This window comes from Macaca nemestrina, chromosome 16, assembly GCF_043159975.1.
Source record: "Macaca nemestrina isolate mMacNem1 chromosome 16, mMacNem.hap1, whole genome shotgun sequence".
Lineage (NCBI taxonomy): Eukaryota > Metazoa > Chordata > Mammalia > Primates > Cercopithecidae > Macaca > Macaca nemestrina.
In genome coordinates this window covers 46769926-47923358 of record NC_092140.1, presented here as the reverse complement: position 1 = coordinate 47923358, position 1153433 = coordinate 46769926, and the positions used below count along the sequence as shown (strand labels likewise).

The 1153433-nt window shown below is 34.9% G+C and overlaps 1 protein-coding gene and 5 long non-coding RNA genes across 25 annotated transcripts; 3 read left to right on the top strand and 3 right to left on the bottom strand.

Annotated features, from left to right (window-relative positions):
• Positions 1-194765: 194765 nt before the first annotated feature.
• On the bottom strand, positions 194766-1138774 carry LOC105489946 (protocadherin 9). 19 transcript variants are annotated; one of them, XM_011755108.2, is made up of 5 exons: positions 1138192-1138774; positions 1133802-1136972; positions 809987-810088; positions 536680-536881; positions 194766-196958 (listed from the first exon to the last, which is right to left on the bottom strand). In XM_011755108.2, exons 2-5 carry the CDS (start codon positions 1136835-1136837, stop codon positions 196585-196587), a joined length of 3714 nt encoding a protein of 1237 aa, XP_011753410.1. In that variant the 5' UTR covers positions 1136838-1136972; positions 1138192-1138774; the 3' UTR covers positions 194766-196584. The 19 variants fall into 19 exon arrangements, 14 of the variants coding, with proteins under 14 accessions (XP_011753410.1, XP_011753413.1, XP_070937710.1 ...); XM_011755111.2 differs by having other exon boundaries at positions 536680-536755; XM_071081609.1 differs by lacking the exon at positions 1138192-1138774 and adding an exon at positions 881767-881820 and having other exon boundaries at positions 1133802-1136969.
• LOC139359184 (uncharacterized) lies at positions 324496-428447 on the bottom strand. Its single transcript, XR_011615022.1, has 2 exons — positions 348084-428447; positions 324496-346500 (listed from the first exon to the last, which is right to left on the bottom strand). It is a non-coding gene; the product is annotated as an uncharacterized lncRNA (long non-coding RNA).
• LOC139359185 (uncharacterized) lies at positions 487753-492302 on the top strand. The gene is made up of 3 exons (XR_011615023.1): positions 487753-487825; positions 488892-488955; positions 492194-492302. It is a non-coding gene; the product is annotated as an uncharacterized lncRNA (long non-coding RNA).
• Positions 836700-854752, top strand: LOC139359182 (uncharacterized). 2 transcript variants are annotated; one of them, XR_011615020.1, is made up of 3 exons: positions 836700-836836; positions 841276-841387; positions 849005-849227. It is a non-coding gene; the product is annotated as an uncharacterized lncRNA (long non-coding RNA). The 2 variants fall into 2 exon arrangements; XR_011615019.1 differs by lacking the exon at positions 849005-849227 and adding an exon at positions 854462-854752 and having other exon boundaries at positions 836701-836836.
• Positions 882532-902964, top strand: LOC105489947 (uncharacterized). Its single transcript, XR_011615018.1, has 3 exons — positions 882532-882740; positions 901594-901645; positions 902826-902964. It is a non-coding gene; the product is annotated as an uncharacterized lncRNA (long non-coding RNA).
• LOC139359183 (uncharacterized) lies at positions 895533-932701 on the bottom strand. Its single transcript, XR_011615021.1, has 2 exons — positions 930462-932701; positions 895533-930132 (listed from the first exon to the last, which is right to left on the bottom strand). It is a non-coding gene; the product is annotated as an uncharacterized lncRNA (long non-coding RNA).
• Positions 1138775-1153433: the final 14659 nt, after the last annotated feature.

The window sequence follows — 1153433 nt, the reverse complement described above, 5'->3', positions numbered from 1 at the left end:
ACTAGTTTACAATCCCACCAACAGTGTAAAAGTGTTCCTATTTCTCCACATCCTCTCCAGCACCTGTTGTTTCCTGACTTTTTAATGATCGCCATTCTAACTGGTGTGAGATGGTATCTCATTGTGGTTTTGATTTGCATTTCTCTGATGGCCAGTGATGATGAGCATTTTTTCATGTGTCTGTTGGCTGTATGAATGTCTTCTTTTGAGAAATGTCTGTTCATATCCTTTGCCCACTTTTTGATGAGGTTGTTTGTTTTTTTCTTGTAAACTTGTTTGAGTTCTTCTGGATAGGGCAATTTTTAATTGTACAGACTAGTTCATAAATTGGTATGCCTGCTCTTCACTAATCCCAGTAGATTTCTTACCTACTCACTGAAACAATCAAAAGCATCCTTGATGTCTATTTTTCCCCTAGGTTGGCAGTATTGCACCTAGTTGAGATGCTAACACTGATATAGAGATCCACATAAGAACAGCTCAGGCATGGCAGTCTGACCACATTTGCTTGTAATTATATTCCCGCTATAGGTATAGTCCGTTGGTGGGGTTGTTCCCATTGATAAAATGTATGTTCTCCTTCATTTACAGAGTCCTCAATGAACTAGACATTTCATGGTATAACGGCACTAACATAATGCACAAATTCAAAAAGAGTTGAAAAAATAACTGGATGCAGGGAACACACAATGTCAAGGGTAAAAGCTGCAAAATACAGTAAGAGTCTCAGTAAAATGAGGACAATTTTTATTTTCCAAATCATTGTTACAGCATTATGCGGAACAAACTTCATTTCCAGTGTTGCAAATAAGTTAATTCTTTTCATCAATTAACCTTTGCTTGAGGGTACCCCGGTGAAGCAAAACTGCAGATGACTTTTGTAGCAACCCACATTCAAATCCAACAGCATGATATGGTCAATTTTTTTGTGAAGAATATACACAAAATTTACAACTATGTTTACAAATTTTTATACAATTATGTTTACAAAATTAACCAGTGTTTTATTGTATAACAAGAATAAAATCTAAATAGCAATTACAATTGCCTTCCAAAGAACAGGAACAACATATATAATTATTTTGCATAAATAATCAATTTTAAAACCCACTGAACTCTGCATTTGCAGGCTCAAAAGATAATTATCATTTATAAAGTAGTTCCTTATTATACAATTCATTTAACTGTTCTTGTAAATATTTCTGTTGCAAATGAAATTTTATTGGTTTATGGAGGAGAAAACAAAAATGGCAAAGTTTTCTAAACTTTTGGCTTAAAGTCATTTCCAAGACATATTTCCACTGTCAGGGTTTATCACCGATTTTCATAATTGATGTTTCATATGTAATACCACTGCTTTTTAAAATACAATATAGATAATTAGCTAGCCCTCAATTCCAGTTGATTATTTCTGTCCTCAGAGGAACCTCACGGTATAACAGACAAAATGTCAAGAGTAATTAGGAATAATGATGGTGGCAACTATGCTATCAAATGACATGCATCCAGGACTGATTATTTTATGCCTTGCCTTTGAAGAAGCTATTTAAATGCTTTAAAATGCCTATGCTTTAATTTTTCATGATGCAAAAATAGTAAGATTCTGAAAAATAAAAACAGAATGCCTCTATAGTTATATATATCATGCCCACTAAGCCTGGGTTTACTTATTCATTTTCATGTTTAACGAGATAAAATCAATCCAGCCACAAATACCCTGGAGACTTAGTAGATTACAGTATTCTTGTATAAGAATAATTTTGATGTCTTCCATATGATGTTTTAAAAGCTAATGTTACTATTTACCATACTGTATAAAGTCAATAAAAATAACGGTTTTCTTTAGCTTTGTCTGGGATTTGATACATTTGTCTTTATAATACTAATATATGTGTTTTTACTTTTTAGGTAACCTAACTTTTCCAGGACATTTCCCAATAGTGGTTCCTCAAGGTGATTTAGCTAAGGAGAGAAAACCACTGTGTGGTTTCATGTTATTTTCAATCTAATTCACCTAGTGTCATTTCTGCCAAATTCTACAGAAACCATTTATGTTAATCCTGTCATACACTGTGGATCATAAAGAAATTACCACCTGTTTACATTTAAGACTGATAAATAATTATCAAAATATAAATGCATTTCATAATATCATGTGTATCAAATCTCACAGTATCTAGCATAATACTTTTGTTTGCACTTCCCTACAGTTTTGAAAGTATTAAAATTGTTATGTTACTATTACAATAACCTCTTTGGTCCACTTAATGTCTCTCTAAGGAAATGCAAGAATTTTGTCTGATGTTATAAATAAAAGCCATGTGCTTCAGAGGATAAATGATTTATCTAAGGTCGTAAAATTAGTATATATAAATACTATTAAAAACGAAAGATTGTCTTTTTAGAATTTCTATTATATTAATCCAAATCCTACCCAACTCTTCTAATATCACATCATTTGCAGAAGAAAGTCAGATTGATAAACTTTTCAAATTTTCTCCTTAGCTCAAATTGTAAAAGATAGGTCCTAAAATATAAATATTTAATTTCACAAAATAAACACCTAAATTTTACATAATATAATGAAACATGAAATTGAAAATCCCAGTTTTAGAGGAATCCAGTTATACAGTACAAAGACAATAGAAGCTTAGAGAAAGCCTATTTAATTCTTTTGTATAACCTTCACTCCCAAAGTCCTGTGCATATCACCATACCTGCCAATCAAAGTCAAGTAGTGTTGAATTTATGAAGTCAATATCCACTTTCACATCTGGAAAGAGTAGAAGTGCAACAGCACATAACATATCAGAAGGTTATCTTTTACTGGTCTCGTAGATTCCTCAAAGATTTGTCATGAAAAAGAAAAGAACACAAGAAATTTTAACGAAACGGGCTGCTGCTCAGTGATGCTTACTCCTGGAACAATACTGTCTAGAAAACAATAAGGAGAGCTGCTCCTATAAATGTGTGACATCACTGAAGATAAAGTAATTCACTGCCACCATCTAAATCCATGCTCATCATATAAAAAGAGAGTAAGGCTGAAAGGAAGAAAATCTAATGACTCATTTAATGAGAAACCCCATTCTTCTCAATCAGTCCATTTCACGCAGAATAAGAGGGAAGCTGGTATTGGATTAAGCCTGATGGCACAAAACAGGTTGACAAGGTGACTAAGATCCTGAAGACTCAGAAGCATGCACAGGAGTAGAAGACTAATACAGATCCCTTTCTTCTCTCTTGCCTGGAAAAGAAACTCACATTACCATAAATGCCACATGTTATTACCCAAGTGGCTTATGCTTAGGATCTGGTTAGAAGGAATTTTTGAGACTGAAACCTTTATCTCTCCTTAGTATGACTGCTTTTTTTTATTTTGATGACTCAAGAAATAATACATTTGAAAGTTGCCATAGTCATGCTATAGATGTCACAGTCAACTTCACCAGATTTTGCTAATGGTTAATAGTTCTAAAATGGAAAAAACTCAGGTTAATAGATTAGAATAACTCAAGGTACATGTTTTTCAGATCTTTATAACATTTTAAGATAATTTTATATATTTTAAATAATGATTTTACTGATTAATATTTATGATGTTACATTAGCTTGATGCTACAGTTGGAAAATTAATAATTTACAGACTACTTTGTAGTCTAATGGCTGTACTTGACTTTTGTTAATGCTTGACGACTTGCAACTTTGATGTTTCTGTCTTAAATTAAGAGAAAAGAAAGAGTCAGGTACCTACTCTTGTTCAGTTACTTTTCCGAGGGGTTCTTTTAACGGAATTCCATGAAGCCATAATGCCGTTTAACAAGAATATTGATTGTGAAATAAACCCTTGTTCCATTATCTTCTTAGAGGAAGCCCAGATAGAGGTGTTTTAAAAGTTTGAGTAGCATTACTTCTTTGCTGAATATAAGTGTAATGTTAACTCTCTGGAGTACATAAAAGAAAGTTTTCAGAGGGATTTGCTACCTAAGCAAATGTTTTCATTTCCACCCTCCACCCACAATTTAAAATAAATGAAGAAATGCTACGGTATCTAATATCCTCTGACTGTGAATGTGTATGTTTCAATTTAGAGTAACTCTCTAAACCTCTAGATTTTACTTACTAGTTTGGTAACAACTTTGCACAATGAACACTATTGCCTGCTATCTCAAGACCTATGAATTGACAGGTAGTGGTTCTAGAGATAGCCAGCAATGTCAATTATCTGGCCCCTGTGTCCAGTGAAACTAGCCAACTAAAGGTCAGCAAGTTGTGCCATTAGATACTGAGTGTGCTTAGCGAACCTCAGAGGATCTACTTATCCAGTGGACATTATCTTTTGTTATTCATTATCACTGCAGTTGGTTATTCCCAAATTCCAAACATATTATTAGAATTCAGCAACCCTGCCATTTTATATTATAATGAAGCATATAGCAAAAGCTACTTATTTTAATGGTCTGTCAACAGAAAATTTCATTGAACAATTCGAATAATGTGAAGTTCCTAGAAAACATTGATATATGGGGAAACGACTTCTGATATCCAAGAAAATATAAACTAGAACTACTTCAAATGTTTTGAATTCATGACCTGAGGGTTTCTATATTGCAGACTATATTAGAACTTAACCACATATAAAGAGAAAAAAAATGTGACAGTGAGGTGATTTCTGATAGCAGGTAGGTCAGAGAGCTGAATTTATGCTACTTACTCACTACTAAATACTAACTATGTTTCTTAGGTTGGTAAAAAGCTTGAAAGACCCAGGAAATTTCTAATTAGTCAAAGAACTTATTGTCAATATTTTTGCTGATGCCTAGTAGGAATTATAGAAGTGAAAGTGGTGGTCCTTTTATCTTGGCTCGATGACTTACCCACTGATAATATACAAGCCAATAAAAAAATTCATAAAGAGAATGCTTTTAAAATTTTCACCCTAAGAGAACTATATTGCAAACAATTATAAAAATGATTCAAAGCAATTTGTGACAATTTTTATGTTACTAAGTGAACACTTTGCTGAGAAATTTGTTAAGCACTTTCAAATATGTTTTATTAATTCCCCCCAATTTTTGAACATTTTAATATTTTGTTTTTCTAATTGGTTCCTTTCAAGCATAATTTAATGTTAGTTCACTGTTTTCCATTTTAAAGACTTCGTCAGCTTCAAAATGCCATGTCCTGTGATGACTCCTATATATCGTGGTCTTCCAGTTTCAGAAAAGAAAAAAAAAAAAAAAAGAAAAAGAAAAAGAAACATTTTATATCTTGGATCTTCCTGGAGTTTTCTTAGCTCATTTTACAAACCAAATTCTTCTTTTTTGCAAGAGTATCACAAATCTTTCTAAAGCCTGTCTTTATGTCTCTAATATTCAATCAAATTAGTTTTGTATTCTTCATACAGTTTCTGACTCATGTGATTTTTAAATATCTATCTACCTATCATCTATTATCACTTAAAATTATTTCATCTTACAAAATTATAATAATATTGGAATTCTAAACAGCTGCTTTATTCCTTAACTTTCCTTTATTTACTTGTCCTACAGAGTATCCATACTCATATTGGAATGTGCTTTAGGATCTTTCATATTTGGTAGAGATTAAAGAGGGGATAGAGCAGGCTTGGTAATGAGAAAAATTTCATTGAGAAACCCATAAGCAGTGTGTATGTCAGAATAAGTGGAGAAAAGAGAATGCAGAAAATAATCACCTCAAGTCATTGGTTTTTCCCAGAATCATATCCAATCTCATGACTTTCTAGGGAGTCATAATTGTTCAAAAGGTTGTAAATCACATAGACCTCATTGTTCCGACAATTCACATAATCAGAAAATAATTTTGAAACAACACATTTAACAGATAATTCAGAATTACTTTGTTGTACTTTCCTATTGCCATGCAAACAAAAATGGAATTACTAAATTATTGTTTCATGAAATTGCATGAGCTTTCTTCCCCATGATTATAACTGGTCCTAAGCTTTCACTGGATTTAGTATGGCACTTAAGAAGCATGGATTATACTCCTAAGAAAAGAGCAAAACAATATGTGCTAAGGTTATGTTTTTGTAAGCAGAGTAGTTGTAGATAACTACAAAATTCAAGCAGAGTAGATTCGAAGTTATACAGTTTGTAGAATAACATCATGCTGTAGCAAAGCATTGCCAAGAATCTGGAATTTTACTTCTAGCATTAGCTCTTATTCTAACTACATGTGTGAACTAGTAACATTGAACTAGTCACATTGTCACTTGTTCTAAGTTTTCTTGTCCATAAAATGAGGTAAACAGCCTCAATTTTATCAATTTTTTTCTTCTTCTAATATCTACGTTTACCTCACTTTTTACTTCATTTTGCTTAGGATGGTAGCCTTCAAATTTCTGACCTTTTAATCATATTTGAAAGTGCTTACAGATTGACAAAATGTTAAGCATTTCACTACATCTACTCTTTTTTGAAATATACTTTAAACAATTTCCAAGTATATGTATATACAAATATTAGAAAATAATTTAAATGCCCACTTAGATTGATTCATTTAAAGGCAATATTCCCCTGATAAAACACAGGTTAGTGACTAAACATTAACTGTCTTTTAAGTGAATGAAATGAGAAGGCAGTTTTTAAACAAGGGTAGTCTATACATTTTGTGTTTCTGTTATGAGAAGTAAATGCTTATTCTAATCCTTTTAAGTAAACAGTATTAATGATTAATGAAATTCTTGATCCTGTAACTAGACCTACAAATTCTTGAATCATTAATAAGCTACTCAATGCTGCACAGAATATCCATCTGCTATGAAATTTGGTATGTGTGTGCAAGTTGTTAATACTGAAAATCTTATACAAAAACAGGAGGGAAAAACTGAGGTCAAAGAAATATCTATTAAAATATACAAGTTTTTTTTTATTTCTTGCTTTTACAAAAAAAGTAATTATGATCAAATAGCAGAAAGACAATGACAAATATTTTCCCTATTATGACTTCTCTATGACAAAGGTGAATATCTATTGAGAAAACACTAAATTGTAGGTATGTTGTGGATTTTATGAATACTATGAAGTCAAAGAAATATAAGATCAAAGAAATGTCATAATTGTTCATATTAATGTCTGTGAAATTGAAAGAAAATTACTTCAATGGGCCATTTTTTCTAGGCATTACTTATATGTTCAGTGGAGGCATATACACATTTTGAGAAACAAAATAGGAAAATAAGTTTTTCCAAAAGTCATTACCATACCATTTTAAATGCATAAAAGTTAATTCCTTTTTTAAAATTTCATCTCATATTCTAATTTTTCAGGTATAACTTAAAAAAAAAAAAATCTATGGTAGCCAAGGAATCAGAGACTTAGATTTGAAAAGAATTTTTAAAAGCATTTAGCTCAATTTCTTTATTTTCAAAAATAGAGGAATACTTTCAAAAAATTTTTTCCGTATCTATTTCGGGTGTTACAGTGCAGGTTTCTTACACGTATATATTGTAGAGTGGTGAAGTTTGGGCCTTTAGTGTACCCATCACCCGGGTAGTAAACATTGTACCCAATAGGTAGTTTTGTTTTGTTTTGTTTTGTTTTGTTTGAGACGGAGACTCGCTCTGTCACCCAGGCTGGAGTGCAGTGGCGCGATCTCGGCTCACTGCAAGCTCCGCCTCCCGGGTTCACGCCATTCTCCTGCCTCAGCCTCTCGGTAGCTGGGACTACAGGGGCCTGCCACCACTCCGGGCTAATTTTTTGTATCCTTAGTAGAGACGGGGTTTCACAGTGTTAGCCAGGATGGTCTCGATCTCCTGATCTGGTGATCCGCCCGCCTCGACCTCCCAAAGTGTTGGGATTACGGGCGTGAGCCACCGCACCCAGTCCCCAACAGGTAGTTTTTAAACCCTCACCCCCTCTAACCCTCCCACTTTTCATGGTCTCCAGTGTCAATTATTCCACTCTGGATGTCCATATGTATCCACTGGTCAGCTCTCACTTGTAAGAGGGAACATGGGTTATTTGACTTTCAGTTACTGAGTTACTTCACTGAGGATCACATTTTTAAAATAAGGAAAATCAAGTTCAGATGGGTTAAAATACTTAATAATCCCCTCTAGGTCTGTGGCATTCCATGCCGGATGTCTTAGGTGATGGCTTAGTTTTAAAGTTACTCTTATGATGGAGCAGCGCCCTAGTCTAAGATGGTATCCAGGACAGTCTAGAAACTGCCATTCTTTGTCATCTTGGAAAGGTGTCATAGTCCTTCTATGGTGGAAAAGTGGATGACACGTAAATATTTAGGATACCATTGATATCAACTATAAACTATTTTCATGTCATTATCAACCTAAAAAGATTAAAATATTATAATAGTAATAGTGATACGAACTACTTTTAAACAAACAATAAAATGATCTGCAATTTTGATAAAATTGTCAATATAGTTCAGCTGACTTATATGTATTTAAAATTACAGTGTCATAAGATGTTACCTGCTTAATTAAGCTAACAATATGAAGCACTAGCACACACATTTATGCTTTATATATAGTTATACATAAATCTGTACAGTCACAATACTGTAAATGTTGCACTCCTCTGGGAATCAGAGAGCTTTGAGGTAACATTGCAGGACATTAATAGTGTCCTAATTTCTAAATAAGGAAACTTTTGACAGCTCAAATGTTTCAAGCTTGTCAATGAAAATGGAATTCTGAGGATCTTATGATCTGTTCTCACTTAAAAATGTTTTTGAACATGAATTATGGGTCAGTTGGGAATATACTGTTAAATAAGGAAAGCACAGTCTCTATCCTCTAAACATGAAAATAATAAAGTAAATGATTACAATATAATATTTCTTAATAAAGCCTCTAGTACGTCATCATAGAAAATGATTCAAGTACAAATTAAATTGCTTTATATGGAATTGTGATTTTAAATACATTTTGTGAGGTTTTTTGTGTTTTTTTTTTTTTTGGTTGTTGGTTGGTTTTTTCTTTTTTTTTTTTTTTTTTTTTTGATATAGTCCTTCTCTGTCTCCCATGCTGGAGTGCCCTGTCACGATCTCGGCTCAGTGCAGCCTCCGCCTCCTCATTCAAGCAATTCTCCTACCTCAGCCTCCCGAGTAGCTGGGATTACAGGCACACACCACCATGCCCAGCTAATTGTTTTGTATTTCTAGTAGAGACGGGGTTTCGCCATGTTGACCTGACTTGTCTCGGACTCCTGTCGTCAGGCGATCTGTTCACCTCCACATCCCAAAGTGTTGGGATTACAGGCATGAGCCATTGCGCCTGGCCCATTTTTAATGTACAGTTTTATGAGTTTTGGCAAACATATACATCCATGGGACCACCATCCCAAGCACTATATTTCTGTCACCCAATTTTCTCATGCACTTCCCAATCCTCCCCCAAAAACTTCTACCAGGCAACCATGGTTCTTATTTAAATCACAATCAACATATTTTGTCTGTTATAAAACTTTATATTATAGAATCATACTTATATCCTTTAGCTGTAATACCAGAATCCAGGAGTTTAAATTTTTAAACTAAAGCACCTAAGAATACAGGTAAAAATATCAAGCTGGGTCTTACGTTGACGGATTCTATGATAAACAATACTAGCGGCCCACCGCAGTGGCTCACGCCTGTAATCCCAGCACTTTGGGAGGCCGAGGGGGGCGGATCATGAGGTCAGGAAATCGAGACCGTCCTGGCGAACACGGTGAAACCCTATCTCTACTAAAAAATACAAAAAAAAAAAAAAAAAAAAAAAAAAAAAAACACAAAACAGCCGGGCGAGGTGGCGGGCGCCTGTAGTCCCAGCTACTCGGGAGGCTGAGGCAGGAGAATGGCGTGAACCCGGGAGGCGGAGCTTACAGTGAGCTGAGATCCTGCCACTGCACTCCAGCCTGGGCTACAGAGTGAGACTCCGTCTCAAAAAAAAAAAAAAAAAAAGATAAACAATACTAGCAAATTGGTCACTGGGTCTTAGAATAGTATTCATTACTCTATACCAACTTTTATTTTTTTCTCTTTTGTATGCTTCATTTTTATACTGTATTTTAAGACTGCATTTATGAATTTTACATAGATAATGTTTTCAGAGTTAAGACCATTCACTTCATTTGTTTATTTTTTTTAGTTTTTTATTTTTTGGAGACTCGCTCTGTCGCCCAGGCTGGAGTGCAGTGGCGCGATCTCGGCTCACTGCAAGCCCCGCCTCCCGGGTTCACGCCATTCTCCTGCCTCAGCCTCTCAAGTGGCTGGAACTACAGGCGCCCACCACCTCGCTCAGCTAATTTTTTTGTGTTTTTAGTAGAGATGAGGTTTCACTGTGTTAGCCAGGATGGTCTCGGTCTCCTGACCTCGTGATCCTCCCACCTCTACCTCCCAAAGTGCTGGGATTACAGGCATGAGCCGCCCAGCCAAGACCATTCATTTTAATGCATCACCTTCTAATCAGAAATTTTTTTTTAAATAACTGTTCTGTTTCTATCTTAAGAATTTTATAGATTTTGTAAATAACTAGGTTTTTCTTCTCATGTTCACTGATTAATGTCAAAATTCTGGCCCAGTCATGACAAACGTATGGGATTTATGGTATCTGTTTTAATGATAGCCTCATTTCTAGCTTCACTGTATATCTTTACCTTTTTAATTTTTTTTAGTTTATTTTTTAAAGGTATCCATTTCTATATTAAGTATGCTAATATGAGTGAAATTCAATAAACTAAATCATTTAAGGTAAAGATTTAAATAATTTTTCAAATTCATGTAAACTAATCATTTAATAATTAGTTCAGAGGAGTACCCACAATTATCTTTGCCTCAAAATTTATTTTTTAATGTATTTTTAATATATGTATCTTGGCTTAGAACAATCTTCTTTAGAACACTGAGCTGACAGATGAGTATTGGAAATAAAGTGGATCTGAAGGATGCTGGATACATATGACCCTTTGTTGTTAGTGTTTATGTGCATTGCACCGCTAGAATCAAAGTCCAAATTCTACCAGCTGTTACAGCAACTCAGTCTTAGCCCATTATTTTAATTAATCTGACCTTATTTTCAACGCTTCCATCTTCCTGTAAATAGATAGTCAAAGGAGAAGATACAGAACCAGTGAACTTTCTGAGATTAATTAGGAGGGAAAATGATTCTAAACATTTCTTACATAATAAAACTCTTCGATCGATAAGAATACCATGTGCATCCTCAAACAAACATTTGAAACAAAAACTTGAAGCCATTAAAAATCTATTCATAATAAAAATTGTTACTAAGCTTAGCCAGCTGTCTTTTCATTCATAATAAATCCATAAGTTACATCATACACATATGGCTTTTTAGTTATACAAATACTGAAATATTAAAAGTTGCAACTCCTAGTCTCTATTGAGAATAGAGATACTGATAAGTTTCTCACCATAAGGAAAAAACAAATGCCTAATATTCAAAATATAAATATTCTATATATGTCACTTAATCATCTTAAAGACAAGAAGAAACTGGCTGTGACAGTTGCATTAAGTACCACTTCAGAATGAACATTTTGCTTCATAATGTGAATACAAATGAATATGTTTAAATGAAACATGTAAAAGACCAGAAAAATTAAGTTGACAATGTGCATTATTGCATTTATGAGGATTATGCTTTTGGCCTTAATTTTTAAATTTCTATACACAGAAATTTAAAACAACTAAATTAAATTAGACTTGTGTTTAAAGATAAAAACAAGACCATTTTATATTTCCCGAAGATTGTCTCTGACGCTTTAAGTAGGAAATGATTTTCTAAGCCTAAATAAAATAAATCAAAGAAGTACTCTCTTATGCAAGTTTTTTAACTCCAGAGTTATGACTTCTAAACTGCCATGCCCCCCAAGGGCAGCTTCTAGGGAATTAAAATAAGGATACGCTTGTGGCATGGCAAATATTTGACAAGGATGTCTTCCCATGCCTAGTCAACTCTATGCAATACTGGAAGGCTGGATATTTTATTCTACTTGGCAGCTAAACTCAACATTTTAATGTGAGATAGATATTGAAATTTGATTCTGATATCAGTTTTACTTCCCCCTTAAGGCAAATCACTTCTTTTTGCTCTGATTGTATGGGAAATGGGAATCTCTATATTGATACTTGTGAAATTGTGTTCTGTAGAGCTCTTAAATAAGAATCACCTGGATGTTGTTAAAAATGCAGATTCCTGAGTTCCACAGCATCTCTACTATGTTAGAATATTAGCTATAGAAGCCAAAGAGATTCTTTTTCATAAACTTTCCGTGGAATATATATGCAACAAACACTGAGAGCACCTAAACTAGGCTGATAATGTCAGATGTTAGAACAGGAAAAATGGAGTCTAATAAGAATACAGACCACTTGTTAGAACAAGAGAAATACAGTCTAATAAGAATACAGACCACTTATTCCTTCCAGGAATAAAGGGGTGAGTTCTCCCTTTCTGGCACCTCATATTGTCATGGGCGGGAGACAAAAGGGAGCACAGGAACTCCAGTACTCCTGGAGGGACTTCTGTGTTTTTAGTCTCTATTCTCATCTCAAGGGTCAACAGAAAAAAAAAAAATGTGTATGCAGAAACAAGAATCCCACCTCTCTCACTCCCCAAAGCCACAACCTCATCAATATGCCCGTCAATACTTACCTTATATGGTCTCTACTCTTGTTTATATCAGTCAAAAGAGTTCCAGAACTTCCAGATCAGATCACATCCCTAGGACTCTTTAATTCCATCAGTTCTATGATTAATGAGGCATTGCCTCTACTCATTCTCACTATCTAATTTATTTTTCTTTAGAATAATTATCAATATCTGAAAAATAATATGTATTTTACTTCACTTTTATCCTTATTTCCTCCATCAGAATTTATGCTCCAAGAGAGGAAGAATAGTTTGTCAATAAGTATTTTATAAGTAAATAAACTGATTAAATGTTCATATGTAACACTACCATTTATCTATGCAGTTACAATAAATTTATAACAAATTCTATAACCCATTTGACTGTGAAAGTGACTTCATCAAGAATGGAGGGAGTACATTTTAGCTTTATAGAAGAAGAGGGAATTGGATCACGAGGTCAAGAGATCGAGACCATCCTGGCTAACACGGTGAAACCCCATCTCTACTAAAAATACAAAAAAAAAAAAAAAAAAAAACTAGCCGGGCGAGGTGGTGGGCGCCTGTAGTCCCAGCTACTTGGGAGGCTGAGGCAGGAGAATGGCGTAAACCTGGGAGGCAGAGCTTGCAGTGAGCTGAGATCCGGCCACTGGACTCCAGCCTGGGTGACAGAGCAAGACTCCGTCTCAAAAAAAAAAAAAAAAAGGGAATTAATTTTTTTATACTCCTCTCATATTGGAATGCCCTCCTTCACCACCTCACATGCTCAGTTTGTCAATCTGATAATTTATCAGCCTTCGATTACCTACTTTTCTGTGAAGTGGCCATGGTGTTTTCAGACCTTTTTGATAAATTTTCTCAGGCATTCTTAATAAAAATCTCATAATTAAAATTAAAAATAAGAATAACTTCATATAATGATCTAACAATAAATAGCGTTAATGTTTTATCATTATTTTAAAATCAGAAGCCGGTCACTGAAGTCCATTTATTGTTTTTTGAAATCTTCACATTTGTCTTTACCTTACTTTTTTTTTTTTTTTTAGTATTTTTTTGAGATGAGGTCTCGCTCGGTCGCCCAGGCTAGAGTGCAGTGGCATGATCTCGGTTCACTGCAACCTCCGCCTTCTGCATTCAAGCTACTGTCATGTCTTAGTCTCCCAAGTAGGTAGGATTACATGCTCCCGCCACCATGCCCAGCTATATCTTTACATCTTCATTCCAACAATCAGTACCATTTCATTACCTTGTTATAGCTTGACAGCAATGTTGTAAATAATTCTTAATTAATGACCCGTCAAGTAAGTCCATCTTCAGTCCTGGTTTATTTATTGTCAGATGTTCTTTTAGAAATAAATATCTAATTATGTCACAAACCTTCTTAAAATTCTTCTGTTTTCATATCACCCATTGGATAAAATCCTGAATCATTTCCACTGACATATGAGATCTCCTTTACCTTGCCTTTAACTATTACTGCAAATGATTGCTGACATCTTTCCTATCCTTACCTTCTCCATCACAAGACAAAACTACGTATACTTTCCCAAATATATCAGAGAAGGTTTTTTTTTCTCTTTTCTTTTTTGTTTTTATGCCTTGACACATGTTCTTCCCTCATTTTTAAAAGCTCTTCCACCCACTTAAGGACTTGGCAAGGACTACTCAACTCTAACTCAATTAGATTTTCTGTATGAAAATGTCTCTGATTTTCTAATTTTGTTGTTCATTATCTCCTTGCATCCTCACTATACGTTTTGCATGATCTTATCACTGGTATTCTTTACACTGTTTTGAAATTATTTATTTGTGTAAGGCAAGTCATTTATGATTTGTCTACTTTTAACTTGAAAAGAAAAGCTAGAATGGTCATAGTTTCTATGACTGGACTCCCCACAGCCCAAACCATTGAAAGTTGGATCAAAGATTAGCACTAAATAGATGATTGCCTGATCAATAGACTGGCAAAAATAATAAATAAATAAATAAATAAATAAATAAATAAACAAACAGATAAACTTGGTGATTATATTTTATCTTTCAGAAATTTGGATTGGAAAATGTGGAGAAAATAAGGCAGTTTTAGTACAGAATAAGGTTGCAAAGACCCATGGAAGGAAACCCTGATGTAGTTTACAATAAGAAAGGAAGAGCCAGGTTCATAAACAATCATGGCATGTCAAATTTATAAGGAAGCAAAATTTATGAGTAGACACGATCTGTATGACAAATAAAATATCTAGGCACAGCAGAAAGATAAAGTAAAATTATAGCAAAAGGGGAAAAGGACAGAAATTCGGAAGGAACATGAGTCACACTATAGTAGAGTATGTAATCATTAATGATTCTGTCCAACCTCTTACAGCTAAGGTTTTCAGCACTGTTTTCGATTGTTAAAGAACTTAGGTTTCTGAATTTTCCCATTGGTCTCTTCTAAAATGGTTTCTATCTGCTTATTACCTAATTATGCAATTTTTTCCTTGGGTGTCCAGTTACTCTTTTTTTTTTTTTTTTTTTTGAGACGGAGTCTCCCTCTGTCGCCCAGGCTGGAGTGCAGTGGCGCGATCTCGGCTCACTGCAAGCTCCGCCTCCCGGGTTCACGCCATTCTCCTGCCTCAGCCTCCCGAGTAGCTGGGACTACAGGCGCCCACAACTGCGCCCGGCTAATTTTTTGTATTTTTAGTAGAGACGGGGTTTCACCGTGGTCTCGATCTCCTGACCTTGTGATCCGCCCGCCTCGGCCTCCCAAAGTGCTGGGATTACAGGCGTGAGCCACTGCGCCCGGCCCAGTTACTCTTAAATTCTTCATTACTAGATGTAACTTGTGTGGTTCTGTTCCTTTTAACCACAAAAGCCTGACTAGAAAATCTTTTTCCACCATAGTGTGAATTTCACACAGGCTAGGAAGCTCACATCTTTTCTCTTCATATATCTGATACATAGTAATCACTTTTACTTCCTCCATTTCTTGATGCCATTATCATGTTCCAGTCTGTCCTGAAAATCATATTGCTTACCCTATAAGTTCTCAATTCGATGCAATCGGCAGAATTATATTTTAAAATCTCTCAGTAATTACCACGATGGAGTGGGGATAGGGCAGTTGGCTGAGTTAAATTCTATCTGGAAAGGTTCAGAAGAGCAAACTGCTCAATCCACATAATGAACTAGGTATTCAGGATGCATTTTATCTACAGCAGTCATAATGGGGAACACCAGAGACAGCATAAACAGTGGTCATTGGACCCAGAGGGCAATAAAAATCTAGAATACCTGTTGTGTTTATGAAATGACACAATCCTTACCATGCCCTTTGCAAAACCTTCCCATTATTCCACAGTACCCTCTTCAAGCCCTTAGCTGGTCCTGTTGTTCTGGATTACAATTTGTTCAGAGGACAATCATTTTTGGATCCAAAGCCACAACCAGCTCTATACAATTCAATATTCCTCATCACTTCTCAGATCTAGATGCTTCTCATTTTTGACTGTCACAGTGCAAAAAGTCTCATTTGATGAGAGTACCTATTTATCATCCTAAGATCTTCTCTCAGTACTTTAAGTGGTTCTCTATACCACTCTCCACCCTAGAGTAAAGCTACGTTTAGTAAGATTTTTATACTTTATCGGTTATAAAGGTATCTTTAAAGTACCTTTGCTTGAGATGCTGATAGAGCTGGGGGAGAGAGAAATGCAAAATTAATTTTCTGTCAGAGTGTGCTAAAGCTGTAATGAAGAATGAATCAATGGATGATGATTGCACTAAAGACAAGTGGCCTGAGACCATGGTCCTATAACATTTTTAAACACATAAAAAGAACGTGTGAAATAGGACTATTAACAAGGATAAAACCAAATTATTTGGTGACCGCAGCAGAAACAATGAAGGCACTTCAATATTCTCAGGTGTAGGACCTGCCATCATTCAGCTGAGCACTCAAGTAGTCTGGCTTCACTTTTCTTTCTTTTATATCAGGAAGAAGGCCCTTACATACTCTTGCTAGGTACTCATTTAACATAGCAAGAAAATCTTCATGTATTTGATCCTATATCCGTCTATATCATTTTTTCTGGAGTAGTAATTTTAGATGTTTTAAAATGTTTATTTAGAATAGTTATTAATCATACATTTTAAATGTATAGCATTTTATTAAAGAGTGAAAATAGATTGACATATAATAAACATAGTTTCAAATTCAAACTGTCTTAATTACGAGTTCTTCTCATTCTAAGATTTTTTTTTTTTTTTTTTTTTTTGAGATGGAGTCTAGATCTCTTGCCCAGGCTGGAGTGCAGTGGCTCAATCTCAGCTCACTGCAAGCTGCACCTCCCAGGTTCACACCATTCTCCTGCCTCAGCCTCCCAGGTAGCTGGGACTACAGGCACCCCCACCACGTTTGGCTAATTTTTTGTATTTTTAGTAGAGACGGGGTTTCACCGTGTTAGCCAGGATGGTCTCTATCTCCTGACCTCGTAATCTGCCCACCTCAGCCTCCCAAAGTTCTGGGTTTACAGGTATGAGCCACCGCACCTGGCCTAGAGAAGAAGCTTTCTATTTGGAATCACTTGAAGGTCAATACAGTATCTTCTTTGGACATTATTTCTCTAATTCTAGGTACAGGAAGAATAACTCCGTGTTATTTCTAATTCATAAGGAAATTTGGTCACTGCTTTGCCTTCAAAGCCTAGCAAATTGCTTGCAACATATTAGGTATAAATAAACACAAAATATTTGTTTAGTGAATGAGTGAATAATCATAAAACACATTTGAAGCTAAAGAGAAATTAAAAGTCCTGAATCTAGATACCCTTCCCTGTGTTATGGATTATGAAACTGTATCCTAGAATGTATTCTCCAAATCGTCCGTCTAATGGATAGTAGGATTAAAACCAGAAGCAAAGTTGTCAAGGACAGTATTAATTTCATGATTCCAGGTGCTCTCACTATGTTTCTAACCAAATTTCTCTAGTAACTACTATTGATTAGATAACAAAACTACCTTTTTTGTAGGTCAAATGCAGTCAAATATCAGCAATTTCACTTCGTCTAACACAAGTATCCATATAGACAGATTCATAGGCAGACAGATCTAAATATGTAGATATACATATAGATATGTGGATAATATATAATGTATATTAAATATCATATATAATCTAGTATATGTATCTAATATAGACAGATATATTAGATATACTATATCTATATATCTAGTATATACTAGTATATATTGATATATATCATATATATGGATATATATAGTATATATTGGTATCCTAGTATATATAGATATGTATCATATATATGATATGTACTATATCAATATAACAATATACTATATATAGTATATATAGTATACTCTATATATACTATGTATATATCATATATATTTTATATATGATATATCTACTATACACTAGTATATATTAAATATCTAATATACCAGTGTATATTAAATATCTACTATATCTATATATAATCTACATATATCTATGTATGTGCAGATATACATGTGTACATAAATTTACCTCTATGTAGCTATGTATATTTATACATATATATGCACACACACACATATATCTTAGAAGTATTTTTTCCATCTGAATTATAAAATTTAGAGAACAAAGGGAAAACATATTCTTTTCTTTGCACTTTCTTTTTGATTTATTCTAATTAATTAAAAGTGTATTAACTGAATATTAGGTCATATGAGAAAGACTAAGTTGTATGCTTTATTTTAGTGTCTGACTGTGAGAATTTTCTTCTCCTTTAAGTGACACCATTGTTACCTCTCTCCAAGTCCTTTTTCTTTCTTAAGAAATCAGATCTTTCCTTGAAATTTTTATCCTTTTATTATAGTATTTGCATATCCAATTTTTTCTTTAAAAAGATAAATTTAATATATTAATCTGTATTATTTTCATATAAAGTAGTTTTTAAAACATTTTACCATTCCTAAGGGAAAGATCTTAGTTTAGTAGACAAAAACATTAAGAAACTAATTTTATTTATTAGTTAGTAGTTTTAGGCGTTCTCTCACTATAAAGATGGCAAATTATAATACTGATGTATTGCAAAGTTCCTCATTTGCTAGGAGAAATGGAGAAGTGGGGGCCTTAAAATTAATATGAAACCTCCCTAAGTTTTATGCTACTTAAAACTACTTGGAAAATCCACCTTGCTCCCTGTCTCCTCACAGTTTGGGAAAGGTCAGTCTTATTATGCTTAAGGAGAACTTTCACAAATGACTGACATGCATTTCAAAGGCCACAAAAAATATAGCTCCTGGGAAACATAAACTATTAGGAAACAAAATAGAGATATTAGAAAATATTGACAAAAAGGGAAGTTGCTGAAAATTTCCAAAGAATCTTCAAGATAAATGAGCACATATATGAATTATGTAAATAAGGTGATGTCTAGAATAAGAAAAATGTATGATTTGCAGTGTATTTTTTTCTTTAAGTTTTAATCTATGACTTTGAGAAGAACGGAAAAGTTGAATCAAGTGTATATGCAAATCTTCCTCAACAAAGAGACTCCAAATGCCATAATATTAAATAACAGCAGAAATGGCATAACTGTTATAACTGTTATACAAACACACTTTTTGACTTATTATCTAAGTTTGCATATGTCAATGCTAGAAGCTCAAAAATTCCACAGATTAGTAAACTATAATGTGGAATATATTCACTTGTAAGTGGTAATTCCTTCAGGGCAACAACCTGCATTATTTGTAGTTTAATTTTCTATAATCAGCATATTACCTCATAGAAGTGTTACAAGGTATGACTAATTAATGATTATAAAGCATTTTAAAAATTCAATGTGTTATATTAATGCTAAGTAACAATGATAGCAACAATGTCACATGTGTACATCAAAGGCCCCTTACAAATAAAAAACAAATTAAATAAACATTTAATTGTCCCTTTGCTGACAATATTATTTGTTGTAAATTAGCATAGTTTTATATTTATAGTCTACAAATCTAAAAACAGACAGTATTCAACTAATGATTCTATTTCAATTGCAGAAATCATGTACTAGAAAATATCTCTCAAATTAGAGGATAAGAAAAGGTTTAAACACCTAAATGTGATTTTTTTTTATATTCAAAGCTCAAAATATTTCCAATAGAAGAAATTACACACTTGATGACACACATCTACTTGTACATCCATGCATTTGCTTAATTCAAATGATATCTGCATTAGTGATAATATCAGAATCAAATTTACTACATTTTCAGTGTTCTGGGACCCCCTTAAAATTGTCTATAATTACTATCTAACATGTTATAAGACCTGATTATGATATCACGTGATCTATTAATTACTAAATTATGGTCAAGCACCTGGATTACATTTATATTCTCTGAATAATAAGCAGAACATATTAGTAATTTTTTCAAAACTTTCATTATCACTGGCAGAAAAATATACTCCCTATTATAAGTTTGCTGTATTTGATCACTATGCATTCTTCTTTGTAGCACTCTATGTGTTCTTATTTGGGTATGCTTACATCTAGTATTGAGCCTGTGTATTTCAGGAACAAACCAACCAGCAAATAGAAGTGGAGAGTTGGATGTTGGGAGTAAGAGCAGTTTGGTAGAAAGGTTCTGTTCTGTTAAACCAAACAACATTTTCCATTGCCCTAGCCATAATCATCAATTCCACTGTGGGAGAATACAGTGCTGTCCTTTGTATAGCTAGGTCTGAAGTGCTTTTTTCTCACCTACGAGGAAATGAAGACACTCACTGTTAGCCACAATCACTTTTAACTATGAGGGAGGTCAGCCTAAAGACATATAAAAAGGACAAAAATGGAGAAATAGTAAAGAAACAGAGAAGAATCCTTGATCAAACCAGGTCTCAAGGTTTTCTTACCTCGAAACTACTCATATTCATGAGCTGATACATCTCCCCTATTTGAGATGAATTTCATCTTAGATATATTTTATCCAGGTTAACTACTAATTCTCAAGTATATTTTAAAAATTATCACTTGTCACATTAACTGGATATTTATAACACTTCTTCTACAGCGGTGTAAATTGATGATTATATATGAAAGTCACTCACACACATATATTTCAAATACCATGTATGTTTTCATTGTAGAAAATTTATATTATATTTTTATTTTTTAAGTTATTTCCGTGATGAAGTTTTCTCCAGTTGAGAGATTATTTTCTTCTCCTGCTTTTATTCATCAATTTTTTTCCAGCGTTATATATTTTAGTCTATGCTACTTCTCTGCAATATGACTGACTAAAATGTTTTATGAGATAGTTAAAAAACTAAGCCTTGTAAACTTTTCCATTTCTCTCTAGGTCACTGAATGTCTTCCCTACCACTGAAGTATACACAACTTGGAAAACAATAGAATTTTTGTGTAGACAGGTGGAAACAATATTAAATACATTGATAGATTTGATAGACGTTTGAGAATGCATATTATATGTCTATGCCAGTATGGCTATATTATCATTATATCATTTTACTACGTCCCTTATAAAGATGCTACCTTGATATCTACCATTCTTTAAACTCCATATGAAATACCCCACTCTTTAAGAGTGGGTTGCTTGGTGGCTTATTTCCAAAGAGTGACATTTGGAAAGGGAAAATATAAAGAATAATTTCACAATGTAGCGACCTGGAATAGACTGCCTTAGCCAGATGATCGTGATTAGCATCAACACTGATGAAGTCATTGATTCATGTATTGTTGCTATGATCTGATGAGAACAGAACTTACCACTGCAGTCTTCCAAACAAAACTCCTTAGGTAACTCTAGTCCAATCATGAGAGACATGTTAGACCAATCCCAATTGAAGGTTGCTGCATAATGTCTGACCAGTATTCCTCAAAACTGTCAGTGTCATCAAAAACAAGGAATATATGAAGTTCTTATGGCCAAAAGGAACCTAAAGAAACATAAAAACTAAATGCAATATAGTATTCTAAAGAGTATCCTGGAACAGGGGGAAAAAACATATTAGGTAAAACTTTAAAAATCTAAAAAAAAAGAGTATGGACTTTAGTAATAATGTATCAACACTGATTCATTAACTGTGACAATGTTAGTACAAATATACCAATGTATGTTGTAAATAATATAGGAAACTGAGTATGAGGTATATAGGAACTCTCTATTCTATAGTCCCACTTTCTGGCAAACCAAAGTACTTTAAAATAAAAAGTTATTAGTTTATAGTTTAAAGAATAAACTATATATAAGACTCTTGAACTGGCCTAGCTTAGCAAATTATTTTCCTTTGACCCATGAAACTAAGGCCCAAACTAAAAACAGGTGAAGTGACACCCTGGAGCATTTTCTACATCCATGACATTGAACTCTTGAGCTTTTACATATAGGTAGGGAAACAAAACACACACAAAAAGGAAAGAAAAACAAGGAAAAAGAAGGCTTGCTCTCTGGCTTGTTTAACTATCAGCTTGTTGGCTTGTCACAAGCAGGAGAGCTGTTGTGCAAGTGTGAAGAGCCCAGGTAGAAGCAAAGGCCAAGGGAACACATGCCCCAGTCCATTTCTGTTTACTTGCTCCAGTCCCCGTATTTCCTCTCCTTTGTTTTTTGCTTCTAAGCACCCCAGAATCATTGGTGTCCCTCTAATGATAACTTCTTCCCCTAAATACTGAAATACTCACACAGCATTTATTGCATGTTACTTAATCAATAAATATTTCCGAAATAGCATAGATATTATTAATACAAGTTATGATATATTTTAAAGAGCTAGTAGAGTGTGGTCATAATTTTAGGACATGTTTTATATATATATATATATATATATATGACATGATGTTCAACAACAAGTCTTATTTATAACTTTAAGGGAAATTACAGTGAGAGAAATATGAGACATATTTTCTCTTGTTTGTAACTTCATTGCCATCAAATGTTGACTTCTATACTAATGCATATGTAGGAGGTTTGTATGTTGTGACAAGATTTTACTTATCACAAGATACATGTCACAAGACAACATGTCTTTTGTTACATTATTTAGTGTAAACTTGTCTCTAGTTAATAATTTTTCCCATGTAAATGCACAGTCTTCTTCATGTTGCCCTTTCATCCAGTCTCATTATCATTTTTACATTGCTAAGTCTTCAAATATAAACTTACAAGTGGATAGCAATCTTTTGCCATGTAGCGAGTCACCGTAAACTTAAAGACTTCATACAACATGTATCTGTTATCTCATATTTCTGTGGTCAGGAGTCCAGGTGTGACTTACCTAACTGGTTAGGGTCTCAAAAGGCTGTAATCAATGTGTTTGACAGGTTGTGCTTTCATCTGGTGGCTTGATTGAGGAAGATTCTATATCTAAATTTCCTTAGAGTGTTGGTAGAATTTATTTTCTTGTGGCCATTCATCCAAGGGCCTGCGTTTTTGCTGGCTGTTCATAAGAGGTTATCCTCAATTCTGAGCAGCTATCTATCATTTTTAGAGGCAATATCACAAGAGATTGAAGTAGAAAACTATCCTTTCACTGTCTCCAGTTACTAGTAATGATGTATCTGATAGAAATTTCTAGCTGAAGAGCAAGAAAAAGCAGATGTTAAGAAAGTATCATCTATTAAATACTCTGACAGTCAAAAATATTTTCAATTTTTACATTCTTTTGTATCAGTCCACGAGAGAACTGAAAAAAAGGAAGGTGGAAAACACATACATGTAACCCAAGGGATGTTAGCAATTAGAGAAATTTGCTTCTGTGTCACAGACGGCAGACAAATGTGACGTCAATACAAATTTTTGACATATTTTAGCTATGTAAATACCTGTTTTTAAAAAACCAGAAGAGATATTATTATTTAATAATCTTGATTCTTGTATGCCAAGTTAAGATTTAAGGTCTAAGTTGACCACACAGGTCAATCTTTTTCACTGCTGAAATGAACAGTGTAGAACTGAAAATGAAAGAAGCAAAAAGAACTGTGTTTATGAGCTTACAATTTTTGAGAAGAGTGCTTTTAAGAGACTTCAGAATGAAGTCATTGAGCAATATTACAACCATATTTTGAAAACCTTTAAAATGAACTCTTTGCAATGCTCTCATAAATGCTCTCTTCTGAGCTCAACCATTTCTGTTTTCTTTCTGCCCACGTGCTTGAATGTTGCCCTAGAGTCTAAGGAATATCAGTCATAAGCACTAGAGTCAGACTGTGACCATAATTGATACCAATGTACAAATCCATCTTTCCCCATTTGAACAGTCTACTAAATTCTGCATGCAGCTGCTCACTTTGAATGGTTTTTAACTTTCCTGTAATGTATATTCTGAAAATATAAAGGGTATATTATTTTTTGTTTCTCTACCCACTGGCCTTTTTTCCTCTGTTCTCTCATTTGAATGTCCAATTTAGACCTAATGAATCTTGTGATTACCTCAAATTCCGTAACGTGAGTGTTTCCAACAATATCATGGTTCCAAGACATCTTTGTCTTCTTCTTCAATTACACAAATCACGTATTATGAAATAGAGCAAGACAGCAAACAATAGCAATTTAACTTTAGAATAAAACTATTTTCCAGGTTTTTCTATAGCCTGTGTTTAATCAATAACTTTAAAATAAAATGGGAGTAATAGAAGAATAAAGGCATATGATAGAGCACAAATTTTGGGTACAGAATAAAGTTCTTTTGAAGCCTTTGGCTTGAAAAAAAAAAGATATGAATAATATCAGTGATGTTACTGACATTTTCTCCACTTTCCCTCACTGTCCACTGTTTTCTCTTTACCCTTCTCGTTTGTCTTAACTATTTCAGAGGATTAAACCTAGCTGTTATTAAAAAAAAAATAAAAAAAAAATAAAAAAAAAAAAAACCCACATCCAGCAGACTTGGGTTTTAACCAAAAACTAAAATTGGGCAATTTTGCTACTTATGTCCAACCAAGTGTTAAATGATGTATCAGCAAAATAACCATTTGTAAACTCCCTGCTTGCTGTAAATGAACACTTAGATATGCCATGCCAAAGGCAGTTCATTTCTACTTTTTGAAAGAGCGTATCCCGTTCATAAATATAGATGCCTATTCTTACTCATATCAGAATACAGACCATTACCACTGAATTGGAGCTGCAGCCACACTCATAAAATAAAACTAGTGATAGTTTCTCTACTAAGAAACGAACTACACTGTATAAATTCATACACATTATATGATTTTGGTGTCTGCCATCTGCAGCACATAAACAAATTCCCCTAATTACTGACATCTCTCTATGAAGGCCCATGTTCTCTATGTGTGTTTTTCACTTCCCTTTTCATTAGCTCCCTTGTGGACCAAAAGTACATTTCTGCCAGGTGAGCTTAACAGATGCCATCTTCTGATCTTGTTAGTAAAAGGTCTGTTGCTTTGTTTTTAGTTGGGATTATTTCTTGTTAGATTCTACAGTGATTGTGCCTTTCAAACTGAGCCACCAGCTTGTAGCCCATGTTTCAGCTTACGATCTTTATCAGAATTAGAAATTATAGTCTTAGAACACCTATGGCACACCAATAAGAGGCATATAAAGTGTGCCAAAAAACCCATAAAAATAATGATGAATGAAGAACATGATGGGGCTAGATACCAAGAAATGAGAGCAAGCAGCACTCACACCTAGTGTGTGTGCAGGAGGTAACACCTAGGGACAACTCCAAGGTCAAGGATAGCAGGCATGAGGAAGAAAGCAAGGTATGTATTTTTAGTAGCAATGGAGTTTCACCATGTTGACCAGGCTGGTCTTTAACTCCTGACCTCAGGTGATCTGCCTGCCTTGGCCTCCCAAAGTATTGGTATTACAGTCATGAGCCACCATGCCTGATACTTTTCCATCCTTCTGTAAGCAACTGGACCATGCTCAGCTATGTCTTAAAGTGTAATGTGCTTTATATATAATAATAAATGTAAGGAATACTAAATTTAGAAAAAAAAAATCAACTCAAGGTATCGAACTTCCAAACTGCAAACTCTGCTTCCCAGGTTCAAGCAATTCTCCTCCTTCAGTCTCCAGAGTAGCTGGGATTAGAGGTATGCGCCACCATGCCCGACTAATTTTTTGTATTTTACTAGAGACAGGGTTTCACCATGTTGCCCAGGCTGGTTCCAAATTCCTAAACTCAGGCAATCCACCCACCTCGTCCTCCCTAAGTGCTAGGTTTATAGGTGTGAGCCACTGAGCCCATCAAACTTTTACTTTTGCAAAGTCCCTTTAGAAAATATGCCATCAACACAGGTCAAAACAGTTTGATAAAGATTACTTAGTGTTTTAAAAAATACAGCACACTACTAGCCAAGCGCAGTGTTTTAGGTTTTTCTAAAAAGTGTTTTATTATTTGCATACCATCATGGTGACTTTCTAATAGCTAAACAGCTCAGGTTTTTATATGACAGTTTCTCTCAAAACGGTGAATTCACGTGGTTAATGTTGAAATTGATATACACACAAAAAACGATCCCTATCTTACTGACATATTACATTATATCTTTAAGAATTTCATTTAAACTAAGGTATAAGGCAAAAAAAAGTTATACAATCTAAATTTTAGCATCTTACCTGATTTTTGTTTAACATTCTTTCCTTGTGAAATGATGGCAGGGATGTGACTATGTTTAAACTTGAGCTACAATACCTGAAATTCTTCAAATTGTGATAGAAGTCTTAAGACAGAAGAGAAGGATAATCATGTTGCCTTTCCTGTTTCCACAGAGTGCAGAACTCCTTCTATTCATGAGTCTCAAAGGGAGTTGTAACAGCCTAATCATTGTGCCTGAGTGTTAAATTGCATAACAACCAAAGGTAAATTGAGAGATAATTGGGAAAATTGAAATGTAAATAATCAAAGATGTCACTCTAGGTAACTCTTCTTGGAAAACTCTCAAAAGACTGAAGTATATTGAAAAATGTCTGAAGTATGTCATTTCCTTTTCTTTACATTTTCTCTCTGATGTACTCTTTAGTGTCCTAGCAATAAGATTTCCCAAATGAGTTTGTGAGACCAAATAAAACTCTACACAGGTGTTAGGAAGAAAGCAGTATATTAGCACTCTCTATTTCATATTCCCACGTGCTTCCTTGCTTGTTATCTACCATTGTATTAATGCCTTGCCAGCTAAGAAGGTATGGGCAAGGTCATACCCCAAGGGCCATTGATCCTACTTAGAACAATGTGAAAATGTCTCTCTAACCTGCTACTGTAAGAATGGGTTATCTGGTAACAATGCCCGCTCAGGCACCACTTGTGCAACTAGAATCAATACAACTGTCAGACACAATTGTGATAAGTTGTTTCCTAAGCACCCTCACTGTGTTCATGTGGTTGGCTGTGTCTACTTGGGTTCATATGTTTCTATTTCAACAACACTTGAGTGGCATTCTTTCATTGGATCTTTGAAAATTAGCTGTTTAAGTGAGAGCAACCAAACCATTTACTAGAAATTTAAACAATGTATTCTACATGTTGGTAATTTCAATATATATGCAATCTTGATTTTTATTTAACCATTATTTCCAATAGGACTCCAAATCTTGTGTGGTTAGAGTATTTCAATATTAACACTCGTTATCTGTTTTGTGTCATTCTATTCTCTTGTTCTCACCAGTTATCTTCTAATGAAATAAAAAGAACTTCAGAAGTGGACTGCCTGCAGGGCCTTATTTGACACCTTCTGTATTCACTAAATCCAAAGTATATTGTCTACCAACTAAGAATGTTTTCCCTCCAACTGAGGCAAGCACAGATGTTAATGTTCCTCTGTGAATTTTTCCTTTAATGACTAGTAAATCTCTCTTCCCCACTCTTTGAGTTTACATGTTCCTACTCTGTTGTTCTATGCATTGAAGCTACAATATAATGATCTCTTTTATCCTTCTAAGCTTGCTAAGCAACCAGGTGACTTACACTCTTGTCTGATGTCCTAAATAGTCCCTCTCATCTCTCCTGATCCCAAAGTGTCAATGATCCTTCTGCTTTCTGCCCTGAGCACATCATGAATAGACACTTGTCCTGCTACCATCATTTTGAGCATGAACTAGAATAATAACTGTAATTTTTGTAGTGTGTCCTATATGCCGGATACCGGTATAAGTACTTGGCACATATTATCTAATGTAATGCTTAAAATTTTTTTAAAAAAGTATAAAAGAGGCACTAATATTAGCCTCTTTGAAGGTATGAAAACAAGATCAGAGAAAATGTTTATATTAAGTGCAGTTACAGAGTTAATAAATGACTCAAGGCTATCTGACAAGAGAACCTACGCTCTTGTCCATTAATTTCAACTGTGCGAGAAATAGTTTTTAGACAAAGTGAGACTGCGAGAATATATTCCTTTCTCTGACTATATTCCAATCTCTTTCAAAACTTGCCAACCGATTCCATATCTAAAGAAATAAAGTCTTCTCAAGCAGCTAAATGTGGCCCTCATACAAATTACTAATATGCAGGGAGGTGAAGATTATCTTTTAACATTTTTATCTCTTTGTTAGCTTCCCATCAATAAGGTTGTAATGCATTTATAGTTTTTTTTCCAACCAGATAAACCAATATAAGTGCTTTCTTCATAATTGAGGTTGCAGAAGATCAATATCCAACATCCTTCCAAAGTTTGGACTGCTTAACAGAGACAAAAATTTGACACAGTAGGAAGTTAAGGTACCAGCTTTGCTACTAATAAGAGTTACTGTAGAGTCTGGATTAGGTATGTAAATTAGACTGAGGCATACATTCAATCTCAGGCAACCCTCTCTGTGAAGGCATGCCTCAAAGCAGTGGTTCAAATTAGGGGCAACCTTCAACCCTGAGGGACACTTGGCAACATCTTGAAATATTTTGATGGTCTTAATTGAGAAAGTGCTATTGGCATCTGGTAGATTCAAGCTAGGAATGAAGCCAAATATTCTACAAAACACAGAACAGGCCATACAACAAAGAATTATCTGATCCAAAATGTCAGTGGTGCCATGGTTGACAAAACCTCAGATAAGTTTAGGGAAGGATCCAGCACAGAGAAGAATGTATTCTCTCTGTAAAGGGGCCAGTCCCAAAGAGAAAGAAGTTGAATAATGCTGAGTACATTTACTCACTTTCTCTTTCCAAATTTCTTAGTTTGATAATTCACTCGACTTGCCCTGGTAAGGAATGAGGGAGGAAGCAAAAAAGACCAAGCTTGTGTTACACTAATTAGTGTCCCTCAACAGAAAAACGTGAGGTGAGGAGAAATAAAGTCCCTCCATTCTCACATGTATATCTAATACAGGTAGCTTGTTTCCATTTTTTCTAAATGGATTATCATGGTATAAGACCATGGTTGTTTTATCTATGCTATCTTTTAAAACTGCTTGAACACTCACATTCACTTTTCTTAAAGAAAAATGGAAGCAAAACTAATATAGTTGGCAAGAAACTTATTTGCTTTATTGATTAAACAATTCAAATGGGGTTTGACTAGTTACTACAATGTCCCAGATGTACTTCATTAACCCTATTGTCAAAATTAAAAAGGGGAGAAAGGCAGAAAAGAAGAACAGATAGGTAGAGCCATTTGAATCACCACAAAAAGTCAGTTCAAGTTGCTGGAGCAAAACTAAAGATGGATTAAAAAAAAATTCACCTAACTTTAACTACTCTTTTTTCTATTTTTGACTTTTATTTCCACATTTATATTGTGAAAGAGGTCAGCATTTCCTTTCTTACCTTCCCTCTTTGAGCCTGAGGCAGAGTTAATACCCAGGAGGTTTTAATCTGCAGTTAGGTGCCAGGCAGGTTTCCATTCTCTATTGTTGTGATGTCTGTATCAAATAATCTAAGACATTAGCAAGGACTATTAAACATCCAGGTGGAAACTGGCCATTCTAACACCACTAGGCCTTCTATACGAAAACACAGTAGATTCTTAAACAAGAATAACAACATACTCCCCACTTGAAAGCCATAACACAAAGGCCAACTCTCAAAGAAGAGGAAATATTTAATAATATCCTAATAGTGTATCTTATTTTTTGAATATATACTATGAATCAGACATCATATAGAGACAATTGCATTATTTCCAGTATCTCATTATATCCTTACATTATATCTATCAAGATGGTTCTATAGCTGTCTCCATTTTACAGATGAAGAAACTTGTCTAATGTCAAACAGTGTTGTTTAGTAGACAAGAAGCCAGACACAATTTTGGCTGACTGCAGATCGTATCATCTTAAATCACTAAGTGATGGCTGGGCCTGGTGGCACACGCCTGTAATCCCAGCACTTTGGCAGGCTGAGGAGGGTGGATCACCTGAGGTCAGGAGTTCGAGAACAGCCTGGCAAACATGGTGAAATCCCATCTCTACTAAAAATACAAAAATTAGCAGGGTGTGGTGGTGAATGCCTGTAATCCCAGCTACTTGGGAGGCTGGGGCAGGAGAACCTGGGAGGTAGAGGTTACAGTGAGCCGAGATTGTGCCACTGCACTCTAGCCTGGACAACAGAGTGAGACTCTGTCTCAAACAAAACAAAACAAACAAACAAACAAAAAAACAAAAAACCACTATGGGATAATGACTTCTGATTAAAGAACAATCATAGTAATTGCTATTTCTGGAATTTAATAGATGCTAAATGCAAGATAACTATTAATATCATGACAGTATTTTAATATTTCAGAAATCTTCTTTGTTTATCTCATAAGCCTTAACTACATCAAAGTATTTTTCTTCAAATGCTTTTCTAACTATTTACAAATTACATTTTATGAAAGTCATGAATGACTTTCAGAATACTACTTGAATAACAAAAAAAATGAAATGTCACTGATTAGGGAATAGGAAATTGAAGGAGAAATAGATTTTTAGAGAAAGGTGAGTTCAATTCAGAAATGTTGATTTTGAGGTACATTTTGCAAAAATATTTTTGAGAATTTGAGGGACTCTCTCTTCCTAAAAGACAGATTTTTTTTCAAAAGTGAACCTCATTATACAAAGTTTTAGAGGAGTCATCCCTTCTTTCCTTCTAGCAAAAGAGCAGACACATGAATGAGGTGTCACTAGCCAGAGTACAACATCTCTCTGGCCACAGCGATTTGTTTGAGGACAGCAAGTGATACAACAAGGTCGGTATAAACTCTCCTCGTAATTTTTGTTGGTACTATTTGAAAACAGTGAATGATTTGAGAATCAATGACAATGTAGGTCTCTACTGGCCGAAAATTATCTTTGCCATCATCTTGTGAAAGTGTTTCTGTCATTGACATTTTCACAAAGCAAAGATTATTTTAGGAGAGAAAGACTGACTCATCTTTGAGACTGACTTGAATGCCTGCACCAACATACACACCAAAGTAGATTTTCAATTATGAGAGCAAGTAAACTTCCTTTTTAAAAATGTTAGAACTTAAAGTATAATAATAAAAAAAATTATCCCCCCCCCAAAAAAATGTTAATTTGAATTGTATACCTGTAACTTGCAATTATAAAAGATAAGATGTTGGCAGAGCACAGAAGTGGCACTTTTACCATCTCCCACTTTCCCAGACTCAACTGAAGAGAGAGTTATACCCACATTGCTTATATGCTGCAGTACAAATTTTCAACTATTGCTCTGCTGCCACTTCCCACTGAAACTTTAGCTCTCTCGCTTCCTACTTAGTTATCACCTCTTAATTGAAGTCTTGCCATATCACTTTGCATCTTTTCCAAATGATCAATACAATTCCTCTACTTTCCTTGATGTTAATGACTTCAACACCTGACTCACTGTTTCTTATCTTCATGCTTAATAATTTATAGCTTCTTTAATAACAGCATCAATGATTCATTAACTAATCCATTCACCATTATCACTCAATTTCATCCTTCCTAATAAACTGACTTTCAATGTTGCATCACTTCACCTATCCATCAAAATCACCACATTCATCTTGATCATTCCATTGCAACGTTCAAAAACAAAAACATAAAGAGGACTCTCATTTTTATAATGACTTCTGAAAATAATATTACACTTCATGTGTTTCTTTCAATTTTTATTGTGAATTCCTTTTTGACAACTCTCTTCCTATGATATTAGACTTGTTCAACTTCAAATTTCTTATTCAAATATTTCAATAGTATTACTATCACTAAAACCATACTATCCCTCTTGAATTTTATGATATCATTCATGTACTCATTCCCATAGTCTTGTTGTAGCTACACTGTCCTAGGAAATGGAACAAAATCCATCCTATTGACTTGACACGCCTTATTTCTCACCCCTTGCATCCTGTATCTCTTTAAATTTTGGTGGGTTTAGTGCCAAATTCATTCATTTTATTATCACTATGTGCATTATTTCCACCTTAGACTGGCTACTTCATTTCTTGTTGGGACTCCTCAACTCTTTCTTATTTATTTATTTATTTAGGCTTTACTATATTCTGTTCCACACACTTTAGTCACTTTTAAAATAAAATATTATGATATCCTCTGTTTAAACCTATCAATTGCTTTTCAATGTTAGCAAGGAAGGGAAGGGAAGGGAAGGGAAGGGAAGGGAAGGGAAGGGAAGGGAAGGGAAGGGAAGGGAAGGGAAGGGAAGGGAAGGGAAGGGAAGGGAAGGGAAGGGAAGGGAAGGGAAGGGAAGGGAAGGGAAGGGAAGGGAAGGGAAGGGAAGGGAAGGGAAGGGAAGGGAAGGGAAGGGAAGGGAAGGGAAGGGAAGGGAAGGGAAGGGAAGGGAAGGGAAGGGAAGGGAAGGGAAGGGAAGGGAAGGGAAGGGAAGGGAAGGGAGCAAAGAAAGTCAAAACTTTACCTTGGCCCAGGAAAGAAGGAAGGAAGAAGGGAAGGAGGGAAGGAGGGAAGGAAGGAAGGAAGGAAAAGAAAGGAAGGAAGGAAGGAAGGAAGGAAGGAAGGAAGGAAGGAAGGAAGGAAGGAAGGAAGGAAGGCAGGCAGGCAAGCAGGCAAATCTTTACCTTGGCCCAGAAAAAGCCCAGTGGTTTGACCCCTGCCTGACCATCTCTTCCCTATGATGTCATACCACACACTACTTTGCTCTTTAAGATTCAACCAAACTATACTTTTCATTCTTTGATTATGTCACTGGTCTTTGCCTATTTTTGTTCTTCTATTTGGAATGCCCTCCTGTCTGCATACTTTCACCTAGCTAACACCAGATAAGCATTTACATTTTTCCTAAACTTATATTCTTGGTGAGAATTCACCTAATGTCCCAGTTTAGGTCAGATGCTTTCTTAATTGGACCTCTAGGATTACATTGGTTCTTTCTGTTTGCTTGTCTCAGTTTGTAATATTGCAAACACTGTATCAGTGATCATGTAATATCTATTTCTTCCACTTGATGGAAGCCCTTGAAAACATAATTGCTAAATGGATTAATAAATAAATGAAAAATTATTGAGAAAATACTATGTTCCAGATACTGTGCTATGTATTAGATGCAAAAATACTACAGGAAAATCACGGACACATAAACACACCATATGAGTGTGAACATACCATAAAAAGATAGTTCAGGGTCAGCCCAGCAATGAAAAGTATCCAAAAGAGCACCTCCTAACACAATCCGGGATGAATTTAATGAGGACAACACTGCAGATGGGGATATCATTTAGGAAATGGAAGTGGAAGGGATTTGTAGTCCCCAATAGTTATATATTTCCATTATTCTCTTCCTGGGGTGAATTGCTCTAATGGGAAAAGACAAAAAGGCAATTCAGTGACGTTCCACAATCAATCATTGTTGAATTTATTCAATAGATTTTCATTGACTGCCTACTACGTGTCAGACATTGTGCAAACATGGGAACATACAAATAATGAATCTGCCTTTGTATTTCAATATTTCCCATCCAGTTTGGCAGACAGGCTTTTATGGCACAATACAATATAAATATTTAAGAGAAAGTGCCAGTTAATATGGGAGTAACATGGAGAGCCCGCTAAGCAGCCTGATGAATCTGGAAAAGTTTTCCTCTTTAGTGAAACCTTACACGAGTGTGAAAATATCAATAAGATTAAGCAAGCTGGAGAAAAGCAATCCGATCAGAAGAATAATAAAAATAAATAAATTTCACTAACTAAAACTCATATTGTTTGGCTTTATGATGTAGGACAATTTAAGAACTATTTAAAGATGAGTCTGTAAATGTGGGCAGCGGCAAATCACACTCTTAGGAGCCACCAAAGAAGTTTGGATTTTGCCAGGAAAGCAGTGGAAAGGATTTTAATTTGAAAAGTGACATAAGATTCATTTTCAGGAAACGTAACATTGGAAATGCTGAAGAGAGTATATTGGAAGACCAAGAGAATCGGAAGTGGGTTAATTGTATTAATCATGAAGAATTCCACTCAGCTATTTTTCCATTTGGGAAACCCTTTACACTTGCTCCCATAGTACCCTGTGCTCCTTGTAAAGTGTTACACTCATCTGCTTATAACTCAGTAGTATATAGCATAAATCTGGGTCTGTAGTAGACTCAATAAATACTCTCAGAATTAGTGAATGAATTGGATAATTATGTCAATGAGTCTGTGAAAGAACTGTGAAGATTCCTAACAGTGACTATATAGTTTATATATGTACTTTCACATTAAGCAAAAATCACACCATCATTGATTTACTTCATCTATAAAAATGCCTAATGTTATTCTGGGAAAAAAAGCTTAATATCATCATAGTGTATTCTCCAAGAGCCAAGCCAACTGTTTGCAGAAGATACGAACTGTATAAAGAAATGTTGCTGAGTCATTCGTCTTTTTCTGGATTAATTGTACATTTTTTTTTAAATTTATTTATTATTATTATACTTTAAGTTCTAGGGTACATGTGCATAACGTGCAGGTTTGTTACATATGTATACTTGTGCCATGTTGCTGTGCTGCACCCATCAACTTGTCATTTACATCAGGTATAACTCCCAATGCAATCCCTCCCCCCTCCCCCCTCCCCATGATAGGCCCCGGTGTGTGATGTTCCCCTTCCTGATTCCAAGTGATCTCATTGTTCAGTTCCCACCTATGAGTGAGAACATGCGGTGTTTGGTTTTCTGTTCTTGTGAGAGTTTGCTAAGAATGATGGTCTCCAGCTGCATCCATGTCCCTACAAAGGACACAAACTCATCCTTTTTTATGGCTGCAGAGTATTCCATGGTGTATATGTGCCACATTTTCTTAATCCAATCTGTCACTGATGGACATTTGGGTTGAATCCAAGTCTTTGCTATTGTGAATAGTGCTGCAATAAACATAAGTGTGCATGTGTCTTTATAGCAGCACAATTTATAATCCTTTGGGTATATACCCAGTAATGGGATGGCTGGGTCCTATGGTAGATCTAGTTCTAGATCCTTGAGAAATCGCCATACTGTTTTCCATAATGGTTGAACTAGTTTACAATCCCACCAACAGTGTAAAAGTGTTCCTATTTCTCCACATCCTCTCCAGCACCTGTTGTTTCTTGACTTTTTAATGATCGCCATTCTAACTGGTGTGAGATGGTATCTCATTGTGGTTTGATTTGCATTTCTCTGATGGCCAGTGATGATGAGCATTTTTCCATGTGTCTGTTGGCTGTATGAATGTCTTCTTTTGAGAACTGTCTGTTCATATCCTTTGCCCACTTTTTGATGGGGTTGTTTGTTTTTTTCTTGTAAATTTGTTTGAGTTCTTTGTAGGTTCTGGATATTAGCCCTTTGTCAGATGAGTAGATGGCAAAAATTTTCTCCCGTTCTGTAGGTTGCCTGTTCACTCTGATGGTAGTTTCTTTTGCTGTGCAGAAGCTCTTTAGTTAAATGAGATCCCATTTGTCAATTTTGGCTTTTGCTGCCATTGCTTTTGGTGTTTTAGACATGAAGTCTTTGGCCATGCCTATGTCCTGAATGGTACTACCTAGGTTTTCCTCTAGGATTTTTATGGTATTAGGTCTAACATTTAAGTCTCTAATCCATCTTGAATTAATTTTCGTATAAGGATTAAGGAAAGGATCCAGTTTCAGCTTTCTACTTATGGCTAGCCAATTTTCCCAGCACCATTTATTAAATAGGGAATCCTTTCCCCATTTCTTGTTTCTCTCAGGTTTGTCAAATATCAGATGGATGTAGATGTGTGGTATTATTTCTGGGGACTCTGTTCTGTTCCATTGGTCTATATCTCTGTTTTGGTACCAGTACCATGCTGTTTTGGTTACTGTAGCCTTGTAGTAGAGTTTGAAGTCAGGTAGCGTGATGCCTCCAGCTTTGTTCTTTTGACTTAGGATTGTCTTGGAGATGCGGGCTCTTTTTTGGTTCCATATGAACTTTAAATCAGTTTTTTCCAATTCTGTGAAGAAACTCATTGGTAGCTTGATGGGGATGGCATTGAATCTATAAATAACCTTGGGCAGTATGGCCATTTTCAAGATATTGATTCTTCCTATCCATGAGCATGGTATGTTCTTCCATTTGTTTGTGTCCTCTTTTATTTCACTGAGCAGTGGTTTGTAGTTCTCCTTGAAGAGGTCCTTTACATCCCTTGTCAGTTGGATTCCTACGTATTTGATTCTCATTGAAGCAATTCTGAATGGAAGTTCATTCCTGATTTGCTTCTCTGTTTGTCTGTTACTGGTGTATAAGAATGCTTGTGATTTTTGCACATTAATTTTGTATCCTGAGACTTTGCTGAAGTTGCTTATCAGCTTAAGGAGATTTTGGGCTGAGACAATGGGGTTTTCTAAATATCCCATCATGTCATCTGCAAAGAGGGACAATTTGACTTCTTCTTTTCCTAACTGAATACCCTTGATTTCTTTCTCTTGCCTGATTGCCCTAGCCAGAACTTCCAACACTATGTTGAATAGGAGTGGTGAGAGAGGGCATCCCTGTCTTGTGCCAGTTTTCAAAGGGAATTTTTCCAGTTTTTGCCCATTCAGTATGATATTGGCTGTGGGTTTGTCATAAATAGCTCTTATTGTTTTGAGATATGTTCCATCAATACCGAATTTATTGAGCGTTTTTAGCATGAAGGGCTGTTGAATTTTGTCAAAAGCCTTTTCTGCATCTATTGAGATAATCATGTGGTTCTTGTCTTTGGTTCTGTTTATATGCTGGCTTATGTTTATTGATTTGGGAATGTTGAACCAGCCTTGCATCCCAGGGATGAAGCCCACTTGATCATGGTGGATAAGCTTTTTGATGTGTTGCTGAATCCGGTTTGCCAGTATTTTATTGAGGATTTTTGCATAGATGTTCATCACGGATATTGGTCTAAAATTCTCTTTTTTTGTTGTGTCTCTGCCAGGCTTTGGTATCAGGATGATGTTGGCCTCATAAAATGAGTTAGGGAGGGTTCCCTCCTTTTCTATTGATTGGAATAGTTTCAGAAGGAATGGTACCAACTCCTCCTTGTACCTCTGGTAGAATTCAGCTGTGAATCCATCTGGTCCTGGACTTTTCTTGGTTGGTAGGCTATTAATTATTGCCTCAATTTCAGAGCCTGCTATTGGTCTATTCAGGGATTTAACTTCTTCCTGGTTTAGTCTTGGAAGAGTGTAAGTATCCAGGAAATTATCCATTTCTTCTAGATTTTCCAGTTTATTTGCGTAGAGGGGTTTATAGTATTCTCTGATTGTAGTTTGTATTTCTGTGGGGTCGGTGGTGATATCCCCTTTATCATTTTTAATTGCGTCGATTTGATTCTTCTCTCTTTTTTTCTTTATTAGTCTTGCTAGTGGTCTGTCAATTTTGTTGATCTTTTCAAACAACCAACTCCTGGATTCATTGATTTTTTGGAGAGTTTTTTATGTCTCTATCTCCTTCAGTTCTGCTCTGATCTTAGTTATTTCTTGCCTTCTGCTAGCTTTCGAATGTGTTTGCTCTTGCTTCTCTAGTTCTTTTAATTGTGATGTTAGAGTGTCAATTTTAAATCTTTCCTGCTTTCTCTTGTGGGCATTTAGTGCTATAAATTTCCCTCTACACACTGCTTTAAATGTGTCCCAGAGATTCTGGTATGTTGTATCTTTGTTCTCACTGGTTTCAAAGAACATCTTTATCTCTGCCTTCATTTCGTTATGTACCCAGTAGTCATTCAGGAGCAGGTTGTTCAGTTTCCATGTAGTTGAGCGGTTTGGATTGAGTTTCTTAGTCCTGAGTTCTAGTTTGATTGCACTGTGGTCTGAGAGACAGTTTGTTATAATTTCTGTTCTTGTACATTTGCTGAGGAGTGCTTTACTTCCAATTACGTGGTAGATTTTGGAGTAAGTACGATGTGGTGCTGAGAAGAATGTATATTCTGTTGATTTGGGGTGGAGAGTTCTATAGATGTCTATTAGGTCTGCTTGCTGCAGAGATGAGTTCAATTCCTGGATATCCTTGTTAACTTTCTGTCTCGTTGATCTGTGTAATGTTGACAGTGGAGTGTTGAAGTCTCCCATTATTATTGTATGGGAGTCTAAGTCTCTTTGTAAGTCTCTAAGGACTTGCTTGATGAATCTGGGTGCTCCTGTATTGGGTGCATATATATTTAGGATAGTTAGCTCTTCCTGTTGAATTGATCCCTTTACCATTATGTAATGGCCTTCTTTGTCTCTTTTGATCTTTGATGGTTTAAAGTCTGTTTTATCAGAGACTAGTATTGCAACCCCCGCTTTTTTTTGTTCTCCATTTGCTTGGTAAATCTTCCTCCATCCCTTTATTTTGAGCCTATGTATGTCTCTGCGTGTGAGATGGGTCTCCTGAATACAGCAGACTGATGGGTCTTGACTCTTTATCCAGTTTGCCAGTCTGTGTCTTTCAATTGGAGCATTTAGTCCATTTACATTTAAGTTTAAGATTATGTGTGAACTTGATCCTGCCATTATGATATTAACTGGTTATTTTGCTCGTTAGTTGATGCAGTTTCTTCCTAGCCTCGATGGTCTTTACATTTTGGCATGTTTTTGCAATGGCTGGTACCGGTTGTTCCTTTCCATGTTTAGTGCTTCCTTCAGGGTCTCTTTTAAGGCAGGCCTAGTGGTGACAAAATCTCTAAGCATTTGCTTATCTGTAAAGGATTTTATTTCTCCTTCACTTATGAAACTTAGTTTGGCTGGATATGAAATTCTGGGTTTAAAATTCTTGTCTTTAAGAATGTTGAATATTGGCCCCCACTCTCTTCTGGCTTGGAGAGTTTCTGCCGAGAGATCTGCTGTTAGTCTGATGGGCTTCCCTTTGTGGGTAACCCAACCTTTCTCTCTGGCTGCCCTTAAGATTTTTTCCTTCATGTCAACTTTGGTGAATCTGGCAATTATGTGTCTTGGAGTTGCTCTTCTGGAGGAGTATCTTTGTGGCGTTCTCTGTATTTCCTGGATTTGAATGTTGGCCTGCCCTCCTAGGTTGGGGAAGTTCTCCTGGATGATATCCTGAAGAGTGTTTTCCAACTTGGTTCCATTTTCCCCCTCACTTTCAGGCACCCCAATCAGACGTAGATTTGGTCTTTTTACATAATCCCATACTTCTTGCAGGCTTTGTTCATTTCTTTTTCTTCTTTTTTCTTTTGGTTTCTCTTCTCGCTTCATTTCATTTATTTGATCCTCAATTGCAGATACTCTTTCTTCCAGTTGATCGAGTCGGTTACTGAAGCTTGTGCATTTGTCACGTATTTCTCGTGTCATGGTGTTCATCTCTTTCATTTCGTTTATGACCTTCTCTGCATTAATTACTCTAGCCATTAATTCTTCCCTTTTTTTTCAAGATTTTTAGTTTCTTTGCGCTGGGTACGTAATTCCTCCTTTAGCTCTGATAAATTTGATGGACTGAAGCCTTCTTCTCTCATCTCGTCAAAGTCATTCTCCGTCCAGCTTTGATCCGTTGCTGGCGATGAGCTGCGCTCCTTTGCCAGGGGAGATGCGCTCTTATTTTTTGAATTTCCAGCTTTTCTGCCCTGCCTTTTCCCCATCTTTGTGGTTTTATCTGCCTCTGGTCTTTGATGATGGTGATGTACTGATGGGGTTTTGGTGTAGGTGTCCTTCCTGTTTGATAGTTTTCCTTCTAACAGTCAGGACCCTCAGCTGTAGGTCTGTTGGAGATTGCTTGAGGTCCACTCCAGACCCTGTTTGCCTGTGTATCAGCAACAGAGGCTGCAGAAGATAGAATATTTCTGAACAGCGAGTGTCCCTGTCTGATTCTTGCTTTGGAAGCTTCTTCTCAGGGGTGTACTCCACCCTGTGAGGTGTGGGGTGTCAGACTGCCCCTAGTGGGGGATGTCTCCCAGTTAGGCTACTCAGGGGTCAGGGACCCACTTGAGCAGGGAGTCTGTCCCTTCTCAGATCTCAACCTCCGTGTTGGGAGATCCACTGCTCTCTTCAAAGCTGTCAGACAGAGTCATTTGCATCTGCAGAGGTTTTGGCTGCGTTTTGTTATTGTTTACTGTGCCCTGTCCCCAGAGGTGGAGTCTACAGAGACAGGCAGGTTTCCTTGAGCTGCTGTGAGCTCCACCCAGTTTGAGCTTCCCAGCAGCTTTGTTTACCTACTTAAGCCTCAGCAATGGCGGGCGCCCCTCCCCCAGCCTCGCTGCTGCCTTGCGGGTAGTTCACAGACTGCTGTGCTAGCAATGAGGGAGGCTCCGTGGGTGTGGGACCCTCCCGGCCAGGTGTGGGATATGATCTCCTGGTGTGCCTGTTTGCTTAAAGCGCAGTATTGGGGTGGGAGTTACCAGATTTTCCAGGTGTTGTGTGTCTCAGTTCCCCTGGCTAGGAAAAGGGATTCCCTTCCCCCTTGCGCTTCCCAGGTGAGGCAATGCCTCGCCCTGCTTCAGCTCTCGCTGGTCGGGCTGCAGCAGCTGACCAGCACCGATTGTCCGGCACTCCCCAGTGAGATGAACCCAGTACCTCAGTTGAAAATGCAGAAATCACCGGTCTTCTGTGTCGCTCGCGCTGGGAGTTGGAGACTGGAGTTTTTCCTATTCGGCCATCTTGCTCCACCCCCTTAATTGTACATTTAATCAAATATCAGACTTGCTATTTCATGCAACGAGACAAGCAAATATTAGGTGACTGCAATTTATTTTGTAACAAATGATTAAAACAATGTGTTAAACTATTCACTGAGATCAAGGATTTCTCAGTGGGGTGTGCTTGTTTAATAAAAAAGTAATAAATACATCTTTATGTAATGTCATTTTCAAAGGTATATGTGATATAAAATCAGTTTATACTACCTATATTTCTGTTTTTAAAGACATTTGTTTTTTATTACTATAGTTCAATAAAATTCTTTCTGCTAATTTATTCAACCAACCATGGTTAACTTAAATAGCACATAAAATTTTAGACAGATGTTACATTATAAATATCCAGAGTATAAATATCAAAATTATGCTTGCAAGTATAGAAAAGATTTATTTTTATTTAAGTAATTATCACATTTTTGGAATGTATTACAGATAATTCTCAACTATCAGAGAGCAGGGACATGGATTATCCAAACTATGAATAATACAGAAGACATTTGTGTCCAATTTAGGGATATATTTTTTGGCAACAAAACCACATTATTGCCTGTTACTTAAGCAAAAACTCAAATTAGGTTACATTTCCTGTGCAATAGGAAATGGTTCGCCAGTTGAGCTGTAAAGTTAGTTGGTGAGAAATACATGGGCTTTGGGAGGAAGAAAAAGCTAATCCACTGGTAATAAATATGCTACAGTACCTTTATTGCCTCATTTTATTAGGAGCATTCTTATTTCTTTGATTTGGACCAGATTTCCTTTTCGTAGACACTAAGAATACTTTACTTTCTTTTGTATTAGTTTTGTTTGAACTAAGAATATTTAAAGTGATCAGTGGTACCAATTAGCTGACTGCATCATACATTTTGCTGGATTAAATAGCAATTTTACATTTTTTTTGTGGAAAAGCTAAATGTATGCCTCTAACCAGAAAAGTTCAGTTATAAATAAATAGTAAATTATACTCAACATACACTGACAATAATAACTATCTTTAAGTGAAGTCAAATTAATTCATTCTTGTTTGCTGATTCATATAAAAACTAGTATATGACTGCTATTTTCGAAGGATTCTATTGAAAGCTGAAGATGCAGTAATTGTTAGAGTATCTATCCCTATAGATCTTCCATTCTACAGGTAAGATTCTTTGTTTAAATGAAATAAAGTATCAAATAAAATAACTGGGAAAATAGTATTAGATATTATAAATATTTTATAACTTGATTATTTCTATTTTGATATCTATTATTCTTTATTGTGTTTCAAAGCAGGATATGTATTCACTTGTTATTATTAGAACAGAAGAAGATGGGGTTGTGGGTGAGGATGGGCATCAGATGTCGACAAGGAGGCTATCTCTGATGAAAAAGCTGAGGATTTCATTTTAGGGTTCAGAGAAAGGAGAATAGCTGTGTCATTTCTAATTAGCTTTGAAAAATAGTTGCTTCCAATGGATTGGGCATAATAGTAGAGAACAAGAATGATTTTCAGGATATTTGTTCAGAGTGTGGCACTGGAGACTCCATATGGAGAATGGATCTAAAAGGCTAATGGGCAGCAGTAGCCATTTTGGTCAGCTTATACAAATGTTGAAGAATTCACTTAGTAAACTCAACAATGTAAAGAGAGGTGCTCACCAAACAAAATGGAATTTGTCTAAATTCAGGAGGTTAATACAATTTGTAGGTACATAGGATAGGACTCTAGACTTGCATGAAACTAGAAACAACAAGAACAAGGAGAACCATAAAAAAGGCAGCCCAGATTATCTCTCTTACACTGTAGACTGGCTCATTAGCGAGAGTGGTTTGCCTCAGGAAGCATGAGTTCCTAAGGTGGTTGTCATTGAGATGAAGAAGTGGTCTCCACTAGACTGGAGTGACATGGGAGTGGAGGTGAGAATTTGAGAGTAGTTCTAGGTTATTAATAAGTATATCAGCATTTTCTTAGGGTATTAGCAAACCAAAACTCAAACTTTTGATGGAGGAAATTTTTGTTGTTTCATTCTTCGTGAAAATGCCAAAGCAGTCATTCTGAGATGTAATATGCAATGTCAGACATTATGCAATGTCAGAATATTTCTGGGTTAGTAACAATAAGATTTTTAAAATTATACATAAGTAAGGTACCCTAATGTTTTGCAAGTTTAGTGTGCTTCTAACAATATCATACTAGTCCTAGCTGTGTCTAAGTGTGTATTTTGAGAATGATGGGATGGCTATTGTACAAAATGTGCTTTCACTGTTATCTAATCTGAACCTATAAATGTAATGGACAGTGGAATGTTGGTTATTATTTTTATTGTTCATAAAATCACATCTGCCATCCAGGCAATTGAGACACGTGAAAGTGACAGTGACACTTGCCAGTATATTGCAGGTGATCAATAATCAATAGCAAACTTCATTTCCTCACCCTTTTCTTCTTTTTAACTTCTTTTATTACCTTTTTCCATACTTTTTTTTTCTAATCATTGCTAACACTCTAAGTCACCTCCTTAAACATTATATCTATATGTCAACATTTCACGCAGAAAGCAGAAACCTCTCTGCTTATGTCAAGCAGAAATGAATTTAATGTAGTGAGTTAGAAGCTTACTGATTCCTTAGTAGTCCTGGAGGTGCCGCAGTGAGCAGGCCATCATTCTAATAAGGGTCAAAAGTAATACCATCTACCTTCTGTCCAGAATACAAGAAGATATTGTTGCTACTACAGCCACCAAGATTGGCCAAAAGTGCTTGTCATTGCAGAAAGGTGGGAACTAGATGTTAGGTTGCTCAGTCTGATCATTAATGCTTTCTTATGTCTCATCATCTTACTAGAAGAGGACACAGCAGCAGGAGAGAGCTACAGCAGCAGGAGAGAGCTTCAGCTTCAGCTCTGCTTTCTAAGCCTTATATGTGTACAACTAATTAGGAAACTTTACTTGTATCTAGACCCTGTTTCTAAGAGGGTTGGGAAAGGTTGTTTTCAGCTTTACTATCTCTAAATTGAATGAAGGTGGATTGCAGGTTGGGAGAGCGAAATCAAATATCTATGACAAGATGATATACTTATTTATGTTGACCTCCCGTTGCTTATTCCTATTCTTTCATATTATATCTGGCTTTTAGTCAATGTATATCCCTAACCTTGCACAATCTCATTTCTGTCCTCTTGTGTAAGTAAACTAGCAAAATTTATATTTTCACAAAGTTGTTAGCTAGCATATGAACTGTATTATTAACTTCTAGAACACTTTTCTACAACTTATAGAAGAAATAGTCCATAATGTTAAAATTATACTTTATGTACATAAACAAGTACTTATGAATGATAGACCTAGAGATCACTATTAAACAAGTGTTATCTCTATAATGAAATTCATAATTGCAATCAAATTGTGCAATTATTGAATAATTAGTATGATCTAATGTAGGCTATAAAGATAAATGTCCCTAAATTTCATACATGCTCCTAAATTGATTTTTTAAATCAATTTTTATCCATTAATTAAGAGGTAAGACATCTATCACTCAGGAAAATCTTTCTTACATATGTAATATCGTGGACCTTGAGTTTCTGTTGTCCTACTTTTAAAGAAACTAGCAAAATATTTTTTAAAATAAATGATAAGACATCACCAAGCAGGAACCATTCGTATTATAAAAGCAATATAGTTCATTCTTCTAGTCACTTTTACTATAATTTTATTTCCCCTGTATATGGTCTGACTCTATATAACTACATGCAGTCTGATATCATACTATCTTAAAGTGTTAAAGTTGACTTCAAAAAAAAAATAAGATTATGTCCATCCTAATTTTAATTCTAACACTAATTTCCCTTAATCTTTTAAACTACAAATGAGATTATTTTTCCCATATTATTATTTTGCTACGTTTGATACCATTATTGACTATCACAATTCTTTTTTCATTTTCTATCCCTGTCTCTATAATAAAATGGGTTTATAAAACTAGTGTTTAATCAGATAATCTGCTATAATATCTACTTTCTCTTTCAGATGAATATTTTCACTCTGCTTGAAGCATGCCCTGTTATTGGAGTCTGTGAAGCTGTGATGGACCCGAGTCTGATGTTGTATTTACTGCATGAACAACAACTTAATTAAGTGTTGCTTTTGAAACATCACCAGAGCTTTGTTTCTGGTATCACATTCAGGCATGTATCACATTGTTTTGACTCATGCATTGGGAGATTTGCTTTGCAGTTAGTCATGTTTTTGGAATACTACAGGTGGAGACAGAAGAAAAGAATAATTCTATTGGTAGATCAGGGGAAATGCTCTCAGATTAAAAAATAATTATACTTTTTGATTATAAAAGGCGGGGTCAACAGAAAAATTTTCTTCTCAGAACACTGTCAGTAAAACTAAAATTCCTCTCTTGACATTTAATGGTTTTAAAATGTTTTTTACCCAACTTTTGTAAAGATTAATAAAATTAAATATGAAAATATTTCTTTTTATATTACATTTATATCTCTATGAGTCTTATTTTATATATCTAAACCAATTTGACATTTTAATTTTAGGTTGTTATTATGATGAAATAATATTTTAAACAGAATTCCATATTGTAAAGCAGGGAATATTTGGAAAAAGAATAATACATAAATATATTTTTACACTCCTCTTCAAAAAGGTAAACACATTTTCACCTCCTGGTATGCTCAGAAAATGCACCTGAGATTAAGAGGAATTAAATACATTAGAGTCGAAACACTAGAATGTTTAACACCAGTAGCTTTAGCCTCATATTGGAGATTTGAAGATTTGTACCATTGTATAACAAACATCCAAAAACTTGAAAAAAGAAAGCTACTAACTAAAAAGTAAGGAGAGATTTCTTCAAAGACAGCGTGGCCTGGAATCTCTAGATAAGACAGCCCAGATGATCTGTAAAGGAAAGTGCCCCACAGGGTAAAAATCTATGAGGCTGGGTGCGGTGGCTTGTGTCTGTAATCCCAACACTTAGGGAGGCTGGAGCAGATGAATTGCTTGAGCCCAGGAGTTTGAGACCAGTCTGAGCAACATGGGGAAAACCCGTCTCTGTAAAAATACAAAAAATAGCCAAGTGTAGTGGCGTGTGCCTGTAGTCGCAGCTACTTAGAAGGCTGAGGTGGAAGCTCTGCTTGAGCTTTGGAGGTTGAGCCTGCACGGCAGAGGGAGATCATGTTTCAAAAAAAAAAAAAAAAAAAAAAAGATGAAAAAAGAAAACTAATTTTTCTCAAAATTTTCTTATGTTTCTTTAATCTCATAGTAGCCCCTATTCAAGTCTGGTGATAAAGGACAGTGACTAAACAAAGTCTGATTTTCTTCAAAGGTAGGAAAATATTGGACCTCAAGTCAAGGTAGTCAGCTTAAACAGGCTTCTTAAGCTCTTGCTAGAAAGAGAGAGAGAAACTCATTTAAGACAATCATATTTAAACTGCCCTTTATGATTAGTGATCCATCAAGTCCAGTTAATTCAAGTATTAAATCAGGTCTGTTCTAAAATTTCATACCTATTTGAGAAAAGTATATTTACATTAAGATTATGTTATTCAATATGTGATTTTTGTGTAACTGTATGAGTATGTTACCATGCATGTTTACATCTTTATATATATGTATTTGTTATGGCATTATAAAACATTCCTATGTTCTAAGCTAGTATTCTATCTCAAAATTCTAAATATCAATACATACTAGGTATTATGTGACAATGTTTCACCATAGTAGAAGGAACAGGAGAGAGCAGAAACAAAGCTTTTCCAGAACGTGTCAGAAAGTAGCCAAGGATTATACAAAGGTAGAAAATTAACCATGCTAGTAAGCATGGCTAAAATCAAATAAATCACCTATAATTCCCTCCGAAATGGCTCTGAACTCAGAGAGTTTATTCAAATTGCATTTACAGTTTCAATGGACAGAAAACTCTCATGTTATATAACTATTCCAGAGCAAAGAAAATATGATACCGTACTAACAATATTTTAATAGAAATTAGAAACCAGCTCTACATCTATTAAGCTGTTGGTTCTGAGCTCCAAAGCCACCTTTCTATACACTTTTGCATTGCTGGAGATGGGGAACCAAAGACTGCCTTTCTTTTTTGTTGGATGCTGCTTGCTAATTTTCAACAATAAAAGGTATTAAAAGAAGAAAAATGAAAGGTAGAAGGGGAAATGAGCATGCTTTATTTACCCTGTTTTCTTGTTGTCCCTATCAGCATCATCTCAACAAGATTTTTGCCCCAGAGTTAATTTAAAATCTAGTGCTTTTATATGATTTTGTTACAACCTCCCAGAAGGTGCAATTTTGCACCTTCAGCAGTACCAAGACCAGGTGACCAGTGCCTCCTTCTCAGAGTTTCAGCTCTTCAAGGGGCCTTCTCCAAGTTTCTGAGGTACAAAAAATACCTCCTCAGAGGTCTAGAACCCAGCTCTGTTGGGCCTCTTCTGCTATATTATAGGTTCTGGTAACAACCATATCTTCCCTTTGCTCCTCCTGTCTGAGCAGAGATAGCAGCTTCTTTAGTTGCTACCTCTGTGTTGTCTCTCTGCTCCTTTTTGGACTTTTTTTTTTCCCTGGGTTGTTCTCCAGTTCTGGAATTACCCATTTCCTATGTAAAATTATCTTTTATTTTATTTTTTTCCTTTATTTATTTATTTATTTATTTATTTATTTATTATTATTATACTTTAAGTTCTAGGGTACATGTGCATAACGTGCAGTTTTGTTACATATGTATACTTGTGCCATGTTGCTGTGCTGCACCCATCAACTCATCAGCACCCATCAACTCGTCATTTAAATCAGGTATAACTCCCAATGCAATCCCTCCCCGCTCCCCATGATAGGCCCCGGTGTGCGATGTTCCCCTTTCCGAGTCCAAGTGATCTCATTGTTCAGTTCCCACCTATGAGTGAGAACATGCGGTGTTTGGTTTTCTGTTCTTGTGATAGTTTGCTAAGAATGATGGTTTCCAGCTGCATCCATGTCCCTACAAAGGACACAAACTCATCCTTTTTGATGGCTGCATAGTATTCCATGGTGTATATGTGCCACATTTTCTTAATCCAGTCTGTTACTGATGGACATTTGGGTTGATTCCAAGTCTTTGCTATTGTGAATAGTGCCGCAATAAACATACGTGTGCATGTGTCTTTAGAGCAGCATGATTTATAATCCTTTGGGTATATCCCCAGTAATGGGATGGCTGGGTCATATGGTACATCTAGTTCTAGATCCTTGAGGAATTGCCATACTGTTTTCCATAATGGTTGAACTAGTTTACAATCCCACCAACAATGTAAAAGTGTTCCTATTTCTCCACATCCTCTCCAGCACCTGTTGTTTCTTGACTTTTTAATGATCGCCATTCTAACTGGTGTGAGATGGTATCTCATTGTGGTTTTGATTTGCATTTCTCTGATGGCCAGTGATGATGAGCATTTTTTCATATGTCTGTTGGCTGTATGAATGTCTTCTTTTGAGAAATGTCTGTTCATATCCTTTGCCCACTTTTTGATGGGGTTGTTTGTTTTTTTCTTGTAAATTTGTTTGAGTTCTTCGTAGGTTCTGGATATTAGCCCTTTGTCAGATGAGTAGATTGCAAAAAATTATCTTTTAAAAACGATATGATATGGTTTCTATTTTTCTAGACTAGAACTTGATTGGTCCATTTGTATAAACATAGGTACAACAACCCTAAATGAAATGCTACCAAACTGAACTTATAAAAAAGGAAATTTTTAAAAAGCTAGAGTAGGAAGAGGAGCTAAGAAGAATGAGAAAATGAAGAAACTATTACAAAGATACAGGGTGTGTTTAAGGAGGGCTAAGACGTATAAATAAAAATATATTTGTTTATGTAATTAATCACATTAAAAATATAATGGAAAAAATATCTTATTATTTTAATACAATTTGAAAAGCTTTATATAAAACAAACATCCATTCCCAATAAAAATTCTAGCAAAATAAAAATAAATCATCATGATTAATACTTTTTCTTGCTAATATCCAGCACTATACAAGCAAGGGTAACCTTTACACCATTCCCATAAACTCAACAATAGGATAATGGTACACATTTCTGTCACTATTACTTATTATTATTCTTAATGTAATCAGTACAATAAACATAGGAAAATAAATTAAAATTATAACTATTGGAAAAGAGGAAAAATATTTTCATCCTTAGATAATTTTATAAATATTTGCTTAGAAAATGCTAGAGAATCAGGGGAAAATTTTGTACACATTTTTCCATTCCAAGTGGAAAGAATAAACTTTGCAAAAATGTTAATTTTCCAAACTAATTTATGAGTGGAAAAGCCATTGAAATAGAATCTCAACAGTATTTTTCGTGTGACTCAGCCAAATAATTCTCAATAAAATAATTCCGAATTTGTTGTAAAAAGACAAATGGATAAGAATTACAATATTAAAAGAATAATACAAATGAGACTACCTTTTCTCTCCCTAATTAAAACATATCTTAAAGCTATAGTAATTAAACATTTTTTACTGATACCCTAATAACATGAAGAGCCATTTGAACATTTTAGAAAAATAATGCATATAACAAAATTGGTACTTTAAAGTGGTGATTTTTTTTTAAACTAATATAGTTTGATATTTGCCCCTCCAAATCTCACACTGAAATGTAATTCGTAATGTTGGAGGTAGAACCTGGTGGGAGGTATTTGGGTCAAGGGAGTAGATTCCTTATGAATGGCTTGATGCTGTCCTTGAGATAGTGAGTGAATTCTCACAAGATCTGGTTGTTTGAAAGTGTGCCCACACCTCCCCACTCTCTTTCTTGCTCCTGCTCTATGGGACATGCCTGCTTCCAGAAGTGGAGCGGATGTTGGTTCCATGCTTGTACAGCCTGCAGAACTATGAAACTATTAAATCTCTTTTATTTTTTATTTTTTATTTTATTGAGACACAGTCTCATTCTGTCACCCAGACTCCAGTGCCGTGATATGATCACAGTCTCAAGCAATCCTCCCACCACTGAGCAGCTAGGACCACAGGCCCACATCATAATGCCCAGATAATTTTTTAGATGTTTTATAGAGATAGGATCTCACTATGTTGCCCAGGTTGTTCTTAAACTCCTAGGCTCAAGCAATCCATCTGCCTCAGCCTCCCAAAATGCTAGGAATATAGGCATGAGCCTCTGTGCCTGACAACCTCATTTCTTCATAAATTACCTAGCCTCAAGTATTTATTTATAGCAATGCAAAAATGGCCTAATACATTAACTATAATTATGCTTGCATGGAAAACTAAGTAATTTTTTAAAATCAAAATTACATAGCGGTTTCATGACATATACCAAAAAACTGTTAATAAAACGAAACATTAACTGTTCAAAATAACATTAAAAGAATATGTTATTCTGTGAATTCAAAGCTGAGTATTATAAAACAAATTGAGGTAGACAAAAAAAAAAAACGGAATATGATTAGAACATATATGAAAGAAAAATAAATGTTTCAAGCAAATCACTAATAAAAAGATGTATTTTCCCCTAAATGTGCAAAAGACACAAAGAGGCAATTTCCAACAGAAACAGGGCAAAGTTAATGTAGTCCGGAGAGACAGGATACAGTTGCGGTAAGAAATAACTCCAAAATTGCAATGGATTCAAGAACCAAGGGTTTATTTCTTGCTCACATTGCATGTAATGGCTTAAAGCAAAAACGGGCTTATTTCTTGCTTGCGTGAAAGAGCAAGTGGGGAATCAGCTCTGCATCCTCTTCATTCTGTGATCTTCCTTCTGCCTCAGAGGGCATCTTTATTTTTGCTCTAACTTCATTGGTCAAAGCAAGTCACATGTCTACTTATACATGCTCATATATTTTTGTTTTGTTTTGTTTTGTTTTGTTTTGAGACAGAGTCTCGCTCTGTCTCCCAGCCTGTAGTGCAGTAGCTTCATATCAGTTTGCTACAACCTCCGCCTCCCAGGTTCAAGAGATTCTCCCGCTTCAGTCTCCCAGGTAGCTGAGGTCAGGAGTTCCAGATGAGCCTGGCCAACATGGTGAAACTCTGTTTCTGTTTATATGTTTTTCTATATGCCAGTTCTTAGTAGATGGAGCAATGTTTAGAAACTACTCCACATTTTCCTTTTAATCACATTTGATGAGAACCAAATAAATGTCAAAAGGGATAAAGCAGTTATAATTATCCTTTTATTTTGGTCAAGGTAATTACAGAATTGGATGCAGAAGGAGAGATAAAGAAGCTATCTTTCCATTATCCAAAGGGTATAAAAATATTTGAACTGACAAGAAGCAAAAATTAGTTACTGAACATTTCCAGCTAAGAATATTACAAATTCATATAGAATAAAAGGTTAAACAACAGAGTAAAGCATGGAAACATTTTACACATCTGATGCGTTAAACTTGCATCTGTAAATTAACACTTTAATATTCTTCAAGAAATAGTATGCAATCTATTTACATAGTCATAAACATTAGGCAAACAATCTGCTGAATTACAAATGAGATTATTTTATTTTAACATAGTGTTCTGAAGGGCAAGAATATAAATTACTTTACCACTTATAAAATAATGTGCGATTAACAATTTTTGCCTGATAAAGAGAACATAAGTCTATTATCTTTTGAAATTCCTCCCTAAAGTAAGAAAACATTTGGGAGATAAACCTCACCTGACAAAAGCCTCTGCATTTAATACTCAAAAAATTTAGTAATGGTTCCCTTCCTTTAGGGCTCTGTCATGATAGATTAGATTACATCAGGATAACAAAGAACCCCAAAATCTCAATTGCTTAAAATAACAGAGATGTATTTCTCATTTGTGCAGCCTGTGAATGTTCTGAGCAACCATAAGGTACCGTTCTTCTCCATGTACTGGATATTTTACCTATATGCTTATGTGTAACACTATGTCCATGAAGTGGAAGAAAAAACAAATTGGAGAGTTGACCTTTGATAATTAAATATTTCCATCTAAAATTGATATGTATAACCTTAGCTCAAAGTCATTGACCACACCTCTCTTCAAGTAGACAGGTGCAATTGAAACAGGAAAAGTTCCCTTGTCTCCCTCGCGGGGCGTGCTACAGGGGAAGTAGCTGGCTTCTTCAGTGCCCCGCAGCTCACACCTCTTGGGGAGCAACAGAGGTTCAAACCTCTTGCGGAGCATACAGTCGCCAGGCTGTGGGGCTCCGACCCCAGGGAAGTGTCTGAGGTGGATGTTTATAGCTGAAGTCCCAGTAGGCATGTGCTACCATGTGCTCTTTCAGTTTTGCCGTCTATAGGCGGCTTATGTTAACCAGCTCAGTTAGACCCTCTACCTTGTGGCAAGGACAGAGGGCTTTCTGTAACCTGGGTTCTTGCCTTGGTGTACCAGAAGAATCAGATCACACCTGGGCTTGGAGAATGAGTGCAAGGTTTTATTGAGTGGAGGTAGCATTCAGCAGATGGGGGAAGCCAGAAGCCAGTAGGAAGGTCTTCCCCTGGAGTCCGGCTGCTCAGCAGCCTGGGCTCCCCTCCCACTGCCCCAGCCTAACTCCGCCATGTTCTGCTTCTGCAAGTCAATGGCCTACCTAAGGGCCTGCGGCAGTCAGTGTTCCTCTCAATGTCCAGCTGCCCGTGTGTTCCTCTGCTGATGTGCTCCTCTCAACGTCCAGCCATCTGTGTCTCTGCCTTGCTATGGTCTTGGGTTTTTATAGGGGGCATGGCAGGCCAGGCTGGTCTTGGGAAAATGCAACATTTGGGCAGGAAAACAAAAATGCCTGTCCTCACCTAGGTCCATGGGGGTGGAGCCTAGCCAGAGATCATGCCTTTCCCCCTTCAGTATCATTTAAAGGGACGACACTCTTCCCTTCCCCGCACTTCCCTTCCATATCACAATTTATCAGTCTGCCCAGAAGAAATAAACTGAATATTACTATATAGCAGGAATGTCTATCTCAGGAATGTCTATCACAGGAATGTCTTGAAAATATTTTAATATAAATCATTTAAATTAGGAATCACTAGGATTGCTTATAACACTCAGCATGCCTCACACAATCATACGCACACACACCCATTTACTCCATACATCTCTGTAAATAATACAAGAATGTGGCAGTGTAAGGCTTTAGTTCACTGAACTACTTAAGCATAAATTAGAAAGAAAGGGAATGCATAAGTTTTTTATCAGATGGTTTAATAATACATCGGAAAAAAAATCTTCAATTTTGAGTGAGAATCATCTAATGAAAGAAGGTCCAGGATAAAATATGGATTATCCACCCTGTGTGATGATCTTCCATGTGTGTCTGAAAGCACTTTTATTTTCAAAACCATAAATGTATCAAATTCAGAAGAAAAATCTCCATGCAAATTACTCACATATACAGTAGTTTTAGGAATTGCTGTTAATCACAGAATTCAATGATATAGTATGTCTTTCACTCATCTGCTCCTGCAACCCATGACTATTCTATCAGCAGGAATTATCTGGAGAACTCTTTTTGGGACATTCAACTTCTGTTTATGTTTCTCCAGCCTCTACTGCTGTCAACAGATTCCAGCAACCTCACTATATGTATCTTTTGGTTTCTGAATTTGGTTTGCTTAAGAATTCTTCTAGCTCATGGCTTTAGTTTACTCATAGCTTCTGCTAACTCACTGTCTCTACTTTCCCAAGGTCTCTGTATATCTCACCAGATGGCATTCTAATCAGTTGCTGATATTTTTCTGCACTATACAGTATTTTTTTAAGAAAATGTCTAATTTAACCATAATTATATTATGCCTATTTGGGTAGAATGTCAATTGTAAGCTTCTTCGTACAAACTTTATTGAGCTATTGGTTTTTCTTTAATCAATTTCTCGTATTGGGCCCATCAGATTTGCCTGAGAACAACACTCACATAAAAACAAACATGGTTCTCTATATTTGAGAAAGTCTTTAGGTTCACTACCAAGAGCAGAGATTATAATCAGAGATCATCTCAGAAAATCATTGTAGACATAGCTGGTTTTACAAGACTTACTTAATTTGACCAAAGTAATATCTATTATGCATTATTGTAGTTATATATACATAATGGAAACAAAAGAATGTAAGAACATTTTCAAGAGATAAGCACACACTTGCACTAATCATATGATATAAAACATTCTTAGAATAAAGAATTATGGATAATTAATGCCAAAAATATATATGTTATGTTTGCCTTATCTGCATTTTGTCCTTTCTTAAATTTATTATTTATTGCTCTAATCTTCTACCTCATTGTGCATATGGCCTCATACTTTTCAATTGACAACCACTTTCCTCTAACTCTTATAACCTGAAGAGATCCTCTGAGCCCATAGATTATGTTGGATCCAGGAATAAAATCCCACTGGGTAATGCATGTTTATAAGTTCTAAAGTACACTTTATTAGCATATAAATTGAAAATAGCAACTTTGATCAGGTTGTTTAATGAAAAACACCTCTTAGTACAAATGAAAATCTATTTTCTTATTCCAGGTTGCTTCAAGAAACAACAACAAAAACTACTTAGATGATTATGGCAAAAGGTGACAGGAGACAAGAAATCAAAGTAATGGCTGAACCAATCAACCTTTTGAAAAAAATCTTAGGTTAACTCTGGGCAGGTAAATAGCTGGCTACATGTGTAGACAGAAACCCTTCCAATAATGTTTCTAATGTCAAGGTCTCTTGGGCAATAAAGACTTCCCTGTGATGAAGTCCGTTAGGCACCAACCTTATTAAATACGGCACACACAATTAGCTCTGGGTGACTGCCTCCAGTCTTCTCTCCAGTGACAACATAACAAATCTTCATTTTTCCAATAAGGAGTGATAGGTCTTTGATAAAACCTTCTAACTTTAATTTCCCTTGGTTAAATACTTTCCTAGGAAGCCTTTTTTTTTGGGTGAACTAACTAACATCATATGAACATCTGTTTATTTTTCTTTTCATCCAGGTCATTTTCATTCTGCTTCCAAATACTATAATTGAAGAATCAACAACTTCACTAAGGGTTGTTTTGGGGCGCCAACATTTATATTATGTTAGAAAACAATGTGTTCAATTTCAGAAAACAGTATAAACAAATTCATATCACTATGTATAATTATTTTTCATTCATTTTGAGAGACGACATTATTTTAAATAATAATTCTCAGTGTACTTGCAAAGGATAGCTTGCTAAATCACCACCTCAAAATCCAAGAGTAAATAGAATAAGCACGTGTTACTGAATGTGAGAAGATGGGAAATCAAAGGGTACTGGTTTATATATGAGTGTTCTCTACAGTAACAATAAAAACAACTGCCATAGAATGAAGTGATACAATACAATAATTGAAAAAAAATTTTGCATAAAACCCAAAAATATACACTTTGAAAGAAAAACATATACTATTATTTAAACTCATACACCAGGTATGCCAAGTAGAAAAAAATAAGAGACATCAGATTTGCATAAAAGTCATAATACTTCCAGCAGATGAGAAAGAATTATATAGAAAATTACAGAAGTATAGTAAAATATAACTGTTGCTCTTATTATTATTATTTTTTTTCCTAAGACAGGATCTCACTCCGTCACCCAGGCTGGAAGAAAATGGTGAGTCATAGTTCACTGCAGACTCGAACTTCTGGGCTCAAGCAACCCAACTGCCTTAGCCTCCTACAGTCCTTAGATTAGAGGCATCAACCACCGTGCCTGGCTGTTTCTTTGAACAAATTTAGTTTAGAAATCCAAATAAAAGGAAAGGATTATATTAGAGGTTATCAAGAAAACTGTATTAACTTCCTATTGTGGCTGTAACAAATAACAACAAATTTAATGACTTAAAACAACATAAATGTATTACCTTCAATTTTGGAAATCACAAACTCTCCAGAAAATGGGCCTCATTAGCTAAAGTCAAGGTGTCAGCAGAGCTCATTCCCTTATAGAGGCTCTAGGTGAGAATCTATTTCCTTTCCTTTTCCAGCTTCTAAGGGCTGTGAGCATTCCTTGGCTTGTGGCCCTTTCCATAAACCTGCAACATTTGCCCTGAAAAATATTCAGACCCTCTGTCACAGCCTATGATGTGCCATTGCTTTCATATCAAACCAGATTTTATTTAATTTATAGATAATATAAAAATATTTCTTCTAAAGGAGGTTTGTGTACTTCTGTGACCTGTTTCCTTGAAGAGAACATTGGAACTTATATATGAAAAGATTGTCAATGCTCACAATAAGTTTTTTTCTTCTAACTACTACTTGACTTCTTTCCTTATAAATGTAATCTTATACAATTTTACAAGATACCTTTACTTTAGATCCATGATAGACAGCATAACTTTATTTGACATATTCTAGTTTCTATGAAAACATCAACAGAATAAAAAAAACTTTAGCTATATTTTTTCAATCATATTTACAAAATTGTATTTTAATATTATCCTATAAACTTTGAATGAAGTCACTAACTGTAGAGGCTTATGATTTCTTCATTTGTTCTGAAATCATTGCTGAAGGCACTATATATTTCAAGAGATAGCAAAGTCTAACCCTTGAGCCTGCAGATGTTTTGTTTGGTAACTAAACAAATAATATATAATTTATATATTACATAAAGTTTGATACAGTCAAAATGCTTTTATATGTTAGATGTATATAATGTTTTATTTCTTTATTATAGAGACAAAGTCTCACTCTGTTGCTGAGGCTGTAGTGCAGTGGAGTGATCATAGCTCACTGCAGCCCCAACCTCCTGGGCTTATGCAAGCCTCTCACCTCACATTTCCTAGTAGCTGGGACACCCACTTATTCTCTCTCTGTCTTTTGTTTTACAGATAGGCTATCACTGTGTTTCCCAGTCTGTTCTCAAACTCCTGGCCTCAGGAGATCCTCCCAGTTCAGCCTCCCAAGTAGCTGGAATTACAGGTGCAATCCACCACACTCAGCTTTAAATAATGCTTTATAACATTAAATGTAACCCGGATGAAGAATCACGACATATATGTGTATATGTATATATGTGTATATATAAGATATTATATATGTTAAAAATTAGACACATGAAAATTAGATATATGTAATATGTTTTATAACATATAACCCTGGTGAAGGACTACTACATATATATAAAATTATTTATATAATATATAAAAACATTATATTTGTAATTGACTATATTATGTACTATATAATTATATATCATATATAATTATATAAAATTATATATTATATAATATACAAATAGCTGTATTTATTTATATAAATATATACTTATATATAATTATATATAATATATAAATATGTGTTATATTATATGTAATATATATACATTTAGACAGCGTGCCATTCCTATTTCATAGGGCCATGACACCCTGTTATCTCAAGGTAAGCTGCTCTAAACATTTGTGTTATCTGGCTGATTCTTGAAGGTATTGATGTTCCCTGACCTGTGTAACTTTACACATTGTATTTCTCTCAGCACTTGAGTCTTCTAGAACATTATCTTTGCTCAAAAACTGGTATTTTTTTTTTTTTTCATACAGCAGTATCTTCCAAATACTGAGAGTCTTGTCAAATTTTTGAAACAATTATGCCTAAACCATTTATTTATTTACTTATTTACTTATATCCATATGATAAACATTTTTTTAAATCATAAAGCATACATTAAAATGAACACTAGGATATGAAGGCGTTAAAATAATTGAAAGTGCTAGTATCTTTAAGGTATTCCACTATAAAGATCACTATTCTAAATATTATGATTACATTTATTTAAACACAATGGCTTCTAAGGAGCCTGGAGGCAGGAATTGATGGATAATAAAAGAGTTTTTTTGACTTGATGTTAACGATGTTGGTCCTTTGCCTTAATCTTCGTTTTCTCCAATATTTAATTTGTTTAAATATTCCATTATATACGCTTTTTCTCATCTTTTTTGAAAAATAAAAATACTTTAAAATAATTATTCAGTCTATTGGATAGAGCACAGATATCAACATATCACAGAATATTAGAGCTCAAAGAATAATTAAATAAACTATGCAGAGTGATAAAAACAATGCATGTGAAATGTAAATGATATTCTCAAGGTCACACTCATCCCTATGTAAGTCACATCAAACATACTATAATACATTTGAATCCCACTAGAGTCTCCAATTGGATTTTTATTCCTCAAATTGGCTAATACTTTTTGAGTCCTTTTTTGAGTAGACTCTAATTTGAAAAGGCTGCATTCTTTCCAAAATCTAATGATACTTTCGAAAGCATTGAATTGTAGAAAAATAGATCTACTTTGCTCATAACTTTGTTAGGCCAAGATGTACACTTTAGTAATTCTTCACTGGAATTACATATAGGAACCATAATCTCAGGAAATTTTTTAAACTAAAAATACCAGAACTTCTTCCAGAATAAGCATCATTTTTTGTAGGCTCCTGTTAGGCATAAAGAAAAAAGAAAGAGGAAAGGAAAGGTTCTCAGAGCAATATATGGCCTTTTCAACTTAAGAACCCATTGAATACAAAGTACCTGAGTTGATGACTAAAAAGGTAACATTTAAATTTGTGAAATTTAAAACCACATCCTTAATTAAAGCAACCATAAAAATTGGTAGGTTGAAGTGTGTTTTCTTCATACACAAACAGCCCTCTATTTTCATTCAGTCATTTCCGAATACTTACGTGGCTTTGATTTTGTTGTACATATCATTAGTTGAATAATACATTAGAAAGCAAACATATCTACCATAATCATTTCAAATGAGCCAAGATTTTATGAAATCGAAAATGGGATAGTAATATTGGCTTATGACCAAATAAAATTATAATATAAGTGCAATCACAATTGGCTTTATTTTCATTGCTAAACCCAGGTGAGATATTTGCTTGTTTTTCTAGAGACTTGGAACTTGGGCTAGGGATCTATCCCAATAAGCCTTGGGTATCCTAATATCTAAACAATTTAATTGGTGTGATTCACAAAATGAGATATAGAAATGAAAATGAATAACAATAAAATTTGGTACAGTTCTTTTCATTTTCTAATTACTGTCAAAATAAAGATGTATAACCACACTTCCATGGATAAACAAATAAGGGATAAATACATTGATAAATTTGAATTGTGATTCCATTGCAAAAATTACTAAAATGATGAAAATTCATTTTCTTTGTTTAGACAAATCTGGTAGTTATATTAAAATATGCACCAGGGAACATTTTCAAAGCTTTTATGATGTCTTTTATGCTGCTTCACATTTGATTTTGAGAGGGGAAAATTGCCCTGGAGGAGAAATCCTTCAGAAAGAAGAAGAGAGGGAACACAAGGACTCAGGGAAAAAAAAAAAAAAGTTTGCAACTGCAGAGAATGATTAGTACAAGGAAAAGGAGGAGGAGACATCTGTTGGTGAAATGATTTTTAGAGATAATTAAGTGCATTCATCCAGAAATAACACATATTATACATCGTTTGCAGGCACACATGGCTTTACTAAAAACAAGAGAGACTATGAAAGGCCCACAAAAATAATCAGCAGCTTTGGCCTGATGTCACCAGAATGTCAGCCCTCCCTATATGCCCCACCTCAGCCTCTCTAAACCTCTTTCATTCTTCAAAATACTATTTATTGCAGAGTATATATGTTATTTGCAGAGGTAAGCTTGGTTGAAAAGTATTGTCAGAAAAGTGTTGCCAGGTCCTTAGGTCTCTTAAGTAGCTTAGACAAATATCCTATTTTAATCTCCTGGAACTTAATTGGATTTCTGGGTATCTAAGGAAGTCCAACATAAAGAATATTTGTGTTCAAAAAATTGTATGCAGATTTTTTTAAAGAACAAAATAAAGCAATTAACCTGATAGAAAGGACCGTTTTAAAGTCTTAATAAAAAACTAACCTTAGAAATTAAAAAGTTTAGATTTTGCTTGATTCTTGCTTATTTAATCATTTTCCGTAACAGAATTTATGCTTTATATCTTGGTATGTGATGCCTTCTTATGCATAGTTTTGGATACACTCTGTAAAGCACTAAATGATAGGTCTTAAAATGTAGCTAAATAAATAACAAAGAACAAGATAAAAGACATTTAAAAGAGCTTATCTGTATCATTTACCATGCAAACAACACCTATAAGGTCACATTTAATTTTTAAGTCAACATGAACTTGAAAGTTTTAGATCAAAACATAAATGTAGAAATGAAAATGGAAAGCCATATTTTCTTCTCATTAATTAACTACACAATCAAATAAACAAAGTGGATTCTGTTTTTCACATAATCATTTGACATTGAGATTTCTAGTGCATGGCTCAGATAGACCTTTTTCCTTCCTATCTCAGCTCCTATGTCTCCTGCAACTTCAGCATACATTGAAATCATAATGATTCTTTAACAACTAGCCCCAGTGTCATCTATTTTAAACTGCTTTGGTTCAAGGGCTTTTAGCTCCATGTCACTTCCACAAAATAAAATTGATTTTTAAATCCTAAAATATAGCATTGCACATAATGAGACATCCCAAGGTAGGCTGGGATTCTTCTATGGTTGATTAATTTGTTAGCTCACATCATTAAGGATTCAGTTGCTCTCCATCCTTCTACTCCACCATCCTTACAGTCTTAGCAAAACTCATGATCCCAAAATGGCTGTCATAGTTCCAGGCATAAAGTGAAAATGAGGCCTTTGAAAAGTCACAAGGATAAAAGAAGGCATGCCTCCTTTCTTATGTTTGTTTTTAAGAGTGAGGATGAATTTTCCCAGACATGTCTGGCAGAGTCATATATTATTTGCTACAATTATCACATGACTATCTCTTAAGAGGGTGAATAGAATTACTGTGAGTACATAGCCTTGGACTAATCAAGATCAAATAGAAGATGACTTTCTGATACCTGAATGGTAGAGGGATTCTGATGATAAAGACAAATGAAGTGTTGGTAGTACTATCGGATTAACAGCACACTGCCGGCCACAAACACTTTATTTATACCACTTGTATAAATGATCACTCTTGTCTTTGAATAATACTTATTTTTTATAAGAATCATACATTAATTTATTCAATACAAGGAATTTTAAAGAACAGACCATATTGGAAAGCTTTTTTTAAAATGTCCTAACTTAGCTGGATGCAGTTGTTTAATTATAATAGGTAGTCAATAAAACTTTTTTGAATGAATGAATACATTTTTAAGTTATTGTTTGAAATGTAGTTTTCATTTGGACACATTTATTTTTAGCTGAAACTAAATATATTTTTCTTGACTTGGTGAAATGCTTCCTTAACTACATTTTTAGAATGCTTTTTTCCTGAGAATAAAACATTTCAGTGTACAATTTGCTTCGTATAAAAACAAAAAAGGTATTTTTAAACTATAACTTTTACAAAATAAAGTTTAACATTGTATAGAAAGATGGAACTTCTTTAATTTTAGTAATGTGGTCTCTAAATACAGTAAATCTGCAATAATTTTAAGTTAACTGCTTTGACGCAATTGGTGTGAATCTTTCCAGAAACAATATAAACACCAAATGTTGGAAAATGACTTATGAGTTTTGTCATTTGTAATTAAACAAAAAAGGAAAATGTGCTTGGAATAAAAATGAATAGTTTATGTCAATTCTATTACAATGAAATTCAATTATGAATTTTAAAAATGGCACTTTCTTTTCATTGCCATTTCCATAACTCTATCCAGGGCATCTTTTCTCTAACCTGGACTTAACTCCAGCTGCCTGCACTCTATACACTCCATCTTAGCAACAAAGTGCTACTACATTGATTTGATTTCTACACACAGATCCAGTCACGTCAATCTCTTATATAGCAAGTATAGATTATACATGATCTAGAGAATCGAATAACATTTTTCATTGTTCTGATAATGAAGTCTATTTATAAAATACACCAGTTCAAGTTTTCATCCTTCCCCTTTTGATATCCAAACACAGCTTATTCTCTAGTCTAATTGTATTAATCACAGATTTCCAAACAAAATCTTTGATTTCTCCAGCCGTCAATATTCTTACTTTATTCAAGACACATCTATACACTTTTACTCATTTGGGAAAACTTTTATTATTTATCTACTGTCATGTAATCTTTCCATCCAATTAATAAGCTTCTATTAATATTTCCCATAAACCACTTTTATAGTTGAATTGTGCTCTTTCCATCAAAAAAAAAAAAAAAAAAGATATAAGGGATGTTGTAGTCTTAACCCCCAGTACCTTGTTTGGAAATAGGAATAGGGTCTTTACAGACATACTTAAATTCCGATGAGGTGATACTGGAGTAGGATAGGCCCCTAAGCCAATATGACTGGCGTCCTTATAAAAGAAGACACAAAGACCACAAGGAGAACACCAAATGAGGGCAACGGCAGAGACTGAAGTTAGGCAAATGCCAGCAAAAGGACATTAAAGATTGCCAGCAATCTTTCAGGAGCTAGGAAGAGGCAAGTAAAAGATCTCTCTAAGGGTTCAGAGTGAAGGTGGCCTTGTCAATGCCTTGATTTAGGGATTCTAGACTCCAGAATTATAAAACAACGAAATGCTGCTGTTTGTGTGACTTTTTAAAGGAAGCCCTAGGGAATTAGTGCAGCCACTGAGTAGACTCCCTGTTATTTTATAAGTATTCATGGATATCCCTTCCCTTTTTCTCCTTCTCTCCCCATCCTCCTATTTCAACACAGTGGTATATCATTTTCTTTCTTCCCATTATAAACCAAATACAGGTAAGAACTTTACCTTATCTTTAACTGTATAACTCATTTTTGAAACTTCTTTAGTGACTTAACAATAATTGTTACTAATTAAAACAAATGAAAACATTCTGAGACAATATTATGATTTAACATTCCTTACAAGTGCATCCCAATGCTTCAGGCAAACACCTGAAAATATTTACCAAGTATTTCTGATTTCTTAAATATTTTCTGCATATCATATGGCATACAAAATCATATACTTTCTTACAAATGGTTAGTTTCAAGGCCTATCTAACTTAAAACATACAAATGCAAAGATAAATATTCAGTCAATTGTATAGATATTAACATAAGTAAACATGCAGTGGTTCTAAAGCACTTCTATTTAACATTTAGAATATATGAGTATCAAGTGGGTAACTGAGAAACAATTAATTGCACATATCTATGCATGTATATGCTTTATATGTATATAAAGGAGGGAAAATAGAATATTAAACCATCATATATCTGTTACTCAATTTGAAAATTATCATCTCAAGACCAGTTTTATTCATGTATGCATCCACAACTTCCTTCACACTCTAACAAATTATAAAAATGTGTGTTTCTTTTAATTGTTTACATTTTCTCTCATCAATCTATTATCCTGCATCTGGTGATTTTTCTACCTGTTAGATGCCCAGATAACATTTCTTATAAGTCAATTTAGAATATCGGTCAGAATATTTCTGATTGGAATATTCTAAAATGTCTGTATAAGAATATTGAGAGGTAAGACTTGAAAGGCAGTAATTAAGAGAACTTTTTTTTGAGATACAGTCTCCCTTTGTCACCCAGTCTGGAGCGCAGTGGCATGATCTCAGTTCACTGCAACCTCCACCCCCGGGGTCAAATGAGTCTCCTACCTCAGCCTCCCAAGCAGGTGGGATAACAGGCACGTGCCACCACGCCCGGCTAATTTTTGTATTTTTGTAGAGATGGGGTTCACCATGTTGGGCAGGCTAGTCTCAAACTCCTAGCCTCAAGTGATTCACCCACCTCAGGCTCCCAAAGTGTTGGGATTACAGGAGTGAGCCACCACATCTGACCTAATTAAGAAAACTTTGAAAGCCAGCAGATCTCAATGTGTTCTGTTTTGGGGCATAAAATGAGGCAAGGGGTGTTGATTTTCATTTAGTTATAAACAAATAAAGAGCCCAAAATTTGTAGGTGTAAAATAAAAGATTGAAAACCTTTAAAAATTTAAATGGTTCTAAGATAGCTGCTGTAGTCCCCACTTTCCAAGCTGGTCATTAAGCCTAAACTGATCCCCATATTTTACTAATCTGGTGTCACTTTCAGGGAAAGGGGATCAGGAAAAGTCTAGGAGTCCACGTAGGATGAAAGTTTGAACAGGGGAGTGGTGCCAAATTTCACAGGAGAGGATGAATGATAAAGAACAGGACTTTGAGTATCTGCACTCTCACTGTCAATAAGGTGCTCGTAAATAAGAAAATTAATGTGAAACAGATGAAGGGTCTTCACAAGAGTTAAGCAATTCAGGCATCATAAAAAATGTGACTGATATTTTGGAAAGAAAGCACCATATAACATTCTTTATTTCCAATGCATTTATTTAAAAAGTTTTTTTTTTTGGCATAATACGCAAATTCTAAACTCTCAGCTTAAAGCTATAATTGCAAACTTAAATAAAATTTTAATTAAAAAAATTAAAGTTAATTCAATATTTCAGAATCTTGGCTTTATGATATATCATCTCATGAGGGAAACAGATTTTAAACAAATAATCAAGGAAACATGTAATTTCAGATAATGAAAATAAGTCATCAAAATGAAGAGTTTGATAGTAACTTGAGGGAGGACTATTTGACTTAGAATTGGTTACACTCATCTCTGAGGAAGTAACTTTGAACAGAGATGCAAATGACAAGAGGGAGTGAAGCACAACGATTTCTGGAGGAATAGCTTTACACACAAAGAGAATAGTGAGAACAAGGCCCCTAAGATCAAGTTTGGCTATAGAAGGAGCAGAAGGAGGGAAGAAAAGAATGCAGAGTGTTGAAATCAAGGGCCTTGACAGGGTATTAGGTAAAGTCAAGTAGATTGTAAAAGGAGTCCCACTTCCAAATTCTTTTGGAAGCCACTTGCAGGGTTTAGAACAGTGGAGCAATATGAACTACTTTCAAGTTTTATAGGAACACACTGTCACCTTCCTGAATTGACTTTACGTTGTTGGAAAAGTAGGTGCAGGAAGACAAGTTTAGCTATTGAAGCAATTCTCAGAGACGTAAGGGTGTTTTAGGCTAGGATAGTGTGTTAGGGTTCTCTAGAGGGACAGAACTAACAAGACAGACTTACATAAGAAGTGGAGTTTATTAAGGAGTATTGACTCACACAGTCGCAAGGTGACATCCCACAATAGGCAGTCTGCAAGCTGAGGAGCAAGGAAACCAGTCTGAGTCCCAAAATGCCAAAAATAAAGAAGCCGACAGTGCAGCCTTCAGTATGTGGCCAAAGGCCCAAGAGCTCCTTGCAAATCGCTGGTATAAGTCCATGAGTCCAAAAGCTGAAGAAATTGGAGTCTGATGTTTGAGAGCAGGAAGCATCTAGCATGGGAGAAAGATGAAGACCAGAAGACTCAGCAAGTCCAGTCCTTCCCTATTCTTCTGCCTGCTTTTATTCTAGCTGCACTGGCAACTGATTGGATAGTGCTCACCCAGATTGAGGATGGGTCTGCCTCTCCCAGTCAACTGACTCAAAAGTTAATCTCCTTTGGCAACACCCTCATAGACACACCCAGGAACAATACTTTGTATGTTCAGTCCAATCAAGTTGACAATATTAACTATCACAAGTCCACCCCTTGTCCACTTGAACCCATACACATCCTCTGAAATCATACATAATCTTCAAATAAAGTCAATAATAAGGTCATAATTATGCCTAGCATAATACAAATATCCTTCGTACAACTGGAAGCACACTAATCCTTAACCTAAATACTATTGCATAAAGTTAACAACACTTTTATTTTTATTTTTATTTTTTATTATACTTTAAGTTCTAAGATACATGTGCACAACATGCAGATTTTTTACATATATATACTTGTGCCATGTTGGCATGCTGTACCCATCAACTCATCAGCACCCATCAACTCATCATTTACATCAGGAATAACTCCCAATGCCATTCCTCCCCTCTCCCCACTTCCCATAATAGGCCCCAGTGTGTGATGTTCCCCTTCCAGAGTCCAAGTGATCTCATTGTTCAATTCCCACCTATGAGTGAGAACATGTGGTGTTTGGTTTTCTGTTCTTGCGATAGTTTTCTGAGAATGATGGTTTCCAGCTGCATCCATGTCCCTGCAAAGGACACAAACTCATCCTGTTTTTATGGCTGCATGGTATTCCATGGTGTATATGTGCCACATTTTCTTAATCCAATCTGTCACTGATGGACATTTGGGTTGATTCCAAGTCTTTGCTGTTGTGAATAGTGCCACAATAAACATACATGTGCATGTGTCTTTATAGCAGCATGATTTATAATCCTTTGGGTATACACCCAGTAATGGGATGGCTGGGTCATATGATATTTCTAGTTCTAGATCCTTGAGGAATCGCCATACTGTTTTCCACAATGGTTGAACCAGTTTACAATTTCTCCAAATCCTCTCCAGCACCTGTTGTTTCCTGACTTTTTAGTGATTGCCATTCTAACTGGTGTGAGATGGTATCTCATTGTGCTTTTGATTTGCATTTCTCTGATGGCCAGTGCTGATGAGCATTTTTTCATGTGTCTGTTGGCTGTATGCATGTCTTCTTTTAAGAAATGTCTGTTCATATCCTTTGCCCACTTTTTGATGGGGTTGTTTGTTTTTTTCTCATAAATTTGTTTGAGTTTTTGTAGGTTCTGGATATTAGCCCTTTGTCAGAGGAGTAGATTGCAAAAATTTTCTCCCATTCTGTAGGTTGCCTGTTCACTCTGATGGTAGTTTCTTTTGCTGTGCAGAAGTTCTTTAGTTTAATTAGATCCCATTTGTCAATTTTGGCTTTTGTTGCCATTGCTTTTGGTGTTTTAGAGATGAAGTCTTTGCCCATGCCTATGTCCTGAATGGTATTACCTAGGTTTTCTTCTAGGGTTTTTATGGTTTTAGGTCTAACATTTAAGACTTTAATCCATCTTGAATTAATTATCATATAAGGAGTAAGGAAAGGATCCAGTTTCAGCTTTCTACTTATGGCTAGCCAATTTTCCCAGCACCATTTATTAAATAGGGAATCCTTTCCCCATTTCTTGTTTTTCTCAGGTTTGTCAAAGATCAGATGGCTGTAGATGTGTGGTATTATTTCTGAGGGCTCTGTTCTGTTCCATAAGTCTATATCTCTGTTTTTGTACCAGTATCATGCTGTTTTGGTTACTGTAGCCTTGTAGTATAGTTTGAAGTCAGGTAGCATGATGCCTCCAGCTTTGTTCTTTTGACTTAGGATTGTCTTGGCAATGAGGGCTCTTTTGTGATTGCATATAAACTTTAAAGCAGTTTTTTTCCAATTCTGTGAAGAAAGTCATTGGTAGCTTGATGGAAATGGCATTGAATAATACATTATCTTGGGCAGTATGGCCATTTTCACAAAATTGATTCTTCCTCTCCATGAGCATGGTATGTTCTTCCATTTGTTTGTGTCCTCTTTTATTTCACTGAGCAGTGGTTTGTAATTCTCCTTGAAAAGGTCCTTTATATCCCTTGTAAGTTGGATTCCTAGGTATTTTATTCTCTTTGAAGCAATTGTGAATGGAAATCCATCCATAATTGGGCTTTCTGTTTGTCTGTTACTGGTGTATCAGAATGCTTGTGATTTTTGCACATTAATTTTGTATCCTGAGACTTTGCTGAAGTTGCTTATCAGATTAAGGAGCTTTTGGGCTGAGACAGTGGGGTTTTCTAAATATACAATCATGTCATCTGAAAACAGGGACAATTTGACTTCTTCTTTTCCTAACTGAATACTCTTGATTTCTTTCTCTTGCCTGATTGCCCTAGCCAGAACTTCCAACACTATGTTGAATAGGAGTGGTGAGAGAGGGCATCCCTGTCTTGTGCCAGTTGTCAAAGGGAATTTTTCCAGTTTTTGCCCATTCAGTATGATATTGGCTGTGGGTTTGTCATAAATAACTCTTATTATTTTGAGATACGTTCCATCAATACCGAATTTATTGAGAATTTTTAGCATGAAGGGCTGTTGAATTTTGTCAAAAGCCTTTTCTGCATCTATTGAGATAATCATGTGGGTTTTGTTTTTGGTTCTGTTTATATGCTGGATTATGTTTATTGATTTGTGTATGTTGAACCAGCCTTGCCTCCCAGGGATGAAACCCACTTGATCATGGTGGATAAACTTTTTGATGTGCTGCTGAATTTGGTTTGCCAGTATTTTATTGAGGATTTTTGCATCGATGTTCATCAGGGATATTGGTCTAAAATTCTCTTTTTTTGTTGTGTCTCTGCCAGGCTTTGGTATCAGGATGATGTTGGCCTCATAAAATGAATTAGGGAGGATTCCCTCTTTTTCTATTGATTGGAATAGTTTCAGAAGGAATGGAACCAACTCCTCCTTGTACCTCTGGTAGAATTCAGCTGTGAATCCATCTGGTCCTGGACTTTGTTTGGTTGGTAGGCTATTAATTATTGCCTCAATTTCAGAGTCTGCTATTGGTCTATTCAGGGATTCAACTTCTTCCTGGTTTAGTCTTGGAAGAGTGTAAGTGTCCAGGAAATTATCCATTTCTTCTAGATTTTCCAGTTTATTTACATAGAGGTGTTTATAGTATTCTCTGATGGTAGTTTGTATTTCTGTGGAGTCGGTGGTGATATCCCCTTTATCATTTTTATTTGCGTCTATTTGATTCTTCTCTCTTTTCTTCTTTATTAGTCTTGCTAGCGGTCTGTCAATTTTGTTGATCTTTTCAAAAAACCAACTCCTGGATTCATTGATTTTTTGGAGGGTTTTTTTGTGTCTCTATCTCCTTCAGTTCTGCTCTGATCTTAGTTATTTCTTGCCATCTGCTAGCTTTCGATTGTGTTTGCTCTTGCTTCTCTAGTTCTTTTAATTGCGATGTTAGAGTGTCAATTTTACATCTTTCCTGCTTTCTCTTGTGGGCATTTAGTGCTATAAATTTCCCTCTACACACTGCTTTAAATGTGTCTCAGAGATTCTGGTATGTTGTATCTTTCTTCTCATTGGTTTCAAAGAACATTTGTTTCTGCCTTCATTTCGTTATGTACTCGGTAGTCATTCAGGAGCAGGTTGTTCAGTTTCCATGTAGTTGACCGGTTTTGATTGAGTTTCTTAGTCCTGAGTTCTAGTTTGATTGCCCTTGGTCTGAGAGACAGTCTGTTATAATTTTTGTTCTTTTACATTTGCTGAGGAGTGCTTTATATCCAACTATGTGGTCAATTTTGGAATAAGTGTGATGTGGTGCTGAGAAGAATGTATATTCTGTTGATCTGTGGTGGAGAGTTCTGTAGATGTCTATTAGGTCCACTTGGTGCAGAGTTGAGTTCAATTCCTGGATATCCTTGTTAATTTTCTGTCTCGTTGATCTGTCTAATGTTGACAGTGGAGTGTTGAAGTCTCCCATTATTATTGTATGGGAGTCTAAGTCTCTTTGTAAATCTCTAAGGACTTGCTTTATGATGTGGGTGCTCCTGTATTGGATGCATATATATTTAGGATAGTTAGCTCTTCCTGTTGCATTGATCCTTTTACCATTATATAATGGCCTTCTTTGTGTCTTTTGATCTTTGATGGTTTAAAGTCTATTTTATCAGAGACTAGTATTGCAACCCCTGCTTTATTTTGTTCTCCATTTGCTTGGTAAATCTTCCTCCATCCCTTTATTTTGAGCCTATGTATGTCTCTGCATGTGAGATGGGTCTCCTGAATACAGCAGACTGATGGGTCTTGACTCTTTATCCAATTTGCCAGTCTGTGTCTTTTAATTAGAGCATTTAGTCCATTTACATTTAAGGTTAATATTGTTATATGTGAACTTGATCCTGTCATTGTGATATTAGCTGGTTATTTTGCTCGTTAGCTGATGCAGTTTCTTCCTAGCAACAATGGTCTTTACATTTTGGCATGTTTTTGCAATGGCTGGTACCCGTTGTTCCTTTCCATGTTTCATGCTTCCTTCAGGATCTCTTGTAGGGCAGGCCTGGTGATGACAAAATCTCTAAGCATTTGCTTGTCTGTAAAGGATTTTATTTCTCCATCACTGATGAAACTTAGTTTGGCTGGATATGAAATTCTGGGTTTAAAATTCTTTTCTTTAAGAATGTTGAATATTGGCCCCCATCTCTTCTGGCTTGGAGAGTTTCTGCTGAGAGGTCTGCTGTTAGTCTGATGGACTTCCCTTTGTGAGTAAGCCGACCTTTCTCTCTGGCTGCCCTTAAGATTTTTTCCTTCATTTCAACTTCGGTGAATCTGGCAATTATGTGTCTTGGAGTTGCTCTTCTCGAGGAGTATCTTTGTGGCTTTCTTTGTATTTCCTGAATTTAAATGTTGGCCTGCCTTATTAGGTTGGGGAAGTTCTCCTGGATGATATCCTGAAGAGTGTTTTCCAACTTGGTTCCATTTTCCCCCTCACCTTCAGGCACACCTATCAGATGTAGATTTGGTCTTTTCACATAATCCCACATTTCTCGGAGGCTTTGTTCACTTCTTTTTCCTTTTTTTTCTCTTGATTTCTCTTCTCCCTTTATTTCATTCATTTGATCTTCAATCATTGATACTCTTTCTTCCAGTTGATCAAGTGGTTACTGAATTTTGTGCATTTGCCACGTATTTCTCGTGTCATGGTTTTTATCTCTATCAATTCATTTATGGCCTTCTCTGCAATGATTATTCTAGTTATCCATGCTTCCATTCTTTTTTCAAGATTTTTAGTTTCTTTGCACTGGGTATGTAGTTCCTCCTTTAGCTCTGAGAAATTTGATCGACTGAAGACTTCTTCTCTCAACTCGTCAAAGTCATTCTCCCTCCAGCTTTGATCTGCTGCTGTTGATAAGCTGTATTCCTTTGGAGGGGGAGATGCGCTCTTATTTTTTGAATTTCCAGCTTTTCTGCCCTGCTTTTTCACCATCTTTGTGGTTTTATCTGCCTTTGTTCTTTGATGCTGGTGATGTACTGATGGGGCTTTGGTGTGTGTGTCCTTTCTGTTTGTTAGTTTTCCTTCTAACAGTCAGGCCCCTCAGCTGTAGGTCTGTTGGAGATTGCTTGAGGTCCACTCCAGACCCTGTTTGCCTGGGTATCAGCAGCAGAGGCTGCAGAAGATAGAATATTGCTGAACAGCAAGTGCTGCTGTCTGATTCTTGCTCTGGAAGCTTCGTCTCAGGGGTGTATCCTGCTGTGTGAGTTGTGAGGTGTCGGTTTGCACCTAGTGGGGGATGTCTCCCAGGTAGGCTACTCAGGGGTCAGGGACCCACTTGAGCAGGCAGTCTGTCCATTCTCAGATCTCAACCTCCATGCTGGGAGATCCACTGTTCTCTTCAAAGCTGTCAGACAGGGTCATTAACATCTGCAGAGGTTTCTGCTGCTTTTTGTTAACTATGCCCAGTCCCCAGAGGTGGAGTCTACAGAGACAGGCAGGCCTCCTTGAGCTGTGGTGGGCTCCACCTAATTCGAGCTTCCCAGAGGCTTTGTTAACCTACTTAAGCCTCAGCAATGGCAGGCGGCCCTCCTCAGCCTTGCTGCTGCCTTATAGTTAGACCTCAGACTGCTGTGCTAGCAATGAGGGAGGCTCCATGGGCATGGGACCCTCCAGGCCAGGTGTGTGATATAATCTCCTTTTGTGCCGTTTGCTAAGGCCCTTGGTAAAGTGCAGTATTTGGGTGAGAGTTACCCGATTTTCCAGGTGTTATGTGACTCAGTTTCCCTTGGCTAGGAAAAGGGATTCCCCTCCCCCTTGCACTTCCCAGGTGAGGTTCAGCTCTCGCTGGTCAGGCTGCACCAGCTGACCAGCACCGATTGTCCAGCACTCCCCAGTGAGATGAACACGGTACCTCAGTTGAAAATGCAGAAATCACCCGTCTTTTGTGTCGCTCGCACTGGGAGCTGGAGGCTGGAACTGTTCCTATTCGGCCATCTTGCTCCCGACCAGTTAACAACACTTAAGTGCTGATATGAAGTCAATAAATCTTAGTCAAAGATAAAGGGGAAAGGAAATAAAATGTAGATATTTTCTTAGTACAAGTGTATACATGCACAAACATGTTCTTAACAAAATAAGAGGGAAATACTGATGACAATTACAGTCTTCATTTCTGCAACTGGTCACGTGGTTGTAGCTGGTATTGATGACTACTTTCTTCTAGTACCCATTTTGTATTTCCTTTACCTTCAGCAAGCACCTCAGCAGATTGTTGTTTTCTACCTGGTGAAGTGACCCAAATCTTCATTCCTGAAGGGTCTGGGCCATTTGTAATCCTGCCTGGAGAGGGGTAGTTGTAGTTTCCCTTTGATCTTAATCACGGGACACGGTAATACTAAGAGACACCCTACTGGATCTCCTGTATTCCACACTTACTCTTCCTTACCTCCATTGTGGAGTAGTAAACAGATTTCATCCTTGTTAGTCCCCAACACTGTAACTCTCTTCTTAGCCTGTTGATTTGAAGGTAGGAGGATCTCAAAGTGGCCAGGTGGCAATCTCAACTTCCAATTGAATGGAATCGTTGGCATTCCTCCCTCTGGATCTAAGACCTCTAGGCCAGCAGAAACTAATGTCATGGAAACAGGAAGCAAAAGTTTTGTTAGTCGATCACTAGGGGTGATAGTGAGTGGTGCCACTTCCACTCCTTGATTCCTGGACCTGTGAATCCTGGCTATGGGAGAATCAGTACCATATATTGGATACTGATTCAGAGCATACACAGTCTTCTGGAGAACTTTGCCCCAGCACTGCAAAGTATTGTCATTTAGTTGGCATTGTAATTGTGACTTCAAAAGGCCATTCCACCATTCTATCAATCCAACTGCTTCAGGACAATGAGTAACATGGTAAGACCAGTGAATTACATGAGCATGAGCCTACTGCCACACTTCTTTAGCCATAAAGTAACTGCCTTGGTCAGAGGCAATAATATGTGAAATACCATGACAGTGGATAAAGCATTCTGTGAGTCCATGGCAGGAGCATTGCATGCAGGATAGGAAAACCCATATCCGGAGCAACTCTCTGTTCCTGTGAGGACAAACTGCTGCCCTTTCCATGACAGAAGAAGTTAAATATAATCAACCTGCCACCAAGCAGCTGATTGATCACCCGAGGAATGGTGTCATACTGAGGACTCAGTGTTGGTCTCAGCTGCTGGAAAACTGGACACTCAGCAGTGCTGTAGCCAGGTCAGCCTTGGTAAATGGAAGTCCATGTTGCTAAGCCCATGTGTAACCTCCATCCCTGGCACCATGGCCACTTTGTTCATAGGCCCATTGGGTGATGACAGGAGTGGCTGGGGAATGAGTCTGAGTGGTGCTCATAGAATAAGTCTTCCTATTCCGTGTTTATTAAAATCTTCTCTGCTGAGGTCACCCGTTGGTGAGCACTCACATGGGATACAAATATCTTCACAGTTTTTGACCACTCAGAGAGGTCCACCCACATGCCTCTTCTCCAAATTTTGTCACCAATTTTCCAATCATGCTTATTCCAAGTCCCTGACCAACCAGTCAAACCATTGGCTATATTGATGTACGATTATATGAGTCAGCATATAATCGCACATCTGGCCATTCCTCCTTTATTGCAAAGTGCACAAATAGATGCACTGCTCAAAGTTCTGCCCACTGGGAAGATTTCTCTTTGCCACTGTCCTTCAGGAATATCCTAGAGAGGGGCTGTAATGCACTTGAAAGTGCACTTTTGAGTGGTGCCTGCATATGATGCAGAACCATCTGTAAACCAGGCCCTAGTCTTCTCTTCTGTTGACTGATCATAGGAAACTCCCCATGAGGACATTGATGCAGGCTGGGGGAAAGAAGACAGGGTGGCAGGAGTGGGGATCATGGGCATTTGAGCCACTTCCTCATGTAACTTACTTGTGCCTTCAGGACCTGCTCAAGCCTGATCACGTATATAACACTTCCATTTGATGATGGAATGCTGCTGTGTGCACCCAATGTTATGGCTGGATGGGTCACAAAGCAACCAGTTCATGATAGGCAGTTCAAGTCACATGGTGACTTGATGACCCACAGTCAAACGTTCAGTTTCTACCAAAGCCCAGTAACAGACCAAAAGCTGTCTCTAAAAATAACAGTAGTTTTCTACAGAAGATGGCAGGGCCTTGCTCCCAAATCCTAGAGGCCTCCACTGTGATTCACCTATGGGGGCCTGCCAAAATCTCCAAACAGCATGGCTACCTGCCACTGACAACTCAAGGAACATTGGATCTGCTGGATCATATGGCCCAAGTAGTGGAGCAGCTTGCACAGCAGCCTGGACCTATTGCAGAGCCTTCTTCTGTTCTGTATCCTACTCAAAACTGTCAGCCTTTCAGGTCACTCAAATAAACAGGTCTGAGTAACACACCCAAATGAAGAATGTGTTGCCTCCAGAATCCAAATAGGCCCACTAGGCATTGTGTCTCTTTCTTGGTTGTAGGAGGTGCTAAATGAAGCAACTTATTCTCCACCTTAGAAGAAATATCTCAACAGGCCCCACATCATTGGACTCCCTAGAAATGTTACTGAGGTAGAAATTCCCTGCATTTTAGTTGGATTTATTTTCCATTCCCATACATTGTTAATGGCATGGGTAATTCCTGTACATTTCATCAGATTTATTTCCCATTTCCCCATACATTGGGAAGATGCAAATGTCTTACCAATAAGTTTAATGTGTTTGCTATTTCTAGTTCATTGGCTTCAGTCAGCATAATGCCATCAGTGTAATGGACCTGGGTGGTATCTTGTGGAAGAGAAAAGCAATCAAGGTCCCTGTAAACAAGATTATGACACAAAGTCGGAGAGTTGGTATACCCCTGAGGTAGGACAATAAAGGTATATTGTTAGCCTTGCCAACTGAAGGCAAATTGCTTCTGGTGGGCATTATAGACAGAAATGGAGAAAAAGGCATTTGCCAAGTCAGTGCCTCCATACCAGGTACCAAGTGATGTGTTAATTTGTTCAAGCAATGAGACCATATCTGGTATAGCAGCTGCAAATTGAGTCACCGCTTGGTTAAGCTTATGGTGGCAATAATCCATTGTCATTCTCCAAGATCCATCTGTCTTCTGCACAGGCCAAATAGGAGTGTTGAATGGGGATGTGGTAGGAATCACCACCCCTGCAACTTTCAAGTCCTTGGTGGTAGCACTAATCTTTGCAATCCCTCCAGATATGTGATATTGTTTTTGATTTACTATTTTTCTAAGTAGAGGCAGCTTTAATGGCTTCCATTTGGTTTTTCCCACCATAATAGCCCTCACCCATTCATAATTGCCTCTGATGATTGAATGCCATCACTTGACCCCTGCCACCAATCAGGGAACCAATGTGGGGATTCTGCCAACTGCTAAGTATGTCTATGCTAATTAGGCATTCTGGCACTAGGGAAATGACTACAGGATAAGTCCAGGGACCCACTGAAAGTTGGACCTGAGCTAAAACTTCATTAATTACTTGACCTTCATAAGCCCCTACTTTAACTGGAGGACCACAGTGACATTTTGGGTCCCCGGAATCAATATCAGCTCAGAGCCAGTGTCAAGTAGTCCCAAAAAGTTCTGATCATTTACCTTTCCCAATGCACAGTTACCCTGGTCAAAGGCTGGAGGTTTCCTTGGGAAGGATTGGAAAAGATTAGCAGTATAAATTGTTGGTAATGGAGCGGGGTCCTTCTTTAAGGGATCCAGCCTCCCCTTCATTCAAAGGGTTTTGGGTGTGTAAACTGGTTCATTTCTGGAAATTGAGGTCCTATGATTCTCAATTTTTTAGTTGAAATTAGCCTTTTTTCCACTTGACCTGGAAGTTCTCTGCTTATACAAATTAAGTAAGAATGCAGTGGGATTCCTATCAATTTCACTTCTAGGAACACTGTGATTAATTAGCCAATGCCAGAGCTCTACATGAGTCAGACTATTGTGATTGCTGCCTTGCCTCTGCTGTTCATCACAATAACTATGCCCACATTGCCTCTGATGATTGAATGCCATCACTTGACCCCTGCCACCTCAGGATCCAATTATTCCCATTGCATTTAAATTTTCTAATTGAGTGACTGCAATTCCCACTGTCAGATCTGGCATACAGAGAGGAGCAATCACAGAGCTCTTCAAGGATGCAGGTGCTCCCCTCACAAATCTATTTCACAAAGTGTTGGCAAAGGGTGTGTCTCTTGGACCATCTCAGCTGGGATGAGTAGATCTAAGGTCACTAATCCACTCTAGCATTCCAATCTTCCCAAGCCTTTGGATCCCTTCCTCTACCTTAAACCAAGAGAGATCAGGCATTTCCAGCACCCTCACAGTGGGCCATTTTTCAATTCCTATTTCAGCTAATCAAGCAAATAAACTATTAGAACCTTTTTTAATTTTGTTTGGTTTTTGTGATGGAGTTTCACTCTTGTTGCCCAGGCTGGAGTGCAATGGGGTGATCTCAGCTCACTGCAACCTCTGCCTCTCAGGTATTAGAATCTTTCTTAACTCCTTGAGCTGCAACATTAAATGCAGGATCTATGCTTTGTGGGCCCATATCAACAAATTCAGCCTGATTCAACTTTATGCTCCTTTCACCATTATTCCACATTCTTAATATTCAGTCCATGCCTGTTATCCAGATTTCTGCTTATATAAATTAGAAAACTCAAGCAGTTCTTTTTGAGTATAGGACACATCCTCATGGGTCACACTCTGAACCTCACCTCTAGGGTCCTGCCAGAACTTGAGTCTAGTTATAGGTCTAGAAGCAAACAGGGGTGTTGGGGGTGGGTCCTGAAGAGAATCAGCATTGTCTTACCTGGCCACTGCTTCAGGGGAGTCTATCACAGTTGACTCAAGCAGTGCATGGTTAATCTCCTCAGACAAAGGTGGAAAGACTGATGGCACATGGGTGGAGGAGGAAATGTTGCCACCACTGGGAGTGGGAAAGCTCTTTCCTCTGGCAGAAAAAGCTCATCAGAGTTTACAAGCTCTGTGATTCTAGCTTCATCAGGGTCCTCCCAAACATCCCCATTCCAAGTTGCAGGGTCTCATTCTTTTCCAGTCAATGCCCTCACTTTAGTGAGACAGCTGATGTGACTGAGTGTGCACCTGTCATTGCAGGTCAGCCACTCTCTTGATGAGAAGTTGTATCTGATTTTCCACAATTTCAGCCCTTTGTCTATAGGAGATAAGACTTTCACTCAGGGTAATCTTAGAAAACTTGAGGCTCAGTATGTGCTCCTGAAACCAGGAGTTAGAATCCCTAAGTTCACCATTTTCTTTTGTCACTTTGTCTGGTGAACTTAGGAGCAACCAACCAACTTCATTTTATCCCTTGGTTCTCCACATGTGGCCAAAGGTATTACGTATAGAGTCACTAAACTCTTTGCCTCTCATGAGTGGTGAATCAGGAGTTTCAAATGCATTTATTTTGCGTAATTCTCTAAACAGTTCACACCAAGAACTATTGGTGTTTTCCATACTATTAGAAGTAGAGTCTTTAGCATTTTGGGGTTTAATCATATTAAGCAGCCAATCCCAGAAGCTCTAGAACCACCTAAGGAAATTCATCCTTAAAATTCTGTTCCTCTAGAACTTCTCCTGTTACCAAAATCTGTATTAGTCAGGGTTCTCTAGAGGGACAGAACTAATGGGATAGACGTATATATGAAGGGGTGTTTATTAAGGTGTACTGACTCACACAATTACAAGGTGAGTCCCACAATAGACCGTCTACAAGCTGAGGAGCAAGGAAGCCAGTCAAAGTTCCAAAACCTCAAAAGTAGGGAAGCCGACAATGCAGCCTTCAGTCTGTGGCCAAAGGCCCAAGAGCCCCTGGCAAACCACTGGTGTAAGTCCAAGGGTCCAAAAACTGAAGAAATTGGAGTCCAATATTTAAGGGCAGGAAGCATCCAGCACAGGAGAATGATGAAGGCCAGAAGAGTCATCAAGTCCAGTCCTTCCACATTCTTCTGACTGCTTTTATTCTAGCTGCACTGTCAGCTGATTAGACGGTGCCCACTCAGATTGAGGGTGGGTCTGTCTCTCCCTGTCCATTGACTCAAATGTTAATCTCCTTTGGCAACACCCTCATAGACACACCCAGGAACAATACTTTGCAACCTTTAATCCACTCAAGTTGACACTCGATATTAACCATCACAGATAGCTAGTTAAATTACTGGATCCCAGGTATATATTGAAGGGAAAGTGTAACCACCCAATGGGTCCATCCTGTTCACTGCCTGCACAGAGCCGATTCATCAAGACAGGGGAATTGAAATAGAGAACAAGTAATTCATGGAGAGCCAGCTGTGTGGGAGACCAAAGTTTTATATTTACTCAAATCAGTATCCTCAAGCTTTTCGGGAGCAGAGTTTTTAAGGACAACTTGGCGGTTGTGGGGAGTCCAGTGAGCTGAGAGTGCTGATTGGTCAGAGATGAAATCATAGAGAATCCAAGCTGTCTTCTTGTACTGAGTCAGTTTTTGGGTGGGGACCACAAGAGCAGATGAGCCAGTTTATCAGTCTGGGTTGTGCCAGCAGATCCTTCAAGTGTGGATGGATCAAAAGTCTGCAAAATATCTCAATCACTGATCTAAGGAGCAGTTTAGGGAGAGTTAGACTCTCGTAACATCCAGCTTCATGACTCTTAATCCATCATTTCTAACTCATGGCTAATGTTAGTACTACAAAGGCAGTCTAGTCCCCAGGCAAGAAAGAGGTCTGCTTTGGAAAAGGACTGTCATTGTCTTTGTTTTAAACAATAAACTAAGTTTCTCCCAAAGTTAGTTCAGCCTACGTCCAGGAATGAACAAGGACAGCTTGGAGGTTAGAAGCAAGACGGAGTCAGTTAAGTTAAATCTCTTTCTCTATCTCAGTCATAATTTTGCAAAGGTAGTTTCAAAAGTAGATGAAAATTCCTGATGGATTGCGTTTGTGTTTGAGGGAAAGAGAAGCCAAGGTTGATGACTAGGTTTTAAGCCCAAGAAACTGAGTGAAGGTGGTACCTCTACTAAAATGGGGAAGAGGGGCCAGAAGAGCTTTTTAAGAAACAATCTTTTGGTTATATTAACATTGAGAACTCTATATAAATTGAATTATTACTTAAACTATGGTGATTCTGGGATTAGACCTCAGGAGAGAAATTAGTGTTGAAATATAAAATCTTGGATTCAGAAGCACACTGAGTATATCTAAAGCTAACCTGTAATCCCTAATATTATATGCTGGTCGTTGTATTCCTTACCCTAGCATTATTGATTTAAAAATGCAATAAGATAGTTATCCATTTTCTTCCTCTGGATAAAGTGCACTGATTTCTTTTCCTTTTAAAAAATATTTGCTATCTATAAAATAAAACCAGACCATTCTTTTTATTTGAGCCTGCTTGTTGGAAGGTCTTGAATCCCTTTTTATGCCTCTTCTCTCCGAAAACAGAAAACAGATTCACAGTAAAATGTTGAGAAAAAATCAAACGTGTTTTATAAATATAGGATTTCATCTGTCACATAGCGGATACTCAGTAAACATTTTTTGTGTTCAATTAAATTTATAAGCAAAAGCAAAATATTATTATGTTAAAAAAAATCAGAAAGTTAAGTAAATCCATTTAAAATATATCCAACTCCACCCCCTAAATATACAAATATTTCATGGCTGTAATTCTTTCAAGCAGTGAACATCAAAATCACTTGGAGTGGTGTTTCAAAAGTCCATGTCCAAGTCACACTTCCCAAAACTCTGATTCAGTGTATGTGTGTGGGACTCTGGCAAGTGAATTGGGAAAAGACTGATACACACTAGATCCAAACAACTGATTTTAGCAAAGGTGGATTGGCACTGCTACTTTAACTCCTCTTACTTTTATTTCTTTCTTCTTCTAACCAAACTTTCATTTCAAGTTTCAATCTACAGATAAATTACCTTGTTTTTTAAGTTGCTTTGTCCCATACTGAGACAGTCTATTTGAAGCAATTTTGAATAATGTTGATCATTTCATTATGCATGCATTGCATAGATGAATTTATATGGGGCCATTTTTCCTTGTATTTTATTTTTATTTTTTTTTATTATTATTATACTTTAAGTTCTAGGGTACATGTGCATAACGTTCAGGTTTGTTACATATGTATACTTGTGCCATGTTGCTGTGCTGCACCCATCAACTCGTCAGCACCCATCAACTCGTCATTTACATCAGGTATAACTCCCAATGCAATCTCTCCCCCCCCTCCTCCCCATAATAGGCCCCAGTGTGTGATGTTCCCCTTCCTGAGTCCAAGTGATCTCATTGTTCAATTCCCACCTGTGAGTGAGAACATGCGGTGTTTGGTTTTCTGTTCTTGTGATAGTTTGCTAAGAATGATGGTTTCCAGCTGCATCCATGGCCCTACAAAGGACACAAACTCATCCTTTTTGATGACTGCAGAGTATTCCATGGTGTATATGTGCCACATTTTCTTAATCCAGTCTGTCACTGATGGACATTTGGGTTGATTCCAAGTCCTTGCTATTGTGAATAGTGCCGCAATAAACATACGTGTGCATGTGTCTTTATAGCAGCATAATTTATAATCCTTTGGGTATATACTCAATAATGGGATGGCTGGGTCGTATGGTACATCTAGTTCTAGATCCTTGAGGAATCGCCATACTGTTTTCCATAATGGTTGAACTAGTTTACAATCCCACCAACAGTGTAAAAGTGTTCCTATTTCTCCACATCCTCTCCAGCACCTGTTGTTTCTTGACTTTTTAATGATCGCCATTCTAACTGGTGTGAGATGGTATCTCATTGTGGTTTTGATTTGCATTTCTCTGATGGCCAGTGATGATGAGCATTTTTTCATGTGTCTGTTGGCTGTATGAATGTCTTCTTTTGAGAAATGTCTGTTCATATCCTTTGCCCACTTTTTGATAGGGTTGTTTGTTTTTTTCTTGTAAATTTGTTTGAGTTCTTTGTAGGTTCTGGATATTAGCCCTTTGTCAGATGAGTAGATTGCAAAAATTTTCTCCCATTCTGTAGGTTGCCTGTTCACTCTGATGGTAGTTTCTTTTGCTGTGCAGAAGCTCTTTAGTTTAATGAGATCCCATTTGTCAATTTTGGCTTTTGCTGCCGTTGCTTTTGGTGTTTTAGACATGAAGTCTTTGCCCATGCCTATGTCCTGAATGGTACTACCTAGGTTTTCCTCTAGGGTTTTTAAGGTATTAGGTCTAACATTTAAGTCTCTAATCCATCTTGAATTAATTTTCGTATAAGGAGTAAGGAAAGGATCCAGTTTCAGCTTTCTACTTATGGCTAGCCAATTTTCCCAGCACCATTTATTAAATAGGGAATCCTTTTCCCATTTCTCGTTTCTCTCAGGTTTGTCAAAGATCAGATGGCTGTAGATGTGTGGTATTATTTCTGAGGACTCTGTTCTGTTCCATTGGTCTAGATCTCTGTTTTGGTACCAGTACCATGCTGTTTTGGTTACTGTAGCCTTGTAGTATAGTTTGAAGTCAGGTAGCGTGATGCCTCCAGCTTTGTTCTTTTGACTTAGGATTGTCTTGGAGATGCGGGCTCTTTTTTGGTTCCATATGAATTTTAAAGCAGTATTTTCCAATTCTGTGAAGAAACTCATTGGTAGCTTGATGGGGATGACATTGAATCTATAAATTACCTTGGGCAGTATGGCCATTTTCACGATATTGATTCTTCCTATCCATGAGCATGGTATGTTCTTCCATTTGTTTGTGTCCTCTTTGATTTCACTGAGCAGTGGTTTGTAGTTCTCCTTGAAGAGGTCCTTTACATTCCTTGTAAGTTGGATTCCTAGGTATTTGATTCTCTTTGAAGCAATTGTGAATGGAAGTTCATTCATGATTTGGCTCTGTGTTTGTCTGTTACTGGTGTATACGAATGCTTGTGATTTTTGCACATTTATTTTGTATCCTGAGACTTTGCTGAAGTTGCTTATCAGCTTAAGGAGATTTTAAGCTGAGACAATGGGGTTTTCTAAATATACAATCATGTCATCTGCAAACAGGGACAATTTGACTTCTTCTTTTCCTAACTGAATACCCTTGATTTCTTTCTCTTGCCTGATTGCCCTAGCCAGAACTTCCAACACTCTGTTGAATAGGAGTGGAGAGAGAGGGCATCCCTGTCTTGTGCCAGTTTTCAAAGGGAATTTTTCCAGTTTTTGCCCATTCAGTATGATATTGGCTGTGGGTTTGTCATAAATAGCTCTTATTATTTTGAGGTACCATCAATACTGAATTTATTGAGCGTTTTTAGCATGGAGGGCTGTAGAATTTTGTCAAAAGCCTTTTCTGCATCTATTGAGATAATCATGTGGTTCTTGTCTTTGGTTCTGTTTATATGCTGGATTATGTTTATTGATTTGCAAATGTTGAACCAGCCTTGCCTCCCAGGGATGAAGCCTACTTGATCATGGTGGATAAGCTTTTTGATGTGCTGCTGAATCTGGTTTGCCAGTATTTTATTGAGGATTTTTGCATCGATGTTCATCAAGGATATTGGTCTAAAATACTCTTTTTTTGTTGTGTCTCTGCCAGGCTTTGGTATCAGGATGATGTTGGCCTCATAAAATGAGTTCGGGAGGATTCCCTCTTTTTCTATTGATTGGAATAGTTTCTGAAGGAATGGTACCAGCTCCTCCTTGTACCTCCAGTAGAATTCAGCTGTGAATCCATCTGGTCCTGGACTTTGTTTGGTTGGTAGGCTATTAATTATTGCCTCAATTTCAGAGCCTGCTATTGGTCTATTCAGGGATTCAACTTCTTCCTGGTTTAGTCTTGGAAGAGTGTAAGTGTCCAGGAAATTATCCATTTCTTCTAGATTTTCCAGTTTATTTGCGTAGAGGTGTTTATAGTATTCTCTGATGGTAGTTTGTATTTCTGTGGGGTCGGTGGTGATATCCCCTTTATCATTTTTAATTGCGTCTATTTGATTCTTCTCTCTTTTCTTCTTTATTAGTCTTGCTAGCGGTCTGTCAATTTTGTTGATCTTTTCATAAAACCAACTCCTGGATCCATTGATTTTTTGGAGGGTTTTTTGTGTCTCTATCTCCTTCAGTTCTGCTCTGATATTAGTTATTTCTTGCCTTCTGCTGGCTTTTGAATGCGTTGGCTCTTGCTTCTCTAGTTCTTTTAATTGTGATGTTAGAGTGTCAATTTTAGATGTTTCCTGCTTTCTCTTGTGGGGGCATTTAGTGCTATAAATTTCCCTCTACACACTGCTTTAAATGTGTCCCAGAGATTCTGGTATGTTGTATCTTTGTTCTCATTGGTTTCAAAGAACATCTTTATTTCTGCCTTCATTTCATTATGTACCCAGTAGTCATTCAGGAGCTGGTTGTTCAGTTTCCATGTAGTTGAGCGGTTTTGATTGAGTTTCTTAGTACTGAGTTCTAGTTTGATTGCACTGTGGTCTGAGAGACAGTTTGTTATAATTTCTGTTCTTGTACATTTGCTGAGGAGTGCTTTACTTCCAATAACGTGGTCGATTTTGGAGTAAGTACGATGTGGTGCTGAGAAGAATGTATATTCTGTTGATTTGGGGTGGAGAGTTCTATAGATGTCTATTAGGTCTGCTTGCTGCAGAGATGAGTTCAATTCCTGGATATCCTTGTTAACTTTCTGTCTCGTTGATCTGTCTAATGTTGACAGTGGAGTGTTGAAGTCTCCCATTATTGTATGGGAGTCTAAGTCTCTTTGTAAGTCTCTAAGGACTTGCTTTATGATGTGGGTTCTCCTGTATTGGGTACATATATATTTAGGATAGTTAGCTCTTCCTGTTGAATTGATCCTTTTACCATTATGTAATGGCCTTCTTTGTGTCTTTTGATCTTTGATGGTTTAAAGTCTGTTTTATCAAGGACTAGTATTGCAACCCCTGCTTTTTTTTGTTCTCCATTTGCTTGGTAAATCTTCCTCCATCCCTTTATTTTGAGCCTATGTATGTCTCTGCGTGTGAGATGGGTAACCTGAATACAGCAGACTGATGGGTCTTGACTCTTTATCCAGTTTGCCAGTCTGTGTCTTTTAATTGGAGCATTTAGTCCATTTACATTTAAGGTTAAGATTGTTATGTGTGAACTTGATCCTGCCATTATGATATTAACTGGTTATTTTGCTCGTTAGTTGATGCAGTTTCTTCCTAGCCTAAATGATCTTTACATTTTGGCGTGTTCTTGCAATGGCTGGTACCGGTTCTTCCTTTCCATGTTTAGTGCTTCCTTCAGGGTCTCTTGTAAGGCAGGCCTAGTGGTGACAAAATCTCTAAGCATTTGCTTATCTGTAAAAGATTTTATTTCTCCTTCACTGATGAAACTTAGTTTGGCTGGATATGAAATTCTGGGTTGAAAATTCTTTTCTTTAAGAATGTTGAATATTGGCCCCCACTCTCTTCTGGCTTGGAGAGTTTCTGCCGAGAGATCTGCTGTTAGTTTGATGGGCTTCCCTTTGTGGGTTACCCGACCTTTCTCTCTGGCTGCCCTTAAGATTTTTTCCTTCATTTCAACTTCGGTGAATCTGGCAATTATGTGTCTTGGAGTTGCTCTTCTCGAGGAGTATCTTTGTGGCGTTCTCTGTATTTCCTGGATTTGAATGTTGGCCTGCCCTGCTAGGTTGGGGAAGTTCTCCTGGATGATATCCTGAAGAGTGTTTTCCAACTTGGTTCCATTTTCCCCCTCACTTTCAGGCACCCCAATCAGATGTAGATTTGGTCTTTTTACATAATCCCATACTTCTTGCCGGTTTTGTTCATTTCTTTTTCTTCTTTTTTCTTTTGGTTTCTCTTCTCGCTTCATTTCATTCATTTGATCCTCAATCGCTGATACTCTTTCTTCCAGTTGATCGAGTCGGTTACTGAAGCTTGTGCATTTGTCACGTATTTCTCGTGTCATGGTTTTCTTCTCTTTCATTTCGTTTATGACCTTCTCTGCATTAATTACTCTAGCCATCAATTCTTCCACTTTTTTTTCAAGATTTTTAGTTTCTTTGCACTGGGTACGTAATTCCTCCTTTAGCTCTGAGAAGTTTGATGTACTGAAGCCTTCTTCTCTCATCTCGTCAAAGTCATTCTCCGTCAAGCTTTGATCCATTGCTGGCGATGAGCTGCGCTCCTTTGCCAGGGGAGATGTGCTCTTATTTTTTTGAATTTCTAGCTTTCCTGCCCTGCTTTTTAATAAGCAGGACTATCATTGCCCCTTGTCTACTATTGTTCAGCTGTTAACCAAGCTAAAGATTTTTCAGGTTTTTCCAAATAATAATTTTTTCACTGCTTTTGATTCCCTCATTCAAACAGTTATAAAATTAATGTATTTGTGTTCATATTTTTAGAAATTTGCATTAAAAGCCTCATCCATGTATGTAATCTATATTGCTTAATTATGTTCTAAAATTCTGCTCCTCTGCTGTTTATAACTGGCCATTAATTTCATCTAAAAACTTCGTTGTCACTGAAAAATCATTGTTTTATTTCAGAATACACATAAACAGTCAAGTTATATATATTTTATATTTTATGAACAGGAAGTCTTATCTTTCAAAGATAATGATTTTTTTTTTTTTTTTAAGAGTCTCACTCTGTCACCCAGACTGGAGTGTGGTGGCACCATCTCAGCTCACTGCAACCTCTGCCTCCCAAGTTCAAGTGATTCTTCTGCTCAGCTTCCTGAGTAGCTGTTACTACAAGCACGTGCCACCACACCTGGCTAATTTTTGTATTTTTAGTAGAGATGAGATTTCACCATATTGGGCTAGGCTGGTCTCAAACTCCTGACCTCATGATCCACCCGCCTCGGCCTCCCAAAGTCCTGGAATTACAGATGTGAGCCACTGTACCTGGCCAAAATCTACTTTTTATATAGTTAGAATTTTGCTTTAATTTGAGAATCTTTTCTGTATTATACTAACAAGTTTTATATTTTTTATTTCATTTCAAGAGCAAAACTACCATTGAATTTCCTGCACTGATCATATAATAGTTGCTTCTTTGTGAAACAAATTCAGATTATGCAATGGAGTATACAGTGAAGATAGTGAAATTAATTTCACTGTGGATCTATGGTGTCATTTTCTTGGCAATTTCAAAATTTCTTAGTGCCAAGTTTATAAACATGTTAATTTGGCCAAGCATTGAGACATAAATATATTGTTAATAAATGTCCATATTTATTAAACTTATTTTCCATATGCAAACATTTATTTCTATCATTCTGGAAAATTAAGATATAAACTATCAGGAAACATACTGAAAAAAGTAATTGAAAAATAAATGGTTACCTATAAAATATGTTTATGTTGAAAATCAAAATCACCTCTGTTAGAGGAAAAGAAGTGGGGAAGGGCCCACTGGAGCCCCCTGGAATTCTAGTTTCTGCCCATGACAAAACATGTCAGATGGACACAACTTTAAAACCTAATCTTCCATTTAGGGCTGTCCTCAGACTAAGAAAACTTTTGTTTCAGATTTGATGTTTATTTTTTTTTAATTTGGCTAGTTATAGTAATATATTAATCAGTCACGAGTCAAAGCTTTAATTGCATGTCAAATCAATGATGAATTTAAATCATTGCTCTAGCAGAAAAGTTTCTCAACTAATTATTCAAAAGCAAAACAAAACAAACCTCAGTAATCTACATTGACATCTTATTGCTGGACTAGTCAGAGTTTTGTTTGTAAGCAATAAAAGTCAACTTTGGCTAGCATACAAGAAGAGAGAATTAATGAAAATGTTGTCAAAAATGTAATATAATCATTGGGAAGCTGAAAAACCAAGCTGGGGTATAAAATTGGCCACAGGAATAGCCTCTGAGGTCTTTAGGTACATCTCTCCATGCCCCCAGATCAACTCCACAGCAGCTGTTGTAAATTTACAGCCATTCTTCTGCAGTTGTGACTATGGCTTGAACATCATGTATAGTATCAAACTACAATTACATAGTGGAAATTTGTGGTGTAAGACAGGGCTGTCAAAATGCTTTCCAAATATAAAAGGTATTTAAATCTGAGTACAATGTAAACGAATTAGACAGGGTCTAGTCAAGAGAAGGAAGAAACATCAATTTTCTAAACAAGAAGAATTTAATATAAAATTAACACTTGTAAAAAAGAGAGAGATTACTTAAACTTGTTAAAGGTAACTCCAAATGACACATAAATAGTAGATAGATGTAGAAAAAGACTACTTTCAAGTCTGAGTACACAAAGAAGGAATAATCCTCAGAGCAAGTCCACCTATGACCAAAGTTGAGATGACAGACCTTGATGTTGAGGGTGTGGCTACAGTCTCCTGGATGTTAGGGAGGTTAGCTGAGTTGCTGCAGTGCTGGCAGGATAAAGCCAGGGAGTAGAAATTGCCCACTGTGCTGCTGCTGAAGCTCAAAGAGCAATGTGGAACTTTGGCTCCACTGAATACCATGGGCAAGGAAACCACATGCCAAGGTGCTGGCAAAACTTGCTGGAGGATGGAAAACACTGGATCTCAACTACACTTCTCCCAGGGAAGCCAGGTGCTAGGATGCTAACAAAACATGCTAGGATCTTAGTGCGATGTCAGTGAAAATTGCTGGAGGGTGAATACCAGTGTTTCTTCTTAAAATACTAACACAGAAGCTGTTCATTTAGATGCTGGAGATACATTGGAGGGTGAGGGCCATTGGGTCTCCTTCAGATAAGGGTATACATTCAAGATTTGACTCTGGTTGTGAGTCTAGGGAAGCTCACATTGATTTGGGAGTTTGATGTGTCTTTTATCTGAATCAAGATGAATGTTTTCATTCCAAGCAACAAGGTTCCATTTTTTTTCCTAATCAATGCAACATTTGCATGAGAAACATGGTGACATGGTGAGTTCAATGAGTTATTTAGCAACCTGCACATTTACTGTGTTTGACTTCTTAACAATATCAATTTAGTGGCTAAAAACATAAGAGATTCTTTGAAAGCTGTCATGGAAGCTCTCTGGTTTTCAGATCATGATTTGATCTGAGGGTTAACAGATCTGAACTTGTCATTTATTTTTTGTAAGTGTTCCAGTGCACTCAGCAGACTCCTCTATTTATAAGAATTGTACCATGATTATTATAAGTATTATCACTGCCATAATGGTTAAGTGCTACTGCCACTAAAGCTCCTAAGGCACATACTTCAGTTGGTGCTTCATCAAAATCAAACACGTGTGGTAGCTTGATTAATTGTTATGCCACTGCATGCTTGAATTATGAGTACCATGCTTCCCAATGATAAATATATCAGCAATGTGCTCAAGCCCATGGCTATGACCAAATAGATCCCCAAATCCATCTTTAAAGGTTTATCTGTTAGAGCCCCTTCTAGTACCAATTTTGCATCAGAATGGGTCCAGTTAAGATATAGGAGCCATATTAGGAATTGGTATAGGGAAAACTTAATACAAAAAAAAAAATTAACTAAAAGAGATTAACTACTAAACAGAAGACAGCTCAAAAAAAAAAAAAAAAAACAAAAACAAAAAACAACAACAACAGAAAACCATACACACACAGAAATAACAAACATAGAGAGCAGCTACTATATCTATGGCCAAGGAAGAGTATCCAAGGAACAAAGAAACGTTGAAGAACCACTCAATACCCCAACCTGGGCTGAAAGCCTGACTTTGTTGAAGAAGATGGGCATCTGTGGCCCACTGAATAACAAAATTTGCAGAGGTCCTGCAGTCCAAACCTGCTGAGCAGGGAATGCCAACCAAGATGCCAGCTGTACAGGCCTGGCAAGCCGAAAACTGTCACAGGGTTGTCCAGCAAAATTTGAATGTCAGACAAACAATGAATAAAAGTATAGTATAAATATGTCCCAAATATTGTCAAAAAGTTTCTATGAATTCAAATTGAACGTAGTGACTTGTATCTTTATTTGGTAAATACAGCAATTCTACTATGCAAAATTGCCCAGAAGGTATGCACCATTGGTTCCCCTACATACTACTAGCAAGGAAGTTGCTAGACTCTTTATAATGCTGTCTAATGATAAGCAATGTACCAGGTATAAAAGAAAAAAAAATGGCTGGGAGTGAAGCTCTTCCAATAAAAACAGAAAAGGCCAGAAATGGTAGATTTGGAGCTGAGAAACAATAAATTAGTAACTGGCATGAAAGGTGTTCACTATAAATAGCTTAAAATACGACTTGATATGTCATTTGAAAACAATATACAAGCAATATTTTAAAGCTTCTTAAATCACCAATTTTATATTTGTATATTTAATTTTAAATCGAGTGAGCACTTGTTTTCTCTTTAGGAATTCTTACACATTATAGTATTATACATTCATAATATTTGTCAAAAAATGTATTTCAAAGTAATACTTTGAAATGATGGCTACAATCATTAGTGGCAGTGAATGAATTAAAGTCCTGTGTAGTGAGCCATTTCTTCATAACTACATAATTCGTTGCTGTAGTTATATTTAAAAACTATCAAATTTGGGGGTTGATAAGCTGGAGAAATGAGCTAAACATAGTGTTTCTCTGATTATATGAGTGTGTTTTTTTTTTTCCTATGTGAGCGACATTTTGCAATGATGGAGTTTCAGTAAACTGCCATTAGATGCATTTTTCTGAAGTAGAAAAATAGCAACTGCTAATTTTGGTCGCATATAAAGGCCTACAATTATATTTCCTTCTACCCACAGAGCTATTTAAGATTTTTTATGTTGTACAATGGTTTGTAGTAGCTTTTTAAATTTTTTTCAGGGATCTGAATGTCAAATCCATTGTGCAGTTCTGCTATGCAGAGATATCAAGTTGTTTTTGTTTTCTTCTCACATAAGGTAAAAGGGAAGCATTTGAGGATTTTATTTCAGTGAACTTTAAGAAATGAATACACTTGCATTTTATTTATACAAATTTATAAATTTGGCATTTTGTAGACAAAACATCCTAAGTGTCTTTGCACATATGTGCTAAAAATAATTTTTTTTCAAATAACCATAGCTGTGGATGGCCATTACCAAAAGGAGAAGAAATAAGTGTTGACAAGCATGTAGAGAAAAGAGAATTGTTGTACACTGTTGGTGGGAATGTAAATTGGTGTGACCATTATGGAAAACAATATGGAGGGTTCTGAAAAATTAAAAATAGAACTATTATATGACCCAGCAACCCCTTTTCTGGTTATATGCCCAAAGGAAATAAAATCACCTCAAAGAGATATCTATACTTCCATGTTCACTGCACCATTATTTATGATAACTAAGATATGAAAACAACCTAGGTGCCCATTACACATAAATAAATAAATTGTGGTACATATATTCAATGAAATATCATGCAGCCATAACAAAGGAGATCCTGTCATTTGCAACAACATGAATAAACCTGGAAGACATTATGGTAAGTGAAATAAGCCAACACAGAAAGATAAATACTGCATTATATTACTTATATGGGGAATCTTTTAAAAAGTTGAATACTTAGAAAAACTTTGGTTACTGGGCATGGGGTGAGACAGAAAATGGGCAGACATAAGTCACAGAGTACAAAGTTATAGTTATGTAGGATAAATAAGTCTATTTTTATTGTATTTTGTGTTAAAATTTTACTGAGAAAGTAGATTTTAGGTGCTCTTAACACACAAAATGGGGGAGGGTAGTAAATATGCAAAATGAGGGTATGTTAATTCCTTTAACTATAGCAACCATTTCACTATGTATGTGTACATCAAAACATCATGTTGTATACCTTTATATGCCATAAAATTAGCCAAATATGTGGGAATGGAATTCTTGATGGGTAAAGCATAAAGACAAAACTGAAAACTAGAGTGGTAAGAGAAAACAGAGACTGCATTCATCTAATGGAGTGACAGTTTTGGATTGAGTGATACAGTCACAGTTACAAAAATTTTTGGTTACAAAAGCAATACAGAAGGTAAGTCTATGTCTTCATATAGTGAGCAGTTGGAACTCAGACTACTTTGCAGAGTTTGGACATTTAAAGAGTAACTTCATTGATTTGGACATTTAAAGGATATCACTATCATTGAATAAGTAGGTTAGAAAAAATCAATATTGTGACATCTGGTAAACAACAGATTTGTTTATCTTTGATTAACCTTGATGTGAACATAAAAATAATCTTTCCTGAAAATTAATAAATATGGAAATGGCCTTACATGAGTTTGAACGTGTAAGTCTTACATGACTCAAAAACACTCAAACCAGAAAACATAATATGCAAAGTTGTCTGCGGTGGGATTAGAAGTGATAGAAACAGTACTAAAGTGTTCTACAGGGTCAATATTCAATTCAAATTAGAGAAGATTCTAGTTTATTTGGACATAGATTTACACTGAATGTGCACTCATAACCTAAAATAACAAAACACTTGTGCAAACAATCTGGCATGAGCAAGATTTTACAAACACAAAAACTAAGAATTTTATGTAATGAAATCACTAGAAAACAGATTTTAAAATGGTGAATAAGATGATTAAGACATAAAAACATATTTTTGAAATGAATAAGCGGGGCTGAAAGTATATAAAATTGAACTTCTGTAAATAAAATATGTACTAAAAAGTTGGATTGATCAAATAAGAAATTAAATACAGATGAATAAAGAATTAACGAAGTAGAAGATATACCTGGGAAATTATAGAAAATACAATCATAGAGACCCAGAGAGATCAAATGTATGACAGAAAAATTAAGAGACATGAGAAACAAAATAATAAAGTTCAATATACATCTAGTAGAAGTTCAAAAAGGGGAGAGACCACAATAAAATAGAGGAAAGGGGTAAAACTCTGAGTCTACAAATTTGAGGATAAACATACATATGTTTAAGCCTACCTATATAAACTTTTTAATAAATGAGAGTGTATTAGAACCCATAAAATGACTTTCTATACATAGCCAAGTATCATTCATAACACGTTTCCTAATCATAATATAAATATGTTACCATTTCATATTAAAAATAACTTTTATAAACCCTATACATGCTGAAGTTTTAAAATGAATATATAAATGTCTTTCAAGTAAAAGGCTATTAACAAATCATATGAATAAAAATTTAGAACTTATTTGTACTCAAAATTCTACTTCTCAATATGTGCGCAAGTACTATTTCGAGGAAAAAAATTAGTTCCATAAGCTTAAATTAAGTGAAAGATGACTGAAAACTAATAAGGTTTAACTATAATGTGAGAAGCTAAAAAGAAAAAAGTGTTGAACTATCCCAAAAAAGTTATGTAAGAAATTAATGAACATAAGATCAGAATAGAAAAAAACTATAAAAATTGAGGGCCAATGAAGCAAAAAAAGTTTATTTTTTGGAAAGACTTAAAAGGTGCAGAGACAAAAAGATTGAAAGATTAAAAAACACAAAAATCAATGCTAATATTTAAATCTAAAAATGTACTTCTTTGTATTTTAACATCTCTGAAATCATAGTGCATTATAATCAGTAACACATCATACTTTAATTAGCAAACTTGTTCTTTTCTTTTATTGTTGCCTTAAAGCTACATAAATTTGCTGTGAATCTTATAAATTATTAAATAAAATTTCATTATAATGAATAATTTTGAGCAATTTTATGTCAATACATTTGGGAACTTAGAAAAGATTGACCTTTTCACAAAATTGTAACTTATTACAAAAAAAAAAAAAAGACATATTAGATTAATGTCTTAACCTGGCTTCCCTTAGAACCAGACATAGGGCCTTGCATATGGTACTTGTGGAAATGGGATTCCATGGAAAAGTGAAGGACAGGTGGAATAAAATGGAAGAAGAGGGACACCAAATACAAGGCCTCACCAAACTGTCTTCAACTTTAGGTAAATATTGTTATATCTAAGGAGATATTTAAGAACTCTTCACTAGGAAAAAGGAAAGCATATATTCATCCACTCTCTTTTCTCATTGGTCAAGTAGCCCTAGCATCATTAATTTCTCTGCACTTCTAGGTTGTATATGCAAGACTGAAGAGTGACTCCGAAGGTGGTCCCATGGTAGAAAATGTCGGTGCATGAAGTAGTGAGGTGATGGGTTTCCCAATTGTTCCTTCATAAAGCAAATCAACATCTACATAGAATTGGTCACCACAACCTTGGCTGGAATAATAGTTCAAGATAATTTTAAAGTACTGTACAAGAGATAGCCAAATTAAGAGTGTGTGTGTGTGTTTGTGTGTGTGTGTGTACAATCAAAACATGTCTAGATAACCTGTGATAATTAAAATTTTGTATAATTTATTTCAATATGCGGAAAAACCCAACTTACAAAGATTAAAACATCCTGATAAAGTTTAAGAGTTTAAGAGTAACTTTACTATACTTAAATTAATTGAGCTTTTACACATAAGCAAAGACAGTAGAATTTAAAATATTTTGTCACCAACTTTCTTCTCTTTGTTCAATATTGCTTTGGCTGTCTGAACTCTTTCACTTTTCCATACAAATTTAAGATTTTCTTATTTCTGCAAAAAATGTCATTGGTATTTTGATAGGGATTGCATTTATTCTGTAGTTCACTATTGGCATATAGAAACACTATTGATTTTTGTATACTGATTATGTAACTTGATTAAACTCATTTCTTTTTTCTAATAGTTTTTTGGTAAAGTCTTTAGAGTTTTCTATATATATGATTATTTCATCTGCAAACAATTTGACTTCCTCTTTTCCAACTTGAATGCGCTTTGTTTTTTTTCCTCTTGCCTAATTGCTCTGGCTAGAACTTCTAGTATGATGTTGAATAAAAGTGATATACTCAAGAGAGAAGATCCAAATAAACACAATAAAAAATGACAAAGGGGACTTTCGCACCAACATTGCAGAAGTTCAAACAACCCCCAGAAACTATTATGAACACTTTTGAGTATACAAACTAGAAAACCTAGAAGAAATGGATAGATTACTGGAAATACAAAACCTCCCAATATTGAACCAGGAAGAAATTGAAGCCTTGAACAGGTCAATAATGAGTTCTGAAATTGAATCAGTAATAAAAAACTTACCAACCAGAAAAAGCCCTGGAGGAGATAGATTCACAGCCAAATTGTACCAGACATATAAAGAAGAGTACCAATACTAATAAATTATTCTGAAAACTTAGGGAGGGGAGACTCCTCCTTTACTCATTCCATGAGACCAGCATCATTTTGATACCAGAGGAACAATAAAATATGAAACAGAGAAACATAAAAAATGACAGAGAAACAATGAAAAATGAAAACTTCAGGCCAATGTCCCTGATGAACACAGACACAAAAATCCTCAACAAAATACTATCATTTAAATCCAGTAACACATTAAAAAGCTATTCTACCACAATCAGTAGGCTTTATTACTGGGATTCAAGGTTGGTTCAACATATACAAATCCATAAATATGATTCATCACATGATCATAACTAAAAACAAAAACCAAATGATCATCTTAATAGACAGAACAAGCTTTCAATAAAATTCAACACCCCTTCATATACTATATCATCAACAAACTAGGCATCAGAGGAACATATCTCAAAATAACGAATGTGATCTGTGACAAAATCATAGCCAATATGCTGAATGGGCAAAAGTTGGAAGTATTTCTCTTGAGAAACAGATCAGAACAAAGATGCTCATTCTTACCACTCCTATCCTACTCAACATAGTACAAAAGTAATAGACAGAGCAATTGGACAAGAAAAGGAAATAAAAGACATCCAAATAGGAAGAGAGGAAGTCAAAACTATCTCTGTTTGCAGATGACATAAATCTCTATCTAGAAAACCCCACAGTCTCTGCCAAAAGGCTTCTAGAACTAACAAATGACTTTAGAAAATTTCAAGATACATATCAATGTATAAAAATCAGTTGCATTTCTATACAACAACATCCAAATTGAGAGCCAGATCAAGAAGGCAATCCCATTCACAATAGCCATGAGATGAATAAAATTCCCAGGGATACAGGTAACCAAGCAGGTGAAAGAAATATACAAGAGTTACAAAACAGTGTAGAAAGAAATCAGAGATTACATAATCAAATGGAAAAACATTTCATGCTCATGGACAGGAACAATTAATGTTGTTAAAATGGCTATACAGCTCAAAGTAATTTACAGATTTAGGGCTATTCCTATCCAACTACCAAAATAATTTTTACAGAATTAGAAAAAATCTATTCCAAATGTATCTGGAACCAAAAGAGAGCCTGAACAGCCAAAGCAACCCTAAGTAAATAGAACAAAGCTGGAAGCAGCACACCACCTGACTTCAAACTATACTACAGGGCTATAGTAACCAAAACAGGACCATACTGGTTGAAAAACAGACACATAGACTAATGGAACAGAATAGAGAGCCCAGAAATAATGCCATGCACCTACAATCATCTGAACTTTGACAAAGTCAATAATAACAAACAGTTACTGTTTATGTACCTTCGGCCCTAAAACAAAAATTGAAAAAGAAAAAATTAAAAATAAAAGATAAAAACTAATTTAAATATATTCTCAACATTTTACTCTGTATATAATCTCATATTCATACACATATTCATGTATATCTGTGTACAGAGTTTTATGGATGGAAAAATGAGAAAGATATTGCTACATATCAAAACATATTTTACATTAGAAAAAAGTGGTATAAATACTATTTAATAAAATGATGCTGGATTAACTGGCTAATCATATGCAGATGATTGAAACTAGATATCTTCCTTTTACTATATACAAAAAGCAACTCAGGATGGATTACACACTTAAATGTAAGACCTAAAGCCAGAAACAAACAAACAAACAAACAAACAAACCAGAAAATAAAAAACAAACGAACAAATCCAAATGAAAAACCTAGGAAATACCATTGTACCATTGTGAACATAGGCCTTGGCAAAAATTTCATGAAAGACTCCAAAAGAAATTGCAACAAAAACAAATATAGACAAGTAGGACCTAGTGAAACTAAAAAGCTTCTGCACAGCAAAAGAAACTACCAACAGAGTAAATTGAAAATCTATAGAATGGGAGAAAATGTTTGCAAACTATACGGCTGACAAAGGGCTAATATTCAGAATCTATAAGGAACCCACATCAACAAGCAAACAACAAACAACCTCATTAAAAAATGGTGAAGGACATCAACAGGCACTTCTCAAAAGAAGAAACATACCTGTAGCCAACAAGCATATGAAAAAAAGCTCAGCATCAAAAGTCTTTAGAGAAATGTAAATCAAAACCATAATGAGATATTATCTCATCAGACAGAACGGCTATTACTAAAAAGTCAGAAAGCAACATGTTGGAGAAGTTGCAGACAAAAGGCAATGCTCATACACTGCTTATGGGAATGGAAATTAGTTCAGCCACTATGGGAAGCAGTCTGGAGATTTCTCAAATAACTTAAAACAAAACTGCCTATTGACTCAGCAATTCCACTACTGGATATATACCCGAAGGAATATAAATTGTTCTGCCAAAAATACACATGTCACATATGTTTATCACAGCACTATTTGCAATAGCAAAGACATGGACTCAATCTAGATGCCCATCATGGTGGACTGAATAAAGAAAATGTCATACATGTATACAGCAGAATACTACACAGGCATAAAAAAGAATGAAATCATGACCTCTGCAGCAACATGGACGGAGCTGGAGGGCATAATCCTAACTCAATTAACACAGGAAGAGAAAACCAAATACTTGATGCTCTTACTTGCAAATGTCAGTTGTCGAAAAACTACCTATCAGTACTATGCTCACTACCTGGATGAGGAAATCATTTGCACACTAAACTCTAGTGTCATGCAATTTACTCATATAACAAACATGCAAATATACCCCCTGAACCTAAAATAAATAAAAGTTGGAAAAGAAAAAAATAAAAATAAAAGATAAAAACTAATTTACATATATTCCCAACATTTTACTGTACTCTATATATAGTCTAATATTCATGCACATATTCAGTACATATTCATGTATATCTGTGTATACAGTTTTATGGATGGAAAAATGAAAAAGATACTGCTAAATATATCAAAACATATTTTAAATTAGTAAAACTACTTTTGGTCAATACTATGCTAAGTATAATAATACATGCTATGTACTTTTTGTGAATCACCTCATCTAATTCTGAATCCTATGGAGTAGAGATTATTATAGCACTTATTTTAATAGATGAGGAAACCAGGGATTAGCAAAGTTTAGGAACTTGTCAAAAATCACCACCTTGTGGGTGGCAGAGCTGTATATAAAACACGGGTTTCCAGACTCTTGAACTCTCCAGTCCTATACCATCCAGATCTCCTGACTTCCTTGCTGAATTGATCACTGTATATTATCAGAGATATTGTTTTCTATATTTGCCCAAATATACACAGAGAGGCAAAGATGGCATCATTTTTGCTACTGATCTTTACTCAGGCTCCTGGATCTACTTCTTCCCTGGACATAAAAATTGGGTTCACCAGGGAGGTATATGCATTCATAAGATGAAGTTTCTAAGAAATAAAATTCAAGTTATAAATTATTCTTAGTCAAAATCATGGAAAAGGAGGTGGGCGGAGCAAGATGGCCGAATAGGAACAGCACCAGTCTCCAACTACCAGCGCGAGCGACACAGAAGACCAGTGACTTCTGCATTTTCAACTGAGGTACTGGGTTCATCTCACTGGGGAGTGCCGGACGATCGGTGCTGCTCAGCTGCTGCAGCCCAACCAGCAAGAGCTGAAGCAGGGCAAGGCATTGCCTCACCTGGGAAGCGCAAGGGGGAAGGGAATCCCTTTTCCTAGCCAGGGGAACTGAGACACACAACACCTGGAAAATCGGGTAACTCCCACCCCAATACTGCGCTTTAAGCAAACAGGCACACCAGGAGATCATATCCCACACCTGGCCGGGAGGGTCCCACACCCACGGAGCCTCCCTCATTGCTAGCACAGCAGTCTGTGATCTACCAGCAAGGCAGCAGCGAGGCTGGGGGAGGGGCGCCCGCCATTGCTGAGGCTTAAGTAGGTAAACAAAGCTGCTGGGAAGCCGAACTGGGTGGAGCTCACAGCAGCTCAAGGAAACCTGCCTGTCTCTGTAGACTCCACCTCTAGGGACAGGGCAATAAAAAACGCAGCCGAAACCTCTGCAGACACAAATGACTCTGTCTGACAGCTTTGAAGTAAGCAGTGGATCTCCCAACATGGAGGTTGAGATCTGAGAAGGGACAGACTCCCTGCTCAACTGGGTCACTGACCCCTGAGTAGCCTAACTGGGAGACATTCCCCACTAGGGGCAGTCTGACACCCCACACCTCACAGGGTGGACTACACCCCTGAGAGGAAGCTTCCAAAGCAAGAATCAGACAGGGACACTCGCTGTTCAGAAATATTCTATCTTCTGCAGCCTCTGCTGCTGATACCCAGGCAAACAGGGTCTGGAGTGGACCTCAAGCAATCTCCAACAGACCTACAGCTGAGGGTCCTGACTGTTAGAAGGAAAACTATCAAACAGGAAGGACACCTACACCAAAACCCCATCAGTACACCACCATCATCAAAGACCAGAGGCAGATAAAACCACAAAGATGGGGAAAAAGCAGGGCAGAAAAGCTGGAAATTCAAAAAATAAGAGCGCATCTCCCCCGGCAAAGGAGCACAGCTCATCGCCAGCAACAGATCAAAGCTGGACGGAGAATGACTTTGACGAGATGAGAGAAGAAGGCTTCAGTCCATCAAATTTCCCAAAGCTAAAGGAGGAATTACGTACCCAGCGCAAAGAAACTAAAAATTTTGAAAAAAAAGTGGAAGAATTGATGGCTAGAGTAATTAATGCAGAGAAGGTCATAAACGAAATGAAAGAGAGAAAACCATGACACGAGAAATACGTGACAAATGCACAAGCTTCAGTAACCGACTCGATCAACTGGAAGAAAGAGTATCTGCGATTGAGGATCAAAGGAACGAAATGAAGCGAGAAGAGAAACCAAAAGAAAAAAGAAGAAAAAGAAATGAACAAAGCCTGCAAGAAGTATGGGATTATGTAAAAAGACCAAATCTACGTCTGATTGGGGTGCCTGAAAGTGAGGGGGAAAATGGAACCAAGTTGGAAAACACTCTTCAGGATATCATCCAAGAGAACTTCCCCAACCTAGGAGGGCAGGCCAACATTCAAATCCAGGAAATACAGAGAACGCAACAAAGATACTCCTCCAGAAGAGCAACTCCAAGACACATAATTGCCAGATTCACCAAAGTTGAAATGAAGGAAAAAATCTTAAGGGCAGCCAGAGAGAAAGGTCGGGTTACCCACAAAGGGAAGCCCATCAGACTAACAGCAGATCTCTCGGCAGAAACTCTCCAAGCCAGAAGAGAGTGGGGGCCAATATTCAACATTCTTAAAGAAAAGAATTTTCAACCCAGAATTTCATATCCAGCCAAACTAAGTTTCATCAGTGAAGGAGAAATAAAATCTTTTACAGATAAGCAAATGCTTAGAGATTTTGTCACCACTAGGCCTGGCTTACAAGAGACCCTGAAGGAAGCACTAAACATGGAAAGGAACAACCGGTACCAGCCATTGCGAAAACATGCCAAATGTAAAGACCATCGAGGCTAGGAAGAAACTACATCATTAACGAGCAAAATAACCAGATAATATCATAATGGCAGTTTCAAGTTCACACATAACAATCTTAACCTTAAATGTAAATGGACTAAATGCTCCAATTAAAAGACACAGACTGGCAAACTGGATAAAGAGTCAAGACCCATCAGTCTGCTGTATTCAGGAGACCCATCTGACACGCAGAGACATACATAGGCTCAAAATAAAGGGATGGAGGAAGATTTACCAAGCAAATGGAGAACAAAAGAAAGCAGGGATTGCAATACTAGTCTCTGATAAAACAGACTTTAAACCATCAAAGATCAAAAGAGACAAAGAAGGCCATTACATAATGGTAAAGGGATCAATTCAACAGGAAGAGCTAACTATCCTAAATATATATGCACCCAATACAGGAGCACCCACATCATAAAGCAAGTCCTTAGAGACTTACAAAGAGACTTAGATTCCCATACAATAATAATGGGAGACTTCAACACTCCACTGTCAACATTAGACAGATCATCGGGACAGAAAGTTAACAAGGATTTCCAGGAATTGAACTCATCTCTGCAGCAAGCAGACCTAATAGACATCTATTGAACTCTCCACCCCAAATCAACAGAATATACATTCTTCTCAGCACCACATCGTACTTACTCCAAAATCGACCACGTAATTGGAAGTAAAGCACTCCTCAGCAAATGTACAAGAACAGAAATTATAACAAACTGTCTCTCAGACCACAGTGCAATCAAACTAGCACTCAGGACTAAGAAACTCAATCAAAACCGCTCAACTACATGGAAACTGAACAACCTGCTCCTGAATGACTATTGGGTACATAATGAAATGAAGGCAGAAATAAAGATGTTCTTTGAAACCAATGAGAACAAAGATACAACATACCAGTATCTCTGGGACACATTTAAAGCAGTGTGGAGAGGGAAATTTATAGCACTAAATGCCCACAAGAGAAAGCAGGAAAGATCTAAAATTGACACTCTAACATCGCAATTAAAAGAATTAGAGAAGCAAGAGCAAACACATTCAAAAGCTAGCAGAAGGCAAGAAATAACTAAGATCAGAGCAGAACTGAAGGAGATAGAGACAAAAAACTCTCCAAAAAATCAATGAATCCAGGAGTTGGTTTTATGAAAAGATCAACAAAATTGACAGACCACTAGCAAGACTAATAAAGAAGAAAAGAGAGAAGAAACAAATTGACGCAATTAAAAATGATAAAGGGGATATCACCACCGACCCCACAGAAATACAAACTACCATCAGAGAATAGTATAAACACCTCTACGCAAATAAACTGGAAAATCTAGAAGAAATGGATAATTTCCTGGACACTTACACTCTTCCAAGACTAAACCAGGAAGAAGTTGAATCCCTGAATAGACCAATAGCAGGCTCTGAAATTGAGGCAATAATTAATAGCCTACCAACCAAACAAAGTCCAGGACCAGATGGATTCACAGCTGAATTCTACCAGAGGTACAAGGAGGAGTTGGTACCATTCCTTCTGAAACTATTCCAATCAATAGAAAAAGAGGGAATCCTCCCTAACTCATTTTATGAGGCCAACATCATCCTGATACCAAAGCCTGGCAGAGACACAACAAAAAAAGAGAATTTTAGACCAATATCCTTGATGAACATCGATGCAAAAATCCTCAATAAAATACTGGCAAACCGGATTCAGCAACACATCAAAAAGCTTATCCACCATGATCAAGTGGGCTTCATCCCTGGGATGCAAGGCTGGTTCAACATTCGCAAATCAATAAACATAATCCAGCATATAAACAGAACCAAAGACAAGAACCACATGATTATCTCAATAGATGCAGAAAAGGCTTTTGACAAAATTCAACAGCCCTTCATGCTAAAAACGCTCAATAAATTCGGTATTGATGGAACATACCTCAAAATAATAAGAGCTATCTATGACAAACCCACAGCCAATATCATACTGAATTGGCAAAAACTGGAAAAATTCCCTTTGAAAACTGGCACAAGACAGGGATGCCCTCTCTCACCACTCCTATTCAACAGAGTGTTGGAAGTTCTGGCTAGGGCAATTAGGCAAGAGAAAGAAATCAAGGGTATTCAGTTAGGAAAAGAAGAAGTCAAATTGTCCCTCTTTGCAGATGACATGATTGTATATTTAGAAAATCCCATTGTCTCAGCCCAAAATCTCCTTAAGCTGATAAGCAACTTCAGCAAAGTCTCAGGATACAAAATTAATGTGCAAAAATCACAAGCATTCTTATACACCAGTAACAGACAAACAGAGAGCCAAATCAGGAATGAACTTCCATTCACAATTGCTTCAAAGAGAATAAAATACCTAGGAATCCAACTGACAAGGGATGTAAAGGACCTCTTCAAGGAGAACTACAAACCACTGCTCAGTGAAATAAAAGAGGACACAAACAAATGGAAGAACATACCATGCTCATGGATAGGAAGAATCAATATCATGAAAATGGCGATACTGCCCAAGGTAATTTATAGATTCAATGCCATCCCCATCAAGCTACCAATGAGTTTCTTCAGAGAATTGGAAAAAACTGCTTTAAAGTTCATACGGAACCAAAAAAGAGCCCGCATCTCCAAGACAATCCTAAGTCAAAAGAACAAAGCTGGAGGCATCACACTACCTGACTTCAAACTCTACTACAAGGCTACAGTAACCAAAACAGCATGGTACTGGTACCAAAACAGAGATCTAGACCAATGGAACAGAACAGAGTCCTCAGAAATAATAACACACATCTACAGCCATCTGATCTTTGACAAACCTGAGAGAAACAAGAAATGGGGAAAGGATTCCCTATTTAATAAATGGTGCTGGGAAAATTGGGTAGCCATAAGTAGAAAGCTGAAACTGGATCCTTTCCTTACTCCTTTTACATAAATTAATTCAAGATGGATTAGAGACTTAAATGTTAGACCTAATATCATAAAAATCCTAGAGGAAAACCTAGGTAGTACCATTGAGGACATAGGCATTGGCAAAGACTTCATGTCTAAAACACCAAAAGCAATGGCAGCAAAAGCCAAAATTGACAAATGGGATCTCATTAAACTAAAGAGCTTCTGCACAGCAAAGGAAACTACCATCAGAGTGAACAGGCAACCTACAGAATAGGAGAAAATTTTGGCAATCTACTCATCTGACAAAGGGCTAATATCCAGAACCTACAAAGAACTCAAACAAATTTACAAGAAAAAAACAAACAACCCCATCAAAAAGTGGGCAAAGGATATGAACAGACAGTTCTCAAAAGAAGACATTCATACAGCCAACAGACACATGAAAAAATGCTCATCATCACTGGCCATCAGAGAAATGCAAATCAAAACCACAATGAGATACCATCTCACACCAGTTAGAATGGCGATCATTAAAAAGTCAGGAAACAACTGGTGCTGGAGAGGATGTGGAGAAATAGGAACACTTTTACACTGTTGGTGGGATTGTAAACTAGTTCAACCATTATGGAAAACAGTATGGCGATTCCTCAAGGATCTAGAACTAGATGTACCATATGACCCAGCCATCCCATTACTGGGTGTATACCCAAAGGATTATAAATTATGCTGCTATAAAGACACACGCACACGTATGTTTATTGCAGCACTATTCACAATAGCAAAGACTTGGAATCAACCCAAATGTCCATCAGTGACAGATTGGATTAAGAAACTGTGGCACATATACACCATGGAATACTATGCAGCCATCAAAAAGGATGAGTTTGTGTCCTTTGTAGGGCCATGGATGCAGCTGGAAACCATCATTCTTAGCAAACTATCACAAGAACAGAAAACCAAACACCGCATGTTCTCACTCATAGGTGGGAACTGAACAATGAGATCACTTGGACTCGGGAAGGGGAACATCACACACCGGGGCCTATCATGGGGAGGGAGGATGGGGGAGGGATTGCATTGGGAGTTATACCTGATGTAAATGACGAGTTGATGGGTGCAGCACACCAATATGGCACAAGTATACATATGTAACAAACCTGCACGTTATGCACATGTACCCTAGAACTTAAAGTATAATAATAATAATAATAATAAAATATTCATATGAAAAAAAAGACACCAAAAAAATCATGGAAAATACATATATTAAAATGAATAATATAACATTATTTTATATTTCAACCTCCCATTTCTTTTATAGCCTTCATTTTTAATGTTTTAAATAATCCTTTGATTTCCAGTCTAACCCACCTAGTAGGTTCTAACTTCCTGATTATAGACATTTTATGTCTCCTTTATTGTTGTCAGTGGTCTACAGTACGCACTTAATAACAATTGCTTGCTCTAGAATCTGAGCTCAGGCAACTCTGTAGAGTCTTTCAGAAAGAGAGAGAATGAATATTTGAAAATTAAATACAGAATTAAAGAAGAGCCATTTTCATAAGATCAAAGAGCAGTTCAAAGGAAGAATGAGCTGCTCCAACAGCTCCCCAAATCCCTCCGCTGTCTTTTATACTGATATATTCTAAATGTATCTTCCTGATCTGGTTAGATTTTCTCTTCTCAGAAAGGTCCCCCTTGATGCTCATATGACCCTCTCTTTGTCTATGTCCTTGGTGGGGGTCGGGGAGAAACTGATATCTAAAAGACAGTGTACTGTCTGGGACTGGAATTGTTGATAGGATAACGTCAAGAATGCCAATTAAGTTTGGAGATTAGGTTCTGTGATATCTGTCTCTCTCTATCTCTCCCCTTTTGGCCTACTGAGTATACCAAGGAACCTGAGTTGTGGGACACCCAACAGTAACCATCCACAGATGTGTGCCAGGTTGGAAAAAAAGGATATCTATACATATATACACATATATTTATGTAATTTTTTCCTTTTGCGTACATTTTCACTACTCAAACACCTGAATAGCTTTTGGATATTTTCCTTCCTTAACTACATTTCATTTCTAATACCCGCTATGCATTTAGTAGGGCATTGAACAGAAAAGTAAGTGAAACATTGCAAACATGAATACCCTTAAAGAAATCTCAAAGACATTTAACATTGTTAACATAAATGAGATGCTGTGTTTGTATATAAAGCATAATGTTAAGCATCTCCAGCATATGGCACAGCTCAGGTTTTCTGAAGAAGAAAGATCTGTCTGCCAAAAGATAACTGGATATTTGTAAAGTTTTACTTTGCTATTGTCCAGAGAAGTAAAAGAAAAAGGGAGCAAACCATTTATGAAGAACCCCTTATATGCCACACATTTTGCTTGCCACTTTAGGAGTTTTATTTAAGTGAACATTAACAGTAATCTTATAAGATTAAATTTAAAAACTGTCCCTAAAAGGGAGGGTGAAACATGTTTCTTGTCAAAAAGTTAATAAGAAACCAAGCCATGTGTAAATTCAGGCCTTTTTCTGATTCCAACATCTGGATGTTTTTCATTTCATCATGATTCTTTCCAAAATTTTTCTACCAAAGTATTTATTCTAGAGCTATGTATTTACCCAGTCATACTCTAAAGAGAGATTTATAAGCTCTTTCTGAAACATGTTGATCTTTTTTTGAGAAGCCACAAAATGTGTGTGTTGAAGTGGAGGGATAAGAATCTGACTTCAAATTATTCATATCTTTCTATGCCAAGGAATAAAGAGGATATTAATTCTATCACAACAATTCTGTCAACTTAATCCTTACAGATGTTAAATAACTCAAACTGAATAAATCTCGTTCACTGTTGATTCTGTCACAAAACAGATAGAAGTACTAAAAGTGAAATGATTATGGGAAGCCTGAGTATCACTTTAAAATTAATAGGCTTACAACTATAAAACCATTTTCAACCAAATACAGATTATATATAACTCTGGCATTATCCCCTAAAAAATAAGAAAACAAAAAATTCTGTAACAAGATGGGAAAGTATGATTAACTAAGACCAATTGTGAAAAATACGCCAGAAAAAGAACACAATAAATCAGTTTGTCAATAAAGAAAGGTAATGGAAAATAACAAAGTTGCCTACGTATCCTTTAAATATCATTGATCCACTCTCAAGGTCAACACATTGGTTGTTCCAGACATTTATTGAACTCCTCCACTCCCCCGTATTCCTCTTTCTCCTTTGCTTAGAGTAGATCTTTCCCAATTGCCTAAAACTTCATGTGGTAAGTAGAGACAGTGTGATGGAGAACTCACTCAATTTCCTATATTATTACTTGCTTATACACACACACACACACACACACACACACACACAGACATTCTTATATCCTATATCAGAAAAACTTCTTTCATATAACGCTAATTAGCCAAATACATCCAAACATGCCATTCTCAAGACACTTAACCCAAAAACTAATCCCCTGCCTTTATTTTGACTTTTAAATCCTCATAAAAACAGGCTGTAGAATAGCTTCTGAAGTCAAATTAAAAAATAACAGCCCATAACAATAAAAACAACCCATTCCCCTTGATTTGAATTATTGTTTTCCTTCCATCTCAGTCCTGGAAGTGAAGCAAGATGTCTGTATCTGTTGTCTACTTCTTCTTTTTTTTTTTTTTTTTTTTTTTTTATCTTTCCCTTCTCTCTTCTTTTCTCATTTGTCATTCACCCATCCTGCATTAAGTTTATATCATCATCTCTATTAGATGTTGAGGACGCAGAGACAAATAGATAATGGCTCCTACTGTCAAAGGGCTGACTCACTTAAAATGTAATAGAAAGAGAGCAGTAAGTGTAGAATAATGGGTACAATTAAATATTATAATGCAATGGGAGAAAATGAGAGTGTACTACTCTACGTCAGTGGACCAGAAAAAATTAAAAGATAGGAAATGGGCCTTGAAAAAATGATTCCCTTGAAGGGAATCAGAACATACAATAGAAGGGAAATCAAGGTAGAAAGAGAAGCAAAACCAAAGTCAATGATTTGAAAGAGCTTTGGATGTTTGAAAGCCTGCAAGCCATTATACATGGCATTAAGATGGGATGTAAGGGTTAGAGATGGGGGGACATCAAAGAGATAAAGCTAAAGGGGCAAGCATGGATATATATAAAAGCATCTTCTGTGTCGTGTTGAGTTTAGAATATATCATAAAGAAAATAAGAAATGACTTAGTAATGAAAATCCTGGGTAAATGTTTCAATAGGTATTACTATATAACAAACCACTCCAACACTTAGTGACTTAAGAAATACTTATCGTTTCTCAGTTTTTCTATGTCAGTTGGACTGTTCTGACCTGGTCTGATTCAGCTGATCTCTCTATGGTCAGCTAGTGGTTCAGCTGAGATTAGATGGCCCCACACATACATCTGATGGTAGGCTTGATGGCAGCTCGGATAATAGGATGACTTGGCCATGTGTTTCTTACCATCCAAGAGACTATCTCAAGCTTTTTTACATGATAGGAATCTCAGAATAGCAAGAGCAGAGAAGCCCCAATGAAAAAGTATTTCTTAAGTCTCTGCTTATATTACATTGATATTGCTCCGTTGACCAAAGCAATTCACATGAAGGACAGAATCTGTGTAGGAAGAAATTAGCTAAGAGCATGGATACAAGCGTAGACATAATTGTAGCCATTTATTATGAACAAACACCAGAGCAAGGAACCAGAACTTTATAGCATAGAGTATCATGTGTTATTAACAATTTTTTTGTAACTAACTGATTGACCAGAATCACATCTTGTACTGTCTTTTGTCCCCCGAAGTTATCTATGCGATCCGCCCTTAACGATTGTGGGTCTTAAAGCCAGAGTACAAATAAAGATTTATATAACATATGTCTGAATATTTAAAACTTACCAATTAAGCTAACAAAATGTTAAATACACCACAGACTAGTCTTCTACTTTGACAAATGTAAGTTCATAATTACCTGAAAAGCTAACTTCAAATTTCTTGGACCCCTTGTAGTTTCTTGCTGGAATGTGGACACCAAGGAGGGCTGGTCCACATCATCCACCACTATGCTTTTCCCACCAGCTCCAGCGCTGTGAGAAGCTTCATACCCATGCATTCGTTAAGCACAGTCCAACACGTCCAACTTTCTTATTCATCTCCAAAAGGCAAAAACTCACATGCTGGGCCTTGGATGGTGCACAAGTATGATGTGCTTTTCCTCTATTGGATCGGGATGGAGCAGAGAACTTTGCAAGTCCTGGAAATGAATATGGAGCCATTTGGACAGGGAATTTGGAACCTAGAAAATAACCTAGCAATTGGAGTGTGGCCTCTGACCATGTGGATTTTCTGCCCCTTGAACAGGGATGCCACTAGAGAGCACAGGACTAAGATAGAGAACCTCTTGTCATAATTCAATGGTGGTTATTTCAGGTGAGAACATAGGAATAAAGACGGGTTCCTTTTCTTTACTTTGGTATCTACTTCCATAAAGAGGAACATGGACACAGGGAGGGGAACATCACACATCAGGGCCTGTTGGGGGGTGAGGGACAATGGGAGGGATAGCATTTGGAGAAATACCTAATGCATGTGAGGCTTAAAACCTAGATGATGGGTTGATGGGTGCAGCAAACCACCATGGCACATCTATACCTATGTAACAAACCTGCATGTTCTGCACAAGTACCCCAGAACTTAAAGTATAATTAAAATATATATATATATATTTATATAGTTGAAATATATATATTCATTTAAATATATATACATATGTAAATTTTTCATATATATATTTCATATATATATGAAAAAAAGAAAAAAAAGCTGAATCAGAACTGAAAATCAGATAACCTGGGTAAAGGGCTCACTGATGAATTTCTATGTAAACAATTTAAAAAGAATACAAATAAAAATTCAAAAACACAGAAAAAGGAAGCAATTTCAATGGTCATGATACCACAGGCAGAACATGAAACAATCACTATCACCTTCTTTTCTTTACATGTTAACCACTGCAAAATCTTGCTTTGATACCAGATCTGCTACCTAAATTGCTCTGGCATCAAAACAAATAGATACCTCTCAGGAATTACCTTACTGACAATATTTGTGGTCTAATACCAATTCGTCTTTTCTATCTTCTTGCAACAGTGAGCATATGACCCAGGCCAGCCAGTAGAAATATGTCATCCTTTTGAAGTGGTCATGTTATCTAAGTAGGACCAAACAGAGTCTTTTTCCAAAATGTATATGGATGATGGAAGAAAGAGAGCAATATATCCTTCCCCTGTTCTCCCCAGGAATAATAGATCAGTCTAGATCTTCTGAGAAAAAAAAAGAAGAGAGAGAGGGAGACAGGGAGAGAAACACGAACTTGTCATGAAAGAACCAGTCAGCCATTATGCCAGATTTCTTATTAATATGAAAAATAAATTATTAATGCAGATATTTATTGCTTTAAACGGTTTGAATTAGGTCTGTATCTCTAACTAATGTGTTCCAATACAATTGCCCTGTGGTATGCAGCACTCTTGAATATTTAATTTATTTTTTAAATCTGCCTTTCCTAAGCTTCCAAGATTCCTGTTATCTCTCTTGTTTTAGTTAACAATACAGGTACTGTAGTAGTCCATTTTCATGCTGCTGATAAAGACATATCTGAGACTGGGTAATTTACAAAATAAAGAGGTTTAATTGAACTTAACAGTTCCATGTGACTGGGGAAGCCTCATAATCATGGCAGGAGGGAAGGAGAAGCAAGTCATGTCTTACATGGATGGCAGCAGGCAAAGACAGAGAGCTTGTGCAGGGAGACTCTCATTTTTCAAAACCATCAGATCTCGTGAGACTTATTCACTGTCATGAGACCAGCATGGGAAAGACTTGCCACAATGATTCAATCACCTCCCTCCCACAACACATGGGAATTCAAGATGAGAGTTCGGTGGGGACACAGCCAAACCATACCAGATAATGATGTTTTCTTCTAGCTGTCCCTTGAGTGTGAATATTTCTCAGCCCATAGTTGTTTCATTCAATAGACTCTTGATAAAAACACCAGCATCTATTTTTTTTTACACTCCCAATCCTATCACTGATGTTTAAGCAAGGTCCCTAAATATAGAAAACTGATAAAAATTCATTGCATTTTCCTGTAATTTAGCTCAGGAATTGCTTTCAGTATCTAATTCCTCAAATTCCCATTCTTTGTCATGTACTACTGTTTTTAACCATTTGAATCTAGCTTCACCTACTGTCTCTTATTCATTTATTTTAGTTTCTCTTCTTTACTCTTTTTTTGTAACTATAATTCCTATTAATTCTGGAGGAGACAACCTGATTCTGGAACCTTTCCCCAGCTCATTATTTTTTTTCCCCATAAAAGAAAGGATATATTTCTTTCTTTCCTCAGATGATATATCAAACCTTATTCATAGGGGAACAAGAAGATTTGCCATTTAATCAGTGGTCCTCAAAATTTAGCAGGTATGAAAATCACCTGAAGAACTTGTTAAGACACAGAACACCAGGCTCGCTCTTAAAGTTTGTGATTTGTAAGATCTGGGGTGAAACATGAGGATTTAAATTTCCAATAAATTCATAGGTAATGCTGTTGTTCTTGGTCTGGGTAATAGAAGTAGTTCTGGTCTATTCTACATTGTGTTTGTTATTTTCTTTATTGTAAACCTTCATATCATGTGCTCTTTCAAAGTGTGGATAAAAACTGTGCCTTTATTCTAACCAATAGAATATGGCAAAGGTGATGGGATATTACCCTATCACCATTTTATGATACGTAGGACTCCATTTCAGCAGAAAGGAGACAGGGAGATTCTCCTGCTGTCTTTGAAGAAACAAGCAGTCATGTTACAAACTACCTATGCAGAAGGCCACGTGGCAGAGTTGTGAGGGTAGCCTCTAAAATTTGAAGTTAGCCTCCAGGCAATGGCTAATAAAAAGCTGGGACCTTCAGTCACAGAATGACATGGAAATGCATTGTATAAAAAAACTGAATAAACCTGAAGGAATCTGAATATAGTGGATTTTTCCTTAGATAAGCATCCAGATGCAAACACACCTTGTGTGTTTTCAACTTCTTTGCAGCCATGGGAGACCCTGAGCAGAGGACCTGGTCATAAGCCAAGTGTGGACTCGGACCCATGACAACTATGGAATAATAAACGTATGCAGTTTGAAACTGTTAAGTTTGTATTGCAGACAACATCTTCTAAAAATATTATCCCCAGAACCAACCTCTCCAAACTTCCATCACCTATAGGATAACATTTAAATACCTTATTAGGGTGCAGAAAGTTCTTTACCAAAGGGGCCTCACTTCCATCTGTAGCCTCAGTGTCCAAGGAGTTGCCCCTTCTTCTTCCTATTTCAACTTTTATCTTCAAATTTGGAACATGCTCTAATAGATAAAGATAAGAAGCTTTCAATACTTTTTCACTGAGAATTCTTCATTCTTTACTGACACTTAATCCCTTCAAAATTTATTTCCAGTGTTATCATCTTCTGGGAAATCTACCCAGACACTACCCATCAACTTGACTCCTGAGCCTGAATTAATTATCCTTAGCCTTTGACTCTAAGCACATATTTACCTCTAATTTTGCAGTTAAAATATTGTCTTGCAAAGTTAGTTAGCTTTTCTGTCTTCCCTTGCTGATCTCAGGAACTTGAGAGTAAGTGATTTCCCTTAGTACTTCAGATACCTGTCTACAAAGATGGTACATATTTAATGGTTCAACCATGAGTAATGATTTATAAGAAATCCATATATACTTTTCAGAAGAACATTACTTATTAAAATACTACTGATGCAAAAAAATAGTAGCCTTGGTAGAGAAAAATATATGAAACATAGACTAAATAGTATCTGAAATCATAAAGTCATGGCCATCCCCTAACAGGGATGGGAAATAAAGAACAATAGGAGGTCTTCGTCTAGTCATGTCAGGTAGATCAAACACTGAGTTACATGTGTATTTTCCAGGCACTCTATGACACCACTTTATAATATGCTGTTTTGTACTGAGCTAATACCACAAATTTCAGTTTTATACAGTTCTACATGGATATGCCCTTCAAATGAATCAACTATTGTCATCACTTTTGATGGAAGATATTTATTTAATTCCATTACTAAGTAAATAATCACAAATTTTAAAATAACTCAATTGTAAATGCACTATATAGTGAACACATTATTGAGGTTTTAAAAAACCACTCATCTATTACATTTTCTATTTCCCTAAAAAGAAATCTCATCCTTTTAGAGTTTTTCCTCTGTTTTCTGGGAAATTAGATTTAACCAATGTAATAGCATTCAGATTTATATTTAGAGACCTCACATGAGGAAAATTTTTCATTTCTAGTTTGATTCCTCTGCATTCATGAGATGTATATTATCCTTAAACATATTATTCAATATAGTAATCACATTGAATTCTTCTTTTGCCATTGATTATGTCACAGAGCAAAAAGCTAACATCACGTTATGGTCCTAATAAAGTTGATTTGTAATGCAAAGACAATTACACAGAAACCATAAGGAAAAGGCACCATTACATAAAGATAGGTGATATGACAATATAATTATAATTTAAATGAGATCCATTATCCTTAATAAATCAAACCTATATACACTCAGAAGGAGAAAACCACAGACTCTTTCAATATAGCTATTTACAGATATCCCAAATATCCTTTCTTATAAAAATAATTTAAATTGCAAAACATAAAAGGGAAAGAGATCACACCATGTGACTTATGTCGATCTGTTGACACTGCTTGTTACACGCTGAATTATGTCCTCAAAAACGTTTATGCTAAAGTTCTAACCCCCAGTGTCTCAGAATGTGAATATATCTCAAGGTAGGACCTTTAAAGAGGCAATGAAGTTGAAGTAAGGCTTTAGGATGATGTCCCTATGCGAAGATTAGGATATAAAGAGAGACACTAGGAGTGGACACACTCAGGGAAAAGGCCGTGTGAAGACACAGTGAAAGAGTGATCATCTGCAAGCCAAGGAGAGAGTCTTGGAAGAATCCAAACTTGCCTGTACCTTGATCTTGGATTTCCAGCCTCCAGAAGTCTGAGAAAATAAATGTCTATAAAATTGGCCAGTCTGTGGTATTTTATTGTGGCAGCCATAGCAAAGTAGTAAACTGCCCCATTTTCCCTCAGTACTAATAAGGTCACGATGGCAACAATGACAAAATAGAAACATATTTCTCTAAGAGTGAAATAAAAAATAATTTTTAATACTATAAATATTTCTGAGAAGTCATTTTATAAATGATACATAAACTTAGGTTTATTCTTCTTAATACTAGTGTTGTGTTTTCTCTCTTCTAAAGTAACAATATAACAATCAGAAAAGATGATGCTTTTATTCTAAAACCTATGCCAGAATATTGCAATATGAATAGCCTGCATAAGGTGCAAGAGTTCTTGCTTTTTTTTTAATTGCTTTGTTAACTATTCCTGTAATGACAATTTGACATTTGGTCTTTAAAATTAAAATGATAAGTATCAGGTTAAGAAAATTTGAAGTACTTCCTGTTTTATAAACAGGTATAAAAATTAATAGCTGAAAAATTTGTTAATCTTGGCAACCTGTATTATACCTGGCATGATTTAATTAATACAAAATAAAAAATACACATGTCCAAGTATTGCTACTGAATAGGTTTTCCTAGGCTGATGATTGAACTCATAAAATATGTAATTATTATTTAGATAAAGAAAATGAATATATTGTTATCTATTAATACAGTATAACCCTAAAGCCCTTTGTTAAACTCTTTATTCCTTTATGAATAAAAAACCTCACAGTTTCTTTTACTACATTCTTAATATAAGGGAGCAGTATTTTATCATCATTATTATATAAGAAGACACTTGTTCTATACAAAATTGAATTCCACTAGTCACAGATCATTTTTAAGGTAGTTAAGCTACTATGGTAGCAGATATTATACCTCGAAGTCTTTGAACACATACCAGCTGACAAGCTAACAGAAAATTGAAAGACAATTTTCAATACTATGCTCCAACTAAATGCCAATTTAGAAACTAAATATAACTCCTGGATTCTGTTTGCACTTTGAAAATTACATTGCAAAGTTTAATAGTAGAATGAAATTTTTCTAAGTTCTATAGTCTCAAGTCTCGAGGCTTAGGCAAAGTGTGTTCCAGAAGAATAGGCACTATTACTTAAAATGAAAAAAAAAAAAATTTCTAAAGCTATACATATCTGTAAAACTTCTTAGGTAAAGAACAACAAAAACAACAAAACGGTATTTGAAATGTTGAATTTCTTTATCAGGATAACTGGGAAAATATGGGATTATAAAACTACAGTATCTACTGCTAGGAAAGAATGACCAGTGCTTACCACACGGAATCTTAGTTGATTCATTCAGTGAACATTTAGGGAAAATCATGAGTGAGATACTAGGCTATCTGCCAGAGAATGCCAAGACACAGCCATTGGGCTCAAAGCACTCACAAACTCTCGGGAGGCAGACAGAAAAAAGCAATGACAACCTAGTGTTGTAAGAAATAAGCAAGGGGTGCTTTGGAAGACCAGAGGAAAGGAATTAACACGGACAAGGTATGTGGGGGAGAGTGGTTCCTTGCAGAAAGGGACGTACATGATGAGCTTTGCAGAATGAGTAGGAAGTTGGCTAGAGGGGAAATTAAGTGCAAAGCACAGAAGCTTAAATGTTATGGTTTATAAACTGGTGACTACAGTGGCAAAGGGGAAGAGACAAGTAGTAAATGAAAGAAATTAAAAAGAAATATATTTGTAAAATATATGGAATTCTAGCAAAAGGTAGTATTAGGAATTATTGTTTAGGGTTGCAATTAAAAATGCTGTATTTTTATGCTTTAATACTGGGATTGAGAACATTACTTCTTTTCCCTTTAGCATATTCCTTGAAGTTGTAATAGCAGCCTCTACTTAATAGCTGTGCTGTGATAAATATATTAATTTATATAGGAAAAGAGCAAGACATCGAGGCTAATACATAGTAAGTACTCAATAATTTGGCTCGACACCTAAGAAACAGATAATCAAATTGTGCTGTGTAGATTTCCCTCAAAGCAAGATCTAGAATGATTCATAAAGGGACAAAATAACAGGTGGCATGCATTTCTAGAGGCTGATGTAGTAACAAGGTGTCTTAGTTCAGGCCACTATAAGGCTGGGTAGCTTACAAAACAAACACTTATTTCTTATAACTCTGAATGCAGGAAGTGAGGCTGGAGATTAGGTTTCCAGTGTGGTCAGGTTCTTGGTGCGGCCTAGATTCCTGGTTATATCTTCTCATGTCATTTCCTTACTGTGTGTACACAGAAAAACAAATCTCCTGTCTCTTCTTCTTTTGATAACTGACTTATTCTCATCATAAGGGCTTCACCATCATAACCTCATCAAATCTAATCACCTCTCAAAAGTCCCACTTCCAAATACCATCACACTGGGGATTAGAAAGTTAACATATAAGGCTTGGGGTGGGGAAGAAAAACAAACATTTGGTCCATAGCACCAGGTGAGAATTAAAGCTATCCATGAGAGAGTGGGAAGGGATGATGAACTGGACAGAGATTTGAAAACTATTAAGAAGTAGAACCAGAAAATAGTTAGGGGGAGAGGTTCAAGATGGCTGACTAGAAACAGCTGGGGTCTGTCTCATCCACAGAGATGAACCAAAATATTTAGTAGATATTCACACTTTGAACAGATGATCTGAGAGAGAACACTGGGATTCAACAGAGGCAATAAAAACTACAAAGTGTGAAGGACACGGAAGCAGGGTTGCCTCTTCAGCCAGGATTGCTGGGGACTGGAGCTGCTTCCTAGCCCAGGGAAGGAATAAGTGAGAGACCTCCAGAGCTCCACATTTCCACCACAGACCTTTACAATCCAGCTACAAGAGAGCCTCTCAACCCTCACAGGCCTCCACCTGGCATAGGAAGCTGCCTGGAGATCACAGAGAGACAGTGCTTTAACTCATGTGAAGTCCAACTGGCTTCCTAGCACTGGACAACTGCAGCATGGCACCATTCTGAGTGCCCGTCTACTTCTATTCAACTTAGTACTGGAAGTCCCAGCTAGAGCAATAAGGCAAAATAAATAAAAGGCATCCAAATTTGAAAAGAGGAAGTGAAGTTAGTTCTGTTTGCTGAAGATGTTATTTTAGAACTGGAAAACCATAAGGACCTCTACGAAAGACCTCTAGATTTGGTAAATTACTTCGGTAAAGCTTCAGGATACAAAATCAACATACAAAAATCAGTAACATTTTTATATATCAATAATAGTCAAGCTGAGAACCAAATGAAGAACTCAATCCCATTTACCATAGCTATGAAAAAATTAAAAACTAGGAATGCAATTAACCAAGAAGGTAAAAGATCTCTACAAGAAGAACTACCAAATACTGCTGAAAGAAATCGTAGATGACACACACAAATGTAAAAACATCCCATGCTCATGGACTAGAAGAATCAATATTGTTAAATTAACCATACTGCCTAAAACAATCTACAGGTTCAATGTAATTTCTATCTAATCATTGACATTATATTCATGGAATTAGGAAAAATAATCCTAAAATTCATAGGAAACATAAAAAGCCCAAACAACCAAAGCAATCTTAACCAAAAGAACAAAGGTGGATGTATCATACACCAGACTTCAAGTTATACTATGAGACTAAGGCAACCAAAACAGTGTGGTTCTGGTATAAAAACAGACACAGACCAATGGAACAGAATAGAGATTCCAGAAATAAAGTTATACACCTACCACCAACTGATCTTTGACAAAGTTGACAAAAATATACACTGAGGAACAGAGATCCAATTAATAAATGGTACTGGGGAAATTGGATAGCCATACATAGAAGAATGAAACCTATCTGTTACCATATACAAAAATTAACTCAAGATGGCTTAAACACTTAAATATAAGACCTGACATAAAACAGATTAGAAGAATACCTAGGAAAAACTCTTCTGGGCATTGGTCTAGGCAAAAAATTTATGACTAAGTTCTCAAATGCAACAACAAAAAAATAGACAAATGAGACTTAATTAAACTTTATAAAAAAGCTTCTGCACAGCAAAAATGTAATCATCAGAGTAAACAGAAAATCTGCATAAAGGGAGAAAATACTTGCAAACTCTACATCCATCAGAGGGCTAATACCTAGAATCTACAAGGAACTCAAACACCTCAACAAGAAAAAACAAATAACCCCATTAAACAGTGGGCAAAGGATATGAACATTTTCCTCAAAAGAAGACATACAAGCAGTCAGCAAACATGAAAACAGACTCAACATCACTAATCATCAGAGAAATGCAAATTAAAATCACAGTGAGATATCCTCTTACAGCAGTCAGAATGGCTATTATTAAAAAGTCAAAAATCGATGGATGTTGGTGAGGATGCAAAGAAAAGGGAATGCCTATACGCTGTTGATGGGAATGTAAATTAGTACAACTTCTGTTGAAAATAGTATGGATAGTTCTCAAATAATTAAAAATAGAGCTACCATTTGATCCAGCAATCCCACTATTGAATTTATACACAAAGGAAAATAAAGGATCATATCCAAAATACACCTGTATTCATATATTTACAGCATCACTATTTACAATAGCAAAATTATAGAATAGACCTAAGTGTCCATCAATGGATAATTGAATAAAGAAAATGTTATACACACACATACACACACACATACTCACACACAGATTATACATATATGTGTATATATATACACAATATACATTGTACATATGGACATAATTCATGAAAAAATAAAGATTGGAGACTTCAAAAAGTGGGAGTGGAGGAGGTAGGTGAGGTATATGAAATTACCTATTGTGTGCAATGTGTACTCTTAGGGTGATGGTTATGCTAAAAACCAAGACTTCACTACTATATCTATGGAACAAAAATGCACTGTACTCCCTAAACCCATAACAATTTTTAAAAATTAGAACCTATACAGCCTGATGCCTTGATGTAGGAAATGAAAAAGGAAAATGAAAGATGACTTCCAGGTGTGTGCAAGTGCTATTGATTGACAAGAAATACTGGAGAAAATGAGTCATTATGAGAGAACACATTGAACTCAGATTGAGAACTTTTTTATTTTAGATGGCTGTTAAGCTTTGGAGCAATATCTAAACTGAAATAAAAATTTGTAATAACAAGCAAATTATTCCACACTTCTTGATTAACATTCCCTTTAATATCCAAAGAAAGTTGCTAGAGGCCTATTCCATTGTAATTATAAATGTCAAAGAATTTCATAAATGTTGGTGAGGCTTCTAAAGAAGTTACTCTCATGTTTATGTTTTCTACCAAATTTTTGTTTCAAATATATTATTGATTTGCACTTCTTTTACTTTCTATAGTGGCTGCCTTTCCTCTATCACTTGGCCACTTCTGAATGTTTCGACCTTTTTTCCCATTTCCCAAAGCTCCACCAACAAGGTTTGTGGTACAAGTTGACTATCTCTTATGCAAAAACTTGGGACCAGAAGTGTTTTGGATTTAAGATTTTCTCAGATTTTGGAATATTTGCATTACTATTACCGGTTAAGCAGCCCATTTTTTTTTTTTTTTTTCAGATGGAGTCTCACTCTGTTGCCCAGGCTAGAGTTCAGTGGCACAATCTCAGCTCACTACAACCTCTGCCTCCTAGGTTCAAGTGATTCTCCTGCCTCAGCCTCCCGAGTAGCTGGGATTACAGGCATGCATCACCATGCCTAGCTAACTTTTTCTACTTTTAGTAAAAATGGAATTTAATCAGGTTGCCTAGGCTGGTCTCAAACTCCTAACATCAAGGGATTCACCTACCTCGGCCTCCCAAAATGCTGGAATTATAGGCATGAGCCACCCTGCTGGGCCATACATCCCAAATTTGAAAGATAATTTCCTTTAAGCATCAGATTGGTCCTCAAAATGTTTCAGATTTTGGAACATTCCAGATTTCAGATTATCAAATTTGGGATACTCAGCTTTAATATGAACTTCCACTGCTATTTTTGATAAATAACAACAATCACAAAACAACACAGAAGAGAAATCACTTAAATATTCAGCATGACTATTAAAACTTGTCTTAGTTACCTACACCACAGGGACCCTCTTCATGGCTGGATTTCTTTTTTCTTTTCTTTTCTTTTCTTTTCTCGTCTCGTCTGGTCTCTTCTTCTCTTCTCTTCTCTTCTCTTCTCTTCTCTTCTCTTCTCTTCTCTTCTCTTCTCTTCTCTTCTCTTCTCTTCTCTTCTCTTCTCTTCTCTTCTCTTCTCTTCTTCATTTTCCTTAGGCCAGATATTGTTCTATCACTCAGATGAGTGCAGTGGCATCATCAGAGCTCACTGCAGCATTGACCTCCTATGCTCAAGTGATCCTTCCACCTCACCCAGTCAAGTAGCTGGAACTACAGGTATGCACCATCACGTCTTGCTGTGTTGCCGGACTTGAACTTCTGGTCTCAAGCAATTCTCCCAGCTCAGCCTCAAAGGGCTGAGATGATGAGCATAAGGCACCACACCCAGCCAATAGCTGTATTTCTTGTTAGGTCTCAAGCAGTCATTGAATATCTGCATCCATTCTGTTTTTCTAAAAACTTCTTTACACATCCCATTTTGATTTTACTCTTTGACATCTCTAAAATCTCTTTCTTTTTAATAGCCAAATCAATAAATGAAGAGACTAATTTCACTCTCAATGCCTTGTCATTCTTCACTTAGGAGAAATAGGACAAAAGCAAAATCTCATTACACCACTTTTCTCAACCAAAAACTCTGTCAACTTTAGGTTTCCATTCTTACTCAAACGTTTTGTTTGTTCTTAACTTTAGCTAGCTCAAATTCTCAGGAAGATCTCTGTTTGCTACCAACTTGGATTTGTCTTGATAGTAGAATGTGTGGTTCCAGTTAGAGAGTACACGAGAAAATCCACGGTCAACTGATGATTTTAAAAAATTCTCACTAAAGAGTTTAGTGTCCGAAGAAATGATTTATCAGACTCTGGAACACAAAAAGAAGTACCTAAGAAGAAAAACATCCAACCTCACTAATATGATTTTCATTCTGTGCACAAATAGGTTATTGCTTTGAAACAGGTCAGAGTCTTGAGCTCCAAAAAAAGTGGAGCCATGACTGTGAAGAGTGTGTGTCGATGGGTGCAGAGGTAATCAGATTGCAAACACAGAAGAAAAGCAAAAGAAAAACAAAAATGAAGAAATCTTGGACTGATGCCTATTTTTTTCTTTCTGTAACTGTGGGCCTTTTTGGAGGAGTTCTAATGATGGGTTAAACCACAAGGAGAAAGTTAAACTTCTTTTAAATGTAGTTAAAATCCCTAGAAAGACATGAGTTTGTCATGACTGCCTGAGAAGATATTGGCTGGGCTTAAATATTGCATGTGTCTGCCAACAATGGCTGGCTGACTTGATACCTGAGAGTTTTCCGGTGAGGAAAACAAGACCATGTAAGAGTGCATGAATTTTATATTTTTCTGTGACTTAGATGTTGGTGCCATTTATTAGAGGAAAAGAAAAGTGCTGGAGCAGTTGGGGATTTTAAGAAACTACAATTATTGAAATAAGGGCAAAGTGTTATAGGAGGTGAAACCAACTGGGGATATGTAAGAGGTTTGCCGATAAATGTTTAGGACAGTGGGGACACAGGATTCCATAGATCCTTTACTGCCAGCAACCTGGTTACCTGTTTGTTGTTGTTGTTGTTGTTGTTTTTGCTTGATCATAGATGAATATCTTTTTTAAAATTTTTATTTATTTATTATTATTATTATACTTTAAGTTCTAGAGTATATCTTAACGTGGAAGGTAAGAAGGCAAATGGAAGGAGTTACAGACGTTTGAAGATATGCAGATGGTGGGAGAAAGTTCAACGGTAATTGAGAATTGATTCGCTGACAAGAGGATTTTCTATAAGAAATAGTCTCTCTATGGGTTTAGAAAAAGTGTAGGACATTAGTAATAAGCTTTAGAATATCCAAATTATGCCCAATAGATATTCAAATTAGAATTGCTTCTAGCCAAAGATGCCATTCATTTGGGAAGTTTCCCACGCCCCCTCAAATTTCTGAATGGTACATTAGAGGAAGAACCCAGAAAACTGGGACATCTTCATAAAATATTCTTGAACATTCATGAGTTGATTTTAATGCTATTTGGAAAGGAAACTGGTAACCCTAAGAAATACACTAAATTTATAATGAAACACTAAAAAATAGCTTGTAATTTGGTGGCATTAATAATTTCAGGTACTCTTTTATGTTTATCTACATTATACCACTTAATAGTCAGAATATACCTATGAAGTAGGTACTATTATTATTATCATTCTACAGATAAGGTGATTGAGACACAGAGATATTAAGAATCATACTTAAAGTCACACAACAAGCAAACGTTAGAACGTGGACTTCAGAGATCTGGCCAGAATTCTGTCTAGTACTTTCGACGTTAATCTAATTCTTCTCTAACTTGGGTTTGCTTCATGAATGTTTCTATATGCTGCCATCTTTAAACTTCTGTTTTCTCATCTTTAAAGTTGGAAAAATATTTTCTGTTTTTCTATCTGTTGCTCCATACAAATTACCCTAAAATGTTAGCTTAAAACAATACCTTTAATTGATTTGATTCACACATTTTTTTCTGCTTAGCCTCAGGCAGTAGTCTTTCTCAAGTTTTTTCTTTTTTTTTTTTTTTTTTATTTTAATTATTATTATTATACTTTAAGTTGTAGGGTACATGTGCATAACGTGCAGGTTTGTTACATATGTATACTTGTGCCTTGTTGGTGTGCTGCACCCATCAACTCGTCATTTACATCAGGTATAACTCCCAATGCAATCCCTCCCCCCTCCCCCCTCCCCCCTCCCCCCTCCCCATGATAGGCCCCGGTGTGTGATGTTCCCCTTCCTGAGTCCAAGTGATCTCATTGTTCAGTTCCCACCTATGAGTGAGAACATGCGGTGTTTGGTTTTCTGTTCTTGTGATAGTTTGCTAAGAATGATGGTTTCCAGCTGCATCCATGTCCCTACAAAGGACACAAACTCATCCTTTTTGATGGCTATGGTTGTAGTCCGTTGATGGCTGGGGCTGGAGTCATCTTCACGATGAATCTTCTTATCCTAGACACTAGGCATGTGAGTGATTGTCTTCTTCACTCAAGCAGTTACATGCCTAGTGTCTAGAATTAGAAGACTCAAACATCTGGGGGCTAGAACACCTCTTGACTCTTGATCATCTCTCTGTGTGATCTCACTATGTGTGTAGATGGCCTCTCTAACATAGCAACTTCAATGAAACCAGACTTCTTATACTGTAGCTTAGGGTTTCAAAACCCAAGAAAAAAAGAGCCAGGTAGAAACTGTATTGACTGAAATAACCTAACCTGAAAAGTCCTGTAGTGTCACTAAACTGTACTCTATTCCTTAGACAATTCACTAAGGTCAGTCCATATTCAAGAGGAGGGGAGTTAGACTGCACCTCTTGAGTGTGGTAGGTTGAATAATGCCTCCCATCCCCCACAAAAGATGCCACTTTCTTATCTCCAAGATCTATGCTATGTTTTACATGGCAAAGGAAACTTTGCAGATATGATTAAGTTAAGAATCTTGAGACGGAGAGATTATCCTGGATAATCCAGGCAGGCTTAATGTAATCACAAAAGGTTCTAATAAGAGACAGCAGGAGAGTCAAGAGTCACAGAAGGAGATGAGATGACAAGAGCTGAGGTCAGAGTGAGGCCAAGCCCAGGCAAGGCAGCCTCTAGAAGCTGGAAAAGGCAAGGAAACAGATTGTCAACTCAAGCCTCTGGAAAGCTGGTGCCCGTACTTGATTTTTGATGCATTTTGGCCTTCTAAATTCAGGAAATGTGAGATATTAAATTTGTGCTGTTTTAAGCCTTTTACTTTGTGGTCATTTATCACAGCATCAATAGAAAACAAATACAAGAAGTATCAACTCATTTGTGGGTAGATTTTAAGACTATCACATCTATCATCCTCTTTGATTTATTGTTCACTAAAAACCCTGTATTATGTATCTTTCATGCACTAGCATTGGGTTATATCCCTAAGGATTTAAAGATAAATTAAACATGATTCTTTTCCCCATTATGCTCATAGATAGTATTTATGGAAGGACTTTGTGCGACTCTAAAGGGTAATATAAATGTAATATATTGTGAGTCACATCCAAAGTTTAATATGCAACCCAACCATTCCTTAATTTACTAAATCATAAATCAGAATCAATATTTCAACAGATTGGAATTATGCATATATTATGAGTAAATTGCAAACAAATACAGAAGATAATTTGAAAATTAAATGTCAACAGGATCTGCAATAGACATTTACCATGTCTAAAAGTAAGAAAACCTGTTAGAATAAGTATACTGTGGGCAATCTCAGTGTTACAGGCTGCTAATGAGCCTCTAGTAAACTAAGAGACAATCCCTAGGGATGAAAGGCGAGGATGGCTCATTCTTTCACTGAACTCTTAACTGAGGCAGCTAACAAGGTGCCCAACTGTGATTTAGACACATATCCAGTAGAAACTGGATAGAGAGTGTTAATTTAGTTTGTAGGGGTCACTGAACTAATTCCATTAGGTGACAACTTATGGTCACTACTGATAGGAGCAAGAATATAAACTCAAACCCAAAAAAGAGGGAGAAGAGTTTCTTGAACCATCTTGCTTACCAGGAAAAGCAATGAGAAAACAAGCAGTCACTCAATTGAGATGCCTATTTTTGTTATGATATTTAGGTCCTGGAACACCTTTCCATACGTGAGCATCACAAACAAAAATATGTAGTGTGACTAGAATATATAAACAAGGTCATGAAAATAAAGTTGATATCCACTAAGTCTTTTATTAGAGAGCTACATCCACTTCAATTCTTGAAGAAAGTTGTCTGTTCAAAGGATAACTAGCTTGCGAGGTTAGATGTTAAGAAAGGGGAGTTATCAAGGAAGCTTACAAAAGTGATATTCAGTGGTCTGCCTTGGGTACTGGGGGGCTCTCTTTCCACAGCACAGCTGCTGGCAGCTGGCCAGTAGCTCAGGCAGGCAGCTGGTAAGGGAGGAGTGACCTCTGCCAGCTGGCACTGAAAAATTAAAATTAAAATTAAGGGAAAAAAAAACCCACCCTGAGGCACAGATGCATAACAATCAAGCCTTCAATTTCTGGTGTTCTCCCTTATTCTTCAGTCCTTAGGGAAGCCCAGCAGTGAGGTAGCTCCTCCCTCCCCAACCCAAGATCCCCAGGCTGCTTTTCTCTGGTTTAGGTTCCCTTTTTGGAGGTTTTTCTGTGTTCATCCAAAACACAGTTCTTGAAACATAGCATGTGCCAAGCAATGTGCTAAGGACTGAGAATGGAAATATAGAAATGAATTACATTTCCTTACTTCCATCAATATGCAAATTAAAGGGCTATAGCTTATTTTTAAATGCCCTTAAATCACGACAGAAAGTTGGGTGACCACAGTGCTTACGAAACATAGAAGAGAACCCATAGTAGATGAAGAAAGACAAGTATCAAGTCTAAAAAGAATAAGAATTAAGGCTTTCTCAGCTGAACAAATGGAAATAGCCTCTTTAAGAGGAACGAACATGAGGAAATAATGGAGGCATAAAATGGAATTGAATTTTAAAATGTTACTATACTATTGGAATACAGTCTGAGCTGCTATAACAAAAAGACCAAAAATTATAGAAGCTTTGAAATTTCATATATCTCTCTTTGATGGTATGTTTCAGCCAGATATGGCTCATAGGGCAGCCCCGTCATCCTCAGCACGCCGTTTCTAACTTATGGATTCCAGAAGTTGCTTGAGCTCTTGCAATCATTCTTATATCTCACTCGGGGAGGAAAGGGCAAAATCCCCTCTTAAGAGAACTACATAGAAGTAGTTCACATTATCTCCGCTCACAGAGAGCTTCAAAAGAAGCTGGGGAATGTAGTAATTTGCCGAGTAGCCTTGTGCCAAGCTAAAATTTAGGAATTCAATTAAAAACCAAAAGGGATAATTAACATTGGTAGAAAGCCACCCTCAGTTAGGAATAAATAGTAAATCTATATAAACATAGTTCTCATTCTTCGTGCATAATGAGTTTTATAATTTTCTCTGTAAATTATTTCACTCAAGATTTACATTCCCTGGGTTATTACCAGGACTGAAATAAGAATCATTTAATGAACTATATATATCAGAGATAAGTTACAAACAAGACATTGTGGGAAGTATTGTGGTGATAAAAAATATGCTTAGGTGGATTATAATAAAGATGGAATTTTAAAATGACAAAATATTATCATGGAAAATGAAAAGAGATGAATACATATTATTAGAGCCAGTAGTGTAGTAAGTTGGTCATCAGCTTTCTCGACTGATGCATGATACTCACTATAAAATAGACCAAATAGTCATAAAACTTTATTCTGTCAAGTCACGAAACCGCAACTAAAAATAATTTTGTTCAACCTCCATTTTATCCTATCTCTCAATCTAGCCATCAGATTTTGATCTATGTAAGCCTCAAGGTAATACATTATTGCTCCTAGAGTCACGGTATATTCCATATAGTCACATTTCATGCATAATGAAGATGGCAGTGAACTACAAAGGTTTTTTATCAACTCAAACAGGAATATGAATGCTGTCTAAGGGCAATTTATGATATGTATTTTAAAAGAGTAAAAAAAAAAAAAAGAAGTTCTTAGGTCAATTCATATGTCTGTGGGGGAAAATTATGTCACTTGGAGACATTTTGAAAAGACAAAATTTTTACCTTAATGAATTTTAAGATTCCTGTCTATTTCATAAATTTATTTTTCTTCAATATGCATATATATGAAAGAATGTATTGACAATTTAAACTCACAAAACAAGGGTTTTGGGGGTTTTAGTATAGATATTTTCTTTTTAGATATTTGCCTATTGTATACAAGACACTTTGCTAGATACTGGAATATAATATTGGATAAGTAATTTATATTTATTTGGATAATTTTGCTGTAAGGATAAAAGTCATCAAAAATAGATCAAATTAAAATAGTATGTTGTTAGAGATATTAAGAAGCAGTCCACATATATTTAAGAACTAAATGTTGACAAGGTTGGGGCTTACTCAAGATCAAGTTGCGAAAGGTTCTAGACTCAAGGAAGCCCTGGGGAACTTGGCAATATGTGGGAACTTTCACTCTAGTGTCCTCCCCTTAAGTGTGACTCAGGTAATTAACAGCAGGCTGGATTGTATTCTGGGTTTTGTTTTGTATTTTGGTTGTCATTCTAATTTCCTTTTCTGTTTCTCTACCAACTGACAAATTCATTCTAATATTCTTAGTTAAAATTGCCAAGAACAGGAATCTGATTCATGCAAATTATTTCGCAGTCCCTGCTACAAATCATAGTACCTGTGTTTAGTTATGTAGGTAGGTGAGTTCACAAAGTATAGAATCTCATCATTCATAGCAGATAGGCCCTGGGGAATTAAAGTCAAGGTTTTGATATCATGAAGTATACCTGCAAGCTGTTTTAAACTGCAAATTGACAAAATTCTTCCTGAGCAAACATTACCATTATCATTGATGTGTTGTATAAAGTACTTTAACATAGACTATCTGAGGTATATTCACCTAAAAATCCTATAATGTAAGCAGAGGTGATCCTCAGAACAGTTAGTAACTTGTCTAGCATTTACATGAGCCAATCAGAGTAAATGCCCAAAATTTCATAATGAATTGTTGTCACAAGCAGCCAGTATAATGAACCATCACCTGCTGCCTAAACTGCAGCCCTGGACCCAAAGCCAGCCTTTATTTTATACCCATTTTGTAGATTAAAACAAAATAAAGTTCATGAGTGGTTACATGACATGTTTTTGTCTTCTGGTTCCAAAACTCTAGCAGTTTGCACACTTTGCTTCCATCTGTACACTGTTACCTATTGTGACATATCGAATGCTCGAAGGCCACACCCGGGACTTTCCAAACTAGCAACCGTTTTTCTTTTCTGTGATTTCTAACATGCTATATAAGATTTTATCTCTATTGTATTTCCTGTGACACTGACTTTCCAATGGCTTCTTTCTCTTTTCTACAGAGTATATTTTCAGAGGGCAATTCTGTTAATGTGTATTCTTTATGCTCTGTACATCCTATATAAGGTCATCAGTAAATATTTATTTAAATTTTTGTTGAAGGGCAGAGAAATTAGCAAGTGTATGTTCACTGGTTTCAATGAGGAAGTAGAGTGTAGTAATTATGAACAACTCAGAAACTCAACTTTTTGGGTACAGGTGTAAACTGCGCCACTTCTAGCTGTGTGATCTTGGACAGGTTGCTTATGCATCCTGTGGCCACATTTCCTCAAATGGAAAATCAGGATGATAAAATAATATTTATTTCAGAGAGTTGTGGAGTTCAAATGCGTGGGAAAACTTAGCACATTGCAGAATATATATAAGTGCCCACAATAACTTATGGCTGTTATACAATCTGTAATCTAGACCCCTCTGCTTCTTATACAGTGAAGGCATGCATTGCCCACAGGGATTAGAGTTCAAAGTCAGTGCATGCAACAAAACTTGCAAATGTTTCTTAAGTAACTTTTAAGTAATTTTACTCTTTTAAATCTCTTGCTCATCAAAAAAATACATTTGTATTTTCCATATAATTCTTAATAGATCTAAGTATGTATAAATGCATAATGCACTTACTAGCATATTTTATATAATATTCCCTAGAAGGATCTTATTTAGAAATTAATTCATTCAAGCCTTTTATTGCATAGAATTCTTCAGTAAAGTTACCAGGCTTCCATCTTCTTTATTTGTTTTTTTGCATTTGTCTCCCAGCTACAGCTAACTTTTTGTTAGGCAATGTTTTCTTTGGCTCTTAATTAGTTCTTCAATAGCTTTCTCCAGGAGGTCCAAGAAACCTGTAACTACCTGCTTCCAGTCAGTCACTCTGGAATGTTCTCAGCCTCCTTTTCTCTCTCTCAAATGTAGTTGAACTGAGATAACTTGAAAACAAGTGTGCTGTGATAATACTGTTTAATTTACTTATAAAGTGTCTCTAGTACAAGGCATGTTTGGATTAGCCATATAAAAGGTGGTTGTCATTATTACGTATATATAAGCAACAAAAACTAAATCTTACAGAGTTGAAGCAACTTTCTCAGGGTTACATACCCATAAGAAGTATAGGGGCAGGTTATAAACTCAGGTCTTTAAGAGACAGATACTTCAACTTTAAATTTGTGAACTTCCAGGGAGTCATAACATGTGCAGAAAGAATTCTGAAAAATGGTGTGGGAGATTTTTGGTTGTACTGTCAACTGGGAGATGTTGCTAACATTGTGTGAGCAGTGGCCTGGGATGTGAATCTATTTCAATACGCCAAGAGATCTTTCAAAGAGAAATTGTACTAGGCAGTTTAAACATGCAAAGGAGACTTTACTTAAGACTTTTGCAATGAGAGAGAGTCTAGACTCAACTCCTCTGAAAGAAAAGGTGGAAGCATTTTTTAAGTGCTGGGATAAGCTAGTGAAAAAGCACAGAAAGACAATGAGTGCAGTTCCTCTCTGTGATTAGGCTGACTGTGTTTGCTAACCAGCTCATCTAAGTCAGGCTCCCACCTTTCACAGACACTGGGAAAGAGAGGCACTATCTTTCTTGATCGCCTTTCAAAGAGATGGCTGCAAGATCCTCAGAAAGACATTTCTGGATTATAAAACTGCCTGAAGGCTTGGAGATTTACATCTCAAAGAGCCAGAGCAAGAATTTGCAATGACAAGTGTTCTAACATAAATACTCTAAGAAAAGGCAGATCAGAGGCCCAGATTCAGGGAGACTCTGTCAAAAGTTTAGTCAAGCTGAAGGCAACATAAAGGATACCTTGTTCAAGTCCCACATGAGAAAAAATTACCCCATCTCTTGCTTTTATGTATATGAAAAACTTTATAATTATGTGAACTTGGCCACCCAGTCTATTTTGTATATTGCTATAGTCTTATAGTATGGATGTTTGTTTCTTCCAAATCTCATGTTGAAATTTGATCCACAACATTGGAGGTGGGGCCTAATGGGAGGTGTTCCATCATAGGGTCAGATCCCTCATGAAAGGCATGGGGCCTTCCTTGCTATAATGAGTGAGTTCTCACTCTATTAGTTCCCTTGAGATCTGGTTATTAAAAAGAGCCTGGTATCTCCCTCCACCCTCTCTCGCTCTCTTGCTTCCTCTCTTACTATGTGATATCTGCCATGAATCGAGGCAGCCTAAAGTTGTCACCAGATGCCCAGTCTTCCAGTCAGCAGAATCATAAGACAAGCAAACCCTTTTCCTTTAGAAATTATCCAGCCTCAGGTACTTCTTTATAGCAGCACAAATATAAGACATACATGAACACAAATATTTTCACACAAATTAAATAGAAATACATCTTCCAGGAATGCCATAAACTGTTTTTTTCATTTAGAAAAGGTTGTTAATTTTGGAATATTACCAAAGTTTATTCCCTATCATAGAAAATCATGTTACTGTTGTTCATGTTGATCACAATATTTTTTAATTTTTAATGTGTTAAAACATTATATGTATTTATTGTGAGCAACATGGTATTTAGAAGTATGTACACATTGTGGAATGGCTAAATCTAGCTAACTGACAAATGCATTACCTCACATAGATTTTGTGTGTGTGTGATGAGAGCACTTACCATCTACTCTTTTTATTTTTCAAGATACAATATATCATCATTAACTATAGTCATCTTGCTATTTAAGAGATATCTTAAATTTTTTCCTCCCTTCCAACGGTAATTATGTATGCTTTGACAAAACATTTTCCCAACACTCTCTCCCCATTAACTACCCTAGCTTCCTGGTAACCAACATTCAGCTCCCACTTCTATGATATGAACTTTTTTGGATTCCACATCCAAGCAAGACTATGTGATGTTTGTCTTTTTATGGCTGAATGACATTCCATTGCACATATATATACATATATACATATGTGTGTGTGTGTGTATCACATTTTCTTTATCTCTTTATGGATAGCCATAGGTTGTTTCTGAGACATGAAGTCAAAGGAGATTTTGGAGCTTTAGGATTTAATGACTGCCTCGCTGGGTTTCTGATTTGTATGGGGCCTTTGGCCACTTTGTGTTGGCCAGTTTCTCCCATTTGGAATAGGAACATTTACCCAATTCCTGTATCCCTATCATATCTTGAAAGTAACTAACTTGTTATTTATTTTAGAGGCTCATAAGCAGAAGAGACTTGCTTTGTCTCAGATGAAACTTGGACTTTGACATTTGGGTTAATGCTGGAATGATTTAAGACTTTGGGGAATTGCTGGGAAGGCATGGTTTGTTTTGAAATGTGAAAAGGACATGATATTTGGGAGGGGCTGGGGCAGAATTATATTGTTTGGCTGTGTCCCCACCCAAATCTCATCTTGAATTGTAATCCCCATGCATCTAAGGAGGGACCTGGGGGAAGGTGATTGGATCACGTGAGCTGTTTCCCCTATGCTGTCCTCATAGTAATAAGGGAGTTCTTAGGAGATCCAATGGCTTAAAAGTGGCAGTTTCCCCTGTGCTCTGTCTCTCTCTCTCCTATGACCATGTACAATGAGCCTTGCTTTCCCTTTCCCTTCTGCCATGATTGTAAGTTTGCTGAGGCCTCCCAGCCATGCAGAACTGTGAGTCAACTAAACCTCTTTCTTTATAAATTACCCAGTCTCAGGCGGTTCTTTATAGTAGTGTGAAAACCGACTAATACACCCCTTACCTGATGTATAGTTTGTAACTATCTTTTCCTATTCTGCAAGTTTTCTCTTTACTCTCTTGATTTCTTCCTTTTTTGCGCAGAAGCTTCTTAGTTTGATGTAAACCCGTTTGTCTACTTTTGCTTTATTTTCCTGTGCTTTTGAGTTCTTTTCCAAAAACTTCTTGCCCAGACCAAGGTCATGGAACTTTAACCCTATGTTTTTTTCTAGCAATTTCATAGTTACAAGTCTTACATTTAAGTCTTTATTTTGAGTTGATTTTTGCATTTGGTGAGAAATAAGTCTGTAATTTCATTATTCGGCATGTGAGCATCTAATTTTTCTAACATAATTTATTGAAGAGACTGGTCACAGAATTTGAATTATCAAAGTGTGCTTTTTGTAACTATTTTGTTTTGGGCAATTTTATATGAGATTCGAAAATCTAATATACTTCATTTTGATTTCTAATAAATTCACATCTTAGTATTTACAATTAACCACATATAATTATACTATAAATTACTTTTCTTTTACTTCTCCTTTACATTACAGTTATAGTATCTTTTAAAAATTTGTTTGTCGCCCATTCTGTATATTAGTCCTTTGTCAGATGTATAAATTGTGAAGATTTTCTCCTGCTCTGTGGGTTGTCTCTTTACTCTGCTGACTGTTCCTTTTGCTGTGCAAAAGCTCTTTAGTTTAATTAAGTCCCAGCTATTTATCTTTGTTTATATTGCATTTGCTTTTGGATTCTTGGTCATGAAATCCTTACTTAAGCCAATGTCTAGAAGGATTTTTCCAATGTTATCTTCTAGAATTTTTATAGTTTTAGGTCATAGATTTAAGTGCTTGATCCATCATGAGTAGATTTTTGTATAAGGTTTGTATAAGGATCCAGTTTCATTCTCCTACATGTGACTTGCCAATTATCCCAGCACTATTTGTTGAATAGGGTATCCTTTCCCAACTTTATGTTTTTGTTTGCTTTGTTGAAGATTAGTTGGCTGTAAATATTTGGGTTTATTCTGAGTTATCTATTCTGTTCTGTTGGTTTATGTGACTATTTTTATACCAGTATCATGCTGTTTTGGTGACTATGACCTCATAGTATAGTTTGATATCTAGTAACGTGATGTCTCCAGATTTTTTTTTCTTAGCCTTGTTTTGGCTTATGCAGGCTCTTTTTTGGTTCCATATGAATTTTGGGATTGCCTTTTCCAGTTCTGTGAAGAATGATGGTATTTTGATGGGAATTGTATTGAATTTGTTGATTGATTTTGGCAGACTGGCTATTTTCACGATATTGATTCTACCAATCCATGAGCATGGGACGTGTTTCCATTTGTTTGTGTCATATATGACTTCTTTCAGCAGTGTTTTTTAATTTCCCTGTAGAAGTCATTCACCTCCTTGGTTAGGTATATGCCTAAGTATTTTATTTTTTTGCAGCTATTGTAAAAGGGATTGAGTTCTTGATTTGATTCTCAGCTTGGTTGCTGTTGGTATATAGAAGAGTTACCAATTTGTGTACATTAATTTTGTATCCATAAACTTTGCTGAATTATTTCGTCAGTTATAGGAGCTTCCTGGAGGAGTAAAGCATTCTGTAATCTATTATCATATCACTCCACCTTTCCACCTCTTTTCCTCATGCCCCATTCTTTTTAGTCTTGTTTACTCCTCTTTATAAAATAATTTTATTTTGCCTAATCCTTCAGACTCTTGCAGTTCTTGTGTCTACAGAGTTCTCCCTATGGCAGTTGTCCTCCATCCCTTATTACAGTCCCTTTATTCCCTTACAATAAATCTTACTAATAAGTATCTCCTTGATAAACTGGAATTTGTTTTTTACCTGGCACATTTTTATCTTAGCAAAACAAACTAACTCAGATTCCATCAAGTTTAGAAAATGGCATGGAACACAAATACATACATTCTACAGTATTTCCAGAACAGATTAATATGTGTTAAAAGTTGGTGAGAGATTTCTTCAGGAGCTCCTTAAAGTAACTCCTTAGCCTCCTTAGACTGCTCTGTCAGGCAAAAGATTATTGTTTCTTTCTTTCCTTTATTTTTCTTAAACTAATCCTTCTTCAATGTGCAGCATAGATAGTTAATCTCTTAAACAGCCAGGTGGGAGCTCTCACTGGTGGCACTATAACAGGCCAGCACTGGTTTTAGGGAGGTCAGATCAAGCCCTAACAAAGAGGAAGGAAAATATGAATGTCAATGGTAGTGATTGTTAAACAGACTGTGGAAAATAGAGAAAAGATTAAGCCAAATTTAGATGATCTCCGAGGGCACTTAAGTCACAATTGTGTTTGGCTGCTCATAGCCATGTTCTTCTTCACAAAGCACTAAGCCAGGCAGCAATTTAACAACACAGCTGGTTTTCCTTCCTCAAGATGGCAGTAGTTTTAAGTCTGGATGTGTTTAAAAAAAAAAAAAAAAAAAAAAGAACAGTCCACTAATACATATAAACTAACTATGACGTTTTACATTTTTTTATTGGCTTGAAAACTCAATTCTTTTGACTGGACTACCAAAGAGAAAATTAAAAAGCAAGTAATGTAAAGTGATATTAAAAAGGTTGGTTTTTAAAAAATATGTAAAACAAAATGTGTTTTCTCTAATAACTAAAAAAAAAAAAAAAAAAAAATCCAAAATGTAATTTTCAAATCGAACTGACCTGTTACTTCACATCTGATTCCTTGTTCAGTCAAGATTTAGAATTGAAACTACACATAAGTCTTTTTTCCTAAATATGCCAGATATAGGTCCTAACCTAAATTCTTTCGTTAATTCCACAAATCCCTGCTGTGAACCAATGTCTGTTTTGCCAGGCAGGAAAATGAGAGCATCACATAAGTGTACTGGTACAGCTGGCGGAGGTCAACAGTCATGATCATTGTCCAGTAAGATAAATGAAAGACAACATTCAGTTTTCCAAAAATAAAATATTAGCACATTTGAAGACAGAAGATGACATTTTTCATTTTAATTTAAAAAATAAACACTATTTAATATCTTCATAAGTACTGAGACATTTATGTGAAAAATATATATTTCTTCATGAGTACAAAAATCACATATACTACACATTGATTTCCATATTCCTTAAATAGCTGGACTATATTTCCTAATTTATAGCTCTAAATGAACCTTAATTTCAAAAAGCATAGATCGATATTACCTACATTGGAAGTGATTTAATCATAACTTATTTAAAATAATTTATAACAAAAATAAATATAAAATATAGTATGATTATTTTAATGTAATTTGATTTCTACATAATACAGTTTTATTTAAATATTCTACGTATTTCTTATTCCAGTTTTGAAAAATTAATAAGGAAAAGACATATATTTTTATATATTTCTTTGTGTGTATTTTATTCTAGAATGTTCTATGTATTGGCATATCTTTTCACTATTATGTCATTTTACCAAGTTATAAGTATGCCCTTCCAACTATAAAATTTATAGTCTATGTTTTCTTTTCTTACCTATAATCAGAAAGCACTAATGTCAATGAAAATTTCTTTGTTTGTGAATGAGAAAGAGAGAAAGAAATGGGAGAGGAAAATAAAATAAAACTACCTATATGTTCTTTGTGAATGGCTTAAAACTAGGCAATCATTGAGGTAACACATTTCCCACCCTCATGCCCACCCCAATCTTTTCTCCTGTGAACGTGACATTTGTCACTCAGTGAGGGTTTAAAACAGGTGAAAAAAATAACTCCAATGATTATCTTTTGTTTTCTGATATAGAAGGTGGGTTAGATCTGGGAGTCAGGCTTGTGTCAGGCAGAGGTGTCATTAACTAGTGTGCAATAGTGATTTGAGTGTGTTTATAGCACCTTGGCCCCAGGTAATTCCAGAGAAATGAAATAGCATGCCTTTCCAAACAAAGTAGAATAAAGTTCCTCATTAGCAGAAGAGGCCAGTATGTCTCTTGGGGATGTCACTCATCTCAGGCAGTCTATGTTAAATGGCTTGTTTTAGGGCCATATAATGGATAATCCTCTTACTTTTATTTTTTTTTTTTTCCTGCTATTAACATTGCCATGGCTTCCTAAACTTCAGTGGTCACTTATTTAGTTTGTTTGGAACTATTAAAAACACTGTCTATCTCATTACCCCTGTGATTTGTATTTCACTTCACACTTTTACCTGTTCTATCTTTTTCAGTCATTTGTGTGTTGTTCCTTGCCTGGTGCTGTTAGCACTGAGCACTGGAGTGGTACTTGATCTATCAGTGTGCCATCCTCAGATGTCTGATCTGTGCTAATGTAATAAGAATGAATGTTCCATGACAAATCTAATATAAAAAGTGTCACATAAAGAAAAAATTGGCTCAGATTCTTTACTTACCAATATTATCATTAGGTCCAATACTGTATTAATTATTTTTCTTGGTTTTCTCTCCTTCCCTTAAGTTTTACTAGAAAGCTGTAATTGCCATAGCCCAGGAAAAATGGCAGCCTCTAGCTTTTGGTTAATAGGTGTTGCTTTTGCAGTATGTCTTACTACATAAACTTTGCCAACATCCCAAGATTTCAGTTCTCAGGTCTAAATAGTCATTGGTATTCCCCACCTACTCCCATCTGAGCTCTTCAGCCTTTAATATACTGATGACAAGGTTGGTACCACTCTACCTTCTTGAGAAACTATCACATTTTTCCTCCAGTTTGAGTAATCTTCATAACTCTTACCCAGAACTACCAGCCTTCAACACCTTCTATTTTAGGGAAAACTTCTAACTAATTTACTGGATGAGTTTAGGGGATACATAGCAAAATGGTAGTCTAAGGGGGCAAAACAAACTCTTACAGGTGTTTTGCTGTGGCCTAAGCCATGCCTGGAAAATTAGATAATTTCACATCAAAATCTAGATTGCAGGATGTTCTTCAAACATAAAGAGGTGGTTAATCATGACTAAGGATAAGTGAATCTATAATTAAAAACTTCTATGTTAATTTAAAAAAAAAACTCAGTAGGAAAATTTCCACATTAAAGAGTTAATCTATTACTTGACAAATATGAGATTTTCCTCATATTTAGTGAATATTTGATGATTATGACTGCATGAAATATGTTTCATAAGGTTAGTGAATCTCAATTTCTTGAAAACCTCCCTGTATCAGTGTCTTTTCAGGTAGCTTTGATAGAATTAAAATATTAATATAGCCCCTGACTGCAGAGATGAAGATGTGGTGTAGATCTGGTTAGTCAGAGCTGGAGACACTAAATGGTAAGATTTTTAAAATAATAAGACAAATGTTCTCTTTTATGTCATTCTTCACACTGTGAGGGTGTTCCCCTGGCAATGATGGAGGCAACAACAGTAGAGAGACTACTGAGAGTAAAACCAATGTGGAGAAAAGCAGAACTCAGGGGCAGAAAGTAAGGGTGCATGATGCCCATTGAGCCTCTGTTTTTGGCCACATCTGAACCTGGTTATTCCCAGGGCATTTCAGCTCCATAAGCTAATACATTCCCATTCTTCTCTTAGCCATTCTGAGTTAGGTTTCTGTCACTTGAAATCAAAGGTCCTAGCAGGGAGCCTCCTGACATACATATTTTCCCATTCGTGAATTATCTTGTTCTTAACTCTTTTCTTTCTTCTAAAATTTCTCTATAATCTTTCCAATAGATCCCTTCAAGCATTCTACCCCTTCCAGTTGATTGAACTTGTCAGCATCTTGATAAACAAATGCTATTTATGACAGTCTGGCATGCTGAACAACTGTGAGAAGCTAACATAAAATCCTGGACTGTTACACAACAACACAGATGCACACATACACACAAAAACACACACATATGCACATACACATACACAAATATTTTTCTTGCTTTCTAAATCACTGAAATTTAGGAGGCAATTTAGACTACCATCACTATTTTGTCAACATATTTTATAATTCAAATTTAGCTGTTGGTCATGTTGTGATTCACAAAGAAGGTAAACATTTATATGAAATAATTTTAAGGATCTCTACAGTTATTTGAAACATATATTACATTTAAAGTCTCTATTAAATGCTAGCTGTGGAGGATTTTTTGCTTTTTTATAGTTTAAACATATAAGAAATCGGAATATCAGAGTAGAGAAAATAAAATTTATGGTAAATTAATCTATATTTGAATTTTAGTTAAATTCATTATAAATTCCTTCATTTAAAATGGTAGTGAGGGTGTTAACATGAAATTGGTTGTTTTTTATGGATTACAAATAAAATGTAAAACAAACAAATTGAAAAGGAAATCCAGAGGACAGTAAGGTCACATATCAAAGCAAAATCATCCTTCTTTTTCAAATAATTTGAATTTCCACTCTTGTAACATTTGACCGGTATTCATAAAATCCACCCCAGGACTAAAATTATTGGTGAATGGTTGGAAACTGAGGTGAGCAGGCATTTAGTAATTGTTCAGTGGTCTGTAAAATGAATTTCTGATCTCAGTCCGGTCATAAAACCTATCATCACAATTGATGCAAGTCAATGCCTTTTCTATCAGTCTCATCAGAGAAATCTGGGACTGCCTGAACACAGACACAGAAATGTCTCCTATAGACCCAAAATCTGTAAGTCAAAATTAAGGATCACTGGTAAGGAAGTTACTGTCTCTATTTGAATCATTCTGTAGCTAAATACAAAGCTTTAAATGATCATTCTAGTTCCTTAAGAAGATTTACATTCTCTCTGAAGATAGAGTAGAATAGATGTGAAAATCCTACATCCTATAGGAGAAAAATTAAAGTCTTATCCCATGGGCAGAAAAGTGGAAGATCGCCTATGGTCTTAGTCAATACAACAAGCATTCTTACTTAGAAGTGGAGAGAGGTCCAGAGAGTACCCTTTGTGTCCAAGGAAACCAATGCAATTCAGAGTGGTTTAGAAAGTCAAAATTTAAATATATATAAATGAAATGCTTTTATTCCTGTCTGAAATGACTTGACAACATTATATTTGCAAAATTCTAGGTGTCCTCCAGGGATTTTTCACAAGCCTTTAAATAACCTTTCTCTCTCAATCAATGTCACTCTATTTGACAATTTTTAACTTCCAGCCACTTTCATAAAGTTATACTTTTTTTCTGTCAGGTTCTGTTTAAGTGGGACTCAGGAAATCAATTGAGAAAATTAGAAATGAGCTCTACTTGACACCCAGTGTCAAATTCTTCAGTCCAACTAGAACTGTTCTTGGCTGCCCATCTCCTTGATTTCCTAAGAAACTCTTGCGATCTTTTTCTATCCTGAATGCTCTTTCATCTTATCATCCTCTTGTGATTGCAGAATCTGATAAAGCTGAGATTTTAGAATATGTATAATCTTTGTCATGGTCTGATCTTAGAAATTGGGAAGGTGATATTTTGGAGTACTATTTTTTCTAGCTAGAAATAGGTGCTCCACGCAGCAAGAACTCGAGAATTTGCAAGATTTAGATCAGGTCACCAAATGAGAAAAAATATAAGATTAGCTTGAGTACAGACACCTCCAAATTAAAGATAAAATTCCTCTGAATTGTATGGACTACAGTTGAAATGTGAGAGCAGTGCTTACTTGGGAGTAAATTGTATAATGTGTAAGGAAGTATAATCTGCACCAACATTAGTGAAGGTTTACACCTTTGATTTAGGTGTAAAGATTGAGGCTAGCAGACATCATAAACATGTAAATTGTATCCTTAACATATTTCAGTCTGTAAATACAACTAGTCTCTTCTTCCTACTTTTTATCATTGATCTCCTGTATAGGAAAGGTGTGAGGAGAAGCCCCTGACATCTTAAGTGTTTCAGCCAGAAAAGAACTGGCTATCTTCAAAATGCCTACATTGTATATGGCTCATGGTCCTGGATTGTGTAATGTTAACTAGAAAAAGGCTGGAAAATATTTTCTCGGAACCTCATGCCCTGTAAGACTCCAAGTTCTAACTAACCAAAAGAGGAATTGGGAGAGATTTGAAAGGTAAAAAGGAAACAAAAAGCCATTGTCTCAGAAGGTCATAATATTAAAACATAATGACACACATAGAGTTGCCAGAGGGTCTCAGTTAGTCTTTGGTTTGCTCTGCTTCCCTTCCCAACTGTTGGTCTTGCTGCTCAAAGCAGCCCCAGGTTTACCACCAGGCACTTGACTGTGAACTCACTTGGGGGTAGCTACACAAAAGAAGCAGCTTCTCTAGAGACCGTACTTCACACACACTTTTTTAGGAACTTTCTCTTCACAGCCTTACTTTAGTTGTCACATATGTTTGGCTTTTCAGTCTCTTGCAAGCATCACTGATTCACGCACACCACATTTTATTGATTGTCACTTGTATTTCAATTTCTTTTTATTTCAGGTATTTGGTCACAGGAAAATTGTAGTATGGGTAAAAGAATTATTATTAAACTCTTTCTATATGAAATATTCCTTTTGTTCTGTTTTACTGATTACAAGCAATGTTATTGTCAAATCTTCCATAAACGAAATGTAGACATATTATAAAATTTGGGCCACCCCCATCAGCATAGATTTTATCTCAAGAATAAAGTCATACAAACCATCAATAAGTGGGATAAAACAAAAGAATAAATTTGGTTGTTTAAATTGTTTCAGCATATATTAAACCTGTTATGAAAAATATTGTGCTTCCCTAACAGCTCCTGAAAGAAGTCCCTAATTATGAGGTCTGCTGGCTCTGTCAGCACCTTTATTTAAAACTTGTTGGATTTCCTAACTGCTTTCATTTCAGGATACTCTGTTGGGCCAAGGCATACAGAAGCATTGAGGATCTGACATTTCATTGCCAGCTGCAAACTTTTCTTTCCTCGGCAAATTGGCAGAAGACCTGATCATTTGCTTTGTTTATGGTTATTTTATTCTTTCTGCAATTGTTTAGGAAAGAAAAGCAAACATGACAGTCTAAGCCCATGAGTAGAACTAGAATCTGTTCTGGTTATTTAGTGCATTACAAAGCACACCAAACTTTGTAGTCTAAAACAATAACCACTGTATTATGTTCAGGATCTAAAGGCCAGAAATTCAGTTCCGGTTTAGCCAAGTAAGTTTTTTGGCATCAAATAGGGTTACTTAGTAATATTTGGCTGGCAGTTAAGTTAGTCTGGAGGCTCAAAAATGACTTAACTTACATCTCAGGTGCCTTGGCAGAAATAGCTGGAAAACTGTGCCCAGGAGGGTCACTCTTCATCACTATGAGGACTCATATCCTTCACATGTGGTCTGTCCAGTAGGGTGCTCAGGTTTCTAATATGACAGCCTGGGGATCTGGTATGGTTTGGCTCTGTGTTCCCACCCAAATCTCACCTTGAATTATATTCCGCATAGTCCCCAAGTGTCAAGGGCAGGACCAGGTGGAGGTAATTAAATCATGGGGATGGTCTCCCCTATGCTGTTCTTGTGACAATGAATGAATCTCGTGAGAGCTGATGGTTTTATAAGCATCTGGCATTTCCCCTGCTTGCATTTCTCCTTCCTGATGCCTTGTGAAGAAGGTGCCTTTCTTCCCCTTCACCTTCTGCCATGATTATAAATTGCCTGAGGCCTCCCCAGGCATGCTGAACTGTGAGTCAAATAAACCTCTTTCCTTTATAAATTACCCAGTCTCAGGTATGTCTTTATTACCAGCCTGAGAAGGGACAAATACAGTAAAGTGGTGCTGAGGTAATGTGGTGCTGTGATAAGGGTACCCTAAAATGTGGAAGTGACTTTGGAACTGGGTAACAGACAGAGATTGGCAAAATTTGGAGGGCTTAGAAGGAGAGAGAAAAATGTGGGAAAGTTTGGAACTTCCTAGAGACTTGAAGGGCTCAGAAGACAGGAAGACGTGGAAAAGTTTGGTACTTCCTAGAGATTTGTTGGCTGGCTTTTACCAAAATGGTGATAGTGATATAGACAATGAGGTCCAGACTGATGTGGTCTCAGATAGAGATGAGGAACTTGTTGGGAGCTGGAGTAAAGATTATTCTTGCTTTGCTTTAGCAAAGAGACTGGCAGCATTTTGCCCTGCCCTAAGAACTGTGGAACTTTTAACTTGAGAGAGACGATTTAGGGTATCTGGCAGAATAAATTTTTAAGTGTCAAAGCATACAAGAAAAAGCAGAGCATAAAATTTTGGAAACGTTGCAGCCTGACAATGCGATAAAAAAAGAAAAACCCATTTTCTGGGGATAAATTCAAGCTGGCTGCAGAAATTTGCTTATATAGCAAGAAGCCAAATGTTAATCACCAAGACAATGGGGAAAATGTCTCCAGGGCATGTCAGAGTCCTTCATGGCAGCCCCTCCCATCATAGGCCCAGAGGTCTAGGAGGGAAAAATGGTTTTGTGGGCCAGGCCCAGGGTCTCCCTGCTCCATGTAGCCTCACAACATGGTGCCCAGTGTCCCAGCTGCTTCAGCATAGTTATGGCTAAAAAGGGCCAAGGTACAGCTCAGGCTATTGCTTCAGAAGGTGCAAGCCCTCAGCCTTGCAACTTCCACGTGTGGTTGGGTCTGTGGGTGCACATAAGCCAAGAATTTAGATTTGGGAACCTCCACCTAGATTTCAGAAGATGTGTGGAAATGCCTGGATGTCCAGACAGAAGTCTGCTGCAGGAGTGGATCTCTGATGGAGAACCTCTGCTAGGGCATTACAGAAGGGAAATATGGGGTTGGAGCCCCCATAAAGAGTCCCCACTGGGACGCTGCCTAGTGGAGCTGTGAGAAGAGGGCCACCATCCTGCAGATCCCAGAATGGTAGATCCACTGACAGCTTATGCCATGCACCTGGAAAAGCCAGACACTCAACACCAGTCTGTGAAAGCAGCTAGGAGTGAGGCTGTACCCTGAAAAGCCACAGGGGTGGAGCTGCCCAAGGCTATGGGAGCCCCTCTCTTGCATCAGCGTGACCTGCTTGTGAGACATGAAGTCGAAGGAGATCATTTTGGAACTTTAAGGTTTAATGACTGCTCTATTGGATTTTGGACTTGGATGGGGCTTGTAGTCCCTTTGTTTTGGCCAATTTTTTTCCATTTAGAACAGGTGCATTCACCCAATGCCTGTAAGACCATTGTATCTAGGAAGTAATTGCTTTTGATTTTACAGGCTCATAGGTGGAAGGGACTTGCCTTGTGTCAGATGAGACTTTGGACTTGAACTTTTGGGTTAATGCTGGAATAAGTTAAGACTTTTGGGGGGACTGTTGAAAGAACATGATTGCATTTTGAAATGTAAGGACATGAGATTTGGGAGGGGCCAAGTAAGGAATGATATGGCTTGGTTCTGTGTTCCCACTCAAATCTCACCTTGAATTGTAATCCCCATAGTCCCCATTTCAAGGGCAGGACCAGGTGGAGGTAATTGAATCACAGGGGTGGTTTCCCACATGCTGTTCTCGTAATAATGAGTCTCATGAGGTCTGATGGTCTTGTAAGAGTCTGGCATTTCCCCTGCTTGCATTTCTCCTTCCTGCCTCCTTGTGAAGAAGGTACTTTGCTTCCTCTTTGCCTTCTGCCATGATTGTAAATTTCCTGAGGCCTCCCCACCCATAGGGAGACAGACATGAACTGTGAGTCAATTAAACCTGTTTCTTTTATAAGTTACCCAGTCTTGGGTATCTCTTTATTAGCAGCATGAGAATGGCCTAATACAGGATCCAACTCTGAGTGCTTCAAAAGATAGAAAGTGGCAAAAGGTCACTGCTGTCATATTCTGTCAGGGTATTCACAGAGCCTGCCCAGATTCAGGAAGCGGAGATGTTGACTCAACATTTCAGTTTATGGAACATCACACATTTTCTGGTTACCTTTAATTCAACACATAACTAGATATGGATTGGTGTATATGATCATTAAAAATCTTAATATGTTAGAGGTGGAAGGGTCCTTAGTGCACACTGAATTCTCTTCAATTAAAAAAGATGGTACCAGTATGCCCCAGTGACAATAAAGGAATTACTTAAGATAAAAGAGTTAATCAGATGCAGAGCAGAGACTAGACACTGACTTCCTGAGAGAGTCCAGTATCTTTTGAACACTAAAAACATGTGAATAGTAATTACTATTTTCTGTGAAATATTTTCTGGTATAATAATTGTTATCCATAGCACCATAAAACACAGTCTAGCATGTAACAGGTACTGAGTGGACTGCATAAAAAAAGTAAAACAAAAAAACACCCTGTGCATATGAGTTTATAGTTTGGAAGGAGAAAAATTTCAGTTAGCAAGAAATGGGCTTTCATGTCAGGCCACCTGGTTGTGACTCCAGTGTAACCTTGGGTGATTATTTAACTTCCTAGTTCTTCGGTTTCCTCAAAACAAACTACCTTATAAACTTCCTGGTTCCTCAGTTTCCTCAAAATAAACTACCATATAAGTTTGTTGGAAGGATAAAATGAGATGATCTATAAAAGGCCAAGCACATACTAAGTGGTCAGGAACACTTAGCTATTGCTTTCACAGTTTGGGTTTTGTTGATAATACAGTCCTTTTCTTTTCTTTTTTCTTTTTTCTTTTTCTTTTTCTTTTTCTTTTTTTTTTTTTTTTTTTGAGACAGGGTCTCGCTCTGTCACCCAGGCTGGAGGGCAGTGGCGTGATCCCAGCTCACTGCAATCTCTGCCTCCCAGGTTCATGCCATTCTCCTGCCTCTCCTGCTTCAGCCTCCTGAGTAGCTGGCTCTACAGGTGCTCACCACCATGCCCAGCTATTTTTTTTTTTTGTTTCCTTTGTATTTTTAGTAGAGACGGGGTTTTACTGTGGTAGCCAGGATGGTCTCGATCTCCTGACCTCGTGATCTGCCCATCTCGGCCTCCCAAAGTGCTGGGATTACAGGCATGAGCCATGCGCCCAGTCAATAATTATATAGCCCTTTTCTGAAGACATTTATTGTCTCATTGTAATCTGGATATGGTCATCAACTGAGAGTGAGATGTAGCGGAATGTAGGAATATCGAACAAAAGGAAGAAGCTATAAAACTGTTTTCTCAAAGAGTGGAAAAATGTATAAAATTTTAGAGCAATTGAGTGACCCTTTGAAGTAATGAATTTTTAGTGAAACTAAGAAGTCTGCTGTAGTTTTTCTCCAGAAATATTCAGTTGTTTAGATCTAGGTGCTGAGAAGGCAAAATATGTGTCAAGCAGAATTAGATCTTGCAGAACATGTAGGATAGAGAGAGGACTAAGAGAGTTAAAAGCTTTTGCAAGAAAATGAAAATAAGGATGAATGTTGAAAGCTAAGCAGAATTGGGAGAGAAATTTGTATAATTTTCTAACACAATAGAGTCATTTCTTTAAAAATCATATCTTTTGCAAAGGTGTAATAATTTTGAATAATTCCAAGTACAGTTTTGTTAAAGAGAGATTAAAAAGCGTGGAGATAAAAGTCATTGAAATTGACGTCAAACAATGCTGCAATTGAATCACATGTTCACCTATAAGTAAAGACAGAGGTTGAGTTTTAAGGCCTTAGAAGAATAAGAAACAGTCAAAAGAAGGAAGAAAATAGCAGTAATGATGAGGAGAAAAGCTGACCGAATAGCCTGATGTCTTACGTCTCAAAAGACGAGGGACTTTTTTGTGAGAGTGCAAAAAAACAGTTTTCTAAAAACTGTGCCTTGCAGCAAAAAGTACTTAAGCTAATTTTCAAGACTCTAAAGTATACCAAGTAGTGGAGAATTAGCAACAATATCTGAGTAGGCTGTAGGGAAGCTATATCTTTGTTCACAGAATTAAGAGTGTCTTTTAAGTCACAGGTGCTAGAAAAAAATCATTCTTTCATCTTCATCATTCTTTTATTATTAAATTACCATTATTAGCCTCACCATAGCCCATAGGAAAAGACTGAAAGTAAGGGAACAGTGACAGGTGGTTCAGAAGCGAGGAAGGGCAAAACAATGGAAGGATGATAGTTGACAGAAGATAGGTTGTTTTCTGAAAGTATTTACCTACTGTGTGATCACTGACAGTAACAGGACTGAAAACCGTGATGATCTCAGTGTATCCAATTAATTGGTCCTATTTGGTAATGGCTTGCATGAATTATATTCCAAAGCACCGTTTCTCACAATTTAACATACATGTGCATCACTTGATAATCTTTTTCAAATACAGATTCTGATTTGGTATATCTAAGTGTAGCCAAATATGCTGCTTTTCTAACAGGCTCCTAGGTGCTGCTCTCTTTTCATGCATATTAACCCAGTCAACGCGGGTTCTGTTGCCAACTTTACAGGCAGCAGAAACCAGTGAGGAAACTAAATGAAGGGAACTCCTCACTCTTCACCTCCTAGTGCACAGTGCAAACAACCAGAAGAATGAAATTTACGTACTTTTGAAAAGTTTATTCACAGTTTAATGACTTAATATTTGTTACATCAATTTTCTATTAAGAAATTCATACTCCAAAGACCTTCTAGGAGGTATGTTATCAAGAATTTCATTAAATTATTCTTATCAAATATTTCAACTATTTAAAGAAGTGCTAAATTTTGCAGCAGGAAGAGAAAAAGTGATGTGTGGAAAAGGTGGAAGAGTACCAAGAAAAGCATCAGTCCATAAGTAATTAATTGGTAATTCAACAAAGTTATATTCCATAACATATATGGGTTTTAATTTGTCAATTAAAAAGAAAAAAATAATGACTGACATAAGCATTACACACTGACAGAAACTTTTTTTAAGTTGTGGTGATGTGACTGAACTTGAGAGAAAGTACTAATCCCTACCCATCATTAATAAAAATATGTCTGAGCATCTTTTTATATTTCTGTATATCTTTTAAAATCAACAAAGAAAGACATTAAATTTAGAAGTCTAACTCAATAATTTTCTTAGGTTATTGGGAAAAATGTCTGTGAAAGCTGGAGAAAATGTTTACACCAAAAAATAAATTCCTAGTGAACATTACTGACAATAGATCAGTCAAAAAAATCTACATTTTCTAATTCAAAGGGTCAGAAGCCGCAGAGAAGAACTGGTAAGGTTTCATGAGACTAGTAGATACAAATATAATATATACCGTTACTTGAAATGACTTTAAAAATATTCAAGAGAAGATAGGAGAAATATGATTTATTTAGTTGCCTGATGATACTAAGTATTTTCTCATGTAATCATTTACATGAGGAGTGCCTTCTCTCTATTTCCCCACATTGAAGTATTTTAAAATGCCTCATTGTTGCCCCCAAAATAGATAGATATATTTAATTTTTTATTATACATGTGCCTTTTAGGGCTTGTTCTAGGACATTATGGGAACTCAGCTTCATGGGGTGAATGAATTGGTTTGATGTGGAGACTCAAAGCGCTGGTAGCATCAGACTCATGCTTCTGATCGCAGAAGAATAAAAGGCAAGATTCTATAAACCCAATGCCTAAGAGGTGAGAGGTCCTGTGTGTGTGGCAGCGTCTCTCACTGACAGCATGAATGGCTAGGACTATGATTAAGTCTCTGACCCCAACACGGTCCCAGACTCCCAGATCTCTAAATTAGTTCTCAGTAACATTTTTCTTGTAAGGAGCTATTAATAGAACCTCACTCAGGGAGGGGATACAGGCATCTACATCTGTAAACCTCAGACACATTGACCTAACTGTTTTCAGGGCTGTATTCTTGGGTCTAGGTATAAAACTGTGATAGGAACTGTCACTGGCAACAAGGACCTTAAAATCATTGTGCTCATAATCTGAGTAGTGACTAAGAAAAGGCCAAATTATAATTCTGTCACTTCCTCATTGTGTTAAGTTTCTGTTGTTCTTTAACTTATTATATAAATTTAGTATCTTAAAAACAGCACACATTTTTTATTTAACAGTTCTGTAGAAGTCTGACGTGGATCTTCCTGGGCTAAAGTCAGAGTGTTATCAGAAATGTGTTCTTTTTGTACGTTCTAGGGGAGAATGTGTTTCCTTGCTTTTCCAGTGTCTAGAGGCCATGCATACATATGTCTTGGCTTATGGGCACCTTTCTAGATCTTCAAAGCCAACAACATCGCAGCATTCTGATCATTTTTCTATAATAACTTCTTCTGACTGAGACTATAGCTGGGAAAATGTCTCTTCTTTTTAAGGGCTTATGTGATTAGATTTGAACCACTTGAATGTGGTTAAATGGGGAAATCTAATAGTCATTTTCACATCTCAAGGTCCTTAGCTTAATCACATCTACAAAACATTCATAAATCCAGGGATTAGGATGAGAATATCTTTGTGGAGCCATTTTTCTGCCTACCACACCATTTTATGCTTTTCATCTCCTTTTTGAAACTTGGTAAGAATCACTTAGAGAGTTCCTTGAAATCTCTTCTTAATCAGCTCAGATGCCTTCATCTCTAATGAATGGTTGCAAACCTAGGCCAAACTGTCAGTTCAATGATTATGGCAGGGCTTCATTATAGCCGTGTTGTAAACATCTCAAGCAGTATTTATCTATTCATCTATAAAAGCATATAATAAAGAGCAGGCTCATTTTATCATTAGTGTGCATCTTAGCTTGACGACACCCACTGACACATTTTTAGAGTGAAAAGGACACTGTCAACAAGACATAAAAAAGGATTCAGAGTAAAAGGCTAGAACAATTTAGGACAATCCCAGTAAATGAGGTCTATCCTAGGCAACCTGAAGCAGATGGTTTCCTTACTTACAAAACAGGTAAGGGGCTTCACATTTGTTCTATTGTGATGGGATCTGATAACTGCTCTAAAAAGTTTAATATTCTGGCTGCAATGTGGAGGTGTACTGTGAAGGGAAAGAGATGAAGCAGGGAAACCAGTGACTGGATTATTGCACTTGGGTATAGCACTGGAGATACTAAGAAATGATTGGATGTAAATTACAATTTAAATATAGTTGTGGCTGGCCTTGAAGTTGCATGTGATTGCATGTGAGGAAAAGAGCAGAATTAAGCATGACTCCTAGGATTTTAATCTAAACAAGTGGGTAGACAGCATTGTCATAATCTGAAATACAGAACACTGAGGATAAAAGTGTTGGTGTACTGCAGGCCAGGTAAGAATTTTATCAAGAGACATGTTTAAGAATTATTATTGTAGAAGGAATAGTTAATATATTATTATTGACCTTATATGAGCATAGCATAGAGGATGAGCAAGTTTAGAAATGGTATAAATTCCAGGGGTCAAAAGAGGTGGAAGAACCAGCAAAGGATATGGGCAAATGGCCAGTGAGAAAGACAATTAAGAGTAGTTAAGTGTTCAAGCAGGAGGAAGGCATCCACTTGGCTAGTGTGCTGAGAGTTGACAGGCACATTAAGACCTGGTCTCTGGGCTTGCCAATTTCAGGAACTCAGTGTATGATAACTAATACTTTTTTAGTGGAATCATGAGGACCAAATCCCAGGTGGAATCTGAAGAAAAGAGAATTTAAGATGAGTAGGTGGCAATGGTGATAATGGTTAATACAAAACCAAACAAAAACACTCTCAGAGTTTCTAAAGTCAGCGAAAAATGGTGATTTTAAGACCCCTATTCTATTTCTCTTTTTCAATCTTTTCCTTAGATTTCTACCAGTCATATGACACTAGAGTCATATGACTACCTTACAATGTGACCTTAGGCAAGTACTTTAACCCGGTTTTCCTTAAAATTTCATCTTTAAAATGGGGATAAGAAGAGTTGCTAGTCTCAGGTTGTTAGAGGATTACACTGGATAATGCATATGAAATGCTTGGAGCAGCACTTCTATATCATTGGGGCTTCATTATTTTTAAATTGTTATCATTGTTGTTATTATTATCACTCAGAGTACCACAAACATTTGTTTATCCTGTCTCCAGGCTAACAGAGGCCCCATCATAGGAACATGGTAACAAATCTCCCCTTACTATTCCTTGGAGGGAAAAAATGCTGTTCTAAAACAGGAAAAACACACCCCGATAACACTATTGGAATTTTTATACTCTGGTACATAAAATTTCATGCATACCTATAATTTTTTAAAACAGAAACTAAATGCTTAAATATTTATTTAAATTCACTTTTAAAACCATGCATGAGCAAGCTTGTTTAAGAGTTTCTACTATATAATTTAATAACAATAATAGCTACCATCTGCTGAGAGCCCACTCTATGTCAAGAGCTGTATTAGGCAGTTTACACACATTATCTTGTTTAATGGCCATGATACTTTTTCTGTATAAGTATGAATAACTCCATTTTTATAAATGAGGAGTCTGAAGTTTAGTGTAACTCATTAATTTTCCCAAGGCCACAGAATGATGCAGAGCAAAATAAGGATTAATGGACTCTACAGTCTTCCTCTTTCCATGGCACAAAAATGGCTCAGCTGTGTAATACATCTCTAAAACATCCATAGAGCTCTTACTCTATACAATGCTCCAGTATATCAGGTGTGTGGGGACATGGATCATAATCCATATTATACAAATTGGGAAACAGAAGCTCTGACAGATGACATTAATTTGTTCAAGGGTACATTATTTAAAGATAAAACGGGAGAGTTCGCTGACCCCCCTCACAGAATGTACTACAAGGGTGTGGCTCATCTGTTCTGCCACTTTGCAAGCTCAAATGCCGTAGGGGAGAGGGAACACCGAGAGGCAGGTGCAGGAGCCCAGACAAGTATCCCTGGGCTCTGACACCATGACAGTGTCCAGGTATGGGTGTCTGCAACTCCTGAAGCCCAAATAGGCATGTGTTACAGTATGCTCTTTTAGCCATGCTGTTCACAGATGGCTTAAGTGTTAAACAGGTCAGTGGACCCTCTGCCTTTTCACAAGGACAGAGGGCCAGGTTGACAATTTTCTTTATCCTGAGCTCTTGTCCGGTGTCCAGGAAAAATGAGGTCACACATGGACTTAAAGGATGAATGCAGGGGTTTTATTGAGTGGTGGAGGTGACTCTCAGTAGGATGGATGGGGAGCTAGAAAGGGATGGTGTGGAAAGATGATCTTACCCTAGAGCTTGGCTGTCCAGCTGCCGATCTCCTCTCTGACTGCCCCCAGTCAAATGCTTCTCAGTGTTCAGACGTTCCTTCTCTTTTCCCTGCCACGCCTTTCTGCTGTTCTGCTCTTCTGTTCATCTCCTCATCTAGCCAGGGGCTTGGGATTTATATGGGTACAAGAGAAGGGGGCGCATAGCAGGCCAAAAGGCAACTTTGAGGAATGAAAAGAGGAGTGCCTGTTCTCATTTAGGACTGTGGGTTTCCAGGCTTGAGGGTGGGGCTTTTACTGGGAAACCACCTTCTTATGCCCAGTATTTCTCTGTCTCCTGTCCGTTTGAAAACAGATTTAAACTCAGGCTTTTAGGTTGTGAGTCAGGTCTTCCTGCTTCACTAGGAGGCCTCCTAGTAGAGGACTTGGTTGTAGTAATGCTGGAAATGAAGGACTGAATAAAGGATCAAGCAAATAGTTTTTGTTTTAAATTTCAGCATAATTACTGTTACATAAAATATTATATTACAGTCTCAAAATTTGAAAGGATAAAAATTTACATTGCAGACTTCAATTTTGAGGCTTAATAATATATTATGTTAATTCAGAATAGTTTGAACTTCCAATTCAACTATTTTCATTTTGACTTCTACTATTTAAAATTTGATCCTGTATTACAATTATATTTTCTTGGCAAAAATAACAAATCAATGTTAAATTATCTTCTTCCTTGACAACTCCATAATTCATATTATATTACCTCTCCTACTTGGGATGTCAGAGAATCAGTCACTGGACCATTTCAGAGCTTCATTTTTATAAACAATATACTTGGATTGATATAAGTCTTTCAGGGGTCATGTTTTCTCTATACTATTTTCCCTTTGTTATCCCAGAGTTTTTACAAATCTCATATATTTTTGTTTAATTATACCCTCTCTTACCTGCTTACTCTTAGGATCCATTCTTGGATTTTATTGCACATTCAAAACACCTTAAACTAAAAATGCTACCAAAAAACACAAACCCCAAAGATTGGATTGCTGATATTCACAGCACATTCTTGGCTTTCCTGAACTCTTGAAAAAAAAAAAAAAAAGACATTTCTTAGAAAGAGTCTTTAAGCATAAATTTGTGAAGATCTTCTAATGACATAACTGACTTGTTCTTTCCAAAGCAAATGTTTTGTAATAATTTCTATATGATTTTACAGTGATATCATTTCCTGCCAACCAGTCTCCCTGTTTCCAGCATTATTCTAGATAATATGCAACAACTACCTTTTCCTTTGAGATACACTTGGCAGACATTGGAAATCGAAGGCAGTTTTTAATTTCAGAACCAATGATAAAAATCATTAAGAGCATTGAACAGATATTAAATGTCAGGCATTTCTGTAAGTTCTCTTTTTTACCTGGGTCATCTTATTCAATTATTGGAGCAGTACTGTTCAGTAGGTGATATATTATCTCCATTTTACAGATGAAGAAGCTCAGGCACCCAGAGTTTAAGCAACTTTTCAAAAGCTCTTACGCAGGTAAATTACAAAGTAGGACATTCAAGCCAATCCAATAGCCAACAGATTAACTACTACTTTATGTTTCCTCAAATGAGCAGTAGTCAGATCTTACAATATCTTGGGATTTTAAAGTTTCTGGTGAAATCTATGAAGGTGAGTATTTGGGTAGGGTTTTGTTATTACTTCACACAAGTGTTTTGAGGTCCAAATAAAATTTATTTGAAAGTATATTTTAAACATGGTGCACATTTTGTCACTATCAGAATTTTAAATAATAGATCCTTTCATCAAAGCTATCCTTTAGTTTTTGAAATGTCATTATCAAGTTCAATGTTTTCATTCTACTCATTTTAATCTAAGTTGATGTTGAACATTTTGAATAACAAATTGCTCGAAGGTATGCACTGTACTTTCAAAACAGAACTAGATATTTCCTTTTAATTTCCCTGTGAATATCTCTTTATTTCTAAAAATGTTGAGTATTGAAATAAAGGGTTGTTAAAATACATAGCAAAAATCAAAGCAATGTAAACAAATTAAAAGGTGTCTGTGAAGGGAATATAGTTATCATTATTATACACAAACTTTAGTTCTAAATCTTGAGCTCTTTTATACTCCACAATTTCATAAGTCATTTTATATAATGGAGGAAAAGATACTAATTTTTAAGGGATACAAAATTTTAAGGCTCTATATTTCAAAATGAATTTGTCATACGGCACCTAGTTTATGAATATTGAGTTGCAAAATAAATATCTTCCATTTTTACTTTTAGAATGTGCATAGTGATTTAGCATTCATAGCCAGTGGTTTATCTACATGGACTGTTATGAAGAATATACTAAGGGGAAGAGCAAAAGTAAGCTTTCTTATGATGGAACATGACACAAGGCTAAATGTAAACTATATAGTGACATTGTGGGTTACATATCCATTACCTGTATAGCTTAAGTGTTACTTCTCTGGGACAAAAAATACTTACGAAGAATTATTATATTCATTTTATAGAAATACATGATTTATAGATGTTAAGTAGTGTGCCTAAATTAAGAATTGAATTCAGGTAGGTCTACCTTCAAGGCCACGTTCAGAGTTGTTGATGTTTGAACCAAGCTTGGAAGCATTACTAGAACTCTGCTGGGTAGAAATAGGGAAAACATACTATCCAGATAGAGAAACACATTTGCAAACCTCAAGACATGAGAGACCACCTTTTACTCAGGAACCTGATACTTCTTTGTATTGGTGGAGTAAGATGAGACTTCCATTCCAGAAATAGATCATGCAGAAAGTTCTTAGAAGCCTGAATTTTATCCTGAAATTCATGGGAAAACATTCATAGATGTTATAGATTATATAGGAAGTAGGAAAGAAAAGAAGTTAGAGCTAAATCAATAAATAACATACTAAAGTAAAATAAAATAAAATTGCTGATAGAATTGACGTCCCAGCTAAAGTCATCACATTCCATAAATGTTTAAAGGTGTGAACCCTACATTCCCCTTTTTTACTAGCAGAGTTCAAAAGTCTAAGTGTGCGAGTAGTGATATCAGCTTGTGGAACTGGATAGGATGTGTATAGGATGGATGCAGCAGTAAAACAAGGTATTCAGGGAATTTTAAGATAAAAGAGATAGAATAGGTAGTAAGGTTGTGAGCCAAAGGCATGAGAGGAAGTAGAGGAAAATCAGGGGATGGATGACAGACTGCAATGTAATTAATTAAAGTATGAGCAGTGTCAGAGATGCTTAGCAGACACAGGTGGATGCTGAGTACAGAGCCGAGGAACACTGTGCTATGACACACCAAATCCAAAACGTGGGTCTAGCAACCAAAGGATTCGTTGTCTTATTTCCCTGAAATGTAAGCAAACCTCCCCTGGATAAAGGAAGAAGACTTTAATACAATGGAATGTTTTCAGGGAGGAAGATGTTTTTAATTTATGTTATATTGGTCAGCAAACTAATCACTCTCCTAACACAGAAGGGCAGAGCTGCCAAGTCCTTTTTATATTCTGAAGTCTTTGACAATATATGCCAAAATAGTGTGTAGAAAAGCTATAGAGTGTTGCCTCCCAATAATCTTGCAAGTAAATTTTTTTCCAGGTCACAATAAGTTATGAGTTGTATCCATGTAACTTGCTTTCTACTCGAGCTACCCATAATAACAGCAGAAGTTAAGATAGAGGAGTAGATTATAAATAAAGTCACCAAGACCTTTAAGGGTTTGTAGAGAGTGATCTGAATTTCAAGGTAAATCATGAAATCCCAGAACAGAAAGGTACAGCAAATTTTCTTAGAAAAAACAGAAAGCAATACCCATAAAATAAGACCTTTTTGTTGTTGTTCATACCGACTTTATTCATAATACCTGGAAATCAGAAACAATCCAAACATCCTTCCACAGGTGAATGATCAAACAGGTGGTGCCACATGCACACCACAGAACGCCACGCAGCCACAGAAAGGAATGAACCACTGATACACAAAACAACTTGGAAGGAGCTCAGGGGAATTATGCTGAGTGAAAAAAAAGAAAATCTCAAAAAAGTCATTCTCATTCTTTCACATGAGAATCCTGTTGTCTACAAAGCCAGACATTAAAAAGGTTTACAGAAATCTAAGGCAATGTCACTCTTTTCACTATTACGTTTAAAAAATATACTCATATTTTACTAAGAAATGTTTTGTTTATATTAACATGTAAGGGATTATTATTGCCTTAAAAATAAACTAATAAATACTAAAACAAGATCTTCATTGCACAATAAATAAAAGAAGAAATTCCTATTTTAGCAGTCCTCACCTCCAACCATATCACATTAACTTGAGTTTTAGTGGTATGTGTACTGGAGTATTTAGTGGGAAGTATACTTTGAAATGTATCAAAAATTAAGAATATGGATGGATAGAGGGAAAGAGACATGATTAAGCAAACATAATAAAATATTAATAGGACCATCAAGGTAGTGGTTATATAGTGTTCAGTAAAAATTATTTCAACGATTTTGCATGCCTGAAAACTTTCTTATAATATGCTGAAAAACAAAACAAAAATATCCAATGGTGAAGGGGATATTTGTTTTCTTACTTGCTCCACTACGGACTTTTTGAGACATTGTGTAATCATAGAATTAATACAACAGGGTCTAGACCTTTGCTATGCTAGAAGTCGTTTCAGCTGTTTTGTCAACACTCTGGATATTTTCCTTGGTTCAGATCTTAGCTTCTTTGACCTGGAACATTATAGCCTCAGTGTAGACTTCATTGGGCATCACAGCTATGGTAGCACCTTGGACAGAAGCTGAGAATTTTTACTGGCAATAACTGTAGACATAATAAGGGCGAACCAGACTGAGAGGAGTTATCACATGAGCCAAAGGGTTAGTCTGGGGAACACTTTAGTTACCTGCCCTTGAAGACTCTCAAATCCTTTTGGAAGAATCTGATGATATCAAGAATTCCTAAAGATGTGAGAAAGGAGTTATAAGCATACTAATTTATGGTTATAAATATGTTGCCTAACCTGGTTTGACCTAGGACTCACTACTTATAAAAGTTATTTAAAATATCCATGAACTCAGAAGAATGTTCGCAGTTCTGTTTCTCAAGAGTTTACTGTAGGCAGTGGTATACTAAGTTACCCACAAAGAGTTTGATATGGTTTAGCTCCATGTCCCCACCCAAATCTCACCTTGAATTGTAATAATCCCCACATGACAAGGTTGGGATCAGGTGGAGATAAGTGAGTCATGGGGGCAGTTTCCGTCATGCTGTTCTTGTGATAGTGAGTGAGTTCTCACAAGATCTGATGGTTTTACTAGGCACTCATTATCTCTCCTGTTGCCGAGCGAAGAGATGTCTTCCGCCATGATTGTACGTTTCCTGAGGCCTTCCCCAGCCAGGCAGAACTGTGAGTCTATTAAATGTCTTCCCTTTATAAATTACCCAGTCTTGAGTATGTCTTTATTAGCAGCATGAGAACAGAATAATACAGAGTTCAACTTCATTAAGGTAGGTTCTAACTAAGGCTAAAGTTGGAGTGAATAATACAAGATGTGGTCAAAAAAGAAGGGAATTTGAATGCAGTGAGATGGGTATCAGAACCCACAGTGTATAGAACAGGAAAGAAGATCAAATGGGAGAGCTTCATAAGTCAAAGTTCACCCAAAGTAGAATAGGGACAGAAATGTTGGTGGATATGAGCTTTGATTAAATATTTCATTCTAAACCATAAGCTTCATGAATGTAATGCTAATCATGTTGTCTTCATCTCTATACCTCCAGTACTGGCCATAGTGCTTGCAATTGCAGGCAGATTTACCATGAAGAAAATGAAATCTTTAAGCTTCAGGGTCTCTTCCTTACACAGATCCCTTCCAAGGCCTTGGGAGGGGCCCCAAGCAATGTGTTCACAAGTTCATATGCTTCTGATAAACATTCATCTTTTCATAAAATATGTCCTTCTGTAATACTTTGTTAAAAACAGCCCTCAAAATTATATAAGCTCAGGCTTCTACAAATCTGAATCCATCACTGCCTAAGATGTAGTAGATATTTGGTTAATATTTTGGGATTAATGAATGAATAAAAAGGGAATTGAACGACAAGATTTATAAAAGAACTGAGAACTTTAAAACTTGGGAATGTATCTTACAATTGCTCAGTACCTTGCACATATTGCATAGGTACATGAAATACTTTCCTTAAAAAAATCACATTTTATATATATATATATATATATATATATATATATTTATATATATATATATATAATATATATATATATATATATATATATATATATAGAGAGAGAGAGAGAGAGAGAGAGAGAGAGAGGGTCTTTCTGTCACCCAGGCTGGAGTGCAGTGGCACAATCATAGCTCACTTCATCCTGGAACTACTCTTGGGATCAAGTGACCTTCCCATCTCATCCTCCTCCTGAGTAGCTGGGACTGTAGGTGCATGCCACAACACTCACCTAATTGTGGTAGTTTTTGGCAGAAATGGGGTCCTGCTATGTTGCCCAGTCTGATATCAACTCCTGGCCTCAAGCGATTCTCCCACCTCAGCCTCCCAAAGTCCTGAGCTGCTGCACCTAGCCTGAAAATATATATTAGTGTTTGGAGAAAGTATGAGAGGAGTGATAAATAAAAAATAAAAGAACAAATGTTTGAACCACCTCACTCCTCATGAAAGCCTGTATTCTAAAACAAATCAAATAAATGAAACTGAAAATATTGAGCTTTTTTTAATCAAACGATGTGATGGGGCATACATATTTTATTTTCTCTAATAGCTATCAAGAACAGCCTTAAGCATCTCATTCTAACTCCAAAACAGATTTTAGAAGAAAGTGGGTAGCCACTGGAGAAACAAAACATTAACACATAGAAATTTCAAAATATTTCTATTCAACAAAGGAGTCTATGAAAATTAAGTAAACTAGTAAAAGCATTAGGACGACCTTGAAGCATTTTGTTTTTGTTTTTGTTTTTGTTTTTGCTTTTGTGTGTGTGTGTGTGTGTGTGTGTGTGTGTGTGTGTTTTAACAAACTAGTAGGCATTCCGGAAATATTCACGAGAAACAGAATGAAGAATTTGAGAGACCTCATATCTGAAAATCTTCACTAAACATTAATTTTTATTTTTTAAATAAAGCAGAAGGAAAGATAAGATAAAGCTCTATGGTTAATCCTATTTGTAATGTTCATGTTAAGAGAAGCAGCATTAGGCATATTAATGTCTTTGCTTCTCCTCTAATTTATGATTCCCTTCTTTCTTTAATGAGATCTGCTCTACAGCCCATAAAATAATTGTTATGGTAAACTGACTTTTTAAAATTAGCTACACACCAGTTGGTCCAGAAACCTATTCCTCTAGACCATTCATGCACAAAATACCTTTGTGTGAAACCCTTTCCAAATGTGTAATGACTGGAGTTAGTCCAGAAGTTTGCCAGCAGAGTCTCTCTGCGTGACTGTCAGTGGGAACAGGCTTACAATTTCCTTTCCTCAGAAGCGTTGCCGTGAGACGCTGTCATGCGGGCATGCTCAGGCCACTTGCAGGCTGACACTGAAACATACATTCAACCCCAGTGCTATTTCCAAAGAATTTGTTTTCTTTAACCTGCAGAGATGCTACCTGACCTAGCGTCTGGCTGTATGGCAGAGTGTTTGAGGGAGAACCTGTTCAAAGACACTCAGGAGAGCTGGAGGGAAATTTACATGGAAACACGTAGCCTGTCCTTAGAACCATTAGCTCATTGTTTCATACTCTTATGAACTGTTTTCCTCTGTGTGAACTCACACTGTGGTTGTTACTCCACCACAGTGCCTCCTGATGGAAGAAGGGAGACTGAGCCAGGAGTAGTTGAATCCATCCTGTCCTCAAAGGGGGTTGGGGGAGCAGAGAGGTTTGTAAAATAGCCCAATTCACAAGACATAGAGTGTAGCATTAATAGTATTTCAAAGGAAATGTTTCAAAGTAATGTGGAAAAAAAGGGTTGAGATGGAGCATGCAAGCTCTTTTTCCCCTTACTAACACACTCCTTAATCAAAAAGGCTAACAGGGATGAATGCACTCCAAAGCGGTTACTAATTAACATAAATATTTTTGAAGTGGTCCGATTTGTGTTCATGGAAGCATTCCGCATATCTGGAAGAAAAATGAAGCTTTGTTTTGGAACAATTAGTATCAGTAACTTTTGTAACACTTCAAAACTCTAAGGGAGAATAAACTGGAGCCACCAAGGAAGCTTTAACATTACTTACCACATATTACATTATTCTACTGAATGCTTTCTTTTTTTTTTCTTTTCTTGAGAGCATGATCATTTATTGTGCAAAGGAAAATTATGAATTCCACTACCAACACTGACAAATATTATTTAAGTCAATTTACTATTGATATTAGAATTGAGGACACAAGCATTAGTTTATTTACTTAATTTTGCAACTATATTAGAATCTTCTAAATGCAGGCCTTGTGTGGGATGCAAGGAATCTAGTAGTGAAGAAAGTTAGTGTACATTGGAAATTCTCAGTATGTATATACTCCTTACTTTCAATAACCTCTCTATATAAGTAGCACTCTGGAACTGATAAAATTTGGCACTACTCTATTATATATTAATTGAATATTTGAAATTAAGAGGCTTGTTCAGCTCCAACAAAAATCTGTGTTAGAATGCATTGCCTCAAGGCAAGATTTGACAGTATCATCTAAAACACCGAAAATGTCATTCCAAGAGAACAGGGTCTGATGCATCAGGGACATCAAGGTATAAATTTACAAAACTAGCTGAATAGGCAAAATAATTGTATACTATAATTTTCAGCATATAATTTCAGCACCTGGCCCATATTCTCTTCAAATGCATATGAAAAATATTTGAAAAAGGAGGGCATTGTAACCTTGCATTAATTAAAACCAGGCCCATGACCACATTTATAATTTTTCACTATACAGAACTTCTATGTGTTTTATAAGATAGATCATCTGAGAATACAGCTTTTGAGAGAAGATAATAAACTTTTTCAGCTTAGACTTCTCTCTAAAGGAACATATCCATTCATCTTAAATATAACTCAAAGGAGTATTGTGACTTATTTTTCGGAAATTTTCTTTACAGCCAATTGCTAGAGAATAAGAGGTTGGTGGACGACTCATACAGAGGAACTGCAAATGGAAGAAGCCATACAGAAGAGGAGGAGACGGAGCATAAGTCAGGTCAATACTTGCACTTTAGATGTTACAAAGTTAGGAGAGGGTACACACAAATACCAAAGAGCAATACGCAACGCAACCAGGCACTATCCAATGACTCTGTTCAGTGGTGGGGAACCAGAGACCAAAACTCTAATCTAGAGCTACATGTTTAAATGTAACAGCTATGGGAGAATGCAGTCAGATGAAAATACCAAAAACCATAAATATGAACAACAAACATAGTTAAACTAAACAGACTACAGGCCACAATAGCATCTTGGAAAAGGTGTGTGTGCATGTGTGTGTGTGTGTGTTTGTGTGTGTGACGGAGTACAAAAATGGGGATAAGATGCTAGAGAATTCAGGAGGGCATCAGACTACATCCAATTGCGGGTAACAAATCTGCACGTCTGTAGCTGTTCTGAAACTTTTTCAATGTCTATGCTTTAGTTAACTTTACTAATTTGAGATTAGATTTGATCCCTACAAGTGAAGTGATTTTTTAGAAAATAAGAGAAGGATGAGACATAATGAATAGTTTAATTCCATCTCTTAATAAATGTAATCAAGTGGTACATTCATTGACAAGACTTTAACATGTATATTTTCAGAAAAATCAAATGTATTAGTCTTCAGCAAACACAGCTTAACAAACTGAAAATAGTCACGTTTGTCGATGAAGAAGTCATGAATCAGTGAATTGCTAAACATTTTCAAAACACATTTACTTATTTTCTTACTTTACATTACTGTCACTCAGGCTGCAGTGGAGTGGCACGATCATAGCTCAGTGTATATACATGGCTCAACCTCTGGGTTCGAGCAGTCCTCCCACCTCAGCCTCCTGAGTAGCTTGGACTATAGGAGTGTGCCACCATTTCCAGCTATTTAATTTTTTTTTTTTTTTTTTTTTTTTGTGGAGATAGGGTCTCAATATGTTGCCCAGGCTGGTTTCAAACCCCTGGGCTCAAGAGATTCTCCTGCCTCAGCCTCTCAAAATCCTGGGATTACAGGCATGAGCCACTGCACCTGGCCCATATTCGCAATAAATGCATATGGAAAATACTTTTTTTTTTAAATTTATTTATTATTATTATACTTTAAGTTGTAGGGTACATGTGCATAACATGCAGGTTTGTTACATATGTATACTTGTGCCATGTTGGTGTGCTGCACCCATCAACTTGTCATTTACATCAGGTATAACTCCCAATGCAATCCCTCCCCCCTCCCCCCTCCCCATGACAGGCCCCTGTGTGTGATGTTCCCCTTCCTGAGTCCAAGTGATCTCATTGTTCAGTTCCCACCTATGAGTGAGAACATGCGGTGTTTGGTTTCCTGTTCTTGTGATAGATTGCTAAGAATGATGTTTTCCAGCTGCATCCATGTCCCTACAAAGGACACAAACTCATCCTTTTTGATGGCTGCATAGTATTCCATGGTGTATATGTGCCACATTTTCTTAATCCAATCTGTCACTGATGGACATTTGGGTTGATTCCAAGTCTTTGCTATTGTGAATAGTGCTGCAATAAACATACGAGTGCATGCAACGGAAAATACTTTAAAAAGGAGGGTATTATAAACTTGTATTCATTAAAACCAGGCCCATGACAAAATTTATAACTTTTAAGTATACTGAAACCACATGTTTTATAAGATTACTCATCTGAGAATACAACTTTTAAGTCACCTAAAATTTCAGTGATAGCTTTCTTGCAGCTGCAAAAAAATGGCTAGCAATGGCGTAGATTAGGCATACAGGAAAATAGGAAGGCCCATCTTCAAATCAAATTGGCAGGCTCCAGAGTTGCATGGATCTGGGTTGGAATATAAAAAAGCTTCATTCAGGCTTTCAGAGCTTCAGTTTCCACCCTAGCAAAGGTGGGATTAAAGATTGTTGAGGGTCTAGAAAGAGGTTTATGAAGACACAAATGGTATCATGTGTATTATTACAGTGCCTGGCCCACCTGGCCTGATTTAATCACAAGAGATCCCTTCCTCACTAACCAGGACCTCTGAATATTCATTAATCCACAGCATAGCACTAACCATTCTTCTGGAGGTAGGGGCCACCAGTCTCTTATAGGAGTATCCTAATAGGTCCACCATCCTAGTGTTGTATATATAAGCCATATTTGCATCACTAATCACAAAATCTGCAGCAAGACTGGTTTCAGAAATCCCTCCCTGAGACCTTCTGCAGACTGCCCAGAGTCACCTGCTCCAAGAACAAATTGGCACTTTAGAGTCCTGTCTGCTTTCTGACCAAGAGAATTGCTGATTTTGTCTTTGTATCCTCTGAATTACCAAAGACAGTCAGTTGTCTGACTAATCTGCAATTGGCCCCAGGTTGTATGTAGAGCTCGTCTGGGCACCTACCTCCGCAACTGAGGAACCATGGCCTTCCAGAACACCAAGGACCGTCTGTAATTTATGAAGAGACATTTGGAACAGGAAAGAGCTGGGTGTATCTGCACAATCAGCACCTGCAGAACCTACAGAATTCCTGCAGAACCCAACCCTCTGAAGAAAATTCACCTCACTCTAGACCTTCATTCACAGGTCCAATGGTGGTTGCAGCAGCCTTGGCAGAACTTAAAGCAGAAGCTAACTGCCCAATTTGTCTAGACTACTTGAGAGACCCTGTCACTGTCAAATGTGGACAGAACTTCTGTTATTTCTGCATCCAACACCTCTGAGCAGATCTAAATGATGAGTTCTATTGCCCTGTCTTCATCAATGCCCAAAGGGGCAATTCAGGAGCACTATCCATCTGGGAAAGATGATAGAAATTTCCAAGCTATTCTACATCACCAAGAGCAAGGGGATAAGGCAGGAACAAACATGTTTATGCAAGAAGTACAACCAGATCTTGACCTTTCCTGCAAGAAGAACCTGTAAGTGTTATGTACCCTGTTCTCTCAGCCCCCTGACTACCAGGGCCACCAGAGGCCCATAGAGAAGGTTGCTTGTCATCACAAATGATAGAGATACAAAAACTCATAGCCAACAACAACAACAACAACAACAAATTAGAACTGAGAAGGAAAGTGGAAAATCAAAGGTGGAAATTAGCCTCTGAATTTAAGCGCCTGAAAGGAGTTTCTAGTATGTGAACAAAGACAGTGCTTTCAAGGCTGGCAGAGGAAGGAAAGGACATCCAACAGCAACTCCATGCAAACACAGAAGCATTTTCAGTCCACATTTCCACACTCTATGGTCTACAAAGGAGGTGGCAGAGAAGCGTGTGATGCCAGACGTAAAATTTCTGGTGAACATCAGAATCATTTAAGACAAGTGTGAAGGCCTGGAAACCTTAGCCCTCTATTCATTCCAGTAAAGGCAAGAAGAATGCTCTCCTCCTCCACAGTTTTTAGCTCTGCAAAAAACAAACAAACAACAAAACACACACAACACACAAAATGACAGCAAAAACAAACAAACAAACAAAACCTGGAAATGTAAAGAAGATGTAACTCTGGAATCTGAAACAGCATATACTAATCTGCTTGTATCTGAAAACAAAAAAATCTGCTACTTTTGTGAAAAAAAGGTAAAAAGTTAATGTTGCTAATTTCATGTTAGTTCTGGGTTCTGAAGGATTTGCTTCAAGGAAATATTACTGGGAGGTTCTAGTGGATAACAAGCCCAGCTGGACCCTGGGGCTTTGCAAGAATTCCCTGTCCAGGAAGGGAAAGCAGTCCCTGTCAGGGCCGAACAGACACTGAATAATTCAGAAGCAAAGTGGTGACTATGGGGCCTGAGGTGCTGTTCCAGTCACTCTTCTGGTAAAGGAAAACTCAAGAGGAATTGGGATTTATCTGAACTATGAGTTGGGTGAGATATCCTTTTACTACTTGAATGACAGGACTCACATCTATTCTTTCCCATATCAATGTCTTTAAGTACTTAAAAGCCTTATTTTTAAATTGGAATCAAAATCTATTACAATCTGTGCAGTAACAGGCTATGAAGGGTCAACTGTGACACTGCTTCTTTTTTATGTGATTTATGGACAGTTGGTAGAATATTATACAACTACCAGTGCAACTAGCAACCTTAATAAAACAAATACTTCTACAGCTTTTAGACATAGCATCTCAACAGAGGTGATGTTATTGAAATGAAATTAAAAAAAGGAAAGAGTTGTTGTGGGAACTTACGGAGATGTGGGAATTAACTAAAATATTTCTGGAATTTTAAGATTAGAGTGTAAGAAAAAGTAATTTCTCAGTTGCAATAAATACATTTTCTTGCATTTAACAAAAACAAAAACAAAACTTCAAAAACTTAAACAGTAGATCATAAAGTTCAATTGGATATAATAACCAGTATTCAGTTTTAAAGACAATGAAATATTGCATATATAAGATATTCAAATAATACACGGAAAGAGTAATAAATAGAGTGCACCACATTTAATATTTCATGAGACTCATTTCAATTGTGCAATTGGACATGTTTGGTGAGTCACAATATAATATGTACTTTTTATTTTGTGGTGAGGTTAAAGTAGATATTAAGTGGCCTAGAAATGGAAGTGGGGAGGCTATGAACCTATTTTTTTCCCCATATATTCATTTTCAGGCTACATCTTAGGATATTTTTGTTTATTCAACTGTCCTATGAAAAACGCTTTTGATCTGATTTCACTGACATAAAACATTGAGACAGAAATATGAAAAAAATATTTTTTTTACCTGTGTGCACCTCTAAAGGTGATTTTGCCAAACTAATATCCTTTCAAGCCTTACCTTCTAAAGTTCCAACTTATAATGCTCAGAAAATTAAAACTCAATGAAAATGTTGATATTATCAAAAGCCATCATATTATTGATTTTTACTTTATAATTTTACTAAACTTTAAAACTTCTAACATGCACACAAACATACCATCATTACAATTTTAAAACAGCTTTAAAAGTAGAACTCAAATAAGTCAGCTTTTTCTTTATCTGCTTCAGGCAATGAGGAATTTGCTGTGTCTCAGTGAGATATTTGAAATTTCTCTTATTTAAATTGTCTCAACTTCAAAGCATTTAAAATACAAATCCATCTTTCTTGGCAGTCTCAATGTCAAAAAGTTATCAAGGGAAAAAAATCCATCTTCAGTTTAATAAAATTGTACGTTTATACAAAAGATAGTGTCATAATCTACAGCCAAACTAAACTCTATAAACAATCAGAACAATACTGAATTCAAATGAGTATATTTATGGAAAATTGTAAGAAAATAAGGAATATTAAAAACTCCAGAGAGACATAGAATCAAGGAGACTTGACTCATGGTTAACAATGCAGTCCACAGAACTGCTGGATGAAACCACAAAAGCTATGGGAATATGAGAAGAGAGATGGACAATTCTGACTTCTTTCTCTCTCTGATGGAATGAAAGCATCACTGCACATAGTTTACTCATTTTGAGTCTTGGTTCCTTCCTGAGAAAAAGTAACTTGGGGCCAGGTGCTGTGGCTCACGCCTGTAATCCCAGCCGAGGCTAGTGGATCACCTGAGGTCAGGAGTTTGAGACCAGCGTGCCCAACATGATGAAACCCTGTGTCTACTAAAAATACAAAAACATTAGCCAGATGTGGTGGCAGGTGCCTGTAATCCCAGCTACTGGGGAGGCTGAGGTAGGAGACTCGTTTGAACCTGGGAGGCAGAGGTTGCAGTGAACCAAGATGGCACCATTACACTCAAGCCTGGGGAACAAGAGCAAGACATCACAAAAAAGAAAAAAAAAAAAAAGAAAAAGAAAAGTAACTTGGAAAACTCACTTGATATTTACTTGAAATCTAGATAAAGAAAATAACTGGATGAAAAGTAAGCTTTATTTCTAGTTTAAATATTATCACTAGCTAACTTTTAGTAAGTGGTGTGATTTTCTTGAGCCAGACTGTTGAACTCAAAACCTGATGGCTGTGTGACATTAGACATTTACTTAAATTGTCTCAATCTCAGTTTTCTTATCTATAAAGAGAGAAAATAGTTCCACTTCAAAAGGTTGTTGTGAGACATCAATAAATTGGTAGATATAAGCCACTTAATACAGTATCTGGCACATCTAAGTTGATTTGCTATTATTATTATTATTGTTATTTGCTTAATTTTTAAATCTTTACATCTTGACTTCCCAATGAAATTGTCAAGATTAATGAGCCAGTCTGTTTGAGCATTGTCTCATTAGGAAGAAAGAGTTTCTAGGTAAATACCAGACCCATAAGAGCATTAATCACACTTTGGTACATTTATAAACACTCTTATAGAAACACTATAAAACTATATTAATGATAATAATAGCATATATTGATAATCCTTAAAATTGAACTTATTCATGCAAGTTCTGATATATAGAAACATTGGGGAAAAAATATATCAGAAAACCCTCCAAAAAACAAAAAAGTTGTCTTCTGTATTTGTTTCTTCTCTATTTCTTTTGAACTTTAACATCACAAACACAACTACACAAAAGCTTTCCTAAGCAGAAATACCTTTTTTCCCTGCTAAGAGAGTAGACAGAAATCAAATTTACAGTGCCTGGCTGTTTGCTATATTGAGAAGAGGGAGCTTTTCAACACTCACAGTGCCAACCAAACCCTGAATCAGACACACAAGTCTCTCTGATCTGTTTTGTCTTGTTTTGTTTTGTTTTCTTAATTCACATTCTGCTGTGGTTTGAATGTGTTCCCCAAAGTTTATGGGTTGGAAACTTAATACTGAAAGCAATAGTGTGGAAAGGTGGGACTTGTAAGAGGTGATTAGGTCATGAGAGCTCCACCCTCATGAATGGATGAATGCCTTCATTGCAGCAGAAGGTTAGCTCTCACAGGAGTGGGCTCCGAATAAAAGCATAAGTGCAGCCCCCTTCTCCCACCTCTCTTTTTCAGGAGCTTGCACTCTGTTGCCTTTCTGCCTTGCACCATGGAAGGACACAGCAAGAAACTCTCACCAGATGCTAGACCCTCAACCTTGGACTTCTCACCCTCCAGAACTATGAGAAATAAATCTCTGTTTATTGTAAATTGCCCAGTCTCAAATATTATGTGACAGCAACACAAAACAGACTAAGATGCTCCCTTAACATAAACCACAGGGTTCCTATGGAAAACAGGCAACACAGAATGTTTCAGGCACTGTAATCATTGAAGGAAAGGAGAAACAAAAGGAGAGATTGTGCTGAAGTAAATAGAGCACATACTGTGACGGGGATCTCACAACCTTACCAACTTTGAGATCAGGTAAAGGTCTTGTCTGGAGATCAGATAAGGGTCTTGAGATCAGGTAAGGGTCTTGTAAAGAACTTCTTTGTGTTATGTTTCAAATCTGAAGTTTTGTATTCAGGTGAAATAGCTAAAGATCTGAGTCCTAATCTGCTGTGCCACTTTGATTATGTAGTGTACAATGTCTTAAATGCATATTTTCTCATTTAATGTAACAGAAACACCTTAAGAGAGATGTTTTTGATAATCTCCAGTATGGAGGCACATGATTGAAGTTTCCAAAAAGTTGATTAACTTATGAATAGTGAGTAGCAAGTTAGAGTTTGAATGCATTTCTTTGGAATTCAGAGCCAGTGTTTTTATACGGTGTCACACTACTCTTACATATGCTTATTCATTGAATGTAAGTTGTATTATTTTTCCCACTGATATCTACTACAGGTTTGCATAAAAAATTCCTCTTTTATAATTAGGGGGGCTAAATAAACTCTATAAATGTAACAAATAGTTTCTGAATGATAATATGGTGAGCACTGTATGCTGTATTGGAGTACGACAGTAAACAAAACAAATATGGTACCCAAGTTTATGGTTGAGAAGGAGACATTATTTTAAAGAAGTGTAAAAATCTGTCCAATTAATGCTCCCCTATATTTTCATAGTAAATTATCAGGATTTAACTTTCACTGTGTGCCAAGCTATTGTGCTGGATGCTTTTATACATTATTTCACTTAATCCCTATCTAGGAATCAATTTTGTTTTTATTTTACAAAAGAGGAAACGTGCCTAACTGGTATATGCTTGTGTCAATTTATTCTCCCTCCAGCACTGAATAAAAATAACTTATTTTATTATGTCTTCTTCAATATTCGTTACTTTCCTGAGAAACTGCTAATGTGATAGATTAAAAAATCGTATCTAATTGTTTTCATCAGGATTTTTATCTTAATGAGGTTGGAAACCTGTTGATATATCAGCAAATATTTATTAGGCAGCTATTATTTACCAAGTAGTACACATGGAATAGAGGATAAAAGAAAAAAATGTTCTTTTTAAAAAATGAGAAAATAAAAGAAAGTTTATAAGCCTCACAGGTGAAAGTAAATAGCCCCATTTTATTCATGGCCTAGTATGTCTTTTGTCACAGAGTTACAGTTGGTTAATGTCCACATGGAAAGCAAAAGACATTCTGTATCGATGACACTATTGCTTCTTTTTAAAAATAAGGATTCTGTATTATAAAATTGACTATTATTTTCCTCTTTGTATAGGTCTTTCTGTTCAGCTTTTTCTATCTTCTACATGCTAAAGAATAAAATTTAATGTGGCTCACAATTCAAAAGAAAAGAATGATTTTTAAGGTGAGATAAGTGTGTATTGTGAAGAGTATTTATAATTCATCTGCAAAAATAATTACTAATCTGAATATGTAGTTCATTTTAATGTACTTCAAAAGTATGTCTGTTGTTTTGCTAAGATACATTACCCATCTTGGATTTGTAATGTTGCATAAAGGCTGTTAGTATCAAAAAATCAGAATAGAACCAAAACCACATTTCTGATGTCTCAGTTTTCATTCTATTTTCTTTTAGCCAGATCATACTGTCTTCCCAATCTCTCACTTGACAGCAAGTGAAATTGCCGTAGGCTAGGAACATCACAGTATGAAAGTGAGATGTCATGATAAAGACACCTAATTTTCATTGCATCCATATGGCATATTCATTTTTCCTAGTCTCTGTTTTGGTTTGGAAAATCACCTTTTTCATTATATCCCATTGATTCTGCTTGTTTGTTTAAAACTGTACCAACTGTCAGAATTGAGGCTATGCCTGTTTGTCCATGATAGTTGCTTTGCATGATTAATCAAAGACTACGTGATGGTGGAATCACCATAAGATGTTGATTGTTCACTTATTAGGCAGACGTTAGAAAGTCTTAAGTTTAGTGATTGCTGGATTGCTACATAAGCTTATTATGCTCAGAGATCTGGATTAGTACCTTGATGATTCCCTGGGCCTTTTTCTCATCAAAACCAGACAGCTGCATCCTATCAAGATATTGGTAAAAACACAAAGTAGTCCCTTAAGTCCCCAGAAGACTTTCCTTTCTATGTCTTTGGCTAGAACTTTGTTACATACACACTCCTGCATGAAAGACATGTCTCACCTTCAGAGAGATTTAAGAATACCTGTTCCATCCCTGAACAAAAGCAGTGTGATAGCAATAAGGAAAAAGTTGGAGAAAAGCTTTCATACAAAAATCCAGGGATATCTGATAAAAATGTTTTAAAAGTACAGAGACTTATCAAATATAATCAGTTTTTAAATTTCATTAAAAACAAAAGTAGAAATCATAAGTTAATTTTAATTCAAAGTGAATCAGAGTCATGTGAATACATAAGCTTATTAGAAATACCATACGTTAGACACACATAATTATATGGTTTGGCTGTGTCTCCACCCAAATCTCATCTTAAATTCACACATGTTGTGTGAGGGACCTGGTGGGAGGTAATTGAATCATGGAAGCAGGTTTTTCTCATGCTGTTCTCATAATGGTGGGTGAGTCTCATGAGATCTGATGGTTTTATATGAGGGAGTTTCCCTGCACAAGTTCTCTCTCTTTTTTATCTGCCGCCATCTAAGAATGATATGATTTGCTTCTCCTTGCCTTCTGCTATGATTCTGAGGCCTCCCTAGCCATGTGGAAGTGTAAGTCCATTAAACCTCTTTTTCTTCCCAGTCTCAGGTATGTCTTTATCAGCATTATGAAAATGAACTAATACTTAAATTAGTATTAGCAGAGCGGGGCATTGCTGAAAAACATTCCTGAAAATGTGAAAGCAACTTTGGAACTGGGTAACAGGCAGATGTTGTAATAGTTTGGAGGACTCAGAAGAAGACAGGAAAATCTGGTAACATTTAGAACTTCCTAGAGACTTATTGAATGGCTTTGAACAAAATGCTGATAGTGATATCAACAATAAAATCCAGGCTGAAGTGGTCATGGATGGAAGGGAGAAACTTGTTGGGAACTGGAGTAAAGGTGACTGTTGCTATGTTTTAGCAAAGAGACTGATGACATTTTGCCCCTAGCCTAGAGATTTGTGGAACTTTGAACTTGAGAGACATGATTTAGGATATCTGGCAGAAGAAATTTCTAAACAGCAAAGCATTCAAGAGGTCACTTGGATGCTGTTAAAGGCATTCAGTTTTATAAGAGAAGCAGAGCATCAAAGTTCAGGAAAATTTCAGTCTGACAATGCAGTAGGAAAGAAAATCCCATTTTCTGAGGATAAATTCAAGCCAGCTGCAGAAATTTGCATAAGTAACAAGGAGTCAAATGTTAATCCCCAAGACAATGGGGAAAATGTCTCCTGGGCAGGTCAGAGACCCTTGCAGCAGCCCCTCTCATCACAGACCATGAGGCATCCAAAGAAAAAGCAGTTTCATGGGCTGGGCCCAGGGTCCCTGTGCTGTGTGCAGCTTAGGGATTTGGTGTCATGGATGTCTGCCTTTCCAGCTGGGACTGAGAAGGACCAACATGGAGCTCAGGCTGTGGATTTGGAGGGTACAAGACCCAAACCTTGGCAGCCATAGGATGTTGAGCCTGCAGGTGCACAGAAGTCAAGAATTGATGTTTGGGAACCTACCCCTAGATTTCAGAAGATGTGGAAATGTCTGGATGCCCAGGCAGAAGTTTGCTGCAAGAGTGGAGCCCTAAGGGATAACCTCTGCTAGGGAAGTATGGAACAGAAATGTGGGATCAGAGTCTCCACACAGAGTCCCTACTGGGACACTGCCTAGTGGAGCTGTGAGAAGCGGGCCATCATCCTCAAGACCTCAGAGTTGTAGATCCACTGGCAGCTTGCACCATGTGCCTGGAAAAGTTGCGAACTCTCAACACCAGCCTGTGAAGGCAGCTGGAATGGAGGTTGTGACCTGCAAAGCCACAAGGGTGGAGCTGCCCAAAACCATGGGAAATCACCTTTTGCATCAGAGTGACCTGGATGGATACACGGACTCAAAGGAGATCATTTTGGAGCTTTAAGATTTAACTGCCCTGCTGTATTTCAGAATTCCACAGAGTCTGTAGCCTCTTTGTTTTTGCCAATTTCTCCCATTTGGAATGGCTGTATTTACCCAATGCCTGTACACACACCCCCCCTCCGATTGTATCTAAGAAGTAACTAACTTACTTTTCATTTTACAGGCTTATAGGCAGAAGGGTCTTGCTTTGTGTTAGATGAGACTTTGAACTGTGGACTTTTGAGTTAATGCTGAAATAAGTTAAGACTTTGGGATACTGTTGAGAAGGCACAATTGATTTTAAAATGTGAAGACATGAGATTTGGAGGGGCCAGGGGTGAAATGATATGGTTTGGCTATGTTGCCACCCAAATCTCATCTTGAATTTCCACTATTGTGAGAGGGACCAGGTGGGAGGTAATTCAATTATGAGTGCAGGTCATTATCATGCTGTTCCTGTGATGGTGGGTGAATCTCACAAGATCTGATGGTTTTATAAAGGGGAATTTCCCTGCACAAGCTCTCTTATTTCCCTGCCACCAAGACATGACTTGCTCCTCCTTACTGTCTGACATGACTATGAGACCTCCCCATCCACGTGGAAATGTAAATCTATTAAACCTCTTTTTCTTCCCAGTCTCAGGTATATCTTTATCAGAAGCATGAAGACGAACTAGTACATATACCAAAATCAAAGAAAAGTTTTTCTTGTTCTATTAGTCCATTTTCATTCTGCTGATAAAGACATACCTGAGACTGGATAATTTACAAAAGAAAGAGGTTTATTGGTTTTACAGTTTCACATGGCTGGGAAGGCCTCATGATCAGGACAGAAGGTGAAAGACATGTCTCACATGACAGTAGGCAAGAGAAAACAGAGCTTGTGCAGGGAAACTCCTCTTTTTAAAACCATCAGCTCTCTTGAGACTCATTCACTATCATGAGAATAGCACAGGAAAAACTTGTCCCCATGATTCAATGACCTCCCACCAGATATCTCCCACAACATGTGGGAATTCAAGATGAGATTTGGGTGGGAACACAGCCAAATCATATCACTCATTGAACCATATTTTTAGTTACTCCAACTTAATTGAATTGAATGTTATGGAATCATGACTTGATTCCATTGTGCAGCAAGGAGTTCAAAATTTATTGACCTTGTTCAGCCTCAGTAATAAAAGAGACCATATGTTTAGTTAAATTAACAAAAATATTATCAGAACATATTTCTGTAACAACAGAGATGTTTTCCAAAGCCAGCATTGTCAAGAAGGCACCTAGTATTCTTTAATTAATCACAATAAGATTTAAGTTTGTTGAGAGGTAGAAAGTCCACCTTTGAAAATTGAACATATGGAAACTATGAAACACATCTATCATGAAAATAAAACACAATGATAGCAAGCTTCATCTAGATTTTTAGAAATTATAATTTCCTGCTGCTATTTTTAGTAACTTCTTAATTTAGAAATAGCACAATAATTTAAAACAAAAAAGAACCTTAAAGTTTTTTTGTAAAAAGATTTAAAATAGAAATATTTAAAATTAGTAAGTTTAAGCATATTTTATTTTTGTATGGTAGATTTCTTAATCCCAATTTAATTAACTTGACACAAAATTTAAGATAACTACTATAAGACAAAATTGTTTTCAGCTGTGCACATAGTTAATATGATTAAGTAGGCAGCTACACCCTTAACTTTGCATTACTAAATATTTTCTTTTAAGTAAAATAATCTTTATGTGATTGCCTTTTATTCTTTTTATATTTGCTTTTGCAGACTTAAAACTACAAGGTAGTGAGTAATTATAGATGACTTTTTCAATATTTCATTTGCAGCTACACATAAAAGATAAAGTTATATTTGAAGAGAATGGGTATGGTATAGGTTTCTATATACATTAACCAAAATCAACATTTAAATAATCAATATCACAGAGATAAGATAGAGTATTAACTTTCCAAAGAAAGTAAATTGCTCAAATTTAAGTCAATGACTGAATTTTTGTTGGTGTACAAAAGTAAGGTTTCTAATTTTTAAAAAGTAGGAATTACACTTGAAAAAAAAGTGTGATTAATCAATTAAAATTTGACGGGAAAGTTTCTTCACCTCAGCATGTGTAAAACAAGCATGAAGAGCAGTGTTCTAACAAATATTTATTGCTGAAAGATAAAAGCTAAGTCTATTGTGTAAGTGGTTACTATATCAAGTTATGTTCCAAAGATTATTTTCTTAGAATTTTCTAGATACCATCAGGGCTAATGCTTGGAATTTGCTTTCCTTTGTGCCTTTCTATTGCCTTCCTAGCAATGACCTCTGTCCTTCCATCTCTCCATCTCATTGTGTTCCAGGAAGAGTGCAAAAAGTAACCTTTCCTCCTTATTTTCGTTAGTACTGGTGGCTTGACCAGTCAGTTCCAGTAAGACACATCCCTAACTCTATCATCTTTTGAATTATCAGGGAAACCAAGCCTATTACAGATTTTGTTCTCAGTGTACAAAGTTATAACGAAGGCTACTCACCATCATTTTGTATTTCCCTACAAAATTGAGCTTTTAAAAAAGTGGGAGCAAGGGAGGGAGGAAAGATCTATAGCATGATGAAAGTGAGTCATAGGAAGGAACTTCTTCCTATTATGTCTGTTAATAAACACTGTTTAAATTTGAAAGAACAGTTGATTTGAAGTCAAGACTGTGTTTTGATCCATGTTGAATTCGATAAGATTTGTAAGGAAGCAGGAGACTATGGCCATGTAAATTACAGTAATATGGTGCCCAAGCACAGATTACTAGAGAAAAAAATCAATAAGGTAAAAAGGCTCTGGAGGCACCTAATGCCATATATAACTAAATACCTCTTGTCTTAATATGTTTTGTGCTGTTCTGACAGAATGCTTGAGACTAGGTGATTTATGAAGAAAAGACATTCTTTTTTTTTTTTATACTTCAAGTTCTAGGGTACATGTGCACAATATGCAGGTTTGTTACACGTGCATATATGTGCCCTCTTGGTTTGCTGCACCCATTAACTCGTCATTGACATTAGGTATTTCTCCTAATGCTATCCCTCCCCCATCCACCCACCCCACGACAAGCCCTGGTGTGTGATGTTCCCTGCCCTGTGTCCAAGTGTTCTCATTGTTCAGTTCCCACCTATGAGTGAGAACATGAGGTGTTTGGTTTTCTGCCCTTGTGGCAGTTTGCTCAGAATGATGGTTTTCAGCTCCATCCATGTCGCTACGAAGGACATGAACTGATCCCTTTTATGGCTGCATAGTATTCCATAGTGTATATGTGCCACATTTTCTTAATCCAGTCTATCATTGATGGACAGTTGGGTTGGTTCCAAGTCTTTGATATTGTGAATAGCGCCGCAATAAACATACGTGTGCATGTGTCTTTATATTAGCATGATTTATAATCCTTTGGGTATATACCCAGTAATGGGATGGCTGGGTCAAATGGTATTTCTAGTTCTAGATCCTTGAGGAACCACCACACTGTCTTCCACAATGGCTGAACTAGTTTACAGTCCCAGCAACAGTGTAGAAGTGTTCCTATTTCTCCACATCCTCTCCATCACCTGTTGTTTCCTGACTTTTTAATGATTGCCATTCTAACTGGTGTGAGATGGTATCTCATTGTGGTTTTGATTTGCATTTCTCTGATGACCAGTGATGATGAGAATTTTTTCATGTGTCTGTTGGCTGCATAAGTATCTTCTTTTGAAAAGTGTCTGTTCATATCCTTTGCCCACTTTTTAATGGGGTTATTTGATTTTTTTTTCTTGTAAATTTGTTTAAGTTATTCATAGATTCTGGATATTAGTGCTTTGTCAGATGGGTAGATTGCAAAAATTTTCTCCCATTCTGTAGGTTGCCTGTTCACTCTGATGGTAGTTTCTTTTCCTGTGCAGAAGCTCTTTAGTTTAATTAGATCCCATTTGTCAATTTTGGCCTTTGTTGATACTGCTTTTGGTGCTTTAGTCATGAGGTCCTTGCCCATGCCTGTGTCCTGAATGGTATTGCCTAGGTATTCTTCTAGGGTTTTTATAGTTTTAGGTCTAACATTTAAGTCTTTAATCCATCTTGAATTAATTTTTGTATAAGGTGTAAGGAAGGGATCCAGTTTAAGCTTTCTACATATGGCTACCCAGTTTTTCCAAGTACGATTTATTAAATAGGGAATCCTTTCCCCATTTCTTGTCTTTGTCAGATTTGTCAAAGATCAGATGGTTGTAGATGTGTTGTGTTACTTCTGAGTCCTCTGTTCTGTTCCTTTGGTCTATATCTCTGTTTTGGTTCCAGTACCATGCTGTTTTGGTTACTGTAGCCTTGTAGTATAATTTGAAGTCAGGTGGTGTGATGCCTCCAGCTTTGTTCTTTTTGCTTAGGATTTACTTGGCAATGCAGGGTCTTTTTTGATTCCATATGAACTGTAAAGTATTTTTTTTTCCAATTCTGTGAAGAAAGTCATTGGTAGCTTGATGGGGATGGCATTGAATCTATTACAGTTCTGTGGACTGGTAAGTCCAAGGTCAATGTGCCTGCATCTGGGAAGGGCCTTTTGCTGTGTCATTTCAGGGTAGAAGACTGAAAAGCAAGAAAGAGGCAGAAAGGGGGCAGAACTTCTATCGGGAACCCACTATCAGAGTAGTTAATCCACTCCTGCATTAATGACTTTTGTGGGGCCCTCATGACCAGTCCTTTTAAACATTTACCTTTCAACACTGTTGCATCAGGGATTACATTTCAAAAATATAAACTTCGAAGAACACATTCAAACCATAGAATTTTTCCCCTGGTCCACTCAAAATACATGTTACTCTCACATGCAATCTATATTCATTGCATCCCAATAACTCCAAGGTCTTAACTTGTTTCAGCACCAACTCAAAAGTCCAAAGTCCAGGTCTCATCTGATTCAAATACAGGTAAGATATAAGGCACAATTCATCCTGAAGCAAATTAGTCTCCAGCTTGGAGGCGATAAAATTTAACAAGTAATGCATTTCCAAAATACAATACTTGGACTGGTATAGGATATATATTCTGTATTAGACCATTCTTGCATTGTTATAAAGAAATATCTGAGACTGGGTAATTTATAAAGAAAAGAGGCTTAATTGATTCACGGTTCTGCAAGCTATACAGGAAGCATGGCACCCACGTCTTCTCAGCTTCTCAGGCAAAGAGGGAGCAGGCATTTTACATGGCAAAGCAGGAGTAAGCAAAAGAATGGGGTGTGAGGTATCACAGACTTTTAAATGACCAGATCTCACAAGAACTCACTGTCATGAACATAGCACCAAGCCATTAGGGATCCACCAGCATAAGCCAAACACCTCCAGCATCGGGGGTTGCAATTCAACATGAGATTTGGGTGGGGACAAATATCCAAATTATATCACATTCTTATTCCAAAAGGGAAAAATAGACAATTGGGCAAAGGAAGTTTAAAGCCCAATAGGCAATATTACATTAAATCTTAAGGCTGAAGAATAATCCCTTTTGCCTCCATCTCCTGCATCCTAAGCTTACACAGATAGTGTTTAGTTCCTAAGGCCAGTCAGCACCAGCCCCATGGCTTCGCCAGACTCAGTCCACGCAGCAGCTCTCACAGGTTCAAGTCTCACACTTGCAGCTTTCTCAGGGTGGAGTTGCAGGCTGGTGGCCTTACAGTTCTGGGGTCTTGGGGTCTACCCCACTCCCAGGGCTTCACTAGGCATTGCCCTATTGGAGACTCTCTTCAGTGGTTATGTCCCTGTGACAAGTCTCTGCCTGGGCCCTCAGGCTGTCCAGTACATCCTTTGAAATATAGGTGGAGGCTGCCATGGTCCCAAAGCCCTTGAATTGTACATGTCTACAGAGTCAGCATCATGTCGTACCAGTCAGCATCAGTAAGCCTTGCCATAAAGGCTTATTCCTTGTGCCCTCCAGACCAGTGGCCCAAGCCATGGTGGAGCCCACATTGCACTTGTGCCCACTTAAGAAACAGCTGGGTCAGTCAAGGAGTAATGTACTGGAATCAAAGGAGCAGAATTCCAAGATGATCCTGAGCAGCAGCCCCAGAAATGTGAGTGGGCCCATCCCCTGAAAAAATTCTGCCTTCCTAGAGCTCTGGTCCTGTAATGGGCAGGGCAGCCTCTATAATCTCCAAAATGCCTTTGGGGTCATTTTCTTATCAGCTTCATAAATAACACTTGGTTTCCTTCTAACCCTATTAATCTCATTAGTAATTTTTTTTGAGAAAGAATACTAAGAACATCTCATTAATTCCATCATTTATTTTCTCCTTTTGCTGTAAGCAACAGAAAGAAGCCAGGCAGCACCATGAATCCTTTGCTGCTTAGATGTTTCTTCTGTCAGATATCTTATTTAATTGCTTGTAAGTTCTGCCTTTACAAAGTCTTAGGATATTCTATCATGTTCTTTTCAACTCTATAATATGGATACTATTTACTCTAGTTTTTAATATTTTGTTCCTGAAATCCATTTGAGACCTCATCAGAATGATCTTTACCTCTTATGTTTTCACGGGCATTTTGCTCAATACTGCTTAAGAAATTCCAGACTATTCTCTCCTTTTGAACCCTCACCAGAAGGACCCTTAATACTCTACTTATGATAATCTGGGCTTTTTCTAGCCTGCTCCTCCAAATGCTTCCAGGTTTTACCCACTATCCAGTTCCAAAGCCACTTGCACATTTTTAGATATTTGTTATGGCAACCTCCCCACCTCTTGGTACCAGTGTTCTGTATTAGTCTGTTTTGTGCTGCTAAACAAAATACCTGAGACTAGGTATTAATAAAGAAAAAAATATTGCTCACAGTTCTATAGACTGGGAATTCCAAGTTCTGGGAGTTACATCTGGTGAGGGCCTCTTTGTTTCATCATCCCATGGAAGAAGGCAGAAGGTCAAGAGAGGATGAGGACAGGGGGATAGGAAAGGGGCCAAATTTATCATTTTATCAGGAAATCACTCTCAAGATAACTAATCAACTCTTGAGATTAGTGAATTAATCAATATTGTTGCAATGAGGATAAACTTTCTAAAATGTGAACTTTGGGAGACACATTAAAACCATGGCAACCATGTGACTCTCTCCTTAAGAACAATGATCCAGCTTTCTAACATTCAATATCCAAGCAAACTGTTGGGATATAACTTATTTTAAAGTGTATAAGTGCTTGTGTATATAAATTAACTGAACCTATACTATGCCTAAATGCAGGGCTTCCTCTACCCAAGTTCTTCAACTGAAGCAGTTTCTCCTCTTCTAACCCCAAAATAAAAGGTTTAAGCCCTAAACCCTATTTGATTTTAGAAATTGTATGTTTCATAGGTTTACGTTTATTACATTTTTAAGAATTCCCAGGGAACATTTCTTTAGTCCAATAGATTGATCTTGGTTTTCTCTTGCCATATCTTGTTGTGGTGTCCTGGGATTCTACTTACTACCTCTTGTTTGATAACTGATTCTCCATAGTTGCTATTTCCCAGAAAGGGGAGTGACTCTATATATTAATCCCTCCAGTGTCATTAATATCAAGCTTAATATACAAGACAACTTTTGCCAACATTTAATTATAACACCAAGAACTATAATGCAGAAAGAGATACCTTAAAAATGGATACCAGATAATATAGTCTAAGAGTCATGTTTTTACTCCAGAAACAATTGTTTTTCTTGAACCATTTTGCCTGGGGTCAAATCTGCCCTTTTTCTTGGAGTCAAATTCCCACTGTCTCTCCTGTGGGACTGGAGAGAAAGGAAATGAACAAATATTATAGCAATCTCCTCATGCTCTGAGTGTTAATGACATTATAATCACTCTATATGAATGCCTTCCTTTAGCGTTCATTACTATTCAAGATTGTTCTATATCTGCATCAGTCAATGTTGATCTCAGATCAACCCAACAAGAATAAAAGGGAAGAGTACTTTCCAGGCACAAATTCAATGTCCAACCTAAAATTTAAAATCTGTTTATAAATCCCATATTTGCCATTGTGACATCTTCAATAATTTTAAAATCCATATTCCACTTTGAGCTTTAGGAGAAATTCTTGGTAAATTTAAAATAGCAGTTTATTCCCACTGCATAAGCATTACTGCTTCTATATATTGGAGCATTAAGTAAGCGCAAATTACTGTCTCTTATGGAATATCTTACAGTATTTCAAATAAAATGCACCTTTTAAGAATGACTGATAACTCATAATTCAGTACTTAATGCATAAAACTTTGAACAACTATATTTAAATATAGGTTTTTTTATATTCACAGCCCAACCATTCTATTTTATAGTGCCATTTAGTAATTGCTGCATAATTCTTGAGTAGTTCATATCTGAATTTGAAAATTTGAAATGTTTTTCAATTATTTATACTATAATATAAAGTTGAAGAAGGAAAAATCAAGAAAAAAGAACTTTGGGAAGAAGGGTTTTTTAAACTTCAGGTTGGAGTAAACAAGTCAAATTTCTGCTTTCTCACCATGTTTTTAAAAAAGGCTTTCAGTTGAATAAGCACATTTACAAATAACAGAATTAACTTTGAGTCTCAATTTTTCTGCGTTAGCTTCTAGATCTTTATCTTCCAACCCTATATTATCCCATATACCTCTTCATAAGTATGTCCTACTTATCATGTCTTACAAAGTTGTAGAACATCAAGTTGAAAATTGACAAATGGGATCTAATTAAACTAAAGAGCTTCTGCACAGCAAAAGAAACTACCATCAGAGTGAACAGGCAACCTACAGAATGGGAGAACATTTTTGCAATCTACTCATCTGACAAAGGGCTAATATCCAGAACCTACAAAGAACTCAAACAAATTTACAAGAAAAAAAAAAAACCCATCAAAAAGTGGGCAAAGGATATGAACAGACAATTCTCAAAAGAAGACATTCATACAGCCAACAGACACATGAAAAAATGCTCATCAGCACTGGTCATCAGAGAAATGCAAATCAAAACCATAATGAGATACCATCTCACATCAGTTAGAATGGCAATCATTAAAAAGTCAGGAAACAACAGGTGCTGGAGAGGATGTGGAGAAATAGGAACACTTTTACACTGTTGGTGGGATTGTAAACTAGTTCAACCATTATGGAAAACAGTATGACGATTCCTCAAGGATCTAGAACTAGAAGTACCATATGACCCAGCCATCCCATTACTGGCTATATACCCAAAGGATTATAAATCATGCTGCTCTAAAGACACATGCACACGTATGTTTATTGCAGCACTATTCACAATAGCAAAGACTTGGAATCAACCCAAATGTCCATCAGTGACAGGCTGGATTAAGAAAATGTGGCACATATACACCATGGAATACTGTGCAGCCATTAAAAAGGATGAGTTTGTGTCCTTTGTAGGGACATGGGTGCAGCTGGAAACCATAATTCTTAGCAAACTATCACAAGAACAGAAAACCAAACACCGCATGTTCTCACTCATAGGTGGGAACTAAACAATGAGATCACTTGGACTCAGGAAGGGGAACATCACACACCGGGGCCTATCATGGGGAAGGGGGAGGGGGGAGGGATTGCACTGGGAGTTATACTTGATATAAATGACGAGTTGATGGGTGCTGAGGAGTTGATGGGTGCAGCACGCCAACATGGCACAAGTATACATATGTAACAAACCTGCACGTTATGCACATGTACCCTAGAACTTAAAGTATACTAATAATAAAAAAATCATATTTAGGGACCATTTAATCAAACTCATATCTGATATATATATATATATGTTTTTATATATATATATTTAAACATTCTGATAAATAGTTGCAATGTTTATAGGAAATATAGCTTGCTACTTCTAGAAGCAGAAAAGTTTTATTACATATTTCACACTATACATTTATTGTCTGCCATTGCATAAGTTCTATATGAGATGCTTATTTCAACGAGATAAAGAAAGAGTCAATCTCTGTCTTCACATAGTTCCCAGCTAGTTGGGGTAGCCAACAAATAAATCAGCAATTCCAACTTAATTTGATAATACTTTGAAAAGACTCTAAAAAAGTGCAACAGAGGGACACCCGGGCAAGGGGAAAACCACTCAATTTTTCTATAGTGCCTGTCTTCTAAAGGAGTGATCCCCTTTGTTGCTGTCTTTTTGAGTCAGCTTCAGTATGGCAAAGATAGTAAAGTCCAAATCACCCCCTAGCAAAAAAAAAAAAAAAAAAAAAATGAAGAAATGAAAGAAAACAAAACAAAAAGGTTGGTCTAATTTTACTTCAGTAAGAAAACAAAAAATTAAAAGAAATACCAACCCTAATGCACATAGGATATCTGAGAAAAAGAAAGCAGAACAATCTTTCTAACTTGACTTAATAATACCTTTAATATCTTTATAATACCTTGCACTCAGATTGTCTTCCAAGTACTCCTAATGGTAGCCATGTGCACTTAAAAGGACTGAAAACACTTCACTTTATATAGGACTCTACAATTTGAGTACAGTCATAAATTGATTCCACAAACATTTATTGATTCCACAAACATGTACTGGACCTCTACTATATCAAAGTCTCAAGGAACTCAGTGATGAAATCACAAAGACCTATTTATTCTCAAGGGGTTTAGTGTCTAGTGGGAGATACTAGCAAGTAAATAGACAATTAAAATACAATGTAAATGGTATAATAAGAAAAATACCATCACATTACTTGGGAGCAGTCAGAAAAGCCTTTCTAGTGGAAGTCTCACTTTATGCTCTGACCTGAAGAGTGAGAAGGTGTTAGCTACTCAGAGAATGAAAAGGAAGAGTGTACCTGCAGAGTAAGAACATATGCAAAGGCCCAGAAGCAAAAAAAGAGAGCATGATGTTTTCAAGGAACTTAACGAAGTTCAATTTAGCCGGATCATGGAGTGATCCGTGGTTTGAGGTAGCTTGAGAAAGGCTCCACAAGTAATCAGAGGGATGAACATACTAGAGTCTGTAGAGCTGTTTTAAGGCACATGGAATTTTGGAGTGAGAGTAACAGAGAAGAACTGAACAGTTTTAAATCAGAGTAATAGGGTCAGATTTCATTTTAGACAAAATACACTGGCTACTGTGGAGAACAGGTTTTCAGTACTTCAAGTCAAGAAGTAGGTAAATATCTTTGTTAGAACTTTCTTCTCCACCATGGTCCCTGTATCAGTTCCAATTTAAGCAATGACCCAAATTTGCTCAGCACCAATTAAATAATGGGCCCTCAGAGACTTCGGTGGTTTACACAGTGGAAAGGTCTGTCACACTACTGTGTGTCCCCTGGCACAATCTGGCATTCAGGCCTGCCACTTTGAGCATTGTTCTTACACACTTCGTCCTAGTAGCTACAGCAGCATCTGCCACAGCTCTGGTGTTCAGGCATCACCTGACCAGACACACAAAGGCTTTGGCTACATAACCTGGAAGCATAAGGTCTGACTTCTTTAGAAGCTGCAGAGAGGAGTTGAGTGGAATTTGTTTGAGGTTTTTCTGGGGTATTTCATTGGCCAATTGTTTACATGGATCTGCTGTGTAGGAGAAAAAGCTGCACTCTATTTGTAGATTTGGGACACTTGTAACTGAACCATTGGCATGAGTGTGGTCACCTAGGGTACACAGAAAGAAGATAACCTTAGGGGAAGCTAGCATTCAAAACATGGAGAAAGAAAGGAGTTCTACAAAGAATATCAAGAAGGCTTGCCCTAAGGATACAGGAGAGAACCCAGCAGAGTTTGTTGATTCAAAAATAAAGCAGTAAAATACTCTAAGATGTGAAATGCTGCTAAGAGGTTGAGTGAAATAAAGTCTTAAATGTGGCCTTTAGATTTAGGAATACATTTGGTCAAGTGAATTCTGATAATATAACAGAGAAATTTTGTTGGATGGTTAGGTTTAGAGAAATGTATTGTGATGGGTTGGTGGCTTGATTCACCCATTCAAAAGGATTGTAAAGTGGATCATACAAATGATGCAATGAACAAAGTGAATGGAAGAAAGATTTCTATTTATTTCTTTATTATTTATTGCTCGTTTTAAATTAGAGAGTTTTGAGCAATCACAAATACTTATGAAAAAAATGAAAAAAAAAACAAGTAAAAAGAAAGAGATAGAATTTACAGAAAAGAGAAGAGAGAATTTGCTGATAACTAACAACCCACCTACCCTGAGCATGATTGGCTCATATATGTATTTTGTTTGTTTCTTTGTTTTGTTGTTGTTGTTTTTGAGACAGAGTCTCTTTCTGTTGCCCAGGCTGGAGTGCAATGTCACGATCTAGGCTCACTGCAACTTCTCAGGTCCAAGTTATTCTCTCACCTCAGCTTCCTGAGTAACTGGGATTAAAATTACTTGCCATCATCCCTGGCTAATTTTTGTATTTTTGAAGAGATGGGGTTTCACCATGTTGGCCAGGCTGATCTTGAACTCCTGAGCTCAGGTGATCTGCTTGCCTTATTTGTTTGTTTTAAGAGCACAACATATTTTAAAGAGAGAGAGATTGTAGGAATTTAGGCATCACTTGAAAATGTGGAAGATTTGGCATCTACGGGGCCCACAATTCTGTATGAAGGAGCTATGGTAGCCAATAGTTACACGTCTCTTTCAAAATGAGTAAGAACAGTTTCCTGGCTGGGTGTAGTGTCTCACGCCTGTAATCCTAGCATTTTTGGAGGCCAGTGTGGGCGGATCATCTGAGCTCAGGAGTTCAAGAGCAACCTGGCAATATGGTGAAACCTCGTTTCTAACAAAAATACAAATAATAATAATAATAATAATAATAATAATAATAATAAGCTGGGCGTGGTGGCACACACCTGTAGTCCCAGCTAGTAGAAAGGCTGAGACAGGTGAATCACTGGAGCCCAGGAAGCAGAGGTTTCAGTGAGCCAAGATCGTGTCACTGCACTCCGGCCTGGGCCACAGAGCAAGACCCTGTCCCAAGGGGAAAAAAAAGTACATAGTTTCCTGCCCAATTTATCTATTCGAAATTGGTATGCGTGTTTGAATTTGTTCAGGCTGAAATATAAAACAGTGATAAAATAATTCCAGAATATGCCTGAATGAGCAGAGAGATATGGATTCAGAAAATTTAAGAGTTTTAACAGAAGTGAAGAAACATAAGCCAGGCGATTCAGTTAACTTTCTAATTGTTTTTGTCAGAAGTTGAGAAACTCTGTCCTAATGGTATGTCTGCTCTCTGAAGCTCGGGCAAGAACTTTTCTGAGAGTAAGGGGAAGTTCATTCCTGAAAATATTGATACAGTATGTAGGAATAGGACTAAAGAAAGTGTATTTGTAAGTACCTGTATAATCATTATATTTTAATTATTTTGTACTTAGAAGAGGTTTAGAAAAACTATTACTATTACTACTGCATGCATTCATGGAGTACTTCTGATATTCCCGACACCATTCTCAACTCTATTAATGAATCACTATTTAATCTTCATAATAGGCCTATGAATTGAATATTATTAATCTCATTTCACTTCTTTAAAAGATGATTGTGTCAATTATATAAAATGCCAGGTTTTATATTGAAAAATGGAAATTTCTCAATTTGATGAATTTCGGGACCATTATCTCTTTGAAACTTCTACCTAAGTAGGATTTGTAAGCTAAATCTCCTTATCCTCAATCCAGTATTAATTATAATAAATATTGAAATTTTATAAGAAACTTGACTACCACTAAATATTCCTGAAGGCATCATCTATAAACTAGCTAAGCATTTCACTTTATATTGCCTAGGTTTAAATTAATTTATGAGCCACAAGAATGCATACACAAAGCACTGTATTTTCTAGTGGTACTTCATCGTCATTAGATAGTTTAAAAGTCACAGCATCGAGACATGTGTATGTGTGCTGGATTATCTTCTCTGTTTAGAATTCTAAAATTGTATAAACAATACTTGATTAGTACAAAAATATTTATAAATTATTAGGAATAAATACTAAAACTATCATACAAGAGTAATAGGAATCTATAATTTGATAATTCCCTAGGAAGATAGATAAATAGATCAATTATAAAACGCACAAATGCTCCAAGCTTAACATTTTTAAGGGGAATGTCTGTATATGTTTTCTTTCTCAAGAAGTTTAGTATTAGCTGTTTTTCTCACACTGATTTCCATGTGCCCGTAAGGAAGCAGATGTTTTCTATGTGCCCAATGTGCAATATTATCAGCAATAATGTCATTAAAAATAATGAAAGAACCAAATATCATAGAGAAGTAAGAAGTTACCCTTTGCATGTGGCTTAATGGAGCAGTGGCTTATTGAATGATATTATTAAACTACTATTAATTGAATATTTATACTTAATACCTTGTGGGTTTTTTTTTTCTTTATCACATTGTGTTATAAAACAGTGCACTGTAAAACTGTGAACTACAGAGAGTCGACATTTAAAACATACGGTCAGCTTTTCCTGGGGAAAGGGGAAGACTAATGAAGTACTACTACATGGCATGACCTTGGCATTATAAGTCATTTGTTTCATATCTGTTGTCAGGGATTCTTGTTTGTCAAATTAAGAGGTACTTCCCCATTTGGACAATGAGCCAAACTGTAGATATAAGAACAGTTGATTAAAACTGGTGATGCGGTAATGGAGGGCACTTATGCTTTGAAGCTTAACATATAGCTTTCTCCATGATGCTTGGGGAGACCATTCTCCTCTCCGCGTGAGCACGTAGCTCCCCTTGATGTCAATGGGAATTGCATTTCCATGACGAGAAGAAAATAGGCTTACTAAAGTTAATTACCAGACTGATTTTGGTCTCCTTTTAATGCCCTGTTTATTGGTAATAGGAGCCTAATGTGTGGCTCACTTTGTTCCTCACCTGATTTTCTAAGGTGGGGAACAGAAAGCAAGTGTAAAAAGGTAGAATCTGTGAATAAGTACACCTAGAGCATGTAAAAGGAATTCAGCATTTTTATTCAACATCAGAGACTTTCACTAGATTTCCCAGTAACTCTGATGAGGCTGTATTCACCCTAAACTTGTGTGTCACTTTAGACTATGTTATTTTTTATCCCAAGACTGAATAGCACAATTGCTACACATTTAATTAATAAAATATTTGAGCCAGCATATAAGTACATCAAACAGTGAGTAAATAAAACTCCAAGTAGAAAGAGAATCTTCTTTGCAGAACTAGTTAATAAACCATTTTATTGCTGCTGTTTAAAAAATGGTAGTTTCTCATTGAGATCCAGAATCAAAAAGTGCTTGAATCTTTCATAAGAAGAGGTGTTATCAATTAGTGGTTGAAGCCCAGACTCCACACTCAGCCTAGCAGACTGGCAATGCTATTTGTTCACTCTAGGATCTTGAGTAGATTCATATAGTCTTCCTGTATCTCAGTGTTCTCATCTGTGAAAGGGTGACACAAACAGCACATATCTTTTTAAAAAGCATGAGAAAATTAAATAAGCTAATACTAGTAAATCTGTGGAACTGTGATGAACATATAATAAGTACTTTATAAATGTTAGTTATTATAATTGTTAATGAATAAATAAGGTAAACCCCACTGCAGGAGATGTTTATATGCTGTAGAAAATAAAGAACAGCAAACAGGTTTGCTATGTATCCATGTTTCAGTCTGAAAATTGTGCAGCTAGGTAGATTTTTTTTTCCTAAGAAATAATACTCTGTCTCATGATGTGTATGATGGGCATCTCTGTCAATTATTCTGAAGATCTCTGGGCTCTGCTGAAACCCCCACTATTTCTACAGATATATGGGATAATCCCAACCAAAGGTAAATAAAATCCTAATTTAAAAAATATATTGTACAGCAGGTATGTCACATTATAAAACTCAGGTTAATCGACTAGTAAATATTTCAACCATCTTTTGTAATCTCTGCCATAATCAGGGACAGTGGCCCTTTAGATACTAAACATAATTTCATTAGAGATGTTTTAAACAAGCAGAGAGGAATAAGGACCCATCACTGAGGCTGGATCTGTACCAATTTTCTTTCATAGGGATATGGTCATCCCAGCTATGGCAACCAACGTAATTATTTTCTCCTTTTCAAACAGTAGGCTTTTTTAAAAAGAAATATTCTTTTTCATAATGAAAACAGGAGAAATGGATAGCAATAGGGAATTTGATGATCTGAGCTGCCTAGCGGTGAATCAGCAGAGATGCCATTATTGTAATGTTTCCCAAGGGCTGGAACTTATAAACAGGATTACTTAAGTGATATATTTAACATTTAAAAATATTACTCTAAGTGAAGTAAAAACATGTCTTATGTAGAATTTTATATAGTTTATACAGTGTGAATCATGATTTATATAAACTATTACTTAAAACAATGATAAGTTAGAAAAATATAAGTCCATTTAAAAGTATTAAGATACTAACGTCCACTGTTATCATGTGTTGGAGAAAATTGTAATAGTGGCATGTGATCCACTGAGATGTAAAAATATATTTTACTTATTCTACTGGTAAATGGAATGTTTTTTTATTGTTGTCTATTTGATAGTTTTTCTTTAGCTTTCAATAATCCCAGAATCAAAAGGATAGTCCATTCCTGGAAAGTGTGCAGAATTGACATGAGTTGGTATATGGCACATACACACACAAACCCACACATTCCCTCTGCCTTAATTTTCTGTTACTTTTATTTTTTCTGTGATGTGTGGAGTTTTTTGGGTTTTTAAAGTGATCTAAAATCTCTTTGTGGTAGAAATAAAATCCTCTTTTTTGTTGTTTGTTTTGAGACAAACAACAAATCGGTCGCCCAGGCTGGAGTGCAGTGGCGTGATTGCCCAGGCTGGAGTGCAGTGGCGTGATTGCCCAGGCTGGAGTGCAGTGGCGTGATTGCCCCGGCTGGAGGGCAGTGGCGTGGTTGCCCAGGCTGGAGGGCAGTGGCGTGGTTGCCCAGGCTGGAGTGCAGTGGCGTGGTTGCCCAGGCTGGAGTGCAGTGGCGTGATTGCCTAGGCTGGAGGCAGTGGCGTGATCTTGGCTCACTGCAACCTCAGTCTCTCAGGTTCAAGCAATTCTCCCGCCTGAGCCTCCTTAGTAGCTGAGACTACAGGCACCTGCCACCAAACCCAGCTAATTTTTGTATTTTTGGTAGAGACAGGGTTTTGCCATGTTAGCCAGGCTAGTCTCGAACTCCTGATCTCAGGCGATCCACCCGCCTCGGTTTCCCAAAGTGCTGGCATTATAGGCATGGGCCACCATGCCCAGCCGTAAGATGCAGTTTTAAAATGACACCTGATATCACCTTAGCTTTTTTCTGTAAGGTTGATGGCCAAAATAGCATCTCCTGGCTCAAAGTGCATAACAGTGGGATGTGGATGTGTGGCAAATGCAACAGAGTCTAAAGGAGGCTTTTGTGATCACCTCAAGTCATGAAGTACCGAGGAAGAAACTATTGCTTATCAAAGTAGCAGTCACACACCACAGGCAATGGGATGTGCAAATTTCCAGGTATACAGAGAGAAACATGAATTCTATAAAATAAAAGTTCAAGTTAAAAATAAATACTAATTGCATTATCAGTACTTTCTTCCAAAGCAGCAATTTCCTAGAAAGACATTAACTTTGCTCTTGAAAGTTACTGAATTTTATTGAAGTCAATGGTTCCCCTGCGGGAAACTGGACAAATTCCAGCAACTAGATGGAAGGGAATAAAAAAGAACAAATGTGGAAAGCAAAATGTTGCTGTTGTTTACAAATAATGTATTTTGTTAGAATTTTCCCATCATGTAACCTGAAGGAAACTAATGTTATATTTATTGTTATAAGGACCTTGTTTTACATCTGAAAATTGGGCTATTGCCCAAGTAGAATCAATTTCTTCCTATTCCATGTAAACACTGTAAAAATAAAAAGACCGATATTTGGGGTAGTAGTTCATTCATTCACTCATCAAATATATGTTGAGTGTCTACTTGGTACCAGGCATGATTCTAGGGGCTTGAAATACATCAGTAAACTAGAGTTTATCTTTCAGTGGGGAAAGACAATGAACAATAAGCATTGTAAATTAATAAGTAAATTATAGCTATGTTAGAATATGTTCAGTGCTATGGGAGAAAAAAAGGAAAGTAGTTTGTAAATAGGATTGTTAATGCTGGAGAAGGAATTCTAACTTTAAAATGCGGTGGTCAGGCCCAGGTACGGTGGCTCATGCTTGTAATCCTACCACTTTGGGAGGCCAAAGCAGGCAGGTCACTTGAGCTCAGGAGTTCAAGCCCAGCCTGGGAAGCATGGCAAAACTCCCATATCTACTAAAAATACAAAAAAGGAGCTGGGCATGGTGATGTGCACCTGTGGTCCCAGCTACTCAGGAGGCTGAGGCAGAAGGACAACTTGAGCCCAGGGGGCGGGGGGCAGCAGTTGCAATGAGCCATAATTGTGCCACTGCACTCCAGCCTGGGTGCTGGAGCAATACCCTGTCTCTAAAAGAATAATAATAATGATAATAATAATAATTTAAATAAATAAATAAATGCAGTGGTCAGATACATTAACCCACAAAACAAGATTAAATACATTTAAATAGTTTGAAATCATACAAATTATATTTTCTGACAACAGTAAAATGAAACTAGAAACAATAATAAAGTAAAACTGGAAAGTTCACAAGTATGGGAAAATAAAACAACATACCCTTAACCAACCAATGTGACAAAGATGAAATCACAAAAGAAACTAGAATATATTTAGGGATGAGTAAAAATGAAAACACAACATATCAAACTTATGGGATGAAGTGAATGTGCTTGGAGAAAATTTTGTAGCTATATACACTAACCTTAAAAATATCTCAAATCAATAAATTAATGTTGAACCATGAGGAGACAGAAAAAGAGAAAATTAAACCAAAAGCTGGCAGAAGGAAGGAAATAGTAAAGATCAGAACAGAGATAGATAACACATAATATAGAAAAACTATAGAGTCAACAAAACAAAAATTTATTTCTTTGAATAAATCAATAAAATTGACAAAATTTAGCTAGACTGACAAAGAAATAAAAAAAGAAGACATAGTTGATAAAAATCGGAAATGAAAGCGGGAACGTTATTGCTGACTCTGATGGGTGCAGCACAGCAACATGGCACAAGTATACATATGTAACAAACCTGCACGTTATGCACATGTACCCTACAACTTAAAGTATAATAATAATAAATAAAATTTAAAAAAAAGAATTATAGGAGAGTAATGTGAACCAATGGATTCTAAACAATTAGATAATCTAGATAAAGTTAAAAAAATTATTAGAAGCCCATATATTATCTAAACTGACTTAAGAAGAAATAGAATGTCTCAAAAAACCTATCAAAAGAGATTGAATCAGTATAATAATTTAAAACTTCCCAAAAAAGAACAGTCAAGGAACAGATAGCCTCACTCATGAATTTTTCCAAACATTTAAAGAAAAATGAATGTCAATACCTCTTGATTTTCTCCAGAAAACAGAATTTATACCATCTTATGATGCCAGCAATACCCTCACAGAAAAACTACATACAAAAATCACAAGGAAATAAAAATATAGGCAAATATCTCTTATGAGTATAGAATAAAAAGTCCCAAAAAATACTAGCAAATCAAATCCAATATTGTATTACAATTAATAATTAAGCCACAACTAAGTGTGATTTATCCCAGGAAGGGAAGGATGGCTCAATATAAGAAAATCAGTCCGTGTCATATGCCACATTAATAGAACAAAAGGGAAAAATAATCATCTCAACTGATACAGAAAAGGAAATTGGCAAAATCAACATGAAAAGAATAAAGCCTTACCTTACACTATATACAAATGTTAACACAACATGGATCAACAGCCTTAATATAAGAGCTAAAACATTACAATACTTAGAATAAAACATAGGGGCAAATCTTTATGACTCTAGATTTAGCAATGAATTCTTAAATATGACACAAAAAAAATCATAAGTAATAAAAGAAAAAAGTTAATAAATTGGACTTTGTTAAACATTTTAAAAATTTGTGCCTCAATAGACATTATCAAGAAACTGAAAAGATAAAAATGGAAGAGAACATTTGTAGACCATGCATCTGATATCAGGAGTAAATATCCAGAACATATAAACAGCTCCAAAAACTCAACAAATAGACCACACAATTAAACACAGGCAAACAACTTGTATAGAATTTTCTCCAAATAAGATATACAAATGGATCAACATCCTTAGTTATTTGGAAAATTAAAATCAAAGCTACAATGAGATACCACTTCACACCTGCTAAAATGGCTATTTAAAAAAAAAAAAAAAAAAAAAAAAGAGCACCAGCATGGGCAACATCGTGAGGCTCTGTTTCTAATAAAAACTTAAAAATTAGACAGGCATGGGGGTGCAGGCCTGTAGTCCCAAATACTTCAGAGGCTGAGGTGGGAGGATCAACTGAGCCCAGGAGTTTGAGGCTGCAGTGAGCCTTGATCGTACCTCTGCACTCCAGCTTGGGCAACAGCCTGGGTAACAGACTTTCCTCTTTCCAAAAAAGAGAAAAATAAGCGTTGGTGAATATGTGGAGCACTGGACTGCCACACATTGCTTCTGGTAATGTAAACTAGGCTAGCTACTGGAGAAAACAACTTGACAGTTCGTCAAAGAGCCAAACAGAATTACTATATGACCCAGCAATTCCATTTCAAAGAATATGTCCACCAATTAGAGAAATTCACAAACAGAAACTCAAACAGGTACTTATACACCAATGTTTGTTGCAGCATTATTCACAATCATCTAAAGGTATTAATAACCCATGTCCATTAACAGATGACTGAACAAAATATGATTATGATGATAGATGTATATATATTTATATATTATATATTTATACTATATATTATATATTTATTTATATATAGAGATAATCCATCCATAAAAAGAAATAAATTTCTGAGACATGACATAACACAGATAAACCTTGAGAACAAGCATTATGTTAGGCAGATAAACCAAACTCAAAATGGCAAATGTACATTTTTACAGATATAAAATATCTGGAATATGAAAATTCACAAAGACATGAAGTATATTAGAAGTTGCCTGGAACTGAGGGTAGGGGAAAATGGGGATTTATTGCTTAATGGTTATAGATTGTGTTTGGAGTAATAAAAAAAGTTTTGAAATAGTAATAATGATTGCACAACATAGTGAATGCAGTTAACTCCACTGTATAGCACACTAATAGTTAACATGATTAAAGTAGCTAAAATGGTGATAGATAAATAGATATACAGGGAGAGAAAGAAAGAGGGAGGGAGATGGAGAGAGAAGGAGAAAGAGAGGGAGATAGAGATGATAGATAATAGATAGACAGATATAGATAGATAGATATAGATAGATGATGATAAGTAATAGATAGATGATAGTGATGGAGATAGAGATACAGAGAAGAGATAGAGATAGATACAGAGAGATGAGATAGAGATAAATGATAGAGATAGAGATGATAGAGATATCTTCACAATAATAATTAAAAAAAAAAAAAATGAAGAGTTGGCGCAGGCCTGAGGGTGAAGATTGTATTTAAGCGAAGACTTGAAGCTAGGAAAGGAGTTCTTTACAGATATGAGAGAAGCCTATTTCCAGCAGAGGAAAAGCTGATGCAAATAACCTGAGGCAGACATATTCCTGCATGTTTGAGAAGCAATGAGGAGCCAATGGATCATAATGGGGTGAGAAAGACGGTCATTCAAACATGAGATTAGTGAGAAGAGGGGCATCCACACTTTATTGGCCTTGTAGGAAAACATAAGGGCTTTAATTTTCATTCTGAGAAAAGCAACTGACTCTTGGAGTTTTGTGAGAAGAGGAGGGATGTCTGGATTACCCCTTTTTTAAGAGGATCACTCAGGCATGCTTAGAACAGACTAGATGGGGGAAGGTTACACGAGGAAGACCAGTTACAAGGAGAACAGTTAGGAGACCCATAATAATCCAGAAAAAGGATGATGATACTTAGCCCAATTGGCAAGAGGAACTATTGAGACATGGTTAGATTGGATGAACTTTGCAGTCAGAAAGAGAAAGATGCTCCACAAGTATGACAGAGAAGAGATAAAGAAAACTTTACATTTTCTGGCCTGAATATCTGATAGAGGTGCCATTAACTAGGAAGTTGGAAGACTGGCTGCAGTAGCAGACTGTGTTGTGTGTGTGTGTGTGTGTGTGTGACATGAGAGGAGATGATGAGTTATGTTGGATATGTTAATTTTGACTCATCTTGGAAATGTCCAAGTATACTTGTTGAAAAGGGATTTGGATCAGAAGTTCTGATGTTTAGGGGAGAGATCCAGACTGGAATATGAGCTTCCCAAGAGAGTAAGTGCAGATAGAGAAGAAAAGAAGCCAAAGAACTGAGCCTTGGACCTTATAAAACATTCAATAAGTCATAAGCAAAGGAGAAACTAACCAAGAAGCCTGAGAAGAAATGGCCAGTAAAGTAAGAGGAAATCACAAGATTGTGGTTTCCAGGAAGCCAGGGGAAAAAAAATGTTTCCAGGAGGAAGAAGTTCAGCTATGTGCCTGTAAATTCAGAGAGGTTTGAATTCACACCAGCAAGGCCAAATTTTCAGTTATATTCACATTGAAGTATAATTGTGTATGAATAAGTTTAAAGGTGAATGAATTTAAGGTTATGTAAAATCATTTTATGACTTGCTTCCTGTAATAAATCAAATGTACATCACATATAAAATAATTTGTCACAATTGGTTATGAGAATATTCAATTAAAATAAAGTAGATGTAATCTCATTAAATATAAAAATATTGTAACTTTACTTATAATCACACAATAGTATGTTGTAGAAAGCTTTGTGTTAGAGTTTCAGAGCAAAAATTTTTACTACTGTTGTTGGGTATTATTTTTCAGAACAATGTCAATGAAAAACAAACTAATAATGAAATTGGAGGTGAACTGGTTCAAACAGAGGAACCACAAAGGTTCATAAAAAGCAGTGTTTGAATTTAAGAATTTAAATGGGATTGTAATATTATTTGAAAATCACTGTAATTCAATATATTTGCAAATATGTGAACCTTAAGTAGGTGGTATTGAATGAGTCCAAAAATAATTGTGTTGTACAAATGCTGTTAGAAACACAGCCATAAGGTACAAAGAAAAAATAAGAATAAAAATGGAAGATTTTTATTTAAAAATAATAGATTTTTTGCTGTAAAGCTTCAAGAATAATGTAATAGGCTAAGGTAACATAAATATGGACAGAACTCATTTCAATATGGTGCTCTGTTTAAGAATTCTAAGAAATAAAAAATGCATAGGTAGAGGTAGAACTATATTTCAACTATATTTCAACTAACTATATTTCAACTCCTTATGTTGAAATATAGATGGTGGTATAATAGAAAATTGATACCTTTGGAATACATATTAATTTATACTTTCAGTGAACTAAAACATGAATAAGATATTATTTTGATAATCATGTTTTACAGGTATATATTATACCTTACAAAAATACTGTAATATTAAGATACTAATTTTCCATTTTTTGAACAGTGCAAAGTCTGGCTGATATCTACTAAAATTTAGATTGGTAGTTGTGAAAGCGTAAGAAAAGTGTATGGAGAATTTATTGTGTGATCACTGTGCCGTTAAGCACACTGGAAGAATTTTTAAGCACTGTCTCTCGAAAGAACAAATAAAGGAGCTTCCTTTAGGGAGGGAAGATCAGCTCTATTTAAAACAAAGCAGAACAATGAAGCATTTTTGGACTCACAACACCACTCCTCCTTTTCATAGGTTGGTTTTGCCCTCATGCAAAGTAACACCCTGGCATCCACATTAAAAATTGAAATTGACAAGGCATCCCTTTCATCTTTCACTGCCAAAACTCCTCATTAATAATAATTAACCACCCCTGGCCTCTATCCAACAGTTTAATAAATACTGGAACAACTCTGGGCCTCAGCTGCATTTGTAGCTTTAGCCACAGAATGGGAATGATGGGATTCTGAATGAGATTCACTGAATAGCATCAGTGCTGCAAAATGACTACTCAATTGTCTGTTAATGAATACCCATTATTTAAATACAAATTTATGTTAGAGTATGTGTAGGAATGCTCATTCAAATAGGCCCTATTCAGGTTTATAAAGTTAATTTTTATATGTGCTCAAAAATTGCTAGTGTATACAATCATAATATTTGATAATTGCTATAAAATCATTTTATACATTTCATTTAGGTATGTTCTCTTAGGTAATGTAACTAACTTTTGTTTCCTGGTAAATGACGACTCTTATGTCCAATGTCAACAACATAAAGCAATATAGATGATACTTACGGAATAGTCATTGCAAATGTATTATTTTATTTACTTGATGGGTAAATTCTTCAGTTTGGTGTGTGATGTTATTACTCTTAAAATTTCACAGAGCATATAACCAAATGCCTTCATAGGACTGGATATTGTTGTATTTATTAGAAGAAATATGGTAGGAATGGGAAAGGTGAGTGCCTTTTCAAAATTCCAGTTTATTCATGGCGAGAATATGAGCTTAGTTTCTCTTTACTCTTCAAGGCAGAGGGGAATGACTTACCTGATTGGTGTAAAAAAAAAAAAAATAGACAAAGGAACGGTGCAGGCATGGATTTTAATTTCTGTTTTTCAGAATATCCTCTTTTCAGAATTCATTCCCTGTTTGTATCTTGGGGCAGTCTCTACCCCTGTGAGGGAAAGGAGAGTGGTGCTACAGTGTACCTCAGACTAGGGGATAGGTCTAGCTTATTAGGAATGAATGGTCAGGATATCATATTCGGACAATGGTCCAGGCAAATAACTTTAACACTATGCCTCTGATTCCCAAATCCTCTTTCACAATCCTTCAAAAAGCTCTAGGGCTTGAAGAGTCAGGCTTACTTACCTAGCCCAAAACTCCAGCGTGAGTGAACATTGATGCAATTGCTCTAGGACGAGCATACACACATGGCATATGTTTGAGTGTGTCTTCTTATCCTTGATAGCTTTCTGTGCCTATTTTCCTAAACTGAAAGAAATACAGATGAAGTTTGACTCTGGGTTTCAATCCATAATCCCAGAATGATCTTCTGCCTTGGTCAATGATGACATAAGTGACAGTTTATTCCATGAAGTCTTATTAAAGAGACAAAGAATCAAAAAATAACCTCACTAGTGCTACCAGCAAAGTTTCTGATTTGGGATTTCACTTTGATGAAACTTGCATGAATCTTGACCAGAAAGTGAGTGAACTTTCTCCATGAATTTCCCTAAAAAATAGTTTTGAAGACCATTAGGGTAATTGAACACTTATCATGGTACTCACATTTTCAAAGAATAGGTACTAAATCCTAATGAATCTTCCTTAATTTCTAAATAAAAGTTAAATTTTATCCATATATATTTACCCAACAATTAGAAGTATAAATAACCAATTTGGATGTTGACTAAAAATTAACACACTACAATCAGGAATTCAGAACATTTATTGCAAGAGCTGAATAATTGTAAATAACGTAGAACTGGCAAAGCAGTAACAAGGATAATTGTTTAGATATTTATTCTGTCAAAATCATCAAACACCCCTCACAAACCGACAAAAATGTACTTCAATAAGCAATGCACCCCTACCCATTATTTTCCATTATACTGTGGAAAAATGTGAACTGCTATTTACAAAGTAATTTTATTTTTTGGTAAGAACAAATTAACTATCAGATTAGCAAACCTTTTTTTTTTTAATTTTTTGGGTTTTTTTTTTTGTTTTTTTTACTTTTAAATTGATGGTGAACCGTGGCATTAAGATAACTTCCACTTCTTTCAATAAAGACATTTTGTTGCATGCTATTTATTTGTTTAAATCATCTGTCATGCCTTAACAAAAACCTCCTAAGAATGTTCGAATTTGGATTTGTTTGCACGTGCAACTGAGATCTTATTAACATTAGTTGTCACTTTGTTGGTTTGACCTAAGTGACAATATGCTGGTACCTGCCAGGCATTGACCAACTATGATAACAAACAGTTAAACAGCAATAATTAGAGATTTATCCCTTTATTTCCCCCAACTACCCTACCTGGAGAATGTTCTGTTACATCATGAAGGCACAACACATTAAATATTTTGTGGCTATGGTCTAATAACACTTGTGTTACAACAACATTATTGTATATGAGGATCAACACAAACTCTGCCATTTCAACAAAGTTGTAGACACACATTTGCCCAATTGAAACTATTTTAGAATAGTGATTTTTCTTCCATATATGCTAATTTTGATACATTAGTTTTGCATGAGTGACAAGTACAGGATATTATATCACTTTTGATGGATAACACTTTTCCATTACTCTCTCACTTAATGGTACTAATTAGATGATTTTGCTTTTGCCTACTTTGAAAACAAGGATGTAAAAAATAGGTTCTGAATTTCCAAGCTTTTGCAGAAGCCCTTTTTTGTATAGTTATCATTTTTTCTTTCATCTTTATTGTTTACAGAATTCCAGCATCATAAGCTATCATACAAGAAGCAAGATTTCAGAACCTTTTTTAAACACAAGTGTTTGAGATTCTTTGAACAATGTGTGTCAAGACAGACTACTAACGCAGAAACACCTCACTAAAAGAAACAACGAAAATAACAACAAAGAGGTAAATAAAAAGGACAGAAGCAACCATAAAACACAGAATTATGCTACAACATTTTTAGATGAACATTATAAGTACACAAAAGTTGTTAATAATAGCTTGCTTCTATTTACAAATACTTTAACACTGATTGACTTACAAGTGTCCACTAACGTTGTTAACAGCACGATAGGTTTAATGCTTATCTCTTTAAGTTTTGTTTGCAGTATAATGTCAAGTATAGCGGTCCCAGCACAAATCAATGACAAAAAGAAAAAAAAAAAAAGCACAATTTTTTAACTGGGTATGTTTTTCAGTCACTCTAATCTATGAAACTTTCTTACTTTCCAAATGCATATTCTATTGTTCATAGCAGCAGTCCAGGGTCAAAATAAAATGCAATAATAAAAAAAAATTTGCACAATGGAGAGATCTCTGGAGAGTTTAATCAATTCTAGTAAACAAGATTGCATGACTACAACTATCTTCTCTCATATGTTGCAAAATATTGTATGCTCCATGGTGCTAACACAAAGTTATAAGTATCCCTGCTAGAAGGGGCATAGTTGTAGAGATCTATTGAATACATAAAGCTCTGACACACACGGTATTAGCATGTCTATTTAGATTAAAGTTATTAGGTCCCATATAGCCTTTTCTTAGAGTTGGTGCTCCTTAGGACTCTCAATAGCACCTCCTGCTTGCTTATAAGACTTCAGATTTGCCAGAGGAATGTCTGTCATGTGGCTGCCATTGTTGAAATGGCCTTCGTTGGAGCCATACTGCTTACGGTCATTGAACTGGTTCCTGTTGCTGTCTTCTTTCCAGGCCCTGGTCAGGGTGTGCCCGTTCACAAGCTTGTCCTTCTTCACCCATTCTTTCTGGGGTACAAAGGTTGAGAGAGGAGATTTGGGGTGTTGATATGGACCCAAGCCAGGAGGCATCCAGCAATTATCAGAGTGACCCAAAACCAAGCACTCTTGAGTGCACATCTCTGTAGCTTCAGCTAATCCTCGGGGACCCAGAGGCCCATCTGCAGAAGACAAGAGGGAGAATATAAGAAAAGAAAGTGGTTACGATTCTCAATTAAAATTATCTCTTAGAGAAAAAGTATGTTATTAGTGATCTTATTTTTTCATAAAGTCAAGCATATCTTTGAGTCAAGTCAAGCAACTCAAAGATATATTTCTCCATCTTTTAAAGATTAATACAAAAGGAATCAAGTTTGTTATGGAGGTAAGATTGATCTATTAATATTTTCCTTCTTAATCCTTTATTTAGTTATTTAGATCCAAAGACACGGATAGATAGATAAAAAGACAGATATGGGTGAACAGATATAACCATGATGTATCATTTTTTATCAAGTCTTTGATAAAGGCATATAGATTATTACTAATTTATGTTCTAAGAAATCCCAGAAATAGACTCATATTTATGATAAATTATAAAAAGTAGAATAATTTTATGTGCAATATTAAAGAATATATAAATAATACAACTCCACTAAGTTAAAAAGCAAAATTACCACTTGAAACATAGCATCATTAAAAATAAATACTCTAAATGGTTATATAAAATATTGTTTTTTTCTACATAAACACATTATTTTTATATGAAAATATCTTGCCACATTTTTGAAAAGTGAAATACTCATTTTGAAGAATAACTATTGTATCTTACTAATGATACACCTGGTCAGCTGCAAACATTCTGAAATCCAAGTAAAGAAGAAGCCATTTGCATCCGGATAGTGTTTGGTTCCTCTGAGCTTAACTATTTTCTAAATTTCTAAGGTATAAAACTGAAGCTAAATTACAAATTGAATCACATGGAGTCTAACATTCAGGGGAAAGAAAGTGATCACAGAATTTATCTTCTACTTTTTTACCAGCAGGTTAGAACATACATTTTAACCAGAATTTCAAAAGTAAACTATTTTATGATTGTTTAAAATAGAAATCAGCCCTTTACTAAAAAACAACATAAGCCAAATGGTTAAGAAATAAATTGGGTTTCTTTGTTGCTGTTGTCTTACCCCCCTTGATTAAACAGCCACGTGATAGATAAATGATAGCTTGGAAATTAGGAATTGATTTTACGAATGAAGTTAAGTGGATAGGCAAGAATGCCTGAGGCATAAAGCATTTTCAAAAGCAGAGAGTCATCAGAAAAAAACGCAGAAAAAAAAAGTAAAGAAAACATACCTGCAAGTTTGCTTACTCATCAATTTAAATCGCTCAATAATTGGAATGTAGGTCTTTGATAAAATCCAAGTTAGCACAACTAATATTTTTAAATGTCCAATAATTGTGAGCTTTCTATTTGCCTTAATAATATTCTAATTATTTCTTGCATGTGAAAAAAAAAATTCCCACTGAGACAGGCAACAGTTGATGGCAAACACCAGAGACAGCAAACCACAGGCAATATCAAAATAGATACTGAATGTACCTTTCCTGGGTACGATGCATACTACTAGGGTGATGGGTGCACTAAAATCTCAGACCGCACCACTATACAATCATCCACGTAACCAAAAACCACTTGTACCCGAAAAGCTATTGAAATAAAAAAAAACTTGTTTAAAAACAGAACAGATACTAGATGTGAAAAAAGTGGCTGAAATGCACTATTTCATATAAACTCAAACTTCAGCGATTTTTTTTTTATATCTAAAAGTCTTCCTTTTAGAATAACCTTAAAATTACTTCCCATCTGAACCATATTCCCAATCCCCTCAAAAGCAAACAGTTTTATTTTATTTAAACACATATTCATTACTTAAAACTTTTCCTCTCACATACCTCCAATGATTACTTACTTTTTCTGGATATTTAATTTAAACTTCTCTATGAGCCTTTCTTTGCCCTCTACAATCTGGCCACATTTTAAAAGTTCAAACTAATTTCTCACTTCTAGACTCCCTTAGGTGTACTCAGTGACTGCATTCACAGAGCTAACACATTTTGCATAAACCAATCCATGCTCCCTGCATTAGGATCACAGGCTTAGAAGATGTTTTTTGCCAGGCCTGTTTTCATTTAATTACTGATCTCTTCAAGGGTCAGTTTATGTCCCACACACCAAAAGCAAGCTTCCATAACTCTACCAATTCATGCTTCATATGCACCTTGATTTCCACAGAACTTTCTTTATTGATGAATAACAAATTTCCTAATTGAGCTCCCTCAACTCTTACCTTAATTCCATTTTTGTCTTTTGGAGGGGGTTCGGTACATTTGCAAGTTTTGATTTTAACTTCCTCCCAACTAGATTGAAAATTGATGGGGAAAAAAAAAAAAAAACGGCAATTCGGTCTTCTGATTCCTCATAGTGCTAAACAATAGTAGTGCTCTACGAACAATGTTAATTGTTAATTAAACTTTTATGAGGTTGAAAATGTTCTGAGGATTATTAAAGATATCCCCTGCTTAAAGGCAGACCTAAAGTAATTATAATAGAAGGTGCTGATTTCACAAATCTTACACCAAATGCTTCCTCAACAGCAAATTCCTTTGCCTAGTAATACTTTGTGACAGTTTATAAATGAATAATTTAACTTATCTGTTAAATATATTTACTCCTTTCTAAACATCAATGGAGTTAATCACCAATTTGATGTGTAACATACCTTGAAGCCTATAAGCAAACTTTTAATCTTTACATTTCCAGCGTCATTAATAAGTTTTTTATTGTTAAAATCTCCAAAGGGAAAAAAATTACCAGCTACCTCAGAAATGTCACCACATCAGGGTTTTATTAAGCTCGTCAGAAATGAGAGGATGTGCAAGGCTATTTTAAAATTAGCCTTATGCAACACACCCTGCCATCTTATTAATTTAAGACATATCACCTAAAGATTGAGAATGTGTTTTGTGTGTGTGTTTATAAGAATATGTATACCTTAGATTTTCAGCATTGAGTGACACATTTTAACAAATAGAATTTATCCTTTTAAGAAATATTTACAACGAATAACATATATTTATTCCAGAAACATTTACTGAGCATGTACTATGTGCTGGCACTGTGATCGGCACCAGAGCTACAGCCTTGACAAAAACAGATGTCAACACTGTCCTCATGGAGCTGAGAGCTATTCTGGGAAAGAAATAATTGGCTTAAGAGCAGTGATCTGAGAGGGAAGTAAAAGTGTCATTAAAATGAGCTGAGGGCCATTAACTGTTCTAGGAAGGTTTTTCTCTTTATGACTTAACCAACAGACTTTGTTTCAAGGTACATCATTTCTTCTTCGATTTCTTTAAACTTTTTTTTACATAATTGACATTAAGACATTTACAGTTAAAATTTTTATGCACAAAATCTTTAACTTGCAAAACATGAGTTTATTTTCATTAAATAATATTAATTGTTCTTTGTGCATTGTACTTCCCATGATTCATTCCTGTAAGTAGACTTGAAGGATTTTGATAAAGTCTATAAATAAATTTATAGAAGTTTTGTAGATTTATAAGTAAGTCTTTCAGATAACTGGTTGCTGTAAAAATTTTAAAGATCTATCCTCAGGCCAGCCACACACAGTGGGACTCTAGATGAAAGGCAGAAGTTTTTTGTTAGAGCTCTAAATGGGAGAAGCCTGTCAGGCAGAGCCATACAAGGGACTAAATCTGGGAATAAGGTAACAACAAACTGGAGCTCTAGGGGACAGTTTATGTATGAAAAACTGACTAGGGTTAGCTAGGGTTTCAGGGCTCTCTGAGGATTGGCTAATTTAAGTAATTTCTCAAGAACCAGGTCAAAACAGCAATGTCAAATTATCTAATATCAAAGCATTTGCTTAGGGAGGTTGCTTAGTGACTCAGAAGTGTGAGATCACTAGAAGAGAAGTAGAGGAATATGGATTTAGCTGCTCAAAAAGGGGAAACTGACCAGTCTCTAAACAGGGGCTCAAAACTAAGCCAAGACAGCAAACAATAAAACAAAACAAAACGTATATACATCAATCAATCCATCAACAATCTACTTATCTGCTGAGTGTCATTATAGTATGAGCTGTATTGTTGGAAAATATAATTTGCTTTATGCTTTAAAAATTTTTATTTTTAATTTTTCTGTTACATGGTAGGTATATGTATTTATAGGGTACTTACTTTATGTTTTGGTAAGTTTTTATTTTGGGACACAACATTAAATAAGAAAAAGTTTAATTTTTTTCTTTGGGCCTCTATGTAATTCCCAGTAATTGCTGTGATATTAAGGACAAAACAAAACAAAACAAAAAACAAAAGCCCAGTGAGTTTTATCTTGGGAAAATAGCAATGCTTCCGTGTTTTCCTCCGTAAAGTCAGTGTTGTAAATTGGTAAAAAGAAAAAGTAAGTATTTTTTCAAAATTCTGTGATGAATTATTAAAGGGAATACATTCATTCTAATGGTCTCCTAAGTCAGTCCCTGCCCCATACATGTTTATGATCTGATATATGCTAATAATTCCCTAGTTTCTAACTCATTTTTCTCATTTTTAGAAGTACTGAGTTTTTTATGCTTTTAAAAAGGAGAAAAACATTGTTTTAAAAATGTTGTCAAATACTGAAATTTTCCAAAATATGGTCAAATGTAATCTATAGTTCTCCATCAATATATAGCATTTTAAATCTCAGATGTTTGCTAATACTGCATAAATTATATGCACTAAACTATAATCCTTTTTCTTTGATATATTTTTATTATTACTTTAGGTAACTGTATTAATTGATGAATAATATTTGTTTTTCATTCATACAGTCTCTCAAATATTTATTGAAACCTAACACGCATCATAGGTATCATTGCACTGGATTCTTATTAGATGTTTTGAGCTTTTGTTTGTGTGTGAGTGTGGTGTGTTTGTGCATGTGTAATCATGTGCATATGTGTTTTTTATTGTTTCTCTATTTTTTTCATAAATTTTATAATGTACTATTTGTGCTACGTCATAAAATATATGTGTAGAATCCTGATCAGAATTCCAAACTACTTATAAATACTTCCTATAATTTTGTCATTACACCAGTTTATTTCCTTTCTTTTAAAATAATTAAAATCATCTATCATAAATTTTTTAAACACTGAAACATTTATTCATTTTTTTAACTCAAATTCTTTGTTGCTTTGCACAATCTCAATGTCTGAGTTTGGTTATCTGTGGTTAGGGTATGTGTAAAATCGCAAGTGCAGATAACACCGTGCAAGCCATCTGTCTCTGCAAGCAAAAACAAAAGCACATAATGAAAAGCTTCTGGAAAGTTGTTTCAGATAATGTTTAGGTCAGGTCTCAAAGTTCATCTTCACACTACTCACCTTCTTGTTAAAAAACAAAATATTTTTCAAAGTTTTAGGCATTAGCAGCTCTCAGAAAGGTGCCTGAATTACTAACTTTAAAAGATGCAAGTTTAAAATGTAAAACAATCCAAGTTAATGGAACTCCACCTGTACTTAAGTAGTAGGATACTGCAGTGGTTTTTGATGTCATTTTACTATAACTGGAAGCAGAACTGTTACTTCATTAATTCACTGCTGTAATTAAGGAGTAGCTTCTGGCCTGTTGACCACCTACATTTCAATCTCATTATTTGAAACCCTTTAATACCAAAGCTAGAAACTGGCATTTTTTTAAAAAAAACTATGGGACTTTTTATATTCCTGGCTAGTTTTCATACTGTATGAAATTTTGATCTTTTCTATTAATAAATTTTTCTTATAATTTTTACTGGTAGGTAAAATAAGTTTAAACAGACTGCCAAAATTGATTTGTAAAATAAACAAGTCATTTTCATATGATTTAGGATCAAATTCATCACATCTCACTCTGTTTTTCATTTTGTTCAATTTTTATTATAGGCAAATTCCTCTTCCGTTCAATACACATCTGACTGTCACGTTATAATATTATTTCTGTAGTAAGAACATATATTGCTATTTTTGTGTAAAACCTTTGTTCGTAAGTTCCAATTTTGCTGTACTTCTCCTTTATACTATCATGGGTGTCTATTGTGCAAAGACTTGTGCACCCCAAACACTTTAATGTGAAAGATGCATTCCACTGATTTGGATTTGCTAAAGCAATTTCCCTGATATTTAGGCATAGTGATGTTTTAAAGAAATTTCCTTTTTATGTAAACTTTTACTCTGTAATTTTACTTTGTACTTACAGCTATTAATATGCTCAGCAAAATCTTAATCTTCATACTTGCTCCTTGCCTTAACCAATATTTCTATAATAAAATTTCAGGGAAACAAATATTCTCATTCATTCATTTGAAGCTAATTTTAGTGTCTCCAGAATACTAACACAACAAAATTTAGTATTTTTACTAGCTCATTTTATCTCTCAATTTATTTCTCTCTCTCTGTGTGTTGTTGTGGGAAGTCAGGGACCCCGAACAGGTGGACCAGCTGAAGCCATGGCAGAAGAACATAAATTGTGAAGATTTCATGGACATTTATTAGTCCCCCAAACTAATACTTTTATAATTTCTTATGTCTGTCTTTACTGCAATCTCTGAACATAGATTGTGAAGATTACATGGACACTTATCACTTCCCCAATCAATACCCTCTTGATTTCCTATGCCTGTCTTTACTTTAATCTCTTCATCCCATCATCTTTGTAAGCTGAGGATGTATGTCGCCTCGGTACCCTGTGATGATTGCATTAACTGTACGAATTGTTTGTAGAGCATGTGTGTTTGAACAATATGAAATCTTGGCACATTGTAAAACGAACAGGGCAGAACAGAGCCATATTTCTCTTCTTTCAAAAGCAAATAGGAGAAATATCACTGAATTCTTTTTCTTAGCAAGGAACATCCCTGAGAAAGAGAATGTGCCCCTGAGGGTAGGAGTCTAAAATGGCTGCTTTGGGGGTGGCTGTCTTTTACAGTCGAAGACAAAGGGATGAAATAAGCCCTGGTCTCCTGTAGCACTCCCAGGCTTATTAGGACGAGGAAATTCCCACCTAATAAATTTTGGTCAGACCGGTTGTCTGCTCTCAGACCCTGTCTCCTGAAAAGATGTTATCAATGACAATGCGTGCCCAAAACTTCATTAGAAATTTTAATTTCCCTCCATCCTGTGGTCTGTGATCTCACCCTGACTCCATTTGCCTTGTGATATTTTATTACCTTGTGAAGTATGTGATCTCTGTGACCCACACCCTATTCGTACACTCCCTCCCCTTTTAAAAATCATTAATAAAAACTTGCTGGTTTTATGGCTCAGGGAGCATCACGGAACCTGCCGATGTGTGATGTCTCCCCCAGACACTCAGCTTTAAAATTTCTCTCTTTTGTACTCTTTCCCCTTATTTCTTGGACCAGCCAACATTTAGGGATATAGAAAAGAACCCACATGAAATATGGGAGGTGAATTTCCCCAGATAGTGTGCGTGTTATTTATTTATTTTTTTTGAGACAGTGTGTACCCACATAACATTTTTTTGTGGATTACCTTGAATGGAAAGCTGAAACTATAGGTTTATGTAAATCTGGAGGGACCTGAAAGAAATGTCAGAGGCAAGTTTACTTGATAGACACCCTAATATCCACTATTCTGTCCTACATTCTATATTTATTGAACAGTTGCTATTAAAAATAAAATCCATTAATTTGACTCAAATCTAAACATGGTAAAATTAATTTCAAATATGAAAGTTAGCATGAAAACCAGGAAATAGTTCATCGTTGCCCTTGTGCCCTTTGGAGACTGTATTACTATTTCAGACCATTTTATTCTATGCCCACTTTATTCTATGCCCAATCAATACTTTTAAATGAATGTCATACAATAACAAATAGTTGTTTAGTTATTACTCTGCTCTTGTTGTTCAGAAAACTAGTCAGAGGGTGTGAATCTCATTGCCATTGTATTCAGATTTTATATGAAATCATATACAATAGTTATGCGAGCAGTTCAAATCCAAAGGTAAATGTGACAAATTTGTGTGTACTTTGGGGAGAAATGCTTTCCATTCATTTATTCAATAATTTCTGATTTAGCTTATGTTAAATTCAAAAGACTATTGTATAGAATATCTAAAGTCAGAATCAATAGGAAAATCTCAAGACACAAGATCATTATAGACAGGCAAACAAATAAATAGATTTTAGCACTAGTTGAATGATGAATTGCTATGGACTTTGAGAAAGTAAGCATAGACTCCATAGCTCCCAGTCTCTTATCTATAAATTGAGAGGATAAAAAGGCTAGATTTTGATGCATGCCCTCTATACATTCTTTTATTCCTTAATTAAATATCATTGTGGTTTGTCATTGATATAATGTGATAATCAAACTTTTCAATGCTACTTCATTTCAGTAAAAAAAAAAGCCCAAAAGAGAGCAAAGAAATGATAAACCTATTGTTCAGATAGATTAGGGTAGGCATGGTGGCTCATGCCTGTAATCCCAGCACTTCGAGAAAAGCGTGGACAATATGGTGAAACACCAGCTCTATAAAAAATGCAAACATTAGCCAGGCATGGTGGTATGCGCCTGTGGTGCCAGCAACTCAGGGGAACTAAGGTGGAAATATTGCTTGAGCTGAGAGACTGAGGCTGCAGTAAGCGGTGATTGCAACACTGCACTCTAGCCTGAGAGATAGAGTGTGACTCTGTCTCAAAAAAAAAAAAAAAAAAAAAAAAAAAAAAAAAATTACTCTAGTACTGAGGTCACATTTAGATTTTTTTTTTTTTTTTTTTTTTTTGAGACGGAGTCTCACGCTGTTGCCCAGGCTGGAGTGCAGTGGCGCGATCTCGGCTCACTGCAAGCTCCGCCTCCCGGGTTCCCGCCATTCTCCTGCCTCAGCCTCCTGAGTAGCTGGGACTACAGGCGCCCGCCACCTCGCCCGGCTAATTTTTTGTATTTTTAGTAGAGACGGGGTTTCACTGTGGTCTCCATCTCCTGACCTTGTGATCCGCCCGCCTCGGCCTCCCAAAGTGCTGGGATTACAGACTTGAGCCACCGCGCCCGGCTGGTCACATTTAGATTTTTGAGTGTGAAATTATATTGTGAATAACTACATTTTAAAATCTAAATAAAAATATAGTGGCTCTATCAGAGTTAGATCTGCATTTGTGAATGCATCTACAGTAACCTTGAGAAACAAACACATGTGAATCCACACCACCAGGATTTGACAAAACCTCTGGTTAACAAGTAAACAAGGATTAAACGTTTTACACGTTTCTCATACAGATTTCTTCCTTGGTCACAGATAAAAAGTCAACATTTGCAGATGGAGACAGTCCAAATACAATAACACATGACCATGCCAAGCAGCGGATTCCCGGCCAGAGAGGATATTGCTATTTGAACAGACTTTAGGGCTCACAAAGAATGAAGAGCACTTCCTTGTACATCTTCAGCCTTCTTCTGCAGGGCATGAAAATCAGCTGCCTTTTTCTCATCTGCTAAAGCTAATTGCTGTAAAGAAAAGCTTCTCTGATGATTTTATGTGTTCTCTGTTAGTATTTTACATTGCAATTCATTGAATGACAATAGTCCAAAGAGACAGACCTTCATTATTCAAACTAACTTTCAATTTTCAACCAAATTGCTTGATGTGAAACATTGTATTTACTTTATTGCAGATCATATTTACTTTCTTCTATAGTTCATTTCTTGTATTAGTATTTCATGTTTTTTGTTTCAAAAATTCATTCATATACTGCTATCTCCTGATTTACTCTCCATTTCTTGCAATTTGCATTGTTTCTCAGACAAACTTGGTAAATCTTATTTGATGTGAAACACATTTTAAAGTGCAGATCTAAGGTGTTAAGCAGTGAAGTAATACTTTAGAGATTAATTTTCAGACTGTAGTCCAAGTGAAAAATAAGCCACTTACATAATATTTTGTCCCCTTTAAAAAATGTTGCAATTGCTGGCCTGAATACAGGTAATACACAATGGTAGCACACAATGTTATGAAGCAATTTGCCTTTATACAACTCCACTGTTTCCTATATTGCAGGGATATTTAATCACATGAGAACAGGAAAAACTGATGATGTTCATTTTCCTGCCTGTGGTCTCTGACAGTTTTTACCCAGGACACTAATAATATAACTTCAGCATTTTTCTTTCCTAGTCTCTGGGTTAGAGTTTCTACTTCTCACAATCATCAGAGGCAATAGAGACTTGCCCCAAGTGATTTTAAGCATTGGACAAATGGGGGAAAATACTTTGCTAAATTAATGAGGATTTAAAGACATAATAATTTGTATACTTTAAAATATGTCTGAAAGATTGTATTTTAAATGGAATAAAACATCAGATATGGTCCATGTGATCTGTAGGTGTATATGTGTGTATTTACACCTGGATTGTCTTACCATCACTTTAAATTAATATATCACAGCTTAGTGCTTCTCAAATGTTAATATGTATATGAGTCACCTAGGAAAATCATTAAAATGCAGATTCCAATTCAGTAAATCTGATTGGGTCCTGAGTTCCTGCACTTCTAACAGTTCCTTAAGTGATTTTGCTGATGGTGTTCAAGAATCACACTTTGAGATGCAAGACATTTAGAACTTACCTGTCTGCATTCGCTCCTTTCCTAGTGGTCTAAATTAATAACATTTTCAGGCATTGTCTTGTATTAGAGTTCACCAGAGAGTTTTAAGCACATAAATTGTTCTCATCAACAAATTCTAAATCAGTAGGTTTGCCAATTCTCCTAATCCCCCAAGTCACATTCTCCTATTTTCCTAATCCATCACTTGCCTTCCTGTTCAGTTTCCTTTGATGGTACCACACCCTTGTCAGATCCCGAAATGTTAGAATGCTCAGAGCACTTTATCTGCACTTCACTCATGTGAGTGCATGTAATCACTTGGTCTTGCACAACAGGCATGTGCAATCACTGGCTAATTTTTGTATTTTTAGTAGAGATGGGGTTTCGCCATGTTGGCCAGACTGGCCCCGACCTCCTGATCTCAATTGATCCAACCTCTTTGGCCTCCCAAAGTGCTGGGACTACAGGTGCCAGCCACTGTCCAGCCCTCTAGCTTTGTTTTTCTTCATAGCACTCATCACTACCTCTCACAATATATTTATTTGTTAATGGTCTATCTCTCACACTAGAATATAAGCACCATGATGTCACATACTTTGCTTTTTCATACATCTATGTAGCTATGAAACAACATCTCTTACTATGGCCTGGCACATGGCAGATAATTACTAGATATATTTGAAGAAAAAAAAAAGTTCGTGCTGAGCTTTAGATTGGTGAGCCAACAAAGAAACTGCATGTAAGACATTATGTGGCAAATAATTGTCATCAAGAAAATAGTAAATAACAGGGACACCTCTAACCTGTACATGAGAAACTTTGGTAAGAATTTATAGCATAATATATTTTTTTATTGTATATAATTTTTGTTATTTTATTTTATTTACTTTACCATAGCTAGTATGTTAAACATTTTGGTAGGTCTTTTTTTCCCTTGCCCTTTTTTTTTTTTAAATTTATTTATTTTTATTATACTTTAAGTTGTAGGGTACATGTGCATAACGTGCAGGTTTGTTACATATGTATACTTGTGCCATGTTGGTGTGCTGCACCCATCAACTCATCATTTACATCAGGTATAACTCCCAATGCAATCCCTCCCCATGATAGGCCCCGGTGTGTGATGTTCCCCTTCCTGAGTCCAAGTGATCTCATTGTTCAGTTCCCACCTATGAGTGAGAACATGCGGTGTTTGGTTTTCTGTTCTTGTGATAGTTTGCTAAGAATGATGGTTTCCAACTGCATCCATGTCCCTACAAAGGACACAAACTCATCATTTTTGATGGCTGCATAGTATTCCATGGTGTATATGTGCCACAGTTTCTTAATCCAATCTGTCACTGATGGACATTTGGGTATATTCCAAGTCTTTGCTATTGTGAATAGTGCTGCAATAAACATACGTGTGCATGTGTCTTTATAGCAGCATAATTTATAATCCTTTGGGTATATACCCAGTAATTGGATGGCTGGGTCATATGGTACATCTAGTTCTAGATCTTGGAGGAATCGCCATACTGTTTTCCATAATGGTTGAACTAGTTTACAATCCCACCAACAATGTAAAAGTGTTCCTATTTCTCCACATCCTCTCCAGCACCTGTTGTTTCCTGACTTTTTAATGATCGCCATTCTAACTGGTGTGAGATGGTATCTCATTGTGGTTTTGATTTGCATTTCTCTGATGGCCAGTGATGATGAGCATTTTTTCATATGTCTGTTGGCTGTATGAATGTCTTCTTTTGAGAAATGCCTGTTCATATCCTATGCCCACTTTTTGATGGGGCTGTTTGTTTTTTTCTTGTAAATTTGTTTGAGTTCTTTGTAGGTTCTGGATATTAGCCCTTTGTCAGATGAGTAGATTGCAAAAATTTTCTCCCATTCTGTAGGTTGCCTGTTCACTCTGATGGTAGTTTCTTTTGCTGTGCAGAAGCTCTTTAGTTTAATGAGATCCCATTTGTCAATTTTGGCTTTTGCTGCCGTTGCTTTTGGTGTTTTAGACATGAAGTCTTTGGCCATGCCTATGTCCTGAATGGTACTACCTAGGTTTTCCTCTAGGATTTTTATGGTATTAGGTCTAACATTTAAGTCTCTAATCCATCTTGAATTAATTTTCGTATAAGGAGTAAGGAAAGGATCCAGTTTCAGCTTTCTACTTATGGCTAGCCAATTTTCCCAGCACCATTTATTAAATAGGGAATCCTTTCCCCATTTCTTGTTTCTCTCAGGTTTGTCAAAGATCAGATGGCTGTAGATGTGTGGTATTATTTCTGAGAACTCTGTTCTGTTCCATTGGTCTAGATCTCTGTTTTGGTACCAGTACCATGCTGTTTTGGTTACCGTAGCCTTGTAGTATAGTTTGAAGTCAGGTAGCGTGATGCCTCCAGCTTTGTTCTTTTGACTTAGGATTGTCTTGGAGATGCGGGCTCTTTTTTGGTTCCATATGAACTTTAAAGCAGTTTTTTCCAATTCTGTGAAGAAAGTCATTGGTAGCTTGATGGGGATGGCATTGAATCTATAAATAACCTTGGGCAGTATGGCCATTTTCACGATATTGATTCTTCCTATCCATGAGCATGGTATGTTCTTCCATTTGTTTGTGTCCTCTTTTATTTCACTGAGCAGTGGTTTGTAGTTCTCCTTGAAGAGGTCTTTTACATCCCTTGTAAGTTGGATTCCTACGTATTTTATTCTCTTTGAAGCAATTGTGAATGGAAGTTCATTCCTGATTTGGCTCTCTGTCTGTTACTGGTGTATAAGAATGCTTGTGATTTTTGCACATTAATTTTGTATCCTGAGACTTTGCTGAAGTTGCTTCTCAGCTTAAGGAGATTTTGGGCTGAGACAATGGGATTTTCTAAATATACAATCATGCAAACAGGTTCTGGATGGACCTCAAGCAATCTCCAACAGACCTACAGCTGAGGGTCCTGACTGTTAGAAGGAAAACTATCAAACAGGAAGGACACCTACACCAAAACCCCATCAGTACGTCACCATCATCATCAAAGACCAGCGGCAGATAAAAACCACAAAGATGGGGAAAAAGCAGGGCAGAAAAGCTGGAAATTCAAAAAATAAGAGCACATCTCCCCCGGCAAAGGAGCACAGCTCATCGCCAGCAATGGATCAAAGCTGGACAGAGAATGACTTTGACGAGATTAGAGAAGAAGGCTTCAGTCCATCAAACTTCTCAGAGCTAAAGGAGGAATTACATGCCCAGTGCAAAGAAATTAAAATCTTGAAAAAAAAGTGGAAGAATTGATGGCTAGAGTAATTAATGCAGATAAGGTCATAAACAAAATGAAAGAGATGAAAACCATGACACGAGAAATACGTGACACATGCATAAGCTTCAGTAACCTACTCGATCAACTGGAAGAAAGAGTATCAGCGATTGAGGATCAAATGAACGAAATGAAGCGAGAAGAGACCAAAAGAAAAAAGAAGAAAAAGAAATGAACAAAGCCTGCAAGAAGTATGGGATTATGTAAAAAGACCAAATCTACGTCTGATTGGAGTGCCTGAAAGTGAGGGGGGAAATGGAACCAAGTTGGAAAACACTCTTCAGGATATCATCCAGGAGAACTTCCCCAACCTAGGAGGGCAGGCCAACATTCAAATCCAGGAAATACAGAGAACGCCACAAAGATACTCCTCCAGAAGAGCAACTCCAAGACACATAATTGCCAGATTCACCGAAGTTGAAATGAAGGAAAAAATCTTAAGGGCAGCCAGAGAGAAAGGTTGGGTTACTCACAAAGGGAAGCCCATCAGACTAACAGCAGATCTCTCAGCAGAGACTCTCCAAGCAAGAAGAGAGTGGGAGCCAATATTCAACATTCTTAAAGAAAAGAATTTTAAACCCAGAATTTCATATCCAGCCAAACTAAGTTTCATAAGTGAAGGAGAAATAAAATCCTTTACAGATAAGCAAATGCTTAGAGATTTTCTCACCACTAGGCCTGCCTTACAAGAGACCCTGAAGGAAGCACTAAACATGGAAAGGAACAACCGGTACCAGCCATTGCAAAAACATGCCAAAATGTAAAGACCATTTAGGCTAGGAAGAAACTGCATCAACTAACGAGCAAAATAACCAGTTAATATCATAATGGCAGGATCAAGTTCACACATAACAATCTTAACCTTAAATGTAAATGGACTAAATGCTCCAATTAAAAGACATAGACTGGCAAACTGGATAAAGAGTCAAGACCCATCAGTCTGTTGTATTCAGGAGACACATCTCACACGCAGAGACATACATAGGCTCAAAATAAAGGGATGGAGGAAGATTTACCAAGCAAATGGAGAACAAAAAAAAGCAGAGGTTGCAATACTAGTCTCTGATAAAACAGACTTTAAACCATCAAAGATCAAAAGAGACAAAGAAGGCCATTACATAATGGTAAAAGGATCAATTCAACAGGAAGAGCTAACTATCTTAAATATATATGCACCCAATACAGGAGCACCCAGATTCATAAAGCAAGTCCTTAGAGGCTTACAAAGAGACTTAGACTCCCATACAATAATAATGGGAGACTTCAACACTCCACTGTCAACATTAGACAGATCAACGAGACAGAAAGTTAAAAAGGATATCCAGGAATTGAACTCATCTCTGCAGCAAGCAGACCTAATAGACATCTATAGAACTCTCCACCCCAAATCAACAGAATATACATTCTTCTCAGCACCACATCATACTTATTCCAAAATTGACCACTTAATTGGAAGTAAAGCACTCCTCAGCAAATGTACAAGAACAGAAATTATAACAAACTGTCCCTCAGACCACAGTGCAATCAAACTAGAACTCAGGACTAAGAAACTCAATCAAAACCGCTCAACTACATGGAAACTGAACAACCTGCTCCTGAATGACTACTGTGTACATAACAAAATGAAGGCAGAAATAAAGATGTTCTTTGAAACCAATGAGAACAAAGGTACAACATACCAGAATCTCTGGGACACATTTAAAGCAGTGTGTAGAGGGAAATTTATAGCACTAAATGCCCACAAGAGAAAGCAGGAAAGATCTAAAATTGACACTCTAACATCACAATTAAAAGAACTAGAGAAGCAAGAGCCAACGCATTCAAAAGCCAGCAGAAGGCAAGAAATAACTAATATCAGAGCAGAACTGAAGGAGATAGAGACACAAAAAAACCCTCCAAAAAATCAATGAATCCAGGAGTTGGTTTTTTGAAAAGATCAACAAAATTGACAGACCGCTAGCAAGACTAATAAAGAAGAAAAGAGAGAAAAATCAAATAGATGCAATAAAAAATGATAAAGGGGATATCACCACCGACCCCACAGAAATACAAACTACCATCAGAGAATACTATAAACACCTCTACGCAAATAAACTAGAAAATCTAGAAGAAATGGATAATTTCCTGGACACTTACACTCTTCCAAGACTAAACCAGGAAGAAGTTGAATCCCTGAATAGACCAATAGCAGGCTCTGAAATTGAGGCAATAATTAATAGCCTACCAATCAAAAAAAGTCCAGGACCAGATGGATTCACAGCTGAATTCTATCAGAGGTACAAGGAGGAGCTGGTACCATTCCTTCTGAAACTATTCCAATCAATAGAAAAAGAGGGAATCCTCCCTAACTCATTTTATGAGGCCAACATCATCCTGATACCAAAGCCTGGCAGAGACACAACAAAAAAAGAGAATTTTAGGCCAATATCCCTGATGAACATCGATGCAAAAATCCTCAATAAAATACTGGCAAACCGGATTCAGCAGCACATCAAAAAGCTTATCCACCATGATCAAGTGGGCTTCATCCCTGGGATGCAAGGCTGGTTCAACATTCGCAAATTAATAAACATAATCCAGCATATAAACAGAACCAAAGACAAGAAACACATGGTTATCTCAATAGATGCAGAAAAGGCTTTTGACAAAATTCAACAGCCCTTCATGCTAAAAACGCTCAATAAATTCGGTATTGATGGAACATACCTCAAAATAATAAGAGCTATTTATGACAAACCCACAGCCAATATCATACTGAATGGGCAAAAACTGGAAAAATTCCCTTTGACAACTGGCACAAGACAGGGATGCCCTCTCTCACCACTCCTATTCAACATAGTGTTGGAAGTTCTGGCTAGGGCAATCAGGCAAGAGAAAGAAATCAAGGGTATTCGGTTAGGAAAAGAAAAAGTCAAATTGTCCCTCTTTGCAGATGACATGATTGTATATTTAGTAATTCCTTTTTTGAGTTCTTGACTTGGCCTCTGTGCCTCAGTCTACCACATTAATAAAATCGTAAGACAGTTGGCCCTCACCAAATATTATCAATACTGCTTAGGATGTCAGTCTGTTTCTCCTAATAAAAGTGAACTGCACAGTGAACCTTTATTTTTTAATCTAGATGACAGTCAAAGGTTTCAAGATCTGTGAACCTTTGGCAAGATTTATAAAGTTAAGCTGTTGTCTAGAACAATTGGCTTCGGTTCAAAATCAATCACTAAAAGTATTTTTTGTCTGTCTGAAACACTCCCAAATATTCTCCCTTTCAGCATGAAATGTAAATGGAACACCAACAAACAGCATGCTTCATGACCATGTTCTAACTAATGAATTACTTGGCATATGTATCCTGAGAGAATCTATAAGTATATGTTCTGCCTATTTATTCATAAATAAGCTGTTTTAGGACTACCTTGTTGACAGTAGTATCATTTTAGTTAATGTAACCATATTATGTGGGTCTTAATTATACTTCCCAAGCCTCATTGATTAAAATGTGACACACGTGATAGAGGATGAAATGGTGTTATTTGACTAAATAGATGATTTTAAGATCATCACATATAGCGTGCATGTTCTTCCTTTAAGCAAGGCTACTGAACCAAGTTTCTTTTCCTTTCAGAGTGTTTTTCACTAAATCAAAAGCATGGCTTCTTGATAATCACTGTTATAGCCACCACAATGTATTCTCCTTTCAATTGGATATGTTACAAACACCTCAGGCAGAGTTTAAGACGTATACCAGGACTTGCTACACTATCTTAGCTTATAGGGCTCCTGAAGCAAACTGTAAAAATATACAAATGATTAAAATCTGCTCTTCAAGTTCTATGACATTAAGTTGAAGAAACCCAAAGTCATGAAACAGGAAACATACCGAAGTTTTTCCTCAGAAGCTGAATGCTAATCTGCCATTAGATCACTCTTCATTTGTTATAAAATAATGATTTAATGATTTTTTAATATGCTTGTTTGCAGGGGGTGAGCAGATTATAAACTAACTCATTTTAAAATATGAACTAGAAATCACAACAGCGAATTACATTTTCCTTATATAAAGATCAGATTTTTGAAGATGGAATCCAGGTGATTGAGCATGGATGATCAGTGTGATGCCAACAGCAGATCTGAACTGATATAAACTACATTTTTTGGTTAATGGTCATCGCTACTACCTTAGGAGCTAGTGCTCTTTGAAAGTGTGTTGTTTGGCTGGCTGCCTATCTCAGAGCCTTTTGAATTCCTAAGATGGTCTGTTAAATACATTGAAATTCGAACCTATTTTCATTGGTTTGTTTGTTTAATTAAAATGGTCACTATAGATGAGTAGGTCATGTTTGTAAACATACAGAGCATTTATTTAAAAAGAAAACAAACAAACAAAAATTCTGATCACTCATGCAAAAAGATGAGCAAACCCTGTGTTTTCTAATTGCCTATAAGATTTAAAATTACTTTTTAGTGTTTTCTCTTTCAAGGCTGCTTGAAGTTTCTTCTTTGGAGCTCACTATGGAGTAGATGTTTTATTTCTTGTCATCCATTCTTTGTTTCTTCCCTTGCTTGACACCCCAGGGTCCATTTTACTTAGCTTCAGTGCCAATGGACTAGAATATTCTAAGTCTGTGATGTGACTTCCTCATCAACTTCATTAAATTTAAATTATATGTGAAATGGGTAAAATGATATAAATTACATTGACAGAGCCACACACTGTATATTTGGGAGCATGGGGGGGGTGTGATTACTATCATTATTATTATTCTTTGAAATTGATGCTAAATTTGTGTCACATTATTGTTCTCTGTTTTCTTGAAGGACATGCTAGATTTTTGCTTTAAAAAATTTCTTTCTATGAGAATACATTCTGGGTTCAGAGTACTCAAGTCCCTAACAAAATGTACCAAGCGAATGGAGAAAAGCCAAGCTGTTCCATTCTCTCGGGTTATCTCAATGACAGGTATAAATTAACCTATGATCATTGTGGCTGGGATGATCAGTACTGATTGTGAAAATGGCCACAGTTCAGTTTCACATAGATTGTCTATACTGCTTACGTGTTTAAAGATATCAATCAAAAATCTGACACGGTTAAGTTCAATTTGAGTGGCAGCACTAATGGATCTTTAGAGACTGGAAAGCAGGCTGGATTTAAGGTAAGCTGGCAATATATGCCTGTTTATGATGTACCATCTTGCACTGACACATCTTTTCTCAAGCCATCTGCTTCCTTCATATCATTAGAGAATCAGGCACAGGCCACATTTCCTCTGTTTATTTAACAGCATACTTGTTGGCGACTGCATGATAGAATCCTTATTAATTCAAGAACTTGTTTTTTCAGATAGAAAAATAAGCTATACAGGCATTGGAAATTATATACTGTAAGAATCAATGACATGAAATTTTCTGAAGTAGATCCAGTGATTTTATAATTAGTATTTATTGGACATTTTGATTTCATTTATGTAGGCACATATATTCACTCTCAGCTTTGCTAACAAAACTAGATGTATAAAAAACATCTTTATATATTTCACGCTCAAATGGATTACAAAAAACTATGTTGTGGTAAAGCTCTCTGGCTCTTTTTAAAAATTATTCTAACCAGACTTAACAGAAAAATTATTTCACTGTGAACTGTGATGTGTTATATGTTTCCATTTTTAAAAGCAAAAATATAGTTTTAACAGAACTATTAAGATAAGGAGGAAAAGAATTACTGCATTTCCAAGCGTTAACATATTCAGTATTTTCCTTTCTTGACAATATTAGCAGTGCAGATGTTAATTATGATACATAACATGACTCGTCAAGACACCTAAAATCCTTGGTCTCTGGTTCTCTTTTAGGTTTGATGACTGGCTTATAGAGAAGAATAAGGAAATGGACCTCTAAGAATCATTTTAAATGAGTCTTCATATCCTCCCAAACATTTTTTGAGAACATTTGGCATTACTTCAAAAATTAACTTTAGGAAAGGAACTATTATAACATTTTAAGAGGGGAATTGCAGTTGCACTTAAACTAGAAACTTCCACTTCCACTTGGTGAATTGAATTATTAAGGAATAATTGCAGAAGAAAGAGTAAGCCATTTACAGGCAATAATAAGCAATAAAAATATACATATATGTGCATGCAAAAAATTATGGCAAAAATAATAAGATTTTAAAAAATCATTGTGTTCCTGAAGAAACAAAGAACGGTTTGGTTTTCTTCTAAGAAATTAAATAGTTTTGTTTCTTTGGCTTCTCTCTTGTAATTTGCATTATCTCTTTTAAAGTGTAGATTTTGTGGGCAGTATGGAAATTCTTTTATGGTAAACAGATTTTTATTTTGTTCCCTTTTATTGGTTTTGTTTTGCTTTGGAACTTCTTTTTTTTTTTTTTTTTTTGAAACCTATGGCAGCATCACATCTTAAGTAGGTTTTATAGTGAGTGATGAAGACAAAATTCAAGTATAGTCAAAGCTATCCTTGAAGTGCATTCAGGATGTCAAGATGCTTACATTTTGAGAAGCATGAGCTTTGAGGGAACACATACATTTGTCACCCACAGCGGTTTACTCAGGGGCATCTGCTTAGTATCCTTGGAAGGAATGACCATCTGGACTATTGAAACTGTCTCTCTTCTCTGTCTAACTTTCTTGGCTCAGCAAACACAGTAGAAGTTGCATCACTAAAATGCACATTGCCTATATGCATTGTGACTTCCCTCTGTAAGATAAGAATTCCTTTCTGATCACAATTCTTCTCTTGCTCCACCCTCCTCTTCTTTTACTTTTTCTAAAGGAGGACTATTAGAGAGGAAGACAGATGAGCTCTGAGCAGAGTACTGTAGACAAAGATGGCAAACTGTGAAAGACCATGGGAAACCCATGAGGCGGGAGCTTCCTTTTGCATCTGAGAGAATACTTAAGGGGTCCTGCTATATAACAATCCTGCTCCACTATCCTGCCATCTGCTCCCCTTCACAAGATAAAAAAAGGTAGATCTATTGGTGAATATTGTAGACAAAACCTGCTGTTTTTTAACTGTCCAAGAGAAACATTAGAGAGCATTCCCCTTAACCCCATTATTTCCATTAAGAAGAGTGGGTTAGAGAGATAAAGTGACTTGTTAAAAGTCACAAGTTACTTCGACCTGGGATGAATTTAGAGCTTCTAATTCCAAAAACAAGGCCACATGCTGCTGCCTGTTATTGATAGAGGATATTAATTTTAGATGAATAATGGTAATTACAATGAGCATGACTAAAATAAAATAAAACTATATGTGCCAATTACAATAGCCTCAAGTGAAAGTGCAGCCACTGGCCATTCTATATAATAAAACATTTGAAAAGGTAGGATAGGCAGTGTAAGAGTGGCACAGAAAAGCTAATTGCAAGGCGAAGTGTAACAGAAAGTTAAATTTCCTAAGCAAGCAGAGCAATTAATTTTATAAACACAGAAAGACATCATCTATAATCTGGAAATATTCAAAACATGTAGATTAATATAATTCACCAAGTTTTACCACTGTAGAATTCTGTCACCAATATTTTCATGTTGGTCATCAGAACCTTAAAGTTTTACTCATGCTAAAATTGAGTAAACCTGGACACATATGCAAACTTAGAGCATCTGTCATCTCTCACTTCAATTGTGGGATACTAGATGTCAGCATCTAGTAATCTAGATCTAAAATGTTTCCATCTAAAATTTGACTAAGTTATAAATATTATACCCATGATAACTCATAAGAATATCATTTATTGTAGTAATAAGATAGTAGCAATATTTTTCACTAGAAATCTGTTACACTGCTCAAATTCTGGACAACAAAACACGTGGGGTCCCTGTAATACAAACTTGATGTGTATTTGTACAATGAATTCCATAGCTAGTTTTAGTCTTATATGAAACATATTTGCCATTTCATTCTAGCAATGGATGTTGTGGTCTTTGCTGAGGGAGAATAGCTATTCAGAAAGCTATTCTATTAAGATGAGAAGGATAAGCGCTGGTCTTTAGGTCTCTAACAGATTGCTTCCCAGTTCCATGAATTAAGGTTAAAAGGCACTCATGATGTCTCTAGGACTTATGATGAGTTTTCTGTAGCCTATGAGATGGAGGAAAAAAAGTTTCCAGAAGCCAAAATAACTTTAAAGGCAGAGATAACATTTGTGTAGAGTTAAACTATGTCAGCCTATTCCACAGATAGAGCTGACAAGGTTAAATTTCTGATTTTCTTTATTAAGTAAGCTAGCCTTCAGAGAGATAAAGGATGCCTTCCCGTACATCATTTCAGAATTTACTTAGACTAATGGTACTTAAGAATGATCATGTGCGCTTACATTTACATACCACACATATTTTCTATAGGGTCGCTGTTCCTGGTACATATATTTAATCCAAGCATATATCAATGGGAGGTCACTCTTATTTTATTCACAATTTTCAAAGCTAAGACTTCTGGTTGCTATTAGTGAATACAAGTACTTTCAAATGATACTAAAAAAAAATAGTCACAGAATTAGATTAACTATGTGATCTTGTGTCTATGGAGTTTGACTGAATTAGAATTAAATAGCTTTGAAGCACAGGTTCATTACAATCGTAATGAAGTAAAATTGTCAGATCATTCCCACCTCCTATTCAGAAAACTGACAGGAAGTGTGGCTTATTTTTCCCTTGTTACATGTCTCAGGTACATTATTCCTCTCAGTACTCTATCAAACCTCTGTCCAGTTTCGGGTTGTTTCATGTCCAGAAAACTCCAACCACCTTGTTCTTACCAGCCTCTGGCTTTTCACATTTTTAGTAGTCTGCTCTAAGTATGAGGACAATATTTTCCTCCTTACCATCTTGATTACATCATTACATGTTTGAAACCAGAGTACGGGTGGATAAAACTTAATTATCAATCCTTTCCCACTTACATTTATGTAACCCATGCAGTGTTCTCTTGACTGTCTCCCCAGTATTCCATGTTTTCCCATTATAAATCTTTTGAGATTGAGTCATGTATTTTACATTGCTTTATAAACATACACATTGACACCTGAACAATTTTATGGATGTGTAATTTTTTTTTTTTTTTTTTTTTTGAAACAGAGTCTCGTTCTGTCACCCAGGCTGGAGTGCAGTGGCGCGATCTTGGCTCACTGCAAGCTCTGTCTCCCGGGTTCAAGCGATTCTCCTGCCTCAGCCTCCCGAGTACCTGGGACTACAGGCATGCGCCACCATGCCTGGATAATTTTTTTTTTTTTCTTTCAGTAGAGATGGGGTTTCGCCATGTTGTCCAGGCTGATCTCCAGCTCCTGGTCTCAGGTGATCCACCTGCCTCGGCCTTCCAAAGTATTGGGATTACAGGTGTGAACCACTGCACCTAGCCACATAATGCATTTTAATTCATGATAATTATATTCCTGAGTGAAAAAAGGCCAAAGACATCTTGAAATTTTATCCAATATTTAAACTTTATACATAAAAATAAACGTATGAATTTAAGTTTTAAAAACTATTAAAAATATAAAACAAAATGCCTCCTCTTCCCCACCCAACTGAAGCACAGTTTCAGACCTGCGGCTTATCGCTCAGACATGCCCGATAGTTATAAGCTGGGCTCCTTGTCTACAAACAGTGAGGGTTTGTTTGTTTGTTTGTTTGTTTGTTTGTTTTCTGTGTTTCGTTTCCTCTCCAACGCAGTCCAATTTGTCTTTCTTAATACAATTATCTTTCCAAAGTTTAACATACGCTTTTGTACACAAAGCCTTAGGAATAGCCGTATCAAACTCTGAAGTAAATACACCAAGTCACATTACTAAGAATGTAATATGTGTTAGTTTGCTTTGGATGCTAAGGAAAAACCTCCACAGTAAACCTGTTGCCAGATTGACACGCACTAAAGTTTTGATATCAGGGATGCTTCTCGTGCTTTCATTAACCTAAATCTCCCATGCTGTATCACAAAGCCCCAGTATCTAGTTCCATGTTTGGTGGAAAGAAGGGTAACAATCTACTACGCTCTCAAAATGTACTTTGAATTATTTTGGTTTGGGGATCTCACCTCCATAAATAGGAGAATGGGAGACCACTAAGTGTAGAACTTTGAGAAGCAAAAGAGATTGTTTTGTTTGGAACTATGTCCTTTGTATGTCTTTCCTTTTCCCTACATGTACCATATTAAAACTCTTTTAAAAATATTGACCTAGGAGAAACAAAAATATGCACTACGTAAGTATGTAAAACATACACTGAGAGGCAGTGTAGTGTGGACTAGAGCTCTGGACTCAATTTTGAGCACCGAAGTTCAAATACCTATGCTATTATAGCAGTGGACGTTGGAGGGCTTATGTATTTTCTCTGCACTTTAAATTCTATATCTATAAAATTGTGAAGTATAATACCTGATGCATTATGAGGCTATTGTGAGCATCAGAAATCAAGTAGATAAATGTACTAGGTGAAGAGTGTATGTAATCATTACAAAGTAGAATGAAGGATGTATAACCAATGCATCCCAATTCTTACACTCTATCTCCTCAGCTGTGAAACCTAGAATGAACTTATTTTGTTTATTCCTGCCTAAGTCTTTAATCTCTCTAAAGCTATATTTCTCCACAATCCTTGGGACTGATTTGGTATCATCTGACATCTAATTAATATGCCTTTAGTTACTTATTAAAGATCAATGTTGAAAACATAAATAAAATATCACTAACCTTTCAAAGATCCTATTAAGCATCCAAAATGGATGTAGGGTAATCTATAATTAGTTGTTGCATAAAATTCATCAGTCAGTTTTTAGTCTTCATAGATTTATTCTCATCAAGGTCAGAAATATTTTATTCCTCCAAAATAATTTTGAAGAATTGAACAAAATGCTTTACCAAATTATTATAATTTATTACTTTTATTCTTTCTTTTTTTAATTACAGAACTCAAACCAGGAATATTTTTCAGACACAAATAATACTGGCTCAGCTCTGATTCAGTAGGCTCACATCATTTAAACTCAAGGGTACCTTGACAGCACCAGAAGAAAAATAGGAAAGTAAGAAGTGACTTAGAAGTATGACATTATCATTTATCGCAAAGGATACAATAGTTAAGGTGGGTTATTAGTATATTATTTATTCATTATTTTGTTTTTATCTAAAATACAAAAAATTTACAAGGTGGTATTATGATCTAGCCTCCCTGTATAACAGAATCCTCCCAGACTGCTCTCATTTCTACTGAGCACTCAAGCAACCTGTGTGAGAGTTGACGTCCATATGTCTTAAGGGCAGTGGAGTAGTTTATATTCTTTCCAAGTGATCCATGTTAACTTAGAATGGGTTTTCTGCCTGGATTGAGGACAGTAACCAAGTGTGACGCATGTGACTGACAGCAGCAGCACGAGTAAGCACTTTAGGGTTTCAGTATGATTTCTCCAGTCAAGAAGTGATTTTTTTTTTTCCCTTAGACAAAGATATTGAATTGAGTTTCAAAGAAATATCGAAGCATGTTTTCTTGGAGACTGTCCCTAAGAGCTGAACATTAATTTTTTAACTGGAAATTACCTTAAAGAAGTAATTTTTAAACCTTGTTTTTGTCCCTGAACTATAGTTAATATTTTAATTTGTCAGTTTTCAGTTAACCATTCAAAAATGTCATTTTCTAACAGCTTTCCACTTACCTTTTCTTTTCTTATTTTCAAGAAAATAAGTTAAAAAGTATTTCCACTTTAAATTAAATGCTGTATTTTTGCTCTATGTTAACTATAGGAATTTAGGAATTTGTGAAGTTATAATAGAGGAAGACCAAAAATAGTAAGTCATGTCATACAGCATATATCATTTAACCAAGGTAGGTTCTGCTAGAGACTAAACTGTAATTTCAGTGCTTTTATAACTATAACTTTGAGTCAAAGCCCTCAGCCATAGTTGCCTATATGACTGTGTGATTGGCAGACACTGAATGCTTGACAATTATTCTGATTTTTACTGAGATCTAGGAAAACTAGATTAAACAGTCTGAAAATAAATGTTTTAAAAAGTTAGCATTAACTGATTCTGGGAGCTGCTCAGTGACTGAAGGTGCAGATTCAATTCAAGTATATAATTTCAACTAATTATCTCACCTCCCCGTATCTTTCCTCCTCATTTCCCAGCCCTGTTCCCCTAAGGAATCTATGCTCAACGTTTTCCAAGTTCCTTTTTCCTTGAGAGAGTATAGCACTGTAAAAAGAATGTCCCCAGTTGATGAAGAACAATATGATTCATGGTGCTCTCTAACATCTTTCCCTGTGGCTAATACATGGAATGGGCTTTTAATAAAATATCCAGGGATCACTTTTTAACCCTTGTCAACCAAAGACAGCCTTACTGTTTCTCAGCTCTGAATAGTATGTGCCTGTGTGTCTCCATGTGTGCGTTGTGAAGTTTGTGTGTAAATGTAATTGTGCACAGGTAGGATGAATGGAAAGTATAAAAATAGGCCTCTCTAAAATGATACAGATAGCACTATATATACATATACACACACACACACACACACACACACACACACACATATATATATGAATTTTCTTTTCTAGCTTAGCCAAAATCTACGGAAGCAAAACAGGTCTTTCTTATTATAAGAGAGTACTGCATTTCTAGAAAAAAACTGCATAACTTTGCAATAGCTACAATAAAAACATCTGGTAGCTGTTGTGAATATAAACGTTGTATTAAGCACTTAAACTGCATCTTTTCAGTGCTAATTAAATGAATTTAACCCAATTAGAGGATTAGAAACACTTTGGAAGTGCTCAATAGCAAGACTGGCTGAGAAGCATTGCACTCCATCACTTCATTCCCTTACACGCCACTTGCACATGGCATGAATCATATAGAAGTCTGTTCAGTACTTATTTTGATAGTCTCTTCCTGTTTTTCTCTGCTCTTTAAAATCCACTGGTCCAATAGCTTGGCACTGGCTGCTTATTCAGGATGCTTGCTAATTCACCAAGTAATTGCTCATAGGGTCCCATTTTCAGAATTGAAAGTAGAAGTGGGGAGATCTTCTGTTTCCTGCTGATCCAGTGACATATTTAGAAGCAGTTGTCTATACAAGTGTCTGCTTCAGCATGTCCTGCGGCAAAATTCAGCACCCACCATAGGCACTTGCCCATGCTGCATATTTACCATGTTTCAGACTCTCATTCTTTCTGCCAACACCTACTGTGCTTCAACTATAGCCCACTGGACAGATTTGTTGACAGTGCTGGGTTTGTTTTCCACCCTACTCCTCTGCTAAGGTGAAAGGAGGAAAATGTAATTTGTCAGGGGGAAAAAAAGCCCAGTCTTAAAAGAAAAGATCAAGGACAAAATAACTTCCAGAAAAAAATTAAATTTTTCTGGTATCGTAGAGTTAAAAAATAGATCTTATAGGCTTTTAAGACTTGTTTTATTTTTACTTGAGAGAAAAAAGAAACCCTGCACGTAATCATACAATTCTGCATAAAACAAATGCCAGCAGTGTGCTATGTGTTCAAGTGCGAATGGCCTCTATTCATCACATCCAGCCTTAGCACAAGATTGTTCCTGAACTGGCTACTGTATTTTAAGCAAAAAGGATACTGTTTGGAAAAAATTAGGCTCACATCTGACAGGCTATGAAATTTGTTGAGAATAAATGTGTGTTGCAGGATATTTTATTTACATCTGAGATAATATCTCATAATGTACTTTGCCATTTTAAGAGAAAATTATACTTGGAAGGATCCTGATTAGGAGTCAGTCGAATCAGTCTCAGAAAATCATGGACACATTTTTAAACTGTGCTGAGAAGAGAAAGTTTGTGTGTCTGTGTATGTGTGCGTGTGTTTGTGTGTGTGTACATCCATGTGTGTTTGCATATCCTGGAACATAATCAGTTATTTAAAACAATAATTTATGTTGCATAAAAAATAAGACAAACAAGGCTCCAAGGCTTCCATACAACTGGGGAGACTTTTCAAATTATAGTCATCTCTCATTGTTACTGGGAAAAATCCAGTCTTGGCAAATCTATACGTGAATGAGATGAAGGTTGGTCAACACATACTGAAATATTATTATGGGAGTCCTCTGGCCCCAAACTTCATGAGCGCAAGAGGACAAACAAATGGTTATAATACATCTCTTTATTTGAATTAACACTTGCTGGAATTTCTCATTGGGCATATCCACATGCATTAAGGGACTATCATATAAATGATCCAAAATTATCTGAAGATTTGGTGAAATAAATTTTTTAAGTAGTATAAAATGGCCCAAAATGTTTTATGACTTAATGAGAAAAATTATTGAAACTGGTGATCAACCCAAATGAATTAGCAGAAGGTTTGTTTTTCCTGCAAATCTTTATTGATCCTCTGGTTGTTTCAGTTACTCTGCTAGGTATAGGGAGTACAACTAGGAACAAGACAGAGTATCCCTATGAGGGTTACACTTAAGTGGCAATAAATGAGTAGGCAATTCAGACTTGCTCTGTCTTGGAACTTAGGAACAACAGGTTCCTTGGCAAGAAAGCTATGAGACTTTACCTGAAGCACAATGTATTTATTTAACTTCTATGTTTATTTAGGAGATAGGCTACAGAAAGATTAAATGAAAATAGAGAGGGGCTACAGAAGGGAGGATTCTGTATGTTGCCTCCTTGGTAGTCCTGCAGTGAGATAACCAAATGCTAAATTAAAGTAATTGCAGATTGTGATAAATGTTATAAAGCAAAGGAAGAGAGTGCAGTCAGGGAGATGACAGAGACTCAAGGTTGCCAGCAGGTGTTTGCTAAAAAGCAAAGAGAAGGCTGCTCTCAGTGGTCCCACTAAAATGAGGATTCAAAGCCTCCCCACGCTCCTTGGCTTACCTAGGAAAGAATTTCCTTCCAAACGTCTGAGGCATTTAGACATGCTAAGTAACTTTCCACTATGAAGCGATACTGCTGTGCCCATTCAAAGGAGATGGAGGAAACCAGAAACAAGAAGATATATGCCAGCGAGCACACACCTTGTTAGAATGAGGTCTTCAATCAGCTCTGAACAAGCCACTGTTGTCCATGATAATCTTCATTTTTTTCAAAAGAGAATGCTGCCAAACCCTTTGATTAATACAATTGACACAGTTCTAATTCTTGAATCAATGGAGCTCACCAGTTGTTCACCAATTTATTACTTTTTGGTAGCTCACTGGCTCACCAAATAAATACTGATGATTCTACGGACTCCGGTGCTGGTCTCTAGGGAAACAAAGACCTTTAAGGAACACTTAAATCTCATGGATGAGGCACACAAGTCAACAGAGGAGGTGAAAATGCTATGACAGGGAGATACTCGTGTGCTATAAAAGCACTGAGGTCTAGCCTCTCAGAGGAGGGGTGGTCAGAGAAAGCTTCCTAGGAGGATGACTCCTGGGATCTATTCCATAGGAAGGACATTTTGGGCAAAAGGAACCAGAGGAGAAGGGGACAGAGCAGTGTGCATTAGAAAAATCACACTGTTTAGCACAACTCTAAAGAAAGGTGTGTGTGTGTGTGTGTGTGTGTATAATCACTATGTGAAAACTTATGTACTTATTAATTCTCCTCTTTCACAGAACTAAACAGGAATGCGTTTATGAATGTTCATTGAGATGACAAGCTCATTTCAATGTAGTTTGAGTTTTACTCTCTTAGCATTTAAGGCATTAGTTGCTCTCTTACATTGATGCTGACAGATGCTTGGTTTATATTTAACCTAAAGGTGGCATTTACAACGGCAAAGACTTTTAATTATGATAGAATGGAAAACATACAGAATTCCCACTGCAAGGAAGGCTTTCTTACTAGCACATGTCAAATGCAAGGTAAGATGTAAAAAGACAAGAATAAGGAACTTTTATCTTAGGTAAGATAAATAAGCAAGTAGTATGTGTAGATTTGCAGGAACAAGAATAATATAGTAGTCTTAGCGTAGTTGTCAAAGGATACAATGGAGATTTTATTTTTAACCTGCTCCCAGTCATTAACTGCATGCGACATCAGAAACCTGAAATTCCCTTTGCTACAGCAGTATAGCACTGAGGTAGAAATGATGGACTAGGCACCCTGTATGATGGCCAGACCAGCAGGGTGCCATGTTCTGCACAATCCAGCCTCAAGCCACTGTCCTTTGGCAAAATGTTTTCTTCTCTGTCTTGTAGTAAACAGTTGGGTCCCCAAGGACCAACTACCTCTGTGAAGGATAAAAATTACTTTAGATAGAAATTTTAAAATAGAATGACCTAAGAACAAAGAACTTTATTTTTCATTTTGTTTGTCTTTTTCTTTTGTATAAAAATTACAGGTTAAAAATGGAAACAGGAAAACTTAGACTTCTTTCAGAAAAAGGTTTTGAAGGGTTATTTTTGTTGATTAGAATAAGCATCAAGAAAATATTTGTTTCAGCATGTTTGCTTTGATGCTTAAAGTATATATTACTAACAGAATGATTTAAGTTCAATTCTGTAAAAAATGCATGTGACCCTGTGATGGGTAATGTTCTATGTCAACTTGTTAGGCCATGGAATCCAGATATCTGGCCAGTCATCAATATAAAGGTCCCTGTGAAGGTATTTTTCAGATGAAATTAACATTTAAATCAGTAAACTCTTACTGATATGTAATAATTATACATGTGATATTTTGATACATGCATACAATGTGTAATGATCAAATCTGGGTAATTAAGATACTTATCACTTGAACATTGATCATTTCTTTGGGTTGAGAGCATTCCAAATATTCTCTTCTAGCTATTTTCAAATATGCTTTTTTGTTAACTACAGTCACTCTACTGTGCTATCAAACATATGGTACTTATTTCTTCCATCAAACTGTGTTTCTTTAACCCATTAACCAACCTCTCTTCATCTCCCTACCCTACTACCCTTCCCAGCCTCTAGTAGCCACCATTCTGCACTCTGCTTTTATGATACCAACCTTTTAATCTCCCACATATGAGTGAGAATATGTGATATTTGGCTTTCTGTGTCTGGCTCACTTCACTTAAAATAAGGGCACATTGATGTTGCTGCAAATGACAGTATTTCATTCTTTTTTATGGTTGATAAATCAGCAGGCTTTTAAGTAAAGAAAACACCTCCGTAATGTGGATGGTGGGCCTCATCCCATCAGGTTGAAGATTTTAAGAGGATAAATGATGGAGACCCCCAACAGAAGGGGAAATTTTGCCTCCAGAATGCAACATCAACTCTTCTCTCCACCTGCCCTCCTACCATACAAAGTTTGGACTTGCCAGCCTCCACAATCATGTGAGCCAAATTTTTAAATCTCGCTTTTTCTGTTTCTCTGGAAAATCTAATACTCACTCTTAGAATAAGTATGTCTTTACTACTAAAAATCAGTTTTATTGTCAGGTCATACCATACAACTAATTTTTCTTTATAACTTACTTTTCATGCTTACTCGGTGGAATATTTGTGACTCAGGGCACACACTCCTATTAGCTTCACAACAAAAAATGTTCTTTTGATTCATATTTTATGAAGATCAGATAAAGGCATGAATTTCTATATTTGAAACTGTAATTGTATACTACAAGCTACCCCATATAACCATGTAATATTTTACAGCATATTTATATTCATTAGTTTCATATTATTTAATTTTACTCCCCCCAAATAGGTATTTCTATACCTATCTATTCAATAGGTGATGAAAGAAGACATGAATCTTGCCTAAAGCTTCATAAAACCATGTGTGGCATAGTTAGGACTGAAATTCATCTAAATAGCTTTCAAACCCTCGTTTTTTTTTTTTTTTCATCACATCACAGTTGCCTAAGTCAAAATCATACACTATAGAAATCATTACTATTTGCTTAGGGTGTTATTATTTGTTAGCCCAGCAGGACATATAAAAGAAAGCAATAGGCAGTCATCCTTATCCAATGAGCAAACTCACTTCTACTTACATTGAAGTACAACATTTCTAGATCCTAATTGTTTTTCTCATTTGATTTTTGAGAGTTGTGTCATCTCCTACTTATCTCCTCTTAAAATCGAGCTAGCTCTGACATTTTCTACATGCTTAATAATATTTAGGTATTTCCTAGCTTGTTAGCTTGTTTAGATAATAACAGCAACACTGACAACCAACACCAACATAAAACCAATAAAACCAATTAAGTGAACAAACAAAAAATGCTAACATTTTTGGAGTACTTGTATACCAGGGACCATGCCAATATCAGATACACATTATCTTATGTAATTCTTAATAACCTTGAGAGGTAGATCTTTTTATTCTTATTTTGGCAAAGAATAAATGTAAAATCAGAAACATTAATTTGTATAAAAAAACTGAGCTATTAAGTGGGCATGAAAGGATTTAAACCAAGAGATGTCTGATTTCAAAACTTATAGCCACAGTGGTAGGCAGGATGAAATATTGTGTTACTGTGAAATATGTTTTGACTCTACAACTTTTCTTCTTGAGAGTTTTTATTTTATGATTTTTAACAATAAATAAGAGGAACTTGACTATTTTCTTCATAAACCAGTAACATATTAGTATAAAGTACAAGGCGGTGTCTACTGTATTTGAGAGCGTGGTTTCCAGAGGCCTATACTGCCAATGTCAAGCAAGGTTTGCTGCACAAGACTGGTCTAGCAATAATCTGGCTTTTGGCAGAGCACACACTGGAAAACCCATGAGAATAGATCGTCAAACTCCATTCCCCAACATCCTCTGGACTGTGGCCCCTTCTAAAGATAAGCAGTCATGTGCGGTAATGGGTACATAATGGAATGAGAAACCTTTCAAATAAACGAGATACGAAAGACCCCGTCTACAGAATCTGTAGGAATCTATTCCCTATGTACAGGAGTCATAGGACTACTAGAGATCTTGTTAACTTTGTCAATGTAAGTGTCACTTAAAAAGTATATACAAGAAACAATTTGTCCTACATTTCAGTACCCCACTTAAAGGCGTGGCAGAATTTTTTTTTTAATTTACAAAATCCACAGTACTGTACCCACTGAGAATACATGTTTGGATGGTCAGAAGTGGGTAAGATTTGGTGCTAAATGCAAAATCACAATGCAGACCTGATGTGGCCTATGTTATGTACTTCAGAGCTGTTCAAACTGAATTAGAGAGATGATGTAACCCTCTAAAAATAACAAAACTATCTCAATGATTTTAATAGAGATTTTGGAATTAAAAGTTTATTATAAATTTACAAAGAAGAGAAATATGTTAATATAAAATAGCCTATGGATGCTTTTTAAAATGCCAAATAATCTTTGATGGACCCTAAATAAAGAAAAAATAGTTTAATTTTATTGTAGCTTTATGAAGAGGACAATAAATGAGTTTGCTGTTGGATATAATGAGGTTGAAGTTAAATTTAATAATTCATCATGTTTTTTAGGTTTTGAATAATAAGACGCATGTTGGTAATCTGTGGCTCTTTAACATCATTTTCTTTGTTTATCCTAATGGAGAAGTCAGCATAGAGACTATTTTTTGATTGTTTTGTCAACCTCAGCCCAGAAGCATCTTCCTCCTAATTCCAAATACTCTATTTTTCAGCAAGTAAATATAGGCAGTTAGATTAAATGCATTATATTATATGCAAGCTACTGAGACATTTCTTAAAAATCTGAAGTAAAAAGTAACAAAATTCTCTTTTATAGTTATAGAAGATACTGTTAAATAATTAGACAATTTTGTCCTTATAATAATTTTTTTTTCTTTCCCTTAGGGAGTATTTATTTCCCTAAAATAAAGTTTGAAGATCATCTGAATATAAATTAACATCAGATACTAAGTAGATGGTGTGATGAGTATGCCTATAAAATCACTATGGGAATATAATAACAGTAAAAGCAATATTTGGTATATTTCCAATATCAAATATAAAATCACTTTATTAAAAATACTAAAAATGACATAAGGTCAAAATTAGACTCAATAATAATTATAAAGCTTTCTACTCAATTTATACATATTTATCAACTAGATTGCCCTGAAAATTATTCCCGGACATTTTATTTGGTCTTTGGAGATAAATGCAAACACACAAGTAAACGATAACTCTTCTTTGAAAAACCACATAGGCGATTTGGCCAAAAGACCTCAGAGTTCTGCATTCTGGAAGGCCCTTGGTGATTGAGGTATGAGAGTAGAATATCTGGCTTTTAATGATTATATCCTATCTCAAAACTGGTTAATCCCAAGACTTGCACTATTGAATTGCAATCCTGTTATTCAGTATTTCCAGTATGTCCAATTGTCTTCATGGGATGCAAACTCATCTGGAGGTACTCATTAAAACAAACAAACAGAAATACAGACTTCTTGGCTATTAATGTCTGATAATAACTTTTATTTCTGAGTTTAGGACAAGGACATCTCAAGCAATTTAAGGATATTTTAAATTGTACTATGAGACTTTCAGATTATAGTCATAACCACTACACAAAGTAAATAAAAGGACAATGAGATCTCATGTTTACTTAAGAAATGTTTGTTTCAAATGAAGACAAATGTAATTAAATGCATTTTTAGCCTGATCTTGGAAGACAAATCTGTGCTCCTGATTTTAGAAACTCAAAATACCACTAAGAATTTGGCAACAGTGTTGAATAACATACACTACAATGAGGATGGATAAAGGGAATGCCCACATTCAGGGAACAAGCTTCTCTTCTCCATTGAAATCAGATGGACCTGGCTCCAGATAACTGTATATTTTACATGTGAGCCTTGTGACTTTGGGAAGTTGATTAGGCAGCCAAAACCTCAGTTTTCATATCCATACATAAGGAGGATAATGTCTACCTCTCAAAATTGTTGCAAAGCTTCTTGAAACACATGAAGGAAATCATGTAGCATAGTACATGGAACATAGTAGGTGTTCAATTAACACATTCCCACTCTTTCTTTTTCCTTCCTTTTCTGCTTCCCTAACACCTATCTTTCTTATGTCTATATTATCACAATCCTTACTGAATCATATGCACTGGAACATGAACCTAAAGTGTTCAAAACGTGATTTAGCTTACTTATCCCTATTGAGTATTAACATTTTTTTGATAACTAATAATTAAAATGAGAGGTTTTACAAATTTTAAGATGGCAAGAAATGATAGAAACAGCATCAAAGTTATATTTTGGGTCTGAAAGTAAATATTTTCTGAAGCTTTTTAATATTTGGTTTCATAATTATTTCACAAACTTAACAATATTTTAAAATAAGAGAATACCTATTTTTAAGACATTACATTCAATAGCAGATGAGCTCTTTCTCTTCTCAGCATAATTTACTGTGAAAGGTGTGCGTATGTGGAGGGCTAGGGGGTGTTCTGTGTGAGAAATTCTATCTGCCCTCTAGCTAAGTTTGTTTCAGTGGAAATGAGATCCTGACCACTGGGTTGATGGATGTACACATAACTGACTTGTTCAATTCTAATTTAATTCTGGAAATCTATCTCCTTTATGACTTTAATTTTTCTGACATGAAAACTTTCTATCTTTTTAGGCTTCCATTGCTTCTGCAGAGATGAAGTATTCTCTTGGTGGAAGAGAAAAAAAAAAGAAGTAAAGAAGCAGCAATAAACAATTCCACAAAACCAATTTTCACATTGGCAGAAAAACACGAGAACTCCAAATAGCCATAACTTGAAACAGTGGCAGATTCTTGGCAGCATGTGATTTGAGATTATTTACGAAAACCTTTACCAAAAACATGCACATCCTTTAGTTTCAGGAGACGAGTTTTTCACCTATGCAATTGTCTGAAAGTATATTAGACCAGAAGAGAGAAAACGTAACTTCAACCCTCAGCGTGGCCACAGTTGTAGCTTTTATGATCACAGGTGAGATGAAACAAATCCAGTAAAGTATTCATTTTTATTGTCTGTAGTAATGAGAACAAAGAAAGTAGCAGCATTACTTTATTTTTTAAACTTAATTAACAGTATTCTTAAATAGGAGAATATCTATTTTTAAGACATTACACTCAGTGAGCCCTTTCTCTTCTCAGCATGATTTATTGTGAGAGATGTGTGTGTGGCGGGGGATGGGGGTGAACCTAAAGGGGCTCTTTCTACACCTCTTTTGATTAACCTAAGTTTTAGAGAGAACCACATTCCTCTGGCATTCTGACTACATTAGTAATTCATCTTTTTATCAAAGACATACTTTTACTTGCTTCTTTACATCACAGATATTTTGTTGAAAACTATTAAGATAGTATTTCTAGAATATAATAAAACATTCAGAATAGCATTGCTAAGCAAATACACCAGGTCATGATTATATATTTTTTGCAATGTGTGTGCAATTGCTTTATTTTACATTAGGAAACAGATAAAATGCATCCATTCATTTTTCTTTTTCATCTTAATCTTTTTGAACATGCATTTGTGGTTGAGTCAAATAGCAGAATGAAAAAATAGCTCTATCCACACTATGGGGCACTTTTTTAAAAAGGGAATATTATAGCAACCTGTGGCTTCTTCTAGTTCACTGCTCTGGTTTTCTTCACAACTTCTATCATATCAAAAATGCCCTTTATTCAGTTTTTGTTTCTCTAGGCACAAAATTTTGATTCTCTTTGAAGCTGAATCCCCCAACACCTCTTAAAAATCTGTTGTTCCTAAGGCTTAGCAACCTACTGACATGAACTTCCTCCTTTGTCTTCCCTGAGCAACTATACTTGGAGAGAATGATAAAGATGAGGTTTCTCAAACCAAAAGTTAATCATTGTTTTCCTCAATTAAAAAAATCCAGAGTAATTACACATATCTAGCCATTTGAGTAAATAAATAATGTAATGGCAGTATATTATTTTCAAATATTTCAAATTAAACCCTCTATATGGTGAAACCAAAATTCATTTGGCAAGAGAGAAGAAACAGCTAATGTTTGAAAAGTCCTGAGGAGCTTACCTTTTTTTGTCCTCGGCTAGTCTGAGGCTAGCAATTTTCCTCAGCTAGGAGAAAGGTAGAGTTGGGAGGCATGAAAGAACCTAAAATCTTTTCTTGAAGGGATAGTTTTCATGGTGACACTTTTCCACTACATGACTTGTTTTTACTGCCCCCAAAGTAATGGGCTTAAACGAATTTGAGCAATATGTAATACTAGAAGGATTAGATGTAGATTTTTAATCGCAAACAAAATTGAGTTCTTTTCACATTTCAGCTATGCCCATGGAAGGGTGGTTCAAAAACATGACAGCTAAACCCTCTCAAAGATGTTCTTCAAAAAGGATCTGCCAAATATGTGCCACTTCACACTTCGCATGCTGACTTTCTTGAAAAGACTTTATTCTTTTTAATCTAAGCTTTCTTTTTAAGTTATTTCCATGGTTAATTCATTTAATCCTGACATAAAAACTCTAGTCACAGGCACTATCTGATTCTCCACTATACAAAGAGGTGAGGCGTTCTGCTCAGATCACCTGCCTGTGTGATGACCCAATGTATGACAAGTAGGTCATGGGTAAACAGACATTTCTTTCTTTTACAAAATCTGAATTACTAGGAATTATTTTATTGGTAGATTTTCTGAATGTCTTAATACTAATGTGCAAATCTCAATTCTCTGCAGGGTTTATACGTTTATTTCAGGGGGAAATTATTTAACATAGAAGCCTTTATCTTGATTACCATTGCCCTTACATAAAAGTCAGACACTGAATCTATATTCCTACAGTAAAATTCAGGTACTATGAAATTTTTAAGTATTACAGTGTAAAGTTAAATATATTGTCACTTACTCATAAATGAAAGATGACTTGCTTTATTTACTTGTTTTTTATTTTAATTTATTTTTTTTTTCTTTTTTTTTTTGAGACACAGTCTCACTCATGACTCACTGAAGCCTCAACTTCCTGGGCTCAAGCAATCCTCCCACATCAGCATCCCACATGGCTGGGACTACAATCATGCATCACCTCAGTCAGCTAATGTTTTAATTTTTTTGTAGAGACCAGGTCTTACTTTGTTACCCAGGCTGCTCTCAAACTCCTGAGCTCAAGCAATCCTCATGCCTTGGCTACTCAAAGTACTGGAATTACAAGCATGAGCCACCATGCCTGGCGAACTTGCTTTAAAAGAAGACACTTGCTTTTAAACGCTGTTTTAGGTTTTGGCTATGCAAACGGTGGCACAAGTTGCTGAGGCAGTGGCGTCACCTAAGAGGTTGTTAGAAATGTCAAGTCTTAGCCCAGCCCCCACCTCAGATCTCCTGAATCTGAACCTGCAATTTTAACAAACCTACAACTGATTCCTATGCACATTAGAGCTAGAAAAGCACCAACCTAATTAATGATTCTGTTGATTTTTCTGCTGTGCAAGTGACCCAGAGACAAAACAAATGTCTTATATCTAGGTGTATTCTGGGGTACAAGGTGTACACTTGCACTGAGCTGGTTTGCTAGAACTAATCCTATACTAACAGGCACAGGACTTTTGTATAGCAATGGGCATAAATCTCCAGAATGGGGCCACAGTCAGGGCAGAACAGAGGCAGATTGGAGGAGAACTTGTGGCTCACTGCACTCAAGGGAGACATAAATATGCACACTTGAAGTGTGTACTTACGTGCACTTTGCTAGCAGCTGTATAGGCTGCAAGCTATAACAGGGCAAGTGTCCAGCTTACTTAGATTGAAGCCTCAGAAAAGTGAACAGATGGAAAAGAGGAGACTAGGCTGGGTGGGGACTGTGTGTTCATATCTTCGTAAGTTTAAAGAGAGAAACTTGACATCATTATTTCTGAATAGGAAAGAACTTGTATTAAAATGAATCTGAACATATAATTTTAAAATATCCATAATATGGAGCAGTTGCCACATAAAAGTTGAGTCATCACTTAAGAATATGTTTCAATGTTAAAAGAAATAGTAGTTGTTTCAAAATTTTAAGTGCAAGAACTGCTACTATTTCATTTTTAAACATACTCAAAACTAATAAAACATGACAATTCCCTTTTAAAATAGATTTCCTATGAAAATAGCTAAATGCATTTTATACCTATAAAGATGGGCAACTATAATAATCATCAAAATAATTTTTGTTTATAAACTGTTTACTATATGCCAGACATTACATGTATTAAGGAATTTACTCTTCATAACAGGATAGGTACTATTAATATTCTCCTTTTAACGATAAAGAAAGTGAGGCACAGAAAGTTTATGAAACTTGACTGAAGTTAAACAGATCCTATGTGATACATTCAGGATGCAAACCCTTTCAGTCTGTCTCCAGAGTCCTTTTCTTTCTCTTTTGGTTTTTCTTCTTGAGACGGAGTCTCGCTGTGTCACCCAGGCTGGAGTGCAGTGGCACAACAACCTCCGCCTCCCAGGTTTGGGTGATTCTCCCTTCTCAGCTTCCCGAGTACCTGGGATTACAGGCTCCTGCCACCACGTCCAGCTAATTTATTGTGTGTGTGGGTTTTTTTGTTGTTTTTTTTTTTTTTTTTTTTTTTTTCAGTAGAGATGGGGTTTCACCATGTTGCCCAGGCTGGCCTCGAACTTCTGAGTTTGGACAATCCGCCCACCTTGTCCTCCCAAAGTGCTAGGATTAGAAGCATGAGCCACTGTGCCCGGCCCCAGAGTCCTTTTCATTATTAGACTCTACAACCTTCTGATGCTATTTTTGATAAACAGACATCCTTTTTCATTTCCACTCCCCAAATCAACAAACAAAAAAACAACCAACCCACAACAACTTCACTGGTATCTGGAATTGCTGTAGCTGGGGACATGTATTTAATTCCATCAATAAAAATAATAGTTACAATGCAGATGTTCCCAGGAAGAGTAAACTTCTGAAAGAATACTGGAGGATAGGTATATTAATTGTCTATTGCTACTGTAACAAATTACTCCCAAATTGAGTGGCTTAAGAACATCCATTTATCATGTCACAATTCTGCAGGTCACAAGTCTGGTACAGAGTGACCCAGTTGAGTCCTCTGCTGAGAGTCTCGGAAATACAAAATCACGGTATTGGCAGCAGTGCATTCCTTTCTAGAGGTTCTGGAGATAAATCTGCTTCTCAGCACATTCAAACTGTTGTCTGACTTTAGTGTTTGTAGGGCAAAGGTCCCTGTTTCCTTGCTATTGCTGGTTGTCAGCTGGGAACCAAGCTCATCATCTTAAGGTCTCCTACATTCCTCAACACATTGGCACCTCCCACTTCAAACCAGCAACAACAGGGGAGCCCTCTCACTTTGAATCTCTCTGACTTCTCCTTCTATCCTATATCTTCTGTCTGTAGTTGGAGAAATATATCTGCCTGTCAGCACTCACGTGATTAAGCGCTCACATGATTACTGGGTCCACCTGTACAGTCTAGGAAAATCTCTGCATTTTAACATCCAATTACATCTGCAAGGTCTCATTGGTCATGCCAACTGACATATCCTCTAGTTACAGGAGTTAAGACATGAACATCGCTGTGGGAATGGGGGCATTGCCTACTTCTCTAGATTTGGAAAGGGCTGAGGATAGTAAATGAGCCCAGAGAGATTAGACTGGAGGGGGACCAAAAGTGATCTTTGAAATCATCTCAATTTTGCCTAATATATTGTTCAGCTCTCACACATAATCTTTAATTATTTGTTTCATGCAGGAGGGTGTCACATTATTTGCCAAAGTATCCCTTAGAAAAGAAAATGTTTAAAAAGTTAATTTGGCCACTTACTGTAAGTAAAAAATCTGATAGAAAGTGTAAGTATCCTCATTAATATTGTCCAAAATATTGCATACTAATGAAAAAGAAAGTTCTGTTTTGTTTTTTGAGATGGAGTTTTGCTCTTGTTTCCCAGGCTGGAGTGTAGTGGCCAATATCAGCTCACTGCAACCTCTGCCTCCCGGGTTCAAACAATTCTCCTGCCTCAGCCTCCCAAGTAGCTGGAACCACACCCAGCTAATTTTTTTGTATTTAGTAGAGACAGGATTTCACTGTGTTGGTTAGGCTGGTCTGGAGCTCCTGATATCAGGTGATCCACCCGCCTCGGCCTCCCAAAGTGCTGGGATTACAGGCAGGCATGAGCCACCAGGCCTGGCCAATAAAGTATTTTTAACTCTTAACTTGATAGTGGCCCAAATGTGCATTGGCATATTAATACAATCAGCTGGATGCAATGTAAGTATTGCTGGTATATATAGGATAATGCAAAAGTGTGAGTCTTATCACAACAAAATAAATCAAATGTGCTACCCAAGTGTCAAGTTAACTAGGGTAATATGTTTCACTTTTTACCAAAATGTAAAATCCAATACAAGGGGTAAAATTAATTTTAGAGTTCTGCCCTTTAGCTATATAATGGCTTTGTTTTTATGATGTCTTTATTTCTGAGATACTAAATATTCTCATTACTAATTCTCTAAATGATGTAGGCCTGCTGCTGCTGCTGATGATGTTATTAATGTTTCTTAACAGCCCCTCTGTAAATACAGTGCAGTTTCAACCCAAACACACATGCACGTCTCCAGAGAAGAAGACTGACACAGGACTGCTGACACATGAATGGGATGCTTTGTCTAACTAACGCAAAAATGCAAATTAATTGCAGAGAAAGAAAACTAAGGAATTCAAAGGCTTTCTTGATTGCCTTCTTTAAAATGCCAGGAACTTAAGCTGGCCTTTCTTATCTTCCACTACATGCATGTGACACTTTAGGAGGTCTTTCTTATTGTACTATAATTCAGGGATTGTTCCAGCTCTGTGCTCCATGCCTTTTTCCAAAGGGCAGCCTGAGATGTATAATTCGGGCAATGAACAGCTGCATAATTTAAGGGTCGAGCTAGTAGGGCAGTGTTCCTTATTTTGTGTTGCTTTAGCAGTTGCCAAGATGTTCCAGGCCTATTTAGGAATACAATTTTTTGACTGCTTTATTTCTCTCAGATGATATATGCTGGGACTTGGTTGTGTTCCAGAAAGTGAATTTTATCAGCAGAAGTACCAGAGCAAGCTTTTCTCTCATTTTACTCCAAAGGGCAACAGCACTGAGCTATAATGAGGTAATTTTTTTTTCCAGCCATGCACACTCTGTTTTATCAGGCAGGATTGTTTAAACCAAGTCCTGTCCCTTTCCAAAGCATGATAGACTCAATCACTGAGCTATCAAAGGCATTTCCACAGTACATCCCTCTCACACAAGGCCAATCTCCTGAACATTCAAAAGGGCCAGGCAATGAGGCCCTTCAAGATGAAGGCTGCATGCTGATTAATCAGTTGCCTTTTTATTCCATCTTGGCAAGTATTCCTTGTTTGTAAATAAAAGGTTTCCCCCGAATTTCCTGTAAACTAAGGAGCATAAGGCTGATTTGGACCTTGTTCACAGAGCAAGAAAACTGCCTGCTGTCCAACCCAGAGATGCCCCATGTCTACCAGTGGAAGTACTCCTTCAGGTGTCTTGAAGCGTGCCCTGCGTATGAGCTAATCTAAAAACAATTGTCGTGTCATTGCGATAAAGCAGAACAGACTGACTTTAAAAAATATTTTCCATCTCTTTTACAATAACACTCCCTGTTTGAGGAAAAGACCCCAGTGAGCAGTTTGCAAAGGCATTGAAGTGTACACCACGCAATAAGCCTATAGGGGAAAAGCCTTCAATAAAACAGGATATCTTTTTTCAGGAAATAAATTAGTGTACTCTTTTCCTCGTCAGATGGTAAATAGCTAATAGAAAAGAGATGTGACAGACCACAAAGACTAGGAATTGTCTGCAAGCTGGCAGATGCAGTGATTTGTTCATGACCCAAATTATATTCAGGCAGTTTGGCACATCTCTGTTTGTCACACTTACACTACCAAGCCAAATGTGTTTAATTAATATGGAGTATTTTCCTTTCCTTGAAGTAGGAACAAAACAGCAAGCATTTCTTGATTGCTCTCAAACACACCAAACAGCAAGAATTGTAAGCAAGGCTCTTGTCATCACTCATCTTTGGTTATCTTCCATGATGAGCACATGACCACAGAAACGTTGCTTCTTGACTAGGAATTTGAGTGCATACAGACACATCTCTACTGCATATGCTGTGTGTGTGTGTGTAGAGGCGGAGAGCTTAGAAAATGTGGTTGCTGAAATAACTAACCTTTTAGGATACAACTTTGGCATTTTCCCCTCAGTTTTGAAAGCAAGGTGCAGAGGCTTACTTTGTGAGAGTGAAATCTTCTGAATCAATACCAGAGCTTGCCACTGCTGTATAAACCCATCCATCACAATGCTTCAATTCCTGCAATACCCCCATTCTATGGCCTATGGCTGGTAGAGAAGCCTGGGTATCTAGGATACTTCTGGAAATGCAGAACTGGGGAGGATTATTTTAAAAATCTCTTCTGTGATGAAACAGAGGGCATGAGCTATATCATCCCGAGAGCACTGGCTCTTTCTCTAACTGCCTGTGGGTCAGGTAGCCTGTGTTGGTGTGGCTTCTCACATCCTTCAAATGAGGAATTAGCTCGGATGAATGCCAGTGGGCCCTCACAGCTCTGTGAATTTCAAGCACTCTAAGAAATATTTTTATTAATTCTAAATAAAGGCGTAAGAGTGAGCAACACTCGTTTAAAAAGCCAACAATAGTGGAAACACAAATGCTAATTTTTCCCCCAACAAAGTGACTTCATTGTATTCAATTTAAGATTATGGAGATATATTAACTCTTTCAGGCTCTGAAGGGCTTTTTGTTTAAAGAACACATTTTTATAACGAAACAAGTACTATGTGTTACAATTATAAGTTACAGCTAGCTATATAAATTTTATACACTGATATAAAATGTACCTGGCATGGAAAATTTAAGAATGTCTCCAAAGAAAAATATATTAAAACTCTGGTTCAATTGCATACCAAGTACATTTTAATGTATTCATGTTTCTGAACATATGTAATACACAAATAGAATGCACTAGTAAGTTGCATTTGCATCTTGAATTTTAATAGATTTAGTGAGTCATTTTGTTTAGATGGAAAAAAATATCTTTAACAGTTATAATTCCCTTATCATTCAGTGTACTTAAAATGTATAAATATTTCAAGCCTTAGGCTATGGTGGAGACTGCAAATTAGGAACCAAAACAAATGTCAGATTAGGAAGAAATGATTCTATCACTCAGGAAAAAAAAAAAATAAACAAACAAAAAACACTATTTTTTCTGCACCACTTCCCAAAAAACATAACTTCAGAAATTACCTACAGACAAAATTCATCATGTCTTCTTTCTTGTGCCTACTGAATGTATTTGTCATCCTAATTGAGATCTGTAGTACCTTAGCCACTTCCTAGTCCCTGGTTCATTAACCTCTCTTCAGCCTTACCTGCCCTCCTGCCCAGCCTTGACCCCATGGGCAGTCACTTTAGATGTTCCTGCAAGGACCTGTAAGCCTAGCTCTGCCGACCTTCAGCTGTGCCCACTTGGCTAATTCTCCAGGTGGAAAAAGCCTCTCCCCATCTGCTTGCTTTACATCTCTCCTGGGCTGCGAGCTATGCTGAAACAATTCAGACACTGGAGTTGACATGCTCTTCTACAAATCTGTGCTGTTTGACCTTACCTCCACTCCAGCTACTGTTCAACAATTCCTTTAATCATCACTTACGGAGTCACAGGACAATTCAAATGGCAGCCTTCCTTCAGGCCTCAGTTCAGTCCTAATCACCTCATTCTTGGAGAATGGTATCATCTGATATTTAACTCAGACTACTGAGGTTCTAATTTTCTTTATCTCTTCTTTACATTCATTCCTTCTTTCTTATTAGTCTCTGAGAAAAAGAAATGATCTTTTTCCTTTTTACCGTCTCCTGCTTTCCCCCTAATCTTTTCCCTGTTTTCTTTTACTATCTTTTCTGTCACATTTCTGGTGTCTTTTAGGCTTACCAGCACACCTGCATCTGGATCAGTAAATTGTCACTCTTCACCCCCAATCCCTGCCACCATGCAGACACACACTTCTATTCAACGTTCCCTGTCTTCAGACTACTTCTACCACAGAAATGTTCGATAACTGCCCCATGCCATAAACAACAACAAAAAAATTCAACAACAAAAAGTAACATTTTCTTTTTTGTTGTTTTGTTTTTTGAGACAGAGTCTCACCCTGTCACCCAGGCTGGAGTGAAGTGGCGCGATCTTAGCTCACTGCAACTTCCGCCTCCTGGGTTCAAGCGATTCTCCTGCCTCAGCCTCCTTAGTAGCTGGGATTACAGGCATCCACCCCCACGCCTGGCTAATTTTTACTAGAGATGGGGTTTCGACATGTTGGTCAGGCTGGTCTCAAAAAGTAACTTTCTCTTCTAACCTATTGCCATATTTCTCAAGTGCTTATATGGTGCTATTCACTTTTTTTTTTTTTCGCCAAGTTTCTCCAATGGTTAATAGCTTAATACCAAATAGATACTACTTGCTCATCACCCTTAAAATCTTTGCAATCAGTACCTACTCCTTGACTGAAATTAGTTTTTCCCAAAGGTCAAATTTGACTTTTATATTCAACAAATTATATTTTATTTTCTGAAAACCACATTGTTCTTCCTCTCTATAATACTCATACTCCTTATCACACTTGTAACCTTTCCCTTCCCTTGTGTTGTGGGAATTTTAGCCTAAGGTTTAAGCTGTGTACACACATAATTCAGATATAAATGAGATGCCAAAAACAGTCACCAGACATATCTGTACATTAGAAGTATCTAGAAAATAGATTCCTGGACTCAAACCAAACATCCTCAATCAGAAACTGCAGTTGTGCAATTCTGAATTAGTGAGAGTTTGACAAACAAGGGTCTAGAGGCCTGCTGGCATGAAGAAAACACCTCATCACCTCATTGTGTGGCAACCAGTAGGCAGTGTTTCCTGGAGGAGGGAAGATGGCACATACTAGACTCTCCCTAAATATTTGTTGAATAAATGAATGCATGAGGGCATGCCTTGGTTGTTGAAGGAAAGGGGTGATTTAAAGCATATGCCTGTGATCTACACTTTGTTTATCTTCTGTCTCAGTTTCCATTATCTCCTCAATGACAAGTTACTGCTGTAGGATATTTGAGACCCAAAGCAGAAATGATTATGACAAATACATAGAAGGCAAGAGAGGGCTTCCTCCCACTTTATGTCAGAGTGTGGCATTGTGCTTTGGAGAAGACAGAAAATATGTCACAGCTTTGGCACACCCGGAGCTTTTTTCACAGCAGCAGAGCCTGCAGCCCTGGCAGGGCTTCTAGGATCTGGTGTTCCAGGGCTACCAAGTGCCAATATCTTCAAAAGCAACTGATGAGAGTACTAGTGGCTTTTGGGGCAATAGGAGACAGCACTGAAGAAAGTAGTCCTCAGAGCAGCGGTGCTACCTTTACCTGGCTTAGTGGGTAGTGAGAGATTTGCCAACTTGATGAACAGAAAAGGTAGCAGAAGGAAAATGTCCGATATCAGTTACAAGCTAAGACAATGAAGTTCATGAAAACTGCAGGTCTTAACAAGGTTGGAAAAGTTAGTGCTAGGGAACCACTGTTCCTTATTGGTATGCAAGCACATCTTAAATATAGTTTTGTATAGCCAAAATAAATTTTTGACTTTATAAATATTATAACATTTCTAATTTTCTCATATTGCTCACACAGTCATACTTCTCCCCACCTTAAAAATTCATCTTTATCTTGCCCTGTGGTTTGGCATTTCCAAGATCCCTCCATCGGTCACGTCACACTCCACATGCTCATTGATAGTATCTAATCCCACAGCTTGGACACAATTTGTATTCATAGGACAGTCGATCTTCAGCTTCCAGTCCTGACCTGGCCATGACCTCTACACTCAAATTTCAAGTCAAAAATATGTAACTTAAGATCTCACCCAAATCAAAAATTCAACTTGACATAAAGCAAATTCATTACCTTCTGCCCCAAACTTCTTCTTTCGGACTCCCCAGTGCTTAGTAAAAATAACATTATTTTTCCAATCATATAGACTGAACATCTTCAAGTAATTCCATCTCTCCATAATACAGCCCTTAATGACTTCTTCCTTACTAAGATATTGTACTTTCTTCATTTGACTTGGAGCAAACACTCTCTTGGAGTTATGTGACATCACTGTCCACTCCTTCTCAAATGTCTTAGTTACAACTACTAGGTCCTGGAGCCTTACAGGCTCACTCCTTAGTCTTCAGCCCTCTTATCTTCTCTAATTATATTTGTTGCAGAGCTAGTCTCACCTAGTCTCAGATTTTCCTTCTCTGGCTCTCAGTCAATGAAAAAGCAATTCTCCTGGTGTTTCAAGACAAAAAACATGTAATTATGTGACTATCCTTTATTCTGTCTCACATTCAGTGCACAATCATATTCTGTGGATCTTCACAAAAATCCAAAATCTGACACTTCTCATCATTTCCACTCCTAGCACCCTTGTCCAAGTAGCTATCATTTCCTGTCTGGATTATTGCAATAACCACCTAAACGGCATTCCTGCTGCTTATTTTCTACATCTATGTCTCAAACAGAATCAGAATCTCTCAAAATTCTTCTATAAATTTCATCTCACTGTAATCTCAGGATCATTGAGAATGCCTTTGTTACTTGATATATTTTGAAATCTTTCATAGGCCAAAATGTAATTTGCCTTCTTACTAAATATCATTGCTAGTCTTTTCTCATGTCTAACAAGGTCCTAAGAATATAGCACCAACTGAACATAACCAAGAAGATGGACAGCATAGCCCAAAGGATATAATTATTATATTAATAATGATTTTAAAATAACTCAATCACAAGTAATCATTTCTCATGAACTTGCTCCATGCCAGACACCCTACTAAATACTTTACTTTTTTTTTTTCATTTAATTCTTGCTACAACCCCATAATTTATGTATCAAAATTATCCTTGGCAGATGAGCCCAGCCTGGCTAGGTGTATCTTGAGTAAGTTCATTTAAAGGGTACTGGAAGATAATAGGATCATGATAGGAATAATAATGGAAAGGTAATTTTGACTCATTTTACATCTTTCATGCCAGAAGTCTCCTACTGATGACAATACCAAAAGCTCCAGTCATGGGGTTACTTCTGTCCTTTCTAAGAAATTAGTTGTTTGTTGTATATTTCAAGTAAGTAATGGGTGTAGGGAAAAAGAGAAGTTTGATTTATAATTATCTTTAAAAAACATATAATATTTTATTTAACCAGATCAGTATTTATGAAATAATGAAAAATGGGAATAGCCTTTTAAGTCTTCAAATATTTTTGACTGACTATTTAGTACCAAGTGCTAAGTTTAGTTCATATTACCTTATTCAATTTTCAAAATAATCACTTAGTGTATTATCCAGAGTTACACATTAAGAAACTACATTTTTAAAAAGACTAACTGACATGCCCAAAATCATCAAGCAAAAAAGTCAATGAATCGGTATTCTAAGCTATATCTTCTCAATTTTGGTCCACTGCAAATTATCCCTATAACAATATATATTAAAAAAAAAAAAAAACAAAAACAAAAACAAAAAAAAAACTTTACCTTACACATTCCTTTTTTTTTGTTTTGAGACAGAGTTTCACTCTTGTTGCCCAGGCTAGAGTCCAATGGCGTGATCTCGGCTCACCGCAACCTCCGCCATCCAGGTTCAAGCGACTCTCCTGCCTCAGCCTCCAAAGTAACTGGGATTACAGGCACCCACCACCACGCCCAGCTGATTTTTGTATTTTTAGTAGAGGTAGGGTTTCACCATGTTGGCCAGGCTGGTCTTGAACTCCTGACCTCAGGTGATCCACCCACCTCAGCCTCCCAAATTGTTGGGATTACAGGCATGAGCCACCGTTCCCAGCCTACACATTCATTTCTTATGCTGCATCTTTTTCCTCAAAACTATAACCAGTGTTATACAATGAAACAAACTCAAAAAAGCTTATTAACTTTAACCACAAATTAATAAACATTCCAACCAAAGATACCTCTTTTGTTCCCTTCATCTAATTCAGAGGGTTTTTTGACATTATGTGTGCCTTTGACTGTCCTTGCTGTTTTATACACTCTCTATATAAGTGTGTTTGCCTGCTTGGACTGTCATAACAAAATGCTACCAACTGAGTGGCTTAAACAACAGAAATATTGCATAGTTCTGGAGGCTGGGAAATTTAAGGTCAAGACCAGCTGGCTGAATAGGTTCCTTTCTGAAGCCTCCTCTCATGGCTTGTAGGTGGCCGCCATCTCCTTATGTACTCACAGGACCTCTTGGAGTTCCAGTGGAGAGGGATAATGAGTGAGCTCTCCTGGTGTTGCTTCTTATAAGGACACTAATCTTATCAGATCACTTGCCCCACCCTTTTATATTCATTTAACCTTAATTACTTCCTTAGAGGCCCCATCTCCAAATACCACCACACTGAGGTTTAGTGCTTCAACATATGAATTTTGAGTGGACACAAACATTTAGTACATAATAATAACCTATCTTGTCACTCATTCTGCATAATATGGTTTATAAACAATAGCTAAAAGTATTTCCAGGAAGTTGCAGTTCCAAAATAAAACGGCTAGTTGACACTGATTGTCACGAACATCTGGCAACTTACAGAAGCACCACAGCACTGTAGAACACTTAAACGAATTCCTCCACTCTGATCTAGCCATTAAATGATAACCATGACCTAATGCAGCCATGATCAATACAAATGTACATAGAGGCTGTAAAACAGCCTCTCTAACCAGGGAGGGTAATCCTCCATTTTTACAGATTTAAAGAGCGAATCAATTAAATGCTGGATAAGGTCAAATACTATTGATTCAAGATTCAATGAAATTCCATCCTTTACCTTCCCCTCTTTTGATTTTTTCTTGTGATCTAAGTATAGTTTCCTTAAAATTCATTTTTCCAGTAGCTGCACTTACATACTGGTAGAAAGCAAGTGGTCCTCAAAAACATAATGATTCACTGACACTGAAATCAATAGTGTTATAAAACCTTGAAGGGATGAAGAGGCTGAAAAATACAAAATATTAACGCTTAAACTTCAAGAGCATACTTAAAAAGTAGAATTTAAGACATGTCCATTGCTAGCAGGAGGTAGATAGTTCATACATCAACTTAGATGAAAAACTTCCCATAGTGTATCTGTGGATGTTAAAAATAAAACAGGATAAGGTTATTGTTAATGTTGTGTTTAAGCATCACTTTTCGTTCAATTCAGATTTTTGACTCAATTTTAGATTATTTCTTGAAAGTGCTCTTGGTGGTCATGAGGCAAATTTTTAGATACACTTACTATATATTATGTATGCCTTTCGGTTTTTACTGGTGTTTCTCTTTACCTGTATAGCTGATTACCTTTTAAAATTTTTATCTCATAAACTACACTAAATTCCACTTTTCTATGCTTATTTTATACAATTTTTTTTTCATGGTTGTAAAATATACTACAATATTTCTGTATGTGAAACAATGCATTCCTGTTTGACTTTGAGTCTCAGATACTTATGTACACTCTTCTGGAGATAGAACTATTTGCTGCTATATTTTTATCTAACTGTCTCCAGCAACCAGTAAAGAGAGAATTGTAAATACTGCATGATTGGAAAAATTCCACCTGGCACAAATCAGTCACTAGGTGGCTAAATATTGTGAATGAAAACAACTGGTAAGAAGGAAAATCCTCTTATTAGAATCTAACAGCACATAAGAACTCCACATTAATGTGAAAATAAAAAATTTGCTTTTAGGAGCTTTGATATTATTTTAAGGGCAGCAAAACTCTTCCTTTTTTCTACTCCCCTCTTATCACTGAATTCATAACCACATGCCTTATAAGCTTAGTCAAAGAGGGTTGTTTTTCTTTTTTCTCTCTCTCTTTTTTTTCAACTTTACCCAAAGAGGAGTTGGAAGCAATAAGATTAAATACAGACTCCTTCTGATTTTCCAGGAAATTTACTCTGCAACTGGAAGTTTCTTTGATACATTTAAAGAGAGATATTCCTTCAATCATTTTAAAAAGGCAGCAATAAAAGATAAAGGTATTTCACACTATATCCATCCATTAAAGAAATCCCAGCATGGTCATCTCTTGTTTTTCAGATGAAGGTGATTTATTTTTTTGTCTGCTTATTTTGCTGTTGTTGTTCTTAAATGAGAAAAATTATTGGCCCAAATGATCTTGATTTTAAAAATCTAATTTGGCCTCTTAGTTGCAAAGCTTTTTCTTGGGATGAAAAAATTGACATACTCTGTTTCTTTCTAACATAGTCAAAATAAATAATAGTAGAAAGTGGTACTTTCAAATAGGGGTAGAAGGGGAAAAAAAAATGGAATAGAGTGCAACTGCTGAAAAATGGATTTTAAGAAATTTAGACTTATAAAATAAGAAAAAAATAGAAAAGCTTTCAGTTTGAACAGGTTGATTTAGCTATGTAATAAATATGCCCCTCCCTCTTTTCACCACCATTAGAGTCCATTGCTTGACTCTCTATATTTTTATGGCATTTAGGAGTGTACCTAGAATTGTCATATAAACTCGCCTCATTCAACTTTTGCCTGGACAGACAAGGTAGACATTATTATCACCACTTTAACCAATTAGAGATTAACTTACTATATTCCAGGAGTTGTATTGTTCAAACCTTCATGTGCATACAAATTGCTAAAACCCATATTCTATTCAGTTAAGTCTGGGTGGGACGAGGCCTGAGAGTCTGCATTTCTAACAAGCTCCCAGGTGCTGTTAATGCAACCTGTCCATGGATCACACTGGAGTGACAGGGCTAGAGTACAAGCTGAAGGTTAAGTTTTCCCAATTCAGCCTAACGGCATACTTACAGAGGTGCCATGTAGTTTCTCACCTTAGTAATGGCCTTAAGCCAAGTAGAAACTGTTTTTTTTTTAATCCCCAGGCTTGATGAGAAAGCAAGTACAGTTGGTCATGTTTATTCACAGATTCTGTATTTGTAAATTTGTCACAAAACTCAATATCACCCTTTTGCAGTGAGTCACAGACATGCGCATGCTGGGTGCAACAGAATATTTGAGTAACCTAATATCCAGGTTTCCAGCTGACCTCCAACATGGAAACCTCCTGCCTTTTTATTTCAGGATTTACACTGAAAAAAGTGTCCTTTTCATTGTCTGTTTAGTGTCATGTCTTCTGTTTTTGTTTTTTGTTTGTATTTCTGTGCTTTTTGATGGTGATTTTGTTGTTTAAAATGGCCTCAAGCATAGGGCTGACATGCTGTCTAGTGTTCTTAAGCACTAGAAGGCTCTGATGTGCCTTAATGGAAAGAGCGCATGTGTTAGGTCAGTTTTGTTCAGGCATGAGCTGGCGGGCTGTTGGCCATTAAGTTTAATTTAATGAATTAACAATATATATTAAATAAGGTGTCTTTAAACAGAAACACACATAAAACAAGGTTATGTATTGATTGTTTGATGAAAATAATGTGACCACAGGCTCACAGGGGCCTAACTTTGTATTGCCCCAAGGAGAAATGATTCAGTATTGGCTAATTCAGTGTTCATGGAGACTTAATAAAACATAAGTACTGAAAAGAACAAGACTTGACAATACCTTCTGGACCATTTCTCAGGAGAAAACTTCAGTGGAAACACAGACTTCACAATGATGTTCTCTCTGACTAATATTTCCCTTTAGGTGTCTACCCCAAATGACTCTCAAGCTAGATATTTTTAAACTACTTCTAAGTTCTAAAAAAAAATTATTAAATAAGATAACTAAAATAAATGAAATTGTGTGGAAATCAACATATACTATAGGCAAAGTGAAATTTTATTAGAATAACGGTGTACTATGCATTAAAAATTAAAACATTTACTAATAAAAATCAACTCAGAACAAAAGTTAAAAGTCTTGGAGGGCTCCAATGAATTAACGGTTTGAAAATACAATACGTTTGAATGGGTTCTTTTGAAATTACAGCTTTAAAATCTTATAAAATGGAATGACAATTAAGCTTTTACAGAATCTCTGCGGCACCTTCATGGAAGTCTTGTATTTTAAAGGTTAGTTTCAAACCCACTCTCTAAATAAATCTGCCTTTTTAGGTATTTGACAAAATCATTAGCTTCTATAAATATACTTTCTTTTCCAACATTTATCTTTGATGAACAAAAATCTGATTTCTTCAAATCTCTTCTATATACCCTCTCTGCAGATTCATAATTCTTGTTCTACAATTCTAATAGCTTTAATTTGTCTTTCTCACTCGTATTTTCTTTTTTCTTTGTCAGTGGTTTTCACTCCAACAAAAAGGAAGGGTTTTTAAACATCTGCCATTATATCAACAACGTTAATGTGGCTTTCACACAAAAGGCAAGTGAAACAAAGTGCAAAAACAAAGATGATACATTGGGACCATCACAACAATTGTATCAGATTCAATTAAACAAATGACTACTTCTTAAAAGGAAGAGGACATCTTGTTGTGATAGTAAGCTGAATTACTTAAATACTGAATAAATATATGCTACATCCTTATAAGGTAAGATAAAGCTTTTTACATGAATTAATATGTTATCTAATTATTACAACATTCTTATGATGACAGTACTATTATTATGTACCATTTACACCCCTGAAGACAGAAACACAGCTATTGGGTAATTGGCTTAAGGTTACAGGGTTAGTACATTGTAGACTTGAAAAAGCAAGCCTGGCAATGCACTTTAAAGCCCACCTTTCCATTTCTCCCTACCAGAGTGTCTGGGAAAAAATTTTAGAAAGATTAGTAAGTTATATTTCCTGCCACGACAAAATGAAACTTGTAGCTTCTGGAAGAGAGAAGAGGAGCATAATATGATTATATAGCAAAACATAATCAGGATCTCAAAGGAATTAAGAGAGAGAAATAAACTCACAAGTCCTACCCTAACCATCATAAAGAAAGATGCACTAAGGTGGGCCTTGGTGATCAGGTAAGATTCCAACGGGTAAAGAGAAGTGTGGGTAGCATTTGCATTAGGAGGCATGGAGAAAACTGCAACATGCAAACAGACAGTAAAAGGTTTAAATCAGTACATGGGCGAAATCAGATTTTCAGGATCAGTGAATTTCTTCAGGGTAAAATTAGGGAGAAAATCTTGAAAGGCAAGTTGTTAGGGAAATTGTATTTTCCCCATAAAAGTAGGGAGTGTATTGTCTACACTAACAGAGATTAGCCACAATGAATGAGACAATTTATCAACTAATTTTTTCATCATTCAAACTAGCAGGATGTCAAATCCTTCATAGCCACTCTCAGACTCTTCCTGTGAAAAAGCAGATTATAAACATAGGAACGTATATAACTCGATATGTTAAAATTCTTAGTTGCTTAATTGGATACAAGGATTCAACCTCACATATTTTATTTCTCTCAGATGTCTGTTCTTACACTGCAAGACCATGAAGAATAACAATTATGATCAATGTTTCTTGGATTGCCAAGGATATGCCTTGATTAAAACCTACGTGTATGCTCTCACAATAAGTTCTCTGCAACTGAGAACACTACTTAGATAGCTATAAACAACTTCAGCATGGAACACAGAGTTTTATTTGGGTAACAGAGCAAACACTCTTCAAATATAAACTATCTAATATACCTTTTAGAGTATTTTCTCAATATCCTTCATTAAGTTTATTAATGCAGAAAGCGCACAAGATTTTTAATTCTATTATCATAGTAAATGGAATAAACATATTGCTTCTGTTACTAGCATAAAAATGTTAATCAGTAATATACTCTGAGCAATGCAGCATGAATTGTAATTCTAATTAAAACTTGATACAATGCAAGCAATACAATTAAATTGTCTGCCAACATTCAGTGTTGGTTTATAATTCTAGAATAATACTTTTCATAACTTTATCATTTTTTTAAAACAATATGCACTAAATTATTAATTTTAACTTAAAGCTACTACTTAAGGGAAAGTCTCAGTTTTATAAAATATTAAATGCATAATCATTTTTTAAATTTATTTATTATTATTATTATACTTTGAGTTCTAGGGTACATGTGCATAACGTGCAGGTTTGTTACATATTTATATTTGTGCCATGTTGGTGTGCTGCACCCATCAACTCGTCATTTACATCAGGTATAACTCCCAATGCAATCCCTCCCCCCTCGCCCCTCCCCATAATAGGCCCCGGTGTGTGATGTTCCCCTTCTCGAGTCCAAGTGATCTCATTGTTCAGTTCCCACTTATGAGTGAGAACATGCGGTGTTTGGTTTTCTGTTCTTGTGATAGTTTGCTAAGAATGATGGTTTCCAGCTGCATCCATGTCCCTACAAAGGACACAAACTCATCCTTTTTTATGGCTGCATAGTATTCCATGGTGTATATGTGCCACATTTTCTTAATCCAGTCTGTCTGTCACTGATGGACATTTGGGTTGATTCCAAGTCTTTGCTATTGTGAATAGTGTCACAATAACATACATGGGCAAAGGATATGAACAGACATTTCTCAAAAGAAGACATTCATACAGCCAACAGACACATGAAAAAATGCTCATCATCACTGGCCATCAGAGAAATGCAAATCAAAACCGCAATGAGATACCATCTCACACCAGTTAGAATGGCGATCATTAAAAAGTCAGGAAACAACAGGCGCTAGAGAGGACGTGGAGAAATAGGAACACTTTTACACTGTTGGTGGGATTGTAAACTAGTTCAACCATTATGGAAAACAGTATGGCGATTCCTCAAGGATCTAGAACTAGATGTACCATATGACCCAGCCAAAGGATTATAAATCATGCTGCTATAAAGACACATGCACACGTATGTTTATTGCATAATCATTTTTGTTTCAGTATAGTACCTTTGGTAAGATTATAATTATTTACTGCACATTTATTACTCTTTCCTCAAAAGTGAACTACTTAATTTCTTAGAAGTAATTTAGCAGATTTCATTCAGCTACTGTTACATAGAAATAAGAGGAAAAAATATCGCTATATGAGGTATACATAGGAACTTTTTAGAGCTTGCATGGTGAAAACAGGTACTTTATAAATTATTAAAAATAATTTTAAAATAGTTAAGTTCACTTCTCCATACTGGATAATTACAAATTTTCACTTTTAAACAGTAATAAATACCTACAGAAAACTTTTTTTTCAAGGTATACATTATGTTATAAATGCTTGTTAGGTTTGAACCTACTTTTATAAACTATTGCAAAACAGTTGGCAACTGGATTTCAATATTAGTATAAAAATCAATGATGTAAGAGGAACAAATCTGTCTCCTTCATATAAAATAAGCGTATTGTTTATTTCCATCTCCAACCTAACCATTAGACCATTAGTTTCAGCGTGCATGTGTGTTTGCCTGTGCTGTTTTTCATATGAGGATAAATGACCTCTCCCAAGGTGATTTATAGATAGAAATCCCTAAAATGTTCACAAGATTCCACATTCATTTCCAGTTTCATTTTAAATGCTACCAACGTTGATTTTTTCACAAAGCTTCCCTCCCACTGCTGACTAGTAAACTATATTTTTTTCCTCTAGAGTCATCCAAAAACAGTCACAAATTTCAGGCAGAAGTCACTCATTAATGGTGGTTTCACACGACATTGACTTATTGGGTTTCTTTTTGGCTACTTTCAAGTATAATTAAGCCTAAGGAATATCATAGGAGTAAAGTGAAACATAGAAAAACCCAGTAGACATTGAGTGATATAATTTTATATTTCATTCACATAATTGACTACAATTTCATTACCTAAAGTTTTAATTCAATATCTAAAAACACAAGAAAATCATTACATTCCTTATTGTATTATTTTTTTTCATCTGAAAGGCATTTGAGACATACTAAAGGCATCTTAGTTTGAAAGAATGTCAGCATTCCACAGGGGCTGTTGATATCCTTCATTAGCTATAACATAGTTAAAATGTAGCACCCACAATAAATCAAAGTATTGGGAAATTGCATTAAAACTTATGACAGTTACAGAGTTTGGTGGGTGCTGGTTGTTTTTTCCTCCCCAGGATTCTAGGGTCATCACTCATAATAGTGGAAAGTATAGCATAAAGGGGAAAAAAATTTAGAATGTTCCTAAAAATAAAATAGAAAGCCCTCAGGAGCCCTTTCAGAACAACAATAAAAAGTATTGCTAGCTGTAAAATTTGTAAGCAGGTTCCATCCTGTCAGCACAGAAACAATGAAGATGAATTATATTCTAGGAGAAACACTGAGACTGTCTAGTAACACAGTGCAAATCTACTACAGTGAGGACAAAGCAAAACTATTTCTTCTCTTTCTTGAGTTGAAGGTGTCAGAACAGGAAGGCCTGAATTAAGTGGAAACAAAGGACTTTCTTTAGAAATTATTTCTAACCTTAACCATTCAGTTTATTCATTTCGGCATTGTTTGGGCTATTCAGTTTTCAGAAATCTCTATTATCTCTGCACTCATAAAGTATATAATTACATTGTTAAAAGTATAAGTATGTATATTTTAATACATAAAAAAGATGCATGTGAGTTAGGGTGATGGTAGCTATTTATACATCTTTAAATATATTTAGGTTTGATGAAAAAACAAGTTTAAAGTTTGTTTGGTTAGTTCTGTGCAAAGGTGTTTTTGTCTTAAGTAAAAGACATTTGGTCTATGTGGGAGATGTTGGCAGTAGGTATGAAATGTTGGGGAGGATAACACAGAGTCCTGCAAAGCAAATCTACTGCACAGTCTCTTTTGCACAAAAACTAAGAGTTCTTTTTTGCATATGTCCTTGTTTGATGCCTCGGATATTAGTGTGATCTCTGAAAAGACATGCTGCTAAAATAAGAGATAGATAGATAGGAGTAGTTTTGCAAAAAGTTGACGTCCATCTTGATGGCAGGTTGTAAGTTTAATAACAAACTTTCCACATCCCAAACCAAGGTTAGTATATGCAAAACGAAACTCACACCAGCAGCAAAAACGGGGGAAGTGTTTATTAATCCTTAACTGTGATTCTCAGAGGACGTTTCTGTGTGCAATATGCCTATTCTCTACTAAAACAACTTGACTTTTAATTTAAATTTAAAACTCAAAGGTTTCCTTTCTTATGTGCTTATGAATGTTAATTAAAGGAGACATGAAATAGTTTGAACAACTATGTACAGTCTTTATTTAACAATATTTGAAAGTTGCTTTCCTTTTATGTTGGTATTTAAATTGTCTACCTATAAGTAATGAATGTGGCTTGAGTCTATTGTATATTAAAAAATTGAAAGTAATATTAGGTTCTCTGAAAATCACTGGAAATTGACACAATTCATGTTTCTGGGTCTCAGTGATTGATTGCATTAAAGCAGTGGTGGATTTCAAGGTGAATGGAAATAAATGTTAAGCGAAGCCTTTTTTGTTTAACCTCTTCAATACCTTTCTAACAATTCTTTTAATTTGGAGGAGCAACTCACAGGAACTGAATCTAAGCAATTACCCAGCACTAGGTAATGTATTTGTCTGAGTACCTAATAATCTCTTAAACCTTTGCTTCTCCCAGCTGAGCTAATTTTTTATGGAAAACCATTGAGAACAGTGGGTCACTGAGAGCAAATGAAGTGGGGCGACCACTGTGTTTCCTCAAGTGCTCTTATATAGCCCAGTGTTAGATAGCTGATGATGTTATCTGCATAATAACATGGCCCTAGTGTGTTTCTATTAAGTCAATGGGGCATTGACTATGGACAAAAGCACCACTGGCGTCTATTAAACGGACTGGTTCTACAGACCTACAATGACTTTACTCATCCGACAGGAAGAGTTGTGCACTAATCTCATAATTATACCCCTTTACTCCTCCACTCAGTTTAAATTTTGTCTATTGGCAGTAAAATAAGTATCTATCTAACTATAATTCTAATTAAATGAGTTAAAATGCACTGCTCTAATTATTTGTATATGTATGTGATATGAATTAAATGTGGGTAATTATTAATTCAGATTAATACATTTTAATGGAAATGTATCCACAACAATACACAAACAGTATTCTCATGGATATGGTAATAGATGAAAATGTGATTTAATTAGGTAGTAATACATAAATTAGTCTTTATGTCATTAGTTGTTTGTATCGGAACAGGATTTTCTTTTTCTAAGATGTCATTCATTTCATATCTCAGGTGTCAGAAAATTAAGGCAAAAATCATATTTCAAAATTGAGTTCCTGAAATAATTTTAAAGCACATATTTCAGGATGCCTGCCATGTTCAAGAAAAAATGGAAAAATAAATCTATTGTATAATTTCATCTATTGATCACTATGATATACATTTTAAGGTAAATAAGTTTAAACTTTTAAATGGTACAAAGTATTGCATTTTTTCAAAAAGGTATATGTTATATAACAAGCTTATTAAACATGCATAGGTTTATGTACAATGATAGCCACTGCCTTGATTAATGTTTGAGCAGGTACCCAAAGTTCCTTACTTAGCTGGCTAATGCAGTACCATCTACTATCTCTTGGATTACACTAAAGCTAACATTTTAAAATGTAGAATAAAACAATCTCTTAATAATTTTGTAATATTATCTTTTTTTTTTTTTTTTTTTTTTTTTTGAGACGGAGTCTCACTCTGTTGCCCAGGCTGAGTGCAGTGGCGCGATCTCGGCTCACTGCAAGCTCTGTCTCCCAGGTTCATGCCATTCTCCTGCCTCAGCCTCCTGAGTAGCTGGGACTACAGGTGCCCGCCACCATGCCCAGCTAATTGTTTTCTGTATTTTTAGTAGGGACGGGGTTTCACCATGTTAGCCGGGATGGTCTCGATCTCCTGACCTCATGATCCACCCACCTCGGCCTCCCAAAGTTCTGGGATTAGAGGCGTGAGTCACTGTGCCCAGCCCTTATTTTTAAATTGATAAAATTTTAATTAAATTAGGGAAAGTTTTATTTTAAATCCCTGGCCAAGGTTTTGGATTCATCTTCTTACTCTGACATCATTTTGGAACAAAATTACTGATTTCTAGAGCAATAAATATCATTAGAATACACCTTACACACAACCTACATTTCCTCTATTAGCTTTCGAAAAAATTGATTAATAAAATTGTCAAATAGATAGAGTACCTGTATGTTATAACAGTGATTTAAAGTATTTTATGAGTTTAAACTTAGTCTATCAGCTTAGAGCAGCTTATTCTCCAGTGAGATATATTTGTAATGGAAAACTTTTAGTCAAATTGTTGTTTCATGTAGTAGTCTCTGTGAGCACTCCATTTCAAGACTATTCAGTTTAAGCATTAACCAACTTTCAGGCTATTCCATTAAGGGACTATTCTCAAAGTCATTGTTATGGGAAGATCCCAACATTACAGATATCTTACTGTGATTTTGGGAGTGAAAGTCATTGATAAATATTTTTAGAGGTGAAATCCTTTATTCGTTGTAAAAAGCCTCTATGCATGAACATGTACTACTGGACATACGTTTTTATGTGATAAAATAATTATTCTCTGAGAAGTTCCAGAGCTGAAGGATATGTGTATGTATGTTTCTCTTTCTTCTTCTTTGTCTCTATTTCTCTGTTCCTCTCTTTCATTTTCTCTCTGTGTGGGTTTCATTATGGGTATGTTTCTGTGTGTGTACATATGATTATGGAAGCTGATGGGGACAAAACAGTTGTGGCACAGTGTGCAATAAAAGGATCATTGTATCAGGCTCTAATTGTAGCCCTTGTGAATTAGTATGAGCAACATCTTACACAAGGCACATACTTTATCCCACTTATATCTTCCTTCATTCATAAAGAAAGGCAGGCCAGGCATGGTGCCTCAGGCCTGTAATCCTAACACTTTGAAAGGTCGAGTTGGGAGGATCACTTGAGGTCAGGAGTTCGAAATCAGCCTGGCCAACATGGCAAAACCCTGTCTCTACTAAAAATACAAAAATTAGCCGGATATGGTGTCACACGCCTGTAATCTCAGTTACCCAGGAGGCTGAGGCTTGAGAATCGCTTGAACCTAGGAGGCAAAAGTTGCAGTGAGCTGAGATCGCACCACTGCACTCCAACCTGAGTGACAGAGCAAGATTCTATTTCAAAAAATAAAGAAAAAGAGATACAACTTGTATAAAGGTCCTTTTATGTTTGAGATTCTCTGTGTGACTAAACAAACTTCTTTCAGAGTTATTAATCATTATTTTAACAGATCTTTAATTTTTCCTCATTAGGAAATTTAGGATACAATATATTTTCTTATATCTTTTTAGGTTTTTTGGCAAAAAAAAAAAGATCAAGATTAAGATTGTCCGTAAGGATATCCAGCTTAAGCATTAGCTAGAAATGATTTGAGAACTATAGGTATCAGGTTCAATGCAAATGAAAAAATGAACAATGTATTTGTAATAAGAAAATTTATAAAATAGAAGTTTAATATTCAAATAATACTGCAGGGGGTGTTTCACAAAAGGCGTACACGCAACGTTTAAGGAAGAATTATGTAGCAGACTATTGCAAGTCCATCGTTTTTGCTTATTTTGTGGATGCAAAACCAACTCCACAGAAAATTCTATAACTAAAATATGTAAAATCCAGAAGGCAGAGATAAACTTTTACTGAATTTCATATGAGACAATGTACTTAAATATGAGTGACTATATTTGTACCTGTGAACATATTCAATTCATGCATAATGCATTATTTTCCCCATGTCGTATGTAGATACTCCAAGAACACACATTGATACTTGGGATAATGATGTTGGGCCTACTACTTTCACAGTTTCTATGAAACAGTTTAGGCCAGGTGCGGTGGATCGTGCCTGTAATCCCAACACTTTGAGAGGCCAAGGCAGGTGGATCAGCTGAGGTCAGGAATTCGAGACCAGCCTGGCCAACGTGGTGAAACCCCGTCTCTACTAAAAGTACAAAAATTAGCCAGGCATGTTAGCAGGCGCCTGTAATCCCAGCTACTAGGGAGGCTGAGGCAGGAGAATCACTTGAACCCAGGAGGCGGAGCTTGCAGTGAGCCAAGACCACAACATTGCACTCCAGCTTGAGCAAAAAGAGCAAAACTCAATTTCAAAAAAAAAGAAAGAAAGAAAGAAAGAAAGAAAGAAAGAAAGAAAGAAAGAAAGAAAGAAAGAAAGAAAGAAAGAAAGAAAGAAAGAAAGAAACAGTTTTTCTCATATCCCTTTTACTTTTTATGCTTATTTTATTTAAATACATATTCATCCAGTGGATCAAGTTTAATAAACTATCTGTGATTTGATTGTCATCTACATATGCTCAGACACATTTAGCCATGAAACTAGAAGGAGGAAGAGACCCTACATTTTTAATTATGAGTGATTATATTATCAATAGGAAATCTTTGCAAGTCCTTCATCATTGGAACTTCAGTAGTGACTGTAATTGGTGAATGTTTAAGATGTGTGTACAGAAAAGAATATGATTTCACTTGAGCAACTCTCTGAATCAGGATCTTACTGAGCAGTAAGTTTATTTTTAAAAATCCTTTTTTTGTGGAACTAATACACTTGGAATATATGTGGAAATGATTAGGGATCTCTTTTCTACCCACTGCATTAAATTGCCTAACTTTCTGACAGCTAGGAATACATTACCAGTGTACACAGAACATGGAATGAAGTAGAGAAAGAAACCCCATTGTAGATTAAGGAAGAGAAAAAATGATCTCTATAGAAGAAAGAAAACCTTGGAGAGAACAAATAGCTAGGTACTGCTACATCCTTCATAGACGTGAGGTGCAGACTGATTTTCTTGCATTTTCTGCAGAGTAGATGCACAGATTATGCTGAAAACAGGAGAGAGCATAATTGTACAACTGCCAATGCGAATGGCAGACTCAAGTCAAATAGAGGCTCTGATGCTAACAAATTCAAAACCTGAGAAACACTCAGAAGGTATTTCTCACAAGCTCTTCCATTCCTTAATTTCTGTAACATTGCATTTCAGAAAGGATGGTTGTGTCCTCAGAAATATTTTTATGATGACTGCTCTTTTAAGCATTGCCACTTCCTTTTTCATAAAAGAAAGTAACACAAATGAACTTAATTTATTTCCTTTGATATGCACACAGTTGGGGTTAAAATACAGCCCCCTCTTACACTTGTTCAGTACCTTCCTACATGCTATTTTCTAGCTCATCACATGGCAAAAGTGAAGCCCCTACAGTAGGCAGGGAGCAGAACAACAAGGTTCTCTCTTGGAGAAATGTCATCTAACGCCTCTTGTAGTCCAAGTGATATGCTACCTCTAGAGAACATGGTTGTCTGACAGTTATTTCTGAGTCATCCTGGTGTATTTGAAACAGTTGGTTCTCTCCTTCAGACACTTGTCGACATGTGCAGATGATGTTATAACTGGCACAATGTCACCAGCTCCCTCAAATCAGGAAAAGCTAGTAGCTGTGAAAAATGTGACTTCCAATTCAAGTAAAAATTAAAGTCCTAGAAACAGAAGCACATCTCATCAGATGAGGTATTATTTTAATTGATTCAAATGTGTGAATACTGTGTTAAATGATAATCAGTTAGGTATATTTATTTTGTCTTTCTTGCACTCTGGTAGTGATGGTTGAGAAGAATGGACTTATTAAGTTAAAAAGTAGAGAAAAGTTATCAAGAGGTATTTTTAGGTATATGGATGCAACTACAAAATCCATCTCAACTAGTTAATTATTTAGCCTGTAATTTTTCCCTTTGCAGTAACAAATTTCGTTTGTCTTTAAACCCCTAGTGCCTAATACATTGCTTGATATATAGTAAGGTTCAAATAAATCTTTATTAAATGTGTATTTTTCTCTTCCTTTCTCTCTCTTCTCCTTTTACTTTGTTTCTCTCTTCCTCTTTCTCTCATTACTGAATAAATGAATGATTTTATTAATTATTATAAAACACATGTAACTAAGAGAAATCATGTAATTATATAGGCATAATGGGAGATTAGCATTCAATTTTGCAAATATGAAAAGTATCACTTTTTGATTTATTGTAATAATTTCAGAATCACTCAAAAAGTATACATAGTAAAACTTTAAACCAAGTTATATTAATTCCAGGATTTACCAAATCAAATTGAAGGGATAAAACAATGGCCAAGAAAATCTATTATTTCTTCCTTGGGCTATCGCTTGAACCTGGATGATTTTTTGGCTTCTTTTAATTCCATTAGTTTTTCTTTTTTTAAATCTTTTTCTCACCCAAAATGCTATTAGTGTCATCATATTATTGAACTTTGCAGAATTAAAAACTTCATTTCCTAATTATAATCATTCTTTAATTCTACCTATGGAACACTTAATTTCAACAGATTTCCATATGTAATTTTTTTGCATATTTCTAAAATTTATTGAATAATATTTTCTCAAGAATCTGTTATTTTTCTCTTCTAGGACATTATCCTTCAACTCACCCTAAATCAGACTCCGTCTTTCATTTAAAAATGTCCACCTAAATTGATTTATCTCTCTTTTAAATCCTTCTAATAGCATTTCTTGTTTGTAAAATTGAGCTATGAGATTTTTTAATATTGACTATTTTTAAATTTTTAAATATGTGAGTACATTATTTACCTAAGTAAATTGCATATCTTAGAGGGAGGTGAAGGTGTTAAACTTTTAATAATTTATCAGAGAGCATTTCATAGTTCTTAGGTTAAATGTGTGCAAAGCTCCTAGACATATAGTAAGTATCCCAAAAACATTAGCTGATAAACATTAGCAAAAGCTCAATAAATAATTGATTTCATTATAATTCAATGTACCTGGATAGTATATGTGATTATACTTAAATTACCGTGGTTTGCCTGAGTTACTTTTATAGTATGTGATAGAAGCAGCATAACTCACAAACATTTATCATTACAATTTACCTTGAGTATTGCATGCCCAGTAAATCCCAGCAATTTTCATCATCTGTGGTTATGTTTAGCAAGAATCAACACTAATCATCTTTTATTTCTTATTTTTAATATTGCACATAATGTATAAAATAATCTTCACAGCTTTTTGTGCTAGTGCAACATTAATTTTTAAATTTATTTAAATTTATTTGTACATTTACTTTTTTCAATATTATTCATATGTCTACCCAAACCAAACCAATATTAAACATATATTATGTAGGTCATTTATTCATTTTATTTCTCCTTTGCCTTCAGCAACATTTTATTTTTTGAATGCATATCTGTTGACTTCAAATCCATTTCCAAAAATAACTAATGGAATGAGTCATTTTAAAAATTACAAGCAAATAAATAGAAACATGCTTACAGAGGTAAATGTAATAGACACTGTGTTTGCCTTAAGTTCAGAATAGAGGCTACAATATATAAAAGTCAATAAACAATTATTTTAAATAAACACACATTTCCTTGTCAACCAAAATGTTTCACTTCTAACCATTGTGCTGAAATTGCAACTACAGACTCAAGAGCTACGCTCCAGGGAAGAATTTTTAACTAAACATTGACTGTCTCGTTACAATATCACATGAAGACTGAAAAATTCTGGGTTCAAAGGTGGCCAGTGGGAGAAATAAACAAAAAGGTTTCACATGCTCCTGCAGAAAGAAATAAAATGGCAAGCATAGAGAACTGCATGGTATGATAGAGCCTCACATTTTTGAATGGGGGGACACTAAATAGATAATCAGGGAAGTAAAAGAAGTGGCTATTTACAAGCATTATGCTTTGCTCAGATGTTTGGACTATATTAAAATGAATAGAGGAAGTTATTAAAATATCTTTGAAGAGGATGTAATAAAGTTTGCCTTTAAAAAATAACTCTGGGAACTCTGTAAAGCTTAGAAAGAATGAAAAAGACACCTTCCTTATGTAACACATAAAATTAAACCTATTTGTAAGCAACTTCCATGCAATCCTTAGAAATTTTCTAGAAATTCTTCATCTCTTGGAAGTGTAATCAAAAGGTCAAGATATAAATATGTTTTTGAAACACAAATTCAACATTTAAGTGAGGACTTTGATTAAAAAAATGTAAATGACTAAATATTTGAAGCCAGAATAAGTGAGGTATATATTAATAAAATTTAGCTTATAAAAGAAAGAAAAATAATGCATTTTTAGGAATAATTAAATTTAACTTTTCTAGAACAGAGAGTGAACATTTTCTAAATGTCTTTAACATTACTAAACAAGTTAAAATTTTAATGTAAAAATTAATTTGAAAGTACACCAGTTTGTGTTCCTTTTACCAAGAGATACAGCCAAAATGTTTTTCAGAATTTTAAAGACAATTTTAAATTGTTGAATACATTGTCAATGAAAAATTTTAAGATAGTTTTCCTCTCTCTTAAAATAAGTATTTGTTAATTCCTTTTAGTGCTCAATTATTAGGCTTACGAAAATAAGTGACACCTCTAATTTTATAGTACATAAGAGTGATATAACCTTTCCTGTACATTTCAGAACCAGTTTCTGAAAAAAAGATTAAATATTATGAATTTACTTTCAATACATTCTATTTTATATATATATATATATATGTGTGTGTGTGTGTGTGTGTGTGTGTGTGTGTGTGTGTATCTATATGGCTAGAAAGCAAATGTTGTATCAATTAAACCACCTTACATTTATATGATTAGTGTATTAGTACATTTTCATGCTGCTGATAAAGACATACCCAAGACTGGGCAATTTAAAAAATAAAAAGGTTTAATGGACTTACAGTTCCACATGGCTGGGGAAGCCTTACAATCAGAAGCCAAGGAGGAGCAAGTCACATCTTACATGGATGGCAGCAGGCAGAGAGAAAGCTTGTACAGGGAAACTCTCCCTGATAAAACCATCAAATCTCATGAGACTTATTCACTATCATGAGAACAGCATGGGAAAGACCTGCCCCCAGGATTCAACTACCCCCCACCAGGTCCCTCCTACAATACATGGGAGTTCAAGATGAGATTTGTGTGGGGACACAGCCAAACCATATCAATTAGGACTCTTCTTTTCTGCCCTTTTCTGCAACTACATAGTTTGATGCTTATCTGAGAAGAATATGTGGTTAAACTTGTGCACTGTACCTGCTAATTCACTTTATTTAGCATAAATCAGGAATATTTATAGGTTAATTCTGTATCACTTTGAGATGCCACTTTATACTAACACAATTTTGTTTCCTGTAGTTAGTTTATGACATAATATTAGAATCAGATGAGTTTTTCTTTTTAAATGGGATTTCGACTTGGTGAGAGGGAAATGCAAGATCTCTTCCTTCTTTCCTCTTTTCTTTAGTAAAAGGCAAGTTTCTTGATGTAGAGAAGAGTTCTCTGCATTCCTGCACTCTTGACAATCTCTTTGACTTTAAAATAACACACTACCTCAGCAAGTATACTACTACTTATTTTTTTAAAAAGAAGGTAATTTTATGTTCCTTATTACATAAATAATGGTAAAATGGGTCAAAGAATAGAGGGAGACTCTTTCGTCATAGGATATGAAGTTAAACACTTAAAAGTAGCTGAACTTAAAAGTAACAGTGCTTCTTTCTGAGTTAGTAAGTGATTACGGTATATGGTGAAGGCTGGCTGGGAATGAGTCAGCCAAAAATACTTTTGATTGAAAGACTGTTATTGGAAATTGTTGACAGAATGGCCTAAAATTGTCTATTAGTAGTCCTTTGGGATGATATTTTATTTGTCAAAAATATCAGAAATGAATATTCCCCAGAAAGCAGTGGAAGTATTTTCTTTGGAAAGAATTTCTGTCATATATTGGGTCAGAATTTCTCCAGTGAAAAATACGGTGAAGAATAAATGTGGAAGTTTTGCTAAGCAACTATTATTGCTTTTAAAATCAAATATCCACTGGTCTCAAGAAGGCCTTAACATTCCTCTCCATTGCACTCAACATTAGGACAAATAGCTTTCTGACTCTAGGCACCTGACCTCCTTTTCTTTGAGCTTTTACCTTAAAAAACATGTGATTTTAAATACTTGCTCTGCCCCTTTGAGATTTAAATCTTCTACAAATCAGGAATGTCTTCCTCAAGGACCTAGGAGCCATCCTACTGAAATGTAATAATCTAGAAAAATAGAGGCCCTGTCTCCCAGTCTCTGTGGGAGAGTAGAAGCTTAACTTGGATAAGCACCAATTAGCAGATGGCTAATTACATAGCTCGACCTCCCTGCTAAAGTTCTCCAGTACTTTCCCATTGTTTACCCCTTTTTGTTTCAGTAAAGTGTGTTCAACTTCCTCCCTCATTACAATAAATTGGACTTCTATTGCCATAATGGTTTTGTTTCTTTGTTTGTTTTTGTTTTTTTTTTCTTTTCTTTTTTATTTATTTATTATTATTTTTTGGGGACAGGGTCTCCTTCTGTTGCCCCAACTGGAGTGCAGTGGCGTGAGCATGTCTCACTCTATCCTCGAATGCCCATGCTCAAGGGATTTTCCCATATCAGCCTCCTGAGTAGCTGCGACTACAGGTACATGCCATCATGCCCAGTTAATTTTTTCAAAAAATTTTTGTAGAGACAAGGTGTCACTATTTTGCCAAGGTTGGTCTCAAACTCCTGGGCTCAAACAATTTGCCTGCCTCAGACTCCCAGCATGCTGGGATTACAAATGTTAGTCACTGCTTTTGGCCTCCTATTGCCATAGTCTTGAATGAACTCTTCCTTGCTATTTTTAACTAGTGTCTATTATGATTTTTCTTTTAAAGCTGTCAACATTTCTTTGAATTTAAGAATTAAAATCACGGTATTCAACTACATTTTTTAAATTTCTCATCCTGGGTAAATTTAAAACAATATTTTGCTGCCTTTATTAGAAAGTTAGAAGTGATAATGACACAGACATAGCTGATTAAAGCTTAATGAGCTTTGAGGGAAATCATAAATGTTCTCTTTTCATTATAAGACCATCTTTCCTAATGATATAAAATGCTTTTTTAAAAAGTAATATTGTGAGTTCAAAAATAGCACAAAAGTGGTAAAAATTATTCTCTGTATTTGAGAAAATCTTTCATGATCGCATTTGTCCTAATCTTTTTCAAGTCACTAATGTTAAAATAGCATCTCCCAGAAAAAAGTCAATCAACATCAGAAAAGTGAGGGAATTAGCTTGGTGACTTTTCAGTTAACCTGCCTTTACTACATGATATTGAGATTTTCTTGGATCGTTGGATATTACACATTCTTACTGTGATCAAAGAAAGATATAATTTATAATCATACCTTCTTGACATTCTGTATACTCTGCCTGTATAGGAAAAACTTTATCTGTATTTCAAGGGATATATCTTTATTTCAATTAATTAAAGTTTTGTCCTTTGTTGGAGGGGTAGGTATTGAGGTATATTTTATAATATTTTTGGAGAAAAATTTGTTTGTTCAAAGTAGTGTGTCCTCTGCACCAACTAACTACAACAAAACTCTCTTTACATTTATTTTTTCTTTAATTTTTAATACCCGTGAAATAAGATAGAGATGTAAGTTAAAGAACCTAACAGATTAAAGCAGCTATTAATTTTAAATTGAGCTAATTCTTAGCTTTCAGGCTAAAAAACTAAGAACAACAACAAACAGGATACTAAACACCAAATGAAACACTAATTTTGATAATAAGAAAAATCCTGTGCCATTATTTACATTTTTTTCCTCAGAGCTTTATTTCAGAAGTCAAACTTTTTGGTTTGTTTGTTTCCCTCATGATCTCTTCCCTGCAGAGAAAAGTTGCAGTAGTTTGCCTAAAAGATTTGTGATCTTCAGGTTCAACTACAAGCCCTGCTTGAATAGCTTTTTCCTTGTTTTTTCTCTGCTTAGCAAATACAAAGCTATCACCACCTTTAAGAATCTGAAGAGACTCTCTCCCAGTTCTTAATACTTATGTTAATTTATTTGTTGATTCATTACTCTCAAATATATATATTGATTGCTAATTGTGTGCAGAGTGCTCTGTTATGCACCACAGAAGTTGAAAAGATGAAAACACATGCACAATCTGCCCTCAAGTTATAGCTTGGAAGCTAAATCTTGTATAAAAATTAAGATCTATAAATAATTAAAGTACAAGACAGAAAGTGATAAGTTCCATAGAAGAAAAATCAATAAAGTGCTACCAGAGTTCTAGTTTTGAAAAGGTTGTAAAAAACATGAAATCAGGGATGGTTTCAGAATTTTATCTGGGGCCTAAAGGACATAAAGGATTTAATTGAGAGAGAGAGAGAGAAAGTATGTTTTATAAAGTTCCAGATGGTGAACAACATATAAAAAGAGTCGAGAAGATCAGAAAGTAAAAAGTGAAGGAAATATTTCTGAAATTAAGACAGACCTAGTGAAGGGAAATGGAAGAAGCTAGATGAGTAAGAAGTTAAAATTATAACAAGTCTTGATCACGTAGTAGCCAATGAATGGAGAAGCTTCTAAATACCAAGCAGAAGGACAGCATCAGAGTGACATTATAAAGACATTATTGGTAAGAAGTTTAAAAACATATTGGAGGAAGGGAATTTCCATTGGCAAGACAAGACCCTAAGCACATAAATATAATGATCTGGGTATGAAGCAATTTCGTCTATAAGCATGATAGCATCAGGACATGTTGCAGAAGTAGAATATGTAAAATACAATCACTGATTGGGCATTAGGAGTAAGTCAGAGAACAGAGAATATTAGATGACCCTGATTTAGCCTGGTGCCTAGGGTGCCTTGTAACATAGATGGCTGGATCTACTGGTAGGGTCAACACTACGATGGTTCTTCAAAAAGTAAAAAACTAAATATACTTATTACACAATCTAGCAATACCACGTCTGAGTATGATACATATCCAAAAGAATTAAAAGCAGAATCTCATCGACATGGTTGTAAATTAATGTTATAGCAACATTACTGGCAATTGACAAAAGGTAAAAATAATCAAAATGGTCATCAGTCAATAATTGGATAAACTACTAATAAATATAGTATACTTTATAATGAAATATTATTTAGCCATAACAGGAAAGGAAATTCTGACACAAGTCACACGAATAAACCTTGAGGACATTATGCCAGATGAAATAAGACACAAAAAGACAAATACTGCATGATTTCATTTATGTGAGATGTCAAGAGTAATCCAACTTACAGAAACAGAAAGTAGAATGATGATTGCCAGTGGTGGTGGGTGAATAAATGGGAAATTGTCATTTAATGGGTGTAGAGTTTCAATTTTGCAAGCTGAAAATGTTCTGGAGATTAGTTGTTCAAAAATGTAAACATATTTAACACTACTGAACTATATACACTTAAAATTGGTAAGATGGTAAATTTTATGTTATATATGCTTTATTGCAACAAAATTTTTTAATTAAAAAAGAAAAGGAAAGAAAAAATGAAAGATGAAGAAAGAAACACAGATACACTCATATATTTAATCAGAATCATTTCTTCAAAACAGTGAATAGTGGACAGAGAATGTCAAACAGAAATGACGTTTAAAAATGACCAGGATCTATTAAAGAGCAACACAAATAAGGAAGAGAAAGTTTGGTCTATATAAGAGTAGGTAGTAATATTTTAACAGATGGATAAAATTAATTGTTGGATTCTGTCAAACAAAGGTTTTCATAGTTCCCACTTTGTGGGTATGAGCACAAGATTATAGAAGGCCAGACTTCCAGTCTTGGCTTCTGATACCTTCTATTTATCAGACCTTGTAAAAGTCACTTAATGATTGAAAATAAACAATTTATCAGTAATACCTGCTTATACGATTATTCAGAATTTCAAAAATACATTTATTAGTGTTTTGTGTACAAGAAAGGCAAATATTATTATCATCTGCTGACCTCCTTGATGGGTTTTGTATAAACAATGATAATTGCTAGGTTAATTGCTGCAGGGGATTGCCAGAGACTGTCAAAGGCAGGCAAAGGTCATTATTAGCTATGAACATTGCATAGGGCATTGTGATCAATGCTGAGAACAAAGGAGATAATATAGACTCAAAAATCTGAACTCACCAGGTCTGTATATTTATATTAATATAATTCAATTGTAAACTCCAATATTTATTTTCTCCTTGATACATGCTATTATTAAGTGTTGATCTTTCAGGTAAGTTCTCCATATAGCATTAGAGAGGAAGGAGTGGGAAGAGAACAAGCGACATGTGAATTTGACAGAACATGAAGAGGAGATAGGAAAAATGAGCATGAAGGAGAAACTGAAAAGATGCTACTTTTAGAAATCTGATTAGAGAATTTTTGTTCATTTATATTGCAGGCCATAGGAAGCCAGGGAGACAGGAAATAGAAATTTTTATCATTGAGCTTGGTACTCTACATGTTATTTAATTTAATTTAGACAATAATTTAAGAAGATAGATTTATATTTTCATTTTTTAAATGAGGACATTGTCATATAATTTGCCCCAATCACACAAGTAGTACATGGTAGGTGGATTTCCAGTCAATTCTCTCTGTCTGCTGTGCATAAGCATTTTTCATAATGCCACTCCATCAAACTTCCACTTCCCAAAATGCACGCAGATGGATTATCAGAAAGATCGCAGCTCGTGTGGTATTTCACATTCTAAACCTAAACTGTCACTAACTGGAGGGTATATGTCTATAAAACAGAATATATTCCTTTGTTGATCAACAAAATGTATTTCTTCATTGAGGACAGACTGGTCAAAGTTTGTTAGAGCTGAAGGAATAGCAGATCATTACAGCTAATGTTCTCATTGAGGACAATTCGAATCAGAAAACTGAAGGAATTTACCTAAAGGAACTCAATAAGTTGACAGTTTGAGCTAAACAGATACGAACTGTTAAGTATAACTTAGGAAGATTTTAAAGCCAGTCAGGGATTAATAGAGTACTGTCTAATACATGATTAACTCTATTTAAAATATCAAATATGCTACTAAAGATAACATAAATTTCATTAACAATAGTATAGTTACTTTATCAAAAGTTGCCAGTCATTGACAGATGAAGTTAAGGCAATTTTTCTGTAATTCCATATAATTACTCAGGTGCCTACTGATAATAACTTTGTCCCCAAATTTCTTAGCAGTAACCCCACATGTTATCTCTAATTAGTAAAACTTAGCAATCTTGAAACTTTTTATTTCCTATCTTTCAATTGAATCAGATCTTTTTTAATATTATTTTTACTCACTCATTTCATATATTTTTTACTCATTCCCAAAACTAGGCTATTGCTTTGTTTTTGTAAATGTAACAAGAAAAAAAAAAAAAAAAAAAAAAAAAAAAAACTTGTAGTATATTTGCTCTTCCATTCTCAATCATAATAGGTAATATCTAAATACTTTAATAGGAAATAGCCGGACAAGTAACAGAAAGGAATGTCTTCAATATTTAGCGACTGTGATTTACAAAATTTTAAGTATCATTTTGTAACATTTCTTTTGTTTTTACACTTTAAGTTCTAGGGTACATGTGCACAACATGCAGGTTTGTTACATATGTATACATGTGCCATGTATACTGTGCTGTACCCATTAACTCGTCATTTACATTAGGTATATCTCCTAATGCTATCCTTTCCCCATTCCCCTACCCCACAGTGTGTGATGTTCCCCTTCTTGTGTCCAAGTGTTATCACTGTTCAATTCCCACCTATGAGTGAGAACATGCAGTGTTTGGTTTTTTGTGATAGTTTGTTGAGAATGATGGTTTCCAGCTGCATCCATGTCCCTACAAAGGACATGAACTCACCCTTTTTTAAGGCTGCATAGTATTCCATCATACATATGTGCCACATTTTCTTAATCCAGTCTATCATTGATGTACATTGGGGGTGGTTCCAAGTCTTTGCTATTGTGAATAGCACCACAATAAACATATGTGTGCATGTGTTTATCTTTAGAGCAGCATCTTTTATAATCCTTTGGGTATATACCCAGTAATGGGATAGCTGGGTCAAATGGTATTTCTAGTTCTAGATCCTTGAGGAATTGCCACATTGTCTTCCATAATGGTTGAAAAAGTTTATAGTTCCACCAATAGTGTAAAAGTGTTCTTATTTCTCCACATCCTCTCCGGCACCTGTTGTTTCCTGACTTTTTAATGATTGCCATTCTAACTGGTATGTGATGGTATCTCACTGTAGTTTTGATTTGTATTTCTCTGATGGCCAGTGATAGCACTTTTTCATGTGTTTGTTGGCTGCATAAATGTCTTCTTTTGAAAAGTGTCTGTTCACATCCTTCACCCACTTTTTGATGGGGTTGTTTTTTTTCTTGTAAATATGTTTCAGTTCTTTGTAGATTCTGGATATTAGCCTTTTGTTAGACAAGTAGATTGCAAAATATTTTTTTGCATTCTGTAGGTTGCCTGTTCACTCTGATGATAGTTTCTTTAGCTGTGCAGAAGTTCTTTAGTTTAATTAGATCCCATTTGTCAATTTTGGCTTTTGTTGCCATTGCTTTTGGTGTTTTAGACATGAAGTCCTTGCCCATGCCTATGTCCTGAATGGTATTGCCTAGGTTTTCTTCTAGGGTTTTTATGTTTTTATGTCTAACATTTAAGTCTCTCATCCATCTTGAATTAATTTTTGTATAAGGTGTAAGGAAGGGATTCAGTTTTAGCTTTCTACATATGGCTAGCCAGTTTTCCCATCACCATTTATTAAATAGGGAATGCTTTCCCCATTTCTTGTTTTTATCAGGTTTCTCAAAGATCAGATGGTTGTAGATATGTGGCATTATTTCTGAGGGCTCTGTTCTGTTCTATTTGTCTATATTTCTGTTTTGGTACTAGTACAATGCTGTTTTGGTTACTGTAGACTTGTAGTATAGTTTGAAGTCAGGTAGCATGATGCCTCCAGCTTTGTTCTTTTTGCTTAGGATTGACTTGGCAATGTAGGCTCTTTTTTGGTTCCATATGAAGTTTAAAGTTGCTTTTTTTCCAATTCTGTGAAGAAAGTCATTGGTAGCTTGATCAGGATGGCATTGATTCTATAAATTACCTTGGGCAGTATGGCCATTTCCATGATATTGATTCTTCCTGTCCATGACCATGGAATGTTTTTCCATTTGTTTGTGTCCTTTTTATTTCGTTGAGCAGTGGTTTCTAGTTCTCCTTGAAGAGGTCTTTCACATCCCTTGCAAGCTGGATTCCTAGGTATTTCATTCTCTTTGAAGCAATTGTGAATGGGAGTTCACTCATGATTTGGCTTTCTGTTTGTCTGTTGTTGGTGTGTAGGAATGCCTGTGATTTTTCCACACTGACTTTTCCTAACTGAATACCCTTCATTTCTTTCTCCTGCCTGATTGCCCTAGCCAGAACTTCCAACACTATGTTAAATAGGAGTGGTGAAAGAGGACATCCCTGTCTTTTGCCATTTTTCAAAGGGAATTCTTCCAGTTTTTGCCCATTCCATATGATATTGGCTGTAGGTTTGTCATAAATACCTCTTATTATTTTGAGATACATCCCATCAATACCTAATTCATTGAGAGTTTTTAGCATGAAGGGCTGTTGAATTTTGTCAAAGGCCTTTTCTGCATCTATTGAGATAATCATGTGGTTTTTGTCTTTGGTTCTGTTTATATGCTGGGTTACTTTTATTGATTTGTGTATGTTGAACCAGCCTTGCATCTCAGTAATGAAGCCCACTTGATCCTGGTGGATAAGCTTTTTGATGTGCTGCTGGATTCGGTTTGCCAGTATTTTATTGAGGACTTTTGCATTGAGGTTCATCAGGGATATTGGTCTAAAGTGATCTTTTTTAGTTGTGTCTCTGCCAGGCTTTGTTATCAGGATGATGCTGGCCTCGTAAATGAGTTGGGAGGATTCCCTCTTTTTCTATTGATTGGAATAGTTTCAGAAGGAATGGTACCAGCTCCTCCTTGTACCTCCGGTGGAATTCGGCTGTGAATCTCTCTGGTCCTTGACTTTTTTTGGTTGGTAAATTATTAATTATTGCCACAATTTCAGAGCCTGTTATTGGTCTATTCAGAGATTCAACTTCTTCCTGGTTTAGTCTTGGGAGGTTGTATGTATCCCAGAATTTATCCATTTCTTCTAGATTTTCTAGTTTATTTGTGTAGAGGTGTTTATAGTATTCTCTGATGGTAGTTTGTATTTCTGTGGGATCAGTGTTGATATCCCCTTTATCATTTTTTATTGCATCTATTTGATTCCTCTCTCTCTTCTTCTTTATTAGTTTTGCTAGCAGTCTGTCAATTTTGTTGATCTTTTCAAAAACTAGCTCCTGAATGCATTGATTTTTTTGGAGGGTTTTTTGTGTCTCTATCTCCTTCAGTTCTGCTTTGATCTTAGTTATTTCTTGCCTTCTGCTAGCTTTTGAATGTGTTTGCTCTTGCTTCTGTAGTTCTTTTGTGCTGTTAGGGTGTCGATTTTAGATCTTTCCAGCTTTCTCTTGTGGGCATTTAGTGCTATAAATTTCCCTCTACACACTGTTTTAAATGTGTCCCAGAGATTCTGGTATGTTGTGTCTTTGTTCTCATTGGTTTCACAGAACATCTTTATTTCTACCTTCATTTCATTATGTACCCAGTAGTCATTCAGGAGCAGGTTGTTCAGTTTCCATGTAGTTGAGCAGTTTTGAGTGAGTTTCTTAATCCTGAGTACTAGTTTGATTGCACTGTGGTCGGAGAGGCTGTTTGTTCCAATTTCTGTTCTTTTACATTTGCTGAAGAGTGCTTTACTTCCAACTATGTGGTCAATTTGGTATAAGTGTGATGTGGTGCTGAGAAGAATGTATATTCTGTTGATTTGTGCTGGACAGTTCTGTAGATGTCTACTAGGTCTGTTTGGTTTAGAGCTGAGTTCAATTCGTGGATATCCTTGTTTAATTTCTGTCTCATTGATCTGTCTAATGTTGACAGTGGGGTGTTAAAGTCTCTCATTATTATTGTGTGGAAGTCTAAGTCTCTTTGTAAGTCTCTAAGGACTTGCTTTATGAATGTGGGTGCTCCTGTATTGGGTGCATATATATTTAGGATAGTTAGCTCTTCTTGTTGAATTGATCCCTTTACCATTATGTAATGGCCTTCTTTGTCTCTTTTGATCTTTGTTGGTTTAAAATCTGTTTTATCAGAGACTAGTATTGCAACTCCTGCCTTTTTTTGTTTTCCATTTGCTTGGTAAATCTTCCTCCATCCCTTTATTTTGAGCCTATGTGTGTCTCTGCAGGTGAGATGTATCTCCTGCATACAGTACACTGATGGGTCTTGACTCTTTATCCAATTTGCCAGCCCGTCTTTTAATTGGAGCATTTAGTCCATTTACATTTAATGTTAATATTGCTATATGTGAATTTGATCCTGTCATTATGATGTTTGCTGGTTATTTTGCTCATTAGTTTATGTAGTTTCTTCCTGGCATTGATGGTCTTTACAATTTGGCATGTTTTTGCAGTGACTGGTGCCGGTTTTTCCTTTCCGTGTTTAGTGCTTCCTTCAGGATCTCTTGTAGGGCAAGCCTGGTGGTGACCAAATCTCTCAGCATTTGCTTGTCTGTAAAGGATTTTATTTCTCCTTCACTTGTGAAGCTTAGTTTGGCTGGATATGAAATTCTGGGTTGAAAATTCTTTTCTTTAAGAATGTTGAATATTGGCCCCCACTCTTTTCTGGCTTGTAGAGTTTCTACTGAGAGATCTGCTGTTAGTCTGATGGGCTTCCCTTTGTGGATAACCCGACCTTTCTCTCTGGCTGCCTTAACATTTTTACCTTCATTTCAACTTTGTTGAATCTGACAATTATGTGTCTTGGAGGTGCTCTTCTCAAGGAGTATCTTTGTGGCGTTGTCTGTATTTCCTGAATTTGAATGTTGGCCTGCCTTGCTAGGTTGGGGAAGGTTTCCTGGATAGTATCCTGCAGAGTGTTTTCCGGCTTGGTTCCATTCTCCCCGTCACTTTCAGGTACACCAGTCAGATGTAGATTTGATCTTTTCACATAGTCCCATATTTCTTGGAGGCTTTATTCATTTCTTTTTACTTTTTTTTATCTAAACTTCTCTTCTCGCTTCATTTCATTAATTTGATCTTCAGTCAATGATACCCTTTCTTTCAGTTGATCGAATCGGCTACTGAAACTTGTGCATTTGTCATGTAGTTCTTGTGCCATGGTTTTCAGCTCCATCAGGTCATTTAAGGACTTCTCTACACTGTTTATTCCAGTTTAGCCATTCGTCTAATCATTTTCCAAGGTTTTTAGCTTCTTTGCGATGGGTTCAAACTTCCTTCTTTAGTTTGGACAAGTTTGATCGTCTGAAGCCTTCTTCTCTCAACTCATCAAAGTCATTCTCCATCCAGCTTTGTTCCATTGCTGGCAAGGAGCTGCATTCCTTTGGACGGGGAGAAGCACTCTGACTTTTAGAAATTCAGCTTTTCTACTCTGTTTTTTCCCCATCTCAGTGGTTTTATCTACTTTTGGTCTTTGATGATGGTGATGTACAGATGGGGTTTTGGTGAGGATGTCCTTTCTGTTTGTTAGTTTTCCTTTTAACAGTCAGGACCGTCAGCTGCAGGTCTGTTGGAGTTTGCTGGAGGTCCACTCCAGGCCCTGTTTGCCTTGGTATCAGCAGCAGAGGCTGCAGAACAGCAAATGTTACTGCCTGATCGTTCCTCTGGAAGTTTCATCTCAGAGGGGTACCAGGCCGTGTCAGGTGTCAGTCTGCCCCTACTGGTGGGTGCCTCCTAGTTAGGCTACTCAGGGGTCAGACACCCACTCGAGGAGGCAGTCTGTCTGTTCTCAGATCTCAAACTCCATGCTGGGAGAATCACTACTCTCTTCAAAGCTGTTAGGCAGGGACATTTAAGTCTGCAGAGGTTTCTGCTGCCTTTTGTTCGGCTATGCCCTGACCCCAGAGGTGGAGTCTACAAAGGCAGGCAGGCCTCCTTGAGCTGCAGTGGGCTCCACCTGGTTTGAGCTTCTGGACCTGTTTGTTTACCTACTCAATCCTCAGTAATGGCGGGCACTCCTCCCCCAGCCTCGCTGCCTCCTTGCAGTTCAATTTCAGACTGCTGTGCTAGCAATGAGCCAGGATCTATGGGCGTGGGACCCTTAGAGCCAGGAGCGGGATATAATCTCCTGGTGTGCCCTTTGCTAAGACCCTTGGAAATCTTGTAACATTTCTTACTGGCTTGTAATGTAAATGTAGCCATGCTAGAAAACACTCTAAATTACAGGCAGAATTAAGAAAGTGCATATAACAAATTGAGGCTCTTTTATAACAATGAAGTTAACTGTTATTTAAGATGAAATATGACCTGAATAAATGTATAATTTTATAGAGTATAAAATCATTATATTTAAGCCAAGAGTATATATTTCCCCTCAAAAATATATTTTCTGTCAACTACTCCATTATTCCATAGTGTAAGTTAAGCCTCCATTAGGGCCAAAGTGCTGCATGAGGTAATTAAAGCAAAAAACAACAAAAAAAATAAGCTTCAGTTTTCCTCTGTGAGTACTGTTCCTCTAATAAGAAACAGATGTTTGACTTACAAACAACCAAAAAACACCAATAAAGGCAGCTCATCCTTATAACTGACTTCCATGAAGTTAGACAATGCAAAGTTTTCTAGAGATGAGAATCATTCACACAAATGTGGAGAGAAAATTCCATGCACCCAAATTTACCACTACCAAAAATAGAAGGAATTAAACAGGGTTGATGGGAGAACCTAGCACCTGAACCCATATCATAATACTGTGGAGGTTCACTAGGTAATCACCTTTGCCTTTAAACAACTCACTAGATAAAATGAGGGTATCTTGTAGTCTGAAGTCTAAAGACTAAAATCTTTCACACACTGAATGCTGAAGCGAAGTAAGCCAGCTCCTGTTCCTCAGCGCTCACCAACTGGGCTGCCTGCCTAACTACTTTTGATTGTTCTCGAAATTGATCTTAAAATTGAAATTTTTCTTGTTTCATATAATTAATATGATCTTTTTATTGCAATTGTTCTCATATAATTGTGTAATTTCATTAAAGTTTTATGCATCATTAATATTGACCTGAAAAACAGATGACATTTTTTCATGAAAACTAAGATGCTTTCTTTTAAAAGGCAAAAATGAAAACAAGTTACACAAACAAAACAAAAATATAAGTATTTTTCAATTATTTGTGGATAAAATGTGTGACAGTTGAAGGTAAATATCATAAAAATTCAGAGACGTGTATATCAAAACTTCTTTACATGTATCTTTAAATGCTAGATCCATGTAGAAGATTATGAAATAAATGATTTTTACTACTGTTAGGCAAGAAAAATAGAACTTCACTAAGGAGACTACTGCCAAAAGATAGTTCTGGCATTACATCAAAAAGATTGGCAAATGGCTGTACATTTACCTGTTTAAATTAAAATGTTTTTTGTTATTCCTACTTTATTCAAAAATGAAATAATCAACCATTTATCTGGGATGATAACATCAGTAATATGGCCTTCTGTTATACTAAATTATTAATAGTAGAAAAATAATTTAAAAAAATATGCTGACAATACTAGAAACCAGCTTAACCAAGATGTCCTGCACAGAATATAATAGGTACAGAGAGGATTTGTATTTTGGTGTGGTCATATTGTCATTTGTAAGTAATCACCATATCTGTGAAGAAAACATGATTGGGCCAGAATTGTTAGTTTTGCACGCACATGGACCAAAGTGGGACAGTCATATTTAGTAGCCACCCACTCTGTACAGCTCATTGTACAATGAGCATATTTGAGACCAGTTGTTCTCAAATCTTAGAAGGATCAGAATCACCTGGAGGGCTTGTTAAAACCCAGACTGCCAGGCCGCACCCTAAGTTTCTCATTCAGGAGGTCTGGGATAAGGCTCAAGAAGTTGCATTTCTAACAAGTTCCCAGGTGATACTGCTCTTGCTGGTTCAGCAACTATGGTAGGAATGTTTTGGGATATGAAAAAACAAAGCTAAACCAAATCAAGATAGTTTTACTAGTTTTACTCTAGAAACATTTTCATTCTTAAAAAAAAAAAAAAAAGCTGAAATCACATGCAAAAAGCAAAGTGTATCCATAATTCAACATATAAGTTAACCGCTTGGTTGGCTGTCCACTAATGCATCCCAGAGTCTTCCGGAGTCAATAATATGAAAGGACTTGGAAGGAATTAACCAGAAAAAAATATTTTCCTTCTTAACAAAAAAGCAGGGTGAGTGAGCACTTGTGGGAACAAACAAATGTGACTTAGCATGTGCTAAGAAATATTTTGAAAGCACACTGAGAAAATTGCATCTGTCTCTTTCCTTCAAATTTGACTGTGCAATTTAGAGGCAACTGATAAGATTCCTGCTATCAACACTGTTATCTATATGTCCATCATTCTTTCACCTTAATTTTTCTGCCTGGTATTCTCTTTTCTTTTCCTAATGTTTACTTCTGTATTTTTAGGTGTAGTCATTGTCACAAATGAGATTTTCAAAGTCAACATTTCAGTAATAGTTCCAGTTCTGTTACAAGCTAATTCTAAATATATCATTCTGTTAATTGGTATAATAGATTAAAATCTACTTGGAAAACATTTAAATGGTGAAGAGAAAGGAAAATTTATTCAAAAAGAGACTCTGGGTTACATTTTTCTATTCCTCTTTAAAGGGTTGATCATAGAAATAACTTTGCCGAAAAGCCCTGAGGATGAAGAGAAGTGCAATCTGTGTGCTCAAATGAAAATAGATTTAATCACATGAACTGTGCTGGAATTATTTTCATTCAACATTTCGAAGATATAATAATATTTTATGCCAACTTGCCCAAGCCCTAGTTTTTATGAGAAGTAATCCATCCTGAGTTCATTTTACAGTGGTTAGCTCCTTAACTGGAGATGGGTAAGTGCTTTTTTTTTTGTCTACAAAGATACACTCTGCAAAATAGTCCTTCTTAGATTGGGATAATGAATAATCTCTGTGTGTGTGTATGTGTTTAACTGTAAATTTTCACACAGACCTCATCAGACACTACAAGAAAGTCATTGTAAAGAGTGCATTTTTTTTTTAAGTTAAATGAGAAACCTGAAAATATGTTTTTAGGAGCTGCACTAAAGAATTATGATTGTAGCCGGGTGTGGTGGCTCATGCCTGTAATCCCAGCACTGTGGGAGGTTGAGGTGGGTGGAGCATGAGGTCAGGAGATAGAGATGATCCTGGCTAACACAGCGAAACCCTGTCTCTACTGAAAATACAAAAAAAATTAGCCGGGCGTGGTGGCAGGTGCCTGTAGTCCCAGCCAGTCAGGAGGCTGAGGCAGGAGAGTGGCGTGAACCCAGGAGGCAGAGCTTGCAGTGAGCTGAGATCACACCACTGCACTCCAGCCTGGGCGAGAGAACGAGACTCCGTCAAAAAAAAAAAAAAAAAAAAAAAAAAAAAAAAGAAGTATGATTGTAGAATGATTCTAGAATTTCCTAACCTAGACCTGAGGCTATGTGTGGTTAGGAAATGCTCTTGTGTATCACTATCATAGTTATTCTTGTAAATAAGTATTCATTAAATGTTATTACAGAGGAAAGATCTAGAAAGACTAATTGTTGTAGCTCTTAGAACTTGTATTAAGCTATGAATTAAGCTGTTGAATGTTTACACATATAAGGACTAGAACTAAGTTTTATTGTCTCACTCATAGCTAAGAGTGATATGTATGCTTAGGATTATTAGACATCTAGTAAATAAGGAAAAGAGTGTAGGTCATTCAATTCTGTGAACCTGGAGTTTACTGCTGAATTAGAAAGATGACAAAAGTTCACCAGGCAAGTCACCTTCGAGCTGTCAATATCTGGCCTTTGTCTCTCAAGGGAAACCATGCAGTAACAGACACTTAGAATTTTCCACTGTATAGGCAATCCCTACCTAATTGTTTAGCAGGAAGTATCTCAACAATCTGTACAGCAGATGTCACTACCTCGCTTAACACTAGCAAATGAAGAAATAAGGGCAGAAGAGTCATATGCTAATGGAAAAGATGCACAGAGAAACTGCTGCATGGGCATAGATAATACACCTCTCTCTGGCCATCTGTCCTACCATGTGTGCTGCACATCACAAGAGGATGTGAGAAGGGGTGGACAGCTGAGTACAACTTACAAAGAGGTTTTTCAGAGTGAAAATATGATTGCTTTCAATAGTAGTGTGACATTGGAGTATGCACATTTTTATTAATATTGCAAGGAATGTATTACTAATATTATTTAAAGAACCAAAGGCTTTAAGTATTACATACTTTTATAAATATAAATTAGTGTCATGTCACTCAATACTTTCCATCACTGTGTTCTGGTATTATTTCTTGAGTGGCAAGGAAAAATGCATAGTTATTCTGAGATGCAAGAATTACACATGGCAGTTTCGTTGTATGACACCATTTCTGCATAAATGACTGAAACAAAGGCTGAGAGGAGATTCTGTAGGACACCGCAAACCAAGGTAATGCTTACAAAGCTCTGAGTCAAAGAGGTGCAGTATCTATAGTGCTGTATTACCCTGGCATTAATTCATATTACCCTGGCAATCAAGTCAGAACTCAGCTTAGTACCTTAGTAGTTTGAGTGCCATGTTAAAAAAATTAAATTTTAAAATACTGCCTCTGAATTATATTTTTGCATGTATATATAAACAAATCAAATCAGGCAATCAGCTTTCCAGAATTATTTCCTAAAAAGTAGAACTATCTTTGACTCTGTTTGAGGAAAAAAAAAAAAAAAAAAGCATACTGCATAACTAGTTGGGGGAAATGGCTTGTGCCTCAAAACAAGCAAACAAACAAATAAAATCCTAAAACTAGGTTGTCAGTTTTTAGATAGATAAGAAGAAAGATAATTCCAAGAATTTCACTTAGAATATATATATTTCACTTAGAATATATATGGACCTAGTTAAATCAACAGTCATTCAAACATACAGTTGACATCAGGAATTAATATGTAGCATGTAGAAAAATTGTATAACCTCTTTGAGAGCAAACTGGCTCTCTGGTCATAAACAATTTGGTGGCAGCAATATAGATTTTAATACTGAGAAAAATATTGTGTTTTGTAAATAGACATATGATAATTAGCTTCCTAATACTAGGATAATAAGACAGTCAAACTAGGTAAAATAATAGCTATGTTTGGGATTTCAAGAAATAAACTTCAAAACTGTTGTCAATACCAATGGTATCTAAAGATATTACATATTCTTTTTCTAGTTTATGGATTTCCTTAAGCTTTCACACTGAAGCAACTGAAAGCAATCTGAGGAAATTGTGAAGTGATAAGACAAAAAACAAGACGAAACTCCACAGTGAATTGACATTGTAATGAATATAGTAGATTACACACAATGTAGGAAGAAAAAAAAAATAGAGAATAGATTATATAGAGCATGCTCTTTTTTTTTTTTTTTTTTTGAGACAGAGTCTCGCTCTGTCGCCCAGGCTGGAGTGCAGTGGCTCGATCTCGGCTCACTGCAAGCTCCGCCTCCCAGATTCCCGCCATTCTCCTGCCTCAGTCTCCCGAGTAGCTGGGACTACAGGGGCCCCCCACCACGCCTGGCTAATTTTTTTGTGTTTTTAGTAGAGAGGAGGTTTCACCGTGTTAGCCAGAATGGTCTCGATCTCCTGACCTTGTGATCCACTCGCTCCTGTCTCCCAAAGTGATGGGATTGCAGTCGTGAGCCACCGCGCTGACCAGATATTGGTTATTTAAAGAGACAAAATCACATTTCCCTCCATGGTCTGTAAGATATGATGTAATCTGTTTTTCTTTAGGACCCAAAATTTAACTCTGATTAAAGTTGAGGAAGTAATAGGCATGTCAGCTTTCAATAAAAGGCACACAAAACAGTGTTTCTATCAATGTACAAATACTTGCAAAACATTCTAGTTACCCCATCTTTACTCTTGTCAAAAAACAGTTTTCTTTGAAGAAGAGAGTTTGAAATTATACTTCAAAACTAGGAGTTATATGCACTTCTTCCTCTGAGACCGTCATTTTGGCAGCAGTCTCTCAGAAATTATTTCATATTCCTTAAGCCTCAATCAGGTCTTCAACTTTCTGTTCCACAGGTGACAAAATTACATCTTATAAAGAGTTTTGAATTCATTATGAAAAATAATAGATCTTTAGGATTTAAAAGTAAAAGAAACATGCTGGGCAAGTATGTGGATCATCCATTTCCTCATTTTATAGTGACATAATCTTTGATTTGATTCAAATGTTTGACTGTGCTCAAGTAGTAAAAATTACGTGTATTAGTAGCCCCTTAGTAGCTTCCATAGGGGTTACAAAGAATTCAAATTCAATTTTCTTCTTGTCACACTGTGTGAGGCTTACTTTCAGTACTAAAAATAAACAATATAAATAAAAATAAACAAAATAAATAAAAATAAAAAATATAAAACAGTCTTCCCTGAAACACAGAAACAAAATACAACAACAACAACAAATGTGCCCTAAATCATAAGCATAGCGTATGTCTTGGTTGGCCATCTTAGAAAAAATAAGCTTACAGCCAGTCAGTAAAGCAATCAAAGGCTAAGGCAATGAAAAGCAGTCAAAATTCTAAGCTAGGTCTGTTCAAATTATTTTTATTATAAAAAATTCTCCTGATTATTTCATTTCTCCTTGAAAAGAATTTCAAACTGTACAGACTTCCCTGTAAGCTTCTTATGTATGAGTAGTTTTAAAACTTTCCAACTCTCACCCTGGCTCTACTTTAGAACTGCTGTAAATTAGACAGGAGTTTTTAAGTTGTCTCTAAATGGCTATAATTAAATCCTCACTTAGCACTTTGCCATCTATACCAAGGGCAAGCTCAATGTGATAAGGGATGTGTAAGAGTAGAATTACTGAAAGAAGAAAAATTAAAAAGAAAACCTGTGACTTGGCATAGATTCTTGTGTAAAGAGCACAGGTTAGACATTCCAATAATTTATTCTACAGAGACGTTGTTATATAAAGATGAAAAAGGGTAGGTGAATAGATGAAAAATAGTCTAATCTTCCCTTTTACAGCTATGCTTAAAAGTGAACTCTTACACAAGAAATCTATTACTTGCTAAACTTTTCATCTTCTAAATTGATCGTGAAAACAAATATACTTTTTTGAAAATGACCCTAATTCAAATCCAATGTGTACTGATAGGTCAAATTGTTTGAAGTGAATCTAATTAGCAAGAATAGGCCACCTAGCCCATGGATAAGGAAAGGTATCTGATGAGACCTAGAAACAGGATGATATTAATGTCAAGAATGGCAGGGTTGGTGGTTACTCAAAAAATATAGCTGCTAAGTTGAGTGGAAAAAACAAACAAACAAACAAAAAAACACTGTCCTATTTGAGATAAGAAGGGAATTACCAATTGCTATTTTCCTAGCTACTAAAAAACTTAAAATAGAAACAAAGACACAGAACACTGCTGTTGTAGCAATTATAATCGTGTTTGAATGAATTTTTATGAACTTCTCACTTGATCAGTTAGTAAACTACTTTTTATTTTCAGGAACAAATTAATTTTTAGAGATGAAGTGAACATTTATCAGACAACTACAGTTTAAGAGTGAGGATTTCTGATTTTTCTATAACTGAAAGACAAGCTGGACTATGATCTAAGTATTACAAAATAATTCTTCATTATTTTGTGGCAGCGTGTGGTGGCTCATGCCTGTAATCCCAGAACTTTGGAAGGCCAAGGCGGGTGGATCACTTGAGGTCAAGAGGTCAAGACCAGCCTGGCCAACATGGTGAAACCCCATCTCTACTAAAAATACAAAAAATGAGCTGGGAGTGGTGCTGCATGTCTGTAATCCCAGCTATTGGGGAGGCTGAGGCAAATCCCTTAAACTCGGGAGGTGGAAGTTACAGTGAGCCAAAAACGTGTCATTTCACTCCAGCCTGGGCAATAGACCAAGACTTTGTCTCAAAACAAACAAACTAAAACATACAAACAAAAAATTATTTTGAATATGGAGGAAAATGTACCATATATTTACAAAGCACAATATAATTCACTTGAGTATTATCAGGCATTATTTTCTGATGATCAACAACACTGTCTGAATATAAGGAAAATTACATTGTGAACATTTATCTGAGAAAAAGGAGATGCAATGAGAACAAAAAAATGGCATGCCTCCATGTGAGTGCTTCACCAACATATAAGAGGAAGGGTCTTTTGACTCCTTCTTCATTCATGTTTCACCCTCATAACATTGGTTTTAAAACACTGTATCGCATTTACCTTTCTTCTAAGAAAAATTGAGTGCTTGGTGTTCATGTTTCATTCAAAATGCTCAGAAACATATCTCTTCCTAGGGGAGGTACAATGTCAAGGGTAGTGCTAATCAAAGTCAACTTGTTAATTGGTTGTGATTGTTTTCCAAGTATTTGAATGCTACCTAGTTATTCCAGCTGCAATTCTAGGTTATTAGGCATCTAGATCTCAGCCAAAATAACAAAAATACATTGTAATCATGGTTTTCAATATAAATAAAAAAACATATACAAGTCCTTTGCTAGTGTTTCATTGATGAGCTAAAATCAATCTTTCCACTTTCTGGGAATTTATTACAATCATTCTAATTTTATATACTCTAATTTTTCTCATACCTAATATACTATATTAGTATCACCACAAATACTGTAAAATATTTCTAGACAGAAATAATCCAGGCACCACATTGCCTTAGCAAGCTAATCTTTTAGCAGAGAGTAGCAATAACATTTCAAAAACTAATGTTTATAGTAAAATGTGTTAATTGGTTATTTACTTATGATAATAGGTGATTGGTGAACATTATTAAATATATGTGCCCTAGTTCTTCTTTCTTCAATATGTTTGTTTTTAAGGACTTAGATTTCACATTAAAAATCTAAACTACATGACTGTATTCAAGTAGAAATAACTAGTCAAAGTCTAAATAGTAATTTCGAGAACATGAAATTTTATATAAATAATTAACATATAAGTCATTATACAAATAATTTTCTATTTGTGCATCCAGCTACGGACATCATAAATAGTTGATCTTTGGTTTTCACATATTTATACACTTTGTTGGTTTTTGGCCTTAGAAATATAATTTTATTACATATTGTTAAATGCTGAATACATCTAATTTTATAGATGAATTCTATTGGAATTTGACTATAGTTCCAGAGAGTAACCTTAGCTTCAGAAGACTGTACAATGAAAATGTGGAATGTTAAATGTATTAGGTTTACAAAAAATTTATTTCAAATTTAAAAAGAGAGAATAGTATGATAAATGTTACATTGTTTTTGTTGTTTCATCAGAAAAAAATGTATTGCACATATTTAAGGTGCAAAATATAATGCTTGATATACTTACACATAATGACATAGTAATTTTAGCCAACTAACATATCCATTCTCTTGCATAATTACCATTTTGTATATGTGTGGAGTAAGAGCACCAAAAATCTATTTCTTAGGTAATTTCTAGTATGTAATACAATATTGTAACTATAGTCCTCATGTTGTACCTTAGATCTCTAGACTTATTCAACCTACATATCTGCCACTTTAATTTTACTTAATTATTTACTTATTTGAGATGGAGTTTCACTCTGTCACCCAGTCTAGAGTGCAGTGGCACAGTCTCAGCTCAATACAACCTCCACCTCCTGGGCACGGGTGATCTTCCTGCCTCAGCCTCCCGAGTAGCTGGGATTACAGGCACCTGCCACCACACCCAGCTAATTGTTTTGTATTTTTAGTAGAGACGGGGTTTTACCATGTTGGCCAGGCTGGTCTGGAACTCTTGACCTCAAGTGATCCGCCTGCCTTGGTCTCCCAAAGTGCTGAGATTGCAGGTGTGAGCCACAGCGCCCAGCTCATATCTGGCACTTTATACCTTTTGTTCTACATCTCCCATTTCTTCACATTTCCCCCTACCCCAACCCCTGAAATCACTGTTTTATTCTCTATGTATTTGCCTTTTTCTTTTTTTTAAGATTTCACATACAGGGAGATCATGCAGTATTTTCTTTCTCTTTCTGGATTATTTCACCTAGCATAATGTCCTCCAGGTTCATTCATGTTGTTACAAATGACAGAATTTTCTTCTTTCTTTACACTGAATAATATTCAATTGTTATGTACTTACCATGATTACTAGTTAAGTACCCTGTTTTAAAATTTTATAAAATCTAACATTAAATCTGTATGTATAGTACAAAGAACGATAAATGAGCATATTTTGCGGGTAAAGAAAAATGAAGAATATATGAACTGGATATCAGAAAAGGTAAAAAAAAAAAATACATATAAATCAAATCCCCTTTGTAATTTTTTCTCATGCTTCTTTCTAGGCTGCCCTAAGCTCCCCAGATAACAGGACTTCAACACTATTAATTCAATTATTGACTCACGAAATACTCCCTTTTCCCATTCCAGCCCCACAAATTAACCAGTGTTTAGATTATCTAAATAAGGTGTTGACGGATGTAATGGAAATAACTAATCAGGCTTAAGATGATATTTTCAATAGCCTCCAGGAACTTTTGTATTTTTTCATTATTCCTTCTTATTATATAATTTAAATTTATAGCTGTGCTAAAATGGTTATGGATTTTTAGAAGATTCTAACAGTAAGATTACAAGAAGGCAATCAAATATCATTATAATAAGAGTTCAATGGGTCTATTTACATCTTAATTCTATTAGCAATTTCAAATATTGCCTGTCAAGTAGGGTTTAACTGAAACCAAAATCAGGTTTAGAACTCTGGGGAATAATGTGTCAATCTTGAGATAAATCATAGAATGTAAAAGTCTTTGGTGGACAGGCATGTATTTGTGTTTAACGTAGCAAAAGAACACAGTTACAACGGTATTTCCTATTTTGTTTTAAGATGCATATCTGATAAAGAAAGGGAAGAAAAAATATCTTATAGCTAGAGTAAAAAATGTTGGTAATACATTAGTTTAATGGTCCATAGGTTCTTCTCTTATAAATACACAAATTAAATATTTTTGCGATGATGTATATTATCCATTAGTTCAAAATAGCACTGTGTCTTGCACTGTTCAACAAATAATATTAGGCCATTATGCATTTTTTCTCTAAAACTTATAATTCACTATTATTTTATGATACTGACCTTCAATCTTCTATCTCAGTACAAAATCCTGTGAAATGAATTCCCCTCTTCATTACTTAAGGTTATTTTTTGGTGTTTTATTGTTTAAAAGTCAAATACTGTTTCTTTGACTACTCTTGTATTCTTACTACACTCCACACTGTAGAGTCCCCTGACTAACATGCAATGAACATGCCTTTTTTGGATGGGGGTTGAATTGGCAAATTAAGTTTAAGGTGGATGAATCTTTTATATCATCAAAGAATATAAGAAGTACTTACTAAATGTAATTTTAAAACATGATTTATTTACATATTTCACACAGCATAGTCTTACTAATAGTAGCAATATTTTTGCAATTATTAACTATATTAATCTGTTATAGATTATTTATACTATAGTCTCTACATTGCAAATTCATTCCAAACGTTATGGCATCATATAAATATTCATGTAGTGATTGGCAGGAAGGGTTATTTAATTCAATTCTGAATTAACAACAAAATTGGGTGCTATTCAAATTCATTGAGCATGTGTTACATGGCAACAGCCTTTATTATTAATATTAATTTATTGGGAGCAAAATACCAGAGAGAGAACTAAAAATTAGGCCATTATTAAATTTTTATTATATGTCAACTCTGCCATATGATGTTACAGTTTCTCAGTGTTTCAATTCATGTAGTAATGTCAAGATAGTTATACTTGTATTTTAAAATAATTCTTAAGGTTTGTACTTTCTACCAAGAAAAATCAGAACTTGTCAATTTACTGACCTCTGAGACACACAAAAAACCAAGCCTATAATTAGTCCTCAGCATTGCAATAACGATTTACTCTTCTACACTCTAAGGATAATATACCAGTTTTGAGAAATGGTCTTCATGAACATATTTCTTTAAAAGCACAACCAACAAGTAAAAAACTCAGACTCAAAGCATCTTCTTAATTATTGTTCCTCTCCTGACTATGAGCCATTATCTATTAGGAGACTCTCTAGCCAATGTAGTAAGCAACAGCCTCCAACTTTTGGTTGATTTCTACACTTCCTTCAAATGTATCTCAAAAGTTATGTCCAATGTGAAATTTCCCATAAAATTACAAAGAGCTTGTGTCTTTCTCCTATGAGCTTCTCAAGTAGGTTTACTCTCTGATATAGTTGGATATTTGTCCCCTCCAAATCTCATATTGAAAATTGGTCCCCAGTGTTGGAGGTGGGGCCTGGTGAGAGGAGTTTGGGTCAAAAGGGCAGATCCCTCAAGAATGGCTTGGTGTCATTCTCATCAGATTGAGGAAATTCTTACTCTTATTTCCCACAAGATCTGGCAGAAAAAAAAAAAAAAGTCTAGCACCTTCCTCCTTTCTCTGTCTCATCATTCCTCCCTCTTGCCATGTGATGCTGACTCCCTGTTGCCTTCCCCTTCTGCCATGAGGCCCTATGAGGCCCTTACCAGAAACAGATGCTGGTGTCATGCTTCTTGTACAGCCTGCAGAACATTTTCTTTATAAATTACCTGGCCTCAGGTATTCCTATATAGCAACATAAATGGACTAAGACACTGACAAAAACCTTTTTTACTGCAGTTATTACTTTTGTGATTTTTGACCAGGAGTTTCTCAAACACAGCATTCTGTTCCATTTACACCTCAGTCTCCAGAGCCTACTATGTGCTGGTGCATGGTTGCACGATTATTTGATGAATAAATAATTCAATAAATTAAATAGATTTAAATAGGTCTCTTCCTCCCAAGCTAATATTGGGCAGTTTTAAAAATCAGCTTGTTATTATTTGGATGCCAGTCTAATCTCTTGGAATATATGTCTTGGGAGAGGGTGATTATTGCAAACATATTTTAAATGAGCATTCTATCAGATTGATTTCATTAATTTATAGTTGTCTCAAATTTTATCCATGACCACTCAAAGTAAAGATATATTTCCCTTAAATAATTGTATTTTCCAACATAATGAACTCTTCCAGACTAAAAGGAATGGAGAATATATCATTTATATTTATGAAACTGTAAGATGTATGACGATGTTTACACTCATAAGAATTATACTCCCTACTCACTGGAAATAGAATTAGTGTATATAGGATAATTATTTCACCTTCAGTGAACTGATTTTAGTTTTTTCTCATTTATTGGATTAATATAGATTTCACAGTGACTTTTCCAAAGTTCAAACATGGTCAATGAAGTATTTATGATTTTTACCAAGATATTTTTCCTTTTAGTTCCCTCCTCAAGCACTTCACAGGATTTTTCAGAAATATGTAATGGCTAGATGTGGTGGCTTTGAAGATTTATAGGATTTATTTTTAACTTTGAAAAGTTTATAGTTTACAGTTAAAATATTGTTTTGTTCCAGAATTGAAAGAAAAATGTTCATGCCTGTGATCCAAGTGATGTGATTTAATATGCACAAAATACAATTAGAAGTTATATAAGTTCACTGTATTTTGAGGGTAAAAATATTCATTTCATATGACGCTGTTATTTATATTGTTGGATATCATGAGTACTTATTTCAAAATTCTGGTAACCAATATGTATTTTCACAAAAGTGTTCAGGCAAGTGTCTTGGAAAAAAATAGTGCCACTCTCACAAATATGTAAAAATGTAGCCCCCTCAGAATACATACATAGTAGGTTCATACATATTCAGATCATATTTCCAAGAAACAAAACAAATAAAGACCAACATAAATATTCAGCTTAAATTAACCATATTTTATCTTAAATTATTTCAAAATAATTATGCAACATTTTATTTTAGATTGTGTGTCCAATCTCATTTTTTCTGTCCATGTGTTTTCCTTAATCATATTTTTTCCCACTACTGCAATTGTAAAATCATTATAGTAACCAAAAATCATGCACAAAGTAAATTTTCCTTATTTTATGAATAAAATTGTTGGATCTAGAAATTAACCATTTCAAAACTTAGCATATAGTCATAATGTTTATAATGTGTTTAAAAATATCTTTGTGGGCCCATTTATCATTTTGTATTCTCCAATATTCACTTTTCTTCATTTTCCAAACTATGTTTTAAAATGACTGAAACTGATGTGAAAGAACTTTAAAAAAAATGTGACCTGTTTCCTTATATTGGCTGCAGATGGGAATTGGTTCATGAAAAGCAATTTCTAAAAATGCATCAACAAATATGTTCTGCCATTATGCACAAGTCAAGTTCTGAGTCAAGAATAAGGGTGGCAATTTGAAGCTATAGTAATTCTCAAACATGATTTAATTTTTCAGGACCTTCAGATATGGAATTTTAATTAACCAATTTTGAGATTTGTACATGAACTTTAATGGCATATAAATTCATTTCAACAGGATTTCCTGTAGATATGAACACAGGGTACAAAAAAGGCTTAAAACTTGATGTTTATGTCTGCTCTCAGCTGGCTAAAACTTAGCTGGTAAAAGGACTTCAAGTGCCTTGACGAGCTAGAGAGGTCTAAATGTAATATCAGATAAGAAGAGCTATATTGATCTGCTTCTGCTTCCTAGATGCTAATCTTCCAGTTTCATGAGGACTCAAAAAAGAAGTCAATGACTTCCATCATGAAAGTTCTATTCCAGACAGTGATTTTGCATCAACTAAAAAAGTATTTAAAAAGACCAGGATTAGAATTTTATACATTTTCTCCTAGAATGTTATCTCCTTAAAGTTTTCTTTTCTTGAAGAAAATGGTGCCACACAGACACACACAAAATTATTTTTCTTTTCATAGTCACCGATTTTTTGCAGTCAGAGAGAGTGAGAGACAAAGACAGAAACTGAACGGAGATATCTTCAAGCACATGTATCTATTTGTGCCTGTTTACATTATTTGATATTAAAAAATTGCTAATATTTAATCACTGTCTAAAATTCACATATCAGTTTTTCAAAGTGCTGTTCCAAAAGAGAATACATTTCCCCAGAGAATTGATTTATTTGCCTCTCAAATTCTGTGGATGAATGGTAAGCATGATAGACTAAGCCTGAGTTGCCATTAACCTGAGAGATCAATGTGGACTAGTGGTCAGTCTCATGGCACTCCATTTCTTCTTCACTCTAATCGCAAAAAGAAGTCACCCTTTGACCTTATAATTAGATCACATTCTCTACTAGATCTCCAGAATAAATAAGAATTCCTGGGGAAACGACAGCCACAAATGGATAGGACAGCTAGAGGTCGTGTAAAAATCTGGGCAAGGCCAGGCATGGAGGCTCATGCCTGTAATCTCAGCACTCTGGGAGGCCGAGTCGGGTGGATCACCTGAGGTCAGGAGTTTGAGACCAGCCTGGCCAACATGGTGAAACCCCGTCTCTACTAAAAATACAAAAATTAGCTAGGCGTGGTGGTGTGAGCCTGTAGTCCCAGCTACTTGGGAGGCTGAGGCAGGAGAATCGCTTGAACCTGGGAGGCAGAGGTTGCAATGAGCCAAGATTGTGCCACTGCACTCCAACCTGGTGACAGAGCAAGACTCCTCTATGCCCCCCACCCCCCCAAAAAAAAATCTGGGCAAAATCATCCCACCTACAATGTTGCCTCAGAGACCATGACTATCACATGCTAGGAAGTAGAATCTGTATGATAGGCATAGAAACTGCTATCATGGAGAATTGGGAAGAGCTTCTCAGTTCATCAATCCATTGATATAGAGGACAGTATGCGAAGGTAGTTTTCCCAGCTGTATGTCCTCTATCCCAAACCAGCACCTTACCATTAGGAAAAGATACAATGAGAGAATAACTCCTGTAGAGTTTTTGGTTTGCAGTCCTTTTAGAAAATAAGCTCAAATGACAGCTTTAAGTTTCACTAAGAGCATTAGTGGAAAACAATATGTAATATACTACCAATATTGTCTCTTATTTTAACAGTGCTCTGTAATTCATTAATTCTTTTCAGTCTAATGCTATAATGTACAATAAATTGCCTCCTGTAAAATGGCAAAAAGGAAAATAACGCCAAATAGTAACCACAATTTCAGGAGAATTGTGCTACACTGTGATCAAAAACTGTTTTAAATTTTACATTCTGCATATGTACTGCCTAGTGACAAGCTATGCAATTACAAATATATTCTTCATGTTGGTGTCTTGAATGTTCCTAATGAAAGTTGCATAATGTAACGAGAAGGTTTCAAATACTGCTAAACTCTACAAATGCTCTGTCTGTTTTATCATTTTCTTCAGTGAACAGGTACATTTTTAAGGCACCCAAGTGTCAACAAGTGTATCTAATAGAGCCTTGAGCTTCAGTGATTTCATAAAAGAGGAACTTGCCAATGAATTTAAGAAAAGTACATTATATATTCAGGTTAGATTCACAAATTCAATGTTGCATGGCAAGAAGTCTATGCTCATTTCTTGGTATCATGAATTGCAATTTTTCCCCCAATTCAGAGAACCAAACCTAAATAAATGAACAACATGAAGGTAGCTTATACTGTAGAAGTCTTACAGAAGGAATTTATCATGTATTCAGTTTAAAGGATTCAGTTTATGAGTGCCATGAAAGTGATACATGTCATCTAGTATGCACAGATACGGAATCAGGTGGCCCAAAATAAATCTAATGTACAATTTGTAGTAAAAATATGCTTCAATCATTCTCTCTCTTTTCCATATATATATATATACACACACACACACACACACACATACACGTTTGTGTATACATACACACAATCACACATATATAAACATACATATGTTTTGTTTTGCTTTTTAAATTTAAATTGTAACTGCTGTTGTAGGAAAACAATATATTAATAGCCACACTCGCAGCCATCTCAAAACATACTGCTATGGAAAGCTAGGAATTAGAGATAAATTTAGAATGACTGAAGAAAGGGTGATTTTCTTATTTTGGATACCAAAATAAGCCAGGTAGCAAATAAAAATTTGTCACTGAAACTGAATTGAAATACTAATATTAGGAAGTGACTGGAGAAAAAAATATGTATCTTTTTAAAGGTAAACAAAATAAATTTAGTTAATCATTAAAGGAAACCATTTCTTAAGCCAAGTGAGACATATATTTTAAGATGAGATCATTAAATACTACAGAGTAATAGGATAAAAGATTGCAATACAAGACAAAATAATTGTTGTTCATGACATTTTAAAAATTATATAGCTCTCATAATTTTCAAAATATTTATTAAATTCATCCTGGAAAATTTAATAACAAGTCCAAAATTCATTCCATCACTCATTGAATTAAAAGTCATAATAGTACCATTCTCCCCAGAATGAAATCTTTATTCCTTAAGCTGCTCCTCAATTTGTTTGCAGTGCAGTTCAGTTATTCTTTAAATTTAAAACAGTGTTGCTTGCCACAGGAACTGTAAACTTTAAAGTCTGCAGAGCACAAAGTGAAGCGGAGATCAATCAGCGGGTTAAATATATTTTCCTGGGCAGTCTACATTTCGTGGCTTGAATTGCACTCTCGTTTCTTATATAGATAAAATTAGCCAGCACCACTTTAGGTTAAACTGCGTAGAAAATGCTATGAAGGTAGCATCTTTATATTTCTGAACTGCCCCACCATGACTGAGCTAAAAAGAAATTCCCTATCTCTGCAAGCAGCATATTGCTTTTATTTTCAAAGGAGCAGAGTAGGGTAAAAATATGGGCATTGCTTTTTTTTTTTTTTTTCCCGAAGGTAACACTTTAAAAACCCACCGGAAGAGGAATAATTGATTTATTCCTTGTGTAAACAACATTGATAGCTTTTTAAATCTTGCATGTTGTTTTAGATAGAAATTAAAGCATTGTCCCATACCTTCAACTTTTCTGTGCTCTGAATATTTCATCGACTAGTGTGACCTTGAGTAGAGCTATTGAAAAGTCTAGACTTGGTCGTTCTAAGTGTAAGTTTCATTCTGTTCTTAAAATGACATGATTCTTATTGATGTTAAAATCCTGAATCTAAAAAAAAAATGTGCATTCTTCTAAAAACATCTGCACACTGATAATAGAAAATTCGGAATACAGGTGGTATTTCATGTCCACAAGTAGCCACTTATCTACACAGGAAAGATAAGTAATGATTTGTGTTTAAGAATAGGTAGAAAAAAAGAAGTCCTGTAAACAACCATAGGCACAGCACCACTGCTAACTCTTTTTTATGTAAAGAACGGGGTTGGCACTGTTTCTTCAAACCTCTGTAGGGAAAGAAGCTGGCACAGTGCTGGAGGTAGCTGATGCCTGGCTGGAGAACAGAAACCCAACAACACTGAAAATAATGCAAAGTATGGACATGTGGACAGAAATAGGAGATTCATGTCCTTAGGGAATGCCCACAGGAATCCAAAGTAGCTTTTGCCAATGACCATTCACTAACACATAATTAATGCTGAATATAAATTTATTAAATAAATTAATTACTTCAAAAGTAACTTCTGCATAAGCAGCTCAGAAATAAATAAAATAAATGTGCATAAACTATTCTAAAATTTCAGGATGGTGAAAGAAATATCAAGGTTAACTAAAGATAAGGACTTGTTTCCAGAGGTCATGCTTGAATTGTCTTTTAAATGAACAGTGCACTGTAAGCTATTGGTGACAAGACTGAAGTTCATTTATCTTTGGCTTGCCACACATTGTAACGCCTACTGGACAGTTAGGAAATATTTATTGAATAAGTAAGGAGAAAGGAGGTGAGGCAAGAAATGAGTGGCATCTGTAGCGTTTGTTAGGGGCTAATTTGTACAATGCTAAGGCATTTGAGATTATACTATGACTGGAGAAATAGAGGGTTGTGAAGCTGAGGAGAAAAATATGATTTCATTTTTTATTTGGTAGAAATGTGGAGGGTGACTTAGTGGGCTGGGATTTGATGGCAGGGAGTACAGTTAGAACAGTACTGTGATTATGTAGACAGAATGATGAAGATCTGATAACTTAGTTGAAGAACCTTCTCAGATTTTTAGGGGTCACTCACTTAAATGATAAATTGTAAAGGTACCCTTCCATGGCATTCAGTGAAACAGGTCTTCTTGAGTAGAGTATAAAGATACCATATATATAAAGTACCATTGTTTAAGAAACATCAACATCTAGATTTCCTTCTATTAAAAGCTAACTTCTATTATGTTTTCCAGAAATAAGTTAATATTTATATCTCTGGTGGAATACCTACATGCCTATCTGTTTGCTTAGGAGTGGAAAAGAAAAGAAAATCTGACTAAAACATTGGGATTGGTTACTATTTCAATGTTTTATGGTCCTTTTCTTTATAGTTTATCAGTTACATAAAAATCTACAACATAACTATGTGTCCATAACAGAATTAAATATTCTTATTTATGGATGATGTAGGCATATTTCCATTTAATGTTCTTTCCAAACTATAAAAAAGGACGGAAAAATTTCCAACATCCATCTCATTTAAATATATATTAAGTGGCTATCACCTTTACAATGTCAACTGCCCTCTTTCTAATTTGATGTTTAAAGACAACATGTAATTAATGTACAATTTTAAGGAACGAACAAGATAGAAACGAGTGGGTTAGATGATGATATTTCTTGAGTGAACACAAGCTATTTTTTAAAATGAATTAAAAGTACAACTATGCACAGGAGGTGACACAGCATAGTTAACAAATGCAGCTGCTTCACAACTAGAAAATGAAGAGAATATTCTATACTGAATGAAAACAAATTATTGTAATGTATATCAATGATAAGATGGGAGTATATATATTTAAGTAATTCTGCTGGTCTCTCAAGAGAGAGGCGTTCCAAAAGTTGCAAGGCTCATGACTATGTCCTCACAAAACAGTACTGGTCATATACAGTGTTCTATTTTGCTTGTTTGTACAGTTCTGTCTCTTGAGAAAGATAAACATGACATTAGTCCTCATACATGAGAACAACTCTAATGCCAATGAAATGCTCAATAAAACTAAAATTTAGTAATGGGCCTTAAAGGATGGAAAAAAGTAGAGGCACTCCTCAGTTTTGCATTCAATACACAATTGATGGATCTTCTTGAGTAATATTGATACATTCAAAAATCTCCTGCTCCCTTGAAGAGTGACTTTATAACAAAGTTGGAAATAAATAAACTGAGCTTGGCCGGGTGCAGTGGCTCACACCTGTAATCCCAGCACTTTGGGAGGCTGAGGCCAGTGGATCACGAGGTCAGGAGTTCGAGACCAGCCTGGCAAAGATGGTGAAACCCCGTCTCTACCAAAAATACAAAAATTAGCATGGCACGGTGGTGCGCCCCTGTAATCCCAGCTACTACTCGGGAGGCCGAGGCAGGAGAATCGCATGAACCCAGGAGGCAGAGGTTGCAGTGAGCCAAGATCGTGCCACTGCACTCCAGCATGGTGACAGAGTGAGACTTTCAAGATAAATAAATAAATAAAATAAAAAATAAAAATAAAATAAACTGAGTTTGTGCAGTATCGAAATAACTGAAGTCATATACTAAGAAAAATGTTTTGTATCAGCAAAATGCTTCCTCTTCTTGGCTTATAAATCAAAACATCATTATGCACTTGATAAGTATAGGGTAAACCATGTGGGGTAAACATTTGTGCATTCTAAACTGCAAAAAATGCTTTTATAGTATCTTTTCTTGTGTTGTATTCTGATTAATACTGAAGTCTTGTTGCACTATTTTGTGATTTTTAAAGTTACTACCAAGTGAAAAGCACTCTTCTAGTATAGTTTACCTCAAGTATGGATTGTGGAAGCATGATTTTAAAAGTATTTATTTTCTCAAAGAAGATTTAAATCTATTGAAGGAGGCAGATATAAACAAAAAGAGTTAGAGAAAGTAAGAGTAGGAAGTTTGAGTTTGTATTTAGAATGTTTCTAGCTAGTTTCGAGGCTTGAAGTTAGTATAATCAAGAGGAGGGTTTAGGTATAGGGATGTTAAGAATCACAATTATCCTGGGAACTTGAGAAAAGTACACATACCCAGTGCTTCTTGCCTCTCAAGAAATATCAGAATATTAGGAGGGCATTTGGGGAAGATGGCTATACTTCTGATTGTTATAGAACTCTTTTCAACTCCCCTTTATGAATAACCATGTTGCTAAAACGTAAATTGCTCAAAGACAATAACATAATCTAACCCTTGCCAAGGGCATAGTAGCTTCTCCCGAATAGGTGATGAACTGACTGGATAATTATCTACCATATGCTGGAGACCTGGACTAAAGCTTATTTTACACAAACTTTCAAGTGCCAGCCAATGTCATTTGAACACTAATTCCACGTGTAGCAAATACTCATCAGCACCAGTCCTTACAACCCCTGATGCTTATTTTATTTTTGTCCATGATCATAAATGAATATATGAAATAGATGGACAGACAGATAGACAAACAACTAAAGATCTATGTCTCTAGGGTCACCTCTGTTGCAGTGGGACATGGGATATAGCGAAAGTCTCAGTTTACCCACCTTGCACATACCAAGTTTACAGATGGGAATAGTAACACCCTTATTCATATGATGGGAAGTAATAAAGACAAGAATGTATATGAAAATGCCCATCATGAGGCTTGGGACATAAAAGCTTTCAATTGAGTACAGTATGACAGATTTTGAATTTGGAAGTCAGAAAAGGGGAGTAGGTAATATTAGGACCCATAAGAAAAGTGGATCTTTCATTTGTCTTACATTAAAACCAAAATCATTTGGGTCAATAATTCCAACATTCTGAAAAAAAAAAAGTGTATGTACACAACTTTGGAATCAAAAACACCTTTGAATTCAGGCAGAACATCCACTTGAAGAAAACATTAGTGTTTGATATTATGTAATCACTGATTGAAATATATTCAAGGAGTGTTCAGCCCTGTATCTAAAAACAGGAACAACAAACCATAAAAATATTATTTTTGTCTGGGCACAGTGGCTCATACCTGTAATTCCAACACTTTGGGAGACCAAGGTAGGGGAATCTTTCAGGTTAGGAGCTCAAGACCAGCCTAAGCAACATGGTGAGATACAGTCTCTACAAAAAAATTTAAAAGTATCTGGGTATAGTGGCTTGCACCTGTTGTCTCAGCTACTTTGGAGGCTGAGGTGGGAGGATTGCTTAAGTTCAGGAGGTCGAGGCATCAGTGAGCTGTGTTCACATTATATATATATATATACACATATTTTGTATATATACATGAAATATATGTACGTTTATATATTTTTTTACTTTTAAACAACTATGTGAAAGTGTTCCATATGTTCCATGTCATCATTGATGTGTCAAACAGCTCTAAAATAATTCCTGAATTAATTTTTCTCCCTCTCAGCATCTTCTTTTATTCTCCATAAAGAAGCAGATAACTGGACAACAGCTTCTCATATGAATGCAAAATAACAAAAATTATTGGTGTGAAGTAATTGCTATTGCCCATGAAAACCTTTATAATTATTGTTGCCTTTGTGAAATAATCAATATTTTTGAAAAAAGAGAAATTATATATACTGAAATTATAAAATTAATAATACCAATAGTTTTAATTTTATGTAATCCTAGTTCATTCAGAACTAAAAAAAAAGTTGTGGCTTATACCATAGAACATCATTTTACATCATAGAACAATGAAATTCCAAAAGGTTATATGACTTCTTCAATATTATATAATATATGACAGGCAGAGTTAGGACTGGAAGAAGTGAGGTCACCAGATACACCTCATAATTTAAATAAAACATTGAGTGAGAATTGTAGCTTCAAGAAAGTATCTTTAATTAGATGCTGCGTCCAAATTAAGGACAAAAGTTTTAGTAAAGAGTACAGAATTTTTTGGGTTGACATTTCTTGAATTATTGTAGACACATTCAATGCATGTATTTAGAAATTCTGCCACTGGAATGGTTAAGACTTCATTTTGTGTATAATATGCTGTTGGGTTTAGGTTTGCATCGGTGAAAAGCATAAAAGACCTGGGAGATTTAGAGACATCTAAATTAATTGAAGACTTGATTTGTCTATTAAAAAAATACATATCCCTGTTAGGTTTCTTACTCTCTCCTTTGTTGATTCTCACAAATATGTTAAATTGGTATTTCCCATTAATTGTGAAAAAAGTTTATAGATAACATTTAAATGAATTATAAATTGACTTCTGGAATTAACACATATAATTTTATATACATTCAAAAATAACATTTCAGTACCTATCTAGAAAAATTTAAAAACTAAGAACAATGCACTATTCATGTCAATCACCAGACAATGGCTGATCATTATTAAAATATCTGTGCGTAATTGTTATTACAAATGAAAGTATGATTTTCATCCACTGAACACAAAAAAATTTATAAGAAAACAAAAGAAATATCAAAGATGATACATTCTGTGTAAATAGCATGCACCCAGAGAAAATAATTTGTAATTGTATACTGTGAGATTTGTTGTTTATGCTGCCAAGGGGTAAGGTTTACTGAATCCCACCTTTCATTAAATCAGTGGCCTTGAATTGCACTGTGCTCGGGGAAAAGCTTTGTATTTGGAATTAGGCACAACTGTAATTGCAACCTAGTACTAACACATGCAAATAGTGGACTGGAAACTATTATTATGCTTTTTAGAATCTTGTTTTTTCTTTTTTTTGTTTATAAATGTTGGAATAACAATTCCTATTCTGTAATGCACAGTAGAGTATCAATGAGAATGTATATGAAGTCTCCTAGGACACAGCTTGGCCCTATGAGTATTCAATTGTCTGTCTTTCCTGAGTAATCAACCTGGGTCTCTACCTAGGCTCTTCCTCTGATCTGAACTGGAAATCCACAGGTTCACCTAGGATGGGGCTGTACTATTTCCTGTGCCAGAAAGAAACTTCTGAAATGTGTGTATTAAGCCTGGGGTCAGACTGCATCTTTCTATCTTTTGTCAGCGTCTTATTTTTAATGTTCAAGTGGTTTAGACAGGAGTGAAGATTACCCTCCGCTCCTCTTCTTTTGACCATGCTTAAAATCTGGGAAGATAAGTTTTGTACTGTTACTGATACTTGTTTGGAATTAGAATGAGAGAGTCAGAGTAAGTAGATATGAAAACACATTTGAGTGTAGTAAGTAAGATATGTCCCTAAGCCTACAGGTCATTTGCTCATTTTATTCTAAGGCATGAGTCTGGGTGACAGAGCGAGACCCTGCCTCAAAAACAAATAAAACTCATCAAATATCTGTTTATATATACAAAAATATTTAATTTGTTAAGTGAGAAAAAGTGAGAATCAGACCCTGGGTTACAATTTATTGTCTTATGTTTTGATTTTCTGACTTTCCAGTTCAATTTAAGAGAAGAAATCTGGGCTTCATGAAGCAAAGCTATTCCTAGTGCAGTCTACAGATTGTTAACCCCCTAACAGCTCAAGGGGCTCCATATTCGCTCACACTCCACAGTCACTCAGGCCACTGCAGCCTGCTCCTCTCCTATCACTGCAAGAAGTACTTGCTGTCATTGGTTATCCAAGCTAAGGTTGGATTTAGAAACAGTATTTTTCTACTTTCATGTTTTTGGCATGAAGCCTACCTACCTGATTTCTAATATTCAGCTAAATATACTAGTCTGTTAAGGTACGGCTTTGTTATCAATGCCAGAATGAAAACCGTTGATAGAAAGGAGTATCATTCTTAGGCAAGGAGTTGCTAATAGGTGAAGATTAGAAAAAATAGATATTTTTAATCCTTAGAAATAAACCTTAAAAAGGAAATGCGTAAGTATGTCATATCTCTGTAATAAATCTGTAAAAGCAAAATGTGTGATCATCATTTATCCATAGTTAGCAATTTCTCTCCAATTATAGCTTTTCTGCATAAATGAGTCATACTATATCCAGATACCTTTATAAATTTACATTTGCAGTAATAAATAGCAGGAGTGGCAGATGCTTTCCAGTCACTATTATTGGGTTTCCACATCCACTGAAAGCAAACTCATAGACTACCTATTCTACAGGTAGGCTGAAGTGGGCTAATCTAATGGATAATGGATTGGAAAAATAATTGATTAAGTCTCAAGAAAATTTGAGTGAAAAATGCACAGTTTTTTAACAATGATTATATAGCAAATATAATAAAAAGTGTTAGATTTCAACTGTTCAACTTGATAGTGTAATATCTAAGGAAAAAAAAAAATAGTCTAGTGGATTCCAAGACTCTTCAGTCGGTGATTTTCATTCCTCTGTGCTTTAGAAGTTAAGATGAGTCCTCCAGGGACTGACAATGTCATCCTGCAGAATGCAATAAGCAATCTTGCCTCCTTGAACAATTAACATAAAAGTAAAAATTAGAAATGACATGACTCTCTGACACCATCTTAATTGTGTAGGGAAATCATAAGTGTGTGAAAGTGCTTTTTGACCTAGTGCAATGGTATATGATTATGTGGACAACCCTTATGCTGGTTTAATCTTAGCACTATTTGAGTCTTGAAAACATACCCACGCACAGGTGGGTAATATGGTCTGGCCGTGTGACCCCACCCAAATCTCAACTTGTAGTCCGAAATGTAATCCCCATGTCTTGGGGGAGGAATCTCATGGGAGGTGATTAGATCATGGGGGTGGTCCAACCATGCTGTTCTCTTGATATTGAGTGAGTTCTCATGAGATCTGATAGTTTTATGAGTTTTTTTTTTTCCCCGTTTGCTCATTTTTCTCATTCCTGCTGCAATGTGAAGAAGGACGTATTTGCTTCCCCTTCCACCATGATTGTAAGTTTCCTGAGACCTCCCTAGCCAGGGCGGAACTGTGAGTCCCTTAAGCCTCTTTCCTTTATAAATTACCTAATCTCAGGTATGTCTTTATTAGCAGCATGAGAATGGACTAATGTGGTGGGGGAGAAATGCATTCTAATTACCTTCTAAAAAATATAATTTATAAAATGAAAACTAGCCCTCACTAACTGAGATCCCTTGAGACTTTTTATATCACTTAAGGTCCTAGATAAATATTTTTATGGTCGCTTTTCCATATGTCTTTACCTGGCTAACTCTTACTCTGCCTTCTAGATCTGGATTATGTACCCCGCATTCAAGTGTACCTCCCGCCAACTACTCAGATTGGGCTTCCTGACCCTCCTTTTGAGCCCCCTGTGTATGTTTCTGTGTTTATAACTTATCATTTGTGGCAAAAGCTATTAGTTTCCCTTCCTGCCAGAACTAGCATATTTTTCAGAGTGTCAAGGTACCTCACCCAACAGGTGACTAAATGGTATAAATCAATTATTCAGTTTGTCTTTGTTCCACTTGATATTCACTATCCAAGCTTTGCTTGACCAGGAGAATGACCAAGTGATCCACTTATGGGCAGGGAGATATTAGGAGAAGTCTGTCAGAGGGTTTCAGAGCAAATCTTTCTTTCTGCTTGAAAATAAATAAGTTATTCTCCTTTCTCACAGATGGCTTTCTGCCTTTGGAGTTGATACATGATATTTGACTCTATCATAGCCATGTTAGAACCAAGTGGCAAGAAGATGAATAAAGGTGAGAGTAGAAGAAGAGAAAACACTTCATTCCTTGCTGACATCATTAACTTGCCATTAAACCAATTCTGAAACTAAGTATTGGCAGAGTTCCTGTTAAGTAAACAAGAAATGTCTTTATGCTTAAGAAAAAAAATGATCTATTTGTTTTTTTTTTAATAAAAGCAACACTGAACTTAAAAGTTTGCATAAGAAATGTGTTTAACATCCCTAATATCTATCTTATAATAACAAAAATATATTATTACTGGGTATATAGAGTAATGTCAGTGTAACTTAGATTCAAGATTTATGTCCATCTTCCTAATATAAGATTTTAAAGTCATAATGATCACAATCTGATTGTTGATTGGCCTGAATCTTTGATTTATTAAATTGCCTTTAGGGATGCAGCAGAGATGTCACTATTAATTTTGTTATAAATTCAAATTCTTATTAATGTTGACACACCATATAAATATGTAATATGTTAAATTTACCTCTGCTGAAAACTTCGGTTTCTCAGCATTTTAAACTGAAATCGTGTTCACACTTGACTGTGTCATGAAAAATAAACTTCACGTAATAGAAAACAAAACAATGAAAAATAAAGGTTGTTGATCACATGGTCACAATAATGACAGAGATAATAAGCAAAAGCAAATGTACATTATGTCTCTAAGTGTTTTAAATACTTTCCAATATCAGTTAATTTTATCAAAAGACGATGGCAGTTAACTAAAAACATACTACTACTAATATGCTTTAATGAAATAAACACAAATGTAAATACTGCTTAAAAACAAACACATTGTCCTTAGACATAAAAGCTTCTATAGGTGTAACACATGTATCTGAGAAAGAAGAAAAAGACAGGAGAATTACTGGTAACTTAAAAGGAACTGTCAAAGGAAAGGCTCCTAAAGCCATTTAGGAGTACAATTTTTAGATGTACAATTTATTCATTTTTTTCAAGACAGGGTTTCACTCTGTCACCCAGGCTGGAGTGCAGTGGCACAATCACAGCTCACTGTAGCCTCAAACTTACAGGATCAAGCAATCCTCCCACCTTAACCTCCCAAGTAGCTGGTATTACAGGTACCACCATGCCTGGCTTTTTTTTTTTTTTTTTGTAGAGATAGTGTTTCACCATGTTGCCCAGTTGCCCGGGCTGGGCTGGAGCTCATGGGCTCAAACAACAAAGTTTGGATGTAAAATTTAAATTTCACTGAGTATGAGAAATAGGCAAAATATGCTTGTAATTTTAAACAAATTATGCATTTTATAGTGATAAATTGGGACTTGGTAAAACACTATCTGAATGACCTATAGCAGTGGTTCTCAAATATTTTATTCTTGGGAACTACTTATATTCCTACAAAATACTAAGGACTCTAGAGAGATTTTGTATGTGGGTTACATCTACCAATATTTACTATATTATAATTTAAAACAGAAAATTTTAGAATACAAAGAATAATGGGATCACTCTTTACCCATTAAAAATCAGAACAATAAAGCCATCACCCATGATGTAGCCTTTGAGTTGTCATCTCGAGACACCCATGAGAGAACAAGCCTGGAAAAAGCAAAGAATGCCTTACTATTACTGTGAAATAATTCTGAACTTCCAGACCCCAGGAGTCCCCAGCGCTAACTCTGAGAACCAATGGATTACAGTAATAAGAGGAAAAACTTGAAACAAAATGAATATCCAAAGTTTCTAGGAGGTACATTGTTTTCAGGTAATCATACAAAGAGAACAATTAATTGGAGAAAGAAAGATAAAGGCGGAAATTCTACTGAAATATCTGCAACATGGATAATTCTTTTCTAATTCAGTTTAAATTTGACAGTGCTCATGGATACGTTAACTATCAGGAAAACTGCAAGGTAACTCAGTTATCTAAAAGTAGAATATCTGATATAATTTAAGACTTGTCTTGAAGTCAATTTTATCTCTTAGAAAGTAGACATAAATAGAGACACTGCTTACTCCTGGCTTAATTCTGATAAGGAAAATACTGATGCTTGTTTATGTGTAAGTGAATGGAACCATTGGAAGACACAAGTTTCTCATATTTGAAGCAATAAAGCAAAGAAATTATAGTCAGAGAGAAATGTGAGGGATGAGCAGAGGCCAACATTTGCAAGAATGAAAATGTGATTTTATTTCCGGAATTTCTGAAAGGTAGGAACAATAAGGGAAGGAGGAGTTTCCCAAAGTGTAAATGTAATAGTACAATTAAATATAAAACTGGTAATGAAAAAGTAGGGTAAATCTCTTCTAAGGAAATTAAATTCACAAGGAGGCCGATAATCCACAACTATGAGTAAATAAAATAAAATTTAAAAAGAATGAATCAAGCAAGAATAGAGGAAGAGAGGGAGGAAATGAAAAGACAATAAATACAATTACAAGGTGTGAATTATTCAGTTAAATATGCTGCTGAAATTCACAATGTAATTGTAAACCTTATAATTTACATACGCTGTTTTAGTGCATTTTTGGAGGGAGGGTAGAACTGAATAATCTTTTAATATTTTTACTCACGTCTTTATATTCATGCCTTTTTCCTCCCTTTCTACTTTAGGTTAAGTTTCTATGACATTAAGATACGCTTACTTCACTTATGTGTTTTGTGTGATTTTTAAGGTGAATTGTTGAAATATTCCTGCTTATAACAATACTATAAAACCAGATTCATAATCCATCCTCCTTCCATTTTTTTTTATTCCTTGTATGCTATTTAGATGTTATGTCTATACAATAAAATTGTTTTTAAAGAAATTAATGATATTTGTTTTCATCACAGACACCTGGTAAAGATGGGCTGACATATGCATTTAAGAAAATTCACTGATCCTAAATGGATAAATCTCAGCAAAATCTGAGGCAAACACGTAATACAGATAGCTACTTTTTGTCCATTTCCATTTGCTCGATTTTTTTCTTTCTTCTCCTCCACCTCCCCTCCTCTTGGTTCAATCATCTTATTAAATAATCTGCTTATCTTTTCTTCATTTCTCTTTAATATTCTCATATAAAAGATTTAACCTAGCACCAGTTTTCAAGATGTTATTTGCAATAAGAAACTGTTGCAAATAACTGGTGGTTGCTGTGATAGCAAAATTTGCATTTGCACAGTTTACAAATGCATCTTCCTTTGCAGAGATACTTAGCTACGATTGAACAAATCATTTTCCACAGCACATTTCCTTCTAAATACATAGGTTGTGTATATGGGCACTGACCAAAGGATTTCAAGGAGAACATAAAATGCTTTTATCCATAGATCCTCTGAACATAAAATAGATTATTTAAATGTTATAAGGAGAAGGTGCCAGTTATTCATATCCCCTTGGTCTGAGGGAGCAAAGAAAGTTAGAAGTTATTACATTGCTACAGAGGGTGACTGAGCATGAACCAAAGGCTGCATTAATGATGCAATGACTTTACTCTGGCCTTCAAAAGGAAAGGTGTATGTATCCATATATAGGAAGACAGAATGTTCTACCTGTTATTATCAGTATTTTCCTAATCTAACCATAATTTAAACCTTGGAGTCTTATAAATGTGGTGACCATATGTCTTGGCCTCTCCAGGATGGAGCTGGTTTATAATGGTTAATCTAGAGTAATGATTATTAGTGCCCCCTTTCACTCCTCCAAATGCCCTAGTTTGGAAGATAAATTACATGGAGACATTATGTATAAGGGGACTGATTTAGAATGGAATGAGGGAGGAGGTGATGCTAGAGAGAGATTATTTTAATAGTAGTTGACTAAAATATGTTCTGTGGTTTTGTTGCCAGAGTGCTGTATTTATGAAGAAGTTAGCTAACTGTCTTGCTGCTTTGAGCATGCCGAATTGTGGATAGAAAAAGGTACAATTTGTTTCTCTCTCAAAGAGGAAAAAAGAGAAGGGCTTCTTCAAGCAGTGCCGACCTCGGATTAAGCATCAGATTAATGCAGGAGAAACACATGGGCTTTGGCATCAGATAAATGTGTTTCACCTTTGTTCTGACAAGTAGCAGCTGTGAGACTTGGGCAAGTTTTAATTAAGCTCTTGCCCTAAGCCCCAGATTCTTCAGTGAAGAAACAAGATGACTACATGTACACCTCCCAGAATTGCTGGGAAGTTTGCAGACAATATTTGTGATGCACACAGTCAATGTAAAAACTTCTCCTGTGACTACTAGACGACAAGCACACATCAAGCATTACTGACAACTAATATTTACTGTAATGCTCCCCATTAAGGCTTGACTTAGGCTCCTTACTTTCATTATGCAACATAAACTTCAAAAAAGTGATAATGATCTGTTATTTACCCATGAGAAAATTGTGACTCAGAGAATTTACCACATATATTCATCTTCATGGGGCTTGTAAGTGGTCAAATCAGGATCACAGTTTAGCTTTGTTTAAACATAGTTATATTCTTAATCTCTGTATGACTTAGGACTTCAATCCTGTAAAGAGGAGCTGATGTTTTCATTCACCACTGAACCATCAGCACCTAGATGGTGCAAAAACAAAACAAAAACAAACAAATCACTAAAACAACTGTAGAAATTAAGCATTAATGCCAGCAAAATACATATATATTAAATTAATAAATGCCAATAAGTTGTAGATTCCCTTATCATGTTTTCATCTGATATCATTTTTTTGTTTCAAATACATGTAAGAGATTTTTTAGTTGCAGAAAAATTTCTATTTTTCTCTGATTCAGCAAAACCATATACAGTGGTTTAGAAAGAAGTACCCAAGAGGCAACTAAAGAAAGCAGTACCTTAGCAAAACAGGGTTTATGTGCTCATCTCAGAAACAAGGCACAGATCTCACTTATAGCCTAAAAGACACACTTAAAAGCATTAGACGGTAAAACCTTTCCACTGGAGCAATGTCCTACTACTAAACGACTTTCATCATTTCTCCTTGGAGATGGGAAACTTTTCAAAGTTGAAAATGCTAGTAATACTAACAAAGCAGTGAAAAAGGCAGTGATAAATATGCTCAAGCGTAAATACATCTGAGAGAGAAGGAAATGTTCCAGGAAGGGGCTTAGGAATGCTCCCTGACAGCATCTCTTTCTTCTAATCTATGTTCACTCTTGCATGCTAAATACTGTGTTCAATAAGGGACACAGGTTTGGACTCACTAATAGAGAGACTTTCTTTGTTATTCTAAATTTATTCTATAACTCCATAGCAGAGAAGAAGCAATTGTGTGGTCTGGCCTTGGGCAGCATTCATCCCATCCTAGTCACGGGGGAGTCCTGAGGAGGAGATGTTGTCTTTTAATGCTGTTGCTGTAGCTGTAATTTCCATGTAGGCATAAAACTTAATTTAGAACATTTCAATGCATCACATCTTAAACATTTCATTGAGATGTCTACAACATTCAAAGGAAGATTGCTTTCAGTTTAACTCATTACAAAGTATTAGAAAAGATCTAAAATTACCAATAATTTTTAACATGAAAACTTACTTTGTTGAGCATTTAACATAAAGAACTGTAATCCATCAGTTTTGGTATTCTTGACGTCCCTGATTATTTAAAATAAAACAAATTTTTATTTTTTTAGCCACTGGAAAAATCCCTCTGATCGCTCTCTTTACATCTTTAAACTGCTGGTACTTTAATATAAGGCAACTTAATTTAAGTAGACTATCGTATTTCAGTATTTTAAACATTGTTAAAGAATATGTCAGGTTCACTAGAATGCAGTGGATTGTATGATTGAGACAAACAATTCCGATTTTAAACAAAATTCAAGTGAATATCCTCAATAGAAACAAAGTTTTACTGGCAGTGATCACTTCTGAAGGGCAGAGAAGCTGCAGGAACTTCAGTATGATTACTGAGGAACTGTCTCCATTTGCCATTTCCTTAACAGGGACTACAGAACTTAAATGTTAGTAAATGTAACATAAAATAACTATTTTTTCTCTGGATATACATTTTCATAAACAGGAGATAAGTAAGCTAGAATCATGGATATGCATGGATACATTTTGGCTTATATTCCTTAAAAATTTGGAAATGTTAAACATAATTACAGTCTTTGGTTTTAGTTTGTTTTACTTTCATTAAATAGTAGAACCTACTATAAACATTTGGATAGCTCCTTGTGAATGTCTAGCTGATTGATTCTTGAATAACCAAATACAAATATATTTTTCTCTTCTTCCTATCCCTCACTGCTTTCCCCCACTCTCTCTTTTTGTCCTTTTCTTCTTCTGCCTTTTTTTTTTTCAAATAGTAATTATGGAAGTCACGTACACGAAATCACTGAATAGGCTTAAGTTAAATGGCATGAGGTAGTAAACATTTTCCAGCTTCAAAATTACTATTTCTGTTTCACTTGATAAATTTTAGCTTTTAAGATTTTTCTGGGGAGGAAAAAAGTCTGTACTGACATATAAGGACAAAAATCTTCCTACTTCTAAGGCTACAGAAACATATTTAAGAGATTCTGTGAAGTAAAGCAGACAGTATAGAAATGCTTCCTATGTAAGGATTAGGTAATATAATGGAAAGAATACATACAAGAATAGAATGAAAGGGCAGGGAGAAAGAAGAAGAGATTAAAATAAGGATGACTCTGTGTGGACTGGATTGGGTAGAGGCAGAGAGATTTAATGCTTGAATTCCATACAGACTTTGAGAAATGAAAAAAAAAAAAGGAGCCAGAAGGCCAAAATTTTTTTATAAAAATGAGAAAATAAATTCAGGGCATAAGATTTAAAATACATGTCAATAGAAAAATATGCTTAACATTATGTTCCCTTACTGTGAATTCCATGGTCATTTAAACATGATTTAAGTATTTGCTGTATTTCAAACGCTGGATTTTGAAATACAGCAAATATCATATTTACATATTTACTTTGGTTTGCACTAATTGTTCTCATCCCCATTTTTTCCCTATTAAAATACATTTTGCATTGCAAAGGTAGCAAACTCTATACTTCTAGGAATTGTCTTCCACAATTAAGCTCACCATGAATGCTGTAAGGTGTGCAGTATTTTCCACCTCTGAACATTATTGCAAATTCTCTGAATTAATAACATCTCTTTATCCCTAGGTGTTGTCTTAATTTGTCACCAGCACCAAAACTAGATTTCTCCAAGATACTTATCCCCAAAATTGAAAGCCACTGGATTAAGAAAACCAGTTTTTGAAATAACATTCAAGTCTAGACATGGGCTCATGGGTAATCTGTATATTCAAGATCATCTCATTTTTATTGCTGAATCATGAATTTGAGATGGGAAGCAGGACATGTTTGGGACATCTGTGCTCCCATCTATGGCATTCAACAATATCAGTACCTAATACGTTAGCTAGTCCTGCTGCTCTAAGTACACCCCTCCCTGCCCCAAATCCCTAGTAGACACATATGCCTACTCCACATTCTGAAAAGTTAAACCTGGCAATCCTATTTTAAGGTTCCCAGTAGTCACCTAACAGCAGTGAGAAGCAGCAGCAGGAAAGAATAAGCTTTGTCTGCCTTTCCCCTCTCCTGAGCAGATGGTTGGCTAAAACTCACTTCACACGGGAAATCAATTTTAGATTTTTAACTTGGATATAAATAACAAATATAACTGCCAAGTATGAGAAAAATAGCCTTTGTGTTTATTTTTAACTTTTATCATAATAATGGAAAGATGAAAAATAGAAGTGTATTTCTGAAGTCTTTATTCTTTTTTTTTTTTTAAAAAAAAAAAGCTCAATGGCAATTTTTAAAATGACATCTTGAGGAGGACTTCAATGGAGAAATGTGATTCTCTATATAAGGATTAGTACCCTAACATTGTTTCACAGTGATCAAACCCATAACATGTTCTTAAGTTTGGAAATGGTTGAGAACAGTTATATTCATATACAACTAATGAACAATTAGATGTAATCACACAAGTAATGCTGAACATTCCTGAGTGGCCACAGGAAACTACAACTTATGCCAATGTCACTTTCTGATTATTTTGAATAGTTACCATTCTGGACATTTTTAGGGCCAGATGTTACTGTTCAAAATGAATGATTTCTCATGTTCCAGAAAGTGGAAGACCAGATATTTGGAAATGCTCCAGCCATTGCAGTCTTACCTAAATCTCTTGCTGAGTAGGTTAGCTCCTGAAGGACAGAAATATTGCTGAGTGTAAGGATGCTATGAGGAAAGTGAGAAGCTGAATATCACTCACTGAATTAGGAACCTTTGGAAGATATTATGACTTAGAATCATTTCATTCTTTTTGCCCTACAAGTTTAATGTTGTCAGCTACTGTAGTAGAAGATAAAATGCTGATGTTTTCCACCTAAGGAAGATAAAATATTTTTAGTTATTTTTCTGCCTATATCTCTGTTACCAAAAAAAAAAAAAAAAAAAAAAAAAAAATCTGGAAAACTTCTGACTAAGAAATGCATCAATAATGCAATGTTTTGAAACCGATAATTTCCAAAACAACAACAACAACAAAAACCTAAGTGCTGACAGAATTCTCTAAGCAAATTCAACACTTGTTTCTGTTATTCCTCATAATGGTAACAAGTGAATTTTCAAAGAAGCAATTTCATCTGTATTATGTTTAACTTCATATTACCTTTTGATTTTCCTCCTAAGTTTCTGAAATTTACTCAGATCATAGGAAAAAAAAAATTTTGTACTTCTCAATGACTCCACATTTCTACATGATGGCTGGCATCCCATGTTATTGGAGTCTTTCTCTAAATTGGATGCATTGGATAATCACTGCTTGATGCAGTGGCTTAAAATATTTTTGATTTTTTAACTTTGCCTAAAATGGTATAGACAATTTTCTGAAATGCAGACTATTGTAATTTTGAAGATTTTGAAGAATTGTCCAGGCTGGAGTGCAGTAGTGTGATCACAGCTCACTGCAGCCTCAGCTTGCTGGGCTCAAGCAACTCTCCCACCTCTGCCTTCTAAGTAGTTGGGACTACAAGCGCATGCCACCACATCCAGCTAATTTTATATGTATATATATATATATTTAGATATGGGGTCTCACAATATTTCCCAGGCTGGTCTTGAACTCTTGGGACTCAGTGATCCTCTTGCCTCAGCCTCCCAAATTACTGAAATTAAAGTACCTCACCCAGCGTTCAGAATTGTAATTCTGAAGATGTTTGAATTTGATCACTGAAGATAGATACATAGATGATAGATAGATAGATAGATAGATAGATAGATAGATAGATAGACAGACAGACAGATAGATAGACAGATAGATAGATATCCTAAAATAAACACCTTGGAGGCAGTAAGACAAATTTAATATGTTACATATAAAAATGGATTTATGTTATAAAATGTTCACAACTTTTACCATGTAAGATCAACCTCACCTGAAGGTTTATACGTCAGTGTTGATCTAGACAGCTACTTATGAATGTACCAAAGGATATCAAAATCCAACATTATTCACTAGAATGGGGGGCTGCTCCCATAGAAGTGGAAATAGCATTCTGCAAACTATTTTCAAACCAGTCAAAACTATTTTCAAGTCACTGTTCCTTTAGAAACCACAAACAAATTCTGATGATCTACATAGGGAACATAAGAACACATATCAACTAATTACCTGCTGTTGACTTTTCATGGGAAAACACACATATAAAATTATCAAGCCTAGCTTGAAAGCAGATATTAATGTTTGGGAGTTTGTAAAAGTTATACTCAAAATTCAGAGTTGCACTACATTAAGAGGAATATCTCTGATAGGTCCTTTCCTTAGCAGAAATGTAAGCCAGGGAAGGACAGAAGGATTTTTCTAGAACACATCATTCTTTGGAAAGAGGATTTTGTTATTTCTATTGCTACTCCATTTATCATAGTATCTTTGCAGCCATGTTTTATTTATGTATATATTTTATACATTATTTAATTTGAAACACTTTTTTCCTCTCAGTGGTGATAGATAATTGATGTTCTGAAGATACAGTTAGATAATTGAACAATGTTATTAAGTAACATTATTTTTTCCTCAGGCCAACAGTCTGTCCATACCGACACTAGTGCCCAAAAACTTGTATTTACTTTTAGTTGCTTGTATTTATTTTAGTTGCTTTCATTGACCCCTTCTCAATTTCTGTCCTTCTGCTAATTGAGTAAAAGTAATCTGGCATGACTTTGAGAGGACTGGAGGCTGAATTTGGAAAATTGCCCTAGATACAGAAAATGTTTTTTAGGGAGAGTTAAAGGCACTAATTGTGCTAAACAAACACACACAGAGAGTATGTTCATTATTTGCTGCTCCTATACATGAATAGATATTTTCAGTGGGGTCTGTAGAGATTTGGATTAACAAGCCTTGTTACTGTTAACAAGCATCGTACACCTAATTCCAAGTACATTTTTCTGCTCGTTGACACCTATACGTTTGACTTAAACTTTCAAAGACAAGGAATCTTGCAGGTAAAAAAAATGCAAGTGCTTCTAATTCATTCCCTTTCTTGCCATGTTTCCATATGTCCATTGTATTTACAAACTACAGGATACAGTCTCTTGATTTTTAAATACTTAAGTTGTTCCTAAAGAAATTATAAAATAAAATCATTTGAATTTTAAGAGCTTTATAATTAAGACATGTATTTTTGTATAAATCTCCCTATACCCACATGTCGCAAATTTAATATATAAGCAACTGTAAAGATATAGATATTTCTTTTAAATTGTCTAAGAATCCTCAAACTTGGCCTGGCGTGGTGGCTCACACCTGTAATTCCAGCACTTTGGGAGGTCAAGGCAGGCAGAACACGAGGTAAGGAGATCGAAACCATCCTGGCTAACATGATAAAACCCTGTCTCTACTGAAAATACAAAAAATTAGCCGGGCGTGGTGGTGGGAGCCTGTAGTCCCAGCTACTCAGGAGGCTGAGGTGGGAGAATGGCATGAACCTGGGAGGTGGAGCTTGCAGTGAGCCGAGATCACGCCACTGCACTCCTGCCTAGGTGACAGAGCAAGACTCCTTCTCAAAATAAATAAATAAATAAAATAAAATAAAAAATAATAAATAAATAAATAAATAAAATAAAAATTTTATAAAAGGATCCTCAAACTTTTGATTATTTTTTGTTTGAAAAATATGTGTTTGGATTGAGCTATAATAAATCAAAAAGAAAATAATAAATATTTGTATGGCTAAACTATGCATCTGTGACTTAGGAAAGACCAGCAAAAATTGTATGGCCTCTAAGCACTATGGCCAAAATAGCTCCTGAGGCAGCTTCACATGCTCAGTTTCAGATTTTAAACTGGTTCCTTTGGTACGTTATCTTCAAATGTGGTTCTTTTTCTTCCTTACATAAAATTCTTATCTAAATAATGAATAGAAAAGGGGCTTTTGCTCATTGAAATACCTGAAAACTCAAAGAAAAAATATATTTTTATCTTAAAGGATTAAAAAGAAGACTACACTGGAAAAAAAAATCAAAGACTAGACATGTATTTTATATAGTTCATTTATTTTCATCTCTCTCCTAACACTTTTAATTTCACTCTGCAATTTGGAACAGATTTGATCAACTTGCTTTCATGTGTCAGTGTTTTTCAACTGCAATGAAAATAAACAAATGGGTTTGGTTTTCTACAAAATTGTGGAGATGCTGACTTAACTACAAAAGTTATTTACTTTGGCATATGTCACTTTGTACAGCTTTTATAGAATAAAGTAGTGTCTGGTGATCCAAAGTTTACATAAAATTCTCTTGTCTGCTTCAGGTTCCTCACATTAATAAACTCCCTTTTGGATAGGAAAGAGCATAGTTCTCTGCAACTGCTCCCTTCTGTTTTAGAAAGCTTAGGAAGTATGGATTGCTTTACGATGGATTCTAAGGTAGATCTTATTTTAACTTTATGGAAACATAAACATGTTTGCTTTGTGCAGTTGAGCTCTGTATGGCCTATAAAAATAGCTAAAGAAGTCCAGGAGTTAAAGAAGTTTAAAGGCTTATAGTTTTTGCAGTATGTTACTAAATACTGCTGAAAATGTGGAACATATGTTATTTCTGAGAGATAAGACTTGCTCATGTGATTAAATTGCTGGTATAATTCTTCTCACTATAATTTGTTGCCAGCTTTGAAAGTTCAATATTTCAACATGAAAACTATTATGTCATAGTTTTTATTTTGCCCCCCAGAAAATAAACAGATTTGAATTTTAAGAATAAAAATGTTACGGATGCATGAACAAAGCCAAATGGATATCTGTTTTCCTGTATGAATAAATAAACTTACAAAAAATAAGACAAAAAGAAACATCTGAAAGAGTAAAAATAATGTACTGTTAAAATAACTACCATTGCTCAGAGGAAGATATTCATAACATCTTAGCTATAGATATGGTGTTAAGGATCAAAACTTTGATTCTGAAAATGTACTTGAGGGAAATTGATGAGATTAGATAGAGTCCAGTATAATACTGAGTTTCAATTTTTAAATAGGCAAGATGAATACATTTCAGATATTAATTTTGTTTAAAAACTAGCATTCTGATTAAAGTTATTCTTAAATATTAAACTAAACTTGGTTACCCTCCAATATTTTTCTCACCTTCCATCCCTCACCTTTCTAATCAAATTAGTATACTTTTGTTATTCAAAAGAAAATAGCTGTGCTATGAACTAAAAGCCCAGGAGAGTGTTTATAATGAAAACAGTATTTGCCAAAATGTTTTCCACAAAATCCATCTGTTCCTGAAAACATTTCAGATTTATTAACCACCGACTCTGCATTGCCACACTTGTGTCTATTTCACATGATAAGTGCCATCTCTTCATGGGTGGAATTCATCATGTGTCAATTCCCACAACACACAAATAAATAGTACCATAATGTGACTAGGTAGTATCCAAACAATGTATAACAACCACTAGATTGTTTGGTTACACAATGTTCTACCCTTTGCTAAAGAGTGTCATCTTACTTTCCCTTATGCTTCTCTGTCTTTCTTGGAAACTGCTTTCTACTTCTTTACTTCTTTCAACCTGCACTCATCTAGAAATAATGAAAGATATTTATCTCAAAGGCAGATAGGTAAGAATGTCAAGAAAATAAAATAGAGACATGTAAAATAAGAAAAAAAGAATCATAGGAAAAACTAAGATAAATGAAAGAAACATTATTACTTTAATGCATCTGAAAGACAAAAAGTATAAAAGTAGCATAAATAAAAGATCGCTATATTAATATACTAGGAGTTTGCAAAGTAATTCATAAGCAGTAACATAGTACCTCCCTTTAAAAAAAACGTTAGAAAAGGCATAGTGTCTTAACCCATCAAAATTTTCTTGATTATTGTCACAAATTTTTTATTGGTTTCCCTTGGAATCTTAGACTATGGCAAAACATTAACAGATGTGAAGCCAGAGGAATGCCTCATTACTAAATCCTAAGTGTTGCTTCAGTGAATTCCAAACTGTTTTAGTAGATTTTGCAATTTTGGGGGGATGGGTAGAGGAGAGGGGAATATGTTTTTTTTTTTTTTCTGGGCACTCTGAATAAAGTATGACCTGAGTATTCTGAAACCATCTTTGCCTTCAGTGATAGAAATCAAAGTCCAAAGGAGATAATATCTGGAGATTATTAGTTCATGTGCCCCAGGAATATAGTGTATATCATTAGCCCATGGAATGAAGCTTAAAAAAAAGGAAAAGAAAAACCAACCTTTAAAAAATGCCAAAATTCCTACATATTCTGCTTCAGATCATATCCAGGACCCCAACAGCCTACCATATGGGCAGTAGACCTCATGATGTAATATTATGCCCAATGTCTTCCAAAAATCTAATTTAATACTTTTTATAAATGTCTAAAATGAGAGTAATTAATGCCCTAAGATAGGATGTTATTTTCAGAAGTCAGAGTTAGTTATAATGCATGTGCTCTCAATCTACATTAGTTTGCCCAATTTGACAAGCCAAGCTTTGCAGCAGGGAGTTTTATCATAGGGTATGCTTAGTGTAGTTCAGACATGCAAGAAGTCCAACAGCAACTTGACCTGGAGGTGGAGGCAAAATACATTAACAAAGTTGCAGGGTTCACACTTAGAATTTTATCTGTAGCAATGAAATTGATAGTCTGACTTCTAGTCTGCATTGGTCAGAGACTGAAGATATTACTGTGCTGAGCTCTGAGTGCCAAAGAGAGAATTTGCTAGAAGAAGTTATTAGGAGACACATCCTGAGAAAACTTCCTGAATGATACAAGAGCTTTGATCAGCAGCGGAAGGAGATGTTCATCCCAAGGAATAAAAATGCCATCAAATATTTTAAGTGTTATAATGTTATGAAGTATTGGACTATTTCTGTATAATACTGAGTAGGACAAGTGGGTGATGATGATATATATATTTTTAAATTATACTTTAAGTTCTGGGATACATATGCAGAATGTGCAGGTTTGTTACATAGGTATACAGGTGCCTTGGTAGTTTGCTGCATCCATCAACCAGTCATCTACATTAGGTATTTCTCCTAATGCTATTCCTCCCCTTACCCCCTACCCCCAACAGGCCTCAGTGTGTGACTTTCCCCTATCTGTGCCCCTGTTTTCTCATTTTTCAACTCCCACTTATGAGTGAGAATATGCGGTGTTTGGTTTTCTGTTCCTGTGTTAGTTTGCTGAGAATGATGGTTTCCAGCTTCATCCACGTCCCTGCAAAGGACATGAACTCATTCTTTTTTATGGTTACATAGTATTCCATGGTGTACATGTGCCACGTTTTCTTTATCAAGTCTAACATTGATGGGGATTTGGGTTGACTCCAAGTATTTGCTATTGTGAATACTGCTGCAATAACCTGTACGTGTATCCTTATAATACAATGATTTATAAACCTTTGAGTATATACCAAGAAATGATATTTCTGGTTTTAGGTCCTTGAGGAGTCACCACACCATCTTCCACAATGGTTAAACTAATTTACACTCCCACCAACAGTGTAAAAGTGTTCCTATTTCTCCACATTCTCTCCAGCATCAGTTGTTTCCTGACTTTTTAATGATCGCCATTCTAACTGGCGTGAGATGGTATCTCATTGTGGTTTTGATTTGCATTGCCCTAATGACCAGTGATGATGAGCTTTTATACATATGTTAGTTGGCCGCATCAATGTCTTCTTTTGAAAAGTGTCTGTTCATATACTTCGCCCACTTTTTGATGTAGTTGTTTTTTTTCTTATAAATCTGTTTACCTTCCTTGTAGATTCTGCATATTAGACCTTTGTCAGATGATTGGATTACAAAAATTTTCTCCCACTTTGTAGGTTATCTGTTCACTCTGATGATAGTTTCTTTTGCTGTGCAGAAGCTCTTTTGTTTAATTAGATCCCACTTGTCAATTTTGGCTATTGTTGCAGTTGCTTTTGGTGTTTTATTCATGAAGTCTTTGTCCATGCCTATGTCCGGAATGGTATTGCCTACGTTTTCCTCTAGGGTTTTTATGGTTTTAGGTCTCACATTTAAATTTTTAATCCATGTTGAGTTAATTTTTGTATAAGGTATAAGGAAATGATCCAGTTTCAGTTTTCTGCTTATGCTAGCCAGTTTTCCCAACACCATTTATAAAATAGGGAATCATTTCCCCATTGTTTGTTTTGGTCAGGTTTGTCAAAGATCAGATGGTGGTAGATGTGTGTTATTTATTTCTGAGGCCTCTGTTCTGTTCCATTGGTCTACATATCTCTTTTGGTACCAGTACGATGCTGTTTGGTTACTGTAGCCTTGTAGTACAGTTTGAAACCAGGTACCATGATGCCTCCAGCTTTATTCTTTTACTTAGGATTGTCTCGGCTATATGGGCTCTTTTTGGTACCATATGAAATTAAAGCAGATACAAATAAGTTATTTGAAGCCAATGAGAACAAAGACACAACATACCAGAATATCTGGGACATAGCTAAGTCAGTGTTTAGAGGGAAATTTGTAACATTAAATGCACACAGGAAAAAGTGGGAAAGATCTAAAATCAATACCCTTAAATCACAATTAAAAGAAAGAGCAGCAAAAGCAAGCAAATTCAAAACTAGCAGAAGACAAGAAATAACTAAGATCAGAGAGGAACTGAAGGAGATAGAGACACAAAAACAACTTCAAAAAATCAGTGAATCCAGGAGCTGGTTTTCTGAAAAGATTGACAAAATAGGTAGACCACTAGCCAGACTAATAAAGAAGTAAAGAGAGAAGAATCAAATAGATGTGTAAAAAATGATAAAGGGGAGATCACACTGATCCCACAGAAATACAAACTACCATCAGAGAATACTACAAATACCTCTATGCAAATAAACTAGAAAATCGAGAAGAAATGGATACATTCCTGGACACATACACCCTGCCTAGATTAAACCAAGAAGAAGTCAAGTCCCTGAATAGACCAATAATACATTCTGAAATTGAGGCAGTCATGAATAGCCTACCAAAAAAAAAAAAAAAAAAAAAGTCCAGGACCAGATGGATTTACAGCTGAATTCTACCAGAGGTACAAAGAGGAGCTGTGACTATTCCTTCTGAAACTATCCCAAACAATAGAAAAAGAGGGACTCCTTTCTAACTCATTTTATGAGGCCAGCATCATCCTGATACCAAAACCTGGCAAAGACACAACAAAAACAGAAAATTTCAGGCCAATATCCCTGATGAACATCAATGTGAAAATTCTCAATAAAATACTGGTAAACTGAATCCAGCAGCACATTAATAAGGTTATCCATGGAGTGTTGCGGGAAGTCAGGGACTCTGAACGGAGGGACCAGCTGAAGCTGTGGCTGAATAACATAAATTGTGAAGATTTTCACGGACATTTATTAGTTCCACAAATTAATACTTTTATAATTTCTTAAGCTTGTCTTTACTGCAATCTCTGAACATAAATTGTGAAGATTTCATGGACACTTATCACTTCCCTAATCAATACCCTTGTGATTTCCTATGCCTGTCTTTACTTGAATCTCTTAATCCTGTCATCTTCTTTGTAAGCTGAGGAGGATGAATGTCACCTCAGGATCCTGTGATGATTGCGTTAACTACACAAATTGTTTGTAGAGCATGTGTGTTTGAACAATATGAAATCTGGGCACATTGAAAAAAGAACAGGATAACAGCAATCTTCAGGGAACAAGGGAGATACGACTTGGTGTCTGACTGTGATGGTGAGTCAGACAGAACAGAGCCATATTTCTCTTCTTTCAAATGCAAATAGGAGAAATATCACTGAATTCTTTTTCTCAGCAAGGAACATCCCTGAGAAAGAGAATGCTCCCTGAGGGTAGGTCTATAAATGGCCCCTAAGGGTGGTCACCTTTTATGGTCGAAGCTGAAGGAATGAAATAAGACCCGGTCTCCTGTAGTGCTCCCAGGCTTATTAGCACGAGGAAAATTCCCGCCTAATAAATTTTGTTCAGATAGGTTGTCTGCTCTCAAACCCTGTCTCCTGATAAGATGTTATCAATGACAATGAGTGCCTGAAACTTCATTAGCAATTTTAATTTTGCCCCATCCTGTGGTCCCGTGATCTCGCCCTGCCTCCACTTGCTTTGTGATATTTTATTACCTTGTGAAGTCTGTGATATCTGTGACCCACACCCTATTTGTGCTCTCCCTCCCCTTTTGAAAATCGCTAACAGAAACGTGCTGGTTTTACGGCTTGGGGAGCATCACAGAACCTGCCAATGTGTGATGTCTCCCCCAGACACCCAGCTTTAAATTTCTCTCTCTTGTACTCTTTCCCTTTATTTCTCAAACCAGCCGAGATCCGAGATGCCTAGGAAATAGAAAAGAACCCACGTTAACTATTGGGAGCGGGTTCTCCCAATAATGGAGGATTCCTGGGCAAGATGGCTGAATAGGAACAGCTCCAGTCTGCAACTCACAGTGAGACAAACCCAGAAGGTGGGTGATTTCTGCATTTCCAACTGAGGTATCTGGTTCATCTCACTAGGACTACTTAGACAGTAGGTACACCCCATGGAGGGCAAGCAGAAGAAGGGTGGGGAGTTGCCTCACGCCAGAAACACAAGAGTAGGGGAACTCCCTCCACTAGCTGAGGGAAGCCATGAGGGACCCTGAGGTGAGGAACGGTGCTTTCCAGCCCAGATGCTATGCTTTTCCCACTGTCTTTACAACTCATAGACCAGGAGATTCCCTCGGGTGCCTACAACACCAGAGTCCTGGATTTCGAGCACAAAACTGGGCAGCCATTTGGGCAGACACTGAGCTAGCTGCAGGAGATTTCCCCCCCCCCCCCCCAGTGGCACTGTAACGCCAGCAAGAAAGAACTGTTCACTCCCCTGGAAAGGGGGCTGAAGAGGGTCTGGCTTCAAACCAAGTGGTCTGGCTCAGCAGATCCCACTCCCATGGAACCTAGCAAGCTAAGATCCACTGGCTTGAAATTCTCATGCCAGCACAGCAGTCTGAAGTCTATGTGGGATGCTCCAGCTTGGTGGGGGAATGGTGTCCTCCATTACTAAAGGTTGAGTAGGCACTTTTCCCCTCACAGTGTAAACAAAGCCTCAGGGAAATGTGGACTGTGCAGAACTCACCACAGTACCACAAAGCCACTGTAAGCAGACTACCTTTCTAGATTCCCCCTCTCTGGGCAGGGCATCTCTGAAAGAAAGGCACCAGGGGTACTGGCAGGTGCGGGTGCAGCTTCATCAGACTTAAAAGTTCCTGCCTGCCAGCTCTGGAGAGCAGTGGATCTCGCAACATAGCACTCAAGCTCTGCTAAGCGACAGACTGCCTCCTCAAGTGGGTCCCTGACCCCTGTGCCTCATGACGAGAAGACACCTCCCAACAGGGGTCAACAGACATCTCATACAGGAGAGCTCCAGCTGGCATCTTGTGAGTTGCCCTCTGTGATGAAGCTTCTAGAGGAAGGAGCAGGCAGCAATCTTTGCTGTTCTACAGCCTCTGCCGGGGATACCCAAGCAAACAGGGTATGGAGTGGACTCCCAGCTAACTCCAGCAGACCTGCATAAGAGAGGCCTGACTGTTAGAAGGAAACCTAACAAACATAAAGCAATAGCATCAATATCAACAAAAAGGACCATCATGCAAATCTCCATCCAAACAGCACAGACCAAAAGTAGATAAATCCATGAAGATGAGGAAAAACCACCACAAAAGGCTGAAAATTCCAAACACCAGAATGCCTCCTCTCCTCCAAAGGATCACACTCCTCACCAGCAAGGGAATAAAACTGGATGGAGAATGAGTTTGACTAATTGACAGAAGTAGGCTTCTGAAGGTAGGTAATAGCAAACTCCTCTGAGCTAAAGGAGCATGTGCTAATCCATGCAAGGAAGCTAAGAACCTTGATAAAAGATTAGAGGAATTGCAAACTAGAATAACCAGTATAGAGAAGAACATAAACAACCTGATGGTGCTGCACAACATGAGAACTTCGTGAAGCATACACAAGTATCAATAGCCAAATCTATCAAGCAGAAGAAAAAATATCAGAGATTGAAGATTAACTTAATGAAATAAAGTGTGAAGACAAGATTAAAGGAAAAAAAAAAAAAAAAAGGAAAGACATGAACGAAGGCTACAAGACATATGGTACTATATGAAAAGACCAAACCTATGTTTAATTGGTGTACCTGGAAGTGATGGGGAGAATGGAACCAAGTTGGAAAACACACTTCAAGATATCCAGGAGAACTTCCCCAACACAGCAAGACAGGCCAACATTGAAATTCAGGAAATACAGAGAACACCACAAAGATACTCCTTGAGTAGAGAAACTGCAAGACACATAATTGTCAGATTAACCAATGTTGATATGAAGGAAAAAATGTTAAAGGTAGCTAGGGAGAAAGGTCTGGTTACCCACAAAGGGAAGCCCATCAGACTAACAGAAACCCTACAAGCCAGAAGAGAGGGGAGGCCAATATTCAACATTCTTAAAGAAAATAATTTTCAACCCAGAATTTCATATCCAGCCAAACTAAGCTTCATAAGTGAAGGAGAAATAAAATCTTTTACAGACAATCAAATGCTGAGGGATTTTGTTGCCACCAGGCCTGCTTTAAAAGAACTCCTGAAGAAAGCACTAAATATGGAAAGGAAAACATGGTACCAGTCACTGCAAAAACAAAATAAAATGTAAAGACCATTGAAACTATGAAGAAACTGCACCAACTGGTGAGCAAAATAACCAGCTAGCATCATAATGACAGGATCAAATTCACACACAACAATATTAAACTTAAATGTAGACAGGCTAAATGCCCCAGTTAAAAGGCACAGACTGGCAAATTGGATAAAGAGTCAAGACCCATTGGTGTGCTGTATTCAGGAGAACCATCTCATGTGCAAAGACACACATAGGCTCAAAATAAAGGGATGGAGGAAGATTTACCAAGAAAATGGAAAGCAAATAAAAAGAGCAGGGGTTGCAATCCTAGGGTCTGATAAAAGAGACTTTAAACCAACAAGGATCAAAAGAGACAAAGAAGGCCATTACATAATAGTAAAGGGATCAATGCAACAAGAAGAGCTAACTATCCTAAATATAAATGCACCCAATACAGGAGCACCCAGATTCATAAAGCAAGTTTTTAGAAACCTACAAAGAGACTTAGATTCCCACACAATAATAGTGGGAGACTTTAACACCCCACTGTCAATATTAAACAGATCAACAAGATAGAAAATTAACAAGGATATTTGGGACTTCAACTCAGCTCTGGACCAAACAGATCTAATAGACATCTACAGAACTCTCTGCCCCAAATCAACAGAATATACATTCTTCTCAGCACCACATCACACTTACTCTACAATCGACCACGTAATTGGAAGTAAAACACTCCGCAGCAAATGCAAAAGAACAGAAATCATAACAAACAGTCTCTCAGACCACAGTGAAATCAAATTGGAACTCAGGATTAAGAAACTCATTAAAAACTGCACAACTACATGGAAATTGAACAACCTGCTCCTGAATGACTGCTAGGTAAATAAAAAAATTAATGCAGAAATAATTACGTTCTTTGAAACCAGTGAGAACAAAGACACAGTGTACCAGAATCTCTGGCACAGAGCTAAAGCAGTGTTTAGAGGGAAATTTATGGCACTAAAGGCCCACAGGAGAAAGTGGGAAAGATCTAAAATCAACACCCTAACATCACAACTAAAAGAACTAGAGAAGCAAGAGCAAACAAATTCAAAAGCTAGCAGAAGACAAGAAATAACTAACATCAGAGCAGAACTGAAGGAAATAGAGACACAAAAACCTCTTCCAAAAAATCAATGAATCCAGGAGGTGGTTTTTTGAAAAGATTAACAAAATAGATAGACTGCTAGCCAGACTAATAAAGAAGAAAAGAGAGAAGAATCAAATAGACACAATAAAACATGATAAAGGGGAGATCACTACTGATCCCCAGCAATATAAACTACCATCAGGGAATACTATAAACACCTCTACAGAAATAAACTAGAAAATTTAGAAGAAGTGGATAAATGACTGGACACATACACCCTCCCAAGAATAAACCAGGAAGAAGTCAAATCCCTGAATAGACCAATAACAAGTTCTGAAATTGAGGCAGTAACTAACAGCCTACCAACCAAAAATAGCCCAAGACCAGATGAATTCACAGCCAAATTCTACCAAAGAATTTCTAACAAAGGTACAAAGAGGAGCTGGGGCCATTTCTGAAACTTTTCCAAACAATAGAAAAAGAGGGACTCCTCTCTAACTCATTTTATGAGGCCAGCATCATCCTGATACCAAAAGCTGGCAGAGACACAGAAAAAAAAAAAAGAAAGAAAGTTTCAGGCCAATATTGCTGATGAACATCATTGTGAAAATCCTCAATAAAATACTAGCAAACCAAATCCAGCAGCATTTTAAAAAGCTTGTCCACCACGATCAAGTCAGCTTCATCCCTGGGATGCAAGGCTGGTCAACATATGCAAATCAATAAACACAATGCATCACATAAACAGAACCAATGACAAAAATCACATGATTATCTCAATAGATGCAGAAAAGGCTATTGATAAAATGCAACAGCCTTCATGCTAAAAAGCACTCAATAAACTGTGTATTGATGGAACATATCTCAAAACAATAAGAGTTATTTATAACAAACCCACAGCCAATATCATACTGAATGGGCAAAAGCTGGAAGCATTCCCTTTGAAAATCAGCACAAGACAAGGATGCCCTCTCTCAGCACTCCTATTCAACATAGCATTGTAAGTTCTGGCCAGGGCAATCAGGCAAGAGAAAGAAATAAAGTATATTCAGATAGGAAGAGAGGAAGTCAAACTGTCTATGTTTGCAGATGACATGATTGTATATTTAGAAAACCCCATTGTCTTAGCCCCAAATCTCCTTAAGCTGATAAGCAACTTCAGCAAAGTGTCAGGATACAAAATAAATGTACAAAAATTGCAAGCATTCCTATACACCAAAAATAGACAAACAGAGAGCAAAATCATGAGCCAATTCCCATTCACAGTTGCTACAAACATAATAAAATACCTAGGAATCCAACTTGCAAGGGATGTGAAGGACCTCTTCAACGAAATCTACAAACCACTGCTAAAGGAAATAAGAGAGGATAAAAACAAATGGAAAAACATTCCATGTTCATGGATAGGAAGAATCAATATTGTGAAAATGGCCATACTGCCCACAGTAATTTATAGATTTGATGCTATTTGCATCAAGCTACCATTGACTTTCTTCACATAATAATAAATAAACTTTTATTCAGGTTTGTAGAAAGAAAACTTTCAAAATGAGCAAGCCTAAGGATAACAGATTTCTTCAGGAAGGGCAAATGCCTTTCCCTAGAGTTATTCAAACATGGTATAGAGGACCATTTGGGAGAAGTATGGAAAGAACACAAGCAACAAGTGATCTGCATGGATGGCATTTTTTAAACCTAAAACTTCAACATCTATATGGGCAAAAGACTGCCAAGTCTAAATTGAAGATAAATAAAGTAAAAGTCTGTATCCTGATGACAACACTGCATATTTCCTGATTTATCCAGAAGTTTTCTTAATCATCCTTGAAAAGTTTCCATTACTGCATTCCTTGTACACTGGCCAAAGATTTATATAACCATAACAAAATCAAACATCAACAGAAGAAAAAGGTGAAGAAAAAATTTCATCTGAGATGATCACATTTATAAATTTATATAATTTTTATTTGTGTAAATATCTCTGAGATTCCAGGTAAGAGGCACAGGGATAAGTCTATAAATCATCTTTTGAATGATTTTGCTAACAGGAATTTTACCAGCCAGTCTTTCATTTCTTATATTATATTGAAAACTAAAGAAATAGTTAACTGGAAACTTCACCAGTGATATCCGCAATTATAATTAAAAAAACACATCCAATCAGTTTATTTGCTAAAGAAAATTATGAAGTCGGGAGGAAGATGGCCTAATAGGAACAGCTTCAGCCTAAAGCTCCCAGGGCCAGCGACACAGAAGACAGGTGATTTCTGCATTTTCAACTGAGGTACCGGGCTCATCTCACTGGGGAGTGCCGGACAATCAGTGTTGGTCAGCTGGTGCAGCCCGACCAGCGAGAGCTGAAGCAGGGTGAGGCATTGCCTCACCTGAGAAGTGCAAGGGGGAAGGGAAACCCTTTTCCTAGCCAAGGGAAACTGAGACACACAACACCTGGATAATCAGGTAACTCCCACCCTAATATTGCACTTTACCAAGGGTCTTCGCAAATGGCACACCAGGAGATTATATCCCACACCTGGCCAGGAGGGTCCCATGCCCACGGAGCCTCCCTCATTGCTAGCACAGCAGTCTGAGATCTAACTGCAAGGCAACAGAAAGGCTGGGGGAGGGGCGCCCACCATTGCTGAGTCTTAAGTAGGTAAACAAAGCCTCCAGGAAGCTCGAACTGGGTGAAGCCCACCGCAGCTCAAGGATGCCTGCCTGTCTCTGTAGACTCCACCTATGGGAGGAGTCTGACAGCTGTCTGACACCTTGGAAGAGAGTAGTGGATCTCCCAGCATGGAGGTTGAGATCTGAGAACGGACAGACTGCCTGTTCAAGTATGTACCTGACCCCTGAGTAGCCTACCTGGGAGACATCCCCCACTTGGTGCAGACCAACACCTCATACCTCATATGGCAGGGTACACCCTTGAGATGAAGCTTCCAGAGCAAGAATCAGACAGCAGCACTCGCTGTTCAGCAATATTCTATCTTCTGCAACCTCTGCTGCTGATACCCAGGCAAACAGGATCTGGAGTGGACCTCAAGCAATCTCCAACAGACCTACAGCTGAGGGGCCTGACTGTTAGAAGGAAAACCAACAAACAGAAAGGACACCCACACCAAAACCCCATCAGTACATCACCAGCATCAAAGACCAAAGGCAGATAAAACCACAAATAAGGGGAAAAAGCAGGGCAGAAAGGCTGGAAATTCAAAAAATCAGAGCACATCTCCCCCTCCAAAGGAACGCAGCTCATCAACAGCAATGGAACAAAGCTGGATGGAGAATGACTTTGACGAGTTGAGAGGAGAAGGCTTCAGTTGATCAAACTTCTCAGAACTAAAGGAAGAACTACATACCCAGCACAAAGAAACTAAAAATCTTGAAAAAAGAATGGAAGAATGGATAACTAGAATAATCAATGTAGAGAAGGCCATAAACGAACTGACAGAGATAAAAACCATGACACGAGAAATACGTGAAAAATGCACAAGCTTCAGTAACCGACTCGATCAACTGGAAGAAAGAGTATCAATGATTGAAGATCAAATGAATGAAATGAAGTGAGAAGACAAGTCTAGAGAAAAAAAAGAAAAAAAGAAATGAAGAAAGCCTCCAAGAAATATGGGATTCTGTGAAAAGACCAAATCTATGTCTGATTGGTGTGCCTGAAAGTGAGGGGGAAGATGGAACCAAGTTGGAAAACACTCTTCAGGATATCATCCAGGAGACCTTCCCCAACCTAGCAAAGCAAGTCAACATTCAAATTCAGGAAATACAGAGAATGCCACAAAGATACTCCTCCAGAAGAGCAACTCCAAGACACATAATTGTCAGATTCAACAAAGTTGAAATGAGGGCAGCCAGAGAGAAAGGTCGGGTTACCCACAAAGGGAAGCCCATCAAACTAACAGCAGATCTCTCAGCAGAAACTCTACAAGCCAGAAGGCAGTGGGGGCCAATATTCAACATTCTTAAAAAAAAGAATTTTAAACCCAGAATTTCATATCCAGCCAAACTAAGTTTCATCACTGAAGGAGAAATAAAATCCTTTACAGACAAGCAAATGCTTAGAGATTTTGTCATCACCAGGCCTGCCCTACAAGAGATCCTGAAGGAAGCACTAAACATGGAAAGGAACAACCAGTACAAGCCATTGCAAAAACATGCCAAAATGTAAAGACCATCGAGGCTAGGAAGAAACTGCATCAACTAACAAGCAAAATAACCAGCTAATATCACAATGACAGAATCAAGTTCACACATAACAATATTAACCTTAAATGTAAATGGACTAAATGGTCCAATTAAAAGACACAGACTGGAAAATTGGATAAAGAGTCAAGACCCATCAGTCTGCTGTATTCAGGAGACCCATCTCACATGCAGAGACACACACAGGCTCAAAATAAAGGGATGGAGGAAGATCTACCAAGCAAATGGAAAACAAAACAAAGCAGGGCTTGCAATCCTAGTCTCTGATAAAACAGACTTTAAACCATCAAAGATCAAAAGAGACAAAGAAGGCGATTACATAATGGTAAAAGGATCAATTCAACAGGAAGAGCTAACTACTCTAAATATATATGCACCCAATACAGGAGCACCCAGATTCATAAAGCAAGTCCTTAGAGACATACAAAGAGACTTAGACTCCCATACAATAATAATGGGAGGCTTCAACACTCCACTGTCAACATTAGACAGATCAACGAGACAGAAAGTTAACAAGGATATCCACGAATTGAACTCAATTCTGCACCAAGTGTACCTAATAGACATCTACAGAACTCTCCACCCCAAATCAACAGAATATACATTCTTCTCAGCACCACATCGCACTTATTCCAAAATTGACCACATAGTTGGAAGTAAAGCACTCCTCAGCAAATGTAAAAGAACAGAAATTATAACAAACTGTCTCTCAGACCACAGTGCAATCAAACTAGAACTCAGGACTAAGAAAATCAATCAAAACCACTCAACTACATGGAAACTGAACAACCTGCTCCTGAATGACTACTGGGTACATAGTGAAATGAAGGCAGAAATAAAGATGTTCTCTGAAACCAATGAGAACAAAGATACAACATACCAGAATCTCAGAATCTCTGGGACACAATTAAATCAATGTGTAGAGGGAAATTTATAGCACTAAATGCCCACAAGAGAAAGCTGGAAAGATCTAAAACTGACACCCTAATATCATGATTAAAAGAACTAGAGAAGCAAGAGCAAACACATTCAAAAGCTAGCAGAAGGCAAGAAATAACTTAGATCAGAGCAGAACTGAAGGAGACAGAGACATAAAAAACCCACCAAAATATCAATGAATCCAGGAGCTGGTTTTTTGAAAATATCAACAAAATTGATAGACCACTAGCAAGACTGATAAAGAAGAAAAGAGAGAAGAATCAAATTGATGCAATAAAAAATGATAAAGGGGATATCAGCACAGAGCCCACAGAAATACAAACTACCATCAGAGAATACTATAAACATCTCTACACAAATAAACTAGAAAATCTAGATGAATTGGATAATTTCCTGGACACTTACACTCTCCCAGGAATAAACCAGGAAGAAGTTAAATCCCTGAATAGACCAATAGCAGGCTCTGAAATTGAGGCAATAATTAATAGCCTACCAACCAAAAAAAGTCCAGGACCAGACGGATTCACAGCCGAATTCTACTGGAGGTAGAAGGAGGAGCTGGTACCATTCCTTCTGAAACTATTCCAATCAATAGAAAAAGAGGGAATCCTCCCTAACTCATTTTATGAGGTCAACATCATCCTGATACCAAAGCCTGGCAGAGACACAACAAAAAAAGAGAATATAAGACCAATATCCCTGATGAACATTGATGCAAAAATCCTCAATAAAATACTGGCAAACCAAATCCAGCAGCACATCAAAAAGCTCATCCACCATGATCAAGTGGGCTTCATCCCTGGGAGGCAAGACTGGTTCAACATACACAAATCAATAAACGTAATCCATCATATAAACAGAACCAAAGACAAAACCCACACGATTATCTCAATAGATGCAGAAAAGGCCTTTGACAAAATTCAACAGCCCTTCATGCTAAAATTTCTCAACAAATTCGGTATTGATGGAGCGTATCTCAAAATAATAAGAGCTATTTATGACAAACCCACAGCCAATATCATAGTGAACGGGCAAAACTGGAAGCATTCCCTTTGAAAACTGGCACAAGACAGGGATGCCCTCTCTCACCACTCCTATTCAACATAGTGTTGGAAGTTCTGGCTAGGGCAATCAGGCAAGAGAGAGAAATAAAGGGTATTCAGTTAGGAAAAAAAGAAGTCAAATTGTCCCTGTTTGCAGATGACATGATTGTATATTTAGAAAATCCCATCATCTCAGCCCAAAATCTCCTTAAGCTGATAAGCAACTTCAGCAAAGTATCAGGATAGAAAATCAATGTGCAAAAATTACAAGCATTCTTATACACCAGTATAAGACAAACAGAGAGCCAAATCATGAATGAACTTCCATTCACCATTGCTTCAAAGAGAATAAAATACGTAGGAATCCAACTTACAAGGGATGTAAAGGACCTCTTCAAGGAGAACTACAAACCACTGCTCAGTGAAATAAAAGAGGGCACAAACAAATGGAAGAACATACCATGCTCATGGATAGGAAGAATCAATATCGTGAAAATGGCCATACTGCCCAAGGTAATTTAGAGATTCAATGCCATTCCCATCAAGCTACCAATGAGTTTCTTCACAGAATTGGAAAAAACTGCTTTAAAGTTAATATGGAACCAAAAAAGAGCCTGCATCTCCAAGACAATCCTAAGTCAAAAGAACAAAGCTGGAGGCATCACACTACCTGACTTCAAATTATACTACAAGGCTACAGTAACCAAAACAGCATGGTACTGGTACAAAAACAGAGATATAGACCAATGGAACAGAACAGAGCCCTCAGAAATAGTACCACACATCTACAGCCATCTGATCTTTGACAAACCTGAGAAAAACAAGAAATGGGGAAAGGATTCCCTATTTAATAAATGGTGCTGGGAAAATTGGCTAGCCATAAGTAGAAAGCTGAAACTGGATCCTTTCCTTACTTCTTATATGAAAATTAATTCAAGATGGATTAAAGACTTAAATGGTAGACCTAAAACCATAAAAACCCTAGAAGAAAACCTAGATAATACCATTCAGGACATAGGCATGGGCAAGGACTTCATGTCTAAAACACCAAAAGCAATGGCAATAAAAGACAAAATTTACAAACGGGATCTAATTAAACTAAAGAGCTTCTGCACAGCAAAATAAATTACCATCAGAGTAAACAGGCAACCTACAGAATGGGAGAAAATTTTTGCAATCTACTCCTCTGACAAAGGGCTAATATCCAGAACCTACAAAGAACTCAAACAAATTTACAAGAAAAAAACAAACAACTCCATCAAAAAGTGGGCAAAGGATATGAACAGACATTTCTCCAAAGAAGACATGCATACAGTCGACAGATACATGAAAAAATGCTCATCATCACTGGGCATCAGAGAAATGCAAATCAAAACCACAATGAGATACCATCTCACACCAGTTAGAATGGCAATCATTAAAAAGTGAGGAAACAACAGGTGCTGGAGAGGATGTGGAGAAATAGGAACACTTTTACACTGTTGGTGTGATTGTAAACTGGTTGTGGAAAACAGTATGGCGATTCCTCAAGGATCTAGAACTAGAAGTACCATATGACCCAGCCATCCCATTACGGGGTATATACCCAAAGGATTATAAATCATGCTGCTATAAAGACACATGCACACATATGTTCACTGCGGAACTATTCACAATAGCAAAGACCCCAAATTTCCAACAGTGACAGACTGAATTAAGAAAATGTGGCACATATACACCATGGAATACTCTGCAGCCATAAAAAAGGATGAGTTTGTGTCCTTTGTAGGGACATGGCTGCAGCTGGAAACCATCATTCTCAGCAAACTATCACAAGAACAGAAAACCAAACACCACATATTCTCACTCATAGGTGGGAATTGAACAATGAGATCACTTGGACATGGGAATGGGAACATCACACACTGGTGCCTATTATAGGGAGAGGGAAGGAGGGAGGGATGGTATTGGAAGTTATAACTGATGTAAATGACGAGTTGATGGGTGCTGAGAAGTTGATGGGTGCAGCACAGCAACATGGCACATGCATACATATGTAACAAACCTGCACGTTGTGCACATGTACCCTAGAACTTAAAGTATAATAAAAAAGAAAAAGAAAAAAAGAAGAAGACATGCAAATGTGAAAATGTATATGAAAAAAATGTCAACATTGCTATCACCAGAGAAATGAAAATCAAAACCACAATAAAATATTGTCTTATCCCAGGCACAGTGGTTATTATTCAAAAGACAAAAAACAAACAAACAAAGAGATGTTGGTGAGGATATGAAGAAAAGGGAACTCGTACACACTGTTGGTTGGAATGTAAACTAGTACAGCCACTGTGGAAAACAGTATGGAGATTTCTCAAAAAACTAAAAATAAAATTATCATATGTTCCCGTAATCCTACTACTGGCTGTCTACTCAAAGAAAAAAAAAATCAGTATATCAAAGGGATACCTGCACTTTCATGTTTTTTGCAGAACTGTTCACAATAGCTAAGATATGGAATCAACCTAAATGTTAATCAACAGATGAATGGATATACACAATGAAATACTATGTGGCCATAGAGAAGAATGAAAACATGTCATTTGCAGCAATACAGATGGAACCGGAGGCCTTTATTTCACGTGAAATAAGCCAGGGTCAAAAAGACAAATATTGCATATTCTCAGTTATATGTGGGAGCTAAATATTAGATCACATGTTTTTCACACATGGAGGTAGAGAGTGGAAAGACAGATGACAGAGACTAGGAAGGGTACCGAGGGAGGGAGGCAGGAGGATGAAGAGAAATGGTTTAAAGGGTACAAACATACAGTAAGATAGAAGGAATAAATTCAATGTTTGATAGCAGAGAAGGGTGACTATACTTAACAAAAGTATACTGGACTCAAGTGATGGACACCATAAATATCCTGACATAATCAGTATGCATTATGTACATGTAACAATATTTCACATTACTCTGACAAATAAAACATACAAAAGTGTAAAAAAAAAAAAGAAAATTATGACATGCAGGGTGGTCAAACCATAACAAAGAGAAGACTAATATTTCAACTTACATCAACTACTTTGCATAACTTGAATGAGAAATGGAAAATGCTATTATGTTCATCGTTTTATGACACTTTCTGTTGCAGACAAAAGAATGAAGAGTATTGCACTATATATATTCTTTGAAAATATTCCACTGTCAAACAAATAACATTTGATCTCTCTCTCTCTCTACCTAAAGAACTTTGTGAAAGACATTACGGGTAAAGACGGTTAAGCTTTGACAACTTTGATCACAGTTAACTTTTTAATTTAATGTGTTCTGAAGTTATTACATTTAACCCAGCAGCAGACATACAATCTAGACTGACTCGGTAACCTCCTATCACACTGACTAGATAACTAAGTTTCCCACAGCTTGCCAATAATAAAAGCAATAATTCAAACAAAACATAGCCAATAAACTGTAGGTATATCTTTAAATATTTCAATCTCATCAGAGACTCTTATGTTTACCTTTTTTGGAAAAGAAAATTCATTCCAATTGTTGCAGAAGTTACCCTACTTTCAAAAAGTGAGAAAAAAAATACCTTTGGCTGTGTCTTTGTCCTAACAGAGTTCTATTATGAAATCCTCCAAAGTTATAATTTATATCCTAGGAATGAAGGAGGGAACCAGATGAATAGATGTTCAGATCATCAGGATTGTCTATCATAGCCTTTTATATTGTCTAGGTACAATATAAAACAACAACAAACCTTTGGAAAAACAGTTTTCATACAGAATTATTCTGGTTAGAATGACTAATACTCATCATACATTGGATGAATTTGGACATCTGTCAATGGTTTACCAGAGTGGGGACAAACTGTCCTAAGAAAAGTCTAGTAAATGTGCTATCTGTTGAAGAGAGAAGGGTGACTCATGAGGTCATTACGAATTCTAATCTCCATCAAATCTCATCAGCAAAAATGGATGGAGACATCCGTCTAAAACATAATGAAAGATAAATTGTAGTCTAGTAAATTATAACAATGTTCATCATGATGTCACGTTATGTGGTAAAAGCTGATAGGTACTGATAAGACAGAAAGAAAAAAAAGGTAGAATTATAGTTTCTTCATTTGTACCAAACACTGATTATGGAAAAAAGTTATCAAATCGGCCAAATGGATACCCTAATCTATTCAGTGGGTGGCAGGAGAATTATTTTTTCTCTCTGTTGAACTCATCATATGAATGAAAAAAGAACCCTATAACAAGTAGAGAATTAGAACTAATGAATGGCAGTACAACCTAATGAGAGCAGTAGACCCCATAATTTTAATTATCATTTTTCAACCAAAGAATATAGTAAAGTATATTTCCTAAATTTAAGCCACATCTAGAGAGGAAATCTTCAGTGAAGTGGTTAATGGTCTTAAATATCCTTCTGTTTATTGGTGTATCTATTTTGTTACAGCATTTTATTTCCCATACTATTATTTGACCTTTGAAAAATGCAAAATTAAGTTTCCTTTGATTCTATTTCTAAGCACAGGCCAAAATATGCTGTGTAATATTAGAAATTCATATGTTAAAGTCTTATTATTCACATAAAATATGTGGATACTAATATAATTATAAAAATTAATTGAAAACTCATGGTAGCAACAAAAAAAAGACCTTCAATTAATTAAATTCAAAGTATCTGGCATTTACAAAAGGCCAACACCTTGCTAAGTAATTTTATGCATTTTTACTGTCATCTTAATAAAGGTTTACCACATTTAAAGGAATCATGTATGCTTTACTATTAATAACTCCTTTAATATTTATTACAATGGATATAGATATTTTTCTTTTGTGTAATAAATGCCCAAGTAGAGTTCAACATTAAAAACAATTTTGAACACTTTTTATAATTAGAACATTTTGTCATTGTATTTTATATTAAGTACAATTACTGCCTAGTATGTGATAAATTCTGATTTTATATTTTGAATTTGAAATCAGGAAGATAAATACCTTGATTTTGATGGCATACAAACACATAGCAAAACAAAAAAGAGAGGAGGTTTTAGTTGCAGTGTCAATGTCAGACAATTTATAGTTGTTTTGAAAAGACTAATAAATTATTTTCCACATGAATAAAACAACATTAAATATCAAGCTACTATTTTTCTAAAAGTTATAAAAATAGAGATAGTCATATTAATATAGATCATAACCTGTGAGGAATAAATGTTTTATATATCTGCTAAATACATCTGATTTCAAAGCTGAATTGCTACCATAATGATTAAATGTTAATTATATGATTCTCAATTATCTATAATACCTCTTGGCTGCACATTCATTGACAGAACAGGCAGAAACGTATTTAATTATTTGAGTTATTGATAGACAATCTCTCCATTTTCTTTCATTGTTTGCATTTATTCTTGCATAAATGCATATCCGTTCAAATTCACTTGACCACATGTTATGCTTGGGAAACTAAGAGTTCACTGGTATACATAGACATGTGTTTTGTGTTAGTTCAAGATATGAAAGTTTGCTCTTGTCACAGTCATAAATTGGAAGTCAAAAGCCTAGGAATAAAATCTGGCCAACTGCCCCATTTCTATTTGAATTGCATCCTCATAGAATGGCTTCCTTTCTTTAGTACAGATTTTCAGAACAGAAAATATAAAACTTTTAGCCCCTTCCCATCTCTTTTTTTCCTCAAGTGTAGTTCATCAATAATTGAAAGTGGGCTAAAGTATTCTTGCGAAGAATGCTCAAGTAGTTGCATCAATTTGAGTTTTAGTGTCTTTGTTTCAGGTATTCTATCTTACACAACTTATTCACAGTAAGCTGTCATAATGACTCACGGTAAAGCATTCAGTTAGTCATTCTTAACTCCAGGAAAATATTTCATAGTGATAAAAGAAAATTAATGGAACTAAATAAAAACGCTGATAATTGTTAAGTAATACAGTAAGCAATACAACAAGATAATTACCATTATATATTCTGAGGTAATCAAATATTAACTAAGTTTGCAAATGAAAACTTTGATTATTTTTCTCTTCTTGATGAAAAATATGTTATTTAAAGAAACGATGTGTGGCTATAAGGAGTAGCATTTTAGGCAACAGTGTATATTATGTTCTGCAGTACTGTGAAAAAGTTCAAAATAAGTTTTGTACACCAGTGTCCAGATTAGTTGGCAAGTCAGTTTTCTCTAAATCTTTTTTTTTAAACCTGACTTAGTTCTACATAACCAAATGCATAAAAGATAGAAACAAACATCACAATCAGTGAATCCAACATGTCAGGAGAACTCTCAGATAAGAAAAAACTATGTTGGGTTTATTAATAAACATCTAGAACCAATATGTGTCCTTACCGTAACTCTGTATAAAATACTACTAAAATATGTACTATCCACTCGATTTAAAGTCCACTGGAACTAGATGAAGGTCTTAGCAAGGGATTGTTAGAATACATATAAAATTGTAGCATTTTGAAATGCCTCAAGACAGAGAGCTGTCATCCTTTTATTGACAACTTTTAGTCTATGGTGAAATGTAAAAGACAGTCAAGGGCTACTACTTCAAGCAAGTTACTTAATCTTTTACCCTCAGCATCCTTATTTATAAATCAGGGGAAATAATATCTACCATAAAGCTTGTATAAGAATCGTATATATATATTTATACATATATATATATATATATATTTCTAAACTGAATAAATATGGAATGATTGACTATATGGGATATATGGGATATTTAGGGTAAATGGATTTGGATAATTTGCAGATATTCTTTCTTACTTTCCATAAATTAGATTATTAAATTCAGCTCTTGGTATCCCACTTATTTAAATCAATAAAAATGGAGCATTAGCTCAAACTTAATATTAAAGTATATATTCAACCTTTTAAAAATGATATGGCCCAACATTAAAAGTTAAATTGCTTAAAAATATAAATCTATAAGTAACCAAATAGCTGCACATTTAGTGTAATAATGGCCATATATTTGTGGTGTATAACAGGATCTTAGTCTAAAAGAAAGTTGAAAAGATGAAAGAGAATTTTAGTTTCATTGTAATACGCATGTGATTAAATTAGTTCTAGCACATGCAGTTTTACATTACTGACCTGAAATAAGAAAGAATACACACTGTTTCTTGTTTGCTTTGTGGCAAAATATGCTCATACAGTAAAATTCACTCTGATACTGACTATTGCAATTTAGCAAAATAGGAGACTACAGTATTTCAGACTGTAGGTAAATAAAGCATTTAAAGAATGACATGTCTGAGAAAAGCAAGAAAGATTAATAAGAATGTACCCAAAAGAATTCAGTGCATAGAAAAAAAAACAAGCTAATGTCATTTCCTAAAGAACAAGCAGTATAACTAGGAGGAGAAAAATTATGTAAATGATGACTATGGGAACAACAAAAATCTCTGGTTTGATTTGATGTTTTTCTTTTTTATATTTGTTATTTTTTTCTGTTCTTTCTTAAATATTTTGCACCCACAGTGGGTAAAAAGACTGCACAAAAAATGTTTTCTAATACAGAACATTTCTGCCAGAATAAATATGTTAGGAAATAGGTTTGGAGGATACAAAACACTGAGTTTGAAGAGTCCAAACGGAAGAGCTCCCTGAGAGGGATCAGAACCTGGTCTATAAATATCTTCAAGGTAACTGTGAGTCTAAGGGGAGGACATCATTCATAATCTCAGAAGGTAGACACAGAACAATGCCCTGCAGCTAAAGAAGGAGAATTTAAAAAAAATAACTTTTTTTCTGGTTATTTTAAAAGTTCTTAAGACTGAGGTCAACTAGTTTGAATCACTAACAGACAAGGGCACAGCAGTGATTGCTGTTGATAGTCAAGGACGGTTTGTTAAAGGTGTCAGCACCAATGGTGATCTTGATCATACTTAGCATTACAGGGCCTATGAAGCACAATGCAAATGCTGGTGAGAATATACCTTCATCGATCCTCCTCTTTATCCATACGTACATAGATCAGGGAGTCAGTTTCTATCAACCACACTTGAAGTAGCCAAAAGAGCTCTCTTGTGTCTAGATAGATTCAAATCCATATTCCGTGGCCATTTCACATTTTGTTTCAAGTCAAAGTTTCTTCTCTGTTTTTAGAATGTTTTTTCCCCCATTTATAAAAGTAATACATGCTTACTAAAAACCTTCAGAGCAATAAAGCTAACTCTTTATTCAACCACACAGCAAAAGCTACTATAAACATTGTGGTTTGTATTTACCTATATTTTTACTAATGACAGACACACTCATACATTATCCAAAAATGAGATCATGCAACACATTGCATTTTAACCTAACTCTTTCATTTAATATATCAAGGGCACATTTTCCACATCAATAAATATAATAAATTCCGCTTGGTATAAGAATAGGCTAAGCTAAAAGTAGAGTAGGATTGAGAGAAACTAGCTCTTCTATTTTCCTCACAGCTGCAAATCTTGGCTCTGAGTAGTCTGTAAGGGAGAGTGAAAGATGTATTTTTAAAGATGTTGCTAAATCCTTCCAGTGAAGCAATAACATAGTATATCCATTTATTCATTGAGCAAACATGTACCAAGTAGCAACCAGGTGTTGGCCCTGTGTTAGTAACTGAGGGACACCCACATGGTGAGAGGGTCCTCCCATCAAGGATGCTTCCTTACCCTGCTTTCTTAACCTGCTATTCACTCTGGGATAACAGTAAACAACTTTTATTCATTTTTATCACCAGCACATTAACAGTGTCTTGGCATATTGCGCTGAATTAAAGGTAGACTTACATATAAACAATTATTTGAAATGTAGTGTGAGAAGAACTGCAATGGGGTCTGACTCAAAGTACAGTAGAGGCACAAAGGGTCTGTGGTGCGGGTATAAAAGAACCTTCTCTTCCAAAGTTGGAGAGAAATTTGAATTGTTAATTCCCAAGTCACAAGGAGAATACATGTAGCAATTCATATATTCACAAATAAATTTTCAAATCTACAGTTTAGCTATGAGGCATACTTTGGATACTCATCAGTGCATTAAATCTCTTTGAGCACTGTTTCAATAAAACTGGGATGTCTATATATCTTACCAAAGTCCCTTTTTCAAGAAATTTGACTATAGCCATGTGCATGTAGGTCCTAGGGAATGAAAGAGTAATTTTCCATTCACTGCAGGTCTGTGTCTATAATAGTTAATAAATTCCAACTACCACATATTCTACTCAAAGGAACAAAATTTGAGTTTATTTTTCATTCAATAATAAAGCTATATAAAATGTATTTTGCATCCTCTATGTGTAAGAAATAATACAAAGTACTCCATATTAGCTCAATTAATTAGTACATCAATACTACAAGTTAAGTATTAATATCTTGATTTAACTAAGTAAGAAACTGACACGCAAACAGATTAAACAAATTGATCAAGATCCCAAACCAGTAAATGGCAGATATGAGACTGAAACTAAAGGAATCTGTTTTGATTCCACTCTACTCCATGATCTTATTCAAACTGTGAACTGTTTATGGTGATTTATCAATAATGTATTATATAGCATTGTAAGTCCACAGGGGATATGCATCATATCTAATTTGGCAGATCATTTTTAAGGATTTTACAATATTGCTACCCAAATACCAGTATAACATGAACGTACATGTGTTTAACAATACACATTGACACAATGTCTGTCAAACTTTTTAGTAGGCCTAAAAAGCTTTCACTTGAAAGTCTTTTATTTTGAAACCAAGATACCCACAGACAAATTAAATGATTCATTCAAAAGCATTGACGATATAGAAAGAGGCTTTAAAAAATAAAGCTTTGCAAGAACATAGATGATTACATTTTAATGATGTCCGAGATTCATTAGGGTTTGTATCTCATCATATTCTTTGATATGATCTCATAGACTATTGAAAAAAGACAAGTGAAATGACAAGACAAAATATTCAATGAGCAGATTCTAACATTGTTGGTTTTGATTAATAACAACAGTATTCAATTTACTATTTCTAAGTAGTTTCTCAAAAAGTGCTTACAATGGCAAGTTTTATTATTATTATTATTGTTTGTGTTTTTCATGATTTGAAGCCACAAATTTTTCTTTTGTGCACTTTCCTTTACATTTAAGCTAAACTGAGTATATTTAAACATGTACTTCTTACTTATTTGTTGTAAGAAAATGTTAGCAACTAAAGTAGATATTTATTATCCAAATGTTTAAGTAAACTTCAGCCACATAGAACCCTTGAATCAAGTGGAATATTATAGCACTTGGAAGGTCAAAAATATCCAATGAATACAAGAATGTAACAGACCCAATAGAAGAATATCAGAGAGGAAGCCTGTTTAAAGATAACTTTGGGAATTTGTGGCAACATGATGTCTGAGCCTTGAGGTAATTTACTTAAGAAAAGCAGAGCATGATTACTTTCAAAGTAATAATTATTCATGACTTTTATCATAACTATGACAACATGCCTGATAGCCTTGAATATTTCTTTTCTTGAAAGGTATTAAGCTACTTAATTTTTATAACAATATGTAATATTTAGTGAAATTAGAAAAAATAATGTTTAATCATGAAAGGCACGTTGGAAAGGCACCCATTTACGTACCAGGCTGTAGCAGAAAGAAAAACAAAGACTACCGAACAATGACTGAGTGTGATGGGACAACTTCTTCTTGTCTTTTGGGACCCTCTCACTATTAACAATCTCTGGTCCACTGCCTCTTCCCATCACAATTGAACATAGGACTGAAGACATGGGAGAAAGCAAGAAAACAGAATTGTGGATGATGATTAGGAAATAGAAATGATAACATGCATAAAATCATGAAGAAATAGTGAATACCATTTAGTCTAAGCCATTATTTACCAAATAGCATCCTATTGGCTTGTATGAGTTCACATGGCTTCCCAATGTGCTTCAATTAATCCCAGGGCAGAGACTGTGCATACCAGAAAAATATGGCTTGATGCCCTAAGGAATATATGTAATTTGCTATAAAGAAGTAAATTCTAAATTGGGAAAATCCTATATAGCATAAATCATATAAATGATAGTCTTAGGGCAGAAGAATATTAAAATTCTATTGTTCTTATTAATCTGTGAAATGAAAGGGATGCTTAAGCAGGTAATTGTCATTTGAAATGGAAGACAAAACAACATATATTTTAATCAACACACTTATTAAATGTCAATTAGAATTTTCATCAACCAAATTATATCAGACTAACTTGCAATAGCAAGTTTGCCAAATGTTAATTAAAAGAATAAACATTAACTATTAGTTTAATTTAAATGCCTTTGGAGTTTTTCAAAATTGTGTATTTCGGATTATAAACCAATTAATCTTTCCATATACTCTCATCATTTATTAAAAATCTAAGTAACCTTATCAAACAGAAACTGCTCTCAAAAAATTATCTTAATTAACATGTAATTGAGAACTAATGAAAACCTGAAAACCTTCCTTATTTTTCAAGCTATTTATCTATTTCATAAACAAATCTGGAGAACAAAGAATAACGCCTGCATGCTAATATGAACAATTCAGATCCTGCAGGAACTGAGTATATTCTTACGATTCATTTAAGCATGTGTATGCTGTCATATTAAAGTGCATATTTTAATTGATTTATAGTAGTTGAAGAGTTGAGCTGCAATGTATTATAATATTATAATCCTTATTTCCTAAAGTTAAGTATCCCACTCAATGCATTGCTATGCTAGGTATTGAAAACAGAGTTTAAATATTGGTCTTATTCAAGATTGCTCTTACTTAAGTTAGAGAAAATATATTTTGTTGTTTGCATATACTCTCATATTAGGAACATATTTTTATAAATATAACATTAAATCACAGTATTGTTCATATAAGCATTTTCCCTGGTAAATATTGAAGGAGTATTAATTAAACTTTCAAGAGTCAGTCTTTATTTTAGTGGCATTGACTGATTTTTTTGCTTGAATAATTTTGCTTGAAACCAATAAAATAATCAGAGCGATATTATTCCTGGTCAAGAGGCAATAACTAATTTTCTAAACCTTAGACTTAAATACAGTGATGTTGATGGAGTTGTATCCAATGTCCCTTTAACTTACAATGGCTATAAAAATAGAAATATATTCAATGTAAGGTTATCGAGATATTATTATGTGAAAAAATTGTTGGAAATTTGAGAATTTTATCAAAATCTGCAAGAAAGTTATATTTGACCACAATTGATCCCAATTCATTTTTATGGTATGATTTCACATGAATCTTTTCAATATTCTTTAACTGACAAACAAAAACCAGGGACATTTAAACATCAATAAGGACCTGGGTTTTATGTAGGGAAAAAAATACTTTTCAGGTAATTTTTGTTTTTACTTTTGGTAAATTTCAGTGTATAGAAAGTAAGTTCAAATGAATTGTCCATTAAACTTAATCGAAAGAGCTGTGCATTTGGGCTAATATTTCATATCACATATTCATGTGTTTATATTCTGCCTCTAAAGTAAGGTACATTAAAGTGAAGGATATCCCTATTGTGTTCACTGCTGCATCATTAGTGGAATGCAGTGTTTGGCACATAGCAGATGATCAATGCTTGCTGAACAGATAGAAGTATGAGTAAAGCTAAGGAAATGGAATTACAGTAGTTGGAACTGTCATCACATTACTTTTAATCCCATGAACTTAAAATATATGTACGTTTGTAAATAGCATGCATTTAAGCTGAAAATTACGTTCAAGCACTCTAGCTTTACTTGTAAGCTACTTCCCAATGTCAAACTATAAAAAATGTATTCATTGTGGTTTTGACTTGCATTTCTCTGATGGCCAGTGATGATGAGCATTTTTTCATGTGTCTGTTGGCTGTATGCATGTCTTCTTTTGAGAAATGTCTGTTCATATCCCTTGCCCACTGTTTGATGGGGTTGTTTGTTTTTTCTCGTAAATTTGTTTGAGTTCTTTGTAGGTTCTGGATATTAGCCCTTTGTCAGATGAGTAGATTGCCAAAATTTTCTCGTTAGAATGGCAATCATTAAAAAGTCAGGAAACAACAGGTGCTGGAGAGGATGTAGAGAAATAGGAACACTTTTACACTGTTGGTGGGATTGTAAACTAGTTCAACCATTATGGAAAACAGTATGGCGATTCCTCAAGGATCTAGAACTAGAAGTACCATATGACCCAGCCATCCCATTACTGGGTATATACCCAAAGGATTATAAATCATGCTGCTATAAAGACACATGCACACGTATGTTCATTGTGGCACTATTCACAATAGCAAAGACTTGGAATCAACCCAAATGTCCATCAGTGACAGACTGGATTAAGAAAATGTGGCACATATACACCATGGAATACTCTGCAGCCATAAAAAAGGATGAGTTTGTGTCCTTTGTAGGGACATGGATGCAGCTGGAAACCATCATTCTCAGCAAACTATCACAAGAATAGAAAACCAAATATCGCGTGTTCTCACTCATAGGTGGGAACTGAACAATGAGATCACTTGGACTCGGGAAGGGGAACATCACACACCAGGGCCTATTATGGGGAGGAGGGAGGGGGGAGGGGTTGCATTGGGAGTTATACCTGATGTAAATGATGAGTTGATGGGTGCTGATGAGATGATGGGTGCAGCACACCAACATGGCACAAGTATACATATGCAACAAACCTGCACGTTATGCACATGTACTCCAGAACTTAAAGTATAATAATAGTAAAAAAAAATGTATTCATTCATTCATAAAAAAATTGTGAAAATTTCCATAATATGCTGGCCATAAAGTTAAGGATCTATGAGTCAAACTCAGAGTCTGTGAAATGAAAAAGTGATGTATAAACTAGTTCAACAATATTTTTAAATGCTGTTATAGGGTGTGGAAAAAATACAATAGAGGAGCCCAAAGAAGGCCATGTTTAATTGCTTAAAAATTAGTACAGGCTGCAGTAGAAGTAAGGTGTGACTTAAGACTGGAAGGATAAATCGGACAGTGGATATCAAAAATCAAGGAAGGCATTCCAAGGAAATCATAACGGTGCAAAGGGCTTCATTAGATGGCTTAGGAAACTGCACTCTTTAATAAACTGTAACCCAAGATATGGTGGAGAGAATGATAGCAACAATGTCTGGAAGAGTTGTAGATAAAATTATTCATTATTTAAAACTGAGGAATTAAGAGAGACTATAAATTGTTGTGTTTTTGACAAGCACTGTGTCTATATCTAGTTTCTTTTAAGCAGAAATCCATTTTGAGAAAGGCAAATAGGATATATGACTCCCTTAATGACATGTCCACTGTGAGTTTTTATGACATTATCTAGAGCATATAAATCAGTTATTAAACGGAGACTACCAGGGTTTTATCAAAGCTAGTAATTCAGTATAAAACTAGTACCATAACATTTGCATTGGTAGCACACTGATTGCTTTCTTATCACATGAGCCAACTTGGAGTTTCGAAGTCACTAATATGTTGAAGAAGTGATAATATTTTAAGATGTATTAATAAATTTCATAAGATTCACTCATTTCATTTTCATTCACATGCTAAGACTTTAATATTATATAGCAAAGCAACTTTTACATAATAACCATTAAAATTGAATTCATTAAGACAAAGGAGAAACTAGAGATATTATATATATTGACTGAGACTAATGAAATGTTGGCTTGATTGGTGAACTACGAAATGCTTCTGTTTTAATTATATATAGATATTCACAAAACACTAAACAGCTGAGAAAATAAATCTTTATTAAGATTTCATGGCTGCAGGCACACCCATGCTTGGAGATTACAATGGGAGCCAGAGACTTGGAGAAGAAAGTTATTTTCTCTAGAGCTCTCACATTAATTCTGTCTTGAAACTCTGGATATCAGTGATTCTTCACTCTTCATTCTGATGTTTCACATATTTTGCAATGTTAGGATGTGAGCAAGGAAAGAGCATTATTTTTCAAAATACCCTTTTAAAAAAAATCGTTGCCTAGTAATCATAATAAATCTCAATTTGCTGGACTTTATTTTTGCTTTACGGTTTAGTTTTTTAAAATTTAAATTAAATATGAGGAGAGTGACTGCTGTGGCTTAAATGTTTGTTCCCTTCAAAACCCATATTGAAAGTTCATTGTCATTGCCATTGCAGCACTGTTAGGAGGTGGGACATCTGGGACGTGATAAAGTTATAAGGGCTTCACACTTATAGGTTTGAATAATGTGTTTTAAAAGTGAGTCCTCTTCTTGCCCTCTTTTGCTTCTTTGCCATTCTACCTTCCGCCACAGCAAGAAACACCTCACCAGATGATGGTGCCTTGATCTTGGACTTCCCAGCCTTCAAAACTGTGAGAAAATGAATTTCTATTCATTATAAATTCCCCAGTCTCAGGTATTCTGTCAAAGTAGCACAAAATGGATGGATCCACTTACTAAAATCTTCATAGGATTGGAGATTCCTAAAGGTTTTAATCTATTTTTACTTACAAAAATAACCCATTTTCTCAGCTTTGCTTCTGGATTGTTCAATTCTACCTATTCTTGTGTCCCAACTTTCTTTCTGAATGCAGTAAAGTATAGTATTCCAACTTTACTTCTGAAGTGGTTTGTTAAGTTGACTTTGGAAACCTGGACTGTGCCTTAGTTTTGATTATTTAAATTGTCATAATTGTTGACATAAATATAGTGCAGGCCTAAATTACATCGCTTTAGACTGTATAAAGTTATATATAACATACAAATGTGTTCTTTTTTGAAGTCAAAGAAAAATTATACATGAGAAAGCTTCATGAGCAATTTTTATTCAGTAGTGTGCCAGTTTTTTTATTGATTTCTTTATAATCAATATTTATTCAGAAAACAACACATTTTGTGAGCTGCAAAAAAGTTATAATAAAATATTTTTATGTCAAGTTCAGCTGAGTAGACATAGGTAATTCTCTTTGTTGTATGTTAAAGGAATTATGATCTAGCAGATCAGAGTTCCTATTCAGCCTCTATCCCGTGATGAGAAAGTAGGAATCTAGAATGCATACCTCACCACTATGGACAATCCCTACAGTTCTACCTTGTTAAAAACAAGGAGAGAAACAAAGGTAGTGTCTGAAATGTCAAGATATACTTTGAAAATAAACAAAAAAGGGTAGCAAAGAGGAGTAGGATTCTTATCACATAAATCAAAAAAACTGTGGCTGAAAAGATGCTCAATAAAATTAGCCATCAAGGAAATATAAATAAAATTACAATGAAATAGTTTATATGCCAACAGTATGGCTGAAACGAAAAGAAAATACTATTGGTGAGGATGTGGCACACTCAGAAAGTCTCATGCACTGTGGTGGGAGTAAATTGGCATAGCTACTTTGGAATTCTGCTTGGCTTGGCAGCATCTGCTAAAGCTGAAAAAAATGCATGTCTTATGCCCCGCAATTCCACTGCTATGTATATACCTAAAATAATTTCATACATATGTTGACTAAAAGATATGTACTAAAAGAAAGCTGGAAGAGTCCTAGGGGGAATTCTGGGATATTGACAATGTTGTTTCGTGATCTGGGTGCTGTTTCTATGGTTGTTTTCAATTTATAAAGGTACTTAGGGCTGGGCGCAGTGGCTCATGACTGTAATTCCAACAGTTTGGGGGGCTGAGGCGGGTGGATCACCTGAGGTCAGGAGTTCGAGACAAGTTTGGTCAATGTGGTGAAACCCCATCTCTACCAAAAATACAAAAATTAGCCGAGCATGGTGGCATACATCTGTAATCCCAGATACTCAGGAGGCTGAGGCAGGAGAATTGTTTGAACTCGTCAGGTAGAGGTTTCTGTAAGCCAAGATCATGCCACTGCACTTCAGCCTGAGTGACAGAGGGAGACGCCTGCTCAAAAAAAAAGTACTTAGGATACGTATACTTCAATTTAACTCTATTATAATATTACAATGCAATACAATTTTTCTTTTTATTTAATACAAAGTTTTATTTTTATTTAGTAAAAAGAGTGTCTTGGCTTCTTTTTGACATCAAAGGTGAACTATTTTATCTGAACAAATTGGGCATTCTTTTGCTGAGTCATACATGTTTAGGCACTAGCAAGGCAAGGAATGCTAAATAACTTCTGATAACTAAATAACTGTTGATGTGTATTTGAATCACTAAACAATTCTAGGGAAAATGGTAGAGACTAGTTAATTATTCAGAGAACAATTTCCCTTTCTCTTCTGAGCATACACCAAAGAATATTTCCTGTTCTCCCTTGTTGGGGGATAGCAGGTATGTGACTGTTATGGCCCTTATAACACACACATGAGTGTTATTCATCACTGGCAGGCCCAACCCATAAAAGCCCACATAACACTCCTTATCTCTTTCTCCTAGTCTGAAAATTCAAACATTGTGGGAGGTGGTCTAAAATATAGAAAATGATGCTGCAGCCAAGACTCTGTCCTTTGACCCATTCTGGACAGTGACACAAAAAGGAATAAATGGCATTGTGTTTAGCCACTGAGATGTAGGGTTGTCATAGCAGCAAGCCTATCTTAATACTGCAGTGAAGCCAACTCAGTAAGCAGGGGTAGCTATAGGCAGTCAAAGAGGATGGGAAATAATAGGAGTTCTTCCCAATGCTGAAACTTTTGTTCCAAAATAGGTTTAAAGTAAGGGCAGTCTGAGCTTAGTCAAATTTAAGTAGGTCTAATGGAATTCCAAGATACTGAAAAAACGTATTTATATAGAAAATTACATACAAAAATGGTGACTCAGAATGAGATAAAATGGCTGTTTCCTCCTGGATTTTAAGTACATAGCTTCCCTTCATCTTTGTTAACACTCCTATTGCCTGTTTCTGACCCAATCTTGTGTTTTCAAATCAAGAAATGCCTCAATTCACTCCTTTTAATTTGGCTGAGTTTTATCTGAGATGGCCACTTCTATCTGTGTGAACTTCAGAAGAACATTTAATGTATTTTGGCGTTTGTTATCTCATCTACAAAATACAGTGAACAAGACAATGGTATTTTTTTAGCAGGTTAAAAACATAAAGTATATCATGAAGACTTTAATGGTTAATAATACTGTATTGTGTACTGGAAATTTTCTAAGAGTAGATTTCAGATATTCTCTCCACAGAAATAAAATAGGTTACTATTCAAGATGGTGGATATGTTAATTGGCTTAACTGTATTAATCAATTCATTCTGTATACATATATCAATATGTCATATACACAAATGCATACAAATAAATAAATAAATAAATGCTTGTAAATTATGCTGCTTGTTGTGTGGTGAGCATCCAATAAATGGTATCTGCCACAGTTTGTTTTGTTAGTGTTTTTATTATTGACAGATCCTAATTACGTTTCATCCTTTCAAATAGCTTATTGTTAGGGCTATTGTTTCACATAATTATTTATGGTGTTAGGCTTCAGGGTATGTATAAATTATACAGAATGTTGTACATACATCCTTTTTAATTTCTCACCACCGACTCTTGAGTTTTCCATGGTTTCCATGAGGTTCAAATTGGTTTTGTGTTCTAAACTAGCTGCCACAGCACCATTCTGTTAGAGGAATTAATAAAGGGTTAAAAATTTGACATCCAATTGCACAATTCATTTTAGATTGTAGGTAAGTTAATGGGAATCCATACTGTGCCCTTAATTTCTCACGTGCACCTTTGTTGAACAACTCAAAGTTCACCTTGAGCTAAACATGCATCACACAAAGTAAAATGACAGGTCATATCAAGAGTAACAACAATAAAGATCCTTAAACGTGACATAATCAATCAGTGGTTTTTTATAGTAAACAAAGATGAAAACTAATTTCTGTCTACATAATGAGAACTCTTTCATCAAACTGTTGGTGTAAGCATGTGCTTTCATATGCAATGTAGCAACAATTCTGCAGAAACATTTTGCACTTTTATCATAAAGAAGTGTCTCAGATAATTTTCCTTACACACTTAACTTTTTGATCCATGCAGGCCAGTTTTGAAATCACTGCTACTTTTGTTTATAAGGGAAAATTCCTGAGTCATTGCAAAAAGAAATTAGGCCATTGCTTAATTGATTATTGATTTCCTGTGCTTGATGTCTGGAAATGTCTTTTAGATTTTTGGCTGAATATTTCAAGTGTGTAAAAAAATCTGTAATGACTATTATATTTATAAATATTCTACTAATAACAAAATGTTGAAACTATGTTAATTTTATAATAAATATAATTTTTATGATCTGCAATATGATTTATAAAAAGTAGGTATCATTAACTCTAATCTGTAGATGATGAGAAAATAAGTTCAGAAACATGTGAAGTCTAAAGGCAAATAGCTAACGAATAGAAGGAGTTGGGACTCAGACAGGGTTTTCTACAACCTGAGTCATAAACCCTGTTGCATTTCTTCTTTCTTTAATGCAACTCTTCAATAAATATTTCCAACAGAACAGCATTTTTATTTTTTTGCTCTAAGGAACCCTCATATTCTTATTCTTATTTTCTGTCTTTATTCTTCTAGTTTTTCTCCTTGCCAGCATGCCTTTCTAATGCATCCAACATAGACGCTGTACCTGTCTTGTTTTCAAAATATGGCTTCATGGAAACACACAGATTCTGCATTGCATATATCAGCTACACAGCCACAAGATCAACCACAAGCATAATTAACTGTAAAGTGACTCAACTTCATTCACCATGATCGTTCTGTCTTTATTGAATTTTAATGTCTTTTATTTTAATCAAACAATATCCCTTCACAGAATATACACTAAGAAATGAGTTTTCCTAAATGAAATTGCTTTTTATTGCCATTCTACCATACACTCCATTTACATCTCTAGAACATTAAAATCATTCTTTGGATGTTGCTTCACCAGCAAGTGAAGTGTGTCATCTGTAAGAGCTCTGGTGGATGAAACACTTTCTCTCCAGGCATGGGCCGAGAAGCTGCATTAACAAGTCTGAATATCACCAGTGTTTCCAAAAATTACCCACCAAGGCTATAGACAAATTTTGTATCCTCAAAGCAATGAAAATTTAAGAGATCTATCCTTGGTTTTAATTTGTAATTTTTCTATGTCATGAAGGAGGGAAGAAAAAACATTAGAAAACCACCTGAAAATATATGAAAACAATTTTTTTATTTTTAGAATGTGTGCGCAAAGCCAGATAAGTATGAAATAAATTCTGTTTATTCTAACAGAATTGATTGTTCTTAAATAATTGTAAAACGTATCAAACAATATATGCATGAAGTGTTTTAGCTTCAGTGGTTTATTTTGAAATTCCTAAATTAAAAGACAGAGTTTCCAAAGCTAACGAGTTATCTTTACAATAAAAACATTCAGGACAAAAACTATCATTAAGCTGGTATTTTTGTATTTACATTTTATTACTTTGTATTATGATTAAATTTATTATAGCTTTTATTTTAATAATTTAAGGAAGGAAATGGATGATTATTGGTTAATAAAGAAAAACTAAGATGTTTTAAAAACAATAAAGATTGTGCATTTTTATGACTTCTTAGTAAATTTCTTCACTACTATATAGTTTCTGGGTTTCTACATTATAAATCTTAAAACCATTTCTTTATATGTGCTAAGATAACATCCAGCTTCCAAGTTATGTATGCAAATAGCAAATTGGAATTCCATTATTCCAGAGGAATCATCTATTTGGGTTTTTAATCTGAGCTGAATGACTTTTGGAAAACTATATCTGGTTGTATCCACATCATAAGTTTACAGGTAATATTTCCAACTGCTTAAGGGGATAGGGGAGGCTTCTATCTCTTACTTTTACAAGAGTTCTTGTCCAGTGCGCAAAGCATGGCTGTATAAAAACTGACTGCCACATACATCAATTGGCTTTCTATCTCTGGTGAATATCTTACAAAGGAGGCATGAAAATAAATAAATAAAAGTTTAGAGATCACTGTAAAAGTCCCTGGAGAACATCCAAAACATAGATGTGCTCATAAGGAAGAATGAGAGAACAGGGATGAAATCACATACTCTTATCTTTCAAAGAGAAAATGCATATTACCCCCTTATATAAAACCATAGAGGTTTCTAAACAAAGGTTATGGCTAGGTGAGGCCTTTAGTTACTTAGTTGGAGAAATGTGCAAAAATGATTTCTTCCTCTCCTCATTAAGTCATGGAGTAGCATTCTTTTCATAGAAAAATGATACAATGGAATAAATCTATGATGATAAAAAATCTCTTTTCCAAAGAATGAGATTGCTGAGATTACATATATATATATGTATAATATTTTAAGTATTCAAGTAACTAAGTATTAGATCTCAAAGTAGGAACTAATAGTTGTCTAAAATAATAAGTTCATCTCCAGTTTGTTGTTTTTTTAGTCTTATCTAAATTATTTTGGTGTGAACTTTAGAGAAAATATTGCTGGGACAGAATATGAATTTAGTGATGAATGATGAATTTGGTTATGAAACCATTTGGACTCTCCTCACATAGTGCCATTTATTTGTGCATCACAATATTTTTCCAGGTTTTGAGATGTAGTCATTGACAAAAAAAATACTTAAACATCTAATTTACCTTCATGATTAACTTTCAAGTTAGCAAAATGTGTAAATGGTAGTTCCCAATTCCAGGCATATCTCTACATGATATTTCCCTTTTCAGTTTACACAGCTGCGGAAACTAACACATTTCATCAGGGCAAGCCAAAAATACATGGCACAAGTGCCAATAGAAGTCTGGACCCTCTGTGAATGCCAAAACAAGAGCAAAGCAAGCGGCTAACTGCATACATCAGAAAACTAAAACAGACAGAAAATATATTAAGTAACATGAAATGTCAGGAAATATTGACTTGGTTTTTGTATTATCTCTCATAAAAGAATCAGATTTAAGACATAGCCAGAAACTCCACAAACACTTTAGAACAAATTTTCATTCATCTCTGGGACAACAAGCTGAAAAATGTTTAGTTAGTATTGATGATGGGCTTTATATATGTGCTGCTGAAGGGAGCAAAATGATGGATTTTAATGGTCAAAAATGGTATAGCATTTTAAATTCTGACAATTTTTGGAACTGTGTAACAATGTTTGAGATTTTATGTTTTTATTGTTCTGAATAAATTATTTATATGTTACTGTTAATCTTGTGTGATTTTCTGCATATTTATTATATACCAATAAACTAGCATCATAAATGAATTTTAAAATGTTCATAATTAATAGTGACAACATTCTAATAAAACTAACAATGCTGCTTTTCATGTATTTTTTTCAAATCTTGAAATGTAAGCTGAAACTCTGGGAAACATGGTTTTGTCACAATTTTACATGAAATGACTACATGAAGAGTTTTTAAATTAAGAGCTTGTCTTCAGTTCTTGGTAATATTTATGTTATTTGATTTATTATTTTGGAATTTTACGCAATAGCTTGAGTAAATATGTAGATATAGATAACTAAATTGAAAAATCCTTAAAGAATGCTACGCTTTTCATGACAGATAGTTGGTCATTACCCTCCATATATTATAGTTATACATATGCAAATCAGAGCAATAATCGTTCAGTATTATTATCTGATTTTTTGGAAATTACCATGAGCGTTGTTTAACAAATTTGAAATTTCTTGTACATTCTTTCTTCCCTGTTTAAATTCCAATTTGAGAAGGCAATGACTTGGTGAAGTCAGCTTCAAAATTATTTTCCCCCTCTACAAATTCACCTGTTTATCTCTAATCCCTGGCTAGTTCAAGACTGATCCTATAATCTGTTAATATCTGATTTACTGAGAGCCAGTTGTGCCCCACAGAGACTAAGCCATTTTTACTCTCCAGCACATTAAGAATTAATATTTACCCTTACTGGACCTTTAAGCTTCCACAAGAAACTTTAACAAAAGCTGTGCAAATCCCTACCCAACATATCCTGAGAGGATTAATAATAATTCCTTTTGATCAGAATTACTCTGTTGGCCAGCAATGGTTTCCATGGTAATCATGTGGTAGACAGGGCTGAGACTGATTTTATCAGTTGTAGGACATCATTAGAATTATCCTACATGTCTAATTATAACTTACCAGGACTGACTTTTACATAGTGTAGCTCAGAGGCACAGGAAATGAACTTATACGTTTCAACTGTTAGAAAGCTTCCAAGAGGACAAAAATTATTTTGCTTTCTCCTAATAAGACTTTTTTTTTTTCCTGCAAAAAGCATTAGAGAGGAGATATTTTAATTTGTTTTGTTTTGTTTTTCCGTTTGAGACAGAGTCTCACTCTGTTGCTCTGTCGACCAGGCAGAAGTGCAGTGGCGCAATGTCGGCTCATTGCAACCCCTGCCTCCTAGGTTCAAGCGACTCTCCGGTCTCAGCCTCCCGAGTAGCTGGGACTACAGGCATGTGCCACCATGCCTGGCTAATTTTTGTATTTTTAGTAGAGACGGGGTTTCAGCATGTTGGCCAGGCTGGTCCGGAACCCTGACTGTCAGGTGATCCGCCTTCCCCGGCCTCCCAAAGTGCTGGGATTACAGGCATGAGCCACCACGCCCGGCCTTAGAAAGTATTTTTATGAGAACTGGAGCCAAGAGCAGTATCAATGAGAATTTCACTGAAAGATTATTGTGCTAACAACAACAACAAAAAATTTGGTTCCTAGACAGCTTAGACTTCGGAAAATATTAGCATATTAGAAAAAATTGTAACACACGATGATTGTGGTGATCTTTTCACTATATATATAAATAAAATCATCATGTAGTACACTTCAAATATATACAATATTTTTGCCAATTATATCTCAATGCAGTTGGAAAGAGGAGATAATTTCACTAAAAATAAAAAATCTGAGTATCTTCTTTGTCCTCTTCTGATTCCTATTTTTTCAAGGAAAAGATTTAGTTCATTGCAGAAAGTTACTTTAAATGCTATACGTATATTTACATATGCACATATACACACTGTTCTATATTTATCTAACTATACAGATAAATTAATATATATAGATGTGTGTGTATATATATATATACACACGCACACACACAAGCATACACATACATGAAGAAAAAATATATCTATATTTTCCTTTCTTTTCCATGTTTATTTCATAGGCTTGATAAGCCTTTCAATGCCAATTTCTAAGCATGAGCTTCCACAAAATGGAATGTCATAACTCAGATATTACATAATCTGGAAATTTCCTGCCAACTTGTCTTTCAAAGTATTTAAAAACAAAGCATTTCTCCAACAGTGCAAAATTGAAAGAATTACAACATTCAAAACTAACAGCTATTAAAAGAGAAATAATCAGGGTTTATATGTGATGTGTGTATGTATGTATTTCTGTGTATGTGCTTCAGGTAAAAACATCTGAACCTTTTAATTTTTGAAACAGAAAGTCCATTAGCAAAATTTTATTCCAGTGTCCAGCTGGTTACCCTAATAAAAAGAGTAACCAGCATTTGCCAAGCTTGCCAGTTCAGCACTTAATCCTTATTTTAAAGGCAAAATCCATACTGAGAAACATTTTAAAAAATGGAAGACAGCTGGATACTATGATATAAATTAAATACTGTGGATTTGCATGTTTATGCCAACGTATAGCAATTCCATTAAAAATAACTATTACTGGAATTTCCGAAAGATGAGTGGGAAAAAGAGGACCCAAGATGAAGTACACCTTGAAGAAACTAGAATTATGAAAAGGCTAAAAGCCATGATTTACAAGGGATATTAAAAGATCCATACTACATATGAAAGAAATGTTACTAGTTCTCTGTGCTGTGGATTAAAACACACTCTCTAGAGTTAAGGCGAGGCAGGTGAATGGAATTTCATTTCAATTCCCTTGGACAATGATTGGAGATGAAGAAATCATATGTTCATATTATGTGAAAGAATGTTTATATTGTCTATCACATTCAAGAAATCTTAAAGTTGTAGCATTGGTCAAATGTTAGAAGCATTTTATCTAATGAAGCTGTAGACTGTAAAAAAATAGAATTTCTTAACTTTTATTCTAACATCCTGGCATAATTTTTAAAAATAAGCATATAGAATGCACTTATAAATGAATAACACATTCTATAAATAAACCAGTTGTGGAAAACAAGAGCAATAACAGAGATTTTCTAAAAATCTAAGTAGGATATGGACTTTAAAATGACTTTAACATTTCCTTTCTAAGCCATTTAGCTTGTTCACAAGTTTAGGAGTATGACAATAATCATACAACTAATTAATAAACATTGTTTTCTTAACTCTCTGGAAGAAAGTGTTTTTTAAACAAAAATTAGGAATCCAAAATTCATACTTATCTATTTATAGTCAGAAAAATTTAGTAAATTTTTATGGTGTTATTTTTCTGCCCGATAAAAAATTTTGAAAAGCTTCTAATATATTTTTAAGTTGCAAAATATATTTCCTTTATCAATTGAAGCATCCATTTTATGGTATTTTTCAACACAACTCTGCTTGAACATGTGTATTAAGAGTTAACATAACTAATAGCCTCAGAGATTTGAGTCTAATATTAGGCTTATAAATTACACTGTTCATAATATACTGCTAATGCTTCAAAAACTATAACTGGGAATAATTACCACAAATTATGATACTATGTCAAATGAATCTGCCCATATTAATGCATCTTCTTGCAAGAAATTTACTTGTGTCTCTCTTTTTTAAATTTTTTGCAAAATAAAAAAATTAATTTTGCAATATTTTCTACATAATGTTTTAATATGTGTACATGGTTAAATCTATCTATGACAATTAGGGCTGGGCTCTGTTTTAGCAGTCTGTCATTTATTGTAGCTAGTTTCTAATAAAGGTTGCAATATTTAATATAACAAAAACTGAAAGCATGGTTAGCTAGGATAAAGCTAATCTGTTTATTAGAAATACTTGAACAAATAATAATTGAAATAAAGTGAATGAATGTTGTCTTGTAATTTGTAAAAGGTGGGTATTCAACGAATTAAGTTTAATGTTGCAAGGGGAAAGAAAGTAAAACATAATTAGATTATTGTCTTGAATGTATCTTTGCCAGATTGCAAATCCTACTTAACTTATTTTCAAGTAGTGAAAAAATATAAGTTAATGACATTATAGCTGAGTTGTTTCTATCAGTTTGGAGAACAACAAGAAAAAAAAAATACTTCCTCTTTCTCATTGTGTGAGCCTCACTATAGTCATTTATGCCTTAATCATTTAGTTATCACTCTGTAATTACTTCCTAATTGGGTAATATTTGGCTGAATAGGTTACTTTTTTTAATCTTTATCCAATAAATAAAAAAAAAAATTGCAGGTGGGAAATTTAGTTATTGGCTCTTTAGGAAGCAATTTCTCAGTCCAAAACAGACACAAATTCAAGTCCAAGAAAATGGTGTGCTTGAGATGTGAACATCTCATCATGTAGTATTTTCTGATGACAGAGTGTTGGAAATTTTGTATTTTTGATGACTCAGAACCACAGTACTCCACATACATCCCCAGAGAAATAGCCGTTTGCTACGTACAGTGGATGTGTGAAGTTCACGTGGATGTGTGCAGTAAATTGAGTGAATGACACGTTTTATATTGTAAGGGCCAAGCCCTAATTAGAGTACTGTGTTAGTTCTTTTCACTACATAGCAAAAAGACATTGCAACATTTTAAAGAAAAGATTAGTAGAATTTTAGCTAGGTTAATCCTAGGATTAAAGAGACTGGGTTATGAGGACAGGTCAAAATCTTAGTGTAAATGGAAATGTTTGAAATTCTGTATACAGACCTTTCTTTATAACATGTATAAAATCACATGCAGTTTTGATAATACCACATCAAAGAAATTGGGACAGAGACTTAATTGTGGGCCAACAAAGGCAAATTAGACCATATATTAAAAGTACCACACTAATGAAAGGAAAACACTTGGATACGGAGGCGGGAGGAAAATTATTTGCTTGTAGCAGAAATAACTAAAACATTTGCTGCGTACTATTTTTGAATTTCAAATAAGTTTTTTCAGTCATATAATCAAGTTAGTAGATTTGTTTCAGGAAATTAATAAGTTATGTTGCAAGAATTTATTTGAAAGCATACAATAATTCTAAGCTGAACAAATGGTGATCATGGAAACTTAGCCACATTTTGGTATTTTTGGTCCTCTTACTAGTCCAATTCCTCCTTAGTTTCAATCAACACTTCAGCCCCCAGCAGAAGTGAGAAGCCTTTAATATAAAGAAATTGAATAGTTTAGACAGTCTTTCTAATGCAGCTCAGCAGGGGACACGGGGATAAAATCATCTGCTCCTCCCAGTGAGCTTATGTAATCTTCTATAAAACACTGACTGGAACCAAAGAAAGAAAAAAAAAATCTGTATCTGAAGGTACTTTTATATTAAATACCCAATTAGCCACTATTATTTGAATATGTAACCAGGAGAAGTCCTTCAGAATGTTTCAGAAAAACAGGAAAATGAACGAGAGTGAAATTGAATATCATTTCATGATTAAATTTGCCGTGCAATGACAAGATAAAACTTCAAAGTGATTACTTAGTCTTTTTTTCATTTCTCATTATAACGTCTTCCTGTCTGCTTTCTTTTCTCTTTTTTCTTCTACTATGTTTAGTTAAGAATATGGATTGGTTTTGACAACAAACAATGATCTAGACTTGATATTTTGTTCTGCCACTCTTAGCTTTAGGACTAGGGGCTTGCCACCTGACTTCCATCATTTTCCACTGTGTTATGGGTATAATGGAGATATTAACGCTGCTATGCCCACCTCACATGAGTGTTCAGAAAATCCTGTCTCACAAATAAAGTGTAAAGCTGAATAAAAGGTTTTAAAATACATAAAAACATACATAAGATCAAGACCTCTCTGACAGAATTTTTCAAATAACTGAAATAGTCAAATCATGCATTTAAATGTATGCATAATGCCTCTCTAAATTTTTATTAAACTTTTATACCCCAATTGTACAGTAGTATAAACTGATTATAATATTCCTTTAATAAAGATTATATTATGCATCTGTATTAATTTTATTTAAGAGTTAGAAAAGTTTTTCTGTATTTACTCATTAGATTAACTGTATGTGAGTGACTTTTTAATTCCTAGATCAAAAGACAGATAAATATTTTATCAATTATAATTTATGAGGGTTACCTCATTTACACAATAGACAGGACTGTTGCTTTGGAAAACGCCATTATAAAATACGAAAGGCGCAGAAGAATGCTTCCAATACTTCCATTCATTCATTTCAAAATAGCTTATTTTTTCAATGTATAAAGAAACAATGAAAAAATATAGATAGCCACATCTTATACTAGAAAATGTCAGTAGCCATCAGTTTATTTTTTTTTTATGATCTTTCAATATTGTACAAAATCTAGAGGGTGTGCAATTAGTTAATACCACAATAAACAAATTTGTTGCCATTTTGCACCAAAACATATTCAATTTAATAGCATATATTATACCTATGCTATTATACACTATGCTCTAAGATTTAAAGATGATTAGGAGTCTCAGCCATTAAGAACCTTTCATATGGACATGAGAAAGCATTGCCTAATAACGGTAATGAATGATAGGATATTTTCTAGAGAACTATGACTAAAGAACAATGGAATGTGAAAGCACTTTCCTATTGACTTGAGGGCTCCGCAGAGACTTTGAAAGAAGTTTAAGCACTTAGAATAACATAGAAGGATCTGTACTATTTCAATGCAAAGAGAGTGGAGAGCAGTGGGGAGGAAAGAATGAACAAGAGTTTGAACATACAAGACCATTTGACTAATACAAGTAGTGACCAATGGCATTTTCAAGTGAAGTTGTGACAGTGCCAATGTCATTAAGTGGTAATCTATATCTTATGTAATTTTTATGCCAAAATTTGTTAGCTTAGGAAAGTAATGGGTATTAAAATTCACTCAAAAAACAATATTTCCAATGCCAGGTCTATGCTGCAAAAAATGAATGAAAGGAATTACTTTACAGAACACAATTCAGGAAATATGAATCTAATTTAGACGACTGTCTATTTTACTAACATTTTAGAGAATTACTTTCACAGAATGTGTTTTGGTATATAATTTACCAAATATGATTATTGCAAAATAATAAGTAGGCTCTATTATTTCAAGTTGAAATTTCCAAAGTAGCTGCTATGGGGATATTTTAAAATGAACCTAAACATAACAACAATTTTGATTAATTTCAGTATACCTTTCTCTTCTAAATTATTATTTACTTAATATTTTCAAAGCTACTATGAATTAGTTTAACAATAAAATAAGTCCTTTCAGTAATTATCACAATTATTTGTAATCACATAGTACATTTTATGTTCAAAACACTAGCACTTCCAAAAATTGTTTACAAATGAGGAATCTAAGGTTCAGAAAGACTAAATCAATTCCCAGAAGTCACAAAGCTACCAAATGAGACGTGCATTACTAAAAATCAAGTGTTTTGCTATCTAGCTATCTGGCATCGAAAAATAAAAAGCATAAAGATCTAATGTATACTATTAACATATGGAAAATTAATCTACACTTTTAAATTGGAGATCCTGTGATATTCCTTTTTCACTAGACTGTTTAGCAGCTTAGAATGTGTTTGCACACTATTACTATTAATTCAAAGATAATAATGGCAATAGCTATCTTTTTCAATACTTTTGATACGTTAACCATATTTCCTTCAGCATTTTTGCTTGTTTGTTTTTAAATTTGGGCAAATGTCTAGACTATGATAGGGCTCTTAAATTCTGAAATATTCTTTTAAGTCTTGATGACTGTTGTGTCTTTGCTAATACTATGAAGTATGTGAACATATCACAGCAATCAATAACAACTTTATCAACTAATATCTGAAAGAAAATTACTTGATACCATATATAAGAAGACTGCAAAAGAGAAGCATGTAGGTAAATACTGAGAGATAAAAATGCTTTTTGAGGAGAGGATGGGACATTTTTTCCATTCTAATAATATAACCTATGACTGGTCTTTGTAAAGAACCTCACTGCTCTTCAATTAGATTATGTAAAGGGCACTGCATATTATGCTCAATAGATCCAGAGCATAGCATAATAAACATCCCCCTCCAAACAAACTCCATTTTGCCAAGTTTTAAACTCTGCCAACATTTTAGCATTTTCCACATAGTCCAAACTTAAAATTTGGGATGGGTTTCTGACTGTTCCCTCTTCCTCATCCCCATTTATAATATATATGTATTTCTTGGAGATTCTTTCTTTTGAGTGCTTTAGAACTTACCTGAATTGTCACATTCTTACACCATTTCTTTGGTTTATGACCTCATTGCTCTATGCCCAGATTGCTGAAATAAACTCCTGACCTTTAGTCTTCTCAATCTGCTGAGATTACCAGTTTTATGACATCATTCTCCTGAATTAGAGAATGCAACTACTTTCTCAAAGTAATTGCATTTAACAGTTTGCAATTACTTTTCCAAAGCTTCTTAAGTCAAGTGCACAATCATATTGGTGGCCCCTGAGAAGCTCTATAGGTTCGTCTTGACTATACAGACAAATGTATCACTTTACCTAAACATATACTGTTTTAGACAAGACATTACCCTGAGGATTATTATCCCTTTTCATAAATATCCCTTCTTACATGACTTCAGTCAAGATAATCTTTTCAGTTAGAATATGCTCATCCATTCACCCATCCATCCACTCATCCATCCATCCATCCATCCATCCATCCATCCATCCATCCATCCATCCCCACATCCGTCCATTCAGCCAGCCAACCACCCTACCAGCCCTCATGTAAGGAAAAGGTGCACAGCACAGGATAAGACATTTAAAATACATTCTAAAATAATTTTCTGTCCTCAGGATGCTCCCAGACAAGTTGCTAGGCAGAAATTATCTAATTATAATACACGACACTGTACGTTACAGGTAAGACAGGTGTTATGTGAGAATTTGAAAAGGCTTTTAAGTCAGCCTCCAAGGAGTAGGTGACATGTAAGGTAAATCTCAGAATTTCCTTTTCTTTGATCTCTAACTATCTAAAATTCTGCCTTAAAAATCTGACTCCACTCTTTCAAAAATCATCTCAAATCTAACTTCCTACATAAAACCGTCCTCAGTAAAGTAAGATCACCTAGAGAGCTATTCTTCCTACTAGAGGTCAAATGTATTTTTTCACATAGTGATAGCCTATGTGATATTGTTCCCTCATATTTTCTTTTTGCAGGTCCCCAGCACTATAATCTATCCCCAGGAAATCACTACCTTCTTTAAAGGCAGACTTGTTCGTCTTCTTTGTTCCTCCAAGTGCCTATTATAATGAATAACCTTTAACTGTGCTAGCATAAACACTCTCGAAGTTAATTAAATCAGCTTCTCTTCCCAGCAATCCTTTAACCATTGTGGACACCCATGGAGACATCTATACAAATGTCATTTTGGGGTCTCATGGCAGTGGTATAAGGCCCAAGCTGGACTAATCAAATTCCTTCTAGGATCTGAAAATAGGACGTCAATGGGATTCTACATTGGCCAAAGCTGTTTTGCAAAAATTATTATTTAACTATTACTAATGAGATATGCATATGTCATTAACAGTAAACCAAGAATAAAAGTGAACAAAATAAACATTTTTATTAAAGTTCATTTTCTTATCAATAACCAATATACAAGGAACTCATAAAACTTAAAACACGTAGAAGAAAATATGATATTTGTCTTTGGAATAATTATTTTAAATACATAATCAGTACCCATTTTTACATTTGAATGTATACCTTGGGAACTAAAAAAACTCCCAAGATCTCCTTTTTGTTGTTCTTTCTGATAAGAATCGTCACATAATTTCTTTCCAAACCAAAATACATCCACTATGGGAGGAAAAACAATAGTCTCCAAATAAGACTTGTTTTTTTATTTTTAAAAATGCATTTTCTTTCTAAAACTAATTTGCAGCTTTTGAGTAGTTAGGAAAAAAAAAACATTATTGTATAGTCAGATAACATTTATATCTGAGCAAAGAAAATATAATGAGCTACAGCGAAGGAAATAAAATAGCAAACTTGAATTTATCCACTGTCACATTTTTAATTAGCACCTATAATGTTTAAGAACATTGACAAGTGCACTGGACTCACAAATTGTATGACATTAGAGGAAAGGTCATAGGGACCTTCCTTCTCTGTCTATCTAAAACAGAAATAAAATTTCACCTCTCCAACCATATGGAATATGCAAAAGGCAGCAGTGCTGAGGAGAGAACTAGCCTCTCTTTCCTAGCCAATGGTGTCCTGTATAAAAGATACATATGAAAGGCTGTTTTCTTTATTCCTTAAACATTCATTACCTCTTCATGGAGGACTTGAATGGAAGGAGGCTCAGACTATCCACTCCCCTGGGAGGAGGGTAATGAAGTGAACGTCAGGGGTTCCTGGCAAGATTTTCTTTCTTTGTGAAAAACATAATCATCGCAAATCATTTTCTAGAAAACGTAGGGAATGCAAATTTTAAGAGTATAAATTAGTCCTGTAAGTTTCTTAGTTGATCCTTTTAAATGTATAGTTGTAAAAAATTACCAAATTTCGAACTTCTGACCTCAAGTGATCTATCCACTTTGGCATCCCAAAGTGCTGGGATTACAGGCGTGAGTCACCACACCTGGCAAAAATTACCAAATTTCTATCTTACTATGGGGGAATCCATTTTAAAAACAGTAAGAATCACTTGCTATTTAGGAAAGCATTTTTTAAAAAAACAATTATTTGAGTTGATTTTCTTTTATTTCTTATATCTTTCAGAGATGTTTGCCAGTTTTCTTTTTACATATTTCTGTGGTTATACCAAAAAAAAGTCTAGATAAAATCATCACCTAGCCAATTCAATTGTAAGTTTAATAATTCAATCATAAAACAATATAAACTTTTTAATATTTATTCATTTCAGTTCTCTTAATCTTAGCCTACAGCATCATTCTTGATTTGACACTAATATTGACTATATATTTCTTGTCTTTATATATATATATTTGTTATACATATTAAAACCTAAAAAGTTATTTAAAAAGTAGAATTGTGCTTTTCAATAAATTCTTCTTCTCCTTAACAAAGAATCTTCTAAAGAATTTTAACAATATTCTCATAATAGTTTTTAATCACTTTTTAGAATAAAAATGTGAAGTTCTATTAAAAACATTCTTTGCTGTTCCTATACCAGAATTCAACGACAAACTATTATGTTTCACTCTTGGCCCAATCCCTCTTGGAACATTTTAGAACCCCAATAAATTTTTTGAGACTGAGAGCGTAAAATAATAAATGAATACAATTCTAGTCAATTCCAGTTGGATAATCCTTCCAAATTGGATTTCTCCTTCCATTCTAAATTGCGCAGTGGGTCTATTCATTTTTACCAGTTCTATATTTTTAGAGTAAAACTGAATGTGATGCTGAAAGATGATTTCTCTTCATTTATAATATTTAGTTTCTTTTGATTTTGTTTTACTATAGAGTATCACAAACTTGGAAAGTAATCTTTTTTCTTTTCAATTGTTATTATTCATTGTAAGACAAAATAACCAGCCAATATAGTGCTTTATGGTAAATGTTTATATACTAAAGAATGGAAAGAAAATGAAAAGACTGTGTTCAATATTTTAGTCTAAAGGTAAGAGATTAGCCTTCAACATTAGCCTACAAGCCATGTTGAAACCTCAGAAGAATTCTGCACTGGCTATGAAGTTATATAAACAATGTTGCATGAATATACATTAATTTATCTGATTTGAAGGTCCATTGATCTTCTAAAAAGAGTTTAGAACACCTATTTGAAAATATCATGTAGTGTGTCTAAATGAACATATTCCAATATATCTGAATAATCTGAAAATACTAAAAATTAAAGGCTTTTTGTCTGATGGTTATGCATTAAAAAACAAAAGTTAATACAATTATCTGGATAATTCAAACCAAAAATTTCAAAATCCACATTCTGCTAATAAAGAACTGGATAAATTTAGAACTTGAATTGTCTATGGTTTTTCTTTTTAGAGACAGGGTCTGGGGCCTGGCTGTGTTATCCCAGGCTGGAGTGCAGCAGTGCAATCACAGCTCACTATAACCTCAAACTCCTAACCTCAAGGGATCTTTCGGCCTCAGCCTCCTGAGTAGCTAAGCCTACAGAGGTATACCACCACACCCAGCTAATTTTCAAATTTTTTATAGAGATGGGCTCTCATTATGTCGCCAGGCTGGCATCAAACTTCTGGCCTCAAACAATCCTCCCACTTCAACCCCCAAAGCACAGGGATTACAGGCCTGAGTCACCACGCTCAGCCTTCAAATTTTCTTTATGAGTTCCCTCTCTGTTCAATATTACTTTATTAAAACTGTGAATTTCATTTCCCCTATTATAAGACTGTAGCATCCCAATTCTTGTGCTTTCTCAACATGCTAAATTGTTCAAAATGTCATAGCCTATTCAGTTTGATTTTTTCCCCTTTTTTTTTCTTCCAAGTATCACAGCATAATTCTTTCTTGGTTAGTTTGAATACTAGATTTGGAAAGAATCTTTCATTTTTCTGTGGAGTACGGTAATCAGACCAAAAAAAAAAAAAAAAGGAATAATATAACAAACACATGTGTACTGCCATAGGCTTTGTTAAACCTTACCATTTTGCTGTATTTTATTGAGATATTATTTAAGGATATAAAACATAACTGTGTACCCGTTCCTAATCATGTTCTTATGCAAGTGCCCAAAAGTAATCACTATCCTGAATTTAGTAAATATTATGCCTCCATGCTTTTAATTTCATATTTTCTAGAGGGAGATGACGTGAATTAAGTCTGCGTACTTGTGCCTATAAGGGAGGTATTGCAATCTCAATAGTTTAAATAAAAAGTGGCTCAACATAACTCAGTGATTGCCAACAACAAAAGCAATTATTTTATGTCTCCTTAAACTTTATATGAATGATGGCATACTGTATGAATGCATCTCCAGCTTTTCTAAACTAAAAAAGCTTATTATTTGGTTATTTATCCTCAATAACATGTGAGGCTTCAATATGTTTATTTTTAACGCTGCATACAATTTCATTGAACACATCTACCACCAATTGATGAACCAAATAATTCACATTGCTTTTCGAATACAAGTAGATAGAGCATTTCCAGTTTTAAAATAAAGAGCATGTTGATGTTTATAATCAAGGAAACCTACAAATAGAAAGTTTGTTCATCAAAAAAGGAATACCTTCCTTCATATACATAATTTTTAAGAGTATAACACTTATGCCCTAATCCTCAAATATTGCTGTACATGAAACAGCCTAAGGACTTTTTAAAATCCCAATGCCTAGGTCACACCCCATAATAATTAAGTCAGAATGTCTGGAAGTGAGAGCTAGGCATTAGTATTTTTAAAAGATCCCCAGGCGATTGCAAATTACAGCAAAGTTGGCAACCACTGAGTTATGTTGAGCCATTTTCTATTTAAACTATTGGGATTTCAATACCTCCCTTATAGCTGCAAGCACACTGACTTAACTCACATCATCTTCCTCTAGAAAGTTTTCCTTCAAAAAGTGGTGGTGATTTTTGGGTGGGACATGGGGGCCTAAAATCTAGATACATGTTAATCGTAAAACAACCTACTCCAGTCCCTTAAATTGTTTCATTCATCCTGCTCTCAGGTTTCCTGTCTATTGTTTTTAAGTTTTGTGTGCATATATGTTTATACTGCTATCAATCCTATATTTCAAGGCTCCAAAGATGTGGAAACTGGTTGGTTAATTGTCTCTATATACTACGTAACAAACCGCTACATGCAGAGAGACAAATCCTGCTTTTTTCTGTTAATGATACCTCATGTGAAATAAAAACTTTAACTCCCTAAAATCTGGTCAAAGTATCTTAAATCATACATAATGCCTGTGCTATTTTACTCCAGACTTTATTTTTGTTGAACCTTGTGTATTATATGTAGTGATCTAAGTAGATTTCTGGTTATTTTAGATCACAATTTTATTCTTATTTATTTAAATATAATTACATCTAAATGAAATGGAAACTACATAGTATTTAGATTTAAAACCAACAATCTATTCTCAAAATAATATTTTATTCTTTTAACAGTGAATATCTCCAGTACAAATAAATCTATGGATTGGGTTCTTAAGTTCTTATTCAACCTTAGGAAGCCACATCTCCAATAGAAGGAAAGTATTAAGAGAACACATGACCTTTTTCTGTTTTCTACATGTTGCTGATTTCTACTGCTTTCTTCACTTTCCTACTTTCTCTCTCCATCCTTTCCAAAGGTAGCAAGTGTTTAACTTATCCATACCTACTTTTAATTGGAAGTATAGTGGAATGAAATCAGTTTACATACATCACCAGTACAATAAAACATCGCATTGATTCTATCCAAAAATCTTATTCAAGAGAGTTTGTGTTACTACCTAGAAGACAAATGGTGACATTCGAAGAGTCCAAACTTGCTGTGACCTTACCAAACCTTTCCTATGAGAAAACACACTATAAAATTGTCATAAAGTAGACCTAACCACTTAAATTAAGTTAAATAACTCTAATTCAAGTTATGCCAACTATACATTACTGTATTAAATTTCTCACCAAGATGATACTCTGCAGGAGGTAGTAATGTTTATGTAGTGGAAAAATCTAAAGCTAGGGCCTGAGTTACGACTCTATCAGGGTTATTAAATGAAATGAAAGCAATATGTTTTGAAGTGTTTTCGGCGGGGGAGGGGGAGCAGAGGGTGCTTTAACTCCAGAAGGACCAAAACATGCTGCTTTTGAGTCTTGAAAATAAGAACGTGTTCCACTGCTGCCTGTTTACAGTCGAAACTACAGGGAAAAATACTTTCAGGGGCCTGATGTTTCAGGTGCAAGATATTAAACTTGCCTGTGGAGAGGTTGACCCAGAGGATAAAAATCCAACGAGCAGAGTCACAGAAGCATGTATATTCACAGGTTCTGCTTCAGGGAGGTTTATAGTGTTGGGAGGTCCAGTTTCTAACTATTCCTGTCATTTAATGCAGTAATGCAGAGGAAAGTAGCATTGTCAGCGTTTATAACATTGGGTATGATCTCTGGGTGAAAAACAGGTGTTCCTTTCTTTCTTCCAAGGGTAAGCCAGTGATTGCAATGCCATGAGGTTTTTACTTTTGAATTTTTTTTTAAAAGTTGTGTTTTTTTTTTAATTTTTTATTTTTTAGTTTGAGAATGTATTCATTGAGGTATATTCATTGATGTAAGTTTCTGGAGTGCTTAAAAATGTAAAACCACAAAATAGATGACAACTACAAACATTTTAAAACAGGGGAAAAAGCTTGTTCTAAGAGGAATACTAGAAAGTCAGTTTGAAGATTACTACTTTAGCATCCAGCTGCTTTGAGGCCAGTTTACTTCACTTTCTTAATTAACATGAGGACAAAATGTATTAGCAAGCTTTAAGCTATGCGTTAATGTTTGATGTTTTAGCATCTAATAAATATCTGCATCTCATATCAGATTCTAGATTCAATACAGTTAGCTCTGGGCTTGGTTTTGAATACTTTAATGTTTACACAGATTATGTAAATCATACATAGCTCATAACAATGTGATAAGGAGATGTGTGACTGTAATTCTCATGTAAAATATCATTATCTAAGTCCCACCCTCAGTTTATAGTGCAATGTATTTATTTAAAGAGGATCTGTTTTCAAGACAAAAAGAATGAGGAGCAAAAACAAGAAACTAACATGAAATCTGTATGGTATCATTTAAAAAATCAGTGGTGTCATTTTAATCACTTTATACCACTTAATTTTTACATACTTTTTGACAGGGAATGACTTCTATGTAGAGATGTAAAACATAAACATTACCCATATTTTTTAAAATACACAATGGAAATTAGCATGACAGATAAACAATGGAACTATCAAGTAAAACTATGCTATTATACAATAGGAGAGATAAGGAAGATAGAGAAAAGCAGTTTATTATTTATAAATACAATACAGATATCTAAATGCAGAACTGCTACTTTTTCTAATTTGAAGAGCTTTATCAGCCAGAAGTAACTTTAACAAGAAATAGAAACTCATGCAGGAATGAATTCCACGCCTGCCCAGTACCTGCTTACTTAACAAGAATGTCCTTCAGGGTCACATTAGGAAATCTATAATTGTGAAGTGAAATGGTGGGTATCCAGAAAACTCGGCCAAGTGAGGTGAAATGTAAACTTTAAAGTAGAAACATAACTAACGGATAAGTACAATTTATAAAAAGCCTGAACCTTTCCTCTTGGGGACTTCAAAGCATTGAATGGTGGTTGTACCTATACTACTATAAGAGAGCTCAATATAAACCATCTTCCTGTTTTAAAGATATCAGAATAAAGATACCTGGAATTTTAGGTGACTTTTTCCAAGGTCACATAGATGAGTCAGTGGGACAGACAAGTATAGCTACTGAGTGACAAAGACGAAGAGCTATAGACTTTTCTCTCCACACCCGCAGAAATGCCTAAACTACTCCAGCATGTAAACCCTTCACTGGTGACATCCCATCCTAATCATTTTAGCATCTCAGCAGACATGGCAACTCTGGAAGCTTCTGCCTACATGCTGCTTGCTTTTTCATTTAAAAATAATAATACTGATAAAATTATTAGCATTTATGAAAAAGAGCACTGCAAGAGAAATTGGCCAAGGGTTTTTCATATCTGTTCCAACAAATTATTAGATACTAAAATATGGAAGGTTAATGGTAGGCAACAATTTAGACTGTCCATATCCTCCTCCCTCCCAGTGCTAAGTATAGCCTCAAGAGACTGCCTTCAAAATGTTAAAATAAATTAATCGGGAGTCAGTTCCTGAAATATCACTAGCATATTAAACCTTCTTAAAAGATTATGCCTGACTCATATACATCTTTAGTTATTCATTCATGTGGAATTTGAGACTACAAATCACATTTGTTACATTTTAGAAAATTCTCTTTGCATAGTTTCAGTTATATCAAAACTAAGTAAATCATCTTTAGCCAAAAAAAAATATTCTTAATCCTCAAGTTCCTCTGGGACACTTTACATTTCTATTCTCAGACTTCACTGAACTAAAATTAGTGTTTTGTATTGAATGCAGAAAAGTGATTAGAAGTAATATTGACCTTGAAAACAAACGCTTAGCTAAAAATGGGTTTAGTTTAACTAACATATTTTTTAATGCATACACCTTCTAATCCATTAAAAAAATAACTGTGTCCATATAGTCAACTCTGCAAGAAAAAAAATCATGACTTACATAAATGATGATTTTGCATTGCTTGCAGGAGATACCATGACATTAAAGCAATATACACAAAATGGGAAGTCTACCATTTTAGAAGTTCATTGTTTTATGTACATGTATAGTCCTTTTGTTTTTCTGAGAAATGTTGTCAAACAATGCCTTGAGAATTAACAAATAGCTACTTTAGACACAATATCAATTGCACTGTACAATATGTAATTTCCAGGTAAATTGTGAAGAAAAATAGAATAGTACTAAATAATAATTTTTCTTTTGTTATTTAAAAATGACTATATTGGTTTATAAAGTTGAACAACTTATCTATTATACAAGTGAATAGATGTTAATGTCAAAATACTTAAATAATCAGAGGCTTTACCATACCATCCCTGTTTCTTGCCCAGTGATTCTATTTAATGACTTGCATTTAATCAGTACTTGTTGCAGCAGTGCACTGGTGCTAGTTCCTACCAGCTTGCAAGAGCCAATTGTTTAACATCTACAAATATTGTAAGTTTTTGTTAGTGTGAAATCAGCCATGATAGGAATATTTACACTATGGAAATTGGCAGTGTTACAAATCATGCTCCCCCAACTCCTTTACCAATACACTACTGTGATTATATATATATATATATATATATATATATATATATATATATAAAAACTGCACACAATGCTATAGGTGGCAAACAAGAATAACTAAGACCCAGCCCAGTTCTTAACATACTTATTTGAAAGGATTGGATTGGAAACATAAAAATAGCTTAAAAACTGAAAAGAAGTAGAGTTAACGCATATTTTGAAAGCTTAAACCTTTATGGTTTGAAGAATGAAAAATGCCATTATCAGAAATAAGGAAGTCAGAAAGAGACATCCATTGGGGAAGTTTGGTTGGAACATGGGTTATTTGCCTAAGAATGAATTCAGTAGAAAGATCAAGAACTCTGAGTTAAATATCAGAGTTCAAATTATCCATGATCACATCTTTGTCTACAGGCATGGTTTCTAAAATTATCTGCACATTAGAATCAGCTGGGAAACTGCAAAAATTACTATTGTTGTCCTAGCCCTGGAGATTGTGACTTACTTGGTCTGAGATATGGCCTGGGCTTTGAAATAGTAAAAAGATTCCCAGGTAATTCTAATGTGCAGAGTAGCTTGGGAAACACTGGGCTATGATTTAAACACTTTTAAATCTTTTTACACCTAAATTCCTGAAATGAAAAGATAAATGGATACATCACGAGCTTTAGGGCCTGCAGGTCAGTCCCCAAAGCATGCTTACTATTTGCCATTACCTAGAGCTGAGGAAGAAAGTCAGTCCTGTTTTCTATTATGTAAGAGGAGTTCAGTCAAATAAATTCACTTGCTTTCCACTATACAAATAATTTTAATAATTGATAGGAAATTGTGAGGGAAAAAAAAACTAATTGTTCTTGGTACAAACTGAAATGTGATGTCACTCCTTGCACAAGCTAGCCCAATAAAATGCCTTATGCATTTCATAATGTGTGTCTAACCCACCAAATATAATTCTCTCTCTCTCCATACACACACACACACACACACACACACACACACACACACGATGCAAACTCACGTTTGTAATTTTGGTGAAAGAAGTACCTTAATCACCTAAGTGATTCTTCGTAAGGAAGATAACTACCTCCTTAGGGATATATATGCTCTTCAACTGGGAGAATTCAATGAGATTATAAACAATCAGCTTGATTCTCCCGTTTGCATTCAAGAGAGCAAAGAATGCTCTTGAGATAGAGTCAAAGGTCTCCCTTTCTTTTTTCTAAACAGCATGTAGAATTCCAAGTTATTCAAGAAAACAGAATGACTTAAAACACGTTGTATAAAATTTGAGTGATGTTTTTGCTTCTCCGGTTGTGCTTTATTATATATATTTGTGCTGCACATCAAATAACAAGACAGCGAGAGAGAGAGAGAAAGAGAGGAGAGAGAGAAAACAGAAACAAGGTCTGTCAAACAGGATTTGTAAGTATTTATTGTGCATTTAAAACACAGGTTTTGATTCAGTAGGTCTGGATTGTGGCCTGAGATTCTGCATTTTCACCAAGATCCCTGCATTTTCACCAAGATCCCAGATTTCACTACAAATCTGAGGATGCTTTGTAGTCTATTTTTTCATGGACCACACTTTGAGGAGCAAGATGGTGGACACCTGAAAGAAAACGTTTGTTGCATTCATTGGAGTCATTCCCTTATATCCTTATAGGCAACATAGAAATACCATGCTCAGACACAGAAATAGCATATACACAGCAGGAAAGATGAGGAAAATCATCACATTTTCCTCAAAGGTACAATTAATCATTATTAACAAAGGTTGTTTTACCAGGCATTTGCTTGAGTGAGCCACGAATCTACATATGATTCTGTATGATTTATAAACATATGATTAGATGTCTGGAGGGAAAAGAACAAAACAATTCATTGGCATTAAAAATTTAAATTTAACTGATGCTAGAATTACAGAGTATTTCTCTTTTACACTAGGACTACCAAAGTGACCAATGGCATCCTTTCTGCTGAAATATTTATTTTGTAATATGAAATCAAAATATTGGAATCTCCTCTCATTATGTGTATTTGCAGATTCAAGTGTTTAACCCAGTATATGATGCAAAGCAGCCCATTAAGACAAACACAGTCACTGTTTTATGAAGTAAAGTGAATGATTAAAAAAAAAGAAGAGTGCTCCTGCCGCAGTTTCGTGGTGTGATCAATGGCATTCACCTTCCCCTCTCAGTGTAACCAGAATGTCTATCAAAACCAGAAAACGGAAGGCTTCAGAAGCATTATGTAGCTAAAAAAGGAGACTATTTTACCCATTAGTAATAAATGTACCTGCTGAGCAGAACACAGCTATACCTGAAAAGGTTCCACAATTCTCTTTTGCTTAGCTCTCCCTGCTATGAGAGAACCAGTGTGCTAAAGAGCATTTTGTAAAAGCAAAAGAGTTCATATAATTGACTTTACTGGAATTAGAAGACGGAGTACAGTGTGCTAAACCTGAAGCAGCCCAACTCTATGATGAAGGAAAATTGCACAATTTAATAGCCAGATATAGGAACTGTGAAGTAATAGAAGTAATCAAAGGCTTGGCCATGCTTAAAGGAACAAATCTGTTACTTTTCCTTTTGCTCCAGAAAGGGGACTGCAAGTGGACTATTTGCAGGAAAGTGCATTAACACAGCTTCCTAAATTTGGGTAGTACTTTTATGAAAAGGAGAATTTAGAAAGAGATAAGTATCTTAATGTTGAGGTGTCCTTTGGAAATTTGATTTATGAGTTTCATGATTCTAACTTCTATTTCATGTGAAACAATTAAAAAGAATATATCTAATAATTGCAGTTAATTTTTCCGCCTCTTCTCCTTGGCCTCAGCAAACTTAACCTTCATTAAGAATATCATCTTGCTATACCAAACGCATATTTTCTATAGAAAGGGAACAACCAAGCCATATTTAGGGTGAAAGCATATTAGCCTTTCTTGAACATCTGGTGAAAAGTGAAGTTTCAACAGTAGCAATTTATACATCTGTACCATCTTGGGGGAAATGTGACTTGAGTGATTTAATAGCAAGAAGGAACACTGATTTACAATGCAGCATCCACACAACAACAGCCTGTGAAAATCAAAAGTATTAGGATCATAACCTTGAATGATATTAATAAAACCTTAATATAATCAGAATTCAAGATATGAGAAATATTTTGTAGAGGACCAAAATATTTTTAGCAAGTCCAGAAATTTAAATATGGAAATTATGAGGGTTGAAAAACTGCATTAGAAATCATTTAAATCTTGTCATAACCTGAATCTAGCAGTATTTATAATGATTCAGATGAAGTAGTTGAGCTTTAAGATTACAACTAAATTGCCAGTTAAACACATATAAAATTAATTTCAGTAAAAGGTAAGTATATGTGACAGCTCAATTAGTATGATTCATATACTTCAAAATAATTATACTAGTAAGGTAGACAGTATACCGTCTAGTTTTATTCACATCAAATTTTTCATGCTTTGGTTAGCTTAAACTAACCATGGTATTTTAGAAGAATGAACAATGAACTAGGCTCTTCCACTAACTTTACTAATATAAATATTGTTTTATGTCATTATGCCTCAGTTTTCCCATTTTTGAAATTATTAAAAGTATGAAATCTCCTTTCATTAACCACATAATGCCAGAAAAATTAAATGTCTAAGATTTATTTTAATAAAATAAATGCATAAATTTCTAACTGGAATCTTTTCTGTATTAGCCAATAAAATGTTTTATCAAAATATATTACTGTGGAAAATTCAATAAGCTCTTATTGAAGCTAAGGGAAATAATACTATTAGATGCTATGTAATGTCATTCAAATTTGCTAAGTAAAGAAAGATTGCCTTAAGTCCAATGTTACTATTCCCTACATGTTTTTCAAGAACCACCAAGTTCACTAAAATAAACTAAACATTCTCACAATAAAAAATAATAGAAACTTGGTTCTGAAATTACTTTTTTTACTTATTGTCAGATTCTTCATTTCTCACAGAAACACAACTACATCCCATGACATAGTTTTAAAATCAGTTCAATTCCATAAAACTAATTTTTCTCTATGTCTTCTCTCTATCTATTTTTCTATCCCTCCCTCCTCTCCTCCTTTCATTCTCTGTAAGTCCTCCCCAACCATGGACAAGTGAGAAGAAAAAAAAGTTCATGTTGGAAATACCTTTTACTGTCCACTGATATACTATGAATTTTAATTCAACAAATCCACTCTTGACTTCTCATCTCCTTCACACCTCTCACTTCTCCCATTTCACCAATAACCTACTTTGTGTCATGAATCTCTTATCTTGATTTATGATGTCAGTATTCCCTCAAGCCACTCTATAGGGAGAATAGGCAGATACTTTTAAGTCTTAAATTCCCTCATCTTCCAACGATTTTTTGCATCTCCATAGCATGCTGATTCTAAGCCTTCTGAGGACTTCTCAGGTAGTACTTGCACTTTTTCATGTGCATTTCCTGTGTACTTTCCTGTGCTTTGTCTTGGTTCAGGGCCCCACACTAAGGCAGGCATTGCTGTTCATGAAAATTCCCACTCCCATCACGTTAATTTATTCTTCCTGCTACTTTCTAAAAAGATATCTGCTCACATTACTTTTTTAAAAATGGCAACCTTTTATCTAAAAATGTGTTTTTCAAACTGTAGTGTTTGAAAAGATCATGTTTTAATATACCTGGAGTGTTAAGAAACTGTGTTTTAACATATATCTCAGGTGATTCAAATATAAGTGATTGGGAAACACACATTAGAAAAGTAGTTATAAACCAAAAAGTACACTATATGGATAATAGTGTTGCAGTTTTGACAATTTTGTTTAAATTCAAATGCTGTTGAGAAGACTTAAAGAAGTACCAGGTTCCATAAAGAATCTCTCACTACTTACTGACTCTGTTTCAGGCATTCCAGAGGGGCTGGTGGCAAAAAATTTTGACGAAAGATGCCCCTAACCTGGAAGAATTCCTAATACAATGGGGAAGTAGCTTTTTCTTTAAGTAACTAGTGTAAAATGTGATAATCTAAGAGAGCACCAAAAAAGTACATTACACCTAAGGAATACAGCAAATCACTTCACCATAGAAGTAATGCTTTTAGATGTTTGCATATACTTAAATATGTACATGTGGAAAAAACAATTGAAACAGCCTGAAAAGACTACATTTAACAGAATGAAAAAACAGTTTCTCCTCATGCCAACCCTCAGCCATACCGGTCCTCTGTCATAAAGAGAAGACTGCTCCTGGTTTCCTGTGGATTCTTGGAGAAAGCCTCCATGCATAGTCAGGTACCTACGTCTACTCACTAGAAATTGTCTACTCCTTTCTTCTCAAACTTTTAATACTTTCTTTCCCGACTTTATCCTTAGATGTCAACTTTGCTAACTACCCTGAGAAAGAAGCACCCACATCTATCAGCCAGCTTACATCAGTGTGCATATCCTCAAGCTTTCCTTCTAAGATTGAGTTGTCGATTCTCTTATCCCATTATCTAAGGGCATGCTCTAGATACCTTCCTGAGTCTCTAACTTAAGAACATTGTTTCAGCAATTATCCCCCTGTCCAGTACAAACTATGATTTCTTTTGAATGGATCCTATATATCAGAAAAAAGAAAAAGAAAACAAATTTTAAAAAATCAAAAATCTATTTTAACCCTAAGTCCTACTCCAATTATTGCATTCTTTGCTCTTATTTATAGCAAAAATTTTCAAAATTGTATGATACTTGTTTCTCCCTTTTTGTTTTCTATTCACTTATGAACTCACTCCAATGAGGTTCCTTGCTCATTTCTCATTGAAACCACTCTTGTCTATGTCAATAATGATTTTCCTGTTACTAAATCCAACAGCGAATTCAGAGACCTAGTAACACTTTGTCATCTGTTCCCTTTTTTCCTGAAGTCTCCTAAATTTGTATTGCTACCCTATCGTCTCTTGATTTGTTGATCCATATCCCTCCTCCCTGCTCCAGCTGGATGTCTAAAAGCTTTCTTAAATTTAACATGCCCAAAAGTGTCCTAATTACCTTTCTTCCCAAGCACCAGCCTGTCCACCCTACACTCTCTCATCCCAGGAAATATCACCACTATGGTGTTTCTGAAGTGAAGGCCAAAAACCTTCAATGTGTTGCTTGTTTTTCTCACACATTGCCTGCAATCTGTCAACACCCCATCTACCTTAAAAATCAATTGAAAAACAGTATATTCTCACTATCTCTACTGTCACCACCGTGGTAAAATCTACCATCATCTCAGACCCTTCTTCAATGACCTGTCAAGTCTCAATACAGAACCCAGAGTGAAATTTTAAAAGAAAGGGTAGATAACTGTCATTTCCCTGACTCACCTAGTAATGAAACTGTTAGAATTGTCCAATTTTTATTAACCTACTCTCGTACTCTGATGTCTTGAGAAGCAGATTTGTCAAGCCTTACACTTCAAGACAATACATACTCTTCTTGTAGTACAATGATGATAGTGATGCTATTAAATGTTTCTCAGAAAGCACATTCCCAGTCATGTATATTTTTGACTAGAATCCTAGTTTATTCCTACATAAAACCTGGATGATAACATAATCCTCTGCATAATTGCTTGTGCACCTCAAATTTATACATATTAACAATTAGGATACACATATGGTGTCCATATCTACAAGTATCACTTGGGTAATGAGTTGAACAATGCTGTGAGTATATCTATTTTATAGAAAAACTTTCTAAGCGTTCCTCTATATACTCCCTGAAGGCTTAAATACTTGAAGTTACAGTCATGTCCACAAAGATATAGTCAGGCTGCACCCAAGAAAATGGGGTTAGGAAATAAATTTGGCCAAAATATATTCAAAAGTACTATTCTGGAAGCCTAATGTAAGTAAAAGTGTTTTCTAAAGGGCTAATTTATGCATTTGCATATGTGTGTGATTTTTATAAGTTGTGTGTGTGTGTAGGACCTAATTGGAATTTGAGTTAAAAATATTTCTGTTGCCAGGCTAATATATTTCTTATATATTTATTATTCTGAGACTGAACTGTATCCATTGTATTTAAATCCAGCTAAAATTTTTCATCATACTCCTTCAGAGCTGCTTATAAATTAAATAATTAGATATGCAGTTAGAGTTGACAGTTTAATTTGTTTTAATAAGGGTGGTAACATACCTGTTTGCACAAAAATAAACATTATGCTATGACAAAACCACATTATGCAACCTTGTCAGATAACTTCAAGATACTTTAAAAGTGTATAATATATCAATATTGATTCACAGAAGGCAATTATTGTAGGAAGTAAAGAAGGAAAAAAGAAAGGATGGAAGGGAGAGAGAAAGGAAGAAAGGAATGAAAAAGGACAAAAGAAAGGGATGGAGGAGGGAAGGAAGGAAGGAACAGAAAGAGGGAGGAAGGAAGGGAGGGAGGGAATAACTGCTCAAATCGTAACAAATGCTACAAACTGGATTCATTTTCTCTATTAACTTACAAGCTATCCATGACCCAGTAGATATTGATATTATTTCTTCTATGCCACAGTGTGTTTTAATTATATTATAGTTTTAAAATTATAAAATAGTCCATCAAGGTGTGATTACAGTGCGTGAAAATGTGTCAATTCTGGTATCTCCGGTCGCCTCTTATTTGTACATAGAGCTATGCATTTCTGCATTCTGCAGATTTCTCTATCACTCACGGTTTCCCTCTCCCTCTTACTTTAGTTTCACCCTTTCTCTTTTTTATCCTTCTATCACAGACATTTTATCTGCTGAGTCTGTAACTGATAAAGAAAGCCACCACATTTCATGGACAGGGCCACTTTAGTCATCCTTCAAAGCTAATGGCAGAGTGGTGATACTGTGAATTATACTGTCTGCTTGTCTTTCTAGACTTTTTCCACTTTTAACCATGATCTCTGGTGAATTCTTGAACTACAGAACCAGCTCTACTTCTCTCCTTTTCTTCTCTGTGCTTTGTTTCACAGGAATGATTTTGTTCTTGGTAAGTGCTAAGGAAAGCACTGATTGATGCCACTTCTATATTAGTATAATTGCCTTCGTAATTAAAACAATATGACATGACCTTCCTTGCTAGTTTGAATTGTGACATCTGTAGGTATATATAGACACAGATGAAAAAGAGAAGATAACAAGAAATTAAATTTAAAAACCCAGTGTACCTTAACAGCACTTTTGTATTTAGAATTATATATACCCTTCTGTTGAATTTTAGCATGTATGCACACCTAACACATACTTTGTTGTATTTATCCAGTGCCTGCTCCCTAAAATGTAGGCACTTTTATAAGATGTACTAACTCAATTCCCTAAGTACATTAGTACCAGTTACTAAAATACTCTGGAAATCTGAAAGTGTTGATGCATCTTTGAAAAGTGAAATGTTGCTGAAGAGTATTGGTGACTTATAAAAATCTGGGTCAGTTTAACTTTGAAGAGAAGCTCACCTAAGCAGGACCCCGCTGAATGACATATACAAACACTTCTCTGTTCTCTATCATGAGGTACAAAAAAAACCCTAAAAATGTGAAATGTTATAAATAACTAGAGAAAAAGCCAAGGGGGATGTATGTAACATTGTACAGAACAGACACGAGCTCTGAAATTAAAAAACAAAACAAAAAAAACTTTTGGAAGCTCATATAAGAATTAGCATTAAGGACTGTGTAGACAAATGACTGGGATCAATTCTACCTATTCTTGCTGAGCTAACTTGGACAGGTGTTTCATGTCTCTGAATCTCAACTTTTACAGTTCTGAAATAGAGGCATATAGAAGATCTGATCAGCCGGTGATTTGGAAGAATTTAAAAAAATAAATGCATTGATGTGCACAAAGCACACTAGATGGAAATTATTAAGTGCTCAATAAAAGGCAGCCTTTATTAATGCTGTTTAACTATTAAGATCTGATTAGAAGCAAGTATAGTACTTCTACTGAGCATCTGGGGGAAAGGATTCCTTGTTGTGTAAGCCAGATCACCAAAGAATGCTTGCCTAGAGCTTTAAAAAAAAATTGCTACTTGCACATAAAATCAATCTGTGTTTTCTACTTAATATTTTTAGCTACGGTTTTAAAAGGACTGATCAGTTTGTACATGACTTTTTTCAGGGAGGAGGGATGCAATGAGAAGAGATGATTGTTAAATTGTTACTTTGACAACAAAGAGAATCAATAGTGAAATAAGCAAAAAGACATTCTTAGCAGTTACTTAGCTTCTGTAAGTTTTGCTAAAAACAGTCAATACTATTTAATTGATCTTATGGAGCTTTTTTCTTCAAAAATGATTTACTAAAGGAATCTGCAAAAATGAAAGTTAAGCATAATGTTAATTTCACTTTAATGGATCTCAATTTTCTCAGCTTGTGTATGTGTAATTCTTTGAAATTACCAAAACGTTGACATATGTTTAGCTTAACATTATAATACCTAACACATATATCATATTCTATTTGTCAGACACTATGTGAAACAGCTTGTGATTAATGCATTTAATCATTAATGATGAGACTTTGAAGAAGATACCATTATTACCTTTTTCACATTTGAGGAAACTGAGGCAACAGAGGCTAAGTAGCTTGCTCAAATTTCCATAGCAACTAAAGAATGGAGTTAGAATTTGAACTCTGGTAGTCTAGCTCTCGAGTCTCATGACTCTGCTAGTATCAGAAAAGTATAAAGTAACAGAAGGGAAAGTGTGGGTTATTTGATGATTTCCCAAGATCTGGGTTATTTGGTGGTTTCCCCAAATTACATTTTTTCATGTAACGTTTTTATTCATTGAAAATAGAAATATGGCCGGGTGCAGTAGTTCATGCCTGTAATTCTAGCACTTTGGGAGGCCAAGGCGGGTCTCGGCCTTAATCACTTAAAGTCAGGAGTTCAAAACAAGTTTGGTCATCATGGTGAAACCCCGTCTCTACTAAAAATACAAAAAATTAGCTGGGCGTGGTGGTGGGCACCTGTAATCCCAGCTACTTAGGAGGCTGAGGCAGAAGAATCTCTTGAACCTGGCAGGCAGACGTGACAGTGAGCTGAGTTCGTGCCACCCTACTCCAGCCTGGATGTCAGAGAGAGACTCCATTTAAAAAATAAAAATTTAAAAAAAAAAAAAAGCGGGGGGGCGAGTGGAGAGGGATAGCATTAGGAGATATACCTAATGTAAATAATGAGTTAGCGGGTACAGCACACCAACATGGCACATGTATACATATATAACAAACCTGCACGTTGTGCACATGTACCCTAGAACTTAAAGTATAATTAAGAGAGAGAGAGAGAGAGAGAGAGAGAGAGAGAGAAAATAGAAATGTGGTTCACATTTGTCTGAAAGAAAAACGTAGGTCAGGCGTAATTGCTCATGCCTGCAAATCCCAGCACTTTGGGGGGCTGAGGCGGGTGGATCACTTGAGCAGAGGAGTTTGAGACCAGCCTGGGCAACCTGGCAAAACCCCCTCTCTACATTTTTTTTTTAAATTAGTCAAGCATGGTGACACGCACCACTTGTAGTCCTAGCTTCAGAGGCTGAGGAGGGAGGATCACTGGAGCAAGGAAAGTCAAGGTTGCAGTGAGCCATGTTCATGCCACTGCACCCCAGCCTGGGTGACAGAGTGAGACTCTATCTCAAAACAACAACCACCACCAAACTCATCCATATTATAACAATTTGTTCTTTGGATTGTCTTACTTGAAGTTATTGACGTTGGTGACTATGTATTAATATTGAAAGTGATTCCAGATGTCTCATCTTTGAAAATCGTTTTTTCCCAGTTAAGAGTTTTGTATACAAGTTTTATGGTTTAAGCATCCAAGCCTGTTTTTATTTTAGAATCTTCTAAAACTTACAAAGCACGGAAAGAAAGAAAAGAATATAAGCATCAAGCATTTATATATTCTATATTGTAAAGTAAGTAATATATATGCTGTTAATTCAATGAAACACTGAATCTTCTCCTAAAGGATGAAAGTTCATTTTTTAATTATATTTGGTACTTTATGATTTGTAGTTATATTTATTCCATTTAAAAACTAATGTGTGATAACTAACATGTAAAACCTTCTTATTACATTATATAAATTTTATATCTTTTATGGATTGATTTGCAATAGGTATCCCAGGAATCTCAGTTGACAGTTGGAGTTTCACATATAATTTAAGATATTAAACACTGGCAGTGGCAGTTTATTCAAACTTTTTTGGAGACTTCACAGTGATGCTAAATCTTACAAAAGAAGTAATAAACTTTATGATTATTATCTATATGACAATGTTTAAGGTGATCTCGGTCATGATGTTAATAAAAATCAAAAGCAAACACAGAAAAAAATGAAAAAAATAGCAGGGAATGGGAATTGATCTATCGATATTTGCTATGCTTACTTTCAATAACCTTTCTAGTATAAATATGAATTATAAGTTAATAACAATAAAACTATATGTTCTTTTTCTTCATTTCCATTGGTATGTGTATGCTTCTGTGCATGTTCGCACACAATCCACTTAGTAACATATGCTAGAATTCTTACAATAAATACTACTAGTAGATGCATACTGGAACCTAACATGTATATCTCTATTAAAATTGTATCAATAACTACCGAATAATGCATTTATTAGGACTCATGATACAATGTAACTAGTAATTTACTACATACAATGTGATAAATGACAAAAGATGAGCCCTTCAGGATCACTTTGTACATGTCATTAGCAATTCACTTCACATTCTTACCTATACAAAATATCTTAAACCACTTAACAGCTTTCTAAAGAGAGCTAAAGCTCAAGTTATTAATATCTTTATTTAAATGTAGATCTCGTCTTCTCCTTGGGGACTAGTAAAGCTTCTTTCATAATGCTACAAGGAAAAAAACAAATTTTGAAGGAACATATCTGGCTCTCTGTCTCCTGTGGATATGCAGGTCTCTGTATGTTTGTATAAGTTTGACATTATCAAACAACAGTGCCTTGAACAGTTGTCTTAATAAAAGATATAAAACTCCTTAATTCTTTGATCTTGATATGTATATAGCAAAAATAAACTTTTAATTTCTATTTAAAATTTCCAAAATCAAAATGTTTTCATTCACTTAGCTTTGTTTAATGTCAGCATTTAAGGAAATTGACTATGAAAACAAATGCATTCAATATACTATTATAAACCTAGACATAACTAACCTATGAATATTGTCATCATCATGACTAAATTTAGTCAACTCACACATTTACATCCATGTCTCATTTTGACTTACCTGTCTGCATGGGTAAGCCACAGTGTGAATTAGAAAACACAACTGCATGGCACAAAGAACACAAAGATTGTCTCCGATTAATAAAACAGCTCTTATTTCTCTGGGTTTATACCGGTATCTGTTTTGAGGACAGAATTTCAATGGATAAAATGAAGAAACCATAGAAAAACAGATAAATTCACTTCTTCCATCTAATATACTGATCTGAAGCAAGGTACAATAGATGGAGCTATGACTAATACATGGCATAGTAGCTATCCAATAAATATCTGTCAGATTAAAATTATGAAAGTTATATGTAGTCAATATTACAAAAAAGCCTTTGCTATTATTACAAGACATTAAGTAAACTAAAAATCATTTAAACTATTATATGAAATATATCATAATATAAACATTAATAATGATTAATGGTTTATGTTGATAGTTTATTATAATTTTAAAACATAAAACATAAACTTACAGTTTAATATGTGTACATAATATATTGATAAAATCATTTCAATGACTACAGTTGAAACTTAAATGGTTGATATGTCATGGCTCTTACCACTATCACTGAGCCATCAAGTGCTTCTTAGGTTGGGAGTCACTATAACCTATTCTCTCTCTTTTTCTTCCAAATTTGAAATTCCAGAGTTCTTAAATTTTGGTCGCTAAGGTTTCCGTCCTTAGTGCTAATGAATTCTGAGGTGGAGCAGAAGACATTACCTAGAGTCTCCTTGAATGAGTTTCATTGTCCCAAGAATAATTGACAGTGTGTCTACAGCTGCAATTTTCTCTATGGGTTAATGTTATCTTGGGACACTCTGTCACAAGAGACAGGTTAAAAATATATAACCAATCCAATTGGATGATGTACAAGGACTTCCAGATTGGTAGAAGAGGTTAGTTATATAAAATTTCTAAGAAAAAGAAATCACTGAATATAATGACACTCTTTTCTCATTATACAAGTGCTATGTGCTCACAGCATAGAGGAAAGCATTTGTTGTTGGTTGTAGAGACTATCTAGATACAAGATTAGCAAATATCTGCCAGTTTTGCTAAAAGAGACCATATGTATGAAGCACACTTGCTGGCACATAGTAGATGCACAAAGTATGTTAATTACCTTCTTACAGTCCTGCTGTCACTGTGACCTAAAGATAGCTTTGCAGAAAATATGTTTCCTTATAAGGATTTTCATTATGATATTTTACTACATACTATTGAATTCATAAACAATAACTTAAAACTTCTATATTTTTGTATATAAGGTGCCATATTCTCATATGTAAGAACTTATCCATTCTGAGACCAACCATTTGGAACTAACATACTATTTTTTGCAACTTTCCAATTTTTCATTCACAAATGTATTCTTTTCCTCATTTGTCTTCCCCCTTCTCCCTTTCACAATATTTTCTTATCTTTATCTTTCCTATGCCCACACAAAGTAGAGAAAAGAGAATGCAATAAACATGTATTTGATATGAATTCTATTTAGTAATGCACCCTCAAAATGGTCTCCTGTCAGGAGAGAATAATATTTAGCTCACCAATGAAGACACACAGTTGCATGCCCAGAAAGGGAGATATAAGACCTACTTTTCTCTAAAAAAAAAAACTGCAAACAATTGTTTGATGTGAATATTGCCACAAAGCATTCACAACCACATTGCCTTTCACTGTATCTCTTCTACCTATCTCTAAATTCTGACTCCAGAATTCACCTCTAAGTCTCTTCCTTAACTTAGCTCTGTCTTCTGATTTGTCCCTTGGCCTTTATCTTTTGTTGTTCTTCGAGTTAACTCTGTTTTTTCATGGTTTTAGGTTGAATGTTGTTTCTTACTCTTTCAGCCTTCAGCCCTCACCATTGTGCCCCTTCCTTGCTGAGAACTGGGTTCTCTTTCTCTCTTTGAAGGTCTTGTTAAATCTTCTCTAAGACAAATGCCCTAGAATCATACCTGACCTCACTTATAAGACCTCCATATCCTTATAAAACCCAAAAGTTTGTTTATTGTTCAAGTTTTTCTGATGTATCCTAGAAGTTTGTTTTGTGATTGTTCATTATTAGTTACAAATCCAAAGTGTCACCACCACTTATCTGAAGGCTCCTCCCTCAACAGGAAAATTACATTAAAAAAAAACACTAAAATATTATATGATGTTACTAATACACAAATTATTAGACTTCATTACATAGAGATAGATAAAAGATTATTTTCTTATAAAGAGAATTGCTAGTAGAATTACTTTTATATATGACATGTTTCAATCTTGTTACCCCATTTGATGATTTGCAGTCTTAATTAACTGTAACTGTATTAAATTATCATCAGATTAAAAACATTAATATAATTTTAAGTAAATGAGAAAGATGAGTATACATTCTCAATAGTGGAGATGAGTTATATTCCCAATGTTTTAAAAGGTTACAATAATATTTCTGTCACAAAGTGAACACAATGTATAATTTTGACATGTCCACACGTTAAAGCCCAGCAAACTGGATGCTTGTCTCTCTTCCATGTCATCTAAGAAGGGAAATATCTTCTCGTGTATAAGTGACATTGTTTTAATATCACAAACCAGGAGTGTTATCAGGAGGCTAATATTCAAAAATATTGTCAGGAAGGGAGGTATAATGTTAACATGATGGTACTAATGTTACTTCAACCCTCAGCTTGTCAAATGAATAGCTCTGTAGAAACATTGCTTCTTAAGATGTAAAGATCCTTAGGCCATACTCAGTTAAATATGTAGGTGAATTATCATTATGAATAATTCATTTTTGTTAACTCTTCTAAGTTTTTATTCAATGATATGAGTTATAGAGTGACTAATCCAATAGTCATTTTACTTAAACAATTAATAAGGCTATTTCACTTATTTTAGTCACTAGGCGGAATGCAGAGTAGAAATGTTGACATTAAGAGACTAAGCAATTCAATGTGCGTGTATGCCTAATGAGACAATATGACAAGACCACACATTTTATTAGGAAAGTTGTGTTAAGAGCATGTATTCTAGAGTCAGACATACCTGAAGGGTTTGGAGGCCGCTTATTTAGTGATATGGCTTGGGCAACTTATTTTCTGAAACTCAGTTTGCTCACCTATAAAACTGAATAATAATATCTAATTAATAGGATTATTGTGAAGACTAAATGGGATCACACACATTCAAGCACTTGGCATGTATATTATAAATGTAAACCTCATTGTAGGCTATGATTATGGTCTTTCATGTGAATTTATGCTTACCTAAATTATATGATATTTGAGATGAACTGTGGATAAGTTATAGATATTAAAAGACGGCAATCCAACAGACATTTTGGGTTTGAATTACTTCAAACTTACTGGCTGTATGGTATTAGGCAAATTGCTTTGCCTCTCTGTGTCTTTGTTTTCTTGTTAAAAAGGCAGAGATAATAACACCTAACTCTGAGAGTGTTTGTGAAGATTAACATAATTAATATGTAAGACACTTATAGTGCCTGGCATATTAAGTTTTCTACAAAAGTTGATGATTATTGTTATCAATATAAATCATGTGCAAATCATAGTCGAATCCACATCCCACAGGGATTAGCTTCAAGAAAAGATAAGGTGATAAAAATCATGCTTTATCTATCCTCATCCTCTTAAATTGTACAAACTTGGCTTACTTTGCATAAACTCATAATTCTCTTCAGGATGATCTCAGATGATCATGATACTCTACCAAGGTGTGATTATGAGTACAGGCGTGCCTCTTTTTATTGTATTTTCCCTTACTGTGCTTCCCAGATGCTACATTTTTTTACAAATTGATAGTCTGTGGCAAGCCTGCATTGAGCAAGTGTATCGGCACCATTTCTGCAGCAGGATGTGCTTACTTCTGTCTCTATGTCACATTTTGTTAATTCTTGCAACATTTTAAATGTTTGGTGCATTATTATTATCTCTGTTATGGTGATCTGGGATTGGTGACCTTTGATGTTACTGTTGTCAGAATTTTGGAGGACCACAAGCCACACTCATATTAGACAGTGAACTTAATAAATGTTGTGTGGGTTCTGACTGCTCCACCAACCAGCCGTTCCCCAGCCTTTCTTTATTTCTTTGGGCCCTCCTATTCTCCAAAACAAAGCAATATTGAAATTAGGCCAGTTAGTAAATCTACGATGGCCCTTAAGCGATCATATAAAAGGAGGAATCACAAGCCTCTCACTTTAAATCAAAAGCTAGAAATGACTGTGCTTACTGAGGAAGGCATGTTGAATGCTGAGGCCGGTAAAAAGCTAGACCTCTTGTGCCAAATAATTAGCAAGTTATGAATGCAAAGGGAAAGTTATTGAAGGAAATTAAAATTGTTACTCCAGGGAACACACAATTTATTTTAAAAACTGAAACAGGCCTATTGCTGATATGGAGAAGGTTTTAGTTGTCTGGTTAAAAGATCAAACTGGCCACAACTTTTCTTTAAGCCAAAACCTAATCCAGAGTTAAGCCCTAATTCTCTTCAATTCTATGAAGACTGAGAGAGGTGATAAGCCGCAGAAGAAAATTTTGAAGCTAGCAAGTATGTGCTCATGAGATTCAGGGAAAGATGTTTTTATAACATGAAAGTACAAGGCGAAGCAGCAAGTGCTGATGGGGAAGCTGCAACAAGTTAGCCAGAAGATCTAGCTAAGATAATTGATGACAATGGCTAAATTAAAAAACAAATTTTCAATGTAGATAAAACAGCCTCTGTTGGAAGAAGATGCAATCTAGGACTTGTATAGTTAGAAAGGAAAAGTCAGTGCCTGGGTTCAAAGCATCAAATAACAGGTTAACTCTCTTATTAGGGGCGAGCACAGTTAGTGACTTTCTGTTAAACCAATGGTCACTTAACATTCCAAAAATCCTATGGCCCGTAAGAATTATGCTAAATCTACTCTGCCTGTGCTCTAGAAATGCAACAAGAAAGCCTGAATGAGAGCATATCTTTTGACAGCATGGTTTAGTGAATATTTCAAGCCCAACATTGAGACTCTGCTCAGGAAAAAAACATTCCTTTCCAAATATTACATATTACTGCTTATTGACAATGTATGTGATTATTCAAGAGCTCTGATTGAAATGTAGAAGCAGATTAATGTTTTCATGCCTGTTAACAAAACATCCATTCTGTAGCTCACGGATTAAGAAGAAATTTTGACTTTCTGGTCTTATTATTTAAGAATTACTTTTCATAAACCTAGATCTGCCAGACACAGTGTCTGATGGATCTGTGATGGATCTGTGAACACTAAATTAAAATCTTCTGGAAAGAATTCACCATTATTGATGCCATTAAGATCATTTGTGACTCATGGGAGGAGGTCAAAATACTGAGAATTGAAGCCAGCTGGACTTCCTGGATCAAGTGGGGACTTGGAGAACTTTTCTGTCTAGCTAGAGGATTGTAAATGCACCAATGAGAGCTCCGTGTCTAGCTAAAGGATTGTAAATGCACCAATCAGCACTCTGTAAAAATGGACCAATCAGAGCTCTGTGTCTAGCTGAAGGATTGTAAATGCACTAATCAACACTCTGTAAAAATGCACCAATCAGCACTCTGTAAAATGGACCAATCAGCACTCTGTAAAAGACCAATCATCAGGACATGGGCAGGGACAAATAAGGAAACAAAAGCTGGCCACCCCAGCCAGCAGTGGCAACTTGCTCAGGTCCTCTTCCACACTATGGAAGCTTTGTTCTTTTGTTCTTCACAATAAATCCTGCTGCTGCTCACTCTTTGGGTCCGCACCACCTTTAAGAGCTCTAACAGTCGCCACGAAGGTCCGCGGCTTCATTCTTAAAGTCAGTGAGACCAAGAACCCACCAGAAGGAACAAACTCTGAACACAATACCAACAGTAACAGGAGTGTGGACAATGTTGATTCCAGCTCTCACAGATTACTTTGAGAGGTTCAAGATTTTAGTGGAGGAAGGAACTGCAGATGTGGTGGAAATAGCTAGAGAACTAGAATTAGAAGTGGAGCCTGAAGATGTGACTGAACTGCTGCAGTCTCATGATAAAAATTTAAACAGATGAGAAATTGATTTTTATGAATGAACAAAGAAGGTGGTTTCTTGAGATAGAATCTACTCCTGGTGAAAATACTGAGAACATTGTTGAAATAACAAGAAAATTCTAGAGTAGTACACAAACTTTGTTGAAATAACAGTGGCAGGTTTTGAGAAGTTTGATTTCAATTTTTAAAGAAGTTCTACTATTGGCAAACTGCTGTCAAACAGCATCATATTCTACAGAGAAATCTTTCTTGAAAGGTAGAATCAGTTAATGCAACAAATATCTTTGTTGTCTTATTTTAAGTAATTGCTTGCAAATCAAAACCACAATGAGATACCATCTCACACAAGTTAGAAAGGCAATCATTAAAAAGTCAGGAAAGAACAGATGCTGGAGAAGATGTGGAGAAATAGGAACACTTTTACACTGTTGGTGGGAGTGTAAATTAGTTCAACCATTGTGGAAGACAGTGTGGCGATTCCTCAAGGATCTAGAACCAAAAAATACCATTTGACCGAGCAATCCCATTACTGGGTATCTAATCAAAGGATTATAAACCATTTTACTATAAGGACACATGCACACACATGTTTATTGCAGCACTGTTCACAATAGCAAAGACTCAAAACCAACCCAAATGCCCATCAATGATAGACTGGATAAAGAAAATGTGACACATATACAACATGTAATACTATGCAGCCATAACAAAAGATGAGTTCATGTCCTTTGCAGGGACATGGATGAAGCTGGAAATCATCATTCTCAGCAAACTAACACAGGAACAGGAAACCAAACACCTCATGTTCTCACTCATAAGTGGGAGTCGAACAATGAGAACACATGGACACAAAGAGGGGAACATCACACACTGGGGCCTGTCGGGGGATGGGGCGGTTAGGGGAGAGATAACATTAGGAGAAATACCTAATGTAGATGACGAGTTGATGGGTGCAGCAAACCACCATGGCACATATATATACCTATATAACAAACCTGCACATTCTTTACGTGTACCCCAGAACTTAAAGTATAAAAAAGGAAAGAAAATAAAAAAAAAAGAAACTGCCATGGCCACTTCAACCTTCAGCAATCATCACCCTGATGAGTCAGCAGCCCAGCAACATTGAGGCAATATCCTCTAACAGAAAATAGATTACAACTTGCCAAAGGTTCAGATGATTCTTAACATTTTCTGGCAATAAAGTATTCATAAATTAAGGTATGTACATTTTGAGACATAATGTTGCACACTTCATAGACTACAGTGTAATTAATGTAAACATAACTTTTATAATATATGCACTGGGAAGCCAAAAAATAGTATGACTTGCTTTATTGTGATATTTGCTTTATTGCAGTAGTCTGGAACTAAACCTGCAAAATCTCCAAGATATGCAGATAACTATATATTGTAATTTAAAACATCTGTGTTATTAAACCATGTAAACAGCACAGCACAATGTTGAATTTATTCAGTTAGTTGTAGATCTAATTACAAATATTCTGTCTTTGAGAAAATAATTGACAATCATAATCTACCTCTTGCTACCCAATTTCTTAAATTAAGCAAAATCTAAAATTCCTACATCTGTAAGAGGTTTGTTTGAAAGATATCCAAAGCAAAATCATTAACAACAATACTTCAGAAAACACTGAATAAAAATCATAAGTCCTGACACAAACACACACACACACACAAAATACACACTCAATCAATCAACAGTGAAAAATAAAACACAAATTCTAAGTTCTTTAACCCAGTGTGTTGACCAGAAACCATAAACTCTATTGTTGGGCACCTTTCATTTTTGCAGATGGAGAGGGAGTTTATTAGTGTGGGATGGTCTCAGGCACATGTAACAGTATCAATAGAATTGTAACTGTAGCCGAAGCCATCAAGGCATTCATATCCCACATAGCTGGAGATAGGAAAAACAATGGTGGAGCTGGGTCTCAAAAATGTCCTCAAGAGCCAGTCGCTTTCTTCTTTTCACTCTGCCATTTTTGGCAGTTGGCCTTTTAATCTAACATTTGTCATTTCCGTCTCCCAATGTGGCTACTGCCGCTCCAGGAATAACATCTGAAAGCAGCCTTAGCCACTGCTGTCTATGAGGGAGAAAGCACACTTTTCAGGACATGCAGGCCCCTCTGTAGGAGACTTCTCATGTTGCTCTAATCTGAAGTGGGTCACTCTACCACCCTTAGCTGCAGGAAAGCTGAGAAATTAAGTGCCTCAAAAAATAGAACCAAATTGTCATGATGGGTTTAAACAACACACCATTTATCACATGATGCTAGACTTACTGCTACCCCAAATACAATCAGTCTCTGAAAGCAAGGAAAGGAGGCACATCCCGGGAGAGCTATTGGTTGGACAACTCTAAGTATTGTATCTACAAAAAGTAGTTCTTTCATCAGCATCAGCAGTGTTTTTAATTTCTATAACATGATTTACTTCAGTTTTATGTATTCTTTATTTTGATCTCCCCTATATTTGGTTAATTCTGATCATTCTCCAATACTGTGATATAAACATTATTCATACTTGTAACAACGTCAATCTAGAAATCCAGCCTTCACCACTGGGATAAACAACGTGAAATAAGTTTGAAGCTTTGTTTCATGATTTTAACAGAACAAATGGTCCTGTGGTAACCTTTTTCTAAGGGCCTCTGGCTGTTTCTCCTGGCCTTTGCTGCCCACTTCCTCCTACACATACTAAGCCCCACCGTGCTTTGCTTTGGAATTCATGGACACCGCAGAGAGTTTTTGCTACTGGGAAGAATGTATGCCAAATGATTGATGCTAGAAAAAAATATTCTTTGTGACTCATGTTCTAAAAAGTCTACAATCTATTTTGGAAATTGTTAATTCATCGGAACTGCGCAGAAGAGATGAGCAGTTATATCTGTATGTTTGGCCTTGAAAGTGTTTATTACTTTCTCTGATTAGAGGAATTACACAGAATTAGCTCTTTCTGCATTATATGCACTTTTTGTTTTATAGGAAACAAGCATATACTGACACAGGAATTATGGATTTGTATATTATGGCTAGAGAAGGGAATATTTGTGTCAGTATCTTTATTTCAACGGACAATAGAGGTGAGAAAACTAGAGTCAAATTTATCACAACCACACCTTCACCAATACAACAATGTCCTGAAATGTAGGGTGAAGGAAGTTCCTATTATGTCAACAACAACTTGGAGACATGAAGTGAGTGTGAAACATGGGAAAATTATCACCATGAGTGTCTACTTATTTGAGTGTACACATAGAAAAGTAAATAAAACTCATTTTGTTAAAAGGAATACTCTTTCGGTATTCCTTTGCTATTTGTGCTTCTAACAGGAAATGGCAGCAGGATGTTATTGATAGGGAAGTGCTGGGAAGGGAAGAGCATGGTCCCTTTAAATGATATCGAAGTGGAGGAGAGAAGTGCTGGGTAGAGGAGGGCATGGTCCCTGGCTAGGGCTCCACCGCATGGACCTAGGTGAGAACAGGTATTTCCTGCTCAAATGTTGCATTTCCCAAGACCACCCTGGCCTGCCACACCCCCATCCTGGGCCTACAAAAACTGGAGACCCCTAGCAGGCAGACATAGAAAGGGCTGGACATCAAGAGAAGCGGATGGGTAGAAGAAGAGACAAGCTGTTGTAAGGCAATAGGACATCAACGGGAGCACCCCCACATGCCTGAAAGCCATCAACCGGCAGGACAAGGCAGAGTTTGGCGGGAGCACTTGGAGGAGAGCCCTGAACACCAAGAAGCCAACTCCAGGGGAAACCCATCTCCTTTATGGCTCCGCCATCTGCTGAGAGCTACTTCTACTCAATACAACCTTGCACTTATTCTCCAAGCCCATGTGTGATTGGATACTTCCTCTATACCAAGGCGAGAAACCCTGGGATACAGAAAGCCCTCTGTCCTTGTGGCAAGGAAGGAGGTTTAATTGAGCTGGTTAACACAAGCTGCCTATAGATGGCAAACTAAGAGAACACCCTGAGACACACGCCCACTGGGGTTTCAGGAACTGTAAACACACACCCCTAGATACATACTGCCGTGGGGTCAGAGCCCCACAGCCTGCCCATCTGTATGCTCCCCTAGAGGTTTGAGCAGCCAGACACTGAAGAAGTGAGCCACCCACATCACACACCATGCGAGGGGGATAAAAGAACTTTTCCCATTTCATTATTTTTACCTGGTATACCTTTCATAAAGTACCCTAAATTCGAGATGGAAGAGTAGATTCTAGAATAGCATATTTCTAGCAGTATTAAACAGTTTATATGATTAAACTACAGTTTCCTAGCTGCCATTGATATTGAGAAAGAAACTCTAACACAGACCCCTGTATGAGATGGTTATTCAGTGCCAGGTGCATTTTATGATCACACAAATATGTACGTATAATGAGAGAGCGCTAGCTTCACGCCATGGGAAAAGTGGGCTATCTGAATTCTTATGTGACTGGATTCAAACTCTGCCCTGGGAACATCACTTAACTCCTCTGAGACTTTGTTTCCCTATCTGTAGAATAAAGATAATTATGTGAATACCTCTATGGCTTGTTGTAAAAATCAAATAAAATAAAACATGTAAGAATGCTTTGTAAAATGAAGCAAACTCTACAAATACTTGTTATGAAATAAAGGATGTATAGATATACACATGTACCCTTTAAAGTTCGCCCTAGTATTAAAAATAAAATGTGCCTGCAATTTTTGTTATTTATGTGTTCACAAAATCAATTTTAAAACACTGATATCTGTCACTTTTTTTTCCATTTTGCAAGCAAGTGAAATAGAAAGGTGGATGATAAATTCTAAGGTGTTCAGTAGTGACAGTTAAACAGTATTCTTGAAAACTTGAAGCATAGCTTAGGGAAAATTTAAAACCACTTTCGTTTTCTGTTTGTTTCTTTAAAGAATAGAATATTATGCCACGGAAACGTGTCTAAGGCTGTTGGAAAACCTCATCAAGGCTAATTTCCTTCATAGTTTTTTCATGTACTAATTGCTATAAAATTTACCTTGAAAGGTTTATACATTATTTCTTGATATTTATAAGCATTCTATGTAAGAATGAATTATTCTGAGACTATTGACCATTAAGTTAATAAAATCATATGCTGGATTGTTTAAATTAATATTTCTTACAGGAATTATTTCGTGTATATATCTACATCAGTCAGTGAGGTCTGGATTCAGATTTAACAATATTAAATAAGACTTGGTCCTTGCATTCAGTTTATATATTCAAGGGAGAAAAAAGAAACGCACCAGAAAGGTATACATGTATGTGTATATATGCATATGACAAAATCATATATAGAGACATAGAGACTTATGATAATACATAATTTATTATAAATTTATTTTAACTAATAAAGTATTCTTCAACTCTATTATTTCATTTTATTTATTTATTTTTTGAGACTGAGTTTCGCTCTTGTCACCCAGGCTGGAGTGCAATGGAGTGTTCTCGGCTCATTGCAACTTCGGCCTCCTGGGTTCAAGGTTCAAGTGATTCTCCTATAGCTGGGATTACAGACATGCACCACCACGTCCAGCTAATTTTTATATTTTTTTACTAGAGACGGGGTTTCACCATGTTGGCCAGGCTGGTCTCAAACTCCTTACCTCAGGTGATCCACCCGCCTTGGCCTCTCTAAGTGCTGGGATTACAGGTGTGAGCCACTGTGTCGGGTACAAATCTTTTATTTTTAACACAACATATTAAAAGATGTTATCATATACAATATGCATGATACAAGTCAAGTCTAGTTTTTAAATAATATCAAAATTTCTCAACTTTAGAGAGGACTAAAGAGTTTCAGTTGTGGCCAGGTGCGATGGCTCATGCCTGTAATCCCAACATTTTGGGAGACCAAGGCAAGAGGATCATTTGAACCCAGCAGTTTGAGACCAGACTAGGCAACATGGTGAGACTCCATCTCTACAAAAAAAAAAAAAAAAAAAAAAAAAAAAAAAAAAAAAAACCACAAGAAAAACAATTAGCTAGGCACAGTAGCACACATCTGTACTCCCAGCTCCTGGGAGTTGGGGATGGTGCTGAAGTGGGAGGATTGCTTGAGCCTAGGAGGTCAAGGCTTCAGTGAGCTGTGATTGTGCTGCTGCACTCCAGCCTCAGTGACAGCTAGACCCTCTCCCCCGCCAAAAAAAATTAAATAAAACAAATTAGCCAGGCATAGTGGCATATGCCTGTAGTCCCAGCTACTTGGGAGACTGAGGTGGGAAAATGACTTGAGCCCAGAAGGTTGAAGCTACAGTAAGCTATGATTGTGCCATTGAGGACAGAGTGAGATGCTATCTCAAAAAAAAAAAACAAAAAAAACAAACAACAACAACAAAAAGTTTTATTTGAGTTTCACTATTTATTCAAGTTTAGATACGTAATACGCATGGTCTCATAAATTAAAATTTGCTTATTTTTCATACTTCTAATTTAAGGATAACCACACTATATGTTGTACTGGTTGTCCCAAATAATAAAGAGGCAATCTGGCTAAAGGTTTATGTCTATTGTATGAGATTGGTACTGACAATACGTGTGGCCAGAAAAAGCTCGTAGTGTATCACTGGAATTTTAGTGGGTAGTGCAATTTCAGAAGTGACCTAGAGAATGCATACCTGCCACTAAATGTACTTCATTAAAAAATTCTATGGAACCATTGATGGTGTGCATATACATAATTTTTTTCACATGACTAGTGAGTTTAACAATTAATTACATTTAACTTGTCTGTATTATAGATTTTAAAAGGATCATTTAACATATCACCATATGTTCTCTTTTATAGTAACATATCAAAATAACAATAAATATATGCATTTGCAAGTGTTTTGACAATGATTCTCTTGTTTTGCCAGGATGCAGTGCTATAGATTTCCATTGTGGATCAAGCTGTACTTTGAATAGGTAAATAATACAGGCTCTCAATATCAACTGAGTATATGCTTGATGTTGTTCCATAAATTGCAATGTACAAAAGTATATAGGTGACTTGCAATAATTCCTCAAAGCATTATCTAAGTCTGTGCACATCATATCTAGGATAAAAGAACAATTCCCACTTTTTTAGGGAGGCTTAATTTATAGCTATTAATTTACTAGAAGTACATATATGTCCATCACTAAATTTCTTTATATGGATTTTTTGTTATAGTAATTGTTTCTATAAATTTAATATAGCACTGAATATTTATAGTATTGCTATAGTAACAACTCTTCCATCACTTGCCAAACTTACTTTGTCAATGTCCATATAATATTTGCAATATTATATGTACATCTTTAAATGTTGTAAAATGACTTGTATGAATAATCAAAATGTTCTATCCCTATGAAAAATGAGCTACCACTTCAAATCCCTATCAAGTATGGTTTTATTGGGTGAATTTTAGAATCATACCTGAAAGTTTCCCCTCATCTCTATTACCAACTCCACTTTTTAGTTTTCCTGAGTTAATCTGATGGATAATTCAAGCCAGATGCAATGAAGACTAAGGATCTATGGAATGAATTTGACTATGTAAGCTTGTAGAGCAGGATCAGTGAACCTTTGGATGAGAACCAGAAGATATCTCACTCTGGGAAGATACTGCAGAAATCTGTGTTGCAGAGTTCACCATCAGCACTGAGTCCTCAAATGGACGAGACATATGGAGTAGAACCACAGCTTTCCTGGTGTAGAGCCATACACAGCATCCAACATGTTTTCATGGTTGAGAACTTACATTTGTTTTAAAACTACTGAGATTTTAGGGAAATTTTATGCTGCAACCAATTTATGTTTACACTATACAACTCCAACAACCACTCCTGAGCTAGAAAGAGCTGATGCTGAAATCAAGCCAACGTGTCTTGATTTGGTTCAGATATCTGGTAGGAGATGGTTCAGAGAAATACAAAACGATCTAATGACATAGAATTGCTTAAGAAGAGAGATGACCTCTAGAGATTCAAATGCAATACCATGGAGCATTCTACTGCTAACAAATCTGATTTCCTACTTAAAAATTCAGTTAATAAAGGGATGGTTCCAATTGAGGGCCAAATGAGTGCCCTAGAAAATCAAATGCAATCGGTATTACAGAGCCCAGGGGAAAAAACCCAACAACATATTATTTTTAAAAAGTGATAAATCATGGAGCAAAGATAAGAGATTTTTACGAGTAATTATGTGGCATAAGTATAAAAACTCAGCAATTTATGTGGAAAAATAAACAGCCAAGACAGCTAATAATGGAGTAAAAAAAAAAAAAACTAAGAAAATTCTATGAGAACTATTGTGATCAAATAATATGTATTGGTAGAGGAATAATTTACATAAATAAAATAGAGATATATACAGGTCCACATAGATGAAAATTTATATATGTGTGTGAATTAATATAATTACACTGGTGATAGCTCAATTTTATGTGAGAAGAATCAATTATTTAATAAAAGTTGCTGGTATAAAAAGTACTAGTAATCCATCTTGAGGAAAATAAAATTGAATCTCTATATTGCATTACATAAAAATGCATTTCAGATGGATTAAACACTTAAATAAAACAAACCAACCTATAAAAATGGTTTTATTAATTAGTTCCCGTAGGCGAGTACACCAAAATATATAAAATATAAAATAAATGAACTGAAATATATGTTTGTATACACACAAAAATAGTTGCATTTTTAAGTGCATTATAAATCCTTTGCTATTTGCTAAGTGATGTTATAATTTTAACAACTTGCAAAGTTTTCAATCTACAGAATTAATATATAGGTAGACACTTTTCAAACTAAATGTAAATTGTCTTTAACTTTATTTTTGCTCTTTGGAATTAGCCATAATGTTTCTGTTTTGACATGATTGATAGTGATGTTGTATATCACATATCACTGGGTTATCACATTGAAAAATTATTATCTGTCTACTCAACAACCCAGCATTCCAAGACTTGGAATTTTACCCTTTGTTCTTACTCCAGAAGTCCTCTAGCAAATTTTTTTTGAGACAGGGTCTTGCTCTATCACCCATACTGGAGTGCGGTAGATTACAGCTCACTGTAGCCTCAACCTCCCGGACTCAAGCAATCCTCCCACCTCAGTCTCCTGAGTAGTTGGAACTACAGGCATGCACCACCACACCCAGCAAATTATTTTATTTTTTTGTACAAACAGGGTCTCACTATGTTGCCCAACCTTGTCTCAAACTCCTGGGCTCAAGGGATTCTCCTGCTTCAGCTTCTTGAAGTGCTTGGATTATAGGCATGAGCCACCTTACCCAGTCAACATTTTTTTATTAGTATGCAATTACATGTTTGCTGCCTCCTTATAAATCTACTTTCTCCACTGCAAATCCCATGAAGAAATTTCCATATTTATATGCCTAGTTTGTAGCATGATTTTCTTGTTCCCACAAAATAAGTGAAGAAGCCTCATCAATTACACACATACATTCTTAGCAAAACTTAAAGTATAATCAGTTTCTGTTATGATAAGAACATGGAGAGGTAGCTACAGTCTTAAAATGTTCAGACTTCATTGTCCTCAAACAGGATAAACCATATCTATTGCAAAACTCTTAGTAACTGAGTAAGCTAGTGATATTCTGATTCCTCCTGATTTCCATAAACACAGAAATTCAAGCACTGGGTAGAAATATTTCTAAATGTTGTATTCTCTTTTCTGACTTCTTGAAGAGAATGTGGTGTATAAAAGGGATGATCTAGGTTCATAATTAGAAACATCTGTCCTTTGCTGAAGGCCATCAGTGCCATTAAGGCCTCCTGAGTTCTTTAGAGTTTTTGACTTTTGCCAAAAGTTCTGAGACGGTAATTTTTCCATTAATGCTTTCTCTGTAGATTTGCTAAGACCTGAACCCTGTTATACTGGCCGGCTTCATGTGGTGCTGCTCTCAATGGGAAAGCCCGTTGCTATCCATCTCTTCTAATTTGCTTTTTAAATCTGTGGACTTTAAAACCAGATAATTAAAGTGGAAAGAACAGGAGAGGAATTTTTATGGGTGTAGTTCTTGATATTTAGCATAAGGTTTATTTATTTTTTACATCTACCACCTCAATTTGTGTGGCTTTTATTTTACTGGTTTTGTTTTTTATTTTTGTCTTTTTCAGATCAACTCGTAATGTCCAACTGTTTTTAATAGGTGAGGTGGTGGTCTAATAGAGTGTTTTAGGGAAGAGAGTTATCAACTGTGTAAATCTATAGCTTCCTGAACTATTTTTAATAGATGAATCAAGGCACATAAAATTCATTTAAAAAAATCCTAATGCAAAATCTGTGAGCAAAGCTAAACAATTATAATCTCAGAACCTGATCTAAATAAGCCTTTTTTCTCATAGGTAAAAGTTAAATCTGGAGAAATGTATTTCCTTAGTTAGAACCTTTTGTGACTTTTCTTTGCCCAGCATATCTGTCCCTGCTTCAGGCTACGCTGTTGAGAATGACAGCTTGTCTTAAGTTAGTCTACCAATTCTTTTGGCTAATTAAGTCCTCAGTTTATAGAAATGAGATATACTCTCACATTGGTACATACATTATTTACTGGCATCTATTTTAAACTAATGCTAAACTTCAGTAAATTCTTTCACTGCCTCTTACAAAACAGGCACTTCTTTTGCCTCCCCTCTTTAAATGAAAGCACACTTGGATAGGATTCAGATATGTAGATTGTGTTTGATAAGTCCATAGGTGTTCTTTTTTAAACAGTGGTTAATGATCACTTGGCTTAAAGCACAATAGGAATATTTAATAATTATTAAATTATTTTCAAATAATAATTATTTTCAAATAATAATAAATTATTAAATGGTTTTCACTGAAATTCTCAGGTAAATTTTGCTGCCTAGAATGGAACAGGTTTTGGCCCAAGGAATGGTGTGTGTGTTGGGTGAGGATGGGGGATATCGTGTGTGTGTGTGTGTGTGTGTGTGTGTGTGAGAGAGAGAGAGAGAGAGAGATTGTGCTCAGTGAATATGTAGTGAGGAACTACAGTACTGTGATCAGTGAGGAATGCAAATATCCCACGTTAGAGCATTAAGTGACTTGTTGGTTTCCAAGTTCAACTCTTGAAAGCTGATTATCTTCTCTTTAGTTCGTATACTTTCCACAAAGTCTGCCATTGATTTGAATTGTTTGGGTAATACTTAGCTATTTTGAGAGTTTAACTGATGCACTGTGTCATGTAAATGCAATTCCTTTATTCATTTTGTTATATTATCACTTTCCCAGTTAAGTTTAACATAGCATATGTGTTTTTCTCATAGAAAGGTAAGTTTTTAACGTATGCTTTTATTAAACAATCATTGATTACTTCTCATGGTCCATTTCTCTCTTCCTCTTTCCTTTAGACATATGTTCTATTAGCCACACCTAGTGCAGGTACTTTGGGTTAAGCTGATTCCACATCACGAGACTGTGATAGTGGTAGGCCCCATCTCCTGTTCTCTAAACTTTGCATCAATGAAATTGATTCAGGTCACCCAGACCTAAGCCATAGGTGCATGGCATTCCCCTGGCCACAAAGCTTGATTCTCAAATGGGTATATATGACTCAATTTGGATCAATGAAATGAGGGAGAAGATTTGTGCTCGGGTTTCTGAGAAATAAACTCCTTTAAAAGAGATCTTAAAGAGAAACATCACAGAAAAGATACTTGCTGTTTGTCTTTTGTTCTGATATTACTTTTTCATGATGTATATTTATAGCTGTTGTGATTTGTAGTTATTTACTTTCACGGTTGTATTACCTTATGAGATAATAAGGTTCCTCAGTCTACCGGCCTTGTCTTACATAGACACAAATCTCAATATCATTCAACTTTTTCTCCAATCAATACATATAAAAGCTTTCTGAATGTTGGTCATTCTATCCTTAGCATTAAATAGGTTACATATATAAAATTATATATAGATAGATAGATATAGATATATATGCATTTTAAAATGGGTTCAATAAAGGAATGAAGAATACATGGGTGGATGTTTTGCAAGTGGCATTAGAGAAAAACATGATGCTGGGTTAGTAACACTGTGAGCTGTCAGAAAAGATAGATGGCTTTGCTGGTCATGCTATAAATAACCACCAGGTGCCACTCAGAGCTGGTGGGAGCCTCATTTTGCATGACAGCCATTGATCAGCTGCACGACTAAGATGCAACCTTTTGTGACACCACTTCAGGAGAAAAGGTTATGTTTCACATTTAAGCTTTGAATAATAAGGTCAGGATCAAATTAAATGAATTTCTCTGGCGAATACATGAAATATACACAAATTAATACAACAAATTAGATACATTGTTACAAAGAAAAGGTGAGCAAGCTGGAGCTAAGTGCGATCCTGGGACTTTGTCCTTCTGAATATTTTATTAATGAAGTGGATATCCTGTCTCATTAAAAATATCCAGAGTGAGTTCTCACCACCTATGTGAAGATCCTAAACTGTGATCTAGACTAGAATACTACAGAATAAAGAAATAAAATAATAAACATGTTTCCTATATGACTATATGCTTATTAGAGCATATTCCAAAGGAATGCAAAATACTCAGAAGAAAATCAGATAATAGGAGATTTTACATTTAAATCTTTTTGCAGACTTGAAGTAAATCTCATATTTATTTTTTGGAGGAAAAGTTCATTTATCTTTTATGTCAGTGTGGCAAATATATGTTTGTGGCATTTGGATACTAGTCAGCAAGTCTTCTTTTATGAGACAAAGAAACAAATTACGTTCCTAACTTAAACTTTCAAAGCAACTGCAGATTGTTCCCAAGGTTCTCTTCTTAATAATCAATTATTTTATTACAATAACAGTTGTATTAGTAAACTTAGCACATGTCTATATGTTATTTGACATACTTGAGTAAATAATAATACAAATGGGTTCATATTTTCAAAATTATCCACTTATATCTCATGCAACCATGGTAATGTAATTGGCTACCATAAAAATTATTTAAAACCGTTAAATGAGATTGGTCAACAAAAAGCAGACTAAATGCAAATAACTGAACAGCATAAGTAGTTACCAAGGAGCTACCATAACCAAAGAAGTTACCACATCATACATTTAAAACATTGTGTTATCATGGAAACCATGTACTCATTCATTCAACAAGTAGTAATTAATTTCTTACTCTCTGTTAGGCACTGACATAATCAAAGTTTGAAAGATTAGCTGATTTATAGAAACAGCTCACTTCGTCAATACATTTGTTTTTCATAGAGTCACGCTATGGGTGAATAAACCATTTAATCAATGCTCAATGACTATGATGCCACATACATTTTATATTTAATAATGATTGCAATTGCAATACTAAAAAGGTTTAATAACATTTTCAACATAATAGTAAAATAATTATGACAATATGATGTTTCACTAATAATAACAATAGCAATAATAAACCATGATTATGTTGAATAAATTTTTAAGACTTATGAATTTAAAATAACTTTATGTTAATTTATCAATGGGGAAACAAACTGTAATAGTTGAAAGAAAATAAAATATAAATTTTTGCTCTATGAGAATGCAGAGATGTAGAACCTGGCTAGAAAAGGAATCTAGTTGGCTAAAGAATAAGTTCAACAAAGTTACTAATCAAAAGAATTTTCTATGTAAAGAATTTCTATCAAAAGAATTTTCTATGCTTTTAAGATGGCAAACCTTCAGAAAACAGTAAGCTCTCAGATATGATATTGATATTGATACGACATGATATTGGATTAACTGCTAATCATTGACAAGATACTGAAACATTCTACCACAGCATAAAATAGTAGGAATAGACAAGGTTTATATGGACAACAAACCACCAAGCCTGACAAAAAATGAAATGCAAATCTAATGGAGGTAGCTTTTGATTTTGTAAATAAGTCATTAAATGATTGAAATAGCTTTCTGAAATTTGCCATGAGTTTGAGGAGATAAATATATCCTGAGTGTACATCAGACTTACCTAATTTAAGTGTGTGCTTGTGACTCTCTCTCTCTCTCTGTCTCTCACTCTCTCCATAGCCCACCATTCTACTGCCAACAATTGGACCAGAAACCAGACACTCTGGGGTACACACCCTTTAAGGTATGTGCATTTAAAAAATCTTTATGTTATTTTTAAAAATTTAAAGCATATCCAGTTTGTGGGATATTTTGCAAGATAACTGACCTGGTTTCATAAAAATATCCATTACATTAAAAATTGTTTTTAATGAGTTGGGCAGGGGAGAACGCTTTAGATTAAACAGATTTATTATATGTTACAAGCGAAGGCAATGTCTTAATTCTTTTTGGTCCCTGAATTGAAACAAAAACCAAATGTACAAATATTGTTCTTGAGAAATTTGTCACAATTTGAATATAAATGACAGTAAATAATTACTAATTTTATCAAGTGTGATTATATCAATGGGTTAAGTAAGACCGAGGAGAGGATGGAAGGAAGGAATAAAGGAAGAAGGGAAGAAAAGAAGAACAAGGAAGGAGTTAAAAAACATGAAAAAAAATAGATTTTTAAAATAATTGTTGAATTTAGCAATAGGTATATGACGTTTCATTAAACAATTCTCTCTAAGGTTATGACTAAAAATTTTCATAATTAAAAGTAAGTGCAACAAGAAAATTAAAAATTCTGGCAAACAATTAGAGATTTTTGTTAGCATGTTTCAACATCGTCTTTGTTAGCATTCTGATTTCTAATTCTAGCTTGAGCCTAGGAACCTGCATTTAAAAAAACACTTCAGGTACATTACATGCAGGCTTTAAGCAATGACACGTTGAAAAACACTAAACAGAATTATATTTTCTGACTCCGGAATAAATAATCTGAAATAACACATTGAAACCAGCTAAGGACATTCAGCTCTTATTTTATTCAATGGTATCACCTTCAAGGCCAGATGGGGATTGGGAAGAAGTTATCCTCGGTCAAGGTGGACACTGAGATGATGCTTCTGATTCAACATAGTGCTTTGGAAATGGAGAACATCCATTCTATGTTTACTTGCAAAATACATACATACATACATACATATATACATACATAACTCTGGATGATCAGTCGAAAACCTTACTTCTTGAACTAGAGCATTCTAAAAAGGCAGAGTTGTTTAATTTGGTTCTGGATAGAGACCACACTGATGACTCTTTGACCTCTATTTGACAGGCTGCATTTCTGCCTGTCGCCCCCAAACTGTGCATGCCACTTAAGGTTAAGTCCTTGATCTCTTTAGGAGCCACTGCACACTAATTCTTGCTAGTAATCATGGGCACAGATGCTACAATCCCATTGTTTATGACCAAATCGTGACTCTGCCACATATTGAGTGTTCCTGAGCAAATGACTCTACTCATCTTCTTTGTAACTCAGTTTCCTCTTCTGCGAAACAGAGGTAATAATGATACCTACCTATGTTGATTTGCTGACAAGATGTACTTTACTTGTTTAAACTGTTTAAGATTGTACAAAACCCATAGCAAGACTTGTAAAAATTTGGCATTCATTATTGTTGTGCTTCCCTCATGCTGTTAACACTCAACTATCCATCTCTTACATTATCTTTATTCATTTTCCCCTGACTAGGGAAATTATTAACTTGGTTGGCCCGTGCTGAACTTGTTCAAACTATAACTCTTCTTCTCCTACTCAAAAATCATGTTTCTGAAAAATTAACATTTGTCCAATAAACCAAGTAAAAACTTGGTTTCAATCTTTGTCCACTACATCCAAATTATCCTCATGTGTCAGACATCACATACCTCCAGTTCTGTTTTCATTTTTGATCCCCCAAAGCTCCAAGCACATTTTCATGTAGCTACTGATTGTCCTAAAGTTCCATCCTTCCATTCCTTAAATCTTTCTTGCACTACTACATTCATTTCCTCCTCTCAAGGTTGACACTAAGCCCCTAGTACAAGTTATTACTTCAAACATGACATGTATTTATAGCCCTCTCAGTGCTATGAACTTAAAAAATAATAATACTGGTAGAATAAATAATTATTTTATATGTCAGTTATTTGTTATAAACATCTGTCCTGTAATGGCCTTTAAAGGTTTATACAAGTTAGTTATTACAGAAACAACATGGAACATGTCAATAATTCCTCAGTGAGTTACAATCACATACTTGTACCAACAATTAGCTACTTGTCCCTTATTTAATAGTGAACATGGCCTCATATCACAAGCAATTAAGTTCTCAATAGTGCAATTAGTGGCAAAACCAAATGCAAGGCAAAAAAGAAAATGGTTTTTTAAAACTAAAATTCCAAGGCAATGTGGGATTGTGTATCCATGATATTCTTTGAAGGCTCTTATATCCAATGCATAACTGGCTATGATTGGTTATCTCTTTCACAAGGCCACATGATTTGTGTATTATCTTTTATTTTCCTGCCAATCCCTAAAATCCCCATATTGGCTTCATGTTACAACAGTTTTATTTTTGCAATGGATTTTTTAAAGTTTCTGCTTACTTTTGTAGTTTTCTTTTCTTTTTATTTTTAAACGGGTTATTGCTCTGTTGCCCAGGCTGGAGTGCAATGGTGGCATCTCAGCTCACTGCAACCTCCTGTCCCCAAGCTCAAGTGATCCTCTTTGCCTCAACCTCCCAGATAGCTGCAACCACAAGCGTGTGTCACCACACCTGGCTATTTTTTTGTATTTTTGGTAGAAATGGGGTTTTGCCATATTGCCCAGTTTAGTTTCAAACTTTCGAGATCAAGCAATTGGCCCACCTCAGCCTCCCAAACTTTCTGCTTATTTTTAATAAATATGTTAGACTCATATCAAGAATTGAGTGGCACTTCCAAATTATCTATATTTCATAGGTGATGCTTTGTTTAGCATTTTGTGAAGTCCTACTTATTAGCCTAGTTGAATATAATTTCAGTTGAATTTCTCATTTGCCCAAAAGTCACACAGTCAATATAAATCTGAATTCATGCTAAAAAATCAACCATCTCTCCACCTTTCTTTCTCAGCTTGTCAGGTTTACAGTTGAGGGGGACATTAGAGATCATGTTTCAAATGCTACATTTTAATGATGAGAAATTTGAGACCAAAAGATATTAGGAGACATTTTTGGCATTACTTGGTGGTTAAGAGGGTTTGATAACCCAATTTCAGACTTGTAAGCAGATGTTCCTTACACAGCAGCAATTTGTTCCCCATGAAGTTGTAATAGCTAAGGACATATACAGAGTTGAGAAAAAATGCTATACACACTCTTCCTTTTTTTTTTTTTTTTTTTTTTTTTTTTTGAGATGGATTCTCACTCTGTCATCCAGGCTGGAGCACAGTGGTGTGATCTTGGCTCATTACAACTTCCGTCTACCGGGTTCAAGTGATTCTCATGCCTCAGCCTCCCCAGGTAGCTGGGATTGCAGGCACCCACCACGATGCCCAACTCATTATTGTATTTTTAGTAGATATGGGTTTTTGCCATGTTGGCCAGGCTGGTCTGGAACTCTTGACATCAAGTGATCCTCCTGCCTCCTGCCTTGGCTTCCCAATGTGATGGGATTATAGGCGTGAGCCACCATGTCCGGCCTACACTCTTACTACATTTTTTTTTTTTTTTTTTTTTTGAGATGAAGTCTCTCTCTGTCGCCCAGGCTGGAGTGCAGTGGCGCGATCTCGGCTCACTGCAAGCTCCACCTCCCAGGTTCATGCCATTCTTCTGCCTCGGCCTCCCAAGTAGCTGGGAATACAGGTGCCCACCACCATGACTGGTTAATTTTTTGTATTTTTAGTAGAGACGGGGTTTCACCATGTTAGTCAGGAGCACTCTTACTAATTTTTGACACTCTTTTGCCTCTTGATTGCTACCAACTTTTCCCAGTCTAATGCCCTATTTCCCAAGTTGAAAAAACATTGGCAAGAAGTGTTGAAAGAATATAGCGAAGAACATAGAGAAAAACTCCTTGCATTGGCTACTCACCTACTGACTTCCCCAATATCCCTGTGATCTGAAAAGAAACTTACAACACTTTGGAAATTGTCACCTACATATAATATTATAATGATGTATATAATTCCCAACCCCACAAATGTTCAACTTTTCAAGTACAGCATTCAAATAATTTAATCAAATAGATATCGCCACAAAATTAAACAAACGTTTTATAAGGTCCTGAAAAAAAAATTTTTAATGTAATGTTGACACGGTATCCCATATTAGGTGCATAATACCTAAAGGACAGAGAAGTATTTGTCACCTTGCCTTTGAAAAAATTAGTTCTTACAGTTGTCTTCAGTTTGTCTCTTAAGTTCATTGGCAGCCATAACAAAAGTTGTTTTTCACCAATGGAATTGAAATACAAGACCAGAACAATTTTCAGATTTAAACATCTAGGATGTCATTCTCAAATGTCACATGGCAATAGTTCACTTAAAGAACAACAAACAGAATGAAGTGTTGAAGGAACATTTTACTTTCCATCATTGTTTACTTATATTCTGATAGATATGTCAGACCTGAATGCCTAAAAGCAAATATGAATGAGGGAGACAAAAATAAAAGCTTATGAGTTTGTGAACCAGAAAAATCCTTATACTCTATATATTTTGAACTAGTGTTACATTTAAAACATAATACTACTGCAAATTGAAATTAAAAGATAGATGATATTTGAATGAGAAAAAAGAAAAGATGATGTTAAAATGATATTTTATGTATTCTTTCCTTTATATTAAATCTTTAAAGCAGATTTTTCTTTTTTTATTTTAATAAGGTCAATATATATAACAAATTTCTAAGATATACATACTTGAACATTAATGAATGAATAAATACAGTATACATAAATTCATTTTTAAAACTATGTCTAAAACAGTGTAGCAAGATACAAAAAACATTGTTCTGACTAACCAGCTACGTGACCTGCACACTTCTTGAGATGGTTAAAACTCATGATGCTCAAGATGGTGGTATGGAGACAGTGTTGTTGGAAGCATATATCAAAATCTCCAGCAGACCATGCCAAACTACACTGCCCATGGGAGTGGGTGGTGGCTCAGAATAGTTATTAATCATTTACTATGATGAAAATATGTTGTTTACATGAATATTGTAATGACAAATAAAGTTTAATGAACTGATATAGGTTGAATGTTTGTACCCTTAAAATAGCATGTTAATGTAATCCCCAGTGTTGCAGACGGGACCTAGTAGGAGGCATTGGATCATGGGGATGGATCCCTCCTAAATGGCTTAGTGTCATCTCATAGGTAATGAGTGAGTTCTCAGTCTATTATTTCACAAGAGAGCTAGTTGTTTCAAAGAGCCTAGCATCTTTCTACCTCCCTTTCTCATTATGTGGCATGCCTGCCCCTCCTTTCCCTTCCACCATGATTGAAAGCTTCCTAAGGCTATCACCAGAAGCAGATGCTGGTGTCATGCTTCTTGTACAGCCTGCAGAACCTGAACCAAATAAATCTCTTTTATTTGTAAATTACCCAGTCTCAGGTATTCCTTTATAGCAATGCGAGTGGACTAACACATCCAACCATTAAGATATTTTCCTTTTCTATTTCTATTAGATTATATGACATTAATAAATTATTAAGCATATGATGCAAAAGTGGGTAATTACATGGCTACAATAATTGTTATTTCTAATTGTAATCCCTGTGCATGTCTCAGGATTTCTATCACATGATCTTGCGATTTCACTTCTGGGTAAATATTTAAAGAAAATAAAATTAGTATGTCAAAGAGCTATCCGGGCTCCCATGTTTAACACAGCAAGCATTATTCCCAATAGCCATAAAAAAGAATGAAATATTGTCATTTTTGACGACATGGATGAACCTAGGGGACATAATATTAAGGAATTGCTTTTTGTTTTCATTTTTTTCTAAATATATAAGATAGGATAAGTAAATTTTTTTAACAGGGTAAGTTTTTTTTTTTTTTTTAAATAGGGTAAGCATGGAAAACATTTAGTAGGGTAACTAGCTGGTAAGAAGTGCTCAAAAAACTGTGATTATTGTTATTTTTATTGGTATTATCAAAAATCTGAAATGATTTTTTAATATTTTGAAAATTATAACTTTAACCTATTTTATTATCAGTTTCCAAAAATGGATTAATTCACTTACAACAAAGCCTACAGTATAGTCTTGCTGTTTAGCTTTTCCTATATGTTTCCTACTGTTTCTATTTTATTTCTGTCCTCTACATTGCATTGAAATTCTAATATCACCATTAATATTCTAATATTATAATGCCATCATTTCCATTACAAATGAAATATACTCTCTGTATGTTAGGGCAATTACTTGCCCTTTTTCCCTACATCCACATAGCAGTTTTTTATTTGGATGAGATTAAGCAAAACAAAAAATCCTTGGAAAGCTCAGATCTGAAATACAATGATTGACACATTCAAGAACTTTATTAGGTTTCACTATATTTCAAACAGCTGAATTAATTGATAAGTGGTAATATTTGTATAGAAAAATAATCATCAAGAACTTCTAAATTTAACACAAAGCAGAAGAATTCTCAAGAGGCAGGCCAAACTTAAGAACTGCTAAAAATAAAATGTCTTTTAATTTATAATAAATGCACATCCTTATGAGTATGTCATTTGAAATTAATGGAATTTTTGAAATTGATACTTGTCAAGTTTTTGCACTGCTCTCCTGTGAGGGGAATTTCTGCTTCTTAATTGTGAGACTCATGAACATCAGTGTTTTACATACCATTTCTCTATTAAGGATGAAGCAGTCTTAGACTCTACAGTATTTCATTATGTTATGAATCATCATTAAACATTTTGCTGACTCTCAAATGTCAAATATTCTCTTGTGTCATAAAGAATTTCATTAAACAGCATGGGGGAAAGAACAGAGTAATTTTAGGAAATCTTCCCTTGTGTTCATTATGAACTTTGTTATTTATCTCCCATTCCATTTTCTCCTGGCAACTATGAATGATCTCTGCCTCATCCAAATGGTTCTATTACAATTACAGGTTTATATGTTTAAGCAGAATTTACCTAGTATGAAAAAGTCACTTTCTCAATAGCAACAGTAGTTGTACCAGTAAATTCTACAAGCATATTAAAAAATTAAGATAATGAGAATATCAAGTAATAGTCATCATTGTAGTAATATGCATTCTCAATGACTAAAAAAAATCAAACTGACCAAAAAGAAAAAAAAAAAAAACAAAAAAACACCTCCCTTCACCTTTGGGGACACTTTTTAATGTACTTTGTGAATTTTACTTAACCTGAAGCATTAAGCCTTTTGGGAAGGATTAAAAAACTAGAGTCATAGTTTTCCTAACAAAACTCTGTAATGTAACAGAAAAGAGGGTGGGTATATAAGAAAATTCATAAAAACTTAGAGTGCTGTTCTAGTCTGGAGTTAGTGCATTAGGCATCCTGAAGGTGACATGAAGGCTTACTTTAACAAAGGTGAGAAACAGATGCATTTTTGCAATTTTGCCAATTGCCAGTTTTGATATTCTCTCTGAGCTACCTGTTATGGTAGCTGTTACTTACAAGTGGGTATGCAACACTTGAAATATGCCCAGTGGCTACATTGGGTGAATTAAATTTTAAATATAAAAATGAAAACAAATTAAAGTATTTTTTCTGTCAAGTAAACATTCTTGTTTTGAGTACAACTTCATTTCACATTAACTATCACATTGAATAAGGTTATTGTTGTTGTAGTACACATGTACTTTTTACATTTTTAATACATGACTGTGAGAAAATTTTAAATTTTGACTCATATTTAATTCACTTCTATTGGCAGAGCTGTTCCATATAATAGACTACTTATAAAAATATGGTCTATCTTTTGTGATCAAAATATTTTTTCTTAAAGTTTGTTTTATTAAATTTAAAGAAACACACAAGTGATATATTCCTTTTGTAACAAATAAAACTATATAAACACACTACTAAAAAATTTGTCATCTTCTGAAGTGAGCAATTTTACCTGCCAAGATTTTAAACAATTTTCCTGTGTGTTGTAAAAGGATGTGAAGGATACAGAAGCACATACTACTGAAGAATGTCTAGATAGTGAAATAACAGTTAACTTAATGAAGAACAAAACCTTTAATAAAATAGAAGTGCTCATGGCAATTGGTGGAAATATTAATAGGGTAAAAATTCCACTCTAAAATGTTGCTTTTTAAGTTCATTTGTTTATGTTTTATTTGTTTGGCCAATTAGGAGTATACTAAACTACACAGAATTTGCTGATGTGAATATCTCATTTTAATTTTGTTCTTATGGCTTGTTGAATGTGATTTGCTTCTACATTTGCAAGACCAAGGAGAAATTTAAGAGAAAAATACAACTAATTTAAGTCTGCCAAGAATACTGGGTACTTGTGCTAGTTGCTCCTTTTGCAGAGGAAAAAAATAATAGGCATGGTCCTGCCTACATTCTTTGTAAATACTCCTTAAAGAATCAGTCATTCTGCTGAGCAGTCCGGGCCAGGGCGGGAGGGAAACATAAATATAATTAAATAAAAAATACAGAATCAGTCAACACTTTCCCCAAACATGCTTATTATATACAATGTGTAATTACATTGACTCTTACTGTTAATTTATCTTCACAAGCATGTGCTTAATCTCCAGTATCACATCATTCTTAAGCGATAGAGTAACTTGTTTGCTAGAAGTTTCAGAATATATGACCTTACCCTGGAAAGAAGCATTAAGGCATTGTGTGCCAAAATAAATCAGTGTTGGGGAATGAGAGGGCCTGTTTAAAATACATATTTCCAAACACCCCTGGGGGACTGTTTGATTTAGTAGATGTATATTTTGGTACTAGAATCTGCATTTACCAATCACACAAAGTTCATTCATGTAACCTCTTCTGTGTAACTTTAAATGATACTATAGAAATACTATTTGAAGAAACTACTAGTGTTTATTTTCTCTTCTTTTAATGACATGTTCTTTTGTTTTTGAAAAAGAGAGCGTAAAACATACTGAGTTTTGGATAAAAATAAGTATATACCAATAATGTCTGGGTGAATTGAGCCGGTGACTTATTTGCATTATTTCTGCAAAAAGGATGATAATAATATGTATCCCACCTCTCTGTAAGACCCAAAAGATAATAAACTGAAAGAACTTTGTATAGTACACTTTTAGTTCAATGGCTGATTTAAATCTGAATATTTTTACATTTTTGTGGGTACTTCTTTTTTCTCTTATCTTGGGTCTGGTATCAGACCCAAGACCCAGAAGTCAGGCTGTGTCCTAACTACATGCCCAACTTCATTTCATGCCAACTGCTTCTTAGCATCAATATGCTAAGGACAGACACACTGACCTGATCTCTGCTTCACAAACACAACCACCCTTTATTCCCTGCCATTCCCAGCTGAGTCATTGTACTTACTGGCTCCATTTGTCTTTCAGGTTGCTGGTAAATACCACCTTCTTAGAAAGACCTTGGCTGAAACTTTTTTCTTAAAAGGTCTACTGAGCCTATGTGAATCTTAGGATTAGGCCTGTTTCCTTCAGAGCACAGTTTTATATTTGTGATTATTTATTCAATCTTAATAATTATTGTAATCAATGTAAATCTTGTAATTATTTATTCAATCCTCCTATGGTCAGATGACAATATTTCTTTTCAGTTTCTCCCTTCAAAGGATGAACCCTATTTCTTTGACCCCTGAATCTGAGCTGATTATATTAGTGAGGTCATCATAGCCTCCAAGGTTCAGGTGGATTCCAGCTGAACACAGCTGCAAGAGTAAAAACCCAGGTAAGACTAGTGGTAAATTGCACAGTCAACCCACAGAATCATGAGGAAGAAAATGGTTATTTTCTTAAGCTGCTAAGGTTCTGAGTGGTTTGTTACATATCAGGAGGTAATTCATACATCAATAGACTGAACTTGTGTGAGCATGGAGAATATCAACTTTGGTTATCCCTCTGTCTGCGGAGCCGAGGACTATGGCACATAGTGAATGCTCAGTAAATACATGTGGGAAATGGTGACTGGATAAAAGCATGGACTGATGAATGCTACCTGCTGGGAAAAGGTGTCAAGGACATTTCAGAGAGATCTGAAAGCTAGATAAGTAATGCTGATGAGGTGAAACATTCCTTGAGTGAACATCCATTGCCATGGTTATCTTTTCCCAAGTAGTCTTAACAAATCTCTCTCCTCAGTGGCTGCTAATTGCTACCACATACATTCAAACTCCTTACCAGAGCAAATGTGATTCTTCAAAAACTTGGCTTCCAGGTATATCTTCAGAAATTCACTGCTACACATCACACATCCTACACCATTTCCATATCATATTATTTGTAATTATGTATAATTTTGAGAAACATTGTGCTTCGAGATTTACAAATATTTGCTGATTTATTCAATTTCTCTAGAACACATTTTCTGTGTTTCTCAGTCTTAGATATTACTCGTCCTTCAAGGCCTATTACTTTCTATTTCTTTATTTTTTAAAATATTTTAAGAGGCAATGTGTATTAGTCTGTTCTTATGCTGTTAATAAAGACACACCTGAAACTGGGTACTTTATAGAAGAGGTTTAAGAGACTCACAGTTCCACGTGGCTGGGGAGGCCTCACAATTATTATGATGGAAGGTGAATGAGGAGTAAAGTCATATCTTACATGGCAGCAGGCAAGAGGGCATGTATGGGGGAAATGATCTCATGAGACTTATTCACTATCACGAGAACAGCACAGGAAAGATCTGCCCTTATGATTCAACTACTTCCCACCAGGTCCCTCCCATGACATGCGGGGATTATTACACTGCAAGGAGATGTTTGGTACACAGAGCCAAATCATATCAGAGATTTGATTGGTTCACAGTTCCACATCGTTGGGGAGGTCTCACAATCATGGCAGAAGGTGAAGGAGGAGCAAAGTCACATCTTACATGGTGGCAGGCAAGCGAGTTTGTGTAGGGGAACTCCCCTTTATAAAATCATCAGATCTGATGAGACTTATTCACTATCACGAGAACATCACAGAAAAGACCTGCCCCCATGATTCAATTACCTCCCACTGGGTCCCTCATACAACATGTGGGAATTATGGGAGCTACAGTTCAAGATGAGATTTGGGTGGGGACACAGCCAAGCCGTATCACAAGGTATTGTTGTGCTGCCGAGGCTGGACTCAAACTCCTGGCTCAAGTAATCCTCCTCTTCAGCCTCCCAAGTAGCTGGGACTACAGGTGCACTGCCACCATGCCCAGCTCAAAGTCTATTCTTCTTTTATCTCTGATAAGACACATTTACTAAGGCAGGAGGGTAATCTGTACTCTCATGTAATTCTTATATGTACATAGAGTAAATTTCCTAACCATGCTCTTACAGTGAATTGTTAATGCTTATGTTTCTCTCTTTAGACGATGTGATTCCAGAGGAAGGGCATCATGCTTCATTGCTTCACTGCCTTCCTTATCCTTGTCAAGTAGATGCTCACCAGAAACCTTTGTGAAGCAAATAAATAATGCCTAGAAGTAGGTAGGGGAGAAGCATCCAGTTTTCACAGTATCTTTTGTGGGCCTCCAAGTTTATGCATGCTTTGCTTATAGACAGAGTTAAGTTACCATACACAGCAATCCTGAATGTTTTCTGTGATCGTATTTTCACAACTGAAAATGTAAAAAGCTGCAAGCTACTGTATTTCCCATTCTTCCCTCTTACCCTGGAAGACTTAATAAGAGTTTATTATAAGGTTCCCCAGAGACAGAAAAACATGTCAGAAATGAGAAAATGCTCATGGATAATAAGAAAAATCTATTTATAAGCATCATTAATAGAAAAGATTAGATAGTTACAGTCATTATTCTTAAACTCAGTAAGCAAAGACACTGAGTGGGCTGGAGTCCATTTTGCGGTCAGTGAGCAGGTTACAGGTCATGCTGTTCTAACGGACAGAGACCATGTCTGTTTCCAATCCTGACTATGGCATTATGGCGCCACACACTAAGAAAGCTTAATAAATGCTTAATGATGATAAGATACTATCTATTGCATTTGAGGCTATTCGAATTTAAAATAAAAATGCAAATTAGTTTTAGATGCTCACATAAAAAAAAAGTGTTTTGTAAAACCACCTTTGCTTTAATAAATAATAGCCGAGGAAGAAATACTTTTTCAATATCTTTAAATGTCTACGCCTTGCTTTATAACACCAGATTAAATGCATGGAAAATACTTTGTTGTGCAGGAAAACCTGGAAGGTTGTAACAAATGATGGACAAGTTCTCATTCTTAGGCATTGCCTATAGCTAGAGACTTGCATATTTTTATTGTTATGATGGTATTGATTGTTAAGTCAACAGAAAGCTATCACAAGGGATTGCAAATTTCTATACCAATACTCTGTTCTGTAAGATTAAAATGTCATTACTGAATCACCAACTTTTCCCCCTGCTGTAATATTATTCTCTGTTGATTGCCTGCCTGAGCTGAAATTTGAAACTGTCACCCTCAGACTTGCAAAAGTGATTCAACTTCTCTTATACGGAAAGTGAAATTAAATATTCATTCACGGGCTGCATTTCAAGTTCAAACTGTCTGAAGCTCCTTAAGGCAAGATGTATTTAAGTTGAAATACATTTTTGCTTCATTTCTATGTAGCAAAAATTCAGAATTGCTATCACGGGTGGACAAATCACAAAATAATAATTTATTTTGAACTTTACAAGGGAGAAGAGTTAAGCTTGCTTTCTTTCTTTCTGCCACCCCTCTGCTGTTTCTGGCCTATCCCATTTATCTCCTTTGTCAGGAAAACTGTATGTGTATGTTTGTAGCTGTTGTTTATTGTTTGATTTTTTTGTATGTTATGTTTTAGCATTAATCAAGTTGTAAAGCATCGAGGTATTGAATGAAAATACAGTTGTGTCTCTGTCTGCCACGAAGATATAGGATTGCCAGTGGTAACGGTATAAAATGGGTTCAAATCCTCTTAATATACCCGTACTTTGCATTTCCTTTCTTTTTTGTTTCTTCATTTGTTTGTTTGTTTGTTTTTTGAGATGGAGTCTTGCTCTGGCGCTCAGGCTGGGATTCAGTGGTGCGACATTGCCTCACTGCAACCTCCAATTCCCGACTTCAAGCAATTCTCCTGCCTCAGCCTCCTAAGCAGCTGGAACTATAGGCATGTGCCCCCAGGTCCAGATAATTTTTTGTATTTTCAGTAGAGACAGGGTTTCACCGTATTAGCCAGGATGGTCTCAATCTCCTGACCTCGTGATCCGCCCACCTTGGCCTCCCAAAGTGCTGGGATTACAGGCATGAGCCACCGTACCCAGCCCTATCTTGTATTTTCTTTGTGTCCTTCTGCAAACCGTTTGACCTCTCTGCCTCCATTTGTTCACAGAGTTGTCATAAGGATCATGTTATTTGATAGAAAGCATTTAAAACAGTTCCTGAAACATGTTACGCCCTAAATAACTATTTCTCTAAATGAGTATTAACTGTTATTTCTACTCATTCATACCAATAACAATTTGCATTTGGAAGAGACCTGATATTTGTGGGGGTTAGGGGAGGAGGGGATAGGGAGCAACTGTTTAATAGATGTGGGATTTCATCAACTGTTTAATAGATGTGGGATTTCATTTGGGGTGACAGAAATATTTTGGGACTGGATGGAGATTGTGGTTGCACAACATTGTTAATGTACTAAATACCACTAATTGTTCACTTTAAAATGATTAATTTTATGTTATGTGGATTTCACTTCAATAGAGAAGGTATGTAACCCACAAAATATTGTGCTAGTCAGATAACAGACATTGAATTTTTCACTCTTGTGTTGCTCACCAGTAATCATAATACCAAAGAATGGACCATTACTTTGAAACACAGGTGATGCTGAATACATTCGAAAACACATCAAGAACTTCGTAGTCGCTTAATCAAGTTTTCACAAGCGCTGTGACCTTCATTATACAAGGAATCTTAATACCTCAGGGATATTCATTAAAAAAACAAAAACAAAAACAAAAAAACACCAAATACAGTTACCCAGTACCACACATCACATCAGTTTAATGGATGATTCATTCCTACTATCTTGCACAGTATGACAAGCTGAATAATAGATATACTGATATCCAATCTGTTTTGTGAAAATATGTTTAGGTTTTCAGTGAAGAATTTGAAAGCTACTTTCTTTTGGAAAACTCTTGGGGAGGTAGTAGAGTATGATTGTTACTAAGAATGAGACACACAGTCCCACCTCCTTCATATATAAATTGGTGAACATGAGAAAGCCTTCTCAGGATATTGTGAAGACTGACTAAAATAATAAACGTAATGAATTTTGAATTCTGCTTGGCATTTAATAAGTATTTATAAAGGCTCTGTGGAAGAAAGTTTATTATACAATAATGTTGTATGTTGTATTAGACAATGCTGTGATTCTCACAGGCATACACTGTGACTGAGCTCTGACTAACTTCCCGCCTCAGCCCAACTACACTGTAAACAGATTTTTGTCCTGATTCTAGGCCTTGTCCTCTCTTTTATTAAAGCATTTACTTTAGAAAACTTGAAATTGTGGAGTCTTTCTCTTACTCTTTAAAATGTAGGTAAATCTTTTCCCAGCCTCTTACCAATTTTACAACCCAGACAATGTCTTCTTCAAGAACCTGGGAACCATCTTGTTGGAATGTAAACATTGAAGGATCCCAGTCTCTGCGGGAGGTTATCAGCCTAACTTCTTAGATGGGTAGCAATTAGCAAACACAGATGGCCTAGTCAAAGAATAAAAACATTTGCAAACTCAGAAATAACTAAATGAGCTTGACACATCCCATTGATCAACTTCCTTTTTGTAACATCCTCATCCTCCAGAATGTTTCCACAGCCTCACCCCAATCATTAAAAATCCTTTCACCTTTTGTTTTGGTACTTCTTTCTCTCTACTCTATTGCAATAGTCTTTTTTCTTCTTCTTTTTTGGTAGAGACAAGGTCTCATTATATTGTTCAGGCTTGTCTCAAACGCCTGGGCTCAAGAAATCCTCCTAGCTTGGCACCAAAGCACTGGGACTGCAATCATGAGCCACCACACCTGGCCTGCAATAGTCTTAAATAAAGTCTTCCTTGGCTGTCTAATTTTTTCCACTGAAATTTTTGCTTTGACGATTCACATAGAGCCAAATTACATCTTCCTAAAATTTCATTTTATGTGAAGATTTAAGAAGAAAAATACAACTTAACTGGACATTTAAAACATTTTTCTATGAAAACAAAGATGGATATATCATAGGATAAAATTCAATTTTCACATGCACTTTCAAGGTAAAGAAATTTTAAATGTTTCCAAATAATGGCTGACAAATTTAGTCTAACTTTAAAGGACCCCAGTGATTTTTGGCTTTTATTCTTTTTTTTCTGAGCATAATTCAGCAGAAAAAATTCCTTTCAGGTTTATATGTGGTGAAGCCAACTCAACACTTAAACTGAATTATTAGTTATGAATATACATTATTATTTCTATATTTTCTATAAAAGCATTTTTGCTTAACCAATCTACTGCATGGTTAGCATTTTAATGTGCCTCGGTTTAGAACTGAATGAATTATCTACTGCTCAAGAATCTAATAATTTTGTTTTTAATTTCTAAAGCATTTTAAATATACATTTTTAAATATACATTTTAAAAATCTTTTCATTACATCTTCTACTTACAGAGTAGCTATGAATATATATGCAACACTAGACCTTTTGGATGACCCCTGAAATTTTTCACTGAAGTGCTGTTAAAGTTTAATTAGGTGTAAACAACTAGGTAATGTTTGGAAGACTAGAAATTTGTTGTGGCAATGCTTCCTTTGCTCACTAAAGAAAACTACTCTTTCCACAAATACACGGGACAAATGGTGTCAATGAGGCTTGAAACTGTGATGAGTTTTGAATGTTCCAGTGCCTCTCAACATTCATATCCAAAAAGATTCTTACATTAAAACTGTCACATTAAAAACCCTGAAGTAGTTATGAAACACACAATCACCATAAATTTGAGTATTTCCCTGTATGAATACAAAAATTTTTGTATTTGTTTTGTATTGTAGTTGTTATTAAGAAAATTCAAAATAAATTTAATTTATTGAATTTACATTCACATATACTTGGATTAGAATTCTTGCTCCTCCATTTTTTAGTCTGCATGTTCTGGGGCATGTTATTTAACCTCCCTGAATATTAATTGCTTCATCTCTAAAATGTAGATTAAAAAATCACACATACCTCATGGAGTTGTTAGAAAATTCAATGAGATTATTAATGCAAAGCACTTACATAGCGCCTGGAATGTTGCAAGTGCCCAATAAAGGACGATGATTATGATGGTAGTGGTGCTATCAACTGATCAAGTCATGATAAGTAATCTAGTGTGGATGTTTTTCCTACTCAAATCTCATGTTGAAATGTAATCCTTAATGTTAAAGCTGGGCTTGGTGGGAAGTGATTGGATCATGGAGGTATATTTCTCATGAATATTTTAGTACCATACCTTTGGGATTGTCCTGAAGATAGTGAATGAGTTCTCATGAAATTTGATTCCGTAAATGTGTGTGGCACCTCCCCCAACTCTCTCAGGCTCCTGCTTTTCCCATGTGATATACCTGCTCTCCCTATGCCTTGTGACATGATTGGAAGCTTCCTGAGGACACACCAGAAGTAGAAGCTGCTATGCTTCCTGTACAGCTTGAAGAACCATGAGCCAATTAAACCTCTTTTATTTATAAATTACCTAGTCTCAGGTATTTCTTGACAGCAATGCAATATAAAATAGCAATGCCTAATAAAATAACTATTTACCTTTTACCTATTTTTTTTTCAACCTATGACTTTTACCTATGTTTGATGACTTTTAAAATCTACTCTATTTTGTAAAAAAATTAGAGATGAGTTTATCATGAAGTTAATGAAGCTTGACTTTTAAGAATTTTCACTTTTACAGGCTTCATCCTAATTAATATTTGCTTCCTTAAATCATGTTTGTATTCACACTTTTACATTTCTTTCTTAAAGTCCTGCAAGACTGACCACATTTAGGTTGGCTTCATCCCTATTTTCCTAAAGAGCTTGTAGAGAAACATATTATACAAAGCAATTAATATATCTAACAAAATATATATAGATACCTTAGGAATTATATATATACAATAAGAATTCATGAGAAGCGAGCTATTAACAATCGATAAATGGGTTGTGTCAATTATATATAAATGTATTTTATAAAATATGTGATTTTCAAACAATATTAGTTAATGTTCCCTTTGAGAAATTAGAATGAGGAAACTACAATAAAGATAAATTCTAATAGTTACTAGAACTACTTCAAAGAAGGGAAATGAAGATGTTTCTGGCTTTCTGTAGTCCTGAATGAATCCCCATAATACTCCCAGATTCTGTGTGTCAGAGCTTTGCTGTGAACGTCTAGTCACATTACTTTGTCAGTTTGCCTATTTTTTTTTGAAGTAAAACACACAGACAGACACAAACACAGATTTTAGACTTATCACCAAAAGAAAAATTATTTCATATTGTATATTGTTAATGTGATAGAAAATTCTGTAAAACTGAAACTGTAAATGATTTTAAAAATCTATTCCATTTTGTAAAAAAAAAAAAACTAGCAAAAAGACAAAAGCACTCATTATTTTTTCTTTCTTTTTTTTTTTTTTTTTTTTGTTTGAGACAAAGTCTCACTCTGTTGCTCAGGCTGGAGTGGAATGGTGCAATCTTAGCTCACTGCAACCTCCACCTCCCTGGCTCAAGTGATCCTCCCAGCTCAGCCTCCCACACAGCTGGGACTTCAGGCACACGCAGATAGTTTTTGTATTTTTTTGTAGAGATGGGGTTTTGCCATGTTGTCCAAGCTGGTCTCAAACTCCAGGGCTCAAGGAATCCACCTGCCTGGATCCCCAAAGTGTGGGGATTACAAGTGTGAGTCACCGTACCAGACCAGGACACATTCTTATATATATTACATAAACAGACTAATCTATTTCTGTTTGCCTATAAAATAACAGACATTTTTTCCTGTCAGTTAGAACACTTTATATGCCAGGGTGAATAAAATGCCATTTTTTCTTGTATCCTTTTATTATTTTTTTTTTCAGTAGCAAATGAAAACTTCTACAAAATGTCTGCTATAGTATATGTAACTTTCTTTAAAAATAATTTAAAAATCATGCTGTATTATATGTTTAAGATACTTTAATACTTTACATTTCTTTCAAACTACCTGTCCCTAAAAATTGCCACGTTTTACATAATCTCATTTGCTAGCAGTGTTTTTATGCCCTTGCTCTCTACTGAAGACAAAAGAAGACAAAAACTACAGGCCCATCAATCAAAAACAACACAGTCAGCACCAAGTCCAATAATGAAAACCATGATTTCATAAATCATCTTCCACAGGTTGGGGTCATCTTTAAAGAAAAAATCTTATCAGGTGCAGCTGAATATCTTCTTGGTCTTTCATTCTTCAGTTTTTAATAAAACAATAGAATGGCTGTCAGAATACAAATGTGTAACCTTTCTTAAGTAAGAAAAAAAAAAAGCCCGAACTATATCCTGACTGTGCCCTTGAAATAAGTTGAAGTCAAGATATTTTTTCCTCAAAAGGTCCAGCATTCCTTTTTTAACAGTTTGGCAATGAGATAACTTTTTTTTTTTCTCTCTCTCTTACTCCCTTTTCAGATATGTGTGGTTAATTCAATCAAGCGGAGATTAAATTTAAGAACTCAGTTGCAGAAAGCTATTTCCTGGCAGTGACTAACACTGACTGCAAAAGGAGATTTGACATGGCATTTTTGTTTTAGCTGAATCAACAATTCTTGGGTGAATTCTGTTTTGTGACCCCGAGTCCACATCCACATATTAGGAAGTAAAATAAGTAGCTTGTAATGACTGGGTAGATTCAGACTGAATGGAGATTTATCTCTTTAAAAATATGAACTCTATATTTGCAAACCTGGTTAAATATGTCTGAGTAAAATAAGGTTTGATTAGGCATACACAGTACTGTATACCTAATCAAAGTTTCCAAATTGATTTTGCTAAGACATCGCTGCCTGGCATATCTATCCAAGTCCCTAATGTAATCCAATAAAATCTATTTTTTGGACTTGAATTAGCCACACATATTGGGACATTCACCTTGTTGCAAAGACATAGACCTGGTTTGTATAAAATAAAATTCATTTAGCAGTAGTATTGAGACATGGTGCAGGTTCATGTCCTTATATGTAGACAGAGAATGGCAGTGTGTCTAAATAACAAATCATTTTGAGTTTAAAAATTAATGAATGGGAAAATGGAGTGAATTAAAAAAAAAAAAGACAGACATGCAAAATAGGTTGCTGAGTGTAAGTAGGAGATGCCTTAGGCAACAATTTATGTTAAAAAATTTAAGTATATTATAAAGAATTTGGAAATTCAACGCCAAAGGAGTTTATTCTTTGGGTGTGCTTTTGCAGCTGACATGAGAAAACCTTTTGCTTTAGCAAAGCTCCCATTGTCTTATTTAGTAAGCATTCTGGATACCTCTATTCAGAAGAGGTTGCTATTTGCAGGCATTTTGAATTCTTACCAATTTTCTGCCTGCTATATAATGTAAAAGCAATGAATGGCTACACTGCATCGTTCACACTTTCAACTATATGTGATTATCTGGTCCACTGGTCTACTGTAGTGTATTTCTGAATTGAATTGAAGATAAACCCGTAATAGTCCATTTCATACAAAGACATTTGTCTCAGTTTAAATTCAGGGCCCACATATCTACTTATTTCCATTCTGTTTTATAAGTGTGGTGTTTTCATCATCATAAAATCATATTAGCTCCCTGATTATACCTGGAATTCTGCAAGAGCTGTGAGAGCACTACCAGTCTCATTTCTGGTTCTTTAGCATCTACTTTAAAATAAATAACATAGTGACTAAATAAAGAACAAAGGTTCAGAAAGGAGTTGTGGGGAATTTTCCTCAAGATACTGTATTATGTCCAGTTTTGCCTAAACAAAAGGATTTCTATATGTTATCAAGCTACTCACATTAACCTTGCTTTGTTCACACAAACACTTGTTATATTTGAATGAGAAATAAAAATATAATTGGTGTTTGAACAAATTCAAGTTTATGATTCAATCAGACAGCATTACTTAAATGTTTAGTAACTGTATGTGAATCAGTTAAACTTATTTGTACAACTAATCAAATTTATTATTATAATATTCTTGAGATAATCTGATTTTCAAAAAGAAGTTCCAAACGATAAAAACATGATATCATATTGGTAAAATTTTTAAAAATAAAACAATTATCTCATATTGTTTAAAAAATCATAACATCGTACATATTTAGAAATTATACTCCTGAGCAGCAGTAATGCTTTTATTTGGTATAAAAATTAGTAACCAGAAGCAAATACAGTAAAATGTTAATATCTGCTAGGTCCATGTAGTACGGACATAGATATTTCATTTTTCTCCATACTGGAAATCTTTCATAATTATAAAAGGAAAAACAGAACATACAATTTAACAAGAATGTAAATAATTAGTAAAATTTATAGAAAAATTATGAATTATGTAGAAGAATTGTAAACATGTTTTGTACAGATGCAAATTTGTTGTTTCTTCTTAATAAAACTAATTTAGAAACCTTTCTCAAATGAATTTCAAGTATGTGAGCTACACAAGTTTTTTTGAGAATATGAGATCACCACCTGAATTTCTTTTTGTGTTTTTATACAAAGGTGGATGACTTTACCACATTTACAAGTTTACAAGAGAACATCTTTCTCCCACACCCATTGGCCTTGCTGTCACTAAAAATGAAATATTTTATTTTCAGAGTTTCTTCTTAACACCATTTGAAATACTTCAACTTGAAAAGAAATTATTGTCTCATCTAACTTTTTTTATTAATTCTCATCAACATGGAAATTGTGTAATAATTCAATGTAATTTCATTTTCCTCAGAAGTACTATTCAGTAGATAAAACATGTTAGGTTTAGAAGTCAAGAGTCTACTGAATGCCTATGATACCCGATAGATACAACTGGCAAACTTATTAAGACAATCACTTATATAGTAGTTCAAGATTATTACTGGATCTTTCTAGTAAAGCTATAATATTACTCAATATTGCTAATACTATCAATAATAATCTTAGAAGTTTGGCCTTCATTTTTATGTTATTCTATCATGCTATGTAAACACAGAAAAGCCAAAATGTTACTGTAAGGCTTTGATATCTGCACTCTAATATGTATTAACTAAATCTAAAAAAATTTTATATATAAGCCAAATTAGAAAAGTTCTGAAATAAAACATATTTGTAAAGGATGAACACAGAATAATAAGACAGTGTAGCACAGTTTATCATTTTTCTATATATTCTTTGTGATCAATTCAGTATTTTGACTAATGGATCCAATTATTGTTTAGACTATCCACTATCTTGTCTTTAAGCATTTGACTACACGCCTAAAATTGACAATCTGCCACCCTCCAAAAAGAAAACCATCCCAGATCTTTCTCTGTCTCCCTCTCTCTCTCTTTCTCTCTGTGTCTACATGTGTGTGTGTGCTTGCATGAGTCATTTTATCTCTCCTGAATATAATCAAATTTGTCCTCCTCATCAAAACCTTTAGCGCCTATCTCAATTAAGAATATCTTTCCTGTTAATTTTTTAATACATCTATGGCGAGTGTCACGTGGTTTATAATTAATTTAAATGCTATTTGCTATAACAAGAGTTCCCAAACTACTGAAAATCAGATCTAATAACATCCATTTGTTTAGTATTTTCTGTGACTGCTTTCCTGTTACAATGGCAAGATTGAGTAGTTGCCAGAGACCTTAGGAAGCCAGCAAGACTTGAAACATCTAGGCCAGTAGACAAGAAATTTGCCCATACATGGCAAACTATATATGGGATATTTCTAGTATCTTTATGTAAAGTTACTTTTTCAGGTAAAATACAATATAAACTTAAGAATAATTTTTAAAAATTTGTATTTTGAACACGAACTCAAAGTATTTGTCATTGTTCCAGGGACATATTGGACACTTTGTAACTGACCGATGTATTAAGTCATTACAGAGCAAGAAATCCATTTATGATATAAACTGTACCTCCTCTAAGCTTGATCACTTTAGCTTAAGAGATCACCAGAACGCTACACATTTGGGTTGCATAATTGTGAGATTAAAGATAGCTTTGAGGACTTTTGATAGTAATTAAGCTTTTAGCTTTTCCAATCAAACAGGCATTCTAAGACATTTCTGCAATTTAAAAACAACAACAACAACAAAACTTGCTATCAGGGACAATATACACTGTGTTCTTCACAGACCCTCTTAAAAGCTCATGTGCAATTCCTACCACAATTCAGCAATCAAGAAAAAACATGTCTTGGAATGAATTATGGTTTTCTTTATAAGATAATGAAAACTTCTCAATCCATTGCCTTTCCCTTCTAAACTTGGCCTTCAGGAAACCCAGAACTAAGATTTAAGCTCTACTTTAATAGCGAATCTTAAATTTCCTTTCCTGTCATGTACTCCATACTTTTAATAAACAATTCTTGATTTTTTTAATGATTTACATTAATGATTTTAATGATTTAATTAATGATTTACATTACTCTTAATGATTTTACATCTTTTAAAATTTTGTGCTACAATAAACTTATTTTTGAAATTGGCATGATAGAAAAACAACGAATGTTTGCATGAATTAATAAATGAATAAATGAAAAAATGTGCCCCCACATTCTGCCATCCATTACTCTCAACAAAATGAATGGATATGTTCTATCCATCCTGTGTTAGTTCTTTCCTGCATTGCTATAAAGAAATACCTGAGATTGGGTAATTCATAAAGAAAAGTGGTTCAACTGGCTCATGGTTCTGCAGGCTGTACAAGAGGCATGGCTCCAACATCTGCTCAGTCTGGGGAGGCTATGGGGAGCTTTTACTCATGGCAGAAGGCAAAGCAAGAACTTACATGTCACATGGCAAAAACAGGAGGGAGAGAGGAGGGGAGGTGCCATACACTTTCAAACAACCAGATCCCATGTGAATTCAGAGCAATAGCTTACTTACTAACAGGAGGATGGTGCCAAGCCATTCATGAGGGATCCACCCCCTATGATTCAAACACCTCCCACCAAGCCCCGCCTACAATACTGGGGGTTAGATTTCAACATGAGATTTGGACAGGCACAAATATCCCTATTTTCCTGAACCATCAATAAAGTCACAATAAGACAATACTTCTAAAAGTTTCAAAAGTGAAATTTAGAAATAATAGCTGATTTTTTACCCTAAGTTGCAAACTCCTCCTTCTCGATAAAATTTGGATTTGAATATTATGAAAGCACACTTTTTTTATGGGCAAGGTAGGGCTGATAAGCAAGGATTAAAATGATATACTTTGGAAGATTCAAATATTTTGTTAGTTTATTTACCCTCTAGGGATAAACCAATGAGAAAATGCCTGAGGTTTTGAAGTTATATTCAGGGGTAATATAAATTTACTTTAAACATATGTGGGGTGGTGGTAATAAGTTTGACTTACTATACTCCAAAATCTCTGGACTGCAGTGCTGTTGTTGGGAGGAGTAAGGGGATTCAATGGGCAAGGAATTTTAAAACTTTTTGAGTAAAAGGGACCAAAACCCAAATGCATGAATTAACACCAGGGCAAATTGCTGTATTGGAACACAGTGTTTCCAAGAAAAGCCCAAGGGCATAATAGTGCAAAAAGATCTCTGAACTAAAACTGTTTTAAATAAAGAAAATCTAGTCTGGTGTCCCAGATACAACATACAATTTTCTCCGGATTCATGCGGAAAGACTAGTTTCTGATATAGTTTATATTCGAGGCTGGGAACTACTGTGGATGTGGCGACACAGAAATAATAGCGCATTTTGGAAAGTTAACTGAACACATGAGCTGTATAAAGTTAGGCTGGTTATCTCCACTGGCAGTGCTTTGATATCCTATTCTGAAAAACAGTGGTGATAACAGAGCATTCCTTTAGGGTTCTGTAAGGATTAAATAAATTAATGTCCAAAAATCCTTTAAAAAAAAGATACCTAGTAAGACCTATATTAGAAATTGTTTATTATTATTATAACCAATCAGTACAGATATATATATATATATATATATATATATATAGAGAGAGAGAGAGAGAGAGAGAGAGAGAGAGAGAGAGAGAGTTAAATTCATCATTAATCAGGTTATGCACAAACTGGTAATAGGAAATGGGCAAAAGTTTAATGATGATCAAACTGACCATCAACGGAAAGAGGCAGACGAGCACTCTTTATAACCCCAGGCCTGCTTCTAATTAGCAGTATGCCCTTGGGTAAACCACTTAGAGCTTCTGAGTCTCAACTTTCATAGATGAAAAATAAATGAGTTAGTCTAGAGAATCCCTAAGGTCATTGTGGCCCTAAGATTTTATGAGTCTATGACTCGTCTTAGAGTGTGCATGTCATATATTCAGATCTTGGCTAGGCCCTAGGAGAGACACAGACAACACACAGGCCAGTTCCCTTCCCTGCCAGAGGTTATGATCCTGATATGATGAAAGAAGTTTTTTACCCACATTTGCATGACACAGTAACATTCTCAATTATATAAGCTTTGTAAAGCATTTTTCTGATTTTGTAGACCAAAGCAGCTCTCGGCCACTGGCAAATATTGTGAGCCAGGATGACTAGCTCCACAGACTTTGAGCTTCTCTTCTTACTCGACTGGTTGATGGCAGTCCTATTAAAACAGAATCTACACTTTCATATTTTACTGACAAGGGATTACACTAAATAAACTTTTTGATTGACGTGTGTTTTCTATTACTCAGATTGTTCTTTTCTGCCAAAGCAGCAATCCAAATACGTTTAGGACAAAAAACTGAGCAGCCCTTGTCCTCTCCTGACTGTGAGCAATAATGAGAAGAAACTCTGTGCCTCAGTGCTCTCCGAGTGCTGTAGGGTTCTTTGTGGCTTAAATGCCCTTTACGTCTTTTCCCTACCTTCAATACTATCATTATTTTTAGCATCTTTTCTTCTGAACTTCTTAAACTGATAGTAGTGTGGTAATAAAATGTCGGTGTCAACAGACTTTCCTGAATTTGTATTAAATGTGCATACAATGATTTTTCCCCCCTATTTCATTTGCTTTGGAATTCACAATTGTCCTGTAATTCCTTAGGTCTTCCTTTCTAGTAATAGAAGAAAACAGTGATTCAAATTTGAACTAAATGAATTTACTTTTATTCATAATACTGTGAGGGAGATATGATTGGGTGGGAAGTTGTCTTTTTTCCTGCATTACTGCAATTTCCTGCAGTAGTTCTGCAGATCAACTTGCAGGTTCAAAGCCACGTGAAAACCCGTGATGCAAAGCCATTTCCCTGGGAACAGACATGCTTCATTTCAATGCTTGTTGCCTTTAAAATTAATCTATTGAATATCTGATTATTTAGCTGATCCTTTCCAATGGTGGAATCTTCAAATCCTGTGTATTCACAGGATAAATTCTTAACTCTGGACTTTATGTATGCCTCAGGGCTTATCAAGTCCATAATAGAAGCACTATGAACCATAAATGGGGTATTTGCTTCACAGTAATTGAACCATATGATGCTTTGTGTTTAGGTATCTTATGTCTTAATTCATACCCGATTTTAAAAGGGCCTGTTTCTGTGACATCGGGAAACCCTTGTCTTCTAGGACAGAGGAGAATGAAATGCTTCATGATTAATGACACTATCTAAATACCGGCAGAAGCTGGTGAGCTCTTGCAAAGGAGGCATGTTTGACTGTATTCTGCCCAAGACAACAGCTCATTAGGCAATATTTTCCCCATTAATGCTTAGTATTAAACACTGAATGAAAGACTAAATATCATACGGAAAAACAAATTGAAAACAGCACAGTAGGGTCTAGGGTAGGCAGCCAACAGCTTCCCCTTCATTTGGAAGACAGCTTGCATACCTATTCCAAAGATTAATGAGCAATCAGTTCTAAATTAAGCCAAGACCTGCATTTAAATCTTTTTTTCCCTCTGTTGAAAGCATGGCTATGAGTTACACTAACTGAGATAAAATACAGTATTAGCCTTTCCATGTGTTGTGTAATGTGGTTAGAAACATGAAAGATTGTTTCTGAAACATTTCCTTCACATTTTTTCATCATTTATTTTCCTGCACAATTTGAAAGGAAATGGGCCGTGATGAGGTCGGTAGTTCCTGCCACATGATGCAGAATCTTGCTCTCTGTCAGTCACTCAAAAAACAGTCACCACTTTGAAGATGGAATAAGAAAACTGCTTTTATGAACATCACAGATCCTATCATAGGTAGCTAACACAGAATTTCAATTTTATGAAAACTGTCAAAAGAAACTACCTTTCAGTAGAAGCACAGATACTGTTATAGTGCGTGAAAATATGGAAGATTCTGCTATATTGCTGAAGCCTCAGGACACTGATAACACCCGTGGTATGTGTTATGGTGAGATATATTATATACACAGAGAGGCTTGGTTTAACAAACCATGTGATTCAATCCTCAAACTGCAAAACTGTTTCAAGAGGAATTCAGTTGGTTAGAGGGCTTACTTTAGAAAAATTTGATATAGGATACAACAATTCACAAAACAAAAACAATATTTAGAGATCCTTAATCTGGGTCTCTCTAACCTTAGTATATCTATGAAAGAACTGTGTGCACACCTAATTTTTAATACATGATTCTGTTTGTGTGTGCATATATATACATTATCGTGAAATATATTTTCATTAAATTCTGAAAGAGAAATTTGATAACACACTTTAAAGAATCATTGCTATACTCCAGCCTGAGTGACAAAGTGAGACCCTGTCTCAAAAAAAAGCATGTATATATAAAATATATATAATATATGTAATATATAATATATGTAACATATATAATACATAATATATACACACATATATTACATAAAGTAGTCAATTTTCCTCCTTTGACTATACTTTAAAAATTACCTAAGGAACTTTTTAAAAAATACCAATATAGAAAACCCTTCCACAGCTCAATTAAATCACAATATCAAGGGGTAAAATCAAGGCACGGCATTTGTTTTAAAAAATCTTGTATCTTAAAATAATACATGAATAGGAACCAAAATAAGTGACAAAGACAAAAAGACATTACATTTTCATATGGAAAAGGGGAATCTGATGTAAATGGAAGATCTCTTGGAAAGATTTGACCAAGACTTCAAGTTAAGAATTGTGTAGCTTTCAGTATGAAGAAAATAGATTAAGTAATTTCAAAATTGAATAAGAAAGACAATTACAACAATTTTTTTGAAACAACTGTCACATAACTTATGCATATCAGTAGGAGGTTGAATGGTGTTCCCCCAAAAGATGTATTTGTGTCCAAATTCTTGGACTTGTGAGTTTGACTTCACCTGGAAGAACAGTCTTTGCAAATATGGTTTAAGAGATGAGGTCATGGTGGTTTATTTGAGAGAGCCCTAAGTCCAATGGGAAGTGTCTTAGGAAAGGACACACAGAAAATAATGAGGCTCTGTGACCATGGAGATAGAGAGAGTGATGCAGCCACAAGCCAAGGGGCATGTGGAACCAAGAAGATCTGCAAGAGACACGGAGTGGAATCTCCCCTAAAAACTTTGGAGGAAGTGGGGTCCCTCGATTTCAGATTTCTTGCCTCCAGAGGTAGGAGAGAAAAAAAAAATGTATGTTTTTTGTTGTTGTTTTTGTTTTTTAATGTCACCATGCTTATGATAATACGCTACAGTCACAGGAAACTGACACAGTATCTTATTCTTATTTGTCTGCTAGCAGACAATATAGTATCATAACATTAGCATAGTTTGCTGGATTGAAATTACAGTCTCTGAATAGCGCACACTGCATTTCTTTTACTTGCAGGGTGTTGCTTCAAAATGATTTTAAAGCAAGTCTTGTTCAAGGTGAATTCATAGCAATTTGTTCAAGAAAGAATCATCAGCATTCTTGAAAGTTCAATCATCTCATTTGCTCTTCCTGAATCATTACCTTTATGTGAAATGCTGTGTCCTCCTCCTCCTCCTCAATCTGCATTACTATCACCATCAAAATATACAATTACAATTACATAGAATTTCCACTATGCCAGCATACTATATGAGAATATTTATTTAATAATGGGAGCAACCCTACAGAATAGGCACTATTATGACCATTTTACAGATGAGGAACTGAAAAGCAGAGCTTGAGAAATTTGCTCAAAGTTGAAGTAAAGAAAGGAAGATAATATGAGAAAAATAAACCACCAAATGGTAATATTGTTACAGATGATGACAATATTTCATTCATTCACATAGCATATAACGTGTGTCTTCTGAACATAGTTTCTTCACCAAATGAAGATTCAGATGAATTTAACATATATATATGCACACACACACACACACACACATACACACACACACACGTATGTATACAGATACTACTATGTGCACAATGATTCAGTGGAAGAATGCATATACAGGCTGCTCTATAGGAGTTGGCAGGGGAGGGTGGAGTGTAGCATCAGGGAAAAAGCATAATGAGGGGTGAGAAGAGATTAAGGATGATTTTTAAAATTATTATGATTACCATTATCACATAGAAGATAATTGGATCAAGTAATTTCTATGCAGACACAGAGGGAAAAAACTATGCATTATAGAAAATAATTTTGTTATGATTTTTATAAATTTAAACTTTTGAAAAATACTTAAACATAAAATAATTTCTATAACAGAAAGTTTTGTAATAGGTTATATACTTCATAAGTTCAGTGTCTACCAGTGAAGGCTTGATCAATATTCAGAGGTAATCAAGGTCATCATCACTCATTATGAGGTGGTGCTAAATGATATTTAGAGTGCTTGGTCTTCAGCCCTCAGATGGAGAAGTGAGGGAAATAAAATAAATAAATAGTGGGAATGGGCTTTAATGAGTTCATGATTAATTTTTCTTTTTGCCACGATTAGCTTTCATACTCATTTGTCACAAACTATTTGCAGGAATTATTCAGTTAAAATCAAATATATTGAAAGTAATAAAAAAGTTGAAAGTATTTTCTGTATGAAAACTCTTTATAACTTAATAATCATATGAAATGGCTATTAATTCCCTTTGATATGTATTCTGTTTGTATCAGAATTTTTGCTTTGCTCTTTTGTTGTACCTATATCTTTATTCTGCCGTGTAAGACTGGAATTTTATTCTTGTTAATATTGTGTCTTGACATTTTAATGTGTAATTACAGAACAGGTAACCAGCATCCTTTCTGCTGAAGAAATCTGGAAAGGGTACTGACAAACCTGGCAAATTTCAAGACCTGTTTCAAACTCTCACTTTTTTCAGCTAAATGGGAGTGTTAATAATAACATACTTTGGACTTACAAAATTATATGGAGAAATCTGTAAATATAGAGCTATTGCAAGATAACCCAAAGAAAGAAGAACAGAATTAAAATATATTAGTGCATCCCGTTCCCACACATGATAATTCAGCATTTGTTGAGAAAAAGGACTAAGGTAGTTATATTAGCTTTCTAGCAAAGCAAACACAAGCCAATATGTTGCCGTTTATCATAATGTATTTTGGGAAGTCAAAAAGTAGAGACATTTCATTCATAAAATGGGGAGTATCATTTTAAATCCAACATTTGTAGGTACCTCTGCTATCCTGAAATTATAGCCATCTTTGCTCCTATTTCAATATATCTTGCAATATTCTGCAGTATTCTGATGAAATCATTGTCTATTAAAAATCTTCAGTGATGTGTGTGCATGTGTGTGTGTGTGTGAGAGAGAGAGAGAGAGAGAGAGAGAAAGAGAGAGAGAGAGAGAGCGCACGCATGAACATGTGCTTGTATGCCTCAGGAGAAAAATCTTAGAATCTCACAGGTTGGTGTCACTACTAATCTGTGGTTCTAACCTCAGCTGAATACTCCTCAGAATTGCCAGACACTACTTTCAGTTCTCCCTTGTCACTCTCATTTTCCTTCTCTACAGTGGCAATTTTACAACTTCTCCACTCTCTTTAACTCCTGATCTCCATCAGTGTCTCTCCAACTCTTAAAAGGTCAGGTCAATTCTGGGAAGCAGATGTCATCAGTGAAGCATTCCCCCAGTTTACCACCTCTTTACAGTCCTCCAGGATTCCTGAGTTATTCTTTCTGCTTTCATGTGTTTAGAGTTAGCACTGGCCAGTCTCCTGCCAGTCCTAGCCCCTCCACATGTGTTCAGCATCCAATTTCCTCTTCCCTTCCCAGGAACTAAATACTCAATTATATCTCCTTTATTCACTCTTCAATGTTTTCTTCTTTTCTGAAACTCTTCCATCAGCATTTACACTTGTCCAAATCTTTTTCCATCTCAAAACAAAGCAAAAATGAAAACAAAACAAAACAAACAAACAAACAACAAAAGTCCTTTATTTTTAGCCCACTTACTTATTCTTGCTTTTAAATGCCAAATTTCTTTAAAACATTTGTCTACATTGAATGCCTCTAACTTTGTATGTCTCATTAAAATTTCAAGCTGCTAAAATGTGGCTTCTTCCCACAGCATACATTCTAGTGCACTTCAGCCATTTTATTTGCATCTTCCAAGAATACTTAAAAATCAGCGTGCCCAAAATGAAGCTTGTCGTCTCTTTCAAATTCCCCAGCTTTCACCTTGTTGTCTAAGCTAAGACAACATAAGTTCTTGACTTTATTCTTTTCCTTAGCTCACGCAATTTAATCCTGACATTATAGCTCTTAAATGGTGTTTAAATCCTTCCATTTATTTACATCTACGCTGTACAGCTGTTCCTTTTCAACACACTTACTGCACTTTTTCAGTGGACATTGATCTGATTCCCCCAGTAGAAGGAACCATGACTATCTTATTCTTTGCTATATTCTTAGGGATGAGTTCCAGGTTTGGACATGATTGATGCTCAATAAAAATAAATATTAGTTTTGTGTGTAAAACCAAGTTTCCATTTTTATCCAGAAGGGGAGAATGCTTCCACAAACAGGAGTCTTTCTGTTGCAAGCCCTTTAGAGAAGAAATAATGCTATTTATTTTAATTTGAGCTGAATAAGCACAAAGGAAGAACACCTGAGGTTTGAGTTATAAATGCTGTATAAAGTGACTGTGATCTTGTGGTGTTAATAAAACACGAGAATAAGAGTATTGAGTCATGGGCAAATATTTTGATTAACCATTTTGTCAGAAGAGGAAAGTCTCAACTCAAAGTTCAGAAATTTTGCTCAACTAAAATGTTTGAAAATCATGGCAGTCTTAAAATCCATGTATTTATTTTTACTTATGCAATGCTTTGAAATCTCTCTCTCTCTCTGTCTCTGGAGTGCATAGCTTCACAATTCCCTCTAGATCACAAATATTTGTCAGTTAACCATAATTTGTCTTTTTATGTGTACTTAGGAAGAGATTAATTCTCACTGCATTGGGAGTGAATATACAAGACACTTTGATATCCTGGTTTTGCCCTGCTAGAGTAAAAAATATGTGAAACATAACAATTTCAAATTCATTATGAAGTTACTATATTACCAGCAAGAATATCTCAAAGTGGCCTAAATTTAACTTAAAAAAAAAAATAAGAACTCTGTAAATAAGAGAACCTTGTATGTTAAATTACTTATACATGATGAACCTACACAATATATTTGATGCAAGCAAAAGTGCATAAAAGTACTGTGAGCGTATCATTAGATTTGCACTACTACCATAGTGATAGAAAAAGCCATTCCATGCTTGGTTGAGCTAAATGTTAGCAGGTAGGCCACAAAGTGACTATGGGGTTAGAATAGTAATGTTTTGGTGATTTCTACAGTCCTGGGCCTCCTTTGTGTTGAGATATGAAAGCCAACTACCACCTAACCTCTGCAAAAGCTTTCCATAAAACTATCATTCTTATTGTACACTTCTCGGGGAAGATACCTGATTATATAAAACTTATGTTTTAGCTTTTATCTATCTTTCTATGTTATAATAATTCCCAAATTACTGTAAGTAAGTGTCAGGGTGAAATACAGCTGGTCACCTTTTTTTTAATTCAAGTTGTCAAAATAAAAAAAAAAAAGAAAAATTTCAGACCAGAAAATGTTGTCACATCATTTTTCCCTAAATTAAAAGATAGAAGTATCTCATCTCTCTTTGAATTCATCACTTTGTGTGGTAGATATAAATCTTCCCTACTACTCTGACCTACAGGTGATTAATGTTTTCTTTCTCTGTATTCATCTTTGCCTTTTCCTTTTAATTTGTATAAAACAGGTAATACTATTAAGGTCCTTATGTGAACATACTTCTGATGCATCAAAATAGAAAGTGCAGTCTTCTAAAGAACTTTTTTGGGTTTTTTGGACTGCTTAATATATTTTGTGCTAAAGAGGTTCTGTATGGCTGAAACTACATAAGGAAAAGTTGTTACCTTTAAAAATGTTTAAATATGACTTGACACAGTGGCCCAAAATGTGTAAGGAAGTCAAAGAAAAAAAGAAAGTATAAAGGGACAGGTCACTTACTAAAGATAAATTATCAGTTGGGCACAGTGGCTCATACCTGTAATCTCAGCACTCTGGGAGGCCGAGGCAGGCAGATCACTTGAGGTCAGGAGTTCAAGACCAGCCTGGAGAACATGGCAAAATCCCGTCTCTACTAAAAATCCAAAAATTAGCCGGGCATGGTGGTATATGTCTGTAATTCCAGCTACTTGGGATGCTGAGGCAGGAGAATTGCTTGAACCCGGAAGGCAGAGGTTGCAGTGAATCAGGATCACGCCACTGCACTCCAGCCTGGGCAGGTGACAGAGCAAGGCTCTGTCTCAAAACAAACAAACAAAAAAGACAAATTATCAAAGACATCATCAGGTATACATTGATCAAGTATACATAAACATCCATATTTGTCCCTGAGTACATACTAATAGAAATCAAATTAAAGTAGTTGTGCCAATGATTTATTGTGGGATAGTCTTTACAGTGAAGGAGGTGAAGATGTTGTTAGAAGGAAAACAAACTCAATTATACGAACAGTAAATAATATATTGTTAAAGGGTGACAACCCTGAATAAACAGCTTTTTATTTTCCTTCTGCAATTTCAGCATCTCTCAGATGACTAGAATTAGAAATATAAAAACAGAAATGGCAGAGGAAGTGAAAGTGTGGTCCCTTTGGAGCTAGCTTTATAATTTCCGAAAGATCCACCCCCTCGCTCTGTTATATTGGGCAATGAAAACTCTCAGCAGTTCGCTTCACAGGGGAGTCTTCCATTACCGACTTGGCATTCCTCCTCCGCAATACAAGGTCACTCAATTATCCTCTCTTCAGATGCCAGCCCCACAGAAGGAAACTGCTCTACTGAGGAAGCTCCCCGTGATAGTGCAATTGTACAAACAGAAACAAAGTACTGGCATCTTGCTAAAATGTGTTTTCCCAAGCAACTGAAGTGTAATTTTTAGTCGTACAGTATCAACTACTAAACTACACATAAAATGTGAGGGCCTAGTCAAAAGGAAACAATCTTTTTTCGTTCTAAGCCAGTCATACCTTTTGTATTACTGTGTGAAATATCATTTATTTAAGTCAGAGTAACCTATCCATGAACAAGGAAAATCCATTTAGAAAGTATTACTTGAGCACAGCAATTGCGAGCAAAATTCTCTTAAAAGGATAGGCAGGAAGAATAGGACAATGCCTCCTTTTTTATTTTAAACAGTAGAACCGCACTGATTTACAAGCTTATAAGAGCTGCAAAACTCTTACTGAGAGTTTTAAACTTCTTTTTCCTCTTGAATTTGTCCAAATGAATGCATCACTCTACTATTCACTTGGATAGGTTTGTAAGAATGAATGTGTGTTTTTAAAAAATAACCTCTTATTACTCAATTAATTATCAAAGTAGTAGAAAATTCACCTAGGAAACCACTTTTAAACTTTGAGTGGTACCCTTCTCTACTCTTCTCTAGCAAAGTCTTATGGGGATTGATTGCTCCACAGTATACCTCCTTTAATCTCCTCTAACTGCTGTTGACCTATCTCTGCCATTCCTCTCCAAGTATATAATAAATCAAATGCATTTTACATGAAAAATGAAGTAATTACTCAGTGAACCCAATGGCTAATTGCACATAAAGGCCTCTGGGAAATATAGGACAAATCAGTGTCAGATTTCAAAAGACAGAAAGGAAGTTGAAGTTAATAACTCTCAAATACTGACAGGTTGAAAAGGACTTGAAATGCGCCATCTCTTCAGACACGAACTGATTCCCCACTTAAGGGAATTGAAAAATTCTAGCTATACGCACCTTCTTTATGCCAATAATAGTACTAACAACTAAGAAAATAGAATCTATTGCACTAAAGTGAACTATTTTGGAGGGAAAACTGAAACTGCCTTTTATTACTATTTGTATGAAGTCTTTGAACAGCAAAAGGGTCTGTGTCTCTTTCCTTTTGTTTGTGTGTTGGTAGAGTCATATTTGTTCCAAAAACTAATAACTAAACTATTTGTTTAGATGTAATGAAATCTGATTGCCTCTAGAATGTTGAATAAAAACATATTGGAATTAAATATTCTGCAGTCTCTTTTTATTACAAGAAGTCCATTTGAAAGTTTTGGTTTTTTTTTTCCTGTTTGCAAAAGTGTCTGATAGCTCGCACTGATTTGTTTTGCCTCTTGCTTCTTATATCTCTTTTATATGGCAGGTAGTATGTATCTATGACATAAAAGATGATAAATACCACAGTTACAGAATAAAGGTATAAAGCAAAATGTTCCTCATACAGATCAATATCACCTGAACACAAGATAGTATTGTGTACTAGAAGGAGTTATATCACTACACTGTAAAAAAAAAACCCTTAATTTGTTGCAGAAAAAAAAAAAATTATTTTTTTCTAGGAATTTAATGATCCACAACTTTTATGATGAATTAAAATCATAAATACACATACAACACATTTACATCATGCATCATGAACACACACATGCATACATCTCTCTCTCCCTGCATATATAGTTGTTATATTGATATTTTGTATTATAAATCACTATTACTGGAGTTTATTAAGAAATAATATCTCTACTTCCAATTTCAAACAAAAATGCAGGTTTTAATTTCCTTTTAAGCTCCTCCTACTTTTTTCTAATATGACCTAGGGTTCTGAAGGTATTTTTGTCTGCAGAAAGAAATTATAAATACTGTCAGAGCAGGAGAAGATATGTGTTTGTGGCAAGGATTCCCAGTGGCCAACCTTTCAAACTTCATTATTTTTAGACAGTGTGTGGCTTATCTCCTGAAACATGAAAACTTAACGCTGACTTGGTAACATTTTACCTCCCTTTTACTGCCGTGCTTTGAGTATTAGATATCTATTCATTGAGCTAAATTACGTCCGTAGTTACACCTTTATTTTGAGATTCTTATCTCCGTGTCCTCTATCAAGTGTCTTTATGTTATCTTTTTTTATTCTTAACAGAACTATGACATTAAATAGGAAAAGATAATAGGTCTCCTATCCTTCATCAATCTAGTATCACAGTAAGTCTAAACAAATGCTATTTACAATTAGGACGATCCTCAATATACATTAGTGATGCCTGTGTCCACGTATCTGTTGATCCAATGAAAACATAAACATATGATTAATATCAGCAACATAGCTTTTTTCTCTTTTCTTACCAGCAAGTAAGATGATAGTAAGAAAAGAAGATGTTTTACCCAGTTGAATAGCAGGACTACATCCATTGCTGATGTTGGTTGCATTATAATTGTGAGGAGTTTGTCTAGGGAGAACACTAACTGCTGAAATATACAACAAATCTGTTTCTATTCTGAAGCATTTGCACACCTTTGTGTGCAACTCGCCGACTTTTAGTACTGATTTCCTCCTATTTCCTCAGACCAGGCCATGATTCTGGGTGAAAAAAGGATTCTGTGTTTTGTTTTTTAAATCATCCATTGTGTTTTTCCCATACTTATTATCATGACAGTGCTGCAGTGTCTTAAGAGAAAGGATTTTTGAAATAACTTGAAATGATTAAAAAGTGTTGGAGGTAAAAAAAAAATCATTTTTTGTTTTAAACATTTTCTGTACCTTTGATTCTTTTTGTCTCCTGTTTCTTTGGTAATATTGCTTCTATCAGACTCAGGTTGCGATAAGACCTGCTAGTCTAAAGAACAAAAGACAAATGAGAACTTTCTGATAATAGATAGCGCCACTTTTGCATTTATTTTGAGACTGGGAAGATGCATCGCTTTATTCCTATCAAGTACAAGAAAACAACTGTCTTTATCCCCACTTAATCACAATGGATTGCCACGGTGTACTTATTAATAGTTATATATGGAAAGCTGGTTAAAAATCATTGTTCTCAATCTGGAGATCGCAAGCACTGTTGTGAACATCAAGGCAGAATATTAAAACAAATGGATAGTATGTTATAAAAGTCTCGAGAAACAATTTTCTTGTTATGATATGCACCAATTTCATTCACTTGAGATTCTTTACTATTAAAAATCTAATCTAAAGGAAGAAAAGTGTCAACTAAATTTTAAGGATTCTTCTAAGCAATATTGATTATGCTTTGAACTACGCTTTAAATTGTTTGGGGTAGTCCATTCTCTAAATACATAAAATGCAAGAGGGCGCCTGGACAAACCAGGGAAAAACATTTATTTGAAGCTCTAAATAAAAGTCATTTTAAGATACTGTTCATACATTGTACTACTGCATTAAAATAAATCTGTGCATTAGATTTTAAGGTAGAATTCCATTGAATGATTATTAATCAACAGTAGCACAAATGGAATTTAGACATATGTTACATACTTGCATTAACTTAAATTCTCTTGGCTGCGATTTTCTCTCCTATAAGTTGAGGAGAATATCTATACATCTCTATTTGTTATTTGCATTCTAAGACGTTATTTGTGTTCTGATTGTGTTTTGGTTTTGTTTGAGAGACAGGGTTTTGCTCTTTTGCCCAGGCTGGAATGCAATGGCACAATCACAGCTCATGGCAGCCTCAATCCAGGGCTCAAGTGGTCCTCCTACCTTAGCCTCCTAAATAGCTGGGACTAATTACAGGCAGGTATCACCATGTCCAGCTATTTTTTTAGTATTTTTTTCTTTTTAGAGACAGGGTCTCACTAGATTGCTCAAGCTGGTCTCAAACTTCTAGGCTGAAGCAATCCTCCTGCCTTGGCCTCCCGAAGTATCAAGATTACAGGCATGAGCCTTGCATTTACTTTGTAAGGTGGAAATGCTTAAACCACATCTTTATGCTTAAACTTTCCCCATGGGTCAATCAGCATAGAATCTGTCTAAATAAGGATTGGAAAACATGTACAAATAGATCAGAATGTTTTAATATGTAAGACACTAAAAATGAACTCTAAATGGGGAAGCAAAAATTAAATATTTAAACAAAAATTCTTGGCAATGAATTGAAATGCTATTTTATTGTCAAAATACATATTCGATTACTTTCTGTTTGTTTGTTTTGTTTTGTTTTGTGACGGAGTCTTTCTCTGTCACTAGGCTGGAGTGCAGAGACCTGATCTCGGCTCACTGCAACCTCTGCCTCCTGGCTTCAAGCTATTCTCTTGCTCAGCCTCCGGAGTAGCTGGGACTACCGGCACATGCCTCGCTAATTTTTGCATTTTCGGTAGAGACGGGGTTTCACTTTGGGAGGCCAAGACTGCCAGATCGCAAGATTAATTTTATTTTTTTTAATCACTTACTTCCATGTCTTAGTAGCCATTCTCCTTGGTCTTTTCTTTCTACCTGTTATTAGTGACTGCCTGTTGTAGCACTTTGGCACAGTATTATAGTATTTTAGACTAAGTGACAACATTAGAACTCATAATTTCTAAAAAATGGCTTAACCAAGGGTAAGATGTAGCAGTTTAAAGATATGCATGACTCAAACTATCTCTGAAGAAGTTAAAAGGTCATCTTATGGTCTTAGCAACACATCTTTCTGTGGGTTGAGGAAGCCACTTATGTGCTCACACTGGGTGGAACTCTGGCAGTTCAGTGCTGTTGGGATTGAGGGCTTCTGGACTGATGTTATTTCCAGCAGAAAAGCATAACACTGGAGCTTCACTTGAAATGATGGTGAAAGGGAACCAACTGTTTCCAGATAATCATGGGTATGTTCCAGACTATTAATATATTCCTTTGTAGAAACTTTAAAGAAAAGTCATTTTAAGATACTGTTCATACATTGTACTAATGCGTTAGTTCATTAGATTTTAAGGTAGATTGTCTGCTTTTCTATTCTCTCATATTAAACCACTGCACCCCTTTCTATATGTCATGGTTGATATATTTTAGTTAAATATTAAGGATATATAAAAATAACTGGAAAGGGCAAAACTATTTGTAGATCATCATAAATTAACAAATTATTTTTGTATTTAACTATGAGTTATTTTGAGAGGAAAATTTTAAAATAAAAATCATTGTTCCTTGGATCCTAAGATTCTTTGTTAGCTAGCTCTTAAGACATTAGTCAGTTAATCCTGAGGACATTCAAATTAATGATTGAAGTCTACAAAATAGACATGATATAATAGTTGTCTGAAATAAACAAAAACCATTGTTAAATAAGAAAACATACTTGCAAACAGTATGCTGAAGCTGATTTCTTTTATATTTATATCTACATCTATTCATTTAAAAATCTTAAAGATGCACACTACCGAGAAAAGGGCAGTTACGGAACATTTTTATTTTCACTTGTATTTTCAAATCATCTAACTGTCCTTCCAACCTCCATAAACATATGGCCCACACTGAACTCCCAAAGGCAGCCGATCACATTAAAATTGGATTAGATGAAATAAAATGAGTTGACTTTTTTGTTCTTTCTATGTCTTTAGATATAGAAAATAACACTATGAAATAACATCATGGCAGCATATATAATTCCTTTGTTTTTATTCCATTATCTTCCTTACTATAGCTTTTAGAAGTGGTATTTTCATTAATGCATATCGAGATTTCAACTTTAGAGAGTAAACCAAATAAATTCACAACTGAAAATGTAGCTAGCCCCAGCTGTACTATGTCACACTGATATAACAATGTAACTTAGAAGGTAGCAGATGTTCTCTAGGACTAAAAGTCAGGAAAACTTTTTGTAAAGAGTCAGAAGAATGTGAAAACTCTAGTTTTATAAAGATGGATTGTTTTCAGTTGTTTCTTTTTAAAGTTATTGTCTTAGTTCAGGCTGCTATAACAAAGTACTGTAGACTAGGTGGCTTATAAACAACTGAAATTTATTTATCACAGTTCTGAAGGCTGAAAGTCTGAGATCAAGGGGCCAGTATAGTCGTGTTCTGGTGAGGGTTCTTTTAGTTTGCAGAATGCTGACTTATCTTTGTATCCTCATGTGGCAGAAAGAGGGCAAGACAGCTCTCAGGGGTCCCTTCTATAAGTATATTTATCCCACTCATGAGGGCGCCTTAAGATATAATTAATTCTCGAAGATCCCACCTCCTAATTCCACCACATTGGAGATTAGGGTTTCAACACATAAATTTGGGAGGACACAAACATTCAGTTCATAGAAGATGGCTTAATTCAATTTTTATTGTATGTTTCTTTTTCTTTCTCTTTCCTACACACATTTTTCTTTAAGTTATGACTGTAGTTACACACATTCTTATAAGAACTATGCGAACTGGTGACTTAGAATAACTGTCTAATGAATGTAGTATACATCAAGGCCGACAACCTTTATTAGTACCTTTAGGAATATGGGAAGCATAATCTGTTGTTAGAGATTCTGAAATTCATAACAAATTCAAAAATAGCTCTTGTCAAGTGTGACACAAGCTATAGTTATTAATACCTGGCAGTCATATTTTATTATAAAATGGTGACTCACCTTTTTTCCTCAATTTATTATGTAAAAATACACCTGGCTCCCAACGTATTAAATGGCTCTGTAATAAAGAAGTGTTACTGAGTCCTTTGATCCAAACCTGCTTGATTGTTCGTGTATAAGTGGCATGAATAGAAACTAAGTCAGTGAACCACTAAAATTTTGACATTCTGATTAGTAAAAATAATAATAATAATAATAATAAAGTACCAGAACAATATTTAAATTATATTCTTCATAACATGAAACATTAGAAAATGGAAAGTAAATGAAATAGTAAATTACATGTTAAGTAAATGTTTCTAAACATTTTCTGAGTATTCCCATTTCTTTTGCAGCTACTTACCAATAGGTCGGGAGTTATACACGGAAAAAAATGTTCTCTTTTAACCAATGTGAATTTTTTTTAAAAAAAGAAACTGAGTATCACTGCAACTTCTTTAAGTCTAAAATATCTTACTATGGCACCAAATATTCTTGTTAAATGTCTCTTAGAATTACAAGCTAATAGGTCGGCTACATTTACTAGCTGTGCTTAATTCTGCTCAATCCGCCACTAAATACCAGGTGTGAGAAAAGCAATTGCAGGAATAATCCCAACTACAACAATTTATACCACTTTATATACAAAGTATCATTTTGTTTTGAATTGCCACGTTCCAGAATTTCTTACTAAACTGGATTGATTATGAATGTAACACATGAAAATGTGCCCTTTACCAGCTGGAAAGCAGACATTATGTTTATTATGCTTCCTGGAGGATCCTAGACTCAAGAGACTTGAAGCTCAAAAATCCCTCTTCTTTTATGCTCATCTAATTAAAACATTACTCAGGAAGGGCTCTGGTTGACACTGCTTAGGTAACATGCTCTCCAATTTTTCAAGAATCATGATATCATCATTGGCAGTCCCCGCTATAACTACAGAGTTGAAATAGGAGTTTGATGGAGCACTTCTCTCCAATAATATGATGCTAGTCACCAGAAAGAAGAAAGTTTCGAAGACTAAACCAGAAATATCCACTATAAAGTGTTTTTGAATGACTCTTGCTATATTTGTAATACCATTAAAATGAGGAAATCAGTTATCAAATGCTATCTTAAAGATCACATGTGTGTCTGCTTCTCTGCCCCTCTTCCCCACCACCTACAGATTATCTGTTAAGTTTAAAAAGCAATTTTTCCATTAATATCTCAATTGATTATTTATACCACCTCATATGGTTGTAGGAAAAGTATTACTTCTATATTATAAATAATGTGTTCTTTGAGTTTATAAGGTGAGTTATTTAAGGTCTTAAACCTCAGGGAGTACACAGCTAAAGCTCAAACGTGGATCTTCTGATTCCTTGCCCAATGCTCTTCCTTTTATACCATGCAGGTGTGAATATAATAACAACAACAACAAAAATATTCAAAATAACCAGGTATTGGAGTAATCATTTGGTACCATCTTTTAAACATTAAAAGTAAACTTAATTTGTTGCACTTTTAGAAATTTTTTGTTGTGTTCTTATTTCATATCTTCTAAATGTTTCCTATATGTTTTAATATTCAATTGTCACATGTCTGTGAGGAAAACATGACTCAATGTGGCTTTTTCTGCTAGGTACAAGTGAAGAAAGTCTTGATATTTTGTATTTTCAAGATAACACAAATACAAATGATCAAGAATAACTTGGAGAAATTAGAAAATTGTTAACTGAATTCTGCAAACATTTTCAAATGAATAGATATAGCTTCTGAAAATTGGATGAATGGAATATTTTGAAAATGTATATGCTAAATGAATACAGTACTGATTTCAAATTATGAAGCCACACTTTTATATCATCACAGAATATGTACCCAAATAGTTATAAGCAGAAGTTGAAATGAGTGGGCATTTAAAAGCAGATATGACACCAATTTTATCAATATATAAATAGACAAGTTGAAGAATAAAAAATAAAAATTGCAGATTTGCATTCAACTCATGAGTTTCCAATGACTCAGTCAATGAATTTTGGAGCTAAAAGCTCCCAAAATATTTTTTGAAATCCCTTGGGGGTACAACATGGCATTATTAAAACTCTAAGTGTACATGAATTTGCTTATTTATCTTTCAACACTGCTGTTTTGACACATAGACCTCAATTTTGGAAAGGATGAGGATAACTGAATGCGTAGCTATCAAGTATGTGTTTGTGGGAATGCCAGAAGCATGCTCAGGTATTTCTAATTATCTGCCTTGATGCGAACCGCTAGTTGCATTGTACACACTGATCATGAGCACCCGAGTCTTCAGGGCTCATTAGTCAGCCAATGATGCATTACGCTCAGTGAGTGTTCAACACTGGGTTACTCTTTCTAGATGTAAGATCTGGATTGAAGTAAACCCGAAATCTATATCGTCCATATTAACTATTTAATTAGTATATATTTTACATAATTGGTATACATATTTTGATGTATGTAATAAATAGGTAAAAGAAATAGGCTCAGTTGATATATTATGTAGCATAAAAGGCCTACAGAGAAGATAACATCTAAACAGAAATCCTACACAAAATAAAGGAGTTTGATATGCAGATAACTGAGCCAAGAGCATTTCAGAAAGAATTTGCTTTGCAAGTTTGAAGAATAAAAGAAAGCCTGTAGTGCTGGAGCAGAGGGAAATGTGGGAGACATGTGGGGTGATGAGGTCAAGGAAAGAACCTGGGGCTAAATTACAAAGAGCTTTCTAGACTGTTAAGAAGGCTTTAGTGTTTACTCTGTGAAGATTAACACAGAAGTCATTCAAACAGTTATTTTAATTAAAATAAATATTTAATTCAGGACACATTTGATCAGTGAGTAAGTCACTAAATAGGAAGTCTTCTAGCTTTGGTAGTTTAGTGACCAAAGTGAGTTAAGCATTTTTGTTACATGTTCATCTTAAAAGCCACTAGTAAAACTTTCATTAAACTCCAAACGGACCCTCAAAGTTATTTATTGTGAATTGTTCCTAGGCAAAAGTCAGTTTACTTTTCCTTTTATCTTTTTATGTTTTTAAGGCCACTGAAAAACCAAAAATTCATTACAGGAAAACAAAAAGGTAAAATATGTTTTTCTTTACCCTTCTCATTAGAGTTACCTTGGTAGCCTAGTTCAGTGACAAAGATACTCTTAAAAAGTCTTTCATGCTAGTGATGTTCAGATGATACAAATGTTTCACTTATATTTTCATTAATTACTGCTTTGCACTTTTGGTTTCTGCATATTATTCATGGAAATAGAAAGAAAGGTGATGGACTAACAATTAAAATATGTATACAGAAAGCAATTAAGACTGGGGAAACATCTACAAAAAGAAATATCACAGGAAGGCAATGATTTAATACTTTTCAATACCTTTTTATAGACAAATGTTCAATAACCATTGTCCACAACTGGAAAGTTCAAGGAAATTATTTCACTAGAATGGTGTCTTTTACTGAATTACATTTCCCTATTCTTCAATATTCACATCTCCTGGTGTAATGCAATGTGATGGTCAGGATTCTCCAGAAAAACAGAACCAACAGGACATATATACATATTGGAAGCTCACAAGTCCCAAATCTGCACAGCAAGCTAGCAGGCTGGGGACTCAGGGAAGGGCTGCAATTTGAGTCCAAAGGAAGTGTGTTGGCAGAATTCCCTCTTCCTTGTTGGAGGTCAATCTTTTTTTTTTTTTTTTTATTAAAATCTTCAACTGATTGAATAAGGCTCACTCAAATGATGGAGAGTGATCTGCATTACCTAAAATCTACTAATTGAAATGTTAATTGCATCTAAGTAATGTTTAATCAAATATCTGGGTACTTTGCCTAGCCAATTGACACGTAACTATCATACATAGGATGAAGACCATTATAGGTTGGGATGGAATGTGTTTTTCCTTAGGGAGTGTTAAGAGTCTAGTCTCAGTAAAATATTTGACAGAAGATTTTTCTTCAGTGAGAAGCGTAATTTTAAATATGATGTCTTATTCTAGAACAATTAAAATAGAAACAAAACTTTAAAATAAATTATATATACACATGTCTATACTAATCTATATTTCTAACATAGTCTCTCATGATTCTAAAACCATTACAGAAAATAGAAGCAAAAATGTACAACAAAATATATCTACATATATATTTATATATTGCAATATTTAACTAATATGGTCATAGAAGATTTTAAAATTAAAATTTTTCTCCCTCTTAATTCAAACTTCTCAGAAAAATAGTTTACATCCACTGCCTTCACCTCTTTAACAATATTCACTCAAAATCTTACTACAATCTACTGGAACTACCTTCATTGAAATTACCATTTACATCTTGATATGGTTTGGCTGTGTCCCCACCCAAATCTCATTTTGGATTGTATTTCCCATAATCCCCATGTGTCATGGGAGGGACTCAGAAGAAAGTAATTGAATCATGGGTGTGGTTACCACCATGTTGCTGTTCTCATGATAGTGAATGAGGTCTCATGAGATCTGATAGTTTTATAAGGGCTTTTCCCCCCTTTTGCTTTGCACTTTTTGCTGCCACCATGTGAAAAAGGACATGTTTGCTTCCCCTTCTGCTGTGCTTGTAAGTTTCCAGAGGCTTCCCCAGCCATGCTGAACTATGTGTCAATTACACATAAATTACCTATTCTCAGGTTTCGCAGCATAAGAATGAACTAATACACATCTTTATAACTAATGAACACTTTTCAGTCTTCTTTGTTTTATAAACTCCTTTTTCTTGCCACTCAACATATCTTCTCAAAGCCCATGATCTTCTTAATCTCCTTCATGGGTTTTTTATTTTCTGATCATTCCAGGATTTTGCAGATTCTCTCCTCTCTCCACACAAATTCCAAAGTCTGTATTATTCACATAGAAAGATTTAAGGTTCCTATTTATGTAAAAAAAATTACTTTTCATCTTCTGAATATCCCCAGATATCTCACAAAGTAATATCCAAGCCTTTTGCCTGGTGTCCAAGACCCTCTGGTACAGAGCCTTAGCTTTATCCCTTTTCTGATTTGCATGGCACATTGATCACTACATTGTATCTTCATGCAGATTGGGTTATTTCTCTTTTTCCTATCTCGTGACTTGCTTCACACTCTCTAACCTTTGGCCTGTCCTACTGTCCTCAACAGTAAGACTTAATTTGTATGGAACCTCCTTAGGCATCCTTCCAAAGAGCCACAATCTCAGGTGTGTTATATGTCTCTTCTTAGCTTTGTAAGAAATAAAATAAATAAATAAAAATTAGGGCATACCTCAACCAGGAACGTGTCCCCTTTTTTGTATTACAAAACACTCCATATAAAGTGTATGGCATTGAAATAAGCTCTATATCAAAGCACAAAAGCCTAAAGAAAGATATTTACTACATACAAGTGTTTTAATCTAGATAATATAAGAGCCTTATAATTTAAAAAGACCTATTACGTTGACATTTTATATAAAAAGATACCATTTTTCTAAAACTGACCCATTGATTTGTAAGTATTAAATAGGCCAGGCACGGTGGCTCATACCTGTAATCCCAGCAGTTTGGGAGGCTGAGGCAGGTGGATCACCTGAGCTTGGGAGTTCAAGAGAAGCCTGACCAACATGGAGAAACTCTGTCTCTACTAAAAATACAAAATTTGCCAGGCGTGATGGTATGTGCCTGTAATCCCAGCTACTCAGGAGGCTGAGGCAGGAGAATCGCTTGAACCGGGAGGTGGAGGCTGCGGTGAGTCAAGATCGTACCATTGCACTCCAGCCTTGGCAACAAGTGCAAAATTCCATCTCAAAAGATAATAATAATAAATAAATAAAAATAAAAATAAATAATAATTTACCATAATGAGTAAGGTATTTTTGTAATAAATGTAAATTACTCTATGTAAATTGGAAAATTCTTTTAAAAATTGGTGTGTAATACAGTATTTAATAATTGGAAATACTTTCTTAGGTCACTGAAGTTAGCTGGCAAAAATTGCAGAATTGATTGGACACTTAGAAATATCAACTGTAACTCAAAATTTTATTGTTGGGGAAATTAATACTCAAGAGTGTGATTTACCCTGACTTTTATAAAAGCATTGGTATTTTGAGTGCAATTATAGGCTGTTTTGGTAAATGTATGTTTCTGAAGTGGTTTCTAGACCAACTAAATCAGAATCTTTGCATGGAGCCTTAAATACTTTTTAGACAAGCATCCTTTGATAGACTGCAAATACAATCATAATTGCCCATCCTACTCTAGAATCTTTTTTTTTTTTAGTTTTTTAATGTTTTGCATTTTTTCTGGGCAGCTTCTCCCATCAATACATAGAGTCTGTATACTTACACGTTGTAACCTGGTAAGATTGTGACATGCTTTGAAGCCACAGAATGTGGAAGGCAAAATAAAATTGTTTCAGTTCTGAGCCTAGGATTCAGGAGGCCTTTTCCACGGTCACTCTGACTCCAGAAACCCGGAAGGGCTGCCATGTGAGCAAGCCTAAACCAGCCTATGAGATAATAACAGACATGTGGCCTAGTAGCTCTGTCATCTCAGCCAACAGAAAACTAACAAGAGATGTGAGTGAGGGTTATCTTAACGCAACCATCCCCTAGTCAATCCGCCATAATACTGGGAGGTGAATACAATCATAGAGCTCAGACATGGCTGGAAGAATCACTGAGCTGAGCTCAGCCCAAGTTGCTGATCCACAGAATGTGAAGCTAAACAAATTGTTATTGCTTTAAATCATGGAGTATTGGGTTTTTGGTTTGTTTATTTTGTTCTGTTTTTACACAGTAATACATAACTGTTAAACATCCTTATGTTATTTTTGTAAACACAAAAAGCTTAACATTTACAATTTTTTTTTTTTTTTTTTTTCAAGACATGGTCTTGCTGTGTCACCCAGGCTGCAGTGCAGTAGTGGAATCAAGCTCACTGCAGCCTTGACTTCCGGGGCTCAAGCCATGCTCCTACCTCAGCCTCCTGAGTAGCTGAGATTACAGGCCTGTACCACCATGCCAAGCTATTTTTTAATTTTTACTTTTTTGTAGAGACAGGGTTTCACTATGTTGCCCAGGTTGTTCTTGAACTCCTGGGCTCAAGAAATCCTCCCGCCTCAGGTGCCAAAGTGCTGCGATTACAAGCGTGAGCCACTGTTCCTGGCCCAAAGTTTAGAATGTTAATGACTGATTGCTAAATAATCTACTAAATAAAACTGAGCAATAATACATTGAATTTGGGGGGAAAAGAGGCAATTTATACACATGTACACATTCATGAAGGAACTACTGAAAAGCAAATTGAAGGCTCATATAAATATATAATGGTGTAGTGCTGCTTTTGTAAACAGTAATTTTAATAAGAAATTAAATTTTATCATAATCACAAATCAAACTTTCAGTTCTGTTCATGTAAGTTAAAGATAACTTGTGCTGCATGAACAACATAAGCAGAAATTTTGTTAGTAAGCTTGTTTTACATAGCAACTAAATTTTAAAGGTTTCTCAAAAGCTCTCAAGGATAATTTTACATTAGATGCCACCCAGGACACAATTAAAATTTTATGTACACTTATGCTGACAGTTGTCAGAAAATGCCTTGAGAACTTTGCATACTTTTCTTTCTGTATAAGAGTAATTAATACAGATTCCCAGAAGGGTATGTAGTGTACAAAAGTAACTGGTGGCTCCCTTTGGGCAGATTTTAACTGCATTATACCTTAGATATACAATAAACCATTAGTGGTAATTAAAATTCATTTTGTATCAGTGATAAGCTAAGGGATCATTAAAGGTCATGACTTTGTCCTTAATTATTTGGGTTTTTGTTTTTATTTAATTAGATCCATTTAATGAGTCTTTGGTTGCAGTGTGACTCTAAATTGAGCAACACACCTTGAAGGGCCACATCTTTGACAGCCTTAGCTGCTCATTCATAATCTAATGGAGTTAACTTATTGCACTTCACACACCAGATTAGGTTAATGAATTATCTTAGGAAAGCAGACTGGATTTTGTTACAAGTTTTGTCTAGATTTAGTAGAATTCAATTTAATTCAACTAATGATGTACATAAAACAAATTCCTCTGAAGAATACCTTTTCTCCTTCTAACTATAAACTACACTTATCCATTTCTCTAATAGCTATAAAAGACTGAAGGGAAGTTGCAAAATGGGGCACTCCCTCTTTATACAGACAAAGTTCCAACATTCTTTCAGATAGCACAAAAATCATTTAAGGTTTCTCTGTGGAAGTGCCATTGTTCTTTTCTAAAATAATGTAAGGTAGAGAAACCTCCAGTTGTTAAGAGTAATGAGAGTATATTCATTTATTAGTGTTGTCATACAAAACTACCACACACGAGGAAGCTTAAAACAACATAAATTTATTCTTTCAAATTTCTGAGGGTTAGAAGCACAATATCAAGGTGTCAGCATGAAGATACTCACTCTAAAGGGTCTAGGAAAAAAAATATTCCTTGCCTCTTCTAGTTGTCAGTGGTTTCTGGTGTTGCTTGGCTTCTGACAGCCTAATTTCCATCTATGCCTCTGTTTTTACATGACCATCTTCTCTGTGTGTTTCTGTGGCTTCATATAGTGTACTACTCTGTCTCTCTACTCTTCCAAGAGTATGGCATTGGATTTACGGACCACTCTAACCCAGTGTAACCTCATCTTAACCAATTACTTCCGCAAATATCCTGTTTCCAAATAACAGGGCCACATTCTGAGGTTCCAAACGGGCATGAATTTCGGGTGGAAACTCTTCGACACTACAGAGTAGATACTCAGTTATAGACAAATCACTGAAAGCATTCTGAAAATGTACTCCTGCATCTACTCAGAGAATCAGAGAAGTTCCTTGGAGTTTTGTTTATCTGTAAATTGATTACTATTTTCCTTATCTGTAATTGGTGAGTAGTTTTCTTCCTCTGTAAATTAATGAGGCTCTTTCAATTTTTAGTTCCTACAATGTTTGTTTGTATTTAAAAGGCTTGCACATATAGATAAAATGAGTTAAGGAAAAGCCTTGGGAGATCTGTGTAAAACAGCAGATGAGAAGCCTTTAAAGGAGACGATGTGAATATTTTTGGTGGGTTTAGACTAATAATCATTTTTACCATAAATTATACCATTTCTATCTTAATTATGTAAAGTGCTCTATGAAATATACAACAGAACATTTCCACTAGTGACCTAATGACACCAGACTGCAAAATTAGGTTTGACCAGTAGAATATACCAATAAAGTATGTTATAGTTACTTTAATGTATTGACTTGACGAGGCTATAGCACCCAGTTATGTAATCAGACTCCAATCTAGGTGTTGTTGTGAAGGTGTTTTATAGACATTCATATCTATAATTTGTTGAATTTAAGTAAAGAAGGTTGCCCTTACTAATGTGGGTGGGCCTTGCCCAATCAGTTGAGGGTCTTAAAATCAAAAAACTAAAATTTTCAGGGAAAGAAGAAATTCTACTCTCGGGCTATGACAGCAACTACTGCATGAGTTTCCAGCTGCCGGCCTGCCCTATCCACTTTGGACTTGCCAGCTCCTACAATCATGTGAGCCTATTCCTTAAAATAAATATCCTTATGTATATCTGTGTGTGTGTATTTAAATATTAAAGTAACATTTTTATATGTATCTCTCTCCCATTGGTTCTGATTCTGTGGAGAACCCTATACAACTATTATGTATCCATCATAATGAGAAATAAACTTTTTTTTTTAAAGGTGAGCCACAGAATCATCATAATAAAGGAAATTTTTAATATTTATAACTTTCAAATTAATATATGTGTGTAGAAAGTCATATGGTCATAAAATGCAACTTTCCTTAGAAGAAATACACAAATATAATTATAATGGAGTGTTAATCAAAATATCTTTACTTTTCAATAATTTTATGTTTTTTTTTCTTTTTACTCCATTGTACATTCTCATTAACATAATGCTCTTCTTGAGGAAGAGATATTAAATAATATCAAATCAGTTGCACATTAGATGAAAATCACTGACACATTATTGTTTCATATCACTAGTAGAATGAAATAATCAGCAATGTGTATAACCTGCACCCCAGATTTAGAGAAAATAGTTATATGAGTAAAATGACGGCTGGGCACGGTGGCTCATGCCTGCAATCCCAGCACTTTGGGAGGCTGAGGCAGGTGGATCACGAGGCCAGGAGATCGAGACCATCCTGGCTAACACGGTGAAACCTCCTACTAAATATACACAAAAATTAGCTAGGTGTGGTGGCACACTCCTGTAACCTCAGCTGCTTGGGAGGCTGAGACAGGAGAATCGCTTGCACCCAGGAGGTTGAGGTTACAGTGAGTTGGGATTGTGTCACTGCACTCCAGCCTGGGCAACAGAGTGAGACTCTGTCTCAAAAAAAAAAAAAAAAAAAAAAGATTAAGTAATACAAAATTTAATCTGTTCAATTAGTAAAATTCTTTCCAGTTTCAGAAGTGAATATTCACCACTGTAAGGAAATTAAAGAGGGAATACAGAAAAGTCAATTGAAATAAACATATTTAAAAAGACACCTCTTAAAAAACCCAATCTTTCAAACACCATGCAGTATAAACAAATAAGTAAGAAAAAAAAATTATAGAAATGAAACATAGTGGCACTGCGCTACAAGAGTTTTGTCTCTAAGCAAAAATCATGGAGACTGAAATTACCCTTGGATCACGTTTTGTGAGGTATTCTGGAAATGAACATAATGGGGACACAGCCAACTCCCATCACACCTGCAATTGGTGCTCACCTCTAGAGGGGCATCTACTGAGTCCGAACAGCTCCTTACTGCCCAGTGGTTGAATATACGTAAGTTCCAGACAGTAATGCCTTGACTCCATTGTTTACAGATACAGAATTAGAAATGTACCAAAATTGAATAATTTTCTTCCTATCTGATATAGATAAACTTTATACTTACAATATACAGGACTTTTGATGCCTTATTTAAAGAGCAGCAAGCTCCCGTGACTACAGGGACTGGATCTCTCTATTTTGCTAATGTTTTCCTACTTCCTGTCACTCTTTTTCAGTCCAGGATTATATTACCAGGAAAAACTTCATAATGAACTTTTACCTATTTCCTAAATTGAATGAAAAGGTACACTTACAATGTCGACTAAGAACATGCCTAATTCTTATATGAACTTCAGAACTTACCAAACATACTCAATTAACTTCAGTAATGGTGGTTTTACACAAACACACACATTCATATGACACATATATCTGAAAGTGATGCAGGCTAGGCAGGTGAGCCGCAGAATTGGAGCTTAGGCCGTGAGGGTTCTTGTTTTTTTCCAGGAAATAATTCAAGAAAGAGCCAGTGGTGTTAGGAATCTTTTATTGAATGATATTGCTTCTAGTAGAGTAGTGCTACCTCATAGGCAGTTCACCCAGAGATGGCTACCTGTGGGCTGTTGACAACTGTATTTGCAGGCTCTTGCAATTATATACAAATTAAGGAGCAGTTTAAATGTAAATTGAAGGACAGTTTATTTAGAACTTTCTATGAAAGGAGAGGTAATTTCCAGGTTGTTGCCATGGCATTTGTAAACTGTCATGAGATTGATGCTCCCATCAGTGTGTCTTATGCTAATTAACAATTAGAGCAGCTAGGGATTGCTTTCCTCTCCATGTTGTTTCAGCCAGTTTCTTCATTTTACCCTGCCTGGACCAGATCTTGTTTTAGTCAGCAGGGTTGTGAACAGAAAACAAGTCTTGCAGTTCTCCTACCTCAAAAGGGCAAACTCATTTTTATTCAGGCTGATCTAATATTACTTGGCCAGTTTGAATAACAGACTGTTTAGTGTAAATACAGATCGGATATAAAAATGGTTCAAGCAAACGTAGATGTCCTTTAAATTTTTGGTACCCTAAGACTATATGATTACATTGAATAAGAAAAACAAGGTATTTTTAATTTCCTTTATTTGATTTGCATGTTAATTCCCATTAAGTTTGTTTTATTGGTCACTAAGTGAACCAGAATAAACATTCTGATACTGATAAACCTATCTCTAGGTTTTTATTCTCTGTTAAATAAATTCAAAATAGAAACATACCAAATGAGTTAATAAAATATTTCAAGGTATGTAATAAAAATCAGGCTGTTTTAATTATATTATGGCATGTCAATTTTGCTTCCATATCTGATAAAATTTGTCTTTTACATTTTTACAAATTGTATACTTATTGTCATACACAGTAATGTGTCAATGACAGACCACATATATAACTATGATCTCATAACATTACAATGGCACTTGAAAATTCCTATCACCTAGTGATGTTTTAACCATGATAACATTGTAGTTCAATGCCTTATTCAACTGTTTGTGATGATGTTGGCATAAAAAACTCTACCAGTTTATTAAAAGTATAGCACATACACTTATTTACAGTAGGTAGTACTTGATAATGATAATAATCTACTTTGTGACTGGTTTATGTATTCACTATGCTATACCTTTTATCTTTAGTTTTTTTTATTTTATTAATTAATTTATTTATTTTGAGATGGAGTCTCCCTCTGTTGCCCAGGCTGGAGTGCAGTGGCGCATCTGGGCTCACTGCAAGCTCCACCTCCCATTCTCCTGCCTCAGCCTCACAAGTAGCTGGGACTACAGGCGTGCACCACCATGCCTGGCTAATTTTTTCTTTTTTTTTTTTTTTTTTTTTTTTAGTAGGGACGGGGTTTCACCGTGTTAGCCAGGGTGGTCTTGATCTCCTGACCTCATGATCTGCCCGCCTCAGCCTCCCAAAGTTCTGGGATTACAGGCGTGAGCCACGCACCCGGCCATCTTTATTTTTTAAACTATACTTCTTCTATTTATTTAAAAAAAAAAATTAACTATAAAGCAGCCTTAGGTATGCCTTCCAGAAAGTAGTCTAGAAGAAGGCATTGTTATCATAGGAGATGACAGCACACAAACGTTATTGCCTCTGAAGACCTTCCAGTGGGACAAGATGTGGAGGTGGAAGACAGTGATACAGATGATCCTGATCCTGTAGGCCTAGGCTAATGTGTGTGTTTGTATCTTCATTTTTAACAAACAGTTCAAAAATTAAAAATATATATATATATATAATAAATAGAAAAATTTTAAAATAGAAAAGGCCTTATAGAATATGGATATAAAGAAAGAAAATATTGTTGTACAGTTATAAAATATGTTCATGTTTTAAGCTAAGTGTTATTAGCAAAGAGTAAAAATGTTAAAAAAGATTAAAAGTTTATAAAGTAAAACTGTTACAGTAAACTAAGTTTAATTGATTACTAAAGAAAGAAACAACATATTTGATTTAGCTCAAATGTTCAGTGTTTATAAGGTTTACAGTAGTGTACAGTAATGACCTGGGCTTTCCCACTCACTGCTCACTCACTGACTCACCCAGAGCTATTTCCAGTCCTGCAGCTTCATTTGTAGTGAATGCTCTGTATAAATGTAACATATTTTACTCCTTTATACTGTATTTTTATTGTATCTTTCCTATGTTTCCATATGTTCAGCTACACAAACATTTGTCATTATGTTATAATTGCACTTAGTATTCAGTAAAGTAACATGCTGTACAGGTTCCTAGCTTAGGAGCAAATTAGGCTATGCCATATGGCTTAGGTATCTGTAACCATCTAGGTTTGTCCAAGTACACTTTATGATGTTCTATAAAATCACCTAAGGACACATTTTTAAGAATGTATTCTGTCGTTAAAGTACACATACTGTAACTACTTCAGTCTTCCACTTAGTTATTCAACTTACCAAACTTTATAGAAATGAAATTCAATTTAAAATTTGTAAATTAATCACTTCTTATTTGCGATGTCAGCAGTATTTGCTAACAAGCAGTAGCTGCCTTGAGATCACAATAAAGCTTATATACTTTGTATGACACTTTGCAGAGCCAAGAGTGCCTTAGGAGCATGTATTCTTAATCTGAGGGTATTATATGCCCTAGTGGAAAACAAAACAAAGCAAAACAGTATCCTTAATATTCTGCACTTCATAGTTAACATTTTTTTCTTTGTTCAAATCAACAGATTCTGTAAGGCAATTGTTGTGAGATTAAGGTTAATTAAATTGACTTTCTAGTAATCACTGTCATACTCTCCCACAGAACCATACAGTAGATTTTTCTAATGGGTGCAAAGGTGATTATGTTCTGCACTGCTTCCAGTATTAGAAAGAACATTCTTACATCCCATCTGTACTTGTTTTAAAATACAGTCTTTCTCATTAACTCTGATCCAATTTAAACATGCCATGATAGTTCCACTAATTTTACCCAAAAATAACATAAATAATTGCCATGTTGTTGATAGTCTTTAATAATTTGTGAAAGGAAATTTTCTTGGGAGTATTCTAATTTTAAAGAGTGATTTGCCCATTTCCCCTTCTGTATAATAGAGCAAGACTATGAGGCTCGTAAGATAAAATGCACATTTTTAAGTAATCTTGATTGACATGGGTATGTCAATATATAAATTAAGTCATAATAATAATTTTTAATTATATTATTATATATTAATATTTAATTATATTATTACATACTAATATATAAATATTTAATTATAAAATAGTAAATTTAAAACAGTAAGATGTATAGAAGCTTTTTGTTGTTTGCATGTATATTTGCATGTATATATGTATGTGTGTTTGTGTTTTCATGCCCATCTTTTCATTACTTTAACTGTTGAGAAGAACAATTTATACTTTTATCGTGTAATGAGTTGTGGTATGCCAAAATTTAACACGGAAGTTTCCTGGAATAGACCATTTAAATTTTGCAATATTAGAGCCTCATAATTCAAATTGTCACTCCATTTATTAAAGGTCTATTCCTGTAAAAATTTTAAGTGTAATTTTTTTTTCTTATTTAAAATTAAAAAAAAAAAAAAGTTATCAGGCTAGGCACGGTGGCTCACACCTGTAATCCCAGCACTTTGGGAGGCCAAGGTGGGAGGATCTCCTGAAGTTGGGAGTTCAAGACCAGCCTGGACAACATGGTGACACTCCGTATCCACTGAAAATACAAAAATTAGTCAAGCTTGGTGGCATGTGCCTGTAATCTCAGCTACTAGGGAGGCTGAGGTGGGAGAATCTCTTGAACCCCAGAGACGGAGGTTGCAGTGAGCTGAGATCATGTTGCTGCACTACAGCCTGGGTGACAGTGAGACTCCATCTCAAAAATAAAAATTAAACGTTAAAAAATTTTAAAAAATAAACACAGTTTCTGTAAGTTATGAAACTCTTGCCTTTGTATTTGTATTTGTTATGATCATAATAACTATAGTGATATCCACTTTAAAAGGCCTGCATTTGAGCAAAATAGTGTTTCATTTTCATGAAAAAAATTTGAGCTTTTCAAAGTTAATTATATTTATTAGTCATGACATTTATGAATAATGCTTATACTTACCTTTTATATTTAAGAAACACTCTTCCAGAGTAACCAAAACTTGAAAAGAATCTTGAAGTTTTAGTTTGATTAAAAATTTAATGTTTTTATTAAAATATTATATGATTAAAAATCAGAAGCTTATTTCTGATTTTTAACATTTCTTTAAAAAGGAAGTTTTTAAAGTTTCTTTTATTTGGATAATTAATTCAAGGAAAAACATAGCATCATAAGTGAGAGAAGACTTAAACTTCTCAACTCATTGCAATTTGTCTTATTCTATTTCCAAGAAACTCTTTTCCTCTGACATATGTTTCCAAAGTAGCTTTGACAATTTTTGATATATGTATTTAATATATATACATACACAATATATATGTGTGTATATATATCTCAAGTCTATATATAAATGAAATATATATAAACCATATGTATATGTTAGCATGGCAGTATTTTCAGATAGCTTTTTGTTTGTTAGGAAGTTGGGGTTTGAGCGGAGGGGGAAGGATTAGTACTTTGCCTGAAATAGCTTACTTTATAATGGCGGAATTGCTTTTACTTTTCGTTTGTGATTTTTTTTTGAAGTGAAATTTAGCTTTTTGCGCCAGTAGTACTATTACACTCATCTTCAGTGTCTTACATGTACTGTATCACATTCCATACCCTCATTTAATTCTTAATAAACTGTTCACTTATTTAAAAAAAAAAAAAATTGGACTGGGTCCAGGGCCCTGCTGCTCAGTTAAATCTCTTTTCTTTAATTGACCTCTAAAGAGGTCAAATCAAATTAATTTTTTAAGAGTTTGAATCAAAAATTTGATCTAAATATTGAGTATATCTTGGGAGCACCTACAAAGATCATTGTGTTGGTTATATGGTAGTAATCAAAATAATTAAGGCTGGGTGTGTTGCCTCATGCCTGTAATCCCAGGACTTTGGGAGGCCAATGACAGAGGATTGCTTGAGCCCAGGAGCTCCAGCCAGGTTGGGCAACATGGTGAAATATCTCTATTTAAAACAAAAAGAGAATTAATAGATGAGTCTGTAAGAAATGCCACTTAGGACTCATGGCCAAAATAATACTATTTTTTTCATAAGATTCTTGAATAGAAAACAAACTCTTACCAAATTAATTGAAAAAAAAAAAACAAGATAAAATCTCATCTAAAAACTCACCTTCTATATTTAGCACAAAAGCAATAAGAATTTTTAAAGGAAGAAAGTCTATAATTCAAAAACGTTTTTAGTGAAGAGCACAGAGTTAATTCAATATAGATAACTTTAACTCTTTAATTTGAATTTATTGTTTATAGCATCTATATTCTTGTTTAATGTTGGTTGATTTGTGTTTTTTAATAATTGTTAAATGATTTAAGCTTCAGGGATAAATTTCAGTAATAGACTATCACAGAAAGTTCATAAAACCCTCATTATGAAACAGAAATTAAAATCTACTTAGTATTATATCAAAAACTGTAGTATAAGAATATTAATATTTTAAAAGAGTTCTCAGAAACAAATGAGATTGAGACTTCCGGTGTTTCCCTAACATCTCTTCCCACATTACCCCATAGAAACATATGTTATGGTTGTTATGTGGACACCTGATATATTTTTCAACCTGCCTTGGGAGGCTAAATGAATTGTAAATGCTTTGCCTGCAATGTGTTTGGCCTCTTCTTCATTCCCTCCACCATCTTTCTGCCAGGTTGATGGAGCTAACATCCTGAACCTTAAGTTAAAGGCAATGCATGGTGGAGCAAACAGTAAAAAGAAGCCTGTGTCCTTGATAGCACAGAGCCCCGTATCAGTTCTGAACTTTTACATGAGAGAAAAACAAACTTTCATCTTGTTTAAGCCACATGCCGTTCGCGTTTTCTGTCACCTGCAGCTAAACCCCCTCTTACCTAATACGAATTTGTGGGAACGAAGAGAGATAATGCCGACTAAATAGGCTGGCATCTTTATCAACGAACACTCATTCTTTACCTGTTAAGTGATTCATGAACACACAAGAGAGACATTGTAAACGGAATGTTTATGACATTACAAATGATACTCTAGACTAATATCCCTGATTTCTCTGCTACAACTTGTTTGATTAGCCCCTTGACATTACTCTCAATTGAGGGAAAGCAAAAGTAATTCATGACATTTTTAGAAATGTGGCTAATCTACTTTTACAAGCTTTCCAGCTGGGGATTTCAAGTTCAGAGTGACTATAGTTAATTTTTTTTTTTTTTTAATTTCTCATTTTCTAAGGGAACCAGAGCTTTTCTACTAACAAATATTTTTTGTTGCTGTTGGCTAAGAGTGTCTTTACTTTGATGTGATGCGTAACCTCCCTAAAACGACCTTGGAACTCAGATCCCCAAGGACCATATCCAATTTAAGCTCTCTCCGCCAAAGGGAAGCTAGATTGTTATTTTTTATAGAGACAGACTTGTAGCACAATGCATTTCACTGTGGAATAGATACAGAATATGATTCATGGCACTGCTCATCAGGTGAGGAAAGGGCACCTGCAATCATATGTCCTTCTGCTGTTCCTCAGTTTTCTCTCTTCTGTTAAAAATAATTACAAAGGAGGTGGCAACATAGGGGAAAACTGAGAATGAGGAGGTGACAGGATATGAAAGAGTTCTAGAACCATGTCAAATTTAAGTCACACTCACAGTGACAGCTAATCAATTTTTTAAATTCTCCATATTCTCTACATCTAATTGATAGTGTAAACCTAAACATTGATGTCCCAATGACATAAAAGGAGTCCTTTAGTAGATTTCAAGTCTGAAGCAGAAACAAACTTTGGTTAATTTAAACTTCAAGGCTATGGTCAACTATCAGTGTACATTTGTAAATTATATTTTTTCATCTTCTACATTATAAACCACATAGAATAATTTTCTACCTCAAAAGAAATAAAAGCATATATAATGTAGGACAGCAATTTCAGGGTCCAAATAACCTATATTTGCTTATTCGGTTTTTTGAATAACGAAATAAGTATATTTCATATGGAGATTGTATCCTAAGTGAGAGAAGTATGTGATTTTTGTATTATTCATTACTAAATATTAAAAGCTGAATGAACCTACTTGTGAACAGGCTGAACACAAAGAATATTAATATTGCTTGTCTTATAGTTGTCAATCCCCTATAAAATTCTCTCTCCAGTCCACCAAAGATGAGGCAACAGATGCCTTGTTTGGTCCTACCAACTTTCTACCTGAATCTGTTTTGAGGCAGATGTTCACGCTGATCTCCACTCTTACATAGTCTGTGGCAAAACAGTGAGACTCAATATTATCCATGTCACTCCCAAACGTGTAATCTTGGTTGAAATTTACTGATATTGATTCCTGGGTTCTAAATTATTCCCCTATCTCAACCTTTGCTGCTTTAGTGTTTAGTTCATTGGAGAATTCCACAGTCAGCATTCCTTTGGGCTATTTTTCTGGGGTCTCCTAGGCGCAATATTTGCATGTCTGGATGTCTACCTCCTATCTCCATTGTATATTGCCTTGGACTCTCAATACTGATATGCCTAATAGGAGACCAAAATTTGTATGATGTGATTCCCTCTAAAGTTATGTGAACATAACTCCAATAACTGCTGAACTATTCAGTGAATCAATGCCAGAGCCTGACGCCTGTCTGAGTTCTTTGTGTTGTTGAGGTAGTCAGTCTTGCCTTCAGTTTAGTTCCATAAACTTATACTGAGAACCTACCACATGCCAAGCACTGGATACATGAAAGTAATAAGATAATGATTAAATCCTTTGGGGGAAAATCACACATGTAAAAATCAACATAATGTGTTAGATAATGTCAATGATTGTTCTGGAGATTTAATATTTTGCAGTAGTGAAAAGAAGAGAGATGGGGAATGTATTAGTTCGTTCTCATGCTGCTAATAAAGACATACCTAAGACTCGGTAATTTATAAAGGAAAGAGGTTTCATTGACTCATAGTTCAGCATGACTGGGGAGTTCTCAGGAAACTTGCAATCACGGCAGAAGGGGCAGCAAACATGTCCTTCTTCACATGGTGGCAGGAGAGAGAAGTGCCAAGCCAAAGGGGGAAAATTCCCTTATAAAATCATCAGATCTCATGAGAACTCACTATCACAAGAACAGCATGAGGGTAACCACTCCCAAGATTCAATTACCTCCCACCTGGACCCTCCCACAACACATTAATATTATGGAAACTACAATTCAAGATGAGATTTGGGTGGGGACGTAGCCAGACTATATCAGGAAACTATACCAGTCAAAAAGAACATCCGATTCCAAAACAAAAAACCACGAACTATTTGGATGAAGGCTGAAGAAAGAACCAGCATGACAGCAAACCTTCCTTATGCATCCTTGTATCTCCAGCACATAGCTTATAGTCTAGAGAAGAGTTGAAATTTACTAAGTACTTGTGGAATGGATTATTGATTGCCTGAATTAACAAATATTCTTAGAATATATTAAACTGTTGGATAAGTTAAAGAGGTTATGTAAAATTCTTACTGAGACAGATCTGTGACTTACATATATACCGTATGTACTAAATTGTAGTATGTCAAGTTGTTTTGCAAAGTGGCTTTATTAACTACTTTCATTAGGGCACAAATGCCCAAAAAGGGAGTGAATACTCCACTAGAAATTGAAGAGTTGGCTATGATTTGCGTAGATTGGTATGCACAGGAAATAAGCCTGGCCCTCAATAGAAATGTGATTTGAGTGAATGCCAGGGAGTACACAATTTTGTGTTAAATTATTTGGAAATTTACAGAAATCTCCAGAGATATTGCTTACCAATGCCAAGTACCTCTTGAATATAATACATGCAGAAACACGTGTGCACAAAATATGGACATTGTATTTTCTCTGCAATTTCTCCATGTTGCCACTTTTACACATTTGGAAACCATTTCTATTTCCATTTTCATAATATAATTCTCAAAGAACTATTTAATCTTAGTTTTGTAAAGTAACTTTATATACAAAAAATAATAATTGATAGGTGCCATAATGATTTCATTCCATTTACATAGAGTTCACATGGCTTTGTGGAGGTTTCTCAAAAATAAATAAATAAATAAATAAATGCTTCTTGTATTTCAGTTCTGTACTAGGCTATATATTTGTATTGGAGACAAAAGAGTCATTTCACAGAAACCAATAATACTTTCTTTCAAGTGTTTTGTGTCTTTTTATAGATTCTCTAATATAACTAATGGAACTACTGAGTCATCCACGTTAGAAACCTAGATAGCAATTTCATATGTCCTTGTTCCTTTTATCATCCGAATAGTGGCTATATTCTGGAAAAAAAAAACAAAACAAAACAATATATGTTTTTTACTCTTTCTTACCACTGTTACTGGCCTATTTCAGATTTGTGTTAATTCTTTTAACCTCCCTCCTGAAAGTATTTGAAGTTTTATTTGCATACTATAGTTCTCAATTTGTTGTACTATTATAATCAACTTATATTCAAACTTGTCATTTACACATCAATGTTCTCCATTAAAACTGGTAGATCGCTTAGGGCAGGGCTTTTGACATTTTCAGTTTTTAGCCTCTGCTATCTAAAACAATATATGAGTTGAATGAAATTACTTTCAGACTCTTATCTTCAGCATCAGCTGCTATTATTAAGCTTTGAACGCAATATAAAACCCAGTTTAAATTTACTCACTGTGTTCTACAAAAGCAACTTAATTAACAATGGGCATGGTCCCAATATATACCATGAAATTTTAAAATATTATAGATAATTGTGACTATTGTGACTATAGTCACTACTGAAGTTTTATATATATACTATATATACATATATATATAATAAATATGCTGAAAAGTGTCTTTATTTCTACTGAAAGAGAATACAGTTCTGATAACTTTTCTAATACTATTTTTTGCTAATGATAATTAATATACGTGTCTGTTCTATATCATTTTTAATTTATTGATTATCCTCTTCATTATATGCTGCATTTTTCTGCTTTTTGGTGTGCCTGGTATTGAATGTCTGACATTTGAATGTTATCTTTTCAGTAGCACTGTATTTTTTGACTTCATATTTTTTATAACTATATTTGAGGATATATAAGCTAAATATATGTATATATATCTTAAAATCTGTTTGTTTCTCCCAGGGCATGAGTGTAAGATATGGGGACTAAGAAAAATTGGCTACAATAAAATTAATAGTTTGCCATCCTCATGTAGCTGTTCCATTAGGAGCATACAGTCTTCTAGGTCACCTCAGCTGAAAAAAAGAGACAGGCTGGAGAATTGGAATTTTTATTAGCCTGAAAATGATATATCGCATTCCATTGCCCTGAACAGGTCAGATGACCCTGCCTAACTGCAAGGCAGTTGGGAAATACAGGAAGACAAATAGGATATTTTTAGTAAGAATGACCCTATCTCAATAACCAATAGTTTACATGTTATAAATGGTATTGTAATCTGCTGACCACGTTGTACTAGTAAATTATTTCTGTGATGTTTGCATGAACTGCATAATTTAATCATAAACAATTTTCAAGTAAAACTGAGAATAAAATTCTAAAGTATTATTATTTTTACTTAAAACTATATTGCGGCAAACACTCAGGCTACCGCTGTTTGGTAGAAAGAACAAACAACTCTACAACGCCTCTTTGAGACAAAAGAGTACATTATTTCATAACAATAAGGGCAACAAGGAGGTAGATAGAACAAAACCTAAGAATATAAGTATGTTACAGGTACAACTAGATTGGCAGCTATGTTTTATTCTTTAAAATCAATACTTAAGAGCCTTTCCTTCTTCCCAAAGACAAAGGAGTTATCAGAGCTAATGGCTGATGTGAGAGCTAAGCACTGCTTTAACAGATTACAGGTCGATTTTAATTTTGCTCTACAAATTACAAAGGAGCTCATCAATAAGATTATGAAGGAGAGACACCCAAATAGTGCTGAGGAAGTAGTCCACCCTTTCAAGTTCAAATGGATGCGAGGGGAATATAAGGGGAAATAATTCTGCCAGCAGACATGGAAAATGAATGTATTTTTAATTTGTGCATAAACCATTCAAAAACTTACTGACATAATTACATTGAAACAGTAGCTAGTAATTATATATCAGTTAGATTTGCTGAGAAATGTAGACAAATTTCCTTGATTAATCCAAATAGAGAACTTTGTGAATTTTTTTAAATACATAAATTATCAATAACAAACAATACATTCACTGAGACTTTTAAAGTGTAACAGTAAGTGTAGTCTATTTTACAAATTTATATTTTGGTATTACTTTTTATTTAGGATATTTCTTTCACAGATCATTAGAAAACTTCAGAGAAACATATGCTTCTCATCTGCTCATAAATATAGAAATCATCGTGTATGTAATTACACAGTGATTTATATTGCTTTCTCTTCGCTGTAACAGCAACCAGGATTGCTCTCTGCACTGGTTATAATAGAACTTTCCCATAAATTTAGCAGGCGTTTTTAAAAGTAAAGGGAAAACTCAAAGGAAAATTAACTGTTATAAGTATTTAGAGTTCTGTTAAACTTAAGGATACAACCAACATCTGAAGGAGAAGATGTGCTAATGATACAGTGGATTCTGATAAATATAAAGGTAGATGGGGAGTACTTGTCAAGGCTGGAATAGGATTATATGCAAAGGTTAACATCAGATATATAATCGCATTAGAGACAAAGAACAGAAGTGGGCTGGGAACAGTGGCTCATGCCTGTAATCCCAAGACTGGAGGATTGCTTCAGGCCAGGAGTTTGGAGACCAGGGTGGGCAACCTGGGGAGACCTGGGGTGCGTGGTTTTAGCTCCAGCTACTCAGGAGCCTAAGGCAGAAGGATTGGTTGTACCCAGGAGTTTGAGACTGCAGTGAGCTTTGATTACACCACTGCACTCCAGCCGGGACAACAGAGCCAGACCCTGTCTCTAAAACAAACAAACAAAAGCCACCTCTGCCACTATTTCTTTCCCTTTCATTACTACATTTCATTAAATACTAAAATGCATTAGTACATTGAAAGAAAGTAAATTTGAAGACTTTTCAGAGATCATTTTATAAACTATTAAACAAATTTATGCTTTTCCTAAAAAAGCCTTTTATGACATGAAAAAATTAGCATAGTCATAAAAGAAGTCAAGGGTTCTGTCCTGTGCTGTCTTGTAAGGATATGGAGGAGAGGTCATACTGCATTTGGCTCCTGTCTATATTTTTCTGAAGTCATTTTGCTGGGCCTCTGGTGAGACCCCATTCTCTGCAAAGCACACAGGAAAATATTTCACAAGGGGAGAGTTAAAGAGTTGCTGTGGAAGAAAATACCTCCAAAACCCTCTTTGGTACAGACAGAAATGTTTTAAAAAAACCTTTCCTTCCTCTCTGAAACTTTCAGAAAGTGCTCTAGTGCACAGTCAGTTCCTCTGGAGCAACTGCCAAAGTCAGCACCTCAAGCAGAGAGGGCAGGCGCTAACAGTAAAAGAGCTCAGTGATGCAAAGTATGGGCTTAGTCTGGAAAATGCTGGATTCCCTTCAGACCAGTCTGGATGCAGTCAGTCAGAAGCTAAAATTTGGTTCTCAAGACTCCTTAGGGCAAAGGTTCAAATGGTTTATTCCTTAAGTTGTTCCTAGGAGTTTCTAGGATTGTTTGTAGTTGTAATTAAAGGAACTAAAATTCTGTAAACCAAATGGAAGAATTCATCTATGAAGTGAGACATAATTATCTGGTGAGTTCTTAATTTATGCTTCAATGACAGAACTGACATGCACAGAGTTTTGAAGTCTTGATAAGTGGGATCAGTAGGAATGATTAAAAGGCTAGGACTGGAAACTTTCCCCTTAATTTCTCTTGTGCAGTGATTTACAATCTAGTTACTTCCTTAGCAAGAATTACCTTCAATAGAAACCAGAAGAGAATTGCCAGGAGTAAAGAATGAAAGATCTAAACCTTCTAGTGACTAACTTATATCCTATCAAAACTACTCATATGTTCACTTACTGATACTTAGTAATCTCGGTGATGTAGTAAAGGATTGTGTAAACAAATCAGCTAAGAGCTCATATTTCCTGAACTCCTTCTTTCCCATGCTTACAAAGAAGGAAAAATTGCCTTTGGTGTTGTATTGGAGGCCACTGTGTGTTGGCTTTATAGCCAGAATTTTATTATATGTTGTCTTATATAATCCTACAAATCTCTTTAGGAGGACATGATCTTTGCTTTAACATTATGAAACTGGACTTCATAGAAGTTAAGTAACTATCTGATAACAAGTAACTTAAAAATATGAATCAGAATTCAAATTAACATGATACAAGGCTCTTTTTCACTTCACCATACTGCATTTTCAGTTATTTAAACATATACAGCTAAAGAGTATCTTGTTTGCACACTTAGGAGAATAACAGAAATTAAAAGTTTAAAGTATGGAGTTTATTTCGTCCAAATATAATTGTTGTTTCTCTGTGTTGGGAAAGGCTGTCTCCTGCACTCAGTCCTGGGTGTGGACTCCACTGGACCACAGAAGAAGGAGCCTTCAACCCGAACACTTCCTTACCAACAGATAAAGAGCCTTCACAGCATGTGCCGGGTTTATCGCCTGGTATGGGAATATCTTTTCCTGTTTCAGACTCTGTATACTCCTTTATTCTGCTTAAGCTCATGTGTCAATGGCCCTCAGACATAACTCCAGCTTTCTGTATTTCAAACTGCATGGGAAGACGGAAGGGTCCCTCTACCACAGCACAAAGTGGGGTGTGTGCAGCTAACTCCCACATAGCATAGCTGTGAAGTGGATCCACTGACCCTGAGGGACCAACACAATGCAAAGGGCTGGACCTTGTGCACTCTTGCTCCTCCCTTGCTGTGAGTAAACACTGTATGGCTTGAGTCCAGCCTGTGTGTTTTCTGTATCACAACCTCAGGTCATGCATTGCTCTCTTCCCTGGAAGGCACTTGTCTGTCTTCTAGCCTTGGCAGCACAGCCCGGCCATCCAGTGAATGATGAAATACTTAGCCCGTGTTGTCTTAGTAGGTAATTTTGTGAATTCAAATAAATAATCAGCTAATAACATTGACTGCAAAATACTCTTGGATTGGAGAATTGAAAAGGCACATTTCACTCAAGGCATCTTTGCCCCTGGGCTGTAACTTAAAATACCTCTTTAATTTAAGGTCTTCTTATCTAACTTCCACTCAGTCACCTCTGCATTCTACCTGTAGTAAAGTGATTCAACATCATTCCAGAAGTCTGGAATTCTACAAGAATCATGTAAGTCATATAAAGTACTAGTTAAGCATAAAATATATTTCAAAGGAAAAATCAAACTCATGATAAAATGTAAATCAATTACCACTGATGACATCATCACCCTGATATAAACCTTTTCTTAGCTCAGCATGTAGGCTGCTGTATTTTACACATCATTAAACCTTTAGAGCTCCTAGTTTTAGACAAATAGACCTCAGTATAGCAGATGTACTATATGCCTGTATCAGTCTGTTCTCAAGCTGCTAATAAAGACATACCCAAGACTAAGTAATTTATAAAGAAAAAGAGGTTTAATGAACTCACAGTTCCACATGACTGGGGAGGCCTCACAATCATGGTGGAAGGCAAAGGAGGAGCAAAGGCATATCTTACATGGTAGCAGGCAAGAAAGCATGTGCAGGGGAACTGCCCTTTATAAAACCATCAGATCTTGTGGGACGTATTCACTAATACAAGAACAGTACAGGAAAACCCACCCTCATGATTCAATTACCTCCCACCAGGTCCCTCCCACGATACATGGGGATTATGGGAGCTACAATTCAAGATGAGATTTGGGTGGAGACACAGTCAAATGTTATCAATGCCTGAGTGGTCAGAGCAAAGCTGACTCCCTTGAGTAAGTGGATGGAGAGTTATGAAACAGAGTCACAGAACTCATAGAACCATCTCATATGAGAAAAGATAAAACAAAACTAGCAGTTTATGCTTACAGTCTTCATTCATATTAAAACTGGGGTATATGTAGTGTGTATATTTGTGTCTTCGAAGTTAATGTACTACACATACATATAAATATACATATAGTATATGTAGTAATACCCTAAAGAAAATTCAGTTTTACATGCCCTTTAAAAGCTTTCTTTCCTTATGGAATTCATTGACTTTTTGAAGTTTATTTAACATTCATGGGTTTTGCTGGACACCATTCTTCCTGAGGAATCAGAGATTGCCATGTTGTCTTGACTTTGTTGCGTTGTATGTTCTACCTTTTCTTATCCAAAACAGAACTTTTGTTGATTCTTCTCACCACTCTCTGTATAAATCTGTCCCTGCCCTGTTTCCATTTTCCAGTTCTCTAAATCATAGTCTATCAAGTTGTGAGGCCAAAATCTTGAGTCATCCTTGAGTCCTTTTCCGTTTGCTCCCAACAGTTAAATTGAATCTATCAGCAAGTCCTGTTGGTTTTGCCTCCAAAATAGACCCTGCAAATTCACTTAGGCTCTTCTCACTTGATTGCTACTACTTTAGTCAAAACCACCATCTCCTGCCTGGGTGGCTGCTGCATATTCTAAACTGTTCTCCCTGCTTCTACTCTGGGCTACATAAAAATCTGCTCTCTACACTCTAGCCACAATGATCTATTACAATTACAAATGAGAGCATGTCTTTTCCCTGCTTTAAACTTCACAATGGCTTCTCCTTATGCTTAAAATAAAACCTAATCTCCTTATTTCCAGAACAAGATGCTGCATGATCTGCCGTAGTCCCCTGATCTCACCACTTAGCATGCTGGGTCTCACATATTGTGCCTCATTCTCAGTAGTTTTCCTTATTTCTTCATACCTCAAGCCCATTCAATTCTCAAGACATTCACATGATTCTATTTGGGAATACTCTTTGCCAAAACCATTCCTCCATTCCTGACACTTTTCTGTTTTTGAGTTTTGGCTTACCTGCTATATCTTAGAGAGTGATTCCTTATCTAGCCATTCTAAATTGGCAGCCTAATGCCCACCCCCTCTTTTTTGAATCACATTACCCAGCTTTATTTTCATCAGGACACTTTTTGTAACTGAAATATTGTTATTATTAATGTAGTTTTGTTGTTGTTGTTGTTGTTAATTCTACTCTCCCTTACCACAGCCCTTTGGACAAAACATTGTCTATCATTACCCTTTGTATCCCCAGTGGCTAAAATATGTTTGGTACATAATCCAAGCTTAAGGCACAATTGTGGTAGAAAAGAAAGGGCTTTGTTATTAAAATAAACCAGGGGAATACAACAATAATAAAAGCTGGCAATCAAAAAGCAACAATGACATTGACCACTTGTTTCAATATTTTATGGGAAATTTTGATTTTTTTTAAGACAGTGTTGCTTTGTCACCCATGCTAGAGTACAGTGGCGTGATCACAGGTCACTGGAACCTCAATTTCCTGTGCTCAAGGTATCCTCCCACCTTAGCTTTTCAAGTAGCTGGGAGTACAGGTGCACGCCACCATGCACAGCTAATGTTTAGATTTTTTATAGAGATGAGGTCTTACCTTTTTGCCCAGGCTGGTCTTGAACTCCTGGGCTCAAATGATTCTGTCACTTTGACCTCTCAAAATGCTAGGATTACAGGCGTGATCCACCACACTAGTCAGTGATTTGCTCTTAGTAATGGCTTGGTAAATAATTTAATCATGTTTTTTAAAATATAGGAGGACAGTTGTTAACAGAGAATTGGGAGTGTTAATACATATGATGTCACTGACATAGACTAAAATCAACAGCCTTCTGAAAATACAAGACAATTTTAAAAACAGAGAGTACCACGATTTTTTCCCCTTTCTTCTAGTTATTTGAATTCTCCTCTCTAAAATGAGTATATTCGTCATAAAATATTCCTTCTTGTTGCTGAAATTCTAACACATTTTACTTTTTTCCTGCTGCAAAGTCAATAGGGAGTTATCTCCCAAAAGTGATTTTTCTATAGCTTTTATCTATCCCACAAATGCAAATACAAAATTAAACTCACTCAGAAACATTATGCACATAATGTAGGGTTTTGTTTTTTTTTTTTTAATTTTTGATACCCTGAGGATTTCTTTGTCCATAAATCAATGGAAGGCTTATACTCATGCACATGGATGTAACCTCTTTTCTCTCTGATAGACATCATGGGGAGAATATTCTTCCCTCAGGAAACTATACAAATATAATGCAGTATCATAAAATGTGTACATATTCTTTTAACTGTTTCAGGGCAATAATTGTACTTTCAGTGCTAAATTGCTAAATCATTTTTGTGCCTTAAATTTCTGTGTATTGAAATTGCAACCTAACACTATTACTAATGCTTATGTGCTTGTACAAGGAATGTGCTTGTTTTTATACAAGAACGAATTAATGTGTTTCACTTTGTATCAGTAGACTTTGAGACTCCTGGAATGTTTTCACCCTTATGCTGAGAACATAACGACATGCAAATAAATAAATGGTGATAACAACTTAAGTGCAGAAGAATAATTATCTGGTTTTTTGATAAACATTGTTCTTCCATTTTCATGAATAATGTACCCTCAAGATTCACAGGGTATCATAAAGAAAAGCTGTATGAGAAACCTAGAAAGTACAGTAAAACAAATTCCTGGAATGAACTTTCTCAGTAGTGGGATCACAGTAACCAGAGAGAGCGGCAGATTTTGACAGAGCAGCTGTTAATGCTAGTACAGAGAAAGCTTGAAATTTATCTCAATCTTAGATTTCACACTCCGCTGTAGACCTCTCATATAGTTAGTGATCTCATCTTTAGGCAATTCCATCATTCAACATTTTCATACTCAATCATAAGATTTTGTGTGTGTGTGCTAAAAATGTCATTTTCTGAAAGAACACACATATCTGGATAAAACCTTATGGCTAGACTCAGATTCCTTAAGGAAATTTACAGATATTCAGACATATTCCTCTATATTTGTATACATTCCTTCAATTACATTGGTCTATTAGGATACAAATATAAAGGCATTTTATTCATTGTTTTAACATCTCTTCTCCTATTTTCTCCTATGGAAAAAAGCAAAGTTGTTTGGGAGAGAAGCTAAGACTTTAGAAAATGACGGAAAGAGCCTAAATAAAACAAGAGAAGCCCTACTCTACTCTTCCTGAGACAAGAAATTCTTAGTTTGTGTGTTTGTTTTTCTCCAGCAAGGAGGAGGGAGTGAGGATAGCAGATAAGGGAAGATTTGGGGAAGAGAAAAGAATCCCAGGATCATGCCACAGGGTGAAGCTAGGCCTGAGAGAAATTCAAGGTGGCAGAGTCTCCAAAAGAACTTTTAAAACCATGAAATTTTAATGCTCAGTTGGAACCTATTTGACTTTTGATGTACTTTTTAGAGTTTTCCTTCACTCTAGAATATTGGAAAATACTTTGTAGGAATCTGCTTGTTTTTATACAAGACAGAACTAATGTGTTTCACTTTGCATCAGTAGACTTTGAGACTCCTAGAAGCAGACCAGCCATAAGAATGCAAGCCCACTGTACATACCCATAAAATATAAGGAGAGCTTTCGATTTCCACAGGATAGCCAAGGATGTTAATCCAATTTTACCTCCATAAAAGAAGCAAGTCGCCCTTAGATATATTTGTTTTCTATATATATGTGCCTTGCCCAATAAAGAAATAGCAATAAGGTCTGAATACATCACTTCTCTTTCTTCACACAAAACAGCTAGGCAGTGTAAAGGTAAGAAGGTTCATAACACAAAACTCAAACAAAAAAAGTAAAATGATTATATTAAAATCACTATATATTTTACATGCATTTCTTTTACCAACACTAACTTTGCCTGTCAGGAATTTAATAGTTGATATGTCAAAGTGATTTGGCCTGTTATTAGTTGCTCTGAAGTGAAATTGTCTTTTACATCTTAGAAACCAAGGGCCAGTCTTGATGGTCAATTAGCTCATAATTTTAACATCTAGTTATAATTTTGTTAGACAGCGTCTTATAAAAAAATGCTTAAATTTTTGATGCATTCATTTAATTATATACCAAGAGTAAAAGATAGCATTTTAAATGTTAATGGAGAAAATTTTGACATTGCACAGTCATATAAGCATACTGCAATTAGTAAGCTGTGGAAGGAGATGATAACATCACAGTAAATCCACTAGGATCATGTGGAAATATAAGCAAAACAAAAATGATATATGAATGAAAGAATATAGTGAGGAGAAAGTTCTCCATTCTTATATTTAAAAAGAAATCCTTAAAATCAAATTGCTTATTAGAACTTTAGCAGTCCTAGAGGAAAAATCTTATTAAATTCAGTGCCATTCAGTTTAAGTCAATATCATTCAAGGTGCATTAAGTATTTTTCTGTGAAGAGCTCCATGCTGGGTGCTGCATGGGGTATAATGGAATCTACCTACCTCCTTTTTTCCCCCGAGGAGTTCATGTTCTAATTAGGGAGGAAAAGTTTGTGTATGTGACAGAACCAGACTGGATTTGAATAAAAAATGCGTGGTATGGGGATGGCGCTTTTAAAGGGTTATTGTCTATTGTTTTTTAATTAGCTCCTTTTTCTTTTTCTTTTTTTTTTTTTTTTTGACGCGGAGTCTTGGTCTGTGCCCCAGGCTGGAGTGCAGTGGCGCGATCTCGGCTCACTGCAAGCTCCGCTCCCCCGGGTTCACGCCATTCTCCTGCCTCAGCCTCCCGAGTAGCTAGCGCCTTTTTCTTCAGACACTTGTCTTCTTTCTCCCTTTCCCATTCATTACACCAGAATGTCAATCTTCAACCTTTGATTATTACTTCAACGTGTTCCATATTTACAACACTGAATAAATCCATCTGTCTGCTAATAAATCAATAGTCTTGACCTCAACAAATGATATTACAATGCAAATGATGCATGATTCTAACAAAGAAATACAGAGACCTCTTAAACATCCACACTTTTTATTTTGCATAATGGACCCAGAGGACATGTTTAGAGCAATATTTAGTGAAACACAACTTACCACCATTATCAACAATTCAACAGAAAATTTTCTTTCAAATTGTCAGAAGTATCATTTTAAAGTACAAACCAAATTCAATTGACATTATAATCTGTAACTTTACCTTTTTACCATCAAATTATGCAAGGAATACATAATTTTCTTCAGGAACACAGAAAAATTGTAGTGCTTATAAGGTTTCGATGTACAATTTACTTCTTATATAAACCACAGTCACCTAATTTAGAACTACATTTTAGTTAAGACATATGTTTTCCTTATTTATATTCCACTGGTGTTGATTTGCATCCTAAGCCTAAATAATTGCTTAATAAACACACTTAATGTGTGTTTATTATTAACCGTATGTCTGTGCCCCCCCAAAATTCATATTTTGAAGGCCTAACTCCCACTATGACTGTGTTTGGAGATAGGATCTGTAAGGAGGTGATAAAAGTTAAATGAGATCATGAAGGTGGGGCCCTAATCTGATAGGACTGGTTCTCCTAATCATAAGAAGAAGAAATAGCTGAGTTCTTTTCATCTACCATGTGAGGACACAGCAAGAACACAGCCATGTGTCAATCAGGAATAGGGCACTTGCTGGGAACTTAATTGGTTGACACCTTGATGATGGATTTCCCAAACTTCCAAACTGCGAGAAAAAAAATTTATGTCGTCTAAGTCATCCAGTAGTCATGTGGTAGATTTTTTTTTACAGCAGACTAAGATTAATGCACAATTAAGACATGGAAATATTTAGTCTCACACACATACACACACGCGTGCGCGCACACACCCACACACACACTAACATACTCACTCAAAATGATTTGCACCAGCCTAAGCAACATAGTGAGACCTTATCTCTACGAAAGAAAGAGAGAGAGAGAGAGAGAGAGAGAGAGAGAGAGAGAGAGAGAGAAAGAGAAAGAAAGAAAGAAAGAAAGAAAGAAAGAAAGAAAGAAAGAAAGAAAGAAAGAAAGAAAGAAAGAAAGAAAGAAAGAAAGAGAGAAAATAACTACATGTGGTACCATCTACTCAGGAGTTTGAGGTGGAAGGATAGCTTGAGCCCAGAAAGCTGAAGCTGCAGTGAGCTATGATCATGCCACTGCAATCTAGCCTGAATGGCAGGGCAAAATCCTGCCTTAAAAAAAAAAAAAAAAAAAAAAAAAAAAAAGATTTGCAGGGAGGTAAAGCATGTTGGAGAGCGGAGCGGGAGAAATTCAGGTGTCCCTTTAACACTCAAGGTAAGTCAAAGAAGTCAAAAGCAAAATATACTCAATATAGGTACATCTTGAGCAACATTCAAAAGAAAAAAAGGAAAGAAAAAAGAGGTACAGTTTGGGAACGAGAAGGTGAAAAGTATGGAAATTCTGGAGGGGTGGGTTTCTAAACACTAGTTGAATATAGGATAAACAGTTACTGATATGCAAACACTAAGTAATATGTAGTATGAAAGGTTGGTATATTTGGAGTTTCTATTAACCTTCTGTTCCTTGAAACATGCCTTTTTATCTTTTTGTTTTATTTTTGAGAGAGGGTCACCCTGGCTAGAGTGCAGTGGCAAGATCTCAACTCACTGCAACTTCCACTTCTTGAGTTCAAGCAATTATCTTGCCTCAGCCTCCCTAGTAGCTGGGACTACAGTATGCACCGCCATGCCCAGCTAATTTTTTTTTTCTTTAGTAGAGATGGGGTTTCACCATGTTGGCCAGGCTTGTCTCAAACTCCTGACCTCAAGTGATCCACGTGCCTTGGCCTCCCAAACTTCTGGGATTACAGGCGTGAACCACCACACCCAGCCAAAAATGTCATTTTAAAACAATTAGAAAGACTAGATAAATAAAAATAAATTATAAACTCACCTAAAATGCCACTACTCAAAATTAACCACAATAAAAGTTCTGTTGTTTCTTCGGTATATATTGTGTACAATACATACAATTATATAAGTCTTTTCAACTTAAGAATATATCATTAATACTTTTCAGTGTCATTATATGTCATTGTACAGTAATGTCATTACAAACGACATTATATGCCATTTTTCCTCAACATAATTTTTAGGATACCATGCAAACCATTCTATAGATACTCAAAAAGTTGTATAGTCAAATTACCATTCATGAACATTTTGGTTTTTTATTGATTGAGGGTATTTCTATTTATGAAGAATATTCAGAGCATTTATAGGTTAATTATATAAGAGATGGGATGATTAAGTATTAATGGAAGACAACACCAAATGCTGGTGAAGAGGTAGAGAGGATGGATCACTCATCTGTTGTAGTGGGAATATAAAATGGCACAGCCTCTGGAAACTAGTTTCAGAGTCTTACAAAATTAAACCTGCAATTGTCGTATGATTCAACAATCACACCCTTGGTTATTTATCCAAGAAATAGAAATTTATTTGATTTACATAAAAATGTAAACACAAATATTAAATAGCAGCTTTATTCCTAATACACAAAAATTTGAAACAGTCCAAGTATCTTTCAACAAGTGAATGACTCAAAGAACTGCTATTATCATGGAATTCTACTCACCAATTAAAAAGCATCAACTACTGATGCATTCAACCATTTGGACAAATCTCCAGGGAATTATACTGAATGAAAAAAACCCATAAAAAGGTTAAATACTGTATGATTCCATTTATGCAACATTGTTGAAATGACACAATTAAAAAAGTGAAGGACAGATTATGGTTACCATGGATTAGGGATGAGGAGCGAAATGTGGAGGGCAGTGGGAAACAGGTGTGTGTGATTATGAAAGAACATGAGAGATTCCTGTGTTGTTGGAACTGTTGAGCATTTTGACTACTTTGGTGGATACACGAACCTACACGGGAGATAAAATTGCGTAAAACTAAATATAACACAGACACACACAAATGAATACCAGTAAAACTAATGAAATCTTATGAATAAGATAGGAAAATTGTATCAATGTCAATATCCTGGTAGTGATATTGTACTACAGTTTTGCAAAATGTTACCACTGTGTAAACTAGGAAAAGTGGACTAGGGCCCTCTCTGCCTTATTTCTTCCAAGTATATGTCAATCTTCAATTATATCTATCAACATTTCAGTTAAAAATCACTGATAGAAGATGTATAGTGACCACAAACTAAGGAAAATTGAGATTTTAGAAAAGAAAAGGGAATTGATTAACTTGACAAAGTAGTTAGATTTAGGCAATGGATTCTGAATACAGGATTGTAGAGGTTGACTACAACAGAATACAAATATGACAGTTACTTTTGTAAGACATATTTAAAAAATGTATGTATTTCATTTGTCATTAGAGGACACATTAAGATAAATGGCTTTCAAAATCTGAGAAAAATTAATGTCTAGTACATATAAGTTTCAGTGCTTATATAATGGAATAATGCATATGCATAACAGGGAGGAGGGAGGTGAGATAGAACAGAATGCATAAATACCTGATTGAACTATTCAATAATAGAAATATATAATTTTTATTTTAGAATTAACCTTCCTAATATTTTATCCTGCTATTCTAGGCATCATAGATACAAAATCTTACTCTTGGTTAAAAGTAACAAGAATTTTTGCTTTGTCAAAATATATTTGATGAAGCCTAATAACATTTTAATTTTGTTTCCCATGAGAGAGTATTTATTGTTACATGGTAAGTTATCCTACACAAATAGCACACTCACATATTATATCAGATACTCTGATCTAATTTTGATCCTCCCAGACATTTATTGTACATTTTTATGGCTTTATATCAAACAATATCATAATTCATCTGGAAGCCTCTTTATGAGTAACAAAATATCTGTAATTTGAAAATGTTGACCCTTTGCTTGGTATTTGCAGGCCTATGATTTGCTCACCTAACTGTACATGGAAAATTATAATAGCCATAGAATGAATGTTATGACAAAATATAAGGGCATTATCAAATACTTAGCAAGCTATATTCAGACTAAAAATAGCAACTAAATAGCACTAATGTTCTTTTTTTTTTTTTTTTAACATTGTTGCCATGAGAAATAATTGTCCTCTTCTGCCCTACATATCAGTTGTACTCCAGGCTACCATCCTCATTATCACTTGATAGTTCAACGGCTAAAATACTGCTGTTTTTCTGTAATTATTCTTATTAGCCATTTTGCATAAAAGCTTATGAGACAGTAAGTCAATTGTATATGCAATTATAAATGAGAAACTCAAGAGTGAATAGGTAAATAATTCTTCTGAGGTCACAAAATAGTCAAATGTTTGGGCAAAAATTAACATTTTTCTTTTTCCAGTCTCAGTCTAACATTGTGTTCCTGATTATTTTGGCTGGGTCTTGGATATAAATGTTTCATCATGTATGCCTAAACTAACATGAATGTTTGATTACATATAAAAATCTATAATTTATTACGGTTGTTCTAGAAAATTGGTAGTAACATTAACTTTTAAATATATATGTTTTTGTAGACATTGTGTCACAATGGTAAAAAAAGAAAGGAATATAATTTCAACTCAGAATTCTTGAATTCTCTTAAACTTTTGACTCTTTTTGACCATATAAGTTTTTTTGTTGATACATAATAATTGTACATATTTATAGGGTACATGTGATATTTTGATACATTCATACAATGTGTAATAATCAAATCAGGGTAATTAGGACATCCATCACTATCAAACATTGATCATTTCTTTTGGGAACATTCCAAATCTTTTAGCTATTTTAAAATACACAATAAATAATTGTTTACTATATTTACCCTACTGTGTGTGCTAGCAAACACTCAAGCTCATTCTTCTTATATATCTGTATATTTGTACCCATTAGCTGACTTCTCTTTATCCTCCCCTCCTCAGTCACTTCCCAGCCTCTGGTAACCACCATTCTACTCTCTACCTCCATGAGATACATTTTTTTAGTTCCCACATACAAGTGAGAACATGTTATATTTGTCTTTCTGGGCCTGGCTTCTTTCCCTTAATATAATGTCCTCCATGCTCAGCCATATTGCTACAAGTGACAGGATTATATTCCTTTTATGGCTGAATAATATTCCATTGTGTATATCTGCCACATTTTTTTTTTCATCCATTCATCCACTGATAGCCACTTAGGTTGATTGTGTATCTTGGCTATTGTGAATAGTGCTGCAATACACATGGGAGTGCAACTCTCTTCTACACACTGATCTCCTTTGTCTTGGAGATATACCTAGCAGTGGGATTGCTAGAACCTACAGTATTCTTTTTTCTTTCTTTTTCTTGAGACAGGGCCTTGCTGTAGCACTCAAGCTGGAGTGCAGTGGCATGATCACAGCTTACTGCAGCCTCACCCTCCCAGACTCAAGAGATACTCCTCCCTCAGACTCCCGAGGAGTTGGGACCACAGTTGTGCACCACTGCACCTGGCTAACTTTTTTTTATTATTTTTTTTTTTTTTTGTAGAGGGGTCTCAGGATGTTACCCAGGCTGGTAGTATTTCTATTTTTAGTTTTGTGAGAAACCTCCATACTGTTCTCCATAATGGCTGTACTAATTTACAATACCAAGAACAGTATACTAGAGTTCCTTTTTCTTCGCATCCTTACCAGCATTCAGTCTTTATCTTTTTGATGATAGTCATTTTACCTGAGGTCGATGATATTCCATTATGGTTTTGATTTGCATTTTTCTTATGATTAGTGATGCTGAACTTTTTTTTTTTTTTTTTTCATATACTTGTTGGTTATTTGTAAGTCTCTTTTTGAGAAATGTCTATCTGGACCATTTGCCTACTTTTTAAACTTTTTTTTTTTTTTTTTTTTTTTTTTTTTGCTAGTGAGTTGCTTGGATTTCTTATATATTCTGATTATCAATCCTTTGTTGGATAGATAGTCTGCAAATATTTTCTCCCACCATTCTATAGGTTGTCTCTTTAATCTGTGGATTGTTTCTTTTGTTACTTGGGTAAATCTATTAGCCCCTTCTGAATCCCTTGTTTCAATTACAACTCCATTCAGCTATCTTCTCCTATTCTTAATTTTGCCTGACCCTCTTAGATAGATTTTCTTATCACATGTGTGAGTTTCTTAAAAGAAAAGATTGTGTCTTGCTCATCAATTTATCATTAGATTCTAGCATAGTATCTGGCAGAGGTTGAGATGCTAGGGTAAGACAGTCCATTTGCAATGTTTTATAAACTAAAAACTAATTTACAGACTTACATCTTTTTATATTGCAATCAAATTGCAGTCAGTTAAGGGTATTTTGTTGAGAGCAGCTGGATTTTTTTTTTTTTTTTTTGGTGCAAAATCAACCGAAATGCAATGCAACTGATCAGTCAATATTACTTGTATGTGATCATAGGAATCCTGAACCGTCCCACTATCAGGTTCTTTTACATGATGGAGTGTTCAGTTAATTTTTTCCTCTACTTTCTTCCTTTCTACCAATATTTTGCAGCTTTATTTCTCTTCCCAACTTCTAGTTTTAACATTCCATAGGACATCCATAAAATGCCTCTAGTCAATAGCTTAGATACTCTTATCATTTTGGACAAAATCACCTAGGAAAACACCACCTGTCAATAAATTCAGTTTTCTGCTTTCCTACTTGCCTACACCAAAGCTGTAAACCATTACCAAAGAAAAATCACAGGGAAAAACAAGAATATCTCAACAACACATTCTTAGTTGAGCCACTGAATCTCAATATTGCTGAGCCTTAATTTGAATCTCAGTCTCCTCAAATCTGTTTTGTCTCCCTGATTCGACAATCTCATTTCTCTTCCTCTATGTCTTTACTGAACCAGACCTTATGCAAATGATCTTGTCTACTAATACCTACAGAAAATAGAACTTTTCAGGTGAAAATAACCTTAAATTGATGATATACAAGCTACCCACACATCCTCCGTTTATATGCTCCTTTAAAATGGAGTGCATGCTCCTTAATATTCTCTTGTGTCTTCCGTATCCCAATTCCTCCAGTCTTCTAAACACTTTGCTGCTCAGTCTATTTTCTGTCTTCAAATTCCCACACTTAATACATCTTTCAAAAAGGTGAAATCATATTTGTCCTCAGAAATAATTTATTTAAGCCAATGTGTCTATCTACTACTGAGCTGTTCTCCCTTTCCATCTGTAATTCCTGTAAAAGACATATTTCTCACAATTTCTATCCAGTCATTCTCACCCTTCAACAAACTGGAATGTGGTTTCTGCCCTTGACTGTTTCGTAGAAGCTGGCCTTTCTTCAGCCACAAACAATTCCACTGTGACAAAACTCAATGCAGGAAATAAATAATTGAGAGGTGGCAATGTGCTAGCAGCCCTCACTGTCGCCTCGTCGGCCCCGGCATCCACTCTGGCAGCACTTGAGCAGCCCTTCAGCCCACCACTGCACTGTGGGAGCCCCTCTATGGGCTGGCTGAGGCCGGAGTTGGCTCCCTCTTCTTATGGGTAGGTGTGGAAGGATAACCACTGGTGGGAACCAGGGCTGGGCGCGGTGCTCACAGTCCAGAGCGGGCACGGGGATGGGCTCAGCAAGCCCCACACTCAGAGCCGCCAGCCTGCGCCCTGGCCCAGGGCAGTGAGGGGCTCAGCACCCGGGCCAGCAGCTGCAGAGGTTGCACCGGGTCCCCCAGCACTGCCGGCCCACATGCACTGCGCTCCAATTCTCACCCGGACTCAGCTGCCTCTCCTCAGGGTAGGGCTCGGGAACTGCAGCCCACCATGTCCCAGCCCCCTACTCTGCGGTGGGCTCCTGCTAGGCCCAAGCCTCCCCGACAGGCACCGCCCCCTGCTTCATGGTGCCCGGTCCCATCCACCGCCCAAAGGCTGAGGAGTACAGGCTCGGCTGGGGACTGGCGGGCAGCTCTGCTTGCAGCCCCAGTGCGGGATCCACTAGGTGAACCCAGCTGGGCCTAGTGGGACTTGGAGAACTTTTATGTCTAACACTCTGTATCTAGCTAAAGGATTGTAAATGCACCAATCAGCACTCTGTCAAAACGGACCAACCAGCTCTCTGTAAAATGGACCAATCAGCTCTCTGTAAATTAGACCAATCAACTCTCTGTAAAATGGACCAATCAGCAGGATGTGGGTGGAGTCAGATAAAGGAATAAAAGCAGGCTGCCTGCGCGAGCAGCAGCAACCTGCAAGGGTTGACGACCACTTGGGGAAGGTGTGTTTTTTTGCTCTTCATAATAAATCTTGCTGCTGGTCGCTGTTTGGTTCGTGCCACTTTTATGAGCTGTAGTACTCACCGCTAAGGTCTGTAGCTTCACTTCTGAAGCCAGAGAGACCACAAACCCACTGGGAAGAATGAACAACTTCAGATGCTGATACACTCATCTCCAGGGTCTGCAGCTTCACTCCTGAAGTCAGCCAGACCACAAACCCGCCCGAAGGACACATCTGAACATCTGAAGGAACAAACTCTGGACACACCATCTTTAAGAACTATTTAACACTCAGCGCCAGGGTGTGCGGCTTCATTATTCTCAAAGGCAGGGAGACCAAGAACCCACCAATTCCACAGAATGACCTAGTAATAATAAAAATTTTTCTGGGCCAGGTGCAGTGGCTCATGCCTGTAACCCTGGCACTGTGAGAGGCTGAGATGGGAGATCACTTAAGGTCAGAAGTTCGAGACCAGCCTGGCCAACATGGTGAAACCCCTACTCTACTAAAAATGCAAAAATTACCTGGGCATGGTGGCACATGCGTGTAATTCCAGCTACTCGGGAGGCAGAGGCAGGAGAATTGTTTGACCCTGGGAAGCAGAGGTTGCGGTGAGCTGAGATCTCACCGTTGCACTCCAGCCAGGGTGCCAAGAATGGAACTCCATCTCAAAAAATACGTAGATAGTTGTTAGGAAAATACTATATTTACATTTTCAGTCCTAGCTTGCTTCTGGTTTCTGACACAGACATACCTGTTAGTATTTCTCACAAGTGTCTATCATACCTCTATGAGTTCCTACTTCAGTAAATAGCACCGTAATCCGCCCAGTTGTTTAAGTCAGAAATCTGGGTGTCTTTATTGGTATGTTCCCTGAATTCTCCTCACATCCAGTCCCATCAGGATTTACTCAAAAATCTGGGAATGGTTCTTAACTGGCTTTGGAATAATGCTGAAAAGCCTTAGAAAGACCACATGACCCTGTAAGATCACACCATACCTACCACTTTCCTCTTCAATGAGTATGCTCCAAACATATTGCCTTCGTTTAGTTTTTAAAATATGTCTTGCTTTTACATCCCTCTAGGCCTCAGAATTCCCTCTTCTCACTGTGTGGTATCCTCTTCATCCATCAATACCTTTTCATCCTTTAGGTTTTAGCTAAGATATTCCCTCAAAGACATTTTTGAAACCATCTCCCTCTAACTATATCAAGTTATATCAAGTTTCTCTTTTATTCACTCTCAAAACACACTGTAATTTTTTCTGATTGAATTTAATGAGATTTTTATAAATTAATGCTATGTGATTTCCTTATCAGGCAAGCCTTATGAGATAAGAAACTATGTCTCTCCGATACTCAGCACAATCTTATAGATAGTAACTGCTTACTAAATATGTTGATTTTATGTTTTTCTACTATAATTAGCACAGAATCATAGTACAAAAAAAGTCACCAGAATAAAATATGTAAGCTAGACACTTTGGATTACTGTTAACCTAAATAAAAAAGATCAATTATCATAAAACATCACAGATTTAAGAAAAAAAAAAAAGTAAAGGCAAAATTCAACTGTACAAAGCAGGTAGCCTTTACTTTCATAATCAACATGAGGTTAGAAACTATTTTGTAAATTCAAATCAAGTCTTCATTTATAAACACTTTATTTCTTTGATAGTTTTATTATTTTAAAACTTCAAAATTAATATATATTCCAAAAATGTTAATTATAAATGAGAATTGTAGCTCTGTGATTAGGTCTTCCAATTTCTTTATACATACACACACAGACACACACAGAGCTATGTGTACATATATATATATTTATAATGTCCATAATAGTAGCAGTGAAATTTCAGGTCACAGATTTAAATATTTGTGGCTATTACAGGGCCTCTGGCCTCTGGAGGGATCTTGTTTAAGATTGTTAAAGATACCATTCACAGTTAGAGTCCTAACCTTGGTAGATCATTAAATAAGAAACTACTAAGGAGACATTCACTTCCTCTAGCCAATGCTTCTTTTTTTATTCAGCATGACAGAATCCACACCATAACTGCAAAGTAATCTGTTTTGTTTTGGAATCATAATTACATATTGACAAGTTAAACTGTGAGACCTAAATAGGGGAATTTAAGCCATTATGGGAGCATTCTCATGGGGAAAACCTAAAGGGACATCAATTATTTTGCCACAATCTCACTCCTTTTCAATTTTCCATTCTTGTGTGCAATGCAATCCTGGGAGAAAAGAAGCTATAAAAATACTGGATGCAATACATTGCCAGGAGATTGAGAAATAGCTTCTATGGGTAATTAAAATGAAAACAGGTACAACTCATCAGTGAACGTATTCAAAGGAAAACATTTCTATCAGTGCAATATATTTATTTTTATTTTTCATATAAATTTACACTAAAAAACTATAATATCAAACTATATATTAAATACATATAATTATGAAGATATTATAACTGCTTGAATAAAAACAACACATAACCTGATGGAAAAAGTAATTGACACAATTATCTCACTGAAAAATAACCTGGTATTATATAATTTAAATTAATTTAAAAAATCTTTGCTACTGTTACATGAGATCAGAATTATTGTTATTGATTTTTTCAGTGAACCAGTCTACTAACAAATAAATATATAGGAAATTAAAATTAGTAATATTACCATATATACTATTTGCCAATAATATATAAGTTAAGATGGATTTTAACATAAAAAATATTATTTCCAGAATTGATTCATCTTAAGCATAGAATTATTACTTGCAGGAACAAAACTCTATCCTGGACTTCAGAAACAGGAATTATAAAGTAAATAATAGAATCCAAAATGAATAATGAAAGCATTTTTAAAATTTAAATTTTGTTTCATTAATGACATTAAAAAATAATATCTGTATTATCAATATTATATGAATTCTATATTTGAAGCACAAAATACTTACATTGAAAGAAAGCTTGGTATGCTCTGACACCTATTTTGGAGATTTGTCATTGTCCCTCGTCACTCAGTAGCCCAGAAATACACTGCATAGGATAGATAGTTCATATCTGTATTTCTATTACTTTTGTACTCCACTCCCGCCCTGCTAACACACACAAATTGAAATAGAAACAGCCTGGCTTACTGATAGGAGATTGCTTTCACATTTTCCTAAGTTTTTCAGTTCCACTTGAGTTGAAGAGCATTAGTTATTGGTTAAAAGAGGGTTTTCAGAGTTATGGATTTTAGCACTTTGTTGACAGGATTCAGATGCTCGGCAAACTTGGCTAAAACCTAGAAAGTGACAGATGCGTGAAAAGTTGAAAAAATAGGACACATAACTGTAAGCTCAGCTGATAAACTTCTGCCAGAGATTTAATATTTCTTAAAGTGCGGACTCTGAGAGAAAGGTAGAAAAATTATAATCACAAACTAATTTCTGGTCCCTTAATCACAACTAGTGATTAGCCTGAAATCAAAATTAATATTTGTCTCTATGTAAAAGGTATACTGTATATTTATCAAGAGAGGTATAGATTATCTAAAAGTTTATTTTATGTATTTTCCCTAACGTATTCAATATGCTCCATAAAGACACTTGAAGCAAGTAAAAAATGTAATATTACAAAGATACTTGTAAAGTAGAAAAATTTACTTTTTCAGATAATTTGTTAAAACATTCTTCAGCATCAAGGAAAACGTCATACCTTCTAGCCTCATATGATCTTCCTATTTGAATGTGGTATTTACCTACTCAGGGGAGGCTGAAGCTGTAGTGAGAGTTTTCAACAGTGAGAACTGACTTTTGAGTTGAATATTATTCGTTGTCTGACCTCAAACAAATTATTTAGGTTTCATGAGCTACAATTGTTTTTCATCTTTAGAGTGAGGATAATAGCTACCCACCCTGCAGGATGGATGGCCGAGAGGATGAAATACTTGTAGTCAGCCTGCTGTAGGGCCTGGATAAGCACTCTATGTGTTTGTTGAGTGGTTGTAGTTTGACTCATGGGAATGAAACAACTAGAAATTTTGCTTTTGATAGCACCTCTAAAACAGTGATCTCAAATGCTTCCATTTCAGACTAGCATATTTTACAAGAAAAGAACAAATGTACAGAACTAGAAGCTATATTGAAGTCTCCAATGGTTCATGCGTTAAGTAGAAAAAAGAGAAAGTCAGGCTTTGAATGGTCCATTGAACATCTAATTTCTTGTATTTATTCTTCTGTGTAAACAATGCTAAAAACAATGATTGTCACATAATGACACATAATATGAGCTTAGAAAGTCAATTCAGTAGCCATTTTGGGAGCCAATTGAGTTCACCCTGCTCTCTGCCAACTAGCCACACTTTCCTCTTCCTGTGAATTTCCAGTCAGTCTCTATGCTTCTTAAATCTTTGCACATCTGAGTGATGCTTTAATGTCTCTGCAAGGCAAGGTAACTTACAATTCCATCATTGACCCTATTGGAGACACGCAATGTGGGCCTTTGTTTTGTTGCCGTAGGAGATAAAGAAGACCTATAAATCAACCAGTAAGGACTGGGACCTGTAGAATAAACTTTCTCTCCATTGTTTAATGGCCACAAAAATTGCATATGTAATAGAAGCCCCTCTATTCCACAGGTACATGGTTCCTTAATTGCCTTGTCTATAGTTTTGGCATGTATAATAAATAAGAAACTCTTTCTCCTAAAATTGATGTTCCCATTAGTTTTATTTTGCAGTAGTCATTAGCCACAACTAAAATATAAATATATAAATCAAAATAAGTGTTCCATAATGGAGATAATAAAATCTACTACATAAAACGACTTCATTTAAATATACTGAAGTATATCAGCAGCCCAAAATGCTAAACTTCAAACTGGAAAAATATTGCTTCAGGGACAAGCAATGTTAAATTATTATCAAACAAAATAGTGCCATATTAATTTGTTGAAGGTCAAAAATGACTGCTATGAGAAATACATTGCAATGGTAGAAAAATAGATTTTCTATGCTGACAATTTTGCTGTGAGCCTGGACATCTGATACCATGGTGTGATGGGGAAAAGAAGAGGTAAAAGGAAACTATCAATTGTAATAATTGTGGCAATAAAATTATAGCAAAAAATGGGCATGTAAAGTCAGTTAGATTGGACATATTTATGTATACTCATCCAATAAAAAGATTTGAAGTGGCTTGATTGTCTAAATGAGTACACTAAAATATTGTCTGGCACACAGTAGGCTCTTAGATATTTGAGGAGAAAAAGAAGGATAAAAGGTAGCAAGGAAGGAAACATGATAAAGGTAGGATTCATCTTAGATCTATTTGACAAAACTAGTGTTCTTAGCTATTAAGTTAGAAAGAAGTAATCTTCAAAGACCCCTCACTGGAGCACATTAAGTGAGCTGATACTGGAGATAATTTCAAAAGTCCAGGTAACATTTTCAGAGTCAAAATTAGATCTACACCATAAAAAGATTTTTGAAGATGTTCAAATACCTTTCTTTTATATATCTTTTATCTCTTAAGTTTCCAGGAGCAATAGGATCTATACATCTCTAAAGATTATAGATTCAAGTCTAACAGAAATATGTTATTGTTAGAGTAAATGAATATTTTAATTAAAAGTTAATAATTTCCTATAGTATCTGTATATAAACTTTGTATTTTCTTTACCTCATGTAAATCTAATGAAATATTCTCTTATAATTATGTATCAACTTAAAACATCTTTGTTAAATTATTTGTCTTTTTTTCTAAGAAGTATTGGCATATACAACTATTAATTTTGAGATTATTTTCTTACTAGGTTGTTGGAGGCCTAGGATCTAGTGTTATATTCAGTTTTCTATCCTCAATACCTATCATTCTGTCTGGCACCTGGGAAATTGCCAATAAATGCTTGTTAAATAAGTATATGTCTGTTATTAGCATAAATGCATGTATAGAAAAAGTCATTAAACCTTGATTGAAGTGCCAAATATTGTCAAATGCTCAGAAATACAGAGTGGGTGGTGGTGGGAAGTATTTGTCAATGGTATGGACATCTTTCTGGGGTGATAAAAATGTTGTACAGTCATTAACACTATCAACTTTAGAACATTTTTATCACCCCAAAAAGATGTCCTTACCATTGACAAATACTTCCCACCACCACCCCACACTGTACAGCTTAGCATTTAACAATGAGGCACTTCATTCATAAAGCCATAGAAATGTACACTTTAAATGAGTGTATCCTATAAGCAAATATGTCTCAAAATTGTTAAAAAGACAATAAGCTCAATAATTGCCACATTAATTTTGACGATTTTTCCCCTATCCATGCAAGCTGATGTCAAAAATAACTGAGAACAATCTGAACAGGAGAAGATAGAAGTGACTATGAAAGATTACAGAGGTGGGTATCTTCTTAATGCTGAACATGGTGTTATTTCTATCCACAGTGGTGGTCAGCAACTCTGATCTATAGGCTACAGCCTCTTCAAATTTTATTTCCACTGATATCTTTTCATTTATGAAGCTGTAATTCTTACATTAAAATCTTTATACCCATTTTTGAAAATGCTATGAGAGCTACTAAACTTTACCAGAAAATAAGCAATGCCTCACATTCATCACAAATAGAAACCATGAAATGGTAATTTTTGAATTCTAGACAGCAAAACATTGTAAATAGATTATGTCTGGAAAATGGTTTAGCTGACTACAACAAAATTTAAAAAGCAAATGAAAGTTTTAAAACCTTAAAACTTCATTGTCACTGGCAACTCAGTATCATTCTATGGATGAGCTAAAATAAGCATTAAGATAGCATAATTGTTAAACCAGATCATATTTTGCTATGTGAAGGTTTCTTGCAATACTGGGTAGTGAATAATAAGGAGATTAACATTAAACACACCATCTGTTGTGCGTTTTTTGTCTCAGAGAAGATGCACAGCAAAAGTGAATTCCCTGAAGTACAATGTTATCAGAGATGCTTTTAATTATAGTATTTATTCCTTCTCCTCACAAGAACAAACTTACATTGGAAGGGAGAATGCAGATAAAAGATGGGTAAAAGGAAGTATGTTACTTCAAACTTAAAAACAAAAAGTTTTCATCATGAAGCGGAATCATTTAATTACTCTAAGATTTCCTGAAAGGATTTCAATTTCATCCCCCAAAATTGAATTATATCCATGTGTGCCCAAGAAATGAAGTGTGCCAGGTGCTGCTGTAAAAATGAGCAACTTAATGGCAGTCCCCATTTCTTTCTTCAGTCTCTTTGTGGTTTAATTGCTTACCACTTGAAGTTGTGCCTCAGAGATCTACATAATAATACAAAACTTACACCGTCCACCAGTCATCCTATTTAGATCTTGAAAAATGTACCTCATCTAGTCTGCATAATGACTATTCATATGGATATGGAACAGAGGATCAGCTAATCTATTTCTCTTCATGTCGTTGTCCCTTTTCAGTGTAGAACTTAAATCTTCCTCTGGAAAGCCAATGAGAATCCCATGCTTCAGGAAATCACTCTGGGTAATGTCTTGAGACCAAAGCATATATCATTACACACCTAACCTACCATAATGAGATAGAAAAGTACTCTTATTTTTATTAAAAAGGACAGAAATTGCATTCTGTTCTCTTAAAAAATAATAATTTTGGCTTACCTTTGGAATTTCACACTGTTACATTCCATATTAGAAGAATAGGTTATATCTTTACTAGATGGCATCATGCTAATAATAATCTGGATAAGGTAAAATGTTGTGAAGTCATTTAAGTAATTATCCTGATATTTCACTCATCTCAAAAAGCTAATCATTTCACATTAAAGACAAAATAATGCCGGGCGTGGTGGCGTGTATTTTGTAAAAATACAACAATTAGCCTCATGTGGTGGTGTGCACCTGTAGACCCAGCTACTTGGGATGCTGAGGCAGGAGGATCTCCTGAGCCTGGGGGGTGGAGGTTGCAGTGAGCCAAGATCATGCCACTGCACTCCAGCTGGGTGACAGAGTGAGACTCTGTCTCAAACAAATGAATAAAATAAATAAATAAATTAAATAAATAGATAAAATATTAACAAGTTGACTGATATTTGCTACTTCAAGAGAGCCTTGTTCTTTTACCATTTCTTTATATGAAAGATATCTTTGTGTGAACTCCCACATTCAGTGTAATTACCTTAGGTTATATTTCATAAACATTTCCAATGCTGAAGGTACTATGAAGTCCAGTGTCTTGTCAAACTATGACTTTGGTCACCACTACCTAAACAGTATGGAGGGATAAACAATAGACAACTAGATTTCAAATAGTAAATACAAATCCTCTATTTACTCTCCACCCAAACACGTGATTACCTCTCATCTGGTTTAGATTCCTCCTTTTACTTGAACCCCTCTACCATTTTTATTAGTCTTTTAGACTTCATTTACATTTTGTCCTCTGCTAAATAAGGTCCATACGTGGGCATAAGAATGCTCTTGAAATTGTGTGTGCATGTAGTTTATTTATTTTTTAAATTATTATTATTTATTTTTTGCATTGGTTCATTTTGGTGTCATGAACTATTTGCATAATGAGATTAAAGAAATGAATATCCTCTTCAGAAAAAAATGCATATATACATTTAATAAAATAAATAAATGCATAAACCCACCTACAACATCATGTTCATTTTAACTTACTTGATTATAATTTCTTACCACTTGATTGTCTACTCAATGTTTAAGAATAAAACTCTTAGGCTGGGTGCTGTGACTCACGCCTGTAATCCCAGCGCTTTGGGAGGCCGAGGCAGGTGGATCACGAGGTCAGGAGATTGAGACCATCCTGCCTAACACAGTGAAACCCCGTCTCTACTGAAAATACAAAAAATTGGCCGGGCGTCGGGGGACGCGCCGATAGTGACAGCTACTCGGGAGGCTGAGGCAGGAGAGTCACTTGAACCCAGGGGGGAGGAAGTTACAATGAGCCAAGATTGCAACACTGCACTCCAGCCTGGGAGACAGAGAGAGACTCCCTCTCAAAAAAAAAAAAAAATAGAATAAAACTCTTTGAAATAGTTCGTCATTTCTTGCTCTATTTAATCATATTCTCTGTTTAGCAAGAAATTAGCTGTTTCGATAGGAAAAGCCTAAGAATGCTACTTCCACTGTGAAACAAACATAATTTTTGTAAGAAGGTTTTTTGTTTCTTCATTTTATGGAACAGAGAAATATAACTTCTTGCTAACTGTTCCAAGACTTTAAAATGATGGCCAATAGAAATACTATCATCATTTTTTAAATCTACAGCTCACTACATGTAGGTTATACAGATGGTGTGAGCTGATGTTACCATTTACATAGTCAAACTATAATTTGGCCTTTCCTCCTTTGTGTATATTTTCTTTCATGTAAGAAGCCCAAAACCTACACCTCACAAGTAAGATTACTTCCAAACCCATTGCAGACACTTTGATTGTCTGGGAGAACCCAGTCAAGTAGTATGTTGTGTTTGATTTGAGTCAGTGGCTTTGCGAGGAACTAAAAGCATCTGGCTAACTTTTTAATTTATCGAAGGATTGTGATTTGGTTATTAGATAGAGTAGAAACTTGTGGTTAAGGAAAAGGGATACCTTCACCTTATGAACTATATCTTACAAGTTTTATATGATATTAATAGAACACTGAATCACAGTGCAATATCTCAAAGCAATCCAAATAAAATATGTACTCAACAGAATCATTTTGGAGTACAGAATTAATCATTCAGTACAGAATTTCTCCCAAAAGCAACAATTCCAAGATTGATACTAAATATTACTGCTAAAAACAACCTAGGCATTTTATTTTGCTTACAAGTTTCCTAAAGTTGCTAAAATATTGAACAAAGTTGATAAATATTAGATACTGTCACCACACAATCCTTAAATAAGTGATTCATTTAAGTTTCAGTTATCATTCAGGATCAATGGATTCATTATGCTGCTATAACATTTATTTAAACTCAAATTCATATTTTTCTAGATCATTTCTAACTCTAGAAAAATATGATTTAAATTTTTTATAATAGTCTTCATCATATTAAAGACTATCAAAATATATCACTCCTAATTCAAACAGCATTTATTTAACTCCAAATATACACAAGGAATGGTAGTTGATAGAGGAAGGAATAAAATACAGTTATTGGCCTGCAGAGGCTCACGATGGAAATGGGAGGCAGTTTTTTAAGTGCTAAGAAGCACCTATCTTAAGAATATGAGGTGAAGAGTTTAATTGCAACTAGCAATAAGCTAAGAACACTGCAAAAACAAGGTGGTATTTAAAATGTAGATAAATAAAATTCTGTTATGTAACGAAAGTGATATAGTCATCCCAGTTGGAGAAAATTGTTTATAGAAAGGCATATCATTAGAAAACAAAGGCATATGATTGGGGGTGGGGGGATTGGGTAGAATTAGAAATTTGAGTGACCGAGGTATGGGGGTTCATATTCAGAGAGTGCCCCAACAACTCCAAAATATCGAGGAGGTGGTGTATGAATTTATTTATTTTATTAAATGCATATATGCATTATTTTTCTGAAGAGAATTTTTATTTCCTGTATGAGACACATAAAAATAGAAAATTCTCTTTGTACTATATAATGTTTTGATTATCTGTGAGAAATTGAAACTAGTTAGGTAGTTTTTCAATATAGCTGGGACCTTTACCATCCCTCAAAAAAAATCTGATGCAACTAAAATTAATGTACATGTATATCTCCCCTTATTTTTTAACAGATTCTTATCGCTGCATTCCTGAGCAAACTTCCTGAATAAATAAGAATAATCAAATTTCCTTCCTGCCTTATCAATCTATTTTTCAAAATAAAATATGTTGCTTTAAAAATATTTTATCTCTTCATTTAAGAACTTAAAAAAATATTTCAGAAATCAGATCCCTTAACACATTCCTCACTATTCATTATTTTATCTTAAAAATAGTTGCATTGTCATAAAATGAAAAGCTAATGATACTAACACTAGGCAGAAGACTTGATGATAACCTCACTTATTCTGCCAGAGAACCTCAGGAGTGGCCTGTGATGCCACTGGTCTTTTTTTCTTTTCTTTTCTTTTCTTTTCTTTTTTCTTTTTTCTTTTCTTTTCTTTTCTTTTCTTTTCTTTTCTTTTCTTTTCTTGGACTAGCAATTACATTAGACTGTATTGCAGTGTGCAGAGGTGAACAAATGATCTTAGAATAAGAATATATGACCAACAAATTCAGTTTCGGTTTGGACCTAAGACAAAAAGACAAAAAGTGGTCTTTTGTGGTCAACCCTCTGCATTTCAAGCAGAGCCCATTAAATGAGTGATTTATCTACGGTCAAGACTATTGGGTTAGCACATTATATCTCTGTGAGATAAGCTTGCTCCATTTCAACCCACATCAAACAAAGACCTTATTGAAAAGTTCTAGCTATGAGACAGGAGCAAGGGAATGCATTCACAAATAAGAGTCAGAGGATACCCTTGTTAACTAAATGATGGCTAATAGCTTTATTTAGATTATTCAATAGATACAGGGAGAAATGAGTATAAATAAACTTAAAGTAGGGAAAGTATCAGCATAATGACAGATTAATGATACAATATTTGCAAAATGAAAAAATATCAGTGATCCGAAGTAATGCTATGTAATGGACACACACACACACACACACACACACATACACACACACACACACACACAGAGAGAGAGAGAGAGAGAGAGAGAGAGATACATTAACTAAAATTTAAAATTTAGAAATTAAATTATAGATTGTTCATTTTCATTGAGTCTGGTTTTCAACCCAAGCAATGCTTTTTGGAACAAAGTAATCACTGTGACATCATATGCATTCCTGAGAGAAGATCTAAGTGTGCACCTGTTTGCCTTTGCAGCAACATCAAATGGTTGGGGCTCTCTTCCTCCAGGAGGCTAGCCCAGGCTACTTGGTACAGACGTATCAAGGTTCACAGCAATAAACAGAGCAAAATCCAATGTGAAAACACTTTTCAAGTCTCTGCTGGCACCACATTTGTTAACACATAATTGGCCCAAGGAAGGGAAATTACACTCCTAGATGGATTGTGTGGCGAAATATATTTCACCACTAGACAAGAGGAGTTGCAAAATATTGACACATCAAAAAACCCTACTGTAATACTATTATTATACAATATACTCATGACTTAAAATTTTAGGTGGCAAATGTGGAAATAAATTCAAAGTTCCTGGTAGTAACATAATCTGTTATTTCTAAAAATAGATTTTAAACAACCTCTCATATCATCATGGAATCAACACTTTTGTTGTTGCAAAAGTAAGTAGATTTTATTGACTGAAACACTACTAATTCCTTGACCATATGAATGTAACTTATTAGCAGGAAAAATGAAAATAAAATTAATTTTCCTGCAAGTATGGCATCCATCAGCTGGGCACAGTAATCCCAGCACGGGAGGCCAAGGCAAGAAGATCACTCGAGGCCAGGAGTTCCAGACTAGCCTGGGAAACATCGTGAGACTTTGTCTCTGCAAAAAATATTTGAAAATTAGCTGGGCACGGTGGCACAAAACTCTAGTTTCAGCTACTCAGGAGCTTGAAGTAAGAGGATCCCTTGAGCCCAAAGGGTTGAGGCTACAGTGAGACATGATTGAACCACTGTAGTCCAGACTGGGGAACAGAGTGAGACCCTGTCTCAAACAAAACAAAACAAAACAAAAAGACTACGGTATAAATCAAGGAGTTAGAACACAATAAAAAACACAAACATACAAACAAAAAGAACATCATATTAAATAGAAAAAAAAGATCTCAGATCTCAGATCTCATCTTCATTAGCTACCATCTTCTGAGCAATTATATAAAGAAAATCTGAAGGCAATGTTGTTTTAGCACTCTAAAGGTAAACCACCCTCAGTAACCATGAAGTCTACTTAGCTGCTGTCATCACTACATGCTTCCAGCTGGGAGAACATCAATGTCTGTTTTCTGAGCTGTGAACCTCAGGTTATTTATCAGAATTGGCAGATGGATGGCCTAATGCTATGTGAAAATAATACAGTACTCTATGTGTATATGGGGTTCAGGTTTCTAAGATGGTCAGAGGTAGACTTCCTGAATCACTTCCTAAATCATCTTTTTTTCATGGGAATGAATGATTCAGCAATACAGCAGAAGTGAACTTGCAGCATAATTAAAAAAATAAGAAGAAGAAAGTTTTGGAGGTTATAAAATCATTCATGAAACTAACTTTGAAATCAAATAAAATATTGCCCAAAGAATCAAGAATGCTAAACAGGTAGAGGATAATAATTCATGAACTTTCACATCTTTAGTGGACCTCATGCTTTTGGATGAATGTCGCTCACCTCTAAGATACCTCTGTTCCTCCCTCCCTCTTGCAGCTATCTTGTTCTTTGATATTCTGGGAGACTGGGCAAAGGAAGAGAAAAACTGACCACAACCTCTTCACTTTTTCTTTACAATAACTTTGGAAAAAATCATTTCTTGCTTGACAGAGCTTCCCTATGGCATTGGGCCACCTTCACATAGACATCTGTAATTCTTCTCCTGCTTGAAACAATCTCCCACATGCCACTCTTGTTAATGACGGAGATACCCCTTGATGGTGCTTAACATTTAATAGTGCTAGAGCTCCAGATTTGCCCAAACAACCTTTTCCATTTACCTTACCTCAAAGGCCTTCTAATTTTTCTTCAGAGACAGAAATCCTTTAAGCCCATTGTATCCTTAGGCTACAAATTTACTGAGATTTAGGTTTCCAATAAGAACGTTGAGATGAATGCCACCATCTCATTTATGAATCAATTTTTGCCCATCGGCTTTTTACTGTTATTACTTTTTATTTTATTTTGCACTCAGAGGAGAGAATCTCATATATATATATATGTGTGTGTGTATATACATATATATACACACACACATATATATGCACACATCATATGTTTATTTAAACTGTTGAAAAATTAAATAAAATTAAAATCAGTGCACAGGGAAATTTCTAAATAATTTTGTTGCCCTACAATCTATTATACCTTGTCATTCATTTCTATGTTCACTGGAGAAAGATTCAGGATAAAATTCCTGAGGATTATGTTTAAAGCTGATTAAACAAGTTATTTTCTTGAAGATAATTCATGAAATGCAATATAGCTGACAGTATGATATATGCCATGTAATTGCATGGCTTGGGGTTCTAATGCAGACAGAGTGTTGAAGCAAAAAAACAAAAAACCTACAGAGAAAAATTCTATTTTTTCAGGGGAATTACAACTCCATTATTATGAGAATTTAAAAAAAATTTCATAGTTTTATTAAAAAAGAACAGAAAAAAGTAGACTTTTGAGTTCCTTAGTAATCAGTATTTCTGAAGGATTTCCCATTTTCCATTTGACTTTTGCTCTTTTCAGATGTACATGTTATATAAAATGTTCACTTTTACCTAAGCCAAAATGTTGCTTTAGTTGTTGGTTATCTCTCACCTAGTTTCAAAAGAAAATTAAATGTGTCCTATTCTTTAAACCCAACTAACTGAAGAGTTACTGTATGTTTGCCTTATAAATAAAATATTCCTCTACCTACATAACTTTTCATCATACTTATACTTACAGATTAGAAAGAGCCAGTGTACTTGAAAGAAAGCAATCAACTCTGAGAGCTCTTCAATTACAACAAAATTGTCAGCTAGATAGGAGGAATTAGTACTAGCGTTTGATACCACTGTAGGATGACCATAGGTAACAAAAATACATCATTTAGTTTAATATAGCTTGAAGGAGGATATTGAATGTTTCCAGCATTCAATAAATATTTATGATGATGAATATGCTAATTACCATGATCTGATCACTATATTTCATATGCAGCAAAACATTGCTCTGTACCCCATAAATATACACAATTATTGTGGATCAGTAAAGAAAATAAAATGTAATTAAAAAGTATAGAGTGGAATCTCATGAATATTAAAATATTAATTACAAAATAGCTATATAGGATAGTCATATATGATGCCATAACTTGAAAACCAGAGTTCCATTGATCCCTAGAGGCTCCTAAGTGCCTGGGGGTTATTTGGAGAGGTAGGGATGCTGGTGATGTGGGCGCTGGGATGAATCCTGCTGGGGTGGGCAACAGGCTGAACTCTGGGTCTCTTATCCTATATTCAACTACAACAGCTGTTTTATATTCCAAATAATACTGCACTTGATTGAAAAGTTCTCTAATTTAAGAAATTAAAAACTTTGAGTATACATATTATAGTTAAATGAAATAATTTTACATCTGGTAAGATTGTGTGACTGCAGAAATTTCACACAGATATTTATTAGGAAGAAGAATATTTTTCCTTTAAATATTAATATTCAAATTATTCCATGTGGTTCTATAAAAGTATAATTTTTAAAAAGTATGATTTAATAAGAAGGCACAATCCAATATATTATGTCATGTCATGAACCAATGGCATGCCTTATTGGACAAATTAAAAGCAGAGTGTTATGGTTTTTGTGCACACAAAGCTTCATCATCTAATGGGAAAAATAAGGAGAACCCTAACAAAATTAATTCTCTGTCCGTTTCCATAGATGTCATGTAAATTTGTTTCATGTTGTTTTAAGGTTTCCTATTTTTATACATTTATATAGGTTACTATGATTTAAACTAACCAATCAACCAAATAAAATTGATGGCAATTGTATTCCAGAGTGATAATTTAAGTACCATGAGATAATGGTCATATTGAGGCTTTGATAAGAAATTCTTAAATCTATGAAAAGCTCTTAACATGATTAATAACTCCAACTAATATTCTAAAGATATTAAACATAATAAACATGAAACTAAGTCTTTTTGAAAGTTATCTAAGTTCGTGTTAAACTATGAATTGGTTGTTCCACAACCAAGTGAAACTTAGATTCTGCATATAAAATAATAACTCTCTGGGACAAAAAATCCACATGCTATTTAGCAGAGAATGAGGGTCCCTTCAAGGAAATCTAAATCTAATCTACGTTTACCAGTTTCAGAAAATGACTGGAAGTTAAACTAATTGCAACATACAACTATTTGTTGAAACTTGTTCTCAGTGTTTGCTTTTGATATTTATTGCACAGATATAGTATAGGTTGAAAACAATGTCTCTTAAAATTTACTTTTCTAGCTTACACTCAGAAATCCTAAAACTAAGTATAGAAGAGTAAGTGTACATCTTTAACTTCCTAGATTTAAAAAAAAAATGTATTTTCTTTACATCTAGCTCTATTTCTCCATTTATTTCCTCATAGGGATTTATTCTCTTCTTTCATTAAATATATAACGTAATAGAACATATAATTTAGCACAAAGTTTTCTTTCTTTTAAATATCAGTATCCAAATAAACCCAAAGCATGTGGTTCTGTAAAAGTATGATTTTAAAAGAGATACAGAATTACACCAAGACTCTAAACAATCTTTACTTGATGTTTAAAAATATGTACTTCACTTGTTCTTTATTATTTAATGTTTCAAGTTAATGTTAATCTATAATAACCAAACAGAAGTTTGTTTTCTATATTTGTTTCAGTTAAAACATTCTATGGGAATTTTGTATTAATATCCCTATGGAGGCATCAATCCATAATTCAATTTTTTGTCTCGAATAATTTTGGTATTAGACCTAATTTATTGTTTTGCACATAATAAACCAGTGATATATTGGTTTACACAGAATCTCACACACTTTATGCAGCTCTTTTCATGCCAATATTTTGTAAATACATGATCTAATAAAATATATTTCTTGTTTAAATCTAGATTTTTCTAATATTGCATTTATCTTAAGATAAATCACATTAAAGGTAATAGCAGTATGGGAAATTAAGCCAATATAAACCAAAATTTACACATAGATGGTAACTATCTTAAAAACAAACAAACAAACAAACAAACAAACAAAAACCCTAAGAGCAGAAATCTCACTTTAAGAGTCTTGTCAAGTAGTGTGATCTACTGCAATACAGAAAGCAGCCAAATTAAACAGAAATCAATTAGCATGTAACAAGTAATGATCAGCTATGATTTAAGCTTCAAGAAAATATGAGTTGACTCAGACAGAATAACAACTGGCCTAGAACATATTTTAATTTGTAATTATCTGACAACAATGAATTTTGAATAAGCCAGTAAAAAAAGATCTGCAATGGTTACAGGATGTAAAATATTGAAATAGTATAAAATTGTGATAATTTAGTTATCTTCATATAAAGCGTTGCAGGGTGGGAGGGGGTACTCATACTGCAAGGAAAACAAGATGATAAAATAATTTAGAAAATTAAATTACCTGCATAATTTAAACATTAAATTATAACGTTACAAGTAAACAAAGTGTGTTCTCATGATTAATCTTGATAGAAAATATCCACTGAAAATATGACAATAAAGAAAGAAAATTGAACACATCTGCTGCTTATGTGAGGTCAACTATTTAATGAGTTCTACATCACCCAGAGAGACTTTCAGGGAGTATAAATGTGATGTGAGCCTCTCTGTAGTAGTACTTATCAATAAATGAAGTACAAATAAATACAATAAGCTAGAGGCCTTTTTTTATAACCTGAAAGTGATTGGACTAAATTCATCATTAACAAAAGGCAAGGTTCAATCAACCAAGCAGTGCTTTATGTTTTAAAAAACAACAACAACAACAAAATAGAACACAATTTCAGTTAAACTAGAGTTCTGAGCATGAAACATGATCAATGCCCTGCCCTTGTTAACTCAGAGATCAGCATTAAGCTTCCAATGAGGGGGGGAAGAAAGGAAGAAAGGGTTTAAAATATTCTATTTAATGCTTTCCTGCGTCAACATTTAAAGTTAATGGATGGTTCAGAACTTTTCAGAGTGCAGCACTACTGAAGTTTGATATATCTTTGGTTGAAGACATTAAAAGCAAAAGAAATTAACTTAATCTACATTGACAGCAGGAACTTATAGTGCTTCTCAAAAACAATCCAGTTTATCTTTATTTTCTGTGATTTTTCTCTTCTAAATATCAAGTGTAGAAGAGAAATTCCATGAATTGAGAATTTTATAGTGTTTTATTCCAGATACATGTGTTTTTTACTAAAACTGGTTTGTCTGAACCTTTTCTCATTTTATCTATGCTGTCTATTGTAAGGTAAATGCAGATTAACTTTCTGTAATATTAGTGTAGAAAAGTAACAAACAAAAAGTTCAAAAGAATAGAACAAGGAGAAAATGACCAGAATAAAAGAAGTTATAACAATAGTTGTTTCTTCAGGGGTTAAGACTACTTTACATGAAAATGTTTAGGAAGTGAAATGTATAGAATAGATATGATAATTTAATGTCAGAGGAAAAATTTAAAACTAAAGATAGAAAAAAAAATTTCATGTAGTTGATTTTCTATTATCTTAAATACAAAATAAGCATTATTTGGACATTTACTTTCCACTCCACCTGAAGGTTAAGGATGACAGCAACAACAAAGGCACAACGAAAGATACAATCTCAAGAATATGGTGGACAATGAATCCTCAAATCTCTATCAATGGTTCTGTAATCTTATGTAAATTTGGAAATATTTGTTAAGAGCTGATAAAATTTCATGGTACATTTTTGGTATATGATTAAATGTATTGCTTTTACGCACCCAGTGTTTACATATAGATGCTTAATTGAAGAGAATCTTCCGAGGACTATTTCTTCTTATCATTTTGTAAGGCAATTTTAATGATGTTGAATTAATCAGAGCTAGATTTTCACTGTTGTATCAGAAACGAATTATCACGATATGACTGGAAGACATGGAATGCAATGAATTGATATATGAATTTTAAAAAATAAATTCAGGAAAAGCAGATATGGAATAGATTTTCTATGATTATATATTCTTCCCCTAGAAAGTGGTTTCCATGTGGATACAGTAGTCTAAAGCTAAATAAAGATGCCACCATATTGGTAAGTGATGTTGCTTTATGACTGAGTATATATTATTCTGTACATAAAAATCATTTATAACAATGAGAAAACATTAAAATACAAGGTGATTTTTCTTATAGGAGAAACATTTTTGACCCTGGTCATGGAGCCAGAGAATCTATTTTCCCAATACCTCCAAAGCATTAGTTAGTAGTATAATTACAAGTATCCGCAGAAAACATTCATTTTGAAGTTGAAAGGGGAAAATCTTTGCTTTTGTTTTATTTTTAAATATAGATTTGTGTTTGAAAACCAAAGAGAATACATACTTTTTGCAAAGGATGAAATTTGGAATTTGTTGTACTTTGCTAATAATTTTCTTCAACATGATACCAAATTCTTCTACACATCTGTAGAATGTGTACATAGTACTCATCAGAATTTGGAGCATGAAGAGATTAATATTATTACATATAAAGTATTTTTATAGTTTTTAATCATTAGTTTTTCTCAGGAAAAATGGTGTTTTGGACAACACGTGATATGGCATAAGTGACACAGTCATTGTTTTTTAATGCAACATACTTCAGGACTACACAAAATATCAATTTGGAAATAGGGCTTTGCTAAAGTTAAGCTAATTTAGAAGTGATGCATTAGGACAGAATATTTTCTGAAGTGAGAATAATATGACTAAGAAATGTGTTATATGAGGGCACAGACAGGAAAAATATCCAAAGCATTTTCAGGAGAACAGTATTCTACTTAGCCAACCACAGCATTTGAACATCACCTTTCAAATCAAAGGCAAAAAGCAAAGAAAACCTCCAGCTACGGCCCTGTGAAAAATCATCCAGATGTAAAATTTCTGTGAAAGAAACGTGCAACTACCACTCCAACGTCTTACTTTAAGGAAAATAAACAGGTCTTGAATATAAAAATATTGATGAGCCCAGATTATAATTGGTTATGATAGCCAAGATTAAGGTAGCATCAGGTTGCTTTCTGTTTATTTTGTTTTATTTTATTTTATTTCAAGTTACGGGTTACATGTGCAGGATGTGCAGGTTTGTTATAAAGGCAAACATGTGCCATGGTGGTTTGCTATACCTGTCAACCCATCACCTAGGTATTAAGCCCAGTATGCATTAGCTATTTTTCCTAATGCTCTCCCCATCCTCCTCCATCATGCCCCAGTGTGTGTTGTTCCCCTCTCTGTGTTCATGTGTTCTCATTGTTCAGCTCCCACTTATAAGTGAGAACATGTAGTGTTTGGTTTTCTGTTCCCGCATTAGTTTGCAAAGGATAATGGCTTCCAGCTTCATCCATGTCCCTGCAAAGGACATAATCTTGTTCCTTTTTATGGCTGCATAGTATTCCTTGGTGTTGATTAAATAAATGATTGCAGCTTCGATAGTTTAAGGACAAATTAAAATGAAAAATAAGAGGCTTAATATTGAAAGTAAGGGGAGAGCTACTCCTCCCCTTCTTTTTCTTAGAGCACTAACTTAAAAAAAAATACTTAAAATAGTAAGCCCTTTTTCTTTTCCCTCTCTAAAATAAATACAAACACACACAAACACACACATTTTTCTGAAAACTAGATAGACCTCTTGAGATAGGCCTTATGTCAGTTTAATGGCTCAGGAATGTCTTTCTCAAGAACCTGGGAACATCTCTTTGAAAAGTAAAAATCATCAGGAGAGAAAGCATTTTTTTTTTTTTTTAAATTTTCCACTTTCTGTGGGAAGGTAGGAGCCTAAATTTTGTGGGAACCTTGCTCCATGTTGCAAACCTATCTCCTGTCATAAAGACATGAGAAATGCAATTATCTTCTGGACACAATCCAATTAACCAACACACATGGTCACCCCAATTACCAGGAAAAGTTATGTTGAACTATGTGTGACAAATGGTCCTGTCAAGTTTTCTTAATTGAGGACTAATTATGGTTTATCTTGAAAACATGGGTATAATGCATTGTATATGCTTGGTTATATAAAGGGGTGAGGTTTCTTTTTGTGTTTGCAGTCTCTTAGTGGATTGCTTATCATGAATATTACATTCTAATTTAAGGCTTATTCAATTATAAGTGTTTTCTTCCTCTATTGCCTTTGTAAAGAGGATTTCTGATTTGTTAGGAGATTGTTTATAATTATAATTGCTCAATAATGACAAAAGTAGACAGAAACGAACAATTCAGGATATTTGCACTAAGAAAAAATACATTAAATATAAAATAAATTTAAAAATATGTTTTTTATTAGTAGTGGAATAAAGTAGAATAACTTATGAATACTCATTGGTAATCACATTCTGCATACAATATATTAACATATAGGAATTATTGTTTTGTGGATAAAAATGAATAAACACAAACTCTGAAAAGATTGTAAGATTCTTAGCATATAAACACCACTATAAAGTAAGTGAAAAGAGAAGACTGTGACCTTTCAAAATAAACATAAAATTTAGCATAATCTTCTAGCAGAATAGGATGTTAAAAATGCATAGAATTGTATATGAAACATCCAAGGTCAAAGACTGCATTAATAAACATTAAGAAATATTCATTTTTAATCAATAAGATCATTTAACAATAATTTGTGATAAATCATTACAAATAAAACCAGAATATATTGGATTCCATGATTCAAAAGAAAATCACATCATTTTGATCCAATATCGAAGGTAACTAAGGAATGCAAAATTGTCTTCCATGTTCTGTAGGGATTTATTTTATTTCATGCACAAAAAATGATTAATATTACATACTGTCTTGTCCAGACAGAGAAAAACTGTTATTCTATGCCTTCATTAAACTTATCTGTTCTCTGTCTCATTTCCCAACAAATGATTCTTTAGTGAATACATAATCAAATTGAACAGCGTCCATTTGTTTCAGAAGTATTTTCACATTTAAAAAATAAAATACAGAGATTAAAATAAGATGATTGCATGTAAGCTTCTGTGCATATATATGCATATTCACACAAGTATAAGAATACATACACATATATACATCCATATATAAGTAAATTTCAAACAGATGCATTATATTTTCATTTCTTCTATATGTTACACATATTACAGGACATTTGCTATTTGAAATCTTTCTTTTTATAATTTTACATGTGACCAACATAATTAAATGGATGCATCAAATATGAGAACATGACAAGAAAGTTCTCCATCACTGCATCATTGTTTTAGCTAAACCATAATATGTCAAATGATCAAAAATTTCCAGAAATATTTGAAGTCTATATGATGTAATTCTCATATATACTTTGTGATTATTCATTGCCTTACTGGAACATTTTTTTTTCATTCATTTTTTCCCGATTAACCTCTTTTATAACACACACACACACACACAAACACAAAAACAAACAAACAAACAAAAAAACACATGGCTTGAGTTGTTTGTGCTATAGCTTGTGCTGTAGCTGAACATGGCTATTCTAAAGATAACCTAATTTTTTTGTTTTGTTTTGTTTCATTACCTTTACATTAAATGGAAAAGTAAATGTACAGGATATACAGAAACAAAAGACAAGTTGATAGAGGATTGTTCAAATATTGTAACAGTTTATATTTAAGATTATACTCAAGAAATTAATACATGTTTATCTTTTTTAAACTAAATGAAGTATTTGAGTCAGAAAGCTTAAAAATGGCTCAGGGAACAACCATGATAAGTGTTTTAGGGCCTTGATTTATGCAACAAGTTTAGTTTAATAATGAACAAAACTGCTAATCAGTGCCCACAGATATTAGATAATAAATTCAACAGGGCCAAATGGATATTTGCAGCATAGCAACTACTGGCTTAATGATTTAATTAATCTAAACATGCAAAATTTTGTGCTTGCTTAAATTTGTTTAGCACATGACACATTAATGGAGATTAAACAACTAGGGGTGTATTCATAAATTTAAAATGTGTTTTAAGGGAAAAGGGAAAACTAACAGATCTTGTATAAATGCCTCCTAAGAACCTCATCAGGAACATGAGAGAATGAGCTCATATATTTGGCCTTGCAATTATTTACCTTATATCGCTAAATTGAAATAGCTTTGATTAGTACAGTGTATCTATAAAACTGCTCTAAAGAAAACACAGTGATAATCAAAGTAGCATATAATTAGGAGATTACTAGCTTTCCTTAGAGCTGCCCTTGTAACAATTACTTCTAGTGAATAATTTAAAATCAAGTAATTTATTTTTTTCTTTAATCTAATTGGAAATTTAGTTATTTCATTTTTTGTAAAGCAACCTTTATGAACATTTAGAAACATTTTATTTCAAAAGTTATGTTAATATACAGAATATATATGCATTTTATTTTCATTTATTGTTATTTTTACTAATTGTTCATAATATAAATTGAGCTGTATATTTTACTACTTCATGTAGTTGTGAAATACAATTGTATGAGCATCCCTTAAAAAGAAAAATATTGGTTTTTTTTTGCTGTGGAAATGCAATATGTATTTGTTTTCATTGAAGATATTTTAAATTTAAAAAACCAGATATATTTAAAATCCTGATTGAGAAATATTTAAAATCCCTAAGGATTTAGGATATCACTTCATAGGTTACTTGTGGAGCATTTGTCAAATATTAAAAGTTGTTACCTGAAATGTTAATGTTTTGTTTACATTTGCAACTGCTTTTACTTTCTAAAAATTATTTAATTACATTACACATCAATTAACAAATATTTAAATCATGTGCTATCTTTTTAACTTTTTTTTGTTTTTGAGAGGGTTTTATTCTGTCACCCAGGCTACAGTGCAGTGGCACAATCACGACTCACTGCAACCTCGACCTCCCAGGCTCAGGTGATTGTCCCACCTTAGCCTCCCAAGTAGTTGAGACTACTGCCTGCCTCAGCTTCAAAAAGTGCTTAGATTGTACTCTTTTTAATTGTTTAAATCAGTTTAGACTATATCTACTAGAGAAAAGTCATGCCAGACACAAAATTTTAAGAACCTCAAGGTTTTCTAAGATTGATTTTGTCCCTAAGATAATTTTCTCAAAATTTTATTATAGGGGGGTTTCAGAATTGGGTCTCACTTTCGATGTTTAATAATGATGAGCTTCTTGACTGATAGGATATTATGCTTGCAAATGGCATATTACCTTTATTATGGCACTTGTCAATTTGAGACCATATTTCATTGATATTTCCTTCTCAGTCACATATAAGCTGGCAGTAAAATTTGAATTAATAAAAGCACAAATGAATGAATGGAATATGCATCCCGGAAGTAGAATTAAATATCTCCCCCTGCATCTACTTCTAATGAGTTTATTTGATAAACAGACGAAGACCTAACTATTAAAAATACTGTGTAGGCTTCCAAAGTGATTTGAATTCTGTAATATTCAACATCAAGTGTGAAAATTCATGATCAGAATCACAGCTGTAGAATTCATTGTAAGACAATTCAAAAACAATGTATTTTAGAACTACGAAGTCTACTGAGCAATTGTCTCACAGATGATATTATCCGATTTTCAACTATATTTTTTCTAGAAAACAAAAAATCCTATTTTACTCTGCTAGTATTATTTTCAGTGACTGGTTTTCTTGTGTTTCTAATAAGCTGACAAAAGATAAATACAAACTAAAAGTACATCAAGCAATTCTGTAATTATAATTTTTTTCCCTAACATTTTGTGTAAGGGCATGATTTAATTGCCTCATACCAGCACTTAGGAATTGTGTCTGTTACATATTCTGCACAAGTGAAGTATTATATTGTCATATCTGTTTTGTGCTTTATATTTTATTAACAGTAATTATGGATATTGGTATGGATGTCAACATCACAGTTTATGCCTGAACTCTTTCTTATGTACTCATAAAGATGAATGTATAATAACATTTTGGATGAACTAATTAAAAGTGTGTGTGTTTGTGTGTGTGTGTGTGTGTGTGTGAGAGAGAGAGAGTTAATTTTATATCATGTAATAATTGTTTTTTCCCCTAGATTTATTCATAAAGACAAATTACACACAAGTCCCAGGGAACACTCTAATTTGCTTGAGAACACTTAACCTTAAATTTTTTAATGTTTTTATTCTTAATTACTATAAAATTACAAGGAGGGAGAGAGAATATATCATTTCATTTCCATTGGTTTTCATAAATAAATATTTCCCAGGGGCACACCTGGGATTTATTTGTACACGTCGATGAAGTCAGGCTATGAGAAAACATCAATTTATATTTGAAATGTCTTTATGACTCAGGTTACTATTTTATTCATACAGCATATAATTCACAGAGGATCCTATTCTTTAGACTATAGCTATAGGCTAGATATAATGATTTCTAGAATTTTTTTCCCCACAACTTGTAGAAATTATTTTGAAAGGTATTTCTAGCAAAAAGATATCATTGCCTTTTCTCTTTAAAATTAGTGTTTAGCTTTTTAAAATGCCTTCTATGAACCTTCTTAAAATGTATTTTGCTCTATTTCTTAAAATACAAACACACACACCACTCCAGATAATTTTTGCTAGAGGATTACAATGGCTACTTATGTATGGTACAAGTGCAATTAGTTTGTTAATTAATTTTATTAATAGAGACAATGAAAATACATATAAGTTTCACTGAGTAAATGAAATTGATTTTATTTTGATCAGTGAAGGAAGAGCTAACTAATCAGGCCATGCACCTATTGGAAATGTAAGTAATTTCATTGTACTAGTAAATTTTTTCTTTTGACTCTGTCATCGTTAGTATCACCATTAAATTAAGTCAAATATCTTAAAATATGTAGCATGTTATATGTGTTGACATTTTTGCAGAAGTCTGCTTTAGCAGATAGAAGTCGAGCCATGCACTGCGGAAGGATATTCCAGTTAGTGATGACCTGTGTATAGGATGAGATCTCAAAAGATCAAAATGGAGCTGAAAAATTCCTATTGCTGCCTAGTGATGTCATGTCCATCATAATGTTGTGTAAGGCATTATTCATGTGTTTGTGGTGATGCTGGTGTAAACAAACCTACTGTGCTGCCAGTCATATAAAAGTATGGCACATATAATTATATACAGTGCATAATACTTGATAATGATAATAAATGGCTATGTTACAGCTTTAGGTATTTACTATATTTTACTCTTTATTTTAGCACATACTCCTTCTACTTATTAAAAAAATAAGTTACTTTTACTTTAAGAAAAAAATGCTTGGAGGACCTAGTCCTCCAGGTGTTAGTGTAGAACAGGGGTGTTCAGCCTTTTGGTTTCCCTGGGCCACACTGGAAGAATTATTGTCTTGGGCCACACAGAAAATACACTAACACTAATGTTAGCTGATAAGCTAAAATAAATCACATACACACACAAAATCTCATAATGTTTTAAGAAAGTTTATGGATTTGTGTTGGGCCACATTCAAAGCCTCCTGGGCTGCATGTGGCCCACAGACTTGTGGGTTGGACAAGCTTGATCTAGAGAAATCATTGTTATCATAGGAGATAACAGCTCCATGCATGTTATTGCCCCTGAAGACCTTCCAGTGGGACAAGATGCAGAGGTGGAAGGCAGTGATATTGATCCTGACTGTGTGTAGGCCTAGATTAATGTGTGTGTTTGTGTCTTAGTTTTTAACAAACAAATTAAAAGAAAAAACAGAAAAGGATGATAGAAAAAGGATCTAAAGAAAGAAATATTTTTGTAAAGCTGTAAAATTTATCTATGTTTTAAGCTAAGTGCTATTACAAGAGTCAAAACGTTTTTAAAAATTAAAAGTAAGCTAAGTTTAATTTATTACTGAAGAAAGAAAAAAATTTAAATAAGTTCAGTGCGGCCTAAGTGTATAGTCTTTATATAGTCTATTAGTGCAGAGTATGTCCTAGGCCTTCACATTCACTCACCACTCACTCCCTGACTCACCCAGAGCAACTTCCAGTCCTGCAATTTAAATTCATGGTGAATGACCTATATAAGTATACCATCTTGATTTTTTATACTGTATGTTTACTGTACCTTTATAATGTTTTGATATAATGAGATATACAGACATTGTGTTATAATTGCCTACAGTATTCAATATAGTACCATGCCGTACAGGTTTGTAGCCAAGGAGCAATAGGTTGTACCATGTAGACTAGGTGTGTGTAGGCAATACCATCTAGGTTTGTGTAAGTATCCTCTTTGATGTTCACGCCATGACCAAAATCATCTAAGGATATGTTTCTCAGAACACATCCCCATCGTTAGGTGATGCCTGACTATACTCTGGAGCATATTCAAGAAAATAAGTCCTATGAGTTTGAAAAGAAATTAGAGTCTGAAAGATTTCTTGTGACTAATAATTGTCTTAGTGCTGGTTCTGACTATGCACACATTTAACATGTATACATCCAATAGAGCTTAGTTAATTAGAAAAGAGATTAGCCGCTTTTTAACTTAAAGAATGTGGCTACAATAACCACCAAAAAGGTCTTAACATTTTTATTTAAAATTAGTTTGAATTTAAGAAAGTAAAATACCTTGGATACATTTAGCAACATCTTTCTAAAATCTAAATATTTTTATATTCTACCAAATAGTTTTCTTTCATGTATGAAGTATGGTGATAATTAGTCTTCGAAAATTGTTCAATGCATTTAATATAAACTCATAAAACGTTCATAGAATGTATGACTGAATAGACACTTACAAGTTATACACTGACATTCATATATAGGGCAATAAGGAATATTTGAACTTTAATTAATGTATTTTCATGTTTATAATCAGGTCCTCATTTACCACTTTTGTATGTCATGTGGAGATATGACACTTATTCAAAAATGTAAGAATTTTTTTTAAAGTATGGCATGTATTTGGTGCCCCAAATAGTTTCTTCACAATTACTTAATGTAAGAGTTTTACATTTTAGTTGTCTGTGTAATTGTTCCCATTAAGACTTTGCTATGTAATAAGCAGTCTAAAATCAACAGAGAAATATTTATTATAAGCAAACAAATCATCAGCACTAGAACATAAGATTATAATAAATATGCCTGTTTAATGAAATTTTAGGTGTGATCTTTTCTTCTGATTTTCATTGGTAATATTTTCTTAAATTAGATGTGGTTATAACTATGAACTCCCCTTTCATTTATGATGATTATTTTGACTTCTCTTTATAAAAGTAAATATGCTTTTTATGTTATATTTATAATTTAGGTTGCCAAATTTATATTCCAATATACAGTTTCTCAAAGTGAGCCCTCACCATGGCATTCCTCCTGACTTGCAGATTTCCCCTTGCTCTCACTTTATTCTCTTATGCTTTCTCTGACTTGGTCAGCAACCCTCTCAGTAGCTCTGAGTTCTTCTTCTGCATGCTTCAAAGGGAGTTGTTCTTTTTCCGGTGGAAATCTATTTTTTTCCAATGAACCTGACTGAATATATGATTTTTTATATTATAAGCATTCTTCGTAGAATGAAAATATTATACATATAATTTAAATGTATAATGGATGAATAAATAGTGGTGTGTGTGCACATTTATTTTCATCAATTCATTCTGAGGATGGGGCAAATAATTACTTTTATTCAAACTAAATAATTCTGCTACATAAATGTATAATTAAACCTATGTTTGTGATTTCAGGTACGTGATTAGATATTATTAATGATTAATTTATTTCCATCCAAAATTAGTATATCTTTCCTTTGTAATATGAATCTAAATAAGTGCTAATGACCACTTGAGTGATGGATTTTCTAAGGTGATTACTAAAACTGTTAACTCAGTATGTAATAACTTCAAAAAGTTGTTTACAAGAGCTCTTTTATTTAATGAGAACTGAATGTAGTATATACACAAATAGAACAAATCATAAATATCTTTTCAACCCCATCATTCAATAGAAACCATGCATTATCAATTTGTTTTTTGAAATACTTTTTATGTATAACTTTTCCTAACGAGATCTCTACTGGTGGGGACAATAGCCACATTACTTTCCATAGTATCTTTTTCTCCAGATTTAATTCTTGCATCTTAAGTAAGGCTGCAAAATTCCAGCTACATAAAGTGGTCATGTACTCATCAAATGGAGATTTTTATTAGGTTTCTTGGATGTTGGGAGAAAATAAGACATCAGAATCATTGAGAAACTCTAAAGTATATTTTAAAATACTGTAATCTCTGAATTTTTTTATTTTAATACAGTAACATTCATTACTAGAATATTTATGCTATATCAAATATATCATCTCTCAAAACTTACCACAACTGGTATGTACAGGTATATATGAACTGAAGCTGCTTGTAGATTATTTTGTAATAGTTTCTAAATATTTGAGCAAATACTTGACAAAAATAATATTTGTACCAGTAGTGACCCAAGTGTTGCAATCCTATGATAAACTCATTCGATTTGTGGAGAGAAGGTACATTCTGATAATAATGAAAATCAACAAGTAATATACGTTGATTAACTCTGTGGAATCCAGAGGACTCCTCATATGTGTTTCCTATGATATGTTACAGTTTCAGACAACCAAGGTTAAGCATAAAAGTTCTGAAAGAAAGGACACAGAAGAAAAGGACAAAAGAGAAAAGAGCAAAGGCAAACATATTATTTTTACAAGCAGCACTTACAAATATTGAACTGTAGGCTTAATAATGAAGCCTCATCTATATTTAAAAGTTATTGTCTGCTTGGCTACTGCTCTCTGTTGTGTTCAGCCTTCAGCTAAACAGTAAATGAAGTGTCCACATGGCAGACTATTCAGCAGAACTGGCACTCTGATGATTTATTTAACAGTTTTATTTATTTATCAGTTTTGCCAGACAAATCAACATGTTTTTCATACATTATCTTAATAGACTTGATGATGCAAAGACAATATTATGCAATATCATGAGTGGCTTAAATGATTGTACTTTTTTCTTTTTTTTCTATAATTCCTAGTGTCGGATAGTAAGACTTCATACACCATGTGCCACGGACATTTTTTTTTTTCCCCCTGACTCCAACAGTAACACTGGCCGAGTTTACTTTTTCAAGTACAATTCATTATTCTGGAGAACAGGGACACTCGCCTCCTTGAAGGTCTACTAGATTTGCAGGATCTAAAATGCAATTTGGGGTAGTGACATAGAAATCATGGGGCTCCCCTCACCATTCCATGGGGTTCACCTCAGCATTCGTGCAGGCAGCTCCTTCATCTATCAGTGGTCCTTAGGATTAAAGTTTGTAGGGGTAGAAGGTTCTCATCTACTCACTTAATTTTTTTCCCCATGCAAAACCAGAATGAGGACAGGCAGAGAGAACAAATGGCTCGTTCACTGCCTTGGGCACAGAAAGTCACAATTTTTGTGCTTCTATCGTGCTAAGAAAAATGCACACATCTCCCTCCTTAATACATTTAGAATTTCTAATGTCATTATAATAAGTACTTTCAATCATGCCTCCTGTGTGCAGCCATGATTCTTGGCACCATGAATGCAACACTGAACAAAGTTTCTCATGAATCTTCCATTCCAATAGGAGAAGCTCATAAGTATGTTAGATAACAATAAGTGCTTTGGAAAATATGATGAAGGGAATAGTACTGAGATTTTTGGAGTAAACCTGTATGCTTCTACAGGGAGTTGGGATGATAATAGGTCTTATTTTTTTGTCTCATTGTACTAGTATTCCAGCACTGTAATAATAGGAAAGCACAATCAATAATTTCCACTAGGCATATGGTTGCCAGATACAATAGAATGCCCAGTTAAGTTTGAATTTCAGATAAACAATAAATATTGCTTTAGTATGTCTGTCCTAAATCATTTATGTTCCATGTTAAAAATTATTATTTGATTGTTTGAAATTCAAATATAACTGGATGCCCTAAATTTTTATTTGCTAAAACTGGCAATCTCAACTAACTGGTGTTTTTTTTTTTTTTTTTTTTTTTTTTTTTTTTTTTTTTTCCCAGGTAGTCCTCCTAGACTGAGTAGCAGGAATTCTCTTTTACTTGAAGCTTAAGTATTAATATCAAAATCATGTAAACATTGCTTAAGCAAATGTTAAAAGGTAATCTGAGCCACCGTATTATTGTGGGTTACCACCTGCACATTTATGTTCAAGTCATCTGTAATACTAGGTTGTAGTAATCCTTCCGCGTTTTGTGATTTCAAAAATAAAGTTAGTTAATTAATGGCTAATCTGAGATTGCCGATTCTACTCATATTCAAAATAGTCCAAAATTGACTGGCTTTCAGAGGTTCTATTAAGACACAAAACATTCTCACTAAAACACTATTTTCTAAATATAAAAATATTAAGATTAAAAATAAAACATTAATTAAGGCAGTGACTTGTGAAGGCTGTTAATTAAGTTGTTCAAAACTAATTCAAGACCCTTTCTTCCACTCATCAGCACTGTGACCTTGAAACAATTCTTCTCAAATTTAAGCTTCAGGTTTTTTTTTTATATGAAAATGATAAGTACATGTTATGAGAATGCAATGATTTTAGCAAAGAAAAAAATACAAAACTGCCTAGTACATTGTAAGATTGTAAGTGCTTGATAAATGGTAATATTATTATTAACGTCCAAACTCTTACAAATTATGTAGTGACTTCTACTTTTCTATCATTAAACATGTCATGGTAATTACAGTCCTCTGAGTAAAACATTATGGAGCCCCTACAATATGAACTACTCATAGTAAAGGCAAAATAAAGCCTTCTCAGGCAAAAATTACTACAATATCCCAAAGTTAGTATTAATTTCTGTCCTTCTGTAATTAGTTATGCTACATAAATATACAATATATTTGATTAACATCTTATACACCCATATTTCTGTATTATCATAGTACCAATGAATTATTCTCAAATGTTATTTGATTGTATTGGTTATAGAAAAATAAATCCAAGATCTAAACATCTGCTAAATACAGCACTGTGCAGATTGTTGGCTACGGTAAAGTGGTACATTTTTCAAATGAGTGCACGTTTAAATTATAATGAAAATAACTAAGGAAGGAAAGAAATGAATCATTCTGTGACTATTTCATAATTTATCTAATTATTATGTGACTACATATTTTATATATAATCATCTCTTCCACAGAAAGAAAAAAAAGAGTGAAGAGATGTGAATGAAATATAGCACATTACAAAAACAGTTTTTCAAACATACTATAACATGGGAAGCAATTGAGTAAAAATTTGCCAAATGTATGAGTAAACTGTTGCAGGAAGTCAGGGACTCTGAACAGAGGGACCAGCTGGAACTGTGGCAGAAGAACATAAATTCTGAAGATTTCATGGACATTTATCAGTTCCCAAAATTAATACTTTCATAATTTCTTACTCCTGTCTTTACTGAAATCCCTCAGCATAAATTGTGAAGATTTCATGGACATTTATCACATCCCTAATAACACTCTTATAATTTCTTATGCCTGTCTTTAGTTTAATCTCTTAATCCAGTTATCTTCCTAAGCTGAGAATATATGTCACCTCAGGACCCCTATTGTACAAATTGATTGTAAAACATGTGTGTTTGAACAATGTGACATCAGTGCACCTTGAAAAATAACAGAATAACGTGATTTTCAGGGAACAAGGGAAGATAACCACAAGGTCTGACTGAATGCGGGGTCGGGCAGAATACGGCCAGATTTTTCTTCTTGCAGGAAAGCTATAAATGGATGTGCAAGTAAGAGAGATATCACTGAATTATTTTCCCAAAAAGGAATACCCCGGGGAAGGAATGCATTCCTTGGGGGAGGTCTATAAACTGCTGCTTTGGGAGTGTCTGTCTTATGCAGTTGAGATAAGGACTGAAATATGCCCTGGTCTCCTGCAGTACCCTCAGGCTTACTGGGATTGGGAAATTCCAACAGGGTAAATTTTGGTCAGACCGGTTCTCTGCTCTCGAACCCTGTTTTCCGTTAAGATGTTTATTGAGACAATACATGCACAGCGGGACATAGACTCTCATCAGTAATTCTAATTTTGCCTTTGCCTTGTGATCTTTATTGCCCTTTGAAGTATGTGGTCCTTGTGACCTAATCCCTGTTCATACACCCCCTCCCCTTTTAAAATCCCTAATAAAAACTTGCTGGTTTTGCAGCTCAGGGAACATCACGGACCTACCGATATGTGATGTTACCCCTGGAGGCCCAGGTCTAAAATTCCTCTCTTGTACTCTTTCTCTTTATTTCTCAAACTGGCTGACACTTAGGAAAAATAGAAAGAACCTATGTTGAAATATTGGGGGCTGGGTTTCCACTGATAGTAAATAAATGGAAAAATGTACTCATCAATTAATCAATGAAGTGAATAAAAAAGGAATATTCTTCTATGGGAAAAATCAGGATCAGAAGGTATTTTACAACTGTATTTTGTGGAATACTTGTCTTTTAATACACAAGAAATATATGTGTGTGTGTGTATGTAGGTATACATATATACACCAACACACACATGCACACACCCCTATATATATAAACTAATAAAATAGTTCAGTATAACTCTAAGTTACAGGTCTTTGATAGCTGATTATAAAGAATGTACACAGTATCACAGATTTAAGATTATACTTTCAATTTATTGTGTAATTTCTATAAGCTGGTCCGATTGCTTAGAATAAACATTCTAAAGTCTAAAACTTCAAGGAGATTGTACTGAGTTTTTAAAATAATTACAAAGTTTCACATACTTATGTTCACACACATTTCTTGTAAATAAACCATTGGAAGGTGAAAACAATTTTATTATTAAGAAGGTGTTTTAGTTTGGTTTTATATTGGTACAAAGAGGCAGCATTATAGTTGACATTTTGTTCCAGATGCTTGGAATAAGAGGATAAATCACATCATTCACTCAAACCTCCAATTCCCCAAACTAATAGTGCTAGGAAAGAGGCAAAGGGAATAGACAGAGTTTGAACCTCACCCTAAAGGCTAATAGAAGATGGCTCTGTCAAACTCCTCCAAGCAGGAGACACCCTGAGCAACACTCAACCCCAAATTCAAACCTACGTGCTCTTTAGGCAAAAAGACCTCCATATCACCACAGCACAAAAGAATAAAAAGTAAAAAAGAGAAAGCAAAAGTTCTTAATATAGCTGGAAAATATATTTTAAATGTTTTGCATCAAAATTAGCATCTTGAATTGTAATAAGAAAAATGTATTTGTTAGTGCAGAAAACAGAGAGAAGATGATATTTATCTAATACAGCCTTGAATTGCAGCAAATACTTTAGCTAAGGGACCTCACACTCTCCTTTACTGTCTCATTTTCATTCTAGGGAGACCCCAACTTGGCATGTATTAAATGAGATCTTCAAGTGGGTGTCAGGAATGCTGTTGAGTACAAACTTTAGAAGATAATCATATTGTAGCATGTAATGTTATACATGGAGAAAGGAAACACTCAATAGCTATATAAACTAGCTGTTTATATAATCCAGTGAAAAAGAAGAAGTAAGTGCCACATAATAAGCTTTCTCTTAATGCCAGGAATGTCTATCTGCCTGCAGTTAATTTGAAAGACAAAAATGACATATAGAAAATAAAAAATATGCTCCAAACAAAATAGAAAATTGATTTACGTATCAACAGCATTTTAATACAATATAAAATAAGTTAATATAAATATATTTCTTTTTGTTAACTTAAAATGTTTTGTAACAAAAATCAATGTTTTATTTCATGGTTATCTCTTCATAGAACTTTTATTTTACTATGGGTTACCACTATTATAACTCAAATGTCTATTACTATAACTTAAATTAGTAATCTGTGAATATCTATTTTGTGAAGATAAATATAACAGAAAACAGAGGGAGGATTTTAGTTTTGAAAACTCTTTATGAAAATTTATACTTTATATATGCATTTGACATATATAAAGCAGATTTTTTTGAATAGCTGACCGTTTTCAGAATTTTAACACTCTTTATTCAATACCACCTAAAATGCCTTAATTCTGCACATGGCTTTTTTTCTGATTTTATATTTTAATAATTAAAAAAAATATTAAAGGTATTTAATTTTGAGAACAAAAAAGCAAATCAAATATCTGAACAATCAAACATTCATATATTCATAAAATATTCATAAAATATAAATGCTTGTACTTCATTCATAAAAATATACACAGGTCTGTATCCAAATTTTCTCTTCAGCTTATCAAAATTGATTAGAAGCATCATGTTAGAAGGACTAGGTCTGAGAACACTGATACCAGTAAGGAGAAATAGCATTTCCTCTATATTTAATAACAATAGTACCGGCATTTTTCAGCTCTTGTTATCTCTCAGATTTTATTCATCACACCTTGCTTATATTATTACTAATGAATCAAATATCCACACTGTAAGATATTTGTATTATTATCTTACAGAGATAGAGAACAGGGGTAAGGGGGACAAAAGAGAGAGAAAGCAAGAGAGCAAAGGAGAGAACGAGTGAGAGTGAGAATGAGCACTTAGACTTCACAACCTAACTTGAAAGTACTACAGGGCCAGTGTCAACTTCAATTTGCTTGATTCTGAAGCTTGTGTTCCTAGGACCTTGCAGATCATAAAATACCTTCATACTTTATACCCTTTGTGAACAATAAATGAACTAAAGCAGCAAAAAGCCTTCTGATTGTGCTAGCAAGATATAAAATTGATAGAATATAGGCCAATTTCTCTTTCCTCTTTATTATGCTGCTTGTCGCTTATGTCAAGATTTTACTATCTGTGGAGTATTGGTATTTCTGGTTCAAAATACCTGTACTTCTTATTTTAAATCATAATCTTCTACTCCACAATCGTTATGACTTAGGAGAGATTACTGAAGAGTTACTGTTAGGTGTTCTGTAGCTATTTCTTAAGCAGCTTAAATCGGAACACAACATCCTCTTCTGGATGAAGCACCTTCTTTCATGTTATTTAAAAATATTTTTTCATAATAAAGAGAGGCTTTGAAAAACATTCTAATGAAGCACCACTCCTCCCGTGACAAGATGATACCTTTTTTAAGTCTGTGCTTGTTTTGTGGGGCCTCTACATTTGTGTTTGGTCTGAATCATTTCACAACTGTCAGACTGTGCATAGTCTAAGACTCCATCTTACAAAACATAAAAGATAATGTACTCCCTTTCTTGACTGAAGTAGTTTCCTTTTTGATTCATGGAAAATTTTAAAAGCTAGTTCAAATTTTCTTACATTATTCTTAATGTGAAAAATGTTTTCAGTAGAATGTTCAGGCATGTAAAATACCCATTTAATGTTAGAACACAAAAACATGAAAAAAAAAAAAAATCAATGAAACCAGTGCCTGAACTTTAGGAATTTCATAGTTTAATTCTTTCCTTTCATTGAGCACTTGAATAAAAATTATCATTTTATTTATAATCATACATTTCATTTGCAGAGACTAACTGGCAAATTCACCCAATAGTATAATGTATTTTTGCAGACTTGACTTGCAGTCAAATTATGACTAATTACAAAGAAATAAAGAAGTTTATGGCTAATTAGAAGAAATAAGTTTGTAAAGGTCTAAAAATCAAATAGAGATTGGGAGTCTGGAATATCATAGGATTATCCATGTCATTATTCAAAACTGTTTTTCAGCTAAATCTGTGTCACTCTACAAACAACTGGTGCTAAATCACGTGATTTTTTAGAAAAAAAATTGACTATAATTAAAATGAAATGCAGAGCTAAGATTATCTTGATGACTCAAGATACACTAAAGGAATACTTATCTTTCTTCAACTAGTTAACAAGAAATTTGAATATAGGGAACACTGGTCCAATATTTCTTTCTTTGTTTGTTGTGAGGACAGAATTGAAGCCAAAGAGTGCACTTAGCTAATTGTCATTTGACTTTAATTTTCATAATAACAGCTAACATAATTGAAGACTTATTATTAACCCAGGACTATTCTAAGTGGGTTACACGTGTTAACCCATTGCAATCTGTATGACAAGTCAGAGTTACCTGCCTAAGGTTATGTAGCTGGCAAATAGAAGACACATTATTTGTACTCTCTACAGCAGTTAACCACTACATACACTTTTCCTCAGTCTCTTACTTGAGATGTGTTAAAAATATATTTTATGGATTCTCCATGGATATATTTGCTGGGATATTTAACCTAAGTTTTAGAAACAAATTTAGTCTCAATATCTCCGTCTCCTAACCTCATTCAATGTTAACAAAGGACCTTAAGGAGTGGTTTAATCCTGAATCTATAGGTTAGATCATGAGAGCAAAAGAAATACGTGAAAGTCAATGAATATATAAAGAATCTAAAATATGATGCACCATAAGGATCATTAAACAACAAACCAAATAATGCATCAAAAATTTTAATCACAAACTATTTGCAACAACCAGTGAAAAGCCAACTTTTTGCAATAATCAGTGAAAGACCAACAAACAACCAGTGAAAGACCAATGGTGATCAAACTCAACATTCCATGCTAGAGCAATGCATTTATAGTGTTAAATATATAAGCAAACTGAAATTCTGATGTTGTGATGATGTTGTTTCCTGGACTTGCAAATAACTACAATATAAATTGTAAAGTTGCCAGGTAAAATACAGTAAGAGAAGTTAAATTTGAATTTCAGAGAAACAATGAATGATATTAAAATATTGCAATATTTGGAGCATACTTAGACTTAAAACATTTGTTTATCTGAAATTCAAATTTAACTGTGAGAGACAGCCAGGTTATAAAACAACAGCCAGGTTGGAGGGGATCCCTGAAGAAACTTGAACCAGCCTGCCCACTGAAGTGGAGCCTGGGGAAGTTCATGAGGTTTGCAGCAGGGAGGAGTCTGGCCACTCCTTTTCCTGTGTGGAAACTAGGATTTGAATGGCTGGGCAGGTAACACTCTAGCAGGGACTCTGGCCTAGTGAGAGTCTATGTTTCTGCTTTTTTATTTTCCTTTTCACCAAATAACACCCTGTGCTACTCAGCATTCAAATTGTCTGTGAGCCTGAATTTTCATGGCCTTGGGACAAAGTACCTGGTCTTTGTTAGGCAGGAATCTAGACCCAACATGGCAGTATCACCCGGCATGGCAGGCCCTTTGTTAGGACTTCCCGCCCTTCACTTCCTGCTAAGACTCTCAGCCCGCGAAAAAAGCCCCTGCCGGCCAAAGAACCCCTGCTCTGTGCAAGCCCCTGGACACGTCATTCCCCAGAAATCAAAACCTAACTCAGGAAAACCGAAACCTACAAACCCAGCCTACCTCGCCCTATAAAAGGCCCCCCCATACCCGCCCCCAGCGGGACTTCCTCGGCCCTTTTCCTAGAGGACCTGTGAACCTTGCCTGCGAGCCCAATAAAGGCTACCTTTGTTCTCATCTGCCTCGTGTCTTCTTGCTCGTCTCCCCATTTACATTACAGTCTTTAGTTGAACTAAGGAAAAGTACTGCAACATTTTTGGTGTGCAATATGGGGGCTCAATAAGTGGTGAATGAAATGGGGACTCAAAACCTCTCACTGTTGCTTCTAAGCCTTTTCATCCATAGACTTCTGAGGGTGGGGGAAACCATGTCCCCACCCCTGTCACTCCTGGGCCTTTTCATGACCTTTTCTTTTTCGGGAGAGACCTGAAAACAGCGGTTCCCCTCCACTTCCACTCCCTGCAAGGCCTCCACACTTGGTCCAAGGGTGCAGCAGAGCCGGCTGGCTGGAACCTGCCACTGGCCACTGCTGCAAACTTCCCCATCCCTCCGTCAAACAGTAAATAAGCTTAAACTTATGCCCCTGGTGGAGGAACCACTTGCATGAGAATAAGAGGTTCTTCCCCAGGCATTTTTACACCTTTTGTCTTGCCTCTTCTGGACTCCAGTCAGCAATTAACCTTTAAAGTTCTCTTTTTCTCTTCATTAGGCTAGGCCCCTAAACTATCACTGTTTGTATTTTCTGTAAAGCTTTAATTGTGAGAAAGGATTTGTGGGGCTTGTCTTGGTCTGTGGCGAATCTGGTGTGCTTTGCATGTCTGTATGGTTTGTGTGGCAAGCCTCCATCTTGCTTTACATCCTGGCGCCATGGCCAGTAACCACTTGGAAAGGTTTTTTTTAGCAATCCTGCCTTAGAGCATGAGCTCTCTTAGGTTAGTTATCTGCATGTTCTCCTAGCCCTGTCTCTGCATGGGTTCCATCCAGCGACTGGGTTTTCTTCTGCCTGTCTGTGTGTGTACTGTGTGTGATGTCTGTAAAAAGAGCTCTAATTAATTTGGCCTAAAGAAAGGGGATCAAATACCTTTTTTTTTTTTTTAAGGGAAGGTAAAAACTATGGTATCTTTCAGTTCACATGACTTTAATATTTAAGAAATAAAAACAGTCCTAAAGACTATTAGTAAAATTCAGGTCAGATGTATTTGCTAAGTATTTTGAGGTTATAAACTGCTTTTTGGGTTTTGAGAACTATTTGACTTGCAGGCTTCACAATTGGTAAGGTCTGGAGGTCACTACACCATATGAAGGCCAACCTTGGCTACACTTAGCACACAACTGAAGCAACCTACCAAATTTTACCTTAATGTTAAAAATTGCTAGGAGTTAATCGAAACTACTGGAAATAGATTTATATGCAAGGGGAGTAAGAAGAGTACAATGTGCTTTTTAGTAAAAGGTTATTAGAAGGCATGGAAATGTAAACTTTGGCCTAGGGTTAAAGGATTGTTTTTTGAGTTAATTAGGAAAAAGCTGAAGGTTCAAAGAAGTGGTGGAAGAATTGTGGAAATTAATCTTGCAGAAGAGATTCTTTGTGTGAACATATTGACTAAATTCAAAAAAGGGTGTTATATGGTTTTTCTGTAAATTGAGCATTGAAATAAAAGCATAACAAGGTTTTCCTAAGGCACTAATCTGCTCTTTGGTAAAATTTGTAAAGGATTATAAAAGGTTTTTGCTTGTTTAAAATTTCTGAGTCATCATTTTGGCAAAATAAATAACTTATGGTAATCTGGAATTCTGTTTCATAATACCAAGTGTTTTAACACGAATATTTAACAGCCTTGTCAAAGTCAAACTTCAGTTTTAAAATTGTCTTCCTTGGAAGCAGGCTTTTCGAATACTTCAGAGGGTCCCTGAAGTGTCCAGAAAAGATAGGTAAACAGGATTATTTGACATGCTTATATTAGAAATGCTTGTTCCCTGGTGCCGTAAAGAAATAGCACTTGAACATAAATTTTATTTCCTCAGCAAGGCCATTTTTACTTTCTGCAGAAAGGGTACACTCGCCAGCAGTTTTGGAACGAGAGAACACTGAACAAAGGAGGCAGGGTCATTTATAACCTGACACATCCACCCTACTGGCTATGTCCGGCTTCCATTGACTGGAATGGGACCTCAAATTCTGTATTTGTCCTGATCGACTAGCAACTTAGAACTTTTTAAAAGAGGCAAAGGCAGAGGAGAACAAAGGAAGGAGGAAGTAACTTGTAGAATTCTGAGAAAGGTAAATAAGCAAGAGGAACAAACTATGACCTAATGCTTGCTTGGACCAGTATAAGCATGCCAGGGCACATATTTAGGCTAAATTGTGGGAGCTAAGAACATAAAGTACCTTGATTTCTTTATTATGGTTAGTAGATATTTAAGAATGTTAACACAGGTCTTTGAATAAATTTTTCTTCTAAGAGAAGTTACTATTTATTCCTAATTAGATGGGGAGGAAAGTCTTTGAAGAGGAACCTCCACTTTACTTTTTACACTTAGGTATATTGGATTGCCAAAATGATGCTCAATCTTCTTTAGGTTATATTTTTGTGAATAATGCTAATATTTGTTCCAAAATTGTATGGGATTTCTAAAATTATGTCTGAGTATAAGCTATCAGCTATCAGTCATAATTAAGGTTGTTATCTTAAGTTATTGTAAACCACGAAGATAACCAAACTTCTTTGTCAAATGTGTTTCTAACTATAACTACCCTCGACATTTTGCTATTCATAGACAATTGTCATCTTGTTTCAATCCTTTTCAAAGATGGTTCATTATGAACTATAAAACTTTAGCAGGTGCTCTCAAATACAGGCTTCCGATAACTTTGGAGATTGTGACATTGGTGTAAAGGAAAACGTACAAAAATCAAGAAGAGCTGAAATGTTCACAAGTATCAAACAACACCAGCGTTAACTAAATGACTCAAATCAGAAAGCTGAAGCAACTTTTTTGACTTTTGGTTGGAATATTGCTGATCCTTGTTGACTTTGGTTGGAATATTGCTGATCCTTCTTGTTCAGAGTCAAGGAAACTTATTTTAAACTAATTTTGAAACTTACTTTGAACTAATTTTGAACTTTAATAATTAAATAAGGTGTATTCCTATCAACAAAATTTGAAGCATGTTTGTTTCTCCCTGCCTGGTTCCTCTAAAACTTGGAAACTATCTGTGAGTATTCTTATGGCAATATAGTTGTTGGCATCAGTGCAATAAGGTTCCATTTTTCTTTTGCAACAGGACACAATTGGAAATACCGGTAATTTTACCAAGACTTTGACTGGAAGTCTATGCTGCCCTTTAAGGATTCAAGCTTGACTTAAGAGTCGATAGAAGTCCAATGGGGAAACAAGTCTCATACCCTTGTCTATGCAGTCGCTGTACTGGGTTCCTGACCTGTGGTCAGTAAAGGATGTCACTTTCTAACAGTCTAGGAGCTCCAAATTTATCTTGCGATCTTAAGAGGAGAGGAACATCCAACTCACAGGTGTTTGAGGATATAAACCTGTGCTTGGGCTCTGCTTTAAATGGTCTTATCTGAGATTCTTGTGGAACAGACTTGATCAAAGCCAATCCAAAAGGCCTATGTAGAAAAATAATTATTCCACTGCACTTTATGCAAATAATCAGGTCAAGTATAAGTGTAACATCTATTTTGCAAATCACTCATTCCTATCAGAAGTTTTTTGTCTGTTTGTTTGTTTTTGTTGTTGTTTTTAACAAACAGGACTGGAGAGAGATAAATCATGTTTCAAAACTTATCAAATATTTTGTCATTAAATTCTAAACTCATTAGTTTTTTTTTTTTTTTTTTTTTTTTAATTTTTGCCTACATTTTAGACTAGCCCTGTTTTTTCCTGTGAACCTACCAGCAATCTCTGGCTTCAGCTCAGAAAGAACAAGAGGGATGGGTAATGTAAAAATCTGGATTAATATTCTAGTTCTGAGCAATTATCCTGCAAATCCTGCCAGGTGATGGGAATTAATAGGATGCCTATCACTTGGAGGTTTCCTTTCTGGGAAAGTAGGACCAAGGGAGCTAACCAAAGCCAAGCACCTTGCCCCAAAATCTTACCAAGCATAACTATAGCCACTAATTATCTGAATGTCACAAGTCATCCTTTCCTCTCCCTTGTTTGAGGAGGACTGAGTTCGGCAGTTTCACCTTAGCATTCCGCTTATGATAAGGAGTCCGTATAATCCCCCAAGACACATTTTTTTTGTCCCAGACTCAATTCCAAGCTTCAGGTCAAAGCCCTAGGAGGGAAAACTGGATCTAAGGAATCCAGAGTCAGATGGCAGCAGAGCTTAAAAGGCACAGCACAGGTGAGTGTGACTGATTCCTGCTGATTAAGCCAAGCCCAACCTTCCTGTTTCATGGATAAAGGCCACGTTAATATCCATGGCATAAATGAGGTCTAGGGAACTCCAAGGCTACTGAAAGTGGGTGGGAAGGAGATATAGGTCGGAGCAGATAATTCCATTCCTTTTCTCTAGGTGCCCCCTGCTTCATGGGTGCAAGCCACTTTTGTACTCATGGTGGCACCTGCCAATTTTGCCAGAACTTGGGGATGCAAGGATGGAAGACGGAAAGAGGGCACTCTTCCCTGTCTCCCTCACATACCCCGGTATCTGCTAGGAAGAGAAGAGAACCACGGATGCCTGCTCCCCTCCTTCTAGATGGGTTGTCATTCATCTTCAGTCCGTACCCCTTTCGAATGCATCCTAACCCCTTGGGACTTCTTTAAAAAAGGCTAACTTTTTCCTTTCTTCTCCTCAGTTCTCTCTTCACTGATAGGTAATTGTGTCTCTGTATTACAGGACACTCCCCTCAGATGCATCCTCTGAACTGGAAAGAGTTAATTTCCCAAACTTTAAACTGGTTGACTTAGGATTGGGTTCAGGGGAAGGGAATCCAGAAGCCCAACATGCCAGCAAAAGGGTAAAGTTTTTTTTAAACTGTCAGGCTTTTGGTCTCCCTCTCCCTGTGCAAACTGGTAAAAGGCCTAGGAAGTTTTGAGCTGTGCTTTCTGCTCCCCTTGCTTTATTTTGATACTTGTTTTATAATAACCTGTTTTGTCTGCTCTTGCCTTCAGGCCATCAAACTCCAAACAGTGATGCAATCAGAGCCTCTGATGATGGCCTCATCTACTGGGAATCCTTAGGTCGCTGAGGGAGCTCTGACAACGCAGAGGCCCCTGTCAGCAGGAAGCAGGTCTTCGTCCTTTAATTGCAGTTAGATGTACCACTTTAGACGGGGGAAGGAGACAGCCAGGTGAGAGGGGGTCCGTGCAGAACCTCCAGCCAACCTGCGCGCTGAGGGGGAGCCTCAGGAAGTTCATGATGTTTGCAGTGGAGAAGAGCCTGGCCCCTCCTCTTCCTGGGTGGAACCTGGGATTGGAACAGATGGGTGGGAAACACTCCAGCAAGGGACTCTGGCCTAGTGAGAGTCCCTGTTTCCCCCCTTTATTTTCCTTTTCACCCAATAAAACCCTGTCTGACTCACCATTCAAATTGTCTGTGAGCCTGAATTTTTGTGGCCATGAGACAAAGAACCTCACCTTTAGCTGAACTAAGGAAAAGTCCTGCAATAAATGGACATTCTGTATTTCATCTGGAAACTGTCCTTTAGTATTATTAAAATCCAGGCACTCATGTATTTGTCAGCCACACTAATCTGCGTAATTCTCAATCACTGGCAGAAATACATGTTAAAATAGCATTAAGGTAAATTTGGGGGAGTTTGGACAAATTACTATGGTTTCTTTAAAAATTTCAAATTGTTTTGTAACTCTAGATAATTGTATGTCTCTATTAAGGTGCATATGTATGTTTATATGTATCTAAAGATAAATATATTAATTTGATATTATGAGAATATATTATTTATAATTAGTAATGTTATTTTCCGTAATATAACTTTATTTTGAGGTATTTAAAAAGTTAATTTTATACTTCTAAGAGTTACTGATATCAGCAAGTTTCTTTATTTTTAGATATAGATACTGATTTGCATATCTATTTATCTCTCATTTTTACCACTCTCAAATTACTATAAACACGGATTGACAAATAATAATTTTCTCCCATCGGGAAGATTACATATCCAGGGTTAAGTAAATGCCATTTCTCTTTGTTATTTCTTAGAAAAATGGATCACATGACAGCAGCTATGGAAATGAGATTCCATGCAGTACACCAGGGAAAGTTGACATTACCCTTACTTTACACTAGGAGGCATATTGTTACTATAGACTTTTCCACCATACTAAACATACTATATTTACGACCTCTTAAAGAAGCTTAAACATGATAAAATATTACTAGCTTTAAAATTTTTATAGTAAACAGTATTCAAAGATAATTCTTTTGTAAGAAATAAAGTCATATTTGAGATTGACAACTTCTAGCAGACAAAACTGTGTCCTTGCTTATTTTATATCAATAGCTTAACTACATTAAGTAATATTATAGAAAATTATCCTGTGGTACCCCCTTTTAAAATAAAACGGTAGTAAAACATTAAAGTGTACTCTGAAAAGTTAATATTTAAGAAATTCTTCAAAATCATAAAATGAGAATAACTGCCTTTAAGAAAAACAATGAACACACTGTAGAAAAAAAATGTTTTACTATGGATTTTATTAGTCTTTAGAAAATGGGTGTTTTGGAGTCTCCATCAGGCATGGTAAATACAAATAAAAAGTTACCCCAAAATAATTTTTAAAATAAAACTTTTAGAATTTGAAACTAACGATTTTCTAGAATTTTATTTATTTGTTAAGTGTGTAACAGTGATTTTACAGTTCAGAATTCACCATGGTAATTTTTTAAGCTTGAAACTTTGCTAAATAACTAAGATACATGTTTTGCTGCTTCTTTACCTTTTCAGTATCTATTGATAAGAATAATGATAATTAAATGTAGTAATTTTCTAAGTTAAGCTTGCATTATATGCCAGCAACCCTGTGGCTCCGAGTTAGGATCTAGGTTAGTCTGACCCCACCATCTGTGTTCTTAATCGCAATTCTACATTACTTCCAAATATCCACCATTAGCTATGTGTAGAGCTCAAATATCCCTGAAGCTTTCAAATAATTTTCTGGCTGTACATTCTTAATTTTTTGATCTTTGCTCCCATCCTGCCCCCACCTCTGCCTGGCCTAAATATAAGGTTGCAGTGATTTCTGTCTTAAACTTCTTCTGTCTCCTCTAATTATCATACTTAGAATTTTATTCACTTTCTGTGTTGTAAGTTTTCAATTTCCAATTTTCAATCACATTTCTAGTTCCAAATAATCTTGCACAGCAGCTTAGACTTTAAAATTAAAAGAGTTAATTCCTAATCTGATTTTATTTTATATTCTCTTTTTTAATTATGCAATTTTCCAATAAATCTTGCAAATCAAAGAAATATTCTCAATTTTTCCTTTTATCTCCTATATCCAAATGAAATCTATCCTAGACTTTCCAAAATTCAAAATCTGGTCCCAACCTATGTCTCAATCCATTTATTCTGTTCAAGTAAGTGACAATTTGTTTACTGTCACTTACTTGAACAGTTAATCACTTATTGAGCATCTACTGTGTTTCAGGCCTTTTAATTTTTATAAGAATATTCTCAGATAATACCAGGCTCATTCTGGTGGTTAAGTATCTGAGACTTAAAGACTATGTTGACACTAATTTTACATGGATATGCTTTAAACAAACTGAGATTTTAACTTCTATGCCCTACTGGCCATGACCTTTTATAGGCCAAAGAAGGCTACACTGCATACAAACGCACACACACATACACACACAGACTTTACTTCAGTAAGATCTATTCATCCCATGTCACTTGTTTAAAGCATCACTTTATCTACAGATTCTTTATTGATTCTTTATCCAAGGCTTATTCTATGCTAAAACCCACTTTTTTGTATATTTACTAGTATTTATTCTAACACACTAATTTTATTGGTATCTAGTACTTTCTCTCCAACAAAAATCAGTGTTCCTTTATTTGTCTTTTTTATGGTTTATAACATCTTCATAGCATCACAGCTTCATAGTTCATAGAACAAAATTGCAAAACAATTTCAGGAACCTCACATATTCCTAAAAATCTACCTGTGGTCCTCTTGGACCAAGTAACACAGGCTACGAACTCTTGCACTAAATTAGAAGTTGTTTAAGCTTACTGAGTCTTGTTTTTAATGTCTTTCACCCAAACCTAACATAGTACCTAGTACGTAATTGACTTAACATGAATGTTTGCAGAATGAATAGATAAGTGAATTTAAAAATTGGTGAATCATGTAAAGCTCAAATGAATAATGTATACTAAGGTATGTCAAGGTAATATTTATATAAGTTTAATACGAGTTTCTAAAAGTTTAATATAGACTGTGGCAAACAAACTCTAGGGTGATCCCTCATGATGCCCATCTCCTGATGTTTATGACCATTTGTCACCTTGAGTGTAGACGAGACCTGAGGCTTGCTTCTAATCAGCAAAATAAAGCAAAGATGATGGGAAATCACTCTGATGGTTATGTTAAGTTATATAAGACTCTATCTTGATACAGACATACTATAGAGACCTTGTCTGTCTAGCTGGCCTTGAAGAACTAAGTAGTAATGTTAACAGGTCTACATGGCTAGCAGCTGAGTGTGGCCTCTAAGATCTGAAGGCAATCCCCAGCTGACAGGCATGGAGAATAGAAAAGTGAGCAAATAGTCCTTAGAGCTTAATGAGGAGACAATTGCTAATCAAATAATTGTACCTATTTTCTTTGAGGTAAAGGTATAAGGTTTATAATAAGAAAGTATTGTTCCAGTGAAAAGAGCACTTATAGAGGAGTCGGCGTCTATGAGTTTTATTGTAGACTCATAAACTATGTGACTTCAGGCAAAGCACTTTTCTTTTTATGCCTCTGTATAAAACACTGTTATACCAGATGAGCTGTAGGGTCCTAAGATCTAAATTTTTATTGATCTAATATCAAAAACAAACAAAAAACAAAACAAAACAAAAACACTAAAAACTGCAGAAGTAGTTCTCTCACAAGTTATTTATCCTATCAGCAGACTATTTGACCAACGCATTGTGTTAACATTTAATTTCTCAAACTTCTTCTTAAAAATAAGATTACTGTCCTATAATTAAAAAATGCATCCCCAGTAGTGATTGCGTTGAGTCATGTACTGTGTTAAACCATGTATTCACTGAAGGACGTCTCTCTGAATAGCAAAAGCTGTGGAGTCAGACACTCCTGAGTTCATATTCTGGGGCTCACCTACTGGCAAGCAGGCTTCCCCCCCCCTTTTTCTTTTTTAAGAGACAGAATCTTATCATGTCACCAGGGCTGGAGTGCCTGGGCATGATCATAGATTACTGCAAGCTCAAACTCCAAGGCTCAGGCAATCCTCCCACCTCAGCCTCCTTAGTAGCTAGGACTACAGGCACGCACCACTTCACTTGACTAATTTTTAAAATTTTCTGTAAAGACACGGTCTTGTTATGTTCTTCAGGCTGGTCTCCAACTCCTGGCTTCAAGTTATTCTCCTGCCTGAGCGTCCCAAATTGCTAGAATTATAGACATGAGCCACTTCACCCAGGTCACACTCAGCAGTTTTAGACAATTAACTTAAAATTTCTGAATTTAAGTTTACTTATAATACTATCTAATTTACAGTAATAGTGTGGGATCATATACAATGTATCAAAATATTTACTAGAATTCCTGGGTCATAAATAGGACTTATTAAATATTAACCATAAATGTCAGGTATTAAAACTATACTCTGAGAAATTCATCAACCGATTCATAACATAGTCTAGATAAAGTCAGAGGCACATGACAGGCAGGCTTTTCAAAGGAAATCTAACTTGTAATTTTGTACATGATTAAACAGCAGAAAATCCTTTAAAATAACATTTAAAGAAATATCGGATACAGAAATAACTCTATTCATGATTCTCAATGGGACAAGATTAAGACTTAATTTTGAATTAGTGGTAATAAACTGTTCCTGATCTGAACACATAATTGTTTTTGTCTGCTCTTGAATTAGTGAAATTCTTTCATCATCCTAGTTATATTTGTTTAAAAAATAAGAATCCTCAATTGAAAATCATTTTACCATTTTCTTAGAATTAATGGTTTCATTGAATTTTACATAGTTTATGATCATGTCAATGAGTTAACTTCTTAAGTAAATATGATTTACTGCTACTTGGGAATGGAATAAATCTTTACCTACAGTAAAAGGTAACAAAATTCAGTACAATAAATACTGCACATGTGTGCATCATTTGTAGGGCAGTTGATTAAGTGCGCTGTAGGACTTGGATATTCCTAGAACCCAGAGAGCCTATCTATTTGGTTACCAGAAGGATACAAGTTAGGCCCTACCTTCAACTTCTCTTGGGCACCCTACAGACAGACATTTGTGGTTAACAGTTTTATTGCTAAGTTCCAGAGGGAAGTTTTGAAAGACTTTATTTTACTTAAAAGGTCTTTAATGGGAGCAGTTACCAGTTTATGTTCTAGTCTTACAAATACACAAGTAATTACTGAAAATCTCTGCTTAATTGCAACGTCATTAGAAACATACTTAAATGTATGAAATATGCTTGCTATATACAAAAATATCCACCCATACTTGTGTACAGTGTACAGTAAACCTTATTTTTGAATCAAAACAATAGAGAAAGAAAGAGGAAATAAAATGTGAGCTCAAGTATCTTACATATTGATTCTGAGCTTTATACCAGTCTGCCACTTGTATTTTGGAAAATTTACAACATGTGAAAAAATAGTGAGCCTAATGTAATAACTACCCATATAGCCATCACCCAATCTCAACAGATACTAATATTTTATTGTTTAATGTATTCCCACCATTATTATTATTGTTATTATTTTGATAGAGTAATATTAAGGCAAATTCCCAGACATTATATTGTTTCTTTTATACTCTTCATAATCGATCACTATCAATGATAAATTTCTCCTAACAAAACACAATTCTATTATTACTTCTAGCAAATAATTTTAAAATATCATTTAAAAGCCAGCCCACACTCTTACGTCTACAATTATCTCAAAATTTTAGTGTCTTTTTATCATATTGAAGAAAGGAAGAAACCAACAAAATTTTAGGTCGCCATTAGAGTTTTTTAGGACACCAGCTCATTCTGTAAATTGATATTCAAATCAAGTATGTATATTGCATTTCCTGTAAGAACTGTATTTCAGGCTACTCAATAATTAATGGAGGGAAGTTCTTCACATATGTTCTTTAAAGCCACTTGGCAAAAGAGAAATAATCCCTTTTGTATATCATTTTCATATCTATCCACTGTACATTTAAACTGAATGCTGATATAATCATTTTATCAATAAACAAATATAATTTTACACAATTATTTTTGATAATAATTTTGAAATGTTAATATATGTTGAGTTTATTTTTTTCATACGTACATATATGTATTCCTTTGCCTACTCCACTTTTGGCCAACATATATTGGCTTTTTTTTTTTTTTTGAGACAGGGTCTCACTCTGTCACCCACGCTGTAGTGTTGTGGTGTCTGTCATCTCGGCTCACTGCAATTTCTGCCTCCTGGGTTCAAGTGATTCTGTTGCTTCAGCCTCCTGAGTAGCTGGGATTACAGGCACGTGTCACCACACCTGGCTCATTTTTTTGTATTTTTAGTAGAAACGGGGTTTCACCATGTTGGCCAGGCTGGTCTCGAACTTCTGACCTCAAATGATCTGCCCTCCTCAGTCTCCCAAAGTGCTGGGATTAAAGATGTGAGCCATGGCACCTGGCCTAGATGTTGACTTTATAATCATTGATTAGATGAGGATGAGACAGGATGGAGAACAGTAGGAAAGCAGTTAATTTGCAAAGCTGTAAACCTATCATGAGATTTTTTTTTTTCTTGTTGCTGAGGCAAAAAGAAAATAGAAGAGTTGTGCTTTTGATGAAAAAATATCAAGAAAATCAGTGGGAGTCTCTGATCCTAGATGTTAAATACATTCACTCAACCCGATTGGGAAGAAGAAAGAGAAGTGAAAGGGGAGGGAATATAAAGAGGACAGATTCTGTATCATGTTTGTTGAGCAGAACTCAGAGAAACCTAGAGGATAAAGATTAGAAAGTCCTTGAGGCTAGATTACATCGTAGAGTCCAGGGAGTCAGGAAGATCCCCAAGAGTAGTGATACATGCTGTCCATCTAGACATGGGAGTCCAAAGATAAACTCACTGAAAACCTATTTACTATCCCTATGGCATGAGGTATCAGCAATTTCCCAGAGTCCAGGAGGACTGGAATGAAGGCAGTCTCATTTGAGATCCCTCTGGGCAGATGAGGCAATGGACATAAAAGCGGATCAATGACCCAAGGTTGAGAATATTGCACTTCCTTTTGATGATGACGATCCCCTGGAATTGAGATAAAAAAGAACTGAAGTTTCTGTCATACCAATGCAATGGGGATTCGATATTTTTAAAAAATGGAAGGAAAAAAATGAAAACTCTATTTCCAGCACACAAAAATTAGTGACATATGAGTCATACTTTATGTAGTAGAGACTGCTTTAGATTTACATCAACATCATTCTTACAAAACCTATCAATTATTGCTTAATTTGCAAACAATTTGTTTTTGGCAATGCAGGTAAAGACTTTCATCATTTACTTATTGTTTTAATTGAGTTAGATATAATATAAAATCGATAATGCTAATAATCCAAATGCATAAAATTGGGAATAAAGAAGAATATTGTAGATCAGTATTATTAGATCAAATGCCACTGTGTGTGTGTGTGTGTGTGTGTGTGTGTGTGTGTGTTTAGAAGCAATAACCTATATTGAAGCTTGAAGTTTACAAAAATGTCTCCACATGTTATTACCATTTGTATTAATTTCTTTGAAAAAAATACCTACTGGAAATAGTTACTATAGAAATTAGTACTAGCTCTCAATGACTTTCTTTATATGAACCATATTTGAAAAAATAGAAATATAGATAAGTATAATCAAAATTACTTAGTACTTCTACAGATAATACTGACATCCAATAGAAACCTATTTTACGTGCTATAAAATCACAACTCTTCAGGAACTATCAAAGCCCAGTCAAAAAATTCCACTGAATTCAAAGGGGACAATAGAGAACTAAATAGCAAGATTATTGCTAGAGATGATTACTGCATTAATATCACTGTACCTCACTTCACAAATTTCTCATAGCTAATTACCAAAAATGTGACTGCAAAATTTAAAGATAATATGTAATAATTCTATCCTAATATGAATGAACATTCAGTTTGACTATCTTAATATTTCTAGGCCATTCTAATTAATTCTGCTCTAGACATTTACAAAGGAGGTTTAAATTTTATGTCCCATTAAATGTCAAGAGAACTGCTAGCCTCTAGGGGCTCTCAGGGTCTCTCGCTTCTCCACTTTCTCTTTTCTCCCCTTCCCAGTGATGAACAAGGCACTGTTACAACCTAAGAGCCCTGTTCTTTCCTGTTTAAAGACATTTTATTGATCATTATGCTTGTGAGTGATGTCACTGTGTTGGGTGAATGTTGGACTGCCCAAGGTTGTGCTGTCCATTGGGTCTCTTTTTCCATGTGACTAGGTTGATAAAATGTCTAGAGATTTCTTGAAGCTAGTTTTAAAGGTTTTTGTTTGTTTGCTTTTTTTTCCTGGTTTCGGACCTCGGCTATCTTTTTCCATCTGGCACCTGGCCCATTGCCACTGCCTAGGTCAAAATCATTGGGTAAATTGTTATATGTATTGGATAATATTTTGGCCTAGGGAGCTTAGTTTAAACATACTTTAAAAGCTAGGAAAAATATTTTTTTTTTCTTTTCCCTTTTCTATGATTGGAAAACTCAAACATGGGCTCTCTTAAGTGTGAGCTTAGGAGAAAGCAGAGCTATATTGGTAAAAATCATTTCTAGCCTAAAAATCAAAGACAAATACAAAACAAAACTTGTCTGTCCATTTGGTCTAGATATTTGGTCTAGATGAACTTACCAACCATCAAAAACCTGCTACTTTTTTCTCATTCATGTTTTTTTTTCTTTCTTGAAAATATATTTCTCTTAGAGACTTCAGACTCTTAGACTGTGTTAGACTCTGATTAAAGTATTCAAAGTATCCCTGAATCTCTTGACAAACAAACAAACAAACAAAAAATAAAATGAAATATTACCACATGATTCTTTTTAGCAATATATTTATCATAATAACTTTATACATTTGCCTTTAATTTAGAATTTACTATTTCTGAAAACTAAGCTATAAAACATAAACCAAATTTTTTATTATAATACCTATGTTTTGAGACACTCCCACACTTGAGGAAAAGGTGGTCTTGCTCTGTTTCCCAGGCTGGAGTGCAGTTGTGTGATTATAGCTCACTGCTGCCCCAGACTCCTGGCCTCAAGTGAACCTCTTGGCTTAGCCTCCCTAGCATCTGGGACTACAAGCACGTGCTGCCATGCCAGGCTATAATACATATTTAAGTGAGCCTTTACACATAAGCCTAAATTTTACTTTTCTCCAAATATATTTTCAGTAAGGCACTATTTCTTATGAGTCAACACAGTTTTCATTTTTGTGCATATATATTGCTGCTATGATAGTGAAGGTATAGATAACATAATTTTGCAATTTTTTTTCTTTACTCAGATACTTCTCTGTTGGCCCTGGCTGACAGACAAAAAAATTCAATGGCAAATAAAATATATAACTCTCATTTTATCCCTATAGCTATTAAATTTGAAAAGCTGCCTTTGCTTTCTAGTTGAAATAAATTTTTAAATCTCTAATTCAATTAGTTAACTAGAAAATTACCCAGATGTTCATTGGTTTCTGCAACCCATTGATTAAATTTACTGTACCCAGATATTCTTGCATATGCATCTAAAATATTTCATTATTCTAGCTTAAAAAATCATGAAATATTGTCTTAATCTTATTCATTATAAATATTCTACCTAGAATTGCACATGCTGCAAATACTTTGAAGATATCTTTGTAAATTAACTTTGGTAAACTCTATAGACATGTCCTAAAACAATTTGTGCAACTGTTTTTGAAATGGGACTCTTTCTTGTTTGGTTTTGTCTGAGGTCCATAGACAAGAGGAGTCAACCACTCACACACACTTAGAGAAAACGTGGTCAGGAACCAGCTGTGAAACTCTTAGCTTTACTCCAACAAGAGATGTTTTAAAGTTGGATAGGGCAAAGTCAGAGACTAGGAAAACAGTTTTGAAAGAGCTGTGTGAATTCCACCTACACAAACCTCTTCACAGAAGTCTAGAGAAGGTTGATTCAATGAAACCACTTAGATTCAGTGGTGCTTACACTGGTCAAAACCTTGAAATTGAAAGAGGATAGTTCTCGTTCTCCCAAATTCAGTGTAATAATAAGAGGTTGCTTCTTTGGGTATGTCCTGTTCTCCTCTATGTGTGAAATCAAAAGATGCACTTATGTTTTCTTTATGTGACCAAGGTATAGGACATGAAATAGCAAAAGCCAGAGGTGGCAGGGAGTTTACTTAGATCCTCCTGAAAGAGTTCCTTGAGTAGAGAAAATTGTTGGTAGAGAGAAGATAAAATGTAACTTTGCCTGCCTTGTATTTGCCAATGAGAAGAGATTTCCAAAAATGGGGACATGCTGGGGATTGGGAGGAAGCATACCTAAGAAAGAACTCTCTCCTTCTTTTGACAAAAAGAAGCAGTTTAAAATTCTGGAAGTCAGAGAACACCAATGCTGTATTACTATCACAGAACTGGTTAAGAAAGCCGTTTTGTACGTTTTACCTCCTCTTGGTATTCCTACTTCCACCATAGAAATGCCAGAGATATTTTCATGTTCGAAAAAATAAGAAGCAAAATAGGCAGAAAATTAAGAAAAAGTCATCATACTTCAATTTCCCACTTCATGCAACCAGTTTGGAGCATGCTCAAGACGAGTTAAACAAACAAAAACAAGCAAAAACATTTTTTTTTTTGCTCTGATTAGTTTAGATGCATTTTTAAAATTACTATTTGTATTATTTACTTCTTAGAGCAATTTTAGGATCACAGCAAAATTGAGATAAATGTACAGAAATTTCTTATATATCTCTTGCTCCCACACATGCATAGCTTTCCCCACCATGAACATACCCCACCAGAAAATAATTTGAATTTAAGTAAAATAGAAATTACGGTCATTAGACTGGGGATAATAATTGATGAAATGGTCTTTTATTTATTTAATAAAAATAAGCTAGTCAGTTTGTTTTATTAGCAAAATCATTAGCACTTGCCCAAGATTTCCTCCAAAGGCCAAGGAAAACACGCCCCCCAACAATGTTTATTTGGAGTGGGCAATGATTTCTGGAGTGGGGTATGGGTCTGTGAAGAATAAAAGTTTTGGCCAAATATATCTTCCTCAACATATTAGTAAAAAACAAATTATCCAAGAATTCAAGTAGACGATAAAGGAAATACAACCCCCAAATTGTTATCTCCCCTCTTTACACTTGTTTTAATCACGATTTAATCCTTTTTTTTTAAATTTTCTGGTAAAACCCAGAAAATCAGACAGACGAATTCTAAAATACCTTTAACTCTAATATTCTTTATTTGTTTTTGTAAAGTGTTCGCTGGAAAATCAAATTTCATACGACATTTCTATACACAAATAGATATTTCTTTTTTTTATTGACTATTCTACTTAACTATTTTTGCAGTTCTAAAATGTGTTCAAATTTTGTAAGATCTCTGACATCAGAATATCTTGCAACAAATGGCTTCTTTCAGTTATATTTATAGCATGTTTTTTTCTTTTTTAATGGTTCATAAAATGAAGACATATCATACAATTTAACAGCCAAAATCATATCAAACATATTAAATGTGTACCTCAAAGAATACAACAACTATAAAGCCAGCAAGAAAACAATGAGATGTTCATCCTTGCACCCTACAATTACTGTTGAAAGCTCAAGTGCACAACAAAACCAGAACAACTCCAAGCAATCAAAATTTTGAAGGGGACTCACCAGAGTTGGGATCAGAGTTGCCATCTGCTTCGGTCCTCTTGTCCGGAGAGGCCTGGTCATAGAATTCGTCCTGTGGCTGAACCAGAGGAAGAGGGTGTGAGATCAGGGTTCCACTACCCACCGGCTCGTGGTCTCCTAGACCACTGTCACTGCAGCTTTCCTGGGAGCCATCAGGGAGGTGAAACGTAACACGGCGCTGCGACTACAAAGAAGACCACAGGACATGCTGATTAACACTCCTCTCAAATAAAACAGACCTAGTGGAACACAAAATCAAAACACTTTCAACAAGTGACACAATGTAAAAGCAAAATAAACCAAACTAGGAACAAAGCTAAGAACAAGTATTAATTATATGCCATTTACTATGTAATGGCCAACCAGCAAAATACCAAAAAGAATTTCAATCTTGTATAATTCACGACCTTAAAACTAAAGTTGGGGCTTTGAAAAGTGTAATAAGAGAGGCAAAACAAAACTAAACAAAACTCATACTAGTCGACAAAATTACAGAAAAAAATTTAAATAAGATGAAATATGCAAATATGCTTTTGATAAATCTAAATAAATACTTAGAAAATGCAACATTTCATTTCTTTTGAATGGCCAGACACCGCACTTACTTGATGTTTTTAGCATAACATTTGTAGTCAATATATTTCCTACAGTACCGCCTGTCTTCTTTTTTTTTTTTTTTTTTTTTTTTGAGACAGAGTTTTGCTCTTGTTGCCCAGGCTGGAGTGCAATGGCGCGATCTTGTCTCACTGCAACTTCCGCCTCCCGGGTTCAAGTGATTCTCTTGCCTCAGCCTCCTAAGTAGCTGGGATTTCAGGCACATACCACCATGCCTGGCTAATTTTTTTTGTTGTTGTTTGTTTGTTTTTTGTTTTTTTGAGATGGAGTCTCGCTCTGTGGCCCAGACTGGAGTGCAGTGGCGCGATCTCAGCTCACTGCAAGCTCTGCCTCTCAGGTTCACGCCATTCTCCTGCCTCAGCCTCCCAAGCAGCTGGGACTACAGGCGCCCACCACCACTCCTGGCTAATTTTTTGTATTTTTATTTGAGACGGAGTTTCACCGTGTTAGCCAGAATGGTCTCGATCTCCTGACCTCGTGATCCACCCACCTCGGCCTCCCAAAGAGCTAGGATTACAGGCGTGAGCCACTGCGCCCGGCCATGCCAGGCTAATTTTTTGTATTTTTAGTAGAGACGAGGTTTCACCATGTTGGCCAGGCTGATCTTGAACTCCTGACCTCAGGTGATCTGCCCGCCTCAGCTTCCCAAAGTGCTGGGATTACAGGCATGATCCACCATGCCCAGCCTACCTGCTATTTTTAAAGGACACCGTATCCATGTGAGTGTCCCTAAAGGAATACTGGAATAATTAATGAAAATTATTATTTGAAGAGTCTTGGGTTCTACTGACTGAGCTAGCTGTGCTAAAATTATTATTTTAAATAACCAAGTTCTATGCAATTGCCATTGATATATATAAAAAGAAGACTATATTTTAAAAGAGATTAAATTAGAAATTATTCTTTCCCATTGACCCAGATATGACTCTAGTCTTTGGCTACACTGCTAGTAGAATAGAATATCCTAGTTGAAAGGTATTTGGAATATCACTTTGGTATCTGTTTGCACAGTCACTCTCAGATATGACCTAAAGTGTATACATGGTAACTTCAATAAACTGTAATGTTTACACAAAAAGTTATTTTATAAAACATAATGAATAAATTTTAATGTTTCCTCAGCACAGATAAGTTTAGTTCTCTTGGAAAATGCTCTTTTAGCTGCTATGATCCCTGAAACTATCTATAATTATGTGAGGTGGAGATTTAGGCCTTAGAGAATTGTATGCGAGCAGTACATTTGTGTTATTTGAATAAACCCAGTTTTCTTTCTGCTTAGCAGCCAAAAGACCTTTCAATATCATGCCACATATGACCACTTAAATTCAGAATTAATAAAATGATAAATGTATATATCAAAAAATATATAATATACAAGTATACAATGTATAATGTAATCATTTTCTAGTACCTAAAATTTGTGCTTTTCAAGAGACAATTTATAGATTGTATCCATTTCAAAGAAAAAGGACTGCAGTTAGAAACAAAATGGTATAGATAGGTATACTGAAACTCTATGAATGCATACTTATAGACTGACAACCGAAGAGAGCCTATATCCTGTGAGTCACTGGTTTGAATCCAGCTCAGAGTCATAATGGAGAAGAAATGATATCACTTTACTGCTGCTCAATGATCTGTGTGAAATGAGTTGATAGTTCCGTACATTTTTAATGAACTGATGCCAACATCATATAAACTATAATCATAAATAGTACTAATTGCCTCTATTGTAACACATTTCACCTTCATGCACATTTATCTCAAGAATATCATTCCCTTCTCAGAGGTTTTGAAACGTGCCTAGGTGAGTGCTATAGAGAAGGCAAACTAAGCCTGAATATTAATATCTGATATGTATTTCTTCCTGGATAAGAAAGATGATGCTACATGAGTATTTATTGTAGTGTTTACTCTCTTATATATATTTAACTCTTCAGGGAAAGTCAATAATACAAATATTTGCTATTTATGTATCAATATGCCCTCAACCTATCAATATCCTTTTGTGATAAAGACTATACTAGAAAACACACTGTTAACTATGGACGACTATCAAACATAGCTTTTACAGTGACTGATCTACTAAAAACTCATAGATTTTAATGTATCTTTGGTATTATCTCTTGAGGAATACCTCTTAACTCTGGTGACTAAAAAAAAAGTCAAGACTTAAGAAAAAAGCAATGAAACAAATGATTCTTGAATCTTTGTAAAGCATTTCTGGAAGTGCCTTAAGCCATTAAGAAGTTTATGTTTCATAGACAGAAGTAAAAAAGAAAAAAAAATATATCTGTGATATTTTTAAACATAGTTAACACTGTTTTAATGACAATATTTCTTCCTCATAATGAATGTTTAAATATGCACCACTAGTTATACCTTAATCCTACAGTTCTTGCAGGTTGTCCATGGAACAATTTTTTATTGAGCATCTACTATATACCTGGTACAAAGATTACACTGAAAAGCAAAAGTAAAACATTGTTTTCCAAAATTATTTCAAATATAGCTTATTACAGTACGTTTCACATACACTACACTATTTTTCTTTAACATTTTATAAGTGAGAATAAGAAAAATGTAAGTTTACTATAAATTATTTGAAATGATACACTGTAAATTGGAGTGCTATAATGTTTAAACAATGGAGGCTTATAAAAATCTTTCTGAATTAATTTGACTCAGAGACATTTAAGTCTTAATTGGCAGATTTGTGCACAATTTATCAGTCTGATGGGAGGGAGAGTGGTGATGTGTATGGATTAAAAATCAGTACATGGATATTATGGTATGAAGCAAATTGATGAAACAAACCCATCTTTAATTTATCATCATAATGATTGATGCAAGCAAAAGAATATCTAAATTATCAAGGCAGATGTAAGGAGACGAACTGAGTAAACTGACATGCAGAGAAACAAAGACCAATAGGGTGTAGGAAACAAGGATTTTTGGTGTGTTTAAGGGCTCAGTAGTACTTGCTCTGGTTGAACTGCAGAGCACCAATTTAAAAAGAAGCCGGAACCAGACCTCATGGCTGTTGAATGAGTTCCTGGCTTTGAGAAATAGAAAGTAACACCTTGCCTGTGGAAGTGTTGAAAGGCTAAAAATAGTGTTCCTGGTATGCAATACATGACACATAGTAGACAGTGTTCCCGCTATGCAATACTTGACACATAGGAGATAGTCAATAACAAGTAGCTGTAATTATTGAAATTGAAAACTACATTTTTAAATCTTATGGTCTATCTATGTTTGGCTGGTTTTAAATATGTGATTCCCTCATTCCCCCCTCGTTCACAAGAGAAATATGTGATCCACAGAATTTGGCATGCCTCACCATGCGCCCTATTGATCCTGTCAACTCAGGGCCTTCTCTGAGGTGACACAGCTCTTAGTGTGGGGTGGGAAAGACTGAAAACCGGGAATACATGTTTTCTCCATGGAGAAAGTGAAGACTTGTCCATTATCCTTCCAGTACATCTATAAAGGCATATTCAGAGGAAAAAGAATTTACTTACTGCCTCCAAAAATTTTGCATCTTGTTTCATCTTTATGGAAATAAGCTCAGTCTGGGTTATAAATGCAGTCAAATCCTGACTAGCTGAAGAGGGATGCCACATATTACAATAAGACTCCTTCAGCTCTCCAGAGCTGGGCAGTTACATTTTGTTTTCCTAAGTCTATTTCTTGCCCATTCAATTTTCTCCTGTGGGAAATATTTTTATTATTACTCCTTCTGTCTGGTTAATTGTTTGCCTGTCACATTTGTTTACCTGATTTATCATAGACAGGTTATATCCAGATTCTGGGCTGGCTTGAGAAAGAATAACATGAAAGAACTAACTACTAAGGCTTCCACACTTTATGTTCTGTCAGGACTGCCGCTATGAATCCTGATTAGGCAACGTTTGTATCAGAAGTTCTACTCTACACAATTAATAGTGCCATGTGTTCACACATGGGTGTGTACAGGGTCCTGAAAGTCAGAAGGTGACACAATGGTTGGGTTTGAGAAACACCACCAAGAACCTCTACAATACTTTTTTCTTTTTGCAGCTTAGAACAAAAGCAAAAGAAGGAACATTCAAGATGCCTAAAGAAGATATGCATGTCCGGCACTGAGCATTGTTCTTCAAGAGTCGCTGAAAGAGTGAGTCACCTGAGAAATCCCAATCATTGCTTGAATGTTTCTCTTATGTATTTCTTACTGGTATAGAATAGCGTGCACAAGTGAATGAGTCACATTCAAGCCTACTATTTCAGTCTTATGAATTCAGAGACATTCCTATGTGCAAGGATTTGGGGGTAAATTTCATTGTTTTCTGCATAAAATAGTCTAAAGGTAAGAAAACAGTAAAATGTCTAATAGATGATTAATAAGTTATGTAATATCGTGTAAAGATTACACCATACAGTTGTGTTAAGTATTGACAATACTAACAGTTATGTTAATTAATATGTATTGGCATAGAAAATATTTATAATCTATTGTTAAAGATAAAAACCAGGTTAATAAATATTTTGATAAATTGAATTTTGTTTTTTGTTCATGTGTATTCATGTGTGAATCTGCATAAGCTAATTTATAACCATGCATATACCAAATGTTTAAAGTAGTATTGTTTGGTCATGTGATGATGGTATTCAAAAACGTTATTATTTTGACCACACTAAAATTTCCACACATTATCTTTGTAATAATAAAACATATCCCAATTTTTAATTGTTTATCTTCATCACTTATAGAAAATTAGAGTTTAATCCAAAAGAACAGAAACATTTGATATATGGCATATGGGTTTTCCCTTGAGCTAAGGAATGCCAAACCATCTTCTGATCCCTTCTCTGTTATTCTCACTTCCATTCTTCACTTTCTTTACCGAGTTTTTTAATCATTGCAGTTAAAGATCCTTGACTTCTCAGGTAACATGATAACAACATGAGTCTAGAACTAAGCCAATTATTACCAACTAAATAAACCAATTATCTAATAATGACTGACATTTAAAATAATTATTGTCCAATGGAATGTTATACATTGATATTATGAAAATAGAAAAAAAAACAGTTATTTGTAATTGTTTAAATATGATTTTATATATAGAGAATCTTTAAATATCTTCTCATGGAAATATACCTAATTTTGATTTAATTCCCTTGCCAAGCTTAAGAAATAATATGTCATTTATTTATCTATCATTCTAACTACATATCTATGTATCTGTCTATTTCTAAATAAATACACACACACACACACACAAATACACACACGCCATCCAGAAAGTACTCATGATGAAGTAAAATATAAAACCATGGTAAAATTTTATATTCAAACATGTTTTTGCTTTATCTCTGCAAAAATCCAATAAAGATTTGATTTTTCTTTATTTGAAATATTTTCATATATATCTCTTCCGAAGTAGCAAAGGAAATCATTCCAAAGAGGCTTAAGAAATATAGAGACCAGAAACTGCATTTTAACATGCATATTTCTTATAATATTCACTAAAAATATTTTGAACTTCCTTATTTTTTATAAGAACACAATTTAATTGTGATTTATAAGTAACTGTCATAAGGATAGTCTATGGTAAGTTCCTCAATAGCTTCTTACCATCTAAAATCAATACATGCACACATTTCCTCTTAATAAAATCCAAAACTCATTGTGGTTTAGAAAGTAAAGTAAATCGGACCCAAAAAGCGATCTATGGTTATGGCCTAATTTGCTATTACTCTGAATATGTGCAGACTCCACTTAAGGGAAACAAATATTAATACACACATGTACTTCATTCATGTTTGAAAGATGATAATCAAACCTTAAGAAAAGGTTTCTGAATTTATGATTTATGGAAATTACTAGTACCTATGTGTGTTCATTATCAAGGATAATAAATAGTCTTGAAGGATAAAATCACAAACACTTTTCTAGTGATGATAAATAAAATATTTTATGAGCTGAGAATTTTTTTATGAGTCATTTTATCATTTGTAGCTCGAAAATTGACTTAATTTTCTATGCTGTTTATTGGAAGTACTTAACGTTAAAATGGCTCCACTAATGTAGAAATTACATCCTTTTTTGAGTGGGAAATTGTTTAGAAATTTAATTTTCTGGTGGGGTGTGGTGGCTCATGCCTGTATTCCCAGCACTTTGGGAGGCCGAGGCGGGAGGATCACAAGGTCAGGAGATCGAGAGCATCCTGGGTAATACGGTGAAACCCTGTCTCTACTAAAAATACAAAAAACTACCCTGCTGTGGTGGTGGGCGCCTGTGGTTCCAGCTACTCGGGAGACTGAGGGGACAGAATGGCATAAATCCAGAAGGTGGAGCTTGCAGTGAGCCAAGGTCGCGCCACCGCACTCCAGCCTGGGCAACAGAGTGAGACTCCGTCTCAAAAAAAAAAAAAAAGAAATTTAATTTTTAATTTTCTATTTTTGCCTGTTACATTTTTTTAGACAAGGAAATAAGGTAAAGTGACTTGTCTATATAGGTTTCAATGAGAGAACAAAACTAAAAACTACAATCTCTGATTTCCAATATAAAGGTATTAGTACTGCTCATTCATCTCTTCACTTAAATAATTATTGAGTACCAATTATATGCTAGACACTATTCTAGCTGCTAATACTACAATGGTCAACAAGACAAATATTATATTCCACAACTTCCTAAATAAGATCATATTCTAAAAAGTAGAATTTCATTAAGCTCCTCACCATCAGTCCTGACGACTGTTTTGACTAGCAGCTGTGTCACCTTTTCATAATGTCATTCTCTTCTAAATTTTGCAAACTATGCAGACTTAGGCAAGGTCAGTGCGTGAATGGGATACTTTCATTGTATTAATCAGCAGAAATCTAGGTAGGAAAAAAAGGCGAGGGGACTGTATCTGAATTTATGCCAAAAAAAACCTGCAAAAAAATCTGTTTCCAGCCATAAATTAACATTCACTACCAATTTGTGAACATAACAAATAAAAGGAATATAAAAATATCAAAGACTGCTAGAGTAATTCTGGACTCAAAAACAGAATACATGTGAATTTTGCATGTCTTAATGAGCAATTTTTTTTCATCTAGGTAGTTACAAAAGTATTAACAACCTCAAATAATGAAATAATGATATTTTTATGAGGAACATATACACATGACATGTTATGAACTTACAATAAATATTTATTTACTGAATGAAGATGAGTTAACCGGAATTGACGTAGGAAATCTAAACGGGACAGAGGAGAAATGAAATATTATTGTCCATCCTTCAGTGTGATTTCTCACGGGAAAAGTCCCCTGTCTCCTCTACAATAACTTTTAAGAACCCTGCCCTATTTTAGAAGTTCCAAAGTGAAACATGATCACATTCCACTAGCTGTCAGCCTTTCCTCCTTTCCTCTTTGAATTTTTACATTTTGGAATATTTGGAGACAAATGGGAAGGTTCAGTTTGTGTTTGAGAAAAATATGCAACAACTTCACTGATCCTATTTGATAAACGTGAAGGTGTCAGCAATTTTAAAAATAATTTTTTGATTCCTAGTGTTATGCATGTTATATAAAGTAGAAATTGGGCGCAGATGATAACTGGCCATTTGAAGTCAAGCAGTGTTTTCAGAGGAAGTGGAGGAGTTTGTCTGCACTATACTTACTGCTCTTTTCACCAGTTTGCTGTCTGCTGCTAAGCAACTGCTTCGTTTGAGGATAGAGCTGTCAGCTTTTGTTCTTACTACTCAACTGCATGCTTAGTTGTGGAGACTTGTTTTCATGTGTGTGGAAAACTCACATGGACTTAAACTTGGCCTGTTTGATTTGTAAATGTCTTTTTGTGAAATGAGTTCCTCAAACTAAGGATCTGCATTTTGTCTGGGATTTGTAAAGTGCATCAAATATCTCTTAGGACTCCTTGTGGTAGAGGACTCATATTAATGTCATATGGTGATAAGTAGTATACTGTAATTTGATATTTATTTCTTATGATTTCAGTTAAGTAGCATTTTATCATGTGAAAAAACAATTGGTAGATTTAAGAAACTTGAGAGAAAAATATACTGTGTACTCCTTTTGGGTGCAGTCTTGGTGCTTCAATTTAAACATTTGAAACAAACATAAAACAAAACAAAACAAAACAAAACAAAACTCTCCTCTACATCTTTTTCCCCTGTGGGATATTAGAGAGAAAAAAAAAAAAAAGAAAAAAAGGTTCTGAATCAACTTCCCTTTATGGTTTGGGGACATCGCCCTACCCTTATAAGCCTCCTCAGGGGTTCAAAGCAAACAGAGAGGATTAAAAATTGTCCGCATTGTTGTTGATTTGCTTCTTACATTCTTATTTATTAGTTCCTGCTATCAGAAACGTCCTCAACCTATTTCTCATTGCCCAGTAGGAATGCGGTACTTTATCTGAGCATACGAAATATAAAATGACTACATTAAACAGGAGCAGCTGTTCCTGAATCTGCAAGCAGAATTTTGCATCTATAAATGATATGTACAGAAATATGGAGGAAAAAACCCAGCAAGAGTCCTTTCCAATTTAGTTTTATAGAAAAAACAAATCCAACTGACAAAGTAAGTTACCCCTACCATATTTACAAAATCAGCATGCGTGATGGTTGTAGCAATTTAATTATAAATTACATTAAATTATCACTATTATTAGGTAAATATATAGATGTCAGAGATACAACATATGGTCTTAGAAAAAGGAGGCTTTACTTTGGATAACAATGTATCACTACAAAGTGTGGGATAAACCTCTTGTCAATGTTTATGACAAAAATGGAATCTGATTCAGTGTCTACTATTCAAGAATTTGTCTCAGTTCCCTGTAGCAGATTTTACAAAAGAAGTAATGGGAATCCCCCTAGCATTCCCCTTGTTAATAATTCTCTATACAAAATAAGACTTGTAAAACCAAAGTAGGCCACGTTTCCAAAGTAAGTTGCAACTTTTAGGACATAGCCCCAATTTCATACAATAATTAACCTCAGACTATGGCCACTTGACTGGGAAAAAAGTTTAAACAGGCACAAATCCACGCAAAGACACACACACACTCACACACACATCTAAACATGCTTTAAACTTTCCTCATGTATTACAGAAAAAGGAAAAGATTGTAATTACCTGGTAAGAATGAAAACTAGTAATTCAAGCCTTTAAAGGACAGATAATGTTATTCCAAGTTAGAGAATGAAACACAAATAGAGAGGTTGAAGAAGTGATCTCTGCAGAAAGTCTCTGAGAAGTATTATTACTGCACAATAAGGTTGTTTAAAAAATGCTCATGAAGGATTGTTAATTTGCACCTATAATGTAGCATAATCTGTTTCAACTGATCTTATATCACACAATTCAGTTTTATTTCATTTATTTAACTTTTGGATTTTTTTGTTTTGTTTTGTTTTTTTCTGGCGTCTCGCTCTGTCTCCCAGGCTGGAGTGTAATGGCACAATCTTGGCTCACTACAACCTCCACCTCCTGGGTTCAAGCAATTCTCTGGCCTCAGCATCCTGAGTAGCTGGGATCACAGGCACTTTCCATTGCGTCCAGCTAATTTTTGTATTTTTAAAAGAGATGGGGTTTCACCATGTTGGCCAGGCTGGTCTCTAACTCCTGACCTCAAAAATAGTGAAGGAGTAAGAAGCTCTTTGCAATAGTCCTAGATATATATAGCACTGGATATATAATGGATATATAGCACTGACAGATCATGGATTATGATTAAGTCTGAGCCATCAGTCACATCTTTTTCAGCAAAAAAAGAAAAATGTCAATGGGAATGATGTGTTCCTGTAGCATAGCTTTCTAGTCTATGATTCAAGGAGACAGCCATATAACTATTAATTAGCATAGGATTCACAAGAACAAGCAGTCACATTAAAGAACTTGATCCTCTTCAGTAGGTTAATGAGAGGATTAATTTGTATGGAGAAAGTGCATGGTCGTGCATAGTCTACAAAATGTAGGTAAAGATCCTAATTACACTGCAGGGTATGGAAATATGTGCATGCAAGAACAGAACATGACAATGACACTATTGACAAATTACCACATTCTCTCCTCCAGACTCTACGAAAAGCATGACATGTATTTGAGAAATGTTTTCCAGAATGGAGGACAGAGGGGAAACAATAGATTTGGAAAGGACTGTCTCTAGCCATATAAAGGACACAAAAAAGCATCCTTTGAATTTCATCTTAAATCTTAGACTTATTAATAAATGATATGAAGGGACAGATAGATGATGGATGGACAGAGAGATATAGGTAGTTAAATAAATATAAATATCCATATGGATTGACTATCCAATGCAAAGCTGTGTCTGTAGTTAATTACCAAATAAAAAAAGAAAGTTATGAAAAATTCATTTATTTATTCTTAGTAATGGTATTGTGAAAAATGTTTGTATTGTGAAGTGCAAGCATATTCCAACTGGACTTCTTTTAATTTTCTCAAAGGGTGTCAATAAAAATGTTTGCAGTTGAAATATTTTGATTAGAAATGTACAATATTCAAGCACTATTTCTTTACTTCCAGTTATGTAAGTGAAGAACAAAATAAAGATACGTTTAGGATGTAGATAAAATGTATATATACATTTGTGAACACATGTATAGGTCTCTATATATTTATGTAACAAAACTGATGCACAAATACCAATACAAACGTACTATTTGTGTCTTAAAATGCAGACTTTATATTTTTAGACAGTAAAATTGTCAAACATATCTGAGATCTTTACTTATTAATGTTGAAAATAAAATCTAAACTTTATTAACTGAATCTCAAAAAGCCTAAATTAATGAAGATAAATTCTGATACATGTTATAGTCCAAAAAAGCCCTTTTCGGCTATGTTCGGTGCCAGGCAACATATAGCCTGACCAGGTAACAAAAAATTACTTGTTTAGAAATATTTCATTGAGTGTAGAATTTATCATATGCAATTGTGGTTATAAGATGAGAAAAACACATCCCGAATTAACAGAAATCTTATAAAGTATCTATTCTATTCTTTGTTAGGTACTTAATGATTAATATGTTATGTCAGTAATACCACTAGATTCTTTAAAGTTTTCAAATTTGTAGTTTTGAATTGTTTTGAGACCTTGCATATTATAGGACACAGCCTCAAGGGGTCAACACTTTGCCTTTCATGACCTGATTTTATTTTATTTTTTTGAAACAGCTAAAATACATTAGTAGTAGTGAACAGTACTTTTTAAAAAAGAAATTATAAAGTAAAAATGGCACATTTTCTTCAGTAGCTTAACAATTATATTTGAGGACCTTTACAAAAGTGGAATTCCAAAATATTTTGAGAAATCACAATATTAAGTGTAGCTATGAATGAGGACAAATTTGAAGGACAGCACTCATTTACATGCATAATTTCTGTTCTTTAAATAAAGATCAGTCTCAATTTTATTCTCAACTTACATGCAGAAATGTTCTTTTTGGATTATAAATTTAGTAATAATAGTAAAGGCAGTATGGTATGAGATAATGTGATGAATAGTGGACTTCATAAGGGGTTTTGAATCATAGAAATCTGAGAAAAAGCTTATGAAACAAGTTTTCAACATACATATTGAAAGGTAACAGATATGGAAATAATATCAAGATATTTTGGGAAGTTTTAATAAGCATTAATCAGTAGATGGAAAAACACGGACGTCTTGATAAGCTGGAGGAAAATATGTTTTAAACCTCTCTCGCTTTGAAAAATGTAGTATGTAACTACTACTCTACTCTGCTAGAATCAGTGTCCTTACAATGATCTTAAGGAAACAGAAACTAACCCAGTTGGAATAAACATGAATAAGATTTTATATCTCTTTTCTGCTGGGGAGAAGAGTCTTTGCTCTGAACAGTCGAAGTAGCTGGACTTCATTTTTTTTTAACCCACCTATTATTTCAGACAGCCACTGTGACTTTGAGTCTGATATTTGAAACAAAAATCACTCCTACATTTCAGCTATAACTGCTACTCGCCCTATGGATTTTCAGTTAGTCTGTCCTTTGAAAACATTACCGAGTCACCTATCTCAGTTATTTGTGTACTAGGGATAATTTGTTTCCTCTGGATACAAATATTAAATTCAAACATATGTCAAGAACTTCTATATGTCAAAAGCTTCTGTAAGTTTAGGTAGCTTCTGTAAAATACTGAATTGTACCAAAAAATGTAGTTACTTTAGAAGGCATGACATTCTCAAGCATTATGTTCTAAATGTGGATAGAGCAATCTAGAAGGTAAACATCCTAAAATAGTAGCAATATGTTTTTTGAAGATAAAAATATAAACACTAGTAAGTTCTCTTGACTCTAAGATCTAAACAATGTACACAGAATTGCCTTCTCATTTTTGTCTAGGGCAGAGAGGGAAAGATAGTTTCAAAATAAAGTGTGTGCAAAATTTCCCACACCTGGGGGATCTTACTGTCTAATACATTTGGCCTATACGTTAAAATTCAAGAACAATAAAACAGCCTGCAATTAGAAAAAAACATTAATTTTTCTAAAATTTATACATAGGCTCACAAATAACAGAAATACATTATTGTATGTATCTAATGTTAAAGATGATGAACAAATTGCTAGTCTGATATAACTTTTTCAATGAAATTATTATAGTCAACGGTTGCTTAAAAATGTGTATTGAAACAAAATGGAGGAGAAATAAAAACAAATAAAAGAAAAATTTTATTATCTAGGTTTTAAAAAAACCCGTAAAACACAATGAGTTAACACTAACATAACCTATAGATTGTATTAATAAAAATGCATCAATACTGGTTCATCATATGTAATAGATGTCACACTCATGCAAAATGTTAATCGTAGGGAAAACTGTGTTCAATAAGACAGTGTATATAAGAATTCTTTGTACTTTCGGCACGATTTTTCTGTCAGCCTAAAACTGCCCTAAAAATAGTCTTAAAAAAAAAAGATTAGAAAGAGAAAGTAGACAAACTTTTGTAGTAAAAATAAGAGACTTTGGGCAATCTTCAAATAATTTAAATGATAGCACTGTTCTATATTATGTTGAAACTTATTTCTATTGAGCCTGTGTGCATGAGAGCATGTATGTGTGTTAGTGATATAGATAATTATGTATCATCATTCTTATATTTAGCCCTGAATGAGCCATTTTACATCAGTCATCAAGGCTCTATATTCATATAATTACATGTATTTCAAAAAAAGTACTTCTGCTTCCACAAATTTGTAATTGCGGTCCTCAATAGTCCTTGGCTTCTATTTTTTTAATTTTTTAAACAGTATAGACTTTAAAGTTTCTACATTAAATAGACATTTAAAAATATTTTATAATGATTTAAAGAAATATTTATTATCCAAGAGACATATTTCAGAGAGTTAACTTCATGAAGATGAAATGAAATGCTCCTCATATCAGAAAATAATTCTGATCTAGTTCATGTCCTGGTCTGACAGATGGAAGAAGACAGATGATGGCACTTTGAGAATTAAGAAATCACCTTTCCTGGAATACATCATAGAGCTGTCTGTAGAAGGCATCTTATCTGAGGCTTCACCAGCTGATAAAGCACACAGAGAATGCAGTTCAGACATCTTGTTTTATCACTGACTTTTCATAGGTACAAAAATCTAGAAGAGTTTCATCAGACTTGCAGTTTGGGTGATAACCAATCAAACACAGCAGTTCAGCAATATTAGTTACTAAGAAACTCTGATAGAAAAAAGTTATTTTAGTGCAAGAGTATGATCTTATGACCCCTTCCTCCTCCCCATCACCCCATATATATAATCACCCATAATGTTTGTAGGGCAAAACTGTTAGAAGAAAAAAGTACAATCACAGTGTTTCTGGTAAAAGAAGAAGTTGAAAATGAATGATTTGAGATATAAATATATTTTAGCAACATTGTTTTAAAACTTCCAATCTATTCTCCTTACTAATTTCATTACTATTTTCCAAAATTCATGCAACAGACATTCATATTTAAAAAATAGAGTACAAGAGAAAGTAGCTAAATTATGAGTCCTTACAAAACTGATATTTTTAAAACTAAAACATACAAAGAATTTGAAAACATGGAAAATGCCTGCTAAAATAGAAGGATATAAGATATACTTGTAAATGTGGAGAACCATATTCTAGGATAGAAAAGTTTAAGAACAGTTGAGACTCCCTACAGCTTTTTAGTCAGCTATTCAACAAAAACTGTTGATCACCTACTTCTATCAGAGACCCTGTTAGATACTGAAATTTTTGTCAATCAAGAATGGTATAGTCCCTCCATTCATAATGTTTATAAAGTAGTAAATGAAATAGACTAGAACTAGTAACTACAAATGAAACAGGTATTATGAAGAAGAAATTCAGGGTACAATAGAAATAAGTAATAGAAAGATCCAATCTATACAGGGAAGTCTTCCAATAAGGGATATAGCAGGACATGAAGGGCCACTTGGCTTACACTGAGAGGCTACAATTCATAGTCCCACTAGCTTATAATTCTATGCAAAACAATGGAATAATAATTCTACAAAAGCAGCCTCTTGTCAGCTTTGTTTGCATTCCTGTGTGGAACACAAACTCTGTATACCTGAAATAAAACTAATAAGAAAGATTCTAGATGTTACTGAAACGTTTCCCAAAGCTCCCAAAGTTCTCTTGATTTTTACTCTGTCCACCTAAATACATTAACATCAACATAGATGTAGTGATGTTTACCTTTTCAGGATTGAATTATTAAGTTGCAATAATGCTGGGTGCTTAATAATTCTATCTTGTTATACTCTCTATTGTTCCTTTCAAGATTTCTTAGGATAGCTGAGATTTTCACTGTATTTTCTGAAATTATCATCAAAATCATACATTAAAAAAATTATGACCAGCTATAGCTAGAAATAGAAATTTCTAAAAGGCAGGGACCATGTCTTATTTGAATTGATATATCTCGCACTTCACATCATGCTTAGCACATGACAGGCACTTGAAATACGTGTTGAATGAAAATATACAACCATGTACATAATCAAAAACTATTTTTTCCTTAATGACAGTGAAATGAAATAACTGACTTGACTTCTTTTTTTAAACATGAAAAACATGTTACTTATCAGCTCAGAAAAAAATACTGAAAAGATGGAGCAAGATGGCTGAATAGAAGCCTTCACCAATCATATTCTACACAGAACACCAAATTGAATAACTATCCACACAAAAAAGCACCTTCATAAAAACCAAAAGTCAAATGAATGATCACAATACCTGGTTTTAACTTTATATCATTGAAAGAGGCATTGAAGAGGGGTAGAAAAGAAAGTCTTGAATTGCCAACACCACCCCTCTTCCATGCCCCAGCAGTGACCTTGTGGTGCGGAGACAGAATCTGTACACTTAAGGGAGGGAGAGCGCAGTGATCATGAGACTTTGCATTGGAACTCGGTGCTGCCCTGTCACAGTGGAAAGCAACACTGGGCAGAACTCAGCCAGTGCCCATAGAGAGAACATTTAGACCAGCCCTAGCCAGAGGAGAATCACCCATCTCAGTGGTCAGGAGTGAGTTCCAGTAAGCTTTGCCACCAAGACCTAAAGTGCTCTGGAGTGCTAAATAAACTTCAAAGGCAGTCTAGGGCACAAGGACTGCAAATTCTGATGCTATTCTGGGCTTAAAGCCAGTGGACTTGGGAAGCATGTGACTTAGTGAGACACCAGCCAGGGTTTCCAAAGGAGTGCTTGCACTATCCTCACCCAACCCCAGGCAGTATAGCTTGTGACTCCAGGGGAGACTTCCTCCTTTATTTGAGGTGAGGAGAGGGAAGAGTAAAGAGGACTTTGTCTTGCAACTTGCTTACAAGCTCAACCATAGTAGGATAGATCACCAGGCAGAGTCTTGAGGCCCCCAATCCAGGCCCTAGCTCCCAGAGGACATTTCTAGATACTCCCTGGGCCAAAAGGAAAACTGCTGCCTTGAAGGGAAGGACCTATTCCTGGCAAGATTAATAACCTGCTGACTAAAGAGACCTTGGGTCCTGAAAAATCAGCAGCGGTAGCCAGGTAGTACTTGCCATAGCCCTTGTGTGAAACTCAGAGATGTGATGGCTTCAGCTGTGACCCAGAACGTTCCCAGCTGTGGTGGTTATGGGAGAGAAAAATCTTTCTGCTTGAGAAGGTGAGAGAGAAGAGTAAAGGGGGCTTTGTCTTGCAGCTTAGGTACCACCTCAACCACAGGAGGATAAAACATCAAGTGGGTTCTAGAATTCTCTGATTTCAGGCATTGGCTGTTAGATAGCATTTCTCTACCTGCCCTGGGCTAGAGAGGAGCCCATTGCCTTGAAGGGAGTGTCCCATACCCAAGACTATTCACCAGAAGCTGACTGAAGAGACTTTGGGTCTTGAGTGAACATCAGTGGTAGGCAGGCAGTACTTGCTGTGGGCCTGGCAAAGTGATGGCCGGGGGAAGAAATTCAACTGCTTGTGCAAAGAAGAAGGAACAGTGGGAAAAACTTGTCTTTTGGCTTGGGTGCCAGCTCAACCACAGTAAAATAGTGCACCAGATAGATTCCTAAGGTTTCCAATTCCAGGCTCTGGCTTCCAGACAGCATCCCTGAATCTGCCTGGAGCCAGGATAAATTCACCGCTCTGAAGAGAAGGACACAACCTAGTTGGCTTTGCCACCTGCTGACTGTACAGTGCTAGGGCCTTGGTCAGACATAGGTGGTACCCAAGCAGTGGTTACCGCAGACTAAGGGTGAGACCCAGTGCTGTGCTGGCTTCAGGTCTGAACGAGCACAGTCACAGTGGTGGGGTGGCCACAGGAGTGCTTGAGTCACCCCTCCTCCAGCTCCAGGTAGCTCAGCACAGAGAGAGAGACTCCATTTGTTCAGGAGAAAGTAAGGGAACAGAACAAGATTTTCTGCCTGGTAATCCAGAGAATTCTTCTGGGCTTTACCCAAGACCACCAAGGTGGTACCTTCAAAAGTCAGCAAGAGTCACAGTGTTATTGACATTGGGGTGCCCCCTAATACAGATACAGCTGCAATGATCAAAAACTTAGGTCACAACACCCAAGTCCCTTTGAATACCTGGAAACCCTTTCCAACAAGGATGGATATAACAAAACAAAAGCCCAGACTGTGAAGACTACAATAAATACCCAACTTTTCAATGCCCAGACACCAACAAACATTCACAAGTATCAAGAGCATCCAAGAAAATCTGACCTCACCAAAAAAAAAATCAAGAAGGCATCAGGGATCAATCCTGGAGAGATAGAGATATTTGACCTTCAAGACAGAGATTCAAAATAGCTATTTTTAGGAAAGTCAATGAAATTCAAAATGACACAGAGAAGAAACTCAGAATCCTACCAGACATATTTAACAGAAAGTCTGAAAAAATTTTAACAAACCAAGCAGAATGCTAGACATACTAAAGAATTTGTCAGAGTCTGTTAACTGTAGAATTCATCAAGCAGAAGAATTAGTGAGCGTGAAGACAGGCTACTTAAAACTACACTGTCAGAAGAGACAAAAAAAGAATGAATAAAAAAGATTGAAGTCTTCCTACAAGATCTAGAAAATGGCCTAAAAAGGGCACATCTAAGATTGATTGGTCTTAAAGAGGAGGTAGGGGTGGGGGGAGAAGATTATTCAAAGGGATAATTACTGTAAACTTCCCTAACATAGAGAACATATCAAAATTCAAGTACAATAGGTTATATCAGAACACCAATCAGATTTAACTCAAATAAGACTACTTCAAGACATTTAATAATCAAATTATCAAAGGCCAAGGATAAAGAAAGGGTCTAAAAGCAGCAAGAGCAAATAAATATATGATACAATGGAGCTCCAAAACGTCTGGCAGCAGACTCTTCAGTGGAAACCCTATGGGCCAGGAGAGAGTGGCATGACATATTTGAAGTGAAAAAGAAAAAGAAAGAAAACCTTTTATCTTAGAATAGTATATCAAACAAAATATCTTTCAAACATGAAGGACAAATAAAGAGTTTCCCAGAAAAACAAAAGTTAAGGGATTTCGTCAACACCAGACCTGACCTAAAATAAATGCTAAAGCGAATTCTTCAGTCAGAAAGAAAATTGTGTTAATGAACAATAAGAAATCATCTGAAGGTACAACTCACTGGTAATTAGTAAGTAAACAGAAAAACACAGAATTTTACACTGTTTTTGTGGTGTTTAAACTACTCATTTCCTGAGTAGAAAGACTAGAAGATGCATTGATCAAAAATAATAACTAACTTCAAATTCACATTTCACCACATCAATGGTACAAAAAGATATAAATAGAAACAACAAAAAGGTAAAAAGCAGGGGGGCAAAGTTAAAGTTCAGAGTCTTTATTAGTTTCCTCTTCACTCACTTGTTTGTTTGCTTAGGCAATCCGTGTTAGTTATCATTATTTTACAATAATGCATTATAAGATATTATTTAGAAGCCTCATAGTAACCTCAAATTAAAACACACACACACACACAACAGATACAAAAAAAATAAAAAGCCAGGAATTCAAACACACCACCATATAAAATCACCTTCAGTAAAAGGAAGACAGGAAGAAAAGAAAGAAGAGTAGGCCACAAAACAACCAGAATACAACAAACGGTAGGAGTAAATCTTTACTTACCAATAACATTGACTATAAATGAACTAAACTGTCCAATTAAAAGAAATAGAGTAGCTGAATGAAAAAATAAGAGCCAATGATCTGTTGCCTGCAATAAACACACTTTACCTATAAAGACACACCTAGCCTGAAAATAAAGGGATAGGAAAAGACATTCTATGCAAATGGAAACCAAAAGAGAACAGAGTAGCAATATTTATAACAAACAAAATAGATTTCAAGAAGAAAACTCTAAAAGAGATACAGAAGGCCATTATATAATGATAAAGGGGTCAATTCAGCAAGAATATATAACAATTGTAAATTTATATGTACTTAGCAATGGAGCACCCAGATTTATAAAACAAATGTTATTATAACTAAAGAAAGAGATAGACCTCAATACAATAATAGCTCTTATTATATATATAATAGCACCCCACTTTCAACGTTAAAAAGATCAACCACACAGAAAATCAACGAAGAGCAAAGGGATGTTGTCTTGCAAAGTCCCCTTTACAGTGGACTTAATATTCCCTATAGACCTATTGGACTTAATGTACACTATAGACAATTGAATTTATTGTGCACTATAGAGCAAAAGGGCCTAATAGATATTATATAATATTTCATCCAACAGCTACAAAATACACATTGTTCTCCACAGCACATGAATCATTCTCAAGGGTAGACCATATGTCAGGCCACAAGACAAGTCTCGAAAGTTTAAAAAAATTGAAATTATATCAAGTATCTTCTCTGATCACAGTAGCATAAAACTAGAGATCAATAACATGAAGAATTTTGGAAACTATACAAATACATGAAAATTAAATAATACATGCCTGAATGACCAGAAGGTGAGTGAAGAAATTAAGAAGGAAATTTTTTAAGTTTTGAAACACATAATTATGGAAACACAACATACCAAAACGTATGGGATACAGCAAAAACAACACTAAAAGTAAAGTTTATAGGTATAAGTGCCTACATCAAAAAAGCAGAGAAACTTCAAGTAAACAACCTAACAATGCATCTTAGAGAACTAGAAAAGAAAGACCAAAGTGAACCCAAGTTAGTAGAAGAAAAAAGTAATAATAAAGATCAAGGGAGAAATAAATGAAACAAAAAAAGTACAATTGATCAATGAAACAAAAAAAAAGTTTTTTATAAATAAAATCCACAAACCTTTAGCCAGACCAAAAAGAAAAGAGAGAAGACCCAAATAAACAAATTAGAGATGAAAACAGAGACATTGCCACTGATACGGCAGAATCAAAGAACTAGAGGCTACAGGCAAATATGAGCAACTATGTGCCAATAAATTGGAATACCTATAGGAAATGAATAAATCCCCAGACACATACAACCTACAAAGATTGAACTATGAAGAAATCCAAAACCTGAACATACCAATAACAAGTAATGAGATCAAAGCTGTAATAAAGTAATAAAAAGTGTGCCAGCAAACTAAAGCCTAAGACCCAATGATTTCACCGTTAGATTTTACTAAACATTTATTTAAAGAACTAATACCAATCCTACTAAAACTATTCCAAAAAATAGATGAGGAAGGAATGCTCCCAAACTCATTCGACAAGGCCCGTTTTACACTGATACCAAAACTTGACAAAAACACATTAAAAACAGAAAAATATAAACCAATATCCCTGATGAACATTGATGCAAATATCCTCAACAAAATTCTAGCAAATCAAGTTCAACAACACATTAAAGGTAACTCATTATGATCCAGTGTGATTTATCCTAGGGATGTAATAATGGTTCAATATATGCAAATTTCTCAATGTGATACATCATCTCAAGAGAATGAAGAGCAAAACCGTATGATCCTTTCAGCTGGTGCTGAAAAAGCTTTTGATAAAGTTCAATACCCTTTATGATAAAAACACTCAAAAAACTGGGTAGAGAAATAACATACCTCAATACAATAAAACCATATATGACAGACCCAGAGCTAGTATCATACTGAATGGAGAAAACTGAAAACCTTTCCTGTAAGATTTGGAAGAAGGATGCCCATCTTCATCACTGTTATTCAACATATTTCTGGAAATCCTAGCTAGAACAATTACACAAGAGAAAGAAATAAAGGGAATACACACTGGAAAAGAAGAAGCCAATTATCCCTGTTTGCAGATAAAGAACCTAAAGACTCAATCAAAACATGATTAGAACTGATAAACAAATTCAGTAAAGCTACAGGATACAAAATTGACATATAGAAATCAGTAGCATTTATTTATGCCAACAGCGAACAATCTGAAAAAGAAATCAAGAAAATAATCCCATTTACGATAGTCACACATAAAATAAAATACCTAGGATTTAACTTAACCAAAGAATTGAAAGATATCTTCAATGAAAATTGTAAAACATTGATAAAAGAAATTAAAGAGGACACACAAAAAAGGAAAGGTATCTATGTTCATGAATTGGAAGAATCAATATTGTTAAAATGTGCATATTACCTAAAGTAATATACAGAGTCAGTTCAATCTGTAAACAAAAAATGCAATGATATTCTTCACAAATTACTATTTTTAAAAAGTCCTAAAATTTATATGGAACCACAAATTACCCAAAACAATCCTGAGCAAAAACAACCAAACTGGAGGAATCACATTATCTGACTTCAAATTGTACTACAAATCTATAGAATCCAAAATAGCATGGTATTGGCATGAAAAAGACGTATTTACCAATGGAACAGAATAGAGAACAAATGGAGAAGCAAAATAGAGACACAAATCCGTACATCCACAGTTAACTCATTTTTGACAAAGGTATCAAGAACATACATTGAGGGAAAGGATAGTGTCTTCAATAAAAGATGCCATGAAAACTGCATATCCACATGCAGACGAATGAAACTAGATTTCTATCTCTTGCCATATACAAACATCAAATAAAATGGATTAAAGACTTAAATCTAAGACCCCAAACCATGAAACTATTAAAGAAAACACTGGGGAAACTCTCCTGCACAGTGGTATGGGCAAAGATTTCTTAATAATACCCTATAAGTACAGACAATCAAAGCAAAATAGACAAATGAGATCACATCAAGTTAAAAAGCTTCTTCACAGCAAAGGAATGTCTGTTGTCTAACAAAGTGAAGAGACAGTCCACTGAATGAGAGAAAATATTGGCAAACTATCCATCTGACAAGGTACTAATAACCAGACTACATAAGGAGCTCAAATAAGTCAATAGGAAAAAAAACCCCTATTAATCTGATTGTAAAATGGTCAAAAGATCTGAATAGACATTTCTCAAAAGAAGACATACATATGGCAAACAGGTAAATGAAAAGGTGCTCAACATCATTGATCATCAGAGAAATGTACATCAAAACTACAATGAGATATCATCTCACCCCAGTTAAAATGGCATTTTTCCAAAAGACAGGTTATAACAAATGCTGGCGAGGTTGTGGAGAGTAGGGAAGCCTGGTACACTGTTGATGGGAATGTAAATTAGTACAATCACTATGGAGAACAGTTTGGAGGTCCCTCAAAAAAAGTAAAAATAGAGCTACCGTATGATCCAGCCATCCCTCTGTGAGGTATATACCCAAAAGAAAGAAAATCAGTATGTCAAAGAGATAGCTGCACTCCCATGTTTATTGCAGCACTATTCACAATTGCTAGGATCCAGGATCAACCTTAAGTGTCCATCAGCACACAAATAGATAAAGAAAATGTGGTCCATATACACAATGGAGTATTATGCAGATAAAAAAGAATGAGATCCCATCACTTGCAACAACATGGATGGAACTGGAGGTTATTATGTTAAGTTGAAATAAGCCAGGCACAGAAAGACAAACTTCAAATGTTCTCACTTATCTGTGGGAGCTAAAGATCAAAACAACAGAACTCATGGAGATAGAGAGTTGAAGAATGGTTACCAGGGACTGGGAAGGGTAGTGGTGGAGTTGGAGACATGGGAATGGTTAATGGGTAAAAAAATATAGTTAGAAAGAATGAATATAATCTAGTATTTCATAGCACAACAGGGCAATTACAGTCAATAATAATTTATTGTATATTTTAGAATTACTGTAAGAGTATAATTGGGTCATTTGCAACACAAATAAAGGCTAAACACTTGAGTTGAGGCATACCTATTTATCCTGATGTGATTATTATGTATTGTATACCTGTATCAAAATTTTATGTACCCTATAACTATGTACACCTACTACATACCCACAAAAATTAAAAAATACTGAAAATTCATTTGAGTTGACATATAGAAAAAAAGACAGATATGCTTGGTTTTTTTTTGTTTTTTGTTTTTTGCTTGTTTGTTCGTTTTGAGACAGTCTTTCACTATCACCCAAGCTGGAATGCAGTGTCATGACGACCTCAGTTCACTGCAGCCTTTGACCTCCTGAGCTCAAGCAATCCTCCCACCTTAGCTTCCCAAGTAGTTGGGACTATAGGGGTATGCCACTATGCCCAGGTAATTTTTTTTTTTTTTGGTAGAGACTGGGTTTTGCCATGTTGCCTGGGCTGGTCCCTAACTCCTGAGCTCAAGCAATCCACCCACCTTGGCCTACTAAAGTGCTAGGATTATAGGGGTGAGCCACCACACTCTGCGGCATTTAAAAAAAAAATTAAAAAATGATTCTGTGTAAGTGTTGATTGTCTCAAAGGATTTTTCCTGAAGGCCTTTCAACAAGTTGCATTTCTGTTCAGAATGTCTTCTTTTCTGGGAACTACAGAAGAAAAAAAAAATGGAAAAGAAAATAAAGAATCACAGCCTGAATTTCAACAATGAAAAACAGTAGTTAAGAGTGAGTGAGTACTGTGTGACAAGTGGTAAAACTCTCTTTCTGATCATGGGGAAAATAAAATAAGGCCCAAAAGATCTGTGCAGAATGAGGACTAGAAAGGAGGAAAGTGCTTTCCAACATTGTTTTATTCTCACATGAGGAAAATATTTAAATATTGAGAATTTTATTGTTTAAAAAACTTCTTAACGTTAAAGACTATTCAATACAATGAAATGCTGAAATAAGGCAATTTGGGCTAGAATATTTTTCCATGTAATCTTTTTAATATAAAGTCAATCTTTTAAAATATTTAGTCTAAATATATTTTTAAAATTATAATGTATGAATTTAATGTAATCTGACTGTAAAATGATTTATCAAGGGAATATATAGTTACAAAATGTGTTAAGACAAATAAGGCTCAGCAATATTAAAATCCTAAAAATTATCATTGTACAAGTTATTTCTTAAGCTTTTTGTCGATGAATAATTTGTTGCTATGGTAATTTGTAGGTACATTTTGACACAGCAAGAATGATGTCTTTTGCTTAAATCAAAAAACATCCTAAAATGTATTTACTCCTAATTGTGTTTAATTTCATATTACAGTGACTAATCAGACTGAATGTCTTTATTTTCTGCTGTTTTAACTACAAGAAATGATCTCTCCTGTTTTTATCCTATTATAAGGATTGTTACAAAAATGGAAAACAATTAACACAGGGTTTAATGCCTGAATGCTATAGAGCTGAAGTAATTGCACTCAAGGTCTGCTAACTTTTTAATCAGGCATTTGGTTGCAAGCTGCTCGCAATTGATTCTGAGAGAACTAACACTATCTGAAAAAGAAAGCAGGTGTGCCAGGAAAGCAGGCATGTTGGCAAAACAAATGAAATATTTTAAAAGGAAAAGAAAAAAAAAAAACCAAAGCGAAGTGCTTGTCAGCAGGCCATTTTCTTGCTGAGCCTGTTACTGAACAAAGCCAGTATGTGCACAAGCACTGTGGTGGAAGCCCCACTGACCTACTACAGCTTTCAAAGTGGCGCACTAAAGCTTAGCATCGAGGAGCCCTGTCCATCCCAATGTTAGTGAATTGAGTTAATTAACAGAGAAGGTTTGCAATTTCCATATTCAGTAGAGTTAAGACGCCATCAGAGGTTTCTGGAATTACATTCTAATTAGAAAAGTTTCCTTTTCTTCTCATTCAGGTTACTCTTTGAAAACAAATTTGTTCTCTCATAAAGGAAAAAAAAAAATCTGCAGTTTTCCTCTGAAAGCTAATTATTTCCTTTCTTTTTTCTTTCTTTAATAAGTGTCATTCTCCAGCTGTGAAACTGATGTTTTCTAGGCATGTTGCACACATTTAAAGGTACACATGTTGCTCAAGAGCACTGGGGGGATGGGGGTGGGGAGCGTTTAAAATGTCCTCTTCTGTAGTTTCTTGAAAAAGGAGCCGCTAAGAGTTAATGCTCCTGTGAAAGTGCCTCATATTCACTAGAGAATATTCTGACAAGTAGGGGGATATTTATAAAATTCCAAGTTTGATTTTTTTTTTTTTTTATGATATGAGTTAGGTACACTGTTGATCTCTCTTTATACAGAAAGAGGAAACCAAAGGAAAGATTTGGGTATTTACCTGGTGAATTCCAAGATGCTTGCTATTTCTTTCTTAAATCCCCAGAAGGAAATGAGAGCATTTGAACTTTTAAAAAGGAGTATAAAGCAGAAATAGCTCTTGCAGCAGAAGAGCAAGTCAGAGCAAGAGGAACAAGGAAAAGAAAACAACAGAAATGAGCTTCCTCAGACAAAAGCCTATGTACATTTTAATTACACCGATTTGCCTAGGCCACCAGGCAATCTGTTAGAATTCATTAGTGTGGCTCAGGGTCCAGAACAAGTTATATAGAAATCAGTGGATATAAGATGTTATAACCAACTACATGAGTTTCTACTCCAGTTCCAGACACGTTACGGAAGTCTCAGCTCCTATGTGTGGCATCACTTTAGCCTCCAGGAAGCTATCTCTTAGTCTCTCCTACTGTCAATATTTCTCCCTGAGTCACCACAGCATCTGTTGTTTCTAGGTGAAGGGTTAATACAAATAAAAGGGAGGTGCCTGGCATCTGGCCACCTACACACAAAGTCACTTAATCATATGGGAGTCTCTTCATTGCTATGATCTCAAGCATTTCAGGAAGAATGCCAAATGGAGAACAAAGAGACAGGCAGGCAAAGAGCTCCTTGGTGGCCTGGATTACGTCACAAGCATAGTTTTTGCCAGATTAACATCTATGCTTTTTCTGACTCCGAATGTGACTTTAAACAAAAATTCTCATTCTCTGTGCAGTATTTTACAGCAATTGGAAATCCAGTACTGAAGCAATTCTTTGGAATCCAGCAGATCTGAATGATGGGTGTCAGTGTATGCATATATGTGAATTATCTTCTAAGAACTCATGGAAATAGATGTCATAATATCTCCTCCTGCCAATGGAGCAGGGAACAACATCCTACACTCCTGGGCATATTTGTGGGTGTAAAGCATCACCACTTACAAGGATTACCTATCTATTATGATGTGCACTATTAGCCTAAGGCTTACTCTTTCAGAGCCTGAACATCAAAGAAATCTATAGTCCAGTCAGCCCTCTGTGTTCCAGGGTTCTGCATCCTCAGACTCAACAGGCTGCAGGTTCAAAATTCACGAAATAAAAATGCTTTTTAAAAAACGGCATTAAAGAGAAAAATACAGTGTAACAACTATTTACATAGCATTTACATTTTATTGGGTATAGGAAATCTAGAGATGATTTTTAAAATATGGGAGGATGTGCCTAGGTTATATTCAAGAACAATGCCATTTTCTACCAGGCACTAAAACATCTGAAGATTTTGGTATCTTCTGCAGTCCTGAAACTAATCCCCCCATTGTATTAGTAAAACCTTGCTTTTGTTAGATTTTTGTTGTTTGAATTTTTTGTGTTGAGTGGAAATAATGAATATAATAATCAGAAGCACTATTACTTTGAGATATGTTAAATTTGTAAGTAGTTCTTATATCTCTTCTAATGTCTCAAGCTGAAATAAAAACACATTTATTTTAGATTAAGAGGTACCTTTAGCTTTTAAAGATTATTTATGTTTCTGTTCCAGGCTATTGCTCAAACTATAGAATAAACAATTCTTAAGGGTAATGTTTAGTCGTGATCATTTATTGGTTAATTTACTTTTTATTTTTATGTACTTCCTCAACACTTTCATGAATGTATATACATATAGCAATCAATTTTATCTTTTGTCTATCGCATTAACATGAGTTATCTTCAAATTTAAAATGCCAAAATCATTATATTTTACAAACACAATTTTAAACACTCATTTGTTTATTCACAAGGTTTTCTTAAACATGTATCCATACATTCTAGGTTGAGGACATGCTACATAATCAATGTGCTAAGTAAGTATGATGTTGTAATTTAATTGTTAGTATTATTTTCTTAATGGTATATAAAATGATGGTACTTTGTACTTTGCAATCTATGGCTTTTCCTATCGTTGAAATACTGTGTTGATATCCAAGAGGAGGAAAAGATCAGAATGAACATTTTTAAAGCATTTATTGTTTTCTGGTGACTACATTAGGAGTTTTACGTTTTCTATCGTATTCATCAAATTATGACTTAAGAATTGGTGTCTTCTTTTTGCAAAGGATAAAGTAGACTTCAAGGCATATAAAAACTAGCCTACTCTAAGTCATATTTTTTTTAACTGCAATTATCAGGATCAAATCCCTTTCTTATTTGCATGTACTTTCTCCATTTGCAAAAAAAAAAAAAAACAACAAAACACAACAACAACAAAAAGCAAAGCCTAAATTATCACAGATGATGAGAAAATTAACCAAAATTAAATAAATAATAATAATAACAAAAATATATTAAATGGCCAATGCAATGGAAAAATCAAGTACTCTTCCACTAGCTTATAAGCACCATATAGACAAGGTCATGTTTGTTTCACTGTCAAATATATAAATGTATCCCTAGCCTTAGAACAGTGCTCAATAAGTATTGACTAAATCATAGAATTTGTCTCAAAGGCTTATTTTGTGCATGCCCTAGTCATCCAAAAAGAGGTAAAACACCATTAGATGCATCAGACTTGATAATAAGTCTCACTACATTTTACATCCTTGGGGAGGACCACTGCTCCGAGTCAGAATGACTTATGGAAAAACAACTGCTAAAATAGACCTTGGAACATTTGAAACCAGATACAGTTTAATGTGGTTTATTCCTCCATTTAGGTTATGTTTGTGTGTGTTTGTGTGTGTGTGTGTGTGTGTGTGGTGTGTTTGGTAGAACAAGCAAAGAAGAGGTTTGCTTAGTCTTTACAGGTTTTAATTTTCTTCTCCAGTTTTGCGGCACATGAATCCTGCTGTATCTTCCCTGAAAGACGTTTTAAACATTTTTTTGTTCTGTTACTGCTTCTGCCAGCTCAGCCTCCTTCCCCAATCTCTTAATTCTCTATACCTTCTGTTCTCAACTTAACTCCATCAAAATGTGGTGTGACTTTTGTCACAAAGGTGAGCTGATTTGGGGTGTGCGCCTGTACATGTGTGTTTTAGTTTATTTTTAGCTAGGACTAGTACAAGTACAAGTGGCCAAAATGAGTGAAGTATAATAAGTAACAGCAGAGTCAAGGATGACACCATTTAAGGTGCCATTGCTTTGAATGGCACTGAAATAAGCTAATTAACTGCTGGTGAATTCTAAGCTACACTACCTGAAAGTGGTAAGGATTTAAGTCTTTCCAATATTTGGAGTTAAACAAATGCCTAAAATCTCTCTCTTTTTCTCTCCAGCTTTTCTCTGAGTTGAAAGTGATAACACACCACCACACAGTCAAGTGAATCATAACCTGCTGGGGCTTGAGGTATGGAAGATGAACACCTGAGCAAAAGGTATCTTCCAGCCTGGTGAAATGTCCGTGGAAATGTGAGGCCATTTATGTTTTACTAAATGCCTCAGCAACAGCTCTCATTCACCTGCAGAAGCAAGAGCTGTTCTGACTACTCACAGTATATGGTGTTGAGGTCTTTATTTCTTCGCCATTTTTTACTGTGAGTTTCCTTTTATGTCATCATTGACCTTATAATGAATCACTGCACTCTCTGAGTAAAAAGACTGCAGTAGATAAGGTCCCCTGAGAATATGAAGGAAGAGGTAGGTTCAACAACTGCTCACTGACTTACCCACCTGATTATAGTGACCAGTCTACTCATATATCTGATTTCAGATGCTCAATACAATGTCAATAATCTTATTAAAACTTATTTGCAGTAAAAATCGAACTTCTTTGGTTGATGTTTTTTCTTTAGTTTTAAAATTCTAAGTGGAGCAGTAGTTTTAAGGTTGCACAATACAAATATTTTAGTGATACTTCTGGAAATCCATCTAGCAACTTGGTATTTACAATATACTATTAGTAGTACATTATAAATAACTGAAATCTAAAACATAATTCATAAGGAGTATAGAAAGAAAATAGAAGGGAGGATATCGGTTTAAATATCATAATTTAACAATTTGATATTTGGAAACAAAATTGTTAAAATAATCAATCTCATTTTAATTTCTTTTTATATTTTATTTTCTTTTTAAGAATTTTGATTTGGTGACATGCTGGTCTAGTAACAGCCATAATTATGCTGCCATTTCCTGTGTCCTTTATTAACTTAAGAATTTTAAGATGAAGAACCTTATTTCTTACAGAAAGTTAGCTGAGTATTTTCCTTTCCCTTTCTGGGACTGAAGAATTGAGATAACTCAGAAACCTGACACTTTGATATGAGTTCTAGTGCTAGGAGGATGAGTGTCCTTCACTTTGATCTTGGCTAACTTTAAGTGACACTTCTCATTACCCCTCACTAGCTCTTCCCCAAAGCATCCTGCCTTTTCACAAGCTGTGAATGAGAACTCTGACTGGCATCACCAATATTGTTTGCTGAGTAATAGTTTGTTTTCAATGTGCAGCTTCAGGATCATTTACTAATTAAAATTGCTTTACCACTGAGAAGCCCCCTGAGGTATGCCCTTGTTTATCTGGATTAGACCATGAAATCATAGACCATAATTTTCTGCTAATCCAAATGAAAAGTTGGAAATAATAAATTGATAAAATTCACACAATTTTATTGGCACACATGTACAATTAGGTTCATCATAAATCAAATAAACACAAACACAGATATCCACAAAGCTTAAATGTGGAGCAATGGAACTATATGACTAACTTTTAAATATGCTACTAATAAAGGGGGAAAAGTGCACTTTAAAGAAACTGCATTTTCTAGTTAATTTGTATTTATAATCTAAAAGTTCTGGAGGTATTTATAATATCATAGCCTTTGGGCCTTAATTAACACATCCACGCTTTACGAAATCATCACTCAAGTAAACCAATAAAATAACTTAGGCTGATTTTCCTAGGTTAATATTGTGACATCCTCAGGTTCTCAGTGTTACATTTGTTTAAAGCTGTGACATGATGAAAAATTATCGTTTGTGAGTACGTGTGTGTGTGTGTGTGTGTGTGTGTGTGTGTGTGTGTGTGTTAGGAAGTGGGGATAAGAAAGCCTCAATAATTTGATTGCTTCAGTGTAGCTAGCAACATTGAAATAAACTATCAAGTATATCAAAGATGAGAACCTAAAGAATGTCACATAAGGCCAGGCATGGTGGCTCACCCCTGTATTTCTGGTACTTTGGGAGGCCGAGGCGGGCGGATCACCTGAGGTCAGGAGTTCGAGACCAGCCTGACCAACATGGAGGAATCCTGTCTCTACTAAAAATACAAAATTAGCCGGCCGCGGTGGCGTGGTGGCGCATGCCTGTAATCCCAGCTACTTGGGAGACTGAGGCAGGAGAATTGCTTGAACGTGGGAGGCAGAAGTTGCTGTGAGCTGAGATTGTGCCATTGCATTCCAGCCTGGGCAACAAGAGTGAAACTCCATCTCAAAAAAAAAAAAAAAAAAAAAGTCACATAAATGATTCAAAATCATTAAGGAAAACAAGACTTAAATATCAAACAAATAAACAATTCTACTGATTTACAAGAATTGTCCAAGACATTGAATATCCAGTATCCAACATAAGGACTAGCATGGAGCAAACTGTCATACATGTTTGAGGAGCTATGTGGGGAAAGAATGGATGGGCGAATGAAGAAACAGTGGGTGACATAAGGAGTTGGTGGTGTAGGGTTCTAGTCTGTTTTATTCATAGTTAATAATGCCCGTTCAAGGGCAAATAAGAGAAGACAAGAAAGTAAGGCCTAAATATTTCAATTTTAAAACATGGCATGTTATAAGATAATTAGTAAGTAAAACTGTAAGAAAGTGAATGAGTAGATAAGACATATTATTTTTGAATTGAAACACTTCTATCATAGATTTCTAGTGGCATGTATTATTTTCTGTAACTATGCAATATCAAGAGTTCCCTTATAGATTTAAAAAGAAGTAACAGTGTATATATGATTCTAAATGACACAACTCAATTGTTTTACTTCTTTTTCCTAGTTAGCAGTATGGAAAAACAATCTGTCTATGAGAATCTTAACACTACAGCCTAAATGATGTGAAGAGAGATGAACAAAAATACAAGTAAATTGTCATGTTCCTGTTTAGGTTGTGGACTTAATGATATTGGCTTATGATATTTCACAAGTGTTTTTGGGAAGATTTCTCATTTATTCTATTTATGAGATTGATATCCTGGATACTTAATATAAAAAATATATATTTATCCAAAGCAAAATAAAATAAGTCCTTTTCACCATTAATATTTATCCTGTAGCTTAAATGCAGCAGGATTCTTCCAAATATCAGAGCAAAAAAAACTGGGCAGAACCTGACAGCATAAGAGAAAAATGCTGCTGAATTAGCACTTTCTGAGAAGGCCTTAGGGACTAGACATATATTATCTTTGGAGTCAATGACAAAAAGAGATTTGAAAAATAAACGTGAGCGTGAGGGTTTTCATGACTATGCAATAAATATATGTTGTAACATAGAAAAGTGACCTATGTTCTAAAATATTGCTAATTATATCTTCAAACAGATGGATGTCTATGTGTGTTTATCTGTATATACCTTGACACTAATGACCTGTAAATTACTACTGTATCTCCTGACACATGAACTAGATGCATGGAGAGATTCTCAATATAAAAATTAGTTAGGTTTACTTCATAAAAATCTAAATATCCTAAGTCTTTCAAATATAAGATTCACTCAGATTTACTCTGTAATTCATAATTTCCTCTTGTGAATTATAGATGTGTACATGCCTTGAAGCTTCCATGGAACCCTTTCCAGATAGAGCCTGATCTAAAAGGAGGCATATGTTAAATCTTCTAACACAAGGCCAGGCTCTCATCTTCCTCTGCACCCCACAGTGCTCATTCAAGTGAGGAGTCATCTTTGAAGGCAATTGGAGCTTCTTGCTTGGCTGAGCATCATGGAGCTTGGAGCAAGATAAAAAAGGAACTACAGACTTTCAACTAGAATTCTGCTAGCAGGACTCACTGAAACCAGTCAGGCGGACCACTGTGGGATAAGTTTCCTAGCCCTTTAGCCACATACAAAGTGTGATATATACTAATTGGCCTACAGTAATTTCCATCAAACAAATAAGAAAAGTATTTCCAATCATATCCAAGATTTATTTTATTGAAATTCTCTTCTGAAAATTTTGCCTGCTTACGTAATTATGCTATTTATAGTCTGCATAATTTTATCTGTCTTGGGATATGTACAAATAAGACATTCACTTTATTAGTTCTCCTTAAAATAGCTTATAGCAATGTCATCAGGTTAAGAGAGCATTAATAGCAGGAAAGTTGGAGGTTGAACATGGACACTCTTGTATCATAATCAGCAATTTTCACATCCCTTCCCAAACAGCAATGTCCTTTTTTTTTTTAACAATGATTCAAACACCTCACCCAATGCTACTAAATATGAGTAAGAATTAAGGAATTGTTCACATGATTCGGATACATAATCAGGTTTAGGAAGCACTGTAGTGGACAACAGTATGACTCCTAGAAACTTAGATGAATTCAAGAAAGAATTCATGTTTAAAGTTTATTTTCTAAAAAAAGAAAATGTGACTTATTTCTCCTTTAAACTATGATATACATTTTCCATGGACAATAAAATCCTTAAAGAGACAGGCATAGTTTAAACATTTTTAGCCTGTATGTGTCACTCTATGCACTGTCTCCCCATCCATCATTTCCTCTATATTCTCTACTTTACCTTTTGTTTAGGCACTTATACTCTCCTACCTGGAATGTTTCTAAGGCTTCATCCCATCCCTTCATCCCATGCTACCCTACTTCCAGTCTTCCTTCACTGCAATTTAAAAAATAACCTTCCTAAGGCATGGATAAAACAGACTCTGTCCTGCCATTCCCTATATAATAAAATGCAATCTGCTTACACAAACTTTGAAGGCCCTGGTGGAAAAACCTGGCTTAATAGTCAACACTGTTCTTCTATTAATTTGCTATACCCATAATATCCCTTTGCCAAAATAGAAGGCTAAGGACTTTCTTTCTTTCTTTCTTTTCTCTCTCTCTCTCTTTTTTTTTTTTTGGACAGAATTCTGCTCTTGTCACCCAGGCTGGAGGGCAATGGTGAGACCTCAGCTCACTGCAACCTCCACCTCCCAAGTTCAAGTGATTTTCCTGCCTCAACCTCCTGAGTAGCTGGGTTGACAGGTGCCCGCCACCACATCCATATAATTTTTGTATTTTTAATAGAGAGAGGGTCTCATTATGTTGGCCAAGTTGGTCTCAGACTCCTGACTTTGGGTGATCCACCTGTCTTGGCCTCCCAAAATGCTGGGATTACAGGTGTGAGCTACTGCGCCCGATCAGAAAGCTAAGGACTTTTCTAATGACAATCCATATTTAACCAATCCTATGCGTTTCCCTTATTGTTTCCTTACCCTATTTGGTAGACATATTTCCCAACTTTCTGCCCAAATCCTGGTAGTTCATTAAGGGTCATATCAAATTCTTCCTGGACAAGGGACACTTCCTTGATGCCTCCAATATACATTGTTTCTGTGACTTATTAACTTGCTTTGCTTTGTCTCTGTTGTTATTTTGTAATATACCTCTGGGGCACCTGATGTAGTCTGTTTTTTAATGTGGTCATCTTATGTCCTGTGCTGTCCTCTGCACATGCTTTCCAATTGTATGAGCTCAATATAATTTTTAAATTTAATTATTGAGTTTTTTTAGAGTAACATTTGCGTCCTTCACGGAAGAGTAAATACATGCTGGAAAGATTGGTTTACTTATGGTTTTGAGAGATACTAGATTAGGGTAGGAAATTATTCCCCACTAAGGGTAAATAATGAAATGATTTTCCAAAACTATCCACTAAAGAGGGACATAGAGAGGATTCAAATAGCCTCAAATAATCAAGCCAAAGATTTATCCTTCAGGCTCATTTTTGAGACCTTGGGTGAAACTCAGGAGGTTACAGCTGAATTAGAGGCCTGAAGCAAGTGCACAGGTACTGTTGCAAATGAATTCAAGGCCAAGAACTGAGCATGCCACTGTGTGTGAGTGCAGGAGCTGCGACCAGAAGCCAGGCTTAGTCAAAAACCAAGGACTGGTAGCCATGGCAACAGGGGCACATCCAGAAGTCAGAGCTGGAAAACAGAGCAGGTCAAACATGCAACGGGCTTTTGGCTGGAGTAGAGAGGTGATGCCAGAAGACCAGACTAAGTGGAGGCCCTGGGACACTCCATGGTGCACAGGCAGCAAGGGAAGTCCTGTTGTCCGGGCCAGATGGCATTCTGCTGGATGTCTGGTCGCGATTCCAGCTGGCTCAAGGTCCCATTTACTCCTCATGCCACAGATTCCTCTACCTGGCTTCTGATGTCCTATTTTTTTTTCCCCTCCATATTTCGGATGTTCTCAAAGCAGCCTCATGAAGCTATTTTGCCAGAAGCTCTGTAAGGTGACCCTACTTATAGAAATGCCAGAGGTAAGTTAAAAGTTAGGTTTTTCTCTTAAACTACCTAGAAGGAGACAATAAATGTTTCTGTACCCTAACAAAAGTCCAAGAATTTTGTTGCACTATCCTGGGCAATTCCAGAATAAGTTTCCAGAATAATTGTTCTACAATGTGTCAAAAATACTGTATAGTTATTAATACTGATTCAAAATAGGCTAAATAGACTGTTGTGAGAATCAGAGATTTTCACATTCCATTAATTCCTTCTTTATAATGGCTGACACTTCCTGATACTGCTTTGACTTGCTGTATTTGAGGTATGAGGTAAAAAGAGTTGAATATATGAAATATATTAACAGTTATATTTGTCTTACCAACTCTCTGAAGTAGGTTATTTCTATTACTCTCCTCCTCTTTTATATTTAAGAAAAATAAAACCTAGATACACTTGTGGACCAAATAAATGTGGAGTTAAGATATAAATAAGGAATCTGTAATGCCAGCCTTAGATCTGAAATAGAAATAATTTATTTAGGGACATCAAATTTTAGAACTTGTAGGGTCACTGTCAGCACATTTAATCTAAATATATGAACAGAGTATGTTGAGAAAAGAAAGGGAGAGAAAAAAATCTGGTGAAATGGATCTAACAGTGGATAAAATATAGCTATTCCTGATAGTCCCTGGTTTGAGGATGGTGGAAAAAGAAAGCAAAGAAAAGACTGGAAGGAGAGAGGGATGGAGAGAAAGGAAGTTGGTTGAGAATGTGTCATCCCTGTGAAAGCTCTTTGCAGTCACAGATGTGGTGGTTTATTATTTATGAGAGTCTCGTTATTTCTAAACATTTGGATATTTTATAAAACATCCATAGCAATGGAAATATAAATATGCTGAAATAAAATTCTACAGAATGGATGTTTACACAATCTTAAAATTTTATGTCCTTATTTTTTTCTCTCAGTGCCTTTTGAGAACCTATCGAAATCCCTCCAGCAAAATGCAAATGAGCACAGAAACCTGCAAGTACTGTACCTAGGTTCATGGACCTAGTGGAGCTGATGGGTCCTAGGTTAAGAACTCCAAATTTATCATGTTTTATAACTTAGTAGCTTTTATAACTCCTTTTTAATAATGAAATCATGGTAGGCTCTGTCTGCACATAAAAATGGGCATATTTGAACTTGATCTTTTTGCCATAGAGGACCACCACCATTTTACTCCCCTAAATACATACTTTATTCCTGACATCTAAAATACACATCTAGTACTATGCACAATATTGTGTTATATATTATTACACCTCGCTGATATAATTTGAAGGCAACCTATACTTAGCTTTGCAACTAAATCAATCTTAATAAGTATTTGTCTAAGTAATATTAACTAAGTATTGGGGAAAAAAGCCCTGCAAATGTGTTCATGAAGCATAGATTTAAATAACTGTAATTTAAGCTTGTTCTAAAGATTTATGACCAATAGCAAGTAAAAAGAATTATGTATTTCTTTGTACATTTAATTTTACAGTGGAATAAACATAATGAATAAAATCCACTGAATGACTTGAAACAATAAGAGCTTCGGGAGCTTGCAAATTAAATTACTTATTTGTTTCTCTGTCTCTGTAGATTCTACAGTTTTAATTCCTAGTGGCCCAAACTGAGTAAGGCAGATTCATGTGATTATTTTTCTGTCTCTTCGTTTAGGACAGTTTGAAAAGGTGAGTGACAAGTATATAACCAAAATATTGGCAAGCCTTTCTTATAAAGGCATGGCATTTTTAATAGCATATATGATTTTTGTCAACAAAATTCATATTCAGTCACTTTTCTTCTGAGGGTTTTTCTAACCTTTCTTTGTCATTCATCTCTCCTACTCTGTAGGAGCCCAAATGCCACAAGATTGTATTTTGCTCATCAATGCCACAGCTTTGATGGCACCTAAAAACTGCTCTCCACTGAAGGACCCTGAAGCCTGAAATCCTGGTAATTCTTTCATTACTGTCCTCCAAACTTCATTCGTAAGAGAATTCCCTCATTCTTCATTCATTCACTCAAAAACTAAGTAATCTAAATGTCCTCATTGTTTGTTTAAGCAATTCGTAGTAAGAAGTGAATTTCTTGGCGAAATATAGATGGTAATAATATGCAGTGGTGATGGAGAGAGCCCTCTAAAAATTTCCAGAGAATCTGGCTTTCATTAGTGAACATTTGGGGAGCAACTTATTATTGAAAATCATTCCTTCTCTGAAGAATCTCTCTCTTACTTCTTTGCAAAGATATATGTTGAGGGTTTAGTATGCATACGTCAGTTCATTATAATGCAGAGGTATTTGTATTGTTAGCCCTAATTATTTTTAAATCTAGAGTCTTTAACAGATTTGATTCTTTCATAGTAGTATTATGGTCTCAGGTTTATTTTTAATAATTTCTACTCCACTGCTTTAGAATAACTAATTTGATAGACATAGAATTTTCATCCTCTAGGAAAATATTTCACCTAAATATGAGATTTATTTAATCTCATGTTACATTTGGCTTTAAATTTGGCTTGACCTCATTGAATCTATTTTAATTGTTTTACATCTTCCTGTAAGCAAATGGAATGTCTACATGTGCCCTTGTGCATCTAAGGCTACATCATTAATTTTGATTCCAGCATTTCACTTAGAGAGAGAAAATTTAGTTCCTAATTGGTCTGAGACACAAAGAATAAAAATGTAAAGCTAACACTGCTTATCTCTTAATTTCTATCTCTCCATATCTATTTTTTTCTTTAAAAAATATCTCACAGTAACTTTTCAACCTCAGCAAACAAGTATGAAAACTCAGGTTGTTTTCACTCTGAAAATGAACCAGTTTCCAGCCATTGTGTTTTATGTCGGAATTGTCTAACTTAAATTGCGTGTCCTTGGGGCAGAGAACAGTCTTCTATCTTTTTGTTGTTGTTGTTTTAACAGAGCCAAGTATTCTGTCACTGTTCTACAAAACAATAAATAATGAAGTAAATTGAAGATGTATGAATTGTGCCAGCTTGACAGAAAATGGAGCCGATGTTCTTGGAGGTATTACAGCAGTATTTCCTAACGAGCAGCCAGAGCCTCTCTCTAGCATCTCAGAAAACCAAACAGGAATGCAGGATAAGAAAGTGGAAGTAAAGACAAAGGGAATATTTATTTGGGATTAACTTGTAGTTACTTGAGCTGATATACCTATACTAAAGGAGCAAAGGAAATGATGGATCTTGTAACCATCCGGCTTATTGTATAAACATCATTCTCTTTCATTCCACATTGGGAAAAACAAACCCTTTCTCCAAATTTTACTTTATATATAAAATGTGTTAATAAAACCAGATGTGTTTTAACAAATGTGTATTAATAAAAACTAGTGTATTTAACAAAACTAAAAATAGATGATAATATTTGTTCAAAAGTTCTTACTTGGTTTTTCTTGTAAACGAGGCATAAAGAGCTTTGTGTACTTCACAAAAAGGTACCTCTAAGAGAGGACTTACTTGAATACCATATATAAACTAACTCTGATCCTCTAACTCCTCCCCCAAAAGTCACTCTTCCTCTATTCTGTGTTATTTTCCTTATCAAATTCACCACATCTGAAATTATGCATTCAGTTTTTTTAATTATATTATATTATGAGCATATACATTTCTGTGAGGGAAATGTCTCCATATTGTTCCACTAGCACCTAATAGAATTCTGCAACATAATAGGTTTCAGTCAATATTTGCAGAAAAGTAAAAGACATGCAGCCTTAAAATAACCTAAGTTGTCTAAGTAATCAATACTTTGGTAACCCTAATAGCATGTCAGTAATATCACATCAATGAGATAGCCCTAATAGAAAATATGGCACAGAGTATTTAGTCAATATATGATGAAAGAAAAAAAGAATTGAGAATTGAGAATTGAGATAAAAGCTGTATGAACATCATCATCTTAATTATAAATTATGATCCTAAAATTTAAAGATGCATCTTTTGAAATACAGAAACTTCTGCAACTTGGTGGCATGCAGTTTTTAAAAAGTATGTATCTCTATGTATTTCTATCTTACAGCAGATGATTGGTACTCAGTTAAATGAGAAGAGGAAGGGAAGTGTAAGGAAAGATGAAAATTGTAGAACACTAACTAAAACAGAAAAGCATATTCTACCTAATTTTGCCTGTTTTCACACATTCACAGGTACTGATTATATATCTGGAAAAATATATTTGTATGATGTCCATATGTTATGGATTGAATTGTGTTCCCCCAGTCCTAACCCCCATTATCTGTGAAATGTGAACTTAGTTGGAAATAGGGACTTCGAAGATGATGAAGTAAAGATGAGATCATTAGGGTAGACCCTTATCTAACATGACTGTGTTCATATGTGTGTGTGTGTGTGTGTGTGTATGTATATATATATATATATATATATATATATATATATATATATGAACAGAGCCAAGTATTCTGTCACTGTTCTACAAAACAATAAATAATGAAGTAAATTGAAGATGTGTGAATTGTGCTAGCTTGACAGAAAATGGAGCCAATGTATATATATAAAGGGAAGTTGAGTAATATGGTTTGGCTGTGTGCTCACCCAAATCTCATTTTGATTTGTAGCTCCACATGCCATGGGAGGGACCTGGTGGGAGGTAATTGAATCATGGGGTGTGTTTTTCCCATTCTGTTCTCATGATAGTGAATAAGTCTCAAGAGATTTGATGGCTTTATAAAGAGCAGTTCCCCTGCACATGCTCTCTTGCAAGCTGACATGTAAAATGTGACTTTGCTCCTCATTCACCTTCTGCATGACAGTGAGGCTTTCCAGCCATGTGGAACTGTGAGTCCATTAAACCTCTTTTTCTTTATAAATTACCCAGTCTTGGGTATTTCTTAATAGCAGTATGAAAATGGAATCATACAGTAAATTGGTGCCAGTAGAGAGGGGCATTTCTATGAGGATACCTGAAATGTGGAAGCAGTGTTGGAACTGGGTGACAGGCAGAGGTTGGAACACTTTGGAAAGATCAGAAGAAGACAGGAAAATGTGGGAAAATTTGGAACTTTCTAGTGACTCGGAGGGCTCAGAAGAAAAGAAGATGTAGAAAAGTTTGGAACTTCCTAGAGACTTATTGAATGGCTTTGACCAAAATGCTGACAGTGACACAGATAATGAAGTCCAGGCTGAGGTGGTCTCAGATGGAGATGAGGAACTTGTTGGGAACTGGAATAAAGGTGACTCTTGCCCTGTTTTAGCAAAGAGACTGGTGGCTTTTCTGCCCCTGCCCTAGAAATCTGAGGAACTTTGAACTTGAGAGTTGATTTAGGGTATCTGGCAGAACAAATTTCTAAGTAGTAAAGCATTCAAGAGGTGACTTTGGTGCTCTTAAAAACATTCAGTTTTATGTATTCAAAAATACATGGAACTTTGGATTTGAACTTATGTTTAAAAGAGAAGCAGAGCATAAAAGTTTGGAAAATTTGCAGCCTGACAATGCAATAGAAAAGAAGAAGAAAAAAAAAAAAACATTTTCTGAGCAGAAATTCAAGCTGGCTGCAGAAATTTACATACATAATGAGGAGCCAAATGCTAGTCACCAAAACAATGGGGAAAATAATTCCAGAGCATGTCAGAGGTCTTCACAGCAGCCAAAGTGTCCCATCATAGGCCTGGAGGCCTGGGAGGAAAAAAGAACGGTTTCATGAGCTGGATCCAAGGTCTTGTGCAGTCTTTGGACCTGGTGCCCTCTGTCCCAGCCATGGCTAAAAGAGGTCAACATACAGCTCAGGTTGTTGCTTTAGAGGGTGCAAGCCCCTAACTGTAAGGAAATTATTATCATAACTTGTTCTGTATTCTGGAATTATATAGCCTACAGACAAACATTCCATTTGTAGTTTTCTTGTTACGTATTGTAAAATTGAAATAAGAACTTTTCACTAAATGGGAGGTCCCTCAAAGCAAAGCTTACACGTGGCATTGGGCCTGTGGGTGCACAGAAATCAAAAATTGAGGTTTGGGAATCTCCATCTAGATTTCAGAGGATGCATGGAAATGCCTCGATGGCCAGCCAGAGGTGTACTATAGGGGAAGAGCCCTCATGGAGAACCTCTGCTAGGGCAGTGCAGGAGGGAAATGTGAGGTGGGAGCCCCCACACAGAGTCCCCACTGGGTCACTGTCTAATGGAGCGGTGAGAAGAGGGCCACAGTCCTCCAGACCCCAGAATGGTAGATACACTGAGAGCTTGCACCGTGTGCCTGGAAAAGCTGCACAGACTCAACATCAGCCTGCAAAAGCAGTTGGGAGGTGGGTTGTACTCTGCAAAGCCACAAGGCCAGAGCTGCTCAAGACCATGGGAACCCACCTCTTGCATCAGCATGACCTGGATGTGAGACATGCAGTCAAAGGAGATCATTTCGGAGCTTTTAGATTTGACTGCCCTGCTGGATTTTGGACTTGTCTGGGTCCTGTAACCCCTTCATTTTGGCCAATTTCTCCCATTTGGAAGAGGTGTATTTATCCATTGCCTGTATTCTTATTGTATCTAGGAAGTATTACTAACTTTCTTTGATTTTACAGGCTCATAGGTGGAAAGGACTTGCCTTGTCTCAAATGAGACTTTGAACTGTGGACTTTTGAGTTAATGCTGAAATGAGTTAAGACTTTGAGGGGCTGTTGGGAAGGCATGATTGCTTTTGAAGTGTAAGGACATGAGATTTGAAGTGTAAGAAGGGGCCAGGGTGAAATGATATGGTTCTGCTGTGTCTCCACCCAAATCTCATCTTGAATTGTAGCTCCCATAATCCCCACGTATCGTGAGAGGGACCTGGTGGAAGGTAATTGAATCATGGGGGTGGGTTTTCCCATGCTCTTCTTGTGACAGTAAATAAGTCTCATGAGAACTGATGGTTTTATAAAGGGCAGTGCCCCTGCACATGCTCTCTTGCTTGCTGCCATGTAAGACATGCCTTTGCTCCTCCATCGCTCCTCCTTCACCTTCTTCCATGATTGTGAGGCTTCCCCAACCATGTGGAATTGAGAGTTGATTAACCCTCTTTTTCTTTATAAGTTACCCAGTCTTGGATATTTCTTCATAGCAGTATAAAAATGGACTAATACATTGGGACACAGAGACAGACACACAGAGATATGCACAGAAGGAAGATGATGTGAGTGCATAGAAAGAATGCTATCTACAAGCCAGGGAATGTCTGCGGCTATCAGAAGCTGGCACAGAGGCAGGGAACAGATTCTCCCTCAAAGACATCAGAAGGCAGAAACTCTGTGGACACATTGATTTCTGACGTGTAGCTCCAGAACTATGAAACAATACATTTTTGTTGTTTAAGATGCCCAAACTTCATACTTTGTTATGGTATTTCTGGCAAAGAAACATACGATTCGTTCTCAATTTCAAAGACTGAAATCACTACATAGGCCCAATATCTAGATATTGGCAAAATTAAGTGACTTATATTCCACAGCATTCTGTTAAATAATTAACATTATTTAATAACACTTAATTCAATTATCCAGTTAACTAATTATATGGTTGCAATCAATTTGTCTTCCTTGTATCATTCAATCTCTTGGTACAAAATTAGTTTATGATATCATTCTATTACCACCAACACATTTAGGAAATTCTAATAGGGCCTAAAATTTGCAAATATTATTTTTAATTTTATCCACAGATCTTATAAAATTTAATATTAATACATTTATTCACATAAAGTGAGGAGTTAACATAATTTTTGAATCCCCTTCAAATATCAGATAACAGATTTTCCCACCATCAAACCAGATGTTTAGTAAAAATAATACAGATAATATAACATTATAAAACTCAATGGAGTTGATTTTATGAGTGATTTACCAATCTGTTCTTATATTCATAAGTGAATATTTTAAATAAACATTGTCTGATTAAAGTATGAATGGTATTACCACTGTTATTTTGCTTTAAGCTTAAAAACACATTCTGTTTTGACTCTTCATAGTATAAACTGAAAAGAATAATTTGTATTGATAGCATTTATGCACATAGAAATAATTTCTACTTTATATTGTATTGTGTTAAAAAAATTGACTTTACATGAAAAACAAATAGGAGAATTTAAAACTACTGTAAATGACCTCTGTGATGAAACTATTATCTTAACTTGTGCTGTATTCTGGAATTATATAGCCTACAGAAAAACGTTCCATTTGTAGTTTTCTTTCTACATATCATGAAATTGAAATAAGAACTTTTCACTAAAAGGGAGGTCCATCAAAGCAATATAAATCCCATAAGAATCAGAACAAAGAGAAATATTTTTCTTATCTACTCTATGGCAATTATTGATATTTAAGTTTAACTCAATGATCTGTTAGAATAAATGCATGTCTTTAATGTAATTCAGTTTTGTTTAATTAGTATTCATTTGATTTCTCTAGGATACTCTAAACATTACAGAACAAAACTCCATAAACAGGTTTCCTACTATGTATATATGAAAATCCAGATTGAGTTTAGATGTCAAAGTATGGTTAATTTATGCTTCTGATGGAATAAAGAAAACTACCATTAAATTACTTTTCTAGAAACATATCTGAGTATATTTCATTTTAAATCAGTCCTGATAATCTTTTAATTTAACTTGTTTCATGATTTGTGTTTTTATTTATGAGTCCAATCTTATGTTTATGGAGTTTGCTTAGTCTTACTCGAAAACTAGATAGGGATTTGTGAGAATAAGAAATTTTAAATTTTGATGCCTCAGATTCCTTATCTGTAAAATACAGTGAAGATTTTAAGATAAAAGCCTATATTTGCATTTTGTAAATATTTTTGAGTTTCAATTCTCTAAGCTAAAGAACAAAGTCACTAAACACAAGTGACAAAGAGTTGTGTGTTCCTTTCAGAAGACAGTTTCTTGTGCCTTTGTCCATGGTTTGATTTTTATTCAAAAGAGTATTTTAATCGCAAATATCACTGTCATGCAATGTACAATAATATTAAATAAGCAAAATATATGCGTGTATGTCTGGCCCTCAAAGTTGCAAACTTAGTAGAGTCTGCATAAAATTGTGTTGATAATTGTTTTGTGAATTATTGCATGTTTCTGGTTATAGACACTGCTGTCTCCTGCAAAGTAGAGTGGTCAAACATATTTCTTTTAGATCAGGGTCTACATTCAAGATTTAGATCCAGGATAAAATCTTCCATTCATGAATTTTGACTAGTAACTCAGGTGTCAAAGGAATCAACATCTTAACCAAATTGAGCTTCAGGTGCCTTTTCCCTAAAACAATCATAATGATGTCTGCTCTGTAGGATGAGTAAGTAGTGTTAAAGCGTCTAGTACAGAATCACCAATAGTCACTTAGCCAATGTTACTTTTCCTCCTTAACCTGTCCTTCATCTTTCTTCAGAATGGTAAGAATTGGTGTCAGAATCCTTGGACTTTGTAGCTCTGTTGACAAGAAATCTTTCTCTTGTGTAAGTCAGTTAAGTACTCTGCCAACTTTTTGTTTGCAGAAGTATGGCATTGTCTTCTTAGATCTCTTTCCCATAATTATTGTCTCTACTTTTATTATTCTGGCCTATATTCATGCATTACACAAAGTAATTTGAAACTGGCAGATTGTTAAATTTCTCCCCAACATCGTGTAACAACTTAGAACTGCATCTAGACAATTTTAACATCCGCAAATAAGTGCTGTTCTGTAACTCTGGATTTTGTTAAGGGGCATCTATCATTTGTCAGTCTCTGTGTTATTTATTTTATATATTTTGTATCAATCTTCACAGCATGAAGATTCACAAATTGAATAACTTTCATTTCATGTTGGTTACTGTGGCAGCTCCAAGTAAACTCTCACCTTAGCATTGCAACTTGAAAAATAGTGAAAAAGTATTTGACTCATTTTAAAGTGACTTATTGAATAACCCATCTTCTACAAAAGAGATAATTGTAATTGTTATTACACTTCAAAGTAAATATCACAGGAATTTAGTAACAAAATTCTATTCCATGGAACTGAACTTATACATTACTTATTTTTAATCAGTATCAAAGAATTCTTTGAAAAACTGCAAAGATATTAGGAAAAGTTAAATACACCTAGCCAATAATACTGCCTGTAATTCTTACATGACTTAAGATATATGCTTTAAACTTGGAAAGTTGTAGAGAAGTTACAAATTTGCTTAATATCCATGACAGGATATCAGTGAAGCTGGAATTTTCACCTACTCCTGTTACCCCCCAAACATGTCTCTTTTCATATATCATCATTTCTCTTTAAAAATAACTTACTGAAATTCAGGATTCATGAAACATAATTACTACCTATCAATCGACCAATTTTATATCCAACTAAGGGGAATACATTCAATTGTGTATCTAAATGTACACAAGAGGTTCTCATTCTATAACTGTTTGTCATGCATGTTTCAGAGTGCAGATCATGTGTCTCCTATTAGTCATAAACTATAGGACCTCAGATATAGAGAAGCATAATTTTCTGTAAAATATGTATTGCAATTAGCAAACACAAAATAATTTATGTTTGTTTCCCTTTATATTATGCAATTTTAAATATCTATTTACATATCAATATTGACTCAGTTTCCAACTACTCAAAGTAAGTATATGGATTAAAAGTTCTTTTAGATCAAACTGAAGAAGATACAGATAGTGATACAGGAATGTCATGAAGATTAATGGATTGACCATGGTTATAAAATCATTAAAGGGTGTGTAGCCATCAGAGTACCTGTCATCTTAACTTCTTTATGAAGCAATTTAGAAAACCATAAACACAAATGCTCAGACAGCAATTTTAAGATAATAGAATTTTTATAAATGCTATCTAATCAATGGGAATTTCATTTTAGGTACTTTAAAATGAGAAGAAATGCATGTCTAGGTTAACTTATAAAAAGCCACTTGTCAACAATGTTTTTATTTTTTTTTAAAGTTATATAAATAAAACCTCTGCTCTTTCAACATCTAGGATAGTAAGTAAACTGGTTTAAAATGTATATAAAAACGTTTAAACATTTTTTTGAAGTAAACAGGCAGCTGATATAGTTGGATATTTGTCCCCACCCAAATCTCATGTTTAATTTTAATTCCCCAGGGCTCAAGGTGGAGCCCATTGGGAGGTATTTAGATCATGGGAATGGATCCCTCATGGCTTGGAGTGTCTTTGTGATAGTGAGTTCATGCAAGATCTGATCATTTAAAAGTGTGTGGCACTTCCTTCTCTGTGCTCTCTCTCTGCCTGCCCCCCATATGCTCCTGCTTTCATCATGCGATGTGCCTCTTCTCCCCTCACCTTCTGCCTTGATTAAAAGTTCCCAGAGGCTTCACCAAAAGCCAAACAGATGCCAGCACCATGATTCCTCAAAAACCTACAGAATTGTGAGCCAATTCTACCTCTTCTCTTTATAAATTACCCAGTCTCAGATATTTCTTTATAGCAATACAAGAATGGCCTAATACAGAAGCACATACAATATTGAATAAATATTTTAAAGTATGTACTCGTTAATATTCTGCTTCAGTGATAGTTGGTTTCCCTTCAAAATACTTGCTTTGCACATAACTGCTTGTTATAAAAAACAAATTCAGCATTACTTAAAAATCAGCAAGAGTAATTTTCCTTTTTAAATTGTAATTCAACAATCATGAACAGAATCTTCTAAAGAGACATTGAAATATTATTGTAAGTTATTTCTAAAATTTTGAAAATTCACAATTATTTTATAAAGCTATGCTATAGTTCTCATTTTCCTTCCACCTATTCCTGATGTTACTGTTTAAACGTTGACCTTAGCTTTCTCTTGGTTTCCTTTATCTTTTCATTCTTTTCGTTAGTTTCATTTTGAAAGTTCATGGAAAATTGTAATAAATATTATAGTGAACAACTGTCATGGTAAATCATGTGATTTTAAGTGCGTATATAAATTAATGCAATTAATGAAATGAGTTTCAGAAACATATAGAAGTATAGAATTTAGATCTTATCTTCAATATTCTAAGACTGGAAAACTTCCAAATGTAGTACTAATTTAAAATGCATGAAGCAAAATTGAACAAAAAATTTTTGATGTATTATAGAACAGAGCCATTGAGATTCACAGGGTATATTATCTTGTAAAATACCTATTTTACAGAATTGGAAGCCAAGTTTCAGGGTGACTGAGTAAATAAATAATGGTTGATACTTACATAATAAATTTTGGGGGCCAGGCACTGTTCTAAACGTGTCTTACATGCTTAATATACTTAAAAACCTATTGATGTGTAAAGCCAAATACCAAATAACAAGAAAAACTTGGCAAACTTGCTAAAAAATTCTGTTGAGATTGGCATAAGCAATTGTAGAAAAATCGATAAATATTCAAAAAATCTCAAAGAATTCCCTGTTCAGACTTCTGAAAAAAGAAAACAAAACTAGAATTCACATTTAGTACACTCTTTTAGTTGTTCTTTTGCAAGAAAGAAGGGGCAGAGCTCTAGTGAACACTCAAAAGAAAACCTTGGCCTGGCATCAAAAGTTAGGTGACTGGATGCATATTACACACACATCCAAGGGAAAATAAAAATTCGAAAGCACATATGCATTATATTTAACCTACCCACCATTAATATTTGAATGAGTGCTTATATTATATAAATAATACATAATACACACCTATACACACCTGTTCAAACATTTTAAATCAATTGAGCTTTTTCAGTATTTTCTCAATCATTTAAACGCCTTTCTTGTCAAACTCTTGATCATACTGTACATACAATTATATTCTGAAAAAAATTTAATATTTAAAAAGGTTTAGCTATGGTCTTTTTATAATTCCTTATTAATTATTGACATTTACAAGATGATTATATCCTAATGGTCATTCTGTCATAAAACAAATACCTGCATTATTGTAATATCACCTCAGTGGAACTAAAATCTTAAAAAGTTAGAGCTCAGTTGCATTTTGCACATTGTAATAGCGCACAGACCCATGGGCACAAAAACATACAAGCAGAGCACTGGATCCAATAGCTTTTTGAATCTTTTAAGCTAAAGATTACACTGTCTTTGCAACTCAATATAACTTTCTCGTGTGTGTTTAATTTTTTTTTGCTCCAAATTATTATTGCATTTTCTCTGAAAGATGAAGAGAATAAAAGGTTTAGATTAGAATTAATGTATCTGAAACCTTTTTGTATGAATATAGCAATGTTAATGTTACAGTAATTTAATTTGAAAAGCAAATCCTCAATAGATTATTTAAATGTGTTATCTAGGAATATAGAGACATAATTGCTTTTAGTAATATAATATGCATAGCCTTTCTTTCCAATGTTGAAAAGAACAATTTCTATAATTTTTATATGCAAATGCTTTTGAAAATTAGCTCACCTGATATATGGCAGTGTCTTGAATACATCTAATTAGATAATCTTTTGAAAATTCAATTTAAATAATGGCAGATGATTCATGGGAGAAATAATCAAATTAAATTACTTTTTTAAACATCTGTTTTAATACTACTAAAAAATTCTGATAACCTCACTACGGTTTTCATAAATGTTTTCTTACTTGTTATCTGGTAAGAATACGCACATGTATTTAAGAGTTCAGATTCCCAATTTCAACTTCTGGATTGCTTTGGCAATATTTATGGGGGATTGACTATGTCCAAGGCATTTTGGAAGTTGTCACATACATGCTGTCATCAACGAGCATTTCGGTTTTATATTGTATCTATCTTGGACTTCTGTGAAATTAATCTAAGTCAGAAAGCAACTGAAGCAATACACAAATATTTTGATGCTGATTTAGTGTTTCCTCACTTTGTAATTAACAACCATTCTATTTATAGGTAATTTAGAAAGTTTCCTTTCATTGAAGAAAGACAGAGATTAATGGCATCTTTCCAAGGTAGAATGAAATCAATCAATCAACTAATTCTGCAACCTGTGATACTTAACACAGAGTTTATTCTCTAGTTAACATGGATAGTTTTATTCAAATTAGTATATTTAATTCTTTTAGTATTATAAATTTAAAGACAACATTGTATCCATTGACTCTGTAATTTTCTTTTTTTCTAGTAGTTTGCTATTTTACAAAGTGTTTTTCAACAAGCTAACAATTTTTTTAGGTCAAACTTTTATCCACATTACTGCTACAAAGTAAAATTGTGCTGTCAATTATAATTTCCCGTTTTGATTAATGACATTTCAATAGTTCTGTAGCTTTATAAATGAACCCAGGGGCCACAACCAATGAGCAATAGAACACAATATACAGTAAAAAATTAAACTTTCCCAAACTCAAACTCAAAAGAGAGCCACAAAAGTAACCTGATTCAAGGAAATGTGATTAATATAAATGTAATGTTTTATAAATATTCCTGCAGTCAATATATTCCAACAAAAAGAGAAAATAGCATTAATATTAACATATCAAAAATAAATATTATACATACATACATAGTAACTGTGCATTGATACAAGAATAAAAACTGTTGTAAATAAACTGAAGTCATACAGGTCCCGGGAAACCAGCTCAATTATATTCAGACATAACTACCTTTATTCAAATTCTGTGTCTAGTTATTCCATCATCATAAACTAGTGCATTCACTCCAGAAATGTAAGGCAGAAGTCACAGACAACTTAATCGAAACATCCCACATGCCCTGTAAAAACCTGTCACAATCACTTTATTCCACACGATATACTATTTGTATGTTTGATTAAAGAAACCATTGCATTATTTTTTTCCTTTACTCCCATTTCCAGGCAGCATATTGCCAAACACACTAGCTTCCAGTCTTCATTTTAAACAAGTGCATTATATGGTTCTAAAGTATTCATTAGTTCATAGAAGAAAATCTGTTTCTAGACATTTAGAGTAGTTTTGTTTCCATTACATTGAAAAACTAACTTGACCTAATTCAGTATTTTAGTCACACAACCCTAATGAAATGAATCTCTCTCCTTTTTAAAATTACAGAATGGTTTCTCTTTTCCTTTGGGAAATACTCCAAAATGCTAACAGGACTTATGCAGCCTCCGTCTGTATTGTCTGAGCTATAATCTCCGCAGTCTCCCCATCTTCCACTGGCCTCTTCTTTTTCTCTAGGCGCTACTGGATCCCATTTGTTTATTTGAACATGTGACACTGCCTGACTTCTGGGCTTTTGAACATGCTAGTTCTTTGCCTGACTGCTTTCTTTTATCATCCAAGCCTCATTAAAAGTCACCTTCCAAGGGTTTTTCTGCTATATGCTCTCCCAGCATTGTACTTTTCCCTTCCAACATCATCTCTGCTGGTAATAGTTTGATGTCTGTTTCCATCTAGCTTCTGTTCTTTATGAGATCACATTTACTGTTCTATTCCAGAGGAAGTACAATGCCAGGCATAGACTAGACATTTCATAAATAAATGTGGAGTTGTGTTGAAGTTAAAGATATGTTTAGTAGGATACATCTGGGTAAATATCTATATATATAAATGTATATATATTTGAGAGATTTTGGTTTTTGTTTTGTTTGTTTGGATTTTAGTTTTCATGCTGCTGTTGTGTCTGACACACTTATCCCTGTGCAGTTAGAGGACCTAAAAAATAGTTACTTACGTATGACTCAAAGCCTGCATACCTGTATCATTTTCCCACAGATTCATTTTTCTCATTATATCACTACTGAATCTTTTTAGAGATTGTTTTTCCCCAATCATCCCTGCTCCATGAAATTTTAAGACCTCATATGTAGTGAATAGCTGTTTATGTACTGTGGACCTTTAGAGGGTCCATCATCATTATAACACATACAATTTTTGTGTCACTTCAGGCAATATTGCCTCCTTTATGAATGCATGACCTACCACTATGCCTGTAGCTGTGTTTATTATCTATTATCTATCTATCTATCTATCTATCTATCTATCTATCTATCAATCTATCTATTATCATCATCATCATTTTATTTAGTGAGAAGAAAGAGAGAGAGAATGCCTAATTGAGTACTCTTTTATGTATTGTTTCTGCTGTTCATTGCAGAATTTTTTCCTGTTTCCAGCTCAGTTTCGGAGTTGAGTCCACCCAAAGGCTTTGCACAAAAAAGAGCATCTTTCTTTCTGATTGTTGTGTTGGTCTCCTGGCTATTGAGTACTTTACTGAGAGTTAACAAAGCATTAATTTGTATGGAAATATTATAGTCAGAGTGTATTGTAATTTTTACAATTTCATATTTTATATTTACCATAGTTATAATTTTATTCATGTCAGTTTCCAAATGAAATGTTTTATGTGTTCCCAACTGGAATTAATTTTCTTTATCTAATTACTTTCAAAGCTTTATCAGAGTTGAAGCTTTGAAAGCTATTGGTGGCATTAAGATCCATTCAGTTTTCGCAGGCAACTTGAAAAATAGCTCTGTATGGGCAAACATCTCAGGTGCAGGGAAAACCATGGTCTTACATGAGTAGCTGCAGAGAGAATGGGATTGCAGCCCTATTTCTTGCTTACTCTGGCTTTTATTAGTTCACAGAATGGTTAGAAACAAATGGCAGAGGTTTGCTGGGAACATTTTATAGTGCCTCTAGGGACCATTGACTTGTTAAGTCTATTTGCAGTGGCAGTTGTCATTTAAATACAATGTCACAACCTGTTATGACACCCAAGGTGAGTGGCTTGTAAAGCCCACAATCAAGGAGGCTTCAATGGTGATGTAAAGTTAAAAGACTCTTCCCATTCATCTTTTTTTCTCCCTTTTTCCCAGCAGGCACTCATAAACTACCTGTCTAGCATCAGTTTAGTCCAGATATACTGTCAATTTACATGGTTTAACTGACAAGTCATGCTTGGCACCATTCATTAGTTATTGCCCTCAATGGAGACATCTAATACCACATTGCTTTCAATACCAAACAGGCATTAGTTACAGCAACATTGAGAGAAATGTTCAAATGTTCCCACTTTCCCTCCCCCACACTAAACACTCAGCCACAGGGATGATGCTATCTTATTTAGCTACTGCAGGAAGCCTCTGCTCTGGTCCAAGGGATGCATTCACAACCCATATCTTGACAGCAACAGCTAGCACTCACTATGTTGGTGGGCACCCTGTTTAAGTGCTTCACTACATTTATACTCACATCAATGACATGATATATGTATTAATATCATTCTGTGATTTTACAAATGAGGAAACAGGCTAAGGTAAAAATACAGGGTTTTGCGTGAAGTTAAAAAGGCAGGAAACTGTAGGTCACAGGTTTTTAAATTGTATGCATACAGAGCCAGTCAGCTTAATCTCTACTCTAAACTGCATCTCCTTGCTTAATATTCTAAGGCTAAGCCAATTCCCTCTCCACCTTATTGACACATACCCAAATTGTAACCAAAATTAAGCCCCTTTTTTCACACAGTCTCCCTAAAGGAATGTAGTTCATAGTGATATATCCAGTGTACTCCCTCATATAATTTATTTGTAAAATGACATCAATATTGTTCTGTATAGTACTATTTAACTTTTCAAGATTCTATGCCTTATTGCCTTTAAATAGAGCATACACTTATAGGGAAAGGGATGTTTCTTACAGTTGTACTACCTTTTAATAATGAACAGTACAATGCCTCACACATAGTTTGATATAATACGTTTTAAAAAATCCTTTGATTTGGTGATAGCTGGGAAATGTCTGGAGTTATTACACACTCCAAGAAAATAAATGACAGTTTAGTCTAGTTTTATACTCGACTACTAAAGGTTAGCCAATTAAGAGAACTGTATTTAACTACAATTGGGCTTCTTGGTTGTCCTGGAAAATAAATCATTTTGCTGATTTAACCTACTCTGATTGCTATAATCTTATTTATTAATACTTTAGAGGCACGCCATCAATTCAGTAGTATTTTAAGTTACTTGGAGAATCATCTGATGTGGTTTGGCTGTGTCCCCACCCAAATCTCATCTTGTAATTCCCATAATCCCTATGTATCATAGGAAGAACCCAGTGGGAAGAAACTGAATCATGGGGGCAGTTACCTCTATGCTCCTTGATAGTGAGTGAGTTCTCAAAAGAAAACAATTCCCGATGGTTTTATAAGGGGCTTTTCCCCTTTTGCTTGGCACTTCTCCTTCCTGCCTTCACATGAAGTAGGATGTGTTTGCTTTCCCTTCAGCCATGATTGTAAATTTTCTGAGGCCTCTCAAGCCATGCAGAACTGTGAGTCAATTAAAGCTCTTTCCTTTATAAATTATCCAGTCTTGGCATTTCTTTATAGCAACATAAAAATTGACTAATACAGTAAAATGGTACAGGGTAGTGAGGCGCAGCTCTAAAGATGCTTGAAAATGTGGAAGTGATTTTGGAACTGAGTTACAGGAAGAGGATGAAACAGTTTGCAGGGCTCAGAAGAAGATAGGAAGATGTGAAAAAGTTTGGAACTTCCTAGAGACTTGTTGAATGCAAAATACTGATAATGACATAGACAAAGAAGTCGAGGTGTAGGTGATGTTAAAAGCAGTCAGTTTTATATATTCACAACGTTTGGAAAATTTGCAACCTGACAATGCAATAGAAAAGAAAAAAAAAAAAAAAAACATTTTCTGAGGAGAAATTCAAGACAGCTGCAGAAATTTGCATAAGTAACAAGGTGCCAAATGTTAATCACCACGACAATGGGAAAACGTCTCCAGGGCATGTCAGAGGTCTTCATGGCAGCCTCTCCCATCACACACTCAGGGGCCTAGGAGGAAAAAATGGTGTTGTGGGTCAGGCTGAGGACCTTGCTGCTTTTTTCAGTCTTGAGACTATTTGTCCTGCATCCTAGCTGTGGCCAAAATGGGCCAAAGTGCAGCTCAGGTCATTGCTTCAGAGGGTGCAAGCCCCAAGCCTTGGTGGCTTCCACATGGTGTTGGGCCTGCAAGGGCACAAAAGTCAAATATTGAGGTTTGAGAACCTCCACCTCTATCTCAGAGGATGTATGGAAATGCCGAGATGTTCAGGTAGAAGTTTGCTGCAGGGGTGGAGCCCTCATGGAGAACCTCTACTAGGGCAGAGCAGAAGGAAAATGTGGGGTTGGAGGCTCCATACAGAGTCCCCACTGGGGTACTCCCTAGTGGAGCTGTGAGAAGAGGGCTCTATCCTCCAGACCCCAGAATGGTAGATCCACCAACAGCTTGCATTATGTGCCTGGAAAAACTGTAGGCACTCAATGCAAGCCTATAAATGAAGGAGGGCTACACCCTACAAAATCATATAGTTGGAGCTGCCGAAGGCCATGGAAGCCCATCTTTTGCATCAACATGACCTGTATGTGAGACATAGAGTCTAAGGAGATCATTTTGGAACTTTAATATTTAATGACTGCCCTATTGCATTTTGGACTTGCATGGGGCCTATAGCCCCTTTGTTTTGGCCAGTTTATCCCATGTGGAAGGGGTATACCCAATGCCTTTGCCCTCATTGTATCTAGGAAGTAACTAACTTGCTTTCAGATTTACAGGCTCATAGGTGGAAGGGACTTGCCTTGTCTCAGATGAGATCCTGGACTTGGACTTTTGGGTTAATGGTGGAATGAGCTAAGACTTTGGGGAATTGTTGGAAAGGCATGACTGTGTTTTGAAATGTGAGGTCATGAGATTTGGGAGGGGCCAGGAGCAGAATGATATGGTTTGGCTGTGTCCCCACCCAAATCTTACCTTGAATTGTAGTTCCCATAATCCCCACATGTCATGAGAGGGACCCAGTGGTAGGTAATTTAATAATGGAGTTGGTTACATCCATGCTGTTCCTGTGATAGTTAGTTCTCACAAGAAAATCATTTCTGATGGTTTTATAAGGGGCTTTTCCCCTTTTGCTTGTCACTTCTCCTTCCTGCCATCATTGAAGAAAGATGTATTTGCTTCCCCTTCAGCCATAATTGTAAGTTTCCTGAGGCCTCCCCAACCATGCAGAACTTTGACTCAATTAAATCTCTTTCCATTATAAATTACCCAGTCACGGACAGTTATTTATAGCAACATGAGAATGAACTAATGTATCATCTAACATACTCAAATTGTAGCTTCAATATGATATTTGTAATTAAAGTAATACCAATGTATCTATATGCTGCAATAATATTATAGAACAAATTTTCGGCACTGTTCACAATGTATACATTGCTCTTATCTACTATGTCTATGTGAATAAGAGTTTATATTAGTCTAACCATTTTTTACTTCCTACCACTTTACCACATTTGCTAATCAGTGTGTAGTTTGCTAAGTAAATAATTTTCTAATAAACACTGGACCCAGGATTTGAACAGAGGCCTCTCTTACTCTCAAGCCTTCATTCTTTCTTTCAAAAGCAACATTCTGGACAGGGCACAGGACTAGAAAAATGAACACATGGGGCTTAGAAAAATTATCAAAAAAACATACTGTTAAAATTTAAATTATAACCTCCAAACTTTAATCAGAGAAGGAGACTGAATACAGAGAAATGGAACTTTTATCAAAGACTACTCAGAAGAAAAGCCCTGGGTTCTAATTGTGCCCCCCAAAATACATTTTGATTTACCTTATAAAGTAGGATTAGATATAGTTTTGGGAACTGCAAAGTAAACTACACGTGACTCATAAAACAGGAATATTATGAGATGAGGGTTATTAAGCATAAGTTATTCCTGTGTGATAATCACAAGCTCCAGTAAACCAAGTTTTGTGTTTATGTCCAAACTGAGGAATGTACTTTATTCAAGCTCAGAAATACTAGGAAAGGAATAGACAATAACATGCGTGAGTCATCTTCAGAGTTTTTGTGACAAGATTTTTCTCTATTCTCCAACACTTGAAAAAGTTAGGTAGTAACTCTTTAAACTTCTGCTTCATCAATGTCTACTGGTTCAATACCTTTTCAATTTTATTTGCTTTCTCCTTCTTTGATTCAGTTTGTGTCACAGTATTTTTTTCTTGCAGATACTGCCAAAATACATTTCATTTGACTTTCATCATGACTTTGTATGTTCTCAGAATTTGCATCTCCTCTAATTAGGCTCAGTCATCACTCTATGTAGATCTCTCCCAGCTTTATACATCAAGTTTTGACTTATTTTCCATGTTCTATACTTAAATTTCCAATTACTTATTGGACATCCATAACTATGTATTCTTTTGGCTTCTAAAACTTTAGTGCCTGCTATTTGCAAAATAAATATGCTTTGGATGAATGAGTAGATATGCAAACCCAAGTAAAGTAAGACACATTTTACCCCTTAAGCCCTAATTTTGGCCACTTAATTCCCATCCATTTCTACTGACACCACCACTTCCAAAAATAATCAGTAAATGAGGTTGCAAAGTGTCCTTGACTGCTCCCTTTTTGTACCTTTCATTTTGTACTGTAAGATTACTCTCTTCAAGAGATCTTGATGTTCCTGTTGCTCATTACTTCTATGACAGTTCTTAGAGCATGAAGTTCAAAAGTTTTTCTTTTGACTTCAAAGTTTGTGTTGTGAAATTGAGTATTTTTCTTTTCTGCCTGGGAAACTTTCCCCATGCGTTCCTTTCTCCTTAATGGCTTTTTGTCTGTACTTTTCAGTATTACCCAAATCCCAAGCCTCTCCCAAAGCCCATCTTGCTTGGGCGGGCTTTACTAACACTTCCTCTTCTATACACTATTTTCTTCATTTAATGTTTCTTTCATTTAAGACACTTTTATTCTGTCTTCTTTTACAACTGTGTGTATACTTCCTTTATACCATTGACTCACTGGATTTCATCTAATCATCTTCTGTCATAAACGCCTTAAGCTACTGCCTTCATCCCTATACCTTTGATCCTCTTAATTGATGTACTCCTAGCTTTGTAATAATTACACAAACTATTTAGAACCTGTGCCCTATTTATTTTTTGTTTATGCAGACTGAGACGTCTCAGTATTCTTCAGGTCTTCCTGATGAATAGAAACTACTGAAGGGATATGTGATTAGGCAACTTACAGAAAAGTGTTTTTCTAATTTTTAAAGAAAATTTAATTAAAGAGAGATATGCACAAAGTGTTAATATCTATTATGCCTGAAAGTAGAAGTGGAAAGCTCATGTTAGCTTATAACTAAAAGTTGATATTAACAGATGTAAGTATTGAAGCCAAAAAGAGTATGGGAGAGTTATCTTTCTTTGTGATGTGGTTTTATTTCAAATGCTTCACCAATAAGTGCAAATTTATCTAATCTAATTCAGTTTGCTATTATTACAGAAACCACTGTCTGAAAGTAATCAAATTATAGAAACTTACTGGTTAATAACAATTATAGCCACCTTACATTTATGTAGCACTTGCATATTTTCAAAGCATCTTTTTGAGCTATTTCCTCATTTCCCTTCCTAACACCCCTGTTGTTATATATATGGCACAAATAGCAATACATTCATTATAACTACATGCAAATTTTTTATATGAAATCATTAATGTGCTATTAGAAACATACTAACTATGTAGGAAAATATATTACCTATGGTAGCTGTGTAGGAAAAATCTATGGTCATTTTAAAAATAAGGTCATGTTTCAATGAAGACCAATAGATTCAATACACAGGTGTTCTCAAGTACAAAAATTATGCAGTGATATATACCATATTAAGGAAACACAAATGTGTGAATCTAGCCACTTATATATGCTATCCTTATAAATTCTGCTTTCATTTTCAAATATTGAGGCTTAATTTTAATTTATAACATGAACCCCATTTCTCAGGGAATCTAGCACCATTATAGGTTATTTAAAAAAGACTTATACAGCCCTCTAGTGTTCCAAAGTTAGAGACCCCCAATACAGAATACATTCAGGCATGGCTAAAATCGTCCCCCCATTCACCTCCTTTAATGTGGAATCACTGCTGACAATACTACTGCTAGGAGCCCGTATTATTTAAACTACTAAAATTACAGTGTTGGCCGTGGAAACGGAACTGTTCTCATTCACATCACTAAGGAAAAAGCGTGGAGTACATGACAGCTTAGAAACTGCCTTCATGGGGGAAATGTTCAGATAAATCAATTTTTTTCAGGAAAAAAATTAATTTACTGTGTTCTTATTTAAACAACTGACTGAAGAGTTTATTATGCTTGATTGTAGGCCTTCAGCAATAGTTATTGCCTTCTTTTCCTTCCCTTCCTCTCTCCCAATGAATTTCCATTGACAGAGCCTACAGCGATCCTCTCAGAAATCATATAAAACCTGACATTGCTAAAAAATTAACCTCCAAAAGGTATCTTCGGGTGTTGCCTTTCACATCAAATTTTAATAGACAACTGCAGGCTGAGGGCTCATTCTTTATAATCTGATCACTAAGCAAGATTCACGAGCTGTCCCTGGTCTGCAGATGGAGCTGTTGACAAAACAGTACTATCCACTTGAGAAAAAATAGGGCACAGACTTGAGTTTTATTGAATGTTTCTTGCCTTCGTTTTTTATTTTTTAAAGACTGTGCCTCAAGATATATCCTAAGTATTATCTTTTCAATGAAAAGAAATCCATCCTTTGAAAATTAAATACAGCTACTAAATTTGATGAGCATTATCTATCTTAGTTACAGAACTGGACCACATTAAACCTACATAAATAAAAGCAGAGATGTATGCCAGTAAAAGTGGTTCATGCACATAAATAAATCATGCAATAAGAAACAACTGCACAGAAATAAACATTCTGTATTATTCTCTTCTAAATAAACATGGTGCACTAAACTATTTAACTTCTAGTATTTAAACAATACTTTTTTGATGGAAAAATGCAGTTTTCTTTTTGCATTTAAATAGTTCATCATCACAATATAGTAGGTAGGTGACATAAGTTCCTTAAGAAAATCTAAGTATGATGTAGGCAAGTATAGAATTGTCTAATTTTAAAGTTAGAAGAAAACTTCAAGGTAATCCTGACAAGGATTGACAGATTTTTTAGTCTGAAGACTTCAGTGATGATTCAATTGCTCTTCAAAGAAATACAAATGTAACCTATACAAAAGGTTACATTTACTTGATATTTGGGTTGAAGAATCATAAGCCATCTTCTGCTCTCAAGAAGCTTACAGTGAAGGTGTGTAACAGACACACCACAGGGTTTAGTACAGAATTTAAAAAGGCTATGAAAACAGAGGGAAAGGCTCTAATCATAGTACAGGTGGTATGTCAGAAAAGGCAATTTAAAAAGTCACTTAAACTGAAGTTTTAAAGTCACCAAAGGAAATCATTTTACAGAAGTGGAAACTGAGTTGGCAAAGTAGTCCAGAGGATAGATGTCAAAATCAGGGTCAGAAATGAGCTTTCCTGATTTTTTTCCCTGAATTCTGTCCACAGCAAAACATATTCCTAGGTGAAATATATATTAGTCTCTACTGAGAATGGAATTAAAGAGTCCCTGTGAATAATCTAAGTAAATGCTAGAACGCAAGCAAGACCTCTGTCCTCTACCACATCTCATGAACTATACCAGCAGTGTCATCAATTGAAGCCTGAGACATACTGCAGTAAGGTTTTACATTATTTTAATATTCCCTTAAGTTTTAAAAAATATATTTTACCTAAACATAAATCATTTTATTTTCTAAAATATTTATTTATTGTGAGATGGAGTCTCAACCTGTAGCCCAGTCCAGAGTGCAGTGGCACAATCGTGACTCACTGAAACCTCTGCCTCCCGCAAGCGATCCTCCCACTCAGCCTCCCGAGCAGCTGGAATTACAGGCTCCTGCCACCATGCCTAGCTCATTTTTGTATTTTTAGTAGAAATGGTGTTTCACCATGTTGGTCAGGCTGGTCTCAAAATCCTGACCTCAAGTTATCCTCCCGCCTTGAACTCTCAAAGTGCTGGGATTACAGGCACGAGCCACCGCACATGGCCAACATAAACATAAATCATTTTAAAGTGCTATATATTTTTATTGACATAGTTAGAATAGCAGAATACTGAATTTCTTTTTATTATGAAGCACTTAAAGTATGCTAATAAGTAACATCTAGTCCAATGTATTGTCAAAATATCTACTGTCTTTTGTTTCATTGATGTAAGATTGGACACAATTAAATTAAAAGATACTTTATTTTTTTACTATTATTTTAACTTTTAATGTGATAAGCAATAGAAAAAAATTAAACATAGATGCCTTTGCATCTGAAAATTATTATAATACCTGTTCTGATATCACAGAAGAAAAATAATCATTATAATCACCACTGAGAAAATGAACCCACATATTTTTACTCATTGAAATTGGAGCTCTTTAGAAGAAAACAAGATAAGAATACATGTCTTATATTTGTAAAACTGTATTGAATACCAAAAATGTTATACTGTGTTTACAAATTTCATATTATAGTCATAATATTTGAAATCATGGTCAGTGCCTGTATTTCTTATCTCCAAAGACATGCTTATTATATATTGGAGTCCTGTGAAAATATTACCACCTACATAAGCCTGAGCGATATCTGTTGCACATGGAAAATAAATTTTTAGAAATCCACCATTATTCATCCAAATCTCTGGCTAGGTCATTTTGAGCCATGAGGCACTGTGCTTCTGTATCCTATTTACAACTTTACACATTGGTGTATAAATCAGCTGCAAATAGACTAGATGAGGAACATGCTATAACAAAGCTTATTTGATATTAGCTTCTATATAGCATGAAGCAATTTTGTCAGTCTTCAATTTACCTCCATATTATGAATTTGAAAGGGACATCTGTTAACCTGGAATAAAATTAAAATCTATAGCTTTATCATCAATGTATGTAATGTTGAAATATTAGAGGGCAAACATTTCCATGATCACAATATATACATTATTAAAATTAAAAAAGCATTTCTTAATTCTGTTGGACTGAAGCATCATATTTGGTTTTGAAGACCTTTGCATAATTTAGTGTTCTTCATCTATAATAAGACACTCTAAAGGAAGTCCTGAGATGAAATAATATAATTATGTTCACTCTACAGCTGTCGATTAAAGTTCACATGGTAGGAATGAATTTAAAAAATTCTGAAATATTATTTTTGTTCTTAAGATATTTAATTACAATTCCAGTGGAGCCAATGGATTTGAAAAGATAAATACAAACCCATATTATGACATAACCACTCATTTAACTGAATTCACTTAAACTGCTTCTACTTAAGATACTATATAATATTTTACACAAATACTCTTAATTATGGTATAACAACATAACTTAAATATTATAGGTATTACAATTATATTTAGAATTACTTTTAATTTTGTTCTAAAATATTCCAATCATGGTACTACTATTTAGAGACGAACTGAAAAAACAACTATATACAATCTCTAATAAAAAAGAATGGCATATATGAATCTATCACCAGACAGTTAACAGCATGACACTGTACACTCCTGGGCACAGTTAATGATATAAACAAGAAATGGACTATTTGAGGAAAAATGCGCAAGCAAGCCTATGATACAAGGAACAAAATAAGAAACAATGGGTACAATATATGTGGTAACAACAATATCTATTATCAAAACTCAAAAGAAATCAAACTCTTTTTGGTGGACCTACTTAAGGTTTGGAGAAGATTCACGGTAGTATATTATAAAGTGCACTTATCAAGATAGCAAGAGGCATATATTTTATTCCACTTTCTACCCTAACCTTGTCATCTTGTCAAAATGTGTTACTCTTTATGAATATTAATTCTTCGTCCACAATTGGAATGGCAACATTTTTCTGCTTATATCACAGAACTGTGATATTATAATTCTTTTCATAAACTTTGACTATTTTTCAAATATATTGATTATAAATCATTTTTCAGATTTTATTATCTGTTCCAGTAAGCATTTTATATTATACTAAGAAAAAACACTTTCATCTAAGATTTTTACAGAACCCACAAACATAGAAAATAAAAGTGTTTTTAAGACGCTATACATCATTGTGACTTGAATATAATAATTACCAATAAACATTTGGTGATAAAATTAGTAAATGATCATAATTCATGATTTTATTAAATACATTAGTTTTAAAAATTAAAATGCCCAGACATTTGCTGACAGTGCTCTCTATGGACAATTTGTCAATTGTTTACATATCCAGGTTCCCTAGAATTTTGTCAGCTGTTTTCCCAATAGCAAATAAAAATTGTTTTAGCGGACTTTATATTTTCCCAATTGTATACAGAATGGGTCAAATTGTATCTTCCGAAATAGAAGCATGCAATGATACACATGATAAAGACAAATATATTCTTAGGTGGGTCCAGTTAATTAGTCTTAATATCAGTAACACAAAATGGAAGTGGTGGTTAGGAAATTGAGCTTCCATCTGTAAGACTCTTTTGCATGCCAAATGTCAGTGTTCCAGTTAACAGTTTTAGAAGAGAGAGTAGAATATATTGACAAGTCTTCAGCTACACATTATCTCACAACTTTAAGGTTGAAATACACAAAAAATTTAAAAAGAAATGAAGGTGAAACGTGCAGGGCATTTAGCAGTCCCGCTGGTTAGCATATAGGATACTCCCATAGGGATATCCCAGCTAAGAAAGCTAGTTAATGCCCTGCTGTTTTCAAAAATGCTTTCATACCATCAGTTGAAAATATTCTATAAATGTGAAAAGTCAACTATGGGTGACATTGCAACTCAAAGCTGAAAGAATTTCATCTGAATTCCTATGATGGGTGTCTGTAATAAAATCTTGTATGTAATGTGATTTGAAGAAATGCATTAGCAAAAGCATAAACACCTTGTTAATAGTGGCTGTGCACAGCATTGGCCTAAGGGGCTGTCAGATGATCAACATAAACTAAAATATCAGAACACCGCTATGTGGGCTGCAGGCAGGTTAATTTATAAGGTCAGTTAAGGAAAAAACATTATCACACAACTAAAGTTGTATTTACTTCTCAAGAGAGTATTTTGGCTTATACTGATCGCATCAGGGACACGCTTAGTTGATGTCAGGCATTAACTTGTGGCTACTCTCACACAAACATACTAGTAGGTTAAAAAATATGACCCATGTAGGAAATAACATCATTATAAAAATTTGTGATTGCTACATGTTAATCACTGATTTTAAACAAAGATTTTAGCAGATATTTGAGTGAAAGTTAAATAGTCAAAAGGAATATATATATAAAATAAAAATATATGAAAACATTTTTTATAAAATATAAAAAATATTAAAATAACAAAATAGTATGATACCATATATATGTGTATATATACAAATGTGTATGTGACTATACACACTATATATATTTATATTTAAAATTGTTTCTTATTCATGTTTGCATATCCAGAAACTTTATGGGCATATCCAAGTACATTTCAGGTCCTCAACAAGTATTTGCTGAATTAAATATATGAGCATTTCTTAAATAATGTATATTCATCATTTACATACTTTTTTTTTTGAGTCAGAGTCTCGCTCTGTCATCCAGGCTGGAGTGCAGTGGCACAGTCTTGGCTCACTGCAAGCTCTGCCTCCTGGGTTTATGCCATTCTCCTGCTTCAGCCTCCTGAGTAGCTGGGAGTACAGGCACCTGCCACCATATGCGGCTAATTTTTTGTATTTTTAGTAGAAACGGAGTTTCACCATGTTAGCCAGGATGGTCTTGATCTCCTGACCTCGTGATCCATCTGCCTTGGCCTCCCAAAGTGCTGTGATTACAGGCATAAGCCACCGTACCCGGCTATATACATACTTTAAATTACTAATGTATAAACTGAAACCAGTTTAAATATGGAAGTCAAAATATATTAGCTCTAGTTTATTAAATCAGTTGCTTTTAGTAACAGCTTCAATGAAACCTGGGTCTATTGTCTAGCTACCATATCCCCAAGACTGGGATATTTAAAATAAGTCTCAATAATTATGACTTACATGATGTGACTGAATCTTGAGCACATATAACATAATCAGGCTTTTTTCTTCACTAATTTACTTTAGGTACATTAGTAAGTTGATAGCAATTTTCTATGCTAGAAGTAAATGTCACATATATTATACCATAATTACATCGTAAGAGAGGCTTTGAAACCAGTTTAGATACTGTGCTATCCCTATCTTAAAAGCTCTCTGTTAAAATAACCAATATATGCAGCCATCAAAAAGGATGAGTTTGTGTCCTTTGTAGGGACATGGATGCAGCTGGAAACCATCATTCTTAGCAAACTATCACAAGAACAGAAAACCAAACACCGCATGTTCTCACTCATAGGTGGGAACTGAACAATGAGATCACTTGGACTCAGGAAGGGGAACATCACACACAGGGGCCTATCATGGGGAGGGGGGAGGGGGGAGGGATTGCATTGGGAGTTATACCTGATGTAAATGACGAGTTGATGGGTGCAGCACACCAACATGGCACAAGTATACATATGTAACAAACCTGCACGTTATGCACATGTACCCTACAACTTAAAGTATAATAATAATAAATAAATTTAAAAAAAAAACATAAATGTTAAAATGATATCAAACCAACGGCAACCTTCTCAAAGTTTTGAAAAATACATATTTTTAAAAATAAATATCATTTATGACAGCAAAAAAAATAAAATAAAAAATAAAAATAAAAAAAATAAAATAAAATAACCAATATAGTTTCTCTTTTCCTAACTGGATCCTGAAAAACTCAGGTCCTTATTTTATTTTAACATTTTAGCTCTCTAAAAATATTTTTAATTGATCGATTGCACTGTAAACACAAAAATACACATGTCAGTTTTAATGAGCCTGAACTTCAATGTGAGATTAAATGTAGTTCACATAATATTAGTTTAATTTTAAGGGGATTAGATTTTGTCCTATATTAGTATGGCTATTTTAATATTTTTAAGTGGTTAAAAATCAATGTTATGGTTTATATTCTGAGAATAAATATTAAAAGCAATTAGAACATTATTTCTTTTGTATTATCATGCAATCATTTCATTTATCATGACTCAGAAAATATGAACATGGCGAAGAACCACAAAAAATTTAGTTAGTTATGTATTTTGGATTTTAAAAAATCTTTCTTACATTGAAAATTATTTAATGCATGAATTACATGAATTACGTTTGGCTACTTAAAAGCAGAATATTATTCACTGATTAAACTTCATGGCAATTAGAATTATACTACAAGTGATGAATGAATATGATGAATTTTTTTAAAAATCACTTTCTTAGGCTATATCACACTAAAAAAAGAAGAAATAATTTTCAGTTTCACTAAATTAAAGATCACTGAAACTTCATTTATGTTACACCAACTCAGTATTCCGTTATCATTGATGTACTTTTCTAATAATTATTCAATCAATGTTATAAGAGGGATAACTGAAATATTAATCTGTGCTTTTTATTTCTGCATCTATTTTAGAAAGAACATAAGGTAACCTTCTTAAAATAATTTCCATATTTATAGCAATGTCAGGCAAATAAATCTTCTCTAAACTTTCCATAAAGAAGCAGCAGTATGCCTTGTTCATTTCACTGGGTCTTCTACACGATATATCTCAGTTTATGTCCGCACAAACCATCACTCTTGCTGGGTAACATAATTGACTTTCTAACAGCAAAACTGGATTCCTCTGAGAAGATGTTTTGGTTAATAATACGCTACGCAACACTACTTTGCGCACTCAAATGTTTGTAGTCACAACATCTTACCTCTAATTTGTACACCAGATGATCTAATGGGAGCTGGCATTTCCAACATTGAAAGAGAAACCTTGCTGGTTGTTCAGGCAAACTTTTTTTTTGGAGATTTTAAAGGGGACCAGGTGCAGTGGCTCATATGTGTAATCCCAGCACTTTGAGAGGCCAAGATGGGAGGTGCTTGAGTCCAGGAGTTCAAGATCAGCCTGGGCAACATAGTGAGACCTACATCTCTACTATATATATACTATATATATACACACATATATATGTATATATAATCCAGGCATGGTGGTATGTACCTGTAGTCCCAGATACTCAGGAGGCTGAGGAGGGAGGATTGCTTGAACCTAGGAGCTTGTGGCTGCAGCGACCCATGATCACACCACTGCACTCTAGACTAGGCAACTGAGCAAAACCCTACCTCCAAAATAATTTTTAAATAAAAATTAACAATAATAACAAAAATATTTTAAAAGGCCCCAATGTGCTTATCTTTTAAGAATGTTTTTAAGCTATGGTCTTGGAAATCACAACTTAATAATATTAAGACATTAATATTAGCAGTCCTCATGCATGATATCATAAATCATTTTCTAAAATTTATTTCTTCCCCCACAACAAACCCTGAGAAAAATATTGCAGTTGAGAAACAATTTTCTTCACTGTCCACCTCTCATATCAAAATTATAGAATAGAACAACAGAAGAGAAATGTGACAGGCTCTCACATATGTAAAGATAAATTGTACTATATAATGTCTAATGGCTGGGGCACTACTTATAAAATTTTATAATGCCATATGCTATATTTCCCTGGGGATATTTGAAAGAATTAAAGTAATTGCACCAAGACCATTCTTAATTTAAGACTTATTTAAAGCAAGATTTTTCAATAGAAGCATTATTGACATTTTGCACCAGAAAATATTTTGCTTATGGGGGACAGTGCTGTATTATATTATATAAAATGTTTAGTTGCATCCCTGGCTTCCACCCACTAGATGCCAACAGCACCATCACGCCCAGTCACAGTAATGAAATTGCCTCTATAGTAAGATGGTTCTTCAAAAGACTAAACATGGAATGATCATATGATCCAGCAATTCCACCTCTGAGTATTTACCCAAAAGAAGTGAAAGCTAGAATTTGAATAGCTATTTGTATACTAATGTTCATAGCAGCATTATTTATAATAGCCAAAAGCTACAAACAACCTAAATTTCTGTCTATGGATGAATGGTAAACAAAATGTTATATATACATCAAAATGTAACATAATTCCATCTTAAAAAAGACTGAAATTCTGATGCATGCTGTTATATGGACGAACATAAAAAATATTATGCTAAGTGAAACAAGCTAGACATGAAACGATAAATGCTGTGTAATTCTACTAATATCAGTATCTAGGGTTGTCAAATTCATAGAGTTAGAAAATAGAATGGTGATTGACAGGGTCTGTGGGGCAGTAGAAATGGGAAGTTATTGTTTAACGGGTAGAGAGTTCCAGTTTGAGTAATGGAAAAGTTCCGAGATGGATGGTGGTGATGGTTGTACAACAATGTGAATCTACTTAATGCCATCAAACTGTATTGAAAATGGCTAAAATAGTAAATCCATGCTATGTGTATTGTACCACAATAAAAAATATCTCTGAATATTGCTAAATGTCCCCTGTGGGTGGGTGCTCTAAAATATGGTTTGTATTTGAATTCTCTTTAATTTTAAACAGCCCATTCCTTTTATTTCACATAGTGCTACTACTATTTGTTTCATATTTCAAACTTTTCCCTCATAAAGGAAAACATTGTCTCCTATTTTAACTAATTAGTGCTACCTTTCTCACAAATCCCTTTTAGATGGGAAAGAATTCCTATTTTATTTTATTAATTCGAGACAGGGTCTTGCTCTGTCACCCAAGCTGGAGTGCAGTGGTGTGATCATAGCTCACTACAGCCTGGAACTCCTGGGCTCAATCAATCCTCCCACCTCAGCTCTCAAGTAGGTGGGACTACAGGTGTAGGCCACCACACCTGGTTTATGTTTACATTAATTTTTTTATAGAGATGAGGATCTCACAATCTCTCCTGGTGAGGCTGGTCTCAAACTCCTGTACTCAAATGATCCACTCACCGTGACTTCCCTAAGTGTTGAGATTACAGAGGTGAGACACCTCGCCAGGCTCAATTCCTTTGCTGTTGTTGTTGTTGTTGTTGTTGTCATTGAGATGGAGTCTCGCTGGGTCACCGAGACTGGAGTGCAATGGTGAAATCTCAGCTCACTGCAAACTCCACCTCCCAGATTCAAGTAATTCTTCCACCTCAGCCTCACGAGTATCTGGGATTACAGGCGCCCACCATCAAGTCCGGCTAATTTTTGTATTTTTGTAGCAATGGGATTTTACCATGTTGGCCAAGGTGATTTTGAACTCATGACCTTAAGTGATTCTCCCTCGTTGGCCTCCCAAAGTGCTCGGATTACAGGTGTGAACCACCGCGCCTGGCCCCAATTCCCATTTCAAAATGAGTTTTTAATTAGCACAACAGGAAATAAATGTTTGAAACTAGAAATCATGTGACAAATCCCTAAACACACTAACACCCCGCATGTCTGGGATCTAGCAGATAAAATGGCGGTTCCCCAAAGCATACGTCGGCCTCCTAATTCCGAGAGCCTGTGAATGCAATGTTATATAGAAAAAAGCATCATCGCATATGTAACTGAGTCAAATATTTTCAGATAAAATCATCCAGGATTATCCAGGTGGACCCTCAATTCAGTGACAAGTGTCCGTATCAGACACACATAGAGGAGACACAGAGAGAAAAGGGAAGTGTGCAGATGGAGGCAGAGATTAGAGTGATGCCACCACAATCCAAGAAACGCCATGGGTGGCCACAGCCACCAGAGGCTGGGAGAGAAACATGAAAGGGATTCTCTGCCTAGAGACTCCTGAGGAAGTAAAATATTGATTTTTGGACTTTCAGCCTAGAATTGCTAGATAATAAATTTCTATTTTATGAGATACCCAGTTGGTGGTAATTTGCTATGGCAGCCGCAAAACTTTACTACAAAAGGCAACTACAAGTTTCAATATGAAATGCTATGCTGACTCTTCTCTAAAGTAAGATATTAATATAAAATATTTAACTGTATCTGAAACATAAGGTTGACAGTGAGAGACTGTGTTAGGCTGATTTTTTTTTTTTTAAAGGAACCATACTATGTAGTGTTTCTATTATTACCTTTTATTGTTACCTATAAAAAATCACACAATATTGTCTGTAACTGTTTTAAACATGTTAATTTAGAGACCTCAGAAATATGTACAAGACATCTGTCCCTGTTCCAGTGTTGCTAAGGCCTTTGGTTGTGATGCAAGGAGCTAGTTAACATGCACCTACTGTAGCAAACCCCGGCACCTGTATTGCCAACACTAATCAAAGTGCTCCTTCATGGGGTGAGAGAATCGCTATTTGTAATGCAATAATTAGGCTGGGTAGAAAGGCTTGTAAAGTAAATCAATCTAGTCTGCTCTCCAGATCTGACTCCATTCTCTTGGCAGATTGTTAACATAATGAGACAGAAGCCGACAAGAGGTCCTGCAGAAAAAAAACAGTGTCATTCCGTTCCCTTCTTTCTTTAATTTTACAAGGTTTCTTAGGACGTAATTGTGATTAAAACTAATATGAGCCATTGATAAAACATGGAATTCTAAGCCTTTCAAAGGTTATGGAAAGGATGACCTGAAATGCAGCAGCAGTCTGAGCCCATTACAACTTCTGTATTGTTTTACTGCAAGCTCTCAAAAGACCACAAGAATTCCCTGTGAATAATTACAATTGAGGGAAAAAACAGAAGAACATAGGAAGGCTAGCTTGAAAATACTGGATTGATTAATCTGAAGTTCAACAGAAGGAAATAAATTAGGTGTTCTTTATAAATCAGGACGAGACTTTCAAAAGCAAACTTATTTGTTCTGTCTGACTTGCTGAACTGGCAAAATCTGCTGCTCTACTTCCACAATGAAGATCTTTTCTTATATACTGCAGGGTTCTCATGCAGACTTTCAAAAAACATATAAAATGAAAATAATTTTCATACCTCCAGAAGCTATTTTCTTTCCTTTTTTATGCTTTGAAATCCTCTTTCTGAATGTCTATTATATACATATATGAAAGTATATGTGTGTGGGTATATATATATGTCTGTACTTTTTCATAAGTATAGGGCTTTAATTTAGAGGACTTTTTCTCTCTACTTATATATTTTAAAGTTTTCACAGAATTCTGTTTTTAAGTTAGGTTTTCTCTGGAACAAACAAATATAAACTTAATGAGAAATAAAAATTTGAGATATTTGCATTTCATAAACTGCATCAAAATGACCATTTATATGAGGAAAAGCATTAGACTTTACAGTGAGGCTCCTATGGATTGAATTGTCCATGATGCTCTCATTTTGCCCAGATTTTTGCATCATGGCTACTGTGAACAACAACTGTTCGTGTATATATATACACATACACACACACACACACACACACAAACACACACACACACGTGTGTGGGTGTCTGAGTATGTAAATATACACACTGGTGTACATATATGCGTATGTAAATATACCAGTGTGTGTTTAAATATATATACACATATATGTGTGTATATATGCATGTGCATATATGTATATGTACATTCATATACACATATATGTACACACATATATACATTTTATCAATGCTCAGGCCACTCAATACTTGAGAGTAATTCAGAAGAAGTTAAAGAAACATTAAATTCTTAATTAACAGGATTATCTTTTTGTTTGGCCTAGCTTTTTATTTATCCTCAGAATAAAACCGTATTCTTTTAAACTCAAGTTCACAAGGCTTAATCAACAACTGAATTTGCGGGTGTTTGTTGTTATTGCTATTGTTTGGCTTTGTTTGTATTTTTCTTTTCAGTAACAAGATAATTTCATAGATTTCTGTAAGTTGAATTTTATTTCTTTAATATTCTGTGTGAAGCATAGTAGTGATTAATCATGTGGTTAAAAATCAGCAACAATTTTCATTTAATGCTGGTAACTATGTGCTCAACACCGTGTACATTATTCTCACTTAATCCTGATAATATTTCTTCTTGTGATGCAGGGATTGTTATTCTCTTTGTTCAGGTGGAAAAGTGAAGTCTAACAAAATGAGTCCCTTGCCCAGAGACAGGAAGCTGGGAAACGTGCAAGTACCCAGATCTGACTGTGAAGAACATGCCCTTTGTTGGAAAGCTAAGCTGCCTAGACAGTATTTTTAATTATACTCCCTTTAATATTTATTATGTTCATTTTTAAATAGCAAAATAGGCAATACATACTTGCAAAGTTTAATAACTTCAAGAAAGTTAAATTGTCACAATTTGATAAAATAAGTACTTCCTTTATGAAATAGGTTCCTGTTTTATTTTTTAAAATGTTGCAAAGGGGAATATAGAAAGTATAAAGAATTTAAATTTTAACACAAAAATTGCCATCACTAAATATATTTAAAAGGAAATCTACAAAATAAGCCTTCCAGAATACAGGGTTTTCAATCTAGAAAATAGATCTATGTACGCATGAAATCAAACGAAAATTAATGCACAAAAGCAGAGAGCATAATGATAGTTGTCAGGTGCTGGGGGTGGGGGGAAATGGGGAGATATTGGTCAAAAGATACAAATGATCAGTTATGTGGGATTAACAACTTCTAAAGATCTAATGTGTAACATGGAGACTATAGTTAATAATACTGTATTTCACACTGAAAATTTGCTAAGAGCGTTAGTCTTAAGTGTTCTCGTCACACACCAAACCCCTGCCCCCCACAGATATACAAAGGTAGCTATGTGAGGTCATGGATAAGTTAATTAGCTTAACTGTGGTAATCTTCATAATGTATATGCACATCAAAACATCATGTCGTACACCTTAAATATATACAATCTTTGTCAAGTATATATCACTAAAGTTGGAAAAGTATATCAATGTACTATGAATAAAGGAAACCTGGATGAAGACATTAAAATCTGATGTTAATAAGGGTTGCAGTATTTTAAGCGAGAACAAAAATTTGAAATATACAGCATGGAAGTTTTATATGAAAGTTTCCATCTCCAATGTCACCACTATAATGGAATGAGACTTCTAGTGATAGAAATAAATCAGTTTGGAAAACAAAATGCCAAAAAAATATATTAATCTGTACACATATGTGTGTGTGTGTGTGTGTGTGTGTGTGTGTGTAAATGTGTCTGTGTGTGTGTGTATTTTCCAGGATAAATCTGTAATAAACAATAAAATTACAAATTGAATACAAATGAAAACAACTGAGTTCTTATGGCTACTGAAAAGTTTTAAAATGAATAGCAGCATACATTACCCAGAATTTTAATATTTTAGTTTATTACTATCGTGCAATGTATTGTATTATCACTGCTGTTTATCTTTAAATATTTATCCATAATGCTAGTCAACACCTACACTTGAGCCAAATACTTTCTTCCAAGAATTGTCTTTCCCTCTCACTAGCTCATACGAGCAATACCACAAATAACTTCTGTCTTTTATTCTGAATTTGTGTAATGGATTATATCCACTTTGTTTATGTAATTAATAGTGCAGAGTGCCAGAATTTTAATAATTGACCTAATGAACTTTAGTTAATGCTATAATAGATCAAGCTTTGTGTTACAGCCCTCAAACAATCATATTCAATTCTTTATGTTGCTTACCTCCAGATCCAGAGGAGTACGTGAGATTGAGGATATTTGTTTTCTCAGATTTGTCTATACAGATTTAATGGACAGATAGATTAATTGAAATTAAGAAAACATTACTGGCAGGGCATGGTGGCTCATGTCTGTAATTTTGGGAGGCCAAGGTGTGAGGATGGCTTGAGCCCAGGGACAAGAAATCAGCGTGGGCAACCTGGTGAGAACCCATCTCTAAAAAAAACACACACAAAAAAATTAGCTGGGCATGGTGGTGAGTGCCTGTAGTCCCAAGCTACTCAGGAGGCTGAAGTGGGCAGATCGATTGATTGAGCCTGGGAGGTAGAAGTTGCAGTGAACCATGACTGAGCCACTGCACTCCAGTCTGGGCAACAGAGCCAAACCCTGTCTCAATTAAAAATAAAAATAAAAAAAATAGGAAAACATTTCTATTTGGTAAAATCTTTCTGGCCATACATTCACTTTCATTAATTTTAATTCAGTTCATAAAGAATAAAAAGTGATCAGATTATACATGCTGTGTGGATCATTCTTTCCTTTATCAATACTAACAGTGCTTTATTACTTTTAGAATATTATGATTCAGAGTTAAAAAAAAAAAGAACTTTGCAAAATATTTACTTTTGTGTACTCAGATATGTAGCTCTCCTATAGAAACTGACATTGTGGATAGATACATAATCTTGATTAAAACAAGCTGGTTCACAAAATAAAATTCGATATGTTCAATTATGAATGAAGTAAACTCATAATACATTTAAAAATTATAGCTTCAATTTTGTAACATGCTTTCACTTCAGTTAAAGCAGAAACTGATGTGATACGTGTGACAGACAGTTTAGTTGCCCAAGGCTAAGCTGATATGAGCCACAAGACTAGACATTTCTTAGGGCTGTTTTCTTTCTGTAACATTTTTGCCTTACATAGATAATTCATGTTTTATTAAGAGTCTAAATAAAAGCAACTTTAGTTGGATTTATTCATTCCTAAACTTAAAATGAAAAAAAAAAAAATGACAACAAGGGAAGTCTCTGACACTTGAGAAAACTAAATTTAAAAGGTGGTGAAGAAGAAGGGAGAGGAAGATTTCCAATTCATTTACAAATTGTAGGAAATTATTATAATATCGCAAGACAGAATGATGACAATGGAAATGGTGTTAGGAAAGAAAAAGAGAAAGCGTAATTTTTTCAAAGTGAAGGAAACTCATATTTTCATTATAGTAGACTGATTAGAAATGTGTTCTAGAGAAACAATTCTCTAGATGCTGATTTGGAAAATGCAAGTGGCATAAGGCACTTAATTTGCTCACTTTTATTCCATTTAGAGTCTCTTAAAATACATTTTTCTTCATTTGGCTAAAAAATACATTGGGATTAAAATATTCACATACCAAAACATATTTCTAATGCTAAACCCTTTATTATTTTATTGTTCATAGCAATTTGTTTTCATCAATGCTTAAGTATTAAAAAAAGTTAAATTGGCAAATTTTTATTTTTTTGAATTTTACTGTTCCATAAAATTTAGGGCTGTAAAATATATACCTTTTCTCAATCGAGTAAGCAGTTTTTCTTGAAATGGTGACAAAGGGTTAGATGTATAGTGATGGTTTATACCGTAGTGTGTTTATGGAAGAGACAACTCAGTTCCTTCTACTCCTGAAAATAAATAAGGTTTCTTAGAATATTTTTACATTATAGAAATATTATAAATGGCACATGTGCATGCCAAGACATCATTTTCTAAAATGAAGAACAAAGGAAAATGTGTAGCATATAAACTGCTGCTATTGTAATAATGTTTATAGGTGACATGGGAAAGATTTTTCTTTATGCTGGCATTAATCAAATTTGGATGCTAACACATTTTTCCACGCTTAACTATATGTTGATTCAACATGTTCGTCGCTTATGTTGACTTCCTCCTAAATTACACAGTTTACTAGAGGAAAACAACAAATCGTCCAATCCCCCATCACATCTAAATAAAGTTCACCTCATCTATTTTAGTAAGACAAGTTTGAAAGTGCCTGAGATCTGGTATAATGTATGGCATTTTCCATAAATAAATTTATGTTTCACATATATCTTAAAATTTTGCAAGCAAAGAAACCTCTTTTTGTTTGTGAAAATGTCACATAAAGTAATAAAATCTAAAATGCAGTTTTCGCTCCTCTCTCCCACATACAGAATATAGAATTACAAGAGAAGTATATATGCTTATGATGAAGAAAATGTATCACAAAAATAACTGAACGACAAGTCAAAACTTTACTAGGGATTTAATTCAATAAACCATATAAATAATTATAAACATATAAGAACTACAGGAAACTTAATTTTACATATCATAAATATATTCAATTATTCATTACTGAAAGGAAAAAGTCCTTTATTTCATGGCTACTTTTTCTTAGCTCTGTAGGCATCTGATTTTAGACAATTTCCTCTGAAGTTATTCATCAGCTATTGATCACAACTCAAGTGGCTTTAATGAAATACTTTGATTGCGGGAGTATAGAAAGCACACTTGGGGCCAAAAGACAGCTAACACTATGTAAACGAGGAGTCCTTAATTATAACTCAGCCAATGCATGAAGATTAGAGTATGTATTTGAATGGGAGAAATACTCTTACAAAGAAATAATTTAACTTAGAATTGCTTAGAAAACAGGGAGTAAAACCAAGGCCATAAAACTTAGTGGCATCATTATTGTCAGCTTCAAGAACACTTCCACATAATGGGTTATGTTGGATGACAGGAATACAAAGACACTAGGCTAGATTCATAAACGATGTTTTCGAAATTCAGTCAGCCTGACCTTGGTTCAAATTCATGTGCTGCCAGTTACCAGCTGTGCAAATTTGGACAAGTTCCTTAGCCTGTCTGAAACACTTTTTCTTCAACATAGCACAGTAAAAGCACACTTAGACCGTAGTGTTTTTGTTAGGATCTCATCAACTGAGGTATGTGAAGTGATTAGACAAGTATACCTGGTAAATATTACAAGCTTAACTGACATTAACTGCTAGTAGCTGCAGTAGTGGTAGTAGCAGTAATATTTACCAGTTATTATTAAAACTCTACAAAGTCACAACCTAAGACAAATGCCAAGTGACAAATGATGTTTCAGAGAGTAGAAACAGATCAGAAATTGTGACTGAGAAGCTAAGAGTGGAAGGCTACGAAAGACAAGAGGCCAGCCTTGGTTTTATGCTTTGCCCAGTGAAAATGTGGAAAGCAACATGAAGACAGGAAGAGTTAAGAAGCAAGATAATTATTTGTCAGGGCAAGAAGTAAAAGGAGTCAGTTATCAAATGTTCATGGTGCTGCTCCTGAAGCCAAGAGTTTGGGTCACTGGGCATCTCACTCAGTCATGGAGACTCCCATATTTCCATGCTTAGTGGGCATCAGGCCACAGATGTTGGGTCCTAGGCCTTTAGGAATACAGATGTGGGGCACAGGGCTGGGGCCAAAGCTTTGAGCCAAAGGTAAAGAAGAATAAATCAGAATAAATAATCTTCCCAATTAATATGAGCTGAGGCTCCTTTAAAATTTTTTCTACCAACAAATATTTTCATTTTAGCCCCTCTTCCACCCACCAAACATCAGGGAATAAACTATTCATGTGAAAGAGGTGAACCTAGCATAGTAATACTTTGTCCTTAACCATAACATGTAGCAATAACATGGTCTAGGAACCTAAGCAGTTGACATTTAACATAGGTACAGTAATTTTAATTTTTTGTCATCTTGAACCCTACAGAATAATTTTAACTAGGTTTTCAAAATCTAAATATTTGTGCTATTGACTTAGATTACCATATTGAAAGAGACACTATGCACTTAGAAAAAAAACAAGTGACAAATACAAAAAGGTAGCACATATTGCCAGTTATTAAGTTACAGTTACCCTCAAGTGCTGGCAATTTAAAATGAACTTGTCTTATCTTAGGCAGGAGTTAATTCACTCTGCACTTACAGAGAAATGCTCATCACTTTTAGATGTTCATGCCGATCAACATAGCAATGAATGAGATTACATAGGCTCTTCTGCTAAACTGGGATAATAAACATTAATTAATTAACTAATCAATGGAAATAACCCATAGAGATTATCAAGATTATAAAGATGACAAATTAGCAGAAATTGGAAAAGAAACATGCTGTTCTCTCTACTCAGGTCACTCACTTATCTTTGCTGTTCAAGGAGAATATTTGGCAGGATTTTATCAGACAGCCGTTATTTAACATGTATTGAGTGCTTCCTGACTATATCACACTGAATTGAATTGCCAACCAATGTAATATTCAAAATATTTACAAAGTTTAACATGCTCTCCTTGATAGGCCAGGATAAGCACTTTTTGTTCATCTTAGATAATTATTTTGCCTATTTATCTTCCCACCAATTTCTTAACACCAATTTTCATATCAATGATCAGTAGAATTCTCTTTGCCTTTTTTATTCCATTTTCTTATTTTGAAGAAAATCTTTAAATTGAACACAGATAACCCTTTATATTAATTATTATTTTAAACTTTAAAGTATACTTTGTGATTTAGTTTTTTTTTTTTTTCTTTCTTCGGTCTAGTTTGAAATAGCTAGGTAACAACTGAAATTCCAGGGGATACTCCTTTAGACACTATTTTCACAGGCATAGTCTTATATTAAGGAAAATGTAAAGACACAGGAAATTACTGATGGATAGGCAGATATCCTTTAATGAAAATAAGGTCAATATTACAGTTTGGGTATTTAAAAAAGAGCCATAAATATGCACTATCAGTGGGTAATTTTCCATATCAGAAACACGTAGAAATGTGGAAGATACATGGCTTCCTCAGTCTAAGTACGTGACTCAAGTAACAGACACTGTTTTCAGTGATAGGAGAATCAAATTTGCAATTAAATCACAGCCCCTGTAGCTCAAAAGTGGAGTGTTGGCAAAACAATCCCTGACTTCAAAACTAACACCCAAGAGCAAAATCCATGACATTCAGCTGCTGTTTTAATAGAGATCATTCATTCTGCCCCCAACCAAATCTTCAGAGGTCTGGTTTAGGGAGATGATTATACCACCCATCAAGTGTCATAGTAGTTATGGTGCTCTCTGCTATATCTTTGGGAAACATACCATTTCCAAGTAAGCCCTCAGTTCAGGGACAAGATCAGAATTGAGATTGAAAGCTTTAGCCATAAGATAGTCTTCAGGCTTTTTCATTTGTAATATATTGTGAGATGTGCTGGTAGAAAACACGACTTGACAATTGATTTACTGTACAACTTCCTAGAAGGAGGTTTTTCCAATTCACTGGAAAAACAACATAATATTTCCTACACTGCTATTATTAACATTTACAGACTTAGGGAACCATGGCACTATGAAGGACAGTAAGAGAATACACAGTTAAACTGGTTACTCTAAAAATAAATTACATTCACAACTATATTTTACATTGCTATTTTAAAATATCTTTCCTAGTCTCAACAATAGCTAAATACAGTTGTATCATAGAAAATCATCATTTAGGAATTCTGAATTGAAACCGGTATTTGCTTCTGTTCCCAGTTTCATTCAATCTAGGAAAAGCAATGTGGTACACTATGCAATCATGCTGTCCCAATTTCTAAAGCCAAACTTCATTTCAAGCCTCGTTACCTAGAAGGTAAGTACATGAATTAACAGATCTTAAAAAACAGAAATATGACTTGATTAGTGAGTTACCAATAGGATGCTTTCCCAACAAATAAGCAAACAACAAATCTGTCTTCTGGTGCCTGAAAATGTCACTGCCAAACTATTTGGAGTCAAGAAAATAGCCTTTGAGCAATAATTTTAAAATAAATATGTTTGCAACATGGGAATCATATGCTAAAAATCATTGGCAATGAATAATTGAATTTGTCTTCCAGCAAAAACCTCTAGGGATGTGATACAGAACAGGCAGGTTTAATGGAATAGTAGAAAAAATGTAAGAGAGTATATACTTAACAGAGTCAGAGAGGATTCAAATTTGAGATCTCCCATCATTTAAGAAAAATATCCATTTTAGGAGAAGGATGAACTAGACAAGGTCTAGACTGTCAGCAAAAGAAATATCTTCTCCTTTAATAGAAATAACATTTATCATAGTAATTTTAAAATATCAATGGATTTTTCTGTTTTTAGACAGTTGAGTGTTAAAAATTACCCAATGTCCTATGTCAGCTATTAAGAGAAGTTTACAAAAAGGAATAATCATCACTTTACTTGACATTATACACATTCACTACACAGTGTGATGTGAGACTTATGGAGTGAAATCTGACTCATTTAACATACAACTAGAACTAGAATAAGTTTTATTTTTCTTACTGAAAATTAATATACAGTTTTTTAGTACATTTGTACCTCTATTAATTATAAATATGATGATGCAACTGACTTGATTTGATTTTAATTTCGAATTCTAGAAGGAAACAGAATGTCTTGCTCTATTCTGGCACCATTAACAATAACACCTAACCTTTAAACTTTTAAAAGAAAAGTATACAAGATGACAGGACACAAATGCTCTTTGCTATGTGTGAAATTTGCTTTTACTACGAAAGATATGTTTTCCAACTGGGAAGCCTTTATATCCCTCTTGAAACACCTAAAGCATATTCTGTTCTGTATTGTAGTAACTCTACATCTAGAAATGGGTATCAACAGAACTGTTATTGCAAACATAATGTACTCTGTTTTTTATTCTGCTGCTAAACATCACTACAAACTTGTAACTTGTAACACTCAGATGTATAACCTTACATTTTCATAGGTCAGAAGTTGGACACAGGTCTTACTGGGCTACTTTCCAGGTGTTATTGATTTTAGGGCTCCCTTCCTCTTGAGGTTCTCAGGGAGAATCCATTTCTTTGCCTTTTCCATTTTTTAAAGCCTGCCTACATTCATTGGCTCATGAGTCTTTCCCTCCACCTTCAAATCCAGCAAGGTCGCAGCTCTCTAACCATTCATTCATAGCCACGTTCCCTTCTCTCTTATTCTGCCTCTTTCTTCACTTTTAAGGCTCTCCTGATTACATGGATCATATCCTGGTAGTCCAAGCTAACCTCTTCATCTCACATTTCTTACTTATTCACATCTCATAGTCCATTTCCCATGTAAAATGATATATTCACAGATCCTTGAGATTAGGACATGTGGTTTTGAGGATAGGGAATATTATTTGTCTACCACCCAAACAAAATTATAGAGTATTATTTCTTCCCCACAGTACACTGGAAACTACCCATCAATAGAATATTGACAGGAAATTTTGATACATGAGTGCAAGGCAACATTATGCACTTGCTACAAATGACAAGGCACTTCCATATATAATGACATAGAAATATGATTACAAAATCTTAAATACAAAACACAAGATTTCTAAAGTGTATTTGTTAAGACCATTGGGTCTGTGAATTCAGGTCTATGTTTGGTTCCAAGTTTGTATACTAACTTCTTATAAGAAAGGATCTATATGTACTGATGAAGAAGAAAATTGCAAAAAAAAAAAAAAAATTACCTGACATACAACCACCAAAGTATTGCAGCTTATGTTCATAACAGGTCAAATGGAGTCTGTGATGTTGAGAGTGTATTTTCAGTCTTATTATTGCATATCGCTATCACTAAGTGCCAAAAATAAAGAAAAAAATCAGTCATCTTTTCCTTAAATTAAAATGTTATTTCATGTTCATGTTTTACACATAAAAGATCATAAGACCCAAGACTGGTAGACATTGGGTTATCTCAGTAATTTTGGAAATAATGAAAATTTCAGTTAATGTTACTTTTGAAATATGCTCATTTTTTAGGACAAATTACTTATCCTTTTTATCATCGATGATCACATTAATTGAGTCTTTTACAATCTTAGCCATGAGCTCTTTGGAGTCTGCTGTATGCTCAGCATTTTAAAGAACATCTGCTACGATAGTTTTACTTGATTTTTTAGCCCTTGTTGTCTTCTACTCTAGACAGCAGCACATTGCTGAGATTCGATTCAAACTCACCAACAGCATCTTTAGCTTTACTTTATGTCTCTGTTTTCCAGTTCCCAGGTTTATGACATTGCATGATCCCATTCCAGCTCATGAAGTTCTTTTTCTCTCTTTCATTACGGTCCTCCTTCATGGGTTATAGAGTAAGAGCACTGCTAAAGCCCTTACTTGTGAATCTGAATTTTTAACAGTTATATAGATAGTTATTGGAACAATCAGATGTGGAATAATATTTAATTTGTTTGTTGAACTTCTGAACACATTTTAACATGTCACGATAGTCCTTTGCATATTTTAGGATTTCTAAAAATATTTCCTTTGAGTTTTATTACAGGTATCATGCACATAGTCAAATGTATATGACATAGTACATTTGTCAGCTTACATTGAATGAAAATATGGTTATTATTTCATAAAACTGATATTCAAGGGAAATGAAATAAAAAAGACAGCACTTATTTATTTGCTACTCAGCTTAAATATGATAGTGTTAATTTTGATAGTTGTTAAAATTCAAGCCTGAGTTAGAGTATTTATTTTCCATAAAATAACTTATATACAAATAGAAGAATTGTCATTCCTTTAAATACAAAAAAAAAACTCTTATATAGGCATGAGAAAATTAAAAAAAAAAAACTTAAACATGTAAATACAACACTTTTTTATTACAACTTTAAAATAAAGTTTTTTTTTTTTTTGAAAGGAAATTAGGCAATGCCAAGCTTCAAAGAAGTCCTTTGGATAACTTTTCCAGCTGTTTCACATTTTTATTTTCTATTGTTGCTAGTTCTAAATGCAGAGTTGTGGAACTATTGATGTTGCACATACATTGTATATTTGCTAGTATATTATAACGATATTCTACCCTTTGGCTTGATTTTTTCCTGCATAAACTAGAAAAGCATATATTATATTAAATGTATGCATAGAGCAAATGGCCAAATTCAGCCCTCAGTGACAATCCTAAATAATTAAATGGTTTAAAAGAGAAAGTGCTTGCAAACATGTAAGAAGACAATTAAAATATATTTTTAGATCATCCAGCAACTTGAGCTTAAATTTTGTTTGCAATAAATCTTCTAATGTCTTTATTGTTTATCAATGCTTCCAGTGAACGTGTTAGTCATCCAACATTCGTATGTTTTCAAATGGCACATTAATTTTTAGGCAACATTACGTAGTTGTTTTTGTTCCCTTAAAAACTGCCTGGTCACCCCTGAACAAGCTGAGCATGGAATGAGTTTCTGTGCGTTCAGAAAGGCGAGTACAGACATTAAAGAGAGTGATCTTACCAAGAGGTTTTAAAATAAACACCTGTCTTGTTTATTCTTTAAATTATATACCTTGTAATAAATGTTTTGTGTTGTGCACAATGTTTATGTTTCATATCGCTGCCTTATTATTTTTAAATAAAAATGTTAAAATGATTGTTCTCTTTGGGAAAAAAAAAATTCAAAGTAGTGGCCAGACATAGCATTATCCTCACTGTCCCTCTTGAATTTTTCTTTTATTCTTCTTCTCCATTCTCTACTTCAAAGTTTCACTCTCTCTCCTAACAAACTACATTAATACCACATGTATTACTACATTAAATCGCATGTAAATTTCAATATTGCAACATTTTAGATTGTTCTTTCAGATCATCTCTGCAAAGCCTAATTACATATATATATATATATAGTGTATAATATAAAGTGTATAAATATATATGTATATAAACACACACATATACACTTTATATACACACACACACACACACATACATGCATATACACACACACACACGGTTGACCCTTGAACAACACAGGTTTGAATTGCATAGGTCAAACAGACATATCTTCTTACCCCTCCACCACCTCTAGTATAGTAAGACCAACCCATCTTCCTTTTATTCCTCTTCAGCTTACTCAACATGAAGAAAATGAAGATGAACACCTTTAAATCTATTAAATCCGCATGAGGCAAGCAGTCTATGTAATATATTGAAGTCCTCATATCCCACCACATCTCTGTGTAATGCAAAGACATAGAAAGTGACTTCTGCTAAATATTCTTTTTGTAACTGATGATTTGAGCCCTACCTATTTCTTGTGATTGACAAATTGGTCTATTGTGTCTTCATCCTATAATTCGTTCTTAATGTAATACAATTAATGTACTTTTGAAGGCTATTGCAGGATCCTAGGTAACGGCTAACTGCTAATGAAATAAAATTATAACTTTATATTAGGTTACAGCTGTTGCATATAAAGAAAAGAATTTTGCTTTTAAATATTGTTTTAAAGAAAATGTTGGCCCAGCGCAGTGGCTCACGCCTGTGATCCCAGCACTTTGGGAGGCCAAGGAGGATGGATCAGGAGGTCAGGAAATCGAGACCATGCTGGCTAACACGGTGAAACACCATCTCCACTAAAAATACGAAAAATTAGCCAGGCGTGGTGGTGGGCGCCTGTAGTCCCAGCTACTCAGGAGGCTGAGGCAGGAGAACAGCGTGAACCCAGGAGGCCGAGCTTGCAGTGAGCCAAGATCGCGCCACTGCACTCCAGCCTGGGTGACACAGCGACACTCGGTTTCAAAAAAAATTTAAAAATAAAAATAAAAATAAAAAAGTTACATTGATTTTATAGGAATGAAGAGCAGTTTTAAGGTTCAATAAATAAGTAATGACTATGAAAATATTAATATTAGTAATAAATTAATGGTATATTAATGGTCTGTCTATCTAATCTGGCTTACTTAGGTGTTCATGTACCCTATTAATCTTTTATTAAATTATCAGTTGAGATTATATTAACAAATATTCACTGAATGTTGTAATAAAAGTATGAATTTACCATTTTATGTGGGTTGAGTTAGGTTATTAAGGAGTCGCTATCACATAAAAGATTACTACTTTACTTCTATGTGAGATTTTCTTGAAACTTAAATAGCATTAAGAACCATGAAAGCAGCAGATATTCAAAAATTTTAAATAATTTTAATTCTAATAACTCATTGTTATTACCTCTACCCAAGCTCAGAATAATAACTGAGAGGGAATGGCCAGAAAAGTAGGTCAAACACCAGGAATTGTCTCTTAGTTCATCAAAAACATTTATCATACTGCCTCTATTGGAGAGAGCATGAATAAGAAAATGTTAACAGTCTTATAGGATCACTGAGATGTTAGGATAAAAAATTAGTATTTTTGAGCAGAGAATAATGAACACATGTATAGATTGTACCTGCCATATCTAGCACATTTTGTCCCAAATCATCAGTCACTGGGCATCTTTCTGTTTCTTTAGACTGACAGAGATCCCTTCAACTTCAATCTTTGTAATATTTACTTGGCCACAATTCCAAATTATTTTCTACTACACAGCATCTACGATGTATAATTTCTGCCATAAAGGGTATACTTTTCTTTCTAATCCTAAATGTTAATCTACTTCATTAAAGTGACAATATCTTCCCCAAATCATGTTTTGTTTGTGTTTCAGTAATGCTAATTATGAGGATTTCAAAAATATATGACTTAAAAATGACGCAATTAATAAGAAGATCATGCAATAATGAGATATTTGTTTACTTGAAAATAAAATATCAATAATTCAGTAGTCAATATGTTGTATTTACAGTATGCTTGAGCCATATACAATTTATAATTGGGATTCAACTCTATTATTAACTCCATAATTTACATGGCATTGTAAGAGGTTATAGTACAGATGATATGCATGTATAATTCATCATTGTGCACATCTTTGTGTGCAATGTGCTATCTGCTTCCACAATGATCTACTTCCCCATAATAAAATGTCTATTCTTTATCTGATTCCACTGAGTAAAAGGTGCCAATAAATAATGCACAGACAAATAAATGCAACAATATCCAGATAACAAAAACCAATAGATCAATGTGGATGTGCATTAGTGTCTGCATTTCAGAGGTGGCTTAACTTAAAGAAAAGCTCAATTTCACATTCATGTTTTGCCCTCTTCACCATTTCAACATTTGCTTTCACAGATGTACTGGTAAGAAGAGGACTTTGGAATCTTTAAAACATTTCATAAACCAAAATAGAGGTAGTAGAGTGGTAGTATATTATCTCCATCTGAAGTAGTTACGGAAACCACTCCAAGAATTAGAGCCACTATAAATTGTATGAAATAGAATTAATAAAACATGCTTAATACTATCAGAGGAAATTAAGAGAGTAGCTGTAAAATATTCAGAATAGGTTTATATCCCTGATTTCTGATTGTTTTAAAAATTTCAAACAATAATCTCAATTTATTTTGAGAAAGCATTTGTTTTTGTCTGGAAGATTAGTAAAACATCAGCTAATATAAAGAGTGCTACAGAAAAATAGCTGTATGGAGTTGGCGCTGTATGGAATTATCTCTCTCTCATTTAGAGAGATAATTAAGCAATGCTTAGGCTTAGACAAATTAATGTGTGTAATTTGTTGGCCTGTTTACTAATTTGCAATAAGAAGTGTAGAGGAGACCAGTGGGTCCTGACTTATCTTGCCTGATCATTCTCTTCCTGTAAACAGAAAATGGGGGTTTGGGGCTTGGGAGAGTAGAAGAGTGAGAGGACTTGGGTGGGTATTAATCTAATGTTAGCTTTGTAAATAAGGAGTCAGATCCCGGTAAGATTCTACAATAGGCAGATGGATTCATCTCACATTATAGGCAGTTTTGCTGACAAAACTCAAATCCTCAACTCTATTAGCTATGATTCTTCTCCCTGGCATTGCTTGGATGGGTAATGTCAATATTTATCTCAGGGACTCTCCTGATTATAAAATTTCTTGGCTGACCTACTTTTTTCTTATTGACATGTTCTTCTTTCAGATATGCTCATACATTCAATCAGCTGTACTCAGTGGTAGAATTACCCTGAAGCTAAGAAGCTTAAGCTTCTCACTCGAACAGGCCTCTTCAAAGCCTGGGGAGAAGCCAGAACAAAGTGTCCACATGGTAATATATTTTTATGAGATTTTCAAAACTAACATTTATTTCTGAAAGAAGGTCTTTCAAATTGTATATACTTCAGGCCTCAGACAACCCAGATCTTTTCCTAGTTTGGTTAAATATAGTGATCCTAGCCTGGGAGCTATTTTTCAAATCACAGTGATTTTTCATGAGTACATTCTGATATTAGAGCTTAATTTTTATGAAGTTATTTTTCTTTATTTTGTTAACTTCTTAGAGGACTCCAAGGTGTTTCCCAGTTTCTTACACCATATGGCAACTATAAAAATACAATGAAGCTGGCCGGGCACGGTGGCTCACACCTGTAACTGCAGCACTTTGGGAGGCTGAGACAGGTGGATCACCTGAGGTCAGGAGTTCAAGACCAGCCTAGCCAAAATGGTGAAACGCTGTCTCTACTAAAAATACAAAAATTAGTCAGGTGTGGTGGCTAGCGCCTGTAATCCCAGCTACTCAGGAGGCTGAGCTAGGAGAATTGCTTGAACTCGGGAGGCAGAGATTGTAGTGAGCCAAGATCACACCACTAAACTCCAGCCTGGGTGACAGAGCAAGACTCTGTCTCAAAAAAAAAAAAAAAAAATATATATATATATATATATATATGCTACAAACCTTAGTGCAATATATGTCTCACATACAACTGCAACTTTGATTAAGGGTTTTAGCAACCTCAGTGTACACATAATCCACTCTTTAAATGGCCCTAATTTTTGCAGACCACCTTTAACACTGCCTTTAGAACACAGCAAAATGTACAATCAGCTTGTAGTCAGTCTTCCATCTCAAACCTCTTAATTGTTCTCTATTGTGATATTTTCAGAGTAGGTGCAGATATCTATGTATTAACAATGTCAACTCTTCTTAGATCTGATTATCAGAACAGAACTTCCTAAATGCCTCATATGTACATATTGGTATGTCCAACACAATTTATAAGTATGTATCCATTTATTTACATAGACCCACACTTCTCAAATAGAGCAACACAGAGATCATTTTGGTATTCCCAATAGTGATCGAATAAATTAGGATCATTTAACGCACACTGTTGCTATTCATAGCTTAACAACTTTAATAACTACAGATTGTTTTTCATATTAAAAAAACAGTTGAAAAAGAGTACTTTGATTTTATTTTGATGATGGGAAGCAAAGGGAAGGACAGAAAGTGTTTCTCACTATTGTTCTTTTTAAAAATATGCTCAGGGTCAAAACACTGGAAATAAATATTTTAATTGCTAAATTGGGGTTCACACACTTAGCAGAATTAAAAAGTAAGTACAAGGGCTAGAATTCATATTGGCTAATTTATCCTGAGACTCATTCAAACTGAGAGAGAAGTTGCTATATATAACACTTTATAAGGTGTTTTTGTATATGTTGTGTTACTCAAGCCCCACAAAATCCTGTTGCGTCAGGTTTTATTCGTGTACAAATTGGTGTTCAGAGGGTTAAATAAATTGAAAATGCTCATAGTATACTATCCTGTTGAGGGGGGATTTCAATCTTGGGCTCCAGAGGTAGTCAACTTTGATTTCATAATCCACTATGCCATGCTGCTGAAAAAAAAAAAGATTATGTGTATATCTGTGACAAATAGAACTAAAAGACAAAACATATTTCTATTGTTACCTGTCTCAAAATAGCTAAGTACTAAAACTCAAAAAAATAAAAGGCATAAAAGCTATCAGCGGAGTATAATACCTAGAAAGCATATGGTTAAGTTACCATGTGAATTATAAGTAATTATCAAGGGAACAATCAAAATGGTTCAAACTTTACAATAAGACAAAAGCAACAAAAGATATGTTGGTCCCCAAAATAAACACCAGGGTTAAGCATTTCCTGTGGTGATGGAAGGTCTGAATTTAAGTCTGGCCTGCAAGAAAAGTTTTAATATTTTCTTGAGCAAATTAATTTTCTCTTTGCAAAGCCTTAGTAGTACCTGACTTGCACCGTGAGCAGATACTCCAGAACCACAGACATGGGATTGTTCCAAGTGCCAGCCTAGATATGAACTAAGACAAACTCCAAGACTGAGGTTGGGTGATCAAGAAGATTGTTGAGTTATTTCACACGCACAAGTTTTGTTTTTTACAAATTTGTGAAAATTTGCAAAACTAAATTTACAAAACTTAGTTAATATGAGCTTATGTATTTCTTATCCTCAAACAGGAACCCCATATGTCTTAATAATCAATCCCAAAGATGCAGTCGAAGATGTGGTTTAATAGATTGCAATTTGGTCCTGGAGATAGCCATATGGGCTTTTTTCCTAACTCAACTACTCTGTAGCTAGATGGACTTAGACAGGTCATTAATATCCCCATGGGTCAATTCCTCATTTTTTTAAATACTAATATTATGGATTAAAGATTGCTGTGATTTGAAGGTATCCCTCCAAAATTCATGTTGAAACCTAGTGCCCATTGTGGTGTTATTAAGAGGTGGGGATTATGGGGGAAGTAATTTAGTCATGAGGTCTCTGCCCTCATGAGTGAGATTAGTGTTATTATGAAAGAGTTTGAGGAGCGTTACCTGGGCCCTCCACCATGTAAGGACTCAGTAACAAGGTATACTCTACGGACCAGAGGTCGAGTTCTCATGGGACACTGAATCTGCCGGTACCTTGATCTTAGACTTCGTGTCTGCAGAACTGTGAAAACTAAATATCTGGTTTTTTGTTGTTGTTGTTGTTGTTGTTGTTTTAAATACATTATCCAGTCTAAAGTATTTTGTTATAGTAGCCTGATTGGACTAAGACTAGTTTGAACAACAAACATGATAATTGCTCAATATATGGTGATAATAGTAATGAAGAAGGAGATAGGTAAACATTTGTATCAAGTTTGTTTAAATAAAATATTTGAAACATATTCTAGACCTTTCTTTAAACAACTACAGTTAAGTTGCTCACCATTAAAATGGTCTTAGCATACTAACTTGAAAATAATCCAGATCATTTTATAAGTATCCATAGGGAAGTTGTTCAGTCAGTAATATAATTAACAACAAATGGGAGGAAAAAGATTGATGAAAATACAGTGGTTTAAGTAAAATCAAGCATGGCAGTTCTACAGAAGAAGGAAGTATGTGTGGACTTTATGTCATAATTAAATATTCCTTCTACTACCACAACATTGAAATTAACTGCTGATCACCCAGCCACCATGTTTTAGCTCTTAGGATGACTAAAGCATGACTGGGAAGAATCAATATTAAATGTTGTTAACTGTATTTAACTTAGGACCATTTCCTAGATTTCATCTATTTTTTTTATTTTTTATTTTTTTATTTTTATTTTTTGACACAGGGTCTCACTCTGTCACCCAGGTTGGAGTACAGTGATGCTATCTCGGCTCACTGCAACCTCCAGGTTCAAGTGATTCCCCTGTCTCAGCCTTCTGAGTAGCTGAGATTACAGGCACCTTGCCACCATACCTGGCTAATTTTTTTTTTTTTTTTTTCTTTTGGTAGAGACAGGGTTTCACCATGTTGGCCTGTCTGGTCTCAAACTCCTGACCTCAGGTGACCCACCTGCCTCAGCCTTCCAAAGTGCTGGGATTACAGGCATGAACCAACACACCCAGCCTCATTTCCTAGATTTCATTTAAAGGCTTATCTAGTAGACATTGTAAAAATAAAGACAATGTTTATTTTGATATACAGTACCGGTAGTTTTTTAAAAAATGGACACTTTTTTTCTTCTAAGACCACTAAAATCCTAATTAAAAATCATATATACCACATAAATTTCTGCTATAAAATGCAAAATTAAGATTTTAGGAGGCAAATCTGGCAAGAGACTAAAATGTCAAATATATTCTGTGAAATGATTTTTAATTTTCAGTTCCCAGTCATAAGCAATAACAAACTCAAAGTGTTAAGTAAAATTAGGATAGCAATAAATTCTGCCACACAATAAAACCCAAGAGAAAAAATTGTGATAATAAGAGTAATTAAAGAATGTAATAGTAACTTGATAGTTGTATAGTCTGTGTCCAAAAATCCAAATGGAATCGTGGGTATATGCAGGGGGAAAAAAGCATAAGGTGGAATGAGAGAAATAGCAGTAAGTTAGTCCATTATGTCTGTGCGCCTACACTGAATAGGACTGTATCACAATGTTACAATCACTGTTATACACGTAAAAAATAATTAATTTATGAAAAAGCTTCCAAGTGTAATGGGTTATAACCATTAGCATTAATTTAACACAAAAAGTATTTGTGCACAGGAGTTTCAAGTGCTTTTAATGAAGTATGTATGAAACTGTCCTGCTGTTGTTGTACAGGTTGTGCTGATGATATTTGACTAATTTGGGAATAATTATAATGTGATAAGGAAAAACAATGTAATGAACTTCCGTTTCCTGAAGTGAGGTCTTCCAAATACCAAGTCTCACAAGGTGGACTGTGGAAAGGGCACCAAAGTCAAATATATCTTAAAAATTCACCATATTATCTATTCTCAGCATGGACTTCATAATGTACATTGGCATTTTACAGTCTCTCTGAAGTCCTGCAGTAAAGATATCTGTTTATCTTAGTTTAATCTAGTGTGTTTTATATCACCTATTAACATTTACAGAACGTGCAATATGCTTTGAAAGGTGCTAATCTAAATTATAAAAGCTTTCTGAGTATATTTATGTCAGAGCATGGATATTTTAGTGCTTTCATTTTCTTATTATAGCATGACAGAACTCATGTTCATCCACAACCACGTCTTGACTCAGATAAAAACACCTGGAATTTAGAAAACAATATATACATTTAAAACTCTCTGCATTTCAGCTGGCACTATACTGTTAAGTATTAGCAGCTACTCCCATTCTGAAATCAAGAAACTTGACATCACTGCTAGGCCTCTCATAGCCAATATCATTTACTTACCTAGTCAGTAAGTAAATGCTCCAATAACTTTCTAAACACACTTAATCTTGTATTTTTCCTTTTGCCCTTCCACTGTCTCCTGTTGTAGTGCTGCTCTCATTCTGCCTCAAGTACTAGAAATTCCTCATATCTCCCAGAACCTCCAATGACATGAGCGTCCAATTTATAACTTCACTGTGGTTTCTAATCATTTTCTGCAGGAATAAATTTATGAACACAGACCTCAAGGGGACATCCTAGTCTGTTTCATCCTCTTGGGTATCATTTATCTTCCACCATTATCTAAATATACTTGCTGCAAGGAAGACTTAATACCCTCCCTATCTTCTGCAGTACTTAGAGTGACCTAGATAATCATGGACATTTGCCAGTACTGTTATCCATGTGTGAATGGCCTCATAATATTAAGAGGTAAGTGCTGCTTGGCTTTTGAGTATTTGTTTTCTTAAAACCGAGGCTACATATCATGCATATATGTATACCAAATTAGAATGTCTTCTACAATAATTGTATGGTTAGAATATAACTGCACTCAGTGTTTTATTTTTGGCAATAATAATGCCTACCACATAATGGTCATCTTACTTAATGAGGTATGTATTGTAACTCCAAAAACTCAAATCGCAAAGAGATTGAGCCTGTTGTTCAGGTTAAACAATTAGAAAGTACTACAGATACAGACTTCCCCGGAAGCCATGGTAGACTATCCAGGGTCACTCCTTACACTACAATGGTTATTAATTGTACCCTATTGGTTTAGGTAGGCCAAGCAGAGTTCCTTCCCCTGAAATTCTCCTGTGAAAGAGATTCCTGTGTGAGTGTCTGCTGATATTTTGAATGTGTGATTAGTGGGATAGCCATTTTCTTCTTTGTGGACAAAGACAAACAGAAAAGAAAAAATAAAACACGTATGTGCTGAGCGCGGTGGCTCATGCCTGTAATCCCAGCACTTTGGGATGCAGAGGCGGGCGGATCACCTGAGGTCAGGAGTTTGAGACCAGCCTGGTCAACGTGGCAAAACCCTGTCTCTGCTAAAAATATAAAAATTAGCCTGGCACGGTGGTGGGTACCTGTAATCCTAGCTACTCAGGAAGCTGAGGCAGGAGAATCACTTGAACCCAGGAGGCGGAGGTTGCAGTGAGCCGAGATCATGCCACTGTATTCCAGCCTGGGCATCAGAGCCAGACTTCATCTCAAAAAAAAAAAAAAAAAAAAAAAAAAAAAGCGACGATAAACAATGAAAAGACTTTTAATTGTGACATGCAAATTCCTAATTTTTGCTCCTGTGTCGCAAGGCATACTCATACATTCTCATAATATAATAAATCCCCCCATAATTTTTTTTGGCTTGAGTAAGTTAGCATTGCTTTCTATTATATGCAATCAAACACTTTCTAATTAATATTCTAGGGGTGCCTCATTCTTTCTTTGCCCTATATTACATGGTGTTTTCTTCATATCTATTTCTTCAGCTTTTTATTCAAAAACAAAACAAACAAACAAAAAAGGAGTTAACAGGCCCCTCTAGATCTCTGAAAGAAGAGGTTTCCATATATAACATCTTATGGAAAAGAAATCTTCACTCAAGAAATGTGTAATTGTTTATAATTTAAATTTTCAGAGTAAAGTTTTCAATAGGGCATAGCATTAGATTTTACAAATTCAGAGAAGTGATATTGGAAAGTTATACTAAAGGATTTGTCAGTGTTTCATATAACTATTAATGAGAGTTATTTCAGTGCTCTGTTTAAAAATTCAATTGCAAATAAAGACAAGTAGCTAAGTGAAACATTGACTGTGGTTTAAGGTAAGGATTTCGCTTGGAACCAGATGGCCTGAAGAAGGAAACTGTAGGGCAAAACTATAAATCATAACAGAAGAAGACAAAGAGGACAAGGAAGCAAGTCAAAGAGGGTAAAAGAAGTTGGGTAACAAAAGATCCAAAAAGAAGCAAAAGAGAAGGAGGTAAAAGGAAGGGCACAGTAATAAAGGGAAGGAGAGGGTTGCCAGCACAGTGTAACATGACCAGAATACTAATGAAAAGCTGTAGCACTGTAGAGTCCAGAACCAAGGAGCAACGGTAAAAGGCCACACAACAGTTGGACAGTTTTTAAAAGTCGCATTGTGCCAGAGGCTTGTAGCAATTCCAGTCCCAAGGATAGTCCTTTAAAATGTAAAGTACGTGGCTTTCCTTAATTGGAAGTTATTCTTTAAAAGAAAGCTACAAAATTTAGAGAAGAAAAATGTGACAACAGAATGCAGTGAATGAAGTAAAGAAATCAAAGTCACCAGTGGGCAAAATGACAATAAGGGCAAAATTAATCAGTTATCAAGTTGACTGTGACCAGGAATTTTTCTTTTTTCCCTTCAGAAAATTTGCTGATTCTTTCCAAATGACCTTGACTGCATGCTTTGGTATCACTATATAACAATCTAATACTGAATGTCTGTACACAATTCATTTGATTGTTGTTCACTTCAGGTGTTATTTAAATGAGCCAAAAACAATATTTAAGTGAGCTGTGTCCTTGAAGAGACAAGTAAAATTTGGATCAGAAGTACCATGGAAAATATGCAAAAGCATAGGGTTTTAAAAAATTGCCACTAGCAGTCAGGAAAACCATACCCCTGCTTCATCCAAGGGAGCAACAAAATAATTCAATACACATTGACGTGGATATCAATCCTTACATTTCTCTCCTTATCTTTTCCACCTATGTTTACTCCCATGGCTATCTTATCTATTGCAAGAGAATGAAGGTGCAAAGTCTCTATGTCCAGACCATGTATGATAATACGATTCTGACCTACAAATGATGTCCTGGAAGCCAAACCACAATCTCTGCAGCCATTCTTCCATAAAGGTCAGGACTTTGTCAATCAATCCTCCTTATTTTGGCACCCTACTCCCATCTCTCGCCTTTCCAACTCCAGACCAAACAGAGAAAGCCAAATAACCTAACCTGAAACCAATCACATAAGATGCTACACTTCTAGTTAGCCTATCTCCAGCCTCCCTATGTTAACAACCTCCAGAGCATATCTAGTGTCTAGTGTCTCGTGTCTTCCCCACATTTTGCCCACTTCCCTACCTGCCTTGAAGTCTGCAAAGCACAAGTAATGGTGGCTGACTTCCTTGATATAGTAAGCTCTGAATTAATGACCTCTTTTTGTTCTTATCTGGGTAGTCATTACAAAGTTCAACCAATGCTTGAGATTTAAAAATTACATAGTGCCGATGACTCCCAATATCGTATCTCTAGCCCATAATTCTCTCCCAGATGACTGGCTTCCTCCATAAAATTCACACTCAGAAATTTAATGGGTTCCTTAAACTTAACATGGGCAAAAATACACCCCCACACTCCCTAAATGCTCCATCACTCCAATTTCTTAAGTCCAATGCTTTATATAATTGTTGATTTCTCTCATTCTCACATACCCTGCATCTAATTCAACAGAAAATTCTGTTGTCTCAACTTTCATAAGATATCAAGAATTGTATTTAATTCTACTATTTTACCATTACCTACTTGGTTGATTGTCCAAGCTATTATCACCTTTCATCTGGATTAGTGTAATAGCCTTTTAATTGATTTCCCTGCTTCTACCCTAAGCCTGCTGTTGCCTATCAGAACCACAGCCAGAATGATCCTCTTAAAGTGTCAGTCAGTTTGGCACTTCTTTTCTACCCTTTTTGCACAGAGTAAATGACAAGCTTTTAATTTTTTTCCCATGATCCTACATGACTTCATCACCAACACCCTCTTTCTCCTAGTTACCTCCCAGCGACTATTGTTTAGACTGTGATAGGTACTTTTCAATGGCTAGAGGATGTTCTAGGATAGAGTGTGATTTTTTTTAAAGTGTTGAAGGATACACTTCAAAAGAGAGTATAATCATAACTTTAATAAAAGTATACAACAAAATGTGTCAGATAATTTGTTTACATCATTAATTCATGGTTGAACCAGTAATGAATGGGATTCAAAGTATAATAAAAAAAAAAGCAGGGGCATGTATAGAGAATACAGAATTCTGACAGACATTTACAAATAGAGGGGGAACAGAACTATCCACAAGGCAATAATAAATTTCATTCCAAGGGACAATTAACTTATATCTCTAAGGATAAGTATCTTTTCCATTATTATAACTTTTCTACAACCTGTGGAGTTGTAAAATAGCCTAATATTAGGTTGGTGTTGGTGTAAAATAGCCTAATACTAGGTTTTGCATTGAAAGTAGTGCCAAAAACAGCAATTACTTTTACATCAACATATAAAATGACAGAGAATAATATTCCAGGTAGGTGAGCTAGATAGGATACTTGCTAATCTATTTCAATTGTTTTTTTTAGATTGAAAAATGTTTTACAAGTTTTCCTGATAAAAGGAAGAGACAGAGAGAGAAAGAGAGAGAGAGAGAGGGAGAAAGAGGAGAAATATGTGTTCCTACATTGGAAGGAACTGGATAATCTTTCTTTAAAATTTGAAAAAGGAAATATGGAACAGTCACCGAAGTGTTCTGAAGGAGAAAGGACGGAAGAATTTAGGAGAAAGAGTCAGAGCTATAATAGGGAGGAAGTAGCATTGAAGACAAAGGGTGGCCTTGACAAACAAAAACTTTTAAGTTAGTGACAAGTTGCACAATGTAAAGCAAAAGATAAAAGAAAAAAATGCAATTAGATGGTGAAAGAAGCATATAAACTCATAGGGTAATAACAATGGAAAGTAAGTGAATCTGTTTGAAGCATAACATTAGAGTCAGAAGATCCAAAAATGCACTCTACACAAGTCCCTAGAGGTACACTAAGTCACTGTGACTCTCTCATGGCTCTGAAAATAAATTCTCATCTCTGTGAGGCCCAGATGTTTCAGGGCTTTGGTGGGATTTCTGCTCCACTTATTCCCCAAATTACCTCCAAATAATCTTGCAATGCTTGAAGTAGCTTGAATGAAAAGTTGTTTTTTCCTCCCTGCATACCAAAGACCCCACATAAAGCACCATTCGTGTTGGTATCCGATGTCTAGCACAATTCTTGAAGTGCAGTATGTTTTAAATGAATGTTTGGAGAACTAAACTAACTTTCATAGATTTATTCAACTTTCTCAGCCATTCTGGCTTTTAAAGCCTGCTGATTATCTCAAATATTTTCATATTCACTAATAACAAGAAGCTTCCATCCCACTTTATTGGCCTACTGGTTTGCCTTATTTCTGACAAATTCCTAAGTATTTGGATTGTTTTTAAAAATCTAAAACTAGAGTCAGGCAGTGGCTCATGTGCATAATCCAGGTGCTTTGGGAGGCTTAATTGGGAGGATTGCTTGAGGGCAGAAGTTCACCAGCCTGGGCAACATAGCCTGGACAACATAGCTAGATCCCATCTCTATAAAACATTTAAAAAATTAGCCAGCTGTGTTAGCACACACCTGTAGTCCTAGCTACTTGGAAGACTGAGAATATCCCCTGAGCCCAGTCCAAGGCTGCAGTGAACTATGATCATGCCACTGCACTCCAGCCAGGATGACAGAGTAAGCTCCTGTCTCAAAAAAGGTAAATTAAAATAAAATAAAAATATAAAACCCTTAATAAGATCATAATTTACACATTAAACTTATATTCTCTTCTAAAAATAAGAGGAGTGTTCATGTTTTTAATTTGCTATCTGCTTAATAATGAAATTTAAGCCTCCACTATTCATTGCCTATCTTTCTGTCTATGCTTTCATTTTCAAGAAAATAAAATGATAAAGAAGAGATTTATGGAAATTATTACGCTCGTGGGGAGAAATGCCACTAGAGTGTGCTACAAAATATTGAATTCTAAGGAAAGTTAAATAAAAATATATTATATTTTTGTAGCCAAAATACTACTATGTGAGTGTGTGTATTATGGATATATATGCAGATATATATAGGCATAGACTTAGATATAGACTAGAAATAGACACAGAGGCATATATATGGCAAGTAAAACTGAATCATTCTCCTCTCTCTCATCTTACATTCTTCCTTTCTCTTCCAAAAATGATGTTTGATATTGAAATTAATATGAACTAGGTACAAAATAAAAAGAATGCCTATGTTTCATTTTTTCCAATGGGGTTTCAGTATTGAAGAACATTATAACTAAATTAAATGATGTTAAGGCATACATAAACTTAGAGACTACAAAAGTCTCTAGTAGTAGTTCACTTCTAAGATGTGGTGGCAAATAGCTCATTATATTGAGAGAGAGCCATTGCATTTACTGATAAATATAAGTGTTATAAATTTATTTTATTTCAAAATATATCTCTCCATACGTTCATTTAATTTAACATATGCCTCCTCTCAATTCCAACTTGGTCATCCAGCGTAATAAAAAATAAACATAATCTCTATTTTTCATCATAAGCCTTTAGATATTTAATGATATTTGCCATAGTCTTTCTAAAGACATCTCAATGATGTTAACTATCCTTTATACTATATGGTGTACATACTATTCACTACTTCAGTTATGCTTTTGATAGCCCTGGTTTTGCAGCATTATTTTAAACTTAGGTTGTCAATCCTGCATTCATAAACTTCTTTTGTACACCAGAGTTTCAAAATCAATTTTTGTTCCTCATTCAACATATACATTTTAAACTAGTTTTTGACTAATTAAGAAGGTATTCCAGGAGTTAGCATGTTGGGAATTTGCTGAAATTAAAAAAAAAAAAAAAAAGTATGTTTCCAAATGTTGTTTACTAAAATCATAGTAGTGCTGACCATAATCACTAGTTTTAGTGAACCCAGGCTGGCTCCAGGTGATCTTTCTTTCCTAAGTGGTTATGAAATTCTGGATTCACAAGGACTCTATTTTTTGGCATTGAGTTATTGTTTCTGCTATTGACCCTTATGCAAATGGGCACATTCACCTAACTTTAATTTCTCAGTTCGGTTCCTCTCCTACTTATTTCCAAACTAAGAATGCCTTCAAATAACCAAGTATATAATTGTCTGATTCTGGAAACAAAACCTTTCTGTTGTAATCTATTACTCTAATATTATTTTCATATTTAGACTTTGACTCCATCACATCTTTCTTTCCTTTGCAGTCTATTCTTTTTGACAAAGGTGCTTGATACCATCTTATACCTGTTTTCTGCTCTTGTTTTCAATTTTTAATTCACTTTATGTGTTCTGCTTCTTTTATCTGATTCCAAAATGTTAGCTTTTTTGCCACATTTTTATTCTTTCACATAGTTGCTGTGCATTGTGTTTTTTTCTTCTTATAATAATCATTTAATTGTCATAAATTATCATTTATTCCCTGATGACATATATTTGTATGATCAATCTAGATACCTCTTCTGAGCTCTCAGTCTATAAAATTTTCTGCTTCATAGACATGCATATCTATGAAATGTCAACTTGGATGTCCCAGAAAGATTTCATATCTAACATGCCTACAGCAGACTCATTATCTCCCCAAATTTGTTCCTCTTCTTGTGTTTCTTCAGTGAGTGAAAGATGATGGTGTCACATCCTTCCCAGTCAAGTGAGTCCCAAATTAAAAACCCTGCTAAGGCATGTTTAATCCTCCATTTCCTTGAGGAATTCATCATGGCTTCCCACAAATCATAAATTCCCCTTGGATCAAGCTCTTATTATTTTACTACAGTTAGTACAATAGACAATCAAGTGCCCTCCTGACTTTTAGTCAGGTGCATCTATATTACTATGCATGTAGTTTTAAAAATTCATACTTTTTTTGCTTCCAGAGACATGGTCATAAATTTCAAATCGATTTGTTTTACTCCCCTATTTAACAATCTTTATACCTTCCTCTTAGCTTCAGTAGGAAGTCTAAACTTCTCAAAATGTTTTACAAAGTTTCTGATGATTGTTATTATTTTTTTTTTATTTTCAGCTGTCTACCCTCATCCCCAACCTCTATACACTTTCCTTCCTGTCACACTGACCAAGGCCCTATTTATTTTAGTTAGCAGCTTACATTGCTATTGTTGCTCCTTCTGTGTGAGAAAACTCATTTGACCATCTACCAGGCCAATTTTGCCTAGCTAATTCCTATTACTTTTTCAACATTAACTCAGAAATAGCTCCTCCATGAGGCATTTCCTGAAATGTCTTGCCTTTTATGCATTGATGATCCTCTATCCTAATCAAGATTTCCACACTAAGTCAGACCATGTTACATGTCTGACTTCTCACAGTAGACTATAGAATACTTGAGAGCAGAAAACCTGACATCTTATTCCATCTTTGTCCCTAAAACCACAAAGTCTGTAGAATAATATATGTTTAACAAAACTTTTCTGAATGACTGTGATACACTTATTTTGTATTTATTTCCTTTTAAAAAATATTTAACCATCCACAGTGGGCCTATAGCCCCATTATACTACTTCTGTAGAGATAGGATTTTCTGTATATTCAATAAATCCAATCATTTGATTAATTCTACTGACAAGTTTTATATATGCATTCATTTTTTCACATCCTGTGAAAAAATCTTCCTTTTTCTTCTTTTATTTCTACTTTTCTTTTAAACTGAAGATATTGACAAGCTTTCCTGTCATTTAAAAATATTTGATATCCATACTTTTTCATAGCATGTTTCCAAATTTTATAATTAAAATCAATTGTTATTTTAATCTTCTACTGCATAGTGTCTGTGACGAAATGTGGTCAACAATCTTAGAATCATTTTGCTTCTTCTTATAATCTAGTGAACTACTACCACGCAGTTTGCAGATCTCAGCTCTAACATCTCTTCCTCTAGAAAATATCATTGCCTTTGTTTTGATCTGTATTCCTTTAATATAGGCTCCCAGGGCACCATGTACCAGCCATCACAGTCAAAACTGTATACTTTACAATCACTAACATTTGCATTCCATGAGGGTGGAGCATATGTATACATCATCTCATCATTTTATATCCTGTACCTCACATAGTGACTGACTGACATAATAGGTGCACATACAATGCATACTTCCTTTTTTTTTTTTTTTTTTTTTTTTTTGAGACAGAGTCTTGCTTTGTCACCCAGGCTGAAGTGCAGTGGCACAACCATAGCTCACTGCATCCGTGACATTGCAAGCTCAAGTGATACTCCTGCCTCAGCCTCCTGAGTAAGTAAGGCTACAGGAACTTGCTATCATGCCTGGCTGTTTTTTTGTTTTTGTTTTTTGTTTTGTTTTGTTTTGTTTTGTTTTTGTAGAGACAGGGGTCTCACTATGCTGCCCAGGCTGTCTCAAACTTCTGGCCTTAAGCTATCTTCCTGTCTCGGCCTCCCAAAGCACTAGGATAACAGGCTGAGCTATCAGGACCAGGTGTATAATATATATTTCTTTATTCATAAAGACTACATAAATACAATTCCACAGGGGAATGGTTAAATGTGACTTCCTACAATCTGTAGATTTAGAAAAGAATCATTCGAAGAGAATGATGGGTTATTTCTCAAGTCTATGGAAGAGGAAATGATGAAAATCAGAGGCATAAATCTCGATTAGAGGTTTAGTTTATTTCCAGTGAGAAGGTTTAGAAAATAAAATAACTCGCTAAGGAAGCTTATGGAATTTCTTCAATACAAACTCATGGTTATATAGAGGATTGGTGTCAAAAAGTCAGATGTTTTGTATACAATTTTTGTACAAATATGGTTCTAATGAAAACAGAGAGATGGCTTTTTAGGTTTACCTTCAGCCTTTAGATTTTAAACTAAATATATTTTACTCGTGATTAAAGCATTCCTGAACTGCATGCTCAGATAATACTCCATATTGTATCATTAGCCTAATAAAATCACACTTTGTGTTTCCTATGCAATAAAATGAAAATTATCTGTACAGTATTAAGTTTACAAATATGTTTCCGAAACAAGAGCATGATGGATTGCAGTCCCACTGAACATTCAATATTAGCTCTTGCAGGGAAAGAAAAAGAAAATTCACTTTGAACTGAATTGAGATAAACATATCTCATAAGTGAATCAACTTTCAATAATTCACAGCAATAAAACCCAAAATAAAGGTGATATATTATAAATACCATACCTCAAACCAAAACTAGCATCATCAGAATATTAAATTATACATCCTATTTATCACCAGATTTCCCTTCCATTGCCTGTCTTTAAAACACAATTCAAAATATTTTGTATCAGTATTAAAGAAAATTGATATATTATATCATGACAAATAGACTCCACTATATTTCTTAAAATTTCAATGCTACTGTTTATTTTTTGTGGACCATAAGAACCTCATCATATGTGGAAGACTATAAGCAATAGTATGTTGGCTTTGAAAGTAAAAATACATTAAAAATATTTTTGGCATACATTTTCCTTCCATATTCAAGATATGCTTTTGATTTCACAGCAAAATGCAATCTTTGGTTTTATTATTAGGCAATAGTATTTTAAATTTATTTTTATTTTTAAAAACTTTTCATTGATATACAATAGTTGCACATATTCTTGGAATACATGTCATATTTTGATACCTGTATAAGATGTGTCATGAGATAGGTTTTACCTCTTATAATTGTCTTTATATGGGAACATTATAAATCTTCTAATCCAGCTATTTTGAAATATACGGTAAATTATTAACTATAGCTTTCCTACTGTACTGTTGAAAACTATTATTAACAATCATCATACTACTGTTATCTGTGATATAATATAAAATTTAACACATATATTGATCTGACTCAAATAATATTTATATGTGTTTATAAGGGCCTTGCCAAGCTTGGAAAATTATTAATTCAATTATTAGCTTATATTTGAACTAAAAGAAACAATATCACTAGCCCAAAGAGAATCTAATTTACAAAATAAAATTATTTCCCAAAAGTATTAAAGCCAAATTTCCAAATCCTAAATATCTACCAAGTACTTTCATTGCCTTGTTTCCTTTTCTTACCTGTGTAAGAGCTGCCTTTTTTAATTTCTGCTAACTTGCCTATGTCTCCAAATTAGGTTCATGTAAGACTCATTGAGCCACTGAACGTAAGACAGCCTCATTTAAAACTATCATTTGTTTTTGCAGATAGAAAAACATGAAAACTTAGATTATTAAGATTTTTAATTGTCTCAAAACTTCAAAATATTCCCCAACCTGAGATCTGTGAGAAATATTTTATGGCAGATAGTAATTATTAATATTTTACCTACTTAGTTCTTCGAGCTTCCTTTACACCAATTTGGACATACATACACACAGATGTATATTCATATGCACATGTATGACCCTATCTCTGATAATAAAAAGGAAATTCATGTTTTAAGCATATATGTTTACATTTTACTAAATTACATATTTTAACAGCAACAGGTGTTGGGTCCACCATTGAGAAAACAAATAAAGCCTTGTAAACTGTGAGGTAGACCATTATCCTATAAAGATTTCAGACCTGGCTCTGTGGCTTTCAATTTAACTTTGAAAATCCTCTGCATATAATTTTATAAACTTAGTCATCAGGGAGTGTTTTCATTTACATAATTATCCTCCAGGATACTTCCATCTCTCAAAATGTCCCTTTAACCATGACATCAATAAGATAGAAACTTAGAACTCCTCCTTACTGTTTTATTAGGTATAGCTGCAAATTATTCCTATCACATTTTTAAATTTTAAGAAGTGCTACTAAATCACCTTTAGTTAATTATTTAGATCACCTTCCTCCACACTAATTATTTTTGATGGATAAATTTATTAATATTTTAACTAAAAACACACAAAGTACAAACCAATGACAAGAATTCATTCCCTAATTTGGCAGGTATAAGCTATAGAATATATGTTAATATGCTACAAATTAACAATCATGTAGATAGTTGAATTTCCATATAGATCTCAATTTCTCTGGAAAATCTGTTAAGTGGCATCCAAACATTTATTGGTAAAGTAGTTTTAAGATTAGTGGCATTTTCATATATAGAACAATGTATAAAGGTGGTTTTTTGTTTTGTTTTGTTTTGTTTTTTACAATATTAACACTTTGAAGGTCACAAAGCTGTCTATCTTACAGGTGTCTTTATAATATTGACTATTAAAGACTGTACTCTGAAAAATGTCACCAAAATAACAATATTTTGTATTCACATTCTTATTTTTTATTACTTTGTTGGTCACTTTACTGAGTTCTTATGAAATAACAATGCAATAAAAACAGAACACATCAACCTATTTGTATTCAGGCTATATATCTGTGCAGTAGGTAATTTGGCCTTGCCCCTAGAGAGGTCTGTCCTTTTTCCTTGGCTTTAGGGATATAATTCATGGCATACCCAATAGAGTATTTTTGCTTAGGTCAGGGGCTGGCCACTCTGAATCTTATGGTAAGATTTTCCACACTAAACAGTATTTGGGTATTGGCTAGTCATACCAGAAAAACAAACCATATGATTTTAGGGTAGGGCTTTGGGTCACATGATGTAAATGGACTTGGAACTGAGTTTAAGCATGTGGGCATTTAATCAATTAATCAGTTTTGCCTACATAATGAAAGCCCAATAAAATATCTGGACAGCAAAGCTTGGGTGAGCTTCCCTGGTTGGCAGTACTCATTGCATATTGTCATACCTTGTTGACAGGAGGGTAATACATCACAACAATAATTGAAGTTTTAAGTTTGGAGCATTTCTAGATTCAGCCCTATGCATTTCTTCCTTTGACTAATTTTAGTCATATCTTTTAGTCATATACTTTCCCTGTAGTAAACAGTAATTGTGAGCTTCATGGAGTTCTTTAAGTCCTTCTAGTAAATTATTGTACCTGAGAGGGGTCTTGTGAACCATGCAAATTTGCAATTGGTGTCAGAAATGAAGGCTTCTTAATGACTGCGTCCTCAGATTTTGCAGTTTGGCTAACTCTGGGTAACAACTAAGTGTCAAGCTTCCACCACATTCATTTTCTACACTAGACACCAATATTAATCAATGTCTACTTCTGCTAAGTTTCAAATTTTTGATGAACAATCAAAATGTGTATGAGGTTAAATAAATAGCAGCTCTATTCATGTAGCAGCAATTACAGGCTAGGTACTGTCCATGTATTCTGTATCTCATTTCTCGTATCAGGCAGTGAAATACACATTGTTATATGTATTTTCCAAGTGGAAGAGAAATAAATGACTTATACAGCACTTAGTATGTACTAAAGCCAAAATTCAAAACCAACTACATTATGAATCCCATGCTCAAAACTACTACCAAATGCAGCTTGTCCTTGTTAACATAACTCCCAAATCTACTTTGAGGCTGAGTAGATTAAGGTGGAAATATCTTACGGCTAGAATAATATGGACATGTTGAATAACATGATTTATTAAAATACAAGGAATAGCTTGTTCGGTCACACGAATATATATAGTACTGGGCGCTATTCATAACCTCAAAATATTAGATAGTTGTTGACTGAAAAGTTGTATCTACAACAGATTGTGCTATTGACTTCTCAAAATTTCAAAAGTGTATCAGCTAATTGGGGCAGCTGAGAAATCTCTGCATATACCACTACCTTCCTTTGACACATATGCTGCCTGGATGCTCCAAAATATAATGTAAAGTTTAACTATCAAACACTTGGAAAATCTTGTATTTCTAAAGCATATGCTGTTAAGGAAAGGTTTCAAATTAATGAAATAGAGAGATTTGTGAGACTCAGAATATATCTCATAAACTAAAGATTGGGTACACTTTGTTCACAAGCAGAAGGATATACCATATCACATACATTTACACAGACAGATGCATATATAACCCTATGTATATAGAAATATGTGAGGCTTAGGCAGAGTACATTTAATAGATTCATAAATCTTAAATATGGGCACATTTAGAAAATATGCCAGGTATGAAGGAACTGTGCTTATAAAAAAGCAACAAAATTAGAGTCAGAATTTCATGAAACAGAATCTGAGATATGTCACTGTGTGAATTTGGTCTTATCTTTGTATGCAGTATTAATAATTTTAAAGATTAGGCTGGGCATGGTGGCTCATGCCTGTAATCCCAGCACTTTGGGAGACTGAGGTGGGCAGATCACCTGAGGTAGGGAGTTGAAGACCAGCCAGGCCAATATGGTGAAACCTTGTCTCTACTAAAAATACAAAAATTAGCTGGGTGTGGTGGTGCACGCCTGTAATCCCAGCTACTCAGGAGGCTGAGGCATAAGAATAGCTTGGATCCGGGAGGAGGAGGTTGCAGTGAGCTGAGATTGTGTCACTGCAGTCCAGTCTGGATGACAGAGGGAGACTCCCTCTCAAAAATAAATAAATAAATAAATAAATAAATAAATAAATAAATAATAAAAAATAAAGATTAAAGAAGACATAATATATATGAAAATATTCAGTTCATATGCTGGAACACTGTACTTATTCAATAAAAGTTAACTGAGTATAATTAAATATTGATTCATGTATGTTTCATTATCTATTAATTAAATACAGCATACTATGATTGTTAATATATCTATGATACTTATTTTCTTATGCCTGAACTTTGGTCTTAGTTATGGGCTGAATTCTATCTCCCCAATTTCATATGTTGATGCTGTAACCCTCCATAGCTCAGGTGTGACTAATTTTGGCTACAGGGCCTTTAAAGAGGTGATTAACTTATGATGATGCTATAAGGCTGGGTCCTAATCCAATCTGATGTCCATAGAAAGACCCAGCTTGGTCACCCAAAGGGACACCAGGTATGCACATTCACAGAGGAAAGAGCATGTGAGGACATAGGGAAAAGAAGGTGCCCATAGGCCAGCCAAGGAGAGAGGCCTGGAGAAACTGAATATACCCATACCTCGACCTTGGACTTCTAGTCTCAAGAACTGTGACAAAATAAATTTCTGTTGATTAAGCCACCCAGTCTTATTTTAGATTTTGTTACTCTGGCATTTTATTACGGCAGCCCTAGCAAATGAATATAGCCTTCTAATAAAAAGCAAACTTTTCAGGGTGATACTTAATTGACAGTACAATTGCTTGTTCAGGAATTGAAAACTGATCATTGCAACATTTTTAAATGTCCTCAAGCATGGATTTCATAATATGAATAGGTAAGTCTGTTTTTATCTTGAAGATGCTTAGAAGAGTCTCATTCCTATGTGCGTTCTCCCATTTCTGAAAATACACTTCCTTTACACCTATCTGAATCCAATCTGTCATGCAGAAACTAGCTCTCTTCATAAAGACATGCCTAACAACTCTGTCTTTCAGAGATCTTTTCCCCGATTCGACCCTTAACTGCTGCCTTCTTTATCAGGCAACTTCTCAGGATCCTTTGTCTTACTTATAAAACCATATAAAATATACGTTTCTGAGGGGAAATAACCAGTGTAGCCTGTATTGTTTCCATCTCCCATGTAACACAGGGTAGTGCCTTGAATAAAACAGCACAAAAATAATGTGGAGTTAATAAATAATTTCTAAAAAATGCAAGTGAGAAGATGTAATAATTTTTATTTTATATTTATTCATCAAACAATACTTGTTTTAGAAAGATTGCACTAAGTTAACACATATACTTGTTCTCTCCTTATTTCTATTTTTCATATAAAAACACGTGATTGCTTGCATTTTCCCTTTGTCTGTTTTCTACCATGCCATTAGCATAGTAATTCAAGGTTGATAAATTTAGTCCTCATGCAGTTGTTCAGGCCTTAATAATAGACCACTAGTTCTTGAAACTTTCTTTCTCAATATCTCTTTCAGAACTTAATTAAAAGTTTTTGGTGGTTCTCTCCAAAAGTGGGATACACACATAGGTTGGCAGTCTATTTACTTTTGTTGAATTAATATAAATTAAAATTGGGGAGAGGTTAATCAAATGATACAAAATTTCAATTAGACAGGAGGAATAAGGTCAAGAGATCTATGGTATAACATGGCGAATATAGTTAACAACAACATATTGTATGCTCAAAAATTGCTAAGAGAGTAGATTTTAAGTGTTCTCACTACAAAAACAAATGTGAGTAACACATATGTTAAATAGCTTGATCTAGCCATTCCCCAAAGTATACATATTCCAAAACACCATGTTATATACCATAAATACATACAATTTTAGTTGTAAATTAAAAACAACTAAGTTAAAAATTAAAAATAATTTTAAAATTTATAAATTTTTAAAAACTTCTGTAAGAAAACAAAACCCAAGTAGGGTTATGAGATAAAACTTAAAGATGCATTAGACCTAATGCCTGCTCTTAAAATGGCTTAAAGTCTACTGGGAAAAACAGACATGTCTACACACACCCACATACCAAATTGAAAAAAAAAATGTAAATGGGAAAGGGCAGATGAGAAAGGCCATAAGTGCATAAAAAGATGGCCAGAAGGTGTCAAACAAGGTTACTGGTATTATACATGTGCTATTTAAAATCTTCTCCTATCATTGTGAGTGGAATTAGAGAGCCCCACGCATCTAGGTAATGGAATTCTCTCTCCACATTTCCAAAACTGTAAACCCTTCTTTAAATGATCAACAATTCCTGGGGCATGTATTTATTATTTTGTATTAATCAATTCACATATCCTTGGAGAAAGATGCTTCATGACCTGATGAAGGCTAAATAAGCCTGACGGAGCCAAAATACTTATTTTATTTATGAAAACAATAAATCATCTCTATACATGGATCACATGCATAAAACTATGCAGGAAGACTCTAAAGCATGACTTGAAGTAAAGGTAATCAGTGTTATTAGTGAATGTTTTTAATTTATTTATTTTGAAAAGCCCAAAACTAAATGAAAGGTACATGACCAATCTCTTGTCCTAAATATCATGTTTGTGTTAGTCTTCCAGCATCTATCACACACAGAATATGTTCACACGAGAAAATACATTCCCAGTACTTGTTTAATTACTAGAAAGTTGTATGTCATTTTACTGTATATATTAATCAAATGCTAATAACAGAATATCATATATACATATATAAAATTTCCTCATTCTATCTATTACTTTCAATATAAACACAAGAAAGAAATCCAGGTATAAAAAATGCAATATGTTATTCTTCCAAGGTAAACATGGACAGAGTTTTAGACTGAAAGGAAATATGGCTTCTGGTCCCAGCTGGCCCACTGACATATTGACTTCCACCAATCTGACATCTCAAATATATATTAGTTCTGGCATTTACTGATTACTTCCTCATCTCCAGGAATAAAACAAAGATTACTTGTAAATATCTCAGACAGAAAATTTTTTGTTTCTTTTCTCTATTTCTTTCATTTTATTTCACATTTCTTTTCTCTATTTCTTTCATTTTATTTCACATTTGTACATTCACCTATATAAAATGAGCACATAATCCAGAATCATATTGCCTGGATTCAAACTCAGTCTCCATAACTTAGCTATATAACCTTAGCAATTTACTTTTTGTGTGTGTCTCAGTTTTCTCATCTGAAAAACAGAAATAATAGCACTCAGCTCATAAGGATGTTTTGAAGACCAGTTGGTGAAAGGATCTTTGGCAATTAGAAAAAATATCTGACATTTAATAGTATTAAATCACTACTGAGTATTGTTGTTGATGACGATCTGAATAATGTCTTACCCATTTGAATATTTTATTAATCTATGTTTCACACCTGTAGAAATTCATAAGTGATAGAAAAGTTCTTCCTTTCAAAACCCTAATACGCAATTTCTTTCTTGAGTGAAATTCTTCATTGCTCATAGGGAAGACAAGAAGAGTGCCATCTCAAAATGTGACCAGAATAATATGCCTGATTCAACAAATGGTAAATTGCACCTGAGCAGGAATTTTCCTAATTTGACTTGAGAGGTCAACCAAGCAGGAGTGAGTCGGTTCAAACACCTCAGTAAAATGCTAATGATTTTTTCATGTTGAATTAACAGGATTGAAATATTTGTGATTTCAGCAGCTGTTGGGAACAGTGGGAGAGCTTTCACCAACACACTGACAGCCTTGTGCCGCTCACATGGCTGTGTTTAGATAAAACACAAATGCTAACAGTCTGTCTAGAGTATGCTAATCTTAAATTAATAATAACTATTTCCACCAAAGGCAGCTATCAAATATCTCCCCCATTCCATGGAGAATTTGTATATATTTTTTAATGTGTGCATGAAAGAGTAATTTGTTGTGCACATAAACTAAAATTTATGTTTTGAAGCAGGTGAGTGGCTAGTGTTTAGCTGTCAGATTAATTACCACAGCAAGATATGATGAGAATTTGCCAACAAGGAGAACATTTTTACTTTGCTCAAGCACATTATTACTCCCTTAGATCCTTTATCTGGCTCCCTATTGCTTCCTGTTTAAAATTTAAGTGTTTCCCCAACATCTGTATTGAGTTTTTCTCCTCTCAGAAATACTACTACCAACATTCATTTCAGCTCATTTTCCCCTAACACATAAACATATTCATTTAAGTCATTTTTTTTCCTTATTTCACTCTGTCTCCATTCACTTGGCATTACCTGTATGTTATCATACCCTTTTCACTTACCTATTTTTTGATAACATTAGATTACAAACAATGTAATGAGAATGCTTCCTTTCAATGCATTTTACTTATACCATCTAAAAACAATGCTATGTTAATAAAAATAATAAAAAGAATCTTCAGCTCTGAAAGTGTGTTTTAACTGAGATTAACTTTAGGAATAATACTTGATTTATAAAAGCAATTATCGGTGAAACCTAGTCTCTATTTAAAAAAATACAAAAAACTAGCCGGGCGAGGTGGCGAGCGCCTGAAGTCCCAGCTACTCGGGAGGCTGAGGCAGGAGAATGGCGTAAACCCGGGAGACGGAGCTTGCAGTGAGCTGAGATCCGGCCACTGCACACCAGCCTGGGCGACAGAGCGAGACTCCGTCTCAAAGAAAAAAAAAAAAAAAAAAAAAACTGTCAATATTTCTTTCATTTTAAATTAAATATTGTTGATGTATGCAAATACTTGAAACAATCATGAATAAAGATGCCAGATAAATACAATTCCTGATCAAATTATATGTCCTTTTGCTGAAAACACTGAATTATTCAAGGCAGATAACCAGAGAACTACAATAAAGAGAGAAAGAAAGAAAGCAGGAATCAAAGGGGAATAAGTCATTAATAGTAAAATAGCTCTAAAAAAGTAAGCCAAAAAAAAAAAAAAAATCTGTTGACAGCCTTAAATACTTGAGAAAAGTGAAAATAAGTATATACAATTTAATTTGTGTAAAAGAGATTTAGACTCTTTTTTCCTAAAAGTGTAATGTCATCTATTACACTTTTGATAGGAAATTTGAAATCAAACTTCTTCAAGAATAAATAGTAATAAATGTTTTCACTACTGAAAGTCAAATGTGCAAAACCAGACAAGATTAAATTTTTTTCATCATGTAGGTGAAAAAGAAATTAATGTTTTGGAGAACCAATATTACAAATAGTATAATAAAGTTTGGTACTTTTAATGTAACAATTGTGTGAGACTACTAAATATGAATAACCTTATCCCCCAACTTTTGTGATTTGTGAGTTTCTTGCTATTTTTTCCTAAATATCAGTGTAAGCACATCATTATAAACATTTTATTCAAAAAACTGTATCTATAATGGAATAAAATACGACTGTGTTTAATACATGGCATGACCCGGATGGGCGAGGTGGCTCATGCCTGTAATCCCAGCACTTTGGGAGGCTGAGGTGGGCGGATCACGAGGTCAGGAGTTCAAGACCAGTCTGGTCAATATAGTGAAATCCCATCTCTGCTAAAAGTACAAAAAATTAGCCGGATGTGGTGATGTGCACCTGTAATCCCAGCCACTCGGGAAGCTGCGGCAGGAGAATAGCGTGAACCTTGGAGGCAGAGGTTGCAGTGGGCCGACATGGCATGACTGCACTTCAGCCCAGACAATAGTGCGAGACTCCATCTCAAAACAAAACAAAACAAAAAACAAAAACATATATATACACGTACATGGCATGACACAAACTTTTTTCATCAAAATGTTTAATTGTGACCAATGTGAACATTTTGTTCAAATTCCAGACCAGAAAGAAATAAAGAATCCGTAAGTGTTAAATATACTTAGGAGAGGATAGATTATACCTGAAATGCAACTTCTGCAAAATAAATTAAGAATTTACTTATTAGGTGGTGCTTTTTTCTTCCAAAAATGTGTCTTAATATAAATGCATGCATATATGCATATATATGCATATACATGTATGTTTATAATCAAAAAATAAAATATTCTAAATGTACATTTTTTCAGACATTTATCTAAGATTAATACACACACATATACAAACATAAATTCACTGAAGCACACATATGTATATATAATCTCCACATTATTATGGAAGCCTTAAGATTTCTGCTTCATAAAAATATGACAATAATTACTAATTGTGGTGTCTAACCTCTAAAACTGCACTGTTAGACTTTGTTCGTTAAGTCATAATTAGAAAGAGACCATTAGCATCAATTCTGTGAACTTTTCAATGTAGTTCAGGATATAGTGTGGTATAGCCAATTAAAACAAAAACATTTAAGGAAGTAAGGAAATCATTAAAACCAATTCATTAGACCTTCATATTTTGGGTTCAGTGGTACTGAATATGTATATTCAACCACATAAACTTGAATTGCTGATATATCTCAAAGCATATTGTAAATTTAAGAGGTAAGAAAGCTTAGCTTAGATTGCTGGTTTTACTTTGGCAAGACTATAGAAGTGATTTAAACTACTGTTAGGAATATCAAAAACCAAAATCAATAGCAATAGTTGAATATAAAGTGGATGCTTCTAGAATTATCTGTTTTGTTATTGTTGGGATAACTTTAATGAGATAAATTTTATTTCATGTATACCTTGGCTGTTTTATGCGTTTGTCAAAAGTCTGATTCATTCTTGAAGCAAATGAGTGTTCAGTAGTTAAACCATATCAAATCAAAAAGGAAGGTTTAGGACTTTTTCCTACCCTGAAACACTCAGAATATTCAAGTACATGTAAGATAATTCTTTAGAAGTGGTCATGCATTCTCAAATGCAGTTTTACATTTGCTTTGATTTCATTATTTTCTATAGCTATACTTTAATTTTGGTCACTCTGTCTCTACTTGATCACAAAGGGATGTAGTGTGTCAGCAAAACAGACTCCATGTGCAACTCATTGAAAGTTGCTCGTGAGAGCTTAGGAAAGAGAACGAATAGTATAAATTGTGCAATTATTTGTGAGATCCTGGGCCTTTGTTGATAATCATCATTATCACAGCATAATATTGCTTAAGAATACACAAACAAACACAGATACATAAGACACTCAGCTATATCATTGACTTTTAGGAGCACAAAGAGCTTCAACTTCTCTAATATGGTTTGGCTCTGGGTCCCACCCAAATCTCACCTTGAATTGTTAATAATCGCCATGTATCAAGGGCAGGACTAGGTGGAGATAATTGAATCATGGGGGAAGTCCCCCCACCCTATGCTGTTCTCATGATAGTGAGATCTGATGTGGTTTTATAAGGGGCTTCCCCCTTCACTCATTTTTCTTCTTCCTGCCATTATGTGAAGAAGGATATGTTTGCTTCCCCTTCTGCCATGATTGCAAGTTTCCAGAGGCCTCCCCAGCCATGTGGAACTGTGAATCAAACCTCTTTCCTTTAGAAATTACCCAGTCTTGGCCAGTTCTTTATAGCAGCGTAAGAACAGACTAATACATTCTCAAAATTCAATATCAACAAATCAGATGATGTGGGTGCAGGGAGCACTTCAGCAACCTCTGCCATATACAACAGTGACTTTCCTGTTTAAAATTCTGCATATATTTTAGACAATCATCAGCTATGATGATATAAAAATCAAAATCCATCTGCACCCTCTTGCACCCACCCAGGAGGAATAACAACAAATACTACATCAAAATCAACAATCATTTATGAAGTGCTTAACATGTGCCAGGCAATTATCTTCTTTTCCTCAGAGCAACTCTATGACCTAAGCACTACAAGCTGAATTTGCACAGGAGAAAACTATGATTTAGAGTCCAAGAGACATAATCATATTAAGAATTCAGTTCTGGAATTCAGTTTAATTCCAAAATGAATTATCTTAACTGCCATAGAAAATTTTCTTTCCCATTCCTACCAGCTGAGACCAGAATTTAGAAAAAAATCTCTACCATGTTTTAAAGCAAAAATGCTCAATGCCTAAATTCAGGTGTGAATGCCTGTACTAGAAGATGGGCACCTACCCCTTACTACTTATATACCTGTAGGTTCCAACACAACCCTCTAGTTTAAGCTGTCCTTTAGAAATAGGATGAACTAGTGACAGAATTCAGACAGTACTAAGACAAAATTACAAGGACTTGACACTGGTCCATCCCTTGCACCCTAACTCCAGATTATACTTTAAATATTCCACAGTGCATATACATACTTTAAAACATCATGTTGTATATGATAAATACATATAATTTTGATCTGTCCATTTAAAAATATTTAAAAAGAAAAAATGATGTAAAATGCTCTAAAAGAATAAAGGATCATGAATAAGCACAAAAACTGTTTAGGTACAGTGGGAAAGGCTCATTTCAACCTCTCACACACACACGTGCATGCACACACACTCACAATGAAAAATGAGGAGATATCTTATTTCTTCTTTAAAAAGTGAGCATCATTCAATTTTAGATAAAGAGGAAGGGCATTATTACTATTTAAGAAGAATGACAAATATTCACTAATAGAAGAAATAGATTCATATTTAAAATGAGTTAATTATCAAACAATAAAAGTACTAAATATGTGAAATAAGTGCACTCAGGAAACACATATAGAAAAATAATTTTTCAAAAAGTAGTTTTCCATGAGTAATAACAGCCACTTAAATAAGTGGCAATCTTGGTTATGTCTATGTTTTAAAACAATGACTCTCATAGCACTATGAAGGCTAAATTATAAAGAGAAAACAAATAAAACCTTGGGACTGCTACAATGGTCCAGGTGAAAGATAATGTTTTCCTGAAATAAAGTAGTGACATCAGGGATGGAGAAAAGATTTATGAGGTATTTAAGAAGTAAATAGACAGAGCTAGATGCTTGATGGAGAGTGTAAATTAAGCAAAAGGGAGAAATAAGATATGCCTGTAAGACTAATCTGGTAAATATTTCTATAGGTAAAATTAATCAGGAATGACTACATAATTTGTAGGGCCCAGTGAAAAATGAAAATATGGGGCCCTTTGTTCAAAAGTATTAATAATTTCAAGATGGCAACTGCAAAGCATTAAAATAAATGCAGAGCCCTTCTGCACATGGTACCCTATGCAACCACATGGGCCACAAGTCCATGATGCTAATTCTGAGAATAGTTTACTAATTTGATGGAGCAAGGAAGCAAAATAAAGAAGTTGGGAAAAATTGGTCATGAAATATTTTAAATAAGTTTCATATTAGAAAAACAGGTTCAATGAAAGGAGAATCTCATCTTTTGTCCCCATTTGGGCTAGGTCTGCCTTTCATGACAAACTTTGCCATTTGCCCAAGAGCAGTAAGCATACTTCCACCCCAGGTTTTGGTCCTGTGGGAAAGTAGAAAAGCCCTGCCAATTCATTGCGTTACTTAGATCTGTGCTCAATGACTTAGCAACAGAAAACATGGTGACAGGGAGGGGATGAAGGTGTGGCAGAAAGAGTGTAAGAGAGTGGAGGATATTACTGTCTTGCTTTCTTCTTCAGCTCTGTATTTCCCAATACCTTTTCTTTTCTTTGGGAGCTAAGGTCTTACTCCTCCTTGATCAGACAACACTGCCAAAATTATGATACATACCTGGGGTGGGGGGCAAAAGTGGGAGTGGTGGTAGGTGAAGGCAACTCATGGTCTACTGGGGCCAGGGTGAAGGTAATCATTCCCATTATGATCTAGTCTGTTTCCTCTCACTGGGGCTGACTTGTCTGTCAGAGTGGATGCAAGACTGGTGGGGAAGCTTTCTTCACCTTGCAAATAAGTGTGACATTTACCAGCCAGGTGCCAAGACATAACACTTTCTATATCTTTTCCTGAGTCCAATGAGAAAGTCAAAACACCTTCAACCAAGGGAGGCTCTGTTGCTTACTTGGAGAATGAGACAACTTCTTCAATATAAGCCCCAGCTCTTTAGTTACATAGACGCAGGAAGATGGAAGAGAGGCAATGGGACATAGAACCTAGGGTGCTGGAGTCAAAGTGGACATTTCCTGACATAGGCATGTAACTCCCCAAAAGGAGATTGGAGGAACAATGGAGGGCTCTTTCCCTGTCACTGCTAATAGAAAGTGTGGAGGGGTGGTAAAGGCATCTCCTTGCTGTGTAAGGAAAGCCTAAAATGTGAAGTGAAATTTCTGCTGGTCTCTCTGCTATCCCTGAAGCTGCCTTTGTGTTTGTGACAATACAAAGCCAATCTCTCACTCTCTCTAAAATCCATCTTTGTAAAACAAAAAAGAATAAAAGAAAAAACATAAAAGCATAAATTAGAATGACAAATGAAAGACTAAATTTAACTAGCGTAACAAAATAGGAAAAATCAAATCTGCTTAAATTAACCCCTTAAACATGTACTGGGTTGAATTTTTTTTAATCTAAAAATGTTTTCCAAAAAATAAACAAAAAGAGGCTTAGAAATAAAATTTCATAACAAATATAAAAATAAAAAGAGCACAGCCCTACCCATAAGACATTAGCAAAAGGGAAGCAGAGTGGTTATATTACTAGCAAACTAATATTTAAACCTTTGAGGCTAGATGGCATGTTTTACTCATAAGTCTAATACATAGCATTTTTGTAAGACTTAATGAGTACAGCACATTCATGAAGTTGGATTATTAAGATATGAAACATCAGAAACAGGGGCCATTTTAATTTTGCATTAAACACTAACTTATAACAAATATCTAACAATTGACTTCGACATTCTCATGCTTTTACTTAATCTCTTTATTAAGTTCTCCCCTTTGCCTTCTACAACTCGCACCCCCTTTTCAGGGACTCTAGTTTTCCTTAGCATCTATATTTCATAATAACATAGGTACCTTGCAAGTTCTGAAGCAGAGCAAATAGACTACAATTCATCAAATTTTTTTTTTTCATTTTATAGATACATGAAAAGAAATAACATTTTGCCCCTGGCTCAATTCTTCTATCTCCTATTTCTTTTTGGATCTCCCAATGACTTCAAAGAGAAATTTTCTCTGGGAGAATTGAGCAAGGTCGGTAATGTATAAATCTAAGTTCTTTAATGTCAAGGCACAAAATAACAATAATTCACTTTTTAAAAATGAACAAAAAGCCCAACAAAAACAAAAACAATTTTAGAAGCCCCTCCTACTATTAAAATCTCTTTGTCCTACTGCCAGAGATAGAATTTGACTGAGTAAGTTCATGTACCCAAAACATATAATTTGTTCAACTTTGTTTCATGTTAACAATTATATCTCAATAGAGTGATGTAGAGATTTCATGAAAACAAGCAACTGAAATGTTCATTCCAACAGCACAGTTCAATAGGACTCTTTACTTCAATCATGGACATGGTCCCGGCACTAATAAGGTAGCCACTTATGTGCCCCTTTTAACAGTTCAAATGTGGCGAGTATAACGGGAGAAATAAACTTCTAATTTTGGTTAATTTTTAATTAATTTGAATGTAAATAGTTACAGTGACTGTTGGCTACCATACCAGACAACATAGTTCCAATTTTGCTTCTACAACAGGCAATCTGCTAAACAGGAGTGCAGTGAAAAGTGAAACCAGTCTTAGACTCATGAAACTTATGGTTTAGTGCTGGTAGCAAGAAACATGTAAAGGAATAAAGAAAAATGTGAACTGAGTAGAAAAGCATTTTTTTTTTAAAGGAGATTAATTTACTATGATTAAGGAGACAGGGAAGACCACATAGAGGGTATGAGCTAACACCTGAATGATAGAAAGTGTTCAATCAATCACATAGCTCAAGGAAAGGGCATTGGTGGCTAAGGTCAGCAAAGCTAAGTCCAAAGCATCTTGGCTTTCTCATGGAACTGACAGAAACTTGTGGCTGGAATAGTGTAAGTAGGAAACAGAAAAGAACAAGTCAAGTTGAAAGAATTTAGCAGTGTCCAGTATATGTCCCATCTTCAAATTTATAAAAAGTCTTTGATCTTTTTAAAATTGCAAATGAAAACTATGACTTTATTTTATTTATGTATTTATTATTTATTTGTTTTGAGACATGCAGTCATGCAATCTTGGCTCACTGCAGCCTTGACCTCCTGAGCTCAAGCAATCCTCCTGTCTCAGCCTCCCAAGTAGCTGAGACTATAGGCACATACCACCATGATCAGCTAATTTGTGTGTGTGTGTGTGTGTATTTTTTGTAGAGACAGGGTTTCACCATGTTGCCTAGACTGGTCTAGAACTCCTGAACTGAAGCAATCTGACTACCTTGGCCCCCCAAATTGCTGGGATTACAGGCATGAGTCATGGTGGCTGGTCACAACTACGGCATTTTTAATGGAAGAGAAACCTTATTATATTTGTGAATTTAAATTTTTACTTTCATTTGCCTCATATAGAATTAACCAGAGAGAGTGAAAATGGAATCTGGGGAGAAAATTTAAAAGGATGTTGCAGTTGTCTGATTTGATACAGTAGGAGCATCTGAAGTGAAAAGAAGGATCTAAGGTCCACACACACAGTATAGATTAGATTTGGTGTTACGAAGAGAAATAGGGGTTAACCTTTCAACATGAGAGTAAACAAATCTCACTGAGACAGGGAAAGCTGTGGGAAGAACAAATGCCAGGCCTCAGTCACATATTTAATTTTATTAATTTTAATGTGTTATTGAAATACTCAAAAGGAGTTCTCAAGTAGGTAATTGGAGCCAGAGAGTGGAGTTTCAGCCTGAGAGACAAATTTTGGAGTCTTCTAAACAGAGATAGTGATTTGTTTTTCATTAGGATTTAAATTTTTAGGTTTAGTTAGGTAAATTCTTCACAGCTTTATTTTGTATGAAATGCATCCTAATCTATTGAAATAATTTATATTTTTTTTTTTTTTTTTTTTTTTTTTTTTTTTTTTGAGACGGAGTCTCGCTGTGTCTCCCAGGCTGGAGTGCAGTGGCGTGATCTCAGCTCACTGCAAGCTCCGCCTCCCGGGTTCACGCCATTCTCCCACCTCAGCCTCCCAAGTAGCTGAGACTACAGGCGCCCGCCACCACGCCCGGCTAGTTTTTTGTATTTTTAGTAGAGACGGGGTTTCACCGTGTTAGCCAGGATAGTCTCGATCTCCTGACCTTGTGATCCACCCGCCTCGGCCTCCCAAAGTGCTGGGATTACAGGCTTGAGCCACCGCGCCCGGCCGAAATAATTTATATTATGTCAATATTTGTCATTTACTTAGAAGGACTATAACTTTTTGTCTTAAACTTTTTCATATTTGTGTGCCCCCAAATTTTTTAGTTGATTCTCAACATAATACAATGTTATAGCTAGATAGGAAGAATACGTTTTAGTATTCTATCCCATTGAAAATGTCTGCAGCTAACAATAATATAATAAATCATTTCAAATAGCTAGGAGTATCAAATGAACCCAAGACAGAGAAATAACGTTTGAGATGAGGAAAATGCCTGATCTAATCATTATTTATGTATCAAAACATCACTATGGACCCCATAAATATGCACAATTTTTGTATGTTAATTAAAATTTTTTTTTAATGTAAAGCAGTAAAATTTTATCTTAACAAAAAAATATGTTACAGGAAAAATCCATAAAATAAATACAAATGAGGTAATGTCATTCAATCAAGAAAACTGACTCAGAGGCTCCTGACAGGAGGGATAAGGTGAGCAGAGCAAGCTCTCTATAGCACACTGTTCTCTATTTCTCATTATCATCTGTCTTCCCACTCTCATCTTAGTCATACATGTAAAAATGTTTCAATGCATTGATCCAAACCTCAATACTGCTAAATCATTCTAAAGAAATGATGCTATACTTCTTTAAGTACTAGGTATAAGACGAAAATGTGCCATGATTTATTTAACCATAAGGTACCTAATCAAATCAAGCGACAAAAACACACATGGGGATGAATAAATATTGTGAACATAAAATTTGTTGTAATAACATTAATACTGAACCTTCATATTCTTCTGTTAGTTAGAAATGCATTGATTATCAATGAAGTCAACTTAATCATTCATTTTCTTCTAATTTCTGGTAGCATATTGTTAGCCATTTTTTTCTGAACCTCTCTTTTAATTTCATTAAATTACTTCTTGACTTTTATTCTCGTTTTTCTAAGAGGTGTGTGTCAGGAACAGAAAACCAAACACCACATATTTTCACTCAAAAATGAGAGTTGAACAATGAAAACATATAGGCACAGGAGGGGAACATCACACACCAGGGCCTGTTGTGGGGTGGGGGGCAAGTGGAGGGATAGTATTAGGAGAAATACCTAATGTAGATGATGAGTTGATGGGTGCAACAAACCACCATGGCACGTATATACCTATGTAACAAACCTGCACATTCTGCACGTGTATCCCAGAATTTAAAGTATAACAAAATAAAATTTAAAAAATAAAATAAATAAAATATTTATAAAAAAGGAAAAAAAAACAAGAGGGGTGTGTGTGTGTGAGAGAGAGAGAGAGAGGGAGAGAGAGAGAGAGAGACACTGTAGGATCAGGGAAGAAGCAAAGCCATTTCTGAAGCAAACTGTATAGTCCAGAGCTTTGAAGAAACATTTTATGAAGAGATTAAGAAAACACATCAAGATATACCTAATCTATAGACGCTGTAGGAATTCTGAATTCTTGAGAATTCCATAGAGAAACACAGTTGCTGATTGACTAATTTCATAACAGTGTAGTAAATACGTCAACCAGATTAAACTGGTATAAGTAGAAATACAGCTAGCATTTGTATTGAAACTAAAATGAAAACTCTAGTCTTTCTTAGATCAAAATAATACATCATAATGGTATCCAATTATTTTTCTTATTTGTAAGAGCTCTTCACCAAGATATGACATGCATACTATATATTTATAAATACATAAGTAAGAGCTCTTACCAAGATACTACATGCATACTATGTATTTATAAATACTTATGTATTTATAACACCAAGATATTACATACATACTATATATTTATAAATAACATTATGTGTCATACATAATGTTAATATTCTAAGGTTGAAATTTTTATGAAATTAATATAACTCTAGAATTTATTTTGTGTGAAGAAATCTCTTATCAATGGGGAACAAATTATATGAATTATATCAATGTGGAATGAATTTGTGATAAATTACTCATCTGACATTACTCAGCTTCTAATGCACTTTGGGGATATTTACTTTTTGCTTCCTCTATCCAAAGTCAATATTCAAATAACCCTGAAAACTGCAATGTTAAAATTTTAAAATCACTTTGGTTCACAGAACCAAAATTTTCCTGAGCCTAGACCTGAAATATAAAAGATCATATTCATTATAATCATGGGAACAGAATAAATGTAATTTGATCCTCACAATATTCTTATGAGGCAGATATTATTCCTTTTCTACAGAGAAGGAAACTGGCATGTATGGATATTAACTACATCACACAGTTAGTGTATTGTAAACACTCTTGATAATTAGGACTGTCTTATGCTTTTCTGAACCCTCAGGACATAGTTGGAGAGTGACTGACATGTCATAGGTGCCCAGCATATGTCTGTTTAGTTGAAATAAAGCAGTGGTGCTGCAAATTAAATTGAATATTCCCTGACATTAAATTCATTACCTTTCCCTCTATTGTATAACACTCTACTGAATCGAGGACTAAGCTCCCTTCCCCCACCCAAATATAGATGTCTACTACCTTGAAGATTGCTCTTACTTAGCTTTCTTTAAAGTAAACCAAAAAGGTGTGGGTTGGGGGACATCACAAATGCATAATTACTGCATTTTTAAAAAGCATACCACTGACCACAATTGAGGATCCAAGATGTTAGTAAATGGGGTGGGGAAATCTCATAAAATCCATCAATTGAGGATATAAATAGCATAAGCTCTGGATTTGAAAAATGTTGTCTAGGGAAACAAGGATGAACAAAACAGTGGAATAGAACAAAGAAAAAAATCCAAGGAATAAAAAATTGACACATGCAGAAAAATACTCCAGGGCGCACTTGAATCCCAGACTCATATGTCCAGATGGCGACAGATCAGGAGGCCTCTGCAGTTGAGTGGCTTTCTGTGCATTTCAAAATCATTTGCATCCCTTAGAGCTCTCAATATGGTGCCTTATTAATAATGATTGCCCAGTAATGGTGGTCAAATATTGATTAATACCAAGGACCCACTGAAGGCCCCAAGTAAACAATCACATTTCTGAAGAGAGTGAAGATATGGATACTGTTTGAAATAGTCTGAAATTCTATTTAGATCTACAAACTTGTAATTAAGTCCCTATTGTGAGCAAAGCAGTGAATTCAATGCCAAAGGAAAAATAGCTTTTACATTCAGAATTACATTTTTAAAATCATGAGGAATATAAGGTAAATACAAACATGTTAAAGAAATTCCAGCATGTCAGTACAATTAAAATTCAATCATCTTAAATAAAATATTAGGATGAGTTGGTATTTTGTAAACTGAGTTAATTTATTAAGTAAATTAGCATACAAGACTATCAAGTCTGAAAATGTAAATAGTTTAATGAATTTAAATAGATGACACACCACTGTTTACAATTAAAGACTGCAAGGAGATATTGGCAAATGGATCTATAACTTTGATATTGGTATCAGAGAGGTCAACAAAGTCTTTTGTAGGATAATCTTTGATGTAATCTGAATCTACAGCTGCATGCCACGGGAGCTGCAAACAGACCCATTCCACGTTTCTGTAGCCCCATTTCTGAGCCTTATACTTTTTTCAAAATACATGCTTGTGTCATTGACAAGGAGACAGTGACTGATACTGCTAATTTTACACCAAATTCTGTTTTCTGATTATTTTACTATAATGGAATTGTAGTTGGGGATTGCTGCCCATCTAAGGACAATATTTTTCAGTACTCCCTGTAGTTATGTGTGGTCATGTGATTTATTTTATTATTATTATTTTTTCTTTTTTGAGACAGATTCCTCGCTCCATCACCCAGGCTGGAGTGCAGTGGCCGCAATCTTGGCTCACTGCAACCTCCACCTCCCGGGTTCAAGCGAGTCTCCTGTCTCAGCCTCCCAAGTAGCTGGGACTACAGGTGTGCACAATCATGATCTACTAATTTTTGTATTTTTAGTAGAGATGGGGTTTCACTGTGTTGGCCAGGCTGGTCTCGAACTCCTGACCTCAAGTGATTCACCCACCTCAGCCTCCCAAAGTGCTGAGATTACAGGCATGAGCCACTGCACGCCTGCCTCATGTGGTTGATTTCTGAGCCAACTTGCATTTGAGTTCTTCAGTGCTCTGTCCGTCTGTCTTCTAGAGTGACTTTGAAAATTCTCGTTGAAGATGGCAGAACTGCCCTTCCCTTGGACTGAATGACTTCATGAATGACAGCCATTCATTAACTGGAATAGCTCATTTGGACCATTACTTTATAAAATAAATTTCTTTGTTTCACTTTATTTTCATCTTACTGTATTATTTAGATGACTAAATTATTTTTAGGTATCTTGCTAAGGGCTTAGTTTAAATTAATTCCACCAGTAACATAGCTCTGAGAATTTAGGCCCAGGTTTACTTAATTTACTATCATTGGGTTGTTTCTTTCATTTATTTATTCAATCAAATTCTATGTGTCCTCATTAAAAATTGAAAACTTCCTGAAATATGTAAATAGTAAAAAAACAGACTAGAGAATCTGCTTTTCAGAATGTAGGATTAGAATTCAAGCATGTCATATACAATATAGAGCCAAACATATATAAAACATATGAGGAAAATTATTACTCCACTCCTTAAAAAAGGGAAAACTTCTGACTACTATAGAAAGAAAATGTTCAAGTGTAATTATTCAGTATCTTCATATGCATGAGATAGCATTAATCATCTCATTATCAATTAAATCAAAGCTTGATGTTGATATAAAAGCACAGAATATGAAAATTTACCAATTTCTGAGCAAATGAATAATAGAGCAAGATCTTCCAGTTTTTTATGATTGAAAAACTGAAATAGTTCAGCAACTTAGTCTAAATTTCTTGATGTATCCTCAAGTGGATTAGAAATTTTAAATGTCCATAATTTTTTCTTAAATACTAATATCACTAATTAATATACAAATAATCCAACATTATTACATGTTGTTGGCATAAGCATAATAAAGATAAGTTATATGCAAAATATTGTTTATTTTTATTTTATTTTAAAAACTGAAATAAAATTGTATATATTTATCAAGTACAACATGTTGCTGTGAAGTGTATATACATCATGGAATGGTTAAATCTAGCTATTTAACAAATGTTTTACCTCACGCAGTTATTTTTGTGATGAAAAAACTTATCTCCTTTTGCATTTTTCAGTAATACCTTATATCATCAACTGTAGTCACTATGCTGTGCAATAGATCTCTTAAACTCATTTCTCCTATCTAACTATAAATATATATCCGTTCACTGACATCTACCCAACTCTTCTTCTCCCTAACCATCACAGCCTTGGGAAATACTATTTGACTCTCTATGAGATTAACATTTTTTTAAGTTTTATTTTATTTTATTTTTAATTGACACAATTATGCATATTTGTGAGGTACAATGTGATGTTTTAATACATGTATACATTGTGTAATGAATGGAACATTTGTGTTCAATAGAACATGAGAATTTATTCCTTCTATCTATCTGTAATTTTAACAAGTGGTCTTCTTTATTGATTGTGTTTTTGTCTGGTTCTAGTATTAGGGTAACGCTGATATTAAAAAAATTAATTTGGAAATAATTTTTTCTCTTCAACTATATGAAAGAGTTTGAGAATAATTGGTATTAATTATTCTTTAAATGTTTGGTAGAATTCAGCAGTGATGCAATCAAGTTCTGAACTTTTCTCTGATGGAAGACTTTATTACAGATTCAATGCCTTACTCCTTACTGATCTATTTAGATTTTCTATTTCTTCATAACTCAATCTTGGTAGCTTATATGTGTTCAAGAATTTATCCATTTCTTTTTGCTTATCCTATTTGTTGGCATGTAATTGTTCATAATAATCACTTACAAACCTTTGTATATTTCTGTGGCATTAATTATAATATCTCCCTTCTCTTCTCTGATTTTATGTATATGAATCATCTCTTTTTTTTCTTAGTGTAGTTAAAGATTTGTCAACTTAATTGACCTCTTCAAAAAGCCAACTCTTTGCTTCATTAATCTGTTATTTTTTTTATCTCTGTTTTATTTTTTTCTCTGATCTTACTGCTATCAATATTTACTTTATATATTTAGTTGCTCTGAAGTTGGGTACATATGTATTTACAATTGTTACATTCTTTTGCTGAATTGGACCCTTTAAAATTATATAATGATCTTTGTTTCATTTTACAGGTTTTTTTTTTTTTTTTTTTTTTTTTTTTTTTTTTTTTTTTTTTTTTTTTTTTTTACTTAAAGCCTAATTTATTTAATTAAGTATAGCTACTCCAAATCTCTTTTGGTTGCTATTTGCTTGTAGTATCTTTTTCCATACCTTGACTTTCAGTGTGTGTACCCTCACAGGTGCTGTGAGTCTCCTTTTGGCAGCATATAGTCAAATCCTGTTTATTTTATACATTCATCCACTCATTGTTTTTTGATTAAATAATTTAATCCGTTTACATTAAATCTAATTATTGGTAAATAAGGACTTACTATTGCCATTTTGTTAATTGTTTTCTAGTTATTTTAGAGATCTTTTTTCTTTCTTCCTCTCTTACTATGTTTCTTTCTTCCTCATTTATTTTGTTTCTCTGTATACCTCTAGTAATAGTACTTTCTTGCTTTTTACTTTTTGTGTATATATTCTAGAGTTTTGCTTCATAATTACCATGAGGCTTATAAAAACCTTTTATAGCTGTAACAGGTTATCTTAAGTTAGTAGCAAGTTAACTTTGATGGAAAATAAATCTTTATAATTTTACTTGAGTCTTCCACTTCGTTTTGAATTTCTGATGTTATACTTTACATATTTTTAAAATGCATGCCTTTTAACAAGTTATTCTGATTATTAAAATGTTTACTATTTTTATCTTTAAATCTTCATACTAAAGATATTAGATATTTACATATCACCATTATAGTATTAGAATATTCTAAATTTGACTGTCTAGTTAATTATAGCAGTAAGTGTTCTGTGCTCAGATGTTTTTGTGAAACTCATTCATTTAATTTTCTCTCAGATTAAATAACTCCCTTTAGCATTTCTTACAGATCTAGTGGTGATGAACTTCTTAAGCTTTTGTTTTTCTGCAAAATTATTTATCTCTCCTTCATTTCAGATAGATAGCTTTGCAGGATATAGTATTTTTGGTTGCCAGTCATTTTTTTACCCCTTCAGCAGTCTGCATATATCATCCCATTCTCTTCTGGCCTGTAATGTTTCTGTAGAGAAGGCCTCTGCTGGACATATTAAAACTCCCTTTTATGTTACTTGCTTCTTTCTCTTGTTGCCTTCAAGACCCTATATTTGTCTTTTATCTTTGAAAGTTTGATTATAATATGTCTTGAGTTAGCTTCATTTTCACTTAATCTACTTGATGTCTTTGTACATTCCTATACCTGGATATTTATATTTCTCTGGGTTTGTATACATCTATTCTTTTTTTAAAAAAAAAAAGCTTTCTACCCCCCTTTATCTTTCTCCACCCCCTCTTGAATGCCAACCACTTGAAAATTTTTTCTTCTGATGGTGTCCCATTAATTCTGCAAGCTTTCTTCATTTCTTTTCATTATTTTTTTCCTCCTCTCACTCTGTGTTTAAATAACTTTCCTTTGAGTTTAAAATTCTTCCTTCTACTTTATCAATTCTGCTGATAATACTTATTGCAGTTTTCATTCCAAGTATTGTATCTGCAGTTTTCATTCCCATCATTTTATTTTTCATCTCTAAGATTTCTGTTTTATTTTTAAATAAATAAAAAGCTCTGCTAACTTTCTAGTTCTGATGACGTTGTTTTTCTCATTTTGTTTATTGTTTCTTCGTATTTTTTGAATATTGGTGAGCTTCATTAAAAAATTATTATTTTGAATTTATTGTCAGGCATTTTGTACATCTTCATCTCTTTAGAATCAGTTACTGATACTTTATTTTGTCCATTTGGTAGTGTCATTTTCCCCTAATTATTCATGATCCTTTGGGTCATGTGTTGATGCCCTACACATTGAAAAAACATTTTTTTCCAGTCTTTGCAGTATGGATTTGTCTGAAAATGCCTTCCAACAGTAAGCTTTTCCAGAGATTCTGGGCAGGTCGTTTGCTGTGGTCCTTAAGCCCATGACTCCTGTAGGCTTTTCAGTGCTAGGTGATGCCCTTCCCTCAGAACCACCATGGTTGGTGCAGTACCATACTGGAATTCCATGGGTGCTGAGGCTTGTGCAGTGCCAGGGTATATCTGCAGCCCATGGCTGCTGAAGCCTGCCAGTTGCTGAGGATTGTGCAGAAGCTATGATGACTGTACTTGGCTGGTGATGATGCAGGCCAAAGATTTTGCAGGGATTATGCATTCCCTCCTGGCATTGAGACAGGCCAGGAGGCTAAATTCATGGAGAGCAGCCTGAATTCAGAGGCCTTAGGTGTCTTCGTGGTGCTGGGTTTTACTGTGGTGGGTCCAATACTAAGGACCAAGACAAAATCCTGTGCTCACTTCCCATCTTTCTTCAAGCTCATGATATATTTCTTTGCATTGCACTTCCTGGGGTTGGTGGAGGAATTAAACAGGTAATGTAAAATTCCTACCCTCTTCAGTTCATTTTTTCCTGTTATTATGCAACAACGAGGTACTGAAATCTCCCAGCTGGTTTCCTTACCTCTTCTCAGGTAGTTTCGTGCACATATAGTTGTTCAAATTGATGTTTCCGTTGGGGGAATGGCAATCGCTGGAGGGCCCTATTCTGCCATCTAACTCGACTCAATCCTAAACAGATCATTTCTAGGTTGTATATATTGAAATGTATTATTTGGTATTATGAAACATAGACTAAACCAGGTTATTGGGTCAGCTGATATCATATGAATACCCAAATTCATTAAGATACAAGTCTCAGAGAAAAAAATAAATTTAATTTATATACACAATGAATCAGGTCATATCTAAATTCAGGAGATTCAAAGCGAGTGTATGGTAAATCAGTTTTCACAATAATAAGACTTTTTTTTTTGAGATGAGGTCTTATTATGTTGCCTAGGTTGGCATGCAATGGCTATCGACAGGTTCAACGATAGTGCACTGCAACACTGAACTCCTTGTTTCAAGCAATTCTCCAGCTTCAGTCTTCCAAGTAGCTGGAACTACGGGTTCCCAGCTAAGACTACTTAAACTTTTTGTGTATATATTTGTGTAGGTGTTTACAAATAAATATGAATTTTATTAAATGACATATATTTTATATATAATCTATATACCTGAGTGAAGAAAGCCATGATAAATACATATCAAAGTGGAAAATAAACATACAATTTTGACAAGGCAACATTCAAACAAGAGCAAGCTGTATTTAACTATGTAATGGTTATATTCAAAGATAAAGTCAGAGCCAAATAAAAGGCAATATTTAGTTGCTAGGATGTGAAGTATAGAAGCATAAGGGATATAAGAACGAGGTCAGACTAAGATAAAGATGATTCCACAAAGGCCAATAGAAATTTCATTCAATATTTAAAATGTACCCAATACAGCCAAATATTTTATACCTGTAACCACTACTCCACCCCATTTTCCTATGGATGTTCAAAAGGAATTCCAAAGAGTGGAAGAAAAAATTATCTTGTAACAGTAAGTAGAGAGGAATGAGAAGTCTTTACAAAAAGTGCAATATTTGGTAGAGAGAGGAGATACTGCTAAAGCTGACTACAGAGTAGAAGTCATGTGGAAGACAGTCAGCACACTCAGTTTATATTTCCAATGATTCTTTGACCATGGTTGCCTATACCTCAAGTTTTGTTTAATAGCATACCTCAGCAACTTAATCTCTCTGTTGGTTGTTTTTGTTGTTGTTGTTGTTGTTTGTTTGTTTGTTTTTCTTTTTTGATGGAGTCTTGCTCTGTCATCCAGCAGGCTGGAGTGCAGTGGCACAATCTCAGCTCAATGCAACCTCTGCCTCCTGGATTCAAGCAATTCTTGTGCTTCAGCCTCCCAAGTAGCTGGGATTACAGGCGCCCAACACCACACTCTACTAGTTCTTGTATTTTTAGTAGAAACAGGGTTTCATCATGTTGGTCAGGCTGGTTTTGAACTCCTGACCTCGGGTGATTCACTTGCCTCGGCCACCCGAAGTTCTGGTATCTCAGGCGTGAGCCACTGCACCCAGCTTATTTACTTTCTTCAAAAGTTAAAATTGGGCAATTATATGTAGAGCCTTCCATATTATATTTCTTAAGAGGTGGAATATGGACAAGATTTATATATTGATAAAAATAGAATGATTGATCACACACAAACACATACATTTCCATGTATGCACTGAAAAAATAAAAATAGAAAACTTTAAATCTCATTATGTCTTTATTTTAGAGAAAATTTTCTTTGAGTTAAACAAAGTCCAATTAAAAGATGTGGCCGAGGCAACAAAGAGCTTGTGACTTAGACAGGAGTCAACTTACTTCAATTTCTTTGGGTTACAGTCATTAACATTTGCATATAAAACTTTCTACATGGATTATATGAGGTGTTTCAGTTCCAGACCTCGAAACAAGCATAGATCATTAAGTTACACCTTTATCAAGGTAAAAGTTAAATAGTTTGAAGAAAATGACAGGAATTCTCAGAGCATAATGTAATTTTAGAATTTAGCTTTAAACTTTCTCGTTTCTAAGACAGAAAAGAACAAAAGTAAAGAAAAAATTATTCTACATCCTCTAAAGCAGATCTATGGAATGGAGTTTGAAGTCATGGTCAAGGCTCTTCAGCTTTATACAAATTAAGTAATTTTTGAGCAAGCAAAGAAGTGATCACCAATGCCAAAACATGCTTCTACAACTTTGCTTCATTATTAGATGCACCTTGATTAACAAAACCCTGAGTTATTGGCATTTTTCATATATATAATTTATTATCAGAAATCTGAAGTAGTGCTAAAAATACAATAAAAGAAAAACACATCATATCAATTTCTTCAGAAATTCATAGGAAAAAATAAATTCAAAACCATTATTATCATATAGTTTAAGAAATAATTTTTTGCTGTCTCTCTGTCAGTCTCTTTCTCTGTCTGTCCATCTGTCTCTCTCTCTGTCTCTCCCTTTCTCTTTCTGTATCTTTGTCTCTGTCTCTCTCTCTTTCTCTCTCTCTCTCTCTCTCTGTATCTTTCTCTCTCTCTTGTCTCTGTCTCACTCTCTCCCTCCCTCTCTTTTTTTCTGAAGTAAGCTGAGGCAGGTCTAATAGAATCCATTACCAAGGCCTGAATTCTTAATTTTAGAAATCCCAGATCTGATCTCCATACAAAGTCCTGTACAAAACTGGCAAGTTGATTTCTGGGCTTGGATACCTCATAGATATTACATATTAATAAAGATCTAACCCTGAACAAAAAATAAAAATAAATTTTTAATTTTTCTATCTGGACCCCAAATTGATAGACACATTCTAATATATTATATTTGGGAGTATTCTTAATGTATGAGAACTCATTCATGCCTGTTTTTTTTTTTTTAGAATGGACTACAAAATGGGACTACCTCACACTAAAATTTGCTTTCTCATGAATAGAGATGTCTAGTATGAGATGCATGGTTGAGGTTAATTTTTGTTTTGCATGTGATGTTCTTCATGAGTATTCACAGCAATCAGCTCTAAGCCAGTATTTCACAGAGTCTGGTTTCCAAAGTAATTTAATTCCTGTCTGTAAATAATAATTTGTTAGGAATACTAAAGGATAGTAGATTTGGAATAATTTAATTTCAAATCCTGTACTTCAAAAGTATGCTGGAGCCGATTTGTAGGTACCTAGCACTGAGGTCTTGTTCACTTTCACTCAGGTATGTTTATTGTTTAGCTGTGGGAGAGAGAAATAGGTGGAGCTGGAGTTGTCTTACAAAGGATTGTGCAGTTTCAGTGCCTATACTGGCAAAAAAGGACCAAGACTAGGTGTCTACACTATGAATACAGAACCAGAGAAAGAACATTCCTTGACACAGTGCACTATCTTTGTTAGCTGCTTAATTTTTTTAATCTAAAAACATGATATGTATTATTATTTAAAAGTTTGTAAATAAGTTTTACACTAGGGGGATCTCTTATATAGTCTATTTTATGAAGCCAAATTTTATCACTGAAAAATTATTTTAAATTATTCCAAAGAGATATTTAATTAAAAAAAAAGTTGATAAAAGCATGGGGAAGTGTTTGATGATATATATACATGAATATGTAACCTATATACAGGAATGAAGAAAGTCATAAGCCAAATACAAGTAGCTGCAGCTCTGAGTGTGGATACTGGAGATTTTGACAAGGGTAGACAGCAGTAGTCAATCTACCAGCTCTAGGAGAGTCAGAGATGAAGATAGACTCACCAAGCCATGGTACTGCCAAGGTAGAAGAGGCTGTTCCTTGGAAAGGGTAGTGTCTAAGAGCTTTCTGAAACCTTAGGCACACAAATATAAGGTACATCTAATCAATCCCAAACATAACTAAAGTATTAGAAGAAAAAATAACACAATACAAGATCCCACTTGAGACCTATCAAAACCTATCTTCACAAGTATTTTTAATTTCAAGTATATAGATATTAATACTTATAATGTAGATAGCACAGCAGTAGTCTACAAATCTGAGTTTGGGAAATATTTTATATTTCAGAGAGAAGAATAAGGAGGGGGAAGGGATGGAGAGGGAAAAAATGCAGAGTTGGGAAAGGAAAGGGGAAAGGGAAGGAGGAGAGGGATCAGAGTACTAAATATAGCTTCAGTCAGTCAAATATTCTAACTTTCTAACTTCTCTGTGTTTGGAAACTTCAGTTATTGGGATGGATCAGTCATTAGTGATGTTGTATGGCTTGAAGTTGACTGTATAAAACAGCAAACTCAAATACAAATTGAGACTTCAGTTTTCTTAATATTTCTCACAACTGATACCAGCTATGGTAACATTGTGTTAGAGTACCGCATAGTGGTTTCATTCAATAAGTTTTTTGAACATCTAATGTACTTGTCACTTGAAGCTATAGTAGAGTTCTACATTCAAAAGAAGTGCAAAAATACTGCTTTAGAGCAAGTTAAGCTATATAATTAATATATTGATAAATATATAATGTTTAAAATCTCCTTACATTAACTGACTGATCTAGAGTGTAAAAATATAATTGAAGTAGAAATCTATGTGAAGAAACGTTGTGTCAATCTGAACAGGATATGACAGAGAAAGCAGTCAAGAAAAAGAAGTTACGGAAACACACAATGACAGTGACTTCCCAGAACTGTGCTGGGGAGATGGTCTCACAAAAAAAGAGCAAAGGGAAGGTTTAATCTGGAGAGTGTAGATGCATTATGTTTAAGGTAAAAATCTCAGCCTAATTCTTCTAAACAGATCCCACCGTTAGAATTGCTTGATCACTAAGCAATATCCTGGCAATTTACTTTTCATTCCACATCGCATTCAAGAACAAATGTGAGTCAAGTCAATCTTAATGGTGCCTGATTTAATGTTTATTCAGGTATTTTTCACTTAAGATTAATAACTTGGGACTCTGGTTTATATATAGTTCTGTTAGTTTATGCCAGCTGGAGACTAAAATTGACACCCACATTAATAGCAGTGTACCTACCGATGCTTTCGAACTTCTAAAAGTACATGGGAGGTACTTTTCAGGAAAGAGTTATGTGGAACAGCTTGACTGTAAAAAGGTTCTCTGTAACTTTTTTCTAACAATACACACTAGAGTGTGGAAATCAGGATAAGATAATTCTATTGAACTCTGCTCAATATGCCTTTTTTTCCTGAAGTAATAAAAGAACATCTGTAGCAGTCAATCTTGTCTATGGAGCAATTTCACCAAACAGATATTAAGAAAATCCTTTTTCCCCTTCCCTCTTTCTTCCAGAAACATTTATTGAAACCATGTAAATATTCCAGGTAATACAAGAAGAGCTGAAACTGCAGAGACTCATAAGGTTTAGTTCTATGTCTACTTTGACTAATACAGTGGACAGACTTGAAAAGTAAAAATAGTAACACATTGTGAAAATATATATAAGGCTGACAAATCAATTCTTCAGGGGAAAAGATGAAGATTGAGCAAGGTCTAGAGTCAAGCAAGGTCCCAGTTTATCAGTCTAAATGCTCTCAGCCAAAAAAAGACTCATTTTAGTACAAATCTTGTATTTGATTTTTTGGTATCTGTATGTGTTTTTTGTATATTTATGACTTTTGTTATTTGTTGACATCCTGTGAAAATATATCTGTCCATTAAATGTGTAGATGTTCCCCCTATGGCAATAGTAGATAAAATCAAAGGCATAAATAATGAAAAAAAAAATGAACTAAATTTATAACTCATGTGGTCAGCTAGGTTTTCCAGAAATTGAAATTTATACTTATTTCTATAAGGCTAAGCATATATAACAAAGCTTTTGAGGTAATCCAGTTCTCATGAAGCCTGATTTCCGAAACTACTATAATGTCAATAAATTTAAGGATGAGATGGTTTATTTCCTTTCTCTTCAGGGAAATATGCTTTATGCTACTGAATAGGGTATGAAGAATATGACAAAGGAAATTCTACTCCTATAAAGTTGTATAAATTTTGAATCTAATGAGACAGTTTTACTCATACATAAAATAATATTTTTAACCGCTTAGAAAGTTGGCTGGAAAGAGTGATACAATTTTAGATTTTAATCTATAATTTCAAAGCATTTTCCTGATGAACTCTAAAGAGAATACAAGAGTGTACCAGCTACCAGAAAGCAAATATGAAAGAAACCCCTTGCTGACAAAGCAACCTTTTATCCTTGGTATTTTATCTATGTCCTAGAGGAGATTTAACAGGCGAAATGTCACTGTGGATCAAATGTCTTCCTTCTAGAGCTCATTTTATTATATCTTAATTTATAACATAAATTAATGTCCTTAAAAGTAATAAAGTTAACAAACAGGTAAATCAGATAGTGCAAAACAAACAAACAAAGAAAAACCCGTTAACTCTATGCTGATTTTCACATTCAGGGAGATTATGCAAAAGATCAAAGGGATTTAATGAGAAAAATGTTAAACTTAAAATATACAAGGTATGCATCATCTTACTTTGTACATATTTGCATTTAATTTTCATGGAGAAGGACTGTTTTATATTTCTACTCAGACACTGACTCTGGTTAGAAATATCATCTTTATTAAGTCTCAACCAGCCATCAAACAAACAAGTACATTTTTAAAATAGTATTCCCACCCTACAGGGTTCCAGTAAAGGAAATAATAAAGTAAAATATGAAAAAAAAAATTGTTCTTTGAGAGGAAGAGACCTAATTAAGAGGAGGCCCTAACAACTCCATGGATTAATTGGGAGCCAACTGAGATAATTGGACCTATGGGAGTTTGATTACACCCATCATAAACTGCTTTTTTCTCAAGTATAGGTTAAATGTTTGATGCTTTAATTGGGTGTAACCCTACAATGAAAATAGGGATCATATAGAAAAATTAATATTTGGGAAAGCGATCTCCTGAAGTTTTCTGGCATTGTTAGTAGCAACATTTTTTTTTTCAGATATGTAATTTTGTAGGTTTTTTGGAGCCACTTTCATAACAGTGTGGTTACAATCCTATCAACCAAAATATACTTATGCTATTAAAAGTTGACCTGTAGACCACATGTAGAGGCTTTGCAATTTGAAATTCAACAAGACCACACCTCTGCAATGGAAGTTAAAATGGGCTGCTGTTTTTAAAGATGATGTCCTTAAATGTTCATTGCAACAAACATTGGCTTTCAATCACATGGTTTTCCAGGAAATAGAACCACAGAATTGTAGGGCCTAAGGAAACCTCATTGTTCATTTATCTGGCCAAACCTCCTATTTTTACAGTTGTGGGATCTGACATGAAGACAAAAGGTTGAAAGTTCTAGGTAAAAGCTAGGTTTTTATTAGGGGCTGGGAGATGTAGGGGCTCATCGGGGCAAGACAGGAGGGGGCAATTTCTTTTTGAAAATAAGTGACTGAAAAAGGAGCATCCATCTGCATGCATCTTAAAATCTTGTGCTTCTGCAATACTTTATAAACAAATCTCTATTGAGGGAGGTATGGAAGTGGAAAATTGAGAGTCACCTTATTTGCCCTGGGAAATAGGGTTGATGCATATTTTAATAGTGAAGATATATTCCTTTTGTCAGGATAAAGGCAGAAACAATATTAAATTATTATTATAGATAGAAAAGATACTACTCATATACTCTAAGTAGGCAAATAGATTAGCTTAAAGAATAGGGAGGAGGGTGAGGGATAAAAGACCACACACTGGGTACAGTGTACACTGATCTGGTGATAGGTACGCCAAAATCTCATAAATTACCACTAAAGAACGTATCCACGTGACCCAAAACCACCAGTTCCCCAAAAACTGCTAAAATAAAAAACAGGATAGGTTTACTAGCAGCCTCTAGCATCTGTAGGTTTTAGTAGTATGCCCAAAAGTCTTAGACAAGCCACTGTTATCTCTTAAGAGGACAGATCTCTGAAAATGTACTGGATATTTCCTTTTCTCCACCTGCTTCATGCCTAGTAGGCTAACCATTTTAGACAATTTCAATAGGAGCCTCCTGCCCTCCAACTTTTGTGGGGGATCCAGCTAATGGGTCATCAGCAAGTGATCAGTGGTGGACAGAAATACAAGTGGGAGTAATTAAAGATAAGTCATTGATGGACTGTTCTTGAAGTCAATCTGTCCCTCCAACAAAGGCTATAGCTTCTGCCAGACAGCCTCTTCTACTCATATAGCAACAGCTCTTTTTCCCATTCTGGCAAACTCTTCCTTCTTTGTCTTTTTGAGCTAAAAATCCACATTTTTGACTCTTCAATACTATTTTGAACACTGAAGCCAGAGAAACATTTCAAAAAATATGAATATGGTCACTGATAACTCCTAAATTCTAACCTAAGCTAAAAATTACAGGAGATTCTGGCTGCTTCTCATCACTCCAGGACCACCTGAGTTCACTCCTCCTACACACCTCTCAGGACTCAGCTTAAGTGTCACATTTTGGTACATCTACTATGTTCCAGTATGCCTATTGTATTCCACTATGTCTTCATAGCACTCACCTGAAATTTATTTTTATTTACTCATTTTTTTTTTAAGAGAAGAGGTCTTGTTAAGTTGCCCAGTCTAGAATGCAGTGGCTATTCACAGATGCAATCATGATGTACTATAGCCTCGAACCCCTGTTCTCAAGTGGTCACCCTAGCTCAGCCCCCTCAGTAGCTGGGACCATAGATGTGCACCATTGCACTTGACTCATTTGAATCTTAATATAGTAATTTGTTTAATTAGCTTTTGATCTATAAGAGAATATGTTTCTTTTCCTCTTTCCTTTCTTCCATTCCTCCCTTCATCCCCTCCTTCATTTCTTCCTTGCTTCTAATCTTAGGTCATTGTCATTTAGTCTTTATTTCCCTTCAGTCTGTTCTTCTTTTTGTAAATAGTTTGCCATGGTTCCTGCCTTTCTGGATTTTACATTTGACAAGAGAGGCAGATATTAAACCATTAAGTACAATAGTAGTAATTCAATTACAATCATGATAAGTGATAGGAGGACAAGTTTCAAAGTCATACACCATCTTCCTTGAATGAACATCAGAGCCTAAAACAGAAACTGGCAGATAATAAATTGACCTGCCGTGAGGTAAGGAGGCAGTGTAGAGTTTTGTTTTTTGGTTTTTTTTATTTTATTTTATTTATTTATTTATTTATTTTAATTTATTTATTATTATTATACTTTAAGTTGTAGGGTACATGTGCATAACGTGCAGGTTTGTTACATATGTATACTTGTGCCATGTTGGTGTGCTGCACCCATCAACTCGTAAAGAACATCAGTTGTGAAGTCAACTCGAATTAGATTCAAGTTTTGGACTCTAACTTTTGCTGCCTATATACATTAGGCAAATTGATTTATCTCCTCAATTCTCAGTTTTCCAATTATAAATGAGACTTACAAATTTTTCCCCATGGAATTATCATCAATATTAAATGAGAAAAAGTTACAGAAATCACTGAAAAGAGGCCCTGATAGACATGTTGTGCTAACATTATGGTAGTATTTTTAGAAAAGCAAAGACATCTCGGACTATGTGATAATTTTTAGAAAAAAGAACAACAAGCTCAAACATAAACCATTTATTTCTTTTCTATTTTTAGCAGACTATCACAATTTAAATTAACCATAATTAAAATTTCACAAAAACATGGAACAATTGAGATCTAAGCACAAGGCATAAGGTAGCCAACATTCTGGCATAAGGAATTTGGAAAAAATATTATATCAGCTTCAGAAATACAGCTTTATGTACAAGAAGCCACCTGGTACATGCAATAAAACAACTTTATTAATACAGTATGTTTCATGCATCAATCTGATCAGATTTGCTCTAGCAATCATCCTGTGTGCCTCAAGACACCTGCAGTAGGAGAAGAAATCATGTTCTATCCATTCTCAAAATTCCCATTTTTTGTGGCATCATTTGATGTTAATTTGCAATCCAAAGTTAACTCACATCTCATTATCATTGCCACAATTTGTTTACATGCAAGTGTTCAATTTCTAGCTCATTTTTTCCTCATTTATAAAATTATCTTTGGATTATTTTTCTGTTTAGTAAATTGTAAGCAAATGAAAGCTGTGTGTTGTTCTTTCATATTATAGAGTCTATTATTGAAAAGTTTGCTTGAAATGTCTCTGAGAAAATTAACTCACACATTATTTGTATTTTTATTTTCTATATTTTATACCACATAAACTCCTACATAATACCCATAACATGGTATGAATCTTGGTTGAAATAATAATATTTCTAAATGTCACTAAGGGGCTCAAAATAAATATAATGTAACATTTTAATAAAATAAAAAATAAAACTAAGAAAATATCAAAGCAAATCTTACAAGTTGAAAATATTTTGATTTTTCATTCTCAAATATTAAACATATAATTTTTTAAGCAAAGCATTACAAAGCATACCAGTGTCATGCGGTTATCAATATTTACATTTGGCATATTAGAGTCATTTTAATTTCTCCATTATCTATATACAGGTCCACACTGTTTGGTGGAAAGTAAAACAGAAAAAAAAAAAATGTCTCACAAGTATAGTTTCAGTCATTTAAATTTCATTGATTACAAAGGATACCAGCGACACTGTTAAGCTTGATTAGATGTGAACCTGAATAAATTAAGCTAAATGTATAACTGGTGGAATTTTACTTTTTATAATAGTATGTACCCATTCAACTACATGACTGATCCTAAGTCAGCCAGCAGGTGTGTATTCCATGTGTAACTCTCCATCACATCAAAGACAAAAGAAAAAGAAAATAACATGCTCAGGGCTTTCCAATAGAATTTTCTTCAATGGAAGAAATGTTCAATGGCTGGAAATGTTCTAGATATGTGCTGTCCAATACAGTAGCTTTTAGCCACATGTGGCTATTGAGCATTTGAAAAGTGCCAAATCTCACTAAGAATTGAACTTTAAAATTTAATTTAATTATAATAAACATAAATCTGAACAACATGTGACTAGTGGTTACTGTATTAGAAAGCAGAAGATGGTCTGCATAATTGTCCCTGGACCAATTTCTATAATTTTTTTTTTTTTTTTTAGATGGAGTTTCACTCTTGTCACCTGGGCTGGAGTGCAATGGCACAATCTTGGCTCACTGCAATCTCTGCCTCCCAGGTTCAAGCGATTCTCCTGCCTCAGCCTCCCGAGTAGCTGGGATTACAGGAACCTGCCACCAGGCCCAGCTAATTTTCGTATTTTTAGTAGAGATGGGGTTTCACCACGTTGGCCAGGCTCGTCTCGAACTCCCGACCTCAGGTTATCCACCTGCCTCAGCCTCTCAAAGTGCTGGGATTACAGGCATGAACCACCGCACCCAGCCATTCTTGTAATTTTTACACTAACATTTGCATTGAGAAACAAGACAATTATGTCAGGAACATATTCATAATAACCTGCTTCAACCTGCAGACTACAACCCTTCCTGAGTCTCTTTAGTTATATTCATAAGGGACTAAAGACCACAGGGCACAGACTTGCTATTAGGAGAGCCAACATCTGACTCACCCAATCTTCACCTGGTGGAATAAAAAGCCAAAGCCACCTTGCAAGTCTCACATGCTTGCAGTGTCCCTATGTGAATCATCTTCTGCTTCTGTGTTGAGAGGAAGAAAGCAGCTCCCAAACAGATGGTTTATCATCATGCAGAAGAAAGAGGGGGGAAATGATGGAGTCACTTCTTTCTCCTACTCATCTACTAGATTTCTTTTAAAAAAAAAAAAAAACTGGAGGGAACTCATCAGCAAATTTTCAAAGTTATTTAACGTATGAGCAAAGCATAGAAAATGAACAGATTGAGGTGGCTGTGCACTGTGTTTATATTTTAGTCCTACTTTTTCTATAAAAGAAACCCATGTATTTATTGTGCTTCATCAAGGTACCCACATTTGGGCATTGGTTAGCCCTAGAGTTTTCATATCGATCCCTCAAGGTGATTTACAATACCCCAAATGACGTATTGTTATTATCACCTAAGCATTAAAGTTGCCTCCATTCAAGTAAAATCAGTACTCAGTGAGCAGTAATTCTGTTGTGTATAATTACAATTATCCCTGTCATCCTAACTTTCAGCCAGTGCGCACACTTGCTCACCTTCAATCAGACAGCTTTGTTTTATTAATATCTATTCAAGTTTTGGCACTTGGTTCCCTGGAAATTTCATCCATTTTATCAACTAGCTTGTTACTTTTCTTCATTTGATTTAATTTGGATATTATTTTCTAAGTATCTGACATTGAAATCTATTATAATTATCAGAATCTATCTGCATGATGATTAAGTTCCCATTTTTTATGCTGATTACTGCTAATGTTTCACAAAAGAAAGTGCATTTCACCTGAGCTGCTTTGATTTAAGGATTATGAGCTAACACAGTGTTTCTTTTAAAAATGACATAACATTTGTTTGCTTTTTAAAAAGTATCACTTTTGAAGAATAGAAAGTGGGATAAAGAGATTTATTAGTGTCTCAGGAAGCATGTAGTAAAATTAAATTACTTCACGCTTTCCATATGCCTAATGTTGCTTTCAGATTTGTGTGGAGTGTACATATAATTTATTGTCCCAAATAAGACCTTTTCTAGAGCAAAACAAGGCTTTGTTAATAATTAAGCTGGACCAGCAAATCAAGACGGAATGACCCTGGATTCAAGCATGCTTGGATATATATCTGACTTTCAAACAACACAGGTTTGAGCTGTGTGGGTCCACTTGTACATGGATTTCCTTCTGCCTCTGCCACCCCTGAGACAGCAAGACCAACCCCTCCTTTTTCTTCTCCTCCTCAGCCTACTCAGTGTGAAGATGATCAGGATGATGAGCTTTGTGATGACCCACTTCCACTTAATGGATAATAAATATACTCTTCCTTATGGTTTTCTTAACACTTACTTTTATCTAGCTTACTTTATGTTGTAGGAATACATATAACGTACACAATATATGTTAATTAAATTTTTAAGTCATTGATAAGGCTTCAGGTCAACAGTAGGCTATAAGTAGTGAAATTTGAGGGGAACCAAAAGTTATACATGACTTCTCAACTGTGTAGTTTTGGCACCCCTAACTCCAACGTTATTCAAGTTTCAACTATGTTGACCCTTTAGATGGAGACTGACAAATGGGAATAGATCCAAGCCTTTCCTGAGCACCCCTATGTTACAAGGGGACCTATTATCAGTATAAAGGAACTTACATCTACCATGTTGGAGGCCCCATGCAACTGCTTCTGTTTTTGTCTCAGGTCTTTTGACACGTTGCTGTTGTTCAGGATCTCGCTCTGTTTACCCTATTCTTTAAAATGTCATTACCAAATTCCATTTCAAAAATACTCTCCCCTCTTTAATCTTCTACTGAAATATTCCTCTCTTCCCAACATCATCACCAGTAACACTTACAAAAATAATATTTTTGGCCCCTGGGTTTGCACTGTAGTTTTAGCCTCTCATTGTAGATCATGAATATTTCTTCAAGTTGTATTAATTATTTGCATATCATTCCTCTATTATGGCAGGAGTGAGGGCTCTTCCAACGTTTGTACTTACCATGTGACCTGTCACAGTGTACCTCAACATCCTGTTCACTAAGTTAAAAAAAAATAGTGAAGAAGTAATGGAGAAAGTTTGAAATTACATAAGAATTACATTGAGGTTATATAACTAAACCAATATATTGTTTTCTATGTGCCTGGCACTTTGATAAATGCTCTAAAATATTATTTCATATAAGTCCAGACTACCCATATGTGACATGCCAATGATAAAGCTGAGATAAGGAAAATTCAATGCTATGTCCTTATTCATAGAAGTACTAATTGGGCAAGCTGGAGTCAAACTCAAGCCTATCAGATTTTTATGTTGTTAGTGCAATAATATGACGAGCAGCCCCATGGTGCTTCATCTAGTCACTTCTGATAACATAAAACATCTTCCCTGGGTGGTTGATCTCTACTTTCTGTTTATCCTTTTATTTACAACATAGGTAAATCAATTTTAGTTTCCTTCACATTTTCTCATGTTCATTCAGGATTTGAGCATTATTCTGACAAATTCAGCTACTCTTTTCTATTTATCTTAGGTTTATTTCCAGTTTATTCTATCAATATTTCATGTTTTTAAATATTAGTCTCTCAGAGTTCCCTATGCAATCTCCTAGATTTTGGTAACTATTTTGGTATCTTTTTTCTCAGCGAGATTGTTCATATTTCTGCAGTTCAATGACTTGTTTTTTGTTTTTTGTTTTTAACATTTCCATTCTCCTTGAGCAGTATTTCATTTCTGAAAAATCACCCAATCAAAGAAAATGAAATCACCATCTCATAAAAATGTTTGCATTCCCATGTTTATTACAGTATTGTTCGCAATAGCCAAGATATAGAAACAACCTAAGTGTCCACTGAGAGATGAATGCATAAACGAATCTGTGGTACATGCATACAATGGGATATTATTCGGACCTAATAAAGAATGAAATCTTGTCATCTGCCACATTGGATAAGCCTGGAGGACATTATGCTAAGTGAAGTAAGCCAGACAGACAAAAAAATATATTGCATGATCTCACTTATATGTGGAATATTTAAAAATATGTCCAATATGGCTGGCGCGGTGGCTCACACCTGTAATACCAGCACTTTGGGAGGTGGAGGCAGGCAGATCACAAGGTCAAGAGATTGAGACCATCCTAGTCAACATGTGAAACCCCGTCTCTACTAAAAATACAGAAATTAGCTGGGCGTGGTGGCGTGCTCCTGTAGTCTCAGCTACTTGGGAGGCTGAGGCAGGAGAATCACTTGAACTTGGGAGGTGGTGGTTGCCGTGAGCCAAGATCGTGCCACTGTACTCCAGCCTGGCAACACAGTGAGACTCCATCTCTCTCTCTCTCTCTCTCTATATATATATATATAGATATCTATATATATCCAGTATATAGAGCTAGAGAACAAAACAGTGGTTACCAAGTGTGAGTAAAGATGGAGAAATAGGGAGCTATAGGTCAAAGGATATAAAGTAGAGGTATGTAGAACAATCAATCCAGAGATCTAATGTATAACCTGACGACTATAGGTAATAAAATTGTACTGTGTATGAGATTCATTGTAAACAATTATGTTTTAGCTGCTCTAGGCACACAAGAAAGGGGTACCTATGTGAGACGATGCATATGTATGATTACTTCATTATAGTAACCACTTCACTATCTTTATGCATCCCGTAACATTAAGCTATATACCTTAACTATAGACAATCAAATTTATTACAGAGTAAAAGGAAAGTTTGCTTATGGAAGCAAATCTATTTTTTTGCCTAATTTTATTTTTTAAATCATATTTCCAAAGACATGGTTTTATATTTCATTAGGAGCAGCATCTGCTTCTTGCTTTGGAAAGCATGTCATATGAGGCTGTGCAGAGTATTAAAGAACACAAGCAACCCAGGTGCAAATCCTGACTGCATGACTCTGCTGTTGCCATTCTTTAAGCAACCAGATGCTACCTGTCTTAGAAACAGGTCCATTCTCTCTGATTAGAGTGCCATTCTTTCAGATTCCCATGTGGCCAGATTGCTCTTTCCTTGGGATATTCACTCAACAGCTATTTTTTTTTCAGTGACTTTCAAGACCATCTATTTAAAAATGACCCCTTCCCACTTTACTCCCTAGTCAATATTCTTACCTTACAATTCTCCATGATACTTATGAGTTTCAGTGCAATATATATATCTTATACATTTATTTCTTAGGTTTCCTCGACAATAGAATATAAGTCCTAGGAAAGCAAATTGTTTTTATTTAGCTCAGTGCTTTATCTCCAGTGCCTTGGACAGTACCTAGTACATGGTAGATATTCAATACATATTTTTTTGACTGAGCAAATTTTGAAAATTGTGTTTTTATTAACCTGCAGTTTAGAAGACCAGTAACAAAGCCTTAACTGAAGTAATTGCATGAAGCTGTAATTGTGGAGTTTGAAATCAGACTAAAGACTGTGGGATGGGGGTGGGGATTGAATTAAAATTAACTAACAAATACTCAAACAGAAAATGACTTTCAGTGTATTAGCTGAATGAGTGTAAGTCATTCTACATTCCGCCTTTAATGGCAACAACTGTACTAGGATTCACCTCTTGCAGGGCAAAGTCAAAACATGGATTTAATCCAATTTTTAATCAGCTGTACAGATGGGTTTATTTCACAAATACGCTATGCTGCACAGATGGAAGTTCCTGAATGCCTGACAAGGTGTTAAAATAGTTACTGATATTACAAAGGAATTAAAAATCAGCATACGAAATTATAATTAGTAGAGATTTGGTCTCTGAAGAGTTTATTAACTTAGCACTTATATTTTGTCCTTGGCACCAAAATAATACATTTTTGTGAAGAAAATTTACAAGTACACGTTAGGCTTATATGACCTTACATTTTTACATGAATTATTTTTTTGGCATGTAAGGACCTTGTGACTTCTATAAAATAATAAACTAGAAAAATATATAAATTCATGTATTTTAAAAGGTATTTTTGAGATTTGGATGCTTTAAGTGTCATCCTATCTAAAATATAATGATAAAAGCAATACTTCAATCATGAAACTGGCACATAAGTAATGAACTTACTTTAGTTACATAGTAATTCATTTCAATAACATCTATCACATAATAATCAGGAAGAAATGGCTGCATCTCGGGCTCAAACAATCAAAAGCCTCTAGGCACTCTGAAAATCTGTCCCAAACACCTGTGGTTCCTTATTAAGAGCTTATTTTCTTCGTGAAAAAGAACCACTATTAAAGAGATAAGATGCTTTAATTATTTTGTCCAAGTAAATCTCAATATATCAAACTTCTTAGGTTCAGAATTTGGTATTTCAATTCTCTCCAATTTTTCTAACATGAACCTATTACAACTTGCCTGGTGAGTCCTTCCCTCTTTCCTTCCAGCCCCACTCTATCTATCTCCTCTGCCAATTGCGGATATTGTTAAGAATTTACAAGGATTTTATTCATGAAATGAAAAAATCCTTAATTCCTACAAACTTGGAATTGGAAGAGTTTTAATGGCACAAGCATACCTAATGTATTTTTAAATTTACATTAAATAGTTTATTAAACATAACTTTTTCCTAGTTTAACAAAAGAACTAAGAAAGCAAGAGAGAATGCAGGAGAGATGGCTGTCAGCTGGCAGATTGATTTTTTTCAGTGGGGTATCAATCACGGTAATCTCTAGAACTAGGTGGCCAATGTGGTAGTCACAAAACGTGATTAACAAACACTTGAAATGTGACTAGTCTAAACTGAGATATGTGCTCTAAATGTAAAATACACATTATATTTCAAAAGAAAAAAATTCAACAATGTCATTGATATTTTCGTAGCAACTTCCTGCAGAAGTGATATAGGCATATAGGATTAAATTAAAATATTATTAAAATCAATTAATTAATTACACTTCATTTTCCCCATTCCTTTTACTTTTATGAACATAGCTACTAAAAAAATTAAAATTACAAGTGTGACTCACATTTGTGGCTCAAATTATAATTCTATTTTACACCACTGGTCTAGAGTTCATTCAGAGAGAATATCTCAAGTACGGGAGTGTGTCCTGTAAGAGGCAATTATACATAACTTCAGATAAATAAGCTTGCTTTTCTGTCATATGGTAATGGATATTATTAATATTTCTAAATTAATGACCCACTATTCAGCTGTGGCTCATTTAACATAAATTAATCTAAACAATTTCACATTTATGTGTTTTATTTTTGTTTTTCCCATTGCAAGAAAACAAACTTTTTGTAAAACAGCAAGGCAGGTCTACAACTAGAATCACAGCAGCTCCATAGGCCGTTTAGCTCATTTAAGGTCTTACTTGCTCACAGATTTCTACTTCTCTCTGCATGCTACTTCGTGTTTTTTATCTAGTACATATCTTCTTGACTCCTCACTGTTTTAGTTCTTGTTTCTCTCAGCTTTGGCCATTACATCGCCAGAGTGCTGTTCTCCAGACTCTGCATGTGAATTTCTTTTCTTTATTGCTTTTGTTCCCAGTGTTCTCAGCCAATTCTTTATTTCATAATTTGCATTCCATAGAGAGGAAACCTGATGGTCCTTGCTCATCTTGTCCTATCCTTCCATAGCTGAAAGGTGACTGGCTAGGCTTTGTATGCTGGAGCCAAGAGAGACTAAGTCACCTTAACAGACACCTCAATCATACTTTAACCTAAAGTATAAGCAGAATAGTACTTCTTAAAGGAAGGCAGGTATATTGTGAACAATGTCATGAACAATAGAAGAAATTAAATCAACCTAATTGAAACCAATATATAGTGTCTCCTACCAAAATCAGAAACTGATATTTATAAAAAATATGTACAGATTTTAATGGTTATTATTTTAGGGTAATTCAAATTCATTTACAAAACAAACAAAAAATAAACACACAAAAACACTCCATATATATTACAAAATAAACAAACAAAAGGAATGAGACGATCTTGCTGTTATACTTAGCAATGCATAATGTTTGTATTTGACATTATCTATTCTTTTCTCTAAACATTATGCATCCTCTATTTCTTATATATTTAAGGATTTCCTTTAGGTACAACACAGCAGTATTAAAATACCTTTAATATTATCAAACCGTATATAAAGTCACATATTTATTTCTTTTAAATTCATTTTAATGATTGCCACATCCTTGAACATGATTTAATTTTACCTAAGGGCTGAAATATAACAGAATAAATCTCAAAATTCAAAATGGTAAAATGGGGTTAAATAATTGAGAAAACCTTCATAAACAAGTTAGATTATACATAAACTTGATTAAGGAAAGAATAGCCATATAAAAATTGTGTACCGTAGAAGTTTATCATACATATAGTTTATCACACATATGTTGAAGATGCTGTTTACCTACCTCCAGAGCCGCTCTTGTCTTCCCCCTTAGTAATAGTACTATAATGTTGAGCAAGGTACATTGCCACCAGATGTAAAAGACTACACCTACCAATATCCCTTACATTTAGGTATTACCAGATGCCTAAATTTGGGTCGATAGGCTATTAGCAGAAATATTTTATGAGACATCTGAAATTTTTCTTTAGAAAAGGTTAGTTTTACCTGTTTTTTTTTCCTTTGTGTTTTACCTACTTGGACTGAAGAAATGCAGTCTAGAGTTATTAAAATCCTCCTAGGACCTGCGGTGAATTTGAGAATGCAAGCCATGTTCCAAGACATTGTCTCAGTACTCTGGCACACCGGGAAGCAATCCAGAAACCCTGGACCATACATCTTCAGACATAATTTACATTCAGGTAAATAACCCTCTATATATCTTAAGTGAGTCTTATTTTGAGTTTTTCTATTACATGCAGCTGAATCTGTTGACAGAGCGTTACAAATGTTAAAACCATGTTCTTATTTTAATTCATGCAATTTCCTCAAAGACTTATAAATGTAAAATCCTTCCATAAGTGTCTCCATAGATGTGTATTCAAACAATCAAACTAGCAACATTTTATATTTGGTTGGGCATACACCTTATCAATACAAAACAATTTAGATTGTAAATATTATTTTTATATAAATAGCCCAGTTAACATATAGTCCTGAGGTAAATAAATTACATTGCTCTTTCCAAGAGAGAAATCATATATAATTGCCCTGATCATACTTTATAAACTATCAAAAAACTCTAAATAATAAACTTCTGTATTTTTTTAACTTTAAAGGGTTCTTCTGCATACAATCTTTACCTTTTATTTTGGAAATTTCTCATTAGTAGTTCACTATTATTAAAAGTTATAAACTTAACACATGTAAAAATTCTAATATTGTATTTCTTTCTTTAAAAATCAGATGATGCTAATCACAGTTTTTACACCTACTTTATTCAGTTAACAGGATAGCAACTTCATTAGCCATGGCATTATTCTCCAGAAGTAAATAACTTTTCATCTAGAGTTAAACCATGTTTTATATATCCATTGGATGTTATAGGTTTGTCTAATGTTTCACTAAAATAAGCCATAATAAAAAGTAAATAAACCCTTGTCTGTATCATCTACTATACCTCTAGAAAACTGATGAGTGAAATTTTGAGTTAAAAGACTTGAGTGTTTTTAGTATGAATACTTTCAAGTTGATCTGTTGGAAGAGTGTATTATTTTACAGTTCTCTTCACTGTACCTTTACTCAAACAGGTCACTTAACAATTTCTTTTTATTTTACTGATGATAATTTTGTTTTAATTTACGTTTAGTGGATTAATAGATTTCTCTTTACTTTTTGATGTAAGAGAAGTAGAGATATCCTAGAAGCATTTACCACAGAGAATGTATATTGATCAAAACAAGAAAAGTGTCATGGTTTTCAATCCACTTCAGGTAATTTCATTCTATGAATAAGTCATAGGATATCAGCAACATTAAGGTGACATTTCTGCATATCTATCTTTTGGCTGTACCTCCTTTGATTTGTTAATCCAGCAGAAAGTTGTTGACAAAAATGGTGAGTATTAATTCACTCTTCCACCACGTTCCCCAATTGAGGAGCGTCACTGAGTGGGGCATGTAGGGATCACCCTACATCTTGATTTTTACGCACTGATTATTGTGAAGATTTTGTGGGTTTTTCCAAAAAAAAAAAAAAAAGAACTTACTGCTTGAGACTCTTATTTATCCTACTAGGAAGAGAGAGCAGTGATCCATTTTGGAGTTTTAAAAATAATATTGATAGAAGTATAATATTGCTATAAAACAACTGAGTAACAATTTTGCCCATAGAGCACTGCCCAGCAATTAAATGATTACTTTATGTTCCATTATCTCATTTAATTTATTAGTTCCTTATGGAGCAAAATTTGAATATTCATATTCATACTGTTCTGATAACCTAATCAACGTTCCCCTGGTTACATGGCTAATTAGCACCGATAGCAAATAGGTTGAATGGGCAATATCCATTCCTCTCACTTTCCTAATAGAACCCTGGTAACCCTGGTATTATTTGAGCTGTTTACCTATGTTACATACAGCAACATACATCAAGGAAAGCTGGGCACAGTTCCCTTGAGAAACCAATTTCTCATGAGAATCAGCCATGTGGCATTGCCCTGATGATCACCTCCAGTCAAGAATTAGGTCCATTATGCAAGCTGACCCAATAGAATCCAAGGAGAAGGCTTATGCTAGGAGGGAAAGCTTGCTTTTATAGACTCCTATGCATCAAGAAAACTGTCCCAATTGTCACTTGCATTCATCTTGAACGAAACTGATGCTGGATGGCAAAATATAGAAGAAGAAAGTTCTATTTTCTCAGTGATATTATTGAGCTATTGATCTGATTGCATCAAGATATTTAAGCGAAGTACACATTTTCTTATTTTTTAAAAAGGCAGTTTAATTCAAATTTTCTATTAGTTGTAGCCAAAATCATCCAATTTGTACCCCTGGCCTATCTTTCAACTGCACTACCCTGCAAGAAGGCAGGACTAGCTTTCTTTGGAAAATATCTCATTTGGGTAACTGTATAGTTTAAAGGTAGCAAATACCTTGGAAGCCCTGACAATTAAGACAGACATTATACAAACAGTAAAGTCGTTTGTATTTGAGAAAATTTAACCTTGATTAAACTTCAAAGAAAAGAAAGGAGATAAAAAATGCTCATCATGCATATTAAGGAGAAGAAAAAATAAAGCACAACTGATTATGAATCACAAGAGATGTCGAAGCATTGCACTAAAAAGTACAAAGAAGATAATACACATGATAGTGACAGATTCACAAAAACAAATCAAAATAATATGTATCCAACATCTTAACTAAGCTTCTCTAAATGACAAAAATTTAGTCAAAAAGCAATCCTGACCTTGAATAATTTAGGTGGGAAGTAGAATAAATTATGGATTCCTAGTCTGCACTTATTTTTGTGTGCAGTTAATCACAAGACCCTCAACTCCATGCAGTACAACTTGGTGTGACTCTTGTCTCTTTAGACATTACCTCTGATGCACAAATTTAAGACAGTACACGGTAAAGAACACAGCACTTTTTATATTTGAGCCTGTATTGTTAATATTTTTCCATAGTGAAGACTTTTCAAGAAAGTATATGTTAAGACAACACTGAATCTGGGCCAGGCGCGGTGGCTCATGCCTGTAATCGCAGCACTTTGGGAGGCTGAGGCAGGTGGATCACCTGAGGTCAGCAGTTCGAGACCAGCCTGGCCAAGATAGTGAAAGCCCATATCTACTAAAAATACAAAAATTAGCCGGGCATGGTAGCGTGTACCTTTAATCCTAGCTACTAGGAAGGCTGAGGCAAGAGAATCGCTTGAACCCAGAGGACGGAGGTTGCAGTGAGCTGAGATCACACCACTACACTCTAGGATGGGTGACAGAGCAATACTCCATCTCAAAAAAAAAAAAAAAAAAAAAAAAGAAAAGAAAAAGAAAACAAACAAAAAGACAACACTGAATCTGTATTTGCTACTTTAATTTAGTAATTATTGAATGATACTTTTGAATCATAACCCAGCACTTTCCAAACGTAGCTGACCTTCTGAATAACCTAGAGAGAATTTTTCTTCCCCTCCATTCAACCAGTTGGCGACCCAGTGCCATAACTACTTATTTTTATGTGGAATATAGGCCTTCTATTTTACCTATGACACAGTAATAAAGTTTTTAATATGAAAGTATATCAAGGTAATTAATCCACTTATTAAAAGAGGAGAGTTCTCTAAAGATAAAGGTATAGAAGTTGATATTATATAACCTTTTTGTACCCTCATTTGGGCTCATGTTTGAAACAGGGAACAGTGTGGGCACAGGATACCTAGATTTTGTGCACATTTCTGTTGTACTGTACTGATATTTAGCAAGTGTCTTAGTCCGTTTTGTGTTGCTAGAACAAATACCTTGGGTTAGATAATTATAAACACCATAATTTATTTCTTCACAGTCTTGAAGTCCAAGATCAAGGCACCAGCATCTGATGAGGGCCTTCTTGTTACATCCTCACATGGTGGTAGGACAAGAGAGAGCCAAGGTCTTCCATAATCCCTTTTTATAATGGCATTAACCCATTTATGGCATCAGAGCCCTCATCAACTAAATCCCTCTCAAAAGGCCTCGCCTCCCAACTCTGTTACATTGCAGATTAAGTTTTCAACACATGAATTTTGAAGCGGATACATTCCAACCACAGCATTAACCTTGGGTAAGTTATATGATTCACTTGACTTTCTCCTGCCTCATGTATAATATGGAATAATAATATACATGTAATAATAATTGATGGTTAAGTTGAATAGTATTTGTAAAGGCATTTATCGTGATGTCTAGTATGTTCAGTATCTTCCTATTGTTCTAATATTAGGTTTTGGAATTGGCATGCTAGCTCACTGACTTCCACTCCGAATTTCAGGTTGAAACTTCAGTCTATCATCTCCCAGGGTACAAAGCTAAACAGTATTACAGTATTCTTTTTTTTTTTTTTCTGGGCTCCAAGTCAATATCTTAAAGGCTCAAGGGAAAAGTCAAAACAAAATAAAACAAAAACCATCCAAACAAACTTAACTCATCCTACTACTATCCTCACAGCAGTATTGTAAAAATCAATGGTCCATCCCTGTTGTTTTTTCTATTTATTCTTTCCTCTTTCCCAGCAACACAGGACTCTGGCACAATTTCCTACAGGTAAGACTTCCAGTCTGACTAGCACATGTAGAATTGTCCTGATTTTCTAAAAATCTACTTGATTTAAGAAAATCTAGCACATGTAGAATTGTCCTGGTTCTCTGAAAATCCACTGGATTTTAAAAATCTCTCTGTTCTTCTTTTTCTCCTGGAGCTCAACCAGAAATCTCAGCAATCCTAAACCCTCACGCAACAGTTACAGCAACAAACATCTCCCACTTGCAAGTCGTTTCTCTGTGTCAATGTCGAACCAAGATGTTTATAGATACTGTCTTCTTTAATCTTCACAAAATCTCTATGGATTATATGGGTAATTCAGCCCCTCAGTAACTGGCTCAAATTCAGCAGGGTGAAATCTGACAAAATTGAGATGTGAATCAGTGTTTGACTTCGTAGCCTAGGCTCTTAACCAGCACCCTTTCACTTCAAGGCAGTCTCCTCCATGGCTAACAGTTTCTATTAACCAGGCCACTAACATTGCAAGAACTTCTATTTCAATCAGTTTCTGCTGTTTTAGTGCATATTGAGACCATTCTTTCCTTGGCTACTGGGCAAACTTAAAAGTTTACCTCCAGCTTATCAAAAGAATCTGTATACAATACGGCACAAATCTATCCAAGGTGGGTTTATTTTTTTATTTTTATCGCAGCTAAGCAGTTTTTTGCTCAGAATCTAGCTTTTACTTAAGAGCAATCAAAACTACTTTAAATCTCCAAAATAGATTGTATATATTTTCTGACCCTGAATATATTCTCCATTAGTAAAGCAAAATTTAAGATTACAACTTCCTCTCAGCACTATGTATCACTGCTTTATGCTCTATTGGTCTTACTAACATTTATCAATTTCTGTAGACCATATAATTAACTTATTTCTTTTGTACAATATCTGGCATCACAAAAGATAAGCTCCATAAGAATAGAATTTTTGTCAGTGTTGTTTGCTGATATATTCTTGCATCTAGAACTCTTTCTGGCATATACTTGGTGTCTAACAAATAAGTGAACAGTGTACAAACTGTTCTATTCTTCAGCAAAAAAAAAAATCTGTCTATTTGAGTAAGGCTAAAGGCTAGTTATCAATATTGTTGTCAACCAAGATTATTTCTAGGGCATCTATCTTCTAATGCAATATCTGGGTTGCAGGGTAGTTACGAGGTAATGCTAAACTTTTTTAAGGTGGCTTTACCAATTTTTGTTTCCACAATTAATAAGAATTTTACTGAAGCCACATGCAGACCACTTAACAATGTCAGACATATATATACTTTTTTTTTTTTTTTGGTCAATCGAGTAAATGTAAAATGGTATTTCACTGTGGTATTACTTGACATTTCTGTAATAAATAATAATGTGGGACAGTATTTTATATAGTTATAAACCTTTATGCTTTCTCCTTTGTAAACATTTTTTGGCAATTTTTTCCCCAAAATATTTTATTTTCTTCTTATTGATTCCTAACAATTCATAATATGCTTTGGGTAGTAATCATTCATGAGTTAAATAAGTTGCAAATATCTTCTAGTTTGACTTTTTACTCATTTTTCAATCACCTCTCGAAAAGAGAGGTTCTAATTTTTTGTAGTTGAATGTATTAACCTTTTCTGCATAATTTATAATTGTGTCTGCTTTATAAAATTTCCTGTCTATGAAGATATATTTCTATACTGTCTTCTTAAAGTCTATTTGTTTTGCATTATATATTTGGTTCTTTAATTCATCTATAATCGATTTTGTGTACGGTGTGAGGCAGGGCCCTATTTAATGTTTTTAGTAAAATGAATAATCACCTTTTTCATCAATAGAGTAAATTTTATACTTTTACCCATGATATAAATTGCCACTTCTCATATATCAAGTATCCCTATTTATTTTTCAAGTGCCCAATCTCACATATAATTCCAAATAATGTTCCTACCTATGGTTGGAAATCCTTAGCCATATTATTAATCTATGAAACTTTATACAGGATTAAAAAGGAAATCTCATGTCATGTAGAAGACTAATCACCTATACTGTTTTTAAAATTGTATTTTATCTTAGCCAGCCAATGTTGGCTCTCTGTGGGAGTTACAGTTCAATAAATAATCAATCAAACATAATGTAGAAAAGTTAATACTCAAAGGCAAGACAATTTCTAAACAGGCGATTTACCATTACTACACAAATTCTCTAGCTCTAAGCCTTTAGTGAAGCAGAAGCTATTGTGTGAGGTTAGCTATCATCCTACACCACGCACTGAATTTATTGCTAGAGGAGGTGGAGTAACTTCATTTTCTATTGTAGCTCTGTTCATCTGCAATAATGCAAGAGTGATCCTTTGCACATAAACACATGGAGAAATTAATACATTATAAATAAGTACAGCAAAATCAAGGTAGGTGAGTCATAAAACACAGGATACAATGTTTGACAATTATTAGATATTTGAACTTATAATGAAATTTTCAATATATTATAACTCGAGCAGTGTTTTTTTTTTTCCTTTTTTTTTTTAAATTGAATACATGTTAAAAAAGGGAATTCATTACTATGCTATGCTGGTAAACATTTCAGTAAAATAATTTTAGTCCCTTGACAATGTATGAATGACAAACTGCAGGACTATAAAGATTCTGTGATTATATACACACATATATTAAGTTGGTGCAAAAGTAATTGTGGTTTTTGCCATTACTTTCAAATATAAAAAGTGATTGTGGTTTTTGCCAATGAAAGTAATGGTATAATTTGTAAATACTTATATATTTACATGCATGTAAATAATGTATAATAATGATATTACATACATGTAAATAATGTAGTGATGGTATAATTTGTACATGCTTATGTATGTATTATGTAAATGGTATAATTTGTAAATGGTATCATTTGCCATTACTTTCAGTGGCAAAAATCGCAATTACTTTTGGATTAATCTAATAACATTTGTTGTGATTGTTTTCTAAACATATATAAACCACACTCTGTAACTCTTTTTTCTATCATATGGACTTTTCTACAATATAAATAATATAGTGTAACAGATACACACTCTGCATACCACCCATAAATACACTGCATTACGCACACAAAAAATATTTGTTTTACTGACCCAAAGTCAATAGATAGTTATTCCAAGACTCTTAAACACTTGGGTTATGAATTTTATGATAAAAATCAATATTATCCTATTTTGAAAGCTTACTTTGCTCTATCAAAGTGCTCTGTAAATTTCAATTCAAGAAACTCCAAGGGTATATTAAGGTATATTTGTGTGGTTTTATATAAGTCAGTAATTACATGTAAGTCAGTAATTGACAATATTTTTGTTGTTGGTCAATCTATCACCTTCAGGATTTACTTCAGAATCACCTGAAGAATTCCACAATAGTAGAAAACTATCCGTATTAACATATACAACTGGATAAATTATTCCAAGGACATGCCATTTAAAATGTTGTGATGTAGTCCCAGATACTCAGGAGGCTGAGGCAGGAGAATGGCGTGAATCTGGGAGGCAGAGCTTGCAGTGAGCCAAGATCACAACACTGCATTCCAGCCTGGTTGACAGAGCAAGACTCCGTATCAAAAAAAAAAAAAAAAAAGTTGTGCATATATATTTTATTAAACATAGAACATATGTATACATTGTACTCCTACAGAGTTAGGAGAACACAGACCATATATATGCAGCTTGTTATAAAACCCAAACCTGGGTCAGGCATGGTGGCTCACACCTATAATCCCAGCACTTTGGGAGACTGAGGTGGGCAGATCACCTGAGGTCAGGAGTTCGAGACCACCCTGACCAACATGGTGAAACCCCGTCTCTACTAAAAATACAAAATTAGCTGGGTGTGGTGGCGCATGCCTGTAATCCCAGCTACTCGTGAGGCTGATGCAGGAGAATCACCTGGACCCAGGTGGTGGAGGTTGCAGTGAGCCAAGATGGTGCCATTGCACTCCAGCCTGGGTGACAAGAGTTAAACTCCATCTCAAAACAACAACAACAAAAACAAACAAACAAAACCCAACCAAACCTGTGGTAATTTGCTATATTACTACAGGTTACCTTTGAAAAAATCTGATCATTTAATTGACCATACATGTGAATGCCTAATAAATATACATACACACACACACACACACACACACACACACACATATATATATATGTAGGTGTTGCACTTAAGGGTAGTGTGCCAAAACAGATTCGATACTAAATTCAAGTAACCTGAGTAGTTACTATAGTGCATTGGTAGTGAATAGGTTAAATATAATCACAAAAATAATTTAGAAATAGCTTATTTTCAGCAATGAATCAAGGACTGAAGAATATTTTCACCTTAGTTGATTGGATTACATCATGGTAAGATTCCTTGTGAACCAGAACAAACAGAAATTAAAACTTACATTTGCTGCCAATTTTAAAATTTCATAATACTGCACATGTAATATATGCATATATATATAAAGATATATATAAATATATAATGCATTGTCATATGATGGTCATTAGATGTAAAACCTGAGCCTACAGTTAGTCTTCAAACATCGACCACTCACTAAGCACTCATCTGGAGAGAACTTGGACTCTTCGTGTTAATTAACTTTGATTGTTTGCATGCCCAAGGCTAGTGTATTTATTCAACAAATACCTTTTGCTATGTATAGATAGAAAGATGTTTTCTGGTAAGAAGATGGAGTCTAGAATAAAAGAGATAGAAAATAACTTAGTATTACTTTAGGATTAGTCAGTGATTTTATAGGTAAAGTGAAACAAGACCCAAGGTATAAATTAATCCTAAATAACATTATATTGGCTTTAGTGGTACCACTCACTTACATTACCACTTCACTGATATGTATCTAAACAACTTTCACATTGTCTTTCAACATTTATAATGTGTTTATTTGTAACTAGTGCCAGAACAGTTAATTGAAGTATTATAATATGGTTTATTGGTCCATCACCTTTTCTGCTCTTTCTAGAAAAAAACAAATATGACGATATTGTTTAAAATCAAAAGGAAAGAAAAAAGGCTATAAAGAGTTGACTAGTAGAACCTAATTTCTTTTCGAAAGAACTGTGCTGAAAACTTTTTAACAGCTGTTGTGCTTGATTATTGGAGCTTTATTTTCATTGGCTTCTAAAATAATGCTGTTACATTCAAGCAAGTAGATTAAATGTTATTAGCTTTAATACCTTTTAAAACAAGTAATCTGTTGAAATGATAATGGAATTCAAAGTAAGTACATTTGTTAAATTTGTTTTACACTATTGTGTTTTCCCTGTTGGCCACATGAATCTCTAAACCCAACATTGCTAATTACAATGATCATACACAGTACATGTATATGTGATTAACTTCACACTACACTTAAAGCAGACATAAAGGTAACTGAAGAACTCCACTGTCATGTATAATTCTGTGAAAAAATAATTCTATTTGCTATTTTATTTGTCTTAGAAATAAGAAAGAGATTTTTTTTCACATAAATTTATGAGCCCATTAAAATAAAAAACATAGACTGTAATGTTAATTTACTATGAGATGATAGGCATCTGGTCTAATTAGGAAGAAGAAGGAAGGAAGGGAGAAAGGCAAGAAAGAGAAAAGGAAGGAAAGAAGAAAAGAGAGGGAGGGATAGAGCAAGGGAAGAAACATGGATGGGAAAGATCCTAGAGTAATCTTTCCAACTAATACACACCAATTTAGATTTTCAGTTACTTAGGTTTGAAGAATTAGCTCCACCGTCATACATGGTTAGAGGCAAACTTTCAATACTTCTTTTTGTGTCAAGACACCTGTCTATTTACTTCAGTGCCAGAAGGGTTTAGCATCTTGTCACTGAAGCAACACAGCCTGCACATTTATAGGTGTCACTCTCTCTACCATCTGTTCCTTAGGATAACAGCTACCATTATCACCCAACCTCCACCTAAGGCTTTAACAATCTTTGTGGATTAAAGTTCAGATCTACAAGGAAGAATGGCTGGCAGTAATGCTGCTGTTCAACTTTGCTTGACCTTAACTCTCCTGCTGTCAATACTGTATTGCAGCCTGTTAACTCTCTTTTTCATGCTATGTGTATATTGCCCTATAAAGTTCTTGATGTAGCAGTGAAACAATATAACATCTTTTGCGCTGTTATTACCATTTTTGGTCCCTTTTCACTTTCAGTTCACTAAAACACTCATGACTACATCTATAGTATCTGTAATAAATAAATTCAAAGTGAATGAATCCTAATTAGATTTCAGTTCTGGTGTCACTAATCAGACAGTTTCACAAATGAAACTAACCCAAACACACACACAGGCATACACACACACACACACACACACATTGAAATAAGAATGAAAAGGAGGGTATTGTGTTAAATGCCAGCCAAGACAGGGTAATAAAGTTTCTTAAGAATGCATTTACTATAATTTCACTTATTTTTCTTTTTAGTATAAAACGAATACAGTTTATTATCTCTTCTCTAACATGCTTGGGACCAGAAGAGTTGTGTATTTGGAATTTGTTTAGATTTTGAAATATTTGCATTATATACTGACTGGATCAGCATCCCTAATCCAACAATTCGAAATCTAAAATGCTTTGAGCATTCTTTGAGAATCATGTCAATGCTTAAGAACGTTTCCAATTTTGGAGCATTTCAAATTTCCAGTTTTAGGATTTGGAATGCTCAATCTATAATACTATGTGTAAATATACGACAAATTGATTAACAAATACTTATTGCTAACACCTTTATGAAAGGTACTACCTGACAAATAATTTACAAATAGCTTTAATCAATTAATTCCAGTCAATATATGACTGGGGGAAAATATCACAGTGCACCATATTCTCATTATTTTATTAATTTACTTTCTCTCTTTATTGTTGATATGATGCTTCCTGATTAGGAGTAGTATTTTTTATGCCTGTTTACTTTTGTGGCTTTTATTCTTCTTATATAAGATATTCTGCCACATTCAAATGAAAGAGAAAAGGGAGTGTGTTCTGTTTACTCCTTGCCAATCAAACTAATAAAAATGTTTTGCAAAGATGGTAAAACAAGATAATGCTGTCAATTTAAAGCAGCTCACTACAGATGGAATGTTTGCACTCATTTTGTTCTACAACTGAACTTTCACTGTGGCTATAAAACAGCATCTCTTTGTTACTACAAACACTGAATTCTGCTGAATCCTTTTGCTTTCCCCACTGATTTGTTTGTGTGCTCACTCGCTCATGGCTTTTGGAAGGATTCATTTCCTCTCTCCTCTGGGAAGCAGTAACTGCTGCCTGGTAATGTTCTAGGATGGCTGCCTGCACACTGCCTCCTCCATTTTATAGGCAACGTTAGCAAGTTAACCCATGATTTTCAACAAAATAGATAGTTTAGGATTTTGCTTAAGGATGATATTTCCATAAAAATTAGCATGGTCTTTGGAAGCATTTTCTACCAGTTTTCACTAGTCCTTGGCTTAGGGGGCACTTGTGGCTTTCATCTGCAGTTAGCTGGCACTTACGTGTCATACCCACTCCTGATCCATTTGAATGTGTGTGAAGAAAGCTTATTTATTCAGCCAGCTCCATTTATATACAGCATTGTGGCATTTTTGTCATGTGTACAGAGGCTGGGGAAAAAGCAATGTTGCAGCCCCTTGTCTGTAAAACATGGAAGCCTACCATGGAACATGTCAAGGGGATGTTCTCATGAATGCAGTGGCGTTGCTTATAACTAACTAGTCTCTTTTCTTCAATTAGGACCAGTCATTTAAGCAGTACCCCAGTTTTCTGCTGATAATGACAGCTTCCTCAAACTAGTTGGCTTCTCTGGTTTGAAAAATTAAGTAAGTGCAACTATGTTTTTGTTTGAGATGATACTGAGAAAAAGCAAACATAAGGCAATGTTTCTCATTTGATGGGTGCATAAGTAATAAACTGAACAGAGATTTTTAGTAATATGCAGAATATAGGTTCACCATAGAGAATTAATCCTTTCAACAAATACTTGTTGAGTTTCTACCACACACTGTGAAAATGGTGAATAAAATATTTCTTGCCTTCAAGAAGGACAAAGCCTAGGAGACATAGACATATAAATACATCGTTATATTAGATGTGTGTTATTAATATAATAAAATTGATGAAAGTGTATTAGCGGTTGAAGAAAAAAGTAATTAGCACATTAGGAGAAGTGGGGAAATGCTAGGCAAGAATATAAACAGGAAGTAAATTTTGATTTCTGTGGCAGATGAAAACTTTAAAAGGTGGGTGAGCACTGAGGAAAACAATTCTGTGCAAGGAATGTAAGAGGTGAGAAAACATAAAGTAGTGCAATAATATAGTTTATTAGAGGAATTTTGAGAACTTCAGTAGAGCTAGTTCATAGGTTGAGATAAGGAGAAAGAGTTAGGGAAGTGGAAAAAGAAATAATTAAGGGGATAGTTCCACACCATGCAAAATAATTAATACTGTATCTCTTAGGTTACAGATATCTTTTCACTGGGAGTTATATTTTAAAATATGTGTTGCTCACATTTTTTTTTTTTTTTTTTTTTTTTTTTTTTTAGTATTCTAGACCATTAGTTAGGCATTGCTCTAAAGACTTATTAAACCTACCCATATATAGATTTCATGGGGAAACTGGGGTATGGGAGTAATTAAAATGCAAGATAATAATGATTTATCGTTATTTAAAAGTAATTTATACCCCATAATCTAAATATATGTAGGATTCCAATTAGACTCCAGCACTTTACCATAGGGACATAGTTCTTTGAGTTGCTAATCTTTGTCTGTTTTAAGTTTATTAGAGAATAAATTTTTTATAGAACATAAAGTCCTAACCCTATAATAATACACTTTCTAAGTAAACCATCAATGTAAATTTTAAAACAATTTTACATAAATTGTAAGTGGAGATAAATCACTAAGTACAATCATATGTATGCTATGGTGAATAAAACACATGTGATACTTTCTTCAAAATAACTCAACATTAAACCTCTACCATATGAAGACATGTCTTTCATTTGTACATAATATAATCTCCCATATTAATATGTTTGCATTTATAGAGTATGTGCATTTAAATAAACAAACATATTGATTCTTTTTTAAATATGGGGCATCACTATTTATAGAAAAGAACAGAAAATTGTGACTTTCAGCAGGGTCTTTAAAGCAAGATCTACCAATCTTACCTGACTAAAACATGGTGTCCTCAGGTCATACACACAGAAGGCATTAAACAATGTGTTCTGTTTTTGTTTTTTGGGGTGTGTGTGTGTGTGTGTGTAAGAAAGGGAAGGAAGAAAAAATAAGAAAAAATAGGGAAAGGAGGAAGAGAGTAAGAGAGAGAAAAAGAAAGAGGGGGAAGAAAATGACAGAGGATAAAAAGAGAGAAGAAAGCCATCGTTGGGAGTTCAACAAAGTCAGTCTTTTTTTCCTGTTTTTCCAAATATGGGCATTAAATTAGATATTTACTACACTCTTAACCAACACCAATACAATCCTACAAAATGTATGGCTTTCTCTGCAAAACCATTAGTTCTAAATATAATTTAACCACAACGTTCTAATAATTTTTGAACATTAAATGCGCTAAAGAATTTGATTTAAAAATTGCATCTTTTTATGGCCACTGACTTTCTTGATCCAAATGCTGCTTTAAGACAGTCACTAATCCCATCTTCTCTTCCTTTGGTCTTCCTTTCTCCTCTGGAGTATATGCATTACTGTTCCCAGGCATAGGTGTGCACAGACACTGAATCCAGACAAAAGACTGATGTCCCAGAGATAAGTGTCTCACCTTTCCATGAAAATTAGAAAGAGAAAAAGCAGCTCCCCATTCATTTGCATAATAGGTAGGCATATTTGAAATGATCTCTTAGCAACAGAAGAGTTATCCTGGAGGAGAGTTTTGCCTAATGGAAATCTACCCTGAGCAACTGACCTCAGGGCTGCTTCATTCAATTTGCTTAATCTTCATCACCTTCCCAATATCAAACACCTTCATCTTAGACCCACAATATTTTCTACCCAAAGAAGGTGCTTTTAATCTGAAATGCCTGGTAGAGCATAGGCACAGAAAGAAAATGGCTCTGAATTATTAGAATTATTTGACTATATGATGTTTATTCCTGCTCCTCGTTTTTGTTTTTGTTCTTTTTTGTTTGTTTGTTTTCTTTTTGAGATACAGTCTCACTCTGCAGCCCACGCTGGAGTGCAGTGGTGTGATCTCTGCTTACTGCAACATTTGCCTCCTGGATTCAAGGATTCTCACGCCTCAACCTCCTGAGTAGCTGAGATTATAGGCACATGCCACCAGGCCCAGCTAATTTTTTGTATTTTTAGTAGAGACGGGGTTTCATCACCTTAGCCAGACTGGTCTCAAACTCTTGACCTCAAGTGATTCACCCTCTTCGACTTCCCAAAGTGCTTACAGGTATTACAGGCGTGAGCCACCACACCTGGCCTGTTACTCTTTATTAAGATACTATTTTACTATGCTTTCTTTTATACATTTCATGACTTTAAACTCTCTTCTTCTCTAGAAGCTCTGTGATTTATGTCCACATACTGCTTTTCCCTAACTTGGAAAGCACTGGAAATAGTCTATGCAGTCAAATGGTCAGGAAGGTAAGCAAATTGATGGAAGAAGGGAAAGTAGTCAGCCTGTTGTGAGAAGCCTGTCACACGCATCATGCCAATGACAGATGGCGGGCAAAATGGAGACTGGGCACAATTGGTATCACTTAATAAAATCTTTCTGCATTGAAAGACTGTCACCGATAATTTATCTCCCTGATGAGTCACTTCATAAGCATATGATCTACTTTACTAGCAAGGTGTCCAATATGGAATAAACTTGTGTTCCTCTAATAGATAGCAATATTCAGTAATTATCTGCTAAGAAATATAAGGACCAGTATTAATTTCACTCATAATTTATTCTCATAGAATAAGAAATGTCTATATATTGTCTGTTTCGAGTTGCCCTTTAACACAACTTACATTTAAATTAAAACATTCAATGACTGATTTGTAATAAGGAACAATCAGTGATTTTAAATTATTTCTCTTAACTTTTGTCAAAACCTCACCTGTTAAATGTCAATTTACAATATCAGAAACCAGGTCAAAAAGTTTTATGAACCTGCTTAAAATTCGGGATTTTAGCAATCCAGTGACATCTTTAAAACTCCAACCATCAGAGAGTTTTGCTGGTCAAATCGTTTAACCATTTCCTGAGTCTGACTGGTCTGACTGTATTCCACTACATCCATCATACCATCCTGGCCCTGGTCAACTGGATGGTGACAGGAACTTGCTAGCTTGTCTTCCTGCTTCCCTTCTTGCTGCCTTAGAGTATGTTTTCTACACAGAAGCCAGAGCCATCTTTTACAGTTATAACCCATAGCCCCCAACTTCCTTCTTCAAAATTCTCCATTGGTTTCACATGATATTTAGAATAAAATCCAAACTATTTTTCATGGTCACCAAAGTTTACACTATTTTCCAGATGTTCCAATCCCTCTAGCCACATAACGCTCTCAACTCCACCCTTCTATCTATTTCCCTGTAATATAAACCCTGCCCTCCCACCCCTAGCCTGGGGTCTATTTCTTCTTTCTGAAGCACTTTGTCTCATGTTGTTGAAAGAATCACTCCTCATTTCATTCAAGTCTTCGTTCAACTCTTCAACAAAACAATTCCTAGCTACTCAAACTGAAATTGAACTTTGCCCTACCCCCACTGGCAATCACTTTGCACTTCATTCTTTTTTTTAATCACTACCTGAAAATATTATATATGTATGTCTTTAGTTGTTTATCATTTGTTTCCAGCACCCTCATGTAAGCACCAAGACTGCAAGGCTTTGTCTGTCTTACTGACCATTGAAATCTTCAGTGCCTAGAACAGCCTCATTGTAGATGCTCAAGCATATCCTCATATGCCAAATGGATAAATAAAAAGTACTTTGCTAATCTGAAAATGTGTAGGTTAGGATTGCAGTCAGTAAGATGCATCACATGCATACTGATTTTGGTTGACTGCCTTAGTACATTTAAATCTAGCCAGAAAATCTTGGTGAAAATCAATCTTTGATTTTTCAGTCACAATATAGGTCAAATTGTTCTTTTTACAAACATATTTAACAATCTCATTATTCCTAATTTCCCTCACTTAAAATTGGGATAATAATGCTACATATATTTTAGGGTTTTTGTGAAGATCAAACCAGCTAATACATGTCAAGCAGTTAGAAAAATGCCTGGCACATCCTAACTATTCAATAAATGTTACTTCTTATTATTACTATTGCTATTTAGTTCAGTTCAAACCAAAATGCATTTGGAGCATTTTCTTTGTTTTTTGCCACAGCAAATGTATTATTTTTAACTAAAAATGTGTAGGCTGAAAGCTCGAGGAGGGGGATGTAGGTCTGTATATATCCTCAGAACCTCACACATTGCTTGAAAAACAGTAGATATTCAACAAATGCCAGTCAACTAAATTAATGAACATAATTGAAAATAAGCTTGATTTTTTCTAGTGAAGGGTAAGCAATAACATTAGCTTTATTTTGAATAATGAACGCTCCTTTCACTATACTTTGTTGGAATACCTAGAACTACATGTAAAATGTAAGTAGTGACCAATAGAAAACAAGGTGACCTTAAGTTTCTTTTTCCTGTGTGTTCTAGGACAGAAGTATAGACATTGCCAAGGTCAGAGAATCAAATGCTCATTGAGACTGATTAATAAAATTATACTTACTGATATTTACACTGTAACAAATTTCCATCTTAAAGCAAAATGAAGTTTACATATTGCTGCAGGCATTGTGCAAATTAGAACTTCATTGAATATTAATGATTACTCTTTGTAGCCAATTGTTATGCAAATTACCAGAGTGTCAGAATTTATCATTTTATTTGGTTGAGGATTAAGGGGAAAAACTGCTTTCAAAATCAAGCAGAACTTTATATAAACTAATATGTGAATTCAATAAATAAAATATAATTTCTGAATGTTCAGGATTAACTATCAGTTTTTGGTTATAAAAATATTAATCAATGTATGTTCTTCAAATTGTAGAATGGTTAAGATATATTATTAAGCAAGTGGAGAGTAATCTTGTGGCTTTTTGAAAATCTTTAGAACATTAAAAAAATCTATACAGCATGTCTTTCTACAAATAATGTAAAATCACTATAATCATTCTAGAAGTAGTTTAAACTGCACACTCAACAAATTCCAAATCATGGTAAGAAATGTATATATATGTTGAATTTCTAATTTTCATTGTATGTAGACCAGATGTTTTTCTGTTTGTTTGTTTGTTTGTTTGTTTTAAACTAAAGTATCTTTAAGTGTTGGGGGAAATATAACTAAATGGCAATACAACTTCTAAACAGGTCAACTGTGCATAGAATTTATTAATCAGATTTTTTTTTCTCTTAGAGCTGTTTATTATTTGTTTTAGTCTGCCCTTAAAAAATAATTCTAGTTAATATGAATCAAAGTTTCATCAATACAGTTCTAATAAGTGACTTGAACATGAAAAGATCACAGAGACAAAACTTCTCAAAATAATGAATTCCTTTTGAACATACTGCCCCTGCAATATAATATGTTGTGAACAGTCAGGCACATATAAGGCTGTTGATTCATATAGGATAGTTAAAAGAACGAACAATTTCATTAATAAACACTATGCACATTTTTTCATAAAAATAGAAATTGAGATTATTCACCTATTTTACCTTAGGGATTTTAAGAAACACAGATGTAACAAATATTATTATAATGACACCTTGTACTGCATATTTCTTAAAGACAATGGAGAATCTTATTCAAATGAAAAATGTGGCAGGTACTATCCCTTTCATTGGTTATTTAATCTTATATAAAAAATGTGCACTTCAATAGGGTGTTGTAAAGTTTAAAAGTAGTTAATATTTCTCTCACAAGAGTCATTAAACTTTTAAAATTATACTCAAGTAATTAAAAAACTATTAATATGTGATTTATTAAATTTTTTTCTATAGCATTGCAGAACAACTGAGAATAACAAAAAAATCTTAGAATATAATAATTTCTTACAGTTTTCTCTTTATTTTATTATTTTCTCAATTATTTCAGAGCAAGAGGTATTTTGCTAGTTAAATAGGGTGACAGTGGGGTCAGCAGCACTCTAACACTATTAACATATTATTTTAAGGGAACATTTTTCTCTCAGATTGAACCAGGTATTTAGGTACTCTAACAGAATCATCTCTAATTTAGCAGTCAAGTAATAAAGCACAGAAGACATTACTAATTTAATTCCATACTTCTAGAATTTGAGTTATTAAAGTGAAGTTCATCAATTTACAAATAGAATCAACTCTGACCACACAGCAGTGTCAAGGTTGAATTTCATTCCTATGAAAAAAATGGGTGTAATTAATTATGATGTCAGCCTCTCTAGAGGGGGCATCCTGTCCCTAGAGGTATACAACTAATGTGTGCTATTTGCAGCCCCAGGCCATAAAACAAGTATTCTTTTTCTTTTATCTGCTTTCTATAAACATGAAATTCCCAATACAGTAAATGGTCTGATTAAATCTATCACATGCAGGGATGGCATGTGCATTGCTACTGAGACAGCCAGTAAAGTCACCACCAGGTCAAAAGATAACATTTAAGAGCTAAATTAAACCAATTATCCCTTTCAACTCCCTCTAATTTCAAATACAATTATGTACTATTCTGGACACCAAAGCCTTAACGCTCCTCACAAGGCACTTAATGCCACTCCTGAGCATCCAGTAGAGACCACCTAACTCCACCAACTGCCCCAGCAGAGCTCCTGCAGCAACACTATGAAATCACAAAACCACTTGTTCACTGAAGCACTCCCCTTCTTTTGGCTGTCTTCAGCACCAGGGCAGCAGGTTTGGTTTTATTTTCCCTTTCCTCTCCATTAATCTAGGGTGTTTTGAATTTCATTATAATAATGAATCATTTCATATGCATATTGCAAAAAGGTTTAGAGACTGCTCAGTGCAGAAATGGATGGATAATGTTACAGAAAATTTGACCCATGAGAAGGAACTGCCATCTATATTCCTTTGCTTAGTAAACTATTTTAAACAGTATCTAAAAATGTGTACCATAACTATTCTGGCTTATGGAATAATCCACAGAATATGAAGGTGCTTTCCAACTGACTGAGACAGACATGCTGTTAAGTGATCTGTGTGATTTGCTTGGTGTAATAACCAGTTGTCCCTGGCTCACTGGGTGCCAGGGGCTACTAGAACAACTCAGCCTTGAGCTTGACAGGGACTGCTGAGTGACCACACATGATTTTGCTACAAGCAGCCATTTGCCTGGTTAAAATCAATAAAATCCTGCTGTAATAGCAGCATTTGGATATGTGACTCTACTGTTTTCATTGAGAAGTCTTACTATTTAATTTACTCATACGCATCAAATTCTCTCTTTCTCTTCCCCTAGCAGGATGGCACAGTTTACTACATTGTATTTTGGACAAACACTCTCAAATAATTCAGCTGTAAACTGATCCCTGGGTTAGCAGCCTTTCCAGGGTTTTGTTTAGTGAATCACCAATAATTAGATCATAAGAGTATATTTCTACAGTCACACACATGTGAGGAGAAGAGGAGACTGGTCATTTGGAATAAACAATGAGAAAATAATACATTTCAAGACAGTTTGCATGGCTCCTAAATTGCTTAACTTTTAAGGACAAATTTTAAATTATTTTAACAGTTTCTTGGTTAGGGTAGAGAGGAAGATTATAAAGGGAACATGGTTTCACAAGCACTATAAGAGATTGCAGAATTGCAAGATAAGCAGTGTCAATAAACAAACAAATTAATAGGTAAAAATAAATAAACAGCAAGCCTCTTTTGCCCAATTACTGTTCAAAGGATTTGTTGTTAACTAATTGGAATTAGTCCTGGAAGAGTTAAGTTAGTTCTCATCATAGCTCTTATACTTTTCCTGTGTGAAAATTACTTATTTCATTTTCTGCAAATTTGGGATATAAATGACACATCCCAACATTTCCCAGAAGAGTAAGAAGAGCAATTTCAAGGCTAGACAGTTTGTGGGGTTTTTTTATACTTCTTGTAGGAAGGGTGACTACATATAATTGTTTAATTTCAAACACTTTTGAGAGTGAAAGGAAGTATTATTCATAATTACATGAAGACAATCAATACAGTTCTGGACAAATTAGGAATATATAGTCAACCAGGCAATGTTTCTCAAGGTTCTAAGGACACTGGCTAAACTTACTAACCACAGGAGATCCATGGAAGGCATACTTTGGTAGGAACATAAGAATGTATCCTATTCTACCACCTCCTTATCTTGACAGACAGGTAATAAATATGTTTCATCCATTATTTACTTACGTTCCTTAGGACTTTCAAATGCTTCATTCCATGATACTGTAAAGAGCCAACTTTGTTCAATGTTACATAAAGTAAATAGTTTGAAAAATTCAATTTTGCAGTGTTTCCTAAAGTATGGATACAACAGAAATCCTACAGGACATGTAGCATAGATCTCTAGAGATATTGTTAAGTCTTAATTGTCAAACAAGGGAATTAATTCTGCAGTCAAATGTATTCAGTATACTTAGTAGCACAGGTCCTAATGCAATAATTCAGGGATGGGGCACATTTTTAAAGAATCCTGAAGTGACAACAATGTATCCACATAGTCTTTCAATAAAGATGCAACTTGAAAACTAAAATAGGTAAAAATAAAATTGCATGTTAATCTACAAAATTAGAAATATGGATTTTCTCACTGGGAGGAGGTGAATGGTGATGTACTTTAATCCCCTTATTTACACAGGATGGACATCAGGTTCACTGACGTTAAATAACAGACTCAAAACACCCAACCAGATACTTGTCCACTGGACCTGTAACACAACCGTGCCTCCATTTCATATCTTATGAAAGAAAAAAAATAGTATTGTTGATATAGAACATAGAAATACTCCAGTTCCTTCCTATGTCCTCAGATCAAGATGATACTATTTCTTTCTTATTTATTTTGCTACAGTATTTTCATCCACTCTGGATACAATGCAATCACATTTGAGGTTTGGCAGACTGCCCTTTTGGCTTAGCAGAGTTGATAAAAGGTTGCCAAATACCACAGTAGTTCATATTTATTTTCTTTTTTATGACTTTTTTTTCTCCCAAAATCCTCTGTGCTTTTACTCAGTAAACCATCAATCAACTCTAGAAAAAAAAAACATGACTTCTTCTATGGGTTGCCAATGTCACTCTAGCTATGAACAACATGCCTTTTATGCACACAAAATATGTTTTTAATAGTTCTAATTCAGGGGGGAATATCATATTTTAGAAATCTTATGTATATATGCGTTTGTGTGAATAGATCTACATCTCTCTGTACATACACATAAATACGTGTTTATGAATGTGTAAACCTTCCATCTAAAAATATGTTAAAACTTATTTTAAATCCCAAATATGTTTAAAATTTGATTTAATTTTTTCCTTTTTGAGACTTGACATTGGGAGTGGTTCAGTGTTACCAGAAAACCAACAATTTGGAGCTCTGGTAATAAATACAGAATAGCCCCAGGCGTTATAATCAAATGTTGACTAATTCATGGATTGGAAGATATTTGAATATATATAACCATCTATTGCTGCAGAGTTGGGTTTCCAAGCCAGTATCCAATGTGAAATAGACTATTGGTTACTGTGTTGGAACAGGCCCATCTGCTGAACATTTGTGCCCAGTATAGTCTTGGCTATGTATGATTACCTTTGCCATTGTTGTTATGGAAGCAAAGAGCTAGACACCAACTCAACAGTTTCTACAGCCCACACATACTCGCTAACATAATTAAGGAGCTAGTATAACGATTAGCAGCATTGTTTCTGGGTTTGTAGTTTGGATCTGCCGTGTACAAATTCTTGCTTACTTTAAGTGAAGCACTTTATCTCTCTAAGTTCTGTATATAAAACTGGGATAATAATATTTCCCCTACTGTGCTGTAGTTAATAAGACAAGGAAGTATGGTGCTTAGCACAGCACCTGCAGGCAAGCATTCTTCAACCAATTAATTTAATTTTCAAATATTAGCAACTTGTATATGCATAATAAATAGTAGCAATTGTTTTGCACTTTTCAAACAGAAAACAGGGCCATTTGTATCCACTTATGATAAAGAATTGTTTTTAATTCTGTCTCTCATCACACTTCCCCTTCTACCCCTATTATATAAATAACTGAATTTGGGAATGATCATAGCAGGCACTTTACTGCTGCTTTTTCCTTAAAAATGTAGATATAAGCTCCACTAACATTCTCAAAACTCAAGTTTCATTCATAATTGAATCCCAGATTTATAGTGTTTTTTACAGTATGAAATTAGACAATCTTCAACCATCTTACTCCTATGAGAAATACAAATACAAATATACTGTAACTTACAGGATTATTTAATATTATAAGCTTAAAAGCTACAGTTTTGAAACTCCACCACCACTCCTTTCCTTCACCTAAAACATACATCATTCCAGCCTACAGATTCCCAAATATATATTATCATAATGCTGGAAAGATTAAATGATTACCAAATAGCTGGATTTGTGCAACACTATTAAACATACTATTTTTCAAATTCTTCAAACTGAAAAATTTGAAATAATCTAACTCTGGTCCATCTCATTGTTTAAATAAAAACAAATATTATGGGGTGGTATATAAGAACTTGCAGCTGGGATCAGAAAAGTTTCTAGCCCATTTTTTGTTCTTCAAAAGATGTATAAGTTCCTTAACTTCTCTGGCTTCAGTTTCCTACTCTGAAATGGGAATAAGTACTGTTTTAATGAGCTTTAAATGAGATAATTTATAGAAAAATGTTTACACAATGCACAGCATAAAAAACTCTAAGTGTTTGTTATTTTATTGATATAATTTTTGAATGTTTTCAAAAGTATAAAATATTAGGCAAAGGAATGTATTATGTTTCTGTTAATAATATATTTCAGGCCTAGAATTTTTAATCCTTTTTGTTATATAAAGTATAATGTCTTAATTGATAAATGTTAAACTTACCAATTTTTCTTTACTTTGCAGAGGTGTTCATAATTATAAAAAGTTTATGAACTTTCATGAACTCATTGATGGTAAAATCTAAAGAAGTCTGATATACAGCATTTCAGTATTGTCTGTTTTCTCAATGCATCCTGGGAGGTCTGGGTGTGAGTGTTACAGGGGTAGATGGGGGAGAGTTTAGCAGTTATTGCTCTAACAAAGCAGACCAGGGGACAGGTTGTCTGTGCCTACGAGTGTTTGGAGGTAGTTTCCCCTTCAATTTACATCTGAACTTAGGCAAGTGGCCATGTCTGAAGCAACACCTAGACATTCGACGTTACTATCTAATAACAAAAAATAGGTAGAACAATCATAGTCCATGAGTCCATTTTACGGAGCAAAGTAAATCTCTGCAGTTATGAGGAAAGAATTGTATTTCAGTATTTTGATTTCTTTCTGTTATTGAAGGAAAGCAGGGCTGCTGAAATTTAATTTTAATTATTTTCTTAGTTTGATGGTATATCCTCAATAAACTATAAAGCAACGTAGACCAGATAAAAGGTCTATAAAGATTATGGTCCCTAAAAAACATATAGGCAACATGAGTTTACTATTTGTAACAAATATAAGACATATTTTTTTACATTTACAATAATATCTTTAAAAACAATTACATAGTAATAGGGCAACTTGTTCCCAAATTATATACTGCTAAAGTAAAAAAAAAAAAAAAAAAAGAAATAAAAACAGAATTAGCAAATCGTTAACAGATTTGAGGACATGTAAACCAGTTCTTCATAGTTGCCTGATAAGTCCTTCAAGTCCCAGATGATCGCATTCAATTTTGTTGAAAATATTTATATTCCTGCTTCCCTGTAAAGCACTAGTAGGCTAATTGACCACAGTAGTGAAATATGCTAGAGAATGCATATTTATAAATTGCAGTTTATTCATTAATACTCTTGGTCCTTGTTACTTAATGTGCAGACCCTAACCCAGTTGCCTCATCAGACCCCGGAAGCTTATGAGTAATGCAGTATTTCAGGCCTTGCCCAAGATTACTAAAAGCAGATTTGCATCTTAACAAGATTCCCAGGAGATGTGTATGTATAGTATATTTTGGGAAGTCCCACTAAAGGTATTTTTATGATTTAATTTTTTTTTTTTTTTTTTTTTTTTTTTTTTTGAGAGGGAGTCTCGCTCTGTCGCCCAGGCTGGAGTGCAGTGGCCGGATCTCCGCTCACTGCAAGCTCTGCCTTCCGGGTTTACGCCATTCTCCCGCCTCAGCCTCCCGAGTAGCTGGGACTACAGGCGCCCGCCACCTCGCCCGGCTAGTTTTTTTGTACTTCTTTTTAGTAGAGGCGGGGTTTCACCGTGTTAGCCAGGATGGTCTCGATCTCCTGACCTCGTGATCCACCCGTCTCGGCCTCCCAAAGTGCTGGGATTACAGGCGTGAGCCACCGCGCCCGGCCTAAAATTTTTAAATATATTTTTAATAGAAGAGTACCTTGAGTCTAGGTATAAAAATTGCTGTGTATACAATATATTGAATATGTCTTACCTTTTATAGAAAATTTGGTTTAAATTAATATGACAAAACAGGCAAAATGACAAAGATCACACAATCTCCATGGAGTTTGTGAATCCATTTTTTAAAAAATCTACTCTGCAATATATAACATTGCTTAAATTATTACCAAATCTGTAGTCAAAGTAGGAAAAAATCAATACATTCTAGAGATGAACTAAATATGGTAGCAGGGCTTTCTCTCTCTATGGCTTGGATAAATTGCTGCTTGGAATCATCAAGACTACTTTTGTGTGTGTGTATCCAGCAATGGTGCATGATTATAACAGTTTAGTATCTACATGTAGAGACTTTCAGGTCACTGGTTTTTAATTTCAGTGCATTTCTTTGTTTAATGTCTTGCTCTATTTACAAACTCTTGAAAGCAGGACTGTGTTTTATTAGCTTTTATAATTCCAGCAATAGCTTTAGTCCTTGGCAAAAAAAAAAAAAAAGAGGGTGCTTAATGAATATTTATTGAAAGTAACTGAAAATACATTTAACAAAGTGATCAACATAGGATCAAAGGCCTTTTTAAATTTTTTTATAAGAATATTCCATATATTGTCCTTGTCCTTAGTGGGCAAAGAAAGTAACATTTAAAAATAATAATAAGTCCAGTATGGAAAAACACACAAGACACAACAACAAAACAGATACATGAAATGCTCAGAGAAAGAAAATTAAACATAGAAGAGAACATATGTGGAAAATGTTCACCGAAATGACTGCATGTTTGTGAAATTATATTTTATTTGCTATGTTTCTTACTATCATAAAACCATGTGGGCATAATCCATTGAGCATACATATTTTATAACCATTTTATATTAGACTTTTTTTCTGTTAACTTAAAAATAGTTTTAAGCATAGGGCTTAGAATCCTTTTTTATGAACTCAATATCCTTTTTGAAAGCAGAGTGTTAGTATAAATACATAATTTTTTTATTTTAGGTGGTTTCTATGTGATATTTTTAATAAGTGGTTAATCAAAAGCAATCAGTATGGAAGGTTTAGGAGTCTTACAGTTCAAAAGATTGACTCAAGTTTAAATTCAGCCATCTCATTTCCTAGTTATGAGCCAATGGATATGTCATTTAACTTCTCAGATTCCCAGTTTCCTCATCTGTTGAAAATTAGATAAAAATATAGAGCTGATAATATTCTTGGGAATATAATAAATGTAAAGTACTAGGTGCATGTACCTCCTCAATATCAGCTATTAATATTGTTTATGCTACTCTATATATAAAACAGTGAGCACCTAAGTATATGATGAAACATTCTTACATTAAACTTCTATCACTAGTATTCTTTTTATTTAGAGCTAATAAATTAATTTGTCAAAGTTGCAAGATCGAAAATGAATACACCATAACCAGTTGCATTTGTGTACGTTGACAATCAACAGTCCAAAAATAATTAAGAAAATAATTACATTTACAGTAGCACGAAAAGAATAGAATACTCAGGAGTAGACGTAATCAGCATTTACCCTGAGCACTACAACACTTTGCTTGAAGAAATTAAAGAAGACATAAATAAGTGGAAAGACGTCCTGTGTTCATGGGTTGTGGTTACTTTTGTGAAAAAGTCTTTCCTGCTCAGAGGACATAAACTTAGTCACTCTCATAATTGTTCTAGTATTTTTAAAAACTTCAATAGTTTGGGGGCATACAGGTGGATTTTGGTTAGGTGGATAAGTTCTTTAGTGGTGATTCCTGAGATTCTGGTGCACCCATAACCTGAGCCGTGTACACTGTACCCAATGTATAGTCTTCTTTTATCCTTCACCCTCCTTCCACATTTCCCTCCTAGTCCCCGAAGTCCATCATGTCATTCCTATGCCTTTGCACCCTCGTGGGTTAGCTCCCACTTACAAGTGAGAGCATACGATATTAGGATTTCCATTCCTGAGTTACTTCACTTACAATAATGGCTTCCAACTCCATCCAAGTTGCTGCAGAGGCCATTATTTCATTCCGCTTTATGGCTGAGTAGTGTTCTGTGGTGTATATATGCCACATCTTCTTTATCCACTTGTTGATTGATGGGCAATAACGTTGTCTCCATATTTTTGAAGTTGTGAAATATGCTGCTGTAAACATGCATGTGCTGGAGTCTTTTTTCATATAATGACTTGTTTTCTTTTGGGTAGATACCCAGTAGTAGGATTGCTGGATCGAATGGTAGTTTTACTTTTAGTTCTCTAAGGAATCTCCATACCATTTTCCAGAATGGTTGTACTAGTTTGCATTCCCACCGACAGTGTAAAAGTGTTCCCTTTTCACCACATCCACTCCAACATCTATTATTTTTTGACTTTTTAATTATGGTCATTCTTGCAGGAGTAAGGTGGTATCTCATCATGGTTTTAATGAGCATTTCCCTGATAATTAGTGATGGTGAGCATTTATTTTCATAATGTTTGTTGGTTGATTGTATATCTTTTTTTTTTTTTTTTTTTTTGAGAATTGTCTATTCATGTCCTTTGCCCACTTTTGGATGGGAGTTTTCTTTTTTCTTGCAAATTTTTGTTTTTGTTTTTGTTTTTTTTGGGGGGGATGAAGGGATGTATTTTTTTTAATCTTTTTTATTTTTTTTATTTTTTATTTTTTTATTATTATTATACTTTAAGTTCTAGGGTACATGTGCATAACGTGCAGGTTTGTTACATATGTATACTTGTGCCATGTTGCTGTGCTGCACCCATCAACTCGTCAGCACCCATCAACTTGTCATTTACATCAGGTATAACTCCCAATGCAATCCCTCCCCCCTCCCCCCTCCCCCCTCCTCATGATAGGCCCCGGTGTGTGATGTTCCCCTTCCTGAGTCCAAGTGATCTCATTGTTCAGTTCCCACCTATGAGTGAGAACATGCAGTGTTTGGTTTTCTGTTCTTGCGATAGTTTGCTAAGAATGATGGTTTCCAGCTGCATCCATGTCCCTACAAAGGACACAAACTCATCCTTTTTGATGGCTGCATAGTATTCCATGGTGTATATGTGCCACATTTTCTTAATCCAGTCTGTCACTGATGGACATTTGGGTTGATTCCAAGTCTTGCTATTGTGAATAGTGCCGCAATAAACATACGTGTGCATGTGTCTTTAGAGCAGCATGATTTATAATCCTTTGGGTATATACCCAGTAATGGGATGGCTGGGTCATATGGTACATCTAGTTCTAGATCCTTGAGGAATCGCCATACTGTTTTCCATAATGGTTGAACTAGTTTACAATCCCACTAACAGTGTAAAAGTGTTCCTATTTCTCCACATCCTCTCCAGCACCTGTTGTTTCCTGACTTTTTAATGATTGCCATTCTAACTGGTATGAGATGGTATCTCATTGTGGTTTTGATTTGCATTTCATTGATGGCCAGTGATGATGAGCATTTTTTCATGTGTCTGTTGGCTGTATGAATGTCTTCTTTTGAGAAATGTCTGTTCATATCCTTTGCCCACTTTTCAATGGGGTTGTTTGTTTTTTTCTTGTAAATTTGTTTGAGTTCGTTGTAGGTTCTGGATATTAGCCCTTTGTCAGATGAGTAGATTGCAAAAATTTTCTCCCATTCTCTAGGTTGCCTGTTCACTCTGATGGTAGTTTCTTTTGCTGTGCAGAAGCTCTTTAGTTTAATTAGATCCCATTTGTCAATTTTGGCTTTTGCTGCCATTGCTTTTGGTGTTTTAGACATGAAGTCTTTGCCCATGCCTATGTCCTGAATGGTACTACCGAGGTTTTCCTCTAGGGTTTTTATGGTATTAGGTCTAACATTTAAGTCTCTAATCCATCTTGAATTAATTTTCATATAAGGAGTAAGGAAAGGATCCAGTTTTAGCTTTCTACTTATGGCTAGCCAATTTTCCCAACACCATTTATTAAATAGGGAATCCTTTCCCCATTTCTTGTTTCTCTCAGGTTTGTCAAAGATCAGATGGCTGTAGATGTGTGGTATTATTTCTGAGGACTCTGTTCTGTTCCATCGGTCTATATCTCTGTTTTGGTTACAGTAGCCTTGTAGTATAGTTTGAAGTCAGGTAGCGTGATGCCTCCAGCTTTGTTCTTTTGACTTAGGATTATCTTGGCAATGCGGGCTCTTTTTTGGTTCCATATGAACTTTAAAGCAGTTTTTTCCAATTCTGTGAAGAAACTCATTGGTAGCTTGATGGGGATGGTATTGAATCTATAAATAACCTTGGGCAGTATGGCCATTTTCACGATATTGATTCTTCCTATCCATTAGCATGGTATGTTCTTCCATTTGTTTGTGTCCTCTTTTATTTCACTGAGCAGTGGTTTGTAGTTCTCCTTGAAGAGGTCCTTTACATCCCTTGTAAGTTGGATTCCTAGGTACTTTATTCTCTTTCAAGCAATTGTGAATGGAAGTTCATTCCTGATTTGGCTCTCTGTTTGTCTGTTACTGGTGTATAAGAATGCTTGTGATTTTTGCACATTAATTTTGTATCCTGAGATTTTGCTGAAGTTGCTTATCAGCTTAAGGAGATTTTGGGCTGAGACAATGGGGTTTTCTAAATATACAATCATGTCATCTGCAAACAGGGACAATTTGACTTCTTCTTTTCCTAATTGAATACCCTTGATTTCTTTCTCTTGCCTGATTGCCCTAGCCAGAACTTCCAACACTATGTTGAATAGGAGTGGTGAGAGAGGGCATCCCTGTCTTGTGCCAGTTGTCAAAGGGAATTTTTCCAGTTTTTGCCCATTCAGTATGATATTGGCTGTGGGTTTGTCATAAATAGCTCTTATGATTTTGAGGTATGTTCCATCAATACTGAATTTATTGAGCGTTTTTAGCACGAAGGGCTGTTGAATTTTGTCAAAAGCTTTTTCTGCATCTATTGAGATAATAATGTGGTTCTTGTCTTTGGTTCTGTTTATATGCTGGATTATGTTTATTGATTTGCGTATGTTGAACCAGCCTTGCATCCCAGAGATGAAGCCCACTTGATCATGGTGGATAAGCTTTTTGATGTGCTGCTGAATCCGGTTTCCCAGTATTTTATTGAGGATTTTTGCATCGATGTTCATCAGGGATATTGGTCTAAAATTCTCTTTTTTTGTTGTGTCTCTGCCAGGCTTTGGTATCAGCATGATGTTGGCCTCATAAAATGAGTTAGGGAGGATTCCCTCTTTTTCTATTGATTGGAATAGTTTCAGAAAGAATGGTACCAGCTTCTCCTTGTACCTCTGGTAGAATTCAGCTGTGAATCCATCTGGTCCTGGACTTTTTTTGGTTGGTAGGCTATTAATTATTGCCTCAATTTCAGAGCCTACTATTGGTCTATTCAGGGATTCAACTTCTTCCTGGTTTAGTCTTGGAAGAGTGTAAGTGTCCAGGAAATTATCCACTTCTTCTAGATTTTCTAGTTTATTTGCGTAGAAGTGTTTATACTATTCTCTGATGGTAGTTTGTATTTCTGTGGGGTCAGTGGTGATATCCCCTTTATCATTTTTTATTGCGTCTATTTGATTCTTCTCTCTTTTCTTCTTTATTAGTCTTGCTAGCGGTCTGTCAATTTTGTTGATCTTTTCAAAAAACGAACTCCTGGATTCATTGATTTTTTGGAGGGGTTTTTGTGTCTCTATCTCCTTCAGTTCTGCTCTGATCTTAGTTATTTCTTGCCTTCTGCTAGCTTTCGAATGTGTTTGCTCTTGCTTCTCTAGTTCTTTTAATTGTGATGTTAGAGTGTCAATTTTAGATCTTTCCTGCTTTCTCTTGTGGGGGCATTTAGTGCTATAAATTTCCCTCTACACACTGCTTTAAATGTGTCCCAGAGATTGTGGTATGTTGTATCTTTGTTCTCATTGGTTTCAAAGAACATCTTTATTTCTGCCTTCATTTTGTTATGTACCCAGTAGTCATTCAGGAGCAGGTTGTTCAGTTTCCATGTAGTTGAGTGGTTTGGATTGAGTTTCTTAGTCCTGAGTTCTAGTTTGATTGCACTGTGGTCTGAGAGACAGTTTGTTATAATTTCTGTTCTTGTACATTTGCTGAGGAGTGCTTTACTTCCAATTATGTGGTCGATTTTGGAGTAAGTGCAATGTGGTGCTGAGAAGAATGTATATTCTGTTGATTTGGGGTGGAGAGTTCTATAGATGTCTATTAGGTCTGCTTGCTGCAGAGATGAGTTCAATTCCTGGATATCCTTGTTAACTTTCTGTCTCGTTGATCTGTCTAATGTTGACAGTGGAGTGTTGAAGTCTCCCATTATTAATGTATGGGAGTCTAAGTCTCTTTATAAGTCTCTAAGGACTTGCTTGATGAATCTGGGTGCTCCTGTATTGGGTGCATATATATTTAGGATAGTTAGCTCTTCCTGTTGAATTGATCCCTTTACCATTATGTAATGTCCTTCTTTGTCTCTTTTGATCTTTGATGGTTTAAAGTCTGTTTTATCAGAGACTAGTATTGCAACCCCTGCTTTCTTTTGTTCTCCATTTGCTTGGTAAATCTTCCTCCGTCCCTTTATTTTGAGCCTATGTATATCTCTGCGTGTGAGATGGGTCTCCTGAATACAGAAGACTGATGGGTCTTGACTCTTTATCCAGTTTGCCAGTCTGTGTGTTTTAATTGGAGCATTTACTCCATTTACATTTAAGGTTAATATTGTTATGTGTGAACTTGATCCTGCCATTATGATATTAACTGGTTATTCTGCTCGTTAGTTGATGTAGTTTCTTCCTAGCCTTGATGGTCTTTATATTTTGGCATGTTTTTGCAATGGCTGGTACCCGTTGTTCCTTTCCATGTTCAGTGCTTCCTTCAGGGTCTCTTGTAAGGCAGGTCTAGTGGTGACAAAATCTCTAAGCATTTGCTTATCTGTAAAGGATTTTATTTCTCCTTCACTTATGAAACTTAGCTTGGCTGTATATGAAATTCTGGGTTTAAAATTCTTTTCTTTAAGAATGTTGAATATTGGCCACCACTCTCTTCTGGCTTGTAGAGTTTCTGCCGAGAGATCTGCTGTTAGTCTGATGGGCTTCCCTTTGTGGTAATCCGACCTTTCTCTCTGGCTGCCCTTAAGATTTTTTCCTTCATTTCAACCTCGGTGAATCTGGCAATTATGTGTCTTGGAGTTGCTCTTCTCGAGGAGTATCTTTGTGGCGTTCTCTGTATTTCCTGGATTTGAATGTTGGCCTGCCCTACTAGGTTGGGGAAGTTCTCCTGGATGATATCCTGAAGAGTGTTTTCCAACTTGGTTCCATTTTCCCCCTCACTTTCAGGCACCCCAATCAGACGTAGATTTGGTCTTTTTACATAATCCCATACTTCTTGCAGGCTTTGTTCATTTCTTTTTCTTCTTTTTTCTTTTGGTTTCTCTTCTCGTTTCATTTCATTCATTTGATCCTCAATCGCAGATACTCTTTCTTCCAGTTGATCGAGTCGGTTACTGAAGCTTGTGTATTTGTCACATATTTCTCATGTCATGGTTTTCATCTCTTTCATTTCGTTTATGACCTTCTCTGCATTAATTACTCTAGCTATCAATTCTTCCACTTTTTTTTCAAGATTTTTAGTTTCTTTGCACTGGGTATGTAATTCCTCCTTTAGCTCTGAGAAGTTTGATAGACTGAAGCCTTCTTCTCTCATCTCGTCAAAGTCATTCTCCGTCCAGCTTTGATCCGTTGCTGGCGATGAGCTGCGCTCCTTTGCCAGGGGAGATGCGCTCTTATTTTTTGAATTTCCAGCTTTTCTGCCCTGCTTTTTCCCCATCTTTGTGGTTTTATCTGCCTCTGGTCTTTGATGATGGTGACGTATTGATGAGGTTTTGGTGTAGGTGTCCTTCCTGTTTGATAGTTTTCCTTCTAACAGTCAGGACCCTCAGCTGTAGGTCTGTTGGAGATTGCTTGAGGTCCACTCCAGACCCTGTTTGCCTGGGTATCAGCAGCAGAGGCTGCAGAAGATAGAATATTGCTGAACAGCGAGTGTACCTGTCTGATTCTTGCTTTGGAAGCTCCCTCTAAGGGGTGTACTCCACCCTGTGAGGTGTGGGGTGTCAGACTGCCCCTAGTGGGGGATGTCTCCCAGTTAGGCTACTCAGGGGTCAGGGACCCACTTGAGCAGGCAGTCTGTCCCTTCTCAGATCTCAACCTCCCTGTTGGGAGATCCACTGCTCTCTTCAAAGCTGTCAGACAGAGTCGTTTGCAACTGCAGAGGTTTCTGCTGCTTCTGTTGTTGTTTACTGTGTCCTGTCCCCAGAGGTGGAGTCTACAGAGACAGGCAGGTTTCCTTGAGCTGCTGTGAGCTCCACCCAGTTCGAGCTTCCCAGCATCTTTGTTTACCTACTTAAGCCTCAGCAATGGCGGGCACCCCTCCCCCAGCCTCACTGCTGCCTTGCGGTTAGATCGCAGACTGCTGTGCTAGCAATGAGGAAGGCTCCGTGGGCGTGGGACCCTCCCGGCCAGCTGTGGGATATAATCTCCAGGTGTGCCCGTTTGCTTAAAGCGCAGTATTGGGGTGGGATTTACCCGATTTTCCAGGTGTTGTGTGTCTCAGTTCCCCTGGCTAGGAAAAGGGATTCCCTTCCCCCTTGTGCTTCCCAGGTGAGGCGATGCCTAACCCTGCTTCAGCTCTTGCTGGTCGGGCTGCAGCAGCTGACCAGCACCGATTGTCCGGCACTCCCTAGTGAGATGAACCCAGTACCTCAGTTGAAAATGCAGAAATCACCGGTCTTCTGTGTCGCTTGCACTGGGAGTTGGAGACTGGAGCTGTTCCTATTCGGCCATCTTTCTCCGCCCCTCGTATTCTTTATTTCTATCATTTCTATCACTCTTCTTAAAGAGAGCTTATATTATGCTGTAAAGTTTCTATCTAAAATACACCAGAGATGTAAAGAATCTTATAACTGACTACTAGAGAGCAAAATATTTTCAAGTAGCAACTGTAATTTTGGTGAAATATTTCAAGCTTAAGAAAAAGAGGTATTAATTACAGAAGCTGAATGTGTATATATATACAGTGGTTTAACACAAGATATATGTTGCTATCTTCTTTTGTAGATGAAGAAACTGAAGAAATACAAAATTCCTTTTATCTAATATTAATATTATTATTTCATGATATTCATCATTGGTAATTGTCTTAACACTGATAATTATATTGAATCTTTTCTTTTTAAAGTTTGAAAATTTATTGTAGTTTCATTGAACATTATTTTAACATAGACATACTTGGGTCAAAAAGAAATCATGCCTATTAAAAATTTTTCTTCAAATTTATTTACAAATATAATTTAATTCAGTAAAAAAATTGTTGAAACTGTAAATACCAAGATATTAAGCATGCTGATTTCAATTATTAATTTACAGCATTTTGAGTCTTGTATTGACCAAAGGGAAAAACAAGTGGAAAGAGATATTCTTGCTATTTTGAAAGGAAATTCTAATTGACACATGGCCCCGAACCAGTGGATTAACAATTCTGCTATTAAAGCCCTTGTGATCCTATATTAAACACCCTCCTGTGCACCAGGTGTATGATTGTGAAAGATTTTGTAATCATGAAGGGAATAAGTAGTAAATATATTTTACGTAATACTCCCATTCAGCTTCCATAATAATGCTATTTTTCCTATATTTAAAATGTTACGCCAAATTCTAATAGTTGCTACTTGGAAAAAGTTTTGCTCACTTCCTTTCTTCCTCTTTTTTAAGTTTTGCTCACTTCCTTCCTTCCTTCCTCCTTCCACCTTCCTCCTTCCTTCCTTCCTTCCTTCCTTCCTTCCTTCCTTCCTTCCTTCCTTCCTCTTCCTTGGTTACAAAGTTTGTGACCCAAAATATCTTCACAAGCCTAGCTAGAGTAAGTAGTAAGGGATAATTAAATATATTTTAAGTTTTTTGTTTTCCTATTAGTTACTGGGTTATACACAGTATTTGTTTACATGAGGAAGTTCTTTAGTGGTGATTTGTGAGATTTTGCTGTACCCATCACTCAAACAGTAAACAGTGCACCAAATTTGTAGTCTTTTATACCTCACCCTCTCCCACTCTTCCCCCTAAGTCCCTAAAGTCCATTGTATCATTCTCATGCCTCTAAAATTGCTTATGGATTGAGCCTCTTCTTTCAATATTTTCTTATGTGCAGAACTTTCAGGATAAGCATAATAACTATGAAAGATTTTAATGGAAGAAAAGGCAGTGCCAAAATATATAATGTGACAACCTATAAAACATGGGAATAAAAATCCCTAACATTACTATACAATAAATTGTATGAGAATCGGATAGTACTAAACTAGACATCTAAGGAAAAACAGAACAAAGAAAAAGATACTAGAAGGACTAGACACCATTCCAACCAAATCTTATTGGGTCAGTAGGATTCTAATATTTAAATGGCAAAGAATAGACACTGACAAATCACTGTGTCAAGTGCACAAATTAATGTACTCTGATGATACTAAGGAATAAATTATTCACACAAAAATGTACCTGATTTGTCTAGAAGCAACTCATTTTCTATTCTGATTTCACTGCCTAGGGCACTGCTGGAGCCTGCAGGGATTAAAAAAGTATGTGCAAGAAACAGAACAACTAAATACCATAAAATAGAACAAGGCAGAGTACTACATCTAGTTATGGAATGTTATTTCCATGAGCAGTAACATACATAAAAAGGACTTATGACCAAGTGACTACAGTGTAGTTGTTACAGAAGAGAAAATAAAGTTTAGGAAATAATTAGGAATAGGTTTATTTAGTTCCATCATTGCTCTTTGGATTAAACTTTATTTGTCCTATAAAAGCCAAGTGGTAACATCATTCCCTGACATTTATGACTCTGATGGCAACAATCACAGGCACCAGCTTGTCCCAACGCCATCCTAAATCCATGGCTAATCATTTTCAGGCTTGTCACTCTGTAGCATCCAAAATGGGGATAGATCTCCAAAAGAGCAAACCCCTCTCCCTCCATCAGACAATCCGTGTAGTTCCTCACACTTGTAAGTGCAGATTGTTCATCTGGAACAGTTCATTTTCCTATTTCCTGACAGGAGCATGAGGAATTGAATCAGTGATGATTGTGGGGACTGATTTTTCACCAGTGCCAACTCTTTTCACTGGTCGGTAAGAGAGATCACTACCATTGGCTGATTCATATGATGTAATGGAACAGAGACAGTCACTCAAGGCATTATAACTCTCGGAATGCCTAAAGTAATTCCGACAGCAATAAAAATTGTATCAAATGTAACCATAAGCAAGGGAAGCATGAAGAAAAGTGGATGTATCCTATTATTTTACCAAAATATTAATAATAGAGATTATCACTGTGTAATCCCTAGTGTACAGTTGATACTCAGATATATGTTGAATGTGTAAATGAAGGAGATGAAAGGAAGGAAGGAAGGGAGAAAGGGTGGGAGGGAGGAAGGGAAGAAGGAAGGGAAGAAAGGAGGAAGGAAAGAAGGAAGGAAGGAAGGAAGGAAGGAAGGAAGGAAGGAAGGAAACAGGTATCAAGATAAACATAAACAGTATTTATCTGGATTTTATTGTACATATAAATAAAAATCTGAAAGGAAAAAGATATCATTTGATAATGTATTATTTTATGGTGCTTATTTAGGTATTACTTAGTATAATTTGCCTGTTATTCTATTCTTTATCAAATATAAGAGGTTAACCATTGTTGTCAACCATGGTGTACTATATACTATATGACAAATGGTCCTTCGAGTGTTCTTATAAAAGAACAAGGATTAGTATGTTATTATGCACAATATAGTAAAATTCAGGTTCAAAAATAACCTAGACTTTTTAGAGAGTTGGTCTAAATAAAAATATCGGAAGTCAAGTTGAAAAATAGTAAAGGTGACTACCAAAGCACAGGCTTTAAAATACCAGCAGGAAAGAGTACAGCAAGTGACACACAAACTACCAGCAGCTTAGTCCTAATTAGTAAAACAGTCACATTAATGTGTAAATGTAGCACTGAAGTAAAACGTACAAATGCTACTGCTTTTTAGCTTATCCACTGGGGACAGGAAAAAGTAGACACCAAGGCTATTAGCGTCTGAAAAGTCAACACATAATATTTTATGGAGGTACTTAATGCTCTTTTTAGTTAACAAAAAAGTTTAAAAGATGAGATTTAAGAAAGTAGTGCCCTCCAAATAAATGGGCCTGTTCAGAATGGATTCAATAACTTCTCTCAGAGTAATTACAAATAATCACCATGGAACTTTAAGCTCCAGCAACTGCAGCTTAACTTTATATTTTCCCCTTATAATTTTCTTTAGCAGAAATTTAGTAGGCTATTATTAATTAATGCTGAAGTTTATAAGAAAAATGTACAGTATCTAATGCTATATTCTGAAATATCCTTAGATATTAATGTAAAAGCTATTAAATGTCTATGCCATTATTGTAAAGGGTTATAATTTTATCAAAATAAATACATATCAAATTAGTATAATAATAGAAGCCTTTTATTCAACCATAACTGGAACATCTTGGTTTGATGCACACACACAAAAAAACTTAACATTTATGTCTCTGGTTACAATACTCCAAATGTCCATTATTGGGCTCCTAATAAAATACCCGGCTTCCAATGAGGAAAGGACTTCTCATTTGATAAATGGTGCTGGGTAGCCATATGCAAAGATTGAAAACTGGACTTCTTCCTTATACCACATTGTAAAATCAACTCAAGGTATATTAAAGACTTAAATGTAAAACCTGAAACTAGAAAACTCTTGGAAGATAATCTAGGAAATACCATTCTGGACATAGGACTTGGCAGAGAATTCATGACATGGACACCACAAGCAATTAAAACAAAAACAAAAATTAACAAATGAAAACAAATTAAACTAAAGAGATTTTACACAGCAGAAGAAACTATCAACAGAGTAGACAGACAACCTACAATATGAGAGAAAATATTTGCAATCTACGCATCCCACAAAGGTGTAATATTCAGAATCTATAAGGAACTTAAACAAATCAACAAGTAAAACAAACAAAAACACAAATAATCTCATTCAAAAGTGGGCAAAGGACCTAAACAGACAATTTTCAAAAGAAGAGATACACACAGCCAACAAGCATATGAGAAAAAACATGCTCAACATCACTAATCAATAGAAAAATACAAATCAAAACCACAATGAGATACCATCTCGCTCCAGTCAGAATGACTGTTATTAAAAAGTCAAAAAAATAACAGATGCTGGCAAGTTTGTGAAGAAAAGAGAACACTATACACTGCTGGTGGAAATGTAAATTAGTTCAACCATTGTAGAAAGCAGTTCAGCAGTTTCTCAAAGAATTCAAGCAATCCCATTATTCAACCCAACAATCCCGTTATTGGGTATACACCCAAAGGAATATGAACTGACCTCCCACAAAGACACACGCACAGGTAGGTTCATCGCAGAACTATTCACAATAGTGAAGACATGGAGTCAGCTTAAATGCTCATCAAGAGTACACTGAGTAAAGAAAAGGTGGTACATATACACCATGTAATACTACACAGCCATAAAAAGAACAAGACCGTGTCCTTTGCAGCAACATGAGTGGAACTGTAGGCCAGCATCCTAAGTGAACTAACACAGTTACAGAAAACCAAATACCACATGTTCTCACTTATAAGTGGGAGCTAAACATGGACTACATATGGTCACAAAGAAGAGAAAAAGAGACATCAGGGCCTACTTGAGGGCGGAGGGACAGAGGAGGGTGAGGATTGAAAAAACTACCTATCAAGTACTATGCTTATTATGTGGGTGGTGAAATAATCTGTACACCAAACTCCATGATATGTAGTTTACCTATATAACAAACCTGTACATGCACCCCGAACCTAACATGAAAGTTAAAAAAATATAACCAGCTTCAAATGCACTAGATCTATAAATTGAACTCTTAGATTAAGAACAAATACTACATTGGGCTTGTCCTCCTAATGATATAACACAACTCTCTCTAATACAAATGCAGTTACTTTCCATGACATTATTTCAAAGTTTAGGAAAAAGTTCATTGAGTGCCACTAGGCATTATGACAGGTGCTTTACATAAATAATTTATGTAAACAAAGCAATTCTAAGCAATTATAATTCCATCTCACAAAGTGGAAAATTGAGGTGTGAAGAAATTAACTATTTCAAATACATATAAATGTTAGGTGTGCAGAATGGAACATAAACATCTGGGAGAGACTGCACACTATTTCCAGGACACTGTGATCTGGCCCTAGATTAGAAGGCACAGGTGTCTATGAAACAAACACGCTAAAGCTAAACCTGTCCTAGATCAGTAGGACTATGATCAAGCAATAATATAGTCCAGGTAGAACCCGTGCATGAATATGGGTATGCACACAAGTGGGTTTTTTTTTCTCTCTCTCCACCTGCCCCCCAACACACACACTCACACTCACCATTCACAGTCACAGTATTTTAAATGTATTCCTTTTTTCAATTTAAATTAGCATTAATGTTCTCTTCCTACCCTCTCCAGGCCTGGAGATACTTATGCACATCCTGAAGAGAGCAGGAGGATAAATTCCTCTTTGGGTATTTCAAAAATTAGGTGTAATATAACAAATATTTTGGGTCGGGTGTGGTGCCTCACGCCTCTAATTCCAGCACTTTGGGAAGCCGAGGTGGGCTGATCACTAGGTCAGGAGTTCGGGACCAGTCTGACAACACGGTGAAACCCTGTCTCTACTAAAAATACAAAAATTAGTGTGGCGTGGCGTGGTGGCACACACAATGTTTTAAATCCCCGTGGGTTGAAATTATGTTAAAAGACACAAGTCTTTGCAAAACAAGGTTTTTGTTTTGTTTTGTTTTGTTTTTGGTAAGTGTTGGTGTGTTGATGGCATTTTATGTGTAAAGGATAAAGTGAGCTGACTGTAAGTCAGCCCTCCTTATCCATGAGAGGGTTCTGCATCCTCGGATTCAACCTACTGTAGATTGAAAATAGTCAAAACAAAACAAAATAAAACAAAAACAAAAAATAACAATACAACAATAAAAAAATACAAATTTAAAAAGCAATGCAGCAAACAACTATTTGCATAGCAGGTACATTGTATTAGGTATTATAACTAAAATAGAGATGACAACTTATATGGGAAGATGTGTAAGAGTTACATGCAAATACTATGCTATTTTATATAAGGGCCTTGAGAATCCTCAGATTTTGGTATTGCCTGGGGTCCTGGACGCAATTCCACGAGGGCTGCATAGCATATTAATGAGGTCACAAAATTTTGGAATTTTATTAACTCCTTTAAGAGAAGGCAGTGTGCAGAAGACATACTGTAAAGGATACTATTTTATTTAGAAATGTTAATTTGTATAAAATGTGTTCCCTCTCATTCTCTTTCTGTTTGATACATATTACTGAACTTGTTTCTCTAATGAACCCTTCACAATATTCTACATCATGTATTACAATACTCATAGATGGAAGCTACATGAGCATATAAATACCTTAGTATTTTCTATTTTTGATGATAATTTTTATAAAATATCACTGTAATATTTACTACTTAGACTTTCTTAGTAAAATTACCTTGGTAATTTCATACCAATGATATTATGCACTTAAATTTATTTTTATTTATTTTTATTTACTTATTTATTTACTTTTTGAGGCAGAGTCTTGCTTTGTCACCTAGGCTGGAACGCAATGGCATGATGTCAGCTCACTGCAACCTTGACCTCCTGGGCTCAAGCAATTTTCCTGCCTCAACCCTCTAAGCATTAACAAGTGGCACCACAAGTGCACGCTACCACTCCCAGCTAAGTTTTTGTAGAGAGAGGGTTTCATCATGTTGCCCAGGCTGGCCTTGAACTGATGAGCTCAAATGATTTGCTGGCCTTTGCCTTCCAAAGTGCTGGGATTACAGGATTGAGCCACCACACCTGGTCTGATTTTTAATTTTATATAGATAAATATTTGATTCCAAGAATTATTTTTAAGATTCTAAAGAACTATCGCACTGGGGACCAAAATAAGTATATCCAAATAAATCATTGCTCCTGATTCTAAACTATACAGTCTTTCCCCTCAATGGACAGTTTTAATTTGCTTTCTTCATTAATAACATTTTCATTTTAGAATAAATTTTTTATCAAGGTTTGAATTCTTGACTGGTTTCAGCATATTGATTAAATTTAAGTGTATAATTATGTCCCTTTCTCCTAGCCATGGGCGGATTCACTAGCTTGGGCAAATGAGAAAACATATATTTTAATTAAAATGTGTGAAAAAATAAGCAGGACTAAAAATTCCATTTTATATTTGTATTACTGTTTTTAAGTGGTGTTTAAGTTATTCTGTTTGCTTTTACAATTCAAAACATTTTGATAAGGTTTTTCAGGAGAGAAGGATTTACTTCAAATCCAAATTTAATTAGTATTTAATTTTTTGTTTTTAGAAAAAGTGTTTATACAGAATAAACACAGAAAATGACATCTTAAACTCATATGCTATGGCACAGTATCTGCAGGAGAGAACATGAAAAAAATTAAACTCAAGAATATATAAAATCAATAGACTAATAACTTACTGTAGTCTCCTTCCATATTGTAAATCCTGGTCAAGCCAGAAATATAAGACAAATCAGTGTTTTCTGTCAAAAAGGTGTGGTGATTTATTTCGAATGAAAATCCAAAGGGTTTAATTTAAATTTAAAATGGGTGTCAATATGCATGATGACAACAAAATACCTTATAAAGAAGGGGTTCATGAGGATAGCCAAAGCCAACAGGTGTATTTCCAGCTCATCAGGTCCTCCAACTGAGCATAGGAAAGATAAAATGCTTGACTGGGGAAATCATATTCTAAATACATAAAAGAGAAAGCCACCAGAACCACTGGTTTGCCAAATTTAATCAGGTGCCTAAATTTTAACAGGGTGCCCATTCAAGCTTTATTATTTACTTATGTACCCCATTGTAATACTTTCCACTTGCTTCCTCCCAAAGTAATTGATGGGGGGAAAAAACAACCTTTCAAAAGGTATTTTTGCTTGACTCTTTCTTTACTAAAATGATTAACCTTGGAAGGACCTTAGAAAAGGGCTGGGGATTTGATTACCTCCTCATCTGCAGTCCAGATGAGTTGGGGATAATGACTTTTACTATTATAAAAAAATATGATATCTTTATTATTGGAAATGATTCAATGAAAGGACGACAATTCCCACTGGACTTTCAGGGAGTCCCTTAAAAATAGTTAATTAGGGAGAGTATCTGTTGTAACATTTAAAATACACTTTTGAACAGGCACAGTGGCTCATTCCTGTAATCTCAACTCTTGGGGAAGCTTAGGCGAGAGGACTGCTGGAGGTCAGGAGTTAGACACCAGTCTGGGTAACATAGTGAGACCCCATCTTTACAAAAACAAAAATTAAAAAAATTAGCAGTGCATGGTGGCACCTGCCTCTGGTCCCAGAGGTGGGAGGATGACTTGAGTCGAGGCTACAGTGAGCAGTGATCATGCCACTGCACTCCAGCCTAGGAGACAGAGCAAGACTCTCTTTCAAAAATAAATTAAAAATAAATAAATAAGTTTTACAATAATATCTTTAGTCTAATTTATTAGAAAGGGTAACCAAGATGTTCAATAGAAAAGATAATTATGGATGCTTTAAAGTAAACAAAAAGAATGCTTACCTGTTTCTCTTCATCAGAAGTAGTTTTTAAGATAAGTATGACATAACGAATAATCAATACATTTTTATATTGAACTTGTTCCAATAAGCTATTTTGTAAATATTTAGGTTAAAATGCTTATCTGACTTTTCAATGACAAATTTAGTCATCAAAAAAATAACATACATAAGCCATATTATACACTATGTACTATATTAAATACTACTGCAAGATAAAAAGCAGGTTTTGGTTTAACTTATTATTTCTTTACTCCTAGAAGGACATTTTTAGTCAATACTCCTAGATTTCTATCTTCTGATTAACTCATTGAGTATTAAAAGGTTTCCTCCTAGAAAAAGTAACGCTTATACACTGTTGGGAATATAAATTAGTTCAACCATTGTGGAAGACAGTGTGGTAATTGCTCAGAATCCTAAAGACAGAAATGCCATTCGACCCAGCAATCTTATTATTGAGTATATATCCAATGGAATATAAATCATTCTATTATAAAGGCACATGCATGTTGTAGCACTATTCACAATAGCAAAGAGATGGAATCAACCTAAATGCCCATCAATGATAGACTAGATAAAGAAAATATGGTACATATACACCATGGAATACTATGCAGCCATTAGAAAGAATGGAATCACGTCCTTTATAGGGACATGGATGGAGCCGGAGGCCATTATCCTTAGCAAACTATCAGAGGAACAGAAAACTAAATACTGCATGTTCTCACATATAAATGCGAGCTAAATTATGAGAACACATGGACACATAGAGGGGAGCAACACACTAGGGCCTATTTGAGGGTGGTGGGTGGGATGAGGAAAATGATTAGGAAAAATAGCTAATAGATACTAGGCTTAATACCTAGGTGATGAAATAATCTGTACAATGAACCCCCATGACACAATGTTTACCTCTGTAACAAACCTGCTCATGTTTCCCTGAACTTAAAATTAAAAAAATAAATAAATAAACAGATTCCCTCATTTGACAAAATTATTCTATTCCTAAGCTTCAAATACCAACTTCTGATTATAGAGCAGATTCATATTGCACCATGTTTCTAGTTATTTACATTTTGTAAATGTTTTATATCACTAGTGACTTTGAATTCTCTATTATACAGTCATAAGTTAAAGGTGGAAATGTTGATCTCCATTTTTATGTTCAGCTGAAAGCAGTATTTTGCACTGGATAAATAAGTACAATTATGTTTTCTCACTCAGATCTTTCTTAGACCTGTGGGTCAGGAAAAAAATGAAGATACTTCAGAGGATCAGAAAGAAATAGGCAACAAGAGGAAAATTGAATCATGGAAATATAGTAGCTATTTCTTTTTGAACCTTACAGAGTAATAGGGTTTATATAAACATAAGCTAAATGGACCATTTTATATTCCTCTGAGACATTCTGGGAAGCCAAACTCATAAGAGTCATACTTCACTAGCAATGGTACAACATATCTCCTACCAAGTACTTAGTAAGTATTCATAGAAAAAGTCAGTATTTTAAATGGCATCCTTAAGAGAGTAAGCCAGACCATTTATTTTTTGAAAGAAATAAATTTGGAGTGGCAAAAGATGCAGGAACTTTTTTTTTTATTAAGTCATTCTAATTTCAAAGTAATTCTACAAATTATGTGTCCAGAATCCCCAGCTTAAGAATAAAAATATATATTAATTATTTTCATATGAAATTATTATTATTATTATGATGCAAGGATTCTCATGGTTCATTCAATTCCCCATGTGCCTTCATACCATAACTGGAAATAATTAGCAACATGTCTGGAAGATTTAGCTAAGAAACATGTTAATTTTGCCTGAAGACAGTTCTTTTATGCTGCACGTTCATTTTCACAAATTTCTTACTGAGTTTGTCAATGCGATTTTTATGTCAACTGACTACTCTGTAAAATAGCTGTCTATATGAACATCGCTTTTATAAAATGTTGAGAGCTGTTTCTTTTATTATTGAATTTGATGCCTCAGCCTATATCAGCGTTTTTAATACATCGGTACAGATCAGCATGATTCAGCTCAGTAGTTCCTTGGCTTTCCATTCTTCAAGAGTTACAACTATATAATAAGGTTGGCCCATTACACACACACACTCATATATACACATAACTATTAAGAAATTTCCTCTTATATATACATTCATATAAGATTTAATCGTTTCATGTATTTATTTTTTCTTGGCATGTAGATTTCAATGTTTACCATGCTCTCACATTTATTTATAATTGCTAGTAAATCAGACATCTCTCATTAAGTTAAATGAGAGTTAAATGAACATATTTTACGGATTACCAATATTGATACCAAAGTATCAAGAAAATACTTCCAGTTTGTGACATGTTCAAAGTCATAATTATAAACAGAAGTTTCCATGATGTAGTGCTAGAGCTCTACTAAACAATAGACTCGTTTGAATTTGTGATACTCTGAATTTTTTTTGTTGTTGTTGTTTGTTTTTTGAGACAAAGTCTTGCCCTGTCACCTAGGCTGGAGTGCAGTGGTGCTATCTTGGCTCACTGCAGCCTCTCCTTCTGGGTTCAAGCGATTATCTGGCCTCAGCCTCCCAAGTAGCTGGGGTTATAAGCATGCACCACTATGCCTGGCTAATTTTTGTATTTTTATTAGAGATGAGGTTTCCCCATGTTGGCCCCTGACCTCAAGTGATCCGCCCGCCTCCATCTCCCAAAGGGCTGGGATTACAGGTGTGAGCCACTGCACCCGGATGATATTCTGAATGTTTAAAATAATTAACATACTTACACTCTTATTATATTAAAGGGATATATATTAAATAAAAACAAGTGAATTTTCTGAATTCTGAATAAATATGCGGTATCACATATACACTATATAGGAATTACTAATATATTTGTGTTTAAAACTATTTTAAAATGTTAACTTGTACGTGTATTTTAATATATACAAATATTTTATGTATTTTTTAGATACTGTAATACATAATTATACATATATTTAGAAAAATAAGTGAAAACTTTCAATTTATGTAAAATTATTGAGAAATACAAATGTGGTCTATCTCATATTCTCCATTAGGTTATAAATTTAACAGTACCAAAGTTGTACATATTAGAGAATTTATTTTTAGAGGCCAAACAGAAAAAAAGCAGTTCTACTTTTTTATAAATATATATTTATACATTTTTAGTTCTCCATAAATATTAAAGTGCAAGAATTGCTTTTCTGATGATCACACTGTTTTCATATAATGTATCTAATAAAGGCAGCATGTTGAGTCATGTGCAATTTTTTTACGAAAGAGAGAAACAGGGAATATACATGTACTGAACTACACTAACAGTATAAAATATAATACATAAAGATAATTCCTTCAAAATATTGAATTGTATATGCATACACTAATATGTACCATGAACATGCAGGCAAAAATAGACAGATTTTTAAAAGCAGACATTTCACAGAATAGGATGAAGATGATAATTTGCAGATGGTTCCCATAGGACGTCTTTATGTGAGTTTAACTGCGAAATTATAATGTATGGATTTTTCAGGAAAATTTACTGGTTTTTGAGATACAGCTAAAAACTTGTCCTGTCCTCAAAATGTATATTTGGTTCATCTCAGCATTGGTGCTATAAATGAAATATTCTAAATAATTCAATACAGAATTCATACAATTGTCCACAATGTTTATTGTATATTTTATTTTCAGACCATAAAAAGGCTTGTTCTAGTCAACAAAACTGATTTTTTGACCCTATATTAGTTAGCAAAAATGTCAGGTTTTTTATTTCCTTTTCTATGTAGTTGTCACATCAAATGTGTTCATCCATTCAACCTAAACTTATAAAACAGCTAATATTTATAAAGCATTCTACTTAGGCAAGCACTATATAGATTCCAAAACTGAATGAAATCTAAACTTGTTTTATAGGGCCCTACTTGTTTGGTATCAAAAAATTCTTTCATAACTTATTGTACAGTGAAAATTAATAATCTCAATAAAGAGCATTTTAAAAAGTTTTTATTCTTAATAGAAAAATGGAATCTCCTTTAAGCATATTAAATCCACTTAAATAATTTAAATCTATTTTAGAAATACTTGCTTTAACTAATATATTTTCAAAATAATTTATAAATTTATCCTTATTGACTTGTCAAAGATAGTTAGAGCTCATTTTAAAATTTTGCCCTCATTTTTTTTGAAATAATATATATATAGAGAGAGAGTTAAATGTTAAAAAAAAATATATTAAGGCCAGGCATGGTGGCTCATGCCTGTAATCCCAGCACTTTGGGAGGCCAGGGTGGGTGGATCACTTGAAGTCAGGAGTTTGAGACCAGCCTGGCCAATGTGGTGAAACCCCATCTCTACTAAAAATACAAAAATTAGCCAGGCATGGTGGCGGGCACCTGTAATCCCAACTACCTGGTAGGCTGAGGCAGGAGAATTGCTTGAACCCAGGAGGCAGAGGTTGCAGTCAGCCCAGATCCTGCCATTGCACTCCAACCTGGGCGACAAGAGTGAAACTCCGTCATATATATACACACATACACACACACACACACACACACACACACACACGTGTGTGTCTATATAGTCCAATTATCAGATGTAGAATATTAAAATATTAAAATTCAATTTTCAACTCAGCAAAATGATCAAGGTGAGACAATGGGGCATATTCCAGAAATGTCCCCAGTGAAAGTCTTAAATCTGTCTAAAAGATTCTATCCTCATAACAGGAGAGATTTTACAGCTGTTTTTGTGTCCCAGTGCCAGGTATCTCAAGCTGCAGGGTACTTCTCTTATCAGCATAGGTTATAAATTGTGAATCAGGGTTAAACTATACTAGAATAAAATATTTTGAAAGGTTTAAGATGTCCATATTGTTAAGAGAAATAGCATGTCATTTAAAAATTTTATTTTAAATTAATTCTAAATATATTAGCATTTTTAAGAATGTGAAACAGAAAAATGGTTCTGGAATGTTCTCATTGTATTTGGTATGCCACTGAATGACCGGGGGAGGTGGGGGGGGGGGGTGGGAAAAAATATATATATATATTTTTTTTCTTCCTTCGAACAGGTATGTTTTTCTTACCATATTGGGATAATATTAAGAACTCATTATAAACCTTATTGTATGGACTGTAATTAACACTAATAGCACAGTGTTATAAAAGCTTTTAAAAACCATAATATAAATTTATGAAATTATCAGTTTAGCTAATAAAAATTACAAAGGAAATGATAAAAGTAGGCATGTTTCAAAACAAAATCAACATGATAAAATTCTAGTTTCTCATACATCCAACAACTACTCTACATGAATGCAGTGATTCAAGAATATGGCTGATAGACAAACAGCTTGATGCAATAAATGGTGCCGAAACAACTCACAAACTACATGGCATTATAGAATAAGGTCATTAATGCTTATCTTTAAAGAAATAATAAATAAAAAGTAACAATTTTATGTATAAATTTATATTTTCAGTACTGAATTAAAACCTAAAGACTTACTAAAGATTTCAGTGAAAAACTACCCAAAGAATGAATATATTTAACATTCCATAATCATTTGTAGGGTGATCTGAAGATAGCTTGGATATTAAGGACATATTGTATAACATATTCAAAAACTTACAGAAGTCACTTCCTGTGCCTGTATCCACCTCAGAGTCATGGAATGGATTCCAAAATGGCACAATGTCAGAAAAGAAACAAAAAGGGTTTCCAAGACTGCTTATCAAAAATATCATTTGCCAGGATTCCCGAAAAGATGTGTTTCAAAAACACATCAAAAAATGATTTTTTTTTGTTTGTTTTAGTTCTTTCTTCTTGTGGCTTATGTTGATACATTATAAAGGCCATGGATAAAGTTAGAGTCCATTAATAAAAGAGATAATAAAAAGAATGTAGGTTTTTGAGGTCAGACATGTCTGAGACAAAATCTCAGTTCTGCCACTAATGGTTCCGTGACGTTAAATAATTTCATTAACACCTGTTAGGTAGTTTACTTACCTGTATAATTGGAATAGCATATTATTTTACTCAATATATATTTATGAGATTACTGTGTCCCTGCCAGTACTGTGAATCCAGGAAATGATTCAATGAACAGGACAAATGCTATGACCTTAGGGTGGTGAAGGCAATAAGATAGTAAAAAAAGAAAATATTAGTGTTATATGAACTATGAAGAAAATAATACAAAACTAAAGAGTGGGAAGAAAGGAAGATTTTTAAAACATATAGTCAGAGAAAATCTTTTTGAGGAAGTGGCTTTAAGCAGAGACTTAAAGGATGAGACTAATCATATTCTGGACAGAAAAAAAAACAACAAATAGAACAACTTGGAGGCTGTAAAACCTCGATTTGCTAAAGAAACTAGCTTTGGTTTCAGCAGAGCAGTTCAGAGGATGTGTTAAATTAAATAATGACTCCTCATCCCTACAACCTGTAAATGCTACTTTATATGACAAAAGGAACTTTGTAGATATGATTAAGAATCTTGAGATGAGGGAATTATTCTGGATTGTAAGGGTGGAATATACTTGTAATCATATATATCTTTATAGCATGGAAGCAGAGGAAGATTTGACTATAGAAGAGTGGTAGGAGATATGAAGCAAGAGGTTGGAGTGATGTAAATAAGGAGTCAACAGCTAAGGATGTGGGAAGCAAGAAAAGGCAAGTAATTAGATTCTCCCCATAACACCCAGAAGGGCTAAGCCCTGCTGATACCTTGATCTTAGCTCAGTGAAACTGATTCTGGGCTTCTGACTTTCCTCACTGTAAGATAACTTTGTATTGTTTTAAGCCATTAAGTTTGTGGCAATTTGTTACAGTGCTAATAGGATACTAATGCAGAGGAAAATGGCAAAAAGAAAAAGAAAGCTTAGATAGGTAGCAGTTACCGGATCACTTGAGGCACTATAGAAGTTGAATGACAAAGAGAAAAATAAAGGCTCTCAGAGGCTTCTACTAATACTCCAAGCAGCAGATGGTGATGAGCTGGACGTGGGTGGTGGTGGTGATGGTGGTTGAAGTGAGGGAAAGTTTCAGACACCTGCTAAATTTTGAAGGTGGAGTTGGCAGGACTTGTTGATGGTTAGGATGTATGGAGTGAAGAAGAAAGCCTTCCAAACACCTAGAGCAACCAGGTAACTTTGCATCATTCATGAGAGATGGTTCAACTTACACAAAGATTTTGACAGCTGCTGGAAAGAAAATCAGAGTTCATATTTTGCCCATGTTCAACTGTAAGCAGTGAAGTCACTTTAAATGTCAACAGATGGGTAGGGAAGACTCACCTAGAGGATGACCAGGGACAATGAGGATGATATTCTTTTACATTCCCAATCCCTATGGGATACTTAGTGATACACCAGAAAGGACAAAAGATAAGAAACCTACCCCAGGGTTTACATATTTTCTTAAAATGTATTTTTTTTAAAGTTACCTATTTTTTTATTTTGATAAAAAATATAAAAATAGATCTCATCTTCTCTATGTCCAGTTTCTTTACAGATAAAATCACAAACATAGCCACTGAGAAATTAAATTCAAACTGACATGTGAAGTAACATCTAAGAAAAATACTGGCAGACAAAATAAAAGAAAAATAGAGAATACTAAGTTTAAAACGAGAAAGTACTAATAACTATAGGGCTGAGCATCAGTGAAAGTGTAAGTGAAAATCAGTAACCTCACAGAATAAGAAGGTAAATCAAGGCACTATTTAGAACTTCAAAAGTTCTATGTGATAGCTAATTTTAATCCCCAAAGCATGATAATTTCCGCATTCCACTGATGTAACCATTGCAGAAGAGTGATATGAATTTATAACCATAAAAATGAAACTTCTAAAACATACTAATGACAATATTACCAACAGGAATAACAAATACTAGGTTTACCCCCACTTATCAAGAGTACATGCTTTTTCTACCACTATTCATATCTCTCTTAATTGTGTCACTTAATTGACTTTTCAAGGTTAAGCCATGGACATCTATAAACAATACTGCCTATCATAAATCATCCTGGAAAAGCACTGTTTTCTTAAAGTCTATCAGATAGTACACAATGTTTTAGAACAGCAGAACAAAGCTAAACTTATTTAAATGTCCATAAATCACTGTCTTGTCTTAGTAAATATTAATACAATATATTAAGAAAAAGAGACAGAGAGAGGGAGAAACACAGAACAATGAAAACATTTCAAAAATACACTGAATAACTTATTAAACATAATTCGGAGAATTATAATGATTGCTGCTTAAATTTTGTTGTAAGCCATACATAAAATAATAGTAATAATGATAATAACAATGTGGGGAAGAAAAAATGGTCACATACATACATATATATAAATATATATGAGCAGCATTAAAAGTATACCTTCTGCCACACTCAGATTCAGTAAGGATATTTATCTCTATTAGGTGTTATATACAACCATATAACGGCATTGATAATGGTATTATTAAAAATGAAAGATTATATGGGATTTTTTTTTTTTTTTTTTTTTTTTTTTTTCTGAGATGGAGTTTCACCCTTGTTGCTCAGGCTGGAGTGCAATGGTGCGATCTGGGCTCACTGTAACCTCCGCCTCCCTGGTTCAGGCGATTCTCCTGCCTCAGCTTCTCGAATAGCTGGGACTACAGGCATGCGCCACCACGCCAGGCTAATTTTGTATTTTTAGTAAAGATGGAGTTTCTCCATGTTGGCCAGGCTAGTCTTGAACTCCCAACCTCAGGTGATCCACCCACCTCAGCCTCCCCAAGTGTTGGGATTACAGTCGTGAGGTACCGCGCCCATCCAGGAATCTTTTTGTTTTATTTTATTTTTTATTTTTTTTAATTGTTAGAATTTTTTTTCTTTTTTTTAATGATCATACTTTAAGTTCTAGGGTACATGTGCACAACGTGCAGGTTTGTTACATATGTATACTTGTGCCACGTTGGTGTGCTGCATCCATCAACTCGTCAGCACCCAACAACTCGTCATTTACATCAGGTATAACTCCCAGTGCAATCCCTCCCCCCTCCCCCCTCCCCATGATAGGCCCCGGTGTGTGATGTTCCCCTTCCCCAGTCCAAGTGATCTCATTGTTCAGTTCCCACCTATGAGTGAGAACATGCGGTGTTTGGTTTTCTGTTCTTGCGATAGTTTGCTGAGAATGATGGTTTCCAGCTGCATCCGTGTCCCGACAAAGAACACAAACTCATCCTTTTTGATGGATGCATAGTATTCCATGGTGTATATGTGCCACATTTTCTTAATCCAGTCTGTCACTGATGGACATTTGGGTTGATTCCAAGTCTTTGCTATTGTGAATAGTGCCACAATGAACATACGTGTGCATGTGTCTTTATAGCAGCATGATTTATAATCAGGAATCTTTTTAAAAGGCAGAATCAAAAGATTACAAACTATAAAATTATATTTATGACAAGAAATATATAATTGGAAAAGGCAAAAATATGGGGACAAAAAACTAGTGTACATGGGCTGAACTGGGATTGGGGGAGGGATTGGCTACAGAGGAAATGGAGAAAATTATTGGAGTGATGTGCTGATAGTTACATAACTGTATATATTTGTCAAACACATTAAATACTAAAAAGGGTGAATTTTACTGTATGCAAATTATTTCTCAACTAAACTGACTTTAAGAAAAGTGAAATAAATATAAATCTCCTTTAGAATATTGAAAAACTATAGATTTGTTCTAGAAATCTGGGGTTCTATAATTTATTTCAAAATTCAAGTTTTTTGCCTATTTTTAACTTACCAATTCTTTCTTCAGAAATCCAGAGTTTAGATTCAAAAATAGCTCATTTACATTCGACCCTAAGACTAACACATGTAAAAATTATATAAAAGAACAGAAAATTTTTCCAACTTTTTTTCTATAGTTTTGAATTTGTTGAGGTAAGCAAAATAAAACAACAACAATGTCTAGCCAAGTGATGCACATTACAAATACATCAATAAAACCTAATGTAGATAAAGCCAGTACAAACATTTGCAGCTAGAAAGAAAATATGCAACATGAACTTCGTTTTTCAGTGGTTAGCAGCATTCTCATAAAATATAATTTTAGTAATAAAAGTAGGAATATATTATATTACTTCACATTATATTCTCTTCAATATACTGTGAAGTGAAATGAACACTGGCTGATTAGACAGGTGGCTCACACCCACATGACTGCTCAACCTCTGACTTGGCTTTCGAAAAGTCTAGAGGCTACTTCATTTGAGGCACTTTGGCTGGTTTGTCAGAGGTCATTAACCCTACTTCATTACTGACTGCTCCAAAAAGAAGCAGGTCACACTAAATTTGTTTTCATAAATAAACAACATCTCAGAATTCTCAACGTTAATAAATATATTCTAATTAAATATAACGGAAACTAAAGATGCAACATTAATATATACATATGCTTACATATTGGGCACATATAACTAAAAGTATTTATATTTACACTATGAGAAAAGATCAAGAAATTAAGTAATGAGTTATGAGTCAGTGGGGATTTAAATTAAGGCCTGTTACCTAATTGTAGCTGTCCATATAGTAAAATTCTTAAGTCAGTTCTATTAAATTCAAAATGCATTAATTTTAGCTATTTCAATTTAACCATGGCCAACAAATATGTAAGTCAACTCAAGATATTTTAAATAAACAGTTACATGGTTGTTTATTTTTCACAATTGCATAAACAAAAAATTCCAAGGGGGTCTAGAAAGAGAAGGAAAGAATGAATTAAAGTTGATTAGTATATATGTAAATTAGATCTAGGTAACATTTATGCTAAATTTTAACTGTTTTAATTTTATATTACACAAATTTTGTACCTGGGGCACAAGTGCCATACTGAAAACACTAATAGAAAACACATAAAATGTGAACAGCTGCAGTTATTAAAAAGATCCCTTAGGGTAGGTCAATACACAGACATGAGTTTATATCATAGCCTGTTACACACGGACGCTAGGAGGCTTAAGGGAAATATGAGTTATAGAGAATCAAGCTCTCCATGGACAGATGCATCTACAGATAAGATTAAAATTAATTCTTGGGCAGTGGTGTCTCTTTCTGTCATACTGATCTTTGGTGCATACTAGATTGTTGACTCAAAGTGTATTACTATTATTTCTATTGGCTTGTGTGCAGAATTTTGCATTTTGAAAATGCATCTACAACCTCTTTTTTGTTTCTAGCTAAAAAGCTCTTTAACATCGACAGAGTACTGCATGAGATGTAGCTTCTAGACAGCAATCTTTCCTGGAGATTAAACTGCAGTAAGCAGGCATTGTTTTACTTATCTTTCGTATTTTGAATTTTTACAAGGGAATCCCAGAATGCTAGCCACTGTGACAAGCATATAAATTTGTGTTCACCATTTGTTTATTAGTTGGTTTGAGGAAGTGAGTCAGGAAGATGACACCAACACAAACAGAAATAAAACCTGGATGTCTCATGGTGTCATATTAAAGCCCAGAACATTTAAAAAGCAGAACAGCCTAATCTTCAGTTAACCTCTATTTAATTTTCACAAATAGAATTTCATCTCAAGCACCAAATTAAAACTGAGACTGAGAAATGAGCCTGTATATTAAGATGTGTCCAAATCAATTGTTGTCATGATGAGTTGCTGGTTTTCAAGCTCAGATTTACAATGTGAGTCACCAGGTTACTATATTGGGGTTAAAATTAGTGGGGGAGCATTTAAGTATGGATTTTACCCTTGTATAAGAACATGACACTGAGCATCTGGGACAACACTGCTTATAGAATTACAAGTCATTAGTGTAACAAAAACTTCAGTGGAAAAAAAAGTGCCAAAATATCTGCATAATTCGTTATATATCATTTTTTTAGGGAATATGACATTGATGATTTCAAATACATTTCTTGTCTTTTCATACAGCTGTGTGCCTGTATTGGGTACAGATCAAAACAGAGGAGGCCACTACAGTTTTCAGAGTTTAAGGATGACAGTAACTAATCAACTGCCTAAAAAAACGTTTCTTTAACATAATAACAGTACAACCAGGGAACATTGCTAGCTGAGAGGAACAAAATTCAATTCAAGATTTAAAAAATTAATGATTTTAAATAAAAATTATATTGTTTGTTTTCAACAGAACTGAAATTTACAATAAATGAATACCATATGCAAGTTTTATACAGAGTTGAGTTTACTCTGTTTAAAGATGATTAATAACTGAAACAGAATTAGAATATTCTTACATTTAATGAGGTATCTAAAACACATAATTATTAATACTTTATAGATATTTATGCAAAATCAAATCTTTATGAAATATGAATATTTTATAGAAATATTTTTCAAACACATCTATATATGTGTATATTTAGTATACACATGCACAGATATGCATGAATAAGTGTATTAAGAATGAGTAACAGTTATCCATTTACAACCTCATTATATATTTTCCTCCATATGGGATGATACCATTTGGATAAGTTTAGGTTATAATGCTTAAATGCCTTTCCCAAATATTCAATAAAACAAAATTTAAAATGTATATTTTTTTCCATGATCGGAATCTTATAAAATAGCTGTTACTGTCAATTCAGAGATGTTTAACCATTAGCTTAAATCAGATGATTTACAAACGTTTCTCTGATCCTATGCACTCCCAAGATCTCAAGTCACTATGATATGATATCAGTTATATACTAATCATAAATAGCTCTGAACTTAATTCTACTACCTCTTGTATTCCTCCTCTACTACCTATACTTGCTGATGCAACCAACATGCCCCAAATTGCTCTGGCTCTGAATCTTAGTGTCCCACCTCTTCACATCATGACAGAATCAGCTGTCAACTCTATTTCTATCTCAAAGTTTTCCTTTCTTTTCATTCTAATTGTCCCTATTTTAAATTGTATATTATACCATGTGGTCTCACAGCCAACAAATATTTCCCCTTCCTAACAATCCTGCCCATTACTGCCAGGTACATGTACCTTGAGGAGAGCTATGCTGCTCCAACCTTGCTACTCTAATGTTGTTACTGATTTCTCAGAGTAACATTACACAATATGCCCAAATTTATTTCCTTTCTTTCTTCTTTCTAACAAAATGGAACTGAATCTCTTCATTGGATTCCATATCTTGTTTTGTTCACACTGATACCTTTGACTTCTCTCGGTCCTTTATTTGTATTTCTATGCATGTAAATTCAGCTTGTTTTCAGTCAGACATGCCAACTCCTCCATAACATTTCATCTGATCCTCTTTCCACTCCAAGGTAGAGGGTACCCTAATATTGTCTTCCTCACTCACTCTGTACCTCTCTGGTGACCAGCATAACATTCTATGTATTCTATACTGGCAGTGTAACTGTCCTTATTTAGGGAGTGGAATCACATTGGAATTGGGCACAATTTCTCATCTTTGTAGTCTTCACAATGTCTAAAAGATTATATTTACAAGGGCATGTGATAGACACCTAATTTTTAATAGGTGAATGATTTAAATATAGTAATTTTTACATTTCTCCCTATTTCTTCCTATAGTTTGAGTTTAAGTTAAGAACTTCATATAGAAAAAAAGATCAGATGTTTGCAGAATAGGCCTTTATGAGTATATGATCATTAGTTTCCATATTTAAACCTTGGAGAGGACGAAGAAACCAGTTTTATAAATTTGTAATTTAAACAAATTATTTCTCGTGCTATTTAGGAAAATATGGATAGCAGCCAATCAGTGACAGAAATGACTTGTCTATGACCTGTGCTGGTTAAATAACTGATAATGAGCTGACAAATACTGAAGTTCATTGAAACTGCTACCAAAATATCTGTTTCTATGGGGAGAAAAAACTTTTGTAGAATGAAAAAAATCAAATTTTATAAATCAATTTTTTGCAATATGAAACACTTTATATATACTTAATCTTTATACTTTGATGTCCCCTCAACATTTGTTTGACAATTTGTTATTTGTTATCCTGAATCTAATTTTATATACCCATGGTCCTTTTTTTTTTTTTTTTTTTTTTTGAGGCAGAGTCTCACTCTGTTGCCAAGGCTGGAGGGCAGTGGTGCCATCTCGGCTCACTGCAACCTCTGTCCCCCGAGCTCAAGCAGTTCTCATGCTTCAGCCTCCTGAGTAGCTGGGATTACAGAGGCCCACCACCACACCCAGTTAATTTTTGTATTTTTAGTAGAGACAAGGTTTCACCATGTTAGCCAGGCTGGTCTTGAACTGCTGACTTCAGGAGATCCACCTGCCTTGATCTCCCAAAGTGCTGGGATTACAGGCATGAGCCACCACCCCTGGCCCCTGATGGTCTTTTGGTTTATGAACTTTTCGAGGAATGCATTTTATACAGTTGTACTCCAAATTACAATTTATAGATATCTTAAATGTTGTAGAATCTCACAAAAACACTAGAATGCTCTTGAACCCTTGGACATTTGCTTTGAAAGAAGTACAATGTAGTATACTGTATTGTTCATATATGTAGCTATTATACACTAACTGTAAGATGCCAATTCATTGCACATTGGGGAATCTAAAAATTAACCTTTCTCGTTGTGTTTCAGCTAGAACACTCTATGAAAAGAAATATAGCAAAGAATCAAAATGCATAACGTTTACTCAAATGCCACTAATATTTAAATACATCTGTAAGTGAAGCTTCCTACTGATCCACTTAACACTTCAGCAACAGGCTAATGAACCACAGAACGCTTTGTTTCTCTTCCTAAACTGGATGCTATGTTTAAGAGAATGCTCTCTTTTAAGTTAAAGCAGGAATACTGTTTAAGTTGAGGTCAGAAAATATCTGTCTAGTTAGCTAACTTTTAAACTTAAAAACAATAACCTAAATAATTGGGACAGATCCACCATCATTACAGAAGTGTATTTACATACGCGGGCTTTACTGGGCTTCGTTCTATGGAGAGACAGAATCCAAGGACAAGGCCTGATATGTCCTGAGGACTGACTACCAAATTGACATAGTCACTAAAGACAATCGTCAGCCAGGCCTGGTTCCAATGGGAAACAATTTCCTCTGGCGGCTTTTAAAGTCTGTTTTTGTAGGAAATTGCCTCTTGGAGCATATAAAGCTAATTCATGGCGGTTCCCAGAACTCCCGCACACCCGGCTGGAGCTCCCCTGTGGATGAGGCTGTCTTGTTGACATAATCGAGCTCGGCTCTTGGCAAAGCTCCAGCTGTTTGTGTGGAGCCAGTCAGATTAGGCTGAAAGCCTCTAAATCTTCCAGAGTGTCCCCGGGAAGGGAATCTAAAATGGTGATGGTGATATGGCAAGACCCAGGGAACACAGCAAAGTCACGACATTTGTATTTGGGTCTGTCATTGTGATTAAATAACACAGAATTTGTTAGTAGATTTAGCAGAGGTCACGACACAAAAGTGATGAACGATCTGCAGTTCTATTTTTGCCCACTGAATCTGTGTTATATGCCGGGTTAACTTTTCTTTGGGGATTTGTTGTGGTGCTACAAAACCTGTCCTCCTGCTAACCATCCAACATTTTTTTTTTTTTTAATGCTAGAATGTCTATAAATATCTGAATTAATACATTTGCAACCAATGGACTTTATTTCTTTGGCACAAAAATATTAGAAAACTGTTATATATATTATATTATTGAAAGATAGGACTGCTTTTCATTTGACTATCCTCTCCCCAATCCGTTTAATACATACTTATTAAAGAAGATTGTGAAGGGCAAAAAAATGTTATTTACCTTAATTATAAAAAGCAAGGATGAAAAAAGCTTAAATATGACCCTAGACAATTAATTTGAGATAAAAGTTAAAAATCAAAAGCATATCATTTTAAAATGTAAAAGAACCAGCATATCTTTTCCCAGGTGTGAGAAATACCAAAGTTTGAACATTAAAGTAATATTAAGTGAGTAGAAACATTAGAAACAAAGAAAGCAGCAGCTATACACAGAATAGACAGAAATAAAAATGAGAAAACCTTTAGTCACATGGGGAAACAAAGTTGAAATAAAGTGTGTATTTGTTTGAATTTGATATTATCCACAATATCATATATTGTGGACACTGAAGTTCAAAACGAAAAGTGATTTCGATTTCTCTTATACTCTTGACCCCTCTTTCTTGACAATCAAAATCTGACATGAGACCTCTCCCCAATAGTTTAGGATAAATTTGAGGACTAGAGATTCAATAATCTTTATGTTATCCAAATTTTACAAATTATCCTTCTTTTATCATATTCCTTTCTCATTTAAATATTATTTTCATGTATTTTTTTAAAAATTACATAATGTTCCTTTTGTTTGAAATGTCTTGCTGATACTTAGTCTTTCTCCCTACCAAACTTGACCCTCTTAATAATTCCATTCAATTTCCTTTCTTTGTTATATTTTCACCTGAATCCTACACTTAACAGGAGCAGAAGTTAAATCTATTCTCTGTGCACCTGTATCAGCCCTGATTTCACTAAGTGGTAATTTTTACTTTCAATCTGTGTTATCCAACAGAAACTGAGCTGTTTGAAACCAGAAATGCCATTTTCCCCAACTGTTGCTACATTGTTGTCTAGAAGAATTTCTAGCCCTTTGTGGAATTTGAGTAATGTTTCCTAACAAATCCATCATGGACTCGCCTTGTTTCTGACTTTCCATTTGCTACAATTGGTGGGTAAAAGTAAAATCCTCGGTCAGATTTTCTTTTCTTGAATTCCAGATCTCTGATGTACCATCTGGAATAAGTGACTTTTTTGAGCTTCAAAACTTTCCTATAAAATAGTCTACCTCATGTAGTTCACCAGAGGAATAACAGTGCTCAAGTACAAAATTTGCTTGAAAAAGCTCCAGTATTTAAAATGTACCCAAGTACAAGCTAAAAATCAGTACCCTCCCCATCACCTCTTGTCAGCATCAACATAAGAGACCACCTGTGTGGAAACAATGAGGATTTCCTTGGTGTATGTTCTCATGCATGGGTGGAATTGCTAAGTTATAGAACATGCTGAATTTCTGAAGGTCAACTGCTTCAGCTTGCACTTTTGAGGTATAATGTTAACTGATGCTTTTTATTTTAAAATTTTTCTTTCTAATTCCAAAATCTCCCCAAAATGAGTTCTCGTTTGAGTTTCTCTTTATTTTGTACTTCATAAATACAGAGCACTTCAAATTTCCCAGGTCCTTTTCTGAATGTTCTACAAGTGTTAATTCCCTTGGTCTTCATGAAATAAGGTACTATTAGTGGCTTCGTTTTACGGTGGGGAAAAGTGAGGAATGAAGAAGTTAATTGACCTGCCCACAATAAGGCAAAAACATATGGTGGAGCCAGAACAGTCTGACTCCAAAGACCCTGCTCACGACCGCCGCATTCCTCTGTGCCACTCTGAGTTGTTCTGCCTTTTTTAAGCCTTTACTGCCCTCCTTTTCTTTGCTCTCTTTTCCTTGTCCCTTTCTACTTCCCTTCTCCAACTCAAGTAACGAGGAAGGCAAGGAGGAGAACAACACTGTGTAGGGGACAGAAAACTTCCCTTTCTTTCTGTTCTTATTTCCAATGTTGCTCTGCTCTGATGCCTACTAAGAACAAGTGCAAAATATTTCAATTCTTTATGCCCAAATGACTTTCTCTTTAAAAAATAACCTTTCCAGTCATCTTTGTGTAACTATGAGGTCTTGGTAATATTTTCATCAAATAGACTTCAAGGAGATAAAAGCACTCCCCAGGCAATAGAGTTTCAGGACACAACTGCCAAACGCACACCCAGGGGAATGAACGCAGGGTTTCTTCCTCCCCCATTTTAATCAAAGAGTGCCAGGAAACGCAACGGTAATAAGATGATGTAAATGGTATTGAAAACTAAATTTTCACTGAAATGTAAAGAAAAAAATTAAACATCAAAAATTAAAATTAAAGCATAAAACATTTAAAATGAAATTAATCCACTATGCCAAATTTTCCAGTTTTGTACTTTTTACCACGACTTCCAGGTTTCTAAATACGTATTCATGTTACAGAACATATATTTCATTCCATAATATTTTTTTCTCCCCTTTAATTCTTCTGTAAATCTGAACAACTCATTACAGTCTAACTGGAAAGCTATTTCCATTCTCTTCTTGAAAGTTCTCTTTGGATACACTGCAGACATTTGAGAAATGTAGACCAGCAAAATCAATGGAGTAGTACCATGCACATTACACTTTATATTTGTAGGAGTATTTTTATTTCCCTTAATCTTTAAAAATATTCAATTCCTTTTTTAATAAAATTCATTGTCAGTGCAGTTATTTGGAAAAAAGTAAGTTCTGAATTTTTATAAATAAAATAAATACTTTGTACACATTCATATACCCACTAAGAATAAAGTTAAATTTAGCCAGGTTTTCAAAAGAGAACCTGCTCTGATATTAATAGCTAAAATGTGTTTGATATATGTTACAACCTTTTGTTCTACTTCATTAAAATTAAACCAATATTAACACAATTTTTCATGCTAGCATGAAAAACTCCAGTACATAAAAACCCATGTGAATGTTTGCATTTTAATAATACAATTGAAATAAAATATATGAGTTTATAGCCATGTTTTATTACAAACACAGTTAAATATAAGTGCTGTGATTTTATTCTTTTTTTCATTTAAAAGGAAAACATGATGTACTAGAATTATTTAGAGCAACTCATTTCTCTCTTCTGCTTATAATGTATGATGCACTAATCTCTAGTAATAGACTTTTTATTCAAAAGGGAGAAATGATCACTTTAAAAATAATGTCACTTATTTAAATAATTCAGAACCAAAAAAAAGGCACTGCAAATATATTTTGAACTAGTGCAAAGAAACTAACTCCCTCAAATGATTATCCAATCTGTGGTTTTGTAAACTGAAAAACATATTAATGAAATTTTAATCAGTTTCCTAATACATTTTGTATAAACATTATTTATTCCAAAAGACAGAGTATTAAAAAAAACTTTAAAAATAATATTATAAAAATTTCAACATACTGATGTTCAAAAATATCATCTTACAGAATATTCTGAGATATATCTATATAATATTATGTAACTTATTAATGTGCAACAATCACGTTGTATTTTTTATGTCCAACTAGACATCTCTCTTTCTTGGACTCCAGTTTCTTGCTTCTGAAAAATTACCTTACATCGTCTCTAGATATTTCAACAGAATTTCCAAGATATGATGTCCCAATTTTTAAAAATGTATCCCTCAAATCTATTGTTTTCTTTTCTCTTGTGTCTTTCCTCTTTTACTAATGGCAAAGCATTTCTAGTCAGTCAGGCTACAGATACCTAGGACATATTCTAGTTTTTGCTTCATACTTCACAGAGCGTGGCAGCCAGTCACACCAGTTACGCCTCTGAAATGTCTTCCTGTGCGATGGGTACTTGCAGCGGCCTTTGCCATTTTCTTCTTCAGTTCAGGTATCTTACCTGCATATTTTAACAAGCTTTATCTTCATCTCCCTGTCTCCACTTCTGCATCTTCAGATGTACTCACTATCATATCATCAATCATTTTTCAAAAATACCTCTATGATACCATCAGTCATTCAGTCATCTGCCCAAGTTAGCTAATTAGCCCTTCATGTCTCCACCAGGGCTTAGAGTTCTGATGTGCATCCTAAAGCCCTTGACTGGTGTTCTATCACACTTCCAAACACTTGTCAATTATTTTTCGCTGCCACCCTAGTCCTCACAGTCTCAGGGATTGCCTGAAAAAAACTGAAAAAAACTGAAAGGAAAAGTTGGAACTATGAAGCAGCCATTCATTGTATTTTCTGATTCACAACTATTCAAATATTTTTCTTTCATATTTTGCCTTCTTGATCTGACTTCATGAGATTTTTGCCTAAAAATCTTAGTGCCATGGACACTACATTTGGGCATCTCACCCCACCTGGACAGGTTGTTGGCCATTCCTAGGATGTGGTCAATTCCCCTAGTCCTTGTGGTGCTCTGTTCACACCGTCTCTTCCCACAATAGTCAAGCCACTGTGGACCCAATATACCCATACAAAAGTCTGTCAAGCAATGTTAAAAAAAACCTAGCACCATTTTCTGAATACTGAATATGTCGTCTAATATGGAATCAATTACTCAAAGATCCTTTGTATTACATCAGAAAGGGAGTATTTCTTTTCAAAGCAAAAACTCTGCCTCTTGAATAGAGTTGTAATTAGAATTAGATGACCTGGAGTTTCCTTTTGCATTTGCAAGTATTTCGAAAATAAAAATATAGTTAAATATTCAAATACATCTTAATTTATTCATGGGCATTGATATGTTTATGTAAGGTTAATTATTTAATCAAAATAAGGTAAAATAATTTGACAAGAGAAGTATACAGAGAGCCCTGTCTTATTTAATGTATCTATCTTATTCTGTATAACCCTTACTATATAGAATCACATAAAAAAGTTAAAGAAGAAGCATTCTATATTAAATCACTAGAATTTTATATTGACTTGTGCAGCAACAAAGTACTCGCAAGGAGGCAAAAACCTAAACTGTTGAGAGAATGGGAACTGTGCTATAGGAATGGCTCTGATTTCACTCTAGTAGGGCAGTTTTTCCATATGCCACGTTGAGTGTTTCTGTTTGTACATCTGTTGCATGACAAACATAAAATGGTTGGGTTCACTATCAATTATAGGCTGGAACAAGTAAGATTTCAATTACAACAGGAGAGCAAAACAGCTGGGAAATCCCCAAAGGGAGGTGCAAGAACCAAGGGGGTGAAGCAGGCATCATAATGGTACATTGCACACTACTAATTAGAGAGAGATGAAGTCAAGTTAAAAGAAAATATACCCCTGGATGCTTTGTTTTGTAGAAGCCATTTGGGTACTGAAAACGGTACCTCGGTGGCTTGTCTCTCTCAATTCTCATGTAATTGTTGCCTCTCGAGCAGCTTAAATAAAAACTCTAGTATGCAGCTATGGGTTTTTTTTTTTAAATAATTTATTTTTCAAAAAATAAATGTGATTAAATCTAGGCATTTCTGTAATATCCAAATTTATTAAAAGACAGATATCTTTAAAAGGTAGCAAAATTTAAAAATGGAGAAAATGACAATAATGAGTTTTACAGCAGCCTACAGCCACCTAAATAAGGAATGCATAAATATAGGCACATATAAAAGTCTTCTTGACAAACATATGTATGAAAAAAAATCAGGGATCATTCTACTGCTATGTGTACTGCATGAAAATTATGTGATTTCCCCCCACGCTTGTTTTTCATGTTTAAGTGAACTAGAAGCAGTACAAATTAAAACAGCATAATATGCTATTGAAAATAAATTCTTTTCACACACAGCTAAGATCTAGGAACATAATTAGAAATTAGCCATAGGTTATAAAATGTTAGGCAATTTAAACAGCAAATTTTCTCTTTTGTTTTCATACTTAACATATTTCATAACAATAAAGAAAACAATAATAATAATTTAAAAGATATGCCATATTTGAAAAGTCTGATCTATAATCCATTCCATCCACTTTTGTTGGAGATTCACTTTTGTTGAGCTATGTGAATATCTTACATAATAACAATATCAAATATAATAAAAAATATTATTTTGACAAGTGTTAATGGAAACACTCTAATGTTTACTGTATAGCTCAGAAATGGCTGCTATGAAATATGGAGGGTTTAACATAAATGTGAAGTTTTATCTGGAGTCCTCCCACAATGACTCTGTTGCTTTATTTTTCCTACTAGAAAAGTGTTTGGGAAAATACGAAATCACGGCATTAGTTCGGGTAAAAGTGATTATGGGGTCAGTTAAGACAATGTGAGAAAAACTATGACATTCCAAAAGGAGAAATTACAGATGTTAGAGAATAGTTGGAGGTGAGGATGAGGGGAGGGAGAACCTAGCATAACTCCAGGATTCTTAGCTTGGGAAATTAGGAGCAGAAAAGGTAGGAGAGAAAAACAATTTGATAGGAATATTAGCATGGACTTCTCTAGGCACACAATATGATATTTTACTAATGTCAAATGTAGCTTCATTTAACTTCATAATTTAAAATTATGTTTTTCCTTAATTTTTCTTCTACATGGTATGGTCATTTTTGAAATCCAATAAATCCTCATATGGTCACCTTTATGTCTGAGGGCAACATCTGCTACAAAATAATTTATCTGTGACCCAAGTCTTATTTAAACATTATACTGAAAAAGAAAATGCATCTCCCTTACTTGCTCTCCAGATGTATACATAGTAAATTAATTCTAATGTAGTTTAAATCCCATTCCTGAAAGTTACTTGCACTGAAAAGAAAAGTGCAATTCTTGGCCCCTCTTTCTCTCTCTGCCCTTTTCTTTTGAAACATTTGTAGGCTTTGTATGAGACTTCCAAAAAAGCCCAGCATGGCTCCTGTTGACGATTTGCCCTCTTTTAGCCCCCAAAATTCTGTATTATTTTCCTCATATTATAGAAATAAGGACATTTCATCTCTTTTCTGAACTTAGAATAGCATAAAATTACTTCCAATTTGAGAAAAAAACAACAAAATAGCATCAATTTTGTATACATCAGTGTTTTTGTAATGACGTTAACTGTTAATCCCAAGATTTCAAAAATAAGAGTAAAATATTATATCCTGTTTTGGGTAATGGGAATTCAATATTATAAAACTATTCAAAGCGCTAATGAAGAGGGAAAGTAATGAATTGGATGAGGGTGAAGGGAGTGATTTTCTTTTCAGATCTGGTAGTGTGAGATGTCTCTCTAACTCAGACGTATAGGAAGGAATCAGGCAGTGTTTCAAAATTAAATTCAGAAACATACCCAGCCTCTATGGAAACGACGAAAGAAGGGCTCGGTATGACAGGCAACAGCAAAACTGCAGCTGTTGAGATTGTGTGTGTAGCCAAGTGCCACTTCATTCTTGATCTATGTTAAGCTGACTGAAGGAAGAAAATCAATTACTATTGGCAGTGAACTTCAGGTAGACCCAGGTTTGAAATGCCAGTTTCACACAGGTGTGCACCCTCAGCAAAGATAATTCTGACTGAACATTCATTAAGAAGTAGTGCTACTGTATTCCCTGCTTTGAGATTTAAAGTGATGGTATTTTACATGTAGACAGAGACAGATGGAGAAACCCAAATATTGTAAACCTCCCAACATCACCAACAAAAATATCTGCCTTTACTAGTTAAAACTTTTCTAGAAGACTGGGCCTATTAAAGTAGTATTCAGCTACACACGTGCACATACACACACACGCACACACATATACATGCAATTATACACACATTATAAAATGCTCTGGTGAATACCATCTAAGCTTATTAAAACTAAAATTCAAAGGCCACATGCATTGAATATTTTCTGTTGCCTTCTGAGTAGAATCCACTTTATTTATTTTAGTAACAGTGTCCAAATTTGCTCTGGATAGATTCATTACTTTCCCTCTTCATTAGTGCTTGGAATAGTTTTATAATATTGAATTCCCATTACCCAAAACAGGAGATAATATTTTATTCTTATTTTTGAAATCTTAGGATTAACAGTTAATGTCATTACAAAAACACTGATGTATACAAAATTGATGTTATTTTGTCATTTTATTCTCAAATTGGAAGTATTCTCAAATTGGAAGACATCTTCACTTTCAGTCTCTGAATCTGAGGCCAAGGGCAAGCAGGGCCCATTAGAAACAGCACCTTCTGTCCTCATAGACACTAATATTTGTTCAGGGATGGCCTTGTGGCTCATTTTCATAGGGAGATGGGGTGACTATCACAGCTTATATTCTGTGTGTGTATTCTGGACAAGACTGCATGCTGAGAACATATGAACTGGGCCTACTTCTGGGGCGCCATAGCAAAGTCTTTCAAAGGAACAACCCAGAGGAATGAGGTTAAGAGATGGTACCTGGTGGTGACACTGTTTGGCTCTGAAATGAATGTACAATCAAACTGCAAGTCCACAAATGTCCTTATAAATGGCCTTTTGGGGTGATATCATGTATGTTACTGCATTTGTGGCTTAAATTACCAAACTTACTTCTGTGGTGTCCAATGCATGATGGAACTAATAGACCTGACTCTAAAATGTAACCATACTTCACTTTCTAATACATTTTTTCCAGAATATCTGAGCAACTACTGACAAAATGAAAAATGGGAATTGAGTAGTGTGTGAAATTCTGTGATTGAGTTTAGTTCTCAATCTAGTTAATTTAGAGAGGAAACCCTACAAATGTTCGAATTATGATTTAATCCTGTATTTGATTTTATTTTTCAAATTCTTCATATTCAACACCATACAAAAGATTAGTTTCTAGCTTGAATCAGTGGATAAAACTTCAGAGAAATAAGAAGAATATACTCCAAACACTACAAATGGCATAAAAGTTCCCAAAATTGGCTGGGCATGGTGGCTCACTCCTGTAATCCCAGCACTTTGGGAGGCCGAGGCGGGCGGATAATGAGGTCAGGAGTTCAAGACAAGCCTGGCCAACATGGTGAGACCCTATCTCTACTAAAAATACAAAATATATTGTATTTATATGGTGGGGGACACCTATAATCCCAACTACTCAGGAGGCTGAGGCAGGAGAATTGTTTGAACCTGGGAGGCAGAGGTTGCAGTGAGCAGAGATCGTACCACTGCACTCTAGCTTGGGTGACAGGGAAAGACTCTCTCTCAAAAAAAAGTCCCTAAAATTGACATAACCTAAGTAGCATGGTAACCATGAGTATCCAGCCTGTAAGAATTCTTTGTAAAATAGAGAATGTCTAAAACTCATATTTCATGCAATGGTTGTTTTTATTAGAGAACAGTTACCTCATCCTGCCATGTGTCCATGCTTTTGATGTAATTTAGTCCAAAAAAAGAAAAATAAAATCCAAAAAGCACTTCTCATATTCTTATCGAATCTTAGGTAGTACGTTCATACTTTCCAGGACAAAGAAAATAAAACATTAAGAGAAAGCCCAAAAGACGTGAGCATATTGTTATGGGAAACTTGGGGTGTTGCTTCACCAGCCAGAAAAATCTATGGCCAGTGGTGCCTTTGCCTGAGTTTTGCTTGGACCCACTGGGCCCACTCAGCCTGGCAGGTTGCACTTGGCTCACGCTACCAACCTGGATCTCATGCCTGCCAAGGGCAAGTGGAGCAGTGAAGGGTATGTGAGCAAGCAAGCCTGGGTTCCAGCCACTATGCACAGCTAGGCATGCTGTCTGCGGCAGGGTGGCTATCTCCAGAAGCTCGCATGGGCATTGGTTCCCTGCAAGGCTGTGACTGGACCAGGTGTACCACAAGCAGCTTCAATGATTGGCACGAAGGAATGCAGTGGTGCCCAGAAGCCTGGAGACACCAAGAACTGCAGAGCCCCATTATGTCCCAGCCCTGCCTCAGGAAGCTCCTTGGTTTGGGCTCCCCAAGGGGCCACAGCTCCTCTCTCCTTCTTGTCGCCCACAACATGGTGAGCAAGGGGCACCTTTCAGCCCTGTTGGTGTTACAGCTCTTTCAGTCCTGCCATTTGGCGGGTCCCGAGTTATTGTCCTGCACCAAGGAAGAAGGATTTATGCGACAAATGGAGGGTAAGCAAGGTGAAGAGGAGCTTTATTGAGTGATAGAACAACCCACAGGAGACTCGCAGTAGGTAGTTCCTCTCCGCAGCCAGGGTGTCCCAACGAGTGTTCACCTCTCAGCAGAGAGGAGCCCCTGGGGTGGGTGGCTCGTCTCCACAGCTAGTTGTTCCATTGGTCCCTCAGTTTTCATCAGAGAAGAGAACACACGGTGGGTATCCCCTCTCTACAGCTGGTTGTCCCGTCTGGATGAGTTTGGGTTTTTTATGGGTTTCAGAGGGGAAAAGTGCATGCTGATTGGTCCATAGGCAGCCATGAGTGGGCCTGGAAAAAGAGCCATAAGTTCTCACTCCAGTCTGCAGCCAGGCCTCCAGGTTTCAAGCTGCCCTGGCTTGAAGGTGGGGCTTTACCAGGGACCTCCCTTTTTCTGCCCAGGAACCTGTCTGCGTCCAGCAGCTGTTCATAGTGCCCAGGCTTACGCTACGGGGCACCTGCAGGCCAGTGACAAGCTGCCCTCAGCTCTCCCTCAGCCTCCATCCCATGCTCATCGGTACCCAAAGTCCAGAGGGGGCTGAGGCAGCAGGGAGCTGGCATTTCAGCGCTGCCCTGAGTGTGTGCTCACATGGCCAGGTTGTGACAGCGCCCTGGATCAGCCTCACCTTTGCTCTGAGATCTGGCGAGGGAATCAGGGAGAGGCTAAGTAGCAGGACCAGGCATTCTGAGTCTGTGGGGGCAGGGAGGCTTCCTGGGTCCCCAAGAGTGAAGAGATGCCTGGGTCCACAGCCATGCGTTGGGTGGCTGTAGCGGCGACTGGGAAGTTAGGGAGCTTGCCTGCTCCCGGGCCCCAAGTGCACAGGGATACCTGGATCCACAACCCTAGCTTGGGCAGCAGCAGCTGTACCTAGGAGGGCCGTGCTCCTGCTTGCTCTGTGGAGGACACACTGCCAACTGCACCTCCCCGACTGCAGCTGGAATCACAGCAGTGGCCGCTCCATATGGGCTGCCACTGCCATCAATACTTTTGCCACAGGTTGTGGAACAATTCCTCCAAAAGGAAAATGTTAAGTTCTCAAACTCAATGTGTTGCTTATAGTTAAATGTACCTTACAGCTTTGTGTATTATTTTACTACTACTACTACTAATAAATAGTTATAACATGCATAAATACACTTTATCATATAAACACACATGTATGGGCCTTTCAAGACACAGATTAAGCTGGTAAATATGTATTTACACACTTCAAGTGGGGATCAGTACAACGATAGCTGATAATGTCATCCATGTATTTACAGAGTTTCAAATATGGATTATCAACAAGATGGGCCATAATACTTCGACTGGGGCCATTACAATCCAGGATGTAAACACACATAGATAATGCAGGAGGGAAAAAAGACAAAAACAAAAAAACAAACAAAAAAAACAGCTTATATACAAGCAGTGAATTAAAACTTTCTGGGAGCTAAATACAGGATACTCGTATGTATTTAGAAAATGATTTGTAAAGAACTTGGAAAAAAATTACTAAACACGTAATACCTTTTCAATAGCAAAACCTAATTTTGTTTTGTCTAAATATAAAAGGAAATCTCAAATCTCAATCAAAGTTAGTTAACACATTTTGTTAATAAGCAGATTTCAATCTTGCTGACTGATAGAATATATGAATGCCTTTTTTCACTACCAATATGTTGAACCAGACATTTTAAGCCACCTAAAATACTAGAAGTGGAAAACAATTAAGTCACCTAAAATCCTGTAGATATTTCCTTCATATTTAAAAAAAATATTTTTAGGAATATGATTCGTATTGTTTGTCTCGTGAGAGTTATTACATTCCTTTTTCTTTATTTTTCTCTTGTTTTATATTTTATCTTTGCTTTCCTTCTCTTCCACTTCTTGTCAGAAATAAAATTATTATTCACTATATTAAGCTAGAGTCTCTTTATATCAGATGAATATCCATCTATGAAAAACATATGCCTATGACTAAGAAAGTACAAAGTTTTTAAACACTAAGCAAAATTGTCAACAATTTTTAAAGAATGCTTACTTCTTCTTGATTTTCTGTGTAAAGGCTGTAATAGTTAAACTTGCTATGAAAAAGAACAAAATCTTCCTCTGGGCATTCTATCAATTTCTCTCCCTTTCTCATAATACACACACACACACACACACACACACACAAACACACACAGAGTATATCACTAAATCCAGTTTTTCCTGATAAATAAGATAACTTATTAAAAGCTGACTTCAAAATTCAAATGAATGAGTTCCCTCATTTTTTTGATCAGGTAAATAAATAAATATTAGAAACTATACACATGAAATAAAAATATCTAAATAGCACATTTTATAAGTTTAATACACTAAACCTATTAAGTAACATCTCTTTTAGAAAAGATTTGCATTAATGTTGTCACCAAAAGATGGATTTAAAATTATTTTCCTACATCTAAATATTAATGTAAAGCATTCAAGTTGTTTTTTTAAAAAAAATTAGTCCATAATAGTTTGTTTTCCTTTTTACTATGATTATAAGCCATTTTAAAGTAAGAAATTTGCTATTTGACTCCAACAGGTTTTTATAAAATACATTTCTATTCATATGTATTTAAACTACATCTCCCCCCTTATGAGGGGGATGTGTTCTAAGACTCCTAGTAGGTGCCTGAAACTGCAGATTTTTTTTCCTGTACATACACACATACACAATATGTATGTACATATTATTCCTATACTTAATTTCCTGTACGTACATACATAAAGTTTATACGTTAGGCACAGTAAGAGATTAATGACAGTAGCTAATAATAAAATAGAAAATTCTAACAACATACAGTTCAACAATTTCACAAAAGAAGATTCATTCTTACAGTAGATCTTAGCAATCTCAACATACTATTTTTTTTCCTTATTAATTCCAGAGCTTTCACCTATTTACTTAAAAGGAAGTATTTTATGACGTCTTTTTGACATATCTGAAGTGCCAGTATCACTACTCTTGAGCTTTGGGGGCCATTATTAAGTAAAATAAAAGTTACTTGAACACAATCATTGCAATACTGCAAGTCAATCTGCTACTAAGTGACAAACGAGTAGGCGGCATATAAAGCCCAGAGACAGAAGATGCACATGCCACCTGGGATGGACCAGGACAGTGTGAGATTTCATCATGTCACTTAGAGACCGCAATGTAAAAGTTATTGTTTATTTCCAAAATTTTCCATATAATATATTCAAATGGTGGTTGACCATCGGTAACTGAATCTGCAGAAAGGGAAATCTTTCGTAAGAGTAGCCACTATGACTATTTGTGTATTTGTGTGTGTGTGTTTATAACTGTGCTGATGTGTGTTTATGTTTTTAGTTTGATTGTTCCAGCATCTCTGATTTCTTATTACCCATGGCTTATAAGAAACACAGATCTCCTGTATTTCAGCATATCTCCTATATTCAGTGCCTAAAAGACAAGTAATATTTGAATAAAAGTTTAAAAGAATGATTTTCCCCTTCTATTTTGCTATATTAGAAGAGAATATTAAAAGTATTAAGCTAAATAAAAATAAGCTATATTTATAATTATGGGACATTTACAATTTAGAAATAGCTAACATATTTTTTAAATTCTGCAATTACATTTTTCACCTCTGCTTTTGCTAAAACCAGACGAGATTATCTCCAAGTGGCCATTCACATTTTATTGTTTCCTTACATTACCAAAAGAAAAAAACTGTCATTTTAATTGTTTGTTAGAACCTGATCAATCAAACATTTACACTTAAAAAGCAATAACAGCAGATCCCAAGTAGTATAATTTAATTAGTTGAATGTGGGAGTATTAATAAAAATCTACACTGTGTCACTAATGGCTAAATATAAATAGCACTCTATAACCCAAATCTTGTCATCAGTATGCAGTTTAGATAACATCACATACTCTGAGAACATGATTTCTAGAATGTATAAGAGGAGCCAAAATAGGCCGGGTGCGGTGGCTCATGCCTGTAATTCCACTACTTTGGGAGGCTGATGCGGGCGGATCACGAGGTCAGGAGAGCGAGACTATCCTGGCTACCACGGTGAAATGCCGTCTCTACATTAGTCGGGCGAGGTGGCGGGAGCCTGTAGTCCCAGCTACTTGGGAGGCTGAGGCGAGAGAATGGCGTGAACCCGGGAGGCAGAGCGTGCAGTGAGCCGAGATGGCGCCACTGCACTCCAGCCGGGGCGACAGAGCGAGACTCTGTCTCAAAAAAACAAAAACAAAAAAAAGAGGAGCCAAAATATTTTTTCATTGGTTATAAAGAGCTTACAGTGACTTCACTACCAAATATTCTGTGTGGTCTCCTTTAAGTTAAAAGTTTTAATACATTAACGTTTTAGTATATGATTCCTTTGTTGCAACTTTTATCATCTGTTCAAGTCATAATAATTGAATATACAAAGATTTTTATTGCTTAATTTTTCTTCCATGGTAATATATTGATGATATATGGTCATTTGACCAATATTACTATAACTACTACTACTAAGTACAAAATGCAGTGACATTCATCTGTTCTGTTAAACTAGAAAGAATACTTAATTTCGAATGCATGTGGTTTTGTTAAATTATAGGTTGCAAGACATTCTTCTTCAAGGTACAATGAATTTGATGAATTATCGGGTTTGCATCTACACAGATGTTCTATGGGACCCCATGTGATAAGACATTTAGGGATGATATCATATGAAAATATATGACAATATATATGACTATATATATGACAATATATGACCTCTATGACAATCAGGTAGGTAGGTAGGTAGGTAGATAGATAGATAGATAGATAGATAGAGATTGCAAGTCTTACCTGGGAATGCCTTTAAGGCATGAGTGGGATGGGAGAACTGTGCCGCTTTAAGGTAATCAAATCTAGGAGAATCAGTAAATGTAACATCTAGCCTCAGGGAAGAATGTGTGATTAAGTCATGTGAAGAAGGCAAAGAAGCAGAAATCAGAAGTGTGTAATTATGACTCGGACTCAGTGCCAATGAGAAATGAGATTGGAAGAAGTCTCTGGTAATGAAAGGAGCTACCAAGAGATGCTGCTTTTAGTACCCGTAAGTCTTCAAGAAGAGCTACCGGAAACAGACATTGCTGAGAATGATGACTAACCTTGGTGCTGGCACATTAGCATACAGGGAATGTCAGGTCAGGCTGCATAGATGCCTGGGCACAACTGTTCTTCAGCATGCATCACTCTTCAGGGAAGGAAAGGGCAGTCCCTAATGGCCACTTAATATCCTGGGAGAGAACTAGATAGCTGTTCTTGCAATTTTCCACTTGCCAATTTTCTTTTTAGTGGCACAAAATTATTGTTGTAATAATAAAATTATTGTTGTGTTATAATATTACAACAATAATTTTGTGCTACTAAAAAGGAGGTGCAGAAATCTTGACTGATTGCTCAAGAACACTAGAGTGACACCACTAGATAAACATATTATTTTGACGGTAAGGTGCAACTATCAGAAAGTAAGTTCAATTGACCAGGCATGGTGACTCATGCCTGTAATGCCAGCATTTTGGGAGACCAAGGCAAGCGGATCACCTGAGGTCAGGAGTTCAAGACCAGTCTGGCCAATATGTGTGGCGAAGCTCCGTCTCTACTAAAAATGCAGAAACTAGCTGGGTGTGGTGGCAGGCACCTGTATTCCCAGCTACTCAGGAGGCTGAGGCAGGAGAATAGCTTGAACCCGGGGGGCAGAGGTTGCAGTGAGCTGAGATCGTGCCATTGCACTCCAGCTTGGGCAACAAGAGTGAAACTTTGTCTCAAAAAAAAAAAAAAAAAAAGTAAGTTAAATTAGCAACATAATAAGAAAAGACATTAAACAACAAGGCACGATTATCATTTCCTTTGTTCAGAAGGTTATCTGATAAATTTAAAATCTATTGAAGCTTCACCTAAAGACGATAGCAAAAATGATTTCTTCCCTTGATGTGAAAATATATTCCAGTGATTAGCCCCTTCGTATTTGCTATTTTTCATTTGCAATGACTGCAAATTTTGATATGATTGTACAATGAGCTAAAGCATTAAAGAAGTTTTAGTTCAAACAAAGGAATCAATCTTTATAGGAAATATTTCTGTTTGAAAATATACCCAGCTGATCTTTCAGATATCTTACGTGGAGTCTCCTGTTCTTCTCAAGTTATATCACAGTGTTAAATGCTTTGAAACAGTGTACTTATGGACAAGCTAGTCTTTTCTGAACTGAAATTTTGGACCTCCTTGAGGAAATTCTGCCTCTACCAACTTACATATTTTCAAAGAAATGTTGAATTAAACCAAAAGAAATCTAGTTTAGGTTCTTCTAACATCTTTTGAATATGAGGCAATGTACCTACTTTCAAAGAACTTGAAAATATAAAGTATAACAAAAGACAGGAAAGCATTTGAGAAACTCTTTTAAAATACATGCTGCCCTTAGACAACTTTCCTTTGAATTCTGTAACAAAAGCGTTAGTATCTAGAAATATTTCAACCTATTAGAGAAAAAAAAAAACTCCTCTGAATGAATTGCAAAATTATTGTCTGTATTATAAAGACTCACAAGCTCTTTAAAACAGAAATATGAATAAATTTATCGATAAAGGGCCTATTCAACATGTAACAGTAGGTTTATACAATGATGAATTGCAAAACTTCTCAAAACATAAATTACTTAAAATGAACAGTGATTTTAAAAAGTAAAATCTTTAAATTGTATGTCCACACTAAAAATTTAAGAGTTAAATTACACACATCTATAGGAACTATGTATTGGTTCATCACTAGGAGTTTAGATTCTGAAGTTAAACCGCCTGAGTCATATTTAACACCCACCCCCACCACCCTCACACGCACACATTTTATTGACCTTGAACAAGTTATTAGGTTGGTGCAAAAGTTATTGTGGTTTTTGCCATTACTTTTAATAAGTTACTTTATACTTGGGTTTTTTGACAACCAATGGCTTATACTAATTTGTCTTAGAATTTGTAGCACAACAAAATGAGAATATATTAAAGTTCTTTTCTTGATCTGCTAAGAAACATGACAAAATACTGTAAACTAGGTGGCTTAAAAAAACAGAAATTTAATTCTTACAGCTCTAGAGGCGGGGAAGTCCAATATCAAGGTGTCAGTCAATCTGGTTTCTGGTAAAGGTTCCCTTCCTACCTTGCAGATACAGCTGCTTTTTCCCTGAGTTTTCATATGGCCTTTCCTCTGATTGTGGATATGAAGAGAGAGCTCTGGTCTCTCTTCTTCTTCTTCTTATAAGGACTTTAATTCTATCAGTTCATGGCTCTACCCTTATAATCTCATTTAACCTTAATTACTGCCAAAAAGGCTCTATCTCCAAATAGTCACACTGGGGGTCAAGGCTTCAACACATCTTTCTACAATGTAGTAATAGTAGTCCTTAATCTTCAAGCAATAGTAGCTCTATATGTTGACAACTATTATAATATTGATGATGATGATGACAATGATGATAATGATAATGTTGCTTACTCACTAACAGAGGGACATCTTCCCAGAAAGTGTCATTCAGTTATGTTATCTGTTAGACAATGACTTACTATTTTCCCTCCCAGTCTGTTGATGCAAGTATTATCAATCATCCTCCTCTGATCTTAGTTTCTCTCTTCCGGTTCTACTTAAACCCCATAAAGGTAAAGCATTTAATGACCAAATTATCAGTTAAAAGAGAAAAAGAAGGTGTGAACAAGAAAGAAACATATGTATAATCTCTCATTTTCCTCCTGAGAACTGGGGCTGAGAGGAGTAAGTTCTCCAAGGCCAAATTCACAAGACCCCTTCCCCCAAAATGGCACCCTTCTTACCAACTTCCTCTTCCTAATGGTGCGATCAAATATTTTATAGAACTTGTTTCTGACCTCTCTGAAATGTTGATTGCATTCACTTAGGTGTATTTGTAAGTAAAGTTTATTTGGTAACATTCATGTATAAACTTCATTTTCTTTTATGCTGTAAGTCACATGACTCAAGTAGAGGGTGTACCATATCATCTCTATGACAACTACCTGGGATACAGAATACAAACACAGATTCCTGAACTCCATAGCAAATCTACTTGATCAGACTATCAGGAGGTGATGTCCACATATCTATACATTTTTTAAACAATAGTATCCTTAGGTGATTTTTATTTACACTAAAATTTGAGACACAGCAAAAAGCAGAAGGAAAAAAGAGGAAAAGAGAAGAACAGAAATAGTAAGAAATTTGAGAAACTTGTTTCTTTTCATTAACAACACTAAATACTCTAATTATTGATGCAATCTGAACATTAGAGATAAGAATATAAATTATAACTTTAAAATCTGTAGAATTATTTTCTCCAAAACAGTACAGAAATGGTCAAAAACAACAAATGGTGGTTATTAAAAAAGTGAGTTTACCAGTCAAAATCTGAAGTCAGTAGCAATAATAATAATAATAAAAGATACTAGTTAGGTAGTATCTGATTCTAAGAGGATCTAAAGAGTGCTAAAATCACTAGGAATCTTTCTGGTCTCCATTCCTTATTCTCGGCTACTTCACTCTTTCCAAATTTCAGATCTCAATGTTTCCTTCTTTTCACCCTCTCCTGCCCCAAAGTTTCTGGAGTCCCATCCATTTCCTTTCTCAGACCTCCAGCAATGCCTTTGATCTGGAGGACTCTCCATACCTGCTGTTTGTCAAGTGAATGTGAGTTCCTAATCAATTGCACTAGGGATATATATTTTTAGCATTTCAACTAGGAACTGTGTTTTCTCAAGGAAACATTGTTGTAGAAGGTGGTTCCAAAAGTGCTATTGGTGTTCTTTTTCCAGTGCAGTTTCACTATGAGATAAATGGGCTTAGAGGGGATAGTTTAGGACACGACCTGATGTGTTTATATAGAAAATTTCAAAAAGACTCGCTTACAAATAAACCTTGGGATAATGACCGATTCATAAATCATTTCCTTTTTTTCTTTTCAGGAGATAGGGTCTTGCTATGTCACTCAGACTGGACTTGAACTCCTGAGCTGAAGCAATCATCCTGCCTCAGCATACTGACTAGCTGGGACTATAGGCACATGCCACTACACCCAGCTATGAATCATTTTTAATGCAAATATACATTGAGAAAACTATGAAACTATTTAAATGATGTAAATTGGAGAAAAATATAACCTCACAAAATATACAAAGAGGAAAATATTATTTTACATTTCAATAGCATATTCAAAGATGTGAGGTAGGCCGGGCGCGGTGGCTCAAGCCTGTAATCCCAGCACTTTGGGAGGCCGAGATGGGCGGATCACGAGGTCAGGAGATCGAGACCATCCTGGCTAACACGGTGAAACCCCGTCTCTACTAAAAAATACAAAAAACTAGCCGGGCGAGGTGGCGGGCGCCTGTAGTCCCACCTACTCGGGAGGCTGAGGCAGGAGAATGGTCTAAACCCGGGAGGCGGAGCTTGCAGTGAGCTGAGATCCGGCCACTGCACCCCAGCCTGGGCGACAGAGCAAGACTCTGTCTCAAAAAAAAAAAAAAAAAAAAAAAAAAAAGATGTGAGGTAAAACTTTGAACATGAGATTCAAAAATCAAAGCAGCACTAAAATGTAAAATGCTGTTCTTTTAGCCTCTAACATTGCTCTATTGTGAGTAAATGAGTATTGTACTGCTTATAATGAGAAGTATAGCATAGTGGTTGGAGCTTTGAACTTTAACAGACATTAGTTCGAATCCTGGCTAGTCCACTTCTAGTTGTGTGACCTTAGTTTTATTTCTTTAAGCCTTTACTTTACTTTGTCTATAAAAGAGCAGTAAAGTCATGGTTGTTAAATGGATATAAAGTCCCTGATCTGCCATTTACTCAATAAATACTTTCATTATTATATTTTATTATAAAATCATCTCTGTTCCATTGTTCTCCTAAATGGTTCTGAATAAAGAATCTTCATTATTCATGGATTCCATATTCGTGAATGTATATACTTGCTAAAATTTGTAATGCCCAAATCAATATTCATAACGTTTTGGCAGTTATTCACAGACATGTAGAGCTCTGAAAAAGTTGAATCACGGATGCACATGTTCCCAGCTGAGGCTGAACAAGGCAATGCTGTTTCAGCTCTCATATTGTAAACAAGTGTCTTTTTTAACGTCTATTTAGTGCCACTTTTTTTTTTTTTTTTGCATGGTGTTGCTTTTGTTGGTGATTTTGCCATTTGAAATAGACCCCAAACATGGTGCTGAAGTGCTGTTTAATGTTCCTAAGCACAAAAACTCTGTGATATGCCTTACAGAGGAAATGTGTTAGATAAGCTTTGTTCAGGCACGAGTTATAATGTTGTTGGCCAGGAGTTCAATGTTAATGAATCAACAGCATGTGTGAAATAAGGTGTCTTTAAACAGAAACACATATAAAACAAAGTTATGTATTGATTGATATATGGAAATGTAATCAGAGTTTTCCAGGAACCTAACCCTTTATTTCCTCTAGGAGCAACGCTTCAGAATTCACAAATACAGAGTTTGAGGTGACTTTATAGAACATAACTACTGCGTATAACAAGACCTGAATGCATTCCTTTCTAAATGGAAATATAAACACAGAGTTTGAAAATTTAGGTAACACTAAATTCCTCTTTCTTGTACTTCATAAGTAATGAAGTATGAGGAAATTATAAAAGGTGTAAAAGTGGGTTTGGCATTATGCTACCAATGCTAATTGGAAGATGACTAGTCTGTGCCCTTGGATCATGTCCTTCTGATTCTATTGTATTTAACAATAATGTGAATTTGGTCCAGGAGAAAGATGCCATTTCTCTCATTCACTATGAAATGATAGCATAAGATGAGAAATCAGCTCCAACCTTTGCCTTACAACTAGTATTTCAGAAATGAATAATGGATTACAGATTGCTGTGTTGCAATAATGTCTTGATTGATTGTTTCCTTAATATGTGCTGAGTGCTGACAAAGTGCAAATCTCCCAATCTGCTGTGACGGGACCACTGTTATTAAAGAGTACAATTATGCTTTTGGAGCCTTCATTCATATTCTGATTTTGCTGTACTTTTCTTGAAGAAATATAAACAGTTCTCTAACTGACAAAGTACTGAAATATATAGTGAACATTTATTGAGCTATTATTCTAGACACTATGTTAAGGAGTATATATATATACACATATGTATACGTGCAAATATTCTCATAGCAAATCTATTAATTATGTGTTATTATTGTCCTTATTATCCCAACTTATTGTGAGTTAAGGAATTTGTGTAAAGTGAATGATTGATAAAGCTGGGAAGTCAAACCCTTAGATACTGTACTGGTCTACTGTGCTTTCTGTTCTTTTCACAGGGAATGATAATTTGTTGGTATTTATATATGCATAAACATAAAAGCTCATATATTATCTTCTTGTTAAAAATGAGACATTTTTATCATGGAAAAGATCTATTGAAAGGATAAAACCTTAGAAATTCTATAAATAACTTCAAAATAAAAAGACATGAAATCATGAATCTCAAAAAAATGATGAACACAGTTTACTAAGTGAATGATTGATAAAGCTGGGAAGTCAAACCCTTGGATACTGTACTGGTCTACTGTGCTTTCTGTTCTTTTCACAGGGAATGACAATTTGTTGGTATTTATATATGCATAAACATAAAAGCTCATATATTATCTTCTTGTTAAAAATGAGACATTTTTATCTTGGAAAAGATCTATTGAAAGGATAAAACCTTAGAAATTCTATAAATGACTTCAAAATAAAAAGACATGAAATCATGAATCTCAAAAAAATGATGAACATAGTTTACTAAGTTTTTTTGTAGACAGGCAAATAGAGAAAGGTGGATTACTTGAATACATTATAGGTGTAGGTTTTTACTTTAATAAATACTGCTTTACTTTCAGATTTTCTTCAGTCCTTTTACTTTCCACAATAATAAATAATTTACTAACTTCAATAACGAATATAAATAGAAACCTTAAAAAATGATAGTGTTTTGATAATTTCTCACACATTGAAGCATGTTTGACAGATAATACATTAGTTTAAACTAAAGGTTTTATTACCATCTTAGAGACTGTAAAAGAAGAGTAAAATACACTACACATCAAGGGGATATGAGAAAGTTGCAAGTAATCTCTTTTCAACTTATGAAAGCAATGGGAGTTCAAATGCATGTAAGACACTGAGCCTTACAGAATAAATATGAAACAAAGTAATAATTACTTTCTCTGATCACTTGAAAATAGGTTATCAACCACAATAAATAACTTATTTTGAAAAAAATAGTTTATGCCTTGAAAGTATTTTTTTGAAACCTGTAGCAACAATAACAGGAAGTTCATTTTCTCCCAGAGTTTTTTTAGACACAGGATATGTGTGTTTTCTTATTATCCTTCCTCTGAAAAATCATGAGTTCCCATTAAATTTTTTTATAAAAGGTTTATCCACCCTGTCCCTTTGATTAGCACTATTGCCAGAGGCCTACAAATTAGCAGGTGATGTAAGCCTGCCATGGCATTATAAAAATAAAACTTTTATTGTAAATACGGATTTTCAGTAACTGTCTTAGCATTGATATTAATGGTATCTTATGCCAGAGGTATGATATTCATTACTTAATCTCATCTATACTTACATGCTTTCACCAAAATAGTGTTTCTACAATCATATACCCTAATAACCAGGTACAAGTCTTTTTACCTTGAAAAGGAATGGATTTACCTTGTAGGAGGGGCATACAATATTAAATTTTTTTTCATATAAAAATAAAGTCTCTTTAAAAAACACATAATTGAGTATAAGGAATCTGTCTTTCCCTATATAATATTTGACATCTTAACCCATCAATCTCTTCACTTTAAAATAATTCTGTATTTTTTAGTCTTTTTTTTTCTTTAACTTTCTATTTTTCAAGAATTTAATCATTCCAATTAAATTTCTCCAGCCATGATGCTAAATTCTCTGCATCTGTCTTAAATTCTAAGGTCCCTGAATGTTAACAATATTTTACAGCAATGTCTTTGAAGAGGTCAGAGGCTATTGAGAGAGGTGTGCTTTATTATAAGTTCACAATGTGTGTTTCACGTTTGAAGTTCAAAGGACTCATTTGCCTTGGAGCAAATAAGCATTATTCTATTGGTACATTTGGTTTACTGAAATTCCTTAGAAAACAAATGAGCAGTCAAGAATTTTTTTCATCTTACTGATTAGCAATAAGTGTGCAAAGGAGTGAGAGCGGAGGGGGTAAGAAAAAAGAATCTTACGAAACAAGAAAGCAGTCTATGAAAATGCAGCTTCTCTACTTGTACATTGCAGAAAATTGGACTGCTAAAAGCAACAGTGTCTAAACAAATACAGAACTTTATTCATATTGACCTATTGATACCCATTAAATAAATAAAGTACATATTTTGCATCAGAAGTTTAAACAAACTCATTCTTTATTTTGGTACTGTATATTCATTTATTTTTTTTCTATGTACAATCCTCCCATTCTGCCTAGATGAGTGATTTCAGATTGGTTAGTATTATTTGACAGGGAAATGAAATGTAGTACACATAAAAGCTTCATTGATCATTTTGTCCTATAATTATTTCTTTGGAAACATGATCCACACACTGAAAGTACAGCACCTTTTCCTCCCAACTCATAGACATACTGATACCATCTGCTTTATCACAGCAGTATCCCCAAAGCCTCAAAGTCAGGGACAAAACAAAAAACAAGCCCTCAATCATTGAGCTGCGTATCTTCTACCTTGCGCCTAATAACCCAGGAAGTATCCCACTATCAATGTGCTGGGGTGACTAGACTCTGTGGAATCTTCCTTTCATCAAATTAGTTAATGTGCCTTTAAAATAGCATCCTTACTAAAATAAATAACACAATTAAATTACTAAAGTCACCTCTGCCTCTTCCCAAAGTTTAAACATTGTAAATTTATTCCACTTTTATTTGATTTGTTTTTTCTCTTTTGGTTCCTAGAGATTACACTGTGGAGAGTATGCCCTTAAATAACAAGCTCCATAAACCTGATAAAACAATAGGATAGTTATTTTCAAAAACTTACTGGAGTTTTCATTTTGTTTATTTTATCTAGAAATTAGTTTTGATCCTTATAAACTTTGCTTAAAATATGTCATTGTTCTTCTTATGGTACAGATGAAATGTCCAAATTCATTAGATGACATACAAGGTTACAACTGGCCTGTATTCCTGTCTTTTCAAATCTATCTTGTGCCATGTCCACACCTAACACCATTGGGCCAGCCACTCTGATTACTTACGTTACGTTAAGCCTACACGCATTGCACATAATTTCTCTCTGTCATTTCCTAGCTTCTCCTTCTTCCTCCCCTTTTTTTCCCTGAATGCTCTTCTATATCTTAAGAATCAGTTCAAATTTTAACATATCTTTGAAGCCATCTCTGCCCTGCCACCTTCATGTCATGGCGGCCGTGAGACAGAGTTTGCTAAGTATTTCTGAATATTCCCAGAAATCTCTATTTTATTAATATGAATCTAATAAAAATGTAATTGTAATAATTGCCACAAGTTGTAATTATTTGTTTACATGTCTGCCTCCTTGATTAAGTAACAACTCCTCATACGTCTATTGATATTTGTTTCACAGGGCTTAGAAGAATGTCTGGCTGACAACAGACACTTAAAGCCTCATAAAGCCCCTTCTGTTCTCTCTCTGACTTCCTCTGATATCAATTTTATGATGTCTACAAAATCACTACATCGTTTTATTTAATATTTTACAGTAATTATTGGTATAAATGTTTTGAGATGTTCAGTGCCCTGAATATGAGCTGCTTGAAAATATCTCGAAACAAAGACATTCATTTACATCTCTGTCTATGTCACCTTCCTGAACATGTAGACTTGATAAGTCATTACTTTTATAAAGAACAACAAATGGCTGTCATGTTAGTTTGTACATTTGAAAGTAGAAAATACAAGTAAAACTCTTTCTTCTCCGAATCACGAATCAGACCTTTCTATTTGCAGGACACTCGGGACTCTACTCCACCATTGTTAACATTTTCTTTTTGGTGTAGTAATAGGCAGTATGATTCATCATTCCTTTGACTGTCATTTCCTCATATTAATTTATATTAGTGTTTGTATTTGAACAAGAAGTGTGTTTGAAATGCCAACACTTAACCAACACTTCAGCTTACATACAGTTCAAGGGTAAAATTTAGGTTAAGTTGATTAATTGTATTTATGCAAAATCTTATAAAAACTATCTTCGGGTTTTACAGTCACTATTTAAATGCTCACAGGAAAAGGAAGTCTGCATGTGTTTTCAAGCACAAAAAATCATTTGAGTGCAACTTTAGTGAAGAAATTTTGTGATTAAACCAGTATATAATACTGTTTCAAGTAAAGTAATATAAAGTAACCAAAGTTTAATGAAGTAATTTCTTCCTTTATCAATATTAACCTGAGTGTGAAGGCATTTATAAGCGCAAATTTTAAAATTATTTTGAGAAAATACAGTATAAGATCAACTATATAATCCCTGAAGAAGGTACATGCGGAGAATCCATGCTGGTGTCACATAATTATTGATTGCTTTGTAACCCTTTAAGGAAATGCACCCCTACTAATACAAAAGTTAACTTGTTTGTAACCTAAGAAAGCACAAGCCATTGTAATGAAATGGATTTTCAAATTTTAAAAGTTTACAAACATCTTCGCCCTAGATTTATTATGACCTGCTGTATTTTTAGGTCCTTATTAGTCTTTTGCAGTACAAGGTAGACTGAGTTACAAAGAAGTATATAGGGAATTATGCAGTAGGCCAATCATTCAATGTTATGTAAATGAAATGAGGGTAATACACTCAAGGATCCCAGAGCAAATAAATTATATTTCCAAACAATGCCAAAGTCTACTGCAGTCTAACAAAGCCTGTCGTGAGTGGCATCTGTTTTTGGCTAGGGATAAAAAGGAGAATCTTCTCACTCCTAACCTCCAGCTATGTGAATGAACCCACAGTCCATAAGACCTCGCTCTACCTAAAGCTATGTAAGCATTTGCAGCAGCTTCTGGAAAGATGCCACTTCTCTGCTTTATTGGCTGGGGGAGGGGAGGGGTGGCATCAGGGGAGCTACTACCTTTCTCCCAAGGTTCAGCTTGCTGGTGAGCATAGCTGACACCAGTTTCTGGCCCCAATTTTATAGGAAACTAATATAAGGAGGCATCATGGGAGGCTCCTGTCAGTGCCACCACACTTGATCGGTAAAGACATGGAAAAATTCAAATTCCAAAGCTGTCAGCTTGCAAACTTTCAGCAAAGAGAAAAGCCTCACTTTAAGAATGTAAACAAGGACAGTGAAGGTCTTGCTATCTAAAGATATCAGCATGCAAGAAGTGCTCTGGCAGCTTGAACATGCTGAGGCAGTGGCAAACCCCAGCGCCCTGTTGTGAGACTGAGCCTCCCTTAGAGACTCATGGCACTATCTTCTTCCTGCTAAGTACTTTACCTGTGACTGCAATGGCAGATTCTTCAAAAGAGTGAAACAGAGGTCTGACTCTTTAGAAGCAACAGCAGTCTCTCTGAAAGAAGCAGTTTGGCATTTCCAGGGGAAAGGTCATTTCTTTACACCTCTGAAGAGGATAGATAACAATAATAGAAAGAATATCAGGCATGAAAAGCTATATTTTCCTAGACCCCTAAAGGAAATCATGACACAGCTGTGAAGCTGGTACTATGAGCCAATGCACTAATTTATCCCACTTGAGTGCATTGACTTTCCTCTTCTGTGAACTGGCATCCCAGCTGGGAAAAGAAATGTTTACTGAGACTTGCTGAATTGTATTTACAGATCTAGTGGCTTCTTCTAAGTGGCAAAGAAGAGGTACCTCTAGTATTGGAGAGATATGGGGTGGTGTGAAAATCACCCAAATGTACTTGAAAGATAGTGCCTTTGTGACCCAAGGAAGGATAATATCGAGTTAAGTGTGGCACTTTCAATTCATCCAGCATAAATACCAGTGCCAAGGCAATCACATGGAGGGCCCTTGGGATACTGGGGTGATAAATCAGAACTTGGAAGGAAGCCTCCAAAATTACCCTGATTGCAGTTCCTAAGGAACAACTGATTGAGCCCTGTATTAGAAACTTTTCCCCATCAGAAAACAGAGAAATATTTTGTCACACATTATCTAAAAGAGCTGCATTGTTACAGACATTCCTATTCAATTATTTATATATCCTCTTTCTGGTAAATCTCATCTGATTCTCTCTCCTTTCTAAATGTCACGAGTTTTACTCTCCCACTGGCACTGATGTTAACATTTGAAGGGGGGAAATGTTGTACTTAAGTTTAATAGATTTCATATTTAATAATGTAGTCAATAAAGTCTGTCCACTTAATCAGTCAAAGGCTATTCCATTCTGGACAGTAAATGCCTCCAATGGGCTATGTTGCTTCCATTACATACAACTTACCCATTATTTTTAACTCTCAGAAAAATATTTTAATATTTCCAGAGCTTTACGTGTCTATAAAGAAATAAAATGGCACTGCTTTCAAAGAAATGAAATAGCACTGGCATTATACTTCATACACTACCATTAACAAAATCACAGGACAAAGAAAGAAATTCACATCTGTATTGAAGTGGACGATTTCAAACTCTTGTGGAAAAAAAAAATATTGTTATAAATTTTTATCTCCTCTCTTTTCTCTTGCAATACCCATTTTATAAAAGAAGGACTGCTGCAAAAGGGAGAACAAAATGAGAATTCCATAACCCAATTGTGGACTTTAACAGTCTCATTTGTTGTTTGTGTCACATTCAACTTACAGCAATATACCATCATTAGTCATAGCAATATTATTCTAAATAATATCAGCAGCATGGCTCTGTTATCTTTACATTAGCTTTGTAGTCATTTAAATAATATTTTCTCAAACTTCAAATACTAGTACCTAACAATCTTTGGAGAAAGGGATGGTGCATGTCTAAGCATTTCTTTTTCTTATCTTGTGGGTGTTCTATTAGCGCAAAAGGAAGCGCATGCAAGAAAAATCACTGCAGAAACCTTCAAGTCAGCAAAGCATCTACTCGTGGCATATGTCTATAGTGTGTGGGTGTAGGGTTGTAAAGCATAATATGTCTAGCAATTTTCAGAATTGAGAAATTGAGAAAAATACTGTTTTGTTAATTGAGAACATATTTCCCTGTTATAGAGGAACAAAAAGAATTACATTCCCCGCATCATTGCTTATCACGGACTCCCATATTTTTCTGCTGTGTAGACAGCCTGCACCCAAATGCCTGTTAAATTTAAAACTCTTACTTTAATTTGATATGGATAGATGCATTTTACTTTTGGTAGTTTTATAGTAGTGCAATGAAAATTAGTTGTTTATTCTTTATTAACTGTTTTTAAACTATCTGAAATGTAAACTGCTAAGAAAATGAAGTCCCTTTTTTCCTAATATACTGAATTTCAGTTGAGGGTCCCCTTCTCAAAAAGAATGACCCATGACTCATCATTGCTGTGTCTGTCATTCTCAATTAATATGTATGTGCCACTTATTCTGTATATTTTCATTTTAATAAACACCCCAGTAGAAAGAATAGTTATAAGGTAGAACAATTTTTAAAATAACAAAAGAAAAACTAAATATTGAAAAATGTATTCCATTTTTTTCTGGATATTTGGGAAAATAAAAATTTGTGTTTATTTTTAGCAGTCCATCACAGGTAAGAAATTCTTATCTGTACAATATTGCATTTGGAATGTTTCAACAGTGGAATCTTCCACTGTTGAATGTTTCAACAGTGGAATCTTTCAACAGTGGAATGTTTGAAAGTCACATTTTCAAATACGTAGCATTCTATTTCTTTAAAAAAGTTGATACCTTTTAAATATGTAAATATTTGTACTTAGAGGCTAATTTAAATGTACCATAGTGCTGCAGTAGTGTTAATAAACAAACAAAAGCAAGATATAAATAAAAACTGCTTAGATTTTAATTCTGGATCTGTCCTCTCTGGTAATGAAACTTTTAGAAAGTTGCCTAATCTTTCTGGACTTCAGTTTTCTCATCTGTAAAACAATGGAAATAATAGTAACTACCTCAAAATTTGATTTTGAGGATTAATTGAGATAATGCATGAAAAAATGCACTTAGTATACTGCCTAGCAAATAACAAATGATCATTAAGCAAATCCCAGAAAGTCAATTTCTAAGTTTCAGTTGTTTAAGTAAAACATATGATTAAGTACATTTTGCAACTGAATTGGTATAATACCAATTTTTATTTGTTTGTTTTGTTTTGTTTTGTTTTGTTTTGTTGAGACGGAGTCTGGCTCTGTCCCCCAGGCTGGAGTGCAGTGGCCTGATCTTGGCTCACTGCAAGCTCCGCCTCCCAGGTTCACGCCGTTCTCCTGCCTCAGCCTCCCGAGTACCTGGGACTACAGACACCCACCACCACGCCTGGCTAATTTTTGTGTGTGTTTTTAGTAGAGACAGGGTTTCACCGTGTTAGCCAGAATGTTCTCGATCTCCTGACCTCGTTTTCTCACCTCGGCCTCCCAAAGTGAATACCAATTTTTTTTTTTTTTTTTAATGCCACTTTATGAACTGTGACTCGCAAAATTTCTAGGGAAATTATGGTACTATAAGACATTGTATTAGTCCATTCTCCTGCTGCTAATAAAGACATACCGGAGACAGGGTAATTTATAAAGGAAAGAGGTTTAATTGACTCACAGTTCAGCATGGCTTGGGAAGGCTCAGGAAACTTACCATTATGGTGAAATGGGAAGCAAACACGTTCTTCTTCACATAGTGGCAGCAAGGACAAATGCCGAGTAGAAGGGGGAAAAGCCCCTTATAAAACCATTAGATCTGGTGAGAATTCATTACCTATCACGGAGGTAACTGCCCCCATAATTCAGTTATCCTCCCACAACATACGGGAATTATGGGAACTACAATTTAAGATGAGATTTGGGTGGGGAAACAGCCAGAGCATATCAGACATTATGGGACATTATAATATAAAGATAGTTCACAGGATTATGAGAAGTCATAGTGAAAACACTCTGCATGGCACTTCTCATTTTCTTGGTCACAATGGCAATATTTCTGAGGTTCTTCTGTCCTTGGCCCATTCAGTTCCTGAGGTTCACGCCAGACACCTCCCTCTCCTCAAAATGGGGGGATGGGTGTGAAAAGACAAAAGCAAATATCAGATGTTTTGAAACAAGACCAACTTTATTCTAAAATCTTCATAGGCTTCTTTTTGGTTGTTGTGTTATCCTTGAAGTTATTTAATAAGATATGTGATTGTGGATGATTTACTCTCAATATCTCATTACATCACTATCAAAACACATTTCAAAATATATTTGGACACTTAGAATGTTTCTGTTATATTTCACTTTATCCAAAATGCATGAGCAAACTAATTTTCTCCATAGTCAAACTCTACCCACTTTTTTCCTGCCCCCAAAATTTCTCATGCAATTGTCTCTTTCCTACTAATCACAAGGCTAATTTGGTGTTTTGCAGGTGGCTAGACTGCACTGCTTGTTTGTTTGTGTTTTAGAAGTGAAACTAGGAAGCATTAATCAGATCTGAGGGTGTTTTATTTTGTGCATCCTTTTAAAAATGCAAATAAACTTTAAAGCTGACCAATTGCTTGGAAAGCAGCAAAAATGAACAGTTGTTGAACAAAGGTGCTAAGAAAGAAAACCTAACACATGTTCTCAATCACTTTGTCATGGTGAGAAGCTGGAGGAAAGATGAGAAATACAGAAGGAGGACAAATACAAGATAAAGAATTATGCCAAGATCTTTAAATCAAATTCTTCCTATTAAGTTTTGCAAATATATTAAAAATTAAAAGTGTATTTCCCTAAAACAGAATCTTCATACTTTTATGAAGTTTTTGCTTCATAAAATAAAATTTTATTCTTTTCCAAAAGATACTGTCTAAATAGTTTGGAAACATGGCCAAAAATTTTAAAATGAATTTTTAGACATGGTTAAAATATTTGACCCTTAAGTACACTACTGGCATATTAAAATCCATTGTACTCATTATGGGCATTCATGGACACTTCAGGTATATGGACACACTTGTCTCACAAGAGAATACTAATAATGTACCAACAGGCCATTCAATTCCAGAATGTGGTATTTCGTTTTTTGTTTTGTTTTGTTTTGTTTTTTGTATATAGTCAAATTGTTCTTTACAATTTTAAACATTTATTTCCATGCTGTCATTATAAATTGAATTTTGCTTTACTAAAATGACTAAATAATTTTATTTGAGTAAGTAGAACTTACGAACAAATTTATCTTTTGATCCTTTTCAGCTTTTCTTTTACAGATGCAGCTTTAATTCTTTGATTTTTCCATTGGTCAAAAGTATTAGATAATAGAGATTTGACAATTTCCAGTGGGTCTCTGCCAAGACACATCACAAAACGTATCTTCCCTCTGGCATAGGTATGCCTGATGAACGTTACAGGGACGGATGTGGGATATGTTGGAACTGTCCACTTCCTACACAGTGTGCTGTGGTAAAGCCTCATTAAAGTGTGGTGGAGATCACTTTAATTTTATACTTCTTTCAAGTTACTTTCAAAGTAAACTCTTAAATTATGGCAGCTGTAACAGAATTTATATGTAGTAACATTAAGCTGTCAAGTTTTTTGAAAATGCACCCTTTTCTGTCTTTACAAGTAATTTGAATGAGAAATGTATATGGTCTGTGTAGAATTCAAGGCTATCCTTAAAGTTCGTTGTATCAAATTCATTAGTTTACCACACATTTCTATTTTTATTAAACTTTTCCATTTCTATCCAAGAATAAATTGTGAATAGAAGTTGTGTGGCAGATTGCTTTGCTGTGGTGGGAGAAAAGTGAAACAAGAACATGAGAGAAGAAAAGGCGGGAATATATATGTGCACACAATATTTGTCAACTGAGAATCACTTTAAACCTGTTCATCACTCTGTGGGGGCAATATATGATGTTGGAGACAAAAATGCAAAACTTGCTCTGCTGTGCGCGGTGACTCACGCCTGTAATCCCAGCACTTTGGAAGGCTGAGGCTGGCAGATCACTAGGTCAGGATATCGAGACCATCCTGACTAACACGGTGAAATCCCGTCTCTACTAAAAATACAAAAAATTAGCCAGGAATGGTGGCGGGCACCTCTGTATCCCCAGGTACTTGGAAGGCTGAGGCAGGAGAATGGCGTGAACTCGGGAAGTGGAGCTTGCAGTGAGCCAAGATCGCGCCACTGCACTCCAGCCTGGGGGACAGGGCAAGACTCAAAAAAAAAAAAAAAAAAAAAAAAAAAAAAAAAACTTGCTCATGACTGGGCATAGTGGTTCACGCCGGTAACCCCAGCACTTTGGGAGGCTGAGGCAGAGGGATCACTTGAGGTCAGGAGTTCAAGACCAGCCTGGTCACAATGGTGAAACCCCATCTTCACTAAAAATACAAAAATTAGCCGGCCGTGTGGCAGGCTCCTGTAGTCCCAGCTACTCAGGAAGCTGAGGCAGGAGAATCACTTGAAGCCAGGCTACGGAGGTTGCAGTGAGGCCAAATTGTGCCACTGCAATGTAGCCTGAGAGACAGAGGGAGATTCTATCTCAATAAAATAAAATAATAAAATAAAACAAAACTTGCTCACATGTATGTGGATACCATCATTTCACAGTAGAGAGATATATTTCTGACATTTCTGAAATCCAGTAAGTCTCATAAGAAAACACAATTCTTCTAAGACAGTGGCATATTATTACTGGAAAACCAAACACTAACTGTGGATGGTTTTCAAATTGTTTATGTTAATGACCAAATCAGTTTCTTGTGACGTGGTGTTTTGTTTTTTTGTTTTTATGGTTTTTTTTTTTTTTTGCATTTAACAATTAATAGCACTGAGGGCTGGATTGCTCTTTCAGTTATGTATTTTGAGCTTTTTATTCTTGAACTCACACAGAAAGAGCAAACTAAAAGATAAATGATCATTTTCTTGTTAGTGGTTATATACCCTAAGGATCCATTGCAAAGTAAGTGTTACTCACGGTTGGTCTTCATTTAAGTTAAAATCCCATTAAACTATTTCCCAGTTTCTACTGAGGCACATATCTAATGATTATTAATGTTCTCTCTGGTGATGTTTATGGATGCAGAAACAGGGAACAATTTGTCTCAATAAGAGAGACTAAGACTGTAGAATGATATTTGGGTATCTAAATATTTAAAATACCTAATTGCTTATCTCTAAGTAATATATCCTCCCTTTAGGGAGGCTGCAGAGTGTAATGTTAAGCTACTGAAAATTACATAATTTAATATTTTCATATGAACAATCAAATGCAAAAGATAAAGCAGAGGTATGTATGTTTGATGAGAATACCTTTGAAAAAAACTTAAAAATATAGAATGTGCTGAATAATTGACAGTGAAATGAAAAATAATTTATTAATCCATGCTAATGAAAATATAGCTAAAATGTATTATCAAGGGATGTATATTAACCTATCATCTTTCTTTGACAACTTAGGTTTTGCTATTACCAAAGAGTAATCCTTTCAAATACCATTTATAACGCACATAATGTAAATTTATGACGTAAATAATTTTGTTGGGGTCAAGTATAGAATCTGATCCTACAAGTGTTATGAACTTTTTGAAAAAAATCCAGTTTTTATCCTTCTTTCATTGTTTTTCATTTTCCTCTTAAAATGACGCATAAAAAGCCTCCTGTTCTTTTTGTAAGTTGATGGGCAAATTAAGGTGGATTTCAATTAATTTCATTCTGATTAATTAAAAGCATACTTTATAGTATGTATTCATATAAATATAATTGGCAGATTGCTGAAATATATATTATTTAAATAATAAATTAGCTAAAATTAAAATGTCTCTAAATAGGTTTCCTAGACTGATTTACTGCCATAATATAAATGATGAAATGTAATGAGTGATTCAAATTTCACTGATATAAAATGACATCTGACAGTTAATACTGGGTTCGTGAAACTGCTGCTAAAATGTAATATACAGTATAAATTTAGCATGGCTAAATTCAATACTAGTCTATGAAGATAACAGTACAACTGGGCAAATTAGGTAATTTTACCGTGACAAAATACTATAATTAGTTTTATAATCACATTTATTTACATGGTGAATTTCGATAACATTGACTAACTCGTTTTTAAGTCATCATCACATTTTTTATAGAAGATAATATACAATTATAATGAAATACTAGAATCATAATCATTGGTGGTGGTTTTCATATTCTCATAGATATATTTACACAAATTTACCAATGTACTGTTACATATTTTTAATAAATATTTGAGGAACATCAACCATATGCAAGAAAAATATTAAGAACTGTGAGAACAAAAATGTGCTGGGTGTTCTGTGGAATGTGTTCATACTATTTATCTGTCATCATGGAAAGAAAGACCATCACAGACATGAGTCCACAGTAAATAAAAACCAAAGATAAATATTTTACCTGTGAAATTTGCCAGTGAAATAAATTTGCAGTAAAGCACAATGATTAAGAGACATATGACATAAAAGTATGGAAAGAGTAGATTGAATCCTAGTTGGTAAATTCCATTCACTTGAAGGCGAAGTTGGGAAAAATTAGTTGTATATCAGACTTAGTGAACAGATATCTATTGCATGCTTACCATTTGCCAGACACTCTGCTAGGAATTGTAGTTTTAAAACATGAGAAAAATATGATTATCTTTGAGTAACTTATAGACTAGCATGATAAATATACACTTAAGGACTGTATATAATAAAGTAATATAAGCAGATGTGTTATGCTGTGGGAAAAAAATTTATTAATTCATAGGTTTGGCTCAACTGACTCTACAGTGAAATTCAGATTACATTAAACCACACAATATTTTCAGTTATGAGTTTACTCAAAGAAAATAACTATACATTCTGTATCTTTTCTCAGTCTGACCTGTAATTGTCAGTCATGGTTCAAGACTGCCTATAGTAAGATGTACTTCATCACAGTTCCTGGTCCCTCACTGTGGGACACTTGAAGAGGTGATTGAAAGGTGACAAAATTAAAGCTGAGTTTAACAAGTAACAGTGGTAACAATGAAGAGTTTTAATAGTGTCCTTGGATTAAAAGAAACTTCATCACCATCATCATTGTCAAAACTGGCATTGCTTGAAGGCTTACCATAGGCTAAATACTACTTGCATTATTTATTTTATTTTTGCAACCCTTCTAGGGAAGAAAACTGAAGCACTTTTTTCTCTTCTCTTTGAAGAGAGGTTAGTCAAATAAATTTCCTAAGGTTTTACATCAGAAGCAAGAGAATTGGGATTTAAACATCGATTTCTTGGATTATAAGGACTGGAAGTTCCCTTTTTAAATTGTCTGGTTTCCCATCTTTACTTTTTGCCCACATGCTGTTCTCTAATAGAAATATTTTGAACAATGATAATATTGATGCAAAAACCTGAGGACTTATTCTGCGTATCTGTATGTTTAATTGTTATAAAAGAACTGTTAAAAATTAGACTGATGTTTTTTTGCTGGTCAAGTATGTGTTCATTCCACTTGAATTTGAGAAACCGCATCAACACCACCACGCCAACCCCCAGCACACAAACATATACACATTCCCTGTCACCCTTTTCTTACTTTGTACACTACTATTTCCTTAGTAGCTAAAAGAGTGGGCTTAGACTAGAGAATCAAAAATATTTTGGGATGGAAGGAAAGAAGAGAAGTGAAGGTGAGAATGGGTCCATAGAGAGCAATCAAAGTCCAGTTCACACGTGATACTCTTAAATTCCTCTTCACGCAGAGGAGAAATTGAGCATAAAGAAAAAGAATAATAAGATGATCATGATGGTATACCGTAGTTAGTCCTTCTGTTACTTATTGTTTGTTACTTATCACTTTTTGTGATGGTTTTCTAATTCATCCTTCTGAATCAGGATAAGACATACTTTAATCCCTCTGTCCACATGCAGCCAGAGTGGTCTTCTACCATATATGTATGGTACTGCCACTAACAGCTTAATGTTTACATTATTTATATTTGTTATATGAGAAATATCTTGATCTACCCTTGTGCAAATTTTCAGACCTATTTCCTGGCATGCAGACAAAGTCAAATGTATTTTCTAGCCAATGCTATTTCATTTCCCCCGACAACAATTCTTATTCCCTTTGTCTGAAACATACTCCCCTAATTTCACTGCATAACAAACTCAACCTTCCAGGCATAGGCTGAAATTTATCTCTATGGAATACCTTCTCCAAGCCCCACAGTTAGAATGAGCCACAGTTCCTTTCACACATTCCTCTGGAATATTTGTAAAACTGCATTTTGATTATCTTAACATACCTGTCTACTACTAAGTAGTAGTAGACCTGTCTTATTACTACTGTAAGACTTTGAGCTCTTACAGAATTGTTTGAAACAGCACGAGAGACTGAAGAGTCTCCATAAAGGACATATGATTAAATTATGAAAGTATATGCCAAATCTGAGGACAGTGTCAAAATTAATGATGTTGCTGATATATTGTAGATCTTTGATTTCAATATGGTGAAATATAGCTTTCATTATGTGCTGCAACAATGTTATTGCCAGATTTGGATGAGTATTAGTAAAAGTAATTTATTTTCATTGAGTTAGTGAGTCAATTCATAGGGCAACATAAGATTCTACTTTTTTTTCCCCTCAAGAATTTTCACATGCCCTTTTCAATTCTAATTTTGATGGATAAAGTTGAAATAATTTTACTATATCTGGCTGTGCCCATGTCTTTGGCACACATATAGCAAGGATACAATGTTTGGAGAAGCATTAAGCATACAGTAATTCTTTACAAAATCATACAGTCCTGGGAAAAAGAGCATAATAAGTTAAAAAGTTTAAAAACAGCATGAAGAAATTTTATTAAAATTTAATAAAGGCTTTTTTTTAACAATAAATAGCTTCCTGTATTTATTCTCTTAAAACATTATTTCATATTTTTTATATTATATTCTTCAGTGAGGACAACTGAATGCAAAACTAAAAAAATCAATGTGATATTTTAACACAGATATCCCATAGATCAAATTCTGTGGGATTCAACTTTCAACTCTTTGAAATTAAATAAATGTGCTCAAATATATTGGCTAATTGCATCTCCTCTACTTCTCCCTCTAATTATATATATACTCAAAGATTGTGCTCTTCTGAAATCAGAAACATTTTTGAGAAACAATACCTGTAAACTTGGATTGAAGTGTCTGAAAGGATGATGGCAATACACACACTAATCAAATATAAGATAGCTCACACCATTTAGCTATGAATGATGATAGGAAGAAGATAGCTTCTCATTTTTAATTTATAAGTCTAAAACTTGAGTTCTAATATCTAACTTCTTAATGTGTATATAGATGCATTTTTAAAAGTTACCTTTAAATATTATGAAGCATTCCTTTTCTCCCATTTATCCTGAAATACATTACTTTGGCAAGAAAAAAAATAGTCAACCTAAGCCGTGTCTGAATAAGATCTTATTTTTGCTAGCAATATTCATGCGTCAGTCTACTTTGTTATTTTATGTTATAATTGCCTGCTATGAAATGTCACCCAATATCTATAAAAACATTTAAAATAAAAATTAAATTATAGGGGGAATGACATTTTTATATATTTAAAATATGCATAAGCTATTTTCTCTCTACTTCATCCTACATCTAAAGTATAAAATCTTAAGCATACATAGGAGAAGTAATAGTGAATGTCAAACAGTCCAATTTATTTTTAAACACGAGAAATGCATTTCCAAGGACAAGAAACTCTTTACTTACCAAGTCAACCTGTTCCATTGTGGGCTTGATATTCTATTGTGGTTCTCCCTATTTGAAAGATTTGTCTTTCCGAGTTGATGGGTGCAGCACACCAACATGGCACAAGTATACATATGTAACAAACCTGCACGTTATGCACATGTACCCTAGAACTTAAAGTATAATAATAATAAATAAATTAAAAAAAAAAAGATTTGTCTTTCAATGTGTCAGGTTTTTCTCCTAATCTCCCTGTACAGGTTCTATTTAATGTTATAAATGTGTTTACTACACTTCCTCAAGATGATTTTTTTAATATTGAATGATACATAGACAAAACATAGCTCCTCCCACACTCCCACTCCACTCCCCAGCTTCCCAAGCCTTCCCGTTTTCCAGATATACCACATTCCTGGTTGCCACAGGAAATGGGGTACAGATTGCTTTGCTCCAAGTTTTCCTCCTTTGTACACACTACACTCTAGATATGCATCATTGAAAACTTGGTGCCCAGAATTGAATATAAAACTTTATATATGATCTGGCCAACCTAATTTAAGGTCAATCACATCATTAAATTTCATCTTTTCTTTTCTTTTCTTTTCTTTTTTTTTTTTTTTTTTGTTGTTGTTTGTTTGATATAGCATCTCACTCTTTTAGCCAGGCTAGAGGGAAGTGGCACAGGTATGACTCACTGAAGTCTGTGTCTCCTGAGCTCAAGTGATCCTCCCACTTTTACCTCCCAAGTAGCTGTGACTACAGGTGTGTGCCACCAGGCCCAGCTGATTTTTGTATTTTTAGTAGGGACAGTATTTCTCCATTAAACTTCTTAATATAGATTCTGGGCATTTCCTAACCTGATGTAAGAGAATATTATCATTTTCAGTAACAATCTAAACTTGCTGGATTGTAATAGATTATGACAAACTCAGCCCTGCAAATCTTAACATCATATTTACTGAAAAGCTAGGTCAAAGGCATTTTGTATTCACATTTTCCTTTCGCTCTAACTCATATTGAACATCACATATAAGACTGCTATTTTTTGTATTTTTATTGTAGTCACTTAAAGATATTTTTACCCTGATTCTGTCATCTGCCTTGTAGATTTTACTTTATACTATGTGTAGATATGATAAACATACTTTATGGATCTTTACCAAAGTCAGTCAGTAATTAAAATAAGGCCAGGCTATACTAAAGGCAGGGCAGCACTGTGCCCCCTAGTAAAATTTAGAACTCCTTTCTCTTTACATAGCTATCTCACTGTAAAGATTACATTAGAAAACTATGAGAAGTAAAGGAGGTGAATGAGGATACACAGGGAAACATTTGGCATAAGATAGGTGCTCAGAAAATATACTTAGCATCATTATTTTGGGCCTAAAACAATACATAATTCTCATTTAAAGAGATAAGATGCATTTCAGCTGGCTATCTGAAGGCTTGAAGGCTTCTGTAAATATCAAATCTTCTGTGAAATTGTTAAACTGTTTCAGACTTAAAATTCCATTAATTTTTTTCTCCATCAGAGTTTTTGAGGTAAGGAGGCAGATAATATATTGTGTGTACAAAAGCAGCAGTGTGTGCATGTGTGTGTGAAAGAGAGAGAGAGAGAGAGAAAGAGAAAGAGATGTAGGAGGGGGAAGGAGGAGGAGATAATGAGAAGTTATCAGAATTTTGGTATCTTAGGGGAATTGACACTTCATAAATACATGAAATAAAAAAAAAATAGCTTCAAGCCACTAGCTAACATCTATTGTACCACCTACAGGGTCAGTATCAACATCTCCCCTAAAGGAGCTAGACTTGATTATGAAATTTTTTCAAATATGATGCCAGCGGCATTCAAACAGCAAGATGACTTTGATAATTCAAGTAGCATAATTCAAACACATGGCTCATGAATGAGGGATTACAATACCACAACCCACTGTGTAAAAATCTGGTTACAGAACTCTGTGTGTGTGAAAAATTAATTTCATATTAGATATAGATCCACATGTGTCTTCTAACAAATTATTTGGAATATTCAAGCATATGTTATGCTTGTCTTCTGATGCACTGTGGTAGGAAACTGTGCATCCTGCTGTTAGGTAAACATCAACATGTGTGGATACTCATTGAGTGCACATGATGCCAGACACACAAAGCATACAAAGCACAGGGGTAAAGGGCTGCTTTAAACATTTTTCTTCTTTTTTACACGAGAGAGTTTGGGCAGTTTCCATTCCAATGTCTATTTCAGTGAAAAGAACTGCACTATGTATTTTTAAATGTCAACCAAGGAAAAATTCCCACTTACCATAAGAATCACGTTTTACCCTGACTTTTCTATATAATCCCATATGTTTGTCATCTAGATTCTAAAAAGTAATCTTTCTCTAGTTTTACAGCTTACTGCTAACAATTTACAGTTGTTTACAAATGCTAAAGGGTGAAGAGACCCTGAACATCTATTCATACTGGAATGTATAGATTATTAAATTTGGCAATTTGGGAACTGGAATATATATTTGCCTTTTTCCCTAAATACTGTAAACACATGTTATGTGTCAGGCAGCATGCCAGGTCCTGAAGTCCTACCCTTCTCTTCAAAGATGGCCAATTCTAAATGCCTATGTTTTATAAAACGTTGAGTTTGGACTTTAAATTTAGACACTGCTGACCAACAAAACAACTCATCAAGATATTAAATATCTTCATTGCAAACTTGGCTATCCATTGTGCCATCATATGAATGATAAATGCATTGATAAGTGTCTAGTGTGAATTATCACAATATTTAGTAGTTGATAAAGTTATTCATTAAAATATCATCATAACTTACTAAAACCAATGGCCAGAGTGGATTACACTTAGTACTATAAATTACAGTGAATAATATCCATCAAGAATAAGAGAGTAAAAAAGTAAAAAAAAAAAAAAAAAATTACTCAATTACTGTGTATCTGTCTTTCTTGGCATAAACATAAGATCATAACTACAGATCGGATATTCAGTTACTGCTGATTAAGAATGAAAGTATGGCATAATAAATAATCTTGCCATAAAAGGAGTAAGGTAAAAAAAAAATTACAAAGCATCATGTTTCACATTGTTAATTCAAATCCGATTTATTAACTCTAAATTAAAATACATATCTCTGCTCTTCAACATGTCCAAAAGACCAATGGAACTTATGTTTTAGTAGAATGAATTTGAGGACATGTCTGTTTATCCAATATTAGATATCATTTGATTTTTGTTTTTGCTTTGTAGACATGATCTTCATGGGCAAGTTTAGGTTAAGTACAGTGTCTGTAGCTTAATTCATAGTCAAAACCAAAAGTGAATCATGAAAAAATACATTATTATGTCAGAGAAATTATTTTTGAAATCAGTAGAGAAAAGAGACTTCTAGAGTTTAAAATGCTTTAAACATCAGCAGGCAAAATACAACCTTACAGTAAAGAAAATTAGATAGATTCACAAATACTATTTTATTAATATGGTGATATTTTTCAATGTCCTAAAGTTACATATATCTTTGGAATATTGTCCAGGAATTCAGACAACTCTCACCACTTGATATTTGATCCCTCTCACATATGGTAAGGGTTTTACAATCCTACTATGAAAATAATACCTATCTCATAGATTTAACTGAGTAGATTAAATATGACAGTGTATATGAAAGCTCCTGACAAGGTTTGATGTTCAATTAATCTTAACCAAATTGAAAAAAAAAAATGCATTAACTGAAAGACAGAAAAGTCAGTCTTTTAACCATCAAAAAATATATTTATCTTTAAAATAATAAAAGAGACCACTGTATGCTATTTTTGAAAATTTAGCTTTCTATTATTTCTAATACTACACATGGTCTTCATGAACAATTTTAGGTCAAGGACAGCGTCTGTAGCCTAATTAGTAGTCAAAACTAAAAGTAAATCATGAAAAAATATATTATTGTATCAGAGAAATTACTAGAAATAGTATTAGAAATAATAAAGCAAAATTAAAATAAATAAATAAATATATATATATATATATATATATATATATATATATATATATATATGATGTGACTACCATTGGATTACTTTCTCTCCTAGAAGCTTTAGTGGGTTTTATTGCTATTATTTTTTAAGCCTCGAACTTTCAAAGCTTCCCAAAGTACTTTTAAATTCAAGGAGAATGCTGAGTCATAAGTGGCCAAAGAACAAGAGAATATGAGCTTACATAAGCCTTGGAGTCACCAGCTTCAGTTAAACAGGCTTTTAGGAGTTTCCTCTGGGAAAATGTGCCGGCATTCTGCCCATTCTGAGATTCAGAGATTTGTGAAAGCAATCAGATCATTTTTACTACAGTTTTTCCCTCTAGGCATCTTATGGTTAGTTTTATGCTTAAACCAACACCTCAGTCAAGGAACAACATCTTCACTGGACTGTACCTTTCAAGTACACAATGTTTGATGTTCATAGAGGGAAAAAATATTCTTCAACTCCTTAGAACCTACTTTTTTTTTTTTCTTTTCTCTGGTGGGTGGCTCCTGCGAGTTAAAATACCTTATGTGGCACTGTATTCTTTTGAACTCAGTAAAAAATAGGGAACACTTCCTCACTTCAATGACTCCCACCAGCCCTTTCACCTTACTGTGTGCTTAAATTAACTTTTAGCTTGCTAAACACAGAACAAAAATTAGAGAAGACAAAACTTTTCATCTAATACTCTCTTTTCCTTGATCAGCATTTGACACCAGTCTTCAATCTAAGAGGTTTTTAAAACCTTCATGAATGTCTTCACAGATAGTGAAAGATACAAAAATAATGACTGAGTTCTAAGGAAGAAAAAAGAAGATGCAAAGCATGAAACAGTGAGATGAGTAAAGGCAATCCAATTTATGAAGAAGCTAAATGTAAGGGCCGTGGGACTAATATTATTATTATTATTATTATTATTATTTTATTTTATTTACTTATTTATTTTTTTTTTTGAGATGGAGTCTCACTCTGTCGCTCAGGCTGGAGTGTAGTGGCGTGATCTCGGCTCACTGCAACCTCTGCTCCCTGGTTCCAGCGATTCTCCTGCCTCAGCCTCCTGAGCAGCTGGGATTACAGACGCCCGCCACCACACCAGGCTAATTTTTGTATTTCTAGTGGAGACAAGGTTTCACTTCGTTGGCCAGGGTAGCCTGGAACTCCTGACCTCAGGTGTTCAGCCCGCCTTGGACTCCCACAGTGCTGGGATTACAGGCATGAGGCACAGTGCCTGGCCGGGACTAATTTTTTAAAAAAGAAAAGAAAATCTTATATTTGGGCCTTGAACACCTGATTTTATCTTTAATGGAGAATGATGTTGGGTACCATCATGGAGACAGAAAATGAACACCTAAGTTGTAGCATCTTTGGACTTGAAAGTGGACTGTGAAATAGGTGCAACATACACTTAAAATAGACAAAGTGTAAGATAACTCTATTTATAAACAAAGGTATCTGCAAAGGAAAATCATTGGGAATTTGAGATTAAGGAGGAATCTTGGTGGGCTTAAAGTATAAAAAAGCAGAGATCAGAAGGTAAAGGATGTGGCATAGGACAAGCAAGAACACCAGAAAGACAGCTTCAAGTGTTTTGTAAGGGTTCTTTTCTAATGGGTGGCCACTAACTGGGCAGTGCATCATGACCACAGTAAACAATTAAAGAAATGCATGCATCAATGTGACTAACCTACGATTATGATACACTGTCATCAGCATAACAAGGAGGAGGTATCACTATAGAAACAGTAAAGCTCTTATGTGTGAAAGGTATGCTTCTTCTATGGAGTAGACAGTCATTTTGGAAAAACACTTAGCGCTCATTTAAAAAGAGTAGAGAGTCGTGCCTTATTCTTGAGTCAAATAAAAAAATCTATACATATGCACAATTATTAATTATATTTCTTTTATTTTGAATTTTGTCATGTAGAATAGTAGGAATTCCCACTTTCCAAACACTAGCGGAAGCATTCTCTAGGGTGGCAGAGAAACAAACAAATACAAATCTTAAGCTAATTTTACAACTGGCTACATAATTGCTTTGGCAACAGTCATAGACCAGTCTCTACTCTAAAATGTATTCTTATATTGAAAATAGATGGTTAAGGAAAACAATATGCCTAGAATGAGGGAGCCTAGCAGAATAAATATGATTGCTTTCCTTGTAGTCCCCCGTGGTTGGCTGTCATTTTTTTTCTTCTGTGAGCTATACATACATACATACACATCACTACAGATGACATGATAGCTTTGGAAAAGAAACTAATGCACTTCCAAATATCAAATAGCAATTTAGAATTAATTATGTGTAAATAGCACAAATATGAAAGAAGTACATTTCCTCACCTCGTTCATGTTAAAAATAACCTCAACTAAAAGATATCTTTTAGAGCCAAAAAATGGCTCTACTCATTTTGTCCAGACCTAGAGATAGGGAGAAAAAAAAAAATGAAAGGAAATCTCAAAAACCCTTTTGTAAGACAACACAATAAATGTCTAATTGAATGAAAAATCATTAAAATTAAATTTACAATAGGTTGAACAATTCCTAACACTATAAAATTAAAAAGAACAGGAAATGAAATAAGACCTCCTTTAGACATTACTGACATATTTAAATAATTTAAGTTGCTTGGCTTGAAGACAAAAAGAAAAAAAAAAGCAGTTTATTACAAATGAATGCAAACAAATCCTGGAACCAAAACACAAACAGAAGGAATATAAGCAAATCCAAAAAATGCTCCAGGGTAGAGGACAAGAAAGAAGATGTTTTTATGGAAGGAAGAATAGCTGCAAAGCATTCAACTCAATGCATAGCTGCAGTGAATAGAACAAACCAGAGGCTGGCTGCATTGTGCTATTGAAGTACAAAAGAATAAATCAAAGTAAGTAGAATAATGATAAAACACTGGTTGGATTCATAGTACTTACTATATAACTAGTACTTTGTTAGGAAGCTATGGTGAGGGCATCACTTTTAATGTCCATGAGACACTAAACACAGCTGCCTAAAAAGCCCCTGGGTACAATCATCCTATGAAGTTCAAGCATAAGACATCATCATTTGTGAACAGCAACAACTTCAAAATAGATGAGAATTGATGACGGATGAGACAAGTGCCTTTCAAATGAGATAGTCTATTCTTAGTAATTGAAAACAGGCAATCATTAGCAGAAAGATTCTGAAACTTCATTGGTTTACAGAAAAATAGTAGAAAAACAAATAATTACATTTCCGGATAGGAAAATCAGCTTAAATATAAAGAAAAAAAATCTAATTTTATTCAAGTATCTTTCCCAACCTCTATCAATTAATATTTTCTAGTCTCAATATGAATAATCTTAATTGACTTAAACTATCTCAAGGTCTGACCCCCTTCTAGGTCTATGCATGAAAAAGGGATTCTTAGCTGCAACATGAGAAGAATTAACTCACAGTGTATTTCATTGACATGATATAAATTAAGGCATAGAATGGGCACTAGGATCAAGGAACATATTAGGTTATTTCCTTTAACTTGTCATAATAATTCAAAAAATTAACCAGAGAGCAATTGCTTATTGCTTGAAAATTTCTGATGATATTGAGTATGATGTTGTTGTAACAATTGTAGATTCTATAGTCACAATTCAAATCCCAACACCAATCCTGTTGTATGACCTTGGACAAATTACTACACCCTTTATACCTCAGTAATCTCCTGTGTAAAAAATGAAAGGTGGTGATACATTTTGAGTTTTCAATGAGATAATTCAATAATTCATGCAAAGCATTTCAGATATACCTGACAATAATAGGTTGTCAACTAGTAGTAGTTAGACAGTCATCTATATAATAGTGATCTAATAAATGCAGTTAACTGAACTATTAGTCAAATATTATAACTTGCAGTTTTGATTTATGATTTAGGGAAGGTGGTTTTATATTAGTGTGTTAATCCATTTTCATGCTGCTAATAAAAACATACCCAAGACTGGGCAATTTACAAAAGAAAGAGGTATAACTGGACTCACAGTTTCATGTGGCTGGGGAGGTCTCATAATCGTGGCAGAAGGCAAGGAGGAGTCAGTCACATCTTACATGGATGGCGGCAGGCAAAGAGAGAGCTTGTGTAGGGCAACTCCCACTTTTTAAAACCATCAGATCTTGTGAGACCCATTCATTACCAAGAGAACAGCACAGGAAAAACTCGCCCTCACAATTCAATAATCTCCCACCGGGTCCCCCCAAAAACACGTGGGAATTGTGGGAGCTACAAGATGAGATTTGGTTGGGGACACGGAACCAAACCATATCATTCAATAAGGAATATATAATAATATATGATTCTGAAGCATATTACTTGAAGATATTTCACAAACTACAATTACAAAATCATTTAAAATGGGTTATTGTACAAGGTGTGGGAAAATAATGTAAGTTTTCTAGAATTGTATTTCTGAAACTCCAGAATTATTTCCAATGCCTTCTATAAATATCTAATTTGTGTACATTCTTGAATTCATAGTCATAGAAATGGGGCAAAAGAAATAAAATAAGTGGGTATATGGAATTTGGGGAAGGAAATATCTCTAGTGTTATAGGGAGGTAGAACAGGAGAACTTTATAGGTTTGTCGAAGATAACCTTAAGCAACGCTTTACAAATACATGACCTGTTCTTAATTTAGTAGTGACACTATTTTATGTATAAAATATTAAATCTGAGTGTAACACAATCCTGTCTTTAAAGTAAATTTATGCTTATGCAAATGTAACTTACTATTGTATTGAATACTTGGGCTAGAGAGCCAAGCTGCCAAATTCAAAAACAAGTCATGTTCTATTTTCGTGGAACACTGGTGTCTCAGAAGTTCTCTTTGTGGTAATGTCATCATTTCTGAAACTAACATTTATCTCATGTGCCATGGAGAAACTCTGGTTAACATTCTCAAAAACCTAAAAATATTCTACTCTTGTCTAAATTGAAATGCTTGATTGTCATAATGTGCCTTTTATGTCCTTAATGAACTTCTCCTCCATAAATAATATTTATTTGTGATGTCAGAATGGTGCCTCTTCCTCTCCAACACCAGGCAAATGATGCAACAAGACTTTATGCCACAGTTTTGCTCCTGCTTTCTCCTTCCAGCTTAACTTAATTGTCCCTCTCTACCTTTCCAAATTTTCTTCCTCCATCAAAACTTGGCTCTGTTTTTCCATTCTTTTTTATTTTGTTGACTTCTTGTTCCTGTACTCTAAATTGATTGTATTTATACTTTAATTCCATTCAATATAGCATATAGTTGCCCTCAAAATGTCATATATGTAAGTATAACTTACCCCCAATCAAACTATCACTTTGATAAATTTAATACAAATTTAATTTTGTATGTCATCAAAACATACTCACAAAGCAGTCACTCAATGGCAATGTGTTCGCTGGTTTAAATCCAAGGTTATCAGCAACTACGTTTTTACTATGACACAAGTTAATGGGAAAGAAGCCCCTTTATAAGAGGATGTTTAAAAATATATAAATCTCGTGAAACAAAACTGTCATCTTCAGTTTTGTTTAGAATATTTAGTTTAGAATATCTTCAGTCGGCAAGTAAAATATGGCTGTTTTGTTAGAGGAAGAGACACCGAGGTATTCTAGGTTCATTGGATACCTGAAACTGGGACACATTCTTTCAAATAAACAAATGCGCGCACACACACACACACGCACACACATGCATACACACACACACACACATTAGTCCTGGTCACTATACACATCACAATAGATGTGGTCACTGTGTTAGGATTTTGTGGTTGCTTGTTTGTTGCAGCTGCTTTTCCACAGAACACCTTCTCATTGGACATTGTTTGAGAAGTGCTCACTTCTCTCCTGCACACAACTGCATGCTTACACCTTAGTTCCTTCATTTCTAACCTGTTGTTCCCTTCGCCTTGAGCGTTTTTTGTTGTTGTTTTGTTTTGTTTTTGTTTAGAATATCTTTCTAAATATCTTTCTAAATAAATATGCACAAAATACCTCAGTGCATAAGGTCTATCAGTCCACATTATCTTAGTTGAAGATAAATAATACTGACCTCACGAAGTCCTCCACGTTTCTTCCATTTTATGATGTCACAATTCACAAACTCACAACTTCACACTATCTAGAGAATGACTTTCAAAGTCCTTATCATGATATTCAATGCCCTTCAGTGTCTAGATAAAATTAAATACTTTTTCTCATTTTTCTCATCTTTTATTTTCAACACATGCTGCACACATTCAGTCCAACCAGGGTTCTTCACCACCCCCTGAAGCCCTGGACAGACTTTGATTTATGCTTTTTCCTCTGCCTAGAAATCCCTTTATATCTATCTACATCACCTCTAAGGCTCTGATCAAATGCCACCTGCTCTATGAATGTTTCAATTATTTCTAGAGGTGAAAATAATAATTTAACTCCTTTGTAAACCTTGAACACAGCTGTAAGTTACATAGAGACTAAGGCTGGGTTTTAACTCATTTTTTATTATGCTTACAGTGTCATAGGTGTGTTGCCAGAGGTATAATCAGGACTAATGTGTGTGTGTGTGTGTATGCATGTGTGTGCGTGTGTGTGTGTGCGCGCGCATTTGTTTATTTGAAAGAATGTGTCCCAGTTTCAGGTATCCAATGAATCTAGAATACCTCGGTGTCCCTTCCTCTAACAAAACAGCCATATTTTACTTGCTGACTGAAGATATTCTAACTCAGCCTTTCCCACTTTGTGTTCCGTGGACTATCCATTAAACACCCCTTGAAATAATGGTTCTAAGCACAACCATTTATTTAATGAGGGAATGCTCCTTTTATGAGAGAGTAATAATATACATTAGTTTATTAAAGGAGTAAAACAAAAGGCCTTCGAGAAAGAAACCTGGGGTTTTTAATATTTGCCTTTGTTACACTATGATGTGGTCACTGTGTTAGGATTTTGTGGTTGCTTGTTTGTTGCAGCTGCTTTTCCACAGAACACCTTCTCATTGGACATTGTTTGAGAAGTGCTCACTTCTCTCCTGCACACAAATGCATGCTTACACCTTAGTTCCTTCATTTCTAACCTGTTGTTCCCTTCACCTTGAGCGTTTTTTGTTGTTGTTTTGTTTTGTTTTTGTTTTTTTTTCTTGAGTCCAAGTCTCACTCTGTTGCCCAGGCTTGAGTGCAGCAGCACGATCTTGGCTCACTGAAACCTCTGCCTCCTAGGTTCAAACGATTCTCCTGCCTTAGCCTCCTGAGTAGCTGGGACTACAGGCACACACCCCACCCAGTTAATTTTTGTATTTTTAGTGGAGATGGGGTTTCACTATGTTGGCCGGGCTGGTCTTCAACTCATGACCTCATGTGATCCGCCTGCCTCCGTCTCCCAAAGTGCTGGGATTATAGGCATGAGCCACCATGCCCGGCCACTTTAAGCATTCTTGCTCTTAATTTCCTACCTACTGAATTTCTGGTCATTATTTAAGATCGTTCTTAAAATTCATCCACTACTGATTCTTCAACTTGGCCTCTCTCAGAATCCAATTGTTTCTGTGTATTCCCATAGCATCTGTAATATAGTAAGTAGCACATTGCTGTTAGAAATTTTAACTTTGTCTCTGATTCTTAATTTGTGTGAGTGTAATGTCCTGCACTCTCCAAGCCATCCAAAGTCTTTGCAGCATTGAAAGAATCTTGTGAGTTAGGATGATTTTCTGTGGATGTGTGTTGGGAAACTGAGTTGGTGGGGGTGATGTTCATTTTGAAGGAGTAGAAGGTAAATGGAAAAATAGCATAAGAAAAGGATTCCAAAGCAAGATGGGCTTTCCTACACTATAATATTTTTATTAGCTAACATACTGAGAGTTGGCCAGACCATAAATGATTCTGTGGACTGACCAAGTTTACACCATTTTAAGGTATTCAAATAGAAGACATACCTTTGAAGAAGAAGAAAAGGAAAGAAAGGAGATATGCCAAATGAATGTAATTGATTTAAGTTTCATCTTCTTTTTCATCTATCAAAACATTACTGCATGAAAGAGAAATTTTCTTTATGATAAATTTAGGGAACTACAAAAAAGTGACAAGTTACATACTGTGCCTCTCAAAAATATTTTTAAGCATTTATATTCTTATATTCTATTACTGCCTATCTCAGTAAGTCTTTACTACCTGAATATTATTTCTGATTTACAAATTCATATCAGTAATAAAATTGATTACAATTTCTCTCTCCTGATAGTATACTTCCTGTACCACAATATACCCTGAATTTTTCTATCCTCTGCCCCTCACTTTTTCTATCTCATTTGCCTAGATGGTACTACTCCCATGATATCTTTTTTTCCTGATTAAGCTCCAATCTTCTGATTAGCTCTCCTAGTATTCTCTGATGTTCTGCTCAAATCACACAACTTCCATGAGACACTCCTTGATATATCAGCCTATTTCTATCTCAACTTCTACTCTTCTTCCAACTTTTTGCCCTGTTGCAGCATGCAATGAAAATGTATGTGTAGGATCTGTCTCAAGCTCTAGGAAACATGAGTGTAGGAGTTAGGAATTCAATAAATACGTATCTCTAAAATGCCTAGGAAAATATCTATGTGTAGCAGTACATAAGCAATATGCTAGTACATGTATGTTAAATTGAAGAATAAAAGAATATACTTAAATAGCTGGGCTATTCTGTATTAAATGTACTTAGTTTTGAGCAATGTTGATATAAAACAACAATTTATATTATATAATATTTTTAAGATTTTGAATTCTTTATGAGAAAGAGAGAAAGAGTTCAAGTAACAATTGGGATTATGCATTTATATTGCCAAACCAGCTAATGTTCCAATTCACTAGCTGATGTTACTGAATTCTAAGATGCTTTTAGTTTAATAAAGGCCTTTTAGTCTCCTACTTGGTAAAACTTAATTTCTCCTCTATATTTATTTTGAAACTTATAAGAATAAAATTTGAAATAGAATGGAAGAATTGTAATACCACTGATAGTAAATGGAGATATCTGCTGTGCTCCAAATACCTCAGACCCAGAAAGAGCATATACTTCTTCTCATGAAACTGTTTTCTTTATCCAAAAACGAACTTGTATTTAAGGATGTCTCTGTTAGACTTCTCCTCTATTTTTTTTGCATATGTTTCATGCTCTACCCCATAGGATCCTCTGGTATTTTAATAAAATATCATATCTTTTCTCATTAGTGAAGTCTCTTCAGCAGGAAAAGCTTTAACCATGGATCAATTTTCACACCATGTTTCAATGGAGAACATGACCTCAGGTACAGTAACCACACCTGACCTTCTTACTGTTTTTGTTCTGTTAATTCATTTGCCTTTGTTAGGCCATTAAACCTATAAAAGGAAATTCTCTGTTTAGCTCTGTTTTTTATAGGGCAAAGAGGTCACTAAGCTCAATCTCTAATCTGTGTTTTTCAGAGTATAACTGACCAGTTTCCAAAAGGGTTAGCTCACCCTGAGGGGTTGCAAAAAAAGGAAGAGAAAATTGGGTGAAAGAAACGCCCCTTCTCTATTTACCTTCCAATCTCCCGCACAAAACAAGCAGAGTTAAAATCAGAAAGGAGGCTGTGAACAGGAGTCTAGGCTACATAGGTGTTCCTCAGTGTCTGCAGCTGCAGCTTCTACTGTGAGCTTGCTGGAACTTGATTCTAAGTGGCTTTGAAAAGCCACTGAGGAGTTTGTGTTAGCCAGAGGCCACGAAAGCTGCCATCCACAGCTGAGTGATTCTCTGTTCAAATTGGGTTTATGCCCAATTTGAACAGAGAATCTGTTTTCTTCCTTCCAGTTTGAAAGGGTACATTTCTGTATGCACCCTCATTTGCAGGGGCGAACTGGGAACAATAATGTTCATCTATGAAAGAAATCATAATGCTAATTATTATAACCAGGTGTCAGTAAACAGCTAAGTAGCAGTGTGATATGGTCGTGTGTGGGTATCTGAAGAAGCAGGCATTCTAGCCCCTTCTTTAAAAGAAAGATATTTTTCAAAATTATTTAACATTCAGGAGCTAAATTCTTCAAATTATAAAGTGACACCAAACTATCTGAATATTCTACAATTCATGCACTCTGAGATACATATACCTTTATGATAGAATTGCCATGTTTATTTAACACAGTCTTGAGGTAACTGAATACTCCCCAATCTCATTATTTCTTTTAACCTCTCTCTATTCTATTGTGCTCGCGCTCTCTGTCTAATAACCCACCAACAAATATAATAACACACACACACACACACACACACACCGTGTATTTCTAGACAATTCATTAAATTATTCCAGAAAATCTTCTAGCAATGCCTTTTTTTTTTCTGGATTTGCAATTTTGGCACCGCATCACCAAGTTCACATCCTGGACCATGCCTTCTATTAGTGAATGTCTGGGCAGTCTCCCAATAAAGCTGAGCAGCTTCAGTATCATTAGTGGGATGATGGTATTTCAGTTCCTCTTCCTTTCATTCCTCTTTAGTTTACTATCAGTGCCACTGAGCTTAATGAACCAAAACGCCTGCTTATGCATTAAAAACGGAGACATGCATTCTGCCCTAGAAAAAAAAAAAATGCTACATTCTACTTTCTACAGCAGAGATTTTTTTTTAACGAAGTAGGAAAGGAAACACAAGTATATTTGTATAATGTGGAGATGTTAGTAAAGGCATTTTGAAATTTTCATAGAATGAACTAATTTGCAACTATAGAAATAGCATGCACTTATAACAATATGAAATCATGAAAGTATTATCAGTACTAGCTGCTGCTATACCTAAGCACTAGTTATGTTAGTATTAATACACTACTAATATACATCCAGAAGTGAGTATTATGTAAGAATTATGTTATAGAATATTACTGAGATCTTCCATTCATGTCTTTATTTCACATCATCTCTGGTATTGTAAATAAACTAGACAGTAATTTAGAAGTTAAAGAATACTCATATGGCTAAAGTTACTTAAAAAAACCTGATTGCAAAATGTTAATGTCATTTTTCCACATAATAAGGATATCGAAAAAAGTCTATTGTTACAAACCTAAAAGTAATAATATTGCTTTTAAATCAAGGGATGATCATATGTATAATGTGGATGATAAAGGTACATTGTTATACAGGTAGTTTTCTGAAATTTTATCCCCATAGTTTGTAGTTTTTGAAAAGTCACTCTATGATATATCAAATTACTGTGACATGGTTTTACTGAACTCAGCTTGCAAACACCTCTGGCTATTATGCTAATTCATTTTACTCACTTGCATCTCAGTGAGAGTGAAATGGGAAACTGGCTTCTCAAAATTGTCATTCTCATCAACTACATGTTCCCCAAACTTAGCTCTGCTGCACACTCAGAAAATGGACCACCGGCCAGGTCCAGTGGCTCATGCCTACGATAACAGCTCTTTGAGAGGCCGAGCTGGGAGGATCACTCGAACCCAGAAATTCAAGACCAGCCTGGGAAACTTAGTGAGGCCTCATCTCTACAAAAAATATTAGAAACAAAAAATAGCTGGGTGTGGTGGCAAAAACTTGTAGTCCCAGCTACTTGGGAAGCTGAGTTGGGAGGATTGCTTGAGCCTGAGCCTAGGAAGTCAAGGCTACAATGAGCCATGATCACGTCACTGCACTCTAGCCTGGGCGACAGAAGAAAATAAAATATAAATTTAAAAAAAAAAAAAAATCAGCCTGTCTCCAAAAAAAAAAAAAAAAAGAAAGAAAAAGAAAAGAAAAGAAAAAATAAGAAGATATTAAAAAAGAGGAAAGAAAATGGGAAGGTAAATCACAGAAAAGGGATTTTTGAAGAGAAAGATGGGCCTTAGGAGAGTTGGCATATTTAATATCTGCTGAGGCAAAGGGCAGAAAAGGCAGGGTTCAGAAAAAGGAGGCAGAGAACAGGAAAGACAATCTGAAAGTGTCTTGCAATTTTACTTCTTTCTTTTAGTAAACAAATTTTTATCTGCCTTTCTCTACCAAGAAATGCACTGCACAGAGCTTGTGAGCTTTCCCAACATTCAGAAACTCTTAAAAGCAGTCAGGGCTCCTCTTTACAGAAGCTGTGATTTTCCTACAATAATTTTCTATACTTGTGCCAAAGAGCTAAAAATAAAAATGACATAAGAAGTTTTGCCACACTGAGAATCACAAGCTCAATTGTAGAACTGAGTCATCATCTTCAACTTTGAGGAAGATATATCCAGGTTAGGAAATTCACTGTGCTGATTGCCTTCCTCCTGCCTGTGCTGGTTGATATATAAAGTCTAGGGTATGGTTATCAATAACTGCTAGGAACTCTGGCCATAATCGAGTAGATAGCTGTAAAGTACTATCGTATTGAGAAAGTAAATGTAGTAAGAACCATAACAGGCTGAGGTTTATTGAGAAAGTCCTGATTACTGTGCAGACTGAGTACCTCTGATCCGAGGCCAAGGCCGCAGAAAGCAGTTATAGAATTTATTGGGTCTTATTTAAACTAAACATATATGTAGCTTTCTCCATTTTATTTCTCTTCATCATGTTTATCACAAAACTTCTGTCTGTTTCATTCTTTAAGTCATTCATCACATATCTCAAGGTCACAAGCAAGCATCAGAGGGCAAGTATATGTGCTAATTGATTGCTTCTATGGTTCTTATGCCTATAGGTGCTGGTAAATGAGCTTTTTGTATTTTCAGTGAAGTGACTCAAGTGGAGTAGAAACACTTGTGATTTATGTTAATAAGATACATAAAGCACACTGTTCCCCAGAGATCTTGGTTCCCTGCATCCCAAGCTCCTTGTCACTTACTCCATGGTGAAAATGAGAACTTTGCCCTCTGATTGCTACTACCAGGAGAGTAAACACTCTCTGGTTGTAGAATTAAAATGAAACATTCTGCAGTATAGAGTCAAAATACAGAACCTCTCTTTTCTCTTTCTGCCACTGTACTATTGCATTTTGAGAAAGAGGCACAATTCAATAAAGCAAAGTTCACTCCTACTGAGATGCTTTTTACCTGACTATGTACATCGCTTGTTGGTGAAAAAATAGGACAATTGCCTCAATTCTGTGAAGCCATGTGGATGCTGAGTTTGGAGATAGCATTTGGATATATTGATATATTGATTTAAATCAAATACATTTCTCTGGGTAACAGCTTCTTGCTCTTCTTAACAATTCAGTAAACAAAAAGATATGCAAGCAAACACATTTTGTTATCTATAGCAACGATGGTCTCTGTTTTGTATTTCTTAGCAGAGCCTGGGTATCTGGGAATATATTAGGTTTGTAAATTATCATGTCACTAATGAAAGATGTTAGATGTTCTCTACATGGAAAAGAAAAAACTCATTCTCTAGGGTTATAATCTTACTTTTCTCTTCCTGCATAGCATCATTATTCTATTGCTCTTGTTCTCTGCCAGTAATGACATCTTACCTAGCTACACTTTTTAAAATGTCAGGTTTATTGGGTTATGATTTGCATATAGTAAAATTCAACCTTTTAGGAGTAATTCTATGAGTTCTGAAAAACACATGCAGTCATGGAACCTGACTAAGACACTCTTAACCTTCTGCTCAGCTTGACTAAACTTTAGACAGACTTCTTCCTAACTGTAGACTTCTGTATTTTATTTATTTATTTATTTATTTTTTGGTTAAGGCATTTACTCTGGAAAACTTGCAATTGTAAATTCTTTCTCTGCTCTTTTGAGAGGTTGCTGATTGTCAGTTTTACAAACGAGGATGGTCTTTCTCAAGGACCTGGAAGCCATCCCTTTGAAATGAACTCATCAAGAAAGATAGCACCCCATCTCCTAGTCTTAGTGGGAAGGCAAGAGCCGAACTTTGATAAAAAGGCAATTAGCAAATTCAGATGGCCTAATCACATTGACCAATCTCTCACCTAATAGCCTCCAACATTTTTCCACTAGTTTAAGAGCTTAAAAACTCTCCTGCCTTTTGTTTCTACTGATCTCAGTTCCACCTCTCTCACCTAATGCAGTAGCCTGGAATAAAATCTCCCTTGTCTGTTTAACTCTGTCAGTGTAATTTTTCTTTCACAGACCACCACTACAATCAAGTAATAGAACATTTGTATTGCTTCAAAAACTTTCTCTGTGCCCCTTTGTATTTAATGCCTTCCTTCAATCCCCAGTTCCTGGCAACCACCTATCTGATTTCTGTTCCTATCATTTTGCCTTTTACAGAATGTCAAAGAAATAAAATCATGCAGCATGTAGCCTTCTGTGTCTGTTTTGTTTGTTTGTTTTTGTTTTTGTTTTTGTTTTACTTAGCACAATAGTGTTGAGGTTCATCCATGTTATTGCCTGTGTCAGTGGTTTCTTTTTACTGCTGCAGAGTATTATATTGTATACTACCACCATTTGTTTATCTATTTTTCCAATCCATATCTTGAATATAAATTTGGCTATCTTTATTGTATCAATACTTGTCTTATTTAAGATATTACTTATCATACTGTGTTTTCTAAATACATTCTTAATCAAGACTGGACTCACCAAAATGGTTCTTTCTTTTTCCTTTCCATGGCCTCAGCTGAAAGGCTTCTTATATAACTAGGCAGATAAATGCATGAACAAACCAACCACCACTTTAGAAAAATTACTAAACCTCCTGTGAAATTTTGGAAAAAATACACGTCTACAAATTGCTTAAAACTAAACAGTAATATAAGATTTGCTGAAATTTTATCCTAGCTGTTTGTTTTAGATAGATGTTATGTCCTAAATACCTACTGAGTCAAAACTGAGATAATTTAGCCAGAAAGTGCACTTAAAAGTAGCTTGGCTTCCAGGGATAAATATGGAAATAATTATACAGCAATAGAAGAGTATTAGAGTATGAGATCAGTTTCAAAAAGTATAAACATCTTTCCTAACATAGGCTTTTTAAAAAACAGCATTTCTGCATGTGGGCTAAATTCATATATTAAGTATATTTTAAATGAGTGAACTTCCTTATTTTATAATTCACTATATACTCTACATATATTATATTTTGTTTGTTTGTTTTATGTTTTGTTTTGGTTTTTGTCTCATCTTCAGACCTCAGCACTGAATGGAATTATTTGAGAAAATGTGAGTCCTGGATATCAGGGCCCTGCACCTTCTGCAACTAGAAAACAGAATCTAAAACAGTTTGTGCCGGCATTCCTCTCACTTTTATTCCAATTTGAAGATGGAAATAAATGATGTGGCATATTAAAACTTGACATATTATAATAAAGTATCAATTAAAGAATATTTTTCCTTACCTCTCTTAATACCCTATGAATCTAATTAGCTAGTTTTTAATAAAATTGGCCACTGTGAATCTACTTACATTACGTGTGTGTGTGTGTATACTCCTTATTATGTGTATGTGTATATATATATACACACACATAATGTAAGTAGATATTTACATATATAAGTAGTTTACCTTTACAAAATATACTTTAAACCATATAAAATGTACTTTTATGATGTTACAATTAATAGAATGTCCATAATAAGATGTCCATTTTATGAAAAATTCAAGCTTTTATTTTTTATTTTTTATTTTTTTTGAGACGGAGTCTCGCTCTGTCGCCCAGGCTGGAGTGCAGTGGCGCAATCTCGGCTCACTGCAAGCTCCGCCTCCCGGGTTCACGCCATTCTCCTGCCTCAGCCTCCCGAGTAGCTGGGACTACAGGCGCCCGCCCCTGCGCCCGGCTAATTTTTTCTATTTTTAGTAGAGACGGGGTTTCACCATGGTCTCGATCTCCTGACCTTGTGATCCGCCCACCTCGGCCTCCCAAAGTGCTGGGATTACAGGCGTGAGCCACCACGCCCGGCCAAATTCAAGCTTTTATACATTACCTAACAATGAAGCTGGAGTGGCCTGACATCGAAAATTTAGCTACATGTGTGTCATTCTTCACTGTAGAGCAGTATTTGTACAATCATTTCAACATATCACAGCATTTGGGCTTTACTACATTGTAAAGTGTTTAGAAACCAGAAAAATTATGTTTATCTTATTTTTTAAATATTGGCATAAATGGAAAAAAAATGATAAGACATGTAAGTCCTTTAAAAAAAAGATATTTTATAAATGGAAACAATATCAAAACCAGGAAGGCTTTAGACTGTGTAAGAAAGTCTTCGGGCTTCTGCTGTTTGAATGAATATACATTTGAAAATAATATGCTGGACATATATTATTGAAGATTATATCTAAAATACAACGTAGAAGTGGGGACTTTAAAAAATACTTTTACCTATTTCATAAGTGTGCAGATAATATGTACACATATATACAAGCACATCTTTGATATCATATATTGATGTCTTTTTAAATTTCTGATTTGCATGTTGTTTAAAAATGGAGGATTAACTGTACTTAAATTTTAAGAGTCTTGATTATAATATTAGAAAATCTGTTTAATCATATAGGATCATTTATGACCTATGCCAGCATTCTCCAAAATAAGTTGTATGGAATATGTGTTCTTTGAATATCATTTATAATCAAATAATTTTACAAGTGAGTGGGTTAAACAAATGTAAATAGATTAATTTACTTTAAGTTTATTAAATGCATGTTTATCTAAATCTGATTGTGAATCACCGGTTGAATCCATTGAGGATGAACCTTCTCAACTTCATTTAGACAAATAATCCATGAAACATATGTCAATAAATTCTGATTTAGGATTGGAATTTGGTCAAACAGAAGAGGTAACTGATGAAGTAAAACAGTATTATATTACACTGTGAGTCAGAGGGCTGGTCTCCAATCCTGGGTCTGCTGCCATTTTTGTCAGAAGCCTTAGATTAGTGGCAAAGAGCACAGCTTCTCTGGGGTTTAATCCAGCATAGCCCTTTATCTGCTAAATGACTGTGCAGGTCATCTCTTGATGCCTTCACTTATTCAACTGTAAATAAGAAGCCATAGGAGATTTTACCTTTAATTTAATTAATACAATCAAGTGTTTTAAAGAAATATGTGATAAATAAGAAGTGGTAGGTAATTATGAGCTATTTTTTTGTCAGTGGTTTTCAAACTTTGGACTTGGACTTACAATAATCAACCCACACTGAGATGCAGTAAAAACACACATGCACACAATAATATATACAACTAAAATAAAAGTTTAACTGAAATAATACTTTGCTATGCTATATGACATGCAGTCTAATATAACCTAATATTTTTTATTCTCTTCTAATTTTTCACATGTTCCCGTTGTTTCCACATGCTATTCCATTCTAACCTATTTTTTTCTATTCTATACAATCTATTCTATTCTACTTTCTTCCATTCCATTAAAAATTGTCCTCATCCTCAGGTTTCAAGACATTAATTTCACTGTATGACCTGTTGAACATCATTTAAATTCTATCTTTAGTCCTTCTGTTCAATTGTCTCATAAAATCCATTAGCTATTTCAAAAAATGTAAAAACACAATTCTAATATTCAATTTCAAACTCCATCTCTGACCTGTGGAATGTGGATCTCCTGGTAGTTTTGGCCCCAGAATCTCTCTGTCTCTCTCATGCATAAGTTTCTGTAGACATCAAATAATCTAGGTTTATTCTAATTCCAAAATTGAAGAAATAAATGACATTTAAAGAGAAGCTCGGCCGGGCGCGGTGGCTTATGCCTGTAATCGCAGCGCTTTGAGAGGCCCAGGCGGGCGGATCACGAGGTCAGGAGATCGAGACCATCCTAGCTGACACGGTGAAACCCCGTCTCTACTAAAAATACAAAAAATTAGCCGGAAGTGGTGGTGGGCGCCTGTTGTCCCAGCTACTCGGGAGGCTGAGGCAGGAGAATGGCGTGAACCCGGGAGGCGGAGCTTGCAGTGGGTCCAGATCACGCCACTGCACTCCAGCTTGCGCGACAGAGTGAGACTCTGTCTCAATTAAAAAGTAAAAAATAAATAAAATAATATAAGGAGAAGCTCATTGCTTACTTTATTCTTTTTAACGATTTAATCTGTATTTAATATATGCACCATACACCTACATTCTGACATAAATACACTGTCTGAATTATCTAAACAAAAAAATTAAATTCAAATAATTTTCCTTAACAATTAGAATGATTACATTATGCTTCCTATTTGTAAATAAGCTTTTAACATTTTTCAACTCAAAATTATATAAAATTGAAGTATAAGCTAAAATCTAGTCAACCCTGAGATTATATAGCTTATGTGAGCTGCATTTTTTTTTTTTAATTTCATGGTCATAAATAAGTGTATCAGGCAATTTAAACAGATATAACATTCTTCTGCTATATCCAGACTTTTAGATACAACAGAGCCAATGATAAGAATAGCTATAACTGAACCTCCATTTCTCCCAGAATTTGGTGAGACACCAAACAATATCTCAGAGCCTCTGATGTTATTATTACATGTGACTATAGAGTATGATAATATTACTTATATTTTATAAACCAATAAATATCCATTGCAAACATCCAAAAGTCTATTTTAAGTTTAAAATATCACTCATTATTAGGATTTGTAAAACATCTAATATATACATACAATTAAAATTGTATCATAAAATATGAAGTTTTTTTTTTTTTTTTTTTTTTTTTTTCAAGGTCTTGCCCTGTTGCCCAGGCTGGAGTGCAGTGGCACAATCTCAGCTCACTACAACCTCTGACTCCCGGATTCAAGTGATTCTTGTACCTCAGCCTCAGCCTCCCAAGTAGCTGGGATTAAAAGCATGTGCTACCATGCCTGACAAATTTTTCTTTTTTTTAGTAGAGACAGGGTTTCACCATGTTGGCCAGGCTGGTCTCGAACTCCTGACCTCAAGTGATCTGCCCGCCTTGGCCTCCCAAAGTGCTGAGATTACAGGCGTGAGCCACCATGCTTGGCCAGTATTAGATATCTTGTATTAAAAGATTATTTACAGTCAGTATTTTGAAATTAGAATGGGTATTTTATAATATGAAATGTTTATGTGAAAATATTTATTTAATTTGATTTGTCAATGTGTACTTCTAACCATAGGTACTTTTCATTAGATTTCTAGTTTATGTGGATAGTAGGTAAAATGGGATCTCACAGTTTTCAATCATCAATGACTGAAAAAAAATTCATTCATTATTACATCAATATAAGCACACTTTTCTAAAAAGGAATAGTAACTTTATATTTTTAGTTTTCCCATGTCTACACCCTTCTCACATATATGTGGATGACTTTTACTCCTCTCCGATGTCTCCAATATCCTGAGATTTTTAGCATCCCAATATTATTCATGACCATGTTCTCTACAATAGTTCAAATACAAGGCTTTCCGGCCAGCTTTCACATTAGTATCTATGCACATGTGTAGAAACTTCTGAAAACTCCACATGTTTACATTAATTTCATTAGCAAATGCTTGAGCAGCATTAATTACAAGCACATGCAACTTCCATGGATTTTAAAAGAACTTCCAAGGCAGCTGTATTTTCCTGTCACTCTCACAGTCTGATATTATTTATCATCATTTCATGTGTGGGTTCCACATTCATCCAACAGATATTGATTTACACCTTTTTTGTACTCTACATTTTAATTGTTTTGTTATATCTTTAGGATCCTTCAGTGAAAGATACTACGGTTGTCATTTATCTGAAAGGCTCATTCCTCCCTCTCTTTGTGCTCCATTCTCTCCACGAACAGCTGCATCACAGCTGTCATGCTGAATGGTAAAGATGTCTTTGGCTGATAAGCCTATGCCTGTGGCACACAGAGTGGCTTCAAACAACTAATTAGCAGGAGCTGGGCCACAGCGAGGTTTGGTGCTGTCCATCAAGCCTGTGACCAATGCTGACACCATCAGCAAATCTGTCAAATGCAGCTCTTCCTGTGAATAAAACCAAGCCCACTTGTTTTGTGGTGATGAAAGAATTGGCAGAATGTGTTTAATACAAAGTTAAAGAAGGTGATGACCAATCTTTATAGAGTGTTAAGTAATTGAAAAAATACTGAACTGGTGGAAAATTTGATAACTGATTTATACACGGGAATTCAACTAAAAATGTCTCCATGAATTTACAATGAAGCAATTCATAAGGCCACTCACATTGCTCAAGTACATTTGTTTAGCCTCAGGAAAACACCACAAATGCATGCTGTTTTTAATAATAAGTGACTTACAAAAATAATAGTTATAACAAACCTGCATGTCCTGCACATGTACTCCCAAACTTAAAGTATAATTTAAAAAATAAGAAGCTATGATCATATGTAAAATTGGATATTAACATTTACATACATATGCAACCATATACCAGATTTACATAATTGTAAAATTGTTATGTATAATAATTTCTATAAAAATCAAAATCTATTTGTAGGAATGTATCTGTAAATATGCATATCTGCATTTAAAATTGTTTAAAAGTTTCAAAGCTGACTGTTGAACACACATTGCAAAACATTATATAGTCACTGTTCTTAACAACTAAAAATGTGTTTAGCTACTATACTAAGTAAGAATGCAAAGTTTAATAGTCACTGCAGTTTTACATGTTGAACCACGTCTTAGATCGGAGCCAGGAAAAAGGTCTGCATTGAGGAGACAAAGAGCCCGTGGAACTTTCCTTAAAATTTGTATGTCCTCTCCTGACACCTGGCCTTCACACAAGATTTAAGTAAAATTATCATTTTTCTACCAACACACACCAACACATCACTCCTGAACATTCACCTTGTAAACTCTATCAAGTCTTATTTTAACAATATACTTTTCCCGTGCTATGTTAAATTGCTCTTATGATGTGTTCTTCCTGCATCTTGAATATCTCTTATTTTAGCACTGCTTACACTTTATGGTAACACGTTGATATGAGTATACTCCCTTGGACTGTAATATCTGAAACACAAAGAATCATGTTTGTATATACAAGTGATGTACTTGGCATGTGTAGCATTGCCTCTGGTATACTTGCTGGATAAATATTTATGGAAGGAAGAAAGGAAGGGAGGGAGGGAAGAAAGGAAGAGCGGGAGAGAAAAAAGGAGAGACAGATTAATACATGACTCATAGACTGGGTTCAGCATAATTATGAAAAAAGAGAGGTTGGATAATTTGTTTCCCCTCTAAAGAAGTCTCAACTTTGTGTTTGTGAGCAAAAACAGAGGAAGGGATGTCTAGTACCCTATCCGTGTTTACTTGATTTAAGGAACATACTGACGGCCCCGTTTACAAAATGAAATCAATTCACATCAGAAAGCAGAGATATGTAGTATAGAGCTGACCAAATATGTCTGTTTTTATATTTGCTTACATCCCTCTTAAAATTAACACAAAATTTTCTCAAGCATAAGTTCAATAGTCTGAAATAAACCAACAATCATGTTTCTAGAAAACTGTATTATACATAGGCATTAGTGTATGTAGTGTTTCTATACTACTGTAGTATAAGTTCTTTAAATTCTTGGTAATTTGTTACAAATTCACATATGCTTATTTCGCAAGCAATAGGATCCTGTCAAATATTTTAAGGAATTTTTTGAAAATATATCTCTATATAACACAAATTTTACCCAACAGATCTATATTAAGTTCAAAGATTCCTAAATGCTATTTGGAATTGTAGCCAGAAATTGTCCTGTGATTTGTTAGAAACTATTTTCCAGGTCAATCTTACCTAAAATGGCATAAGATCTTTGACTATTCCCAGTTGGGCATGTCAGGGCTTAACTCTAACAATTCTCCAATCCAATATGTATTTTATTTGTCATTTTTCTGAAGTGCAGTTTTGGAACCTTCATGGTAAAAGGGTGAAAAACTTCTTTATCTAGTGAGTGAGCCAGACTGACACCCAACATGCTTTCTCTAAAACTTGTCATATATGCAATGTTTCACAGTGACTGAGATGTAAAATATTGCTTATCATTTTTCTTAATTTATTGTACTTTGGAGAGTGATGTTACTAAAAATTTAAATATTTTAACATGTTAGGAGTTATTCCCCAAATATGCATGTATGTAAGTATGTAAATAACACGTACGTGTGGGTATATGTATCATTTACTACCCTGGGGTTTTCCAAAAAGCTGTCCTTATGAAGAAAGAAAAAACTAGCTTGTGAATTAATTTTGTGTTATTAGCAAATAGCTATTAATTGTAAATAACTTTATTACTCTAAAATATAATGTAAAAATCTTCAGAGAATTATTGCAAAATGATTTACCTAATTATTTTAATTTTAAAGCTGATACCAACAGCAACACCTATTCTAAGGACTGAACATATTTATTTGTGTACTTGTACATAATTATGTAAATGTACTTGGGTAATATGACTACATAATCATGAAGAACAGGAAAATACAGGTATGTGGTATAATATTCATAATGCAGCAATAACAGGAAAATATAGGTGTGTTGTATAATCTTCATACACTAAATCAGATTTAATGTATGAATATTTTTTTAAAAAGAAAATAAAAGACCAAGTAAGACAAAAGCAAAAGTGTTTTGGCTTTATATCTTTCATATTTTAATATTTAAAAGTAGTAGATAATGTTACCATGTTGCTCCTGCTCCATTTGGTATTATTTAAACAATAACGTTCTAGACTGTGTAACAAACTGAGCCCCATTGTCCTCTAGCTAACAGTGTGTCCTTGGTTGGTGATCTAGGCTCAAGATCACCTAGGCACCTATAACTTTATCTTAATGAGGAGGAAAATTAGACTTACCTTGAAGACAATTGTCTTGAATTAGGTATCACATAAAAATAGTTTAATACATTGTAGTTCTCCTCTCACACACTCCTCTTACTCACCATTTGACATATTTTAATTTTATTAAATATTTCTGTCACATGACACAATTGGCAATTTCATGAAACTCATGGCAATTTAACTTCTACTCATTTAATGAATCCAACAAAACTTGTGTTATGAATTTACATAAAAGGTCAAAAATATGTTCCTTATCAAAATGGTTTTCTCAAATTTTCTGTGGAGATTTATAGCAGTGGCCCATCCTGGGATATCTTAATCAACCATCTGCACCCATGAATTTCATACTCACGATAACTCCCACATTTCCAAAGCCTAGAGGCTAAAATTCACACTTGTTTTAAAACCCTTCCACCAATCTCCCTAACTCTTAGAGCTAAGATTTCCATCTGACATTGATTTTCGGATTTCACCCCTACAAGGGAGAAGTCTTATCTCAAAAATTCATACACTGAACGCTAAACCATTTTGTAAAATATTATTTAGCTCAAGCATCAAAAACAGTGACAGGGAACAGCTACTCATACTGAGATGCAGTCTTGTGTGAATTCCAGTAACTATGAGACATTTTCCTACAGATTGCAGAATATAGACACTGAAAGCTCTGCTTGCATTATATACTGTTTCATGGGAAAAGTGAATGAAATATAATAGAAAAGAAGTGACAATGAAATATGGATCAAAGATGCTTATTAAAGGCGATAGGCATTTATGGCATAAAAACAATGTGCACTTTTTTATGGTGGTGCTTCGATTTTAATCATTGCAATGCTTTGTGTATCCAATGACAAAAGGTATGTCAGGGAGAGAAAACTTAAACATGACAGTTTAAATTCCACACCATTTTTAAAACCTAGTTTAAGAAAGAAATTCAAGTGTAAACTATTTTATTTAACATTTGCTTGGAAACTTTATGTTTGAAGGTAAAGTCTTTAGATTACTCTGGGATCAGTAATTCTAAGATCTAATTCTAGTGCTATCACTAGCTAGCTCTGAGAGGTAGGGCAAGCTACTCAATGGCTCTTGTCTTCACTTTATGTTTCAGTAATATGTATCGGTAATCTCTGGTCCCTGACAATCAAATAGCCTGTGAGGTTTTTTGCTTGTTTGTTGTTACTTAGATAATATCATGGCATAGTTATCTTTGCAGTTTCTGAAGCCATGTGGCTGTGGCTATCTTCCAGCCCACTCATTCCTGTCTGTGTGCATTTGAGCAAATTATATCACCTCTCAGCGTGTCCTTTTCCCATCTGTAGAATAAGAATAATAATCATACCTACCTAGTGGGATTGCTGTCAGAATTAAATAAGCTATATTTCAACAATTCTAATATTTAAAAAATCCCTTATTTTTGCACATATTAAAACAGGACAAATGTTAAAGAAATCAAAAATAAGCATTTGTCAGAGTTAAATTGGCAGCATTTTACCCTAGCAGTTCATAAAATTGTAGCATGTTTATACTCTAGTGGTAGATTAGAAGAATTATTGTAATGCATATGACGTGCTTAGAATAGTGTCTGGCACAAATTTTTCTCAATAGCTGATATAACATTTCTCTATAAGTAAGCAATACTTCTTATATCTAAGTTAGGAGTGATAGGTTAATAATAAGCTAATAATAATTAAAAACTTGCTGGTCACATCATTCTCGGTTTTATTACGTATCTAGTGTCATAGCATAAAATTAAGAATTTCATCCAGATTAGTCAGCATTCATTGACATTGAATATGACTCTATTTAACAGTATAGTTTTCTACAGTTAAATATTTGTGTACTTGTGTGTTAAACAGAACAATCATCTTTCTTTTTACTATATTAAAATGATTAAAAGGGAGGGGAAATATACATTGTGAAAAAATAAAAATTAGGGAACACCAGGCTTGGTACAGAATTGAATATAATGAAAAATAACATTGCAGATGCCAATTTTGTAGGTTATAATCACCTTCCATTGTTAATTCTCAAGAATAATTAACACTAGATTAATAACCTTTAAAAAAGTGGTTACTAAAACTACCCATTTTATTATTGGTCTACAGATATTAAGCATATATACAGAAACCTTGTATCTTAGAATGTTTTTTAAAAAACTTGAAAGATGACATCACTTATCTCTTTTCTTCAAGTTTTATTTTATAAGAAATTTCAGATATTGTCTCTCTGAATTTAATAAAAAATGCATGTTAAAGAAATTAAATGTATTATGATAAACAGTTTAAACTAACCAAGGATAAAATGTGAATGATGGGAGAATATACAAATAAACTTCTTGAAACAGTCCCTAGCACAGAGTACAAGGTACTATTTAACACAGAAAGATATTTAACTGTAGAAAACTATGCTGTTGAGTAAGTATAAGTTGTCAATATCATCATCATTATTTAGTATCACAGATCATCAGGGATGGGTAGGGCCTTCCAGACAACGTAGTTCAAAACCATTCAGAGAAAATGGGCCTGGAGCAAGATGGTTAAGTGAGAATTTATGCAATGAAAGATTTATAGAAATATTTTGCCTTCTTTGTTTATAAATAAACCATAGTAGATTTATTTTCATGGTTCTTTGACAAATGGTCTAATAATATAAATAAACATCATAATTCTAGATGCCATTTTTTTTCTTCAAATTCTCTAGACTTTTAGTCAAACCCTGTACAAACTGTTTTCTTGTGCTTTGGACCTTATAAAATATCTAAGGGAGAAAAAAGTATGATTTATAGAAAATTATTTGAATTATATCTCATTTAAATTCTCTACAAAAAATAATGAAATCTTCAATAAATCATCTCACCACTTTTGGTAATCAAGGGGATTTTCTGAGGAAGATGGTCTGAGGAGTATGGTAAGTCAATAAACACAAACATAAAATGTTATAAAAATAAATATAATTCTTAGAAATCTGAGATCTACTTGGATCTTAATGACTTTCACAACATCCTGGGAGGGTTTTGTACTATTTATTTTAATCTTCACTTATGAAGAAAGAAATTTCTCTGCCATCCAATTAGAACTATTGTGTTATTGTTGGTAATTAATGGGAACAATTTTATTGTCTTAGATAGTTAAAATGTACACAGTGAAGAGGAAAAAATCAAAGGCTTAACAACTATGGTTCTTCGCTCAATGTTCAAGCGATTTAGGTTTTGGATAAAAAAAGAAAGAAAAATATTAAAAAGTATATATACTGAAGTTTAGAAACACATTTCTAAGTATTCAGACCCACACAAAGTAAAATAAATAGAATAAGAATATGCGAAGGAAAATTAGGGGATAGAGTTGTTCAAAATATTATTCAATCCTCTTTCAACCTCCACTAATGTTTTATCCAAAAAGAAGTTGCTTTCTATATTAAGTCTCTGTTAATCAAAGCAGTTTCTTCAATATACATTACCAGTGGGATTTTTGAAAATAATAGATTCCTTTAGATGGTAAAAGCAATAATTATTACAATTTTTTTTTTTACTAAAATGATTAAGAAAAGGTTTTAAGGGAATAGAGGGGACCTACGTTCTGTAAGAAAAGAGAATACACACACAGGCACACACACATACGCACACACAGGCACACACACACACGCACACACATACATTACCTCTCTTTCTACAATCTACATGTTACAGCTGAAAAAAAATACGTGAAACAGTACGTATGTTTTGATACTCGTTAACTATTAAAACATAATTCTTTAAAAATGGGACTCTTCTTCCATTTCACAACAATGCAAAAATAGTTAATGCGACTGAACTCTACACTTAAAAATAGTTCAGATAGTAAATTCTATGTCATGTGTTTTTTACCACGACTTGAAAAAAAAATACATGAAAGATAATAGATTTCTATACCCAGCCATAGTGGAACAATTGGCACTAGAAATGCACTTCCAACATAAAAGAAAAAGATAAAAACAACTATGGATCTTCTACCTTTTAACGTGGATGAACTAACTTTTTTTAAAAAAGAAAGTAATGGCTTTTAAGTTCAAAAACACAGGGAAATAAAAGATCAAACTGATAAAAAGTAGTAAAAAAAAAAAAAGGAAAAGCTTCATTAAAATTCAAATTTAACCAGTCACATTAAGCAGCAATGTCTTTCTCATTTTCCTGAGTATGGGAGATGAATCGAATCAATCTTTCAAAATAGGTGTGCTTTTCTTTCTGTTCAATTAATAAATACGAATCAATCCCGAACATCTAGCTTTGAAAGAAAGTTGCTCATTACTTTCTTTAATAGGTAAAAATCAGTACTTTTCATTCCATGTTACTAACATTATGTTTAAGAGTTGGACCTTTATTCAACAGAAAAATTATATATATATATATATTTAATAAATATATATATATATTCCTGGATTTTTGTTCTAAAATTATTTACTTAAAATTATTTTCAAAAGCATTAGTATAAAAATGTGACCACAGAAGAAGTGGGCAGAGAAAATAATACTAGTTAAGATAGAGTATTTAAAATTATGAAGACAATGAAAATTTATCAGTACTAACATGGTCTCTATAGATATATGGCATACCTCGTAATGGCTTTCTTCATTCTCCTGAATGTGGAAACCCGCGGAGCTGGGACATTTCTGAGGAGTGACAGGAATATTGTCACTTTTGCTGTGTGAGTTACACTGAAAGAGATTACCAAATAATTGTGACAAACTACTCCACATTTAGAGTGTCCATTGAGAGACATGGCTGTTTGCTATGAGCCTAATAATGGAATACCACTTGAGCTAACAAGGGTCCACACCAAGAGATACATGCATTAAGATTGAGTGTTTACCACAAAGATTTTTTAATTGTCCCCGGATAAACAAATTGTTAAAATGTTTTTACTAAAACTAGAGAAATATAAGATTCAGTAAATTTACATTTACTTTTTTTAGGCAATATTTATTTATTACATTTATGACTTCAGTAGCTAAAGCTTATATGGTGCTATTTGGGTGAGATATTATTTAAGAGTTTGATATATATTACACACATATTGGCCTGTGACATAGATATTATTAACTACCTCCATTTACAGAAGAGGAGACTGAAGCATAATTCCTCCCCCCATAAAGTTATGCTGTTGCCTAGCCTTTCTGGAACCATTCCCCATATCCTTATCTACCACATGAACTGCCTTTTAAGTGATACATTTGAAATAGATGAAACTGAAAAAGCAGAAGTTTAGGGTCTTAAAATACGAATTGACTTATTTCTGTACTAAATAGACAGCACTTTTAAAAAACAGGTTATCTAAAATAATTTGCCTGGAAATTGATATGAATTATAGAACATAAGACATTACATTATGGCTTGGCCTTTCTCTGTGAACATATTAAAATGACAGTTTTCCATATCCCTCACACAAGTTTTTCATGTGAAAAGAAGACATTTTCCACTTCCTGTTTTCTTACTTCTTTTCTATATCTTTAATTAGACTCAAGGAAAGCAATATTTGTAAGTATTGCTGTTTGGCCATTTATTAAACATAACTTTGTAGGTTTTAAGGTTTCTACTTTGATAAAAATATATTGTTGTGCCTCCAGAAGAGGTTCATCATTATATATAACCTTTCTTCTTAAATAAAACTATAATATATGCATAGATTTCATGACATTATGAGCAAAGAGACTATTCTTTTCAAAGCTACTATGCCATGTTTCCTATTCATTGATTAAATGCTACCTTTACTAGCTTAAAGAAAAATCTGTTAGAAAATTACTGTTAGACATTTTTAAAAGCAAATGTGTTTTAGAATTTTACTAGCTCAAAGAAAAATCTGTTAGAAAATTACTGTTAGACATTTTAAAAAGCAAATGTGTTTTAGAATTTTAATATATTGTGTTCACTCTATTTTCATTTCAAGATCATCATTTTGTATATTTAAATATATGTTAAAGCACTGTCATTACATTTTGAAGATATCAATTATCTCATTTATTTTTATTTGTTTAAAATAAACAGCTATGTGGCAATGAAGAAGGCATAACTTTAAATTCATATACCCATCACTATAAGCCTTTTAGCATGAAAAATTATTTTGTATCTGTTCTCTCTTTACAATTTAATTTTAACCCTATTCAAAACTTACCTCCTCTAGCAACTCTCTTCATGCGTTATTCAACAAATGTTGACTGCCATTTTAACCTGTTTTTAAGTAACTTTCATGTGTAATTTGTAAAATGTTCCCTTGCAATATTTATTATTTGAATGTTCCTAAGTTTGTCTGAACAAATTCACTGTTAGCAACAAAGGCCTTTCCTCTCCACAGCCGTTTTTTTGGCATACAAAAAAAAAAAAAAAAAAAAAAAAAAAAGAGCATAGACCTTAAAACAGTTATTTTCATCTGTAATGTCCATAGACATTTTAATCATTCAAATCCTATCCCTAGCCTCTCCACATATCTATTCATGCTGATTAATCTTTTTAAAAGATTTCATGTATTATACAGTTTTTCTCCTAAGAAACATTTCCTAAATTTCTCTGGCCCGGCAGTGAGTCTCACTCTGACTATATATTAGAATCACCTGGGGAGATTTTTAAAAATGTCAATGACTGAGCCCCACCTCACATCAGTTAAATTGAAGCTCAGATACAAATATTTTTAAAATATTCAGGCAATTCTAATGTGTAGCCAGAGTTTAGAATCCTTGGGTTAAGGTAAAAATTTCCTTGTCTAGCACTCAGGAAGCTACATTAAATTTTGGCCTCACTCCTATTTCAATCTGATATCTTCCTCCACAGAATTTTTTCTTCCTTGTTAAAATTTAACCCATCATATATTGGGTTTCCCCCCACCCCATGGATATATCATAAAAGTGTCTGAGTCTGAAAAAAATCCTATATTTGTATAATAGTTTTTGCTTTAAATACAAAATCTTATGTATTATCTACAAGGAACCTCTGTAGACTGGTAGAAAATATAATCCACCCTTTAACAGATTATGAAGACACAGGTTCAGATATATTCATTGCCATTTGCTCAAGGATTTGCCCTGTAAAAACAGGACAAGTGTTCACTTCATTCTATTTTGGGCAATTTCTACTGTGCCATATCTCCCTTAATGGGTTCATCTATTACTCATTCATTCACTCATTCTATTGTTTGTTTGTTTGATAATCAGACATTTACTGAGTGCATGTTATGTGTCAAGATTGTACTGGATCATCAAGATATGGCGTTTAATATCTGTAATACTCTCACATTAGCCCTGAAACAATATGAAAATAAATAACCACCATGATGCGTGAACATGCCACCTGCAGACTGCTAAGGGACAGAGAAGAGTATGCATAGACTCCCAGGTTAGACACATGAATAGAGAGTCTCAAGAGATGGACTGATGAGGGAATCATGGTTAGCACACATTTGTGACAGAAGGAACTGCATATGCAAAGGCCAGAAGACACGAATTCTCATGAGCCATGAGTAATTTGATAGTAGTTCAAACATGAAGAATGTAAGGATTGATTTCAGAGGAAATAGAACCTGTCAGTGCATTAAATTCAATAGTACAACATATAACAAGATGTTGTAGAATTGGACTTCATATAAAGGCCAACAGTGCCAAGAGTGAGCTTTAAAGGTCATTCTTTTTCTTCCAACTTTTCCAAGAAAATATGCAACATAACAAAATGAGTGCATTTGCAATATCATTGTGATGCCAAGTTAAGTCCTTCCATCCCTGAAAGATCTCACCCCTAAGCCTCTCCTGTGTTTCATTCTGGAGCAGCTCTTGTTTTTGGAACAGTGAATGGCATCAAAGGAAAATTTTTAACTTACTGTTCTTTCCTTATTTTTTAAAATTGAGTCTTATGAGGTAAATTTCCTCTGCAAATTATAAATATATAACTCAGAGCAAAATAAAAGAAAAAAGTAACACCGTAAACAATATTTTGAGATTAACTATTATAAATAGCCAAACTTTTAAGGAAAAAAATTCTTATGGGAAAAAATTGAATCACTATGAATCCTTCCTAACAAATTTCTACTTCCGGAAGAGTTGCAACATTTTCTAAAAATAATATTTATTTTAGAAGTCTCAGCTTGGTGCAATGGCTCACGCCTGTAATCCCAGCACTTTGGGAGGTTGAAGTGGGCGGATCACCTGTGGTCAGGAGTTTGAGACCAGCCTGGTCAACACGGCAAAACCCCGTCTAATGAAAATATAAAAATTAACCGGGTGTGGTGGTGCATGCTTGTAATCCCAGCTACTTGGGAGTCTGAGGCACAAGAATAGCTTGAACTCAGGAGGTTGAGGTTGCAGTGAGCCGAGATTACACCACCACACTCCAGACTGGGTGACAGAATGAGACTCTGTCTCAAAAAAAAAAAAAAAAAAACCTCTCAAGTTTCATCCAACCCAACAATTTTACTGTTTGCCAAATTTAATATAAATGACTGCATATTGAATTATGGGTAAGATGGATTTGCTAAATCAGATTTATATTGGGGGGTACATATGTAAATCAAACTTGAGAAGTCTAAAGTTCAATAATAACAATCATATTCAATGAAAATACATTTGTTTTATACTTTAAACCAGTTCTTTATTTTTCATCACCTATGATTGAAAGTCTGTATTGTAATATGTGGATAAATCTTGCCACTCCAAAACATCCATCCTATAGAAATACTGGCTCAAAGTTTTCACATAATCAGGTATTTTTACTCTTTCATTTTTGATACAAATTTTCAAAAAAGAACTTCTAGCCATATTAAGAGAAAAATAATCAACAGTAGTAAAAACAACAAAGTTTTATGAAAGATCTTTTTATGAAAAACACAGCTGTTTTCTTTGCTAAAAAGAGGGTTCTTTACATTTTCCACTCAACTGTAATGCGGTAGCAATGTTTAATATTATTTATGATTCTATTACTACTCCTACTTTCTTACAAAATCAAAGTTTTTTACTAAAAATCAATAGCACTTTCATAAAAGTTTTGCAGTCATTATAGAGGCAATAGTTTTGTGCTTTTGTGCTATAGGTTTCATTAAATAACACTTCCACTTATTTAAAAACTCCCACTGAAAATGTTATTCCTACCTATTTTAATAAACTAAAGATTCTTTTCACGAAGAATTCTAAAACAGAACATTTGTTTAATAATTCAAAAGAAATTCATATTTGCAGAAATGAATCTACTTTAAATAATAGTCTAAACTTAGTGTCTTCAACTTCTCTCTATCCATTTTTTTAGAGATCCGCATGTATTAGGTTTCAAGCACGCCCATTCCACTGAAATGGCCCTACTACAATCACCTATGATTTACACATTACTAATTCAAATGGCAATTCTCAGTTCTTATCTAATGCAACACAACTGAGTACTACCTCTTGTTTCATTTATGTATTGGCTTTCAAGGACGCTATACACTCATGGCTTTCTTCTCCTGCTCTCTCTCTGGAATCATGCAACTGTTTGTGCTGTTGTCAAAATTGAAAGGACTAGAGAGGATGAAATGAGTACTTCCTCAGAAACTGTTTTCCTCAGTGGAGTCAGTTTAGCAATTACACCCATATTGAACAGGTTCTGATTCCAAAATATTTTCTCAGACACAGGAACAATCTTCTATCCATAAGAAGATAAGAAAAGAGCTCTTAGAACACCTCCAATCATTCTTTCATCAAAGCACGTATCTTTATACTTATATCTAGAAACTAATAAAATTTATATTTTAAGAGACCCACAGTACAGATTCTTATTCTTTCTGAAAAATTGTTCTAATCATTTAGTATCCTGAAATTTATTCTGGCCCAAATAAGGATATCTTGAGCCTATACCCACAGCCTTTTCTTTAATGTTTTCTATGTACTTTCTTTTTTTGCTTATTTTTTGTTATCTTTAAACATAACCAGAAAATTGAGCTAAAATGCTCATCAAACTTTATTGAACAAATCAGTGTTCAGCTGCAGTGACACCTATTTTGATTTAAAATGAAAATGTCATATGACAAATTTTTAAAACCGAATGTTATATAAATGCCTAATCAAATCATAGAAATGTAGATGGCTATAATACATATTAATTTCAAAATGGGGATTGCTTATGTGAAATGAGAAAAATAGGCAGATCATAAAAGGATATGAAGGAAATGTTAACTCTAGAGTATCCAGAGAGTCTGGTTTTTTTAATTTTTTTGGCTTTTTTCTTTAAAAAAACATTTTTTCTTTAAAACTTTGAGACAGAAATCAATACACAAAAATCAGTAGCATTTCTACACAATAAATATTCAATCAAGCACCAAAACAAGAAGTTAATCCCATTTACAATAGCTACAAAAAAGACCTATGAATATATTTTACCAAGGAGTTGAAAGATCTTTACAAGAAAAACTACCAAACACTGATTTAAAAAAAGTCATAAATTGCACAAATGGAAAAACATCCCATGTTCGTAGATTGGAAGAATTAATATTGTCAAAATGACCATACTGCCCAAAGCAATCTATGGATTCAGTGCAATCCCTATCAAAATGCCAACATCCCTTTTCACAGAAGTACGAAAAAAACATATCCTTTTTAAAAGACATCTGTTGAAAATCCATATAGAACCAAAAATAGCCTGAATAGTCAAAGCAATCCCAAGCAAAAAAAAAAAAAAAAAAAAAAAAAAAGAAAGAAAGAAAAAGCTGGAGGCATCATATTACTAGACCTCAAATTATACTACAAGGTTATCATTAAAAAAAAAAAAAAAAAAAAAACTGGAGACAGAAATATCGTAAAATGTTAGCATATTTTAATTCTAGGTGATGAGGACATAGGTATTTTCTTTTCTTTTTCTTTTTTTTTTTTTTTTTGAAACGGAGTCTCGCTCTGTCGCCCAGGCTGGAGTGCAGTGGCGCAATCTCAGCTCTCTACAAGCTCCGCCTCCCGGGTTCCCGCCATTCTCCTGCCTCAGCCTCCCGAGTAGCTGGGACTACAGGCGCCCGCCACCTCGCCCGGCTGATTTTTGGTATTTTTGTGTGACGGGGTTTCACCATGTTAGCCAGGATGGTCTCGATCTCCTGACCTCGTGATCTGCCCGCCTCGGCCTCCCAAAGTGCTGGGATTATGGCGTGAGACACCACGCCCAGCCAGGTATTTTCTTATTTCTCTTTTTTGTTCCTAAGTTTTCCAGACACCTGACAATGCAAATACACATAGGAAAACAATTCGCAAAAATAATTTGTTAGTTTAACAAAATTGATAGATCTGGTTAAAAATCTGTTTCATCCAGCTCAAAAGGTTAATGGTTTTGAAAGTGCTTTATAAACTGTAAATGTTGAAATTATGCATCTTCAGAAATAAAGATGCCACATGCATGTAAGGTTTCTTCTGATTTGTCTCAGTCATTCTCCTTTTTGGAAGAAATGTTTTTCCAAAGTTCAGTGAGGAACATGCTAGCTTTTCCTTTTCCTATGGCACTATAGCTTATAGGTCTTTCTCTATTTAATTTAAATACAGTTTTCCCTCTTTTATTTCAAGAGGGTACAGTGATTTGTATTTACCTAGTTGGTTTTGGCTTTACCTTCTAGAAATTATTATTTAAAATTAGGAACATTAAACAAAGCATTTGGCTTAGTCATCATGCTTTCTTCCTCCAACTGAACCCTTGGCAGTTCATGACAAGCAGTAACTTTGTCACAGTAATATATTAACTAACTAGGTAAACTTGAATTTATCCACTGCATAAATAAGCTTATGTTCAACTTCAGGAGCCTGACACATGTTCCTACCCAGTGGATTTTGCAAAGTTCACCTTTCCAGTTCTTCTAGGGGCAGGAGACCTCCTTCAACCCCACTGCAAGTTGACTGGCATCCCTTCAATACTCTCTTGACCCTACAGATAACGCTCATCAATTCCTTTATGTAAGTCCTCTTCTATCCTCACAATTCCCATTCCAGATCTTTCCACCGAGAGACACCCTTTTTTCTTCCTTCTTGATGTCTTAAAGGTGGGAAAAGTCCTCTCTTCTCCCTCAAAAGCACTTCCTCTCTCCTTTGTTCTAACAAGCCATTTCATTTTTAACCAGGTTTGCAGAGTCTAGCCAGATGGAGGTAGTCACTACTGCTCAATGAACAGTGAGAAGCTGACTGTTGCACATGGGATTTATAAGAAAACAAAAGCTGATTTTAAATCGTCTTCTGGAACAGGTCATTAAATAGACCAGTTGACTTCCCTCAGTTATAGTTCCACGTGATCAAGTGAAATTAATAGATAAGATATATTTCTTATTGTGTACTTAGTTGTTGCAAGTGGGCCACTTGTTAAGTGTTTGTATAATATTTACCTCAATTTGCTGCCTTATGGTACAATAAATGGAACCAATATGTTCCAAAACAGTTAAGATATAAGAGTGCGTTATGTGTAAAAACACCTTAACAAATCTAAGTAAAAAGAGGATTGGGGAAAAAAAGCTAAGGATGTTGAAGTCTGAAGTAATTCAGTAAGTGGATTAAGCTTATGTACCAGATAAAACACTTTTTTCCTTTGTTTAGAAAGTCTCCTTTTATATGCTATTCCAAGATTTAATGGTCTCTATCATAGGCTGGCTGACATTTTTCAAACAATTCTAACAATTTAATAAAATGTTTAGGTGCCATGTACCGTAACCAAAAAATAGCTTTATCCTAGCATTTTATTGCGTAAGTGGTATTTCAGAGAAATCTTTTGCCATAAATATCTTGGTTACTATAAAGTTTTAGCAACTCTGTGCATTGTTCATTTCCTGAGAATGCGTGTTCCATTGAGTTTCTGTCTATGTGTGGCTTTCAAGGCTTTTCTTAAGAAACTTTTGACAAATGCAGAAATAAAAGAGATAGAGATAGCAATAGAGTTATATTCCCAAAATAAATAATCATTTAGCTTTGGAGAAAGCTCTGCTAGGCTGAATTTATTCTCCTTTTCTCAGCAAACAATTTAATGAAAGTGGAGAGAAAGGCAAACATAGTTTTTTTGTATTCTTACAGAATTTTTGGTAATGTAATCAAGAATTAAGCAATAGAACTCTATGTCAAACTTATTCAGCAGGTTCCCTCTAAATGTGCAGTAACAGAACTGACCATTAAATGTGCCAGAGTGTTCAAGGCAGATGTGCTAGGTTGCTGGGCATGGGGATGTGAACACAATTCTGCTAAGTGAATAAATAATGGGAATAAGACCATGTATTTTCCGACATCTGGCTGTAAATTCCTTCATAAGTAATTACTATACTTCTAACCTCTCTAACTTAATAGAGATAAACTGGATGCAATTTCAAGTCATTACTAACCAAGGAGGAACAAAACAAAACCACTTTTATGAGAATCACAAATCGTAGCTCCTTCTGTGCACATTATGTCACTTTTTCTTTAAATGGTTCGTGGATGTTATATGAGTTTTACGCAATTCTTTTAACCCAGTTGCTATGAGCATGCATTGAAATAAAATTTCCTTAGAAAGTATACTTCAAACGCTAATGGTCTACACTTTACAATTTTCCCATTGGTTCCCTCCTTGTATTATTACCTTACTGTAAAGCCATTTCACAAGAGCAATAATGCATTGAAAGGCTTTAAATTACAGGATTACATGTTATATTGCTTGAGCAAAGCTCTATTAGTCAGCTTTGCACATTGCAACTTAATTCTGTATTTTAAATAAGTGGATGCAAGCAATGCAGGACTTTGGAACTTCCCAGACCCTTGAAAAGAAATGAAAATAAATACTTCTGTTCAAACGTATTCCAAGGAATACAACAACAGACAATTTTGGGTGCCACAGTTAACCAGGATTATGTTTAAGACCATTGTTTTGCAGTTCATTTCAATTTATTTCATTATTTACTGTGATAAAATCCCTGGGATTTTCCCCATATGATTATCATTTAACCATATTTATACCTTGAAGAAAAACTAAAATGGAAATTTCTGCAACACAGATAAACGTAGATTGACTAAACATTTATTAAATTTCAAATATAATGGGAGAGGTCCTGTTTTAAAAGTGTTCACTAAGAATTTAAGGGTGAACATTTCCAGATTAAACTGAGAGACTTCAGGGATGGAAAAATCATCAATTGCCTTTACTGATTTCCACTGTTGCGTTTCATTTTCTCTCCAGGTAATTAGTATTTCAGAATACGAAAGTCAATCCCTTTTCTAAACTTTCTAAGGAGTTCTGAAATACTGACAGATACATACTGAAACTAACTTGTTAGAAAACAACAGTATTAGTTTATAGCATGTTTCATTAACTGCATATATGAGCCTAAAATGGAGATGAGCCCAAGTATGTAGCAATGGGCTCTCCAGGCAGAAAATAATCTTCTATACAAAGGTGGCCATTTGTGAATTACAATCATAAGTGTGGACACACACACACCATGCTTATGAATACATGTTTTATGTATGTGATTATCTTGTTCAGTTAAGTGATCACATAAACTTGTATTCATGGAATATTTATTAAGCAAAATCAAGCACTGTATCTGCATAAAATATTTCATTTTAAAATATTTTAAAAATTATACATTATATTAATACAAATATTTATTTATAAATTTGTGAAAGTGCTATAAATAAACCACATACCTTACTAAGTTAATCTACATAATACTTAGCATAAATGCATCCTGGATTTTAAGGCAGAATATTTCTGAAAAGATATCCTCATTAAGAATTATAAATACTTTTTGAAATTTCTGTGGTAAGGAGAGGAGTTTTAAAAGCCTAAATTGAATATAATTTCTAGTAATATGGTTATATTTATTTATATTATGAAAATTTTTTGTCCAACATAAACCTTTAACATAATATTAGCCTTGGCTATGTGCATGCCAGTCTTTAGAAACAGTCTGCAGATCAACCTTCAGCCGATGAAATCAGGTAATAAATTTGGAGATTCAAATCTGGCGTGCTTTAAAATGAGTTTAAAATTCAAGGCTGTGTCAATTATTTGAATATTGTCTTTTTGAGGCAAATTCTTTAAAAAGTTCAGTGGTTTACTATGCTTCTCTTTCTGTATAACACTTTATAAAATCAACCCTGAAGCTTGAATTTATATTTGTAAGAGGGTAGATCAAGAGAGAATGCGGTGAGGGGGGAGGGAAAGAAAGGGAGTGCACAAGCTTTCTTTTTTTTAATAGTGCAGTAAAAAGAAACAAACAAACCCTACACTCTGAATATATCATTTCAAATTGTGTTTTTGCAAGTGGAGTGTTTCATGTTTTGCTTTTAAATTCATTTATGCAACTTGAACAGTATCTAAATAGGAGTAAAAATGTCTCACTTTTTAATTACTGATTTAGAGTAAAAAGGATGTTCCTGAATACCCTGGAAATGTGCCACCAGCTATGTAGGGGGTATTGGGCTTGAACCTCAGCTCCATCATCATCTGACTTAGTTTCACAGACTTGGTGGCCTTCTCCATACCGTATAAGTTTAGACCAAAGGATCTCCTCTGCTTATCCAAGTCAAAAACGTAAGATATTATTAGATGTGTTACCTCAAAACTTAAGGTAGATTTTTATTTGCTTGTTTGTTTAATATCATTCTCTAACTTTAGACTTTTATAAAATGATGTAAATAAATGATTAGTTGATCTAAATGATTAGTTGTTAGCTGTAGGAAATATGAAACTTTACCACAACTTTAGTTATACATTTGCTTATCTCACTGATATCTTTGAAAATATGTGATACTCTATTAAAACTAAATTATGATTTTTAACTCTCATTTCCACATATGTTTTTCAGTTCACAAAGAGAAAAACACCACAATCAAAGGCCTGATGTTTGTTGACTGTACCTCCACTTTCTTCCCAGAAAAAGAATTGGTGCTTCGAATACCTTTTGGAATAGTTTAGAATAAATCAGGCCAAATTAAAGAAACTAATTACAGTAATGTTGGATGGGAACTCTTCAACAAGCCTGAAACCTAACTAACTGTGAATGTTTAAAAGGCCAGAATGTTTTTTTAAATCTATTTTTAAAATGAAAGTTCTATATATTTTAAGGAACAAAATCAAAGTATGTGAGAAACATGCTTATTTTCAAGGTCTTAAAAATGTTTCTTCTTATAGGTCTGGGCAAAGAATCCCTGAAGGAATATACTTTAACAAACAAGGAAATGTCTGTAGATGTAGTCACTGTTAATAGAGTCTGTCTTTTGAATTACTCCCTTTGTTTCCAAGCTTCAAACTAATATAACTTCAGCAAAACTACTTTACTGTTTATCTTTTAATCCTCAGGCCACAGAACTGTAACCCTTAGAAGACTCTCTGGAATACTAACACTTCTCTGATTTATCCTCATAAAATTGTTTTCCTGATGAAAGGAGGTATGTAAAGAAACCAAAAGAGATTACAGAAACCTATACAAAAACCTACTTTGAAACTGTATATTAATAAATATGAAGCATAACTAAGAAACACATTTCATTTTTAGAGAAGAAAATCATAAAATACTATATGATTCTATACTCTCCTCAAAAAGCACATGGAATGCTGTAACTTTTATTAAGATTCTCTCAAATAAATGCATGCATGCATTCATTCATTCAAATAGTTTTGAACTTCATTAAAAATACATATAAGAAATAATTTTGTCTTCAAAGAGTTGACAGTATATCAAAGTTCATTTTGATCAACTCTCTACATCTCACAGATACATTCAGCAATATATATATCATTTTAGAAAATTTAAAATGATGGTGAAAGAAGAATAAAATTCAAAAACAAGAGAGTAGATAGTGTTATTTCTACAATGTGTGTGTGTGTGTGTTTTTTTTTTCCCTGCAGTGTTCTTCAAAAGAATACAGAATGGATATCTTTGTTAGAGAACAACCATGTTTTTGTTTTAAAATGATATTAAAATAAATACATTTACTTCAAATAAGGATTATTAAGTTCATAGCAGTTTTCTGTGACATGGAAGTGGGGGGCAATATTTAAACATGATTAAACGATATATAGAGAACATTTTATAAAACATTTATTTTAATATTAATGATACTGATAATAGCAATCCACTTTGAAATGAAAATAATAAATAATTCAGGAAAATTATTTTGGAAGAGCAATATATACATTCTAATAATTTTAGGAAAAGCAATATATAAATATATATATTAAATATATATTTATAAATATATAAATATATATATTAAGTATATATAATACATATATAAATATTTATAATACATAAATATTTTTATATATATATATATTTATTGAAGCGTGCCTTTTTTGTGATCTTGGATTAGCATTCTGTTACAATTCTAAGCTCTTTCATAAAAGTTTTTCTTCAACCTTACATGATAAGGATCTAACAAGACCAAGTGAACTTTTTCACTTCCTTTCAATGAACTAAAATAAAAGATGTTGCTAGACAACTCACATAGGTATTTTTTTCTTATCATTTGATTACCAGGAGATCTAAGATAAACAGAAAATGAGACCATGAACACAACACTAATTTGTGTTGGTGTTCTTGTATCATTATGGCAAGATGTTGTTTAAAGTACTCCTACAATCCAGAATATTTTGCAATCACTCAAACAGTTATAGATTATGTAAAATATATATGCATAACTTTATTCACCTTATAATGGGTAGGAATCTGTGGGATGTTTATGTGCATGCAGCAAAGTGGAAGAAAGCAGCATCATAAGGTAGCTGGCTTCCTTGGAGACTCAACATGAAAAGAAACAGGAAATCAGTGTAAATATGATTCACTCTCCTGACACTGAGCTCAGTAGCTCTGAATCCCTCTTTGCCCTTCTTTTAGCCCTAGCTCTTTTTAAGTTCTATTAGGTCTTTTTCTGTCTCCTCTCCATGGCACAGAACTCTGAGCTTGGAAACAGGGCTTGAAAATTGTGCTTCTAAGTAAGAATTTGTAGCAATTCCTTTCCCTTTGGGTGATTTCAATATCTGGTAGACTCATGGAATATTAGAGTTGAAAGGGGCATTACAGATTGTTTTCCTCACCTCTATTATAGATGAAGAAATGAAAGCATAGAGACTAACTTATCTGAGATGAAATTTTCAGAGATCAATGAATGATGTATTTTATTTTATTTAGATGACCTAGGGTAAAAATTATCTGAATTCCCTTTATGATAATTGAAGCAAAGACAAATGCAGATATATTCTCAATCCCATACTTTAAATTATATGTTGACATCCTTTTAAAAGGACCTTCTAACTCTGATCAATGTTTCTCACGAGTCACCCAGATCACTACTATACAAAAGGCTAATAACAAACACCTAACATAGACTAGATTTAGACCACTAGCTCATTCAATTCAGATGGCCATTAATAGGGGAAGAAAACTCCCCCTGGAGACACTTTTAACCAAATCTGAAGAAACTGTCTGCTTAACTCAATATTCAAATGTATTCATAAAACACACCTTTTATTTAAGTCAAAATATCTCTTCAGAATCTGTGAGATCAAAAGGGCCAATTGGATATTCTAAAAGATCAGCTAAAAAGGAGGATCTGATGAGTTTAAAACCAAATACTCTGATAAAATGTATCTGAATACAATCAAAATATAGCTCTGAGTGTAAGAGCTGTATATGCAATTTATTCATATAACTTGGATCCTGTTGTGTTCATGGTTGATTGTGATCAAGGTTTGACTGAACTTTACCAACCTGTACTTTGTGTTTTTAAGCTGATGCCATTGCATATATCTTTTCAAAACTACAGAATATTATCTCCATTCCTATTCCCTAGTGAGCTCTCTAAAGCATGAAAAGAATAGAAATTTGCTTACCATCTTATTAAAATAAAGAGCTAAACACAATAAGGGAAGCTTAGCTAAGGAAGGAAAACCCATACGCACACATACACCTAATAAAGTGTGCATTCAGCAAATATTTACAAACTTTTAAACAAGCAACAGAAAGTACATATGAAAGATAACAAAACCTTATTTTCTGCTGCTCATTAAACTGAAACTATTTGCGAATGAAGTTTTCTTTAAAAATAAAGTCTGTTCCTACACTCCCTTATTTCAATTGCCTACCTTATAAATTGAACACTAGCTAATAAAACACACTTCACTTGTTGAAACCTTTATCCACTCTTTTGATGGTTTATGTTGATGTCAAGTGAGTCAAGTTAAACAAAGCAACAACTTCTGCTCAATTTATTCTTCATGTATAAACAAGCATACATGCATACATTTTAAAATGGCCTGCCACAAAACTGGGCCTTTGAGAATATGTTGCTTGTAAAATTGGTACACACTTGCCTCACATATATTTTACTGATACAGTATATTAAGGGCTAAAATTGTCCTTTCCATTTTTTACCATCTTTGAGAAGCCTGAGTCAAATGATTTACCATATTCTAGAAACATTTTATATTTCAAATCCTTTTTGAAATATAACCACTAATGAGTTATTTGATTATCATAATCAGAAACACTAATCACTACAGTCTTGATGAAAATGCAGACATTATCTCAAGAGGGCTCTGGTCGAATAAATGTGTTGATATGCTGTTTGTTTTTATGATAGTTATTCAGTGATTCAGTGTAAAATAAGTTTGTGGGAAAGAAGTGACAAATACTTGGTGTGAGAATCCGATACAAATAGAACATAAGCAAGACAGAATCTGCCATAAGTTTTCTTTTAAATCTACTAAAAGATAAAGAGATACATGAATATTCCCTTACTAAATGTCTCAGCGTAATAATGCTCCTTATTAATATAAACTGTTCTGCAGGTTTCAGGTGTCATGCTTTCATTTTAACATCATGTATATGATAAACTGTTAAGGACATCTCCCTCTGCTATACCCAAATCCCCTGAAGAGACATTCCCTATATACAGGATATGATCATCTCTCTCTCATTCCCTCCCGTCTACAGAACAGGTACATTAGGAAAATGGTGTGGCTTGGGTGTCCAGATAAGCAAAAGTGGGGCTGACTGACCAGTGTCATGAACTGTGTATGGCTGTGTTCAAGGATGATTGGCTCCTTCCCAGTGATTTTGTGAACGTTTAAGCGAAGAGGAAAAGAAGAAGGCCTCAGTTGGTGATTGAGATTGAAATTGAGGGGCTAGAGTATAAAAGGATCCAACTGCAGCCATGTACAAGTTGTGAAGACACAGTCTAAAGTAAACAGATGTTTTGAGTAATGTACAAGTACAAACTAGAAAGGAAGAGAGAGGTGAGAGGAAGAAAAGGAGAGAGAGGCACAGAGAGAAACTGCCTTATTTATCATTTTTCCCCCACTTTAGATAAAGACTTTAGTGTTCATTTTTTTCTCCTTGGTTTCCATGAGATCTCTATTTTAATTTAGTTAGTGTAAGTGAATTTTTGCTTCTTATGACCAGAAGTGTGTTCAACAGTAACTTTTATAATTGTAACATTATACATTATTAAGACTATCTTTTTAAACTGGTAGGAGACTTAGCACTTTGTTACTGTTTTTGATAGTAAGAGCAAGAAAAGAGAAACAAACTTTCAAATGCAGTACTACTTAGGCAAAAAAAAAAAAAAAAAAAGAAAAGAAAATGATTTGTATCCTAATTCACCATCTTACAAGTTTTTATAATCACGGTAGCAGTAAATTTTACTATTTTTTTCCTGTTGCAAAAAAATAGGCAGGGAAGTAGAGTATGTACTCATAAATAAAATAGATGACCCACTATTTTTATATTATTATGATAAGGCTACTAAGTACTCCCCACATATCAAATGCATTTAAATCTAAGGATTAATACAATTTTATTACTTCTTTTGTAAAAGATTTATGATATTTTTTGATCATGCAAAATAAATTTACTTATAATTAATTGAACTCTTATTTGTGCTTTCAACCTTAGGTTTTCCACTTACTTCTCTCATGCACTTTGGAAGGAGTATTCTGCACCATCTATTTTCAACCTACTTAATTCTGTTATGCCTCAGCTTTGCTAAAACTTGACAAAAATTACTCTTGGAAAGTCATCATTCTTTTTTCTTCCAGAATGCTAAGCTCTCCCCTACTGTACGTCTCTGTTCATTTCACTATCCTTTACTGTTCCTTTCCCGTTGGAAACATCGTTCATGTTGGTGTTTCTCAAGTCTGTATTATTGGTTATTTTATCTTCTCACTATTTAGTATTTCTCTGGAGAACTTCATACAATTTTGTGCATTCATTTACCTCCAATATAGATATCGAAGTGATGACATCCAAAGTTACTGCTTCAGGACCAATTGTTCTATGCTTCATGCCAAACAAACAAAATATTTTTTGCTAAATATTTCAGCTGAGATTTCTTCAGGCATCTTAAAACAAACTTGTCCAAAACTCAAGCTTATACCTTCCTTACTCAATCCTCTTTCCCTTTGGCATCCAAAGCAAATACAGCTTCTTTAACATTTGTTCATCTGTATGCTAATTGTGTGCATGTTTTGTCTGTTTCTTCCTTGATGTCTTCAGTGCTGTGCATAGTGTCTGGCAGGTAACAGATTCTTAAAAAGATTTTGAAATAAGCTCAACATTTTCTTTTTTTTTTTTTTTTTTGAGATGGAGTCTCGCTCTGTCGCCCAGGCTGGAGTGCAGTGGCGCGATCTCGGCTCACTGCAAGCTCCGCCTCCCGGGTTCACGCCATTCTCCTGCCTCAGCCTCCCGAGTAGCTGGGACTACAGGCGCCCACAACCGCGCCCGGCTAATTTTTTGTATTTTTAGTAGAGACGGGGTTTCACCGTGGTCTCGATCTCCTGACCTTGTGATCCGCCCGCCTCGGCCTCCCAAAGTGCTGGGATTACAGGCGTGAGCCACCGCGCCCGGCCAAGCTCAACATTTTCAATTTCAAATTCTGCTGTGGAACCACACATTACATTGCCATTCATAGAGCTATAAAAATTTGCTATGGCTAATTGGAAAAACTGAATATCTGAGATTGTTTAGTTCAGAGAGTTTGCATGGAGGCATAGTCCTCAGAGTGTTGTAATGGAAAAGAGCACTATAGTCAGTGTAAACCCATGAGCAAGTGATAAAACACTTAGCCCTCAGTTCCCTTTGGGGATAAAAACCCCTCTTCTGCCTGTCAAGGAAGGTAGACAAGAAGTTCAAATGAGATAATTAGATGTGAAATAATTAGAAAAGTATGAGGGAATAAAAAAAGTCAGTTTCTGTTAATATTAAAATTTAAAATTATATATAATATATTCTCACTATTTCTTATTAAGTTTTAAAACTATCCTGATGTTCATTTTTCAAAATAGGAGATTAGGGTAATGTATTTTTAACATCCTTACGTTCTTGAAACATATCCATGTAACCAATAACAAGTTTACCCCTACGATAACCTGAATAAGATGCTATCTGTTCCCCATACAGATACTATTCCAAGAATAAGCATTGGCATACTATTGTTCAGAATAAGCATTGGCAAACTGATACTTGATATCTAAACACTGTTTGCATTTACATGTAAGAGATATGACTTAATAAACCCACACATTTTAAGATATGTAGTTTTAACTTTTGCTGGGAAATGATAGGATTAGACAGATTTTTCACATGCATTTTTAAAGGAGATATGCAGAATAAGAATGAAAGAAAGTATCCCAAAATTGAATAGGTTTCCAGGTAAAAAAGGAAAATATTAACTGTATTCTGACTGTCACTAAAGCTCAGGACCCTTATCACAACTTTTTGAAAATTCCTGAGCTGTAGCATTAATCCCCTTGAAAGGGAGACACTCAATTTACAGTGTATTTTGCATGTCCCTAAACAAATCTTGAATGATGAATTTCACTGTCTGACTGAGGTGGTTTACCTCAGCACATAATTTCTTATATTAATAACCTTTCCCACCAGAGTGAATGACCTTCTATAAATATAATTCCTCCATTCAATCAAAAAATTAAAGCCTGTAACCACCTCACAATTCATCATCTTTTCACGGGCAATTGTTGAGGCAAAAACAAACACAAATCCCCACTCCTCAAGCCATGTAATGTAAAATTATGCAGTTTTCTGCATTTATGTAACATCGATATATTGAAAATTATGTAGCATTTCATACTTCAAATCAATTATAGTGAGTGAATTCCTGTTCCCAGTGAGCTATAATTTTCTGAGAAAAAGATATATCTGTATCTATATATAAATACATATATATATATATATATAAACTCCTTTCCAAAATCAAAGGTATCCTAAAACAATAACTTCCTGAATGTTTGTATATTTCCTATCTGTCTTTTAAAAAATGCTTCTTCCTATGAATAATTCTGAAATTATTATAAAACCAGATTACATATTTATCCTTAAAATCTGCAACACTACCATTTACATAAAACTATCTTAGAGTGAATCTCAGAATTTAGGAATGAAGGTTTCTTCTTTGAATGAAGATGATCAATGCTTATGCTGAATTTCATAATGCATAAAGATCCTAAAATATATACTTAACCTGACAGAAGTTATGTTTCCCTCTTGCAAAAATCTCTACCTACAAGACTGAATCTAAGAGCAGATAATTGAGTTGTGTCACTAAATCCCCTCGTAAATCAGAAGATTGAAGACGAAAGACTTCAGATAATTGGTATATTGTCAAAGTAAATAAATTAGAAATATTGAATAGCATTTTAAATTGCAATATATTTAACTACCTTCAATTATGGGAACTATGCAAGCAGACATTGTATTTACGTGAGAGAAAGGGTATTTTTAAAAAAACGAAAAAGCGAAGTTAGATTTAGTATAGCTCTCTGTGTAAGTTAGGCAACTCGGTCATCTTGAGCATGTTCTGTTGCCTTATCCAGTTGACAAAACTAGAGTGAAGGGTTGTATTTTTTGCATATGGTCCTTTGATAAGCCATCTTTATTTTACCAGGAATATATAAAGTCAAAGCCAATTTCAGCGGAAGTCCTGACAGATCTAAAATTTGCCACATGAATACACACACACATATGTCATGAATGTATGCTTTGCATAAAGCAGGAGAAAAGCACATATTCAAACCTCACTGGGAGAATAAAAAAGACTAATACACAGTATTTATGTCTCAGAATATCAGACCTCAAGGGAAGACCACGTGTACAAAAAGTGATTTAATAAAAGGGGAATTGTTATCTGAGTGCTTCCTATTTTGAGTACAGTGGGGCTGAGGTGAGAGGTTAACAAAACTTCTGGAGAAATATACAAAACAATTCTAAGAGTAATAGTTTCAACAGTCATTTAAACTGTCCTGAAATGTATTCAAGTCATTGGTAGCCGATTTCACATAGCTAATTTGTAGAACAATTAAGGTCAATGTACTGTTCAATGTAAGGTCAGTATCACTGCTGAGAGAATAAAAAAAGTTTATGTAAACTTTGTCAACTGTTCCCTAAGATGACTTGCGACTTAGGTTAACTTGTCTTATTTGTAAATAATGTCAATATTTATTTTCATAAAGATAAACCAGATTATGTCTTCAATTTACTATATTCAAGTATCAGAAAATGCTTCTAACTGAAACTAGTAGTCAATGTGATTGTGAATTGATTAAACAATTGTGTGAGAAACAAGTGTGATACAAATGTACTTAATCAAAAATTATTAATATTTTATAAAAATGTTTGATAGTATATAAAATATATATCTAGCTGTAAATGTCATGTTCCATTTGGAATTTTTAAAAATTGATCAGCTATTTCTTCTTCAAAACCAGGAGAAGAATTTCCCTGCTTTCTTTTTATGTAGACTTTCCCTTCCTAACCTGAGAATGAGAACTATAGTACACTTTGCTTCCAAATGGTCAGGAGAGCTAACTCAAGGAATGCTAATAGACATTTTCTATCTTTAATTTTCAAGATTCTACAGATGTGTAGGAGGAAAGTAATAGGACAAACTTATTTCAACAACTCACCCAGAAGTAACTTCCTTATGTTCATAGCTTCCCTCGGCTTTTGGCTTGAATAACCTTGTTGGTGAACAAACATTGCTACTGCCTCATGCTTGGAAAGTTCTGAATGTAATTGTCTGTCAATGATATGATGATTTATAATGCAATCTGCTCCTATTGCTACTACTGCAGATAACTCTAATTTGCTGCTATTATATTAGAAATGAGGAGCTTTTTCAGTTTTAAAGTTTTTCTTCAGATGGTAAAGCCAATCGCAACTTTTATACAACTTGGAAAAATGATAATGCTACCAAGTTTAGTTACTTTTTTCAACTCATTCATTTTTTTCTTCTTTAAAAAAAAACTCATTATTAATTTTTTAGAAACCAATACATTTTAGAAGTGTGTTTTTCCACTTTTTATTAATATCTTATTAAATATTTAGTTATATCTTATCACTAGAGTTTGAAAGAGATGAGAATATTTACACTTAAGTCAAAAACTCACAATAAAAAATGGTTAACATAGCATGATTCAGATAACTGAAAACTATGTAGAATTTGATAAAAAATAAATACTTGGTGAGAATATAATCAAATAATTGTAGGCTCATCATTTGAATCAGGACAAATTGGATAATTAATAACTTAATAATTTTCACAGAATTAATTTATAAACTATGCTGCACCTGGCTAGTACACACAAACAGTTCTATAATTGACATACATTTGATAGCTAATTATATGCACCAAATCTCGACTATATGGAAAAAGTAAAATGAGAAAAACACAGACCATCTTCTAGTTGTATACATAATTATATGTAAACCCTGGTTCATAACAGAGTTATTTCTAAAATTTTGTATTCAAACATTTTTATTTTGTAAACTGAATTATAAAGACTTTATCTTAAGCAAGACAATTAACATATCTAATTTATATAATTGGGGCTTTTAAAATATTCAGTTTAAAATAAAAAATCTATCATCATAGGTAACATTAATAACTATATGCCAGACACAGCTATAGGTAACTCAGATATAGTCTTCTTTTGGTTTTTTATAACTACCCAATACAATGTATGCAACCAACATCTTAATTTTAACAGATAAGGAAACAGAAGCATAGAATGATTAAGTAATTTGCTTAATGTCACAAAGCCAATTGTTTAAAAAGCCCAGATGTGAATTCCCTGGCAGGTTTACAGGGCCCAAGTGTTGCCATTGCACTTTTCTATTACTGCTTGATTAAAGAGGGTGACATGGTTACTAGAATCAGCAAAAACTTGTGAATGCATGTCCACAATTATTTCCATTTTACTAACTATAATCTATTTTATGAAAATGTTGTCAATTTGCTGTTTAAATACAGCACTTATGGGCCGGGCATGGTGGCTTACGCCTGTAATCCCAGCACTTTGGGAGGCCGAGGTGACACCTGAGGTCGGGAGTTTGACACCAGCCTGACCCATATGGAGAAACTCCATCTCTACTAAAAATACAAAATTAGCTGGGTTTGGTGGTGCATGCCTGTAATCCCAGCTACTTGGGAAGGCTGAGGCAGGAGAACCTGGGAGGCGGAGGTTGCAGTGAGCCGAGATCGCGCCATCGCACTCCAGCCCGGACAACAAGAGCAAAACTCTGTCTCAAAAAAAAAAAAAAAAAAAAAAAAAAAAAAACAATACTTATCATACTAATGAGGTTTAACATATTTATGTTTTTAAAAGGTTTAAAGATATAGAATCCTGCTGCCACATTTATTCCCTGCAGTGAACTTGAACCTTAGGGCCAACTACAAAAGCACACACTCATGTTGGTACAGACGTAAAGCAAGAAGCATGAGGGCCAAGAAAAGAAAATGATGCTATTATACAAGTAAAGAGACCACCTCTTCTCAAAACCTGTAACCTAAATAGTGCGTCATTTAAAAACTATTCCTGTAATTTGTAAACCACTCTTATAAAGCCTTATCAAATCAAATCGCTAGTGTTATATTCAACAACGTATCTATTCTTATCTCAGAAAGTCTTCAAATACAGATAGCTCAGGATTAATTTTTAAAGCATTAACCCTTCAGGTAATACTGCTTTGAAAATATTTTAAAATATTTCTATTTTAAAGTATTCTTCCTACCATGTTATTGTTTTCAAACACATTGCAGTGTTAAGCACCTGCTTTACATAAAAATATAGTGTCTGGACTTTGTACATATTTTCAATCATCTTTTTAAATTAGGTCTGAGTGGAGGTAAGAAATTTGATGTTCTTAGTAATACTACTTAAAATCAGATTCTACCAGTAGTTAAATATACTAGAGAAGCTCTTCATGTAAAGAACATATATAAGAAATTTCCTGATGTACTAATGAAAAATCAAACAAACATATAATCTGCAAATCTGTATAATCAGTCTCATACATATTTTGAAGAGCATATTATTAATACTTATATAAAAAGTATAGATATATGAGCATAGCTACATACATACAACAAATATATACTCATGACAAAAATGTAAAACATAATACCTGCAGGTTTGCTCAATATTAAAGGAATTTCACCGCTCAGAGTTAGAATGTTTAGAATTTTGAGTTGGCTGCTGTAGCTATATTACTATTTCAGTCTGTAAGGATTTGGATTAGTAGAAGGCAATATTCCACAGGGCAAACTGGAACACTGGAAGGCAGAATATAAGCCCTTAATACTTTTCAATACTGACAAAGTACCATGAATGGATAAATGAATGGCACAAATATAAATATGATTTTTTTAATAAAAAACATGAAAGATCTCAGCAAATGATCTGAAACTGTCAAATTGGAAATAGAAAGAATACAAATTACAAAACTAAAAGGCAAAAAAGGCTTAAAAATAAAGTTTAAATCTGTTCACTGTCAATTTGATTCAACTACTAATATTTAATTCTTAAATACTTTTAAATGGACTGGGAAGTGTGATGCCAGTGATAGATGATTGTTCACTCAGAGAGTTTAAAATACGATTTCTAAACATTCTTTGTTCAAGCATTTTTTTTTTTTAAATCGAGTGGTTTTCAGTAGTGAAAATAATTTACTTCCCCATGTTCAGCATCCTAAAAGCCTACATTTACATTGTTGGCTCTACCGTATTTACAATATATACCTTATAAAATATTTTTTCTCATATGAATTCACTTAATATTTTAAGAATTTTATATGTATTCTTTTTTGTAGTTCTATGGGGAGAAGCCACAATTCACAGATCTTATTTAACTAAATGACACTAGAATATAAAAGTTTGTTTTTCTCTGCACATTATCTTAGTTTCATTTCCTGTTCATTTCTTAGTTCAAGGTTGGCATATGTCGTCTTCACTTGTTGTTTATTGATCCTCTATTTAAGCTTTTTAACTACATTTGTACATTCTCTCTTTATTTGTATTGCATATTAAATGCCCGTTTTTAAATAGCATATTTGGCCACTTTTTAATGTATATTCCCTTTATCAAAACATTCACACAAACAAACATATTGTAATATAATAATATGTAATAAAATAAGTAGATAGTATCATAAAATACTTTCCTAAGAATTTTCTGTGATACTTTGTAAAGTTAATTTTTTCCTCTGGATATAATTTAATCATCATTCATTGCAGAGCTTTATTTATTTATTATGTACACATAATCATCTGAATAACATAGCAATGGTAATAGTAATACTGAAATTATGATGTTATATTTCCAGAGATTATTTTGTTTCTTAAACCATATTTTCCCAGATAATCTTTATTAACCAAATTATGAGTTTAAATAGAAAACTAGTTTCCTCACATATTTCACATTACATTTGACTCCCCTGTGTTGTCTAAGCAACGGCAGAGCATGTATTTTTTAAACAATTTCTCCTGATTACAACTTCTCCTGTTCCCTTTCATAACTACTATATAGTACCTGGAAAAAAAATGAATATATCACTTTTTTATGTTGTACTTTTGTTCTTTAGATTCAGTAATTGATGTTGGAAATACTGTAAAAAATAACAGTACCTTATGGTAATTGTTTAAAGCTGCAATGCCTGCAGGGTACTTTGCAGTACCTTGTAGTAATTGTTTAAAGCTGCAAAGCCCTTTGTGGACAGCACCTTATTCGCTACCCAACCCACTCATACACACACCCTATTGATGCTCATACTTTATCACTAGGCTCCTAATCCAAACTTTCTGTTTCCTTCTAATTAATATCACATCACCCTAATTGGATTTTTCACTTGTAAGCTTTGTGGATTAGCATTTCTATTGTTATGTTAATTAGCTCTTAGTTACCAAGGATGATCTCTACAACCAGGAACCAAAATTTCCATTCTAGAATTTTACTATAATAACATGGGCATGAGCAATCTCTCCTGGAAACTATCCAAACAAATTTAATTATTGAAGTATTTAAGAGATTATGTTATAAAACTATTTTACCACCAAGGCAGTCAGTTACATAGCATAGGTACTCATATCAGCATTTTGAAGAGGTTTCAGTCTAATTCCACAAGCAGTTTTCATGTACTTACATGTGCTACATACTACAATTTTTTGTGTTAAGTGCTTGCTGGTAGAGTTCCTGTTTTACATGAGCTTTCATTCTTTTAGGGGTGATAGATACACAAAAAAAATCAGTAAAGCATAACATAAAGAGTTTTATCAGACAGACAGCTGCATACAAGAGTACAAGGTGATTTTAGAGGAGTAGACTAGGGAAGTCTTAGAATAACATTAGTATGGCCTTCTAATGAGAGATTTCCGGGTCTCACTATTTTTCTTTGACTCTCAGATGGTCATTATTCCAAGGAAAATAGTAAAGTCTTCATTTGGGGAAATTATATTTATGTTTCCACTAAAATTAGAATGACCGGGTTTAAATTTCAGCTCTGAATGACACAATTTACAGTTTCAGACAAGTGCCTAGTGCCTAGTACATTCATTTGCTAGGGCTGCCATAATGAAGTCCCACAGACCGGTGGCTTAAAAAAAAAAAATAAAAAAATAAAATAAAATAAAATAAAAATGAATAAGATCATGATCTTTGCAGGGACATGGGTGGAGCAAAAGGCCCTTATCCTTAACAAACTAACACAGGAAAAGAAAACCAAATACCACATGTTTTCACTTGTAAGTGGGAGTTAATGATGACACATAGAGGCGAACAACACACACTGGGGCCTATTGGAGGGTGGAGGATAGGAGGAGGAGGAGGGAGACGTTCGTGAAAAATATCTAATGGGTACAAGGTTTAATATCTGAGTGATTAAATCTGCACAACAAACCCCATGACACAAGTTTACTTATGTAACAAACCTGCACATGAACCCTTGAATTTAAAATTAAAGTTAAAAACAAAAACAAAGAAAACTCTGGTAATTTATTTTCTCACTATGCTAGAGGCTAGAAATCTGAGAATGAGGTGTAGACAGGGCTGGATTCTTCTGAGTCCTCTTTCTCCTTGGCTTATAGATCCAGCTCTCTTCTTTCTTTTTCTTTACATGTTCTTCCCTCCATGAGTGTCTGTGTACTAATCTCTTCTTATAAGGACACCAGTCATGTTGGATTAGGCCCCACTCCAGTGACCTCATTATCGTTTTCCTTGTTAAAGATCCTGTCTCCAAATACAATCAGCTTCTGAGGTACTTGGGGTCAAAACTTGGACATATTAATTTTGGGGAAACACAATTCTGCCCATAACCCCTACTGAATTGAATACACATTTGTGAGCTGGAAAATAAGTAGACAAAGTAATCACCATTGATCAAATAAAACTAATTAATTTGAGGTCCTTTTTGAACTCATATCCCTCTCTCTGCATCCCTGCCACAACCAGAGTAAGGGTGGAAAATTTTAGGAAAGACACATTTAACATATTTCTTCTCTCTGAAGGTAATCAAGTGGAAAGAACACTACACTGGGTGTCATGAGCTATGGGTTCCTTCCCAGTTTGCTACACACTTGCTGCCTGGCTTAGAAGGTCAGCTACTAGGGTCTCAATTTTCTTATTTTTAATATAAAATATAAAAGAGAAATATTCTGATTTTTCTCCAAGTTAAAGGAGACTTGACTGGCTTCTATCTTAATAACAGGGTGGGGTCATGATGATGAAGATAGTACTAACTTCTAGCATTATTTAGCACAAGGTTCAGACACTCTATTCTGTCTGGCTCTTAATATGGAATTTCATGTCTCACAACAATACACAAGGTGTACAGTATTATTCCCACTTTTGTGATGTGAAAATGGAAGCTCGAAATACCTAGGAAATCATCTAAAACCACATTACACATCACTATAGTCTGAAGGTTTGTGTTCTCCCAAATTCATACATTGAAAACTAAGGCCCAGTGCAGCAGTGTTAAGAGAGGAGCCCATTAGGAGGTGATTAGGTCATAAAGGCCGATCCCCTATGAATGGGATTAGTGCCCTTATAAAAGAGAGCTGAATGCTGCATGTTTGCCCCTCTACCATGCAAGGACCCAGCAAGAAGTCACCATGTCTGATCTAGGAAGCAGGCCCTCAACCAGATATTACTAGTGTCTTAAATTTGAACCTCCGAGCCTCCACAACTGTGAGAAATACATTTCTATTTTTTATAAATTACCCAATCTAAGGTAGTTTGTTATAGCAGTCTGAACAGACTAAGACAGACATAACGAGGGAAAAAATGACTTTATGTTTCCAGTTAATAAACTTTCCATATCAAGGTGAAGTAGGACTATACTTTCATAGTCATGACTGGTACAGTTATTTAAAAAATCTCTTGACTCCATCTGCAATGCTGAAAAATGCTTTTTGGACAGAGAATAACTTTGATACAGAATGCATATGTTACAGGAAAAAAATATGTTCTTTGAAATGTATTTACCTTTAAATTGATAACTTTTTAGCAAAATGGAAACATGTCTTCATTTTTCCTCTTTAAAATTATACACGAAAACATAGAAACTTATGCTATCAAAATTATAATTATAAAATATTTTAGTCAATTTACACAGAATAAATTTTTATGCTCTTATAAAATCCTTTTTACTAGATTTCTTATTTTATTATGATATTCTTTCATATTTGGTGGCCTTATAACTTGAAGCTTATCAATTTTTTTAATTTTTAATTTTTTATGTTTTTTTGAGATGGAGTTCCACTCTTGTTGCCCAGGCTTGAGTGCAATGGCATGATCTCAGTTCAATGCAACCTCCACCTCCTGGGTTCTAGCAGTTATCCTGCCTCAGCCTCCAGAGTAGCTGGGATTACAGGCATGTGCCACCACACCCAGCTAATTTTTGTATTTTAAGTACAGATGGGGTTTCAGCATGTTGGTCAGACTGGTCTTGAACTCCAGACCTCGGGTGATCCACCCGCCTCAGTCTCCCAAAGTGCTGGGATTACAGGCGTGAGTTACTGCACCTGGCTGACTTACTAAATTTTTAAAAAATTGTGTTCTCTACCATAATAATTTGTACACAAAAACACTCATTCCCATGATAAAAGATAGTGGTGTATTTTTTGGAATGCATCCGTAACTGCATTGCATATTTTACAAATCTTATCTAGCCTTCATAAGGAAAATGTTGGGAGATACTGAGGGACACAGTGAGACTGAATTTTCATATAAAGTGTACCATGCAAAGATCTTTGTAATTCCTGGCAGTAAAATAAATAGAAAACTGAAAGAGATATTGAGCTCTTCCAAGCTCTCCAGTGATCTATAATCTAGTCCTAGTGACAAAGTCAGGCTCGTATTCTCATACTACTAATTGGTAGTTATCTGTTAGAGAATTTTGTCTCTGCCTTCTGATTATCTATGTTAATAAGAAACCAGCATTCATCTCATAAAATGGAGATGTGGTCTTTTTGTCTGAAAGATATTCCTATGATAGGATCTAGCCCTGCAGAGACTTTGAGATTACTACCTCAAACCAATGTTCTATGCACTTTTATTTTATTAAGGTAATTCTATTTATCATTCTGTTTTCATTCAAAGATGACAATCATTCAAAACTGTAACACCAATTGTGACCTTAAAGATCGTTTTGTGCAGTTTTTACAAAATGACCAAAATTTATTTCCTCTATTGTTCCTGTTATAAAATATACTCTAAAAGAGTAATTTTGATCTAGTACTTTCCTATGCCCTGTCAGTGACAGCAGTGGTGAAATCTTCAACTAAAGATTATTTACAGGTGGAAAAGGAAGCTAGAGAGGATGCTGCTTGGTTTTCCATTTCAGAGCTTTGTTTGCATTACATATTGCCTTTCATCTATAAATATAGGATATCTGGTATAAAAACCGTTGAAGAAGTATGAGCATGAAAATTTTATGAAACCATTTTTATAAGATTACTTCATCTGACTACACATATATTGTAGGGATTATGAACAATTGTCCTGTTGCCATTCATCTATTAATGATCATGGTGATTAATTCCTTTGGAGGGGAGGGAAGAAGGTGGAACCAAGTCTAGAGACATACAAAAATGTATTTTGCACATATTAATGGTAGCTTGCATCTGGAAAAAAACAAGCAATAGCATAATGGCATCAATGTTACCTCTTTTAATGTAATTTTTTGTAGGTCTCCACATTCTCTGCCCCCACTGAAAAAAAATTAAAATGAGAAGGCACACTGGGAAACCAAACAAATTTCCTTTTTATGACAATGACCTCCATATAAGAAGCAAACATACAAGTGGTGAAAGGAAATGTGATTAAACTGTCTACCAGAAGCCTTTTAAGGTTCTCATAAAAATTGGATGTGCAGGAAATACTTGAACAATGCATTAAGTGGCAGCACACACTGAATGTGCTCAGGGTTTTTAAATTGTCAAAAGGGAAACCTATCTTTTCTGTCCACATCAACTAATGTTTTCCAACTCTGTTTTGTTGACTGCAGCTCACTGAACTACTATCCCCACCCTACTTACTTCAAAAAAGGAATCAGCTTAGAGCTTTGTAAAATCTGCATTATTTATAAATAGAATGTTATGTATTTTTATTTATGAGTTCAATTCCATTTATATATGTCACCTTTTTCTGCCTTGTTCATTTAACATTCAAAGATGAGCTAGCCATATTATAGTAAAAAATTAAAAATGTAAAAGTATTCTCAGACTACATGGGATCTCCATTACAAACAATATATTAAGAATGAGAATAAAATGAATTCATCCCTAATCAACTCACCCTACTCAGTGATTTATAAATATATGGTTGAGGAGTCTCCAAAAAAATAAATTATTTGGCCAATCAGAAGATTTATGCTGTATCCTCAGGAAAGTGTAAATTAATGTGATTGATGTAGGAAAGAAATATAACTTGTTTAATTTTATTCTGAAGTGAATGATGTTTGAAAATGGTGGGGGGGAAGGAAGTCAAAGATACAAATGCTATCACTCATAGAATTTCTAATGCATTGTAGTTCCAGTGTTCTCAAGAGTAGGAAGCAGCAAGCAGCTCTTATGACTTTTCTGTTCCACAGGTTTATCCGTAGGTTGCCTGTGTCAAGCCCTTAACACCCGATATCATCAGCCATTGATTCCCTTAAACTAAGTGTACTCTAGTTTAGTATTATTAATCATTTCAATGCTTGTGAAGATTTCCCAGAAATGGCAATATGGTTACCAATCGGCACCCCCGACACCCAAAACACTTACCTTGCAAAGTCCTATGGAGTGGCTGAGAAAATTTATATTCACAGTGACTGAAATAAATAAGGTACTAGAGTGCATATATGTATGTTTGTGTGTGGGGGTGTATGTGTTTTCTCCCTTGTGTTTGAATAAAACAGTTATATTATTATGAATGAAGTATATGGTAAATTAGTGAGAGGAAAGTCAGTAGCCAAATGGATACAAACATTAGTACCTGTGATCATAACAGGAAGGAAATTGTGTAGTCTCTCTTTCTGGATACCTTACAGAATAATTCATGATCTGGCTTACTTGAAAGAGTACCAGGGCACTTTTGATTCATAGGATTCAGAAGCCTTGAGTAAAAATCTTGGCTCTGCCACTTGCTAAGTGTTTAATATTAAAGTATATTCACTTAGGTTTCCTGTGTCTCAGTTTTTTCTGCCATAAAATAACAGCCTAAGCCAGGAGCATCCTTTCTGTTGTCTTTCAGCCATAAATCACTTTGAAGAAATGAACTCGTGGAGTCCTCCATAGTTCTTTAATTCCAAAGCGATTTCTGAAATATTTCTGCTATAACCATCAAATCAGATGAATATTCAAAATTCATATCAGCAAAATCAAATAAAACTAAATAGGAGAAAGAAACTCTGAAAATATTACTTCTCCAGAGAAATTGTTTAAAGGGTAGCATATGCTAATTAAATATCCTATTTAATTCCCACTTGTGAGAAAAGAAGCTGAATCATTCACTTTTGAAAGTTTTGGGGGAAAAAAAACTATTTTTTTCTAGGCTTAAATGTGTAAATCCTCATATATATGTATATATGTATATATCATACATACATATGTATTTATATGTGCATGTATATCATATAATGAACTTGCGAAGCTCTTTTAAGTTATACATTACAAATTCAGAATACAGTATAATCACAGTGGAATAATTGAGAGTAAAAATATGTTCACTAAAATACTTCTAGAATATTCAGTAATGTGCCAAAAATGTACAAAATAGCCAGTTGTTTAGAAAATATTAACATCATTTTGTACATAAATTATAAATATATTATGTAATATATTAATATATAGTTAAGATAATTAAATGTACTCAGTTTCTGAGAATCTTATTCTTTGAGCTGTTTAAGGTCCATATTTAAATTATAGAGTAAAAATTTTAGAAGTATTGGACACTCTTTATATTTTGTTACCCAGTGAACCATAATATTAATACTACTCAGTGTTATAGGAAACCAACACAATATTTTTGCCTTTTTAGGTCCTACCCTTTGTTTCCTGAACATGTGATTTCTTACTGTTATTTGAGTCTGTCAGAAAACAAATGCCTTATTTTAATAAAGAACTTTCTTCTTAATAATCTAGGAACTACAATGTCTTTTACCTATGACATCAGTATATTTTCAGCATTGTCAACAAAGATGATTAAAGAATCAGTTTAGAGGAAATAAATTTCTCAATTTCTCAGCTGAACAAGGTAAGTAACTGTTTTGTAAAACTCAATAGGAAAGATTAAGACGACTTGTCAACAGAATATATTATCGTGTTGTAGTTGGTATTCTTTCATAATCCAAAAAATACAGCCAAATTTGGCACCCACTAGGAAAAACTTCAAACTTGGTATTGCTACAATAGCAAAGCAGATTTATTAGACCCCAGTATCTAAATTGGGAATAAGAATGTTCTAGTTGGTTCATAGATTAGATTTATCAAAGTACTTTACTCTACTTAGGGTAAGAGATATTTTTAGTTGTTGCTTTTTCTGTCAAGACAAAATGTTCAGTTCTCCTATTTAGATCTTCAGCAGTTTCAACGTCAGGCAAACAAGGCAAGGAAAAGTGTCATCAATCAAATCTTAGAACTCCGTGAAGTGTCTTGTATTCTGTAAATATTAGTTAGAAAATTTGTATTAATTTGCCTCAGCTCTAATTAAACAGCTCAGAGCATGACATTTGTTTTTATATGAAACACTTAGAATCCAATAATTTTATAAAAACATAAGCTATGCAAAAAAAAAAAAAAAAAAAAGTACGGGGGGGGCACAAGAAACACTGAGTTCCAACTAAAAAAAGACAAAGCTCTACTTACGTGTAATCATGCTGAACAAAATTAATCAATTTTTCAATGTCGGCATTTATATAAACACAAATCATGCTGACAAATACACTCATCATACCTGCAGTCTATCTGCCTACTGCCTGCCTTGCTACTGGACAAGCAAATGACCCCCACTAAATGTTTCCCAGTGAATCAGCGTTGACTCAGCAGAATGACTTGACAATATGGCATTGTAGTTATTTAAATAAGCTGATTCTTATTCAATCATCTTCACCAATCTCTACCACCTAAGAAAAATGCAAAACCTCGCCCAGGAGTGGTGACTCACATTTGTAATCCCAGCACTTTGGGAGGCCGAGGCAGGCGGACCACCTCAGGTCAGGAGTTCAAGAACAGCCTGGCCACCATGGTGAAACCCTGAAACCCCGTCTCTAGTAAAAACACAAAAAATTAGCTGGGCGTTGTGTCGGGCTCCTGTAATCCCAGCTACTTGGGAGGCTGAGACAGGAGAATCACTTGAACCCGGGAACTGGAGGTTGCAGTGAGCCAAGATAGCGCCATTGCACTCCAGCCTGGGTGACAAGAGTGAAACTCCGTGTCAAAAAAAAAAAAAAAAAAAAAAAACCATGAAGCATAAGAACAAAAAGCAGATAAAGCAAAAAGCAGAATAGTTGTATGCTGAGAAAATGTTAGTGAATATTTTATGAAGAAAACATTTCCTTCTCCCATTGTATTCAATTTCCATGTGTTTGCATTTTTACACTTCACGAATTCGTTCATTTTAATATTAATTATTAATATTTTTTGGAGACAGGGTCTCACTCTCTCCCAGGCTAAAGTGCAGTGGCGCCATCATGATTCACTGCAGTCTCGACATCCGGGGCTCAAGCATTCCTTTCGCCTCAGCCTCCTGAGTATGCACCACCATGCCTGACTATTTTCTTAATTTTTGTAGTGATGAGATCCCACTGTTTGGCCCAGGCAGGTCTCGAATTCCTGGGCTCAAGGGATCCTCCCACCTCAGCCCCTTAAAATGCTGGGATTACAGGCATGAGTTTCCATTCCTGGCCTCATTCATTCTTTGAAAAATTGAGCACTTAAGGTATGCAAAGTAAATTTTAAGTTGGTACTGAGTTTAACTCAAAGGTCTCTGTGTTTCCCTATCTTTACTGAAATGTACTAGGTGTAACTTGTAAAAATAGAAATAAAGTGATAAACTGTGCAAATAAATTGAAGAAATAAGCTCCACCTAAGTGAACAGTTACTATTAATTCTAGTGCAATAATACAAAGGGAAATTTGTGTATAATTATTCCATAATAGTTGTTCAAGTGGAAGTTCATTGTTTTTATTACAATATAGAACTTAACAGAGAAATCACAAAACAGTAAGAATACTTAGCTCAAACTAAAGGAAACAAAAATACATGTTAAATTATCATTAAATAGTTCTACTAGTCACAAAGTTAGTTACAGAACAACCCTTTTAAGTATTTGTTATAGAATATATTTTGCTGCTGGGCGCCATGGGTCATGCTTGTAATCCCAGTACTTTGGAAGGCTGAGGCAGGCGGATCACTAGGTCAAGAGATCAAGACCATCCTGACCAACATGGTGAAACCTCGTCTCTACTAAAGATAAAAAATAAAAAATAAATAAAAAATAAAAAATTAGCCGGACATGGTGGCGAGGGTCTGTATTTCCAGCTACTGAGGCTGAGGGAGGAGGATCATTGGAACCCGGGAGGCAGAGGTTCCCGTGAGTTGAGATCGCACTACTGTGCTTCAGCTTGGTGACAGAGTGAGACTCTGTCTCAAAAACAAAACAAACAAAATAAAATATATTTTGCAAAATTAAAATTGATAGGCATTTCTTTGGGTCTAAAATAATACCAATTTTCTCTTAAATATCTTATGCAGGTTATGCTTTGAGGTGTTAGCAGACTCAATCAATCTCATTTGGAGTATTTTTTAAGTATAATGCAAGTTACAGCTTAACATCAGGGATCTATACTTGTCAATTGTAACCATTTTCTAATTTGAAAGTTTGTAGTATTTTTCTGAGATTCAGATTTTTTTGTTTTCCAATTAATATTTGAGTCCAAAAACTCGATCTAGATCTTTGCAAGGAACAATTAAGAGCTATTTTTAGAAAGCTTTAATTCTTTTAAAGGCATATTTAACCAAATTGCTGGAAGAAAAAATTTAATGCAATTATACCATCATGTTGGGTGACAAATTCTAAACAGCATGTTCTTAGTTAGTTGTTACATGGAGAATAGAAAACTGGGATCAGATTTCTCTATCTGCATCGTATGTATCACTATTTGAAATTATATATTTCTTCTTTATTCTTATTACTGCCTGTCTCCACAATTTGTTTCTAAGCTCCACAAGGGCAGAATCTGTATTGGGAGTTCACTACTTTATGCCTGTTTAAGCAAACTAAGTATGACCTGAGTAGGCCTCCATACTTACTTCCATATTTGAGTCCTTGTGGATGAATTGTAACCTAACTTAATAGTCAGACAAAGTCGAAAACCTAACTTAGTAGTATATCACTTGTAACAATGGCTGAGTATTGACCAGTTCCAGTGGTCATACTTCAACCACTCCTAGACTGCTGAATGTTTAAACTGCGTTCAAATAAGGCAAGCACCGAGCCTTAACCAATCTCACTGTTTCTGTACTTCACTTCCAATTGCTGTGCATCATTTTACCTTTTTTTTGGGGGGGGGTCTATAAACTTATTCTGACCACGAGGCACCCCTGGAGTCTCTGTGAATCTGCTGTGATTCTGGGGGTTGCCCAATTCACGAATCATTCATTGCTCAGTAAAACTCCTTTAAATTTAACTCAGCTGAAGTTTTACTTTTAACATGCCTAATGCCTAGTTTGAATAAATACATAATAATCATTTTCATGGGCCAGAACTGTGTGTGGATTACACCACAGTGCTCTAAAAGAAGAGTTCATTCCCTATGGTTCAGAATAGATTTTAGCAACTTCTATAAGTAGCAGACATTTTAGTCTTTCAAACTAAGAAACCTTGGCCTTAACTCCCACAGATAACTGATGGGTGAACAAGAGTTCAATTACAATGACATAATTGGTTATCATTAGGATAAAGTAAAAGAAGAAGGCGTCAACAGGGCTTCTTTAACAAAAATATTCATAGTTACAAAGTTGAGTTTAACAGAATAATTTCCTTTACATTACATACCAGAATAAATAAAACATTACTATTTGAAAAATAGAGCCATAGAATTACATAGCTGTAGTGTTTCAGTTATAGACTTCTATGATGCTTGCACCACAGTTCTTTTTGAATGGAGGATGTGGACTGGATTCAGGTGAAAGAAATAAGCTGTGGCAAACTCTGTATACAACTGCAGCACACACAAATCAAAAAGCAATCATTACATGTGATGGTTATTTAGAGTTTGCAATGTTCTCATCAGTAATTCCTATCTTCATGCAGAAACCACTGCCATTGATGTTATAGACAAAGAAAAAGGAAATTTATTTCCTTCTTAGTTCTCACCTTTTTCCCTCCACTCTTTCATCTTAAGCCCATCACCATAACATCACTGGAAGACTGAGGGAAGGCCAGAGAATTGTTTTTGTTAAATTCATAGAAACATGTTTTGCTTTTGAGTAATATGTGTACATTTTTGGCTTGTCTGTCTGTCTACAGGCAAACTTCATATATGTAGATCATTTTAAAAGAACTTACATGTGCACACATATCACAAGTAAAATTATTGTAATAGAATTATAAAAATTGCATTTAGTTTATATTATGTAATTTAATTTCAGAATTGTCTATCGGTGTATTCATTTGTATTGAGATATAATACTAGAATATTTATATTAAAAGGGCATATCTATTTATTCAAGTAGTATCTGATGAGTTAACTACTCTAAGATGATGGATTTTGCTTGTATGTGGGCCCAATGTTTTTTTTTGTTTTTTTTTTTCTTCAGGTTGTTCTGTATTTTAATGTTGAGTCATTAAAACTATACTTTGAGCAATCTATACTGTATAAGATTCCATGTAAAACCAAAATATCACTGCCAATCACTAAAAAACACACTGCTTAAATATGATTTTTTCCTTAAATATGTTGTATTTATTAATGAAGAATCATGATTCTAGGATCGAATGAAGTTCAATTTAAAAACCATGAAAGATTATAGTTTTTCTGAACTGTATATGTTTTCCAAACGTGTTTACTTAATGTAAACAAGAAAGAATCCCAAAGGATAATTTTTACTAAATAAATTTCGAAGAAAAATGAGGTTACTTTAAAATATATATGTGTGTGTGTGTGTGTGTGTGTGTGTGTGTGTGTGTGTCTGTGTGCGACGGAGTCTCACTCTGTTGCCCAGGGTGCAATGGTGTGATCTCTGCTCACTGCAACCTCTGTCCACCTCCCAGGTTGAAGTGATTCTCCTGCCTCGGCCTGCCAGGTAGCTGGGATTACAGATGCCTTCCATCATACACTGCCAAGTTTTGTATTTTTAGTAGAGACAGGGCTGGTCTTGAACTCCTGACCTCAAGTGATCCACCCCTCTCAGCCTCCCAAAGTGACGGGATTACAGGCGTGAGTCACCATGCTCGGCCTTCAAGTATATATATCTAAATAAATTAAAACTGGAAAACTGACAAGTTAAAAATTATGAATGAAAATAACTGATGGAAGACTACACAGGCTCAATGTACAGGTGCATTTAGTATGCTGTCAGATAATATTTATTTCTAGAGCTGTGTATCAACATCTTTGGGAATGAGAGAGGTCTATGTGTTTTATTTTATAATACTTAGTTTTTCCATTTGATGTATAATTCCTTAACAATGTTTCAGATATTCTGTAAAAAGACTGTTCATTACATGTTTGGGATTTCAAAAATTATTTTGTTTTTTTGATGCAGCATAATATAGATTTGGATCTAGGTGGAGAATAAGAATGCTTGTAAGGAAGGTAAAAACGGGCAAGAAATAATACCATTTGACTTATGCTTTAGTAGGTGTGAAACTTAAACGCTTGGTGTAAAAGCTTTAATTCCGATTTTCTTTCCATTCGAGTCCCATTTTCAATTCATTGGCTTTCATATTCTAATGAAAACTGGATCAATTTGAAGGCACTTATACAACTGTTTCCTAACACCTTGTTCTAAATTACGTCCTGATGAATGAGTCATTTTGTCAGCTGAGTTCTTATTCACAATCACCCTGCAGTGTAATACTTTGTTGCTGTTGTTGTCATTGTTGCTGTTCAAAAACATGTTGTGAGTCAGTAATTTTTTCAGAGAACCAGTAAGTATTTTCTGTGTTTATAGAGAGCAATTTGAGGTGATGATTAAACAGCATATAGAAAAAAGGTTTTTTTTCTAATTTCTGATTATCTTAGTACCTTATTAATCCCTATTAAGTTGTTGTTCAAATGAATTTGTATAATCTATATCTCATGTTTAACTTTTGAATAATAAAGAGTATCAAAACTGTAATTAAAGAAAATGAAAATCAGTATGTTAAACTCTGAGAAACAAAATTTTTCTATAGACATCCAAAATAAGTTTACTTTTTTGTAAATCAGATTGGTCATAATTACCAATTAATAAAAATTCCATAGTACATTATGTCAGAGTAAAAATAGCTTAAATAAGTAAAAAATGTCAAAAAAGAGGACAAATAGCAAACTATAGGAAAAAAATTCAGAGTCATTCATTTTTCTCTTACTTGTTTTTCTTGTGTTATAGTTTTAAGGTAAAAATATTATCTGCTGCTGGGGAGGTGTTTTCCTACATTCATTGCTTTTACTCTTTAGGATGCTTATGAACAAACTGTCCAAATTATGAAAAAATATTGTTTTCATAATATATACTTGAAGGGAAGTTTCATGGTTTATGTACTTGTAGGAAAAATATGTAAAGGGCATACTGTAATTACCAGTGGATTCACTACACCAAAATGCAAATAAAATACAATTTTACTTTTAAGAGCTCCTGATTATAAAATTAGAACTTACAGTATTTATGATATAAAAGTATACTCTATCACTATAATGTAGTGATTTCACTATAATGTAGTGAAATTTCTGTATTATATATAAATGAATATAGTATTACTGGTCGGTAGAAAGTAGTAAGTTGCAGATGTACTATAGTATTACTGGTAGATAGAATGTAGTAAGTTACAGAGCTACCCTAAAGCAACCAATACAAATTTTAAAAAATGAAATACATGGTAATAGTCCAACAATAAATATAAAAACATATTATAAAATAATCCAAAATAAGTCTGAAAAAAACAAAAAAAACGAACAAATGGGGCAAATAGATAACAGCAAGATAACAGATTTACAGCTAATGCTGTGAAGAATAGCGGTTACGTAAATTGTCTCAACAACCCTATAAAAAGGCAGAGACATCCATAATGAATAAAAAGCAATACCTAACTAATATGCTGTCTATAGAAAATGTACATTAAATGTAAAGACAATGGCTTATAATATAAAATGTGTTCTCCCTCCATTTCTAATAATTCATTCTATCATTTTTCTATCTACCTTTCCCTATGTGCCTTCATGGAATAAATTGCTGGATCTATTTTAGTTTTAGGCACAGTTGTCTGTTTCAAGTAGGACAATGAAAGATTACTATACCTCTTTGGACTTTTCACCCCAGTTTTCTACATAGGTAATCAAGATTTGTGGAAATCACAGAGGACTGACATTTCTGTACTTCACTATCCCCAATAATTTTTCTAGTGGTAATTCTAATTCCTCAAAACTTTTGGTTTACTGAACTTAGAAAATTTGAAATTACATGAAAATGATCTCCATTAGACTGAAACAAAATTACTCTAGGTTTTGAAAACCCCTTTTTCAAATTGACTATAGACTTGTGAAGTTACAGCTTTTCTCTGGAGACTCCTGATGATTGATACCGTTCCCTGTACTCAAAGGATATGTGTATTTGTGCTTTGCATTCAGAAAAAGGAATATCCCTTAGTGTAATTTTTCTGTCAATCTAGGGATATGAGAAAACCTCAAGCAATTCATCTGTGTGGACATGGGGAGGAGGAAAATGAGACTATAGATATATGTTGCTTTGGATGCCACCAATATGGGCCAGAAAGCTTGCTTGAAACAAGATAAAAGTATGATTTGGAGACCAATGAAGTGACTTTTTGAATCCTTGCCTTCCTAAATACAAACTGCATGACCCTGGATATATCTCTTAAAATTGTAGCAATTTATTTTTCTCAGTGGCAGATTTGAATAATAATGATTCTATGTCTATAACTTAACATTGTTGTGAGAATCAAATGAAATAATGATTAGTAAATAACTTTGAGAATCATTAAGCAATTTATCAAACATGTTTTGTGCAAGGCATATATAGGTTATAGTAATTATTGTAAATAATTTAGGCATAGTTCAAAATCATAATGCTTTTTAACAACTGACCCACTTTATTTCTTGTACGAAATATATTTTCAATAAATGTTCTATATTTTTCTAATAAATCTCTGTTTCTTTCATGCAACTATCTATTTAACTTTAAACAAGAAAAATTTAGAAAACATATTTAGCATAAAGAGATAAAGTGTTCTCTAGTTTGTATAATATGCAATTTTTTGTAAATATTTTCAGCTTCTTGTCTCATTTCTTAGTTCTTCCTACAAAACAACTGAATGGTTTCTATTGAATTATTATTTGTAATAGGTACTATGCCAACTATATTTTCTACTTTACCTTATTCAGTTTTTAACTGGAAACTGTGGCCCAGAAAATTTCCTAAGCTCTTACCTGAGCTAAGAATTATCTGAGTGTAGAGTTTGGAAGGGGATGTGGTCATGAAAAGTTTGATCCCTCCCATTTTGTCCTCTTTTCTTAAAAAGTTTGATCCCTCCTATTCTGTCCTCTTTTCTTAAGCCAGCTGCCTCTGGAAAACACACTTTATGCTGTGCTTACTTCTTCATGCTCTACATTTGGTGGATAACCAACCTTACCTGGGGAGGTTTGAGGTTGTGCACACATCTCTGCCTGTGGTAGAATGGGCAAATGTAAGTTTATCATTCATTGTTGGGATACCTATTTCTGGTGCACATTTAAGGCCCATCTTCTAATCGTGTGTGTGTGTGTGTGATTTAACTGTATCCCTCCCACACTCCAAATTAAGATAAGCAAAACTCCAATTTAAGATAAGCAACCTAAATTCTGATTTGATTATTCTGTTGTGGCTCAGGACACACTACCCTAAAACCTGACTGCAGGATATCAGAATACAGGACTCCAAAATTAACCTCTTTGGCATATTGAATATCTCTAGCTGATTATTTTGAGAAATTGCAGACATAGAAGTAGCTCTGGAAAGCTACCTTTTATAAAAAAAAATTTACATTTATAAAGGAAATTTCTATTAGTAAAGGTATCTATGTTGCTCTGAGCCAACTTTTACCATCTGAGACTTATCTGCCTAAAAAGGCAACATTTATTCACAATTCCTTACTTTCCCTCATCTTCCCATAATTTGTCTCCCCCATACTCCCCCAGCAGCCCCAAGCAACTAGTTCTTTCTGTAGTGCAGCATACTATATAAGTTTTGATCATCTGGCCCTTCTTTGAGTGCCATATTCTTGTGGTACTTCTGTGCATACATACATAGTTAAAATTGTTTTCCCCCATTAGCCTGTCTTATGTCAACTTGATTTATAGCTCAGCCAAAGAACCTAGAAGGGTAAAAGAGAGGCATTTTTTTTTCCTCTCCTAAAATACCATTACTTACTTTTTCATATAGTTTTATCTATTTGTATTCATACATTTTAATGGTTTTTTTTTCTTTTAACTTAAAAAAATGTAATCATGTTCTATGTAGTCCCTTGAAACATATTTTTTTTCTCTGAAAATTATATTGTTAAGATGCAGCCATGCTTTTGAGTACTGTTGCATTTGGACTCTTGTGAAATATTTCATTCATTAAATATATCACAGTTATTTTCAACTACTCTCTTATGAGGTGGACACTTTTTCTTCCCTTCCCATATTACAGGTTTATATTACTGTTAACAGTACAGATACCAGCATTCTTGTATGTGTTTTACAGTGTACATGTGTAAGAAATACTCATGGGTATGTATCTTAGGTAGGTTTTGAGATATGTGAATTGTAGTTTCAAAATGTAACAAATTTTTCAAAGTAATGGTACCAATTTACATTTCTACTGATAATATATATAAAAAACTCTAAAGTTTTCCAACACTTGGTATTTTCAGGTATTGTAACATTTCCTCATTGAATGGATGAAAATAGCATCAAATTGTGGCCTTGATATGCATTCATCTGGTCACTAATGACTTCTCTTCTTATTTTTGTTGACTATATATATATTTCTTTCTTTTGTGAGATGCCTGAGCTTGCCATTAGCCTATTTTTATTGTTTAAAATATTTAAAATAAACACCAATAAAAAGTTATGAAATCTTACAAAAGGGAATATGATTAGTGTGTTGAGTAGCTGAGAACAAATAGATACTCATTAAACATTAGTATAATTACATAATATTGAAAACATAAAATGCAAAAACTATCATACCTTTACATTTATGAGCATATATAGCATCCAAGTTGCACACTTAAAAATATTTTACAAGGCTGGGCATGGTGGCTTATGCCTGTAATCACAACACTTTGCAAGGCCAAGGAGGGAGGCTCACTTGAGTCCAAGAGTACAAGACCAGAATGGGCAACACAGCGAGATTTCATCACTAATGTTTTAGAAAGGATTTTCTAGTATATACAAAAATGGTACATATTATGGTACTAAGTATTTGGCAGTAATCATGGTAAAGTAGGAAAACATGGCAAGGGCCATTAACATGTAATACTAAATTATAACAGCTTTTGAAAATTAGAGAACCCAAGAATGTTAGGCTTCTCAAAGCCCAAAAGGCTTTATGGATTTTTTGGCAAAACTATCTTTTCACCTATTTCTGACCATATCATGAATTGTATATATTTTAGAAACAAACAAAAAAAAATTCTAATAGAATTTTAGTCCCAAAAGGTGTAATATATAGTTAATATGTATTTTCAAGAATAGCCCACAGAATATGATGTTCTTCTGCAAAATGAATGTACATATGCCTTATACAAAATGTATGTTGAATAAATGTACTATGTTTGCATTATAAATCTTTCTTCCTTAACACAAATAGGCTCCTTAACTTTAAAACACAGAGAAACTTACTTTAGAAGTCCCATTTTAGCACAAGGATAAAAAAATGTTAACCGGCCAATTAAACTAGATTGACTTTAGTGCATAAGATTCAGGTGTGTTCAATTCCAAATTTGTCGTGCCATGAAGCATCTCTTTGAGGTGTAGCTGGTTGGCACAACAGCAGGACAGGTTGCAATGGCTGGAATATACAAGGTCAGACAATTCTTTGAAACTTTTCATTCTATACAATTTCTATCTCTGACACCCCAGAATGAGAGGTAAAATAAACACATTTGTGCTAAAGAAATTTCACATAGTGTTATCTAACTAAAAATAGCCATATAATAACAAATTATTACCCCTCTTTTACAGTTGAGGAAGCCAAATGTCAGATACAGTAAGATTGTAGTGTAAATTTTACTGTAAAAAATAAACTTTTCTATAAAAATAAATTGATAATCATCATGTTCTCTTTCCAAAAAATACCCCTTATTATGAGGGTTATGACAAATACACAGATTACTGCAATACAAGTCAGAAAACTATTGTCTGGAAAAGTAAAGATAAAGCCTGAAGAATTCAAAGAGCGACATCTTGCTACAACTTATTTTACTGTTTGTTGGTGGAAGAAGGGGGTGTGGGTAGGAAAGTCCTCATGGAGACAGATGTGAATAAAGATTAGAGGACTACACCAAAGGCATTGAATCAGCATGAGCACCTGTCCTGTCCACCGTTGGAGAAGTATGAGATCATTTTTGTAGGAAATAATAAATCACTTATTTCTGCTAATAACTTGGATATGTTAAGGGAAACAATCAGGACAAGATAAGAAAGGTAGGTTGGGGGTGACATTGTACAGGATCATGCATGGTCAGGCTAATAAGTTTATGCTTTATCTGGGAAGCAGTCAGATCTCTTTGAATAAGGTGAATCTGTCTTCAGTGAGTTGGATGAACTGAAGAGGAGGCACTGGATGAAGGGAGAAATATCAGGTAGTTATTGGAACTATCTAACCTAGAGGAAAATAGAATGTGGTAGAAAGAATTTTTTAAAGGGCAATGGGGGGATGATGTGAGAGACGATATGGAAGTAAAACTGACAAGACATTGTCAACTTACGTGAGTGTGCAGAGGCTCATGCAGTTTTCAAAGATACTTTCATAAACTGCAGTTGTATGCCTCAGAGTGTAGTATTGATATTGACACCAGTTAGGACTCTGGAGAAATGGTCTGTTCATCATGTTCATTTGGAAATAGTAGAAGGTTATTCACAGACTTCAAACTGTATAAATGGTAATATTTATTTGGACGTCAGAAACAGATGCAGTTCATGCCAGTATAGTTTGTAGAATATAGCAGGAATTGAATAGATAGCTTATGACTAATGATTAACTGGTCAACCAAAATAGAGGTTAGGGACTTCTTAAAAACTTCAGTTTGCTAAATGAGCTATTACAGTTTTGTCTTCCCTTTTCACTCCTCAAAATTAGTCATGCTTACTCTTGAGAAGTTGGTTGGAATGCAGAATTTGTATTTAGGGTTCAGATTTTCATGCTTATTATTATTATTTTTTGCTTCACTCTTGAATATGTATAGTGATACAGAAAAAAATATATATATAAGTATGGCACTGAAAAGCTTATCTTTAATTGTAAACTCCATGATACAAAAGTATTCTCAGAATGTAGGGAACAATGAATGCTGTAAAACAGGAAACAGCTACAGAATTTCATATAAAAAACCAAAATGAGTGGCAAATGTTAACATTTTGTCAAGAAGGAATCTTGAACTCAGCAGTCTAATATGAGGATATGAATTGATTGACGAAATGAAGACCAAGTTTTTCAGGATGTCTCTGTAACTTTCTTCATTACAAGAATATATTTGAAAGCCTCCTTAAATTGTTTTCCATTTTTAACGCATTATCATCACATTTAATTACTGAACCTTTGGGGAAATTATTCAGCATTTTAGGTTTGAAACTACCCAGTAGGGTGTCTACTTTTGCATAGAAAATTACTACGTGAGAGCACACGATTTAATCTAGCATACATGCTAAATCAGTGCTTAAAAGGAAAAAAAAAATTCTCTTAATCTTTTCAGTTCTTTCATTTGATAAAACAAGTAGGCGTACAAGCTTGGCTAAATATGCTTTAAAGAGAGAGTTCTGCAGGTGAAGCGACAAAAGCTTTTTGGGTGCTTTATTATGCATTCTTTTCTTTATATCTAAGAGGATTCTAGCATTTATCCAAAATGGTATTTCCCTTTTAGGTGTGCATGATAGCACGGCAAAGAAAAGATGGCACTTCCAGACAAGTCTTTCATCCTGTGACAGCTGAATTATTCTCTTCCAAATATGCTAAAACAACAGATTTTCATTTTGTTCAAGGCCTTACATCATCGTTAAAAAGCCTTTTGGAATTTGTTCCAGTCATCAAAAATGTGGAGGAGAGAAAATAAACATGGAGGAACGAGTATCACACCATCTCTAAGACAGGGTTCAAACCTTGGAAAAAGCATGTGCAATTACAGGAATCTTCTCACTGTAAACAGCAAAGCCAAGGTCTTACAAATAAATGGAGTAGGCAGCTTACGGGATGTGATTAGAGGGGCAAGCCAGATGCTCCTATCTAAAAATATCTCTCATGCCTGTACCTTTAGAATTCATTCCTCTGCATCTTGGAGGTTTTTTTGATTGGCAAGAGATCCCCATTAAAATGTAAATACTCCTGGGAGATGCACAACCTTAATCTTTTATCAAGGATCATCTCGGTCGACTAGTTGGAATGAAACAAGAAATAGAATAGAGCTTTGGAAAAATGAGTAAAAAAACAAGTTAAAGGCGAAAGGATACTGGCAAGAGAGAGAAGACCCTGAAATAGAAACTTCTATATTTTACAATTTGCCTGATGCCAGTTCTGAGTAAATGGGGTAAATATATAAAAGAAAGAAAACAGACATAGAAAGGCTTTTAAGGTGAAAATTAAACTGCTATTCAAGCAACTTACAATAATTTTAATTTAGTGGAAAAATCTAGTGATTAGAAGACCATGTCTTCTAGGTTCGATGTTCATTTTGTTTACTTTCAGATGATGACCAGAAGATTAATTATCTCTGGAAACAAGATTATCACATTAAATGAAAAATAATACTGCTTATCAAATGATTTATATAAATATTAAATTAGGAGATATATAGTAACAAAAAAAGAATAACTGTATTAAAGCAAAATCAGATTCAGCTACTGTTTAAGAATGGTTGTATATGCTTCAATTTAATCCACCAAATTCCTCAGAAGTTGGTGTTTCTGCTTCCTGTGCCTGTGCCATCCTACAGCAATTGAGCAAAATCAGATAGAAGAATATTTGAATCCAGATTCTGCCACTTAATAGCTGTGAGATTTACAGATGTGAAGTTTATTCAACCTTTAGAAATGCTAATTTCCTCATCTACAAAATCACTATTGTTATGCTATGCCATGCAGGAATCTTTTAAACATTTGAGATAATTTATGTAAATATCAAGGATTGGGAAACGTGGCAAGTTCTTCATAAAGGATATACGCTTTTTTTTTTTTTTTTTTTTTTTTTTTAGTTTTAACATTCCTAGTTAAGTTAAAATGTTAGCTTTTGTTCTGGGAAAATACTGTTCTCTCTTTGTGTATTAGGCCATTGCATATATTTGGTAAGTAAGAGATTGTCTTCTTAATGTTTAATAATCATAAGTGCCAGAATTTAAAGAAAAATAAAACAGGTGACCATAGGTATCTATACACAGAAAATAACTTCCTGGAAAATATCAACTCAGCACTGCCAGGACCTTGACAAATAGGTGATCATGTGAACCTTTGAAACAATCAAAACCATATGAAGAGCTTAAAATTGTCTACTTAACCAAAAACAGCTTTGCCTCCACAAGCTATCTATCCATCCATCTGTCATATGGCATGGGACAGGTTTTCCCATTGTGTATTTATTTTTTCTCATCACTAAGGACAGCTGGTTGAATGTGAATTTTCTATCAGATACACTTAACCCTTGGCTTGTAAGCAAAAACAAAACAAAAAAAATTGAATTTTGTCATTTAATTTATTTTTCTCAATGTTTACTGGATGAAATATCTTCCATCCTACCCTCATCCTTGCTTATCTGGAAAGCTAAAGTATGTGGTGCAATGAGCACCTCACTTACTCCGCAAGGCCTCTAACACAGTGCCACGTACAAATAGGTTATCAAGAATTGCTTCATAATGACAAAAGGTTTGGGTTTAAGTACTCATTTATTCCTCTTTTTTTCACTTTTCAGTGCACAAGAAATACATACCATTTTCTTATAATGATGTAAATAGTTATATAAATGAGGTGAAGATACATAGAGACACATCCAAGCGCTCAGAGTGAATGAAAGTCTACAAGAGCTGCCTGGATTGAAAGATGTCTCTGGAAAATCAGGAAAATTGAATGTATTTTTCTGATCCATAAGGGTTTATTTTGTTTGTTTGTTTGTTTGCTTGCTTTTTTGTTTTTCATATGAGAAAGAGTGAATGCAGATATAATTGAGCTCATAACTTCAAATAAGAAATAAGCAGCAGTCACAAATGAAATTGTCATCAAAGAACCTATTCTCATAGGCGGAATTATTATTTTAAATGCTGGGGGAGAGAACTAGAGACAAGAGAGGAAAGATGGGAGTATCTGAGCAAAATGTTCTCCCAGGGAACATCACTTCTAACAGAGTCACTATCCATTATGATGCAAATGTCAAAACACCAAAGCTAGTTCTCCCGACAAAAATAGACAGATTTGATAGTGCTGTCTAGATTTTTCTTACTGAAATTTTTAGAGCATTCGTTTGAACAGAGGGTAGTTTGGAGGTCACATGTTCCTTTCTTGATAACAACCTAATTTCCTCATTCCTTTTTGTATGTAGATACAGTTTCTATCTTCTAAGTGCCTGCAGGGATCTAGCTGTTAAAAGAAAATTTCAAAGGAGAAGGTGAATTTGTATGTTAATCCCCTTCCTATAAAATAAACATGGGGTATGTTGTAATTATTTCTTTCATCTGTTACTAGAGATGATTTTAACTAAAGTAGGGGTGAGCATCTGTGGTAAGGTAAGCAAGCTGGCTTTCCCAAAGGCCTGGTAACTGTACAAGTTGTTTCTCTGAATTTTGTTGTATCTTCTACATTTATATTCCTCATATGAACATCTTATAGGGTTATGTACAATCTAGTTTCCCCTTCATAAAATAGCAGGATGCTGACAGCACACTGTCGGGTACATACGCTTCTCCAGCAAAAGCACAATGCATTGTGGAAGGCTCCTTGGGTAGTAATTGATACAAGTCTGTTTCCCTGTATTTATTGAGTGATGTTCAACCTCCTGCATCTACAGCCACCACTGTTCTAATTATTCAAGCTGACATTCCGTACTGTAGTGCTATATGACTGCTTCATAGACATGTCTTAAAAATTGGTGTAAGTTAATAATTTATTTCAAATACATGAACGTACCTAGCATATCATCGGTGCTCTAGAAATGAGTGTTTCTTATTTTTATATTCTATTTTTTTCTGATTCCTCCCATCCAAAATAAATTCCTCATCAAAACAGTGAAATAGTTTACCCTGGAGGGTAAAGAGTAGCATGAAGCCAGATAATTGTAAAGTATTAAATGTAAGGTCACTGATTTAAGAGTTATCAATTAGGTGCTATAACCTCCATTACATCTTGGCTACCCATTCCTCAATGCTATTCATTGCCTCTAACTCTCTCAATGGCAGAAACCACCTGTGGCCACCAGGGCACCAGTTCTGTGTAGGTAATAAGATGGCTCTTTTTCCCAAGTCACCATCTTCTATTGACCAGACTAAGCTCTCACATCCAGACAGCAGGGATACAGGTCTTAGGTTCTTAGTATAAACAAGGGAGGAATAAACATACCAGGACAGATACTGTACCTGTCAACCTCCCTGCCTCTTATCTCTTGTGTGGGCCCTGGAGGCCACACATCTTTCTTTGTCTCTTGGTTTCAGAAAAATTTGTGTTCTTAACCCATATTTATTTTTTTTCCTATCATTTTTATTTCATACATTCTCATACATTTAACTTGTAAAATGGACTGTAGTATTATTATCTAATGTAATTAAAGCATATGAATTAAAATATTTCTATAGTCAAAAAAAAAAAAAAACAAAAAGTACCCAAACAGGTTACTAGATATATGACCTTTGAGAAAAAAATAAAGCCAGAACATGTATTCACAAACATACAAATATAAACACGTATTAGAGGCACTAGTCCATAGAACGTTCCACGTGTAAAGAATAATCATTCATATGTGACAATATAGTTTTTGACATTTCCACCTAAAAATGCTAACATTGAAGCTACATGCCAGAGAACTGTAAATATTTATCTGGAGTCAGTTACGTAACCGTGTTTGTTCATCCCCGCATCCCCAGTGTCTATAACACCTGAAGCACAGTACATGTTCAAAATACACTTGCTGAATAATTGATGAGCACTCCACTTCTCTTAACTACAAGGTTAGTCATTGCAATATTTGTTTTATATTTTGTGTACATGTATACATAAACTCCTTACAAAAAAGGCAAGTATTCTAGTGTACAGTCTTATTGTTACAATATAGTATTCAAGTGATTGATAACTGTATCAATGTTGTCCCTTCTCTCCTGTTTTCCTGCCCTTTCCTCATCACAAGTCTGTCCTACCCCTGCACTCATTAATAATGGTGGGTGGTTTTATGTTAAGTCTTTGTAGGTCCTCATTTACCACTTCATTCCCTTCAACAACAAACCCAGCATGTGGTGTATGTGTGAAATAGCTTGCTTCACAGTCATTGTACCTAGTATATCAAGTGTACATATTTTCTCCTCAGGTTCAGAATTCTACTGGGTGAGCTTACATTAAATAGGGACCATCACAGAAGACCAAGAAAAACACACTCTCTTTCCTACAGAGATACCGGAAGACATAATAATCATCTTTTCTTCACCCCTCCGCTTTGCTTCTAATTGGTATATAGTAGTTTTGCAGTTCAGGAAAACAACTACAATTTCAGGGACATGTGACAGCCAGGATGCTTCACACTAGGTAGCTAAATGTATCCAGGGCAAAATATCAAATGAAGAAGCCTCTGATTAGGAAGGGCCACCCATCTAAAACAGTGCGGCTGAGCAATAACATCTACCAAGTATCAGGAGCTGTTGCCACCTTGAAATAACACAATTATCTACTTTTCTTAATGTTCCCCAACTGCTCCTAGCCCATGTCTTATGATCCTATGACACTTATAACATTCTCTCTTTATATATGTGTGTGTGTGTACCATATGTATAAATACATAATTATATATGTACATATTATATTTATATAATCTCACAACAATCTTGCAAGATAAAAACTATTTTCTTCATTTTATCCATAAAACTGGTAATCAGAGAGATTAAGTCCTTGGCACAAAACCACTCTCCTAGTGATTTCAGATTGAACCTGGGCTCATGGCTCTGCACTTACTGCATGGGCTCCTACAATTTTTCAACCTAAATATTGGATAAGCTGGAGCTGACAGAGAGAGCTGTTTCTGGGTTATTGCAAGGGAAACACTATCTTGAATGATCAAATTTACCAAGGGTGCTGGGTGTATCAGCAAAGGATACTTGGGTTTCTTCCATAGTATCTTGGATGAAATCTCTGAGATGTACACTACCGCAGGTCTCAGTCCATGGACCCAACTATGCTCTGGGCACAAAGTACAATACCAAAACAGCATGCCCTCCCTCTCACAGACTAAGAATAGGAGCCCTCGTCCTAAACTTGCTCTTTCTGAGATAGAACATTTTAAATCACAACCCTGATCACCACCTACCCTTGCTCAAGAGCATGTTATTGACTATTCGCCATCTGATTACTTAAAACCTCTTGCCAGGTTAAAATAATGTGAAAGATCAGAATTCTGAGAGAATTAAAGATTCTCTGACAGAGCTCTTCAATCACTTTCAATCAATCAAATGTTGGTCATCCAGCTCTATGTTAGGGGTTTCAGTGACAGTAAACTTACTCTCCTAATCAGCTTATTTATTAGAGCATTAAAATTATGAGAACATTAAGGAAGAATTTTAACTATGAAAACAAATAAAATCAGTTGAGATCTGTCCCCCAAAATTGGTCCTTTGGAGCCAGGAAGAGTCATCATTCCACTTTTTAAAGATTTATCAAGCACCATATAATGCTTAAATAAGGTGATTTTTTTTTTTTTTTTTCTGAAAACTATGCCTCAGAACAAAAGGGATCACACTGTTGGGCCTTTTAAGGATGCTTTCATGTTATGAAACCTGTTTGAAAAAAACATATCAGCCTTTGCAAACATGAATCAATTCTTATTTTGGATGCGTAAAGAGGTCAACTATTTAAAAAAAGATGACAAAGTGCTTTAAACACACTTTAATAACTGGTCAGGAGGGATGAACTAAAATTTGCAAGTATTCTATAACTTAGATAAGATACATTTTAAAGATCACTTTAAAAATTCAAGGGAGAAATTGCATTTGTTATGGCAATGACAAGTAGATACGTGAGGGATGAATTAAAAATAAATTGTTCTCTTGTTATGCAAATATAAGAACATAGGGCTGTTGGTCAGGCATGGTGACTCACTTGAGGTCAGGAGTTCGAGACCAGCCTGGCCAACATGGTGAAACCCCGTTTCTACTAAAAATACGAAAAAAAAAAAAAAAAAAAAAAAAAAAAAAGGTGTGGTGGCCAGTGCCTGTAATCCCAGCTACTCAGAAAGCTGAGGCAGGAGAATCGCTTGAACCCAGGAGGCGGAGGTTATAGTGAGCTGAGATTACACCATTGCACCCCAGAAACTCCATGTCAAAAAAATAGAAACAAACAAACAAAAAACATAGGGCTGAGCTTTGTTACCTTTCTCACTGAGTCAACCCCATTACCTGTATCTACAACAGTACCTAACAGCTAGGAGGGGCTCAAAACTCATCTGCTGACTAAAAAAATGAATGAACATATGGCTAATTTTGGCTTGAAACAAAAGTTTCTAGGAAGAACATCAAGTTCAAAAAGTACTGTTTCTCAAGTAACTTGTAAATGGAGATGATGTATTAAATTGCCTCCAAGGTGACCTTGGTAATGACTGAAGCGCCGAGAATAATGAGGCTTAAATTAAGTATTTTTAAAAAGGTGAGCTTATGTAATAATCAATAAACCATAGCTGTAATTTCAGTATTACCAGTAGAAATTTGTCCAGGTACGGTGGCTCACACCTGTAATCTCAGCAATTTGGGAGGCCGAGACGGGCTGATCACCTGAGGTCAGGAGTTTGAGACCAGCCTGGCAACATGGTAAAACCCCCTATCTACCAAAAATACAAAAATTAGCCGACCGTGGTGGCACACAGCTGTAGTCCCAGGTACTCGGGAGACTGAGGTATGAGAATCGCTTGAACCCAGGAGGTGGCAGTTGCAGTGAGCAGAGATGGCACCGCTGCACTCCACGCTGGGAGGCAGAGTGAGAATCCGTCTCAAAAACAAAGAAAGTAGAAATTTGACTATGTGTCATATCCCTAAGTGTTTGTATATTTGGATAGGCCATTGTTGCTGTTTTGCACTCCAACCACTTCTTCCCTACTCTCCCCACCAAAGCATACTCAGGAATTATTTTTAATTTGGACTGGCATTTTATTCCAATATATGAGACATTTGAAACCCTGGCTTCCAAGTTGGTTTATCTCCAGACTGAATTTCCTATATTTTCACAGGGGCTAAAGCCTTGGTTTTGATTCACCCTAATATTATCACTGAATTGTAGCACCCACAATTTAATGTAACAATGCTTTGTAGTTAGATACAGCATAGAGTGAGGTTTTTATCTCCCTTACTTTGGAAGCTGTTGCTGACTAAAGTAGCTTAAAATTGCATTTGCACTTTGGCAGTCACATCACACTATTGACTAATATTGAGACTTCCTGAAACTAAAATCCCAACATCTTTCTGACATGTGCTGATAAGCCACATAATCCTCCAACCATACTTGTGCAGGTAGCTGCAATGAACTCTTTTTTTTACACTTACTTTTGTCCAGCTTACAAGATAACCTTCTAACAGAGTACTACCCCTCCAAGTTTTGCATAATCTGCAAATGTGATGCCTGTTGGGAATCTGTGACCTCACTGATGTTTTTGATAGAGAAAGTAAATGAAGATGCATTGGTGGGATGTCATGAAGTGAAAAACAGGTTCTCTCCTAAAGAAAGGCCAGTCAGCAATGTTAAATATTTTAGAGAAGTTGCTGTGAACTGAAATGAAAGCCCTAACCCTCCATCCCTCCATGAGGTATTTGGAGATGGGGCCTTTGAGAGATAATTAGGTTTAGATGAGGTCATGAAAATGGGGCCCTCATGATGGAATACTGTCCTTATGAGAAGAGACACCAGAGACACCTCTCTCTCTCACACACACACTCACTGTCTTTCACTCTCTGCCATGTGGAGACACACTAAGAAGGCAAGCTAGGAAGACAGTCCTCAGCAGAACCCAACAATGCTGGTACTCTGATTTCATACTTCCAGTTTCCAGAAATTTGAGAAATAAATTATGTGGTTTTAATCACCCAGTCTGTGGTATTTTGTTTTAGTATCTTGAGGTAACTAATACCAACGTAAAGTATAAAGCGAGTTATTAGTAAAATTTGAGAGGTGACATTACACTTTTTATGATGAATTAATATGATAAGATTTTAAGAAAAGATAACGAAGATATTTGGTTTATTTCACCTAACTGGAGAATTCCGGCTTCAAAAACCAGGAGAGATATGATTGATATGTAGAAGAGGAAGAATTATACACAAAGGTATGGTCAAGATTAAGAGACCCCCCCCCCCATTTGAGGGCAGAAGAAATGAAATCAATGAAAACACAAAAGTGAATTTGATGGAGTGTACAATATGGTTGTAACAGAGCAACTCCTTGAAATGAAAGCTAATAATGAAGAGGGTAATCCTGGAGACTGAGTACTATAATAGGAGTGTTTACAAAGTCAAAGTATGAGATGGGCTGGGTGAAAAACACGGAATTCTATGACTAATTTTGCAGACTGGAAATAATAAAATCTAAAGAAGTAGAGATTGCTTCAGATGATAAAATACAGTCAGGGAGTTGCATTGATATAGAATAATTCATTGTTCACTTTCTTTCATGACATGCCTTAAATTTTATGAGGCTAGAAATAAACAGAGTAGAGAAAGAAGAGGAATCAGTAACATGGATTTAAGTGGCTTTAATTTTATAAACACACACTGTATAGCAGTTAATATTGAAGGGCTGATATTTTTTTCACACATATTACGACATTACCAAAAACATTCTTCCATTCATTTTTCTCTCTTAGAAGTACAACTAGGACAGGCTATTCATTGATGTAATTTTTTTTTTTAAGTTTTTGTTCTTTTATTTTCTCATGAAATGGGCTAGATCTTCTGAGAGCATTTCTATATTAGGCACAGAGCTTTGCTGCTGTTTTTAAGCTAAGTTAAACATAAATAGGAGCTCTCCCCATTTCCACTGAAGTGTCACTCAGCTAAGTACCCACGCTAGAGAGGAGGTGGTTCTCTCTACAGAGATTTGTCATGCCATGTTTTATACTTAGACATTTTTCTCAGAAATGAAACTATTTAAATTTCCCATCTTATTGGTCTGACTGTATTTTTTCTTGGAAAACTTGCTGTTGTTTCTGTACTAAACTCAACCTTTAGCTTTTCTTCCACTTTTAGTACTTTAGTTTTAAATAATCACAAATATTTCAGTTTGTGAGAAGACCGTACATACATTAAAATAAGAGCCTATGCGGGTTAATACAATTTTAAATAACAGACTTACATCCTTAAGTTTAGAAATATTTAAGTAATTAGTCACCTTTTAAAGAGCATGATAAAAACACATATTTGAAGGTAATATTTCTCACATAACATGAAACACATATAAGAGGTGTCACTTAGAGCCTCCAAAAATCTTAAATGAATTTGATAGCAGGTACAATAAGTAAAGTGTGACTTTAAAATTTAAAAAACAACAAACAACATTCTACATCACTTTTTTTCTATAAGAGGATCTGTCATTTGTAAATTACCAAGAATAGCATGATCTCAATAAGAAAGAAATTCTGAAAATATTTGACCAATTGTAAACTTAATAATTGAAATGATCAATTAAGAAATTACCTAAGAAAACACATCCGGGGCCTGATTCAGTGGCTCAGGCTTGTAATTTCAGTGGCTTGGAAGGCCCAGGTGGGAGGATTGCTTGAGGCCGGGAATATGAGACCAGCCTGGGCAACATGGCAGGACCCTGTCTCTGCAGAAACAAAAAATTAGCTGGGTGTGGTGGCACACACTTGTAGTTCCAGCTACTTGGGAGGCTGAAGTAGGAGGATTACTTGAGCTCAGGAGTTTGAGGCTGTAGTAAATTATGACTGCATCACTGCACTCCACCCTGGGCAAGAGAGTGAGACCTTGTCTCAAAAGTAAAAATAAAAATAAAAAAATAAAAAGAGAAGAATATACTTTTGTGACTAAGAAGATGGATTACCTTTTTTATTAAGTCACCGAACCTTAATCAATGAACCAGAAATCAGCATATTTTATGAAATGCTTGAGACTCTCTATGTCAAAGTTTTTCATGGTTTCTGAACCCATTTAACTTACTAAGCACATTGTCATTTCTTAGTGACTCAGTATTCTAAAACAGCATCTAACAAATCAGAATACTTATTAGGGAGAGATTCTGACACAAAGAAGAATAAAGGACAAAGTTCTCACAGAATTATCTGAAAGCTTTGTTTGCAAATTGACTTACATGCAAGAAAGATCAGTTTTTAAATTTTTGTAACTGGACTGAAATCAAAACACCCCTGCTGACCTCACATTCACTTACAAATATATTTAATTTCAAACAGAGCTTTGATCATCAGCCAAAATTCGTTGTCAGTGTTCTATAAACATCTTACAGAAGCAGTTGAAAAGAAAATAATCACAAAAGAATGGCTTCAATTTTTTAAAGTGACATACAATTAAATATTTCTAAGCAATGCCATTTCATTGGACACTATGTGAATCAGAGTGCTTTGTTGACTACCATGTAACTTATAATCTACATTTATTTCATCTACTGTCTTTCATTCAGTAATTTTGAAAACCCTATAAAGAATTCATGATAGAAACTCAAGCACTCTAAAGAATTTCAAAGGGTCACAGTGGGTTGATGGAAGGAGTTGTTCTTCTGTTAATTAAATTCTGCCCAAGAAATAATGAAGGTCACTCTCACGTCATTTTCTTTGAATTTTACATGAAGTAGTAAAGATACAAATAATTTTTATTTACAAACTGTAAATATTTTAGCCATTGATGTTATAATTATGACTTTTATAAAATTTATAGCTGGGCAGTTAAGAAAACATAAAATAGTAGCATTCATTACAGTCTCAGTGTACTGTATAGAATGAAGAAAATATTCAAAGAGGTACAGAATCACTAACACAATTCATGTTAGTAACATTCAATCAGCTTACTAAATTGTAAAAATAGTGTTTATTTTGTTTTTCAAAATCATATATATTTAAGCATCTTGAGTTTTGTTTCTATTGAGGGTTAACCTCTTTAGAGTATCAATTGGTAAAATAATCAAAACACTACACAATTGATTTATTGGTCATCTCTGAAAACTAGTAACTATAAAAATCAATTTGAATGAATAAATATATACATTATTTTGTATATTCAAACCGTTGTCTATCTTCTATTTGTGTCTTCAACTGATTTGTACTGACTTTGACATGACTATGGTACAAAAAATTACCATGTCTACTTATTTTAAATATACAACTTAAAAATAAAGCCAAAACAAATGCTGTAATGCTATTTAAAGTATGTGCTCCAATACTCTACTGATGTTTCATTTTAAAAGGGGTGGTATAGAAACAATCAGAGAGTTCAGTGTTTTTTCTATGCCTATATATGACATGGGGATTATATTGCTGAAATAAGGTCTGCTGGACTTTGAGCACAATAATGGCAAAAAAAAACAAGTCACTTTTGTGTCAGCATTGTGTCCCAATACCAGACCCATCTCCTGATGCTAAAAAAATAATTATCGATTTAACTAACAAAATCAGTGGAATCCTTAAGTGGGACCTCAAAGGAAGGAATAGAAGCCCCTATGTACATTTTCAAAATTTAAGAAGTACTGAAATTAAATTAAATCAATGAAAGGCTGGGTATGGAGGCTCAGGTCTATAATCTCAGCACTTTGGAAGACTGAGGTGAGGGTGTTACTTGAGCCCAGGAGTTTGAGACCAGCCTGGGCAACATAGTGAGTCCCCATCTCCAAAAAACTAATGTAACTTAAATGTTAACCCAATGTAAGGCTGCAAAGCCAAAAGTATCAATTTTTCCATTAGAATGAAATTGATTAAGAAAAAATCACATTAATTTTTTTTATGTTGATAAACTTTGATTATAAATCATAGATGGCCAGTTGCAGTGGCTCACACCTGTAATCCCAGCACTTTGGGAGGCCAAGGCGGGTGGATAATGAGACCAGGAGTTTGAGACCAGCTTGACCAACATGGTGAAACCCTGTCTCTACTAAAAATACAAAAATTAGCTGGGCATGGAGGCATGCACCTGTAATCTCAGCTACTCGGGAGACTGAGGCAGGAGAATTTTGCTTGAATCCAGGAGGCGGAGGTTGCAGTGAGCTGAGATTGTGCCACGGCACTCCAGTCTGGCAACAGAGTGAGACCCCATCTAAGAAAAAAAAAATAGATGTCTTTGGCTAATAAAAATTGTAAAACAAGCAATTTCTTAATAATTCATTTGATAAAATTGGTTCCATTGGAGAGAGAGATAAGGAAAAGGATTTTTGATGAATAAAGTTTGATGATGGCATGACTAAGAATTTTAATCTTCTAAATGAAGACACATGTCACTCTCCTAGATCCACAGTAAGATAGTTAGGGACCTTAGGTAACTGCAGGTACTCCAGCACAGCTGCAAAACTGAATGAGTTAGAACAGCTTCTCAAGTACTTCTCAAGACACCTCCAAAGAAAAACATCATCAATGACAGTTATATGTCACTTAATGAGGGTGATTAGAACTGAGAAATGTGTCATTGGGTAATTTTGTAATTGTGAGAACATCATAGAGCACACTGACACAAAGCTAGATGGGATAGCCTACTACATACCTAGGTTATATGGTATAGCCTATCGCTTCTAGCCTACAAAAACTAGTGTTACTGTAGTAAATACTGGAGGCAATTATAAGAAAGTAGTATGCATTTGTGTATCTAAACATATCTAAATATAGAAAATATTGTATTATAATATTATGGAACCACCTTTGTATATGCAGTCCATCATTGACTGAAATGTTGTTATGCCACACTTGGCTGTATAAGGAGATCTTCCCTTTTATTTATAATGCATCAGTGGTTCCCAACTTTTTGGCACCAAGAACCATTTTCGTAGAGAATTTCCCATGGATCAGGGTTGGGGGCCAGGGGTATTGTTTCAGGATGATTCAAGCACATTACATTTATTGTGCACTTTATTTCAATTACTATGTTGTAATATATAATGAAATAATTACACAGCTCATCATAACGTGGAATCAGTAGGAACTCTGAACTTGTTTTCCTGCAACTAGATGGTCCTATCTGCAGGTGATGGAGATAGTGACAGATCATCAGGCATTTTATTCTCATAAGTACACAACCTAGAACCCTCACATGCTCAGTTCACAACAGGGTTTGCACTCCTATGAGAATCTAATTCTGCTGCTGATTTGACAGGCGGCAGAGCTCAGACAGTAATGTGAACAATGGAGAGCAGCTATAAGTACAGATGAAGCTTTGCTTGCCAACTCTCATCTCCTGCTGTGCAACCCTGGGCCCCCAATAGGCCACAGACTGGTACCAGTTCATAGCCTCGGGGTTGGAGACTCCTATAACATATCACTGAAATATTACAGGAAAAGGCAAAGTGCCAAAATCAAACATTAGATTATTGTACTATGAAGAGAGAAGCAAAACATTGTATAAATTCCCAAATTACACCTTGGCTCTTAAGTACAATCTCTTTTCCAGCATTTCATATTTGCTCTTTGGTTTATTTCTTTTTCATAATTGAATATCTAGGAGTTGGGTTCCAATGGGAATCTAATTAAATTTTTAAAATCACTACTTTGAAATTGTTAATGATTTCCTTACTAAGTGCACCACGTTGATAGACTTTGATTTTTATCATTGGTGTTAGCACTTCTTAAAATTCGTCCCCTTTTCCCCTAATAATGCAGAGATATGTGATATAATATTCAAATAATCTTATAAATACATGTGTTAGGCAAAAGTGACAAAGATAGGACCAGCATCTTTACGTGAACACTCCAAATATTCATTATTCTTCTTTTGGGATATAACAAAAAACAAAATTTAATGAGTCAATGTACAATGGACATATGAGTTTATCAATCTAAAAGCAGAGAAATTTGTATGTTTCTGACCTTGTGTATAGCAACAATTTTGATAATGCAAATTTTTTATATTTTTTGTGGAAATTGGTGTAATATGTTAGATGTTCTCTTAGGGTAAGTTTATGTGTCAAGTAACACATTAAAATTGTAATGTAATACATATTAAAACTACTAGCAATACTATGAGTAGTTTCCAGACTTAATAATAAAACAAATAATAAATTAGATCTATGTGGATAATCTATGAGTTCTCTAACTGCAAAACATAAATAAATAGTGCAAACTTAGCTGTTACCTATATTCAAAAAACCAAGTGTAACATGGATATCTTTATCGGTAACAGAGTAAGCATTATATAGATATGTAACAAAATATTATTCTCTATAACTTTTTGGAGAACAAAATGCTGTCTGATACATTTAAAGATTAGGCTCAAATGGAGTACTCCCTCTGTGCTTGTATTTGTTACTTCCTCTAAGACAAGGCTAAGCAAACCAGATAAAGACAGGCAAAACAAATCTAATGGTACTAGTAAACAACAACAAAAAAAACATTAGGGAAATGAATTGTAGTGATTGTACACTTTAGCACTGAGAGAGAAAGAAACTCTACCCCTATGACCCAAAGCTATTGCATTCCTTCTTGGCTTTGATCTACCAGGTCACTGTCAAATTCTCTACATTAGCTTTTTCACTTCAATGATTGCTTTAAGGTAACATGGACCTACTGTGTGCCTTTTATGACTCAATCTATTTATATCTCAATCTGTGAGCAGAAATCATCTATGAAATGCTCTCCTGGGCAAAATGTAATACATATTATATATATCACATATATATATATATATATTTTTTTTTTTTCAGGATTCTAACAAATCTTCAATTAAGGATTTTTTTAAAAATCTCTTGAGTCCTTTCTTGGCAAAATGTCTGTCAGAATGATAGACAAGATGCTGTTCTAGAAATATTCCTTCACTTATCTAGAACAAACACCTATACATAAATACTCTTTTAAAGTGAATGTGTGTGCTCAAGACTAATTCATGTTGTAATTTTTTTTGACTGAGAGATCTGGGGCACATGAAAATCCAAGAGCATTACCAAATTACACATTTTGTATCTGCCTAACAATTGTCAACTAAAAGTCTAAAATTATTAAATATATATATATATATATTCATTTACTAGAGATAATGCATTAAATAATTACAGCCAGCAAGTTCTTGCACATTTTGGAGAAAAAAATTTTAAACATTTCTTTTTAGAAATGAATAAAGTATTTAAAATTTTTGACACTGCAAAATATCCTTACATGAAGAAGAAAAATAACACACATTTTAAAATAAAATAATTATGTTATACAATGAATAAAATTTAAAACTCCAGCTTACCCATTACTGGACAATCTTAATTCTAAGTTCTACTTTAATCAATATGTGGAAACTGGAAACTTACATTATGTAAAATCTTCCTTAACCATTTCAGCCAGTGTAGCCCTTTATTGAACTATTATAGGAGCTTATTCTTTTAAAGAGCATAGTCAAATTAATCTCCTGATGTCAAAAGACACAGTGGCCGTTTCAACATCTGTTCTCGTTTCCTTCCTCCAGGCATTTGCCTTCCCCCAGACTTTTCCCTTAATTTATCCAATTTTCATCTTTCCTAGCTAGCATTTCTGTGCCACTTTTTCTCACCACTCCATATGCTTAGGAAGTCTTCCAGATTACACTCATCAAGCTATTGCAGCTTCCTTTATATACCCCAAAAACAACCAGCTCAAATATTCCAAATGTGACCGTTTACAAGTCTCCTTTTCTTTTATTTATATTAAATTGTTTTTTTTCCTCCATCAGGGCCATCACATCTTAGACCAGAAGTTTATTATTAATCGATTGCAGAAGTTTCCATAATTTATTTATTGTATTGCTTATGAATAAACGATTATGTTTAATCACAGCAACTCATTATGCCTTAATAACATCGTGAAGGTGATAACATTATTACCATATTAATAGAATAAGTTCTGATTATTTTTAGTGTCAGCTATAGTAATTGCATTAAACAGAAGATAAAATATGTAAAAGTAGATGTAAATTCTTATGTAAAATATTATATATGTATTTCTTTAAAACATGCAAATCAATACCAAACCATATATTAAGCGAAAAAGCCAGAAATTCAAGGTCAAAGAATACTTTATATTTTTAAGAATTGAATTTAGGTCACCTTAATCTTTTTGAAATTGTTCTCAGTACTAATTTATGACATACATGAAGAAATAGATGAATTTGCATGCCATATTTTAAAGAAATATGTATCATATATTTACTTGGCTCTTCTTATTTCTGGACATGGAGATTAGGTGTTTCAAGCCAGAGAGGGCCTGGTTCATCTCCCACCTCAGCAACTCAGTACACACAAACTCTTGGGCAAGCCCCTTGGGTTTCTGAGCTTCTACTTCCCTTTTCCAAATAGGGACACTACTGACTACCCCACCTACCAAACTTGTTGTTTGAGTTGTTTCAAGTATCAAATGAGGTAACATAAAACATGTTTATAAAAGATATCAAACTGAATAAGAAACAAGTCATGCAGTAGAAACTGTGGGTGACGAAAACAATTCCAAACTTTAAACCAGCTAAATGAAGGTGTGTATGTAAATTCTTTAGCATACTACTCTCTATGGTGTCTGTAATGATAGACCCTCAGTCAGGGCTGCCAATAAGGAGGATAATTTTAGGAAAATAGAACCATTTACTAGGAAATATTCAGATATATTTCCTTGAAAGAGTAGAAGTGACAAGAAAACCAGCTTTAGCAAAAAGCAGTAGAGAGGTTGAAACATTTCTTCAATTCATGTTTGCTACAAATTTCTATAATTCTATGATTTTAAGATGACATTTTGTTAGCTGCCTTCATAGTAAAGTAAAAACTATTCACAGTAATTTTTGCGCCTGAGCTCTTTTGATGAAGGGTCATGAGGGCATGACAGTGTTCATAGTTGCAGTGGCTCATCCAAAAGAATATTTAAAAATGAAGTCTACAGTGAAGAGGTGGGAGAATGAGACAAGGAATATGAAATAGAGAAGAAAATTGGAAAATCATTACAGGAGTTGTTAGTAACTTTGAATCAGGATATGTGAGCAAACAGAATGGAATGGCATCAAGCCAAATGGGTAAACTAAAAGCAGACCATAGCCTACCCCCAAATATATGAATAAATAAATATATCAAATGAAAAATTCAGTGCTTAACTTGCAGATCAATGTAAAAGAAAAGGAACAAGGAAGGAGGACTATGCAAAGGTAGCTCCCAACTTGAAAATTGTGAAGTCAGGTTTAAAGAACCAAGGATACTATACTCTGTCAAACATAAGACAGATTCCAAGTTATATTAGAGAAAAAAATCACCTAAAATGGCAGAATGTATCTAAATCCTCATAATGGCAAAGAGAAGAAATAGTTCCTTTAGTCTTATATATGCATGCTCATTGACAGGTGGAATTATTTGTAGTAATATCAAATTAATCCAGTTGTTTAAAGCCACATTGTCCAACATTGTTGCTCTTCACCACATGTAGCTATTTAAATTTAAACTAATAAAAATTAAATAAAATTTGAAAGTTAGTTCCTCAATCACACTAGTCACATTTAGAGTACTCAGAAACTACCTGCAGCGATTGCACTGGCTAACGTACACATAGAACATTTCCATCATTGCAGAAAGTTCTTTAGGAGAGTCCTGTTTTAATGCAATACATTTTTTTCCTAATATTGAGACATACATGCATATTTAATAAGTAACAAGTTTATCTAAAACCATAGATAAGCCCAATACAAGACTATAATAACACTGAATGCAAAATAACAACAAATAATACAAGTACAAAAAAATACAATATTTTTTCCTTAATAAATGCTATGCAAAAGTCTTTAAATCAGACAAAATATTTTGACATCCAAGGTTTAATTTGATCATTGTATTTTAACCTGTTAAACTCTACTATAGAATTTGCATTTACAGGATAATTAGAAGACTTGGGGTGGTTTAGATGGTCCTTCATTGAATCCTAGAAAATGATGCTATTACCCAAGTTATGTCATATACTGGTCTCTGTTTATTATTTTTGAAGCCCTGGAACCTAGCATGCATTTGGTTCATGTTTGTGGAATAAGGGAGTCTCTCATCCAGTTCTAACAGGAGATCATTCAGCATCTGCTTCAACACTTACATTGGCAAGAGATTTACCACCTCATAAGGGAAAGCATTCCATTTTTAGCAGTTCTGTTAGAAAGAAGTTACTTCATTACAGAAAATCCAAATTTACCTGCTTATATAACTTCCATTAATCTTATGTTTTGTCAGATAAAGTTTAAAAGAAGTTTATTTTTTTCCATGTAAAAGCTTTTTAAATACTTGCAGGTGACTATAACACTTTCCCCACCAACTATCCTTACATGGCTTTATTTCCAGATGCTTCTTTGTCATCTTCTAATTTTGCAATGTCTCTTAAAATGCAATGTCCAAAACATTACATTATCTTCCAGTTACACTGATCAGGGCAGAGAACTATGGGAATTACCCCCCATGGCTTCGTGCAGTATACTTCTATTAAAGTTGCCCAAGATTCCATTAGCTTGTATTGGCATTCTCATCACAGCATGACTCATAGTCCACTTACAATCAACTAAGAGTTCCTACCTAAGTCTTTAAGATGAGTTGTTGTCAAATGATGACTCCTTCGACCTTGCTTCTTTTGTAGGTTTCTTGTATTAGAGTGGAGGACCTTATTTCATGCTGATGGCTCAGGTATATTGTTTCCATCAGTTAAGATTTTCTAAACTTTGATTCTGTCAATCATCTAATACATTTTCTATCAGTTCAACTGTGTGTTGCATGTAAATATGATAAGAGTAAGCTATCAAACATTAAAATCATTGTTAAAAAATAGTCCACGTACAAATACCCATATCACAACACCAGAAACCTCCTTCTAAGATGATACCCACATATTACCATGTTTGATTATTTATTATGTTTTAGGAGCCACATTATATGATCTTTAACTGTTATAACAACCATTTAGTGCGCTATTCACATTTTTTAGAAAAAGAAAGTAAAAATATGAATGACTTAATACCACTTAAGTAGAGCTAGAATTTCAATGGGGACCTTCTCAATCCACAGCCTGCCAGTTACCACAGAACACAAAGATTCCCTTTAAGTATCACTGGAACCCTTTAGCTGTAACGTGTCGAGCATATTCATCTATTTGTTTCCCTGAAATAGAAGAAAGACTGTCAAAAGCCATACTGGCATTGCTAATTTATTTCTTAGCATTTCAGTAAGTTGTCAATTCATTTTTTCAAAGTTAAAAATGAATTTTATTTGGTACTCTTGCTACTGTGAATACCTCTTAGTGATCTGATTTTTTTTAACGTTTGCAACACACCTAATTTTCAACCCATACTTTGTTATGAATCAGTGTTAAGTCCACTGATTTTTATTTCTTAGAATTCATCATTTAAGTCTTTTTGGAATTCAGAGCCTCAAAAAGTGAATGTTATACGTGGACATTTTCCATTTCAATATTGCCCATTGTTACATTCAGCAGCTTATATACTAATAATAAATTGAAATCACTACAGTCTAGAGCCTACAATTATGTTGATAGCATAATCCTGTCAGGTGAAAGAAAGTTTCAGTATTCTTGAATTTCAGTAGTACGATTGAGAAATCTCAATTTGACTTTCTTGCCCAGCACTTTCTGCATGAAACAGGATTATGTGCACCAATTAAATACCTCTCTTTCAAACCATTTTTTTTCAATAACAAACAGTGATTGATTCACTTTATAGCATTTGTTACTCAAAATCTCAGAAACGTTTGTGCTTCAACCTAAAGCATCTAAAATGGGACTTTTTTAATCGAAATTCCATTTTCACAGATATACACAGAATCAATTATAGAACCTAAATGTTTTCTTAATATCAGTTATGAGATTTTCTTGATATATAAATCTGAAGTGTGACATGTGTACACTCTCAAAGCATAATTAGCTGTTTTTTATTTTGGAGAGGGAAAGTTGAAAGCAAAAGTGCTTTCTGGAAAAATCACAAGTCTTAATCATATTAATAACAACTACATTTTAGGTCTTGGTTATGTATCCAAAGTATGTGCATGTATGTGCATTTTAAGATATTATCTAGTTACAATTGTCCCTTTTTATGCAATTGTAAATACACTCTCAAAGAAGAAATGGAAAAACAAACATGCCTTAGACATTCTTGAAAAGGAAAACTAGATCATCTCACACCTAGGCAGGTTGTTCCAGGTTGATGCTTCTTGAAACTGATTAGAATTTCAGAAAATATAGTGGCATTACAACTAGAGATAGTGTGATGATTATTACTTTCACATAATTTTCACTGCAGAAGAACCTAAAAAATAATTTGTTGAAATATGTAGTATTATGTGGGTCTTCATATATACTGAGAATAACAAGTTATTGCTTTGGCAGCCCTTAAGAAAAAATTAGAGTTAAAGGTCTGGGTGGGGTGACTCAGGCTGCTAATCCCAGAATTTTGGGGGACCAAGGAGGGTGGATCACTTGAGGCCAGGAGTTCAAGACTAGCATAGGTAACATAGTGAGATCCCCATCTCTACAAAAAATAATAAATAATAAAAATCAGTCAAGTATAGTGATGCATGCATGTATCCTGACTACTGGGGAAGCTGAGATGAAAGGATTGCTTGAATCCAGGATTCATGCCACTGCACTCAAGACTAGGAGTGAGATCCTCTCTAAAAAAAGACAAAAAGGCAAAAAAAGAAAAAAAAAAAGGCTTAGCCCCCCCCATTCTCACACATACCCAGGATTTTTCTCCTTAGTTCTCACTCTGGATCCCTTCTCGATTTTGAGACTGATCCTAAGATTTTTAGAGGGCAGTAGGAGTGTTTCTGGCAGTGAAATCTGTTATTCCCCAATCCACTCCCCATTTCCATTATACATACAAGTCACTGAGGGCATCTGTTTATTTATTTATTTATTTAACAAAGGGCTAACCTGTATTGAATTCTTTTGTCTAGCCTATAATGATCAGTGTCAGAATTGCCGCCTATTCAGTCTAATTATTTGACCATCTTATCTATGCAGATCACTGTGCAATTGTGTCAGTCCTAGATATTGATTAAAGGGGGCCAAGTTGTGCAGATCTGTGGCCATGCATGAGCTCAGTTTTCTAACCACAGTTCTGCATATTTGAAGTCTGTTTGGACAAATTGTGTGTTTTTAGACTCTTCTGCCTTTTAAATGGCAGTATAATACTGTGGAATTGTCATCTAACACTCTGTACCATGGTTCACTCGTCTTCAGTGCTGAGAACAGTCAGGATATTTTCATAGATTACAATAATGTATATCACAAAGGATACACGATTGTGTTATTCATATGTGTAATCACCCATGGACTAACTAAAAATAACGGTGGTCTTATTATGCAAACAGCAGTCCATAATATGCAAATGAATATAAACAAAACCAAACACAAACCTCCAGAATAATGTTTACTGATGTATCCTTAAAAATCTCTTTTTTCAAAATCACATTTTCCTGTCTTCTCGAAAACATTAAATAACATCAAGGATGAATGCATGAAAAAGTTTATATTTTCTCCTTTGCATTTTTGAAAAGGAACCACAATATAATCTTATTCTGATTATTTGATTTATATTCTCCCAAGGCCATTACTGCCTCCTGGCATCATTATATGCTTGTGTAAGGTTTATATGGTGTCTCTTTTAATTGCTTAAACTGATCTATTCAATGACTGCAAATCTAATGCACACTGGAACAGGCAGCCCATAAATTCCATCCTTCAGAGGTGTCCTTGAACATGTGTTTGTCCTAATGAAGAGCAGAAACAAAACAAGAATAATGAAATGAAAGAAAGTCTTGTCAAATAATATATCCGAAAGAACTTAGAAGCCCAAAAGATATTTTAGTTAAAGAAATAAAAATAAATTAGTTCTTGCTGTTTCACATTTTTGTAAGGAATTAGTCTAATTACATTACAGTTAAGTCTTCGAGCTATTGTTAAACAATGGTGTACCATATGGAAAGATAATAATATTAGATCATTAAATATGATCTTACTATGATTAATGTTATTATAAATGTTGGTTTAGTATATAGCCTCCATCGAATAGAAACATTCTTAACACCATGGAAGAAAATTAAGTTGGGCCATGATAACTGTTTGCATCTGAATCTTACATATACTGTTGCACACTGATTCTAGAAAGCTCCACCTGAATGTATTGCTAATACACACACACATACACACAGATTCATACTGCAACACAAGAAATCAAATTACTTACACAAGGTAATTTTTCTAGTTTTTAGAAATAGAATTACTGAAAGATACTCATAGCTACATTATCTTCTATGTTAAACAGAATAATTAATTGTGTTTTTCTACCAAATATACAAGAATAATTACAGACACAAATAGTAGTAGAAGAAGCGGATGAGATAATTATCATAAAACCGAGAAAAAAATTAATAACTTTCTCTTAAAATTATATTTTCTGCATACCACCCTATTTTTTGATGGGCCTTTTCTTACCTTGCATTATAACCTACTATTATGTTCTGAAGAAGAACATGGCTTAAGTCATGCAAATTATGTGTTTTCAGTCATTCCTCTGCTTAATAAATGACTTTTGCTACTCTCCTCACCAAGCATATCCGTGATATTTTTAAATTCATTTTTCTCAAACCACTAGAGCATAGTTCACAATAAGTCCTGAAATAACTAATTTGTGGCCAAGCTATTGACATCTATGGCAGTTTCCACAAATATCCATCTGAAATCCTGCTTTGCTATCACATTTATTTTTTCACAAGGATGTTCTGACATAGCTCTCATCTCCATTACATTGATATAGCAACTCTGAAACTGGTTTTGGAATCTTCAGTCACTGCTAATTCTTACTGAAATTTTAACTCTATGACTCACACTTGTACTTGTCCTGCCTTTAAAACAATGAAATAAGATAAAGACATAAACTAAGTTAGATGACCAGTCACTTTATTTTCTTTGCCCATGCATTATATGGGCAAACACAAATTCATCTGGTATCAGATAAACAGCAAAGTTGCTTTAGAGACTTTCTTTCCTTCCCTGTTTTCCATTTAGTATATCCATCTTCCTTCCAGTCAGCACTCTGTAAAATATAACTGGATATAACCATACTCTGAAACTGCTACCTGGCTTCCTTTGAATTCAGGTCCTACTTCACTGAATTGTATTATCACTGGGAGAATTAGCTCTTTGAAGAGCTCCACATTTTGTTCTTCTTGTGGCTTCCCTACAACATAGTCCTTGGATCCAAATTCTCAGCAATCACCTTTTCTCCTAATTCGTACCAGCCATATACTAAACACTACCACGCCTTTTGAAATAATGCTTTAGTCCTTCAGAAATCTAAAGGCTCACTTTTATTTTTTTAATCCCTTGTAGTAATATAAGTTGATACAAGCAAGAACAAAAGCAAACCGTTAAAAACAAGATGCCCAAACATGGCTATTTAATTAAAAGAATGCTCATGAGACTAGATAGAACTCCACAGACAGCTAGGAAAGGAGGAGGAAAAGGCCAATAATGGAAGTCCTTAAAGAAAAAGGAAGAGGTGACAGAAAGTCTAGGCCAGTGTTTCAAAATACTTTGATCATGTACGTGAATCGGTTTAAAAAATAAAATGTGAAGATAAACCTGCTAATTATCTATTCATTTTTAATTATATCCATGTACTTTCATTGTTAGCTAACCTATCAAGGCATGATACAAACCTCGGGTGAAAGTCATCATTCATAACAGATGGACAGTTTAAATATCTGATTTCAAATAACTTTTACATTTTCAATTTTTTTGTATGACTTCTTATTGGATCAGATCATGTTAGTTTTTAAAAGGTATAATAAAACCTATTCTAAAACTTATTCTAAAACTAGAGGAGTCATTTTTCCCAAGGTTTGTTATCATTTGCTTATATTATGTTTACTTTTGCACACTGTCCATTTGAAAACAAACACATCTCCACTTGCTGAGAATTTGTTTAGTTACAACGGAATAATAGGATTGCTATCTTGCTTAACAGGAGTATGGAAACTGGAAGCTGGAACATGATACATTACAGTGAAAGCAAATGTGTGATAAAGGATCCACTATATTCCATGTTAGAGCTCACCTACCCTTCCCTCAGCATACCTTACAAAGCTGCACGTGACCACAGTGACCTTCGTGATGGGGGTGAGTCTGTCTGTATTTTAAATACGAAAAGGTTACATTTATTTCTTATCTCCAAGAACAAAATGATATGAGAGTCTAATATATTCCACACACTACAATGCATCACCTCAACTACCTCTCAGGGAGTGTGCCCCCAACTTTGGAAGCTCCTGAGGTAATGGAGTAGTTGCGAAGTATTGTAGAGAAGAAAATTTCAGCTCTGTTTTCCCTGAGCTAACCCCATTTTCTCCCTGCCTCCCAAGTTACAACCCCTTTTCAGAGTCACTCTAAAGCCTACCTGGTTCAAGTTTCAGCTTTCAACTATAGTCTTGGAATGAGGAAGGATTGCCTCCATCTGTACAGAAGTTGGACTGGAAAAGAAGTAGTGAAGTGGGGAGATTATAGTCCAGAGTTGAGGGTGAGACCGTCCTGGCATCTCATTTTTAACTTCTGAAAGCATTTTCCCATACTACAGTTATGTATTAGTAATATTCTATAGAATTGTTTCTTGAGGTAATTTATGGGCAAATTGTTTGTGACCCAGTCTATGCGCCTAACTCCTTAAAGCACATTAAAGCATCTTTCTAGTTTCAAACAATTGAGCTTAATTACACATTTTAGAAACAAATCCCATTCATAAATGACAAGTTGCACATATACAGAACTTCAGTTCTTAGGCCAGCTGAGAGTTGAAAACAGCTTTACAGTGAAATTTTATATTGTGGAGTTTAATTGTGAGTGACTGAACATGCAGTACGATATGAACTATTCGCCTTTTCTGCAACAGTGTTATGACATAACCTGGTTTAAATAAGACAGTTTTAACCACATAGTAGTTAAATGACTTTTGATATGACACTAATAAAAGCCTGTCTATGTTAGAGATGCTTAGGCTTTTACTCCTTTGTTTATTTTGAGAATATTAATCATTGTACTAAACTAATAAAAGAAAATTGTGGGTTTAAAGCTTCCATTAAAAAGTCCTTATCTTCACCATGAACTAGCATGATAAATGCCTAGAAAGCATCTCTGTCTATCCTAGTGGGATTTATCGTGAACAGAAGAGACACAGATAGGCCATGTCATAGAAAGCAGAAATATAAAGGACCTCAAATTAGTGAATTATAACAATCAGAATTACTTTTAATGCTGTTTGGAGAGATATCAATAAAATATGAATTATTTGGGAAGGAAGATACAATCCATTCTAATGACAAATTATCTCAATGGATTTTTTGTTAGAATAAGGACTAATAGTGGCTTCAACATTTACTCTGTGTTAGACATTGTCATAAATGCCTTATGCTTATGAAGGTATTTAAACTAAAAACCATCCCACTAGGTAGATAAATATTATTGTTTCCATTTGATAGTGAGGAAGAGAAAAGCACAGACATGTTAAGTAATTCGCCAAGTGCACCCAGCTAGTGAAACAAAACACTATTAACAAAGCATGATTTTAAACACTTTGCTGATGTAGGATATCTGCTGTTCAGGAAGCTGAAAATCATTTCTGAGAAATTCAAAACATCGAGTCAATGCTAAACATTTTTTAGAGCAAAGAGAAGGTGGAACAGGGGACAAGGAGATGGAAGAATCCTTCAACAGTCATTATTGTATCATTAATGCTCTCATTCAGCAAAACTTTATTAAGTACCCACTGTGTGCCAGGAACCAGATAACTCGGTGCCAGAAATACAAAAATAATGTACTTGACCTTGGGAAGGTCTCCGCATCATAGAAGAAATAGAAATAATTGCCATAAAATATGGTAAGAGGCAATATATGTATACACTAACTGCTATAATATTATACCCCTCCAAGAGGAACTTTACAATGAATGGAAAGTAACACACTTCTAAATAAAACTGTGGAAGAGCAATTCAGTAATCAGTGAGATACAGTTAATCACAGAAAACAGTCTATAAGAGGTGAATTTTGCTACGTTTTTAAATAAAGGATAAGAAGGTGAAATTGGTAGAGAAAAATAGGGCCTTCAAGAAAATATTTCTGTTGAAAGATAGGGCATGTACAAAGTAAGACAGGAGACAGTCCCTCTGTCCTTTGAGGAAAAAAATACACAAAGTGTCTGCTGCCTACTTTCTCCTGCAATCCATCTAACTGATATTCTTCAATTCTAAAATCCCCTCATTGGCAAATTATTTTTCAGTTGCATGCAATTATTTATTTTAGTTTTAAATATTGGAGGAAAAATATTTATTATTCATTTTAAATAATTAATAGAAATGTATAGAAGATATGGTAGTAGTCTATGTAACGTAGTCAATCTAAAGAACACACAAACTGGAGATGTATTTAAAGTTATACTGGGCACCTTTCATATGGGTATGGTTTGAGGATTATCTGAGCTTTGAGTTTCAAATTACTTTTCATAAATAAACTGTAGATCACCCTCCATAAGACAGATACCTTATTACCATACTTACAATATCTTACTGGAAGTAGCAGTTCCATAAACCTAACAAGACTCAAGACCAACATGAACAACAGAATCAATATTTAGGCAAGGCAGGTAGTGCTAGGATCAGAACAAGTACCTTTAGCTGGAAGTCAGGGTAGATGGGAAAAACAGATACAAACTGTAATTTGTCATTTGTATGACCTGTATCTAGTTCAGGATATTACACTTTATCTGTAATCAAGTAAGAAAAAAAAAATGATAAATCTGATGTTTGGGAAAGTGCAGAGAGTTTATTTTACCTTTGTTTTTATCCATAGGACCATCTTTATTATCATGTTTTCATTGTTTAATTCCTGAGGATAAAGACAAAATAATAAAATCAGGCTTCTGGAATTGAAACTAATTTTACATTTTTTGTTTTCCATTTAAACACTAATGTTGAAAAGCAGACCACTGCTCCACATCCCAGTGATCCAAACACTTAGTCCATCATCTTTAAATGATTTTCCTTATTTACCAGAAACCTTTAACAGGTTTGGGTTGGGTCATTTTATTTCTCATTCTCTTAATGCATTATCTTTATAGTTCTTCCTTGGTGATATTAATAAATAATATTTTGCTCTTCTTGAATGGTACACCTTTATATATTTAGAATATATACCATCTATATGCTTGACATTTGGGGGATCTTGTCGAATTTTCATAGGAAGAAGAAAAATCTGGCTTGCAGGGTGTTTAGAGTACAGTGATGACAGACTTTATGCCAATTTCACAAGCATTGCAGCCTGAATCATAGGCTGTACTATAAACGGCAGCATATGGCTGGAGAGTCATAGCAGCAGGATAACGTGGTAGTGCCCAGATCACAGCTGTAGGCACACAAAGAAAGTTTTGATGCTGGTATCCATATCCCTCCTTCTCATCAACAACAAAAAGGATGACTACTTAAGATTCTGTTGTCTTAAAGGCTTTATTAAGTTATTGCCCAAGGTAGGAAAGGGATATTATTGTCTACATATGTTTGCCAGAATCATGCAGCTTCTCTATTCTGGCTTTCCTAGCAGGTGTCTCTTTAAGTACTTATTCTAAATGGAACACAACTGGGAGACATCAGAAAGGGCACTGTTGACAACTGTCATAGCAGGTTCCAGCTTGAATGGTAACTGAGCAGAAGGTCTCTCTCCAGAGTACTTCAGATCATTCTAATAGCAGCATCATTTCCACCAGGAACCCAGCTTCTACCAGAAAAGAGTGCTGGGAAATGGTGCTTCTGGTAAAATCTGATCTCCTCACTGGAATTGCTCTATCCCACCAGATTTCGTATGGAAAACAGCTATGAGGCAATTAAAAGAATGCTGATTTTAAAGGCAAAAATGTAGTATTTAGAGGAAGTACATAGTGCAGACGGATGTTAATAATGTTAACTGAAAATTTGCTAAATAGTTTTTCTTACCTGTTTTATATCCTTCAAAATACTTTAAAGCCTTTCATAAGTGAAAAGAAACACTAAAATTTTCAACTGTTTAATTAGACATAGTAAAGATTAATTTACCAGATAATAGAAATTATGTTTTCAATGTATAGTTTCAGGTTATTGATAGTTTGTTATCATCTTGAATTATAATTTTTGTTAGTTTGGAGTTTTGTTGTTGCTGTTATTGTTGCTGTCACTGACCGTAAGAAAATAGGAGAATTATGTTCAGATGCTGAAATTCAGAAGCCAATTTAAATGATAATTTTCGAGGCCGGGCGCGGTGGCTCAAGCCTGTAATCCCAGCACTTTGGGAGGCCGAGACGGGCGGATCACGAGGTCAGGAGATCGAGACCATCCTGGCTGACACGGTGAAACCCCGTCTCTACTAAAAAATACAAAAAACTAGCCGGGCGAGGTGGCGGGCGCCTGTAATCCCAGCTACTCGGGAGGCTGAGGCAGGAGAATGGCGTGAACCCTGGAGGCGGAGCTTGCAGTGGGCTGAGATCCGGCCACTGCACTCCAGCCTGGGTGGCAGAGCGAGACTCCGTCTCAAAAAAAAAAAAAAAAAAAAAAAAAAAAAATGATAATTTTCAGATAGATCTTGTAAGGTATTTAGGGTGAAGTAACTCTGCAAACTAAAATTGAAAAAAAAAAAAAAACACTGCTTTTTCTCCTTGCTTACTATTACCCATCTGCAAAATAAAAGCAATTGCAATTTCTGCATGACTGCAAGAAAAATAGATACTATTCATTAGTGTGCTATTTTACAAGTTTCTTAAAGGTACCTATTGTGCAGATATATGTGTTTAAAATGTAAAATTTATTATGAGAGATTCACATATGTTCCTATTTCAGTTCTTCTACATAGGCTACCAAATACAATTATTCAGACTTCTTTTGTAGAAGTATGTGAATTATAGATCATAGATTTATATATGGATTTATATATGGATCGCTTCTTTTCTTAGTTTATGCTACTTATGTTCTATAAGAATATGTATATTATATATAATTGTATAATATGTAATTTCATAAGAATACATATAATATACATATGTAACTATATGTAAATGTATGTGATTTTTGGCCTTAACTTCATATATATGTACATAAATGTATGTATATATGTGTATATATGAATATATGTATATTTATATATGCAAATGTATTGAGTTATTAAGGCCAAAAATCACATATATATTTATATACAGTTACATAGGTATATACATACATAAAGTTTTTAAGGCAAAAAATCATATACATTTATATTTATAAAGAATATACATTTTATTTATAAGGAACAACACAAAATTATCTTTTATTCTAGTGCTGAATATCCAAATTTGGGTGGCAAAGAAAGACATGATGTTTGTTTTGTTTTGTTTTGACAAGTTATAAGTATTGAGTTTAAATAAAATATCAGTATCTGAGCAAAGAGGTTAAATCCAAGACAAAATGAAACAAAAACCCTGGAGTTTTCACTTCTGTGAGTGTTACTGACTTGGAATGCATGCAAGATGGACCCTGGGCAAACTTTCTCATAATTATGTTTTTCCATTACTTTAGTAACTGAATGCCCTTGTATAAATTCCAATGAAACCTTGCATCACATTTCATTGAGAAAATAAAAGACATTTGAAACTCCTTCATATTTTATCCAAAGTCTGTAAATCTACATGGTTCTGAAACTATTGTTTCTATTATCTTATTCATTATAAACAGTGAAGATATCTCTCTTCCTATTAAAAGTCCATATAACCATCTGTGTTCTGGAGCCCATTCCCTTCCTTCTACCTTATGTTTTCTCAAAGGCTTCTTTCTCCTGAATCTTCAGCATTCTTCTCTAATAGAATATTACAACATGCAAATATCCTACAGTGACTCTCATTTTAAGATAAAACAGCCAAATACACATCTCCTTCAAGATATCTACTTTCTATTCTCTCATTCATGTCCAAAATTCTTATCCCCCCTTACAACTCCAAAAGCTACAGTTTCTAAGACCACCAATAACCTCTGCGTCTGTCAAATCACAAACACTTTTCTGTGCTCATTTTACACGATTTGTCTATGTTATATTTGAATCTCCTTCTTTTTTTTGTATCTTGCCTATTCCTCTTTTTTCTCTCTAGCTTTGCCCACTCCACCATCTGCTGTTTATCTTCTCCTATCCCTCCACCTTTTTTCTCTTTCTTTCCTAATTCTCTATTTAACTACTGACTGATGAAATTTCTCATAGCTCAGCGCTCAATACTTTTCTGTTCTCAAGATGATATATTTTATTCCTATTGTTTCAAATACCATTTATGTAGCAATGACACTAACTTAAATTATCCATCTATCTCTATCTACCTATCTATCTATCTATCTGTCTCTCTCTCTCTCTACCTACCTAGCTACCTACCTACCTACCTGTCACTTCTGATCCTTCCATCACCTTGTTCCTTATTTCACTTTTTGATCTCAATGAAGGCAAAATTCGTTTTCATTTACTCATGTTCCCAAACTAGGGGACATTCTTAAAGCCTCTATCTCCCTCACCACCCCCATTCAATCCATCCAGAGATGATCTTCATCACACACACACACATACACACAAATGACTCCATCCAAGTCTAAGTCCATTTCCCACAAGGCAGACAAGGTAATCTTGTAAAAGTATAATGGGATTATGCACTCCTCTACCTAAAATGATTTTTCATCTAAAATCAGATAAACATTTATTATCTTGGCCAATAACTAACCAATTGAGTCTCTGCCCTGTGTTCTAGAAGTTTTTATCTATCCTTGAGATCACAATTTGAATATTACTTCCTACAAGATACTTCTTGATTTGACATAAAGTTGGTCCTTTTACCCTTTCTCCTATGTTTTTACTTTTCCATTACAATCCTTATCACAATTTATAATCATATCTTCCTTCGCATGCTCACTTTAAAGGAGATCTGCTCCTTTAAAGGCATGTGGCACCCCTGCCCCACTCACTCTCTTGTCTTGCTCCTACTTTCACTATGTGAAGCCCCTGCTCTGGCTTCACCTTACACCATGTGTGAAAGTTATCTGAGGTCTCCCTAGAAACCAAGTGATGTCGGCCCATGCTTGTACAGCCAGCAGTGAGTGCTTGAGCCAGTTAAACCTTTATAAATTACTCAGTCTCAGGTATTTCTTTATAGCAATGCATAAAGAAATGCTCACTTATTTAAAATTTTATCAATTGCTAGTTTTTAAGATTCATAAAAATTTTGTTTTGTTTTGTTTTGTTTTTACTATTTTATATCCTACTCCTTGCTTAGTAATTGGCACCCTGTAGGAGCTTATAAATATTTGTCAAATAAATCTTCTAGCTAAACCTTTTAAGTAGTAAAGACCATTAGGGTGAACTTTAGTATAAATCTACAATGAAATAAATAAAATATACATAAAAACATGCATGCTGATTCCAAGTTGTTTTATATGCTATATTTATTTTATCACAGCCTTTGTGCAATGCTTATTAAAGTAAGCGCCATGTGTTTTTCATAAAATCTATTTTAAACGTGTACTATATTCTACATGTTATATCTATTAACAGAATACACAAATAAATAGAATATATACTGCCCATAGAGACACTTAGAGAATATGATAAAATAAGACTAAAGCATAAAAAAGTAAAAGGTAGGCTGGTCGCCTTGGCTCAAGCCTGTAATCCCAGCACTTTGGAAGGCGGAGGTGGGCGGATCACGAGGTCCGGATGTGAGACATTCCTGGCTAACACGGTGAAACTCCGTCTCTACTAAAAATACAAAAAATTAGCCGGGCGAGGTGGCAGGCGCCTGTAGTCCCAGCTACTCGGGAGGCTGAGGCATGAGAATGGTGTGAACCCAGAAGGCTGAGTTTGCAGTGAGCCGAGATCCCGCCACTGCACTCCAGCCTGGGCGACAGAGCTAGACTCCGTCTCAAAAAAAAAAAAAAAAAAAAAAAAAAAAAAAAAAAAAAAAAAAAAAAAGTAAAAGGTAATTCATTTATACTAAAAAAAAAAAAAGTACTTGAGCAGGATTTAGTTTTTCTTCATTACTATAATTGCTTATCTGAAATTTGATTCAATTTCAACTTATTGAATTATTACATCTTATTAGATCCTATTAATTCTACAATTTCTAGCAAAAAGAAAAAAATTTGATTAATTAATCAAATTCTTGCTATTCTATAAAGCTCTTTACTTATTGAATGCAACCTATGTTTATATACTTTCCTGATTTCTCATAACGTCAATTGCAAACATTATTAAATACTTAAAATAATGCTTATTAAAAATGTTATAAAATACATAAAATATTATTAAATACTGAAGAGCAAAAGTTGAAAATTAACATATCCCTAAAATTTATCACTTCGGTAAAATTTATAACAGAAAATTACTCCAACAGTAACTTATTTACCAGTAACACAAATATAAAATTGAATAATTGATATTGTTTGGATATTTATCCCCCACCCAAATCTGTTGAATTGTAATCACCAATGCTGGAGGTAGGGTCTGGTGGGAGGTGTTTGGATCATGGGGGCAGATCCCTCATGGCCTGATGCTGCCTTCATGACAGTGAGTTCTCCTGAGATCTGCTCTTTTAAAGGCATGTGGCACCCCTGCCCCACTCACTCTCTCTCTTGTCTTGTTCCTACTTTCACCATGTTAAGCGCCTTCTCTGGCTTCACCTTCCACCGTGTGTGAAAGTTATCTGAGGTCTCCCTAGAAACCGTGTGATGTAGCCCCATGCTTGTACAGCCAGCAGTGAGTGCTTGAACCAGTTAAACCTTTATAAATTACCCAGTCTCAGGTATTTCTTTATAGCAATGCATAAATGGCCTGATAAAATAACCAATCCCTTCTATCAGCTACTATAATATATATGTTTTCCTATAGAATGCACTTCCAAGAAACACTAAAAAGTCATAACTACACCAAGTATGTAAAAGTAGGCATAGGCATGTATTTGAATATAAGAGCCACATTATAATTCAATATCTGGTTATAAAGGTAGGACTAAAAAGAGCCTTCTCTGCTGTGGTTAAATTTGTTAAATATGTGAAAGCTGTCTTCAAGCCCTACCTACTACGGATTCTCCTGGAATGAGGTTCACTCCACCTACTCATCCCATCTACCAACTCTTCCTCTCAAAAATGTGTTAGATAATTTCTGGCACCTCTGTCAAAACTAACTTGCTCAGGGTACCACTCCCCTGAAACCCTACCTTGTAAACAAACAGTGACTCCACATTCTTTAATCAGAAATTCTGGAAAAAGAGAAAACAACACCTGGATTCTTCAATCTCCCTGGCAACATGTATTTCTTAATTTCAAACAGAATAATTTTATAAATGTATTTTTCAAAATAATAATGTTGATTCTTGGTCTTGACTTACATTTAAATTTACTCTGTTTTATGACTTCAAGAGTGAAGTTTTCATTAGGCCTTTAAATTTGAAGACTTTATAAGAGAAAAAAATGTAGCTTAATGGAAAAAGACAAAGTTTATTTATGTTTGTCACGTAAAATGTTTATAAAAGTTCTGAGAAACGGGGTAGTTCACCTATAGGGGAGTCCCACTCAGTGTAGAAGCTCGTAGTTAAGAATCAAATGATTTTGCTATTTTCTACCATTCTTTCTCAGGAAAATTAACTTCATTACTGTACTTTCTTGTATATGACAAGTCAACTAGCATCTCTGTACAACTCTTTAATTCTCCTAAAAATGTGCTTCCATTCTTAACATAATTGCATTTAATTATTTGGTTTGAAGGCCATAAATTTGAGATCAGAAAGATTTAGTTTCAAAATCCTTTGGGCAAATTAACCATTTTTCTCATTTTTTAAAATAAAAATAATAATGCTGAACTTATAGATGGCTGAAAGGTTTGAATGAGATCTTAGAAGCACTCAAAAATTATTAGTCTATTTATTCAGTGTTACTGTGTACTGGTCCTTATGCTATATCTCTTCCTTGCTTTTAGTTTTTTTACAAGTATAAATTGTCTAAATACTTAAGTAGAAGAATGTAAAATCCATTCACATCTAGTCCATTTCAATTTCTTTATTTGTATTTTAAAAATGTCTTCCGAAAAGGATGCTTTTAGACACATTTATATCCAGTATATGGGGGTATATGTTTGTGTGTGTGTGTGTGTGTGTGTGTGTGTGTGTAGGTAGATAATTAGTCTTATTCTAAACATTAGCAATGACCCTAAAAAATGCCACCCAACGTCTGTGAGAGTCAACAGAAAGGAAGAAAATAAAGACCACATAAAATTATTCACAAACTAAACACCTTAGACACTATTGGCATTTCAATTATAAGTAGGGTATCTGGGCATGTACCCACATTTCTGAAGACAGGCAATATAGTTTTTCAAAGCAAGAGCATATATGTGTTCTTCAACTTAAAAGAATTCACGTCGAAAATTTCTCTGATTTAAAAAAATCATTTTATATTCAGTAAGAGATTTTTTTAGCAAAATAGCCAACCTGTTTTACACTACACTACACATAGGACAAACACACACATATATTATATATACATATATAATCATTCACATATGTGTGTGTACATTTATAAATCATGGGGGAGAGTATCCATCTGTGTATATATCTCCCAACTCTTCCACCATTAATTACATGTTTGAAATTGCAACCCTGAAGTGAGACAAAAAAAGTATTCATTACATCATTGAAAGAGGGCTGGGCAGGCATGAGCATCACGGTGATTTTCTCTTCATGCCTTTGTTACAAAGAATAAATTATTCAAAATAAATTAGACCATAGACTATATTCATATGCTTAAATAACACAGTCCAACAATTGCATTTGTATTTATATTTAGGAAAATGTAGATAAAATATTTTATTAGCTTTCTCTATTTATCTTACTTTTTCTATTCATCATGATCTCGATGCCATAGCCATATATTATCTATGTTGGTTGTAGCTGCATAGTTATATATTTATGTTTAGCTTTATGTTATTTGACTACAGGTAAACAGAGTTTGTTTCCTAATTTAAAAGTTTTCCATTTTCCCACATTTACTGTTCTAAGAACAAAAACAGTCTTAAACTAATGTAAGCAATCATAATTGATAAAACAATGCTTGTCCTGTATAGGTTCTTCTGATTTGTTTTATTTTTAAAAATATTTTTCAAAAAATAAGTATTTATTTAAATAATATGGTCATCTTTGTTGGTTAATTAAATGTGCACTACCTTTGTCCAATATGCTTTTAACCAGGTCCTAATTAGCTGTGTAGGAGAGGCTGAGTGGGACACGAGAAAAGGTCAGACCAAGGCTGCACGTTCAGGAGCTATAGTCCCCAACAAGCGCATTGTAGTTGTCACCCCTGGCTCTACTACTTTAGCACCAGATTTACTCTCAGCCTCATTGACTGATGTGTAAATTGGGGGCAAAAAACAGTATTTACTACATAGGATTGATGGCAGAATTGAATGAGGTAGTTCAGGTAATTGCTAAAATAGTGACTGCCACACTGAAAGCCAAGACTATGAGCACATAAAGCACTCTCCCAACCCATAGCCTATTCTCAAACCAGAAGCCCAGATAGTCCTTCCAAAATATGTCAGACAATGGCATCTTTATGCTCAATATTCTGCAGTATCTTCCCTTTTGAGATTAAAGTCTAAAGTCTGCCTGTGTACCTCATACAAAGTCGTCCATGATCCAGTCCCTGCTTACTCTCATCTCAACTCTTACATTCTTCCCTAATTCTGTCTTTGTTTCTGAAAGAAACCAAGAAGCACCTGATTTGGGCCATTACATTTATGTTCTGCTCTGAACCTTGATCATTTCTACCAGTGCTTCCAACCACCTTTCCACAAAAGCTGAGGATTTTCTTGGCCTGCTTCTTCCTCATTTTTGGTCTCTGTTCAAATTTCATTTTATAAGAAAGTCCTTTTTTTTTTTAACTCTTATTTTAGGTTCAAGGTTACATGTGCGAGTTTGTTATACACGTAAATTGTGTGTAGTAAAGGTTTGGTGTACAGATTATTTTATCACTCAGGTAATAAACACAGGACACATTAGGAAATTTTTCAATCCTCCTCCTCCAACCATCCACCTTCAAGTAGGCCCCAGTGTCTGATGTTCCCTTCTTTATCTCCATATGTTAAGCTCTACTCCCACTTATAAGTGAGAATGTGCAGTGTTTGGTTTTCTGTTCCTATGCTAGTTTGCTTAGGAATATAATGGCATCCAGTTACATACATGTTGCTGCAAAGGACATGATCTCATTCTTTTTCATGACTGCATAGCACCCCATTGTGTATGTTACCTACCTAATCCACATTTGTACCCACAACACTGACTGGTATCCACTTACTTTATTTTATTTATTTATAATTTCATAGAACTTAAGAAATGGTTGACATGCTAATTATTTACTTATTTGCTTATTGTTTGTCCCTCTCCACTAGAAAGGGAAGTGAATGGATAGAGCTTTTTTTTTCTGTTAGTTCACAATGCTTTTGGATGATAAGTTGCATATGGTGAGTTCAATAAATATTACCTGGCTTAATTAACAAACCTTTCGGAAATCCTATTTCCACCAATTAAACAGGCCCCAAACAGAATCTTGAAGATTTATTAAGTAAAATATAATGATTATCCTGTTTTAATTTGGAGAATTTATATAAAAAGCACACTTTTAATAATCTTGTATCAAGCATTCTATAGTATGAATAATAAATATGATGTAGAATAATTATATTCTATATTAAATTTAATAATGTTAAACTTTCCATGAATGTTGTTATTCATGAAAAATGTGAAAAATTGCAATTATTAAAAATTTTATTTATAAAAAGTATTCAGTAATAAGAGAATATGATAATTTGTACAATCATTTTAATTTCATGATGAAATTAGCATAATATAGTCTTGATAGTAATTGAAACATTTTAAAATATATAATGTATATATCCATGATGCAAATTATATCACATTTTAATCAAAATTTTTAAAAATTCCCTACATTCATTCTTATTATAAATGTACTTCTGTTTGTTTCTTTTTTTTTTTTTTTTAACAAGATACACATTGTAGAATTTGGTATTTTTGTACATCACAAATTCTCAGAGTTTAGAAAAGACCGCTCCACCCTTGTCTCCAAAGAGGGCCCCTGGATGCTTTACCAATCCAATAATAATACTCCTTGTACAATGGTTGGTCTGAGGACAGGTATATAACCCAATTTAAGCCGATCTGGACATGGTATTCCTTAGACATCAGGGATTATTTCGGAGTGAGTCAATGAACAAATTGGTCCAATTAGAGGGAAGCCTAGGACTTAGGCTTGATGGTCTGGGTAGCTATGTGAGCATGTGAGCTCAAGAACTTTTGTAACACTTGCATGCACTACTATGAGGAAGCTAGCCAGATGATACATCTTAAGACAAAGCAAAGAAGAACTCAGAAAATGGCAGAGAAATGGAGCAGAATCTCTGATGAAGTTATGACTGAAGCCTCTATATCATGGCCTTTCCAGTATGTGAACCTACATATTTTCAGGTTTTGTGTTTTGTTTGTTTGTTTAGGACACTTTGAGGTGGGATTTTTGTTGTTATCAGTCAAGTATCTACCATATTTCTGTAACTTTCTGTGAGTTTTCACACATATGCAAATTTCAAAATTGACACAGAACTGCAGATTAACATGAATGGCAATCCTGTCAGACTTAATAATGCAATCCTGCAACAGACAGAGATATAGCTAAAGTAGCATATACCTGTTTCGTCATACATATATATTTACACTAAAATTACATTTTAAGTAACTGAAGGAGAAAAGATGCCCCATTGTTTTTAATGGAGTATTTTCTGATTCTTATGAGATTATTATTTTCTTTCCTTAAGTGCTACTGATTCTGCTCAGAGTTGTCATTACCTTTAAAAGAACAAGTTATCAATATTTAAAAAGTCACTTTGCATAAGCAGACACTTTTCTAAAGAAGACATTCATGCAGGCAACAAACATTTTTAAAAAAGCTTAACATTATGATCATTAGAGAAATGCAAATCAAATCACATGAGATATCAAATCATGCCAGTCAGAATGGCGATTATTAAAAAGTCAAGAGATAAGCCAGATGCTGGTAAAGTTGTGGAGAAAAAGGAACAATTTTACACTGTTGGTGGGAATGTAAATTAGTTCAACCATGTGGAAGACAGTGCGGTGATTCTCAAAAATCTAGAAGCAGAAATATGATTTGACCCAGCAATCCCATTACTGGGTATATACCCAAAGGAATATACATCATTTTATTATAAAGACACATGCACCCATATGTTCACTGCAGCACTATTCACAATAGCAAAGACATGAAATCAACCCAAATGCCTATCAATTATAGACTGGATAAATAAAATGTGGTGTGTATATATAGATATATACACACACACACACACACATATATATATATATACCATGGAATACTATGCAGCCAAAAAAGAAATGAGATCATGTCCTTTGCAGAGACATGGATGGAACTGGAAGCCATTATCCTCAGCAAACTAATGCAGGAACAGAAAAAAAAACACCACATGTTCTCACTTATAAGTGGGAACTGAATGATGAGAATACATGGACACATGGTGAGGAACAACACACACTGGAGCCTGTCAGGGAGAAGGGGGAAGGAGAGCATCAGGAAGAATAGCTAATGGATGCTAAGCTTAATACTTACGTGGTAAGTTGATCTGTGCAGCAAATCATCATGGCACACGTTTACCTATGTTAAAAAAACCTGCACATCCTGCACATATACCCCAGAACTTAACACAAAATAGAAGTTAAAGAATAAAAATGAATAAAAATAATAAATGAGTTCAGGCGTCTGGCACATAAAAAAATTAAAAATTAAACAAAATAAAAAGTAACTTTGTAGAATGAAATTTGCTAGTCACTTACAATGAAAGAATGCTTTGTTCCCCTTTACTATCCATTAGAATTGGGTCACTAAAAAAAAAAAAAAAAAAAAAAAAAAGTTTTCATTTCCAATTCATGAAAAAGTGAGTGAGTGTGAAACAAAAAAAAGAAAGAGAAAACAGAAATATAATTAGCCAAATATAAATAGCCTTTGGATTATTCACTGCTTTATTTTATCCTTTTGAGAAGGTAATTGGGAACTGATTACATTCTCAGAATTACTAGAGATGCTGCAGATGGCTTTAAAAATATTCTCAAATTAAAAGACAAGTATGTGTGTGTTCTGGCAACAGAAATCATAAAACTTTACTTCATAAACTCACTTAAAAAAAACTTTTATTTTAGGTTCAGGGGTACATGTGTAGGTTTCTTATACAGGTAAACTCATGGCACAGGGGTTTGTTATACTGATTATTTCGTGACCGAGGTGCTAAGCCTAGTACCCAGTCGTTTTTGTTTTGTTTTGTTTTGTTTTGTTTTGTTTTTTTTCTCCTCTTCCTTCTTCCACCCTCCACCCTCAGGAAAGCCCCAGTGTCACAAACTCACCCTTATTTTCACTGAGATAATCCAATGAAACGTATTTTATTCTATTGAAAAGCTACTTTTTGTAAAAGTTCTCATCCTGAGCATTATATTCTAATAAACAACAACTAAACATACAAGAAAGAAATGCTCATAATTATAGACATTCTTCTATAATTTATATATCTTTTATTCATATTATATAAATATTCATACCAAATTATAACATTCAGAATTTTATGAAAACAGATGTAAATGAAATTGTAAATTTATCAAATATTAGACTAGGATGGAGGAAACCTCTTTACTATGTCAGATTCCACTTACTGTAACACAAAACAGGGAAATTGCTCACCATATATTTCTTTAAAAATGACTGGAATAACATTTGCCATCTACTAGGGTTTCTTTAACAATTACTTAAATCAGACATTTAAGTACTGATGAAAATTGTCAGATGCTTTTAAGATAGCTATAATCTACATTTCCAAACCAACTTCATTTTTCCACCTCCTGAGTGTTTCCATAACAGATTTGCATGTGTTGCAATAGAAAAACACATACTGTCTGAGTGCTCTGATGATGTTACTTCTAGAACCTTTCTTGGTATAGCTTATTTTGACCTAGGACAAATCACTGGAACCATCTGGTCTTTGGCTTCCTCATTTTTAAAAGAGTAGAGGGAAATATTTGGATCTGATGAATGCAAAGAATTTTTTTAAGACTCTAATGCTAAAATGGAATCTTACACATTGGTTAGTCCCAACAAAGTAAATAACAGAAAGAAAATCTATCTACATATGAGAAATTGCAAAAGGAATAATTTAACTATAATTTAAATTTACTGTCAACATGATTCCATTAAATGACTTTGACTATCACTTTCTCTTTTAGCAAAATAATTTATAAAAACATTTATGAAGGAGAAGATGTGTATATTTTCTTTCTGTTTTTAGGGATAACTGGGTTTTTAATAATTTCCCATATGGTTTTCTAAGGGCAATTTTAAAACTTTGTTTATATATGTGGACCTTCCATCTCAATCTCCCTGTTCCCATTGCATTGGCTGTCTCCCAATTCTTCCAAAATCCATGAGAATCCTTGCCTTAGGTTACTTGCACTTGATGTTATATCTGCCTAATAAACTCCTCCTACTAATTATTGCTTGCCTGCATCATTTGGAACACAGTTCAGCTCTCATCCTTTCATTAAATTGTACCTCATTAGTTAGTCTAGCCATCATTGTCTGTTATAGTCTATACTATTATTCCTCAGTATTTATCTTTTCCATGGTTCCTATTGCAAGATAAAATTCCTTTATGTATTTATTTACTCAACCTTGACAAGAATATATATTCTTTCTGTCTTCTTTACTACAGTGCCAAGATCAATCCCTGGCAATAAATCCTATCTTTGTTGAATGAATTGGAAAGTACCTTTGGCCATGTGTAGCCTATAAGCTACATTATTATTAAAATATCAATTTAAAATGTATTCAAACTTAAGCAGTTATGATTACATTACATATTTAAATTGTTTCCATAATTTGACCCATGAGTAAGTAACTATTCCTAGTATAGTACATTGTATATACAGTTAAATGGTTACACACATTCTTTTTTTCTCTTAAAGGTTATTTGAATTTTCAGATGGTAACAAGTTTGGAATTGTCTTTTTCTTCAACTATGGACTGTATCAAAGTTTATGGGCTACAATTGTCTTTTGGTTTCTGCCAGGCATCAGCATAGCTCATTTGCATGACTGGTATAAAATTTACTTATTCAATGAATGATGCCCAGCTGCTGTACTGTTCAATCTCTGTAATAATAACTGCAGGGTGACTGACTAACGATAACGATTCTTCTGTCAACTACAAAAGCATGTAAATTAGTAAAATAAATGTTTAGTTGTGTATGTGTGTGCTTGCATGTTGGATTTGGGATGGATTATGCTCTTCAATTTCAATGCAATGCGGCACTCTCTTTATACAATCTGGAGAAAAAATGTGCAGAAAATGACAGTCCATCTTAGGCATGAATCAATAGTCATTATATCCATTCTCTTAGCCATGAATATGACATAAAACTTTATCAATGAATATATTGTCTATATTTAGTAGTGAGGTATATTAGTCTGTTCTCACACTACTGTAAAGAACTGCCAGAGACTGGGTAATTAATTTTAAAAAAGGTTTAATTGACTCATAGTTCTGCATGGCTGTGGCGGCCTCAGGAAACTTACACTTGTGGTGGAAGGGGAAGCAAACATGTCCTTCTTCACATGGCAGCAATAAGGAAAAGTGCTGATCAAAGGGAGAAAAGACCCTTATAAAACCATCGGATCTCATGAGATTTTACTCACTATCATGAGAACAGCATGGGAGTAACTGGCTTCATGATTCAATTACCTCCCACCATGTCCCTCTCATGACACTTGGGGATAATGAGAACTACAACTCAAGATGAGATTTGGGTGGGGACAGACCCAAACCATATCATAAAGTCTCTGCATCACATCAACCAAAATAGAAACTGAAGCATGTCCTGCATCTTCTTGGCACCCTTATGAATTAATGATCATGACAAAGCAAACACAACTGAATAATCTGTTTTTCACTGGGATATGGAATTCAGTATAACCTGAAGTTACCTTTAAACTGTGGTATTAGAAATAAGCAAAGTCCAAATACTAGATAGTCCATTTGCACAACTGAAGAGAAGAAGAATTACATAGATATAGCTACTGATTTTATTTAGGAATATAAATTAACTAAACATCTTATTAATATTTCTATAGCAGACTTTCAGTAGTAATTTTCCAATAGATTTTAGGGTACTGAAACCATGATGATTTGAGATGTTTAAAAATAGGTAGCAAAATATTTTCAATCCCACTGTATATTAACCTATATACTGCAACACAAGATGATTTGTTTCATTTTCAATAATTTTTAAAATGTTTAAACATGAAAACAAACACATGATTGAGTAAAATGGAAAAAAATAAACATGCAGAATAGATATAGTGTGATTCCATTATTATAATATCTATGCATATATAATAGATAGGCATATATCATACACATTCCAGATGATGTTTATGATATATTACGTATATCCCAGATAGAAATATTGAGGAAATAATTCAAACTAAACTGTTGAGACTACTTACAAAAATGGCATTTGAGAGGGCAGATATTTGATTTTTAATTTTCAAATGTTAGTTTTACTTAAATTTACTACAATGAATGTGTATGTTTTTATAATTTAAAAGTAAATAAAAATGGCTCTGATTTATATTTTAGATGTTTCCATTTTATTTATTCAATGTATGCTTTGTAATATGTATATTTTGAGCTTCTTGGAAGCATTCAAAATAGAGTTATTTTAACAATTTCAAGGCTAAATAAATGCTGTTATTTTTCTTCAGCATACATGTGAAACATCTATAGAGCTCAGCTTCCCTGCTTGTTTATAAACACTCAGAGGACCCTGGTGTGATCAGTGGCATCATTACATTACTGCTTAATAACACATGCTGTTGATACATTAATTGCTTTATTGACTATTTAAAAAGTTTATGACCTCATCTGCATTCCAGTTTGACCTTGTTTTGCACTTTCTGAGTGAATTGCCACATTCAACAACTTATGTAATATGTATTATACTAATAAATTTATAAAATGAAAAAAGAGAGCTGATAAGCACCTCATTTTTTTAAATCAACTAAGTCATTGTTAGGTAGACTCTATGGTACAGCTTCATGATTAGAAAAGATATTTCAAATTTTTGTAATTTTCTTTTAAATAATAATTACCAGATGAAAAGGATGGGCAGTATTCTCACGGTTTGAAGCAAGGGAAATGGCTCTTAACTTCATACAGATGTCTTATTTGAAAATGACAAATGGATTCAGAATGTGCTCCTTGACACCATAAATAACTGTTCAAAATAATATTTTAAGTGGAAATTTTAATAATTTAGTTTAGTTTTTGTTTTTATTTTTTGAGACAGGGTCTTGGTCTGTTTCCCAGGCTGGAGTGCAGTGCTAGAATTATAGCTTATTGGGCTCAATAAGCTCTTGGGCTCAAGTGATCCTCCTGCCTCAGCTTCCTTAGTAGATGGGACTAAAGTGTGTGGTGCTATGGTCAGCCAACATTTGTTTACTTATTGTAGACACAGGGTCTGACTATATTGCCCAGGCTGTTCCGAAACTCCTGGGTTCAAGTGATACTTGCACCTTGGGAACTTTTATTTGTAAAACCCAAGTAAAATCTTTGCTTCCTAAGAAATGAAAGTTGACTGGGAAATGTTTCTTAGTTAATTGAGGCCATAGAAATTTGGTTAGGATTGCAATATGAAAACTAAATCTTGTATTTTACAGGTAATCTTTTAACACGTAGTCTGATGTTTACATAATAAAATATCGCTTTTGGCATGTTTGCCAGTTTCCCTTCCTTTTCTACTCTCAAAACTCTGAGGAAAATGAAAACAACAGCTCCTTAATGCTATTTATCCTCATAAGCACAAAATAGCATGTTTGTGAATTTTACATTCTAAGAGAAGTTGGACAAGGTGTTACATTCTATAGCAGAAAGGATGGCACAGACTTTGGGATATTTATTGAGTTTTCATCATTGGAGAGTATTGCCATATAAGGTTGTGACTGCTTAAATGGTTTAGAAAGTGGACACGCAAAGTGTTTCCCAGATGGAATGTAAATGAAAGAACCTGGAAAGCATGCAAATGAAAGAATGAGGAAATAATTAGTGGAAATTAGAATTTCAGAGTTTGATGCAATAGGGACAGTCATATATTCTTATTTATTTTTACTGATGAAGAAATGGACATCTAGAACAATTAGATGACTTGTTCACAGCTTCAGAATTCATAGTTAGTGCAATGGTGATGTGAAACTAAGAGGTCTTGCTGCTCTTTATCCAGGGCGTTATTACTGATTGCAATTACAGAAGACTGTGGAAAGCCAATGAAGACAATCAGACGATGTGCAAAGTTGCTAACACATGAAAGAGATGTAATTTCTTTCATATGCTAGAAATTTCATATTAGAGATATTCATGTTAGAGATATTCACATGCAGCAGACTTGTTTGGAGCACAACATATGCATTAAGCGACAACTGGAACTAACAGAGTCTTAGAGGAGGGTGAGTCTTAGGGGTGAGTCTTAGAGGTGAGTCTTAATGGAGTCTTAGAGGAGGGATTTTGGGGGCAGGAATTAAAGATTTACACTCCATTAAAGATTTACACTCCATTCCCAATCATGGTGAATAAGTATTGGAAGAAATATTATATATGTTACAAATCATGAATTCATTGTGATTTCAATTAATATAATGTGGAGCAGCTGGGATGTGGAATATTTTAAAAGTCATTTTATAGATGAGTTTATGATTATCACTCGTTAAATTAGCTAGAAATATTTTCCACATCTGGCCCACCAAAATCCCAAAACTTATGAAGTTAGAAAGTCACATCACTATTAGGAATAGAAAAGTTCCTTCACGCAGAGATTGTAGCCATTAAATGTATTAAAATTTAATTTTATCTTTCCAATGGTTTGCTTCCTATGCTCATACAAATACAATTATTTGAGAAACAGAATAAAATGTATTCCTTATCTAATTTTGTCAAGTAATGAATGTCACTTCTTGATTGTAGAAATAGCACTTTATGAAATTACTCCATGATCTCAAGTCTTTTTTTCACTCAACCTCTTTACCAGGAAGACTCTCATCTCAGCTTCAGCTCTAAATCACTTTATTCATGAATAATGAACTAATGATCCTGTGTACTTGTGAATTATTTTAGATATCTAAATTATTGTTAAAATTTACATTCTCACTTTATGTGACAGAATGTCTAATTGAATAGGCACTTGGTATAGCAGCCACTTCCTCAGACTCTCAGAGAATATTAAACAACAGAGTGAGGTATTAGCAAAACGGGAACAAAAAATTCAACAAAAAGGGATATTTCCTCAGATTAACAGCATTTTTACCTGCACTGTAGAACAATTAAGAATTACTATTCTGCTAAATACCTAGGCCATTTTCTTAGAAGAAACAAATAAGCACTCTGTAATAGCGCATTTCAAAGACAGGTAATAAAATTTTCAGGCCATAGCAGTATAATAAATGTATCATTAACTTTTTGTAACTAATAAAGATACTTAAGATGCAAGAAAAAGTGTTTTGGGTTTCTTTGTTTTGTTTTTCTGTAATTATCTGCAAATTTTTTAAAGGCTTAGCAAATTTTAATAATAGTCCAGTGAATTACCCCATTAATCTAAAGGCTAAACTGGATGAAGCCTAAATAACCATCTTGTATGTCTTTATATCTTGAGTGGTAAACAAAATAAAGTTCTACAACTTGGAATATTTTAAACAATCACAAGCAACAAACTCCAAGCATTAGCTATGCCTGGATTGGTGAAAACTTGAGTGACAGTAATTGTTAATGCAGTTCATCATCTCTCTCTCTTTCTTTCTCTCAAAATAATATAACATTTTTCATATTCTAAAAGAATATATTAAGCAAATATAAGAACCTACATATACATATACATATAGGTTAGGTTCTTACATTTGCTTAATATAACAGATCCTTTTTTATATATAAAATAAATCATTAAATCATATGTATATACTCATATATACAGAATATATATATCTTTTTATATATAAAAGACATATAATATATAAAATGTATACATATATACACATATATAAGCATATACATAAATATACATATATATAAAATTCAGTGACAAAATTGATAGCAATTTCTCACTTCACAGATGCACATCTCTGAAGAGGGTAAAGTAGACGTTGCCACACAGAATTTCTAGTAATACTAAGATTTATGTTTACTTAATTTGATGTAATCATCATCCAGCAGATAATCAATATATTTCCATCTTCCAGCTCCTACTTATCCAAATTTTTGACAAAAATGTTCCATGTTGTTTATAACACATAAGTTTGTCTAGTCAACAATATGCTTACTACATAAAATATCCATGAAAATAGGACCTGAGCATTATCTCTCCATCAAGTTTGGTTTCCTTGTTATTGTTTAATGTTAATTTTCTTTTCCAGAAGGCTCATCTGAATATATTTTTAATATTAGGGTTTTTTCTTTAAAGGACCTCCTTGACTCCAGCTTGCCAGTTATACATCTCATCTGGACCAGAGTTGGTAATATATTTTCTTGTTATTTTTCTGTGAGACAGTGTCCTGAATCTGTCAACAGTCCATAACTTATCTCTATATATAACAGAATTAAGAGGGAGCTCCAAGACATCAGCAGGTGTAAGCTCAATTTTGTTAGATCAATCCAATACTATCTAAAAACTATAAATAGAGAAGAGTAGATGAGACACATTTTTTTTCCATTGTCCAGTGGACAAGAGCAAGGCTAGGAGACATTATAAAGTAATTGATCATGTATGTCAAGACCAAGAATATATGAATTATATAGCCTTACCAAAATTAACTGTCTCCTATATATGTTACCAAAAGGTTACAAAATAAGAAAAAATACATATTAAAGAATCATGAGAGACCTCAAAATAAAATTACTTTCTCCAGTTACATAATATTTTTGAAAGCATAATTTTGATTTCTTTATATACAGAATCCTTTATTAATTCAGTTTTCTTCAAATTTGACTTATACATTGCAATTTCATTTGATTACTTTTTAATTCCATTAACATTTTCACCTGAACTCAAGCCTGAAAAATAATTTTGAATGAAAATTTAGAATGAAGTTGATGTGAAAACAAACAAACAGAACCCGAAGCAAAATGAATTCTGTATTTCAGAAGTAAAGCATGCTTTTCATAAAGGAAATAAAATATTTTCCTCCAGGGAAAATAACAGTGTTTCAATGAAAGATACTAATAAATTTCACTAGCATAAATATAAATGGAAACAAGAAAAAGAGGTAATATAAAAATCATAGTACATATTCAAGATATTAAGAGAAGTCTCATGCATTAATATTTAGGAAGGTAGATAAAGATAGATTATCATGTTTAAGTATATATATATTTTTAATTTAAGATCATATTCTTCCAATTTGGTGGTAGTTTTAAGTTTGTATTTGATAAACGGTGTTTTGTCTAATGTTGCAATGAAAGGCAGTTTCATATAGTCCAGATTTTTTGATAAATATATTAGGATAATGACCAGTAACCTCTACATAATGTTTTCTGACTGTTGACCTAGCAGTGAGAAGATTATAATCAGAGGATTCTGGCAGAAGAAAGGCAGAAAATATTCCCTTAGAAAAACAAATGTTTCGATCATCTCTACTGATAGATGCACTCTTCAAATATTTTCTGAGTACTTACTGTGTTTTACATCTATGCTAGCGGTGAGAGTACAGTGGAGGAAAGGTACTGCCACTCTGTCAAGAACCGGCTATGGATCTAACATACTGGGGAAACCACCCACTCCAGCAGAATGATGCAACTTGAAATTCGTACCAAGTCTTCAGAAAACCTGTTTGCTTTCCTTGGCAGTGCACCAGCCTGACTCCATCTAAACAATGGTCTTCTCTTTAACTCCTGTTCCTCTTTTGTGAGATTAATTCATTTATTCTTTAATATATGTCAACACACTTCTGTTGGAACAGGAGCTCTTTTAATTTTGGAGCTCTTTTTAATTTGTTTCCACTTCACAATTCCCTGACATTCTTAGATAATTATAATGGTTGGTAAAAAAAGAAATATATATTTTTTATATATATATATATATATATATATATATATATATAGGCTAATTGATTACTTATTTCAGATATAAAACTCTGAACAAGTTTGAACTAGTCACACCAACAAACTGAACTGATAAAAATGCCTGCCTTAGAAGACAAAAAATAGCACAGAAGAGAAAACAGGCCACAGAATTTCCTCATTAAGGATCTTCTAGGGCCAGAGTATATCATATTATTGTCTATCAGTTGTCTTTATTAGCATGTAATTCAGAGATAAAGAATGAAAGTGTTTCATCACTTTAAGCTCTGACTCCTAAAAAAAAAAAAAAAAAAAAAAAAAAAAAAAAAAAAAAAGATCCTCCTTAAAAAAAATAAATGATCCTGAATAGACTACATCTGAAATGTAAAATAGCAGCAAAGAAGAAAACATGTCTGGCCATAGCATAAATGAAGGAAATGTTTAACATTAAAGTTAAGACAATAAAGTTTAAATTTCCCATGAAATGAACTCTAGAGGGGACAACAAATAATTTGCAATCTTCATGAAATGACTCGTCTGATGAAACAGAAGTATTGTTAACACTAGTTATCATTTGAGTGATTACACAGAAACACTTAGTTTTTATGTCATGGAATACATACTCACCATTTATGAAATATATATTTAAAAGAACAAATGAACACATTAAATTTAAAAATAATTAACCAAGAAAATGGTTGTATTTATTTTCCTGAATTTACCTTATGCTTACTTGGGATACTGAATATGAAAACGTGACATCAATAATTCTAACTTCCTAAAAAATATTTGCTGCTTGTAAGAGTAATCATTTCAGAAAGCAAAATTATTAGTATGACGATAAAATAAATGAAAAGAACTTGGGTAGCTTCTCTGCTTTTTACCTGAGGCTTCTCATTTACTTCGAAGGAACAGGGAGTGGGGAGGCTGAATTAGTGGACCTTCCTACCAATTTGCACAAGGATGATAAATAGAGAAAAAGATTCAAAGTTTTGGCCACTATCTTACTATTTACTATTTACTTCATCCTCCTCACACCTTGGTTTAAAATCAAGGACAGGCACACAAAAGCTAACAAGGGTGGGAGCAAAGCAATCAATGAGTGAATAAGCTGTGAAATAATCTGGTAGGAATCCTGATTTAGAAAATAATTTTTTTTGAAATTATGTATTTTATAATAAGATATGTAAAATAGTTTCAATGACTTGAGATAAATGGGATCAGAATTCCATAATCATTCAATTATATTAAGTCCCTTTAGTAGCTAGAGGGAAATTGGATTTGCTGATTGACTGATTGATTGATTGTGTATGGCATTTGCATCAGCCGAGATCTAGTTGGGAATATAGAGAGCACGTTAGTTGTTTAAACAGAGAGAATTTAACATGGGGAATTGTTAATTGATGGAGGAGTAAGGGTACAAATAAAAAGTGAGAAAAGTAAGGAAAGTAAAAGGACACTGATGTAGCCTAGCAATGAAAAATTGCGAGAAAAACTAGAATACCTGTATAGCTTAGGAAACAAAAGGAAAGGATTCGGGGTTATCAGAAACTAAAAGTCTGGCAGAGAGCCCTATGGAATTAGGACTCAGCCTTCTGCAGAGAGGAAACTGACTGGCCACTCTTGGTAACTCCAAGGGGTAGTGATGAGACTCATTCCAGGAATGCAAAAAAGAAACCAAGAAACTGACACTGCAACCAGAAAATGGCTGCTGCCAGGATGAAGTGCCATTGCTGCGGCAACCCTGAAAGGAATGGCTTGCAAAGCCGGACGCAGTAGCTCCCCTCTCCCCAGCCATTCGGTCTCCCTCTAGCGTGCCCTACTGGCCAAACTTAGTAAGAAGCCAGATGGCAAAGCGGATATGCAGAGTGCTGAGACTAGACCGGGAATCACAAAGCTGGTGGGTTTGGAGCTGAAAGATAACAGCTTAAAAACTGACACTGACGTTTAATTAAGGAAATTAAGATGTGATAACTGATAAGAATTCTTTCATTCTAAATCAGAATATTATTCTGTGGAAAAAACAAGCTAAGGTGCTGACTCCAGAAATAGCGCTGAGCCTGCCCAGAGACTAGATGGTTGGGGACCTCTGGAAGCAACAGAAAAGATGAAAATGTTCAAAGCACAATTTTGTCATCAGATCTCCTTTTTTGAGTCTCCTTTGAAAAGAATCACTTCCTCAGTGATTCAGTGACATTGTCTATAAAACTATACTGACTTTTTACCCTACTCAATGCTATATATAAATATAAGCCAAAACCACATAGGACCTGGCTATATTTGGTATGCCTCATCTATCATGGATAGTTAATTTGTGCATTCATCTTTTAAAACTAATAATGAATTTCTGAAACCTTTTAAACGGGCTTAAGTTTTGTAATCCATTTACTGAACATGCCTGCAATGAAAAATTAATTATTAAACAAGAGCTTTGGGAGGACATCAGCAGCCTTGTCACCCACGCACTTGATTGATAACATGTCAGTTTCCAGACCACGGAGGGTGCTGACAACTCTCAAATTTAAACCCGGAAGGGTAATGTTAAGCATGTCATGGCATAAGTCACATTTTTAAATTATTTTTTATTAAATGTTAGATAGAATAAATCCATCCATGCCTCTCAAACTCAGCCTGATTAAATGAGCTGGCACTCTTTCAAATGTAAAGCATGGTTATGGCTTCTCAAGGGCATCGGAAACGCTGAAGCGTAAGACACGGTAAATACAAAAGGCAAAAGAGGTGGACAGTGATATATTCACAAGCACCATGGGCAAAGTGAGGTTTTTGAAAATGCTGAGGCTAACAAAACAAGGGCAGCACGGTCCCCAAATTGGTAAATGCACCTGCAGTGAGAGACTCTGCTTGAGTGCTGGTACATAAAAGTGGTCACCACTAAGGGGAAAAAAACAACAAGTAACAACAACAAAACCCTAAGAAACAGAAAGGAAGAGCTGTAACCAATTTTCAAACCCTAAGTTTTGAGGTTGGGTTAGGAAGTTAGAATTATTCCATGTTTGTGTCAGTTCTACCCTTTACTTTCACAAAGTTAAGATGGTTTTCTGTGACTATAAAAAAAGAAAAGAACATCTGTTATAGTGTGTCTTCCTGTAGCAAAGACTACTGCTTCTTGAGTTTTTCTTCTTTCAGGCAAAGCTCAATCTCACTCTATAAAATGATTGAAAAATTATGTATATCAAATATACTCAAACAGTTCAGAGAGAACATATCATCTGCATTACTGCTGCCTAAAAATCCTCTGATATACTAAATTCAAATTAAAAGAACCTAAATGAAGAAAACAATAATTTACTTAGACCCAACTGGGTCACAATATTTGAAAAATGATACAAATTATTTTCACTGTATATTATGTGTTAGCGTATTCATTTATTTTTTTTCAATAATTATTTGCAATTAACTGGGCTGATGGGCTAAACTCTCCGGAAGATACAAATATGTGAACAACACTGTCTAGTCTTGCATAGCTTTGTATTTAATGGGAAAATACAATAAAGGAAAAATGTTCTGTCTTATCCGAGAGACACAAGGAAAGTGCTATGTAAACTGAAGCTTGGGTTCTCAGAGGAAGTTTCATTAAGAGAGTATCTTACCAACAGGACATTTTACTGAATGTTACTATTTTTTGAGGTAGTTGGAGTACATTGGTGAATAGTTACCACTCTCTGATCTTGTGAAGCTTGTATTCTAGTGAGTATAGGCAAATAATATTCAATACACAGTAATAAATATGTTATATGACATATCAGAACATTAGTGTTAAAAAAAGAGAGAAAGCACAGGATAGTTGGGATTCTGAGTTCTTCATGCTGGGAATAAGTGATTATAGTTTTAATTAGGGTGGGTGAGATGGGCCTCACTGAGAAAGAGATATTTGAAAAAAGATTCTACTACATTCTTTCAACTTTTAAACTAAATAAATTTAACTGTTAAAGGAATAAGTAACTTGATATGTGAAGAATTTTAATAAGCATTGCTAGTGTGAGAGTGTTTTAAGAAAGGAAATAGCATCAACATTATAAATTAAGTTTATGTTTATGCTCAGAGCCTAGTACCAAACTGATATAGAGTAAGCACACAGAAATGTTTACTGAATAAATGTACAAATAAACTGATAGTATTATGAAATCCCCGAATGAATGTGACCAAATGTGAATAGTCCTATTTGGCTAGCAAGTGTCTGGTTTCTTGCAGAATCACGAAAGGAAAAGCTAACGAGTTAGGTCAAGACCTTATTCCAAATGGAAAATTAAAGGATTTTATAGAAAATTCAGTATAGAATTGAAAACTAAGTGTTCAGCATCAAGGAAGAAAAGAACAGAGAAAAAGTTGACAGGAATAGCATTGTGCTTTGAAGAGTGGTTAAGTTTGATTAGATATGAAAGACACTGGAAATGTGGGAGGTGATTATTAGACTCCTAAATATTCCTTTCAAGAGATAACACAGACTTAAGGTAGGATTATTATATTGGAACTTGAAAACTGGGCTATATCCAAAATAAACTTATCCATTCATTCACTGAATCTTTTATCTAGGAAGTGTGTTCATTCATTCGCATTGCTATAAAGGAATACCTGAGGCTGGGTAATTCATAACGAAAAGAGGTTTATCTGGCTCATGGTTCTACAGACTGGACAAGCAGCATGGTCTGGCATCTACCTCTGGTGAGGGCCTCAGGAAACTTACAATTATAGCAGAAGGTAGTGGGAAGCCAGCATATCACATGGCAAGAGCAGGAGCAAGAAAGGGAGGGATAAGGTGCCAGGCTCTTTTAAGCAACCAAATCCTGTGTGAATTCAGAGAGGGAGAAGTCATTACCAGGAGGACAGCACCAAGCCATTCATGAGGGATGCGCTCCTAAGACTCAGACACCTCCCATTAGGCTCACCACCAACACTGGAGGGCATGTTTCTTTCTGTTTGTTTGTTTGTTTGTTTTGAGACAGAGTCTCACTCTGTTGCCCAGGCTGGAGTGCAGTGGTGCAATCTCAGCTCACTGCAACCTCCACCTCCCGGCTTCAAGCAATTCTCCTGCCTCAGCCTCCCAAGTAGCTGGGACTACAGGCAGATGTCACCTATGCTTAGCTAATTTTTGTATTTTTAGTAGAGACAGGGTTTCACCATGTTGGTCAGGCTGGTCTTGATCTTTTGATATCATGATCCACCTGCCTTGGTCTCCCAAAGAGCTGGGATTACAGGTGTCAGCCATCGCTCCTGGCCTGGAGGCCATATTTCAACATGAGATTTAGAGGGAACAAAACTACCAAACCATATCAGGATGAAAAGAAAGAAAAAATAAAAATTCTGGGCCCAGTTACATGCAACACTAGAATAGAGTGAGGATGAAACCTGTCAGTTTGTGTTTGTTTAATTTTCATAGCACTCACAATGCAATCATAAAGACATATAGGTGCAGACTGTGATTGTTGATATTATACAATGAGTGTGCAAAGTGATATGAGAAATTTTTATATGAAAAATTGCCTAAGTTGGACACCCATTTGGGCCTTCAGGGTAAATAATGATTAATCCAGTTTAGAGAGTGGCAATAGTGTCAAGTGAGAAGAGAATGTGCCAGGGCCCGAGGGACAAATAAAGGAGCTTAGAAGAGGGCAGGAATAGCAAGGAGATGATAATCTGGAGATTGTTGGTTTAAGGAGTTCTTGGAATTGAAGAAAATTAACAGCAATGTGTCAACCAATAGAGTTGTTTTTTGCGAAACTCCATAAATGGTTCTTCAACTACCACACATGCCAATAACTAGTAGTTTTAAAATATCTATCTATAGCTCTGCTCACTCTTCTGAGTTCTGTACTCTCACAATCCTACTGCCTATTGTGATTCCAACCTCTGTGTGTGTGTATATATATGTCATTCAGATCAATATATTCCCAAATTAAACCTATACATCTCCCCTACTTCCTTAAACTTCCTTTTCCCCTCTTTACTTAGTTGGTGAAAGAAACCAAGTTTTAATCTTAGCAGTTGCCAAAATAAAAGACAACATAATTCAAGCATGGTTGACTTCTCCCTCTTCCTCATAGTTAGCCAGGTCCACTTCTACTCACACATTCCTGCCAGTGGTCTCTGCAATATCTCTTATAACCAGCCCTTACACTCAATTATCAGTTTAGTTTCCCATCAATCTTCCACTCAGACTGTTGTAATTAAATTCTAATTATTCTTCTTTCCTTTATTCCTTGTTGTTCAATTCATTCTTTCTACTGCTCCCCATGCAGTCTCTACACAATGAAAGAGTCACAAAATGTCATATTGAAAGGTGATAATGTGCTAGCAGCCCTCACTCTCAGTGCCTCCTCAACCTCCGTGTCCACTCTGGTGGCACTTGAGGAGTCCTTCAGTCCTTCATGGCACTGTGGGAGCTCCTCTCTGGGCTGGCCGAGGCCGGAGCTGGCTCCCTCTGCTTGCGGGGTGGTGTGGAGGGAGAGGCGTGGGCAGAAACTGGGGCTGCCACCACGCTCACAGTCCAGCGTGAGTTCTGGTGGGCACCGCACTCAGAGCAGACAGCGGGTGCCCCTGGCCCAGGGCAGTGAGGGGATCAGCACCAGGGCCAGCAGTTGTGGCGGGTATGCCAGGTCCCCCAGCAGTACTGGCCCACCTGTGCTGCACCAGAGTTCTCACAGGGCCTCAGCTGCCTCCCCGCAGAACAGGGCTCCGGACCTGCAGCCCTGCCATGCCCCAACCCCAACCCCTCCCTCTCGCCCCTCCCCACGGTGGGCTCTCTCTCCGCCGAGCCTCCCCACTGCTTGGGCTGAGGAGTATGGGGGCACGGAGCAGTACTAGCAGGCAGCTCTGACCATGGCCCCGGTGCAAAACGCACTGGGTGAAACCACCTGGGCTCCTGAGTCTAGTGGGGACTTGGAAAACTTTTATGTCTAGCTAAGGGATTGTAAATACACCAATCAACTCTCTGTAAAACAGACCAATCAGCTCTCTGTAAAATGGACCAATCAGCTCTCTGTAAAATAGACCAATCAGCTTTCTGTGAAATGGACCAATCAGCAGGATGTGGGTGGGGCCAGATAAAGGAATAAAAGCAGACTGCCCCACCTAGCCAGCAGTAACGCGCTGCAGTCCCATTGTGTTGTGTGGAAGTGGTACTATTTCAGTCTTTACAATAAATTTTGGCGATGCTCACACTTTGGGTCCACACTGCTTATAAAAGCTGTAACACTGACCGGGAAGGTTTGCAGCTTCACTGCTGAAGCCAGTGAGACCACGAACCGACCGGGAAGAAAGAACAAATGCAGACACGCTGCTTTTAAGAGCTTAACGCTCTTCTCAAAGGTCTGCAGCTACACTCCTGTTAGGGAGACCGCTAACCCACCAGAAGGAAGATGCTCCAGACCCATCTGAATGTCTGAAGGAACAAACTCTGGACACACCATCTTTAAAAACTGTAATACCGTGAGGGTCCAAGGCTTCATTTTTGAAGTCAGTGAGACCAAGAATCCACCAACTGTGACAATATTATTAAGGCTCAATTAAAAAAAAATTAAAGAGCAACAAGTCAATTGTTGCTTAAGTCAACTGTTAACTATAAATGTAATCCAAGATAAACCACCAACTCCTTTGAAGTGCCTGGAGTCCTTTGCCATCAAAATCAGCTTTCTGTCCATGCTGTAATAATAGTTATTTCCCTAGCCAATCCTTTAGAACATCTTGCTTCCCAAGCAGATTGGGTTCTTGCCTACCTCTCTGCCTGTGCTCAGATTGTATATTTTATTCATTTGTACTCAGTCTCACAAACACATACTTCTGCTTCAAGGCCAGGTTAAAATGTCATTTAATCTCTAAATTCAATTAATTCGGTCTGAAATGTCAGGCAAAGTCGAGGTACAGGTTTCAGTCAGCAGCAAATAGAAATACTGATAATAGATGACAGTAGAAAAGGAAGATCCCTTAAAGAGGCAAAGAGGAGCAAACTCAATTATAGTTCTAAGGAGTATCCTTCAAGGTTCTACATTCTCTGAACTTTTAAACTAAATATTAGGTTTCATACTGATAAACTAAATATATTTAACTGTTTAAGGAATAAATTTTTATACAGTTAAATATATTTGTTAAAGGAATAGGTAACTTGACATCATTCCTATTCATGTTTCTGGGAAAATACATTTCACAAATAATAGAATCAATATTTCTTTGTGCAGCAAGAAACTAATACCATTCTTAACTTCTATCCATGCCAAAAAGGGGATTTCCAGATTAATTCATGACCAAGTGATTATATTCACAGTACTTTAAAATAGTGTAAAGCTAAGAAACAAATACCAAAATATTTTCTTCTGTTTTAAAATACTTCTTTCCTGATCCTTTCAAAGTGCTAAAGTCATTTATGGAAAATATTTATTGGTATTTTTTGACTTGCATGTATCAAATACTTACTTGGGTCTATCAGATTTATAAGTATTTATTTACGAAATGGTAGATGAGGAATAGCAATTACAACTACCCACATTTCATAAAAGAGTAAACCAATACTTAGAAAGCCAAACTATCTTGCCAAAGTGACGTAGCTAATAAATTCAACACACAAATAAGTGTGTCTGATTCAAATGTTTATTTTCCAACTAGAGAGCCCATAAGCTTAATTTTATAACAACTTACATAAATAAAAGCGGAGATTTGATGTTTAAGATTCAAATAGTTACTGTGCTTCTATTGACAACATTAGTATTTAATATAAAACAGCAAACTAATTTTAAAACTGAATTCAACACTTAAAAATTGTGTCTTGAAAGTTTTAAGAATTATGTCCTCGAAAATGATGTCACCAGTTGTAAAGGGGCAATAATAGGGAGCTATGCCATGCTGCAGGGAATCCCAAGTTTTAGTTTGTTACTTTCTCACTACTTACAAAACAAGGGTAGAGAGAAATCCCAATAAGGGAAAAGTACTGGCTTGTTCCCTGGCTGGCATGGTCTGAGAATGCTCTTGGTACAGCATTCTAAGTACCTAGGAGAGAATGTCAATCCCCTTGGTTTAATTAGGACCAGTGTTGTTTGGCTGTGACTGAAAGCTAGAGAGAGGACAACATGGGAGCTAAGAAACAATAGGAACAGACGGGGCTGTGTATGCTTAGTGGGGCAGAGAGGACGGCAGAGTCCCCCGAGGTAACAGTGAATCCCAGGTACCCTGCTTAAGAGCAGAACCTTGAGGAGGCCATCTTTGTCACTCCCAAACTTGGATATATTAGCTCTATTAGGCTTCTTTAGCTTTTACTTCTTACTTGCCTTGTTTTAATTTCTACCAGTACAGATAACTACACGGCAGAAAACTTGTAAGAATTTAGTCTTGCTCAGGAAGATTTTCAGCTTATTGATGGTTCCTCACAGTTCCTGTCCAAAAATGTAGGTTTCTGCTGTACTGAGTCATTTGTTAAATAAATATTTATTATGTGAAATAATACCAAGAAATGTGCTCCTTGTTTTCAGAAAGAGTTACAGCCACACTAGTTATATAACAAGTAAGCTAGTTAAATTCTCTTGTGGAATGTCTTTATCTTCAGATTTTCCTTGGGGTGAAAAATTTAAAAGACTTAAAATGTTTGGTTTTATGTAAAGCCACACCATTAATTGTTAAAACATAGAAAGCAGAGTAATTATTAAGAAAAATATTTATTACTAAAATTTTAATTTTTTATGTCAATAACCTCGCTATTAAACAGATATTTACTAAGGATATTAAAGCTTCTTATATAAAATCATAAGCTAGTCAATAACTTCCTAATTAAACTCAAATTTAAAAATAGATACAATGATGTTCTCAAAATTTATATTAAAATGCTTATGCTTATAATCTAGACATATACATGATATTGTATTTTATACTGTTAGAATGGTAATCAAATGTGTTCAAGTCTGAATTTTTAAATTTATTAAGTCTGTCCTAAAAGTCATTATTCTGTTTTAAAATTAATTTTACAATTAATCAAGAGTCTAAGAATTAAATCTTTGCATTTCTCGTTTCTCTTTTTTAAGAAGATAGAAAAACCCTCACCAATTTTTAGAGATCAACAATGTTCACTGTTTTGTTTCCAGACGGGACTAGTGATGTGCTAAATCTAATTTTTCAGAACTTCGCTTTCACCAAAATAAAGTTATTCTTCCTGAGAATTTAATCTTCTATGAACTTCTTCTTTTTTGTGTGTATTTGCCATCCAACTCTACTTTTAATTAACAGTTTTATTTTGGTATTTTTGTCTCTAATTTAAAATATAATAAATTCTGTTCAAAATGGTATTGATCCATCCATTAATTATCAAGCTATCTGATCTAGTTCTTTCATTTTCTAGTTCTTTAATATCAATTACTAGTTTTTTTTGTTTTTTTGTTTTTCCAGCCATCTATGTTTTGGGCCTTTCTGTACTCCCTGTGTGTACATAGAGGCTTTTTTTTTTTTTTTTAAATTTGTTTGTTTTTAATGTTAAATGTAGAAATCAGATTTAGACAGAGATGATTTTAATGGAGCCACTAATCAGTTTATGAAACCACCTTGACCTTTACCAGACCCAATTTCCTCAGTCTCCCAAACTGATTGACCTGGTTTATTTAAGGAGCTTTCTCACAATTTTAAGCGTATACACATACACATACACATACGCATACACATACACATACACATACATGGTAAGTGTATATGATTTAGAAATTCATTGTACAGAGCAAACATACTAATTAAAGTATTAAGTTATATATCAAAATCGAATTTACAAATAACTACCTTGCAACAAGCTCTTATCTGATTACCAAAAAGCCATTTTATATATAAAAAAATACATTCTGGCCCTTTACATTGGGGTTTGAGCAACTGTAAGTAATGGTAAAAAGAAAAAAAAATATTCATCTCCTTATTCCATAGTATGCTTATTATTAACATGTATTGTTATCACATTGTTTTAAGGAATTATAATGACACAAGTTTACTTTCACATTTCACTTTTCTATTCTATGTGAGGATATCTACACAAGATATGTTTCTTAATATTAATCAGCCCTTGATGGATACACATATTTTTAGATAGATATAGCATTTCCGGACTTTGAATGTACCTGGCAACATCACATCCAACAACTTAAATGAAGATGAAAAGAGAACCAACATAGTATGAAGCAGGAACTTTTATTACTTCATGCACTGCCAAGGAGCCTGTCCCGTTGCAAAATTATTCGTGATACACTCAAGATGTTTTACTCTCTAGTCTATTCATTATAACTACAAAATTAAATAACACTTTACAGGAACACTTTTAGTGATTGCTCCTCATTATTATAGATAGCACAGGAAGTAAGAGTCTTTATTTTAAAAAATAGTCTCTTTAAAAGGTATATCTGTCACGAGTTCTCTATCCTGCTAGTCTCTGGGGAAGGCAGATGGATGTGCCCATTCCCGTGTGCAGGGGAAATGTAACAGACCTGACCGAGCCTCTGATAAATCTTCTCTATAGTCCCGTTAGTTTTGATGAAGTTCTTTGAGAAACTGAGAAGAGTAAAATGCCTGTGAAAAACGTCCCTATTCTGTAGTGTGGTGTTATCAGGACCCTGATTTATTTACTAGAAGGGATTCGGTCACAGAGGTAAAAAGTAACTTTTTTTTTCTTTGTTATATACATTTGCTTAGTGCAAACATATGGTTAAAAGCCTAGCTATAGATGGAAAGACTTTTCAGAATATAATACATTATCAGATTCCTTTAAAATATTCCCACAAAATATTGGCTTCTTAAATTTTTTAAAAAGTGAAATTTATAGGACGGTTGTGGTGGCTTGCATCTGTAATCCCAACACTTTGGGAGGCCCAGGAGGGCGGATCACATGAGGTCAGGAGTTCGAGATCAGCCTGGCCAACAAGGCGAAACCCTGTCTCCATTAAAATCCAAAAATTAGCCGGGCATAGTGGCAGGTGCCTGTAATCCCAGCTACTCAGGAGGCTGAGGCAGGAGAATCACTTGAACCTGGGAGACAGAAGTTGCAGTGAGCTGAGATTGTGCCATTGGACTTCAGCCTCGGTGACAGAGACTCCATCTCAAAAAAGAAAGAGAGAGAGAGAGAGAGAGAGAGAGAGAGAGAGAAAAGAAATTTATAGCATGCATTTTTGTTGTAACATATTTCAAAATAAATATGTTTTAAAATGTTGGCAGTAAGCAATACAGTATGGGCTTCCATGGAGTCCAGGTTGGAATCCAGCTTTTTTCACTTGGGAAAATGTGTGAGTTTGGAAATGTTTCTTGAATTGTGCTTCAATTTTCTTAGCAGAAAGTAGATAAAGAAACAGTTTCAAATTTATGGGATTTGGGGAATGATTAAATGAGATATTTTATTTAAGCCTCTTGTTATTCCTGACAAATAATAATAAATAAATGCTTTAGCTACTATTATCAGCATTGTCCAACCAATCTTTGGATTTTTCTCTAACTTTAAAGGACAAAGGTGACTATTTTGAAGTGGTCTACCTAGCAATAAATATTCCTTTCCAAATTATTTTTGTGATCTTTCTCCTCCTCTCTGTAATTTAGCTTATATAAAAGTGAAGTCCCCTTTGTAAAGAGGAGAACATAGGAGAAAGAGAACAGATACTGTGTTCCAAGTGTTTTCTATTAAAAACTATCAAGAGAGGAGAGGAATGCTCAAAAATTAAAGCATCTCAAAAATAGAAGATTTCCATTCCCAAAACTCTGATCTCTTAAAAAAAAAAAAGTTGTAGGAAGAGGAGTAGGGAAGATAAGTTGTTTGGTGAAGTCAGGGGATTTTCTTTTATTATTTGAGTTCGCTTTAAATCATTGGCCATTCATTTTGAAGATTTAGGTAAGTTTGCTGGGCTAGCAACTTACTATATAAAAACAGAGCTAAGTAGGATTTTCTATGCAACAATTTCAGGTAATACATATTACTTTGTCATTAGAACTCATTCCCCTCACACAGACACACAGAAACACAAAAATGCACACACACTTACACTTTAAAACTTTAGGAATACCTTTCACTTTCCCCAAACATTCCATGTATGCCCACTATGTTTGACATCCCATGTCCTTGCCAGTAAACTGATCTTAAGGTCCTTGTGCCTCCTACAGTGGCAATTATACTAAATTAAACCATAATAATGGCAATGCACACATTTTACATATCTTTCACAAATAATATGCTTATTTCTAATTTCCAAAGTAAAGAAATGTATTTAGCTAGGTAATAGATGGTGACTGCATTCTCTCAGTGAGAGCAAAGTATGAGTAAGGTGTTTTGATATTCTTTTAATAACATAATTCTGCTTATTTCATAGGTATTTAGTCCTGCCCTATAGCCAGAATGACCTTAGACAGAATGGCCTTTTTAGATGATTAATGTAAAAAGCAGTAGTAGGCATCATTACATAACAGTATAAAAATTGGATCTTTTAGGCCGGGTGCGGTGGCTCACGCCTGTAATCCCAGCACTTTGGGAGGCCGAGGTGGGTGGATTACGAGGTCAGGAGACTGACACCATCCTGGCTAACACGATGAAACCCCATCTCCACTAAAAATACAAAAAAATTAGCCGGGCGTGGTGGCGGGCGCCTGTAGTCCCAGCTACTCGGGAGGTTGAGGCAGGAGAATGGCGTGAACCCAGGAGGCAGATTTTGCAGTGAGCCGAGATCGCGCCACTACAGTACAGTCCAGAGCAAGACTCTGTCTCAAAAAAAAAAAAAAAAAAAAAAAAAAAAAAGGATCTTATAAAATACAAAACCGGAATAGAAATGGAAGAGGCTTCTCTGGTAATCTAGGTCATTGGTTCTGAATCTTGGCTGCAATTGTCAGAATTACCAGAATAAGGTATCAAAAATACTGATTCCCAAGTCTCAATCCATAAAGATTTGGTTGGTTAGATCTGGAAATAAGTATTTGTAGTCATATCTCTGGCGATTTTCTGCAGTCCCTTTCACACAGGTCGTTGGACCATAAGTTAGAACTCAGTGACCCAGAAGAAGAAGGCAGATCGGTGACGGAATATATTTAAAAACACAGAGATGTTCTGGCTTTTTAAGTTGAATTAAGGTCATTTATTCTAAAAAGTGTCTCTTATGAGTACTTATTTGGATGTAATTTTTATTTGTTTAGTTCCTATTATGTAGTGAGCATTACTACATTTAATATCATATTTGATTGTATCTAATATATTGCTATATAGTATATATTTCAATGAGATATAAGTGACTTATTTATACAAATCCCTTAATTACAATTTCGTAACTTATTTATACATTGAAAGGAAAATATAACTTCAAATATTTTTGCAAACATAGAATTCCATTTTAAAGGGAAATGATATAATTTCAAAGGGAAAATACTTTTTTAAAGAACAAAAACTGATCTAAGCCTAATTTGTCATCCAATGTCAACATCCAAAGTATTTGCATATACTAATGCTTCACCATTAGTACCAGTGTGTGAATATATTGCCTTGAAAAACTCCAGAGAGTATCAAAACTTATTCTGGATTTTTTTTCTGGAAAATTGTCCTATGTATACAACAGTAGAAAGATCTATTCTCCAAAACTTCCCAAACAGCAGTACTTAAGGGTTGAAATAGCTAAAAATATTTTAGAACATTGGTTCATTGTTATGGCATTGAATATTGTACCAAAATAATTGTAAAAATGTAAGACACAATTATAAATATGAAAAGATAAAATTTTGAGTAAAAACATACAAATAGGTTCCATATAGGAAGCTAGTAAATCTGTTAATACATTTATGTATGAGTATAAAGACTGAAAGGAAGAATTAAAACATATTAAGACAGGGGGTTTCAGAGGGGTTTTTAATATTTAATTTTAAAAGATAAATTTAATAATAAAATGTAAAAATATTAGTAAAATAGTATTAATTTGGCTTAAAAATTCTTCTGCATCAGTTATTTGTGGTATAATTGAAAACATTATGGGAGCATGGGATATAGAGGAGTAAGAAATAACTTAAATTCACTCATTCAGCAAAAAGTTGTGAACCATACAGTATATTCAGGCTATGTATATATTGGAATTTGAATAAGAATCCTCATGTGCATGCAGGTAATGTCCACTTTTGTTTCTATGTTCCTCATTTTGACAAGTGCTGATCAACAATTTGTGTGAACAAATCCCAGGACTGATGCATCTCTGAGTCCTTGTGCATATGGTTAACAATTTTCTCCAAGTGTCTTTCCTGAATTTGAGAATGGTTGGGGTATTTGTGAATATATCAACTTGACCTCATGAAAAACATAAAATGAAAATATCTCACTGCTTTTAGAACAACTGGTACATGGAAAATGCTTCTGGTCCTCTGTGATTGTACCCAATGGGAAGGCTTCAAATTGAAACTCATTTCATCATTCATATTAGCATCCTTCATTAAACACGCATATTTATTACATATATGCTGCAAAAGCATGCATACATTTTATTAAACTTAGAATAATTTCTCATCAGTGTCGCCTACAGTTGCATAGATTTGGAATAAGGGAATAAAACAAAACATAATAATATGGAACAAAATAATGAAAGGTTCTCAACAAATCCTTTGTTACTGTTTACATTATTTTTAGCAGTTAAAATTGCTAGAGCCTATTCAAAGTTACTGGAGAGTATAAAGCACTATAACTAAGAGTGAAATTTCTTTTAAGTACTAGCTACCCACTGGGAAAAGAACTGTATCACATTTCTTTTCTGTGTAAACAATTTAGGCAAAGAGAAATCAGCTAGTACACAATCTATAAAATTGTTGGTTTATTTTTTGTGAGGTGAGGACTATGTGTAATTATATATTGTTTTGTTTTATTGTTATTCAGGAAATAAGCTAACTCTATATTTTCAGTCCTGGCAACAAATTCCAGTGCTCTTTACCCCATTGGCTACTATATACTTTTTACATAGATATCCCTCAGTGATAAGTAAGAGTCAGCATATTCAAAACAGAATTTTCTATACTTTCTCCACCCACCAATATTATCTTTACTCTGCATCAAATCACCTCTTCTTACTTTCTCTTCTGCTGTCTAAAAAGAAGTCTGAAGCCTAGACTCATCTTAAATAAACCCTCTCCTTCTACCCAACATGTAGCAATTATATCTGGTCAATTCCTTTCTACTTACATATTTTCTTATATCCATTGTATACCTATCAGTGTAAGAGAATCATCACTTGCCTATTTGCTTCTAATCTAGCCAATTCTGAATACCCATGGTGCACCTAAACTCCTTTCATTCATGGAGTATATCCTTCACTGATAGTCTAAATTCTAATAGAATAAGAACATTAAAATATTGAATCACAAGTTTATCACTTATTAAACGCATTCTATCAATTGTATGTAATAAAGATGAATAAAATAATTACCACTTTTCTGAAATAAAACTATTTTATTTTTATTTTTTATTTATTACCAATCTCATCTTCATTATAGCAGCTCAGAGCCTAACCTTCTACACAGTGATTATCAAACCTTAGTGTTCATCTCAATCAACTGAGGGCCTCATTTAAACACAGGCTACTGGTCTCAGAGTTTCTGAATCAGAAAATTTAGTGTTGGGCTCTAGAATTTGCCTTTCCAACAAGCTTGTATATGAGTCTGATGCTAGGACTGTACGTTGAGGAGCACAATTCTAACACATAGTGTAAACACCTCTTCCAGATTTCAGAGCTGTTCATAATTTCACCCTACTTATCTCATTGTACTTAGTGCAAACTTCTCTGCTAGATAGATGTGGATTTATTGGGAAATTGACACAAAAGTTGCAAGTCTCCTCACTTGTACAGGCCTCTTCAAAGTCCTTATAATTTGTTTTCTTTTATTTAAAGAGAGCTCTACAAATATATAAGCCTCAAGTCACAAAAAGCCTAGATCCTCCCCTGAATCAAGCATCTAGGATTTTTTATTGACTCCGAATACATTAAATTCCTTTTCATTTCTGTGCCTTGTCTTATCTGTACTCCTTATTTAGTCAGGAGATTTAGCCCTCACTCTGCATTTGTTTCTCTCCCACAGCAGATTCCACCCATCGGTGACTCTCAAGACCATTTATTTATTTACTAAACGGATCAAACTCTTTTTTTTTTTTTTTATTGATGGTTAACTGCCTTGGATTGCTACTAGTTCTCTTTTAAAAAAATACTTGGTATTCAGGTCACTTTTTTTTTTTCAGTGTTGAATGTATTAAATACAATATAGTTATTATCAATAAAACAAAGACATGCAACAGATCACATAGTAAACACTATACATTGGAAAGTTTCTATTTAATAAAGAGATGTCCTACCAGCCTTAAAATGTAAGGAGCATGTGACTGTCTTTAAAGAGTCCAAATATAGACCAGGTGCGGTGACTCATGCCTGTAATCCCAGCACTTTGAGAGGCCAAGGCGGGTGGATCACAAGGTCAGGAGATCGACACCATGGTGAAACCCCGTCTCTACTAAAAATACAAAAAACGATTAGCCAGGCGCAACGGCAGACGCCTGTAGTCCCAGTTACTTGGGAGGCTGAGGCGGGAGAATGGCATGAACCCGGGAGGCAGAGCATGCAGTGAGCTGAGGTTGCACTACTGCACTCCAGACTGGGCAACAGAGCAAGACACCATCTCAAAAAAAAAAAAAAAGAGTTAAAATATAAAATCCTTTTGGATGCCACTTTACCAAACTACATATCCGCTAATTAACTAATTGATGTTCAGGAAATGTGAAGAGCAAGTTAATCAAGTTAATTAAAATAACTATAAAAATAAAAGCTGATATTTATTGAAGACTGTCTAATGGGCAGGCACTGTGCTAAGAGGTTTACACATATTAATATGATCTAACCTCAATTTTTCCTTAAAATTAACTACTACTATTGTTGCAGTGGTTGTTATTTTAAGATAAAACCGAACCTAGACAGATTAATAAGTTCCTCAAAGTCCCCCAGCTCGTATAGAATATGGATTCAAACCCCCAACTACAGGACTCCAAAGCCTTAACTTTAATTTACCTAATCAGGTAAATTAGCAGCTGTAATCCATTACATTGAGACACAGTGGGTGCCTCACAGTGGGGAAATCCTTTCAATCATTTTCCTTCTCTCTATTGCCTATAAAAGCCTGTTAGGCAGGAAGCTAACTTCACTTAGCTATAACTTCACTTAGCTATAACTTCAATTAGCTATAACTTCACTTAGCTATAGCACAACAGCACAAACAGGTATATTTGGAAATCAAGAGATTTCCAATGTCATTTTTATAGCTTTCAGACTGATAAATACCAGCTAACAGATTTTGATGATGGCTATTATTTGATGAATGTCCTATTAGTCCTAGAATCTTCTATTACCAGTTTATCCTGTTCTATTTGCAATATTCTTTTCCTTAGTTGTGTATGCATTGCCCAATTCATGACAGTTCTGGACTCCTGCAGTGATTTTTTGTCCTTAATGACAAAAATACACCTCAGGACATATTTACATTACAACTGAACCTTTACTATTAATAATTGAAAGAAAAGTAATTCAAACTCAGATCAGTCACCATTGATGGGAGGCAGAAACTAGTGGGTAAAGTAAAATGTGAGATTATTTGAATTCCATTTTTCCAAAGTAGAAAGATTAGATATTTAGTTCTATTTCTCTGCAGTTAACCTTCTATGGATTCAAAAGAATTTCACATTGTGATATTTATCACTATATTCGTATGACTTAAAAGTGAGTAATATAATTTCCTACATCAATGTAAAACTACAGAAAAAGGAAATGAAGACATATGTATGACATGCTGGCAATAATTTACAATATCTGACTCTATTTAATATAGTGCCATATTTTTTCTTCATATATCATTTGTATTGCCCCTTTTAATCATGATGTTATTACTCTATGATAAAGTAATGTCAAATATTTACTTACAGAACTGTCACCCCCCAGTACTTATTAGGCACACATTACATTCAATGTAAACATGAGGAAACAGAAAAATATGTATCTATATCCTGCATTTGTAGTCTAAATTCTAATAGAACAAAAACATTATTCAAATAGTAGATTACAAATTTATCATTTATTAAATGCATTTTACCAACTGTATATAAAAAAGATGAACTAAAATAATTACCACTTTTCTAAAACAAAACTATTTTATTTTAATCTTGGGAGATGGAAAATTTGCCAGAATGCTTTTCATTAGATATCTGTTAAATTAATATTTTAGCAGTCACTCTACTACTGAGAAGTATTATTCATATGCCTAAAATGAAATATCTTCTGTACAGCACCTCCTCATCACAGTCGTGCAAGAAACTGTGTCCCATATGAAACATCACTAGAACATTGTAATAGGACCTGAGGCATTTCATTTTTAATTAGAGAAATGTCAGAAAGACTAATCAAATTAAACATAACAGTACTAACAGACTAAATAACCTATTTGGAGTGAGTCATGCTCGATGGTTGGAGAGCTGAATATTGTAGGCTACTCTTCTTAAAATTATCCTGCAAAAATGTTTTGCTCTTGATAGGGATGTTCACATTTAGATCACTCGTTCCTTGAAAATATGACAAGGTGGCTACTAATATCAGCAAACCTGTACTCCCAAATAATGAAGTACCTATTTTGAAATCCATATTTCTTTTACTTAGCAAAAACAGCACTCTTCTTTATAGCTTTATAAAGAGAAATTTCATTTCAATTATCAGTTAAATCATGAAACTAAGGATAAATACATGACCTTGCCTTGAATACAGTGTCCTATGTAGAGCAGTAACTTGTTTCTTTTTCTTCACTTGCTTCCTGCCTTCCCTCCTTTCTTCCTTTTTCTTTCTTTCTTTGGCAAATCTGAAATCATTCTATGGTATCTGTAGTGTTTCATTCAAAGAACCAAATTTGAAAGAATTGATTTTAAAAGGTTTTTAAATGGTGAGTCTATTGTTGCTTGTTGAATAGAATATTAAATTATTAGAAATTAAATAAATTTAACTGTATAAATTATAAAAATTATGAAATATATTTATTATTTTAATAATGTACGTGTGTGTGTGTATGTGTGAAAGAGAGAGAAAAAGTGAGAGTAAGCCTGGCCATCATGTTTTCTCTAGTGATTTACATTCTTTTTCAAGGCACAACAAGTAAGTTATTGCCAACAACATTTAATTACTTTGTCTGATTTTTCACTGATGCAAGAAAGAAAGATAAAACAACAAAAACAAAATAAATGGTGGGACTTCAAGATTTCTCCTGATGAATGAACGCTGATAAGAAAATTCTGAATCATTTTTCCAGCCAGTTAATACTATTAATGGACTAATGAACAGCAAGACTACAAATATGTTGAATGGTTAGTGAGTCACTTTTTTTTGCATTTCATGAACATAAGAGACAGCCTCTGACTCATCCAGCTTCTGCCCCCATAATTGGGATGGTTCCTGCACTCCTCTCCTCCAACGAAATCAAACAGTTAATGCTAAAACACTCAAAATAGACAAATATTTCCGTTTTTTATGTAAAACAATTAAAGAGTCACGCGGTAGAGAAAATTCTGAAGTGTTACCATATCATAAAAGGCCCAGAAGATCAATTGTAGCGGGCCTAAGTGTAAATTGGCTGGCATTAGACATCCTGGAGAAAAGAGCACTCTTCTCTCAGACCTCGTGGAGATAATTAGGCCCAATTACTAGGTGAAGTCACTGTACTCATTGAAGACTCAGACAATGTGTCAATGTGTGCATTTGTGTGCGTGTTCCATAAAAACTGGGGCATAACAAAATTATAGCTGTGATCACATAGTAGTCTTTTTTATTAATAACATTTCTGTGATTAGAAAAATGATAACATGGTCACTGTAAAAATTTTAGAGTATCTACGTGAATGTATTGGAAAAACATAAATCACCCATGAAATCACCACTCAGAAATAACCAGTGCTAAAATCCTATTACAGTTTTTCAAGGCCATATCCTAAACATATGCTTGTTTTTAATGTAACACACACATACACACACACACACACACACACACACACACAGTCCCACACATATTTCCCCTTCCTGAAATATGGATCATACTTTCATATTCTATTTTTGTTAGTTAACTTTATGACATAAACATTTTATCCCATATCATTGAATGTTAAATTTTAAAAAATCATGATTTCATCTTCTGGATGTAGATTATTTAACCACCTATCTGTGGTAAACAGTTGCATGCATATTTTTTCTCCATATCTCTGATTATTTTCAATGATATAAGCACCTGGATGTCTATTAAGTTTTTGATTTTTATACACTGTAATTATAACACAATGCTTTATTTAAATATATCATTGAAACTCATGCTTCATGACCACATAACCTATTATTTGTACATAGACTGAAACAGCTCACTTATCTTCCTCAGATGATAGCCTCATTCATCTTTAATTGGTTGTCCTTGGATATTGTTGATGGATAAGAAAAAAAAAATCAAAGGTTAAAAACAATTCTAGATTTGAGAAAAACAGGTTTAACATAAGACTATTGATCTTAACTATGAAAAAAAAAAAAAACAGACAAGAGAGGAAAGGCCATGAGAGGAGATGACAGACAGTATCAGAACAATCGTTATCATCATGCGATAAGCATCACCTGTGTCCCATGCTCTTGTTCTAATTCTCAGTGTAACCCAACACTCTGGCCATCAGCCTATTTCAAACTCTGTTTACTTGTTCTTCAGAAACAGTTTTGTTTCCTTCATATTCAAGGTGTTTAAAAACAGAGATCAAAACATATATTTTCCTGTTCAAATATGAAACTAGTCAGAACTCTTTTACTTTCATAAAATCTAGGAAATGTATTTGTCCCCACTAAAAGAAGAATTACTTTCTGTAAAGTGATAGTAATACTAGCTTACAATATACACTTTTTACTAAAATACTGTCCCCAGACAGCTGTTCTGAGTCTGGCTAATAAGTAAGATTTTCTTATATTGACGCCCTCTGTAGAAACAAAGAACTAGCAATATGTAGAGGTAGACACTGCCACAGGTAGCACAGGCACCTATACTAGATGCTCTCATATTGCTTTCCTTGCGTAATATCCTTTTAAGTTGATGGTATCTTCTAGAACTTTTATTCACTTGTAAGAAAAAAATTGAAGTCATCAATCTTTCCCCAGAATGTTCCCTCTATTACGCTACTTACCTGAGGTATGATTTTCTGTTGATAATATCATTGCTTTTATCTCAGTTCTACCAAGCACACCTAATGATATCTACTTGACTTTCTTTCTTATTTTCTTAAACAAGGTTCTGAGCCATACTCACTCTACTCAAAATTCCACCCTACCCCACACACACATAGCCAATCCTTCAGCAGGTGGCCTATTTCTGTACCACTATTAACTGACTTCTTTATAGTTTCTTGGGAAGAAGTGGCCCAACTAGTTTTGAATTATGTTTTTGATCTCCTACCCCTCCTACGATCTTATTCTTCCCTCTGAACTTCCATTGCCTCCATCTACCATTTCTGTGCTTGTAAATGAGTTAAAATATCCTCAATATTCAAAAACCTCTTTTGAGCCTTGCTCCTCTGCAAGAAGCTGCCCCATCACTCCTTTTCTTAGCTACCAAATTTCTTGAATTAATTGTCTACCTTTTTTTTAACTCTAAAATAACCACTGCCTCCCATTTCACAATGAATTCATTATTGTCAATTCCAAAGATCAATTCCAAAATGAGTTTTGGTCCTAATCAAGTTTCCTTGACTTCACAAACACATAACAAGAGGATACCCCATATTTGTAACGATTTCCTTCTGAAACATACATGGAGATTATTGACTCCTGGCTCTTCATTTACCACCTTTTCCTGATATCTACATGGGCAACTCTTTTGAAGACACCCCTTTAATTGCTGATTGAATCTGGGCCTCACTCTCTTGTGTTATGGGTCTGCACACAGACCCTGGACAGGCTCACTGGCTTCTGTGGCTCTATAAGCAGGTAAGTATCAAATCTGAAGATGTGTGGGCAAATGTGAAAAACATGGCCTGAATTTTAAGTGAGATTTGGAATGTGTGATACAGAAGATAATGAAGCTTAATTTACAAAAATCAAACTTTGTTAGTTATCGCTTCTTTCCATTGAGCTTTGCTTCTCCTCTCTACCACTGGTATTTCAATGGTATCACCACTTAGCCAGTCGCTCAACTTTGAAATCATCAAAGTTGATTTGATAAATCATCTTTATCATTTGTAAATCATCAGACTTACCCTTCTTTGTTGCCGTCTCTCTCAATGACTGATTTCTAATCTACTTTGCTTACCACCATCGCAATTACCTTTCAAATACCTAGAATGGGACATACATTGAATAGATTCAAAAGGCTTAAAAACTTTGATGATTCTCTCAGCAGCATTCAACATCCACCTACTATTCAATTGTTTTACATGTTAGTCCCAACCTCGATTTCTAATCTCTGTTCTTGCATAATTGTTCTCTTCACTCTACTTAAGGAAAAGTGATCTCTCTCTCATCTATGTTCCTATGGCTCATTGTTCCTGTCAGTAGTTATAGCTCTCAACTACTTCTGTTTTATGAAATTATTTTCATGGCTATCCCTCCAGTGAAATTATAAGTTCCTGATTGGTAGTGGCCATAATATTCAACTCAATTCCCACACCAGTACAATTCCTAGTAAATATTTGGAGCTCAACGTATATTTTAATAGTGAATTTCAATAATTAAAATCATTCTGATATACCACAAGTATAACCTGATTTTTGATGACGTTAATTCAATACCAAAACATACTTTAGCGTAGCTTTAGGTTTATTAAAAGTTAGAGACTGCCTTAGCTTTGGAAGAACTTCAGGAATTTTTGTAACTATTGGCATGACTCCTTACACTAATCCCCATGATACTAAGTGAAAAGTATGAATATTTCTTCATAGCATAAAGAAAATAAGACTAATAGAAATTAACTTACTTGTCATTGTCACAAAGCCAGTGAGTGATACAGTAGAGATTAAAAACACTTACTTTGAATTCCCATTCATTAACGTATTCACTCCATGAAGCATTCATTCAATAGAAACTTCCCATCTTTTTATGAGGACAAATGAGATAATGTCTGTAAAACAATTTGAGCTACTCAAGAAAAGCATGCTATATCATTTAAGAGATGAATTTGATAAATTGGATTCACAAATAAGTGGATTGGCTCAACGCCATTATAGAGAGGAAGTTATTGTGTCATTTTCTCAATCATCTTGCCAGTTTACCTCAAGCCTTGCAATCCTACAAATCTCCTACAAAGTTCAGCAAATGAACTTCTTGAAAATGAGTTTTGGTCTCAATCCAGTAAATTTTATTTGTAATTTCCCCATATTCTCTCCAATCGTTCACTGACCCATTACATCACCAAAGCTACTACTTAATCAAAATCAGAATACAAGCACATTTGACTTGTTTCACAGCTAATATTTTAGCAATAGTCTCATATAATGATTTGATATAAAAAGTATTTGCTCTTTTGTATTATTATACTTATGTGTAGGTTCTACTTAAGAATTCACCATGTAAGCCTTCAAGAGTGTGCTTATCACACTGCAGTCTTTTTCAATAATAGCACCTACTACATAGGACCCAAGGGCACCCATTAAGTACTCAATGATATTTTCTACTACTCACTTTTTTTTCCTCTGAGAGCATTTCTAGCACTCTCAGAAGGGCAATACAATCAGTGTGCAACCTCCAATAGTTCTGAACTTAACAAGGTGGATGCTATTGAAATAGCCATAGTGTATGGAAAAGAAGTTGCTGATACATCGAGCAAATGTGTATCAGACAAAGCTGGTCATGTCCTGTCTTACACTGTTTAGAAAAATAGAATGATTTCATTTAGGGCAGAAGTTGAACAGAAATAGAGTAGAATTCAATTTGATTTTATAAGTAAACTCTGCTCCAAGAAATGTGGCTCTCTATGTATAAACCAAAAATGCAATTTAAACAACACAATACATTTCAGATTTCTGAACGTTCATTCGGTTTTACTATAAATGAAGTTTCACTTTAAGTGAATTATACCATCACTTTTGGGAATCTAAATAAATCTCACTCTCTAAGCAATTTACAGGCATCGATATTCCCTAACAGTTTAAAATACCCCTGTTTACAAGAATAAGGCAGATGGGTACCAGCAGATGGGCACCATGAGGGGAAAGGGAGTGGTACCAACCTGTTACTGTGTGTGTGCCCATGATCCCAGGTTTACTGGGTAGATGGTTCTATTTTTAAGTTTTTGTCTCATATATGAAAGAGAAATTAGATAAATGATATTTTAAACACTTTTACTATTTTAGTATTTTTAGAACTTAATTATATCCCAAATGTAATATGCAAATGTTACTGTTAGTAACAACTTCCTCCAAAACAAGAGGAACAAAATCTCCAGGAATTTAAAAAAAATCATTGCAATTAACAGTCTATGGGTAATTAAAATAGTGCACATAAATTTATCAATACGGTAAATCAGGACAAAAATTTTAAACATTTTTGCTGTACACAGAGAAAAATTACACATCCAATAATCTCAGGGAAGTACTCCATAAAGTACACATTAATTTAGAACCAACAGTATAGTGAAGAAAATAACATTATTAAAGACCCATAGCTATACGACTCAGCTGGACTTAAGAACAAATATTTGGACACAGACACATGTCTTTCTTGTCGTTCTGTTAATTTTTTTGATTTTACAAATTTTCATTTGATTAGAAGCAATTCACCTATCAGTAACATGCAATATATTTTTCCCATGTTACCATTCTTGGACACTATCTTGGAATAGCTGAAATGGGTCACAAATTCATTCAATGAATATTAATAGCTAATTACGTGCAAATTATATTGGAGACATGAAAAGCTATCTGAAGTAAATAACATCAGAGTTGTAAATGAACTTGCAATTTAGTTAGCAAAAGAGTCATAAATGGGTAAATTAATTGATTAATATTGCATTTCAAAAGAAATGTAAATAAATAAAATATATGACCTAAGATACGGCCAGGCATAGTGGCTCATGCCTGTAATCCCAGCACTTTGGGAGGCCGAGGCGGGTGAATCACAAGGTCAAGAGATCGAGACCATCCTGGCCAACATGGTGAAACCCCGTGTCTGCTAAAAATACAAAAATTAGCTGGACATGGTGGTGCCCGCCTGTAGTCCCAGCTACTCGGGAGGCTGAGGCAGGAGAATCGCTTGAACCCAGAAGGTGAAGGTTGCAGTGAGCCGAGATCACGCCACTGCATGCCAGCCTGGTGACAGAGCAAGACCCTGTCTCCAAAAGAAAAAAAAAAAAAAAGATACCAAACAAGGGATAGCTAATAATGAGTTATAAATTAAACAAATTATCTGATGAGGCTCCCAGAAAGAAAGAAAGAAAAAATTGTAGGTCATCTGAATATCAATTTCACTGGAATGCCCCTGTTCTAGTCTCTCTGCCTCTATTCTCAATAATGCATCCTCGCATACTGATGATTGTATTTTCTTTCTGAAATTTAAATATGATCATGTCACCTTTGCAACTCAAAACCGTGATACAATTCTAGCTTAACTTATTTGACAAATAAGACTATTTCTGATCTCGTGATTTCACAAATACCCAATCTTGTAACCACTATCACCACCTGCCCTACTTGTTTCTCACTGTCCTCTCAAGCAGAACTAAGATAATTGCAGGTCCTTGAACAGTACTTTTTTGATTCATGTTATTATTTTCTCACAAGTTTTCTTCTTCCACTGCTTGAAATGTCCTCCCTCACAAAGTTCTCATAAGAATCTACCCTTCCTTCTTAAAATGTCAGTTTAAATAGTCGCCCAGGAGACCCTCCTTAACACCTTCAGGCAGTTGCTCTTAAACAAACAAACAAACAAAAATCTACATATCCTACATATTTCAATCTAATATTTGCTTTTTTTTTTTTTTTTTTTTTTTTTTTTTTTTTTTTTGAGACGGAGTCTCGCTCTGTTGCCCAGGCTGGAGTGCAGTGGCCGGATCTCGGCTCACTGCAAGCTCTGCCTCCCGGGTTCACGCCATTCTCCTGCCTCAGCCTCCCCAGTAGCTGGGACTACAGGCGCCCGCCACCTCGCCCGGCTAGTTTTTTGTATTTTTTAGTAGAGACGGGGTTTCACCGTGTCAGCCAGGATGGTCTCGATCTCCTGACCTCGTGATCCGCCCGCCTCGGCCTCCCAAAGTGCTGGGATTACAGGCTTGAGCCACCGCGCCCGGCCTAATATTTGCTTTTTATGCATCTCCCACAAGACTGTAGGGCTAATGAGCGAAGGCACTGTAGTCTTTCCTTGATGTGTGGTTAGGTCCTGACCATTTCCTTGTCCTTAGTAAGTGCTCAGCAAATGCTTAAGGAGATAAGGGGTAACCTCAATCTATGATAGACTAGGGCAACTTGAGAGCTGACAGGGATGGGGATTACCTGGGTGGCAGAAAAGAAGCTGCAAGAGATTCCCGGAAAGGCTAGAATAAAACTTCAACGGCAGCAGAGGTGAATACCAGGCACACTCCAGGGACAATGAGCAAAGTCTTTTGGCTGTATTGCAGTTAACTGGGAGAGAGTACTGTCTGGATGAATCTGGATAAAGCAATTTCTATCTAATAATTTGCTGTATTGAATACACTCATTCATTCACAAAACCAGGAATTCTCTAGCTATAAAATTGTTTTATGTTTGATGGACTTAATAAATTTTGTACATTTCCTGCAAGTAAACCTTTGAATTTCCATTATATTTTACATTTCAGAATGAGCATGTATCAAGTTACATTATATTTTTCTTTTGAGTCTGTGTCTGTAGTATGTTTCTATTTTGCCTGCAAAAACTACTTACAAACAGAATCTATCTGTGAAAAAAGAAACAAAATAAACAACACAGCAACGAAAGCTTTTATTAGTTTGTGTGATACCTATCTGAATTAGATTATGCTATATTATGTATGACTTATGCCAACACATCCAACCATCTGTCCCTTCCTACCATTGACAAACTGCCATTAAATAGAAGCTGCAGTACATGAAGAGTCAAAATTAATATTGAATTCACTGTTCAAGTAAAGCTTTATCAGATCCACAGCAATCCAAGCAATATTTATGGGTCTGAATTGCTAAACAAGCAAAATATGGGCCAGGTAGAACTGAACTCCTGAAGAAGAATCCCCACCTTAGAAGACAAAATGAAGATATTCTTTTATTCCCAAACTTATTGCAAAGGGAAAAAAACATCAAGAAATGACTATCCATCAAGAAAGCAGCTGGAAAAGTCAAAACAGTAAAACATATAGCTGGCATGTTACTAGCCAAATCCCTGCAGGGAAAAAATTCCATGTAGATTTCAGTCAATAAACAAATATCTGAAAAGAGGTTAAATAAGTCAATCTAGCCACTTAAAATATATCATATGTGGAGTCATGGGAAGAGAATCATCATCATAACACCAGTAATGATGTGTCTAGTTTTAACTGGATTATATATCTGTCATTTGTTAATTCTGAATCCTATGGGATTATGGTATATTTTTATCCAGTACTTTGAGCCTACAAATCTGAATATATGAGATTTCTATTGGTAGTTATTAGAATACCAGTGAAAATATGTATGAGAAAACTGAGGTTAAACAAGACCATTCAAACAAAATATATGATTAAATGTAAATGTTTTCATTATGTAAATCCATACATATTATAATTTGGCATTTCTATCATCTTTTTTCCTTTCTTTATGAGAAATAAAAGAAACATATTTCTTTTTAAGAGTTTCAGTCTTCCTTTACATTTGTTGCCATTCAGTGTACAACTCATCCCTAAGTTACCCAATACAGACCTCATCAAGCTTCCAACTCACAAAGCAAAGTGACAACTGCTTATGTTATATTGCTGTACTATACAAGTACAGCAAAGAAAGAATACTTTGCACTACCTGTAAGCCCTGTTGAAGAGATTAAGTGGAATTCTGCAAGAACCACTCATAGTTGCATACAGAACATCGCCTGAGCACCGAGTACTCAGTAAATACTTAATAAATGAATGTAACAGGAAAAAAGGAATCATTAAATACTTGAATGAATACTTATATGACAAGTATTATAGCTTTATTTTATTCAAGTACCCATAAAAGTTTTTGATACTAGAAAAGTATCATTGAAAGAAATTACATAGTTTTTCTCTTGTACCTCTGGGTTTAAAAGTTTATATGCCACTATGAATGTGCTCAGACTCATGAAGGTGGATTTTTATTCTAATGACAATTTTTTTTTTTTTTTTGAGACAGTCTCACTCTGTTACCCAGGCTGGAGTGCAGTGGCACGATCTAGGCTCACTGCAACCTCCACCTCCCAGGTTAAAGCAAATCTCCTGCCTCAGTCTCCCGAGTAGCTGGGATTACAGTTGCACACCACCACGCCTGGCTAATTTTTCTATTTTTAGTGGAGACAGGGTTTCACCATGTTGGCCAGGCTGGTCTGCAACTTAGGTAATTCACGTAAATCAGCCTCCCAAAGTGCTAGAAATATAGGCATGAGCCACCATGCCTGGCGATAGTGTAGTTTTTAAATGTAAATTATTTTTGTTTTTTCTCCACCCCAATATATGTGTGTATATATGCATGTAGGTGTATATATAGGTATGTGTAATATACCACTTGGATTTTTAAAGTATTCACCAAGTGGGCAGTTAGAAAAAATATGTATGATGTGATTAATTTGTGTGAATTAGGGCCTAAAATAGGAGCTTTCTTTATTTCATAAGAATGTTCCAGCTCCTAAGTGAAAGGGTGAACAAGGTGATGTTCTTTTTTTTTTTTTTTTTTTTTTTTTTGAGACAGAGTTTCACTTTTGTTGCCCAGGCTGGAGTGCAGTGGCGTGATCTCAGCTCACTACAACCTCCGCCTCCCAGGTTCAAGCGGTTCTCCTGCCTCAACCTCCCGAGTAGCTGTGGTTACAGGCATGTGCCACCACACCCAGCTAATTTTGTATTTTTAGTGGAGATGGGGTTTCTCCATGTTGGTCAGGCTGGTCTCAAACTCCTGACCTCAGGTGATCCGCCCACCTTGTCCTCCCAAAGTGCTGGGATTATAGGCGTGAGCCACTGCACCTAGCCAGGTGATGGTCTTTAATTAGAGACTTGAATATTTAATCAAAACCATAGAAGATTATGTTATCACAGCACACCCCTCACCTTGAAATGTGAAAAGTGTGTTAAATTACTTTGCTACTTTTCCTTTAACCTAGGAACTATTCAGTACTTTCACAAGAACCTGTTTAACTCAGCCTGCTACGCTGGCCATCGTAAATAACCAAAACATGATTTCTTTACTTTCTTTAAGGAAACAGTATCTTGCACTTCCAGTGTTCAGTCACATTTAATAAAGACGATTCTTTCTAGCAGTTCAACACCCTCAGCTATTTTAAAAACAAGGAGGCAGAATTTTGTGTGATATTCTCTAAGTTTATAAATAGTGGTGTTCTCTCCACCAGAGGTGAAAAAGAGTATTGCTTAACGATCAGACATCAAAGACTCCTCTCCTATGTTGAGGCTTCAGGAATGGGTAGCAATTATTGTCACTCAGCCTGGGCAACAAGAGTGAAGTAAACCTATTGTTGAAGACTAGCTGCTTCAGTGCCCTGGATACTGAGTGTGACAGGTTCTGCAGGTGTACAGGTCTTTGCCTATTGATACAAATTGAATCTGAAAGTAGCAATTTATTCACCAAATCAAACCAATCACTGCAATGCAGTTTTCTCTTTCAGCTCTTATTTCCAACCAACCACTTTTAACCACTTTTAAACTTCTGTTTTACAGTAACATTTCTTTTTCAGCAAGGGGTTTAGGAAAGTTATCATGAAAATCCTTATTTTGTTACCCTTTTTAGCTTTGAGCCATTCTTTTAGACGTCCATTTGTTTACAGTTACACTACTTATTCTAGGCAAAAATGATCAACACCTGTTCCAAATTAGTACTTCAGTCCCCACACTCCTTTTTCTCTTCACCACCAACTGTCATTTGCCTTCCTTTACCCATAAAAAAGCAATCACATTAGCATTCTTTGTAACACAATTTCAGGACTTCAAAGACATACCAGAAATTCTGTAGTAAAATTCTGTCTTATATATGGCAACATAATCAACTTCCAGGAACTAGGAAAGCTCATAAAATAAAGGCATTTTTGAAGTGGATCTTTTTATTTTAACAGATACTTGAAACGACACCTAATAGCCAAGAATTTGAAACACTGGCATGGAAGAATGAAATGAAAGAGTTTGCCTGAGGGAAAGCAAATAGAGCAAAGAACTCTCCATTTGTATCAAAGACTGGACAAATAAATGAACACTCTTTGAAGTTTGGAATCAACTCATATTCCTGGCACTTGATCAGCCTTCCCGAAGCTCCTTAATGGAGAGGCTCGCAATGGCTAACCACAGACCACAGGTTGTTGCCATGACTACAAGCAGCCAAAAGGAGAGAAAAAAAGAAAAAGCAGTTGGGATACACTTAAAAATAAAGCAAGGTGGACTGAAAAGAATAAAACTTAAATGCAAATTTTAAGTGAAAAGTCTATCAGAAAGAATATAAACAAAACTCATTAAATTATATCAATAACGAACCAAACTGTACATTAAAGATGTTCCATATTATAAGGTGTTCATTCAGAGGAGAAAAATGATGGAAGAAAAAAAAAAAACAAGAAACAAGAGGAAGAAGAAGAAGGGAAATAGTAGTAACAGCAGTAGCTCTGGTTGCCATAGTTGTTTTCTGTGCCTTAGCACTTCAGAAAAGTAAAACCTGCGGGCAACTATTAGCTCATGTATTAATCTAAACTCTATGAGGAAGCCACCAGAAGCTGATTTGGGAATTTTACCTTCAATTACTGGGTAATAATTTAAAGAGACAATGGGAAAACACTTGGTCATTTAGATCAAGAGGTGTAGAAATTTACATTCAGCTGAAGACTGAAGTTGATATTAGCAAAAGTTGACCAAAACTTGGTGATTACTAAAAAGCAAACATTTGTATCAGAGTTGGGTAACTATGGTAATGCTCAATGGACATGGGTCGTCGTGTCTAAGTTGAGGTGTGCAGCACTCTATGGACAATGATGTACTGGAGCTGTTAATACCTTTTATGTTTTAAGAAATTTTGTGAGCCAGTTATTATGTTTAGCTATTATTAAAAATTAATGTATATAAACTTATAATGTAATAAATTATATTAAAATAACTTTACTTCCTTTACTATAATTTATGCTGTTGAGATTTTTTCTACCTGTTGTATCTGTATGGTGGAAATAGCATATATTGGTAAGCTATGTGCATCCCTTCTGAACACACTCAGTGATATGACATCAGTAGCTTGAAATTGGCCATGGTGAAGTCCTTACGCTGTAAAACCTGTCAAACTATACATGCCAGGGCTTTATTTATGGTGTTATTGATTACCTAGACTTAAGACAGTGAAGAACGAAATATTAATAATGCAGAATAAACTTAATATGTATCGTATCTGTTGCTATTATATTGCAAATAGTAGAAAAAATTATGAAATACTCTTTCCATATTTAAAAATAACATTTTCTGATTTAACAAAGAGGTACTCACATAATTGATGAAATAATGACGTTCTGAACTAAGTCTTCATTGTTTTAGTTGTTTCATCTACTTATATAAATGAAAATATTAACCAATATGTATGTCACAAGTATATTCGTTTGTCATTTGAAACTAATTAACAAAGTATTTTCTAAAAACCAATTAGTTACATGGAGTTTACCATGAAGTATATATTATTATTTATAAATTGGGAGCTACACATTCTTTGTGTCAGTCAAATGTATAATAAATATGTGTGTGCATGTACAAACACTGGGAAAGAAGAAGTTATTATTCACTTGTGGCGCTATATTCTAATTTTTTTTATGTTTTCTAAATACATAGGTGAGATGGTTTGGTATATTTTCTCTTAACTCTTCTGTGAAAAGCCAAGCCATGTGGTACACTTCCTTATTAGAATCCTGGACAAATATAATGAAACATCAAACAACAAGTCATTTCAAATGTAATTTGTGAATGTTCCAGAAAAATAAATATGAATGTGTTTCCTTTTTCTTCATGAAGTGTTTACAAATCCCTAATGCAATTGAGAAACTCTTCTTTTTTTAAATGTTTCTTTTCTCTCCAAACTGCAGGAGCAATTTTAAAAATATGTAATTATGACCAGGTCATTGGTATCAGAAATTAACTAAATCATCGTCTCTGAAAAGAATGGCTTTGGAGTATGAATTTAATAACGATTTACATAACTTGCATTTGTTGAATATCCACTGTGTGCTAAGTTAAAACTTATTACATTTCAAAAATAGTATATTAAAAATTACTGGGAGGAAGGGGAGGGAGATTTGAAAAAGACTTCACTAAATTTTTGCCAGTGTTGGGTATGTCTACTACTACCTTGAAAGTAGTGATGATATCACAGGTATATCCACATGTCAAACATATCAAACCGCACTTTAAACATATGCACTTCATTCAATGTCAATTGTACCTTAATAAATCTGTTTTAAAAGTTTCTAAAATGAAGAAGGGTAAGTTAAAGCATAGATATATATACACACACACACAGAGAGACTATATATACACGAACATATCTATACATATATACATATTATACACACACATATATCATTTATGGATATAAACATATATGTATAATTAGATTAGGGTTATCACAGTGTAGCTGATTTGGGGCCTACTCTTAAGCTCTTTGGTGGTTATGTTCTTCTAAAAAATAACAAACACATTATCCTTTATGATATATAGATATTTTACATTTTCAAGAAGACAAACAAAAACTACATCTAATGAATTCATTTTTAAAGAATACACATCAAGAAAATAAAAAATAAAGACGTTTAACTATTGAAAGTTAGTTAACCCAAGGCTCTATGACTTAATTTGTAAACTTTTCTTTCTTTTCCTTTCATCCTAAACATATTTTTCTTCCAAATAAATTACTAATATATATTTCTTCTCACTTCAAAAATGTTTAAATCTCTATTTATAATACACATACTGACACTTTAGAGTAAATGACACCTCAATTTTAATGAATAATCTATAAATTTAAGCAGGAGAGCTAGATGTTTTGGCATCCTCAAAGAGCTTTATTCTTTCTTAATCTAATGTAGACTACCAGAGTTGAATTATATCAAAAAAGAATTCTGGCAAAATCATGTTGTTCTGTCATGAAGTTAGCTTCTAAAAATAGCCTATACAAACTCTGCAATTTTAAATAAATTCTTAATGTATTTCCCTAACTTTATTAATTTAGTCAGTAACTTAAACACTGGTTATGCAAAAAAAAAATGAATAAGGAAAAATATGATCTGGTGTCAAGCAACTCATAAGCAGGCCAAGAAAGATTAAAAAGCAATTTTGATAACATACTTAAAGAACTTTGGAAATTTTTTTCTCATCACAAAGAAAGAACAGAAAGGGGGATGGTGGTATCCTACTGCCATTTGTCCTTACATGAGATTTATGTGTGAAAAGCTGTGAAAACTAAGAAGTATGAGAAAAATATAATGGCTACTTAAAAGGAATCTTAATGCAGTCTTTGCAAGTTCTTGCTCTTTCTAATTTTCTAGTTCTGTAAAATATTCTATATATACTCTTATGTAGGCTCTGTCCACAATCTTAAGGAATTATCTATCTTTTTTGATATCTCCTATGTTTTTATTTTTCCTTCCATCTCTTCTAAAAAGAGCTCTTCAGTGGTTAATCTCTTCATTCAAAAGCTCATATATCCCCATGTTCCCTAGAAAGCAGCTTCCTTTACTGGCATAATTCCCTGAATGTGTTTTAAGAGCCTTGACTAAGATGTTTTGCCTTTTAGTTTGCACTATGCTTTTGAATGATCAATATGCATTACGGAACTAAGCTTACTCATCATTTTTTCCAATCAGGAAAACATACCAAAATTCTGATGGGAACATTTAAACATAAATAATAATACTCACCTAATGCAACTTCTCATTACTCTCCATTTTTCTACTTCCACACTCAAATATTTTTAGTTTTTCTATTATTATGTTTTCATATTTTCCAGGTAAATTTTTCAATTTAATAAGTATTTTTTGAAGCAAGCCAAAACACTTTATCTTCCTGTCAAAGCTATTGTATTAATAAAAATTAGCAGAAGGCTTGAAACACCCACATTATTGCAATATTTGAGTCAGTGGCTTCTTTTGCTGGTTATGTGACCCCATTATCAGAAAGAGACTACATTTTATCTTGCAGGAGTAGATGAAGATATGTCTCATGCATATCCTTCTCTGGAGCTATAGCTTTATTTATTTATTTATGAGACGGAGTCTCGCTCTGTCGCCCAGGCTAGAGTGCAGTGGCAATATATCAGTTCACTGCCACCACCACCTCCCGGGTTCAAGCTCTGGAGCTATAGCTTTAGACCAATAATGAATTATTTTCAATACACACAAATGGGCATGGGTCAAAGACAATAACTGTTCTAGCAATCCAGAATTCTTAGAAGGATTTTTAAGGCACAGCAGTCCATTCTAGAGTAGGTTGCTTCAACTGAGGCTAAGAAGAAACTTCTACCAAAGGTCCCTTCTGTCCTGCTTTTCATCAAAAAAAGTTTATAGTCACCCTCCTATGCTATCAAACACTCACTTATTCCTTCTACCTAACTGTATATTTGTACCCATTAACCAACCTCTCTTCATCACCCCACCACGAACCCCACCAACACACACACACCTTTCCCAGCCTCTGCTAACCATCATTCCAGTCTCTACCTTTGTAACACCAAATTTTCTAGGTAATGGATATCCTAAATACCCCGATTTGATCATTACACCTTACATACATGCATCAAAATATCACATGTACCCCATAAATATGTACAAATATTATGTATTAATAAAAGAGATTTGCTTTCCACATCTCCTTAGCACCTTTATCATGAAGGCTGAGGGTGTCATTCCATGTATTTAAAGTTCACCTTCATCCTTCTCCCATTTGTTGAATAAAGGTGTTACCCTATGACTTAAAAAGTTAGATTTTTCATTTTTGACTATAAAGTAAAAAGCAGTAGGTATGAGAAGATCTAAAGCACTCCAACTCCCAAAGTCAGTTTGTTTATTTAGTATTTTAAACTATTCATTCACAGTAATCTATTCATACTCTTAGTGACACTGATATAGGAAGCTTAGACTAACTAGCCCTATAACTATATGCTATGGTTTCAAATATGATGTGTTGAGAATAAAATAAAGAAAAGGAGTTACTACTTCCTACTGACTTTGTATTCAAAGCATAAGTGAGTGAAAAATTGAACCATTTGTAGAAGTTTTGAGTTTGCTGTAACTAACTAATGAGTTAGTTGTAACTAATTTGAGTTAGCTGCCTAAATTCTTTTCCAGTCATAAACGACGTTGAAAGCAGATGTTTAGTAAAGAACCAATAATGAAACTACAGTATAATCTGAAGTTGAAAACATTCATAATTTTTGTAATCAGCAGTTATTTCTAAAATTAAATTATATAGTGAAGTAAAAAATTATCCACATTTTCTACAATTTACCATAAGAATTTCTCCCAGAATCCTTAATTATTTTCCTACCTGTAAAATGCAATTCAGATAACACCTATGTCTTTCCAAAATGTTTGTTAGTCTATGTTTATAATATAATTATACAGGCTGGGTGAGGTGGTTCATGCCTGTAATCCCAGCACTTTGGTAGACAGAAGCAGGCAGGTCACTTGAGATCTGGAGTGGTGAAACCCTATCTCTACTAAAAATACAAAAATTATCCAGAGATGGTGGCACACACCTGTATTCCCAGCTACTAGGGAGGATGAGGCAGGAGAACTGCTTGAACTTGGGAGGTGGAGGTTGCAGTGAGCTGAGATTATGCCACTGCACTCTAGGCCTAGGTGACAGAGTGAGACTCCATCTCAAACAATAAAAATAATAATAACATAATTGTAAAAAATATTAGATTTTTATTGTTAGGATATTTTGATTTATTTTTCCATTATTCATATCTGAAACATTTGCCTTTCTAGCACACTTTTATTGGAGCATTAGAAATGTTTATATTGTAGCAGATTCATTGTTTAATTGTCAAGAGAAGTTGCTTTTGAAACTATGCCTGTAAAAGATACACAGCCATTCTGGTCTTTTATTTAGACCTCATTGATGTAGCAACTTGCCAGTGGTAAATTAAGAAAAAAATAATCATTTTGAAAAAACGTTCAAATGAGTCTCAATAACAGGAGGCATTCTATGGAGAGCACAGGTACACTTGAACCAACAGAAATTTTGTAATTAGCTACTGAGCTTCCAGTGGAAAAGCCAGCAGTCATAGATTATAGATATAAACTCAAATTCTAAATGACTTTTAAAGTTTAAATACCACTTTTTTATTCAGGGGGAGGGGAGGCGGGGGACCGGGACTTGCTCTGTCACCCAGGCTGGGGTGCAGTGGCACAATCATGGCTCACTGTAGCCTAGACTTCCTGGGCTCAACCCGTCTTCCCACCTCAACCTCTCCAGTATCTGGGACTACAGGTGCATGCCCATACACACAACTATTTTTTTTTTTTTTGCATTTTTTGTAGAGATGGGGTTTCACCATGTTGCCCAGGATGGTCTCAAACATAAACTCAAACCATTTGCCAGCCTAGGCCTCCCAAAGTGCTGGGATTACAGGCATGAGCCACAGTGCCCGGTCAACATCACTCTTCATAAGAACGATTTATTAAACAAGTAATTCCAGCTTAAGAGCAGCGTAGAATTGTTTGCATTTATGTAAACATTTTCATGAACATTAAGAAAATTACCTCCCTTGTTATAAGATGCACATGCAAAACCAGGGTGTATTTATGTGTTATTAGCACAATATTGACAGAGACTCATTATGAGACCATTTGGACAAATGTCCACGCTTTTTATTTTGAATTATAACCATGAAGCATTTGTATCATTAGTTTTACTATATTCATAGCACAGAATTGAAGAAGATAGTTCCTGATATATCATAAAATTGATGCTGTTACAGGCAAGTTACTGAGTAACAATTTGAAGAGCTTGCCTCCTAAGCACAGCAACTGCAGTGTTTTGAAGCATTCAGAGTCAGTTATTATTTGCAGTTCTACCAGTATGGTTTTCACAGTTTGCAAAATCTAAGATACGATTTCTAATACTGGCCTATGTTTTTAGTCTGCTTGTTAAATTTTCTTCTAATTTGTTCATTTTTTTTTTTGTTTCGTTTTTACTTCTGTGATGCATAATTGAAAAAAATAGGCTTGAGGAAATCCTTGGAATACAAGCTGGAGTCACTTCCCTGACTTTCTATCTACCTTCTCTGCTATTCCTTCCTTCTACATCGAGGCACAGACAATGAGACCATAAACAGTCACCCTCAAACAATGAAAATTGAGATATTTCTCTCTTTGCTGTGATTACATGCTACCAATTGGTATTTCTCTTTTTATTGAATATTGAAACAGGATACTGACATATTTTTCATAATTAGTGCTCTGGGTCACTGCAGAGAGTAGTTGATTTTCAAATAAATGATAGCTCCAGGCAAGCAAGGAAAAGGTAAAAGTGAAGGAGAAAAAGAACATTTACTCATTGGTCAGGAAGTGTTTTCGCAAAGTGAAAGAGAAGCTGAGATCATGTGTCATAGGTAAGGTAGAAAAACACAAAAGGGAAGTTTTCTTTCTTTCCTCTTTTTTCTTTCTGTACCTAAGGGAATGTTCTGTTATTCAATCTGTGAGCAAATAAATGTTGGGGTTGTATAACTTTTGCTAATCAGGTTATGTTGCTTTAAGTGTCTTTCTGCCAGGAATGACAGAGTCAGTTCATGATGATGGGTGCTGTGGCAGGCATCTTGTAAACTTGAGGGGAGACCAAGAGAATTTGCAAAATGCTATTCCTCACAAATGCTATACTCATACCACTAAGCCACTGACTCCAGAACTGCCAATCACTCTGCTTTCTGCAATATGAGCTTATTACGTGTCTTTATTGCTTAAGAAGAGTTGGTTGAGTATTTTGTATACCATTAATCTTCCTGAGACTCTCTCAAGAAGCAAGATATTCAATATTTTTTAAGAGTTGGTGCTCACTTCAAGTTAGCAATGGTAAAAAAACAAACATTTATTCACTGAAGACAGCAACGATTAGGAAGAAATTCAGACTCTGAAATTATTGTATAAGAAAATCACCAATGAAATTTACAAACTTCCAAAGGATTGTGTTTTTTTGTTTGTTTTTGTTTTTTGAGACAGTCTTGCTCTGTCACTCAGGCTGGAGTGCAGTGGCGCGATCTCGGCTCACTGCAACCTCCACCTTCCGGGTTCAAGCGATTCTCCTGCCTCAGCCTCCTGAGTAGCTGGGATTACAGGCACCCACCACCACACATGGCTAATTTTTGTATTTTTAGTACAGATGGGGTTTCACCATGTTGGTCAGGCTGATCTCGAACTCCTGAGTTTGTTATCCGTCCACCTCAGCCTCCCAAATTTCTGGGATTACAGGTATGAGCCACCGTGCCCAGCCAGGATTGTGTTTTAATATTTACAAATAAAAAGGACAGTGATATCATCTTAAGTATGTATTATACATAATTTAATGTTTAAACAATAGCATATATATGTAATGATCTAGGACCAATTCTTTCCATTTTTACCATACTGATCATGCCTATGCCATTCATACTAAAGACCTCTTAGAGTTGAAATATATACCTGACAATCCTCCTGCACATTCAGCTAATGATAAATAAATAAAAACACAAACCAATGTATATTGTATAATACGGGTCTATATTTTACCCACTGCACTCTGGGCCACACGTGATAGGACCAACTCTGAAGGAAAAATGTGCCCATATACCATGGCCATATTTTGGTCTATGCTTTTATGCTAGAAAGTCCTTCCATTTCTTTTCTTTCTTTTTTTTTTTTTTTCTTTTTTAACTTTTAGTTTCAGGGGTATATGTGCAGGTTTGTTCTTTAAATAAATTGTGTGTGTCACGAGAGTTTGGTGTACATATTATTTCATCACCCATTTCTTAAAATTTAGTCTGTTCAAAAATTGTTTTAACTATTTGAATTATCACTTAATGCCTATAAGTTCAGTGACATATCACTGCTGAAAGTTTAGACAATTTGCACAACTCTTCAAGACAAGCCAAGAATGATAGATCATTCCTATGAAAAAATAGCATGCGATTGCTTTATGATTATAATGGTCCCAAAATATGGCAGTTGTTTGGAAATATGGTAGCATGTATACATATATACACATGCATATATGCACATCTGTGTTTTATAATGCTTAAAGAAAAAGAAAGAGGGTTCAACTGTTATCAAATGACTATCAACTTCATGGTGTATATGAAGTTCCAAGCTGAAGAAATTGCACAGTCATATTATAAATAGATCTTTTGACAAAGCGTACGCCACAGAATACAGTGAAAGACAAGCAAATACGTCCAAAGTTTGCAAGTCAGATAGAGGGCATGCATCTCTTGCCAAAAGTTCATATCAAGGTTTATTCTTATTTGTGTGTGGTGCATATAACTTTTATATGCATATAAATCACACATGCACATACATATATATAATCACAACTTCAATTTTTTTCTATGGTATTTTACTCAGAATTCCCATGTGGCTGAATTATGTTCATAAAGTTGACATACAGTTTTCAATTTCTTAAGTGAACACGTACAATTGTTCATCATAACCTAATGTTTCTCTTTCTTTGTGAGCCTTTTAAAATTAAACTCAGAAATTAGACTTCTATGAAAACAAATACTGCTTAAAGAAATAAATATATAATTAAATTTAAACGATTTTGTATAATTATATAATTAAAATTACATACTAAATTTTGACTTGTTAAGAAAAAAATGGGTAGTAATAATTCGGCACCTAAGGTAAATGTGAACATAAATGAACTTGTCTTGGGATCAAGTCTTTCCCCAGCAAACTCCACAACAATTCAAAAAGTTGAAAAGGAAAAGATAAATATAAGAAAATTTTTCACCATCTTCAAAAGATTCTCAGCTTGCTTACCAATGATGAGAATTCATCTTTACAAAGAATAATACAAATATTTAAAACTTAGCCTCAAATCCAATATTTGTCCTTGACTGATCTTCTCATACCCTAAATAGTTTTCATCTGGCCACACCCCAATTTTAACCTTGAAAACTTACAAAAGTAGATCATTCAAGCTGTTCCAAACAATAAAATGTTTCAGGGTAATAAGGAAGAACAATGATATATTTTCAAAACTCTAATAAACTTTTTTTTCAAAATGATTACTCATGTCAGTGACCAAAATTGGAACAGCATATCAGCATTCTAGTAGAGTCACAGTCTGTTCTAAATCTTAAAAAACAAACAAACAAAAAACATAAAGCACCACATCTCACAATAAACAAAATATATTCAGATACAATTGTAGGAACAGATTTTTTTGTTGGAGGACAGCATGGGCATTTGAAGAAAATGTTTTAGGTACAGTGACATTGGTTTTTGTCACCACTGTTTCATAGTCTATCTACTTGCATAAGCTAAAGTACATTCCTCAATTCAGGTTCCAGCCATTCAAATCTCTGTTCCTACATAAAGCTCTAAACCCACTAATCTCTCAGGTCTTTGATAAGTCAACACTGCAATCAATAGCTTGCTGTCTTCAGCTTCAGGTCTCAGTGGCATTCTTTGATTAATATCAGCTTTCCAGGAGAAACATAAAAATCATATCATGTGCAACTGGATCAAACTGCCATGCAACTTCAGAAAACTGAGATGTTCAAGGAAAATATGAAATGAACTGTAGTGGATAAATGTCAACTTCAGATTTTTTGACATGTTGTTATATTTAAATTAAAGGCAATGTTATTTTGGTTCCTTCCTGCTCTAAACATGTTGGCTTTCCCTTTCAGGAGATTCTGATAAAATATATGATCATCCCTTGCCAACATTTTGAATTCCTCTTCTGTGCAGACAGCAGGGTTTATTTGATAAAATTTTAATGACCATGGACCTGCATAACAATGTGAGGCACCAGCACACTTTCAATAAGGCTATGCATTTGTTAAGACTGGCATTGGGTGGTATTCTCTAAGCGGAAGGCTTCGTGGTCCGAGAAGCAGGCTTAGTGGAGATAGAAGCTGCTCTGGAGAAAGTGCCACTATCATGCAGCAGTCGTGTGGATGAAATGGAGATTTATGAATCACTGCCAAGGAAAACTATGCTATGGGTTGTAAATTAAAACTGGGGTTTAACGTATACCCAGCACTAGGCTGGAGAACCTAGTTTTCAGATTACCCCACAGACTTAGTTAAAAGCAGCTTTAGAGTGCCCCTCAATCCCTGATTACATCCCCTCAATTTTCCACGAAATCCTACACTGTTTTCTTGTTGCAGATGCATAGGGGCTGAGGGTGTCTAAATCTATTCAGGAGAGGTTTTGGATTTTTGTTTAACTCATTTTCAATTCTGGGCTAAGTAGTGTTGGAACTGGACTTTATCAATGTTAAGTCATGCAGTTATGTTACTTGCTTGACTTGCAATGAAATGGTTTATGATCTTGGCTTCTTGACTTACATATATACCCTCAGAGCTGAGTCTGGGGATATTTATACTTTCTGCAGCTTTACTATATGCATTCTATAAACAAATACAAAAATCCAGCATAACTTTTCAACTCCAAAAATGTTATTTTAAAGGATGTTTTGTTTGTTTGTGTTTTTGTTGGTGACTCTGGCTATCTTTGTGAATTATCATGACCCAAATTGACAGAATATAAGTAAAAAATTATTAAGGTTTTATTCTTGATCTACAAGTACTATCTTTCAAGAATTTTCAGGTTTATGTTGAGTATACACTGTTATTCTTGTTACATTGTGAAAATTTGACTGATACTAGGATAGCTCTTTCAGTGAGAACTGTAGTGTGGCTTTCATGTGGCAGATATCTTTTGAAAGTTCTTTTCTGGCACCAAGAGTACTGACCGAGAGCGGAGGAATGAAACATGGAAACTCAGATGGGTGATGGTTCAGGATTGTTCCATTTCATAAATGAAAATATATGACTGCTATACTTCCGTATCTCAGCAATGTGAAATCAACTGGACTGTATGGTAAAGAAGAAAGTTGAAAATGTGGAGGAGTCATTTATTTACTCTATAAGAACCTGGATTAATTACCAGTGAAGAAATGTTTTCCTGAGCAATAAAAATATAAGAATACTGACGTATAAAACATTTTTTGGTAAGAAAAATAGTGAAAAGAGCATTGAAATGGAAATGGAAAGATGAGGGGCGTGAAGGGAGGAAGACTATAACTATTAGAATATGGTTGTTAGATTGTCCAGTAAAGAAAATAATTGCCAGAAGTCTGACATTATGATGTAAATAACAGCTCATAAGTAAAAGATGAAAACAGCTGTTCAACTAGAGACAGAAATCACAAATACTTTAAAACAAGTTGCACAAAACTCCACTTGGAATCAAGAACTTACCCAAAATCCAAGGAAATAGCCTTTAACATTGGCTCCCAGTATAAGAAATCATTTTGGAACTTTAGAATATAAAATGAATGAAATTTGATCACACACAAAAAAGCCACATATTTCCAACTTTTTTAAAAGATATTTTAAGATCACTATAGGCTTGAGAGAATAAGAATAAAGTGATGATAAACATAAATCCCATATAAATAAACTATATAAATATGTATATATATTTAGGATTTTAGGAAAGTGTAATCCGGTATGATCTTTACAGTATTAATTTTTAATGTAATTGCTCATAATGTGATACTATAGCAAGTTGCCTAAAGAAAGATGCACATACCCTAAATCTAATTTAATTAGGTTTGAACCAAAATTAGATCCACTTTCGCGATGAAATTACAAATCTAATACTAAAAAACACCTAGCCAAATAATCCATCTTCTTCATACTAGCGTGATATTATGCTATAATGAGTAATATAGTTTGATCTTTGTCCCTAGTTTCTAGCACAGAGTTCCTAAAACCCTTGTAATATCTGGAGTGATCATGGTGGTAGGAGCATCTTTTGTTATAGTATTGGGTCTTTGCCCTGGCTCCTGACACAGAGTTCCTACATTTCTTGGAATTTTGTGAGTAATAGAAGAGTTTTTTGTTAGGAGGCAAATCTTAGTCCTGTACTCTGGCTTCACCAGTCTTGGTCGCCAAAAAGACTAAACCTTGATTAGAAGCTTGGAACTTTTGACCCCACCCCCAAACACCAGGGAGGAGAGGGGGTCAGGAGATTGAATTAATTATATATTATGGCTATGTGATGAAGCTTTCATAAAAGTCTCCAGATGATGGGATTCACGGAACTTCTGCATTAGAAAATGCATCCATCTGTCTCCAGATCCAAGGGGAATCTTATGGTGGAGATTCTTCTGGAACTGGAACTGCATCAGAACAGTCTGATTCAACTTTTATGTAACAAAGTTGTGAGTTGAGTTGTTTTTCAGTTTCCGTGGACCCTTCAATCTGGGGATTGAAGGTCCCATCACGTGAGTATGCCCAGATGAACCCAAAATGCAACCACGGGCAGAACCTAAGTACTGGACCAAGGAGCAAGGACTGTATTAAGAGGCAGATACAGAATGGCAAGATGTAGAATCCAATCAGATCAAGCCCCGGTGTCACCACACGGCATGATCCAGTCAGACCCTGGCTTCCAGCATCATTTCACTGCAAGATCCAATCAGACCACACCTCATGCCCTATGCCTATAAAACCTGGCCCAGACCCCAGCTTGGGGAGACAGATCTGAGTGTTTCCTCCTCTTCTTATCAGTTGACTCACAATAAACCTTTCTCACTACAAAAACCCAGTGCTTTGGTGTTCAGCTTTCCATTGTGTGTGGGCAAACGGATCAGTTTTCTTTAGTGACAGAATTTGCACTATATACCTCTTCAACCTGGCTGTATATTTGTATTTTTATAATATTTTTATAATGAATCAGTAATAAGTGAAATGTTGCCCTGAGTTTTATGAGTTGTTCTAGCAAATTTTCAAACCTGACAAGGGAGTTTTGGCAAACTCTGACTTTGTAGCGAAGTTGAACATAAGTGTGAGTACCCTAAGCCCTGAATAACTTTGATTGGCATCTGAAATGGGTGCAGTCTTGTGAGACTAAGAACTTCATTTGTGGGGTCTGTGCTAACTCCTTGTACTATAAAAATCACATTGAATTGTAGGTCACCTAGTTGGTATTTGTTTACAAAGTTGAGAATTGGTTGGTGTGGAAAAAAGAAAAACAAAACAAAACAAACAAACAAAAAACAAGCATTTGTTGTCAGAAATGTTACATAAACAGTCCGTAATACTAAAGCACTTACACAATAGCAATCACATTAACGTGACTGGTTTACAAATATAAACATACAGGTCATATTAAAAATGGAATTGGGCTATTTCATAATCAGTGGCCCCTTTAATCAGTATTTTGGATGGAATGTTTATGTTCCCCCAGATGTTATACATTGAAACTTAGCCCCCAACGTGACGTTATTCGGAGGTGGGGTCTTTGGGAGGTGATTCATTCTGAGGGTGAATCCCTCATGTGTGGGATTACTGCCTTTATAAAAGAGACAGTGAAACTGTTCATGGTGATAAACACCCGCTTGTCCCAGCTACTCAGGATGCTGAGGCAGAAAGACTGTGTGAGCCCAGGAGTCCAACATCGACCTGGGCAGCATAGCAAGACCCAGTCTCTAGAAAAAAATAAGACATCAGAGAGCTCTCTTGATCTCTTTCTGCCATGTGAGCACATGTACAAAGAGAAGTTAGTAGTCTAAAACCTGCAAGGAGGCCCTCATCAGAACCCAACCATGCTGACACCATCCTCCCAGACTTGTGGCCTCCAGAACTCTGAGAAATAAATTTCTGTTGCTTATAAGCCACCAACTTTATAGTATTTTGTTACAGTAGCCCAAACTGAATATGATATTTAGGTTAAATATTGAAATACAGAATGTGGTGCGGGAGTGGAGGTCAGGGATGTTAGAAACAAAGAAATATTTAATAAATTTTACTGGTAAAAATTTTTGTCAGTTTAGAAAAATATAAAGTATAGCTTATAACAATATATCAAGTTGCAGTTTGATTAAATATTAAAAATTATAAAAATATTTATTTTCATTTTGAATGGAACAAACACAATCAGGGTTCTATTGAGAATGAGAAGTGAAGTCACAGATGCTAGGAAGAAAAACTAAAAATATTCGCATGGCTGAAGAAAGAAATTGAGATAATTTTTGAAACTTCTTCATCCTGAATCTTTGCTCAATGGGGAGAAAAAAGCAAGAATAGAAGAGGCAAGAACATTAAAAAAAAAAAAAAAAAGATTAGATATACTCTTTTTACTAGTAATAGAATGTTGTTAAAAGTTTTTTCCTTACTATTTTTCCAAAGCATAGGGTATTTTATTTCAGAATGTGGATCTGCTGGACAAAGAGATGATTTGCATCCCAGGAAAAATGGGGTGGGATAGTAAGAGATTTCATATGCTACTCAGATTGGTGCACAATTTAAAACTATGAATTGTTTATTTCTGGAATTTTCCATAAATATTTTCAGACCATGGTTCACCGCAAGTAGCTGAAATCACAGAAAGTGAAACCATGGATAAGGAGAAACCATAAGTAATGAAACTGTAAAACTTAAGTTTCAAAAGAAAAACAGTATTACTTACTGGAAAGAAATACATAACAGGTCTTTACTTTGTCTCCCTGATGCTGTAAAAATTTTACTAACTTTTCCAAGACTGGATTGCTATAGTTCATCTATGAAACAGGTATCCTAAGACTGTGGCATAAAGAAATACTGACTATGGCCGGGAGCAGAGGCTCAAGCCTGTAATCCCAGCACTTTGGGAGGCCAAGGCGGGCAGATCACGAGGTCAGGAGATCGAGACCATCCTGGCTAACACGGTGAAACTCCATCTCTACTAAAAATACAAAAAATTAGCAGGGCATGGTGGAAGGCGCCCGTGGTCCCAGCTACTTGGGAGGCTGAGGCAGGAGAATGGCGCCAACCCAGGAAGTGGAGCTTGCAGTGAGCCGAGATCGTGCCACGGCACTCCAGTCTGGGCGACAGAGGGAGATTCCGTCTCAAATAAATAAATAAATAAATAAATAAATAAATAAATAAATACAATAAAATAAAATACTGACTATTCCATGTATTCCCTCATGTTTTCAGCCCCTTTGCCAGTTAGGCAAGACCATGTAACTAGTTCTGGTCACTGAATTGTGGTCAAAATGAAGTATGTCATTTCTGATTGAGGCTATAAAAAACATTTGTACAATTCTCCATTCTCTCTTTCCATGTTGTTGCTCTTACCAAAGCCCATGTTTCTGGCAATGCATCTCCAGGATGGCGGTGTTTCATAAGTCTGGATCCCTGACTGGCCGACTGTGTGGGATGGAGTTATTCCACAAGCATGGGGCTTGTAGCGCCAAAGAGAAGTACAGTTTTATAGTGTCAGTCTTCTGAGATTTGGGGGATTGTGTGTATGTGTACGTGTTAGTCCATTTTCATACTGCCATAAAGAACTGCCCGAGACTGGGTTATCTATAAAGGAAAGAGGTTTAATTGACTACTCACAATGCAACATGGCTGGGGGGGCCTTAGGAAACTTACAATCACGGAGCAAGGCAAAGGAGAAGCAAAGCACCGTCTTCCCAAGGCAGCAGGAAGGAGAAGTGCCTAGCAAAGGGCGAAGAGCCCCTTGTGAAAACATCAGATCTTGTGAGAAGTCGCTTACTATCATGAAGACAACATGGGGGAAACCACTCCCATGTTTCAACTGCCTCCACCTGGTCTCTCCCTTGACACATGGAGATTATGGAGATTACAATTCAAAATGAGATTTAGGTGGTGACACAAATCCTAACCATATCAATGTGTGTGTTTTGTTATTCTATGTCCTAGCCTGTCCTGATAATTGCAACACCTTATCTGCCAAAAATAAACTATAGAAGATCATCTAATTTCAGTATATCTCTTCATTTTATAGTCTTCCCTTAAATCAAATATAATATGGATTCACTTAATATCAGATAATATGTAATTTTCGATAAAAATGTTATTTCAGCCGGGCGCAGTGCCTCATGCCTGTAATCCCAGCACTTTGGGAGGCTGAGATGGGTGGATCACCTGAGGTCAGGAGTTCGAGACCAGCATGGCCAACCTGGTGAAACCCCATCTCTACTAAAAGTACAAAAATTGTCTGGGTGTGATGGCGGGTGCCTATAATCCCAGCTACTCAGGAGGCTGAGGCAGGAGAATCACTTGAACCTGGGAAGCGGAGGCTGCAGTGAGCTGAGACTGCATCATTGCACTCCAGCGTAGGCGACAGAGCCAGACTTCATCTCAAAAAATAATAATAATAGTAAGTTATTTCAGTAGTGTTTTCCTGATTGTGACTTAAATTCTTGTTTAAGACAAATCCAGCTTAATATTTTTTATTACTGTATACATGCCAAAGGAGAAAAAGAATATAAAACTAGAAATGAAGATCTCAAGTATCTAATTTAAAACAAACAAACAAAACAAACAAACAAAAAACAAACACAAAACTGGCCATGGGTTATCACAAGGACAATTGCAAACAAAAGCAGTTAATTCTCTGAAATTTTCTTTTTTAACAAGTTGAGTTGATGTCATGTACAGATAGCTTCTACTCTTTACATTGGCAATTGTCTTTCTTACCATTCATTCGAAAATAAATATCGCTTGTCTATTATGTACCAGGCACAATGGGAATAACAGAAATACAATGACAAATGGTGCTTAGCTCCAAGTGTTCAGAGTGTGGTAGAAAAACAGACAAGAAACTACTAGAATTTGTGTTGTTAGATGTTCTAACATAAACATGGAATGACACTATGAGAACCCTGTAGAGAAAGGACTAATGCTTTCTAAGAAATGTTAGGTTAGAAATTACATAAAAGATAATCCCTGACAGTTTTGGAGGATTAAAACAAAAAGTTTGCCATACAAAACTACAAATTAGAGGGATTGCATAGAAAGAGGTGAATTTGTAAAGTCTACAAGTTGTGAGTAAATGTCATATTTAAAGAATTTTTACAAGTTTAGTATAATTGGGACATGAGATTCATACAGCAATAACATAGGCAACACATACGAAATAAAAGAAAAAATGTCTTAGATGTCATGCAAAAGATTTGGAACTTTATCCTCAAGGGATAAGAAATTGCTTACAAATTTTAACCAGGAACATCACATGCCAATATTTTATTTTAGAAAGTTCCTCTTGGAATCAGCTTAAAGATTGTATTGCTGGGGAAGAGATGAAAGGCTGAGTGATTGGCATCTATTGTAACAATCAATGTAAAGAATGATTGTGGCATGAAGCAAGCCAGTTGAAGTAGATATAGGAGGATTGTATAAATTTAAGTGATATATAGAAGTTTGAATAAGTAAGAGGTAGTGATCAATGGGATGTGAAAAGGAAAGGGGAAGAGGAAGGAGAAAATCAAAGATTTCTTTCTCTGTGACAAAGTGGATGGTGATGCCAAATACAGGGATAAAATATATAGGAAGTAGAACATTGGAAATAATGTGATAAAATTATAGGGTCTATGGGCCAATGAGATAAAAATAAGCAATAGCTGAAATTATAGATTAAAATAATAGACAAACATCTAGGCTGATTTAAAAAGAGGAGATGAATGGCTTAGAGTGTATGGAAAAATATTGGATCATTTAACAAGAATCCATAGTTAGAGCAAACTAGGGCTGGATTATCTGGTGGTTTAAAATGACCAGTTAAGCTCTGCAGTGGCTTCATCAGAAACTTGCTAAGTTTTGTGGCCATAAGATGGCTTGCAGTATAATAATCATGATTATATATACATAGCTTTGTTTATGCCCTGTAGGAGAGTAGTGCTGATTTTCTATGCTCTGTTTTATTTATTTATTTTATTCTCCCTCAACATCCATGGTATATACTCTTTTAAATGCATGGAAACTTCAAACCTGGCCATTGCAGACCACTCTTCAAATTAGCTCAAATTGGTTTAGGTCCGCCAATTCCTAGTTCAAGGAAAGAGGAATAGGATTAATAAGATTAACTCATTTTAACAACATTCCATCCCTGGAATGGGGGTTGTCTTGGAAGACACCCAAGCACAATAAGGGTTCTTACTGAGAATAGTGAGTGGAGTCACATACTAGGCAGAAAACCAAAAATGTTGTCAAGGCTAAAGAAATAAATTGGGCTTATTTTTCAAACTTCCTTATCCTGAACCTTTGTTCAATAGAGAGAAAAATGGAAAAAAGCAAGAATATTTCAAAAAGAAAGGTTAAAATACTCTTTGCTTCAGAAAATAGTACGAAATATAACTTTACAACATCTTATTACTAGTGAGGCTAGAAAGAAGAGACAAAAATTCACATCACATTTTGTATGGCTATCAAAATGATACCCCAAACGCCAATTCCACATGGCATCCTTAGTACTTCTCAAAAGTATTCATTGCATTTCCTACACATATGAAAGAGTGTTTGTCCACAATGTATGCACACACATGTACAAAGTGAAATATCTGACTTATTTCTTTAGCCCCAAGAGAATTATGCCCTAAGCTTGCTCCAGGCCATCCCTTTAAAAACAAGTCTAATTCTTTCAATTGAGTACCATAAATGAAATGGCAGATGTTAAAGAGTATCCTGGGATCTTCCAAAGGCTGCTGACTTTACACTAAAGTTTCACAGATAGGAAAAAGCTGTGACCAAATCTTACTGAACATTAATTATTCAAAAATATGAGCAAATTCATGAAGGTAGTGAGGGAGTCCCTTAAGGGCAAAAATGTCAGTTTGCATCGGGATTTTAGCAGGAGAGAGAAAATGAATGAAATGGGAAGGAGTAGAGAAGAAGAAACACAGAACATGGCCTGTTAAATCTGCAGTTACTAAAAATATAAAAGATGTGTTGTAGATTATCTGGTGGAAAAATTAAGAAGATGAATCTGATATACTTCCAGATATAAGGTGAAGCAGAGATTGCACAAACATAGAAGACAGAAATGGAGCAAAGAAATGGAAATGAAAGGTTTTGGAAATTCACAAATTGTTGGAGAAAGATTGAGACATTCACAGAATATAGAGAATTAGGGGGACAGGACAGGTTTATTCAGATCTCCGAGAGGCAGGCTTAGCAGAGATCTGGGTGAAATTACATTAGGAACACAATCCTTTACCCAGCATCCTTATGTCATGGTCTGATCACCAACTATAAGGCCTGATGTGATCAATGTTCTCAGCTGAGTATTTGAGTCATTCTACAGCATGACTCAAATTTCCTTTCCTATTTTATTCTTTACCATCCCTTACATAAATTCTGTGTTCCAGCTAACCTAGATAGTTTCATATATTGTACCATTTCCTTTCAGGCCTTTCCCTTTTCCATCACAGTCTGTGTTACTTTGAGTATCTCTTTCCGTCTCCACCTTGTCTAGCCAATTATACCTGGTCCTTGGAGTCACTCAACAACTTTGTTTCTCTCTCCACCTCTCATTTCCACTTTAGATCACTTGGTTTCTTGCTTGATAATGCAGAGGTATTACCCAGAAACAATAACAACAAAACAAACTAACTAACAAACAAAAACAGAAAAGGCTATTCTGTGACTAAAACTAAGGTTTCAAATTACCTCAAAGGTCACTAAACTCTGGATTTTAAAATATGCTATTTAGTCATGAAATTGGAAACTCTGTCACAGTGTAGCATCAATAAGTACAAGTTTCAATGCTGTTATCATGTCTAGTAATAAAATGTAACTGAATGTGATGTGAGGCTTCGAATTACTTTCAAAAGCAGTTAACTTTAGCCTCATTTTGGCACTCCACAACAACTTTCCATCAAACTTTGGTAATTTTTGTTCCTTGATTATTTTTTATACTTGTTTGTGTTTACTTTTATGTTCTTTTTAATCCTTATTCTTATTTTTCTCTTTATCCCTTTCTCTTCCTCCTGAATGATACTTGAGCATTTTAATAATCAGTGAGAAATAAAAGGAAGAGTGTTTAACCATAACTCCTCTCACTCACCCCAAATATAAAATGAAAACAAAGTTTATGCTAATAGATAATCTTCATCTCAACAGATTGTAATTCCACAATTGGCCAGTGGCCCATGCTATTATTCAAACTATTATAATATGTTAAAAACAAAATTCCTTGAGAATATAATTATTATAAATTAAGGTGCCCTGCTAGCTATGTGGGCTTCTCCAGCAGTTATAAAAATGTTGCCAAAATTATACTCTAGCAATTAGCCCCTAGTGTGGGCTGCTAATGGATTTTACACTCAGCTTTAAATGATACAGCCTAAGACTCTTTTAGAAAATAACTCTTAAAATATGTTTTTAGATTGGATTGGGACAGACTAGCAGATCTTAGTCAATCACACAAACTGTCTTCTGTTTGATAAAATTGATAAAGCTGAGTAACATCTTAATAGTTGAATCACAAATGCAAATATAAAAACATAAAAAGGTATAGGTTTTTAAAGAGACTTAAAGTCAGGTTCACAATGATCAATGTAAAGATTACTATTTTGGCAAACACAGCATCTTTGCTATATATTTTAGTGTAGCATGGAACTGAGGATCTAGGATTCTTTTTTCATTTATTTTATCACTATGGACAATCTATTGAGGGAATGTATTTAGTTCACTGTCTGAGTGAGTCATTTAAGCTATAAATATAAAATTGGAATGTCAATGGTCTGTGATAGAAGAAATGTATACCAAAAACTACTATGCATAATATATTCTAACAATGATAGAAAAAAACACTAAGAAAATCCTCCTCATCCTGATGAGGAGAAAATACGATTTTATTTTTTATCTGACAGAATAAAAACACAAACAACTGAGAAGGGTACAGAAGGTCAGCTCAGCTTAACAAATTTTTCTAAGCACCTAATATGTCAATAAGACAATCTCTGTCACATATGAGAGTTAGATCCATGAACTGATAATTTCAGTATAATCCAATCAACATTCTGACAGAACATTTCAAATAGAGAAATGCATATAAATAACTTACCATTATGCCTGCATAGTAAGAACAAGATATGTGTGAGCTATAATACATATATTACATATTAAAGTGCTAATGGGAAAAGAGGGAGAAGCACTTAGCCCAGGATAATGATGTTCTCTCAGTTACACAACTAGTGCCAAAAACAGCTAAAATTCAGATTTCTGAACATCTACTCTAATGCCTTTTTCCAAAAGGGCATGGTGCTCACAAGCTCCACTGTGATGAAATCTTGGAGTTAAATAGTAAGCAGCACATGCTAAAATGCATTTGCCATTCTTTCCCCTCCTTGAACCCCACCCAAGTAAAAAGAAAACAGTTTTAAATACTAAAGTTATGTTTTTCTAATAATAGCTTTAACTAGGATGACATCTGCAATAGACAACAGTGGCATTTATATTTCTCATATATAAATAAGTCACACAACACTTTAAAGGTTAAGTAATGCAAACTATATAGTTACATACAAAGGACTCTCCCTCCTTCTGTTCATTGGCAGTTGACATCCCGAAGATCCTCTCTGTGAGTGTTTTATTTCTTTCCCCCATGAATGCCTATGAATTTGGGTTTGCAGTTTCATCATGAGACATTCTTGATACAGTTTCATAGATAAATTCAGGGAGGAGTTAATGTAACACCTTTTAGTAAAATTAAACATATTAGTTAAAATGTACTTTATCATTCCAAGTGAAACAAGGTCTAACAGCATGCCTCCAAGTTCTTGTATTCTAATACATGCTTACTTACACCAAAAGCCAACTCTCTTGATTTTAAAAATATCTTGCATAGTGAAATGGGAATGCTAATGCCAAATTGGAGGTTGATTTAAGGACCTACATGAATATTTTAAGATCATTCAACCAGAAGCACTCTATGTTACCAGTTTATCTACCAACAAAAGTACGGTGCAATTTATGAACCAAATTTCCTCGAGAAATCAATTTAGGGGGATTAATTACTTAAGCAAAGGCTGTTTCTGATATTGTGTTTCTTTTCAGTAATGGAAAAAGAATGTTCCTGCTATGTCTGCCATTACATGTGTTGCCCACTGACTGATCCCTGACCATCCACCTCAAAAACCTAGGACTCTAAACTGTGAATAGTGAAATAGCTTTATCCCTAAAGGAGATCTTGGCAGGTAATTTATTTCAAAAAGGATCCAAAGACTTGCTCGTCTTAGAGCCTAACATGGGAGCCCCTCATTCATATCCTAGTGGCTGAAAATGGCATGGAAACCAGTGTTTAATAGCTTGACTGGGTGTATTTTTCCCCATCCATAAATCCATCCCTCTCCCAAGTGTTTTGCAAACACTGCATTTTTCCAGGAAGGTACAGTAAATTTTATATATGTGCCATAAGTGGCTCTGAAGACAAGCCCTGGCCCATATGCTCAGGGCCTAAAGTGATGCTGTCAAGAGTGAAGGGGAATAAGGCCATGCTGCTGAAAACAGAGCAGGCTGCCTGTCCCTTCTGTTTGTTTTTCATGTGGTTGTACAGTAACTCAGGGCATTTCCTCCCACACAGATGTATATTCTCAGCCTCGGAGGAAAGAGGCCAAAAGAAAGAAATCAGACTGCATGGGAAAACAAAAGATAACAGTAAATGCGTGGGTGGGGAATAGAACAAATGTGAACTAAATGGCGTTTTGCTGGGCCTGCTACCTCTGAAGCTATTTGGCTTTAATTAAAAGCTCAGTGAAACCTGTACCTTTCCCACTAGATTGTGGGCAGCTTACAAGCAGGGGCTCTGCCTTACTCACAGGTGTTTCCTGCTCAATGACTCACACAGTTTTGCACACAGTAGGTGTTCATATCATGTCTCTAGAATTAAATCTACTGCCGGGGTACTTCTGTTATACTGGCAGGCAAACATGAAGGCCCAGGACAGCTTGAGTTAAAAGTAAAACTGCTGGAAGACATTACAACACTGAAATACTGCAGGGTTTATGGTGTTGCCATGTGCTGAAAGCCTTGGGAGACCAAAAATCTGAGTCACCCTTGAAAAGTAAATTACTTTGTAGATATGATTGCATTGTAATTAGATATTTCTAATAAGCTAAAATTTAAAAAGGTTTGCTCTCTTTAACATTTAGCCTTCCTTAATCAGTACTTCTTGTTTTAATGAAAAGTGCCTTTTGTTAATACTATCCTTTCTGTGCTTTTTAAAACATGTGCATAAATCTAGGAAAAAAAAAATTGAACAGCATAGGACTAATTAGTTCATGGGCCCAGTACTTTGTTTTAAAAATAATCTTGAGCATATCGTTTATACAGTTCTGATTAATGTTTTATGAGGATGTATTAAGGATGATGTTTCTAACAGCAGGAATGTGTAAACTGTGAAAAATTAACAAATCATCTGCTATATAATATTTCCCACTTGGACATCTGTAACAATAGGGATAAAACCTATTCCAACCATTGTGGAAAGGTAATCAGATTCTTCTTCACAGCAATGAACAGTTTTCTCAAGGGGCAGATTATTCTAGTTCTCGCCTCATTGTTGGTGGAGCATAAGCCCAGGAGGCGTATGTGTATATATCAAGAACTTATTAGCACCTTTTGTAAGAATCTGTGCCCGAGGATGGCAATAAAGGAGCCAGGTGCTTTTAAACAAGGCACCAAGCGCTTACTGGTAGCTTTCTGAATATGTCCATATCTTCTTCAGAGTTAACTTTTCAAAAAAAGGAGACATTTACCTTGCCAGTCGAAGCAGTAACTGCCAATTTGGGAAACTCTTGTACCTCAGCAGTTTAAGAAATCTAAACAGTCTGTAGGAAAATAATATGTTCAGGAAAAAACACAAAATTTATAAACATAAATACTTTTTTCCACCATGTTCTGTAGAACTGCATGCGGCCAAATATTTCTGCAGATAGACAACAAGACAAGATATCCAACAGTTAGTGTTTGTTCTGTTTCTTGCCTTCTGAGAACAATGACTTCAGAATGAACAATAGTAAATTCGGAGGGAATCATAGAGAATGAAAATCTTATCTAGTTGACCTTAAATGTTTCTCACAAGATTTCCTGCAGGTTCTCCTGAATCCCAGGCTGATACTGTGTGGGGTGCACAGTATGACACAACAAACTGAAATCCTTTGGTTTTAAAAATAAAAATGTATCATTTTCTTCACTAGAAATTTGCTCTTTGTAGGCATGTCTTCCATCCTAAGTTTGGTTGCCAGAGATACCCAGGATCTGATAGCATTTATTATGAAGGGTTCCTTAAATATGTCTAAGCAGTTCATTGCTGTTTCCTCTAATATGTCTGAACTCTCCAAACACTCCTGAGCAGGTAGGGGGAAAAAATGCAGTTTTACCATAATGAAAACTGGTGATCCCACCTACTCAGTTCCTACCATATTGGTATTTTAGTTTATATTTGCAAATTTTTATCTATTCTAAGAATGACTCTTATTTAATGTGATCTCCACCAGGTATTTATAAGAAGCACTAATAATTGTGTTCTTGGCATGCTCATGAAAATTAAACCTAAGCAAGAATGAAAAAGAGTGGAACCCATTGTGTAGTAAAGTTATCACAAGCTTACTCAACTATAAGCAGTAGGCAGCTACATATTGTCATTGCACAAAGCACTTCTAAAATATGTTGTCATTTGGCTCAAACTTAATGGAAGCTTAGGATGCGTACTTTAATGATTGGAACAGTGACTCTGTCTAGCGTAAGATACAAAACTAATGAAACTGGCAAGTTGTCTTTAAGCCAGCAAATTCTCTGCTCTAAAAATCATGTCTGTCTGACAAGCAGGAGTGTATGTCTCACAGCAGATCCTAGAGCATTTACATTCTCTCAGATTTCCATATTTCATATTGCTTCTTCTTCCCCAGATACAAAACAACACGTATTGATTCAATATCACCCTGCTGTCTATTTTAATTGAAACCTTCAGCATATACAAACATGTCAAGAGTTAGTAATAAAAAATACGATTAAAAGCTCAACAAGAAATAGATATAGATCTTTGGGGGTTTTGAAATCTTATTCTTTCACCTGGGTTTTGAATTGTATTAATGGCCACAAATGAAGACGCAGTAGCACAAGGGATCAGACTCTGCTCAGCTAATGTTTAGAAATTCCATAAACATAACCCACTCCATAATATTTACCCACCAGACTGCCCTCAGCAGTGAAAACACCGATTACAGTAACATTTGGGTTAAGCCATGTTTTACTCCAGAAGATGCTTGTGAAATACAAACACACTAATGAAAGGGAAGAAATCATGAAGCTAGTTTGAAATCAGCATTGATTCTTGATGTCATCTTTTTGGGAGGTGGGTTTGCACAATCTGAAGTAAGAATTCAAAAAAGCAGAAGTACCAGGAAAAGGAAAAAACAACACAAGACTTTTTTTTTTTTTTTTTTTTTTTTTTTCTGAGACAGAGTCTCACTCTGTTGCCCAGGCTAGAGTGCAGTGGTGTGATCTTGGCTCACTGCAACCTCCGCCTCCCGGGTTCAAGTGATTCTCCTGCCTCAGCCTCCCGAGTAGCTAGGATTACAGGTGCGTGCCACCATGCCCGGCTAATTTTTTGTATGTTTAGTAGAGACGGGGTTTCACCATGTTGGTCAGGCTGGTCTCGAACTCCGCCCACCTCAGCTTTCCAAAGTGCTGGAATTATAGGCTTGAGAAGAAATTTTTAACAAACAGTGAAGGGCTAATAAGAAAAGACTTAAAGGAAGCTGGTCATTCTTCAAAATTTTGGCAACCAGAAACCATCCTTAATTTCAGTTTCTCTCTCTTCTTCCTTACATATATTAAGCTATCTCATGATTTGCTAAGTTACCTCTTTGGAAGATGTAACGAATAGATTATACAGCTAATTGGAAAGTTGAAAAACTTTTATGTTGAGAAATATTCGGATAATAATAATCACAATTTATGCTATGTTTTAAGTGTTCCCAGCAGTGTTAGCTATTATATGATATTATTAAAACTTACCGCAGCCATGCAAAACTGACATTATTGTACACATTTTATGGGTGGAAGAAATAAAACTCAGAGAAATTAAGTGGCATCCTCAAAGTCACTCTGCTATAAGTGATACAGTTGGAATTAGGCGCTTGTGTTTCTGCATCCAAATCCTATTTCTAAAATAATTATTTGGTGCTGTTAAACTCTGGGAGATATCAATAAGCAACATGAATGATAAGGGCAAGCAAGCAGGGAGTAGAGCATATATAGCCAGGGGCTCAGTAAGAAGGGGTCATTGGGGACATCCTGAAAGTGGCATTGAGGTGAGAGTATAAGTTAGCCCTTTAATAAGGGGTTAGGGAGAGGAAAGGGAAGATGATTTCAGGCAGGGGAAATGTGTGCCCTCAGGCTAAGAAAGAAATAAGAGGTTAATGGGCTCCAGGAACTTGAAAAAGGTGAGGTCTGCAGGGGTCAGCTCTCAGATCACCTTGTAAGCTTAGTTAAGGACTTGGGAGGTTATCTGAAGGATAAGTGAAAAATCCACGAGAACTTTTACTTGGAAGGATCCTATTTGCATTATAGAAGATCATTCTAGCAGCAGCTGAATCAAAAAAAAAAAAAAAAAAAAAAAAAAGCACAATTGTAGGTTGCATTAGAGCGCACAAAAACCCAGGTGCACACAAGAAGGTAGGAGGGAGGTGCAGCCATTCAAATGAAACGCCCTGGTAGAGGTGGGGAGTGAATGTGGGTTGACTTTGAGAAGTGAGAATTTTATATAGATTATATATAAGTATATAAATTCATGAGATATATATTAGGCAGAAAGAAGCGATTTATTTGACGGTGGAGGCGGAAGGTGGGGGATCAAAGGATGATTCAAGGTTTCTAGTTGGAGGAGGTGGTTAATGCTATCTACTAAGATAAGCTACACAGGCAGAGCAGTAGATTGTCCCATTTTAGAAAGAATGAATTAGATGTGCTGCAGATATCCATATGGTGCTGCCCATATGGACATGACAAGGAAGCCGTTCCATCAGAGCTTGGAAGTAAGTTAATGGTCTAGAGACGCAGCACACAGCCTGAGACAGGGTGGAGAGGTTTTGCGCTATGGAATGCCTTGTTTCGGAGAAGCCATTGGGAGCAGGAGATAGCCCAAGGTGGATGAAATAAAGATCAAAACAGTGGAACTTACATTGAGCACAAGCTACAAGCAAAAAACAAAAAAATGGGAATTTTAATTTCCATCTAGGTTATCCAACCCATTTTTTTTAATGGAAAAAAAAAAAAGGAATTTGTGGCAGAGCTTTGTCCAAAAATAAATGCCAAATAAGTGCCACACATATGTTTAGAACTTTACTTTTGCTCTATCCTCCAGGAACTGCAGAATGGAAGAGAGAAGCATAAGGATAAGAAAGCCACAAATAGCACAGAGGAAACAGGACATAGGACAAGAAACAGCAAAATGTTAGAGAATAAAGAAAATAAAGTATGGCATGGTTGATTGGGAAATTCCAGTAAACAGTATAAAAAACACAAAGGATGCTGGAAGGGGAGTATAGACTAAAATAAACATAGAAGACATTAGGGTACTCAAAATATGCAAAGAAGACATCAGGAGAGAGAGAGAGCCTCTTTATTCTCCAGATCACAAGCTATCTCAAAAGGAGTGACTTTAGGCTGATTTAATCTCCTTCCATATTTGTGCACTCGAACAATCTAAGCAATACGAAATACCTTAGTGATTCACTGGTAGAATACGTTGTATGATTTGCCTTGTAAGACAAGCTGGCATTTACATTAGGCATATTAACAACACAGATGACACAATTTAAGTTTATAATTTCAGTATTTATCCAGGCCCATGTTGGAAGCAAAAATCTCATGATTACTTGAATAATCCCTAACATTTAATGAGCATTTACTATATATCAGATATTGTTCTAAACAACTTACAACAATTAACTCATAAAATCCTCAAAAAATCAATATAAGCTAGATATTATTATCACACTCTTTTCAGTGAAAGTGAGTTCTCAATTATGAAATGCTCTACAATTATGGAAGCTCTCAGTCACCAGTGTAAGGACACACACTGCCAATTTCTGCCCTCCTCCCTCACCACATCCCCAAGTTGGGAAAACCAACAACCCAGTAGAACAGATGGGTGAAATAACCAGCAAAAAAATGAAGGGACAAACCATTACACTACAAAAAAAATTCTGACCATGCATTTAGAATAATTTTGAAAATCTCTTCAAATTATGAATAATAGTTCATACTAAGGACACTAACTTAGTTAACAGAAGAGTTAATTTAAACATCTGCTATTTTGAAATTGTATTATTTTTGTTTTCGTGTTTTTAATTTGCAAGTAAAGATCTAAATGTGTTTTATTATTTACCTATATACACACACCCACAGACAAGCAGACAAAAACCTTTTGTTATTTTATCTTGGAATGTGTGAACTTTTGTACACAGTGGCTCAGAAGATGTTGGATTCATTATAGTTGATCTCCTACCTATTTTGCTTTTGTTTGAAAATAATTTATTGAAGAGCCATAAAAGCCCTAACGAGCAGCCTCAAAATTAGATAAATTAGTATTGGTAAAGCTTCAGAGTTTTTCTGTCTTTCTTTTTCTAATGCACATATAATGGATATATGCAAGTTTTTGACAGTTATTATATTAACATTCAACATCTCAGAAAAGAAATATATTGCAATATTTAAAATTGTTGAGAAATTTGTTGAGAATGTTATCATCTCTGTTGAGATTGATTATAATCTGTTATAATCAACGTTGAGAAATTTGTTATAATCAAAGCAGCTTAAAGAGTTAAACATAGAAATAACAGGGCCAAAATCAACCTGAGAGAAATCACGATCCTTAATCAGAAACATTTATGTCCCTGCATCTGTCATACTATCCAGCACTCTGACTTGTAGGCAACGGATGGTCCAAATATACTTATCTCAATGGGGAAATGAGAGAATGTGTTGGGCTGGGCAAATATAGAATAAGCACAACTCTACTTGCTTAGAACGTTAGAAAACCATATGATTTTAAATTTATCTTGAGGGTCTAAATTCTTACTAAAATTCCTGCTAAAGTTCTCACTATTGTGTTGGTTCTTTTATGAAACTCAATTTCTATTTTATGGATTATATTTTACTATTTGCACTTAAAAGTCACTGAACTTTTTCATTCTATCTGAGTTTTTCCCCTTTGGGGAAAATATTACACATACTAAAAAATTATTCTTATTTGCTAAGTAGGTTTTGATATTATTATAGTACATTTGTCAAAACATTAAATATGAGAGTAATAGATCCTATAGGACACATTGGTCAAAGTGAACTCTGACAGGCTCCAGCTTATAAATGTGAGGTTATTTTTCTAAAATTCTGGTACAGTTGTTAAGATTTTAAGATAGTTATATGTATATTTGAACAGGTATTGTAAGCAGAATCAGTAGTCATACAATTCACATTCACTGAGCATCTTTAAGCGGACAGTACTCCCCTTAAGATTTTTGGTTTGATTCAAATAGAATTATGTATCCTAGACCTCCCTTGGAGGGTGGATTTATATCCTAAGACAAACAGGCTGTGTGCAGTGGCTCACACCTGTAATCCCAGCTCTTTGGGAGGCTGAGACAGAAGGATCAGTTGAGGCCAGGTGTTCAAGAAAGACTAGACTAGCCTGGGCAACATAGCAAGACTGCATCTCAAAAAAAATGTATATATCTGGGCATGATGGTGTGTATCTGCAGTCCCAGCTACTCAGGAGCTGAGGTGGCAGGATGCAATGAGCCCAGGAATAACAGGTTACAGTGAGCTATAATCACACCATTGTATAGTCTGGATGATAGAGTGATACTTTGTATCAAAAAAAAAAAACCAAAAACAATAAAAAACCTTAAAAACACTAATAAAAACATTGTCCGAATACAAACAGTGCAATAATTACAGAATACAGAGGGCCAGGGATGGTGGCTTAAGCCTATGATACCAGCACTTTGGGAGTCTGAGGGGGAAGGATCACTTGAGGCCAGGAGCTGAAGACCAGCCTGGGCAACATAGTAAAATCCCATCTCGATGAATTAAAAACAAAATAAAATAAATAAATAGAATATTTTAGGAGACAACATGCAAAAATGTACAGATTTACTAAAATGAAATATTCAAAAATGAGTGCTGTTATTTTAAAAGGTGAAGTTTCATATATTAAGCTATTTTAAGAGGTCTTATCAATTATCATAAGGTGGTTAATGTACTAAATGAGGCCAGGGTTACAATTTACTTATTTGAGAGTCAAGTGCTTATTTGTGTAGAAGAATGTTTGGCACTTAAAAAACAGCACTGAAGGCCTAATTAACAAAAATGTGATTATTTCTGGATCTGATCACTCCATCTATTCTATTTAGCTAGCTGACCTGATACCATCTATCTATGTATCTGTATGTCTATTTTTGTATCTCTGTGTTTGTTTTAATTTCCTGCTGCCAATAAGATGCATAGTCAATTATTAATTATATTCACCAAAAGAGAGGACAGAGGTTCAATATTACAGATGATAAAGAAACTTTCTTGATAGAAGTCTGTCTCAGGGGAATAATTTAGGGATGATCCCAGGATGTAAGTAATTCCTTACAGTTACTTGCTTTTCCTGAGAGACAACAAAATGTAAACTGAGGGGAACATGTTCTGAAGTCGTAAACCCTTTGTTCAAATCATGGCTCTATAATAATATATAAACCTTGACTAATTAACCTCTCCATTCATGTATTTCCTTCTCTGCAAAGTGAGGATAAAAATGGTAGCTTGGTTATGATGTATTATGACAATAATATGGGATAATATATGTAAAGCACTTAGTATAATGCCTGGTACTTAGTGAGTGTCAGTGGATGCTTTATCATCATCATGATCATCATCATCATCATCATCATGATCATCATCTACCACACCATCATGAAGACAGGAAGGATAGCTTCAACTCAAACTTTTAAGACAGTACTGATAATATATGTACAATTTTATATAAACTTTGCAAAGAATTTTGGATACAAAGATGAACAATTTTTTATCCTGTGTCTATATTACTGCCATATCTGTCATACAGTCTCAGATTCATGACCATACAGAGACTTAATTTTAAGTATATAGATTATAACTATGAATTGAGTATTCTTGTCTTTTTATCATTTCTAGTTAAAGATTGGCTTATTTGAAAAACAAGTATGCTCAGCTCAGAACACATTACTTTGAAGAGCCTCCTAGGGGTTAGGAATACACATAGCTTAACAAAGTTACCCTATGAGTTCTGATTTCAATCTCCAGATTGAAATGCATGATACAAAACATACTTTCCTTAGAGTAGTGGCTGCTTGGTTGAGGAACGGAACTAACTGGGCCTTAATCTGATTGACATGAGCTTGGGAAAGAGGTGCTGAAGCTGACTTCACACCAAAGAGAAGCATGACCTTTAGTCTCAGTGATTGTCCATCTCACTGGCATGGTTACTTAGTGAGTGGAAGGATAACGCACCTCGGATTTCCCAGAATTCAATATCATTGATATACTATATGGCAACTTTTTTTCCTGGGGAGGCATGGCAAACAGATCATAGGCTTTAAACACAAAACAATAGCTACAGTATTACCTACCACACATAGAAAATCACCTATATGTCACAAACTAGTTGGGGAGTGAGAGTGAAAATCAGGTAAGATCAGACATAATAAAGATTGACTTTGAATTCAGAAAGATCTAGGTCTGAATCCTGGTTCTACAAATGACAATTAATTTGGCTGTGACCAAATTACTGAATGACTCAGAAATTCTGGTTTATTTTTCCTCTAAAATAGACATGATACTTAGCTTTTAAATTTGCTCTGAGAATAAATACTATGACCATCAGAAAAACCCAGGTCAATCAATACACCTGACCATCCATCATAAGCCAACTAGTAAAGTGTGGTGGTATTCCTTTCCTTTTGCTTCCTTGCAATTTTATATTGTTGTTGATCTTTTTTCTGACGCACAGTGTTATTCTCTGAAACTCTGTAATTATAAATGTGCAATTAAAAATCCAAAAATTAAATTTTTCTTGCATGTTCCCAATTTGTATCCAATTTGAATAGCAGCGTGCCTAAACAATAGTTTTAAATTTACAAGAAGGCATTATGTCAGAGTTCTTATATGTTATATTATCTGATAGTTTCTGTTTTTATTAAAGCATTGTAAAAGAATGTTTGCTATGTCATTAGAAAAGGAATTTTCATGACTTCAGAAATTTTATCTCAGTATGTAAATAAAGTTTATTTCTTCAATATACACATATATCTTTGTGTCTATGTGTATACGTACATACACACTCACATGTGAACATATACATCATCCAAGAAGTTCTAGGCTTTTAAACAAGAGCTACAAAACCAGTGTCTTAGCTTCTCTGCAGGATATGATTGAACACTCCTTATCTTACTACAGTGACCCTGTGTTCTCCTGTGCCAAGTGTGCAAGTCCCAGCTGTGAATTTAAACCCAATCTCATTTTAAGTTTCTATTGTACTCAGCATGATCCTCATTTTTCACTGCATTGCCCTCGTCAGGGCCATGGTCTAGTCTAGGATACTGCCACTGATAAACCAGGAGCTGTAATTGAACTTATAACTACACATACTTTTCCTCCCACCACAAAAGTATTCCTATAAATGAGAGCGAATAGACTTTCATGCTTTGAAGAAGGTGGGTAATCTTAAATAGCAATAACAGCACGCCCGTGATCAATGTCAAATAGAAACACTGTGTAACTGCCTCACATCTGACTCTCAAACAGGTACAAGTAATTGTACTCACATGTTAGCACATCTTTGAAAAGCACTTTTTAGATGGAGATGGAGATCACCTGGCTCAGGGAAGTCCGTATCCTGACATTAATCAAATACAGCTACACTTCAAATATATGCCTTCTAATAATTGTAAACACATGTACTCTCCTTGTTTTTAGGTGTATTTTTTGAAAAGAAAGGTCTTTCAACGTCTATTGAATAAAGACTGCTTAAGGGGCATTTTAGTAGATAACCACAGCATAAGTTAGGGCATTCCAACTGCACCTGACTTCATGCTGCCCTCTTCTTCCTCTTCTTACACAGCTGTTCCCTGGGAGAGTCTGAGCTCTCATCGGACCACTCAAGTATCCTGAACCAAAATTTCAGGCTTAACTTCGTCCTCTCCTTCCTATTCTTTCTCCTTTTATCTAAAACAGCAAGCACATTTCCACGGTTGTTCCCATACAACTTCTTGCTACCTAGAAACTTTCATTCTTTTTTTTTTTTTTTTTTTTTTTTGAGACCGAGTCTCGCTCTGTCGCCCAGGCTGGATGGAGTGCAGTGGCCGGATCTCAGCTCACTGCAAGCTCCGCCTCCCGGGTTTACGCCATTCTCCTGCCTCAGCCTCCCGAGTAGCTGGGACTACAGGCGCCCACCACCTCGCCCGGCTAGTTTTTTGTATTTTTTAGTAGAGACGGGGTTTCACTGTGTTAGCCAGGATGGTCTCGATTTCCTGACCTCGTGATCCGCCCGTCTCGGCCTCCCAAAGTGCTGGGATTACAGGCTTGAGCCACCGCGCCCGGCCGAAACTTTCATTCTTTTATGCAATAGACATTCGCTCCCTACTGCATGCTAGTATTATTCTAGGTGCTGAGGACAAAGCACAAAGTTCATGATCTCTGATCTCGTGAATCTGACATTTCAATGGGGAGATAGGAGTAAAAAAAAAAAAAACAAACAAATTTCAAATATATATATATGTGTATATATATATATATGCTGTCAAATAATTATAATTGTTATAAAGAAAAATACAGCAAAGTATGGAATGCAACATGTTGTGGAGGGTGATTGCAAATGAAGTGGTCAAAGAGGGCAGTGACCGGGATTATACAAGTATAGTCATGTGGCTGTCTTGGGAAGACAGTCCAGGCACATAGGGCCCAAGTCTACTATCAAGACACTAATGAAGCTACTAAACACGTGCCTAATCATATGGGGTAACACAGGAAGCTTAACAGAGCAAACCTTCTTGAATGAAGAGATGCTTTTATTTCTATGGTGACACTAATTTTCTAATTTTAAAAAAAATTTTGCAGAAATTAACTTTGAGGCTATCAGTTTCTCAGAGGTGTTTACTGCCTTAATGGTATCCATAACAACAACATTTTGTATCTATGCATTTCTGTTGTTTTTTGCTTTGTTTTGTTTTCTGCATGAGAGCCCACCACTTCACTAGATGCTCAAAAAGTTTAGCAAACACTATTTGCAAAATGAAGAAATGCTCTTTATTGAATATGAGCTGTGTATGGGGTATGAGTATGAAGGGGTGTGGCTCTGAATTCAGAGAGACTTGGATAAGAATTCTAGTTGTACTATCACTATCTGTGTGACTCTGGGCAGGTTACTAACATCATTTGATCTTCACTATCACAATTCACAAAGGAGAGCAAATAACATATTGCTGGAAGAATGTCATCAGGTCAGGCAGATAAAGTGTCTGAGCCTGGCTTGGCACTCAATAGGAACAAAAGAGATCATCCATGGTGAGTATTTCCCACACTTTATTCTATATCATTTTTACAGCCACCCTATGCTCTATGCATTATTACTCCCATTTTACCCAGGAGGAAATGGAAGTTCTGAAAAGTGAGGTAATTTTCCCCACACTCTCACATCTTGGAAGTGGAGTGTTAAGTTTCAACTCTAGGATTTCTTCAACCACAAACACCTGGCTGTGTTTGTTTGTTTCCTATTTTTGTTTTTATAATCTGCTATGTCACGTCACAAATAAATGATAACTATTCTTTTTTTTCACCTGTCTGTCATACCTAATCACTCTCTAAGACCTAAGTATTGTTTTCACTTTTTTAAAATGACTCTTTTATTAATCCCTTCTTTTCCATTCTCACTGCCAGCACCACAATTCTGAAAATTATCACCATATAATAGAAATATGATGGCATTTTAAATCAGCCTCTTAGCTCTCATTTCCTCTACCTTCCCCAAATTAGTTTCCTTAAATCAATCTCAGAGCAATAGTCACTGATTTAGACCTAAGTAGGGCATCAAATTAATAAAGACCTAGTTCATCTACTCCATCCTTTCCTAGGTGATGTGAACTGGATATTTCCCTCCACAATTCCTCATGACTAGGAATCTATGAAGCTTCCGTGCTGTATTCTCTTTAAAGGCTTCCTTTAAGATCATTTAAGCTAGAACTTGTATGCATAACATCTTTGTGAAGGAAGTAAGAGTACTTTATTTGACAAATAAATTGTGATTGTCCTATTTTTAAAAATCATGATTAAAGAACCAAATAAAGCTACATTTTCAATAGCTGACGAGTTAAGTGACTTTTAAAATTTTAATTACTGCTTTTGTACTCATATGAAGTTAGATCATGTCACAAGAAATATGAAGAAAAGATAATATGTGTTGTTTAGTAGCAGTAAAAACAAAAACTTAAACCTTTTCTTTCAAATAAGTAACATTTCCCCCCATTCCAAATCTCCCACTGTTTCCATTACCCTAATTTAAGCAGTTGAGAGATAGATCTGGAGATCATACCTTGGGTTTCTTTCAATCACAGAAGTTATCAACAGGCTTTATTTTTTTTCTGTTTATTTGACTGCCTCAACTGAACTGCTAGGTGTTTGAAAGTAAGAACAATATTTCAACCATATCTTTCTGCCTCTCTCTTTCTCTCTCTCTCTCTCTCTCTCTATACATATGTATGTGTGTGTGTGTGTGTGTGTGTGTGTGTGTGTGTGTATCCAGCACAGTTACAATATAATTGCTATATTCAAGTGCACAGAAGCTGTGGTTTGAAAACTGGCAAGAAGCACATTTGAAATGACATCATGACTTATGAAAAAAGGATTGGTTTAAAAATACATGTCCTTTTCAAAAATTTTACTTCATAGTGGTGTCATTCCTGGACCTTTTGTCTTTAGAATATTTATAATAAAGCTATTTGAAACCCAAATGAATTAACTTTCTCATTCCCCTTCATGTCTCTTACCCCTCAACAAACTCTCAAAAAGAAAGGTGCCTTTTAAAAAGTGCATTATACACTTGTTCTTAGTGGGTTTACAGATAAAGAAAAACAACCTTCCTACTGCCTTACATTCTCAAACATTTTCAGGTAATTATCTGAAACAGACCTTGTAAGAGCAGAATTCACTTTCTTGAATCTTCTTTTGGGCAGAATCCAAAGGCAAAAGGACTAAAATAAGGAAATCAATTCCTGCCAAGGAGTGCCTGAAAAGCTCCAGCTAAATGAACTGATGTAATCTCAGTACAGGGCTAGTAGGCGGTAACGGCAGGGAATTCTCATTACGCCTGAATTTTGAGGAGGAAGGAAAAAGAGTAAAGCACTCTAGCAGTTTCAGCTGGTGGAAGTCAAAGATTACTGATAAGGCATGGGCCGAAGAAGTGCTCCCTTGAGTCAGCTTGGGCAATGTGTCTTACACTTTCACCTGATCCCACGTGACAGCAAACCAAGGTACCACTATCAATCTTATTTGTTCAGATAGTGAAACACAGGCAAGAAATTGGAGAGATTAGATAGATTAAAAAATGAAAAAATACAACACATTTAAGCTTGTGACCTGTGTCCCAAATCCCTCAACATATTACAGGAAAAATTCCAGTATTTATCTGAATGGGCACAAGCATGCTACGGAGTCATCTGACAAAAGAAAAGCCGTCTCTGCAGTTCCCAAGTATGGTAAGGGAGAAATCTGCAGAGGATGCAAGATTTCTTTCACAATGTTAACCATCTCAGATAACATAAAAGGCAAGCACATCTCCTGGTATTTCACTGTATGACTGCATATTGCATATTGTATATTGTTAGCTCACATTTGCAGAGACTGATGTATGTTGAAAAGGAAGAAAAAGAGAATAATCAGGAACTGTGAACAATTGTGTGTTCTGTACAACCTCTGGAATACTGGTCTTAAAGAACTATTCCTTTGTCCTTGAACTTGCAAAATTGTATACAGATATATTTCATACAGCAATCTATGGAATTATAAAAAGTATTCTGAAGTGAGAAGATCTGGGAGTGAATTTGTGTCCTATGAAGTAGGATGATGTAGATTTGGTCCTTTCTAATATGTTTCAGAAAAATAGGATATAATCATTTTCTTTCTTTTAAGAGGGAAGAGAAGCAATCCAGAAAACATGCATTAAAGCTTCCTAATCAAGATCAGCTTTAATTGTTAAAAAGTGCTAAGTAGAGCCTAAGAGGTGAAATTATGATGGTATTAGTACACTATACTTACTTAAAGCTTATGCAAATCAGAACAGGCTAGATTGTGCTGCAGAAAATAGCCCCAGATTCTTAATGGTTTAAAGCAAACAAGGTATATTTCTTACTCATACAACAAGTCCATCTCAGGTCAGCGGGAGGCTCTATTGTGAGTTGTACTCACTTTGTGGTCTTAGCTGATGGAGCAAGTACTACCTGCAACATTGCTGGTTGCTATGGCAGAGGGAGGTAGAGAGTTCTGGACAATCTCCCACAAGCAATTACATGCTTCAGCCCAGCAGGGATAAACCTCATACCAGCTCACAATTCACTGTGTACCATTCACAAGGGACCATCTACCACAAAAAAGCCAGGAAGCAGAAATACCAGAAGCAACAGCTACCATTTATTAAGGGCCAACTACATGCTAAGCTTGGGGAGGTGCTTTAACTACTTTGCATAATTTTAATACTTACAAAAACTCTTGCAGGTAAATATTATTAAAATTCCATTTAGCTTACTAAATGAATCTGCGGCTCATAGAATTTAAGAAGCTTTCCAAAGCAAAAAAAGAAAAAAAGAAAAAAGCTACCACATTCTGATTCTGATAATGGTCACCCTCCTTTCCTCTATACCATACTGCCAATTTGCCAACGAAGTCTCACATGCTTTTTAATTCATTACTTTAAAAACAATAGCAAAATGCCTGTTTCATGCATAGAGCCATTTGGGTTTGATTTTATAACTTTATATAACAAAATGTCTGTGAAGCAAATTAATGACATAGAGCTAAGACATGGTTTTAATAGCTTATTTATAGAAAAGGAATTAGCAGCCTTAACACAAATGTGCTCAAAGTAGATATTGTTTCTATTTCTTACAACACAAAAATATACAACGAATAGGTTGCAGAGTGACAGGTACTATGAGGAATTGATATGATATTTATATAGTTCAAGAGTCCAGCCTATATGAAAATTGTAGAGAGAGCAAGAACATTTTGCATAAATTATTTAACAGAAAAAAGAAATAGGATACTCTATGAATCCCCTTTTTGCTTCTTTTCTTTGCTTGGATAGTTCTCCTAGCCTCATTGTTAACCTCAGAAAATTGTCCCATCTGGTCCCAACTGTTAAAGTGCTGGAGACCTCTGTTGAGCAGCATCTTCAAAATTGCCAAGTGTTCTAACTCCCTGATATTAGAAAACAGTAGACTGGAAAATTACAGGAGATTGGTTTCCATAGACCCTTGTTTACAACTGTAGCTTGTAACTAGACAGCTCCAACTCATTCTATGGCAAGTGGTTTCTCAGAAAAATCTCTAGATCAGAAAAATCAACCTGTGCAGCAAATTTTAAATCCTATCTATTCCTTCCGAAATCACTGCGTTTTATAGAGACAATCAGCCTGCGTACCCGTACAAGAGCCTAAAATATTTTCTAGATTTAATATAAACATTACAAACAGAGGAAATTATTTAAATGGTAATAAAATAATAAGAAATAACTATTTTTAAAAACCTAATAATCAGTGCTTTTATCATATCAAATGCATTAAACTTCTCTGAACTGAAGTCTTTTCATCATAATGTACTAAATTAAATATCTGTTCCATGTAGAATATGATTCTGCTAAACTAGATTAAAATCAAATCGTGGACAAAATCAATTTTACTTACTTAATCCCAGCCTACTGAGACTCCAGTCTAGTAATCACAATAAATGTCTCTCCTCTTCATATTTCTTCTGCAGTTGTGGACATTCCCAAAGGATAGAATTTGTTGACATTGAACATGTTTTTAATGTATTTTATTAGAGTACTATGAAAAGAAGCAAATGACACATTTCAACAATCCCTTAGGGCCTTCAAAGGGGTAAAGTATATGTATTTTTGTATCTGTGTATGTCTGTGTATCTGCCTGTGTGGAGATGATAGATAGATAGATAAATAGATAGATAGATAGATAGATAGATAGATAGATAGATAGATAGATAGTAGACAGAGAGGTAGACAGATATATATATATATATATATGGAACCTGAATGAACCTAAGGGATTATTTGATTTAAGAGAGAATGCTAAATATTTAAGCTGTCTTGGGGGAATTATGGTGACATTGGATCTTAGGATTACTTCTCACATAAAACTCAGAGGATTTGGTATCTTGTCAGAAAACTAGAGTGAAGCATGCTTACATGATGTTAATCATGCATTTCATCATTCTTTTATCACAAGCCCACTAAATGGTGACAAATCAAACTGAAAAGAAAAACGAGCCTGTTCTCTGCCATGGCTGAGCATTTTTTTTAAGAGTACACTTTAAGAGTTTAGTTTTGGTCATTTGACAAAAAAAAAAAAAAAAAAAAAAGTGTTATTTTATTAGTCTAATTTTAATAGAATACATGAAAACAGATACTTGCTTATCTTCTACTTAAAGGTGCAATTATTCTTTCCCAAATTTTTTTTCAATTCTCTAAAATTACATTCTAGTTTTAGATATCAATTAAACTTCAACTCCAATAAAACCCAGTGAGATAGAACTGAACCTGGAAGCTGATGAATCATATCATAATCATACATGTTAGAAACCTGTAAAGGCGAAAAATTCTACTAAGCACACCAAAATAGTATAGTTGAGAGGATACTTGTACAACTTGGGTTAATTTTAATTTTGAGCTTCAAAAATTCTGCTGGTAAATACTATCTGCCACTAGCACCGGTTCTGAAATGAGGAAACTGTGAATCAAATAATTAGCAGGAAAATTATAAAGCCTTATGGTTAGTAGGGGTAGAACAGGTTTTACTTCAAGGCCAGTAGTCTTTCACTTGAAATGAAATATAAGAATTTTGCTATTGTTACTCCTTTGGTGGCACTTTGATTTTATATCTAAGAAAGTTAAGACTATGCTTAAAAAGCACATGCTAATTAGAATATTTAGCAATCACGGTGGGAAAGAAAAATCAGTACATGTTTTGAAAGACTAAGATTAAAAGATATGATTCAAAAAGAGTCAGTCTCCTATAGTGCTGGTAAAAGTAAAAGCTGACTCGAATTTTCTGGATAATACGGATCACATGCTACAATATGTGTTTCCTTCACTAAACACCCCTGCCTTAAGAAATTTAGTTTTCAAAAATGATATAATATGTGTGCTTGATGATGTGAGAGTTCAGGGTTGTTTCTCATAGCATTTTTCAAATGGAAATGATATATTTGTGCATGTTTAGCCTATCAGCTCAGTGGAATACTTAACAGTCATTAAACAGCAGACCATAAATTTGGGTCAGTCAGTTTTTTTTTTTTTTTTTTTTTTTTTTTTTTAGACGGAGTTTCACTCTTGCTGCCCAGACTGGAGTGCAATGGCGCGATCTCGACTCACTGCAACCTCTGTCTCCCGGGTTCAAGCAATTCTCCTACCACAGCCTCCTGAGTAGCTGAGATTACAGGTGCCAGCCACCACACCCAGCTAATTTTTGTATTTTTAGTAGAGACGGGGTTTCACCACGTTAACCAAGCTGGTCTCAAACTCCTGAACTCAGGTGATTCGCCTGCCTCAGCCTCCCAAAGTGCTGGGATTATAGACGTGAGCCACCGAGCCTGGCCTGGGTTAGTCAGTTTTAATACTCAAAGAGAGTAGAAAATGCGTGGTTTGATTTAAGCCGGATATGTAGAAACCTTCTTTTTTTAAAAATATATGACTAAAATAAATGCTTAATTTTTAATGAGGCCTTTCATACAGAAATATTTTTTATTATATTAGTTTAAAATTCTAGGGATTTTATCAGTGTTTTTCTTACTGCAGGAATAGCAGATATAGTTGACATGAAATTTAATAAGTCACTTCTTATTTTTCTACATTAGCAAACATCTAATAATTTTTCCCTATATAACCAATTCCAGTATGTCCAATTTGGTTGCAACTTGTTCAGTTCATATATTTCCCTAATCAGATTATAAGCATATGCACTTACAATTTTCCCTTAATATTATATTCAGAACAGACACAACATATCCATATGAAATGCACGAATCTATATCCTCAATAGCATTGTTGCCTATTAACGGTGTTGAACTCTGCTTCTAAGAGTGATAAATGACTCAGGCCTGGAAACAACCTAGGGTTGTCAGGCTTGCTGTGGTTATTTGATGCTTTTCCTATTCTCTTTTAAACCAAGAATTTTAGCTGAGACTTTTTCATTCCTATTTCTAGCCATCCTACTACATTCTACATTTTCCTTCAATTCAATTGTGGGAGAAGGTGTCTGTGTTAATGAGCAAAGAACACAATTGGCAAGTTCGACACTGGAACCGCTCAGTAAGAAGTATGTATGCCACATAGATAATTGTAAATACTAACTAATAATTTAAAAGTCACAAGAAATAGGCAAAATAAATTCTAATAACATATTTTACCCTATGTATCAAAAATTGTATCATTTTGACATGTAATCCATATAACATACTATGAATGAGATATTTCCATTTTTGTGTACTGTCTCTTGAATTACTTAGAGAACATCTCAATTTGGACTAGTCAAATTTCAATGCTTAGTTGCCACCTGTGGCTCACAGCTACCCTATTGGATAGCACATACTTTATTAGTGTGAAAAAATCATCTGTCTTCCCAAAGTAGACACTATGTAACCATGTGATTTTATTTTTTAAACACTTAATTTTTTTAAATTACCAAAGCTAATAAAACAAAACAACAGTAAAACAAAAATCTGAGTATATTAACAGAAAGCCTAACAGCAGTGAAGCGGTCTTTGTAAGTCACTGATATAGGTAAAGAATTTGGGGGGTTTAAATGTTGATCATCGTGGGGAATAGTGACGGGGGTGGGGGCAGTTTCATCCAAGATGTACTAAAATATTAAAGATTGATAACTAGTTTGGTGGATAGGATCAGGTATATGTAAGTGTTCTTGGTCAGAAAAGCCTTCAATTAGATCCGGTAAAGGTCTGGCATCTTAGGTCACTCAAAGTTCATAGTTCTTTATCATTTGCATTTGGTTAGAACCAGTTGTGATGATAGCACATAGTTTTGATAGCTTCTAGTCAAATTTCTCTAAACATACACATTTTTATTTTACAATAAAATAACTTCAGAAAGCAGTGTAAAACAAGTACAATAAATATAAGGCAATGCTAAATGCTTTCTAACTATACAGGGTAAAATCACAAGCAATAGTATTAATAAGATCAGTATATATCAAAATAGTATCACATTTAAATGTTCTTTTAAAATATCTCAGTGTTAGGTAAATGGAGTTTATAAAATATGGTTTCTATTTATTAAAAGTTTGTTTATTTAATAAATTATTTTTATTAAAAGTTTATTTTATTAAAAGTTTTTTATTAAAAGTTTTTATCAAAAAGCAATGATCAACAAACGTTAGCTTTCCATGCTACATGGGATATGCATTATTATAATCTGGATATGGAAAGGTGCCAGAAATGTGGTTTCTATCCTCAAGGAAGAGAAATAGGAGGAAAGAGAACCAATAATTAGTCTGTTTAGAAAATTAGGAGCTACATAGTTATTATATTTAATCATAATACCTTTAAGAGTGAATATTGATATCTACATTTTTCATGTGAGGAAACTGAAAGTCAGAAATATTACATAGCCTGTTTCTGTTTCAACAGGTAAATGGCAGTCAATATTAGAGCAGGTGTGTTTGATCCCAAATACCAAACTCATTTCTGAACTGCCTGTTGCTTGCAGTTGAAAATCCTGTAGCACAAAACTTAAAGCAGAAAAAATAAAGCCAACAGGACCCTTTTTCAAACATTTGCCAAAGTGACACATTTAACTCATGAACTATTTAGGTAAAAATAATGAATACAACAACTTTGAATCCTAAAATTATCCTGTTATGTGAAAATATAAGGAACAAGGACTAATCCTAACAGAATGTGCTCACATGTTACTTTCTTGTCATCCAAGTTATTAAATACAAAATAGTAAGTCTTTGAATTAAAAACTGTCATCCTATCTCATTAGAAAGGTCTCTAAACAAAAATCAGTTGCACATAAAACTTGAGTCTTCCTGACATTTTTAAAAACTTCCCTGACATTTTAAGATTGGGAATGCTTTTACAGTAACATTTATATTGGAAGGAACACTAAATAAAACCACTTGCTTCAGATGTAATTCTCACTTTTTAAGGCATATAATAAAATGCATTTAACTTAAATTTTCATAAAACTTTATCATATTAAAACTCATTTTCTAATAATTTTCTAGAATGACTATAAATATGCTTTTTCAAAAAGAATTGTTATTAAGGAAAGGAACATCATAAATGATAACAGTATTGTTCTGCAACCTCTGAATTCCTCTGAAACCCCAAATAAACAGAGTAGAGTTGAATGTAGGGTCAGCCGTTATTTTCTGCATTGGTGTTAGGTGTTGGAGAAAATAATACTCAAAAGAAAATAAATTTGAAATTCTATTCACCTGTACAATTATTTTAAAAAATCAACTCAAATGTTTTTAATTTAATAATCTACTAACAAACAAAATTTTAAAAAATCCTTTACATCAAAACCATAGGGTAATAGGATTATGTCAGTCTCAAAAGCATCAGACCAGTTACAAGCCTGCTTAATTCCCTCTTGCTTCCCAGTCCATGCTGAGAATGAGCAGCTTGATCTCACGCTAGTGCTTTTCACACTGTATAATAGACCATCTCCTTTCTTTCTGAATTTGCTTTTTGCAGACCACAGAACTTCTTTATGGTAAAGAAATCATTACATTTATTTACTGTGAGGAAATTTGCTCTAATTAAATTGTTGAATAAACAGTGCTAATGGGAACAGATTTAAGCAGATTAATTGATAAAGAATTTTTGGTACTAATAGCTCTGCTTCTCATAAAAGTCTTGGGATTGTCAAATGTTGGGTATATTCCTAGGATTACGTTGGACAAGCGAATATCATTCATCCTTTGTGTCACATCAAAGAAAAACTAAGAACTTTTTTTTTATACAATTCATTAATCTTCCCTCTATCTTTTCATATAGAGTGTTTCAAAATTAATTGAAAGGTTATTGATTTTTATCAACCCTGCTACTAGGACATGCAGGTTAATGTATTACATTATTAATACAAAAATATATTTTAAATAAAATAGAGTTATTTTACATTTAGAGTTTTTTTAAATGCCTACAGATAGCTACTTTGTTTTATTATGGACTGAATTAAGATTTACCTCCTCCATTGTGTGTTCCTACCAAAGAAAGCTAAAGACACCAATCATAAAATTTAACCTCCACCTGATGTTAATTGTTGCCGAGCATAACTACTGTAAAGAAAAAGAGAGGCTCATTTCACCTGCACAGGTTCAAAAAAGAAAGTTCATTTAAACCTGTCAACAGCTATTAAGAGGTTTCTGAAATCAGTACAGTAAATGTAAAGAGAAGTAGACAGCCTTTCACTGTTAAGTGTGAGAGGTATTAACATCTTACAGTTGGCATGAAAGTGGCCTTTATTACTTTTAAACTTTTCCTCTTCAGACTCACAATTGTTTCAGTAATCTACCTGCTGTGTTTGTTTATAACGATTACAGAGAACAAGCAAAACAACTATTTTATGTTGAGCCTTTCCTGTTTCATCTAAGCATTGCAATTCGCACAAATTAAATTATACAGAGGACATCTAGAATCATTAAATTCAGTCTTAATGTATATTTCCTCTGTAAATTATGCATCTTAATAGCTCTCCTTTTCACAAAAAAATCACTGGGATCTGTAGTAGGTATTTCTAATTATTGGTTCAATTTAGTTCTTGAATGTAAAATCTAATAATTATGTAAGTTGATTCTTTTTTTTTTTCCTGAAAACGTTGGTACTCAAAGTTTATATTTAGGCAATATCAAGATGCAGATTCTTGCCCCACCTTCTAGAATTCTAACTCAGTAAGTGTGGAGCAGTTGTCTGTATTTTTATCAAGCTGCTGAACTCTAAGTAGTCTGGCATATATTTTGACAAAATGCCATTCTAGCAAATTGAGGAAATAATCTGAATACTCAGATTTACATATTCATTCTCACTAACTTCCCAAACAAGAGGCACTATCTCTTCAGAGATTTTCCTCTAAGGAAAATCAACTCTCCCTCCCCTGCGCAACCCCTTAACCCCCAGTCATAACAGAAAAAAACAAAGAGAGACAAATTATTTTATGACAATAGAATAATCAAATGTAATAGTTTAGTGACCCCTTTTTTTCTTTCATGCTTAGCCACTGGAAGCAATATTTTATTAAACCAAATAAATGTTCACCACCATTTAAATCACAAAAGAAGAAACATAAAAGGCTAAACTCATTAAATATTATAAAAAGTCAATGGATATCACTATATAATGTAATTTTTGACTCTGAAATTGGCAAAATTTTAAAATTTGTAAACTGGTAATTTCTACCCTTGGCAAAACCTTGGTAGGGTTATAAATGTATGCAATAGTGAAAGTAATTTAGTAGTATCTATCAAAACTAAAGTTACCATAACATTTGTCTAGCGAGCTTACTTTTAACAATTTTTTCTATGTAAATAGAACACAAGTTTATTGAAAGTGTATCAATAAAAAATACAGAGAAATAATTAAATACTAAGAGAATGCTTTAGGCTGGGCACAGTGACTCATACCTGTAATCCCAGCAATGTGAGAGGCCGAGGCAGGTAGATCACCTGAGGTCAGGAGTTTGAAACCACCATGGTCAACCTGGTGAAACCCTGTCTCTACTAAAAATTAAAAAATTAGCTGGGAGTGGTGGCGGGCACCTGTAATCTCAGCTACTCTGGAGGCTGAGGCAGGAGAACCACTTGAACCTGGAAGGCAGAGTTCGCAGTGAGCCGAGATTGCACCATTGCACTCCAGCCTGGGCAACAGAGGGAGATTTTGTCTCAAAAAAAAAAAAAAAAAAAAAAAGAGAATTCTTTAAATGAAATGGTTCCATAACCTGTTACCTCATAAATCTCAGAAAGAAAAAAAAAAAAAAAAAAAAACAAAGTTACAATGTGGTTTCTGCAATTGAATGTTTGATAACTGAAAGCCATAGAGTTTTGCATAAGGCTTATTTTTAAACATTAAGTGATATAATTCTGAGCAGACTAGGAGTGAATACTGATCTGTCTGTAGGTATTACAGAACACAGAAACTCAGAACACAATGCCCCAAAATATGGCACCTCTGCACTGAGTATTTTACACTGAAGGAAATTGAGAAAACCACAGAAGCAGAAAGGTCACTCTCTGACCATCTATCACCATTTCCCCCTGAGGCCACAAAAATAATTTTCTGTTCTACTTCCCCTGAAAGTAGGTCATAAAACCCCCGTTCTAGAAGAGTTTTACCGTATGCCCAGAGGAAAGGGATGAGACACCCAAACTCAGAAAAGTTAGAACAGCCTTTACTGAGGTCCCTGCATTTTTCCCATTGGATCGTACCCTCTTGACTGCCAATCACACTTCTGCATGACTGTCCTTAAAAACAGTTTTCCCTGGGCCTTTGGGTCTTTATTTCCAAAGACTTCCATGTCATTAAATATTTTGGTTACATATATTCATTATGATTTTCTCTTGTTAATCTTTCTTTTTTATAGGGATGTCAGTCATGAACCTTCTGATGGGTGAGAAAGAGTTACTGCATTTTCTTTCCTACACTTAATCTATATGAAGATATTAATCCCAAATTATTGACAGTGGAAGGTGAAGTTCTGAATGCTGAAACCCAAGAAGCAGAGAAGGAATTTCTTATGTAATATACTTAAAAAAAATAGTAGAGGCATTATGGTAAATATTTTAAAATTTCTATAAGCACCATGTGTTCTGTTATATAATAATGTATGAGTAAACACTAAAATTAAAAATAAATCTCAGATATATGTATTACATTTGAAATATCTGTTACTGCTGGAAAGTTTCAAAAACTATATACAAGATGATTCTCGTAGACTAACAACTTTATTTTTGTTCTTCCAACAAAAGAAAACTTTTGAAATAATGGTTGACCACATGCAAGAATGAATTGTATATTTTTGAGAAGAAAACAGTTTGGTGCTATACAAGCACATTTAAAGATGTTCAATTGATTCCCTGAATTTCATTTCTTCTTAGGCTTTATACACCCTATAATCACACAAGGAGCTAGTTAAAATTGCAGCTTGCATGGTATATATGTCCAAATAGTCTTAGGCGGAGCCTAAAGATCTGAATTTGTATAAAATATCCATTGTCATTCTTATGCAAATAGTCTGAGAATTACAGTTTGAGAAATGGTAACCCAGAACAAAACTAAAGTGAATGGGTCTGGAAAATTGTCCCAAGAAGTGTTACTGACCCTTCTACTACAAATATAATAAATCTTCAATAATATTATAATGAAACTTTATATATCAAGAATCAAAACATTCCAAAATTCAACATAAAGGGAGAGTTTAAGACATACCTGAAAGTAATCAAAGTAACTTATTTTTACATGAGGCTGCTTAAAGTTGACCAATTGAATTGTGGCAAATAAAAAATAGAACTTTTTCACCAAAAAAAAAAAAAAAAAAAAAAACATTGTGAATCATTTGCTCACATCCTAAACCTTTATAATTTATTTGCTTTAACCAATCTCTTATATAACTATGTGCAATAAAATGTATTTTCTAAATGTACATAGTTTTGAGATTCAAAATCTCAAAATTTTGAAGATCTAAAACTTTTGAGGATTTTTTGAAGTTCTCCTGGTATGTATACATTCCAGTTTTAATTGATAGCATTACTTATACAGCTTTACATCAAAGAAGTTTCCATGTTTGGTAACTTTCACTTTTTATGATACTTTTCTTGAATGCCAACTAGATGTCTATTACTTCTATTTTTAATAACTAATAAACACCCTGGTTTTCAACATAAAAAAATACTTTTATTTCTAATAAAATGAGGTACTTCTACTAAATGTCTACCTCTTAAATTGCTTTAGGAGGTTTTACTTTTTAGTGGTAATGCTTGGGGCCTTTACCTTCTGGATTTCACTGCTGTTTTGCACTATAGAAGCAAGACTAGGTCCATATCCTTTTTGAATCTCATTGAGATGAAATTCTATGTATGTATGTATGTATGTATGTATGTATCTATCTCTCTATCTATCTCTCTATCTATCTATCTATCTATCTATCTATCTATCTTACTGCTATAGACTGAATGTGTTCTCTCAAAATTCATATGTTAAAATCCTTCCCTAAGGTAATAGTATTAGGAGGTGGGGCTTTTGTAGGGGACTGGGTCACAAGGCTGCCCTCGTCAATGGGATTAGTGCCTTTGTAAATGTGAAGAGGGAGCACTCCCTTGCTCCTTCCCTAGATAAGGATGCAAAAGATATCTATGAACCAGAAAACAGAGTCTTCACCAGACACTGAGTCTCTCAGCATGTTGATCTTGGAGTTCTCAGCCTCAAGAACTGTGATAAATAAATTTTTGTTGTTAAGTTATCTGCTCTATGGTATTTTTGTTATAGTATCTGGGATGGACTAAGACACTGTTTATGTACCTATCTACCTCCCCATAATAGCAAAGGCTACGGAGTAAAATTCAATACAAAATAGTTTTGTCCTGAAACCAATCCAAGAGGATATTTATTTCCTGAAGTGCCACTCAAGAAGTTGTTTCATGTATAATGTTATCTAGGGAAAGAAAACTCAAGACCATAACTGGTTTCACACAAGTGTAAAAATATAAAAGTCAAGTAAAACTAAGAAAAAACTTTGGAGGACATATTGTTGCCTAATATGTTTTAATGTATGATTTATAATCTCTAACCAAACAGGAATTATATAAGCATATAGAATTATTACTATTAATAAGCAAAAAAGTTAAAAACTCACACAAAAAAAGAAATTGTTAAATAGATTTAAGGTTCTCAATATATATTAGTTTATTCTTACACTTGAGAATATAATTGCCTGGTACCCTATCAAGCACTCTGTAAACCTGATCTGAAAATAAGATTTGCTCTTCCTAAGTTTAGACATTTTTTTTTACGTGCCATCTGTTGTCCCAACGGAATATGGATCAATTGTCATGTGTACTTCTGTTTGCAGCCCCTCAGTACATTAGTGTGATAATGACAAAAAACAATGCAATTTCTTGTTTAAAATAAAATGCTTAGAAGCAGATATCCAAATGATAAAAACCATTTCAGGACACCAAGGAATATAATCCCCCTACATCTATCATTTTCAATGTTTCTTTCTTTTGGAATTGTTTTGCTCTAAACATAGCCCACATAAATCCAATACATATATTTTGAGGAACAGAATTATTGTTCTTATCGAAGGTGCATAAAAGGGAAGGTTATATTGGATAAATAAAAAAAAAGGAAACGAACTGAGAATATTCTGATTTGACATAAACATAAAGTGAAAGAAACTGACAAATGTAGTACAAGAGAATTCTAGGACATTCCTTTATACTCCTGTCATACGTTTAACTTTCTACTTACATAATATAATATTTGAGTTACTTCAATTAATTGTTTCAAAGAATAATGTAATTTTAAAAATCTTTATCTCGTAAGAGTGGAGAATGGAGAACCTAGGATTTCAAACTTTCTTTACCATTCCCTGCTACGACCCCTCCCTGGCAATAATTCATTCTTCCTGGAGGGTCGGAGGAATCATGATGGTTCTTTTTCTTAATTATGATGGGCACTTTTTAGAAAGTTTCTTAAAATTCTACTATCTCTTTTCACATCAAGTTAAAATTCCATGACATCTTATTTCTATGTCCTTCGTTCTATACTTTTACACATAACTGAATACATTCTCCACTTTAGATGAAAACTGCCACAAGATCTAGTGTTTTTCTTGTTAACCAGGGTAAAACACTCCATTTCATTATTCTAATTATAATTGTTCAAATGTACTTTATTCAATAATTAAGAAAATAATGAATGACAATAATAATAATTATACTGGTATACCATAATCTGTCAAAACTGTAAGACTATTACTAACTTATGGAACATTTGGTAGCCCCATTATGCAATTGTATAAATTTAGAAATTGGAAAAATTTGGGAAAAAATTGGCAAAAATATTGCAATGCAGTGATATGAATACATTATTATATTTAATTTTCATACCAAAGCTTTAATCAAAATTAAAATAAACAAATGTTTATAGTTTAAAGCAAGCACTCCACTTATAACATCTATCCTTTCATCCATTTCAAAATATAAATGATTAGTATGATCACTAAACAATAGTACGGGAGTGGAGGTGAAAGGCATGTTGAGCACTTTCTATGTGCCAGACACTGCCCTAAATATTTTACTGTTATTATTTCAGTTACAGATCTTAAAGACAGTAATAAATGTAAATCTCCACTTGGGAGTGAGTTCCTATATGGAGATTTAGCATAGTAGAGCATTTGAATTTGTGAGAATGGATGAGGTTTAGTAAATTTATGAGAAGCTATCTATGCCTTTTCAATATGTGAATAACTATAAACATGCATTATTAATTGATAAATCAAATAGCTGTATAATAAAGCTGAAGAAGAAGTTTCATTCAGTAGAAAGGGCTACTCAGCTAAAGAGAAGAGAGAAGTTTAAATCACAAGATTTTCAAAAAATAAGTGTCACAGCAGGTAACATAAGGAGGGCCGTGGGAGGACAAAGTGGTAATATGGAAATCTGTGCTGTGGGCTCTCTGTCAGGAAAGACTTCTCCACTAAAGCATTACTTAAATCAAGAGCTAAACCATGAGGAAGGGAAATCACATTTTCGACAAATGAATCAGCATCTGCAAAGTCTTCTTTAATTTCTATGAAAACCACTAATAGAAGTTATAATAAAATTTTGTGAAACAAAGCTATTTTTCTGAAGACTACTGGAAGAAGAATGAAATATTTTATTTATTCCAAACAGATCACCAGCCCCACTCAATGGAATGCACAATATAGTTTAATTTTCCTATTTAAAGTAACATAACACATATGGTTATTACCATTGCTCCAAACTTTGAGAAGTAAATATGGCTAGTAATGACAGGGAAGCAGTTTTTAACATCTGATTATGTCTGATTAATATATACAAAATCTAATATCTTCTGCCTGGTATTGAAATAATTTTGCATAAGGTTGCCCTGTTTCTGAACTTGCTCACCTATGGTCTCTTCTCGAGAGTAAGCAGAGTGAAGATTGAAGACAGATCACAGCATTCTTCTGTTCAAAAAATGACCTTTAATTTTATGCACTGTCTTAAAAGATACCACTCCCTAATCAAAGCTCTCACTCCCTAATCAACATTGCCCATTAGTCTCTGGAATTGTTTTCTGCTATCCTCCCTGTCACTCTCTTTTCTTCAACTCTCTGGCCCCTTACTGTCTGCTGAGCATGTCAGGCATGCTTTTATAGGGCCTTTGCCTTTATTGGTTCCTTTGTTATTTTGCCTCAGATAGTCACTGGCCTGCTTGTTCAACTATTTGTTTTTCAACCATCATTTTGCTGAGGTGTCCCTTATCACTCTAATTAAAAAACAATCAGTCTTCTCACCTCTCTGGCACTCCTTGTTCCTCTACACCTTCCGCTTTCTTTTCTTACAAATATCACCACTTGATGTTGATAATCTCTATATTCTAATGTAAATTCCATTTTTGTCTCTTTGTATCACTGATGTTTAAAATAGTATTTGGCACATAATAGAATATGTATTCGTTGAATATATGAATAAACAGATGACATCAACATTGTTTAAGAAATCTAGACTTAAACTTGGGAATCACTTCTCTTCCCACTCTTTCAATTTCCTTATTATCTCACCCCAATATATGGTTCTGTTGTCAATCTGTTTCCCTGACATTGCATTTCAACCACTACCAATAACATTTGGGTCATTCTTTTTCAGTTGAATTACTACAGTAGATACTACATGGGTTTATGCAGCCAACATGCCCACCTTAAAAAAAAAAAAATCATATGTATATGGATTTAGATATAGTCCTAAATGATAATTCTTTCTAAATGATATTTCTACATACAAGTCTAAAACTTTTCCATCTTTCCATTTGATAAAGTACACATTCCTAATCATGCCATTTCTGGCCTCTCATGTTGTGGTTCCAACTTCTTCCCTCCGTTAGATTCTACATGTTCCAGCCAAAAGAAACTACCTGGCATTCCTGCAGATGGCTGAGGTGTCCATGGGTATCCACCACTCAAATATCCTTCAAACCTGTTGCAGGAGTCATAGCTGGCCATCGTCTTCAGTGGCCACCCATCAATACCGAAGCCATGCTTCACCTGAGCTGCTTCCCACTAAAGGCTGAGTGACCAGGGGATTCGTACGGGTACCTTGACTCCCAGCTGCACAATCAGTTGGTCAAATTTTTATTAGACCTGCACTTAGTCCTGAGCCTCTTTCTATCCAATCCTTCCTTGCCCACCTCTTCTTTTATAAGCATGAAACCTGCACTAATCTCAAGACTCACCCTGTCTCCTTCAGCTCTTTCCCCTTTATTCTTCAATGAATGCCTTGTAGGCCTTTTACCATCTTAGTGTCTGCTTCTGTTGAAGGATGCAAACTGACACACAGTTCCTCAAAAAAGTTTCATGTTTTTCCACTCTGTCTTTGCTCTTCCTACAATACCCTCCTTCTCTTTCTACCTTTCTAAACCTTACATGGACATAAAATGGCAAACTCAAATCCCAAATGTGCCTCATTATATACCCCTTCTGTAATCTTTCCAACTTGTGAACTTTTATAAAAAGTTCTTTACTTATAGCTCTTCCTAAACAATATTCCATGCCCCCACTGGACTTTAAGTGCCTTGATGGTATGAACTGTGCCTTACTATCTTTGTAAGGAAGAAACACAGCAACTTGGAACTTCTAGAAGTTCAGCACCTATTTAATATATTAAATTCATTAAATAAAGTAACATTTGTGATCTAGAGCCCCTCTTTACATTTATATCTAAATCTCTCACAACATTGCAATAAATCAGAAAGCAAATCTCTGTTACAGTCCTGCAGTGGCCAGTCTGGATCTGGTCAACAAATAAGAAACTAAGAAAATGGCAGTTTATAGTCATGAACACAACCTGAGAGTCATGGGTGGTTAAAGAAGTTCACAGCTAAGGCCAGACACGGTGGCTCATTCCTGTAATCTCAGCACTTTGGGAGGCCAAGGCAGGCAGATCACAAGGTCAGGAGTTTGAGACTAGCCTGAACAACATGGTAGTAGTGTGTAGTATAATTACTATAACCTGAAATATACTAAATACACTAAAGAATAACGAGTAATAGAACGGAGGATTTTTGTAGAGTACAAAAAGTATGCCATTCAGGATACATTTCAGCACATAAAAAAAGAAAAGGTACAATAAAATATTATAACAGTCAGAAATCTATAATTATCTACCACTTACAAATATAATAAGCTGTGTGAAATAATATAAAACTACATAAAATAATAATTTTTAAATGTGAGGACTATGACCTTCTTTTTCTCTTGCCCAAATTCCTATCTAAGGGGGGTCATGCCCTACAAACTGTAAAATCTCATCAGACAGGTTTTATGAACCCTGTATAATGTAGCTTACTTTCCAACCTGACTCTGGTAAACAGTATAACAGGGCAGATAGCAGATGCTGAAGGAAGTGAAAAAGATTTTATCCCAAAATATATTTCTTTAACATATTTTGAAATGGCTGCCACAGGATCATCAGAATAAAATGACCCTGCAAAGCTGTCTTTTGTGGAAAAATTTGCATCAGATTAACGTTCTATTAATGTAGCCAGACCTCTCCCTTTCTAGACTTTTTCAGATCTGGAGAGATGAACTGATAGCCTGACATCTTTGAAGTCTGGAAAGAGACATTTTCCATCTATTCTCTGAGGGCTGCCACCTACGAGGCTTCATTTACATACTAAGAACCTTGGTCTCCACAACCCCCTATCTTAACTGAAACATTCCTTTCTACTGATTTCAAGTTTTAGACATTAGCTTAACTCTCCCAACCAATTGTCAACTAAAGAATCCCTAAAACCCACCTATGATCTCCCCAGCCCTCTGCTTTGAGATAGCTGGCCTTTTTTTCTTTCTTTCTTCTTTCTTTCTTTCTTTTTTTTTTTTTTTTTTGAGACGACTCCAGCCATAGTTGCCCAGGCTGGAGTGCAGTGGCGCGATCTCTGCTCACTGCAAGCTCCGCCTCCTGGCTTCATGCCATTCTCCTGTCTCAGCCTCCCGAGTAGCTGGGACTACAAGCGTCCGCCACAGTGCCCAGCGATTTTTTTTTTTTTTTTTTTTTTTTTTTTTTTTTGTATTTTTAGTAGAGACAGGGTTTCACCATGTTAGTCAGGATGGTCTCGATCTCCTGACCTCGTGATCCACCCGCCTCGGCCTCCAAAAATGCTGGGATTACAGGCTTGAGCCAACGCACCCGGCCGAGATGTCTGGCCTTTTTAAGACCAAACCAATATACACCTTCCTCATAATGATTTATGATTTTCTTGCAATTCCTGTCTCCCTGAAATTTATAAAATCAAGCTGCAATCTGGCTGCCTCAGGCACATTTTATCGGGACTTCTTGAGATTGTGTGACCCAGGCCGTGGTCACTCATATTGACTCAGAATTCACCTCTTTAAACACATTTTGGCAGAATTTGGATTTTTCTATTATCGAATATATTTTCATGTATGGAAGATAAACAATATTTTAGTAAATTAATAAAATTTATAATAATTTAAAACATAATTTTATCATTCCTTAATTATGTTAAAACTCTAAAACTTCATTAACAAATTACCCAATAAACTGTGATAATTTTTGATTCCTATCCATGTTTTTCACCTAGATTTCAGAACACCAACTTTGGAGATTTAATGAGAAATGTGTAAAAAGGCTAGTTGAATCAAAATTTTCAAAAATACTATTCTGAAGGATACATTCTACAATAGCAACATTTTTGGCCTGACAACCAATGTCCAAAGGACACTCTTTTAGGTACCACTCGGATTAGTCATTTATTAAACTATATTTCTGTGAGCTGTTAAGGTTCAATGTGATGCTGTTTACAGGTAACTATGACTGCTTTGTGCATTAAAGGGTATTAGCAAATCAAAATCAATAAAACAATTTGAGATTTCAGAATAGATAAAATTAAAGCACATTCTTTGTATTTAGGCAAACTCCCTTAAAATTAATTGTCCTATATTAGCAGCCTATTAAGATGGCAGCAAACAAATACAGCCAATGCTCTGAGTGGATAACAGAAGTGTCGACAGAACAAACAACCTGTGAGTTAACCACTTTATGAAGTATACATGTATTACCTATGATAACATGTATTGTTACATAATAAAAAACACACTCATGAAATTATTTGAGTGAACTTGTTGTGAAATTCAAAGGAATACCTTTCATTATTTTGCAAAAAGTGTAGTAACTTTTGGATTAGCAAACTATCAAACTTTTGCTTATCAAACTTAATGTGAGGTGTTCTTATATTAAGGCATTAGTGATGGTATAAGAACTTTCCAATATAATTCTGAAGAAAAGACATATCCATATGTATTGTCTTATAGATTCAATGTTGTTCAATTTATTACACTGGTAGTAGGAAGAGGAACTGACTCAGAGATAAGACAAGGATATAGAGGATAATGGTAATCACATGTCATAAATGGTTATTCGTAGTGGTAGTATTTTGAGCATTGCAGTTATTTTGGCTTGTTTTCTTTTGTGAAACAGTTAGTAAGGCTGGGTGCAGTGGCTCACACCTGTAATCCCAGCTCTTTGTGAGGCCAAGGCAGGCAGATCACCTGAGGTCAAGAGCTCCAGACCAGCCTGACCAACATGGTGAAACCCCATCTCTACTAAAAGTACAAAATTAGTCAAGTGTGATGGCTGCACCTGTAATCCCAGCTATTTGGGAGGCTGAGGCAGGAGAATTGCTTGAACCTGGGAGGCAGAGGTTGAAATGAGCCAAGATAGTGCCACTGCACTCCAGCCGGGGCAACTAGAGCAAAACTCCATCTCAAGAAAACAAAACAAAACAAAAAACAGGTAACAAAACATAATCTGAGCTTAATGACCATCTCATAGAACAGGATGTTAATTTATATGGTTAATTTTGAGGTATGTTGAAACCGTAAAAGTGTTATCTACATTCACTACTATGTACTGCAAATCTTCTGTTCTAAAATGGTAAAATCATGTCCTACCTTTAGTATTACCATTATTATTAATATCTGAAATGTAACATTCCTTTCCTACTTTCAAATATTTCCGAGAGATTAACTGGCAAAAGTCAGGAGTTTAACTATTTTCCTTTATTCAATGTTTCTTCTTTCCTAAAATTTTTAATTTAATTTAATTAGTTAATTTTTAAACCACTTTATTGGGGCCTGATTGGCATAAGAAAGCTGTACATTCAATGCATACAACTTAATGAGCTCGGAGATGAATGTAGACTTGTAAAATCATCGTCAAAATCTATGCCATAAGCATTGCCATGCCTTCCGAAACTTTCCATCCCTTCCTTTATTTATTATTGTTACTATTATTATTTGCATGTGATAAGAACATTTAAGTTCTACCATCTTAGCAAATTTTTAAGTAAACAATACAGTATTGTTAGCTATAGGCAATACAGTAAATCTCTAGGGTTTAGTCATATTGCATAACTGAAACTGAAACTTTGTATCCTTTGACCAACACTTCCCTACTCCCTCCTGCTCCCAGCCCCTTGAAACCACCATTTGACCCTCTGCTTTTATGAATTCCACTCTTGGATTCCACATGTGAATGAAAGCAAGCAGTATCCGTCTCCCTGTGGTTTGGCTTATTTCACTTAGCATAATATCTTCCAGATTAAAGGCTGTAACAAATGGCAAGATTTCCTTTCTTTTCAAGGCTGAATAATATGCCATTGTATGTAAATGGCACATTTTCTCTATTCCTCCATGTATGAACATTCTGGTTGCTTCCATGTGAATAACTGGCTATTGTGAATAATTACATTTCTTTTATAAGTGATCTTATTTGACCTCTGATAAGACATAATTTAGGTCTTATACACTCACTTCCTTTGCTTAATATGTCTCTTAATTGTGGTTACATTTTAAATCAAAATTGCACAAATTGTTTTATCTCTTTATATTAGGTTATCCCTTATTCTACATATCCAATTTATTTCTTAAAAAAATTTTTGAGAAAGAAATTCAATTACCAATCCTTATACACCAATGGTACGTCTTACCACTTCCATGTCTGTACCTTGCTCCAAAAATATTTGTGCTCAGAACTGTAAACATATACAAATTTCTAAATGATAGACCAAATAATTTTTCTGTTACTATGTTTAAATAAAAATAATATCAAACTTCTGAAACTTTATCTTTTCTGACACTGATTCTATTTCTTCTATTTAATTGAAAACTCAAGTATACAAAAAATACTAGAATATCTCTGGAAATTTTCAATAGATCACATAAGTATTCAAATTAGATTATGAAGCTAAAATAAAATTAATGGAAAGGCTACAAAGTCCTGGTTCACCCTGAAAAATGTTTTCTTCTTCTAACTGGATAAGATTAAAGAAAATAACCATACAAAAAGTACAGGCAATCTCTGTGAATTGATGATATATTCTGCATCTCATTCAACAAAAATATATATAAATATGTATTATTAATATGCATTTATTTTCTCTGAATTCAATTTTATAGGGTTTTGCATAATTAATGTGGTATTTTAATCGTGTTACAATAACAAAAGTCGGCTTGAAAACATAACTGGGTTAGATACATTTGGTGATGTTTAGTGGGAATCATTCTTGTATCAGTCTTACATAAGCAATTAGAGAGCACAACAAAAATTATGTCACTGGTATTAAGAAGAGAGTGTCTATATATCAATTTAAAAAGTCAACTTTCAACCAGGAAAAGGAAATATGACTCTTCAATGTATAAACAGAGAATTACAGAAAAACAATCAGCTCTGGGACTTTACTAAGTATCCTTATAAAATCTCACGAGCCAAGTATTTTCTTTTATTTTTAATTTTTCTATGGAGGGTGCTTTTTACCTAGTAGTAAAAAAATTGACGTGAAAATGGTCAACAGATAAACGAACTCAGAGTCTCAAGGCCTCCTTAAATGGAACATGTCAGAGTATACATCATGTTAGTGCAAGGTATCCTGAGTGCTGCATCTATGAAACACCAGAGAGGGCTGCTCTAGAAACTGCCTTTATGAGATTCCAAATATAAACATGACATAATGAATTTATTAGCATGTCCTGGGAACACTCATTTTGAAATGGGTTAACAATTCAGTATAAAGGATTTTCAGTGTGTTTTAATTTTCCAGCCCATGAAAATTCCTCTAAATGTAGGACATGGATTAAAAGTTCATGGATACACCATTTATCCCACTAGTTTCTAGTATATGCCAAACAGAGCAGAGATCACCCCTCTTAGGGGATTGTGGGACTCCCAAACAAGGAAACAAAGGAAAACCTTGAGTTTCTTCAAGGGAAATTTCAGGCATTAGCTTGCCCCGAGAAGTGAACATGCACCATAAGAAGCAAGAAGGTAATAGAAGCTTAAAACAATAGCCAAATAAGCTAGAACCACAGGATAGTTCCTCTACAGAAACTAAAAGCAACATCTTAACATGTGTCTCTGAATTGTTTTTCAGAAACTCTACCAAATGGATTCACGGGCACACAGAACTCAAATAAGGGAGAACTGAAGACTGAACTCTGACCCCCATTATTCGTTCTAAATTCTTTCTAGGGAGCCTGGAGAAAGTCACACTCATGAGCCGGAGCTAACAGTCTCTTCTGCTGATCCCAAATTGTTAAATAAAGCTTTTCTTCCTTAACCAACTGCAAATCAGAAACTCCTTGAATCTACCTGTGACCTGTAAGCCCCCGCTTCAAGATAGCTTGCTCTTTTAGGACAAAACTATACTCCTGCCTTTAAAAACCCTTACCTGCAAGTCACTGGGGAGGTCAGGACTTAAGCATTAGGTTGCCTGGACTTCCTTGCTTGGTGACCTGCAAATAAAAGCCTTCCTTTTTCCAGCTGCAAACCTCAGTGTGGATATCCAATATTACTGCATCAGGCAAGAGGACCCCAAATTGGTTCAATAGCATATGTTGCCATTTAATCTTATAATGGAAGTATATTTGTTGATTAGAAGCTATAAGTCTTGGTAACATATACCCTAACTGTTAGGGGTCAAATATTGGAAAATTTCATTCTCTCTGTTTTCCTTTAAGTCAAAAATTTATTCTATGAATGAATCTTCACATCAATAATTTAAAGAGGCTTTCTGGTGGAAATCCCATTGCAAAAACAATCAAGATGGAGATCTGTGAATATTGCCCTGGGGAATCCTAAGGATTTTTATAATCTCTGCAGGAAGCAATATTGTATGTCCTTAAAGAAAGATTACAAAACAATAACAAAAATAACTAATGGGAAGAAAATGAAAGATAAAGAAATATTTAACATTCACCTACTATGTGCTAGCTATCTTCAAATATATGTAGGAATATTTCCATATGAACTGTGAAGTGCAAGTATTTACAAGGGAAGTGTTATAAAATGAATTAATTTTCATCACTTATAAGTAATGTTGACAAATAAGCATTGAAAATTTAATTTTGTCAATATTCATTTCACACCAACTAGAAGGTAAGGTACTCTGATTGGAATAACTGGCACCCGTGATCTAAAGGGCACGATTTCTCAAACAGAGAGAGACAAGTTATTGAATGTGCTTATTTGGTCAAACAGAAAATAATTTGAGACCTACTTTGTTGTTTCTGTGGCTAACAAGCAATATTCCAATAAACAATTCCATCCCTTGACTGAACAAACTTGACTTTGGACAAGGGAGAAGTTTGTTCAAATGACCAGTGGAAGGTAAGTAGACCTTTCAATATAAATTAGCATTTTCTTATTAGCCTAGTTAACAAGAATGAATTCCCTACAGCCTCATCATTTATACATGTGAATAGGTAATGTTCAGTTTCAGAATCTGTGAAGTGAAAAAAAAAATATTGATCCAAAAGGATGCCTCAGAAAATCCTGTGAAACTAAACTTTATATAGCCTGTAGTTTTCTCCCTAATGTTTATAACTAAGGAAAATATTAATACTCTTTTCAGGCAAATTCTATACAGACATAACTATGGGTGAAAACGAAGCATGTGTCCCCTACGGATCCCCAATGGTTTGCCTTTAGATAAATAATCTAAAAATATTTTATTCTTTAAGTAGAAAGCATCTTAAATTATATAACTCAATAACAAATTGTCTATATATCAGGCCTCATTTGCACATTTCCAATATATATCAATTTTAGTCACCATGGTTTTGTTATATAACATCAGTCTTCCAACAACATGGTTCAAATTTCAGTTACCACAGTGTATTAACAGTGGGTGATATATAGTTTGTACAGTTACACAGCACAAACTTTGCTGTTAGCCATGCAATTCAGAAATAACTATGTAAATATCAGTGACCAAACTTGGCACTTCTTTCAAAGTGCACAGACAGCCAAGCACATAGTTCTGCTGCCTCTGTCTCCCAGTGATAAACTCACATGCTGTTTTACAAAATTAAATAATTGAAAGAGGTAACTGGCCAACAAAGATGAAAGTCCAAGCAGGAAAAGAAGTTATAACATCAGAAGTAAAATTTGGATGGAATGTAACAGAGTTAGGGAAGAAATAGCTGAGCATAGGGGTGTTGATGCTACTGTTGTTCAAGAGACTAGATCTGTAGCCAGGTGAACTTAGTGAAGGCAAAGTTATCAATGTAAAAGAGGAAAATGGCTGTAAAGGAAAAGATAAGGATGTCCCAGAGGAAGTGACACTGGCTAAATCTTTACAATAAGGAAACTCTTCAAAACATTAAAACTGCAAATGATAAAATGTTGCAAGTTGATACAAACTTAGAAAGGAATATGACAATTTACCAAAGCATATAAAAGATGCAGGTTCTATATTAAGTTATTCAATGGGAAGAATAAGGCAAGCACTGTTTAAACTATTCTTGACAAGATTTTTTTGCAGAGAATAAAACTTCAATCCTCAGCGTATCTGAGGTTGTAAACTACAGTGCTAAAAACGTTAGTTTTACAGTTTGTTCATTTCCCTGTACATTTGTAACCATCAAGAAGAGAGTTTTGATGTTTTGTTAAAAAAAAATTAAAGGTCACAGAACAGCTGAAATTTTTCCCATTGATTATTAAGATCTCTTTGCATGGTTTCAGCTCGCAGAGTCATTTTTAAGGTCCTTTACTACTGTATAACACCTGGACAGCCTGTATTTCAAAGAAGGGGCTTAACTGTTCCCTCAAGAAGACATGTGTGCTAAAAACCCTCACTAGTCTTCTGAGTTTTAGGCCTTAGAAAAGCATTTGATATGCTCCATGAGAGCAAAGATTAAAGGATACAAGAATAAATCTTCTTAGTACCAGTTTTACAAATATGTCGCAAACCCCATTTTACTCTAATCTACAGAAAGGTTTATACTTTCTAATCTTCCTTAAGAAATAAATTTTAATATAGTAAGTAATTCAACCATTACTCACAGATAAATAGTAAAAGCAAGTTCTGAGAGTTAAAAATATTTTAAATGCTCATCTCTTAGCCTCCATGAACAGCAGCACATTTTGGAGCTGTAAAATATCCTCCCTCCAAGCTTTGTTCCTCTCCATTGGCAAACATTAGCTGTACATGCCCCATCCTCCTGTTACACACACTTTACTTATACAACACAGGCCAACGTGTTTTTTTCTTCTGATTTCTTTTGGATCACCATAAGCATTATCGACATTTTCATCAGTGATGCCAAGAGAACTGGGAATATGTGAGTTTACTTTTGCTTCCTCTGTTGCCTAGTTGGCTGCTTCTGTAGCAACAGAACAAAAAGAGGATCATGCATGAAATACAGCTATTATTTATGAGAGAATGACTGCTTTTAAAACAAGATAGATGTTTAGTATTCTGTGGATATTCCCCCACCAGATTGTAACAGTTCTGAAGGAGGTTAAATTGCAAGCCAAGACTGTCAAAATTCTCTCTTGATATAGCACCAAAATAGCCTGATCAGCCCAAAAGCTGCTGAGCCTCACTATTAGGAATTCAGCTACTCTGCAATGTGAAAGATAGGGAATTTGGTCTATTTCATAGAATTTTTTTTTTAATTCCCTGAGAGTTACTGCCTAAAGAACAAGAATTTCTGCTTGGATGGCTGGATGTGACATTTATCTCTAGTTTTGCGAATGAGGTCGTGTTGTTGTTTAATGCATTATATCAACCCATGCCTCTTGGATCTGAAATCATTTTAGATTGTGATTTAGTTTTACCCAGCATCTTTAGTTAGGATGAAAACAAGTTCAGATAATATTTTAAGTCAAGACTAGATCGCAGGCCATACATTCATTCACCAAATTTTATCAAGCATCTACTATGTGTCAGTGAAACATCTTGCATGGATAATTAATTAGGGACAAAACAGGTTTTTCCTTCACAGACCATCACCCAGGATTTTTCTTATAAGGTTGATATAAAATAATTTAGATTTTTACCAAAAGTCATAAGGAAACCCTAATCGTGAGTGAAGTATCTCATCTAACAAGTTTAAACATCTGACAGACTGGCCAACTTGTTTTCCCCTAAAGAGGGAGAGTTATGACCTTTCTTTAGAAAGTCTTAGGAAGAATTGGGCAAATAGTATAATAATTATATTGACCAGGGAAAACATGTGTTTAATGGATTGAAGCATAATATAAACATCAGGGTCCAGAGTACCTGAGTTAAGAACTAGGTGCCCTAAGTTCTGTAACATCTTTTGCTTTATCAAACACGTGTCGTAAAATACTGCTAAGCAGTTTAACTATGCAATTCTACTTTTATTTCAAAGAACACTACAAGGAAGACAATGATTGCAGTTCGAGTCTCTGACAGTTGAATTGATAGGACTATATCTAATTTGTGGCATGAAAGAAGAGTAAGAGCAATATCTATATGATCAGAAAACACAACTAGAAAGATGACAGAATTTGAAAGCATATAAAAAAGCATAATCTATCTTTTTACATATTTCCCTTGTATATGCATTGCCTTCATTCAAAATTTTTTCACCCAGTGAAGTTTTAAGGTTATTTCAGACTACATATGCCAAAATTAGGAAAGGTAAAGATCATTAATAATGTCTGCATCATTTTCTAAATCCAGTTCCACACTGAGAGGCAGAATATCATTAACAATAAAAATAAATAGTGTATAGGGGATGTTTGATTAGAGATTCAAATATCACATTTTCACTTTTATTATATACAAGTGCAGAAATAGAATTGTCCATTTATACAAAATTGTATTTTATTTGGCTTTTTAATAAGCTATCTGCTTATTAATAAAACCCAAGAAATATAATGTCTTTGGTCCTTCTCTCATTGATGAGATAGCATAGCAGTGATTCACCTGAAGAAGTGTGACTCCAGTGAATGGATCCAAAGGCTACAGACAAGTTTCATTCATACATTCTTGTTGTACATATACTTTATTTTTACATATACCATACCCATATATTGCATTAGGCCATGAATACAAGCAGAATAAACATATTTGGACTCTGCCATCAAGCAATGCAGAGTGTTGTGAATATTTTGCATTTTTTTAATAAAAATTGATCATAGTTGGACAAAAAATGAGCTCCATAAACACAAGTATTCAGCTATATCTTATATATAAAATTATTTTAAAAACACAAGGGAAACAATGCTTTAAAAGACCTCTTTGGTCAAATAGTCAATCCTCTAGAACATGAAAATTTTCACTTACATTCACCTGCATTTCAACATATATTTTTGTTCCTTTTCAGATGTTCATAGAGATATCCCTAGATGAAAAATAGAGATTTTATATGTTGTGTCATTTCTTTACCCTTCTTGTTTCTGGAGCCAATGCCTGTACATGTAACTACAATGATTCATACTTGCTATGTAACATTAATAGTACCCCAAATGCACAAGATTAGCCATTTTAATTTTTCTTAATTGGTTTTGCAAGTTTTCCACAAGCCCACACTAAAGAGCTCATGTCTATCGAGACTTGTCATTCAAAATCAAACTTAGCCCCTTTGCATTGACCATAATCTCAAACTATTAGAATGGAAGAATTTCAGGAAAACAAAATAAATATTTAATAAATATCTGTTGAATGAATGGACTAAATGATTACTAATGAAGACTACATTTGAACAAAAATGTTTTAGTGCAGTCTTTCTCAAATATTAATATATATATGAAACATCTGCGAGGGAACTTGTGAAAATGCATATTCTCATTCATTGTATCTGGGGTAGGACTTCATACTTGGCATTTCTAACAAGCTTCCAAGTGATACTAATGTTGCTAGTCCTTAGATGACACTTTGAATAGCATGGCTTTTGGATATTAGTGTAAAACTTTATTACTGAATACATGTTTTCAGGCCATAAACATTTTTGGGTTAAAAATCTATTAGGAGGCATAATCCTGCATTGTACCTAAAAATAAAGATGGTGTTTTTTTCTTCATTTAGTGCTTACTTTTAGCTTACTCTATGGCAAACACTGTTATGGCTTAGAAATTGGAGTGAATAAAGAATATTGTTAAACATCAAAAGGAAAAAAAAATAGTAGTGACTGAACTAACAATTACCAACTACAAGCAAAAGGGTTGTGTAAAATTACAATGAAGTTTTGAAATGTTAAAGAATAAAAATGAAAAAAAGCATTAAGCATCTCAGAAAAGATGAAAAAAGGAAGGTATGAGATTCTGAGGGTATATTAAATCACCAAAAGGCTTGAATCAACCACATTTTAGATGTTCACGTTTTTAAATGTATATAAATAATCTAATACAGATATAGACGTTATTTTGTAGATGAAGAAACAGTGCTGTAGGTTGCCATTTAAATGACTTCATCTGGGTTCTCACAATGAGGAACTAGCAGAACCAGTATTCATTTTACATCTTATTGCTGAGCCTTAACTGAAATTATTTTTGTTTAACATTAGAGAGACTATAGATCTCAAAGTGTGTTATTATTTTTAGAACTTCACTGTACTTTTCATGTTAGATCTGGCCGTGGTTATGAAATGACTCAGTTTCAACTTCTTTCCCCCTTCAGTGCTTCCTAAAATGTTTCACTTCATTTCTCCTCCAGTGACTTTGTAAATTCATAACATGTTTGAACTCAAGTATTAATTTAAATGAGTTCTACATTCCTTTGGAGCAATGGAATTTAAAATCACATATGTTCTTTATTTAAATGACTTAAAAATATTATAAATGTACATAAAAGTGAAATTCAAAATAAAATCTATGTTTTATCTACACAAAATACTTCATGAAAAATGCAAGAGGTGAAGCCAATCCAGTGAATATTTTTCTAATTTAAATCTACTCTGTCATAAATTACAAAAGCTAAGGTTTCTAAAGCTCCAACTACAAATATTGTCATGTTTCACTGAATATGTCAATTACCATCATTTGAAGGACTTGCTGCCAACGTTGTTCTCTTACTGTTACATGCAGATTTTAGCTTATATGCCCAACAATCTGAGATGGCAGCCACAGCCTTTGAATTTGCTCAGCATTTCCTTCAAGGCCATATGTATCATCGCTGTGAGATCATTGGCTTTGAAGTCTCATATAGCTGATCCTGTTTTATCTCTTATTAGTGGCTTAATTTGCATAATGAAAATATTAATACCAATACAATCCTTAGACTTATAAAATGTATGTAAAAATCAGCAGATTAAAATTCTGGTGTGGCTCAAGTCATGAGAGCAATTTACTGTTACTAGTTCTTCGGTCATATCATAGACACTTATAATTTTTCAATATTATTTATAGTGTCAATCCACAAGTGACTGCTAAGAAATAATCATGTAATTTTATCCCCAATGAATAAAATGTCTTTGTTTTAAGGATTATTTATTATTTACTAAGGTTCATGCTTTTTCACATTGTTTTATAATTATCAGGTGTGTAGGTTTTAAGATAATCTTCTAAAGGGAATGTGTTATACTTATTCCTAAAATACAGAAATAATATTTAAGATATTGGATATATTCTAATCTAGTTTCTGTAATGATTTGACTTGCTAGTCTATGCTAATATTTGAGTTTTAAATTAACTTATTTTCATTTTGAGTTTACCTTTAAGGTGAAATAATTGATTTTGTTCATTTACTTGGGTTGTTCTTAGCTTTTTTAAATGGAATTTTAAATTTCTTTATATCTATATTGAGGATCTATTGTGTTTCTGGCTTATGATACATACAATACATGCATGTAAAGCAATTTCAATCTCCTATCCTTGGCAGATTTTTAAAAAATAATTTTCAGTATTTTGCTTTTGATTCTGTAAATTAATAGCGCTCAATTTGTAGCAAAGCCAAAACTTCAATAACCTTTTTTTTTTTTCAATTTCCTTGTTAAACCTATGTTGGATTGCAAAGAAAAGTACTCAATAACCATGTACCTGGATATATGTATAGCCATTAGAATTCAGGCAAAAACCTAAGAGAGCAAAGCAAAAGTCTCATTTTCAAGGGCCCATTGAGATTTGAACTACTGCCACTCTCATAACTCTTCCCCTATACTTTATTCCCCGGGAATGAGGAGACAGTTTCAATGCCTAATGCTGCTCCAGCCTTCCTTGATAGTAGCATACCTTGTTTGCTAAAGTTGTCATCTCAATGGTACTAAACCGCATGATTTCTCCCCTATGTTATTTCATTTTATTTCCCATAAAATGCACAATGAGAAATATCCTAGGAGCCAGAGATTTTACTTTCCAACTCTAATGTTGAGTTTTATAACATCGTTAGGTTTCTTACAGAAAAATAATAATGTGCGAGATATGAATCAGTTTCTCATGTTGGCTTAAGCATTTCCGAGAGGCTCAACCAGCCATCAGATTCACTTACGAACTGGAATTTCAGCTTTTAGTGGTGTAGACCACTAGGCCACAATGTAAAGAAGGGGAGGAAAAAAAAAACAAACAAAAAACTAGTAACTTCTAAACTAAGTAGCTATGCAGTATCAGTTATCATCCTGATAGGATGTGAACTAAGAATATTTTGACCTCCAAAAGAGAAATACCACTTGTTGCCATCTGAAACTCAAAGGACATAGCTACAAAGGAAGTTTAATTGTATTAGTTAATGAAAAATAAAATTTGATTAGTTTGTCTTTAAAAGAGCAAAATAGGCCAGGTGCCATGACTCATGCCTGTAATCCCAGCACTTTGGGAAGCCAAGGTGGGCGGATCATCTGAGATCAGGAGTTCAAGACCAACCTGGTCAACATGGTAAAACCCTGTCTCTACTAAAAATACAAAAATTAACTGGGCATGGTAGTGCGCTCCTTTATCCCAGCTACCTGGAGACTGATGCAGGAGAATCTCTTGAACCCGGGAGGCAGAGGTTGCAGTCAGCTGAGATTGCACCACTGTACTCCAGAATTTTCTACTCTTCTTTTTCCATGTACTCCTATTGTCCCTGAAGAATACATATGCTGATTTAACAAAAAAAAAAAAACAAAAAAAAAAACTTTATACCCCTCTAACCTGTGGCTAGCATATTAAGTCATAGGAAATTGGAAATGTATTGTATAAATACTCCCAAACAAGGAGTCAGAAGTTCTGGATAGTCAGGGGCAAAACAGAACATTCTTAAGTGGTGTCTGTAGCAATCATGGGCATGAATTCAAATCATGAATTAGTGAGGATACTTGGTGGAAAAGTACTCTAATCATTCTACTATTCATTTACCATATTTCAATTTCACATTCCTGTAACTTAAAAGAATTTTCAACAAAACCTTTCTTGCTGATGTTATCATTTTTATCCTCCTGGCCAGATATAGCTTAACACAATGTAGGTAGCTCTGTAAAGAAAGCTAATGTCATGGGTTAAAAAGGGGAGTAAAGAATGTAGCTGACTTTCATGGAATATATTCTCTGCTGTCAATATTTTGTAGTATTTAACACTAACTCCTACCCTTAGAAACATGTATTTGCATCTTTACTTCTCAAACGTTGGTAAAAAGGTTAAGTAACATGCCCAAGGTGACAGAGCTGGCATAAGAATATCATGATATAAATCCATGCCCAGCACTGTTGGGCTCCTACCAAGAAGGACTTCAGAAATTCCCAGCTTCTTTTTTTCTTTTTGTCTTCATAAACACATTTAATAAAATAGGCTTTAAAAAAAGTATAATGTCAAGCCAGTTCTTTGAATAATGAACTTTCCATCCAATTTCCAAATCTTGTGAATTTTCTGAATTCCATTCTTGGGAAATCTAACCATGTTATTGTCACTGCCTTTAGATCAAAAAGGGGTTTGTTCCTTACAGTGGATTTATCAATTTTTCGTCTTAGCCCCAGAATCTGGCAAAAATCTCCAATAGAAATCAAGAAACAATAATATTTTAAGAGCTGAAAAAGAACCTATATTTGAAAATCAAGTTGTATCCCTCAGCTGATGGGGAAACTGTGAAACATTTGGCTCTCCTTATGACATATATATTTTGATTTAAAAGCATGAGAGGTTTTTTGTTCAAAAAGACAAATATTCTTTCAAATTGTTTTGTTCATTTTTACTACCTTCACTGAAGCATGAATAGCACAGAGGTAGGCATTAGTCTTTCAATTGTGTGTGATTCAACCAACTGTTACTTGCATTCCAATTACTCAGCCAGCATAGGATACAGCTGTATCCAAGGAGTATTTCAGAGTTTCCTAACAACTTTATACATCACAATTGAATTTATTTAGATTGTATGTTAACTATTACAGTTTGGATCTGAACTCTAGGTTATTACATTTAAAGTCATACAATACCTAAAAAAATTAGGAAATGAAAATATTTTAAGTTATTATTTTTAAAAAGTAACATATTTAAGATTATCAGGGTCAGTTCATATGTTTATGTGGGTAAAATTAAACAATAGTCCAACAATGTCAGATAAAACTGCCCATGATGACATCTTCTCATTTAATATGGAAGAGGGACACATGTTTGACAGGTATGAAAATATCTAAATAATAATTGAGGAATTACAGCTTACTAAATTCCACCTCTGCACTTGTATCAGTGTGACTTTGGATGTATTATTAGCTTTCTGCTGTTCAGTTTCCTCTAATGGAATTCCTGTTGCAAGGATTAAATGAGATAATGTCTATAAAACGCCTACCATAATACTTGTCACCTTCTGAGTCTGTCACCAAAGAAATGACTAGTTTCCCCAAATACATAAATACAAAACAAGGTCTCAGACAATATCTTCTTTATCACATACTGTTGACTTTGTTACTTAACAACACAAGGTCAAATAACTACAGTTAGAATTTTGATTCTCTCAAAAGAAACACAATAAAATAGAAACTAAATTCCTTTTCCTAAAAGGCCAATCTGATTTCCCCATGCCAAGGCTGAGGCTGTAGTTACTCAAGACTAGAAAGGAACAGAATGGTAACTTGTATAATTATACACATTATAGTAATAAAGACAAGCACATATGTAAGAGTCGACATTTTCTTTTTGCCAAAACATAGTTAATATCTTGTAGAAAATAGATTTTTCTTAAGATACTCAAATAGAGAACTTACCATATTTTGGGGAAAACATTTACTTAATATCTACATAGGTTAGCCCAGCTGGGAATAAAGAAATAATACAAGATAAATTGTGTGTATGTGTTGGGGCTAGTGTTTCACAGAGTGCACTTTCCTTATCAATTTGCAGTATTGCTGTCATTATTTTAACTAAATTTTCATACAGCAACACACCAAAGCCACAAACCATAAAATACCACTAGTTAATTTGAAATGCATTCTATTTTCTAGACTCAGAAGACTTGAATTCAGAATTTACTAAAAATATTATTTTTATTTCAATCCCATGTCTCTAGGATATATTCTCAAGAGAAGAAAGAGAAGAAAATACTTACTTTAACTTCCTCTAGATAATCTCCCCATAGATTGATAAAGTTCTCAGCAACACAACAAAAATCTTCAGCATCTCAAGGAAGAGGATCCTGATTAATTACATCAGGTTGGTGGAAGGACAACTTTTAGATGTTGTTCACATCTCTTCAACTGCTGTTATCAGAGTTTCTCACTTACACTGCTGACTAAGGATAACTACTGTATACTGTAAGAGAGATGGCAGGGCTGCAGATTTTGTGTTACTGTATTATTTCTCTGGTTTCTTTCTCTTTTCATAGTAAATGTAAAAGTCTGTAAAACTCTGGTGGAGGATGGTGATGGGGGGAAATTGCATGTGTTGGGGCGAGATACATGGGAATTATTTGTACTTCTAATTTTTCTTTAAAATTGCTCTAAAAATAAAGTTTAGGCCGGGCGCGGTGGCTCAAGCCTGTAATCCCAGCACTTTGGGAGGCCGAGACGGGCGGATCACGAGGTCAGGAGATCAAGACCATCCTGGCTAACACGGTGAAACCCCGTCTCTACTAAAAAATACAAAAAACTAGCCGGGCGCGGTGGCGGGCGCCTGTAGTCCCAACTACTCGGGAGGCTGAGGCAGGAGAATGGCGTGAACCCGGGAGGCGGAGCTTGCAGTGAGCTGAGATCCGGCCATTGCACTCCAGCCTGGGCGGCAGAGCGAGACTCCGTCTCAAAAAAAAAAAAAGTTTATTAAATAAAAAATTATGTAAAAATGAAAACATCATTTTCCCGTACTTTGTTTGACTGGCACAGTTTTTAAAATATTTTAAGAATTTTAAGGCCGGGCACAGTGGCTCACACCTGTAATCCCAGTGCTTTGGGAGGCTGAGGTGGGTGGATCACTTGAGCCCAGGAGTTTGAGACCAGCTTGCACAATGGTGAAACCCTATCTATACAAAAAAAAAAAAAAAAAAAAAAAAAATAGCTGGGCAAGGTGGCACATGAAGTCCCAGCTACTTGGGAGACTGAAGTGGGAGGATCACCTGTGCCCAGGGAGGTTAAGACTATAGTGAGCCATGACTGTGCCACTACACTCCAGCCTGGGCAATAGAGTGAGACCATGTTTCAAACAAAAGCAAAAAATTCAAAATTGAAATAATTTTAAAATACAAATGTAAGTTTAACTAAAAGCTATCCTGTTAATTTCTCTTCTCATTTAGTGTTGTGAAAGTTATGGGCAATTTAAGAATTTTATCTGCATTACAAAGTAAATAACATAAATGACATATATTTGTAGGGAGCAACCAATTTGAAAAAAAAATCAAATGAAAGACAAAGTATAGCAATATGATATTTTTTTCACTAGGAAAAAAATGCTTTATTAATTGTTAAGCTGTTTATCATTAGAAACAAGGGGAAAAGTATTTCTGTAATAGTAACTGAGCTTTTTATGATAGTGTTGCACAAAACGTCTTTACAAGTACCACTCAGTGAATTTTCTGCTCTCACAATCATTTGACATGTAATTACTCATTTCGGTAAAAAAAAAAAAAAAAAAAGAAAAGAAAATTTAATTTTCATTTTAACATTCTGGAGGCTACACTAAATGAAATTTGTGGTAGGAAAAAGCATTTATAAGTTTTTCATATAAAGAAAAACTACATACCTCGAAATGATGAAAACGAGAAAAACCAATAAAGAGCCAAGACGCCTACTGTTACGGGGTATATTATAAGATAAAGACTTCAGAGTGCTATATAAATATGCTAAGTGTTTTTAATCAGCTAATGCCAAACAACATCCTCATGAAACTGATATGAGCTATCCACATTCATAAATAAAAAGTTATAAAATTAATATTGCAGAACTAAAGCCGTTCTTCAAAGACCATTCTTACAGATTTGGTTAAACACACATATACATGCAATCAAATGGACGCCAAAAACACTTACACAAACAATTTCTGACCCTGAAGTATATCATTGGGACACTCAAAATAGTTTCATTACCAAGATTCAAAAGAAACAAACAAGCAGCAGGAACAACAACAAAAGACACAGGAGGAAAAAATGACTCTAAGAAAAATCAAATAGTGTGACAGAATAGTAGGCAATAAATAAATATTAATTTGCAAAATGTCAAAGTACTTATGAAATCTCTGAATCATGACATTCTCTAAGCATTGGCATCTGTTAAGTAATGGAACTAAGAGATCTTGGAAGCATTGCCTAGCTCTGTTGTTATACATCTAAAATTAAATAATATAATTCTTAAAAATGAATATATGCTTTAGAGAAGTGCCTTTTAACATTAAGCATAGTTTTAAAAATCAATAAATTATTTATTAAACTTATAAATGCTTTTTCCCACCATAAATTTCCTTTAGTGTAGGCTCCAATAGTAATAAATTATTTATTTATGATTTGTTCAAAGTCTCTGAAATCGTGTCACTTTTCTATCTTCTGAGTATAATAAGGTAGTTTATTGCCACAATTATTTTTAAGTTTTTTTGCTAAATCCTGCTTCTGGTTATATTTATTCAACCTAAAATTTTTCAAAACCAAACAAAGGTAAGAATGAGATGGAGAAAATTTTTATTCCCACAATCTGTTCTTCCTTGATGAAGTAGATTAATTAATGTTTAGTAATTGGAAAGTGTGGTTAAAAATATCATTGCTAGGAAATACAAATAAAGAATAATGCAAAATAATGCATACAAGACACTAACTAATGCAGAATAATACAGACAAGAAATAATAATGCAGAAAAGAAATAATGAAGAAAAGAAACCGGTAAAAATGATATAGTAAAATAGCAAAAAACAAAACAGTGAAATAACAAAATAATTGATTCCTGATTAAAATGCAGATGGTGGTGGATTGTTCAGTTTTCTAGAAATGATATAGATACTTAATAAATTACAAAGTATTTGCAATAAAGAAATGTCATCTCAGGTCATCTTTTGTAAAGAATGATCTCATGTTGAACCCTCTGAATCAGAATTTTGCATTAAAGTCGGTGGATTCATATTGTCATGATTCTGTCATGCAATCATTCTAGTCAACTAAACAACACCAAAGTCACCAAAGAGTAGAGTCAATTTACATGAACGTAGAGACACTGTGAATACTGTATTGCTGTGAGTCAGACTTTTTGGATGTTATCTTTATGTTCCAGTTGTTCTCTTTTATCATAGAAAAAAATATTAGAGAACGTGTAACTAGGTCTGATTTGACAGATCTAAATGACCATTCTCCACATCCTTTTACGTATGCTCTTTGTCAAATAACTAACGTGGCTTGTATAAAACCAAGAATTCCAGTCAAAATCAATGGATTTTGCAATCTGCCATTCAATTTGTAAATACGCAAATTAATGAGGTAAATTTCAATGACTTCCAATATTAACTTCTTATTATTGGGCCCTATAAATCTAACTTAAGGGAGTTTACTACAGTCAATAAATTTGGCATCTCATCTAGCATATCCTAAATGAAATCATGTAAAGAAGTAACTTTTCCTTAATATTCAGAAATGGAGAATATTGTGTTTTTAAGCACAATTCATCTGACTAGACCGCACAGTGGGGAAAGCTAACTTATCTACAATGCATTAGATAAAACAGAGGCTCTCAGGTGAAGGGCCCCATGGAGAACACAACAGGACCTAGCAGAACTTGATATGAGAGGCTGACACTCCAGCCCAGGTAACATTCACGCTCCGTCGCTGCAAAGAAACAGCAAGTGAGAAGTCTCTAAGGATAATAACTTCGAAATACCTTTCAACCCTTCATCTAGCTTCTTCCTCTAGCAAAGGTTAAATGTAAGTTTGACACCTTGTTCTATTGCCTGCACTTACCCTCAGGTAATAAAAGAGACAATGAAATATAATAATGGGTCCCCATGCTCCATGGCACCGTATAACATCTATTACACATCTCTCGAAGTTCAAACACACTCTTCCTAGTGATGTTAAATCACTGAACTATATTTAAAAGAAAATAAAAGAAAACATTAGAGTAGACATGTCACTAAGTCTACGGGTTTTTGTACTTGCCTCTGAAGTGGCTGACATCTTCATTAAATACTCCTCCCCAGTCGCTAAGGAACCTGACATTACTTCAGCTATTAATGCATTTTAGACCAGCTGACCCATAACACATTAACTAATTAGATTATACTCCAATAGCTTTTTTAAATCCTCATTACATTATTGGTTAAGAAATAATAGTAAACATAATGACAATAAAAATAATAAAGAGGTAATTTACTGAGTGCTCAATATGTACTGGGGACTGTGCAATGGTCTCATAGGAATTATCTAGATTTTTTTTTCTTAAAAAGAAAAACCACTTGAAGAGCACAAAATACCAAATCCTTAAACATATGTGTAAAGTGCAGCCTACTGACACATAGAAATTATTTATATCTTGAATCATACTAACTTTTAAAATGTAAAGCCTACTAAAATGCAGAAATGTTTCTATCATAATTGCATGTATATACTTAAGGAATGCTATTCAGTTAACAAAAGAATTAATACTAAGAAACTGAAGAAATAAACACAAAAAATTAATTACTGCAGTTTCTATCATACCTAAGCTTTACCAAAAATTATCCCAAAAAAATCTTCCATTGCTTTTCTCTTCCTCAGATATGTTTGCAGTCTTTTCTTTTCTCCCTCTTTGGCTCATCATCTTCTAATATCAGGAAACACTTTGAGAATTTCATTGCTTGGTTGCTTGCAAATTGCTCTAAGCTATTCATTCCTTTTCAACCAGTTTAGTGGAGGTTGAACATCTGTATTTCAGGCTGCTGACGAAATATCTATGAAAGGGGCCTCTAAAGAAGTAGTGCAGAGAATAAAAACTACTGGGAAAGATATGCAATCACTCAAAAAAATGGGTATGTTCCTCTAGAATGCAAAGTGACTCACAAATGGAATGCCTGATTTACCCTCTGAAAGGGGTCTGCACCTGCATAACCATGACCACTATTCTGGAGAAGCACTGGCTTCAGCAGAAGGCAGACCCATTGATAGCAAGCATCTTTTGAGCCCCCCCAGAGCCATGCAGCTCCTCACCCTTACCCTCTGCCGCTGCCATCAGCAATGGAGATTTCTCAGATAAAACAATATAGTAACACTGATTCTCCCATGCCTATTGATGCTTTCAGAGAGAAAAGACTTTAGATGCAATCTGATTATAAGTACCTATTATTTTAAAACTGTATTTGTGATGTATTGTGATGTGTACTGCCACTGAAACATCATTCACTGAATGAGTTTCTGTACAGCTGGAAAAAAAAGTTGAGGGAGTATATTTCATGTGTGAATAGCAAACTCATTAGTATTTTATATTTCAGCTTTTCTCCTGAGATCCAATGTAACAGGGTGATTAATAGGAATTTTGAAAATTCAAAAGTAGGTTGCTTAGTTGCCAATGAAGTAGGATATAAATTTCCCTTACCCATTTAGAACCTTTAACATAATGTGGGTTTGTTACGTGTGTGTGTATCTTTGTATACACACATATCTATATGTGTATCAACAGAACTCAAAATGTAAACCAGTGTAAAGTAGTGTAACTCTAAAATATGGTAAGAGTTTTTGTTCAATTTGTATGTTGGTGTTACACACTACAAATAATATTTCTGTATGTATTACTCAATGAGTATTTTAACCTCAGAGTGAATAATCTACTGATTTTTTAACTCTAGGTTTGTTTTAGTATCTTCAGTTAAGAAACAAATTCTCTTTTGTGACATTGAGAAGAGGCAAGAAAGAGTAAGAAAGAAATTAAAACAAACAATGGATAACTAATAGTGTTAAATGGAATACTAAGGCTGTTATGGTATGGAACGGAATGGCATTATGCCTCTGTGGGATACCAATACCGTTGAGTAATTGAAAATTTCTAAATCTCCCCAGTATACCAGTCCCACTACCGAGTCCTTGTGAAAATGCTTCCTTTCTTTGTAGTCCTAGTATTTACAGGAGTTTCAATAAGCCTTCTCTATCATAAAGAGGCAAAGAGATCCCTTTTCAAAAGTCCTATATTAAAATGTTTTCCTACATTAAAATATCAGAAAATTCCTAGTCTTTTAGTGCTTCAGTTAAAATGGATCAAAGTTGAAGGACAGAAGGAACTTTGCACAGTACAATAGTGAAACTGCTATCCCTTGATTCTTAACAGTTTCTGGACAAAATAATCATAGGCTTGTACTCAAGCAGAACAAGGGCCCCTTCATTTCTACGTTTATGGTCTTGCAATCTTGAGATCTTTCTCAGCCTCCATGGTCTCTTCTGGAAAACAGGCAATCTGAGAGTATTCTAAACCTGCAATCCGAGAGTATTCTAAACACAGAATGACACTCAAATATAAAACACTGACATCCAGATATATTAATGTTGCTGACACAGAACTCTAATATTTGTTTTTAATACAAAATAACAAAAGTCAAAAGGAGCTCTAAATGATGAAAGAAAATACTTTCGAATAGAAAAAAAAAATGTTAAATGCCCAGTTACCATCTTTGTTTATTCTACATACTTCTCAAAGTAAAACACACATTCAGTTGTTTATTTTCCCTCTGAGTGTGAAGAGGATACATGACAGAGATAATCTAATCTGAAAGTTTAAATAATCAGGAATGACTGAAACATTCTGTAAAAGAGAGAGAATGATTAGACCTGAACTGTTGGATATAAAACATCTTATAAATCTACTATACTTCCGAAAGAATATGTTACAGATACTACTGATAAAACAAAAATAACAGAGAGACTAGTATGTACCTGAATTTAGTTCATGTGATTAACGTGACAAGAAAATCATCAATTTGCTAATGAAAAATCTGCTTGAGAGACAACATAGTTATATTTCTACCTCTCCTCACATATAAAAATACACTTTCTATACAATAGGTCAATAACACATTAAAATATACAGAAAAAAATAGGTAAATAATTACCTAATATATTTTTCTAGGTATTATGGCAAAAGAAACAACAATAAAGGAAATAAGATGGCTCTACTACACACAAGTTTTTAAATGTTTTTAAAAAAGTAACAAAATGTAGGTACAAAACTTCAGAAAATATCACAATATATGACTAGGTGCTATATATATTGAGATGGTTACAATTCAGTAAAAATCTAAAAATACTACAAGCAAAATAACACAAATCATGAATAAAATATTCTTAAAGTTAAAATATCAAATACTAACATGCTAACATATGTGAAAATAATTGGGGAAATGGATACCTCTTTATTTCTGTTTGGAGGTTAATCAATGTGATGGTCTACAGGTGAATGTGTTGATACAAACCGAAAGGCTTTAAAATCTTCCTGCTTTGTAAGTCAGTAATTCCACTTTCAAATATTTGTTTACACGTAATAATCAGAGATGCCCACAGAATGTATTCATTGCGTAATATCTTAAAATGGTGACAACTTAAATATGCAGCATTAGGAGATTATAAACCTCTAAATCCAATATAATTTCAAACCTGCTAACAATGTTAGCAATTAATACTGATGTTCTTCAAATGGCAGAAAAGCAAATACTTTTTTTTTTCTTTTCCATATTTTACTAACCTACTGTAAACCTATACTACTTATACAGTAAGGGAAATGGTTGTAACTTATGTTAAACAGAAGTGGTGGGTGACAGACAAGAAACAGTAACTTAGCTTGTACTCATAGAATACACAGGAGAGTGGAGGGTTGCATGGGGACTTGAATGCCTGACTAGGGAATTTCTACATCATTGAGTAGGCAGTGGGGAACCGTCGAAAATCTTTGAGCATGGAATTCACAGAGTCATTTTGGCAGTTGTGTACATGGCTAAGTGAACGACTTTGAATCTAGTTACGAAGAGGCCAATTGTGAGAGTTCAGGGACCTTCAGAATGTAACATCAGGAATTTCAAGATAATCAGATACACTTAATAAGTAGCTCTTATATTACATATTAAAAGTAAGGCCTTGCTGTCAACTGCCATAAGATGCAGCAATATTCTAAGCTTTGTATTCCTTTCTCAGTGATATCTTGAAAAGAACAGGCATGGAGTTCATGAGATTCATATGAAGAACCAACTGACAGCACCACATCCACAATCTGGGTCCTGGAGTTCTAAGCATATCGTGTTGCTTTTAGGCTAGATTTAACTGTGAGGATAATAAGAAACGTGAGTATCTCTGTTACTTCTAACTAGCTGGTCTATGCATTGCACTGTTGGAAACTCAAATATTTCAGAAATATATGGCAAAATAATAAATTCACATGGATTTTTAAAGGGCTCTTAGACATGTAGAGCATTGTCAGGTTAGCTATATCAATGATAGGGGGTGTCATGGCATTTCTGCGCCCGCCCACCCAAGTCTTTGGAGTTATTTTCCTTCCCAATTACAACATAGGTTTCAACGTGTGGCTATAAACCAATTTCAAACTTGCCTAATGCAACCGTTTACAAATGCTCTCCCTAGATGACTAAACATATAAATCATATCTTGTTATACAATAATTTGTAACAGTACAATACAATAACAAACATTATTGTTTGTTTGTGTGGTTGTTTTTTTGAGATGGAGTCTCGCTCTGTCGCCCAGGCTGGAGCGCAGTGGTGCGATCTCGGCTCACTGCAAGCTCCGCCTCCCCGGTTCACGCCATTCTCCTGCCTTAGTCTCCCGAGTAGCTGGGACTACAGGCGCCCGCCACTGCGCCCGGCTAATTTTTTGTGTTTTTTTTTTTTAGTAGAGACGGGGTTTCACCGTGTTAGCCAGGATGGTCTCCATCTCCTAGGCCTCCCAAAGTGCTGGGATTACAGGCGTGAGCCACAGCGCCAGGTCAATAAAATGGTTTTAACCTGTAGGATCCCCCTCTTTCTATAAGATAATCCTTTATCTCACTTGTAAATCAGTTCCACATCACTGAAATAAAAACCATTTCCTGTTCCCTAAAATGTTTTTTGGTATATTTCCTTTACAGGATCATCGCACTCTGGAACTCAAATCTTCTCCCTTGGCTAACACTGCTACATCTAGTCTGCAGTCACATATCGTGTCACTAACACTCTTTCAAGATGGACACTTCTTGGCCTTGGAGTTTCTGTTTCATTCATTCCGTATTTTATGTCTCTTTTTCATAGTTGGATCACGAACTGATTGGGAAAAAAGATGATGTAAAATTGCCTATACTTTTTGGCAAAAGAACAAAAATATAGAGGATTGTAATATTTTTGTTCTAAGAATAAAATCAGATAACATGAAAAGCTTTTCTTACTCTGTCTGTAATTTAGTAAACTAAAATAATGCTATGAAGCAAAGAAACTCTCAACTTTAGAAATAAAAACATAAGGATCAGAACATTTTATGTTAGCCCATAAAACACCATATTCTTTGGCTACTGGTTTTGAGACTCACACTCTAGATTACTGGAAAAGAAGCGGTTATTGATAGGAAAGTCCTGAAATAAATTATCTGGGTACCCAGAGATGAAGTGAGCATATGTATTAACTATTATAAAACTTGCCTATTTGTGAAATAAATTTATACTTTTTTTCTTTATTCAATTTAGGAAAAAGACATGATGTTTATGAGTGAGAGGAGAAATGATGCAGCATCTTTTTAAAACTGTTATGAAACACTTTCGTGTGTGTGTGTGTTTTTGACTAAGCTGCTTTTCACTTTCTCCTTGGCCATTAAATTTATACATGTCTGAAGAATAATATTTACTAAATTCCAAAGCTTAAATTTTGATAATTGCTTAAATGTGTACAAATACAATAATAGGCAAAGATCAATGTATTTAAATATATCAGATACATAATATGTAATGATCTACATAAGTAAAGCTAGTAATCTCAAGAATACATATATGTTTTTATACATTATAGGATAGAGAAATATATCTAAGAAATATACATATATGTTTATAACTCTATATCTATATATTAGTTTATAGTGTAGGAAAGAAATTTTGAAGGGACTCTGAGTCAGCTAGAAATTTGGTCAATACTTACATGGCCGGCCACTAAGTTGAGGATACCCATTGAACGGGTCATCCAACTCTTCAAATCTATTCATTAGTAAAATAAAAATACTGATGTTAGAATTAAGAGACATTAAATATATAAAGTGTCTCCCATGTAAAAGGGAGTCAAAAAAGGTATCCTTGCTTATTTCAGAGTGATTGTGAGGATTAAATTGGATAACTTTAAAACTCTTGGGGCTCTGCTCTATCTATGTTTGCTATTTACCAATTTATTCATTTATCCATCCTAGGCATTTTAAGTACTTACTATGTGCTAGATATATGTAACTATTCCATGTTAAAAGAGTTAAGTGTTCCATATAAAATTCAAGATAAATGTAAGATATTCAATGTTATCTTAAGCTTAACTATATTTCTGGACTTGTTCTGTATTTAATGTAGCAAAGGATTATATCATCTTTAAGTGAAAAGCAGCAGGTTAATCATCAGTTGTGATTTCATATTTCATGGTGAAACTTAATTTGGCCCTACCACAATTCTAATTTTAATATGGTATTGATGACAGCAGCAGCAGCCCATCTGGAGCAGCCACTGTGAATATGCTGGCTGCAGCGGAGGAGGTGAGGCCAGGGTTTTGCACTCCATGGAGCTAATGGGAACTGGGAACAGGCAGGAGACCGCCCTCCCAGGCACAGCTGCAGCCACCCAGCCATGGCTGCTGATTGGGCATCCCTGTGCTCCTGGGCCTGAGAAATCCCTCTGTCTCTGTAGGCTCAGAAGTGCCTGCTCCCACTGCCCGGCCTCCCCCTGGCCTCTCCCTGCTCCTGGCCTCTTCTCCAATTTTGGAACAAAATTGAGGCTGAGCTCCGGAGCTGTTGCAAACCAGCCGTGTGTGGGCACTCACGATGGTGTTAACATGCCAGCACACTGCAGCCTTGGCCCCCTGTGGAATTTGGGTGCCAAGGAGCATGGGAGGGAGGCCGAGGTGGGGCTGAGGATGTCTGCATGTGGTCTGCAGGTGCTCCTTGGCATGAACAGCCGGGTCACCATGGAGATGATTGATGGTGGCAGACAGGCTCCTTGGTGGAAAGGGGCGGATCCCCAGTGAAGCTGCTCCTTCAAGCCCATGTCAGCCTGAAGCATAGGGGCTGGGCTGTCACTTCCAGGTGGAGTAGGTGGCCCCAAGTGAGATCTTATGGTGCTTTTTATGGGCCTGCCCATGGCCACCCATGGGCCAATCAACATGCATATCCTCTCTTCTAAAGTCCATAAAAACCCAGAATTCAGCCAGAGTCACAGAGATATTGGGACAACCTCCCTGCAAATAGGAGCTACCACTCTGGGCCTCCTCTCCACTGAGGGGGCTATGGACATCAGAACGATCTGCCTGTGGAAAGGCACTATTCCCTGCAAGTCTCCTCTCTGCTGACAGCTGGACACTCATTGGAAGGACCTGCCTGCAGAAAGGAGCTACTCACTTTGGGTCTCCTGAGAGCTGTTCTGTTGCTCAGGGAAGCTCCTCTCCACCTTGCTTACCCTCCAGTGGTCCACATACCTCATTCTTCCTGGACATGAGACAGAACTCAGGACCTGAACTGAGACCTGCCAAGTGGCGGGACTGAAAGAGCTGTAATACAAACAGGGCTGAAATGCCCCCATGATCACCATGTTGCAGGCAACAAGAAAGAGAGAAGAGATACAGCCCTTGGAGAGGCCTATATCTAGGGGCTTCCCAAGCCAGGGCTGTGACACCCTCTTAGGGGCTCTGCAGTTCCTGGTGTTTCCAAGCTTCTGGGTGCCACTGCATTCCCCTTGTCCAGACATGGGTGCCCACAGTGGAAGCTTCATGCAGTACATCTGCTCCAGTGACAGCCTTGCACAGAGCCAGCACCTGTGCCAGCACCTGGAGCTGCTGTCCTGCCACAGCAGCCAGAATGCCTGGCTATGCACAGTGACCATACCCTGTGCTCACTTGCCCACACACCCCTCACTGCTCCACGCCTGGCTCACCCTTGGCAGCTGTGGAATCTGGACTGGTAGCACAAGCCAAGCACAGCCTGCCAGGCCGAGCGAATGGAACAAGCCCAGCAGGCATAAGCAATACTTAGGCAGAAGGTGTGGTCTGCCACAGAGGTTTTTGGCTGGCAAATTGATATGCCAAGGATCCCATGCCAGTATAGTATGGGTAATGCAGTCCTGATTCAGGATATTTATCTTTTAAGAATAATTAAGATAGCTAAATGGTGCGTGCAGATTGTTTGCTAGTAACTGATAACATAGTGATACAGAACTGAAGACTATGCATATACTAAATAACATAAAATGTGTTAAATTGTGACAGTTAATGAGAATGAGGTAGATACATTCAAAAATTCATGACAAAGCAATAAACAACTTGTTTGATCCATTTCAAGGTAGAAAATAGCATCTAAGGTCAATAATAATATCAATGTTTAGAGGAAAAACTAATTTCCATTTGTATCATTAGTATTGCATGGCATATAGCCTGATCCAAACACTTATTACAGGAATAAAGATTAATCCACAAAAATATAGCAGAGACTAATTAAATTCACACACATGAATGTAAAAATCACCATTTTTAATCAAATAATTCTACAATTTTAATTATAGTGGGTACTACATTTAATAACTAGGGTGAGGGTAAGTTGAACATTTTAATAAATTTTAATAAGCATACATTAATTATACTGCAATGAATGCATATTTGAGGGAATATGCAGTTTTCCATTTTAATAATGTTAGAATGACATTGTAATATGGACCCATAGAGCAACAACTATTGATTAGGCCACCAAAATATTTTAGCATGATTTTAACAGTTTGGCTCAATACCCTGATTACCATGTCATATTCAGTCAATTTTGGTCAAAATCATGCGGACTACTTGAAGTGATATAAGTAGTCTCAACACAGTATCTGGAAAACAGATGTGTAAACTAAAATATAAATGTACATATTTTATAAATTTTCTTTCAGTGACACCTAACCCACTTTAGACACTCACAAATTTGAAATTTTTAAAGAGGTAATGGAGATTACTCATGTATCATAAGGAAAAAAGGAAAGGTGATCTTTAGCTTGTTGAAACTGGGTTCTCCACCTTTGCCACTTTTTCACCTTCCTCTACCCTTCCTCACCCTCTCCCTACTTTATGTTCAGACCCTAACATTGTTTTTACCAGTTAGGATCTTGATTTATTTTGAAATTCTATTGTGCCAATGAGTATGAAAATGATTAAATTCATTTCCCTAAGTCAGTCAATAATGTAGCCTAATCACGTAGTTTGGCATATTTCATTCTTTAAATGCATCTGTCTTCAATTGGTTTGCTTATAGAATCAGTCCAAATCCAAACATCTTCCCTATTCATAAGCACAAATAAACCCTCACTTACGATTTTTAAAAAGGTTTCTCTAAAATTGTGTTTAATGCTTCCTAACCTGTAATCAATATTTATGCTAACTATTTGAATGAAAATCTCTATAAAAGTTTAGTATTTAGCATTATAATGACATGAGAATTATTTCAAAAACGTTATCTCCAGTAAGACTAAATTGATTTTCAAGCTATTTTAGAAATAGTAAAATATTTTATTTTCAATCAAAATATTTATTTGGGTTAATTTTTAAAAGCTGGGTCAAATATTTGTTATATTTATTCTCTTTTTAATTTTAGGACAAGCTATTTTTCATCTTGAAGCTTTGTTTTTTTTTTTAATTTATGAGATGAAAAATCACAACATATATGATGAATCTCTGGGCAAAGGATAATATGCCTCTTGAAGTGCATTATATAATATTGTTATTTTTAACCATAACGAGTGACCACTTACTATGTACATAACACTTACTTTGTGTACTAAATTTCTGTAATATTTTAGAGAAATACATGGATTCTTGGTTTCAAGGGCTTGATAATTTGATTGCGGAGCCTTTGCACATGCAAATGGAATAATTTAATAATCAATAGACTAACAAAGCAACATCTAAGCAAGCTTACATTTTTTAAAAGTCCTCATAATCTAGGTTTAAGCTCATCATATGGAAAACTGCTATGCAAAAGAGTTCATATACATAAAATTAAAAAAAAAAAATTTAAAAAAAGAGATACGGCCGGGCACAGTGGCTCACGCCTGTAATCCCAGCACTTTGGGAGGCCGTAGCAGGTGGATCATGAAGTCAGGAGTTCAAGACCAGCCTGGTCAACACGGTGAAACCCCATCTCTACTAAAATATAAAAAATTAGCCGGGCGTGGCAGCATGAGCCGTAGTCCCAGCTACTTGGGAGGTTGAGGCAGGAGAGTTGCTTGAACCCGGTAGGCAGAGGTTGCAGTGAGCTAAGATCGTGCCACTACACTCCAGCCTGGGCGACAGAAACTCCACTCCGTCTCAAAAAATAAAAATAAAATAGAAGGGACATTACAGAAAAGACATAACTACATGAGGGATCTGTGTGACTTTTATTGTGTGATTCTTAATGATGGATGATTATCAAAGACTTCCTATGCATCAAGCATTATACACATAATATTTATAATCTCACAGCAGTTTTACAAGGTTGGTGTGATCCTTCTTTCTCAGATAAGGAAACAGAAATTCCTTGAATCTAGGTAACATAATTCACTGAGGAAATGGCCAAGCCTTGATTTATATATGTCTGTTTATCTCTCTGACTCTAGGCTAATGTTTTGTTTTTATACCATCTACCCATAAAACTTTCTCACCCAATGCAGTCCATTTTATCCTATTACGCTGTTTCATACTATAATGGTCACTATCTGAAATTATACAAATTAATTGTTCACAGGATTATAGGCTTATCCATTAGAATGCAAATTCCATGAGGCCAATGCCTTCTGTACTCCTAGCATTTAGAACATAGTGACTACTCAATGCATATGACTGACTGAATTAAAAAACAGCTTGATCTAATAGAATCTCATGCCTCTTTCCTTACATGGCATGTAGTTGTTTCAGATGGGTTCTTGAAAAAATATTTCTTTAACCAAAATGAGTTAAGATTCTAATTCTATGTGCATATATATGTTTATTAAAATATTTTCTAATCACTTTTTGTTAAATAAGCGTAACAGATCAAATTAAGTACTTAAACCTAGTACACAAAATGAGACAAGTAATGAGTCCAGCAAAATGTACAATTAAGATATAGTCATTATCATTCTGAGATATTAACCCATGCACATTTTCTATCTTATTCTTTTAGACAAGTGATCCCTCAAGCTATGTAAAATTTTACACGAACACACAAACAAACATACTTGTTTTCAGCATAGGTGAGCATGAGGCCAAAGGGGTCGTTCTTAGGTTGTACTATGTACTAGTCTATACTAGGTCTAAAAAATAAACACCAGACAAGTAATGATTCATCATAAACATAGTTATTATGTTCCTAACCTTATTACCAAAGTTATAAAGGGAATATTAGAGAAATTTCAAATTCACTGTTATATTACTTATTTTTAATTAACCATTGTAAAATTGACAATTTTCTTTTGCCACTCATTCTTCTAAAGACATATTTTCTTAGTTACTTAAGTGGAAGTGGAATAGTTACTGGAAATTAGCAAGTCAAGTCTTATTTTTGAGTGGCTTTGATAAGAACAGTGGAACCGAAGACAAAATGTAAATGTAATTAATAGCTACAAAAAAGTGAGATTATTATGTAACTTTCACTTCTTTAGGCTAATTAAGCCTCCTATGCCAACATTTTCATTTATTTTAATAAAGTTATTCATTTCATATAATTAATAGTGCTATTACCCTGGCCTGGAACTAATTTTAGAAAATTCACACAAAAGTTTAAATCTATTTTATTTATCCAGTCATTAGTTATGTCATGTCACTATCCTCACCTTATCAATAAGCACATTAGCTTTATATGCATTTTTAACAGTGCAATTTGCTATCAGAATAATGCCAGTTAGAGTATACCTGTGTCATTTTCTGCACTTGAGTTCTGACTGACTTTGATTAGAGCCAGGCTCCAACTTTCACATGTGCTTCTGCTCAATACTCCTTACAATGCCATGTTTACAATTACTGTTATTAATACCATTTCCATCATCATTATTTTCTTTATCTCTATTATTAAACTGACTCTGAACATTTATTCTCGCTAGGCAGGGCATTTGATACGTTATATGTATTTGCCTTCAAAGAAGTAGATTTATGACACAATTATTAGATTGCCACTTAATATGTGAAGAAACACATTTGTCCAAGGAAACATTGGTACTGTGTGGTGCCTATGATGAGAAGCAGAACTCTTATCCTGAAGAGATACATTCCACTATAACTCTCCCTGTGCATTATTCTCTTTCACTCTCTGCATCGTTAATCTTGCATGGAAGAAATTATCATTTGCACTGGGTCTTCTGTGCCTAATAGAACATATTAACTAATTAAGGCGCTATCAAAGAATTAAAAGAATATGTGAAGCTACACATTTTCAAACTTAAAAAATAATGGATATCATTTTCTTTCTTCCTTTCTTCCTTTCTCTCTTTCTCTCTTTTTTCCCTCCCTCCTTCCCTCCCTCCCTCCTTCCCTGACTTCCTTCTTTCCTCCTTTCCTTTCTGGACAGGGTCTCACTCTGTCACCCAGACTGGAGTACAGTTGAACAATCATGGTTCACTGAAGCCTCGACCTCCCCAGGCTCCAGTAATCCTCACAACTGAGCTTCCCAAGTAGCTGGGACTACAGGTATGTGTTACCACACCTGGCTAATTTTTTGTTATTTTTTGTTGAGATGGAGTTTCTCCATGTTGCCCAGGCTGGTATCATTTTTTTTTTAATCACTTGATTAAAATGCAAAAATGTCTAAGACTTTTGCAAGATAATGTCATGTATCTATTTGGGCCTCCTTTTCCTTGTAACTTTAGCCCAATCTCAGTATCATATTTGACTTTTCAGTTAAAATCATATCACTGACCTTGGTGCAATCTTATTTCCTACTTTTAAACTTGAATTCCTTATTAATATTCTGCCTTTAGGTTGAAACTTTATTGGATTTAATTTCAAATTCACAGTATAATACAGTACTGAGTTAAAAAGTATAGTGGGAGAGTAGATTAAATAGACCTCTAATCTTAATTATATACATATAACTCTACTCAAAACAAAAACCCACACAAAATATTTCTGACTATGTATCTTCTGCATTTGTCCCTAGAAAAGGGCAAAGAAAAATATTTAATACATTCACAATGCAGGTGATTTCCAGTGGTCCATGTCTTCTAACATCAACTACAACATTGTCAGCTGTAAGAAATATTCCCCCCTAAATTGCAAGTAATATAATGACTGTTCCTCTCGTCATTAATAATTACTTTTTTCCCCATATGGTAACAGAAAAAAAAACAACTTACATTAGTTTATTCATTGCCAAATCATGGTTTTTTTGTTGTTGTTGTTGTTTGTTTTGTTTTCTGATATAGGAAACACCAAAACTTTGCCCATCAAACATTTGGATTACACTGAGAAATGCAATCACTGAGGCGGGCAATAAAATGTACTTCTTTTACCGGCTAGAGCTAACTAAAAGTCAAGGTGTTCACTTTGGTGCATCACAGATAATAATGCTGCCTACAATACATGCCAAGTCTTATTTACTTACTTTTTTGACTCAAATTAGAGGGCATAGCATAGCTTCATTATAACTCAGCAGAAAAATCTGAGTTCATTCTGTTTAAATCATAACAACTGGTTAATTCTATATTTTAAAAAGGCAGACAAAACCATGAATTGATTATATTGTAATTTATGATTCCCTGGACTGGAGCTCTGTTTTTCAACCTTTTTTTAAGTGTCTCTTCTAAGAAGCCTTTTAAGACATTTTTTCTTAATTGTGAAATGCATTAATACCACAGATAAAGTGTCTATCTGTTTATATAATATATGTAAATCTGTGCTTTATACATGGAAAGAATAAGAATATTTTAATCTCCCCCAGGAATCAATGTTAGCCTCTTTGGGGTTTATATATCTCCACTGAGACTATATGAAATAGACAAAGCTCAAAGTTTCAAATTGTAGAAAAAAACATTTTCACTTACTTTCAATGAGGCATCTGCCAGTTTATATAGTTTAATGTACTCTTACAGTTTTTGTAACAGAAATAATTTTAAATAAATGGAATGAGACAAATGAAGCAGAGCAGATAAACATTTTTTTTCTAAACACTTTTACAGCAACATATTGCATACTCTATAAGGCAAAGTACTGATGTATGTAAAATTTCAACGATGTTTACAAATAAAGAGTTTTACATCAACTCCAGAACTGTGCAACAGTCCTCTATGTAACAGTCCTTTCCATGCAGTCTAACTTTGTAAACTAAAATCTGGAAAAGATGAGAGGAGATAAATGTATAAAGTACATAAGAAATGTGTCCCTGTATCAGAAAATTTGGTGCTAGATAAAGACAAAAGGAGAATATTGCCTGTATTTTTTTTTTACTTTTTATCTGTTAGACTGGCATTATGCAGGAATTGCTTTAATTTTGCGTATATTTGGTGTCCTTACACTCATCCGTGTCAGCTCCTATTCATTGTTATCTCATTGTCTTTGTCAATATTTTTTATTGTGTGCTTTGTTTTGTACAGATAGAATTTAAACTAGAGAAAAATAATAGTACATGGCAGGGGTTAATTTCAACTAATTTGGATTGACCACATGCTAATCTCCCAATGCTATAGAATCCATTAACTATAGATAAATGATAATCTGTAATCATAAGTCATGGAGTAGGATGTATCAGGTTGTCAGTATTGTTTAGTAATAATAATTGGATTTATAATTTGCATCTGGTTTTGGTGAAGCCTGGGTGGGGTTTCAAGGCTAATGCTGGTCACATACCTTTGTGAACAGCAGGCCTTGCACCTTGAGGCAACTTTGGGCTTCCTGATATAGGGATGCTTTGCATGTATGCTGGTGGTGGTTGAAGACAATGCATGTTCTGTGCAACCCATTCAGGAGCAGAAGGATGAAAGAGCTTTCTGCCTCTGGACGCTTTTCAATGCAAATCCTTCTTTTGCTGCTGCTTTTCTATTTCTTTTTCTGAAATAAAGGTGTCCCACGAGAACAAAGTGACCCTTATAAACTTTCCAGTAGGGGAACACTTCCAGTGATTAATATGTGATTAATATAGTTACTAATGCAAATAATTTCTCTTCATAAAAACGCAAATGTCTCCACTGAAATACAATTGATTGATTATCCCCCTCTGAATATTGATCAGTTTTGCCAGTTTTTTATCCATTTGCAAATTTATTTTGGCATTCCTTATCTGACTTTAATATGTGGTATTTTGAATTTTCCTTTGCACCGAATATAATATCTTATTGGTTTCTTTATTAATTAATGAATTAAATAAAATATTTGACAGGTTTTCATTATATATCAGGATAATAATATATCCTATATCATCTTTCAAATTTTATTGCTTATCAACTTAAATAAAGAATGGTAGCACGACTTACTTCTAAGGACCAAAGGCACTAGTCAGATTGCCCAGTTTTGAATCCAGATGCCGCCAGCTGTGTGCCCTTGACTAAGTTACTTAAATCCTCTAAGTACCCATTTCATCAGCTGAAAAAAGGATTATATAACATGACTTCCTTATATTTTAAAAACAGTATGTCTTTGATTTCTGTCAACAAAATGGGAATATTAACAGCTCCTATCTCATATGACTTTGAGATGAGTAAATGAGAAAGTACAAGCAAACAGCTAGCTGGATATGTTAACATTATCACAATATCAACCAGAGAATGCTGGAAACACGGCCACACAGAATCAGGGAAAATTCAATGAAAGCATTATATTATCTTCATTCCTATAAATTACTTCATAAATATTACTTCAATTTATACTTCAATTTATATCTTTCTATTTAAGAAATCCTATTTTAGAAATAAGATTTAGAAAGGAGATCCCGACAAAATTTGATATAACTGCTGAAAATCAACTGATGATTTCCCCCACATCTTCAGAATGTTTATCCAGTCAGGTAGGAGCAGGAGGAAAAAGTTTAGGAGAGTAAGTTGAAATATCTGCTAACTTAAGTACTAATTATTTTCACTCTTAGAACCTGAGTAAGATAAATTATTACTGAATTCAACTCGATTAAAAAAAATATTGTTGAAGCTTATTCAAGCTACCTACAAAACACATGGGTGAGCAGCAACTAATATTTTCCCATTCTAAGCTCAACTAAGTGAAATAAGGCTTGCAATATTGATAAAACCAAACCTATTACTCCTTTGTTCCATCCACCCTCAATATACACAAGATACTATAAAAATCATTATGTTCAAGGTGAAGAAGATAAGTTGTTAATTCAAAATTCCATGTTCTTTCGAGCCCAATATACATACTTTCCCCAAAGCAACAACAAGGTTGTAAGCAACCTTACAAATGCAATCAAGGTGTCAAACCCATTCTGGCAAACATATATTGTCCACCCATTATTAATGCTGTCTCTCAGGGAATTTCCATTTCCACAGGATCTGGGCTAAATTTTATTCACGACTTTATATAATCAAACTTTTATATTATCCATTAATAAAAAGAAAGAAACTGACAGAGTGGAGAAAGATGAGCTTTAAGGATATACTCTTAGAATAGAACCAATCAAAGAAAAAAAAAAAAAAAAAAACAGGAAAAAAGTGTCTTGGCAAATTTGTAAAGAATTTATGATACTGACACTAATTGGTGGCAAATTTGACAGGTTATAGATAAGTGAGTTGTTTCTGTTGAGGAGCTATTCTGTAGATCCACTTTTCTGTATTCCTTTCCATGCCAATCACTGAAGATGCTGGTAAACCGGCCCAGCTGAATTGAGCCATTGAAGGCGAGAGTAGGGAACTAATTGTGTTCTCTTGCATCTTTTCCTACTGCCAAAGAAAAGCACTATTGTCCTTCTTCAAGAATTCCCTTTCAGCCTTAAGGATCTCTGCCAACTTCATTGAGAAAGTCAAACTGCATATCCAAATGGAAGTAAGGGAAGTTCACATCCAGCTTTGTTCTTGGGGGAGGCAGTTGTGATGAGTTCTAAACATAAACATCACTGAGCATCACATTTTGTGTTGAAAGTGGCTTAATGAAAAATGAGAAACACAGAAGTAAGAGTGAGAAAGGAAAGAGAGTAAAGTATAAATTTGTAGCCTGAATAAGTTACACCAAATGCTATTTATAATGTCTATATTCCGATGCTATGAAATTATACTTGTTAAATCCATTGGGGCTCTGAATCACAGGAAGCAATCTTATCTGAAGTAATAATATAAATGTCCACTTTCACAGATAAATGGATGGACGGGATTTTTTAAAGATCACTTTCCTTAATGTGGCCTAATTAAGGGTATAAAATAAAAAGGATTTTGAGTTATAAAAATGTCATATCTCAAATATAACTAATTTGAGGATTTGAAGATATCCCACACAAAATACAGGAACTACTCAGTGACTGCCTCCCCAAAAGGACATGTTAGCATAATTTCCATGAGAAATATGGGCAAGTTGACTAAATAATAAGGGGAAAATTTTATAAAATTTTCAAAATAGTGTAACACCACTCCATAAATAAAAAATGATTTTAAAGTTTCAACACTGAGTTTGTCTGAACTCAGTAAAATTTAGCAATCTAACTTACAGTTATGAGTTCATGTGAGCAATGTTAAGTCACTTCAAGGTAAGAAAATATCTAATTTCTTTTTAGGAACAAATGTTGCATGCTGCAGAAAATTCTGCTGTGGATACTTGACACAAGGATACACTCATCCAAACCCAACAGAGAGAATGTTATCTTCATTAGAGTAGATGTCCTAGTTTCTTGGTACTATTAGCAGGACTGGGATACAACTAGTGAATACTTTTATTCACTGTTCTAGTTTGATTTCATTTTCTTATACTTCCTGCAGTAAGAATAAATTGTATTTTGTTTGTTTTTGTTTTGGGATATTTTTTTGGTAGCAGCCTGGGCAAGTAACCCTACAGAAAACCTCCAAAACAGTGGACGTGTATAGTAAAAACTGTGAAATGCATAAGCCAACAGTTTTATTTGGTAATAAATTCAATCGTATGGCATAATTCCCATATGGCATAATGGATTTTGTTTGTTTATCTGTGCTTCATTAAAGTAAGCTCCCAGAATTTCTCCTTTGCCTATGGAAGATCTATTATAAACGTGACTTCCTGCAAGACAAGCAAGGTAAAACATACACATACACCTTTAAATTAACTTTCCAAGTGGTCATAGTTTTTTGCAAAGCAAGGAGCCAGAAAGTATGATAGTATTCAATGAAAGATTGGCCTGAACTCAAGATAAAAATTTAATCAAGATTCTAAATATCTATATCTATGACACCACAGCACCTTCACACTACAACCTATTTATCCTAAATACCTTTTCCTAACAAGTAATTTTCTGGATGTCACCACAATTTACCAGGGTCAGCATCCAAATGTAGAACAAGTAACTCATTTAAATTAGTTTATTTGGTCAGAAAAAAGCTATACAACCTGGCATGCATCATATGAGTATTAATTTAGTTTTGCTTGAGATTTAAAACAACTTCTTTGCAGTAGCAGGTGGTTTATAACAGTGAATTAAAGTGCAAACTGTGTAAGATCATGTTTAGAATATATCAAGTAAGAAACAGAATGTCCTTTCAGCCAGGCCATAATGGATGGAAAATAAAAGATTTCCATCCTAAAATCTATTATGGGCCTAAAGCCTTACAATGTTTAGAAGGTTTTTTCTTTTTGGGGTTTGTTTCTTGATTTTATTGTTGTTGAAGATATTGTTGTTATTGTCAACATTATTTAATCAGGTGTGTTTAGATCTTTATGGGGATTTAAATATATGATATATGTCTTTTCTATAAGCAGTCATCTATGAGAGATTATAACTGTTCGGATCAACACATCCCCCTCCTCTTCATCATGAAAACTACCACTGCATTAGTAAGTAAGCTGAAGCCGGGCGCGGTGGCTCACGCCTGTAATCCCAGCACTTTCGGAGGCCGAGGCGGGCAGATCACGAGGTCAGAAGATTGAGACCATCCTGGCTAACACGGTGAAACCCCGTCTCTACTAAAAATACAAAAACAAAATCAGCTGGGCGTGGTGGCAGGCGTCTGTAGTCCCAGCTACTTGGGAGGCTGAGGCAGGAGAATGGCGTGAACCTGGGAGGCAGAGGTTGCAGTGAGCCAAGATCATGCCACTGCACTCCAGCCTGGATGACAGAGTGACGAGACTCCATCTCAAAAAAAAAAAAAAAAAAAAAAAAAGGTAAGTAAGCTGAGATTATTTATTTTCATTTCAATTTTACTTTCTTTTTAAAATTAAATGTAACTATTAAAAATAACTTTCAAACAGATTTCTTAGACGTTGTCTAATATAGGGCAAATAAGTGTAGAATTTGCTACTCAGTAATAAATTAGCACAGACAAGTGTCATGAAAAAAAAATTAGAGCCAAGTAGAGACGGAAAAGCTGTTCAATCAGGAAGTATGAGTGACTTACACAGGAAAATGACATAAATTTGTTTTATGTTTTATTTTTGGGATTCAGGAGTAGCCCTTAGACATAGGTATTGATTGGCCGGATGATGTAATCTACCCTGAAAAATGGAACCCACATATTTTAGAATTGCTTAAGCACTTATTTGTTGTCTTTATTAAACAACTAGGACATGCTATGGTGGGGTGAGTCAGACAGACATCCTTAGGGCTTTAAAGAATTGTGCAAGAATGTTTAGAAAAATTCTGGGCCAGGTGGTTATGAGTAGGCTAGGCTGGTAACACTGGGTTTCTGGGTTTTAAGCACTTAGTGGCTTTTGTTTAACATTATCAAATTTTCCATAATTGGTTTTTTACAGAAAATACATAAAAATATGAAGAAAACAAAGATAATCGTCTTACACTAATTTTATAACTTAATATACCATTTCTTTAATCATCTGTTACTGTCCCTAACAGAAAATATATGAAATTTCTCAAGAGTTTAAGACTTTCTGTTGTTTCCCAAGCCTACATATGTTTATAGTGTGTGAATTAAAAGCAAGCCTTTTAAATTCTGCTGCACACAATGCTCATGCATTAAAAAATAATAATAATAATAAGGATCTGTATTGATATCCTGAAAAAGGCTGATACACACAGAAAAGTCATTTAGATCTGCATTATTGTTCTTCTCTGGGTCTACATGTAATTTATAATCAAATGTTCTATATGTGCAGGCCACGTCTGTGGATGCAGGTACTGATCATTATGATGAATGTGAATCTTCACTAGTCCTCATGGCCAGCCCCTGGAATTAGGGGTTAGAAATCAGTGTGTAATTCCCTTTTCTGCCACCAACAACTTTGCTTTACGTACCCAGCTCTTGCTCCTTTGCTTCTTTTTTTCTCCTTTTTGTGCTACCCAATTTTATAGATCCAGTTTAAAGTACTACATTTTCTATAATTACCCCTAACTCTTCCTCTTCACAACAAATCAATTGCTTTCTTATCATTGCTTACATACACTTTACTCATACTTCAGTCACATTCTATCAGTTGTTTAGTCACAGAAAAACTTCATCCAATATGACAAAAAGTCGGTTTTATTAATATTTGAATCTGCAATGTCGAATATTAGGTCGTCTTTAAATACTTGCTGAAATAAATTGATGATTTATTTGATACACTCTTTCTCATTTATGCACCATTTTTAAATTACTTTCTCATATATCATGATGCAAAACATGTTGATTTTGCAATAAGGAGCCAGAATATGTTTTTAAACATCAGAAAAATATCTTGCTTTGAGGAAATCACTTGGGCCACCACAGAGGTGGGGGGGGAAAAAAAAAAAACTAAAAACATTATTCTATTGAGAAGAAACATTCCATTGTTAACATATTGTATCTACTTATTAATCTGTTTAACAACTACTAATTTCCTACCATATACTAGATTCTGAAGACACAAATTAATGACAAAGTTAGTCACTCAAATGACTCAGCATAGAGAAGCGGGACAGACATATACACAAAGAGCTAGTAAGATAATCTTCATATTTTTCTGAATGTTTCTTGATATAAATATTTACTTTAAAAAATTTTGGAATTGTAAGAGTTGATGTGCATTATAAATTTTGCAAATATGGTTTATTTTGACCATCAGTGTCATCTGGGACACTAAAGCTCCTATCCTTGTTCCTAGAAGATCCAACTATTTGCCCCACAAGCAAACAGTGAGTATGAGCTATCATTTTAAAATGTATTGAACCTGCAGGCCTTGTGAATTACTGTGCTGGGATTGGGGAAATCTGCTCCGTGTTCTGCCAGAGAATTACAACATATTGCTGCCTGCAGCAATGTTAACTTTTAATGTCTTTGTTGTGGTATCTGTGGCTATTTTTCCTCCCATCACAGAGAATAATTAGTGTTTGTCCTTGCCCTTTCCACATTACTTTGTATCATACTTAACAATCTTTTTTACATATTATCAGGAATCTCAAGAGAGGGCTGCTTAAAGGTATGCCCTTTCAGAATTTCTGGCTAGAAATAGTACTTCTATAAAAGCAATGAACAGAATTTTCTTGATGCAAAAATCATATGACAATGGCTATGTCTATAAGAAAAATCTTTGTTTTAAAGTTTAGAAAGTGGTCTGCATTTGGTAGTAAAAAAAGATTGGGCACTCTCTGAGTTTTGTTATTAATTAAGTGTATATAATCATATAGAAGTCATGTAACTATCCTGTGCCTCCATTTCTTCAGCTAGCTCTAGATTTTTGTTTGTTTTGTTGTTTTTTAAAATGGCATCCTTGATTATGATGACTACACTCTAAACACATTGTTTTAAAGCTGTACACATACCTATTTTAAAGTGGCCAAGTTAAGTATATGACTAGTCCTTTCCCCAAATCCTGTTAATAGATCCAGATTGCGATGTTTTCTTTGTTCTTCTTTCATTATTTATGAATAACTGAATTACAGATGTGACAATTCCAACTAGAATAAAGGAAATTAGTGTCTACACAAATAAAATACGGCACTTAATTGTAAGTTCTAAGCATTCTCCTTACATGGTAGAGACACCCCAGAAAGGGAACAATATCTTTTGAATGCCTATGCCTAGCCATTATTAAATATAAATCTTTCATTGTAATTTACATGACTACAATGTGTAATTACACATTGTAATTTTACAAAGTTATTTTGAATCATAACTTTTAGTTTTTAAATACCAAATAATAAGGAATCCATCGTTTAAAAAGAATGTAACATGCTCTTTTTTGGCATGTTATACATATTTTCTAGTTCAAAAACCTCATGAAGCATGCATTATCTTCATTTTACAGATGAGAAAGTTGAAGCTCAGTGTGAACTAACATATAAAAAGTAAATAATCCAGCCAGGCGCGGTGGCTCATGCCTGTAATCCCAGCACTTTGGGAGGCCGAGGTAGGCGGATGACGAGGTCAGGAGATGGAGACCATCTTGGCCAATATGGTAAAACTCCATCTCTACTAAAATACAACAAATTAGCCGGGTGTAGTGATGCGTGCCTGTAATCCCAGCTACTTGGGATGCTGAGGCAGGGGAATCGCTTGAACTCAGGAGGCGGAGGTTGCAGGGAGCTGAGATCACGCCACTGTACTCCAGCCTGGTGACAGAGCAAGACTATGTCTCAAAAAAAAAAAAAAAAAAAAAGCAAATAATCCTTTTTAGCTCAATGCCTCAATGTAACTTTATCATACCAAACAGTTTTCCAGGGAAATCAGACAAATAATATTGCTTTAAATTAGTAGATTAGTTTACCACGGTATTTATTTTATTTTATTTTTTGGAGAAACAATTCTATCATTATTTTTGTTAATGACACAAACATTGAAAATAGTCACACTATAGAGCTAATCAAAATTAATGTGAAGATTTCCTGTTTGTTTTAGGCATTCATTCCTTCATTCCTTAATTGTTAAGTTAACATAATCATTTTTAAATTTGCTCAATTTTTCCCTTAAAACATGGAAAAACAAAAATCTACTAACCTTTCTAGGCATGTTATAGCAAAGACTCTTTTTCTACCCATCTTTATGTTATTAACTGATTCACAAAAGGTAAGTTTCCAGGGGGAGAAATCAAATAAATAAAGACTGTCAAGGTTTGCTGCTTTCAAGTTTACTTATATGGCAGCATATTTTCTATAAGAAATGCTGAGAGATGTAAACACCTAGAGCTCCTTCCTTTCCTGCACTGGCCTACCTCCAGTTAGTGAGAATCAAGACGTGGTCGTGCTCCAGCACGACAACTCTATTCACAAGATTAAGGCAAAGAAAGATACTCTCCCTCCTTTATAAACAAACACCTGATTGCAAAGAAAAGCTTCTGTTGCTTATGTTTTTATCTCCTTCATTTTAAACACTAGCTAAAGCCTTCGCTTGATTTGCTTACTCAGATATGTGTCTTACTATAGTAATGTTATAATAATCATTATTGATTAGTTTCATTATTAAACAATGAAAGTAGGATTAGAAGAGAATTTGTGCCTAAAACTAAAATGAATTTGCTATTTCATTTGTACCTACAATTAAACATTCATAATTTTGCCATTTCATTCTTATTTAATCTAAACAAGATATAAAATATTAAAGAACAAATTGGTTCTGAATATTACAAAGAAATTAAAAGTTTCCAAGAAATAATGAAAAAATGTTAGTTTCTGTATTTTCCCTTTGTAAAACACCTTGTCACAGCAGATTATAGAAAATCTGTTATTTGCATGTATATTATACATTAATATATAAATTATTTCAGATTAATTAGTGAGACGAGAGACTCAGTACTAAAGAATCTTCCCAAACAGTATCTTCATTCACAAAATGCTTCATCTGAAGAGTTAAAGAAAAAATAACAAAAATGCTTGCTATTATGCCTAGCCATGATTGAATATGAATCATTAGCTGTAATTTATACAATTATTTTGAATCATAAATTTTTGTTTGTTTTAAAATAATAAATCATAAGGAGTCCATGGTTTCAAAAAAGTAAAACACATGCACTCTTTAACTACTAAACATTGTCAAAGGAGTATCATAGGTAGCATGCTATATCGCTATCAACTGGGGATAAGAAAGACCAAACTTTTTAAGTTTTAAGCATGATCACTCAGGTCTTTACTATTCACAAAAAGTAAATAAAAAGATGAAAATGCTATGCTCAACTGGAAAAATTATTAGTGAGACTGTCTTGAATGTAGTATGTAGTGGGCATATATATTTATTTGAAGAATTTAATATACACTTAGTGAATACCCAATACGTATGCAGGAATATTATATGTGTAATAAAAAATAAAAGAAAATAAATAACTGTTCTCTTTCCTCAAGCATCTTACAATCTTGTGGAGTAAAAATGCATGCTAAAAATTAATTTTGTAACAAGGTAGAAGGTCTTTTGGGGCTGCTTAATCAGTTCCTTGCTATAAAACAATAAATATATTGTTGGCTGCCCAGTAATAATTTATGATAGACTCAAAGCACTTTTCAAGCAACATTATTCTTTATTAAATTTCATAACCTAACACCTATTAGCATATCATCCTACCTTCTTCTTGTGGCATTGTTGATGTAGATCATTGACCTCACAAGACAATAATTCAATTCTCAGTTGTCTTGACTAAAGTTTTGGAGGAAGAGGAGACAGGAAAACAAAACGTTTCTTGTTTTGAAATATACAATGAATCAGGAGTGAGAACAGAAGGAGATTTTGGATTGTCTTTGATTTTACATCCCTCCCTAACACTTACTCATGGTTACTGCTGTCTAGAGTAGATTCTCAAAAACCTTTCTAAATTAACTCATTAGGAGAGTGACTTTTTAAGTTATCATAGCCTGTGACAAATCTGGTACTAGAACCCAGGTTGTGCACAAGGAGTAGGAATATGTTGGGCTTGGAGTCAGTGCAGAGAGAAAAAGTCTGGTTCTTCAACTCATGAAACTTCTGACTTCAGGCAAGTCTTTGAGCCTCACTTTCCTTGCATATAAAATTGGGAATGTTCAGAGATGTATGAGAATTTCATGCAATAATAGATGTAAAGTGCTTCTGTCTGACACAGAGAAGACACTCATAAAATATTCATCCATTTTTCCTTCTTAAGACCTCAGAAGGATGTGAATTTTGACCTGTGGTGTCATATGTTGTATCTCTGTTGTGACATGGCTGCCTGATCACACATCATGCGTATTACTGTTGCCAGTGAAAAGATAATAAATGTTATTAAGAAACAAAACCCCCAGATCCACTCTGTGTATGGGTGTGTAGGGCATGGCTTAAATCAAGAACTCTGTAACTTTATTTGGCCTAGGATAGGAGGAAATAAAAATACAGCAGGAGAGAAGAATCTCTTCTGTTCCCCTTGTTACAGAAATATTAAGCTACAGAAAATCACAGCATAATTGTGAACATGGTGTACATGCAAAAAGAGAGGTGACTAAGAACTAGGGATTTTGGAATTTATGTCACTAATCTCTGTTATCAATAAATATCACCAGCATCCAGTCTAAGCTGCAACTGAAATTTATTTCTTAGTTTTGAACTCAAGAAAAAGTAGAATAGGTTCTCCATCACCACCTCTCACATATTCCAATGTACTTCTTTCCCATATTCTTACTCATTTTGTATTAATTTGTCTTTAACATTGTCACAGCATCTTGCATTTTCCTACCTTTGGCCAATATAATTAATTTTAAAAATGTGTGTGTGTATATATATGTATATATATATATTTATATATTTGTATATATGTGTATGTGTGGGTGTGTGTATATATATGTATCCTTCACTGTTTTAATTGTATTACTTGTGCTAACTCATTTAATATTCCTAGCAGTCTATCAGTAACCCCATTTTTCTGATGAGAAATTGAAGGTGAAAAAGGTTAAAAATAAACAAGTAACATCATATATTTAGTAAGTAGTGGTCATAATTCAAATTGAGACCATATGGGCTTTCAGACCTTACACTGTGGTAGGCTGATTACTATGCAGAAGCTATTTCATTTTAATTTAACTATCTTAATCAACCCATAGCACTGTTTTTTCATAAATTTCAGTATTCTCGTAAATAGAGTGAAACTTTCTCTCTTTAAAATAAGCCCTCACCACATCAGAGTAGCCAAAATATCAATTTAAAAACCTATGGTTTTTTAAAGATTGAATTTGTAGATCAGTTGTTTAAATATGAAAGCAAAGCATTACATTGTGGTTAGATAGCAAGAATACTTCACAAAGGTCTGTTTAACACATTATACATGGACTCATTATTAATTAAGGCATTTATGTTCCTGTATCCTGGCAGCAGGGAGGCAAGTTTGGCCAAGAAAAGAATAGACAAGTTTCCTCCTTATTTTGAAAAGAAATAGGGGCTGGGCACGGTGGCTCACACCTGTAATCCCAGCACTTAGGGAGTCCAAGGCGGGTGGATCATGAAGTCAGGAGTTTGAGACCAGCCTGGCCAACATGGTGAAACCCCATCTCTACTAAAAATACCAAAAAAATAGCTGGGTGTGGTGGCACATGCCTGTAATCTTGGCTACTCGGGAGGCTGAGGCAGGAGAATCACTTGGACCAGGGAGTCAGAGGTTGTGGTGAGTGGAGATCGCGCCACTGCACTCCAGCCTGGCAACAGAGTGAGATTCTATCTCAAAATAAAATAAAATAAAATAAAATAAATAGGGATGACTCTAGGCAAAATTTTAAAATAGTTAAAATCTGACATTGGCACTTTCCAAATATCCTTAGTGTCTTCCAGCTATTTTAGACTATAATATTTCATTTTCATGGCAATCAAGATTTCTATTCCCTTAAGTCAATTGATCTTTGCTATGTGTTAGGTGAGAAACAATGGAAGTAAGCAAATCATAATATATAAATTATGGTTGCCCCATGATGGTCCCAGAGGTATTTTCGCATTATACAAAGATTTTCCTTACAAAGATAAATAGTAAATTAATAGAATTTGGTCCATAAATGAAGAGAGACAAATTCAAACAGCCCTGGAGGCATGTTTTCTTCTCTAAGAGGCTGACTCAGCTGACCCGATGAACTCAATGGAAAAACAGGTGGACTGGGTGTTCTGTGAAGCCATCCTCATCCAAGCCATCCTCATCCACTTTGTGAACCTGAAATTTTATCTGTACATAGCGGTCCAGACACCTCTGTCGTTTAACCTCTAATTACATTGCAGGGATGGGGATCTGCTCGTGGAGTGGTTTTCCTGTTGTGACTGGTCTTGCTGTGTCCAGCCTAAGTATTCATCTCTATGAGACGAAGGAGCTTGGTGGAGCTTGGTAGTGATTCTTTCTCTGCTAACCCAGCACTCTGCAGGGTGCTAGTGTGTGTGCATGTGTGTGTATCCTTTTTGGGGGCATTTTGGAGCATGCCAAGTTACTCTGGCCTTAAGTCAGCTCTCCTATTCATTTCAAGACGTTTTGTATCTGATTTTATATATATATATACACACACACATATTTTTTTTTTCTTTCTTCATATCAAGCCATACCTTTTCTAATTGCACTAGTGTGGATACCGGCAACTCATGTCACCTGTTGCAAGGGAGTCAGTATTGGAGACGGGAACACTTTTTTGTCCATAAAGTTAATTTGCAAATCTGGTGTTTATATGTCTGTCATTTTGTTAATAAATGGAATGCTTCTATTATTTTTCTTTCCAGATGAACTAGATGTTTTGGGATCTCGTTGGTACTACTTGATTTTGCCATTTTGGAGGATATTACAGAGGTATTCTCATCAAAGTAATTAGCTTGTTAGATAAGCTCTGCAGGTGGCAGGTAATGTGATACATTAATTAAATTGTAGCCCCAAGGGCTTATGGGAATCAGAATTGCAAACGCAGTCTGAGTTCCCAAGTCCCATGAACCTACCATGTACCTCGCCTACAGTGAGAGTGAACACTGCAATAATAGGTCATCATCATAAGGGCATGAGCCGATTCTCCTGGAGAAAATGCTCATGTAAAGACAGTGCTTAGAGAAGCACATTTGGATATGCTGAAATTTTTCCACAACCCCCAGACATGCCAATCAAAGATAATGCAATGCAAGTATCTCTGAGTGACACTTTAGGCTGCATTCATAAGCAACTTGCCCCATTCAAAGTCAATGAAGAGACAAGACTTACAAGCCCATGCTGAAAAGTTATTGAAATGTGACTGACATCTCAAAGAAATGGTATCAAAGGGTTTGCATGACCTGGTGCTGAAACACAGCAGGGTTAATCAACGTTATGGCAGTTGGGTACCACAAAGACCTTCTTTAAGTCTTATTTAATTTAATTCATATCACTCAGTGGGGTTATTATCACCCTTCTGCTCTCTCCCTCTGTCATTTCACCCACCATTTGTACTATGTATTGTAAACTTTTGCTTTGGTTCAAGTGTGGAAGGTAGGAAGTAGAGCCTCTGTTACCACTGAGGCTTCTGGATAAACGATGGTGTTACATCTATTTCCATTGATTGAATTCCTCTAGAAGATGTTGAGCTTCCACTGTTGTGTTTCAAGATGGGGTGCCTCCTGGGAGAGGATGGAGCAGCAAGTCTATAATCCTATTCAGATAATTTTCAGTGGTACATGAGTTTAATGATTTACTAAAACCCATCTACTCTCAAAAATGGTCAGAAAGGGGATAGCAGAGGTATCCCCTTTGAGCTGGGTCTATTTAATTATTTTGTCACTCCCCAAAGGCAGACATATTCTCCTGCCTGGTGATAACCACCTGCCTACTGGAAACTGTTTTTTAATTTTTTTTTTTTTAACTTAACATCACCTTGGGACAGAAGTCAATCCTCTGAGAACAATTTGTTGTAATATTACTATTTATCAGCATTATTGTTATATTTATGTTTTATGCTGAATATGTCTGTGAGTTTTCTTCCATATCATTGTAAAGTACAGAAGGTATATCATCTGACAGAATAGCTAATGACCTTGCCTAATAAAAGAAGGAGAGAGAAAGAAGGGAAAAACAAAACAAAACAATACCAACTCTTTGTGATGAACAGAATCTGGCAATTGCTATAATTATATTCATGGTAGTTATGCCTATGGTTTAAAAAGGGTAAGCAATTATGAGTTATGTTTATACATGTTAGTAATAATGCATGATGGACATACACATAAAATGTGTGTGTGTGTGTGTGTGTGTGTGTTTCAAACTAATAATGTGGCTTTATTTCAACTCCATATTTTGAGTCCAGGATTGTTGGGCCTTTTTGTACCATGTGAATTTATTAGTCTATAAGAATGAGTCACTGGTTAAAATAATATAACCATGAACCCTAGCAAGCTTGGCTGCTAAGGGCACAATCATATACTCTTCTCTAGAAATATATATGTATATATGTATATGTATGTATTTTAGCTAGAGGTAATCATATATTCTACATAGAGAGATTTTATATGTGTATATTCTCTCTATAGCTAAAGGAGCCAGCAACGAAATTTGTTTTTCTATCTTTCCAGACACTACAAGACACTACTACAAAAATAAGTGAATAACTACCAGGTCTGATAATATCAAATAAATTATCTATTCTGGATTCAATTCACAATTCCTATTAAAGCCTTTTGCAATAAAAGCAGAGAAAAAAATTAAAGTGAAAAATGAGAGTTAAAAAGACCATATTCCTTATTATTAATTATTTTAAAATTTTTAAAAAGCATGAGAGTTAGAGTTGGGAAAGATCACCTTGGAAAGAGAGTATATCAGACATGATAGCAATAGACTTTTCTTTTAGGAAGAATAATGGTTTAATGTTTAATTAATCTTATCCATTTCTGCATTTATGGGAAGGCAGAGAAGAGTCTGCTTTATAATGTAGAAAATTAAATATTAAAACCTTGGTGCCTACCAGACTTACATTTTCGTATTATGAATGAGCATTTTCACTTTCTGCACACACAAAGAAACAGGAGACAGATGCAGTCACTTAGCTCTTCAGTAAAGGGATTATTTCAAAGTATTTCTGATACCATCTTGCTACTAGAAACAAAACACATTGAAGATGAATATTTAAAATCAAAACAAAAATCCAAAACTTTAAGATGTCTTTCATATATAACATACATCCTTAATTGTAAAGGGTGTAAATAAAATCGTTCTTCAGTGGTTTTTTTTTTTTTTTTTAAACATATGAATTATCCAAACTTAATAGATCTAAAATCAAAAAAAGGTATTGTTAGTACAAACTGCATCATTTTGTAAGCTCCTCACTGTTTTGCAGACCTTGGTCAAAGTGAAACATTGCACGGGGGTTCGGACCATGAGAAACATCCTGCCTAACCACCTGACTACAAGGCAGACAAAGGCCCAAATAGAGAAGCATCCCTATTATATCTTGCTGGACAAAGGTCCAAGGAACACCATGATGACATCCCACCGGAACAAGAGCCAGAACTGCCTCATCATGGGAACACCTTATCAATATCCTGCCAGGCAGTAAACCTTATTGCCCAGACCCCTCCCACCCATACCTATAAGTATCCCCAGCTTGTATGCACTGGTGGGCCCTCGCATTAGGCTGGTCCCCCACTTCCGTAGGTTTTATGCTGGACATAAAGCTTGCATTTGCTGTTAAGCCCCCCTCTTTCTGTGTGTGTGTCTTTCTTTAACCCTCACCTTCCCTTCAAAACCTAACAGGTATACTGCTTAAAGAATATTACAATAGTTTTTACATACTTTAATGCCCATTTCAGTGAGAAAACTGAAGATATGAATTAGAAGAAAAATGTGATGTCAGATTAAAATACACAAATGACAAATGAGAACAGAGAAAAGAAAGATCAGATATTTACACGTTTAACTCAAATTGGTGCATATTTACTTTACTTATAGTTTGGGCCAGATTATATATTTTCTAAGTAAATAGAACATTTAGACTCCTATTTTAAACTATAATTGGACCTTTAGTCTCCAATGAGTTATTATTTATTATTATGTGAGGATTGTAGAAGAGGTGAAAGAAATGGCTATATTAGAGAGTCCCATCTCCTTTGAAATGGATGTGAATCAATGTCATCTCCACTGATCCAGGAAGATATTTTACCTCTCTGTGACTGGTTTCTTGCTCCAGAAAAAGAACAGAATTGATGTAAAAGGAAAATAAGGCACTGTTAACCAACATCTTTCCTAAACTTAAAAGATTAACATGTTATTTAATATAAGAAATTCTTCTAAGTTTTAATACATGCATTTCTGAACTTTTGACATCTTGATTTCTAACCTTACAATTTGTTGCTTCTAAAATTAAACCAGGTTTAAAAATAGCACAATCAGCATGGTGACATGCTATTTTTCAATATGCATTAATAACAATTATAGGGGAGTGTAGCAAAAAAAAAAAAGAAAAATTCAGAGAATGTTTAGGAAAGAAATAACATATCAAAGAAACTAAGTACATGTCTTTATCTTTTTATCTTATTTTCACACAATTTTTAGTTTCCACTTCAACAGTTACCTTCAATTACAATTGGCAGCACATCACGGACTTTAGGCTGCTACCTGAAACAAGTGCCGTTGAGACAGAGATGATGGATTTATGTATACGATTTAAGATCTAACAGATGTTGTCATGCCCTGCATATCCCATCCTTGTCCTGATCATAGAAGACCATTTTTCAATAAGAACTCAATGCCTGCCTATCCATCCATCAGCACATTTGGCTGTGTGAACCTTCGCCAAGCCAGTCAAATGACTAAGTAGAATTTCTGCTGTTGTTATCAGGAAGCAAATGGTTTCCATTCACGAGAATTAAAAACTCAAGTGTCTAGTCCTGTTTAATTATCTAGCAAGTTGACTTTGATACGACTGAAGTTTCTAGTGGTAAGTTTTAGGAAACTATGTGGAGTCAGAGTTAGTTGATTTTCTTGTCTATAAAAACAAGAAAAGAATGACTACTACTTCAGTTTCAATTTTCATTTCTTCCCGATTAGCAACTAGTCTTCCCATTTAACTACATTACCATACCTTCCCGCCTCCAAGAACGTACCTGTTCTTGGGTCACCAGAAATATACCCCTCAACCCACCTGCATCTTCCCCCATGCCTGTTCATCTTCCAGTCCACAATTAAAAGGCTGTATCTTGCAAGAAGTTGCTCATGGTTTCTCCAGCTAGAAATTTCTTAGGTGAGTTCACTATAAAGTTTACTCTCTAGTATATTTGCCAACCGAAAGTGCAATTCAAAGATCTTCCATTTTCACCATGTTTAAATCAATACATTAAGAATTAGAAGGCATGTGTGTCAAATAGGTTGAAAACATATAGTTCATAGCAATAATGGCAGATGACACCAAAAATTCAAAATAATTCTAAGAGACTGTAAGAATGGGTCAAAATCAACAAGATGGAAATTAATAGTAATTTATGACAAGTACAGAACATAGTATTTAAAAAAAGAACTTTATATGACTACAAATATGATTGACAAAGTATATGTCAAAAATATTGGGGTTCTTAATGTATAGGCGGTCAATAAAATTTAAGAATTCAATACAAAGTGTTATGTCATACAGAATAAATATGCTTCCCTTCCTTACTTCTAGCTAAAACTCTTGCATTCCTCCAGGCCCTGCTCATATCCAATTATATCCAGAAAGCCTATCCTGACTACTCTGTATGTTTTCTGAATTCCTGAAATACTCACTTTATGTACCAGAGCTTTAAATGGCATCTTTTTGTACAGTATTACACTGATGCTCCTCAAAAGATAAATTCAAAAAGATTGGGCACCTAAATCATGAGAAGCAAGACTTTAAACAGCACTTTGGCACTCCTAGACTGTCTATGGGCCTTCCTGTGCTCATACAATCTATGTATCGGTTTTTGAAGAAGAAAGGCAAAATTTCAAAACATAAAATATAAAATAAATTTGACATGTGACTTCTGGAGATATCTATGACAAACAAGGGCATCATAAGCCACTTCATAATTTTGATGGGCCCTAAACTGGAGAGAAATTGTTCTATCCACTTTTGTTTAACAGGATAGAAATAGGAACAACTGATAAAAATAACAGAGAAGAAGATTTTAGCTTTATTTATAACTGAGGCCCCATAATAAAACATGCTTCCTTTAAAAATTATGAATTTCATATGTCTGGATGCATCTGCATAGAGGCTGAATGAGACAGAAAGGAATTCTGAATTGGAATTCTTTCTTTGCTTACAAAGTTGGATTACATAACATAGGACGCTTTACCGTCTGTAATTCTATAATTTCAAATCTAAATTCTATGTCATAACATTTGAGAAAAAGACAACCTCTTTTCATTAGTTTAGTGCACTATAGAACCCTGGTCTATATCAAAGGGAGATAAAAGATTTGCCTAAGAGGAGAATTGGAACAAATCCAGGATCCCTGGCAGGCAGTTTGTGTTTTATCTAAGTGACTGCATTGCCTTTTCTTGTGTTGCTCATCTAGAAATGAAAGGTTATAAAAAAAGACTCAGAAAATATCTTAATAGTTAAGGTTTGACTTTTCATGCAATAAATTAATCAAAAGCAATGTTAGAATGAGCTACTGTTTCATGCACTAATTTAGATTAGATTCACATAAGAAATCCACAGTGAGTCTGGAAATCAGAAAACTTCTACCTAAAGATACCTACAGATGTTCATAGTCAAATTTCATTAACAACATAGAACTGAAAATTTATTAAAACAGGTCTTGATGACTCTCATTCTTAATTCCACTCAAAATCAATAGCATTTTGATGATTTTAAAATTCTGTATATCCAATAATTGATATTGAACAACTTAACTTCTTATAAAGTGACTTTTTAAAGTAAAATCCTCTAAGATTGCTTCCAGGTGTCTTTGATATCACTATGCAAGTCAGCATTGACAAAATATCCCATTAAATAAAAAAAAAAAACTAAAGCTCTAATGGTTGTATCCTGTTCTTTTCCCATGTTCAATATAGTAAAGATCAGGACTCAGGACAATTTAAAATTCAAAACACTCCCTGAGGTTTTTAGATATAGGTCGTTTCATTTAGGTAAAAACACAAACTTCTAATAAGTGATATAAATCACCCTTTATCACAGAATTAGCTGTTTTAATAATCCAGAATAAGCTGTTATTTTTGGCACTCTAATTCACCATGGATCCTGTATATGGTCACCCCAAAGGGACCTAGAATGACTAGCCCTGCCGTTCACCCAGCATTGAGAAGACCCTAGAGAATCAGAGTCAATGACATTTTGGACCCACAGCCAGTTCTCCCCTGATGCCTTTTTCTCTATCCATATGCATTCTTCTTCATTTAAAAGCTTGTTTTTCTTCCTTTCTGTCTTTATTTTTAAATATAAAAGCACATTTGTTTTCAGGAATATAAGGCTGAGTTGTGGCGTGGCTTTCTGCTGCAGTACATTTGAAAATACTGCCAAACAGCAGCAAACACACACTCAGAAACATGCTTGAGAGCAAACAAGCCATCTATAAACACACTCCAGAAGCTTTTAAAACAATGTAAAAGTGGCATCTGGCATGAGTAAGACAGCAGTTTAAACTCCTTGACTCACCATCCAAATTTATGTTGAAAACTCTCTCAAACAACTGGTTATTTAAAAATATTTAAAAAGTCACGCTGTGTTGGTTGATTTTTGTACCATAGAAACTGTGAAGAAGCTGTATGTAGTTAAAGGGTAGCAATGACAAGTGAAAACTTTCCAGTCCCTTGTATAATATGCTTAGGATTATGCAAATTATTTCTGTATAAGAAAGATGAACATTATCTACTATTGCTAATACTAATGCATTTCTTTGATTTTATGTTACCATTATTTATACAATTTACTATGATTTTCTGCCATTAAAAAATTTTGTCAATTAAGTTTTAAGATGCAATTGATGGCAAGATACAGCATACTTTCAGAAACACCAAAATGTATGTTGTGAATTGTTAAAATATATTATTAACAATATTTTCTAGTTTTAATGTTTTACTGTTTAATAATTCTGACATTTAGGGGGTGGTGAAGGCCCTGGGGGGATGTCATAGTCAGCTCAAACTTGACACTTGGCCTCAAAGCATAGCTTGGAAAAAGAATTCTAAACTCTAGCTATGTGTATCCAATTTATATTTTCTACATCTCTCTTCATTTTTACCCCATAGATCTCATTTTATAAGGAGCATTCCTTTTCTTTTTTCCACTTTTTAATATTCCTCATTTTGATTCACATAAAAAAGGTTTTCTAAAATTATGAAGTAGAACATCTAACCAAATGCCAGTACTTTACTAGACAAGGTAATTTCACAGTAAGAACATTGGTGGGCAGTGTTTATGAGATCCCAACAATTAGTGGTTTATAAATAGCAGAGTTCTAAGGAGAAGATGTCAACAAGAATGGACAAGTAGAATCTGAAAATGCATGCAGTAAATTTACAAGGAGTCAATTAAAAACAAAAAGCACTTGCGGAATAATAGAAGTAGGAGAAATTGTAGTACATTTGCAAAGTGAAGAGAGGTGTTGGCATGTTTTTCTTTCAGATTTTTTCTCTCATATAATGCCTTCTTAAACAGTGGGAGATCTAGAGACCTGGTGGTGTTGACTGAGGGGATTCTTTGCTACCTTCATTTACAATAACATATCCTGTTCCTAGAAAGCAAGAAAGGGTCTCTCTGGTATCTCTGCTATGGTGCCTCCTCAACTACTATTACTTCCTCCCCATCCATACTGAATATTCTTAAAATCTTAAGTACAGCCATGTGCTACATAGCGATGTTCCAGTCAAGGATAAACTGCATATCTGACAGTGGCTGCTATCTAACAATGGTCTCATAAGATTAGAATACTGTATTTTTATTTTACCCTTTCTGTGTTTAGATGGGTTTAGATACACAAGTACCTCCCATTGCGTTATAATTGCCCATAGAATTCAATACAGTAACATGCTGTAGAAGTCTGTAGCCTAGGAGCAACAGGCTGTACCACATAGCCTAGGTGTGTAATAGGCTGTGCCATCTAGGGTTGTGTAAGTGCACTCTACGATGTTAACACAGTGATAAAATTGCCTAACAACACATTTCTCAGAACCTATCCTATTGTCAAGTGACGCGTGACTGTGTAAGTGATAAGGTGGGGAAGAATCGACCCTTCTCTGCAGTCCCTGTTTCTCTTCATGTGTGCCTGTGTTCTACATGACATTATAGTCTGGACCTGCAGGTGGTCCTTTGAGTTTGTTGCATCATATAATGGTAGAGTAAGAAAATTCGGGAGAGTTTATACTTTGAGAATTCAATATGCTATATTAAATTGTACTCACTGGAAATATAGGCTAGCTAAACTCTACATAAATGGTGTAGTTCAGACAGATATTATGATTTAATCTCTTTGAAATGGAGACTGAAATTGCAGTCTGAATCAATCACTTGGATTTTAATTTTATATTTTACAAATGTAAATAATTTTATATTTTCCAAATTTTACAAATATTAGTTAATAATAATAGTTACATTATATATGAAATGGAGACTTAAATTCCAGTCTGAGTCAATCACTTGTACCTTAATTTGATAGTTTACAAAAGTTAGTTTATGATAATAGTTACAGTAATAGACATCGAAATATCTGTGGCTATAGTTTCTCTGTGTCTGCATTTTACACAACGTGTTTATGAATAAAAGGTTCTAAAAATGATTTATGAAAATTATCTATAGTTATTTATCTTGCAGTACTGTGAAGCAATGTGAGAAGCTAGAACTTCTAATTTAATCATTTTATTCAGTAAATATTTTATCACTGCCTGTGAAGAGCCTGGGTCTGATATGGGTAAGCCAGGTCATATTCAGGTAGTAATATAAGGAAGAGAACTGGGTGGTAATCTATTTAAATCAAATCGTTTGTACCGAAACTTCAAACTGTAAGCTCAACAGAATGCACCAGAGTATCTGTCACTATTTCCTCAGTCTGCTTTGTCAAGTGCAATTTTGTAGGTAAAAACTTTGGGGTGATTCTCGTGCCTCCATCATAAAGATGAAAATATAGCATGAATTATCTTTGGTGATAAAGAACACTTACCAAAATAGAGATGACTCAACTTCTACACACAGTAGAGCTATGTTGTAATGGAAATTGGCTTTCAGCGTCTGAGACATGTAATTTTATAATACATTTTAGAACATTTAACCTCTCCACATTTTTTTCAGCTCTGTCTGCAATAGTGAGAGGTAGTCTATTGTTACAGAGTCTGCTAAAGCAACTTATGTGCTATTTATATACAGAAATAAAAGGAAATTCTTCCTTCTCTGGTGGTCTCTTTCAGCTACTAAAAAAGTTGCTTGGCCTAAAAATGTCATCAGCCTCTGGGATTATTTGATTTGCTTTGTCCATAATTGATTACTTGGCTTTTACACACAAAAAAGCACATCTCAAAAATGTCCAAAAAAGGAGAGGAAATACGTTCAATTCTATGTCAAAAATTTCTAAAAATTTTTGAAGCTGAAAGGGATGCCCATAAACAATCTGATTCCAGTCTTATTTTCAGTAGTCATGCATAAATCATGTTCTATGACACAAAGAGAAAGAGAGATTTTTTACCTACAGTGGTATTTATAAGAAATTTTAGCAGACTGGGAAGAAGTCCATTTCAACTAAATTAAAAAAAAAATCACCGACTTCTATATATTATGAAGTGGTTTTGAATTCTATCTTTACTATTTATTTGAAATTTTCTCAGCAAAGTACTCTGACTCATTGATCCTCAATGTCCCCCTATATAAAATGGCAAAAAGAATACATCGCCATTTCATCGAAGTGTTGCGGGAACCAAATGGGCTGAAATATTTGGCCTGTTTAGAACATTGTGTAACACACTATACGCACACAATACAGGTTGCCCATTATTCGTGTGACTTACGTAAATTACAGGAAATATTCTAGATATTATTATAACGGGTTTTGTTTGTTTATGCTTTATTTACAGTTTGTTCCACCTGTTGATCTGAACTGAAGCAGGAAAATAGGTTCTGGAGGCAGGGAACATAAGGCTCATTCACACTTCAGCTATGACAGGAAATATCTGCTCCAGAGGGCATAGGCCAAGTAAATGACTTTGCAACTTTACTTCATCCTCTTCATTTACACAGGGCATACCCCAAGTCACCAATGGAATCCTCTGGGGGTATTTAAACTGCCCAGAATTCTGTAATGGGGTCTTTTGAGCTCCTCTGCTCAGACCTGCTCCTGCACTGTGCAGGGTATTTTCATTTTCAGTAAATCCCATTGTCCTCGCTTTGTTTGTGCATTTTGTCCAACTTTTTGTTCAAGGCACCAAGAACCTGGATACCCTCCACTGTTAACAGAACTACTGAACTTATTGCTAATATGTTAATATATTATTGAAACTAGCCGATACATATCAGAGCAACTAAATACTTTGATCAAGCCACACAAAATTCTCCAAGGAAACAAAGTGGAACAGTTATGATTTAAGGTAAAATAATGTAAAATAATATCAACAGTATGTATGGCTGTGTGACTGAGAAAATGAATCTTGTTTAGTAAGGATCCAGAGCAGTAAGATAATACCTGTATCAGGAAGGAAATGCCACTCCCTTCAATTCTCAAGGGCAAAACCCTAGTCAATCCTATCACATGTGCACCTTCTTCTGCCCTGACATCTGCCATGTCTTATTTTGCATAAGCCACGGTGAATTCTGTCAAATCACCCAAGTAATAACATAACCATTTGAAACATTAACTGAAGACTTTCTTATGACATCAGCTGTCACACTATGTGTGAATCAAATTTGCTTCATTAAAATAATTTGGTTTTTGTTCTGACTGCTCAACATTGCCATTTGAATCTGTGAGCAGCCTTATTGACTCTTAACCGCTGTTACCAAGTCTTAATCGCTCAGAGATTCAGCACAGTTGGATATTGCAATCAGAGCAAATTCCCCATTTGATTCCAGCACAGAAGTTACCAATGAAACTAACAGAGTGATAATACAAACTTATCTGACTTCATCTCTTTTTCTCTCAGTTCTCTGTGACTAAAATGAAACCATTTAGGAACTTGTAATCTGCGATTTCTTGAGTTTGTAGTGGCTACTGAAATGCCCTCTGGTAAGATTTCGAACATATCTCAAATATACTACTCTTATACTGAATATACTGCTTTACAATTAGAAGTGTCCTGATAATCAGCAGTTTTGCTTTTCAAAGTGCACGACTTGTACATCTGGTTACGCAATCCAGTTAAGAGGCAATCGTAATAGGTTCAGGTTGCACCATAGCACGACATCTGCTCTGCAGTACCCAATCTGACTCTGCATATGAACCCTGGAAATAAAGTCATTATGTTTTCATTAAATCCAAAGCAATTCCCATCAGCTGATACTTGGTCACAAATGATAAACAGTTAATAATTAAGCCAACTGAAATATTTTCAAGTCCTCTTTTTTTGATGCTTGCAATTATTTTTGTGAGAGGATAGGATAGTTTTCTTTCATAGGATAATTCCATCAGTTGCATTTCCTTCTGCTACTGAAAATGTGATTTTCTGATCACCCCCCATTGTGTTATTTTTTAAAACAACACTATTCTTGGAGTTTAAGGAAGGGTTAAATCAGAAAAGAGCATGCTTGCTAGCATCAGCGGCTACTGATTTATGACAAGAACACTTTTAGTCAATTATTGTCTGAAAGACTAAATGTACCTCCTGGGGTCCAGAATTTAGTCATACAAAGTGTCTGGCTCACATTGGCAGAATTGACCATTAATTATGATGGCTACAGGTAACAGTCCATGCATATCTTAGCTTTTTCTGGAAAATTTACTGCACAGAACCTATTAGAGCTAAGGTAAGGTACGTTTACCAGTGGAAAAATAAAGAGGAAAATATTGCAAAATTTGAAAGACCCTTTAAAGTAACTAATTCAAGTGCTGTGATTTAGAAATCAGAAAACCCAAGAGAATGATAATGACAAGCACATACAAATGGCATTTAGCTGCTTCAAGTCTAGAAACCAGTCCTCTTTTTAGAGGTATGGAGCAGGTCAGGTGTTCTCAAACCTCAGGGCCCTTAATAATTACCTTCAGTGCTTTACAGAAAATAATAATTCTAGATGTCCACCCACAAAGATCCTGATTTAATTGATCTGGGATAGAACCTATACCTGGTATTTCTTTAAAAAACCCAGCTAATTCCAATGCGCCTCCTCCACTCTACTGATCTCTTTATTTGTACCCTCAGGAGAAATGTTTCTCTTTTTTTAGGATAACAAACAGTTTGTTCTTATTGTAATAAAGGCATGCCCTGGCCATTCTGAGCCACGTGCAGCACATTTCTCTCATCATCTTGGCTATTAGAAAGTTTAAAGTCAATTATAAAGTGAACACTGTGTGTCTGCGTGGTCCTTCAGTGAATATATTCTTTCCTCCATCAGTTTTATGATCCTAATTTTTCTCTTTTGTTTTTTCTCCTTCATCTTTTTGGTAATATTTACTCTCTTGCTATTGCATGTATTATTGGAAGCTATGTTTTCAGCACAACTTGGGCCATCAAAAGAGGTAAGGAACTAGACCCCTAAAAATGTAGAAAAGAAAATGAAAATATGTGATTAACGGTAATTAGCATCCTAAAGAAAAGAGTTTAGAATGGATTTATCATTTTGTTTGGAATTCCAAAAAGCCTTAAGGTAGACACAAATAAAAAGAGAGAAGAGCACATACACAATACAGTGGGCTAAGTGTTATGAATAAGTGGAAAAAGTGAAATGAGAGTTGAAACGCTGAAGGCGTGAAAGACTAGCAGTGGGAAGAAGAAAGAAAGGGAAATGGGGCTGAGTGTGGTGACTCATGCCTATAATCCCAGCATTTTGGGAGGCTGAGGCAGGAGGATCACTTGACCCCAGGATTTCAAGACCAGCCTGGGCAATGTAGTGAGAACTTCTCTCTCGATCTCTCTCTCTCTTTTTTTTTTTTTTTAGATGGAGTCTAGCTCTCTTGCCCAGGCTGGAGTGCAGTGGCGCAATGTCAGCTCAGTGCAACCTCTGCCACCCAGGTTCAAGTGATTCTCCTGCCTCAGCCTCCTGAGTAGCTGGGATTACAGGTGCCTGCCACCACACTCAGCTAATTTTTGTATTTTCAGTAGAGACAGGGTTTCACTGTGTTGGCCCGGCTGGTCTCAAACTCCTGACCTCATGATCCACCCACCTCAGCCTCCCAAAGTGCTGAGATTATGTGTGAGAGCTCCTGCGCCCAGCCAAGACCTTCTCTCTTAAAAAATAAAAATAAAAATAAAAATAAAATTAAAAAAAAAAGGTTGGGAAACAGAGTGATGTATCAGTATTGTATTATACAGGGTAACCATAATCTATAGTCTCAAGAGATTGCACCTCCTTTATCATTCCTGATTTTTAGGCAACATGATATGGCATCCATTCTGCATCAATAACTCTTTACAAAGTATCTGCATTTTCATTGTCTGTAAGAGTCGCTTCTACACCATTTATAAACATGGAATTTGAAATTTTATATAAAATTATAGATGACTACCTAAATACATGTTGGGTTAGAAAATATTGTGGTGGTGGTGATTGCTATTTTATGTTACCATCAAAAGAAAAAATAATTTTCCTGATATGAGAATCTGAGGAAACATGGAAATATCAGAATATGCTCATTTAGATTAAGAATGTGGACAAACCCTTTTCATCCCATTGCTCTGCTACCCTAAGTTTTAAAAAAATCAAACAATTAAAATTTTGTATAGTTTAGTAAATTTATAAATTTTAATAGACTTTTATCTGGCTTCATGTATCAATATTAATTGCCTTAGTGAAGATCTTACATTGATTCAGTGTGGAAATAAAATTGCTGTACATAAAATACCTAGGACAAAGGGCTCAAACTAACTCTATATAAAAACAAGGTATTTTACCAATTAGGAATTATAATTTATTTTGATTTTGTGGTTTTAAAATCAGCAATAGTTTTAATGGTTCATACCTGATGTTTGAATTTTAAATGAAAATAAAGGTGACGGCTTAGTTCACTACTCTCCTCCTGGTAATTAAAAGTATTTGGCATGTAGTATGTGCTCAACAGAATGTGAGAGAACAAGCAAAGACAAGCTTTCAGAGTGTATAGTGGTATTAAAAAAGAGTAAAATTAAAATACTGAAAGAATAAATGAATCCAAATAAATGCCAGGAAAATTACGGTTGGATTTCTGAAATAGAAACCCTTGTAAAATGTAAAAATACGCCAGGCGCTCACGCATGTAATCTCAGCACTTTGGGAGGCCGAGACGGGCGGACCATGAGGTCAGGAGTTTGAGACCAGCCTGGCCAACATAGTGAAACCCTGTCTCTACTAAAAATACAAAAAAAAGAAAAAAAAATTAGCTAGGCATTGTGGCAGGCACCTGTAATCCCAGCTACTCGGGATGCTTAGGCAGGAGAATTGCTTGAACCGGGGAGGCAGAGGTTGCAGTGAGCCGAGATCGTGCCACTGCACTCCAGCCTGGGCAACAGAGCTAGACTATGTATCAAAAAAAAAAAAAAAAAAAAAGAAAAGAAAAAAAAGAAAGAAAAAGAAAGAAGAAAGAAAGAAAAAACAAAAACTTAAAAATAAACTCATAAATGTTATGAGAGCAAAATGAAATGAGAAAACAGGCATTAAAAAATTACACTTCTTTCTCCTAATGTATATTAACTATATCTAAATAAGATTGTTTCATCAAATACATTATTAGCATCTTGGACAACAATAGGATCTGTTGATTATCGTTTTAATAACTCATTTTTACAAAATTTTACTCTTCACACTTCCTTATAAATGCCCCAAACTGAGCTTTACAATAATCCTGTGAGTTGGAGGATTTCATATTAAGGAACTAATAATTCACAAACCTTGTAGTTAAGTTTGGTGTGTTCCAGGTTTGGGGGTTTTGTGTAATATTCCCTCTGCTAGTTATTGGGAAAATGGTTCTGGTCACACTGACTTCAAAATGCAGATGAGCATAAAGTAATATGGATCAAGTACCAGGTCATTCATTTCTCCCCTTGTTCACTTTTATTCATAAGCTGAATAGCAACATTCAGCCATTTCAGACAATTTCCTTCAAAGTGATCTAGCCAAATAATAATAATAATAATAATTACAATAACAACATAAAACTCTGTAGTATTTATATTGAAAAAAGTAGGAGAGCTTTCTAAGATGTTTCTTCTCTGCTGGGCTTACAGCTATAGGAAAGTCACAAAAAAATCTAGTAAGAAAGGAAGGGGACACTCTGCTGGCCAAACAATAGACCAGACCCTGAAGAAGAAAAGAAGAAGGGAGAGAAAGTCTATATACCTATAGTCTCCTCATGACAGAGGACTCCATCTGAAACTCTATGTTCAATTCCATCTCATTTAAAGTGTTAGCAGTAGTTACATTCTTTAGGTAAACGATGAAAGGGAAATTGAAGAGAGCATCCCTACAGATAATAAGATGAGTCATAAGCATTATGCATTTGTATGTTTTGGGAGAATAAACATTGCCAGGAAGCACACTTTCCATCTCCTCCCTGGACAAATCAGGTCCAATATCTCCCTAAAGGGCAAAACTATCTCAGAGAAATTCCTTTTAGTCCAAGAAAGGCAAAAAGGTATATTTGGAGAGCTTTCTAATATCAAATTGTGTAAAGAGGAAATGCAAATAGGACTATCTTTAGAACTCTAGAACAACAATTCCCTTTCCTGGTGTTGCCACATAATCTCCAAAAGAGGATTTTAATTTGTTTTAATGATGGTGGGTTTATTTGTCAGGGAACAATTTAAGGAAGGAAAGGTTTTAAAATGAAAGAGGAAGAAGGTGCGACAACTTTGTAAAATTTGTAATAACTATCTCCTAGGAACAATACTCTTGTTTTCCATCTTTGCTTTTCATCCTAATTAATAGTGATCATGTAAGAAGACGCTTGCTGTACAAAATATCCTGTTGTTGGAACTGTTACTAAATAACCTAAAGTCCAGTGTCTATTAATTCTGAACCATCTCAGTCAATTAGTGAAAAATTCATATATTTTATAAAATATTCACACTGAGAAATAGCTATCGTTCTGGGAACAAGTACATGAATTAAATGTGTAAAACATTAGATACTTGCTAACCACAAAATTGACATTGAAAGAGTAAAAATGTCAAGGATCCTAAATCCCTGTATGAAGGATATTTTTTCATTCACTAGTAAAGAATGCTAATAGAGTGTCCAAAGAATACCTTTGTATATCAGATCCAATGTTCTTAATAACTTATTCTACTTATGTTTTCAAGCTATGGAAGAAAGGTGAGTATGGTATACATTAAGGAGAAAAACAGGCAAAGAGGACATACGAATGTTCTGGAACTCACTAAGTACTTTCTTCATACAAAAAAACAAGACAAAATGGGAAATGCTGTCTCTGCAGTCACATTCTTCTGAATTAAAAACCTCTCATGTTTGTCAGTGATTTAAATCCCACCTGTCACGTTAACCCCCTTAATTCCTACAATAATTTCCCATATACATTGAACCACGCAAATTGTTCTATTTTACAAGTACCTCTGAGGACTGCGTGGGAAGGTGGGGATGTTCACAGATTTTCAGATTCCCTATCATCATTAGTATTTGACATAGAGTAACAGGGGAATGAAAGTCCTTTCTTTTTCTTCCTAACTGCTTTTAAAGGGACAAATCTATTACACACCGTAATACAATGCAATGATGACAGTTTAAAAACATCGATCTCAACACGTATTTCATGATGAGAGTCCGAAGCTGTCTTTGTATGACTGTCTAAATATTACTATCAAAGAGGAAGTTTTCAAGAACTAATGATTTAGTCTGAACAAGATGCTTGTAAATGAAGTGTCTCTCTATTAAGATGCTTAGGTTTCTTTCAAGTGTTCCGAATTAATTATTTTACCTTGTCAAATTTTTTTGTTCTTTCTTTCTCATACATGATGGGAATGTTGAGGGATTTTACGTACCTCATTTAGTACCACAGAAGCTCAAGAGTCTTAATTAAGACAAAGTATGATTTCTCAATAACAAGAAGAGACTATTCATGCTTAATAGGAAAAAAATCTTACCATATTAAATTATTATAATCCACATTATATTCTATAGGTCTTATAGTATAAAATGATAGACTATACAAAAAAACATCTTTTGAAGTTTCAGCCATACATTCAGATGTATGGCTTCAAATCCAGAAATAAGTAACAGAAATCTTTTAGGGATAAAGACTAAGAGAGGCATTAATGCAAACCATTCGTCTCAAAAGGCAAATTACTCCTGGATGGTTACTGTACTATTTTTTATAGGATATAAAATATACTAGTATAATGAATGAAAAGTCTTCCTAAAGTGTTTAGAAAGTCACTTCAATGACTTTCTTCAAATTTCAGAAGAGATGATATATCTGTCAATAAAATGACACCAAAATCATATTTTATAAAGATTTTATATTAACACTTGCTTTTGAAAGATGACATTATAGGGTCTTAATATCTATAATCAGAAAGTCCTTTTCTCAACTTGCAAGGCAATAAGTTTAAGAATTAATTCCGTCTGCTGTAAAGTTGGCTTGCCTTTAATCTTCAGATTTAATAGGTCTCTTTTTGCTGAATGTTTTAGGCAGGTAATTGAGGAAATAGTCCACGTTTCGTTTCAGTCAACATAAAATGACATTGAAATGTCTTCAAATGTTTCCAGGAAATTCATGCTAAACAGTCTATCTGTTATATTTGACATTGAATAAGAACAGAAATCCCTGTATTTAATAAAGTCCTTGCTAAGAATTTAGATAATGAAGCTGCATGCTCAGGATAACTTACTACAAATTAAGATACTTAACAATATCTTATACTTAATAGCTAAGCATACATAAAACACATATAAAAATATGTGAAAATGTGATGATTTGTACAATGAAGAATATCACATATATATCATTTCCTCCAAGTGAGATGTATTGCTATAATTTTGAAGCCAAACTTCTAAAATATAAACCAAACCAAACAAAAAACACAACAGGATGATTGTCCTTGGTTTGCTCTGATGGACATTTTGATTCAGGCTTTCTGCCATTATTTGTGTCAATGAAAATCCTGAACAATTATCTGCTCAGTAAATTTTGTAAGGTGCACAAAAATATGCACGGAACATTGGAAACCAGCAAATGACCCTATCCAAAATAGATCCTTCCAGGAATCTTTGAGACTGTTCACATTTAGAAGCGGCAGTGGTTACATTAAGGAGTTATGAAGGAGTTCCAATTCTGAAATGCTTTCAATGCTTGTGGATAACTGGCAACTTCTTTCTCTTTTATTAAAAGTACTCTGCCAGAAAAGCCTACTTCAGTCAAAACACATTTCCACTTAAGAATGGTTTTCTTTTTTTCTGAACATTTTTGTAAAGTAAATATTGAAGCTTTTCTTCCTCCTTTTCTCTCTTTTCTGATAGGAAATGAGATTCTAGTTTGTCAGGAGACAACTGTGATTCTGGCTTCCTTTTTTTAGGTTTAGTTATTCATTCATGGTTCTGAGTTTTGTTATATAGGTGCCCAGAGGCAAGTGGAAGCATTTTTATACATACAAAGTAGATAAACAGTGTAGGAAAGATGCTCTAATGGACCATTTCCCTGCTCCCCTCATGTAGCCTACAGCATTTTTTTTATTCTGCAAGTATGACAGTTCATCTGAAAAGACCTCCAAAATCATCGTTTTCAGGCTTAACTTTCTTTTTTATTCAATTTCTTATCGGCAGCTGAAAATAGGATGCTAGGATGCTTAAACTTTCTATCAGACCTTCATTTTTTGAATGAGAGATAATTTTCAGAAAAATAAAATGGTTTTATCTTTGCAATTATTCGTATCTACCTAGGTAGGATATTTTTAATAGGAGAGGTGAGACTGGGGCAGGAGGAAATGTGAGAGGAAGTACACACCACAGATATAAAGCTGGAAATGTGTATCTATGAGAATAGCAACAACATGCTGTTTGGTTACAGTCTAAACAGTTGGGGCCCAGGCTTCAGCTCTCCTGTCAGGCAGCCTGCAGTGGCCCTGGAGAGAGTCTATGCTTGCCTTACGTTACAGTGACCTCTTTGACTCATGTTCACAGCTGTGTTAATAAGCTTGAAAAAGGTGCCCTATCCAGTTGTATTTTTTGAAAAACCAGAAGAAATAATAACTGAGACTGAGTACATTTGGAATAAAGGCAGGAAATCTGGGGACTGTCCTATAATTACTACCTTTTCCATAGCCAAAATTGTTGCTTTATATTTCATGGACACGTTTATAATGTCCACTGTTCATACATTCCCTCAATAAGTATTAGAAGAATGGCTTTGCAGATAAATTGCTAAGAAATAGCTTGGGTATGGGCCAGTTCTCTTGTTTTTGATCTGTGACGTCACTGTCAAAGCATTCCATCCTTCCTCTCTTCCCACTCCCGATCCCAGTAAATGAGTATGCATTACATGCAGGATAAAACTATCATATCCTTAAACAAATGTCCTTTTCAAAAGTATAATATAAAGCAGACCCAGAAAGTCGGCTGCTATAACGATTTCATGTTTTGCTGATCCCGGTCTTTTCTTCTGAAAGGCTTTTTAGCGGTCCCCAGTGAAAAGTTGAGATCAGCATTTAAATGCAGGTCTATCTTTTTAACATACTTTAAGTCCTCAGAATTCACTAAGTCTCAGTGACTTTGACAATTTGTAAGCATATCTAGGATGTTAAGGCTACCTCCATGTCTTTTATTTTTTTTTTCATCCTGCAAAATTACATTAATTGGAATTTGTATTTTTCTTCCCCTCTGATTTGAGGGAAATATACTACTGAATAAGATTTCTTCAAGACCATTTCTTTGTGTGAAGCAGCTTTCCCCAGACAGTTAGGGACCAATTATAGGAAAACTTATATTCTTTGGATTTTTACAGCTGATATACACTGGTTCCTCTCCGAGGTAACAGTAACATGCACATGTGCAATGAGTCACAGGAAAGAAAAAAACAGCAAAAAGTAATTATGTTGTTTCTTGTTATATGCAATAACCAGCATTTGGTTAGAACACCCGTGCAAGTTTTAATTTTAAATGAGAAGATGAAGGCAAAAGAAGGCAACATTTTTTTTTAATTACCACTTTTCTGAATCAATCAACATGTTCATTTAAATTTAAAACTTAGCATTTTTACTTCAGTCATGTTTTTCTTCGATGTCCTTTGAAGTCCTTCTCTATGTTCTTTACACATGTCATAAAAACAATTTTATTCACTATTAAAAGCCTGAGAAAAAGTTGATTGAGGTTTAAATGTTTCGTGTTCTTAAAGGTTTCTGTCTACATGTTAAATGGCGAAAATATAGCCACTGACAACAGTCCCAGGATGAATTTAACAAATAGACATGAATTTGATCTTTAAAAGATGTATTATGTTAAGTTTTTGATTCCTATGATGGAAAACTATTATATGATTTTGTCAGTTCTAGTTAGGAATGGAATCATCCAATGAACAAACTTTTACTACAAGGCTGCAACTACAGTAAGGCACCTATAGAGCAAAATTTACGAAGGTTTTTACTTTACCTTTAGATTCCTGCTCTAACCTACTACATAGCACCATAGCCCTTACAGACTGACCACGTGCCAATGATATCATAGGTCTCTTGAATAAATATTAAGATGAATAATTACATTAAAAAATGATAAGATAGAAACTTGGCCTGCTAGAATTTGTGAATCTTGAAAATTTTCCTATCAGTATGAAAACAGGTAGCATAATGTAACAAAGACATGGTCTCCTGTTGTTGAGTGCCTGAGCTGGAATTCTGTTTTACTTCCTATGCATGTCATGTTGGATATGACAATTTAAATATTTCTAAGTCTCATTTTCTTTATGAATTCTTTATAGTCATAGTACCTACTTTACAGGTGTGATGAGAATTCAATAAGATATTTTAAGCAGTAACCAGGACATTGTTAGACCCTGATACATATTCATTATTGTGATTATCATTATCATTGTATTTATAGGAAAGGAAATAAATCTGAACAAAACATCAACTTTCATACAAAAGAAAGTAACATTAAAGGGAAAATAAAACTGTAAATACTACTAATGGTCATGAATTTTTATTCTTTTTTTATGATTACTAGTTATCCTAAGATCACAAAGGAATTACAATTTCAACTTCCATGAAGAAAAATTACATTAAAAGTTTTTCCTTTCTATTAAAAAACCCTAAGATTATTAACTTTAAAGCTAAATAATGGCAGTAGTAATAAAAATACATTTGTATGGCATTTGAGTTCTAAAAACTGTGCTTTTAACTGAACACTTTCATGCAAATTAGCAAGTTTAATCGTTATGAACACCCTATATGGTATTTTTAATCCCCATTTTGCAAATAAAAAACTAAGACCCAAGGTTACAGTACTTCTTGGTGGTATTGATATTCACTTTTGAATCCAAAATTTCAAAAATAAAAGTCTTTTCAAGTAATATGTGGGCAAGAATATTTGCAGTTTTTTTTTTTTTTAAATAATATAACATAATTTGAGTTGTATTTATTTTATTTTTATTTTTTTGATATGGAGTCTCACTCTGTCACTCAGGCTGGAGTGCAGTGCTCCCTGCAACCTCTGCCTCCCAGGTTCAAGTGATTCTCCTGCCTCAGCTTCCCAAGTAGCTGGGATAACAGGTATGTGCCACCATGTCCAGCTAATTTTTAAAATATTTTTAGTAGAGACAGGGCTTCACCATGGTGACCAGGCTAGCCTCGAACTCTCGATCTCAAATGATCTACCTGCCTCGGCTTCCCAAAGTGCTGGGATTACAGGCATAAGCCACCGTACCTGGCCCATAGTTTGAGTTTTAATCAATATGAAAAGCCCAAAGTGTTGGTTTCCATACAAGTCAGAAAAAAATCAGTATTAATAGAGAGTATTAATTGTATTAAGCCACACTTTGACTGCATTGGTAGGTAAAAAGGATGGGAAACTAAGATATCTTAAACAAATGTTAATCACAAATATAATCATTAGCTTTCATATTCATTTCAATGGCCCCAGGGTGTTCCCCCATTCAATCCCTTGGTTTTGTCCTAATAATAAGTATTTTAAATCATGTGATTCTTAAACACAATACATACAAAACATGTGCCAATAATTATATCCAGAAGTGAGAACAGTAATTTGTAAATAACTAGAGAATCATTTGCAATTAACACACATTTGTTTTAAATTTACCAATAGGCTGGACGCAGTGGCTCACACCTGTAATCCCATCACTTCGGGAGGCCGAAGTGGGCAGATCACAAGGGCAGGAGATCAAGATCATCCTGGCTAACACAGTGAAACTCTGTCTCTACTAAAAATACAAAAAAAAAAAAAAAAAAAAAAAAATTAGCCGGGCATGGTGGCAGGCGCCTGTAGTCCCAGCTACTCGGGAGGCTGAGGCAGGAGAATGGCCTGAACCTGGGAGGCAGAACTTGCAGTGAGCCAAGATCATGCCACTGCACTCCAGCCTGGGTGACAGAGCAAGACTCCGTCTCAAAAAAAAAAAAAAAAAAAAAAAAAATTTTTTACCAATAAAACCACTGGCAAATAAAGTAATTTGTACTCACCCTTTGTAAACACAGGTATTAGTGGTGTTCCCTAATCTAATAGAACTCCAGAAAGACTGTATCTTTCCACTGCACTACTATTGGCAAGCACAGTTAGTCTTTAATCCCTTTTAATCCAACCTACATATACAACAAGATTAGCTTTCTTGTTTAACCTGTTTAACCAACTTTGTAAGTCTCGCTGCCCAAGGCCTTCCAATTGCTTCCCACCATTCACTGTCTAAATAAATCTTAGTTTATTCTTAATCATAAGACTAGATTCAACCTGCACCATATATGAATTATACTTTGTGCTACTGTTCCCTCTGTCCTTACTTATTTTAATCCAGAAAAATTCTCCATCTTTTTCAAAGTGCAGTAGAAGGGTCATCCTCTTCTTGAGGGTCTCTTTGGCCATTTTATTCAAAACCCACCATTTGATGAGTACCAATAGCCCCTTTAAAAAAAAAAATCACATTCATGTGTTTTATCTCTGTACTATCTTGAAATAGGGCCATTTATTATGATTTTTCTGTTACCAAAGCCAAACTGATAAGTAGGGATGGAATTGTTTCTTCACTTTTCTATCCCCCCATTTGTTCCTCTTTAGGGATATTAATGTTTAATGCAATGAAAGAACATGCCCTTATCTCCTACAGCCTTTGCACGTCTCTTCATGGGTTTCTGGTTGTGGGTGTCTGTGTCTGAGATGCAAAAAGCAGAATTGGGTTCTACCGGTAATCTCAGAGCTGCTACTTCTTTGATTGTTTGCCTGAAAAAAATAGGCATAGTTTTGATTTAGGTAGGGTACCTAAGAGTAGTGCTTCATTCCCAAATCCAACACTGTTAGAGTTAGAAGATCCTATATAATTCAAGCACCTAATTTCATACAGTGACTAAGGATGGGGAATATATCCCTTCTAAAAGCTGGCAAAGCTTTTGCTCTATACTTAGAGGAAGAAAAAAAATTCATCTTTTCAATCTATCAAGACTGAGGCACATAATAATCGAGAGGAGAAACTTATCATTATGCTCAGGGACTTTATGCTTTTGAGGCCTCATAAAGGACTCAGGAAGTATCAGTCCTTGTATAGCTGCAGGGAACATTTCCACCCAATTCTAGGCCACACTCATTTTTAAGGCACCAAGGCTCAAATGCACTCAGAGGTCTTGCATCATCATTTTGCCTAAAGAGAGATAATGTTCTTGTTGCAGGACTATGAGTGAACTAAAAGCCTTAAGGATACTTTCTCACCTCATAAAACTCTCATCCCAAGTTACATGAGAGAAACTTAAATAGTATTTTACAAATTCCTCCAAATTGTATCTTCTTATAGCTGAAGAACTTACAAGACTTTTTGTGTCCTGTTTGTTCCAGGAACTGTAAATTTTACATGCAATAAAAGCATAATCTGCCTTTTGGAAGTGAGAACATTCCATACCCCCAGAAGAAACCTGTATGTTTTACTGTTGATAGGAAACGGAACTCTGCCAAGCAGTGAACTAATGAATTAGAATTTGGCAGCACTCCATGCCTGATACAATTTAGTTCAAATTTATGAAATTTACTGGTTCCAGAAATCCACTTGTGCCTAAGGCCTCTCTGTACATCTCAGAGTAAAAAGCATGACATTGCTAGACTCCAGATTTTACCTTATTGATACAGAAAAATTTACAAACAACGGATTTTTCAACCTAAATCTCTGAACATTTCTTCAATTTTGCAACAACAGTAAATCAGTTAAAATAAGCATATCTTTGGTAGATAACAGAATATTTCTCAATCTCTCATTAAATTGAATCCCCTTAGACACAGCTGACCTACACATCTCAAGAAAATGTCTACAGCCTCATGATGACTGATGCCCTTGTGGAAAGGAAGGAATATCAACCTTGTTCAAAGACACGTTGTCTCATCCTTATATTCTTTAAACAAAATAGCCACCCTCCCCGTTTTTTTTCCAAGTGAGGGAAAAAGAGTAAAGCCTCTCAATCCATGTGGAGAAAGAATCATCATTACTGCTACTAAAACTCACTTTCTTTGGGGGAACCTCTTTCAAAATCACACTCAAGGAGTAGGAATGAGGTAGATGAGAAGGTTTTATGTTTTTAATACCTAGGAAGAATAAATCTAGAACGGTAATTAGAGGAATGAGGCTTAAGCCTCAAGGAAGCAATGTTTTCTTTCTAAAATGCATAGAGGGTAATGACCTTTCTTATGTATCCCCTGCCCCAGTGAAGAATTCCAGACACTTCTCCAACTAGCCCCGCTAATCACTCCCACCTGGACATGCACTCATTCTCACTTCTGGGTTTATGGACATGCTCACCTCTCCCTCTTTCCTGCTTGCCCTTGGATACTTGGATGGCATTATGACCCAGTCTAGGCAGCCTCTTTGTAACTCCTCTCTGACTAAATTAGTTTTCCCTTTCACCGTTTTTTTTTTTGTTTTTTTTTTTTTTTTAAGACAGAGTCTCTCTCCGTCCTGCAGGCTAGAGTGCAATGGTGTGATCACGGCTCACAGCCTCAAACTCCCGGGTCCAAGCAATCCTTCTGCCTCAGCCTCCTCAGTAGCTGGAACTACAGGCAAGTGCTACTACTGCACTTGGCTGATTTGCTTATTTTTTTTTTTTTGCATATATGGTGGTCTCCCTATGTTGCCCCAGCTAGTCTTGAACTCAGGGCTCAAGTGATCCTCCCACCTTGACTTCTGAACTTTGGGGATTATAGGAATCGGCCACCACTCCCAGTCCACAACATTTTTAAAACAAGTATCTTATAGCACTTTTCACAATACACTTAACTTGTTTAAACGTATTTTCTGTTTTTCAGATTATGAGCCTGTCACCTAGAAATGTCTGTTTCATAACACCTGTGGATGTCGTTTTCATCTTTGTATTACGTGAAATGCCTTACACCTTAAGGGCATTCCATATGTGTTGATGAAGGTTATATAATTAAGCAAGTTTCTAAAAACTAGATACATTTTAAAACCCTTTAGTATCTACCCTTTTTGGTAACTTAGAGGTTTCCACTGTGATGCTTTTATCCACAGTTACAGGAGGTTTACCATTTGCTGAAATAATACATTTACAGTCTAATAGGCACTGATGAAAAATGTAGTTTACTCTGAAACAACCGAATTGCCAAAGGAAATCATGTTGTATGAATGACAAAAACAATATCAGTCTCATCTGGGCTTGTGACCTTAGAATTAAAAAGACACAAAATGAATACACACATATACTTTGGCGCCTTGCTTGAGGCATATATTGTTTTATGCAACTAATTTAAGGAGAATTGGTGGATTGAATTGAAAACAAATGTAAAGGAAAAAGAATAAAAATAAACACAAATTTAAAATGGCAGAAACTCTTCCTCCTATAAGACAAACAACAATACATGTATATAAGATAATTAAGCACTGGTTTAGAACAAGTAAGAAAAGATTCAATAGCCAGGTGTGGTAGCTGACGCCTATAATCCCAGCACTTTGAGGGGCTGAAGCAGGTGGATCCCTTGAGCCCAGGAGTTTGAGACCAGCCTGGGCAACATGGCAAAACCTCGTCTCTACGAAAATACAAAAATTAGCTGGGCATGGCAGTAAGTGCCTATAGTCCCAGCTCTTGGGGAGGCTGAGGCAGGAGGATCATTCGAGCCTGGGAGATGAGGCTACAGTGAGCCACAATAGTGCCACTACACTCCAGACAGGGAGACAGAGGGAGACCCTGTCTCAAAAAAATATACATATATGTGTGTGTGTGTGTGTACATAATACACACACACACAAGATACACATATACACATATATACACACACACACACACACACAAGATACTCTCTTGTTTTGATAACTTGTGTTAAGTAATTTTGATCTGTAATCATTTTTCTTGTTTGAGACAGAGTCTCACTCTGTCACCCAGTCTGGAATATAGTGGCATGATCTTGGCTCACTGCAACCTCCGCCTCTAGGTCCAAACAATTCTCCTGCCTCAGCCTCCCAAGTAGCTGGTACTACAAGTGCGTGCCACCACACCCAGCTAATTTTCTGTATTTTTAGTAATGCAAAAGAGACAGGGTTTTGCCATGTTGGCCAGGCTGGTCTCGAACTCCTGACCTCAGATGATCTACCCACCTCCCAGAGTGCTGAGATTACTGGCATGAGCCACCACGCCCAGCCTATAATCACTTCTTTTTATCCAATTTTGTGACATTTTCTTACTACTGTGTATTTTTTGTCAAAGATGTTTTACTTTCTGTACAGATGGTTTTCAATTTTGAAAATTGCCAAATGATATTTTGTCATCCCATCCCAACTTACCAAATATTTCACAATTTCTCACCAACTTGCCCTTTTAAACTTTTATCAGTTATTTTTCAGAAGCAAACTAAAACTGTCTGGAACTGAATGCAAAAGGCCAGCAGGCTCAAGTAATTCCAGTATCATTTCCAGATCTTTCAGGATTTTCAGAGATAGTTCAGTGCTTCAGGCTTTTCTAATATTTTGAAATTTGTTATAAGGTTCTGAAATTTGTTATAAGGTTTAGTGATCAGTTGATATTGCTGTATCAGAGGTTAGAATGTTCCATAAGCATGGGAAGATTTCCAATGGAAAAGAGGTGTAGAAAACAAAACTGATTTATGTTGAAATTGGATCATAACCTTAAATTGTAATTATCAAACTTATGAAAAATAAGTAGTCTTGCATTTTTTTAAATTACAAGTGAGCATATGATAGATGCTTGATTTGTTTCATAACGTGATTTGTTTAAGAGTTATCCTCTCTTCAAGTCTCAAGGACAGCCTCCTTTTCCCTCTGTGTTTCTAAGGAATTAGCAATGCTGACAGAATCTAGATACCCTAAAGGAAACATAGAGAACACTAAGAATTGTACAAAGAGGGGTAAAACATTTGACTCACTCTGAAATAACCAACAAAAGGAAGCTGTTTCGTGGGAATAATAATAATATTAGTAAAAGTAGTGGCAATCTCATCTGGCTTTTGCTTACTTGTCTAAATTCTATTCATACCTTAGAACCCAACTCAGATATTAACACAATATCAAAACCTATGCCTGCTACAGAATTTTTGGCTTGCTCTTCCTCCTGCCTGGAACGTTCACCTCCCTGATTCTCACATGGCTGGTCAATTTCATCCTTCAGGTCTCAGCTCAAATATAGTATCTTTAAGGACGCCAGAGATACAGGAGTGCTGGGAAGGGAAGACCATGGTCCCTTTAAATGATGCGGGAGTGCTGGGTAGAAGAAGAGTGTGGTCCCTGGCTAGGGCTCCACCCCCACCGACCTAGATGAGGACCAGCACTTCTGCCTGCTCACCCAAATGTTGCATTTCCCAAAACCATCCTGGCCCACCACGGCCCCATCCTGTGCTATAAAAACCTGAGACCCTAGCAAGGCAGAGACAGAAACGACTGGACGTGTAGAGGAGTGGATTGACAGAAGAACACAGAGGCAGGGGGATGTCAAATGGAGCATATCGGCGTAGGAACACACAGGCCGTCGAACCAAGAGAGGAGCACATCAACTAAAGAAGACACAAGCATCTGGATGGCGAGGGGATGTTGAGGGAAGCATGCCAGCAGAAGAGCACACCGACAGGACACACACCGGCACTGTCCACCGGTGGGAGTGGGACGAGGCGGGAGTGGGACGAGGCGGAGTTTGGCTGGGGCAGTGGGAGGAGAACCCTGGCCATGGAGTGCCCCAACTCCAGGAGAAAACCATCTTCCTTCTCACTCCCCCATCTGCTGAGAGCTACTTCCACCCAATAAAACCTTGCACTCATTCTCCAAGACCATATGGATCCTTTTCTTTCGGTACACCAAGGCGAGAAACCCGGGATACAGAAAGCACTCTGTCCTTGCAACAACGAAGAGCATCTAATTGAGCTGGTTAACACAAGTCTATAAATGGCAAACTAAGAGAGCACGCTCTAACAATCGCCCACTGGGGCTTCAGCTGTAAACATTCACACCTAGACACTGCCGTGGGGGGGGGCCCCACAGCCTGCCTGTCTGTATGCTCATCTAGAGGTCTGAGCAGTGGGGCACTGAAGAAGCAAGCCACACCCACATCGCATGCCCTGCGAGGGGGAATTACTGAACCTTTCCCGTTTCACTAGCATATACAATATAACCCTCTGGCCTATTGCTCTAACACATTTCCTCGGAGTATTCAACATCATCTGTTAAATACTTGTATAATATTTTATCTCTTTATTTCTTTTGCTTTATAAAATAAATTGCTTATCTTTTCTGTGATCCCCTGTATCCCTGGTGCTTCGATCAATGCCTAACATATATTGAATAAATATTAATTGATGAAATAAATGGATAAACACACTCCTTCCTGAGTATGAATATATCTTAACTGTACCACATACCTTTTTTTTCACATTCTTCCTTGCCTCAACAGTTTGAATATATTTCACCTAGGTCACTTATCACTATTGGGATTTATGTAATTTAAAAATCTCCTCTATTAAATTGCAAATTTCTTGGCAACTGGATTTTCTTATATTCATTTGTTAAAATGTGCATGCCTTTAAGACATACCTATACTAACTGCTCAAATAATATTATTTAAATGAATGGATCTAAATTATACTAAGGGCAAGTTTAAGAATTATTATATCCTTTTTACCCAGAAGCTTAAAAACATTTCATTTTCTAAAATTCTATGAGAAGGCATATATATGATGATAGCATTGGCCTGCGCAGTGGGTGAATTCTACTGACTCTCACAACCATGTAACATCATGTAAAACTAAATGTCTGTAACTGAATGATTTCTTTAATTGGATAGGAAACGGACAGAAAGTAAAACTTGCCATGAGAATTAATGAAAAAAACACATGTGAGTAAATAAAATATAAATATAATTATGAGTGATGGTCATTTTTTAGCCAAAATATTTATTAAATATACTTTTCCTGTGATCAGAAGGGCCTTTAGAAGAAGGCTGCCTTAAGTGTAGCACACAGACAGATTTTTGGGGGAAGTTTGAAAGTTGAGTTTGAAACCTTAATGGGCATCATCTTTTCTTCACTGCCAGCATAATTCTCTCAGTCTGGGCTCTGGCAGAGAAATAAGACAACTCTCACTGCAACCTGGGGGTTGACATTAATTAAAAACAGAAAATCATAAAGCATCTGTGGTGAGTTTAGATGCCAAATGAGATGGAGCGAGTTTAAAAGTAAACTTCTTACAAAGGTAACTGAATGTCAGAATCTTACATTTTTAAAAAGAAGATAATTAAAATGCTTTTCTTTAGTACATCATATGCAAGCTTTCGTGATACATAATTAGTATCACTAGACTGTCTAATATTCCTGAGAGATATTATAAAGGTATAGAGATATTAGTGCTTATTTTAGGCCCAAAGAAAGTAAACATATGCATTCTCATTTTGCTTCACACAATGTAAGCTAATAGAACAAACACCTATTTGATTTCATATATCCATTGCTTGAATATCTATGTAGCTTGCAAACTGAGATCGGAAATTAAAAGTGCAAACTTATACCTTCAGAGTTTTTAATGCCAATGAACGAAAGGCCCTAAAGCATGAATACTGCTATGGACTGAACGTGTTTTCCCAGAATTTGTTTGTTGAAGCCTAAATCCTCAATGTGATAGTATTTGGCAGTGGAACCTTTGAGAAGTAATTTGGTCATGAGGGTAGGGCCCTCATGAGTGGGTTAGTGTCCTTATATGAAAAAATAGGAGAATCTCTCCCCCTGTCTGCTATTCAATTAAAAAGTGGCTGTCTCCAAACCAGGAAAAGTGCTTTCACCAGACATCAGACCTGCCAGCATCTTGATCTTGGACTGTCCAGACTCCAGAACTGTGAGAAATAAATTTGTTGTTTAAGCCACCCACTCTATGACGTTCTGTTATGGCAGCCCAAACTGACTAAGATGGATACCAAATAAATTGGTTTTGTTACAGCTCCACTCTTTATGAGATATAGTCGGTTGGACTTGCTGTCAATGATATTTTCTACCACAACTATCTAATTTTATGAACACTGAATGACTCAAGCAAAGGATGCATAAGCCACCATGCTAAAATTACACTAGTTTATTTCTCATTGGAAAGACGAAATAAGTCTCCCTGTAGACTAAAGCAATATCAAACTCCAAATGAAGAAGGGTATCACCCTATCCACAGACAATTAGCCAGACACTGGCCCAGTGTCACTATCTCTAATCTTCAAAAGAATCATAAAAGGAGATGCTATTAGCATTCTCATTTTATGAGTAAAGAAACTGCAGATCAGCAAAATTAGACGATTTCCTTGAGATCCTACAACTGGATATTGTTGGCAAGAAGGGAGAGATTTGAGTGGGAGGAACTCCAGGCAAGATGGTGGCCCTATAAGGTGACAGCCTGGATTTGACTGGGATTAGAGGGCTCCTGAGACTCACGCGTTCGGGATAACAAGGACAGTCATAGGCAACCCAGGAGAGTGGGCACCCTGTGTAGAAACATAGAAACCACAGTGAGGAGGTTAGAATTGATTCTAAGGAAAAAGGTTTACTGCTGAATATGGTGAGCAAAGAATGACATAACTTGAAGCCATCATATTGTGTCACATCTGGCATACTATTGGCACACTTGGCCCTTCACAACCCTTCTTGAAATGGAATGGAATTTACAAAAAGAAAAGCATAGAGTGAGTTCTTGGACACTGAGTAGGAAATAATGGAGGTCAGAGAAACCAGACTGGGCGCCAGAAGGGAGAGTAAAACATTTTGAAAAAGAAAATGTTACTTGAGATTTGCAGTTTATTTAAACATTCTCATTAAAACCTTTAAGATAACTGGAGAAATTACTAAAGGGGCAGGTAGTGAACGTTTTTTTGGCCTGAAAAATAATAACATACTTTTTTAGAGATAGATTTATTCAGTAATTGACTGAAAAACAAATTCATTCAGGGAAAAGAACAAAAGGAACCTGACGTTGAAAACAATGTAGCAATTAGTGCAAAGAAAATAGATACTGTAATAAAGAAGCAACTAAACTATTTAGTCAACATACATAGTTTTGTAAGAAATGGGCCTTTGCTGGTTTCTATTTTCTTTCTATTATTTTTTTGCATAGTCGCTGAGATTTTAAGGGCTTCTTTGCAACTATGCAAATGAAGAAACTCCTGATATGAACTTGTTTCCTACTTCTTCCATTGTCAAAGAACTCCAGCTCAGCGACATTCTGAAGAGCCTCCTCAGATGAGCATCTCTGCCATCTGGGAAATTCTGACTCCTCTGAATTTTTGTGATTCATTTCTCTTCAGTCTTGTAGATTTCAAACTAACAAATCATCATCTACAACAACAGCAAAATGCAACAACAGCAAATACTCCAAAAGTTTTGTAAGTTTTCTTTCCTGCAATAGAAAATTATTTTCATAGTTCCATTTTGATTAAAAACACAACCTGGCCGGGCGTGGTGGCTCACGCCTGTAATCCCAGCACTTTGAGAGGCTGAGGCGGGCAGATCACAAGGTCAGGAGATCGAGACCATCCTAGCTAACACAGTGAAACTCCATCTCTACTTAAAATATAAAAATAAATTAGCCAGGCGTGGTGGGGGGCGCCTGTAGTCCCAGCTGCTTGGGAGGCTGAGGCAGGAGAATGGAGTGAACCCGGGAGGTGGAGCTTGCAGTGAGCTGAGATGGTGCCACTGCATTCCAACCTGGGCAACAGAGCGAGACACCATCTCAAAAAATAAATAAATAAATAAATAAATAAATAAATAAATAAATAAATAACTGATATACTCAAAGGCTATTTTTTTATTTTAGGGTTTATGATTTAAATACCATGATTCAAGACAACATGTAGGTTGAAATACTCTTCACACCATTGTGTTTTTATCAGATATAAACTAGCATTTTATTTGAATCAGCTACAATCAGATGCTTGTGGCTCAGTATCATTTCTCATCCCTCTTAAGAAAAGTTACTTACACTCACAGGAGCCTAAGAGAACCATTTGTCCTATGGAGGCAGATTCTGTATTCCCTTCCGAACATCCGAGTAGCACTGAGTACAATTGAATTCTCACACCTTTTGAATTAATGTGGTTAGGAGCCAGGTTGTGGAATAGTCAAACAACCTTCCTGGTCGCTTAGATATTTTAAGCATTTCTGAAATCCAAGTACCATGGGAAAATTTATTTGAAATTTCAGATAATCTATCTGGAACAACAGTGATAAACGCAGTTGCTAGAGCGGTTCTCAGGAAGAGTATCTTTCTAGGGTGTTTTTCATCACACTTCCACATTACAGTACAATTAATAGAATGAAATGATTTAACAATCTGGGTATCTGGAGGAAAACATTTCCAATCCCCTTCTCAATTGCAGAAGGAGTCAAAATTGTTAGACAATTCTCTTTAATTTTACTTCAGATATAAATTTCTGTTCAAATACAAGGAAAGTCTCAGGGAAACAAAGCATATGCAAACAGACAAACCTCTCAGTTAATGAAATGCCTCCGTGAGGATTGCAATCAATAACAGTATAATCTATGTTCATAAATAAGAGTACAGCCTCAGAAGAGTGTCGGGCAGTGATGAATTATTCAGGAGGCCTGCTTTGCTGCTGTTCAGCTACATCCATGCATAAAGCTTCTCAGTGACAGAAACACCTGGCTTAGCACCTCTGATTTCAGCCGCCCTTGAATAGCTAAATCTCTTTCTTCCCTCTTGTTCTAAACACAATTTATCCATGGAGTCCTTACCTGAGGGTAAGCTCCAAAGAGAGCCACTGAACTCCAAGAGGAGTAAGTTTCTGCAGGTCATAGACTCACATGCAGATCTATTTTTTGTGGCAGGGAACTGTTGACTGTAGAATGTACCACTCACAGTGTACAGAAGACAGGGCCTAATAAACACTTTAATTTCCAGGGACTGTCAGGCAGGGTTAATGTGAGCAGGGAGAGGGAAATTAGTAGTTAGTAAGGGAGAATAATAGAAAAGGAAACTGTTTCCTTTTGCAAAATGACTATAATCTGTGTCTCTCACTTCTGTAGTCTCCCAACTACAGATATTATAACAGTAGCAATGACACAGTTCCTCCAAGGAATATAGAGTTTCATCCTTCTCCTGACTTTCTAAAGTGATAACTGTGATATTCTGTGGGCAATAAATAGTGCTTGGGAATTGGAGAAGGCCAAAACTTATTAGCTAGCCTAATCCACAATTTAAGAGTTTTGTTCAAGTTGGCCTTCCTAAACGACCTTAGAAGTAGAGTTTTTTGCTGTATCTTTTGCGAAGCAATTAAAAAGTCAATGATTTTTAGTGTTATTAATTTTTCATATTCAGGCTAAATTTTCCTTGGCTTTATTGCTTCCATTTATTAATATTGACTGGCCTAAATAGCCATCCTAAATAACATGCATGTTCACAAAACTAATATTTGTAGATTATAACATTTGACAAGATCAAAAGATATGTCAATCTCCTTCTTGAATTATAGTTATAGTTCTCCTGATATATAAGTATTTCAAAATACATGTCAACTTTCAAAAAAATCTGACTCTTGGAAAGTGTATCTCTAGAATTTTAGCTTCAAAATTTCAGTTGATTAAGGTGGACTGGATATTTTCTTTTGGGAATTTTGATATAAAATAGTTTTATTAAAGTTCATCTTTTATGCTACATACCAAACACCACAAGCAGTGTGAACTTTCACTTGCAGGAGTCCTAACTCACAGAACAACCATCAAAAGCCTTTCCTATCTGATCACCAGAAGAAATTCTTCACTGAAGGTCAGCAGTTTTTGACCTAGCTCCTGGCCTGCAGGAGTCTGCATCAGAAAAGAAAATTGGCCATACTTCAATGCCCTCTTCTAAAACTCCCGAGTGAGTAGAGAAGGAAGATAAGGTGTCTCAGAGTCTTTAACATCTTTTTCCACATCAGAGAGAAAGGAAAACAGATCGAGTACCCCCTAGACATTACTATTTCAGTAATAATGTATTCAGAAAAAAAGATAACTGTTGAATATACAACTGCCTGCACTGCTCTGAACTGAAAGAAATAGCACGTTGGTTTGAAGTACTAAAACAGAAAATATTTCTTAAGTATGTCATTATATTTAGTGGTAAAATTTAGAAAAGTTAACAAGAAAATATGGTGAAAATCATGTATGTACTTTATTTGCGATCTTTATTGCAGCTCTTTATTTGCGATCCAGTTCTTCCACATTTAGATCATGATGTAAAGTAGCAAGAACAATTAATTAACTACCATATATAGATAGTAACACTTTGAAGTTTGGCTTATAAAATCAGATAAGTGGCCAACTCCAGGCTTTTACATATTCGGTTACTGTAGAAACTCCATGTGCATGAATGAGAATCAAAAGGAATCAAATACAAAGAAACACACACAGATCCCACCCAGCCCCCAAAAATAAAAATGTGTAAGTAAAAACTATTGTTTCCAATTAAAATTGCACACAAAGCTTTATCACTTAGTGGAGATGAACCAAGCTGCTCTCAGATATAATATGTATTAAAGAAAGTATCTATAAACCTGTATCTGAAATAATATACAGGATCTTGAACAGTTATTTGAGAAGATAGATCAGGTGTTTTAACCTCATTTGCCAAACAAAGTTATTAAAATTGTCATATATAAATATATATGCTCTAACTTTACTATCTTAAGTTTGGTTCTCTATCATTATATTCTAACTATTTAAAATTTCAGAGCGCATTTGCTGTAACAAGGTCACATAAAAACATTAAACTCTGTAACTTCAAATCATTTTAACATCTCATTTTATCTTGTGGGAAGGCATTCAGACAGTAATTACAATTTCTGGTTTTAGTTAATTCGTATGCCAGAGCAGACCATGAGAAAAGTTTGTTTTTAATCCCAGAATTTGCTGCATCAAGTAACTGAATTTAAACACTGTGTAATGTTTGCAAAGATATGCAATCACTTATAACTTACATTGACGCTTCTAAAATGTACAGTTCTTTAAGGAATAATCAGTGACTCAAATGGTTAATTTTTTTCTTATACATGATCAGGAAAACTAACTGTCAATAAATGTAATTCAGATTGTTTATTAGTGATCTGAAACCAAGCCATTACAATAGAAAGAGTATAATGACATGAGTTTATTTTTTTGTAAAAATTAATTAGTTAAAAGTTTAAAGGATTTAGTTCTTAAAAAGTTACCAATCCACTGTAACATAATCGTGTTTTGACATCTTCTAGTTATTACTAAATGCACGTGCACCTGCACATAATGCAATTATAATGCATCTTCAAGTTTTCTGTTGTTCTAATTTCATCCACAAACATTTTTATTTTCAGCTTTTCTTCCTTCTTAAAATAAAACAGATACATATTTCAGTTAAATATTTGAAAATACATATTATATCTAGTATAGGAAAATTCAAAAATTAGCGGAAGTATTAAGAAGAACGTGTCGGACACGGTGACCCATTTCTGTAATACCAGCACTTTGGGAGGACGAGGCAGATGGACCACAAGGTCAGGAGTTCAAGACCAGCCTGGCCAAGATGGTGAAACCCTGTCTCCAATAAAAATACAAAAATTAGCCGGGTGTGGTGGCAGGCGCCTATAATCCCAGCTGCTTGGGAAGCTGAAGCAGAGAATTGCTTGAACTGGGGAGGCAGAGCTGAGATCGCACCACTGCACTCCAGCCTGGGTGACAAAGCGAGACTCCACTTCCAAAAAAAATTAAAAAATTAAAAAAAATAAAAAAAGAGACTGTAACATTCGACTCCAGCCTTGTGATGTGCTGTCGCAAACTCTCCCTACCCTTCCAGGTGCCTGCACTCTGCTCAGGTCACCTTTCCATTGTTAGATGAATAGAGCCGGTTTTCATCTCAGGCCTTTGAGTAGATTGCTCTTCACAGGTTTGTTTTGGTGACATCATCCTGATTTTGGTTTATTTATTAGCTCCTAAGATCTTCCCTGATCATCTTCATATACAGGAACTTCTGCATCCCTCCTCTTGCCCCTGCCCAATCACTTCGTATGTCATTATTCTGTTTGTGTTTCTATAGCACTAGTCCTACAGAAATGATCTTCCACATTAATTCATTAACCTGTTGACTATATACCTCCATGAAAGCCCCAGCAGGGGAGAGAACTTAGCCATCTTATTGACCGTAGCATCCCCAGCATCTGAAACAGGGCCACAAAAAAAGTGTAGGTACTTGATAAAGTGTGTTTAAAAATAATATATAAAGGATTAAATTAATTAAAAATTTAAAATTCCATCTATTTCTACCATTCAGAAATTAAAACTGCTAATTTCTTTGATATTATTTACTTCTTTTGCTTTACTTTTTTATTAGTGAATTGTGCTGATGAATAAAAAGTTTGAGCTAAATCCTAAATTACAATGTGATTCTACATTAAACATACATGATTACTTGTACAAAATGAGATCATACTATAATTGTTGTTATCTGATTTTAAACATTTATCCATATATTAATAAAAAATTCAGCATGCCATTTAATTTTAAACTGAATTTGATGACTGCAGAGTATATCATACATTTTAACAATAATAATAGTGAATATTTTATGGGTGCATACTCTTCTATGTTCTGTGATTAAAATATTCCAATACTTACCTCATTTATATTCCCACTAACTCTGATATTGCTTCAATTTATCAGTGGTCAAGACTGTCCTGGGCTTACATGGCAGAAATGAGATTGAACCCATAACAAAGAGAACATTTTAATTCTATCTATTATCTATCTATCTATTTATCCCCTCCAGGAAAAAAAAAAAAAAAGTTATTCTACTTTATATTGCTAGCAGCTCTTTATGAGAATATCTGGTTTTGGAACCTAAGTCAATTTTAAACACATTATCTTTTAAAAAAATGTTTGACAGCTGTATAGGCATTAATTATCTTATTTTTAAAATACAAGTTTCTTTCCTTGTGAATTTGAAAAAGACTTTAAGGGCCGGGCACGGTGGCTCAAGCCTGTAATCCCAGCACTTTGGGAGGCTGAGGCGGGTGGATCACGAGGTCAGGAGATCGAGACTATCCTGGCTAACATGGTGAAACCCCGTCTCTACTAAAAATACAAAAAACTAGCCGGGCGAGGTGGCGGGCGCCTGTAGTCCCAGCTACTTGGGAGGCTGAGGCAGGAGAATGGCGTAAACCTGGGAGGCGGAGCTTGCAGTGAGCCGAGATCGCGCCACTGCACTCCAGCCTGGGTGACAGAGCAAGACTCCGTCTCAAAAAAAAAAAAAAAAAAAAAAAAGATTTTAAGATGCATGGTCATTTGCATTTTTTTATTTGTGTAACAAATCTTATTTGAATGACTAGTTTATTGATGTATGATTACTTCTTAACAGCCTCTCATGCTCTGTAAATTAGAAACTACATAACTACCCATTTTACAGACTTAGATGTCTATTACAAGTAATGAGTTAATTAGATGTCTATTACAAGTAATGAGTTAACCACATGTTCAAAACAACATGACTAATTAGGCTTTCTAAATCTTTTTTTTCTCTTGAGCTAAAAAAGTCATGGTGTGGAGCCAATTTGCCTGAATGGTTAGGATCATGCTTTGCAATGGATTCCTTTGAATTTTCCTATCAGCATGGCCTCTGCTGAACACTCCATGTAAAATAACTTTCACATCCACTATAACTCCCTGGCTTCTTATCCTGTTTTATTCTCCTTTGATACAATTATGAACACTTAGATACAATATATTGTTACTTGTCTTTCTTTTCAATTAGATATGGATAAGTGACATGAAGGAAGTCTTTACTTTGCATATTGCTGTTTTTCTCAACCTCTGATGTGGTGTGTAAGCTAGAGCAGGCATCTAATAGATAACTATGAACAAAATGAATTCATAAAATCCTTTTGATTGGAAGCCTGATTTCACTACATGATACAACCTTGAACAAGTCACTTAACCTCCTTGAAAATTCAGTTTCAGATTAAACAATATGAGGATATTTGAGAATGGACCTTAACTATGACATTTTAATGAGCTTTTATAAGTTACATGGTTAGTTTCAATTTGGTAACTGTTTCAGTTTGGTGACACAACATAATTAATATTTTCTGTCAAATGAAAGTGTCCGGTTATTTTACTGTACTCATTTATAAGGCTTGATAAGTAAAAATTTTTGAGTTTTTGATTGTTTTGTTGCACCTTTTTTATTCTGTGCTATATTATTACAGTGGTAATAAGAGAAATAAAGTTCTTTCTATAGCAAAACGTATAATGTTGTACTAAAATGGCTACCATGAGTGTGTGGCTACCATGGCTACAGGCACTGTGCCTACATTTGTCTGGATAAAAGACCATCGCTTATTTATCATTTTTTTTACTATGTGGAAATATTTTTTTCGTTGGTAAACTAACTGTGGAAAGGGAATTTTCATGAAATTAATAGTCACCTCAGTTCAGAAAGAACACTAAAAAGCAAGTGTTCTTTACACTGTGCCATTAGTAATTACATAATTTAGATCCAACTTCTTGTCCTACAACAATAACCTTCCTTGTTATATCTTACAATAGTATATTTATAAGAATTCATTATGATTTTTTAAGTCATTGACCCAACTTAAGTATTAAATATTCATGCTACATTTTTGATTTTTTAAAAGGCTATGTATGTGTTTAGTGAAATGGTTAAGAGCATGGTGAAATGGTTAAGCGCATGATGAAGTGGTTAAGAGCAGACAGAATATGAGGTCAGGCTATATAGGCTTTCATCTGCATCTGCTACTTAATAATTGCATGCCTCTCAGCAAATTACTTAAGTTCTTTAGGGTTCTGTTTCCCCTAATTTAAAATGAGGAGGATAATAATGATATCTATTTCACAGTATGATTGTGCAGACTCAAGACACTAATATAAAAATCTATAAGGATAGTATCTGACTTTGTTAAGGACTGTATAACTCTCTAGTACATAAATTCAAATTACTCTTTTATTAGGAGAAAAGTTTGATGAAGCCACTTTTCATCAAACTTTTCCTTAACCATAGAAAGGCTTTTGATGTAGCCTTTTAACTCATTTGCTTTAAGTCAATATCTTCTTCTTTACAGAGTTGACATTCCCTTGTGGCAGGAAAATCAACATTTTGAGTCGCTTGCTTTAAATAATGGACTGAGGCCCAGTGTCAGCATCTATGCAGTTTGAATTTGCTTTCATCAGCCCTTTAAACATGCTGAAGTTCTAAACTCCATTTTATCTAAATATCCTGTTTTTCGTTTTTATTTATGATTCTACCTTTGTTGTAATTATTGTCCTGTGATCAAATTTAAAACAGATCAGCTGTCTGGAGTTATACTCATAACCCAATATGTTAGCAATAGCATTAAGACTAATGCATACAGGGATTTAGAGTTATCTGCAATAATCAGAAACCATGTTTCCCTATATACCCCAGGAACAAGGGAAAAGGAAACAGAACTGTTTCCAGGAGCTTGAGGACACACACCCACTATTTCATAAAGAAACAAATGATTTGCTTTACAGCAATAGATAGCAAAAGCTCATATTAAAAATGACAAACACAATCCTGGGAGAGAAGAAAACATACTGATAAAGGTAATCACTTTGTAGAAAACTTCTCCAGAAAATCACTTGTTATCCAAAAGCAAGGGAAAATCCATATTCACATTTATGACAAGTTGTGACAAAACCTTTATTTTTGCACCCTTCTTCTAATGTAAGATATCTGATTTTAAAATGATTTCAATATATAATCCCTCTACTAAGCCTCAGCACCATATCACCATCTTATATTGCTGTAGTTCAGGAACATTGATTCTGAAAGCTGATACAGAATGTTCATAACCATGGGGAAAGAAGAAATATGGAGAGTGAAATAGTTCTATATTAGGAATATTACCAAGAATATCAGTGACCTTAAAAAGTGGTAAGAAAAGTCAAGCCACGCACAGCAGCTCACACTTGTAATCCCAACATTCTGGAAGGTTGAGGTGTAGAATTGCTTGAGCCCAGGAGTTCAACGCCAGCCTGGGCAACATGGTGAGACCCCATTTCTACAAAATGTTAAAAAGAAATTTAGCCAGGCATGGTGGTGCACTCTTGGAATCCCAGCTACTTGGGAGGCTGAGGCACAAGAATCACTTGAACCTGGGAGGTGGAGGTTGCTGTGAGCCGAGATCACGCCACCGCACTCCAACCTGGGTAACAGAGCAAGACTCTGTCTCAAAAACAAAAACAAACAAACAAAAAAGTGAGAACCATGGAGAGAATTTAAAAGTTGCATGGAATCATAACTCAGGGAAAAATACGGTCATCCTATCCCTGGAGCTGTCAAAGGGTGACGTCATAAAGTTTGGCAACTCCTGGCCGAAAGAACCTCTCTCCTAGATGAACACAGCATACCAAAATCCATTTACCATGGGCTGGTGCCATATTCTTATTGAGAGATTTCTGTCATTTTAACTTTATTTTTCCAAGTACATTTTCCCACAGGGAATATTTTTTATTATTAATTATATGCACTGTAAACCAAACAATATTTAAAAGAAAAAGTTGAAAATAGGGTATCTACAGTAAGTAAAAGCAATCATAAATATATATGAGTTGAATTAAAAATTATATAAAAATATATATGAGTAGAATTTAAAAATTAGGGTAACAGTTGACTTTTCCAGTTCAGGGTAGCATTGGAGGTCTAACCTCATTAACAGCAGATGTTTTTGGAGGACTAGATTGTCATCAATCATTAACCCTCACTCTCTGGGAGGATCACATTCACTCAATATTGCTGCAAGTTGGTATACTTCTTCCATATGTGTCAGAATTAAAATTGGAAGCCTTGAACCAAGCCATTGAGCTAACTATGATTTCATTAAAACTCTTGAGAACTAGACTCAGGCAAAATTGTGACTGTAGCCATTTATCTCTGGTTATGTTATATCTTTATTTTGATTATGCATTTCTATCAACACCTTTAATGGTGCAGTACATACAAACTCCAAATTTAAGAAATCATCCCCCAGGGTTTGAATTCTGCCTCAGTGACTTACTGGTTCTGTGACCTTGGATACCTATTTGAGACTATTGAACCTGAGTTTTCTCTCCTATAAAGTAGTGATTATGATACTTTCCTACAAAGTGGGAAACTGTAGCAGTAAAGGAAATGACCTATGTTAAGTTCCTAACAGCATGGCAAGCACACTGTAAGCCCTCAGTAAATGAGAGCAGTGTCATTTGTTTCCCTAAAGGGCCTTATCGCTAGAGGTATCTGCCTTACATTGCCTGCTCTTAAAGATGTGAAAGTATTCAAAAAATTAAGAGAGCATAATATAATAGAGCTGTACAGTCACAATTTAAGACCACCACTTACTAGTTTTATCTCATTGGATGAAACTTTTGAACCTTATGCAGCCTAAACCCACGAATGTATGTTAATGTCTGACCAAAAGCTCAGTAAACATCAGCTTCTTTTTCCAATTGCTGTCATGGTACTATTTCAGGCACCCTTACTGTCCTTCAAATCTCAAGTATATGTTAACTATATCTAGCATGATTATTCTCACGGCATCCCCTGGGAGACAATAGAACGTTGGAAGGCACATTTTTCTGCTGAGCCAAGGCAGAGCCCTGGCATCATTCTAAACATACCTCTCCAGGTAGCACATACTAATAAGAGTTTCAGAAAACTTGTAATGTCTATACCCTTCCAATAGAAAGATAAGCAAACTTAAATGACTTCAGTGTACAGGCAGTTAAAGTATATAATTATAACTAAACAGGGAGTAAGACGAAGAACGGTAACAGAGAGTTGGCTTCAAATAATGAGATGACAGGAAGCTGTTGGAACAATTCAAATTTGAGGGAGCCTGAGAATTAAAGTGATAACAGGGGCTCAACTTCAGAGGGCTTGTGTGGCCATTCAAGAATGGATGGTGTTGGCTGGGCGAGGTGGCTCACGCCTGTAATCCCAGCACTTTGGGAGACCGAGGTGGGCGGATCATCTGAGGTCAGGAGTTCGACACCAGCCTGGCCAAAAAGGGGAAACCCCATCTCTGCTAAAAATACAAAAATTAGCTGGGGGTGGTGGCACGCGCCTGTAATCCCAGCTACTCGAGAGACTGAGACAGGAGAATTGCTTGAGCCCGGGAGGTGGAGGTTGCGGTGAGCCGTGATCGTGCCACTGCACTCTAGCCTGGGTGACAGAGCAAGACTCCATCTCAAAAAAAAAAAAAAAAAAAAAAAAAGAATGGATGGTATTGGCAATTTATCCAAACATTCAGAGAAGTTAACATTTTTTTTTAATTCTTAAATATTGCAGGACTAATTAAAACAACGCAGAAACACAACTTTGCAACCCCAAAGAGTTAAAGTCTAGAAACCAGGTAGTCACGCAACTCTCTTGAACTCTATTTCTTACAGTTCCAGAAACTCAAAATAACGATTAAAATAAAAACAAAAAACTTTGTTTAAGCATAAATCAAAGGCAGGTAAATTTAGACAATCTTCATTACCTTACAGAAATAAACAACAACAAAAGTAAAGCAAGAGGAGGGAGGATTGAAGGTTATCCACATTAGGATATTTTTCCCTGTAGTAATCTCGAATAAATAGAATTTGACATTTGTTACATCAAGTAACTGGAAGTCGGAGAAGAGGGGGGGAACTCTGTCATCTCACCTGAGAGGTAAAGGTATTTAATCCTCCTTCCTGTGAGGAGTATTAAATCAGAAAATGTAGGGGTGAATAACTTAGCCCCTTGAAAGACATATCCTTTAAGATCAGCAAATTATATATATTTTTTTCCAACTACAACCCTGATTCACAATATAGGGACTTGTGGCTCATCTGTCAGTACTTAGCTCCATTTTCCCCTCTGTGGCCTCACTGCAGGAGTTTCACAAGATGGAAAATTCACTTAGGCTACCTGCTCTAGATAAAAGTCTAGAATGGTGAACTCAAATCCCAAGAGCCTCTGGTACACACTTCAGTTCGACAGAGAAGAATTTTAACTGCACTTGAAAGAAAATGACCCTGGAAAATAGGTTAGCAAGGCAGCAGGAAGTGTGTGCCTCGACATGTTTTGAATTTTGAATTCGAAGTATTCTTTACAGGCAGAAAATGCTGTTTTATGCCTCCAGCTAAAAGACAAAAATAAAACAGAATCCCACCACCCTCTTATCAAACTGTAAACCTCCCTCAAGAGACTTAATCTATAGAGTTGCACGCATGAATTATTTGTGTTTTAAAAAGATCATTTTGCACAAAATCAAAAGCTAACTCTTTTCAACAACTTAGGGACAGGTTTTGCTTCTCAAATGAAAATATCCAAGAAAAGGGGTCAAAAAACATACCAATCCATATGATATTAAAGTTTATAATTAATCTACTCATATTATTATTTCATTTTCTAGATGTTATAAAAATTTTAAAGCATCTTTACTTTTTCATAGACAATATGGTTGGCATGATAAAACATTGATTGAATTAACAAGATTATTTGTGGGGAAATTAAAAATCCTTCTTAAGTACTCCTACATTCCACATATACATACAATGTGTCCTTAGTATTTCTGTTTAAAATACTAATTTTGAAATATATTATTTATAGCAGATAGGCAGATGACAGATAGATAGATAGATAGATAGATAGATAGATAGATAGATAGATAGATAGATGGATAGACATGTATAGAGGAAGGAAGGGAAGAAAAATTTATTGCTTATTAAAATGCTTCTGTTTACAGAAAGCTCAGCTAAGAAGTCTGTGCTGCTTTTATTATAGATTGTAAACAGTGTTGATTATAAACACTGTTTATAGCAAATTTATCTGTTCATTGAACTGAGAGCTAAAGCTGCTTTCATCAGGTAAGCATGAGTGAGGTGAGATAAGATTATGTGTGGGAGCTCCCATAGCATTAAACACAAGGCTGATGCATCTATCCTGGTTTCTTAAATTCTTCTTAAACTAGCTTTCAATTTACTTATTTTGTTTTAATGTCAAATTGACATTTGATGAGTCATTATAAATTTATTAAGAACCAAAGTCTCTTTTGTGTCAGGAAAAAGACTTTGATCTAAACAATGCTAAATGTTCTTTCATAAAGTGTCATTTCTTTATCAAATTGAAAGGTTGCATATAAATTTTCTTTTGAGCACTTTTGCATTATATATCTAGATATGGACAGAAGCAAACTTTCTTTGTTAAATTAAATTCAATATGTCTTTAAATCTCACCACTTTGGGAGGTTGAGGCTGGAGGATTGCTTGAACCCAGAGTTTGAGATTGGGCCATGTTGTGAGACCTCATCCTTCCGGAAAAAAAAAAAAAAAAAAAAATGTAGCCCAGAGTGATGGTGCAAGCCTGTAGTCCCAGCTACTTGGGAGGCTGAGATCGGAGGATTGCTTGAGCCCGGAAGGTTGAGCATGCAGTGAATCCAAATCACGCCACCACACTCCAGCCTGGGTGACAGAAAGAGATCCTGTCTCTAAAAAAATGAAACAAAAAATGTTTTTAAGGACCCTCCAAGCTCTGGACAATATATATTTATTCCTATAATATTCTTCAGAGAAAGTAGCTTTCTAGTGACTAAAAGCAGTTACTGTCATAGGAAAGTAATTTTTGTAACCCCAGAAATAAAGGAATCTCAGTTGGTTTCTACCCATCACAATCTAAAAATTATAACAAATAAAGCATCTTATGTGAAAGTAATTATAAACTTCTTCCTCAACTAATCTTCTCTCATATAAACCACCTTAGCTACCTACACAAACACTATATGCAGGGCCTGGAACAAACAGGAGCTATACAATGTCAAAAAGTTCAAATAAACAGCAGTATATCCATGTATACACACAGGGATGTTTGTGTTGGGTAAGATCTGGCTTCCTACTTCCTCACCTATTTCCACCTCACACTTGCTCACTGTACTACCCATACATTAATCCTTCCCATTCAGGATTTGGAGAGCATTTTAGATGAATGAAAAAGACTTCATGAATACATTTTCTCTTAGGATGAGAAAGAGAATGAAAACTAAATCACGGTTCAAATTGGTTACAGATAGAATATACTTATTTCTATAATTGTCTAAACTCACCTAAAACTCATACTTCCAATTCTATCTCCCTTAACTAGTTCTAAAGAGAATTATGATCTACTTACTTGTATAAAATGCAGCACTCTTTAGATTTTAGAGATGCACAAAAATTCAGACATAGAGAATGTGCCTAATGCTCAAATAACAGATACAGACTGTTGTAACAACACAATCCAAGTAAAACATTTTTTAAAAAAGAAACTGGTCTGTTCATTCACAGCAAGAAGATGTTTCCAGCTGATGTGTTTGATTGAACTAGCTGATAAGTTTTATTACTCTCATGTAGGCAATGAAACAAATGCCTAATGGGGAAAATTGCATTGAGTCTAACTTGGAAGCAAAGTTGGCCTCTGGCTAGTGAATGTGTCCAACTGGGAAAACTAGTTTCAAGGCCTAAAATGTAAAGCAAGAAAGAAAGACAGAAGATGGATATTTCATTAAGATAGATGAACTCAAAAAGAGCGGTGATGCAGAGAAAGTTAATAAGGGAAGTAGAGAATAAGTGGTGTTGCAATTATTACCAGCATAAAGCAAATTGCTCAGGGTCCCATAAATCTTTTCAGGTTCAATCCCCCATGCTTAACCAGATGATCTACCTGGATCTGTGCACATGCATTTTATCCCACTCTCTTCATTTATTTCCTCTTGAACTAAAAGATTCTTTCCATTCAGTGTTAAGGTTTCTGGCTAAAATCATTCTACTACAAAAACACTTATTAAAGCACCCTTTGAATGGTTTTCAAAAATACAAACAAACAAACAAGAAAAACAAACAGTCTCCATTAGGACAAAGAAACATATTTCAAAATGCTTCAACTAATGTCCTACATAGCTTCACTTTTCCTGTAGTACTAATATTTTTAGACAAAGTGAAAATGAATATATATTATCTATAATAGAACATCAAGTAAGAATGCATTATCTCCCCGCTTTTATATGATTGTACTCATCCCAGTACCCATCTGGCTCTTTTATGGGACTTTTTTTTTTTCCACAGACATAGGCATTCTCTTTTTTTAAGTCATGTGAGGATACTTTTATCAACCCTCACTTTAAAAATATATCCACTTTCATTTATCTAATGCAATAAAGGTAGTATGCCTGTGATCGTATTACAAAATAATTAAGAATATATGCTATAGGGACTTGCTGTTGGGTAAGAAAGACAGTACAATAGTTATATTGCCTTTGGTACTAAATGTGTGATCTCTCATAGTCATAATTTCTTCTTTTCAAACAATGGAAGCAATAAGCATTGCTACATTGGCTGTTATGAAAATTAAAGTATCTATTTATTGTGAATAAGGAACACTGGGTGCAGCCCATGGTAAGTATTCAATACAATACCTTAATTATTTCTATGACTACTTAGAAATAATAGAAGATTTCTAATATTGATCTACCACTTTCAGGATTTGGATTCACTTTAGTAAAAATTAAATTGAAAATACCTATCACTTCTTGTTATTAAATAATTCACATTTTCTTTCTTTAAATAAAACCCCCTGCCACCTTTCATTCCTCCAAGCTTCCATATCTTCTCAGCCCTTTCAGAATTGATTTTCTTGAAAAAACTCTTTGTTCCTTCTCCATTTCTTTCACCCCAACTTTCTGTTCAATTGGCTGTATGCCAGCTTGGTTTTGCCACTTTGCTGAAATTTATCTCACAAGAGTCTCTTTACCAAATCAAGTTAATTTCTCAGCCTTCACTTTACCTGTATCTTGACAGCTTTTGACACTTTGACCCTCTTTCCTTTCTCTTTGATAACACTGTCTCTCCATTTCACTCCCCATCCCATTCCTCTGTCCATCTCTGAAAATACAACCTTACAATCTTACTTCTGTGCATAATCCTTGAATATTGGTGTTGATTCCCTTATGTTGGTGTCTCTCTCCATTGTCCTTTCATAATCTCTTGCAGGCAAGCATTCAAATACTATTCATTACCAGTTATCACTAATGGTCCTGAAATCTCTGTTTTCAGACAGTAAAACATACTACTTTGCTCTAACTCTGGACCTTTCAACTTGGATATATGCCAGTTGCTTCAATCTCAACATGTCCTAAATTGAGCCCACTGCATATAATAGTTGTTCAATAAACATTTGAAGGCTGATGACTACACAATTTTTTTCAAAATGTCCAAAATTGAACCCATGATTTCTAACCTCCACTCCTAAAATCAATCTTCTGCATATGTTGTCCTTCTCAATAAGGGAAAGCAATACCTGCCCAATTGTCCAAGCCTGGCATGGAAAACATCTTTGAAACATCTATCTCACTCTAACACAATATACAAACAGGAACTAAAAGCTATTGACTTTACTACTCAAGGTTGTCTTTTTTTCTCTACCTCACTTAGTGCAGATGATATTATGTCTTGAATTCTTACTGCTCTACTCTCCTACCTTACCTATCTGTATACCAAGAGAGATCTTGCTGGCCGGGCGCGGTGGCTCACGCCTGTAATCCCAGCACTTTGGGAGGCCGAGGCGGGTGGATCACAAGGTCAGGAGATCGAGACCATCCTGGCTAACACTGTGAAACCCCGTCTCTACTAAAAATGCAAAAATTTAGCCGGGCGAGGCGGCGGGCGCCTGTAGTCCCAGCTACTCGGGAGGCTGAGGCAGGAGAATGGCGTGAACCCGGGAGGCGGAGCTTGCAGTGAGCCGAGATCGCGCCACTGCACTCCAGCCTGGGCGACTAAGCGAGACTCTGTCTCAAAAAAAAAAAAAAAAAAAAGAGAGAGAGATCTTGCTAAGATCACTAAGATGTGGAAAAAGATACTATGAAAGTTAAAGGTCAAACCAAAATACGTTAGAATTCCATTTTCACCCTGCAATTGTAGGATCTTTGGCAAATCACTTCCGGGGAAAAAGATACTATGAAAGTTAAAGGTCAAACCAAAATACGTTAGAATTCCATTTTCACCCTGCAATTGTAGGATCTTTGGCAAATCACTTCCTTCTTTATGTCTCACGTCTTTCAACTATAAAATGAGGGTCAATAATATATTGGAAAAAATAAATGAGATACTTAGCACACAATAACTGTTTATTCTAACATCCAAAAACTATTTCTTATTATTGTGATTTCTGCATTTGATTATGTCAACTGTTTACAATAATAATGTTGATGTGTTCCCACTGCAACTTAGAAAAATGTCTACATTTTCTTAACTTATAATTTACCTCTTTGTAACTTGAGCCTTGAGTACTGTGTTCCCTTTTGTCTGTGTATGTAGTAGCAGCCACATCTAATGTTTTAAACTCCTCTTAAGTGCCACTCTCATTCACCCCAGGTCTCTTCATATGCTGTTGTATTTTCCTGAATCACCTTTCCCTGTTTCTTTGTCATTTAAGTTCTACTGGATTTAGAAATTTTAGATCTCATCTTAAACATGTTAATGCTAGGTAATAACATTTGCTGTATGAGGATTTTGTGCCAAACACCGAGTAAAGATTTACAGAAATAATTTCATTTTTAAATTCCTCAAAACCACCTCATCCGGGAGAAAGACTTTCCTGAGCTCAAACAGAGTGACAAATCAATATGCTGGCTGTAAAACTCTTGATACTCTATACTTACCAAAAATAAAACAATGCAAAAGCTTGCTTAATTTTCCTTCCAGTTCTACTATAAAGTCCATGAGGACGAAAACATTAAATATAAACTTGTGTATTTATGCTTATATCCCCCAATTACACACAGTTGCGGAACATAATAATTGCTCAATCAACATTTGAAGAGTGTGGCTACATAGTTGATTATATTACTATGCCCCAGGCACTGTGTTGAGTTGGCATTTTTTTAGCCACTCGGAGTTAGATAGTAAAATTTCTGGGTTACAGAGGTGGAAACTGAGGTTTAGAGAGGTCACCTAGTTGTTGTTCAATGCCCATAGTAGTTGTCAGAGCCAGTGCTCATTTTCAGACTTGTTAGACCCAAAGTTCCATGTAGAAATTGTATTCTTTTTAATTTAAACATCTGCACAACTAATCCTTGTGATGGGATCATTCAGGCTTAAGTAGTTAAAGGTGCTTGTCACAGAGTCAGTGGCTGTGACTGATCTATAGCAATGTCTTCACAGGCCATCAGCCAGTTCATATTCTGTACACAATTGCTCAATGACTATGAAGTGCATTGTTAGAGTAACTAGCTTATAGGTCAAATCAAGACTACAGGGACTATATCCTAGAAAACCAGGTTAAGAAAAAACAGATTTCTAGTGTTAACCACTTTTTATTTAATTTATAATAATTGCTGGCATTAAATCTAGTTTTTATGCCTGTCATGCTCTATTAGAATCGAAGCTAGCAATAAGGGAAGCCTTCATAAGGTCATCATTTATGAAGTAAATATTGTACAGATTATCTGTAAACAAGGATTGTTATTTTGGAGAGAAATTATTTTAAAAATCACTCAGGCTACCCATTTTTCTGTTCAGTTTCTTGGATGTGTTAGCATTACTTCTCTTGGGAATTTCATCTTTAAAACTATTTCAAAGTCAAGGTTAAGGGTGAGGGAAAAGAGAAGTAGAATCGAAAGGCAAATATTGATTGAAATATAGACACAAAACTATAGTTGACTAAGAAATCTATGATCTGTATTTCAGGTACCCAAGGTAACTCCAAACTAAAGTTTATGTACTTTTGCATATATTTGTAGTCATCTAGATTAGAACTTTTAAATCACCATATGACCAGTAGAAATTATCTCTTATAATTTTTTCTACAAAATTTGATTGCCTTGGAAGGTAGATGAAAGAACTAATGACTGTTTTATTTAAGTGTGATATACCGAGATGGTTTTCAACAATCTGTAATATTTCCTAGAAGATCAGTTTTATCTCCTTAGTTATGGATACTTTCTGCTTTATTGTATCTAATGGAAAATGAAAGAATGGAGTGGCTGCAGAGCTCGAAGCCTACAAGTTTTAACTCACAAGTGGAATCTGTAGGGTATGTCGCTAGCGCCAATTTTAAGGAATTTTTTTTTATAGTTACACCATTTTATAAGTGTTATGAATCAAAGCTTTTATTATCTCCAGATCTGCCAGTGAAGCTCACTGTTGGGCTCCTGTATGGCTCACTGAAAGACATGGTTCTGCTGTTATTATAGGATGCCTCCCACTCCAGGAGTCACTTGTATTAAATCAAACATCACATTATTTATGTCTTCAAGTTCCCTAATTCACTTCTTGTTATTGATTTTTGGATTTTGCTTTTGACCTATAAGACTCTGCATGGCCTATGTCCATTTAAAATGACTATTCAAAATTCCCTGGTTGGTCTTCATGAGCAGAGCCAACTTTGTGAGCTGCTCCTAAGTCTTGTGTCGTTGTGATTACCCCTTAGGCTTTTCTATCTATTGCTCCTTCTACCTTCAGAATTAATAGATTGGGAAGATTAGGTCAATTGGCATTTCTAAGGCAAGTCTGAATTAATTTTCTTTGGCTTGTCTTGTTGAATTTCACACTCCCTGAACATTTCTCACTGATAAGCAGATTATGATGCTGGCTCATGTTCAGGGATAGCAACTCCAAATGTATTTACAGAGTCGTATTGTTACCTTTTAGCACTATCAACTGCAATAAGCATTATCGTTTATAAAGTTAAAGCTCTTCATTTTAAATCTGTGTCAAGAGGCTAATATAACTGTGATTTTAATTACTAAAAATCAATTTCAAATTAATGTGAAATTTAACAGTGGGAGATATGTAGGAACCCAGAGACAATCAGCTTGGCCTTTACCTTAGGTGCGGTCCTCTATAAAAGACATTAACATAATGCGGTTTTCTAGATCACTGACTTTCAAACTAGTGTCTATGAAAAGCTTAAGTCAAAAGAGGAGTTCCTGGGGATTTATTATTGAAATTTAAGTCATGGTAAATCAAACTTGCATATAGTGCAAATAATTTTTTTCAACTTTCTACTTAAAGCAGCTGCATAGGGAGAATAATCATAAGAAGCTATCGGTTTTAGTGTTTAGGAAATCATTGGTGTCATTAAGCAGAGCGATTTTATAAGCTGTATAGGAAATTCATTCCTCAGGAGGTTTAGGAGAGAGAGGAGAGAGGAATGGGTAGAAAAATCACATAGACCATTTTCAAAATATGTTTGTGAAATGAATATCAAGACAACTAGAAAGCATGGAAGGTTACATTATTTTCTAACTTGCTAAGATGGTATGGCATAATAATGCTTTGTAGGTACAGTGTAATGGAGGTGGCATAAAGTTCTGTGCACATATCCTAAATAGGGAGAGAATTACAGTGGATGCCAGCTCTATAAGTGGATATGAAATCAAAGCAAAGTGAGTGAATCTTGGAAAGAAGGAGGCACAATGTAATAGAGCTGTTTATTTAAAAATTACCAAAGGGACACAAAAGTGACTAAAAATTAGGCCATAAAAAAACCCCACTACAAAATAAGTTGTTTCTACAATCATTCTTCTCAAGATACAAGCATTACCTATCTTCCAATGGTTTATTCTCTGTCTTCTAACACCCTCGTGCCGCCTCAGCAGCATTTAAATAGCAAATCACCTTCTTTTCATCCACATTTTCTTCACTTAATTTCTAGGACACTACAGTCCCCCCAGTTTGGCCTTTGCCTGATTGACCAGTCCTTTGTGTACTTTGGTAGTTCCTCTCCTCTTGCCTGTGAATGTGGGTATGGCTCAAGGCTCTGCCCCTGGATCTCTTCTTTCACTTGCTACCAACATCAGTTTCATGTTTCAGGGCATTTAAACAACACAGTGATGGCTCTCAAACATGTATGTCCTGATACAAACTCTTTCTCAGGACTCATAAATTAAACTACCTTCACAAGATTTCTATTTAGGTGTCTAGTAGGCATTTTAATCATTCTACCTAAAACACGACCGTCAGTTTTTCACCTGAATATATTCCAGACCTAAGTTTCCCTATTTCCCCTGTCATTAAAGTGAAAAAACATGGAGTTGAGAGGTTAGACACAAATCTTCTCTTTCCTTCATACCTCAACGTCTAATCTGTGAACAGGCCATATGGGCTGTAATACGTATGCAGTACATATCCAAAATCTCACCATTCTTTACCACCTTTTAGCTATATCTTAGTCCAAACTATCATTATATGTACTGTTGTTTCACTCTTTCCTCACTAAAATCAGTTCCACACATAGTAATCAAAATGTTCTCTAAAAATTAAAAAAAAAAAAAAAAAAAAGGAAATCATAGGTCAGTTTAAGTCACTTTTCTGAAAACTGTAAGTCACTTTTCTTCCCACTCAGGATGCAATATAAATCTGTACTGATTAAATCAACTGATCTCTGTTGAAAAATTTACACTGACAGTAAATTGTTACCACCTAGACTAAGAAGCCATTGGCTGAAGGAAGTAGAATAGTGTTTACTAATTCTTCCTGGAAAAATTATGAGATGGATAAAATTTATTCTGGGGTACCCTCTTCCTTTACGTGCCACTCTGCCTGTCCTCAAGTGTTCTCATTATGCCACAAACTCCTCAATACTATTCCTAATTTCCATGGAATGTTGGAAGGATCAATGTAGGAAGGATCTAAATTCTAAAATTACTATCTTTTCAATCTCCTGAAAAAGGAAAATGAACAAGAATGGCCCTATTTTCTCAGTGCAGTTTTCTTAGCTAGGTGTTGGGAGGAATAAATTATAATTAATTAATCTATAGATTGTAAGGATTTCTATGACTGTTACTATTACTATAACCATTATCAATGATAATAAAATAATCATAATAATTGCTATCATTTTATGCCTGGCACTTTAAGTACTTTTGAACTTCACCACCAAACACTGCAAAAACTAAGGAGCAGAGAGCCTAAAGTTTTGCCCCAAACTAGAAAGTAAGCAACTGTCAGGAATCAAATCTATTTCTACCACGTCCAACCCTGGACTCCTAACTATTAAGGAAAAAAAAAAAAAACAAAAAAACAAAAAACAAAAAAACACAAAATTAAGCATGTGAAGTGGAATTTGGGGTAGTGTAGGTAAATATATTTTTGAAAAAGTCTGCTATGAACTGGCTCTCTTTCAAGTTCCTGCATTTACAGTCTGCTTCCTGTCTTTTCTTTTGAATCTATAACTTCAAACTATGACTCCAAATTTATCTGTAACTACAAATATCTCAGCTGCTATTTTTATTATGTTTCTCTTGGGTCTTTGAGATATGGTTAAAGCAGAGTACCTCAGAAAAATGTGAATAAAGACAGTCAGTTTAATTACAACACTTTTGTATATTAGACACTTTTTTTTTAAGTCAAAACCAAAAAACCAAGTAAGATATGATGAATGATGTTTAAGGTGAAGGACCAATGGTGTTTAAGCAATGCTGACATTTTTTACTTTTATAATGAAAGATCACTGTTATATTTTAAAATAGTTATTTATGAAAATTTGGAAAAATAACACTGTGTCAATGATTAGAAAATAAGATTTAACCTATTTATGCCTGAGGTTGCAATGTTTTGAATTTTTGCATGAAATTCACATATGTTACCTAGAAAAATTCAAGGAACAAGAATTTGAAAAGAAAAATATTTTTATTATGTTCCATTGGTGAGTTAAGTGGCATTCCAATAATGGAACACTAAGCATATTAAGATGCAGATTTGCAGTAGCTTTTCAGACATATTTGCAAATCATTCTATGATGCATTCATTGATTCTTCTCTTACGCATATGTTTATGAGAAAACTAGTATCCTGAATGTTGCATTTGCGTCTTTTAAAACATCTAGTGTTTGTGGTATAAATTTTCTGTTTCATGCCCAAAAAATAAAGAGAATAGTGTCTCTTTCCTTAGTCTTTACTTCACAACCACCTGATTAGTAAAAGTTTAGGTTATAACTTCCTTCAGATGCTTGGTGTCTGAACCATTCCATCAAATGACACAGAGAACAAAACTGGAAATTAAGGCATACAGCTTCTTTAACAACAAAATTTGTGAAGGTGAAGGTTATAATAAAATAAAAGGAGTTAAGTTCCTTTTCATACCACAAATTCTGTGCTAATTCTGAACCATGTTTGCCTTTTGTCCATGTACTAGTCTTACTAGATCCACATTCAGATCTCTGTGAATTTATGGAGGTCCAGGTTAAAAACTAAGGGTAGGGTCCAGGCATAGGTGACTCATGATTGTAATCACAGAACTTTGGGATGCTAAGGTGGGCAGTCTCCTTGAGCTCAGAAATTCAAGACCAGTCAGGGCAATGTGGTGAAATTCCATCTTTATAAACAATAACAAAAATTAGTGGGGCTTAGAGGCACACATCTGTGGTCCTGGCTACTTGGGGGGTTGAAGCAGGAGGATCGCTTGAACTCAGGAGGCTGAGGCTGCAGTGAGCTGAGATCGCACCACTGCACTCCAGCCTGGGTGAAAAAGTGAGACCCTGTCTAAAACAAACCAACAAATAAAACCCTAAGGGCAGGGTGAGGGGTATTGATATATTGGATTTTAGCAAATAATACCAAAAATTCTATAAATAGTGCAATTTTTCACTATTTTCTATTTGCGAGGAGTGACCTTTTCTGACCTGTCAAAAGGTTATTCATCCTTCAAACCTCATCTTAATACATCCCTTTTTGGTCCTTTCTGTTGACTGCAATAGCTCCTTTCACAGAATGTCCATACTACATAGGCAAGACTTGTCACATACTACCTTCGATGGCAATTGCTTGCCCACCATTCATGTAACTCCTATACCTAGCAATGCCCTGGAGAGCAGTGAGTGAATGTTACACTAATATTTGATCTACTAGAGAGCCTGGCAATTAAAATAAATATATTGTGTGTAGTCCATTAGAAAAGAAGGAAAGAAAACATCATCACCATCAAGGATATTATGTTTTTTTACATTCTCATGTTATACTTTCTTTAACAATATTTCTGCAATGTAGATTTTTACTCTCATTGCTTAGTTTTAGGTATTCTTTCATTTTATTTGTTTAGTGAAGAGTAGTGAAAAAATCATCAACAACTGTATATGAGGAATATAAAATAGCAACTTCAAAATTATGCTATTTTTCTTTGCACAGAATTTAATAAAATACATTAATATTGTACTATGCTGTAACAAGTAGCTACATGTAAGAAATTTTAAAATATAGGGCTATAAGTTACTTTGAGTAATATACATAATAGATTTTCTAAGAAGAATTTGATGACATTTTGAAAATCTCTATTTAATACTATATTTTACATTCAAAATCCAATGCTTCTCTACTGTTGGGTTAAAAAATGTATGATCCAAAAATAAGTTAATTGGTTAAGTTAAAAAGACATGTTTACTCAATACATTATTTTTGTCTTTCATGATACATCTTTTGATGCACAAGTTTAAATGGAATTCCTTTCCAAATTATTTTCTGGAATTAAAAATAGTTAAATGTATGGAAGATACCTGTGTTTTTGTTTTTGTTTTTGTTTTGAGATGGAGTTCCACTCTTGTTGCTCAGGCTGGAGTGTAATAGCACAATCTCAGCTCATGGTAACGTACACCTCCTGGGTTCAAGTGATTCCCCTGCCTCAGCCTCCCGAGTAGCTGGGATTACAAGCATGTGCCACAACGCCCGGCTAATTTTGTATTTTTAGTAGAGACGGGGTTTCTCCATGTTGGTCAGGCTGGTCTCAAACTCCCGACCTCAGGTGATCCGCCAGCCTCGGCCTCCCAAAGTCCTGGGATTACAGACATGAACCACCATGCCTGGCCCTGCAAGTATCTTTAATAAGCATTTAAGATCCTTTAAAAGTGAAAACTTGTTCTGGTGTAAAATATTTACATATATAAATACAAAGAGGTTACCAATAAATATGAAACAATCAGCTGTTGGGAAGAATTACATATCCCATTCTCTTTTGAATCATAAGAGTATATACTTTTATTAAAGATACAATCTTAAAGGATAAGGATAATCTGAAAATAATTTGTATTGATTCACCCTTGAATATGTTGAGTGATTCTAAAGTTGAAAACTCGTGAGTTGATTGTTTTATATACTAGAAAAGCACAATTTCACTTCAGGAACCAAAAATGTATGTAGGGGATGAGGAAATGTCTACAGCAATATAATCCATACTATAATAAAGAACTACTTCTTAAACTTTAAAGTACATCATAATCATCTGGAAATCTTGTTAAAATGCAGATTCTGATTCAGTAGGTGTGGGGATTTTGCATTTCTAACAAGCACCCAGGTAATGCAAATGCTTCTGGTTCATGAGTAGACTGCATTTTGAGTAGCAAGTCCTTAAATAGAATTAGTTAATGTTTAATGATCTACCGCAAGAGGAAAGGACTAGGATGATTAAAGTAAGGAGGAAAGGGAAAATTATTTTCCACTGGTAAAAAATCAGCTGCATAATAATATTACATATCCCATTATTACATATCCCATTCTCTTTTGCATCTAATGAATTAATGTGTAATTCATTATATATACTAATGTTTATTTTTTAACATATTGTTCTGCTATACCCTCAAAATAAATATACACATTAACTGACCATTAAGTTTCAGACATGGAAAATTCATGGGCTTTATAAGGATCAGCTGTTAACATCTACACAAAAGACAGTATTATAAAGCAAAAACAGAAATATCAAGGCCATTTTCAATGAGTCTTTAAAGAGAGGGAGCTATCATTAACTTTAACAGCAACTTACAAGTATTTTGTTGGTTTATTTCTTTCCATTTATGTGGACGCAAACAATTTCACATTTTTCCTCTAAACTTTTCAATAAAAATGCAGCAAGTCTTTCTCTGTACTGTGTTTTATATCTAACCTATCCCCCACAGGCATCAAAGCTGAACATGATGGTCATGCTGTTCCACGATGCCCTGAAACACAAACAAAAGAACAAACACACCCAACGACTTAAAACTTGGAGCCAAGGGAGCTCTCCAGGTTGCAGGATGCCTCTCTGATCCTCCTAGTAAATATAAAAGCCTCTTTCTTCAGTAACTGAAAACAATCATAACTGTCTTTCCCCAAGTCTTGTTGAACCTCTAGGGATAGAGGAAAGGCAGAGTATAGAAATGTGCACCAAAGTGTCCGCGAATGGATTTGATTTATATAGTATGGCTTGTTATAACCTGAGAGGATTAGATAGTGGGTTTCCTTAGAGACAGTTTCTATTTCCGGTAGAAGACTTTCCAACATCTTTAACAGCTGTAAAACGCTATTTTTCTAAAATACAACTGATCAACTAATGCTCTTATTAAACTGCATCCTACATTTTATACAACTCTATACCTAAATATGCATAATCACAAACATTATCACAGTTCTATGATTATTGATTGTAATAAAATTTAGAAATCATATTTATTTATATTTTTAATATAGATGAGAAAATGCAACTATATTCACAATATAGAGATTTTAAAGCCCGTGTTCTCCAGAGGACAAAGTGAAATTTTTTAATGTTTAATTTTTAATTATTATGGATACATAACAGTTGTATACATGTATGAGGTACATGTGATATTTTGATACAAGTGTACAATGTATAATGGTCCAATGGGATAATTGAGATATCCGTCACCTCTAGCATTTACAATTTTTTTGTGATAGGAATATTCCAATTTTACTCTTTTAGTTATTTTGAAATAAACAATAAATTATTGTTAACTATAGTCACCCTGTACTGTAATTATTGTGACTATAGTTGCTACTGAACACTAGATCTCACTCCTCCTAATGAATTTTAAAAGTATAATAGAATTGTAAAAATTTCATGAGAAATATACAGCAATAAAACCAACAAGACAATTTATATGTTACAGTTGACTAATAGCGCTTTAAGGAGAAATTGGAAAAACCTGTGTCATATGATTATCATGCTAATTTCTGTGTATCTATGTGAGACTTCTGAGTTTACTGAAATGGCAAGTCGCTTACCTTGCTATATCAGCAGTTCTATACAATTATTATTATAAAAGATATTTTATGTCAAATGCAACCCTGTCACTTTCTATCATCTAAACTTTCTAATATTTATTGAATCTAAAAATGTGAAGCAAATTAAAGATTTTTTAAAAAACATATTTTGGGACTTTTATCTTGACAGTGCTGTTATTTATTAAATCATAGAAAATAACCTTAAAGGTATTTTTAATTGGCATGTGAGGTATAATTCCTCATGTAATCTTGTATATTAACACTAATTCTATTTTACTAATATAAATTTTCTGTTAATTTCAGTAAGTTATTTATCTATAAAACATGTATGTTTTCTTTTAATGAAATCACATTTGAAAAGAGAAAAAAATTATCCTAGTGATTTGCCCTGGAAAACTTTTACTTTACTGGTGAATAAAATCCTGAGAAATAGGCTTTATGCTTTCACTCTTATAATATCTATAACTGCATGTGAATAATTCTATTTTTAAAAAACAAAACTGAAAGGTCCTTTTTATAACAGCAGCTGTAATATAACTTTAATTTTTTAAAAAATTTCTATAGGTTTTAGGGGAACAGGTGGTATTTGGTTACATGAGTAATTTCTTTAGTGGTGATTTGTGAGATTTTGGTGCACCTATTGACCAAGCAGTATACACCAAACCTGATTTGTAGTCTTTTAACCCTCACCCACTTCCCAACATCCTTTTCCCCTGAGTCCCCAAAGTTAATTCTTATGTCTTTGCATCCTCATAGCTTAGCTCCCACTTATGACTGAGAACAGACGATGTTTGGTTTTCCATTCCCAAGTTACTTCACTTAGAATAATAGTCTCCAATCCTATCCAGGTTGCTGAGAATGCCATTAATTCCTTCATACACACACACACACACACATATACACACACACATATATACATATATACTTACATGTGTATGTGCACATATAAACACATATATATATCTCACAATTTCTTTGTTCACTCATTGATTGATGGACATTTGGAGAAAAATCTTAATTTGAAAAGCATACCGTAACTTTTAAGATTTCTTATTTTTTTACTCATTCGTTAAGTTTTACTTGTTGTGCACCAATTATATGATAGTCACTCTAGTACTGCCCATTAAACCCAGATGCACATAACTAGCAAGCACTGAAAAGTGGCTAGTGTGACTGAAGAAATATTTTTCTAATACCATTTATTTTTACTTTTAAATTTAAATTGTCACATGTGGTTAGTGTCTACCTCTTTGGATAGCATAGTAAATATAGGCAACAAGGATATGGATTAACTGCGAGTAAAGAAACCTGACTGATAAAATTTCTTTCTAATTAGTTATAAAAATATATACAATTAAAAAGTAAATGTACAATATAAAGTCAGGCAGTGATAAGTGCCATGATGAGAAAAGAGATTGAAAAATGTAAATGAAAAAGGATAGAAACAATGAATGAGAAAGTACTGAAAGGAGCCCTAAGTGAATGAAGGAGAAAGCCATTTTGACAATCTGCAAAAGATCATTCCAGATAGAAAACTTAGCAAGAGAATAAGAAGTTACTTAGGCTAATGCTTCAAGGAAAAAGTGCTTTGTCTTCAAGAAAAAAATATGATGTTTTAATTTACTGATATAAATACAAGTAGTGAATGCAGTTTTTAAACAAAATAAAACAAATTATTGAGATAGAGTTATTAAAAATAATACAACTTTAGATAGCTACCAAAGGCACATCAAATATGTATGACCTTCTTGACATTAAAATTGATCAATTGAAATCTTACTTGCCAGTCTCATTTTGTAAGGCTTATAATATTAAAAAAAGTTTTGTGAAGGTCCTCATAGAATGTTAACTATGCAAAGAATCTTAGAAATTCTACTCTAAATTCCTTATCGTACAGACAAAGACACTAAGGCTTAAAGATACTACCTGATTCCTGTCACTAGCCCTTTGATACCCAGTTCATCTTACTATACTATGGTGCTATGCTTCATATCTCTAATGGCATCAAAACATTAGACACGCAGAAAACAGGACAGGCAAAGACGCTAATTGTGAACAGAATATCAATGTTTGTTAAGTAAATAAATGTATGAATCACTGTAGGGCTAATTTTTACTTTTCCAAAATCAGAGTCTGCAAGACTTCTTCATGGTAATTTCACCTAGACTTTGATATCTTAAATTAAGAGGAAATGTTTTATTTCGTTTTGTTTATAATTAATTCAAAATAGAGAGGAAGCTGAGCAATTAATGGATCATTTTTGAGAAAGATAAACTAGCAAATTGCAGAATGTACTTTCTAAAACAGAATTTTGGATTTCTACTTTGAAAATGTTGGGTGGTCAGAATCCAGTAAAAAGCTGTTAATGTAAATTGGTAATTAAATTGTAGAATAGAGAAGTGTCCAAATACACTAATAATATAGGTTTGTCAACAAGGATTTCAAAAATATGAATAATTTTACTATTTATAACTCAAGCTTTTCTGTAATTTTTGAATAATATATTTTTAAAACATAGCAAAACTTTTCTTATCTCCCAGAAAGAATACGCTTTGCCTGTTTATGTTCTACGTGCTTTAAGTTCTTGATCGTTTCCAATAATATCTAAAAATGTCAGATTAAAGCACACTTTTCATTTGACCTTCTTATGGATAAGTACACAGTGGGAAAATAGTCAAATTGTTAATTTCTATTTTTCGTCTTACTGAAAAACACTAACAAATGATTGTACAAGAAGTTCTCAAGGTCTTGACCTGCATTCTACTCATAGGTGATCTATTAAGACTGTAATTCTCAAAGCAATGAAACATGTTTTTACTGCTTGAATATCCACTCATATTTTGATGAATGTCTTGAAGATACCCCTCTTCTTTTAAAAAAGAAAACAATTCACTCTCTGAGCTTTTAAGTTTTACTATAGGCTAAATTCTCATTCCACAAGTTATAAAAATATATTCTTACTACATAATTTTATAACTACTTTATCTGTTTAGTACATTTCTCTGTTTCAACATAAATTCTTGGGAGAATGTACATTCCTTGAAAATATAAATTCCTGGAAAATAGGGAAGATATCTTGTTCATTTTGTTGACCCTAGGTACTAACATATTATTGGCTCTCAATAAATACTTGATAAAAATTTGAATAAATTTGAAGAATTTATCTCTATAAATCACTATTTTGTTCACATCCCTCTCCTGCTATCTTGAATTGCTTCCTAATGAGTGTAATTATTTTAACTCCTTTAAAGGAAACTATTATATAATCTCGTATAAAGTTAAAAACACATTCCCACATTTCAGTTTGAAAACATTGGAAACAACTAAAACATCAAGAAAGTTATTGTGCTCACTGTAATTTAACACTAGCCTGCCACTTGAGGTTAGTGGTTTCTCTAACCACTTTCCTGCACAAATCTCTGCCCTGGTCAAGCCATTAGCACCCCCACCTGGACTTGCCTTATAGTCTTCTGAACGTCGTTCTCTCTTCTCTACCTGCCCTGTCTCAGGCCCCTCCCAAGAGCATTCTCCATCTCTCTTTTTCTGTTAAAACTCTGCTAATCCTCTTTCAAGAAACTATATGAAAGAAAGAAACTGAACTAACTCAGAGGTGAAGGGTCCTTGCTGGAACTGAACCACTTGCTTTTAATATGATCCTAAACAAGTCACTTTACTACTCTGATTTGTTATTTGTAAAAATTGGAGTAAATCACCACATTAAAATTAGCTTGTGTAGCAATTCCACAATGATATCTATTTCAGAAAAAAAAAAAAATATGTTCTACATGGTAGAGACAAGGGTAATTTATCAATTAATAATAAATTTTAAATATTGGGACAAATCAGTCTATAATTAAAAGAATTGCTGGAAGACATAAAAAGAGATGAACACAGTTCCTAGTGTTTATTAAAAATATAATACATATTGGGGATGGGGAAAAACAAAAGACTACAATATATATTCTTCCACTATGCAATTGACATTAATTTTGTCAATGTTAAGATGTGAAAAAAAATCTGATTTTGCAAACCTACTATTTTTTTGAGAATTAAGTGAAAAAGTGTTACAATAATATGAAATAACTAAAAATAAATATTAGTTATTGACTTAAACTTATTTGAGACACTTCTTCAAAGGTTTAATCTCTCCTGTAAAGGTTTCTCTGACCATCCCAGTCAGAAATAATAGCTTCCATTTCTATAGCACTTTTTGGCTGCATATATATTGCCTTATATTATACATATAAAACCCATAGGTTTATGAGTGATTTTATAAAATCCTTTTAAGATAGTTGGATTTCAAATAACGAGAACATACTAATTCTGACTGAACAAAAGTGAATTCAAAATTAGAGGGGTAATTCACAATTAGAGGGGTGGTGTTAGAAATGTATTAGAAAGGATCTGGGTTATCTCATAAAATAGAAGGAAGGCTGAATAAGCACTGGCGGCTAAACTCAGAAAGGTGAAAATCTTAGTGAATGGAGTCTATTCCTGAAGAGATGTGGATAAAATAACACAGAGAACCTGTAAGAGGGATAGTCCTTTCCTTACATTTATGTCCCTTTGAAACCACTCAATGTAAATACTTGGTCCCTTGAACCTTTGCCAGAAGCACATGTAAATTCTGTTTTTATAATTGCAGTTCAGGTAAGATACTATTATCTTTCAACGAGTAGCAGAAAGGGAAAACCGTTTAACAGGAACTGTCCCTCTGACCAATTCTGTTGGCAAGCACTTTAGTCCTGTTGTTCTTTTTTTGTCCATCAACACCTAATTGCTTTTGTAAATTCTAAAAAGATAAGTTGGAAATATGTATACAAAACCCCAATTATAGCAAAAAGTTAAAATTAATACTATGCTCAAATGTACCAGACAAAAATCACATTGGTCCGGAACCCATGAAATATCCAAGGACATGCTAGGTCTTGACCGTACCCAGGACAAATCTCCTCAGCCTAGTGAAATAAAGATGTCTGCCAAATTAAGTAAATCCCACACCAAAGATGGTAGTGTCATAAGATCTTCCCTTTCCTTGAAGGTTTAGCTCTTTACTGCATATGAAGATTTGTGCTTTGTGCTACTGGAGATTAACACACACAAACACAACATAGGAGAAAAAATCAATCTCTGGCACTCTTCCCTTTTAACACAATATTTTTTGCAGTCCTTTATCTATTTTTTTCTCTAATCAGGTTTCATTATATTTAACACAATAAAAATAAATTCAGGAATGTAAGCACAATATCTCAAATCTTGCCAGAAATGAAGGAAAGAACATGAATCTCAACTAGAGTACCTATCTGTTAAACTCTAAAACATGAGTTTTTCTGAAATAAATGGTGTATAAATAAATAATGCCTTGTGCAGAGCCTATGTTACTATAGATGTATATCTTGGATATATACTCTTAATTACTTCCTTCTAAGGGAAGAGGGGATCTTTACTTACAAGTAATATTTAAAGAGAATCTTATAGTTATGAGTCTATGGAAGCTTCAAGTAAAGGTTCTTTTAATTTTTCTATTTGAAAGTCTCCTGAAATCCCCATGGAAACGACCTTTTACTAATTCTGTCCATATTTCTTGGAAGTGAAACCAGTTTTAAATATTCCTGTTAAGTCAGATTTTATTATACAAACGAGTCTAACATTTAACTTTAGTGTCACTAATATTTAAGTTACACAAACATACATAGAAACAAGAAACAATGTAACTTTCAAATTGTATACCTATAGGTTATTTACATTTTTTCTATTACATAAATCAAGAGGAATTTTTTAAAAGTTGATTGGACAGAAGACTGTCAAAGCAAAAATAGTTTTCAAAGTTAAATCGAGAAGAAAACTTTGTTTGGGGAGTCTTATCAATCTTACTTACCAAACACTTAATGATGCCAATTTTGTGCCAGATACTTTTCTAAGTGCTTTCAAATATTGACTTGTTGATTACTGCACTCATATAAGCACTACAGAAATCATAAAACATTCAATATTTCTCTGTTTTACTAATGTTGAGTCACTCATAAAATCATTGTCTCCAAATAAAAACATAGGGGACAAAAATTCAATCATGACTATGAAAAACTAAAATAAGCTTTTTAAGTTTCATTTTATCTTTATTATTTTTTTGTATTTGATTTTCCAGAGATATAATGACTCTTCAATAAACTACTTTGTTATTGACCATTTCTGGCCATCTTCTCAAATTACTTGTTTAATATTTGTTTGGAGAATAAAACTAGCTTAATATTGGCTCAAAATTTATAATTGCATAATTTAATTTGCTACTATAAACTGATGAATGGCAGCTTAAGTTTAAAAGCAAATAAAATTCGGATCATGTGCTATATTTTGCAATGTAAATACCTTTGCTTACTATTTCCAATAATATTCATATTTATTATTGTATTAGATTTAGCATCATTTAAATTTTGCAGTTTGGAGTTTCTGATGCCTTGTATAGAATTGCCAGGAAATGGTGAGCATTTATTTCTGCTCATTTAATTTACTCTGGGAGAACTGAAAAGTTTTGCAACTTTTGACATAAGGGGCACAGTTGGAACTACTCAGCAGTTAGCGTAGATGCTGAAATATAGGAACAAAACAAAATAAAACAAAAATGTTTCCAACAAATAACAAACAGACATCATCATTAATATAAATATGAGACTGTTGTACGAAAAAAGTCATTTGTAATTACAATGGATGGGTTTTGTGTCAAGGAAGAATTACTGGCTTGATTGAGAATGGGAACCTGGATCAGTTGTGAAAACTGAGAAATTTCCGTAAGAGGATGTTATCCCTCCAAACCACCAACAAAACAATGCCTATGAAAATACCAGTCAATACAGTCTCCTGGGACAATTAATACTGTCTTGACTATTGTTTGTTTTCATACATTTTGAGATCTTTAAAAGTAGCTACTTAATCTCTTTCTTAACAGGTACCAAAGGATGGAAATACCAGTTTGAAAGCAATAAAAATAATTTGTTACTCTTAAGACAAGTTATTTAACTTTACCAGAACTTTTTGAGCAAAATAAAGATTTGTGCCAACTAGAATGCTTTGGGGAGAAATTATTCATATTTCTGGGGATATAAGGATTAATTATTATATTTTTATAATATTGATAATTATAATGACATTTAAAGGTATATTCCCTTAAAAGTAATAACAAAAATGATTACTAAAAAGCAAGATACAAGATATTACATACAGCATGACTCCATATATATGAAATATCCAAAAAGGTCAATTTTATGGAGATATCTGACTCCATGTATATGGGAACAGATATTAATAAATGGGTACAAGGGATCTCACTGGAGAGATAAAAATGTTTAAAAACTGGTTTATAGGAATGGTTGCTCGACTTGATAAATTTACTAAACATTATAGAATTTTAAACTTTAAATGAGTGACTTATATAATATGTAAAATGTACCTTAAGTTGTAGAAAATAAAGAGATCACTAACTTTCAAAGGAGAGGTGACATTGAAGTGGTCACTTAATCGGTGATAGTTTGTTGTGAAGTGTAAACAAACTCTTTGGATACATCACTTAATATCTCTGAAACTCAAGTTTCTTCATCAAGGAATTGAGGATAAAAATAACATTTACCTAATAGAGCTGTTTTGAAGGATAAAAATAATCCACAAAAAAGAATATGTGGAATGTATTTGGTGCAAAACCAGTACTAGGTATAGTAGCTCTAATAGAGATATAAATTAGCCGAAAACTAACGAGGAATTGTAATTGAGAGGAAAAAAGAAACGCATCCTAAAGAAACGGACTGATAGAGAATGCTACTTGGAACATGAACATAAATGTGTATTGATTATAAATTCCATCCAGGATGTTTTACTCCTGAGTCATGACAGAAACTTCTCCCAGCTCACAATTCTGACAGAAAATACACGGCAAAACAAAACAACAAAAACATACTAATTCATCAAGTTCGAAATGTCTTTGATCATGAGTTAGAGAAAACTACTTACAGTGTAAATGTATGGAGAAAAGCATCTCTGCATAAATGACAAATACTATTAAATATTATAGATAAATAACAAAGTTTTGTACATGTTCCAAAAATGAATACTGAGCAAGTGCATTTTAATGTACGATTACGTAAATGTTTCATTCATTGTCTTTTAAATGAATATTTTTGTCTCTTTTTCAAATCAGTCCTGATTCTTGGGATGAGTGTTAGATTACCAAAAAACCCAAAATCCTACCTAAGCCAAATAGGAGCTCTTGTGACCTTGAAAAGTGCTTAAATACCAAGCTTTAATTTTCACAGAAATGGGGATAGAAATAAAATGTGCACATTTTCAAACACTATTTCATGTGAAATTATGAAATATGGCTATAGGCAAAAAAGAAATGTACTGTTTTTACTAGTTTATTTGTAAGAAGAAAGAGAATGTTAGGCAAAGTCTAGGTTGGAAACGAGAAGTTGAACAGGAAAAAATGCCTTTATCTTGTCCCTCCATAGGGATTATCTGTGCAATTTATAGTAGTGAAAGGACAATGGACAAAATATATTTTAAAAAATCAAATTTAACAAATAATGTGGACTGCATACATCAAAAGGAGCTTAAATTTAAAACTGCCACATTCTGTTTGGCTAGCTCTATCTGGCTGCATATTTGCATGTCTGGTAATAGCCTCCATTATATATTCAATAAAAAGCATTTCATTAATGTGATCAATGTGTTCATTCCTATGGCAAAATGTATGTCTTTATCTCATTTTTATATTGTACAAGATAAAGAAGCTAAACTGTTTCAAGGTTTTAGCCATTATTACACAAGGAACTGATTCCAAAGAAAGTTCATTTAAAAAAAAATAGCTAGTGCTGGGAAAAGAATATTAAATTCTTTTCATTTGAAATACTCCAAGCTATTTTCAAAGCATATTTATTAAGAGTTGCATTGAGAGTCCAATAACGTTTTATTTGGTTGTTACTCAGGGCCACAGGCTCCAGGAAGATTTTATAGATGGGCTCCATGAAGTCTGTGGGAACTTTGATTGGCAATTTCAAAAATTATATATCTGCAGGTATAGGAATTTTTCTGGAGCAGGCCTATAGCTTTTAAATGATACTCAAAGGAGTCCAAAACATAAAGCCTTATAGAACTGACAATCTTTAAATGAAATATTTAAAGCAGCAAATAAATTTCTGTTATATCAATAACCATTTATATGCTTAAGGCTATTGTATATTTCCAAAATGATTAAAATAAGTAATTGCCAAGAGGCACAATATTACATGCATGTATTTAACACATATATTTTTAAAATCCTCTTAAATGTATCAATATTGATGATTTATAAATGAATTAATATTAAAACTCTTACAATTCTATATAAGACATGAATTAATAATGCAAAGAAAGTAACACATGGTTGTCAACAAAACAACATAGATTTTCCAGTATTTATTATTTTTGATATTTTAAAAATAAAACATAATTTTATTAAATATATATTACACTAAAAATAGCAAACTGAATATAGTTGTTCAATGATTTTTATGAACTATAGGGATAATACATTTATTTAAAATATCATGTACAAATTTTTTTAGACAAAAAGCACAAATATGAGGTGCTATTTTTTCCATTATAGGGAACACACTTTGTTCTATCTTGCAAATATGTCAAGGGGAAAAATAAATGAAATAAAATGCTAAAATTGACCTTAGTATGCATCTTAAACTATAACAAGGACTATCTACAATTTTATTTGGAAATAAAAGTGTAAATTATTATTGCTGATACATATTTTAAGAAGAAACAAATCCTAAGGGGTCTCCTCTCATTTATTCAAAAAGTATTTATTAAGCACCTACTGTGTACCAGAAATTCTGCCAGGTTTTTTTTGAATTTGTGGCATTTTATTAAATCCCACTTGGCATACACGACTTCTAATTTTATCCTTTCTTCCACCAAAACAAACAAACAGTCACCTTAAAAACCTGTTAGGATGGCTGCTAAGTGTGGCATGTGAAACATCAAATCATGAATATGCTAATGTCCACTTAACAAAACACACATACTATAATCTAGGTAATCTATAAAAGCTCATTACATAAATAAAGTGTGGAATTACCCTTTTGAGGGGACAGTCATAGTATTTTAATGTGATATAAAAAAGCTAAAATAATGACTCATTTAAACCAACTTGATAATTTTGAATTTATTTATATGTTCATACGAATAAACAGTTACTCTCATATTTTCAAAAACTAAATGTTGGTGGTTGTGCTTTAAGAAATGCTTAAACAGCAAAAGTGGCTATAGGAGAAATAATGACCTCTGCTTATGATAGTTAGGTTATTAAGAATACCGATTAATGTTAATTTCAAAAGCTATTTCTATTCAAAAATTTAAAACAGCAATGTGATACATTATCCAAATAACATCAAAAGTAATTATCACATTAACATGCCTTAAAATCTGACTGTATAAAAGATAACTAAACTGATAATATTTAATAAACAACATAAATTTTAAGTTTTTTCAGTATAGAAGAATTTATGCTTCAATCATTTTCAATCTATCTGAGCTTATTTATAAAATATATTCTATATCTAAGTGCATATATATTATAATGTATTTATATCTGGGTGTATAAATATATGAACATATATCATATATAACTACATCTCTAAGATTAAGCACTACATTTCTAGTGAACAGATAATTAAATTGAGGATAAACTAAATTAGTTGTATTGTTTATAAAAACATGCTGTTGGTTAGTCGTATTTTTTTCCTTCCCCTGCACTCTAGTCTTCTCACTTAAAAATCACTTGCTTCTGAAATGACCAGTAACACATATTTAACCAATGTGTATCAGAATATTAATATCCAATTTAAAAGCAAAATACATCTTTGAAGTGAAATTAAGTGATGAACATTATGTGGATAATGTATCAATGTGTATTGACTAAATATGTACTACTTGTAAATAAAAATGTGTGCAAAATCTTTGTAAGGAATTACAGCTCTTGAAAAAATACTAAAGAATAAAGGAATGAATAGAACTGCTGGAAACCATTAAAATAGGAACCAATTTCAGGGAACTAATCAAAGGAGAAAATATTATTTGAAATCACTTCTTTTTTTTTTATAGAAAAGCATTTATCTTGAACTTTTAAACATTTAACTAAGATACCAACAAGCCACTTGCTCAGTTCTTGTTTATCTTCGCATTTCACTATTTCATTATGCAAAATATTTTTATTTATGGGTGGAACATGAAAATATGCTCTGTTTTGTGTGCACCATCAGAACCTCAAAAAAAGCTGACGGTATTTTCATTCAACTAGATTTACCAAATGGACCTCGGTAAATTCCTTTCTTTATGAAAAACCACTGGCAAAAACAGAACTAGCAAATAGGGCAGAATGGGCTAAATACCTTGGGTTAAAATAAATATAACTTTAAGACTAAAACCAATTTTGGAACATGCATTCTACATATAGGATTAGTAATTTTTCACCTCTGCTCTTTCAATGAATATCCTTGCAAAATGGGACCCTTTTCAAATGAAAGATCCTGGGAGGTTTAAATGGCATCATTGATTTTTTGCTTGTTTGTTTTTAATTAGTATATAAATAAAATAATCTACAAATTGGGAGAGTTATTTGCTATTTAAATTTAATTGAATTTCCCACTTCTATTGTAGGGAATCAAAACATAAAACACATAGCTAAAGTAAATGCATCCCTACACAGCAGCGTAGAGGTACATGTGTTTCTCTGTGGTAATAGCCAGGTGGTTGTATCCCAGCAGGTTTCATAAGGTGGTATTAAATACTGTGGTGACTCATGATGGTACATGGTTTGTGCTCAACCCAGAAATCTAAATTTTCTTAGCAAAATAAGTGAATTGATCCTCTGGTGAAAAAACCTAAACCAAGTCTGTATATTTATATTTACTATATTTGAAAGTCTAGCTTTATCTTTTTTCAATAGTATGCCAAAAGGAATGTATTGCAAACTTTTACTATTAAATGTCTTAAATACATTTGTAAATTAAGTACAGAAGGGTTTAACAGACCTGCATATATTTTCTCCACGTCATCTCCTTGTAACTGCTTCTCTGCAGTCTAGAATACTCAGTTAAAGTGCAAACTGCTTGACATTCCGATGCTGAGAAGTGGACATAATGAGTACCTAGGGGTTGGGAGAGTGAGGGGGGAAGCCCAGTCTGTGACCTTTAGCCAGTCCGTGACTTTAGCCTAAGGTTCCTCATGTGTGAGCAATTCATCACTTAGGAGAACGATCTCCTATTTACACAAGGGCTATAGCTATTTCACGTGTTTTCACTCATCATTTTATCAGTAAGATTAAGGTCAGGAAATCCTTATTAGAAGACCAGAGCAAAATTTCAAAAAATGTTCATGAACAAATTCAACACGAAGTCTCAACACTGTACAAAACAATTTCTGAAACTTTATTGTGAATTTTAAGGTACATTTAGTAAAGAATGTTATCCTTAATATAATTAATTAAAATAAATTGGAAAGAAATGCACATACTACTTTTTTAAAGCAAGAATAAGTACAGACTTTTGAAGCCACAATATATACAATTATATGAGTGCAATAAGCTTTCAAATACATTAGGTATATATCCGCTTAAATAAATAGTAGAATACTTAATTTGACATATGTGAGAGTCATACTGATTACACCAAAAATGTTTTACAAAATATAGCCAAAAATGGAATGTTATACATTTTGATATACAACTCTTTAAATACTTTATATATTCATTACTTAATTCAAATCATAGTGTACAAAAGTCCATTTTAATGGGGACAAATTTTAATTGTGTGTTTACCACTGTTGAGCAAATATGGATATTAAGATGCATCCCTGTATGTTACTAAATTCCCATTCAACTTAAATCATTATCACAGGGAGGAAAGAATTCTACCAATTTTTAACAGTAATAATTTTTATTGATAAATTATCCATATAACATATTTCAACATGATTTTGGCTATTTTAAATTTTTTTAAATGTATCATCTAGTTTTGAGCCAATTTGTTTTTGTGTAATGAAAACTTAATTTGAAATCAAAATAGAAATATATTGCTACATTGAGCTTCTTATCTGCTCTGCAATACACATATTTTAAATACCTTTAATTATCAATTTTCAATTGGGAAAATTTCCCCTCTAATTCTTTAATAATAGTGCTTTGTGTAGTGCCTTACTAAGTATCTCAAGAATTCATTTCACGAAGTACCAATTGAATATACTGTACTGTAAGTGTTACCTATAGACTAATAGTATTATAAGAAAATGTGATTTCAAGGGTTTTACAATTATTATTATTATTATTCACACATTATAGTACAATAAGTGAGATAGTTTTCAGCCACATTGAATTATTTTTTGTACATAGTTACACATGGAGATTTATTTGGGGTATGTAAAAATGTGGCTATTTTTCAGAAATAAAATGAAATATAAATTATCAAGTTTTTTTTTTTTAATAGAAACAATACTGTTATTTTCTATAGGATTCTTTAAAAAGTGAAAGAAAGGAAATACAAAAACACATACCAACCTATCTTGGTGTGGTGAGGTGAGGAGAAGGACCATTCAACCATCATCTCCTAAAAGTTACTTAGGCAAGAATTACTGAAAAAAATGTACTTTGTGCTTAAATAATGAGCAATATGCTTACCTGGCTCTGTCTACAAAAACTACCTGGTAACATTAGAAAATGATTATAGAATGACATACTATTATTGTTATGTTTTACATCTGGACCACAAAAGCAGTATGAGAAAACCTATTATAATGTGAACTGAAGTTGCATTTTTATATTTTTGTTAATAGAATATTAGAATATTATCACATCTAAGAGCACATCTAATAACAGTAAAGACAACTTAAATTCTCCTAAACCTCCCCAGTTCCAATTGTCCACTGTTTTAATGGAGCAGCACCACATGTCAAGCACCCAGTCAATCTCTATAACTCACCAAGTTGCCTCTTATTGGTCAATCAAAAGCATATACACCTTCTGCAAGAAGTCAGGTGGCATGAGGGAGGTTTAGTAGAGGACACGCACAGATGCAGATTTATCTATTTTTAGTGAGGGCCATAAAACTGTAAAACAGGGGCTTTGCATGGAGTAAGCACGGCACCTTATTTTTCAGTCAGAGAGAAATGCCATGAGAGCTATTCACATTCGATTTATGAGAGTAAGAAATAGACTGATGTATAAGTGAGGGTGAGTGTTCATTTTGTCCATATTTGCATTAGGGTTGTATGTATGTGTGCCTGTGTATATGTGAATGTGTGAGTGTCTTGGTATATTTCCAGGGTAATAAAGAGATTAAATGTAATTCAGGTAACACGTGATTGCCAAAGAGGATCTTATTTCTTGCCCTGTGAAACGAACAGGAGTTAATGAAGCAAATCTCTAGGTTGTTTTGACACAGGGTTTTAAGACTTTGATAGTAGCAAAGCAATAATTCCTTTAACTGTAAAATTACACACTCACACAAAATAAGACATACCAGTCTTTTGACCATTCTCTCACAATGTTACAAACTACATACTAAGAACCTCAAATATCCTTTAATTCTTTCTTAATTTTTGAAATTAAATAAATATAAACAAGGTTTTATAAGCTGCAAGTATTCTTAAATTGACTAACAAATTTATTGAAAGCTTAAAGACAATCATTTAATTTTATCTGCATCTTGAACTCCATCATTATGGTTAATAGACTTTGTCATTCTGTTTTAATGCCATCCTGTATATAAAAAAACTCATTTACAATCACCTTAAATACAACATACTTAAGTTAGTGATATCTCTGTTTTCCAAATAATTATCTTAAATTTGGCATATCCTTGACCCTTTTGGCTTTAAAATCACTATTTCAAGAGGTAACAAAGAAAAACATGCTTCAAAAAATACTGTGATTTACCAGAATACCATTGCCTAAGTGAACTGGGTCTGTAAAGGTGATACCAAATAAGTCATTTTAATATTGCTGTAGTTTACTTTTGCTAATTCTTGCATAGCTTTTAAACACATTTTGTGGTTAAAAGATAAAATGCATGCAATTAAATAAAAGAAGTCTACCTCTTCCACTGAATAGATATAATGAGAAAAATCACATTGCAAAAATCTAAAGATTAACATTCCTATCATAAATTATGTATAAATACGTGTAAGAGCTTACCAAATTAAAGTCTGAGAACAGAAATTCTATTAAAGCACCTCTACGGAAATAATTAATTTGCAATAATGACAGTCAAGTTTTCAGATAACTTGGAAAAAAAAAACCCCACAGCCTTAGTAGTAGAAAATATTGCTATAAATCTACATATGATAGCTAAACTTTATAGTAGAGAAATAAATAAATAGCATGCATTAGGATAGCTCAATATATTGGGGTTAAAAAATCTTATTAAAACTTTAAAAAGGCATGGAAACAATATTTTTCCCCTCAGAGATATTTCATAAAGCAAAATGAATACGACTACATATAAGGTTGGTTATGTATATTCATTTTTGCATCTAATCTGTTTTTCTTATTGTGGATATGGACTAAGCACAATTTTTCTTTAAATAATTTTAAGAGATAAAAGTGGCCACAATTTTTTTTATAAAATCATACATTGCACACAGTACTGGCTTACTCAGTTGAATAACTCCTCTCTACTTGTGAAAAATGATGTATGTATTTGATGAGAAAAATTATTATGCCAGCTTTAGTTAGTTGCTTTCCACTTCTCTTTTCATTCATTTTCTTGAAATTCTAAAGGTGCAAAGGCTAGGAGCTGATGCCCATTTGCTGGTCTACTACATCAACGCAGAAAAATCATTACAGAATTCTCACTTCACTTGCGTAATGTTGTCCAGTTCCATTAATCCTCTCATGTCATTCCTCAACTGCCTAGAATTGATGTATATTAATCTATAATTGTGGAGGTAGAAAACAAAGTGCATGCTGAAAAGCTTCTGCTTTCCTCAAGGCAGAAATTTCCAATGCTCAGACTATTTAATTTGGTTCTTGTAATGCCCATTTGGATCCAGTCTGCCTGCCTGTCACACTCATAACCAATAGGCATAATGTCACTACAAATTATCACCAACATCCAGAATGTCAATGCAAAATTAATTTTCTCTTTCACAAAACCTTGAACATTAGTCCCCGGATAAAGGAAAACCCCAGCTATATTTTAAGTAATCTAGAAAGCTAATTCAACACATCATGTTAGACCACTGTATTCATGTGTGTATGACACAGTTTAGTTTTCAAATCCCAACTGGGAATTCTATCAGAAGACTGTAAACCTATAGTGACACCAAAACAATTTGGCACTCTTCCATGAAAATCTGCTAAAAAGAGATTACTTAAAGTGTTTGCTTTTATGTTTGGTCTAATTAAATATGAGTTCCATTGAAAGAGCATCTATTTAAAAAAAAATGCTTCTCTAAACATGACTCTTTAAACAAATATACAGATAAAAACTTCCTCATATCCTCACCACAAATTGATGCCTATCTTTGCATATGCCACTGAGCTAAAAGTAAACTTGCCTTCATGTCTTTGAGTTCATGTCTACGAATTATGCATTTCCACTATCTTTTCTTAATATTTTAACAAAGGAAACCCTGCTGCTCTAGTTTACACATTAACAGGTGAATTTAACTTTCTCACATCAATGATCTATCTAAAATATTCCCTTCCCAATTTCTTATTGTCTGGTGAACAACATAAACTCCACCTTAAGTCAACATGTTGAATACTGCTTTTTAATTAGAGTAATTGAAATATTTCTGCTTACTATACTTATCAGTAAGGGACTTCAAAAAAAGCTGCTGCCTGATAATAGCTCTCAAACCAAACTTTGGAAGATAACTGAGTTCTTGCAATAAAAACGCAAGGTTCAGAATTCTAAGTGTTTGTAATTGAAAGTCAGTCTGCTTGTCTCATATCAAGAAACTCTTTTTGAACACACAAATCTTTTTTATTTTCTAGGAATGTTACAGAATGTATGTTCTAAATAAGAACTGTAGTCATGAAAGTGATTCCATCTTCCATATGCACTACACACAGTGGACAAAAAAGGTAGCATATTATTCCAAAAATTAATTTCCTTTGCCAAACATAATATGGAAAGCTATGCAGCCATAACTCTCTATTTCATTTTAACCTTTAAATGGACCTTAAATTACAACTGTAAAATTCTCACCTAGACATTTTATCAATATACATGCATTATAATAATCCATAATAAACAAATTTAATTTTACTATATAGCTGAAATGGCTCTTTCCAGTTCTCAGGTTTAAGAGGAATCTTGAGAGTTCAACATGCTGTTGATGAATGTTTTATTTATTTTCTTTTGTTTGAGACAGGGTATTGCTCGAGTGCCAAGGAGTCACTATGCCTGGATAATTTTTGTATTTTTTGTAGAGATGGTGTCTCGCTATGTTGTCTAGGTGGCTCTCAAACTCCTGAACTCAAGTGATCCACCCCCCTCGGCCTCCCAAAGTGCTGGGATTAAAGGTGTAAGCCACCACACTGGCATTTACTAAATATTGTTACAGTTTTGTTTCTTTGTTTGTTGTTTTGAGATGCAGTCTCACTCTGTTGCCCAGGCTGGAGTGCAGTGGCCCGGTCTCGGCTCACTGCAACCTCCGCCTCCTGGGTTCAAGCGATTCTTCTGCCTCAGCCTCCCGAGTAGCTGGGACTACAGGCACGCACCACCACGCCCGGCTAATTTTTGTATTTTTGGTAGAGACAAGGTTTCATCATATTGGCCAGGATGGTCTCGAACTCCTGACCTCATGATCCACCCGCCTCTGCCTCCCAAAGTGCTGGGATTACAGGCATGAGTCACCACGCCCAGCTAATATTGTTAAAGTCTTAAACAAGGAAGACATTAAGCAGCCGGTAATATGGTATATTTATAAAACTGTAGAAAATAACTGAATAATTTTGTAGCTGTGGGTGATTTAAGTGGAAAACCTACTCTAGGAAAAGGCTAAAATTTTATAAAGAGTAGTAAAATAACTTATTATATGCATGTTTCTAAATAGATATAAAGATATATTCTCTCAGTGCATTACAGACAAGGTGGGGGAGGGCCCATACTGATCTTAGCTGGCAAATTTGTGCAGAGATGCCTGGTGATTGCTTCTGAACCATTCAGGCACAGGGGCTGGAATAAAGATTTAAAAAGAAAAAAGAAAGGAAAGCATCATTCCAGTCAAGTAGTCTAGGACTGAGATATACTTGTTATCATTAGAATTTGACTTTCCCCTCTTCTAGATCTTTTCTTATCTGACACGGGGCATTGTATGAAATAAGAATAATCACAAAACTCTGCTTTGAGATGAGCAAATTTATTTAAATTAACGACTAAAATTCACTGTTTGTGAAAAATATATAGAATCCTACTGCCTAAAAGATACAAATGCTAATTTCTACTTTTCCCATATATTGTCTGCGAATGTTCATTGTAAACTGTAAAGTATCTCCCCATGTCTCGGGAATAGTTCTGTCATAATGCTATGCACTCAGTGGCAAAATAATGAAGCCAAAAAAGAAAAAAAAAAAAAAAGGTTAAATTAGACTTTGGTGATTTTTTTTTTTTTTTAACCTTTAAACACATTTTTTTTGGCACAATTTACTTTTGCTGATTGACTACAAGCTTGTGTGTTATATAAAAGTTCCATGATAGAGACAGTATTAATTAGCAACTAAAAGATTGCAGTGTCTAGCATAAGACTGCTAGGGTTGGAATCGTAAATAATTCTCCCCTGACTAGAACTGTGACCTGAAGCAAATCATTCAACTTCTCCTCAGCTGTAAAACAGGGACAATAATAATAGTATCTGCCTCAAAAAGTAGTTGGTTCTATTTGAGTTAATACATGTAAAGTGCTGAGAGGAACTCCAGGCACCTGGAGTACTCAGTAAATATCAGCTATTATCATTATCTGGTGTTTGACATCTACTTTCAAGGTGCTGCAAACTGAGTTTCTAGAAATCAAAGATAATGGTACCAAGGTGAACGCTGTGATCTTCTCTTTACAAAGCCTCAAATATCTTCCACTTTTCCTGTGAAATGGTTAGCTATTTAGCTGAAATTAACTGTGGATTATTTTGGCCAGTTAGTTTTACATATGTTTAAAAGCATGTTCACATTTTTAGTAATAAAGCTATGACAATTCATGTCAATGCAATCAATAGTTTCAATGCCAATAGCAAACCATTGAGATTAATGAATTGATTACGTTGTATTATTACCTTTTTCTCTATATAGGCTACTCTAACACTACAATGGTTATGTAACATTGTTTTTGTTCAAATTCCTAATGAATTTATTCTTTTTTGAGGCAAAATATTGGAAAGCACAGTCTATACCAGTTTATTAATCTACAAGCATCCAATTACAAATCAGATTCCAGTGACATCATCTCTTTGTACTTTTACAATAGAGAATTGATTCGATTAATCAAATAGTTGTAATTCACACTGTATTGTCCCTGGAATGCTCACGCTGACAATGCTCTATGAACTCACAGAATTTTCTTTATTTGCCCATCTTCTAACCTTGCCAGATGCTGCTAAAATTTCATTAATCAATTAACGTCCAAAATAGATGTGTGTCTTATGCAAAAATCCTTGCGTGTTCATTTGACACAAACCATTTTTTTGTTTTACTTTCATATTCCTTAAAATTTCCTGTCAGAGGCATTATCAACATTAAAAAATTGGTGGGCTTTATTTTTAGTAGCCTCCATATAACCATATATTTGTGGGATGAATACTTAGAAAGCATATCATGTTCAGAGAGCCATATGGTTATTCTCCGATGACATATTAATGTCATTTAGTATTAATAATATTTGTGTCACTTTTTTCCTACATGTGCAAAATCTCCATAATAAACAATTTTGACCAAAAATTAGATATTCCCAATTTTTGATTAGGAAACAATTAGGCTGACAAAGGCAGTGAGTAAAACATTTGGCACTACAGATAAGTATTTCTCATGTTTTCTTCGGGGCTATAAGTAAATTTACCACTGTCACCAGAAATAAGAAAGAATTGGCTGAAAAAAAAATGTAAGTACATTTGCTGTTGGTCATGTTTGAATATGACAGAAAAACGTGCAGGAGCTGTCAATGCAGAAGGCTTTACCAGAACATAGACTTTGATATGAGTAGTTGGAGGAATATGCATAGAAAAAAGCAAAGGGCTTGGAATACACAACCTGTATTTAGAACAGCACCATGTTTGCTGCTACTGTTTGTGATGTTGACATTGCCACATCTCTGATTTTATGTTGAAGTTGGTCATTACAGACAACAGAACACTGATGATTACTAAACAAACTTTATTTAAACGTTACTTTAAGTGAAACTTTAGATTGTGTAAGTATTATCTATCTTTCCTACGTCTCAGTATTGGTCATAACATCTGCTCGGCTGTTAGGGAAAAACTCATATCTTTCCCCTGAAAAACACTAATGTTCTGAAAGCCTACACAATGTATTACAAGAGCAGAATTGACTGAATTCCCAGTACTTGAGTCCTGCAACTAAGCCCTTACACAGAATGCCTCACCTTAGCATCACATATTTCAGATAAGTCATTGGCACTCTTGGGGGACTATAACATAAGAAGAACAATTCCTTAAGAATGTATATTCTTTCTGTGATTTGTTTACCACATTTATATTTTAACCCCTCTTCAAATTGGAAGTGTTTAGAACATTTTAAGGAAGGCATTCAGGGTGTGAGCTTTAGAGAGACAGCTTAATATGATTAAAAATTGTCTTGCATCCAAAATGTGGCATTTCTGGAACTATTTAATACATCTCCTCCATCGATGTCAACTTTCCTAACTTGCAAAGTGACTCCAGACCGATCCACCTACAGTGTAAAATAGTCTCTTTATCATATCTCTATCAAAAACACCAAAAGAATTTGGTCTTCCTAAACTTGTTAGAAGATGAAAGGGTACAATGCAGTAAGTAGTAATAAATGCAAGGAAATTGAGTTATTAGACAGGTAAGTATTCTTAAACTGCTGTTCAAGATTCAGAACCATCCTGTGGGTTCTTGTTTCTGCAGTGTTCTGAAGAAAATGTGTTAGACTCATTGATGGCAAAATCGTTTTATTTTATGTCCATGTAACCAAGTAACACTGTTTTTTTTGTTGTTGTTGCTGTTGTTTGTTGTTGTTTTTTTTTTAACATTCATGTGATATATTTGGGTGCTATTTCATTTAACATGAAGTTTGGTTTTTCTAATCCCAAAGTTGATTTTCCGTCAGCATGAGATTGGCAGTTCTGATTATTCAAATTATTTATTCAATTTAACATCACTTTTATTCTGAATGAAGAAACTGCCTATAAAACCAGTGGGCACCATTTGATTAAATTAGCTTTTCTAAGACTTGTCCTGATAATTAACATTATCAGTCAAAATTACCACTGTTTGATATTTTGTTATATTTACACATTATTGAAAAACTATGTGTAATTCTCCAACATTAACAAAAGTTGAAATATGCTAAAGTCATCTTAATGTGTTACTATAGACAATAAAATCAAACATTGTAAGAGTAATATTACTGACAAAATATGGCAACTACATAATGATTTTAAGTTCATGGTTTTCCAATCAAACAATAAATGCCAACAATCTGCTTGAGGTTTTGTAGTTCTGTTTTTTGATTTCTAATTCAAGAGAAAAAAGTTAATTTTCTAGTTCAGAAGGGGAAAATTAATCAGATAGCAACCTCAAAAAAGATAGAGGCAATACTGTGTTATCAACACTAATGCAAGAGAGTGATAACATAGATCATACAAACAATGGGAATATTGCAAATCATTCATTGTCAGGAGAGACTGAACCATGTGGTTTATTTTGTAATTGTTTTTCTTGAGCCAACGTTAACACTGATGTGCACTATTTGAACATATATCAACTGATAATAGAAAGAAGTAGGCCAGATGGATGTTGGGTGGCAAGAGAAAACCTGCCAAGGAGTAATGTTTCCCTAAGTAATTAACAAAAGCTGTAGTTCAATTTTTAATAATAGAAATGAAAAAATGGTTGAGTCCAATTACCTAATTTTCAGAGAAGAAAACTGAATTCTCAAGATGCTAAGTGTAATTCTATCAAAGTATAAATGGTTTTGAATAGACATTATTGTAACCCAAAAGAGAGAAAATAATATATTCTACACTTTATAAAATGGGAAAATTTAAGTACTGATTTTAATAACCACTACTTGTTTATTTTATGTGGTAATGCACTGCATAGTCACTTATCAAAATCAGAATAAGCAAGCAATTGAAACTATGTAAAAACACCAAGTTAACTGTCACTGTGAAAAGTGATGAGAATGCCACGTTTTTGATTTTATGTAGAAATCGGTTACTACAGACAGAGCAACTATCATGTGACTTCTATACCAACCTTTATTTAAATGCCTGTACCTTCCCAAGCTTAATATATCCTGTTGCTTCGTTCTAAATTAGTTTACCAAACTGTCCATATTTTCATAGTATTAAAAAGTGATTTATGTATAGTTTTTTGGTTGGTCATATCAATCCAATAATAATTTCTAAAATAATTGTAATCAATAATATTTAATTAACAAGTGTTAATACACATTTTATTCCTGAGGTCTACATATTTTAGCAGGTTTCAATTTTGCAGTTCATTTAAATTACAGTAATTACTTGGTGATAGTTGCCTAAGCCTAAGCATCCACAGAACAGTTGAAAAGATCCTTTTAGAGTTAGGCCCCAGCTTGATGGTTATCACAGAAGTCTAATTGCAATTAAAATAGTACGTTTTCTGGCAATAAAGATTTATCTCTTAAAATCTGTTTGTACAAGAATGTGCAGGTGAGGCATTATATGCATTATTTTTTAAAATATAAATTTTTGGCTTAAATATGATTTTGAAATTGGGGGATGACCTGCCTATACAAACATTTATCCATATGTAAGTTAGTGTTTTAGAAATAATTGAGTTAAAAAAACATAGTCTGGGACGGGCGCGGTGGCTCAAGCCTGTAATCCCAGCACTTTGGGAGGCCGAGACGGGCGGATCACGAGGTCAGGAGATCAAGACCATCCTGGCTAACATGGTGAAACCCCGTCTCTACTAAAAAATACAAAAATCTAGCCGGGCGAGGTGGCGGGCGCCTGTAATCCCAGCTACTCGGGAGGCTGAGGCAGGAGAATGGCGTAAACCCGGGAGGCAAAGCTTGCAGTGAGCTGAGATCCGGCCACTGCGCGCAGCCTGTGCGACAGAGTGAGACTCCGTCTCAAAAAAAAAAAAAAAAAAAAAAACAAAAAAAAAAACAAACAAACAAAAAATAGTCTGTCTTGCCTGTAATGTAAAGCCCAATTATGACATTTTCCTCTATGATGAAAGAAGACCAAATTTTCAGGATATGTATGTTTCTCAATTTAGGAAAACACATATATATATAAAATAAAGGTCTCTGTTTTCAACATTTATATCATTGCATTAGTTCCATGAAGTATTGTGATAAATATTCATAAGAAAATGGACTTGCCAAAATTAGAACCATCTGGAGGCAAAAGCCAATGAAACCAAACATTTATTCCAGCCAGAGTTTAATATCTATGTTCCATATCTATGTTAAACATGTCCTTTCAATGGACGGCTAAAACATTTTTTCAAAATATCATAACTTGAAATACCCCTTTTCAAAATGGATGCCTCTACAGGAGAAATTCCACTTTTAGAGAACCACTGTCTACTTTAGCTTGGGTTATTATTCAACATTATCAATGTGTGCCATGTTTTTTTAAGTAGTTTTTAATATAGCAAATATGCTAACCTCATGTAGTTAAAAAAATTAAGTTTTACTTGCTACTATATTTTATTAACACCTTTGCCTGTAGAAGGAGTGTGATTTTAAGAATGAAAAAGTACATTTCCCTCCAAATTAACCAAAGGATAAATTTAAACCTGGCATTCTTATAATTAGAGTAATAGATCTTACAATTTTACTACCCCATTGAAAGATCAAGTCTCCAGCAGTAGTTTAAAAAAATGTGAGAGAGACTTTAAAAAATATATTTCAGGGAAATGATGACATCTATTTAAAATTGAGAACGAACTCATAATTTTTTAACAAGGAAATTCCAAGGAAAAAAAGTATTGTGCTTAAAATTTAATGGAATATTTTAAAGCAAAGACAATTTTTTTGATCTTAAAAAAAATTTCCCATTGTCTAATGCTGTTCCTGGATCATAGCAGTTATTTATTAGATGTCTGTTGAGTAACAGAATTAATACAAAATTTAAAAAGCCTAGCTGTGTATCTATCCATGGATCATATGACAAGGTTTTTGGCAGCAGAAAATTTCACAGCTAAATGTCAGATACTTTTGAAAACATGCAAATTTAAAACTATAGAATATATTTCTGGAATAAGCATTGGTATCCATTAGGGAAAACAGAATATGGTTCAGTAGTCTAGTGATAAATTTGGATATTATCTCGTTGTCAGACTTACCTCCAAATAAGTGTTCAGCAGGCAGAAAAATTTCTTCAGGGAATCCATAGGGAAAGATGTGAAAGGTACAGTCCGGGAAATACACGTCTTCATAGAATAAGTAGTTGTTCATTATCTGAACTGGAATATACATAGACTTTCTGAGACAGTTACCTGTATATTATAAAAGCTAATAGAAGGCCGGGCGCAGTGGCTCACGCCTGTAATTCCAGCACTTTGGGAGGCGAGGCGGGCAGATCACGAGGTCAGGAGATCGAGACTATCCTGGCCAACACGGGGTGAAACCCCATCTCTACTAAAAATATAAAAAATTAACCGGGCGTGGTGGCGGGCGCCTGTAGTCCCAGTTACTCGGGAGGCTGAGGCAGGAGAATGGCGGGAACCCGGGAGGCGGAGCTTGCGGTGAACTGAGATGGCGCCAGCCTGGGCGACTGAGCGAGACGCCGTCTCAAACATACAAACAAACAAAAAAATGCTAATAGAGAAACCACTGATATGAAAAACATAAAATGGTACCTTCATATAATATACATGTATATATACTTGACACCATGAGAATGCTAAATATTTCAAATAAAATAATGAATCCAAATCCTTAAAGCCTGATTTTAACCATTTAAAATGTGTTTAACATTTTGCCTGATTAGGTCCATGTCTGCCTATGTGGTGGGATTAAATACAATTTACCGAACATGTACTATACGACATGCTATAAACCTTGTAACAACCCTAAGAGGTCTGATATCCAAGATAATATCCACACTATGTCCCTGCCCTGTTCCGTATGCCAATGCTATAAAATGGATATCACATGTTAGCATAAAACAAGCAGAAGCCTAAAGAAAATCACACCAGTTTTCCAGGTTTTATGTGTTTGATTAAGCTTTCTAAGCACAAAGAATGAGTATTTTTATTTTAAGTTTGTTTTGTTTTAAATTATTTTCTTCTTATGAAACCATCTTCTTATATAAAACTAGAACTAAACCAGAAGGCCAATCCAAAAACAATTGCATTGCACTGAGAGGGTGGTAAAGATCAACACGAAGTTATATATTTAATTTCTTCAATCAAAATCACAATAAAGTCAGTTGAAATTTGACTAGATCTACTTCTTACTTAGTTGATAAAGTTAACTGAACTAATAACAAATCTCCACTACATTCTGCTCCAAATACAAATCAGCAACTTTATTGTGATGGTTTCAGCTGTTCCAACAAAAGGAAATGATTTTGGCCCCAGGATATTATCAAAAGGTATTTTTGGGGTACTATCATAGTGTGTAATATTTTTATTTGTTGTGTCTCATTTATGTTATTATGTCACTCACATACTCAAACATTACAAACTTGTATATTCATACATGAAAAACTTACTTATAAAATGAGTATAGGTTAAATTAAGAAAAATTGTAAAAGCTGTTGGTTATTATGCTTCTAGCATAAATTTGATGAATCTCAGAAATATGATCCATATATTTTGAGGCATTTTAGCTAGTTTGATTACACCATGGATGCCATTACTTCAAAAGGGATGCTTTCCAGTCTATGGAATAATTGGAAGCAAGAACCAGCAGGTTTCAAATGATTCCAGCTGTGTTAAGTACTGACTGTGAAACAGATTCACTCTCTTATATGTGGTTTTGTAATAGGAGTGATGTATACGTGAAAATCCCAGATGGGTGGAGCTTCTGGGTAATCTATGGGGAAGTAAATTCATTACAAACACTAAAAGAAAAAGAATAATTTCAAAACATGACATGCAAATGAAATAGGTAAAATACTCAAAATGAAAGATGAAGCAATTATACAAATGTGAAACAACAGGGACTAAGATCAAAAACACATATGCTATATTGAGATACCGTTATGAAGATCAACTTTACAAAAGTCCTAAATAATCCGAAACCAGACAGTGTTCTAACACAAAAGCAGATTAACACAGGTGACTCGCGAAAAAGATATGATAGAACGCAGATTCAAGAAAACAACCAAAACAAAATCAAGAAAGCATTCACTAAATGAAGGTGTAAACCTCTGTCGATGGCAAGCTGGTATTCTTGGACAGGAGGTAACATTTTTTGAGTGTCTGACTATTGTGGGCCAGATATATATATAGAGAGAGATATATATAGATATAGATATATATTCACTTAATCTCAGGACAACTTTATATGGATTTGGCATGATTACACCCATGATTGCAGACAAGGAAAGCAAGGACTAGTGCATTTAAATGATGTGCCCAGTGTCACACAGTCTTTATGTAGTAGTTCACCAAGTCAGTTTTTCTTACTCCAAATATCAAATTAGTTCTCTAGTCTCCATTTCTTCAGTCAGAAAAAGTATTAAATAGGCCAAATAATCCCAAAGGTGCATTGGAGACTTGAGAATGTGTAACTGTTCTGTGAGTTCTATTAGACGCCAAATTTATGTTTCTAAAATTAATATAGTAGCTAGACACTGCATTAATCACTATTCAGCTATTATTTTGCTTCTTTTTATAGAATTTATACTTGATTCTGGCATACTGTCTGGACGTTTCAAAAGTCTATTAAGAAAACTTTAATGTGATACTTTATTTTTCTTACCAACTTGTATCTCTATCAAGCACCTATCAAAGTACTTATATTGATAATTATGTTTAGTAGTAATAAATCAATGATCTAAGTACCAAAAGGTTGAAATAAAAGGTTGGGGTGAAGAGGCTTGGAAGTGAAGGAATCTGATCCTGTTTATTTGGCTCATCTCTTGCCTTCTCATTATGTCCTAATATGAAAAACCATGAGATTATGGGCAGACATAATGATATGTCCAAAATCACGAAGAAAATAGGACCCACAGACATCTCTAAGTGATGGAAGAATATATTTTGAACATGAATGATGACTTTCTCAAATGATTGTTGTAAAGATTAAATCAGTGGAAAATATTATATATATAAATTATAAATTCAAGATCACTGATTTTCAGGTTACATCAAAATTTACTGAATACCTACTAAGTTCACTCTTTTCAGCACTGTTGTGAGTTCAGTGTTAGAAATACAAAGGTAAGTAAGACACAGTCTCTTACTTTGAGGAACTTTCTTATATTCTCTAAGATTATTATGCTTTAAGTAAAGGCATACCAGTATTTAGTTTTACTGAGTTGCCATTTGAGACCAAAAGATCATCAGGAACCAGGGCCATGTTAGGAACAGTCCTAAAATACGCCAGGGTTGACACAGTATCAGCTGGAGAGGATGCACAGTCCCTGCAAATAACAGATGGTCCTGCAGGAATAGTTTAAACCCTGGGGAGTGTTGCTCCCAGTATCATACAGAAGTCAATGACCCTTAGCTAAAGCAGAATTTAATTGTCTAAAACAGAGACTTTAGGTGTCAAGAAGTTTTTACTTAATTATTATCATGTTTAAAAATCAATCAATGAAATCAACATATTTTGTTACCACTGCATGGCAGAAAATCTTACCATTTAAGACCACGAATGAAAATTAATTTATGTCATACTAAAATATCCTAAAAACTGTGTCCATTTTTACTATGGTGTAATGCAATTTTGATACCTATTTAAATTTTGAGGCAAAAAATGATTATTTTTGTGTAAATTCTACCATCTCTTTTATGTTGGAAATTTGAATGGGTTGAGAATGCGTTGAAATATTATTAATCTATATAGCTAAATCTAACATTATTCCTTAACTTGGAAAAAGGCATCAGTAAGAAAAACTCAATTTAAAAAATAGCAAAGGAAAATATATTATCTGAGACCATAAGTCAGAATAAATATGAATTTACTATTTCTAGCAAGAAAGAACACGTCATAGATTTTATTTCACACTTTATGGTTGTCTTAAGCAAATATATAAGGAGAAGATTATGCAGAAATAATTTTACGTCACTTTAAAATCCATCAAGAAACTAAGAAGTCAGATGTATTAACAACATACATGAATACAGTCCACCTAGTGAATGACAAGAAATGGAGCAAAGAAAAGTAGCCAGTCCAGGTGTGTTCCCAGCTGACACACAGAAGGAAGGCTATTGTGATTCTAGACACCCAATGTGAAAATCGGTTCAATAACATGAATATATGACACAGGACGGCATCAACTCACAACTCAGAACTCACTCCATTTTGTCTCCATTTGTCACTTGCACCTTCTACAAAAAGTTTCCTGCCGAATCCTATATAGCTGTGTATTTGAAAGTCCTCAGCATGCAGCTGCTATCACACAGAGGCACAGATTGGTTGCATCCACCAAATCCAAAAAACCACCAGAATTTTTCTTTCCAGAAAATGTCTACTATAGAACTACTATTGTCAGCAGAAGACATTCTCCTTCTATAAAAGATACAGCTTCATTTCATAAGTACTTCTGTGTTTCCATTCTTTTCTTTATTGAGGTTTGTTTAATGAGAAAAAAAAAAACTAATTCATTGAATTGCAATTGCCATTCTCTTGCACAAAACTGTTTTCTTTTCTAAATCAATCATCTATTATGACTCTCACAGGCCCCTGTGACTACTGTGGGCTGCATATGGATTACACACTTTTTCTAATAGGTGAAAATATAGGATTTATAAAATCATTTCAAAATATGCATGGCTCCTTGCTCTGATTTATATCTAACAGGGCTAGTCAAAGACATTAAGCATTAAAGAACTGCAAGAGATTTTACTGAACACTGTCATGAAGGTAAATATATTGAAATCCATGTATGTCTAGAACAAAATGCTGTGCTACAAATACACACCATATTTACAAACGCAGCAAAGATGAATTCTAAAAGTACAGTTTGAGAAATGATTCAATAGCAATTCCTATGAAGATGGAAGTATTCACTTAGTACCAGGCCTCTTCATTATGGTAATGCTATATAGTCTTATAGACACCTAGGGTGTTAATCTGATTTATGTTCAGAAGACAGTCTGCACACACAATTGAGAATTTCTTCTTAGGAGAAATGAAGGCCAGATCATGGGCATCAGAGATACCACAAGGAAGTACAAGCAAGCCGGCATCATCTATCTTGAATAATTAGAATCATCAAACAGCAAATCAGTCCAGTGTAAGGCATGTATTTGAGATTTTATTCTTTCAGTCACATCCAATGTTTCTGCATTTGGAAAAAATAGGCAAGACTAATTCCCTAGACTATAAATCACTCTAATGTGGAGGGAAATGTGTTAGCTAGTTGTATTACAAAGCCTTTACTTCATATTTAATAGGCACCTGCAATACCAGCATTATACAAAGCTCTCTACTTTGCAAATCTTTAAAACCCCACTTAATTTTCAGCACTGATTTCCTGCAATCTAAGAGCTTATGAAGGGTTCACTGTGTTCATACAGATCTATGCAAAATGTGCCAGAGCTTCCCGGTCTGTGATGGCATTCATTTGGAGGTGAATCCCAAATTTCTATCACTGGCATGCTTATTTCCAACTAAAATAAATATTCTCAGAATGAAAGCTGAAGATTAAGAGGACAAAAAAGGAGTCAAAGTAACTAGCACTGGGAGAGATATATGCAAATATCAGTTCAATGACAATTCTTCATACCATTTACAATAGAAGCTTAAAGACCCAAATACTCTGCAATCCATTAGCTCCTCAATATCCTGAAAGGGATTAGAGTGTTTCTTAATCAACTGCTAACAGGCTGAAAAGGCCCAGAGAGTGGATATTAACAAAGCAGTGTAATACTCAAATGCAGAGATGGTTGGATAGACAGACAAACTATAGAAGAATGTTAAAATACAAGATATCACACAAACATGATAAAATTGACCACATTTCCATTCTTTCCTATAGCCCACATGATTAAAAATCTATATAAATTACTTAGTGGTGAAGCTGTATGTAGCAGAGTCCTTTCAAGGACAGATAAATTAATTTCATATATTTTCTCAAGGATCCGGAATAATTAGTATAAAATGAAGAAAGAATCAATCAAATATTCCTCAAAGACCTTGACTGTGTTTCTATATTTGCCATTATTAGCTGTACAGGTGGTCCCAAGCCCATCATTTTAAACGTGATATGTGCTTATGGCACTCTAATCAATCAAACTGTAAAAGATCAAGGGAAAATATTTTCATATGCCATTTAAATAATGAATAAATATGTGAAAACAGATCCCTAATGAATAACTTTGAGTTATTCATTCCTTATATTTATATGCTATGCCTCAGAAAATTCTACTGATTCTGTCACTATTCTTGTCTATCAGAGACAAACTGTCTATAGGACAAAAATATGAATGAGAAAGATTAAATATGGGTTGTTTTTCCAGTTTATTTCTGTATCACTCTTTACTGTTAAAAGAAGGACAGTTGTTTAACTTATTTAGGAATTTGAAAATTTAATGAGTCTTGACTTACAGAAAAAAAAGAATATAAATCAAAAGCAAAATGTCAATCATGGTAATAAATCTTTTTTGTTCTATGTTTCTGATGACTGACAGCCCAATAGGTTTGTATCAAACAAAAGCAAAAAGCATGTATTCCTTTCTAAATGAAATGTTTGACAGATTTGACAGTTTTAAATAACAACCAATGAAATCTTAAACAACAGAGTGCATCTCCTATGTACATGAGAGATCCTATTTCTACATTTGTCTTTACTTCTGTAGTATAATGCAGATTTGGGGATTGCTGACTATGTCAAAGGCTATAAGACATTAGCATTATTACTTACAAAAGAGTCTGACTTCTGTGTCTCCATGAAACTTTAGAATAAGCCTCTTCCTGACTTGCATTTCCAAATTTTCAATAATACCTGGCCTGTGATTAGAGTCATATTTTAACAAATCTGATATAAATTTTAGGGTCCTTATATGTAATAAATTGTGGAAAAAATATTAAATGCTAAGTTGGGTGTCAAGAAGGCCAAACTTTTAAAAATCTGCATTAACTGATTTGTACTTTCCAACTCAGTGAAATATATAAGATATTAAATGATGTATTAATATTAGTAAGAGAGTAATTTCTAGTTATAATAAAGAATTACTTTCAAGAAGACACCAAACTGAATTCAAAGAAAGCTTGCACCAAGGATTTTAAGTCAAAGTAGTAAACAATCCACTGGATTTTCAGTTTTGTATTGTTTTTAACTATATACAAGCTAAGAGTTCACCTTTAACAAAATCAAACTGAGAAGTATTGTAAAAGAGCAATACAGACATCTGACTTGGCCCTGAAACCCTGTAAACACCCAGAGTGGTATAGCGGGACCAAGGCTACAACTGTAACTTTCAGCATTTAGTGGATTTCTGAATTCCCCCAACCAAAAAAAAAAAAAAATTAGATATAAAAACAATCTAAATAACACAACAAAAATTGTTGTGGAAATAAGATTATAGAAAACAAAATGATTTAATGGTGTCACTTTCATAACTCAGCACTGTAGTATAAAATTATGTAATATGAAAAAGGATGCATTACAATGCCATATCTAATACTATAAGTATAATTTATAGATATTTTACATACATCAATATGAAAATGAAACGTCAACGTTCAAAATAAATCATAGTTCATTATGAGAAAATTTGATTTTAGATTTGAGGCTTTTCCTTAAATCTAAATTCCCTCTGTTTTATAATTTCACATATTTTAAGTTAATATATGAAATCATAAGAAGAAAAAATGATAGCTTGCAATTATTTAAATAATAAGAATATGTTCACACCATAAGAATGTAACACGTTATTATAAGTACAGTATTTTCAAAGTAATTTCAATGATACCAAAGGCTGAACTGTTTCACCATAAGGATGACTGATCTGAAACTAAGGAGAACATTAATGTTCCTTGTTTCAATATCTAGAATTAATGGCAACAAAAAAATTATAATAATAAGAGAATAGAATATTGTCACCACATATATTATTTTCTCTATGTTATCAAATATTCAGGAATCAGCAGACATGTCTATGTTTAATACAATAGCAACTTTTCATTTTTATTCTCCTTAAGGTTATTAGCAATGGAATGCCAAAATGTATCTTGAATTTTATAGCTTAGGAATATCAAGATGGAAAGAAAAATGGTCAAATGTTCGTCTCACAAACCCAACTGGAAAGATAGTCAGTTTAAATGTATGGCCTATCCTCATTTCAAAAACCCGTGTCAATATCCAAGGGTTCTGGGTATCTTCTACCTCATAAGTATGAAAACTGACTTCATGACCATAGGGCACTTAGCCAAAGAGCCATAGCAATAAAAATCACAACTGATAACATTTTACAAATGATTCACATTTGGGGGATCAATTGTCACCCGTGTCCAACTGTCACTATATATATCTATTCCAAAACTTAATAATTGAAAATATCTTAAAGTTTTTTGCTAGCCTCACATTAGTTAACATTTGCTCCCTTCACTTTCAATTGCATATTTTTCCTAGCTGTTCTAAATATCAATTCTATGACTGCCTTCTGCATTTTTACATAACATAATAACATTTCAGTAGTGGTTGTAGTAGATTATTCAAAAATGAAAAGTAATCACAAATGTAATGTAGTATCTCTAAATGGTTTGGAATAGAAGAAATTCCCTTTACACGGTAAAAATTACATGTATACACTTAAGTACAGCATGCATACACATTTTCAGTGTATATATTCCTCAATATATAGACAAATATATATGAACAAATACTCTAGATTGTGAAAAGTCAGGATGTTTAAAGCTCTAAAATGAGTATTTCCTTTAGAAAATTAAATGACTGTTTACCCAGAACCACAGTCTAGTGCAACTCTTACAGACTGTTTTACTACTTGAAGAAGTTGTCGAATGTTAATGGGTGACTATTTCTTTTACTTTAACATTTTCATTTATCTTCCCTCTTCCCACCCCCGAAAAACCACACAGGGGCCAAGAAAATTAATTCCCCAAATGCTGTCAACTGGGTTGGGAAACAGTAATAAACAGCTTACTGTAAAGCCTCCAGCTACAATAAAACAGCTGTCAATAAGTGGGCTGAGAGTTGGGCTGTGCAAAAACAGGTTCTCTGGATATGATGATATGAGAGGGAAAGAAGCTGACACTTTCTGTTTCAATATGCTAAGGCAGTGGTTCTCAAAGTGTGGGCCCTGGACTAGCAAGCATGAGTATCACCTAGGAACTTGTTAGCAATGTATATTTTCAGGCCTGACCTCAGTGGTACAAAATCAGAGCCTCTGGGGTAGAACCCAACAATACATGTTTTAAGTAGTGCTCCACATGATTCCCAGGCATTCCACAGGGAGAATCAGTATCAAATTTTAAAACAATATCCGTCAACAATACCGTTTTTCTTTTAGGCAAATATACCAATGAATTTTATCGTTTAAAGCCTTATTGGGCCGGGCGCGGTGGCTCAAGCCTGTAATCCCAGCCCTTTGGGAGGCCGAGACGGGAGGATCACGAGGTCAGGAGATCGAGACCATCCTGGTTAAATACGGTGAAACCCCGTCTCTACTAAAAAGTACAAAAAACTAGCCGAGCGAGGTGGCGGGCGCCTGTAGTCCCAGCTACTTGGGAGGCTGAGGCAGGAGAATGGCGTGAACCCGGGAGGCGGAGCTTGCAGTGAGTTGAGATCTGGCCACTGCACTCCAGCCTGGGCGACAGAGAGAGACTCCGTCTCAAAAAAAAAAAAAAAAAAAAAAAAAAATTAAAGCCTTATTGGAATTGATAATGTTGTCGTTTTCATCCTCTTAACCGTTTGGCTGTGAACTTTGTTGTTGTTTCTTACAAATAAATACTAAGACATGGTCTTTTGCCAAAAAAAAAAAAAAAAAAAAAAAAAAAAAAAAAAAGCTAAATTCTTAACCTATAAAGGCTAACAGCACTTCCAAAAATGTGTAAGAAATAATCTGTGAAAAATTTAGTGACACATGAAAGCTTTATAAAATAGAGTGAATGAGGAATATGATTTACAGTGTTTCCTACGTTCTTTTCAGGTTAACACAAGGGAAAACAGCAAGGGGAAAAATATCAGACAATATGGGAATTGATGTACCACAAACAAATTCATGATGAAAACATCAGACGTTATGTTTTCGTTATACACACAGTTTAAATGAGTGAAATTTAAATGTGGTAAACTTTGACCCAAGAATCTTGCATTTTACCCACATATCAATCAATAGCATAAAATGAAAAGATGATGTGAGCAATAGTGCTCACACAACTAAAATCTTCACAGATTGTATTTTTAAAATAAATTCCTTAGAAAGTTTTTGTAGTAAGAAATGTTACTCTTTCAAAACGGTGTAGCTTCAGGAGCACATTTTATATAAAAGCCACTAGTTGAAAAAGATTTTACTTTTTAGTTTAACTAGAACAGCTGCAGATAGCAATCATACAGTTCAGTGAAAACAAATTTGTAAAGGGTAGTATATATTTGATGTTGTTCACTCATAGGAAATATGCTTCTTTTATCCTAAAAATGTACATATTACTCTGTATATCACTACTACTTCTCCACCGGCTTCTCTTTTCTGCAACATCACATTATTTCTTTTTCAGCATGAAAACTTTTAAAAGGTGTAAGCAAAGTCATTTTAATAGCTCTTTATCATAATAGTGAATTACCTAGTTTCATATGAACATTGGAATACCTATAGGAGAACTGCAAAGTGACACATGGTCACAAGGAATTTCTAAAATGCACTTTAGTACCAGTCAGAGAATTACTCAGTATCCCATTTGAAAGATTACATCATACAAACAAAGACTTTTATGACTGACTAAGCCTCAACAAAAGATCTTTTGCATACTTTGCTGAAATGCACTTAACATTTATGCCACTACACTATATATAGGTTCAACTTTTGGGAAGGTCAGAAAAAGTGGTTCTATACATCAATGCTACCAACACCACACATAGACAGAAAAAAAAAATGATGCTGGAAGTATATCAGTACATTTCTTTGGAAAATAAATGTCAGACTTTACATGAAAAATTTTAAGTCATCATATTAGTTTCTCAACATAATTATGCATATCATAAAATACCATAAGTGTATTGTGAGTGACCTTTACAACAGAAGTAAATAATTTGAAAAATTTTCTTTCTGTTCATTAAAAGAGCAACTTTTTAATTAAACTCATTTAGTTTCATAAATTACTTTACTTATCATAGTTAACTATTTAACTTTTAAAAACCTTTACTAAGCCTGAACATTTTCTAAATTTTAAAACATCAACCTCTTTTCAAATGCTTACAAAGTTAACACAAAAATTAGTCGTTCCAACTTTGACTTATATGTAATCATCTCATAGTTTCCTTTAAAATTCTATACTGATTTAAGTCCTTTCTTCCTGTGTATTTAAGCTCTAAATATTTGTACTTTTAAAATGCTCTAATGTTTAATATATTGCCTTAAGAATGGAAATTTTAGTTGTATGGTAATATGTATTATACTTGATGTTCTGGGAGTATCTGTGTGACTCATTGTCAAAATTACTCTTATAAATATTTTATTACCATGAAGCCTTAAGTCATTCCAGAGCAATAAATGATAGTTGGTAACACCCTATTTCACCCCACCCTCAGAAAATGAAAACTCTTGATTCTCCAAAGACTAATCAATGATAACTGTCAATACTGTTCTGCAAATTAATTTTGCCTTACTTGATTTTCTAAAATCTATATGTTCCTTATTTATAAACAAGTACAGATGGGCCATCACCATAGGTGAACTCCATACCGACAAAGACAGAACTAGCATTATGAAATCCTAGAAAGTTGGTGTGCTGAGAGCTAATCACAAAAGAGCAAGCAAATGAACTTAAATGCTAGTTGCTCCAGAGCAACTATCATTAAATAAAAGGTATCTTTGGCTGTACTACCAGCTTGATCCTTCCCTCCCCCTTCTCCTTGCTACTGCGGGATTGGCACCTGGCCAGCACAAGCGACATGATACCCTAGTGCCATCTACAGGCTATTATCGATATTCAAATTTTGTGGCAACAGACAAGCCCCAGTGAAATAAATTAGACAGCGCTGCATTTAAATCTTTATTAACAAGGAATTATTAGACCTAAGGAAAACTAATTCTGGATTTTGTTGAAATATGAGTTTCTCAGCCTCTTAATCCCTCTTCATATGGCATATTTCACAGTTTAAAATGAGTTATGACAGATAACTTATGCATTACTAAAATGAGAGAATATTTACAATGGATTCATTCTTTTCTTTTTAAATCAGTTATATTAGGCAGCAAGCATTCTTTTTTTTTTTTTTTTTTTTTTGAAAGAGCATTTGGCCACTGTGGACACTAAAAATCTTTCTATTAAGTACCGAATCTAATATATTACAATAAAATAATTTGAAATCAAAGAGAAGACTTCCTATATGGCTTAGTTGCAATCTATCAATGATCATGTGCTTCATGGCTGATGTACATTTAATATTCTACTATCCTGTTTAGAGACTAAAAAAAAATTAACCCCTTTAGCAACCACAGCTCCAACATAATTGCAGTCACACCTTCAAAAGTCATTTAAAACTTGAGATTTGAAGGTGACTTTTTAGATCAAAGGGTAAGGTGAAAATCTTGAAGCAGTCAATTTGGAAACCCCAGGAGCAGAATGTGGCATATCAGGACAGGTTTTCTTCTTCAGCAAACATTATCTTGGGACATTTTGGAATAATTTTCTCTTTTCATCTTTTGCCATTTGAAGGAAACTGGGAGGTTAAAATATTCTCAGAACTCAGAAATCTCAAAGCTGTTCTAAAAATTCTTGACTGAGCCCCAGAGGAATAGAAAAGGGGTCAAGTTTTTTTTTACCTCTTTCTAACTAAGCTAAAGTTAGACCAAAACAACAGACACACTGGCACGTTAATACTGGTTGACTGGGCACTTGTATGCAGTACTTATAGACCAGTAAAAGTGCTCGTTTACCTGTCTCGTGTGTAAGGGGCCCTTTGTCTTGAAGCCTCCTTGGGAACTGCACTCTGAGGCACTGAAGTGATCTGAACTAGTGGAAGAGCGTTTAGAAAGGGTGTCACAACCCCCGACAAAGGTGTTGTCCAAAGGGAGTTCCTGAATCACATGATGCTTTTTCACGGAAACTGGAGTGTCTGGTTTGAGATGAAAAGCAGGCTGTGGAGAAGCAGATTTGTAGTGCTTGGCCAGGTCAGGACTGTTAGGCTTGAACGTTGTTGGAGGTGCCGGGCCCCAGTCAAATCTTCCTATACTTTGCTCCTCCAGTTCAGCCGGCAGGCTTATTGTCCCATTGATAGGTTCATGAACTGCATCATCGGGTTTGGACTCTTCGATAGTAACAAAGTTCAAAAGAGAGCTTTTGGGAGACTTCCTTTTCTTTCTTTTCTTTTTCTTGTTTTGTTTGTTCTCCTGGTTTGGGGACATCCATTCGGCACCTTGCTTGCTCCTCTGAGCTGCTTTGAACCTTGATGCATGGCGACAGCGCACCAGAACGGTGACGAAGATCACAACAATGACCACCATGGCACCGGCGATGATGGCAATCATGATGGTTAGATAGTCCTCATTTTGATAGGGTTGGCTACTATCCCCTATGTTCCTGTCCAACGGGGTCTCCATAGTCCTGCGGATCAAGTCATAGATATAGGAGGCATTTCCAGCAGTATCGTTAACATAAAGGAATACAAGCACAAGCGTGTGCAAAGACTTAGGGTACCCCAGGTCACTTATGTTGACCACCAAACGATGCAATCCCACATCAGTAGGTGCTGGTTTTTCTTCCAGAGTAATGTTACCTGTTACTGGATCAATCCGAAATAAGCCTTTGTTGTTTCCACTCACTATAGTATACTTTAGTTCGGCATTCATTCCAGTGTCAACATCCACTGCAAAAACTTCTGCTACCACGGAGCCAGGAATGGCTGAGAGGGGCACCAACTTAAAGGAAGTATTAGACGGTGGAGAAATGACAACTGGGCTGTTGTCATTGACATCCATGACGTTGATAGTTACTTTTGCAGTAGAGGAACGAGGTGGCTGTCCTCCATCAGTAGCTTTGACATCAAAAGTGTAGGAACTCTGCTGTTCTCTATCAAATGAGACATTTGACTTTATGACTCCAGAATAGGGATCCAACACAAAATTATCATTGTCATTTAGAATGGAAAGAGTCACAGCTTTATTCTCTCCAGCATCTGCATCTGTCACTGTGATTACCCCCACAGTACTATACTTTGGCAGATTCTCAGACACAAAAAATTGAAAATGATTATGAGTAAACTTGGGGCTATTGTCATTCTCATCCAGAACAGTAACTATCACAGCAGCTTGGCTTTGGAGGGGAGGGGTCCCATTGTCCCTCGCAGTTACTGTAAAAATGAATCGTTCTTGTTCTTCTCTGTCAAAGACTCTGGAGGCTGTCAAAACTCCTGTTTTTCGGTCCAAATCAAAGAAGGAGGCATTCGGTCCAAGCTGATAAACAATGTCTGCATTTTTCCCACTGTCTTCATCTGTGGCACTAATAGTTGTTAAGTATAACCCACGTCGGTTGTTTTCAGAAACTGACAGCTCAATTACAGGCTGGTTGAAAATTGGTGGGTTGTCATTTTCATCCTCAAGCTTAACCCTTACCAGGGCAGTCTGATTTAAACTGGGCTTCCCAGAATCAGAGGCAACAATTTTAAAGCTGAATTCTTTGGTGCCCTCATAGTCCAACAAAGAAGAGGTCTCTAACAAATATTGGTTGTCATATACTGCCTTCAAATGAAATGGGACCTCTCTTTCAATAAAACAGATCACTTTGCCATTCACATCTGTGTCCTTATCTGAAACTGTAATTAGGGCAATCTTTGTATTGACAGGATCTTTCTCAGATAAATACACGGTGCCATTGATGGGACTTATAATGTACCTGAGGTCTATATTAGGAGGGTTATCATTTACATCGGTGACATTGATGGTAACCGTTGCTCGAGCAGGAGTGGAGCTGCCATCACTAGCCAGCACTGTCACTTTGTGAATGGCTGTCTCCTCTCTATCTAAGGACCTCTGAACTGTAATCAGCCCAGTAGTATTATTTAAAGCAAAGAGTCTTTTGGTTGCAGGGGCGACCTGGGCACCAAAAATGTACCGGATTTCAGCATTACTGCCTATATCTGCATCAGTGGCATGGAGCTGAATTACAGAGGTACCTACAGGAGCATTCTCTGGAATATGCACCTCCACTTGACCCTCTTTAAACACTGGCCGGTTGTCATTTACATCACTTACTGTGACCTGCAGTATGGCCGTACTGGATTTCTGTGGAGTGCCTCCATCCTCTACTTTGATTTTCATCACATAGGTATCTTTCTGTTCTCTATCCAAGTTTTGCTGAACAATCAATTGTGGCCACTTCTCTCCCTCCGGAGTTTCCACGATATCCAGTCCAAAAACACTCTGCCCATTTAACAATTCATAATGCTGTACACCATTGAAGCCTGTGTCAGGATCTGTTGCTGATGGAATTGGAAAGCGGCTGTTGATCAAAGTGTTTTCTGGGATGGAAATATTGATGACAGGAGATGGAAACATGGGGGCATTATCATTGGTATCCTTGACAATTATTTTTATTTTGATCAGCCTGAAGAAGTCATTGGGGAGGATCACCACCTCAAGTTCAAAGAAACACTCATTCTCCTCAGCATATGAGGCACCAGCACAGAGTTTTTCTCTGTCTATTCTGTTGGAGGTTGTGAAAATTTCTCCAGTGCTGCTGGATACTTTCACCAAAGGGGCATCCCCAGCTTTAGAAACCAGTCTGTAGACAAGGCTGGCACTGGTCCCTGTGGCAGCATTGATGTGAGAAATGTTCAGATCCTTTGGTATGTTTCCTATGGGCACATTTTCAGGCAATTCCTCTCTAATAGTGTAAATAAGTTCTTGAGCTATTGCGGAATCCAGCCTTAAACAGGCAATCAGAGCAGCCAACAGGTAAAAATCCCTCAGGTCCATGATAATGTATTTTTTTTCTTTTCCTGGATTTTAGGGTTTAAAGGTTTCCACTGAGGAATGATGCACAAATTGCAAGAGGAAGCGTGCATGGACTGGAGGATGCATTATATCTCATCACTTATTTGGAGACAGTCACTGTCAACACAATCATATAGACAATATTATTCCTCAGTAAATAAAAACATACTGTCACAAAATATCACCACACATTTTCCCCTGCACATTAGTAAACATGGCAGTTTGCTCTGCCACTGTTTGCAAGTTTACTCTGTGGAGAAAAAAGCACTAAATATCTCCTGCTTGTTGCATTTGCCGGGAGGAAATAAAATTTTCTACTTTTGAATTAACGACAGCTGCTATTTTTACCTATATTCACGCACGTTGTTTTTCAGAATACTGTTTAATTCAAAACAAGCATTCTCGTTCTCCTCTCCCCCTCCCCCCGTCTCACCCTCCTCCTAGAGCCTCTAACCCGCCTCCCTCAGTCTTTTTAGGTGCAAGTGAAAAACCCTCAGTATTTAGCTATGGTTCCTACTAATTGCTTTGTCACATGTCAAATGTGTTTTCTTCTCTGCCACACTGAGTCACCTATTTTTTCTAAAAAGGCTATCTTTTTCTTTCGTCCCAGTTCTTCAACTGCCTTCTAATACAATCTTACTGGGAAACGAGCATCCGGACATGCTGCTGCAGCATCAGAAGCAGTAGTCACCGGCCACTACACATCCTCATTGCCTAAAAGCACAACACCAAGACTTCAGATTTCTTGCCCACAGCTTGCTCTCCTTTCTCCATATTGACAAATTATCCCCATTAGGATTCGTAAACACATTAAAACTTTTAAAAATGTATAATAATATAGGACTCCTTTTCCTAGAGTTGGAAGAGAGTGCCGAGATATAAGTGAAACGCAGCTAACATTCCCATGTAACATCACAATATTTCTACTGAACATAAAAGAGAAAAAAAAAAAAAACAAAGCTATTTCTTAATCCTGATTTCTGGTTAGAATATTAGTAACATTTGCCACACATAAATACTGCAACCCAATCATGCAGGTAAAAAGGCTCTGCTTAGATGCTCCTGTAACTGCAGTTTAAACGGGTGCAAGGCTCCAGGCAGCTACGTACTTGAGTAGGACTGGTCAGTTCTCAGGCTCTAATCTTATCTGCATTAGGCTGCACAGTAGCTGATGCCCGCGATTAGTTCCGGCAGAGTGATGCAGGTAGGGATGCAGATACAGCCGAGTAGGTGAGCTCTGCCCCAACCGTCTACCCAATTACAAACATCTTTCGTCTACACTGAGGACACATCTAAACACGAATTTACAATTATGCATGCGAAACTTTACACTTACGTTAGTTGCCTCAACCTTTCTCCTTTCCCAGTATGCTGCAGTTAGGAATGATTTGTTCCAACACATAGAAAGCCATGCATCTGGTAGCACCAGTTTGGGGAGAAATCAGAAGCAGCAAAACGTTTCCTCCCTGTAAAATGTGTTGCTTCGGACTGGCAAATTAGCAACTCCAGAGAACAAATTCACGGATTTGTCGTTAGTCATTCTCTCCACATTTCGTCTCTCTTCCCCACTGGGTCTGGGTTCTTCTGGGTATGTAGCACACACACAACATTCAGTTGCACTTCTTCAGCTCAGGGATATTTTCCACAGCATCAAGCATACCATTTCCATCCGATGCCAGTACTGCTTAAGTCTCTAACTTCTTGTAGGAAACGTCAGAGTTGCGGTGATGGTGATTCTCTGACCGTTATCCGGGTGACAGTTGCCCGAAAAATTCCTAATCTGTTATTTCTTGCGTGCTTCAGAGACTCTAAGTCGCTCCTTTCCGTCTCGCATACTCTCCCTCTCTCCCTTCTCCTCTGCCCCTCTCTCCTTCTCCCTCTCCTCTCTCTCCTCTCTCTGAACTGAATTTCTTGATATAACTCTCAATAAGCCCAGAGGGAGGGCGTGATTGCCCAGGCCCCGCCCCCGGGCTCTGATTGGCCTGCATCTTGCGGTGCGGGCGGCCGCAGCCGGGCGCGAGGGAGGGGGCTCGGAACAAGGCGCTGACTGTCTCCCAGCCTCCCCTCCTCCTCGCCCCCTCGGCAGCCGCGAAAACCCGGAAATCTGATCCTGACCCCAGGAGAGCCGGGTTCCATGAGGTGCACTGAGCATGCTCAACAGGGTCCGGCGTTGGGTGGGACGCGCCGGCGCTCCACAGGCCCGCGCGGAAGCGGCGCTCGCAGGCTCTGGCAGGGAGCGAACCTCCGAGCCCGGGCGGTCCGGCGGGCAAGGGCAGCGCGGGAGCCCTACAGGGCGCGGGAGCCCTGCAGGGCGCGGGCGCGGATCCAGGGAACCGGGGCCACCGCTGCGGGCGGATCGGTGTCACCGAGGCGGCTTCGCACATCTCTTTGCTAAGTGGAGGGGCCAAAATGCATAGATGGGGGAGTCTACCCAGGATCCGAGGCGCGAGACGTACAGCCACCCCTAGGTAGGGAGCACGAGCCAACAGATCCCCGGAGTGCGTTAAATGAACAACATGCGCGGTGCTGCAAATAGAAGCTTTTGCTGGCAGGGACATTGGAAAGAAGGGCAAAGAGGGAGTACAGCGAAAGGTGGGGACCGCAGAATTTGGGGTCTCTGCGGAGACAGGAAAGAAAATTAATCGGAGCACTTCCTACACGCACAGCCACGGAAACTGCCTTGGAAAGAGACAATGGCAGCGTCTGGGGTCCCCTCGGTCAGCCCGGGCCAGGCGGCTGCGCTTGCGAAGTCTCCTCTAGCGGAGCGGGACCGGCCGCGGCGGTGTATCGTGGCGGTCCCTGCACTTCTGCTCCAGCCGCGCCTTGGAAACCTGAGAACCTAAGCTCGCCGGGACTCGCGGCGGCTGCAAAACCCGTTTCCAGCCCACCTCACTGCAAACTTTGCTTCCAAGGTGCTGGAAGGAGTCCCAGACAGCTGTTTCCCAAGCTGTGGAACACTTCCTTTCCCCTAGGCACTTTCTGCTGAGTCCAACTTTCTTTCCTGTGATTCTTGCTTTTCCCGTGCATTTCATTTCTCTTGACTCCAGCTCTGTACTAAATCCTCACAAGTTTCTTATTTTCATACAGGAACTGGATGGAATGACTCCCGAAAAAATATAGCTTTATTTCTCAAATACTGACCCCCAAAGCACTATCTAGTGATATATTGGATTGATTTTTTTAAGTCAGTAAACCACAAAGGTTTGTGTAATGGCTTGTGCTTAACAACGCCTGATACCTGAGTAAAGTTTGAAGCATTAACATAGAAACAGTTCACTTGGAACAAAAATTTATTTTTTGACTGACCCATAAAGGTTGTCTGAGAAGGTCTTAGTACATGATTGAATAACTTGGTCTAACTCACAGGAAGAATAAAGGGCATTTATTTTAAACCTGTGTGTTCCCCATTCTGTAATGGGCTTCCTAGGCATTAAAGGCTCTTGACATACTTAAGCACTATGAGGGCGTGTTGGAGATTACCTCTTGTTTTTGAGTACAGTAGATTTTTTTTTCTTTTTTAAATAACATTTGTTTTTAAATATTTAAATTAAATTTTTAAAAAATCATGAATCAAGCCTACTAAGCCATATATTTAATAAATAATGGCATTATTTAACCAACTCATTTGATATCACAATTTTCCAACATGAAATTGTAAGCTCTTTTTAATTCAAACTTTTCTTTGAGTTAATAGTCACAGTTCAACAGCAGTGTCTAAAAGCCCACTGTAAAATCCATTAATCCCTTTATGTAAAATATAAAATACTTTCCTTGCAGATAGTACACTGTTTTTTTAAATAGCAAAGCAACTTTTATTATAGTAATGTTTTGTATGATTAGAATGTATATAATTTAAGAACAGAAGGGACTTCTAAGTATCCAAAAGTCAAAATAAAAATATTGCCTCACAGAATAATGTCAGTGAATTAAAGGATGATTCTTTTATCTTACCACAGTAAACGATCATTTTGCCATTCACAAAATCTACAATTAAAGCTAGTACATTGTTCCAATTGTCACCTATTTTATGCACTGCACTGTTTTTAAATAAATGAACCATCATTCTGATACATTTACAATAAACATAGCAGCACAGCCACTTTCCAGTTCATTTCATAAGCACTACAGTTATATCATATTCTTATTCTAATCATACCGTAGTCATTTCAAAGTCATGTTGTAGTCGCAACACATAGCTTAGCAATAATTATTTAACATCATTATTAAACGGAATTGTTTCTCTTTGCTAAGGGATAGCTTCACGTGCTGGCAGAACCCATTATTACCTCGTGCTCATAAATGAAATCAGTATGAACACAAGATGAAGGTTAGAGAAGAGAAAAAAAAATCATCACATGATTCCATTTATGACTATGAGACTTCAATTAAAGAAAACCACAGGTCAAAGCCCCAGAATGAAATATGTCTAGATTCTTTTCAAAGGAGATGGAGTTTAAGAGACAAATAGAGCTATGCACTCAGGGCATTATATCCTTTAGGTGTTTATTTGGCATTATCTAAATGATTGAGATTCCTTAATGGTCTCAGCTTTACCTCTTAAATCTAGAATAGTTGAGACTAGTTTGTCCTATAATAAATAATCCGACTTCTAAGCTCTAAAATTAGAACTATTATTAGAGATCTTATTAATATTCCTAGAGGAAAAGTAAATATAAAGGGTCATATTCCTAACCCTGTGTTATCACAACTTAAGGTTTCTTCCCAAAACACTGTATAAATCATTTTCCTAATGAGAGCTGTTCATAATCCACCTCTCCAATATTAATTTTTAAGTTAGATCTGTGTAATTATGAATTAGGGAAATATTCTTAATTTCAGTTTTTGTAAGGGAACACCTATTTGTTTTTATGCTGTATTTTATCATTGTTTTTCCTTAGCGAATTTAATAAAATGTTAGATTTCCAATATCGATCTTCCAGTATATATATTAGACTTCTAATTAGATCTCTTTAATTAACCCTTATTCATCTTTGTCAAAGCATATTTTCTACTGCAAGGAATTATGATGTTCTCACCTGTGTTGTACCTGATTTTAGCATCAGGAATCAGGATACTAATGGGAATTATGGCATTTGAGCTATAGTAAAATTGCTTTAGTGTTTTCTGCTTGTTATATAGGTCATGGGATACTTGTGAAGCTAAGTCACCTTCGGCCAGCTAACTGAAGACTAAAATGCTTTTGCAGATTTAAACACAAACAGATGTGGAGTTAATAAAATTATTTTGTGTTCCACAAGTTTAATATTGTTCTATTTATATATTTGAACAATGATTTTCATGCAATGGCATTTAATAACCTAAATTATTAAGCAATTCAGTTTGTTAATTGGATTTTCATCTAGAATTTTCTAGTTACCACTCAGCATTTTAAAATTACATTTCACACGGAGATTGTAAAGGCTGTTTCTGTAAGTTACATTTAGAGAAAAGACCGACTGTAATATTCAGAATGATCAAATGACCTCCACAAGGACTTCAAGACTAATATTTTTAACTCTAATATACTAGTTCTATATTCCAATCATAGTTAAAAATAATATAAAAAATACTTTTGTGGCCTGTACTTCTAAGACTCCTTTAATCCAGGTGTCTTATTGTGTCTAACAGACACTAATCAATCATTCACAGGGGCTCTTATGTCACAGCAGGCATTATTGTCCCCATTTCACAAAAAAGACTAGACTATTGTACTGTACTTCTGGGGAAAATTGTGCTAAAAATACTCAGGGTTATTTATATTATCACTGTTTAGAAAATGACAATGCAGAATTTTAACACCGCAAAAAGAAAATTAACACCTTTTAAGGCTATGCAAACTGGCAAAGTATAGTAAGCTCCTTGAATAATTCTGTTGCTTCACTATTTATTATTAGCTCTTTCATTTTGAATACCTTTTTAAAAATCTTTTTACCTTTTCATTTTTAGAAAAACCTAGTCCAAGATAATCAAATCACAAAGGAAAGCAGGTGACAACCTTCATTCTTTTTGAAAGACTGAACTAAATTTATCCCAATTTGCTATATTTTTATGACTGACAAGGATTATAAATGTCAGGCTTGTAGCTCTAATAGTTATCACAATGTAAACTGACATTTTCCAGTGCCACTATTTTATCATGATTACTATTTAAATAAAGAAAATATTGAATTCTCAAGTTTTGTAATTACTTCTTTAAAATTTCAGATTATTTATAGGTGTAGCTTTCATAATAGATTTTTTCCGCATCACATGTAGGGCTCAAGCAATCATGTAGAAAACATAAAAAAATGTTTTAAGATAGTAAACAGAATAAATGTACAATAATTTGATTACTTTAAAGTCTTGTAATTTCCAGTGAAATATAATGTGAAAATGTTTTTATTTCTTGGGTCTTTATGACATGTATTTCTCTAATCTGTAAGGTAAGAACTATTAGATTGAAATATAGACTATTAGCTATTCAAATTACATTTATAAAATGATAAATGTCTAAAGACGTAAGAAAAGCTTACGTATTTTTTGGAAGCATCTCTGCTTGAACTTAAAAATAGAGACAAGAAAATGTTGAGATAAGAACACAGTTCAAGCACAATAGCATTTGCCCAAAAATAATTCAGGAAAGTTTTTTAAAAAGGTATGAGAAATTTTAAGAATTAATAAACATATTACAATGTATTAAAAATTCTCTTTCATTACATTCTTATTCAAAATACTACGTTCCCTAAAACAGAACTTTGTGTTACCTGAAATAACATTCTTTTGGGAACTTTTCATTACGTATTTCTTCAGTCCTCCCTTCTTCATTCTTACAATGTTTTTTGTCTTTTGTTTTTAAATAAACTCACATGATATTCTTCTAGAAGCCCAATTTGTTACATAATGTGCACATAAATAGACTTACTAATATAGGGGAGGATGCATAAGCCTCATTTTTCTCTTATAGTCTCCTCTTAGGAACCAAATTCCCCCCACAGTCTCCCTCTAATTGAATTAGGATGAGTCAGGGAGACAATGTATATTGTTGACTTCTGCAGTCCTGGCTTAACTCCATATCACTGATAACACCAAAGTAATGGAAATGGGCATTGCCAAGCCCTTTAAAAGATACTGTTCTGCTTTTCATGGGAATTAAGTTAATGTTACTCTGCTTACAAAAATTACATGTCTTTGTATGTATGTATATGTACACATATGTTCTTTAGAATAATTTTTTTCTTAAATGAAAATCCTATTCTCTAGTGCCATGTAATACAAGCCTTTAAATAGTCCTACAATGTACCATGTCTTTTCATTCCCATGCTTTTGAATTTACTGTTCTCTAGCCAAAGATTGGTAAAACATTCAGAAAGAATTAAGAGAACGTCAAAGAAACTTCTTGACTTCAGGGAATGGGGTTGGTAAGTAAGCCAGAATATATCATAAAAAAGATTAATTTTTAAAAATAGTATGTCATAAGAAACATTATATGTGGAGCTTATAAGAAACTCTAATTTAAAACGTTATCCTTGGAAAAATATCACTTGTAAAATACAAGACAAACAATAAGTACCTGTAATAATAACATTGAAAAGATTATGAATATTTCCTGATGTCACAAAAATATTCATATAATGTTTTGACTTTAAAGAACAAATGAGTACCGTGTTTTACATCTATGGGCTAGTTGCAAATTACTTATGTAATTTCTACACATTACAACTATACTGTAGGTGTCCTTAATGGCTATGCTGAAAGAGAGTAATTACATTATTTTTGAATAATATTTGTCCCTCACCAGGAGATGAGGCCAACTTTTTGGTATATTATAACAGATAAGTGGATTCTAAAGACCAGGTGAAACTTCAGGTAAATGCCACAATTAGTTGAAAAAGGTAGAAGTGAGAATTACATAAAATAATTGCAAAGTATGTAAGGGAGAAATCCATTGTTAAAAAATATATTAATCACCTCATTCAAAAACCTATTTTCAAAGACATACTATATTTAAAAAATAAAGATTAAAGATATGTGCTATGTTGAAAAAAAATTGTACTACCCTGAAAATATTTTCTACTTTGTGTATACCCATCACAATATCTCTTTTATGTTTTAAATTTTAAATATTTTGCTTGTTGCATTAATCTTAATAGTTTGAATACTCACTAGCAAGTAAGTTCTTGATTACATAAATGTACTACCAAATTATTTTTAATCTTTATATTGGTTCAGATGGTTTATTGGGTTTATTATTATAAGAATAACATTGTGCTAAAGTTGACTTCTTCTTGATTTAAATAACATTCCAGGATATTTACTGAACCTGAGTCCATGTTTCTCAAACTTTAATGTGAGTAAAATAGCCCAGAGATCTTGTTAAATTAAAATGTAAATTCTGATATATTAGCTTTTCAATGGGAGCTAAGGTCCTATATTTCTAAAAAGTTCCCAGGGGATACTGATGCTATTGATCTCTGGACCACAGATAAGGTAGCAAGGACCTAAAAGGCGTGTTAAGTACAAAGTATCATGGCTAAAGGGTGAGAGTGGAAAGCAAAAGCAGAAGGTTACAGAAAGAATTACCCCTACCATTTTATCATACAAAGATTAGTTTTGTTACCAAGCATTCTTTTGATGCTAGTACTGCTCAGAGGGGCAAGAAATGTATATATCATTCACATATTAATTTAATTTAGATTGTCTCTTTCTCTCAGAGATTAGATATCTAGAGCTAAATTTTAGTTTTACTTTGAACTAGGAGTGAGGAAGAGGTCTGTTTGGACCTTAGTACTCTTCAGAGGAAGGCAAATTACATAGAACAGATCAATAGGCCTAGGGCACTTGCTGAGCAATGCGGGGTACCAGGTCAGATGGGGGTGGAAGGTGTGAACAGGAAGTAATAGAATACATGGTGGACACATTTGGGTCATCTCCAAAGCCCGTTAGATTTCTTCCTTCTTTGGAAATGTCTTCCCCTATATTCCATCCACATGACTATAATCAAAGCATCTATCTTCACATTATGTGGACTCATGCCACAATGCCTGGAATTGATGGATCCACCTTACTGTGACAACACTTGATTGAATTTGCAAAGACCCTCAATTCAACGTGGACCAATGATCCCATTCTCCAAAGAACCCAGACCTGCAAGATGGATACTCTAAGATCAATCTAATTATTCTGTGAACAGTAAGTGGTGTATACTCAGGAGTGATTAGAAGCAATAGTTTTTCTTGATATAGGCCAGAATACCAAAGGAAGCTTGAGAGTGAAAGAATAAGAAAAACAAAGATGATGCACAGAAGGAATCAGAGATAGGGAACTCCTAATGGTGGGTAAATAACTGGTTCAAGTTCATTATTTTTGTTCAGTCACATCCCTGCCACTAATTTTTAAGAGCTACTCGATTGGCATTTTATATTTGTAAAGAATAAGAAAAGTTGATAAAAATAAAAGGTTTACAATTTAGTGGCTTATCACCTGGGGGTGATTTGGCTCCTCCAGGGGCATTTGGCAATGTCTGGAGACATTCTCATTGCCCCAGCTGCAACATGGAAGGGAATCTTCATGGGAGAAGGAGAGATGGGTTGGTACTTGCATCTAGTGACTGAAGACTAGAGATGATGCTAAACATCCTATAATGCACAGAACTTCAGCCTCCTGCAATACACAAATGTACATATACAACAAAGAATTATCTGACCCAAGCTGGCAGTAGTGCTGAATTTGAGGAACCCTGCTTAAGAGAATAGAATTTTTTTTGTGTGTATGTGTGTGTGTAGATAGATAGATAGATAGATAGATAGATAGATAGATAGATAGATGGATAGATAGATAGATATTAGATATCTAGAGCTAAATTTTGGCTTTACTTTGAACTAGGAGTGAGGAAGAGGTCTGTTTGGAGCCTGGTACTCTTCCGAGGAAGGCAAATTACACAGAACAGACCAATAGGCCTTAAGACACTTGCTGAGCAATGTGGGGTACCAGGTCAGATGGGGGTGGAAGGTGTCAACAGGAGGTAATTGAACACATGGTGGACACATTTGAGTCATCTCCAAAGCTCATGAAAGTTCTTCCTTCTTTGGAATATATACAGATAGATAGATAGATAGACCATATATATATACACACGCACACATATGTACACTATATGTATACAGATATATCATATATATACACTATATAATAGATATACCATATATACACAATATATATACAAATATATATATTACTCATTTAAGTAAATTTATATCGAGGTTCCCAAATTGCCAAATCAAAAAATAAAATATCTCTGGAGTTTATTTGTAAAGACCTAGAGGAATATGTCTGTACAAAATATGTTACAATTTATTTTTCCAAAGTACAAGTTAAAAATTGAAGAAATAAATCTCTTTTCTAGCCTTTAGTGACAAATATTCTATCTTTATGGAAGGCACAGGGAAACTGCAAATCAACAATTGGTCCTGAACTTGACCATTTCTGTCCAGTCTTATTTTCAGAAAAGATAAGATTCCTTAATGTGTATATTAGCACTTTTATGTTTTATGGTAACATGCAATATATTCAGTATAAAACTCAAATATATATTATACCTTTATCATTTCTACAATGAGAGTAGTTAAAAATAACTTAACCCACCCACAAATTTTCCGACAAAATATGGTTGCTCTAGATTCTGTTATACACCTGGGACTCAGTTGGAATATTCATCAGCTGAGAAAATTAAAACTACGATTACTTCAAATAGAAGTTCTAATAAAGCATCTATAATGTCCTTAAAGCATCTATAATGTCCTTCAAATATGTGGTTATAAACAAGCTTGAAAAAAATGTAATTTATGTAGTTAGTTGCTAAGATGTGTTTTATTCCGGTTACCACAGCTCAGTAACTTACTTTAATTCCTCCAAAGAATACAGAGCACATGTATATTGTATTTTAAAGATTTTGGGTCAACTGAATTGCTCCTGAAAACTAGCAAATTAAATTGCAATAACAACCTGAAAATGAGCAAAAACTTGTTGAATTAGGTTAAATATGCATTCAGAGCAAAACAAGAATCCTAAAGAAATATTGAATACAAGAAAAATTAGTTTGTAACGATACAGTATTTAGCTCTATAGAGTGTCGTTTTAAGAGTTAAAAATAGAGCTAACGTAATTCTAACTATGGTAAACACTGCCATCTAGAGGGCTTTTATTGTAATGCAGAGCAAAACGAAAATGCCTGAAAGTGGGAAATGTACAGGCCTGTACTGTAGTTTTTTTTTTTTTTTTTTAATAGATTTCTCAAATCTGACAAAAATTATTTATTTCAAGAAATTAGCTTAACTGCAACAGTAATTCATTAAGGAATTATTTACTATGATTTACAGTATCAATACTAATACATTGTCAAAAAATTTATTTGAAATATTTTTATTAATCATAAGTTGTTACACTTGTAGGTAATTTTGATATTATAAAAAAACTAATTATAAGATATATAGTCATATTCTTGTGAAAGATAAATAAGAGTCAATAGCTAGAAAAACTAGAAATACAATCATGTTAATATATATATAATGAATATTTCTTTCAGAAAAGCAACTAAATTACCTGTACTATTATTATTATTTCTTCCTATCTTTCCTCTTTTGATGTGAATACTTTTCAGTCCTGTTACCTTAACTTCCATAATGTGCTGATTTCCAAGGTGGTGACTGGGCCTCTGTGGGTTTACTCAGGACCTACAAAGGTGTTAAAAGAGAGGTACCTTGCTATGTTTGTTTCCTGTTTAAATAGAAATACTAGCACATAGACAGTTTCCATTGTCAAAAATCAGTGAATAGGAAAAAACATATTTTTTTTCTACGACAAATTTTCCAGGGACCAGTAGTATCTATTTTTAAGTTAAGTGAATATTAGACACATTTATAGTAAAAAATTAAAGAAATGTTGCCTAATCAAATTTATTTTTACATGCTCCCTAGATTTCAGTTAGTGAAATTTGTGAAACAGTCTACTTCTTATGAATTGTAACAAATGTTATATGTATTTGCAGTTTTTTTTAGATGACTAGGATTTTATTTTAGTTTTAGTATCTTTTTATGGTAACCCTGAATGCACTTAAAGAGCTGGAGATGACAAATTTAATTCTGTGCCTAGAAAGAAAAGTAGTGTGTAAATTTCAAATCAATTCAGATAAGACAGATATGTAGCATTAAAATGTAATTCTGTCAATTTGCTATAAAGCTGTGGAGATGCCTATTTAAGGGTGAAATCTATGACAAGTTAAAGTAATTTTTCTTCTCATAATTTGATGTTTTAATTACAATGAATATCCATAAGAATCTGACACCATTTTATTTGATTATAATTTTACATTTATGTGAGTAAGAATTACAGAGTTGATGATAGTGATGGAATTTTGACTAGTATAATCATCATCATATTGAATCTGGTGGTTCAATTGTAAATGATTATTGAGGAGGAAGGAATGAATTAAATCAATATCAATGAACATACCTATAATAACTTCTGTTTTATTAGAGACTTATAGTTTTGTATTTTTATCATACATATATAATATACATGTATAATCACTGTGGAAAATATATAGGAAGAAAATAGAATATAAGAGGAGTCGAAAATGTAAAATATTTAGACATCTCTGAAAACTTCTTAAATTTGATCCTTACTAGCTTTTTTACTAAGAAAACTTTCACGTGTAGAGAAATAGTAAAATCTCTCTAGATTCAACAATTTTAAATAGTTTGTCCAATTTCTTTGATTCCTCTTTCACATATTTGCTCCAACATTTGAAAGTAAAGTATAGATCACATTACCACAAAATCATTCAAAATACATCTCCGAAGAATAAGGATCATTGCCTACATGCCATGCTATTATTAGCCCATTTAAGGAAGTAATAATAATTCCATAAACATCATCTTATATCTACAGTATTTTAAATTTTTAAAAATTTATTTCCAAGAAGTTGATAGACATTTATGGTGTTTTTCTTCTTCTAAATCCAATCTAGTCTGATCACATTGCCTTTGTTTTCTCCTTAGTTTCTTAGTTTAAAACCGTTCCCTCCATTTTCTTCCCCATGACTTTGAATTTCTGATAAGTTTAGAAAAGTTGTGGGGTAGACTCTTTCACAATCTGGATTTCCATAATTGCTTCTTCTTAGGATATTAACTTGATTCTCTGTGACCTGTATCTTTGTCAACTGGAAATTAGATCTTAAGCAGTGCTAGCCAATAAAAATACCATTTGCGGCTGGGGGCCGTGGCTCACGCCTGTATTCTCAGCACTTTGGAAAGCTGAGGTAGGAGGATCACCTGAGGTCAGGAGTTTGAGACCAGCCTGGCCAACCTGGTATAACCTTGTCTCTACTAAAAATACAAAAAATTAGCCGGGCGTGGTGGCGGGCGCCTGTAATCCCCGCTACCCAGGAGGCTGAGGCAGGCGAGTCGCTGGGAGGCAGGGGTCGCTGTGAGTTGAGATGGTCCCATTGCACTCCAGCCTGGGTGACAAGAGCGAAAATGCTCAAAGAAGAAAAAAAAATTATTTGCATCACTTACATAATTTTAAATATTTTAATAGCCACTTTCCAAAAATAAGGTGAAAAACTATTTTAATAATATATTTAATCCAATCCAATATATCAAAAATACATCATTTAATAATATATAGCTAATATAAAAATTTGATATGTTTAACCTTCTTTTTTAAAAGTACTATATTTACAAAATGTGATGTGTATTTTACCCTCATAGCACATTTTAATTTGCACTAGTCACAAATCATATGACTACCATGTTGCCTATCACAAGACAAGGTCTTAATTAGATTACAACGGAATATTCTGGGTGATATTAGTTCATAGGTGAGGTTGTATTCTTCATATTCAATTACACCAAGGGACTCGTAATGCCAGATTGTTTCACTGTTCATGATATGATGTATGGTCATTTTATTAAGGAAATAACTGCAATTCCTTGTATTGTAGAGGACTTTTCCACCTTTCAATGAATAAATGATTTGTGGGGTGCTGCATTGATTCCAAATATTCTGTCACTGCACAAACGGGCACCAATTAATTCTGACATCCATTGATGACCTTCATATGAGCCCCAAATTAATTATGTGTATTAATATTAATTAATATTATGTGTGCCAAAATAAAGATTTTCTAATCCTATTTTTCCTTCTCTAGTTTTATTTTTTGAGACAGGATCTTGCTGTGTCCCCAAGGCTGGCATGTAGTGGTGCGATCATAGCTCACTGAACTCCTAGGCTCAAGCGATTCTCTCACCTCAGCCTCCAGCGTATCTGGGACTACAGGCATGCACCACCATTCCTGGCTAATGTTTTTTTAGCTTTTTTTTTTTTTTTTTTTTTTTTTTGGGAAGGCATCTCCCTATGTTGCCCAGGCTGGTGTTGAACTCCTGGCCTCGAGCGATCTTCCCACCTCGCCTCCCAAAGTGCTGGGATTACAGGTATGGGCCATAGCACTGGCTTCCTTATTTTACTAGAGATCACTCTTTGGTAGAGAAAATCTTTCCTCTTTCTCTTTTTCTCTTACCCTTGCTTTTTAGAAAATTCCCAAACAACCAGATTTTTAAATTCCCGATACTCCTTTCTATTTTCTGAGGGTTTCTTTTCCATATTATCCTTTTTCTTGAATGCAAATTTTTCTCAAATTATTCTGAGTGTACTAGGTAGTTTTTGGTTTGGTTTAATTTTGAACTCACTTTATGAACATGGTCCAGGCTCAGGATAGAGGGAGCCAGGATCCAGAACTCATGCCTAGGAGGAGAGCCAATCCCTGGTCAGGAATACCCATTAAGGAAGGGACTTCTGTATTGTCAGACTGAAATTTCAGGTTGCTCTCATACACATCAGCTAGCATAACCTAAAGTCACATATAGTCTTTCTTACTCTCCAAGTTGTGAGTCTTGGATTATTCTAGGTTTACTCCCAAACTTCCTACACTCTGAGCTATAGTTTGCTTTGTCTGAATATATGCTTCCTTTGTTTTTTGATACTCTAAATTAATTGAAGCTTCGGATCTGCTTATTGACTTTTGCACTCTTAACTCTTGTGGCTTTTGTTTTACTGTCATCCCTTTACTGTCATTGCGAGAGGGTTTTTTTTGAAAGAGTTAAAACAAACATGAAATCGTTCTTCTACCTGAGAAAATAAGTTTTATATGTGCACAGAGACATGCACAGCCACATATATAATCTGAATAAATATATCCCAGAAACAGATGGGTGTGGTGGCTCATGCATGTAATCCCAGCACTTTGGGGGGCCGAGGTGGGTGGATCACCTGAGCTCAGGAGTTTGAGACCAGCCTGGCCAACATGGTGAAACTCTGTCTCTATTAAAAATACAAAAAAAAAAAAAAAATAGCTGGTTGTGGTGCAGTGCACCTGTAATTCCAGCTACTTGGGAGGCTGAGACATGAGAATCGCTTGAACCCAGGAGGCAGAAGTTGCAGTGAGCCAAGACTACCCCATTACACTCCAGCCTGGGTAACAAGAATGAAATTCTGTTTCAAAAAAAAAAAAAAAAATCCAGAAATGAGTTGCTTCAATTACACTAAAATGAATACAGCATCACCTGTGCTGGTTGCCCTTGGAACAGCCTCCAGTCATCTGATTATTTCTCCCTTAAGATGATAAATTCAACATACAATTTTCTTTTTTTTTTCATGTAGAACGTGTGGACCAGAGAAAACACTTTAAAATCTCACCTCTCATTGCTCTGTCAGCTCTTTGCTCTCTCCCCCCAGCACCCCATTCCCTCAGATGAAAAGTAATATTCAGCTTGTTGTTAATGGCAGGAAAATATTCCTCAGTCATAGTGTAGGAGATTAGAGACAGTTTTCCTTGCTTTGCTGTCCAGCAGGAATTAATTCTTAAAAGAAAGACCACCACCTTGTAATTGAGCTAGTGAATTCACTTCAAGGTAAGTTTCTATGTTTGCAAAGCCATTTAAGGAAGAGCCTCAAGAAAAGGAATCTCTGTGGCTCCATTTCAGTTGCTAGGGCTTTTGCTCTGTGCTGAAAAGTCTATGATCATTGCTCTTATATGCAAAGACAAACTTGAAGAAAAGAGAGCAACAGAAACAAATTAAACAAACAGATGCTTCCCACCCCAGGGTCAAAAGTGTCAGGGAGGGAGTTAGGTTTCTGCTGAAGGGGTGATGTTCCTTCTAAGTTCAGCCCTGCCATGTTAGAGGCAGCCCACTCAGTCCTAAATCAGTATTTCCTTTAGTAAATTGGGAGTACAGCTCACTGGGAGCTGAGTCTGCAACCAATCTGAGAGTCATCTTCAATGACAGGGTGAGGTCTCAGCATGACCTCCCATGGAGCCCCAGCCTCCTCTGATGTTTCTGCCTCTACTTACCCAATCCTATGTGTGTGCTGGTTTTTCTTTCAGTTTCCCACATGTTCTGAAACCTGTGAGGAATTCCAGCCAGCTTGGCAGACACCCTGAACCACCCTCGCCTGATGTTGGGGTCTCTTCTCGTTCCTACTCCACCTTTTTGGAGTCAGTCTTAACACACAGAAACAGAGGAGTCAAATACTGTCTCTGGCCTG

Excerpts from the sequence above, each read along its gene's own strand:
- LOC105489946 (XM_071081609.1), bottom strand. The coding sequence starts at position 1,136,837 with ATGGACCTGAGGGATTTTTACCTGTTGGCTGCTCTGATTGCCTGTTTA. Across the intron at positions 881,821-1,133,801 it reads GCCCCTTACACACGAGACAG|GAATTAAACAATGAAAACAT; the intron begins GTAAACGAGCAC and ends CTTTATCCTCAG. Across the intron at positions 810,089-881,766 it reads TCCTATGGATAAAAACAAAG|TGTAACTCACACAGCAAAAG; the intron begins GTAAAATAAACT and ends AATCTCTTTCAG.